At 46.9% G+C, this 975,175-nt stretch overlaps 19 protein-coding genes, 8 long non-coding RNA genes, 2 other non-coding genes and 6 pseudogenes across 171 annotated transcripts, besides 98 other annotated features; 15 read left to right on the top strand and 20 right to left on the bottom strand.

Moving 5' to 3' along the window:
- Positions 12,817-12,896: a silencer, noted in NCBI's record as "silent region_6373". NCBI's record gives its function as "represses an Ori minimal core promoter by ATAC-STARR-seq in GM12878 lymphoblastoid cells {active_cell/tissue: GM12878}" and the evidence as "EXISTENCE:reporter gene assay evidence [ECO:0000049][PMID:35858748]".
- Positions 23,496-23,996: an enhancer, noted in NCBI's record as "H3K4me1 hESC enhancer chr15:42388958-42389458 (GRCh37/hg19 assembly coordinates)". NCBI's record gives its function as "activates a minimal SCP1, AML or CMV promoter by ChIP-STARR-seq in naive H9 embryonic stem cells {active_cell/tissue: H9 hESC(naive)}" and the evidence as "EXISTENCE:reporter gene assay evidence [ECO:0000049][PMID:30033119]".
- PLA2G4D (phospholipase A2 group IVD) lies at positions 26,194-53,747 on the top strand. 2 transcript variants are annotated; one of them, NM_178034.4, is made up of 20 exons: positions 26,194-26,341; positions 33,056-33,128; positions 33,320-33,456; positions 34,412-34,543; positions 35,225-35,265; positions 35,618-35,660; positions 36,977-37,040; positions 37,422-37,558; positions 38,367-38,477; positions 38,922-38,959; positions 39,142-39,277; positions 39,623-39,759; positions 40,997-41,219; positions 48,364-48,481; positions 48,845-48,982; positions 49,205-49,312; positions 49,439-49,633; positions 49,873-50,039; positions 50,661-50,847; positions 51,815-53,747. In NM_178034.4, exons 1-20 carry the CDS (start codon positions 26,297-26,299, stop codon positions 52,039-52,041), a joined length of 2,457 nt encoding a protein of 818 aa, NP_828848.3. In that variant the 5' UTR covers positions 26,194-26,296; the 3' UTR covers positions 52,042-53,747. The 2 variants fall into 2 exon arrangements, with proteins under 2 accessions (NP_828848.3, XP_047288355.1); XM_047432399.1 differs by lacking the exon at positions 51,815-53,747 and adding an exon at positions 51,355-51,450.
- Positions 26,395-27,369: an enhancer, noted in NCBI's record as "H3K27ac-H3K4me1 hESC enhancer chr15:42385585-42386559 (GRCh37/hg19 assembly coordinates)". NCBI's record gives its function as "activates a minimal SCP1, AML or CMV promoter by ChIP-STARR-seq in primed H9 embryonic stem cells {active_cell/tissue: H9 hESC(primed)}" and the evidence as "EXISTENCE:reporter gene assay evidence [ECO:0000049][PMID:30033119]".
- Positions 28,344-29,318: an enhancer, noted in NCBI's record as "H3K27ac-H3K4me1 hESC enhancer chr15:42383636-42384610 (GRCh37/hg19 assembly coordinates)". NCBI's record gives its function as "activates a minimal SCP1, AML or CMV promoter by ChIP-STARR-seq in primed H9 embryonic stem cells {active_cell/tissue: H9 hESC(primed)}" and the evidence as "EXISTENCE:reporter gene assay evidence [ECO:0000049][PMID:30033119]".
- Positions 35,350-36,549: an enhancer, noted in NCBI's record as "CDK7 strongly-dependent group 2 enhancer chr15:42376405-42377604 (GRCh37/hg19 assembly coordinates)". NCBI's record gives its function as "activates an origin of replication core promoter dependent on BRD2, BRD4, P300/CBP, MED14 and CDK7 cofactors, with strong dependence on CDK7, by STARR-seq in HCT116 cells {active_cell/tissue: HCT116}" and the evidence as "EXISTENCE:reporter gene assay evidence [ECO:0000049][PMID:35650434]".
- Positions 35,350-37,109: a biological region, named in NCBI's record as "CDK7 strongly-dependent group 2 enhancer GRCh37_chr15:42376405-42377604".
- Positions 36,031-36,325: a silencer, noted in NCBI's record as "tiled region #5534; HepG2 Repressive DNase unmatched - State 4:PromP". NCBI's record gives its function as "represses a minimal TATA promoter and a strong SV40 promoter by Sharpr-MPRA in HepG2 cells {active_cell/tissue: HepG2}" and the evidence as "EXISTENCE:reporter gene assay evidence [ECO:0000049][PMID:27701403]".
- Positions 36,494-37,109: an enhancer, noted in NCBI's record as "H3K4me1 hESC enhancer chr15:42375845-42376460 (GRCh37/hg19 assembly coordinates)". NCBI's record gives its function as "activates a minimal SCP1, AML or CMV promoter by ChIP-STARR-seq in primed H9 embryonic stem cells {active_cell/tissue: H9 hESC(primed)}" and the evidence as "EXISTENCE:reporter gene assay evidence [ECO:0000049][PMID:30033119]".
- Positions 38,932-39,479: an enhancer, noted in NCBI's record as "H3K4me1 hESC enhancer chr15:42373475-42374022 (GRCh37/hg19 assembly coordinates)". NCBI's record gives its function as "activates a minimal SCP1, AML or CMV promoter by ChIP-STARR-seq in naive H9 embryonic stem cells {active_cell/tissue: H9 hESC(naive)}" and the evidence as "EXISTENCE:reporter gene assay evidence [ECO:0000049][PMID:30033119]".
- Positions 39,480-40,028: an enhancer, noted in NCBI's record as "H3K4me1 hESC enhancer chr15:42372926-42373474 (GRCh37/hg19 assembly coordinates)". NCBI's record gives its function as "activates a minimal SCP1, AML or CMV promoter by ChIP-STARR-seq in naive H9 embryonic stem cells {active_cell/tissue: H9 hESC(naive)}" and the evidence as "EXISTENCE:reporter gene assay evidence [ECO:0000049][PMID:30033119]".
- On the top strand, positions 70,053-139,174 carry PLA2G4E (phospholipase A2 group IVE). 7 transcript variants are annotated; one of them, NM_001206670.1, is made up of 20 exons: positions 70,053-70,235; positions 106,999-107,071; positions 112,891-113,027; positions 114,635-114,766; positions 115,778-115,818; positions 118,060-118,102; positions 119,536-119,599; positions 120,474-120,652; positions 120,756-120,839; positions 121,195-121,232; positions 123,497-123,632; positions 125,260-125,396; positions 127,797-128,019; positions 130,521-130,635; positions 131,204-131,341; positions 132,600-132,707; positions 133,381-133,584; positions 134,751-134,917; positions 136,137-136,320; positions 136,782-139,174. In NM_001206670.1, the coding sequence occupies exons 1-20, from the start codon at positions 70,053-70,055 to the stop codon at positions 137,000-137,002; spliced, it is 2,607 nt and encodes an 868-aa protein (NP_001193599.1). In that variant the 3' UTR covers positions 137,003-139,174. The 7 variants fall into 7 exon arrangements, with proteins under 7 accessions (NP_001193599.1, NP_001382477.1, XP_047288114.1 ...); NM_001395548.1 differs by lacking the exon at positions 70,053-70,235 and adding an exon at positions 99,714-99,821; XM_047432158.1 differs by lacking the exons at positions 70,053-70,235; positions 134,751-134,917; positions 136,137-136,320; positions 136,782-139,174 and adding exons at positions 99,714-99,821; positions 131,609-131,681 and having other exon boundaries at positions 133,381-133,488.
- Positions 75,248-75,408: a silencer, noted in NCBI's record as "fragment chr15:42337546-42337706 (GRCh37/hg19 assembly coordinates)". NCBI's record gives its function as "represses an EF-1alpha promoter that drives an FKBP-Casp9 reporter gene in an ReSE screen in K562 erythroleukemia cells {active_cell/tissue: K562}" and the evidence as "EXISTENCE:reporter gene assay evidence [ECO:0000049][PMID:32094911]".
- LOC105370793 (uncharacterized) lies at positions 76,166-77,929 on the bottom strand. Its single transcript, XR_932177.1, has 3 exons — positions 77,853-77,929; positions 77,481-77,570; positions 76,166-76,809 (listed from the first exon to the last, which is right to left on the bottom strand). It is a non-coding gene; the product is annotated as an uncharacterized LOC105370793 (long non-coding RNA).
- Positions 87,235-87,294: a silencer, noted in NCBI's record as "silent region_6372". NCBI's record gives its function as "represses an Ori minimal core promoter by ATAC-STARR-seq in GM12878 lymphoblastoid cells {active_cell/tissue: GM12878}" and the evidence as "EXISTENCE:reporter gene assay evidence [ECO:0000049][PMID:35858748]".
- Positions 106,959-107,137: a silencer, noted in NCBI's record as "fragment chr15:42305817-42305995 (GRCh37/hg19 assembly coordinates)". NCBI's record gives its function as "represses an EF-1alpha promoter that drives an FKBP-Casp9 reporter gene in an ReSE screen in both phorbol 12-myristate 13-acetate-treated (for megakaryocytic differentiation) and untreated K562 erythroleukemia cells {active_cell/tissue: K562 | K562(+PMA)}" and the evidence as "EXISTENCE:reporter gene assay evidence [ECO:0000049][PMID:32094911]".
- Positions 112,503-112,733: a silencer, noted in NCBI's record as "fragment chr15:42300221-42300451 (GRCh37/hg19 assembly coordinates)". NCBI's record gives its function as "represses an EF-1alpha promoter that drives an FKBP-Casp9 reporter gene in an ReSE screen in phorbol 12-myristate 13-acetate-treated (for megakaryocytic differentiation) K562 erythroleukemia cells {active_cell/tissue: K562(+PMA)}" and the evidence as "EXISTENCE:reporter gene assay evidence [ECO:0000049][PMID:32094911]".
- Positions 121,662-147,993, bottom strand: PLA2G4E-AS1 (PLA2G4E antisense RNA 1). The gene is made up of 4 exons (NR_120334.1): positions 147,758-147,993; positions 146,798-146,952; positions 139,300-139,451; positions 121,662-123,617 (listed from the first exon to the last, which is right to left on the bottom strand). It is a non-coding gene; the product is annotated as a PLA2G4E antisense RNA 1 (long non-coding RNA).
- Positions 148,148-148,277: a silencer, noted in NCBI's record as "silent region_6371". NCBI's record gives its function as "represses an Ori minimal core promoter by ATAC-STARR-seq in GM12878 lymphoblastoid cells {active_cell/tissue: GM12878}" and the evidence as "EXISTENCE:reporter gene assay evidence [ECO:0000049][PMID:35858748]".
- On the top strand, positions 148,199-224,823 carry EHD4 (EH domain containing 4). 2 transcript variants are annotated; one of them, NM_139265.4, is made up of 6 exons: positions 148,199-148,497; positions 166,816-166,992; positions 177,592-177,689; positions 201,134-201,546; positions 210,893-211,057; positions 219,575-224,823. In NM_139265.4, the coding sequence occupies exons 1-6, from the start codon at positions 148,262-148,264 to the stop codon at positions 220,109-220,111; spliced, it is 1,626 nt and encodes a 541-aa protein (NP_644670.1). In that variant the 5' UTR covers positions 148,199-148,261; the 3' UTR covers positions 220,112-224,823. The 2 variants fall into 2 exon arrangements, with proteins under 2 accessions (NP_644670.1, XP_047288364.1); XM_047432408.1 differs by lacking the exon at positions 148,199-148,497 and adding an exon at positions 154,641-154,768.
- Positions 148,318-148,387: a silencer, noted in NCBI's record as "silent region_6370". NCBI's record gives its function as "represses an Ori minimal core promoter by ATAC-STARR-seq in GM12878 lymphoblastoid cells {active_cell/tissue: GM12878}" and the evidence as "EXISTENCE:reporter gene assay evidence [ECO:0000049][PMID:35858748]".
- Positions 148,488-148,757: a silencer, noted in NCBI's record as "silent region_6369". NCBI's record gives its function as "represses an Ori minimal core promoter by ATAC-STARR-seq in GM12878 lymphoblastoid cells {active_cell/tissue: GM12878}" and the evidence as "EXISTENCE:reporter gene assay evidence [ECO:0000049][PMID:35858748]".
- Positions 150,520-150,739: an enhancer, noted in NCBI's record as "active region_9295". NCBI's record gives its function as "activates an Ori minimal core promoter by ATAC-STARR-seq in GM12878 lymphoblastoid cells {active_cell/tissue: GM12878}" and the evidence as "EXISTENCE:reporter gene assay evidence [ECO:0000049][PMID:35858748]".
- Positions 152,511-152,560: an enhancer, noted in NCBI's record as "active region_9294". NCBI's record gives its function as "activates an Ori minimal core promoter by ATAC-STARR-seq in GM12878 lymphoblastoid cells {active_cell/tissue: GM12878}" and the evidence as "EXISTENCE:reporter gene assay evidence [ECO:0000049][PMID:35858748]".
- Positions 163,363-163,482: an enhancer, noted in NCBI's record as "active region_9293". NCBI's record gives its function as "activates an Ori minimal core promoter by ATAC-STARR-seq in GM12878 lymphoblastoid cells {active_cell/tissue: GM12878}" and the evidence as "EXISTENCE:reporter gene assay evidence [ECO:0000049][PMID:35858748]".
- LOC124903477 (uncharacterized) lies at positions 164,091-177,649 on the bottom strand. Its single transcript, XR_007064603.1, has 2 exons — positions 177,364-177,649; positions 164,091-165,502 (listed from the first exon to the last, which is right to left on the bottom strand). It is a non-coding gene; the product is annotated as an uncharacterized LOC124903477 (long non-coding RNA).
- Positions 177,523-178,380: an enhancer, noted in NCBI's record as "H3K27ac-H3K4me1 hESC enhancer chr15:42234574-42235431 (GRCh37/hg19 assembly coordinates)". NCBI's record gives its function as "activates a minimal SCP1, AML or CMV promoter by ChIP-STARR-seq in naive H9 embryonic stem cells {active_cell/tissue: H9 hESC(naive)}" and the evidence as "EXISTENCE:reporter gene assay evidence [ECO:0000049][PMID:30033119]".
- Positions 183,412-183,471: an enhancer, noted in NCBI's record as "active region_9292". NCBI's record gives its function as "activates an Ori minimal core promoter by ATAC-STARR-seq in GM12878 lymphoblastoid cells {active_cell/tissue: GM12878}" and the evidence as "EXISTENCE:reporter gene assay evidence [ECO:0000049][PMID:35858748]".
- Positions 191,147-191,276: an enhancer, noted in NCBI's record as "active region_9291". NCBI's record gives its function as "activates an Ori minimal core promoter by ATAC-STARR-seq in GM12878 lymphoblastoid cells {active_cell/tissue: GM12878}" and the evidence as "EXISTENCE:reporter gene assay evidence [ECO:0000049][PMID:35858748]".
- Positions 191,297-191,376: an enhancer, noted in NCBI's record as "active region_9290". NCBI's record gives its function as "activates an Ori minimal core promoter by ATAC-STARR-seq in GM12878 lymphoblastoid cells {active_cell/tissue: GM12878}" and the evidence as "EXISTENCE:reporter gene assay evidence [ECO:0000049][PMID:35858748]".
- Positions 191,297-191,842: a biological region, named in NCBI's record as "H3K27ac-H3K4me1 hESC enhancer GRCh37_chr15:42221112-42221615".
- Positions 191,339-191,842: an enhancer, noted in NCBI's record as "H3K27ac-H3K4me1 hESC enhancer chr15:42221112-42221615 (GRCh37/hg19 assembly coordinates)". NCBI's record gives its function as "activates a minimal SCP1, AML or CMV promoter by ChIP-STARR-seq in primed H9 embryonic stem cells {active_cell/tissue: H9 hESC(primed)}" and the evidence as "EXISTENCE:reporter gene assay evidence [ECO:0000049][PMID:30033119]".
- EHD4-AS1 (EHD4 antisense RNA 1) lies at positions 191,470-199,339 on the bottom strand. Its single transcript, NR_120332.1, has 4 exons — positions 199,015-199,339; positions 194,589-194,675; positions 192,250-192,406; positions 191,470-192,074 (listed from the first exon to the last, which is right to left on the bottom strand). It is a non-coding gene; the product is annotated as an EHD4 antisense RNA 1 (long non-coding RNA).
- Positions 192,738-192,947: an enhancer, noted in NCBI's record as "active region_9289". NCBI's record gives its function as "activates an Ori minimal core promoter by ATAC-STARR-seq in GM12878 lymphoblastoid cells {active_cell/tissue: GM12878}" and the evidence as "EXISTENCE:reporter gene assay evidence [ECO:0000049][PMID:35858748]".
- Positions 194,348-194,865: an enhancer, noted in NCBI's record as "H3K27ac-H3K4me1 hESC enhancer chr15:42218089-42218606 (GRCh37/hg19 assembly coordinates)". NCBI's record gives its function as "activates a minimal SCP1, AML or CMV promoter by ChIP-STARR-seq in primed H9 embryonic stem cells {active_cell/tissue: H9 hESC(primed)}" and the evidence as "EXISTENCE:reporter gene assay evidence [ECO:0000049][PMID:30033119]".
- Positions 200,848-201,347: an enhancer, noted in NCBI's record as "H3K4me1 hESC enhancer chr15:42211607-42212106 (GRCh37/hg19 assembly coordinates)". NCBI's record gives its function as "activates a minimal SCP1, AML or CMV promoter by ChIP-STARR-seq in primed H9 embryonic stem cells {active_cell/tissue: H9 hESC(primed)}" and the evidence as "EXISTENCE:reporter gene assay evidence [ECO:0000049][PMID:30033119]".
- Positions 202,751-203,045: an enhancer, noted in NCBI's record as "tiled region #4481; K562 Activating DNase matched - State 5:Enh". NCBI's record gives its function as "activates a minimal TATA promoter and a strong SV40 promoter by Sharpr-MPRA in K562 cells {active_cell/tissue: K562}" and the evidence as "EXISTENCE:reporter gene assay evidence [ECO:0000049][PMID:27701403]".
- Positions 215,733-215,802: an enhancer, noted in NCBI's record as "active region_9288". NCBI's record gives its function as "activates an Ori minimal core promoter by ATAC-STARR-seq in GM12878 lymphoblastoid cells {active_cell/tissue: GM12878}" and the evidence as "EXISTENCE:reporter gene assay evidence [ECO:0000049][PMID:35858748]".
- Positions 216,124-216,627: an enhancer, noted in NCBI's record as "H3K27ac-H3K4me1 hESC enhancer chr15:42196327-42196830 (GRCh37/hg19 assembly coordinates)". NCBI's record gives its function as "activates a minimal SCP1, AML or CMV promoter by ChIP-STARR-seq in naive H9 embryonic stem cells {active_cell/tissue: H9 hESC(naive)}" and the evidence as "EXISTENCE:reporter gene assay evidence [ECO:0000049][PMID:30033119]".
- Positions 216,628-217,132: an enhancer, noted in NCBI's record as "H3K27ac-H3K4me1 hESC enhancer chr15:42195822-42196326 (GRCh37/hg19 assembly coordinates)". NCBI's record gives its function as "activates a minimal SCP1, AML or CMV promoter by ChIP-STARR-seq in naive H9 embryonic stem cells {active_cell/tissue: H9 hESC(naive)}" and the evidence as "EXISTENCE:reporter gene assay evidence [ECO:0000049][PMID:30033119]".
- LOC105370792 (uncharacterized) lies at positions 221,941-227,979 on the bottom strand. Its single transcript, NR_135681.1, has 4 exons — positions 227,678-227,979; positions 225,420-225,529; positions 223,235-225,176; positions 221,941-222,589 (listed from the first exon to the last, which is right to left on the bottom strand). It is a non-coding gene; the product is annotated as an uncharacterized LOC105370792 (long non-coding RNA).
- Positions 226,703-272,610, top strand: SPTBN5 (spectrin beta, non-erythrocytic 5). 5 transcript variants are annotated; one of them, NM_016642.4, is made up of 68 exons: positions 226,703-226,857; positions 227,210-227,474; positions 227,695-227,862; positions 230,551-230,667; positions 232,671-232,828; positions 233,315-233,543; positions 234,390-235,021; positions 237,270-237,408; positions 237,528-237,760; positions 238,018-238,171; positions 238,287-238,487; positions 238,611-238,820; positions 239,522-239,722; positions 240,444-240,596; positions 240,892-241,022; positions 241,257-241,496; positions 242,127-242,414; positions 243,400-243,640; positions 243,808-243,947; positions 244,109-244,208; positions 244,472-244,642; positions 245,134-245,298; positions 245,700-245,914; positions 246,278-246,464; positions 246,711-246,911; positions 247,148-247,264; positions 248,297-248,454; positions 248,839-248,974; positions 249,236-249,381; positions 250,196-250,310; positions 250,403-250,513; positions 250,736-250,915; positions 252,155-252,358; positions 252,538-252,687; positions 253,114-253,218; positions 253,630-253,797; positions 254,263-254,412; positions 254,527-254,718; positions 254,853-254,948; positions 256,732-256,847; positions 256,938-257,052; positions 257,853-257,966; positions 258,096-258,217; positions 258,464-258,626; positions 258,833-259,021; positions 259,260-259,337; positions 259,998-260,170; positions 261,776-261,866; positions 262,008-262,154; positions 263,046-263,183; positions 263,262-263,518; positions 263,717-263,903; positions 264,158-264,370; positions 265,011-265,207; positions 265,328-265,532; positions 265,780-265,974; positions 266,551-266,706; positions 266,969-267,174; positions 267,309-267,498; positions 267,756-267,932; positions 268,021-268,122; positions 268,440-268,574; positions 268,906-268,977; positions 269,387-269,473; positions 269,606-269,697; positions 269,817-269,902; positions 270,797-270,887; positions 272,128-272,610. In NM_016642.4, exons 2-68 carry the CDS (start codon positions 227,259-227,261, stop codon positions 272,138-272,140), a joined length of 11,025 nt encoding a protein of 3,674 aa, NP_057726.4. In that variant the 5' UTR covers positions 226,703-226,857; positions 227,210-227,258; the 3' UTR covers positions 272,141-272,610. The 5 variants fall into 5 exon arrangements, 3 of the variants coding, with proteins under 3 accessions (NP_057726.4, XP_016877788.1, XP_016877791.1); XM_017022299.2 differs by lacking the exon at positions 226,703-226,857 and having other exon boundaries at positions 227,199-227,474; positions 265,011-265,532; XM_017022302.2 differs by lacking the exons at positions 226,703-226,857; positions 227,210-227,474; positions 227,695-227,862; ... (8 more) ...; positions 238,611-238,820; positions 240,892-241,022 and having other exon boundaries at positions 239,608-239,722; positions 265,011-265,532.
- Positions 227,859-227,918: an enhancer, noted in NCBI's record as "active region_9287". NCBI's record gives its function as "activates an Ori minimal core promoter by ATAC-STARR-seq in GM12878 lymphoblastoid cells {active_cell/tissue: GM12878}" and the evidence as "EXISTENCE:reporter gene assay evidence [ECO:0000049][PMID:35858748]".
- Positions 229,112-229,987: an enhancer, noted in NCBI's record as "NANOG-H3K27ac-H3K4me1 hESC enhancer chr15:42182967-42183842 (GRCh37/hg19 assembly coordinates)". NCBI's record gives its function as "activates a minimal SCP1, AML or CMV promoter by ChIP-STARR-seq in naive H9 embryonic stem cells {active_cell/tissue: H9 hESC(naive)}" and the evidence as "EXISTENCE:reporter gene assay evidence [ECO:0000049][PMID:30033119]".
- Positions 242,306-242,807: an enhancer, noted in NCBI's record as "H3K4me1 hESC enhancer chr15:42170147-42170648 (GRCh37/hg19 assembly coordinates)". NCBI's record gives its function as "activates a minimal SCP1, AML or CMV promoter by ChIP-STARR-seq in naive H9 embryonic stem cells {active_cell/tissue: H9 hESC(naive)}" and the evidence as "EXISTENCE:reporter gene assay evidence [ECO:0000049][PMID:30033119]".
- Positions 250,742-251,002: a silencer, noted in NCBI's record as "fragment chr15:42161952-42162212 (GRCh37/hg19 assembly coordinates)". NCBI's record gives its function as "represses an EF-1alpha promoter that drives an FKBP-Casp9 reporter gene in an ReSE screen in HepG2 liver carcinoma cells {active_cell/tissue: HepG2}" and the evidence as "EXISTENCE:reporter gene assay evidence [ECO:0000049][PMID:32094911]".
- MIR4310 (microRNA 4310) lies at positions 254,205-254,261 on the top strand. Its single transcript, NR_036195.1, has one exon. It is a non-coding gene; the product is annotated as a microRNA 4310 (primary transcript).
- Positions 263,817-264,331: an enhancer, noted in NCBI's record as "H3K27ac-H3K4me1 hESC enhancer chr15:42148623-42149137 (GRCh37/hg19 assembly coordinates)". NCBI's record gives its function as "activates a minimal SCP1, AML or CMV promoter by ChIP-STARR-seq in primed H9 embryonic stem cells {active_cell/tissue: H9 hESC(primed)}" and the evidence as "EXISTENCE:reporter gene assay evidence [ECO:0000049][PMID:30033119]".
- Positions 264,849-265,364: an enhancer, noted in NCBI's record as "H3K27ac-H3K4me1 hESC enhancer chr15:42147590-42148105 (GRCh37/hg19 assembly coordinates)". NCBI's record gives its function as "activates a minimal SCP1, AML or CMV promoter by ChIP-STARR-seq in naive H9 embryonic stem cells {active_cell/tissue: H9 hESC(naive)}" and the evidence as "EXISTENCE:reporter gene assay evidence [ECO:0000049][PMID:30033119]".
- Positions 265,365-265,881: an enhancer, noted in NCBI's record as "H3K27ac-H3K4me1 hESC enhancer chr15:42147073-42147589 (GRCh37/hg19 assembly coordinates)". NCBI's record gives its function as "activates a minimal SCP1, AML or CMV promoter by ChIP-STARR-seq in naive H9 embryonic stem cells {active_cell/tissue: H9 hESC(naive)}" and the evidence as "EXISTENCE:reporter gene assay evidence [ECO:0000049][PMID:30033119]".
- Positions 266,863-267,473: an enhancer, noted in NCBI's record as "H3K27ac-H3K4me1 hESC enhancer chr15:42145481-42146091 (GRCh37/hg19 assembly coordinates)". NCBI's record gives its function as "activates a minimal SCP1, AML or CMV promoter by ChIP-STARR-seq in naive H9 embryonic stem cells {active_cell/tissue: H9 hESC(naive)}" and the evidence as "EXISTENCE:reporter gene assay evidence [ECO:0000049][PMID:30033119]".
- Positions 267,474-268,083: an enhancer, noted in NCBI's record as "H3K27ac-H3K4me1 hESC enhancer chr15:42144871-42145480 (GRCh37/hg19 assembly coordinates)". NCBI's record gives its function as "activates a minimal SCP1, AML or CMV promoter by ChIP-STARR-seq in naive H9 embryonic stem cells {active_cell/tissue: H9 hESC(naive)}" and the evidence as "EXISTENCE:reporter gene assay evidence [ECO:0000049][PMID:30033119]".
- RNA5SP393 (RNA, 5S ribosomal pseudogene 393) lies at positions 268,727-268,843 on the top strand (annotated as a pseudogene).
- Positions 272,613-281,909, bottom strand: PLA2G4B (phospholipase A2 group IVB). The gene is made up of 20 exons (NM_001114633.2): positions 281,834-281,909; positions 280,526-280,598; positions 280,096-280,232; positions 279,851-279,982; positions 279,661-279,701; positions 279,483-279,525; positions 279,185-279,239; positions 278,807-278,937; positions 278,480-278,563; positions 278,165-278,202; positions 276,945-277,080; positions 276,149-276,285; positions 275,686-275,908; positions 275,436-275,553; positions 274,981-275,118; positions 274,709-274,813; positions 274,374-274,553; positions 273,921-274,087; positions 273,233-273,419; positions 272,613-273,107 (listed from the first exon to the last, which is right to left on the bottom strand). The coding sequence occupies exons 1-20, from the start codon at positions 281,840-281,842 to the stop codon at positions 272,896-272,898; spliced, it is 2,346 nt and encodes a 781-aa protein (NP_001108105.1). The 5' UTR covers positions 281,843-281,909; the 3' UTR covers positions 272,613-272,895.
- JMJD7-PLA2G4B (JMJD7-PLA2G4B readthrough) lies at positions 272,613-292,664 on the bottom strand. Of its 2 annotated transcripts, NM_005090.4 has the most exons (25): positions 292,568-292,664; positions 285,863-286,016; positions 285,533-285,786; positions 285,112-285,168; positions 284,513-284,608; positions 284,205-284,281; positions 280,526-280,598; positions 280,096-280,232; positions 279,851-279,982; positions 279,661-279,701; positions 279,483-279,525; positions 279,185-279,239; positions 278,807-278,937; positions 278,480-278,563; positions 278,165-278,202; positions 276,945-277,080; positions 276,149-276,285; positions 275,686-275,908; positions 275,436-275,553; positions 274,981-275,118; positions 274,709-274,813; positions 274,374-274,553; positions 273,921-274,087; positions 273,233-273,419; positions 272,613-273,107 (listed from the first exon to the last, which is right to left on the bottom strand). In NM_005090.4, exons 1-25 carry the CDS (start codon positions 292,629-292,631, stop codon positions 272,896-272,898), a joined length of 3,039 nt encoding a protein of 1,012 aa, NP_005081.1. In that variant the 5' UTR covers positions 292,632-292,664; the 3' UTR covers positions 272,613-272,895. The 2 variants fall into 2 exon arrangements, with proteins under 2 accessions (NP_005081.1, NP_001185517.1); NM_001198588.2 differs by lacking the exon at positions 273,233-273,419.
- Positions 283,175-292,664, bottom strand: JMJD7 (jumonji domain containing 7). The gene is made up of 8 exons (NM_001114632.2): positions 292,568-292,664; positions 285,863-286,016; positions 285,533-285,786; positions 285,112-285,168; positions 284,513-284,608; positions 284,205-284,281; positions 283,816-283,975; positions 283,175-283,688 (listed from the first exon to the last, which is right to left on the bottom strand). Exons 1-8 carry the CDS (start codon positions 292,629-292,631, stop codon positions 283,600-283,602), a joined length of 951 nt encoding a protein of 316 aa, NP_001108104.1. The 5' UTR covers positions 292,632-292,664; the 3' UTR covers positions 283,175-283,599.
- Positions 292,511-292,805: an enhancer, noted in NCBI's record as "tiled region #5929; HepG2 Activating DNase unmatched - State 1:Tss, and K562 Activating DNase unmatched - State 1:Tss". NCBI's record gives its function as "activates a minimal TATA promoter and a strong SV40 promoter by Sharpr-MPRA in HepG2 and K562 cells {active_cell/tissue: HepG2 | K562}" and the evidence as "EXISTENCE:reporter gene assay evidence [ECO:0000049][PMID:27701403]".
- Positions 292,687-292,776: a silencer, noted in NCBI's record as "silent region_6368". NCBI's record gives its function as "represses an Ori minimal core promoter by ATAC-STARR-seq in GM12878 lymphoblastoid cells {active_cell/tissue: GM12878}" and the evidence as "EXISTENCE:reporter gene assay evidence [ECO:0000049][PMID:35858748]".
- Positions 292,837-293,066: an enhancer, noted in NCBI's record as "active region_9286". NCBI's record gives its function as "activates an Ori minimal core promoter by ATAC-STARR-seq in GM12878 lymphoblastoid cells {active_cell/tissue: GM12878}" and the evidence as "EXISTENCE:reporter gene assay evidence [ECO:0000049][PMID:35858748]".
- On the bottom strand, positions 292,901-346,272 carry MAPKBP1 (mitogen-activated protein kinase binding protein 1). 5 transcript variants are annotated; one of them, NM_001128608.2, is made up of 32 exons: positions 346,146-346,272; positions 345,367-345,589; positions 320,842-320,933; positions 309,811-309,873; positions 309,521-309,578; positions 308,629-308,799; positions 308,103-308,240; positions 307,655-307,837; positions 307,409-307,426; positions 306,975-307,135; positions 306,017-306,206; positions 305,351-305,497; positions 304,957-305,132; positions 304,106-304,197; positions 303,721-303,846; positions 303,298-303,368; positions 303,021-303,142; positions 302,672-302,747; positions 302,451-302,562; positions 302,174-302,237; positions 301,799-301,933; positions 301,377-301,510; positions 301,106-301,161; positions 299,688-299,924; positions 299,006-299,172; positions 298,646-298,791; positions 298,334-298,531; positions 298,079-298,163; positions 297,534-297,817; positions 296,695-297,309; positions 296,187-296,272; positions 292,901-295,547 (listed from the first exon to the last, which is right to left on the bottom strand). In NM_001128608.2, the coding sequence occupies exons 2-32, from the start codon at positions 345,478-345,480 to the stop codon at positions 295,320-295,322; spliced, it is 4,545 nt and encodes a 1,514-aa protein (NP_001122080.1). In that variant the 5' UTR covers positions 345,481-345,589; positions 346,146-346,272; the 3' UTR covers positions 292,901-295,319. The 5 variants fall into 5 exon arrangements, 3 of the variants coding, with proteins under 3 accessions (NP_001122080.1, NP_055809.2, NP_001252540.1); NM_014994.3 differs by lacking the exon at positions 307,409-307,426; NR_049761.2 differs by lacking the exons at positions 306,017-306,206; positions 307,409-307,426.
- Positions 294,112-294,994: an enhancer, noted in NCBI's record as "H3K4me1 hESC enhancer chr15:42117960-42118842 (GRCh37/hg19 assembly coordinates)". NCBI's record gives its function as "activates a minimal SCP1, AML or CMV promoter by ChIP-STARR-seq in naive H9 embryonic stem cells {active_cell/tissue: H9 hESC(naive)}" and the evidence as "EXISTENCE:reporter gene assay evidence [ECO:0000049][PMID:30033119]".
- Positions 346,776-346,825: an enhancer, noted in NCBI's record as "active region_9285". NCBI's record gives its function as "activates an Ori minimal core promoter by ATAC-STARR-seq in GM12878 lymphoblastoid cells {active_cell/tissue: GM12878}" and the evidence as "EXISTENCE:reporter gene assay evidence [ECO:0000049][PMID:35858748]".
- MGA (MAX dimerization protein MGA) lies at positions 350,816-499,532 on the bottom strand. Of its 56 annotated transcripts, none has more exons than XM_005254246.4 (24): positions 499,458-499,532; positions 450,798-451,928; positions 423,733-424,681; positions 421,815-421,893; positions 421,597-421,692; positions 412,897-413,028; positions 412,548-412,652; positions 409,407-410,065; positions 407,260-407,605; positions 393,350-393,576; positions 391,407-391,592; positions 386,162-386,234; positions 384,058-384,575; positions 380,553-380,850; positions 377,584-378,210; positions 371,829-372,119; positions 370,138-371,645; positions 366,189-366,319; positions 362,917-362,968; positions 360,227-360,433; positions 358,906-359,017; positions 358,394-358,627; positions 355,694-355,870; positions 350,816-354,752 (listed from the first exon to the last, which is right to left on the bottom strand). In XM_005254246.4, exons 2-24 carry the CDS (start codon positions 451,859-451,861, stop codon positions 353,476-353,478), a joined length of 9,348 nt encoding a protein of 3,115 aa, XP_005254303.1. In that variant the 5' UTR covers positions 451,862-451,928; positions 499,458-499,532; the 3' UTR covers positions 350,816-353,475. The 56 variants fall into 56 exon arrangements, with proteins under 56 accessions (XP_005254303.1, XP_047288232.1, XP_047288235.1 ...); XM_047432276.1 differs by having other exon boundaries at positions 370,141-371,645; XM_047432279.1 differs by having other exon boundaries at positions 380,553-380,703.
- Positions 429,078-429,171, bottom strand: MIR626 (microRNA 626). Its single transcript, NR_030356.1, has one exon. It is a non-coding gene; the product is annotated as a microRNA 626 (primary transcript).
- Positions 499,261-499,320: a silencer, noted in NCBI's record as "silent region_6367". NCBI's record gives its function as "represses an Ori minimal core promoter by ATAC-STARR-seq in GM12878 lymphoblastoid cells {active_cell/tissue: GM12878}" and the evidence as "EXISTENCE:reporter gene assay evidence [ECO:0000049][PMID:35858748]".
- Positions 499,301-511,279, top strand: LOC105370791 (uncharacterized). 2 transcript variants are annotated; one of them, NR_188232.1, is made up of 4 exons: positions 499,301-499,667; positions 508,022-508,221; positions 510,556-510,612; positions 510,804-511,279. It is a non-coding gene; the product is annotated as an uncharacterized LOC105370791 (long non-coding RNA). The 2 variants fall into 2 exon arrangements; NR_188233.1 differs by having other exon boundaries at positions 499,301-499,689.
- LOC124903614 (uncharacterized) lies at positions 505,448-505,524 on the bottom strand (annotated as a pseudogene).
- Positions 524,292-524,793: an enhancer, noted in NCBI's record as "H3K4me1 hESC enhancer chr15:41888161-41888662 (GRCh37/hg19 assembly coordinates)". NCBI's record gives its function as "activates a minimal SCP1, AML or CMV promoter by ChIP-STARR-seq in primed H9 embryonic stem cells {active_cell/tissue: H9 hESC(primed)}" and the evidence as "EXISTENCE:reporter gene assay evidence [ECO:0000049][PMID:30033119]".
- Positions 535,178-535,287: a silencer, noted in NCBI's record as "silent region_6366". NCBI's record gives its function as "represses an Ori minimal core promoter by ATAC-STARR-seq in GM12878 lymphoblastoid cells {active_cell/tissue: GM12878}" and the evidence as "EXISTENCE:reporter gene assay evidence [ECO:0000049][PMID:35858748]".
- Positions 537,167-561,544, bottom strand: TYRO3 (TYRO3 protein tyrosine kinase). 3 transcript variants are annotated; one of them, NM_006293.4, is made up of 19 exons: positions 561,375-561,544; positions 559,446-559,629; positions 559,117-559,217; positions 558,038-558,208; positions 556,486-556,572; positions 555,615-555,730; positions 553,219-553,396; positions 552,394-552,539; positions 551,734-551,878; positions 550,600-550,729; positions 550,416-550,516; positions 550,057-550,152; positions 549,638-549,718; positions 549,069-549,161; positions 548,192-548,313; positions 547,645-547,754; positions 547,289-547,448; positions 546,941-547,077; positions 537,167-542,870 (listed from the first exon to the last, which is right to left on the bottom strand). In NM_006293.4, exons 1-19 carry the CDS (start codon positions 561,496-561,498, stop codon positions 542,480-542,482), a joined length of 2,673 nt encoding a protein of 890 aa, NP_006284.2. In that variant the 5' UTR covers positions 561,499-561,544; the 3' UTR covers positions 537,167-542,479. The 3 variants fall into 3 exon arrangements, with proteins under 3 accessions (NP_006284.2, NP_001317193.1, XP_016878032.1); NM_001330264.2 differs by lacking the exon at positions 561,375-561,544 and adding an exon at positions 560,460-560,784; XM_017022543.3 differs by lacking the exon at positions 537,167-542,870 and adding an exon at positions 544,491-546,558.
- Positions 550,791-551,297: an enhancer, noted in NCBI's record as "NANOG-H3K27ac-H3K4me1 hESC enhancer chr15:41861657-41862163 (GRCh37/hg19 assembly coordinates)". NCBI's record gives its function as "activates a minimal SCP1, AML or CMV promoter by ChIP-STARR-seq in primed H9 embryonic stem cells {active_cell/tissue: H9 hESC(primed)}" and the evidence as "EXISTENCE:reporter gene assay evidence [ECO:0000049][PMID:30033119]".
- Positions 551,806-552,311: an enhancer, noted in NCBI's record as "NANOG-H3K27ac-H3K4me1 hESC enhancer chr15:41860643-41861148 (GRCh37/hg19 assembly coordinates)". NCBI's record gives its function as "activates a minimal SCP1, AML or CMV promoter by ChIP-STARR-seq in naive H9 embryonic stem cells {active_cell/tissue: H9 hESC(naive)}" and the evidence as "EXISTENCE:reporter gene assay evidence [ECO:0000049][PMID:30033119]".
- Positions 552,312-552,819: an enhancer, noted in NCBI's record as "NANOG-H3K27ac-H3K4me1 hESC enhancer chr15:41860135-41860642 (GRCh37/hg19 assembly coordinates)". NCBI's record gives its function as "activates a minimal SCP1, AML or CMV promoter by ChIP-STARR-seq in primed H9 embryonic stem cells {active_cell/tissue: H9 hESC(primed)}" and the evidence as "EXISTENCE:reporter gene assay evidence [ECO:0000049][PMID:30033119]".
- Positions 555,633-556,319: an enhancer, noted in NCBI's record as "H3K27ac-H3K4me1 hESC enhancer chr15:41856635-41857321 (GRCh37/hg19 assembly coordinates)". NCBI's record gives its function as "activates a minimal SCP1, AML or CMV promoter by ChIP-STARR-seq in naive H9 embryonic stem cells {active_cell/tissue: H9 hESC(naive)}" and the evidence as "EXISTENCE:reporter gene assay evidence [ECO:0000049][PMID:30033119]".
- Positions 557,696-558,383: an enhancer, noted in NCBI's record as "H3K27ac-H3K4me1 hESC enhancer chr15:41854571-41855258 (GRCh37/hg19 assembly coordinates)". NCBI's record gives its function as "activates a minimal SCP1, AML or CMV promoter by ChIP-STARR-seq in naive H9 embryonic stem cells {active_cell/tissue: H9 hESC(naive)}" and the evidence as "EXISTENCE:reporter gene assay evidence [ECO:0000049][PMID:30033119]".
- Positions 560,416-561,057: an enhancer, noted in NCBI's record as "H3K4me1 hESC enhancer chr15:41851897-41852538 (GRCh37/hg19 assembly coordinates)". NCBI's record gives its function as "activates a minimal SCP1, AML or CMV promoter by ChIP-STARR-seq in naive H9 embryonic stem cells {active_cell/tissue: H9 hESC(naive)}" and the evidence as "EXISTENCE:reporter gene assay evidence [ECO:0000049][PMID:30033119]".
- Positions 560,416-561,129: a biological region, named in NCBI's record as "H3K4me1 hESC enhancer GRCh37_chr15:41851897-41852538".
- Positions 560,929-561,129: a silencer, noted in NCBI's record as "fragment chr15:41851825-41852025 (GRCh37/hg19 assembly coordinates)". NCBI's record gives its function as "represses an EF-1alpha promoter that drives an FKBP-Casp9 reporter gene in an ReSE screen in phorbol 12-myristate 13-acetate-treated (for megakaryocytic differentiation) K562 erythroleukemia cells {active_cell/tissue: K562(+PMA)}" and the evidence as "EXISTENCE:reporter gene assay evidence [ECO:0000049][PMID:32094911]".
- Positions 561,436-561,605: a silencer, noted in NCBI's record as "silent region_6365". NCBI's record gives its function as "represses an Ori minimal core promoter by ATAC-STARR-seq in GM12878 lymphoblastoid cells {active_cell/tissue: GM12878}" and the evidence as "EXISTENCE:reporter gene assay evidence [ECO:0000049][PMID:35858748]".
- Positions 561,616-561,755: a silencer, noted in NCBI's record as "silent region_6364". NCBI's record gives its function as "represses an Ori minimal core promoter by ATAC-STARR-seq in GM12878 lymphoblastoid cells {active_cell/tissue: GM12878}" and the evidence as "EXISTENCE:reporter gene assay evidence [ECO:0000049][PMID:35858748]".
- Positions 561,616-562,125: a biological region, named in NCBI's record as "H3K27ac hESC enhancer GRCh37_chr15:41850829-41851330".
- Positions 561,624-562,125: an enhancer, noted in NCBI's record as "H3K27ac hESC enhancer chr15:41850829-41851330 (GRCh37/hg19 assembly coordinates)". NCBI's record gives its function as "activates a minimal SCP1, AML or CMV promoter by ChIP-STARR-seq in primed H9 embryonic stem cells {active_cell/tissue: H9 hESC(primed)}" and the evidence as "EXISTENCE:reporter gene assay evidence [ECO:0000049][PMID:30033119]".
- Positions 561,694-561,860: a silencer, noted in NCBI's record as "fragment chr15:41851094-41851260 (GRCh37/hg19 assembly coordinates)". NCBI's record gives its function as "represses an EF-1alpha promoter that drives an FKBP-Casp9 reporter gene in an ReSE screen in K562 erythroleukemia cells {active_cell/tissue: K562}" and the evidence as "EXISTENCE:reporter gene assay evidence [ECO:0000049][PMID:32094911]".
- Positions 561,806-561,895: a silencer, noted in NCBI's record as "silent region_6363". NCBI's record gives its function as "represses an Ori minimal core promoter by ATAC-STARR-seq in GM12878 lymphoblastoid cells {active_cell/tissue: GM12878}" and the evidence as "EXISTENCE:reporter gene assay evidence [ECO:0000049][PMID:35858748]".
- On the bottom strand, positions 563,093-563,821 carry ELOCP2 (elongin C pseudogene 2; annotated as a pseudogene).
- Positions 568,125-568,226: a silencer, noted in NCBI's record as "fragment chr15:41844728-41844829 (GRCh37/hg19 assembly coordinates)". NCBI's record gives its function as "represses an EF-1alpha promoter that drives an FKBP-Casp9 reporter gene in an ReSE screen in phorbol 12-myristate 13-acetate-treated (for megakaryocytic differentiation) K562 erythroleukemia cells {active_cell/tissue: K562(+PMA)}" and the evidence as "EXISTENCE:reporter gene assay evidence [ECO:0000049][PMID:32094911]".
- Positions 576,355-576,744: an enhancer, noted in NCBI's record as "active region_9284". NCBI's record gives its function as "activates an Ori minimal core promoter by ATAC-STARR-seq in GM12878 lymphoblastoid cells {active_cell/tissue: GM12878}" and the evidence as "EXISTENCE:reporter gene assay evidence [ECO:0000049][PMID:35858748]".
- Positions 576,355-577,259: a biological region, named in NCBI's record as "H3K27ac-H3K4me1 hESC enhancer GRCh37_chr15:41835695-41836276".
- RPAP1 (RNA polymerase II associated protein 1) lies at positions 576,499-603,580 on the top strand. 4 transcript variants are annotated; one of them, NM_015540.4, is made up of 25 exons: positions 576,499-576,537; positions 583,555-583,811; positions 584,107-584,255; positions 584,538-584,627; positions 585,124-585,244; positions 585,821-586,042; positions 589,554-589,733; positions 590,777-590,892; positions 591,188-591,286; positions 592,420-592,521; positions 592,729-592,896; positions 593,151-593,333; positions 593,455-593,589; positions 593,688-593,858; positions 595,608-595,765; positions 596,502-596,660; positions 596,784-596,985; positions 597,402-597,511; positions 597,796-597,991; positions 598,506-598,658; positions 598,876-599,018; positions 599,609-600,365; positions 602,574-602,750; positions 602,899-602,958; positions 603,065-603,580. In NM_015540.4, the coding sequence occupies exons 2-25, from the start codon at positions 583,631-583,633 to the stop codon at positions 603,212-603,214; spliced, it is 4,182 nt and encodes a 1,393-aa protein (NP_056355.2). In that variant the 5' UTR covers positions 576,499-576,537; positions 583,555-583,630; the 3' UTR covers positions 603,215-603,580. The 4 variants fall into 4 exon arrangements, with proteins under 4 accessions (NP_056355.2, XP_005254354.1, XP_047288330.1 ...); XM_005254297.2 differs by having other exon boundaries at positions 576,499-576,843; XM_047432374.1 differs by lacking the exon at positions 589,554-589,733.
- Positions 576,678-577,259: an enhancer, noted in NCBI's record as "H3K27ac-H3K4me1 hESC enhancer chr15:41835695-41836276 (GRCh37/hg19 assembly coordinates)". NCBI's record gives its function as "activates a minimal SCP1, AML or CMV promoter by ChIP-STARR-seq in naive H9 embryonic stem cells {active_cell/tissue: H9 hESC(naive)}" and the evidence as "EXISTENCE:reporter gene assay evidence [ECO:0000049][PMID:30033119]".
- Positions 577,739-577,939: a silencer, noted in NCBI's record as "peak2307 fragment used in MPRA reporter construct". NCBI's record gives its function as "represses an SCP1 promoter by STARR-seq MPRAs in K562 erythroleukemia cells {active_cell/tissue: K562}" and the evidence as "EXISTENCE:reporter gene assay evidence [ECO:0000049][PMID:32103011]".
- A 3,348-nt stretch (positions 603,581-606,928) lies between the features above and the next one.
- On the top strand, positions 606,929-617,119 carry LTK (leukocyte receptor tyrosine kinase). 14 transcript variants are annotated; one of them, NM_002344.6, is made up of 20 exons: positions 606,929-607,089; positions 607,636-607,779; positions 607,878-608,049; positions 608,491-608,641; positions 608,793-608,939; positions 609,178-609,334; positions 609,410-609,592; positions 611,627-611,725; positions 612,535-612,687; positions 613,099-613,194; positions 613,466-613,661; positions 614,751-614,841; positions 614,979-615,043; positions 615,226-615,355; positions 615,451-615,548; positions 615,692-615,784; positions 615,882-615,983; positions 616,116-616,250; positions 616,324-616,414; positions 616,512-617,119. In NM_002344.6, the coding sequence occupies exons 1-20, from the start codon at positions 607,047-607,049 to the stop codon at positions 616,758-616,760; spliced, it is 2,595 nt and encodes an 864-aa protein (NP_002335.2). In that variant the 5' UTR covers positions 606,929-607,046; the 3' UTR covers positions 616,761-617,119. The 14 variants fall into 14 exon arrangements, 12 of the variants coding, with proteins under 12 accessions (NP_002335.2, NP_996844.1, XP_047288455.1 ...); NM_206961.4 differs by lacking the exon at positions 609,410-609,592; XM_047432499.1 differs by lacking the exon at positions 609,410-609,592 and having other exon boundaries at positions 613,099-613,242.
- Positions 607,350-608,097: an enhancer, noted in NCBI's record as "H3K27ac-H3K4me1 hESC enhancer chr15:41804857-41805604 (GRCh37/hg19 assembly coordinates)". NCBI's record gives its function as "activates a minimal SCP1, AML or CMV promoter by ChIP-STARR-seq in naive H9 embryonic stem cells {active_cell/tissue: H9 hESC(naive)}" and the evidence as "EXISTENCE:reporter gene assay evidence [ECO:0000049][PMID:30033119]".
- Positions 607,564-607,643: a silencer, noted in NCBI's record as "silent region_6362". NCBI's record gives its function as "represses an Ori minimal core promoter by ATAC-STARR-seq in GM12878 lymphoblastoid cells {active_cell/tissue: GM12878}" and the evidence as "EXISTENCE:reporter gene assay evidence [ECO:0000049][PMID:35858748]".
- Positions 617,120-617,204: 85 nt separating the features above from the next.
- ITPKA (inositol-trisphosphate 3-kinase A) lies at positions 617,205-626,882 on the bottom strand. Of its 2 annotated transcripts, none has more exons than NM_002220.3 (7): positions 626,340-626,882; positions 619,197-619,293; positions 618,905-619,121; positions 618,555-618,759; positions 618,253-618,354; positions 617,897-617,968; positions 617,205-617,793 (listed from the first exon to the last, which is right to left on the bottom strand). In NM_002220.3, exons 1-7 carry the CDS (start codon positions 626,826-626,828, stop codon positions 617,590-617,592), a joined length of 1,386 nt encoding a protein of 461 aa, NP_002211.1. In that variant the 5' UTR covers positions 626,829-626,882; the 3' UTR covers positions 617,205-617,589. The 2 variants fall into 2 exon arrangements, with proteins under 2 accessions (NP_002211.1, XP_047288415.1); XM_047432459.1 differs by lacking the exon at positions 626,340-626,882 and adding an exon at positions 619,390-622,591.
- Positions 617,768-617,897: a silencer, noted in NCBI's record as "silent region_6361". NCBI's record gives its function as "represses an Ori minimal core promoter by ATAC-STARR-seq in GM12878 lymphoblastoid cells {active_cell/tissue: GM12878}" and the evidence as "EXISTENCE:reporter gene assay evidence [ECO:0000049][PMID:35858748]".
- Positions 626,263-626,312: a silencer, noted in NCBI's record as "silent region_6360". NCBI's record gives its function as "represses an Ori minimal core promoter by ATAC-STARR-seq in GM12878 lymphoblastoid cells {active_cell/tissue: GM12878}" and the evidence as "EXISTENCE:reporter gene assay evidence [ECO:0000049][PMID:35858748]".
- Positions 626,423-626,602: a silencer, noted in NCBI's record as "silent region_6359". NCBI's record gives its function as "represses an Ori minimal core promoter by ATAC-STARR-seq in GM12878 lymphoblastoid cells {active_cell/tissue: GM12878}" and the evidence as "EXISTENCE:reporter gene assay evidence [ECO:0000049][PMID:35858748]".
- Positions 626,623-627,242: a silencer, noted in NCBI's record as "silent region_6358". NCBI's record gives its function as "represses an Ori minimal core promoter by ATAC-STARR-seq in GM12878 lymphoblastoid cells {active_cell/tissue: GM12878}" and the evidence as "EXISTENCE:reporter gene assay evidence [ECO:0000049][PMID:35858748]".
- Positions 626,623-627,479: a biological region, named in NCBI's record as "H3K4me1 hESC enhancer GRCh37_chr15:41785475-41785975".
- Positions 626,979-627,479: an enhancer, noted in NCBI's record as "H3K4me1 hESC enhancer chr15:41785475-41785975 (GRCh37/hg19 assembly coordinates)". NCBI's record gives its function as "activates a minimal SCP1, AML or CMV promoter by ChIP-STARR-seq in primed H9 embryonic stem cells {active_cell/tissue: H9 hESC(primed)}" and the evidence as "EXISTENCE:reporter gene assay evidence [ECO:0000049][PMID:30033119]".
- Positions 627,480-627,980: an enhancer, noted in NCBI's record as "H3K4me1 hESC enhancer chr15:41784974-41785474 (GRCh37/hg19 assembly coordinates)". NCBI's record gives its function as "activates a minimal SCP1, AML or CMV promoter by ChIP-STARR-seq in primed H9 embryonic stem cells {active_cell/tissue: H9 hESC(primed)}" and the evidence as "EXISTENCE:reporter gene assay evidence [ECO:0000049][PMID:30033119]".
- Positions 630,071-630,365: an enhancer, noted in NCBI's record as "tiled region #6351; HepG2 Activating DNase unmatched - State 10:DNaseD, and K562 Activating DNase unmatched - State 9:DNaseU". NCBI's record gives its function as "activates a minimal TATA promoter and a strong SV40 promoter by Sharpr-MPRA in HepG2 and K562 cells {active_cell/tissue: HepG2 | K562}" and the evidence as "EXISTENCE:reporter gene assay evidence [ECO:0000049][PMID:27701403]".
- Positions 630,071-630,453: a biological region, named in NCBI's record as "Sharpr-MPRA regulatory region 6351".
- Positions 630,334-630,453: an enhancer, noted in NCBI's record as "active region_9283". NCBI's record gives its function as "activates an Ori minimal core promoter by ATAC-STARR-seq in GM12878 lymphoblastoid cells {active_cell/tissue: GM12878}" and the evidence as "EXISTENCE:reporter gene assay evidence [ECO:0000049][PMID:35858748]".
- Positions 634,387-641,329, top strand: LOC105370790 (uncharacterized). The gene is made up of 3 exons (XR_932169.3): positions 634,387-634,526; positions 636,077-636,261; positions 641,265-641,329. It is a non-coding gene; the product is annotated as an uncharacterized LOC105370790 (long non-coding RNA).
- Positions 637,033-637,082: an enhancer, noted in NCBI's record as "active region_9282". NCBI's record gives its function as "activates an Ori minimal core promoter by ATAC-STARR-seq in GM12878 lymphoblastoid cells {active_cell/tissue: GM12878}" and the evidence as "EXISTENCE:reporter gene assay evidence [ECO:0000049][PMID:35858748]".
- RTF1 (RTF1 homolog, Paf1/RNA polymerase II complex component) lies at positions 637,193-703,661 on the bottom strand. The gene is made up of 18 exons (NM_015138.5): positions 703,443-703,661; positions 682,325-682,435; positions 667,708-667,855; positions 662,880-663,084; positions 655,871-655,985; positions 654,504-654,615; positions 650,364-650,499; positions 649,407-649,584; positions 646,054-646,136; positions 645,144-645,231; positions 644,937-645,044; positions 644,233-644,310; positions 643,470-643,591; positions 643,241-643,298; positions 642,131-642,208; positions 641,558-641,653; positions 640,431-640,542; positions 637,193-640,175 (listed from the first exon to the last, which is right to left on the bottom strand). The coding sequence occupies exons 1-18, from the start codon at positions 703,638-703,640 to the stop codon at positions 640,069-640,071; spliced, it is 2,133 nt and encodes a 710-aa protein (NP_055953.3). The 5' UTR covers positions 703,641-703,661; the 3' UTR covers positions 637,193-640,068.
- RNU6-1169P (RNA, U6 small nuclear 1169, pseudogene) lies at positions 671,912-672,014 on the top strand (annotated as a pseudogene).
- Positions 688,481-688,981: an enhancer, noted in NCBI's record as "H3K27ac hESC enhancer chr15:41723973-41724473 (GRCh37/hg19 assembly coordinates)". NCBI's record gives its function as "activates a minimal SCP1, AML or CMV promoter by ChIP-STARR-seq in naive H9 embryonic stem cells {active_cell/tissue: H9 hESC(naive)}" and the evidence as "EXISTENCE:reporter gene assay evidence [ECO:0000049][PMID:30033119]".
- Positions 690,963-691,182: an enhancer, noted in NCBI's record as "active region_9281". NCBI's record gives its function as "activates an Ori minimal core promoter by ATAC-STARR-seq in GM12878 lymphoblastoid cells {active_cell/tissue: GM12878}" and the evidence as "EXISTENCE:reporter gene assay evidence [ECO:0000049][PMID:35858748]".
- Positions 703,182-703,771: a silencer, noted in NCBI's record as "silent region_6357". NCBI's record gives its function as "represses an Ori minimal core promoter by ATAC-STARR-seq in GM12878 lymphoblastoid cells {active_cell/tissue: GM12878}" and the evidence as "EXISTENCE:reporter gene assay evidence [ECO:0000049][PMID:35858748]".
- Positions 703,832-703,931: an enhancer, noted in NCBI's record as "active region_9280". NCBI's record gives its function as "activates an Ori minimal core promoter by ATAC-STARR-seq in GM12878 lymphoblastoid cells {active_cell/tissue: GM12878}" and the evidence as "EXISTENCE:reporter gene assay evidence [ECO:0000049][PMID:35858748]".
- NDUFAF1 (NADH:ubiquinone oxidoreductase complex assembly factor 1) lies at positions 717,730-733,403 on the top strand. 11 transcript variants are annotated; one of them, NR_199359.1, is made up of 6 exons: positions 718,260-718,309; positions 723,616-724,269; positions 725,712-725,897; positions 726,398-726,491; positions 732,234-732,308; positions 733,163-733,403. NR_199359.1 is itself a non-coding variant. In XM_047432637.1 (5 exons), exons 2-5 carry the CDS (start codon positions 723,697-723,699, stop codon positions 733,310-733,312), a joined length of 984 nt encoding a protein of 327 aa, XP_047288593.1. In that variant the 5' UTR covers positions 717,730-718,265; positions 723,616-723,696; the 3' UTR covers positions 733,313-733,403. The 11 variants fall into 11 exon arrangements, 7 of the variants coding, with proteins under 7 accessions (XP_047288593.1, NP_001424418.1, NP_001424415.1 ...); NR_199360.1 differs by having other exon boundaries at positions 718,260-718,612; NR_045620.2 differs by having other exon boundaries at positions 718,260-718,612; positions 726,398-726,651.
- Positions 736,659-737,197: an enhancer, noted in NCBI's record as "NANOG-H3K27ac hESC enhancer chr15:41675757-41676295 (GRCh37/hg19 assembly coordinates)". NCBI's record gives its function as "activates a minimal SCP1, AML or CMV promoter by ChIP-STARR-seq in primed H9 embryonic stem cells {active_cell/tissue: H9 hESC(primed)}" and the evidence as "EXISTENCE:reporter gene assay evidence [ECO:0000049][PMID:30033119]".
- On the bottom strand, positions 739,710-787,875 carry NUSAP1 (nucleolar and spindle associated protein 1). 23 transcript variants are annotated; one of them, XM_006720559.4, is made up of 11 exons: positions 787,706-787,875; positions 778,302-778,370; positions 771,515-771,658; positions 769,609-769,768; positions 764,616-764,717; positions 762,498-762,607; positions 755,167-755,354; positions 749,072-749,229; positions 744,928-745,044; positions 743,452-743,560; positions 739,710-740,663 (listed from the first exon to the last, which is right to left on the bottom strand). In XM_006720559.4, exons 1-11 carry the CDS (start codon positions 787,796-787,798, stop codon positions 740,570-740,572), a joined length of 1,344 nt encoding a protein of 447 aa, XP_006720622.1. In that variant the 5' UTR covers positions 787,799-787,875; the 3' UTR covers positions 739,710-740,569. The 23 variants fall into 23 exon arrangements, with proteins under 23 accessions (XP_006720622.1, XP_005254485.1, NP_057443.2 ...); XM_005254428.4 differs by having other exon boundaries at positions 755,167-755,351; NM_016359.5 differs by having other exon boundaries at positions 769,627-769,768.
- Positions 782,774-783,395: an enhancer, noted in NCBI's record as "H3K4me1 hESC enhancer chr15:41629559-41630180 (GRCh37/hg19 assembly coordinates)". NCBI's record gives its function as "activates a minimal SCP1, AML or CMV promoter by ChIP-STARR-seq in naive H9 embryonic stem cells {active_cell/tissue: H9 hESC(naive)}" and the evidence as "EXISTENCE:reporter gene assay evidence [ECO:0000049][PMID:30033119]".
- Positions 783,396-784,017: an enhancer, noted in NCBI's record as "H3K4me1 hESC enhancer chr15:41628937-41629558 (GRCh37/hg19 assembly coordinates)". NCBI's record gives its function as "activates a minimal SCP1, AML or CMV promoter by ChIP-STARR-seq in naive H9 embryonic stem cells {active_cell/tissue: H9 hESC(naive)}" and the evidence as "EXISTENCE:reporter gene assay evidence [ECO:0000049][PMID:30033119]".
- Positions 788,152-788,411: an enhancer, noted in NCBI's record as "active region_9279". NCBI's record gives its function as "activates an Ori minimal core promoter by ATAC-STARR-seq in GM12878 lymphoblastoid cells {active_cell/tissue: GM12878}" and the evidence as "EXISTENCE:reporter gene assay evidence [ECO:0000049][PMID:35858748]".
- OIP5 (Opa interacting protein 5) lies at positions 788,165-811,483 on the top strand. Of its 2 annotated transcripts, NM_007280.2 has the most exons (5): positions 788,165-788,516; positions 788,775-788,841; positions 800,976-801,098; positions 807,402-807,483; positions 810,907-811,483. In NM_007280.2, the coding sequence occupies exons 1-5, from the start codon at positions 788,195-788,197 to the stop codon at positions 811,000-811,002; spliced, it is 690 nt and encodes a 229-aa protein (NP_009211.1). In that variant the 5' UTR covers positions 788,165-788,194; the 3' UTR covers positions 811,003-811,483. The 2 variants fall into 2 exon arrangements, with proteins under 2 accessions (NP_009211.1, NP_001304789.1); NM_001317860.2 differs by lacking the exon at positions 800,976-801,098.
- On the bottom strand, positions 807,418-838,059 carry OIP5-AS1 (OIP5 antisense RNA 1). 4 transcript variants are annotated; one of them, NR_152821.1, is made up of 5 exons: positions 838,038-838,059; positions 834,656-834,745; positions 812,132-812,189; positions 811,915-812,036; positions 807,418-808,858 (listed from the first exon to the last, which is right to left on the bottom strand). It is a non-coding gene; the product is annotated as an OIP5 antisense RNA 1 (long non-coding RNA). The 4 variants fall into 4 exon arrangements; NR_152822.1 differs by lacking the exons at positions 807,418-808,858; positions 811,915-812,036; positions 812,132-812,189; positions 838,038-838,059 and adding exons at positions 814,222-822,715; positions 822,827-823,009; positions 835,393-835,531; positions 836,646-836,766; NR_026757.2 differs by lacking the exons at positions 807,418-808,858; positions 811,915-812,036; positions 812,132-812,189; positions 838,038-838,059 and adding exons at positions 814,222-822,715; positions 835,393-835,531; positions 836,646-836,766.
- Positions 834,906-835,645: an enhancer, noted in NCBI's record as "NANOG-H3K27ac hESC enhancer chr15:41577309-41578048 (GRCh37/hg19 assembly coordinates)". NCBI's record gives its function as "activates a minimal SCP1, AML or CMV promoter by ChIP-STARR-seq in naive and primed H9 embryonic stem cells {active_cell/tissue: H9 hESC(naive and primed)}" and the evidence as "EXISTENCE:reporter gene assay evidence [ECO:0000049][PMID:30033119]".
- Positions 837,130-837,871: an enhancer, noted in NCBI's record as "H3K27ac hESC enhancer chr15:41575083-41575824 (GRCh37/hg19 assembly coordinates)". NCBI's record gives its function as "activates a minimal SCP1, AML or CMV promoter by ChIP-STARR-seq in primed H9 embryonic stem cells {active_cell/tissue: H9 hESC(primed)}" and the evidence as "EXISTENCE:reporter gene assay evidence [ECO:0000049][PMID:30033119]".
- An 809-nt stretch (positions 838,060-838,868) lies between the features above and the next one.
- CHP1 (calcineurin like EF-hand protein 1) lies at positions 838,869-889,488 on the bottom strand. 4 transcript variants are annotated; one of them, NM_007236.5, is made up of 7 exons: positions 889,307-889,488; positions 877,017-877,089; positions 863,766-863,846; positions 857,873-858,000; positions 850,138-850,199; positions 841,867-841,989; positions 838,869-841,420 (listed from the first exon to the last, which is right to left on the bottom strand). In NM_007236.5, the coding sequence occupies exons 1-7, from the start codon at positions 889,371-889,373 to the stop codon at positions 841,367-841,369; spliced, it is 588 nt and encodes a 195-aa protein (NP_009167.1). In that variant the 5' UTR covers positions 889,374-889,488; the 3' UTR covers positions 838,869-841,366. The 4 variants fall into 4 exon arrangements, with proteins under 4 accessions (NP_009167.1, XP_047288081.1, XP_047288080.1 ...); XM_047432125.1 differs by lacking the exon at positions 877,017-877,089; XM_047432124.1 differs by lacking the exons at positions 877,017-877,089; positions 889,307-889,488 and adding an exon at positions 863,946-864,056.
- Positions 871,659-871,859: a silencer, noted in NCBI's record as "peak2306 fragment used in MPRA reporter construct". NCBI's record gives its function as "represses an SCP1 promoter by STARR-seq MPRAs in K562 erythroleukemia cells {active_cell/tissue: K562}" and the evidence as "EXISTENCE:reporter gene assay evidence [ECO:0000049][PMID:32103011]".
- Positions 889,645-889,704: an enhancer, noted in NCBI's record as "active region_9278". NCBI's record gives its function as "activates an Ori minimal core promoter by ATAC-STARR-seq in GM12878 lymphoblastoid cells {active_cell/tissue: GM12878}" and the evidence as "EXISTENCE:reporter gene assay evidence [ECO:0000049][PMID:35858748]".
- Positions 889,725-889,794: an enhancer, noted in NCBI's record as "active region_9277". NCBI's record gives its function as "activates an Ori minimal core promoter by ATAC-STARR-seq in GM12878 lymphoblastoid cells {active_cell/tissue: GM12878}" and the evidence as "EXISTENCE:reporter gene assay evidence [ECO:0000049][PMID:35858748]".
- Positions 889,915-889,974: a silencer, noted in NCBI's record as "silent region_6356". NCBI's record gives its function as "represses an Ori minimal core promoter by ATAC-STARR-seq in GM12878 lymphoblastoid cells {active_cell/tissue: GM12878}" and the evidence as "EXISTENCE:reporter gene assay evidence [ECO:0000049][PMID:35858748]".
- EXD1 (exonuclease 3'-5' domain containing 1) lies at positions 889,999-938,028 on the top strand. 12 transcript variants are annotated; one of them, XM_011521298.3, is made up of 13 exons: positions 889,999-890,074; positions 890,162-890,277; positions 894,128-894,313; positions 900,858-900,926; positions 903,602-903,659; positions 903,961-904,088; positions 904,923-904,981; positions 911,169-911,255; positions 924,719-924,823; positions 924,901-924,981; positions 929,171-929,314; positions 930,628-930,819; positions 936,163-938,028. In XM_011521298.3, the coding sequence occupies exons 3-13, from the start codon at positions 894,181-894,183 to the stop codon at positions 936,823-936,825; spliced, it is 1,719 nt and encodes a 572-aa protein (XP_011519600.1). In that variant the 5' UTR covers positions 889,999-890,074; positions 890,162-890,277; positions 894,128-894,180; the 3' UTR covers positions 936,826-938,028. The 12 variants fall into 12 exon arrangements, with proteins under 12 accessions (XP_011519600.1, XP_011519603.1, NP_001273370.1 ...); XM_011521301.3 differs by lacking the exon at positions 894,128-894,313; NM_001286441.2 differs by having other exon boundaries at positions 889,999-890,277.
- Positions 928,491-928,791, top strand: RN7SL497P (RNA, 7SL, cytoplasmic 497, pseudogene; annotated as a pseudogene).
- Positions 940,050-940,600: an enhancer, noted in NCBI's record as "NANOG hESC enhancer chr15:41472354-41472904 (GRCh37/hg19 assembly coordinates)". NCBI's record gives its function as "activates a minimal SCP1, AML or CMV promoter by ChIP-STARR-seq in primed H9 embryonic stem cells {active_cell/tissue: H9 hESC(primed)}" and the evidence as "EXISTENCE:reporter gene assay evidence [ECO:0000049][PMID:30033119]".
- On the bottom strand, positions 956,059-957,632 carry CIBAR1P1 (CIBAR1 pseudogene 1; annotated as a pseudogene).
- Positions 968,810-969,310: an enhancer, noted in NCBI's record as "H3K27ac hESC enhancer chr15:41443644-41444144 (GRCh37/hg19 assembly coordinates)". NCBI's record gives its function as "activates a minimal SCP1, AML or CMV promoter by ChIP-STARR-seq in naive H9 embryonic stem cells {active_cell/tissue: H9 hESC(naive)}" and the evidence as "EXISTENCE:reporter gene assay evidence [ECO:0000049][PMID:30033119]".

Here is a 975,175-nt window from a genome sequence, read left to right as displayed (position 1 = left end):
TCAGGAAGACACAGAGCTGCTGCTATACAGTGGGATGATGGGGGCAGGGAGGAATATGTTTGGCACTCAGGTGATCCTGGGTTTGCTTTTTTCTATGTGAAATTTTGCATGTAAAAATGGGTAAATATAGCAACCATGGTCTGAGTAAAGCATAACTTGAGCTTCAGACTCCTCTGAGATAAAGGTCTGGAACACCCCTCCTGAGAGCCACAGAGAGCAGCAGGAGTGCTCGCTGAGAGGCAAGAGAACCTAGAGTGGGTGGTGGAGGAGGAAGATGATGAGTATCAGTGACAGATTGAGACAAACTGTGGTGGTGTGGGCTGTAGTTCATTCCACTAACTCTTCTCCTGTAAATGTTCCCACAAATTGTGACCAGCCAGAATCCTGGAAAAGCTGTGCCTAGATTGAATGAAGTTAATATGGGAAGCAATTGGATCTCAGTGGTTTGGGAGGTGGACTGTAGTATATGCTGTTGGTGGCCTGCACAGCTTCCTTTGACCAGCCTGGCTGCTGAGAGGGTTGGTTGCTAATGGCCCTCAGCTAACCCCTTCTCCAAAGATCTGTGCTTGGCTGAATGAGAGTCCCACACCTGCTTTATCACTCAGGGTTCTTCAGAGAGACAATATCAATGAGAGAGGGAGAGAATTGGCTCATGCAACTGTGGGCTCTGACAAGTCTGCAATTTGTAGGGCAGGCTGGCAGGCTGGAAACCCAGGCAAGAGTTGCAGTCTTTAAGGCAGAATTCCTCCTTTTCTGAGAAACCTCAGTTTTTGCTCCTAATGCTTTTCAACTGATTAAACGAGGCCGACCCACATTACTGAGGGTAATGCCCTTTACTTAAAGTCAACTTATTGTAAATTAGTCACATCTACAAAATACCTTCATAGCAATATCTATGCTAGTGTTTGACTGAACTGCTGGGCATCATAGCCTAGCCAAGGAAGCACATGCAATGAACCATCGCACCTGAGAGGTTAAGTTCTCACTCATACCCGTAACCCTGAGGCCGTCAGCAGTCAATCCCCGACAGACAGAGGGGCTCAGAAGGCCAGGCCCCTTGCTCCAAAGTGGGACCACCTCTTGCAATTTGTGCTGCAGAGGTCCCCGTGGGACCAGACTGAAGCGAGGCTGCAGCTGAGACCACGTGTTTGTTTAGCTATTTTTCCTCCCTGCTTCCCTCTCTCCCTGTCTCCTGGGAGTATTCTCCCTGTACAACAAGTGTCCCCAGTCCCTGCCTCAGGCTCTGCTTCTAAGGAACCAGACCTAAGACACTGTAATGGGTAATGTTATGTGTCAATTTGGAGGGTGTTTTGGGATGAGATTAACATTTAAATTGGTGAACTCTGAGTAAAGCAGACTGCTCTGCCTAATGTAGGTGCGCCTCATCCAATCAGTTAAAGGCCTGAACTGAGCAAAAAGACTGACCTCCCCGAGCAAGAGCCCGTTCTGCAGCAGACTCTGCCTTTAGACCTCACCTGCACCATTAGCTCTCCTGCGTCTTCAGCCTGCTGGCCCACGCTGCAGATTCTGGATTTGCCAGCCTCCATAATTGTGAGCTGCTTCCTTATGATAAATCTCTTTCTCTCTATGTACACATCCTATTTGTTTCTGTGAAGAACCCTGCTACAGACACCAGCTATTTCAGAATAAGAGTCTCAGGGAGGGGCATAGGCTGCTTGTGCTGCGGCAGGAACTGTCCTTTCAGGGTGCATGAGTTCCTTTAGCTTTATCGTTGCTCAGCCGAATGAGATAGGCAGCTGTTGGAATACACAGCTTCTCCTTAAAGAGTCTTGCTTCTGGGATTTGTCAGTCAGCCCCGCCCCCAATATTTTCCATAACTAAATCCATTCCAGAGAAGTTCCTGCCACAAGTCCATGCACCCCATCCATTATTTTGGCTTTGCAGTTTAAGGTGTGTTCCTCCCCTTGGCATGGGCACCCTGTAGGTGTCTGTGAGCTCAGAAGTTGTAGGCATTCTTGATCCCTTTCCCTCCACACCCCTGTTTGATCTTCATTGCTTTTAGTAGTCCACATATATTTGTGGATTGGGATTCAAATGTTTTTTTAAATTTCATCAAACGTAGAGTTTGTGTTTCTGTTGTTATTTTCTCCTGTTGCCTTTGAATGACTTAAGAGAAGGGAAAATGCTGAGTTCAGGGAGCTTGTAAGGCTTTTGAGTTTTTGCAAATCTGATGTGTTCGAGATAGTATCCCACTGTGGATTTAATTTGCATTTCCTCATATATTAGTGAGGTGCAGCATATTTTTGGTGTGTTTTTGTCTGTGCTGGTTTGCTCATCTGTGATATGCTGGTTTGTATATTCTGCCCATTTTTCTATTCAGTTCTTTGTCTTTTTCTGATTTGTAAACATATAAATATGTTTTTTTATTCTAATACATTTTTGGTTAAATATATTGCAAATATCTTCCCTCAGTCTGTGAATTATTTTTTCCACACTGGAAGGTGTCTTTTATTTTAAAGTTTTATATTTTAATATAATTGAATAAACAATAGTTATCCTTTGTGATTTATGGGTTTTGTTTCTTTTTTAAAAAATCCTTCCTTATCTTGATGTTCTAAATATCATATATTTTATTCTAAGAGTTTTAATCTTTACTTTTTAAATATAGGGCCTGGCCGGGCACGGTGGCTCACGCCTGCAATCCCAGCACTTTGGGAGACTGAGGCGGGAGGATTGCTTGAGCTCAGGAGTTCAAGCCTAGCCTGGGAAATGTGGCAAAACTTCGTATCTACAAAACATATAAAAATTAGCCAGGTGTGGTGGCTTGCACCTGTAGTCCCAGCTACTCAGGAGGCTGAAGTGGAAGGATCACTTGAGCCTGGGAGGTGGAGGTTGCAGTGAGCTAAGATTGCACCACTGTACTCCAGCCTTATGACAGAGCCAGACCCAGTCTCAAAAAATAAAATATAGGGCCTGAATTGATTTTATGTTTTCCCTAGCACCATTCAATAGCTAGTATGTTTTCTGCCCTGATCGACACTGCCACTTTTATCATATAACAAGTTTCCAGCTGTGTGTAGGTATTGTTTCTGGGCTCTATATTCTGTTATATTTGTGTGTCTGTTCTTGCTCCAAGACTCAGCTGCTGTAATTAATTTACAGTAAGGCAAGCCTCCTTCCTGTTCTTTTAGTATTGTCTTGGCTATTACTATTTTTTTGATCTTCCATATAAATTTTTGATTCAGCTCATCAAGTTTCATGAAAAACCCTTTTGGGATTCTATTTAAAGTTGCATTAAATATAGAGATTGTTTTTGGAGAGAATTGATATCTTTAGATAAAGATTCTATCTAAGGAACATGGCATATTTTTTCCATTTGTTGAGGTCTTGATGTTTTTCAAATGCACATTTAAAATGGTGTCTAGTCTTTACCTGGTAACACTTGCCTATAAAGTAATCTGGGTCTTGAGTTTATTTTTTATTGTTGTTAGATTTTGAATTACTAATTCAGTTTTTCTTTTTTTCTTTTTCTTTTTTTTTTTTTTTGAGATGGAGTCTTGCTCTATCACCCAGGCTGGAGTGCAGTGGCACAATCTCAGCTCACTGCAACCTCCACCTCCTGGGTTCAAGCAATTCTCCTGTCTCAGCCTCCTATGTAGATGGGACTACAAGCGTGTGCCACCATGCGTGGCTGTTTTTTTTGTGTGTGTATTTTTAGTAGATACAGGGTTTCACGATGTTAGTCAGGCTGGTCTCGAACTCCTGACCTCAGGCAATCCACCCACCTCGGCCTCCCAAAGTGCTGGGATTACAGGCATGAGCCATCACACCCAGCCAGTAATTCAGTTTTTCAAAAGGCTTTTGGATTACTAGAATGAACAATGTGGTGCTAGATTAGAGTCAGAGATACCATGTTTAGTTTAGATATTGATGGATAGATATAAAAATAATTATATATATGTGTGTATACACAGATCAGTATATGTCATATACATACATATATATAAACATATATAATATATTAAATATGTGTTACACACACACACACACAATAGCCTAGCTCTGTTTGCTGAGAGAACCTAGAAGTAATGACACCCCAGTAGCAATGAGCACACACAGTGCCCAGATCTTGGCTTCTAATAGCATTCTTCAACAAGAAAGAACCAGGGTTTCTTGGAGAAATGGTTCATTCTAGAGTGGAAACAGTCAGTATACAAGATGATCCTAAAGCATCTTGTAGTGCCAGAAAGTAAGGAAGTGATCAAAAAGCAAGGAGGTGCTCAAAAAGCAAAACAATACATACGTGTCAAAAGAGACACAGGAGGCAACAACAAATTCTCCCCAATGGCCAATGGTGGAACAATTTGAGCAACAAAAGAAAACAAAGTTGACTGGGCACTATGGCTCATGCCTGTAATCCCAGCACTTTGGGAGGTCGAGGCGGGTGGATCACTTGAGGTCAGGAGTTCAAGACCAGCCTGGCCAACATGGTAAAACCCCATCTCTACTAAAAATACAAAAAAAAAATTAGCTGGGTGTGGTGGCACCCACCTGTAATCCCAGCTATTTGGGAGGCTGAGGCGGGAGAATCACTTGAACCTGGGAGGCGGAGGTTGCAGTGAGCCGAGATCATGCCACTGCACTCCAGCCTGGGTGACAGAGCAAGACCCCTGTCTCAAAAAAAAAATTAATAATAGTTTAAAATTTTTTTTAATTAAATAATTAAATAAAATAAAAAATTTTTAAAAATTAAAAGAAATAAAGTAGCATTGGATTACAACCTAAAGCATAAAATATCCATGAGTCCATACTAATATAAATAAACTAATATAAATAAATACTAATAAAATAAATCAATGGGAAAGAAGAGACAAATCTTTCATGCAGAATAATTCCAAATAATTTATGTAGATACTCCTCAATAAAGGAGGTAGAATATGACTCCCCACCCCTTAAGTATGAGCTCCACTTAGTGACTTGCTTCCAAAGAGTACAGAATGGAAAGGAGGAAGTAACTTTACAGTAGAGAAAATTGGCAAATATTACCTCATCCAGATGATCAGGTCAACAGCAACATTGATAAGGCACATTGATAGCATGTACCCTTGATGTGATGTGAGGAAAATGGCCCTTTACCTCTGTGGTCTTCCTCCCTCAAAACCATGATTCTAGTCTAATAATGAGGAAAACATCAGACACATCTCAATCAAAGGACATTTTACAAAATACCTGACCAGTACTTCTCAAGACTGTCAAAGTCATCAAAAACAAGGGAAGTCTGAGAAACCATCACAGCCAAGAGGAGCCTAAGACGTGACTACTAAATGTCATATCCTAGATGGAATCTTGGAAAAGAAAAGGACATTAGGTAAAAACTAAGGAAATCTGAATAAGGGATGGATTTAGTTAATAATAACATATCAATATTGGTTAATTGTAGCAAATATACTCATGTTTGATGTTAATAATAGGAAAACTGGCCACAGGGTCTGTGGGAACACTGTACTATCTTCACAGTTTTTCTGTTCTGAAAAAAAAGGCTAATTTTTTTAAAAAAGTAAGTTTATTCTGTTTCCATTTGGTAATGTGTATCATAATTCTCAAATCATGGATTTTGTAAGGCATATTTTTGTGATTGATTTCTACCTTATTTGCACCTTGGTAAAAGAAATGTTATCTGTATGGTACCTTTTTCAGATTTTTGAGACTTATCATAAAACCCTGTTCATGACCAATGTTTGTAAAAAATGTTCCATTGTGTTTGAGAAGAAGGTGTATTCCCTAAATGTTGTGGCTGTATATGTCCTGTATATGTATTTGTAGGGGTCTGTATATGTCCTGTAGATTAAGCTTGTTCGCTGTGTTGTTCAAATCTTCTATATTCTCAATAATATTTTATATGTTTTATTTATCCATTGATGAGAGAGGTAGAATTGTAGATTTGTCAAGTTTTGCTTAGGACATTTTAATTTTGTCAAGTTTTAATTAGAGCATAGCATTTTAAGGCTATGTTATTTAGATACATGCAAGTAGATAACTGTTATATCTTCCTGGCGAATTATTCCATTGATCTTTACACAGCAATCCTCCTTATTCCTAATGATGTTTACATTAGAGTCTCTTTTATCTATATGTACACCAATTTTCTCATGATCAGTGTTTCCCTGGTGTATCTTTATCAGGCTCTTATTTTCAACTTTTTTGTGTGTTCTTATGTTTTCAGTGTGCTCTTACAAACAGCCACAGGTGGAGTTTAAAAAAAACACTAGATTGACAATCTCTCTTTAAAATTTTTTTTATTAGGAGAAATTCAAGCATACAGAAAATTAAATTTATAGTTTTTAATGGATTAGTTTAGTCCATTAGCATTTATTACGATTATTGATATATTTGGATTTATTACTGTTATCTTTTTTTTTTTTTTTGGAGATGGAGTCTCACTCTGTCACCCAGGCTGGAGTGCAGTGGTGCGATCTCAGCTCACAGCAGCCTCTGCCTCCTGAGTTCAAGCAATTTGCCTGCCTCAGCCTCCTGAATAGCTGGGATTACAGGTGCCTGCCACGATGGCTGGCTAATTTTTGTAGTTTCAGTATAGATGGGGTTTTACCACGTTGGCCAGGCTGGTCTTGAACTACCGACCTCAGGTGATCCGCCTGCCTTGGGCTCCCAAAGTGCTGGGATTACAGGTGTGAGCCACTGCGCCTGGCCTGCTATCTTATTTTGTGCTTTCTATTCACTCTTTTTTTCTGAGGTTTTCTTTTTTTTCCCCCTGAAAACTTTTGGATTCCTTTTCTTTTCCCTCCTTCTTTATTACCTTGGAATTTACATACTCTAATTTTATTCTTTTTGTAAGTACCTCTACATTTTAACCTGTTTATTATCTTGGAATTTACATGTTCTAATTTTATTCTTTTTGTAAGTATCTCTAAATTTTAACCTGTTTACTTGAATTAGCAAAGTTTAAAGTTAACCCACTTCTTTACCCTATTCCAGAACAAGGCCAGGTGCTTTAAAATCTTCGCTCTATCATATCTTCCCATTTCATTTGTCACTGTTTGGTGTTCTACTTCCCTCCTTCATTTTTTATTCCCCATATTAGTCATCATTATGATTATTATCTGTATAGTCAATATTTTGGTTTACCATATGTTTAATAACCTATTCTATTTCCTTCTTCCTGGAGTAAATCTATAGAAGAGCTTGGTGAGGTTTCTTAGTGGTAAACCTTCCATTTTTGTTGATCCAATAAATTATTCATGTAATGCTCATTCTTAAATAATAGCTTGGCTGAGTATAAAATTCTCAGTTGGCAGGTTCTTTTCTCCCAGCATTTTGAAGATATTTTACTTTCTTCTGGCTTTAGTTACTGCTGTTGAGAAGCCTGCTCCAGCCTGTCTATCCTTCATAGGGCAACTTATGTCTTTTTTTCTGAGGACTTTTAGTATTTTTTCTTTATCTTTGGTATTCTGCAGTTACATTACAATGTGTCCAGGATGAACTTTTTAATTTATTCTCCAGATTTGCTGTGATTCCTGAATAGTAGCTTATAATAATAATGTTCTTTTTTTGTTTTGTTTTTTTTGAGATGGAGTCTCGCTCTGACGCCCAGGCTGGAGTGCAGTGACATGATCTCTGCTCACTGCAAGCTCTGCTTCCCGGGTTCATGTCATTCTCCTGCCTCAGCCTCCCAAGTAGCTGGGACCACAGGCGCCTGCCACCACGCCCAGCTGATTTTTTTTGTATTTTTAGTAGAGATGGGGTTTCACCGCGTTAGCCAGGATGGTCTTGATCTCCTGACCTCATGATCCGCCCGCTTCGGCCTCCCAAAGTGCTGGGACTACAGGCATGAGCCACCGCGCCCGGCAATAATAATGTTATAATATGTGTTAAGTGTTAGCTCTGTGATATGGTCTAGATTTGTGTCCTCACTCAAACCTCATGTCCAGTTATAATCCCAGTGTTGGAAGAGGGGCCTTGTGAAAGTTGATTGGATCATGGGGGCAGATTTCCTCCTTGTTGTTCTCATGATAATAAGTGAGTTCTCAGGAGATCTGGCTATTTAAAAATGTGTAGCACGTCTCCCTTCTCTCTCTTCCTCCTGGTCTGGCCATGTGAAGGTGTGCCTGTTTCCTCTTTGCCTTCTGCCATTATTGTAAGTTTCCTGATGCCTTCCCAGCCATGCTTCTTGTACAGTCTGTGGAATCTTGAGCCAATTAAATTTCTTTTCTTTATAAATTACCCAGGCTCGGGTATTTCCTTATAGCAGTGGGAGAACTAATACACTATGCACCAGGCACTAAGTAAATGTTAACTCATTTCATATCCACAATGATACTATTATCGTATTCATTTTATAGGCAATTAAGTCACACAGTGGTAAATACTGAAGGTAGGATTTGAAGGTAGGATTTGAACCTAGGTTTTTCCCAGGGCTTCCCATGGGCTTTATGGGACTCTATGAATTGCTTTTCTGCTTAAGCCATTTCGAATTTGGTTTCTGGTACTTGCAACTGAAAAAATCCTGACTAGTCCATTGGCTAACTGGGTGGATATAGCTGGGAGGGAAAAGTTCTTCTTTTGAAAAAAGTAGATACAGCATGATCTTGTCTCATCTAGAAACCTGATGAATGTCAGGAAGTTTCACAAGCATCTCTTGAACTTGCCGTTGCTGTACTCCACGTGTTTCCTGCCCATATGGCTTCTCCTAGAATTGAGCATCTAAAGGGAATGAACTGCCTCTGAGCTGTGGTTTGCAGGCCCCAAACACTGGGGAGTGGCAACTAGTTGTGATACGTGTTGTAAGTCAGTTTATTATTAATGACAAAACATCCACATTTTCAAATAATTTTCATTTAATTTGAAATGTATATTTTGATCAAGTAATTTTTTTTTTTTAGGCGAAGTTTCATTCTTGTTGCCCAGGCTGGAGTGCAATGGCATGATCTCAGCTCACTGCAACCTCCGCCTCCTGGGTTCAAGTGATTCTCCTGCCTCAACCTCCCAAGTAGCTGGGGTTACAGGCATGTGCCACCACACCTGGCTAATTTTTGTGTTTTTAGTAGAGACGAGGTTTCTCCATGTTGATCAGGCTGGTCTCGAATTCCTGACCTCAGGTGATCCACTCACCTTGGCCTCCCAAAGTGCTGGGATTACAGGCATGAGCCACCATGCCCGGCCCAAGTAATTATTTTTTAGAAAGTCAAACAGCTTTGCAAATCTTATAATGAAGAAACATTAGCTTCCTCCCCCGCTCCTATTCACCCAGCAGCAACTGCTAAGGACTCTTTTAGTTGTGTCTTTCGGTATTTATCTCCAGATTTCTTTTTTTTTTTTTTCTCGCTCTGTCTCCCAGGCTGGAGTGCAGTGACGCAATCTTGGCTCACTGCAAGCTCCGCTTCCTGGGTTCAAGTGATTCTCCTGTCTCAGCCTCCCAAGTAGCTGGAATTACAGGCGTGCACCTCCACGCCCAGCTAATTTTTGTATTTTTAGTAGAGATGGGGTTTTACCTTGTTGGCTAGGCTGGTCTTGAGCTCCTGATCTCAAGATCCACACACCTTAGCCTCCCAAAGTGCTGGGATTACAGTTGTGAGCCACGGTGCCCAGCCCTATCTCCAGATTTCTAAATAACATGCTTATACTATTATTTCTTGATTTTTATTGACTTCCTATTATGGAGGATGAGGGCTCAATTTTTGTTTTTTTTTTTTTTTTTTTTTTTGCTCTATCCTCTCTCAGTGCCTCAATATTGTTATGTTATAATTTTTTGGTCAATATTCATTTTTTACATTGTGATTATGTAGTATGATATGGTTACTGTCATTCTAGTTTTCCTTGGAGTTAATAATTGCCTTACTTCCTGATTAGCTTAGTTTTCTATGTTACTATCAGTAATTTGTCTTTAAACTCTCCACCAGAAGTATAAATCTCCTCTTGATATATCAGGTAATCATCAGTTTCATTATTTTCTCCTCTTCAACTTCCTCCTCCTTTTAATATCTCCTTATATGTCCCAATTTGGACTGCTTTCCCTTTAGGTAATGCCCTGGGAGCTCCCTTCAGCATCATTTTGGATATTAACTTGCTTTTATGTTGGATCCTCAATTTCCTGGTTCCAACTTCTTCCTTTTTGTTGGTTTATTCTTTCATTCTGGTGAGACGTATCCTCTAGTACCTCACTCTCACCGTGTGGTCTACAGATCAGCAGCACTGATGTCACTTGAGAGCTTGTCAGAGTGCTCAGGCCTCACTCTAGACCTGCTGAACCAGAATTTGCATTGTAACAGGTTCCCAGGTGATCCATGGCACTTTAATATCTAGAAAGCACTGTTCTGGTAGCTCATGAGAAAGGCTAAAAAAAATTTGAGTCCTTGCATTTCTGTATATGCCTATACACTACTCTCACTTTTGACTAGCGGATTGATTGGGAAAAAAACTTCTAAGTTGTAAATAATTTTCTGTAAGAAATTTCAAGACATTTTTCCATTGTCTCCTAACTTCCAATGTTGCTGTTAATAAGTTCAATCCCATTATGATTTTTAGTCCTTGGTGTGTGACCTTTTTATTTCCAGATTTCTAAAATTTAATGATAAATATCCTTTGATGAGGGTTTTTTGTTTGTTTGTTTGTTTTACTTGTTTGCTGGGTGTTCTGTGTACTCAGCAACCCCTTTTATCTAGAGAGTCTTCTGGTTCTGCAATCTTTTCTTGCATTATTTCTTTGATAATTTTAATGATTTCTTTGATCCATTCCTGGAACTCCCAAGAAGAAGATATTACTGCACTCCAGCTGAGCAACAAAGTGATACCACATCGCTAAAGAGAAGAAGAAGAAAAAAGGAGGAGGAGGAGGGGGAGGAAGAGAAGAAGGGGGAGGACGAGGAGAAGAGTGGGGAAGAAAGGGGGAGAAGGGAGAGGAGCAGGGAAGAAAGAATAATTTAGGCTTCCTGGCATGCTCTTTTAAATACATAGTCTTATCTCCTATTTTCATTTCTTTTTTTCTTTTTTTTCTTTTTCTTTTTTTTTTTTCTGAGGCAAGGTCTCACTCTGTCACCCAGGCTGAAGTGCAGTGGCACCATCATGGCTCACAGCAACCTCTGCTTCCAGGGCTCAAGCAGTCCACCCACCTCAGCCTTCCAAGTACCTGGGACTACAGGCACATGCCTCCGTGCCCAGCCAATTTTTGTATTTTTTTTGTAGAGATGGGGTTTCACCATGTTGTTCGGGCTGGTCTAGAACTCCTGGGCTCAAGCAATCTGCCTGCCTCAGCCTCCCAAAGAGCTGGGATTATGGATATGAGCCACTGCGCCTGACCCATTTCTTTGAATTTTTGATTTGCTTTTCTAGGGAGATTTTCTCAACTCTATTATCTAATTTTTCCATTAATTTTACTTATTTCTGCCATCATATTTTTAGTGTACGAGGGTTCTTTATACTCTGAACATTCCATTTCATGGCATCCCCACCCTTTTTGTTGCAAAGATCCATCATCTTTTATCTTCATTGTCTTTTTTATGTCTTTTCATGTAAAGACATTGTTGAAGCGAACTAAATATGGCTTGAGAAGGATTCTGTACTTCTATATTTGAGTCCTTGTGGGAGAACTGCAACCTAACTAATAGGTAGACAAGACTGAGAACCTACCTTGGGAGTGTGTGCCTTAACAGTGGCTGGGTCTTGGCCAATCCCAGCAGCCATACCTCAACCACTCACATACTGTCAGGCGTTTAAACTGTGTTCAAATATGGCAAATGCTGAGCTGTAACCAATTCAGCTATTTCTGTACCTCACTTCTGATTTCTGCACATCACTTCCCATTTTTGTCTATAAATCTTCTTCTACCACGTGGTTGCGTTGGACTCTCTCTGAATCTGCTGTGATTCTGAGGGCTGCCCAATTTGCAAATTGTTCATTGCTCAATTAAACTCCTTTACATTTAATTTGGCTGAAGTTTTTATTTTAACAACATTAATTACAGCTTTGTAAAAAGTTTTCTCATACTTCCAGCACTGTCTCTGTTTCTGTGTCTCTTTATTTGGTTTGTAGTTTTAATCATTAATCATGTTAGAGGATTTCTTCAAATGTTTGGTGATCCCAGGTTGTCTGGTCACATTTAAGAGTGAGGCACTAAAGTGATCACTGGAAGCTCTGTGCACATGGTCTGACCTGGCTGAATAGAAACTTCATTGTAGGTTGATTAGGCAGGGATCTGGAACTCTGGAATACAGCAATCACCTATTAGTATTGGTAGTTTTTTGTTTGTTTTTGTTTTTCCTTTTATGTTGGTGTGTTTCCCTGGAAGGGAATCCTCTGTTCTCTTGCCTGATGATACTGGTGGTGGTGGCAGCAGGGGAGGTGTAAGACTGGCTGCCAGCATTCTCAGGGCTGAGTGGGGAAAGAGGTCTGAAGGTGATGACTCCCATTTCAGTATGTGGACTCCCATGTCTTCTGCTTGCTCCTCCCCAGAGAGTAAACCTTTAACCTTCTGCTGAGACTGGACAGGTGATTTGTGGGACTATTACACTTCTGCCAACTTCCAACTAATCCTATTTTCAGGTTAATCTGCACCTTTACCTTTCATGGTAACTGAGCTCTCCTAGAAGTTGAACCATCAATCAGTTTGCTTATAGCTCTTTGCTCCCACCCCCAACAGCAGACTCTTAATGGTTGTTTTTTTTTTTTAAATGTTATTGAGTATAACATAGACAGAAAAGCACAAGACCGTAGGTGTGCAGCTGGATGGATGCTTGCATGTCTCTACCCCTGTAACCACCACCTTGATCAAGATACAGAACATTTTCATCATGTATGAAGATTCCCTTGTGATTCTTACCAGAAAATACCCCTCAACCAAAGGTAACCACAATTTTAAGTTCTGTCACCACTGATTAACTGTGTTCGTTCTAGAGCTTGGCATCCACGGAATCACACAATCACACTCCTCTATGCCTGGCTTCTTTCAGGGTACATTATGTCTGTACAGGCATTTTGTTTTGAGTTGCTAGTCTTGCTTTCTGATTCACCATCCTTTCTTCTCCACCCCTTGACTCTGTGGCCTCCCCTGTCCCTCTTCACAACTCAGCGTCTCCTCTGATCAGCTTCCTGATGGCTGTGAAGGGACGGACCCATCCCGGCATGGCGCCAGCTGGTGGGTGTGCACAGTTTCCGTGATAATTATCCACAGTCAGCTCTTTGAACTTGGGCCAGGTACACAGCTGCCACCCCATGCAAATACATTAAATACGTTCATTGTTCCTGGTAGCTAAACAGTGTCTGTGAGAAAGTGTGTGTGGCGGGGTATGTAAATCTGATCTGAATTCTTGGCTCTTTCACGATGCATCTTTTGATCTGAGCAGGTCTGTTTCTCTGTCCCTCTGATTCTCATTCCTTCAAGCCCCTTGGATCCACCAAATATTGTGAGTTTCTTTAGGGTCAGTAGATTTTAGGCTGTGAAGAGGAGACTCATTCTGACCCAGTGGTCTCCTCCCGACACCCCCCCCCCGCCCACCCGTCGCCTTTAAAAATTTTATTTATTTATTTATTTTTGAGACAGAGTTTCACTCTTATTGCGCAGACTGGAGTGCAATGGCACAATCCTGGCTCACTGCAACCTCCGCCTCCCAGGTTCAAGCAATTCTCGTGCCTCAGTCTCCCAAGTAACTGGATTATAGGTGCCCACCACCACATCCGGTTAATTTTTTGTATTTTTAGTAGAGACAGGGTTTCACCATATTGGCCAGGCTGGTCTCAAACTCCTGACCTCACGTGATCTGCCTGCCTCAGCCTCCCAAAGTGCTGGGATTACAGGCGTGAGCCACCGTGCCCGGACCCAACATCCCTTTTTAAAGACCAGTGGGAACAGCAGCACAAGCCACACAGCAGCCTTACTGCGGGCAGCTCAGCGTGGTCAGGGTGGCAGGCATGACACCGCTGGGTCAGAATGACAGTAATATGTGATATTTTTGAAAAGTATGCTGTTGAAGAAACTGAGTGTGTCAAAGCTGTTATCTTGGAGTTGAGAGCCAATAATTCTACCTGCTAGAAAAGCTCTTCTGAATCCATATGAGCTGTGGGAATGGTAAAGAGCTAACTTGAAACTAACTTCAAACTTTCAAACTTCTAACTTTTCTCTCAGTTCTTCATTTTCAAATAAGGCCACCCCTTATTTGAAAACTGATGGCATCTTCTTAATAAAATTTACTTAATATCTTTTTGTAGAAGTTGTGATTTTTTTTTTTTTCTCACTCTGTCACTCAGGCTAGAGTGCAGTGGTGCAATCACGGCTCACTGTAGACTTGACCTTCTGGGCTCGAGTGATCCTGCCACTTCAGCTTCCTGAGTAGCTGTGACCACAGGCGAGCACTCCCATGCCTGGCTAATTTTTAAAAAATTTTTTGTGGAGACTAGGTCTCCTATGTTGCTCAGGCTGGTCTCAAACTCCTGGGCTCAAGCAATCCTCCCGCCTCAGCCCCCCAAAGTGCTGGGATTACAGTCATGAGCCACCGCATCCAGCCTGCAATCTTTTAAGATCAAAGAAAGCATTGTCTTGGTCTTTGATTTCATTGTATACAGATGGCATGTTCTGTTCAGAATGATCTTTGCTAATTTCAATACTGCCACATTTATGGTCCAGATACTCGCTTTTTTGAGACGGAGTTTCACTCTTGTTGCCCAGGCTGGAGTGCAGTGGGGTGATCTCGGCTCTCTGCAATCTCCGCCTCTTGGGCTCAAGCAATTCTCCTGCCTCAGCCTCCCAAGTATCTGGGATTATAGGCACACACCACCAGGCCAAGGTAATTTTTGTATTTTTAGTAGAGATGGGGTTTAACCATGTTGGCCAGGCTTGTCACCAACTCCTGACCTCAGGTGATCCACCTGCCTTGGCCTCCCAAAGTGCTGGGATTACAGGCGTGAGCCTCTGCGCCCCGCCCAGAAATTCTTTAAAGTATGCATTATTTTTGCAGTAGGAGCTTTGCCTTGTTGATTATAATTTTCTTTCTTTTCTTAAAGCTTAAAGAAGTATAAAGATGAAGGAAAACTTTGAGAGGTTTTAAAAACAAAATGTGCCTTAGTTTGGTTTAACATTTTATTGCAGGCCCTGCTTGCCTGTCTACACAGGGGAGAGTTGTATTCAGTAAGAATTTTCAGCTTACATAGAATTATAGAGTCACTGATACTGGCTTCAAGATGATTCTGATTCCATATTTTAAATGCCAAAAGAAAGGATTCTAGGGCCTTGTCCCTCTGTCCTCCTGGCTCTGACACCTCTGATCTTGGTGCCATCCTCCCTGGGTGTCCTCAGAGGGGCAGCCCTTGATGAAAGGGGCTGATTTCCTTCCTGCTCTTTGAGGCTTCTAGGAATGGAACTCCCAGGACTTCTGCCTCTGGGCTGCTGCTCTGCCCTGGTGAAGGGGCTGTGGTTGGTGCCTAATCCCTCCCATGCCTGGTGGAACATCTGCTTTGGAGACCTCCTCTACTCAGGCTTTTGATTTTGTTTTCGTTTTTGAGACAGAGTCTTGCTCTGTCACCCAGGCTGGAGTGCAGTGGCATGATCTCGGCTCACTGCAAACTCCACCTCCCGGGTTCAAGTGATTCTCCTGCCTCAGCCTCCCAAGCAGCTGGGATTACAGGTGTGCACTACCACGCCCGGCTAATTTTTGTATTTTTAGTAGAGACAGGGTTTCACCATGTTGGCCAAGCTGATCTCGAACTCCTGACCTCAGGTGATCTGCCTGCCTCAGTCTCCCAAAATGCTGGGATTACAGGCGTGAGCCACCGCACCTGACCCAACTCAGGCTTTTTTGAGAAGGGCTGGCAATATGATATGGAGGAGATGGGGGTTTGCAGTAGCTGAGTGAGGAAGAGGGCTTAGGATGGAGTGTGGTGAGAGGCTCTGAGAAGAGGGTAGGCGGGAATATGGGGGGAGGGGGTTTACAGATAGCCAAAAAGGTTGAATGCCGCTGCTGTATGACCTCTGAAGTAACAGCTTATACCTAATAGTGGTACTCCACTTTTAAATAGCACAGAATACTGTAAATTGGTGTTGCAATAATCTGTAAGCACCAACCCATTTTCTAAAGGCTCATCTTAAGAAATGCCTCCTCTGTGAATCTCTTTCCAGATATCCCATTTAGATTCCTTTTCTGCTTCATAACTTGCGACATCTTATTTCCTAGTCCCCAGACCTCTGGACAGTTGTGTAAGGAGGAGGTTACAAATAGGCTGGGAGGAATTACAATTTCCCACTTAACATAAAAAAATTCAGGTTCACTTTTGGATTAAACTCAGCTTCTCTTAGGAAATGCTCATTTTGGAGCTCTCTCTACCCCACCCTTGGAGCCGAGATGGCAGCTAAGCATGCGGGACCCTCAGTGGTCTTGGGAGGGTTGTAGTCCAGGATCTATGTGGGGTGTTCTGACCAGGCCTTTGGACTCCTGCTTGTATGCACAGCCAAAGCCACAGCTGACGGGACCGCTGTTGCGTTCCACGCTGGCCAGGTCGGGGCAGGCCCTGGCTCAAGCTGACCATCCCCAGCTTCTGCCTCACCTCACGCCACCCATGGCAGCTTCAGGCAGGCCTCTTGCTGTCAGCTGAGCTACCTCCACACCCCCAGTGGGAGCTTGGGAACACTTCTGGATCCTTCTGTCACACAAGGGGGCCTAGGAAGATGAGAGGGCACCACCACAGGCCCCCATCCTACCTAGGCCCTTCCCCAATCACTTCCCACACCCACGATGGGCAGGCATTACTATGCGGGACACAGTGCTCCTGTCCAGGGATGTGACTTTTCCCAGGATGTGCCTGTGGAGACAGGGCTAAGCCCACACCTAAGGGATTTCACCCACCTGATTTGTTCGTGCAGAATACCCCCAAGGGCTTGGGCTGGGCTGGGAAGACATGTGAGTCCTTCTCCCTGCTTCCCTCCTGGAAGTACAGGGGCTTTCTCCTTTCATCCTATGCTGGGTGGGCACTTTCTCTAAGACTCTCTCTTCACAGGACCCACATTTCAAAGCTCTGCTTATGGTCTGTGAAAGGAAACTCTGGGAATTTAGAAAAGTCTTCATTTTCCTCACAGTGGTCAGCCTTTAAGCCTTGTTTCTGGAACGTTGGCTCTGAGATTTGAGGCAGAAGGAGGCCCCCTGCTCCCCTTTTTTTTTTTTTTTTTTTTTTTTTGAGACAGAGTCTCACTCGGTTGCCCAGGTTGGAGTGCAATGGCACAATCTTGGCTCACGGCAACCTCCACCTCTATGGCTCAAGCGATTCTCCTGCCTCAGCCTCCCGAGTAGCTGGGATTACAGGTGTGCGCCACCACACCTGGCTAATTTTTTTTGTATTTTTAGTAGAGACGGGGTTTTGCCATGTTGGCCAGGTTGGTCTCAAACTCCTGACCTCAGTTGATCCGCCAGCCTCAGCCTCCCAAAGTGCTGGGATTACAGGTGAGAGCCACTGCACCCGGCCAGGAGGGCCCCTTTCTTTCTCTCATCTCCAGCTTTAACAGTTGGTGCCATTGGCTGAAGACGAGAGAAATGAATAGGAGGAAGGGGCAAAACATTAAAAGCACATTCACATATGCATTTCAAATCCTGTCATGTGAGGGAAGTCATCAACTATAGCTGGTGCTGAGGGAGTGTGATGGGGAGGGCTGGGCTTGGCCCTCAGCTCTGGACTTCACCTCAAATCCCTCTGGGCCACCCCGGGTGGCACACAGAAGGGAAGTCTCCTCCGCACTGGCGGGGCACTCAGGTGCTGCCTCCTCAGGGGCAGGAAGGAGCAGGCTGGCTGGGGCCCTGGGCCTTGCAGGTGGCATAGGTGTACCCCACACCCTCCTGAACCCAGGGCAGGCAGATCATTACCTCACAGTCGCCCCCCTTGGCAGCTGTTGGTGAGTTGGGTGTTTACAGGAAACCTATTGCCTTTCAGATGAGTCAGTGCCATGTGGGAAGAGGAGGGCAAAATTTCATAGAACTCCTGGCAATTGAGCATTAGGATGAAACTCTGAACATACGTCTGGACTGAGGATTCTCTTGCCAAATCTGTGGTCAGCAGGTCACTACTGGAGTTTAGAGAAAGATGTGTCTTCTATTCAGATCAACCAGCCTACAGAAATAATCTTTTAGAGGGCCCTATTCACGCTTAACCCAGTTTTGTTTTGGTTTATGTTTTGAAAATGTATGAAAGTCTCAATTTATTTTTTAAAAAATATTATGAACTAGAATATAAAAGTGACAAATACAGTACATTTAAAACGCACATACTCATTTCCATTGCTTGGAAGCTTTATGAAAACAGAAATCAGAGGATAAGGCCAACAGGGCGGAGTGGGGAGCGGGGAGATCCCCTCAAGACGGAGAAGGCCTGGTGAGGAGAGGCAGAGGGGTTCTGGGAGAGGTCGGAGCAGGTACCTCAGGGGGTCTTAAAACATGGTTCTCCGATAAAACGATAACCTCTTATAGTGTTTATAGAACTCAGAAATGATATTTATTTAACTTTATTATGAGGCAATACATATTTTCCTGTATTTCTAGATATAGTTTGGAAAACTCTCCTTAATAGTCTGTTTTGTATGCCTTGTATTTAAAAGTTTTAGTCATTTTTGAAAGACTATTGCTGCTGCAAATAGTTGTGTGCTTTACATTCTCAGCTTCAGTCAATTTTTTAATGTAAGAGCATCATAATCTAACCCGAGCATCCACTTGGAGAATGTTTTTTTGTGTGTGGTCTAGGGTGACAAAAGACCACAAAAATGTGTGGCCTAGATTTTTCCAACTATGTCATTAACTTCATGATCCAAGACCAGTTATAGGATGAGTCTATATGTGAAAATAAAGTCTGATTTATGGAAGGAATTATTCTAAGGGAAAAACCCAGGGTCAAGCTGTATCTTTTCTGTCCTCTATATTGCATGTCTATTTCTGTTACACAATTTGTAATTTCTTCAAATTTCCTATGGTAGCATGATAAATCATCAAAGAACCTGTTTGGGATATAAAACTTTCATAGAAAATATTTGATGAGTATCTTGATTATAACCTAGAATATGTATACATTAGTAAAATAACCAGATATACTACAGAACTCTCTGGTGGCTCAAACAGGGTGACCTCAATCCAAGTTTACTCTTGATATCACTTTATGGGCTGAAGGAGGAAACTCAAACCTCAGGGTTTGTTTTTCCCCGGACAGACAGTAGTGATAGTGCATTATATTTTAATAAGAAAAACAAACCAGTAAACCTCGAGAAATTTTAAAAAGCATAGTTGAGGCATATTTTTTCATAATATACTTTTCTACTTATTGCCCATGGAAAATATATGTGTGGAAGTAACTCTTCTGTTATTTGCTAATACCTTTTTAATTTGTTCCAAAGATAATACTGCCATACTGCATTCCCTCTGGAAGGAAAGCAAACCAAACCAAACCAAACTCACTCAAAACCACAGTGCTGTTATCGGATAAGTAGATGTCAATGTATACTTACAAGGAAAAACTAAAAAAGGTAATGTGTTAATTCAGCCTTTTTCTATGTAATATTTCCAAGTCAGATTTTCTTACATTCCTGGAATTTAGTTTGATATACCAAGAATAATATGACAAAAATAATGATAAAATGTTTGCTTTGATTACTGTTGGGGGGGAATGAGATGTTCAATTGTATTAAAACAAACAAAAATTTCAGAGAAAAAACAAAACAAAACATGTTTCTATTTCTTATCCCAAAGCTCATGGACCTGCAACGACTGCCTCCAAACTAAGTTAATTAGCTGACTAATATTTGTTTACAGCTCTTCCATGGCTCTTTACCTTGAAATTCCAGAGACTCTGTTCTGCATTGTATATCTGCCCCAGCACTCCAGGGCCTGAAGTGTCATGTCCCAGGTTCTGGAACACTGACTTACCCCGTTGGCTGAGAGACATGGAGTGGAAGGTGGGTTGTACACTGGAGGTGGGGACCAGGCCTGTTTTTACCCTCACAGCTCTCTGTCTGGGACACGGTAGACACTCAATAACAATTTGTGGGATGAATGAATGGCTTGGCTGGGTGGTGCCCTGTCCCTTGCTTACAGCAAGGCTTGTCCTTTCCAGTAGCCCTAGAATGAATGAGGGCAGGGGTGAGGTGTCCCTTTCCTGCTTGGTCCTGAGCACTCCTGGACAGGAAATGGTCCTTTCCCTCATGTCAACAGGGTAAATAACCACTTCCTCATGAGGCAAGAGTACAGGCCCGCTTGTGCCTTCCCATGGTACTCAGCGCGGAACACCGAAGCATGTGTCATGCCTGCCTCATGCTACATATCTTGCTATCTGACCCACAACCTGCTCCAGGGCTTTTGCCTGGAATGGAAACTCAGCAGGTCATCAGCCCTGATACTTCCTACACCCCTGTCAGTCAGCTGCCTCCTCTTCTCTGTGACATTGTCATCGATTGGTGTTCTAAGCAAGGATAAAGGGAAGGGAGTGACCAAACCCTTCTTTCCTGGGGTTAAAGTAGGTGGGGAGGGGCTGAGACCCAAGTGAAAAGCCCAGGACTGGATCTACTCCTTCAGGCAAAGCTCGATCCAAGGGCTCTCTCTGCTCCCTTTTGCCTGCACTTCCTCTGGAAGGAGACTGTACTGTGGCCTCTGGGCTCCACTCCCAGGGTGACCTGGGGGCAGTTCATCAACCAACTCCTGCCTCCGTGTTCTCATTTGTAGAATGAGGATAATAAAAGTTCCTCACCTGACAGGGCTTGGGGGATCTCCTTAGCCAGATCCTAAAAACAGCCATAGCCACACCAATGTCGGCAGACAGGCAGAAACAGGAAGACAGGCAGCTTTGCCAATTGTAGATAAAACAACGGTGTTCTCTATATAAAGTGCTTTGAATAGTGTGACACAAGGGCGTGTATTATGGAGCCTGAAGGTTATACAAGTTGACACAAAGTTAGGTACAAAAGTTAATATTCTTTGTAAATGATAAAAAGAAATCAGGCAAAAATTAAAATTTTAAAAGGTTGATAAATTCCAAAATATTACAAAATTTAAAAAAATACATTGATATGGGCTCAGCACAGTGGCTCACAAATGTAATCCCAACAATTTGGGAGGCTGAGGCGGGTGGATCACTTGAGACCAGGAGTTCTTGACCAGCCTTGCCAACATGGTGAAACACCATCTCTACTAAAAATACAAAAATTAGTCAGGCATGGTGGTGCGCACCTGTAATACTAGCTACTGGGGAGGCTGAGACATGAGAATTGCTCGAACCGAGGAGGTGGAAGTTGCAGTGAGCTGAGACCATGCCATTGCACTCCAGCCTGGACCACAGAGCAAGACTCCATATCAAAAACAAAAAACAAACAAAAAAAACACACCATGATATTTGTGTGAATCAACTGCCAGACACACCTCCATGCTTTTCCCTCCACTGCTTGCCTGAATACACCTTGATTGCCTTTTTGTTCAACACCCATTTTGTGAGTTGTTGTTTTTTTTCATTTCTTCTTTGCTGTATAACAATACCAGTTTTGTAATATCACTTTCTTTGGTGCAAATAGGTAGCAATCTTTCCTCCAGTCTGGTTGATTGGAATTTTTAGAAAATTATTGATAGTTAATAGTAGTTCATTATTGATTGTTTCTTTCAGCTTCATAATTCTTTACTGGTAATGTTACATAAAACTTCAGGATCATTACAAATTTAGGAAAACCTCTGCTTTACTTACTATGGCTATGTAACAAATCACCCAAAATGTAATGGCATAACACAGCAACCACTCTATTAGGCTCACAGATATTTTGTGTGTCAGAAATTCAGAAAGGGCCCTGGCTAGGGATGACCCAACCACTGGGGCTAAAATTATTGGAAGGCTCATTCGTCCGTGGGTCTGGAGCCTGGGCTGGGCCAGTTGGAGATTAGGACTGCTGACTCCAGCACCCACTGGTGGCCTGTCCTTATGGCTGGGCTTCCCCACAGTATGGCCGCCTCAGGGGAGTTGGGTGTTTCGCCTGGCGGCTCAGGGCTCTAAGGGGGAGTGTTCTAGCCATTAAAAAAGAGAGCTGCATCACCTTATGATCTAACCTTGGGAGTCAAGCAGTCATTTTTCTCACATCCTGTAAGTTACCAATCACAAGCCCATCAGATTTAAGAGAAGGGGAGTTGGCCTCTATTTTTTGATGGGGAGTGGCAAGGTGCTGGAAGAGCATGGACAGGAGATATCGGTGCAACCATTATTGGAAAACAGAATCTGCCGCAGCCTCCATCAAGCTTCTTTGGTGTATAAGCTGTTGTAGGTGTTGTGCTAGCTGCTGTAGCACAGGAATCACGATACATATTCTATTAATATTTCTTAAAATTACCCTCAAATAAAGGAAAACATGCAATCAAGACATGATGGGAAACACCCTTTTCAGGAGAGAACTTCTGTTTTGATCAGGTGTCAAGGAAAACCAAGTCTTCCACTTACAATGTTGTGTGTTGGATTAGAGGAATTTTTCAGATTGGTTTCTGGCTCTGGATATTTCAGATCTCATTTCTCTTCCTCTATCCAATTCTTCTGGCACCAAAGGACACACCCACATCACAGTGAACTTCACTATATGTGAAGCTGACTGTACATGAAGCTGACTTCACTATATGTGAAGCTGACTGCAAACCCCATAAATACATCTCACTAAACTGAAATAAAATATATCTCTAACTCAACCTCTCCTTAACCAGATCCTAAAAATATCTATAGCCACACCAATGCTAACAGAGGGGTAGGAATGGGAAGACAGCAGTCTTTACCAATTGTGGATAAAATCGTTTACTACTGTGAATTTTACTAAAATATATGATCACACGAACCTACTGCTAGGGCTCCCCTGGAGCCTTGGAAGGATGTGTGTGTGCAAGGAGAAGACTCAGCTTAAGTATCATTAGCTGCACAATAAACCCGCCTCTGCCTGGCACATAGGAAGTATTAGTTATATAGGTGTTTATTATTACTGGCTCCATTTTCCTGACAAATTTTCCTCTCATGGTGGCAAGATGGATACATTTAGCAGCCCCAGCTTCATATGCTCCCAAGTTCTGCCCAGCAGGAAAGACAAAGTGTCTTTCTTAGAACTTCATGCACCAGCATTTATTGTGATTGCACCAGCCAGAGTCCTGAGTCCAATGAACCAAATGCCTTGGTTAGAAAGCTTCCAGGAACTGACTGGCCAGCTTTGGACCACATGCTGTGTTCTTGCAGCTGGAGGTGGAGTCAACAGCACCCAAACCAAGGGGGAAGAGAGTCGGGGAGGGCTGGTTTCCAGAGAAAATCTGGGGAAATTAAAGGAGCCTTGAGTGCCAAATGAAAAAATAGATGTTCATTTTCTGTGAGTATAGAGTAAACGTTGAGAAGAGACAGTGGTGGCAAGGATGCCCAGCAAGGGAGAGGGATGAGAGAGTGGAAAACATGGCGCCCAAGACTTCCTCCAGCATGGCTGCTTAGGTCAGGTCTGCTCTGATGGGCTCTCTAGGCATGGCCCTCCTTTAAGGACCCTCCACCCGTGGCCTGGGTGAGCAGCATGTGGCCTCAGCCCAGCCCCGCTGTGCCTGCCAGCCCTGTTCCAGGCTGACTGCCTCCAGGTCACCTCTACCTGTCTTCTGTCTTCTTGTCCTGACCTTTGTCTTGGTCTGATCCCTATTCCCAGCTGCCTATTCATAGCCCTTGGAGGGTTGGAGTGGGGAGATCTTTAGGACCTCAGTCCGAGGCCAGCCACTGTGCTTCCCTGCTCCGTGTCCTTCCCCCTTCCCACCTTGGGTCTCCACCATGTGTCAAAACCCTAGGTCTTGGCACATAATTCATGGAAACTGTGATGGGAGCATCCTAAATATTTCCTCTCGTCCATGCAGAACCCTGCGGCTCTCTTCAAGTGGGGGGTATCCACGTGTGACCCATCGAGCAATGGTTTTCCATCTTTTTCAAACTCTTTTTGAGAATCTGATTAAAGCTATAGACCTGAGCTCTCTGGTAAGGTAGGCTCTAGCCACATGCAACTGCTGGACTCTGGAAATGCGGCTGGGCTGAACTAAGATGTGCTGCAAGCATAAAACACACAGTGGATTTTGAAGTCTTAGTATGAAAAAAAGTAAAATATCTCCTTAATAATTTTATATGTTGATTACATGTTGAATTGACAATACCTTAGATTATTGGGCTAAATATATATTAATTTCACCTGTATCATTTTACCTCTTTTTTTGTGGCCACTAGAAAGTTTAATACAACATCTGCAGAGCTCCCAGAACATTCCTACTGGACAGTGCTGTTCTAGACCCCTTCTCTAGAAACATTCACACATGCATACATAGTCACATACTGGACTGTGCTGTTCTAGACCCCTTCTCTGGAAACATTCACACATGCATACATAGTCACCTACTGGACTGTGCTGTTCTAGACCCCTTCTCTGGAAACATTCACACATGCATACATAGTCACATAATTTTGTATACAATTTCAGGGACGGTTAAAAGTATCCTAATTCCCATCCATGGACCCTAGACCCAAATTAAGAATCTCTGAATTAGGAATTTCGTAGTTTTCACCAGGCCCAGCATCTACCACACCATCATTGCACAGGTGGGGAAACTGAGCACCACGTCCTCCTCCAGGCACAGCCAGCTGTCTTCTGGGGGTGAGGGGGTGTCTGGCCCTCCCGTACTGGAGTGGGGCGCTGGGGCTGGGGTCACCTCAAGGAACGTGTTGCTGCGGCTCTGCCTCCCTAGGTTCCCCCAGCGGATCCCGGCGGGCGTATGGGGATGACAGGGGCAGGGAGGTTAATCAGGACTCCTAAGGTCCCAGGATTCCTCTGGAACGGGCCTAAACAATGGAGGCCACCAAGGACCAGGGAAGTTCTGGTGGGTGGGCTTCAGGACAGACAGTACAATCCCAGCCTTTCCAGTCACCAGCTGGGTGATTCTGTATTGCTTTGTCTGTGACCCACTTGAAATGACTTGTTCTTTGTAGTTTTCTACATATTACATTTACTTCTTTCCCCCCCACCCCTTTTTTTAAAGAGACAGTGTATCACTCTGTCACCCAGGCTGAAGTGCAAAGGTGCAATTATAGCTCACTGCAGCCTTGAACTCCTGGGCTCAAACAATTCTCCCACCTCAGCCTCCTGAGTAGCTGGGACCATAGACACGTGCCACCATGCCCCATTAATTTAGAAAATTTTTTTGGTAGAGATGGGGTCTCAACATGTTGCCCAGGCTGGTCTCCATTTCCTGGCCTCAAGCAACTCTCCCTCCTTGACCTCCCAAAGTGCCAGGATTACAGGCGTTAGCTGCCATGCTCAACCACTACATTCATTTTTTTATTAAATTTTATATCATGCAAATGACAGATATTTCCACCCAAATAATGTTTACTTGTTCATAGACCATTAGATTCCTGTTTTGGCCAACTCTGAAATAATACATTTTAGATCCACTTGTAGTATTTTAAGATTAACTCAGTTTCATTTGCTTTGAAAAACAACATCATCGCTGTTCAACTGTTTACAGAATTGATGGTAAAATGACTGAATTCATGTCATTTTAGGAGAGCGTTCAGTGCTAATGTGTACACTGAATGCTTTAAGCGGTGAGGTGGCTTCACAAAGTTTACTTCTACAATTTTCATAACCTAAGAATCTCCTGATTGGTCTCTTTTACTTTTATTACAAAGTCTAATTGAAATCCCCTAAATTCTTAGGGCCCGCCGCATGGAGGTGAGGGGCTTGTGGTGGGGAATGTCCAGACCCCTGTGCTGCTCCCTGGAGCTTGCTCAGGTCAGGTGAGGAGGATACACTAGCCCGGGCCTGTCACCACGACTGCTCTTGTTTTCATCCCCTGAACTCCCTGCTGCACAGAGCTGCCCAGGAGGGCTGGCTCCTTGCCTAGTCTCAGGTGCTCAGCCCTCCTCCTCTAGAGGCTGGCCCTGGCTCCAGTGGAGCTGGGGGTTTCCTCAGCTCTACCCCCACCCCATCCTCTGCCCTCAGCCTCAGGGGAACCAGCTTCCTGCCACCACTCCTGGGACTCGTCTGCCTCCCCCTGGCTGCATCTTCTGTCCTGAAACTCCAGGTCTGGAAGAGGTGCTCCGCCTGCAGGTCCTGGAGCCCTGCCAGAGGTTTCTGGAGATGCTGGTTGACCCAGCCTCTTGGGGAAGAGGGGCAGGTGCAGGGCTGAAGGAGCGACCTGGGGGTGGAGCCCCAACCTGTTTATAGGATCGTGGCTCATTGAAGGCTGGCAGATTCATGCTGGTCCTATCCCACTGGGACCGTCGCTGCCACTCAGCCAGAGAGCCAGCATCTTGGCAAGGGCTGGGCCTGGAGTGAAGCTGGAAGGGCTAGCATGGAGAGCCTGTCACCTGGGGGACCACCTGGCCACCCTTACCAGGTAACAGTGTCTGCAGAGCATGTGGGCACCAGTCAGGGCAGGCCTGGAGCCAGGGTGCATTCTGGGAAGTGTGATAGCTGGAATCAGGGTGATTTCAGACTGGGCCAGAGGGCGAGGGAGTCTGAGATTTGGGATGCAGAGTGGGTGGGGTGGGTGAGCAGCATCCGTAGATGCGGGGGCTGGGAAACGTGAGTCTGGTCAGCAGAGCTTCCTCTCCCCACCACCAGCGACCACAGCAGTGTCCTTAGGGACCTCTCCCCCACCATCATCGGAGAACATAGTGGCTGGGTGTGTCACAAAAGGAGACCCACCAGGCCCACAGCCCCACCACCACAGGCCGGCAGACTTCCCAGAACTGGCTGGAGCCCTGGGATCACCCTGTGTGTCTCCAGAGCTCTGGGGGCCCAAATCCCCATCCACTGCCAAGTATTTAGTAGGCCCAAGAGCTGTGGGGCTGCATCCAGGCCAAGGAGGCCTGCAAACTTCTCGCCACCCCCCCACCCTCTGTCATGTGTTTCTCCAAAGCCCAGAGTTTTCATCCTCTGCCAGGGACCAAGGCCAGCAGAGCTGGCTCCTGAGGTCTCCCCCCGGTGCCCCAGGTGGTGGCCAGGAATGAGGCTAAGTGTGTCAAGGTCACTGTCCTGAGGTCCTTTGCCTCATATGCAGACCTCGCTGGGCTTCTAGAGCTGTGGCCCTGAGACCCAGGCCCAAGCTGGATCCAGACAAGCAGCTCCAGACTGGTGCTCCTGGAAGAGGCTCAGCCTGGGGCAGGGCAGACACTAAGGAGCCCTGGGGGAAGATGAGAGGGACCCCTCAGTGAAGGACCACACTGTTGCCCCAGCCTGAGGTCAGGTGGATCCACCCACGAGTCAGACATCAGCGGACATTTGGATGCGGGGGAGTCCACGGATGCAGGCCAGTGGAGGGGCTGGCGGCCCTGGCTCCACCACCCGTCCCATCAGGAGCCCTGAGCCCAGAACGGCCCATTGTGGAGGCTTCTGGAATATTTCCCCCTTTAAACTCATCTCCCTGGCGAAGGCTGTGCCCCTTTCCCCTTTTCCCTCAGCCTGCTCTAGGTCTAGCTCCTGGGTAAAACAAAAGCCTAAGTGTCAGCAATTTGGGAGCCTCAGTCGGCCCCACACCTGGAAAGCACCTCGCCTCCAGCTGGCATTCACAGGACTGAGTCCCCAGGACCAGGTCCTCAAGCTCCAGCCTTCAAGTCGGTTCCTGTGGTTGGCAAGCTTCAGCAGCGGTTTAGCCTAGCCTCATTTCTGCTGGAACAGGGGCCTGGAACCTGCCCCAGAGCGGGACCTGGGCCAGCAGGCTAGGCTGGCCATCCGGGACCTGTTCTGGAACGTGCCTGCCGTGTGGTCCAGGAGACTCAGCCCAGCCTGAGGGAGGTGCAGGGCCTGGGGCTGTGCCCAGGGGTTCCACTCCTCTTCTCTCTGACCTCCTGCATTGCCCCACCACAGGGCGCCAGTGCCAGCAGACGACAGGGTGGGTCTGCTCATTTCTCTCTTCCTGCCGAACACCCAGGATCACGGGCAAGGATACTCTGGACCCCAGCTGGGGAGACCCAACCCCCTTAAGCTCTCTTGGGCCACATCTCCCAAGATGGGCACGGGGCAGCACAGAGCCTCTCACAAAACTTCCTGGCAAACGTGTGCCCTGGGCCTCTCCACCGGAAGAAGGATGGCCCAGAGCCTCTGGGGTCCCTGCGCAAGGTTCAGAGTGGCTGAGACCCTCAGCAGGGAGGCATTCGGGGGATCCTACAGGTGACTGGGCTGACGAATTTCCTCCAGAAGCCTCCGGGTTAGTCATCAATTAAGGAGGTATTTCAGATGGGAGGAGCTTTCAGAAGGGAATGTGACGCCCCTATGCCCTCAGGGGAAAAGATTCATATCAGTTAAAGTGTCGGTTATCTCAGTAATCATATTAGTCAAATCTGTGACAAATCTATGAATATCTGTTAGTCAAATTAGACAAATCTATGAAAATCTAGTGTCTAGATATCCTAGATATCCGTGGGGCAATGAGGGAAGAGTTGCATGCTTTTCCAAAGAAGCAAAAGTCCTGGGAAGGTAGAATAGACGGGGGTTGTGAGCTCTGGCCTGGAAGTTTGAATTCTAACTCTGTCCCTGCTAACTCTGTGACCTTGGGCAAGTTAGCCTCTCTGAGCCTCAATTCCCTCATGTAGAAAATGGGAGGAAATGGGAGTACTGTCTTTTGAAGCTGTGGGAGGATAAATAAAGTTACAGTAGTGTAGGGACCAGCCCCACAGGGTCGGTGGGTCTCTCCCCGTGTGCGGTGACGAGAGAGTTTAGAAATAAAGACACAAGACAAAGAGATAAAAGAAAAGGCAGCTGGGCCCGGGGGACCACTGCCACCAATGCGCGGAGACCGGTAGTGGCCCTGAATGTCTGGCTGTGCTGTTGTTTATTGGATACAAAGCAAAAGGGGCAGGGTAGAGAGTGTGAGTCATCTTCAATGATAGGTAAGGTCACGTGGGTCACGTGTCCACTGGACAGGGGGCCCTTCCCTGCCTGGTAGCCGAGGCAGAGAGAGAGAGGAGACAAAGAGAAAGACAGCTTACGCCATTATTTCTGCATATCAGAGACTATTAGTACTTTCACTAATTGACTACTGCTATCTAGAAGGCAGAGCCAGGTGTACAGGATGGAACATGAAGGCAGACTAGGAGCGTGACTACTGAAGCACAGCATCACAGGGAGATGGTTAGGCCTCCAGGTAACTGCGGGCGAGCCTAACGTCAGGCCCTCCACGAGAGGTGGAGGAGTAGAGTCTTCTCTAACTCCCCCGGGGAAAGGGAGACTCCCTTTCCCGGTCTGCTAAGTAGCAGATGTTTTTCCTTGACACTTTTCGCTACCGCTAGACCATGGTCCGCCTGGCAACAGGCATCTTCCCAGACGCTGGCGTCACCGCTAGACCAAGGAGCCCTTCTGGTGGCCCTGTCTGGGCATAACAGAAGGCTCGCACTCTTGTCTTCTGGTCACTTCTCACTGTGTCCCCTCAGCTCCTATCTCTGTATGGCCTGGTTTTTCCTAGGTTATGATTATAGAGCGAGGATTATTATAATATTGGACTGAAGAGTAATTGCTACAAACTAATGATTAATGATATTCATATATAATCGTATCTAAGATCTATATCTGGTATAACTATTCTTGTTTTATATTTTATTATACTGGAACAGCTTGTATCCTCGGTCTCTTGCCTCGGCGCCTGGGTGGCTTGCCACCCACACGGTAGGTAATATGGTTAGTACAGTATTGTCACCCTACAGAAAGACACGAGAGAAAATGATCTCTATGTTGTGTTTACTCTGGAATGAGAAATGACTGTGGCTCGGAATGTGTCGAATGACAGGCCGCCAGGGCAATTGTGAGGGAAGGGGAAAGGGAAGCTTTTACTGGAAAAAAGGGGGAGGCTCACAGAAACTGCTTGGAAACAGAGTTCATTGGTTCCAGAGCTCAAAGCCAGAGTTGTCAGTTCATTGGTGGAGATGCTGTTACTGGGCACGTGTTTTCTGAGAGCATCTTATCTGAATTATTGCAGTCCTAATGGATGTCTAGTGATGAACCTTGTCAACTCATCTCCCTGGCGAAGGCTGTACCCCTTCCCCCTTTTCCCTCAGCCTCCTCTAGGTCTAGCTCCCAGGTAAAACAAAAGCCTAAGTGTCAGCGATTTGGGAGCCTGAGTCTGCCCCACAACTGGAAACTGCCTCACCTCCAGCCGGCATTCACAGGACTGAGTCCCCAGGACCAGGGGCTGTGCCCAGGTGTTCCACTCCTCTTCTCTCTGACCTCCTGCATTACCCCACCACAGGGCACCGGTGCTAGCAGGGAACAGGGCGGGTCTGCTCATTTCCCTCTTCCTGTCAAAGAGGGACTTTGGCATGAAGGATGTGAAGCTGTTTTCTGTGGGGTTTGTAGGAAGTCCTTGGAAACAACTCTCATCTCAGACATGTAAATACGAGCTCTGCTCTTTCATGCGTTCCCAGCCCTAATTTGTCGGGGTCTGACAAAAGTGATTTCATCCTGGTATCTGCAACATTCACAGTGCCTGAAAACATGGCAAATACTTAATAAACAGTAGTAGCAATAGCAGTTACCTAAAAACTGCTTACTTTATTCCTAAGCAGTCTGCAGGCATTAACATTTTAAGCCTCAGAATACTATGTGAGGTCAAAACTATTATTTCCACTACACATGAGGAAACAGAGGCACAGAGAAGTTTAGTGACTTGTCCAAGGTCACACAGCAAGTAAGTGGCAGGGCCAGGGTTTAAATCCAGACAACCTGGCTCCAGAGTCTGCCTTTAAGCCCCCGTAAAGACCAGTCATTGTAATCACTGTCCCAATAATACCATGTTCTGGGCACTCCATGTTAGCGATGATCTTAGAGGTGAAGAGAATCGGGATTTTTCTCTAGGGAAAATAACCTGCCGGGGAATGGTGGGCTTTCTGAGGTTGAGAAGCTCTCAGTGATGGGAGGGAGAAATGAACCACAGTGCTTAAACCCGGGATGGTGACTGGCTAGACAGTGAGTAACTGGGGCCACTTCTCAGTAGCCCAAGTGACTTTAGAGCAGCCCACAAGCTGTGGACCTGTGGAGTATCAGCCTGGCCGGGGGAGCAGGGGAGCGAGGCTGGGCTGCCTCTGCCCTTCACCTGTCTTGTCTTGGAGCGGGACATTCAAACTCAATACCCTGCAGGGCCCCAGCATCCCAGCCATCACCTCCCTGTGGCCGGCAGTGGTGGAATCTGAGTGAGGGGAGGAAATGGAGCTAGATGTCCCAAAGTTCATGAAATCTCTGCTGCTGACAACCTCTATAAGGCTTAAGGTTTATAGAGTTGACATGTTGCTGGTGCCACTGGAGTTAATCCCCAAGAAGAGAGAAACAAATCTACCTTGCTCGGGGAGGTCACATGTGCTCTGCTGGGAAGCTGCCTGGAATGATAGGACGTTGGCATGGAACCACAGAGAGGAAAGATGCAGGGGCAGGGCCACCAGGCATATGGCTTTGCTGTGGCCCATGGTCCTTTACAGTTTTTGGTGGGGAGTGGAGATTCAGGTCCCCGTGGGTGCTGAGCCAGCCCCTAGCAAGCAGCATCTGTGCAGAGCGGGTACGAGTCCTTGTGGGCACCGAGAACTTCCAACCACATGCATGGAAGTGGGTCTGGTCACGGGAGAGCGCAAAGCAGGAAACACCTCTGGTTTTATCACAACAGTCTCCCAGCTATGCGATATCAAATGTTCACTGTGCAAACACTGCACTGGCTTTTGGCTCCCTCAGGGTCGGGGAGGAGCGGGTGAAGGGACATAGGGTCTGAGAAGATCGTACTTACTTAATGGGGAGTCTAACCTGGTGGCAGAGCCGCTGAATGGCAGAAGCCCCAGCACGGGTTTTTTTCTGGAATGAAGGTGGTCTCTGGGTTGTTCAGCAGGGCCGCCACACTGCATGGCTCCTGGGGTTAGCATTTCATAGGCCTTCATGTGCTTGGTGCCTCCTGGGGGTCCTGCCATGCTGTGGCCCTGCAGGATCCCCTCCTGGCTGGGGCTCCCACTGCCCCACTCCCCGGCACAGGCAGTGTTCCTTCCTGACAGCCCCTGTTCTAACAGACCCTCTGGACATGGGCTCTTTCTGCTGGGGCCACGTGCCTCATAGGTGGTCCTCCTGGGAAGGCTCCCTTCCAAGAGGATGCAAGGCCAACAGCCTTCCTTGGGGTCAGCCCACAGGAAAAAATGCCATTTGCCCTGCCAAACCGATTTGAGTAACCTCACATCAAAGGGGCTTATAAGAAACCTGTGCCAGATGCCCAGAAAAAGCCGTGCTGCAGGGCTCAGGAAGAACAGAAACTCCAGGGCCCTCCTGATCGTGGCAGTGCCGGGGACCTCAGCAGTAGGGTGTGGGGACACCCCCAGTGCTCTGACCCCAGCAGGCCTCAGCCACGCCCCTCTGGCCATCTGCTTTCCCTCCTGCCACCTACTCTCGGCTCATCTTCTCCTCCAGCTTCTGCCCACTCAGCTGCTTCTCCCTCACACCTGGGCTGTCTGTGGCTGATGTGGCCTCATCAGCATCTTAATACACAGTGGCCTTTCACCCACAGCACCCACTGCTCCCTGTGATGGCTGGATGCTCTTGGAGTTTCCTCATTCATACCCCTTACAGTGCAGATAGCTGAGATCCAGGGTAGCGCCTGTGGACTGGGCTGCTGAGGCTCACCCTCCCTTAAGTCATATGCCTGCTTCCCGTCCGGAAGGGCTGAGGGGTGGGCAGTGCTGGCAGCAGGGTCACCAAAGGTAACCCTTGTTTTGCCAAAGGGCTGCCCTCCCTGGGAGCTCTGGGAATGGCTGACATCTAACTGACCTCTGTGGTTGCCACTCCTTGGCCCTCACTTCCTTGCTCTGTCCACTACCCATGTTGCTCTGTTCCCGAAGGGGAAGGGGTTCCACAAATTCCACATCTGGGTGTGCTGCTATTCCCTGACTGCTGCAGCCCAGAACCATGACCCCCAAAACAGAAGTGGACAAAGGCTCTTTGGTCCCCAGAGGGTGTCCCCGGAACGCCTGGCAGGGGTGTCAGCACCACCAAGTACCAGGAGAGTGGTGAGGGGTGTCGGCAGCCCGGGCTGCAGCTCCAGGCATAAGGGAGGGAATGCAGGAAGGACTCTGGAGTTTGATTTTCTCTTCAGGGGGAGGCCTCTACCTGCTGGCAGCTCACAGTGAGGGTCCTGGAGGCGCGGAACCTGCGCTGGGCTGACCTGTGTGAGTAACCGCCCTGTGCGCTCTGTCGGGAGCAGGGAGGACCAGATCCCATAGGAAGGGCCAAGACGAGTGCCCTGGGGCTGGGCTGGGTCACCTGCGGTGACCGCCAGGGTCTTGGTAGGAAACTGGCATGGCTCATGGAGAGGGGTGTGGGGAGTACTCCCTCACGAAGACTTCCTTAACCTTGGCAGTGAGTGAGGCCGACCCTTACGTGATCCTACAGCTGTCGACCGCACCTGGAATGAAGTTTAAGACCAAGACGCTCACCGACACCAGTCATCCTGTGTGGAATGAGGCCTTCCGTTTCCTTATCCAAAGTCAGGTCAAGGTGAAGGCCCGGGACTCCTGGCCACTCCCTTGTGAACGGGCTGGACCCCCATGCAAGGGTTCCTGGGGTAGAGCATGCTTCCTCTGGGGCTGTCAGAGAAACTCTCAGCAGTAGGGGGTCTCTGTGCCCTGGCCTGTCTGTGCTGTGTGCAAGGGAATGTATGAAAGAATGAACATGGTCCTTTCACCAACTGGCTGTGGGACTGACTCCCACAAGCTGGGTTCCTCTCGAAGCCCAGCTATGAAACAGAGACAGTAAGAGCCCCCTCCTGATCAGGTCACTGTGGGGTGAGATGAGATAATGCGTGGAAGACCGTGAAAGATCACCAGCACATACCTTAGGGTGCACCTCAGGGAGCCAGAAAAGCCAGGGAGAGAGAGACACACAGACAGGGAGAGAGGAAGAGGGAATTATTTGACAGACTTTTATGTGTTTTGTTTTGTTTTTGAGACAGAGTCTTGCTCTTATTGCCCAGGTTGGAGTTGAATGGCGCGAACTGGGCTCACTGCAACCTCCGCCTCCCAGGTTCAAGCGATTCGCCTGCCTCAGCCTCCCGAGTAGCTGGGATTACAGGCACCCACCACCATGTCCAGATAATTTGTTGTATTTTTAGTAGAGATGGGGTTTCACCATGTTGGCCAGGCTGGTCTCGAACTCTCGACATCAGGTGACCCACCCACCTCAGCCTCCCAAAGTGCTGGATAACAGGCATGAGCCACCATGCCCAGCTCAGAATTTTATGTTTGATAAAAACAAAAATTAGAAGGAGGAAATTTGAAATTTAATAAGATTTCCTTATATTTAAGTTTTACAGTTTTTTTTTTTATTTTGAAGCGCAGACGTGTGGTGGCATAATGATCTTCTCTGACTCTAGACATCAAGTAAGGGCTCAACAGAGGTGAGCTACTCTCACTATGAGCAGGTAAAATGCTAAGTCGCTGTTCCTGGTTCCTAGAATGTTCTGGAGCTTAGCATCTATGATGAGGACTCAGTCACGGAGGATGACATCTGCTTCAAGGTTCTCTATGACATCTCAGAAGTCCTCCCTGGCAAGCTGCTCCGGAAAACCTTCTCCCAGAGTCCCCAGGTGGGTGGGTGGGTGGGGAAGTCCCCGTGGGCCCCACTTCTTCCAACTCCAAGCTGAGGAAGTAGCTATTTCTCCCACCTGTTGGGAGGCTGCTGGGGTGAACTCATTCACAGAAAAATCTAAACCCCTTTTTAGATTTGCATTTTAATAAGCAAGGAAAAGGCTTCACTTTACAGTTACAGGCTGAATCACCCAGTGGAGGAATTTTAGCCACCTGTGGCAGGAAGGCCACCCCTCAAAACACAGCTCAGCATCCATCACTCCTGCTGGTGGTGCCAAGGCCTGCTTTGTGAAGGCCTCACGTCCCTTCCTGCTGCAGCCTGGGGGTGGGGACGGCAGAGTTCGGGGGTCTGGGCCCTCCTCAAGAAAAAGATATGGGTCCTGCACATCATGCCTCCTTTGGCTGTGCTCCTTGTCTTCCCCTTCAGTCTTGCCCAGAGTTGTGGGACCTCCAAGGGAGGGAGACCTGTTCTCTGCAGACTTACTAGCTGTGGGCAATGTGGGCAGGTAGCCCATCTGGCCCCATACCTCAGTTTCCTCATCCATAAATTGGAAATAATTGTACTAACGTGCCTCCCTTGGAGACCGCTTGAGAGGATGAGATGACACCTGTAAAAGAACTGTGTCAACTCTGAAGACACAGGTATGTGCTGATGACTTGCTCATGCTCTCTGATTTCAGGGAGAGGAGGAGCTGGATGTGGAGTTCCTGATGGAAGAAACGTGAGTAATGTCACACAGCCCAGGGAGTGTCTCAGGACTCAGGCTCTGAGGAAATGGCCCTGACCCAGATCTCCCTGTGGTCAGTCCAGCCTGACTGTCCCTCATCTCCTACCCCTGCCAGAGAGGTCGGGAGTGGGGCGGGGCTTCTCTTAGGGAAACACAGAGAGGAAGGCCGATGTTTTCTCTCTCTGCTCTCTCCCCTCCCCTCTCCTCCTGCAAAGCATCTCCCCTTGTCCCTGAACCGAATCCAGGACTTACAGAGCCCTCAGCATCACCCAGGGAGACCCCACATGGGCGGGAGCGGGAGGTCAATGCAGGAAGCGTTTGCCTTTGCATGGTTTGATTTTTCCAGGTCAGATCGCCCAGAAAACCTCATCACCAACAAAGTCATTGTGGTAAGCACCTTCCCCAGGCTTAGGGGAGGGGCCCCAGAGCAGACGCTTGGGGAGGGAGGGCAGCTGCCTGGGGTGTGGACCAGCAGGGACAAGGAAGGGGCAGGGCTTCGTGGTAAAACCACCCCTAGCCTTCCAGCCAGGTGGTCACCTGTGGCTGTGGGTCTTGGAGGGGCCTGGAGCTAAGGGGCGCATAGAGAGAGGGGAGGCAGGGCTCTGCTGAGAGGAGGTTCTGGCCCACGGCTGTTCGGGGTGCTTCCGGAAGGTGTTTAGTCACCTGCGGTGAACTCATAGTTCTAGGGATTGACTGAGTGCTTCCCTGGGAAGCGGTGAAGAAATCAGGTAGGCCAGGCCCACCTTCCGGTTGTTCACGTTGAGGTCACCGAGGCTCAGAGGGAGTTCCCAGGGCGGTGTACTGCCAACCTAGGAGGATCAGAGGCTCAGGCAGCTAGCTCCTCCTTGGGACTGGGGAGAGTCCTGGTCAGCGCTCCTGACCACGGGCTCACGAAGCTGCAGTGGACAGAAATGGCCGCAAGGTGGCGAGCGGGCGACGCGCTCGATTATCACAGTGACCCAGACCAGCAGCACAGACCTGGGAGCAGGCGGGTCCAGGGTCACGGGCGAAGGCACCTAGAGCCCAGCATTTAAGCTCCTAGGGGCTGTTTGATGGACGGGTATTACTTTTAAAAATACACATGAAAATAAAGTCAAGCCGATGGCACTGCCTCTTAGGAGGTGATGGAGACACACAGCAGGTGGGCAAATTCAGTGATTGTGTGGAGCGTGGGTGGCGGGCATCTGCTGGTATGCTTCACAGACAGCATGCAGAGGCTCCCTTGGCAAGGCCACGGGGGCCTGGCCTTGTCATTGTCCCCCAGTTAGGCCACAGAGGACAGCCAGGAGACGTTCTGAGGGTTTGTCCGACGCCCCGTCTACCCTCCTATGGATGGGCGGCTTGCTTAGATTATTTGGAGTTGTGGTAGAATACCTCCTCCAGCTCCAAGCCACAGGGAAACAAGAGAAGAAACAGCTGTGTCTGAGGGCTGGGCGCTCTAGGAGGTTTCGGGAGTTTGGCAAAGCCAGGGGAGCTGGAGGGGAGGTGTGGAGCCAGGGCCCTCCTGGCTGCTGCGGAATATCAGGTTCAGCCGCGGCAGAGGATCGGCAATGGGATGAAGGGCCTCTGCAGCCAATCCCATCCTGAGCCCACACAACTCCTTGTGTGTGTGGTGGATTTGGGACAGTGGGTCTCAGAGGGTTGAGGTTAAGGGGACCTCAGCTTACCCTGCAGAGGCCCCTGCCCATGATGTGGTCTTCCCCAGGCCCGAGAGCTGTCATGCCTGGATGTGCATCTGGACAGCACAGGGAGCACCGCTGTGGTTGCAGGTGAGACCAGCTTAGAACCAGGCCTGGACTCTGCCTGGATGTGGGGGTGAGGAGGATTGCTGGGAAGCCTGCGCAGGGCAGGAGGCCAGCAGCAGGGTAGAGCTTGCCTCTCTCTTCTCACCCACATGGCACAGAGGGCCACGCATCTCCGCTGGGCAGGAGGGTCCCCTGACCTGGGGGAGAGCATGTTGCAGAAGGCAGGAGTCCGGGATGGGGGGTTGTGGGGCCCCTTGGGCTGGGAAGGGCCCTTTTCAGAATGCTGTTGACGATGGCCCAGCCTCCCAGGCATCCTCTGAATCCAGGTGGTGGTGCTGCTGTCCCAGGTCCGAGCTGGGGTTCCGGGCTCTTGTTCTCATGCTAACCCGCCTACTCTCTCCCTAGATCAGGACAAGCTGGAGCTGGAGCTGGTGCTGAAGGGGTCCTATGAGGACACACAGACATCCTTCCTGGGCACAGCCTCTGCCTTCCGCTTCCACTACATGGCAGCCCTAGAGACAGAGCTGAGCGGGCGCCTGAGGGTGGGTCTTGGCTCTAGACCTCGTTTGCAATCCTAGGCTTGGGCAGCTCCAGCTGCAGCGGGCCCCTCCCTGCCTTCCCTGCCCACCAGGGCCAAGGCCCCTGTGGCCTTGTCAGCCTCCCCTAGTTAGGCACCTCACTCTTGGCAGACACAGAGGACCACCAGTGGCCAGAGCGGGCATGGGGCTGCTGCACCATATCAGTCTCTGAATCCTCCAGCGGCCCCTCCAGTGATACCCTTAGAATAAGACATGACATCTGTGCCCACATGGCCCTGCACAGCCTGGCACCCGTCCACCTCTGCCGCCTCATTTTGTTCCACACTCCCCCCATGCACGATGCCTCAGCCATCCTTGTCTCCTCTCTCATTTCCAATATGCCAAGTGCTCTCCTGTCCCCAGCTGGCTTCCTCCAAGGCTGCCTCCTCCTCCTCCTCCTCAACATCTTAGCTCAAATGGTGGCTCTTCAGAGGGTCCTCCTTGACCCCCACCTCAAATAAACCCCACGCACTCCACCTTTGGTTGCATTAGAAACTGTCATATCACACCACTTATTTCCTTCACAACACTTACTAACATCAGTTCATTACCCATGTCTTTATAAATTTATACATGCTATTCCGTGAGAACAATGCCTTCGTACTACATAAATATTAGCTCTTATAATTTTATAATTATAATTATGATACTTATCAATATTATAATATTCTGTATTATCAGGGAGAATGTGTCTGTCTGGATTGTAGTCTAGATACTTAGTAGGGATTTGTTGAATGAATGAATGAATGAATGAATGATGCTTTCCCTTCAGAGCTCCAGAAGCAATGGCTGGAATGGGGACAACTCAGCTGGGTACCTCACTGTGCCCCTGAGGCCCTTGACCATTGGGAAGGAGGTGACTATGGATGTTCCTGCTCCAAATGTAAGTGGCCTCAACTGGATGGGAAATGCCAGTAAGAATGAAGATAAGGCTGGGCTCTGTGGCTCAAGCCTGTAATCCCAGCACTTTGGGAGGCCAAGGCAGGCGGATCACCTGAAGTCAGGAGTTTGAGAACAGCCTGGCCAACATGGCAAAACCCCATCTCTACTAAAAATGCAAAAATTAGCCGGGTGTGGTGGCGCACACCTGTAATCCCAGCTACTCAGGAGGCTGAGGCAGGAGAATCACCTGAACCCAGGAGGCGGAGGTTGCATTGAGCCAAGATCGCACCATTGCACTCCAGCCTGAGCAACAAGAGTGAAACTCTGTCTCAAAAAAAAAAAAAAAAAAAAAGAATGAAGATGAAGGGGACCAAGTCCCCAGGGATACCCATGTGCCGCTTAGGGTCTAGGAGGGTCTGAGCAGAGTCTCTGGCTTTGATTTCAGGCCCCAGGAGTGAGGCTGCAGCTCAAGGCAGAGGGCTGGTAAGGGACATTCACATCTGTGGGGACAGTGAGAGGCGGGCATGCAGGAGGGGAGGGCTATGGACAAAGGTGGTCCTTGAGATTGGAGGAGAGGGCTTCTTTGGCAGCTCATTGTGGGCTTGGCCAGCCAGTGGCTGAGCTATGCAGGTGTCCCCTGACCCCTGGATCCTCCATTGCCACAGCCCTGAGGAGCTGGCCGTGCACCTGGGCTTCAATCTCTGTGCAGAGGAGCAGGCCTTCCTGAGCAGGAGGAAGCAGGTGGTGGCCAAGGCCCTGAAGCAGGCCCTGCAGCTGGACAGAGACCTGCAGGAGGATGAGGTCTGGGGGTGCAGAGGGATGTGTGTGCAGATATCCTGGACGGGCCATAAGGGAGTACCTGATTCCTATGCCTCTCCAGAAACTCCAGTCAGTGGAGAGTGGGCATGTGTGTGGAGACATGGGAGCGTGAGTGGGCTTTGTGGTTCTAACTCCCTTGGGAGCTCCATCCTGAGCTGAGAGCCATTGCTTCCAGAGGAGGGCTGGACCCAGCTCTAACCCTGACTCTATCAGGACCCAACTATGCGGTCCCTTCCCTGGAGACAAGGAGCGGGGCAGGGCCCTGGGTGAGACAGGAGGCAGCTGGCCCCTTTCCTTGTTAATCCAGCCTGTCTGTGTGTGGTCCAGGTACCCGTTGTGGGCATCATGGCCACAGGAGGAGGTGCCCGGGCCATGACCTCACTCTACGGCCACCTATTGGCCTTGCAGAAGCTGGGCCTCCTAGACTGTGTGACCTACTTCAGTGGCATCTCTGGCTCTACGTGGTGAGGATCCTGGGGGACTGGGTGGCAGAGACAATCAGGGGCCATAGCGGGGCAGAGTGGGCACCAGAGGGACACTTTGTGTGGGGAGGCCAAGTAGGTGTGATCATTGTGATCTGATGGGCGCCAAGCAGCTTTCCCACAAGGAAGGAAACAGACGTTTACAGAAGCCCTGCCGTGAGCGAGGCGGCGCAGGAGGTGCATTCCAGATGTTACTGAAAGGCTGTGAGGTAGCTGACTCAGATGCAGCTGGATTTGAGTCCTGGCAGCACCACTTACTGGCTGGCTGACACTGAGCAACTTATCTCCTCTGATTCTCAGTTGATGCAGCTCCAAACGGACAATCCTAGCACACACCGCGTGGGACTGGGGTGTGGGGATCACCCAAGTAAAGCACTTAACTTAATGCCCAGCACAGCCAGGAATTCCTAATTGGTAGCTCTTTTTATCTTTCATTGTTATTATTGCATTTAATCTTCACCACACTCGAGGTAGATTCCCTTATTGTCCATTTAAGACTGTGTAGACATTGAGGTCGAGATACTATTTCTACCTAAAGCTAGCATTACCTCCCTACGCCCTCACCCCGCAGCATGACGAGGTGCAGCATCCCGCTGTTAGAGATTCATTCCTTTGAGTCTTATTGAAATGCGACTTTGAGGAGTAAAAGAAGAGGAAACGCCTCAGAGGAGTTTAGGTGACAGCTGTTGACAAGCAGAGTGTGAAAAGGCTTCAGGACAGGACCGTGAAGATGGGAGTGGGGTCCAGAACTGGGCTGTCCAGTACAGTAAGCCACTATGGTAGCCACTAGCCACATTGTTTATTGACCATTTGAAATGCAGCCAGTCCACATTGAGATGTGTTATAAATACACAGTGAATTTGGAAGACTTAGTTTGAAAAAAATAGAAATTACATCAATAACTGTATTTACTACTTGTTGAAATGATATTTTTGAATATAGCGAATTAAATAAAATATTAAAATTAATTTTTACAGGCTTGTATATCTTTTTAATGTGGTTACTAGGAAATTTAAAATTCCGTGTGTGGCTCACATCGTATTAATATTGGACAGCGCTGATCTAGAAGGAGAGAAAGCCCTGAGACCCATTTACCAGATCGGCAGAGCCTTGGTGGCAGGAGCCACGTGTCAGGAGAAGCTGCCGAGTGGGAAGCAGGAGTTGCAGCGCCCCATGCTGGGCCTCGGGCTCCTACTGTTCTGTCCCCTCGTTCTTCCAGGACAATGGCCCACCTGTACGGGGACCCTGAGTGGTCGCAGAGGGACCTGGAGGGACCTATCAGATACGCCCGGGAGCACCTGGCCAAGAGCAAGCTGGAGGTCTTTTCCCCAGAGCGCCTGGCGAGCTACCGCCGGGAGCTGGAGCTGCGGGCTGAGCAGGGCCACCCCACGACCTTTGTGGACCTGTGGGCGCTAGTGCTGGAGTCCATGCTGCACGGCCAGGTAGGGCGCCTGCGCACGTGGGGGAGACGCGTGTGTGCACCGCGGGGGCGAAGGCAGGGCTCCCAAGCGGCTGACATGCGCGTGCGTATTTCTTGCAGCGTGGAAGAGCCAGTGTTTTAGTGTCTGCCTCACTTTGGAATGCTGCCTTTCTGAGTTAGCAGATTCTTTAATTAATTGCTGTAAAACAGAAATTTCTGGATCTCCCAAAAGCTGGGAATGAGTCGATGTCAAAGTCAGTTAAGCAAACAAAGCTTTTGTTTTGAATGGGTAAGATTGCTAGAACCGTTTTTATTTATCCTGCAATATGAAATTTACTGTTCTTCTTCATCTTCAGGGTGCTGTTAAAAGCACAAACTCTGTAACCAGATTGCCTGGGTTCTAACACCAGTACCTCTTACTAGCTGTGTGTCCTTAGGCAAGTTACTTAACCTCTCTGTGTCTCCATTTTCTGATCTGTACAATGGGGATAAGAATAGTTCTTAAGTCATAGAGCTGTTCTGAATACTCAGTGATACCTCACCATAGAATAAGCATTAAATGTCAGCTATTATATTTCTTTAGTATTCTAACAGCATCAAGACAAAACTAAACATACATTTTTTAAAAAAATTACAATGCTGCTTGAGAGAAAGCTTAGTAAGTTAACTGCTGAACTTTACACAGATACAATTATTAAAATCAGCTATTTTTTCACGCTGTTGTTTTACCACACATAACTATCTGAACAAAGCTTCAAAAGCGTTTGAAACAATGAAAAGACAAAGTATGGAATATATTAGTAGCAGAAGGACTCATCTTTATCTTTGGGTCAGGGGTTTAATCAAGTATGATTATCATGGGAGGGGAGGAAGAAAAATTCGTTAATGGGTATAAAAATAAATTTATATAGAAGGAATTTGAAAAGAATGATTATCGTGTAAACTAACCAAAAATGAATTTGCCTTCAACTTTTTTCTTTAAATATTATTCTTACCGGTTAAGTACAACACTGCTTAGAAACTACCATCCTTATTTGTTATTAGCTATACATATTCATTATGCAAATCTCAATCTTTATTATTTATTATGAAAATCTTCACACCTAAGACATTGAATAAAGCATAATGACATAATGAATATGCATGAACTTACCAACCAGCCTATGAAATGAAATGTTACAGATACAGTTAAAGCCCTTTGTATACCCTCCCCAGTCTCATTTCACTCCTGCCCCAGGGGCAAACAACATCCTGAATTTAGGTTTATCATCATGTTGCAGGGCAAGGGAGCCTCAAAACTGGGGTTCCACCCATGGAGATTCTTGGTGTCCCCCAGGAAGAAATTCAAGTGTTAGCTGGTGGTAGAAAAAATAGCTTTATCAAGGGCACAGTGTTACAGCTCTGTGACTGCTCCTGCAGAGCAGGGCCACCCATCAGCAGTGTGTCCAGAGCAGCAGCTCAGGGACAGTTCCACAGTCACATTTATACCCATTTTTAATTACATGCAAATTAAGGAGTAGATTATTCAGAAATTTCTAGAAAAAGGTCGTAACTTCCAGGTTGTTGCCAGGGAATGAGTAAACTGTCATGATACTGGTGAGCATGCCTTACAGAGAGGTGCTTTCAGCCCTTCCCTGTTTCAGCCAGTCTCCAATCTAGTTCGAGTCAAGCCCTGCCTCCTACCTCATTCCTGTCTCAGAGATTAGACACTCCTCCTTAATCTTAACAGGGCTGCAGAAGGGTAGAAATCTGTCTTCTGTAACTGCTTCCTGCTTATGTTATGGGCGTAGGCCCTGGCCAAGCAACAGAGGAGTAAAAATCTCTGGATACCTGATCTAAGGGGCCCATAGGCAGAACATTTTAATTCTCCTGGTCAGTAGGCAGGATGGATTGGAAGCCTTGTGCCAGCATTGTCTTTACCTGGAACTATTGTAATCTAAAAGACACAAACTTTACTAAGAGGTTAATCAAACAAGGGCCAAAGATTAGTAATAACAAAATAGCTAACAAAGGTCCTAGGAGAGGTAAGAATGAGGTGAGACTTGGGAAGGCATTTTTGATTATGTAACCAGGGCACTGATCCCAACTATATCTGTTGATGTGATGTATCACATTTATTGATTTGTGTATGTTGAACCATCCTTGCGTTCCTGGGATGAATTCCACTTGATCAATGGTGAATAATCTTTTTGATGTGTTGCTGAATTTCGTATGATAGTATTTTGTCGAGAACTTTTGCATTTATGTTCATCAGGGATCTTGGCCTGTAGCTTTCTTTTTTTGTTTGTGTCCTTATCTGGCTTTTGTATCAATGTAGTTCTGGCCTTGGATAATGACTTTGGAAGTATTCCCTCCTCTTCAATTTTTTGGAATAGTTTGAGTAGAATTGGTATTAGTTCTTTAAATGTTTGGTGGAATTCAGCAGTGAAGCCATCAGGTCCTTGACTTTTCTTTGATGGGTGATATTTTATTACTGCTTCAATCTCATTGCTTGTTATTGTTCTGTTCAGCTTTTCTGTTTCTTCATGGTTCAATCTTGGTAGGTTGAATGTGTCCAGGAATTTATCTGTTTCTTCTAGGTTTTCCAGTTCACAATATTTTCACATATATATCCTTAAGAAAAATATGATATTATTTGCATGAACAATTTTGTACAAGTCTCCTTGCACACCTGCATTAAAGATTCTCTAAGCCTCCAAGATACATACCCAGTAGTTAAATTGTTGGGCCACTGGGTTTGTGCACCTTCAACTTTCCTAGGTATTGCCAAACCATTCTCCAAAGGAGTTGTGTTAATTCACACTCCCACTACCAGTGTATAATAGTTGCTTTTTTCTCTATATCTTGGGCAGACTTTTAAAGTTTTGTTTAACTATGGGGTGTGAAAGGAACATTTATCATAGTTTTGCATTTCTTTGATTTTTAGTTAGACAGTTGATGTTTTTAAGTATATTTATCATTTGGGCTTCCTCTTCCATGAATTACCTATTCAAACCCCTTTCCATTTTCCTGTTTAATTTGTCTTTTTCATATTGTTTTGTAGGAATTCTTTATGTATTCTCGATGTGAATCCTTACCAGTTCTAATGGTTTTAATGCATAATTTCAATATAATCTAATTTATCATTCTCCTTTATGGTTTGTGTTTTGGGGAGTCTTCCTTTTCACTCCCCCAAAGTTATAAAATATCTTCCTATACATTCTTATAAAATTTTTAAAGATTTATTTCTTACTAATAGGACTTTAATCCACCCAGAATTTATCTCCAGGTATCATGTGGATAGGGATCCAATTTTGTTTTTTCTCACATTAATAACAAATTTTCCCAGTCTCATCTATTGAATTTTTTCTCCACTGATCTGCATTGCTAATTCTGTCATGTATCAGGTTTCATATATTTTTCATGTATTTATATTCCTGTGACTCTTCCTGAGTGCCCTATTCTGTTCCAACAGGACAGATTCTCTATCCCTATGCCAACAGCACACTGACTAAAGTTTTGTGATAAATCTTGGTATCTGATAGGCCAAGTTACCAGTCCACTTGAATTGTTCTTCAGAATTCTCTTGGCTGTACTTGACCCTTTGCTGTTTCCTTCCTTCCTTCCTTCCTTCCTTCTTCCTCTCCCCTCCCCTCCCCTCCCCTCCCCTCTCCCTCCCTCCCTCCCTTCCTTTCCTCAGAGTCTTGCTCTGTCACCCAGGCTGGAGTGCAGTGGCACAATATCGGCTCACTGCAACCTCTGCCTCCTGGGTTCAAGTGATTCTTGTGCCTCAGCCTGCCGCATACCTGCGACTACAGGCATGCACCACCATGCACGGCGAATTTTTGTATTTTTAGTAGAGATGGTGTTTCACTGCTTTGGCCAGGCTTGCCTTGAACTCCTGGCCTTGAGTGATCTGCCTGCCTCAGCCTCCCAAAGTGCTGGGATTACAGGTGTGAGCCACTATGACTGGCCTGCTGTTGTAATTATATGATAGAATCACCTAGTCATGTTTTGCAATAAATGTTGTTGGGATTTTTATTGAAATGGCATTGAATTTATGAAGCCAACTTAATTACTAGAAATATTTTCATTTTATTACTATGTGCTATGTAGTCTTTGGATCTACTGTTTAAGTTCATATTCAGTTTTGATGGTGTTGTGTTTTAATAACTGACTTTCCTGCTGAGTGGCAGCAATTAGTTACTACAGAATGGGAGAAGCTGTTTTAACAGTTCACTTTACAAGGTGCTAGAAAACGCAGTTTGATCCTAGGCTGTAAAGCAGACTTTTATTTAATTACCATTGGATACTCCAGTAATGACTTAATGCACGGTTTTATGTGCAAGCTTTATAGACATTTTTTAGAAGACATTTTTTAATTGTTCACAAAAATAGAAATGCTTGTGGTATTATTAGACACCTATATATTCTTAAAAATGAACCTGGACAACATAGTGAGACCCCATCTCTACAAAAAGTTAAAAAATTAGCTGGGCATGGTGGTGCACACCTGTAGTCCCAGCTACTGAGGAGGCTAATGTGGGAGGATAGCTTGAACATGGGAGGTTGAGGCTGCAGTGAGTTGTAATCACCCCACTGCATTCCAACCTGGGCTTTAGAGTGAGACTCTGTCTCAACAAAAGCACCTATGCTATTTTTAAAATTTTGTCCCAATATGAAAGGTTTTTAATTTATTATTTTTTTCTTCTGATTATCATACCTTACCTCTTAAAGCCAACATTCATTGTAGACTTTACAAAATAATGTTTTCTTCGGGCAATTTTAGTGTCAATTTCTAATTTTTTAAAGACTTTAGATAAAAACAGGTATTTATTACCTCTATAATGTAATAATCTAAAATACCAAAAATCACTTACAATGTCAGAATATATAACTCCATTTATGACCAATCACAATTTCATTAATATTAATAAATATCATACCCTGAAACTTTGCTCAGAATGACTTTATTAGTCTACATACATCTTTAATATTGATTAGGTTTTTATAAAAACCCGCTCGTAAAATACACTAGCTATAATCAGTGCTTCTCAAACTCTCATCTCTTCGAAACTTTTTTCTTCAGTCTTTTGCTGGCAAGTACTGAACTGCTTAGAAGCTGCTTATCATTCCTCAAGGAGAAACTCAGAGTGGTTCTCTTATCCTTTCCTGAGTTAAGAGCTGACACACTTTCCTTCCCTTTAGTCTGCATTGCCGGTACTGCACCAAGCTCCAGTGTTTCCCATGGGACCCTCGAATCATCAGAATGGTGTTCTGCAGGGTTGGGGTTACTTGCTTGGAAACTGGGGGGTTAGAGACTGAGAGTCCTGCCGCAGCTTACTGGTGAGCCATTAGATATACCGGGTGGGTTTCAGTAGATGGAGGGGTGTGCTGACCTTTTTCCAGAACTTTCCCTAGGGCATAAATTGTGCAACTATAGTAAAAGGACACATTTTCCCTAGTCATATGTATCAAAAGAGCAACAGAGTTTCTAAATAAAAAGATTTTGAGAAGGGGTCACGTACACACATTTGTACCTAAGGACTGACTCGTACGTACACCACCACCATCAGTGGCAGGGGATCGAGCCCTATTTAGAGATTTCCTGCAAATTCCCTGTAATTCATACTGGGGACCATTGGAAAATGGGGTGGAAGGATGACTGTGGTTGACACATGAGTGTTCTCGTCAGGGACAGAAGAGCTGCCAGCAAGGAGGACACACACACTGGGTGTGTTGAGTTTCGCCATGGATGTGGGAGAGGGACCCTCCTTGGGTAGGCTGGGTAGGAATCCTCACACCTGGCTGGGCATCAGGATCATCTGAGGGTTTTTAAAAGGCAAACTCCAAAGTGACTTCTGACAGGCTGATTCTCAGGGGAGACCCAGAAGTCCGCATGCTTCACATGCTCTCACGTGTACACATTCACTGAGTCACTCTGATGATAAGGGCTGCTGCGGCAGGTTGGGAGCCTCTAGAACTAGACACTCTTCCATCTTGGAGAGCCCAAAGGAAGGATGACGTATTCATGGTACACATACTGCCCAGTAGAAACAGCCCAGGGCTGACAGCATCAACCTCAGCTCTGGCGGCAGAATCCTTCCCAAGGTGGTGCTCCAGGCAGGCACCACCATTCGCCTTGCTGGTGCTTGGGAAGAGCTCTATTTGCAATTCTAGCTCAGCATAGAATGAGGCCTTTCTGTTCCCTTACAATTCAGGGAGGCTCTGTGGAGGCTCCCCCAAAAGGCAAGCTATAGTCGTTGCCATCAAAGAGCTTGGGCCAGGCATGGTGCCTCACGCCTGTAATCCCAGCACTTTGGGACGCCAAGGCAGGTGGATTGCTTGAGCTCAGGAATTTGAGACCAGCCTGGGCAACATGATGTAACTCCATCTCTACAAAACATGCAAAAATTAGCCAAGTGTAACTTGTAGTCCCAGCTACTCTACTCGGGAGGCTGAGGTGGGAGGATCACTTGGGCCTGGGAGGTGGAGGTTGCAGTGATCCAAGATTGCACCACTGCACTCCAGCCTGGGTGACAGAGTGAGACCCTGTCTCAAAATAAAATAAAACAAAGGCAGAGCTTGGAGCTCTATTGAGGAGGAAATTAAGAACAGAAGGCAAGAATAATCAATGGGGTACAACCTCATGTTATGCAAAGCAAGAAAGAAGAGGGACGATGAGGGGGAGGCAAGGATGTCAGGAAAGCATTCGGGAGGAGCTGAAACTTGAACTGCATTAAGGTGAACCTAGAAGAGGGGGCAGTCCATCCCCTGGCATAGGTTGCAGTATATGCTAAAAGGGCATTGCTGCATCCTTTCTACAAAGCAATACGTGGATGTGTGCATGTGTCCTTGTGTCTGTGTGTCAGTATCCACACCCACTTCACCCTTAAATCCACGAAGATGGGCCTGGAAGCACCGCTGGCATTGTGGTCCCTATGAATGGCCCTCGCTGGAGATTCATAGTACACAGCCTGCATGCCCTGTCCAGCGACCCTGCATCTAGGGCTGTTCAGAACACAGGGGCAGGAGTGGGAACTGACCCACATATGGTCCCCAGACCCCACGGGAGGAGCTGCCTCCTCACCCCCAGCCAGGTCCCCCATCCTGCCCCTGTCCTGGCGGAGCCACTGCCTCCAGGGTACTCCCAGCCTCACTTAGGCCCTGATGCCCTCTGGCCCCAGGTGATGGATCAGAAGCTGTCAGGACAGAGAGCCGCCCTGGAACGGGGTCAGAACCCTCTGCCCCTCTACTTGAGCCTCAATGTCAAAGAGAACAATCTGGAGACACTGGACTTCAAGGGTACAGTTCTACCTACTCCCCTCCCACATACTCCACCCCCCAAACCCTCTGCACCCCGACAGCCCCCAGAGAATTCATGCTGGAAGCTCCGCACAGATTGCCCAATGTTCCGGAAGGGCAGTGGTGCTGAGGGGCTCAGGGCATCTCTCTGTGCTTGAGAGTGGGTAGTGCTTGAGGGTGTGGACCAAGGGCTGGGAGGGGTGTGGTCAGTCCAGGACTGCCCATTCCTCACATCTGCTGCATTGGTGCCAGGCACAGCAGGGCTCAGGCCTGCTGGGGGCAGGGGCAGTGTCTTTCGCCAGAGCTGGGGACTCCCGCAATCCACTCCCCTCACACTCCTGCCTCTCCTTCCCACCCCATTAGAGTGGGTTGAGTTCTCCCCCTATGAGGTCGGTTTCCTGAAGTACGGGGCCTTCGTCCCTCCTGAGCTCTTCGGCTCCGAGTTCTTCATGGGACGGCTGATGAGGAGGATCCCGGAGCCCCGGATCTGCTTTCTGGAAGGTGAGGGTGGTGGCTCTGAAGGCCCTGGGCAGCCCTGGGCCAGGTGTCTGAATGGACATGGGTCCTGTAGCTCAGGTGGGGCAGAACCTCAGGACAAGGGGGAGGGGTGGCGGGGGGGATGCATTGTAGGGGTAGCCCTCGCCCCACTCCCATTTTCCATCAGTACCTGAGGGTGGGGCCGCTGGCTGGGGCCTGAGGCTGATCTCTTTTGGTGTTCCTCAGCCATCTGGAGCAACATTTTCTCCCTGAACCTGCTGGATGCCTGGTATGACCTCACCAGTTCTGGGGAGTCCTGGAAACAGCACATCAAGGACAAGACCAGGAGCTTAGGTGGGAAGGGCAGGGGCACTGAGGGGCCTGGGATGACGCTGTTCCTTTAGAATGCTTGCGGTGTGCGGTGTCTGAGGGGAAGAAGTAAGGGGAAGAAGGGACCAATTTCTGTTTCTCTGGCTTCAGAGAAGGAGCCCCTGACCACCTCGGGGACCTCCTCGCGGCTGGAGGCCTCGTGGCTGCAGCCAGGCACGGCGCTGGCCCAGGCATTTAAAGGCTTCCTGACAGGCAGGCCCCTCCACCAGCGCAGCCCCAACTTCCTCCAGGGCCTCCAGCTGCACCAGGACTACTGTAGCCACAAAGACTTCTCCACCTGGGCAGGTCAGGGCCGTGGCCAGGGGTCCCTAGGTCACAAGGTTGGGCCTCTGGGTGGTGTGGCAGGGACTGGCTGAGGCCTAGGAGGTCAGCATCCACTTCTGGGGTGTGGCCTGGAGACGATCCCCTTGGAAGGTCCTGGGGAAGGGCTGGGTGGCATTTAAGGAGTGACCCAGAGGAGAGAAGGGGACATGGATGACCTGTGGCAGGGTGGTGGCCTCTGACCATCCTGCGATTCCCACCAGACTACCAGCTTGACTCCATGCCCAGCCAGCTGACCCCCAAGGAGCCCCGGCTCTGCCTGGTGGACGCCGCCTACTTCATCAACACCAGCTCTCCCTCCATGTTCCGGCCAGGCCGCAGGCTGGACCTCATCCTCTCCTTCGACTACTCCCTATCTGCGCCCTTCGAGGTACCCTGGTCACCCCAGGGGAACCCCTCTGCCCAGCCAGGCCAAGCTCCAGAGGCGAGCAGCAGGGCCACTGAGCCCCTGCCCCACACCGCCGGGGTCCCGAAGGGAAGGAGAGGTGTCAGGCCTTGATCTGCTGGCTCCTGCCAGGGTCCTTAGGTGGGAAGGCTGGGGTGGTGCAGGGGCCTTGGGCTCCCAGGACAGGTGAACAGGGAGGGACCTCCCCACACCTACTCCAAAGAACAGCTGGACGGAGCTGAGAGGAGACCCTAGCATCTCCATGTCCATCCCCCAGACCTCCCCTGAGACGCTGTGCCAATGTGGGTCTCCTCTCGGCTCTGGGATTTGAACAGTCCAGCAATAGCAATCCAGAATTGGGGTTTTGGGGGGCTGGGGGATGGGTCTGACCCCACCTAGAGCTTTTAACCAAACAACATTGCAGACCACCAGAGTCCTTGGACTCCCCCTGGGTCTCCCTCCGAGTCACTCTGCAGCTTGGCCCGACCACAAACAGGACAGAGCCAGGCTGTTGTCTTGACACTGAAGCAGCTGGTGTGGGCTGGAACTGGCCCAGCATTGACCTGGGCCGGGCTGGTTCTCTCCGGGCCACCTTCTCCCCACCAGGCACTGCAGCAGACGGAGCTGTACTGCCGGGCCCGGGGGCTGCCCTTCCCCCGGGTGGAACCCAGCCCTCAGGACCAGCACCAGCCAAGGGAATGCCACCTCTTCTCAGACCCCGCCTGCCCCGAGGCCCCGATCCTGCTGCACTTCCCGCTGGTCAATGCCTCCTTCAAGGACCACTCAGCCCCCGGTGAGGCAGCCCCTCCCAAGCACCCAGGCTGCCTGGCCCCTCAGAGGCCTGCCCTGGGCCCCCCGGCTGCCCAGCAGAGGGAAGGGAAATGAGTCTGCCAGGAGAAGGCTTCAGGCTAGGCCCATCCAGGCCCACTCAGGCCTTGGAGCCCACCCTGGCCTCCTTGCTGATGCCCACATCCCTGCAGGCCCTCTGTTTGCAGGGTCGCTATGCAGGGGTCCCCTTTGTCATGATGCCGGGCTCCTGCAGCCTTCCACTTGCCCTAGTACCCCCAGCTGCCCAGGGCTCCTCTGCTCTCCTGCTCTGTGGGGGACTCACTTGGCCTCTCCACCATCCTTCCCCAGCCCAGGCTGGGCCCCTTCTCAGGGAGCTGGGCCTCTCCTCAGGGGCTCCCGAAATTTAAACCCCCATCACATTCCTTCCTATCTTCTCTTCTCACCAACTGGTCAGAATTTTATTTCCTTCTGGTGGGAAAAACTCATTGCTGCCTTTGTGCGATATTCCCAGCTTTCCAGTTCCTACCATCATTCTAGATCTCCCAGCTTTCCTCTGAACATGCTCAGCCCACATCTGAGAATTCTAAAGAACCTTCATCTCTCAGCAAGTTCTCGCTGCCCCCTTGCTTCCACCGTGAGTTCTAAGAATCCATTCGCAAACCCAGTTGACTTCCCCCTTCTGGCTGTTTCCACCTTGCCTCGAAGCGATGTAGAGACATGTGGGGCTGCCTGAATAGCCTAAGGGGTGTCACGCCACAAGGCAATGAAATATGAAATTGTATTTTCTACCACCAAATAGTACCCATCCAAAGAGCACCCTGCCACCCACATTTACATTCCTGGGCAAAGGACACAGAGAGCTGGGAGGAAAGCAGGGGCCCCTCCAGCGGGGGCAGCCCTCCCTGTGCGCCGCTGCCAGGCTGTAGAAGCCCCGGCGTCCTGCTCCTGACACCCCTCCTACCCCTGGGCAGGTGTCCAGCGCAGCCCCGCAGAGCTCCAGGGTGGCCAAGTGGATCTCACCGGGGCCACCTGCCCCTACACCCTGTCCAACATGACCTACAAGGAGGAAGACTTCGAGCGCCTGCTGCGGCTCAGTGACTACAACGTGCAGACCAGCCAGGGTGCCATCCTGCAGGCCCTGAGGACCGCGCTGAAGCACCGGACTCTAGAGGCGAGGCCTCCAAGGGCACAGACCTGAGGTTGCTCAGAGGCTGCAGGACCCTCCAGGGCCTGCGGGCATAACCTGATCTGTAGCTGGGCTCAGCCACAGGCCTTCCTGGTTGGAGTTCTGGGCTCTCCCAGGCCTGGGTGGCCTCTGTAGCTGGTCTCACTGCCCAGAGGGAACTGCACACACAGACTTCTCTCTTACGTTCATGGCTGGCTTGAGATGAGTTGAAAATAACTTCGCCAGGCCAGTGTGTAGAACAGCTGGTCCAACCAGACAGACTTTCACACCACAATTACTTCCATGCCTGAGCAGGATAGATTTGAAGTGCAAGCCGGAGGCAGCAGATCAGGAGTAGGGACAGGAAGGACAGGGGATGCCTGACCTGACAGGTGGCTTCAGGCCTCGGGAATCACAAGACATCCTGAACACATTGCCTCCTCATCTTCTTCCTGCTCCTCCACCTCCTCCTCTCCTTGTCCTTCTCCTCTTTGTCCTCCTGCTTTCCGTATCCAAGTCTTGTACTTGTTTAAATTTATTCCTAAATATTTTATTCTTTTTGATAAGTGGAGTTACTTTCTTAATTTCATTTAGATTATTCATTGCTATTTTATAGAAATACAATGGATTTTTAAATGTTGATCTTGTATTCCGCAATCTTGCTGAAGTTGTTTACCGGCTCTAATACTTTTGCGGATTTCTTAGAATTTTCTGTAGACAGATCATGCCATCTCCAAATAGAGATGGTTTTACTTCTTCCTGTCTGATCTGAATGCCTTTTATTTATTTTTCCCAATTGCCCTGAGCAGTACAATGATGAACACACGTTTCAAGAGCAGACATCTTGTCTTGTTCCTGACTCTGACAAGAAAGCATAAGTCTCTCACCATTTAGTGTGATTTTAGCTGTGGGTTTTTCTTGGACATCCTTATCAGGTTGAGAAAGTTCTCTTTTATTTCTAGTTTATTGAGTGTTTTATGATGAAACGGTGTTAGGTTTTGTCAAGTGATTTTTCTGTGTCTATGGGCATGATCATGTGGTTTTGTCGTGTATTTTATTAATGTACTCTATTGCATTAATTGGTTTTTGGATATTAAACCAACTTTGCATTCCTGGGGCAGTTTCCATTTGATTATGGTATATAAACCTTTTTGTTTATTGCTGGCACATTTCTTTTTCTTTTTCTTTCTTTTTTTTTTTTTTTGAGACAGAATCTCATCACACTCTGTCACCCAGGCCAAGTTCAATGGTGCAATCTGGCTCACTGCATCCTCAACTTCCTGGGCTCAAGTGATCCTTCCACTTCAGCCTCCCAAGTAGCTGGGACTACAGGCATGTAACACCATACTTGGCTAAATTAAAAAAATGGTTTTTTGTAGAGATGAGGTCTCACCATGTTGCCCAGGCTGGTCTTGAACTCCTGAACTCAAGCAATCCTCCTGCCTCAGCCTCCCAAAGTGCTGGGATTACTGGTGTGAGCCACCACGGCCAGCTGCTAGCACATTTCTTACCTCCCTCATGCAAGGGTGCGTGTACACATACACACACACACACACCTGGCCCCAGGTGGGGGTTGTAGTGAGAGCTTCGGGACAGACCTTGGCTCAGGGACTGCCCTCATCTGATGTCCTCTCTCAGCTTCCTTCCCTGTGCCTCTTCTGCATTTGGCTTTATTTTGATTCTTCACTTTTTCCCTTTATCATGGACTCTTATTTTTTTAACAGTGATATGGGAATTGACTAGCTGTTGTGTTTTATTTTATGCTGGGCATTTTACATTATTCCCCTTAATTCTCACATTTGCCTAATGTGTTAGGTAGAATTACCGTCTCCTTGTTATCAGTGATGAAACTCAGGGTTGGGAAAGGAACAGAACAAAGCATCCTGTGACTCGTCTGCAGGTCCCTGGTGTCCGCCTGATGCACACAAACTTCACAGAGCACCTGTGTCAGGCAGGGTCACCGCGCCCCCGTGACGCAGCAGGACAGAATCAAGGCCACTCCATAAATATGCCTGAGCATGGACAAAAAATGAGGGCACTGTGAAACCATAAAAATGGCCAAACAGTGCCCTCTCCTGTTTCACGTGAGAGACTGCGGTTTCTCTACCAGGCTTTTCGTCCCTCCCGTTCTTCCACCTCCTGGATAAAAATTGTGAAGATCCTCAATTATAGACTCGCCCCACTCCCTGACAGCACCCAATCCACAGCAACACTTTGCTTCCTTGAACATTTCGTAATGTCACCCTACAAACGCCCAAATCCTTCAATAAGCACCCCCCCACCACACACACACACACACACACACACACACACACTTACTGAGACTGCACTGCCTCCTAGTATACAGTCTTCTTAGTGCAATGGGTACCAGTTAACTCAAATTTGTTTGGCTACTGGGCTGTTCCTGCTGGCCTCTGGCTGGTAGGCGTCCACAGGGATTAAGTAACTTGCTAACCTCAAAGGTGGCAAATCCAGGACTGGAGCTTCTGACAGCCACACCTCTCTGTGTCTTTGGGCACTGACTTTGTAACGTGCCCTATTCGTAGTTTAGAATTAACCTCACCAAAGAGAGGTCCAGTCTCTGCCCGTGGCTAGTGGGAGGTGACCTCTGGGTCCTGGAATGTCCTGTCTGACAGGAGTGTCTTTGTTTGCTGGGGGGCTTTGGAGACTAAAGGTCGGTCACACAGGCAGCATCTGATCAAGCCTCAGTAAAGTCTCTGGGCACCAAAGTCTCAGGTAGACTTTCCTGGTGGACAACACCCTGTGCGTATCCTCACACATTGCGGCCCAGAGGAGGCAATGCTGTCCAGAACCCCAAAGAGAGAGGACACCTCCCTGGAAGCTTGCAACTGGACCCCTCCCAGATTCTGCCCTAAGCCTCTCTTCCTTTGGCTGGTTTTAATTTGTATCTTTTCATGATCATAAAACTGTAATCATAAGGTTAGTGCTTTCCTGAGTTCTGTGAGTCACCCTAGAAAATTACTGAAGCTGAGGGTGGTTGTAAGCACCCCCAAATTTGCAGCCAGCTGGTCTGAAGTGAAGGTGGCCCTGGGGACTCTGAACTTGCGGCTGGTGGCTGAAGTTGGGGCAGTCTTGTGGGGACTGTTCCCTCGGACTGGACAGTTTGGTGACCTCTGCTGCAGAGGTCAGGCGTCCCAGAAGATGTGGTGGTCTGGAGGACTGTGCTCCCAACCTCAGGGTTTGGCCAACTGCCGGCACGGATGCTCTGGAGAGTGAGCCGGCATGGTAGAAAAAAAAAAAGACCCTTTCCATTTGGCGAACTTTCAATAAAGCCAGCCAGACAGCCAAGGAGAGTGGGCTGGGCTGAGGCTCAAAGCCACACCTGGCATGTGAGTGTGGATGTTTATCTGTCTCATATACCCGCCCCCCACTAGCTGCTGTCACCCCAGCCCCTGACTACCCAAACACCCGGAGGCCCTCTCAGCCCCACCCTGACCCGGGTGAGGACCGTGACTCCAGCAGCTGTCAGGCCCCCACACAAAGGCATCTATGTAAATCACACAGTGCTCTTCCTGCAGCCTGTGGGCCCTTCCTGGGGCCAGCTCAGAGACAGGAAGACAGCAGGCTGTCTGTCACCAGTCCCAGGACAAGGCTGGCGCTCTGCCCTCTGCTCACCACAGGCTGTGGCCGGGGGAAAGGCGAGCAAGATGAACTGAGAGATGCTCCCTTTTCCTCATCAAGTTGGATTTATCTCCACTATGCAAGAATGCTTTTATATTAGAAAATTTACAATTTTTAAAAACAATGTATAAACAAATGAGAACAACAATATAAAAGTAATTGCTTGATAAAATTCAACACAAACTCGGAAGTTATGAACAGCTCTTAATAAATTAGGGCATCTGCATAACCTGATGTAGGGTAACTGTACTGGTTCATTTTATGTGTCAAATTGGCTGCGCTACAGTGCCCAGAGATTTGGTTTAAAAGTATTCTAGGTGTTTCTGTGAAGGGAGGTGAGCGTTTAAATTGCTGGATTTGGGGCTGAATGCAGTGGCTCAAACCAGTAATCTCGGCACTTTGGGAGGCTGAGGGGAGAGGATCGCGTGAAGCCAGGAGTTCAAGACCAGAGTAGGCAATAAAGTGAGACCCTGTCTCTATAACAATAATAATAATTATAAATAAATTAGTGGATTTTGAGTAAAGTAGATTATCTTCCACCATGTGGGTTGGCCTCAACCAATCAGTTGAAGACCTTAATAGAACAAAAACGGACCTCCCCGCAGCAAGAAGGAATTCTGTTGGCAGAGTGCCATTGGACCCCAACTACAACTCCTCCCTCAGTCTCCAGCATGTCAACCTGCCCCATCAGACTCTGGACTCACCAAGCCTCCACCACGTTGAGCTAATTCCTTACAATACATGTCTTGGCTGGGTGCAGTGGCTCACGCCTATAATCCCAGTGCTTTGAGAGGCCAAGGTGGGTGGGTCACCTGAGGTCAGGAGTACAAGACCAGCCTGGCCAACATGGTGAAACCCTGTCTTTACTAAAAATACAAAAATTAGCCGGGCATGGTGGTGTGTGCCTGTAATCCCAGCTTGGGAGGCTGAGGCAGAAGAATTGCTTGAACCCGGGAGGTGGAGGTTGCAGTGAGCCGAGATTGCGCCATTGCACTCTAGCCTGGGTGACAACAGCAAAACTCCATTTCAAAAAACAAAAACAAAAACAAAATGTCTCTCTCTCGCTTCACTCACACACACACACACACACACACACACACACACACACTCTCTCTCTCTCTCTCTCTCTCTTTCTCGGTTCTGTTTCTCTGCAGAGCATTGACAAATACAGTATATATTTGATGAAAAAACAAAACCTGTCATCCTGAATAGTGAAGTGAAATCCTAGATTCATTTCCTTACAGCTAAGGAACAAGATCAGGATGCCCACTATCTCTGTTTCTTGACAATGGTTTTCTGGAGCTCAATCAGTTTCTGTGAGTCAGGAATTGAGGCATGACTTAACTGGCCATCTGCAATCAAGGTGTTGGCCAGGACTGACCTCGCCCCGAGGCTCAGCTGCGGAGGCATCTGTCTCCAGGCTCATGCATGTGGCTGCTGGCAGGGGTCAGCTCCTCGTGGGCCATGTGTCCCTAGGCCACCCTCCGTTCCTTGCCACATGGGCCTATCCACGGGGTGGTCACAATATGGCAGCTGGCTTCATTGATGTGAGCAAGCAAGAAGAACTCTGAGAGGAGGAAACAAAGGCCAAAATTCCGTAAGAGAGCAGGTTCAGGGGCTTAAGGAAGATGGAGATCCACAGAAGACTCTGAAGGCTGTGGCCTGAAAGGCCGGTGGTGGCGAGCATGATGAGGCGCTCTGGAGAGGCTCCCAGTATTGGCAGAGGGTGCGGTTTGAGGAGCTGTTGTCCTGTGTGCTACCTCTGAGAAGCCATGTTGTCAGCAAGAGGAATGAGCTCACAGAGGTGATCCCAGAAGTATGCACTCGACATTATAGTGGAAAGATCTGGAGGACTGGACAAGCTATGATGTTAAAGGGCACAGGAGTGGCAAGGAAGAGGGTGACAGGGCAGCCAGAGCCCACACAATCAGAGGTCAAGGTCAGATGGAATCTCAGGGACCTTTAGCTCTGCCATACTCATCAATGATGAAGACTTGGGCATTTGGGATGTGAAGTCTCTTATCCAAGGTCACACAGCAAGCCCAGGGCGCGTTGGACACTCACTTTTTGTTTGTTTTTTGTTAGAGACAGACTCTTACTCTATTGTCCAGGCTGGAGTGCAGTGGCATGATCATAGCTCACTGCAGCCTTGATCTCCTAGGTGCAAGTGATGCTCCTGCCTCAGCCTCCAGAGTACCTGGGACTACAGGTGTGCATTACCCCACCTAGCTAATTTTATTTTTTGTAGAGACAGGATCTCACTATTTTGCTCAGGTTGGTCTCAAATTCCTGGCCTCAAGCAATCTGCTCACCTTGGCTTCCTTGTGCTGGGATTACAGGTGTGAGCCACCACGCCTGTATGACACTTACTGTTTTGGGCCCGCTGTGGTCATTACCCTTCTTTTAGGAACAGTACCCCTATTTCCCTGGGAAGAAATCCCCTTGACTTCACTCTCAGCCCGAAAGCTTAGGGCAGTGGCTGACTGCACCCTAACTCGAGGGATGGACTGCGTTCCTCCGGCCACAGAGATTAGCACAGGGATGAGCAGGTGACCAGTGACACACCAGGAGGCTTTTTAAGGCTGCAGAGATGGATGCTCCCTCCCACTGGACTCAGACCTGGGCACTGCAGGCAGAAGTGACTGCCACTATCTGTTTCCGATGAGGGAAGAGTCTGTCCAAGGATGGAAGGAAAACGGGGGTGGCCAAGCCCTGTGACCGAGAGATCCACAGGGCTGTGTGGACAGTGCTTAGTCTAAGATTCAACCAGTCCCCTCTAAACTGCTCCATCATTCATCCCAATACAGTTCTCTCTACCCCACCTTTTTTTTTTTTTTTTTTTGCCTGATATCACTTGAGTTGAGCTTTTTGTCACTCATAATCCTGAATCCTACTTTAAAATACAGAAAAAGATTTTAATGGAGCAGAGAGTGTTGGGTTCAGAATTCTGGTCACAATGAAAACCAAACCAGAGGGCAGGCCATTGCCACTGAGCCATCAGTGAAGACTTTTCGGGTTAGATGGATACTGTAGAGTAATTTGTGCACACGTGCACCTGGAAACCTATGAAAGTGTTTGTGGTGGCACTGTTTGCATAGGGGAGTAGATCAATGAATGACCACACATTCAAACAGTGGAATGCTGTACAGCAAGGAAAAATAATGAACTACAGCTTCATATATTAACATGGATGAATCTCAAAAACACAATGTTGAGTGAAAAAAGAAAATAAGTATGATTGCATTTGCATCAGGACCCAGATATCTCAAACATAACAATACGTTATCAGCAATACATACGTATGTAGTAAACATATAACAAAAAGTGAAGAAATGATACGTTCAAGTGAGGAAATGGCAAAATTCAGATTCATTATCATTACAGGGAAGGTTATGATTAGAGGGATATACAAAAGCATTGGTAATCTTCTTCTTCTTTTGTTTTTTTTTTTAGACAGGGTCTCACTGTCACCCAGGCTAGAGTGCAGTAACATGATCTCAGCTCACTGAAACCTCTGCCTCCCAGGCTCAAGCGATCCTCCCACCTCAACCTTCCAAGTAGCTGGGATCACAGGTGCACACCACCCCCCACCATCTGCTAATTTTTGTATTTTTTTGTAGAGGTGGGGTGTTGCCATGTTGCCCAGGCCGGTTTCAAACTTTTGGCCTCCAGCGATTCTCCTGCCTTGGCCTCCCAAACCTGCTAGATTACAGGTGTGAACCACTATGACTGGTCAGTAATATTCTATTTTAAGCTGAAGGAGAGGAGGTTTGAGTACATTGGTATATATTTTGTTACTCTTCACATTTTATATATGAATGTGTGATATATATTCCTTTGTATTTATGAAGCATTTCATACTAAAAATAAGTAAGTCTTAGGATCAGAACTTGGGAGGCAGTTTGGCAGCTGAAGAAGCAAAGGGAATGGCAAGGGCTGTCATTTGTGGCGCACGACCTGTGGGCTGAATGCTTCCAAGCATCTGCATTTTCACATTGAATTTTCACAACAGCCACAGTGAGGTATGTGCTGTGCTAAGCGTTGGGTTCTGAGGTCAGGTTGGTGAAATAACCTGCTCAAGGCCACAGAGCCAGCAGGAGGTGGAGCCAGGATCTGAATCCAGGCCACCTGCCTGCAGAAGTCACATGCTGGACTACCCTACATGCTGCCAAGGACTGTTTTCACAGGCAGGACAAGCACCTGTTAATCCTCAATCCCAACGCAGAGCTCTGGTTTGCTGGATTGGCCAGTGCATCATAAGCCAGGAGGCCTAACGAGTTTCTCATCCTCTCACAGGATCTAGGACAGCTGAATCTGTGGTGCAATTTGGGCCTGACTTTCCCAAGATCCAGGGGGAAAGGCAGCTTGTTTGGAGCCAAGGGGGTTCCTGAGATGGGAGATTTTCAGTGCAAAAATGGAGAAGGTCCTGGGCAAAGTGGGGCAAGTTGGTTATTCTACCTGCCACCTGGTCATGAGCAGTCAAGGAGGGGCGGAGGACAGGCCAACCTGACACTGCCTGGGCACAGAAAGATGGGGAAGACACCCACATGAATCCCAGGCGCTAGTACAATGTGCCCCGAACAATGCCTTGGGCTTCTACTAGCAGAAAAACGACTTGTCCACCTGGGCGGTATGGACGAGGGAAGAGGAACTAGAAGTACGTGCCTCCCAGCAGAGAGCCACAGGAGAAAAAGTGAGCTCTTCTCTGACTCCAGCCCTCCTCGGGGTGGGGGCTGGTCTGTGGGAATGAACCTTGAGTGAGCGTGGAACAGCCAGGTGCCTCCAATCGCAGGGGGCAGAGGAGATCATGATTGTGGGAGAAGCCATCCTGGCTCCATTTACCTTGAGATGATTCCTGAACATCTGCAAGCCTCTGCTTCCTTGTCTCTAAAAGGTGACAACAATGGCCACTCCGCAGCACTGCTGGAGGGATGACGCTGAATACTGTATGTGAAGGGTGTGGCACGGTACCAGACACAGGAAGTACTTGATAAATGGTAGTTCTTTAAAAAATTTTTATCATTATTTTAGAGATGGACTTGTATCCTGATTAGATACAATGCCATGGAGATGGAGCACTTTTATTCACATAAATGATTACTGGTCTAAGTATAAATTATGTCCTGGGTTGTGACACTTGCTATAATGCCCGGTTTGAAAAACAGCAATTAACTTTTTCTGAGGTAAGATTGCAGTTCAGGTGGCTGCCACCAGGGGGCTGTGTTGCCAAGTGACGGTGTTGCCAGGACAATTAATTGCCTGGAGTAGTGGTCCCCAAGAGCACAGAGCATACTCGTCACTCCGTAAAACTTTCCACAAAATACGCTCTTATTTATAGAAGTCCTGCTATGTTGCTTAGGCTGGTCTTGAACTCTTGGGCTCAAGCAATTCTTCTGCCTAGCTTCCCAAAGTGATGGGATTACAAGCATGAACCACTGCGCTTGGCTGAAATAATGCTTTTAAACTCATGTGACAACCTTATATATTAATTAGCAGCCAGCATTTACACATATATTCAAAGAAGAACATGATTCAAAGCAAAATTCAAAGACATAAATGCCTAGGTAAAGTCTCTCACAGTACTGTCACAACCCAATGGCACTTGGGACTTTCCTCTTCACGGCCAGGGTGTCTATCAACAGTAAAATGGGCAAATAATGTTTGGAGTATTCATGCAATGGAATATTATGCAGCCGTGAAAACAAACACTCTGTATTACACACAGTATGGATGGGTTTCATAAACATAATGTTGAATGTAAGAAGCAAGGCATGGAAGAATAAAATATTGAACAGTTGCATTGGTATAAAGTGCCAAAACTGATCAAACTAATTACAGTAGCAGAAATCAGGATAGCATTTACCTTTGGAAGACAGGTGTGCCATGATTGGAAGGAAGCCAAGGAAGGTTTCTAGGATGCTGGTGACGTTCTGTTTCTCCATCAGGATGCTTGTTACATGGGTGTATTCAAAAGGGAAACTTAATGAAGCTGCACATTTTTTTTCTTTATGCAGTATACTTTCTATTTTATTTTTTAAAAGTGAGGCTAAAAAATGAGATTCTTGGCCGAGTGTGCTGGCTCATGCCTGTAATTCCAGCGCTGTGGGAGGCCAAAGCAGGTGGATCACTTGAACTGAGGAGTTTGAGGCTGCAGTGAACTATGACTGCATCACTGCACTCCAACCTGGGCAACAGAGTGAGACCTTGTCTCTAAAAAATATATATATATAAATAAATAAATAGAAATGAGATCCTTAAAGAAAATAATAAATGCTGATAACATCATCAGTGTTATCTCTGAAAGGTGAACTTAAAGGTATCTTACATTCTGCTATTTCTATACATATTTATTTTCTTTTTTAAAACAAATTTTAGATTCTGGGGGTACATGTACAGGTTTGGGGTTACATGGGTATATCGCATGGTACTGAGGTTTGGGCCCTACCCAAGTAGCGAACATAGTACCCAATAGGCAGTTTGTCCACCCTTCTCCCACTCTCTCCCTCCCCGCTTTTGGAATTCCCGGTGTTTATTTTTCCCATCTTTGTGTCTGCCACTTACAAGTAAGAACACGTAGTATTTAGTTTTCTGTTTCTGTGTTAATTCAATTAAGGTAACAGCCTCCAGCCTTATCCATGGTACTGCAAAGGACACGATTTTGTTCTTTTTTATGGCTGTGTAGTATTCCATGGTGTATATGCACCACATTTTCTTTAATCTACTTTTGATGGGTGCCTGGGTTGATTCTATGTCCTTGCTCTTGTGAATAAACACTGCACACTCATAATTCATGCAGTTTTCTGTGTATATGTCTAGTTTTAAGAGTTTACTAAAGAGAAAAAATCTGAGGGTGTCATCATCTGCATAGTGGAGCACAGCAACCTGTGATTTGTGCCTGCCAAGTAAGTGTTCCTGTCACTCTTCTCTGTTGACAACTCCTGTCCAGCAGCCCTAGGAGAGAGGGTGTGACCAGGACTGGCCTATCTCAGTGTGTCATCTCCTTGCCACTGGGGATTGCCTCGGGGGGCAGACACCTAACTTGAGCAAGCCCATCTGAGCCCTTCCCTATTAGAAAGATTCCTGTTGAAAAAATTTCTCCCTTGATGTTGGGGTGGCTGAGCCTGGGCTGCCAGGGGCTGTATCCCCACCACTGGAGGAGGGCTGTCTACAGAAAGAGAGAGTGAGGCCAGTGGGTGAAGGGGGACAGAGGAGACAAGGGCAGGACAAACAGCCCTGGCCGCTGCCAATCCCAGGTTCTGTTCTTCTCCAACTTCCCAGAATCTTCCTTGTGTCAAACCTGTGAGTTAGTTCGGCCTCTTGCCCAGCTAGGTGAGGCAGTAAATTGCTTTTTATGCCTCAGCTTGTTCAGTTTGGCTCCTACCTATGACTAAGAGAGTCTTGACTAATCCATTACGCAACTGGGTGGATGGCAGGGCCACTTACTGAAGCAGGTACGGCCAGCGGAGGTGGAGAAAGTGTAAGCTGTGCGAGCCACATCATCCGGGAAGGGGCGGTCGCTCCTCGACGTCAGGAGGATGTCACAACCCTGACGCGGGTGTTTTACATCATCTTTGTCTAGGCTGGGGTGATGACTAGCCCCCAAGGTCACGATACACACTCACTCCCTACTCTGGAGTTCACCTTGAGATTACATTCTTTCTCATTAGTGATCGAATTGACTTCTAAGTCTTGAAGCCTTCAGCCTTTGAGCTCAGACACATTCCTTTCCCTCCTGGACTTCTGCCATCAGCGATAACCAGGAAAGTCCCAGGGATGCTGATTAACATCCCGAGGAAAGGAAATGGGACAACCTCCCGTCTCCAAGACTTTCTGCGGACCCCTCACTGCTTTTTCTCAGGGCCACACGGTGTCAGTGCTGAGACACCGACAAGCCTATGGCGTCGGTGGTGCCCGGCTCCTGTCACGCAGCACTGGTGAGGACACACAGACTCCATGTCGCGCTGGACGATCCGGGTAGCCTGGCCACGCGCCCCCCAGCGTCTGCTGCCTGGCTTGCCCTTTCTCGCCCGGTCTCTGGGAATGAAACCGGGAGGGCTTTGCAGAGCACAACCCGCAGGCTCTGTGCCGGGGCAGGTGGCTTTGCTCACCCACCATCCTCAGGCACATCCCCCAAGGCCGGCCCTGCCAGGGTGGCAGCTCAAAGAGTTTCTGCACCGCATTAGCAGCTGCGCCAGGCCCCCCGCTACTTTTCTCTTCTTTCTGCATTCTGCCCCTGGAGTGGTGGAAATTCTAACTTGGGCCAAGCTCTATCCCCATTTCCGACTCTGTGACGAGGAACTCTTAAGACGGGTAGGGGAGGACAGAAAGGTGCTGAGTCCATCACCCTAATAGCGGATTCTGGAAGGAAAGTTAGGAAAATCCCTCCCCTCACCTTCATGGGATACAAAACAGTCAATATATCTTATTTTTGTAAAAACGATCATTGTTATAACGAGATCATTTTAGACGTTGCGAATATATCTATGATATTCCTATGAATCAGTCCTGGCATTCGCCTAGGTTACTGAAGCAACACTTTCTGTACTGGGCAATTGGGCAGAAAAGACACTAACATTAATTGTGCCCTACTATTTGGCAGGCGTTAGTTCTCGCACTTCTATAAAGTCGGTATCATTATTATCCCTGTTTTACCAAGGAAGAAACTAAGGCTCAGAAAGACTGGATAACTTGCCAATAATACTCTTAAGAGCTGTGGGAGCCCCACCCTCCCACAGCACCCCAGCACCTCCTGGGTGGGTGGGCACCATCCGTTTTTGAATCAGGAACCACTGGAGAGGCACTGAGCCTAGCCTCTCATGTCTTCCTGATGTCACCCAGTATGTCTTCCATGGACCTGGAAGGAGATACACCTGGATCCAGGGCTGAAGGTAATCAGCTCCTTTTGATAAAGCCCCATCTCCCTTTTGTAGAGCAAAATTAAATAGACTTTTGCTCCCTGAAACATAAGTGCAAGTGCCTTGGGCAGATCCTGCTTGTACCTAAGGGTGGTAGCAGCAGCTGCTGTCCCTGGGGTCTTGCCAGGCACGGTCTCTACTCCATGTCCTTTACAACCTGAACCAGTTCATTGAAGAGCCTCAGCTCACTCCGGGGGCAAACATGAAACAATTTTATTTTTTCTACTAACTGTCCCCAGCTATACTCTGTTAAATCCTCCTTTCTTGAATAGAGTCCTCCTAATGATATGAGACCATAACCATTATGATGGTCTCATACATTATCATGTGTAAACAACCTACATTAATTGCTATGTGTATTTTTTTGTATTTGTTAATTTTTTTTTCTTATTCAATTCCTAAAATGGAAGATCTACAGGTGGGTAGAACGCTCACTAAGTAAGTCCTCAGCTTCCAAAACCTAGAGGCACACTATTACCCTACACATTTAGTTAAATGTGCCCAGAGCCAATCTGGACATTTTAATTTAGGCCCCAGTGGGATGGTTCTTCCCATGTGGCTTCAGATCTCTGGTGTGTCCAACAGCCCCTTTCCCTATGTGATCTCCCCACTCTTCTTCCCGTGAAGGGCCTCTCTTATTGGAGAAAATCTTTCCTTATTAAAGATCCTGCCCCTGGAAACTAAGGATGTTTTTTGTTTGTTTTTTTTCTATCTGTAGGCTTTCCCACATTTTAAACAACTATTTTAATGTAACAAAGCTTCCTGACATTTTAACCATACCATGGAAAATGCCTTTTCTTTATGTTTTCTTTTTGCAATAAAAAATAAAAACAAATAATCAGTCCTTTATCCAATGCAATGAACATTACTTTTGTGAATAACCAATGCAAAATGAAACCAACCAAAATTTCACATGATAAACTTTTAGAGAACCACATCTTAAGAATAAAAAAATTGTCCTGGCAAAAATTAGACTTGTAAAGAGATAGCGGCCACAAAGAAAAGGTAAAACCCATCATAAAGGGTATGATTTCATGGTGTGTGGAAAAGACTTGGTCCCAACGAAGATAAGCAGCAAAACTGGAAATTGCTAAGTATTATTCTATTAAAAATAATCAAGAAGATCAAGAAATTAAATTGGCTTAATTGAATTTGCTCCAGAAAATACATTTTTCTCTTTTTCTTTTCTTTAAACTTATGTATACAGCCCACTTTTACCCACCAGATTCTATTCTACTCCCTATTCTACATCTTAGGTATTTTTCATAAAACGTTTTCTAGATAAGACTTTATTAAATTAGGATACTTCTCATAAAAGCATTTAAGCTTAACAGAATGAAGTTAAAATTTCCCCAGGGATGTAAAAAAGGGAGAAGCTCAAACATATACACATCAAAGCCACACATCAGAGCCCAACATTCCAGTCCTCACTGTAGCCTTCTCAGCTTGTTCTGTTTTTCACCATTAAAAGCTGTCGTTACTGGTCAGGTGCGGTGGCTCACGCCTGTGATCCCAACACTTTGGGAGGTGCAGGCAGGCGGATCACTTGAGGTCAGGAGTTCGAGACCAGCTTGGCCAACATGGCAAAACCCCATCTCTACTAAAAATATAAAAATGTGCCTGTAATCCCAGCTACTCGGGATCCTGAGGTAGGAGAATCTCTGGCACCTGGAGGTTGCAGTGAGTTGAGATCATGCCACTGTACTCCAGCCTGGGTGACACAGTGAGACTATGTCTCCAAAAAAAAAAGAAAAAAGCTGTCATTACTTCTGCAAATCTTTCCAGGCCTTGCCTTGCTTTTCTTTCTTTCCTCTGTCTCCTCCTTCCCTCCCTCCTTTTCTCCTTTCCATTTTCCCTTAACTAAATGTGTAGGGTAATAGTGTGCCTCTAGGTTTTGGAAGCTGAGGACTTACTTAGTGAGCGTTCTATCCACCTGTAGATCTTCCATTTTAGGAATTGAATAAGAAAAAAAAACTAACAAATACAAAAAATACACATAGTCCTGTGGAGCCTATTCTAGGAGTGGCCAACTGTGGGGCCACCCAGGGCCTGGCTGGGCAGGGAAGTGGGGAATTTGGCAGGACCAGTGGCCAGGTGCCCTTGAGGGATTCCGGGCACATGGTGCTCAGTGCAAGAATGTTTGTTGGAGCTGTTATTTCAGCTGAGGTTAAAATTCTTTGTTTGGCTTTTATTTTTAATTTGTAGGAGGTGAATTTTACAGGAGACTAAGCTCAACAAGGCCTGGAGACATCCCCTAGAAACATTTTAAAAGGATAAACATTCAGATACTCCCTGACACCAATCTGGAAATGACATGAGGGCTCGTCTCTGCTCCTGCCCCTGTGCCCAAGTCTAATTTTTTTTTTGCCAGATTGCTTTTTTTATCCCCAAGATATGATTCTTTCAAAGTTTACCATGTGAAATGTGAGCTGGTGTTGGTTTTATTTTGCATTGATTATTCACAAAAGTAATTCTCACTGGAAACTGGATAAAGAACTGATAATTTGTGTTTTTTTCAATTGCACAATAAACCATCACCTATCAATATTTAGTCTAATCCAGGTCTCCCTCTCAAATTCTAAAAGTTTACCTCGAATCAGAAGTTATTCTGGGTCTTACACATAACTTTCTCTTTGACTTCAAGGAAGCTTGACTTCAGAGCCCCCTCCCCTGGCACTAAGTTCCTGAGGGTCTGCAGAGAGGGTCCCCTTTCTCACCCTGTCTGCCTGTCTATCTGTCACCATAGTTCCTGGCTTGGAGAAGTCCTGGAGTCAGACCACGGGAGAGAAAAATAACCCAAGCAACAGGAGGGTCTTCAAGGGCAGGAAGAAAGAACAGGAGAGAGGATGTCCCAAGAACAGGGAAAGGAAGCCTGGCTCCTCCCTGCCTGGGCCCCACACACAGTCTACCAGCGAAGCTGCCCTCTCTGCTCACTCTCCAGCGTGCTACCACCTCCACACTCATCCTGGCTCTCAGCCCTGGCCACCACCAGCTGCTCCAGGTCAGATCCCACTGGTCAGCTGCCTCAAAGCAGCGTCCATTCTGGGTCTCACCTGCACAGTGGGGTGGGCAGAGCTATGAGGAAGAGACCTCTTCCAGGTGCCCCCCAGATGCCCCGGACAGGGCAGAGACCTCTGAGTGGCAGTGCCTGGGCATCCTTTCACCTTGACTAAGCACAAAACACATCTACCAAAAGAAATCTTGAACGACCCCATTCTGATCTCTGTATTTATTTTTTAAATTACAATCAAGGTAAGATGTAGAAAAATGAGAATACCGAGGTACACTTGGTTATTCCACTCACTAATCCTCACTAGTTTTCCATTATAGCTTGACCTTCGTATATTTTCTTTTGTGGCTACTATTGCTTAGCAAGTCTAATTTTGTTTTTTTGTTTGTTTGTTTGTTTTTGGGTTTTTTTTTTTTTTTTGCCAGGTTGGTTTTTTATCCCCAAGATACGATTCTTTCAAAGTTTACCACGTGAAATATTAGCTGGTGTTGGTTTTATTTTGCACCGATTATTCACGAACGTAATTCTCACTGGAAACTGGATAAAGAACTGATAATTTGTGTTTTTTTTAATTGCACAATAAACCATCACCTATCAATATTTAGTCTAATCCAGGTCTCCCTCTCACATTCTAAAACTTCACCTTGAATCAGAAATTATTCTGGGTCTTAACACATAACTTTCTCTTTGACTTCAAGGAAGCTTGATTTCAAACACCTTTGTATCTACATATCTCCATCCACATAACTTTTTTTCTTCCAATGTCAAGCTTCCTTTCTCCCTTGTGGCAAAATAAAAAGTAAAATATTATAGCCATGTCTGGCATCTGCACACTCCCTCCATGAAGAGTTGCCTTTTCCCCAGTCACTTGCCGGCACTGGCTTCTAGTAAAGACCTCCAGAACAAGGCCCCTAAGAAATGGAAAACGTAAACCAACAAGCTTTGTAAACTGTGAAATGTGGTGCAGGGAAGAGATCTGGCAACTCTTCAAGTCAATTCCAAACTGATATTTTTACAATGCATTTTCCATTTATTTTATTTCAAAGTTTACTTTTTATTGTTTTATTCCAAACTGCCTTTGCTTTGTAAGGGAACCAAGTGTGTGCTTGACGAATGTCAACTCCTTTTATCCTTATTAGCACTGCCATTCAAGCTATTTTTTCCTATATAGCACAAACGGAAAAATGACACTTTATAACCGTCTCCTACCCAAACACATGACTGGTCAGTCTAAGTGTGGGTCTGGCTGTTGCTTGGTTTATTGATTGATTGAGACAGGGTCTTGTTCTGTAGCCCAGGCTGGAGTGCAGAGGCACAATCTCAGCTCACTGCAACTTCAACCTCTTGGGCTCAAGCGATCCTCTCACCTCAGCCTCCCAAGTAGCTGGGACTACAGGCACGCATCGCCATGCCCAGCTAATTTTTGTGTTTTTAGTAGAGTCAGGATTTCGCTAAGTTGCCCAGACTGGTCTCAAAGTCCTGGGTTCAAGCGATCCACTCGCCGTGGCCTCCCAAAGTGCTGGGATTATAGGCATGAGCCACTGCACCCAGCCTGTTGCTTCATTTCTGATAGGGCTATTTGGGCCAGAGACACCCACTGGAAAACCACAGCCTCAGAAAGAGAGGGGGACAGCGGGATACTCCCAACTAGAGAGGATGCTGGGTGCCTCAGAGCCAGCACACAGAAAGACAGGAAGATGAACATTTCAAATGTATGTTAAAAACAGTTGTAAACAGAACATAAAGAAGCGTTCTTAATTTTTTTTTAATTTTTGTTTTTAACATGGAACTAGGACACATCCCCGTTAAGCTGCCAGATATGGCATCTATTAAACCAAAGAGAGCCAGAGTAAATGATTAAATTCTATTCTGGCCTGTGGCCCCACCATCAGCTCTGAACACAAGGCTAGGTATTTATTTTCAGGGGTTAAAATAGAGATCTGGGGGTGTCAGGCAAGACCCAAATGAGTGGCTTCACCCACCCAGGAAAGTGAGGCTCCTTCAGGGGCCTGGATGGCCTCAGCCATTTCACCCCCAGCCCTCTCTCCCTCCCTCTCCCACTGACATATTGAGTTTCGCACTTTAAAAATAGCTCTGCAGCACTAAGAAGCTTTCTCTGAGCGTGGATCCCAGCCCTGAAACGCAGGCCTCCCTTGACGGAGAACTGTCCTATGTGAGCATAATGCTAGCTCCCTGCTTGTCTTTCAGGCAGCGCAAGAAATTTCTCTCCACAAAATAGGTCCAGATGGTTTGAAATATTCACAGAGATAGACGTGGGGCTCCTTTAGTTAAGCCCTGGCTTCCTTCAGCTCCTTAATAATTCATCCTGGCTTAGCTTCAGGAGGAGTCTGGTGGCACTGCTTCCCTTTCACACAAAACTCCCTTGAAATTACCCCAGGAGGCTCCAACAACACCTTACTTTGAGGACCAGCCTCAGCTCCACACAGCCCGTCCTGAGTCCCAGAGAGGAGGCTGGGATGAGTCTCCAGGCCTCGGAAGGCTGTCCTGGCCTGGGAACTAATGTGTTTGTCCCACAGAGCCCACAAACGGATGAAGAAGGCAGCAGGTCAGGAAGAAGTTTCAGTGAGTTCGAGGATACACAGGACCTGGACACTCCTGGTCTCCCACCTTTCTGTCCTATGGCTCCTTGGGGCTCTGAGGTATGTCTGTGTTCCTGGGAGGGGGGTCTGGTCCCTTAAATTTTAACCTCACTTTCCTGACTCGGAATAAGATCACCTGCATTGCTGCAGAGTTAAGAGGTTGTGGTTTTTGTTCATTTCTTTCTCTCCGGAGGAGTCCCTTTACCCTGCTGCCATCACCTATCTGTCCTTACCTCCCTCTGTGCTCAAAAGAACTGTTAACAACAGTGGTGACCTTTTATCAAGTGCATTCTATGCACTGATATTGCTAGGCAGGAATCAGTATCTGCATTTGATGAAGAAACTGAAGCACAGACAGGTCAAGGAACCTGCCCAAGGCCACATAGCTAGTTTCATGGGCACCTGAGATGGAAGATATTTGTCAACACGATGCTGAGAAGAGTGAACAAGACCATGCATGTGAAGCCCCTGGCAGAGTGCCTGTCACATAGGCTCTCGAACCATGCAGTCTAGCATAGTGGCCTGGCAGGGTCGTAAGTGTAATTCCATGCGAGTCAGAGAGAGTTGGAGGGAACACATAGATCTGGCTTACCTCGCAAACCCCACCTATGAGCAAATACGCAATTCCCATCTGGTAAATTGAGTGGGCTACAGAAATCAAACAGCATCTGAAGGTAATTATCAGGTGATCCAGGTCTGCCTCGTGCAGTTTCTCCTCTGGGCGGGCGTGTGAGCTTCTGGGAGGCTCTCAGTGATTTGGGGAGGTGACAGCATTCCTCTGCCCCTCTGGCTGCTATGGTCTTAGCGGTGGCACCAGACTGAGCTCTGCAGGGAGTGAGCCTCGCTTCCTCCTGCCAGCCGAGGCCTGGCTTACAGGGAGAACTGGCCAAGATCCCCTCACCTCCTATGGACCCCTCTGGTCTCTGCCTCCTTCTATCTGGCCCCTGGCTTGGAGGGTCCATCCTGAGCCCCAACCACGGAGTCACCTTGTCTGGATCCAGAAGGTCCCACTTCATACCTACCACAGCATCCATCACACAGGTAACTGAGGGCTGCTTGGGGATGACCCGGTCCTCCATATTGGGGGACCATCCTCCATACTGGGGGAGTATGTCCCCCAGCATTCATGTGTTGGAAACTTAATCCCCAATGCAACAGTGTTGAGACGTGGGACCCTTAGGAGGGGATTTGGTCATGAGGCCGCTGCCCGCATGGATGAATTCATGTCATGATCATGGGAGTGAGTAACTGAGAGAGTGAGATTGTTATAAAAGTGAGTTCAGCCTCCATCCCTTAACCCAGGTGGACTGGAGGCTCGGGCCTCTGCTGGTGGCACTTCCCAGAGTCACATGTGAAGAGGGGTCAAGAGCCCCGCCCCAGGGTTTCCCTTGATGTCTCTGCCCCACACTATCCCACCATTCCCACAAGAGCTCATCTTCTGCAGTCTCCCTGTCTCCGGTGAGCAGGTGCTTCTCCCCTTCCTCTTCCTGACTCTGCCTCCGTTCTAGAAGTCTCTGTGTCTCATCGGCTAGGCCTGCTGTTGATACGCTGGAGGGGGATGGGAACTGGGGCGAGCTGTCTCCCCTGCTGTCTTGCTAACGAGGTTAATGGCCTGCCCTTGCCTGCCCTGGCATCTTCAGCCTCCTGACTCACACCTAGAAGTGGCAGCTGAAAGGTTTTGGGAGCAACGAAAACATAATGGCTTAATATTTGTGAAATTATTGGCCTCATTCAAGTGGTGAAGAGCACGGGCTCTGGAGTTATACCAGCTTCAATCCCTTGCTCTGTCATTTGCCAGCCCTGTAACCTCAGACAAGCTCCTTAGCCTCTTTGAACTTCAGTTTCTCCCTCTATGGGGAAAATGATGTGCGGAGTAAACAACATGTTTAGCACAGTGCCTGCGGCATATGAAGTTGGAGCAATGCGGCTCGCTGTCATTGTTATCACTATGACTTTACCGTGATTTCTCCCCTCCGCCCCGTCATCCCCATGCCTGTCACAGTGCACATATGAGGCTGTACCCATGGCCCCCTGGTCTTTCTCCAGCTGCTTGAGGGGGAGCAGAAAGGCCCACATGACTGGGACACAGACGACCACAAAAAGACATTGTATTTAATTTTAATATTTTAATTTTGATATGTGTAAAGTAATTTCTAAAAATGTTTGGAAAACATAAAGGGCCAATCCACTATAATCCCATTAACCCAATACGATAACTACAGTCATGTGTTGCTTAACAACAGGGACATGTTCTGAGAAATGCATCATTAGGCAATTTCATCATTTTGCAAACATCACAGAGTGTGTGCACACAAACCTAGGTAGCATAGCTCACTACACACCTAGGTTATATGGTGTAGCCTTTTGCTCCTAGGCTGCAAACCTGTACAGCCTGTTACTGTACTGAACACTGTAGGCAATTGTAACACAGTAAGTATTTGCATACCTAAATGTATCTAAATATAGAGAGGCTACAGTAAAAAAAGTATATTCTGATCTTACAGGACCACCATCATATATGTGGTCCATTGTTAACCAAACCGTCATTATGCAGAGCATAACAATATGGCATAATATTTATACCATATCTATGCCCGGGAGGGGGGTTAGCCTAAAATTATAGTCATTAATATTTTCTATCTTGCTACCTAAACTTCGTATCATTTTAGTGGCTAAATAATATTCTATTGTGCATATGTATGCAACAAAATTTATTAGGATTTTTGTGATGAAATGTCAGTTTTTATAGGTGTTTTATTTTTGCAAATTTCCATGGAATTTCTCAGAGACTGGCCAATTGGTCATTCCCTGAGACCTTTGTGAAATATCTGAACATGATAAAAAGAGTCACCACCAGCTCTGCAAGAGGGTGTGTATATATGTATGAATGGGGGACATGTAGGCTTGGGGAATGTGTGCACACTGGGTAACAGTGGAATCTTCGATTACTTACGTGGCAGATTTGGGGGAACTGCAAGGACCCACCGCTATGGTCTGAATATGCCCCCCAAAGGTCATGTGTTGGAAACTTAATCCCTAACGCAACACTGTTGAGAGGTGGGACATTTGGGAGGGGATTCGGTCATGAGGCTGCTGCCCTCATGGATGAATTCATGTCGTTTTCATGGGAGTCACTGAGAGTGGGATTGTTATAAAAGTGAGTTCTGCACCCTGTTGCTCTCTCTTGTGCTCTCTTGCCCTTCTGCCCTCCACCATGGAATGACACAGCAAGAAGGCCCTTGCCAGATGTGGACCCCTTGACCTTAGACTTCCCAGCCTCTGGAGCTATAAGAAATAATCTCTGTTCTTGGTCAGGTGCTGTGGGTCACACCCATTATCCCAGCATTTTGAGAGGCCAAGACAGGATCATCACTTGAGGTCAGGAGTTCAGCCTGGTCAACATAGTGACACCCCACCTCTACCTGCCAAAAACATATTTTAAAGAAATAGATTTCTGTTCTTTATAAATTACCCAGTCTCAGATATTCTGTTATAGTAGCATAAAATGGACTGAGACACTCACCAGTCTTCAAATAGCTCCTCATCTGCCCTCCATTTTGGTCCTTGAAGGATTCCCTCCAGGACCACCCCTATGGATCAGGCCTTCCTCTTTTCTGGGGCCAGTTGGAGGCTCCCATTACTGAGTAGCATATTGTCATCCAGTAACCCTAAAGCAAATATCAGCTTATCAGATTACCTTTGAATCACCGCATCTCCTGCCCTGTGGAGGAGTTACCATCTCCTGCCCTGTGTTCTTAGATAACTTCTCATGTGGCTTGTCACACTCCCTCAAGAAGACCTGGGACCACATCCAAAGCATTTTTTCATTCATTGAACAAATATTTACTGAGCTCCCACTATGCACCTAGTATTGTTCTAGGAGTGGGAGAGAGAGCACTGAGCAGGTCAGACAAGATCCAGCTCTCACGAAACTTACATTTCAATGTGGGAGACAGTAAATAAATATCTGACTATTTCTGATATTGGTGCTATTAGGACAAAATGTGACAGCGAGTGACAGGCAGCAGGGAGGGGACATCAGAAGAGGGTGACATTTGAACTAAGATCCGAATGATGAGAAGATTGATGGCAAGTATTCCAGAAAGAGCACATTCTAAGTGCAAAGGCCCTGAGGTGGACACAAGGTTGACCTTTTGTAGAAACAGGGAGAAAACCAGGGTGACTGGAGAGCAGAGAGCAGGGAAAGCAAGGAAGAAAGCATTGGGAGGTGAAGTCCGGGCCTTATGGACCGGATGCTGCGGAAAGCAGCTTTGATTTTGTTCCAAAAGACAGGGGGAGCCCATGGAGGGCTTTAACCTGAGGACTGACTTGATCTGTTTTATGTTTTACCTGCATCACTTTGTCTGTTTTGTGGAGCATGGATTTCCTGGGGGCCAGAGGGGAAGTGCGGGCCAAGTGAGAAGGCATTTGCTGTGGTCCAGAGAGAAATGGAGGTGGCTTGGTTAGGGGTGGTAGCATTGGACAGTAGGAGTGGATGGATTCTGGGTTTCCTGGAGGTCGAATTTACAGGACTTGGGACACACTGGATATGGAAGGAGGAATCACAGATGCCTAGTGAGTTTTTGCCTTAGTAACTGAGAGATGCCCCTTACTCAGCTAGGATAGAATTGGTTGGGGTGGAGCGGTCTGGGTGCCTCTGTCTTTGGCATTTTAAACTTGAGATTCACATCTAAGCAGAGATGTCAGGTGGGCCGTTGAAAATACAAGTCTGGAACTCAGGAGACAAGTTGAGGAGGAAATCTGTTTGAAATCATAAAGCAGAATGTAGAAGGTTTTTAAGCCATGGAGCTGGATGACATCTCTAAAGGATAAAGAGACAGAAGCGAAGGGGAAGAAGTCTGTGCTCTCCCGTTTTCCACCTTTCAGATGCCCGGCAAGGATGAAGAGCCATCAGAGTAGATGCAAAGCAGCAGGCAGTGAGGCTGGAAGCAACCCATGAGAAAGTGGTGTCCTGGGAGCCAAGAGACTTTTTCCATAAACATCCCGTTATCTTTCTGAGCACAGAGCAGGTGGTCAGTAAATACTCTCAGAAAGCACAAGCTCTGCAGCTGCTTGTTCATGCCTTTTCATCCCCCGGCACTGCCGTGGAGTGCCGGTGCTGCCTGGGTGGCTGGCTGCTGGCCTGGGAACCTAACAGCTCCCTACTATCTCTTGCATCTCATGAGAGGCAGAGGCCTCCGCCCACTCCAGGGGCCCCACCCCACCCCATCCTCCCGGTTTCACACTCTTGGCCCCCAGCTCATGCCCTTCCCTCTCAGCAGGGCTTGCCCTACTCTGTGCCACCCACGTGGAGTGAGGCAAGCTCATTCCTACTTCTTTCCCCAGTTCTGCTACCTCCCATCGTAGAGGGTCTCCCTTCCCCAGCTGCCACCTTTCCAAACCTTGCCCCTAACTCAAGGCTCAGCCCCCTGAGACTCCCCACCGGCCTCCACGTGGGATCTTGACAGCCTCCCCTTCAAGACCAGCCCTGTGTACCTTCACCTGCTGGGTCACTGGAGCCCACTGGATGCCCTCATATCTAATCTATCCTGCCGGGTCACTGAAGCCCACTGGATGCCCTCATATCTAATCTATCACCATGCCGTGTAGGTTCTGCTCAGAAATACCTCTCGAGTCCACCACTGCTTCCATCTCTGCCCCCTACCCGGGCCCAAGTGACCATTTGCTTCCCATCTGAGCCACTACAACACATCTTCCTGTCCCTGTCCTGCCCAATTCTGTCCCCACCCAGCAGCCAGATGATCTCATTCACATCACTTCCTTTCTTTTTTTTTTATTATACTTTAAGTTTTAGGGTACATGTGCACAACATGCAGGTTTGTTACATATGTATACACGTGCCACGTTGGTGTGCTGCACTCATTAACTCATCATTTAGCATTAGGTATATCTCCTAATGCTATCCCTCCCCCCTCCCCCCATCCCACAACAGGCCCCAGTGTGTGATGTTCCCCACCCTGTGTCCAAGTGTTCTCATTGTTCAGTTCTCACCTGTGAGTGAGAACATGCGGTGTTTGGTTTTTTGTCCTTGCTTAATACCCTTCGGTGGCATCCAGTTTCTTAAGATAAAATCCCAAATCTTGACCATGGCTTCCAAGGCCTCTCTGACCTCATCACTCCTTCCTCACCGTGCCCCAGACACAGGTGCTCAGTTTCTGAACACGCCAGCCTTTTCCACTCCTCAACGCCTTGCACTGCTGTACCTTCAGCCTGGGGGACTCTCCCCACAGCCCGCATGTAGCTAACCCCGATTTTCCTACAGGTTTCAGCTTCAAGGCTGCTTCCTCTGGGAGGTCATCCCTGACGTCTCCCCAAATCAGAATCCGTTCCCGTCTTTCGTAGCACCCTGTTACTTTCCTTCCTGATTCTTATCGCAGTTGATGGTTAGAAATTATTTTCTTTCAAAGCTACTTCACTAGAAGCTTCCCAAGAGCAGGCACCATGTTGATTTTGATACTCGGAACCTGTAGCACAGTGCCTAGCATTTAGGAGGTGCTCAAATGTCTCTGTCATCAGTGAACAAAGCTTTCACTGACTTCTCCAGCCCATGCCAACCTTGAGGTTCTTTGCGGTCCAAGTACACTTACGGTTAGTTCTTTCCAATTTATTTGTCCTGTAGCAAAAAGAATAACAGTAACCATGACAATTTATTAAGGTTTATGACATGCCAGATTCTGTGTGCCAGATGTATATGTACGGTGTTTATGTATATATAATATATAATCTTTACAACAATCCTGTGAAATCAGTACTATTAACTCCATTTTACAGATGAGGAAAGTGAACAGTGAGTTTCAGAGAGATAAAGTAATTGCTGACTGCTGCCCCAGTAAGTGCCAGAGCCAAGATACGCACTCGGGTCTCTCTAACTCTAGATCTCCTGCTCTTTCCTCTACATTTGTCTTATGGGTCTTGCCTGTGAACTTCTGTTGTTGTTGTAAGCTTTTTGTCACTGGCCTCTTTGGTTTGTGGTTGTTTTTTTTTTTTTTTTTTTTGTATCCTCCATCACCATGCTCCCTAAATACCTACCATTTGTGAGGATGTGTCTATTAGCAGGTGAGAGCCACCCAGGACAAGAGACTCCATGTTCGCATCAGACTTGCCCCACGAGATGAGTTTCAGGGCTGGTTCTGAGAAAGGCCGAGTGGATGGCCACCCACAGGTCCTGACCTACGGGTGCCCACAGGCCCACCTTCCTCACATATTTCCCTCACTAGGCCAGGCTGGCCCTTCCCTGTTCCCTCCTCCCTGCCTAGTAAAGTTCCCACCGTCAGAGCCACCTACCTCTTAGGCAACAAAGGTGGGCCTGGCCTCCGGAAGGCCTCTCCCACATGCTTCCAGCAGCTGACAGGGTGAGCAAGCTGTCTTCTGAATCTGGGGCATGGTGGGATGGAGAGTAACAGACTCTCAAAACTGGAACAGATCATTAGGTTTCCAGAGCCACCCCCGCTTGCCCAGTGTAGGAGTCTCCTCTGCACCTTCCAGGCAGGAACCCCTTGCATAATTCTAAGAATGGAAGCTTATTACCTTCCAAGTGACTAAGTTCTTTCTTACACCAAGGTCAAATCTACCCACTCAGAAAGGCCCTATTTCCACCATCAGGTCAGGCACAATATCAGTCTAACCCTTTCTGGTGCTTGACTGCCCTTTTCATACCTGAAGTTGCCTTCCTTGCTCTATAGTTTCAAGCCCCTGCTGGCCTGGGCTCCAGTATCTGCTTCAGTCACATTTTCAGTGAGCCACGGCTCTGCCCCCTTCCTTGCCCAATGAGTGGATGTTTCACCCAAGGCAAAGAGAAGGATCTGGTTGGTGGGCAGATGGCCAGCTGCTTAGTAGAAGGAAGAAAGGGCTTCCCAGCTCTTGAGAAAAAATTCCTTCCCTGGGTGGGTTTGCCTGACCCCACCTCAAGCTACACCTCCTGCTACTCCCAGAGGATGGCCATGGGAGAAGATACTTTTAACAGAGCTGACATATATAAATATCTGGTATGGTGGCCTGGGACATGGTAGGCATGAAATAAATGTTAGCTTTCTTTCCCTGTCTCTAAATGCATTTTTTGCTTTATTTAAAGAGCAACTTTATTTATAATAATGTTCTTTTTACAAAATTGTTCTTCTGATTATAAATAATATATGTATTCAGTATAGACATTACAAAATTTGAAAAATGTAATAGAGAAAATAAACATTGCCAATAACATCATCCAGAAATAACTTCCTGAACCCTTAATATACTTCCTTCCAGTCTTTTTTATAGGCACATATATTTAGAAATAAATTTTCTTTATATATACGTATATTGATATATGTAAAATTAAGCTCGTATTGTAAAACTTGTCATTTCTACATATCAGTGAATAGTGATTAATTTTTCTCTGCTATTAAAAACCAGATTTTTGAAAATGGCTACATAACATAACATCATATCATCTAGGTTGTTTCCAATTTCTGATGCTATGACCATTTGGAGTGTGCTATGAACACCCAAAAGCCTAGAAAATGTCATTGATATGCAAATTACAATGATTCCTCTCCACTCCTTGTCAAGTTGGCAGAGAAGTCAAGATTTCCCTCCAAATAGCCCAGAGAATTCGCATGGCCATTGTCCCCGTCCATGAGACAGACCCCCATCATTTGTCTGCTGACTTGAAACTTTACAAAAGCCTCTCTGCTGATTTGCCCAGGCTAAAGAATGCATCTGCCCTGTCAGGAGCAATGAGGAGGGTCCCTCAGCAAAGGGACCTGGTGACCAAGTGTCTGTTGATAATGATGCAGCTCTGTCCCTCCACACACACACACAGAGCCAGTTCCCCTCAAAGAGACCCACGGTAGCAAAGTGAATAAGCATGAAAGAGTGGTTCTGATAAGGTAAACCCCAATACTCAGTACAGGACACTGGTCTAAACTTCCCTCTTCTTTAGGGCATATTTCCTCTCTGGAACTCCCAGTGTCCTTCCTTGTCATCTGACTTCAATGGGTCTCCTGGGGAGGTCTCTTTAGTTCATCATATACACTGCAATAACTTGAATCCTCAATGAGGAGTCCGAGTCCCAACCTCTTTCCCCAACCCCAGGAGGCTCGTCTGCTCCTATGTAAATTTATGGATGCAACTGGATTCGTAAGGGAGGATGCTGCCCAGCTCCACTCACCAGTATCCAACGCCTAGATGCCATGGATACATCGGTGGGTGCGAGTGGAATGGGGGCACTGCTATTTCCATTCATCAACAACTTTTTTTTTCCTTTTACCCATCAACCACTTCTAAGCCCTATCCCTCATTAAACCAAACAGGCAAATAACAACAACAAAAATTAAAATATTATGGGAATAATACCAAATCAAATATCTTTGAGGATTTGAGCAAGTGTTTGTGTAAAATAAATTCCTAGAAATACAGTTGCTGAGTCAAAGGCAGTGCAAGGTTTGCATATTCATAAGATTACCAAATTGCCCTCCAAAAACTTTGCTCTAATCTACATCCTATCACCAACATTTTACTGACTCTTCCTCACACCCTCACCAACACTACGTCTTATCAATTTTTTATCCTTGCCAATCTGATAAATGAAACGTGGCATCTCTTTTTTGTTTTAATTTACAGTCTTTAAATTATTAGCAATAATCTTTTATATAGACTTATTGCATAGTCCATTGATTCCCAACCTTTCTTGAACTTTAGAATCATCAGAGAAGCTTCTAAAAATTCCAGTGCCCAAGTTATACACCATACCAATTACATCAGAGTATCTGAGAGCCAGGCAACAATACTATTTTTAAAGATCTCCATATGATTCCAATGTTCAGCGAAGTTCTGGAACTGCGGACATACACATTACTACCATTAATTGCCTGTTTATATCTTTTGTCAGTTTTTATGTTGTTTGCATTTCAGTATTTATGTGAAAGAGATTTTAGTTTATTGGGAAAATTAACCCTTCATCATAAGTTTAGTAAACATTTTTACAAATTAGTCTTGTATTATTGTGTACGTGTTTTGACATAGAGAAACCTAATATCTGAAAACTGTACAGTCAGAATTATCCATTCATTTTCCTTTATTGCATCTCAATTTCATATCTTGCTTTCTCACTAATAATGATAAAACAATACCAGTACATCTGGAATTTATTTTAATACAAGGAGATATGGAACCAGCTTATTTTTCCCCAAATGACAAAATGATTATTTTTTTCAGAAAACTTATTTTTTCAACATAATTTATCAAATAACCTGTCCTTCCCCTGTTAATTTGCAATGTTGTCATTTGTACATGTAATTATCCTGTATGCACTTGGATTTGTCTCTGGATGCTCTAGGCCTTAAATACTGTAGTGTGTGTGTAGGTGTGTGTGTGTGCGTGTGTGTGTGTGTTTTAAAGTTTTGTAGAATGATGGAGGGGGTCTCACTATGTTACCCAAACTGGTCTTGAACTCCTGGCCTCAAGCAATCCTCCACCTCGGCCTCCCAAAGTGCTGGGATTACAGACAGAAGCCACCACAACTGGCCAAATACTGTGGCTTTAAAGTACATTTATTGATAGAATTAGTTTTCTCTCCTTAATTTTATCTGTTTTACAAATTCACTGAACATTTTTTCATTTTCATTTTTCTGCATACATTTTACAACTTTTGGTTAAGTTCCCCCAAAACTTCTGGTTGGAAATTTAATTGGTTATTGTACTAAATAAATAGATCAATTTAGGAAGAATTGATCATTTTATTTTCCCATTTAAGAACAAGGTATGTATGTTAATTTTTCAAGCTGTTTTATGTCTCTTAGGAGAGTTTTATAGCTTTCTACATAGTGTCTGTGAATTTCTTATTTATTTCTCCTTAGGTTTATATATTTTATTTTTCATTGCTATTTTGCATGTGATCTTGTTTTCTTCTGTGGCTATGATTTTTATAGAAAAATTAATATTTTTTACTTATTTATCTTTATAATCCAGTCTTCTTATATCCTAAATCCAAGTATATGTGTATATACATACATATGCAAATTCAAGTATTCATATATATATATACGTACACATACATATGTATGTATATATGTATACTTGGTTCTATTTGGAGATATTCATTCTATTCTGTTGATCAGTCTGCTAATCAGTATACCAGTATCACACCATTAACAAAAGTATTTTTCCATATTGGTACATTCTCTCTATAGTTCTCTTTCCAAGACTGCATAGAATTCAGTCATAGAAATATGCAATTATTTACTAATATTTCTACCAATATTGAGCATATTATGTGATTTTCAATTCTTCACCATCAAAAATTTTAAATGAAATTTTTGAGCAGATAGCATTTGTATTCCTCGGTGTGAGTTTCCAAGAGTGTAATTACTTGGGCATAAATAGTCTTGTAGCTTTGGATAACTACTGCTGTATATTCATAAGTGTTGATGGTGCTTAGATTTGACTAGGGTAAGAGGCTTGAAGGCAGTGGGTGGGGGAAGTGGGTGGAGTCAATGAAAAGTCAGTCCCAAGAACATGGATTAGTGAAAGTAAAAGATCTTGAAAAGATGCCCACGATCCCTAATAATAAGGAAAATGCCTATGAAAACCACAATGAGATACCATTTTATATCCACTGGATTAGCAAAACTCAAAAAGTCAGATGATACCCCATCGTATAGCCCAATGGGAATTCTCATACATAGTATTGGAAGTGTGAATCAGTAACAATTACTTTGGAGAACACTTTGGTAATATCTAGTAAAATTGGTGATAATATCCCTCATAACCCAGCAATTTATACTCCTAGGAATATAGACACTAAAGAAACATGACATGTACAAGAAAGTGCACAGTAGCATTGTACTCCCTGCCCGCACACTGCTTTCAAGCCTCTTATTCTCCCTTACCATAGTCAATTCTAAGAAAGCTCACGGTACGTACTGGTCTGTGGCCTGCTAGGAACTGGGCCACACAGCAGGAGGTGAGCAGCAGGCTGGTGAACATTAGCGCCTGAGCTCTGCCTCCTGTCAGATCAGCAATGCCGTTAGATCCTCATAGGAGTGCAAACACTATTCTGAACTGCCTATGCAAGGGATCTAGGTTGCACGCTCCTTGTGAGAATCTAATGCCTGATGATCTGTCACTGTCTCCCATCACCCCCAAATGGGACCATTTAGTTGCAGGAAAACAAGTTCAGGGCTCCCACTGATTCTACATTATGGTGAGTTGTATAATTATTTTATTATATATTACAGTGTAATAATAATAGAAATAAAGTGCACAATAAATGTAAAGCACTTGAATCATCCCTGCCCCCACCATCCATGGAAAAATTGTCTTCTACAAAACCAGTCCCTGGTGCCAAAACGTTGGGGACCACTGATCTAAGATATACCAATACCTTAGATATTACACATCAGAATATTACACATTATAAGTTTTTAAAAAGTATCTCTTATTTCACAGATTTTAAAATGGGAAAAAATGTGTACCTTGGAACTGATGAAATACAGTAACAGCAAAACTTAATGTTATGGGATCTTTGGGGTGTCACTTTTCTGGCCAGAAACCTGTGGCTATTGGCACCTTTGCCCAAGTTTTGCTTGGGTCCGCTGGGTTCGTTCTGCCCACTCAGCCTGGCAGGCTGCACTCAGCTCACACTACCAGCCTGGATCCCTGCCAAGGGAGACTGCATAGAGCAGCAATGGGTGTGTGAGCAAACGTGGGGTCTGGCTACATGCCAGCTGCCGCAGTGAGGTGGGCAGCTCCAGGTGCACCGCAAGCAGCTTCCACAGCTGGCTCCAGGGAATGTGGTGGTGCCCAGAAGCTTGGAGATGCCGGGAACCACAGGGCCCCGAAGAGGGAGTCACAGATGTGGCTCCATGAGCTCCCAGGTTTGGGTTCCCTGAAGGGCCGCAGCTCTTCTCTCCTTCTCTTCACCCACAACGAAGTGAGCAAGGGGCATGTTTCAGCCCTGTTTGTGTTATAGATCTTTTAGACCCGCCATTAGACAGGTACCAAGTTCTTGTCCTGTGACCAGGAAGAACAAGGTACACAGACAAGTGGGAGGTGAGCAAGAAGATGAGGAGATTTATCCAGCAATAGAACAGCTCAGAGGAGACCCGCAGTAGGTAGCTCTTTTCCCAGCCAGGGCGTCCCTACTAGTGTTCAACTCCTAGCAGAGAGGAGGCCCTGGAGTGGGAAGCTCCTCTCAGCAGCTGGTCATCCTGACGACCGCTCTGCTCTGGCTGAGCCCAGGGCTTCGAGGGGAGGAAGTGCGCGCACATTGGTCCGTGGGCAGCCATGGGTGAGCCTGGAAAAGGTACCACAAGTTCCCATTCTGATCTACAGGACTGGCAGCCTGGCCTGAAGGTGGGGCCTCACCAGGGACCCACCCCCTTCTACCCAGGAGCTTGTCTGCCTTCTGCTGCCACCTATGGTGCCCAGGCTGCTGGTGCCAAGGGGCACCTACAGGCCAGCACGGAGCTGCCCTCAGTCCCCCACCTTGGCCTCACCCCCCACCCCATGCTCGTTGGCACCCAAAGTCTGGAGGGGGCTGAAGCGGCAGGGGGCTGGCATACCAGCACTGCCCCAAATATGTGCACCCTCGGCCAGGCTGCAACAGCACCTGGACTCGGCCCCACGGTGCTCTGAGATCGGAGTGGGCGCCGGCAGCGGGGAGAAGCCAGGCAACGGGAGCAGGCACTTCCAAGCCTGCAAGGCCGGGGGGTCGGGGGGACTCCCAGGGCCCCCAAGAGCACACAGAGGCCCAGGCCCACAGCCCCAACCTGGGCTGTTGCCTGCTCCCCGGCTCCCGGCTCCCGCCAGCTCCGCGGAGCATGCAGCTCCATCCGCCCCTCCTTCGCAGCCTGGGGCAGGGGCTCCAGGTCCTGGCTGGGCCCCGGCCAGTGTCCAGGGCAGGGGCGACACGGCTATGAGCTCCCTTCTGTTGCCCTGGCAACCAGGGGCGGTCCAGGGTGGTGTGGATGGCAGGCCCTGGCCCAGCCTTTGGGAGTGTCAGGCTAGGCGGTCACCCAGATGCAGGGTGGACCTGGGGACGCGGCCCTGAGCAGCGCCGAGCAGAGCCTCCACCCGAGGCACAGGAACCCGGCATCCTCGGCGATGGCAGCAATGGCTGCCCCGCTGGCTGGTCCCCAAAGCGGCACCGCTCCCACTTTCAGACCCGGGCCCCAGAAGCGCATCCCCAGTTCCCCCTCCTGGGGCTCCTGCTCCCAGTGCAAGAGCAGCACCGCTCTGGGCCCAGTTCCACTTCAGGGCCCTGCTCTCCCCAGTCGCGCTGCTCCCCAGCTGCGCTGCTCCTCTGCCAGCGGGCGACCTGGCCCAGCCCCATCGCCGCGGCCCCCAGGGCGGTGGGCTGCAGAGGAGGCTGTCGGCCTCCTCCCCGCACCCTCCCTGCTGCGGCCGGTGATGGCAGCGGCCGCTCCAGATGGTCCGCCGCTGCCATCATTAGGAACAGCTTAAATGTCTAACCCACAAAATCATAAGTTGTGGAATAGGTCACAACTGTGAAAATGAATGAACCATATCTATTGTTAACCAATATAGGTGAATCTTACAAGCCTAATGTAAAGTAGAGAAAAAAAACATGTTTATAGCAGAATGGATATTTGTATGTTACCTAGCTTATATAAAGTTTAAAAACGTGAAATAATTCCAAGTATAGCTCAGGAACACACACATAGGTAGAGAAAGAGTAAAGAAATGCCTGGGAGTGATAGACATGAATTCAGGTTGCTTTAAAAAAGTATAAAGCAATATATACGATATACAAAATGTATAGAGAATAATAAAATGGATACCTATGACTCCACTGCCCAGCCTTAAAAAATCACACTGGTGACAGAGTCAAAGGCCCCAGGGTGCTCCTTACCCAATCACTTCCCCTCTCTCTCTTCCTAGGGATAGTGTTTAACCTTTGGTTAAAAAATTAACCTGAAGCCCAAGTGCCGAGCCCATCTGCAAATTCTTATCCTGATTTGCATATGACATGATTTCCATTTCCTGTGGCTGTTTTGCAACATCCCCTGGGCCTGCCCCATCCTGCCTGCCTTTCCCTTCCTTCAACTGAGCCTTACTCGCTGGGAAAGCATGGTTGCCTCTCCCATTCCCAGCAGGAGAACGAGGGTGAGTCCCCACTCTCTAGCCCCTAGGCATGGACAATAACCAACGCTTTTCATCTGTCCCAGTTTACAGGTGTTGAAATGTAATGTTTCAGGTGCTGGTTGCTCCTCCCAGGATGGGGAGAGGCTTTCCCTATGCAGGGGATGTCACCAAGGCAGTAAGGTATGTGAGTGGTGGGTAGACATATGACAGTGTTGACTTCCAGTCAAGGACAAATGAGAGATCAGAGCAAATCCTGGAAATGAGGCGAGAAGAACAGGAAGATGAGAGAAGGAACTTGGAAGATCTCTTCCCCCACGATTCGGAGAAGAGGGCTCCTGAAGGCAAATGTTCAGACATGTGCCTCCCACCGTAGATGTGCCCTGGAGGAGCATATGCCCTAATTTAAAGGCATAAGGGACTCAGTTCAGGGGACAGTGAAAGGCATCACCCCTGTGATCCCCTGCACAGAGCCCAGAGTACAGCCCTCCTGCAGATGTGGCAGCCAGGCACATCAGGAGTCTGTGTGGAGTTCTGTTCAGGCGCAAGTGGCAGAGTAACTAAAGCTGATTTCAAATACGCTTAAGCAAATAAAAAGCCTTTATTGTCTCATGTAACTGGGAAGTCCAAGGGGCATATAGGCTTCAGGCATAGCTGGATCTAGCAGTCCAGATCATGTCCTCAGGATTTTGTCTTTTTTTCTCCTTCTCTCAACTTTTTAAGGCTGAGTCCTTCCACATGGTGACAAAGATGGCCACCAATAACTCAAAGCTGACCTCTTCTTCTCTCTCTTTCTCAATATTCATATAATCCTTAAAAAGAGGACGTAGAAGAGGAGGGGGCAGAGGAGGAGATTTAATTGTTCCTGAACCAATCACTGAGTCTAAGAGGATGAGAATGAGACTGGCCAGACTGGTTGGGGCCCACCTTTGAGAAAGGAGGATGATTCCCTGATGACAGCTCCATAAGATCCTAAAGGAAAACGGTGCTTTCTTATCAGAGGAAGGGGAAAGGGACTCTAGGTTCATGTGTCCACTATACCAGCATCCCACATACAGACACAGTCAACCGTTAACCTCAGGACTGGCTTATGTACTCAGAATCAGCACATACAGATTTTCTTCATATTCTCCAAAATAAAATCAGAAAGTAATCAAATTATTTTGCCTCAAATAATTACAAAGCCTAGGAGTACTCCGGGTCTGGCATACCAGGTATGTCTCTACTTCCAAAAATACTTTCAAGGGAAATTAGAAATAAGTGATCTGATCATCCCAGTTTGCCTGGAACTTTCCAGTTTTAGCACTAAAAGTCTTGAGTCCCAGGAAACCCTTTAGTCTTGGACAAACCAGGATGTTTGGTTACTTTCAAATGAGTCTTTGGTTACTGTTTGCAGCAGACAGTTGCTGAGGGCTACGAGGCAGATACTACAGGGGGTCAGGTCTGTGCTCTTGGAGCCCAGAGTCCTTCCCTCTGAATTTCTACATCACCGGAAAAAGGACTTGAACTCCTCTCTCCCACTCCACCCAATCCCTACACATCCATGTGCACAGAGGGAAATAGCAGTTGAGAGAGGTGAAGTGTCATTTGCACCTTGGCAAGGGGTCTCTGCCATGCTGCCAGCTCCCCTACACAGGACAGGAGGCTTGAGCCCATCCCCACCAGGGCCCACTCCACCCAGGGCCAGGGGCTGCTTTCACAGGCTGCGGGGCGGCAGCAGGGAGAGGGTGCCAGGTGGTGGCTCTTGTCCCTCTCCTGCTCCTCACAGACCAGAGGACCCTCTTCTGCCTTTGGTGCTTGATCATCCATGTGTTCAGCCTCACCCAGGTGCTGCCCAGATGACAGAAACCAGGACTGCAGAGTCACCCCAAAGGACCTGCCCCTCCCACCCCACCCACCCAGGATGTCCTTTGCCCCAATGCCTCCTCCAGGTGCCTGGCATCTCACCATGCTGGCCCTGGAGCCCACTAGTCACCAACCAGACAGAGTGCAGAGGCTGGGCAGGGCCCCTCCCAGAAGCCCTCCCAGTGTCATAAGGGCCAGCTCAGCCACTCCTCTGTTTCCTCAGTGAAAATTCTTTAACTCAAACCTTAAAACCAACAGTGTGGCACTGAAAAAATCCCCAGGGTATTTTGCCTTTACTGGCTACAAGACTTGCATTCATTCTTGTCTGGCAGGGCAAGCAGGGCCAAGGCTCATCGGGACAGCCAGAAACCAGGCTCCAGGACCACAGGCCCAGCACCACAGGGCTGCTGACTTTAATCCATCTCGGTGCAACTGGACTTTATTCTCCAGCAAGAGCTCAGGAGCCTTCTTCCTCCTAAAGGTCAAGGCAAGAACACATAAGCGTCCGCTCCCAAGTACTCTCACACAACACACACACTCACACAATATATTCACACAGCACACTCATACAACACACACTCGCACACTTACACAACATACCACTCATACATGCTCACAGCATACTCACATACATACCTGTTCTCACACTCACACACTTCTCACACACTCACACACACATGCAGTGGGGAGGGGTGGGGGAGTCCCCTGCCCTGGATCCTGCCAAGAACAGGCCACAAATTCTGTTTTCACGTAACCCAAATCTCGGTCCCCTCACTAAATATCAGCCTATTTTTAGTTACTTAAAGCTCTTTCCTGGCTGTGTTCCTCCTTTCTGACATCAAACACAATTTTTAGTCTGTGTCTTACCCCACAAATCTCTCACCTTATTCTCTTCTCTGTGCCCAAGCATGGCATAGCCTCACCAGGCAGCAAGGAACAAGCCAGGCCCCAGAAATCAGCAGTGAGAAAGGCCTCTAAGGCCACTTGGTTGGATGGTCCACACCACGGCTGCCTCTCAGACTCACCTGAGATGGTGAAAATATACAGAAGTCTCCCCACCCGGTGTTCTGTCCACCCCCACACTGCCTTCCTAAATGCAAATGGACATTGACCTAAAGTCAGTAGGGAGCCAAGGCCTTCCTCAGCTGTGCTGTCCTTGTCAAACCCAGGACGTGATCTGAAGGCATCTCCTGCTCATGCCCCTCCCAGGCCTGACACTGCCCCTTCTGCCTCCCCTTCCCTGTGGGGTGGTGGGCAGGGACCCTTGACTCCGGGGTTTGAACTGAATGGTGCCCATGGGGAATTATTTTTCTCTGTTAGAACTTGGCTGGAACTCAATTCAGTCAAAACATAGAGCACCAGTGAATGGAGTAGTATATTAGTCCATTTTGCATTGTATAAAGGAATATCTGAGACTAGGTAATTTACAAAGAAAAGAGGTTCTGCAGGCGATACAAGCATGACACCAGCATCTGCTTGGCTTCTGGTGAGCCCTCAGGAAGCTTTTACTCGTGGCAGAAGGCTGACAGGGAGCAAGCATGTTGGGTGGCAAGAGGGGAAGCAAGGAGGTGTTGGGAGGTCAACTCTTTTTTAACAACTAGATCTTGCATGAACTCAGAGCGAGAACTCACTCATTACCACCAGAAGGACCAAGCCATTCATGAGAAATCCATCCCCATGACCCAAATACTTCCCACTAGGCTCCACTTCCAACATTGGGGATCACATTTCAACATGAGATTTGGAGGAGACAAACATCCAAATGATATCAGGTAGACTAGAACCATCTGACACAGTTCTTAAGACAGTGGAACTAGGAGAAACCCAGCCTTGCTCAATTACTGCAGGGCTGAACTTGCTAGAAGACCTCCCCTTCCCTCTCCCTGTGAAGTCTGGGAGTCTCCGAGAGGTGCCCTGGCTCAGGAGCTGATGTCAAGAAGCTTGGCAGAGTCTAGTTGTGGGTGCTTGGTCAGCTGGCCTTGGACCAAGAAAACGTGAGGGCTGCCTGTTACAATACCCCCTCTGTGGGAGAACCCAGGAGCTTGGCAGGAGAGGACTGTGGGATGGAGGAGGGAAAAGGGAAGCCTATGGGAGAAAGAGGAGGATGAAGGGAGAGGAAGAGAGGAAAATGAGAGGAGGAAAAATGGGAAAGTGCCAAAGAGAGGAGGCTCTGTGCAGGAGGCTGGGATTTTTAGACGAGCCCAGACATGCCATCACTCTGTAAAAACATCAATCAGACCCAGCCATTTCACGTCTGGGGATTTAGCCAAGAGAAATGAAAATGTATATTTATGCAGAAACCTGTGTGCAAATGTTTACAGCAGCTTTATTTATGATTGCTAAGCATGAAGGGAAGGAACTTTGTGACTGTGTGCGGTGGCTCATACCTGTAATCCCAGCACTTTGGGAAGAAGAGGCGGGTGGATTTCTTGAGCCCAGAAGTTCAAGACCAGCGTGGGCAACATAGTGAGACCCCGACTCTACCAAATTTTTTTTTAATTAGCTGGGCATGGTGGCAAATGCCTGTGGTCCCAGCTACTCAGGAGGCTGAAGTGAGAGGATCACTGGAGCCAGGGAGGTCAAGGCTGCAGTGAGCCCTGATTGTGCCACTGTACTCCAGCCTGGGTAACAGAACAACACTCTGTCTCAAAAAGAAGAAAGAAAAGAAAAAATTTTGCCCTTCAACTGATGAATGGATAAACAAATTGTAATAATTTTACAATGGAATGCTACACAGCAATGAAAAAGTAAACTCTTGTTACACACAAAAACCTGGACCAATCTCAAAAGCCTTATGCTAAATGAAAGGGGCCACACACAAAAGAGCAAACACTGCATGATTCCATTTATGTGAAATTCCAGAAAAGACACACCTAGTCTACAGCAACAGGAGGCAAATGAGTGGTTACTTGGGCTGAGGGGGAAGCAGAAGGCTGTGAGACCACCTCAACACAGATGGAGCAGGACTCTGTTCTAGCTTAATGGGGGATGGCCAGAGGCAAAGTGAAGAAATGAATGAAGGCTGCCACCTGGCCTCCCACCATCTCCCTCTCACACAGGCCCTGCTCCAAATTTCTCCTCCTCCTCCACAAACGTGCAGATTTCTCTTTCCTGAGCTCCATCCCCTCGGGGCCCAGAGTGATAGTTGGAGAGCCTGATGCAAAGTGTGCCCTGCTCTGGGAGCCTATCGTGTATTTGGAGAAAACTAAACCTGGTGGCTGTTCCTCGCAGATAAAGAGGGATAGGCATTGATCTGGGGCGTTTTGCAGGCTACCACTTGCTCCAGGAGCCCCATGATGGCTGATGAAGGCCTTCCAGCTCACCCTAACCACACACAGTGCTGAGAGTCACTTGTTCTACTGTAGGAGCAGGGTTTCCTCTCTTTCTTCAACTCTCTCTGCTCAAAAACCTGCCATGAGTTCCACTGCTGACTGAAGAAAGATTGTGATTCTTTCACTCCATATCCATGAACCTCCTTAATTCCCTTCTCCAACCTTCATTCCTTTACTCATGCCACCTCACCTGAGAAAAATGTCCTCTCCCCTCCTCTTCATTTGTCAGGCCCATATCCTTCCTTCTTCAAGGGCAAGTTCAAATTCTTCCTCCTCCAGGCCCTCTTCTGATCTCCCCAGCCCTGAGTGGCCAAGCTCTCTGAGCAGCTTATTTTTACCTCTCTTCTCATATATGACGTGATTGTCCTGAAACTATCTGTGTAACCTTCCTGCCTCATCCAACTTAAATTGGGAGGTCCTTGGGGCAGCGATGATGTCTTTGTATCCCTGATGTTACTGTACTGTGGATCACTTATAGTGAATCAGCCACGTGCCCGTCATGTGCTAAGTCCTTTACCTCATTTATTCTGGACAACCATCCCATGAGGTAGAAACTGTTATGCTTCCCACTTTACAGATGGAGAAGCTCAGGCTTAGAGGGATAAACTTACCCAAGTCCATGTAGTTTATATGTAACAGAATGAAGGTACAAACCCAGGTCTATTAAAGTCTAGACCGCTATACCATACTCAGTCTTGAGACAATGACGATGTCATCCTTACCAAAGTGATGGGTGATAAGGAGTAAACTCAGTGTGCAGAAGGCTTTTGGCACCTCACTGTATGAGCAAGAGAGTACAGAGCAGGGAAATAAAGCCTGGCATCTAGCTGAAACCAGAGGCCACAAGTTTTAATGGCAGGAAGAGAAATATTGAGCTGTGGATACAAGTGCTTTGAGAATGAAAAGGGCCAGGCACAGTAGCTCATGCTTGTAATCCCAGTACTTTGGGACGCTGAGGTGGGCAGATTGCTTGAGCCCAGGTGTTTGAGACTGGCCTGGGCAACATGGCAAAACCCTGTCTCTACAAAAAAAATACAAAAATTAGCTAGGCGTGGTGATGTGTGCCTGTAATCCCAGTTACTCGGGAGGCTAACATGGGAGAATCACGCTTGAGCTTGGGAAGCAGAGGTTGCAATGAGCTGAGATCGCGCCACTGCACTCCAGTCTGGGCAACAGAGCGAGACTGTCTCAAAAAGAAAAGAAAAGAAAAGAAAAGCACTAAGCTGGCCCTTAATATTTTGTAAAGATAAGGCAGGGCAGAAAATATTCATGAGCCAGATACATTGATGACACTAAGAATACAAACATTACCTACATTGGAGTGAAGGTCCTTTCTTGTAATGTTTATACTTTGTTATCTTGTCATCATGAAATAGAGTCACATCTAGTTTGCTGGCCAGAAGTTCTGGGACATCTCAACATATTAACTTCCATGGTTGATTTTTTAATCTCATCTTACCCAGAGAAGCTGTAAGGCTTGTTTTACTTTATGTCATGAAAATTATATTCTTCATTGTACATTTGTTTTAGGAAATTGGATTTTATTTATCAAGAAACATAGGCACATAGAAGAAGCCTTTTAAAAAGAGAGTACAGGCTGGGCACGGTGGCTCATGCCTATAATCCCAGCACTTTGGGAGGCCGAGGTGGGCAGATCACCTGAGGTCAGGAGTTTGACACCAGCCTGGCCCACATGGTGAAACTCCTTCTCTACAAAAAATACAAAAATTAGCCCAGTGTGGTGGCTCACTCCTGTAATCCCAGCTACTCAGAAGGCTGAGGCAGGAAAATTGCTTGAAGCCAGGAGGTGGAGGTTGCAGTGAGCCGAGATTACACCACTGCACTCCAGCCTGGGCAACAGAGTGAGACTCCGTCTCAAAAAATAATAAATAAATAAATAAATAAATAAATAAATAAGTAAATAAATAAATAAAATAAAAACGCAGTACAGAATCTCAGTTTTCCAGGTCAGCAGCTTTCTACCTGGGATCATAGTGGTTAAATCCAAACTAGCTAGTGTCACAGCTCTGTCACTTACCATCGTGACCTTGAGCAAGGTTCTTATCCTCTCTGTGTTTCAATTCTGCTTCTTTAAAATGAGATAATAATAGTATCTGCTTGGCAGGCAATATAAAATACTTAGACCAGTCCCTGCTACTTTGTAAACATTCAATAAATGAGAGCCACTTTGCTCCTGTTGACATCTGTGTAACGTGTGTGAATGTGTCGTAACTAATTTAGCCATTCCTTTACTGATGGGCATTAGGTATTTCCAGCTGATGAACAAGACAGGCAATGTCCATGTCCTGAAAAGGGTTACAGTCTGGTGGAAAAAGGCAAAAAGAATAAGAAAACAAGATTAGTGAGCATATGATGAATTATGTTAATAGAGCAACACAGAAGCAAGTAGGTAGATGAGAGGTGGAGGGTGGCCCAGGAGGGCTGCCACAGAAAATGGCATTTGAGCAGGGCTGTGATGGATGAGATAGAGCAGCTATAAACAGAGTGCGGTCAAGGACTTCAGGCCAAATTCCCAACATGGGAAGGAGCCTGGGCATGAAGGACCAGTGTAGCTGGAGCTTGGGTGTGAAGGGAAAAGTAGGACAAACGTGAGCAGCCCGACCACACAGACCTTCAGAGAAGGTCTGAAGTCAGCCGCCAGAAGTGAGGGGCAGGCTTGAATCCGGCCAGTCACGTAATCTCGCTTATGTTTTCAGGAGATCACTTTTGCTCTTCTGTAGAGAGTGGCTTATAGGAAGGCAAAAGTAGAAGCAGGGAGATCCGTTAGGCAATATAGGAGTTAAGTGGAGATAATGGCTTAGACAAGAGCAGTGGCAGCAACATCTGGGAAAAAGCTGGAGGGAAAAAAATATCTCACCTGAGGTGCAGAGGACTCCAAGACATGGCCCAATATCCTCACTGGTCCCTGGGGGGCCCCTTCCAGCTTTCTTGATTGATTGCTGTTTCCCTATACCCACAAAACTTTCCCCATCCCCTCCCAGCAGAAAGGCAATCATTTTACTGTGTTCAATGCATATTTTATTTGAATATATTCCCTAGCCATATTGAAGTTGTTGTAGATGTCCTTGATAGATTTACCAGTGTTTCCTGCCTCTTCCTGTCAACACTGATTGTCCCAGACCCATCATGTTGTTCTGCGTGCGTCTCGTGTGTTGCTTTGAATGACTGCAGCAGGTTGCACATCCTTCACTCCCCATTCATGCTTCCAGCCATGCTCTCACATGGGCTGGTTCCACATTTCTCATACTGTAAGTGATGTGGAGTGAATGCCCTCATACACATCTTTCTTTCTTTCTTTTTTTTTTTTTGAGATAGAGTCTTGCTCTGTCGCCCAGGTTGGAGGGCAGTGGTGTGATCTCAGCTCACTGCAATCTCTGTCTCCTGGGTTCAAGCGGTTCTTTTACCTCAGCCTCCTGAGTAGCTGGGATTCTAGGCACCCACCACCACGCCCAGCTAATTTTTGTATTTTTAGTAGAGATGGAGTTTCACCATGTTGGCCAGGCTGGTCTCGAACTCCTGACCTCAAATGATCCTCCCACCTCGGCCTCTCACAGTACTGGAATTACAGGCATGAGCTACCACACCCGACCCTCATACATATCTTTCTATATCCAAATCAGAATTGCTGTCTGATATTCTTACTTTGACTAAGTGACGACAGAGTGTCCTCACTGACCTGATAGCCTCCTCTTCCACAGCAGAGCACGATGGTGACTCTATTCCCATATTCCCACCAACACTTGCCATTATCCAACTTTCTCAATTTTTTCCAATTTAGTAGCTGTAGTAAAATCTCATTTTCATTTTTATTTGCATTTCTGATGAATTTGCATTTCCTGGCTTTTCCCTGTGTTAATTTTTTACAGCCTGCCTTTTTATATGGTATGAAATGGGAATGCTGTTTTCTTTTACTCTATATAGTAAGTCACTTTTGCCATGTCACCCATTAAACAGTTTATTCTTTTCCCATTGACTTGTGGTGCCAATTTTATCATATATTAAGTTCCCTTGAAAAGCAGGGGTCTGTCTCTGTTCCCTCCATTTTGTTCCCATAATATACTGTTTGTATTAGTATGGCTTTGTAATTTATCTTAGTACCTGGTAGGGCAAGACTCTCCTCTATATCTTTTTTTTTAAAGTGATTTTGTTATGCATGAATATTTATTAAGAGGGGAAACGTGAGATCTATTGTAGAGGTGGAACTCTGCTTATGGCATCTTTTGCTTTACCGAAGTTTAAAATTTCTGTGTATTCAAAACTGACAATATTTCCCTATTTGCTTCTAGGTTTTATACCTTGTTTAGGAAGATCCTCCTCCACCTAACATTATATAAATGTACTCTCACATTTCATTTTAAATTATATATAGTTTTATTTTAATGGTTAGATATTTAAGCTATCTGGAATTTATTTTGTGAAGTTAATTTCATTTTATTCCAAATGGTAAGCTAGCTTTTCCAATAATGAATGGTCCATCCTTTCTGACAGAGCAGGAGCACCGTCATCTCAGACAAACACCACCACTCTAAGTTCCAGCTCCCTTTCTAGCCTCATGCATTTCAAGGAAATCACTTCTCTTCTAACTACAAGCAGCCAGAAAGAGCAGGCAGTAAAACACAGATAAGATAGCTTGGGTACAGAGGGAGGTAGGGGGAACGTCTCTTGGAACTGCCAAACTTCGCCTGCATACAATGGGTCCCAGTAAAACATTGGGCCTTAATAAGCACATTCCTTTCCCTTCAGGTGCACTAAGATAGGGAAGCTAAAAGCAGACTCCAGTGGGGGGTGGGGGGAGGTATGCCTGCAGCTACAGGAAGATGTATGGGAACAGACACACAACTCTCCCTCCCAGATAAGCACAACAAAGAGACACAGAAGCAGTCCAAGCCTCTGATAAACTCTCCCACTCTGAATCCTTAAAAACTCTTAGTCTGTAAGAGAGTATGCCTCTGACCTAACTTGGCCAGAAGCCCCTCTCAGGTTTGTTTTCCCTTAAGTAAACCTGTCTTACTGGCGAGTCACCTTTCATGTTTCTTTCCTCTTTCTTTCTTTTCTTTTCTTTTCCTTTTTTTTTTTTTCTTTTTTGAGACAGAGTTTCACTCTGTCTCCCAGGCTGGAGTGCAGTGGTGCAATCTTGGCTCACTGCAAGCTCCGCCTCCCGGATTCATGCCATTCTCCTGCCTCAGCCTCCTGAGTAGCTGGGACTACAGGTGCCCGCGACCATGCCCGGCTAATTTTTTGTGTAGTGGAGATGGGGTTTCACTGTGTTAGCCAGGATGGTCTCGATCTCCTGACCTCGTGATCCACCCACCTCAGCCTCCCAAAGTGCTGGGATTACAGGCGTGAGCCACCGCGCCTGGCTCCTCTTTAATTCTTACAGTTTCACGACTGATTTCACATACTTCCTTTATTGTATGCTAAAATTCCGTATATACGTAGAGCTGCTCCTGGGTCCTACCTGGTTTATGGAAGGTATTGGAATCCAGAGTTTGTTGGCAAAGACTGGAAAAGCGTTAGGTGCTTTTCAGCAGAAGAACGAGAGGTTGAAGGGAGTGTTTCTAAAGCTCACAAGCTGTAGGAGGCAGAGAGGAGGCTGGAGACAGGTGCTGCTGGCAGGAGGTGGGAAGGAAGGGACAGGGCCCTGAACCACCTGGAAAGCGGACAGTGAGGAGTCATCCTTGCTGGGCCCACAGGGGAGTGGCATCCACTGGGCTTCTGGGAGGAATGTGCTTTTCAATATTGGGTTACCTGAGGCCAAGAGTCTGCTGGCAGAGGCAGTGCCTGGTCACCCCATCTGAAGTGTCAGGTAACAAGCCTGGCGACAGGCCTGGAGTCGGAGGCCTCAGCGCACACAGCAGCAAGGCTGGGCCCAAGTAGCCCAGGGGATCTGAGGATCCTGGGGCTCCCTGGTCATCAGTGCTGGGTGGAAAGGAACTGTTCCCTCCCCTTGCTGCAGAGACAAGTTCAGAATTTCCACACAGAAGGAACTCTACCAAAAGAGCACTTGACTTGGAGCAGCAGTTGTGTACCAAGATTGCTGCTTTGGCACCCGCACCCTGGCGTGGGGATGTCACTGTTTGCCTGACACTCCTTACTCACTGTCCCAGTCCACTTCCAACTCCCCGAGTCCTCTGCTCTGCTCCCCTCCCATCCCACTTAGAGCCCACACTGGCCAATTTACCATTTAATTTTACCCCCTTTCCTCCCCTTTCTAGATTTTACATTCTTGGTTGTTTTATTCCAGACCCCACCTGAGTGGTCAGCACAGAGATGGGCACCCAGCAGGCAGTCGGTAAATACTTTCCAGTAGATCAGTCCACTTAGTTCAAGGTCACACTGGCTCCCACCTGGGACAGAGGCACCACAGAGGATGTGGGGGAAGAAACTTCCACCAAGCTCCCATCAGCCCCCTATTCAATTTGATTTAATTCAACTAAAATGAGTTGAGACCCTGCTCTGAGGAGTTGATAGACAGTGAGGAAACATACGAGTTGGAGTGGGGGTTTGTGGCTGGGCTTCTTCAGTGAGAAGAGGCCAAATAGGAGGCCTTGAGGAATGCCCTGGTGTTTGGGGCTCAACCTGGCCTATCTGATTGGGAAGGGTGGGGGAGTGGGAGGGATGGGGAGACAGATGGGACCCCATGACTTTCAGGACAGTATAGTGCTGTGGGTTGAGTTGCCACAGAAACTCCTGGACTTAGCTTGTATGGCCTGTTCTGGCCTTATCTCTCCCTTAACTTTCCACCCTACTTCCCCTATCCCAGATGGTTCACATCTCACCTCCTAATTGATCCCTTGTTTCAACATCAATCATCCTTGCCTTCTTAAAGTTCAGCTCTCCTGCTCAAAAACCATCAATAGCCCCCTACTGCTTAGAGACTACGTCCAAATATAAAGTATGGCCTTTTAGGGTCATGATTATTTGGACCCTAATCTAGTATGGAATGAAGGGTGACCTCTGAACACAGGGCAGACTGGGTCCAAATGCAGGGCCAGAACCAAGTTGGTGGTATCTGTGGGACCTCTTCATGTGCCTGGCCCTCCAGAGAGCAGAGGGGCCTTACCTGGGTGTTTTCCAGATTTGTTCTTTCACAAAGCCTCCTTCTTTCTGCCCAATTTCTACCACCCCTGTGTTCCACTCTCTACCCCCAGTATCTCTTCCCACACAACTCACTGCACAGACACCAGACCACCTGCATACATAAGCGTGCCCTGCTTTCTGGCCTCCCTGCCTGTGTTCATGCTGTTTCTTCCTCCTAGGATGCCTCTCTCTTCCTCCTAGTGGTGCCTAGGCTCACTAGCTGTTGAAATCCCATTCCTCGTCTAAAGCCCAATTCAGATGCCACCTCCTCTGTAAGGCCTTTTCAGATCCATTCTTTCCCTCTCCAGCTGGAATCCATTTTCCATCTTCTGTGTTCCCTAGCCAGTTCTTAGTTGTGTGGCAGAGCTCTGTAAACCAGGGGCCCCCAACCCCCTGGCCACAGACCAGTACCAGTCCGTGGCCTGTTTGGAACCAGGCCACACAGCAGGTGGTGAACAGTGGGCGAGTGAGTGAAGCTTCATCTGTATTTAGAGCCACTCCCCATCACTTGTATTACCACCTGAAACCCACCTCCTGTCAGATCAGCAGTGGCATTAGATTCTCATAGGAGCACAAACCCTATTGTTAACTGTATACTCGAGGGATCTAGGTTGCACATTCCTTATGAAAATCTAATGCCTGATGATCTGTCACTCTCTCCCATAACCCCCAGATGGAACCATCTAGTTGCAGGAAAACAAGCTCAGGGTTCCCACTGATTCTACATTATGGTGAATTGTATAATTATTTCATTATATATGACAATATGATAATAATAGAAATAAAGTGCACAATAAATGTAAGGCACTTGTATCATCCCAAAACCATCTCCCGCCCACCCGCGGAAAAATTAACCTCGGTGAAACCAGTCCCTGGCACTAAAAAAGGATGGGGACTACTGCTGTAAACCATGGATCTTCACAAATGTGAAGGAAGGATTGTTATCGATCCTTCTAAGATGCCCCCTCTCACCACAGGGAAACTTGGATCCCTGAGCCTCTGAGGGGTTGGATGCATCTGGCTCTCCAGCCAGACTGTCAGCAACTTCAAGCTTAGGATTTCCTCTCTCAGTAGGATGTATACAGCAGATGCTTACTAGGTACATGAACTAAATTGAATTTGTGGAGTTTACTGAGGGATGTGGTGCTGAGTCCCCATCCTTGGCAGAGGAGGGGAGGGCAGGGCAAGGAAGGAAGCCAGGAGAGCAGCAGGCTAAGGCCCCTCCACTTTCTGGAAGGCCAGGCACGTGAAGAGTTCCCACAGGTACCTCCAACCAGGTTCCATCCCTGCATTCAGGCCCAGTCTGTCCCATGTTCAGATCTCATCCTCAATTTCAAAAAAGCACTTCTATCTATGGTCCAGAAAAGCCGGTTGTGGGGCCCCAGGCAATAGCTCAGGCAGGAAACTCCCAGTGTACAGAGTCAGGCAGCAGAACAGGCAAAGCTGCCCTTGTCAGGCCCCTCAGTGAGCCACCAGGCTAGAGATAGGAATCATCTGGGCGGGGCGGGTGCATCCTCCAAGCTGTCCTGAGACCAGGCAGGGGCTGGACACGCCCTCTCTCCACCTGGCCTCCCAGGAGGGAGGACAGGGGATGGTTGCCCCAGACCCTTTCTCACGAAGTATTGGGCAATTATTTTCTTTCTTCACCCTCTAGCTTTGGGAGCACTGACCCTGGTCTCTTTGGGAGTTGTGGCCAGGGACCCCATGAAGGTCCCTGGCCACAGCTCCTGGGGTACCAAGCCATGAAACTGAAGTGGAGTTGGGAGCGACGGTCGCATCCTCCTAGAGGGGCATCTATGAGCCATGACCTCTATAAGCTGAAGAGATAGAGCTTTCCCAAATTATGGCGGGCTAGTCCTACAGTCATGTGGGTCCAGTGTCCTCTTCTTGCCACCCACTGTGCCCTTGAAGGCCTGGTCATTCTGAGTGGCTGGGGGCTACAGACTGCTGACCCCAAAGACCAGAGCCCTGCGGGTCCCTGTATTTCTATGACCTGAAGACCTGTGATTTCTTTGATATGAAGAGATCTAGGCCCATGCACCCTATCTGTCTACCCACTCAAACCACTCCCAGAGCAATCCCAGCTACTGCCAAGCTGTGGCCAGGAAGGTGGAGCTCTGAGTCAGAGTATAAGTTCCTGATCTTGCCACCCAGCTGGAGAGCTGCCGTGATGCTCCTGAGGCAGATGCACGCCAGGGTCTCCCACTCCCTGCCAGACCCATGCCAAGCAGAAGACAGCAGGCCCTCGGCCACCTGTGCCTTGAAGGTGAGGGAGGGGTGCTCAGTGGCTGGGGCCAGAGGCTGAGGGCCAGGGAGGCATGGCCAGGAAGTGAGGGGCAGGGGCAGGGAGCTGAGAGCAGGAGACGGGCCTCAGGGAGGGCTGGTAGGCATTGGACATCCCAAGGACCTGGGCTCAGGCAGCCTCATCTTAAAACCTGGGGGAGGTGGTTTATCCCAGTTGGGGCCAGGGCTCCTGCTTGGGTGGCCCTGCTGAGAGTACCCTCAAGATTTTCAAGGCATCATGAAGTGGCGTGGGGCCATCCTGGGGCCAGGCTAGCACCCAAGATAGAGAGTATGCCAGGGGGATCCACATTTGGCCTGCCCTAATGGCAAGCAGGATTTAACCCTGCAAACATCCTAAGCTTCTATGCTGTGCAAGAGTATGGTGTAGTGTATGGTGAGAATTGGTGGCATTGTCAATCTGTTGCCATCAGCCACAAAGCTGCCCACCTGGGTTTACAGTCAAGGCTCATGGGTCCATCCAACTCCTCACAGCCTCACAGGGAGACCTCTGGGTTCATGGATCAGGTTGCCAGGGCTCTAGACCAACTCTGCCTCAGTTTCCCCATCTAGGCAATAGGGAGATGACCTCAATGCTTCAATCTGCTGTAGGCTCACCTTGGGAAGAATCATTAGTTGGTTCCTCGAAGGCAGCACTTCTTCCTCATTACCTTTCCCAGGGCCACCTCCCCGGCTCAAGTTAAATCATTGAATGACATGGGTGATGCCCTGAAAGTACTTTGCCCCTTGGTGGGGGAGATGAAGACCCTGTTCAGTCTCCTAGGAGCCCAAGTCAGGGAGCTCCGTGGTGGGTGGTGGCCAATGCCCCTGCTGCCCAGCCAGGTAGACACTGCCTCCTGGGGTGTGCCCTGGTTTCCCCACAGCACTTGGGTGGCTGGAAGGGCGTCTGGCCACCTATTGTTCCTGCCAATCTTTTTGAGCCTCCAAGAGCTTGGGCCAGGAGAGGTCTTCCACAGAGGTGACAGAGTTTACCTCAAAGGGGGCAGTGAAGCAGTTAAGAGCCCGGGACCCCAAATGTGGCTTCAGGAGCCTCTCCATGAGCTGCATCTGCCCCTGTCAGGCCTGGAGGGTCCATGTTGGTGCCGGGATTTCTTGCCCTGACCACTCAACTAGCCTGGTGATAAAAAGGAAAACAGCCATGGTAGCTCCTCCCAGGTGACTCTTAGTCTGGGATGTTGCTCAGAGTGGCTGGGACATGTATTAGGGTCCCATCATGTCCCCTCCCAATGGTCTCCTTAAAGGAGGGCCCACATGTTCTGGAAGACAGCACCTGGCTAGTCCAAGCTCTGACACAGGTGTTGCATGGAACTGAAGGGTACACCCAGCTCTCTAGGGAGGAGGAGGTGGCATCACCTGCCTGGCCTGACCTGAGAAGCCCTGGGGAGGGAGTTCCTGCAGGCTCCCCAGGTGCCATCTTCCCCTCTCTCCAGGCTCCCCAGACTTCATGGGATGGTTTGCTGAGGGTATGTCTGGCCCAGCGATGGGCATCGGATCCACCACCTCTGAAATGTGGTTGTCAGACCCTTCCCCAGACCCCACTCCCACCCAGGAGCCTGACCCTGGGAGCCCTTTGGTAATTAAGTATTCTTTTGACTGATTTGTGGTAACGGCTAGATTCTTGGGGTATAGGGAGAGCTCCAATGAGGAGGCTGAGGCTTTTCCTCCTGTCTCTGCTACTGACTAGTCCAGCACATGGCCTGGAGCAAGCTGCTAGCTGGTGCTGTACATTCATAGTGAGAGCCAGGTGGATGGAGTGCATGCGCCCTGAAGACCTGCACCCAAGTCCTGGCTCTGCCACTCCTGGGCAGTGTAAGCCTGTTTGAGATGTAATCTCTCTAAACGCGGCCTTCCCCTCTGTAAAGCAGGGATAATGATGCCTTCCTTGGCGGTGGTTGGAAGGTTAGATAAGAGCATATGCACAGCAGCTAGAGCACAGCCCAGCTGGGCCTGCCAGAGCAGAGTCATACATTTTGTTCCCCACCCTCACCCCTGCCAAAAGTCATATCTATAAAAGTAGGAGTGGGAAGGGGCAGCATTGGATTGCATCATAGCCAATCCTGAGATTCAAGGGGCTGCCTCTTTTCCACATGAGCTGGCAAGGTCCCCCAGTCCCCAGTAGGTCCCCAGGGGGCAGTGGAGTCCTGCCAAGATCAACCCCAGAATCCAGGCTGGGGAGGGGGCTGGGACGGTGTGTCGGCAGCCTGAGCAGTGGGGCCCTCTCTCTCCCCTGGCTTCCCAGAAAACTGCTGTCCAGCCTGTCCTCCCTGGCCCAGCTGTACTGATTGGCAAAGTGGCTAAATATACCTCTGTACTGTTTGCCAAACAGTTCCTGCCTTGAGCTCCAAGTCTTCAAGTGCTCCCTGGTCCTTACCCCAGGGCCCTCCCAATGCCCTCATGAAGGATGAATGCCTGTCCCTACTCCAGGGCTGCAGCCCAGCTGGCATGGTGCCTGATCATGTCTGTTCTTAAATAGTTTGACTCTTCACCCTGATACCCAATCCCAGCCAGGGCATCCTGTTCTAGGGATGAGCTTATCTGAGTCCTTAAAGCTTTGGCCCTCACCACACCATAAGCAACCCTGTAAACTTGGGTTCCACAGCCTCCCTGGTTTCTGGTTCCCACACGCACATCAGAGACACGGTGCTTTGCTCGATTGCATCTTTCCACTGTAGATTAATTACCTCCAGGCCATGAATTTTTGCTCATCTCTAGCAACACTGATCAAACAGATTATATCAGAAGCAAAATAGGTACATTCATTGCAACCCAAGAAGGCCATTTCTCATAGACCTGGTTCCTGGAATGCATCTGGTCCCCAGAGCTAAGTCCCATATTCCTGCCACCTTCCTCCCAGCATGATCCGGCTGGGATGTCTCTCAAACCCCCTTCCCAGTCCCAATTCTGTGCTGGCAAAATGTGGTTGTCTCCTGAAAACTGGGTCTCTCCTGAAAATTCGAGAGCTGGAGGGTGTGATCTAAGGCTCAAGTGGAGCAATCTGTGGCTACTGGAAAATGGGAACTTCTCCAAAGACCCTTATGGCTCTGATGTGCTCTAGATGTTTAAAAAGAGAGGGATATCCTAGAATGTGTTGGTAGAAACAGCCAGTAAGAGTGCAGGCCATAGAAGAATTGTCAGAGTTTGGTGGTTATTTTTTGGCTTTGGGGGAGCGCTGAGTGAAAAGAAGAATCTGTCAGAAAAACTGTTTTAAAGAGAAGAAAAGCAAGGAAGAGGAGATGAAGGCAAGCAACATTTGTCTTCCTGTTTGCCAAGTAAACTGAGATTCTCAGTGGGAGAAACACAGGCTTGGGAAGTAGCATTGGATGTCTCTGATTCTAGCTGTGAGCCCTGTGTCAAAGGACTTAGCCTCTGACTCTCCATCTATAAAGACGAAGCTAATAATAACTGCTTCGTGGGGCGGTTGTAAGGATTAAGCAAGATAATATACAGAGAACCTGTACATGGCACCTGCGCATGGCTGGCACGCAGCAGATGCTAGCTGTTATTGTTGCTGAGTTAGAGCGGGAAGAAATGGTCACCTGCATTGGAAGGCACTGAGGTTAGATGATGGGAGTGAACTTGTCCTGGAAGGCAGGACACCTGGAGTGAGGTCCCAAGGGAGAGTGTGGCTGCGCCTTCCCTGCCAGAGTAGATATTGAAGGAGGCAGGCTGGGCCACAGGCACCCCCTCCTGGAGGCAGGAGAAGGATTGTGAGGCCGAGAGGACCACCGGACCTGGGTTCAGAGCCCTGAAACACTGTGGAATATCCCTCAGGACGGACTCCTGCCTGGGCTGAAGCCTCCACAGCTTGGACTCTAGTTGCCCTCTGAGAAAGTGGGCCGGTGGGTACAGGTTTTGCCAAAACTGCTTGCCTGGTGAAAGTTGACCCTGCCTCCTCACCAGGCCAGCCCAGGGTGCATGCTGCACTCGGGCAGAGTGAGAAAGGAGGAGTGCACCTTGGAGGTCTGGCCAGAGGCCACAGCTGTGTCTCCAGCATCAGAAGAGAAGCAGTGTGCATGGCTTTTGGCCCAAGTCTCCGGCTCCCAACAGAATGCTGTTAGAGCAAGTTATTGACCATGAGATGTTCAATATTTCAGGGTTGATCTCACAAAATAAATCTCCAGACCTATAATTGGCTGTGAGTTTGACTTTTGTCCTGGTTTTAAGGCAGCTGTTCAGGAGAGGAGAAGAGACCTTAAAAGGGGCTAAATAACGTGACCTTCCCAGAATCAGCATTCTGTTGCTGATCAGAATTAAGCCCCAGGGGCCAGGCACAGTGGCTCAAACCTATAAACCCAGCACTTTGGGAGGCTGAGGTAGGCAGAATCACCTGAGACCAGGAGTTTGAGACCAGCCTGGCCAACACGGTGAAACTGCGTCTCTACTAAAAATACAAAAATTAGCCGGGCGTGGTCGTGAGCACCTGTAGTCCAGCTACTCAGGAGACTGAGGAGGGAGAATTGCTTGAACCTGGGAGGCAGAGGTTGCAGTGAGCCAAGATATCCCGCCACTGCATTCCAGCCTATATGACAGAGTGAGGCTCCGTCTCCAAAGAAAAAAGAATTAAGCCCCAGGAAAGTCTGAAAGGACCAGCATCAAAAGATTCCCTAGCCAAGGCAACAGAGTGAGACCCTGTCTCAAAAAAAAAAAAAAAAAAAAAAGTAAAGATAAAAAGATGGTCTCTGAGTGGTGGGATTATAGAAACTTTTTTTTTCTTCGTATCTTGTTTCTCCTGCCCCCAATCCCAATAGTATTTAAAGAGAGAAGAATTGAATCCTCTTAAAAAGGTATAAAGTGATTCTGGCAACACGGAGTAGAACATTCAGGGTCGCATGTCGAGGGTGCCGGTTCAGACGCTTCTATAAATACAGACATTCGGTTGGTAGGCATTTACCGTGAGCTCAGGCTGGGAATGGACGACAACAAAAACTCTTCTAAGCGTGGGTAAAACTCTCAGCGAAGGGGCTTCAAGTCATGAGTTCCAACAGGAAAGGCATGAACCAAGAACAGAACCAGGACACCTGAAGAGAACCCGTGCGAGGCTGCCCCTTCCCGGGTGTGCCGGCTCAGAGTAGAAACGCGCCTCACCTCTGCAGCCTTGGGCCCCTAGGGACCAGAAGAGGTTTCCAGAGTCCAGGAGCATGACTGATGGCGGGGAAGCTTCTGGAGCCAGCCAGAGGCCCCAAGCCTGGAAAGCAACAGCCTGTAGCCAGCTTGACCTGCTCTCCCCATCAAAGCCACTGGCCGCTGTTGCCTTTAACCTCTGTCTCTGCCTAGTATTCACCCCTGGCCCCCCAGCATCTAGCATAGGGCCTGGCACACAGTAGGTGCTCAAAAATAATACTCTAGAAGATGGTTCATTCATTCAGAGGAACAATCAGAGGGCTGGCACTCTCAGAGCAACAGAGGCAGGGAGCCCTACCAGCGAGCACACAGACCCTGAGCTCTGAAAACAGCCCATGGAAGAGACGCTGGCCAGGAGAGGGGTGAAACGGGAGCGGCTCCCACAGGCTTAACGCCTGGGGCCAAGGGCAACAGGCAGAGGGGCACTGGGAGAGCGCTGCGGTCCCTCGGTAGGCAGGAAGGATGATCCGGCGACACTCTGTTGCTGTAGGGTCCAGAGAAGCTGGTGCGGCTGGAAGAGGGGGTTTCAGGGCCTCTGGGAGGCAGAAAGTAATGAAGTAATGGGTCCAAAAGGGATAAAGTAGAGTAGTGGCTGCTGCGAGACTCAGAGTGCAGGGGCAGCTCGGGAGGGACGTGGGGCCTTAAGGAACCACAGCCACTGCCCCAGACACTGCAGCCCAGGGAGGGCTCTGGGTGTTCCTTGAGGACCTGGGCTTGAGATGATGGCAGAGCCCCCAGGAGGTGATCAGAACTAGAAGAGGGGCAGGACGGAAGGAGGAGCCATCAGCACCGCGTGAGCAGGGCTGGGAGTGTTCCCACACCCCAGTTGTTAGGACAAGGTGCTAGGGAAGGGGGACACCTCAGGGCTCTGGTCCCCTGGGGTTATCATGACCCGCAGAGGCATCTGACAGGAGCCAGTCATCAAACCAAGGACTACTTGAGCTTTTGCCATCAGGAAAGAGAGGTCATCGCAGACCAGCCAAGACTCCACAAGGACCTCTTGCGAGAAACAGTGGAGTGGAGAGAGGCAGACTGTTTCCTGGGAAGGGAAAATAGAGTGACCAGAAGGACCTGGGGGAGATACCCTGGGGAAGAGGCCCAAAGGGCAAGGGAGATGCAAAGGCCTGGGCTGGAGCTAAGTAAGTACCAGTGGGGGTGAGCCCCTGGCACATGGTCTCCCAGTGAGTAGATGTCACCGTGCGTGATCAGTGTCTGTCACCCCCCTTCCCGCAGCCACACTGTGCCTGCCTCCCAAGCAGGCTGCCATCTTGCCTGGGCAAGAGCAAATATCTGCATGTGGGACAGTAGGAGGAGAGTGCCAATAAGCAGCTATTCAGTGAAGAAAGGAGAGGGAGAACACCTCAGGACTCCCTTGCCATGGGCGTTCATTCTGTGCATGGGGCTGGAACATTCATTCACTCACTTAATGAACATGTATTAGCACCTTCTAGATATGAGCATGCTATAGGTACTGGAGGTACAAAGATGAAAAACCAGTCAGGGTCCCAGGCTCTCTGGAGCTTCCAGGACCTTCCAGGCTGAAGAGCAGACAGAAACCCCAGCAAACAATGACAAAACAGCATGGGGAGCCAGGCGTGGTGGCTCATGCCTGTAATCCCAGCACTTTGGGAGGCCGAGGTGGGTGGATCACCTGACATAAGGAGTTCAAGACCAGCCTGGACAACGTGGTGAAACCCTGTCTCAACTAAAACTACAAAAATTTAGCTGGGTATGTGGCAGACACCTGTAACCCCAGCTACATGGGAGGCTGAGGCAGGAGAATCACTAGAACCTGGGAGGCAGAGGTTGCAGTGAGCCGAGATCGCGCCATGGCACTCTAGCCTGGGCAACAAGAGTGAAACTCTGTAAAAAAAAAAAAAAAAAAAAAAAAAAAAACCAGCCTAGGGGTTGTTGTAATGCAACTGGGCCGGCCTGAGGAGGCATAGCGGGAAAGTCTCCCCCGGGGCAATGGCCTTGGAGTAATGCTTGAAGACTGAGTCCTCTGTCCTCTCCTTCCACAGGAGGGGCTGTCTCCATGCCACCTGTTGACAGTGAGGGTCATCCGGATGAAAAATGTCCGGCAGGCTGATATGCGTGAGTATCCACCTCACTTCTCTCCTTCTCTGCTTACCGGATCTGGATGGAAGAGGCCCTGGCTGGAGAAATGGTCAGGTGGATCCGTGTGTGTGTGTGCGCGCGCACGTGTGCACGTGCATGGTGTATACGTGTATGTGTGTGCATGTATGTGCACGAATGTGTGTTCTATACTCAAGTTGTAGTTCAGACTTTGGGGTTTCTGTCACTCTTCCAGGCCCCTTGTTCATGCTGTTCCCTCGGCGCTACCTGCCCCGCAGTCTGTGCCTGCACCCAAGAGCTCTGTTCGCCCTCTGTCTCCTCCCCACTCTCTCTTCCTGGAATCGATTTCCAAGAGCACCCGCTTTGCCCACACGGAGCACTCCTTGCTCCTCCTTTCGGTTAGGGCCTGTTGGGGTGAAGTGGAAGGAGAGGCACTTAGGCATCGTGGAGCCAGCTGCCAGGTGACTCCCAGAGCCCCTTCTCAAGACAAAGATCTGAAACTGGGCTCTGGGGACCATGCCAGAGTCCACAGCACCCAGTTCTACAGTTCAGCCCATGGATGTGGCTTGACTTAGCAGCACTGTTTGTGCAGTGCTGTTTCCTGGCAGCCCTAACCTCCCCCCTCATCCCAGAGCCTGCTGCATTTCCAGGCCACGGGGGCCAATGGAGGCATCTCAGTGGGCAGAATCCTCCCCACCCCTGTCTTTGGGTGGCATTTTAAGAGATCAGGAGAACTGAAAGCCCCTCCCACACTGCCCACCCCTGGCCCCATCCAGAGGGGAAGTTGGCCCCCAAGGGGGAAAAAGCTGTATATCCAGGCCCCACAGGTGGGGAGCATCCCTGCTCACCGGTAACCACACAGGAATGACTCAAGCGCCACAGGGATCCCGAAAGGCTAGGGAGGGCCTGAGAGGGGCAGAGAAGACACAGAGCCCTGAGATTGAGTGTACATTTTAACAAGAGGAGCTATCTATGTCCAAAGCAGTTATAGAATAACAACGTTCCCATCTTGTCACCAGGGAGTTTAGAGGCAGAGGAGAACAATGAGAGCTGGGAGTGGCCAAGAAAGGCTGCACAGAGAGCCTGGGGTCTGAGAGGGGCAGGACCTGAGTATCCAGAGGCCTTGGGAGCCCGATCTTGGGGAGAGGCTGTCCTGAGGGAGGGGAGCCACACCCCCTGAGCACCTGCCTGGCTGACCTGTAGCCAGACATCCACACACTACCCGATGCTCCCAGCAACTTGAGGAGAGGCCCTGGAGGCCCATTTTGCAACAAGAGGTTAATGATTGCCTAAGAGGGAAGTAGGGTCTGGTCCCAGGTGTGGAGAGTGTGGCAAGAGAGGAGACAAGCCAGGTATGGAGAACCAGGAAGTGAGGCAGAGGAGGGATTGGATGCCTTCAAAGTGTTGGGGTACCTGGGGTCTTGAGGAAGAGATTGCATGACTTCCTGAGGCCTTGTATGCAGCTTGTGCTAGAGTGCAGGTGCGGAGAGTCTGGGAACTTGTAGGAAGCTGTCACTCCAATGCAGGGCTGAGTGTGAATGGATAAGTGTGGGAGGGCCCTGAGCCCCAGAGACAGCAAAGGGACCAAGCAGGATTCCAGAGACAGAGCCTCTGGAGGGCAATGTGTCCAGAGCCTGCGCCAGCAGGAGTGGCTCCAGTAGCCTCCAGTTTGGGTCTGTGTCTGCCAAGTGGCCAACCAAAGGGCCAGGGACTTTTCCTCAAGCTTCTTGGGGTCTTTCCCAGCCTATCGGTGAATGATTTGAGGATCCAGGGAGTGTCCTCTGGATCCAGGACGTGGCCACCTCTCTTGCCTTTCTTGTCCATGCCACGGTGGTCACTCAGACACTTTCCCACTCTTGGGCAGAGTTCACCCTCATCCTTGGGACAACCCAGCTCCCACATATCCACAGCAGTGCTTACCTTCCTCCAACCCCTTCTGCTTTTTATTTTTATTTTTATTTTTATTTTATTTTGAGACAGAGTCTCACTCTGTTGCCCAGGCTGGAGTGCAGTGGCTCAATCTCATCTCACTGCAGCCTCGACCTCCTGGGCTCAGGTGATCCTCCCATCTCAGCCTGCCAAGTAGCTGGGACTACAGGCATGGGCCACCACACCTGGCTAACTTTAAAAAAAAAAAATTATTTGTGGAGACAGGGTTTCACCATGTTGCCCAAGCTGGTTTCGAACTTCTGGGCTCAAGTGATCCTCTGTCTCAGTCTCCCAAAATGCTGGGATTACAGGCGTGAACCACTATGCCCAGCCCTCCAACTCCTTTTGAGGTGTGTCTGTCCCAGCCTCTCCAGTCACCTGGCTGCATGCCCCCATGCATGCCTGCACCTGCATGCTCAGACTTCCCACTGTCCAGGGTCCTTTCTTCTGTCTTCTTCCTGCCACACCTGTCACTCAGCAGGTGACGGGGTGTGAGGAAGAGCAGGCAGCTAGAGAAACAGGCTGTAGTCTGGCTCTACAAGCCTCCTCCCTTCCCTACATGCCCCTTGGGCAGACAGGCTGCCTTTGGGCGATACCTGGCCCTCTTTGGAAACCCCCCTGTTGCTTACGTTTTCCTCATTTCCCCGAAGAACAAGGCGGAAGGCACATGTGGCATCTCGGGGTGCCAACCCCAGTCATGTCTGGTCTGGATTCCACAGTTGCTGCAGGCTGGGCTGTGTTGCTACCTTGCCTGGGTTAGATTAAGACTATCCCGATGTCTTTTAGGTCCTGGGTTACCCTTGTCCCAAATTTTTTCCTTCTAGTTTGAATCCAAAATAAACAGCACTTCCATTTAGTCTTGTAACTTGTGCCTGAGTCTCCTAAAGTTTCCAAGAGGCCAAATGGCAGTGAATACTCAAGATTCAGGGCTGACTCCTCGATAACTGAAAGAGCCTTGGGCCAGGACTGAGAGACAATCAGGCCTAGAAACCTCCCAGTTGTCAGGAGTTTTTGTTTCTCTTGAGAAATTAAAACTGAAACCAGCACCCCAAGGGATATCAGACAGGTGTCTCCAGAGGTATTAGAGAGACAAAGTTCTGAACATCTATAGAGATGATTGAGTCATCTCTGCCACCCACATTCCAGGAAAGGAGACATGTCATTCAGATGACCAAGCCCTCTGTCACTCCACTAGGAACAAGGATTAGAACTTATCTGTGCCTAGGAAATCCCCATAGTCCATGAAATTCTCAGAACCAGGTCACCGTTGCCTAACCATTCATTGCTGGGGGTGGACAGGGGAAGCAGCTCTCTGCAAAAGAACTGAAAAACTAATGCTTGGAATGTGGGTGTCTGATCAATCTTGTCTCTGCCAGGAATATTTCTTTATCTTAACTAGACATTTAAGCCTTAGGCCAAAAATACTGAGTTTTTATTTAATGGGCTTTATCGGAGAATTTTAGGCATGGACGAATGACAGGAAAACAATTTTAGAGGGAAGGGGCTCTTACAGGGTCCATCAAATCATGCGCGCCAAGTGCATTACAGAACCAGTAGGTATAGAGCTGGCACCCTGCCTGCAGGCTCCCAGCGTACCGGAGACAGACCTGAAGGGTGTGGTCCAGGCCCGGGGTGGGGGGGCCAGTGTTCTGGAAAAGCCAAGGGAAGGGTTCAAGAGGGCTGAGCAGGTTCCTGGTGAGTCTCCCTATCAGCAGAGCAATGAGACACACTGACCTCTGACCTGTATCTGCAGTGATGTATCTGTACCTGTATCCTGTGGCCACAGTGTGATGGAGACAGATGAGTCCACCTGTTGTTGCAGAGCAGCATAGGGGTGCTCCCCAGGAGAGGAACAGAGGACTCTGGGCTCTGGGGTACCTGGTCCAGACTTGGGTGCTCAGGGAAAGCTTCCAGAGGAGGTTCCTACTGAAGTCCCAAGGGGCTAGCAAGGAGAAGGGTGGGTGAAAGTGGAAGAGTGTTCTGGGCAGAGGGAGCTACATGTGCAAAGGCAGTTTTGAATACAAGTGACTGTGTTTGGCTGGAGTCTAAACGGTGAGTGCGTGTGTGTAAGTTTGAGTGAATGCGTATGTGTGTAAATGTGTGTGAATGTACATGTGTGCACACATACACATGCTCGCACACACAGGGCAGGGGTGGGGTATTAGGGAGGGTGGAGAGATGAGACTGAGGCTGGGGAAGTGAGCAGGGTCAGCCACTTTGAGTGGCTGGGACTCCTTCCTGAGGGCAGAAGGGAGCCCCTGGAGGATCTCGAACTGGGGAATGGCATGGTCATATCTAAAAAGCTCCTTGTGGCTTCTCTTTGGAGAAAAGATTAGAGTGGGGCAAGACAGGAGATGGGAAGCCTATCTGGGAAGTGGCCTCAGAGATTATGGTGGTCTACACCAGGGCAGTGGCAGGGCAGATGAGAAGTTGGGGGTCCTGAGAGAGACAAAGGGTTAAATCAACTGAATGTGAGAGTCAAGGATGACACTGATTTCTGGCCTGGACACCTGAGTGATGATAAGGAAGAGCAGGTTGAGCATAGAAGGGAAGAGTAGGTTGATGAGGTCATCATTTTCTTTTGATTCTGTTGGGTTTCAATCATTCTTTTTGTCTGGATTAAGTGATTATCATGACATCTAAAAGAGAGTGTCATCTCACCTTTCTTCAATAGGAGGAGGGCTGTGAATTCCAATTCACTGGATGATGAGGCCTCAAAGATTAACCAGACTTCAGGGATGAAATCAGAAGCTAGGAACACCTGTGATTTAGATCAGGGCTGTTGATTCTGATAAACCTTTCAGTGTGGTGACAACGCAGGGCGAAGAAAGCCCTGGCTCCACTCTCATCAGTGACTATTAATAATTAAAAACTAGTTTGAATCAGTCCTACCAGTGTAGAACTCCCATCCTCCTGCCAGCTTTACCATCGAGAGGACTCTCTGACACTGGAAACTGCTGGCTTTCACCATTTCCTATGTATCTGGTGTGTACCCTGGGCCTCACCCTCACCAACTGCCAGGAGAGTGACAGGGGCAGTCATGGCCCCTCTGCCTCCCTCCTCCCAGGTAGACTAGAGCAGGGAGCCAGTCTGGGCTACTATTTTCACCCTATCCCTTCTGTTGCTCCAGGTGGAAGACTTAGGAGACCTTCTGTCATTTTGGGAGGGCTTGTTGGGGTCAAAGCCTCTGTCCCTTCTCCAGAGCATATCCAGCAACATCACACTTGGGTTGTTCATTTAGAATGAAAAAGAAGTATGTGGCCACAGAGGGGAGGGTTTCTTGGGCCATAACCTGATGCTGCAGATCAGGATAGGTAAGAAGAGCCTGGCTGGATGCAGTGGAGGCATTAAGCCATATGGAGATGGGGGTTCCTGCTCCTAGATCTTGCTGAATAGCTAGTTTCACTCAAGTCCTTGCCCACTGGGGCCCTTCCTCTTGGCCGACTCACAGCAGAGTGTTCCTTCTCATCCTCACTTCTCCTCAGCCCAGAGGGAGTGCTTGGCCCTACTTTGGTTTTCCTGGTCCCCTGGGCTAAGACAAGAAGTAATCCGGACCCTTGGGGACTGGTCTTCCAGATCTTACCTTGGCAGAGGGAAAACTGTGTGACCATACCTTGTCCCAAACCAGCAGGTGTTTGCTCAGGGACAAGGGTGCTTCTAATAAGAGCCGGAGGCCATCTGTGTCTATGAGAATGGCCAGTGGGATTGGGTCGCCCTCTGCGAGACCCACAGCCTGCAATCTGTGACTTCTTGGGGATCTGAGTCTCTGGAAAGTTAGACCCATGAATGAGGAGAGGAACTGGAGCTGAGATGGGGCCTGGCTCTGGAAGAGGCTTGCCTGAAGTTCCCTTTTGACTCCACATGTTCTCTCTGAACCTGGATTGGTTCCACTTATCTTTCTTGGACAGTGAGCCAGACAGACTGTTTTGTGAGCCTCTGGCTGCCCACCGCCTCTCAGAAGAAGCTGAGGACAAGGACCATCTCCAACTGCCCAAATCCAGAGTGGAATGAAAGCTTCAACTTCCAGATCCAGAGCCGAGTGAAGGTGAGACATGGAGGACTGCACCTGTCTTCCCTGTCTGCATTTTACTCCCCTCTTGCCCACTTGTCCTTCTCTTTGCCTCTGTGTTCTTATGCCTCTTTGTTTTCCTTTCTGCCTACTTCTTGTCCTACAAACCTGTCTTCCCACTCACACCCACTACTTCCTTCTGCCTGTCTCATGTTTGCCCCTCTCTGAGTCTATTTCTCTTTCTAGCTTTTTCTCCTGGTCTCTCTTGTCCTAATTGTTGCTGAAACTAGGTGTCTCTTAATCCAAAACAGATTGTGTTTCCAGAGCCTTCTCCAAGCAGGGGAATACACAGAGTGAAAGAACCATTCTATTCACTAGGTCTGAGGCCAGTCTAATTCCAGCCAGAGGGTTCTCTCCCTCTTAAATTCTTTTCATATTGCTTTATTATTTCCATTTCTTTGGGTGTGTATTTTATTTGTTGAGTTGTTCCATGGGATTGGTCTTCTTCAGATATATGATGACTCTAAGTTGAGTTCACATCTCCCATGGGATAATTATCCTTTGAGCATCCTGAGTTGTGACAGCCTCAGCAGAGATCCCTTACAACAAATTTGGCCTCATCATAGTGGCATCAGCCCCAGTCTGGAGGTGCTTGAGGCTTGACAGCTCCACCTTACTGCCTCCATGTTTTAGGGATACTTATTTATTTTTGTTACGTGACGTATCTTTTCAAGAAGGGCTTTATACTTATTATTTTTAAAATACCTTTTCTATCATACATGTGAGTTTGGTAAGGGAGGAGAATTTTGATGTGGGTTCAGTCTGCCATCTTGAAATCAGAATTTGAGCTTCCTTTGGATTGTGGAGCTGCTGGGTTGGTTCTGGGACATACCTGTGTTTCTAGTAATTACAAGGTCAACAATCACATCCCGTTGGGAACCTCCAGAACCACCTTATGTCCACTAGATGTATTTAAGAGGCAGCCTCAACCCACATCCCCCAGGATCCTTGGAACAAGAGGCCTCAGAGATTAGTCCATGTCACCTGAGAACACTGACCTCAGAGTTCAGCCAGATGACAAGGTAGCTGCTTTGGGACCATCCATGAGAACTTACTAGGGGCTGATGAGTCAAAGGATAGAGTTCATATACCCCACCAATTATCAGAACCCCTACAAGCTTTGCCACATCACTCCCTGGAGTGTTAGATGTTCGATTCCCTAATCTGGATTTTCTAGCACCAAAGGGGCTGTCTTCAGTGCCCAGGGGCCCAGTGCTGACCACATTCTATATCCTGGCAGGGGTCTTGCTTGCTCTTTCCCATCCATCCTTCCCCTCAGGTGAAACTAAATCCTTCCATACTTCACAGGTCTCTACCAAGCTTGTAAAAGAGGCAAAATTCTCTAGCAGGAAAGTGAGAACAGAAGGCCAAGAAGGCTTCAGGGAGTTGGAAAGGAGGGAATAGACACTTGCCTTCCTTAATTCGTTTCCCTACAAATGTCTGTCACATCTGAGCAGGGACTTCTGGGCTGTCTCCCATCCCCCAGACCTACCTCCTTGCTAGGACAGAGGTCAAGCCCCTTGTTCTGGGAAGGGGTCAATGCAACCGTGGTAACCAGACTGGCATCCTTCCTTCTCCCCTAGAACGTGCTAGAGTTGAGTGTCTGTGATGAAGACACAGTGACACCAGATGACCATCTCCTGACAGTTCTCTATGACCTCACCAAGCTCTGTTTCCGAAAGAAAACCCACGTGAAGTTTCCACTCAACCCGCAGGTGGGTGCAGGGTACAGGCCCTCAGACTCCGGCTTCATGATAACCTCATAGCTGTTGCTGATTCCCACAAAGCCATTCCCCAGGGTCTTCTCTGTGTACACAGTCAAGTTGAGAAAAGATGGTGCTGCTGGTTTAAATCCCAGCACTGTCACTCACTATGTGATGTCGTAAAAATAACTCCCTAAGTTTCTGTTTCCTCATCTACAAAATGGTGATCATAATACCTACCACACAAGGTTGTTGTGGGACTTAAATGAGAAACCATAATTCAGGCAACTAGCAGTGTTCACAGAACACAATGGAGAGGTAGTAAGTCTTGGTTCCCTTCCCTCCTTTTCTTCCCTCAGAGTCCCATTGCTGGGATGGCCCCAGGAACAGAGGACAGATGAGGGTAAAGGTGGGCGAATCTGCAGATCAGAGACAGTCAGAGCTGGAGCCCCCAGGATGCTGTCAATTCAATCATTCTGCCAGCATTTGAGTGCCTGTGAGGGGCCGGCACCGTTCTAGGCACTGGGTCCCCTTGGGAACTAGCATCCCTGCCCTCACCTAGCTTACATTCTGGTGGGGAAAGTAAGGCCCAGTGAGGCCCTGGCTTGCCTCCAGTACACAGCAAGAGGTGTGAGGGACTCAGTGAAGGAAGGAATGGGCTTTCTGAAGGCGTATCTCAGCGCTCCCTTGCCACAGGCACTGAGTCCCTTGGGAAGGCAGGAGAGCGGTGGGAAGCCAGGGAAGTGACAGAAAGGAGATGCTCTCGGGCAGAGGAATGTACATGCTGGGGCTGGGGGTCAGCTCCACACCCTGACCTCCCCTGGGCTGTCAGTGATGCTCCTGATGTCAAAGACTTGGGGACAGAGATTGGCAGAGGAGACCACAAGCACACTCCATGGCAGCAGGCAGCTGTGGGGGAAGGACGGAGGCAGGTCCACAGCGGCTCCCAGGGTGGCAAAGGGTTCTGGTCAGCAGAGATGTGCAGACGCCACTCACAGCTGCCTTCCCTCCCTCCCCTACCAGGGCATGGAAGAGCTGGAGGTGGAGTTCCTGCTGGAGGAGAGGTGAGTAGGCCCAGGCCCCGGGGCCCACCAAGGTCCTGGCCATCAAGTAGCTTCTGGGAACGAGCATTTCAGAGGCAGGTCGGCCTTTTTGCTGCCTCACCCTCTTCCAGTCTCACTCCTGGCACTAACCCTGACTCTTCACTGTGCATCAGAATCACCCAGGAGCTTCTCCATAGTGTAGGAGCCTGGGCCCCACTGCACTTACCCAGTTCTCCTGCCCTCAGCATTGCTTTAAAGATCTAGTACTCTGGCCAAATAGCCTGCCTCAGGCCCCCTACATTCCCAAGGGTGGCTTCTGGGAAGAGTTCCTGCCACCATGGCGATGGGGGCCTTGTTGAGGCCCAGCTGAGAAAGAGGTCAGAGCCCAGGGGTCTCTTCCTTGACCAGAACTGTTAGAACAAACACCCCAACCCTGGCCGCAAGCAGCCAACTCTGCAGCCAACTCTGGAACCACGTCAATGGGAGGCTCAGGCCCACCTTGCAGGGTTCTTTCCAATCTTCTTTCTTGCCTGCCTGCCTTCCTTCCTTCTTTCCTCCCTCCCTCCCTCCCTTCCTCCCTTTTTCTCCCTTTCTCCCTCTCTCCCTCTCTCTTTCTTTCCCTTTCTTTCCTTTCTTTCCTTTTCTTTCCTTTCTTTCTTTCTTTCGTCTCACTCTGTCATCCAGGCTAGAGTACAGTGGTGCGATCTCAGCTCACTGCAACCTCCACCTCCTGGATTCAAGCGATTCTCCTCCCTCAGCCTCCCGAGTAACTGTGATTACAGGAACACACCACCATGCTAGGCTAATTCTTGTATTTTTAGTAGAGATGGGGTTTCATCATGTTGGTCTCAAACTCCTGACCTCAGGTGATCCACCTGCCTCGGCCTCCCAAAGTGCTGGGATTACAGGCATGAGCCACCGCGCCCAGCCCAAATCATTTTCAATTAGGAAAACGATCCAGGATCCTGGAGACATGACTGTGCTGAGGACTCAGAGAGCTGGAGGTCTGGAAGGAGGGAACAAAGAGGGAAGGTAGGAAGGAAAGGAAGGAAGGAAAGCAAGGAAAGGAAGGAAAGGAAGAAAGAAAGAAAGAAAGGCAACCCCCGCCTCAGGCCGGGCAGAGTGCCCTGTAACTGGGCAGCTTGTTCCTCACTCCTCCCTCTTCTTCACCTGGCAGGGCTGAGCCCCCTATGCTTGTGATGAGCCCGGGAACAGAAGGAGGATGACAGGTGGGAGACAGGACAAGAGGGCTCGTCAACTGCCACTTGGAGAATCCTCTGCCTAGGGGATCTTCAAACTATGTGAGGGAACTTACTTCCCATCAACAGCTGATTGGCAAATTAAAATCAACGTTATTTACTTAACATTGAAGAAAATCGAAGCTCTCCCCTCCAATTCTTGATTTGACAGAATTTTTAGAGGGCGGGGAAAACTCCTAGGCTGAATTAGAAAGTGGCTTGCAAAATGAAACATGTCATGCTTGGTAATAAGAGTTGATCTGGTGAAACCCCGTCTCTACTAAAATACAAAAAATTAGTTGGGCATGGCAGCATGCACCTGTCATCCCAGCTACTCAGGAGGCTGAGGCAGGAGAATCACTTGAACCCAGGAGGTGGAGGTTGCAGTGAGCCCAGACCGTGCCATTGCACTCCAGCCTGGGCGACAGAGCGAGACTCCTTCTCAACAACAACAATAAAGTTGATCTGGAGACACAGTCACCTTGGGCTTAATTTTGACAAGGGATGCTGTGGACTCTGCCAGGCTAATTGAAACCTTGGAGGCTTATGTTCTCAACTTTATAACACAAGGGCATTTAACATTCACCCTCTCAGCTGGGTCAGACTGTTAAATGCATAAGTTAGATAAAGCACAGAATGGAGAATGGATCATTTTCACTACCAAAACTGTTTATGTCTGCTCTAGCTGGCAGGTTGCAGCCATTTCTTACAACCTATTTATTCTTCTAACCCCATGCATTTGCATCTGGTTAGACATAAAAAACAGTTATCCTTTCAAAAAAATAGAACTCTCCTACTCTTCTAACCTATAAATCTATTTTTTTCCTGGACATTCTGTTTCAAATGTAGGCCAGTTTCCTCCCTGACAACCTATAAGGCTAAGGTTTCCGAAGCTAGTATTTTTTATGAGAACAAAGAAGGCTCTGATATTTTGTTATTGACCCTATTTATTCCCTTTGTCGCCATTAGAAGAAACCAGTCAAGAATGCTAGAATTGACCAGGAGTTCTCCTTTTGTTTTTCAGTCCCTCTCCACCTGAGACCCTCGTCACCAATGGCGTGCTGGTGGTAATTATCTTCCTGGGTTCCTGTAGCTCCAGAGGCCACGGCTGGCTGCTGCTCTCAGGGGAACAGGACCAAGGGAGAAAACAGTGGGCCCAGCTTGGTCTCTGTCCTATCCTGACCTCTGCAGGAGTTAGACTAAACGAGGCCAGCCAAATGGGGCACAGGCAGCACTGGGGCACGAGCTGGGGCTTCTGTACAGAGGGAGGAGGTAGCTGGGACATCACCCTGGCCGAGCACTTCATATCCCAAAAGTGACCCTTCCCCTTAAGAGCCTCCCCAATAAAACAACCCACTAAGTGCAGCCTCCTCTCAGACTCAGTCTTGGTCCTGTACCCCACAACCCCAGTAATTCTACAAGCACAGTTTACCTTTTTTTTTTTTTTTTTTTTTTTGAGACAAGGTCTCACTCTGTCGCCCAGGCTGGAGTGCAGTGCTGCGATCTCGGATCACTGCAACCTCTGCCTCCCGTGCTCAAGCACGCCACCACCCCCAGCTATTATTTTGTATTTTGTAGAGACGGGGTTTCAACATGTTGCCCAGGCTGGTTTCAAACTCCTGAGCTCAAGCGATCTGCCAGCCTCAGCCTCCCAAAGTACTGGGATTACAGGTGTGAGCTACTGTGCCTGGCCTACAAGCACAATTTCTGTATTAAAAATTGTTTCATAGCCAGTCATGGTGGCTCATGCCTATAATCCCAGCACTTTGGGAGGCCAAGGTTGGGGGATCACTTGAGCCCGGGAGTTCAAAACAAGTCTGGGCAACATAGTGAAACTCCATCCCTACAAAAAAATACAAAAATTAGCCAGGCATGGTAGCATGTGTCTGTAGTCCCAGCTACTCAGGAGGCTGAGGTGGGAGGATCGCTTGAGCCCAGGAGGTCAAGGCTGCAGTGAGCTGTGATTATGACACTGCACTCCAGCCTGGGTGACAGAGTGAGACCCTGTGCCAAAAACAAAAATTCATATTTCGGCTGTTGGTACAGCTATTTTAATTAAATGCATCCAGTGCCTCAGGGTTCAAGGAGACCTCTCCCTCAAAAAGAAGAGTCTTTGGGAATGTGTGGCAAAGGAGTATGATCTGCCTCAGCATCTTGACAAGGCTATTTTGTCGGAAGCCCTCACTTTGAAAGCCCAGAGCTGAACATTCCCTCAGGTCAGATTCCCGACCTGCAGCTGAGGACCTGACCCCTAGTAAACTGTGACCGTGGGTCCTAGACCTCCTGGGACAGCTTCGTGGTCAAGTATCCTATCTCTGAGTGAGATGGCATGCCTTGATTGGGTTCAGAAAATGTGGTCAACACATTCTGCATTCCCCAGCATCAGCCCAGTCAGACCAATGCTGAATGTATCCTCTGGTCCCTCATCTCCCTTCAGCCTGGAAGAGCAAGGAGGTGGCTGGTGCTCAGACACTCTGTGACCCTCCTTTGTTTTTTACAGTCTCGACAAGTCTCCTGCCTGGAGGTTCATGCACAATCCAGGAGGCGGAGGAAGAGGGAGAAAAGTGAGCTGTTTTGCCTTTTCTGCCTACTGGGGGACAAGGGGGAGCTGCTTCCAAATCCCATCAGCATCAGACTCCACCTAGTCCAGGGCTTCCCTGGGCTCAGGGGGACCAAAAGCTCGGCTGAAACCCCTCAGAATCATCTCACCCCCAGGGGTCCTGAGCCCCTGGCCTCCCATCCTGCTCTGTAAAGGGCGTGTTCGCCCAAGCACCCACATAACCTTGGAGTATCTCAGGTCTGGGGTCCCAGTGCTGCTCCCTCTATCCACGCTTGTCTGTGCTGTGCCATGCCAGGACCTCAGATTGCCTAGGTCAGTGAGGTGGTCAGCACCCGAAGCCCAGGACCCCTCTAACTATGCCCCTTCCTCTAGGCAGACCACAGCTCACAGAGGGTCCTAGCACTTTATAGCTGGCAGAGACCTAAGAGATCCATGAATACCATACCCCTACCCTACTCCCCACCCCACCCCATGTTGCCCATGCAAGGCTACCAGACATGAGGGAGGGAGGGAGGACAGAAGAGGCGTCTACATCAAAAGCGACAGTGTGCGGAGGGTCTGCCTCCTCTACAGTGGGCAGGTTACTTTGGGGCATCTTCTGGCAAAGCTGAGCCAAGGACTGGTCCTGAGGACCTTCTCAGCATCTCAAAGGGTTTTCTGGGGACTATGTTTGTCTGCATCCTCATAAACCTCATTAAAATGCAGGTTCCTGGGCCCTGCCCTACCCTATAGATTGAGAATCTCTGGGGAATTTGAACTGGTGCCCCAGGTGATTCTAAACTCCTCCTGGATACCTCCAAATAGGTTTTTTGCTGGACCAAGTTGCAGGTGGGTAGTGAGAGGCTCCCAGGGTCTCACCCTCTTGTCCTCTCTCCCAGTGAAGGACCTCCTGGTGATGGTGAACGAATCCTTTGAGAACACCCAGCGTGTCCGGCCCTGCTTGGAACCCTGCTGCCCAACCTCTGCCTGCTTCCAAACCGCTGCCTGCTTCCACTACCCCAAGTACTTCCAGTCCCAGGTGCACGTGGAAGTGCCCAAGAGTCACTGGAGCTGTGGGGTACAAGGCGGCTGACACTGGGGGAGGTGTGGGGGACTGGGACAGGTGGGGGGTGCCAGAGGAGCTCCCCAGCCCCTCTCACAGAACCCACCCATCCCTCCAGCTTTGCTGCCGCTCTCGCAAGAAGGGCCCCATCAGCCAGCCCCTCGACTGCCTTTCCGATGGTCAGGTGATGACCCTGCCTGTGGTGAGTGCCTGAGTCTGGGAAGGGCCCCTGACTTACTTCCCCTGGAGCTCCTGTGGTAGGGAGGTGGGGAGAGCCTGGGGAGGTACAAGAGAGAATGTGACTCGTGAGGGTCTCTCTCAGGCAGGATGGAGGAGTCTTGTGGGGCAGGAGACTGATGAGCTACAGTGTGGTCCAAAGAGTGTATGGAGGCTGAGTTGAAGATGGTGGGGAGATTGTGTCCAGAAGAGAGAGGCAGGGATGGAGCGCCTGTGTGTGCACGTGTGTGCTGAGTGGGGTCTGGGTGGACAGTGTGGATCTGGGATCACTTGGCTCTGAATTGTCACCTCTGACAAGCTTTTCATCTTTCCCTCCCCAGGGTGAGAGTTATGAATTACACATGAAGTCTACACCCTGGTATAGTACCCGCATTCTGTCCGTGCCTCTCACTTATTCATAGCAGTGGGTGTGCAGTGGTATCTCACTGTGGTTTTGATTTGCATTTCCCCTATGGCTAATGATGTTGAACATCTTTCCATGGGCTGGCTGGCATATCATCTTCTTTGGAGACATTTCTATTAGATCCTTTGCCCACTTTTTATGTGGGTTATTTGTGTTTTTTTATTGTTAAGTTGTAAGAGTGCTTTACATATGCCAGATACAAATCCCTTGTCAGATATATGATTTGCAAATATTTCCTCTTATTCTATGGCGTATCTTTTCACATTCTTGTTGGTGTCCTTTGAAGCACAAAGGACTTTACTTTTGAGGAAATTTGTTTTTTTATCTTGTCACTTGTGCTTTTGGTGTCATATCTAAGAAACCAGAAATCATTGCCTAATCCAATGTCCTGAAATTTTTATTTTATTTTATTTTATTTTATTTTATTTTGAAATGGAGTCTCACTGTCGCCCAGGCTGGAGTGCAGTGGTGTGATCTCAGCTCACTGCAACCTCTGTCTCCTGGGTTAAGCGATTCTCCTGCCTCAGCCTCCCCAGTAGCTGGGATTACAGATGCACACCTCTACACCTGGCTAATTTTTGTATTTTCAGTAGAGACGGGGTTTCACCGTATTGGCCAGCTGGTCTCGAACTCCTGACCTCAAGTGATCCACCCTCCTCGGCTTCCCAAAGTGCTGGGATTACAAGCGTGCGCCACCGCGCCCGACCAAAGTCCTGAAAATATATTCCCATGTTTTTTTCTAAGACTTGTTTAGTTTTAGCTCTCACATTTAGGTCTATGATCAATTTTTAGGTAATCAATCTACATGGTGTAAAAGAGGGGCTCAACCTCGTTCTTTGGCATGTGGATATCCAGATGTCTCAGCACCATCTGCTGAAAACAACATCGTTTTCAGAAATCTTGATTGTCAGAAATCAAGTGGCCATGATTTCTATTGACAGTTTGATTAGCTATTTGCCCTTGGAAAAGCTCTTTGCCCTTACTGAGTCTCTGTTTTCCTCATCTGTACATTGGGAGAATAACAAGGATCCTGTGCATCACTGGGTTGCTCTGAGGATCCAGCTAGACAGCACGTGCGAAGTACTCAGTAATCCATCTGGCAAGTGGGATGCTCAGCAAACGTCAGCTAATGTTATTGTTATTATTGTTGTTGTATTATTATTATTCATTCCCTGTTGAGGCCAAAGAAAGAATTATTTTCTAACAGCCATGTCTGCAGCCCTGTGCTGGACAAAGAGGAGACATGATGGAAATCTCCTAGGCCCAGCCTTCAAGGAGATGTGGCTTTGTCAGTGAGCCAAGGCTCAGTTGGAAATGGTCAAGGTACATTCATCTGGAGTCACTGGGGAGCTGGGCCTCAGAGGATGCACAGGCTGGAGGTGGGCAAAGGGAAGACACTTCTGGTGAAGGCAGGGGCCTGTGCCAAGACCCGGAAACAGGACTGCTTCTGGGAGCTCTGGGACCTGACCCAGAAGTTTCGCGGGTAGTTTGAGGTGAGCTTGGAAAGATCAGGCAGGGTCTTGGATGCCAGGCCAGGAGCCTGGACTTGTTTGGGGCAGGGATGTGATTAAAAAAAAAAAAGAGGACAAGCATTGTGCATGTCACAGAGGTGCCTGCCCCACCTGCCTGCAGACTATGAGGTGACACAATGAGATCAGGAATGGGATGGTTTTTGTCAATTGCACACACACACAGAATAATTGTTATTCTAGGAGCAGGAAGAGCTCATTGAAGAACGTGAGCTCCATAGGAACAGGGAGTTTGTTTACCTAGCACAGAAGAGTCCATACCGTGGGGCCTTGTTCAGAGGGATTTGGCAAAATGATCTCAGCGCCTTTTGTCACCCATGCCTGGCCCTGGGCTAGAGAAGCCACCTGGGGGAAGACTTTCTGGACTTTCCAGATCTGGCCGAGGAGACAGAGGACTCAAAGCGTCCCTAACACAGTGCCAACAGTTATCTTTTGTTGAGTACCAGCTCGCATTGTGCCAGCTAAGGCTTTGGGGGCTTTGCATTTGTTATCTCTTTAAGTGCTGAAGACAGTGCTGAGAGTTCAGCACGATTCGCCCCACTTTACAGATGGGAAAGTGGAGACCCAAGGTCACAGAAGTGGTCGCTGGCAGAAGTAGGCTTTGAGCCTAGGTCCAATGGACCCTGAAGCTGTGTCTACTCCAGGGAGGTAGAGGCTGCAGGCCCAATACAGGGTCCTCTCTCCCTCCAGCCCTGAGACACTGGACGTGCGGCTGGGCTTCAGCCTGTGCCCAGCAGAGCTGGAGTTTCTGCAGAAGCGGAAGGTCGTGGTGGCCAAGGCCCTGAAGCAGGTGCTGCAGCTGGAGGAAGACCTGCAGGAGGACGAGGTGGGTAATCAGGGATGTGGCCAGCCTGGGCCCAGCTGGTCCTTCCAGCACCATGCCCTCCCAGCCAACCCAGGCCCTGCCCTACCCCAGGCGCCACCTCCATGGATGCTTTTACTGCTGAGGTACAGGCGCCCTGGTGAGAGCTGTGCTGGAAGTGATTCTGTTTTATATTCACAAGAGAAGGGGAGAGCAAAATGGAGACAGAAAGGACAGAGCCCCAGCGCCTCCTCCCAAGCACTAAGAGTTCCTGCTGTGGCTAAAGGGGCCTTACTCAGGGATAAAATGCCCTCCTCACCCCAGCCAGGAAAACATTTTAAGCTGTACCACCTTCTGCACCCCACACCTCCACCCAAAAGGCCTTAGGTCCTTCTTTCCTCAATTGTCTCTCCTCTCAAATCCGCACAGGTAAACACACTCCCAGAAATAACAGCGCTAGGAAGCTGGAGAGAAGCAACTTGCACTCCTAGGGCCAGACCGCCCCTTCTTCCCACGGGAGCAGACGGTGGGCCTCTGTCACAGCCCTCTGTTGCCTCCCTTGTGTGGACCAAGGCCCACACTCGCCTGGGCAGCAGGCAAGCCCTCCAAGCGCCTGCTTTCTGAGGCTGACCCTAGGTGAGGACAGAGACCTGGCGGGTGCCCGAGGAGGACTTGTAATAGCGCTTTAGCCAATGGAAGGTTCTTACAGCCCCCACTCAAAGGAAAACAGACAGAATGAGTCTTGACAAAGAGCCCCTTCCTCCCTCCTTTTTTTTTTTTTTTTTTTTTTTTTTTTTCTTGAGACAGGGTCTTGCTCTGTCACCCAGGCTGGAGTGCAGTGGCACCATCACAGCTCACTGCAGCCTCCACCTCCCAGGCTCAAGCAATCCTCTTACTTCAGCCTCCCAAGTAGCTGGGACTCCAGGAATGAGCCACAATGCCTGGCTAATTTTTGTATTTTTTTGTAGAGATGGGGTTTCTACATGTTGCCCAGGCTGGTCTTGAACTCCTGGGCTTAAGCAATCTGCCCACCTCGGCCCCCCAAAGTGCTGGGATTACAAGTGTGAGCCATTGTACCTGGCCCTATCTTTAGGGAAACATTCCAGGGGCCTCTTAAACCTCTGCTGACCCAGAGCTGGCAACCCTGCTCCTTCCCACATCACCAGTCCATTGACTCTTGGCCTTGCCAGTACAGTACCTGCTGAGCAGGCACCATGTGCCAGGCCTGGTGCCTTCCCTCAGATCCAGCTACAGAAGATGTTGGTTTGTCCCATTGAGGGATCGCACATTAGTAGGGTTCTTGAACAAGCTGCCCACCACCCTCGGACCCCAGTTTTATCACCTGTTAACCGAGGGCTAGACTAACAGTGCTAAGAACTCTGCTAGCCACAGCTTTCTGTGATTTACCAAGCCTGTGTTAGGCTTCAGAGTCCTTCACTGACACCAACTTCTGGGTGTGGAGCTGAGGTCTATTTCTAGACCCACTGCTCTGTGGAAAGGCAGGTGTCAGGTGGCTCAACGCCGCACTCCCTGCCCTCTGTAGCCAGCTCTGCCTCCTCCATTGTTCTTTCAAAGTTGCCGTCATTCTAAGTCTTCTCCCAAGCTTTGCTTCTGGAGCCTTCCCCAACCGCCTGCCTCTGTGTAACCCCAGGTGCCGCTGATAGCCATCATGGCCACTGGGGGTGGAACAAGATCCATGACCTCCATGTATGGCCACCTGCTGGGGCTGCAGAAGCTGAACCTCCTGGACTGTGCCAGCTACATCACCGGTCTATCAGGGGCCACCTGGTAAGGAGACATGAGCCACTGTCTGTGGAGCCCAGGGCAAGCCACGAACAGGCTGGCCTGGGGTCTCAGGTGAAGCTCCTCCCCGCCACCCAAAGACAAAGTGACTCCTGAAGCCTGGGAAGTGCCCCACATGCAGTGGTGTGGCCTTGGGCATGCAGCTTGACTCCTTGGAGGCTCGGCTTGTGTATCTGCACAGTGCGGATAACAGTAGCTCTGACCTCATGCGGTGGGTGTAAGACGCTCTCCCGCTACTAAGTATGCCAGAGACACTGTATGCCCTGGCCTTTCCTGGTGTTACTGTTTCCCTGGGGCTGTGGTATGGACCCAGGAACATGACCCCATACTGCTGGGGACATGCAACGGGCAGGGCCCTGCAGCTGAGCTCCCTCCTTCTCACCCTCTGCTGGTGAGCAGGGCCAGGGGCTGAGCACTGGGTTCCCCCACAGGGAGGCCAGGGTGAGGTCAGCTTACCCACAGAAGGCACAGTGCCTGCGGCTCACTGTACTTTTAGGGGCCCACAAAAATAGGTTAATTTCTTTTAAAATCAGGATCATTTCATTAACAAACTTATAGGTTGAAGAAAATGTTTTAATAAATAATATGAATACATTTGTCTTTATACAACAGTCATGAAATATAAATTTTAATATTTTTTATGTGGCCAGCATGAAATATAAATTTTAATATTTTTTATGTGGCCAGGTATGGTGGCTCACATCTGTAATCCCAGCACTTTGGGAGGCAGAGGCAGAAGGCTTGCTTGAGGCCAGGAGCTCAAGACCAGGCTGGGCCACATAGGGAGGACTTGTCTTTAAAAAAAACAAAAATAAAAAACATATAAACATTTTTTGTGGGGCCCATCAAAACCCTGCGTGGCCCTGGTTCAGGGTGGCCTATCAAGCAGGGCCGTGTCCTGTCTGTGACTGGTGGGCCTGTGAGCCCTGAGGTCCCTTGCTGTGCCTTGTATACTGGAGGAGCTCTGGGTAGCCCCCGTGTGAGCAAATGGATGTGAATGGGCCTTGGAAAGCCAAGGGCTCCTGTGCCACACACCCCCCCGGGGGGCAGAGGCGCCAGCCCAGGTGAGACAGAAGGAGACATTTGCCTCTTGCTAAGCACTGGAGTCACTGCTTCCTATGGCTCATCTTGTTTCTTCCTCACAAAAAACTATGAGAGAGGCATTGTCATTATTTTTCAGCTGGAGAAACAGAGTAATTTGCCAGGGACACTCAGTTAATGAGCAGTGGAGTAGAATTTGAACCTAGTCCCGGGCCCACATCCTTAACCTCCATGCTAAATGGCTGCCCCCGGTAGTAGGTTAAGAAGGTAACTTGCTTCCAGCAGGTTGAGGGGCACCTGCGTCCTCCCGGACTACTATGCGATAGACAGATAGCAGGAGGAACTCAGGCCCAGCCGGGGTGGGATGGGTGGGGTCCCCTGGCCTGGGGAAAGCACAAGTCGTATTCTTTTAAAAACTCATTTGCAATGGCTTCTGGAAGCTTTTTTAAAGTATAAAATGAATGGGTGAAGCTTATGGAGAGCAGGGTGCTTTTTGTTGAAAAGTCTCCTGACCACCTCCCACCTTCCCAAAAGCAAGTCCTGTGAGGGAGGAGGCCCCTGTTTCCTTAAATGTGCAGCCGCAGACTAGCTGCACTGCCAGGGAGGTCATTCTCAGGCGCAGAATGAAAAGGGCCCTTTCCTGTCCTGACGCAGAAAAGCTGGATCCAGGCCAAGAAGAGGCAGACTGAGGCCAGACCCAGGGCTAGTGGGATCACCTCTTTGTTTTGCTCCCCCCGACAACCAACATGTAAGTTAAGAAGAGAAAGGGAAATAAATCCTCAGTCAACATCAGAATTATAGGAATTAACATGGCAGAGTAGAAACAGCCAGGACCTGTAATCAGTCGAGCCTGGGTTTAAATGTGGGCTCCAGCATTTGTTCTGTGCCATGCACTGTTCTAGCTACCCCACATCACCTTAACTCATGTAATCTTCACCAGAACTCTGTGAAGCAGGTACAATTATTGTAATTCTCCCCATTCCACAGACAGGAAAACTGAAGGGAACGGTGATTAAGTAGCTTGCCCAAGATCACACAGCTAGTGAGCGACAGAGCCTGGCTTGATCCAGAAAGTTCTGGATCCAGAATCTTCATCTTAACCACTGTTATGCCTGGCACACAGTGGGCATTTGAGAACTGGTAGCACTTGTGATTATGAGTAATAATGTTCACCTCCCCTGCTCCTCACTGTCTGCCAGGTCTCTGCCTCACCCCTACTCTCCAGGTTCCCCTCCTGGCAGGTTAGGGTTCTCAATGGCCTGCCCACCTTCCCTCCTGCCCGGGTCCAGGACTCATCAGACAGGGGCCGGGTCAGCCCTATCAGCTGTGCCTGTCTCTTTCCAGGACCATGGCTACCTTGTACCGTGACCCTGACTGGTCCTCCAAAAACTTGGAGCCTGCTATCTTTGAGGCTCGGAGACATGTGGTAAAGGACAAGCTACCCTCCCTGTTCCCAGACCAGCTCCGCAAATTCCAGGAGGAGCTCCGGCAGCGCAGCCAGGAAGGCTACAGGGTCACCTTTACAGACTTCTGGGGCCTGCTGATAGAGACCTGCCTGGGGGACGAGGTAGGTGCTCGGCTTCTCCTGGGCCCCACCCTGCCCTGGCTGATGCCTGGCTCTCTTTCTTCCTCAGGGGAGTCAGGACTTCCATTGCACACAGGGGATTAGGTTAGACCTGCGGGAGTATCCTTGGGCTGGAAGACCGATAAGGTGTCGGACTCTATGACGGAGGAAGGTGGTGGGATTGTCTCCCGTGTACCCTTTAGAGGATGGCTGAGACCCTCGTGTTGGAGGCAAACCTGCCTAGGGCAGCACGTCCTCTGAGAGCCACGCCAAGACACCTGTGAGGGAAAAACGGGGAGGAAGCCGGGGAAGACTGGAGAGCAGTGACGCCATGAAGCGAGTCTGACCCTAGGGGTGGGGAGAGGAAGAAAGGTCAGGCGGCAGCATCCCAGACCACCATGTGGTCTGCAAGGCCCTTGGAGGGTCCTCCAGCCAAAGCTGGCTGTCACAGGAGTCCCGCGTCTCCCAGAACGGGCCAGCCTCAGTATCCCTGCCCCACTCAGTCACAGGAAGTGCAGCCTCAGCACAGACTCAGCTGTGGATTTCAGAGCACAGCAGCTGGGGTCCTCAGTCAATAACACTCTCTACAGTTGGAGGTCTGCAGGGCCCGTTCTCATGGCCACCAGTGGGCCCAATGAGGTTCCTTCCTATTCTGAGATCCAGTGATCTGACTAATACGTGCCCAAGAAGAGGACCAGCCTGTGTTGGGTGGCTGCTGCTGTGAGAGCTGCTACCCAGCACAGGGTGGTCCTTTTCCTGGACACATGGCACAGCACAGGGATCTCCAAGGGGTGTTGCGATCCTGGACATCAGGGTGGGCTCAGCTGACATCTGTGCCCTTTAGGTTGCACAAGCCGAGATTAACAACTTTTGTTGTTGCCTGGCCCCAGAGGAGAGCTTCCCACCTCTGTCCAGGCCCACGGTTCCCTGCTCCACTCCAAAGGTGTCCGGGGAGTTCTGAATTCAAATCAGAACTTGCCAGAAAGTCATTGCAGCAATTATTTTTTATAATAGTAGGTTCCATCTTCCAGAAAGCCAGACAGTTTGAGCACCTGAGAATGACCGGACCCTCATCTTCAATCTTCCCTCATTCCTTCAATTAAATTACTTGAGTACCTCCTGCATGCCAGGAACTGCGCTGGCAAATGGGGATTCAGAAAGGAATGGGACATGGCTTCCAACCCCAGGCCCTCGCCACTTCTGATGGATCCCACCCACCCTGCCCCTGTGATAACCCACCACTTAACCTGTCCTCCCTATGAAGCAGAGCAGGCAGAGGCCAAGGGCATCGGCCTTGGGATTCAGTCAGGATGGGTTTGAAATTCAGGCCCTGCTCTTTACTATTCCTTAAGTGGGAATTACATCAATAAGTGCTAGTTAACATTTTCAACAATATTGTAACAATCATGAGTGCCGCATATGATGAGGAGGAAGCACCGAGTCTTCCGACATCAGGAGTCTCAGCATTCTGGGGGTTTGGTGGGAAGGAGCTGGGTTCCCAGGAAAGCAAGGGCAGGGTTGTTGTTGAGAGGCCTCTGCTCTTGCGCTCTGGCCAGGACAGGAGCCCCTTTCCCTTGGGCCACCTTGACAATGAATGTGGACCGGCTCTTCCCTGAGCCTGCAGCTTTACTTCCAGGACAGTGGGCTCTGTGATGCCCAGATCTCTGGGCCCAGTTATGACCCTGTTTTCTTTCAAAGGAGACCCACATGTCATTGGGCATATACATGTGTTTGCCATTCCACACAGGTTCTGTAGCCTTTGCACACTGGGGTGACCAGGGTTGGTCACCCAGGAGTCAGCTGCTTGGCCTGGGGTCAGAGCCTGGGCCTCTAAGACCTTGATTCTGCCTCGTTTGCAGTGGCTGATTCACTTTGGGAGGTGGACTGTGGCCCGGGCTGATCTGAAAGGCTCCCCACTCTGGGGATTAGAGTGACCTCAGCAACCATCTAGTGTTCAAGTCCTAAGTCTTTTGTTAAAAAAAAAAAAAAAAAAAAGAAGGGAAGAGGAGGGGAGGGAGGGAGGGGAGGGCAGGGGAGCGGAGGAAGGGAAACTTCTTTTCCCCCAACTTTTTACCCCTCAGTTGAGGGAGCTCAACATGCCAAGCTGATTTTTTTTAAAAAATGGAGATGCTAAACATGGAGCTGCTCCAGTTCTAGCAGAGGGAAGACGATGGGGCAGAAGAGGGGCAGTGCTAGCCTCTCCCACCCCTTCCTCTTTATCTGCTGACCCCTAAGACCAAGACCCTGGGACTCTGAGAGACTGTCCTAAACTGCGGATCCAGTCCCGGCCCCTGTCTGGTGGTGGGCAGCCCGAGGGGGTGGTGCCTATGCCATTGGTGCCCTTTCAGAGTGATTTGGCTGGTGTCAGCTGGGGCCGATACAGCAGCCCGGTGAGCTCAGGAGCCAGGAAGTGGCTGCGGGGGTCCAGATTGTCTTCTCATTCTGCACTGCCTCCCTCACCCTCTGGGCTGCTGCTTCTCTTTAACCATTTTGTTTCCCCACAGAGAAATGAATGCAAACTGTCAGATCAGCGTGCTGCTTTGAGCTGCGGCCAGAACCCCCTGCCCATCTACCTCACCATCAATGTCAAGGATGATGTAAGCAACCAGGACTTCAGAGGTAACACCAGTGGCTGGTGATTTACAAGTGGGGTGGAGGGGGGGACTTCTTGGTGGGCAAAAGCACCCAGCACCTCCAGGTCCCCCAATCCCACTCATCTTTGTCAACCTCTACATCCAGACTGTGCACACAGCTGGAGAAATCACCTTTGCTACCCCAATCTGCCCTGCTGCATGGGTGAGGCCGGCAGGCACTGTCTGCAGCTTCCCTGGGCATGTGTTTAATGACACTGGGGAAGACAAAGGTTGTGAAAGGAAGATATTTCTACGCTGCCCAGAGAGAGAGAGACTCGAGAGAGCTGCCCTGCTTCAGGGTCAGTTTTTGTCCCATTCAACAGGCTCTGAGGTGCAAATGAGCCATCCTCCTTGCAAAGCATGGCAAAGCTGACCCTTGCTACACCAGCAGAAGCTGGCCAAGGGTGCCCCCATGTGTCCTTTGGGGGAACTGCGGCCTCCCTGTCCCAGGCTTTCCAAGGCCTGAGCCAGTGGCTGCAGGCAGGAGGGGGGCCCGGCTGTGTGGACGGCTCCCTGGCCTGAGACTGACCCCCGTCCTGCTGCTTCATGTGCAGAGTGGTTCGAGTTCTCCCCCTACGAGGTGGGCCTGCAGAAGTATGGGGCCTTCATCCCCTCCGAGCTCTTCGGCTCCGAGTTCTTCATGGGGCGGCTGGTGAAGAGGATCCCGGAGTCTCGAATCTGCTACATGCTAGGTGACTGCCTTGCAACTGGCGGAATGACAGGGGGCTGCTGCCCAGTGCTGGGCCACCCTGGGTTGGCCCCTGATTATGTGACACTCGGGGCACTTGCCAGCATTGTCTCATCCTAGGAGTGGTCCCAAGTCACTGGGGACCAGAGTTGGTCTGGGGGCTCTCCCAATTTCCTGGTCTCCAGCAGTCTCCCTGCAGCCTGCTCAGCACCACACTGGGAACAGCAGACTCAGACGGAAGCTTCTGTAACTCCCACCCACTCCCGTCTAGCTTCGGCCAGCAGTGTGCCTGCTTCCAGGGGCCAACCCAGACCTGGGACCCGAGGGTCCAGGGAGACCACAGGGTAAGGGGCAGGGTCACCAGAGAAGCCTAGCCCAGCCTCCCACCCTAAGCGCCTCGGTTCTTCATGAGCTGGGCCCACCGAATGCAGGACCCACTCGAGTTCTTCCCTTCAGAGTCTTAGCTGCGCCCGTCAAAGGGCTTCTTCAGAAACAGACCCACATTCACAGCCCCAACACGCCCTTATTTAAATTAGTTGTCTGTGCCTTCCCCTTCTGTCTATCCCAAACCAACCCATCCTGCAAGATCCAACTCAGTCCCATCACTTCTTCCCCCAGAAGCCCCCAGCCCACGGTGGCCTCTCCTTCCCCTGAACACCTATGCTGATGAGCATGTGGTTTAGAAAACTGTGGGCAAAACACGTGGGCTTGAACTCTGAACTCTGGCTTCTCACTCACTAGCTGTGTAAAGTTGGCCAGATTGCCTCACCTGTCGAAGCCTCCATCTTCTCCTTAGTTAATTAGGCTTAAGAGTAAAACCCACCTTATAGAGATTCCAAATGGGTCAATGTCTAATGCCTACATTTAAAAATCATAATAACAAATAGCATTTGCATTTATTGAGTGCTCGCCATGTGCCAGGTGCTGCCCTAAATGCTTTAGATGTATTCACTGACAGCAGCTGGACTTAAACTCAAAGCCTGCACTTGCCAGCATTAAATCCCTGCCGGGGCTGTGCCTTATACACCTTTACGTCTCCCGGCACTGAGGGGAGGGAAGAGAAGAGCTGAGAGCTGAGCCCCTCAGTCACTGTGTTGAGCTGCAGTGGGAAGGGGAGAAGGACATGGAAGTCTGAAGTCTGTCCCGCCTGTGGAGCAGCCTGGCTTGCGTGGGGTGGGGGGGTGGGGGGAGTGGGGAATCAAATGTCAGTGTGGGGCCTGGGGCTGCAGGGTGGAGCTGCTCACGCTGGCCCTGGCTCCCAGGCCTGTGGAGCAGCATCTTCTCCCTGAACCTGCTGGATGCCTGGAACCTGTCACACACCTCGGAGGAGTTTTTCCACAGGTGGACAAGGGAGAAAGTGCAGGACATCGGTGGGTGACCCCGGCTTTCCCTCATGGCTGGGTGATGGGTGACACCGGCTTTCCCTCATGGCTGGGTGATGGGGGGCGGCCCCCGGCTTTCCCTCATGGCTGGGTGATGGGGGGCGGCCCCCGGCTTTCCCTCATGGCTGGGTGATGGGGGGCGGCCCCCGGCTTTCCCTCATGGCTGGGTGATGGGGGGCGGGGTGTGGACCACAAACCGAGGATGAGGCCCCCTGCCACATGTTTCCGCATCGTCACCTATGGCCTAAGACGTGGGAGGGCAGCTGGGGCTACAGTGTCTTCCCTGCCTGGAGGGGAGGGTGACTGTAGGTGAGTGACACCAGCGCCAAGGCCTGGAGGCAAGGCTGCCAGCACCCAGGAGAAGTGAGGAGAGTAGGGTCTATAGCAGTCACAGGTCACTCTTTGAAACTCCCTGTCCTCTCCAGGACGCTTCTTAGCTGTCTCGCTCCCCCTCCCTCTCTACTACCTCTCTGCTTACTCCATGTCTCTCACCTGAATCCTCCTAACCCCAGTGCCAGGACCTTGAGAGCCCAGCAAGGAAGGTATGAGCTGCTTTTACAGTGCTCACCCCTGGGTGCCAGGCAACCATGTGGGGCTTCGCATAGGCAATCTGGGGACTCCACCTCTCATGACCTGCCCTTCATCCCTCCCTCCCCTGCAGAAGACGAGCCGATCCTGCCTGAAATCCCCAAATGTGATGCTAACATCCTGGAGACCACGGTAGTGATCCCAGGGTCATGGCTGTCCAATTCTTTCCGAGAAATCCTTACCCATCGGTCCTTCGTGTCTGAGTTTCACAACTTCCTGTCTGGGCTGCAGCTGCACACCAACTACCTCCAGAATGGCCAGTTCTCTAGGTGGAAAGGTAACCCTACCTGGCTACTCCTTGAGGCCTGCCTCCATATGGAGGAGGAAGATGTGGATGTCAAGGCTGCCATGGATAAAGAATAAGAAAACTTCTCTGGCTATGTTCACTGGGCCAGGCACCTCTCTCCCCATGGTGTTTTCCACATTTGGTGGTGTCGTCTTGAACACTGTATGTGTCTGGCAGCAGGGAGTGGTGTGGGTACTTAACTCACTGCATCTGTACAGTCATTCTATACAGAATCTGTACAACAGTCCTAGCAGGTAGAAGTTGGCCCCATGTTACAGATGGGGAAACAGGGGGTCTTACTTTCTGCAGTTGTGTTCTGGGGATGCCCTTTAATGTGAGTGGTGCCAGGCACAGTGGCTCATACCTGTAACACCAGCACTTTGGGAGGCCGAGGCTGGAGAATCTCTTGAGTCCAGGAGTTTGAGACCAGCCTGGGCAATATGGTGAGACCCCATCTCTTAAAAAAAAATTGTTTTTAATTAGCTGGGCATGGTGATGAGCACCTGTAGTCCCAGCTACTTGGGGGCTGAGATAGAAGGATCATTTGAGCCCAGGAGGTCAAGGCTGCAATGAGCCATGATCACGCCACTGCACTCCAGCCTGGGCAATAGAGCAAGACCCTGTCTCAAAAAAAAAAAAAATGTGAGTGGTGCCCGCTTGGAACTGGGCAGGGATGGCCCAGCTCAGGAACCCCCAAGTGGTAAGCAGCAGAGCCAGGCCTTAAACTGTGGTCCTGCAGCGTCAGCTCAGTGCCGCCTCCTCTGCTGCTGAGGCCCTAAGGCATTGACTTTCGCCTTCTTAATATTTTAATTGGCCGTGGCCTGCAAATGGCTGCTTCAGCCTGGCCTGTTAAGCCTCATCCTCACCATCTGGGGCCAATGGGACAGCTGACTCAGGGCCCAGGGTTTACACTATTTATGGGGTGGTCTTAAGCCCCTTATACCCCACAAGTATCAATATCCCATAAAAGACTAGCTAAAAGCCCAAGATAACGCTGTTCTTCCTCAGCCACCCAGAGGGCACTGGAACTCAGTGGGCGTCCTGGTCAGGCTGAGGCGAAGGATGCTCCAGACAGGGCGCTCCGTCCCCCCAAGTGCCTCTGTCCATTGGCTGTCAGGGCACCAGGTGTGTTGGTAACGGGAAGGCTTGGCTTTCAGACACAGTGCTAGATGGTTTCCCAAACCAGCTGACCGAGTCCGCGAACCACCTGTGCCTGCTGGACACTGCGTTCTTTGTCAACTCCAGCTACCCGCCCCTCCTCAGGCCAGAGCGAAAAGCCGACCTCATCATCCACCTCAACTACTGTGCTGGGTCCCAGACAAAGGCAAGTGCGCAGCCTCCCTCCTGAGCATGGGCTGCAGCCTCTCCTAAGATGGGCCCCGCAGTCAGTGGCCTCACTCGCTGTGAACTGGGAAGAGGCATGCTCTAGACAGCCCCCAGAGAGCATCAGAGGAAGCCAAGCAGCAGTCATGATGGGAAGTCAGACACCCAGAACTCACGGGCAGCCAGCTGGCTCTCACACCATGGTGCCCATGTTGACTTAGCAAATTCGAATTTTACTCTTGCCTTGGAGCATTTGCCATATTGGGCAATTCTTCAGCTACAAAAAATGAGTTTTTAAAAATAACCTTAGTAGAGCCCATTCCATTCAAGAGCTTGTAATATCCTATTTTCAAAATGATCACACTCTCCCTTCCCCCAGGGTATATGACCCTCCATGAATTACACTCAAGTGCTCTCAGGTGGGAGGGAAGCCTGGCGAGAGAGGAGGGCACTTGTCAGAACCAGAAGTTTTTATTTTTTTAATTTACTTTGGAAAGTTCTATGTGTATACAGTTCTACCCTGAAGCCAGGCGAAGTGAAGTGTACACAGACCAACAGGGCAACAATGAAAACAATCTAAGTTTGTAAATGGGTAACAATGCACTTTCCTACGTGTGATCTTGTTTGGCCCTTACACCAGCTCTTGGAGGGAGACGGCACAACTGCTATCATTTCTCATGTTATGGATGAGGAAACCAAGACACAGAGAGACTTGCTTAAGATCACACAGCTAGTGAGCAGAGGAACGAGGGGCAGAACTGAGGGGGTTCTGACACTCTAAGGCAGTGCTCTTCCTGCGACATCATGCTTTTAGAGATGCCCTTGCAGAGTCTTTTCTAGCCCTGTACTACTGTCAGCTCCAAAGCCCATGCACATCCCACAGGGGCCTGGGCAGCTCTGGCTGTGTATAGCCTGGTTCCAGTCGCCCTTCCAGGCTACCCACCACATCCACCCAAGTCTGTGTTTGGATGCGAACACCAACGAAAGGGCTTTTGTCCATTTTACTTGGGGAAGCAGCTTGCAACTGGAGGTGCATCCACCTACTGCCTCGGGCCTTTTGTCCTGACCTGGCTTTAGTCTCAAAATACCATACACTGGCAAAGCAGTTGGGGAGCTGAGTTGTTAGCTGGGGAAATCAGGAAGCTGGGGCTAAGAACTCTGTGCTTCTCCTCCACTCCCACTCCTCCTAATGCTCAAACACGCCCTCTGTGCTGTTCCAGCCCCTGAAACAAACCTGTGAGTACTGCACTGTGCAGAACATCCCCTTCCCCAAATACGAGCTGCCAGATGAGAATGAAAATCTCAAGGAATGCTACCTGATGGAGAACCCCCAGGAACCCGATGCCCCCATCGTGACTTTCTTCCCACTCATCAATGACACTTTCCGAAAATACAAGGCACCAGGTGAGCTGCCTCTGTGCTCAGTTCCCAGCACCTGCTGCCCTTGGCCCGGGAATGCCTTTAGATCTGTAGAGTCTCTAAGGGCACTAACGGGGAAGCCTGGCTCAGCTCCAGCCTGAGCCAACCTTGGCTTCCACAAAGAAGGGCGCCTCCCATTCCCTCACCCCCATGGGCTGGTAGTGTCATCCCCCATTCTTTCAGTCATTCTACATTTTCTGACATTCAGCCATGTGCCCAGTACTGTGCTTGGTGCTAGGGCAATCCTCCAATGGGCAAGCCTGCACCACGCCCTGAGGAGCTTGCAGGTGTGCAGGTGCGTGTGTGAGGGTGTGCGTGTGTACAGGTTTTCATGCAGGTGTGTGTGTCCGTGAGTGCAGGTTGGTGGGCCTTGGGGAGAGATGTGGAAACAAGTCATTCCAACCTAACATGACAGAGTCTATAACAAGTCATCCTGCTGCCCACAGGTGTAGAGCGAAGCCCTGAGGAGCTGGAGCAGGGCCAGGTGGACATTTATGGTCCCAAAACTCCCTATGCCACCAAGGAGCTGACATACACAGAGGCCACCTTTGACAAGCTGGTGAAACTCTCAGAGTATAACATCCTGAATAATAAGGACACTCTCCTCCAGGCTCTGCGGCTCGCAGTGGAGAAGAAGAAGCGCCTGAAGGGCCAGTGTCCCTCCTAGGCCCCAGGGAGCCTCCCCTGTTCTGTGTCAGCTTCTACCATCAGAGGTGCAGGACCCCTCAGGGCTGACCAGGTTACTACGCAGCCAGCTCTGCTCTCCGGCAATGGGTGTGAGCAGGTTGGCCTGGGCTTTCTAACGAAAAGTAAAAAATTTTAAAAAGTTGAGAAAGTCAGAAAGAGAGAGAGAGGAGCTCTGTTGGGGTTTTATACCCACTAGAGTTTCTTCAAGTGCTTCCCTATAGAGAAGGTGGTCTCATAGCCACAGGCTCCCACACATCTGTGGAGAGGAAAAGCCTGGGGAAGAGGCTGGGCCCCCAGAAACCTCGACTCAGAGGCAGAGCCCAGGGCTGGCAGCCCTCCTCTCTCTGTCCTCTACCTCGTGTGGCGGGCCTAGGGAAATGCACAGAAGGACCTGAGAGGCACTCGGCGTTTCACTGGAAAAACACTTCAAAATTTAAGGCAATTCTAGTCTTGTGATTTTTGGGTTTTTTTAGACGGAGTCTCACTCTGTTGCCCAGGCTGGAGTGCAATGGCGCGATCTCGGCTCACTGCAACCTCTGCCTCCCAGGTTCAAGCAATTCTCTTGCCTCAGCCTCCCAAGTGGCCGGGATTAGAGGCACCCGCCACCATGCCCAGCTAATTTTTTGTATTTTTAGTACAGGCTGGTCTGGAACTCCTGACCTCAGGTGATCCACCTGCCTCGGCCTCCCAAAGTGCTGGGATTACAGGCATGAGCCAACGCACCCGGCCCTAGTCTCATTATTTTTATAGGCAATTATATTTCATGATTTTTATTTTTATGAATCGGAGTATTAATAGGAAGCATGAAGCTAGAAGATCTAGATGGAGCCCTAGAAATAAGCCAGTCTCTGCCACAACAAAGCCAAATAGGTGGCCGGTTTCAGTGGCTCTCTCCAGCTACCCAGAGCTCCAGGGCTGGTGATCCATGTCATCATGACCAGACAGCCATGCCCAAGCATCCAGCTCCAAACAAATGCCAGGCAAAGCCTAAGTCTATAGCCCAGGTTCACCAAATGAGGATCTGGGATGGAGTTCAGCAAGGTCAGGCAGGCTGTGGGTAAATGAGGTTGGGGGCCAGGCAGGCGATGCATCCAGCGCTGCCCACTCCAGCTGTCGGTGCTCACTGACGACCCTGCTCCAAGAGCATCTCTCAGCCTCTTACTGCCCATCTCTCTGGCTGCCTCATGGGATTACTTATTTCTAAATGTGATTCCTCTTATCTGTGTTGTCAACACCGTGACCAGTGCATTCCAACTCTTGGAGAGTCACCCACAGAGACTGAAACTGGGAAGAATTAGTGAAAAAGGACTAGGTTAGCCGTCAGAGGAAGAAGCCCGCCCTTTAAGATTGCTTCCTAATGAATCTCTGGGAAAACCCTGGGACACAGAGAAACCCAAAGTCAGCAGGTCTCCCTTCAGGCTGGGAACATAACCAAGGAAATGTATAACCGGAGCCACTGACAGGCCCAGGCTGATAGAAGGTGAAAGCAGAAAGGCAGGAAGACATGAGGTCTGCAGGAAACCCAGCAACCCTGGAAGGCGGAGTCCCCTTTCTGGGCCACCATGCTCCCTAAGCAGTCTTTGGGTTGTGAGGAAACCAGTGGTGACAGGTACCAAAAGTTTAGAAAAATTGGCCTCCGATGTACATCCTTGCTACTCAAAGTGCAGTGGGGAGCTGGTTGGAAATGCGGAATCTCAGGCCTTAGCCCAGCTGTACTAAATTAGAAGCTGCATTTTTCAGGAGATTCCCATCCCCAGGCGCCCCCCGTGATTCCTGTGCATATTGAAGTTTGAGAGGCCTGGATTTACGCCACTCCCTCCCATGAGCTTGGAACGTATGAATCAGTGCTCCCTTGAGCCACTGATAAACTGAGCTCTGGACCTGCAAAACTGGTCCCCATCCAGGTAATGCTAACCTGGGACACCAGCCCTCCCCTCCACCAGAGCAACTGGCTGCCTCCACTTTGACATCTTTTCTTTCTGACTGCAACAGACTCTCCTTCCAGTATCAAAGAGTGAGCCAAGCAACAGACAGGACTTGTTTATCGTAAGGCGAAGGCAGCCATGCCTTGGATTCATCAAAAGTTTGTGAAACGAGGTTTATAAAATCATCATATTATTTGTGCATGGAATAAAATGGCCATGTGGGTGAATGCTGCTGACTCATCTGCTTTCATTATCTGATGCTGCAAAATATGCATAACCCTGCCCTCATCCCTTCAGGCTTCCTCCTCTCCACTCCTGGGGGAGTGAGTAGGCCGTTTCCATCCCATCCCACCTTTTCTCATGCAGCTTTGTTTCCTACTGCAAGGGTCTCTTCTAGTGGTGAGGTGCTCCTCTGTTTTCATGAAGCCATGTCATCAACTAGTGGGGCACCAGCTCGTACAGATCCATGCTGTTCCAAGCTCAGGTATATTTCAGGAAACATTGCTTGAGAGGAAACAGAGGCAGTTAACACCAACGAAACACCTACTTTGTGCACAGCAAGCTGTAAACAGTCTCTGCTTTCCAGGAACTTACATTTTGGTTCGGGAGAAAACCATGAAAAGATTGTTATGCATACATGAGAAGTTAAATGGTGAGTTGGCTAAGGAAATGACAAAAGTGTCATCAACTCTGACAGGGCAAGCACATGGTATCCTGCAGAAGTCAGGGGAGGCTCCCTTCCCAGTTCCCTGCTCTCTGCCTATGATGAAGATGATGAAATTGACAAAATGAATGAAACCCGTCCCTCCTTGTCTCCACCCTTTCTTCCCAAAAGAGCAACCAGCACCCCACCCGCTCCCACACACCAGTTACCCTGTCCCCGCTGCCTCCCCACGAAAACACTTCTCCTCAAGGTCACCAATGGCCTCCTCATTGCCAGATGCACTGAGCCAAACCCACCAGTCTTGTAAAGGCCTTATCTGACTTGATTGTTCTCAGTGTTTGCACCGCAGACCACTCCCTCCTTCTGGAAACCTTCCCTTCCCAGGACTTCCTTGCCAAAAGCAGTTCAATTCAGTTCAGCTTGCAAATAACTACTGCCTGCCCATTACATGCCAGTCACTGTTGTAGGCACTGGGGCCACAAGAAGAATTAACAATTGATTCCAAACTTTAAGGAGGTTCCTTCTGGTCCCATGTGGGAGGCCCTCATGTAAAACAGAGCCCTTGTGATATGAAGAGAAAGCTGCATGTTAGCTGTGTCCAGAAGAGGCATAGGAAGGGCTCCCAACCCAGCCACAGAGGGGAAGAAGTCGTGTTCACTGAACACCTTCTGTCTCGGGTTTCTTCCCCTGGAAAGGTGGGAGCCCCTCCTCTGGCCTCTCTTTTAACTGCTGCCATTCCTCGAGGCTCCTTAGCTCTTTCCTCTTCTCACTCTGTACTCTCCTTAAGCAACCTCATTTATACCCAGGACTTCAACTACTGCTTCTAATTTGAAAATTCTTAACCTTTTAGCTTTAGCCAAGCCAATCTCCTGGTTCTAAACCCATGAATTCCAATTCTGTGCCTATTAGCAATGCTTTTGCCGTATAACCTGAAGATCTAAAATTACAGTGGCTTAAACAAGAGAGAGAGTTATTTCTCTATTATCAGAGACCAAAGCTCCTTTCTGCTCTCTTCTGTCATCCTCAAGATTACCATCTGGTCCAATATTGCTGCTGGAGCCCCACCCATCATGTCCACATTCCAGGCAGCAGGGAAGATAAAGGAATCTGCGTTCTTGCTGACTACAAAGTGACCAAACTTGTCCTGGACTGCCTATGTCTGGACTTCTTCTCTGTGAAAAAGAACTAAACTTTTATCTTAACATAGTAAGAATTACCAGCTGTTCCAGTTATCTACTGCTGAGCATCAAAAGCCCTCAATGTATAATGGCATAAATTAACCACCATTTTATTATGCTCACAGATTCTGTGGGTCAGGAATTTGAAAAGGGCATAACTGCTCCATGTTTGGGGCCACAGGTCAGATGATCTGAACTGCTGGTGAGGACTCCAGTGGTTGGGATCTGGGAACAGCCTGGGCTGAAGGGCCCTCGTCCAACGACTCTTTCACTCCTGTGTCTGGTGCCTGGGCTGGGAAGTCTGTGAAAGATGAAAGGCAATCCCAGCTAGGAGTGTCAATCAGAGCACCTTGGTGACCCCAGCATGATGGACTCAGGATGGTCAGTCTTCTTAAATGGCACTCAGGGTTCCAAGAGTGTCTGTTACAGTGGCAGCAGCATGGCCCATTATGACTTAGCCTCAGAAGTTACGTAGCTCCACTTCCATGGAAATCTATTGGCAGAAGTAGTCACAAGCCAGTCCAGATTCAAGGGGAGGGGACAATGAACCCATCTCTGGATGGAGGGCATGTCAAGAACTGTGCAGCCATATTTTAAATTCCAGCTACAATATTTGAATCCTTAATATTGACCTTCCCCCTTGTCCGCTGAGCACATGTCACATTTTAGGTTCCGTTGTGGCAGACTCCATTTCTGGTAACAAATTGATTATTGGTTAGGAATTGCATGTTTATTTCTGAAAAATGGTGGCTTAAACACACTCATGTAAAAGACATCCACAGGAAGGCAGTTCAAGGCACACCTACGATTCGTCAGGGACCCTGCTTCTTCTGGCTCTTTGCTTTATCCACCCTTATGTGGTCCTTGGCTTCATGGTCCAGGGTAAGCCCTGGAGCTCCAGCTATCACACCCATATTCCAGGCCACCAGAAGGAAGGAGAAAAAAGATTGAACTCCTTCTTAAAGGGACTTCCTGGAAGTCCCACACATCCTGCAGCTAACATATCACCAACCAGAACTTGGTCTCATCATCACACTTAACTGCAGGGAGGCTGGAAGTTTTTGTTTTTTGCATGGGTGGCAATATGCCCACCTAAAAATCAGAGTTCTGCTGCGAAAGAAGGACAATTTATACGCAGCTAGCAGACTTCCTGCAAGTACCTCCTAGCCATCTCCACCTGTGTGTCCTATAAGCCCCTCCTCTGGGTGGTGGCAGTGACTTGGGTGAGTGGCCACAGAGAAAGGCCATCAGCGTGTGAGAGCACCAGGCCACAGCACTGCCTCTGGTCTCAGCACGAGTCTCCCAGGCCTTTAACCACTCTGCAATCCAGTTTTCAGGGTAAAACACTGGACTTGATCACCATTTAAAGCCAACCACTGAACATGGTCTAGAGCAAATCTTCTGACCATTATTACCAGCTTCCTAATTTCAAGCGTGCATTCAATACAATAGATTTCCGAACAACTAGTGGCATTCCCTTGTAGAACTGCCTGTGATAGGATTTGACCTGAAAAACAACTGGATTCAGATGAAAGAGTGACTGCAATTGGGACTGTTTAGTCTGAAGAAAGAAAACCAAAGAGCAGAATGATTTGCAAACAGATGCAACATGACTATGGCGGGGAGGATCTGCCACTGTCTGGCTTCATTGAGGGTAGAGCAAGCACAAGAAAGCTGCCGCTGCCCCATGAATATGCACACCTACTATGTGCCCACAAAAACAATAAAGTAAATAAGAAAGCTGCCGCTGCCCCATGAATATGCACACCTACTATATGCCCACAAAAACAATAAAATAAAGCTGTCACTGCCCCATGAATATGCACACCTACTATGTGCCCACAAAAACAAAATAAATAAGAAAAAAAGCTGTCACTGCCCCATGAATATGCACACCTATTATGTGCCCACAAAAATAAATTAAGCTGCTGCTACCCCATGAATATACACACCTACTATGTGCCTACAAAAATAATAAATAAGAAAGCTGCAACTGCATGAAGGCAAGCAGGGAGCGAAGCAAGATGGGACTGGTGCCTCCTCTGGGCCAGGCGCTTTTAGGACTTTCTCTTCTTTTCTTTTTTTTTTTTAAGATTAAAGACAGTACATTTTTTTCTTCCTGATAATTTTTTCTGCTTTTATAACAGGAACGTGATTACTGTGTAACATTTGAAAAATGCTACAGCTTATAAAGAGGAAACTAAGATCATTTACCAGTCCAAAACTCAGACATCGTTATTATTTGGGGGTTTTTCCTTCCCATCTTTTTCTTAGATACTTTAAACTGTTTAAAACAAAAGTACAAAAATCCTGTACGTCCACTTTAAAAGACGTGTGGTAGAAAACACGCACACCATTTACCGTTTTAATAATTTGAAGTGTAAAGTTCAGCAGTTTCAGGCATATTCACACTGTTGTGCAACAGATCTCCAGAACTCTTTCATTTTGCAAAACTAAAACTCTATACCCATTGAACAACTCCCCATTCCCCTCCCGCCAGCCCCTGATAACCACCATTCTACTTTCTGCTTCTGTGAATTTGACTACTTTAGAAACCTCATATGAGTGGAATCATACAGCATTTGGCTGTTTGTGACTGTCTTATTTCACTCAGCATAATGTCCTCAAGGTTCATCCGTGTTCCAGGGTGTAGCATGTACCAGAATATTCTTCCATTTTAAGGCTGAATAATATTCCTCTGTGTGCGTGTGTGTGTGTGTGTTACATTTCGTTTATCCATTCATCCATCGATGGACACTGGCTTGCTTCCACCTCTTGGCTATTATGAATGATGCTGCTGTGAACATGGGTAGACAAATACCTCTTTGAGAGCTTGCTTTTAATTCTTTTAAATATATACCCAAATTGGGGATTGGTAAATCATATGGTAGTTTTTGTTTTGTTTTGTTTGAGACAGTCTTGCTCTGTCACCCAGGCTGGAGTGCAGTAGCACAATCTCAGCTTACTGCGACCTCTATCTACCTCCCGGGTTGAGGTGATTCTCCTACCTCAGACTCCCGAGTAGCTGGGATTACAGGTGCCCGCCATGATGCCTGGCTAATTTTTGTTATTTTTAGTAGAGATGGGCTTTGCCATGTTGGCCAGGCTGGTCTTGAATTCCTTACTTACCTCAAGGGATCTGCCTGCCTTGGCCTTCCAAAGTGCTGGGATTACAGGCGTGAGCCACTGCACCTGGCCAGTAGTTCTATTTTTAAATTGTTGCAGAACCTCCATATTGTTTTCCCTAGCAGCTGCATGTACATTCACTTTTGTAATCTAGCCTTTTTCCACTTAAAAATATATTCTGAGCATTTTTGCACATCATTAATATTCTTGTCAAATGACATAGTTTTCAGTAACCACATAGGAACCCATAATTTGCTTAACTAATCCTCCATGATGATAGACAGCTCCATGCTGACAACCATCGTCTTAGATAAAAATTTACATTAATCATTTCCTCAGTATAAATACCCTCAGGATAAATTTCCTCAAGATAAAAATTCCTGAGTCAAAAAGTATGACCATATTTAACAACTAATCAAGGTGTAATAAACATATGATCAACTGTGCATATTTAAAGTACATTTATCCGTGAGTCCAGGACCCCTGGGAATACCAAAACCATGGATGCTCAACTCCCTTATATAAAATGGTATTGTAAAAAAAAAAAAAAAAGGTATTGTATTTGCATATAGCCTAAGCACATCCTCCACATACTTTCTTTTAAACTTAAAACGCCATGCATCAGGAACCCATATACTTTAAATCCTACCTAGATTACTTATTATTAATGTAGATGATATGAAAATAGTTGTTATACTGTATTGCTTAGGGAATAATGAAAAGGAAAAAAGGTCTGTATGTGTTCAGTACAGATGCAACCATCCATTTTTTTCCCCAAATATTTTCCATCTGTGGTTGATTGAATCCATGGATACAGAACACAGAGATATGGAGGATCCAACGTACATAATTTCATGAGTTTTTACATATGTATACAATGGTGAAACCATAACCACAATCAAGGTAATGAATAAACCCTTCAGCCCCAAAAGCTTTCCAGTGCCTTTTGCAATCCTTCCCTCTGCTCCTCCCCTGCTGGGTCATGTGGTAAGTGTACGTTCCACTTTTTAAGAAACTGCCACACTGTTTTCCAAAGTGGTTGTGCCATTTTACATTCTGACCAACAATGTGTAAGAGTTCCAGTTGCTCCACATCCTCATCAATGATTGGCATGATCAGTCTTTCCTAATTTTAGACATTCTAATAGGTATGTGGTAGTATCTTGCTGTGGTTTTAATTCGCATTCTCCTAACAAACAACAATGTTGAACATGTCTTCATGTGCTTATTTGCCATCCATACATCTTCTTTTGTAAAATATCTGTTTAGATCTTTTTTCCATTTTTTAAATGGAAATTTTAAAATTGGGGTTTTTACTATTAAGTTTTAAGAAGTTTTTAAATATTCTGGATACAAGTCCTTTATCAGATATGTGATCTGCAAGTATATTCTGTGCCTTGTCTTGTCTTTTCATTCTCTTCACAGTACTTTCAAAGGTCAGAAGTTCTCAAGTTTAATGAAATCCAATTTACCAACTTTTTTTTCCTTTAAGGATTGTGCTTTTGGTGTCACCTAAGAAATCTTTCCCTAACCCAAGTTCACAACAATTTTCTCCCGTGTTTTCTACTAGAAGTTTTATAATCTTAAGTTTTACATTTAGTTCTACATTTATATTAGTTTTATATCTAGTTCCATTTTAAGTTAATTTAGTGATGTATCTATTTAGGTTAGGTTTATTGATTGTAACGAATGTTCCATTGGTTCAGGATGTTGATAGTGGGGGAGGCTGTGTGTCGGGGAGGGTGGGGGTATATGGGAACTCTCGGTACTTTATGCTCCATTTTGCTGTGAACCTAAAACTGATCTGAAATTCACGAGTCATTATCACTTACATTCACTCTTGGTGTTGTACATTCTGTGGGTTTTGACAAATATATAATGACATGTATCCATCATTATAGTACCATAAAAAGTAGAGCCACTGCCATAAAAATCCTCTGTTCTCTGCCTGTTCATTCCTTCCTTCTCCCTAACACCTAGAAACTACTGACCTTTTTACTTCCTCCATAATTTTGCCTTCTCCAGAATGTCATAAAGATGAAATCGTACAGTACATAGCATTTTCGGATTGGCTTCTTTCACTTAGTAATAGGCATTTAAGTTTCCTCTGTGTCTTTTTATGGCTTGATAGCTCATTTCTTTTTAGTGCTGAATAAGATTCCATTGTCTGGATGTACCACAGATTATCCTTTCACTTACTGAAGGACATGTTAGTTGCTTCCAATTTTTGGCACTTATGAATAAAGCCACTATGAACATCCATGTACAGGCTTTTCTGTGGATATAAGTTTTCAATTCATTTGGGTAAATACTAAGGAGCTGATTTCTGCATCATATGGTAAGATTGTATTTATATCCGTTTGTTTTTATGTATTCTAAAAAAATACATCGAAGCTTTTACTTTTGTTGTCAAATATGTCAGCCTTTGCTTTCATAATTTCTGTCCTTAATGTTGGTTAGAAAGGCTTTTCCACCGCCAAATTGTATAAATCTCTTGTACCTTCTTCTAGTAGTGCAGTGGTTTCATTTTCTTTTTACATTTCAATCTTTGTTTTATTTTGACACAAGGCAGATGTCTAACTTTATTTTCCCTTGGCTTTCTTTTCACTTCCCTAGTTACATACAATTCCCTCCAACTATGTGACCCACACAACAACTCCAAAGGAGTTTCCATTTTGCTCTTAAGGAAACTAGGGCAGAGAGGTAACTCATCACATTTAAAATCACACAGCCATTAATTTACATAGTCAAGGTTCAAACCCAGATCTTTTGATGCAAAGTCCTGTTCTCTCATACTCCAAGTATGGTCCAGGGATGGGTAGCATTGGCAATACCCGAGAGCCTGTTAGAAATGTAGAGTCATGGGCCCCATCCCATACCTACCGAATCAGAATCCGCATTTCTGTTAGGTTGGAGAAGTACTGCAGGGTGTACTGTTTCCCCAGACTTAGGCCACATCAGAGTCACCTAGGGCATCTGTTGAGCTCCATCTCTCCTCAATATTTTAACTCAGTAGGTCTGGACTGAAGACCAGGAATCTGCATTTTAACAAGCATCCCAGCTCATAAATGCATATATGCAGGTGGCCCCATGGATCACACTTGAGAAATGCTCTAAAACAACTAAGAAATATTCCTAAGCTACAATCAAGGACACAAAAGGTGATTATTTCCCCCAATCTCAACTTAGATAAGTGAGTATCCTTTTAACCTAGAAAAGAAACAGGCCAGGGGCGGTGGCTCACGCCTATAATCCCAATACTTTGGGAGGCCAAGGCAGGCGGATCATCTGAGGTCAGGAGTTCAAGACCAGCCTTACCAATATGGTGAAACCCCATCTCTACTAAAAATACAAAAATTAGCTGGGCATGGTGGTGAGCGCCTGTAGTCCCAGCTACTCAGGAGGCTGAGACAGGAAAATTGCTTGAACCCGGGAAGCGGAGGTTGCAGTGAGCCGAGATCGTGCCACTGCACTCCAGCCTGGGCGACAGAGCGAGACTCCGTCTCAGAAAACAACAACAACAACAAAAAACAGCTAGGAGGTGACAATGACTCACATGTCAATATGTGGAAATAAAGTTGTAATAATGAGGATAATGTAATAATGAGAGTAATGACTAAATTTTCGGCTTTACAGAAAAACACATAAAGAAAACTAAGGGGAAAAAGCCTTTAGCTGATCCAGAATTTAGTGAGGGCAATGTGGAGAAGTAGGAGAAACGGCTACTCAAATAGATTCCAGTCCACTTCCCCTCAAGATTGTGTCAATTATGCCCGTGAGCCTGGGTCTCTTGGCCTGTAAAACGGAGTCATAACCACCCGCCCCCGGGAAGACAGAACCTGCCTGTCCACTTTCTGAACTTTTCATCCCCAGTATCGACGTCCAGAGGCCTGAATGAGTAAACGTTCCAGGAGATGGAGCAGCCTCCGGAGGCTCGCTTTGGGCAGCTCAGATTTACCCGGAAGCCGATGCCACCTGGCCAGAGGTGAGGCACCGGCAACCAGAAGGGGGCCCTGAGCATGACCGGTCAGTGCCACCCGGCCGGGAAGACACCATCTCCCCGCCCAGTCCTCTAGAATGACTCCGTCATCAATAATTCATTAAGAACCTCCTCTCAATTGGCTGACGCCTTCAGCCCTCTCTGGCAGAGATCCAATCAGGAAGGACCTGAGAGAGCTCGTCTGAATAGTGGGCGAGCGCGCGTGACGTAGCGGCCGAAGACTGGCTGTGGCAGCACAAGGCGGGGCCCTCCTCGGGCGGCGGCCAGCGCGGCCGGGGCGGCTCAGTGCGAGCCGGGGAGAGTCGAACCCGGAGCAGGGTCCCATCCGAGCGTGGACTGGCGGCAGGATGTTCAGCTGGATGGGGCGGCAGGCGGGCGGGCGCGAACGCGCTGGCGGCGCGGACGCGGTGCAGACGGTGACGGGCGGGCTGCGCTCGCTCTACCTGCGCAAGGTGCTGCCGCTGGAGGAGGCGTACCGCTTCCACGAGTTCCACTCGCCTGCGCTGGAGGACGCCGACTTCGAGAACAAGCCCATGATCCTGCTGGTGGGCCAGTACAGCACCGGCAAGACCACCTTCATCAGGTACCGTCACCGCCCCTCGCCCGGCTCCCGCCCCGCTCCGCCCTCCCCACGTGTGCGCCGCAGTCGGCCGCCTCCCGCCGCTGCCCCTCCCGGCCGGCGCGACCTCGGGGACCCCTCCCGGAGCTCGGCGCCCGGTGCCCTCGGCCCCGCCCCGGCTGGCCAGCCCCGCGCGCTGGAGGGTCCCGCGAACCCGCGCCCTGCGCACTCCGAGCCCTCCTTCCTTGCGGTTCGGAAGGCGTTGCTCCCGCTGGCCTCGTCCGGTCGCCCTGGCGGGAGGGTCCAAGGGAGAGAGGGGGCGCGAGCCATAATCAGCATATTCTTGACGAGGGAGTGATGCCTAGGGATGGAAATGGGGGGAGAGGCGTAGGGTATCCGAATGGGACAGAGTCCTAGTTGGAGAGTTTGTTTAACTATTCATTTGTTCAACTATTTCTTGAACAAATGAATGGCAGCAGGAGAGCGTATCGCCCAGGCCCCCTTCCCTTGAGGTCTTTACGTGCCACCCCACAGTGTTGTGGGGAGGGGATAAAGAGGCCGCCTACGTTCAGTTCATGCACCGCCTTTAGCCGCCCGTAGGAAGTGAGCTGCGTGTAGCAGCCGCACCAGCCTGTGGAACTAAGGGGGAGTGTCATATTACTATTTGTTAGTTTCCATTTCTTAGGTGGGTCATTCCCTCCTCGCTTACCCTTGACAACTGAAAATATTTGTCATGCTTACCGTGTTTCTGAAAGCACACAATCACTGTGCATACCCTGTGGTTCAAATCATATAGTTTCAAAAGAAGTGACTTTTGCTGGGAAATTATTTAGACAGAAACAGATTGCTTTGTTGATCACCTGTTTTATTTCTAAAGCAGCCAGCATATTTAGGCTCACTGTTTTTGGTAAGAAGAACTTATTTTTCTGACTTAAGCCGTGTATCAGTTGAAACAAAGTGCTGATCATTTAAGGTTTTGGTCCAGGGTTTTGGAAATTGTAACAATCTCTTCATCATTTGATGTGCAACAGGTGTTGAGAAAACTGCATCTATATTTGGATACATGCCATTTCTGTTAAGTAGCGACCTCTTTTTCTCCACTCCAGTGACCTAAATAGTTCCTACAAATAGAGTAGCTATCACTACAGGAAATATGTTAAATCCAGGCCTCCAGATACACTGCGAATGAATTCCACAAAACAAATATACTGTGTATTGAAATGTCGTTCTAGATAATAAATTGAGTGTGAAGAAAGTAATTTCAAAATTGCTTTATTTGGTGCTTATGGACAAGACAAAAATAGAATTAAATATGTCACCGTCACCCAGACACTCAAAATGAACCATAGCTGTATTACAGTAACTGGCACCTTGAAAGATGACAAATGTCACATTTAAGGTCTCAGTAATACTGTCTAGTTTTTAGGTACTAGGGATAATAAAGTGTTATGGCCAAGTGGTACAAGAGTGGGAAGCGGTACTGTTGAAACATACAAAGAAGAAAGGCATATATTTTTGTAATTTAGTGGTGGCATGTCCCCACACCCTAGGCATTTCCTCCTGTTTGTCTTTGCTGTGAGGTCCTTGTTGTGCCCAGGTGTCATCAGGGAGCCCCTGCTAGATGCTGTGCCAACCTGGAGATAATGCAGCCCTCTCTCTGCTCCCATAGACTGGATAGCTAGCCAGCCTGATTATCAACTCCCAGGAAGATGAATACAACTCACAGGAACATGAATTTATCTTTTGTATTTTTCCAGATTTCTCTCTCATTATATTCTCACTCTTCTCTCTGTTTCATTATTTGGAGAAATTTGTGGAATAGCTAAGCGCAGTTTTATGAAGGGTTCTGAGATTTGATTCCTGGCAGCTACCTCATCCAAATTGGCCACCTCTCAGCAGGTGCTGGAGCTGTGGGCCACCCTAGGGTGAGGGAGGAATCACCTTATTAGGAAGCCATTTGTTCTTGAGGCTTTCCTTGAGCTAAGTGGCTTTGTTGTTAGGTGATGTACACAAGGTAGACCAGTGAGGTTAGAAGAAAATCAGTGTGGGCAGGAAGCTTGGTGAGGCCACAGGAGACCTGAATTGCTTTTCAGATTGGAGCTAGGAGGAAGTGATTTAGCACCCGGGAGGAAATCCCCAAACAAAAGGGCAGCTACCCTGGAGACTTGTGAACTTGGAATTAAATATCACCCCAGACACTGTAAATGAACCATGGATTCATCTTGAGCGGAAGGGTTGGCCCAGGGTGCTGAGCATCCTGGATCCTGCCTTAGTTAGAGCCTGGTTAGTGGTCTGGGTTGTTTGCTTCTAGCGATTGGGCCCTAGAAGCTCATACTTGGCTGTGGGGTGTACCTAATCTACATAGCCATAGATTCTTATCTCCCTGGCTTCCTGCACATTCCAAGAGGTCACTGATGACACAGAACCTGTGCTGACATGGTGGGAATCTTCTCTTATTGCTGTTGGCTCTTCTGCCTTTGACTGGCAATAAAGAATTGGCCAGAGAAGGAGGGGAGATGGGCATGGGGGAAAGTGACCATGTCATCTTAGACTCTGTACTAGCCGAGGAAGGATGGATATGGAGCTCACCCAGGCTTGTGTCCAAAACTTGAGGAAAACAGATTTCAAAGATTCCTCCAGAAAATCCCTGGCCCCAGGTGCTGTGAAGGAAGACATTTCCACTGAAAAAGTATGAAGTCCATTTGAAATGAATGCAAACTACACAATTTTTTTTTTTTGAGACAGTTTCGCTGTTGTTGCCCAGGCTGGAGTGCCATGGCATGATCTCGGCTCACCGCAACCTCCCCCTCCCGGGTTCAAGCAATTCTTCTGTCTCAGCCTCCCGAGTAGCTGGGATTACAGGCATGTGCCACCACGCCTGGCTAATTTTGTATTTTTAGTAGAGATGGGGTTTTTCCATGTTGGTCAGGCTGGTCTCAAACTCCCGACCTCAGGTGATTTGCCCGCCTTGGCCTCCCAAAGTGCTGGGATTACAGGCGTGAGCCACCGCGCCCCATCCCAAACTACACATTTTTAAGAGCTCCACTTTCTCCCTTCATATGCTCTGTTCCCTCTCCCCAGAAAACTTATTCTAATGAGGAAAAAAGAGGGAAGTCACTCAAGAAACTATATAGGCTTTAAAAGGGTAGAGAGCAGGGAAATAAGGCAAGAAAAGAAATAAACTCCCAGACTGGAGAGAAAAAAGTAAAACTCTTTGCAGATGACATGATCTTCTATGTAGAGAATCCTAAGAAACCACTTAAAAACTATTAGAACAATGGGGGAAACTATAGTTCAACAAATGGTGCTAGGACAACTGGATAGCCGCATGCAAACGAAATAGAGAATGACTGTTAGTGGGCGTGGAGTTTCTCTTTGATGTGATGAAAATGTTCTGAAATTGGATAATGATATTGGTTGCACAACTTTGTGAATATACTAAAGGAGTGCACCCTGTAAAAGAATAAATTTTCTGGTATATGAATTATATCTCAATAAAAAACCAAAACAATTCAGTCTTTCAACACTAAGCATCATGTGATTTAATTTTCATGATTCTGCAACTAGCGCCAGCCAAGTAATTTCTGCATCTATGTGTAATAATTTAAAATAGAAATGGATGCCAGAAAGAAAACAAAGTAGAAATAAGCTAGAAGAACCCAAGGGCAAAGGAACTAAAGAGTAAAGATGAGGGGCCAGGTGCAGTGGCTCACACCTGTAATCCTAACACTTTGGGAGACTGAGGTAGGTGGATCGTTTGAGCTCAGGAGTTCAAGACCACCCTGGGCAACATAGTGAGACCCCATCTCTACAAAAAAAAAAAAAAAAAGGAGTAAAGATGAGGGAAAAGGGAGTGAAAGTAGCCATCCCACAATCCCTGTATGAGTATTCTTGTCAATGTATAAACATGTTCATTGTTCATAACACTCAAGTTGGTAAAATCAAAGTATGATAAAAATTTTTAATAAAATGCTTGATACCGTAATTGTGTTTAAAAACTTTAGATATTAACATTTAACTATAGTATTTAATAGGGGAAAAAAGGGGCAGGGGTGCATGTGCAAGGGTGCAGACAAGGTTTATGGGCGGTATGAAGGATCAAGAAGCTGGAGTGGGCTGAGAAGGTAAAAGTGCCTTGGACATTAAAAAAGCCTTTTAAGGTATGATTAGAACAAGAACAAGAATCAGGAAGTGATCGGCCCACTCATGGGCTCTTGCTGCAATATTAACAGAAAGCAGAACTACTCAGCTTCCTCCTTTTCCTCAAAGAAAATGCCCCAGAGATGGCAGAAGGGAGCCCAGCTGTGTTCAAGAGGGGATTAAAACCACAGGCTGAGGAGCTCTCCCAGGGCCTGCCACAGGCGAGGTTCAGGAAATCTCTGGCCGGACACATGGATGAAAGAACTTGCATTTCTGCTCAAAGAACTGTATTTGGTGGCTTTTAAGAAATTGTGAAGAATATGAAAAGTATTGGAACACTGGAAGCAGGCAGATGTTCTCATTTTCAAAAAAGCAGGGAAATGGATTCTGAATAGGAACAAAGGCCTGCTTCATTCCCTTGATAAGTTTCTAGACTCAGTAATTAAGGAAAAGGGAAGTGAAGGCATTCACTAATAGGCAGCCTGGTTCATCTATTTTTAAAAAAATAAAATCTCACACAGAAAAACTATGGGTCCTATTTAGTGGTTCTCACACTCATCCAGATACTGGGGCTCCTGAAAATCAATCTTCTGTTCCAAATATTATACCCTTTACAGATCTCTCTAAAATATTGAGATATTTAATTTTTACAGAAAATTAGACTATATTTTCAATATACAATATAAGATCACACCTACAGATGCTAGTGTTCATTTATTCAAATGATCTTGATTTCAGGGTTGGGGCCAGCCATCACAGAAGAGAGTCAACAGGCCACAGCTCTGAGTGACAAGGGCTGTAACACTAGAAACACAGGGTGGCTGGGGGCATAGGAGGGACCCCCTCATTCAGGCTTGCGGGTTGGAAAAGGCTGCCTCCCTGAGAATGCAGCCTAAAAGCTGAGCCCTGAGGAATGAGCAGAGAATTAGCTGCCCAAAGAGGGCCAGGGAGTGAGGGTGGGGAGGTGTCACCCATGAGGCCTCGGTTTCTGGGGTAACTGGGGAGTACAGCTGTTCACTGAGATGGGGATCCAAGAAGAGGAAGGATGGGGCATAATGATAAGTTTAGATTTAGACCTGTCATGTTTGAGTGGACACCAAGGTGGCGATGTCCATGAGGGGTAAGACATGGGTCTGGAGCTCAGGGAGATATCTGGGCTGGTCTGTTGACTTGGGAGTGTCAGCATTTAGTAGCCAGCATCTGGGAAGTAGAAGTCCTTGCACAGGACTCTTAAGTGAGAGGAAGCAGAGCTTGTGGAGACCCTCCGGGGAAAGTACCAAAGAGGTGGGTAATTGCCTGGGAGGGTAGTGGCTCAGTGCTGTCTCAGATCTCTTTAGGTTGCAAGTGACAGAAATCCAACCAAAGCTAGCTTAGATAAAAAGATAAGAACGTTTTCCTGAAACCCATCAGACCAGGATGTGCAAGCTTCAGGCTTGGCCCAGGACTGCAGGAGACACACCAGGACTCTGTTGGCTCTGTGGCCCTCCTCATGTTGTGTTCCTTCTCAGGGGTGGGCAGGCGGCCACCTCCATTTCCAGCCTCGAATTCTGCTGGCTCAGCAGCCCCAGTAAAAGTCTCAGGCTTGAGTCTCATTGGTTTGACCCTGACCATATGCCCATCCCTGAACCAATCCTTAGGGGCAGGGGCATGAAATGTGGGGAGTGGGGAGGTCAGCCCCACCAACCACGTGGCCTGAGAGCTGGGGAAGGCAGCTCCTGAGGATGCTGCTACCAAGAAAAGGGGATACGAGGCAAGTAAAGCAACGATGACCCCCACAAAAGCCAGGGAGAGAGGTGGTGGTCAGTAGTGTCAGATGCTTCCAGGAAAAGGACTGAAACAGAACCAGTAGATTAGCCTTTGGGAGCCAGGTGACCTTGCCAAGAGGTGTGCCTGTGAGTGGTGGTGAAGGAAGCCAGATGGCGCGGGTTGAGGAATGAGTGGGATGTGAGGCGTCAAATTCTCAGCAGCTAGGCCTGGGGGAAGGAGGCCTGGCCACAAGCATCACAGGGGTTTGGGTAAAGACAAGCACAACCTCAGCAGAATGAAAAGTGGACAGAAGGGAAGCCATGGAGAGGGAGCAGCTGGCATCTCAGAAGACAAAGAGGAGGCAAGACTTGGAGCAAAAGTCCTGAAGAGCAGGGCAAGGAGCTGCAGGGTAGGCGGGGCTGGGTGGGGTGGTGGGGGTAGGCAGGAGGTGAGTAGGTGGGGCGGGGGGTGGGCAGGGGAGCGCTGGCAGCTGCAGTCCGAGCAGGGAAGCGCTGCAGGCCAGCAGCTGGGCCAGTTGTCACATCATCCACCTGACAAGCAGCAACAGAGTATTTGGAGAAATGTAGGAGGGGGAAGGCTTTTTCCATCCTGACATTATCTTCCCTAACTCACATTCAGAAGCTGACTTACAAAAGGTGTTCAATGTCCTTTTCAAAACCTCGAACCAGAAGGCCGTGGTTCCTTCTGCACGTGGCTGTGCATCAGAATCACTTGGAGGCCTTTTGACACGGATTCCAGGGCCCCACCTCAGACCTCCTGAGTCGAAATCTCTGTGGGTCAGGCTCCAAAATCTGTTTTTGTTTTTCTAAACCATCTCTCACAGTAATTCTTATGTGCCCTCCCCTAGGAAACATTTGGGAACCATTGCCAGATGAAGGTTCAGTTAATGGAGGAATGGAAGAGGGCTAGCCTCAACCCAGAAAAGGGAGGCTGACTTTGCTGAACCTTCCATCCGTTCCAAACCCCATCTGTTCACATTTCTCTCAGTGACTTAGATGAAGACATAGAATTCATGCTTACAAAACTGAGGATTGTGTAAATATAATTTAATAAATGGGGTTCTTTTTTGCTTAATATGATACGATGAGCATTTTCTTATGTCATTATATAGTCTTCAAAAATAACTTCAATGACTACATCATAATCTATAGTACAGGTTGGACATTTAGGTTGTTTCTGTTTTTATGCTGTTATACATAATGTTGCAATGAACTGAACATTTTTGGCCATAAATCTTTGTATTTCTAGTTTTTTTCTTAGAATAGCCTAAGCATAAATTAGTGCCTCAAAAAATATAGATAATAGGCTGGGCGCAGCAGCTCACACCTGTAATCCCAGCACTTTGGGAGGCCAAGGTGGACAAATCACTTGACTCCAGGAGTTCAAGATCAGCCTGGGCAACATGGTGAGCCCCATCTCTAAAAAAAAATACAAAAATTAGCCGGACATGGTGGTGCATGCCTGTAGTCCCAGTTACCTGGGAGGCTGAGGTGGGAGGATCACTTGAGCCCAGGTGGTCGAGGCTGCAGTAAGCTGAGATTGCACCACTGAACTCCAGTCTGGGCAACTGAGTGAGGCCTTGTCTCAAAATATATATATATATTTTTTTTTTTTTTCAGGCTTATATATATTCCTAAATCTATGTATCTATCTTTCTTTTTTAGGACAGTTATTCCAAATTAGACTCCCACCAGAAATATGAGGATCAGTAATTCACCAAACTGCCAGTAAAACTAATTAAAATTAATTTGATAGGAAAAAAAAGTGTTTTAGATAGGGTCTTGCTCTGTTGCCCAGGCTGGAGTACAGTGATGCCATCATAGCTCACTGCAGCCTCAAACTCCTGGGCTCAAGCAATCCTCCCACCTCAGCCTCTGGAGTAGCTGGGACTACAGGTACATTGCACCACCACACCCAGCCAATTTATTCATTTTTTGTAGAGTTGGGATCTCGCTGTGCTGTCTAGGCTGGTCTCAAACTCCTGAGCTCAAGCGATCCTCACGCCTTGGCCTCCCAAAGTCCAAAGTGCTGGGATTATAGGCGTGAGCCATGGGGCACTCAGCCAGAACAGACTTATTTTAATTTGTTTATTTCTTACTAGTGACGTTGAACTTATAAAATATAGTTGTCTTCCATATTACTTTGTGAATTGTCTGAATTGTCTGTGAACTTTGTCCAATTTTCATTTGAAGTGTTGGTCTTGTCCTTTTTTTTTTTTTTTTTTTTTTTTTGAGATGGAGTCTCACTCTGTCACCCAGGCTGGAGTGCAGTGGCGCGATCTCAGCTCACTGCAAGCTCTGCCTCCCAGGTTCACGCCATTCTCCTGCCTCAGCCTCTGGAGTAGCTGGGACTACAGGCGCCCACCACCACTCCCGGCTAATTTTTTGCATTTTTAGAAGAGACGGGGTTTCACTGTATTAGCCAGGATGGTCTCGATCTCCTGACTTCATGATCCACCTGCCTCGGCCTCCCAAAATGCTGGGATTATAGGCATGAGCCACCGAGCCTGGCCCTGGTCTTGTTCTTATAAATAAATGTAAATGTTTTTCTCAGTAACAGATATCAATCCTTTGTCACAGTTGTAAAAGTGTTTTTCCAGTTTGAAATTTGCCTTGTAATTTTTGTAATAGTTTTTCCATGCAGATATATTTAATATTTGTGATCAAATCTAACAATTTTTCCTTTTTTATAATATCTTTTATTTTTTGGTTAGAAAATCCTTGTTTATCTTAAGACTCAGGAAATGTTCACTCATATTCTTTTTTTTTTTTTTTTTGAAACAGACTCTCACTCTGTCCACCCACACTGGAGTGCAGTAGCACGTTCTCGGCTCACTGCAACCTCCACCTTCCAGTTCAAGCGGTTCTTGTGCCTCAACCTCCCAAGTAGCTGGGATTACAGGCATGGGCCACCATGCCTGGCTAATTTTTGTATTTTTTAGTAGAGACAAGGTTTTGCCATGTTAACCAGGCTGGTCTCGAACACCTGACCTCAAGTGATCTGCCTGTCTCGGCCTCCCAAAGGGCTGGGATTACAGGCGTGAGCCACCGTGCCCTGCCTCTTTTTTTTTTTTTTTTTTAGTATTTATTGATCATTCTTGGGTGTTTCTCCGAGGGGGGGATTTGGCAGGGTCATAGGACAATAGTGGAGGGAAGGTCAGCAGATAAACATGTGAACAAGGGTCTCTGGTTTTCCTAGGCAGAGGACCCTGCGGCCTTCCGCAGTGTTTGTGTCCCTGGGTACTTGAGATTAGGGAGTGGTGATGACTCTTAAGGAGTATGCTGCCTTCAGGCATCTGTTTAACAAAGCACATCTTGCACTGCCCTTAATCCATTTAACCCTGAGTGGACACAGCACATGTTTCAGAGAGCACGGGGTTGGGGGTAAAGTCATAGATTAACAGCATCCCAAGGCAGAAGAATTTTTCTTAGTACAGAACAAAATGCAGTCTCCTATGTCTACTTCTTTCTACACAGACACAGTAACAATCTGATCTCTCTTTCTTTTCCCCACATTTCCCCCTTTTCTATTCGACAAAACCGCCATCCTCATCATGGCCCGTTCTCAATGAGCTGTTGGGTACACCTCCCAGACAGGGTGGCGGCCGGGCAGAGGGGCTCCTCACTTCCCAGACAGGGTGGCTGGGCAGAGGCGCCCCCCACCTCCCAGACGGGGCGGCGGCCGGGTGGGGGCTGCCCCCCGCCTCCCTCCCGGACGGGGCGGCTGGCCGGGCGCTCTTTTTAAAATAGGATTACTTTTTAAATATTTAACTTTTTAACCCACCTGGAAGTAAAATCTGTCTCAATTATATTGTTGTGGGTTTTTTTTTTTTTGTCTTTTGTCATTTTCTAACACTATTATTAAATCTACCTTTTTCTGCTGTCACATGAGGCTTCCTCATACGCTAAGTTATTAAATACTATATTGAGTCTGTTAGGACCTTTGTCTCGTGTTATTCTGTTTGTAAATTCTTATGCCAACACCATACCATCTTAAATATTGTCACTTTGAAATACTTTTTAATAATTTTAGCTCAAGACTCTTCTGCGTGCATTACTCTTTATTTTTCAAATGCTATCAATTCTCATTTTCTGTCATTCTTTGAGAAGAACTTTCTTAGTTAGGTTCTTCAAAACAAACAAAAAAAAATCCCACTGGGATCCATTTGTCCTGGAACTGCATTCTGTCTCTAAGTTACATTTTTGTATTTGCTCTTCCCAAGCAGCAGCTCACCATTGCTTTAACGCAGACCTTCTTGGAAAAGTGATTGATTTACTCATACAGGTCCTATGGAGCTCTTATTAATGTATTAGGTATTTTATGCCCTGTTGCTCTTATGAATGGGCTTTTTATTTCTCTTATTTTTTTTGGCAGGGTATTGCTGATATGTAAGGAAGCTACTGAGTTGTACATTTTTGTTTTATATCTGGTCATTTGACTCAAGAAGTTATTCTGACAGCTTGTCAGTAGATTCTCTTAGGTTTTCTAGATAGATAACTGTATCAGTTACCTTCATGATTACTTTGTCTCCCCTTCTGTTCCATATTTCATAATACCAGGAAGTAGGCATTCATATCAAGCTTCTAATCTTAATGGTATTGCCTATGTTATTTCACCTTAAGAGATTATGTCAGCTGGTGGCTTCTTATCTATAAATTAATTGCATTAAGAAATTATCTATTACTAGTTTTAAAAGGATTTCATTTAAATGATTCTATTTGGAGAAAAAAACAAAATGGATATGGAGTTTGTTAGATGCCTTTTAGCCTTTTCCTTTAACCTATGTTCTGTGGAATGCAGTTGTGGGAGATCATTCGTAAGTGTTCAAAGAAAATAAAAGGGTTCCATAGTCAAGTAACTTTGGGATATGCTGTGTTCCATAACCTCCTCATGACGATTTACAGTACTCCCAGATCAAAGAGTTTACAACCTAAAGTCTGTTGTCATACTCCTAAATTACAAGTTACAACATCAAAAACACTCAATAAATAGTCATTGCATGACTGAAAGACTGGAAGAACAAATAGAACTGTAAGAAACTGATTTGATTCTAGTGAAATTCCCCTCCCTTTCTTTCACCCTCCTCCCAAAACAGCATGGAAGGTGGAGTGGAGCAACTTACAGGTAATGGCAGTGGGTAGACAGCAGTGTGCTTTCAAGCACATCTCAGCCCTGAGGAGTATAAATCCCATCCATAGCTGGAAAAATAGCCTGAGATACGAAAAGTTTTACCCAGCAAATTCCAGTTTATTGGTTCAATGACCTAATGTCCATTCCCTTAGTAGGCACAGCAGTTTCAAAGGTGACATCATCTGAACAAACAGTCCTGGTGATAACATGTCAATGATTTAACTAAAGGAAAAATGAAAATAAAACTTAGTTTTCACATTTAAAATGTAAGTGAGGCTGGCGCGGTGGCTCACACCTCTAATCCCAGCATTTTGGAAGGCTGAGGCGGGCAGATCACCTGAGGTCAGGAGTTTGAGACCAGCCTGGACAACATGGTAAAACCCCGTCTCTACTAAAAATACAAAAATTAGCCCAGTGTGTGGCGGACGCCTGTAATCCCAGCTACTTGGGAGGCTGAGGCAGGAGAATCACTTGAACCCAGGAGGCAGAGGTTGCAGTGAGCTGAGATCATGCCACTGCACTCCAGCCTGGGTGACAAAGCAAGACTCCATCTCAAAAAAAAAAAAAAAAAAAAATGTAAGTGAAGATCAGCCTAACTTAGTTTTTCAGTAATTCAAAGGAGACTTTTTTAAGTAGATGAGATGTTTGTTCAGGGATGTTTATCTCAGCATTATTTATAACAGCAAAAAATAGAAAGCTATTTAAATGCCTAACAGGAAATGACAAAATAAATTGATACATATTCAACTTAGAATAGTATGCAGCCATTAAAAATCATGTTTTCAAAGAATTTTTAATGGTATGAGGAAAGACTAATGGTGAAAAATCAAGATGCAAAATTGTTTAACTTTTATCTCAATTTTATAAAGGAAAATTACATTTACTGAAAAATGATGGGATGGAAATACATCAAAATGTTAAAAGTAGTCATTACCCAGTATTAATGTGGTCTCCTGTAAGCTATTTAACTTGGCATAAGCAGTTTTCTCCTCTATAAACTAGGAATAAAAATACCTGCTCCCATGGCAGTGAGGATGAAATAAGCTGAATGTGTGAAATGCATTATAAACTGTACAGTACGGCTTCAGAGTAACCTGTCATTTGTTAGTATCTAGAAGCAGTGATAGTGCAGGTCATACTGTTTTGCTAGGAAATATTTATATATCTTGGCCTATCTTGTAAGACTTTGGAAGTAATAAATGCTTGATTCTCCCACTTACTTTTCCTGGTGTGAAACACAAGGATAGATTAAACAATAGAAACTGCTTTTTTTTTTTTTTTTTTGAGGTGGAGTCTCACCCAGTCTGGAATGCAGTGGTGCAATTTTGGCTCACTGCAACCTCCGCCTCCCAGGTTCAAGCAATTCTCCTGCCTCATCCTCCCGAGTAGCTGGGATTACAGGTGCGCACCACCACGCCCGGCTAATTTTTGTGCTTTTAGTAGAGACGGGGTTTCACCGTGTTTGCCACAGGGTGGCCTTGAACTCCTGACCTCACATGATCCATCCACCTCAGCCTCTCAAAGTGCTGGGATTACAGGTGTGAGCCACCGTGCCCGGCCAGAAACTGCTCTTAAAACATCTTTCCAGGCTCAAATCAAATCAGAGTAGAAGTAGTAACTCTTCCTTTTCATCCCTCTCCTAGTGAAATAGTGGATCAAGTAAGTATTCTGAAGAAAAATATATTACATGAAACTTTCCAAAACTTATTTTAAAAATGTTTCAGGCAATAGCAATGAATTGAACCCCCAAACTCCATGCACAGATGCCAAGGTATGCACGAACATATTTTAAGATCTCGTTTATCATCACACAAACCATTTCTTTTTTTTTTTTTTTTTTTTTTTTTTTTGAGACAAAGTCTTGCTCTGTCACCCAGGCTGGAGTGCAGTGGCACGATCTCGGCTCACTGCAAGCTCAGCCTCCCGGGTTCACGCCATTCTCCTGCCTCAGCCTCCCGAGTAGCTGGGACTACAGGCGCCCGCCACCATGCCTGGCTAATTTTATTTTTGTATTTTTAGTAGAGACGGGGTTTCACCGTGTTAGCCAGGATGGTCTCGATCTCCTGACCTCGTGATCCGCCCACCTCGGCCTCCCAAAGTGCTGGGATTACAGGCGTGAGCCACCACGCCCAGCCCACACAAACCATTTCTTTAGATTTGGCTTGATAATTTAAAAATAATGCTCATACAACACTCAAAATATATGTGCCGTATTATTTTTAAAATCTTACATTTGTGTATTTGTTATGATTCACAGGACACGTTCCTGTAAACATTCCCAGTGGAACCCGTCGGCCTCTCAGGCTCTGATTTAGGGTGGGTGGTGTCCTCATAAGACTAGTAAGAAATCCTTCATCTTAATAAACCGCTTAACCCATTTGAGCCTTAGTTTCCTCATCTGTAAAATAGGGATAGAAATAGTACCTGCCCATAAGGTAGTTAGGATGAAATGAGACTATTCATGTAAAGACTTTAGCACATAACGAGTCCTCAAGCGTTAGGTATATTTATTTAAAGTGTAATGCTTTGCCCACTACTCCAGCATTTGTTTGAATAATGTGCCACTTAGATTTGTTTGGTTTTTATTCATTCTTAAGCTCATCGTTGAGAAGATGGTGCTTGGACATATTGAGAGTATCTCTGTTTTCAATATCTTGAGAGTTTTTTTTCTTCCCCTTGTCATAAATGACATTCACTTCTATGAAGTGAAAAAAAAAATTCTAGCCTAAGCAATGAAAAAAAGAAGACACCATCCATATATACTCTTGCATCAAAGTAGCTCTGTGAGCTTGGGCTGAATGCTGGCAACCGGGGTACCCCAGAGCCACTTGGATGAGTCTGAACTGGGGACCTCATCGGACCAGGACAAGGGGATGTCAGGTCTCCCATCCATCCCACCATCCCTTCCGCCCAGCTGCTTGGAATCCAAATGTCCATACCTTTTTATGTGGCTGGCTTGGCTCGAGAACCTTGGAGCAATCATTGCTGGAATTGGCAGGCCTCTCCGAGAACACAGGAAAGGGGGAGCAAAGTGGAGCCAAGGACAAAAATCAAGTCTCCAAAGCACAGGATGCCTGTGGAGGGGCTAATCAGCTCTGAATCACGGTGGTCTTCCTGTGTCCTCTTGTTCCTTTGAATTGTTGTTATTGCAGATAATACTAGAGTCCCTGAAACTCGTAGCTTTGGGAAAGCCTCTGAGGCACTCCCACCGTGAGAAATGTCTAACACAGTTGATCAGGCTGTCTATCCCGTGTGGCTGTGTGATTGACCCATTTATGCACATTGCACCTCAGCATCAGCTCAGACTCTTCCCTTCCAGCTTGCTGTGTGTGGATCCATCACTTCATTCTCCCTTTTTCCATGTCAGATACTTGGTGTCTTGGTTGTTCCGAGTTCCCTCACTGCACTGACATGTACCTGTTTACCCAGCAGTGTAACAGATGAATCTGAGTTTCTGCAGTCCCCCAGTGAAAAATCTTCTTCAGGGCAATCAGCTTAGAGTGTCATATGTAAAGTCAGGGATCTGCCAGGTCCTGCTTAGAGCACCAGGGAGCTGGGGGCAGTGTAGGACCCCAGGGTGATGGTGCTGTGCCTGGTGTAAGAGCAGAAGTCTGGGGCCAGGAGAAAGGGGCTGCAGGTTCTGGATCCTGCATGGCCACCCTGTGAGTTTGACCAGCAACAAGCCATGTTCCTGCACTAACCCTCAGTCTTGTCGCTTGTAAAGATAAGAGGCTGACTCAAATCATTCCTACCAGACTCCAGGTTTCTAAAGTACTGAGTATATAGACCATGCCCTGCAGGAAATGACAGCCCAAGAGAGGAGAGGAAACAGGCCCTCAAATAACACCAGCACGAGCTGTTAGAGGTCAACTCCGCAAAATCCCCATTTGAGTTTATTTTTTCTTTATTTATTTAGAGACAGGGTCTCACTCTGTCACCTAGGCTGGAGTGCAGTGACATGGTCACAGCTCACTGCAGCTTCAACCTCCCTGGGCTCAAGCGACCATCCCACCCCAGCCTCTTAAGTAGCTGGGACTACAGATGCACGCCACCACACCTGGCTAATTTTTGTATGTTTTGTAGAGACGGGGTTTCTCCATGTTGCCCAGGCTAGTCTCGAACTCCTAGGCCAAGCGATCCTCCCACTGCGGCCTCCCAAAATGCTGGAATTACAGGCACGAGCCACCGCTCCCAGCAAGACCCCCATTTTAAAGGCTTCTAACACATGGTGTCAAATTGCTTTTTAGTGAAGTTAGACCAACTTATTCCCCCACCAACATATATAAGGGTGTTTATCTCACAGGACCCTTGCCAGCATTGATGATTCCGAGTTTTCAAAAATTTGTTAATGTGCTCTGTCTTTACTGGTATTTCTTTGATGGTGAAATTGAACACTGAATGTTAACTTTGTATTATCTGTGAAAGTATCACCAAACAAATTGATAATGCAAGCAAGCTTTATAATACAGTAATTCTTCCTAATTCTAGTTCTTCCTCTGTGTCTGAGATCCAGAGATTGATTTACCAAGGTCACAGTCAAAGGGGGACACCTTTGACTTCAAATTATTTCACACTTGAAGCACACTTTAAAAATGATTTATTGTTAAAGGTCTGTCCAGTAGGGTCGCTACTTAGAAAACTCTGGCTTCGATTGCAATATAAACTTGAATGTAGGAAACATCTGCTCTTCTTTAAACAATTTTTTCATTTATATTTTTCCTTGAAACCCCTGTTATTTCAAAAGTAGTGGGATTTGCTGTACTTGTACAGGAATGAAACATCAGAAAGTAATTCAGGCACTCCTCGACAGTGATGTCTGACTTCAACACCTGTGCTGTGTGAGTGATTGTCCAGCTGGGGGACTCACTGCTTAACTACGATATCCGTATGCTCACCTCCCTGGCCCGGAATCTGAAGGGCCTCCTCCTGGCCAGGCTTGGTGAAGGTGCCGAGAAGGGGCCGTGTTGCCGCGAGCCACCCAAGGTGGAGCTCCACACCGAGCTCTTCCCCAAAAAGCACACGCTGCAGTTCTCGTCTGGTTCATCCCTTTAATCAGTGTGTGTGACCTTTTGTAGGCCGTCTTGGCCAGCCCACCGTTGCTATTAGCACTGATTCTGGAGCAAAGTGCCTGTCAAGCTTCAAACCCACTCCCGCACCTCACATTTTCGTGAATTGCGAACTGTGTGTGCTGCGGGGAGCTGGGCGACACTGGCTGCTGTTCTCCCAAGCCCCTCCCTCCCCAGCAGTCTCTCCTCCCTCAGTCATACCAGCCTCCAGACATAGCCCCATCCAGGCCACAGGGCGTAAAAATCAAACTGGACGTGAGTGGAGGCAAGAGTGTGATCTGGCTTTGAATTCCAGCCTCGCTGCTGAATGTCTTCACCCTTGAGATCCCAGAGGGGCTGTAAAACCTAAATTCCACATTCCCATGGGTATATGGAGTCCACACGCTCTGCATCCACTCCATAGAGGCTGGAGTTTCACAGAGTGGGCATCCCTCACAGTAACTTTTACCAGCATTTCTCAGATTTGTGTGGAATGTGTAAGAATTGATCAACACGAACATTTCTAGGCTATTAGGGATACAGAGGTTTTGATGGAGAAACTCTTGAAGATATTTTAAAAATTAAAGCTGAACACATTTTGAAACGGTAGCACCTCCTGAGCCCAGCTTTACTCCAGGGAGAGTAGGGAGAGCTGGCCCTTGTTGTCAGGGTAGCCAGAGGACCGTGCAGGGGGACATTGTGGAGAGCTCTTCCCCTCAGCTGAGAGGAAATGGGGGTCCTCGTCCCTCATGCCAAGTGACACACCCTGGGATGAGGCCCTGAACTTTGCTTTGCTCTTCACCCCTGAGCAAACCACTAACTTGAGGCCATTTCTGAAGACAGTGCAAGTTCTGGAGTCTGAATGCTTGCATTCCATTTCCACTCGAACATCCGCTGTGTGACCTTGGGCAAGCCGCTTGGCCTCTCTGATGCCCCAGTTTTCCCACCTGTAAATAAAACGAGGGTAATGTCATCATCCACCTCAGAGCATGAGGTGAAACAATATAGAAGGCTCAGCGCCATATCAGGAATATAGCAAGCACTCAGTAAATGCCGTGTGCTATTAGCAGATTTTTTTCTCTAAATTTAGAGATAAAAGATATCATCAGATTTACTGTAAATTTAGGAGACATATTTTAATGGTGTATCTATTCTGGGGTGCCACAACTTCACAGAAACGTAGAAACTTTGGATGAAGTGAAAACTAGCAATGACATCAATTAAAGGTTTAGAATATAGCCCGTTAAGGTTGCTAAACAATTTCAGTTTTAGGCCAGTTGCGGTGGCTCATGCCTGTAATCCCAGTACTTTGGGAGGCCAAGGTGAGGGGATAGCTTGAGCCCAGGCATTCAAGACCAGCCTGGGCAACATGGTGAAACCCTGTTTCTACAAAAAATTAGCTAGGCATGGTGGCATGTGTCTGTAGTCCCAGCTACTTGGGAGGCTGAGGCAGGAGGATTGTTGGAGCCCAGGAGGTCGAGGCAGCAGTGAGCCGAGATTGCACCACTGCACTCCAGCCAGCCTGGGCAACAGAGCAAGACCCAGTCTCAAAAAAAAAAATTTTTTTTCAGTTTTATTTACATAGAAAACATAGGTCTAAATGGTGGCTTAATTTCTCATTCTTTTAAAGATGGAAAAATTGTATTTGGCATTTGATAGAATTCAGCACTTTCTCTCTTTCCCTGGAAATAGTCACAGATTGTGGGCTTACATTAGAATCAGTCAAAACTTTTTAGAAACAAAGAAGTAGTTTAGGACCAAATAGATTGTTAGTTGCAGGAATGGGGAGCTGCAGAAGGCTGTGCAGGTTTTTTCCCTTGAGCCCCTTCAAGGCTTATAAGACGAAGATCATCCTCCTGGCATGGTTGGGACATGAGTCTGCCCTCATCAGCTCAGACACCTTGCAGGGCCCATAAACAAGTAATTGTAGTACACATGCTGAGCACCACGCTGGCAGCAGGCACAGGGTGCCCAGGGACCACAAAAGAGGTGTCCCCACATGCAGGTCAGGGAGGCTCCCCTAAGGGAGCTGAGCCTGAGCAGAGCTTCCAGGATGCCCAGGAGCCAGCACGGTACACTTCCCTTGGGGTAGCGTCTGTTGCATCAACAGAAATGCAGAGGAGGATTGCGTGCTTTTCTTGGGGGTTATGTTTCTACGTTTTTAAATGATTATGTAAAAAAATTGGTAATCCCAGGCAGCTTTCTGGCCTCTTACTTTGTGATAAGATGCTAAGCTTTCTCTTCTTCTTCCCTCTCCCAGATACCTACTGGAGCAGGATTTCCCAGGCATGAGGATTGGTCCGGAGCCCACCACAGACTCCTTCATCGCCGTGATGTATGGAGAGACTGAGGGCAGCACCCCAGGGAATGCTTTAGTCGTGGACCCCAAAAAGCCGTTTAGAAAGCTCAGTCGCTTTGGAAACGCTTTCCTGAATCGGTAAGGACCAGCAAGCTGCCATCTTCGGTCAGGCTGTTTAAACCTTTTCTTTGAATTACTGCCAGTTACATATAAAGGTTCAAAAACAGAAGAACAAAGAATCTCTGCTCTAGAAGTCATACAAAATATGTTTATCATATTAAGATATTTGAAAGACTATCATAGGAAATAATCATTTATGCCTATTCTGGGTAACTTGAGAGGGCAGAGCTAAGGCCCAGAACTGGACATTATAAGGCTGCACAGGGCCAGGTGTGTGGCTCGTGCTTGTAATCCAGCACTTTGGGAGGCTGAGGCAAAAGGATTGTTCGAAGCCAGGAGTTTGAGACCAGCTTGGACAACGAAGTAAGACCCTGTCTCTGCAAAAAATTTTAAAAGTTAAAAAATAAAAATGCTTACAGTATAAGGAACAAATTTCTAATAATTTGAGCTGCACAGAAATGGATTAGGCTGCCTCATGAGGCAGTGAGCTCCTCGTCACTGGCAATGTTAAGCACTGGTTAGACAGACACCTCTCAGGCATGGTGCGCTGGGCTTCTGCAGTCAGAGAGCTTAGCCCAGAGGACCCCTAACCTTCACCGGACACTCGGATTTTACCCACTGACTCCAGAACAGGACCCCTCACCTCCCTGGCTGTCCCTTTTGCTTCTCACTCCCAGCTTTGAGCTGTTTCCTTATTCATCAGAGCAGGGCCAGGGAAACAGAGTGAAAAACATGAAAAGCTGATTTTCTTACGTGGTCGTTTTTTTTTTTTTTTTTTTTTTTGCGGGGGGGAAGATAGAGTCTCATTCTGTCTCCCAGGCTGGAGTGCAGTGGCATGATCTCCGCTCACTGCAACCTCCGCCTCCCAGGTTCAAGCAATTCTCCTGCCTCAGCCTCCCAAGTAGCTGGGATTACAGGCACCCACCACCACACCCAGCTAATTTTCGTATTTTTAGTACAGACAGGGTTTCACCATGTTGGCCAAGCTGGTCTCAAACTCCTGACCTCAGGTGATCCACCCGCCTCGCCTTCCCAGAGTGCTGGGATTACAGATGTGAGCCACCACACCCAGCCTACGTGGTCACTATTTTATAGATGTAAAGTTGTGGGGTCACTGAGGTTCTGCCTCACTTGGAGATGTGTTTTATTTGTACTCCTCCCATAACCTTTCATTAGAGTTCCCAGTGGAACTGAGGGCTGCTGGCCTGGGGAAGACAGGCCAGCTGGTACCCCTGGCTACAACTCTGCCCTTTCCCACTGGATCTGCCTTCCTTCCTCCCTCCTGCACCTCCTATTTGCTACCCCTTGCGTTTGTGTAATGCTTTTTTCTTGTTTCCTATCATCCCTCTCCCACCCCTCTATTTCCCTCTTTCCTGGGTCTAGCTTTCGTGTGGCTGATTTGGAGGAGTGGGTTGTAGGAGGCACAGAGCTAGGGAGGGTCATCCGAGCCTCTTTAGGGAGAGGAAGTAGCATTAGAGCTGACAGTCCACATCTCCTTTCTAGAAGTTTTTAAAAATAGGAACGGATCCTCCCAGCCGGCTGCTGTCCTCCCAAAGGCCGAAGCGCCTCATCGCGCAGCTCCAGGGGCACCATTCATGTGGCCTGGGGAATGAATGATGTGCTGGATGCTGTGCACTGGCTCGGCTGAGGGCCACCCAGGCCCCTCCGCAGGTGCCTTCTGTGGAAGATGGAACTCTCCGGGGAGCTGAATTCTCCATTAGGGGCTTTTTGATGATCCTATTGCAAATCAAAGAAAGCAACCAGGGAACTTGGCAGTGGGATGAACAGAAACCTGCAGGTGATGTGGAAGGAGTCCCAGAGGAGTTCCATCTTATTACTGATGGTGATAGGAACACTGTCCAGGTGATTTTTTTCCAACCTGCAGGGCTGACTTTTCTAGGAGGAGTTTACTCTTCAACTCCAGAGCTGACTTGGTTGGCACCAGAGTGTCTCATTGTGGGAGAGGGGGTTAAGCCCTGGGCGGGAGAACCCCAGAGGGTCAACTCTCCAGATCTCTCAGGACAGAGTGGCCCAGGGTGGAGGGGAAGTAGACCAGAACAGGAGGCCCCAGAAAGTTCAAGGCACAGGATCTGTCTCTGTGGAAGGCTTCCCTGGGGTCCTCTGGTTTCATTGCCACTGCCCTTTGTCTGGGGCTCTTTTTGCCCAACAAAGGCTTAACGAAATAAGCTGCCAGTTTTTTCAAATTCCCACTTTGTGAAGTCTGAATTCACAAGGGAGAAACCAGGAAGAGTGGTTATTGGCTTGCTTTATTTTGGCAAATGATTTACTTTCCTAACAAAAAAAAAAAATGTTTTTTTCTTCTCAAATCCCAAGCACATGACAGATGAGTACAGAAAAGAAATTTTTAGGAACGATTTTGAATGGCAAAGCTCTTGTCTCAGAATTTAAAACTTGCTGAAAATAATCCATGCCTTATAATAAAAGCAAGTGTCAGTTGAATTCAGAATAACATATAGAAAAATAATAGCAAATAATTATATGGCATTTATGTGTCAGATTCTGTTCTAGACTTGTGTATTAGCTTTAAATCCTCACAGAACCCCTGTGACATGATGCTACTGTTATCCTCAATGGAGGGGGAGGAATCAAGGCATAAAGAGGTTACTTTAATTTCTGGGGGTCACTCCACCAGTGAGATCAGTGCTGGGACTGGAACCCAGGCCAGCTGACCAATAGTATGATGTTTGGACTGGGAATCACTGCCCAGTGCCCCCTATTTAACTCTTAGGGTTAGGGTTAGGGTTAGGGTTAGGGTTAGTAAGGCTGTTCCTAATGTAGCCCTCCAGTAATGATGATGAAGATGACGGTGATTATGTCCCAAGTCATCACTTACGTAATTTCATGTACATTATTCTTTTGGCGTTGATAACACAGACAATACTGTTGCCAATCTACAAATGAGAAGGCCGAAAGCAAAGACATGACTTGCTCAGGGAGAGGCCATCAGGAAGAGGCAGAGAGGGGATTGGAATCCAGTGTTCCCCTTCTCCCCTGTCCCACACCCTATGCCTCTGCTCAGCATCGGCCAAGAGGAGTTTCTGTCCTTCTAGCCAAGTGTGTGTCAGGCTCACGTGTAAGGGACATGCCTCATGTAAACTCATAGCTACTTAAGAGTAAACAGCCTCATTAAGTAGTATCCACAGGACAGTGCCACTGCATCACACAGCAGTTATTTAAGAAAGAGTCAATTAGTTAGGGCGTTCAAATATGTGTACATAATTATAGCTTCCGTCTGGGAACAGCACAGGGTTAGTACTAGAGGCAAACCTCTTTTCACATAGCATACTTCTCTGGGAACTAGGTCAAAATGTAACACCTAGTAAAGAAAATTGCTTGTTTTCTGCGGAGAACTTTCTCTCCCAAGCAGCCACACCAGAATCTCCCTGTGACAGATCGTTATTACCTGGCCTTCTCCTTAAGGAGTGCTGGCTTGGGCATCTGCCCCCAGGGGCATCTTTAAAAGAGTTAAGTACCAGGTGATACCTGGAGGGGGACAACACCCTCCACCATTAAGCAAACCAGCAAAGCCCGAGTCACAGCCTCCCAGGCTGGCTTCTAAGGAGCGACAAGGGGTCTATGGTGCATTTCTGAGAAATGAAGATAAATTCCTAAAAAGGTTTATATTAGAGAAATTCCATACTTGAACAATAAAAGGAGTTTAGAACACACAGAGGTCTATGGAAATGGCTTTAGTGAGACATTCTGAAACTCTAGCAGACTGCTGTGCTCACGACGAATTCCTCAGTGGCCCATCTGGGAGCAGCTCTGGGGAGGTGCTTGTTGACATTCCAGAGGTTGCTATCAGGAGGCAGTTGCCCCTCACAGAGGAGGAGACAGCCAAGGGCACCCAGAGCATTGGATCCTCTGAGACGCCAGGGAAGTGCCAGGCATTGGGGTCTGACATTTCCCCTTGCAGTCTGCTTTTGAATAAGATGTTATGTTATTCCTCAGTCTCCTTTTCTAAAAAATGGTAATGTGTATATTTTCAAATTCAGATAGCTGTAGACATTTTTTGTCTAGGATCTAGTATTATTTTAAATTGTTATCTTCCACAGAAGAAATTCTTAATCTCATGTACTTCCTCATTGCCTCTGTTTCTTTCTAAAAAATAACTTGAATCACTGGCCCTGGGAATTGAAATTTTGAAACTTCCCTTTGAGCTGAAGGAATGTGAACAGCCCTTCCAGGGCTCAGTCATTTTAGCTGGGCCTGATGATGGTGATGATAAACAACCACTGTGTTATGCTTGAATGGTGATTCCCCCATCATAAAATACGCAGGTGTATTATTGACCTTCTACTCCATTTGTTACTTCTGTATTTGTAATTAAGCGAGGCTTCACTCAGTTTAGCTTTTGAGTTTTGATTTTATTTTATTATTATTATTTTTTTGAGATGGAGTCTTGCTCTGTCACCCAGGCTGGAGTGCAGCTGCGCAATCTCGGCTCACTGCAACCTCTGCCTCCCGGGTTGAAGTGATTCTCCTCTCTCAGCCTCCCGAGTAGCTGGGATTACAGGTGCCCACCTCCATGCCCAGCTACTTTTTGTATTTTTAGTAGAGATGAGGTTTCACCATGTTGGCGAGGCTGGTCTTGAATTCCTGACCTCAGGTGATCCACCTGCCTCGGCCTCCCAAAGTGCTGGGATTACAGGCATGAGCCACCATGCCTGGCCAAATTTATGTATATGTATGTGTGTGTGTATGTGTGTATATATATATATATATATATATATATATATATATAGTCTCACTCTGTTGCCCAGGCTGGAGCGCGGAGGCACGATCACAGCTCACTGCAGCCTCAACTTCTGCTCCAGCAATCCTCCCACCTCAGCTTCCCGATTGCTGGGACGACAGGCGTGTGTCACCATGCCCAGCTAATTTTTGTATTTTTTGTAAAGACAGGGTTTTGCCATATTGGCCAGGCTGGTCTTGAACTCCTGGGCCCAAGCAGTCTACCCGCCTTGGCCTCCCAGAGTGCTGGGATTACAGGCATGAGACACTGTGCCTAGCCAAGTTTTGAATATTTGATAGTCACTGTGTACCACTGGGAATTTTTAAAAACTGACTTACTAAAGTTCACAGCATCAGTCCAAGCACGTGCGGCTTCCCCCAGCCAATTTAGCTGCAGAAATTAAGGAAAACAGGCTTTTGCCAAGAATGACTCTTGATTCACCAGCAAAATAATTTTTTTTTAATCTGAGGGAATAACTGGGTTGTCTTGTGCATGTGTATTGTGGTTCATTTATCTATAATAAACTTGCTGAAGCTTTCCCCATTATTCTTTAACCTCAAGATTTGTTGGCCAGCCACGGTGGCTCACACCTATAATCCCAGCACTTTGGGAGGCCGAGGCAGGCCGATCACTTGAGCTCAGGAGTTTGAGACCAACCTGGGCAACATAGCGAGAGACCTTGTCCCTAAAAAAATAACAATAATAAAAAAGATTTGTGGTGGTTCCCTGGGTGGTAGTTCCCTGGTCACTAAACCATCGTGGTTTTTTTTTTGGAGGCGGAGTCTTGCTCCATCACCTATGCTGGAGTGCAGTGGCGCAATCTTGGCTCACTGCAAACTCTGCCTCCCGGGTTCAAGCAATTCTCTGCCTCAGCCTCCCGAGTAGCTGTGATTACAGGTGCTCACCACCACACCCGGCTAATTTTTGTATTTTTAGTACAGACAGGGTTTCACTGTGTTGGCCAGGCTGATTTGAACTCCTGACCTCGTGATCCACCTGCCTTGGCCTCCCAAAGTGCTGGGATTACAGGCGTGAGCCACCGCGCCTGGCCTAAACCATTGTTCTTGACTAGCAGCTGCCTGTACATTTCTGGTCCTGACATTCCAGAAATGCCTTTCTCCCTGGGGTCAGGCAGACCTTCCTGGCTGGGCCATTGCACTGGGCTTTCCCCTGTGGCAGTCAGGAGGGGATTTATAAAAGTACATATTTAGGTTGAACCATATGAAATTGGCAGTCTTAAATAATCTTTAACCTTTAAAAGTGGTAATTAGTTTCAATCTAATAGGGCAACCAGGGGCTTTGCTGTAATCTGGATGTGAAATTCAGTTCCTAGTTCTTCCTAGGCACTGGAAGATAAGATTAGCCATTTGTGGTAGGACCATATAATAAGAATTATTACAGTTCAGTTGTCAAAGTCTTTTTTGTGGGTTGTGTTCTATTTACTGTGCAAATTTAGGAAGTTGTATTATCTCTCTGGTTTTACCCTCATCAATAAAGTGGGCTGGGGTGAAAAGAAGTACTTTGAAACAATTCTATACTCTCTCCGCTGTAAGCTTAGGTTTATTTGAACCTAATGGCAAACCTGGAAGTCCGCAGGCCTGGTAGAATTGCTCAGAGAGGTTTAGAGACCTGTGCAAGGTCAAGGTCTCAGAATGAGTAAGGGAGACGTCTGGAGCCTAAATCTCCTACCTCCTGTTCCCCACCCTGACAGACACTCCACACCACTAGGTAGAGAGCAAACCACACAAGGAAGCCTCTTAGGGGCAAGTTCCAGGGCTGTGGCACGTCACCCCTTTGTTTTAGGATGTTGCCCTGCACATGATATGCCACACAGCAGTGGTTCCAGTGTGTGCCATGGTGATAGTAGCCCAGGAGTGAAGAACCTGGGCTCTGCAGTCAGCACTGCCAAGTTCATGTCCCAGCTCCATCACTTCTCAGCATGTTATGGCATGTGTCTGCTCTGTGCCCAGTCTCCTCCTCTAAATGCAGAGGCTCACAGCCCTACCTGTAAGGCTGCAGTAAGGCTGGAGTTAATGTGCATGGAAAGTACTTCAAACTGTGCCTGACACCCAGTAAGAGGTGAGGAAATGTTTGTGCTATTTTATTATTATTATAACTGCTACAGATATTACTGTTTTGTTGAGAAATCAAAATCAGTATTAAGGTACTGTCTGGTTCTTCTAAAAGTCTAGTTTTTAAAATGCTGATCATTTAATTGGAATTTTAGTGTTTGGGGGAAATTTTAAGTAATCTCCTTGCCCCCTCCTTCTGTAGATATGTATGTATGTATGTATTTATCTGAGACAGGGTCTCACTCTGTTGCACAGGCTGTAGTGCACTGGCACCATCAAAGCTCACTGCAGCTCCGACCTCCTGGGCTCAAGCCATCCTCCCACCTCAGGCTCCTGAGTAGCTGGGACTACAAGCGCATGCCACCATGCCCGGCTAATTTTATTTTTTGTAGAGACGAAGTCTCATTATGGTGCCCAGGCTGGTCTTGAACTCCTGGGTTCAAGAGATCGTCCCCACTCAGCCTCCAAAGTGCTGGGATTACAGGGAGAGTCATGGTGCCTGGCTTTGCTCTCTCCTTTTACTGTGTGGCAGGACTCCTAGCAGCTTGCCTGAGACCTCATAGCCTGGACCATTACTTTATCCCCCATCTCTGCTACCCCTGGCCCTTCCTTAGACGTGGAGAGGATATGGAGTTGAGGGGGCAGCCTAGGATCTTCAGTTGCTCCGTCTTCTTCTCTTACTTCAGAAGACAACATTTATCAGGTCATCCTCGGGTGAGGGCCATGTGAGGCTCCTGGGTTGAACCAGCATGTGTCTGCATATTTTACGTGAAATGTAGAGGGCAAGGCACAGATCCTCCTTGTGTTAATCTCCCCAGGAAGGAGTAGGAAATCCATCTTGGGACAGCAAATCTGTGCTTGGAAGCATTTCAATAAGCTGGGCCGGCCAGGGCCCCCTTACTGGGTGTCAGGCACCGTTCAAAGCACTTTCCGTGCACATTAACTCCAGGCTCACCACAACCTTACAGGTAGGGCTGTGAACCTCTGCTTATAAAGGAGGAGACTGGGCGCAGAGGAGTCACACGACATACCTTGCCCAGTCCCACGGCTGTGAGTTGATGGGGTCGGGACATGAACTTGGCAGTGCTGACTGCAGAGCCCAGGTTCTTCACTACTGGGCTACGACTACCACTGCACTGCTGTTATACACACAGCAAGTACGTTTGCCGTGCGCCTCCCTTTCTCAGAGAAGAAGCATGAGGCATGATTGCTAGAACACCATTAGGATTTTTTCTGATCCCAGCATAACTTCGTACGAATGCATTCATATGCAGTTGTCACCTCGCAGCATGAGCGTGGCACCACAGGGTCTCAATGCTCCTTTCTGTTCTCTTGCCTGCCCCTCACCCCTGGACACTGTCTTTCAGGGAGCAGAGTCCAGCTGTGCACCCAAAACCCCAGCTGCCCACTCTTGAGGTGCCCCAGCCAAAGCTCTCCCTCCGCCTCCACCTGCTGCTCCTCATCCTCTCTTTTTCAGCCATCCTGGGCTCCTCGCTTTGCCCGCTTGTATGCCATGTGGTGACGTCAGCACATCTCACGGTGGCTTGCTCTGTGGCTCCCGTGCCTGGCCTCTGCTGTCATGTCAGGAGGCCTGGGAGCTGTGGAAAGGCTGTCACTTTATACACAGGGAGTGAACAGTGTGCAAATTTTGAATCCCTCTGTTAGCCTCACCTGAGAATCTAGGGGGTGGCTGTTTTGGAAAAATGGATATTGAGTGTGAGCTTGTGGTTTGGGGAAAAGATCAGCCTGTCCACGGGAATGGTTTGCAGAAAATTGTTTCACGTAGGTGTGATATGTTCAGCTCCGCCAGATGTCTCGGGCCATCTGATGGAAAGAATGGGACGGCACTGAGAGACAATCATTCCTGACAAGAAACGAGGTTCACCACGGATGTGCCCAGAGCCCTGTTCCCACCCCAATTCTAGAGAATTGAATAATGGCATGGTGGGGTTTTTTCTGTGAACTTACAAAGAATGCTTGGTGAGCCTCATGTGCTTTATTCCCACAAACCTCTCCCCGTGTTGGGTAGTAGGGTTTATTTAAAGGTTGGGGTACAGGAGGGGACTGTGCACAAGTGTCTGCAGACAGGTGGAAATTGGGGGCTTCTCTTCCACTAACTTGACCCTTTACTTTTAATGTTATGAGGTTTTTAACTTTGTGGGTTAAATTCCACCCCACTGACATCAGAAACAGTAGGTTGCAGTCTGCAACCAGCCGTGCATTAGCAGCATGGCCTCAGAATGTCATAACTGCTTTGTGCTTCAACTTTTCCACCTGCAAAAGGATCCTAATGTCTTTTTCTATATCTTCCTGGGCCGATTTGAAAATGTAGGAAAGACTGTGTGAAAAATCGTATCCCAAGCCCCTTCAGAGAAAGTGATTTTGAAATGTCAGTAACGGCCGCTCATACCCAGGGCTGTGGTGTCCACATGTGCACTGTGGAGGCTGGCCAGGCCTCCCTGTCCTGCATTCCCAGCATTTTTACTTTGTGAGTAATCCCCACCACTTCCATCGTACGGAAGAATTGAGCTTTTAGCTTTCTGCCCACACAGACACAGATGTCAGCCATCCATAGTAAAGGAAAAGGAGAGGCATTCTACACTTTCTGCCTTAAACATGCACAGTGCCTCACAAAGGTCCATCCCAGACCCTGGTGCCCAGGGTGGAAGTAACAAAGCACTTCCTGCCATCACTTTTGGAGTTACTCAGTCTGAAAGCTAAAAGGACATCGCCAGACCCTGTCGGGAAGCCACCATTTTCATGTGAGGAACCCAAGACCCAGAGCAGGGAGGCCCTTACCCAGAGTCCCATAGCAGATTATCAGGAAACGCTGGGCAGAACTTGAACCCAGGTCTGCTGACCCACAGGCTAGATTTTTCCTCCGCACTCTGCTTCCGTGGAGTGGATACAAGGGCAGTGACTACAGGGAAAGGGACCAGGATCAGGAGGAGGAGATGGTATCAGGCAAATGAGGAACAAGAGGGGCCTAAAGATGCTCAGCCAGGGCCTTCCCCAACCTGGTCCCCTCACCTACTCTCCAGCTCCCCTAGACTCCTAAGCACCTGGAGGATGTTGGGTGTCACAGGTGCCTGCCCCTCCCTGGCCCTAAAGCCATAGGGGACACTGGGCTGGATGCTAAGTTCCTGGGGCATCAGATGGGGAAACAGGCCCCAGTCCCTTCAGCTTTCATGCTAGGAAATAGGCAGGGAGCTTGGGGCTCTCCAGCCCAGTGGGCCAGTGCATCCTGAAGAAGGCATGGGATTCCCAGGGGGAGAGGCCCAGGATGCTTGGGCAGGGGCCAGCATGGAGCCAGGAGAGGTGAGGCCCATGGCTTTGGAGGCAGGCTGACCTTGGTTTAAGGCACCGCTCTGAGTGACCCTGAGCATTACTTAACCTCTCTTATGTTAAGCATAATTCCTTCACCTCATGAGGTCAATATGAGGATCAAATGAGAGGATATTTGTAAGATACCTGCATGTTCAATAAATGTTAGCTAAAATCAAAATGAACAGAAAGGCATCAGGTGGCAGATGGCAGCAGGTGCTTGTGCACCTCTCATACCTGTCCCATGGGCCAGCATCTGTTCTCTGTGGCTGGATGGAGGTGCTATCAATCTCCTCCAAGCTCCTACTTCACAAACAACTTCATTAGGCATCCTCAGTTTCTGTCAGTCTCCTTCAGGCCCCCACTTTACAGATGTCAGTAAGCCCAGAGAGGCCAAGAAGCCCCATGGTTGGAGCACTCTGTGATGCCCAGTTTCTGACCCCTCCTTTGATCCGTCTCTTCCAGATTCATGTGCTCACAGCTCCCCAATCAGGTCCTGAAGAGCATCAGCGTCATCGACAGCCCCGGCATCCTTTCTGGGGAGAAGCAGCGCATCAGCCGAGGTCAGTGCCTGTCCCTGCCCCTCCCCACCAAGTGCTGGCTGAGGCCCTCTCTGCTGTGAGCAGAGGATTTCTGTCCCTATATTATTCTATCCGTCCTCCAGGACAGCTGTTGGGCAGCTGAAGGGGCCCCAAGTGTCAACCAGGAGTTCATAGCATCAAAGACTCTGCCCCCTCCAGAGGCTTATATTCTGTGAGAAAGACATTTGTCAAGTTACACATGAGTAAATGAAGATGAGGAGTGGGGTAAACAATGGGAGGTATCGAGGTGTGAGGGGACCTGGCTTGGCCTCGGGGGTGTTGGGAGAGGCTCCTGGAGGAAGCAGCATTGGAACTAGGATCTGAAGGAGTAGGAATTACCTAAGGGAAGCTGTGGGGTAGGGAGAGATTATGAAGCATTCAGAGGGGATCTGTGAAGGATAGAAAATGCTTGTGCCGAAGCATAAGTTTCTCCAGCCTTCACAAGACAAGGCTGAGGCAATAGCTGCTTCTAGGCCTGTGCTTTGTAGTCAAAACAGATGGGTCTGCTGGGTAGAGTGGCTCACGCCTGTAATCCCAGCACTTTAGGAGGCCGAGGCAGGTGGATCAGCTGAGGTCAGGAGTTCGAGAAGAGCCTGGCCAACATGGTGAAACCCCATCTCTACTAAAAATACAAAAATTAGCTGGGCATGGTGGTGGGCACCTATAGTCCCAGCTACTCGGAAGGCTGAGGCACGAGAGCTGAACCTGGGAGGCGGAGGTTGCGGAGAGCTGAGATCATGCCATGGCACTCTAGCCTGTGGGCAAAAGAGCGAAACTCCGTCTCAAAAAAAAAAAAAAAAACAAAAAACCGGTGGGCCTGCTATCTCCCTCCGTCCTGGAGGAAGGGGGCATCAGGGGCAGACCAGAGGACAGAGTTGACTTACGGAGAGGAAATGCCTGATCGGGAGGGTCAGGATGGGTTCCTGCCATCACAGGTCCAGAGGCAGCTCAAGTCTTTTCCTTGCCCTGGCCCTTGAAACAAAGGCGGGTTGCTGGGAGGGAGGAGATGGAGCAGATGCATCGCTGCCATCACTTCTGGCTGAGAACTCTTCACAACCCCTTGAACAGCAAGTCGGTAGCACCGTGCTGAGAAGTCTGGGCATGCCAGGGTTGAGCAGAAGCCTGTGTGGGGTCACGGTCGCAGGTTATGACAAGGCAGTGAACACCCCACAGCTCACAAAGCAGAAGTGCAGTTACATAGGCCAGTGAGGGTCCCGTGACAGGGGTCAAGAAAGGGATTCCGAGGCCAATAAGCCCTCCTTTCTCTTGGCATTTTGGGAATGCCATCTCTGCTGCTCCGTGGTCCCGCAGAGAGCTCGGGGCTATGCTGAGCCGAGGCCTCCCAGGGTGCCTGCTGTGCCTTCACTGTTTCAGTCAGGGACTTGCCAGCTATGGAATGCCATTAAGGTCACCTTTCCCGGGCCTCCAAGAACCTTGCAATTATGAAAAAAAAACAAAAAAAAAAACACCAAAAAACAGGTTAATGCTATTCATAAATATCTTGTTGGCTTTATTTTCTATTATAAAAGTATAGATGTTTATGGCAAAGGATTCAGTCAATGAATAAGAATTTAAAAAAAACTCACTGTCACATTTAACAATTATTAATGGTTTTCTCTCACTTCTTAGAGACTTTTTCCTGCGCATATGCAAACACATTTCTAATAGAAATGGGATTACCATGCACATTTTCTACACCTTGATTTTTCTTCATAACAGTCTACCTTGGACATCATTCCATGCCAGTATATTCAGATTATTTCATTCCTTTTAATAGCTACTTGGGTTCCATGAAAGTGACATAATATAGTTCATTTTGCTGATTTGTGGACATCATGATGGTTAATCAGTTTTTATGCTTACAAATAGTGCTGTGGATGGTCGTCTTTTTATGTGTGTCTTTACACCTCAGTGCCAATCAATTTTTTTTTTTAAGAGTCAGTTGAGGACCATTAATTTAGCCCCAGAAAGGTTGCTCTGCAGATAGTATGGATAATAAAGCAGGCCCATGTTCCACAGCTATTCTGAGCTGCCCGTGTTTCACTGCTTCTCCATTTCTGACTGAATATGCTGGAGAAATATGTGGTCCTGCTAACTCTTTCTTTTTACCTCTAAATTTTAAGGCCTCCGGATTTTGGCTCCCACCATATGCATTTGTTTTCATTGGTAGGCCTTTAGCCAGTTCTGTTCACCTGAGTCTTGCAGCGTCTCTCCTTTGCTTAGTAATCGTGTCTTTCAAACTGTAGCTCCCTTACAATAGTGTTGACACGTGGATTAATGCTTCCAGAATGCTTTGAAGATCAGTTCTTTGTATCACTTTATAATATGATCTGACTCATATCCTGGTCTGACTTACTATGGCATGTACTTACTCACATCCTATGCACAGAAATAGCATATATGTTCCAGCCAGTCGGCGGTCCCTGCCACACCGACGGACACAGCAACAGGTGGGGAAGGACCCAGAGCCACAAGCGATGACAGCACGACGGGCCACAGCTGTGGTTCCCAAGCCCGGTGCCACACGGTGTTAGGGGCGCAGCTGGTGGTGGAAGTCACTCAGCTGACATTTTCAACACACTAACCCCAAAGAATGCATACTGTTGTAAAGCAGCTTCAGCTCAAACGATTGCAAACAGTGCCACGTTCTCACGTATACTCACACCTACACCCAGCTTCGTAAGACCAGCTTCATAAGACCACAGCCCCACCTTTGCCAAGAATTAATGTCAACATGGGATAATAGACTGGGTACAAACTGTGACCCCACAAGATGTTTAAAGCATCCCCCACTGACTTTATTGGCGGGTCTTTGCCTCCCTTATGGGCATTGTGCCTGGGAAGGAGGAAAGGTGGCCGCTTGTGTACTGCCCTCCACTGCTCCTCCTTTCCCCTTTGTGCGGTTGATGATTAACCCTCAAAAGCTGAGTGGCTGGGCGCGGTGGCTCACGCCTATAATCCCAGCCCTTTGGGAGGCCGAGGCACGAGGATCCCTTGAGTTCAGGAGTTAGAGACCAGCTTGGCCAACATAGTGAGACCTCATCCCTATTTATTTAAAAAAAAAAATACATAGCATTCCAGGGGAGTAAACGTCATCTAAATCTCCTGTTTAGGAGCCGTATAAATGAAACCCATGAGGGCAATTGATTTTGGAGCAATTTTTAGTATACTACTCCGTATGGAAACTCCTTACCCCTCAAGTTTTCCTTAGTTCAATTATGGTTAGCAGAAAATCTTTTTTTTTTTTTTTTTTTTTGAGACGGAGTCTTGCTGTGTCACCAAAGCTGGAGTGCAATGGAGTGCTCACTGCAGCCTCTGCCTCGCAGGATCAAGTGATTCTCCTGCCTCAGCCTCCTGAGTAGCTGGGACTACAGGTGCCTGCCACCATGCCTGGCTAATTTTTGTATTTTTAGAAGTGACGGGGTTTCACCATATTGATTCTTGAGGGCTTTCCTTAACATTTCCTTAACATTGTCTAGGAAGACTTAAAGATGTTTGTATATAAATGTTAAAATGATAATCAGTATGGTAACCATATTGGCCAAACTGGTCTCAAACTCCTGACCTCAGGTGTGATCCACCCGCCTCGGCCTCCCAAAGTGCTGGGATTACAGGTGTGAGCCACCATGCCTGGCCATTGGCAGAAAATCTTTAGGGACAACAGACTAGGTTAGTTTAGTTACTAACCTGTAGCTTTCCTGGCTGACGTGAAGTGTTGAATTCCCATCAAGCAAGGATAAAAGTGTTCTGATATATTTATAATAATAATATTCTGATCAAGTAATAGCTTCCTAAAAGTCCTACAAACTTTTCTTGATTTCTTTTCTTGTATTTTAGTAGCCAATGAAAGAATGTTTGGATTCCTGCGGTTTTCTAAATTGCTTTCTTGAAGTGTGTGGGTAAATCTGAGTTGGTTCACTCTTCAGAACATCCTTTGTCCTTGGTGATAGCAGCCAGGTGTTTGACTCTGCGATGAGAAGAAAGAGCACCTTTATCCACACGCATAGCATTTTCCTTCCCACTCGACCTCTTATCATGCTGGCCGCTGAAATACTGTTTCCTAGAATACTATTGAGTCCATGCTGAACCTAAACATAATCTAGGATATATTTCTAGAGTTAGCATGAACACAAGTGTGTTCCCAGCTACTTAGTACAAACCTCCGGATTCTGACTCCAATCATAACATCCTTTGAAAAATTATAATGTAGCAACTGGTATTCTTATCAATCTATTTAGCATTTGGCATTTTCAAGGTGCTGTTTTAACCACAGATTATTCCTATGGTTTCTTGAGAATATGAGGTTTTGCGTAGCCTTCAATAGACTTGATTTTGGTAATAAAAATAGTACAGCTTCTCCCTTTTAAAAATTTAAATAACTCTAGAAGGAAAAAGCTCTATCTAAATTTTCTAACAGATCGACTTATTCTCTCAGGAACAACAGCTGTCAAATGAAAATTCGAGAGTGTCTTTTCCTGATGTTTAAGCTCTCGCCTCTTAATCCCAGCCTATTCATTATAAACCAATGAATAGAACTGGGAAGACAATGAAAAATAAAAGGACAGAAAATGCCCTGCTGGTAAAAGCAGTGGACAGTAATAGTACATGAAGCCGGGAGGATCTAACTGCACTTCAGGTAACATGACGGGCAATAACAGAAACTTCAGAATCACTGATTACCATTTTAACGTCTATATACAAACATCTTTAAGTCCTCCTAGGCAATGTTAAGGAGATGTTAAGGAAAGCCCTCAAGAATCAAAAAGGCGCCTGGGTAGTGATATAAACAGGAACAGGCTGTTTCAAGGGCCTGCCAACACAGCTAAGGTGCTCAAACACAATACAGGTTGAACATCTTGAAACTGAAAATTCAAAATCCAAAATCCTCCAAAATCCAAAACTTTTTGACGTGATGCCACAAGTGGAAAATTCTACACCTGACCTCATGTGACGGGGCACGATCCAAACTTTGTTTCATGCACAAAATTATTTTAAATGTTCTGTAAAATTACCTTTAGGCCATCTGTGTATGGTGTCTATGAAACATAAATGAATTTAGTGTTTAGGCTTGGGTCCCTTTCCCAAGATCTCTCATTATATATGTATGTGCAGATATTCCCCAATCAGAAAATCTGAAATCCAAAACACTTCCAGTCCCAACCTTTTCGGATAAGGTTTACTCAACCCATATCTCAAAAGAATCGACAGAGCTAGGAAATGGGGCCTGGACATCCAAGCTGTGACTAAGAGGGGTGCAGAAAAAAATGAAAAAGGCACCAGCAGACCACAATCAGGGAAGTACAAATGCATCCACTTTTGAACTTTGAAGACAAAAGACCGGATTTTGAAGCTTGCTCGGGAAAGGAGAGAGAACACTTAGAGATGTCCAGATAAGAATGACTTCCCCTCTCAGGCTTTGGTAACAAGAAGGATTTGAGAGGAAAACACACACATATGCAAAAAAGAAATGAGTCTTTTTTCCTAAAAGACCAAGAACCCTCAGTTCCCTTCCATTGCTCTATGTGTCTATCCTTCTGAAAGGCTGTTGATCAGAGCCTGGCTGGAGAGATGGGTGAGCTCTCTAGCCAGCCAAGGCAGGGCGCTGTAGGCCAGCGTGCAGACAAACTGAGACGAAGACATGACACTCTTACCACAGCCTCTGCCTAGCACCGAGTCGAGGGAGAGAGAACTGTGGCTGCCCTTCCTGTTGATATCTCTTCTAGACAACAGAAAGAGTGTATGAAAGAACAGAGAGAGATATGTGAGCTCAGGGCCCTTGGAGGAACGGAAGCTGTGCATGTGGCTGGAACATGGGTCCATGGCAGGTGGGCGCATGTGGCAGGAGACTCGAATTTGTCCTGAAGGCCACATGGAATACTGAGGGGTAGGAGGTATGGGAGGACGTGGTGGAGAATTCTGTAGAATAGAACATGCAGCCACAGGCGTGGATCATGAAGCCATTTTTTTATTTAGAGTTTGCATTCAGTGACCTGACTCTGAGCTTTGTCTGGATTTGGCAGTGACAGAAAAGTGTCCATCCCTGGAGGCTGGGGCCCAGCCCTGATGATTTGTTGGCAGATCCTGTTTTCCAGCCAGGGCTAAGGCCAGTCTGAGGTTGGGTTGTGAGGTCCTGGACATCACTAGCCACTTGGGCCTCTAGCAGGAAATCCTGATTTCTTTTTGTTTCGGGGAAGTTTTGACAAACGCATCCAGACTCCTTTTCCGCTGGTGCCACGGGAAATTCCACACCACAAGTGTTACTGCTTCCGGCCCTGATGTGAGCATATCGCCACTGTGACTCACAACAGCGTTCGCCAGCCCCGGCAGCTAGTTTGAGTTTTTGTTAATACATCAAATGCATTATTGATTGTGAGAAATGACTGTTTTTATCTAAACTTGAAACCTTGACTTTTAGATGAAAAACAAAAAATTTTATTTGATGGGGAGAAGGACACTTCACTTACTTTGCATATAGAGCATTTCATATTTATGTTTATGATATAAAACATTTCACGGGATATCTCAGACATTGGGATACAGAGATTAATCAGAGAAAAACATTTGCTCCTTACTCTTTTGAGTAATAATAATAATAGCTAATACTCTCATAGTGCATTGTTAAGTGCTTTCCACATATTATTAACTCATTTGCTCCTCACAAAAGCTCTGTGAGGTAGGAGCAATTATCCCATTTTATAGAAGAGAAGACTGAGGCACAGAGAGCTTAAGAAATTTGCTGACAATCATGTAGCAAGTATGGTAGCTTGTCTTCAAAGATACTGCCTCCTCCCACCACCACGCCAAGACCTGTGCCTCCCAGCATTCGTGCCTTGGGAGTCTTCTCTTCATGAGTCTGGATTGACCTTCTGACTCACTTTTGATCAGTAGAATTCTGCAAAAGTGATACTTCATGATTTCCTAAGGCTAGGTCATAAGAAGCCCTGCAGGTTCCACCTAAATCTCTACAAGTGTTCATTCTGTGGAAAGCCGAATGCCATCTAAAAAGTCCAACTACTCTTAGTAGTTGTCATACTGTGACTGAGACGGCCATTCTGTGAGGGAAGCCCAAGCTAGTCACAAGGAGAGGCCAAGAGGCCCAGGCAGCCTCCTTGGCTGGTCCAGCTGAGATGTGAGTAAAGGGGCCATCACAGAACCAGCTCAGTTGAGCTGTCAGGTAACTCCAGCCCCAACCACTGTCTGACTATCACCTTCTGACAGACCCCAAGCGAGAACCCAACTGAGCCCAGTCAACCCACAGAACCTCCAGAGAAAATAGAAGTTATTGTTTAAGCCACTACATTTTAAGGTGGCTGATGACCAAAATAGCCAATAAGTGGTTGAGTGGGATTGAAACCAGGCAGTCTGGTTCCAGAGTGCGTGCTGTTAACCACAAGAGGCGTGGATGCAAACCAGGGCAAAATACAGCTGCCAGTCACACACACGGAGAAGGCAGCAAACCCCATGAGAAAATGTAATTGATGCTTTCCCCCAGCAACATCAAATCTCCTATTTTTTTCCTTTAGCAATTTTTGATGATAATTTTGCTTGGAAAAGAGTACACACTACCCTGCATTCTCACTCCTAGGATAGTGGAAAGGGGAAAGAGGTTTTCTTATGTTGAATGTCTGCTGTGCACCCCACTCTGCTGTGCCCCCTGGTCAATTTCTTAAGCACCTACTATGTGTCAGGTGCCAGGTGCCTTAGGTTTCACAGCAACAGTGAGACCTCATGGCTGCCTTCATGAAGCATATACTAGGGGAGATAGAGGAGCCAAAACACAAAACAAATGCAATTGAAACAAAGACATGTCCCACAGCAAGGGGTGGGCAGTCAGGGAGGGCTCTCTGAGGAGGTGGCATTTAGGCTGGACGTAAAGAATGGAGGGTTTGCCTGGCAGAGAGTTGGGGGAAGAGCTCTTCAGCAGGAGGAGCTGCATTGGCAAAGGCAGAGAGTAGGTGAGACCTGGCAGATTCGGGGAAGGCAGAGGCTAGGGAGCAGCCAGGAAGTGGTGGGTGATGAGATCAGGAGGCCCCCCCGCCACCTGCTGTGAGCTGTAGGCCCTGGGGAAGTGCATAGATTTTTCTCTGAGAGTACCAGGAAGCCACTGAAGGATTGTCTTTTTCAATCTTCTGTTGATTACCTAGAATTATTAGGAATGTCCGGGTCTTCCTGTACTGGGCAAGAACAGCCCTGGGCCTGCCACTCAGTTCTCTGGGCGTGTTTGGTTGCTGGTTTTTCTCTTTCCTTCGGCCGTGCAATTGCTGTCCTTTCCTTCTCTGTCATACATGTGGCATATATGTTCTAGGCCAGCCTTTCCCTGCTGCCCCCTCCTGCTCTGGAGTCCACACGGCTGCAAATGATGCTCGGAAGACTAGCACGGTGAGCCCCAGGGTCCACAGACAGTTATCACCTGGGGAGCTGTTAAAATGCTGCTTCAGCCAGGCAGAGGGGCTCACACTTGTAGTCCTAGAACTTGAGGCTGAGTCGAGAGGATCACTTGAGGGCAGGAGTTCCAGACCAGCCTGGGCAGCATAGAGAGACCCAGTCTCCACAAAAAATAAAATAAATTAGTTGGGTGTGGTGGTGTGTTCTCGTAGTCCTATCTCCTTGGGAGGCCGAGGCAAGAGAACCTTGAGCCCAGTAGTTTGAGGCTGCAGTGAGCTATAATTGTGCCACTGTACTCCAGCCTGGGTAACAGAGCAAAACTCCATTTATTTATTTGAAAAAAAAAAAAAAAAACTTCCTGGCACATGGTTCAGGGGCATCTGGGCAGGGTCCAGAGGGTTCTGATACAGGGGGCCCCATTTTGAGGAATCTGGGTTAGGGCTGAGCCACCACTCCTGAGCCTGAGCCTGTCCCTCCTACATACCCTGCCATCCCCAAAACAAGTGAAAGAAGGGGCTGGCAAACTTGGAGAACCTACCGAAACCAACCTGGGCTTTGTCCTGCATCTCTGTATGCCCGAGGGTGAAGGCTGCCCTCTCAGAGAACGGAGGGGAGAACTTGAGTGAGAGAGACGATGGGGTGGGGCAGGCTCTGTGACTAACCAGCCTCCTTCCAGGGCAGGGCTTTGGAAGGAAGCAGAGGTGACTGTCCCGCAGGAGTCACCAAGTGACCCTGTCGGCCTCATGGGCGTCTGACAGGGAGGGCGTGAGGCCTGATGCTGGGTCCTCTGTCTGTGTCTCACTGCTTGCAGGAGCACCCCCGCCTAGCCTACTTCGGAAGCTAGGATTTTTAGGAACCCCTAATGAAAATAAAGAAGGAATTTTTTTAAGTTTTCAGGTACACTTTGAAACGTTTAATAACCTTCCCTGGTTTTATGGGGACATTCCTGTTACACAGCCTCAATCCCTGTTGCTAGAGGTGGTAAAGCTTCTCTCCCTCCTAATCACTGTGCACCAGTGGGGAACCCCCAGCCTAGAAGGTGGGAGGGAAAGATTATAAATGCAGGATTCTAGGTGGAAGAGAGGCAGTGGCAATCCATGCCGAGAAACACTGGCCGGGCACGTTTCTCCCTGTCCCTGGCTCTTTCCCTTGCCAGCTGGGCAACCTGGGCGAGTTACTTCACCTCTTTGAGCTTCATTTTCCCCTGCTCTAAAACAGGGGAAGGTACTTTCTCTCGTACAGTGGGATCTTACGAGAATCTGAATGATCTGTGTTCATACCTAAGTGCTCCATAGATATCAGCCGTTCCTGTTATCTATGAAGCTCAGAGTGAGAGGGAAACAGCAAAAGGTCCTCCCCAGGATACACGTGTGGCTTGAATTCAGGTTTCATGTACCTGTGCCCGGCAGGCAGGCAGGCATCTCGACCATCCAAACAAGCCTGTGGTTGGGGAAACGCTGAAAATAACAAGGCTTTCAGGGAGCATCTGTATTTTCCTTAGAAAGACAGAGGGAGGTGGGGAGATGCAGGCACACTCCTGTGGGCCCTGGAGGAGGCTGACCTGAGCTTGAATCCCAGCATGGGGCCCTGTGAGCCTCTTTCCGCTTTTATAAAGTGAGGGAATTTTCCTTCCCAGGGTTGTTTTGAAGATAACATGTGTAAACCATTTAACATGGATCATGATTAATAACTGGTGATAGGGGCGGTCATGATTCATTTTATAGAACTGGGGTGGTCCCAGAATAGACGGACCCAGCTCAGAGGGCCCTCTCGGCCAAGCGCTCAGCATTTCCCAGGGGAGGGCAGAGGATGGCCGAGTCCTGGGACTCAGACAAGGGCCTTGCTCTTCCAGAGATCCAAAGCAGGGGCGGTGAGGGTGCGTGAAGTATTTGGGCCTGACCGTAGAGCTATGGAAAGCCACGAGAGTGCAGACAAGGGCTGGAGGTGGGAAACCTGCTGAAGAGAATGACCCGGGAGCAGTGTTCCCGGGTGTGGCTGAGGGGCCCGGCTTCTGGCACTCCTCCAATTCTTTTTGCCATAATCCTCTTTCTTGTATCTAGGGATATTTCTCACACATGCCCTGATGCAGTTTCCTCAAGAAACCTCCATTCACCTGTAATCTTAGTCTCTTTCTCAAAATTGCCTCCTGTTGGAATCCAAATCGAGATGCAAAGCACAAATCAGACCATGTATGCAGCGTTTCACCTTTCTGAAGCACCCTGCGGTGGGTAGGTGTGTATGTGCTTGGGACAAAAGGCTACAAAAAGATAGTGAAGAATGTCTGTACCACCCATATCCCCCAGTTCCTCTCCCAGAGCAGACCCTGCCTGCAGACCCTGGGGCTTCTCCCAGCTCACCCGCCCACTCACGTGGAGCCCTGGCGGGATTCGCTCCACTGCCCTGTGTCTTGATTTTCCCACTTATAGTAAATCTTGGAGCTTGTCCATGTCTGTACTTCGGAGCTGCCTCCCGCAGTCCATCATATAGATAGACCAGAATTAATAGGTGCCATCCTTTTGGTGGGTGACATTCAGGCTGTTCCTAATCTTTTGCCGTTACAAACAGTGCCACAGTGGATTTACACAGTTTAGCATGTACGGTGCAAGTGTATACAGTTGGCACGATAACGTGCAAATATATCTTGAAAATTGCTGAAAAGGGAGGAGCTTAAAAAAAAAAAGAAATTGCTGGCTGGGCGCGGCGGCTCACACCTGTAATCCCAGCACTTTGGGAGGCTGAGGTGGGCGGATCACGAGGTCAGGAGTTGGAGACCAGCCTGACCAACATGGTGAAACCCTGTCTCTACTAAAAATACAAAAATTAGCCAGGCGTGGTGGCGTGCGCCTGTAATCCCAGCTACTCAGGAGGCTGAGGCAGGAGAATCACTTGAACCTGGGAGGTGGAGGTTGCAGTGAGCTGAGATTGCGCCACTGCATTCCAGCCTGGGTGACAGAGCTAGACTCCGTCTCAAAAAAAAAAAAAAGAAATTGCTGAGTAGATTTTAAGTGTTCTTACCACAACAAAACAAGTATGTGAAGTAATGCATATGCTAATTGCACTGTCAATTTAGCCATTTCACATTGAATGCATATTTAATTTTGTTTTATTTTAATTTAATTTTACTTTATTTTATGTTTTATTTTATTTTGAGACAGGATCTCGAAGCTCCGTCACCCAGGCTGAAGTGCAGTGGCACGATCACAGCTCACTGCAGCCTTGACCTCCTGGGTTCAAGTGATCCTGCCACCTCAGCCTCCTGAGTAGCTGGGACTGTAGGCATGCACCACCATGCCCAGCTAATGTTTTGCATTTTTTGTAGAGATGGGGTTTCACCTTGTTGCCCAGGCTGGTCTCAAACTCCTAGGCTCAAGTGATTCACCTGCCTCAGCCTCCCAAAGTGGTGGGATTGCAGGCATGAGCCACTGCACCCAGCCTCAGTGTATACATATTTCAAAACAACATGTTGGACATGATAAATATATACAATTTTTCTTTATCAATGTAAAAAAATAAATGAAATAGAGACTAATCCAAAAAATGTGCAGATGTAACTCTAAGATGCATTCCTAGAGGTGGAATTTTGGAATCAAAAGGAGCGGCGGTCTTTTTATTATGTTAGCTGGTGCCAAAAATGCCACTGTAGAAGGCATGCCTGTTTACATGCCCACCATCTCATTATGATTCTAATTTTCATTCCTCATGGTTAGTGTGGTTGAGCATCTTTTCATGTATACCTTTTTAAAGTATTTCCTTTTCTGGAGGTATTTGACTGTTTTGAAATACTGTTGGTAACTACATGGGCTACTTTTAGCAAAATCAGTGAGTCATTTTTTTATAAGGAGCCCCGTGTGGATTCCCATGGTTCCCACTGACTGGGTCTTTCTTTCCATCTGTGACATAAGCCCAGAAATAACTGTCTCTGAGTAATAGTTTGGCTTGAGGAGCTGGTTAGCTGATAACTTAATTGCTAGAGCTGGTCTGCAGTGCCAGCTGTTGTCCACAGGCATGCAGGACACTTGTGCAATGCCAAGATGTTTGAAAAGAGGAACAGGGCAGGGCGAGGGGTGGGGTCTTCAGGTCAGAAGTTGCTTTCTAGCCCTTTATGACCCCAGTTGTCATCCCGTTGGTTTAACATTTCTCTTTAGAAAACTGTAGCCTGAAGAAACATTACCTTTGCCCTTCTGAACCACAGAATGACAAGATGCATTGTCACGGTCAAAGCCTTGCTTATAAATGTTTGACCTCATCACATTTGGGTGGAGTCTGTTGGCATTTTGCCTCAAGAAAATTCAGTGCAAGTAATGTTTGCCACGCCAACTCCGTCTGATTTATAGACATATTGTATGAGACTTTCTAGCCTGACTTATACACAAAGCCCACTTGAAAAATGAGGAATGGACAATTTCCATGTGCGTGACACGGGATTCCTGGATCTGTTCATCCTAATATATAATAATATCAGAAGGTTAGATGGGGTGACTTCTTAAGCATCCTTGGAAGTCATACATTCCACAACCCTTCCTCAGATAGTTTCTTTCAGTATAGAGTTGTTTGGAATTGGATGACAATAAGTTAAACTTTGGGGCAACTAATTACACCTATAGAAACATTCAAGGACCTTCAAATTGGCCCAAATGCTATATAGCACATGAATCCAGTAGAAGGGATGTAATAAAATGAAACTTACTGTTTGATAATTGTGTCATTTAGAGTTGTTCATTCAGTATTCCTGTAGCCATCTGAAGGGTCTACTGTAGCCATCTGAAGGGTCATCTTAGGCTGGCACTGTAACTAGTTCGTGTCTGTACTATACAGACGCTGAGCTAAATCGATTTTCCTGGGAATCTGGCTTTTTATTTCAAAGAAGCTTACTGTTTGGAACCACCCTATATAGCTAAAATTTAAGATCTAGAAAGAATCCTTTTTGATCATCTGACTCACAGGTATAGAAACTGAGGCCCAGCAGAATGAAATTGTTAAGCCAGGCTCCAGGACTTACAGGATTTTCTTGGTAGGTTTTTTTACCAACTTCCCTCTCCAGCAAAGAGCCTAAAATGACTGATAATACCATGTTGCTGTCTTTCTCCAGGGCTCAGCCTTCTTTAAATGGGCCTGCTTCTTCATCTGGTATTTAATCTGAGATGGAAAGTGAGATGCGAAACCCAATTTTCCCTTTCACTTGGTCACATGCCCAGAAGCAGCAGCGTTCAGTGGGCCGAGTACTGGCGTGGAACCTTCCTCTGTTCCCATGTCTGTGGCGTGGCACGAACCTGTGATGTGGGGCTCTCCCGCCCTTGCCCTGGAGGGGCCTTCAGGGACATGTGGCTCACCCATCTGTTATTGTCACATATCCCCCAGAGGAAGGAGGGACAGGCTGTGAGGTTAGCTTGTTTATTTTATGAGGAAACAGGCACAGAAAAATTAATTTACAGAGTCTTGGACAAAATCCCAAAGGAAGGAGGAGTGGGAAGAGCAGAGAGCGGATAAACAGCACAACGCCATCCCTGGACACGCCTAGTTCTTGCTTTTATTTAAATTTTGGTAGGTTCTGTGGCCACACCCACTTTAGGCTAGGTACTGGGAGACAACCTCTGGGGTTTTCTGGTAACCAGTTACATTCTCCAAGAGGTGGCCATTACCAGCTGAAAGGTTCGAGGTGAACTCACATCCAGCCTCTCCAAAAGGAGCTTGGGAACCTGTGTTCCCTCCGGGCAGTCTCCCAGACCGGGTTTGGTATCAGCCCCTCCCTGCCACTGCCCTGCATCTGGTCAGCTGGGGAAAAGGGGGCAGGGAGGAGAGAAGGCCAGTGGAGCAGAGCCATTCATTCTGTGGCTTATTTTGTCATCAGCAGGTCCCATTGCTCCCGCTGATTGGGGACTGCCTCTTCCTCGGGGGTGTAGTTGCTGAGATACTGCTTCCCCCTCAGGGTGGTGCTCGGCACACCCACCATAGCCTCTGGCAGGGAAATGCTGGAATCCAGACCTTCACCAGAAGCACCATTGTAGAAGAAAAAGAACAACCTCCTCAATAATAATGCAAGTGGGCCAATAATTTTTACAATATGCATATTTGTTTTCTTGATATAAAAATAATATATATTCATTGTAGAACACTTAGGAAACCACAAATCAAAAAGGAGAAAATAAAGTACACTCACCTCTGATTCTACCATCCTGGTACACATATGGTGCAGCGCAGCGGGTGAAAGCACAGGCTCTAGGATCCGAGTCCCTGGGTTTGAATCCGGGCTCCCCTGAGAAACAGCTGTGTGCCTTGGGTCGGATACTTAACCTCTCTGAGTCTTTTTTCCTCCCCTGTAAAATGGGGGTAATAAAAGTACCTACTTCATGGGATTGTTGCAAGGATTACAAGATTGTAGTGATATGGAGCTCACAGGGCAGTGCAGGAATGTAGTAAGAGCTAAGTAAATATTTGCTGCAGTTGTTGATTTATAGCTATCATTTTGCTCTCTGCCACAATGACATTTTCAGAAGACATTTTCAGAAGCAGACTTTTCTAGTTGCGAAGTAAACTCAGCCAGGAAACAATGCAGAGACTCCTTGCCCTGAAGTGGCTGTTATTATTAACTAAAGGGACTCTTTTCGAAGTGTATTTATAATACCTGAGCGATCCCAGATAGTTGATGTTTACTTTGAGATGATTTACACTTCCCCTAGTTAGTAACAACCCTTTTTTAGAAACGCATACCACTATTTAAGCAACTAAACTTGCCAGATTGCTAAAAATCAGTTACATTTCTTGTTCAAGTGAATTCACTTGATTAAACCAATTTTACTGTATTTTACTGTGATAAGAACACTTAACGAAATCTACCCTCTTTACGCATTTTTAAGTATCCATTACAAGCACAATGTGGCTATAGGCACAGTGTGGTTCCGCAAATCTCTAGAACTTATTCATCTTGCCTAACTGAAATTTTATGCTGGTTGATTAGCAAAGCCCCATTTCCTTCTCCCCACAGCCTCTGGCAGTCATGGTTCCCCTCTCTGATTTTGTGTGTTTGACTATTTTACATATCTTATACAAGTAGAATTATGTATGTTTGTCCTTCTGTGATGGGCTTATTTCACTTAGCATGTTTTTTTCCTCAAGGGCCATCCATGTTGTTGCATATTGCAGAATTTTTTTTAAGGCTGAATAGTATTCCATTGGATGTGTACACCACATTTTCTCTATCCGTTCATTCACTGATGGATGCTTTTCTTATTTCTACATCTTGGCTGTTGCCATAAAGCGTCCATCAATGAATGAATGGATAAAGAAATGATGCCAATAATGCTGCAGTGAACATGGGTGTGCAGATATCTCTTCAAAGTCCTGATTTCAGTTCTTTTGGACAAATACCCAAAGTGGGATTGCTGGATGATATGATAGTTCCATTTTTAGTTTTTGGAGGAATAAACCAAATGTATTGAACACCTACTGTGCTCAGTAGTAATTCCTGGGTGTATAGTGGTGAATAGAATAAGGAGTGGAGTCTCTGCCCTCAGAATTTCTGTCTTATAGTCAGCAAATGTATATACCATTTCAGAGTATAAGTGCTATGAAGGAAATTCATTAAAGCTATAAGACTCTATCCCCGGGAACCTGATTTGATAGTGTAAGGCATCTGCAGTGGGCCTTTGGGTTACAGACACAGTGAAGACTTGGCCCTGCTCTCAGGCTGCTACAGACCCCATCAGGAGGAAACAGGAAAGGCGGTTCTGTTCCACTGGGTGGGGGAAGGCCACCTGGAGGAAAGTTCCCCAGAGGGATGAGTGGCTGTAGTTGGAGAAGAGGAAAGGGCATTCCAGACAGAAAGAAAAGCCTGAGCAAGGGTGTGGAGACAGGGAAGTACAGGATGCTGCTGCGGAACAGCAGAGCCCAGTGTGGTTTGTGCAGTGGAGAGGGTGGGGCTTAGTAAGAGACTGAGCAAAGGTTGAGAATTGCAGCAGAGGCTAGTCATGGAGAATTTGTTCTGGAAACATTTATTCTAGACATAATCAGGGACACTCACAGTTTTGGAGATAATCTTTGAGTTCTAAGAAGGGATGGGGATCGTCTGAGGGCTAGATTAGTGAGGTTGGAACCTGGGGACAAGAAGGAACTCTTGGTGCCTGCCTCGTGCTGGATGCTCACTGCACGGGTGCTGGAGGGACACAAAGGTGAACATGCAGCCAGGAGAGCCTGGGGTTGCACAGACAGAGCCACACAGAAAGTGCTGGGGGCAGTGGTAGGAATGCCCACATGGAACTGGAGCTACTAACTATGGGAGGGGCGGGCAGGGCCTCGAAAAGAGGAGAGGTTTGAGCAGTTTTAGGCAGTGTTCCGTCACCACCACGGGCAAGTGGCCCTGCCCACCCCAGGAGTGGGAGGAGGGACATGGCAGGGGGAGCTCGGCTGCATTTCTGCCTGCCTTCCATTGCCTTGCATCCTTTCATTAACACACATCTTTCTTTGTTTTTTTTATTTAAGTAGAGACAGGGCCTCACTCACCCAGGCTGGTCTCAAACTCCTGAGCTCAAGTAATCCTCTTGCCTTGGCCTCCCAAAGTGCTGGGATTACAGGTCTGAGCCACCGCACCTGGCCATAGACACACATCTTGTTTAAAACTCATAATTAGAAACTTGGCTCTGAAAAGAAATGTAAGCATTATTTTTCTCTTGTTCTATTAAAAATAGACTGCCAAATTTGCTTCCTCAGGGACCCCCGTGCTATATTTACCTGAGCCAGGGAGCAACTGTTCTAACCCCTTATGCCATTCCCTGGTGGCTCTTTCTCTGGCCAGGATGGAGGACCACAGTTTCCACAGGGGCTGTGACGGGAAGCCCTTGATTGGGTAGAAGGGGCTCCTTCCTTCCTGCCCCCTCCTTTTGTTCCCAGAACATGGAGCCAGGAATGCCAATCTGGGATCTTCCGCAGGACAAATTCTTTCTCCTAGTTCCCCAAGCTGTGTAGCTTTTGGGTCCTTTGGCAAAGAAAGAAACTATATTTTGAAACAACTGGACTGATTACATCTCTTTTTTGTTCCAGACTAATACAAGTTTCACTGGAAGGTCTTAAAGGATTGAAATTTCTATTAATTGCATGAATAAGTGTTGAAAATATACTGAGCACCGTGGGATGATTCTATGATTATGTTGAGTCCTGCACCCACAACACACACTAGTACATGCAAACACACATAGGTCCAGATCGTTCCATGCCCCAGGCCACGTTGCATTGTGCCTAGCTGAAACCAGTTCTCACAAACTTGGAGCATTCTCACTCCTGTTCTGTCACCATGAGAGGTTTTCATCACCTTGGCCAGAAAGCAGGATGCAGGTTAGCCGCTTCGAGTGGTTCTTAAGGCCGATTTCTTCTAAAGCTTAAGGCTTCTACTATAGCTTCGTTCACCTCCATATACAGCCAGCTTAGGTATGTAGCCCCTTGATGAACAGATTTCAACTTCCTGGTCCATTCAGCAGTTTGTGGAGATGTGTATCTTTAAACAAGTTTAGCAGCCTTGGGATTTTTCTTTCTTTTCTTCCTATTTACTTTTGCTTTTTAAGTCAATTTTGTTGAAGTATAACATATGATTAAATGCACCTTTTTTTTTTTTTTTGAGATACAGTCCCTCGCTGTCACCCAGGCTGGAGTACAGCGGCACAGTCTCGGCTCACTGCAGCCTCCGCCTCTTGGGTTGAAGCGATTCTCCTGCCTCAGCCTCCCAAGTAGCTGGGATTACAGGTATCTGCCAAAAATTAGCCTGGCTAATTTTTGTATTTTTAGTAGAGACAGGGTTTCGCGAAGTTGGCCAGGCTGGTCTCGAACTCCTGACCTCAGGCGATCCACCTGCCTTGACCTCCCAAAATGCTGGGATTACAGGCGTGAAAAATGCATCTATTCTATCTAATTGTACAGTTTGGTGAATTTGACATATTTGCATACTCGTGTGACTATGGCCATCATCAAGATATAGAAACTTTCCATCACCCTGAGACGCTCCCTGTTTGTCTGTTCCACTCACCAGCCGGGCTCCCGTCATAGGCAGCCACTGCCTGCTTTCTGTCACTTCTCCCACAAATATTTCTTGCATCCCCCCTGTATGCCAGGCACTGGATACAAAGATTTTTTAAATAACCAGTAGATAGCATTTTGGACAGCTTTCTAGGTGCCAAGGTGATTCTAAATGCTTCACGTATATTAACTCTGCAGCTCCTGAGGCCTGTGGATACTATTATCAGCCCTAGGGTAGCCCCAAGACACTGTTATTACAGATGAGGAAACGAGGCACAGAGAGGTGAAGTAATTTGCCCAAGGTCGCAGAATTAGTAAGTGATGGAGCCAGGAAGGTCCCAGGCAGTCTGGGTCCAAGGCCCACATTGTCCGCCACTATCTTGTGTGACCATGATGAAGACACAGTTCCTGTGGTTAGAGAATATATAATCTAATGAAAGAGACCAGCCCATCCCTCTGATTTTAATACCCTGTGTGAAGTGGTGCCATAGGCAGCACAGGCAAGGGAACTCAGGATGGGGAGCAGTTGAGGAAACCAGAGTAACCACAGCTCAAATTTGCTGAAAGTTAACAAAGTCTCAATGCCTTATGGATAAAAGCATTTTCTCAGGTAATCACTCAACAACCCGATCTTACAGGTGAAAAAAACTGGAGCTTAACGTTAAGTAATGTCTAACTTAATCAAAGTTGGCCCAGATATTTTGAAGAATGACTAGGGTTTGGGCTGGCTTTCTAGGCTCAGTCTAGACCATAGAGGAAGGGTTCACCAGGGCCATAGCCCAGCATGGGCAAAAGCAGGGAGCTTGGGTGAGTTTTAAAATCTGTCTTCAGATAAGCATGTTTCAGTTCTGTTTCCTCGACCTGTGATGCACCACCTAAACATCTATTGGTAACTTTTTGGAATAAAAGGAACTAATACTACTTTAAATGTGTTTGATTTGCTTTGTTGCTTGCTAACCAACAGGAACATAAACCTATCTGTACAATTTCCCCACCCTGGTATTCAGTCTAGACAGTGATCCTCAAACTGCACCATGCATTGCAATCACCTGGGAAGCTTCCAAGTGCAGATCCCCAGGCTCAGCCCCAGGGATTCTGATTCAGTGGCTCTGGGGAGGGGCCTAGGAGTCTAAACTTTAGCAAGCCCCTTATTTCATTCCAACACAGGAACAGGCTTTGAGGATCAGTGGTCTCTAGGTCCTTCTGAATCACCGTTTTCCTTTAGCAGGCAGACTAAATGACATGTTGGGAGTTAGATCCGCTGGGATTTTTGGGTAGCTAGGTATTTGCCGCCTGAGTCCTTCATGACACAAGAATCAAGCCGACCTATTCAGCCTTAGGAGGAGGGAGAGACTCTGACACATGCTACACCACAGATGGACCTTGAGGACGTTGTGCTGAGTGAAAGAAGCCGGGCACAAAAGGACACTTCTCTGAAGTACCTAGAGTAGTCAAATTCATAGAGACAAAAAGTAGAATGGTGGTCGCCAGGGGCTAGAGAGAGGAGGGGAGAATTAGTGCTTAATGGGTTCAGAGTTTCAGTTGGATGGTGGTGGTGGTTGTACGACAATGTGACTTATTTAATGCCACTGTGCAGTACACTTAAAATGCTTAAAGTAGCAAAATAATCCTAACTTTGTAGGGGGAGGTGGTAAGCAGACCAACCTCTCCCAGCTTTGATCATTCCTTGCTCTCTTTTGGACACGGTGATTTCTACTCCTTTGATTGTGTTGCCTGATGTGTGACAGACCGTCCTCTTACACCTGCTCAGGGACAGAACAAACACAGCTCTGCCTACCTGTACTTCTCGAACTATATTAAGCTCTCATTGTTGCTTTAACACAAGAAAATATGGATATGTACCTGTTCCTCCAGACATGAGTATTGGCGTCACTTATAGTAAACTTAAATCTGGCAGCTCTGTTCCTAATAACTTTTGATTTCACTATAGCATTGAAATGGCATCTTTTTTAAAGATGCTTAAATTAACTGTTAGGAACTCAAATTTAAGTTAAAGTTTAAACACAAGTGTTGCAATCAAAGGTAACCATTCAACCCAGGCGGCCCTGGGAGGAAGAGAGACTGCATCTGCACGGCTGGGTTGGCACAAGCACGGCAGGGTTGGCGCGAGCGCAGCTAGCAGCAGCAGCTGTGTTTCAGTTTGGGTGGCAGGTTTCTTTCGGAACCGACAGTAAGAGGTATTCCGAAATCTTAAATGGGGGTGAGGGGAGGATTGTTTACCAATTGTGGTTTTGTTTGTTTTGTTTTGTTTTGTTTTTGTGACAGGGTCTCACTCTCTCACCCAGGCTGGAGTATAGTGGTGGGTCCATGGCTCACTGCCTCAAACTCCTGGCCTCAAGTGATCTTCCTGCCTCAGCCTCCCAAGTAGCTGAGCCCACATGCATACGCCACCACACCCAGTTAATTTGTTTTTATTTTTTGTAGAGACAGGGTCTCACCATATTGCCAGGTGGTTTCAAACTCCTAGCCTCAAACAATCCTCCCGCCTCTGCCTCCCAGAGTGCTGGAATTACAGGCATTAGCCACCGTGCCCAGCCTTATCATCACTTTCAATAGCAAACCAAAGAAGCTGATTCTAACTAATTTAAGCAGAAAAGAAAATGTTTTGGAGAATTTGTCACAGGATTAATGGGAAAGTTGGAGAACTAGGCTTAGAAAAGAGTTAGGAAGCCGCCACCACCATGAGTAAATTCTTATTTTCACTGTGTCTTCGTGTCATTTCCCCAAGGTTCAGCACTCCTCTCTGGTGGAAGGAAGTGAATGTCTAACTCTAGATCACATGCTTATGCCCCAGCTTGCTAAGGAATGGGGCGAGGGACTCTCTGCCACACCTTCAGCCTCCACAACCCATAAAGGATACCTCCTGACCCAACAGGAAGGGTATTCAGCAAAAGCAACTCACATTCACTCCATGTGCACAGCGTTTTCTTTGATCTGTTTCTGAACCTTCAGATACCCCATCTGATCACTAGGAAGACCACGTGGGAGAGTGGTCAGGTCAGCATGGTGAATCAATCATCTCTCCTGGAAAAGCAAGTCCCCATGCAGGTCCATCTATGGGTGGCTCCAAAGCATCTTCCCGGCACCCAGCAAACAGCCAGTTCATTCATCCGCTGGGGACCTACAATCCTGTGAGCTAGGGCTGTCTGTGCACACGTCTGTCTCAAATGGCAGTAGCACTTAGTGTTACCCTAGGAGGCAGTTTGTTCTGGCCTTTCAGGGACAGAACTCAGAGTGAAACCTTGACTATGTGTGACCCTGTCAGTAGGTCTTTGATATTCCTCTGACCTAAACTGGCTGCTGACAGCAATGAAAATAAACTCTGGCCCACATTCCGAGAACTGCCTTTGTCTTCCTTATCCCCAAGGAGTCAGGGAGTGCCGCAGTGAGACAGAACAGAGAAATGAAAAGCATGAACTGGAAGTATCCACGCGTGTGGCGGCATAAACACCACACTCAGGACAGCGGCCTGCTAGTGGGGGGAAGGGCTCAGGGAGGGGTGCACAGGGGGCTTCAGCGTTACCAACTGTCTTGTTTTCTTTATGAAAAATGGACCTGAATCCAGTTTGCTTGTTCAGCTATTCCTCTAACACCTGTTCTTCAAATGCATGGAAACCTTAGTCCGCAGACCCTCTTTATTTTCACCTAATAGATTATTCACCTCAGATACTTTTTCCTCTGCCTTGGATTCACACCTTCTCCACCCCCACAGCCAACCAGGGTCTCACAATCGATGTTGACATTTTTGTATTTGTGCTATAGTCTGTATCCACAGATGGTTGAGTATTTTGTATTTTAACATTTTACATGAATGTTATCATGCTGTATATGTCCTTTTGAAACTAAGCTTTTACTCTTGTTCTTTTCTGGAGATTTACCTGTGTTGACAAGTGAAGATCTAGTTCCTTCTCACCACCGTATGGTATTTTGTTATCTAAAGAAACGATACTTGGTTTTAAAACATATCTGAAATAGCAAACAAAGCAAAGTGTCAACATTTGTTAAAATTATGTGGTAGGTACATCAGCATTCATTATATGACTTACAGATGTTTATGTATGTTTGAAAGTTTTCAAAATCTAAAAGAAGAGGGGAGACGACCCCTAGCATGGGGGTCAGGCAGGTGACATCTCAGCACTAGCTGGGCTGGATTGAGACTCTGCTTCTGCAACTAGTCAGACTGAGATTAAAAGTCAACTTTGTGGGCTTGGCCTCCTCTTGTTTGCTTTTCGTGGGAATCTGCCTCCCTGGGGAAAGGCCTGAGAGCCTTGACCTTGGGCTGAAGAGTGTTTATGCAGCTGCATGATTTGTGGAGGTGGTCAGAATAGGCTGGACAGAATTTGCTGTGGGCCAGGCCATTTTAAAAAAAGAAATTGGCAAGAGACCATTTTACACAATGGCTGTGATACGTAATGTTAAAAAAATATTCACAATATACCTGAGTTATAAATAGTCCAAAGATAAATATTGATCACAACACTGGCTGGGCCAACCTTTGACCTCCTCAGCACTCTACAAACTTGGGTTAATTGAAGGCGATGCCTCTTCTGTTATGCTTACTGGATACCCCCATGGGATGCCAGGTGGCCTCTGGTTCTCTTTCTTCTGTATTTGGGGCTTTCAGAAAAGTGAGACTTTTCAGAAGTAAGATCTTTTGACCCATGGCCTGTGTTTTTATAAAACCATTGATCAATTCTGCCATCAAGCAAAAGGTCTGTATTAGGTGAAATAAAACACTCATGAGGACTAAATGAAATCGCAGATATGAAAGTCAGCAATTCCCAAAGTGACCATGAGCCCCATTCTCTTTCCTCCCTCCTCCTGTGGAAGGGCTCCCCAGGTCCTTCCCACCCGGATTCATCCAGCCCGTGATTTTCATGTCACCAGGCCTCCACTGCCTCCAGGTTGGAGACAGGGCTCTCTCCCTGGCAGCTGCTGGAGAGCGAGACTGTTCCTGAGCCGCCCATTAAACGTGTCTCCTGCAGCAGTGGCTACACTGACGTGTCCTTCTCTCCACCCAGGCTATGACTTCTGCCAGGTCCTGCAGTGGTTTGCCGAGAGGGTGGACAGGATCATCCTGCTCTTTGACGCTCACAAGCTGGACATCTCAGATGAATTCTCAGAGGCCATCAAGGCCTTCCGGGGCCAGGACGACAAGATCCGTGTCGTGCTGAACAAGGCCGACCAAGTGGACACGCAGCAGCTGATGCGGGTCTACGGGGCCCTCATGTGGTCCCTAGGCAAGGTCATCAACACGCCCGAGGTACTGCGCGTCTACATTGGCTCCTTCTGGGCGCAGCCCCTGCAGAACACGGACAACCGCCGGCTCTTCGAGGCTGAGGCCCAGGACCTCTTTAGAGACATCCAGAGCCTCCCCCAGAAGGCAGCGGTGCGCAAGCTCAACGACCTCATCAAGCGAGCGAGGCTGGCCAAGGTAAGCCAGGAGATGCCTTGCACAGAGGCCAGGGGCTGGGACTCTGCTGTCTCCTCTCCAGAGGCAAGATGGGTGGGAGGAGGCTTCGTTCCAGAAGGCTTAAGGAATGAACATGCGCTAGGTTAAGAATACAGCCTCGAGGTCAGGTGGCCCTGCTGACACCCTAGCTCCTGGCTCTGCACTCCTGGGCAGATGACTAACCCTGTTCTCCAATCTGTACCATGGAGCTAATAAGAGCACTTCACAAGAACTTGGGGTGACAGTTGGTCAGTGTGACAGAGCACTTGGCATAGTGCCTGGTGCACAGGGAGGGGGATCAATCAGTGCACCCACTACATGGTAGCTGTTAGGATGTCAGGACGATAGGAATATAACCAACCAAACCTGAAAGAGGTGGCATTGGTGAGACCAACAGGATGCTGAGAGGCCACTGCTAGTCCCCGTGCACCAAAGGCCAGTGTTACCACCTGGATCCAGGGGAGCCCTGGGAAGAAGTATGGCTCAGTCTTACTCTTGGAGTGTGCTGGTTTTGGGTCACCCCCGCATCCTCATTCTGGGCTGCGGGCTGTTAGCCTGCATGCCTGGGCTCCTGGCTCGCCTGCCTCATAGCTGAGCCTTTCAGCAGCCCCAGGAGTGTGTGCCCAATGGGGCAGTGAGAGGTGACCTGCTGACATCCCTCAAGTGACAGAGTCAATTCATGTCTCCAAAGAGAGAAAAGCATATCCCTCCTCCAAGAGAAAATACAGAGAAAAAAATGGCTCTTTAAAAAATATGTGCATGTTTCATAAAATCATTGTCCTCTAATGCTGGAAGTGCCTTTAGAGTTTTATCTAGTCCTAGTGAAGTTCAAACCTGGCTGATCATCAGAAGCAACATACATTCCCAGGCCCTGCCCCAGAGCCTCGGATATAGGGGTGTGCGTGCACACATGGCCTTGTGTGAATATGCATGTGTGTAAACATGCGCGTGTGTGTGTGTGTGTGTGTGTGTGTAAAGCTCCCTGGGTGATTGGCTATGTGCCAGTCATGGTATGGATGCTGCCATGAGTGCTCTGGGAAGGGTGACTACGTGCCTGGCCAGGAGGCAGGGAGGGCTTCCCTGATGGGGACAGCCAAGGTGGGGACAATTCTTCCTCCTTCTTGCTGCTCATTAGCAGCCTGTCCTCGTGCCAGTGTGCTCACTGGGCAGCCTCTTGCCTGGGTGAAAACAAACACCGTCCTGGCTGCTGCTGCCCCTCACACAGGACCTCGATGTCCTGTGTCCCTCTCTGTCACGTGTGTCCCAGTGCGTGTGCATGCATTCCTCCCATATGGCTCAGCTAACCTGCAGTGGTGTGGTGCTTGTGTGAGTCATCCTTCTTTATCTGTTCTTCCTGGTCCAAGTGGCTTCCTTTCCAGAGCTACAAGCCATTTTTGCTCCAGTTCTGCAAGGCAGATGTGCTAACTAGTTTGTAAATCCACTTACGTGCAGCTCTCCTGAAATGATTTTGCCCTCGCCCTTGTCCTGGGCCTAATGCTTGGTAGCAGGAAGGCTGTTTTTCCACTCGGTGATCCCTTGGTTTGTGGTGTTTCCTTTCTCCAGCAGGTACAACTGAACAACCTTCAAGGTGTGTGACACCCCACATTAGTTTATAACCAAAGTTGGTGACTCATGTCATAGCCTTTGCAGATTTTGAGATTTTTTAAAACTATTTTTAAATGCTCATGGACATTCTTCATTTACCAGTTATTGGTAAATGAAGACCCAGTGACTGGAGATGCTGCTGTATTCAGTCATATAAATAAATAAGGAGGCCGGGCACGGTGGCTTACGCCTGTAATCCCAGCACTTTGGGAGTCGGAGGCGGGTGGATCACAAAGTCAGGAGTTCAAGGCCAGTCTGGCCAACATATTGAAACCCCGTCTCTACTAAAAATACAAAAATTAGCCAGGCATGGTGGCAGGCACCTGTAATCCCAGCTACTCAGGAGGCTGAGGCAGGAGAATCGCTTGAACCCAGGAGGTGGAGGTTGCAGTGAGCCAAGATCGTGCCACTGCACTCCAGCCTAGGCGACAGAGTGAGACTCTGTCTCAAATAAATAAATAAATAAATAAATAAATAAATAAATAAATAAGGAGCAGAAAGCTCGCTGGAAATGCCAAGCGCCTTAACCCGTAGAGCTTCCCTGCCATCCTTGAGCCTCGGGCCCTCTGAACGGGCCAGCGCGGCCTGGGTTTGGAGGCACAGAACGCTGCTCTGTATTCTGACACTGTGAATAATGAAAACCCTTGTGTGGATGCAGGGAGTGGGGGACGGTCAAACTTGCTGAGCTTACTTGCAGGAAAAAGGCTTGTGGTTTTTTTCTTCCTAAGAATAGTATCTGGCTTGTTCCTTTTCACAAAGGAAAATGTTTGAAGTATGGGTATTTGCAGCCGGAGCTTCTCAGTGCCAGTTGCTCGTGGGCAGTGCCATGCTGAGGAACGGGGACAGGAAGCGGGCTCACCCGGAGGAGAAGCCGGACTCAGCACGGCGGCCTTGGCCACTAACTCATGACATTGACCTCACGCCACCTGCAGTTTCATGTTCCACCGCTGAACTTGTTTCTGCTTAAATGGACAGATGCTTACCTGAGTTTTTCTTTTTGGAGTGTTTATATTTTCCAAAAGTGCTTTTATTTTGGTTTATTAACCTTTCTCTTGATCCAGTTTTCCTTTTTCACACCAACTGTTCCAAAGCTCTGTAGTCTGCATTATGTGTGTTTTTTTGTTTGATCCTGTTGACAACTACACAGTTGGGCATTTTTGTCCTCATTTCCCACCTGAGGGAACGGAAGCTCAGAAAGGTGAAGTTATGTCCCCGAGGCTTCACAGCCTGTAAGCTGCAAAGTATACGTTCAAACCTCGGTCAGTGTGACACCTCAGTCCAGAAAGCAGTCACCTGAAATCGGGAGTGAACAGCAGCTACAGTACCTCCTCCCTGTGTCCTTGTTTTCTGCACTGATCTGTTAATCTATTTATTCCATAAAAGTCTCCATCCACAGAAACCCTACAAAGTTTAGGTTTATCAAGCTGACACTTTGAAAACATGCAAAGGGTAAGTTTTCAGATGTCAGCTAAGAGATGTCAAGTCTGAGTTGGGTTGTGGAGTATGTTTATTTATAGAACACCATAATTAACCAGGATTCATGGCCCATCCAGATAAAGCAAGTGCGCCGTTTTAATCAAACTCGAAGTGTCATAAAGGTGACATTTTAATAATATGAAAAGTAGATAGATACTCTTCCCAAAGAGCTCTTGAAGTTTATTTCCCTTCTTTTTCTGTTTGTATATTTTTTTCACATCTCTGTATTTAAGGAACAGGGAAACTTTAGAGTGGGTTTTTGGTTAGCCTCAAAGATCACTTCTTACAATCTCAGTAGACATCCTTCTTGGAAGACGGCTCACACTCTGAGATGCCAATCAGGGTTCATTTCATGATTCTTTAAAGGAAGCTGTTTTGGGAAAGCCCAAAAAAGGGTTTGGAACATGTCATTTACTTTTATTCAGCTATAATTAAAATAGCCAAATTAAAGAAATTAGACTCATACAAATCCCAAACAATGCAAGTTCACTATCAGACCCCACCCTTTAGAAGCGTATTGCCCAAGAATAGGAAAGGCTGTCACCCATTTGGAGATCTTTGCTCAACAAAAATGAGGCAACATTTGAGGAAGAAACAAGTAAAACTGAGAAAGAAGAGGAGAGGTCAGTGATTTTCAAGGTTCACTGTAGTTCTGTGGAATTTAGCTTATTCTTTCAAATGTAGACTCTTCTCAGTCACATGTGATGTGCACAGCCTGGCTTTCTTGTCTATAGGCTGGGCACGGTGGCTCACACCTGTAATCCCAACACTTCAGGAAACCAAGGCGGGCAGATCACTTGAGGTCAGGAGTTCGAGACCAGCCTGGCTAACATGGTGAAACCCCGTCTCTACTAAATGTCATCAAAATGACAAAATGACAGTTTTTCTCTAGGCTAATAACTCAATGAGCAGAAAGGAAAGTCCTCCCTTTTAAATGTATATGAATGTATATGTAGTTCACACTTACACTCTGACACAGATCTCATTGTGTCCAATGATGTGTGTGTGTGTGTGTGTGTGTGTGTCTCCAAGACTGAGACACATGTACTAAAGAGTGATACTGGCCACATCTACTCTGGGCTTGGAGGGTAACTTCAGCAAGTGCTGGATACAAAAATTACAAAAAAAATTACAAAAAAATTACAAAAAATACAAAAATTAGCTGGGCGTGGAGGTGGGCGCCTGTAATCCTGGCTACTCAGGAGGCTGAGGCAGGAGAATCACTTGAACCCAAGAGTTGGAGGTTGCAGTCAACCAGGATCGTGCCACTGCACTCCAGCCTGGGCGACAAAGCAAGACTCCATTTCAAAAAAAAAAAAAAAAAATTCTCCTGTAAAGAAATGAGGCATTTTTTGTGCACCAAATGGATTCAGGCTAAAGCGTGTGAGAATCATGATATAATGGATCATGAAGATCCTGGTATTGCCTAGTCCTCGGCAGGGCTCTAAAAATAACTCAGTCAGCAGCCCTGAGCTACTGTGGATGTGTGTGTGTCAGTGCTTGAGCCCATAAATGGAAGCCTGTCTCTTTGAAGGTTGACCTCAGACAAGTGTGCAGCCCCCTCCGGTCCCCTTTAAGGCTGCACGGAATTACACGTGCCATTGGTGCCAGTTTTGATCTGAGCAGAATAACAAACCCTTGCTCAAGTCAGCTGCCCTTCTCTGCCTCTCACAGTCTCACACTCTTGTTACCCCATGGGTTCATCTTTTGGGTCTCAGGCTTATTAACTGAATTTTTTATATTATCATAAACCCACTTTATAAACGTGCTGATACCCTGGCTTTAAATACTCTATGCAGGTTTCCAGAGCTGGGCTTCCAGCCGCAGGTCTCCAGCAGGTTGCGTTAAGTTTGCAGATGAGCGTGGCACAGTGTGTCACCATGCCTTCCCAGCCCGCCTTCCCCAAACTACTGCCTGATCCTCACATTCCATGAAGCTTTTCATTCCAGCACTGGTCGCTTCCAGCATCCAGCACTCGCTGAAGTTACCCTCCAAGCCCAGAGTAGATGTGGCCAGTATCACTCTTTAGTACATGTGTCTCAGTCTTGGAGGCACACACACACACACACATCATTGGACACAATGAGATCTGTGTCAGAGTGTACGTGTGAACTACATATACATTCATATACATTTAAAAGGAAGGACTTTCCTTTCTGCTCATTGAGTTATTAGCCTAGAGAAAAATTGTCATTTTGTCATTTTGATCCATTTGATTTCCCCCAGTCATCCCCATTAGATGCCTTAGGGCTTCTGCAAGTTTACACAAGGCAAAGGATGACTTGAACAAGATACGAATGTTCAAAAGCCCCCAGGGGTCAATGTAAATTAAACACTTGGAACCCAAATTCATTATATTACTATTTAAATAGAGAGAGTTTATTAATTATTTGGTAAGGAGTAACCAGCCGGGAGCCCTCTCTCTCATTACTGTACCTCCAGCTGTTGGTCTTTGGCCATTAGTTGATAACAAGTTAACATTTGCTCCTCTTTCTAGTGAGCAGAGTGCATTCAAATACATGACCTCTTTTATTCTCATAATAACTCTGTGAGATGAATGTTGTTGTCATTTCTAATTTGTGGATGAGCACGCTGAGGTGGAGATGCCATGCCTGGCCCCAAGTTGCTCAGTGGGTAGGCAGTGGTCACGGGGCCTGAGCCTCATCTTCAAGCTCCAGGTCTAGTCCCCCTCTTCTCTTTCGTACTCCTCCTCTTCCCAATTAGTTTTCTCTCATTATAAAGGTCAGAAGACCCAAGTGTTTCCACCTCCTTCCCCAGGGACAACCACCAGGTCTGGCCCTGGGTCTGGCATGTATTTGGAGACACCTTTGACACATAATTGCAGGAGTGATCTCTGGAGGCTGACTGTGGATTTTAGTCATTCAAGCTGTCCCGTCTGTTTACCAGAAGACTTTAGAAAATGACAGGATGCCATCCTGCCAGCAGCTCGCAGTCTTCACCCGCATTCCCACGTGGTGTCCCGACGTTTGTGTGCCATCATTGTGTCCGTGTTTGATGTGTGGGGAAAGGGAGAATAAAGGACCCTTCCAAAGCCTCTCAGTGAATTAGGCACGAGCAGAAGTCAAACCTCAGATCAAAGTTTTCCAGACTCATTCTATGGGACACAGTTCATTTTGAATTCCAGATTTTGAACAACTTCAGTAAGATTATTAATGCATACCCACAGGGCATACCCACAGGGAGTCATTAGTTCTTTAGGGACAGGAACGAGGCACTTGGATGCTAGTGCCAGCTCTGTATCTACCAACTAGCTGTATGACCTTGAGTGAGTCACATGGATGTCCTGGAACCAGGAATTAAAGTAGATATTGGGGGGTCACTTCCAGATTCAGTATTTCATGATGCTAAGGATTATAATTTACCTTGTGACTTGATGAATTTTTTTTTCTTTTTTTGAGATGGATTCTTGCTGTGTCACCCAGGCTGGAGTGCAGTGGGGCAATCTCAGCTCACTGTGACCTCTGCCTCCCGGGTTCAAGCTATTCTCCTGCTTCAGCCTCCCGAGTAGCTGAGACTATAGGAGCACACCACCACACCCAGCTAATTTTTGTATTTTTAGTAGAGACAGGGTTTCACCACATTGGCCAGGCTAGTCTCAAACTCCTGACCTTAAGTGACCCACCTGCCTCAGCCTCCCAAAGTGCTGGGATTACAGGCATGAGCCATCGTGCCTGGCCAACTTGATGAACTTCTGAAAGCAGGTCTGTGCACAGAAGTTGGCCCTGGGTTATTGTTTAGGGCGCACCAGGAAGGGCAGGACGCGGGTGGACATGCAGAGGCAGCGTAACAGGAGACTTCCACAAACCTCGCTAACAGAACTTCCTAGAAGTGGAGGCTGGGACCGAGAGCAGCTGCAGTGTGAGCAGGTCACCTAAGGGTCATGACTCAGGTGGCACCAAGCTGGCGGAAGGAGGAGGGAGTTGAGACCTGGCACAAGATCAGCCCCAGGTTTATCAGGGCTGTGAAGGCCTAGTGTCGGGGCCACCTCGGTCATCAGCCAGCAAACACCATGAGGCCTGAGACGAGGGATCAGGTGACACTCAGTGGGTGAAGGGTGTGGCAGGTGCACATCAGCTGAGTTCAGTGCAGGTAAAGCAGGCCCTGGGCACCAGGGAGTGTTCAGGAACAGTGTGCCCAACCTCGGGGGGTGGGCGGCAGGGAGTGGGTGAGGAGTCAGCCAGATGAGCGGGAACTAAGCCCTCCCTGAGCTGGGGCCTGGCGGCTCAGAGGTACCTTACTAGTACGTGGTGAGGGCTCTTGGGAAGCCCTACAGAGGCCTAGGCAGCTGCTCCAGGGCTAGGCCCCAGAGCAGGGAAGGGGGTGGTCTCAATAAGAAGCCCTTGTGTTTGGGAGACTGAGCAGCTGTGGGGGCCTCCTGCTTCCCTTGGGGTGGCTCCAGGGTGGGGTGAGCCTGAGCACAGAAGAGAGAGGTATACATAGGTATACATAGAGAACATACTCATAGGCCCAATCCAGAATTTCCAGGAAGGTGGAGGCCAAGGAAATGATGCAAGGACAGCTGGTGAGCAGCTGGTTCTCCCTGATGGAACGTGGCAGCTCCTCCAGTCCAAGGGTGCTCCCTCAGCCCTGGCCCTCCCCAGCCCACCCACACCAAGCCAGGCATTCACTGTCGGAGGCAAAGGAGTTGGTATCTTACCACTTGCTCATCACAGCGGTTAAAGCCCAGGATTCTAAATAACGGATCCCAAACTTCGGGTTTCTCAAGTTATCTCTAAGAATCTTGTAAATCATTTCAATTGTCTTCATTTGAAAAATAAGTACATAAACAAGTTTGCTGGTGACAGAAAGGTTTAGCGTCATCTCTCCAAGACCATCCTCTCAGCGGTAGCCAGGCTGCACAGTGCATGCTTCTGTTAAACGACCCTTGTGCAGATGGGAAGTTGACATTGTCTGACCTCAGCATGTCAGACCTTGCATTAGGTACTTAGGTTAGCATCCAAATCCTCACAAAATGTTTTTGGCTGTGTCCAGCATGTGTCCACACACGGGCCCTCAGCTGAGCTATGGAATGTATCTGCTTACCCCCTTTATTTAATTTCAACTTCTACAAGATTACAGTAGAAGTCTGTTTTCTTTAATAGGATTTTCCGTTGCTACATAGTCATTTTCTTTTTGTAATCACCACTCTGTTTTTCATCCTTTCTTATTTTAGTTACTTACTTGACTTCACAATTACTCTGAAGTTCAAGATATACAAAGTAGCCGGGCATGGTGGTTCATGCCTGTAATCCCAGCACTTTGGGAGGCCAAGGTGGGTGGATCACCTGAGGTCAGGAGTTCGAGACCAGCCTGGCCAACATGGTGAAACCCCGTCTCTACTAAAAATACAAAAATTAGCCAGGCGTGGTGGTGCACACCTGTAATCCCAGCTACTCGGGAGGCTGAAGCAGGAAAATCGCTTGAACCAGGAGGTGGAGGTTGCAGTGAGCCAAGATCACGCTGTTCCACTCCAGCCTGGGCAACAGAGCGAGATTCCATCTCAAAAATATATATATACAAAGAGAACTTTTGTAGTGAACATTTCTTAATATCCTGAAGTTGGAAATCAGTAGAAGAGTGGAAATGTTGAGGCCAGATTCTCGCCCCTCCAATGACAGCCTGCTGGCTACCCCAAGCCCCAGTGATCAAGGTTTCTGGGGCTTCTGGGCTCCTCTCCCAGGGGGATCTTCTGCCATCCAGCCTGATCCCAGGCAGCTGGTCTTGTGCAGAATGACTTTAATTCCACCTGTAGAGATCTCAGAGTCTAAACCTCCCATAACAGGGGGGTTATGGGGATTCTCATCTCATCGTTCACTGGGTACAGATTTCCATGTTGATCAGCCATTGATGCCAGCCTCCAGTTTCATTTCCTGTTGCTCCCAGGCACCAGCCTGGTGAAACTTTCTCCTGGGTATTCTGGTTAATTGCCAGAACTAAGAGCTCTCCCACCCAGGCCCCACCCATACCACTCACTCCCTACAGACACCAGAATTGCCACTCAGAGGCACAACAGAACAGTAGCCGTAGAATTTCCCCAAGTCTGGCCACATTCCGGCCACCCTTGGACAGCTCCACTCCCCCTGGACCCTCCCCTCCTCCTGTCCTTGGGACCTGGTTTGTGTGGGTACCTGTTATGTGTTATGATGGAGTTAAGATGCAATCTTGTTTGTTCCTTCTCTGATGCAATTCTAAATGACACTTCCCTGCCTGATCTATACCCCTCCAGGTGCATGCCTACATCATCAGCTACCTGAAGAAGGAGATGCCAAGTGTATTTGGAAAGGAAAACAAGAAGAGAGAGCTTATCAGCAGGCTACCGGAAATCTACATTCAGCTACAGCGAGAATACCAGATTTCTGCAGGGGACTTCCCTGAGGTCAAGGCTATGCAGGTACTGGGAGCCCACTACAATGTCACGGGCAGAGGGCAGAGGTGCAGTGCCACATTGTCTGGCTGTTTGCTGGAGACAAATGAGAGTCCCATGGTTTAGGATCAAGGACAACGCATCTTCCTAATGGTGATCCATGATAATAGGCTATGAATAAAGCAGAAATTGCCTGTCTTCCAAAATGCGTAAACAAAGGAAACACATGGCCAAAGGTAAATGAAGCTCCCATGAGAAAGTCAGGTGAGCAGCCCTCTTAGACTGTGTCCAAGGAGGCTGGTTGATGTTGCGGTGACATTGGAATCCCAGAACTGTGAGGGAATCACAGCTGGGAGTGGCCTTCAGGGTCACCTTGGGCGGCCTCCTCCAGCCCTGCCCTGACCTGCCTCACGCCGTGGGATTATGTGCTCAGGCAGCCTTGCTGCTGCAGGCTCAAGGGCTCCAGCAGGGGCTGTGGGGCTCTGCGGACGCTGCTGGACTGCGTGGGCACAGGGAGGACTGTGCTTAAAGGCTGGTGCTGGGCAGCCATTGGCCTGCTGTCAAGGCCTCTCTTGAGTTGTGGCTGGGCAGCTCCAGCCAGGCAACAATGGGTGCTGCATTCAGCCGTCCTGCCCTGACCGGCATATCTACCTCTCTGCACTGCTGTTAGACGAGCGTGTCCTCACAAGCGAGGCCACCCATCTGGCTTCTGGGCTGACAGTCCTCACAGAGCCAGGCTGGCCGTCTTCTTATCTGCTGCAAGGACCCCTCTGCCCTGGGGGCCACAGTCCTCTCTGTAAAGCAGGAGCCACAAACTCAGATGCCTGCAGCCACCACCCAGTAACGCAAACAGTGGAGCAGGCCAGGCGAAAGAGAAACTCTGTCACCCTCTCTGGCTGCCTTTGGTTTTCCCACGTTTGATAGAGAAGAAGGTTCCAAGAAACATGTGTCAGCAAGGAAGAAAACCATCCCGAGGTGTGCTAAGAACATGTCAGGGGTCTCATGGCAGGGCAGATTGGACAATGCAGAAGCCCCGTCTAGCCCAGTGGTCACTGCCTTGTGGGACTACAGACCTGGAAGGCTCAAGAGAAGCTGGAAATCTGGATTTGTATGTCAGATCACCTGATTTTCACATTTAGGCTCAAAAAAATACTATGTAGGACAAACAAAGCCCACCTGCATATGGGCTGCACACAGAGACCACCAGTTACCATCTTTTGCCTTGAGCCACAGAGTGACAGCATTGAAGCCAGCATAGATTAAAAACTGCAAGCAGGTACAGCCCGAGGCAGGAGGAGGGAAAGGTGAAAGCAGAGAGGATACAGGGAGAAGGGAAGGTCGGGCAGAAGAGGCAAGGGCCAGCAGGTGATGAGAGGGGAACTTTGATCCTAAGGGGTTTTTTAATGCAAGCTTTATATAAATTATACACTAACTCAGAGGTGGGTTTTTCTTGCTGTTTTGATGACAGCTCTTTACACCTGGATTCAGAGTGAATCAGTCTAATATATTTGATCTGACCCAATATGCTTTAGCTGTATTTATTTTAAAATATATTCAGAGGGCCGGGTGTGATGGCTCATGCCTGTAATCTCAGCACTTTGGGAGGCGGATGCAGGCAGATCACCTGAGGTCAGGAGTTCAAGACCAGCCTGGCCAACATGGTAAAACCCTGTCTCTACTAAAAATACAAAAATTAGCCGGGTGTGGTGGCTATAATCACAGCTACTTTGGAGGCTGAGGCAGGAGAATTTGTTGAACCTGGGAGGCAGAGGTTGCAGTGAACTGAGATCGCACTGCTGTACTCCAGCCTGGGTGACACAGGCAGACCCCATCTCAAAAAATAAATAAATATATACACACACACACACACACACACACACACACACACACACACACACACAGAGCCTGGGCGCAGTGGCTCACACCTGTAATCCCTACACTTTGGGAGGCCAAGGCGGACAGATCACTTGAGCTTAGGAGTCAAGAGACCAGCCTGTGCAACGTAGTGAAACCCCGTCTCTGCAGAAAATCCAAAAAAATTGGCCAGGTGTGGTGGTGCATGTCTGTAGTTCCAGCTACCCGGGAGGCTGAGGTAGGAGGATTACTTGAGCCCTGGAGGTGAAGGTTGCAGTGAGCCAAGATCGCACCACTGCACTCCAGCCAGGACAACAGTGTAAGACCCCGTCTCAAAAAAATATATACACGCACACACAACAGAGAAATGTCTCTTTTCTTCCAGCAGTGAAATGGGTATTCCTGTGCTCACAAGCTGAATTGGGTTTTTCTGGTCACCAGGTGGTATTGGAGGGCTGTTGTGGCCTCCAGGAGCAGTCTCCCTGGGCAACTTCCCCATTCACACCCCTGGTTATGCCCTGTATCCCATGACCAAGGAGTAAGACAGCTGTTTCCTTGTACCCTTCAGATATTTCAGAAGGGAACTTGGTTTCTTGACCTAAATGAAAGTTATAAAGAAATACAGAGCCTGAGCTGTGGCCCAGTTGGGGCCTCTGTGCCTCGCTGGCTTCCTGAAGTTGCTACAGTGCCTTGCCACAGGGAGACGCTGCTCTTGAGCCCTGGGGCTCCACAGAGGCCTCCCTTGCCAGGCCTCTCCTGCTGGTCCCCTGTGAGCCCGATAATGTAGGGAGCAGGCTCTGGGACCAGAGCTACTCATGACAAAGCTAGCCTGGGCTGGCCAGGTCAGAAGACACCCAGGGTCCTCTGAGCTGGGGGAAGGCAACAAGGAAAGCATGATCTCAGGAGCAGCCATGGCCCACTGAGATGGAGGGTACAAGGAGGGCCAAGCCTTTGCTGAGAATCACCTGGACTCAGGTCTATGCCCAGTACCTTAGCACCACGGAAGGTGGGTGAGCAAGCAAGTGCAGGATCCAGCCAGCCACTCCAAGTGCTGACATAGGAGCAGGCTCTGTGCATGGTCTGCAGCCAGACCAGGTGTGTCACCCCAAGGGGAACGTGGCAGTGCCCAGGCAGGGATGCCCGCAACCCCAAAGCCCCAGAGGGGGTGCTACAGTGTGCTAATTAGCTCTTTTAGTTGTGCATCATGTTAGCAGCTCAGTCACCCTCTTGCCCCACTCTGGCCCATGGCTCCGGTCCAGCTCGACCCCACCACTGCTTCTGTTGAGTGGCACGGCTACCCTGCAATGGTGAGGGCAGAGGGCCAGTGTTACAGCCTTTCTGGGTACCTGCGTTTGGTGGGTCCCAAGCTTTTGTCCTGCATCCAAGAAGAATAAGGTCATGCTGACAATTGAAGAGTGATGAGGGTGGAGGATTTTACTGAGCAACAAAACAACTCTCAGTGAAGAGGGGATGGGAAGATTGGGTTGTCTCTCCTGAAGTCAGGTCATCTCCCCAGTGTGGCTGAGTCTGGGGTTTTTATAGGCACAGGATAGAGGAGTGCATGCTGATTGATTTGTGAGTATGCAAAAAAGGTTAAAACAAAGGCACCAGTCAAAGGTGGACATAACAGTGTAAAAACAATTAGGGAAGGGTAGGTATATGTAAAATAGGTGAAGGGTGAGGATCAATCAAAGAAAAGCAGCCAAATGGAAAGACAGGTTCTCAATCCAGTCCATGGATTTGACTTGTAGCTTGGCCTGCAGGCTTTAAACTGCCTTTGGCTTGAAGATAGGGTTTCACTGGAGACCCACCCCTATCTGCCTCAGCATTTTTCTGCCTCCTGCTGCTATCACTGTTCTAGGCCCCTGGAATAAATCAACACAAAAAAATGAACAAATGAGGCTGGACATAGTGGCTTACGCCTGTAATCCCAGCACTTTGGGAGTCTGAAATGGGAGGACTGCTTGAGTCCAGGGGTTGGAGAACAACCTGGGCAACATAGTGGGACCCGATATCCATTAAAATATTTTAAAATTAGCCAGGTGTGGTTGGCTCATGCCTGTGTTCCCAGCCAGTTGAGAGGGTGAGGTGGGAGGATGGCTTAAGCCCGGAGGTCGAGGCTGCTATGAGCCATGATCACGCCACTGCACTCCAGCCTGGGCGACAGAGGAGACCCTGTCAAAAAACAGAAAAAATGAACAAATGGGGGTAAAAATAATTGACAGCAACCCCACTGTAAGGACACATGTTTCTTGTTACAATATGAGCACTGTTGTGCTTCCATGTAATTGAATTATCTGATGTCTGATATTTAGTATCTCTCTCCCACGTAAGTCTGTGGCTCCATGAGGTCAGTGACCCATGCCCTGTTCACTGCCATATCCCCAGCATCTAGGACGTGGTGAGTGCTCAATTCACACAAGCCAAGTGAATTAGTAAGTTAGTGTAAGGCCATATCACAGCAGGCTCTCAGGCCCTGACGCAGCCTCGATTCCCACAGGGCTTATAGACCAGGGGTTCCCCGTGCCAACCCCTAGAAGCTGCAGGAAGAGGCCTCCTTGGGAAGTAGGCTGAGGCCCAGTCACATCACCCCATTCCTTCGGAGAATCCCCAAGGAACAAGGCAGCCTGGAGCCTGTCAGGAATGCTTAGTGTCACCTGATACTGCAAGCTAGCTTGCTGTCACCGGAAGCTTTGAGGGGCGCGTGTGTGGGTTAGGGCCTGTCCCATCCCTGAGGCTGTTAAAGTCTAACATCCTCTGTAACATAGGCCTTGACAGAGGGGGGACATACGCTTAGAAGTGACCACACTGTGATCTTTGCACATATCAGGGTCACGCAGAGAGCTCGCTGATGCCAGCTTTAGGTTGTTATTCTCCCTGTTCTCTCATGGAGCCAGCTGGTCAGAGTGACTCTTAGCTGTAGCAGTGAGAGGAGAGTGTATTCTGAAGGCCCTTCCCTGAGCTGGGACAGGCCCTGCAACCCACCTGTGTGGCTGCCTGTGCGTGCCTGGCACGCTCTGGGGAGGGACCGTGACTGACAGCACAGTGTTAATACTGCAGGACAAGATGAGCACCCGAAGGGCCACCGTTACTGCTGACTCTGCTCCTCTGACTGGAAGGAGAATTTGGACCCCTCAGCTCATGAGTTGGCAGCATTTCAACAGCAGAGGGCAGCAGAGTCAGCCCCATCTGCTCAGACCCTCTGGTGGATTTGAAAACTCTTCTGGTTAATGTTGGCAATTAATGGGCAAGGGACAGCCCCACCAGAGACGGGGCTGGGAACTGACCTTTGCCTCTTGAGAGGGAGCAATTCCAGGGTCCTGGCTTAGTGGATACAACTGTTGATGGGCAAATACCTTTAAGTTCCCCAGTGTGTATTCATCCCAATAAGAACTGTTTTGGACTCACCGTGGCAGAGGGCAGGGATGATGATGGTTTGGTGCTGATGTCAGGAGTGACATGATGATGGTTTAACTGGTGCCCCCGCAGTCCCCGGTCAAGCCTGGGGGGGACCACAGGGATGAGAATGGAGGGTTTATTTCTTGCCTGCCTCCCAGGACAGGAATAACTGCTGCCTCCTGTCCACCCCTGCAAATATGCGGCCACTCCCCCTGCCAGTTTTCCAGAGCTCTGCAGTCGGAATCCACGGCCCCTGCAGGCTGGTGGGAAGTTTGGGCAGGCATCACCCTCCTTTGTCTGCTGGGCCAGACACAGGGGCTCTGTGTGCGCTCTGAGCGCAGGCTCATTCTTAAGGAAATGGGGTAGGTGTTCACGCACCCGGGGAATCCAAACTCGTTGACCCAGCAGCACTGGGATTTTTGTGGGGGACGCCTGCTCCTCCACCTGCTTAGCGTTCTCTTTTCCATCTCCTTGGCCCATTGAGATGTTGGTGGCAGGAGCCCGAAGTGCAGGCCGCATTGTTTGGTGCTGATGTCAGGAGTGACATGCTAGTGACTGCGTTTGAGAGACCCGGCCTGCAGTACCCGCTGCTCTGAGCTGAGCAGGGGCCACACGCTGGGTTTGCATGGTTTGATGGCTGCTGACTTTACTTCCTGAGAATATGTCAGAGTCCCTTCCCTAGAGAAATGTCAGCCCGTTTAGCTGATATTTCTCAGCTCTGTCCCCCCACCAACTACCACCCAGGAATCCCCTTCCAAATGTCAGCCCAGAATTCCTGCCCTGCCACCCTAGAGACCATGATTTTGATTCTCTATTGGAAACAACCTGTGTGTCCAGCTATAGGGGACAGGGTTAATTAAGAATGGCCCAGCTCTACAGTCTAAGTTCAATATTCTGTAACTGTTAAGAGAAAGGTTATGTAAAAATTAATACCACAGAAATATATGACATATTATTTGTTAAGAGTGTGGTATTGTTTCAGTGTGTGTGTGTGTGTGTGTGTGTGTGTGTGTGTGTGTATGTATGTTAATGGCTAGAAATGCATGCCCAGATATGCTAGCAGAGGTTTTTGCCAGATGATGAGATTATAAATTATTTTAAATTTTTAGTTTTGCTTACCAGTTTTTTCTGTTTTTTTTTTTTACAAGAAAGCATGATATTTATGATAACACCAAGTTTTTTTTTTTTTTTCCTAGCAGCCTGTCACATTGCTTCTGTCCAAAACAGCGAGGTCTGACTTTTCCTTGCAAATCTCCCTGCCTCATCTCCAGAAAATTGCACACCTGCATGGCCTCTCTTTGGCCCCCTCTAGAACTGTACATACAGAAATACTTCACATATAAAACCTGCCATACCTGGAACATTTCTGCATTTATTTAATAAAACTACTGTTGAAGACACTTTTCATCAGATCTTTGAAGCCTGTCATGTAAAGCTCTAGGTAACTCTCGCAGTTCAGAGCCACAGAAAGTTTGTCTCTTGCAATAAACAAGTGTTTTCTCTCCTTAGACAGTGAGGGTCCCCAGGGGTCCCCCTGGGCAACTGAGCTCTTCTCCTTATACAGGCGGTAGTTTTCCTTAACCTTAGCCATCTGATGTGATTATTCCCTTCCTCTCCCTAACATATATATATACATATGTATATATATACATACATATATATACACATACATATATATACACATACATATATATACACACATACATATATGTATACACATACATATGTATATATATATATATGGGTCTAATGACCAGGCTGGTCTTGAACTCCTGGGCTCAAGCAGTCTTCCCACCTTGACCTCCCAAAGTGCTGGGATTACAGGTGTGAGCCACTGAGCCTGGCCCCTCTCTCCCTTTTAATGACTTGGCTTTTTTCTTTCTAATGACTTTATAGATTTCATGTTATCCTTTTCACTGTGTTATGTCAAGTCCTTTTTTAAACAATTGGAGTATCCTTCCTCCATTACAACATAAGCTCATTTAAAGCAGGAATTATGGCTTTTCATATTTATTCTGTATCCCCAAGCCCCAGAACAGGGGCTGGTGCAGAGTAAATGACAAATAAAAGTTGGTCGGGTAGGTGGATGGATGGATGAATTGTTGGCTGAATGGATGGATGGAGGGTTGGTTGAATGGATGGATGGTTAGTTGGAGGATTAGTTGGACAGGTGGGTTGTTGGATGGATGGATGGATGGATGGATGGATGGATGGATGGATGGATGGATGGAGTAACCAAGGAGAACCAAGGTAGGAAGGTCAGTTTCTACGGTGCCATCCACAGAGCCTCTGTGGCATCCTGTAGTCTGCCCCAGCCTGGTTGGGCAGTCACAGTGTTTCCCAGGCCCCCTCTAGAGCCTGTGCTTCTGCTGCTCTGTCTGCTGACAGGCTGCCTCACTCAACAGGTAGAGCTAAGATATGTCCTGACCTGGCCAGTGATACTCAGGCTTACCAGCTACGTTTATTCCCTCGTGCTCCCCAGCCCTACTCCCTGCTCTTACAAGTTCCAGCTTTTGCTTATTTGTCCATATTTTAGAAATGACAGTGGATTCATGATGATTATGTTGTATATGCAAGGTCTCCGTGGCCCTGCCTCGATACCTTCCTGGGGTAGCACAGGTGCCCCTGGTCAGGCCGTACTTGGTGGGGCTGGTCCTACGGGGTTCCTGTTGAGTAGCGCCCTCAGCTCATTCATAAGAGGTTAGAGCCACTAAGAAGCTGTCCTACACTACATTTTTTTACGTGTTCCGAAAACAAGGTATTTAATTAGTTGTTTTATGTAAACATAGTCCTTCTGTCACAGCTCTGTGTTCCAGCACAGAGAGCATTAGTCAAGAGCCAGGAGACAGGGGCTCTGCTTTGACTCTGCCAGACAGCCCCTCACAGCTCTCTGTAAAATGTGGTTCTAAATGCCTGCCCCTCCTTCCTCCCAGGATTGCTATGAAGATCGGCTGAAGTGTGTAGTGAAATCCCTTGAGAAATAGAATACTAACTCTAGAGCATTTTTAAAAAGGCAGGTGAAAGAAGGTTTCTCAGAGTCCTCGGAGGTTGCTGTCGCTCATGCGGCCACCAGCAGAGATTGGCTGCCATAGGAAAAACACTTGTTTCTTGTTCCAAAACAACCACTCCTATATGTGGTACATCTGGATGTGGGAAGCTCCCAAAGAGTGCACTCCTGAGTAGTGGGTGGGACGTCTGCCTGGGGCAGAATTAGTCTCCCTCCAGTGGCCCCCAACTGTTTCCCCCTGAAGAGACCACATGTAACCCATCCTGTGGTTTGTCCTTCTGCAGGAACAGCTTGAGAACTATGACTTCACCAAATTCCACTCGCTGAAGCCCAAGCTGATCGAGGCAGTGGACAACATGCTGAGCAACAAGATCTCGCCCCTCATGAACCTCATCAGCCAGGAGGAGACGAGCACGCCCACGCAGCTGGTGCAGGGCGGCGCCTTCGATGGCACCACCGAGGGCCCCTTCAACCAGGGCTACGGGGAGGGTGCCAAGGAGGGCGCCGACGAGGAGGAGTGGGTCGTGGCCAAAGACAAGCCCGTCTACGACGAGCTCTTCTACACTCTGTCGCCCATCAATGGCAAGATATCAGGTGTCAACGCCAAGAAGGAGATGGTGACCTCCAAGCTGCCCAACAGCGTCCTGGGCAAGATCTGGAAGCTGGCCGACTGCGACTGCGACGGCATGCTTGATGAGGAGGAGTTCGCGCTGGCCAAGCACCTCATCAAGATCAAGCTCGACGGCTACGAGCTGCCCAGCAGCCTGCCCCCCCACCTCGTGCCCCCCTCGCACAGGAAGTCCCTGCCCAAGGCCGACTGAGGGGTGGGCTGCAGAACGGGGTGGGAACTGGGGGACCTGGGCCTCAGGCCTGCTCCACCACTGACTCACCGAATGACCTTGGGCAAGGCACTGCCCTCTCTGTGCCTTGGTTTCCCCATCTGTAGAATGGGGAGGGTGGACACTGGAAACTAGATGACTTCTTTCACCTCCAAAATTCCCTTAGTTTCTATGAAAATATTGGGGGTAGGGGGGTGGATTAGGAGATTGAAGGGTTGAGAAGAAAGAGAAATTGTCCAAAGAGTCCTCAGAACCTGCCTGGAGAAATGCGCATGGGGGTGGGCCTGGTAAGTCCCAGGAACCACAGGAAGTGAGCTAAGGCTCACCCAGAGCAGCTGGGTCTCCAGGCTGCCTGGGCTTTTTGTCCTCATGAACAACTCTGGAGCAGCTGTCTGTCCCTCAGAGGGCACCTGGAGGCAGCAAAGATTATCTTATTTATTTTATTTTGTTTTCTGCTATATTTAGAGTGGCAAAAAAATAGAGCAGAGGGTTTCTGCTGTCTCCAGACTGTCTACCAAAGAGAAGGCGACAGATGCCTCCTGGGTTTGGAAGGGGGATGCACTGTGGATCTGCCATCCATTCTGCAGTCTCCAGCAGAGCAGGCAGTCAGGCCCCAGCGTGCCTCCATCCCAGTGCCCCGATGACCATCTGGTCAGCCCTCCCAACCTCCCTTCCAGGGGGCTTACCAGCAAAGCCATATTCGGCTAGGAATTTGGAATTCACAACCTTTATTAACCCCTGGCAAAACTTCCCGTTTGCATGTCAAATCACATTGAAGCCTGAAAATTAGCTTTTCTTACTGGTTTTTCCAATAAGTAATAGCAAAGCCCACTTATCATACTTAAACTACAGTAAAGAAAAGAGGTGGTTCTCTGCAGTGATCGTTTAGTGTGGCCCTCAAACATTAAATATCCCGAGGTCTCCTTGGTGGGTGGCAGGATTTAAATTCAATCAAATCCTGTCCTAGTGTGTGCAGTGTCTTCGGCCCTGTGGACACAGGTGAATGAGGGACCAGCCCTGCCCTGGGCTGTTGAGAAGAGATCAGTCCACCCAGAGTTAGACATTGTTTTTGTAGAAAACAGGCATTTATTATGTCTAGGGTTTTGTGTTTTTTTTTTTTCCTTACAGGATAAAAGCCTTTATACAGAAACAAAATGGAACCTTTCATATAAAACCTTTTCTTTAAAGGCTGTGTGGTTCGTATCATGAATGCCCATCACGAGGCAGGATTCGGGCACATACCTGTACTTCTGCTCCAGAGTGTGCGCTCCCCAAATCCCCTGAGTAAACCTCTCTGGACTGCTGCTCAGACACCTGCGTCAGGTGGAGGTGCCTCCCCCTCTGTGGGCACCAGCTTGGGGAGGTAGGTGACTTTTCCTTGCAAATCTCCCTGCCTCATCTCCAGAAAATTGCATACCTGCATGGCCTCTCTGCATTATTTATGCAGGAAGAGACACGAAACAGCAATGGCCACATGGTATGGGGGCCTGCTGGCACCAGAAGTGAATGAAATCAGAACCGTCCCACTGAGTCTTCCAAAAGGCACATAATTTTTTTTTTCTGTCACCTGCCTTTGGTGACAGGGTCAAAGGCACAGATTGAAGAGAAAATCTTGATTTGGGAGAAGCATTTATATCCAGATGCCTACCCTTACACTCCCTAGCTTACTTTCTACATAATTTAGTTTTAAGAGCAGGAAATGCATAACATGGTTTTTAGTCTTAACAAGCACTTAAATTCATTAGACGCATAGAAAAGAACCATTTATTATTTTATTATTTTTATTTTTATTTTGAGAGGAAGTCTCTGTCACCCAGGCTGGAGTGCAGTGGCGCAATCTCAGTTCACTGCAACCTCCGCCTCCCAGGTTCAAGTGATTCCCCTGCCTCAGCCTCCCAAGTAGCTGGGACTACAGGCACCCGCCACCACGCCCGGCTAATTTTTGTATTTTAGTAGAGATGGGGTTTTACCATGTTGGTCAATATGGTCTCGATCTCCTGACCTCGTGATCTACCCACCTCGGCCTCCCAAAGTGCTGTAACCTAAGCAGACAGTTCTGTGAATGCGTGAGGACCACCTGAAGTCTGCAGCCACGGTGGAGGTCACCAAAGGGTGAACTGAGAGAGAAGAGGGAATTCACTTGCCCAAAGGTTTACAGATGCCCAGGCAAACTGATTTTTCCATCCAGAATTATCTTGTTCTTTAACTCTCCTCAATTGTCATATATAAACATGAATTTATATACATGTGTGTCACATGAGTATGTCGTTTTAAAACAACGTGTACATATGTAAGTTTTGTCTGGATACAGAAAGCTGCTTTAGAGGGCAGCAGGTTGAGGTCTCTGATTTCTCCGTGGAGGAAAACCTCTCAGGCACTGTGATCTCCCTACCTCTGCGCTCTCAGGTGGGAGAGGCGTCAGGCAGCGGAGTCCTTTCCCTGCTGGCACCTGGTAATGTTCTTGGAGAGAAAGGAAAAAAAAAGGAAATCATTTGGCCACTTTTCTTAATATCCTCTTACATGCAGTCATTCATCAAGAAAAGTTGACTGGAAAAGAAAACACTAGAAAATATGAGGGATGGCGACCAAGTGAGGACTTGTATCTTCCCAGGACCAGTACAAAGTTCTGTGAATGTGTCCACACCACCAGCTGTCTCCCTACCCCACACGGCAGGGCGGCAGGGCCGACCCTGGGGCCTGCTCACCATCACCGTTGCCCTTCCTGCACCACCCCAATTTTCAAAGAACCTCTTCCACAGAGTGTTTATGTATAGGAGAGAGGGTGGAAGTACCTAAACTCTAGAACTACAACATCTAAGAAGCTGAGGCCCTGTTTTCTACACAGCATATGGTATCGCATAACACAAACCTTCCGGTCTTGAGTTTAAAGGGAAAATGAAAACTCCAGCCTATTGCTCCCACAGTCTGCTTCCAAGTTGTCAGCCTGCCAGTGAGGGTCTCCTGACCCCGTTTGTAGAGAAACACTGCACTAAGACTTGGGAATCTCCCCAGCTCCCAGGGAGGGGTGGCACACAACAGCCTTCCAACCTGCTTCCGCCTCCTGCTCCAGCCCTGCAGCGTCTGTCAATTCATTTCTCAACTCACCGCACTTGGATGGCCTGGGGGCAGGGTTGCTCTTCTGGGGGAGGGTCATTCATTCAGTTGGCTTTTGGCTTTCCTTTCTCCGGGCTGGGCCTGGTTCTCTTTTGAACACTTGTCGTGCTGCAGCAAGAGCATCTTTGGATTTGGGGCTGTGGAGCTGTGGTTCACCCGCGGGAGTCACAGCCGCGGCCTGGACCTTTCCACCTCGCACCCTCGCTCACCCTCCTTCATGATGCCTGGAGGATGCCTGAGACAATTGCCTTGAAGATGAGGAAAGTGTTTCACTGTTTATTTTCTCCATGGGATGTAGCAGGCAAGCATGCTTAGGACAGAAAACCACTGAGTTTACTCAGGTAAATGCGGGCCTAATACAAGAGTATTGGGTTCCAATGTTGGTTAACCAATGCAGTTAATACGCAATGCTTCTATTTTTTTTCTTTTTGTAATCTTATTTAGAAGTTTCAAACAAAAAGACATAGTCTGCTGATCAATAAACATGGAGCTGCCCTCTCCCACTGGCTCATTTTCCAGTGGCTGCGTGCTGGCCTCTCGGAGCAGAGTGTGGATCCCTGGATCCAGGTTGAACCGGGGGAGAAGAGTTAGGGAGAGGGTGTGCCTGTGAGCCCCAACTCTTCCTGTGGAGAGAAACCCAAAATGCAGCCGCTTCAGAAGGAAAGCGGCCCCATCAGGTGGGGACAGAAGAGGGTAGGCAGCAGAGGCCAGGTCTGTGGACAAAAGCCCCACTTCAGAGTGGTTGGAAGCCAGGACAGGAGGGACTCATGGAGGTGACCGCTTCACAGGAGTCCTTTCTCCAGTCGTGCTAGGGAGGAGCCCCTGCCTGTCCAGCACTGCCCCTGCCTCTTGCTGTACCTTGCCAGTGTGCCCTCCCCCCGCCCACTACCATAGTAGGCATCTGGCTTTTCCCACCAACCCATCTACCTTTTTGGTGGTCCAGACCTACAGTCTCCTTGCAGAGCACTCCTCCTCCCACCCTCACTTCAAGTGAGGTTTGGATGAGATTGACCACATCCCCTTGGTCACAAATATTGGCTCAGGAATGGACATGTGGCCCTGTTCAAGCCTATGAGAGCCAGGACCCCCAGACTTATGTTAGAACTCTTGAGAGAGATACTCTGTCTTCTCTGAACCTTGCAGTATATAGAAATGAGCCTATTGATGCAACAATATAAATGGCACTGAGAGGGGTGTCCAGAGCTGCTGGGGTCAGGGGAGGGAGGTCAGCCTGGCAGAAGCCATCTTGTGGAGCATGAAAATGAAAGAGACCTTGAGAAAGGCCAGAGGAATCCAGGCCTGTGGTGACAACATTTGAGCTGCTGGATCAAACCTCACCTGAAGTCCTTCCTATTCCTACTAGATATTTTTTTCCACTGTGTGGGCCAATGCATTCCCTTTATACTGTGTAAGCCAGGCATGGTGGCTCACACCTATAATCCCAGCAATGCAGGAGGCTGAAGTGGGAAGATCGTTGAGGCCAGGAGTTCAAGACCAGCCTGGGCAACCTAAGAAGACCCTGTCTCTAAAAAAGAATTAAATATAAATAAATAAATAATAAAAATATAATGTTTAAACCAGTTTCACTTGAGATTTTAGTTACTTGCAACATAAATAATCCAAACTTTGTTCCGACCCACAGGGTTCTCATTTCACCAGGGGCTGCAATCAGTCGTGGCCAAACAGGAGCCAGTCCTTGCATTGTATGCAGTGGCTTTAGCTGCCGTTGAGCTAGAAAGGAAGAAAAGCAGTCCACAGCCCCCGCCAACAGCTTCAAAATGCCAATCCCTGTTGAGGTCTATGTGCGAAGCACCACGCAGTTCAGTCTGTCCTCCCCGCTCACAACATCACACAGGACTCCACGGGCCGAGCAGTTCAGTCTGTCCTCCCACGCTCACAACATCACACAGGACTCCATGGGCTGAGGGTCTTACTAGGAGAAGGAACAAGCTCAGTCTCCCTGGGGTAAGCGGGTGGGATGAGGGACTTCCTAGAAGAAACAGGATTTTAACTGGGGCAGGCAGGATAGGTGAATGTGGATGATGGAGAATGGGAAAGGACGTTCAAAGCTGAAAGAGCAGCTGAAGCCCAGCCTTGGGGCAGGAGAGCTCTGGTCCTGCTCAGGAAATGGTGAGTGGCCCATGGAGAGCACCCAGAGTGAGGGGGGCAGACTAGCCTGGTTAGGTAAGCTGGCAGGCTTCCAAGGCCTGGCTGAGGCAAGGTCTGGCAAGTCTGGATTTTCCTTCCCAGGCTGTGGGAGGCTTCACAGGCACGAGCAGAGCTGCACTGTGGAAAGGTGCGGGGTGGTGGTGTCCAGGATGCCGAGTTAGGGGGTCCGTGATGAGGACCCCCAGGGGCAGTGAGGGCAGAAGGGGGGGTGCACGGGAGGACCGCCACAGCAACTGCTGCGAGCAAGGGAGGGACGCAGGGTGTCTGGAAGCCAGCCGCTGCAGAAGGGGCCTGGCAGGGAGAGGACAGCAGGAGAGGAAGCGTCTCTCAGACGCAGGAAGCCGCACCCCACCCGAGACCACGGCACCTCTCAGCGTCACCCCTGACTGCCTGCAGTGGGCCCAGGCGGTTCAAGTGTGACTCATCCCTAGCCCAGCTCTCAAGGGCGCGCTGAGCGGCTGTCCTGCTGTGGGCTGTGGCTGCCAGGAGCGCCTCCCTGAGGAGCGGGCTGTCGCTTCAGAGGCTCCAGGGCCGCTGGAAGACACCCACACACACACACCCCAGCCCACACTGCTACCCTGAGTTTAGCCAGAGGCGGGTGAGACCCCCAGAATTAGAACTCGCCTTCACTCTGGCATGTAGTCCACGGCTGCTCGGGGAGGAAGGGATGGGCGCCCACCAGCTCCCTCTGCACCCCTGCCTCCGAGCCCCGGGCCACGGCCAGCTCTGTGGAGCCCAGAGTTAACACCGTGTCTCTAATTTTGGAGGAGACTCCACAGCCCTCGCAGTTCCAGGTCACCCCTTCCTCCAGGGAGCCTACCCTTCAGCCCCGGGCTAGGCAGGCTGCACTCTGGCAGGGCCTGGAAAGCCAAGCCCAGGGTCTGTGAGGCCCTCAGTCTATGGGCTGTTCCCTGGGGGTGAATGAGAAGACCACGGCCCAGGACGCTCCCTCATCCCCTCGCCCTGGGTGCTCACAGAGAGGCCCCAAGAGGGTACAGAGGGCAGTCTCAGATTGGGAAGTGCGTCCACAGGCTTCCCACAGAGGCTCTGCCCTTTGGTACCTCCTACGCAGACTGCAGCACCCCATGCGGTGGCAGGGCCGCTCCATGGGCCTCTGCGTCCTGGGAGCCAGGACCCCCACCTGGAGTTGGAGAAGTTGCTGGCGGGGAAGGGAGGATGATGAAGGAGGACATCATCTGGCAATGGCCCTGGAGCATTCCTGAACCACCCCCTCCCTGTCTGGGCCACGCCCTGTGGCAGGTGGGAGGACAATGCCGCCTGTGTGCCGTCACCCCAGCACGCTGGCTCAAGGGGAGGGCTGTGGTGCAGCCCTGCTCCAGCCTTGGCCTCTCCTGATGTCCCTCTCCCTCCCTCCACAGCCCCTGCTATCTGCCATCTCCATCCGTCCAGCTGGGCCGCCTCTGTGGAACCCAGGCATCACCAAGGTAAGCAGCCCCTGCTATCTACCATCTCCATCCGTCCAGCAGAGCCGTCTCTGTGGGACCCAGGCATCACCAAGGTAAGCAGTTTCCTGTCTTCCTTCCACCTGTCCCAGTCACTGTGGTGGAGGGACCTGGCAGCAGGGGCTCTGAGAAGAAGAATCTGGAAGGTGGGGTGGGGCAAAGGGGGCCCTGGGCCATTCAAGCACAGGGGACCAGAAGCACTGGCCCTTACCTGGCTGGGCTCCAAGCTGCAACCCCCATGAAATGTGAGGACAGTCTGGCAAGGCGGGACCCCAGGCCCCTGGTAGAGGGGCCATCTCCATTCACATCATCCCCTAATCTGCATGCCCTCCAGGTTTAGGGAGCCATCCAGCAGCTCCTCATCCCCAAAGTCTGCAGGGCTGATGGCTGGTCAGCCCCACAGTCCCCGGGAGCTCCTCGGGGCTGCAGGGCACCGCAGCAGGAGGCCCAGCACAGAACTCCGGGTCCCGCCCAGTCCAAGTCTCACCATGGACTCTCAGTACGAGACGGGCCACATTCGCAAGCTACAGGCCCGGCACATGCAGATGCAGGAGAAGACTTTCACCAAGTGGATCAATAACGTCTTCCAGTGCGGCCAGGTGAGTATAGCCAGCTGTGACCCACAGCCCACCCATACCAGGCCCCCAGCTCTGGCCAGTGGGCCTCCGGGGTGAGCTGTGGGGTCATCTGCCTGAGGCCAAGCTGAGGCCAGAGCTCCTTCTTCCAAAGCAGCTGCTCTGGGTCGTACCTCTCAGGTCCCAGGATGGGAGGACAGGTGAGGCTGGGCTGACCCCATACTTACCCCTGTCCCCTCCCCAGGCGGGCATCAAGATCCGGAACCTGTACACAGAGCTGGCTGACGGCATCCACCTCCTGCGGCTGCTGGAGCTCATCTCAGGGGAGGCCCTGCCACCCCCGAGCCGGGGCCGCCTGCGTGTGCACTTCCTGGAGAACAGCAGCCGAGCTCTGGCCTTCCTCAGGGCCAAGGTGGGCCCCAGGGAAAGGGGTCTGGGATGGTGCTGGGGCAGGCAGCTGGGACAGGCTGAACTACTGGGTCACCTTTCCTGCGCCAGGCCACTGGGCAGAACAGAGGAGCTGGGGCCTGAGTACAGGAGGAGTGGCTGGGACACAGAGGAGCAGAAGCCACGCCCTCCTCGCACAGCACCCCTGACTTGGAGAGCACCCAGCTGGCCATGGCAGTAGCAATCCAGGTCCCTACTGGGGTGGAAAATGTCACTGTCTGTCATAAGAGAGACTCACAGGATTCTAGGCCAAAAGAATCTTAGCGTTCTCTTAGGCTTTTCATTTCACAGATGAGGAAACAGAGGCCCTGAATTATTTACCAGGCAAGATCGATGGTTAACCAGCCAACAGAGCCCAGATGTGGGACTAAGACGGCAGGTGGGGAAGAGGAGCAGGGCCTGTCTTGGAGAAGGAGGGAGGAGGCCTCAGCAAATGGGGGGAGGCAGAGTCACCTGAAAGAAAGGGACAGGCTAAGGAGATGGGCACTAAAAGGAGGCCGGAGCTCCAGGGACAGAGGGACCCTCATGGCCAGGGTGAGGGGCTGGTGCAGGGGTGGGGTGGGGCAAAGGGATCATTGGAAACCGGGAACTGTGAAGGCCAAGGGCTCCTGGAGGTGGCTGTCCCTGGAGGCTGTGAAGTCACTGAGCTGGGCCTGGCTGGATGGAGCCTGACTGTGCGTGCCTATCACTATATCCTGGAGTGGAGCTTACATCCAGCCTCCTGGGGTGTGTTGGAGGAAAGCCAGGGAGGGGAGAAGCCCAAGCAAAGGGAATGGGAGTGACTGCTGTCCTGAGCAGGTGCAAGAGCAGAACGCTGCCAGCTGCAGAATGCTGGGCCCTAGTTGATCCAGGGACAATGACCCTGTGAGCCAGTCATCTCCCCTCCAGGAACTGGGGAAGGGTGTAAGCCCCACAGCCTTTGTCAGAGGTGTTGCAGCTCTCCCCAAGCTTTAATATACAGCATGTCACTGATACCTGTGAGGGTGACATCCTTGTCTCCATACACATAGGAGGCAACTGTGGTCTAGAAAGGATGACGGAGTTGCCGCAAACACACAGGGAATGTGTGGCAGAATGAGGGATGCATTCGCTTATGGAGATGCTCCCATGCCCTGGGCATTCTATGCAGGCGCTGGGCTCCACTAAGCAAAGCCCAGACCCCCACCTCAAGGCACCTGGCTTCAAAGGGAGACAGATTCATTGAACCCAGATCAGCGGTGTGCTGGTAAACGTTTAACAAATGATTCTCTGGGGGAAATAAAAACTCCAGTGTGCTGTATTCGCTGATCCTATGGCGTTAATACCCCCCATCACGGTGAGTTTAAGCCACCAGCGTGACATCGCTCAATAGGAAGTCAGGAGGATAGGCTCTCAGGAGCTGGGAGGAGCAGACAAACACCCCACTCACCAGAGGCTCCAACTCTAAGCCAAGGTGATTGACATGGCAGGTGGAATCCACCCCAGGAGCATGGGTGGGATCCTTTAGAGGCCAGCCAGATATACCAAAGTTTACCTAGGGGGACACCCAGGATTGCAGCTCCTCCCACAGGGCTAGTAGTGGCCGGCTGAAGCCAGTTGCCCTTCAGGTCTTATGGAAAGTCTCACTCCTTTTCTTTCTCCATTCAGTACTTACTGATCGATTGCCTGCTGTGTGCCACTCCCCTAGGATACACCAGAAAACAAAGCCAAGATCCTCACTTGAGCAGGGCAAGGGGATCGAGAGTGTGTATTTGGGTGGGAGAAATAGTCCTTAAGTTTCTGTGTTAAATAAAGTGGTCAGGCTAGGCAACATCTGAGTGAAGAGTTAAAGGCAGGGAGGTGAATAGCCATGCAGATACCTGGGAGAATACTTTCAGACAGCAGGCACGGCCCTGCAAAGGCCTGAAGTCCTGTGCTTAGAATCCCATGGAACTATAAGAATCCCATGGGCCTTGGAGCTATGTGATTCCACAGGGTGGAAGATGGAGCCACAGGGGGCTGGGGGCCAGATCCTGCAGGGCTTCTCCCCTTGACTCACCCATCCTCCCTGTCCAAATGGCAGGATGTAGGGCAGAGGAGTCTCAACTTTGGTGTACCTAAGAGCCACCCAAGGTGTTGTTCAAGTGCAAATTCCCAGGCTCTGGCCCAAGACAGTCTGACTGGGTGGAGCCTGGGAGTCTGGATTTATAGCTGGCCCTGTTGGAGCCGGAACAGAAGAAGAGGGCTGAGATTTGGGTGTGAGCCCAGGGACCCAGCCACCCCCTGAAGATCCCAGGACACCCTGGGAGATGGAGGCAGACAGTTGCTATTGTCTGTTGGGCTCACACATTGACTGTTATGACCCCTCATTTCCAAACCCTGCAGCTGAACCACTGATCTTGGCCCAGGTCTACCTGTAGCCCACACACAGGGAGTCCTCCTGCTCTGAGGGCCCAGCCCAGTTCACCAGGTTGGGGCTTCACCCAGGTGGGCTTGAGGCCATGGCTCCAACCAGGCAGGAAGCCTTTGCTTTCCTGGACTTATCCCCTGCCTGCTTCTCCCTGAGGGAACTCCCAGCTGGGGCAGGATAGATTCCAGGATGCTCCCATCCCGCAGCTGGCCCCCTAAGCTTTTGGTGACTGAGTCCTCTCTGGACATGGGCTTCATGGCTTAGCCCATCCAACTGTGCCCACAGGTGCCAGTACCACTCATCGGGCCAGAGAACATCGTGGACGGAGACCAGACACTCATCCTGGGACTCATCTGGGTCATCATTCTGCGTTTCCAGATCTCCCACATCTCCTTGGACAAGGTATGGCTCAGTCCCCAGTACCCAGCACCTGGTGACCCAGCCCAGCCCTGGCCTCACCTCAGACCCCTGGGGATTCATAAGTTCCACACAACTTTTATGATCCCCATAGGAGATCCTGGAAACTGCAAAGTCCATATTCACTCTCCAACCATGGGTGAAGAACCCAGGATACCAGAGATATTGTAACATTGTAATATGCTAAAGTGAGGGCCAGGGCCATGGGCTTCAAACCAGGTCTGGGCAAGTCATTCACTAGTGGGGGGTTCAGGGTCACTGCCCAGCACCCACTTTCACCCCTGTGTGGTGCTCCCCACTTGGCACTGAGGCTCTGTAACTTCCATTACACCACAATGTACTGTTGGGAAAAATGAAATGTGTGGAGGGAGTCCCAGCTCTGGAGGTTTACAAAGTCCCTGGCACCCTACACACCAAAGATACAGCATTTCTTTCATGGTCCCCAGCTTCCTTCATTCCACCTCTTTCCCCCACACTGGATCAGAAAGACTATAAACTCTTTGTGGCACATGCCTGTAGTCCCAGCTCTCGGGAGGGCTCAGGTGGGAAGCTAACCTGAGCCCAGGATGCTGAGGGTGTGATGAGCCGAGATCACACCACTACACTCCAGCCTGGGTCACAGAGTGAGACCGTGTCTCAAAAAAAAAAGAAAGAGTCCTTATAGTTATACTTTTTCATAGTTTCATGATTTCCAAAATGCCACCTAAAACTCAATTCTAGTAGGTAAGGAAAGCCAACCTGGAGAATGAAACCCTCATGAAAAGAAGCCAGAGATCTGGCAGAAGTCCAGGATGGCCTGGAAACTCAGGGCCTGAGCCCCAGGAGAGCAGGGGTCTTGTGTGTCTGCAGGCTGAGCATCTATTTGAAGGCTGAAGGGACGGATGAATTTCTAACTGACCTCAAGCCCTTTCAGGAAGCCATACTCACCTCCTCAGGCCCCTGGCCAGTTTCAGGTGTCCCCTGCAGCCCAGGCCCTTGGGAGCAGCAGGTGGGCATCCTCCCTGACCAGCACCGTCTCTGTCTGTCTGCAGCCCCCTCCAGCCCTGCTCCCTGCTGACTCAGATATGTTTGGGCTCAGGCTAGCCCCGATCCCTCACAAGCCATCCCAGCATTTTCCTTAGTTCCGTCTGCCAGCCTGGCCCCACCATGCAGGGTACTGGGGCCTGACCTCGCTGGGGCCCAGGGCCTCGAGACTCCACTCCCCCTCATGTGGGCACCATGCACGTCCTTCCTACCCAAGCTCTGGGGCCCAGAGGGCAGGGGAAGTGCAGCCTGCTGAGCCTTGATATTTTGAGTTTATAAACAGGAAGTGAGGCTGGGCATGGTGGCTAACACCTGTAATTCCAGCACTTTGGGAGGCCAAGGCAGGCAGATTATTTAAAGTCAGGAGTTTGAGACCAGCCTAGCCAACATAGTGAAACCCCGTTCCAACTAAAATACAAAAAATTAGCTGGGCATAGTGGTGCCTCCATGTAGTCCCAGTTACTCAGGAGGCTGAGGCAGGAGAATTGCTTGAACCTGGGAGGCAGAGGTTGCAATGAGCCGAGATCGTGCCACTGCACTCCAGCCCATAACACTGGGCCTGGCTCACAGAAAGCCTGCAGTGACGGGACCCAGTTTCATGAAGCCCAGCCACAATCCCATGAGCCTAGGTCAGTTAGCACAGCACCTGGCCCGTCAGAAGGGCTCAAAAAACGGGAGCTGTTGCTGTGTGATCACCTGTGGTGACACAAAGCCAGCGCCTCTGCAGTGACGGCTTTTCCCTTGCTCCACTTCTTTGGAAGGCCAGTCACTCTCACCCCCAATCCTTGCCCACCGTGGATGAAATTGGGCAAAATCAGATACTCTGAAGAGAGGAGAGTCACACTGGCCCCGGGCCAGGGAGGAGCAGGATCCTGCTGTGGCCAGCCTGCCTCTCCCACAGCCTGCAGGCTCTCTGCCTCCCCACCCCATCCCCGCATGGTGACCCTGCTGCCCTGTCCCGCCAGGAGGAGTTTGGGGCCAGCGCAGCCCTGCTGTCCACCAAGGAAGCCCTGCTGGTCTGGTGCCAGCGGAAGACAGCCAGCTACACCAACGTGAACATTACAGATTTCTCCCGAAGCTGGAGCGATGGGCTGGGCTTCAATGCCCTCATCCATGCCCACAGGTGTGACCCCACCCTTGTCAGGAGGCCTCTGCCCACTGAGCCAACAGCTCCTGGGTTTGGGTCCTCAGCCCACCCGTTCTCCCACATCCCTAGGCTTGAAGGAGGGAAAGTGGACACAGATGTAGAAAGGGCTGATGGGTTAGCCCCTTTCCCTTCCCTAGACAATGCCATGAGATTGGCCAAGTTTACCTTTGACCCCAGCCTTCTCCACTTTCTGTGCCCCTCAATTCTATTCATGTTCTACACCCTGCAGCACCTGCCCTTTGGAGATTCCTCCAGCCCCCCAGCCTGGTCCCTGTGCCGAATGAACTCTCCTCTTTCTCTGTCAGAGTCCTCCTCCTTCAACAGGGCCTCAGATAACTGTCGGGAAAACGAATTCACAAGAAGATGTGAATGGCCAATAGGAGCATGAGTGCATTTAAGAATCTACTTAAAGGAAAGCAGTAGGTTCCTGCTGGTGAAGAGCCCTTCTCACTGTCTGTCCAGGCCAGACCTGTTGGACTACGGCTCCCTGCGTCCAGACCGCCCACTGCACAACCTTGCTTTTGCTTTCCTGGTGGCTGAGCAGGAGCTGGGCATTGCTCAGCTGCTGGACCCCGAGGACGTGGCAGCCGCACAGCCAGATGAGCGCTCTATCATGACCTACGTCTCCCTCTACTACCACTACTGCTCCCGCCTGCATCAGGGGCAGACTGTCCAGAGGAGACTCACTAAGGTGGGGGAGAAAGGAGGGGTGGGGTGAGCAAGGGCTCCAGAGGCAGACAGGCCTAAGCGTGAAGCCTGCCCTGCCACGTACTAGCTGTGTGGCCTTGGCCAAGTCACCCAACTTCACTGTGCACCCTCTATCACATGGAGATGATGATGCCTGGATAACAGAAGGCCCTTGTGAGTGTTCCAGGGAGCATGGGTAATGGACCCAGCACGGTGCCTGGTATACAAGGGAAGCCAGGGGAGGAATGGCCCTTCCTGGGCCTCCCCCTTCTTCCCGACTCTCGGGCTATTAAGCTTCTAATGGGATTAAAAGGCTTAGAGAGCCAGGATTCTGCAAGGACAGGCACAGAAAAGGCTCTGCCAGCGGGGGCTACGCAGAATTCATGTTTTTGGGGGGCTTCCTTACTCTCTGGACACGATGGCAGAGGCTAAGGCCTGGAAGTGCTCTTCTCAAGGTGGGTATCTCATTTGGGGTGTGGGTGGGGGTGACACAGGCCAAGGGCTGTGAGCTGCTTTATGGGGTAGGAGGCTCAGGGAAGGGAAAGGCGGCCTAGAAAAAGAACAGCAGCCTGAAGGGCCTCAACCCCACCAGTGAGGCCAAATGGGTAAAACAAGAGGAAGAAGGCAGGATAGCCTCACCCTCAGTCATGGAGAGGGTCCCCAAGCTCCTGGGTCTGAGTGTGCAATCCAAGCAAACCCAGTTCTCTGGGGTGGGGGTACCACCACTTCAAAGCATCTTTGGCTCAGAGAAGTAGCTACAGCCCACCTGGGGAACTCTGGCTGGCACTCAGTGCCCATTCCAGGGCCTGCCCTGAGAAGGACCCTGACCCCTTCCTATGCCCTCCACCAGATCCTGCTTCAGCTCCAGGAGACAGAGCTGCTGCAGACCCAGTACGAGCAGCTGGTGGCTGACCTTCTACGCTGGATTGCAGAGAAGCAGATGCAGCTGGAGGCGCGGGATTTTCCAGACTCGCTGCCCGCCATGCGGCAGCTACTGGCAGCATTCACCATCTTCCGCACCCAGGAGAAGCCACCCCGGCTACAGCAGCGAGGGGCCGCAGAGGCCCTGCTCTTCCGGCTACAGACAGCACTCCAAGCCCAGAACCGCAGGCCCTTCCTGCCTCATGAGGGCCTGGGCCTTGCAGAGCTGTCCCAGTGCTGGGCAGGGCTGGAGTGGGCAGAGGCTGCAAGGAGCCAGGCCCTGCAGCAGAGGCTACTGCAGCTGCAGCGGCTAGAAACCCTGGCCCGGCGCTTCCAGCACAAGGCAGCCCTCCGGGAGAGTTTCCTTAAGGATGCAGAGCAGGTGCTAGACCAGGCCAGAGCCCCGCCAGCCAGCCTGGCCACAGTGGAGGCAGCCGTCCAGAGGCTGGGCATGCTGGAGGCTGGCATCCTGCCCCAGGAGGGGCGCTTCCAGGCCCTGGCTGAGATCGCAGACATCCTCCGGCAGGAGCAGTACCACAGCTGGGCAGATGTGGCCCGCAGGTGAGCCCCAGCACATGAACTCTCCCCACAGCTGGCTGAGGCTGTCCTACCACACCCCCATCCTTCCATGTCATGTGCCCATTCTTTGCCAGAGAGGAGAGGGATGATTTATGGGTTCAGGGATCCCTCTACAAAGATCTATCTCCCAGTGATGCTTGCAAGCCCACTATCAGTAATTCATTCCTATTGGTGAAGCACTTTCACTTTCTAGGTAGCCTCTGATTCATCCACTAAACAAGAATTTTTTGAGTGTCTACTATGTCCCACACACTGTGCTAGGTGCTGGAGATTTAGTAGAGAAGAGAAGAAACAAAAATTCCTTCCCTCATGAACTTACACACTACTAAGGAAAACAGACATATAAGAAAAATTCATAGCATGTGGTAATAAAAATAATAATAATAAAGGAGAGGCCGGGCGCGGTGGCTCATGCCTGTAATCCCAGCACGTTGGGAGGCCGTAGCAGGCGGATGACCTGAGGTCAGGAGCTCAAGACAGCCTAGCCAACATGGCAAAACCCCGTTTCCACTAAAAAATACAAAAATTAGCCAGGCGTGGTGGCGGGCGCCTGTAATCTCAGCTACTCGGGAGGCTGAGGCAGGAGAATCGCTTGAACCCAGGAGGCAGAGGTTGCAGTGAGCAGAGATGGCGCCATTGCACTCCAGCCTGGGAGACAGAGTGAGACTCCATCTCCAAAAATAATAACAATAAAGGAGGATAGGGGAATGAATATGAGGTGCTAAGTTTGAGTGGCTAGAGGGGATTCACTGGGAAGTTGACTTCTAAGTAAAAACCAGAAAGAAGTGACGAGCTGGCCATGCAGACGTGGGAGACAGAGTATTCTAGGCGGAGGAAACGGCAAATGCAGTGTCCTTTTAGGCGAGCACATGCCTGGCAGGTTTGAAAAATAGCCTGGAGGCCAGTGTTGGCCAAAGTGAACAAGTGGCAGGAGCTGAGGTCAGGGGGGCACAGGGGTGACGAGGTAGGGAAGGAGGTCAAGTCGGGCCTTGCAGGGCACAGTAACGATTTGGCTTTTACTCAGAGAGATGATGGGAAATCAGTGGAGGGCTGGAGCAGACGAGTGACACAATCTGACTTTTGTTTTGCGATGCTCACCTGGATGTCATGTTGGGAATAGATCCAAGGGGCAAAGGCAGAAGCAGAGAGACCAGTTACAAAGCTATTGCAGTAATCCAGGACGGAGCAGCAGTGGTGACAAGGGGTGGGGTTCTGGATAGATTTTGCAGGTAGTGCCAAGTAGAATTTGCAGACAGATCAGATGTGGCATGTGAGAAAGTGAGTTATCAAGATGTTAGGCCGGGCCTGGTGGCTCATGCCTGTAATCTCAGCACTTTGGGAGGCCAAGGCGGGTGGATCACCTGAGGTCAGGAGTTCAAGACCATCCTGGCCAACATGGTGAAACCCGTCTCTACTAAAAATACAAAAATTGGCCGGGCGCAGTGGCTCATGCCTGTAATCCCAGCACTTTGGGAGGCTGAGGCGGGCAGATCACGAGGTCAAGAGATCAAGACCATCCTGGCTAACACAGTGAAACCCCGTCTCTACTAAAAATACAAAAAAATTAGCCAGGTGTGGTGGCGGGCACCTGTAGTCCCAGCTACTCGGGATGCTGAGGCAGGAGAATGGCATGAACCTGGGAGGCGGAGCTGGCAGTGAGCCGAGATCGTGCCACCGCAGTCCGGCCTGGGCGAAGGAGTGAGACTCTGTCTCAAAAATAAATAAATAAAAAATAAAAATAAAAATAAAAATACAAAAATTAGCCGGGCATGGTGGCCCATGCCTGTAATCCCAGCTACTCAGGTGGCTGAGGCAGGAAAGTCACTTGAACCCGGGAGGTGGAGGTTGCAGTGAGCCAAGATTGCACCACTGCATTCTAGCCTGGGTGACAGAGCAGATTCTGTCTCAAAAGAAAAAAAAAAAGATTTTAGTCTGGGCGCCTGGAAGGATGGAGTTTTCATCAACTGAAATGGGGACTGCATCCAAGTTAGGGGGCCCCAAAGGCCTGATCCTTCCAGGCCCTCCTTCTGGCTTCTCTGCATGTGTCCAAAGGTAGGACACACTGCCTCTACCACCGCCTGCCAGGATGCTGTCAGAGTCCATAGACCTTGCCCCAGCCATGGAGGTCAGACTCTTCCAGGGCAGCCAAGCCCCACCACAGACCAGGAACCCTGAAGTAGCTTCCCTGCCCCAACCCAGAGGAGATCTCCCTTATTCTCATATCCTCTAGGCAGGAGGAAGTTACCGTGCGCTGGCAGAGGCTCCTTCAGCATCTACAGGGACAGAGGAAGCAGGTGGCAGACATGCAGGCTGTGCTGAGCCTGCTGCAGGAGGTGGAGGCTGCCTCCCACCAGCTGGAGGAGCTGCAGGTGGGCACTGGACCAGCAGGCCCTTGGGAAACACAGCAAGGTGGGGGACTTCCCCAGTGCCAGTGCTCAGAGGGACCCAGCACCTTGGGACCACTGCAATGACCATCATCTCTGGCCAGGAGCCGGCCAGGTCCACCGCCTGTGGGCAGCAGCTGGCAGAAGTGGTGGAGCTGCTGCAGAGGCATGACCTGCTGGAGGCTCAAGTCTCGGCCCACGGAGCCCATGTGAGCCATCTTGCTCAGCAGACAGCAGAGCTGGACTCCTCCCTGGGCACCAGTGTGGAGGTGCTGCAGGCCAAGGCCAGGACACTGGCCCAGCTCCAACAGAGCCTGGTGGCTCTTGTCAGGGCCCGGTAAGAGCCTGCCCCAACTCTTCCACCTTTCCCAGAACTTTTCTGTAACCCAAATTATCTCCTGCCCAGGTTAAAGTACTGTTGGCCTGCCAGTTTTCTCCACACTGACCCTCACTTCCAAAGCCTCCGTCTCACCTGTTGAGTCATCCAGGGAAAAGAAAAATCCTGTCTAAGGGGAGTGTCTAAACCCGGAGGGGAACCCACTGCCCATGCCTCACGACTCCCCATGTCCTTCGGTGGCCCCTATTGTCCCTCAGGCGGGCCCTGCTGGAGCAGACCCTGCAGCGGGCAGAGTTCCTGCGCAACTGTGAGGAGGAGGAAGCCTGGCTGAAGGAGTGCGGACAGCGGGTGGGGAATGCGGCCCTGGGCCGGGATCTCAGCCAGATCGCAGGCGCCCTGCAGAAACACAAGGTGTCAGCTCCCCGAGCGCGCCCGCCGGTCGCCAGCGCCTTGCCCTTCCCTCTCGGGCCCCCGGCCCCCTCCCCTGTTCTGCCTTCACTGAGCCCCCTGCTCTGCCCCCCGCTAGGCCCTGGAAGCTGAGGTCCACCGCCACCAGGCCGTGTGCGTAGATCTCGTGCGGAGGGGACGCGACCTCAGCGCCCGCAGGCCCCCAACGCAGCCGGATCCCGGGGAACGGGCAGAGGCCGTTCAGGGAGGGTGGCAGCTGCTCCAGACCCGGGTGGTGGGGCGGGGCGCACGGCTGCAGACAGCCCTGCTGGTCCTGCAGGTAGTGGGGAGGGGTGGAGGCGGGGTGGGGGCGGGGCCCGGCGAGGCGGGGGTGGGGGTGCCAGCACCTGCCCGCGCTCAGCCGCGCCCCTTCACCCACACCACCCCCGACCCCCTCCCACAGTACTTCGCGGACGCGGCGGAGGCGGCTTCGTGGCTGCGCGAGCGGCGATCCTCGCTGGAGAGAGCGTCCTGCGGTCAGGACCAGGCGGCCGCCGAGACCCTGCTGAGGCGCCACGTGCGGCTGGAGCGCGTCCTGCGCGCCTTCGCGGCCGAGCTGCGGCGGCTGGAGGAGCAGGGGCGGGCGGCCTCGGCCCGGGCGTCGTTATTCACGGTGAGGACGGGGACAGGGAAGGGCGCCTGGTCTCCCTTGCTCCACCGCGGCTGGGCCACACAGAGGACAAAAATGGGAGGGCCTTTGTGGCCTCTGGCCCAGGATTCGTGGCCTTCCCGTGGGTGTAGGTGTCCCTCACCCCAGTCCTCAGTGGCATCTCACTTGTTGACCTAGCCCAGAAGTAGTGGAATCCTGTCTGCCCACGTCAACCGAGGGCATCCAAATACAGCTTGGCCTGGCTCCTGTTGCCGGCAGTTTCAGACCGTTAAGCACTTTCCTCCAGGAAGGTCCCCTCCACTTTCACCCAGGCCAGTAGTGACTGTCTCTCCTGACTTAGCCCGCCTTGTTGGTTTGGGGTGGCCTCATCACTCACCCAGACTGCCTTCTGACACCCCTTGCTCAGTTCATTGAGCCCCCAAAGTTCTTTAAAACACGTATAGCTTGGCTCACAGCCCTCTTTCAAGAAGCTGTGTATGCAGCACACGATGTGGAAATCAAAGCCATCAGATCCTGTGCTCACGTTTGGCCCCTCGACCCTCAGCCCCAAGGAAGCTTCCTGTCCCCCAGACCCATGTCCCACACACCCTTTGAGCTACAGCTCAGCGCCTCCAGGTCTCAGGGCACGGAGGTAGGGGTGGCCTGGCCAAAGCCCCTGCTGCTTGATGGGGTCGCCTGTAGACGCGCTGCCCTTTGTCACACAGGTGAACTCTGCCCTGAGCCCTCCAGGAGAAAGCCTGAGGAACCCAGGGCCCTGGAGTGAGGCTTCCTGCCACCCTGGCCCTGGGGATGCCTGGAAGATGGCCCTCCCAGCTGAGCCTGACCCTGACTTTGATCCCAACACTATACTCCAGACACAGGACCACTTGAGTCAGGACTATGAGAGTCTGCGGGCCCTGGCACAGGTAACACTTCTTTTTCAAGAAATGCTCGAGTCCTTACTCTGTGCCAGCAGCTCCTGTGCAGTGATCCCAGGGGACAAGGCAGTGACTGACATGTTCCCTGTCCTCAAGGAGCTTTTATCATGGCTGAGAAGATGTCAGACAACTCATTAGATGCAGGTGTGATGGGATCACATGAGAAGGTAGCCCAGGTCAGGCTGGAGGTCAGGGAAGGCACCTTGGAGGGAAGGACTTTTAAGCTGAGGCTTGAATGAGAAACAGAAAGCAGGTAAACCCAGGGGTGCTGGCCAGGACCTGTGCAAAGGTAGGAAGGGGGCCCAGCGGAGGAAGCGAAGGCCCAGGTCCCTGCAGCACAGACGCTGGGGAGGCCATGGCCAGAGGAGAGACTAGAGAGGCAGGTGGGGGTGGAGCAGGCAGAGGGAGCGGCGTGGATTTCACCTTAGAGCAGGGCTGGCACTGAGAGGTTTCAGCAGGGCAAGACCAGACAGGAGCACACTGCCAGTGCCCTTTACCCTTCCCTAAGCCCTTGCCATCTCCCTCCAGGTGGTGCCAAGAGGGCTCTGAGAGAGGATGTGGGGCCCAGCAGTGAGGCAGGGACCCCCTCTGGCCCTGACCCTGGGCTCTGCTGGTGGGCTGGGATGGGGAGGAGCACCCCTTTGACCCGCTCTGAGAGCCCTGTCGGGGGCCCTGACCCTCACCCCAGCCTTGGGCCACCTCTCCCCAGCTCCGCAGGGCCCGGTTGGAGGAGGCCATGGCCCTGTTCGGTTTCTGCAGTTCCTGTGGGGAGCTCCAGTTGTGGCTGGAGAAGCAGACAGTGCTGCTCCAAAGGGTGCAGCCCCAGGCTGACACCCTGGAGGTCATGCAGCTCAAATATGAGGTACAGCCCTGGGAGCTTGGCACCTCCTCCTCGCCTTGCCCCTGCCTCCCTGTGGTCTGCTGCTGTGACTCAGTTTTCCAATTTAACTACCGTCCTGCCTGGGGGAGGGGAGCAGAGAGCTGGCCTGAATTTCGAGGGCCTCCTGGCCCTTAAGGACTCGGATGGCTGTCTTTCCAGGGGCAGGCAGCATGAGCATCCCTGTAGCAGAGAGCACCACTCAGGTCCGTCATAGGCTAGAGGGGAGTGTGGAAAGAGAAAAAGTCCCCCAAGAGGGCTGGGTCCTCCTTTTCCCTAGAACTTCCTCACTGCCCTGGCTGTGGGAAAGGGCCTCTGGGCTGAGGTCAGCAGCTCTGCTGAGCAACTGAGGCAGAGATATCCTGGGAACTCCACACAAATCCAACGACAGCAGGAGGAACTGAGCCAGAGGTGAGAATGAGGCAGGAGTGCAGGTGGTGAGGCAGGCAGACACAGTGCCCAGCCTGGGCCTGACTCACCTGCCTCCCGCCATGCCAGATGGAGAGGCTGGACGTGTCCGAGGCACAGGGAAGGGGCAAGGGACAGCCAGTCTGGCAGCTTCTGTCACGTGAGGCTCTGGCCAAGGCTCCCGGATGGATGGGGAGGTGTCCCTGTTGTGGAGACAACCTTGTACCCTCTGCCCAGGTGGGGGCAGCTGGAGGCCCTGAAGAGGGAGAAGGCCGTGCAGCTGGCACACAGTGTGGAAGTGTGCAGTTTTCTGCAGGAGTGTGGACCCACACAGGTCCAGCTGCGAGACGTGCTCCTCCAGCTGGAGGCCCTGCAGCCAGGGAGCTCAGAGGACACCTGCCACGCCCTGCAGCTGGCCCAGAAGAAGACCCTGGTGCTGGAGAGGAGGGTCCACTTCCTCCAAAGTGTGGTCGTAAAGTACGGCCAGCGCAGTGGTGGCATTGGGAGGCAGTGAGGACCATGGGAAGGCGTGGGCAGGGCAGTGGAATGAGGAAGGGACAGAAATTGGGATGGGGAGACAACAGGTAGGAGGGCTGTGGCAAAGATGGGGGGATGATCAGGAGAAAATGGTCCTGGGGACAGGAAGAGCCCTATGTTTTTTTATTTCTTTTTGAGACGGAGTCTTGCTCTGTCGCCCGGGCTGAGTGCAGTGGCGTGATCTCGGCTCACTGGAAGCTCAGCCTCCCGGGTTCACGCCATTCTCCTGCCTCAGCCTCCCAAGTAGCTGGGACTACAGGCGCCCACCACCATGCCTGGCTAATTTTTGTATTTTTAGTAGAGACGGGGTTTCACCGTTTTAGCCGGGATGGTCTCGATCTCCTGACCTCGTGATCTGCCTGCCTCGGCCTCCCAAAGTGCTGGGATTACAGGCTTGAGCCACTGCACCTGGCGAGCCCTATGTTCTTGCTGCCCCCAGGTCAAGGGTGGGGTGGGCATTGAGAGTCAGCACCACTCTCCCTGGGGGATGCAGGTTTGGAGAGAGGACATGTGCCTGGGGCACCAGGCCCAGGACAGGGCACTGACTGTGCAGCGCACCCTGTCTCCCAGGGTCGAGGAGCCAGGCTACGCAGAGAGCCAGCCTCTGCAAGGACAGGTGGAGACACTGCAGGGGCTGCTGAAGCAAGTACAGGAACAAGTGGCCCAACGGGCCCGGCGCCAGGCTGAGACTCAGGCCCGGCAGAGCTTCCTGCAAGAGAGCCAGCAACTGCTACTGTGGGCAGAGAGTGTCCAGGCTCAGCTGCGCAGCAAGGAGGTGTCAGTGGATGTGGCCTCGGCTCAGCGGCTGCTGAGGGAGCACCAAGACCTGCTGGAGGAGATCCACCTGTGGCAGGAGAGGTCAGGACAGGAGGGCAGAAGGGGTGCACTTTGGGCTGGGACCAGGGCTCTGGGCTCTGGGTTCAGGCCCAGAAAGAGCATGCGGGAAGTAGTGTGATTTCCCCAGGGAGGGGCCCAGACTGGTTGGTGTCTGGCATGCTGCTTGAGGCAAGTTTACACAGAGGAGGATATAATCTAGGACTGGGTCAGGCAGCCTGTACACTTCGAGGAGAGACCCAGGACACTGAGCTGCCTGGGAGGCTCTCTGCAGCCCAGGCCCGGCTGGCCCCCTCCAGGTGGGCCCGATGCATTGCTTTCAGTCAGGGCGTCTAGCCCCCCCTGCCGTCCTGGTAACACGGACCCCAGCGGCCCCTAAGTGGAATGGCTCAGGACCCACCCACGGGTCTGAGATCCCCACCTCCTTAGTAAGGTGGCGCCTCTCCTCCTGCAGGGATGACGTTATGGGCTGGCAGGCAGGCAAGGCCACCAGGGACAGTCCACAGGCTGTGCCCCTCCTGAAGGCACTTGACAGGTGGCCAAGTGGGCACTGAAATGCATCTGGCCCTCAGCTTGCCAGACTCCAGTACCTGGTTCTGCAGCGGCTCAGAGGAAGTGGAGCCTTGCTCTAATTCACACAAGGGTGTTACCTGTTCCCAAGCCACCTGCTGAAAGGAGCACCTTTTCTGATTGTTCAAAGCCTCCATGGGGGCTTGCAGTGGCCCTGCGGTCAGGTGCTTTTGTGGCTTGCGTGATTTTTCTCTCTCACACTGTGCTGCCTCCGCATGTCCTCTAGGCCGGGCATCGGCTGTTGGCAGTCCACACTTAAGGACGGCCGGCTGGAGCCGATGGGGGATTGGGAACCCCTGCACCCTAAGCACTCTGCTGGGCCTATCACATTCAGTGTCTCATTCATGATCCAAGATGCGTGAACCCTGGAGGTGAGAGGAGAAGGAGGCTGACGAGGGAGCCTGCTGGGGTTTGACTCTCTGCCTGTCATCCTGGTCAGGCTGCAGCAGCTGGACGCTCAGAGCCAGCCCATGGCAGCCTTGGACTGCCCAGACTCCCAAGAGGTGCCCAACACTCTGAGGGTCCTGGGGCAGCAGGGCCAGGAGCTGAAGGTTTTGTGGGAGCAGAGGCAGCAGTGGCTGCAAGAGGGGCTGGAGCTGCAGAAGTTTGGCCGAGAAGTGGATGGTTTCACTGCCACCTGTGCCAACCACCAGGCCTGGCTGCACCTGGACAACCTTGGGGTATGGAGCAGGAATGTGGAGCTAGGCTGTCACTCCCCATCACTGGAGGGAGCTCATCCCCTTGAGTCCAGAAGCCAGGCTGGGCAGGAGGCCCCTGGGGCAGTGGCGGGTGAGATGGTCCTGACCCCCATTCTCCCAGGCATGACCTCAGGTCTCTGCACTCCCAGGAGGACGTGAGGGAGGCCCTGAGCCTGCTGCAGCAGCACCGGGAGTTTGGGCGGCTCCTGAGCACCCTGGGGCCTCGGGCAGAGGCTCTGCGGGCACACGGCGAGAAGCTGGTTCAGAGCCAGCACCCAGCTGCACACACGTGAGCCTGGCCTCAGTCTGCAGCACCTGCAGATGACCCTTTCTCAGCCTGCACAGACGGCCGCCCTAGGGCTGGGAGAGTAGGGGGTGGGGGAGAGTGCACCTCGTGCTGGGGTGGGAGTCCTCTCCCATGCCCTCCTCCAACCCCCCCCCGCCCTCCAGGGTCAGAGAGCAGCTGCAGAGTATCCAGGCACAGTGGACCAGGCTCCAGGGGAGGAGTGAGCAGAGGAGGAGGCAGTTGCTGGCTTCCCTCCAGCTCCAGGTGAGGGTCTGGGCCCAGGTCGCATGACGCCTCCCTGAAAAGAAAGCCTGAGACCGTACAGAGCTCTGTGCAGCCTACAGAGCACTTTCCTCACGCGCTATGTCATTCATCCTCTCAACACCTTCTGTGAGGCAGGCAACACAGCTCAGGTTTTTCCTGAGGAGGAAAACAGGGGCTGTGGCCACACCACCCTCAGATGCAGGGCTAGGCACCAGCCCCCACCCACCGTGCTCTGAGACCCACTCTCGCCTGGTTCTTGGCAGGAGTGGAAGCAGGATGTGGCAGAGCTGATGCAGTGGATGGAAGAGAAGGGGCTGATGGCTGCGCATGAGCCCTCCGGAGCGCGCAGAAACATCCTGCAGACACTCAAGCGGCACGAAGCAGCTGAGAGCGAGCTACTCGCCACCCGCAGACACGTGGAGGCCCTGCAGCAGGTGGGGGACACGGGACAGAGGGTGCAGAGCCTCCTTGTCTTCAAATTCCCAACCCTACTGCACCACCTGTTTTCATGGAAGAGTCTTTGAAGGAAAAATCAGCCTCAGCGTGAACCTAGAACCTCCCCCTGCAAGCCTCCTTGATGCTGCTGGCATCCCCTTGGCACCCAAACCAGTCCCAAAGCTGCTGCCATCCATCCCTTCCCCTACAACTCTCCGTGGCAAGTCCCAGAGCCGGCCACCTCTACCAGAACACGGCTCTCCCCAGCCACCAACCTAATGCCGGCTCACCCCGCTCTATTTGCAGGGGTCAGAGGAAAGCCCCCCTACCTGCAGTTTTGGGGCCACATGAACTGCTTTCTTCCAGGCAGCCCGTGGAGTGCAGCTGTGGTCACCCCCTCACCTCCACTGCCACCCAGGTCCAGCCTGCTGCGGCCACTGGTGGTACCAGCAGCTCAGCCAAACTCCCTGGGCCTTTATCTCCACTCCAGGTTGGGAGAGAGCTGTTGAGTAGGAGGCCCTGTGGCCAGGAGGACATACAGACCAGGCTTCAAGGCCTGAGAAGCAAGTGGGAAGCTTTGAACCGCAAGATGACTGAGCGTGGGGACGAGCTCCAGCAGGCTGGACAGCAGGAGCAACTCCTGAGGCAGCTGCAGGTCCACTGGGAAGAGGGACAGGGCACAAGAGGGAGACGGAGGCCTGGCTGGGCTGGACAGAACGGGGAGGGAGAAGTCTGGGTGTTCTGCTGACCCTGGCTCTGCAGCCTCTGGAGGCTTCTGGCCTAGGACAAGCTGAGCGTGGCTTTCCGCTCAGTCGGCCAATGCAGGATTCTCTCCTGTGTGCCCAGCGGGTGGTCAGCACCACTTGAGTCCCCCAGGGAAGAAGAAGCGTGAGGGAACAGGGGAAGATTGGGCACTTCTGGCCGAGGGTTGGCAGTGGTGGGGACAGAGCTCCCTGGTGAATCTGGTCCTAAAAGTCCAACAGTCCCAGAGCCCGGGAAGGCCACTTGCTGTGCTGTACACAGAGAACCTAATGCAGCTCCATGCGTCCCTCCCAGGATGCAAAGGAGCAGCTGGAGCAGCTCGAAGGGGCCCTACAGAGCTCGGAAACAGGGCAGGACCTGCGCTCCAGCCAGAGGCTGCAGAAACGGCACCAACAGCTGGAGAGTGAGAGCCGGACCCTGGCTGCCAAGATGGCTGCCCTCGCCTCCATGGCCCATGGCATGGCCGCCTCCCCGGCCATCCTGGAAGAGACCCAGAAGCACCTCCGGAGGTGGGGTCTGTCCTCCCACCCACCTGTGTGTCACTCCTCCATGTGAATTTAAGGTCCCACAAGATGGCACCCACAGGACCGGGGTGTCCAGACCTCCTCCCTTATGAGTAGAGTCATTCTGGGATGGGAGGGTCGGAGACCCCATTATGCTTCCTTAGCAGGACCCCCACAGTGCAGTCACGCGAGTCATCTAGGCCATGAGGTGGGGCCCTGGCGCCCTTCCACTGCCTCCCTTTGTCAGATGAGGCTTTGCTCTATTCCCTGGTCTTGTTCTTCACGGGCCCTGGCTTGGCCAAGGAAAGAACCAGGAGCCTTGTGCTCACTCTGTTCCCAACCTCTCCAATCTCTTCCTCCTCCTCCTAGGCTGGAGCTTCTGCAGGGGCATCTGGCCATCCGGGGCCTGCAGCTGCAGGCCTCAGTGGAGCTGCACCAGTTCTGCCACCTGAGCAACATGGAGCTCTCTTGGGTAGCCGAGCACATGCCCCATGGCAGCCCCACCAGCTATACCGAGTGCTTGAATGGTGCCCAGAGCCTTCACCGCAAGCACAAGGTAATAGCCCTCTTCTTCCTACAGGATTACCGACATCCGCTTCCCAGACCTTAGAAACCCTCTGCCCCTACTCAGGTGTCCTGGCCTCTAAGCCCTCACCCCTGGGTATCCCAATTTCCAAATCTCTGCCCCAGCTATTTTGACCCTGGGGGTCTTGCCATGATTGGGGCCTGGAGCCACATCCATGGCTCTGCTCCGGACGCCCCTGGGTTAAGAGCAGCAGCCTCTCAAGCCACTCTGTGGCAGGAGCTCCAGGTGGAGGTAAAAGCTCACCAGGGGCAGGTGCAACGGGTGCTGAGTTCTGGGCGGAGCCTGGCAGCCTCAGGGCACCCCCAAGCCCAACACATCGTGGAGCAGTGCCAGGAGCTGGAAGGCCACTGGGCAGAGCTGGAGAGGGCATGTGAAGCGCGGGCCCAGTGTCTGCAGCAGGCTGTCACTTTCCAGCAGGTAGGATGCAGAGAGGTGGGGTTGGGGGAAGAGGCAGAAGTCAGGGCTCCTTGAGGGGCCACCTGTGGGACTCTCAGGGAGGCGGATCAGTGGTGGGGGCTCTGGGCTGGGAGCTGATGGGTGCCCCTATGGGCACAGAAGCCCCTTTGATGCTGGAGAGCAGGGGCAGATGTCTCCAGGGCTGACGGAGGGTCCTGTCTGAGATCCTCCAGGTGAGTTGGCCCCACTCTTGGCAGTACTTTCTGGATGTGTCAGAGCTGGAGGGCTGGGTGGAGGAGAAGCGGCCGCTGGTGAGCAGTCGGGACTATGGCAGAGACGAGGCAGCCACCCTCAGGCTCATTAACAAGCACCAGGTACCACGTCCTGAGCCTCCCCTGCAGTGTGGTCTGGGTGATGATGGACCACGGGGAGAGGGCTGTCACCCTCCCTCTCTCAGAGGCACGGAGCCCTGCTCTTGCTTCCTGGAGACACAGACAGCCCCATCCCCACTTCCCACCCAGATCCCACAGTGCCCCTTCTTCCAAGGCAACCTGGGCACTGTGATGTACACGCTTTCTCCCTTCATCTTCTTACGAGTCTTGCCTCTCCCTGTGGCCTTGGGGTTTCTCCGCCTCCTCTTGCTTCCTCTCTACCCCACCCCTGGCACCTTTCTCCTCTGTCAAGGTCACCTGCCCAGCCCGCTCCACATCTCCCACAGGTGTCTTCCTCCCAGGCTTTACCTGTCATCCTTTGAGTTAACCAAATGCCCTTCATGAAGCCGACCTCCTCCCACAAACATCCCCTGGCTGAAGGGAGGGAGGTCTCGAAGTCCCCTTCCTCACTCCTGAATTCGGACTCCCAGAACCACACAAGCTTCAAAGCCTGGAGCCCACGGCAGTCCCGGTTCCTGCTGTCACTGAACTGTCCTCCTGTCTGGGCATGTTTCCTGCACAGCCCCAGTTCCAGTGTGTTCTGCGACAGGACCTTCAGAGAAGGTCTTTCTAAAGGCCTGTAGCCTTGGCCTCACGGAGCACCCATCTCCCGGCTATACTGGACAGCTTGTTTAACTCTGCCTCTCTCTTACACATGGATGTTGGGGTCCAGTCTAATGCCTCCTGTGCCCTCCCTTCCTTGGCCCAGATTAGCCAGCATTCACCTTTCCCTGCTAAATAATGAGCCCTCAGTGGGCACAGACCAGGTGTTCACTTTATGGAACAATAAGTACTTACTCCATCAGTAATGGGTAGATGGATGCTGGGTGGGTGGATGAATGAGTTGAGGTAGATGGATGGGCGTGTGAGTGGTGGGTGAATGGATGAGGATTGGTGACTGGATGGGTGGGGGACGGACAGGTGGGTGGATGAGTCACCCAGGCTGAGCCTGGCATGGGTCCTCATGCATCATAGGCTCTACAGGAGGAACTAGCCATTTACTGGAGCTCCATGGAGGAGCTTGACCAGACGGCCCAAACCCTCACTGGCCCCGAAGTCCCTGAGCAGCAGCGTGTGGTGCAGGAGAGGCTCCGGGAGCAGCTGCGGGCACTGCAGGAGTTGGCGGCCACACGGTGAGGACACCATAACCCCTCTCATCAGTGGGTACAGGAGGCCTAGCCACAGCTGACTGTTCCCATGCCATGGCCCAAAGTCAATCAGAACCCATGACCCCAGGCTGTAGAGATGCATTGGGAAAAGGGTGTGTGTTGCTCACCTCTTTCCATAAATTCTTCAGTGAGGCCCCACAACTCCCTGCAGTCCATCTCCCCACGTCCACACCCTCCTCTGCCCCTACACCTGCACTGCTGTGTCTACTACTCCCTGAATCGTGAGCCGCAGGCTTGGACAGAGACCATGAGTAACCCCAGTTTTCAGATTGGCCCCTCTGGCTGGCCCGACTGGCCCCCAGGGGGGTGGGCAACTCACTTCTGGGGAACCACGGACTGTTACCACAGGGACCGGGAACTGGAGGGGACCCTGAGGCTGCATGAGTTCCTGAGGGAGGCTGAGGACCTGCAGGGCTGGCTGGCAAGCCAGAAGCAGGCAGCCAAAGGAGGGGAGAGCCTGGGAGAGGACCCCGAGCACGCCCTGGTGAGAAGAGGGCCAGGGTCAAGGAGGGTGCCCTGAGGCAGAGCCTATGGGGTGGGGAAGCTGGCTCTGGCGGGGCGGAGGAAGAAGGTGGCAGCAGAGCGGTGAGCCCTGGCTGAGGTGGGGCCTCCTCAGTGGAGCGGGCAGACGCCGTGGCTATCCAAGCCCACATCACCCAGTTGGGCACTGAGGTGCCTCGATTCCCAGGCTGCTTGACGCCTAACCAGCTGGGGGCTACCCTGTCACCCACTCCCCTCTTCTCAGCACCTCTGCACCAAGTTTGCAAAGTTTCAGCACCAAGTGGAGATGGGCAGCCAGCGGGTGGCCGCCTGCCGGCTGCTGGCGGAGAGCCTGCTAGAGCGTGGGCACAGTGCTGGCCCCATGGTCCGTCAGAGGCAGCAGGATCTGCAGTGAGTGCCCAACGGGCCAGGCCAGCATGGGGTTTGGGGGAAGGAGCTGGGCAGGCAGGGCCCAGAGTGGTAAGAGAGGATGGCATGCTGTGAGGGCCACACTGGCCCTGGCTGCCCACGGGGCTCTGCAGGGGGCCTAGCTCCAGAGAAGCTGAGCCCGCCACAGGCTCTGGTCTGTGAAGGAAGGTGAGGCTGGGTGTGCAGGTCAGAGTCCTGCCCCCAGGATTGAGAGCAGGAGCTGTGGGAAGATGGTGGGGCCAGACATCAGGGCCTTCCCCTGAGCTACCCCAGCTCCTGTGCTCACTCGGGACAGCCCATGCCTCGTGTGGTTCCTAGCTGTCCACTTGGCTGATTTGGATCCACTCCCAGCCTGTGAGCTTTGAGGCAAGGTCATGACTTGCTCATAACCCCTAGCCCAGAGCCTGGCCTGGCAGAAGCCTTAGGAGCTCAGCCAGTTGCAGAGTTAGCGAGGAACGGAGAGATGTGGCCTCTGCCCACAAAGCGTCTGTGATCATAACCTGGGTGACGCACTGTGAGTCAAAGCACAGGATGTAAAGAGTATCACAGCACAGATACCATGCAGTGCCGAGCATTACAGCAGCAAAGCACTGAATTCATGGTAAAGCTAGAAGACAGGCTCCCAGGAAGAAGGTGCGTAGGCAGGGCCACAGGCGGGAGAGGTTTTAAGAAGGAGGAGCTTTGGGCAAGTCCCGATACAACTCAGAGAGGAGCGGGCTGACCAGACCTAGCGGGAGGGAGGAATGACACGGCCCGGCAGCTGATCCCCGGCTGGTCTTCCACACGCCGTGGGCAGGACCGCCTGGTCGGAGCTGTGGGAGCTGACCCAGGCCCGAGGCCACGCGCTCCGAGACACCGAGACCACCCTCAGAGTTCACAGAGATCTCTTGGAAGTCCTCACCCAGGTCCAGGTGTGAGCCGGAGGGGTGGCTAGAAGTGGATACACTCCAGGCTCAGTGCCCACGCTCCATCCCTCATCTCCTCGGCATTCTCCCTTCCTCAGGAGAAAGCCACGAGCCTCCCCAACAATGTGGCACGGGACCTGTGTGGGCTGGAGGCGCAGCTGAGAAGCCACCAGGGGCTGGAGCGAGAACTCGTGGGCACCGAGCGGCAGGTGAGCCCAGCTGGCTGCCTCTCCGACCCAGGCCCCTGCAGCCCCCTCAGGCTGGCCTGCCTGTTCCTCTAGATTTTCCACTGTCCCTCAGGGCCTCCCATGGGCCTCCTGTGCATGGCAGGACGTGGCCCAAGGGGGCCAGAGTTCCCAGGCAAGGGATACATCTGTGGGATAATCAGGAGGACATGACCCTTGCCTCCCTATTCCCTGCCCCTCCCGCAGCTGCAGGAACTGCTGGAGACTGCAGGCAGGGTGCAGAAGCTGTGTCCGGGGCCTCAGGCCCATGCGGTGCAGCAGAGGCAGCAAGCTGTGACGCAGGCGTGGGCAGTGCTGCAGCGACGCATGGAGCAGCGCAGGGCCCAGCTGGAGCGGGCACGCCTCCTGGCCCGCTTCCGCACGGCGGTGAGGGCTCCTGCCCTTTGGGTGGTGTGTGTGTGCATGTGTGTGTGCTGCACCATGCATGGGCATGCACGCATGAGGCCCTCCAGCTCCGGAGGGAGAACAAGCATGGACTTGGGTGGGAGAGCACGAGCACACGGGATGTCAGTCTGGCTGGTCAGGGGCTGAGCACATGGGCATAGCAGTGACACCTTAGGGTCTGGGTCAGTGCCAGCAAGGTGAGTGGCAGGGCAGTCATGCAGGGTCCCAGACAGGGCTGGGAGTAAGAACTGCCCAGGAAAGCTCATAACTGGAGACCCAGATGTTAGACAGTGACCTCTGGATCAGTCAGTATCTATTTAATGTCTGTCTTCAGCTCCCTGCTGAAGCCACGGGTGGAGAGAGGAGGGCAATATAGAAGCTATGGAAAGTGGAACTGCTGCCCTCATGGAGCCCTGCTTCCTGGGGAGATGAGCCCGAAACCCAGAGAATCAGACTGGGACAGTAGGTCCTGGCCACGGGGTGTCCCCGGCATCCCACTGTCCTGGGACCTGGCAGACCAGGAGGCCCAAACTGACACTGCAAAAAGGCTTGAGTTTAGGGACCTAACTCTGCTGATTTGCTAGCAGTGTGAGCTTGAGCAAGGCACTTAACCCTGGGTTTGTCATGCACTTAGAGTTTACAAGACTCTTTCTGCCATTTACCCTTCCTTCCTCCATGCAATGAGACATTTGGACAAGGGCCTGAAGTCCCTCCAGCACCAATCTTGTATAGTTGTACACAAATCAGCAGAAGACTGTAAGGGTTAAATTAGTAATTCAGAGAACAAGGAGAGCAGTGCAATGTCAAATACCAGGGAAGGCTTTGCCAGGCAAATGCGGCCAAGGGGCCTTTGAAGAGCAGGTGAACTTTCTTTCCCCATCAAGCAGTCTTGATGGGGCTGATCTTGCTAGCCGCCAGTCCTCTCATGGCCTCATCCAGGTGAGCTCTGTAGAGATGGGAAGGCAGGAGGAACAAAGGGCAGAGATGTGTCGTGGTAAGGGTCTGGCTCATGTAGGGGGTTCGTGGTTCTGGGAGGATCGGGTTGGATGAGAACGGAGAAACCAAGTGACAAAGGGCCACATGTGCCTCACCCGAGGCCCTGACCCAGGTCGGCTCGGGCTGTGTGAGTGGACTCAGGTGGGCTGCAGTTGCCTCAGCACCTGGTTTCCTGCTGCCCAGCCCAGCCCTCACCCGGCTCTCCCTCCGTGTCCCCGGGATCAGGTGCGTGACTATGCCTCCTGGGCAGCCCGCGTGCGCCAGGACCTGCAGGTGGAGGAGAGTTCGCAAGAGCCTAGCAGTGGCCCGCTGAAGCTCAGTGCCCACCAGTGGCTCCGGGCGGAGCTGGAGGCCCGGGAGAAGCTGTGGCAGCAGGCCACCCAGCTGGGGCAGCAGGCACTTCTTGCTGCAGGGACACCCACCAAGGAGGTGGGCCCCCTCCCCTGGTGCCCCCACATACCCTAGCTGACCAAGCCTGTGCCTGGCCACCTGGTGCCCCGTCCTACTGTGCCATGCTGGCCTCTCCTCAGGAGCTTCCCTCAGGATCCAGTCCTCACCTCACCCACACCACCCTCCCCAGCTGAGGCTCCTCATGTGTCCATCCCCAGGTCCAGGAAGAGCTTCGAGCCCTGCAGGACCAGCGGGACCAGGTGTATCAGACCTGGGCACGGAAGCAAGAGAGGCTGCAGGCCGAGCAGCAGGAGCAGCTCTTCCTCAGAGAGTGCGGCCGCCTGGAGGAGATCCTCGCGGCCCAGGAGGCAGGTCCCCTCCCGCCCTCACACTCCGCTCAGCCTCCTGCTCCTCCTTTCTATTCTCCTCTCTGCTCAGTCCCTTTCCTCCTGCCTCTCTGGCTTTTTCTCTAATATGAGGCAGCTGTGCACAAGTCCTTCCAGGTGGCCATGGTGAAGTGCTGAGGCCCCTGAGCGTCCACTGACATCCCCAGCCCCTATCCCAGACTGAGCCCCGAGGAAGTTGGCCAGAGGCTGGTCATGCTCCCCACATGGTGCAGAGGTTGAGGTATCGCAGCCTCCCAACCTGGACTCCCACTCCTCACAGCTCCATGCCAAGCTCAGTGGGCACTCCTAAGGCCCTGCCATACCCAGAGTGCCCATGGGCACAGACTGCAGCTGGAGGGGCTGGCTGGCTGGAAGGCTTGGTGGCCTCTGACTTTTCTGTGGATCCAGGTCTCCCTGAAAACCAGTGCCTTGGGGAGCTCGGTGGAAGAGGTAGAGCAGTTGATTCGCAAGCACGAGGTCTTCCTGAAGGTTCTGACTGCCCAGGACAAGAAGGTAATGGAGTCAGGAGGCCTGGGCGTGGTCAGAGTGTGGTGGTTGGGAGAGAGTCCTGAAGGGGGTCACGGGGCGCTTGGTGTGTTCCTGGAGGCAGTGCTGATGAGCCTGCAAGGCTGGGGTCCTGGTTGGGGTTGACTGAGCAAGTTGTATGTGTGGCTCAAGAAGAGGGCCCAGGGGGAGATGGGCCACACTGCAGAGACCCACACGGGGCATTTGGCTCTGTCCACACCGTGTGGTCCTTGGGGAGCAGACTGGTCTGGCTTGTGGCTGGGAGGATCAGATACCCCTCAGCCATGTGGGGCTGAGGAAAGGGCTCCGGGGCCCTCAAAGAAAGGACTGTGAGCCCTGCAGGCCAGGCCCTGCCCCAGCCCAGGGTGGGAGAGCAGCAGCTGTGCCCCTGCCCCACAGGAGGCAGCCCTGCGTGAGCGGCTGAAGACGCTCCGGCGCCCCCGGGTGCGGGACCGGCTTCCCATCCTGCTGCAGCGCCGGATGAGAGTGAAGGAGCTGGCGGAGAGCCGGGGACACGCCCTGCATGCCTCCCTGCTGATGGCCAGCTTCACCCAGGCCGCAACCCAGGTCAGAGGGCACCCCCAGCCCAGGGCCTTCCACTGGAACCACACTCGACAGTTTTCAGCCGCCTTCACACCGCAACACTGTGAGGCGGAAACAGGTTCGGGGGTGGATGGCTTTCCCAGAGGCTGTGCTGGAGCCCAGAACATGGGATCTAAGCCCCTTTGTGTGGAGACCTCACCAGTGTCCCGAGCTCTAGCAGCGCCAGGGCAAGAGAGGTGGGGAAGGGAGCAGAGCAGCCCAGGGCCCCAGGAGTAGGGGCCACACCTCCAAAACGAGAGCCCACCCAAGGCCCTGCCCGGCTGCCTCCTGCAGCAACCTTCCGGAGCTGGAACCTTCAGGGCTCATTTACCAGGTGCTGCCCGCCCCACCCCTGAGGCCAGCCTCCTGGGAATGGCTGGGGGCTAGGCCTGTGGCGTCTGGGGCCTGAGGCTGCAGAACATTGCAGCATTCATGTCCCACCCCCACCAGGCTGAGGACTGGATCCAGGCGTGGGCCCAGCAGCTGAAGGAGCCGGTCCCTCCTGGGGACCTGAGAGATAAGCTGAAGCCCCTGCTGAAACACCAGGCCTTTGAGGCTGAAGTCCAGGCCCATGAGGAGGTCATGACCTCTGTTGCCAAGGTAACAACCGGGCCCTCAGCCCCATGCCTGCCCCAAAGTGTGGCCCAGGGGCAATGTCAGTCTTAGGAGGAAGTGCAGCAGGCAAGATGTCCTGTGTCCCCTCTCTCCCTCCAGAAGGGAGAGGCTCTCCTGGCACAGAGTCACCCTCGAGCCGGAGAGGTCTCCCAGCGGCTGCAGGGCCTGCGGAAGCACTGGGAGGACCTGAGGCAGGCAATGGCCCTCAGGGGCCAGGAGCTGGAGGACAGGCGGAACTTCCTGGAGTTCCTGCAGAGAGTGGACCTTGCAGAGGCCTGGATCCAGGAGAAGGTGTAGCCCCAGCTGGGTGGGGGCTGAGAGATGGGGGGAGGAGCCCTCCCTTGACAGGAGGGATCCCCAGCAGCAGGTGCCAGGAGCCTGGGCTGGTGCTCACAGCGCTCCCTCCCCACCCTCGGCCTTCACAGGAGGTGAAGATGAATGTTGGTGACCTGGGCCAGGACCTGGAGCACTGCCTGCAGCTCCGACGGCGGCTCCGCGAGTTCCGAGGAAACTCGGCCGGGGTAAGAGGGCCTTGCTGGGTAGAGGTTGGCCATGCATCCCGCACTGAAAATCCAACTGAGAGCAGGGAAAGAGTGTGGGCTGTAGAGCAGGGCGTGGGCGCCATGCCTGCTCCTCCTATGCCCTCGGGCAGGCTCCCTCCTCTCACCCGCCTTCACTCCTTCCTCTTTAGAATGGGGGTAGCACCCACCTCAGAGGTAAGAGAGCACGTGTGTGGTGGCAGGTACGTGAATCTCTAGCTGTGATAAAACTGCATAGACCTATCCCCCACTGCCCCGCACAGATGCATACTTGCAAAAACTAATAAAATCTGAATGAGGTCTGGTCTAGTTGGTAGTATTACACCAACGTCAGCTTTGTGGTTTTAATGTTATCATTATATAGGATGCTGCTGTAAGGGAAGCTGGGGAAGGGCACAGGGACCTCTCTGCAGGACTTTGGCAATTTCCTGGGCATCTATAATTATTTCAAAAAATCTTAAAAAGATAGGACATATGCCTGGATGTGGCAGATAATCAGCGCCCACCTTCAGTGTGACTATTTCAGCGTCTCAGCGTCTTCTCACCCCACACCCGCCCCCTCACACATACACACACCAAACATCTATTTCTCTTATGTGGTATACAGGGGAAAAAAATGGCAAATGTATTGACAATCAGGTGTTAAAGACCAAATGTGCTAACCTTGTCCCCCGGTACATGTATGTATTACTTTTTAAGAGGCGGCAGTGCTTAAACCTAAGACATCCCTTGTTAATGGTGGAATTTCACAGACGCTGTGCCAGATGCTGCAGTAGGAAGAGAGCTAGACTCCAAAGGAGCTGGGCTTGAATCCTGGCTCTGCCGCAAAGGAGCCAGGTTAGCCTCTGAGCTCTGCTCCGGCATCTATAAAAGGAGGGGAATGTCCTTCCCTGCCTACCTTGCAAATGAGGCACTTCATAGGAAAGTGCTTTGGAAATTTAAACAAGCTCTACAGAAGCCAGAGGCAGGAGATCTGCAATCACACCCTGCGGTGGACCCCCTCCCTGCGTACCTTTAAACCCCATCCAGTGTCCAAGCAGCACCAGCCTCAGCTCAGACGAGTCCTGGGGTGGGGACACCCAAACCCCAGGAAGCCAGAGCTCACTGTTCCATTCCACAACCTCCCTTTGCTTCTCTTCAACCAAGAAGCCGAATTTTCATTTTAAAAGTTTCTGTGGCTGGGCACAGTGGCTCACGCTTGTAATCCCAGCAGTTTGGGAGGCCAAGGCGGGCAGATCACTTGAGGTCAGTAGTTTGAGACAAGCCTGGCCAACATGGTGAAACCCCATCTCTACGAAAAATACAAAACTTAGCCAGGCTTGGTGGCAGGCACCTGTAGTGCCAGCTACTCGGGAGGCTGAGGTAGGAGAATCGCTTGAACCAGGGAGGTAGAGGTTGCAGTGAGCTGAGATTGTGCCACTACAACAACAGTGCAACAGAGGGAGACTCCGTCTCAAGAGTCTCTGTTAGTGAGCATGTGCCCACTCTCCCCCTCCTACATGGTACCCAGTGCAGGGATCCCATTTTCTGGCCTTAGAGATGACTCTGGGGCTGCAGGCTCCAAGCTGATCTTGCTCACTTCACCTGGACGGGGTGACCTCAGGGACCTGCCGCAGTAGAGGAGGCAGGAGGCAGTTCTTCCCACTGCCCAAATATGCAGTTCCTCATGCTCCGGGGCCCAGGCATGCTTTCAGTGCCTGCTGAGGTGGGAAGAAGGGGCTCTGCATGGGGGGTGCCAATGCCCTCACCCATACCTCCCCTGCAGGACACAGTGGGTGATGCCTGCATCAGGAGCATCAGTGACTTGTCACTGCAGCTCAAGAACCGGGACCCTGAGGAAGTCAAGATCATCTGCCAGCGGCGAAGCCAGCTCAACAACAGGCCAGTCCCAGGCTGGGGAGAACCAAAGGGCCGGGAAGAGGGGTGGAAGGCCACCTCAGGCTCCACATGACACCACCACCCCTTGGCCAGGTGGGCGAGTTTCCATGGCAACTTGCTCCGGTACCAGCAGCAGCTCGAAGGGGCCTTGGAGATACACGTGTTGTCCCGAGAGCTGGACAATGTCACCAAGAGGATTCAGGAGAAGGTACGTGGTGGAAAGAGGTCCCGGTGGGGGCTGTGAGCAAATGCAGTCAGGGGAGGGGGCACTGCCTAGAGTCTCCCATGCGTCTCCCCCCTCACTGGCCTCTCCTGTTCAGCTGGGTACTTGGAGGTGGGTCCCAGCAGTCTGCACCAGGGACATCTGATGGGCTGGCCCTCAGGATCAACTCAGGACCATAGAAGCATCCATTGCGAGCTCAGTGGGGGATTCCCTGTCTCCTTTCTCCCCCAGATCTGGTCCCCAGATACATGGCAGGTCCAGAGGCCAGAAAACACACTCTCTGTTTCCTCCCATCCCTGAGGAAGCCCAAACCCTCGGGAGGTTTGCCCTGGGACTGTGTACATAACCACAGAGCCCCGGGCTGGAATCTGGCAGAGTTAGAACCCGGTCTAGGAAGCCCTTGTGTGAAACAAGTGCTGCTGCCTGTGCTGGGCATGCCTGGCTGTTTCCTCCGCTGGCTTCTGCCCTCAAATGACGGCACAGGCCTGTCTGTCCATCCTTGCTCTATTTCCTTTCTCGCTCCTCAAGGGATGAGAGTTGAGTGAGACTGTACAGGGAAGCAGCACACACGTGAGGTTCTTCCCTCAGAGGAGACTCCAAATCCAGAGTTGCTCCTCAGAATCGTCCCCCTCACATAAGGAAGAGATCTCTGGCCCTCAAAGTCGGGGCCAGGAAATCACGCTGGGGACTTGCTGTGCACACAGAAGCCACTGGTTGGGCCCTTTGCCAGGAAGGAGGAGCCGAAGCAAAGGCCCAGCAGGTAACTGGCCGTGCCCCTCCTCCAGGAAGCCCTGATCCAGGCCCTGGACTGTGGGAAAGATCTGGAGAGCGTGCAGAGGCTGCTGCGGAAACACGAGGAGCTGGAGCGGGAAGTGCACCCCATCCAGGCCCAGGTGGAGGTGCGTAGCTGGCTGTAGAGCTGGGCCCAGGGCATCTCCTGAGTAGGACCCTGGGCACAAGTGGGGAGGAGGGGCTTGGGTGGCCCAGAGCTCCCCTGCCCCAGCCTCTGACCCCGGCTTCCCCCGCAGTCCCTAGAGCGTGAAGTGGGCCGCCTCTGCCAAAGAAGCCCCGAGGCAGCCCACGGCCTCAGGCACAGGCAGCAGGAGGTGGCTGAGAGCTGGTGGCAGCTCCGGAGCAGGGCCCAGAAGCGGTATGAACCCGCAGGCCTTGCCCTCGCCGACCCATCCTCCAGCATCTCAGTCCCCACACCTCCCCTCAGCCCCTGTGTTCCCCTAGGATTCCTTCTCCACCCTTCAAATAACTGTACTGTCCTCCCAGTAACTCCCAGCCCATGGGCCCTCCTGTGGTTGAGGGGATTAAGGGACAGAAGACACCAGTGGGCATGGGGGAGAGGGGTTTGAAGGCCTGACGACTAGCTGATGAGCGCTGTGGGCAGGAGGGAGGCGCTGGATGCCTTGCACCAAGCTCAGAAACTCCAGGCAATGCTGCAGGAATTGCTGGTCAGCGCCCAGAGGCTGCGGGCTCAGATGGACACGAGCCCCGCTCCTCGCAGCCCTGTGGAAGCCCGGCGTATGTTAGAAGAGCATCAGGAGTGCAAGGTGAATGGGCAGCTGGCCCAAGCCTTTCCCAGGCTCTCAGCTCCGCCCTGCCCTCCCCTTCCTCTCATCTCCTTGCTCTTGGGCCTCCTGAGTGTCCCGCCCTGCCTATCTCCTCCAGCCTCCCGCTCCTCAGCTGCTTCCCCACCTCTCTCCTGCCTGCTGGGCTGCTTCCAGCCCCCAGTGATCTGAGCCCAGTCCTGTTCCAGGCCGAGCTGGACTCCTGGACAGACAGCATCAGCCTGGCCCGAAGCACTGGGCAGCAACTGCTCACAGCGGGGCACCCCTTCAGCTCCGACATTCGCCAGGTGCTGGCTGGCTTAGAACAGGAGCTGAGCAGCCTGGAAGGGGCCTGGCAGGAGCATCAGCTACAGCTGCAGCAGGCCCTGGAGCTACAGGCAGGCACAGTCCCATCCCCAGCCTGCATCTTGCCCCCCCGAACAGGGCCTGCGCTGACCCCACAGCCTCTGGTCAAGGCTAAGACTGGAGGGGCTGCTGTGCCAGGGACTTCCCCACCACTCAGCACTCCTGCCTTCCAGGACCCTGGTTCCCTAACCTGTGCCACTGGAACAGTCACTCCAACTGCAGTGGCTGGACCCTCCACCGACTGTCTCTTGCCTTTTCCTTTGTTCTCAGCTGTTTCTGAGCTCAGTGGAGAAGATGGAACGTTGGCTTTGCAGCAAGGAAGACTCCCTAGCCAGTGAGGGTCTATGGGTAGGTGCCCAGCAGGAATGGGCAGGAGGGGGGAATTACCAGAGCAGCATTAGGGGTCAAACCAGCCAGTGCTGCCTGAGCTCCCTAGGCCAGGGATCCTCCCCTTCGGGGCCATCTCCCCACCCTGGGCCACATCCGTCACTGGGCAGTTACTTACCCGTCATCTAGAGCAGTTCCCATGCAGCTGTGGGCAGGCCCCACCGCGAACACCAAGGAGCTTCTAGAGTGCCTGTGTGGGCCTGACCCATTCTTGCCACCTCACCCCTGCCCTCCTCGCTTCCCAAATGCCTAGAGGTTGGCTTTTCCCGCCACTGCCCCAACCCTGAAGCAGACGAGTGTAACTTATAGGAGACCTCAGAGGATAACTGGGGACTAACATGGTCCTCCAGGGAGTGCAGAGGAGGGAGCTTTCACCTTAAATGAAAAAGCTCTGCTTGCCTCAGAGATTCTGGCTCTTGATCCCTAATCCAAATGCCTCCCCTGGCTGGGAATCACTGTCCTAAAGCTGGAAACAGCCTTGAGGGATGTGAGGGATGTGTTTGGGCGGAGCAGCCGCTCTGTGGATGAGCATTTGGTAGGATGGTTCTAGGTGGGAAGGCAGGTAGCCTGGGATGGGAGGGGGAGGCTCATGGACAGTATTGGGTTCCCCACTCCCACCAGGACCCCTTGGCCCCCATGGAGCCCCTTCTGTGGAAGCACAAGATGCTGGAGTGGGACCTGGAGGTGCAGGCGGGAAAGATCAGTGCTCTGGAGGCCACGGCCCGCGGCCTGCACCAGGGTGGGCACCCCGAGGCCCAGAGTGCCCTGGGCAGGTGCCAGGCCATGCTTCTGAGGTAGTGGTGGCTCTGGGGTGAGGGGTGCTGTGGGCAGGCTGGCACAGGCATCTGGCATCCCGGTTCTTCCCTTCCCACCCTTCCACTACTTGGCCCAGGCTCACCAGCCTTGTCCAAGGACTGAGGTCAGATGCCGGGGGTCCCCACCACCCCTGGCCCTGCAATGTGTCTGCCTGTTATGGACATCAAACACCACGTGGAAAATCCCACTTCCTTCTTCATTCAGTTGAGATCAAAGGGAGTTTAAAGAGAGGCTTATGCTAGGAGACCAAGAGGAAATCATCTCACGAAACGGAAGGTCGCAGGGCACAGAGGTCAAGCATCGGCCTTCCAGGGTCACAGTCCTGAGTCCCTGTGCTGCCCACTAATGGCAGGACTCAGACAAGTTCCTCCTCTCGGCAGCTGAGCCTCACATCCTGGGCTTTAACGGCTGTGATGAGGACGAAAGCACTGTGCTGGCCCCACAGGCAGGCTAGCAGAAGTCTTAGTTCATCTAACTGAAGTTCAGACACAGATGCATGTGACCTGCATGGCCCATGAGACCCCAGCTCTGCAGTTCTTTTTCCCTGTAAAAGCTCATCAGGTTTGGCTGCTTCATGCAGCTCCTCAGACTTTTAGATCAAGGCAGATACGGTCAAAAGCCAGATCCCAGACTGGTGGGGGCTTTTGTCCTTCTCAGAGAGCCGATCAGAGAGCCAACCAGCACCCACAAATGCCATGGCTCCTTGTGCTGGTGTCCTGGCAGTGGTCGCGGCCACCCCCTCTCCATTCTTGCAGGTGGACCACACCTGGGTACCTGTGGAGGTCTTTGAATTAACAGAATGCAAACTTTGCTTTGCTGGTCTTTGTCACCACCCCCTACCCCAGTCACCTTAGGTGGTTCCTGGCAGGCTCAGCTTCCCCCAGCACAGTGCCACCCTGACTTCTAGCCCCTGGCTTCTGCCCTCCTGCAGGAGGCAGATCGTCCCCCTGTGCTTGTGTCTGCCCCAGTTGCCTCCTCTCATAAGGTCACACTGGATTAGGACCCACCCATATGACCTCATTTTCACTTAATTACCTCTTTTAAAGACGCTGTCTCCAAAAACACTTCTGGAGTTAGGCCTTCAACATAAGAACTCAGTGGTACAGGCTGGGTGCAGTAGTTCACGCCTGTAAACCCAGCACTTTGGGAGGCCGAGGTAGGTGGATCATTTGAGGTCAGGAGTTCAAGACCAGTCTGGCCAACATGGGGAAACCCTGCCTCTACTAAAAATACAAAATTTAGCTGGGCCTGGAGGTGTGAGCCTATAGTCCTAGCTACTCGGGAGGCTGAGGCAGAAGAATTGCTTGAACCCGGGAGGTGGAGGTTGCAGTGAGCCGAGATTGTGCCACTGCACTCCAGCCTGGGTGACAGAGTGAGACTCTGTCTCAAAAACAAAAACAAACTTGGGGGTACAAAATCCGGCGCATAACAGACACAAATACAGAGGGGGAGTGCAATGTACCTTTATTCCAAAGGAAACTCCAGACTCAGAGTATATTCATACCCGAGAAAGCCTAGGCTGGACGGGCACCCCACCTGGCCCCGGGGGTGGCTCCAGGCCCATGAGCCTCTCCTCCTGGCAGGAAGGAGGCGCTCTTCAGGCAAGCCGGGACCCGCCGCCATCGCCTGGAGGAGCTCCGGCAGCTGCAGGCCTTCCTGCAGGACTCCCAGGAGGTTCGCCTCGCTTGGAGAGGGAGGCGGTCATGGTGGGGAAGGAGTCGACCCAGGGAAAGGCCACCCTTCCTCTGGGGTATCCCAGAGGTCAGGGGAAGGGGAAAGCCCTGGACAGCAGGCCTGTCCTCCCCATGTGCCCAGGTGGCTGCGTGGCTGAGGGAGAAGAACCTGGTGGCCTTGGAGGAGGGTTTGCTGGACACAGCCATGCTGCCAGCACAGTTACAGAAGCAGCAGAATTTCCAGGCGGAGCTGGACGCGAGCATGCACCAACAGCAGGAGCTGCAGCGGGTGAGGCCCTGCAGGCAGGAGGGTGGTGGGACAGCTCTCCAGGCAGAACACAGGACAGTGCCCCAGAGCTGGTGCTGAACCACAGTAACGGTGGCCAGCGTTATCCAGTACTTTCTGCATGCAGGCACCTGGCTAAGCGGTTGTTTAGGCAGAAGTGTAGTGAGAAGAAGTTGCTTTCCGGCGGGCAGGGGGGGCACCCTCTCCAAAAATGGCAGCTTTTCATTAATTTTAAAGATAACATTTTGATGTGAACAGGACATAGCCACCAGTCCTGTGAGCGAAGGAGTCAAAACATAGCCACTTTGAGACAGGGTCTTGCTCTGTCACCCAGGCTGGAGTGCAGTGGCAAGATCTCAGCTCACTGCAACCTCCGCCTCCCAGGCTCAAGTGATCTTCCCAGCTCAGCCTCCCAAGTAGCTGGGATCACAGGCCCACACCACTACATCCAGCTACTTTTTTGTATTTTTGGTAGAGATGGGGTTTTGCCATGTTGTCCAGGCTGGTGTTAAACTCCTGAGCTCAGGCGATCCACCTGCCTCAGCCTCCCAAAGTGCTGGGATTACAGGAATGAGCCACTGTGCCCAGCATAGCACTTTTTAAAACATTCTCTTTTCCACCTGCAAAGGCAGGTCCTGACCCCAGGCTGGCTCCCTCTGATATAAATCACCCTGCTAAGTATTTTATATGACTTATCTCATTTAAACAAAATAACCATTATTTTCTCTATGATACGGATGAGGAAAATGAGGCTTAGGTAAAGAAAGTTGCTCAAGATCATGCAGCTGGACCGCAGGGACTCTGCAGCTCTAGTGCTGGTGGTCAGAGTCAACACAAGTGCCCTGGTACCAGCAGTCCTGAGTCCACAAGGTGTGTTTCATGTTGTGGCTGCAGGAGGGACAGAGGCTGCTGCAGGGGGGCCACCCAGCCTCGGAGGCCATCCAGGAGCGACTGGAGGAGCTGGGAGCACTCTGGGGTGAGCTGCAAGACAACTCCCAGAAGAAGGTGGCCAAGCTCCAGAAGGCCTGTGAGGTGAGGTTGTGCAGGCCGAGGGGTGGCTGGCCGGGCTCCAGGACACTCCCCTCCTGCCTACCTCACTTTCTACCCTAGGCCCTGCGTCTGCGGCGGAGCATGGAGGAACTGGAGAACTGGCTGGAGCCCATCGAGGTTGAGCTGAGAGCCCCCACTGTGGGCCAGGCCCTGCCTGGGGTGGGCGAGCTCCTGGGCACACAGAGGGAGCTGGAGGCAGCAGTGGACAAGAAGGCCAGGCAGGCTGAGGCACTGCTGGGCCAGGCCCAGGCCTTTGTGAGGGAAGGCCACTGCCTTGCCCAAGATGTGGAAGAGCAGGCCCGGCGGCTGCTTCAGAGGTAGATCCACCCGTGCCCTCAGCTTCTCTTCCCTGCCTTCCTGGAGGGACCCCCACCCCTGCCCTCTTAACTGATGTCTTCTCACTTTCTCCCCTTGCCCATGGTGAGGGCCACAGCTGGGTGATCTGTGTCACCAGGTATCCCTAATACTGACACCCTGGTCCCTGCCTCCCTTGGTCCCACCCTCCACCGCTGCAGGTTCAAGAGCCTGAGGGAGCCCCTGCAGGAGCGCAGGACGGCCCTGGAGGCCCGGAGCCTCCTCTTGAAGTTCTTCAGGGACGCCGACGAGGAAATGGCCTGGGTGCAGGAGAAGCTGCCTCTGGCCGCTGCCCAGGACTATGGCCAGAGCCTGAGTGCGGTGCGGCACCTGCAGGAGCAGCACCAGGTGTGGGCCCACCCGGGGAGGGCTGGCCTCGCACATGAGCAGGGCTTCTCAGCCAAGGAAATGGCACTCTCTGTGGCCCAGCCAGGAACTCTCTGCCTGTGGGGGCTTTTGGGATGCCCTGGATTCTTTGGGAGTCATGGGGACAGGGAACTCCTTGGGGACAAGTTAGTGGGGTCCCGTGAAACTTCAAGCACAACTGTGGGAGTCCCCCAAGGGTCAGCAACATCCGCATCCTCCTGCCTCCTCCCCCGCAGAACCTGGAGAGTGAGATGAGCAGCCACGAGGCTCTGACCCGGGTGGTGCTGGGCACTGGGTACAAGCTGGTGCAGGCTGGGCACTTTGCCGCCCACGAGGTGGCCGCCCGGGTGCAGCAGCTGGAGAAGGCCATGGCCCACCTGCGGGCAGAGGCGGCGCGGAGGCGGCTTCTGCTGCAGCAGGCTCAGGAGGCCCAGCAGTTTCTGACTGAGGTGAGGGGAGTGATGGGCAGGGCACAGCAGGCAAGCCTGGAACACAGGGCGAGTGCGGCTGGGAGGTCACTCCGGGGCTCCTGGCCTGGGCACCTTTCGTCTCCTCCACTCAGTGGTCTCCTGCCCCCAAGGGCTTCCTTCCACATGTTTCCCAGAACACAGCTGCTGGCTGGGTTGGCTTTTGTCTTTTTTCCCTCTAGATCAGTGGGTCTCAACCAGGGCTTTACATGAGAATCACCTGGAACCTTCACTTGAACGATTATACCTCAATTACTTCACAATGGTGAATACAATTGTAAAGGAAGAAAAACTGAAGTAAAAAGGCTAATAAGTGAAAGGGAGAAACACTGCAAGGAATATTTGCTAAAACTTGGTTTTAAGTGACAAAATCTATGCCTATGAACCAAGAATAAAATGTCTATTTTGCATGGAAAAAAACAATCACCTGGACCCTTTACAAAACACTGCCGCTCTGGCTGTGTTCCGGACCAGATGAGGCTGCTTAGGAGTGGGGCCAGGCTGAGGGAGCGTGACAGCTCCCAGGTGATTCCCCTGTGCAGCCAGGCTGAGAATCGTGGCTGTAAATCCTGAGCCCTGGAGGGTGCCCCGGGAAAACGGATCTCCACTCTGTCACCCCCAGCTCCTGGAGGCGGGATCCTGGCTGGCTGAGCGGGGCCATGTCCTGGACAGCGAGGACATGGGCCACAGTGCTGAAGCCACACAGGCCCTTCTGCGGCGGCTGGAGGCCACCAAGAGAGACCTGGAAGCGTTCAGCCCACGCATCGAGCGGCTGCAGCAGACAGCAGCACTCCTGGAGAGCAGGAAGAACCCAGAAAGGTGGGCGGAAGCCACACCATCCGCGAAGGAGCAGAGAGAAGCCCCCTACAGAGATGGCAGGAGACTGCTCCAGCCTGGAAAGGCAGGGCTGCAGTCCAGACTGTCGCTCTCTTCCCACAGCCCCAAGGTGCTAGCCCAGCTGCAGGCAGTTCGGGAGGCCCACGCAGAGCTGCTGCGGAGGGCGGAGGCCAGGGGGCACGGCCTGCAGGAGCAGCTGCAGCTACACCAGCTGGAGCGAGAGACCCTGCTCCTCGACGCCTGGCTGACCACCAAGGCGGCCACCGCCGAGTCCCAGGACTACGGGCAGGACCTGGAGGGTGTCAAGGTGAGTTACTCCTGAGCAAACCTCACGGGGAGTGGGCAGAGGCTGAGGAAGGCCTGCCCTGGGATGAAAGGGTTGCTGGGGAGTCAGCAGAAAGGAGCCTGGAGAGGGTGTCCTAGGGAGGATCCCGATGGTTCCAGAACCTGGGCTGAGGGATTTCAGAGCCATCAGAGTCTGCTGAGCTCTTCATGAGCTTTGAGAGCTCATGATACCATCTCAAGTGACCCTGCTGGGCCTCATACCTTTGCAGGTGCTGGAAGAGAAGTTTGATGCTTTCAGAAAGGAAGTGCAGAGCCTGGGCCAGGCCAAGGTGTATGCCCTGAGGAAGTTGGCAGGCACCCTGGAGCGGGGTGCACCCAGGCGCTATCCCCACATCCAAGCCCAGAGGAGCCGCATTGAGGCTGCTTGGGAGAGGTTGGACCAAGCAATAAAAGCCCGCACAGAGGTAGGTGATCACAGGCCGGGCCAAGCTAAGGGGTGTCAGAGTCTTCAAAAAATCCCTCTAAGCCCTCCTTACCACAGGCTTTGGTTCCAACAAGACACACACCCTGCTGGCCTCAAGTGAATGTGCCTTTTCCCTCACCTGCTCAGCTTTCTTCCAGGAATTGGCTGCAGCCCAGGACATTCCATCTCTGTAGGTCCTGGGCTGGGGCTGCCTCCTGAGCTGACCCGGTCCCCCAGCCCCATGAGAGGCACTGCAGGTGGTACTGCCAGGGTCAGCCAGATCCCCGAGAACCGGCCTGCTCCCTCACGTGGACCCAACACCTCGCGTCTGCCTTTCCCTGAGATGCACGAGGCCCTCTCCTCTCCCCACCCTCCCCACCCCCTGGCCTGCCGCAGACCCATATCATCACGTTCACTGAGGGCTGCAGCATGGAGGATGGTTTCTGTACCTGGGGACACATCAAGCCCCATGATCCTCCTTGTTCAAAAGGAGGTGGCCCAGAAGGCCATGTCTCCAGGGAGAAAGGAATCCTGGGAGCAGAGAACAGCCCTGAGCAGGTCCTTTCTCCTCTCCCAGAACTTGGCTGCAGCCCATGAGGTCCACAGCTTTCAGCAGGCAGCAGCTGAGCTCCAGGGAAGGATGCAGGAGAAGACGGCCCTGATGAAGGGGGAGGACGGAGGCCACAGCCTGTCATCTGTGCGGACCCTGCAGCAACAGCACAGGCGCCTGGAGGTGAGGCCCACGCCCTGCAGCCTGCCTGTCTGAGCCCCTGCCCGAAGGCGGTGGCTGAGGGGACCTATCTCAGCCCTCCCACCCCAGCCTGCTTCAGCCTCTTCTCCAGAAACCCAGATCCTTCCCCGAGGGGCCCTAGGACTTGGCCCAGCTTGTGCAGCAGAGTGGAGGTGGTTCCTCAGAGAGGCCTGGTGCTCCTGAATGCAGAGCACGCATCGGCTCAGTGGGGGGACTGAGGCCTGATCTCATGCTCTGGTTGCAGAGAGAGCTGGAAGCTATGGAGAAGGAGGTGGCACGGCTACAGACGGAGGCCTGCCGACTGGGCCAGCTACATCCTGCAGCTCCGGGGGGCCTGGCCAAGGTGCAGGAGGCCTGGGCCACCCTGCAGGCGAAGGCCCAGGAGCGAGGCCAGTGGCTGGCGCAGGCTGCACAGGGCCATGCCTTCCTCGGGCGCTGCCAGGAACTGCTGTAGGTGTCCTACCTCAGCTGCCGGCTCAGCTCTACCCTGTGGGGTGGGGGTATCCTGGCTCTTGGGGGAGCTGGACCCTCCCTCCCCTGCTCCCCAGCCAGCCCTGACAACAGCTCCCTTCCCTGCCCCACAGAGCATGGGCACAGGAGAGGCAGGAGCTGGCGTCCTCCGAGGAGCTGGCTGAGGACGTGGCGGGGGCTGAGCAGCTCCTTGGGCAGCATGAAGAGCTGGGGCAAGAAATCAGGGAGTGCCGCCTTCAAGCCCAGGACCTGCGGCAGGAAGGACAGCAGCTGGTGGACAACAGCCACTTCATGTCTGCGGAGGTGTGAACTCAGAGGGTGGGCCTGGGGTTGGGCTGGGGATACAGCCTGATTGCCCAGGGCCTCAGGGCCCCTCACAGGCATGGAAACCAGCAGGAAAGGAAGGCTGGGCGCAGGCAGGGAGAGAGGCTGGGAAGGGGCAGGTGCGGGTCTCACAGCCTTCCCTCTGCACTTCCATTAACACTTGGCTCTCCAGCCCTGCCCTGCCCATGGTGGGAGCCCTACCCAAGCTGTCACCCATAGCAGCCCCTCCCCACCAGGTGACAGAGTGCCTGCAGGAGCTGGAAGGGCGGCTGCAGGAGCTGGAGGAGGCTTGGGCCCTGCGCTGGCAACGCTGTGCCGAGAGCTGGGGCCTGCAGAAGCTTCGGCAGAGGCTGGAGCAGGCTGAGGCCTGGCTGGCCTGCTGGGAGGGACTCCTGCTGAAGCCCGACTATGGGGTGAGTGGGGGTCCTGCCCCTTAGCTGGCTACCAGGCTCTGGGCCCCCCCCCCCAAGCTGGGCGTCACCTGAACATGCTTCTCCCCAGCACTCAGTGTCAGATGTGGAGTTGCTGCTGCACAGACACCAGGACTTAGAAAAGCTGCTGGCAGCCCAGGAAGAGAAGTTTGCCCAAATGCAAAAGACAGAGGTGACGACTGCCTCGGCTAGGGGCTGAGGGCTGGTGGGGGAACAGTCCCTCTCAGCCTGCAAGTCAGTGTCTCCCAGGGCACTGAGCCCTCACCCGGCCCTGCCTTACCTGCTCCTTTCCCTGGCCAGCTGCGGTGGTGGGAGAGGCACCATTGTGGACTGGGTGTGAGCCTCCAGAGCCAAAGCTGAAAGAGCTAGTGATGGGGAGGCAGGCCCCCTCTGACCGGGAGGGCTGGGGGAGGGGAGGTAGACGGGAACCTGAGGTGTGGCTGGTCTCCCTGACCTGGCTCACCTTGCCCACCTTGCCCACTCCCCAAGATGGAACAGGAGCTCCTGCTGCAGCCACAGGAGCTGAAGCCCGGGAGAGCTGGCAGCTCGCTGACATCCTTTCAGTGGAGGCCCTCTGGACACCAGGGGCTAGGAGCACAGCTGGCTGAGACGAGGGACCCCCAGGCAGGTGTCCCTATGGGGCTGCAGGCACCCCCGCCGTGGTCTCCCTGAAGCATGCAGTGGGGCTGGGGCTGTGGGGGTGAGGGCCCACACCCTGGAGCCAGTGCTGGGAGCCCGGGCACAGGAGCTGAAGGTCATTAGGAATAAAGATGGCTGTCTACAGCCATACCACCCTGAACATGCCCGATCTCATCTGATCTTAGAAGCTAAGCAGGGTCAGGCCTGGTTAGTACTTGGATGGGAGGAATAAAGAGAGCTGGGGGCAGTGGGTGCCTTGCCCACCTTCCTGAGGGTGCTGGTCCTGACATTTCTGGGCCCCATCTTGCATTTTCAGGATGCAAAGGGTACCCCCACCATGGAGGGGTCTTTGGAGTTCAAGCAGCACCTGCTGCCTGGCGGGAGGCAGGTGAGTGCCTGGAGATTCCTTCTCCAGGCAGCTCCCCACTTGCAGCAGCACTTGAGTGGCTCGAAGAGCCATCTGGGCCTGGCACCCTTGCACTGTGAACTTGGGCAGATGCCACCCCCCACCATGCTGTCCAGGCAGTTTGGCTCCTTGGGACCCTTCCCAGCTCCTGCCACCGCCCCCACCTACCCACCCCCACCAGGAGGTGCTGGGATTCCTCCTCCCCACCTGCTCTTCCCCTTCTGCTTGGTTTCCCGTCAGAGCCCCTCTGTGGCTTCCCTTTCCCCATTGGGACTTTGGTCCAATCCACCGCTTTTCCTGGGAAGCTCCACACACATGGTGAGGCGTGGACAGGCCCTAGCTCTGGCTTCCTGCGTGTGGCTCATGCGACCTTCCCGCCTCCTCTCCACAGCCTAGCTCGAGCTCCTGGGACAGCTGCCGCGGGAACTTGCAGGGCAGCTCTCTGAGCCTGTTCCTGGATGAGAGGATGGCAGCGGAGGTACCAGGCGGGGTAGGGGAGATGCAGACATCAGGGTGCTGGGAAGCAAGGCAGAGGGGCCCCAGGACAGAGGGACCCCACAGGGAAAAGCTGAGATGGCCGCAGTGACCCCTGCCTCTCATCTCTCCTCAGAAAGTAGCTTCCATAGCCCTCCTTGACCTCACGGGAGCCCGGTGTGAGAGGCTGCGGGGCCGCCACGGCAGGAAACACACATTCTCCTTAAGGTGAGCGGAGAGACATGGACTCCGGCATCACCCCCAGCAGCCACCTGGCTCAGCGGGGGCTGGAGGCGTGGGGGTCCCCAAAGGGACAGTGGAGTTTGACCTGTGACTGTGGGTGCCAGGCTGACCAGTGGGGCAGAGATCCTGTTTGCAGCACCGTCCGAAGAGCAGGCTGAGAGCTGGTGGCGAGCCCTGGGCAGCACTGCAGGTGGGCTTCAGGGGAAGGATGCGGGGAGGGCGGCCGACTCCCTGGGCCCCAAGCTCCTGGGCCCCTAGTGTTTTATGCATCCTAGGGAGGTTTCACAGTTAGCATCTCTAACCTCCAAGAAGTGGGACTTACTGTTTTTCCTCAAAGAATTTAGGTCCTGGAGAGGTTACGCAACTTGCCCAAGATCACACAGCTAATTAGCAGAGATGGGGCCAGTTTTGAACCCCCAGCTGTGTCCTGGTCCTGTTCTGCCCCTTTTGGAGTCTGCCACTCAGACTGCCCCAAGCCCTTCCTGCCAGAATCCTCATGGACTGTGTTCCTCCAAGGGCTTTCCAGGCTCTGTTCTGTCTGATCTGGGTGCTTCTCTAACCTTCTAGTCCTCAGACAACTTTGAATGTCACCACCCTTGAGTTGTTTTGCAGACAGTAAGCAAGCCAGGTTCTACTTGGAGGAATATATAGAGACAACCCTTTGGACTTTCTTCCGTGGTCAGCGTGCTCTGCTGAGGCTCCGTGTGGACCGTGTGTTCAGGGAATGTGTCTGGGATCCTAGCTCTGTCGCTGGTTCCCCTGGACTCTCCTCCCAAGAGTCTGTCTTCCCAGGAGCCCAAAGGGATCTTGAGTTGTTCGACATTCCAGAATTTCCCACCTCCTAAGAAAGGCTCAGCCTTTCTTAACTCACCTGTGAGGAGTTTCCTAAGAGGCAGGACGCATGGGGGAAAAACCTGCCCACAAGTGCTCAGCCCGCCCCACACCCCCACGTGGGAAGGGCCTGGCATAGCCAGGCTGCCTAAGGCTGTGCTGAGCCTCCAGAAGCTGGAGGAAGGAGCAGCCAGACCTGGCGCCTGCAGATGGTCTGGGCCGGGCTAACAGTGGTTATTCCCTTGCTCTGCAGCCCAGAGTCTGAGCCCAAAACTCAAAGCCAAACCTGTCAGCTCTCTGAATGAGTGCACGACCAAGGATGCCCGGCCTGGATGTCTACTCAGGTGGGACACCTGGGTGGGGGAAGCAGGGCGGGGAGCCCTGGGCTTCAGTGGCTGGCAGGCGCTGTCCTCTGAAGCCTGAGGTTCTGGGCCTCAGACTTACTCTGTTGGGCTGTAGGGAAATGCTATTGGAACCCTCAGCTGCCCCTGCCCACTCTCAGCTGAGAGGAATCCAGGCCACAAAGCCCAGATTTCCACAGACTCTACAGTGGTCCCCTCCCAGGGCTCACTCCAGGCTCTAGTGTGGGGACCCTGTAGACGAAGCTGCCCAGGCTCCCTGTGCCCTTCCTGCTCGGCTGCTTGTGGGAGGAGCAGCCAGGTTTCCCTCTGCCCAGTGCTGAGAGCCTGCCTGGGTTTGTTTCCCATGCACTCCTCACTTTCCTCCCTCCTCTCCCCTCTCCAAGGCACAGCACATTGGCAGGACGGCCAGACCCTGCCCCACCCTTGTTCCAACCCGTTCTCTACCTGGTCCTCCCCTGCTTTCCCCAATCCCCACTCCATGGCAATGGAGAGGTCCAGCATGTCCCGGCCTGCAGGCCAGGGAGGAGATGCGAAGGTGGATGTGCAGGGGCAGGAGGCTCTTACCTGGCTCCTCAGTCCCTCCTTGTAGATCCCAGCATCATTTCGATGCTCAACCCCCCTCACCCACATCTCCTTCCCTTCCAAACCAGAGGGCTTCAGGCTCTCCAGGGGGAGGGGACACCTGAGGTTAGGTGAAAGTGGAGGAGGGACTGGAGACAGGCAAATCCTCCGTGCATGGGCCCCATGCCAGGATGTGCCTAGATGTGCACACGCATATACAGCCGTGTGCCTGGAGGGCTCATACCATGAGGGGTGGCAGCCACGGCTGTGGTCTCCAGTGTAACCATCTGCTCCCAGTCCTGCAGAGCCCAATATATGATTTAGATGATGTGTTGCTGACGGGACAGGCCTTGTCCTGGACACAGTGGCTCCTGAGGCTACCAGGACAGCCATTTTTTCTGCTGTCTCTAACCCAGGGCTGGGGCTGCTAGGCCAGCTGACAGACGTAGAGTTGGGTTATGAAAGTCGAGGCAACTCCCACCCACTCACGCGTCACTGTGGTCGCTGCTGCAGCGCCTGTCAGTCAGCTCTGGAATCCACTCCCACGCTTATTCTAGGAGGCTGGCTGGTCCAGGGGAGGGCAGGGGCACCAGTGTGTGTTTGTTTGGAGAAGATTCTGGGGTGGCCATACCCTACTAAATTCATTCCGTTTTCCCAACAGGTCTGATCCCTGAGGTGAACCCCAGTGCAACACCAAACTTCAGGGGCACAAGCGAGGACACATCTAAGGGACCAGAATAAGACTCAGCTACAGGCAAAAGGGCTCCTTCCCGTGGCTGCTTCAACCCAGTTCCCCAGGCCCAGCTTCTGGAATAGACAGTTCCTTCTGGTTAGATGGGTCCTACCATGTGGCAGGAAACAGCCATTGCCTGGCCTCCCCCTGCATTCCTGTCTGGGTGAAGAGGAGACGTGTTACGGCAGAGCAGGTGGGCAAGGCCAGGGCTACCCCAGGCCCATGTGGCCTCCTCCTTGCTTGGAAGGGGTGACTCTGAGCACAGGTAGACGCAGACGTGTGCAGAGAATGTGCTCTTCGGAGGAAGAACACTGATGAGCGAGCTCTGTACCAGCCCTTGCCATGTACAGCCAAGAGCCTAGAATGACATGGCCCTTCTCAGCAGTAATAACAGATGGTCTCAGCGCCTCACATTTGTATGAGTCTGTGATGTATCAAGTGCTCCAACTACTCAAGGTAGCGCAGAAGGGAAAACAGGCACAGGCCGGGGGGTTTTGGGTGATTACACAAATGGGCTTGGCCTCCTTACCCCACTGCAAACTGCTGAGGCGCAAGGGAGCTCCCAGCCCTCAGCCTGGACCCTGGGACCGTGCCACCTGAGCCCGAGGCTCTGAAGCACTGCGTGATGACAGTTCCCACCTGCAACTCAGCAGCCAGGGAATGAATGAGAGTTAGGGGTGGCAGGGGCCCCGGCCATCAGTGGGGCCTGCGCTGCCGCCTCCGCTGCACTGCCTGGCGCAGAGCCTCCAGCAGCTGCTCCTGGTTGTTGCAGACATTGTAATGTGTCAGGTGCAGCAGCTTGTCCACGTCCTCCTGGCTGTAGGTCACCTTCGTGTAGTGGTAGGGAGAGTCCGATGAAGACAGGTTCACCTCCCCAGCTGCCGCCTCCTCGGGTGTCCGCCGGACCCCTGTGGAGAGAGTGCAGCCTGGCATGGGGAACACGTTGTGGGGAAGACAGGTTTGGAGAGGCACAGGGGACGGAGGAGGTGTGGGGGACTGGGGCAGCAGGATGGGGAGGTGAACAGCAGCTCACCAGGGGCCGAGTACTCCCGGAAGGAGTCGCTGACCAGAGGAAAGTGCAGCACCGCAGGGGCTCCGGGGCAGGTGGGGTCGGAGAAGGTGTGGCACTCCCGAGGCTGGAGCTGCTCTTCGGGGCTGGGCGAGATGGGTGGGAACGGGATCCCCTGCTCCTGGCAGAACCGGCCCAGGAGCTGCAACTGCTGCAGGGCAGGCAGAAGGGGCTTCAGAGGGACAGGGCCCCTGGCATCCTCAACACTGGGGCTGACGTAAGATGCACAGGACCTGGGGCTCAAATGCCAAAACGGTCTCCAGTGGGGCCTATGAAGCCAGTCGTTGGAAAAAAACTCTCCACACCTGACAGGCCTCGGTGGCAGCTCCTCTGGGGCTAGACGGAGCCGGGTTACTCCCAGCATTCCAGTTCTGACACTGGGAGCCAAAGCAGACTCAGCAGGTGGGCCCAGAGGCCCAGGACCACACCTCGCAGGTCAGTAAAGGGGACCCAGCTACAAGATACCAGGAGAACCTCGCCAGCCTCCCAACTTCCGGAAAAGAATGAGCTCCTCTGGTGGCAAATTAAGATTCCAGTGTCCCAATCACAGCTCCTAAAGGAAGCTGAACCAGACACTGGACTCCAAAGCCCCTCTCTTCAGGGGACAGGGGCCACCCACCGCCTCCCTGGTGGGCTGCCCACCCTTCCCAACCTGGAAGGCTCCGTGGAGGTTGTAGTCCAATGACAGGATGAGGTCCACGTCCCGAGTGGGCTGCAGGAGGGGCAGGCAGCTGGTATTGATGAGGTAGCCAACATCCAGCAGGCACAGGTGGGGCTCCGAGGGTGTCAGCTGGTTGGGGAGCCCATCCAGAGTGGTAGCTGGAAGGTTGGGGAGAGCAGCAATTGTCACAGATACCAAGGGTACCAGATTCCTGCTGGAAGGAGAGACTCTGGCCTCTGGTCCCTGCTCTCCTGCTGAACCAACACCCCCACAGCCCTGCAGGTGGGCCCTGGGTCCCCAAGACAAGGAGAAAAAGACCCCTGTTCCAAGTAGTCCAGGGAATCAAGCTCAAAGCAGGAGAATGGGAGTGGACTGTGAGGGGTATCTGGACTGGGGACTCAAGGCTCAGGTGGCCACAGGAGGACTTTGGAGAGAAGCAGGTACCTTTCCATGTGGAGAAGTGAGGATGCTGAAAGTAGTCTTTGTGGAAATGGAGGCCACGCAGGAAATTATGTGTGGCCTGGGCCAGTGGACGCCACGTCAGAAGATCGGTGAAAAACTCAGCTATCCTGCCGGCTGTTGAGGGTGGTTCTTCTATCTTCAGAAGGGGGACCTGCTCCTTGTCTACACAGGCAAGGTGGGGGAAATGGGGACTCCTGCACCTTTATCCCCACCTTGGTGGTGACCCTGGAGGGGGAAGAGGTGTGAACCCCCCGCCCCCTGGTGCAGCCCCAGCTGGCTGCCCCTTGGCACCCTTATGAAGGGCCCGGAGCACTTACCCAGGTTGGCCTGGTTCCTGACCCAGCGGTCCCAGAACTGGCTGGGCTCTGAGGCCCAGTATAAGCTGTCCTGGAGGTTGGCTGCATACAGGTTGCTCCAGATACCTGAAAGAGCGGCCGTGAGGGAAGAGGGCCCCCGACTCTTGTCCCAATCCTACCCTTCCCCATGGCCAGTCCTGGCCCAGGAAACTCTTCTGACCGAGGCTGCCCTCTCACCCAGGACCCATTTTCCCTGCTCGGCCCAGCTTCCCCAGCCTGCCAGTGCCCCTCACCTTCTAAGAAGCAGATGCGGGACTCAGGAAGCCTCTTCATCAGCTGCCCCATAAAGAACTCGGAGCCAAAGAGCTCAGAGGGGATGAAGGCCCCGTACTTGGGGAAGCCGACCTCGTAGGGAGAGAACTCGCACCACTCTGTGAGGAGTCCACGCCTCAGCCTCATGGTGCAGAGCCCTTAGGCACCCACACCCCCACCCCGACCCAGGGTTTTGCTTTAGGGCAGCTGAGGACCAGGAGGCCCAGGCCTTGTGGCCTGGGCTTCGTGCATAGGACCTAAGGCCCCTGCCTCCTTCCCAAAGGGCTGAGGGACCCTGGTAGGGTGCCGGTCTCCAGAAAGCACGGGACCTGGCTCAGGAGAGGTGGGTGTGACATCTGCAATCTGCACACAGTCCTCGTTCTCCCCTTATTCCACCAACTGCAAGGGCACAGGTCTCAGCTCTTGGGCCACTCACCCCCAAATTCAAAAGTGGTCAGGCTCTGCCCTTTGGTGTTGAGGGCACAGTAGATGGGCAGAGGGTTCTGGCCATGACTCAGGGCCTCCCGTTGATCTGAGAGCTTGTGATCATGGGGCTGGGGAAAGATGCGTAGAACCTAAACCCACAGCGGCCTGGGTGCCCAGGGCCTTTCCCACCCTGCTGTCCAGCACCGAGCCCCAGCTCCAGCCCTTGCCCTGGCTCTGCCCCCAGGCCGCAGCCCCCGCACCTCATCATGCAGCAGCGCCTCGTTGATGAGGGCCCACAGGTTGGTGAAGCAGCTTGGGTAGCCCAAGCGGGCACGCTCGGCCAGCTCCTGCCGGTACCGCTGCAGCTGGCTGGGGGCCAGCACACCCAGCTTGTTCTTGGTCACCTGGGTCTTCAGCAACTCAGTGGGCCCTGCCAGGTCCTTCTGAGACCACTCTGGGTCCTCATAAAGGTTGGCCAAGGCCCTGGGAAAAGCCAAAGCCAAAGCCAGAGGGCTGTCACTGAAGGACCCCGTCTAGACCCCACGTGCCCCGGGCTTTCTAGGACAATGGCCTGGCAGGGACCTTCCCAGGGTCCCCTTGAGCACGTTTCTCCCTGGCACATTCATTCTCCCAGCCCTTCTAGTTTTCTCAGAGGCCTAGGAGAACCCTGGCACCAGCACCCCCTGCCACACAGGGTCCAGCATCAGCCTGCCCCCAGCTCACCAGGTGGAGCCCGAGGCCCCGGTGATGTAGGAGACGCAATCCAAGAGGCCCAGCTCCTTCAGGCCAGCCAGCTGCCCATACAGGGAAGTCATTGCCCGGATCCCACCACCAGTGGCCATAATAGCTACCACTGGGATCTGGAAAAGAAGAGAGCCAGGCCTGTAGAGGCCCTAGGGATGGGGAAGGCCAAGTCACAGGAAGAAGAGGTAGCAGGTCAAGTGGCCACCCAGCCCACAGCTAAGGCCTGATCACAGGTCTTGGGACCAGTTCTCAGTCAGCCCTGGGGGCCAGAAACAGCCTTTTGAGTGCCCAGCTCCTCCAGTCCTAAGGGCTCCAGGAAAAAATGGCCCAGGCAAGTTCTGAGCCTCATCTCCTTGCCCTCAGCCCCCGAGCCTGACGCTCACTTTCTGGAAGCCCCAGGGCCCGCCTCAGAATTTTCCCAAATTGCCATCACTCCCCCAGGAGACGGCCCAGGCTAATATGAACCTCCTGAAGCACCCTGGGCCAACAGGCCTCATACCAGATATCTGTCTCCCTCCTCAGACAGGCTAGGCTGAGAACCAAGAAACAGAGTAGGAAAGCCAGCCCTATGAGGTAGCTCCCATGTGGGCTCCAGGTGCCTCAAGCAACACTCTGCCTGTACCAAGTCCCTGCTAACACCAGGTGAGAGGAAGCAGGGTGGGGACAGGCAGCTACGAGCTCTGGTCTAGATCGGGGACAAGCAGCTCCAGTGTTCAGCACCAGGAGCTAGGCCCAAGCAAGCCCGGGGACACCCCATCCAGCCCAGCCCCCAAACCTCATCCTCCTGCAGGTCTCCGTCCAGCTGCAGGGCCTGCCTCAAGGCCGCGGCCACCACCTGCTTCCTCCTGCTCAGGAAGGCCTGCTCCTCTGCACAGGGCCCGAAGCCCAGTCGCACGGCCAGCTCCCTCAGTCTGGCCGGGGAAGGAAGAGACTGTGAGACAGCTCTCAACCCTCCCCAGAGAATGGAAAGCTGGGTCTGCCTCACCTGTAATACCTACTGCCCTCCCTCTTCTCCCCAACCCTCAATGCCACTCCCGTGTCACAAGACTGAAGTTTGACACCTGGGGAGAGTGTGTCCATGTGGACATGCTTGGGAATGCAGCAAAGCAGACTGGCAGGACCCAGAATGCCGTGGCCGAAAGAGGCTGCTTGGGGTCCCAGGTGCAGACAGGCCCCCAGGCAGGCCCCATACCATAGATCCCCCCCCTCCAAGTCTCGTGTTCTGTCCCTTACCCACGGAGTTCAAAGCACTTTGGGAGGCTGAGGCAGGCATATAACTTGAGGCCAGGACCAGCCTGGCCAATGTGGGGAAACCCCATCTCCACTAAAAATACAAAAATTAGTTGGGTGTGGTGGTGGGCACCTGTAATCCCAGCTACTCGGGAGGCTGAGGCAGGAGAATCGCTTGAACCCCAGAGGCGGAGGTTGCAGTGAGCCAAGATCACGCCATTGCACTCCAGCCTGGGCGACAGAGAGAGACTCCATCTCAAAAAAAAAAAAAAAAAGGGCAGGGGGCGGGGCAGAAAAGGACCAATAATCCTGTGTCTGTGAGGTGAGAAGCCACTCTCTCAAGACAGAGGGCCAGGGTGGGCGACAACTCTACGAAGATCATTTAAGGTCCAGCCATAACAGCTTCCACCCAAAAGGGCGCAATTTCCCCTCTTCTCTCCCTTGGTTTTCCTGCCCTCTCTGCGCCCCAAACCATGTTACCATTTTCCATCCTTGCCTCCCTGCGTTTTCCAGCCAAACATTTATCAAGTGCTCCCCGGGTGCCTGGCACTGGGCCGGTCACTCGCCCCTCTGACCATAGGTGCTAAGACTCCTCCCAGTACTCCTCCCAGTACTTCGTGCCCCCTCGAGCGCAAGCCTGAGCCCCTTCAGAGAGCATGAGGATGAGGGGCGGCTGTTTCTCCCCCTCACTCCTCCAGGCCTCCTCCAGCCCCGCACCCTGGTTGTTTTCCAGGGCCTTGCCCAGTCCCCAGCCAGGCCTCTCACCCTGCTTCTTTTTTCAGCTCCACTCTCATCAGGGGCTCCTGAAAACCGTGAAGGCCCCAGTCACAAAAGGTCGGCCACCTCCACCCAGCTCTGGTCCTCTTACCCTGATCCCCGGCGCACCACCCCCGCCCCGCCACCGTCTCCACAGGCGCCAGGCCTGAAGCAGGGATGCTCAGAGGACACTCCCCAAAGAGCCTGGCCCCAGCACCTGCTCAGGGTGTGACCCACGGAGAAGCGGGAAGCAGGCCCCTCCCTTTGTGGCCTGGGTCCCAGCCCCATCCAGGCGCCTTGCTTCCTTCCCTGGGAGGCCAGTACCTGGGACGTGGGGAAGACAAGCCTCACCACTTGACCAGAGGGCAGGGCACTCAGTGGCGCCTTTAGTTGCTCCTCGGGGGCATCCTGCAGGGGACAAAGAATGCAGACCTAAGAATCTTTACGCTTCCACTCCTAGCAAAGACCTCACCAAACTCCCGCCGGCAGCCATAGAGTTATGGGAGGGACGGGAAGGGGAGGCCAGCATGGGCCCACACATGCTGCCAGGGTGCCCACTCTGCCAGGTGGAGCAGAGGTCAGACTGGGAGGAGGTGCAGAGGGAGGGAGGAAGTTCTGGGGGCCCCACCTCGAGGGAGCGAGGCACACTACCTGCAGGCGAATACTCAGCTCCTGCTCCCAGCAGGCTGGGCAGTGGAAGCGGAAGGTGCCAGTGCCCACAGAGGCCTCCTGCGGACCCTCACAGGACCCAGGAACCACAAGCTGAACTCTGTGCTCTGAGGCTGGAAACAGGAACCAGAGCAGAGAGGCTGGGGACGGTATCTCTGCCCACAGAACCCATCTTGCTGCGTGGCCTGGAGGGCACCTCCCTCTCCCCGCTGAAATGGTCTGGTGGAGATGGATCCCCCACCACAGTCCCCCGAGAAGGCCTAAGGGGAAAGCTCAGGCCCCAAGGAGAATTGTCCAATGCTTAAAGGGGGAAGACAAGAGCTGAGAGCCAGGGGCTGTCCCAGTGGGTTGGGGACTCACACTTCTGGTCTCCTGTCTCCTCCAGTTGAACGTGCAAGCAGGAGAGCTCCCGGGCCTGAGTCATGAAGACAGCCCCTCAGACACTAACCCCACCCCCCATTCAGGGACCCCACCCTCGCAGCACCCTGGCTGCTGCTGGTCTGCACTTCATTACCTGGGCCCTTGAGATTGTATTCCCTTAACAAACTGAAATCCCAGGGTCCCCAGGCTGAGGCAGCGGTGGGCCTGTACCTCAAGTCGCTGGCATGAGGGAGTCCCGGGGACCCCAGACCGCCTCCCAGAGCACTGGCACACTCACCACCAGAACGCCATTGCTGACGAGCCACTCGCCACGGTCAGCCCTGGAAAGAGCCCCCAGAGCCCCCTTAGCAGGAGTCCAGGTTCCCACCCCACAGAGACCTGGGCATCCCCCAGGCACTAGTGCTGTCCTTCCCACAAGGCACTCCCACCCAAACTGCCCCAGGCCCCTGACTCACAGACTCTGCAGGCGAAATTCAACTTCCAGGCGCCCCTCACCCTGGGAAGAGAGCCAGAAGTAAGTTAGAAAGGGTCAGAAGGAGTGCACATATGTCAGTGAGTATGAGAGACATGCGTGTGTGTGCATGTGTGCGCGTGGAGATTTCAACCCAGACACCAGCTAGGGCTGCCGTGGAAACACCGCCTTGCCTGAGGGCTCAGTGAGAAGCTCTCGCGCCGGAACTCCCCAGCCCGCAGAGTCCCCGCATCAAACAGTACTGACAACACAGGGTCATCTCCGGTCACCAGGTCCTGGTCAAAGACTTTCAGTTCCATGACATTCTGGAGGGGAAAAGAGTGACAGGGCTGCAGGAGGGAGGGGACAGAAAGGTGAGCAGGGCAGCGGCAGTGGCTGGCGAGGATGTGGGTAGAGTCAGCGCTGATGCCTGGCCCACCTTGAGCTGCCTGTGGATCCTGAAGTGAAAGCTCTGGTTCCAGACAGGGCTACTGCTGTTCTTGACCGTGCGTGTCTGGAGCCTGTGGCTGCAGGCCGTGGGCAGCCAGAGAGTCACGTAGCAGTCAGAGGGGGTCACTGCGGGAAGGAACAAGTGCCCAGCGGTGGACAAGAGCCCTTCCCAGCCGCCCAGACCCACTTCCTTCCATCACCTAGAGCCCCATGTGGGTTAAGACTGAGGGGGAGGGGAAGTGGGGGCCAGAGGCAGAGCCCCAGCTGCCACCTTCCACCCAGAAGCTCCTCTCAGCTCCCTCCTCTAGGCCCTGCCCACCGGCCCACCCGCCTCCACCAAATCCAGCCACAGCACCCTCCTCCTCAGCACCCTCCTCCTCCCTCAGCCCAGCACAGGGGCCAGGGCGGTGCGCACTCACCTAGGTCCTTAGAGGGTAGGCGATGGGCCTGCAGGACACGAACCGTGAGCAGGCAGGTCCTGGACACCTCTGCCTGCAGAGGTGGGAGAGGGGAGACCTGCTACGGGCCGATGAAGCCAAGGGTGACAGGGGCCACAAAGGAGGCTGGAGCAGTGCCTCAAGGCCTAATCCTGAACCCCAGGCCCATCCTCCATCTCATCAGAATCCTGAATCAACAAGAGGAGACATGATATCTCCATCATGACGCCTGCCAGCACTTACACAATGCTCTGCGCCGGCTCTGGGCCAAGGGCTTTGCATACATTAACTCATTTATCGCACAACCACCTTATGCACAGATACTATTTACGATGGCCCACTCCACAAGGAAACTGAGGCACAGAGAAGCAGTCACTTGCCTGAGGTCCACAATTGGGGTTGGAGCCCGGGCAGGCTGGCTCCAGATTTATGCCTCACACAGACCTGCTTCCACCTTCTCGGGCTAGTATCCTTTAGGCTCTCCACCCCACATCCCCAGCCCACACCCCAGCTAAGCAGCTTTCCGGCTGGTCTTGGGTGGCAGGGGACATAAGCTATCGAGGGAGGGGAAGTAGCACATCAGGGCCTTGGGCCCCAGGCTGAGCTGCTCTCGTACCCTCCCTCCACCCTGGTCAGAAGAGCATCCTGGAAATGGGCTCTCTCCTGGGCAGGGGAGGCGGCTCCTAGCTCAGACCCCTCACAGGCTGTCATGTCCTCCAGGTCCTGCCAGGTCAGGCTGAAGATGGTCCCCCGGTAGCTCCCTCCAAACCCATGCCCCTGGTTCTGGGAATGCAGCCTGGCAGGCGCACCGGGACCAGGGAAGCCTGTGCCAACTGCTTCCTTTCGGCCTTCCACCTGCCTCCACAAGGACCCTAACAGGTCAAGTCCAGGGAGCAACCAGGTCCAGGGCAGTGCTGGAGGGCCTCATCCACCAGGGTCAGCCCAGGGCCCTCACACTCCAGGCAACTGAGTCAGAGGAGCATGGAGGAGCCACTTGCTTCCAGGGCCTCAGGGCGGCAGCTGGGAGCCTCTGAGTCTCCAGGGCCCAAATCTGTGGTGCCAGGGAGCTCTGCCAGGAGCCCGTTCCCAGGACAGAAAACACTCAGGACGGATCCCTCATCCCCAAGCCTCCTCCTCCCCTGGCTTCTGCCCGCTACCCTGGTCTTGTGGTCAATAAACTCCCCTCCCTACCCCTGGAGAAGACCACAGCTCCCATAAGAAACATATTAACTAGGCCCCAGGTAGAGACCAGGGGTCCCAGTAGGGACCCAGGGCCCTGCCAGGCCTTACCACAGCCATGAGACTGAGTCCTCAGGAGCAGGAATGATGGGGCAGTGGCCACAGGATCAAGGACTGTCAGCTTTCTAACCCAGAGCCAGGGATGTGATGTCCCAATTGGTCCCAAGTCCCTCCTACCCGCCGCCTCTGCTCCACCTAAGCTCCACACCCACTCCTGAACCAGCCACCTGTCCAGGAAATGAGGCACCCTAAGCCTATACTAGAGCTCCTGATACCTCTGTGGCACTCGCCAGCCTTTACCAGCTGGGCCTGCCCCACCCAGCCCTGCAATCCCAGCCTGGAGAGCTTGCTGCCAGGGGCTGAGCAGAAGGAAAGCAGGGGTGAGTCCCAGAACAGCAGCCAAGGGAAGAGTGGAGTTCCCTGTCACAGGCCTTTCGCAACTCTGGCACCTGTTGGACAGGAATGCCCAGTCTTGATGGCAGGGATCCATCAATCTGAGATGAACACCCGGGCCCCCTCACGACAGGCAGGGGAGTGGCTGTCACATAAAACAGCCCTTCAAAGCTAGGTGCTGAGTGGCCAGGGATGAGGCCTGTGGGTTGGCACTCAGGGGCAGGGGGTTCTTCTGCCTCCAGGGCATGGTTTGTGGGGGGGTCAGCGTGTGGAGACCAACTCTTTCCTCAGAGGGACAGCCCCAGGAGAGGCGGGGGCTTCCGTCCCTTCCTGCCTGTGCCTGTTATGGGAGAAACAGGGGTTATCCCCAGGGCACCAGGTCCCACCTGCTGCCCCTGAACTGGGGGAGGACAGTAACCATAGGAGAGCTAGGAATAGCTCTCAAGGTCCTGGGCAAAGAGGTCCGGACCAGAGAGCTACAAGACTCAGGTCTGCTTGCTTGTCCCAGGGAGGGGCTGCGGTGACTCTCATGGACAGCGGGACTTGGGCAGCTGACGGCTCTTTGGGCCCAGGCTGGGATCCAGCCCTCACCCCCAGTGAAGGTCACCCTGAAGTTTTTACCTGAACCTTCAGGCCCTCCTTAGACCACAGAAGGCAACTTCAAGAGGGAGGATCAGAACATACGACTCATAAGCCAGGCGCAGCAGCTCACACCTGTAATCCCAGCACTTTTGGGAGGCCGAGGCAGGTGGATCACGAGGTCAGGAGATCAAGACCATACTGGCTAACACGGTGAAACCCCGTCTCTACTAAAAATACAAAAAAATTAGCCGGGCATGGTGGCACGCACCTGTAGTCCCAGCTACTTGGGAGGCTGAGGCAGAATAGTGTGAACCTGGGAGGCGGAGCTTGCAGTGAGCTGACATCACACCACTGCACTCCAGCCTGGGTGACAGAGCGAGACCCCATCTTAAAAAAAAAAAAAAAAGGACATACGACTCACAGCTACCTTTTATTCAACATGTCCTGTGTGCCAGCTCCATGCTGGTCCTCATAGACATCATCTCCAAGCCCACAACAGCCCCGCGAGGTACAGCCATTATTATCTCTTTACTGACAGGACACCAATGCCCGAGACGCAGTGACTCGCCCAACATCACAGCGCTGGGGAGAGGTGCCGCTGCACCTGATCCCCACTCTGCTCACCTGTGTGGCAACTTCCTGAGAACCCTCACCCAGACCTGCCTGGCACCTTGAGTCCTTATGACCACATTCCAAGATCCTCCAAAGCTGATCTCAAGCCATGCTGGACCCGGGGCCAGCAGCCAGCATGCACACTCCAGGCTCTCTCGAGAATTGACCTGGCCAGGGAGGGGCTGGCTCCGTCCCCCGAGGCGTGCTTGGTGGTGTTCACCAGTGCTCCATCAGTCAAGGCCTGAAGCCTTGGTGAGGGAGTCGAGCAGCTGGAAGTAACTATACTTGAGGTCGTATTCCATGTCATACCAGAAATTCACTGTGGGAAGAACGGGGATCTGAGCATGAAGATCCCTCTTCTGACCTAGAGCCTCCCAAGCCTCCCCCCAGAGGCCCTGCTGGACCTTGACAGGGCCTCTCCCCAGGCGGCCTGGGCAACTCTTCACCTGCGATGCAGCCCTGGGACTGCTGGACGTGGTGGAACCACAGAGCCGGCAGATAGAGCATCTCACCGGCCCGCACCGTGCAGCGAAGGGCCTGGGCCTGACTGTAACTAGGGTACCGTGCTAGGTCTGGCGCCAAGGGGTCCAGTGGGATCCAGGGCACCTGGGAACACATCAGATGCCAGGGAGCAGCCCCCCAGACCCCCCAGGACTTCAGGCTCTGTCCCTTCCAAAGGTCAACACCACAGGCCCTGCTTGGCTCAGCAGTGAAAGGCCTCAGACTTAGAGACTTTTCAGAGCAAGGTGCCACCTCCCCAGATCTTTTGTGCCTGTTCTTCAGAGCCAGGCTTCTGCCCTTCTCCCTCCCTAGAGCCCAAGAACAGGACAGACACCTTCTCCATGGCCTCTTCATCCACCACCTTAAAGGTGCCCTCTTCAGTTAGCTGGTAGGTTGCCGGCGTGTACAGCTCTGGAGCCCAAGGGAGAAGGGTGTGGGGGAATTGCAAACAGCCTGGAACTTGCCAGACCCTCCTCCACCCCAGCCAGCCCTGGGCAGGGGCAAGGGGATCAGGGGCCCTGGTGCACTGGGGATGCCACAGCCACACCTCAGGCCTGGGAACTGGCCTCCCAGGCTCTTGCTGCCTCCCTCCCCCTTGGGCCAGCTGTTCCCCAGCCCCTCCCTGCAGGCCACATCCCCTACCATAGGGGATGAAGGGCCGGTCGCTGGGCGGATGGAACAGGAAATGCTTCTCTCCTGAGACCACGCAGTAGAGGTTCTCATAGTGGTCCTTGTGCACTGCCAACAGAAAGAAGGCCCGGGGGCAGGGTATGGAGGGCAGGGGCACGGGAGGAGGCAAACCATCATGCTGAGAGCCCTGCACCCCAAGACGTCCTATGACAAAAGAGAAGCACGCACAGAGCCAGTGGGCTGGAGATGCCAGGGGCTCTGATGGGCATTCTGGAACTCTGCCTACCAGGGACCTGATGCTCACCAGGCCCTGGACTCCTCTTCAACAAGAGGGGAAGTTCTCCTACACTTACCCCCTGGCCCAGCGGGCCTTCAGGGAGGTTTCTTTGGGTCTAGAAGAAACAATGCACCCGCCCCCAATGCCATGGGTCCATTCCCCGACCTCAGCTGTCAGGGGAAACCCTCTGTGGTGCCCGAGTCCTAGAAGCCAAAAGAAATCTTAGAGAACAGCCCAACCTCCACCCAGGGCCATCCCTCCACTCCTGGCCTCGTCTTCCCTCCCTCTGCCCCAACCTGCTCCTTCCCCACCTTTGTATTCCCCTTACACCTACAAGAAGTCACTGCAGCCGCCTCCCCCAGCCAGAAGTTCACAGCATCGGGCATCTTTCCTGCAGGGCAGAAGGCAGAGAGCAAGTTAGGAAGGCCAGGCTGGGGAAAGCTGCCATCCAGTGATGCCAGAGCCAAAACCTGGGTGAGCACAGAAGAATCCCAAGAAAGGGGTCAGGGAGAAGAGGCAGAGGTTGGGAAATCTTGGGGAAGGGGTCCTCCCTCCCTGGGGCAGAAGGAAGGACAACAATCTTTGGCAATTCATCTATGATTAAGTCAAGGCCTGGGAATGTATTTAGTGAGCTGCACCAGATGCTGACAGGACCAAGCCCATAGGCCAGGTCATCACCTAAGGGCAAACAGGCTGACCCCCCTCCTTCCCATATCTTCCCTGTCCAGGGCCACGACCACCCCACCTCCACTCACCCAGGGCTTCGGAGGCCCAGGGCACATGGGATTCCAGATCAGGCAGCAGCTGGGGCAGCTCGCTGGGCAGGTTGGAGCACTGCTTCTGCACATAGAGGACTCCAGGGTGCTGGGCCCGGCCCTCCAGCACATCCAGCACGAAGCTCAGGGGCAGGCGGCGCTCAGCTGGCATCATGAAGCGATCCCCTCTCACGGCATCCGCGTAACCATCTGGGGTCACGGCCACACTCACCTCTGTGGAGCCCACTGTGGCTCTAGAGGAATGGACACTCAGCCCATGCCCAGATGCCAGTAATCACTGCTCACACCTGACCCCAGGGCAGCTCCCACCTGAAATAGGGGAGGGACCACTTCTGGAGGGCCGGCCAGTGCTGCAGAGCGTTGCGGATAATGCACGGCCTGTTGGGGCAGACCCAGTCCCGGTAGAAGTGGAGCGGAGTTGGGGGTTTGTCCAGGTAGGGCACAGCAAGAGGCACGCAGAGCTCTGAGAGAAAGAAGAAGACAGGGGATGGAAGGGCTGATGTCTGCAGCACCCAGTCCCTGCCCAAGAGATGCCCTCCCTGGAAAGGCCGCGCTGTGTCACTGGGAAATGCTCGTTGGTGACCAAAGGACCCTGGACAACCAGTAATAGAAAGATGAGGACGGAAAAATGAAAGCAGAAAGCATCACGCACACACACCAGCATGGGCCCTGACCGTCCACAGGGCCAGAGGCTGCTACCCAGCCCATAAGCCAAATCCCCTGTGGGGCTGTGTCTGCACAGTGGACCCTATGCCTTCCCACCCTGGAGAGGCCAGCCTCCTAGCATCTACCAGGAAAGGCCACCATGGAAGTGGCATTGGGAGCTCCAGAATGAGTAAGGCTGAGGCCCCATGGCCACGGGCTATTCTGGGTGTTGTGTGGCTCTGGGAAGCCCCCTTTAACAGTGACATTTACTGAGCACCAGGAATGTGCTCAGCACTTGGCTTGGCTAATCTGGGGCTATCAGGGATGACACAATCATCATCTTAAGAAATTTACAACCTTCTTACCCGGGAAGACAAACTACCAGATGACACCAATGGAGGAAAAGGAAGGGCTCGGCTATGGTTTGGGTCCTGCTGAACAGCATCACCATCTCCAGACACCCAGGGCCACCACGTACACTTCGGCAGGCTGCGTGGTGTGCCGCCTGCGCAGGGGTCTACAGTGGCCCTGTGTCACCTCTAATCAAAATCTTTTTGACTCAGCTTTCTCCTTCACTCCCGTCATCCTACTGATTGGCTCTGAGTCCTGTTGATTCTGTCTCCTATGTCTCTCAAACCCACCGTCTCCTCTCCTCCACTGGCATCCACATTCCAGCTACCTCCTTTGGGTCCTCACTCAAATATCACATTGATAAGACTTCCTTCTCTGACTATACTTTCTAAATTTATAATCTGTCCCCCTGCTGCAAATCTTTATATCCCTTTCCGTATTTTTTCTCGTTAGCATTCATCACCATCTGACATGCTATATATTTTAGGGCTAGACGTGGTGGCTCATGTCTGTAATCCCAGCACTTTGGGAGGCAGAGGCAGGAGGATTGCTGAGGCCGGGAGGTCAAGACCAGCCTTGGCAACGTAGGGAGACCCCATCTCTACAAAAAAATTAAAAATTAACTGGACATGGTGGCATGCACCTATACTCCTAGCTACGCTAGAGGCTGAAGCCAGAGGATCACTTGAGTCCAAGAGGTAGAGGCTGCAATGAGCTATCATCGTGCCACTGCACTCCAGCCTGGGTGACAGAGCAAGACTTTATCTCAAAAAAAAAAAAAAAAAAAAAAAATATATATATATATATATATATGTATTTCACCTACATAAACTGTTTATCATTCTTTCACCCTTGCTAGAATGTGAACTCCACAAGGGCAGAGACAGTTGTCTGTTCACTGATGCACCCCTGGGACCTAGAACAGTACCTAGCACATAGCATGTGCTCAGCAAGTATTTGCCTAATGTTGAATAAAAGTCTCCAGTATCCTGGCTGGATGGTTGCAGTAGTGAACTAGCTGGTTTCTCTGGCTTAATTCCACTCCCACCCAAAGCATTCATCATCATAGCCCCAGTCATCTTCTGAAAATACAATCTCATATTGTCACACCCCTAGTAACAAATGCCTTGATGGCTTACCACTGCTCCTTAGAGAATGCTGCCTGCCTTGGCACGCATGACCAGGCCCAACCTACTCTTCCAGTCTGATTTCCTGTCTCGTGCCTGCCCTTGCCACACACCCTCTATTCAGGTGGTACCTTTGTTCCAGCTGCTCACTCAGACTGGAGTGTCTTTCTACTGGTTTTTATAAAGTGTACAGGGCTTCGCTTTGCTACATTCATGCTCTAGGTCGAGCCAGAAGGCCGTGGTTCCCATTTGGTGGTTACCACATGCTGCTCCAAATGGTCCCAGCACTGATGTTCACCTCTGAGGTTACGCTGCACCTCTCACAGCAACACCATGCCAGTCACCTTTACTTTCTGATCAGTTGGAAAGTGAATGTTCTTAGATCAAATATTGTAACTGAGTGAGAAGACCCCACTGGGCCCAGGAATACTGGAAAGGAAAGAGTTGGTGTGCCTGCTTGCTTCCCTGGCTAGAGGCAAGATGGCACCCATCCAGTAGATATGGAATCCAGGAGACAGCAAAGTGGCAAAGGCCTTCCCAGTCACGCCAGCCCATCCAAGCAGTCACCTTGAGAGATGGGGTGGTCTGGGGCTCAGTACATCTTCCTGTTGTACTCGCTGAGATTAAGAGACAGAGTCTTGCTCTGTTGCCCAGGCTGAAGTGCAGTGACGCAATAATAGCTCACCGCAGCCATAAACTGTCACGGGATCTTTGGGGTGTTGCTTTACCAGCTGGAAACCTCTGTGGCCAGTGATGCCTTTGCCTGTTTTGCTCGGGCCCATTGGGCCCACTCGGCCCTGCAGGCTGTGCTCAGCTCATGCTACCGGCCTGGATCCCACACCTGCCAAGGGCGAGTGGGGCAGCGAGGGGTGTGTGAGCGAATGAGTGTGGGGTTTGGCCACTGCGCACAGCTAGGCATGTGGGCTGCGGTGGGGCAGGCAGCTTCAGGTGCCAACACAGGTGCTGGTTTCCTGCAAGGCTGCAGCTAGACCAGGTGTACCATAAGCAGCTTCCACAGCTGACACTGGGAAGCATGGTGGTGCCTGGAAGCTTGCAGATACCAGGAACCGCAGAGCCCTAAAGAGGGTGTCAGAACCCCAGCTTGGGAAGCTCCTGGGTCTGGACTCCCCAAAGGGCCGCAGTTCTTCTTTCCTTCTGGACACCCACAATGTGGCGAGCAAGACGCATGGTTCAGTCCTCTTCATGTTACAGCTCTTTTAGCCCCGCCACTCAGCAGGTCCCAATTCTTGTCCTGCATCCAGGAAGAATGAGGTACACACAGACAAGCAGAGGGTAAACAAGACAAAGAGGAGCTTTACTGAGCCATAGGATAGCTCAGAGGAGACCCACAGTGGGCAGCTCCTCTCCGCAGCCAGGGTGTCCCAACGAGTGTTCAGCTCTCAGCAAAGAGGATAGCTCCTCTCTCTGCAGGCAGGTAGTCCTGTTGAGTGTTCAGCTCAGCAGAGCTTTGTTCCAGCTGCTCACTCAGACTGGAGTGTCTTTCTGCTGGTTTTTATAAAGTGTACAGGGCTTCGCTTTGCTACATTCATGCTCTAGGTCGAGCCAAAAGGCCGTGGTTTCCATTTGGTGGTTACCACATCCTGCTCCAAATGGTCCCGGCACTGATGTTCACCTCTGAGGTCACACTGCATCTCTCACAGCCACACCATGCCAGTCACCTTTACTTTCTGATCAGTTGGAAAGTGAATGTTCTTAGATCAAATATTGTAACTGAGTGAGAAGACCCCACTGGGCCCAGGAATACTGGAAAAGAAAGAGCTGGCATGCCTGCTTGCTTCCCTGGCTAGAGTAGCTCCTCTCTGTGGGCAGGTTGTCCTGTCATCTCTCCAGCTCTCAGCAGAGAGGGTAGCTCCTCCCCGCAGCTGGTCGTCCCATCGTCTCTTCTGGTCTGGCTGAGTCAGGGGCTTTTTATGGGTCTCACAGGGGAGGAGGTACATGCCTATTGGTCCATGGGCAGCCATGGGTGGGCCGGAAAAAGCACCAAAAGTTCCCATTCCGGTCCATGGAACCGGCAGCCCAGCCCCCAGGCTTCAGGCCTTCCCTGGCTTGAAGGTCGGGCTTCACCGGGACCCGCCACCTTCCACCCAGGAACCTGTCTGCCTCTTGCCACCATTCACGGCACCCAAGCTGTTTGTGCCAAGGGGGTGCCTGCAGGCCAGCACTGAGCTGCCCTCAGCCCCTCTTGGCCTCCCTCCCATGCTCGTTGGCACCCAAAGGCCAGAGGGGGCCAAGGAGGCAGGGGGCTGGTGTGTCAGCACTGCAATAGCACCCAGGCTCGGCCTCAACTTTGCTCCATGATCTGATCAGGTGCTGACAGTGGGGAGAAGCCAGACAGCAGGATCAGGCACTTCCAAGCCTGCGGCAGCAGGAAGGGGCCTTCCTGGGTCCCCAAAAGTGCAGACATGCCTGGGTCCACAGCTGCAGCTTGGGAGGCTGCAGCTGCATCTAGGAGGGTGGGGCTCCTGCCTGCTCCTAGCTCCCAAGAGCACAGGGGTGCCTGAGTTGCAGTCCTGGCTTGGGTGGCTGTAATTGCGCCTAGGGAGCTCCCACTCCACCAACTTGGAAGGGGTGGGGCTCCCACTTGTCCCCAGTTCCCGCCAGCTCTGTGGAACATGTGGCCCCAGCTGCCTCTCCTCTTCACGTTTTCCCCACAGCGGCGGCGGGCAAGGTGCATATGGCATGGCAGCTCTGACCACCCCAAACAAATGAGCCTAGTAGTCCTGTGTTCCGGAAACAGTGAAGAAGCCAGTTTGCAGGAGCAGGGTCTTTGTGCACATGTGTGAGTATTTTTGTACTCACAAGTGCAAGTCCCTACAAGTCCCAGTTGCACCTTTGGCAGGGTGCTCGCAGGCTTCTGGGATGTGGCAGGGAGCGAGGTTCAGGCTGCAGCAGAGGGTCTGGGCTGAGGAGCAGGTCCTGCCCAGCCATGTGAGGGTGGGGGTGGTGCAGTCGGCTGCCTCGGGGATGCAGGGAACAGGGGACTCACTACCACCACTGCTGCTCCCAGAGCCACTTCTGCTGCCCGACTTGTGCCTCCCCACTGCAGCCAGCATGATGACAGCATCTGCTTCCAACTGCCCGCCACTGTCATCAAAACTGCTGGACTCAAACAATCCTCTTGCCTCAGGAGGTGGGACTACAGGCACATGCCACCACACGATGGTGTCTCACTATGTTGCCCACGCTGGTCTTGAACTCCTGGCCTCAAGAGATGCCTCCCACCTTGGTCTCCTGAAGTGCTAGGATTACAGGCGTGAGTACTGCACACAGCCTGGGATTCTGAAAATACATGGAAACTGCCATTTTTTCACCCTTTGGACTTCTGCAATTAGGGATTTGTTTTACTTGCTCACCATTTCCTTTAGAGAATGGCTGCTTTCCTCTCCTGGGGCTTCCAAGTGAGAAAATTTCAAAAGGGATCCAAACAATTGCTTTGACCCCATAACTCTGCTAAGAATTTAACAAGGCCGGGAGCAGTGGCTTATGTGTTCCATGGCGTTCCAAAACTTTGGAATGCTGAGGTGGAAGGATTGTTTGAGGAATCTGAGACCAGCCTTGTCTCTACTAAAATTCAAAAAAATTAGCCAGGCGTGGTGGCGCATGCCTGTAGTCTCAGCTACTCCCAGGTGCTGAAGCAGGAGGATCTCTTGAACCTGGGAGGTCGAGGTGCAGCGAGCTATGATCGTGCCACTGCACTCCAGCCTGTGTGACAGAGTAAGACCCTGTCTCAAAAAATATAAAGTATTTAACCAACAAACATACTCACACATGCGCAGAAGACGCTGCTCCTGCAGACTGGCTTCTTCACTGTTTCCTAAACACATCAGGCATACTCCCAAAGAGGGCTTTGCCTGCACTTACCTTCTAACCTACTTCTTCTACTCTACAATGTACTCATTCAGTACACCTGTGGTTGATTGTCCACGTTCTCACTTAGAATGTAACAGGACATAGACTGTAAAAGACAGATTTGTTTTGTTCAGTGATGTATCTCAAACACACTGAACAGAGCCTGGCACACAGAGATGCTGAATAAGTATTTGTTAAATCAATCCTCAAAGTATTCGTTGCAGCATTATTGAAAACAACGGATTGGACATGACCTAAATGACTAAGTGAATACAGCACTAGCACACAGACGTGAAAAAGACTGAGGTAGAGGAATGTGAAATGATCTCCAAGATACACGGTGCAGAAGAGTGTGTTTAGCAGGCTACTATTTGTACAAAAAAAGGGTAAAAAGTCGTGTGTGCACGGATATAAACAATCTTTCTGTAAGAATGCAAACTGGGGCTGGGAGGAAACCTTGCTTCATTTACATTGCGTACCACTGTATATTACATACCCATCACATACACATGAGCCTGTGTTGCTGTTCAGTGGTAAGAAATCATTTAAAAATAGAAAAAAGAAGGAAGGAGGGAAGAGAGAAAGAAAGAAAAGGAATAAAAACCAAGCAGGGGAAGAGCCAGGGACCATTTGGTCAGCCTGCAATCCTCCCAAAGTGCGACAAGGGAGTTGAGGTCGGAGGTGGGGCGCGTGGGGGAGGAATCCGACCACCAGCTGTGTGCCTTCGATGAGCTTTCAACAAGGGTAACAGCAAGCTGCTCAAGACTGTAGGAAACACAGGGCTTCGCCGCGACCACGGTCAAGACGGCACCGGGCCTTGGGAACAACGTGAACAGAATCACCCAGGAAGCCGCGGGAGCGCGCGAACACGGGAGAAGGGAAGCAGGTTGCCACAGAAGAGCAACCCGAGCGGGGCCTCAGGGCAGTCGCACACACGAGGTTCCGAGCCCCCGGTGTCAGCGGCATCCCAGGGCCCCTCCCGTGTTCGGAAATCGCCGCAGCCTGTGGGAGAGCCACTCACCCCTTGCAGCGGCCGGGAATTCTCGTAACTCGCTCCGCACGGCTTCCAAAGCCGCCTCCGCCATGGCTGCGTCAGCGCCGGCCGAGACCCCGCCTTTCCCCGACGCCCCGCCGCAGGCCACACCCCAAGCACTCGCCCCGCCCTCCCCAGAGTCCCCGCCGCAGGCCACACCCCCAGACCCTCGCCCCGCCCTTCCAGAGGCACCCGCCGCAGGCCACACCCCCAGCACCCCGCCCCGTCCTGCCCCTGGACACACACCGGGTTCTGCCACCGAAGCGGTGGAGCGACTGGCAGCGCCCGCTTCGGCCTGCCCCACTGGCCGGCATCCCAGGGTTAACAAACAATTGTGTTTATTGACAAGTTCATACATCAGTACAAACGGGCACGTTAAAAACAGCGCCCCCGCCCCATGCAGCCGAGGATGAGGCAGGAAGCGCCGCGACCTGCACAAAGTATAAAAGTTATAAATAAGGGGCTTTCAAAACAAGGCGGGGGCAAATCTGGAGTGGGGCGGCGGTTGCCGGTGGCCTCAGACATGCAGAAGGGGACGGGGCGCCGGCCGGGCCACGAGGCCCCCCACCCACATGGGGCAGAGGGCAGGAAAAGGGCGGCCACATTCTCACAAACTTCTGGCGAAGGGTAGCTCCCTCCTCGTGAAGGACCTGGCCCAGAGGGCGAACCTGAGTCCCACCTGCGGTGGGCGCGGCTGGTGTGGGAAGTCGGGGCACAGCAGGCACGGGCCCGCCCCCGCCGCCGCGGGAGTTCCAGGGCCATGCGGGTGGCGATGCTAGAGGAGTGGGGAAGGGCCAGGTTTGGAGCAGCTCAAGCGCACTCAGGCTGATGCCCCGGAGCTGGGAACCTTTTGTAACCCTTTTTCTTTTTTTTTTTTGAGATGGCGTGTAGCTTTGTCACCTAGGTTGGAGTGCAATGGCGCGATCTCGGCTCACTGCAACCTCCACCTCCACCTCCAGGGTTCAAGCGATTCTCCTGCCTAAACCTCCCGAGTAGCTGGGATTACAGGCGCCCACCACCACGCCCAGCTAATTTTTTTATTTTTAGTAGACAGGGTTTCACCATGTTGGCCAGGCTGATCTCGAACTCCTAACCTCAGGTGATCCACCCGCCTCGGCCTCCCAAAGTGCTGGGATTACAGGCTTGAGCCACCACACCTGGCCCAGAACCCATTTCTTTATAAGCCTCTGCCTATGGCGCAGCAGGGCGGGTGAAGGGGCTCTCGTGGCCTGAAGCTGTGGTAAAGCTGCTCTGACTTACCTGCAGCAGAGGGGAGCAGTAGGGCCCAGAAAAACCTTTCCTCAACTCTTCAACTGCCTCACGACATGGTCCCACTCTACCTCCTAGGGTCCCCTATCTCCTTTCCCTCACCCCTAATTACTGCCCTTTTACATTCTAACTTATCCCCTCACCTCTGCCACTTACCTGTCCCATCTACCACTTTTCTAGTGTCTCCTTTGGCCCCAGCACCTCCCTCCTCTCAAACTCCAGTATCCAGCACACCCGTGGGTGCCCAGCACTGCCTTTGAGGAGGCTCCTTCTACCTAAACCAGGTGTCCTATGGGCTATCTCGTATCAGCTAGGCTGTGGACACCAAGAATCCAGAATCTGGGTTCACTTAGTGTACTGCACCCCTTTTCTGCTCCCTGATAGGTGTTCCACATAAGCCAGGGTGGTGAAGCTGAGGCAGGATGTGAGGAAACCAGGCACACAGCAGCCAGCCAGATACTCTAGCAACCAACACTCAACAGCGTGCTGTGCAGGTAGGTGTGTGTGTGTACATGTGTGCACGTGCATGCGTGTGATCTCATCTGTGGCTGAGGTCCTCAGGAGGTAGGCCAGCGCCCCGTAAACGAGGGATGTTCCAACACAGGCTTCTGACTAAGCATCATTCAGGATGCAGGGAGAAGGTGGCCTCTGGGCTCCAGCAGCCGGCTGGGGTCCAGGGTGGAGGACAGGGAAGAACAAGGGGCTGAGGAAAGGAGGCCAGAGCTTCATGTTTGCCCAGGTGAGGGCTTACTGTCCTGCAGCAACATCCCACAGCTGGCTCAAGTTCTGGCCAGGAGAGTAAGGGGTCACAGGGAAATACAATGCTGGGCCCCTCTTGGAGGGAGAATGGGAGTGGAATGTGCGGGCTCAGGTCCAAATACCAACTCAAGTCTCCTGATGGCTGGGGACACCCTGGAGGGCCAGATGGCTCTGCCTTTCTGAGCTCCAGGTATTGGGGAAAACCACCCTGCTCTGGCAGCCACGGGAGTGCAGCTGGTGTGAGAGGGGAAGTGCAGGTAGAGGTGAAGGCCCACAGTTGGCTGACGGGCACTGAATACCACATCACCTCTCACCTCGACCCCAGAGTACCCTGTGTATGCTCCACCACAGGGAGCTAATCCCTGCAGTAATTTCAAATGGCTTCTAAGAGAGGGCCAGCCCTTCCCAGATTCCTAGATGGGGCAGGCTGCCCTCCTACCTCTCACAGCACCAAGATGACAAAGACCCAAGACCTGTCCCTGCCACTGGAGGGGCTGTGGAGGCAGGAGTTCCAAGGAAGTGAGGCAACAGTCAGGGAAATAAATTAATAAATACAGGCCCCCCACGAGGAGCGGCTGGGAAGGCTGCTTTGCCTCTGAACACTGCTCCCTGCTTTCCACTCCAAGCAGCCCCGCAGGTTTTGGTGAGGGGCAGAGGGGCTGCAGTTTGGAATCGCTGGAGCATTCATTCACTTGGGACAGGCTTCCAGAACTCAGAGTTTGCGTTCCATACGCCGTTCCACGGCTCGAAGCAACAGTTCTGAGTATTGCTCCAGCAGGGCCTGTGTCTGCTCGGCTCCCACAGCCCCAGGGCTGCTGCCTGGGCTGGACAGCACTGCCCCAGCCACAGCTTCCAGCTCCTGTCGCACTGAAGAGAAGGTGTCTCTGAGGAGCTGGGCAATCCGACTTTGCTCTGCTGAGGGCATCTTGCAGCCAGCCACCTGAAATAGCACCCCCAGAAGTGAGGTGGAGGAGCCTGTCAACAGACATATAAAAGGGAGGGGCCCCACCTGGGTCCAGCCTGCCTCAGAAGGGACTAGCTGGGAACTCTACCCGCCAAGATCAGCATGTATGGCCAGGGAACATGGGATGCAGGCAGACTCTGGGGGTGACGCCCAAGGAGGAACCCATTGGATTGCAGAACCGTCTACATCTTATAAGCAACTCCTTATGACAACTCCGGCAGAATCTGCTTTCTCTTTCAAAGTTTGGGCCTTCTTGGACTGTCCCCTATGTCTAAGGGGGCCAAATAATTCATGGATATGAAAAAGGATGCCATTAATAATTACACTGGGACAACGACATAAACTGGGATTGTCCTGAGCCAACTAGGAGGTGTGGTCTCTTCAGGCCTCACCTCCTGAGGGAAGTCTCCAGCTCTTAACCAGAAATGACCGCAGGTGCCCGGTACAAGAGGCTAGCCTGGCCTCTAACCCCCTCACCTATGCTGCCCAAGATGTTCTTGAGTGTGCCATCCTGTCAGCACAAGAGGCTTAGCATACTGTTCTGGACATGGTTATCCGAAACACCCAGCACTACTGACGTGCCCGCCTTCCTGCCGGGGGGCACCTAACACCCACCGAGTGGTAGAGCCGCACTGCCTGGCGCACGCTGCCGCGGAGCTCTGCCACCAGCTGCTCACACTGCTCCAGGCTCACCGCTGGCTCTGAAAGAGACGGATACAGCTCAGTGAGGCCCAGCATGTAGCCCTTTCAGGCCTCCGCACCCAAGACACTCAGAACAGGAGAGACCTAGCCCTCAGCATTGCACCCCCCACTTGCCCTCAGTCCCTTCCTCTTGGCTTCTCTTCCAACGGCCTCCCCAACACCACACAAACAAGGTCCAGAGGAGACGGCCAGCCCCAAGTTCAGAAGCCACTGAATGGGCAAGTGAGTCACAAGGAAATCATGAAGGTTAGCAGGAGGGTCTCACCATCAGGGGTGTGACTTACGGACCTGCGACAGGAGCAGACAGGACAAGAAACACCAGAAGCTGTACCCACAGAAATGGGATGGAGCCAGACAGCGGCCAACAGAGAGGGGAGAGTAAGGATGGGGCAGGAGATGAGAGCTGGGGAGCTGTGCACACCTGAGTCCTGGCTCAGGGCTGCCCCTGGCTTGGTGCATTCCATGGGGTTGGGAGTCTTCTCAGGGGGTGGGGGCTGCAAGTTTTCAGGGCCTTGGAAGAGGCTGCTGACTGGCAGTTGCTGGGCACAGGGGCTGCTGGGCCCAGGATGAGCCTGGCACTCTGTCCTAGGCTTGGGAGTGGTGCCCTCCCCCAAACAGGCCCATCTCTCAGTTGTACTGTGAGCTTTTCCTAGGCCCACCGGGAAGCCAGGCTTTTCTGCCTCGCCAGGGGCCCGGCCTTTGGTGACAGGAGAGAATGCAGCCAGGGTAGGACGGTCAGGCAGTGGTTTGGGGATGTCCAGGACCAGGTGAGCCCGGCTGGGCAGGGCCAGCTTGCTGAGTGGTGAGACTCGGATGGGGGCATGAGCTTGAGGTTCAGCCACCAGGCCCAGGTTCTCCCCAACAGAGATACTGCGGGATATCTTGGCCATGGAACTGGTGGTGGGGTTCTGATAGGAGTGAGGCCGAGACGGACGGCCATCAGCTGGGGGCAGGGAGCCCAGACCATCCTGAGCTTCGATCTCCCGAGACAGCAGTGCGCCTGGTGAAGGGGCCTGCAGACTGGCCTCATGTCTTTCTGCAAAGGAGACAGAGGTATACACAGGTCAGGTGTTGAGGAAGGCATCCCAGGTGCCAACACCCAATCCCGAAGAGCTGCTGTTCCCCTCCACATGCCCATTAAGGGACACCTAGTGGCCAGCACAGTGGCACATCAGGGCCACACCAGGCCCTCCCTCCTCCAGCATGTACATGTGTTCCATACACCCTGCACCCTGGCACTGAACCCATCAGGCTTCTCACCCTGTGGCACCAGACTGTGCACAGACTGGGCCTTCTGGAGTCCAGAAAAGGGGCTGGCTGTGGCCACTCTCTTGGGAGCCCAGCTGCTGTCAGGGTTGAGACGGCATCGTGGCAACAGCACAGAGGCTGCCTGCTGGGGGCTGGGGTTGCCAGAGGACGGTTCCACCTCCGGGGGTGCTCCAGGGGGATTGGCACCATTGCCTCTCGGCTGCTCACCAGATGCCTGTGGCACCTGGGCTGGTCTCGACATCAGTGCCAGGCTTGAGGAGGATGGGGATGGTTCCCTACAGGGAGAACATGTGGGAGAAGGCCCAGAGAAGGCTCAATGCTCCTCCCTGCCAAAATGGCGAGAAACTCATAGCACCAGGGCACTAGGAGAGAACAAGCACAAAGCCAGATAGGGCTGGGGAAAGGCCAGTTAGCCCAAAACTGGGAGTGCAAAACACCCCGCGCATGGAGAGACAGAACACTGGAGAGGAGAGGGCAGCAGCCCTGGGAGGCGAGGAGAGCCAGAGCTGCTGCTGGGGGGTAGGGGGCCTCTGTACCTGAGTGGGCGGGTCTGTACTTGCAACAGGAATCGTGAAGAGATACTCCGAGACTCTGACCTCTCTGGGACCTGCACTGGGGCCCCTACCAAGGTCAGAGAAATCATGAATTGGGGCAAAAACCAAGCCCTTGCCCCAGATTTTGCCTCCTTGAGACCCCCAGCCACAGCCTATACCCTGGGACCCTCCTCTCAGGTAGGCAAGGAGGGGAGAAGGGCAAATTGCAGGCACTAAATGCTGGCCCTCTGACCACACCTGGAGCAGCTCCACTGGCCAGAGTCTCAAAGTGCTGTTTTAGAAACTGCTCCTGGTCTGGAGTCTGGGGGCTGCCCTCCTGTAGCCCATAGGGGCCCATGCCTCCCTCCTCTTCTTCCTCTTCTTCATCACCCTCAGCTGGCTCTTCAAGGTCTGAGGAGATGCCATCCACACTGAGGGGCTCCGTGCTCTCAGAGTCTGGGTGTGGGGAGGGGAGAGAGGCATCGCACTGCACCCATCTGTTGCCAGAGCCTCCCCACCCACCTCCAGGCCCCACCCCCCATGGCCCCTCCCTCCAGGCTACAGCCTCACCTTCAGTGGGGTGCTCCGGGCTGGAAAGGCAGCTGCTGCTGTAATCCACAGAGCAGGCACTGTCAGGGCTGTGCTTTTCTGAGCTCCTGCTGCCTGGGTACACTCTTCCCAGAGTTCCCCGGGCTGGAGCCTGCACTTGGAACTCACTGTCAGGATTCCAGCAGGGAGAAGAAAAGGCAGTGAGCAGGGGTAGGCAGCAGCCCCGCTGGACTCCTGCCTGTGATCAGGGTGAGGGATGAGGCAGTGGTGAGCTGGAAGGAAAGCCCTGAGTATCCTGGGGGCCAACCCTCCCTCGACTAAAGAACACTCATAGGGAGGGGAAGACGGGGGCACGGGGTCTGGCTAGGGCAGGATCCTTGCCTGGTATCCATGGTGGGGTTGTCACTCGGCTCCGGGTAGACAATACCATCTTCAATGGGTGCAGGTTCCAGATCTTGGGCAAAGACCCCTTCCTCTTGTGACAATAATCGGATAATATGGGGATAGGAACAAGGTTGGGAAGCCTGAGGCCGAGGGGGCTTTTCATTCTGGGAACACACAAAGGGATGTTAACAGAGCAGAGGTGACAGATGAGGCAGTGGTAGCTGGGGGGTAAGCCCTGAGTATCCTGGGGGCCAACCCTCCCCTTGGAGAAGAGGTGGAGGTGAGTAAGGATGCGGTGTGCACTCATTCAAGGGGAAGCTGAAGGACAGACATCGAGAAGCCAGGCTGGGCTCCAGTTGCTGATGTGAGCTTCTGGATGAACTATATTAGCACTCTGGGCTGCCAACCTCCAGCTACCACTTAATACCAAGAGTCCTCCAAGAAACCCAGCCCAGGGCAAAGGCCACTTTTGCCTCTCTACCCCAACCCCTCCCCTGCCTATCCTGATGACCAAACCATACAGCCCAGCCACCCCCATCCTGGCTTTGCAGTTCAGGTTACCCATGTGCCACAGGGGCAGAGCAAGCATAGCTGGACCAGTGCTCAGGTCCCAGCTGGTGGCAAAGGCTGCCTAAGGCCCCTTGGAACTCTCTAGAGAGCTGGGAGAAAGCAGGCTCACCTGGCTAGTGAGTGAAGTCTCAAGGGCCTCCTGCCCATGCTTCCTGGGACCAGATGGGATGATGGCCAGCGAGTCCTGGCTAGGGTCCTGCAGGCTTGGGGCCAGTGTTTCCAGCTGCCGCAGATCCAGCATGGATCTAACGCTCAGTTCCACACCTGGCTGAACCCAGCGCCCTCTTCTTCTGGGTCCTGGGTTGGCTGCAGGAGCTGGGTCCAGGAACCCCACGGACTCCTGTGCCTGGTGGGAGGTAGGGGGTGGGGGAGGAGTAACAACAACCACACAGTAAGATCAACAAATATCCACATATCCCTTACTATGTGCCTGGCACACTACACATACTAGCTTACTTCATCCTCACAGCAACCTTTTGAAATGGGCACTAGTATAATCCTTGTTTTACAGATGAGGAGACTGAAGCACAGGGGGCTTAAGTGAGCAGTCTGCGTCCCACAGACAGTAAGTGGCCTGCAGATTAGTCTGGCTCCAGAGTTCATGCTCTTAGCTGCATTCCGCATCCTCTGGCACAGGAACCCCTAGTCTCAGCCTTCACCTGGTATCATGGATGCCTCAGAGCTGGGGGTCTCTAAAAGTCTCCTACTCTGAGGACAGCCCCAGCAGCAACCACTTACTACCAAGAGTCCCCCAAGAAATCCAGCCCAGGGCAAAGGCCACTTCTGCCTGTCTACCCCAACCACTCCTTTTGCCTCTCTACCCCAATCACTCCAATAGCTGGGGGCCCCAAAGTCCCCTCACAGCACCAAGGACAAACCTATAGCCCAGGCCTGAGACCCCTGGCCCGGTCAGGGTGCTCCAGAGACACCACAGCATCATCACTCTGTGAAACTGTTGCTGACAACGGAAGGTACTGGTGCTTGGGAACTTGCTCTGAACACCTTGATCCCCCTTTGGCCACCCCAGGGCAGTCGCTGAGTTATGGGTCCCCTCATGGCCTTTTCCCTCTAACTATTCTGGAAGTTCTCCGCTTACCTCCTAACCGGGATCTTTAGAACTGTTTCTCCAGATCTCCGCTCTTTGGATCCTTGATTTCCTGCATTTTAGTTCTAACTATCTGGCTTAGGGGTCCTTTGTCCTCTCCACCTTGAGCTCTTCTCTGATGATATTTACTTCCAGGCACCAGGCAGCTGAACAAGTGCCCCACCTCCCCAGTGCTGACTAACCCTGTGCTCCATCCACCCCAACTGGTCCACAGGAAGGAAATACCTGGGCTTTCTTCACCCCCGCACCCAGGACCAGCCCAGCTGCTTCAACTTCCCCGACAAGGCCTTCCTTGGACACACGAGTGCAGCATGTGGGCAGACCCCATGCCCCAGTACCCTACCAGGCCCAGAGAGCCCTGTTCTCACAGCTCCCTTTGCCTCCTCTAACCTTGGAAGAACATTTTAACAATGGCGACTCACCCGACTCATCTCCCAGTGGGACAGGCTTCGGGGCAAAGCTGGGCTGGGGACCGAGGCTAGACAGAAACAGGCAGTCAGAGGAAGTGTCTCCTGCCCCCCCCCCGCCACCCAACCCTGGAGCCCTGGCCCCATCAGCCCATACCCTGTGTGGCCACAGTGATGCCTCAGTTTCCTCAGCTCACACTGCTCTCACCCCACAGTCTCAGAAAAACCATATCTAGCCATTATACCAACTAGGGCCTGTCTGCCCCCACACCCAACTGCCACAGACCCAGTGCCTTCTTGGTACTCTTGGCAAGGACGGGCAGTGCTGGAAGTTCTTCTTCAGTCCCCTCATCTTCTCCCTCCTTGTCACTGTCTGATGAGAGAGCCGGTCCAGGAGACAGCATTGATGGGGCCTGGTGCCTGAGTCCGAGACAAGGAAGGGCATGGGGAGAGGAGACTCAATAGGGGGAGAGGAGGCTCAGTGGGGGAAGAAGGAAGAGGAGACTCAATGAGGGGAAGATGAGACTCAATAGGGGGAGAGGAGACTCAACAGGGGGAAGAGGCTGACATCATGGATCCTTGTGTGAGAGGTAAGGTCTTGGGAGACAGAGTTGCTGAATGGCAGGCCCAAAGCATGGAGGAAGTGCAGTGAGGTCCCAGCAAGCCATCTGCACACCCACCCATCACTTGCCCACATTCTGTTCTCACCGGTTGGGTCCAGAAGCCCTTTGGGGAGAGGATGGTCCTTGCTGCTTGCCGCCCCGCTGACGCTGGCGCAACTCGGCCAGACGCTGCCTCATGCTGATGGTCATCTCAGAGCTCAGGCGCCACACAAATATGCAGCTGGGGTAAAGCCACACAGTTGGCTGAAGGAGGGGCAGGTAGAATGGCTAGCGCCATTCGTTCCCCTTATCCATGGATGGCAAGGAGACCAGAGCCACCCTCCACTTCAGGTCAAGCACAGCCAAAAGCTATCCCTGTTAACCCCACTTCCCAGAGACATCACTGAAATGGAGAGAGGGGAGGGCAGGGTGCTGTGGCAGAGTAAGAATCTGCCTCTCAGGGAAGCTGGCTTCTGCTCACCTGTCCCCAGACACAGAGATGAGATGTTTACAATCATTACTAAATTTCATGCCAGTGACAATCTCTGTGAAGAACAAAGAATACGGTCTATAAGCCACCTTAAATTCCCAACCAAGTCCTCTCCATCCCAACAGTGGACACGGGGGTTGGCTGCAGGGTAGGGATAGGTAGCTCTGCGGGTCCCAAGAAACTAATAGAAGAGTGAAGTTCCAGGGGTGGAACTCACTCAGGTTTACGCAGGTATCAGCTTCTACTCGGGGATTCAGGCTACACTCACCTGAGTGGCCAAACATGGTGGCCACGCACTCGCCTGAGGAGAAGTCAAAAATGGAGAGATTCTTGTCAGAACAGCTGGTGGCAATGTAGATCCCTGAGGGGTCTGTCTGCACCTGAGGAGTAGCAGGGTGTGCAGCTGGAGGACATGGGAAGTACCAGTCCCTCCCACCCAGCACCACTCTGTCCCCGAGCCCCTGTCCAGTACCCCCTCTGGGTCCTTACCTTAATGAGTGTGCCGTCCTCACCCTGTGACCCTTTAAACAGCTTCTTCTGCTTTCCACTGCTGATGTTAAATATCCTGTAAGAAACATAGTCTCTTTCTCATGAGGAGGCGGTGAAGGTGGAACACGCCTGGGGGATGGAAATGCCAGCTTTCACTCCCAGTCTACACTCTCTGGGAGCTACCCCCAGCAGCAAACAGGCTACCACCTCTTGGGTGAAGCAAAGTACTGTAGGCTCAAGGGGGTACAAAGTCCTGTACAGAACGACAGATGTGGGAACTTAGCTGCACAGAGCTGACCCCGTAGGGAGATGAAGGAATGTGGGCAGAGTCTGAGGAGGGGACGCCCACCGAATATTTCGGTCCTGGCAGCCGATAGCCGTGTACTTCCAGCTGGGCTCCACATCCATGTCATAGAGGGTCGTCTTCCGCACCACGTGGTGTGTCCGTGTGAACTGCACTCCATCTCCAGACTGCAGGGGTGGAGCATGTGGGCAGGCCCACACCCAAATGCCTCACCAGGCCCCAAGAGCCCTACTTGCGCCTCCCTTCACCTCTTGTAACCTTAGGCAGGGAATGGCAGACCCCGCCCTGTCCCGCCCCTCTCAGGAAAGCCCAGCGCCCTCACCTTCTGCGCAGTGCGGAAGTAGATGCTCTTGTCTGCTCCACAGCTGATCATGCGGACTTGCCCATCACTGGCTATGAAGGAGGGAAGCCCAGCTGTTCCCACTGTTCTCACCACATGGGAGCAGCCTGCCTCCCACCTTCCCTCCATGAGATCCCCCATCAAGCTACTCTACATGCCAGGGAAAACCAACTAAATTAAACCTGGAAACCCAGGTTTTCCTGTCTCCTTATCCTCAGTCCAACCTGGTTGGCTCAAGTCCCAGCACTGAGAGTCTCTGTTCCACCTATCTTCCCAACCAGCTCCAGGCCTCCCAGCTGCTGTCCAACACTCCCCCACAATGGGCAGACCCTTCTCATGGAGGTGGGAGGCAGATGGCAGCAGGGGTGAGAGTGGCAGGATGTGTCTCATTCACCCTGCCCGCACCTGCAAACTTAACAGCAGTGATGGAGGATGAGTGTTCGTCCAGCGTCTGCTGTAGGCTGTACTCCCGCCCGGCATCCAGCACATGGATCAGCCGGTCCCGGCTCGCCGATGCTAGCAGTTTCAGACCTGGGGATGAAAGAACTCCATCAGCCCATGAGTGCCCTGAACAGCCCTTATCTGGGCCTGGCAAAGAGCCCCAAGGGAACTGAGCCCCATATCCCCAAGCCATGTGAACCATGGAGCAAGGACAGAGCTGTCTTCCTCTAAACCAGCAAAGACACCAATGATCCAAAGATTACCGACCCCACGTCCAAGAGCCGGGACAGATATAAGTGGCACCGGCAGGACTGGAGGAGCCCTGTGCCATTCCGGGCATTCTCCTAACCTGTGTCTGGCTTAGAATACTCCAGGCACAGAATCTCAGAGTCATGGGCCTCCACCTTCAGCATCTCACTCAGGGACTGAAGTTCGTGCACCCTGCAAAGATGAGGAGAGGTGGGAAGAGGCCATGGCCAGGCCGCAGGAAGGACTCACGCCCCCTCCTCTGCTACATTTTCTCCTCCTTTTTCCTTTTTTTGAACTTTTAGGCTTAGAGAAAAGTTGCTGAAAGAACAGAGAGCGTCTATATTTCCCTTACCCAGCTTTCCCTAATGTGAACATCTTACATAACGATAGTGCAATTATCAAAACTAGGAAATTTATGTTGGTATAATACTATTAATTAGAGACCTTATTCAAATTTCACCAGTTTTCCTACTATGTCCTTTTTCTTGACTCTAGATCCTATCCAGAATCCAAATTGCATTTAGTTACTTCTCCTTAGACTTCTGTGGTCTGTAACAGTTCTCTGGTCTTTCCTTACTTTTCATGATCTTGACGTTTTTGAAGAGTATTGATCAGTTACTCTGTGGTATGTACCTCAATGTGAGTTTGTCGGATGTTTTCTCACGCCTATATTGAGTTTATGCATTTTTGGTAAGAATACCACAGAAACATTGTCACATCCTTCTTAGTACATCCTATCATGGGCTTAATGATGTTGATATGAGGATGTTAACCTTGATCACTTGGTGAAGATGATTTCTGCTAGGTTTACTCATTGTGAAGTTATTATCTTTGCCTTGTAAATAAGTATCTTGTTGCCCAATCTTTTTGAGCCAAACCCTCCCTAAAGTTCTAAATACCCAACTCTGCACCATGAGAGGCAGTCAGTACCCACCCAGGGCCTGGCATTACCTAAGTGTGCCCATACGGTCCCCTGATGCTAGATGCTGTCCATTGGGGCTGACACACACCGAGCGGATGCCCACGCGGGGATCCAACAGGGATGCATCAGCTTTGTCTCCTCCAGGCAGCTCTGTGTCCAGCAGGGCCTGGGTGTTCCCATCCACATAGATGATTTTAATGAGGTCCTAGTGGAACAGGTTAGAAAAGGTGGATGAGGCAGGCCTGACCAGTACAGCTGCAAGGGGCAAGAAAGCTGAGCAAAACAAACCCTTGGACCACAGAGCACAGCCAAATGAAGGCTGGAAGGCCAAGGCCTAGGGACCAGTTCCCAGTAACAAGGTGCAATAGCTGTGGGGATGGGGGCACTGAGGGTGAAGCGGGGCCCCACAGCCTCAGGGCTCACACTGCTGAGGATGTTTCGGTGGAGGGTGGAGCCATGCACCCCGGAGCTCTCTGTGTTCCACAGGCGGATGGTGTTGTCTGAGGAGCAGGTAATAAAGGAACTGGGGGGCAGGCAGGCCTGGTTACTATCCTTCACCTCGGGGTAGACCTGAAGAGGCCGAGGGAACACAATCAGACCTCCATTCGGGAGCAGTCCTCTGCCTACCCAAGGAGATGGAAGGGAATGGGACGAAAAAGGGAATGGTGGCCAGGACTTAGCCCAGTGCCTGTCACAGGCCATACATAACTGGTATATACCCTTCAACATGACCAAGGGGAAGCACCCACTATATATCAGGCACTCTTCTATGTCTCCCACTTACATTATTTCATTTTATTCTTAGAACAATTAGGTGAATCAAGTACACCATTTTACAGGTGAGGAAACTGAGGCTTGGTCAAATTCAATAACTTGTCCAAGATGACCGAGGCAAAACTAAGGATGGGGCACACTGGGGAAGCCTGTAACATTCAAACTCAGTCCCCAGGATCTATCCCAGGGAAGTCACTGGAGAAACAGGGAGGCAGCAGGAATCTAAGATTATACTTGGGGATCCCTATTTTCTGTCCTCAAAATGGTATCCCAGCCAACCTGGCCAGTCTCCAGCCAGCCAGCCAGCCCACATACCTCCACACTCCAGACGCAGGAAGAATGATACAGAGCCGAGTACACCTTGCCCACTTTCTTGGGGTCCCTCACATCCCAAACATAAATGCTATGATCGTTGTACACACAAGACAGCCACTGATTAGTAGGATCAAAGGTCAAGGCAATGGTGTCTGGATACCTGGCATTCGCCACTCCAGAGAAGAGGCGACTGTAGGGAGAGGACAGGGCACACTGGTCAGACTGAAGGGAATGAAAAGAGAAGCCAATCCACAATGGAAGGAGCAGTGTGTGAGGAGCCCTCCCTGGACCTGCAGGTTTGGAAGTAGTTGCTTGAGAGAAGAAAGGAGCCCCTACTAGCCATCAGCAGGAACCTGACCCAGCACTAGCTGCTGGGCCATGGTGTTCGGATGAACACAGCTTCACAGAACACCAACGTTAGACAAGGTACTTCTATGGCTGTGATGGGGCAAAACAAAAACAAGACTACTCTGTGCACAGATAAAAACAAGATCACCATACAAACCACAACGAACCATGACAATGACCAAACACCGCCTTTCCCATCTACATGACTGCTGGCGGCTTCTTGACCAAATACAGCTTTAGCCCCATACCTTTCCTTCACCTCTTAGATAAATTAACAAGATGTTCCACTGTAGAATTGCCCCTAGTTCCGGACAGCATCCAACCAGAATACTTCAATCCCTTGAACGATTCCTAAAATCACCCAACGCAAACCCAAATCCCATATGTCCCTCCTAACACCCACTTACTGAGACTCTCCACAGTTCTCCATGGGGTGGGGTCTCCTTGGTTGCAACAAGTACCAATAAACCCAAATTCTTCTGTCTAAAGAGGTGTTCCCAATAATCTTTGGGGCATCAATACACTCTTCACCTGCTCCCTGAGGCACTGACAAGAAAGACTGGGCAGGGGTAAGGCTACAAATGGAGGAAGGGGGGCCCACATAGCTCACCTGGCCTCGGTGACGCTAGCAATGTCTGTCCCCAGAGCATGGGGTCGGGGCAAGGTGCTAAGGAAGTGCAGGTTAGAGGGGTTGAAAAGGCGCACGGTGCCATCAGCACAGCCACAGAAGATGTAGTCTTGGCTCACAGAGATGCAGTGGGCCACTGTGGTCTGTGGGCAGAGTGGCTCAGCTCAGCAAGGCCACCTGCCCACTCAGTCTTCTCTCCTCCCCACCCATCAACAGCCACCTGCCAAGAGGAGGGACCGGCCAAGGCAGGGGCAAGGGAAAAGCCGCCCAGCTGCCCTGTTCTGAGCCCCTCAGCCCTGTCCAGCCAGGGATTAGGAACCGAGGATTCTTCTAGGCACCAGAGGATCCAGTAGGAAAAGCCCAGTGAAGAGAAAGAAATAGCATGAGAAAGAGAGGAAGGTGCAGGCACCACTTACTGTGAAGCTGTCTATGTTCTGAGCGGAAGAGGAAAGCAGGGGAAAGAGACAGAAAGAGCAGAGAGGAGGCAGTTATACAGATCACCAAGGGCTGGAAATGGGCCAAGCTCTAGCTCCCCCAAGCTTCGTTCTCCTGGGATCTCCCGTATGCACAAGGGACCAGCCCCTAGTCTGAAGCCCTGGGCACTAGTTCTCCCCTGAGCTGAGACATGAGCAGACCCTACCCCTGGGGACGGAGGTACTTACCCTCAGCTCCACCCACTTGTCCAAAAGCCTTCGATCACTGAACTCGCACAGCAGCCCTGAGGACGTGATGCAGAAGGTACTGTCCGCCTTTTTTCCTCTGCCACAGGCCACATCAGTGAATAGGTTGTTCCGTAGCTCTCCCAGCAGCCCTGAGCGGCCCAGCAAGGGCACAGTGGCATTCACCTGTGGAGGCACACCACTGTTACACCCCCATCCACCCCAGAGCCTGCCCCTGGAAACTGGGCCCTAGGAGAGTACAGGGGACGCCTCCAGCACCTCCTTGCTCTTTGGGCCTACTCCTCAGCCCAGACAGCATCTGGCTCATCCAAAACTTCTGCATGACTGCTGGGAATGCAGAGAGAGGCCCAAGTGGGGCAGAGTCTCCTGGGTTGGGCTGGGCAGGCCCTGCCAGGGGCCTTGGTGGCTACTCCCAGCTTCAGCACCTCACCTTTGAGGTCTTGCTGTCATCGAGATACCAGAATTTGATGTGTCGGTTGCCTGCAGTGACAAAGTAGCTGCAATCCTCAGAGAAGGACACTGCTGTCACCCGACTGGACACCTTGTTGGAGGCCACCACAATGTTTTTCTGGAGGGGATGCCAAAGGAAGAATCAAGGCTCTGTCTCTTGGAGCTAAGAAGACAGTGACTCAGAGAATGGAGGAGAATTAGAATTTGTACTTGACAAAGTGTTTCTTTCCAGAATTTACTGGCCAGAAAAAGAGGGGTAGGGAAATAATCCCTTTCTAGAGGAGCTGAAAAGATTCGTTTCCTGCAGAAGTCTTTGAAGGCATAAAGCTAGCCCCTTCAACCAACATGCTTGGCCACACAGTTGCTCTTTTCTGCTTCAAATAACTTTCTAGAATGAGAATGGTTCAGTGGGGTGGAATGGAGCAGTGCAGGTCAGCAGTCTCTTGCCTCCCCAGCTGACACTTGACCCCTGTGAGGCTGCCAGGCCACCCCACCCAGCCACTCACCTTCCAGGCCCACACGTTGACGATCATGTCATGCTGGTAGCCCACAGAGACAATGTACTTGGCGCTAGGAGAGAAGGCCACACAAGCCACACCATACTTGTGCTCCTGCAGCTCGGCCACCTGGCTGTGCTCTGCCACGTCCCAAACCCGCACGGCAGGCATGTGCCCACTCTGCAGGGAGGCAAGAACTGGAAGTGAGTTCTTGACTTCTCCACAGGCATACAGCCCCACTTCGTCTTCCAGAGCGGGGCCCTCGCCTCCTCAGCTACTAGATACCATCACTTCCCCAGCCAAAAGTCAGGGCAGGGTATAGAGGAAATATGATAAAGATCTGAGGGCAACAGTGATTACCAGGAAGAAAGTGGCCCCGGATTTTAGTCAGCATCTCTGGGTGGCCGTCTGTACTTCAGGTTGTTCAAAGCTCCCTGAATGGTTCTGATGGGCAGCCGGCATTGAGAGCCACTACCACTCAGGTCTATTTCTGCCCCTAGTAAGACTACGCCGCCAGGACAGAAGCGTTCCTCCTGAGCCCAGCAGGGGGCCCCCGGGGGTAAGGAATAGTTAAGGCAGTGGTTTCCAAAGCACGCTTCCTTCACCAGCAGGATCAGCACTCTCTGGGAACTTGTTACAAATGCACATTTCAGACTCCCATCCCAGACCTACAGAATCAGAAACTCTGAGGACCAGGCTAGTGATGTGTGCTTTCACAAGCCCTCCAAGTGATTCTGATGTACACTAAAGCTTGAGAACCACTATTTTAAGGTATAGCGAAAACCAGGATTTGGTGTCTGTTTCAGAAGCCAAAGTGACAGCAGGCCTAGGACCGCAGCTCTCTGCGGAGGCCAGGACACCTGCCCTCTTTACAGTACTGCCAGCCCTCTTCCTCACTCACCTCTCCAGTGACCAAGTACTTGCCATCAGGGGAGAAGGCAAGGGCAGTGATGGTTTTCCTGCAAGAGATGGGGCAGGCTCAGAGGGGCACTGGCAGCCTGGCCTAAGCCTAGCCCCCTCCCAGCCTCTCAAAAGGTGAGACCAGCAGACACCAATGGCACATGTGGCACTTCCCCATCTGGCTTTAGGACCCAACCAGGTCCCAGCCCCCAGAGCCATAGAGACTCTAGACAGTGCCCTTCTCATAGCTCCCAGAAGGAAGAGGTATCCTGAGGACCCCAGCCCATTTACCTGGAACTGTTGAGGATGTGGTGCTGTTTGTGTTTCCGGGGATTGAACAACACAACCACACACCTGAGGAGATGAGCAGACAACAGGCTCAGCAGCAAACCACAGCTCCCCCAGGAGCCCTCCAGGCCACCCAGGACTTCCAGTCACCCGGCAGAGGGAGCTGGGTAGAAAGAGCTCAGAAGGGCTCCACTGTTTTTTTCCTTTTCTTTTTTTTTTTTTTTTTTTTTTGAGACAGGATCTTACTCTGTCATCCCAGCCAGAGTGCAGTGGTGCAAACATGGCTCAGTGCAGCCTCAACTTGCAGGTTCAAGCAATCCTCCCACCTTAGCCTCCCTAGTAGCTGGAACCACAGGCATGTGCCACCATGCAAGCTAATCTTTGTATTTTTTTTTTTTTTTTTTTGTAGACACGGGATCTTGCCACGTTGCCCAGGCTGGTCCCAAACTCTTGAACTCAAGTGATCTGCCTCCCAAAGTGCTGGGATTACAGGCATAAGCCACCGTGCCCAGCCTCCACTGCTTTCTCCTGGCAACCTGTTCTTGCTCCTTTTCCCCACCCAAGAGGAACTATCTCTGTAGCCCCATGAGGGTGAAAGGGTTCCCTGGAAGCCTGTCCCCCCAGCCAGGCCCCTAAATACCAGCTCTATCTCTGGCCATACCCACAAAGGGCAGCAGGGACACAGGCCATCCCGCAGCCCTTGTGCATACCCCAGGAAGGGGTGTAGGAGGGAAGAAGAAATGTGATTTGGGCAAAGCAGGCCTCGGGTGCACAGCCCGTTCACAGGCTTGGGGCCACACGTGTATCAAGCATGTGTGCCTTAAGATGTAAGGCCTCTCACGTGTGCACCCACGTGTGTACCTGGCAAGAGCTGGCCCCCCACACCATGTGTTGAATAAGGAAGGAAGTGGGAGGCGAGGCAGGGGCCACACAGCAGAGAGGCTCAGTAAGATGGGGTGGGGGATAGAGATAGCCTGAGAAGGCCTGGGAAAGCCTTACAGTGCCACAGAGGTCCCAAGCCCCACCCTGAGAATCTCTGGCCCCAAGAAACCTGAGAAGAACCCCCCGACTGCCAGAAGCAGAATCAGGGACTCTGCCTGCCTCACAGAGAAGGTGGGGGCAACCTCTCCCGTCAGGCAGCAAGGCTGCTGGATGGAATCAGGTCCTGCCTTTCCAGAGGCAGCTCCGGAGATGGAAGCTGGGTAGTAGGAATCGGGGGCAAGAAGCCAAAGGCCAATAGCCAGGCAGCTTCTCTTTAGGCTTCCTGGCTGTCAGCAGGCCCTGGCCCGTTGCCCCTTCTGCCTCAACTCTTCATTAGCACTGGAAATAGCAGACAAGAGCAAGCCTGGAGACTGCGAATAGGAAAGGCAGGGAGGAGAGAAAGAGGAGACAGCTACTTCCCCCAGACCTAATTTTCCCTAGTGGGACCCCACTGCAGCCCCCATATCTGAACGCCACTACTGGCTGGAAACTTGAAGGGAGGTAGGTGCAAGTTGCTAGTGAGGGCTAAGCATCTTGGGCTCAATAAACCACTTTGATATGCAAATTTGGGGACACTGGGACCTCCGATGTGACTAGATATGCCCAGAACTGCCAGGCTGACCAACAGCTGTGGAATTCCTGAGTCACATCATTTTCTCCTCTAACCCCTCAACTCTTCCTGTTTTTTTTTCCTCCTTCTTTCTCCATTTCCTACTCTTTCCTTGTTCCTGTTTCCTTTCTCTGTTTTTTTGAGACAAGGTCTCACTATGTTGCCCAAGCTGGTCTTGAACTCCTGGGCTCAAGTAATCCTCCTGCCTCATCCTCCCAAGTAGCTGGGATTACAGGCTCATGCCACCCTGGCTCAGCCCTTCCTTCATTTTTTTTTTTTTTTTTGAGGCAGGGTCTCGCTCTGTCACCCAGGCTGGACTGCAGTGGCACCATGGCACCATCACAGCTCCCTGCAGCCTCGACCTCCTGGGCTCAAGCAATCCTCCCACCTCAGCCTCCCAAGTAGCTGGGATTACAGGCACATGCCACCATACCCAGTTAATTTTTGTATTTTTTGTAGAGATGGGGTTTTGCCATGTTGCCCAGGCTGGTCTTGAACTCCTTTCTCTTTTTATACCACTTTCTAGTCTCCTGCTTCCCCTTCTAGAATGTCACAGTCAGGAGGGTTTTAAAAAGTATGACAGGCCGGGCACAGTGGCTTATGCCTATAATCCCAGCACTTCGGGAGGCTGAGACAGGCAGATCACCTGAGGTCAGGAGTTCGAGATCAGGCTGGCCAACATGGTAAAACCCCATCTCTACTAAAAATACAAAAATAAGCCAGGTGTGGTGGTGGGTACCTGTAATCCCAGCTACTTGGGAGGCTGAGGCAGGAGAATTGCTTGAACCCAGGAGGTGAAGGTTGCAATGAGTTGAGATCATGCCATTGCAGTCCAGCCTGGGCGACAAGAACTAGACTCTGTCTCAAAAAAAAAAAAAGTACGACAAAAGCAAGATGGCTCTGGAAACTCTGCACCCCATCGCTCTTGAGCAGGCAAACGAAAATTATAACAGAGCCGGGAGTGGTGGCTCACGCCTGTAATCCCAGCACTTTGGGAGGCTGAGGCTGGCAGATCACGAGGTCAGGAGATCGAGACCATCCTGGCCAACATGGTGAAACCCCATCTCTACTAAAAATACAAAAATTAGCCAGGCGTGGTGGCGGGCACCTGTAGTCCCAGCTACTGGGGAGGCTGAGGCAGGAGAATGGCGTGAACCCAGGAGGCGGAGCTTGCAGCAAGCCAAAATCACGCCATGGCACTCCAGCCTGGGTGACAGAGCGAGACTAGGTCTACAAAAAAAAAAAAAAAAAAGAAAGAAAGAAAGAAAATTATAAGAGTTCAAAGTGCACAGATTTAGATTTTTTTTTCTTTTTTTTTTGAGATGGAGTCTCACTCTATCACCCAGGCTGGAGTGCAGTGGCGTGATCTCGGCTCACTGCAACCTCCACCTCCCGCGTTCAAGCAATTCTTCTGTCTCAGCCTCCCCAGTAGCTGGGATTACAGGCACCCATCACCAAGCCTGGCTAATTTTTTTATATTTTTAGTAGAGATGTGATTTCACTATATTGGTCGGCTGGTCTCAAACTCCTGACCTCAGGTGATCCACCCACCTTGGCCTCCCAAAGTGTTGGGATTACAGGCGTGAGCCACTGTGCCCAGCCAAATTTAGATATTTAGGTTTTAATACTTTATGCAGTATATGAAAAGTAATAGCCCCAGGCCTGCCACTATCATGAATTCAGAGCCCAGAAAGTTCTCAGTGGTTAAACAACGTTTTCTGAACCTTCCTGCAATCTGTGCTGACCTGAGGCCCTCTACAGACTCCTCTCTCCAGCAAAGGCTCTAGTCTGAATGGGGACAGGTTCCCTAGCCTTCTGATTAGTTACACAGGAACCACAGTAAAGGGCTTCAGCTGAGAGTTGATCTAATTGAATTGACTCGATGCATAATCCAGCCAACCATATTCCAAATCCAGAAAAACTGGGATCTATTTGCAAGTTTATGAGTTTTCCCTTAATTCTCATCCCAAAGCAGCATTTCAGCCTTTAAAGGGTAGTGCATCAGACTGCTTAAAACACTTTCCAAGTCACTGCATACAAACTCAGTCTTCCTGGGACACAATATCCTCTGTTTCCTCCTTCTCCTATGTTCAGCTCCATGGTGGAAGAAGGGTGAATGATGCATGTGTGTGTGTGTAGGAACACTACGTAGATAGAAGGATGACTGGCTAGAGGCAATGAGGCAATTTCTCCCTCCTCTAACATCCCCTTGCCCCCAGTATAGCCTAAGAAATTCTCAGGTGTGCCATGGAAGAGCTAAGCAAGAAAAGGAAACACACAGAGGTCATCCCTTAAGCAACTATTTTTATTTCTAATTATTGATATTTGGAAGCCATCCAACAAGAGAAAGACAGCATGCAACCACGGTCGCAGCTACACATGCAGGGACGATAACGCAGATGCTGAAGTGAGAGCAGCATAGCCAGGGCTCCTTGTGTGCTTGACTTGAGGCCCTCCTGACCTGTTCTCAAAAGCACCAAGGAGCCCTCTCAGCCTTCTTGGTGAACTCTGAGCAAGCTCCTAGGTCAGCTGGGGAGAGGAGTGCGGGGCACAGTTTGTATCAATCTTTCTCTCCACATCCCCTGACCCTGCCCAGCAGGGTGAGCCCTTGCTCAGTGCTGGCTGGGATCCACCACATGCCAAGGGCTGGGTTGGACCAATCAGCTGAGTCCTGCAACTCAGCACCTGAGGGTGCAGGGCGGCTGCTCACTCTCACAGAAGGACGTAAGGCCTCAGCCTGGGGGAGTCACGCTGTGGAGTACCAGTGCCAGGTGCTGGGCCCACTGCCCAGGAAGGGCCAAGCCTTCAACATCCCCCTTCCCTACACAGGTCCAGGCCTGCTGCTACCACAAAGAGCCCAGGATTCCCATAGGATCCACCTCCTACCACTCTCCATCCCCCAGATGGGATGAGCTATGCATGGGGCAGCACAGACACAGGGAGCAGGACACACAAGGTCAACCAGGGACCCTGGGCCTTTGAATTGTTTTCTTTCAGACCAGGTAAAATCTGAGAATGACTCACAGAAGCATGCCAAAGGGGCTTCTGGCCTCGCTCAAATGTCGCCCTCCAGCCCTATTTATCATTACAACCCTACCTCCGTCACTGCTACCGCTTCTACTGTTTCCAAAGCACACATCAATTTGTAATCACGCTTATAACTTACACTGGGGGTGGGGATCCATCTTCACACACCAGACTGCCAGTTCTGTGAGGATGGTATTTTTGGTCTGTTTTACTTACTGTTAATTTCCCAGGGCCTAGACGATAGGCCCTCAGTAATTATTTGTAAACAAGTGAATATGTCTTCAAGTCACTAGGGGCAAGATCTCAAAGCCCTGGCTGCCAAGGAACCTCCTGGGTAGCAGAGTGTGAATGAGGGCCCTGGGGAGAGGTCCATGGTTCTCCTGTACCTCAGGCATTTAGGACTCCTTGATGCTCAAGGGCAGTGTAGAGGTGGAAAGAGCAGAACACTGAGGTCACAGGCCTGTCTGCTAACACACTGCATGATCCTGGGCACCAAGTCCCAACCTTTTCTTCTCTCAGGCCCACCTGGTCTCTCTACTGTCCCTGGCGAATACCCTACAGCAAGTAAGAAGGTAGCTCTGTGTTCCTTCAGCTCAGGTGTCACGAGAACACAGTTCAGGAGGAGAATTCTGTCACACCCAGTGCAATGCTTCAAAGCTGAGGATCTCAGAATCAATTTTAACATGGGCTGAGGAAATGGAGGGCCTCCTCAGGAGAGCAGGGGTTCCCTCTTCTCCTCCCCACTTAAATCAACCAAGAGGTCTCTTCTTAGCTGCCAGATACACCCCGTCACCTTGCTGGGACACTTCCCATCCCAGCGGGAGAGGAGCAGCTGTGCGCAGGGCACTCACCCAGGCCATTCTGGCATAGGAGCCAGGAGAAACCCATTCTCAGGACTGGGCACAGGGGCACAGGGGCACAGGGGCTGTGCTGGGCTTGAAGGCCCATCAACCTTCCACCAGCTGGCTGAGGAAAAGGCCCAACTCAATTAAGGGTGTTCAACTCAATTAAGTCTCTCAAAGGGGCTGTCTGGCATCCTCTAGTAGGGGGGCTTCCCGTGGGGAAACAACGGCCAAGGGATGTAGGAGCCACTAGGACAGGCTCCATGCTCAGCCTGGAGCTCCTACCCACCTCTGCCTGACACACTGCCCACCCTCCTTTCCTGTGCTGTTCCATTTCCTTTCAGAAAACTTTGTTTTGGTTTGATATTCGCCTCCGGGCCTCAGAGAATTTTCTGAGTTTTGTTTCTCTCCTTGTTTCTAGGATACCTGAGCTGGCTCCCAAAGCAACAGGCACAGGAGGAACAAGAGCGTGGGGGCTGGGGGCAGTGTAAGGATGATCAGATAAGAAAAGCAGGGAGACAAGGAGGGAGGTGAAGAACCTGCTTGTGCTCACACAGAATCTGGTGGCCCCCAACATCACAGCAGCACATCAGGGAGTTCTAGAACACAGCAAAACTCAAACACCCAGAAAAGAAGCCATTTGCACAGACAACTTCAAGTTCTAAGAAATCAAAAGGTCAGGGAACAGATTAGGGGCACTGCCCAGGGATGGCCTAAGCCAAGCATACACGCTTAGGAAACCTACTAGAGGTTCCATCAGGAAAGCCTGTACACCATCTGGAAGGATCATGACTCCCAGGCACATGCACTGGGCTGAGACCTGCTCATAAACATGCATAAGCACATGCCCTTAAAGGCCAGGCCTGGAGTCCAGGGGTGTGTGAGGAAGAAAGCGGGCAGGACTCCACACTCTCCAGGGCAGGGACACAGGTCTCAGCATGCACCAAGCAGCACCCCAAGGCCTTTTTTGCCTGTGCTACATCCAGCCCCAGCCCCACCTCCAACAAGAGGGAACCTGGCTTTCCCAGGCAGAGGCAAGAACAAGTGGAATTCCCCTGAGGCAGGCTGCACAAACTTATCCAGTAGAGAGGTCTTTCCATCAGCTTGCTTCTCTAGGGGAAAATGGAGCCTAGCCCAGCCTTTGCCAGGCAGAGCCCGTGTGGCTCCCACAGCACCCTTACTGCAGCCATTAAACACCAGAGGACCACTTGGGAGAGACACTGACCCCAAACCCAGGGGCAGAAGTCTCCCTTGCACAGACTGAGCTGCCCATAAATGGGGCTCTTCTCATTCAAAGGGCAGGTAGGCAGCTTAGAGGAAAAGCAATTTGTTAAAAATAAGCAGAAAGTGGCCGGGCACAGTGGCTCACACCTGTAATCCCAGCACTTTGGGAGGCCAATGTGGGCAGATCACCTAAGGTCGGGAGTTTGAGACCAGCCTGACCAACATGGAGAAACCCCATCTCTACTAAAAATACAAAATTAGCTGGGCATGATGGCGCATGCCTGTAATCCCAGCTACTCTGGAGGCTGAGGCAGGAGAATTGCTTGAACCCAGGAGGCGGAGGTTGCGGTGAGCTGAGATCGTGCCATTGCACTCCAGCCTGGGCAAGAAGAATGAAACTCTGTCTCAAAAAAAAACAGTGTGGTCTCCCCCTACTCTGTGCCATTTTAACAATCAGAGCTCTACAGTCATACTACTTGGGTTAGAACCCCATTACACACACTAGCTATGTTACCTCAAGCAAACTCCTTAACCCTTTTGGTTTTTTTAAGAGGCAGGGTTTCACTGTGTCACCCAAGCTGGAGTGCAATGGCACGATCATAGTTCACTGCAGCCTTCACCTCCTGGGCTCAAGCAATCCTCCTGCCTCAGCCTCCCCAGTTGCTAGGACTACAGGCACATGCCACCATACCCAGCTAATTTTTTTTATTTTTACTTTTTGGTAGAGACAGGGTTCTCACTATGTTGCCCAGGCTGGTTTCAAATTCTTGGTCTCAAGCAATCCTCCCACCTTGGCTTCCCAAAGCCACTGCACCCTGCCTGCTTAACCTTTTTTTTTTTTTTTTTTTTTTGAGATGGAGTCTTGCTCAGCCGCTCAGGCTGGAGTGCAGTGGCACGATCTCGGCTCACTGCAACCACCGTCTCCCAGGTTCAAGCGATTCTCCCAGCTCAGCCTCCCGAGTAACTGGGACTACCAGCACCCGCCATCACGCCAGGCTAATTTTTGTATTTTGCTAGAGACAAGATTTCACCATGTTGGCCAGGCTGGTCTTGAACTCCTGACCTCAGGTGATCCGCCCACCTTGCCCTCCCAAAGTGCTAGGATTATAGGCGTGAGCCACTGCACTTGGCCTGCTTGACCTCTTTGGATCTCAATTTCCTCCTCTAAAATATGAGGGTGATAATAGTTGCTCAGAGTATTAAATAATTCATATAAAGTGCTTAAAAAGTACCTGGCATAGAATAAGTACAGTCATACGTCACATAATAACATTTTGGTCAACAGCGAAGGGCATGTATGACAGTAGTCCCGTAAGATTATAATGGAGCTAAAATATTCCTGTCACTTAGTGACATCTTGATGATCCTGACCCTATGTAGTTCTATGCGCTAGGCTAATGTGTGTGTTTGTGTCTTTGTTTTTAACAAAAAAGTTTAAAAAGTTAAAAACAACATTTAAAGCTTATAGAAGATAAAAAGAAAATACTTTTGGGTCAGGCACAGTAGCTCATGCCTGTAATGCCAGCACTTTGGGAGGCCAAGGAGGGCTGATCACTTGAGGTCATTAGTTCAAGACCAGCCTGGCCAACATGGCGAAACCCCATCTCTACTAAAAATACAAAAATTAGCCAGGCGTGGTGGCAGGAGCCTGTAATCCCAACTACTCAGGAGGCTGAGGCAGGAGAATCACTTGAACCCAGGAGGCAGAGGTTGCAGTGAGCTAAGATCGTGCCACTGCATTCCAGCCTGGGTGACAGAGGGAGACTCCATCTCGGAAAAAAGATAAAAGAAAGATATTTTTGTATAGCTGTACTGTGTTTGTGTTTTAAGCTAAGTGTTACTACAAGAGTCAAGAAGTTAAAAAAAAAAGTTTATAAAATGTAAGAAAGTTACAGTAAGTTAGGTTAATCTATTATTGAATGTATGTTTTTAAAATAAATTTAGTATGGCCAAGTGTACAGTGTTTGTAAAGTGTACAGTAATGTTTCTGGCACTCACACTCACTCACCACTCACTCACTGACTCACCCAGAACAACTTCCAGTCCTGGAAACTCCATTCATGGTAAGTGCCTTATACAGGTGTGCCTTTTTAAAATATATTTTATATGATATTTTAACCATACTTTTTCTATGTTTAAATATACAAATACCATTGTCTTAGGATTATGTACAGTATTCAGTACAGTAACCTGCTGTGCAGGTTTGTAGCCCAGGCGCAACCGGCTACACCATGTAGCCTAGGTATGTAGTAGGCTATACCATCTAGGGTTTGTGTAAGTATACTCTGTAATGTTCACTCAACAACGAAACTGCCAAATGACACATTTCTCAGAACATATCCCCATCATTAAGTGACACATGACTGTACTTGATTGATAAAGGTAGCTTTTTTTGGTGGTGGCTTGTTTTTTTTTAAGACAGAGTCTCTCTTTGTCGCCCAGGCTGGAGTGCAGTGGCGAAATCTGCACTCACTGCAACCTCCACCTCCTGGGTTCAAGTGATTCTCATGCTTCAGCCTCCCAAGCAGCTGGGACTACCAGCACCCGCCATCACACCCAGCAAATTTTTTTATGTTTTTAGTAGAGACAGGGTTTCAACATGTTGGCCAGGCTGGTCTCCAACTCCTGACCTCAAGTGATCCGCCCACCTTGGCCTCCCAAGGTACTGGGATTATAGGCGTGAGCCACCGGGCCCAGCCTGATAAAGGAAGCTTTTTTGATGAGGTGATAAAACTAAGCAAATCATGTATCTAGTATAAAAACTATAAAAGTTGCTATGAAAATTACATTGGGGAATGAACTAGGCATTAACAAGTTAATGGTAGAGTAAGAAAGGTACAGCAGTAGCGCTACTCATTTTCACATTCCTGTGCCTATCAGCATGGAACAGAGTGAGCCAGAAGCAGGAGGGGTTCCAAGCTTTCTCCAGAAGCCTGAAGAAACTATGGTTGGAGGTTTCCCACTTGTAGGAGCAGAGGAGTGAAAAGGCAGCAAGAGAAAGAATAGTAGCCCCACTCCCCTACTTCTCTTCTATGGCACTGATCTCTCTCAAAGTGACTAGAACAGGCGAATATTCATAATAGCTAAGAAGTAGAAACAACCCAAATGTCCATCAACTGAAGAATAGATAAAATGTGCTACATCCATCCAGTGGAATATTATTCAGCCACAAAAAGGAATAAGGTAGCGATACATGCTGTGACATAGATTAACCCTGAAAACATTATGCTGGCCAGGCGTGGTGGCTCACGCCTGTAATCCCAGCACTTTGGGAAGCTGAAGCGGGAGGACTGCTTGAGCCCAGGAGTTCGAAACTAGCCTAGGCAATAGAGTTAGACCCTGTCTCTACAAAAAAATGGAAAAATTAGCTGGGCATGGTGGCACACACCCATAGCTCCAGCTATTCAGGAGGCTAAGGCAGGAGGCTGAGGCTGCAGTCAGCCATGATCATACCACTGCACTCCAGGCTGGGCAACAAAAAGAAGCCAGTTACAAAAGGCCAAATACAGTGTTACCTGATTCCGTTTATATGAAATATCCAGAATAGGCAAATTAATGGAGACAGTGGTTGCCTAGGGATGAAGGTCTGGTAAGGTGGGGGTGGGAATGAAAAGTGACTGATAGGAATGGGGCCAGGCACAGTGGCTCACGCCTGTAATCCCAGCACTTTGGGTGGCTGAGGCAGGTGGATGGCTTGAGCTCAGGAGTTCAACACCAGCCTGGGCAATGTGGTGAAACCCCATCTCTACAAAAAATTAGCCAGGCATGGGGCAGTGCGCCTGTAGTCCCAGCTACTCGGGAGACTGAGGTGGGAGGATTGCTTGAGTGTCGGAGGCGGAGGTGCAGTGAGCCAACATCGAGCCACTGCACTCCAGCCTAGGCAACAGAGCCAGAACCTGTCTCAAAAAAAAAAGGGAACAAGGTCATGAAAATGTCCTAAATTTGATTGTGGTGATGGGTGCACAACTCTGTGAATATACTAAAAAACTACTGAATTGGGTATTTTAAATAGTGAGTTATATGGTATGTGAATTACATCTCAATAAAGCTGTTTTTTAAATGACTGGAAGGTAGTTACTGAAGATGGTGCTGGGAACTGTGTGTAACATAAAGTGTAAATCTGTGTGTGGGAGGTGGGGTAGATAACTGAAAAGCAGCACAGGATGGCAACAATGACAGCACCCGACAAAGAACCTTTACCTGGTCCTGCGTCTCTTTACAAAAATGACAACAAAACATTAACCTGTATCTATCTTCCAGAAGATACCAGAAAATCCCTGCCCATCCCAACTGCTCTAGCGTGGCTATAAATTCCCATGCATCAAGATCTCTTCCAAGGCGCTTACTTACCCTGCTGGGTAAGCAACTAAACCTGATCGGGGGTCACAGGCAAGTCCTCTGCCTCCAGACACTGTAATTCCCAGCACCTTCTCCAAGGTCACCTGTTAGAGGAAGAGAGAAGTGACATGTTACAGACAGAGTGTGTTTGGGAAGAAGGTGCTGAAGGTACTTGGGACCATCCTGAGGCACTGGCTACTTTCCAGACACCCATGTTTTCAGGAGAATGGAGCTATGACTTCTGCAGCTTCTTCTGTTCTGCCCACCGGGCTTCTTGATCACACGGGAAAAACCCAGCGTGCATCACCTATTTTCGGCAGGGCTCAGTCTGCTGGTACCACAGGAAAGAACACCAACTCGTTAAAGCATAACTCATGGCCACAGAGGAACAAGCATTCCCCAAAACCAGGAAGGTACCATGTATAAGCTAGAGCCTGGGATCCCCAGACTAGACTCTTGGGTCTGTGAGACTTGGGTGAGGCCACTGATCTTTGTGCTTTGGCAGGCATGAAGGAAAGGCCACTCTGACCTACCAAGAGCCAAAAGAATGTTAGGTATCAATTAGGTGACTCAGAATATCCCTGACCTTTGCATTCTATCATGTTCTTCCCCTCTGTCAGAGGGCTCCACCTCCCAAATGTCTGCCAGTTCATACAGACTACACTCCAAGGAGGCAGAAACAGGGCTTAATGCTGTGTTCTACAAAGCACCGATGCTCAGGGTACTCTAATTATTATTACTAAGCCGCAACTCCCACAGAGATGAAAGATAAAATGCTCAGAGATTCAGAGAGGACACGGCCACGGGAGACACTCATCACTCTCATCATTAGTATTGTTACCCCACACTGTCTGCAGGCCTCAGGACCCACACGAACTAACCTCAAATTAATTCATTGGTCTTTCTGCTAGATGATGCCAAGTGAGATTGAGACTTCCCTCTAACCTCTTGCTGTCACTCCATGTCATCCTCTGCTCTGGGTCTTTCACTTGCTGCTCCAGGTCTTTACCTGCTCCAGGACTGTGCACTCCCTGCACTGGCTCTGCTCAAGAATGTCCCTGATCTCCCCTGGCTCAGAGAGTGGGGCTTCAGAATGCAGGACGGACATGTGAACAGGCTAGACAGCACTCTGCTATGAAAACACCGAACCTGAGGAGAGTCTCAGAGGCCCTAAGAGGGCAATGTAAACCAGAAACACTTAGGGTGGATGCTTGTGGCAGGGCGGTCTATTCTTAGTCCAGGCCAGTTTCTAGAGAGGGGAGGCTCAGAATCAATTAGGACAGTTTTGGAGTTTCTCCTTCTCTCTTATTGCTCCAACCGCAGAATTAAAAGTACTCCTAGAGGGGCCAGGTACAATTGCTCACGCCTGTAATCCCAGCACTTTGGGAGGCCAAGGTGGGCAGATCACTTGAGGTCAGAAGTTTGAGACCAGCCTGGCCAACATAGTGAAACCTCATCTCTACTAAAAATACAAAAATTAGCCAGGCATGGTGGTTGGTGCCTGTAATCCCAGCTAATCAGGAGGCTGAGGCATGAGATTCATTTGAACCTGGGAGGTGGAGGTTGCAGTGAGCCGAGATCACGCCATTGCACTCCAGCCTGGGTGACACAGCGAGACGCCATCTCAAAAAGTACTCCTAGAGAACCTGTTTAGATTTTTTTTTTTTTTTTTTTTTTGAGACAGAGTCTCACTCTGTCACCCAGGCTGGAGTGCAGTGGCACCATCTCGGCTCACTGCAAGCTCCACCTCCCGGGTTCACGCCATTCTCCTGCCTCAGCCTCCTGAGTAGCTGGGACTACAGGCACCCGCCACCACACCCTGCTAGTTTTTTGTATTTTCAGTAGAGACAGGGTTTCACCATGTTAGCCAGGATGGTCTCGATCTCCTGACCTCGTGATCCGCCCGCCTCGGCCTCCCAAAGTACTGGGATTACAGGCATGAGCCACCGCACCCGGCTGAACCTGTTTAAATTCTTATCTCTGAAGATCGTTTTAGCTTGAATTAGGTTGGAAGGAAATGCCCTGTGGTGGCCGAAGACCAAAATAAGTCTCCTGAGATGTTACATTTAATACCTATTCCCCAGAAAGGTCCCCAAGGTTATCTGTGTATCTTGGGGATGCAGATGAGGAATTCTAACATGTGTCTGCTCACTGGTAGATGTGGTTTCAATACAGAGCAGCAACCCACAGCCACCTGGCAAGCACCAAACTTGCCAATTACCCTTGCGCCGATCTGAGGCACTAAACCTAGTGTGGAACAAAGTAACTTTGGCCTTCTCTATACATTCTTGATAGGTTCCCCTAACTTATGCCTCCTCTACTTTTTCTCAGCTTAATGAACCACTGGGATCTAGTCACCTATTACTGACTGGAGAGCAACAAAATCATCCTGGGGAAGTCTGGGGGATACTCAGTTTAAGTCACCAGTCATCCTGGCACTGAACCTTCAACTCTCCCAGAGGAGGGGATATTTAGGGACATTCCTGCCACACCCACCGCCTTCTGCAGACAGGAAAGAGAACGGCCCCAGGCTGGCATTACCCACACAGCTGGGAGAGGCCACAAAATCAAGTGTAGTAAGCTAAAGGGCTGCTCAACTCTTATTTTCTCCTGGTAATCTGATTAAAGGTAAATCCTTTGGATTTAAATTTGCATTGATCCCTTCCGTCCCTCATGCTTCAGTGTTGGTGCCGAAGAATTACACCAAGTCAGTTGGTTCTCAGCTGATCTTCTTTCTAACAGGAATTTGGGTAGGTGTTTTGTGGGTAGATGATCCAATTCCAAAGAGAATTAATTCTCTAAAGCAAGAAGGAGACGTGGGCTACTAACACTCTAAAGACCAGTGTTTATCAAAGTTTTTTGGCCATGACCCACAGTAAGAAACACATTTTATATCATGAGCCAGTATATAGAGACGTGTGTGCATATGCATAAAACTGAAAGTTTCACAAAACAATATACTATTGTTAATCCTAGAGTACAATATACTCTATTTTCTATTATATTCCATTTCATTAAAAAGAATTCTGGTCATGGCCCACTTTACTGATTTCATGACCTACAAATGGGCTGGAAGCTCTAGTTTGGGAAACCCTGCTACGGACCATCTCTTTCTGCCAGGCCTGGGAGACAGGCTCTGATCACCGGCACCTTTGTGTTCCTTAGTCATTTTCCTCCTAGGACTCTCAGCAGTGGAACATACTTCCGCACTAGGAAAACCCCACAGGCAGGAGTTTGCCTGGGCTCAAAACTTGGCTTATTTTCAAAGGATTTATGTTTTTGGCTTTTTCTGGCTTTCTAAGCAGCTATCCAAGGGGGGGGAAAAGCAGTTTCCTTTGGCTCTGTGGAAGGGGAGGAGCAGGGGAAAACATTCAGGGGCATCAGCTGGTTTTTATTTTATGTTCTTAACTCAAACCAGCTTCCTGTTTGCAGGGAGGTTTTGCGTTGAGCTCCACTTTCAAAGGATCTAAGAGTCCAGAGTTCCTGCAAGGCCTCCAACATCTATGCTTATTTTGCAAGGCTTCAACATGATGGACTTCATAAACTGACTCTCCCTCTGATAACCTTCTTCCTCGCCTCCTTTCCAAGAAGGTGGTAGAGCTTCCACCTGCCCTAGAAGATGGAGACAAATTTGAACATCCCCTGCAAACACACCCCAGGTTCAATGCATTCAAGTTCAATCGGTGGTGTGCTGGAGCTGGCTTGCACCAACTCAAGAATGCTGACTGGGCACAACTTTTCCCACATTCGGTGCTAGCAAACGAGTGGCCCTGAAATCACCACCGCAGGACGACTTACACCATGGAAATCAGCAAAGGCTCACAAATCTTCCAAATCACAGTTTGTTCCCCTCTCAGAGAGCCTGTAACTATTTACCACCATGCCACTTAGTTTCAAGTCACTATTATCTCTCACTTGGACTGTAACACCCACATGCTCTCCCTGCTTCAGGCCTTACCCCCTATAGTCTTTTCTCCACATGGTAGGTCACAGGGATTCTTTTAAAATATAAATGAGAGGCCGGGTGTGGTGGCTCACGCCTGTAATCCCAGCACTTTGGGAGGCCGAGACGGGCGGATCACGAGGTCAGGAGATCGAGACCATGCTGGCTAACAGGGTGAAACCCCGTCTCTAATAAAAATACAAAAAAAAATTAGCCGGGCGTGACGCCGTGCACCTGTAGTCCCAGCTGCTGGGGAGGCTGAGGCAGGACAATGGTGTGAACCCGGGAGGCAGAGCTTACAGTGAACCGAGATTGCACCACTGCACTCCAGCCTGGGCGACAGAGCGAGACTCTGTCTCAAAAATAAATAAATAAGTAAATAAATAAAAATAAAATATAATATAAATGAAATCATGTCATCATTTTGCCCAAAACCCTCCAAATGGCTTCCCATCTCCCTCAAGTTCAAATCCAAATACTCTACCCCGGCTTACAAGGCCCCAAATCATCAGGCCTCTGGCTACCTACCTCTCTGACCTCATTTCCTACACCCTCCCCTTCACTCACTCACTCCACCCCAGCCACCTTACCAACTTTAAGCACCTTAAGCCAATTGTAGCCTCAGGTCCTTTACATATGCCATTCCTTGGACTAAAAAGTTCTTCTCTCAGCTATGCACAAAGCTAATTTCCTGAAGTCTTTGCTCAAAGGTCTCTTCCTCAGAGAGGGCCTTCCAGACTAGCTTTACTGCCATAATCTTATACCCAATTTACCCAGCCTTAGTTTTTCTTTTTTCTTTTTCTTTTTTTTTTTTTTTTTTGAGACAGGGTTTCACTTGTCACCCAGGCTGGAGTGCAGTGGTATGATCTCGGCTCACTGCAACCTCTGCCTCCCAGGTTAAAGCAATTATCCTGCCTCAGCCTCCCAGGCAGCTGAGATTACAGGTGCCCACCATCATGCCCGGCTAATTTTTGTATTTTTGGTAGAGACAGGGTTTCACCATATTGACCAGGCTGGTCTTGAACCCCTGACCTCAAGTGATCTGCCCGCCTCGGCCTCCCAAAGTGCTGGGATCACAGGCATGAGCCATCACGCCCGGCCACCCAGCCTTACTTTTCTTCATAGCTCAGAGGCAGGTAACAACCCAACATTGATTACATCTCTGTCCATGTACTTACTACTGCCTGTCTGTCCCATCAGAATGTGAGCTCTTTGAGGACAGGACCTAGGTTGCTGTCCCCCATGGATGTATTCCCAGCACTTTAAACAGTCTCTGGCATACAATGGGCACTTGATACATATTTAAGGAATAAATGAATGCCTTACAGAGGCTTCAGAAACAGTGAAAGCCCAGGAAAACTGGGGTATTTCAGACCAATAAAGTTGTTCTCCACAAAGTATCTAAAACTGGTTGTGACAGAAAGGCTATGACCGACCGAGGACAAGCAGAAAGGGCACTTAATGGTACAGGTAACATTTTGTTTCTTAAGCTGATGGTAGGCACACATTGCCTATTATTCCACGTCTTTATTGTATGTCTTAAATATTGCATAGCAAATATTAAAAAGAGAGAAAAAATATAGTGGAAGATGTGGTGTGGGGCTCAGGACCTTATGAGCAACATCCTTCTATAACTCACATCCCCACTTCTCTCTCTAGCCTCAAGGCATTTGGTTGACACTCACTGATCTGGCAATGTGGAGGGAAAGAGTATGAAGAACTCAAACATCTGGTTTGTTGTTGTTGCTGTTTTGAGACAAGTCTTGCTCTGTCACCCAGGCTGGAGTGCAGTGGGGTGATCTCAGCTCACTGCAATCTCTGCCTCCAGGGTTCAAGCGATTCTGCTGCCTCAGCCTCCCGAGTAGCTAGGATTACAGGCACCCACCATCGTGTCTGGCTAATTTTTGTATTTTTAGTGGGGAGATGAGGTTTCACCATGTTGCCCAGGCTGGTCTTAAACTCCTGACCTCAAGCAATCCACCCACCTTGGCCTCCCAAAGTGCTGATTACAGGAGTGAGCCACCGCGCCCGGCCAAATATCTGTGTTTGTATTTAAGTTTCTCATGTCTGTCCTTATGCAGCTACATATTTGTATAATTCTTTGACATGTCACAGAACCACCATCGTGAGTACCCCTCTTTCTGACTGCTAAGCACGGCAGCAGGCGATGAGATGGGCCCCTTGACCTGGGTCCCCATGCTGACCTTCACTGAATATGTAGCATGAGCAAGAAATAAACTGTTGCTTAAGCCAGGGGGATTTTTGAGGTGGTTTGTTATCAAGCAGGACCTAGCCCAGAGATTCTCAGACCTTTTGGTCTTGGGAACTCTTCACAGTCTTAGAGCTTATCAAGGACAACAGAGAGCTTCTGTTTATGCGGGTTATGTCTATCAATATTTACTATATTTGAAATCACAATCTGAAACATTAAAAATATTTACTAAATCATTTAGAAATAACAATAAACCCATTACATATTAACATTCTTTTTTTATTTTTATTTATTTTTTTGAGACGGAGTCTCACTGTGTTACCCAGACTGGAGTGCAGTGGCACAATCTTGCCTCACTGCAAGCTCACACTATTCTCCTGCCTCAGCCTCCCGAGTAGCTGGTACTACAGGCACATGCCACCACGTCCGGCTAATTTTTTGTATTTTTAGTAGAGACGGGGTTTCACCGTGTTAGCCAGTATGGTCTCGATCTCCTGACCTCATGATCCACCCATCTCGGCCTCCCAAAGTGCTGGGATTACAGGCGTGAGCGACTGCACCCAGCCCACATATTAGCGTTCTTATTAAATATAACTTTATTTTCCAAAACAAAAATAATTAGTGAGAAGAATGGCACTGTTTTACATTTTTGCAAACCTTTTTCATATCTGGCTTAACAGAAGGGAGCTGGGTTCTCATATCTGCATCTGCATTCAATCTGTCCTGACATTATCTAGTGGAAGTATGCGAAGAAAACCTAGCCTCATTTGGATATGTAGTTGGAAACAGGACATCATGGACCCCCTAAAGGGGTTTTGGGGACTCCAGGCTTCTCAGACCACACTCTGAGAACCAATGACCCACCCCTCTAAATACTACAGCATCTTTCCACATGAGGAAGCAAGCCCACAAGTGAGAGTTCTGGCCTCAAGGATCGCTTGAAGAAAGTGAGTTAGGAAAGAGGCCCTGCGAGAAAATTACTGTCCATAAAGTCTGGGATTCAGCCCAAAGTTCTGACAGGAACTTCAGCTCCAAACCTTCAAGGCCCAAATGCCGATGAAATACAGCCCAGGAGACACACCAGTCCAGGCAACTGTGTCTGGGCAGTGACTTGGGACACAACTGCTGCAGGCAGCTGGCACCCTGACCCATCCATCTACAGCTCTAGGAACACTGCTTCATGCACAAGTGGAAACTCAGAAGGAAGAAGAGAGGACCCACTTGGTTCTCTACAGTGAGCTCCTCCACACCCAGAATGCAGCCTTGAAGCATGGAGAATACCCAAACTGTGACCCAGCTTTTGCTTTGGCAGGTGGACAGTGTTGAGATGGAAGAAAGCGTATACCAACCTGACAGAGGTGTCATCTTTCCCCTGAAGCAAGGCTACTGGAGGCAGAATTACTACAAGTATAATGTGAGGGAGGGCTTGAATACCCACCACTCCCAGTAGGAACTAGGCAGAGCACTATCATATCCTCCAGAGAGAAAGAGGGCCAGCAAAATCATCTCTCACTTTAATAAGATAAAGGGGTAACTTCATACTAGCCTATTCCCAGGAGAGAAAGAAAGAATAAAGCCACGTGTTTAAGTGCTCTTCTGGCTCTCATTAAAGTAGATGGAAAAAACAGGTGGCGTAGAGGCAAGAGACAGGACTGCTCATTCATACTAGATAGAACAGTAGTTTCCAGCCTGCAGATTGCAGTCTTTTTTTTTTTTGAGATGGAGTTTTACTCTTGTTACCCAGGCTAGACTGCAATGGCACGATCTCGGCTGACAGCAACCTCCACCTCCCGGGTTCAAGTGATTCTACTGCCTCAGCCTCCCAAGTAGCTGGGATTACAGGCATGCGCCACCACACCTGGCTAATTTTATATTTTTAGTAGAGACGGGGTTTCTCCATGTTGGTCAGGCTGGTCTCAAACTCCCAACCTCAGACAACACCTATTTTTAGAGCATGGAGAAGATGAGGTACAGGCAGTGAGAAAGAGAGGAGGAGAACCAGGAAGCCAGTGAAGTGGAGAGCTCCCAGAAGGGAGGGGTGATTAATAGTGAGTGCTGAAAGAAATGAAGGAGGCAAGGACAGAACTCTCCAGAGTCCAGAGCCATCCTCAACAGAGGTGGCACAGCATAAGATCCCAAGCGGTCCCAGAGCCCTAAACATACAATCCTAGACACTGGGCAGGGCCTTCGAAGCTTTTCTGCTCTCTCAAGTCCCTGGATCTGATCAGTTCACGAGCTAGAGGACAGGCACTAGCCAATGGAAGCGAGTCCAGGTGGAGCCAAGACAGTGGCACTGTTAGGAAGGGCTTCCTGCTTGGACCCACAACAGAAGTTGGCAGGAAATGCTTTCCCTTTTAGTGTGAGGGACCACTACAGGAAGTCTGCAATGGCACGGGAGTGGCTGCTCCCTTGAGATAGAGAACTAAGAGGCCAGAGTCACAAAAGGCCAGGGTCCCCTAGGATTTGGCTGACCTCATACTGGTAAAGAAACCCCAGCAACTGTGAGGAAAAAGATCTGTTTTTGTTGCTATGTTTTGTTGCCACCAGCTACTTTCTTCCCCCTTTTCCCTTCCCCCACTTCTCAATCCCACTCAATTCAAGTTATAAATACCTGAGTTGTAAGTCATTCCAGCCAAACCATGGACTTGCTGTTTCTATAAACAAGCATGTCAGAGACCTGTCCAAGGCAGAGCACTCTTCGCCTTCCCCTCCCTTCCTGCAGGTTAAGAACTATATTTGTCTCTTGCCCACACACTACACTCTAATCTCACAAAGCAGATTCTCTACCAGATTCTGAGAACTGCCACTTAACGCAAAAGCCACAGAAGAAGCCAAGGCCAGGAGGCTTTGTGCAGAGACTTAGACAGTAGGGCAGGGACCCAGTGACCAGACCTGGGAATGGGGAGGAAGGGCAGGTATCATGCCCAGGCTAACTCATTCCTGTTGCTTCAAAGTTCAAAGTGCCATCTGGTCAGAGGTAGGCAGGGGCACAATGGCCAGCTGAAGAAGAGAGCAGACCTTGGGTCTAGTCTCTGCTCCTGGTCTCTACCCAGTTTGGCTGATGTAGAGTTCCATCTATACCACAAAGACTCCCAGAAACAAATAACTTCCAATGTGACAAACAAACAAAAAAAGGGTATCCTGCTTAACGGTTTAGAATTAGTTGGAGCTGAGTCAATTCTCCAGACTAAGATTAAAACAGCCTTAGTTTCTAAGGAAGGTGCATTTGCCACTGCTTGGAAAGGGTAACCTGACAAAGCCGCTAGCCACAGCCCCTGGGGACAAGAAGACTGGAACAAAAGTTCCCAAACCTGGCCAGTCAACAAAGTACCCAAAGAACTTAAGGTTTTTTTCATGTAACAACAGTCCCTACTCTATCCCCACCCTATCCACTTCCCCTGACTGCAAGATTCTGAATGAAAAGATAAGGAGTAGGGTTTGAGAATCTGCATATTAAAGCTCTCCAGGTGGTTCTAATGATTACCAGATTGGGAACTACTAAACTAAGGCATTTGCCCTTCTATTTCCCAATTTTAGCCTCTCTTGGGTTAGTCCCAGTGTTCCAAGTATTTTACAAGAACGCACCGGGGGTACAAAAGGTCTGGGGCAGAGAGAGGATCTACAGCTGCCATTTACTGAATGTATACTTTGTAGCAATAACTGTTCTAACCACTTCACACAGATCATCTCATTTAATACTCTTGACAACTTCATGAAGGACTAGTATTATCTCCATTTTACACATGAAAGAGTAAGTAGTGAGTGGAAGAACCAGGATTTAGACCTGGGGCTGTCTGGTTCCAGAAACCATGGTGCTTTGAGGAGAGAGTTCAAATTCTCTAGCACCAACAGAATGCTACAGTTTCTGAAACAGCACACAGGGAAGTCACTATGCCTTTGTGCAGGCATCAGGGACAGGTCTGAGAGCCAAGATAGAAGGCAGAGGGCCACAAGTCAGACAATAGAGACCTTTCATGCTATATTTAACATTAACAAAAAAATTTAGCAGAACTTATCAGTAGCTAAAGTGGGTCTAAAAAATGGGTTCTGACCTCTCCTCACTGAGATGGTTCCAAGAAAGAGGGAGGGTCTTCCTAATGCCAGAGTATCCCATGTGGTCAGAGCTTGCCCATGTCCAGCCTATGCTATAGCCAAATATAGACAGCAGACACCCATTTCCAAGCCAACTGGCACTGCAGGGTCAGAAGCAGGAGAAGCTGATTTCGTATGCAGATGGAGGAAGAGGTAAGGAAGGCGTCAGACTAGAGGGAGAGGGAATGAAGGACCCAGTTATATTAATAGTACAGTCATCAGCACGTGCCCAAGTCCAGAGAGCAGATTTAACAGCTTTTACAGTGCCTGGTACAGCCCTTCTGCCCTCTCTTTCTCTTCCACAGTTATCAGAAAGGCAAGAAAAGGAGTTATCTCAATGTAAGCATGCAGAATTCGGGTGGGGGTGGAGTTGTAGTTTTTTTTTTTCCTCTAAAGTCAGTCCTCTCTACAGTACTACAGCAAAACCAGAACCACAAACAAAGCTTTATGAGCTAAAAATCTGGTCATCAAAAGGATCTAATTCCTCTACACACCTGATTTTCTTAAACTCTTGCTTTTCTATTTTGTAACCAGTGAGAATATTAACTGTTCCTTATCTGGACTAAGTGTGCAAAGTGAATGTGTCTCCTGGAACAAAAAGGGGAGTGTGGAGGGCTCTCAGTGCCCCTACAATCACACAACTTATGCCATGAAACTCTCCAGGGAAGAAGGAAGGTTTCCTCAACCTATTCTCTACAAAATGCTCACTTCATGCCAACACCCCAGTTTAGGCCTTCAACACATTCCTGGATATAGCAATGGATTTCTAATCAATTTCCTTACTATAGACTCTTTCCTCCCCTCCTCCAACCCATCAGCGTGTAATTTTTCCACAGCATAGCTTTGATCCATGTTTCTCCCCTGCCCAAAAACTTTTTCAGTCACTCCTTCCTGTCAACTAAATAAAATATAAATGTTTTAGCCTAGCATTAATGAACTCTGCCCTTCTCATAATTCTATTTCCTACTACTCACCTATTTGAATCATGTGCATCTGTCAATCTGGACTATTCATTTTTCTGGAAAGAAGCCTTGGGGCTTTATAGCTCATATGCTTCTTCTAACCTTCCCTTCCACTACCCTATACTGAAATCCTACCTTTCCTTCGAGGACCAGCTCAAATGTCACATCCCCTCTGATTCTTTCTGTGATCGCCTGGCCAGAAATGATTCCTTCCTCCTCCGTACTCTTACAGCAGCACCTAATTTGCATCATTCACATGGCATGCACTGCTTAGAACCTTGTAAAGAACTTCTATTCTTTATGGATTTGTCTTATCTCTCCTACCAGTCTACACACTCCTGGAGGGCAGAAGTTGTATCTCATATAACTGTATGCTTATAGCACAGGGCACAGTGTTTAATATATATTTGTTGAATCAATTTTTTAAATACTCAAAAACATTTTTAAAAAACTTAAAATCATGGCCGGGTGCGGTGGCTGACCCCTGTAATCCCAGCACTCTGGGAGGCCGAGGCGGGTGCATCACGAGGTCAAAAGTTCAAGACAAGCCTGGCCAACATGGTGAAACCCCATCTCTAATAAGAATACAAAAATTAGCCGGGCATGGTGGTACGTGCCTGTAATCGCAGCTACTTGGGAGGCTGAGGCAAAAGAATTGCTTGAACCTGGGAGGCGGAGGTTGCAGTGAGCTGAGATAGTGCCACTGCACTCCAGCCTGGGCAACAGAGCAAGACTCTGTCTTGGGAAATAATTAATTAATTAATTAAAATAAAAAACTTAAAATTTTTATGAATACTCTTTGGTTAATCTTATTAAGTTTTTTTTACCTCCTAGGGAATTCTTCAACTATTTATCAATGCCACCCCTAGAAGTTGTGGCAGGAAGTAAGATTCTGATGCCTTTCCAGAAAGACAGAGGAAGGCCTGAATAACATAATCCATGTGCCATACATGATTACAAACAGAACACTCTTATCCCTGACTTTAGTAAAGACATGCATGGCATGGCTCTTCACAAATCTGACCTAAGTTATAATTAAAGAATGTGTTCGCGGCCGGGCGTGGTGGTTCATGCCTGTAATCCCAGCACTTTGGGAGGCTGAGGTGGGTGGATCACAAGGTCAGGAGTTCAAGACCATTCTGGCCAACATGGTGAAACCCCATCTCTACTAAAAATACAAAAATTAGCTGGGCATGGTGGCGGGTGCCTGTAGTCCCAGTTACTCGGGAGGCGGAGGCAGGAGAATTGCTTGAACTTGGGAGGCAGAGGCTGCAATGAGCCGCGATCACACCACTGCACTCTAGCCTGGGCGACAGAGCGAGACTCTGTCCCTGCCCCCCACCCAAAAATAAATAAAATAAAATAAAAGCGACTATGTTGATCAAAAAGAGCTTTAAATGCCCTTGATAATCAGAACAGTGTTATCTCTAGGTGCTGGAATTATGGATAATTTTTCTTCTTCTTTATGCTTTTCTGTATTAGTTGTAACAAATCTTTTCAGAAAGCACATGTACTTCAAAAAGTATCAAAAAATATTTATCAAAGCTAACCAAGGAGATATTTTTGAAGATATTAGAAACTGGCCAGGCACAGTGGCTCACACCTGTAATCCCAACAGGAAAAAAATCTACTTTGAGAGGCCTAGGCAGATGGATCACCTGAGGTCAGGATTACGCCTGTAATCCCAGCTACTCGGGAGGCTGAGGCAGGATAATCGCTTGAACCTGGGAGGCAGAGGTTGTACTGAGCGGAGATACTGCCACTGCACTCCAGCCTGGGCGACAGAGCAAGACTCAATGTCAAAGAAAAAAGGAAATGAATTGTCTCAAATTCAACAAGCTAATCATTAATCTTCAAGAAAATATTTTTATGTCCTATTACTTCTTTAAAAAACAAAAAAAGCTTATTATACCTATATATATATATATATATATATATATTTTTTTTTTTTTTTAGACGGAGTCTGGCTCTGTCGCCCATGCTGGAGTGCAGTGGCGCAATCTTGGCTCACTGCAAGCTCTGCCTTCCGGGTTCATGTCATTCTCTTGCCTCAGCCTCCTGAGTAGCTGGGACTACGGGCACCCGCCACCACGCCCAGCTAATTTTTTTGTATTTTTAGTAGAGACGGGGTTTCACCGTGTTAGCCACAATGGTCTCTATCTCCTGACCTTGTGATCCGCCCGCCTTGGCCTCCCAAAGTGCTGGGATTACAGGTGTGAGCCACCACGCCCGGCTATACCAGATATATTTTTCAATAGCATTTGTGCATAACTGCTTTAATAAAATGAGCATACGGATTTTAAATTTTAAACATCTTAGATTTACATATGAAATACACATGTTTAAATTGGAGAGACTTCCATCTTTATTTTTTTTCTACTTACAAAAATAATGCAGGCTCTTTGTGAAAAATTTAAACATTACAGAAATATATAATGGAGACAGTGAAAGTCCATCATAATCTACTATCCCTCCCTGAGATAACCAATATTAACAAGTTTGGTATTTATAGCCTCATTTTTTAGTATGCATATACTAACATATATATATGTTTTAACAAAAATATAAATAATCATTAACATAAAAAAGTATTATACAATTTGCTTTTTTCCCCCATTCAAGATATCTTGTATACTCTTCCACATCAGTACATATAGATTAACCTCATTCTTTCTGGCAGGTACAAGGAATTTCATCTTATTGATGTACACCAATCCCCTACTCATAGGTACCTGGATAACTTCAAAATTTCACTCTTATGAATAACACCAAAAAATTCAATTAGATACACCTTCGTGCAGTATGAGTGTCTGCACAGAATAAGATGCCAGAATTATAACTGCTGAATCAAAAGGTATGAATATGCAAAATTTTCTAATAGATATTACCAAATTGTCCTCTAAGAAAGTTGGATTAATGTATGTTTTCACCAGTAGTGTAAGGGTATGATTGCACCTATATCTTCACATCTTCATGTATCTTTATTTTTTTAAGCAAAAAAAAATTTTTTAATAGATTATTTTACTCTGGTCACAACATTAGAAACTTAAATAACGGGTTATTTAATTAACACACGTCACATTTTCACTTGGCCTGTAAATTCTTAGACAAAAGGCTAATTCATTTCTCAAATTATTTGTCAATATAAATTAGACCCAAAAGAAAAAAAATTATTTCTACATCTAGAGAAGCTTTTGCTGTTAAAAAGCATGCTCATCACCCCGGTGGTTTCTAAACAGATAAAGAAAAAATTAGGACTCCCCTCTACTCCTGGAGTTCACTGGTTTGACATTTTAAAAAAATTCCCCCCAAAATCATAGTCATAGTCCTGAAATACATTACACACAAGTTAGTATCAAAAAGAATTTCTGCTAAGCCTTCCTTTTGGTCAGTATTATCGATACAAGTTAGAATATTGGCAAGAAAAAGGTACTGAAGATAGTTCACAATAAAAAGCCATGCAGAAAGGCTGATTAAAAATGTTGGAACAGAAGAGGCGAGCCTACAAAAAAGGACCTCTCACAAATGGAAACTTGAAGGAATAAAATCTTGCTAACAAATTAGAAGAAAATTCCTTGGTATTCTAGATATCTCAGACACTGATAGTATTAGCAACCCCTTATAGCTGTGAAGTTATTTAAAACTTACAATGTGTTTTCAAATTCATTAAATCTCATTTAAATCTCACAATGGCCCTGGGAGGGAGTCTAGACCTAGAACTCCTAGCCTCAAGCAATTCTCCCACGTCATGCCTCCTAAGTAGCTGGGACTACAGACATGCACAACCATGCCCAACTAATTTTTTTTTTTTTTTTTTTTTTTTTACAGATAGGGTTTCGCCATGTTGCCCAGGCTGGTCTTGAACTCTGGGACTCAAACGATCTGCTCGCCTTGGTCTCCCAAAGTCCCAGCTAATTTTTTTTTTTTTTTTTTTTTTGAGACGGAGTCTCGCTCTATTGCCAGGCTGGAGTGTAGTGGCGCCATCTCGGCTCACTGCAACCTCTGCCTTGTGGATTCAAGCAATTCTCCTCCCTCAGCCTCCCGAGTAGCTGGGACTACAGGTGTGCGCCACCACGCCCAGCTAATTTTTGTACTTTTAGTAGAGACGGGGTTTCAGCATGTTGGCCAGGATGGTCTAGATCTCTTGACCTTGTGATCCACCCGCCTCGGCCTCCCAAAGTGCTGGGATTACAGGTGTGAGCCACCACGCCCGGCCCAGCTAATTTTTTTAAAAAAGCTTTTAGAGATGGGATCTTGCTATGTTGCCCAGGCCAGTCTTGAACTCCTGGCCTCAAGTGATCCTCCCGCCTCAGCCTCCAGAGTAGCTGGGGTTACAGGCCCAAGCCACTGTGTCCAGCTCATATTAACTCTTGAGAAGCTCTTTTCACTAGCCAGTTCTAGGTTTGTCATGAGGCAGTATCTCAGTGACAGCTGCTGTACGGGCCTTACAAGAGAACCCAAAGCAGCCTGGAGAAAGAACATCATAAGCAGAAAGGACATGTTGAGAAAAGTCAGCAGCAGGTTATTATGTTATATGAAAACAATCATGGCATACAAAGATACTGTGCCCTCTCAAACAGAAGCCAACCAATGAATGTCAGGGTAATGGAGGTAGGCCTGCATGTTACAAGTTTAGTCCTGACAAGCAGCTGCTTGCTTTTCTCCAAAGCAGTAGCGTAGAGGTGCAAGAATCAGAGTTTCTTTTTTTTGAGACGGAGTTTTGCTCTGTCACCCAGGCTGGAGTGCAGTGGCGCGATCTCGGCTCACTGTAAGCTCTGCCTCCCGGGTTCACGCCATTCTCCTGCCTCAGCCTCCTGAGTAGCTGGGGCTACAGGCACCCGCGACCACGCCCAGCTGATTTTTTGTGTTTTTAGTAGAGACGGGGTTTCACCATGTTAGCCAGGATGGTCTTGATCTCCTGATCTCGTGATCCACCCGCCTCGGCCTCCCAAAGTGCTGGGATTATAGGCGTGAGGCCAAGAATCAGTTTCTGAGCATGCTCCCAGCTACGCGCCCACAACTGCAAACTGCCTATGGGCTGTTCTCCATCCAATCCATCTGGCTTGGGGCTCCCTCTGCTCAGGACAAACTGAGGGAGTACAGGGAAGCAGAGGCCTTTAGACCTCATACTTTTGCACCTATAATGTTATCACAATGCCTATTTGAGATAAGAAATAAAAAGAACAGACATTCGAGATTAGGCAAGACAAGGTACTTGCTCAAAGAACTTTGCAACCTGGAGCCAGCATGGCCACATGGAGTCAGGCAGGCAAGTGACCTCATTTCTGCTCATGTTCAAATTAACTCATCAACCAACTGTCATCATCCAGGTCAGCCTGGACATGGGACATTTTAAGTCCATTTTTTCCCAACTGGAAGAGGTATTTCCACCAGCTACTCTCCACAGCTTCAAAAACAAGGTCAGTTGTATGCTAACAAGAGATAACAAAACAGTGGAATTCAGAGGAAAACAGGGAGAGACCTGAAAGAGCACCTCAAGAGCATGAGCTACAAAATCAACCAGCCAACAAAGAGCACAACAGTTTGAAGCCCCATGATACCCACACACAAAAACAACCAAGGCATCCGTCGGTCTGCCCTTCACTCCCCAACCAATCCCAAGAGAGAAGCAGCAACCGCTTGTGGCTTCTGGTCATCTGGAACCACACAGCTGCACCCTGCCAACCTGACATTCACATACCCACAGAACCAAGGTTGCACAGTTTCTGACAAGAACAGGCAGCAGAAACAAAAGTTCAGGAAATCTGGAGCTGGAGGTGGGAAGAGGAGTAAGGATATAGATGGACAAGGGTTACTGAGTGATGGATCTAAAATAATAGTCTGAGAAATTCATTAAATTGACTTTTATAAGGAATGTTGGGGACAAAGTATTTTTTTTTTAAGGAACTGTCCCTTTTTTTTCCCCCTCTTTGGGAACTGTCCCTTTTTCTAAGCTGAGTGCATGATGTGCCCTTTGACTATGGCAATACTAGGCACACTTCTGCAGTCAGTGCCATGCTGTGCACATGAAGGCTCCCTGGGAGGAATGCAGAATAAAGATTAAGTGTGGGCCCTGGAGTTCAGAAAGCCTCTATTTGAATTCTTGCTTAGCCACTCACTGGCTATGTAACTACCAGCTACTCACCTGACCTCTCTTATCATTAGTTTTCTTAACTACAAAATGGGGTGGTAATAGTATTTATGGTAGACTTCTGTAAAACTTGAATAAGATAGTATATGTAAAATGCTTAGCACAGTGCCTAGTACATCCTCACCCACCCTGATGACAACATTCGCATCACGTCCCTCAGAAACTGCCAATACCTTACCATTGTTCTATTTTTTCACTTGGGCAGTGGTTACACGGGGAAATCATTTATCATTATTTATAATACAATATTATATTTGTACACTCTCTTAATGTCTGTTGTATTTCATAATTTTTTTTTTTTTTTTTTGAGACAGAGCCTCGCTATCTCCCAGGCTGGAGGGCAGTGGCGCGATCTCAGCTCACTGCAAGCTCCGCATCCCGAGTTCACACCATTCTCCTGCCTCAGCCTCGCGAGTAGCTGGGCCTACAGGCGCCCGCCACCACGCCCAGCTAATTTTTTTTTTTTTTTTTTTTGTATTTTTAGTAGAGACAGGGTTTCACCGTGTTAGCCAGGATGGTCTCGATCTCCTGACCTCATGATCCGCCCGCCTCGGCCTCCCAAAATGCTAGGATTACAGGCATGAGCCACTGCGCCCGGCCTGTATTTCATAATTTTTTAAAGTCTTGTTTTCTTAAGTGCTAGCATCTGTAACAGCATCAGCCAAACTTATGAAGAAAAGACCAGAAGAGCCACTAAAGGAAGATGGGTCTCAAAGGCTGATGAGAACTGTGATAAATAAGGAGCAACACTCAAATCCTGAACCACCAAATAAACTTTCTTCTCAGGATTTCTCCAAAAGAACATTTGACAAAGTGGAAAAAAAAAAATCAGCCATATGGTTTCACAAAGGGTTGTTCTAAGATCTTCAAGTAAATTAAAATCTCAATTATAAACAGAGGGGCAGACAGTTTTTGTTTGTTTTTAAGATGGGGTCTCACTCTGTTGCCCAGGCTGGAATACAGTGGTGCCATCATAGCTCACTGCAGCCTCAAACTCCTGGGCTCGAGCAATCATCCCGCCTCAGCCTCCTAAGATGCTGGGGCTATAGGTGTGCACCACCATGCCCGGCATAGCAGGGAAAGGAAAATATCTTTAGCTTCATTACAGTTTTAGGAGGAGAGATAAGGCATATAAACTTTAAAATCCCAGCAAGAAAAAAAAAAAAACAAAAAAACCCACAGCATTGTTTTACCAAATAGGGAAGCAACCAAAAAAAGCATTGCACACTTTTGGAGGCCGAGGCAGGCAGATCACTTGAGGTCAGGAGTTCGAGACCAGCCTGGCCAACATGTTGAAATCCTGTCTCTACTGAAAAAACAAAAAGTAGCCAGGCATGGTGGCACATGCCTGTAATCCCAGCTACTCGGGAGGCTGAGGCAAGAGAATCACTTGAACCCGGGAGGTGGAGGTTGCAGTGAGCTGAGATCACGCCACTGCACTTCAGCCTAGGTGACAGAGTGAGACTCTGTCTCAAAAAAGAAAAAAGGAAAAAAAAAAAAGCAAAAAAAAAGCATTGCAAACATTGTGACAAAATGAGAGGGGGGAATTTACTCCCTTGAAATCTAGGAGGAGCTATCCATACTGTAAACTCATTCTTCTGTTAAGTGTCCTTCAAAACCAGAGGAAAATAATGTGACCAATGAAGAAGCACTGGACCTGTTGCTATAACTGTTGAAAGGAAGGAAGGAAGGATTTGGAAAATCTGGACATTCAAAAATACCAACGCTAAAAATCCACACTACCCAGTCTGGCTGTCATACTCACTTTTATTTCTTGCCTTCCTCACCAACTTTTTTTTTTTTTTTTAAGGTAACAGAAGTTAAAGTAAAATCCACAAATGGGGTAATAAACACCCAAGAAGGTAGGCAGGTCTCATTCTATACCTCTACTGAGAATTGCTATGAAAAGGAAGCTGCCAGAAAACCTGGCTTTGTCCTGCATTAAACAATGGAGCCCAGAGGAGACGCTTAGCCTGGAGCAGTGGGAACATGAAGTATAATATAACAAATCCTTCTGAAAACACTGTAGCTTTATTTCTTTAACAACACTGCAGTCTGAACATGAAGTAAAACCAACGGATACTCTGAGGATGAGTGGGACAGACCATGTGCTCAGAGAAGCTTAGTTTGAATAAACATAGCCCCAATTTCAAACCTTGGACTGTTTTCTCCAAACAAAGGGTCAGTGATAACAGCATCAAGCCCAACTTCAGACTCAGAGGGTTGGTGGGGAGGTTACAGATGTCAGGCTGAAGCCTCATTTCTACCTGTTTTTTCATCAGTCAAGAAATGAAAATACACAGGTGACAAATGAAAGACATTCAAAATACCAGCAGGAAATAAGACATTGACTCAAATCCAAGAAGGGAACCTGCCCTAAATTGCAAACTGAAAGAGAGAAAAACTTGGAAAGCAGTAGTGCTCTTCCACTTTGAAATGAGTGAGGCCAAGTAGGTGAGAGGAGGTTTCGAAAGACAACTCCCAGCCTGAAGAGGCTGGGCTATTTTTAGACAGTAAATGAAGAGGTGTTGGGTCCAGGGAGAGAAGCATCCTCTCTCTCCAGTGAGAATCACTTTGAAGGCTGAGGGCAGCTGCAGGCACCGGAAGGAGGGATGAAATGGTGATCAAAGAAACAAAACTAGGAGAACATTGACATTTTTCATTGTATACCACCTGTTGTGAGGATCTCAAGACACTTCACAAGCCTTATTTCAAGAGACCTCAGAGACAGAAAATTCAACAAGAGCTTTGAAGGTCATTCACAAAGGCTGGTGAGGGGCATAGCTGCTGGCCACAGGGACATCCACTCTTAGTCATCTATTCTATGTGGAGAACTCAGAGCGTGTGTATTGAACACTAAGAAATGACTGGAGCCTGGCGCAGAGGCAAGCACCACTAGTCCCAGCTACTCAGAAAGGCAGGGGCTGGGCATGGTGGCTCATGCCTGTAATCCCAGCACTTTGGGAGGCTGTGGCAGGAGGAGCCCTTGAGGCCAGAAGTTTGAGACCAGCCTGAGCAACATCGTAAGACTCTGTCTCTACAAAAAACAAAAATAACTGGCCGGGCGTGGTGGCTCATACCTGTAATCCCAGCACTTTGGGAGGCTGAGGCAGGCAGATCACGAGGTCAGGAGTTTGAGACCAGCCTGACCAACATGGTGAAACACCGTTTCTACTAAAAATAAAAAAATTAGCCCGGCGTGGTGGCACGCGCCTGTAATCCCAGCTACTCAGGAGGCTGAGGCAGGAGAATCGCTTGAACCCGGGAGGCAGAGTTTGCAGTGAGCCGAGATCACGCCACTGTACTCCAGCCTGGGCAACAGAGCAAGACTCCGTCTCGAAAAAAATGAGTATGTTTCCCCAATACCAAATCATATATGCGTTCAAACACTGAGCAAAAGCTGAAATTAGAGTATTGCCACTTTTTCTCCTTCATGAAACCCACCCAACCAAACTCTTCTTAGAGTCACTTCTCAAAAGGCTCGAAGTACCACCACACAACTATACAGGAAAAAAACTTGGGGAAACAAATAGAGAAAGAAGAATTAGATTTACAATTAAAAAAACACAACTAGAAGAAAGTCATCTTACCCATTGTTTCCAGAAGGAATAATATAACCTAGATCAGATTAATGGCTCTTAAGGAGGAGGACGATCTCAATACCTCCTTCAGTTACTTTTTAAAAATCTAGCAACCCTCCAGCACAGACAATCCTTTTGTAACCCTAACTTAAATCTTGCCTGCTGGGCTTTGGTCCATTTCTATCCTTTGTCCTTGAAAACAAGCCCAGCTCCCTCCACATAAAAATCTTTCAGAAACTTTCAGAGGAGGAGGGTTAGCTATCAAGAACACATACATTTGCTTCTTAAGGAAAACACAGCCCAACTTAGAGATGAGAGGCAGGAAATGACAAGTCTACAGGATTTGAACTTGGGTATTTACTGATAACTTCAAGTCACACTTCACCAAGACTAAGCTGATTTAGCATAAAACTTTAAATCAGTCTTTTCCAATGTACTCCACTGAAGAGACTCCCCTCCCTCTGAAAAAGCTTAATAAAAATCTCAGCACTCATCTACTCTTTGATGTAACTTAAATCTCCACCTCCACTGGCTCTCTCACACCAGCTTTTAGCCATATTTTTAACTAGGTCTCCCCTGAATTAAGAACCCTTTACTGAGCACTGCTTTCTGCATACGTGGACTTCTTCTCTCTTATGTTCTTCACACCTAATTAGGCTGCATCTCTACTTCTTTGTCACCATTTTATTAATCGTAGTTTTGATCTCTCTTCTAAAGAGGTCATAAATTCCTCCTGATTATTTTATTCACCTGGATGTCCAAGTTTATCCCGCACTATATTTGACATCTTTAAATTAGTCTCATTTATTTTTTTTAGTACTTACTGCCTATCTTACACTGTCCTAAACGGTGTGATGTAAAGGAAATAAAGAGCATGACCCCGATCCTTAGGAAATGAAGACATACATAAAATAACAATAAGATATTGGTTTCAAGGTGGGGGACTAGTCACAGAAAGCCCTGTGGCTCTGATAAATACAGAATTGGACCTAAAAATAAGTGTACAATTTGGTGTAAAGGAGAAGGCTACTTTAGATAGAAAGAACAGTATAATTCAAAGCAGGAGGCCATCTGAAGTAAGAGCTGCATAAAAGCTTTCTGACATTTCCTTCTTTGCCCCCCAAAAGGGGCATGTACCTTTTTGTCTTCAAATTTTATTTGAGAATTAGCTATCCATGAATCACAAATTTCCTGTTATCATGATTACTCACAGCCACCACATGTTAGAGCAACTCACAGAGCTTAATACACTAGAGTAATCACAAGGCAGGCTTTTAGAATAATCTCAGGTAGAGACCTTTTACTAAGGAGTGTGGGGAGTCTGGCATCTCTAGGGTCCTGGGCGCACAAAGACAGCTACTCCTCTTGGGTGCTAAAGATATGCACCAGTCATTTTGCTGCCAGACCATTCAAGGGTCATTCAACTTCAGCTAAGTATTTCTTTCATACACAGCTTCAGGACAGACAAAGCCATCTAAAGCAGTCTGAAGCACTGAATTCCTATTTTAAACAGGGAATGGTAAATGGTCTTGCCAGGGATGCCCCTTTTCCACTGTTTTCCTGGAGAGCTCTTCTCCACCTGCCTTAGGACTCACAGTTCAAGCATCCCTTCCTCTGTGAAGCCTTTCCTTTTTTTTTTTTTTTTGAGACGGAGTCTTGCTCTGTTACCCAGGCTAGAGTGCACTGGCAGGATCTGAGCTCACTGCAACCTCAGCCTCCCGGGTTCAGGCGAGTCTCCTGCCTCAGCCTCCCGAGTAGCTGGGATTACAGACATGCACCACCACGCCCGGCTAATTTTTGTATTTTTAGTAGAGATGAGGTTTCACCATCTTGACCAGGCTGGTTTCGAACTCCTGACCTAGTGATCCATCCGCCTTGGCCTCCCAAAGTGCTGGGATTACAGGGGTGAGCCACCATGCCTGGCCTGTGAAGCCTTTCCTAATTCCTCTGAACTGACTTAGGTCGCCTCCCCTGTGCTTCCATTAACAACGTACACATACTTCTACAGCAGCACTTACCACACCGTGTTTTAATTGTTTACATGTCTGACTAGCCATAAGCTCTTTGATGGCAAGGGTAATGTTTTACCCATCACTGATTGCACACTTCATAGGCACTCAATAAACACTTGTTAAATGCATTAATAATGGATGATATTGGAAGTCTTAAAGAATGGCAACTATACTTTCTGGATTCCAGACCAAAATTACAGTAAGAATTAACAATGAAGGCTAAACTCTCATTATATGTTTCTACTACATATATCATTCCTGGCCAGAAAAAGAGGCCAAAGATTGGAGAAGATTGCTCTAACAGTGCTGGTCACTGCCAAGCTACCAGCCAAGAATAAGAGCACTTGCAGTATTAAGAATGAACAGAGTCATATCTAAGGCAATTTCTACATTTCAGGCTTCTTTGCCTGCCTCAGGAGAATAGAAACAATGATGAATAAGAGACCTTGGAAGGGTCACAATGTCCACCATCACAAAACCTTGTAGCAAACTGTGATTCAACACAACTTCTGCTGAAATATACAGGAAAGCTCTTCACCTTCTTACCAAATCTACTCAAAGTTCTGCTAAGGAACACAGGGCTGAACTAAGTCCTCCCAGAACCCTGCCATTTGTACAGTGGCATTCTAAATCATTCCTCATGGGATTTACTCATCACTGAAGAGATACAGGCAAAGCAATACAATGCTGTGGTCTCAAATGCCTCTCCCTGTAACAACCTTGTACCTCACAACCCTATTGGGTTTACAGGCTACTAATAAGACACAAAATCTGATCTGATCCTGTGGGAGTAAAGCCCTGGATTCCCTCAAGGGATTAAATAAATGTCGACTACTTCTGGATTCCCAAAGTTGTGGGGTTTATTTAGTTGAAAAAGCATAAGGACCAAAACACAGACAAGTGAAGCGATGGAAAGGAACTTTGCCTCTGAGGATCATCTGCAGCTGAGTGGGATGTGGCTCTTGGCATATAGTGAATGAGATAAGCAATGCTCAAGGGCCATCCAGAACTGTTTTGCTGACAGATATCTGGCTTCTTGCATGTTATTCCTAAGAAGCCAAAAGGCTCCAGTTAGCCTCTTGAAGAGACAAAAAAAATTTGTTTTCACCGTAGGCAAGAGCAATTACCAAGCCAGTAACTCTGACTAGGTGTTTTAGCATATTTCTTTCTGCCACTACAGTCTTACATAACCCCAGCTGTTACGTTAACACCTGCAGCTACATTAGTCACAGCTTAGCCCTTCACAAGGTATGTGTTCCTACTGTCCTCTCCCAAGAAGGGAAACTGAGTCATAGCATATCAACTGGCTTCCCAAGCACATGCTTAGTGTATAGTGAGGCCACAATTGAACCCAGGTGGTCTTCCTACTATTCACCTTTTCTCATGGATGAATCTCAGCATGCCCACCCCTGCTGCTCTTTTTCCTTCAACCTAAAACCAAATCATTGCCTGCAGAGATCATATGTGATCCTTTAGAGTCAACAAGGGCTTCTAGTTATCTTTCCCAAGAAACAGGAAGGTTAACGAGGAACATGGAGCAGGAGAGGGTGGGTTTGGAAAGAGGTGGATCCCAACAGGACTCACCTTGGAGCTGAGGTCCTCTCGTCGGTTTCCTGCCTTACTCCTGCGCAGTTTGATGGATGGAGATCTCAACAGATTCTTGATCCGGCTGGTAATGGTTGACCCTTCCACAGCCATTATGACGAGAAACCCTTTGGGACAGTCCCCGGCCCAGTCCTGGGTCTTGTCTCAACAGCGGCACTGTCTTCCCACTCCAGAGGGCTTCCCAGTATGCCCTCTCACTGACCTGAGATGGCAGAAGCCACCTTAGTATCACAGTGTCTTACCTTCTGCCTAGCGAAGTCTGCAGCTTTTACCTCTGGGTATTGCTCTCACCATTTCCCTCATCCCCACCTTCTAGCCCTGCACAGTTTCTTACAACGTCGGAAGGAAAGGCTCACGAAAAAGGGGGGGAAAATCCTAAGCCACGAAGAAATGCCAGGCCCACGCCCGCCAGAGGCGTTTAACTGGCGAGATGGATGGGATGGGCCCCAGTTGGTCTCGTGGACGATCTGGTTCCCGTTAATGCCCAACTGTTCCCATGGCAACTGTAGTGTCCAAGGGAGGAGGCCGCCGAGACCACCAGGGATTTCCGCAGGCCTGGACACCTGCGCTAGCGCCGGCGGGGACGCGGCGGGGCTCGCCGTAGCCCACAACTCGTTCTGCCACGGGAGCCTCCCTCCCCCACTCCCTATCCTCCAGAGCTCGCTCTCCGCCCTCCACAGCGGCTCTGGACCTTTATCTTTCACCCGCCTCTGAGGCCCCTGCTACTCGTCAGCGCCCCCGTTCGGGCCCAGCCTCACCAGCCTCGGCGAGCTAAGGCCACCCCGCTCACAGCGCCCTCGGGCATCGCGTTCGGCAATTTCAGCTCCGCCGCGGTAGCCGCAGCGGTAGAGGCAGCAGCAGGAGCTATGGTGGCACGATCGGCTCAAAACGCGAACTACCGCCTGGGCCAAGCCGCGGGCTGGGTGGGCGGAGCCGACGCGAGGGGCGCGGCCTGTAGTCAGGAGAGCGCTTCCAGAGTGGACGAGCAAGGTTTACGGGGGCGGAGCCAATGAAAGGGCCCAGGAAGCAGACGGCTTGGGACTAGGGAACCACGGAATCCGCACAATTGCGGGTACCGCTTTTAGAGGAAGGTCAACAGAACATGGCTTCAGAATTGAGAGAACCAAGCCTTTTATGGTATTATCAGGCCTGGTCCCCCATGGAACTGCACTTCCCAGAGCCCCAAGACGATAACCACGCCTCCAGGGTGTTAAGGTTGTCATCTGATAGGCCCGAGGGACCGTAGCTGAAACTCCTAGCTCAGAATTACAAGACTGAGCTACAGCCTAAAAGCTCTGCTCCCAGCGACCACAAGTGTTGAGATTTAAAGCGACTGAAGTAGTTTCTGCTCGCAGCCAGTCCGGCACGTAGACTCAACGTGGAAAGGATTATTCTGAGTAATGCAATTTAATAGCTAAGAACAGTATTTTTGCACTGGGCAACCTGGTCATCATGAAAGGGGAAAGGGTGGCCTTGAACAGAGCTTTGGGCGTGCGGGGGAAAGAGAAGTGAATATGCTATGTTATAATACTTTAGGTTTCATGGCTTCTTTAGCCTCCAACATCCCATTGTGCTTCCTCACCTAAAGCTGACCAGGACTTTGTTGCTCCAGATCTTTTCCTCATTCCATTTACTTATGAATCCTTTTATCTAGGGCTGTTCCTTGCTGAGGTCACTGTCGAGCTTGCTGATACTAGATCGAGGGGTAGTTTTCTAACTCATGTCGGGGGAGGCAGAGGGAATACACGGAAATGTTACATGAAATAGTATTTCCTGAGTATTCTCCACTTGACTACTACCACAAGAAATCACCTTATGAAAAAGCCTAAGCCAGAGACTTGGGTCCCAAGGGAATAGTACACTGGTGTGTCCGTCTCACCCTATCCAGATCTTTTGAATCCCTGTGGAGATGACATGTGTCTGCAAGAGGGAAGAACCTCTAACAAATTATTATACCTTATGAAAAAGCCTAAGCCAAAGACAAGGGACCCAAGGGAGTACTACACTGGTGTGTCTGTCTCACCCTATCCAGATCTTTTGAAACCCTGTGGAGATGACATGTGATAACAAGAGGGAAGAACCCCTAAACTCATTGCTTGTGTACAACGGTGAGCCTTTAGAGCCAAGTGGCAAAGCACATATTTTCTTGTGTATACTGTAGCCACGTACTGAAAATTAGATTTGTAAAGCTCACAAGTTGACATGGAGATGATGGATGTCACCTCCTGGAGACCAACTGGCAATAGCACGTGGCCTTCTTCCCTTCAACCATGCACTGCAAATATTATGAAACAGAAAATACGATTTTCAAATTTATTTCCCAAGTCTGGAAGAAGAAGGCAAGAACCATTAGCTACAATATGCAAGAGGTAGTTGGTTCCTTCAACCTCTTGGTAGTTACATGATGGGACCTCTCCATGGGATTGAAAGCTAATAAATGGTGCCACCTGGTGTCTTTACTTGCATGCTGCAGACCACGGCAGATGCCATCTCCACCCATGAAACTAGAGTAAAAATGTGCCCACAAGAGCCGTCCCTAATCCTCTCCAGATCATTCTGGTGTCCGCTAACGGTTTTCTCACCTGATCACTCATGGCCAGATAAATGGTTTACAAAGTATCACTGGTCATTTCTTTCATGAAAAACAACTGAAAGCATTTTAATGAGGATTTCTTAAGTCTGGAATCTGGGTACTTCCAGTCTTAGGCCAAAGCCACGCTTTTTTTTTTTTTTTTTTTTTTTTTTTAAACAGAGTCTTGCTCTGTCCCCAGACTGGACTGCAGTGGCGATCTCAGCTCACTGCAACCTCCGACTCCTGGTTTCAAGCCATTCTCTTGCCTCAGCCTCCCGAGTAGCTGGGATTACAGGCACGCGCCACCACACCCAGTTAATTTTTGTATTTTTAGTAAAGATGGGGTTTCACCATGTTGGCCAGGAGGTCTCGATCTCCTGACCTCGTGATCCGCCTGCCTTGGCCTCCCAAAGTGCCAGGATTACAGGCGTGAGCCACCATGCCCGGCCCACACATTTTTAATTCTTCACAATTCAGTCCAACTTTTATTGTCTAGGTACTACACTGCCTTTGAGATACCAATATAGGAATAAGCTATATAGGCTATTCCCATTCTTCATTAATTCCTCAGAAAATAACAGTCCCAGGTCTAATGTGAACAGAAGCATTATTCACTTTTCTCCACTCAGATTTACAGTCATGCACTGTATACATTTCAATGACCACATGATCCCATTAAATTATAATATCATATTTTTACCATACCTTTCCTATGTGTAGACACACAAACACCACGTGTTACAACTGCCTATGATATTCAGTGCAGTTAACATGCTGTACAGAGTTGTAGCCTAGGAGCAACACAGCCTAGGTGTGTGGTTAAGCAACACCATCTAGGTTTGTTTAAGTACAGTACACTCTATGATGTTTGCAGAACAAAACCACCCAAGGTGCATTTCTCAGAACGTATCCCCATCATTAAGTGACGCATGACTCTACTTGCCATCCCAATCCTCCAAAATGCAGTTAACTCTTCATAAGTATTTCATCATCCATACACTATTTAACACTTTATTCTACTTTTATATGTCCTAAACATCTATACATAGTGTTTGCCAGCTTCTGAAATTCTAGATGTCTGGGGAATAGACGTTATATAGTTGTCTGTTTAGCACTATACTCATTAGATCAAATTTTAAAATTCACCCTAGGCATAACATGCAAATAAGGTATAAGTTCCTGGGAAACAGTCTAAACATTTGCTCATCAATTCAAATATTTATTGAGCACCTTTACATGCAAAGGCACTGTGCAACAGCTGAGATCAATGATTGCAGTTGGAAACACAATGGATCTCAAAACCATGCTTCCAAGACTGCTTTCCTACTTAATATCTTTTCTACCAGCAGAGTTTACAACAATAGAAATTAGTAGAGTTTAGATTTGTCTCAAAATTTCCAACTCATCCCATAGTCTTCCCATCCTCTTAATGCACCACCATCACTATTCAACACTTATGTGTAGAACAGCTCAGTCATGTCTAACATTAGCTACACCTCAAACAAAAAGTTGTACTTATCAAATTATTTCCCTCTATTCCAAAAAATGCGTTATAACTGATTTTTTTCCTCCAACTGGCAGTGAGTCTGAATATCTCAGCTTTAATTTTCCCTGCACCTAGATATTTGTGTCCATGTAAAATTTCATTAGTAGGCCGGGCGCAGTGGCTCACGCCTGTAATCCCAGCACTTTGGGAGGCCGAGGCGGGCGGATCACAAGGTCAGGAGATTGAGACCATCCTGGCTAACATGGTGAAACCCTGTCTCTACAAAAAAATACAAAAAAATTAGCCGGGCACAGTGTCGGGCGCCTGTAGTCCCAGCTACTCCGGAGGCTGAGGCAGGACAATGGCGTAAACCCGGGAGGCAGAGCTTGCAGTGAGCCAAGACGGCACCACTGCACTCCAGCCTGGGCGACAGAGTGAGACTCTGCCTCAAAAAAAATAAAAATAAAAATTTCATTAGTGATAATACAGTGACATGAAGTACTGATGCCTTTACAGCACCTTCTTCAAAACCAACAGTTTTGTGCAAGAAATGTATTCTGATTCTTGGTTATCAGTCATTCTCTATAAAAGTACCTGGAAAATGTGCTGTGTATGGTTTGTTGTTGTTTAATTCTGGAGTGAGGGACAAGGGCTGTCACTATTTTCTAGACCCGTTTTTAAAGTGCATCACCCTATTTGATTTCAAATATCTCAACCAGTATAGTTAGAAAAAAAATTATCTAAACCACTAAACCAAAAATAACATATGGATTGTCTGCCTTTCTTGTGTGTTCAAAACATTTTCAAACTTGTTATAGAAGAGCCTAGCATCAGGTATTTCATCTGTAATTCCACGAAAAAACTATTGTATGTACTATAAAATCACACAAAGTGAACAATTTGTATGAAGCTTATATAACTGGACTTGATCTGTTAGTGACCTTAATAGATAGGAGTAGTTGGATGTCTAAAGGATTCCTTTAAACGTTTTTGTTAACTGTCAAACTCTTTAACATATCTTCCCTTAAGAACACCTACTGTCCTTTACCACTAAAAGACTGTGTTTGTGTACCTTTACTCCCCAAGGTTAACAGGTGAACTGCCTTGCTCATACTGACACCAGAATGATTTTAGAATGACTTCTAAAACAAATACTTGCCATCAGGTTGCACACAATTTTGAAGCCTCCATGTAAAACATGCTACAAGGATTAGAACATCGAAAACCTCCCCCAAATGGCATATCAGAAACTTAGAGAAAAGGAAAGGATTCCTATGATAAAACCACTTCAGTGGCACCTCTCTCAAATATGTCTTAGGGAATTAGAATTCTCCACTCCAAGTTGGCACAAACCTCCCAACACCAAGTTCTGCTTTAATTGTTTTAACTGCTTTATTTCAGGTTTATATATTCTACCTTTCAATCACCAAACTTCTGTTCTTAGATTTCTAAAAAAATAGTCACTTTTCGAAAGCAGAAAAGGAAAGATATATATATTTAATATATAAAAGAAAATGCTAAATCTGACATAATTATATTCTTAAAAACATTCCATTTATTTACAGATGTATAAAAAGGTGAATTATTGGTCTATTGAGATCATGCTTCTTATAGTGTTAGGGTGAGAGCTCACTGTCTTCCACGTTCCTCAACTCCTCTCACTCAACTTCACCTTTCATAATCACACATGTAATATTCATAGATCAGTTCCCCCTAGGGTAAGGTTAAAGGGTAGGAGTTTTTGGAGATTTTAGATTTCTGTCAAGACTGCAGGATTGTTCTGAAGACTAAGCCCTCCTCAAATTATCCCTGACAACACCTAGTTCTAAGAGGTCTTGAGAACACAGTATCTTGGGGGTTAGAATGGTATCTGCAGCCTTCCCCCTAAAACGCCTGGAATCATCCCTCATTTCCATCTTCGTACAACTCTCATCAAGAGTCAAATGGTATCTCCAATCAAGAATCATTACCTGTTTACCTATATTCTTCTTAAAAAAAAAAAAAAAAAAAAGGAAGTGTTAAGCTAAAATGGTCCTTCTTTTCCTGAGGATTGTTCACTCACTTGCCTGCTCCTTGGCTGACCCTCAAAAGCCACAAAGAGAGTCTTGGGAAATCAGGAGGAAATGTAGGGGAACGACAAGCAAGAAAATAACGGGAAACTGCTATACCTGGATTAAAGTACTAGCATCTCTAAGGACAATTATTAGCAGGGGAGACAGGTGCTGGACTCCTTGGCTAAGGCATTGAATGAAATCTGCTGGGTAAAGAGTGGAAGGATAAGAAGCTGAGGAGCACTCTTTACCTACTTCAGGCTTCTTTAGTAACCTTTAGAGGAGGGAAGGTTAAGTGCTGATGAGCAGATCTAGAAAGGCAAGCAGCACAAAACCAACAAGAATTTGCTCCCACTGCAATTTTCAGAAGTTCTTCCACCGTTTTCAATCTGTTGATTACCAGAGTTAACAGAAAGGGAACCAACCATGGAAATAATAATTCACTGGCTAGATCCAATCCAAAGTTGGTCTTACAACCTAGGTCTGAAGATATGCTGAGTGGGATTTGGGATAAAGAAGACAGGAGATATAGAAGAAATAGCATCACCTAGGCACGGCCCAGGCACTGGAAGCTCTTGTGTTAGTGTTTTAACAACACAAGCAAATCCTGTCAATGAAGACAGAACAGGGGTTACATTCCAAAATATAATTATTTAAGAAAGGCAAAATGCAGCAGCTAAATCCCAGTCTATACAGTTTCAGAATAGTGATTCTTGACCCCCTAGGAGTTTCCAAGAGACCCCTCAAGTGCACCATGATTATTTACAAACTAGATAGGAAACATCATTTCTATACTCAATACAAATCTCATCTTCTAGGTTGAAAACTTCAGCCTTTGAGAAATCTATGAAAACAACTATACAAAAATATAAATATCTTTACAGACTGTCAGTCCTTCATATCCTGACAGTTAATGAGTGAAAAAGCTCTACAGATCATTGGATCCATGGTTGCAGATAAAAAATATATCTTGTGATTCAAATACTGCCTTATTTCCCTGGTAAAGAGTGCCTACTGTGACTTTTCTTTACATCCTGTGCAGGTAATAGTGAATGAAACCTTCAAGCACCAGGAGGCTGGTTTGATTTGGGAAATTTCCAGCCCCATGATTTTTTATTTTGGCCACTGTCTCTGGTCTGGGGAGATAATGCATTTTATTTTAGCTGTCTCTTGAGTAACGTAATTTGTGGAAGGGGTAGGGCTCCCTCTATGCCTACCTCCAAAATATATACTCCCAGTAAAAATCTCTGGTACTGTGAAATGAGCTTTTCAATGCCCACAAAAATAATAAGGGAGAACTACTATTTTTTTAAGATCTCAAAATAATTAATAATAAAAGTTAAAAGCATCCCTACTTTACTGAAGGCTTGAATTTGTTAATTCTGATTGAAAAGGTGAGGGAATGGGAGCTACTTAGGATATGAAAAAAGAAAATTTTACTGAATGACACAAAGTCCTTCACTTTGGTATTCCATGGTACCCATCCTCTCTCTCCCTATTCTTGAAACATCAACTAAAAAGTGTCTCTTCTGGATCCCTTTGCACAAGTCCATCGCATTCCTTAGATTTTGGACTTAATTCAACAGCTACAAGCTACAGTTCAGTCTACAGCAACTCCAAAGTTGCAAACAGCTCTTTCGCTTGTGGGGGAAGAACTAGAAACCACTGTGGAGCCAGAGTCATGTTATAAATTCCTTGGGTAAGAGGGGCACCTCATGTTCAGTAATGGATCACATCTTCTTAGAGAGGATGAGGGGACCCAGCACCACAAGTGAGGTAACACATTTTAACATGATCAGAATTTCAGAGTACTTCTTATACCAGGGTCAGCACCCTACCCCCTTTCTCCCATCATTATCCACTGCATCATTGAAGTCAAGGATCCAAGTTCTAAGACACAAACAAACAGATGCCTGCAGAGAAAGGAGGTGAGATCTATTTCCCCTCACAGCCTGGCTTCTGCTTAAGGACAAGTAAGTTCATTTCCCTGCAGAACTTGGTGAGGCCCCCGAGTTGCCCAATTTAGCCACAACAGGTGCCAATGTAGGCATCACCTTGCTTTCCCGGCCTTCCTGGTCATTCCCTGTTAAGTTCATTTTGTGTCCAACTGACCCAACTTTGGCAGCTATAGGTGCCAAACAAGGCATCACCTTGAGACTCTGACCATCTGCATCACTGGAAGGATTAGCTACTTTTAAACCTAGAGGGGCCAACTTTGGCATAGGCCTCCACAAAGTGTCTGTGCTGTTGCTGTTCTCCAAGCCAGTCTTCATGTGTAGGGTGGGGGGTGAGGACACACTTTCGGGCTCTGCAGGGAGGCCAGAAGTATTCTTCCCTCCATCAATAGCTTTCTTGTTGGAAAGGAGGGAATCCTTTATTTCAGAGTCAATAACAATCTTAAGGACATCTGGCTCAGAGGCTGGTTCTGCAAGTTGTTTTTCATTCTCAGAAAAGTCATCGTCTTCCAAGTGCAAGAGGAGGGGACTGATAGAGTCACTCTCCCCTTGAACATCAGGCAACTCTTTCAAACCAGTTCCCAAGTGCTCAACCTGGAAAGTTGCTCTGCTTCCAGGAGGAACCTTACTAATAAAAGCCCGCCGAGCATCCCCTGGGAACTCTGTATCCATAGAGCTGGGTAGTTCAGCCAGGCCAACAGAGTCATCATTTAGTTGTTGATTAAGAAAGGCAATTTCATTGAGCAGTGAAGTCAGTGTCTCATCAGTATCATCCTCATCTTCCATGTTAGTCAGCAGTTCACTGGAATCAAGAGCTGCTTCCTCTATAGCTGATGTTACTTTCCTCAGTTCCATCTCTATGCTTGAGTCCTTGAGATCTTTCATCTTTAATTTATGAAATGAAGAATCCTTTGACTTCACTCTCTCCCCTCTTGATTCACTCTCTTTCCATTTATACTGAATCCCTCTCATATCACCAGAAATCTTTTTAGGTAAGAACTCTTGTGCTTTCTGCATATTGGAAACGTCAACTATTTGTGGATAACCAGAATCTTTGTTTGCCAGAAAAACCTGCGTTGGACCCAACGTCACTCTGCCATCTCTGTTTCCTCTGGAAGAGATTCTACCCTTATCCTCTAAGGAATTATCTTCATTCCTGACGGTGTCTTTCAGATGGTCAGATGGCTTGCTATCAGGAACTTCATGAGGATATTTGCTGCCACCCATATCTACCAAACCTCCCTCTGTGGCCAATGATGTCACATTAACAATTCGTGGCATCATAAATAAGTCGTCATTTTCTGAAAAACAAAAATTAAAAAAAGAAAAATTCATTTAGATCTAGTGTTAACACCTCTCTTTCTCTCTGTCATATCATATAACCATCTTAGGGATTTGTAGTCTAAATTCAGCACTCTACTTTTATCAAAAAGATGAAAGAAATATCAGTTCTTCAAATTATTGACCTAACCCAACAAGAAAAATCTCAACTAAAATCCAACCAAAAGGCTCTTTCCACCATTTTTTAAAGTTCCATTTAATTATTTTATAGAAATGCTCCCCAAGTTAATTCTTCTCCTAAGGCAGAAATGCATCTTGATTCTGTTCACCTAATTAACTGCTACTTAGCGCAGAAAATGAAGCCCTAAAGGCAGCATGGGAACCAGGAAAGATGAGTCCTCCAGAGTGAGTTTGGCAACAGGTAGAGACAAGGAATTTTGGCTGGCAATGGCAATAAAGTAACCAGGATCCTAATATTACTAAAGAGACCCTTTCATCTTAATAGAAATTTAGTTGCCTGGAACCTAATCACCCAAGTGAGGCTTCTCTTTCAACTTTACCCTTTGCCCCAAAACAGAGTAGTGCTCAAAGTGAATGGGGCTAATAATGCAGGACTGTTATCATCTCTGAGTACCACAAAAAGTGACAAATATTTATCAACACCAAGACCTAAGACCATGATCATTTAACATCTTCCTTTCCCTCTGATATCTTTTTTATTCTTCCTCTTAGAAATTACTAGTGTTCACAAAATGGTTCCCAATACCAGGTGTAAAACACACCAAACAGTACCACAGCTCAAGCCAAATGTGTTCTAAAAATAGGGCCACCTCTTACCAAGGCAAATGCCAACAGAATAGCTCTTTATCATTACAGAACACATCCAAAGCCTTCCTTGGTCACCGTGAGATGTTAGGGATAACTTTATCACTTCCCATAGAGGACAACACTTACAACATACCTGGTAGAGCCACAGCACTACCGGCAACTTGAGGCTTAAGATCAGATTCTAAGAGATCAGGAGAAACAGCTACCACTGGTCCTGAGAATAGGGGACCTTTTAGGGTGAGCAATTGCCCTTGCGGAGTCATCACAAGGTTGGCAGAGGTGTGTGGAGTGTTCAAGGGTGAGGTATTTTCTGTAAGAAAGATCAGAAATTAGTTATAGATAAAAGGCATTCAGCTGGGTGTGGTGGCTCATGCCTGTAATCCCAGCACTTTGGGAGGCTGAGGCAGGCAGATCACTTGAGCCCAGGAGTTCAAGACCAGCCTGGGAAACATGGTGAGACCCCATCTCCATCTCTACAAGAAAAATTTTTTTAAATTAGGCGGGTGTGGTGGTGTGCACCTGTGGTCCCAGCTACTAGGAAGGCTGAGGTGGGAGAATTGCTTAAGCCCAGGAGGTCAAGGCTGCAAGCGAGACACTGCACTCCAGCCTGAGCTACAGAGTGAGGCCCTTCTCAAAACAAAACAGCCAAGTGCGGTGGCTGACGCCTGTAATCCCAGCACTTTGGGAAGCCGAGGCAGGTGGATCACGAGGTCAGGAGATCAAGACCATCCTGGCTAACACGGTGAAACCCCATCTCTACTAAAAATACAAAAAATTAGCCAGGCGTGGTGGCGGGCGCCTGTAGTCCCAGCTACACGGCAGGCTGAGGCAGAAGAATGGCGTGAACCTGGGAGGCGGAGCTGGCAGTGAGCCTAGATTGCGCCACCGCACTCTACCCTGGGCAACAGAGCGAGACTCCGTCTCAAAAAAAAAAAAAAAAAAATACCCACACCAGATTTTTTTTGGCTCATACACTGGGCTATCCAAACATTTAAAGAGTAAAAAAGAATATACCATTTTTTTTTTTAATTTTTTTTGAGATGGAGTCTCACTCTGTCACACAGGCTAGAGCACAGTGGTGTGATTTCAGCTCACTGCAGCCTCCGCCACCCGGGTTCAAGTGATTCTCCTGCCTCAGCCTCCCAAGTAGCTGGGACTACAGGTGTGCACCACCACATCCGGCTAATTTTGGTATTTTTAGTAGAGACAGGGTTTCACCATGTTGCCCAAGGCTGGTCTCAAATTCCTGAGTGCAAGCAATCCTCCTGCCTCTGCCTCCCTAAGGGGTGGGATTACAGGCATGAGCCACTGCGCCCAGCCAGATATACCATTCTCTAAGAATATAAGTAACACATAAAATCAATATAACTTTACTTCCAAAATCAAGATGGTAATAAGAAGTTAAGACTAATTTACTTTGGGGTTTTTGTTTTGTTTTGTTTTGTTTTGTTTCAGACAGAGTTTCGTGCTTGTTGCCCAGGCTGGAATGCAATGGTGTGATCTCAGCTCACCACAACTTCCACCTTCCGGGTTAAAGTGATTCTCCTGCCTCAGCCTCCTAAATAGCTGAGATTACAGGCATGAGCCACCACACCTGGCTAATTTTGTATTTTTAGTAGAGACAGGGTTTCTCCATGTTAGTCAGGCTAGTCTCAAACTCCCAACCTCAGGTGATCTGCCCGCCTCAGCCTCCCAAAGTTCTGGGATTACAGGCGTGAGCCACCGCATCCGGCCTACTGTTTCTTAATAGTAATGTATTAATAAGTAAGTGATCTGATGAAAAATAGAGCCTGATGGCCAGGCGCAGTGGCTCACGCCTGTAATCCCAGCACTTTGGGAGGCCGAGGTGGGCGGATCACGAGGTCAGGAGATCGAGACCATCCTGGCTAACACGGTGAAACCCCGTCTCTACTAAAAATACAAAAAAAATTAGCCGGGTGTAGTGGCAGGCGCCTATAGTCCTAGCTACTGGGGAGGCTGAGGCAGGAGAATGGCATGAACCCAGGAGGTGGAGCTTGCAGTGAGCCAAGATCGCGCCACTGCACTCCAGCCCGGGCAACAGAGCAAGACTCTGTCTCAAAAAAAAAAAAAAAAAAAAAAAAAGGAAGAAAGAAAAATAGAGCCTGATTTGACAAAATTAAATTTTACAAAAAATTTCCCATTTATTGGTCTCAGCTAGACCCAACTTCTTAAACCCATCAGTAGAACTGCAGGGAAATCACGAAGTCAAGTATAAGTCTGAAAAGATAAGTTTAAAAAACTACTCATTAAAAATACATGACTATAGACTAATATGCTACCAGGACTGGTAACTTCTCAGGATTTGCATGAGTGTGTATTACAACCAGAAACCAAAATCGAATGTAGTTAATATTCTACTTTTTATACAACCCATCTTTAATTCATTTAATTAAAACTAAAACTGTGGGCTGGGTGTGGTTGCTCACACCTGTAATCCCAGCACTTTGGGAGGCCAAGGCGGGTGGATCACTTGAGGTCAAGAGTTTGAGACTAGCCTGGCCAACAGGGCAAAATCCCATCTCTACTAAAAAATTAAAAAAACAAATTGGGCATGGTGGTGCTCGCTGTAGTCCCAGCTACTCAGGAGGCTGAAGCAGATAATCGCTTGAACCTGGGAGGTGGAGGTTGCAATGAGCTGAGATCACATCACTGCAACTGCAGCCTGGGCGACAGAGCTGTCTCCAAAAAAAAAAAAAAAAAAAAAAAAAAAAAACCACACAAAACTAAAAATGTGGACAAGAGAAGGTGGTCAGTCCACTAAAGTCAACTGATGTATATCTACATTAAGGAAAGCGAAGAATGTCCCTCCTACCTGTGGCCTGGTCTTTTTTTCTGGAAAGAATCAAAGGTTTCCCCCTCCTGTTATTTATAAACATCTGTCCAAGATCTACAGATGATGCAGAAGATCCTTCCTGCTGTTTGCTAATTCTGGGAGATATGTCAAACTCATCTGATCCCATCTTCTTTTTTCTTTTTTGTGCCTCTAGTGCTTGCTGTTTTGCATAAATATACTCTAGCTTCTTCAGGACCACTTCTTCTGTCTTACCTGTAAGTTAACAGAATACATTAGCACTTTCAGCATTACGCCACATAATGAGAAACAGAGTCAACAGAAATCTAGTTGCTTTAACTATATTCCCAAAAACTATGGAAAGTAAGGTGATTACAATTCACAAGAAACAACCCACCACCCAGTCAAAGGATAACTGTGCTGTAAACTGTGGGAGCCAAGCTTTCAATTAAGTATCTGAAAGATCTACTGAGGATTTCTTCTTGATAAAGCTATAATTATGCTCTTTACCAGAGATTATTTACTTATCTCACCTGAAAGAGACGATACTTTCCGTATCAGAATATTCCGTTTTCGAGTCAGGAGATTTTTCTGTCCTATCAATTTGTCTGCCTGATCTGTTAGTCCCTGAATTTCACTGAAGGCCTAGAATACAAATAGTGGTATTATTGAAAATTGATCCACTCTTTCTTTAAACACAGCTAAGGCCTATACAATTTCTCTAATGAAAAAAAACTTAATCTGACATCTTAAGAGAATTTTTAAATTCCATTAACAATTGTTGATGTTTCAGAAATTATTTTTTGTTAAACTGTAAGAGGATTTCTGGCTTACACTTTTAAGGAATGTGACCATGATTATTTCCAAAGAGCATCACTGAATGGTAGTAGGTATTCCACCACTGCGAGGAGATACAAAACACCTGTGCTCTGCTTAGATTTTAATAATCAACTTTAAGATCAACTCCTAGTCTAACCAAAATCTGGTTGAAATAACTGCTCTAGAGGGATATGAATGCTTATCCTGTACTCCTCCACCTTCTACTTAAAAACTGTTTAAACGAAATTACTTTAGATATTCTACATGCAAAATTAAAACTTCTGCTCCCTTGAATATTTCAGGTTTTCTTTTAAAATGACTGTCAACTGTTAAGCATATTAAAATATCACTTATGCTGTGCTTTATGCTGTGATAACCTGTACTAAGTGCTATCAAGAACACCAATGTAACGAGAATGTGGTCAACATGGCTAACCAGAGTTTCTGACTCTATCTGAAGAAAGGATAGCTGTGCCAATAAAGAACCTGACTTTTGCCCGGGTGCAGTGGCTCATGCCAGTAATCCCAGCACTTTGGGAGGCTGAGGTGGGCGGATCACTGGAGGTCGGGAGTTCAAGACTAGCCTGACCAACATAGAGAAACCCCGTCTCTACTAAAAATACAAAATACAAAATTACTACTAATCTACTAAAAATACAAAATTAGCCAGGTGTGGTGGCGCAAGCCTGAAATCCCAACTACTCAGGAGGCTGAGGCAAGAGAATCGCTTGAACCCATGAGGCAAAGGTTGCGGTGAGCCAAGATCGTGCCATTGTACTCCAGCCTGGGCAACAAGAGCAAAACTCCGTCTCAAAAGAAAAAAAAAAAAATCTGACTTTCAATGAAAACCTACTGTGACTTAGCATAATGATTTTCCCCCTAAGGGATTTACTGGGCATTCACTAGTCCATATTCATCTGTTACATTTAAGCAGCTCTATTTCAATCTCCCTTATATGTCAGTGGATTATCTTTCTCATATCATCGGTAAGAATCTCTTAGTCAAGCTCTTACTGTCATTTACACAGAACACTTACTCGAGTAAGAATGAGACTTTTGGAAACCTTGGAAGAATGAAGTAATCCCAATGTGATCTTTAATTTCTCAAAGAGATCCCTCATTTCACCACGCCGCCGCCGCTCATTGGCAGTGTGTGTCCGGCGATAATAAGCAAACGCTTCTGCTTCTTTCTGTAGTTTGTCACTCCAGTAATCAGGCTTCAGTTTTAGAGGAATTGGTGGAGCCTGTCCAAACAAGATTGCCTCCTAAACATCTTGAACATGTAGTTGGCCCTCTTACTCTGTTTCAAATGACACTGCCCTATTTCAGGCACTCATTACCTTTTGTCTGGACTGTTGTAACAGCCTCTCAATTGGTCATCTTACTACCAGTCTATCCTTCCTTCAAATCTAACTCTTACAATGCCAACAGTGTAATTTCTAATACATGCTAAAGTGATCTTACCAGCTCTCAGTTCAAATTTCAGTGATTTTCAAATGAGGAAGAAATTGTATATGTTACAGGCGTACGAGATCTGAAAGAGCTTAAGTAATTTATTGTATTACTAAAACTTGTTTTCATGATACAAATTACATTAAATGTTTTTCAAAAAATACTGTAAGATCCTCCTCAATCTGGTAAAAAATCAACTGCCACTCTTCTAAATCACCTTTCTCTCCAACCATTCCTATCTGCTAGAAATTCCCAAAATATACTACACAATCCCACACCTCCCTGACATTACACAGGCTTTTTACCTGTACCTAGATTACTTATCCCACCTCTTACCTAAACCCCCATAACATTTAAAACTTAACATTTAAAACTTAACACTTAAAACTCAAACTCTGCACTTTTTCAGGAAAGTCCTTCTTGATCCCCAGAAAGGCTTAAAGCCTCCTTTCTCTATCTTATTTATTCTATTACAATCTTTGCATATAGGACTTAAAATATATGAAAAGGCTGGCCAGGCACAGTGGCTCACACCTGTAATTTCCAGCACTTTTGGACGCCAAGGTAGGGGATCACTTGAAGCCAGGAGTTTGAGACTAACACAGGCAACACAGTAAGACTTCATCTTTACAAAAAAAAAAAAAAAAAAATACACACACACACACACACACACACATATTAAGAAGCTTATAATGAAAAGCAACTGTGCCCTGAACTTGTACCTGGATCCTCAGAAACAATCACTTTTTAATTCTTTTAGCAGCTTCTTCTAGTTCTTAAATCTATATCCTAAACCAAAAATAGTAACATAAGCTTATTTTTTTCCATTTTCAATGCTATCTATTGACTTCTTGCTATGCAGAAGAGGATTTAGCTCACATCACTCTTATGTCTTACCATCTTATCATCCCAATATAGTTACATCACTACTTTTAGCTGTTCTACTGATCCCTTAGCAACTTGAATTCTACCTTAATTTCTTATTTCATCAACAATAAACAATCTATCTTGCCTTTCTACTTTGTAAAATGAGGGTATCAGCACCTGTATCCTTCCCTTTATTTCTTCTTCCCTCTCTCACCTCCCAATTTGTCATTTGTATTCTCACATTTTCAAGACTGAAATTAAGTCTTCTATATTTTAATCACAGGTTATAAACGTTAAAAAAGCATCAACATTAACTATTATGACATTATAAACACTACTCATACAAAGTGAATAATATTTCCTGTCCTGTGCAGTTTCTTGGTTTTGTGATTTTTCCCTCTGATGTTTCTAATTGTCTCTTTTTCTGACACTGTTTGCTTAATCGTAACTCTGACCGTAACCAAAAACTCTAATGTAAAAGCCACTGCCTTTCTAAAGTTAAACCCATTATGCATTAACATAGAATGGGAGAATAAAACAGCCAAGAAGACAGAAAGAAAAGCAATATAAACATTAAATATAGCAAAGTGCAGCAAGAATTTGCATGTAATTATTTGGGTACAAAACAATGAATTATGTAAATAAGCTATTATGAAAATTCTTGTTATATCTGAAAAATGCTTCAGAATAAATTTTTAAAAGCCAAATATAATGATATATGCAAATAATTACAACCATGCAAATACGCTGTATCATATAAGTCCCAAATCAGATCAAAACCAAACAAACTGCACTATGATTTTTTAAAGGAACCAAATGCCACCCTCTACTTCAACCCAACCCCCATCATTGTCTTTTTTTAATCTTTTAAATTAAGATAGAAAAACAAGTGGAAAACAATTTAAACAAACCAAACTCTCCTCCATGCCTACTGTTGGTTAGGATAAACAAAAAACCCTGCTTAATTATGTTACTATGATATAAACCAAAAAGATTAAGAAAATTAAAGGTTTATTTTTTCATGGATCCCTAACTGCTAGCCATTTTGCAGAGCATAGTTTTTTAAATCACTTAAAATCATGAGCCCAAGCAAGAAAGAATGGCACCTTGTTTTACATCAGACCATTACAAGAACAGTTTTCAAATAACCACATATATTCTCATAAATTTCATATCCATTTTTAACTCCTCTACATTAGTCTATCCTCTGAGGAGAAGAATTAAAAGGGAAAAAAAGGACATTAGCAGTATAATTTGATTAAGGAGAAAAAACTGATTATATTAACTCACTGGCAAAAATAGCCCTGAGAAAAAATCGTGGCTAATATAGCTAATGTTGTTTCAACCCTAAGATAAATGTTAACAATTTTATTCAATGAGTAATTATCACTAAATATATCCTAAATACCTTTCGACTCCTTTCAGCTGCTTTTTCATCTGCAGAGATGTGAGTACAGGACCTGGATAAAGACAGGATTTTTCAGTGTCTTACTGAAATTTAATAATCTAAGACCTATTTCACAGCTACAACCAAACCATTCCAAATTACAACCAGTTTCTTTTTCCCAAGGTGTGATATATGGCCACATTATTTACTTGACATTATATATTTTCTCTAAAAGTGTACAAATAGTCACTAAAACTTCAAATTACTTTGTACAATCATGAAATATTTAATATACAAAACCATATAAACAAATTTAAAGTTGTCCTTCAGTATCCAGGGAAGACTCGTTCCAAAACTTCCAGCAGTATCTTTGAATACTCAAGTCCCTGATATAAAATGGCATAGTATTTGCATATAACATAGGCACCTCCTCCTGTATACTATAAATCATCCCTACATTACTTATAACACCTAGTACAATGTAAAAACTAAGTAAACAGTTGTTATACTGTATTGTTTAGGGAATAATGACATGAAAATAAAGTCTATACATGTTCAATACAGATGCAATTTTTCTTCTTCCAAGTATTTCCAATCCACAGTTGGGTGAATCCACAAATACATGCTTTCTATATTTGTGGATACATGCTTTTCCATTATAAACTTGGTCTTCCCATCCGTGAAGGAGGACCAAGCGTATAATGAACACCCACATATGAACCATCTAGCTTGAGAAATAATACATCTCAAAAATACAGAAGGTTCTATGTGCAGTCTACTCAATCACATTCCCTTCCTTCCTTCTCAAAAGTAACCATTCTAAGACAGAGTTTACCATGCACACTTTTGTAAGTCTTACTAGAAATATATATATATATATCTAAACAAAAAAAGTACCACTTTAAATATTATATACTATACTATATCTTTCTGCAACTCATTTGTTTCATTCAATATTCCACCTGAAGGCCAGGCACAGTAGCTAATGCCTGTAATCCCAGAACTTTAGGAGGCCAAGGCACGAGGACTGGTTGAGGCCAGGAGTTCAAAATTAGCCTGGCCAACATAGCAAGACTCCGTCTCTACAAAAAATATCGAAAATAAAAGTACAAATAAATTACACCTGAGATATGTTGATACGCAGAGTTCCAATTCCAATTGTTTTAATTGTTATATAGTTATATAGTATTCCACAATGTGAATTTCCCCGAATTTTTTTTTCAGAATGTTAGTAGTTATTTAGGTTGTTTCTAAATCTTCATAATAGCAAACAATGCTGCAATGGACAGTCCCATACACGACCCCTTGTGAAAATTTTTCTGGGGCATAGGAGCAGAGGAAAGATATGCACACCTTCAACTTCAGTAACTGTTAAACTGGTAATAACAATGTACACTCCCACTTGCAGTATGCGAGTTCCCATTGCTCCACACCTAGATAACTGTACCACCAGAAATCTCCACTTTTGAAGTCTTATGGGTGTGAATTGGTAAAGTCACTGTGGTTTTATCTGTATTTCCTTAATTACTTGTGAGGCTGAACAAATGTACATGTGTTTGCTGGGCTTTTAGGTTTCTTCTTCTTCTGTCAACTGTCTCTAATATCCATTACTTTTCTACTGGGTCATCTTTTTCTTACTGACTTGTAACAATTTTTTTATACCCTTGACACTAATCCTTTGTTAGTTAATACGTATGGCAAACACTTTCTTCATATCTGAGTTTGGCTTTTCACTGTTTTCACGGTGTTCTGACAGAATTTTTCAATTCTTTTAACTTGTATTTTTAATTAAATTTAAACAATTAATTTAAACAAATCTAATTAAATCTTTAATTTTTTTTTTTGAGATGGAGTCTCACTGTGTCTCAGGCTGGAGTACAGTGGCACAGTCTCAGCTCACTGCAACCTCCACCTCCCAGGTTCAAGCAATCCTCCTGCCTTAGCCTCCCGAGTAGCTGGGACTACAGGCGTGTGCCAACAAGCCCGGCTAATTTGCATATTTTTAGTAGAGACAGGGTTTCGCCATGTTGGCCCGCCTGGTCTTGAACTCCTGAATTCAGGTGATCCACCCACCTCGGCCTCCCAAAGTGCTGGAATTACAGGCGTGAGCCACCACGCCCAGCCTAAATCTTTAATTTTTTATTTTAATCTGTTCCCTTACAGTGTTTGTGCTGTGTGTTGGTTATTCTTGGCCCTTTACTATTGCAATCCATTAACATGTTATCTCTCTCCATTTGTTGAATTCCTCTTCGTCTTTCAATACAATTTTGTAAGAAAAGTCTTACACAGCTTGTCAGAGAATGTTCTCACACGGCATTTTTCCTGTTACTATTGCAAATATTTTTTAGAGTTTTTGTTTGTTGCCATTGTTTACAAACTCAGTTTTAGTATACAGAACTCATTATCCCAGACTAAACTCATTAAGTCTAATTAAGTTTTTAAGGGATTTAAATTCTTTCAAGTTTAGCCAGTAGGTAACTGAAGTAGCCTGCAAACAGCTCCGGACTGAAGAAAACTATTAGTCCTACTTTCTACTCCTTCAACTTTCTCAGCATCAGTAGGAACGAAGAATTATTCTTTCTCAACTCATAGCTACTTTCATATCATCGTAGTTAATGAGATGACAGGAAAAGTACAATGTCTGGCACAAAATATCTTCCTTCTCTACTCTTTCTCACAGCCCAATCCATAATCAATATAAGGCTTACTAAAACAGAAAATGAAATAAATTTTCCTGAGCAAGTCATCATTCCTTTCATATTTTCATCTCACCAGTGAAACAGGAAGAAAAATTTTCCTACCTGTATCTCACCTGTTCAACTAGTAAAGTAACCAAATTTAGAATGTAATGCCTATTCTTAAATGATAAAAGAAACTAACCTTTGTTGAGTAGTCCACTTATATCAGTTATTATGCTAGTTGCACATACTACCTCATTTAACACTTCAAATGGGGGCATTTTCCTCATTTCATAGGTAAAGAATCTGAGGTTCAGAGAGATTAAAGATTTGCCCAAGGTTAAATACCTACAAACTAGCAAAACTAATATTTTATAATACCAGTCTATCGGGCTCCAAAAGCATGTTATTCACATTTACACACTGCCTCCTACCAACGACCAAAGAAAATTAATTACCCAAATTCTAGTTCCTCTCCTCATCTATACTAATCAGAAAAAAAGCTAGAGGAAGAAGGAACCAGATGAGTTACCCAGAGCTCCTGAACAGAACATCTCATTTTGTTTCTGGTTACAAAACTACAAAAACAACAATCCAAAGAGAAATAAGACTTACGGCTGTTTGAATGACTGTGTGTGGGCCGCTGTGGTCTTCAGGTGAGCAACATTAATTTCCTCTGAGAGCTCTTCTACAGTCTCAATGTCCACGTGCTCCTCATCATCCTCAATGTATTCTACACAGTTATTCTGAAATACATCATTATAAAAGTAAATAATGTATTGAGTGGCAAGCACACCTAAACTTTTCAAATGTTTGTTCCCCTTATAAAACCAACTAATGCCAGACATTCATGTTATATCATGAGTACTGATAATCCTAAGATTGTTAGTCATAATAAGGAATTAAGACAGAAAGATAACATATCATTAGAATTAACAATCAAGAACTATAAGTCATATATATATGTGAGCCGTGGTGGCTCACACCTATAATCCAGCACTTTGGGAGGCCCAGGCAGGTGGATCGTTTTGAGCTCAGGAGTGCAAAACCAGCCTGGGCAACATGGCAAAACCCTGTCTCTACAAAAAATACAAAAATTAGCCAGACATGGTGGTGCTCGCCTATAATTACAGCTACTCGGAAACCTGAGGTGGGAGGATTGCTTGAGGCCAGGAGTTCGAGGCTGCAGTGACCCAAGACTGCACCACTGCACACCAGCCTGGGAGACAAGAGTAAGACTGTCTCAAAACAAATTAAATAAAAAATAAATAAACAGACATAATTAAACTTAACAGCATCCTCAAAGGACTGCACTGATGCTTCAGTGTTATTTCTAGTGGACAAAATTCAGGCACAGATATATTAAGGTTTCATAAATCTTAAGATTAAATAACAGTAAAATAAAATTTGGTGAAAGAAATATAGAAAGGAGAAAAATTCAAGTGCCACTTTAAGGGGGCTTCATGACCAACATCCTATCAGATGCCCACAAATCAACACACATTAGCATACACAGGCAGGTATAGAAATAGGATACAGCCTAGTCCTGCAACTCTCTCAAAACCACAAAATGAGAGCTTGTAAGGAATTTCAGGTTTCAAAAAAGCCCACGATTGCTGTATTTCCTTATTATACCAAAAAAGGAGTCAAAGTGTTTACTGAGCACCTGTCACAGAAACTTGCTAAATATTTTATGTAACACTAGAGTTATGTGGATATATAGGATAAGCAGATCTTTTTAAGTCCACCTTTACAAATAGTATTTGCTTGCAACATTTCTGTGCCCCCTCAAAAAAAAAAAAAAAGTGTTTACTATGCCAGAAACATAGTAAATGAGCCCACCTCCCGGGATTCAAACGATTCTCCTGCTTCAGCCTCCCGAGTAGTTGGGACTCTAGGACTGTGCCACCACACCTGGCTAATTTGTGTATTGTTAGTAGAGATGGGGTTTCACCATGTTGGCCAGGCTGGTCTCAAACTCCTGACCTCAGGTGATCCGCCTGCCTCAGCCTCCCAAAGTGTTGGAATTACAGGCGAGAGCTACAGCGCCTGGCATAACTGCAGTATTTCTAAATAATATTCCAATAACTTCCACAAGGAAGATTTAAATTAAAGAAGCTATTTACAACTTCCCTCACAGTATTCCAATGCTAATCATAAAGGTAACGTAGGTGTGAGATGTGCAAATAAAAACAGTGTAGACTTTAGATTTTAGAGATCACTTAATATGACCTTTAAAAAAAAAGTCAGTATAACTTGTTTGCTTGTCAAATTCCCTATTAGTACATTCAAGCAATGCCTCCTTGTATGATTAAGATACTTCAGGCCGGAGGCAGTTGCTCATGCCTGTAATCCCAGCACTTTTGGGAGGCCAACGTGGGTGGATCACCTGAGGTCAGGAGTTCAAGACCAGCCTGGCCAATATGGTGAAACCCTGTCTTTACTAAAAAAATACAAAAATTAGCTGGGCATGGTGGTGCCCACCTGTAATCCCAAGCTACTCGGGAGGCTGAGGCAGAAGAATCGCTTGAACCGAGAAGGCAGAGGATGCAGTGAGCCGAGATGGCACCACTGCACTCCAGCCTGGGCGACAAAGCGAGACTCTGTTAAAAAAAAAAAAAAAAAAAAAAAAACTTTAAAGGTTCTATTATGTAAGTTCCACTAATAGTAATAGTTTTCACTGGTTTTAAAGTTGAACTGTTTTTTGGTCTCATGTTAACTTGGGCTGACTTACAGTGTGAGACTGCAAAAAACACAAAAAAATCAGCAATATAACTCCTAAAGTCAATGAATTTACATCCATTCTTGAAAAAGATTAGGCTATGGAGAGAAGGTATAAGTCAAATGAATACAGAATCATCCAATTTTAGAGCAAGATCCTCCTTTATAAATGAGACAATGGAGGTACTCAAATAACCAATATAAGAACATTAAGACCAGCCTGGCCAAGATGGTGAAACCCCATCTCTACGTAAATACAAAAATTAGCTGGGGCGGTGGCAGGCTCCTGTAATCTCAGCTACTCAGGAGGCTGAAGCAGGAGAATTGCTTGAGCCCCAGAGGTGGAGGTTGCAGTGAGCTGAGTTCGCACCACTGCACTCCAGCCTGGGCGACAGAGTAAGACTCCATCGCTAAAATAAAATATTTCAACATTTTAGATTTTTAAAACAGTAATCTTTTTGTCTTATTTTATGTGCATAAAGCAGTTAAGCAATAACAGAAAAGGACCAGATAACACAGAGGCAGAATGAATCTCAAGGAAGTGAGATTGTAAAACAAGCAGTTGTATGACAATCAGTGCAGACGGCTGTCATCTGCTCCTGAAAAGAAGGACACAGTTTAGATTTTAGGGCACTCCACAGGCAGCTGGTTATGATCTCCCCATGTTTTACATCAGACCTTATGTCAGGGGTCAGCAAACCACAGCCCACTAACAACTTCTTTTTTTTTTTTAACCCGAGACAGAGTTTTGTTCTTGTCGCCCAGGCTGGAGTGCAATGGCGCGATCTGGGCTCACTGCAACCTCAGCCTCCCGGGTTCAAGCGATTCTCCTGCCTCAGCGTTCTGAGTACTGGGATTACAGGCACCCATCACCACACCTGGCTAATTTTTTGTATTTTTAGTAGACACGGGGTTTTGTCATGTTGGCCAGACTAGTCTCAAACTCCTGACGTCAGGTGATCCACCCACCTCGGCCTCCCAAAGTGCTGGGATTATGGGTGTGAGCCACCGCACCTGGACTTTTTTACTAAAGTTTTAATGGAATACAGCTGCTTTTATACTACAACAGCAGTCAATTAGTCGCAACAGAGAGCCATCTAGCTCTCTGCAAAGTCTAAAACTATTTACTATCTGGCCTTTTACAGAAAACGTTTGTACAACTCCTGCACTGTATCAATACCTGACAGTTACTTATTTAAGTAAATACAACAACCCTAAATAGGAATCCTATAAAAAAAACTTCAGGAAAATAATAAAAATAGGCCATAAAGGTCATATTACAAAGGACGAAGACCAAAGTCTAGAATATAAATTCCAGAGACTAAATATTTAATTTTTGGATATAAAAGCAACTCAAGGCAAAATGGTACTAGAATATGATGGTATTTTCCAGTTTTTCTCCAAAAACAAAAACATCTCTCTATATGCAAGTGAATAAGTTCTCCTCTAGTTCTAAGGTCACCCATTCCCAGTTTCTGATTAACATCTACCAGAGAAGCTACAACCACCTCACATAGAAAACGTCATAGAAATTGACTGAGGTCAAATGGGAGTAGTGGTTTCGGGATTTTAAAAATCTAACTCGGTAGGGACTCTCAAGCACCTATCCCCCAAATATTTAAGCCAGCCTTCCCATAAAACCAGACAAGTCTCAAAGAATAAAAGCTCAATAAATGATGCTTGATTGACACAGCCTAAAGAACTACTAAGCCATTTAAGTCATAATCTTAAACCTAGGCATCCAATTAAATGTATTATGCCTTAGTGCTCTTCTGAAAAAGCTTCTGTCTTTAATAAATCATTTAAATCCTTTAGGTTTCAGTCACAACAAAAATGGGCTCACCACCTTTTCTACATCATCAACCTCCTCACTCTGGTAGTCAGAAACAACATCCACAATTTCATCAATAGAATCATCAGTTTTCTCATTATCATCTTCATCATCTTCTTCCAAATCCAAAACAGTGAAGTCAGCACTGCTTCTCCCACCCTTCTTCTCTTGCTTTGGTTGTATCTGTTCTCCAGGTAGCAGTAAGTGACCCTGAAAATGTCCATTCCCTCTGCTGCTTTTTGCAGCTCTCCTAGGAACAATGGAGAAGGCTGAAGGATTAGAAATCCTACTCCAAGAATCACATTCAGTTTTCAAAACTCTGGCATCTTCAGTAATTCCACTTTTTCCAAGTAAGTCAGAGATGCCTTGTTCTTGCTGAAACACATCTGAATTTTCCTGACATGTCTTTGTTTCTTTAATTAACTGCTCGTCTGCCTCTTTCTTACATTCCTGTGAAGCTCCAACACATTTCCTGGTTAAGGGGCCCTTCAGATGTTTTCTCCATCTTTCCCTGTCTTTCTCCAGAGAGTCTCCACATTCCTTCTCTTTGGCCTCTGGCTGTAGATTAGATTGCTGCTCCATAACTTTGCTTCCTGACAATTCAAATTTACTTTCTTCCTTAAAGGTGACTGGAAATTCACTTGAGTTTTCTTCTGGATTGTCAAATCCTTTCTGCTGTTCCACCTTCACATCACCAAGTTTTTGATGCTGTACTTTACTTAAATTTTGGACTGTCTTATTACTGGCTTTTTCAGAAATGGTCCTAACTTCCAGAACAGCCACTTTTTCTTTGGAACTCTTACGATTCCTAGCCCCATATTCTTCATTAACATCTTTATAATCTTGATCTGTATGTGACCCAGTGATACAGGAATGCTCAGATGGTTTGACAGTTGCACAACCTTCTTCTGGAAGGCATTCTTCATCCAAATGATCACCCCTATCTTCCAAGGAATCATTCAGAGTTTCTTCTGAGGTAGCAGCTCCTGAGTTTTGTTTTATTACATTAGCCTCAGGGTCTACAGCCTCTCCTTCTGACTGTAGAACCTTCTTCGTTTCTTGCTCTCTTTTTATTGAGTTTGTTTCATCTTTCTGGTCTGGATTCTGAGATTCTCTCTTCATCTGAAGGGAAGCAACATGCTGAAGAATGGAGCTAGGAACAGGCTTTTGTCCTGGGAGCTGTAACAAGGCAAAACTACCAGACTGGAGAGGAATAAGACTGGCTGTACCAACAGGCTGTCCTCCTGAGCTATAAGTTATTTTGGTTTCAGAGCCTGTTTTACTTGCAAAGCTTTGTGGTTCAGGAGGAGAAATCCTCAGGGTCAATGTACCAGCCTGAGACACAAAACTAGCTCCAGAGGAAAGCAATGATGGTGCCTGAGTGATAACATTCACTGCTGAAGAAGACCCAACAGCTTGAATTACAGGATTCATGACAGAGAAAGCAGAGGACGAAGTGGAAGATGGCGGAGTCTCAGAGGGTTTGGAAGGAGCAGGTAACCGGATTCCCATCACAGACCCTGGTTTAAAAAATAAGAGAGAAATTTTTAAATCATGACTGCCCATATCAAGACTTCCAATGTTTGCTTTTCTTTTTGGAAAAGTAACTCTTAAGAGATGAAGAAAAACAATCTTGGTGTATTAACATACCATATGGCCAAGTGATTCAACAAAAGAAAAGTTCATAAAAAAGAACTTTATACCTGGGTTCCGAAACATGACAGGCTGTAAGTTGGGCTGGGTATTAGAGCCTCGAAGCTGATGCAAAGGTAGAAGCTGGACAATCTGCCCATTAGGGTGCCTGAATAAGTTCATTCCACTTGGACTCCTAACAGGCTGCAAGACCATCCGATGTCCCTGAAGTTGTGTGTTTGAGACAGGTCTAAGAGTAGGAGAACCCTGCTGCACTGGAATCAACAACAATCGAGGTCCAGCACGTTTCACTGTGTTAGGAGAGACCTGTGGAGTAGCCACTGGAATTTGAGCAGCATTTTCTGAAAAACAGGAAATGGAAACATGGTACCCAAATTCCCCTTTAACACACGTAGGAAAAAAAAGTATTCATAATATTTTTTAAGACACAGTCTTGCTTTGTTGCTCAGGCTGGAGTGCAATGACACAACCTCGACTGACTACAACCTCCGCACCTCCCTAGTTCAAGTGATTCTTCCACTTCAGCATACCGAGTAGCTGCGACTACAGGTGTGCACCAGCACACCTGGCTTATTTCTGTATTTTTGGGTAGAGACAGGGTTTCACCATGTTGGTGAGGCTGGTCTCAAACCCCTGACCTCAAGTGATCTGCCGTTCTCGGCCTCCCAAAGTGCTGAGATTACAGGCGTGAGCCACCGCGCCCAGTCTATATTTTTTTTTTTTTAAAGAGGCAGGGTTGCACTTGTCACCTTCAGTGCAGTAGCTCAATCATAGCTCACTGCAGTCTCAAACTCCTTGGTTCAAGAGATCCTCCTGCCTCAGCCTTCCAAGTAACTGGGACTACAGGGATGTGTCACTACACCTGGCTAATTATGTTATTCTTTGCAGAGACAGGGTCTTGCTTTGTTGCTCAAGCTAGTCTCAAACTCCTGGCCTCAAGTGATCCTGCCATCTCGGCCTTCCAAAGTGCTGGGACTGCAGCCATGAGCCACCATGCCCAGTCATTAAGGCACAGAATCTGACCTTGCTTCAAATAACGTCTAATTTGGATTATAAAGTTGCTGAAATTCTGTAGTTTCATAATACACTATTTATGGCTGAGAACAGCCAGACATTATGGAGCTTTACATTTAGAATGGTAAAAAATAGAGTATCAACTGTCAAGAGGCACATTTAAAGAGATAATACTTTTGCCTAAAGAAAAACATGGTTATCTCTCTAAATCTGGATTCCTGTTAAAGGGATCATTCATGATAAAATTATGCTTCAACTTCATTCTTTTGAGACAGCATCGCACTCTGTCACCCAGGCTAGAGTGCAGTGGTGGGATCACAGCTCACTGCCACCTCGAACTCCCAGGCTCAGCCTCCCAAGTAGCTGGGACCACAGGTGCACGCTTTTTTTTTTTTTTGTGGAGATGGAGTTTGCTATGTTGCCCAGGCTGGTCTGGAACCCCTGGGGCTCAAGCAATCCTCCTGCCTTGGCCTCCTAAAATGTTGGGATTATAGGTATGAGCCAATGTGCCTGGCCTCTTATGTTTTTAAATAAAATCCAGATTCTGCACAATTTAACTTTAAAATTAAAGCTCATAACACTTACTAGAGTTATGGGTCAATTTCTAAGCTTATACCACCTGAGGAAGATAAAGAACTAAAAATCCTTGGTTTATAAAGGGCTTTTGGTTTTTAAAATTCACTAACAAATATGCAAAGCTTAAAGGTTTGTGGGAATTATTTTTCAGAAGGAAAAAATTACTTAAGCCCCCCAAAATGGAATGAAATTAAGAGACATCAAAGAAGCAGGGAAATAAACCTGGCTTAGAAGAGGCAAAAGATGTTTTTAAAACAAAAAGAAAAAGCAGAAATTTAATGCAGAAGATGTGAATTAATAGAGATTTCAAACCATTAATAGTACTTTAAAGATGCCCTTTCCTGATTGGAAGACATATTTCGAAATACTAAAGACATAGGAAAAAACAGTATGAGTAATCTAGATTTTTTTTTTTAGATCAAAGAGATAAAGAGGTAGGAATCATGGTAATAGTAAGCATAAATGAAACTGGTCTAACATTACTATTCAAATTGGTGAGCTTATTTAACATTAATAAATAAAAATTGGTAGGCTTATTTAACATTAATAAATAAAACTTAAAAAGTCTGCTACTGAAGAGAAAAAAAAATCAAACAAATGAAACAAAACAAAGACTTTAGCTTAACGTGATTCTCTATCAAACAGGCACTCTGCCCACACAAAAAAATATCAAATTTCAAAAAGAAAGTCATGGTCATAACATTTAGATGAAAAATTATATAGAAAATCCAAGACTACTCTTAAAAATTAAATAAAACACAAAACCAAACTGTTCATGAAAATAATCATGTGCAATTTAAACAAAAAATATTCATCTACCTTTTTTTTTTTTTTTTTTTTTTTGAGACGAAGTCTCGCTCTGTTGCCCAGGCTGGAGTGCAATGGCAAGATCTCGGCTCACTGAAACCTCCGCCTCCCGGGTTCAAGCGATTCTCCTGCCTCAGCCTCCAGAGTACCTAGGATTACAGGCATGCAACCACCACATCCGGCTAATTTTTTTTGTATTTTTAGTAGAGACAGGGTTTCACCATGTTGGCCAGGCTGGTCTTAAACTCCTGACCTCAGGTGATCCATCCTCCTCAGCCTCCCAAAGTGCTGGGATTACAGGCGTCAGCCACTGTGCCCAGCCATATTAATCTTACGTGAATTAAGAAACAAATATGTTAATGCATTCTTAATTTTTCAACTTTTTTCTTCAAATTAACTTTTAGAGAGTGATTCAAAAACATTCAGAGAATGAAAGCAATCTTTAATATACACATTAAATATGTGATGGTTTACTTAACTGTGTGCAAGGAAAAGGAAGGTAAAGAGGAAAAGGAGAAAAATCAAATTTTAAAAGCACAGATATCAAAGTGCCAACAGGGGATCCTCTTTATAAATAGAGAAAAAAATTACACACACTTCCTTAAGTAGCAGTTACCTGAGTCAGGTCTATTTATTTTAAAAGATTAGAAAACTTGTTAAATGTTAGTGTTTCCTGGCAGGATGCAGTGGCTCATGCCTGTAATCCCAGCACTTTGTGGGGCCAAGATGCAAGGACTGCTTGAGCCCAGGAGTTCAAGACCAGCCTGGACAACACAGCGAGACCTCGCCTCTACTGAAAATCAAAAAAATTAACCAGGTGTGGTGGCACAAGCCTATGATCCCAGCTACTCGGGAGACTGAAATGGGAGGATCACTTGAGCCTGAGATGTAGAGGCTGCAGGGAGCCATGATCATGCCACTACACTCCAACCAGGATGACAGGGCAAGACCCTGTCTGTCTCTCTCTATATATAGATATATATTTTTTTTAAATAAAAATACATTTTTATTAAAAATATATCTACATGTTTTTCCTCAAATGGTACTATAGAAGATATTTTATGTACAGTCTTTGATGATATATCTTTAATGTTACTCTAGTATTTTCTAGCTTTCTTCTTTAAAAAAAAAGACAGCAAAGCCATGTGCTCAGAATATATAGTAGCTAACAGGAATTTAATGATTTTTTAATTATTATAGTTTCCAGTGTATTTCTTTATAGGGTTAACCTCTATTATGCCGAGTAATGCTGGTTTCCAATTAATGCTGTCTCTTTTTTTTTTTTTTTTTTTTTTTTTTATTGATCATTCTTGGGTGTTTCTCGCATAGGGGGATTTGGCAGGGTCATAGGACAATAGTGGAGGGAAGGTCAATGCTGTCTCTTTTAAAAACACATTTACAGCCAGGCGCTGTGGCTCACGCCTGTAATAATCCTAAGCACTTTGGGAGGCCAAGGCAGGCCGATCATGAGGTCAAGAGTTTAACACAAGCCTGGTCAACATGATGAAACCCCGTCTCTACTAAAAATATAATATACACCACTGCGTGGTGGCGGGCACCTGCAATCCCAGCTACTCGGGAGGCTGAGGCAGGAGAACCACTTGAACCTGGGAGGCGGAGGTTGCAGTGAGCTGAGATGGTGCCACTGCACTCCAGCCTGGGCAACAGAGCGAGACTCCGTCTCAATAAATAAATAAATAAACAAACACACACACATTTACATATAAAAAAGCAGTTGATTAAAATAAAAATATTAGGTAGGTGACAGTACAGATGGGACTCAGCAAAATATGTGAATGCATATCCTGAATAACTGAAGTCTGAGAAACAACAGAACTACAGAAGAATAAACTACTATATTGTTTCATGAAAGAATTAAGAGTACAGAAACAGGCTGGAATCCATATGGTTTAGAAGACATGATCTGTTAAAATATAACAGATATGCACCTTGAGATTCAATAGGAAATAAAAGTAGCTTCACTAATGACTTCACTCCCAAAAGTATGTATCAGATTAATCATGATTTATGGGCTTATTTGTGGGAAGAAGCACAAGACAGACACATTTAATATTGTGATTCACAAGCCGGACGTGGTGGCTCACGCCTGTAATCCCAGCACTTTGGGAGGCCAAGGTGGGAAGATCACGGAGACTGAGATCAGCCTGACCAAAATGGAGAAACCTCGTCTCTACTGAAAATACAAAAAATTAGCTGGACGTGGTGGCATAAACCTGTAGTCCCAGCTACTCGGGAGGCTGAGGCAGGAGAATCATGTGAACCCAGGAGGCAGAGGTTGCAGTGAGCTGAGATTCTGCCATTGTACTCCAGCCTGGGCAACAGAGCAAGACTCCATCTCAAAAAAATATATATATATATACACACACACACATATATATATATAGATTCACTTTTCCCTTCAACAGAACTTTAACTTACAAACTAACTCCCAATCTGTTCTTCCATAAAAGACAGAGAGGAATTTGGACCACATCACTAAATGCAAAAATATTTAAGAGAAAACATCAATAACCAAGACAGAATTGCTATTAGTTAATTATTTCCCCTCAAATCCTGCAAAGTCTCTTGCTCTTTTCCATATTAGTTCCTCTATGAGTAGATTAAAAGAACCACTTACTTTAGCTAGTTGCATCTGGATATAAAAACTACACAAAGTGTAGGATATTCCTATTTCAAATTCACTCAACCTAAGCCAATAAAAGAAATATTTTAACTAAAAAGTTTATAAAAATATTAGAGCCCTAAACAAATATGCCTCCTTGTTTCTATTTCAATCAGTTCATGTCCAGCAATTAAATAGGTGCTGATTCATTAGTGGTTTTTACTACACAAAAGGAGATGAAGTCTGCTCATCTGTCTCTAATTAAAAAGCAGCACCCCCCACACCCCACAAAAGGAACATCTGCATTTGAGGCTCCCTCCTCAAAGATGTGCACCCCTAGCTCTCAGCACACAGGTCATGTTTCCTCCCATGCCCATGTTAGTGGCTCAGAGCTCCAGTCTTACCTGCATTACTTCAGTATCCTTCAGCCACCACTTCCATTGTAATGTTTTTTAGTATTTTGAGTCGCAATCTCCAGCTCCACTAAACTATCAGTCAAGATTGTTCAAGTTATCTCTCAAGGTTATCAGTTATTGTTATTAATGTTCTGCTTATAAAACTGCATATATTTTCAGTGATTTATCGCAATCCCGTATTAACCATGAGCTCTATTAATTTTAGTGTTCAGTTTTGCAGCATGCAGAGGTTTTCAGGAATACATGTATCATGTTACAACAGAAATACCTATACTGTTATCCTGATATATCTATAATCCTAACACAACCACAAAGTTATATAAATAGGTGTACAGTAAAATAAAGCAGCTAGTAACATCTAGGCCTTACCTGGTCTCTGGCTCACTGGTGGACTCCCATTAATTCCTGAGAGTATAATAGGAACAGAGCCCAGAGATGAAGTTGGTGTGGTCACCATGGAGGAAGATGCAGCTGCAGTCACCACGACTAAGGAGGTGGAAGCAGTGGAAGCAACAGGAAGAGTTATGGTTGAAGGAGATGCTACCAAAGACTTAGGAAAAGCAACTGAAGCCACAGGGGTAGTTATCCCAGTGGTTTTGGTAAGGTTCACAGTGGCTGTAGACTGGGTAGATGTTACAGAGGTGCTGGTATTAGTTTCAGAGACCTCAACAACCCCTGTAGTGGTGGCACCAGAAGAATAAGTAGTTTCTTTAGTTTCCACGTCAGAAATAGCAGTCATAGGTGTCACAGCAGTAGTATTTTCTAAAAACACTTGAGGGGTGGTAGTAGTGACAGCAGCAGTCACAGGGCTGCACACCTGAACTGGCTCAGAAGAAACCACAGGTGTGACGACCATTACTGGAGAAGGTCTGATACTGAACTTCTGTGTCCCTGCCAGGGTTTGGGGTGTGCTAACTCCAGGTATCTTCTGCTGCAAGGCTCCAACTTTACTCATCACAAACTGTGTGAACACACCACCAGGAGAGGGTCGAGCCGCTGCAAACAGAAATTTGCAGGTCAAAAATCTTCAGTTCTCATATTTTATCCTCTTAGTGACTGTGCTTACCGACATTTACTGTGCACTACTGGGTCAATTTCTTACAGGTACTACCTACCTGTATTATTTGTGCCAATTTCTTTTTTTTCTTTTTTAAGATGGAGTTTCTTTCTTGTTGCCCAGGCTAGAGTGCAATGGCGCGATCTCGGCTCACTGCAACCTCTGTCTCCCAGGTTCAAGCAATTCTCCTGCCTCAGCCTTCCCGAGTAGCTGGGATTACAGGCACATACCACCAAACCCAGCTAATTTTTGTATTTTTAGTAGAGACAAGGTTTCTCCATGTTGGTCAGGCTGGTCTTGAACTCCCGACATCAGGTGATCTGCCTGCCTCGGGCCTCCCAAAGTGCTAGGATTACAGGTGTGAGCCACCACACCCAGCATCTGAGCTTATTTCTACTCTCAGAAATCAAACGCTTGCCTTGACCAAAAACAAACCTCAGTTCTAACAAGAAAGGGATTAAAATTGAGTGTTCCAGGCCAGACACAGTGACTCACACCTGTAATCCCAGCACTTTGGGAGGCCGAGGTGGGCAGATCACGAGGTCAGGAGTTCAAGACCAGCCTGGCCAACACGGTGAAACCCCGTCTCTACTAAAAATACAAAAATTACCAGGGCATGGTGGCACGTGCCTGTAATCCCAGCTACTCAGGAGGCTGAGGCAGGAGAATGGTTTGAACCCAGGAGGTGGATGCTGCAGTGAAATGAGATAGTGCCACTGCACTCCAGCCTGGGAGACAGAGCAAGACTCTGTCTTGAAAGAAAAATTAAAAAATTAAATAGAGTGTTCCTACTAAAATTCTTTTGACTGTGCAATATATTCAAACTGTCAGGATACTAAAAAGACAATACAGTAGCAAAAACTTCATCACCTAATACAGATAAAAGAAAATGAGAGGGTTTGTTTCCCCCAATTTCTAATGTAAAAACTTGTTTCTACCATTTCCTCCTGTCTGAGCACTCTCACCTCTTTACAGCTGTGCTATTATGAGATGCTTACGTATTACATATTCCTAAAATATATAAAGACATTTCTCCAAACAGATCAGGATAGGATTGCTTTTTTTACTCCCCTTAATCACAACTGAAGCTGCCTTAATAAAAGGTAAAATAGATTCTTTTTTTTTTTTTTTTTTTTTTGGAGATGGAGTCTCACTCTGTCACCAGGCTGGAGTGCAGTGGCACGATTTCGGATTACTGCAACCTCTGCCTCCCGGGTTCAAGTGATTCTCCTGCCTCAGCCTCCCCAGTAGCTGGGACTACAGGCGCATGCCACCACTCCCGGCTAATTTTTGTATTTTTAGTAGAGATGGGGTTTCACCATGTTGGCCAGGATGGTCTCTATCTCTTGACCTCGTGATCCACCCGCCTCGGCCTCCCAAAGTGCTGGAATTACAGGAGTGAGCCACCGCGCCCGGCCAAAATAGGTTTTAAGGCAAACAATAAATATCTTCTATCTTCACACAACTCTAACCATTCAGCCAGAGATTTCAACTGACACTCTTACCTAACATTCCTAACAGATTTGAAACAACAAAAAGAGGAATTCAATAAACCAACTATAGATACTCTCAATGCTAAAACACAAATGTTTCAAGAAGGTAATTTATTACAGACTTCAGCATTTAAATGTTAAGGAAAAGAGAGATTTTCATTCATAGAACAGAGATGAATGGAATAAATCAACACTTTCAAAATTGTATTTATAGGAGCTTTCCACTTTAAGCCTATACTACTTACACCACTAGCTTTTGCTAGCTCCTTGGTTTCATAAGTTTAAGAAGTATCAACAGAAGCATTTACATAGCACCAGCAAGAGTTCAACAAGAGGCCAGAAACACCAGTCCTCACAGGAAAATAGTAAACTATTTTTAATTTAGTAAAATATTTTAGTAAATAATTTAGTATAATAGTAAACTATTTTTAAATGTCTTCCCTTTTTAGAAACAAAATTAAAATCCTTAAGTCTTTTCTACATTAATAACAACCAGTCTGAAAACCTTAAAAATAACTATAAAACTTGCCTTCAAGTCAGTGTTATTAAAAAATAAAAAATATATATAAAACCAAGAAATTAACTATAAAACAACTCAATTCATCTAATATTGCAGGTTATCAGACGTTAACCCCAAACAATCAAAAAAGTCCAGGCAAGACAGACAACAAGAATAAGAATAATGCCAAAGTACATATTTCTCTAATTTTTACAACCTCCATACCTGTACCCACTGTCCCACCACCAAGTCATAGGCCTTTCCAAACCATACATACACCCCAACTTACCAATTGGCCGTTTTGCTGGGACAAACGCCTTCAGATTCTTCCCAGGGCGATTTGTTGCAGTGCCAGAGGAGGATGCCATTTTGGAATTGGATGTTGAAGGCAACAGGGTACGTGGTTTCCTGGATGCAGCCACCTTGGCATTGGATGCTACCTTGGAGATGACAGTACTGAGGGTTGAGAGGTCCAGGACTGAGGGTCGCAACCTGCCTGTGATATAAGCAGCTAGCCTATTGGCTGGATGCAATGCCCCCATCTGTCCCAATAGCAACTTAGCCTGCGGGTAACTCTTACCATTAACCTGAAACAAGTGGCAAAGAGAAATTCTGTAAAGATAAAATTCTCTTGCTAACTCCTCTCCCTTGACAGGGGCTTCATTTTTACAAGTTTTCATAAGTCTATTTTTCAGATTTAAAAGGGAAAAAGAAGTAGACTTTTTCCATTTAGAATAATCTGAGTAATCAGAAGGTAGAAAAATGCTGTCAACTGATATTCTGAACTAATCTCATCTCCTTCATATTGTAGTTTGAAAATAGAGAATCGGAAACTCATCATTTCTGCATCCTAGTTATGTGAAAGTTATCATCAAATCTAAACAACTAGAATTATCCAATTGTTTTCCTTGTAAATAAGGCATTCTGGTTAAGCTATTAACCTCATCAGCAAAAATGAGTGTCCCACAGAATCTCTCTGATAAGACCAGAGAGACATAATGAAGCTCTCACACAAGGGTCCTTTCAAGCATCCTTCATATTTGAAAAATATAAGTGAAATCTACTTTAAGTTATAAGACAATCATTGTTGCAATAACCTAAGCCACAATTACCTCACAGTTTTTCATTTTCAAAAAGCTTAGCTTTGAAAATACTATTTTCATCTCTTGGATAAAACATGGGTTCAAACTGAATGTTGGTACGAACTCATTCTTATTCTAGACATAATTAACTAAATAGTCAGAAGAAAGTGAACCAACAAATGAAGTAAAGATCCCCTCTGCTGCCTGAGTTTATCAGACTGCCCATCATGGGTACCAGCACAGTTGTTTTTTGTGGGGGTTGATTTCTTTTCTTTTTTTTTTAAAGAAAGAAAACAAAAACTTCCCAAGTCTCTACCCATGTTCTCTAGGTCATATTGCCAGGCAACTCTAGAGAAGATAACCTTTTCTATATTTCCTTTTCACCATTTCAAAATCGGGGGTTGGGGGAGATGGAGTGAGGTAGAATCTACTCTCTAACAGGGAACTGGTGAGGAGACCAGCTACAGCAAGCAACTCCATCTTCAGAGACACAAAACAAAATTACTCTTTGCTACTTTGGTTAAATTGTGATTATTCCCACAGAGATCAAGAATATCTCTGCCTTGAGTTTGGTACAAAGAATGTGATCATTCCCCCTGAAAGTAGACTTTACTGTAACTTTTCAGGCTATACAGAAATAGGTCAGATACCCCCTCCCGGATCCCTTGGGACTGCGCTGAAGCCTACTCTGCAGCTTCCCCAAAGTTTACAAAGTTTACAGTTGCCTGACTGCTTATGCAGACACATTCTATGGTGGCTTTGTGAGTCCTGGGCAGAAGACAACAAAAAATTTCCATGCTTGTATTTTAGGGAGTCTAGTCTCACTAGAAATTGTATCAGGCAAACCTCTGTTTTCAAAGTGTCAATCAATATATAAGGTAGAGAAAATACTGTTCTCCTCATCAAGAGTATAAGAAATATCAACAGAAGCATTTACATAGCATGCACAACAGTAAACTGCAATAATAAGTTTTTTAATTAAGTAGATCAATCATATTAATATTATTTTCTCTTTTGAGATGGAGTCTCACTCTGTCGCCCAGGCTGGAATGCAGTGGCGTGATCTCGGCTCACTGCAACCTCTGCCTCCCAGGTTCAGGCGATTCTCCTGCCTCAGCCTCCTAGCTGGGATTACAGGCACACGCCACCATGCCCGGCTAATTTTTGTATTTTTAGTAGAGATGGGGTTTCACCATGTTGGTCAGGCTGGTCTTGAACTCCTGACCTCATGATCTACCCGCCTTCACCTCCCAAAGTGCTGGTATTACAGGTGTGAGCCACCATGCCCAGCCTATATCAATCATATTATTAATGGAGAAGTCCTTAGTGACTTAGAAGCAGCCAATCTAATGAAAGTCAAGCTAACTTTGCAATAATATCAGACACTTCCACACATTTGCTACTCTAATATAAAAGTGCACTTTTTTTTTTTTGAGACAATCTCCCTCTGTTGCCCAAGCTGGAATACAGTGGCACAATCTCAGCTCACTGCAACCTCCACCTCCCAGGTTCAAATGATTCTCCTGCCTCAGCCTCTCAAGAAGCTGGGATTACAGGCGCGCGCCACCACGCCGGGCTAACTTTTTTATTTTTAGTAGAAATGGGGTTTTGCCATGTCGGCCAGGCTAGTCTCAAACTCCTTGCCTTAGGTGATCCACCACCTCGGCCTCCCAAAGTGCTGGGATTACAGGCGTAAGCCACTGCGCTCAGCTAGAAAAACCTTTTCTGACTATGACATTAATTCAGAACGTCTCTTTTCAAATTTTCTATATGCCAGTATAATTTTACTAATACAACCTGCGTGAATTACTAAGTATCAAGGATAAAGGTATTTGTCCTACAACAGTTACACTAACAAAACCCCTACGAATCAAATAAAGAAAAAATATAATTAAGTAAATATGGCTGAATTTTTACTCTTGTATTTAAATAACACCTTACTAAATTAAAATTTTCAGCCATGCATGGTGGCTCACCCCTGTAATCCTAGCACTTTGGGAGGCCAAGGTGGGTGGATCACCTGAGCTCAGAAGTTCGAGACCAGCCTGGACAACATGGCGAAACCCCGTCTCTACTAAAAAAAAAACAAAAACAAAAAAAAACACACACAAACACAAAATTAGCCAGGTGTGGTGTCACATGCCTGTAATCCCAGCTACTTGGGAGGCTGAGGCACAAAGAATTGCTTGAACCCAGGAGGCAGAGGTTGCTGTGAGCCAAGATTGCAATAAATAAATAATAAATAAAAATTTTTAAAATTTTCCCCAAGTTTCTAAACATATATTGCCTATCTTTAAGTCAATTTCATCTTCCCCTTACACCTACCGTTCTAACCATGGTTTTGTTTTGAAACCTATCTGCTAATAATAAATTCCAAGAGCTAGACTGAATCCCTGATTACCCTTGCTTTATTGTCAAAGTATCACTAGAGCCTGCAGGCAATAAAGTTTATGAAGAGCAACTTTCTGGGAAGATTAGAAAGAAAATTAAAACTAATACAAGGCTCTACGTTTCTGTTCATAAATGTGACAAAAATTCACTCTAGGTATGCATCTAAACTAGGCCTATTACAAAAAGAGATAATAATTTTGTCACCCAGTTCCCAGGAAATGTCAAGATAAAGGATATCAGGACCATAAAGGGCTCTGAAAAATCATGATACTACCTAGGTGTATACAAAGGTGCTATACCCAGATTAAAGATAATTCTCACCTGGATAAGCCCAGATGTACTTGAACTGGGTTTACGTTTATAGGCCACAAGCTTCCCTGCAGGAGAAAGCCCTGCATAAAAAGGCAGACCTTTGCCTCCATGTAATCTCTCCCTCACTGAATCCAGGGCATCTGTCTGCACAGGAGAGATATCCTCCATTTTCCCAGGGGACAATGGACCATCAGGAGTCTCTGATCCAGATTTCTCAGCCATATCATCTTGGTCTTGACATGATGGCATAGAGATTTTCACACGAGAAGAATAAACAGGAGGGTTCTTCTCACCCCGGCTCTTTCGCTGAGAAGCCAACTCAATGATGAAGCTGCCCACCTTAAGTGATTGTGGCATGTTGCTATTGATGTGCTGGGATAAGATGCTCAAAATCTTGTTCCGATCTTCCTCCCAGTTGCAGTCTGAGATGATCTCAATCAGTTTGGTGGGACCACCAGGTGACCTCTGATGCATATAAGAAGTAGAAGAGGATTCTCCTTCATTGCAGGAAGACTTCCAGCTCTTTTCTGATGTAAAATAATAATAAAAAAGAAAAAGTTGAAAGATTATTTCTGCATCACAGCATTTTGTATGAAACTCTGAAAAAAAACTGTCACATTCTCACGTTCTTTCACAGTAGTAACTTAAAATGTATCAACTTTCACAATTTGGGAGTTTTCCAGGAAGAAAAAGTTCCAGAGAATAAGACTACAATAGTCCTCATTATCCTGCTGACTGGGCTCTAACAGGTAGTTCCCTTAACACTACTCTAAATGCCACAATTATTACATTAGAGTTAGCTTGCAAACAAACCATGACCTACAACCAAGGTTAAGCTTCACTGGTATAGGTTACTATTTTGCTATACATACAGGCAAAGTGAAACTACTTGCTAGATGCTTTGAAACATGTACAGATTAGAGTCAATCCAAAAGAACAGCAAGAAAAATAGTATTCTGATTTTTTTTTTTTTTTGAGACGGAGTCTAGCTCTGTCGCCAGGCTGGAGTGCAGAGGCGTGATAGCTCACTGCAACCTCTGCCTCCCAGGTTCAAGTGGTTCTCCTGCCTCAGCCTCCCGAGTAGCTGAGATTATGGACGCGTGCCACCACGCCCAGTTAATTTTTGTATTTTTACTAGAGACGGGGTTTCACCATGTTGGCCAGGATGGTCTTGGATCTCTTGACCTCATGATCCACCCGCCTCGGCCTCCCAAAGTGCTGGGATTACAGGCGTGAGCCACTGCGCCCAGCTGTAGTATTCTGATTTTAAGTGCACTCTAACTCTAATTTCTACTGCAAATACCTCTGAATTACTTCTGTGCTTCTAGATATGATTGCTCCATTTCTACACTGTTTGCAGATCACTCAACTACCCAAAGTATTCTTTCCATGGCAACATGTTGACTAGACATGTATTTCACTAGACTCCTGGATTTCTTTAGCACAGCTTCCCAATGAGTGTACTGGTATGTCAAGGGCCCCCATAATCCTCAGGGTGCTCACGCTCTCAGGCAGGTTCCCTCCACCCTAGTAGCCTCCTCCACTTACCGCAATGTGCTATAGAAACATTGTTAATTATTTGTATGTACCATGACGTTTTTTAAGAAGTTAGGAAGCCCTGCTGCTTAAGTGTCAGAAGTCTCGGGAAGCATAACCAAAAACAAATTGGTAACCACCTGACCACTACCTGTCATCAAAGTAATTCTGACAGTAGCCTCTGCCAGCTAAATCACAGTAATATTCCTTCCTTTCTCCTTCTAGATTTCCCCAGAGGTGGCAGTGATGGAGGACCAAAGGCTAATGATGCCAATATTACTGGGGTTTGGAAAGAGGTTAAAAAAAAAAAAACTCACTGACCTCAACCTAAATGTCTCTTGCAACAACATGCTTTATCAACATGAATGAATTTTCTTTTATTTTTGAGAGCAGGAGTGTTAACAGACCAAATAATGGGGAAAAAAAACTTTTACTTATTGTCCCTGTTTTTGGCATAAGTTTGAAACAGGGTAGGCAGACATATTCTGAATTGATGGTTTGGGTTTTCTCCCATTATTACTATAATCTAGACCTAAATAATTTTTATCAAATGTTAAGATCTAGTTTTCATTCTGACCTTGTAATTTATCAGAATCATCCTCCAAGTCACAGGTGAGTTGTTTTAAGGGCTGCTGTTCAGAATCAGGTTCCTGAAGGAGACAGTAACACAGAAATACTTTAACTTAACATATATTCAATACCCACAGAAACTTGGACACAAGCATTAAATCTCTCACAGAAGTTTAAATCATTAGAATGACTGAAATGTCAACAGCTTCAATCCACATGCACATCTACGTTACTATCATATAAAACCCTGGGTAAAAACACATAGTTTTGCTACCTAATGTCCTTGATAGTGACTGAGTCATCAAGAAAAAAATTCACATTGTACTTTAAAGAGGGAAACATATTTACTGTTAAATGAAACAAACTACAGTTATTCAGAAAATTCACCAGTTGAGGCCAGTCTCGGTGGCTCATGCCTGCAATCCCAGCATTCCGAGAGGCCGAGGTGGGAAGATCACTTGAGCCCAGGAGTTCAAACCAGCCTGGCCAACAAGGCAAAACCCCATCTATACCAAAAATACAAAAGCTTAGCCACAAATGGTGGCACACACCTATAGTCCCAGTTGGTTGGGAGGCTGAGACAGAAGGATCGCTTGAGCTGAAGGTTGCAGTGAGCCGAGACCATGCCACTGCACTTCAGCCTGGGTGACAGAGTGAGGCCCTATCTCGAAAAAAAAAAGAAAGAAACAAAATTTGCCAATGTGGAAAGATGCACACCCTAATAATTACAGACAAATTAATAAAACTAGAATTTTTAAAATTACTCCAGGATCAGAAAGAATAATACTTTTTAATTTATCAAATCCTCTATTAACAGGCATTCTGCCTCCAATTTCTCATTAGTAAGGGCAATAGTGCACTGAACAGCTATATATATGCGTATGTTTGAGTAAACATACATACATGCACATATCTTTGTGCCCTCATGCTATGTACACTTACAATTTAGGGTCAAAAAGATATGCACATTTAAATTTTTTTGTTTTTGTCATTAACAAATTGCTGTTTAAAAGAAAACTGCTGATTTATACCTTTAGTGGTTTTCCGGGGAGTCACCACTGATGTTGAGGTGGCAGTACAAGCGAAGGTGGAGCCCCCAGCCATCAGCTGAACCATGGAAAGGGAAGAGGTGTAGCCTAACTACAAGGGTAACTGGAATCAGAACTTATTATTTAAATTATCTGTGAATGTGTGCCTCAGTTTCTCATATAATCCTCCATGGGTTGGACAGACTGCCACCTAGACTCTTTTATCATTCCACTTTCACTAATCAGGAGAGACTGCCCTCTTTCCTTAGTTCCAATTTTTTTTTTAAGTGAAAGCAAGTTAAGAAAGTAGAGGAACAGGCTGGATGTTGTGGCTCACGCCTGTAATCCAGCACTTTGGGAGGCCGAGGTGGGTGGATCACCTGAGGTCAGAAGTTCAAGATCAGCCTGGCCAACATGGTAAAACCCCGTCTCAACTAAAGCATAGAAATTAGCCGGGCATGGTGGCACCCGCCCGTAATGCCAGCTACTCGGGAGACTGAGATGGGAGAATCACTTGAACCCCAGAGACGGTGGTTGCAGTGAACCAAGACAGCGCCACTGCACTCCAGCCTGGGTGGCTGAGCGAGACTCCGTCTTTAAAAAAAGAAAAAAGAAAAGTAGAGGAATAAAAAAATGGCTACTCCATAGACAGAGCAGCCCTTGGTTCCAATTTTTAAAATCCTAGGAAAGGAGTCTGAATGGTTCATCTTGGATCAGACACCAGCCTTTGACCCAGAACACTGTTGCCAAGGAGGCAAGAGCTGTAGGATAATGGCAGTTTCCATTTAATCTACGTAGTTAATGTATTAATAGCAGATTTTGTTCTGAGCAGATAATAATGAAAGCTAGTGTTTACAGGGTACTTATAATGTACCAGGCACATGCTGACCTAAGCATTTTACATATATGTAGAATGTCTCCCTAGACAGGCCACAGAGGATAAACAGCACATTTAAATGGACTAAAATACCTCCCACCTCACAATAAGTAAGTGTTCACTTGGTTATCTAAAAATTTATCAGTTCTTGCATTAGCAGAGGATATAACCATCTAGATAGCATTATAGTGGCTCAAGTAAATGACAGATTGAGTGTTTCAGGTGTCACAAGATATAATAAGGATAACAGGCCGGGCACGGTGGCTCACGTGGGTAATCCCAGCACTTTGGGAGGCTGAGGTGCGCGGATCACGACGTCAGGAGACTGAGACCACCCTGGCTAACATGGTGAAACCCCGTGTCTACTAAAAAATACAAAAAATTAGCCGGGCGTGGTGGCGGGTGCCTGTAGTCCCAGCTACTCGGGAGGCTAAGGCAGGAGAATGGCGTGAACTGGAAAGCGAAGCTTGCAGTGAGCTGAGGTTGCGCCACTGCACTCCAGCCTGGGGGACAGAGCGAGAATTCGTCTCCAAAAAAAAAAAAAAAGGATAACAAAATGGATTTTAGGGGCTTTTTCTTTAAAATAAATAAATAAAGACACCTTTGGGGTCAAGTATACTTAGTCTTAAATCCTGGCTTCACTGCTTGCTAGCAATATAGCTTAGGACTTATTGCCTCATGTGTGCAATGGGGATAATACCACCAACCTCATATGGTTAAATAAGGTAGTACATGTAATTGCACAGCACACTGGCACACTACCTGACACATGGTAAACAGTAGCAGGATCAAATGGGAGAATGTATAATTGCCCAGTGGCAGTAAGACAAGAAACCCTTATTCGTGTTTTTACTTCTCAAATATCCTGCTTCCCCACATGTTTAAGAGATGCCTAATCCCATTTCTTAAAATTGAGAAAATGATCTTATTAACCAAGTTTCAGTAAGTACTGGAATCAAATGGCATAGTGTATAATTAGGATTATATGCTATGAATAACTTTACTTTGAAAAACTAATTTCTTGTGTCTTTATTCATAAAAGTTTGTCCTTCTTAAAAATTCATTCATGGGTATTTTAAACAAACTGAAGACTAGGGAGTCCCTAAAAGTCCCTAAAAGCCAGACCTACCTCCTGAAAGCTGGGAAAACAGAAGTTTTTTTTATCCAAAATGATGTAACAAAGTAAAAGTAGTATATTAACTACTTTAAAAACTTGATGCTTTTTCTGTCTTTCCTTCTACCTCACTGAGTTTATTTTAAAGAGTTTTTATGAAAATGTTTAAAATAATTATGAGAGAAATTATTTTAAAATATACTAAAAAGGCAATTAAAATTTTCTCTGCATAGATACATAGATAAATGCATAGATACATGCATAAATGCTACTAGCTTAACTATATAATTTTTTAATATAGGTAACAAAGTTTTTATTTATCATGAGATCTGAAATTACAACTTATAATTAAAGTGGTCATTAATAATGCTAATGTTAATGATTTTAAATACTGTTTATAGGTTCTAAATGATATATAATTTACATTTTTAAATTACTGTCATCCTTATTCTGTTTTAAAATACAGGAGCTTTTAAGAAGAATTGGCATTAATGCTGCCCTTAAGAATGTTTTTCATCCTTAATTTTCCAAGGAATGAAAAATGCAGGATAGAAAATTGGTTGGATGTCCTTTGTTTTTTGCTCTTCACTTAAAGATAACATCATTCTCTTTATCTCTGCAAAATAATCACAAATACATGACTTATAACATAGTTTCTTCTTTTCACAGCCTCAGCGTTTACTTGCCTGGTAACAGCATTGGAATATTACAGATTCTGGAAGTACACTTAATGCTCGAATTGCTGCAACTATTGGCTTCTTAGAACACTAAACCAGGAGGGATTTACTTTGAATATTATCAGTTGCAGCAAAGACTTACCACACAAGATTATGCAAAGCATATAACGGACTAAAAGAGGAAGTGTTTTAGAATGGGAAGACATATTTTGTCTTTATTGTGTGCACATATGTCTTTATTATACTGAAAAAAGCTGTCATTCAAACCTGATTTGAGATAGAAGGGCATTTTTCCTTTCCTCTTGATAATTCATAGAAATTGAACCAGTTTTCTTGTGTTTGCTTGAACGACTGTGTAAATTATACAGGATTTTGTTGGTACAGGGTGCATATTTGAAAACTATTCCCTATTATTGAGTTAACTTTCTTGATAACCACTGCTTAATTACATTTTTTTTTTTCTTTTGAGACAAAGTTTTGCTCTTGTTGCCCAGGCTGGAGTGCAATGGTGTGGTCTCAGCTCAGTGCAACCTTGGCCTCCTGGGTTCAAGGGATTCTCCTGCCTCAGCCTCCCGAATAGCTGGGATTACAGGGGCCCACCACCACACCCGGCTAATTTTTTGTGTTTTTACTATGGATGGGGTTTCACCTTGTTGGCCAGGCTAGTCTCGATCAGCCCACCTCGGCCTCCCAAAGTGCTGGATGCAAATGTGGCTGGGTGCAGTGGCTCACGCCTGTAATCCCAGCACTTTGGGAGGCCAAGGTGGGTGGATCATCAGAGGTCAGGAGTTCGAGACCAGCCTGGACAACATAGTGGAACCCCATCTCTGCTAAAAATACAAAAAATTAGCCAGACGTGGTGGCAGGCACCTGTAATCTCAGTTACCCAGGAGGCTGAGGCAGGAGAATTGCTTGTACCCAAGAGGCAGAGGTTGCACTGAGCCGAGACCACACCATTGCACTCCAGCCTGGGCAACAAGAGCAAAACTCTATCTCAAAATAAATAAATAAATAAAAGATTATTATAACAAAAAAGAAAAGAAAAAGAAAGAATAATATACATATTTTTTTGAAACAGAGTCTCACTCTGTCACCCAGGCTGGAGTAAAGTGGCATGATAGCAGCTCACTGCAACCTCCAACCTCCACCTCCCAAGTTCAAGTAATTCTCGTTCCTCAGCACCCCAGGTAGTTGGGATTACAGGCATGCGGCACCAGGCCCAGCTAATTTTTTTTTTTGTATTTTTAGTAAAGATAGGGTTTCACCATGTTGGCCAGGCTAGCCTCAAACTCCTGGGCTCAACTGATCCGCCTGCCTCAGCGTCCCAAAGTGCTGGGATTAGAGACATGAGCCACAGCACCCAACCAAGAAAGAATACTTGTAATAACCATAAGGGACGTATCATACAATAGGTACACAGAGAAATAAACTGTTATACATGTCATGTATGACTTCTCTGCCCTGTAGGATAATTATTATTCTGATAGTAATACAAATCTTAATACCAAAAACAGGTAATCAGAAGTTAAAAAGAACTTATGCAACAAGAAACTCACCTTTGCATTATTATGGTTCTCAGGGCTAGAATGACATGAAGTTTGCTGCTGAAATGATGGAGATGGGGAGGAGGAGGAAGATGGTTGTCTCTGGTCCTCTTTTTTTCGCTCATATACTCGAACTCGAGCACAAGTCATCATACTTTCAAAGTACAAGTAGACTGGATCTTTGTCCTCTTCCCGAATCTGTAAATTTCATACAACAAAATATTCCATACAGTGGGAAAAACTCCGCTAGACTCCAAAACAAAACGAATGTTTAATCTTTTTTTGTATTACAACAGTCGAAATTTTTTAATGCAAACTTTCAAATCAAACAGCACAAGTACAGTTCATATGTGCCGAACCTTAGGGCAGTCAGAAAGGATCCAGTTCTCTATCAGGAAATTTCAGATCATACCAGAGCAGTGCATTTCAAATTATCTATGGTGAAGGATACATTGTTAATTACCAGTCCATCATAGACTGATACTTTAGTAAATACAATAAATTACTAGAAAAACTAAAAACATATAAAATGCAAGGTTTTTAAATATTAGATTCAGCTAATCAACTTGCTGTAGAAATTTCTAAATATTTACTCTTATTTTCTATCCAGCTGACCCCTGAATAACACAGGTTTGAACTGTGTGGGTCCACTCACATATGGATTTTCTTCCACCTCTGTCACCAAGACAGTAAAATCAACTCTTCCTGTTCCTCCTCAGACTACTCCATGTGAAGATAGTATGAAGACCTTTATGATGATCCACTAATGAATAGTAACAACATTTTCTTTCCCTTATTATTTTCTTAGTAACATTTTCTTTTCTATAGCTCATTTTATTGTAAGAATACAGTATATACTACATATAACAAAAATGTGTTGACTGTTTATGTTATTGGTAAGGCTTCTAGTCAACAGTACACTATTAAGAGTTCAGTTTTGGGGGAGTTGAAAATTATATGCAGAATTTGGACTGCGTGGAGATCAGCGGCCCTAACCCTTGCCTTTTTCAGGTTTTGTTGTTGTTGTTTTTGAGATGGAGTCTTGCTCTGTCATCCAGGCTGGAATGCAGTGGAGCAATCTCGGCTCACCACAACCTCCGCCTCCCAGGTTCAAGTGATTCTCCTGCCTCAGCCTACCGAGTAGCTGGGATTATAGGCATGAGCCACCACGCCCGGCTAATTTTTCTTATTTTTAGTAGAGGCGGGGTTTCACCATGTTGGCCAGGCTGGTGTCGAACTCCTGACCTCAGATCATCCACCCGCCTCAGCCTCCCAAAGTGCTGGGATTACAAGCGTGAGCCACCGCGCCCGGCCCACCCTTGCTTATTTCATCACAGACCAGAAACAGTTTTATACTATAATAGCTCTGCTACAAAGAACATATTCAGTAGCATCGTAGTATAGGATTTTTCTTCAATCTAATGGACTAGGAGGACACATGGATTTGATAATAAGACTTGCTTAAGCCATTAACACAATGAATAACTTCCTACTTTTACCTACCAGTCTTCAGTCATATTATATCAACTGTTACTTTAAATCTTAAACTTTACTGATATTATTATGCATTTTTAAATTTGCTTTTAAAAGCTTTTAAAAGCTTTTTCCTAATGTTTTTCTACTAATAATATATACTGCTTATATTGATTACTAATATTCTACAATACAGGAGTAGTATCTTTAAAAAACTTTTTCCAAGCCATGTAAAAAAGCCTATGTTTCTATGATCTTCTTGAAGATGGTTATTTTTTAAAATTACTACTACTCATTTCTACTTTTAAGACATTTTTAAAGTGCCAGCACTAAACTGATTAAACCAGAAAGGAAGATATCTTATAAACATATTACTGAAAGCAAAATGATTCACAAAATATCAACCAAAAATCTGCTTGAAACACACCATCTTTACACATGACTTTGGTAACTTGTAATAAAAGATTAAATTCCAGACTTACCACAGGATTGGGTTTGGGAGTATATGACCGTGGAGATTTAATTCCAGTGAGCAGTTTGCCCTTCACAGTAGGAGATAAAACTTCTGGCTGAGGCAATAACAATGGTTTCATAGGCTCAATGACAGAAGGCGTGGGGATATAAACTGGTTCTGGATCTACTTCACCTTCTACTTTTACCCATAATGGGTAATGTCGAACAGGCTGTTCAGGCTCTGTCTCACATATAGCTTAACAAAAAAGAAGGGTAAGGTTTTAGGTACTTTTGGCAACAAAAGATCAATACTGAGGCACTGCCAAAACAAAATACGCTCCCTCACAAAAGGCAGTAACTCGTTAAAATAATCAAATAGACGACCCCCTCCCCAAACAAAGGGCATTTAGTGGTATTTATATACTTTCATTTATTCATCTTTAAATATTTATTGAACACCAGCTATCAACCAGATACTGTTTTAGGCATTAGAATGAACACAGCTATGAATAAAACAAAGTTCTTGCCCTCAGAGTTTAAAATCCAGTAGGGGAAGACAAACCCATAAATATATAATATCAAGTAATGGTAAGCCATGTAGAAAAACACAGCAAGGTAATTAAGGAATGAAGAATTAAAACAAGAGTTGCCATTATATTTAGGGTCAGAGAAGACCTTACTGAAAAAAAATTTTTTTTTTTTTTTTTGAGACAGAGTCTTGTTCTGTCACCTAGGGTGGAGTGCAATGGCGCAATCTTGGCTCATGGCAACCTCTGCCTCCCATGTTCAGGAGATTCTCATGCCTCAGCCACCTGAGTAGCTGGGATTACAGGTATATGCCACCACACCTGGCTAATTTTTATATTTTTGGTAGAGATGGGGTTTTGTCATGTTGGCCAGGCTGGTCTCGAACTCCTGGCCTCAAGTGATCCACCCAACCTTGGCCTCCCACAGTGCCAGATTACAGTTGTGAGCCACCATGCCTAGTCAAAAAGATAACTTTTAACCACACTTTATTTCCTAAATAATAACAACAAACATTTACTGAACCTTATTATTCAATAGTTCTAAGCATTGTTCTAAGCACCTGTGCTAAGCACTTCATGTGTTTTAACTCCAACAACTCCTGAGGTAGGTATCATTCCCATGGTACAGAAGCTGAGGTGCAGGGATGTCCAACCAGTGAGAGGCAGGGATGTCCAACCAGTAAGAGGCAGAACCAGAATCAAACCCTGTCTATCTGGCTCCAGAGACCAAGCTGTCACTACTGCATTCTAATAACAAATTGTAATCAAAAGACAGCCTGAACTCAGTACAGGAGTAAAAACACTTATATCAATATAGACGCAATGAAACCCAACTGAGGTAAAATCATACTATCAAGAAGTTCTGTATGCCATTCTACAATTTACATCAAAATGTCATGTTATAGACCAATATATGCATTTTTACTTGTTAATAAATAATCCCCCAAAAAATGTGCACAAAGGAAAATATGCATTGATTACTTAACTAAATTAAAAAGAAGATCTAGGTTAAGAGGCTCCTGGGTTTACTTATTTATTTATTTATTTATTTATTTTTTTTTTTTTTTTTTTTTTGAGACGGAGTCTCGCTCTGTCGCCCAGGCTGGAGTGCAGTGGCGGGATCTCGGCTCACTGCAAGCTCCGCCTCCCGGGTTCACGCCATTCTCCTGCCTCAGCCTCCCAAGTAGCTGGGACTACAGGCGCCCGCCACTACGCCCGGCTAATTTTTTGTATTTTTAGTAGAGACGGGGTTTCACCGTTTTTTAGCCGGGATGGTCTCGATCTCCTGACCTCGTGATCCGCCCGCCTCGGCCTCCCAAAGTGCTGGGATTACAGGCGTGAGCCACCGCGCCCGGCCCTACTTATTTATTTTTTTAAGAGTACAAGTCTCACTCTGTTGCCCAAGTAGTGGCACAATCATGGCTCACTGTAGCCTCCTGGCTAAAGTGATCTTCCTGCCTCAGGCTCCCAAGTAGCTAGGTCTACAGGTACATGCCACCATGCCTGCATAGGTCTTTAAAAATAAATTTTAGGTCTTTAAAAAAAGGTTTAGTTGTTAAGAGTTAATTAAAGGTAATATAAAGAAAAAAAATTTTCTTTTTAGAGACCAGGTCTCACTATGTTACCCAGGCCTGTTTTGAACTCCTGGCCTCATGCAATCCTGCGGCCTCAGCCTCCTGAGTCACTGGGATTACAGGCATGAGCTACTACGCCCAGCACTACTGGTTTTATTCTTTAAGTAAACTGCCCATTCCCATAAAGCAGCCGTAGTGAAGTAAATGTATTTCTGCATTTTAATGGTTAGTCCTCACAGAGGACATGTAGCTGGTTCAAAGCCAAAGACCCAAAAACTTTCACCTAGAGTCACATAAAATATGACTGAGTGGCATTCATACTTAATTCAAATACTTACTTCAATTAATCTTTCATGACAAAGCAGAATCTAAGCTGCTACCTGATTTTCGTAAGTAGTATATTTGCTCTGAACATTAATAACAACTGGTAAAGAACAACTTTGTCTAAGGGGCTCCTGAGGTAAACATACGGGCACAATCACAAAATTTGAATAAAGGTTTAAAAATTAAAAAGGGGGTGGGAGGTGGGGACAACAAAGCTAGAAAGTGATTGAGTCAATTAGCCAGCTGCAGTCTCTGTCAACTACCTTTTAAAATTTAGCTCCTTTATAACATAATTCACCAATGTTTCTGGTTGTTTTTTATTTTGAGACAGAATTTGAGACTCTGTCACCCAGGCTGGAGTGTACTGGCACCACCATGGCTCTCCATAGCCCTGGCCTCCCTGACTCAAGAGATCATCTCACTGCCTCATCTTATAGCTGAGACTACAAGCACACACCACTTGGCTAATTTTTTAATTTTAACTTTTTTATAGAGATGGCACAAAGGTTTCTAGACACCAATATTCATTTATGCATTCAAATATTTGAATTTCTACTACGTATCAGACTTTGCAGATACAACAATGAATAAAACTGACAAAAATCCTTGCTTTCAGGTAGCTTTTGGGGGGAAGTAAGATGAGACAGGCAATATGATGAATACGGAAAATGTGTTGGAATATGGTTAGGTACTTAAGAGAAAAAACAGGAAAGGAAATAGGTAGCATGTGTAGTAAGTATGTACAAGTATGTCTTTTGAGGCTTGCCCTCCCAGTGAAGGTGGTATTAAGAGGTTCTACCACACATTTAATAAAAACTTTCTTGTTCAGTGTAGCTAATTATTTTGTACACGCATTAATTATAAGACAAAAACAAAAGCACCTTTAGGGCAAGCAAGACATCTTGGACTTCTATCAATAATCTTTTAAGGATTTTCTAAGCCTCCATAAACTAAGCATTATACTAAGCAAAGGTCCCTTTTCATCTTTTCCTTTTGAAATAATAGCTACAAAATACACAGTACAGTACTTCAAAAAAAAAAAAAACTCTTAAGATACCAAGAATGATTATTCATATTTCTCTTAATATCTCACAGGCAATCAAAGACAATTTTAAAATTTCAACTGTGAATAAGTAGGAAATGGTTAATCTGTCACCAGAATGGGAAAAAATGAGAAATGGAGCTTCCAATAAATAGGGGAGTTCATAAAAGGATTTGACTGAGAGGGGTAGAGTTCAGTTCTGTTTATGACATGTTTTAAATTGGAAGGACAACAACATACTAAAAATGGGGTAGGGAGCCAGATGCAGTAGCTCACACCTATAATCCCAATACAGATGCCAAGGTGGGAGGATCTCTTGAGGCCAGGAGCCCAAAACCAGCCTGGGCAACATAGCAAGACCCTGTCTCTACAGAATATAAAAAGCTTTAGCTGGGCATGGTGGCATGTACCTGTAGTCCTAGCTACTCCAGAGGCTAAGACGGAAGGACCGCTTGAGCCAGGGAGATCAAGGATATAGTTAGCTATGATCAAGACACAGCACTCCAGCCTGGGTGACAGAGCAAGACCCTCTCTCTCAAAAATATATGTAAATAAATAAAATAGCATGGGAATTAAAAACCAGGACCATCATTGGCAGAGACTAGTAGAATTGAAGCCATGAAAACAGGCTCCCTACAAAGGCAAGAACAAAATACTGATCCCTCACACTCACTGGCCCACTGTTCACTTGATTCCTTTATACAGCCTGGGATCCAAGATACAGCACCTCTTTATTTCCCCTTATAATGACACTAGAGATTCTCCTACTCTTTCCCTGAAACTCAGGAAAAAAAAAGAACAACACTCAGCAGGAAAAGGTGGAATTAAGGGGAGAAGCTGAGTAGCACATATTCATTGACAGGAGCCAAGAATAGAAATCAGTTTTAACAAAGAAATGGTCTCCTCATTTCTACTGAAATGCCTCCTAATATATATTACCCAAGTCCCCTAGCTTTATCACTCTGTCTTCTGGCTTCTCAGTAAGCCTTTTGTTCATGACACTTAAAACATTACAGGAATTCAGTTACTCGTGGGACTTAAAATTACAATAAATATGTATCTTTTCACCACATACCTGTTTTATCAAATTGACAGTAACCTCTTAGAGCGATGGACTTGTTTTAATTGCCTATATTCTACCTCCTCACTCCTAGCAGTGTCCATAGTAGTTGCACCATAAATGAAAAGCATTACACTTAGAAGACCTACAAGAACTGCCATGCTAATACAGCACACTAACACACCATGCTCCTCTTCCTCTGATTTTTGTAGGCATTTTGGATCTCTTTATAATGAAATATAGCATTTATAAAGAAATGTACATAAACAGTATACAGCTCAATACATATTAAGAACTATACATCCATGTAAACACCATACAAGAAATAGAACAGTGCTATCAATTCCAGAACCCTTTCTCAATCACAATCCCTCCCCTTCCTATAAAAAAGGCACTTAAATGATAGCTACCTCTTTGCTTTCCTTTTTTGAATGTCAAAGTATAACACCTAAATATCATACCTTAATTTTGCCTACTTTAGACCGGGCACACTGGCTCACACCTGCAATCCCAGCACTTTGGGAGGCCGAGGCAGGCGGATCACGAGGTCAGCAGATTGAGACCATCTTGGCTAACATGGTGAAACCCCGTTTCTACTAAAAATACAAAAAATTAGCCGGGTGTGGTGGCGGGCGCCTGTAGTCCCAGCTACTCGGGAGGCTGAGGCAGGAGAATGGTGTGAACCCGGGAGGCGGAGTTTGCAGTGAGCCGAGGTCGCACCACTGCACTCCAGCCTGGGCGAGAGAGCAAGACTCCGTCTCAAAAAAAAAAAAAAAAAAAAAAAAATTGGCCTACTTTAAAAGTTTATATTAATGGAATCAAAGATACATTCTTTTACCTGGCGTTTTTCCCCTTCAACATTATATTTGTAAAATTCATCTATGCTGAAACACACAGTTGTAATTCATTTATTTTCACTGTGGTATGTTATTTCACTGAATATTCATACTACTGTTTATTCTTCTATTGTTATTAGACATTTGGGGTTGTTTTCAGGTTTTAAATACTGTGAGAATCATGTAAATATTCTTATATAATACAGTTCTGCTTGTTACTCTGGAGTCAAACTGCTAGATCAAGGGCTATGAATCTTCAACTTCAGTAGATACTGCCCAACTATTTTCCAAAGCGGTTACACCTATTTATTTCCCCATCAGCAGTGTAGGAGATTTCCCATTGTTCATTGTCTTTATCAATAGTTGGTATTAGTAGAGGCTTGTAATGATAACCATTCTGGCAGGTGTCTAGTAGAATCTCATCATGGATTTAATTTGGATTTCCCCAACTACAAATGAGCCATTCAACATTCCACTTTATGAAATGCTTCTAAAACTCTTGCTCATTTTTTCTACAGGAGTGTTTATTATTAATTTGTAGACACCTTTATATATTTTGGATATAGGTCCTTAGATATTACAAATATCTGCTTTTATTTATTTTTGAGACAGAGTCTCGTTCTATCTCCCAGGCTGGAGTGCAGTGGCACAATCTCGGCTCACTGCAACCTCCATCTCCCAGGTTCAAGCGATTTTTGTGCCTCAGCCTCCTGAGTAGCTGGGATTAGAGGCACACCCTATCACACCTGGCTAATTTTTGTATTTTTGGTAGAGATGGGGTTTCACCATGTTGGCCAGGCTGGTCTCGAATTCCTGACCACAAGTAATCCACCCACCTCAGCCTCCCAAAGTGCTGGAATCACAGGCGTGAGACACCGTGCCCAGCCTCTGAATTTCTTATTTTAAAGTTGTCAAATGGCTTGATCTTTTCCCTAAGAATTGGTTTTCTTCTGTCATGTTTAAGAAATTTTTTCCTAATATGAGATCCTGTATACATTTGCCTGTATCTTCTAAATGCTGTATTGTTTAGTCATTGAAAATTAGGTGTATAACGTACCTACAAATTATTTCCATATATGGTGTGAGAAACGAATAAAGTTTCTATTTTTCCCATACGGATGTACAATAATCCTATCACCATTTGGTGAAAAGATCATTCTTTCTTTATTTCTTCGCCACTTCTGTCAAATCAAGAGTCCATTTATGTTTGAATCTGTTTACAGTATTATTTTATTTTATTTTATTTTGAGACAGAGTCTCACTTTGTCGTCCAGTGCAACAGTGCAATCTCGGCTCACTGCAACCTCAGCTTCCCGGGTTCAAGAGATTCTCGTGGCTCAGCCTCCAGAGTAGCTGGGATTACAGGCGCACACCACCATGCCCGGCTAATTTTTTGTATTTTTAGTAGAGACGGGGTTTCGCCATGTTGCACAGGCTGGTTTCGAACTCCTGAGCTCAGGCAATCTGCCCACCTCGGCCTCTCAAAGTGCTAGGATTACAGGTGTAAGCCATCGCGTCTGGCCTTAGTTTTTATTTTTGAGACAACATCTCACTCTGTCACCCAGGCTGGAGTGCAGTGGCACTATCACGGCTCACTGCAGGCTCAACCTCCTGGCCATACTTTTGCCTCAGCCTACTGCACAGCTGGGACAACAGGCCTGAGCCACCATGCCATCAGCCAAAATTTTTTTTATTTTTAGTAGAGATGGAAGTATTGCTATGTTGCTCAGGCAGGTCTCGAACTCCTGGGCTCAAGCGATCCTCCTGCCTTGGCCCCACAAAGTGCTGGGATGACAAGGCATGAGCCACAGCACCCAGCCTGTAGCCTCTCTATTCTGTTCTACTTGTCTATTCATTTTATGACAAGCCAATATCACCCATATCACGTGGTAATTTTGTAACTCTTGACATACAATAAAATCCTTCCATTCTGCCACTGTTCTTCAAGATTGACCTGGTTATTTCTAGATTCTTCGCATTTCCATATAAATTATAAGTTCTGCTTTTCATGTTTCACATAAAAAGCTATCAGAGTTTTGATTAGGACTGAAATAAGATTACAGATGAAAGTGAGAAGCAGCATTTTTCCGAGGTTCACTTGCTAAGTTATTTTTTAAATAAAAAATGTTGAATTTTTATCAATTTAACCATATTCATTAATTCATTAATATCATAATCTCATTTAATCCGTTATACAGCAAATTACATAAATATTCATATCTAAATCAAATTTCTACCCCTAATCACTAATATGTATTTTATACATATGGACATATTTACTAATTACAACATATGATGTCACCATAATATAGAACATTAATTTTTTTTTTGAGACAGGGTCTCACTCTGTCACCCAGACTGGAGATGCAGTGGCATAATTTCAGTTCACTGCAACCTCTGCCTCCCAGGCTCAAGTGATCCTCCCACCTCAGCCCCCCAAGTAGCTCGGACTACAGGTGCATACCACCACACCAGGCTAATTTTTTGTATTTTTGGTAGAGACAGGGTTTCGCCATGTTGCCCAGGCTGGTCATGAACTCCTGAGCTCAGATGATTCACTAGTCTCGGCCTCCTGAAGTGCTGGGATTACAGGCATGAGCCACCACGTGTGGCCAGGTACATTCTTTATCAAAGTTGTTTGGACTATTCTAAGTCCTCTGTTTTTCATAAAAATTTTAGAAACTTGCCAATTTCTATCCCCCAGAAGCCTGTTAGGATTTTGATTGGAATAGCATCAGCAGATCTATAGGCCAATTTGTGAAAAGTATCTTACCAAGAGTGTCTTCTGATAAATGAAAACAATATATTTTTCCATTTATTTAGGCCTCTTAAAATCACTCTCAGCAATATCTTATAGTTTTTAGTATATAGGTTTTAGGCATCTTTTATCAAAGTTATCCTTAAGTGTCTCTTCTCGTTGGATGCTATTTTAAATGGTATTTTTTTAATCTCAACTTATCTCAATTTCCAATTGTTCATTGCTTATATGTACAAACATGTTGCATACTGATAATGTATGCTGCAACCTCATTAAACTGACTTACAGTTCTAGTAGCTTATTTTGTAGATTCCCTAGGATTTTCCTATCCATGAATAAAGCCAATTTTTACTTCTTCCTTTCCAATCTGGATACCTCTCTCTTTATCATGCCCTTACTGCACTGGCTAGGACCTCCTGTACATAACGTTAAACAGAAGTGGTAAAAATGGGCATTCTTCCTCATTCCCAGTCTTTGGGAGAGAACAATAAGTCTTTTATCATTAATATGTCAATTGTAATATTTTTCAAAGATTATTTTATCCAGTTGAGAAAATTCCTTGCTATTCCTAGTGTGCTGAGAATTTTTACCAGAAATGAATTTTGTCAATCTTTCAAAAATATCTCTTAATCAGGTGGAGCTTGAACACACCAGAAATTTGTCATTGCCATCTCAACCAAAACTGGCATTAGCAATGTAAAAATCCCAAAACATCTTATTGATGCTCACTTCGAGAAGCAGTTGCAGAAGCCCAGACACCAGGAAGGTGAGATCTCTGACACAGAAAAAGAGAACTACAAGACTACAGAGCAGTGCAAGATTGATCAGAAAGCTGTGGACTCACAAATTGTACGAAAAATCAAAGCTATTCCTCAGCTCCAGGGCTACCTGCGATCTGTGTTTGCCCTGACGAATGGAATTTATCCTCACAAATTGGTGTTTTAAACTTCTTAAGAACCTAACTAAATAATACTATACATGTATATATATATGTATATATATATATATATATACACACACACACACACTACATATACACTACATATATCAAGATATCTATCTATATATAGTGAGATAGATATATATCTTGAGATGATAAATGTTGAATTTTTATCAATTTAACCACATTCACTAATATCATAAATGATCTCATTTAATCTGTTATATGGCAAATTACATAAATATTCATATCTAAATCAAATTTCTATCCTTAATATGTATTTTATACATATGGACATATTTACTAATTACAACATATGATGTCACCATAATTTAGAACATTAATTTTTTTTTTTTTTTTGAGACAGGGTCTCACTCTGTCACCCAGACTGGTCTTTTTTTAAGTCCACTGTAATGGCAAAGTATACTGATTGATTTTTCAAATGTTAAACAAATCCCACACTTCTAGGATACACCCCACTTAGTCATGATGCAGTATTCTTTAAATATACTGTTGGATTTGAGTTGCTAAACTTTTATTTAGAAATTTTACATCTATGTTCATAAGGGTTATCAGTCTACAGTTTTCTTGTAAAGTCTTCTTATGGATTGAATATCAGGGTAATGCTGGTTTCATAAGATGACACCATTTTATGGAAGACTGTATCAAATGGGATTTAGTCTTTAATGTTTTATAGAATTCAACAGTGAAGCAACTCAGACCAGAATTATTATTGCAGGGTTTTCCACTACAAGTTCAATTCTCTAATAAGTATAAGGCAAGCAGTCACCTATTTCTTCTTGAGTGAGTTTTGTAGCTTGTGTCTTTTAAAGAGTTTTTCCATTTCATCTGAGTTCTCCATTTACTGACATAAAGTTGTTCATAATATTGCCATATCATCCTTTCAATGTCTGTACTGAAGTCACCTTTCATTCCTAATAATGGTAATTAGTATGTTCTCTTTATTCCTCAGTCTGGCTACAAGTATCAATTTTATTGATTTTTTTTCTTTATATTGTTAATTTATAGGTATATTAAGTGGGCTAAGAAAACAGAAATGACAAGTTTTATTCTTTCCCTTGGTACTACCCACAACAGCTAGGCACAGTACCTCTGCACAGCCAGCAGTATTTTTTGACAAACCAAAGGATAAGCAGGTGATAAAAGTAAAGGCCACTGGGGTCTACAACAAGGAGGCAGAATTAAAATTTCAGAAATTGTACAAGGCAGAAAAAGCATGAGGACTTGGCAGTCCCCTACAACTCACTTAGTATCTTTATGACCTTGGAGAACAAGTCACTAAGCACTCAATTAGCTCATTTCTAAAATGGAGAATGAAGCCTCCTTATCATATAAGGTTGAAGGTTTAAATGATAGAACCTTCATAGAGAGCTATGCATAACAGTGTCCAATAATGTTACCCATCTTTTTTTCAGCAATGGATTGAACCATTACAAAAAAATTTTTAAGTCTGTTACAATGACAAAAAAAAAGTATTAAATGCTGAGATTTTATGCATTGAGAAGACTAATTTTTTATATATTAACTATATAATAAAAACACACAAAAAACTGTGCTAAAGAATATAAAAAGAAACAAGTCTTCCATCATACCCAGTGTTGCAGTGACAAGTGACTACTTTTAAACATTTATGTTTATTTTTAGTGGTTACACTCAATCATTCTAAATAAAATGCTTATACCTCAATTTCATAACTTACTTTTTTTTACCCTCAGTTTCCACCTATCTTTTTGCAAAACATACTAAAGGATTTCAACTTTTCCAGTTTTTATATTTTTTCTTTGTCCATTTTTGGTATCGGCAACATGTTTACCTCTAAGAACTCTTTCCTGTTTCTACTCCTTTTACATATCAGTTGTTAACAAAAATATCACCCCTCCTTTTTCTTTTTCTTTTTTTTGATACGGAGTCTCGCTTTGTCGCCCAGGCTGGAGTGCAGTGGCACAATCTCGGCTCACTGCAAGCTCTGCCTCCCGGGTTCACACCATTCTCCTGCCTCAGCCTCCGGAGTAGCTGGGACTACAGGTGCCCGCCACCACGCCTGGCTAATTTTTTTTTTTTTGTATTTTTAGTAGAGACGGGGTTTCACCGTGTTAGCCAGGACAGTCTCGATCTCCTGACCTCGTGATCTGCCCGCCTCAGCCGTCCAAAGTGCTGGGATTACAGGCCTGCGCCACCGTGCCCAGCCATCCCTCCTTTTTCATCCTTCCCTAACAGCACAAGAAAACTGATGGCTCCTAGATAGGGAATAGCAAGCTTTGCTTTTTATAATGAACTGTACCAGTAAGAAAACAAAAAAATACTTTAATAATTGGCTATCGGAGTTTAATTATAGTCAAGGATAGGGCACAGGATGAAGACAATAATCAAAAAGCAGTAAAGCCTAAGAGGTAAGCACTATTCCTGCTTATGTGGGCTTCCGTATTTTATTTTTGTTGCTTTGAAATGGAAATGCTTGTCTTAAGCATAAGAAGGGAGTAAACTCAGTAAGGAGATATGGGTAGAACTAAACTAATAAATCTACACTATGCTTCATTTTAAACCTTTAAAATCTTATTTACACAAAGATCATTTAGGTATTTAAATACACTATATCTCACTTAAATGCTAAAATAGAAATAAGAATACCCTGGCACTGGTCACAAAACAGGAGAGGCCAGAAAGAGATCCAGTCATTAATATATTTTAATTTATTATATTACAGGTGACATTTTAATTCAGTAGGAAAAGTATATTTCTCAATAAGTGATAGTACAACGGCTAGGCATTTGGGGGAAATATGATTCCCTACTACAAATCCCACATCAAATAAATTCAGCTATATTAACAACTTATTTTTTTTAAGTCCAAAAAAGTACTAGAAGAAATATAATTAAATATTTTTATAATCTCAAGGTAGAGAAAGACTTTCTAAACAAGACTTTAAAGACAGAAACCAAGCCCTTTGGGAGGCCGAGGTGGGCCGATCATAAAGTCAGGTGTTCGAGACCAGCCTGGCCAATATGGTGAAACCCCGTCTCTACTAAAAATAGAAAAATTAGCCAGGTGTGGTGGTGCATGCCTGTAGTCCCAGCTACTTGGGAGGCTGAGGCAGAAGAATTGCTTGAACCCAAGAGGTGGAGGTTGCAGTGAGCCGAGATCGTGCCACTGCACTCCAGCCTGGGCAACAGAGTGAGACTCTGTCTCAAAAAAAGAAAAAAGAAAAAAAAAAAAAAAGACAGAAACCATAAAAAGAAAAGACTGCCAAGTTTAACTATCACTGCTTTTTCACTGGGGGCGGGTGGGCAGTGGGGGAGGGAACCTTGAACAAAACGAAAATGTAAATTACAAAATTATAACCTAGAAAATATAAAGCTTCTGCAAACTAAAGGAAAAAAACACACTCCAATAAAAGTTAGCAAAGAATTCAAAAAGGCAATTTACAGAAAAAAAGTTTATGATAAATGGTCAATAAATCTATCATAGAAGAAATACAAATCTAAAACAAAATATCAATTTCTGCCTATCCATATGACAGTTTTAAAAGTTGTAAAATATTCAGTGTTAGAACAGAAAACTAATTGGGTACAGTGGCTCATGCCTATTATAATCCTAGCACTTTGGGAGGCTAAGGCAGGAAGATTGCCTGAGCTCAGGAGTTCAAGACCAGCCTACGCAACATGGTGAAACCCCGTCTCTACTAAAATATAAAAAAATTAGCTGGACACCTATAATCCCAGCTACTCAGGAGGCTGGGGCAGGAAAATCATTTGAACCCAGGAGGTGGAGGTTGCAGTGAGCTGAGACCATGCCACTGCACTCCAGCCTGGGCAACAGAGCAAGAGAACAGAAAACTGGCACCATCCAGTATCTGACTACTGGCATACGTCTGAAGTTGGCACAAGTCTAGTGACATCTACAAATGTTTAACATGTACACACTGTCACAGCAATTCCACTTTTAATAGCCTGTCTTGAACATGGATGTTCATCACCGTACAGCTTATAATAAAGAAAACCCAAAAAGGCTAACTATCCAACCAAAGGGATTATAACAACATGAAGCCATTAAAACTAACATTATAAAATTAGATCTACAATTGTTGATGTGGAAAGCAGAACATGACGTTATGATGGAACATACACTGAAATATTAATCATCATCTCTGATTGAAATGAACACAGAGCAACAGGAAGTGTAAACATAAATTGCCAAGAAAAGGAGTATTAATCCCCTGATAAACTAAGAAACCTGTTTCAATTATACGGTAAAATCATTTCAATACATTTGAACAAAATACAAAGATATAACAGAAACGAAAAAATCAATAATGAAATAATATGTAACTTGGGTCTACATCTACATCATATTTTATCCTCTCCCACCAAAAAAAAACCCAATTTTCAACACAGTACATGATGTTCAGCTTTACCACAATCCTACTTTGTCCCCAAATCTCCAACCATGAGCAGAGGGTCTTTTTGCAAACTTCTCCTTTTAGAAAACATGATGCATTATATGGATCATCTATAGTCTTTCCAAGGAACGTACGTGTGTCTACCTGTGTGTGTGTGCACATGCGCACAATCCAGAAAATGGAAGAAACTCAAAGATCAAGGGCATTCTAGAAAACCAAGTAACAGTATGATTTAAATTTAGCACAAAAAAGCAATTCTCAGAGAACAATTCAACTTAAAAAAGGTGTGTGTTTGTGTGCATCTCAGATAGCCAGTCAGAAAGAGCATGTAAGGATAATAAGAAGTCTCAAAGCTCTTATTGGATAATTGATCGGGATTAAGGTAGGTTGTATTATTCTAAAATAACCATACTTTTCCAAAAACTGATATGGCACAGTTTTAACTCTCAATTAATACTCACTGTATTCTAGCTTCTTTCTCTTCTTTTTCTCTTTCAATTGTTCCTCCTCCTCCCTGATTCCTTCTTCCTCCTCCCTTGCCTCCTCTCCCAGAGTATCATAAAATACTGGATCTCGATGAGCAGCCTTCCTCTGAAAATGCTTAGTTTTGGATCCTCCTTTAACAAGTACAACTTTTCTTTTCAAACAAGTACAACCAAACATGCAGTCTGGTCGGCGGCAGTGAGCAGGTTGGCGCTTCTCCAAAGCTAGACTGGAACATACACAACCCAGTCGACAGAAGTCATTGTTGCAGGGAGGGGCTCGTTTCCTTATGATTGTGTGGATAGGTTTAGTTTTGAGGGATGCCTAAAGTCAAAGGAGAAAATTGTAATTCCACTAAACCATCCCCCTACACCACCACCAACTTATGGTCATATACTGGACTGCATTACTCTCTGATTTTAAGTACTAACAGCACAGGACTAATGCAGATTCAAAGGACAGAACATGAATCTAACCAGGGCTCTAAACAATCTGCCATTCTAATGCTTAGTACAGACAATTATGGGCAAAACTATCAAGGATGGATTTATTTTCAATATAAATTATACATAATGTTCTAACGCAAAGATTAACAAAGGTTGAGACCCATGGGCCAAATCCAGCCTGTGTCATAAAGTTTCACTGGAACGCAACCAGGCTAATTCATACACATACCGTCTGAAGAACTACAACAGCAGAGTTCAGTAACTCCTATAGAGAGTGTATGGTCTGCAAAGCCTTAAATATTTACTATTTGGCCCTTTACAGAAAAAGTTTGCTGGTCCCTATTGTAGGGTAATTAATAAAAAAAGAATAGGACAATACATAAATAAAAGTCTTTATGAAGGATTAATAACGAATAAAATAATCTGCATTTAGTTCCAACATCTGATGATCTTCAGTTCCAGAATTCAGTCATAGAATTACAAAATGGAAAGTAAAAAAAGTAATGATGAAGGCCAGGCGCAGTGGCTCATGCTTGTAATCCTAGCACTTTGGGAGGCCGAGGCAGGCAGATAGCTTGAGCCCAGGAGTTTGAGACCAGCCTGGATAACATGGCAAAACCCCATTTGTATTTTTAATATAATACAAAAAATTAGCCAGGCGTGGTAGTGCACACCTACAGGCCCCAGCTACTCAGGAGGCTAAGGTGGGAGGACCACAGTGAGCTGTGATCACGCCACTAAACTCCAGCCTGGGCAACAAGAGTGAGACATTGTCTCAAAAACAAATAAATAAATAAATAAATGTGCTGTGGCATCATTTCACATGCACCAGAGGCTGCTAAGATAGGTACATCATCAATAGATCAAAAATTCCTTCCTGCAACCCTTGCCATAAAACTTCTAAAATATAAAAATAAAAATAAATAAGTGAAAAATTATTAATACAAAATTTCACAAAAGATAAAGGTTTCTCTCCAGAGGTTTTTAATTTTCAATTTCCTGGGATTTAGTATCTTTTAAAAGCATAATTTTCAGGCCGGGCGTGGTGACTCATGCCTGTAATCCCAGCATTTTGTGAGGTGAGACAGGTGGATCACCTAAGGTCAGGAGCTCGAGACCAGTCTAACTAACATGGCGAAAACGTGTCTCTACTAAAAATACAAAAATTAGCCAGGTGCAGTGGTATGTGCCTATAGTCCCAGCTACTCGAAAGGCTGAGGCAGGAGAATAGCTTGAACCCAGGAGGCGGAGGTTGCAGTGAGCTGAGATCCTGCCACTGCACTCCAGCCTGGGCAACAGAGCGAGACTCCATCTCAAAAAATAAAAAATAAAAGCACAATTTTCAAAGTTGTTTTAACAAGATCAGCCAATGTACTTGCCCATATGTTGGAAAATGAAATCAGAGATTTTCAGAATGGTCAGTTGCCTTTATACAGGAGAGAGAGGTTATTCAAAAGTGCAATTGTACTCTCTCTCTCTGATGGCAGGAGAAATCTACACCTGAGTATCTAGTTGGTAAAGAACAAATGGGGAAGACATAGCCTTAGTTCCCATGAAGGTTCTAAATGCTAAAAACTAGCTGATCACCCTGCCAAAAAGTACCATTCCCATTTCCCCTCACTAACCTCGCTCTTTCTAGCCAAGCACTAATATACCTCCAGAAAACAGCAGCTACTTACTTGAGCTGTAAGTAGAGTTGTTAAGGATACATCTGCTCGCTCTTCTGTGATGTATGTCCTTGGTTTTCCTTCCCAAAGTGCACAGTCTTCCAGGTCCATTAGCTTCACCTGAGATTTAGACAAGCCTGGAGGGCGACTTCCCTGTTGCTGTTGCTGCTGCTGCTGTGCCTGCCGCAAACTAATCTGCTTTGGAAATATATTTTCATCCAAAGTTGGCACAACAAAGTTATTCGCCTGATTTTCTGAGATGATGCCTGAAGAATTCTTGGTAACCTTATCTCCTAGAATCACATGAGAGTATTTCTGCTTTGGTGAAACAGGGTATGGTAAAATGGATTTATAAGATGATTTAGTTCGGCCACTGAAAGTTGCCTGTCTGTTTTGAGACTTTGCCTTTCGAGAGACAGGGGGTACAGAATGAGGTTTCAAAGAATAAGAGGTAGAAGGGGAAATAGTAGATTGCTTCTTTAGTACACTATCAAGTGTTCGTACATAACTGGTACTCTTAGTGGGAAGCTGGTACACCACAGGAGATGTGGGAGCATTAGAAGAAAAACCCATGCTTGTTTCCATCAGCTTGCCTTCATTTTCCAAGTATTCATCTAGCTTATCACTACAGAAAGCAGAACGATTTTTCAGTGAACTTTCTGAATTTCCACCTAGAAATAAGAAAACATAAAATGCTTAAAGAAATCTAGGACAGATTTATGAATCTCCATAAAAACACTAAAAATGGCCAAGAATATTGAGCTACAAGATAGTGAATCTTCTAAACTATCCCTTAGCTGGGCACAGTGACTCCCACCTGTAATCCCAGTACTTTGACAGGAAGAAGCAAAACGATCGCTACAGGCTAGGAGTTCAAGACCAGCCTAAGTAACGTAACAAGGACCCTGTCCCTAAAAACATAAATAAATTTTTTAAAATAAATACTTAATAAACAAACTATCCCTCCTCAGAAAGAAAAAATAAATAAAACCAAGTGAAGAGAATGAGTCTCAGATATTAATGACATTAAAATCCATTCTCTAGTCTTGGGCACTAAAAACATTAAAATCCATTCTCTAAAATTATGTCTTACTCTAAAACTATCACATTATATTATTTATTGAGGCACTAATTCTTACAAAGTGCTAACAATGTATTTAACCTAAGAATCTTCAATCTTTGACAATCTTTGACCTGATTAAAGAGACCAAAGATAAGTAAAAACGTAACAGGGAGCCTGTGCACAGTGGCTCACTCCTGCAATCCCAGCGCTTTGGGAGGCTGAGGCAGGCAGATCACCTGAGGTCGGGAGTTCGAGACCAGCCTGACCAACATGGAGAAAACCCGTCTCTACTAAAAATACAAAATTAGCTGAGCATGGTGGCACATGCCTGCAATGCAATCCCCAGATACTCAGGAGGCTGAAGCAGGAGAATTGCTTGAACCCGAGACGGGGAGGTTGCGGTGAGCCGAGATCACGCCACTGCACTCCAGCTGGGCAACAAGACCAAAACTCCATCTCAAAAAAAAAGAAAAGAAAAGAAAAACACATAACAGGGGAAAAAAAAAAAAAAAGAAATTAAAGCAGGCCTCAACAGAATGCCAAAAGATTATTTATGAGAGTGAGACTGAGCACGGGGGTTCATGCCTGTAATCCCGGCACTTAGTGAGGCCAAGGCAGGTGGATTTCTTGAGCTCAGGAGTTCAAGACCAGGCTGGGCAACATCACAAACCCCAGCTCTACAAAAACTTAGCCAGGCATGGTGGCGCACACCTGTGGTCACAGCTATTCTGGAGGCTGAGCAGGGAGAATCACTTGAGCCCAGGAGGTCAAGGCTGCAGTGAGCTGAGATTGGACCACTGCACTCCAACCTGGGCAATGGAGCAAGACCCCGTCTTTAAAAAGCGAGGGAGAAAGACTGGAATGCCTGGAGTGTGATACAAAACATTAGAGAAAAAGGAAGACCACAAGAAGAGGCGTGTAAAATTTACTTGGGTTTTTGTTTGTTTGTTTGAGACAGGGTCTCGCTCTGTCACTCCGGCTGGAGTGCAGTGGTGTGATCTTGGCTCACTGCAGCCTCAACCTCCCTGGGCTCAAGTGATCCTCCCACCTCAGCCCCGCAAGTAGCTCGGACTACAGGAATGCGCCACCACATCTGGCTGTTTTTGCATTTTTTTGTAGAGAGGGGTTTTCACCATGTTGCCCAGGCTGGTCTCGAATTCCTGAGCTCAGGCAATCCGCTTGCTTCGGCCTCCCAAAGTGCTGGTAGATTACAGGCATGAGCCACCATGCCCAACCACAAAATTTAGTTTTTAAGAAACAAAAAAATTAAGTACAGAGACATGAATTACATTGTTATAAATACTGTGAAAAGATCAAAAGGTGAGAAAAGTATTTTGGAAAACTGGCATATTTATCTGGTTAAATTGCAAACGAATGCAGTGAACAAGGAAAAGCACTAAGAACGGAGACCAAGAGGGATACAGTCAAAATGCTTGGATTAGTTTAGTTTGAAGTATAAGACTATAGGAAATCACTATAAAACTCTGAAGTATACAGTTCTAAACTAATGCTTGAGAATGTTTTTTGTAACTGCAGAAACAGAAATAACAGAAATGCTGTTAAAAAGGCTGCAGCAATTATTTAAGCCTGACTGAACCTCAGGGTTGTGACTACAGGAAAATGGGTAGCAGACAGAAAACAGCAAGACAAGTATTTTCAGTTCATTTTAAACCATGGAAGGCTTGGGCGCGGCAGCTCACGCCTGTAATCCCAGCACTTTGGGAGGCCGAGGCGGACGGATCACCTGAGGTCAGGAGTTCCAGACCAGCCTGGCCAACATGGTGAAGCCCTGTATCTACTAAAAATACAAAAAATTAGCCAGCCGTGGTGGCACATGCCTATAGTCCCAGCTGTTTGGGAGGCTGAGGCAGAAGAATCTCTTGAACCTGGGAGGTGGAGGTTGCAGTGAGTCAAGATCACACCATCGCACTCCAGCCTGGGCAACAAGAGCAAAACTCAGTCTCAACAACAACAACAACAAAAAACCCATGGCGAGAAGGAATGAAGAAAAACAACCAAGACTTACTTTTAACAAAAGGTTTCTGGCTACATGTTTCAGAACATTTAAAAAATTTTAAAAAACTAATTACCTTCATTCCTAGATGCAGAAGCACTATGAAATTTTCCCCTCCATCCCTTGATCTTAGTGAAATCATTGGTTTTCCCTGTCCTAGAAACAAAGGGAAATCCCGCATCTATAAAAGAAAAAGTCAAACAGATGACCAAAATTCTAGCAGGCCAATATTATGGACCTAGTTAATTAATAAAACTTTAATTTGGTAAGTGTATAAATCACTTATCAAAACTATAACAACAGACAAAAGATCTATCTTAGACTAATGTTAAATGTCACCAATAAAGGTAGCTTTTTACTTACGTTACAAATAACGTAAACTTCAAGAAAAATAGTGTTTGACTTTACAAATGTTACATACTCACCAGGAGAGGCAGGGTTGGTTCCTGTAAGGTTCCAAAAAGGAAAGCTAGTAGCTGGAGCCAAAGGTAACTGTACTCCCAAGTATTTAAGATCAATGCTCATTGTTGGATCCACTGAATTCAATTTTAAGCCCACTAAAAGAAAAAAGGAAATCATATTTCCATAGATTAATCAGAAATCATATTATCTCCCTTCTTTGTTTTTAACTTGTGCCTGGGAGATGGCGGGGGGGTAAGGTCGAGAGAGAAAGGAGATAGTGAAGAGCAAAAACAATGAAAAAAACAAACTGTAGCAGATTCAATTTAAGGTGGCCCCATGATCCATGACATCTGGTATTACACATTTGTATAACTCCCCTCACCCCGACTATGGTAGGCAGGGCCTGTAATTTGTTTCTTATCAATAAAATGTGGTAAGGGAGATGGGACGTGCATGATAATGTGCATGTGATAACACAAGTTATCCATCTTGCTGGAGCTGCAATGAAATAAATTTTGCCAATGAGCTGAGGGAAACTGGAAGCAGATCCCTCTCCAACCAAGTCTCTGAGAAACCAGGCCTGGCCAATATTTTGACTGTAGCCTTGTGAGACCCTAAGCAGAGGACCCAACTAAGCTATGCCCAGACTGCTGACACATAGAAACTGTGATACAGTAAATATATCGTTTTAAGTTGCTAAGTTTGTGATAATTTATTAAGCAAGGTAACTAATTAAAAAAGAGCAAAATTCAGATCTCTTGTGCTTTAACTCTTTGTGGTCCAGAGACTGTCTAAGGCCTCTATTACAAACTCACCATAGACTAAGCTGCTGGCCTGATTATGGCTACTGGTTCTCTAGTCCTTATTAATGACATTTATGGTTAATCAAGCCTAAAAATATTATGACTTCCTTATTTATAGGTTAAGAGGCAATATTTTGGGAAGGTATTTAACTTAAATTTTAATAAAACTGAAGCCAAAAGAAGTTCAAAGTGAAGCGTTAATTATTGGCCGGAGCTGGTGGCTCACACTTGCAATCCCAGCACTTTGAGAGGCCAAGGCAGACAGATCACTTGAGGTCAGGAGTTCGAGACCAGCCTGGCCAACATGGTGAAACCTCATCTCTACTACAAGTACAAAATTAGCCAGGTGTGGTGGCATGTGCCTGTAGCTACTCAGGAGGCTGAGGCAGGAGAATCACTTGAACCTGGGAGACAGAGATTGCAAGGAGCCGAGATGATGCCACTGCGCTCCAGCCTGGGAGACAGAGTAAGACTCTATCTCAAAAAAAAAAAAAGGGAAAAAAAAAAAGCTAAGTGTTAAGTATCATAGTAAAGCCATTAAAAGTCACAGGCGTAAGTTTCCAGTAAAAAGCTCACGTAGTGCTGGTTCTCTAACAGGTAAAGACATTAGGTAGGTTATGAACCCCATGTATCCTATACATAAAATCTATCTGAACAAAAGATGGCAAGCCAGGCACTGTGGCGTGCACCTGTAGGCCCAACTACTTGGAAAGCTGAGGTGGGAAGACCACATCTCTTAAAAAAAAAAAAAAAGACAGCTATTTTGTTTTAGTTTGCAATTCCAGTTCTTTAACATATCTTTATTGTATTACATATTTATTTATTCATTTTTTTTTTTTTTTTGAGATGGAGTCTCACTCTGTTGCCCAGACTAGAGTGCAATGGTGTAATCTCGGCTCACTGCAACCTCCGCCTTCCTGGTTCAAACGATTCTCCTGCCTCAGCCTCCCAAGTAGCTGGGATTACAGGCGTGTGCCACCAGGCCCGGCTAATTTTTGTATTTTTAGTAGAGACGGGGTTTCACCATATTGGTCAGGCTGCTCTCGAAATCCTGACCTCGTAATCCGCCCGCCTCGGCCTCCCAAAGTGCTGGGATTACAGGCCTGAGCCACCGCACCTGGCCTGTATTACATATTTATTGTATTTAATCACACAGTATGATTAAAACATCAATCAAATAAAACAGCCTTTCCTCATGTTCCCAATCAACTACGGGAAATATAGGATAATGAGTCAAAACAATGATTTCTAATCTTGCCTTTACTACTTTTTAATTGTATGACTTGGGCTAAACTTCTCTTTAGTTTTCTCAACAGTAAAATGAACACCAATCCACCACATTCAGTTGTATGCTTTGAGAATCTACTGCACTTTCTCTGTAAAGCAGGTGATCTCAGAGAGATAAAAGACATTTTGCAGGCCTGGCATTTCAGCTCACACCTGTAATCCCTGCACTTTGGGAGGCCAAAGAGGAAGGACTGGTTGAGCCCGAAAGTTCAAGATGAGTCTGGGCAACAGGTTAAGACCCCATTTCTACAAAAAATTTAAAAATTAGCTGGGTGTAATGGCACGTGCCTGTGATCCCAGCTACTCAGAAGACTGAGGTGGGAGGACTGCTTGAGCCCAGGAGGTTGAGGGTACTGCAAGCCATGATCGTGCCACTGCATTCCATCCAGCCTAGGCAAAAAAGCAAAATCCTGTCTTGAAAAAAAAAAAGACCTCAAGAAGCTTTAGTGTTATGTTTTCCCAACTGACTTTCAGTAGGTAGCATAGGGTAAATAAGTCCCTACGAGAGGTAAACAAAAAGAAATCTGAGGCCGGACATGGTGGCTCACAGCTGTAATCCCAGCACTTTGGGAGGTTGAGGTGGGCAGATCACCTGAGGTCATGCAAGAAAATCCTTCCCCAAGTAACAGACAACTGAGACCTAGACTCAGCTGATTTCATATGAAATGGGCATAAAAACTTTAGCTTGCAGAAAATAATTTGGCTGAATAATTCATAGAAAGCATATTGTGAAAAACCTATTATCTTTTTATATTTTTATTCAACCAGAGCCTACTTAGAACCTAAAATCTTGTCTACATGTCAGTTTAAACTATATTTCTAAATCGTTTTGCTTCATTTCACCATATTAGAAGCTACTTCTTAAAAATGTGTTATAATGTCATTACAAAAAAAGACTCATAAAGATAAAGCTGAAAAGAGATAACCTTTAGATTCAAGCAAAGACAGATTCACCTACAATAAGATATAGCCAAAAATGCCAACTGCTAGCTAAAACCACTGAAATACAAAAGTACACTCAAGATGTTTATAGTTCTATAAACACCTATATAAGTAGTAAACACAGAATAGAAAAGCACATATTATAAGGAAAACTCCAGCTAATCACCAATTTTTTTTGTTTTGTTTTGTTTTTGAGACGGAGTCTTGCTCTGTCACCCAGGCTGGAGTGCAGTGGCACGATCTCCACTCACTGCAAGCTCCGCCTCCCAGGTTCAAGCCATTCTCCTGCTTCAGCCTCCCCAGCAGCTGGGACTACAGGTGCCCACCACCACTCTTGGCTAATTTTTTGTATTTTTAGTAGAGACAGGGTTTCACCGTGTTACCAGGATGGTCTCGATCTCCTGACCTTGTGATCCACCCGCCTTGGCCTCCCAAAGTGCTGGGATTACAGGCGTGAGCCACCGCGCCTGGCCGCTAATCACTAATTTAATGTAACATTCAGAATTTTTTTTTTTTTACTGCAGGGCACCATGGCTCACACTTGTAATTCCAGCTACTTGGGAGGATGGGCTGAAGCCAGGAGTTTGAGACAAGCCTAGGCAAAACTGGGAGACCCCATCTCTAAAAAAAAATATTTTAAGGAAAAATAAAGCATTTTTATTAAATTACTAAAAAAGGAAGAGGAAGACAGTTCTTGAAATATTGTCATTACTCATAAAGGAAATTAACATTAAAACCGGCCAGACATAATGGCTCATGCCTATAATCCCACCACTTCAGGAGGCCAAGGCGGGCAGACCTCTTGAGCTGAAGAGTTCGAGACCAGGCTGGGCAACATGGCAAAACCCCATCTCTACAAAAAAATACCAAAAAAAATTAGCCAGGTGTGGTGGCATGTGCTTGTAGTCCCAGCTACTTGGGGGGCTGACATGTGATCACTGGGGCTCAGGAGGTCGAGACTGCAGTGAGCCATGTTCACATCACTGCACTATAGCCTAGGCTGGGTGACAAAGCGAGACCCTGTCTCAAAAACAACAACCAAAAACCAAAACAAAACATTAAAACTGACAAGAGTCCACACTGATAAGTGAATTTTTTATTTTTATTTTTTGAGACAGTCTCGCTCTGTTGCCCAGGCTGGAGTGCAGTGGCAGGATCTCCACTCACTGCAACCTCCATCTCCCAGTTTCAAGCAATTCTCCTGCCTCAGCCTCCAGAGTAACTGGGATTACAGGCACGCACCACCACACCCAGTAAATTTTGTATTTTTAGTAGAGATGGAGTTTCATCTAAGTGAATTTTTTAAAAAGAAGAATAGATAAATCTCTGGTGCAAAATAACTACAAATAACTTATATAGATAGGCTACACTCAAGGAGGTACAATATAACTTCTTGCACATTAAGTGTGAGCTAAGCATAATGACTTCCTTCCAAAGAGTACAATATGGAGAGAAAGGGAGGGTGGGGAGTGGGGGGGGGGGTAACTTCACAATGAATAAACTGACAATATCTTAGCCAGGTGATCAAGGTCAACATCAATAGTGATAAATCATGTTAATGTATGTACTCTTGATATGATGAGATGATAAGTCTCAACTGAGGGACATCTATAAAAATACCTGACTCTTCAAAACTGTCAAGGTCATTAAACACAAAATCTGAGAAACTGTCACAACCAGGAAGATCCTAAGGAGACATCACTACTAAAAGTCTTGTGGTATCCTGAATGGGATCCTAGATGCAAAAAAAAGGACATTGGGTAAAAACTAAGGAAATCTGAATAAAGTATGAACTTTAAATAGTAATATATCAGTACTGGTTCACTAACTGTAACAAATGTACCAATCTTATGTTAGATATTAATAGGAGAAATTCTGGATACTGAGAGAATTAGGAATGGGGGGAAAAAAAATAGGTATTCTCTGCACTGTGTTCTTAATTTTTCTATAAATCTAAAACTCTTCCAAAACATAAAGCTTTAATAAAAAACTGACAATAATTGACTTGGTAGCAATGAAGGAGAAATGCTTTAAACACACTTTTAAAATGCAAAGACAGACGATAATTTCAGATAAGCTAACAGACTTAAAAAGCAGACCAATGTAGATACAGTAAATATAGCAAACAAAAATATAGTACCACGGAAAGAAAAATTAAGAATCTTATTTTATTTTTAAGTAAAACTACCAACAACAATATAACATTTTCCCAGGCTTAATCAACACTGCTTTCCCAATTTTAAAGCAAATTCAAAAAGCTTTTCTAGTTTTTCAAGGGTTTTCAGCTCAGAAGAAGTTTAACTGCTATTTTCTAATTAATGAAATTATAGTTAATAGCAGGACAAGGAAATATGACATTAAGTTGAAATTCAACAAATTATTTCAAGAATCAAATTTTAGAGATGAACCTGGAATACTTTCATTCTCTTCAGAGCCCTGGGATTGGCATCACCCAGTTAATACAAATATTTAGCCAAATTAACTTACTCTTCAGAAACTGTTTAAGTCCAGCTTTTTTTTTTTTTTTTGAGACAATGTCTCACTGTGTCGCCCAGGCTGGAGTGTGGTGGCGCGATCTCGGCTCACTGCAAGCTCCGCCTCCCGGGTTTTCAAGCAATTCTCCTGCCTCAGCCTCCCAAGTAGCTGGGATTGCAGGTGCTCACCACCACACCTGGCTAATTTTTTGTATTTTTAGTAGAGACGGAGTTTCGCCACGTTGGCCAGGCTAGTCTCGAACTCCCAACCTCAAGTGATCCACCCGCCTTGGCCTCTCAAAGTGCTGGGATTACAGACTTGAGCCACCGAGCCTGGCCCAAGTATGGCTTTTTAAAGGAAGCCAAGGTTGGGGAGAAAAATATGCTAAAATAAAATAGAGGAAAAAAAACCCAAAACAGGACTCCACTTCACACATTGAAAAGTAAGTACCAGACAGATTACAGATTTAATTGTTTTTCAAAAAAACAAAACTGTGTCAGCATGTAGTTGAATAAATTTTAAAAACCTTAGGATTAAATACAAACTTGCACCAAATGTAGAATCTATAAAGAAGGTGAAAAGTAATAGCTCAGACACCTTTTGTTTGGCTGTGTTTTTAAAGCTTTGAGTTAGGTGCCCAAAAAACTATTAGCTGCCACCACTTCAGAGACATCACATAGCCACTCCAGCTTCTACTGAACTATGAGCAGACCTGAGAATTTTGGGCCCATTTTTCCATATGACAACAATCCACTGATGCAGCTGTCCCTTTAGAAGAAGTGCCTGTACTCTACCCGACCAGAGTCCAACTCTACCCCCCAAATTCAGGCTAATTTCACTATATATGTTACCTAGTCAGTTTCCATAAACACTGGCCTTTGAACACCCCATTCCATTAAGGAAACGATTACAAATTTGACTAAGATGTCTATAAAAGAAAGAAAAACAGTCAAAGCTTAGCCAACCAGCAAATACTAGGCAAATAAACCAGAGCAAAAGGACCAGCTGCAAGCACTGAATATATTTAACTCTAGAACTAAGATTTTTAAAATGTGGGAGATTAAGTTAAAAGAACACAATATAAATGTCATAATATTTCTACATTATCAAGAAAATAACAAAAAAAATGGAAGTGGAAAAGGGAGAAGACAGGTTAAGTTAAAGATAGGGAGAAATGAAGAAAGGAAAAGGGGAGAAAAAAAGATAGGGAGAAATAAGATAATATTATTTAAATAAAATAGCAGAAGCTAAAGCTGACAATAAACAGCAGCAAACGTTATCTGCAAGATTGCTATGATGTGACTGTCTATTACAATCCACAGCAATCAGCCCACATTGATTGACTGAGACTGGGATCTGCACACTTTTAAGATCGCACTGTCACACAAGCTGCCTTCCATTAAAGCAAAAATTCTTCAAGTATTACCATTTGATTTAGAAACGGAATGACCAGCATATAAATCTTTTGTTTGATAACTTATAATGTTTAGACTCTCAGGTAAATGAACTACTTATAGTGTAAATAGTCTAGACACCCTTCTGAAAATTAATGAGTCAAAAATTCAAAAAACTACTCCAAGATGCCTATCTAAAATCAAAGATAGTCGTAAGAAACTAAAAATTGGGGCACAGCCTAAAATTTTTCATTACACCCCAAAACAGGAAAATTGGTAGTGATCATGATGTTAATAACCATAGTAGATATGTTTTTTTAAAGATTAAGCAACATAATCAAGGTCAAGATAATGCATTACAATAAAATAAAGATAAAAATGAAAACTGCAGCCATAAAAAAGAATGAGTTCATGCCCTTTGCAGGGACATGGATGAAGCTGGAAGCCATTATTCTAAGCAAACTAACATAGGAACAGAAAACCAAACACTGCATGTTTTCACTCGTAAGTGGGAGATGAACAATGAGAACACATGGATGCAAGGAGGGGAACATCACACACCAGAGCCTGTTGGTGGGGAGGGAGAGCATTAGGACAAACACCTAATGCATGCAGGGCTTAAAACCTAGATGACAGGGCCGGGCGCGGTGGCTCACGCCTGTAATCTCAGCACTTTGGGAGGCCGAGGCGGGCAGATCATGAGGTCAGGAGATCGAGACCATCCTGGTTAACACAGTGAAACCCCGTCTCTACTAAAAATACAAAAAAAATTAGCCGGGCATGGTAGCAGGCGCCTGTAGTCCCAGCTACTTGGGAGGCTGAGGCAGGAGAGTGGTGTGAACCCAGGAGGCAGAGCTTGCAGTGAGCTGAGATCGTGCCACTGCACTCCAGCCTGGGCGAGAGCGAGACTGCGCATCAAAAAAAAAAAAAAAAAAAAAAACCTCGATGACAGGTTGATAGGTACAGGAAACCACCATAGCACATGTATAACTATGTAACCTGCACATTCTGTACACGTATCCCAGAACTCAAAGTAAAATTTTAAAAAAAAAAGATAATGAAAATTTTAAATTAACTTCCCAGTGGTACATCAAATATATAAAATAGATGTTTGCAGCCAAAACATGAGACAGAAAAGTATTCTACTGTTTACACACCTAAATATACTACTAAAGGACAAGGAAGACCCTTCCTCCAAAATTATAAAAACAAACACATAATTGGGAGGCCGAGGCGGGCGGATCACAAGGTCAGGAGATCAAGACCATCCTGGCTAACACGGTGAAACCGTCTCTACTAAAAATACAAAAAAATTAGCCAGGCGCGGTGGCAGGCGCCTGTGGTCCCAGCTACTTGGGAGGCTGAGGCAGGAGAATGGCATGAACCCAGGAGGCGGAGCTTGCAGTGAGCAGAGATTGCACCACTGCACTCCAGCCGCCTGGGCGACAGAGCGAAACTCCGTCTCAAACAAACACACACACACACACATAAACAAAAGCAACCAAATTAAGATGAGAAACGGGAAGGGGAGAATACCAGGTTATAAGAATGAACAAAGAAAATATCACTTGCTTTACCATGATACATTTTTTTCTTACATAAGATATTAGACATGGTTTTTAAACTAAAGGGAAGAATTATGGAGACAGAGAAGAGAAAAATATGCAAACTGAAAGACGTGCTGAAAGAAATGAAATCAAGGCTAGAAAGAAAGAGGAAAAAACAGAAAAAAAGAGATGAGAAAGAGAGAGGAAAAAGAGGAGAAACAGTAGGGAAGAAAGAAAAAAAGAAAACAAAAAAAAAGAAGTCGCTAGTCTATTACCTTCTTGAAGACCAGGATGTATCACCTGCTTGTGCCGCAAAGTCTTCAAATCTTCTATCAATTCCTTTTCCAACTGGGAAATTCTTGCTCTGTAACCTACACCCAAAATAAATAGTAATAAAATAAGCTACTGTACACTACAGACAAATGAATGTTGCATGTTTCATTGCTGGAGCCCAAACCACAAATACAACTCTTTTTATACTATTTTATAATACCTGAGTCATTTGTGGTTGATGCCTGGAGACTAGAAGATTCTTCTGTTGTCCCATCAACTGCATGAATGTCTAGAGCTTCCTATACATCAAAAAAAAAAAAAAATAGTAGTTCATATTGCTTCTGAAAACTTAAATGTAAAACAGGATTAAAAAAAACTTAAAGACCAGAAGGAAAATATCTCCATGCCTACAGTTACGCTAACATTGGCAGAACAGGAGCAATTTTTTCATACTTTTTGATATTTTCTAAGTGTTCTACATTAATATTACTTTAATAATCAGAAGGGGAAAAGGGGGAAGTAAAAAAATGTGAATACGATGTCATACTGAGCTAACTGACCTCAAAGTATACGCCAATTTGCATGTTCACTTCTCAGAGCCTATATTCAGATAGCTTACTCAGCTAACAAGAAGGGAGGAAAAGAACAGGTAGAAGGGATTAAATATCCAACATCTGTGTAGTCAATTAAGAAAGACAGCCTGGCACAGTGGCTCACGCCTATAATCCCAGCACTTTGGGAGGCCGAGGCAGGTGGATCACAAGGTCAGGAGATTGAGACCATCCTGGCCACATGGTGAAACCCTGTCTCTACTAAAATAAAAAAAATAGCTGGGCATGGTGATGCACACCTGTAGTCCCAGCTACTCGGGAGGCTGAGGCAGGGGAACTGCTTGAACCCGGGAAACAGAGGTTGCAGTGAGCCAAGATTGTGCCACTGCACTCCAGCTGGTGACAGAGCAAGATTCCGTCTCAAAAAAAAAAAAAAAAAGAGGCCAGGGGCAGTGGCTCACGCTTGTAATTCCAGCACTTTGGGAGGCTGAGGCAGGAGGATCACGAGGCCAGGAGATCGAGACCATCCTGGCTAATATGGTGAAACCCCGTCTCTACTAAAAATACAAAAAAAATTAGCCGGGCATGGTGGCGAGCACCTGTAGTCCCAGCTACTCGGGAGTCTGAGGCAGGGGAATGGCAAGAACACAGGAGGCGGAGTTTGCAGTGAGCCAAGATTGCGCTACTGCACTCCAGCATGAGCCACAGACCGAGACTCCATCTCAAAAAATAAATAAAAAAAGACTGGGCTTCTATAAAAATTTCCAAGAAAAATAATCTGGTTGAAGAGTCAGAGTGGAATAAACAGAGACTTCAATGTGTAAGACAGGAGAGTTAAGATGACTGTTAATATTTGGTTCTCCAATGGTACTCTACTACTACTACTGAAAACCAGGGCCAGGAGCGGTGGCTCATGCATGTAATCCCAGCACTTTGGGAGGCTGAAGCAGGCAGACTGCTGGAGGCCAGAAGTTAGAAATTAGCTGGCCAACATTGCAAAACCCCGTCTCTACCAAAATTACAAAAATTAGCTGGGTGTGGTGGCACACGCCTGTAATCCCAGCTACTCGTGAGGCTGGGGCACGAGAATGGCTTGAACTCGGGAGACGGAGATTGCAGTGAGCTGAGATCGTGCCACTGAACTCCAGCCTGGGCAACAGAGCAAGACTCTGTCTCAAAAAAAAAAAAAAAAGAAAAGAAAAATAAAAGAAAACCAGGAGGTAAAAGAAATGGAGCGTCACCAAAGAGTTAGTAAATATTTCATGTATTTTTAGTCCTTTCCAAAATCCATAATGATGAAAATTCCAGTAAGACCCGAAGACTTTTTTTAAACACAGCTATGCAAAAATCGTAAACTGAAATCTAAGCAAGACATACTTTTTTAAGTCTATTCAAATGAAGTATCTTAAGTTATTCCTATTAACTAAACCAAACATTTTGGAGACACTTCCCTCCCAACTCCACCCCCCATACACCCTCACAAATAGATATCACAAAACTAGATTGTAAATCGAGTTACTTACAAGCCAGTATACAATTCAAGTATGACTAATTAGCCTTAAAGAATCCTGAAAATTACAATCTTACCTTTGATTCAAAGGAAACAAAGAGAACACCATCCACATCTTCCAGATCAGGCTTCACATCTGGAAAGGTACTCCCAGGGCTTACAGGTGTATTCTTTGTAGAAATTAAAGACTTTCCTGTGTTCTTAGGTGGTCGTCCTGCCTTACAGAGTTTCAATTTTCGTGGCCTTCCTCTTTTTCCAGGGACATTTGGAGAGGCATTCTGATTAGCATTCACTACCTTTGCGGCTGTTGCAATCTTAAGCATAGTTGTTCTCTTTCTGCCCAAGTCCTCTTTTCCTGAAAGTGAGTCTCCAACTGAATCCTTTGAATCGTCGAGTATTCTTTCTGTGCTAATGCTGTCAGATATATCAGGATATTTCCACTGAGGCTCTTTCAGTAAGGGATATTTTTGTACCACTCTGAGATCTGGTGAATGTTTTCTAAGACCATTTTCTGATTCCTTGCCTAAGCAGAAGGCAGTCTCATTGGAATTTTCAATGTATGTAGGCAAATATTCCAATTCTGCCAACATAGAAGATTTATCCTTTCGAGATGTGGAAAGCATGTTATCGGGGAGTTCAGAAATCTTAACTGTGCTTCTGGTGACAGCACAGGGCTCCAGATAGACTACTGGCATCTTTCCAGTGTCTAATTTGAACATTTTAGCTTTAGCAACACCTGATGGGCTGCTTGGAAGCCATTTAGAAGATAGATGGTCAGCTTCTGGGTTGTCAACTTTATTGTGCCTCTTTAGCTGTTTCTCTAGTATAGGATCATCATCACTGTTTGAGTATACATCCGTCTCTTCATCTGTCTCTTCCTGTTTCACAGTGACCCCTTCTGGGCACTCACCAAGTTCGTAGTCATAATCATCTAGAGGTTCCTCTTTAATAACAACATTGAAGCTTCCGTTCTGGTCTAACGGTGAGGCTACACGGGAGTCATCTTCAAAACTGCTGGCAATAAGACTGGAGAGAGAGAGGAGAAAGGGATTTTAAAAGTACAAAATGATCCATTAACAAGACTTGAAGAGAAAAAAAAAAAAAGATGTTAGGAATCCAAGTAACACATCAGATTTCCTGAGCCATTCCTCAAAAACACTCAAAAACTCTAAAAATCCACACGGTGATTAACAACCCTGTAAAGCGAACACACATCCATCACAACTAAGAATTGCAACACAAACCGGAAAGGGCCATTAAACTGCCAGCTGATATTTTCCTGTATGTTTTGAGATTAAATTCACATAACATAAAACATAATATTGCAGCAATTTTAGAGTATACAATTCATTGGTTTTTAGTATAGTCATGATGTTGCCAGATGATTTTCCAACTTTAAAATTGAAAAACTCACTTTCAATATAAAGAATTCACCACTAATTCTTCCAAAATAAAAGATAGGGAGTTAAAGGCAAATACGTATGACCCAGATATATTGTGTATAATTCATCCAAAAACAACATAAACATCTAGTTTCCCCCTCCTCCCAATCATCCATTGAAAGCCTAAGAACTGTACCAATGTATCTTGAGAATATGGTAGAAATAAAAAATTGGGCAGGAGCGATGGCTCACGCCTGTAATCCCACTACTTTGGGAGGCTGAGGCAGGCGGATCACAAGGTCAAGAGATTGAGACCATTCTGGCCAACATGGTGAAACCCCATCTCTACTAAAAATACAAAAATTAGCTCAGCGTGGTAGCACATGCCAGTAGTCCCAGCTACTCAAGAGGCTGAGGCAGAATAATCGCTTGAACCCGGGAGGCGGAGGTTGCAGAGAGCCGAGATTGTGCCACTGCCTCCAGCCTGGCGACAGAGCAAGACCCTGTGTCAAAAAAGAAAAAAAAAAAAAAGATTCCACATAAAGTAATGACGAATTAAAATTCTCAGACTCAGAAATTCTAAAACTGCACCTCTCATTTCCCCCCACCTCAAAATATCCATACAAGTCAACACGTTAGCAGCACAGGAAAGCAGGATGAAAACTGCTTTGAGAAAAACTATACACACCACTATATATATTCACTAACAAATAACATGTAACAAAGGATTGTGGGCATTTTTTTTTAAATAGTTCAAAGCCTATGACTGAAAACAGCATTTATAGCCAGGCATGGTGGCACACGCCTGTAGTACCAGCTATTCAGAAGACTGAGGTGCCAGGACTGCTTGTGCCCAGGAGTTCGAGGCTGCAGTGAGCTACAATTGCACCACTGAATTAAACCCTGGAGCCGGGCGCAGTGGCTCACGCCTGTAATCCCAGTGCTTTGGGAGGCCGAGGCAGGTGGATCACGAGGTCAGGAGATCAAGACCATCCTGGCTAACACGGTGCTAAAAATACAAAAAATCAGCTGGGCGTGGTGGCGGGCGCCTGTAGTCCCAGCTACTCGGGAGGCTGAGGCAGGAGAATGGTGTGAACCTGGGAGGCGGAGCTTGCAGTGAGCCGAGATCGTGCCACTGCACTCCAGCCTGGGCAACTGAGCAAGACTCCGTCTCAAAAAAAAAAAAGAAAAAAAGCCTGGGCAACAGAGCAGGATGCCTCCTCTAAAATAAATAAACAAAAAATTTAAAATTTCAAAAATAAGAAAACAGCATTTACACAACTAAAATATTTTCTTCTGATCAGTCACTTTTTTTTTCCCTGAGATGGGGTCTTGCTCTGTCACCCAGGCTGGAGTACAGTGGCAACCTCCACCTCCAAGGTTCAAACAATTCTCCTGCCTTGGCCTCCCGAACAGCTGTGATTATAGGCATGCACCAACACGCCCGGCTAATTTTTGTATTTTTAGTAGAGATAGGGTTTTACCATGTTGGCCAGGCTGGTCTCGAACTCCTAACCTCGTGATCCGCCCACCTCAGCCTCCCAAAGTGTTGGGATTACAGGTGTGAGCCACCACGCCCGGCCCAGTCACTTTTTAAAAAGTTAGGTAGGTAGGTTTCCATTAATAGTGTGAAATAGCTCAGAGCAGACTGACCCTCCTCCACTTAGAACTAGAAAAGTTACACTAAACAGTTTTTTCCCCCCAGAATATTTCTTAAAATCTAAGAAATATTTTCTTAGATTTCTTGCAGAAATCACTGCAAGGCAGTGATTTGAGGGGCAAAATCACAAGAAAAGGCAATAAAATTAAATATCCCCAATAATCGAGACACTTTCACATCCATTACTTTTATTACTGAATTTATCTTCCTAAAATATTGAACTATATTGACGTTACTTGCCTGTCCAAAAGCATTTCAAAGGCTTCTGAAACTAAAGAAAAAAGTATAAATATCTGGGATGCTTTTCTAAGCCCAATATAATTTATCCTCAGCCATTTCAGCCTCATCTTAAACAATAACCTGCAGTATACTCCATAGGATCCAATCACACAGAAAATATTACATTAGTGTCTCAGTCCAATAAAATACATTTTCAACACCAAGCCATCATTAATGAAGTACTATTTTTTTCACTACTTGCTAACCCAGTGTCTTCATAAAACTTTATAAAACTTAAAATAGGCACAAGCAACCATTACATGAATGTGTAGTTACTTGTTCCTTGCACAATTTCTACTTAAGATTTTAACCTTACTTGAAAATCCTCCATCATCATTCTCAGTAAACTATCACAAGAACGAAAAACCAAACACCGCATATTCTCACTCATAGGTGGGAATTGAACAATGAGAACGCATGGACACAGAAAGGGGAACATCACACTTTGGGGACTGTTGTGGGGTGGGGGGAGGGGGGAGGGATAGCATTGGGAGATATACCTAATGCTAGATGACGAGTTAGTGGGTGCAGTGCACCAGCATGGCACATGTATACATATGTAACTAACCTGCACATTGTGCACATGTACCCTAAAACTTCAAGTATAATAATAATAAAAAAAAGAAAATCCTCCAATAGAAGCCGGGTGTGGTGGCTCGTGCCTGTAATCCTAACACTTTGGGAGGCCGAGGCAGGCAGACTGCCTGAGCTCAGGAGTTTGAGACCACTCTGGGGGCAACATGGTGAAACCTCATCTGTACTAAAATATTTTTTAAAAAATTGGCTGGGCGCAGTGGCTCACGCCTATAATCCTAGCACTTTGGGAGGCTGATGCAGGTGGACTACCTGAGGTCAGGAGTTCAACATGGTAAAACCCCGTCTCTACTAAAAATACAAAACATTAGCTGGATGCAGTGGCACACACCTGTAATCCCAGCTACTCGGGAGGCTGAGGCTGGAAAATCGCTTGAAACCAGGAGGCAGAGGTTGCAGTGAGCCAAGATCGCACCACTGCACTCCAGCCTGGGTGACAGAGTGAGACTCCGTCTCAAAAAAAGAAAAAGGAAATCCTCCAATGGAAGATTTCCACCTCCAGTTAGAATGTGGAAGATCACAAAATATCATCACTTTTGCCATAACCATGAGAAAACACTAAATTATTTTTCTTACAAGATACTGAAGACCTCTAGACATAAATAAGCCTAAATGAAGTGAATTACAGAAGAAGATCAGCCTTCTCTAGGTGACCGGAGATAGCTACTGCTTTCAACCCTAAGCAGCATTTGCACTGTGTGAAGATACAGTAAGGAGAGAAAAAAGCAACTATAGGCAAAGGATCTTTGCAAAAACACAGAGAAACCAACTTTTAATGCCCGAGCATGGGCAGAATCTCGAGGACCCCAAATAGGAAACTAGTCCTCACTGCTGTCCAATTACCACCCCCTCCAGAGGACTTCTGCAGAACAAACAGCAGTGCCGCAGAAAGGCTGGCCTGGAAATAAGAGAACATGTAGTCTACCAATGCTTAGGTCCTAAGGTCCTGCCAGGGATAGGAGACCAACCACTCCTCCCTTGACACAGCTGAAACGAGAGGTGAGCTGAAATTTACTAAAATAGGAAGCCACTTGAAATCACCTAGACTGAAGGACAGAGAAACAAACAAAACAAAACAAAACAAAAAAGTGTCAGAGATCTCTGGGACAACATAAAATGATCTAACATACTAGTAACTGCCCTGCCAAAAAGACAAGAGAAACAAAGTGAAGAAATACTTGAAGAGAAAATGAACAAAAATCTTCCAAAAGCAAAAGATTTTAACCCACAGATCCAAGAAGCTCAGTAAGCAACAATGGGGACGAATAGAAGGAAAAAAAAAAAGTCATATCTAGGCACATCAAGGTCAGGCTGCTGAAAATGAAAGATGAAGAGAAAAATACTGAAAGCAGCAGAGGGAAAAACAGACATTACACTGGAGGAACAACAAAGAGAACAACAGACTGACTAGTGACTCAATGGAAACTATGTAAGTCAGAAGACAATATACTTTACCGCCAATCATGAAGTGTTGAAAGAAAAACTAATGTTCTATACCTACCAAAAGAAGCCTTTAAAATTGAAGACATTTTCAGACAGCTGAGATCATTCAGATTGCATAAAAATACTCCTCAGCTCTCAAATAAGACAAATATATCAGTTCTTGCCACGTCTACTTACTTGTACTAGAGATTCTATCAGGATGATTAGGCAAGAAAAAGAAATAAAAGGCATCCAGATTGTAGAGGAAAAAGCAAAACTATCTCTATTCACAGGTAAATGATCTTGTATATGGAAAATACTAAAGAATCCACTAAAAAACTATTAGAACTAATAAATCAGTTTAGCAAGATTCCAGGATCCAAGACACACACACACACAAATTGTTTTTCTACAAACTAGCAATGAATGTCAAAAGTGAAATGAGGAAGTAATTCCATTTTACAATAGCATCAACAAGAATAAAATATTTAGGAATAAATTTAACAAAAGAAGTTTAAGACTTATACATGGAAAACTATAAAACACTGTTGAAACAAATTAAAGACCAAAATAAATAGAAAAATATCCCACGTTTATGGACAAAAAATATTTCATATTGGTAAAACAGCAATAATCCCTAAAGTGATCTACAAATTCAATGCAGTATCTACCAAAACTCCATCTGTGATTTTTTTTTTCAGAAAGGGACAAACTGACCCTAAAATTCACAAGAAAATGCAAGGGAGCCACCAAAAAAAAAAAAAAAAAACAAAGCAATCTTGAAAATTAGAAACAAAGTTCTCAGAGGACTCACACTTCCAGGTTTCAGCTTAGTACAAAGCTACAGTAATTAAGACAGTGTGTCTATTAGTTTGGTTTGGTTTTGAGACAAGGTCCCACTGTGTCACCTAGGCTAGAGTGCAATGGTGCAATCATACCTCACTGCAACCTCAAATTCCTGGAAACAAGTGATCCTCCCACTTTAGCCTCTCGAGTAGCTGGGACTACAGACACATACCACCACACCACTCAGCTATTATTTTTATTTTTTTGTAGAGACAGGTTCTCTTTAGTAGAGACAGGGTTTCACCATGTTGACCAGGCTGGTCTCAAACTCCTGGGCTCAAGCTATCCTACTGCCTTGGCCTCCCAAAGTGCTGAGATTTTAAGCATGATCCACCGTGCCCAGTCAACAGTGTGATATTGACATTAAGACTAGATATACAGATCAACTAACAGAATTGAGAGTCCAGAAATAAATGCCCACATTTATGTCAACTGATTCAATTGCCAAGGTGCCAAGACAATTCAAGAGAGGAAAGAATGGTCTTTTCAACACCAAAAAACTGTGTTCACGCAAAGACTTGTATACAAATGTTCACAGCAACATTATTCGTAACAGCCAAAAACTAAAAACCTTACTGTCCAACTGATGAATAAAAAAAATGTGGTAATGTCCACACAATATTATTTGACAATAAAAAGAAACGAAGTACAGATACATGCTACACATGGATGAACCTTAAAAACATCAAGCTAAGTAAAACAAGCCAGGCACAAAAGACCACATATTAAATGATTCCATTTATATAAAATATCCAAAATAGGCAAATCTACAGAGACAGAGACAGGTGGTTGTGTTGGATTGGGTGGAGCTGGGGAGTGGTTGAGGGAAAATGGGAAGTTACTTTTAATGGGTTTTCTTTCTGGGGTGCTGGTAATGTCCTAAAACTGACTGCAGCACTGAAGTAACGGTTGTGCAATCCTGTGAATATATTAAAAACCATTGAACTCTACACTTTCAGTTGGTAGGTGAATTTTATGTAGATTTTATTGTATGTGAATTATATCTCAATTTTTAAAGTTTTTAAAAAATAACTATTAAAGGAAGTTCTTCAGACTGTTAGAAAATGAAACAATATGGGCCAGGTGTGGTGGCTGAGGCTGAGGTGGACAGATCACTTGAGGCCAGGAGTTCAAGACCAGCCTGGCCTACATGGCAAAACCCTGTCTCTACTAAAAATACAAAAATTAGTCGGGTGTGGTGGTGCATACCTGTAGTCCCAGCTACTCAGGAGGCTAAAGCAGGAAAATCACCTGAACCTGGTAGGCAGAGGTTGCAGTGAGCTGAGATCACATCACTGCACTCCAGCCTGGGTGACAGAGTGAGACTCTATCTCAAAAAAAAGAAAAAAAAAAAAGAAAAAGAAAATGAACCAAAATAAACACAGATCCAGAAACAGATGAAAACAAATAAATAAATACGTAAATATAAAAGACTTTTCTTATATTATTTAAATGACTACTGACTTTTTTTATTTTTAAGGAGAGAAGGAGAGAGGGAAAGAGGAGAAAGAGAGGGAGAGAGAAAGAAAAGGAGAGAAGGAGAAAGGGAGAAAGGAAGGGAGGAAGGAGGAGGGAGAAGAGAGGGAGAGAGGTAGGGAGAGAAAGGAAGAGGGAGAGAGGGTAAGGGAAGGCAAGAGAGGATGAGAGCGAGCCACAGAGAGAGGGAGAGGGTACACACCAACTACTGACTGTTTAAAGCAAATAAAGTAACAAGGTTTAGAGGCTTATATCACATAGAAGGACATCAAATATAAGTGCATTAGCAGTTCATTATTCAAATTATATTCAATAAATTAAGGATGCACATTGTAATCCATATAACACTGCTATATACTGAATTGTGTCCCCCACCAAATTTGTATGTGGAAGCCCAAACAGGGCTTTAGGAGAAAATTAGGGTTAAAAGAGGTTTTAAGGGTAGGACTCTAATCCAACAGGATGGTGGGCTTATAAGAAGAGGAAGAGAGACATCCCCCGCTCCCCCCATGTGTGGACATAATAAGAAAGCAGCTATATATGTATACAAGCCAAGATGAGACATGAGAAACCAAACCCTGCCAGAACTTTGATCTTGGACTTTCTAGCCTCCAGAACTGTGAAAAAAATAAAACTTCTGTTGCTTAAGCCAGCCAATCTACGATATTTTGTTATGGCAGCCTGAGTAGACAAATGCAACCACTAAAAAAATTACAAAGAGGTAATTTTTATATAAATGGAATTTGAAAAGCTCAATCCACACAAAAACAGGGAAAGATAAACAGATAAGAGAAGCAGGAAATAGCAAGATGACATGGTTAAAACTCAGCTACATAAGTAATGGCATTAAATGTAAATGAACAAAACAGTCCAATTAAAAGCCAAAGGTTAAAACAGTGGATAAAGAAACAAGTCCAACTATCAGCTATTTAAAAGAGTCGCAATGTAAATTCAAGGAAGAAGAATTAAAGTACAAGGAGGGAAAAAGATAAACCATGCAAAAACTTATTAGAAGGAAACCAATATGGCTCAATAACATCAAACAAAGTAGACTTTAAAATAAGGAGTTTTAGGCTGGGCACGGTGGCTCATGTCTATAATCTCAGCACTCTGGTAGGCAGGTGGATCACCTGAGCTCAGGAGTTCAAGACCAGCCTGGGCAACACAGTGAAACCCCATCTCTACTAAAATACAAAAAATTAGGTTGGCATGGCAGTGTGTGCCAGTAATCACAGCTACTTGGGAAGCTGAGGCAGGAGAATCGCTTGAACCCGGGAGGCAGATGTTGCAGTGAGCCAACATCGCACCACTGCACTCCAGCCTCAGTGACAGAGCGAGGTTCCATCTCAAAATAAAATAGTTTTATCAGAGATAAAGAGGCACATAATTAAAATTTTGAGTTCAATTAACCAAGAAAACATAAACAACCCTAGAAGTATATGTACCTAATCATATATTAGCTTCAAAGTATTTGAAGCAAAAATCTATAGTACCAAAAAGAGAAACAGACAAATCCACAAATACGGTGGGAGATTTTAACCCATCTTTCTCAGTAACTGACATTAAAAAAATCAGGACAGAAGAACTGAATAACACTATCAATCAAACTTACTTGATAAGCCTTTATAGAATATTATATCCAACAACTGTACAATACACACATCCTTTTCAAGTATACATGAAGTATCAATCAGAAACAGATGACACCCTAGACAATAAAGCAAACCCTTGATAATTTCCAAAGGTTTTAAGCCATATGTTCTTTGACAACAACGGAATCAAACTACAAATCAGTAACAAACTTATCAACATACCAAATGTGTAGAATGTACCTAAAGTAGTGCTCAAGAGTCAAACGAATAGTTTAAAATACATACAAATGAAAAAGTCTAAAATCAATTATCTAAGACAGGAGTTGATCATTTTTTTCTGTAAAGGGCTAAACAGTAAAAATTTTAGGCTTTGCATTCCATACAGTCTCTACTGCAACTACTCAAGCTACAGACAATACATAAACAAAATAAAATAAATACAAATACAAAATACAAATACAAAAGACAAGCATGACTGTCTTCCAAAAAACAGGACACTGAAATTTGAACTTTAATTTTCACATCACAAATAACTATTTTTTTTCCCCAATCACTGAAAACTGTTAAAAATCATTCTTAGCTTACAAGCCAAGTAAAAACCAACGGTAGGCACATATGATCCATGGGTCTTAGTCCACCAAACCCTAATCTAAGGCAAATTAAACCAAAAACAAGTAGAACAAAGGAGTTAATGATGAGAGAAAAATCAATGAAATAGAAAAAAACAAAGAACTTGAAGTCATGATTTGAATTCTGCCAACAAGAAAACTCTGTGGCTTCACTGATAAATTCTATCAAATACATAATGAAAAAAAAAACAGCAATCTTGCACAAACTCAGCACATACAGAAAACAGAACACTTTGCAACGTGTTTTATGAGGTAACCATAACCCTACTGCTAACACATCAGAAATAAAACTATAAACAAATATCCCACATGAATTTGGTGCAAAAATCCTCAATAAAATATTAGCAAATTGAAACCAGTAATATTAAAAAGGATGATATCATCATGGCCAGGTAATGTTTAGCCCAAGAATGTAAGATCACCCCTCCCCTCTAAATCAATGTTAATTCACCATATTAACAAAATAAAGGAGAAAAAACATATGGTATTTCAATGGATTTAGAAAAATCATTTGATGAAATTCAACACTCATTCTTAACAATATTCAGGAAAATGGGTAACAGTAGGAAAGTATTTCAACATGATAAAGAGCACTACACAAAAACTACACCCAACATGCTATAAAAAATACAGAATGAGTTTCTCTAAGATCAGGAGACATGAATGACCACTCAAAAAAAAAATTTTTTTTTTAAGACAGCATCTCACTCTGTTGCCCATGCAGTGGTACAACCATGGCTCACTGCAACCTCAACCTCCCAGGCTCAACTCAAGCAATCCTCCCACCTCAGCCTCTCAAGTAGCTGGGCCTACAGGTGTGTGCCACCATGCCCAGCTAATTATTTTTTTAAGTTTTTATAGAGATGGGGGTGAGCTGGGTGGGTGTCACTATGTTTCCAGGGCTGCTTTCAAGCTCCTGGGCTCAAGTGATCCTCCTACCTCGGCCTCCCAAAGTGCTGGAATTAAAGGCGTGAGCCACCACACCCTGCCTCAAAATTTATTTTCAACACAGTACTGGGAGTCCAAGCAATGCAATAAAGCAAGAGAGAGAACAGGCATAAAGATTGGAAAGAAGATGTAAAACTAAATTTGTTCACAGGTAACACTGTACATGTAGAAAATTTCTAAAGGACTCTATAAATTAGTAAAACTCAGCTGGATTTCTATATACTATCAAAAAATTGGGAAATTATTATTATTATTTTTTTTTTTTTTTGAGACAGAGTCTCACTCTGTCACCCAGGCTGGAGTGCAGTGGCACGATCTCGGCTCCCTGCAAGCTCCGCCTCCCGGGTACACGCCATTCTCCTGCCTCAGCCTCCTGAGTAGCTGGGACTACAGGTGCCCGCAACCACACCCAGCTAATTTCTTTTTGTATTTTTAGTAGAGACGGGGTTTCACCGTGTTAGCCAGGATGGTCTCCATCTCCTGACCTCATGATCCTCCTGATCCTCCCGCCTCGGCCTCCCAAAGTGCTGGAATTACAAGCATGAGCCACCACGTCCAGCCAAAACTGGAAAATTATTTTAAATGCCAATTACAAGGATCATTTTTTAAAGCACCTAGGAATAAGTTTAATTAAAGACTGAAAAGAATGAATTATGGTTGAGATAAACTAAACAAGATCTAAATAAACAGAGATATATACCTTGTTTAACAGAATATTCAATGATGTCAAGATATCAAGTCTTTTCAACTGGATCTATTATTCAAGGCAATTCCAGCGGGTTTTTTCACAGAAACTGAAAAGCTGACTCAAAATTTATGTGGAAATACAAAGAACCCAGGACAACCAAAATAATGGGGGGTTCAAAGGCTTACCTTACCAGATTCTAAGACTTATTATAAATCTACTACCATTAAGACAGCACGGTATTGCCCAAAATAATAGAAAACATAGACAAATAAATCAATGAAACAGAATTTAGTATAAAATAAACCTACCTGTGCGCATATAGTCAGCTGATTTTCCTAAGCAACAATGCAACTTAATGGAGAAAATTATTTTCAATAAGTGATGCTAGAGCACCTAGCCATCTGCATGGAAAAATACGAACCCTGACCCTTCACAGCATGTACAAAAATTATTAATAATTCAAGACAGATCACAGAATTAAATGTGAAAACCAAAACAACTTCCCCCTTTCAAACATTTCACTTAACTGGTGAAAACAGCTCTCTCTTTATCAATTTTTTTAAAACTTTACTGTATAAGTTACATAATATAAAAGCCACCCACATTTTAAGTGTTAACTCAATAATTTTTAATAAATGTATAGTTATTAGCCATTACCAAAATCCAGTTTCCCTTTATCTGTTTTTAAAGATTAAGCAAGCAAAAACTACAGAAAAGCCACAAGCCAATCAATTTCCATAATCAAGCCCACTCTTTTCCCTTTCCCAGTTATCTCAGTTCTTATGTATATCACATATAAATGACATTCTATATCAAGTAATTTAAGATTAATGCTTAAATAACTTGCTATTTTTCTCTCGATATCTTCACATTTCAAGACATAACTCTCATAATGTAGAAAAAAATTTTTTATCTTCTTTTCATTTAGCACACAACATGCATTTGTTCGCAGTAGCTGGGAAACCTCTGAGGCTAGATCTGGGCTGCTACTGCAATAACTGCTTTCACATCTTCCTGAGAAATTGAACTTGGTAAGTTATAAACACTCTCAGAAAGGATTTCTTCTATTTTCCAACAAAAACTTTATACATGATGAATGAAATCTTGCCTTGGGGAAAAAATTTCACAAACAGTTAAGTTTCATTCTTCTGAGAAGTCTCTTCTATCCAAATAAATTAGGCAAAAGAATACCTAGGCAAAATCAATGAATTACAAACAACAGTTAATTAAAAGGATTTTTTTTGTTGGCATTATGTAATCAATGCAACAAATAACACTACATATTAATGTGTGACGAACACCAGCCACTCTAAGACACATTAAGAAAGTTTTAAATACTCATGATAAAACTCATTCACTTAACATTTGCTGAGTGCCCAGTAATGCCAGACATTTTGTTAGGCACAGAGATTAACAAAGTAAATAAAGCACTGTCTCTACATTCAAGGAATTTACAGGCCAGTGCAGGAGACAGACAAGTAGACAATATGATGCAATTTAACAGATGCTATAATAAACATACATATAGGCAATAAGGGTGCACACAGGAAGAACCCATATTATAACGCCTTCCGTAAAACTGGTGCTTAGCATGCCGTATGTAACTAACCTGCACATCCTGCACATGTATCCAGGAACTTAAAATAAAATAAAAATAATTTTTTTTAAAAAAAGGAAAGGGAAAAAAAACAAAACTGGTGCTTAGGCCATGCACGGTGGGTCACGCCTGTAATCCCAGCAGTTTGTGAGGTCAAGACGGGCAGATTGCTTGAGCTCAGGAGTTCAAGACCAGCCTGGGCAACATGGCGAAACCCCATCTCTACAAAAATTACAAAAAATAATTAGCCAAGTGTTCATGCCTGTAGTCCCAACTACCTACCTATGGGGCTGATGTGGGATGATCACTTGACCCCAGGAGGTCAAGGCTGCAGTGAGCCAAGATCGCGCCACTGCACTCCAGCCTGGGTGACAAAGTGAGACCCTATCTCCAAAAAAAAAAAAAAAAAAATTGGGGATTCATTAATAGAACAAAGAACTAAGAAATCCACTGGAAAAGAGAAATGTAGAGTACAGAAGAAAATAAAAGAGCTCTTGGCAGGCTGAGGCACGAGGACTACTTGAGCCCAGGAGGCAGGGACCAACCTGGGAAACACAGTGAGACCTTGTATCTACAAAAAATAAAAATAAAAAATTAGCCAGGTGTGGTGGTGCACACCTGTAGTCAGTCCCAACTACTCAGGAGGCTGAGGTGAGAGGATCACTTGAGGAGACCAAGAGACCAAGCTTGCAGTGAGCCATGGATTGTGTCCCAGCACTCCAGCCTGGGTAACAAAGCAAAACCCTGTCTCAATTTAAAAAAATAAAGCACAGTACAAAGATGAGAACCACCACACCAAGGTTTATAACTGAAATTTCATAATATGAGGGATCAATAAAAGGTTCTGAAAGCAGAAGGGGGCAAGGTTACATTCAAATCACCAGAGCAAAACATGCCATCAAACTTCTCAACAGGAAACCGGGAGGCAACAACACATTTTCAAAGAACTCGTTACAGAAACAATTTTATAAAGTTTGAGAAGCAGAATAAAGCCAATTCCCAACACGTAAGAAGAAATTGAGGGGTGAAGAGAGATGAGGCTGGGAACTCTTTTCATCGTAAGTAATTTTACTTAAACATCTTAAAATTCTATGTTCTACAGATACTTTCTAAAGAAACTACTGAAAAATGAACTTCACAAAACAACAAAAACAACACAAACCAGTAAAGACAGCTTAAGATACAGGACACAAAAGAACGTACATGAGGCCGGGTGCAGTGGCTCACACTTGTAATCCCAGCACTTTGGGAGGCTGAGGCAGGAGGATCACTTGAGGTCAGGAGCTCAAGACCAGCCTGGCCAAAATGGTGAAACCCCATCTCTACCAAAACCACAAAAATTAGCCGGGCGTGGAAGCATGAGCCTGTAGTCCCAGCTACTTGGGAGGCTGAGGCAGGAGAATCCCTTGAACCCAGGTGGCAGAGGTTGCAGTGAGCCAAGATCACACCACTGCACTCCAGCCTGGGTGACAGAGCGAGATTCCATCTCAAAAAAATAAATAAATAAATAAAAAGAACCTATATGAAAATAGCAAATGTAAAGTTAGCAGGATGATAGCAAAGGAAAATCCCAAGATGGCAGCTTGGTAGGGGCCTAGAGTACAACCAGATCAGATTGGCAAAGGAGAATAAAGAGCTCCCGAAGAAGTATGCAGAGGAGGTACACACAAAAATTTACTTTCAATAGATGAATATGTGTATGCACATATATGTACGTGTGTGTGTATGTGTATGAATGAACCAAAAGATTTTATTAAATAATGTAGGTAGAAGGGGGGTGCAGTGGCTCACACCTATAATCCCAACACTTTGGGTGGCTGAGGCAGGCAGATCACCTGAGGTCAGGAGTTCGAGACCAGCCTAACCAACATGGAGAAACCTCATCTCTACTAAAAATACAAAATTAGCCGGGCATGGTGGCACATGCCTGTAATCCCAGCTACTCCGGAGGCTGAGGCAAGAGAATCGCTTGAACCTGGGAGGCAGCGGTTGCAGTAAGCCGAGATCGCACCATTGCACTCCAGCCTGGGCAATAAGAGCAAAACTCCATCTCGGAAAAACAAAAAAACAAATGTGGGTAGAATAAGCACCAGTACATATAAACTACAAATATATTTTTTAAAAAAGCAATAATTAACTACTACAAAACAAAGTTATAAAAGAAAATTAACTCATAGCATGACATTTGGCTCAGCAGTATAGAATATTTATCTCATAACATAAAAAAATGGATTATTTGGCCAAGCATGGTGCCTCACACCTGTAATCCCAGCACTTTGGGAGGCCAAGGCAGGAAGATCACTTCAGCACAGGAGTTCAAGACCAGCCTGGGAAACATGGTGAAATCCTATCTCTACAAAAATAAAAAAATTAACCAAGCGAGGAGGCACACACTTATAGTCTCAGCTACTCGGGAGGCTGAGGTGGGAGGATCACTTGAGCCTGGAAGGTTGAGGCTGCAGTGAACTGTGATCACCCACTACACTCCAGCCTGGGCAACCAAGTGAGACTCCGTCTCAAAAAGAAAGAAAAATTAGTTGACCAAAAATTATGATAATGACACTAACAGAATTAAAAAAAAAAAAAAACAGAGTATACTACAAGGATTTAAAAACAGTAACAACTAAACGGCCCATATATTGTACTAGAAAATAATTTTAAATGGATTACATGTAAAATTGATAATTATTTGGCATTATGCATATGACCTAGACAGAGGCAAATACCACAAGAAATAGCTAAAATGGAAAAACTAATTTCCTCTATAAAGAAAACTAGGGGGTGAAAAATGGTAAAGCCAAGTCACTACTATTTTTCATCATAAGTGGTTTTATTTAATCTTTTTACATTATGTATTATGTATTTGCTGTATAATGAGCTTGTCTGGTCTTTGTCCAGGGTTCCTGGTACAAAGCTTCTAAAATCTTTGGTATTTCCAGAGTGACAGAAGGGACTGTCATTCATGAACCCACTGGCTCACACCTGAGTTTAAGCTAATGACATGACCTGTAGTAGACCCCCTAAATAGATCCAGGATGGCACTGGTCTCCAAAAACAACAACACTGTGATTAAAGAACTGGGACTCTGAGCCAGCTCAACCTCTAGGGTGGGGAAAAGAACTGAAGATTAAGTTCAATCACAGATTTTGTCAATTACCCCTATGTAATGAACCCCCAAAATTTTGAATACCAAAGCTTAATAAAGCTTCCTGGCTGGTGAACACACTGATGTCCCAGAAGGGTGATGTACCCTATATGTTTCCATGGGGAGAGGGCATGGAAGCTCTGCATGTGAGACCCTCCCAGACCTTGTTCTTTACGTCTCATTAGGCTGGTCCTAACTTGTATTCTTTACAGCAAAATTCTAATTCTAAATACAGTGTTTTCCTGAGTTCTATGAGTCTAGTGAATTAGTGAACCTGAGAGAGATTGTGAGAATCTCAGGATTTGTAGCCAACTGGTGAAAAGTACAGGTGGCCTAGGATCTCCAGTTGTGGTTAATGTCTCAACTAGGTGCAGTCTTGTTGGGGACCATGCATTTCAACCTATGGAGACCAACTATGGGTTCTTATTCAATGCATCAGGGGGGGTTAAAACAGAATAGTACTATTTTTACTTAATTTTTTAAATTGTAAGGCAACTGTGTACCTCTGAAAAGTTAAGTAGATTAGTAACATTATTGAATTTCCTTTTAAAAATTATAATTCTGACAAGGGCAAAACTAGAAGAAAGAATGCTGCAACAACCTGAGCAATATACTCAAGAGACAGAGTAAGAAATGCATCAAAGTAAAGAACCAACAATGACTAGTTAGAAAAACGCCTTACCACAGAGGTGGAATACAGTAGGACCATGGTCAGGCAGTTACCATCATAAAGCTATACCAATTAAAACAATGTGATTTGGGCCTTACGTGTAGACAAACTGATCAAGGGAAGAAAACAGTGTCCAAGAATATACACACACGTACACAATCATCTGAGTAACCCCAACGGTCAATAAATAATACAAAAAGGTGTTCAACTTTGCTAATCACTAGAAAAAGACAAACTACAACCATAATGCTCCCACTTTTGCCACTATTTGCCACCTACTACTGAAAGTCCTATTTAGAGCAATTAGACAAGAAAAAGAAAAAAAAACATATTCAAATTGTCAAGGAGTTTGTAAAGATATCTCTTTTAATAGATGGTGCAATCTTATATAGAGAAACTTTCAAAAACCCACATATACACACAAAAAAAACGCACTCAGTCCCCCCCACAACACAACACACACACACAAGCCACTCACTTAATAAACAATTCAGCAAAGTTGAAGGATACAAACTCAACACACAAAAATCAATTGTATTTCTACACAATGAACAATATGCAATACAAAACAGCAATGGGCAATATAAAAAGAAAAGGAAATCACTCAATATATAATAGCATCAAAAAGAATAAAATACTTAGGAATAGATTTAACTAAGAAAGCAAAACACTTTTACATTGAAAACCATAAAAGCATTATTGAAAAAAATTAAAATGGAAAGATATCCCATGTTCATGAATAGGAAGACAACCCAAAGTGTTGAACGAATTCAACAAAATCCTTATCAAAATCCCAACGGGATTTTTCAGAAGTAGAAAATGAAACCTCGGCCCAGCGCGGTGGCTCATGCCTATAATCCCTGTAATCCCAGCACTTTGGGAGGCCAAGGCGGGCGGATCACAAGGTCAGGGGTTTAAGACCAGCCTGGCCAATATGGTGAAACCCCATCTCCACTAAAAATACAAAAAATTAGCCGGGCACAGTGGTGCGCACCTGTAGTCCCAGCTACTCAGGAGGCTGACACAGGAGAATTGCTTAAACACAGGAGGCGGAGGTTGCAGCGAGCCGAGATCACACCACTGCATTCCAGCCTGGGAAACAGAGCAAGACTCAGTCTCAAAAAAGAAAAAGAAAAGAAAATGGAATCTCAAGGGGCTTTAAATAGCAAAAACAATTTTGAAAAATAAGAACAAAGTTGGTGGTCTCACACTGCCCAATTTGAAAATGTCTAGTAATCAAAATAATGTGACACTGGCATAAAGATAAACATAAACATATAGGCGAACAGAATACAGAGAGCTGAGAAATCAATCTGCACATATGTGGGCAATTGATTTTCAACAGGTGCAAAGACCATTCAATGGGAAAAGGACAGTCTTTTCATTTTGTGGTTTTTTTTTTTTTTGAGATGGAGTCTTGCTCTGCTGCCCAGGCTGGAGGACAGTGGTGCAATCTCAGCTCACTGCAACCTCCGCCTCCCGGGTTCAAGCGATTCTCCTGCCTCAGCCTCCTGAGTAGCTGGGACTACAGGTGTGCGCCACCATGCCCGGATAATTTTTTTTGTATTTTTAGTAGAGACAGGGTTTCACTATGTTGGCCACACTGGTCCCCAACTTCTGACCTCGTGATCCGCCCGCCTCAGCCTCCCAAAGTGCTGGGATTACAGGCATGAGCCACAGCACCCGGCCAGGACAGTCTTTTCAATGAATGGTGACGGGAAACTGGATACACACATGCAAAAGAATGAAGCTGAAGCCTTACCTTACACCACTAATAAAAACACTCCGGCGTGGTGGCTCATGCCTGTAATCCCAACACTTTGGGAGGCTGAGGCGGGCAGATCACTTGAGGTCAGGAGTTCGACACCAGCCTAGCCAACACAGCCAAACCTCATCTCTACTAAAAATACAAAAATTAGCTGGGCATGGTGGCCAGCGCCTGTAATCCCAGCTACTCAGGAGGCTGAGGCAGGAGAATCGCTTGAACCTGGGAGGCACAGGTTGCAGTGAGTCGAGATCACACCACTGCACTCCAGCCTGGGTGACAGAGCAAGACTCTGTCTCAAAAAAAAAAAAAAAAAATTCAAAATTGATTGCAGACCTAAACTTAAGAGGTAAAACTATAAAACTCTTAGTAAGAAACATAAGGGAAACTCTTTCTAATGTTAGATTTGGCAATGGTTTCTTAAGCATAACATCAAAAGCACAGGTAAGAGAATAAAGAATAGGAAAATTGTACTTCATTAAAATTAAAAACTTGTGCATCAAAACACACTATATAAGAATGAAAAGACAACCCACAGAATGAGAGAAAAGATTTGCAAATCATTTATCTAATGGATTAATATCCAAAATATATAAAGAACTCCTGCATCTCAATAACAAAATAACGACTCAATTTTTAAATGGGCAAAGCACTTGAATAAACATTTCTCCTTATACAAATGGTAAATAAATGTGAAAAAATGCCTATCATAACATGTTAATCATTAGGGAAATGCAAATTAAAAACAACGAGCTATCCCTTCATACCCATTAAGATGGCTATTATTAAAAACAGTTAAGTGCTGGCCAGGATAAGCAGAAATTAGAACACTTGTGCACTGTTGATGGGAATATAGAGTGGTTCAGTCACTTTGGAAAACAGTATTGCGGTTCCTCAAAAAATTAAAAATAGAATTACCATATGATCCAGCAATTCTACTTCTAGGTATATACCCGAAAGAATTCATTGGCCAGGTGCAGTGGCTCACTCCTGTAATCCAGCACTTGAGAGGCTGAGGTGGCTGGATCACCTGAGGTCAGGAGTTCGAAACCAGCCTGGCCAACATGGCGAAACCCCACCTCTAATAAAAATACAAAAATTAGCTGGGTGCGGTGGCACGTGCCTGTAATCGCAGCTACTCTGGAGGCTAGGGTGGGAGGATCGCTTGGACACAGGAGGCAGAGGTTGCTGTGAGCCAAGATCACACCTCTGCAATCCTGCCTGGGGGCGACAGAGCGAGACTCAATCTCCAAAAAAAAAGAATTCGTAACTCCATTATTCACAATAGAAAAAAGGTAGAAGCTATCCAAGTGTCCACCAACAGATAAATGAGATAAGGCCAAAGAGATCAGGCAAGTGGCCTTTAAGTGCAATGGAAAGCCACTGAAGAATTTTAAGAGGGAACATAATCCCCGTAAGTCATATTTTTCAAAGATCCTTCTGTCTACCAAATAGAGCATGGGATTTTGGGGGGGAAAGCAGCTGGGAAACCAGGTAGATGTTATGCAGTGGGGATGGTATTTTGGACAATAAAGATGATACAAAAATCAGCAGGCTCATGTACTATGGGTAGGGATATAAATGGTTATAACCTTTTAGAATATAATTTAGCAATTAATTAAAATTTAAAATCTTGATCTAGGCAATTCCATTCCTAAGAATTAATCACTGTATTTGCAAAAGTATATAAAAAATGTGTGTAAGAAATTTTACTGAAGCATTATTTGTAGTGGCTAAAAAAACTAAAACAATTTCAAGGTCCATCAACACAGAACTGATTAAATACATCTTATAGATACTAATACACCCCTTAAAAATGCCTGCCATAGAATGTACAATGTTGAGAAAAAAAACCAGGATTCTAGATTGTGGGAACAGTATTTTTGTAAAACTGTTCATATTTGTCTAATATTGACATTTGTGAATTAATTCTTGTTTTAAATATATCAAACCAGGCCAGGCACGGTGGCTCACGCCTGTAATCCCGGCACTTGGGGAGGCCAAGGCGGGCAGATCATGAGACCGGCCTGGCCAACGTAGTGAAATCTCTACATAAAATTAGCCAGGTTTGGTGGCGGGTGCCTGAAATCCCAGCTACTCGGGAGGCTGAGGCAGGAGAATCACTTGAACCCAGGACATGGAGGTTGCAGTGAGCCAAGATTGCACCACTGGACTCCAGCTGGCACAACAGTGCGAGACTTCGTCTCAAAAAAAAAAAAATCAAACCAGAGTGACTCTCTCTATAATAATGTCATTCTCACTCACTTGCATTCTGATGAGCTTTCTTGTGAGAAAAATATATGTGCCAGAAACTCCAGGTGCACCCATGGTAGTGTGCAATCAACTAACCAAACAGAAAAACATCTGAAAACTATGTCACACATGGAAAAGCTGAATGATCTGTGCTTAGGTTGGAATTATGTAAAACCTAAGATCCATAATGCAGGAATTTGTTTTATTTGGTACTTAGAAAAGTACCTGAAACTAAAAGGTATTCTGTTACACTTAGTGAATGACTGAATAAAAGATAACAGAAATCATAAAGGAGTATAATTTTTTCCCAAATGTTTGAAGGTCACGTAAAAGAGGGTATGAATTGATTTTGCCCTCTACAGCTATAATTTTTTTAAAAAGAAGAAATAGGTAAACATACAAAAGGGGATGGCAAAGATGAATTTCTACTTACAGGAAATAAGCAGTCATCCATTAATGGAATTAGAAGCCTCTAAAGAGCCGGGCACAGTGGCTCACTCCCGTAATCCCAACAATTTCAGAGGCTGAGGTAGGAGGATCCTTGTAGCCAGGAGTTTGAGACGAGCCTGGCCAACATAGCAAGATCCCATTTCTACATAAATCTTTTTTAAAAATTAACTGGGCGTGGTGGTGCATGCCTGTAGTCCCAGCTACTAGGGAGGCTGAGACAGCAGGATCAGTAAAGCCCAAGAGGTCAAGGCTACATCAAGCCATGAACCTGCCACTGCACTCCAGCCTGGGAAACAAACAGCAAGATCCTGACTCAAAAAAAAAGAAAGGGGAAAAAAAAAAGCAGCAATAGCCTCTAAAGATAGTGAAACCAGAATAGCTAAAAACAAAAAAGACAATACCACATGTGCTAACAAAGATGTAGAAGTAACAGGAAGTCTCATCATACATTTTTGGTGGAAGTATAAGCTGGTATGATCCTTTTGGAAAATTCTGGCAGTGTCTACTAAAAGTATGCCTACTGTATGACCCAGCAATTCTCCTCCTAGACATGTAACAAAAAGAAACTAGTGCGTATGTCCACCAAAGACACGTGTAAGAAAGTTCGTACTAGTTTTATTCATAACAGTCAAAAACTAGAAACAATCCAAATATACATCAATAGGAGAATAACTTAACAGATTTATGTAAGGAGGCAAAAACAATGCAGAGGTTTCCGATTTGAATGACTATCATAGCTAATGCAAAAAAAAGGGGAGGATTTAAAGTAAAAAGAAAAATTCAGCTGGAATTCTCTATAATAATGAACATTTTGATCTAGAGGTCTGGAACTAAGAAGAGAGACAAATAAGCTAGAAACATCAGTGGCTTTAAAAATATTCACTATTGGCCGGGCGCCGTGGCTCACGCCTGTAATCCCAACACTTTGGGAGGCCAAGGCGGGCGGATCAAGAGGTCAAGAGATCGAGACCATCCTGACCAACATGGTGAAACCCCGTCTCTACTAAAAATACAAAAAATAGTTGGCTGTGGTGGCATGCGTCTATAGTCCCAACTACTCAGGAGGCTGAGGCAGGAGAATCACTTGAACCCAGGAGGCGGAGGTTGCAGTGAGCCCAGATCACGCCACTACGTTTCAGCCTGGGTGACACAGCAAGACTCTGTCTAAAAAAAAAAATAAAAATAAAAATAAGAATAATCACTATTAAGCTGGGCATAGTGGCTCATGCCTATAATCCTAACACTTTGGGAGGCTGAGGTGAGCAGGCCACTTGAGGTCAGGAGTTCAAGACCAGCCTGGCCAACATGCTGAAACCCCACCTCTACTGAAAATACAAAAAAATTAGTCGGGCATGGTGGTAGGCACCTGTAATCCCAGCTACCCCAGAGGCTGAGGCAGGAAAATTGCTTGAACCTGGGAGGCAGAAGTGCAGTGAGCCAAGATCGCGCCACTATATTCCAGCTGAGGCAATAGAGCCAGACTCTGTCTAAAAATAAAAATAAAAAATAATAATTGGTCAGATGTAGTGGCTCACCCCTGTAATCCAGCACTTGGGAAGCTGAGGTAGGTGGGTCACCTGAGGTCAAGAGTTCAAAACCAGCCTGGCCAACATGGCAAAAGCCCACCTCTACTAAAACTACAAAAATTAGCCGGGTGTGGTAGCATGTGCCTGTAATCCCAGCTACTCGGGAGGCTGAGGCAGGAGAATTGCTTGAACCCAAGAGGCGGAGGTTTCCGTGAGTCGAGATCGCGCCACTGCGCTTCAGCCTGGGTGACAGAGCAAGACTCCGTCTCAAAACATAACAATAATCAGTATTAGATGGGAGAAGAGGTCAAAGTCATAGATAAGACTACAAGATGGCCAGGGATGGGGTAGCTCACGCCTGTAATTCCAGCACTTTGGGAGGTTGAGGCAGGTGGATCACCTGAGGTCATGAGTTCGAGACCAGTCTGACCAACATGGTGAAACCCCGTCTCTACTAAAAATACAAAACTTAGCCAGGCATGGTGGCACATGCCTGTAATCCCAGCTACTCCAGAGGCTGAGGCAGGAGAATCACTTGAACCCAGGAAGCAGAGGTTGCATTGAACCGAGATCGTACCACTGCACTCCAGCCTGGAAAACAAGAGCAAAACTCCATCTCAAAAAAAAAAAAAAAAAAAGAAAGAAAGAAAAAGACTACAACAGCTGGGCATGGTAGCTCACGCCTGTAATCCTACCACTTTGGGAAGCTGAGGCAGGAGGATCACTTGAGGCCAGGAGTTCAAGACCAGCCTGGCCAACATGGTGAAACGCCATCTCTACTAAAAATACAAAAATTAGCCAGGCATGGTGGCATGCACCTGTAATTCCAGCTAATCCAGAGGCTGAGGCACAAGAATCGCTTGAACCCAGGAGGCAGAGGTTGCAGCAAGCCAAGATCACACCACTGCACTTCAGCCTGGGCAACAGGGCAAGACTCTGTCTCAAAAAAGAAAAAAAAAGAAAGAAAGAAAAACTAAGGACTACGAGAGCATAATACTAGGAAATAACCTTCATGTAATAAATATCTGAATATATTATAATATAAGGAGTCAGTAAGAATAACTGAAAGAAGGGAAAAAATCAAGAGTTAGGAGAACCACGTGAATGGTATGGTAAAAGCCAAGGAAGCAAAAATAAGAGTTTAAAGTAGGAGAAAAATGGTCAAGCAACCGCAAATGTAGCAAATAAAGCCTGAATAAAGATCAGTGTGTTTACCAATAACATTAGCTAAAACAAAGAATGACAGAGCAATCATATATCAGTAACTGAATAGAAAATGGGAAAATAGTGTGTGTGTGTGTGTGTGTGTGTGCACACGCATGTGTATATAATTTTTTAAACCCTTAAATCAGAGGTTGGCAAATTTTTCCTGTAAAGGAACAGATAGTAAATATTTTACGCTTTACAAGCATCTATGGTCTCTGTCACATATTCTTGTATACATACTAAAATAGGCTATAGGCCAGATTTGTCCAACTCCTGCCTAAAAATAATTTCTGCTCCCGTATCAAGCATTTAGAAAAAAAGTTTACATATAGCTAAATACCATTTTCACACACAAAGATAATGCTATTTCTTGGAGCATGATTCAAGTTGCTTTTCTCCCTTTAGTGACAGAGATACTATACGTTAATAAATCTGAACCACTCTCTTGATCCATTAAAATCAAAGGCTTAACCATATGTAATCCCAACAGCTGCTTTCTATAACAAAAAAATAAGCCTGGCTGGGTGTGGCAGCTCATGCCTGTAATCCCAGAACTGTGAAAGGCCAAGGCTGACAGATCGCTTCAGCTCATGAGTTTGAGACCAGCCTGGGCAACATGGCAAAACCTCTTCTCTACTAAAAATACAAAAAATTAGCCAGGGATGGTGGTGCATGCCTGTAGTCCCAGCTATTCAGGAGGCTGAGGTAGGAGAATCACCCAAGTCCAGGAAGTCAGGGCTGCAGTGAGCCGTGAATGCACTACTGCACCCATTCTAAGTGACAGAGCCATACACTATCTCGAAAAACAAACAAACATACGTCTGACCCTTTCACCTAACAAACTCCTTCAGGCCCTATCCTCCAAAGGAATTTCAATAAATTCTGCATCATCCAACGGTACAATAAACTGTTTCTGGATAACAAGGGTAAAAATATAATTTGTGGTCAACTGTTTAAATCTTATTTTAATTATGTTAGATAATCAAGATGATTAAGCTGTGGCTGAAGAATCAAGTTTAAAGATGGCATCCACCAGCTGCAATTACAAACAATACCACAGCAAAAAGTATAACCTGAAAGAACCTTTCCCCTTTGACAAAAAAACTATGCATTGCTTGAGCAGCACTTCCTCCTGCTGCAACAATCCTTAGAAAAAGCAAAGCAATAACCAGCTCATAGACAAGACAAGGGGAACTCATGAGCACGGAGATTCCAAATTCAAAAAATAGTAGCTGTTAGTGGCCTACAATTTTAGCAAGAAAAGGAAAGTAAAGGAAATTTGTGTGCAGGGATTTCTTTACTTTTGCTGAACTTGGGTTTAAAACTCAAAATAAGGCAAGTTCAGGCCGGGCGCGGTGGCTCACATCTGTAATTCCAACACTTTGGGAGGCGGAGGCGGGTGGATCACCTGAGGTCAGGAGTTTGAGACCAGCCTGGCCAACATGGTGAAACCCCATCTCTACTAAAAAATATATAAAAAATTTAGCCGGGCATGGTGGCACACACCTGCAATCCCAGCTACTTGGGAGGCTGAGGCAGGAGAATCGCTTGAACCTGGGAGCCAGAGGTTGCAGTGAGCCGAGATGACACCACTGCACTCCAGCCCGGGCGACAGGGTGAGACTTCGTCTCAAAAAAAATAAACAAACAAAAATAAGGCAAGTTCAAACAAAAAGAAAAAACAGCATCATTCACAATAGTCAAATTCAAGTTTTGCTTTTTGGAACTTTGTGAAATCCTCCCCCCCATCTCATCCCAAATATTTTGGATTTGTGGTTAGTTGAATACACAGCTGCAGCCTCCACGGAATACTGATTGTATAGACAACTCATGATTACAGGCAACTTTCTGTATCTGAGGAGGACTGGTGCCAGGACCCTCCCCAGATACCAAAATCTGAGGATACTCAAGTCCCTTAGTTGGCCAGCTATAACTGTGGATGCAGAACCAGTAGATGTGGTGGGCCTACTATAATTGAAGAAGGGAAGAAAAATAACGCCAAATCATAATGGAAACAAAACTTATCTATATAAGGCACAAAATGGATTCAGAGTCGTTATTTGTATCTAATATTTGTGAATTTACTGCCTGAGGGATATCCTAATCCATAAATTGCCCAACCAAAGAAGAAGCTTAAAATTATTACTTGTTAAAACAGTATTGCTTACGGCCGGGCACGGTGGCTCACGCCTGTAATCCCAGCACCTTGGGAGGCCGAGGCGGGCAGATCATGAGGTCAGGAGATCGAGACCATCCTGGCTAACACAGTGAAACCCTGTCTCTACCAAAAATATAGAAAAATTAGCCGGGCGTGGTGACGGGCGCCTGTAGTCCCAGCTACTTGGGAGGCTGAGGCAGGAGAATGGCGTGAACCCAGGAGGCGGAGCTTGCAGTGAGCGGAGATCATGCCACTGCACTCCAGCCTGGGCGACAGAGCGAGACTCCATCTCAAAAAAAATAGTATGCTTACTCTTTCTTTAAAATTTACCTGGCATAACTGAAGCTTTGTACCCTTTGACCAACATCTTTCAGTCTCTCTCTACCCCCTGGCATCCACCATTCTACTTTCTACTTTTATGAATATTTTGCAGTATTTGTCTTTTTTTGTTTTGCCTATTTCACTTAGCATAGTATTCTCTAGGCTCATCTATGTTGTCATAATTGGTATGATTTTCTTTTTTTTATTGAGATGGAGTCTCAAATGTAGTCAGGTGTTGGTATTCTTGGGTGGTCCTGGAACCAATCCCCCAAGGATATCAAGGAACATTCTAAATACATATGAATAATTCTGATAAGTTATCCAATTTGCCTACAATTCTAGATCCTGAACCCAACTGATTCTCATTACAGAAAAATGATGTCACTTCACAGAATGTAAAAGCAGTTGTAGTATATTTTATAGTGGCTTACATTTATCAACATCTGTAGCATTCCACAGAACCAAGATGTTAAATCCAACACCTGGCCCATCTCAATCTTCCTTTTATTTCTAAGAACAGAAAAACTACTACTTACCATTCAGAAATCTCTTGCTTCAATTGAGGAACTTCACTAAGTGCTGAATCAGTATCCATGAAACCAAGAAAGTCTCGTTTTATATTAAGGGAAGTCTTCTCCAAACCCTTGCCTGATGTTTCATGACCCCTTGACAAAGGATCCAAATCACCTGGTTGTATCTCTGACCCCTGACCTTCTGTAAGACGGACCCGATGACCAGAAGAACTGGAAATATTATTCCCTTCTTGGTCAGAGCTGTTCTTTTGTTTTCCATCTCTCTGGGGCTTATTATTCAGCCCATCATCCCGAAAGCCTTTGGCAAATGGATTGTAATCTATTTTCAGCTGAGTAATCTGAATGTTCTGATAAGCTGTTACTGCAAAGAATTCAGTCTGTGGGAAGGTAAAAGTGTGGACACCAGGGCCATTTAATTGTATCACCTCCACAGCCTTTTCTGCAGGCACCAAATGAAGCCTCGGCAGGTAACGATGCATAGAGTGCAAGATGATATGCCCTTCTTGGTCCAGTGTATTGTTGGTAAGTTTGAGTTTATAGAAAGATACTGGTTGATGCATCCAATAATGACCTGTGGAAGGAGATTCTGGATGAATGAAAACCCTCCCCAAAACATGAGGTTCAGCCTTCCCACTAGGTTCCCACCAACGACCATTCCACTTATAACGATGGTTATCCACAGGAGATATATCCATGACAAGAATATACTTCAAATTTGAATCTAAACCTGTTATCCAATAACGACAGTAAGGAAACATGCGTCTTCCTTGCTTGGTCAGAATCATCTCTGTGCTTCGATGATAGAACTCATTCCACATACTATTGTTATCGAGGGTAACAGTGATTCCACCCACAGTACAATCAGCTGGAAGGCAAATCTTCCCTTTAGATTTTACTGGTGATGACACACTACTAGCCAAAGCACAGGCATCCTGATTAGTAACCAAAATTCCTTGATCAGTTTTGCCATTTCCTGGCTGCTTTAAGATGACAAAGAAGGTAGGTGCTGCTCCTGCCACTGTTCCACCATCTTGATTAGCCAATATAATCTGCTGTTTCTCCTCCATGATTTCAGTAGGAAACTCAGTAGTAAGACAACTGTAATCACCACATAGTCACAATGGCCTTCCCATCCTAAGAAACAAGCAAAAAAAAACCAAAAACAAAAAACACCCTTTAATCAAGTGAGTATTTATTTCTTGAACAAAAATACAAGAACGATTATGTTATCCCCAAAATATTCCTAAATTCTTCTAAGACTTTGCTTCTAAGCTTTTCTTTCAATCACAGTAAGAATATTTACTCTGGAATATCTAATCATTTTTTAAAGTTCATTTTAATCTAATTAGTTAAGGTGCTTATATCCTAATCCTCTAACAATTCACTATAAATACTATAATCTCACACAAAGAAACAAAAGAGTATATTCATTATTAAAAAAGTATACAAAATTAAAAAGTTAAATTTGAAGGTTATGCATTTTTAAAGCATCCTAACACTTTATGAATTTACCAGAAGATTCCTTTATATAGCAAGTTCCCCAGTGATGAGTAAATTAAATAAGTAAAGTTCCATTTTCATCCCAAAGAGCTAATTGTACAGAATTAGTTCTTCATATGGTTCAGAAGACATGGTTCCATAAATAAGTAAAAAGCTATCTAACTTCTTAGTACACACGTTTAAAGAAGCCATGACAAATCACTGGAACTCAATGGACCTTACACTGAAATAAATTCCAGATGACTCTAATATTTAATTTTTTTATTCCTAAATCCTGAGAAAAGTTTTTTGATAAGACACAAAATCTAAAACCAGTAAGGCCAAAAAAAAAAAAAGTGATAAATTTAATACTATATGATGCCAGGTGTGGTGGCTCACACCTGCAATCCCAGCACTTTGAGAGGCTGAGGCCAGTGGATCATTTAAAGCCAGGAATTCGAGACTAGCCTGGCCAACATGGCGAAACCCCATCTCTATTAAAAATTAAAAAATTAGCCTGGTGTGGTGGTGCACGCCTGTAGTCCCAGCTACTCAGGAGGCTGAGGCATGAGAATCACTTGATCCTAGGAGGCAGAAGGTGCACTGAGCCAAGATCACGCCACTGCACTCCAGCCTGGGTGACAGGGAAAGACTCCGTCTCAAAGAAATAAAAATAAAATAAAATTTAATATTCTGTAAATTTTTTAATCTGGCAAAATCATTTAAGCAAAATCAAAAAGCAAACTAACCAGGAAAAGGTATTTGCAACTTATAAAGAACTCCTTTCCCTAATATAAAAAGGGGGCTGGACATGGTGACTCACACCTATAATCCCAGCACTTTGGGAGGCCAAGGCAGGAGGATTGCTTGAAGTCAGGAGTCCCAGACCAGCCTGTCCAACGTAGTGAAAGTCCGTCTCTATTAAAAAATAATAGCGGCGGGGGAGCAGTGGCTCACGCCTGTAATCCAAGCACTCTGGGAGGCCAAGGAGGTCAGATCACTTGAGGTCAGGAGCTCAAGACCAGCCTGGCCAACATGGTGAAACCCTGTCTCTACTAAAAATAAAAAAATTAGCTAGGCATGGTGGTGTGCGCCCATAATCCCAGGTACTCGGGAGGCTAAGACAAGAGAATTGCTTGAACCCAGGAGGTGGAGTTGCAGCGAGCCAAGATGGCACCACTGCACTTCAGCCTGGGTGACAGAGCGAGACTCTGACTCAAAAAAAAAAATAAAAATACATTAACAGTAATAATAATTTTTAAAGGCTTCCTACAAATCAACAAGACCAAATACCTAACAGAAAAATGAGTAAAGGATAATAAACGCAAATGGCTATGAATATGTACATAGTTAAGAGGAAAGCAAATTAAAGTCATCTTGAGATACTGTTTTTTTACTTATCAGACTGGCAAAAATCAAAGCCTGGTAGTGCTGGAAAGGGTTAGGTCAACCAGCATTCTCCCCTAAGCAGTTACTGGGAGTATAAAATAATAGAATCTCTAAGAGAGGGCAACTTGAAAATATCAAAAGTACAAATCCATATATCATCCTATGACAAAGAATTGTTCCCAGGACTTTAAGTTTTCTTAATTCACTGTTAAAACCCACTATAGGACTTTATTTTAAATACACACACCTGTGATAAATGATATCTATACAAGATTATCCCCTGCATTCCCACTTATAACAGCAAAAGACTAGACAGGAAGAGAGAAGTCCTTAAAATGGTAAAACAAATGATGACACATCCATAGAGTGGAATGTTAACAGTCACAAAAGAGAATGTATAAGCTTAATGAATGCATGCAAAAAGTATCTACAAGATATATTAAGCGTAAAATGTTCAGAAGAGTTGTAAATTATGCCACACATCTTTTAAAAGTTTTTTATTGTACCTCTTAAACTTCAGACAGGGAGAACACGTGCAGGTTTGTTTACATGAGTCTACTGCATAATATAAGGTTTGGGCTTCTAATGATCCCATCATCCAAGCAGTGAACATAGTACCTGATAGGTAGTTTTTCAACCCTTGTAAAAGATTTTTCCTTTTTAAAATCAAAGAAATAGACAGTATTTCGGTCTTTAAAATAAATAAAAAGCCAAAGAATGAAAAAGAACATGTACATATTTGCTTTACACAGACTATCTCTGGAAAGACAGAAAAGAAAACAGTAGTATTGGTCATATCCAAGGAAAACTTGATGACTTGGAAAAGATACCCTTTTACACTTTGTAAATTTTGTGTCTTGTGAACACACAACCTTTAAAAACTAAAACACAGGCCAGGTGGGCAGGTGCAGTGGCTCACACCGGTAATTCCATCACTTTAGGAGGCCCATGTGGGAGTAACGTTTGAGGTCAAGAGTTCAAGACCAGCCTGGTCAAAATAGCCAGTCAGTCTCTACCAAAAAAAAAAAAAAAATAGCAGGTATGGTGGCCAGGAGGCTGAGGCAGGAGGACACCTTCAGCAGCCCTGGAAGTTCAGGTTGCAGTGAGCCATAACCATATCACTGCACTCCAGCCTAGGAGACAGAGTGAGACCCCGTCTCTTTAAAAAAATAAAAAATAAAGTTAAAATTAGTTAATTATTAAAGGTTATAAAGAAAAAGGTCACATATATTGTATGATTCCATTTATATGAGATGTCCAACACAGGCAAATCTAGAGAAACAAAGTAGATTAGTGGTTTCAGGGGAAGGGGTAACTGGGACTAACTGCTAATGGGTGTGGGATTTCTTTTTGGTGTATACTTTAAAATGATGAATTATATGTTATGTGAATTATATCTCAATAAAAAGTTATAATAAAGAAATGAGGCCGGCCATGGTGGCTCATGCCTATAATGCCAGCACGTTGGGAGGCTGAGGCAGGAGGATCGCTTAAGCCCAGGAGTTTGAGACCAACCTGGAAAACACAGTGAGACTCCATCTCTACAATGGTGTGTAGCTGTAGTCCCAGCTACTTGAGTGGCTGAGGTGAGAGGATCCCTCGAGCCTGGGGGTGGGGAGGCCAAGGCTGCAGTGAGCTGTGATGGTGCCACTGCACTCCAGTCTAGATGACAGAGTGAGACCCTGTCTCAAAAAAAAAAAACCAAAACGAAATCTGATTGCTAAAATCAACCGAACTCATATGCCAAATTAAAGCTACAGCTTCCAGTTTTTATACAAAAAGGAAGATGCTACATCACCACCACTCCTGTGTAAGTGGGTCAGTAATCTTAATCAAATTCAGCCACTTATTAGTCTTCTTCATTATAATTAAAAAGTATTTTACCTTTCATCAGAGCTAATGATGAGCAGCAAAAGCACCTAATCTGAATTTTACCTCTTCTTACAAGATTGGTCATACAGCTCCAAAGCTTAAAATATCTGTTAGTCTACAGATAATAGATATTTTTAAAATCACGACTTCAAAAGGTTTACTATTGTTTCCTATTATGACTAGAGATAAAAATAGAAATTCACTTCCCAACACTAAAGCACTAATATCAGGAAAGGTCAGGAACAACAACAACAAAAAATCTCTCCTCTGATGTGAAGTTTATTTTTAAAAGAGATAAAATGTACAGTGATTCTTTTCAAAAGCTGCCTCAAGCTTTTACCTATGAAGTTGATTGGTTTTCTAAAACTAACACACTTAGGCGATACCTATCAGAGACTGACAAAACAAAACTAAACGGAAGTCACAAATAAGGTAAAATATTAAAGCTTAAAGAACTGGCAAAAAAAAAATACCTCTACAATGATGTATAATTCAAACAATGCAAACTCCTAGCTTGTACTTATTAATTCATAAACTTCAAGGTTTTATTACAAATCACCAACTATTTTTGTGAATAAGTATGCAAAACATCCTTTGTGTGTATGTGTTCCACGTGAGCACAACATCCTTAGGTGCATTTCATATGACTAAGGCAGCAAAGAAGTATATGAAAAAAAATCTAGTTATCCCAAACCTATAAATTACATGAAAAGGTGCCGAATTTATTAAACATCTTTCTATAAACTAAAATTTTGGTTTTCAGATCATTACCAGTAAAACCAAGACAGAGAAGTTTTAACCAATTCTTTAAAAATTACTGTCTTTTAAAGATTAATCTATGAAATGTCAAAGATGCAGTTGACAAAAACCCAGTTTGGTGAAAATCAGACTGCACTTGAAGTAAATTTTACACTAACTTTATATACACACACTGAGTTTTTCTTTCTGCCGAAGCAAAATATTAGTGCAGAGAAGTCATATCAACCTATTTCAACTTTGTGCACAGGCATATAATAAAAAAATGTAAAAATGTGCCTGAAGACAGGAAAATAAACTTCTGACTTATGATTTGTATAAGGCCGGTTTTTTAACTCCACTAATCAAATTAATCCATTAGTTGATGAAAATGCATTGAATTAAAGACTTAATTTATGACTAAAACCATCTCTATCTTGAGCCATAACAGCTACTGGTTTAAGAACATGGAATGAAATTCTTATTCTACATCAATCTAGGCACAGATTCCACTTCGCTATAAGCATATGCCTAGGTTTGGAGCTACCATATGAATTTTCTTTTTTTTCTAAGATAAATATTGTAAAACATTTGAATTTTCTAATCAAAGGGCAGTCAATTAAGGATATTCAGCTGTTTCAGACACACCAAGACCACTCTAAAGTCTACTTAAGCCAACCGCAAAACTCAAATGTACTTTAGAAAGGGGTAGGCTAGGCCGGGAGCGGTGGCTCGCGCTTGTAATCCCAGCACTTTGAGGGGCTGAGGCGGGCGAATCACCTGATGTCAGGAGTTCAAGATCAGCCTGGCCAACATGACAAAACCCTCTCTCTACAAAAAATACAAAAAATTAGCCGGGCGTCGTGTTGCGCACCTGTAGTCCCAGCTACTCGGGAGGATGAGGCAGGAGGTTGCAATGAGCCGAGATAGCACCACTGCATTCTAGCCTTGGAGATAGTGTGAGACTCGGTCTCAAAATAATAACAACAACAACAACAACAATAATAATAATAAAGAAAAGAAAAGGGTAGGCTACTCATGAAGAAATAAATCTTCTAGCAACATCCTAAAAATACTCTGGGAAACTAAAAGCTTTAATGAAAACCACAATTTTGGTATATATATACCTTAACATTCAAAAACTTTCAATTCGGCTTTTCAACATCAAATTTTTTTTTTATCTAGATAAAATAGCTACAATAAAAAGCCAACAAAATAAGTTGTGGAGGGGAAAATTCAGTAACACTCTGAAATGTCACACCAGAAGACATATACACACACAAAAGCTATCATAGAAAACATTTTTTAGGTAAGTAATCTAACAAGTTCCATAAATTGTTACAATTTCAGACTCCCTATTTTAATGTCTTTTCACCAGTGACCTCTTTGGGAAATGTTTATCTACTAAAGCAATGATCCTCATACAACTCACAAAATACACTAGTTTTACTAGATAGTTTCCTAATTCAATGATTAATGTACTGTGCTCAACCCCAAAAATTAGTTACACAAAATCAAAATTCCAAGTCAATACCATTATTTAAAAACACAAATATTCAAATGCTAAGCAACACATTCTGAACGTTTTCCAAATTGCTACAAACTTCTACAACCTTTCATACAATAAATACAGTAGTATGGCAGGCACCAAGATGTTAGTATATTCCTTAATATGATCCTTCACTATAAGAATATGGTTAAATTACATTTGTGAAACTCAAATTTCAAGAGAACAGGTTCACTCAGATTTCAGTATTTAGCCAATAAACACTGGGTCAAGAAATTTTAAGTTTCTTAAAAACAGAATGTGGATATAAATATAATAAAATGAAAGCAAATGGTGGCAAAGACAGTAAAATAGCCAACTATTAATACTTTCTTAATCGCTCTTAACCATCATTTGCTTATTTTTACTAATTTAATAAATGGTACTTGCCATTTATTAAGAACTACTCACTTCGGAACAGACAATATCCTGGGCATTTTATCGTCACAACCTTATAGGGCAAATGTCAAAATATTATCTGAAACACTTTTAGGTTTTAAGGCACAGAATTGCACCTGCGTAAGAGAGTACTGCCTCCTTCTCTTCCCAGATATCATTTGTTACTGCTAGCCGCAGGAGTATTTTTTATTCCTAAGAATGGACCCTAACTACAACTCAGGGCCAGAAAGCTGACAGGTCTCTAGCAGTTGGGTAAGCAGAATTTGAAGAACTTTTAAGGCAGAAACTGGCAGTAGTCAAACTTGAAGTAAGTATGCCAAGGTACCCAGGGCACTGAATTTCCTCAAGTCTTTAGCCTGTGTTTTCTGTAAAGTGGACCCAACCCACTTAACCCACACAAACGCTAGAAACAACCGTTGGCGGCAAGAAACACTAGCGCTGTTCCGATACGCAGGAAAGTAAAAGGCTCGGTCTCACTGCCTTCCCCGAGAGGAGCAGACGCCGTCGACTATTAATGACCCACAAACCGCCGCTTTTCAACTGCAAAGGACAGCTGGCCAAGAACCACGTGAAAAAATGCCGCAAGGAAAGCTCTTCCGGGGAAGAGTCCCGACAGATCACGTGCCGCCGGCCGGAACCCGATGATCGCTCTGCGGGACCCAGCCGCGTTCTGTTACCTTGGAGACTACAGAACCAGCCACCAGACCCTCCCCTGCCAACCCCCTTCCCAGCAGCCGTCACGCCGCCCCCAGGCACTTTCCCTGCAGCCTAGCCGCGGCATCGTGCCCAAAAAGAACGAACAGAGCAAGCAGTTGTTAACCAGGGACTCAGCCGCATAAGCCTGGCAAGCTCTACAACAACACGCGCGGGTGGGCTCGAGACTTCTCATGATCCACGTGTTTGCTCCGGCGAGGCGAACCTTGGGAAAGTTATCTTCCCAATAAAAGAGTGCACTTTGGTTTCTCGTGTTGGTCTGCCATCAGTAACCCCTCCTTTCAGACCTCATTTACCCGTTCCTGCTTCCACCCCGGCCAGAGAAAGAAGGCATTCCCAGGGTTCGAAAGGCAAGGCAAAAATCTGTACAGCAAGACACTACCACTTTTGCACTCCCGACCCAGTCTGAAACGATCCCTAGTTTCCCCATATTCTTCTGACACATAGATCCCTCAACTTTGGCTACTGGAGCTTTGGGGGGGCGGTGGGGGGGTGATGTTAATGTCCCAGATACCTTGCACTGAGGGCAGAGACCTACTTGACCATTTAACAGAAACGGGAAACCCCATAAACAGAACTAGGTAAAAGGCTGCCCCACAGAGGAATAAAGAAAATAACACCTGCTCTTCCCACCTGTTTTCCCCTCCCTCATTTCTGCACTTACACACCACCGGTCCTTTGTTTACCAAGTCCCCACTCCTACAGCTCACTTCCTCGCCCTCCTTTATTAAACTTGACGTCCTGCCTCAAACAATTTGGCCGGAAATTACTTGTTAGAAAAGACGTTTGCACAGGTGTCAAAACGCTGCGCCAAGTTCTCAGAAAAGCGACGCCGACACCGTTTCCCTTGGAGTTCTAGAACCACGAGACCTAGGCTCTAAACTGAAAAGCGCGTAAGCGTGGCTCTCGACCTAGAGCCCGGCGCCGGGCGAGAAGTCGTCACGCGGACCGTACCACGCGGAGCGGCACCCCACACACGCGAGGGCAGGGCCGAGCCATGGGCGCTTCTCACCCCTCCCGCCTCGTGGCCGCTCTCTCTGGCGTCGATGTTCCCAGTTAGGTAGCTGAGCGACGCGGAAGTGAGGCCGGGGACGCGCGCGAGGTGACATGCGCAGCCTCGCTCAGGGACCACAGGGGCGCGCCAAAGGCGGCCCTGCGCAAGGCCCGGCCTGGCGAGGGCGTGCGAAGCTCTCTCAGCGGAACGTTTCTCACGCCGTTCAAATACACAAGAGCTTCAAACTCTCGAAAAACTCCAATCGGGCCAGTACTAAGCGATGCCCTCCACCCAGGCCCGAGAGTTACCGTGCGGGGCGTGGCCGGCCTCACCCGGAGTCCTTCACATCCCGCTGGGGGCGGGTTATTCTGTTCGGTTCGCACACCGTGTGTCCGCTCCAGCTGAAGAGCCTGCGCGCGCGCACCGGACGTCCACGTCACCGCGCACGCGCTCCTACCCGCTCGGAGCCCGCCGCGCAGGCGCAAAAGGAGACGCGAGCAGCACCTCCCTGACCCCTCCCCCAACACCAGGAGTCCAAACGGCCCCAGAGCAGCAGCAAGACCCTTGGGACCCGCCCCCCGAGTGGAAGCCGCTGCTTTTCCGGGTCCCTGCAACCCAGAAAAGCCTACTGAAGGTTCTAGAACCAAGAAAGGCGAGGCAGGAGGGAGGCACCTAAACTCCTCAGGCTTGCACACGAAGCCTTCGTGGAAACTGTGAAACCAATGCCCGGCGGGCCTTTCTCAACTGTGCCTTTCACCCTTTCCCTAGGGCTCCTCGCCGGCTCCGCCCCGGCCGCGCCCAGCCCCACCCACACGGGGCTCCGCAGACCCCCAACCTCCACAAGCCCGTCAAATGAATCTGAGGTCTTCCACCCCGGAGTACCGGGGCTTGGACAGCTCCAGAGCATTGGGAAACCTTGAAGCCAAAGACCTTGAGAGACGGATGGTCGAGTTTACAACATCCACAACCGAAGACGACTAGGAAAATGGGGAGGAGACCGAAAGACTCAGTGCGCAGTTGGAAAGCGAAGAGTTGCCACTAAATTGCCGGATATAAAGATGAAAGATATCTTGATAAAACAGGGAAACGATGCAGGAGTGTGTTATCTAAGCTTTAGTGCCTTGATCCTGTGCATTCAATTTTTGTTTCTTCAAGACATTTAAGCTATGAGGTGCAAAGAAAGTATTAGTGAATATCTATTATGTGTCAGGCAGTTGCTGAAGTAAATCAATGGACAGTATTTCTCCTAACCTTCAAAAAGTAGTTTTCTTTCTCCTTCTCTACTCCTTACCAGCTGTTCTTTCTTCTGTGCTCCTGACACCAGTAAAAAGGAAGCGTAGTTTCTTAAAAGGCAAAAAAGAAGTAGGGAGTAGGAGAGCAGATTTTGTGGTCAATGATCCAAAACTGCCTTCTTTGATAAGAATTAGCAAGCACTGAGAACCTACTACGTGACATGCTATGTGACAATACAAAACACTATGAAGGAGAATGAGAAGACTAAGGAAGGAGTCAACAGAAGGAGGCTTATCCAACACTACTGATCTGACCTACTTTTTACTTAGGAAGGTCATATTTCTCTACACTTTGCTCTTCCTGAGGAGATATACAACAACATTGACAGAAACTGCTGGAATAGTCTGAACTAGAAAACGTGTAGGCTACTTTAGAGACTTCTGAAGGCATTCTGAAACCCCAAGTCAGGCACGGTCAGCAAGAGCATTCAAGATCCTAGGCAAAATTGAAAAGTAACAGTTTAACACCTTCCTCCTCTTCCCTGAACCCAAGAACTTCTTTCCTACAAGCTGCCCTGTCAGAATCTCCCACCTTACCAAGAATGCCTTCCTCTCAAGGATCTGAGGTTTCCTCATAAAAATTTTCCATTTTCTGGGGAAGAAGTAAATTTATGTTGATTTAGCATTAAAATATATGATCATAAGGTGTGAATGACTGGTTAACAACCATGCATCCCCAAAGAGACAAGTTAACCCAAATGATCTCTCTAACTGGGGGATCTGTGAGGACAACTTGGGAAGAAGGGGAATGGAGATTCTCTTTTGGTACTCCTTCCCTACACCAGGCAAACATATAACTAAATACTAGATACTTTAAAAAAACAAAACAAAAAAAAAACGCTGAACTTTGAAGATTCAGTACTACAGATCTCGGTGGGAGAGGAAAACTATCCATAGTTTTTCAAAGTGGAGTCCGCCTAACCTAGAGAGGTCGGGAGATGTCAAGAATCTGAGGGTCCTATGAGAACTTTTAAGTGTTTTTAGATGATATTCTAAAAATAATCATACCACCACACACATTTCAGGGATCCAGTTTGGATTTACCATCATGCAGGTACCAAGTAACCGCTTGTTTTTCTTTTTTATTTTTTGTTTGCTTTGAGTAACCACTTAAATGGTTACATTCAACTTTTAATGCAGCATTCTCATACTAAAGTTCTTGGTTGTATACTTTGGATAATGTAAGAAATTTCCTCCTTTAAAAGGCATCCATATATAACCGAAGGTTTAAGAATGCCAAGCTAACTGCTAAAGTGATGCTCCTAAGTTCCACCTTTTTCAGTTATCATAGCTCAACTTATTGGTCCAGCCTAACACAAAAGTCTTTGCCTTGATTTTCCTAGACTGCACGTTCAAGTAGATTTTTCTGAATATTAAGGGGAAACAAACAAAAAACTAGAGAGAATGCATGCAATTAAACAGTCTGGCCTAGAATGTACACAGTTTTGATCCTAGATTGTTCTATAAACACATAGGCACTATCTCATTTACATGCACACTTTTCCTATTCAGCAAATATCTGAGTGCCTACTATATGCTGAGGATAGGGGAAAGGCTGGCACCCCATGCACTTTTCAGATGTCTACAGCAGAACCCCAAAGATTGGCACAACTTAAGTAACAGAATCCACCAAGACAAACTTCCTCATCCAATCTATTCAGATCCAATCCTTTCGGTTCTGATTTCTAAAACATCCTCTGTCAACTGACAAAAAGACCTCACTCTTCAGATGAAACCACTACCATGAACAAACTCCTGGACTATGGCCTTGTTTAAAATATCAATATAATAAAGAACATTCATAAAATAAGGGCTACATACAGACTGAGTTGCAAAAGATGCTTGTTTTTTTTTTTGTTTTGTTTTGTTTTTACAAAAAGTCCTTCGGCCAGGTGCGGTGGCTCAGTCCTGTAATCCTAGCACTTTGGGAGTCCGAGGCAGGCAGATTGCCTAAGGTCAGGGGTTCAAGACCAGTCTGGCCAACATGGTGAAACCCCGTCTCTACTAAAAATATAAAAAAATTAGCCGGGCATGGTGGCGTGCGCCCATAATCCCAGCCACACGGGAGGCTAAGGCAAGGGAATTGCTTGAACAAGGGAGGTGGAGGTTGCAGTGAGCCGAGATCGCGCCACCGCACTCCAGCCTGAACGACAGAGCAAGACTCCATCTCAAAAAAAAAAAAAAAAAAAAAAAAAAAAAAAAGGGCCTTCACTAGCCAACCTGAAAATTCAGGTCCTAGGCAGAGGGTAAAAAGAGAATCATAGACAACTCCATCCTTGCCCACCATTTAGTACTACAACTGAAATCAAGTCATGCTGGGGGGCAAAGTATGATTGCCACCAATATCTGTAATGAAGGAATTAAGGAATTAAAAATTAACGATTTAAGGAATTAAAAATGGCAAGATATCTGCCTTCAAGGAGCTAATAATGTACCCAAAGAGGAACTTTTAAGACTTTCTGGGCTGGGCGCAGTGGTTCACGCCTGTAATCCCAGCACTTTGGGAGGCAGAGGCAGAAGGCAGGTGGATCGCATGAACCCAGGAGTTCAAAACCAGCCTGGACAACATAGTGAGAACCCATCTCTGCAAAATATTAAAAAATTAGCCAAGTGTGGTGGTGCCTGCAGTCCCAGCTACTCAGGAGGCTGAAGTGAGAGAAATGCTTGACCACAGGAGGTCGAGGCTACAGTGAGCTGTGATTGTGCCACTGCACTCCAGTCTGGGCAACAGTGAGACCTACCCCCCAACCCTGTCTCTTAAAGAAAGAAAAGAGTTTCTTAATCAGCATAGTAATATTAAAAGCATGTTTTAGAAAATGTTAAGAGAAGGGAGGATGAAAAGAAGGACAGAAATGTTACGGAATATAATCAACATTCATTAAGAAACACCCACTGGCTCATGCCTGTAATCCCAGAACTTTGGGAGGCTGAGGTGGGACGGACTGTTTGAGCTCAGGAGTTTGAGAGCAGCCTGGGCAACATGGCAAGACCCTGTCTCTACCAAAAATAAAATAAAAATAAAAATAAAAATAAATAGCTGGGCCTGGTGGTGTGCATCTGCGGTCCCAGCCACTCAGGAGGGTGAGGTGGGAGGACTGTTTAAGCCCAGGGGGCAGAGGTTGCAGTGAGTCAAGATCATGCCACTGCACTCCAGCCTGGGTGTGAGAGAGAGAGAGAGAGAGAGAGAGAGAGAGAGAAGAGAGGAGAGGGAGAGAGAGAAAGAAACACCATTCCTCCTTGCTGCCCCACATCTCAAGCCCACATAACCACGTTCCTCACCCTTGCCTAAGAAGATTGCCCCAGATGCCTCCAGCCTAACTCTATTCACCCTTCATACTTAAGTTTAAATGTATTTTCTTTAAGACGCTTGCCCTAACCCTCATGATCAGGTAAGGTCTTCCAGTTATATGCTCTCATAGTACCCTGTATTTCTTTATGGCATTTACCACAACTGTGTTAATTATTTTTAAAACCACGTATTAATATGTCTTCCGCATTAGACCATTAGCTCCACTCTATTCCAGTGCTGATCACAATGCCTGGGATAGGGTGGACACATATTTGTTGAATAAATAAATAGAAGACCACAGATCCTCATTTTTTAGGCAAGTCTCAATATCAAATACTGATTCAGTGTCCAACAATGTGAGGTTTGGAAAACAGGGTCGTAATACATACTGAAGTTATATTACGTAGTTATATCCCTGGCTTTGGCAAACATTTCCCAAAGGGGTAGAGTTGTGATTTTAAAAAACTAGCACCCAGTGACTCTTATCCCAAATTATTTATCTTTAGGGGAATAGATAAATGTTGACAGGGCAGACACTTGAGGAGATACAAATATTTTTCTAGGAAAGTCTTATTGACTGCCCATTGACTGGATACAGTCTGCCCTCTGTATCTGTGGGTTCCACATCCACAGATTAAACCAATCATGGATCAAAAATATGTGGAAAAAATAAAACAAATAAATGACAATACAACAAAATAAAAAAAAGTATAACTATTTACAAAGCATTTAAATTATACTAGGTATTATAAGTAAAGATGATTTAAAGTATACGGGAAAAGCCAGACACGGTGGCTCACGCCTGTAATCTCAACACTTTGGGAGGCCAAGGTGGACGGATCACTTGAGGTCAGGAGTTCGAGATCAGCCTTGCCAACACAGCAAGGCTCCACTAAAAATACAAAAATTAGCCAGGCATGGTGGCACATGCCTGTAATCCCAGCTACTTGGGAGGCTGAGGCACAAGAATTGCTTGAACTCAGGAGGCGGAGGTTGCAGTTAGCTGACATCCTGCCACTGCACTCCAGCCTGGGTGAAAGAGCAAGACTCTGTCTCAAAAAAAAAAAAAAAAAAGTAAATTAAAAAAATAAAGTATATGGGAGGATGTACATGGGTTACATGCAAATACCATGCCATTTTATAGAAGAGACTTGAGCATCTGAGGATTTGGGTATCCTGCAGGGGACAGTATCTTGGAACCAATCCCCCACAGATACTGAGGGACAAATGTATTACCTAGAAAATCAACAAAAACAAACAGATCCTTAGAATAAATTGGAAAAAATGTTATGACACCATCTGGCAATAGAAGCAACAAGCTGTAATGGAGACTACCATCTGTTATATATTCATCTACAAGAAAAAATAGCAAATATATTAAAGAAAGGACACTTTAGTAACAGTGAATTTGTTTTACTAAATTCTAAAGGGAAAATGTCAGTCAGGCACAGTGGCTCGGGCCTGTAATCCCAGTACTTTGGGAGGAGGAGGTGGAAGGAATGCTTGAGCCCAAGAGTTTGAGACCAGCCTGGATAACATAGTGAGACTCCATCTTTATTTAAAAGATGGCACAGTGGCTCATGCCTGTAATCTCAGCACTTTGGAATTAGGCAAAAATCAAGAAGAAGCCTATGAGAGAAAAATATACTGGAAAATTGTTTACAAATGCATATGAAAGAAGCCATCCTTCCTTTACATGAAGGGCAATACTGCCTCAGGGAAAAGAGCTATGGTGATCAACGCAGGAATTCCCCAACTATTGGACATCACAGACCAGCAAGATATCCCAAAAAAGTATTTAGAGGACCATCATAAGGTGAACAAAATTTACCTTACAAAACATCCATCATCTATTATTACTATGATTTTTTTTAAAAAAAGATCATTTTCAGATTAAAAACCACTAGAAAGAACATCTCATTATAATAGTCTTTTTAATACACTTAGATAGATGAAAAATTCACTACATTGTCCTTATTCTGTGATATACCACTGAAAACAACTTTGCAGACAGGTATTTAGAAATAACTGATCAGCCGTACAGCAGCCTCCCTAGATAGCTAAGATTTGATGTTCACAGAAAAAAATACACACAACAGGACTGTGATGGAGTATAAGTCACTTTGCCAAGAAGTCAAGAGTCAGCTTCTCCTCATCAGTAACAATACAGAAGAGGATATTAGCCAAGAGACATCTCAGTTGAGACCGAAGGACAGCCACAAGATTAAGAAGCTACTTTGGGAATCAGGGTGGGGGAGACACTGAAAACAGGAAATCCTTTACGGTGGGGCAAGATCCTGGAACTTTGGTAACGGTACAGAACAGTGTAGTGAAACCAAGGTCAGACAGACCCACCCAATCACCACATAACTAGGAAAAACTGTGGAACACATGGTGGCAAAGGAAGAGGCAGGTTAAGTTACACTTAGTTTAAACTAAGCTCCAGGCATATCACATATATGAGGAAAAAAGGTGGGGGAAACTTGTTTTATTTGAAAAGTAAACCAAAAGGGTTTTTTTTTTCTTTTTTTTTTTTTTTAAGAGATGGGGTCTCACTCTGTCTCCCAGGCTGGATGGAGTGCAGTGGTATGATCACGGCTCACTGCAGCTTCAACCTCCTGGGCTCAAGTGATGCTCCTTCCTCAGCCTCCTGAGTAGCTGGGATTATAGGCCACGCCACCACAACTGGCTAATATATATATTTTTTAACGTAGAGATGGGGTCTTGCTAGGTTGGATTTTAAATATTACTTCAAAATATTTTATAATCTTGACCTTTACTAAAATTGTTAGCTGTGATCTAACCACTGGAAGGCAGGGAACACCTATTTTTTGTGTGGGTTTTTTTGTTTGTTTGTTTGTTGTTTTTTGTTGTTTTTTTTTCTGAGATGGAGTCTCGGTCTGTCACCCAGGCTGGAGTGCAATGGCATGATCTTGGCTCACTGCAACCTTGGCCTCCCGGGTTCAAGCAATTCTCCTGCCTCAGCCTCTCCAGTAGCTGAGATTACAGGCGCCCACCACCACACCCTGCTAATTTTTTTGTATATTTAGTAGAGATGGGGTTTAGCCATCTTGGCCAGGCTGGTCTCGAACTCCTGACCTCAGGTGATCCACCTGCCTCGGCCTCCCAAAGTGCTGGGATTACAGGCGTGAGCTACCACGCCCAGCTACACCTGTTTTAAAAAGAGGTAAAAGCTGTATGGAAATAGAGAACATAAAGATTATTCAAAGCAACTTGAATGCGGTGCAAATTATATGTATATAGATTATAAATTGTAGCGATTATACAGAGGCAGTATTTTTCATCTCATGACTAGTTCCACTCTACATTCTTGAGGTTCTCTATCCTTATTAGCATAAGTAAATAAGGCTACAATGAGTTAAACGAATATTTATTAAGCATCAACTATGTGCTAAGCCCTAAAACTGGGGAAAATGAATAAATAAAAACAAGTCCCCTGGGGAAAATGAATAAATAAAAACAAATCCCCTCAAAAAGCTCAAGCTCTGATTGAAAAGACAGAATAATCATATTGAAAAACTGTAGTTGGTAGTGTAGAAAAACCTCTGGAACACTATAGAAACATACAAAACCTACAAAGGGTATAAGTCCCAGCACTTTGGTAGGCCAAGACAGGAGGATCACTTGAGGCCAGAAGCTAGAGACCAGCCTGGCAACACAGTGAGACCCCGTCTCTCAAAAAAAAAAAAAAAAAATTTAATTAGCTGAGTGTGGTGGTGCATGCCTATAGTCCTAGCTACTCAGAGGCTGAGGTGGGAGGATCATTTGAGCCCAGAAGTTTGACGCTTCAGTGAACTATGACTGCACCACTACACTCTAGCCTAGGCATCAGAGTGAAAGGCGGGGAAAGGAGAGGGGAGAGGGGAGAAGGGAGAGGGAAGAGGAGAGAAGGGAGAGGTGAAAGAAGAGAGGGGAGGGGAGGGCAGAGGGGAGGGGAGGAAATAAGAGGGGAAAGAGGAGGCCAGGCACGGTGGCTCACGCCTGTAATCCCAGCACTTTCGGAGGCTGAGGCGGGTGGATCACGAGCTCAGGAGATTGAGACCATCCTGGCTAACACATGAAACCCCATCTCTACTAAAAATACAATAAAAAAAAAAAATTAGCCGGGCGAGGTGGCAGGCGCCTGTAGTCCCAGCTACTCAGGAGGCTGAGGCAGGAGAATGGCGTGAACCCAAGAGGAGGAGCTTGCAGTGAGCCAACATCGCACACTGCACTCCAGTCTGGGTGACAGAGCAAGAGACTCCGTCTCAAAAAAAAAAAAAAAAAAAAAAAGGTGGGGGGAAGAGGAGAGACGGGGGGAGGGAGAGGAAGGAGTGGAGAAGGGAAAGGGAGGGGAGAGGGAGACAGGAGCGGAGAGAAGAGGGGAGAGAAGAGGGGAAAAGAGGGGAGAGGAGAGGGGGAGGGGAGAGGAGAAGGGAAAGGAAGAGGGGGGGGAGAGGAGAGAAGAGGGGAAAGGAGAGGGGGAGGGGAGAGGAGGAGGGGAAGGAAGAGGGGAAGGGGAGAAGAGAAGGGGAAGGGGTAAGAGAGGGGAAGGGGTAAGAGAGGGGAAAGGGGGAATGGGGAGGAGAAGGGGGAAGGGAGAGGAGAGGGGAGAGGAGAGAAGAGGAGAGAGGAGAGGGGAAAAGGGAAAGGAAGGAGGAAAGGAGAAGAGAAGGAGAGGGAAGGGGAAGGAAGGGGAAGATGTACAGGGAAGGAAGGGGAAAGGGAAGAAAAAAAAGAAAGGGGACTTTTCTTTACGAAGAAGAGGAGACTTTTCAGCTGACTCTTGAAGGAGAAATAAAATTAGAAAGTGGAGGAAGACATTGCAATCAGTGGCTATGTAGTCAATGAACTACAATAAATTATCCAGAATTTGGAGATAGGGCTGCCTTTATAAGAGTAAAACACTGAAGATCAAAACAAGAGACAAAATTAAAACGAAGTAAGATCAGTAAACTTATCTCATAAGTACTATGGTCTGAATCTGTCCCCAGAAAGTTCCTGCATTGGAAACTTAATTTCTAACACAACAGTTGGGAGGTGGGGCCTTAGTAAGGAGTGACTGGGTCATGAGGTCAGGGCCCTCATGAATGGATTAATGTTGCTATCACAGGAGTGGGTTAGTTATCTCAAGAGTGGGTTGTTATAAAGTCAGTCCTGCCCCGGTGTCCCCCTCTATCTCACATGCTCCCTTCTGCCTTCCACCATATGATGACCCTCATCAGATCCCAGTGCCATACTCTTGGACTTCCCAGCCTCCAGAACTGTGAGCCAAATAAACCTCTATTGTTTATAAACTACCCACTCTGTGGTATCCTGTTATAGCAGAACAAAATGGACTAAGACCAGATGAAAATAACCTAGGTTACTTGGAAATGGGCTTCTATATTTGGAAAATATTTATCCAATCTACAAGTCCATGATGTTCATGATACATATTCACTCTTTTGAACATTTAGATCCCTACTCTGCACTATCAAATATTTATAAGAGGTATACAAAAGAAAAACTATAGGGCCAGGTACAGTGTCTCACGCCTGTAATCTCAGCACTTTTGGAGGCTAAGAGAAGCAGATCACTTGAGGTCAGGAGTTTGAGACCAGCCTGGCCAACATGGTGAAACCCTATCTCTACTAAAAATACAAAAGTTGGCCAGGCATGGTGGTGCACGCCTGTAATTCCATTTACTCGGGAGGCTGAGACAGATGAATTGCTTGAACCAGGGAGGTGGAGGTTACAGTGAGCCAAGATCACACCACTGCACTCCAGCCTGGGTGATGGAATGAGACTGTCTCAAAAAAAAATTAAAATTAAGAAAAACTATAGAAGCATAGTGGTAGGAGGAACTGACACTGAGGTATCAAGTAAGGCTTAGTGTTAAAGAATGTCTAGAAGTTGACAAAGCACACAAGGGAAGGAAGGGCATTCTAAGGAGAAGGAACAGCTTATGCAAAGGCACATGACAAAAAAGAACAGAGTATTCATTAATTCCTCAAGTCAAACATTTATTGAGCACTTACCATGTACATATCCTGGAACGCAAAGACATGATTCCTACCCTCAAAAGCTTACCATCAATTATCAGACAACTATTATCAGATAACCAATACTCAATGATGACAACAAAGAATAAAGAAAGCTACTGGCTCTCTGCCTGGGGTGTAATGGAAGTATAAACAAAAAGCAACTAAATTATACTGAGGGATCATAGAATAATTCTCATAGGAAGTAAAGAATTACTTTGGTTACTGGTTAACCAAAGTGGTGTGGAAGGCTGGGCGCGGTGGCTCACGCCTGTAATCCCAGCACTTTGGGAGACCAAGACAGGCAGATCACCTGAGGTCAGGAGTTCGACACCAGCCTGGCCAACATGGCGAAACCCCGTCTCTACTAAAAATAAAAAAAATTAGCCAGGTGTGGTGGCGGGTGCTTGTAATTCCAGCTACTCAGGAGGCTGAGGCAGGAGAATCACTTGAACCTGGGAGGCGGAGGTTGCAGTGAGCTGAAATTGCACCACTGAGCTCCAGCCTGGGTGACAGAGAGAGACTCCAGCTCAATAAACAAACAAACAAACAAACAAACAAGATGGTGTGGAAGATGACAATAAGACTAGAACCCAGTAAGACTTTTCTCCATATCCAACTACATATCCTCCTCTCCCTTCCTTCTACATCAAGTCAATCATCAAATCTTCCTGTTGATTCTACATCACTGACCTTCCTGACCATGATACGCTGTCAAAAACACCATGTATCTGTTCTTCCTAGAACTTACACAGGTCTATTTTTTATATTTATTTGTATAATTGTCTTCTCTCTCCTGTTCATCCCATCCCTACAAATTATAGACTATATGTCCTTTTTTTTTTTTTTTGAGACAGTCTCACTCTGTTGTCCAGGCTGGAGTGCAGTGGCATGATCTCAGCTCACTTGCAACCTCTGCCACCCAGGTTCAAGCGATTCTCTGCCTCAGCCTCCCGAATAGCTGGGATTACAGGTTCCTGCCACCATGACCAGCTAATTTTTGTATTTTCAGTAGAGACGAAGTTTCACCATCTTGGCCAGGCTGGTCTTGAACTCCTGACCTCATGATCCACCCGCCTCAGCCTCCCAAAGTGCTAGGATTACAGGTGTGAGCCACTATGCCCAGCCTGTATGTCCTTTTTAACCTCTACATTGTACCCTAAGATTCTATCAACAGTACCTTGCACATAGAAGCACTCAATTTAAAACATTTTGCACCCACACACTTCATTCCACCTTCATGCATCACCCTAGTCCAAACCACCAGCAGCTCTTACTCAGACTACTGCAACAGACTTTTCTTTTTTCTCTCTCTCCAGGCACTCATTCTGGCTCTCTCCTGTAATCCATTCTCCACACAGTATCAAGGGACCCTTTCTAAACATAAATCAGTTCATGCCATTTCTGCCATTTTTAACCTTCCATTAGCTTCCCATTTCATTTAGAATAAATCTAACATCCTTAGTATGGCCTACAGATCTCCGCGTTCACATCATTCTCCCCATAACACATCATACTCCAGGCACAATGACCTTCTATTTCTCAAATGCTCCAAACATTTTCTCAGAGAAGGGCTCTTACACTGCTTTTTCTATTTGCCTGAAACGCTTTGCTTCCAGTCCCCACAAACCTTCACCTGGGTAACACCTATACATCCTACCAGTTTGTCTAAATATCACTTCCTTAGCAATGCTATCCCTACTCCCTAATTTAAATTCTCTCTCAAAGTACCCTGTTCTATTCCCTCATAGTACTTACCAAAATGTATATTTACTTATGATTATTCAATGTCTCCTCCATGAATAACAGCTAACATATACACAGCATTTGCCATATATTAACTCATTTAATCCTAATAACCAGTGAAGCAGGCTGATGATGAAACTAAAAGGTTAAGTTAAAGATTAAACAGAGAGGTTAAGTAATTTGTTCAAGGTCACAAAGCAGTAAGGAGTCAAAACTTGAACCCAGACACTCTGGCTCCAAAGTTCACACTTTTAATGACTATGCTATAGAGTAAGCTTTGAGAGAACTAAATAACCATGTCTATTTTGTGCATCACTGCATATTCAGGTCAGGTGCCAGATACGAAGTAAGCATTCACATATTTGCAGAATGAATTTGTTAGTAAATAATTAAGAGGCAAATAATTATATTTAGAAGCATTAGGGAGAGGAATAAGAATAAAATGGGTTAGAGGCAATGATGATAGTGTCGATTCTGGACAAACTGAATTAAAGGCAGCTCAGGAACATCTTAATATCTGCTTAATTAGAATACCACAGGGAATCCATGGAGGGGCTGAAAGAGGTCCAGGAACAACCTAGAACAGTATGCAAAATTTAGTATGCGATGTACTTTTCTGGGGAGAAAGATATACCTTAATCAGATTATTAGGGGAGTATGTAATCCCCCAAAATATTTAGGAACCATTGATCTAAGTGGAAATGTCCAGTAGACACTGGAGATAAAAAAGGTGAACCTTAGCTAAATACAAAGATTTGGGAAGTAACTAAAGCCAGGGGTTTGAAAAAGCCCAAAAATGTAGAGTAAAATATTTCAGAGGGTTATGGTCAGAACAGACATTTAGATGACAGGTGGTGAAAAAAGAATCTAGGAAAAAGGAAGAGAAGAGTAGTCACAGAAATAAGAGAAAAATAGATGAGAGTAGAATTACAGAAGCTAAGGAGGGAGAATGTCTTAAAGAACAAGGAAGTGGCAGAGCCTCATAACCAAGGAGTCAAGGATTTAACAACAGAAAAATGTATTCCAGGAACTACACAGTTTCATAAGTGGAGTAGTACAACAGAATATTCACATATGCAAGGAGAGGAAGTAAATGAATATCAGGGTCTAGTGCTCAGGACAGAGAATCATACTGAAGAAATAGATTGGAAAATCAATGTATTTCAAACTATAAATGTAAGTGCAATTATTCAGGTAGCACATAGAGAAGTGGGGCTCTGATCTAGAATCTACGAATGAGCTTGCAGGCAGATGTCCTGTGAAACTCCTAAAATTGTAAGCACAAGTTTGTGTAAGGTACATACAAGCAATTTTTGACAAAGGGTCCATAAATTTTATCAATTTTCCGAGGGGTGTATGACCCAACAAAAGATAAAGAACCATAGAAGCTGAATGAGAAAAGAGAGCCAAGCTAGAAAATAGCCCTGGAGAACATCAACATATAAAAGAAACCTGAAGCTTATCCAATGGAAATAACAAATCTGAAGAAGTAAGTTGTACATGGAAGACAGGCAGTCTTCATGGATTTCAGACATTTTTTACTTGACATCATATATGCTCTATAAATATTTCTCTAACTTTTCTGACTGTGACTCAGTAAAAACTACATTGCTAACCAGTGTACACATACAGGTTACAGAAATAATTTTCCAGTAACCTGGAATGACACCAATACAGGTCCCCATAAACTTACAGTGGGGTGATATCTCAATTAACCCATCACAATTGAAAATATCATTAAGTCAAAAAACGCATTTTTTCCAGGGGGCGGGGGGTGACAGAGTCTCGTTCTGTTGCCCAGGCTGGAGTACAGCGGCATGATCTTGGCTCACTGCAACCTCCACCTCCCAGGTTCAAGCAATTCTCCCTCCAGTGGCTCACACCTGTAATCCCAGAACTTTGGGAGGCCAAGGTGGGTGGATCACTTGAGGCCAGGAGTTCGAGACCAACCTGGCCAACATGGCAGAACTTCCCCCTCCAACTAAAAATACACGCCTGTTACCCCAGCTACTGGGGAGGCTGAGGCATGAGAATCACTTGAACTCGGGAGGCAGAGATTGCAGTGAGCCGAGATCATGCCATTGCACTCCAGCCTGGGCAACAGAGCAAGACTCCATCTCCAAAAAAAGAAAAATAGAAAAAAATTAATAAATATTAATAAAATAAAATGGAATATCTCCTCACAGCTAAATTTCTTCACAAAAATAAAAACTACAAATGAGGATGCAACGAAAGTAAGCTTCTGAATATCACCTCTATTAGCCAAGCAAGGAAAGTCACTTAGCAATAGTTAGTTAACTAAATCACATCTGACTATAGCTGCCAAAGAATTGTATATCCAGAGAAAATAAACTTTTTCAGTTTATTTTCTGAAGCAGTGATTGAGCTTAGCAGAGGGAAATTTTTACTGCAATTTTTAAAATTCAGGGTGAGCTGAAATTTTTCTGAATGAGACCACCCACACCCACTATTTAATTGAACACTGAATGGCTCTGGAAATTAGCTTTTCTGACAGACTTCACCATGTGTCTCAATGAATTCAACCTAGTCAAATAGCAAAACAGTGATTATATGCAGAACTTATGCTGCCACAAAGTCATTTCAATAAAAATTAATATTGTTTGAACCACAAGTATTGTCAAAGTACATACACTTCCTGTGTTGTCCAGAATTAAAACAGTATGAGAGATGTCCATTCCCATACAAAGTTGTAGTGAATATATCTTCCAAGTTCAGCATTTTATACTTGCACCAGAACTTGGTGCAAGTGAAAAGGGAATTTCTCCATTTCAAAATCTATCTACTTGTGCAATTGGGGAGGTTCCATCTAGCCTTAAATTTAAAGTGATTAATCTTCAACTAATGTTTTAAAAATCAAAGAATCCAACAATTTTTTTTTTCAGACAGAGTCTCACTCTGTAGCCCAGGCTGGAGTGCAGTGGCACAATCTCAGCTCACTGCAACCTCCACCTCCCAGGTTCAAGAGATTCTCCTTCCTCAGTCTCCCGAGTAACTGGGATTACAGGCACATGCCACGCCCAGCTAATTTTTGTATTTTTAGTAGAGACAGGGTTTCACCACATGGGCCAGGCTGGTCTGGAGCTCCGCCCAAGTGATCTGCCGGTCTCAGCCTCCCAAAGTGCTGGGATTACAGGCGTGAGCCACCGCACTCGGCCCTAACAGAATTCTTAAAATGCCTTCCAAGAGACTAACAGGCTCAATTAGAAACACATGCTTGTGAATTGATATGAGTAATTGGCAGGACCTGTCTGTGAAAAATGACATTTTCTAAGATTAAATACATAAAACCTCATACAGATAAATAATAACAGATGAACATTTGCAACTGATTTTAAGGCTAAGGAACATTTACTTTGAACTTCAATTAAACAAATTGTTATCCTCCCCAAAAAAAGAATTCCATTCTTCTCATCTGTAGACATGTATTACCAAAATGAAAAAGTACTAAACAATTACATTTTTTATTTTCATCAATACAAAATTTGTGGAAATTTGTTTTTTCTTTTAATATATGTACCTACATAATACCCTATTTTGCCTCTTGGCCCACAGTGCCTAAAATACTTACTATGTGGCCCTCTACAGAAAAAGTTTGCAAACACCTGGGTTAACGTATTATCTCCAACTGATTAGCTATACAACACTGGACATCAGTTAACTTTTCTAGGTCTTTCTTTCCACATTTATAAAATAAGGAGGACTGAAGACAACCTCTATGGTATATACTCCAACTTTAGTATTCCACAATTAATAATACACATTTCATATTCACTTTGAATGGTAATATTTTTTCTTTTCCTCTTTTTTTTGAGACAGAGTCCACCCAGGCTGGCTGGAGGGCAGTGGTACAGTCTCGGCTCACTGCAACCTCCTCCTCCCGGGTTTCAAGTGATTCTCATGTCTCAGCATTCCAAGTAGCTGGGATTACAGGTGCGTGATCACCATGCCTGGCTAATTTTTAGTATTTTTAGTAGAGACAGGGTTTCACCATGTTGACCAAGCTGGTCTCAAACTCCTGGACTCAAGTGATCCTCCAACCTCGGCCTCCCTAAGTGCTGGGATTACAGATGTGAGCCACCACACCCGGCCTTCTTTTTTTTTTTTTTTTTTTTTTTTGGTACAGATGGAGTCTTGCTACGTTGCCCAGGCTGGTCTCAAACTACTGACCTCAAGCAATCCTCCCACCTCAGCCTCCCAAAGTTCTGGGATTACATGTATGATCCATCCACTCACTGTACCTGGCCTGTATAGTAATATTTTGAATGAAATGTTAGGCCAGTTTTATATAAAGTATGAAGAAATGTCTTATTATGTAAAATATGAAGATGTACTTTATTAAATTCACAGAGGATGAAAAAATGGTACTGGGACAACTGGATACACATACAAAAGAATTATGTTGGTTCAGCAGAACATTGACTCAAAAAAATAAAAGAATTATGTTGAACCATTTACCTCACACCACATGCAAAAATGAACACAAACCAGATCAAAGATCTAAAAGTAAGTGCTGAAACTATAAAACTTTTATGGAAAAAAAATGAGAAAGAGTCACAACCTTGGATTTAGCAATGATTTCTTAAGTATGGCAAAAAGGCTGGGCATGATGGCTCATGCCTGTAATCCCAACACTTTGGGAGGCTGAGGCGGGCGGAGGCGACTTAGTGAGACTTCATCTCAGGGAAAAAAAAAAAAAAAAGTATGACACAAAAAGCACAGGTAATACACGATAAAAAAAGATCCTGGACTTCATCAAATTAAAACCTTTTGTATATTATTCACTATTAAGACAGTGAAAAGGCAATGTACAGAAAAGGAAAAAATATTTGCAAACCATATATCTGATAATGGACTAATATTTAGAATATAAAAAGAACTCCTACAACTCAACAACAAAAAAATCACTTTAAAAATGGGAGCCAGGGCCAGGCGCAGTGGCTCACCCCTGTAATCCCAGCACTTTGGGAGGTCGAGGCAGGCAGATCACAAGGTCAGGAAATCGAGACCATCCTGGCTAACACAGTGAAACCCCATCTCTACTAAAAATACAAAAAATTAGCCAGGCATGGTGGCACGTGCCTATAGTCCCAGCTACTCAGGAGGCTGAGACAGGAGAATCACATGAACCCGGGAGGCGGAGGTTGCAGTGAGCCAAGGTCACGCCACTGCACTACAGCCTGGGCCACAGCGTGAGACTCCGTCTCAAAAAATAAAAATAAAAAATAAAATAAAATAAAATAAATTAAAAAAAAAAAAAAGAGCCAGGCACCATGGCTCACACCTGTAATCCCAGCACTTTGAGAGGCCAAGGCAGGAAGATGGCTTGAGCTCAATTCAAGACCAACCCCAGCAACACAGCAAGACCCTGTTTCTAAAAAAAAAATAAAAAATAATTAGCTAAGTGTGGTGACACATGCCTATAATTGGAAGGCTGAGGTAAGAGATCACTTGAGCCTGGGAGGATGAGGCTACAGTGAGCCCTGACCATGCCACTGCACTGCAGCCTGGGCAACAGAGCAAAGACCCAGTCTCAAAAGAAAAAAAAAAAAAAAAGGCCAGGCATGGTGGCTCACGCCTGTAATCCCAGCACTTTGGGAGGCTGAGGCAAGCAGATCACCTGAGGTTAGAAGTTCGAGACCAGCCTGGCCAACACGGTGAAACCCCATCTCTACTAAAAATACAAAAAAATGGCCGGGTACAGTGGCTCATGCCTGTAATCCCAGCACTTTGGGAGGCTAAGGCAGGGGGAATCACAAGGTCAAGAGATCAAGACCATCCTGGTAAAACCCCGTCAATACTAAAAATACAAAAATTAGCTGGGTGAGGTGGCATGCGCCTGTAGCCCCAGCTACTTGGGAGGCTGAGACAGGAGAATCGCTTGAACCTGGGAGGCGGAGGTTGCAGTGAGCTGAGATCGCACCACTGCACTCCATCCTGGCAACAGAGGAAGACTCTGTCTAAAATAATAATAATAATAATAATAAAATTAGCTGGGAGTAGTGGCGGGCACCTGTAATCCCAGCTACTTGGGGGGCTGAGGCAGGAGAAAAGCTTGAACCCGGGAGGTGGAAGTTGCAGTGAGCCGAGATCACGCCATTGCACTCCAGCCTGGGCAACAAGAGCGAAACTTCGTTTCAAAAAAAAAAAAAAACACCACAAATTAAATTCAATTAAAATTAAAAATGGGCTAGGGACTTGAACAGACATTTCTCCATTGAAGATATACAAATGACTAATAAAAGCACATGAAATGATGCTCAATGTCATTAGTCATTAGGGAAATGCAAATCAAAACCAAATGAGATGCCATTTCACATCCACTAAGATGGCTATAATCAAAAAGACAATTAAGTGTTGGCTAGGCCCTGGCGCAGTGGCTCAAACCTGTAATCCCAGCACTTTCAGAGGTCAAGGCAGGAGGACTGCTTGAGCCCAGGAATTCAGCGGGAGACCAGTCTGGGCAACAAAGTGGGACTCTGTCTCTACAAAAAGCACAAAAATTAGCTAGGTGTGGTGGCGTGCACCTGTAGTCCCAGCTACTTGGGAGGCTGAGTCAGGAGGATTGCTTGAGCCCCAGAGGTCAAGACTACAGTAAGTTGTGACTGCACCACTGCACACCAGCCTGGGCAACAGAGTGAGACCAGTCTCAAAACAAAATAGAACAAAAAAAGTGTAGGCCGGACACGGTGGCTCATGCCTGTAATCCCAACACTTTGGGAGGCCAAAGCAGGCAGATCACGAGGTCAAGAGATCGAGACCATCCTGGCCAATATGGTGAAACCACGTCACTACTAAAAATACAAAAATTAGCTGGGCGTGGTGGCGCGCACCTATAGTCCCAGCTACTCGGGAGGCTGAGGCAGGAGAATTGCTTGAACCCAGGAAGCAGAGGTTGCAGTGAGCTAAGATTACGCCACTGCACTCCAGCCTGGCAACAGAGCAAGACTCCTTCTCAAAAAAAAAAAAAAAAAAAAAGTGTTAGGATGTAGAAAAATTGGAACTCTCATTTTCTGTTGGTGAAAATATAAAATAGTATAGGTACTCTGGAGAACACTGGCAGTTTCTCGAGAAGTTAAGCATGGAGATACCATATGACCCAATCATTCCACTATTACGTACATACCCAAGAAAAATAAAAACATAAGTTTATACAAAAAAAGTCCATTAATGGTCACAAAAGCATTATTCATAGTAGCCAAAAAATGAAAATAACCCAAATGTTCATCAACTGAAGAATGGATAAACAAAATGTGCTGTATCAACACAATGAAATATTATTCAGCCATAAAAATGAATTAAGTATGGATACATGCTACAACATGGATGAACTTTGAAAACATGCTAAAGAGTCTGATCACAAAGGACCTCATTTTGTATGATTCCATTTATATGAAATGTTCCAAAACAGATCAATCCATAGAGATAGAAAGTAGACTGATAGTCACCTAGGCCTGGGAAGACTGGGGGAGAAATAGGGAATGACTGCTAATGAGTATAGTGTTGCTTTCTGGGATGCTGAAATGTTCTAAAATTGTGGTGATGGATGCATTACTATGAATACACTAAAAACCACTGAATTATACACTTTAAATGGGTAAATTTTATAGTACATTAATTTTATCTCAAAACTTTAAAAACTAAGAGGAGGGCAGGCGCAGTGGCTCACGCCTATAATCCCAGCACTTTGGGAGGCCGAGGTGGGCAGATCGTGAGGTCAGGAGTTTGAGACCAGCCTAACTTACATGGCAAAACCCCGTCTCTACTAAAAATACAAAAATTAGCTGGATGTGGTGGCGTATGCCTGTAATCCCAGCTACTTGGGAGGCTGAGGCAGGAGAATCGCTTGAACCGGGAGGCAGACATTGCAGAGAGCCGAGATCGCACCATTGTATTCCAGCCTGGGCGACAGAGCGAGATTCCATCTCAAAAAAAAAAACTAAGAGGAAATACCTACAAATAAATGTTAGACGCTAATGTCACAAAACTAAGGTTCAAATGATGTACAATCTTACATCAACGATAAGAAACTGTATCGCTTCTCTAGGCTCAACAACTCCTTTGTAAATTCTCAGTAACTTTAAGGTTAGTGAGAACTCTAAGACAAACAATGAGCACCAAGTTGCACCTCAACTCCTTAGCTTAGCATATAAGGGCCTCAATACTCTGGACCCAGCTTTCCTTCTTCCTGCTGCTGTATACTCAACTACTCCTTATTTCCTAAATATGCTCCCCGGGTTTTTTTATCTGAACCTTTGCATTTATAATTACGCTGCTTTAGCATCTTCTCTCTGCCTTCGTAGTCCATAAATTCACCAGCATCATTCTCCCTAATCTCCTCCTATTGAAATCATCCTCATTCTTAAAGTCGAGTATTTTCATGAAGCCTGCCTTGATGCCCTTGCTGTGTAAACACTGGCCTTCCTCTAAACCACCAAAGGATACTGTCATTCTCCTTTGGTGCACAGTAATCTAGCTCTCATCATCCTTGACAGATTGGTCAGCACACTCAGAGTCATCTCTCAAGGCAAAAGCTCTACCAACAATGCCTTGCAGATTAAGGAACCTCTTATTTCACCTTCAACTCCTAACTCCACATAAAAACCACATGCTCCTGGGGCCAGGCACGGTGGCTCACGCCTGTAATCCCAGCACTTTGGGAGGCCAAGGCAGGCAGATCACGAGGTCAGGAGATCGAGACCATCCTGGCTAACACGGTGAAACCCCGTCTCTACTAACAATACAAAAAAAAAATTAGCTGGGCGTGGTGGCAGGTGCCTGTAGTCCCAGCTACTCTAGTGGCTGAGGCAGGGGAATGGTGTGAACCTAGGAGACGGTGCTTGCAGTGAGCCGAGATTGCGCCACTGCACTCCAGCCTGGACGACAGAGCGAGACTCCATCTAAAAAAATAAAAATAATAAAAATAAATTAATTAATTTAAAAAAAAAAAACTACATGCTCCTGACTCCTGTGCCGAGCTAATTAGATAGGGGGATCCAACAGACCTAAAGGTTCTATGAATTAACCATCAGCTTGTGAGGAAAGAGTGCTATGAGAGTTTAGTTAAATAGGAATGACAAACATTCTCTGACTTAAATGTAAAAATGTACTCTCTTATTCCCTCTCAACTGAATGGAAAGTGGGAGGAAAAGACTCACGGAGCTGGAATCAAGAATAGAAACTAAAACATTGCCAGAGAAGGGGCCATAAAATAGTAGAGCCACACAAGAGAAGAAACCATAAGACAAGGAAAAACACACAAAAGAAAAGGGTGAAGTCAGAAGTGGGATGGGACAAGAATAGTATAACAAGAGGGGAAAAAAAGAAGACATTATGATCCCCAACCAGGAAGAGAAGGACAAATTCTCATGCTGAAAGGGCTGAGATGTGAGATCACTTGAGACCTGGAGTTCAAGTCCAGCCTGGGCAACACAGTGAGACCCCCATCAAAAAAAGGTCAGGTGTGGTGGCTCACACCTGTAATCCTAGCACTTTGGGAGGCCAAGACAGGTGGATCACTTGATCCCAAGAGTGCAAGACCAGCCTGGGCAATAAGGCAAAACCCCATCTCTACCAAAAATACAACAACAAAAAATTAGCAGGCATGGTGGCGCAGGCATGGTGGCACGCGCCTGTAGTCTCAGCTAATAGGGAGGCTGAGGTAGGAGAATCACTCAAACTCAGGAGGCAGAGGTTGCAGTGAGCCAAGATCACACCACTGCACTCCAGCTTGGGCAAGAGAGAAAGACCCTGTCTCAAAAAAAAAAAAAAAAAAAAGAAAAAGAAAAGAAAGGCCAGGTAAAATAGCTCACACCTGTTATCCCAACACTTTGAGAGGCCAAGGTTGGAGGATAACTTAAGCCCAGGAGTTCAAGACAAGCAAGACCCCTGGGAAACATAGGAAGACCCCGTCTACAAAAAAAACTTTAAAAATTAACTGAGTGTGGTGGTACATGCCTGTGGTCCCAGCTACTCAGAAGGCTAAGGCAGGAGGATCTCCTGAGCCCAGGAGTTAGAGGCTGCAGTGAGATATGATCATGACACTGCACTCCAGCCTGGGTGACAGAGCAAGATTGTCTCAAAAAAAAAAAAATTCTAGCATATTTTAAAATTAAAAATTAACCCATATCTGGCCAGGCACATGCCCATAATCCCAGCACTTTGGGAGGCCGAGACAGGCGGATCACCTGAAGTCAGGAGTTCGAGACCAGCCTGACCAACATGACGAAACCCCGTCTCTACTGAAAATACAAAAATTAGCCGGGCATGGCAGCGCACACCTATAGTTCCAGCTATTCAGGAGACTGAGGCAAGAGAATTGCTTGAACCCAGGAGGCGGAGGTTGCAATGAGCCGAGATCTCACCACTGCACTCCAGCCTGGGCGACAGAGCAAGACTGTGTCCCAAAAAAAAAAAAAAAAAAAAAAAAAAAAGCTGGGCACAGTAGTGGCTCACGTCTGTAATCCCAGTACTTTGGGAGGCCGAGGCGGTGGACCACCTGAGTTCGAGACCAGCCTGGCCAACGAAACCCCGTCTCTACTAAAAATACAAAAATTAGCCAGATGGGGTGGCAGGCACCTGTAATCCCAGCTACTCAGAAGGCTGAGGCAGGAGAATCTCTTGAAGCCGGGAGGCGGAGGTCGCAGTGAGCAGAGATCACGCCATTGCACTCCAGCCTGAGCAACAGAACAAGACTCTGCCTCAAAAAAAAAAAAATTGTAACCCATATCCCAGTATCCTAACAGATATTCATTTCTGGTTCCTTCTAGCATATATCCACAAGCCATTCAATTTTAAACTGATAATCACTCTATTCTAAAATGAACCCTGTCACCACATTCCCCTCAACCTGGGGGAACTTTATAGCCCCTCTATAAGCATCACAGGAGTCGTTGGACACAATCGGCTTTTCACCACATTCCTTCTGGGAGCCTTTACCTAACAAGTGATTTCAACTCTGCTTATTCAACCCCTCACCCAGAATACAGTCTTTGTTGCCTTTGACGCTAACTTTATAAAAAGGATTTACCACCTCTATGAGATCAAGTAATATACTATTTGAATCTTTAAACCAGTTTCAGTACCAAAACAACTTGCAAAGTCCAGACAATTAAGTCAATCAATAACTTCCAACATTCCCTCTGATCTCTATAATCCCAGGTCACCAAAGACAAAGGCAATATGATACGAACCATGACCTATCTTCCTAATCTGTAGGTCCTCAACCCTGGTTCTTTCCACACTGTCACTGCCCAAATCTTTCCACTATGCCCAAAACAATACTCACTCTTATCATACCAAATCTCAGGCTTCCTCAATCTTTCTGAACAATGGTCCTTCCACTTATTTACCTTGACTTAACCCTGGCTGTCCTCCTTCAAGTATTTTCTCACATTTCTCTCTTTACTACGACCTTTACCACCCCCGCCCCCAGAGCAAGATATGATTGTCATTCTCTTGCCTTTCTATCAAAGTTTCCAGATCATGATCATCTCCCTTTACGGTGTCACCTTTGAGATACACAGTTGTCTCATTATTTATGGGGACTGGTTCCAGGACACCCTTGCAGATACCAAAATCCATGGATGCTCAAATCCCTGATATAAAACACCACAGGCCAGGTGTGGTGGCTCACGCTTGTAATCCCGGCACTTTGGGAGGCTGAGGTAGGTGGATTTCCTGAGGTCAGGAGTTTGACACCAGCCTGGCCAAAATGGTGAAACCCCATCTCTACTAAAAATACAAAAATTAGGCTGGGTATGGTGGCTCAGGCCTGTAATCCCAGCACTTTGGGAGGTTGAGGAGGACAGGTCACTTGAGGTCGGGAGTTCAAGACCACTGTGGCTAACACGGTGAAACCCTGTCTCTACTAAAAACACACACAAAAAATAAGCCAGAAATCACTTCAACCCAGGAGGTGGAGGTTGCAGTGAGCCGAGATCCCGCCACTGTACTCCAGCCTGGGCAACAGAGCAAGGCTCCATCTCAAAAAAAAAAAAAAAAAAATTAGCCAAGCATGGTGGCAGGCACCTGTAATCCCAGCTACTGGGGAGGCTGAGGCAGAAGAAACGCTTGAACCTGGGGGGCGGGGGTTGCAGTGAGTCGAGACTGTGCCACTGCACTCCAGCCTGGGCAACAGAGCGAGACTCCATCTCAAAAAAAATAAAATAAAATAAAATAAAAAATTTAGTCTGGCATGGTCAAGAGGTTGAGATGGGAGAATTGCTTGGGCCCAGGAGTTGGAGGCTACAGTGAGCTTCAATCACCCCACTGCACTCCAGCCTGGGTGACAGAGTGAAACCCTGTCTATAAAAAAAAATTAAACTCAAGTAGTAGATGAGGTATTTGCAGGAAAATAAAATAATAAAGTATAGTATAGTAAATGCATACTCCAGTAACACAGCTTATTATGAACTATGTAATATATGTATATCCACTATATATTATGTACTGTATGTTATTGCAGTATCATCTAGTACTGAATTTTATAAAGTTTTAATTATTATATACTATATGTAATTGTACCTGCTATATTTTTATACAACTGGCAGCACAGGTTTGTTTACACCAGTATCACTATAAACAAGAGTAAATGCATTGTGCCACAACGTTAAAACAGCTACCCTATCACTATGCAACAGAAATTTTTCAGCTCCATTAACCTTATGGGACCACCACAGTATATGCAGTCCATCATTGACCAAAATATCATTATGTGGCACATGAATGTATTTGTAGCTGGGATTTAGTCTTAATGTAGTCCTTCTTTTTTCTGAGACACCCACTCTGTTACCCAGGCTGGAGTGCAGTGACAGGATCATGGCTCCCTGCAGCCTTGACCTTCCAGGCTCAGGCAATCCACTCACCTCAGCCTCCCACGTACCTGGGCCCACAGGCACATGCCATCGTACTCAGCTAATTTTTTAAAATTTTTTATAGGAGGGGGGGGGTCTCACTATGTTGCCTGGGCTGGTCTCAAACTCCCACCTTGGCCTCCCAAAGTGCTGGGATTACTGGCGTGAGCCACCGCGCCCAGCCTTATTTTGTGTGTGTGTGTGTTTGTGTTTGGTGTTTGTCTAGTGTCTCATCTCCGCACTTTAATTTCAACTCTTATTTACTTATTTATTTATTTGAGACAGAGTCTTTCTCTGTTGCCCAGGCTGGAGTGCAGTGGTAGGACCTCGACTCACTGTGACCTCCACCTCCTGGGTTCAGGCAATTCTCGTGCCTCAGCCTCCTGAATACCTGGGACTACAGGTGCACGCCACCACACCCGGCCAATTTTTGTATTTTTAGTAGAGATGGGGTTTTGCCATGTTGGCCAGGATGGTCTCGAACTCCTGACCTTAAGTGATCCAACTGCCTCAGCCTCCCTAGGTGCTGGGATTACACACGTGAGCCACCACACCCAGCCAATTTCCACTCTTAATTATAAACTTCAGCCCTGATTACCTCACCTCTGAACTATGTCATCCTAATAATCTCCTAAGTGTTCTTACTTCAAACTATTCTCATCACCACTGCAAAATCAAATATTTTTCCAAGTACTATTTTTTCATTAACACTCTCCTGCTCAAAAACCTTCAAGGGACAAGATAAAAATACCTGCTCCTTAGCCTGAAGCTCGAGGTCTCAATGGTGGGACCATAACCCTCCCTCCCTCTCTTTAACTTCATGGTCTATCATACTCAAACAAAACCTCATTCTAACCAAACGCTCCCTGAACATACATTATATGCATTTACCATCATTTGGCCTTAGCTCACAATACTCATCCCTCTATCTCACCAAACAATCTTCATACCCAGCAACTCCTCTAAATCACCATTTCTCCTGCAAATAAAGTTCTACCTCAGTAAGGGGAAGGAAAGGGGAAGGATGTCTCCTGAGGAAACAACATGAGCAAAGGCACAGAAGATAAAACATGTATATGATATTCAAACATACATACACACACACATACATAAACATACACAAATATTTAGTGTCCCATGACTGAGCACAGAGGCATAATGAGATGACAGGAGATAAAGCCATTCAGCAGGAAGATTAAGAGTCATGTGACCCTATGCAAATCATTTAACCTCTCTGGGCTTTAGTTTCCTCATTTGCAAAATGAAATAACAGTGTCCATGGCATAGGGTTGTGGCAGTTTATTCATTCACTCAGCAAACATTATTAAGCACTTACTTTGTGCTTGCTAGGTACTACAAAAACAGCAGCAAACAGGACAAAAATCCCTGTCCTCATGGTACTCGAATTTTAGTAGGGGAAACATCAAACAAGGAAAATAAATAAATACATGATGTAATATGGTGTGTTATATACTGTGATGCTACAGAAAAAAATAAAGCAGGGAAGAGAGATGGGGAAGAAATCAAAATAGGAACCAAGGCATTCAAATCAAAATCTGAATTGAGGGAACAAGCTATGCAGTATTCCAGACAGAGGAAACCAGAAATGAAAGGGTATATGCCCAGCATGAACAAGGAAAAGCAAGGAGATGAAGAAGCTGGAGCAGAGATTAAGGAAGGGAGTGTTAAGAGATAAGGTCAGAGAAGTAAGAGGGGAGCAGCTCACATACAACCTTAAAGGCCGTTGTAAGGATTTTAGCTTTTATTTTGCCAGAAATAGGAAGTCACTGTAAGGTTTTGAGCAGAGGAACGATATGACTGGACTTTAACAGCATCAGCATCTCCAATCTGACAGCTTCTCTCTGCTGCCATATTAAGAATATATCACAGGCCGGGCACAGTGGCTCACACCTGTAATCCCAGCACTTTGGGAAGCCAAGGTGGGTGGATCACTTGATTTCAGGAGTTCCAGACCAGCCTGGGCAACATGGCAAAAACCCGTCTCTACTAAAAATACAGAAATTAGCCAAGTATTGTGGCTCAATCTCAATTCAGATTTTGATTTCTTCCCCATCTCTCTTCCCTGCTTTATTTTTTTCTGTAACATCACAGTTACATTGGTCCCAGCTACTAGGGAGGCAGAGGTGGGAGGATCACTTGAGCCCAGGAGGCAGAGGTTGCAGTGAACCAAGACTGCACCACTGCACTCCAGCCTGGGCAACAGAGCAAGACTCTGTCTCAAAAAAAAAAAAAAAAATACCATAGGAGGGCAATGTCAGGAAGAGACTACTTAGGCGATTAAATAATGATCCTTAACACAATGCCTGGCATATAGTAATCTTCCCTTAACAGGTGGCTACCAGGCTGGGCGTGGTGGCTCACACCTGTAATCCTAGCACTTTGGGAGGCCAAGGCAGGGGGGATCACAAGGTCAGGAGATCAAGACCATCCTGGCTAACGCAGTGAAACCCCGTCTCTACTAAAAATACAAAATTAGCCAGGCGTGGTGGCACGCGCCTGTAGTCTCAGCTACTCGGGAGGCTGAGGCAGAAGAATCGCTTGAACCCGGGAGGCAGAGGTTGCAGTGAGCTGAGATCATGTCATTGCACTCCAGCCTGGGCGACAGAGCGAGACTCCGTCTCAAAAAAAAAAAAAAAATTACATGAAATTCAAATTTCAGTGTCTATATATAAAGTTTCCTGAAACACAGCCATTTCATTTGTTTGTGTATTATTGTCTGTGGCTGCTTTTGTGCTGTTATCTAGCAAATGGGCTCTCTGCCCATTATGCATTGAAGCCAATACTATGGCACCAGCTTTTTTTTTTTTCCCTATCTCCTACAGGAAGGAGACCTCCTACAGGTAGGAGGCACCAGCTTTTGAGAAAAGAAACGCTTTATTGCAAGGCAGACTAGTGAGGAAACAGGAGGCCCAGCTCAAATCTATCTCCCTGATTTGGAGTCTGGGACAAGTTTTAAGAGGTTGGAGGGCAAGGGAAAAGACCTGGAAATGTTGGCTTGCCAAGGTCTGATTGGAGGGCTTCAAACTTAACCATTTCGGTAAGGTATGCTGAGGCAAATTTTAGCCCTGGATCTTTACGGCCAATGGACCCGCTGCTTCTGAAAAGGTTCCAGCATTCAAGTTCTGGTCATGTCCCAGACTTCTTGGTTCTGCTGGGGGAGGAGAGGAGGGATGTTGGTTCTGGGTGCTGTTAAAGATCAAAGCTTTTTCTATTGTGCATGCCCAGGCTACATGACTTGCAATCTTGGCTCTTTTATATCTACAAAGTAACCTGACATTCTGTTATCAACAGAGTAGACACTCTCTGGGCTGGTCCTGCAGTTTACTACCACAACAGAATTGAGTAGTACTTAAAAGAAACGCTAAGGTCCATACATTAAAATATTTACTATCTAGTCCTCTACAGAAAACATTTGCCAACCCCTCATCTAGAGGCCTGAAAGTAGTACACACATGTATCATGGATAAAACAAGTTGCGTATGAGGGAGACATATGACGTGAGATAAACTATGAGGTAGTGAGCTTTATGTGTCAAGCTAAGTAAGGAGTCTGAACTTGTCTCAACTTGATTCCATTTACTATGCAAAGCCACTAAAGAATTTTATTGAGAGTAATATGATCAGATAAACCTATGTAAAGACAATTATCTTTTTTCTAAATGTATCTGAGCTAAAAAAACAACACTTGCCATTTAAAAAAAAAGAAACATAGAAGCATATCAACACGCTAACAGTGATAGCTGGCATATTAGAAATTATTATTTGTGCTTATGTATTTATCTTCTCAAAAAAAAGCCACTTTTATAATTCAAATATGAAAATACATACTTTTTTTTCTGTTCAGTTGGTTGCCTTTAATGAAAATACATACTTTTAAATTCAGATTCATATACACACACAAAATTTGTTCTCCAGGTTCTCTTTCTCCCCCTCCACCCCTTTAAGTGGAAAGACAAAGTATGCGGAGGAGGAACCTACACATAGCAAAAAAAAGAAAGTGTGCCTCTGTCACACTTGTAAAGGATAAATGACATTCTACCATTTCAAATTATGTATTTTATTTTTTATTTTTCATTTCTATGTTTTCATAGAGACAGGGTCTCGCTATGTTGCCCAGGTTGGTCTCGAACTCCTAGCCTCAAGCAATCCTCCTTCCTTGGCTTCCCAAAGTGCTGGGATTACAGGTGTGGGCCTATGTACTTTCTTTATAGACATGAAATGAAAAAATGCTTGGATGCAACATTGTGACAGAGAACTCTTCTTATATATGGCTTTTATCATATCAAACAAAGAGCTAAATCAATATCTTATTGAAACTAGAAACGTTAAAGGATAAGAGAAAATGCAGAACTTCAAGTCAAATTAAAATGTTGAAAACTGATATAAGACTGCATATAACCCTGAGAATATAATTATGGGCTTAAGAAATGCAGTCCCTGATTTATACTACAGTACTTTGCACTTACGGATATATTGCTTGTTAAGATTAAATTCCTTCCTATGTTTCAGTTCCTCAATTAAATTGTCAAGGCCTCATGTGCAAAGAATGCCTTTTATTTCTTTTGTGTGTCCCCCACACTGTACCTCATACAATACCCATATATGGCAAGTACTCAATACATGCTTATGATTGAATGACAAAATAATCAACCCTACTTTGGACTCACAGGCTGAAAAATCTTCACACCTACAATTCACACCAGTAAGCCTCCTTCTATCCAACAATTTAAAGGACATTCCTGGGGTGAGTACTGCTGATTCTACTGGATTTATTACATTAGGTTCCATCTCCAGCAAAGAGCTCAAAGTACACGTGTACTGTTAAAATAGAATTCCCGACTACTGAGAAGCTGGGTGGAAAAGTGGGCAAGTGAAGGAAAAATCTATTATAATAGCCTGCCTCCAAAGAATAAGCATTATTCAGCCCTAGAGAATAAAACATTCCTAATATGTCTCTGAACTAAGACTTCTAACTGACATTTCACTAAACTTTGTACTGGCTAAATTATGCCACAATGAATATCACTAAAACCAACAACTTGACATAATAAAAAGATCCTAAAAATCTCAGCTAATGATCCATATGATCGTGTATTGTAAGATTTAGTTTTTAATTACTTACTCTTTGGCCAAAGCAAAACTTTTAAACTTTTTCAATGCATTATGATTAAGCATCTACCACATGCCAAGCACTGGGAAAACAAATGAATTTTTTTAAAAGCCAAAATGCCAACTGATTTTGTATTTTGCTATAAATTGAAGTATAAGCAACAGCACTGAGGAAGTACCATGCAGTGAAGGGGTCAATTTTATCCGTCGAAATTGGGGAAAATTACATAGCAAATTTAAGGTGGATATTGAAGACTGAGTAGGAGTTTGAGGCAGGGCAGCAGGAGGAGAAAGAGTATTCCAGGCCAAAAGGGGGTTATAAAAGAGCCAAGCACATTGGGCACGGTAGGTGTGATAAAGAGGAGAAAAGATAAAAAGGAGCGAGATGATGTAGAGTACTCAGACAATGAAGGCTCTGGTATGCTAAGCGAAGAAGTCTGGGGGTTTATGTCCTCAAACAATGGAGAGAAAGTAGAAATCTTCAGGCAGGAAAGTGACAAAAACATGAGGATTCAAGTAACAGGAAGAGCCTAGTAACATTATAATCATCTCAAAGGCATTATTCAGTGTTATACTATTTACATGTTGCTCAGTCAATTTGGTCCTGATACCAATACAAAAGAAATTTAAGTATATATTACAATCTATTCCACTCTATGATATCAGTAGTCTCAGGGCTCAGTCATTAGCCCTCTTCTTTACTCCCTAGCTGACCTAACCAGTTACATGTTTTTGTTTTCAGTTTTGTTTTTTTGAGACAGGATCTCCATTTGTCGCGCAGGCTGGAGTGCAGTGGCATGATCATGGCTCATTGTAGCTTCAACCACCCAGGCTGAAGTAATCCTCCCACATCAGCTTCCCAAGTAGCTGGGGCCACAGGCACACCACCACACCCAGCTAATTTTTTTTTTTTCTTTATAGAGACAAGGTCTCACTATGTTGCAGAGGCTGGCAGTTCTATATGTTTAAACACCATCAATGTATCGATGACATCCCAAAGGTATATTCGCAACCCTGATCTTGACCCTAGGCTCTAGAATTTAATAGTCAGCTGCCTACTCAATGGCTATTCCTGGATATCTAGCAGGCATCTCAAGCTCCAAACATCTAAACACTTCATCCAAACTAGCTCCTTCCTGTTTCCCATCTCTGTAAATGGCACCACTGGCTCCAGCTAAAAGCCTTGTAATCATCTTTGATTACTCTCTTTCACTCACCTCCCACAGCTAATCTATCAGCAAATCCTGTTGGTTCTACCTTGAAAACATGCCCTGAATTCAATGACTTCTCACTGCATCTATCTTTATCTACCTCACTAGTCCAAGCTACTGTACCTCACAACACTCCAATGGCTTCTTTTTTTTTTTTTTTTTTTTTGAGACGAAGTCTTGCTCAGTCGCCCAGGCTGGAGTGCAGTGGCACTTTTTCAATGCATTATGATTAAGCATAAGTAGCTGCGACTACAGGCGCCCGCCACCATGGCCAGCTAATTTTTTTTGTATTTTTTAGTAGAGACAGGGTTTCACCATGTTAGCCAGGATGGTCTCGATCTCCTGACCTCATGATCCACCTGCCTCGGCCACCCAAAGTGCTGGAATTACAGGCATGAGCCACCGTGCCCGGCCTCCAACGGCTTAATTGCCTCTGCAGCAAAGCGATGTTTTGAAAACATAAATTAGGTATCATTTTTCTGCACAAAACTGTCCAATGAATACCATCAGTTAGAATAAAATCCAAAAACCTCATGGCCTGCAAGGCTCTACACAATCTGAGCCCCGCCAATTCTCAATCTCATTTCCTACTAGCATGCACCACCACCACCACCACTTCATACCCCAGCACTCTCCCAACTCTGGCACACTAGCCTTCTTGTAATTCCTTGAAAATCCCCAAACTGATTTTTGACACAAAGTCTTTGCATTACTATTCCCACCACTTCCAATTCTCCACGTTTGGGTGTGTCTTACTCTTTATCATTCAGGTCGTGTTATGTTCAAATGTTACTTCAGAGAAGCCTTGCCTGGCAACCCACCTAAAAGAACCACCAAACCCACCACCACCACTCTCTATCTCTTGTATTGTTTTCTTCATAGCTTTTTTTTTTTTTTTTTTTTTGGATACAGAGTCTTGCTCTGTCACCCAGGCTGGAGAGCAGTGGCACGATCTCAGCTCACCGCAACCTCCCGGGTTCAAGATATTCTCATGCCTCAGGCTCCCGAACAGCTAGGACTACAGGCGTGCACCACCACACCCAGCTAATTTTTTGTATTTTTTAGTAGAGACAGGGTTTCACCATGTTGGCCAAGCTGGTCTCAAACTCCTGACCTCAGGTGATCCACCTGCCTCGGCCTCCCAAAGTGCTGGGATTACAGGCATGAGCCACCATGCCTGGCCCTGAAATCATCTTTATTAGCTCATTGTCTACCAAAATATAATTTCCATGAGGGCATGGACTTTGTCCTGTTCAATGCTCAATCCTTAGCACCTGGCACGCAGTAGGGCTCATTAATTATTTGTTGTTGAATTGTAAGATATTACCTAATTGATCTCAACTATCCGATTTGTATTTTCATCCTACTATGAATAATTGAATAATTCCTTTCCTACCTTTGAATTTAGATCCAATTCTTGATTACCAGAATGTTCTTCTTAAAACAGAGTCCTAAAACAGCTTAAAGACTGTTAAAATAAGCTATATGGTACTAACGCCTTTAATTCCTTTCTACAATTAGCCCTTCAGGCAACTTCGTCATTATTTTTCCTTGATTATAATATCCACTATCCTTTTTCTGTATTATTAGGCTTGTCAATGTATTACTTATTATAAATGCTACTGGTAGACATGTGTAGAATATCAACAGATATTTACTTTTATATTGCAAGTAACAAATTTTATTAATATTAGCTATAGAAAAGCAAACATTTAAAAACAAAACTGACAGCCAAGTGATCAAGGTCACATCAATAGTGACAATCATGTTGATACTAAGTACTCTAACCCCAGTCTAATGATGAAAAAAGCATCAAATCCCAATTGAGTAACATGCTACAGAAAACCTGACTGGTATTCCTCAAAAGTGTCAAGGTCATCAAAAATAAGGAAAGTGTGAGAAACTATCATAGCCAAGAGGATCCTAAGGAGACATGACTACAAAAAGTACTGTGTTATCTTGGATGGAATAGTGAAACAAGAAAGTGACATTAGATAAAAAGGAAATCTGAATAAACTATGGACTTTCGTTAATAATAATGTATCATTATTGGTTCCTTAATTATAATAGGCTGGGTGTGGTGGCTCACACCTGTAATCCCAACAGTTTGGGAGGCCAAGGAGAGCAGATCACTTGAGCTCAGGAGACCAACCTGGGAAACATGATGAAACTCCATCTCTACCAAAAATACAAAAAAATTAGCTGGATGTGGTGGTGCACGCCTGTAATCCCAGCTACTTGGGTGGCTGAGACACGAGAATCACCTGTTATTCCAGCTACTCAGGAGGCTGAAGTGGGAGGATCACTTGAACCCAGGAGGCAGAGGCTGCAGTAAGCAGAGATAGTGCCATTTGCGCTCCAGCCTGGGTGACAGAGAGAGACTCCATCTCAAAAACTAAAATAAATTATTTTAATTATAGTAAATATACTATACTAACATAAGATTTTAATAATGGGAAAAGCTGGAAGGGAAGCTAGGTATATGAAAACTCTCTTTGTAGTCTGCAATTTTTCTATAAATCTAAAACTTTTAAAAAATAGTTTTTTTAGGCCGGGCACAGTGGCTCACGCCTGTAATCCCAGCACTTTGGGAAGCCAAGGCGGGTGGATCTCCTGAGGTCGGGAGTTCAAGACCAGCCTGACCAATGTGGAGAAAGTCCGTTTCTACTAAAAATACAAAAATTAGCCGGGCGTGATGGCGCATGCCTGTAATCCTAGCTACTCAGGAGGCTGAGGCAGGAGAATCACTTGAACCCGGGAGGCAGAGATTGCAGTGAGGTGAGATAGCACCATTGCACTCTAGCCTGGGCAACAAGAGTAAAACTCCGTCTAAAAAAATTTTAAAAAAAAAAGTTTTTTTAGAGTCAAGTGTGCAGCTGCAGTCACAGCTACTTGGGAGGCTAAGACAAGAAGATCCCTTGAGCCCAGTAGTTTGAGACCAGCCTGTGCAACATGGAAAGACCACTTGTCAAAAAAAAAAAAAAAAGAGGAAAATAGTTTTTTCTAATCCAATTCATCCAAAATCCTACTGCTTAAAAATGTCACCATTAGCTTACGTTTGATATTTATCTTTTTAGACTTCTATATACAGTAATTCTCCTCTTATCCCCACAGGATACATTCCAAGATCCCCCAGTGTATGTCTAAAACCTAGGAAAGTATTGAACCCTATACACAGTGTTTTTTCCTATACTTACATACTTACCTATAATAAAGTTTAATTTATAAATTAGGCACAGTGAGAGATTAAAAACTAATAAAATATTACAATATACTATAATAAAAGTTATGTAAATGTGATCTCTCAAAATATTTTCAGACCACAGTTGACAGCAGATAACTGAAACTGAAACCATGGATAAGGGAGAAGTACTATAAAGGGATATATACAGGTATATTTCTACAAAAATGTGATCACATAATTTTGTAATCTGCTTTGTTCACTTATCACATGCTTTCCAAGTCATTAATAGAGATCTATATCATGTTTACCAGGTACAAAGTACCCCCCTCTATAAAGGCACCGTATTTATTTATTTTTATTTTTATTTATTTATTTTTTGGGACACACACTCTGTCGCCCAGGCTGGAGTGCAGTGGCACAATCATGGCTCACTGTAGCCTTGACCTTCTGGGTTCAAGTGATTCTCCTGCCTCAGCCTCCTGAGTAGCTAGGACTATAGGCATGTGCCACCACACCAAGCTGATTTTTGTATTTCTCGTAGAGACAAGGTTTTGCTGTGTTGACCAGGCTGGTCTCAAACACTCTCCAAGGAGCAAGCGTTTAGTGTGTGCCTGCTGAGTGACTTTGTAAAGATTCAAAAAAAAAAAAAACTCCCGGCCTCAAGGAATCCTCCTGTATCAGCCTTGTTCAATTTTTTTTTTCTCACAATTTGCCAGGCTTTGCTGATTACTGGATCTCCTAAACTTAAAAAAATTGGCTGGCACATAGTAAACACTCAATAAATACAAATGAATACTAAATAAATAAATTTGTCTTTTAACTTTATCATGTTTCTGCCAACTAGACAGATGTTTTTTGTAATAACTGTATCAATCTTTGTCATCTTTGTCTTTATGGATTTGCCTCGACAGTCATGCTTAGTAGAACAGCTCCTTTCTCTTTTGTTGAGCCTGGGTCTCACTCTGTTGGCCAATCTGGAGTGCAGTGACACGTCACAGCTCATTGCAGCCTCGAACTCCTGAGGTCAAGTGATCTTCCCATCTCAGCCTCCTGAGTAGCTGTGACAACAGGGATGTGCCACCACACCAAGCTAATTCTGAAATTTTTTTGTACAGATGGGGTCTCACTCTGTTACCCAGGCTGGTCTTGAATTCCTGGGTTTGAGCAATCCTCCCACCTGGGCCTCCCAAAGTGCTGGGATTATAGACATGAGCCACGTGCCTGGCCTCATTCTATTTCAAGACTGGAAAACTGTTTTCCCAGTTTTTTAAAGTAGTAATTTTCTGATTTCACGTTTTATATTTTAATATTTAATTTGGGCCAGGAGCAGTGGCTCACTCCTGTAATCCCAGCACTTTAGGAGGCCGAGATGGGAAGAAAACCTGAAGTGAGGAGTTCCAGACCAGCCTGGCCAACATGGTGAAACCCCGTCTCTACTAAAAATACAAAAATTATCAGCCAGGTGCGGTGGCTCACGCCACCCACCGAGCACTTTGGGAGGCCAAGGCGGGCAGATCATGAGGTCAGCAGCTCGAGACCAGCCTGGCCAATATAGTGAAACCCCGTCTCTACTAAAAATACAAAAATTAGCTAGGTGTGGTGGCAGGCATACTCTGCCTGTAGTCCCAGCTACCTGGACCCTATCTCTACTAAAAATACAAAAATTAGCTAGGCGTGGTGGCGGCGGCATAGTCTGCCTGTAGTCCCAGCTACTTGAGAGGCTGAGGCAGAAGAATCACTTGAAACTGGGATGCGGAAGTTGCAGTGAGCTGAGATCGCACCACTGTACTCCAGCCTGGGCGACAGAGCAGGACTCCATCTCAAAAAATAAAATTAAAAAAAAAAAAATACAAAAATTACCTGGGTGTGGTGGCCTGCACCTATAATCCCAGCTACTTGGGAGGCTGAGGCAGGAGAACTGCTTGAATCCAAGAAGCAGAGGTTGCAGTAAGCCGAGATCATGCCACTGCACTCCAGCCTGGGCCACAGAGTGAGACCCTCAAAAAAAAAAAAAATTTAATTTGCTGGGCTCGGTGGCTCACGCCTATAATCCTAGCACTTCAGAAGGCCAAGGCTGGAGGATCACCTGAGGTCAGGAATTCCAGACCAGCATGGCCAACACGGTGAAACCCCGCCTCAACTAAAATTACAAAAATTAGCCAGGTGTAGTGGGAGACACCTGTAATCCCAGCTACTCGGGAGTCTGAGGCAGGAGAATTGCTTGAACCCAGAAGGCAGAGGTTGTGGTGAGCACCACTGCACTCCAGCCTGGGGGACAAGCCCGAAACTCCCTCTCAAAAAAAAAAAAAAAATATATATATATATATAAATAATTCACCTAGATTCTTTTTTTTTTTTTGGAGACGGAGTTTCGCTCTTGTTGCCCAGGCTGGAGTGCAATGGCGCGATCTCCACTCACCGCAACCTCCGCCTCCCCGGTTCAAGCATCCCAAGTGGCTATGATTACAGGCATGCATCGCCACACCCGGCTAATTTTGTATTTTTAGTCGAGACGGGGTTTTTCCATGTTGGTCAGGCTAGTCTCGAACTCCCGACCTCAGGTGATCCACCCGCCTCCGCCTCCCAAAGTGCTGGGATTACAGGCGTGAGCCACCACACCCGGCAATTTTATTTAAATTTTAAGGTAGAAATCCCATTTTTTCTCCAAACAGTTGATTGTTCCAATATAATTTTGGAACACCTTCCCTACTCATATAAAATACCATCTTTATAACACTAACCTTATATATTTCTAGATTATTCTGTTTCACTACTCTTGTGTTCCAGGGTTGCTACTTATATTTTGATTATCATAGCTTTATTTGTATATTCTCTAGTACAAGTCCTTTCCTCATTCTTCTCTTCCAAGAAGTTTCTTAATTTCTAGGTTTACTTTTTCAAATGAATTTTAAAACCATTTGGCAAATTTTCAAAAGGAAATCTGGTTGGAATCATGTAAAACTGCCAGCCATATCTCTCTGTTGCTATTTTCCTCAGTGGTAAAACGGAGATAACAGTACTTACCTCGTAGGTTTGTTATGAGAACTAAATGAATTAAATACAGTAGAAAGTATTTAGAACACCAAGCCAGAAAGATAACTATTATAATTACTCAAAAGTGACAGCTATTATGATTGCTCAATAAATGTTTTCCAGATGTGTTCGCACAAAATTCGAAGACTCTTTTTAAGATAAATCAAAAGGTATAATAAAACATAAGCAGTGGTATGGAAAACATACAATTTATACTTTTCTTCACCAATGGCTTGACCCTTCTTTGGTGAAATGACGAGCTAGAACTGGGAGGAGAGACCAAGAAAAATACCAAAGGCTGGTGGGTACCAGGTCTCTAAAATTTTACAAAGATAGCCCACCAAGTGGAAACGAAGACTTCTAGGCCCTTCTAGGCAGCGTTATGGGGGATCAGCATTTCCCTTTTAAATACTATTTCCCCATCTCCGCAGTTATGACAATAGTAGTTACCTTTTGATTTCCTCCCAGAAAATACATAGGGATTAGATGTCTAAAAGACAATATTTTTCGAATGAGGTCGTGGGCCCCTATAAAGTATAAATGGGAATGATAAAGATAGACAGACATGCCCAGAATATTATAACAAATTACCTCCACCAGGTTTCCCACATCATTGTAATGATTGAGAGGGGAGTGGCTGTGGGGTTTTTTTTGGCGGGGTGGCGGTTGTCTCATTATAATTTTTAAGAATTTGTTAAATTATTTTATCTGCATGAAATTGAGGTGAGGAAGTCAGAGGCCGTATGAGGGACCTTAAAAGGTGATCTCCTCTACCGAGCTGAATGAGAAATGGAAGCCGAGGGTGGCAAGATGAAACTAGCCAAAGGCCTGGACCCCAGGCCTCCGAATTCCCAGATCTCGGCTCATCCCAGTACACCACACAGCTTCTCACCGACGCTTGCCACGCTTCGATGTGGGAGGAGTAAAAACAGGCAATCCGACCGCAGCAAAGACGCTGGAAAACCACAGGCCGGCGCAGTCGAAGGCACGTGACCCGCCACGCCCCCCACCCTCCCCCTACCCCGCGCCAGCAGCACGCGCTGCCAACCTCGTCATGTGACCTTCACGCGGCCCCAGCACTCCCCCTGCTTGGCGACTCTTTCCAGCAGCCATTTTGCTGAGAACTTGTCGTCTGTGCTCACCGCGGAGCAGGACGCCACGAAAAGCCGCGGCCAGAATTTACAGGCCGCACACGCGCTTCGAAAGACCGCTCAGGCCGTCAGGGCCCGGTCGAACCTCAGTGAACACGTCGCACCCCGGGGCGCCGGGGAAAGCTGTGGGTGCGCCTCGGCCTGAGATTGGCTGTGGCGTCCACGTGACGCCTCAGCGCCCCCCCGCCCCCGCCACCCTCTCCTTCCCCCCAACGCACAAAAACACCCAGACTCTTAACACTTCGCGCCAAGAACACGCCACCAGGCGCGTGGGGACGGGCGTAGCGCGTGGCAAGCAAGGCGCCTGCGCATACCTGCCGGGGCCGACCGCAACCGACCCACGCGCCGCTCCGCTCGCGGGTCCCGGAATCCTCGCGCTGCTGGACCACCCGGCTAGTCATTGGCTGCCAGTTCGGGTCACGTGCTGGTCGCAAGCCCGCCCCTACCCGCTAATCACCTGGCACCGAGCTCGAAGCGGCGCCGAGTCGTTCGCACGCGGAGAGGGAGGGTAGTTAGAGGGCCATCCTTTTCTGCCGTTATGGATTTAAACCCATAAAGAGGAAACGAGAAACCAGAGGCTCAAAGCTAAGGAAGCTCGCACCTACCGGCTTAACTTCGCACGCCTCTCCAGGAGCCGGGAACCATCGCCCTTGGGCGCTCCCCGATGCACGCCGGGATACGCCTGGCGCCCCTCGGTGTGCTGCAGAGCATGCCGGGAAAGGCACCTCTCCCGATCTCCTGGCGCTCACCTCCCGGGCGTTCCTTTCGTGTCCCCTTGAAAGCCCGGTCCTTGGGCTTGGAATGAGACGGTTTGGGTAATTATGGGAGTGTGGCGAGGTATACCAGGCACTTTCAGCCCCTCCTCTCCCACTTGTTTGATCTGTGTGGTCTTGGGGAAACCGTTTAACCTTTCTCCACGGAGCAAGCGTTTAGTGTGTGCCTGCTGAGTGACTTTGTAAAGATTCAGGAAAAAAAAAAAAAACAGCAAGGGTATTTGCCTGCAAATGAACTGCAGCCCTTTCCTGGCCAGTGAAAAAGAATGCTAATTTAAATGCAACTTACCAGGAGCCCCACTTGAGGGTGGAAATGGCACTTAGAATTTCCCTTGGGATAGAAGATGAGACCTTTCTTGCTAAACTTATTGCTACTGTTGGGGAAAGTAGGGGTGGTAAGAGCAAGAGGCGTTTTAAAGGAGGCGGGGACATGTCTATCACAGTTGCTGGTTCCACCTCGTACGAAATATGGTATATTGGAAACGAGAAAAAAAAAAAAACACCGTCTCCTAACTCAGAAAAAGTGGTCATGCATCAGAACCAATTAACTTTGTAACATATTCACAAACTGCCCTTCAGGCCAAAACCTAATGAAATCCCCACTTAAAACAATTCACACCTTTTCTGCTTTGAACTCCATTCTTCAGCTTTGCCGGATTTTAGAACGATTTCATCAATTCTTAAAGAGATGATTAAGCTTGAAGAACTTGACTAGCGATGGTCAAGCTCAAGAGCTCTTATTTATAGATTAAAAATTAAATGTATTCATTTATAATGTGGTTATCAAGCCAAAATATAGTTTGGGGCACCCTTTTCTAATTTCAAGGTACTCCATAAGCCTAATTATCAGAAAATTATTCCCTGACTAGAAAACCAAAAGAAAGGGTATTAGATGATCATACGTAATAAAAAGCATTAAATTGTAAGCATATGATGTTACACTTGAAGTTTATAAAACATTCCAATATTCTTCATTATATATAATCCTTACAACAACTCAGAGAAAAGTGCTATACTAGTAGTATCATTTTCTGAGTCAGTCTTGAGTGGGAATCTGGAAAAATATATCTTAACACGTTCTTCAGGTAATTGTTATGCACAACTGGGTTTGGGACCTATTGGCTATAGTGGAAAGAACCCAAGGTTTGAAGTCAGACAGATCCATGTCAACTTGCAGCTCTTTTTCTTCCTGCACTCTGATTGTGGTGAACAGGTTTTTGAACTTTTTTTTTTTTTTTTTTTTTTTGAGACCGAGTCTCTGTTGCCCAGGCTAGATTACAAAGGCGTGATCTCAGCTCACTGCAACCTCCATCTCCCGGGTTCAGGCGATTCTGGTGTCTCATCCTCCTGAGTAGCTGGGATTATAGGCGCCTGCTACCATGCCTGGCAATTTTTGTATTTTTAGTAGAGATGGGGTTTCATTCACCATATTGGCCAGGATGGTCTCGAACTTCCGACCTCAGGTGATCTGCCTGCCTAGGCTTCCCAAAATGCTGGGATTACTGGCGTGAGCCACCACGCCTGCCCGTTTTTGAACTTTTTGATTTTCAGTTCCTTTGACTGCAAATTGAGGCCAGTTTGGATTGTCTTTGTTTTTTTGTTTTTTTGTTTTTTTGTTTGTTTGTTTGCTTTTTAGACAGAGTCTCACTCTCTTGCCCAGGCTGGAGTGCAATGGTGCAATCTCGTCTCACTGCAACCTCCGCCTCCTGGGTTCAAACAATTCTCCTGCCTCAGCCTCCAGAGTAGCTGGGATTACAGGCGCACACCACGTCGCCTGGCTAATTTTTATTTTTAGTAGAGACAGGGTTTCACCATGTTGGCCAGGCTGGTCTCGAACTCCTGACCTCATGATCCGCCCGCCTCGGCCTCCCAAAGTGCTGGGATTACAAGCGTGAGCCACTGTACCTGGCTTGTGTGTGTGTGTGTGTGTGTGTGTGTGTGTGTGTGTGTGTTTTGAGATGGAGTTTCACTCTGGTTGCCCAGGCTGGAGTGCAATGGCGCAGTCACAGCTCACTGCAACCTCCGACTCCCGGGTTCAAGGGATTCTCCTTTGTCAGCTTCCCAAGTAGTTGGGATTACAGGCATGAGCTACCACGCCCGGCCTGGATTGTCTTTGGATTGTCATAATGATTCTCAGATCAAAATATTTAGAACACCTGTCATAATCCCTGATAAATATGATGAACTCTATGAATGTGAGTGCTCGTTAGTGGTAAGGTTGCATTCAAACTAGCACCCTGTACTCTGTGCAATACAGCACATTGTTGAATCTTTTTTCTCCACTATTCTGTTTCTCCCCTAGACAGTGCTAGAGGAACACTAACAGATTCGTGTACCACAGATCTTTTTTGGAATCCTTGGTGACTACTGCCCATCTGTTGGTATATATATTTACATTGTCTCCCACCTTCATTTCATTTTTTTTCTTAACATGTTAAAATGCTGAGCTGTAGACATTATTGCAGTAAAATAATGCTGATAGACGATTAGAGAGGGCACCTGTGCCTGAACTTCAAGGAGACTAAAAATTTTTATATGAATATCTCAAAGTAAAGACACCTCAAAACTCGCTCTTCACTTATATAACAATATTTCGGATGCTGTCTTCCTGGCCTCCTTCCAGTGGTTCCATAGAACCTCTACTAGCTTCATCATTTACCCTTAAAAAAGGGAGGGATTCGCTTAGGCAGAACTTCCCATAGACATCTGAAACTCAGCATTTCCAAAGCCAAGCTAATTATCCGTCCCTTCACCACTACACACAAGTACTACAGCATTCCTCTACATGGGTAGTATCACCACCATTCCAGTAACTTTGCCAGGCTACAAAACCTGTGTGAACCCGGGAGGCGGACCTTGCAGTGAGCTGAGATGGTGCCACTGCACTCCAGCCTGGGCGACAGAGCGAGACTCCATCTCAAAATAAATAAATAAATAAATAAATAAATAAATAAATAAATAAATAAAATAAATAAAAATTAAAAAATCTGTGTATGGTGTGAGGTAGGGGTTGAGATTCATTTATTTCATAATGATGTCAAGTTGATCCAACACTGTTTGTTGAACATTATTTTCCCTCTTTGAAGTACCTTGACATCTGTATTAGTTGTCTGTTACTGTATAACAAATTACCTCTAAAATTTAGCAGCTTAAAACAACAAATACTTATTACCTCATTGTTTTTGTGGTTAAGGAATCTGGGCACAGCATACCAGGTTGCCAGTGGCTCAGAGTGTCTCAAGAGGTTCCAGTCAAGCTGTTGGCCAGGGTTGTAGTCTCAACTGAAGGCTTGACTCAACGTGAGGGGAGTCTGCTTCCAAGCTCCTTTGTGCTTCTTGGCAGGCCTTGGTTCCCTGCCCCATAGGCCTCTCCACAGGCCTACCTTACAACATGGCAGCTAGCTTTACTGATAGTAAACAATCCAAGAGAGATACAGTTACCCCAAAATGTAAGCCATAGTCTCTTTTAAACCTAACTCTAGTAGTGACATCCTCTGACACCTATCAGCCCACACTCAAGAGAGATTACATATGGATGTGAATACCTGGAGGTAGGAATCATGATATTCAATGCCACGTAATCTCTATTGAGTGTGACCTGATAGATTAGGGTCCATCATTAGAGGCTGGTCCATCATAACACCTTTGTCAAAAATCAATTGTCTATATATGTTTGGGTCTATTTCTAGGTTGTATTCTGTTCAACTGACCTAATTTGTCCATTTACTACTGCTATGCTGCCTTAATTTCTGTAACTATAATATGTCTTGAGGTCGGTAGTATAGGTCCTTCAACTTATCTTTTTCAAAACTGTTTTGGCTATTCCAGGCTGCAATGCAGTGGCATGAACATGGCTCACTGCAGCCTGGACCTTGCAGGCTGAAGGAATCCTTCCACCTCAGCCTCCCAAGTAGCTAGGGTTATGCACCACCACACCTGGCTAATTTTTGAAGTTTTTTTATGGAGACAGGAGTCTCACCATGTTGCCCAGGCTAGTCTCAAACTCCTAGGCTCAAGCAATCCTCCTGCCTTGACCTTCTAAATTGCTGAGATTACAGGCGTGAGCCACTGCACTTGGCCCTTGCATTTTCATGTAAATTTTAGAATTGGCTCATCAACTTCTATGAAAATTAGGATTTTTAGTGGAATGGCATTGGATCTATAGATCAATTCATGAATAATTAATATTTTAATATTGAGACTTCTGAGTCATTAACATGTAGTCACAATACATATATCTAACAAAGGACAAAAATCCACAATATATTAAGAACCCTGTAATAGGCCAGGTGCGGTGGCTCACACCTGTAATCCCAGCAATTTGGGAGGCCGAGGCAGGTGGTCACCTGAGGTCAGGAGTTCGAGACCAGCCTGGCCAACATGGTGAAATCCCCTCTCTACTAAAAATACAGGAAAATGGCCAGGTGCAGTGGCTCACGCCTATAATCCCAGCACTTTGGGAGGCCGAGGCAGGTGGATCTCCTGAGGTCAGGAGTTCAAGACCAGTCTGGCCAACCTGGTGAAACCCGGTCTCTACTAAAAATACAAAAATTAGCTGGGCATGTTGGCAAGCACCTGTAATCCCAGCTACTCTGGAGGCTGAGGCAGGAGAATCTCTTGAACCCGGGAGGCGGAGGTTGCAGTGAGCCAAGATTGCGCCATTGCACTCCAGCCTGGGGGACAAGAGTGAGACTTCCTCTAAAACAAAAAAAAAAAACAACAACAACAACAAGAAAAACTAGCCGGGCGTGGTGGCAGGAGCCTATAATCCCAGTTACAAGAGAGGCTGAGCAGGAGAATCACTCAAACCTGGGAGGCAGAGGTTGCAATGATCTGAGATCGTGCCACTGCACTCCAGCCTGGGCGACAGTGAGACTCTGTCTTAAAAAAAATAAATAAATAAAAAACCCTGTAATAATAATAAAACAAAAATCCAATTTTTTTTTTTTTTTTGGAGACAGGGTTTCACTCTGTCACCCAGGCTGGAGGGCAGTTGCAAGATCACAGCTGCTTAGCTCACTGCAGCCTCAACCTCCTGGGCTCAAGTAATCCTCCCACCTCAGCCTCCCACTTACTAGGGAGTAAGTGGGACTACAGGCATGCAGCACCACCCCGGCTAATTTTTTGTATTTTTTGTAGAGATAGGGTTTGGCCATGTTGCCCAGGCTGACCAATATATTTTTCTCATTTTTTTTTCTTTTTTTCAGACAGATTCTTGCTCTGTCACCCAGGCTGGAGTGCAGTGGCACAATCTCGGCTTACTGCAACCTCTGCTTCCCAGATTCAAGCGATTCTCCTGCCTCAGCCTCCCTAGTAGCTGGGATTACAGGCTCCTGCTACCACGCCTGGCTAATTTTTGTATTTTTAGTAGAGACAGGGGTTTCACCTTGTTGGTCAGGCTGGTCTCGAACTCCTGCCTTCAGGTTGATCCACCTGTCTCTGCCTCCCAAAGTTCTGAGATTATAGGCATGAGCCACCACACCCAGCCCACAGGCCTTTTTTTCTTTTTCTTTTTCTTTTTTTTTTTCAGATGGAGTCTCGCTCTGTCACCCATGCTGGAGTGCAGTGGTGCGATCTCAGCTCACTGCAACCTCTGCCTCCTGGGTTCAAGAGATTCTCCTGCCTCAGCCTCCTGAGTAGCTGGGACTACAGGCGTGTGCCACTCCACCTGGCTAATTTTTTGTATTTTTAGTAGAGACAGGGTTTCACCATGTTAGCCAGGATGGTTTTGATCTCCTGACCTGATGATCCACCTGCCTCGGCCTCCCAAAGTTCTGGGATTACAGGCATGAGTCACTGCGCCTGGCCCCCTTTTTGTCTTATTATATATTTTGCTCTACGTATTCAGAGAAACTTCTCTAGTAACAAACTATAGAAATGATTCCTGAAAGTGTAGTCTTGGCCAATATATATATTTTTTTAAAGAATTCAATTGGCTTTATTGCAGTTTTGTTTTTTGAGTTTTTTGGTTTTGTTTTTTTTTTTTTTGAGAGACGGAATTTCGTTCTTGTTGCCCAGGCTGGAGTGCAATGGCACGATCTCAGCTCACCGCAATCTCCACTTCCGAGGTTCAAGCGATTCTCCTGCTTCAGCCTCCCTAGTAGCTGGGATTACAGGCATGTGCCACCACGCCAGGCTAATTTTATATTTTTAGTAGAGACAGGGTTTCTCCATGTTGGTCAGGCTGGTCTCGAACTCCTGATCTCAGGTGATCCGCCCGCTTCGGCCTCCCAAAGTGCTGGGATTACAGGCATGAGCCACCATGCCCAGCCTGTTGCAGTTCTAGAATCAGGAAATAATTCATTCCATAAAACAGAAAGTGTTCAATGGCCAATATTTTTTAAATGAGTAAACGAACTGACATTTTACCAAAGAAAATCTACAAGTGGTCAATAAACATATGAAACATGCATAACACCACCAGTTATTAGGGAAATACAAATTAAAACCACAAAGAGATACCAGTTCACATCCTCTACAATGTCTAAAATTAACAAGACTGACAAGGTCAGACGTGGTGGCTCATGCCTATAATTCCAGCACTTTGGGAGGCCAATGCGGACAAATCACCTGAGGTCAGGAGGTCGAGACCAACCTGGCCAACATGGTAAAACCCCGTCTCTACTAAAAATACAAAAGTTAGCCAGGTGTGGTGGTGGGCACCTATAATCCCAGCTACAGAGGCTGAGGCAGGAGAATCACTTGAACCCAGGAGGCGGAGGTTGCAGTGAGCCAAGATTACACCATTGCACTCCAGCCTGGGCAACAAGAGCAAGACTCCATCTCAAAAATAAATAAATAAATAATAAAAAGACTGACAATAACAAGTGTTGGCTAGGATTTGTAGCAACTAAAACTCTCATACATTGCTGCTGGGAGTATAAACTGCTACAATTCGGCCTAGGCAACATAGTGAGACCCCATCTCTACAAAAAAATTTAAAAATTAGCCAGGAGTGGTGGTGTGCACCTGTGATCCCAGCTACTTGGGAGGCTGAAGTCGAAGGATCTCTTGAGCCTAGGAGATTCAGGCTGCAGTGAGGTAGGATTGCACTGCTTTACTTCATCCTAGACAACAGAGTGAAAGCCCATCTCTATTAAAAAATCGTACAATTGGTCAGACGCAGTGACTCACACCTGTAATCCCAGCACTTTGGGAGGGTGAGGCGGGTGGATCACCAGAGGTCAGGAGTTCGAGACCAGCCTGGTCAACATGGCAAAACCTTGTCTCTACTAAAAAATACAAAAATTAGCCAGGCGTGATGGCAGGCGCCTATAATCCCAGCTACTCAGGAGGCTGAGGCAGGAGAATCACTTGCACCCGGGGGAAAGAGTTTGCAGTGAGCCAAGATCACGCCACTTTATTCCAGCCTGGATGAAAAGCAAAACTCCATCAAAAAAAAAAAAAAAGAAAAGGGTACAACCCTTTGGATAACAGCTTGACAATTGTTTATAAATTTAACATATACTTACTCTATCACCTAGCAATTTAACTCCTAGGTATTTACTCAAGAGAAATGAAAACATATATCCACAAAAAACTTTGTATCTTTCTTTGAGACAGAGTCTCACTCTGTTGCCCAGGCTGGAATGCGGTAGCGTGATCACAGCTCATTGCACTCTCAACCTCCAGGATCAAGCAATCCTCCAGCCTCAGCCTCCCAAGTAGCTGTGACTACAGGTGTGCGCCACCACATCCAGCTAAAATTTCTTTTATTTTTAGTAGAGACAAGGTATTGCTATGTTGCTCAGACTGGTCTGGAACTCCTGAGCTCAAACAATACACCCACCTCGGCCTCCCAAAATGCTAGGATTACAGGCCTGGGCCACTGTGCCCAGCACACAAAAAACTATTGTATTAAAAATTTTATAACAGCTTTATTCATAATAACCAAAAACTAGAAACAACTCAAATGTCCATCAACAGATAAATAAGTAAACAAATTGATTATCAATGGACTATATTCAGCAATAAAAAAAAGAATGGAGTTCTGGAGTTTGTCAATAAAAAGGAATGAACTGCTGATATATCAACAATATAGTTGAATGGCTGGGTGCAGTGGCTCAGGCCTGTAATCCCAACACTTTGGGAGGCTGAGGTGGAAGTATCACTTGAGCCCAGGAGTTCAAGACCAACCTGGGCAACATAGTGAAACCCCCCAGCCATCTCTATTTAAAAAAAAAAAAAAGGAAAAAACAATATAGATGAATCTCAAAACACATAATAAGCAAAAAAAGCCAGACATATATTAAAACACAGTGTATGATTCCATTCTGTAGGACATTCTAGAACAGACAAAATTAATCTATGATGTGGTGGAATAAAGATGGCCCATCTTTGTCACTCTCCCCACTGAAAAGTGGAATTTATTTTTCCATCCCCTTGAATTTCTTCTAGGCTCATGCCTGCTTTGGTCAGTAGAATACAGCTGAAGTGATGTTGTACCAGTTTTGCGTCTGGTCTTTACAAGCACTGGTAGCTTCAACTTTCTCCTTCTTGGTACTCACCCACCATGTTGTAAGGAAACCCAAACAGCCACGTGGAAGACAGTTCTAGTTGAGCTCCCAGCCCAGAGCCTATCCCAACTCTCCAGCCATGTAAGTGAAGTGAATTCTCCAGCCCCAGTCAAGCTACCCCAGGTGACCCACAAAGCAGACAAATTGATTCCACTAAACCATGACCAAATTGCAAAATCATGAGCAAATAAATGATTTTTATTCTTTTTTTTTTTTTTTTTTTTTTGAGACAGAGTCTCGCGCCGCCCAGGCTAGAGTGCAATGGCGCGATCTCAGCTCACTGCAACCTCCACCTCTTGGGTTCAAACGATTGTCCTCCCTCAGCCTCCCGAGTAGCTGGGATTACAGGCGCCTGCCACCACGCCCAGCTAATTTTTGTATTTTTAATAGAGACAGGGTTTCGCCACGTTGGCCAGGCTGGTCTTGAAGTCCTGACCTCGTGTTCCACCCACCTCGGCCTCCCAAAGTGCTGGGATCATAGGCATGAGCTACCGCGCCCAGCCAATGATTTTTATTCTTTTAAGCCACTGGGTTTTGGGGTGACAAAACGATCTACAGATACAACAATCTATAACCAAAACATACGGGAGTAGAAATCACAACAATATTACCTGTGGGAAGAGGCAGAATCAACGACAAAGGGGCACAAGAGGACTTAGAGGTGACAGAAATGTTCTGTATCAGCTAGGCACAGTGGCTCACACCTGTAATCCCAGCATTTTGGGAGGCTGAGGCTGGAGGATCACATAAGCCCAGGGGTCTGAGACCAGACTGGATGACATAGTGAGACCTCATCTCTGCAAAAAATAAAATTAGCTGGGTGTGGTGGCACACACCTGTAGTCCCAGCTACTGGGGAGGCTAAGGTGGGAGGATAACTTGAATCCAGGAGGTTGAGGCTACAGTGAGCTGAGATCATACCACTGCACCCCAGCCTGGGCAACACAGTTAGACCCTGTCTCAAAAAAAAAAAAGGTTATCTATCTTGATTAGGGTAATGGTTATACAAATGTATGCATTTATCAAAACTCTGAACTGTATACTTAAAATCTATATATTATATTGTATGTAAATTATGCCTTAATGAAGTTGATTTTTTAAAAAAGGCCAGGCGTGCGCGGTTGCTCTCACCTGTAATCCCAGCACTTTGGGAGGCGAGGCGGTTGGATCATGAGGTCAGGAGATTGAGACCATCTGGCTAACACGGTGAAACCCCGTGTCTACTAAAAATACAAAAAAATTAGCCGGGCATGGTGGCGGGCGCCTGTAGTCCCAGCTACTCGGAGGCTAAGGCAGGAGAATGGTGTGAACCCGGGAGGCGGAGCTGGCAGTGAGCCGAGATCGCGCCACTGCACTCCAGCCTGGAGGACAGAGCGAGACTCCGTCTCAAAAAAAAAAAAGGCCAGGCGCGGTGGCTCACGCCTGTAATCCCAACACTTTGGGAGGCCGAGGCGAGCGGATCACGAGGTCAGGAATTCAAGACACATCTGGTCAACATAGTGAAACCCCGTCTCTACTAAAAATACAAAAAATTAGCCGGGTGTGGTGGTGTGCGCCTGTAATCTCAGCTACTCGGGAGCCTGAGTCAGGAGAATCGTGTGAACCGGGAAGGCGGAGGTCGCAGTGAGCCGAGATCGCGCCTTTGCACTCCAGCCCGGGGCGACAGTGCGAGACTCTGTCTCAAAAAAACAAATCAACCAACCAACCTTTGGTGACTCTCCATTAGCTAGAGAATATAAAGTAACCTCCATAGCTTCTTAGGAGACTCTTCACAAACACAAAGTCACCCCAGCCTGAATTCCCAAGATATTTCCTTTTTTTTTTTTTTTTTTTTTTTTTTTTGAGACAGAGTCTCGCTTCGTCTCCCAGGCTGGAGTACAGTGGCGCGAACTCGGCTCACTGCAAACTCTGCCTCCCAGGTTCAAGCAATTCTCTGCCTCAGCCTCCCGAGTGGCTGGGAGTACAGGTGCCCGCCACCACGCCCAGCTAATTTTGGTATTTTTAGTAGAGACAGGATTTCACCATCTTGGTCAGGCTGGTTTTGAACTCCTTACCTCGTGATCCACCCACCTGGGCCTCCCAAAGTGCTGGGATTACAGGCGTGAGCCACCGCGCCCAGCCAATATTCCCTTCTTTACACTAAAACTAAACAAAATGATTTGAAGTTCCACATGGGCCCCGGCTTCTTGAGGTTGTTCTGTCTTCTTGGAATGTCACTCCTTGCAATCTCAGGCTGCTAAAAAGTCCTAGGCATCCTGTGACACCCACCTCTACCCACCCCTGTCCTGAGAGAATCTTAGTCACCACCTCCTCTGGCTTGCAGAACACTGTGTGAATACTTTTATTATAATACTTACCAAGCATTGTATTGTATTGTATTGTAAGTTTTTGTTTACATGCTTCTCTCTTTCACTAGACCCTGACTTCCTTCAGCAAAGAGACAGCTTCTGATTCATGTTCGTCTCACCATAATGTAAGTACCTGGCAAGTAACAGATGCTCGGTAAATGGTGAATGGATTACAGCACATTAGTCAGGGTCTCCTTTTGCTTCTCTCGTTACTTTACTGCTAAGTATTCTCCAGCCCTCTGTTGTATGGCTGTGTCCTAGGTCGCCATCCTCTGCCATTTCCTTTTTTTTTTCTGTTTCTCTTTCACTCCTGTAGCAGTCCTTGAAGGCTCACCTATCCTCGTGGCTGCAGCCATTTCCCTCTCTGCAGATACTTCCAAAAGTTACACTAGATGTTAACTGAGCACTAAGGACACTACGTGAAAGACTGGAGTACAAACATCCAAAGGACTGAAGAATTTGAAGAGCACTGAATGTGGGAGATAGGACAGAGGAAAGGAGTCAAATGTCTCCAAGAAACGAAGCCTGTGTGCCCTGGAGAATGAAGAAGCATCATCAAATCGGGGAGACTGAAGGAGGAATCGGTTTTCAGAGAAAAACAATTTATATTGTCTTAGCTGTGTTAGGTGGCATACTATTACATTCAAGTGAAGCTGTGTAATAGACAGAGATGACAAATTTTATTCATTTATGAATGCCCCCCAAAATATATATATAGTTTTTGCCCTCATGTCTCTTATTGGGATGACAGACATAAATCAAAGAATTCCATAAATAAATATTAAAATACAATTTGTGATAAATGCTACAAAGTGGTACATATTCATATGGAAGCATAAAGAGAACTGACCCGCTTGAGGAAGCTGGCAGTGAGAGCTGAAGGTAAGAGCAAGAGTTGACTAGGAGACAAGATGGGGAAAGTTCTAGGCAGAAGGAACAGCATGTTCCAAAGCCAACAGCATAGAGACAGAAAGTAGATTAGTGAGTGCCAGGGGGTGGTGGGGAGCAGAGAAGAAGAAGGGGTGTCTGCTCTTGGGTATGGAGTTTCTCTTTGAGGCAATGAAAATGCTCTGGAATGAGATAGTGGTAACAGTTGCACAACTTTGTGAACATACTAAAATCCACTGAATTGCATACTTTAAAGGGGTAAATTGTGTGGTAAGCGAATTATATTTCAATTTTTAGAGATAAAGATAAATGCAAGTTAACAATAACCAGGAAAAAAAAAAAAACATGCCACAGCACCTTCAGTAAACTAAAAGAAGGCCAGTGTGGGCCAGGTGTGGTGGCTCACACCTGTAATCCCAACACTTTGGGAGGCCAAGGTAGGTGGATCACTTGAGGTAAGAAGTTTGAGACCAGCCTGGCCAACATGGCAAAACCCCATCTCTACTAAAAGTACAAAAATTAGCCGGTGTGGTGGCAGGCACCTGTAATCCCAGCTACTCAGCAAGCTGAGGCAGGATAATTACTTGAACCCAGGAGGCAGAGATTGCAGTGAGCCAAGATCGCACCACTGCCCACCAGCCTGGGCGACAAAAGCGAGACTCTGTCTCAAAAAAAAAAAAAAAAAAAAGAAAAGAAAAGAAAACAAACAAAAAAAAAGGCTAGTGTGGCCAAAACAAGTGGGAGCAAGCATGATGTATGATGAAGCTGAGGAAGTGAGAACAAAGAATGATGAAGGACAAGGCCAGGCACGGTGGCTCACGCCTATAATCCTAGCAATTTGAGAGGCCAAGGCAGGCAGATCACCTAAAGTCAGGAGTTCAAGACCAGCCTGGCCAACATGGGGAAACCCTGGCTCTACTAAAAATACAAAAACTAGCTGGACGCAGTGGTGCATGCCTGTAGTCCCAGGTACTTGGGAGGCTGAGGCAAGAGAATCTCTTGAGCCCAGGAGGCAGAGGTTGTGGTGAGCTGAGTTCACGCCACTGCACTCCAGCCTGGGCAACAAAGCAAGACTCTTATCTCAAAAAAAAAAAAAAATTAGACGAGGTGGTGGCAGGTGCCTGTAATCCCAGCTACTTGGGAGGCTGAGGCAGGAGACACTTGAACTCAGGAGGCGGAGGTTGCAGTGAGCTGAGATCACACCACTGCACTCCAGGCTGGGCAACAGAGCGACTCTGTCTTAAAAGAAAAAAAAAGAAAGATGAAGGATGAGTGTTCAGGAGACATTTAGAGATATAATAAGGCGTGAGAAAAAGATCAAAGAGTATGAGTATAGAAATAAATCAGGGCCAGGAGTGGTGGCTCATGCCTGTAATCCCAGCACTTTGGGAGGCCAAGGCGGGCGGATCATGAGGTCAAGAGTCCGAGACCAGCCTGGCCAACATGGTGAAACCTCATCTCTACTAAGAATACAAAAATTAGCTGGACATGGTGGTGTGTGCCTGTAACCCCAGCTGCTCAGGAGGCTGAGACAGGTGAATTGCTTGAACCCAGGAGGTGGAGGTTGCAGTGAGCCAAGATCATGCCACTGCACTCCAGCCTGGGCAACACAGCAAGACTCCATCTCAAAAAAAGAAAGAAAGAAATCAAAAGGTTGGCCATCAAACCTGTCTCCATTCCCACAGCTGAGGAGTGGAAAGAAAGAAATGGAGCCTCTAGAGGCATTAGACAAAGAGGCCACAGGAGAGGAGAAGCAGCAGCACAGCAGACTTGCATACAGGCCAAGAGAGGAGAGGATTTCTCATAGCAGATGATGGTCAGCAATATTGATCACAGCAAAGAGGCTAAGGAGAACAGAAATCAAGAAAAGTCCTTTGGAGCCATGTGCAGTGATGTGCATCTATAGTCCCAGCTACTGGGGAGACTGAGGCAGGAGGATTGCTTGAGCCCAGGAGTTGGAGGCTGCAGTGAGCTGTAATTGTGGCTGTCAATAGCCACTGTACTCCAGCCTGGGCAATAAAGCAAGACCACATCTCTTAAACATTTTTTTAAGTTCTTTGAATTTAGAGCTGGATGACCATAGGCACAGCTATGTGAGAGTGGGGTGTTGCAGGAAAGAGCCAGATGGCAGAGGAATAATGAGAGAATGAGTCATGAAGACATGGAGGCACACAGTATTTGGCAGTAAAAGGAGGAGGAAAAAATGGGACAGTAGCTTAAAGAGAGTGAGGTCATATAGAGGCCTTTTCCAAATGGGAGAGACCTGAATGCGTGTGAGATGAAAACAAGGAGACAGGACAAAGGAACCAATTTAAAATGTGAAGGAGAAAATAAATCATGCAATAAGTTCCCTTAAGGAGACAGGAGAAGATAGAATCAAGACACAGGTGGAAAGCGCCAATTTAGGAAATGACAGTTGGCTGGGCTCAGTGGCTCATGCCTATAATCCTAGCACTTTGGGAGGCCGAGGCGGGTGGATCACCTGAGGTCAGGGGTTCGAGACCAGCCTGGCCAACATGGCAAAATCCTGTCTCTACTAAAAATACAAAAGTTAGCCAGGCGTTGTGGTGGGCGCCTATAGTCCCAGCTACTTGGGAGGCTGAGGCAGAAGAATCACTTGAACCCAGGGAGGCGGAGGTTGCAGTGAGCCAAGATCGCACCACTGCACTCCAGCCTGGCTGACAGAGTGAGACTCCTTCTCAAAAAAAAAAAAGAAAGAAAAAAGAAAATAAGACAGTCATTTGCTCTGAAGTAGAAAGAGAAGAAGTGGTGGGTAATGATACAGGTATTTTTTAGGTGGAGAGGAATTTGTATAATGGAGTTCATGTCATTGATTTCTGTCTTCTCAGTAATAATCATAAGCCCTAGCATTTACTAGCCTAAATAATTTGTAATGTATTAACTCACTTAATCCTTACAACCTCCTAAAGTATATACTATTGTTATCCCCATTTTACAGTTATGGAAACAGAGTCACCAAGAAGTGAGGTGACTTTAACAAGGTCAAACAGCTAATAAATGGTAGTACTCAGCCAGGCATGGTGACTCACACCTGTAATCCCAGCACTTTGGAAGGCCAAGGTGGGAGGATCAGTTGAGCCTAGGAGTTAGAGACCAGACTGGGCAACATGGTGAGACCTCATATCTACAAAAAAAATAATGATAATAATTAGCCGGGCATAGTGATGTGTGCCTGTAGTCCCAGCTACTCAGAAGGCTGAGATGGGAGGATCGATTGAGACTGGGAGGTGGAGGCTGCAGTGAGCCGTGATTGTACCACTGCACTCCAGACTGGGTTAATAGAGTGAGACCCTGTCTCAAAAAGAAAAAAAAAAGGTAGTGCTCATATTTCTACCCACGAGATAGAAAGGAGATAAGGCGATTTGCCAAGAGTAAAAGAGTAACCGATGGAAAAGGAAGAGCGGAAATTGGGAACCTGAGTGAATATAAAAGTTTAGAATAGCCAGAGTGAAAAGTATGCCTCTGAGGGTGCAAATAGAGTGAGCCCTCTTCCAGACCATCAGTCTCCTATTTTCTTCTGCTAATAGAACCTCTCCCCTTGAAGATTCCACAAACCAGATGTGTGGAATTCCTCAGTCCTTTCGGGCTGTTTGAGGTGATTCTGCCCTTCCTTTCACATTCCTGGACTCTGGGTCTGCCCTTTGGACAGGATTCTCCTAATAAAGCTGAAGGTGGCAGAGAATTATTCTAGGCTGTCTTCTGACAGGGCTGTACACCAGCCGCACACCTGGGCAGACTTACTGAAACTTTTAAAAGTGCATGTTTAAAATGGCATTAGATTTGGGGTCTCAGTAGCCCCTATGTTTCAGGAGAGATTTTCTTTTTCTTATCTTTCTTTTTCTTTTTTTTTTTTTTTTGAGACAGAGTTTTGTTTTTGTTGCCCAGGCTGGAGTGCAATGGTGAAATCTTGGCTCACTGCAACCTCTGCCTCTCAGGTTCAAGCGATTCTCCTGCCTCAGCCTCCTGAGTAGCTGGAATTACAGGCACCTGCCACCATGCCCAGCTAATTTTTTGTATTTTTAGTAGAGACAGGGTTTCACCATGTTGGCCAGGCTGGTATCGAACTCCTGATTTCAGGTGATCTGCCAGCCTTGGCCTCCCAAAGTGTTGGGATTACAGACGTGAGCCACTGCGCCTGGCTAGATTTTCTAATTTAAAAACAGTTAAAGAGGAACACGGCTGGGCGCGGTGGCTCACGCCTGTAATCTCAGCACTATAGGAAGCCGAGGCGGGCAGATCACTTGAGGTCAGGAGTTCCAGACCAGCTTGGCCAACATGGTGAAACCCTGACTCTACTAAAAATTTAAAAATAATAATAGTAAAAAGAGTTAAGGAGGAACAGACAGTTTCTAGCTCTCTGAGATTGTTCCTCTAGACTTTACCACAGGTAACAAAACCTGTTTTTTTCAAACCAAAATTTGAATTTGCTAAAAACTTTTTATATATTACATAATTATTTACATCACCAAGGAAACAGAGGAATTTACAAGTAAGAAACCAAACTGTCTCTATTCTCTTCCTCAAATGTCAGTGGTATTTTGGCAAAGATTCTTAGAGGAGTGAGAACAGAAAAGCAGCAACACTAAAAAGCCAAAAACCTCCTCATGTAGAGACATCAATCAAAAAATGCCGCAACCAAAATTTCATTTTCCAGGAAGGACAGCTGGGTTCAGAATAGTTTCCAGGCAAATTTGCATCATTGGTATTACTTCCTCCAGCAATATGCATTTGTATTTTTTCACATCGAGACATCGTGAAGAACTTCCAACTTCTTAGTAACTCTCCAGGCATTCCAGGTCATGTGCAGATGCAGAGAGCTGGGTTGATGGGGTTTCATGACTCAAAAGGCTAAGTACTGGCACAAATTCATTACAAGCGGGGCAGCCGGGATATTCAGCTAGACAATCCATTCAGAATCAAACTTAGATACAAAGATGTAGAGATACATTGTTCCTGAGATGTGAGCAAGGAGCAAACGCAACACAGAATGGAATTGGGTTTAAGAATGTGTCATGTGAATCCGCCTACAGACAACGCTGGGAACTGTTCCTGAAATGGGAGGAGGCTGTCATCACCTCTCCCTCAGTAGCACCATGTGCCACAGAAATCATTTTTTCTTCTTTTTTGTCTTCATTTTCATTTTGGAAGTGCATTTTGATATGCTGTCTCCCTTCCCCCATTTCCCTCCTCCCCACTCAGGGAGACAAGGCTGATGCTCACTAACCTCTGCTATTTGCTGCCAGGAAAAGGAAGGGAGGTTGAGGGGGTGCTTACAAACCCCTGTGAAGCGCGCCGGTCCTGGCATCACCCAAACGGGCATGCCCTCTACCTCCTCCTGGTGGATGCGAAGGGAAGACTAATTCCTCATAGTGATGAGGACACAGAGCTAAACTGTGGCCAACTGAGAGACCTCCAGAGGAGGTCAGTTCAGGACCGATGGGTAAGCTCTGACATGCTTCTTCACTCTTAGTGGATAGACTTAAGAAGAGTGATGAGTGGCAATATCTAGTCCTTTACTGAGAAGAGAAGCCTACAGTTTTTCCTACTGTACTGCGTGAAAGCTCGGGAAAGATCAGGAGTGTCTGACACCAAAGCAGACATGAGTTGAAGCTGTCAAAGCCACTACATCAACAGCTTCCCACTGTCATCCAGCTGAAGTCCTGGGTGCTCCTCACATAGGAACAGGCACTCTTCTAAGAGACGAAAGCCGCCTTCTAATTGCTGTTTCCAGTCAGAGGTAGATGTCACACACCCACACGTGCAAGTTAATGACAGATTGAAGACTTGTGGTCATGCTGTCTGTCCTTAAGCTATCTGTATGTGTTTCAAGAAGGTTCCATATAGTCCTAAACACCCCACTGTCCCCCACCAACTCTGTCTTTTCTAGCAGAACAAGAAGAAATCTACAGATTGTAGAAGTCTGTTTTATTCTCCTATTACTTTTGCCCTTGGGCTAAGCTAAAACCAGGACGCCTCTTCTTCAGGTTTTATATCATGTCTCATTCCCTCTTAGCCGCTGCTTAGCTACATAGGTTTTGCTCCCTAAGTTTCTATCAGAAATTAGCTTTTCTCTTAGTCACCTTTCCTATTCCCGTCTCCTATTAATTTAGAATTATTTTACTGTAATCAGACAGAACGTCCTCCTTGCTACTCCATTATTTATTTCCATAGCATTTTCAAGTTCATCCTCCCTACACAGACACACACACACACCACACACACACTCAGTATTTACATGGGCTCCAAATGTTCCGGACCCAAGTAGACTGATTCTAGATGGGAATCCAGAACCTGAATTCATAACCTTTGGGAAGTTTGGCCTGAGACTACCTGCCTACCTGAATGAAAGGAAGAGCAAGACTGTGAATTGTGAATACATGAGGTGGATCACTGTTCACAGGGCAGAAGATAAGACCCACTGAGGGAACAGACGTTATGTCAACCCCAGACATGCAGCAGTTGTTTTCCAAGTTCTCACTAATGTTTCTGGCTGGCCTAGGAGATAAAGAAGTTCTGAAAACAGGCTGGGCGCAGTGGCTCACACCTGTAATTCCAGCACTTTAGGAGGGTGAGGTGGTTGGATCGCCTGAGGTCAGGAGTTTGAGACCACCCTGGCCAACATGGTGAAACCCCATCTCTACTAAAAATACAAAAATTAGCCAGGCATGGTGGGGCACGCCTGTAATCCCAGCTACTCTGGAGGCTGAGACAGGAGAATCACTTGAACCCGGCAAGCGGAGGTTGCAGTGGGCTGAGATCACTCCACTGCACTCCAGCATGGAGCGAAACTCTGTCTCAAAAAAAAGGAATTTCTGAAAACATACTAATAGCATCCTCTCTGACTATCATACTGAGGAATGGAAAGTTTTTGTGTTAGGGAATGCAATTTAATCCTAGATTATGGCCATCACAAATGATACTTATAATTTGCATTATACAAAGCTCTCTTATCAATGAAAGCTGATTTAATCTTTGTTGTATTCTAGTGAAAAGGCCAGAGAAGGGTCTTAACCCTATTTAACAAATACAGAAGAAGATTCAGAAAATATCTATGATATATCCAGAGTCAACCAGGCCAGGAAAGGATAAAAAGCAGAATGAAAGGAGTGAAACCCCAAGAAAGAAAGCAATGAAGTGAACTCTGCCCTCAGAGAAGCTGTGAGCATCTTAACAGCTATGATGTATGGGACCCTTTGCCAGGATTAAGGGAAAAAAGTGGAGCAAAGCCACTCAGTTCTACTCACCTCCCCAACTCTTAACCCCTCGACCAGGTTGCAGAGGCAAAAGAAACCTGGGAAGGTAGCCCACAGGTCTTCCCAGGGATGGGGACCATGGAAACACCAGCCTTTATTATTAATCAAAACTGCAAGCTTCCTTCCTTCCTTTTTTTTTTTTTTCTTTTTTTTTTTTTTGAGATGGAGTCTCACTCTGTCCCCCAGGCTCACTGCAACCTCCGCCTCCTGGGTTCAAGCGATTATCCTCCCTCAGCCTCCGAGCATCTGGGATTACAGGCTCCCCCAACCACACCCAGCTAATTTTTGTATTTTTAGTAGAGACAGGGTTTCACCATGTTGGCCAGGATGGGCTCGATCTCTTGACTTCATGATCCGCCTGCCTCAGCCTCCCAAAGTGCTGGGATTACAGGCATGAGCCACCATGCCCAGGCTTCCTTACTTTTTTATGCATATTTGATGGGTCACTATAAAATGTTAACCAGGAACTCAGGCTAATACCATCACATAGGCTGGATTTCCAGTTCAGGTCATGGGCAGGCCATGCTCCTTGCACCATGGTCCTTACCAGTCTTGCTGGAGGTCAAGCTGCCCCAAGGAATGAAGATGCTGAAAAAGGTCTGTCTCCCTTCTTTTTTTTTTTTTTTTTTTTTTTGAGATGGAACCTCGCTTTGTTGCCCAGGCTGGAGTGCAGTGGTGCGATATCCGCTCAATGCAACCTCCACCTCCCAGGTTCAAGCAATTCTCCTGCCTCAGCCTCCTGAGTAGCTGGGACTATAGGCACCCGCCATCACGCCTGGCTAATTTTTGTATTTTTAGTAGAGACGAGGTTTCACCATGTTGGTCAGGCTGGTCTCGAACTGCTGACCTCGTGATCTGCCTGCCTCGGCCTCCCAAAGTGCTGGGATTACAGGCATGAGCCACCGCACCAGGCCCTGTCTCCCCTCTTGGACCCTGGCATGCAGTAGGTTGCTCCTGTGTTGTAAAGGAAAGATGATTCTTGGATGAGGCTTACCTCTGCTAAGTAAGCCCTGAAGAGTGCAGAAGAACACCACCACTGCAACATCCTTGGACTGTGGTGGCAGGAGACACTATGTGTGATGGGAGGCAGTGTGACAGTGTGGCTAGCATTCAGTCCTGTCTAGGAAAGGAAAGAGAAATAAAAAGCTTGAACACAAAACAAGTACCTCAAGTGCAGGCTGTGGGAGAGAAGGATATCTGGGATCTGGTGCCAGTGAGGGGGCCAACTGGCTGGCACTGAGCCTGCTTAAAGGTGTCTCAGACATTTGGCCAGTGTGTTTCTCAGAGCTGTGGTCACAAAAGATGGACTCTTCCCACCCAGAGGATGCAAGGACAGCACACTGTGTCTTTCTGGCCATTGGATCCTCTCCCTTTCCCCAGGCAGCTTGCCTGGCCTCATCCTCTGAGTGATGAGTGAGAACCCCCACTGCCCTCAAGGACAACACAAGGTCTTACCCAGAGCCCAAGAGGGGAGGGTGCCAGCAGGTGCCCAGGAGTGGGGCCCTAGCCCAAGTGGAGCTTTCCTGAAGGTGCATTCCTGAAGGCCACATGGTAGGCAGTCAGCCAGAGCAACTCTGTCCCCTCCCCTCTTCCCATCTTATATGTATTCAAACCAGGAAAAATGTGACAGCACATGGGCAGCCTAGGCAGTGAATAAATGCCTCAGGCATCCTCTTGCAGCAAGTGTCTCTATATGTTATGGCTGTTTCCATCTTACATTTCCTTGAATGTTTATATTTCTTTCTGTCTCTCTCTTTTTTTTTTTTTTTTTTTTTGGTTTTGTATTTGTTTGTTTGAGATAGGGTCTCACTCTGTTGCCCAGGCTGGAATGCAGTAACGTGGTCTCAGCTCACTGCAATTTCCACCTCCCAGGCTCAAGCCATACTCCCACCTCAGCCTCCAAGGAGCTGGGACTATAGGAACACACCACCACACCCAGCTAATTTTTTGTACATTTTTAGTAGAGACAGGGTTTCGCCATGTTGCCCAGGCTGGTCTCAAACTCCTGGGCTCAAGCGATCCACCCACCTTGGCCTCCCAAAGTGCTGGGATTACAGATGCAAGCCACTGAGCCTGGCCAAATGTTCATATTTCAATAAACCTCTACCTCTTCTCTCTCTCTCTCTCTCACACACACACACACACACACACAGAGAGAGAGAGAGAGAGAGAGAGAGAGAGAGAGAGAGAGAGAGAGAGAGAGAGAGAGAGAGAGAGAGAAGGCTGGGCATGGTGGCTCATGCCTGTAATCCCAGCACTTTGGGAGGCTGAGATGAAAGCATCACTTGAGGTCAGGAGTTCGAGACCAGCCTGGGCAACATAACAAGACCTCATCTCTACAAAAAATTTTAAAAATTAGCCGGATCTAATGGCACACACCTGTAGTCCTAGCTACTTGGGAGGCTGAGAAGGGAGGATTGCTTCAGCCCAGGAGGTCACGGTTGCAGTGAGCCATGATCATGCCATTGCCCTCCAGCTTGGGTGACATAGCGAGACCCTATCTCAAAAATAATAGTACATTATCAAGAGTAGAACTCTGTATTTCTGCCTTTCCCTCCCACCCTCACTCTCCTTCTGCTGCTGCTGTTGCCATTTGCTTTTTTCTCTTCCCTCAGCATCACTCACTTCCTCTCCCTTTTTCGCATGAGTCTTTTTCTCCCCACTCCTCCTCCTCACTGTTTTCTTCCTGTGCTCCTAGAAGAACCAAACAGTTCCATTTTAGGGACTCTGAACCCCAGTGGAACAGGATTTGGTTGGCTGACCTGGGGAGTGGAAGACATCATAGAAAACCACATTGATATGTTGGGGCCGGTTAACCTGGACTGGTCTGGACTTTCCCTGCTGTCCTATTGGCAGCAACTCAGAGAGTCCAGATGGCCCTAGAAAAATCTGTGGTCCAAGGATACAAAAACAGAATTGCTTTTAAGCCCCTAGAAATGCTGAATTGCTGTTTATGGACTCTGGAATAGAGCTGAAGCTGGGACCCTCTAATAGCTGAAATGTGACCTAAACTTACAGGGGTACAGTGTGGCCTCACCCAAGGATCACTGGGCATAGTCAGGAGCTCCTTGAGATAATGCTGATGGGAGGAATATCCATACTGGGAATGAAGACTCGGAGAGACATAGACCACCTCTTGGCTGGAGGCAGGAAGAGGACAACCCGCCCAAAAGGAGAAATATGGTTCAGGGAAAGCTCCTATATTCCCCAGCAAACGGGACAGTTCTGGGCTGAGTACGTCACACATTTGTACTCTTGCACAGTGCCAAAATGCTGTCCTAAGTCCAGTGCAATGGAGGTAAGCACATGCACACATCTTCTTATGGAGAAAGATGCCCCTTCTGACCTTGGGAGCTGATTACATTCTGGTTTAACATTTGCTTTAAAGCACTGTAAAAGGTAACAGTGTGTGGCCAGGCGCGGTGGCTCACGCCTGTAATCCCAGCACTTGGGGAGGCCGAGGCAGGTGGATCACGAGGTCGGGAGATCGAGACCATCCTGGCTAACACGGTGAAACCCTGTCTCTACTAAAAATACAAAAAATTTGCCGGGCGCGGTGTTGGGCGCCTGTAGTCCCAGCTACTCAGGAGGCTGAGGCAGGAGAATGGCATGAACCTGGGAGGTGGACTTTGCAGTGAGCCGAGATCACGCCACTGCACTCCAGCCTGGGCAATAGAGCGAGACTCCATCTCAAAAAAAAAAAAAAAAAAACACAGTGTGGCCAGGTGTGGTGGCTCATGCTTGTAATCCCAGCACTTTGGGAGGCCGAGGCGGGTGGATCACCTGAGGTCAGGAGTTTGAGACCAACCTGGCAAACATGGAGAAACCCTGTCTCTACTAAAAATACAAAATTAGTTGGGTGTGGTGGTGCATGCCTGTAATCCTAGCTACTCGGGGGGCTGAGGCAGGAGAATCGCTTGAACCCGGGGGCGGAGGTTGCAGTGAGCCAAGATCGTGCCATTGCACTCCAGCCTGGGCAACAAGAGTGAAACTCCATCTCAAAAAAAAAAAAAGATAACAGTGTGACCATGTGGAGTCTGTTTTCCCCTTGCCCAGTCCATAATGAGTAGATATTTGTGGCTAAGAAAAGGGATTACGGCAGTGAATGGCCATGAGCCAGACAGGAGCCATGTTAGTTGCCAGTCTTGGGATTAGAGCAGAGGAATTGCCAGAGCAGCTAAGGGGAAGATTATCTAAAATACCAAGAGGGAGAATAGTTTTCTTACCCAACTTACAATGAGAGTATAAGCATCTGGGCTCCCTAAAGACAAGCCACATGGTCAGGGCACGGACAAAACAGTGACCAGCCTGACAGCAGGACCCTCTAGAGAAGATAAGATAGATGTTAAGTTAGGCCAGGCCCGATGGCTCACACCTGTAATCCCAGCACTTTGAGAGGCCAAGGCCACCCTGGCCAACATGGCAAAACCACATCTGTACAAAAAATAGAAAAATTAACCAGGCCTAGTGGTGCTTACCTGTAGTCCCAGCTACTCAGGAGGCTGAAGCAGGAGAATTGCTTGAACCTGGGAGGTAGAGGTTGCAGTGAGCCAAGACTGCACCACTGCACTCCAGCCTGGGTGACAGAGTGAGACTCCATCTCAAAAAAAAAAAAAAAAAAAAAAGATAGATGCTAGGTTAGAATAATTCAGTAGGGAAATCTGACTTCGTTAAAAAACTTACTCTAAGAAGAATTTGACAGGAGACATGATAGAGGCAGAACAATCCTAGAAGCACAGAGTTAAGAAGGAACCTAAAGAACATTTAGAGTCTTAAAAAAAAAACACAAACAGGACTAGGATCCACTGGATGGAGTGGCTACAGGCAGGGTGAATCAAGCCGAAAAGATAACAGATAGGGACCAGTAAAGGAACTCCTCTTCTGGCAACCACAGCAAAGAGCAAAGGAGGTGGCTAGCTTCTGTAGGATCAGAAGCCCGAAGCCAAGGAAACCCACTTATGGGAGATTCAGATAAGACCTAGCATAACACAGTCTCTAACTCTGGGACACAGAACCCAGCTCAACGTATAATGGGAAGGACTTGGGTCCCAAGCATGACAGAGGAGTTCTTGAGCATCCAGGAAGAAAAGTAGCTAATGGAGCCTGGTCTTCCCAGAACGGAAGGTGACACAGAAAGGATGAGAAGAGAAGAAACTCACAGTTGGTGTCAGTCTTCCTGAGGCTTTTGTGTGATCTGGGAAAGCGTTGTCCATAAATCAATGCCAACAAGCCAAGTTTGTTTTAACTCTTATCCTATGGCTATGTCCAAACCTGACCCCTCATCTTTATTAAAAAAAAAAAAAACACTTTAGCACCACCCCAGGAATTCCATGTTATTTAAAATATGAGTGCCACTGGTCCCAGCACTTTGGGAGGCTGAGGAGGGTGGATCACAAGGTCAAGAGTTTGAGACCAGCCTGGCCAACATGATGAAACCCTGTCTCTACTAATACAAAACTTAGCCAGGCATGGTGGCACATGCTTGTAGTCCTAGCTACTCGGGAGGCTGAGGAAGGAGGATCACTTGAACCTGGGAGGTAGAGATTGTAGTGAGCCGAGATCATGCCACTGCACTCCAGCCTGGGTGATAGCTTGAGACTCCGTCTCAAAAAAACAAGCAAACAAACAAAAAAAAACGCCGGTCGAGGTGGCGTGGCTCACGGCTGTAATCCCAGCACCTTGGGAGGCTGAGGCAAGCAGATACCTCAGGTCAGGAGTTCGAGATCAGCCTGGCCAACATGGTGAAAACCCCATCACTATTAAAAATACAAAATTAGCCGAGTGTGGTGGTGCATACCTGTAATCCCAGCTACTCAGGAGGCTGAGGCAGGAGAATCGCTTGAACCTGGGAGGCGGAGGTTGCAGTGAGCTGAGATTACGCCATTGCACTCCATCTCAATAAATAACTAAATAATCTTCTCTCCAAACTGTCAGAGGCATTGCAACCAGGCTGGCTCCATCTTGAATAGGTACTGGGTAAAATGAGGCTGGGACCTACTAGACTGCATCCCCAGGAGCTTAGGAATTGTTAGTCATAGGTTGAGATAGGAGGCCAGCACAAGATACAGGTCACAAAGACCTTGCTGATAATAGCCAGGTGCGGTGGTTCACGCATGTAATCCCAGCACTTTGGGAGGCCGAGGCGGGCGGATCACAAGGTCAGGAGATCAAGACCATCCTGGACAACACGGTGAAACCCTGTGTCTAGTAAAATACAAAAAATTATCTGGGCGTGGTGGTACATACCTGTAGTCCCAGCTACTAGGGAAGTTGAGGCAGGGGAATTGCTTAAACCCAGGAGGCGGAGGTTGCAGTGAGCCGAGATCATGCCACTGCACTCCAGCCTGGCAACAGAGCAAGACTCCTTCTCAAAACAAAACAAAAAAAAAAAAAACAGCATGCAATAAAGAAGCCGGCCAAAAACCAACAAAACCATGATGGCAACGAAAGTGACCTCTGGTTGTCCTTACTGCTCATTATATGCTAATTGCAACATATTAGCATGCTAAAAGACACTCCCACCAGCACCATGCAAATGCCATAGCAATGCCCAGAGATTACCCTACACAGTCTAAAAGGGTCTAAACTCTCAATTCTGGGAACTCCCATCCCTTTCCCACAAAACTCCTGAATAATCCACCCCTTGTTCAGCATATAATCAAATAACCATAAGTCAGCCCATGCTGCTGATCTGTCTATGCAGTAGCCGTTCTCTTATTCCCTTTCTTTTTTTTTTTTTTTTTTTTTTTGAGACACAGTCTCACTCTGTCACCCAGGCTAGAGTGCAGTGGTGTGATCTCAGCTCACTGCAACCTCCTCCTCCCAGGTTCAAGAGATTCTCGTGCCTCAGCCACCCAAAGAGCTGAGATTACAGGTATGCGCCACCAACCCCAGCTAATTTTTGTATTTTTAGTAGAGTCAGAGTTTCGCTATGTTGACCAGGCTGGTCTCAAATGCCTGACCTCAAGTGATACGCTCACCTCGGCCTCCTAAAGTTCTGGGATTACAGGCATGAGCCACCTCACCAGGCCTATTCCTTTACTTTCTTAATAAACTTGCTTTCACTTTACTAAGGACTCACCCTGAATTCTTTCCTGGGCAAGCTCCAAGAACCCTCTCTTGGGGTCTAGATTTGGACTCCTTTCTGGTAACAAAGCCATTGTTATGAGGATTACATACGTTAATATTTAGAAAGCAATCAGAAAAACAAAATAGGCTGGGCATGGAGGATCACACCTGTAATCCCAGCACTTTGGGAGGCCGGGGCTGGTGGATGGCCTGAGACCAGGAGTTCAAGACCAGCCTGGGCAACGTGGCAAAACCCTGCCTCTACAAAAAATACAAAAACTTAGCTGGACATGGTGGCACATGCCTGTGGTCCCAGCTACTTGGGAAGCTGAGGTGGGAGGATCGCTTGAGCCCGGAGGCAGAGGTTGCAGTGAGATGTGATCATCCCACTACACTCCAACCTGGGTGACAGAATGAGACCCCATCTCAAACAAACAAACAAAAAAAGATGAGTATGTTTATTAAATAAGTTAAACAAAACATATAGCTTCGGGATTAAAAATAATAAAATGGGCTGGGCACGGTGGCTTACACCTGTAATCCCAGCTCTTTGGGAGACTGAGGTGGGCAGATCACAAGGTCAAGTGATCAAGACCATCCTGGCCAACATGGAGAAACCCCGTCTCTATTAAAAATACAAAAAATTAGCTGGGCGTGGTGGCGCGTGCCTATAGTCCCAACTACTCAGGAGGCTGAGGCAGGAGGATCGCTTGAACCCGGTAGGCGGAGGTTTCAGTGAGCCAAGATCGCGCCACTGCACTCCAGCCTGGCAACAGAGCTAGACTCCATCTCAATAATAATAATAATAAAATGTTCAAAGGTATAAGGAAAGCATCTGGTATGTTGTATATGCTTGAACAGAGTCTTAGGAACAATTATGTTACTGAAACCACCTTTGCAAAATTATGACTGAGACAGTGAAAGAGATCTAACTTAACTGACTTCATTTTGCTTTTAACCTCCAAGCTGTCCTTGTCCATTCCTGGGCATAGGCTGAACTAACTTTGGGAGAAGTTTAGTTTGTAGTTTATGGTTTAAACAAAGACGGTAACAGCCCTTTCCCAAAGCAGACCTCCTTCTTGCCTGGGGACTAGACTGCCTTTGTAGGACTAACATTAGTCACAAGATTAGAAATTATGGTTTAGGAGTCATGCAGCTGGAGGCTACAGGATTCTGACCCTCCCTAAACTGCTCCTAAGGTCACTGCTTGAGATATTTTGCAGACCCTGCACTTCATGGATCAGCTGGTCCCACTCAGATCAAAAACTGGCTCATCTGATCTTGTGGCCCCCACCCAGGAACTGACTGAGCTCAAGAAGACAGATCCAATTCCATATCATTTCACCTCTGACCAATCAGCACTCCTGGATCACTGGCTTCCCCCCACCGACCAAGTTATCCTTAAAAACTCTGCTCCCCCAATGCTGGGGAGACTGATTTGAGTAATAATAAAACTCCGGTCTCCCTCACAGCCAGCTCTGCGTGAATTACTCCTTATCCATTGCAATTCCTCTGTGTTGTAGCACTCGAATATAAAATTTTCTGTTTTTTAATTCTCAGCAAGGCAAGGTACTTCTATAGAAGGGTGCGCTCTCACCGATGGAGCAATGGTGGGCGCACATTTGGACAAGGGAGAAGAAGGGGTTCTTTTTTTTTTTTTTTTTTTTTTTTTTTTGAGACAGAGTTTCTGTCTGTCGCCCAGGCTGCTGGAGTGCAATGGCCAATCTGGGCTCACTGCTGCAAGCTCCGCCTCCCGGGTTCACGCCATTCTCCTGCCTCAGCCTCCCGAGTAGCTGGGACTACAGGCGCCCACCACCATGCCCGGCTAATTTTTTGTATTTTTAATAGAGACAGGGTTTCACCATGTTAGCCAGAATAGTCTCAATCTCCTGACCTCCTGATCCGCCTGCCTCTGCCTCCCAAAGCGCTGGGATTACACGCACATGGCCCCTGCTGCTGGGTCATTCCCCTATTGGCTAGTGTTAGACCGCACAGGCTAAACTAATTCCGATTGGCTAATTTAAAGAGAATGATGGGGTGAGCGCTTTGTAGCAGGTAACCGGAATGAGTTAGGGTGGAGCAGGTGATCAGAATGATTCAGGGTGGAGGTGATCAGAATGAGTTAGAGTGGAGTAGGTGATCAGAATGAGTCAGGGTGGAGTAGGTAATCGGGATGAGTCAGGGTAGAGTAGGTAATCACAAAAGGTTGCTTTACGAGGAAGTTAAGTTTAAAAGTAGAAGGCAAAGAATTGAACATACTGACATATTAATTCTTTGAAGAGAAATTTAGAATTCATATTCAACAACTTCCTCCTCTTGCAATTTTTTATGGCTTTCTCTTCAAACTTATTTAACATGTCTTGACTTAGTTGTTCTGCTTGATTTTCCAAAAGAAGCAGCTTCTCTGGATAAGGTGGAGGATAGTTAAGGGAGGTTTTAGTAAGTGCCATTTCTATGAGCCCCTGCACCAACCCAGGATGCATGGTATAACACAGCACCCGACAAGAATAAGTACACCTATTACAGCTACGAGGGAGGAAAGAATTGAGGCTATTATTCCTTTCCATTTACCAAACCACTTCTCTAGCCATCCCGTAAAGGGGTCATTTGCCCCTGAGTTGCTGGCTAACTCATTGGATAGAGCAGTCAGACCTTGCAATGCCTTTGTTATACTTCCATCAGGGGCGGTGTTGTTTGGGATGAAGGTGCAACATCGAGTTTTAATCATGACGCAAACTCCTCCTCTTTTTGCTAATATCATGTCTAAGGCTATCCTATTTTCCTAAGCCATCTGGCTAGTAGCCCCTAATTGCTCAGCTATTCCTTTAACAGCATCTCTAGTGTAGTTAATAAATCCCTGTTGGTTGTAATAGACGTAGTTTATCCAATCTACATTTTTGTTAACTGTCACTCACCAAAATATTGACTCAAATCCTGCAGCTATTTGATTTTGGGCCTTAAATTGATCTGGTATTCCCCATGGGACTCCAACTGTGTCTAAATAGATGTGAGAGTCGAAAGCATAAGGGGCTTCTCTCACTTTACAATGTCTTATTTTTTCTTCCTCTTATTGATGAAATGCCAGGGTAAAAGGGATAGCCAATTGGACTAAAGCACAAGTGCCACTCTAGTTATTCAGTAGAGTGTCCAGTAAAGGTCCACCACAATACCACCACACATCCACTCGGGGATGAACAAGGGCTGACTGATTGGTAAGCTCTTGAAAGTTCTTAAGCTCACTGCATCCCTTCAGGTCTCCAAGGAACGCTAAGTTTCCTCCCTGTCGTGAGAGACACGAAGTGAACTTAGTGTTGGGAGACCGAAGCTGGATGGCCCTCAGGGGCTGACCCACAGGGTGTGGAACTTCAGGATACAGCAGAGAGAGAGCTTGGCATGACTTGTTACCCCAGGCTGTAAAATCCTGGAAAAGAGCTACCATGCAGCCCATGCCCAGTCTGCTGGAGTACCACCCTAGTGGAAAGGGGACAATCTGCACCTCTGGCCTGCCACACGCACAAGCATAACAATTGCTTTTGTTTAACGTGCAGATGGAATATTTGATCCATTCCAACCAGGCATTTACATCTTGGTATCCTGTCTCGATTGCTAAAGTTTGTTTTAAGTCTTTAACTTCTACCATCGCTATCTTGGCCTTGTCGTTAGATGGAGGAGGAACAATGGTTCCATTGTAAGAGGTTTTAGAAAAAGCTTTAGAAGCAGGTTCAGGTGGTGGGGGATCAAAGAAACACATTTCAAAGAATCCAATAGGTCTGTCCCTGAAACCTCAGCTCCCATACCATAAAACCGGCTGAAAGAAGGGAACTGGCTTAGAAAAAGGGGAGAACTTTGGGGGCTCAAAATAATAACCTGTATAGGGTTGCACTGGTTTAGCTGACAGTTAGGGGGGGCTGTCCCTTTAGTAAAATGAATGTATGGTTTTAGGAAATTATAAAAACTGGTTGGGGCACTCCATCCTTGCTCTTTGGTGGTTCACAGAACATCGGACCAACTACGGCATAAAAGCTCTACATCAGTGGGGCAAGACTCCTGGTTGCCACTGGGGTCTTTATTGAAATCTCCCCGGATTAAATGGTCCCAATTCACTAATGCCCAGTCTGAGGAGAGCCAGGAGGGACAGAGGTACTTTTCTGAAGTAGAGAGCTGTCTTTGACTTAGCAAATCCCTACAGAGTATAACACGGCAAGCATCAAATGCAATAGTTTGAGGTGAACTTGACTTGGTTACGTTAATAACTAGATGGTCAGCAATAGAGCGAGGAAAGAAGAAAAAGTAATAGAATAGATGAAAGAGAGTTAAATTCTTCTTAGCTTTAGTTTGGTAGGGTTTTCCCCTAGGACTATGGCCCATGACTCTGGAGTCCATCCTCTCTCTGCGGTGTGGACTGCGGTTTCAGTCGCGAGGAGCACTAAGTAAGGACCTTCCCAGGCTGGCTCAAGTTTTTCCTCTTTCCAGCTCTTAATGAGGACATGATCCCCAGGCTGATGTTGATGCACCGGGAACTCCAAGGGTGGCGCCTGTGCTAAAAAACCTTTAGTTTTAAGAGAAGAGAAAGTAGAAGATACATCAAGTATATAATTTGTAAGGAATTGATTGGGTCTTTTGTTTCAAAGGTAGGAATATCAGTAGTGGAGTGCAAATAAGGTAATCCATAGAGCATCTCATAAGGAGAAAGACCAATGTCTTTCCGTGGTGCAGTTCGAATTCTCAGCAGGGTATAGGAAGACACTTGGTCCACGGCAACCAAGTCTCTAAGACTGATTTGGTTAGGTGGTTCTTTTGCATCTGATTCATTCTTTCTACTCTCCCTGATGAGGGTGGGTGCCAGGGAATATTGTGTTCCCATCTAATGTCTAATGTTTGGGATAGCTTTTTAATAATGTGTGCGGTGAAATGAGTTCCATTGTCTGAGTCAATATTTTCTATTAGTCCAAACCTAGGTACTATATTTTCAATTAGGGCCTTAACTACATTATTGGCTGTCGCATTTGAAAAGGGATAGCTTCAACCCAGTGAGTGAGGTGGTCTACTACTACTAGTAAATATTTCAGACGACCTATTGGAGGCATTTCTGTGTAATCAACTTGGATACTTTGGAATGGCCTTAAGCCCGGATTCCTTCTCTTGAGAGGTAATCTTTTTATAGTATGTCTATTAGTTTTCTTACATACTAAGCAACTATCTGTAACCTGTTTGGCCAGGGTATAAATTCCTATACAACCATAAACCCTGAGAACTGCATCACACATGGCCTGAGGCCCCCAATGGGTCCCTTGATGTAGTTGGGATAAGACTTCCCTTATAAGGGGTTTAGACAACATTTCTCTCTGGTCTGGCAGTATCCACTTTCCTTCTGAATTCTCTTTAGCACCTATTTTTATTAGTTTCTCTCTTTCAGTGGAAGAAAAAATGGGGATTACAGTAGGAGGAGGCAGGTAGGGAGTTAAGTGAAAAATATGCATTTCAGAAGACACAGCAGCCTGCTTGGCTACCTGATCTGCTAGGTTATTTCCTCAACTTTCAAAAGAAAGGTTTTTCTGGTGTCCGGGAACACGGACAATAGCTATTTCTTCTGGCAACTGAAGATTATTCAATACTTGGGTGATCAGCTCCTTGTGAACAAGGTCTTGACCTTTACTACTAATGAGACCTCTTTCAGTCCAAATTTTCCCAAACATATGGGCCACTACACAGGCATACTTGGAATCTGTATAGATGGTTCCTTCCTGGTTCTGTAAGTACTTTAAGGCTTGGCTGAGTGCAAATAGCTCACATGTTTGAGCAGACCAATTGTTGGCAATTTTCCAGATTCTATTTCTATGAGAATTTCTCCATCAATCACTGAATACCCATTGTGTCTTTTTCCCTCAATCACCCCGGAGGAACTGTCTATGAATAAGTGCCGTCCAGTCCGGAAGGGGGTTTCTCCTAGGTCTGGTCGAACCTTTGTATGGTAATCAATTAAATCTAAACATGTGTGTTCCCTCCATAGATTTGGATTCCCTGTTAGGAAACCTGCTGGGTTGAGTGAATTATCAGAGGTCAATGTTAAATCATCCTTTTCTAACAGAACGGCCTCATACTTCAAGATTCTCGAGTCGGTAAGCCATCTCCCTGCTCTCTGGTTTAAGATAGTTCTAACTTGGTGAGGCGTGCTTACCGTCAATTTTCCTCCAAAGGTTAACTTCCTGCTTTCCTCGACCAGTATTGCCGCAGCCCCGATGGACTGGATGCATTGAGGCCATCCACAAGTGACTGGGTCCAACACCTTTGATAGGAAGGCTACGGGCTGCCGGCGGCCTCTGTGTTCTTGAGTCAGCACTCCTAAAACTACCGCACTGTCCACATTAACAAAAAGGTGGAATGGCTTTTCTAGGGAGGGTAAGGCAGTTATGAGCCTTTCCTTCAGCTTCTAGACTTGATCAGCTTCCTCAGAAGTCCACAGGAGATGGTTCGGCTTCTCCTGGGCAAGTTTTTAATATAACAGTTTACTGTGCAGTGCATGAGTCAATCCATAAGCGGCAGTATCTGACTAACCCTAAAAATTTCCTGAGTTCTTATTTAGTTTGAGGCAAGGGTAGGGACACCATTCCCTCGATTCATTCAGGCCCTATTCTTCGCTTGTCTGCACTTATTAAGTGGCCTAAATATTTAACTTCGGGCTCTACATACTGAAGCTTTCTTTTTGAGACTCATAGCCCCTCAAACTGCAGATAGCTAAGAATATGTGTAGAGAAGTCAGTTACCTTCTCTATATCTTCACCAGATATAAGAATGTCGTCTACGTACTGAAGAAGGCATATTTGTTCTAGTATGACAACTTTTTCTAGTACCTGTTCTAAAATTTGGCCAAAAAGATTAGGAGAGTCTATGAACCGTCGGAGCAAGACCGTCCATCTCGATATTGCTGTTTCCGCCCTGAGTGGCGATCCTCCCATTCAAAAGCAAATATATTTCGGCTATCTTCAGCCAGGGGACATGCCCAAAAAGCATCCTTCAAATCTATTATGGTAAACCATTGATGATTACATGGAATTTTGCTAAGAACCGTGTAAGCATTGGGGACAATGGGGTTGGTAGTCTGGACTATTTGGTTGATAGCTCTAAGGTCCTGTAGTAGCTGGTATGACCCATCTGATTTCTTGACTGGCAGTATTGGGGTGTTATAAGGGGACATACAGGGCTCGAGAAGCCCATCCTTAATAAGGTCTTTGATTATAGGTTTCAACCCTATCCTACCTTCTAGGGGAATAGGGATTGCTTCCTTCTTACTACTTCTCCTGGGGTTTTTAGCTTGATGTGGATCGGAGGGACTTGGAATTTCCCTCGGTTTCCTTTTTTGGACCAGACATTAGGATTAATATATTTTTCATCGGCAGTGGTGAGTAGATTTAATGAGGTGAGGAATCCTCTTGGGCTGACTTGTAGACCTATGCCCAACTTTAACATTAAATCCCTCCCCAGTAAATTAGTTCCTGCTTAGGGGATTAACAAGAACTGAATATAAGCTGAGCGATCAAAATTTATCAATTTATCAAAAAGGTTGTGATAAGTTGGTTCTGTCTAGGCAGGAGGCAAGGTGAACACCTTGGGCGGTTACATTACTGGAAAGGAGTCCCAGTCCAGATCCCAAGAGAGGGTTCCTGGATCTTGCAAAAGAGAATTCAGAGCGAGATCATAAAGTGAAAACAAGTTTATAAGGAAAGTAAAGGAATAAAAGAATGGCTACTCCATAGACAAAACAGCCCCAAGGGCTTCTGGTTGCCCATTTTTATGGTTAGTTCTTGATGATATGCTAAACACGGGGTGGATTATTCATGCCTCTCCTTTTTAGACCATATAGGGTAACTTCTGATGTTGCCATAGCATTTGTAAGCTGTCATGGTGCTGGTGGGAGTGTAGCAGTGAGGACGACCAGAGGTCACTCTCATCGCCATCTTGGTTTTGGTGGGTTTTAGCCGGTTTTTTTACTGCAACTTGTTTTATCAACAAGGTCTGGCCGGCGCAGTGGCTCATGCCTATAATCCCAGCACTTTGGGAGGCTGAGGCCGGAGGATCACCTGACGTCAGGGGTTCAAGACCAGCCTGGCCAACATGGTAAAACCCTGCCTCTACAAAAATACAAAAATTAGCCGGGCCTGATGGTGGATGCCTGTAATCCCAGCTACTCGGGAAGCTGAGGCGGGAGAATCTCTTGAACCCAGGAAGCAGAGGTTGCAGTGAGCCGAGATTGCGCCACTGCACTCCAGTCTGGGCAACTGAGTGACAGAGTGAGACTCCATCTCAAAAACAAACAAACAAAAAACAAGGTATTTATGACCTGTATCTCGTGCTGACCTCCTATCTCATCCTGTGATTAAGAATGCCTTAACTTACTGGGAATGCAGCCCAGCAGGTCTTACCTTTTTTTTTTTTTTTTTTTTTTTTTTTTAAGACAGAGTCTCCCTCTGTCACCCAGGCTGGAGTTCAGTGGCATGATTTCAGCTCACTACAACCTCCACCTTCCAGGTTCAAGAGATTCTCCTGCCTCAGCTTCCCGACTAGCTGGGACTACAGGCGTTCACCACCATGCCTGGCTAATTTTTGTATTTTTAGTAGAGACGGGGTTTCACCATATTGGCCAGGCTGGTCTTGAACTCTTGACCTCAGGTGATCCGCCCGCCTCGGCCTCCCAAAGTGCTGGGAGACCGAGACACAAGAATCGCTTGAACCAGGGAGGTGGAGGTTGCAGTGAGCCGACAGCCACTGCACTCTAGCCTGGGCGACAGAGCGAGACTCTGTCTCAAAAAAAAAGAAAAGAAAAGAAAAGAAATTTTAAATAGTTTAAGGATCACATGTATTGTTTTCATCCACGTTATATGTTGTTATATACATTTCATTTTAATAAAGGGTTATTTCTGTCAACCTTAAAAAATATATTGAGGGAAAGTTTGTTTGTTGAATGGTAATGATTACCAAACATTCTGTGGTTTTTGGCTTTAGGGATTCCCTCGGACTCTTCATCTTCGTTTTGCCCCGTAGGCATTTGCTGACTTTGTTGGCATGTGGCATCCCACAGCTCCCAGCCCCACCACTAGGGCCTTTTCCACTTCGGCCACGTGGCCCCACCCACCTAGCTCTCATCTCCCTTCCAGGGCGCTTACTGTCTGTAGAGCGTCTTAGCTTTCTTCTCTGTTTTTCCTTAGTTTTCTTGACAAACAGGCAACGCTTTCGTCGTTTCCAAGAGCGTGAGCCCCTAGGGCGTAAAAACGGGAGGCTCACGGTTCTTTGCTATTACTCTGGGCCAAGTCAATACTTGTGGAATTAACTTTTACCACCAGAGGAGGCAAACTCAAAGACAGCTTTAACGAAAGAAGCGCGGGCATTCCGCGACGATGGAGTGTTCTCGGGCACCCTTGGGAGGATGGATCCCGTAGACCCGGAGCTGCCGGGCTCCCGCTCCGTGCGCGTCTGTCCCCGTCCCTGCAGGGGCCCCGCGCCCACGGGCCGCCACCGCCTGCGCCCGCCGCGCTCCTCCCCGCGGCCTGCAGGGCGCCGGCTCTGTCCGCAGCTGGGGCCCTTCTGCGCCGCGGACAAAGGCGCTGGTGTCCCGCCGGCCAGGCCAAGCCTTTCCCTGCCCGCCGCCGAGCGGCCTCGGCCAAGCCCCGGCGGGGCAAACCGGCTCGTGACCGCGCGTGTGACGCCCGCGTGTGGCCCCGCTCTCGAGTGGGCCGCAGAGGTGAGGATTCGTCCCGCGGGCCCAGCCCGCCTAGCGCGAGCCTCTCTGGCCGGAGCCCGTGGGTAGAAATGCCTGGGGCACAGCTGCGTATCCCACCAGGTGCTTCTGGGCTCGCTCGAGCTAAGTCCAGGCACAGCCTTCTGATTTGGGGCTTGTGGGGTTTTAGAGGACCAAATGTAAAATTATTTTCTGCCTTTTAATGATCCAGAGGCTTCCCCAACCTGTCTGTGGCTTAGGGAGGGCCCAAAAGGCTTCTCTCCTTTGCTCTTGCTCTACCCTGGGGAAAAACTGAGGAATTTGGAGAAAAGGGGAGGAGTGTTCTCTAAGATTTACTGAACTTTGGCCAATTGTCAGGAACTCTTCTAGGCCCTTAGATACTTTTAGTTAATTCTAAAAAGGTCTCGTGAAGTAAATATTACCAGTGTTTTCCCCTGTGCGCCCTAGGCACGCACTCAATACTCTCACCAACCACCAAATCGCCAGTTATAAATTTTACTAGACCCCTCCTTTCCCTTACCCCCACACCCAATTAATGAATATTCATTGAGTGCCTACGAAGTGCGAAAGCGCTGAGGATACCATAATAAAAAAGACAGGTCCCTGTGTGCACACAACTTATATGGAGAGGAAAGGGAAGGGGGAGAGATAATTTTTTTTTCTTTTTTTTTTTATGGAGTCTCGCTCTGCAGGCCAGGCTGGAGTGCAGCGGCTCAGTCTCAGCTCACCGCAAGCTTCCCCTCCCGGGTTCACGCAATTCTCCTGTCTCAGCCTCCCCAGTAGCTGGGATTACAGGCGCCTGCCACCACGCCCGGCTAATTTTTTGTATTTTTAGTAGAGACGGGGTTTCACTGTGTTAGCCGGGATGGTCTCAATCTCCTGACCTCGTGATCCGCCCGCCTCGGCCTCCCAAAGTGCTGGGATTACAGGCGTGAGCCACCGCGCCAGGCCTTTTTTTTTTTTTTTTTTTTGTGAGACAGAGTCTTGCTCTGTCACCCAGGCTGGAGTGCAGTGGCACAATCTCAGCTCCCTGCAACCTCCGCCTCCCAGGTTCAAGCGATTCTCCTGTCTCAGCCTCCAGAGTAGCTGGGATTACAGGCGCATGACACCATGTCCGACTAATTTTGTATTTTTAGTTGAGATGGGGTTTCACCATGTTGGTCAGGCTGGTTTTGAACTCCTGACCTCAAGTGATCCACCCACCTCGGCCTCTCGAGATAATTATAATTACAAAACAGGAAGGAGAACCCTGAAGACAAATTCCACAGGTGTTGGGGGCAGCGGCTTCATAACCAAAGGAGTGCTGACCTGGTCTTCGTCAGGAAGGTTTGCACAGCTGTTGCAATACTCTGGGTGAGAGAGGAGGCCTCAGGATGCTGATAGCTGGGGAGGGACCCATGCAAAAGCAATAGGAGAGTGGAGTTAACAGGACTTAGAGACAGAAAAGTCTATCCAGACTACTCCCCGCTATCCTCTGGTCCTCAAAACCTCTCAGCTACCCCTACCTTCCCACTCTGGGGCAGTGGAAAGATGGAGGAATTACGTAGATCCCTGGGTTTTCATCCCAATTGTGCCCCTCACCCCTTGCTTTGTGACACCATGAACAAATCATTCTTCTCTAAAGCCTTGGGAGACCTGTATTCCTTTCATGCCATGCCTTGACATAGTGTTCCTCAGACCTTGGGAGAACGTTGCAAAAAAAATGTACCACGAACATATAGGAAAACATTATACATTTATAGTAATTCAATTAGTGTAGCAGTGACACTGGCACATGTAATTGGGATGAACAGTCTAGCAACCAAAATAGATATGGGAGTTTAGATAGATCAATGAGGCTATATAGAGAAATGGAGACAGATTATTCAAGAAATTCTGGCTGGGTGTGGTGGCTCACACCTGTAATCTCCGCACTTTGAGAGGCCAAGGTGGGCAGATCGCTTCAGCCCAGAGTTCAAGACCAGCCTGGGCAACAAAGCAAGACTCCATCTCTACAACACTTAAAAACTGGGCCGGGCGCGGTGGCTGAAGCCTGTAATCCCAGCACTTTGGGAGGCTGAGGCGGGCAGATCACGAGGTCAGGAGATCGAGACCATCCTGGCTAACATGGTGAAACCCTGTCTCTACTAAAAATACAAAAAATTAGCATGTTGTGGTGGCACGTGCCTGTAGTCCCAGCTAATTGGGAGTGTGAGGCAGGAGGAGACTCGCTTGAACTGAGAGGCGGAGGTTGCAGTGAGCCGAGATCACACCACTGCACTCCAGCCTGGGCGACAGAGCAAGGCTCTGTATTAAAAAAAAAAAAAAACACTTAAAAATTTGCCAGGTGCAGTGGCGTGTGCCTGTGGTCCCAGCTATTCAGGACGCTGAGGTGGGAGAATCAGTTTACTATCACTTTACTCCAGCCCAGGCAGAAACAGAGCAAGACCCTGTATCAAAAAAAAGAAAAAAAAAAGAAATGTGCATAAAATATAGATTGTTCAATAAATGGTGGTATTGGGACAATAAAAAGTATCTGGGAAAAATAACTTTGAATCTCTGTATCACTTCTTATTCAACAATAAATTTGAGATAAATCAACATGAAATACTGAAAAATAAACTATATTATTATTATTTTCTTTTTTGAGATGGAGTCTCACTCTTGTCCAGGCTGGAGTGCCATGGCACAATCTCGTCTCACAGCAACTTCCACCTCCCAGGTTCAAGCAATTCTCCTACCTCAGCCTCCCAAGTAGCTGGGATTACAGGCACCCACCAGCACGCCCAGCTAATTTTTTTTTTTTCCGAGATGGAGTCTCACTCTCTCACCCAAGCTGGAATGTAGTGGCTCACTGCAACCTCCCCCTCCCAGGTTCAAGTGATTCTCCTGCCTCAGCCTCCCGAGTAGCTAGGATTACACGTGCCTGCCACCATACCTGGCTAATTTTGTGTATTTTTAGTAAAGACAGGGTTTAGTAAAGACAGGGTTTCACCCTGTTAGCCAGGCTGGTCTCAAACTCCTGACCTTGTGATCCGCCCGCCTCGGCCTCCCAAAGCGCTGGGATTACGGGTGTGAGCCACCATGCCCGGCCATTCTTGCCTCTTTGAGACTCACTTTTCAAAACTGCTGTTGTTAGATGATCCTTATAAACATGTTGCTGAGGGAAAGAAGCCAAACGCAAAGTAATCAAATCTACATGACTCCATTTATATACTTTTAAAAGGAGCTTCACTGATCCATGGTGTTAAGAGGTCAGGATAGAGGTTACCTATGGGGAGTAGGGAGGAGGCAGAGATTGAGGCAGGTCCCAAGGGTTGCTTCTGGGTTGCTGTTAATGCTGTTTCTTAATCTGGATGCTGGTTCTTTGGATCTGTTTGTGAAAATCCTTTTTGATCCAGAGTCTCTCTCTTTTTTTTTTTGAGACAGAAAATCCCAAAGCGCTGGGATTATAGGCGTGAGCCACCATGCCTGGCCTCTTTTTTTTTTTTTTTTTTTTGAGATGGAGTCTCGCTCTGTCACCCAGGCTGGAGTGCACTGGTGCCATCTCAGTTCACTGCAACCTCCGCCTCCAGGGTTCAAGTGATTCTCCTGCCTTAGCCTCCCAAGTAGCTGGGATTACAGGTGCCTGCCACCACTCCTGGCTAGTTTTTGTATTTTTTAGTAGAGATGGGGTTTCACCATGTTGGCCAGGCTGGTCTTGAACCCCTGACCTCAGGTGATCCACCCGCCTCAGCCTCACAAAGTGCTGGGATTACAGGCATCAGCCACCGCCCCCAACCGATAGTGAAGGTCTTTTCAATCAATAATTCCCAGATGTTATCTCACAGGTAATCACTACCTGCAGTGAAAGCTAATCACAGCAGGAAAGATTCTGAAAGCTACTTGCCTGGAAGTTTTTCAGGTTTCATGATCTACATGGGAACCAGAATTTGGAGTACCAGCAACAGGTTTTTCAGGATATTTGCTTTCAGAAGCAGCCACCCTATTCCCCTGCCCTCAGCCAGAAGCAGCACAATACCTGTGGGCCCTCCCAGTCTCCCCACACTCCTCACTAGCACATGTGTGGTTCCTGCGCCTCCTGCTGCATCTCCCATGAACTTGCTCTAAAAGCTTTTTTGTTGTTTTGTTTTGTTTCTGAGACAGTCTTAATCTGTCACCCAGGCCGAAGTTTAGTGGCAAGATCTCAGCTTACTGCAACCTCCTCCTCCCAGGTTTAAGTGATTCTCATGCCTCAGTCACCCAGTAGCTGAGATGACAAACCTGCGCCACCAAGCCTGGCTAAACTTTTTTGAATTTTTAGTTGAGATGGGGTTTCATGTTGCCCAGGCTGGTCTCGAACTCCCGGCCTGAAGTGATCCACCCGCCTCAGCCTCCCAAAGTGCTGGGATTACAAGCTGGGTATGGTGTCTCACCCCTGTTATCACAGCACTTTGGGAGGCTAAGGCAGGCAGATCACTTGAAATCAGGAGTTCGAGACCAGCCTGGCCAACATGGCGAAACCCTGTCTCTACAAAAAAATACAAAAAATAGCCGGACACAGTGGCTCGTGCCTGTAGTCCCAACTACTCGGGAAGCCAAGACAAGAGACTTGATTAAACCTGGGAGACAGAGGTTACAGTGAGCCGAGATCACACCACTGCACTCTAGCCTGGGCGACAGAGAGAGACTCGAGACTCCGTCTCAAAAAAAAAAAAAAATACACGCCACTGTGCCCAGCTGAATATTTGCATTTTCAAAAGATCAATGGTGATTATCTCTAGGTGGTGGGAGTATAGGTAACTGGCACCTTTTATTATTTTTTGCATTTTTATTTTTATTTTATTTTTGAGATGGAGTCTCGCCTGTCACCTAGGCTGCCGGGATCTCGACTCACTGCAACCTCCGCCTCCTGAGTTCAAGCAATTCTCCTGCCTCAGTGTCCTGAGTAGCTGGGATTACAGACACGCGCCACCATGCCCAGCTAATTTTTGTATTTTTAGTAAAGACGGGGTGTCACCATGTTGGTCAGACTAGTCTTGAACTTCTGACCTCGTGATCCACACACCCAGGTCTCCCAAAGTGCTGGGATTACAGGCGTGAGCCACTGCGCCCAGCCGATTTTTTGCATTTTTCTAACTGCCCACGGTGACTCTGTATTATCTTCAGTATAATAAGATTCATTGGGATCCTGTATCTAATTACAAAAGCATTTTGTGCTCAATGCAGAAAACTTGGAAAGCACAAAGAAGAACGTCCCCTTAACCCCATCATTTAAAGGTAACAGCTGTTGCCAGGTGCGGTGGCTCACGCCTGTAATCCCAACACTTTGGGAGGCTGAGGCAGGCGGATCACGAGGTCAGGAGATTGAGATCATCCTGGCTAATACGGTGAAACCCTATCTCTACTAAAAATACAAAAAATTAGCCGGGCGTGGTGGCAGGCACCTGTAGTCCCAGCTACTCGGGAGGCTGAGGCAGGAGAATGGCGTGAACCTGGGAGGCAGAGCTTGCAGTGAGCTCAGATCGCGCAATTGCACTCCAGCCTGGGCGACAGAGTGAGACTCGGTCTCAAAAAAAAAAAAAAAAAGATAACAGCTGTTAACATTTTGGCATATGTCTTTCCAGACTTTTCTCTCTATAAAAATCTTTCATCTTTGTGATCTCAAAAAAAGTAAACATTTAAGAGACAAAGCTGGGGCCAGGTGTGGTGGCTCAGGACTGTAATCCCAGCACTTTGGGAGGCCAAGGCAGGCAGATCACTTGAGGTCATGAGTTCAAGACCACCCTGGCCAACATGGCGAAACCACATCTCTACTAAAAATACAAAAATTACCTGGGCATGGTAGTGAGCCCCTGTAATCCCAGCTACTCTGGTGACTGAGGCACAAGAATCGCTTGAACCCAGGAGGCAGAGGTTGCAGTGAACCAAGATCACACCATGCACTCCAGCCTGGGCAACACAGTGAGACTGTCTCAAAAAAAAAGAAAAAAAAAAAGAGACAAAACCTTAGGTCTTTAGTCTTCAATTTTATTTCTATTTTAAACAGCAACTAACAGCTTGGAAATGTCCCTAACAGCTAGGACCCGCCCCATGCATTCCAGAGGCTCCCCCACCAAGGCTGGGGTCCAGGTTCCAGGAATTCCCCCTCATCAGGCCTGATTTCTCTCTGGAGACTTGGGACAGAAGAGGCTGTCCAGTTAGAGGGGAAGTTGGCACTAAAGGTCACCGTTTAGAAGGGTTGGGCTCAGACACAGCTGCCTTTGTTAGTCTTAGGATATTTTGAGATTTGGTAGCGTGCTCAGATTGTGGGTATGGAGAAGGGTTCCTGAACTCCTCTCCGGCCTCACTTGCTCCTGGGCAAGCCTCACAGCACCCCTTCCTCTTGCTGGCTCGGCACGCTGCCTTTGGAAGAGGGGCACCTGATAGGCTGGGTACTCCAGCATGCCTTTGTGTGACCCGGTCAGCTGCAGGGAAGCATGCTCCCCTCAACTTCTCCTGGCGTAGGCAGGGTGCGGAATCAGAAAGATGGTGAAGATTCAGACCTGAGATACCAACCCCTTACCAACCCTCACCTAAAAGGGAATATTACAAGGACATCTCTTTGTGACTTGGAGGGGCACACCTGGATATTTAAACCCCAAGTGTGGTAATAGCTGGGCCACCAGGCTGGAGGCAGCTCAATGCATGCACTTAAGCAGCAGGGGCAGCTCAGCAGGAGGGTAGGGCCCACAGAGCTGGACCTGCCCTCCCCACACTGCCATCCACACCCATGGTAACCATGGAAACATAACCACCCCACTCCTGCCAGCTGCCTGGGTTCAGACAACCAGGACTGGCCCACTTCCATCAAGCCAAGGCCTAAACTGATGCCAGGCTGGCCACAGAGTGGTTGCAGGAAGAACTGGGATTGGGTGATTTGGTCAGTCCGGGCTTCCCAGCACAGCTTGGGAGGACTACCACAGGAGCCTCCACACCTTGCTGTCTGGGCTGGGGTCAGACGGGGCTTAGTCAGCCAGCTCAGTGGCCACCAGAGCCGGCCAAATGGCCCCGATGCCCTCTGCCTGTGGGCTAACAGCTACTGTGTGGCAGTAGCCCTTGCTGCAGCAGCAAAAGCCTCTGTGTCTCATTGAGGGGACTCTCTGGCTGGTGCTCTGCCTGCCCTGGCTGCTCAGCCAGCCCTCCGGGGGTGAGTATGTACCGACAGTCACTGGGAGTGCCACCCACTGCCCCCATGCCACTGCCATCCCCAGCCCCACTGTAGGGCTGATCCCTGCCAGGTAGCTCCAGGCTGCCTCCCGCAGTGGGCTCCTCAGCTCTCTCGATGTTGATGTATAAGGGGTCCTGGCTGGCAGATAGCACAGACAGCTGGCCCAAGATGTTCTCCAGTTCCATTCGCAGACAAGTAAAGCTCGGGCGCTGCTTGGGGTCAGCACTCCAGCACTGGTACATGAGATCATACCTGGGGTGGAGAGAAGCGTGAGAAAAGGCAGGAGCCCTTCCCTCAAAAGCAGGGGCCCCTTCATCATATGGCACTAGGGTTTTAAAAAATTTTATTCCCTGGTGGGGCACAGCGGCTCGCATCTGTAATCTCAACACTTTGGGAGGCCGAAGGGGGGTATTATTTGAGCCCAGGAGTTCGAGACCAGCCTGGGCAATATGGCAAAACCCTGTCTCTATAATAATACAAAAATTAGCCAGGCTTGGTAGACACGCCTGTAGTCCCAGCTACTCGGAAGGCTGAGGTGGGATCACCTTGGGAGGCCAAGGCAGGCAGATCACCTGAGGTCAGGAGTTCGAGACCAGCCTGACCAACATGGAGAAACCCCATCTCTACTAAAAATACAAAAAAAAATTAGCCCAGCATGGTGGCACATTCCTGTAATCCCAGCTACTTGGGAGGCTGAGGCAGGAGAATCGCTTGAACCCAGGAGGTGGAGGTTGCGGTGAGCCGAGATTGCACAATTGAACTCCAGCCTGGGCAACAAGAGTGAAATTCCATCTCAAAATAAATAAACAAACAAATAAATTAATTAAATTAAATAAATAAAAAATATATTTGTAGAGACAGGGTCTTGCTATGTTGCTCAGGCTGGTCTCAAACTCCTGGCCTCTAGTGATCCTCCCACCACAGCTTCCTGAGTAGCTGGGATTACAGGCACATCCTAGCTTATTATTTCTCACAACAACCCTATGAAAGCAATGATCAAATAGAAATCATTTCCACATTTACAAATGTGGAAACATGCACAAAGAGGTTAAGAACCGTGACTAAAGTCACACACGTGGAAAGTGACAGAGCTGTGATTTGAAGCGAGGGGGTTGACTCCGAAGTCCCTCCTGTGCTGAGTGGGCAGTACCTACTCAGTAATTCCTCACCGTGCAGCCGGACACAGTGGTATGCACCTGTAGTCCCAGCTACTCAGGAGGCTGAGGCTAAAAGATCCTTTGACCCCAGGAGTTCGAGACTAGTCTGGACAACATAGCGAGACCATGTCTCTATTAAAAAAAAAAATTAATAAGCAAGGTATGGTGGTAAGTACCTGTAATCCCAGCTACTAGGGAGGCTGGGCAGAAGATCTCTTGAACCCAGGGGTTTGATGCTACAGTGAGCTGTGATTGCATTACTGCACTCCAGCCTGGCTGTCAGAGCGAGGCCCTTTCTCTTTTTTTTTTTTAAAAAAAAAAAAAAAAAAAAAAAAGGAAACCTACTGAATCAGGCCAGGTGCAGTAGCTCATGCCTGTAATCCCAGCACTTTGGGAGGCCGAAGCAGGTGGATCACTTGAGGTCAGGAGTTCGAGTCCAGCCTGGCCAACATGATGAAACCCCGTGTCTACTAAAAAATACAAAAATTGGTTGGGCAAGGTGGCACACACCTGTCATCCCAGCCCTTTGGGAGGCCAAGGTGGGCAGATCACCTGAGGTCGGGAGTTTGAGACCAGCCTGATCAACATGGAGAAACCCCGTCTCTACTAAAAATACAAAATTAGCTGGGCAGGGTGGTGCATGCCTGTAATCCCAGCTACTCAGGAGACTGAGGCACGAGAATCGCTTGAATCCAGGAGGTGGAAGTTGTGGTGAGCCAAGATTGTGCCATTGCACTCCAGCCTGGGCGACAAGAGCAAAACTCCATTTCAAAAAAAAGAAAAAGTCCTCACTATTCATATATAACTTTTGAGTATCTGGAAAAAGCTTCCAGCTCTCCTGCCAACAGGAATTAATTTTTTTTTTTTTTTTTTTTTGAGATGGAGTTTTGCTCTTGTTGCCCAGGCTGGAGTGCAATGGTGTGATCTCGGGTCACCAGAACCTCTGCCTCCCGGGTTCAAGTGATTCTCCTGCCTCAGCTTCCCAAGTAGCTGGCATTACAGGCATGCGCCACCACGCCCAGCTAATTTTGTATTTTTAATAGAGGCGGGGTTTCTCTATGTTGGTCAGGCTGGTCTGGAACTCCCGACCTCAGGAGATCCGCCTCCCAAAGCGCTGGGATTACGGGCGTGAGCCACCGTCCCCTGCCAGGAATGCTTTTTTACATACAATTTCAGGAACCTTATAAATTCCCTGAAGCCTATCACTCAGGATGCCCAAGGAATGCCTCAGGCTCAGGTGGAAAAATAACAAACCAAAAACCTAATGGAAAGACGCTGAGACCAAGTCCAATGAATGCAAATGCCTGACTCTCTTGCCTATGCCCATGACAAGAGCCCCAAGCACTGCCTCACACACCAGCACACCCCCAGCAGGGGCCACCAGTAATGGCAGTAATCATGCCAGACACTGAACAGGTCGTGGGAATGGGAATGGTCTGGGGCCGTGGGTACATGGCCAGACTGGGACACGTCCTCAAGGCTGTGCTAGGAGCCAACTGGCGCCTGTCCACCAGGCTGCCTGGGTGAGGCCAGTGCCTGCCCACTCTCCATTGACAGCACCAGCTCCAGCTGGGGAGGAGGCTGCGCTGGGGTCTGGTCCCCACTGCCCTTCAGAGCTTCTACAGCGCCAGATTAGAACTGAAGCAGGCTGCAGCCACAGGGAGATGTGAGCTTCCTGCCCCTTGCCATGCCCTGAGCTCTGCTGAATGAACAGGAGGGCCAGGGCCTGGCTTGTCTACTCAAGATTTCCCTCTCAGGTGTAGGTGAGTTACCCACAGCCCAGGCTCAGGGCACTTCAAACCCACTGTCCAAGGGAAGGACCCCACCATCAGGCTGAGCCTTCCTGTGCCTGTCCATGACCTCGGCCCTCTGGAAGTCCAATCCCAGAGCAAGAAATGGAGCAGATTCTTTCTCTGGTCACAGTGGCTCCCACTCCCCCTGGGGCTCATGAAAGGTCCTCTGGGCTGGGCGTGGTGGCTCACACCTGTAATCCCAGCATTTTGGGAGGCCAAGGCAGATGGATCCCTTGAGCCCAGGAGCGCAAGACCAGCTTGACAAATATGGCGGAGCCCTGTCTCTACAAAAATACAAAAATTAGCCGAGTGTGGTGGCACGTGCCTGTAGTCCCAGCTACTTGGAAGGCTGGGGAGGGAGGATCACTTGAGCCCAGGAGGTTGAGGCTGCAGTAAGCAGAGATCACGCCACTGCACTCCAGCCTGGGTGACAAAGCGAGACCCTGTCTCAAAAAACAAAACAAAAAATACTCACAAAAGGTTGTCTGAAGGCCTAGGGAGCCCTTGGCTTGGATGGAGTGGGAGTGTAAGACTAGAACAGACAAATCACAGTTGTTGTCATAAAGAGTTAAGAGTATATATTCTAAAACTACAGGGATCTAGGTTCAAATTCCAACTTATTCACTTACTAGCTCTGTGACGTTGGCCATGTTACTTAATCTCTCTAATCCTATTTTCTCATCTACAAAGTGGGGATAAATAATAGTCTTTTCCTCATAAGGTCAGAGGAAGATTACCTGAAAGAATGCCTAAATGCCCAGCTAATGTCAGTGACACTTCCCATTATCTTGTCACAGGGTCTGTTATCACTGTAGCAAAGTGGGTGGTATCATTGCCTGCCCAGTCCCGAGGGCTTTGGGCTTGCAGAAAGAAGAGGAGGCAGTTCCCTTCTTCCCAGGATCTCAGTTCTTTATCTTAGATTCCCAAGAGAGCTCAGCCTAGGAAGTTTTCTTAGACTAGCTGGGGTCTCCAGGACAAAGGTTGTATTCACTAGGGTAGAACAAATAAAATAAAATAAATACAAATTAAAAAAAGAAAAGGAATGACGGGTGGGAAGATGGCAGGGAAACCTCCCACACTGTTACTCAGCACTGTGCCTTCTGCTCTTGGGGTTCCTGGTTCTCCTTACAAACTGGAGAAAAGAGACTGATAGACAAAGGCTAAAGCAAGAAATCTGGGATGGGAAAGGGGGAAAGAAAGAAAACAGGGAGGTGGTAGATGAACAGTGAGTATGAGGTGGAGTGCAGCCTTCCAACTACAAGGATGTTTCTATCAAAAAACAAAGGTCCAGTTGAGGCAACTGTGGTGGCAGCCATCAGCCAAAACTCCAGATTCCCCTTTCCTTCCAGAGCCCCCTTCCCAGGATACTCACACGTCCTCCATACACTCCGGAGGCTGTTTCAGGCGGTTCCCGCCAATGAGGTAGTTGTAAATCTCAGCGTTTTCGATGCCAGCATATGGCGTCTGCCCACGTGTCATGATCTCCCACATGGTCACCCCGAACGCCCACTGGGACAGAATCGAGGTTGGGGGAGAAGCTGTCACTAGGTGTCCTGAGCCAGGCAGAGAGCCATGGCTCTGAGACAAGCACAACCTGGGGCTCAGGGCCTCATCAGGGGGCAACCAAACCCCAGAGAGCAGACTTGGCTAGGCCCTTAAGGATCCTAAAGGTCTGCTCTCACACTCGTCCCCACCAAGCTTCACGGGCCACCCTGCTCACCACGTCACTCTGCACAGTATACAGGTTGTCGGCCAGGCTCTCCAGGGCCAGCCACTTGACAGGCAGTTTGGAGGCACAGCCTTGACGATAGTAGTCCCCACTGTAGATCTTCCGGGAGAGTCCGAAGTCAGCCACACACACTGTCATGTCCTCTGCCAGCCTACAAGGGGCATTGAGGGAGAGAGTCAGCCTTCTGCCATGCTCACAGGCCCACAAGAGCCAGGACATCTTTGCATCTTTGCTCCCAAGCTACCCCCATGCATAGCAGATACTGTCCCAGGCAGGAGCCGACCATCAGCTAGCTCCTCTTGGCACCTGCTGCTGTCTCCCACCCTCGAGTCCTCCAGAATTCGTACATGCAATTCCGAGCAGCCAGGTCTCGGTGGATGAAGTTCCGAGAGCTCAGGTACTCCATGCCGCAGGCAATGTCCACCATGAACCGGATCAGGGTCTGGAGGGGTAGGTTCTAGTGGACAGACAGGCCAAGCTCAGGCTTAACCTGCCCACCCAGCTGGGGCAGGATGGATGGGGGTCCCTGGCCAGAAAGCCTGAAGGCTGTCCCCAGAATCACTGGAAGGAAGGAAGGGGATGGAGGGCCTTCCCAAGGCAAGGAAGCTTCGGCTAGCCTAAGAGGGAGCCTGGAAGACGAGACTCCCCCACCCTGGGGCTCCACAAGTCCCTCCCTCTAGAAAGGGCCCTTGCCCAGCCTATATTTCTCAGCAGGGTTTTGTGAGAGAAAAGAAAGCCTGCTAGATTAAAAGGATTCAAACTCAGACCCCTCCTACTCCCACCCAGCTCCATCAGCCCTACCCAGCAAGCCCCTCTCTGCCAGGGTCTCTATGCCTTTCCAGGCCCTGTGTTCCCACCCGTTTCCTCCTGGCCACCCCCACACCAGGTACTCACAAAGGGGTTCTCCCCAATCCGGGAGGCGAGCAGGAAGGCATGCAGGTCCCCATGCTTCATGAAGGGCAAGATGACCATGGGGATGGGGAGACGGCCTTTAGCCCTGCTCCGGAGGCTTACCCCTGGGACAAGGGAGAGTCAGGAGCTGAGCATAGAAGGGTCAAGGGGCAGTTCAGGTGTCTGCATAAGTCCCCACCTGCTGGGTCCCATCTCTAGCTCTGGCTCTGCTATTTATTTTTTATTTTTTCACAGGCTCCACACTGGTCTGGGGACTACCCAGGAGGGACTCTGGCTGCTCCCATATCCCTGGAGCATCTTCTGTCCCCTTCCTTTCCTTCTCTGTCCACACAAGCAGTCTTTGTTTTTTCTGAAACAGTATCTTGCTCTGTCATCTAGGCTGGAGTGCAGTGGCGCAATCACAGCTCACTGCAGCCTCAATGTTCTGGGCTCAAATGATCCTCCCACCTCAGCCTCCCGGGTAGCTGGACAAAGGTGCACACCACCACACCTAGCTAATTTTTGTATACGTGTGTGTGTGTGTATGTTTTTTGTTTTGTTTTTTTTTTTTAAATAGAGGTGGGCTGTTGCTATACTGCCCAGGCTAGTCTCAAACCCCTGGCCTCAAGCAATTCTCCCACCTCAGCCTCCCAAAGTGCTGAGGTTATAGGCATGAGCCACCACATCCAGCCACACAGTCTTCATGTGCAGACCTTTGGCACTCCTCACCTCAGATTTCTGCCAGGACCCTCCTTGCTATTTTGCCATCTATTTATTTACCAGATGAGTCCAAAAGTCTCTCCTATAGGCTGCCATCTCATATTGGTAGAGCATATTTTTAGCCCTATTCTCTATCTGCCTCCCCCAAAAATGGGCTCACCAACAAGTTTGGCCACGTGTGGATGGTCAAACTCCTTCATGCAAGCTGCTTCCCTGAGGAACTCTTCAATGTCGCTTGAGGCAATGATGTCAGCTAGGAGAAGGGGATGGGGAAGGAGGAAATAAAACAAGATGTGCCCCTAGTTTTGACCCAGGCCTCCTAGGTCTTGTCCTTCAGATGTCCTAGGCTTCCCAGGGAGCCCAGGAAACAGCCCAGCCATGAGCAGGAGAAACCCCCAAGGAGTGGTGATACTTAGCAACTTCTCCACTTGCTAATGCCTTCCCTTCCCTTTGGTTTGGGCAGCCCAGCAGGTCAACCAACCACAGCTGTAATCACCCAAGAGGGGACTCAGAGGACAGTCACTGCCGATGGCAGAGAGCAATGGCTGGGCATGAATATGTATGTTTGGGTTTATGCTTGTGAATTATTCGTGTGGTAAAGAGCATCCCAGTTAGTGCTGCCCAGCTCTTCTTGGAAAATCTAGGGGCAAAGCAGAGCCTGCTTCAGGGTCAGTCGCCCCTCTTACCCTTCCAAGTGATGCCCTCAGGCTACAGCTATCCCCCACTCACCTTTCAGCATCTTCACAGCCACTTTCACAAAGGAGCCATCCTCTTGCTTCAGCTGGGCCTCCCGCACTGAACCAAACTCTCCTAGGAACCAATCCAAGTAAGGGAGAGTCTCCTTGGCTCTCTGCTCCCTGCCAACCTTCCTCCCAAGTGACCCTCCATGGGAACACAGTCAGCAGACTCTGGGGCCAGTGGAGAAGGCACCCTTGCCAGTAGCCAAAGCAAGAGCATGCTGGGAGCAGCTCCTCAGCCCTCCCTGTCTCCAGCCACCATTCCCCACAAACATCCCACACTCAGGAGTCTACAAGCATATCTTGTTTACGGCAACCGACCCAAACCCACAGCCTCAAAGTGACAGGGGCAACCAAACACTTCCAGCTACAGCAAACCAGCCATGCCCATCCCCACACAGCCTCACATACCTTTGCCCAACATCCGGCCCAGGGTGAACTGCTGCTCTGGGATGAGCACATCCTCCAGTTTTTCCTTTAGTTCATCGCTGATGCCCAAGCTGTCCACTGTGGGGAAAGGGTTTGTGGGAAAGAGGGATCTCTGATTCCTGAGCCAAAACCCAGCCTCTTATACCCCAGACTCTGCCCTCAGAGCATAGAGATGAGCTTAGGTCTCCCACGGCTGGGGTGGTGAACTCCACACAGGCAGATTTGTGTGCCTGGGGCTCACTGATGTTCAGACATATCAGTCAAATTAATAATTTGGTAAAAGAATGCAGATGGGGCACAAGACAGCCCATTTGTCCTTCCCACGATCACCCACCACTCACATGTGGCCTCGATGCGCTCGGGCCTTTCTCGATTGAAGGACCGGGCTGCCCGGAAGTGAACGGCTGGCTCTCCCCGGGCCATGACACTGTCAAAGGCTTGCCTAAAGGAAAACCCAGGATTTGGGGTCAGCTCCAAGGTCTTTCATCATTACCTGCCTCTCCCTCCACATCCCCATCCCCTTACCCAAACCGCGTCTCTTTCCGTCTCTTTCGAAGCAGGATGAGGGCCAGGGCAGCAGCCGTCACCAGGGCCGTTAGCACACCAAGGACCACAGGTACCCAGGATGTGCGGCTGTGAGGAGGGCCCTGCTGGCCTGTGGGAGGGAGGTGCAGTGGCATGAGCTAGGATGACACCATGAGGTCCCTTCAGAACTTTCCCAGGATGGCCATCCAGCTGGTTCAAGGGGCTCCTCTAGGTCAATAAGGGTCCTGAGGGAAAGGGGCTCCAGAGGAATGCCTAAGAGTCCTTCCTACCTGGTCAGAGACAGGCCCTGGCTGTTGTGACCTAGAGGGTGACCATGGATTTCTATGCCAGTTCTGGGGCAGAGAGAGGAGAATGAGATATAGTTTGTTTGAGACACAGTCTTGTTCTGTTGCCCAGGCCAGAGTGCAGGGGCACAGTTGCAGCTCACTGCAGCCTCAACCTCCTGGGCTCAAGCAATCCTTCCACTTCAGCCTCCCAAGTAGCTGGGACTACAGGTGTGCAACATCACACCTGACTAATTTTTAAATTTTTTTGGTAAAGTCTCACTTTGCTGCCCAAGGTGGTCTCAAACTCCTAGACTCAAGCAATCCTTCCACCTCAGCCTCCCAAAGTTGTGGGATTATAGGTGTGAACCACCACTCCTGGCCTTATTTGTTTGTTTCTTTAGAGACAACAGACTCACTCTGTTGCCCAGGCTGGAGTGCAGTGGTGCAATCATAGCTCACTGCAGCCTCAAACACCTGGGCTCAAGCAATCCTCCTGCCTCAGCCTCTGGAGCAGCTGGGCTTAACAGGCATATGTCACTACACCAGGCTAATTGTTTTTTTTTTTTTTTTTTAATTTTTTTGTAGAGACAGAGTCTTGCTATGTTGCCAGAGCTGGTCTCAAACTGCCGGCCTCAAGCGATCCCTCAACCTCCCAAAATGTTGGGATTACAGGCATGAGCCACCATGCCCAGCCAAGATAGTTTAAACAGCCCTGGCCTCAACTTCTTCACTCTGTCTGTGGGTCTACTAGGAGGGGAGATGCTACTAGGCTCCTCCCATCAGTCTAGGTTGCCCTTGAAAACCTTGATCCCCTGAGCCTCTGCCCCTCTCCACCTACAAGCCTCACCTGCACGGTCATGAGAAGAGACCACCAGTGGCTGACTCCAGGGTCCACAGCCAACTGCATTGGAGACGCACACACGTACGATCAGGTCCTTTTGGGGATCCCAGCCTGTCAAATTGGCCCTGGTCCCCTCCACTGTCAGCTCATCCTGCAGCCAGGAAAAGCCCCCACCCCATAGTGAGCCTGGGGAGAAGGCCTCCAGCTGGGGCCTGAGGACAGAAAAAGGTCCAGCTGGGAACATGGGAGTATAGGGGCACTGTGGGTTCAGGGGCTGCAGGAACACAACCTTCTGGGAGTAATCACATTCCTGTTCCCGGCTGCAGGGGCCTCTCCAGAACACAAACAAGGCTCAGTCCCGGAATGCACAGGTGGGGGATGGGAGCGAACTGAGCTGGGGACAAAGCCTTATCTGTGCCCTCCCCCAGCTCAAGCAGGAATGTGCTTCCTGCTTTATTTACAAAGTGCACACAGGATGCAACCCTAACAGGAGACATAATCCTTTGAGAAGTGGAGCTTGCAGAGGAGGGTGAGGAGGAAAGGATTCCCTGGGGCTGCGGGAGACCCAGGCCCACCAAAGACAATCATTTTGAAATTCTTAAAGGCCTTAGAACCCTGAAGGCTTATACTCCAGGAGAGTGGAGAGAGGGGAGGGTTCTGTCTTACCTGGGTTCCATTGTCTTGAACCCAGGACAGTTTGTAGGGTCCCAGGGGGCCTTCCAAAGGGGCCTCGGGGATCACTTCTTCCCACTCCAAGATGAGGCCTGAATCTGTGCGGATGGCATGGAGGTTTTGGGGAGCGCTGGCTGGGGCTGCAGCCAAAGAGAGAAGATTGCTAAGACCCCTGCCCTTCCCACCATCATAATTCCATGCAGACCTTTGGAATCAACTCCCAAGAACTAAACAGCTCTGAGAGGCACAAACTGGGGAAGGGTTCACCTCCCAGCTCTGACTGCTCTCACCCACTGTGCTGGGGGAGGGGTAAGCAATGGGCAGGACAGGCAGCACCCCAGCTCGGCAGTGTTGCTCTTCATCACCATGGTTACTGCCTTTCTGCCTCACCCCTTACCACTCCCCTCTCACAGCTATGCCAGCCTCTTTGCAATTGCCAAGCAAGTTCCTGTCATAGGGTCTTTGCACTTGCTGTGCCTTCTTCCGGCAGTGATTTTCCCCCAGATATTTACATGGCTTCTTCTTTATCGTTCAGATCCCAGATCCTTCAGATCTTTATCCTTCAGACCTTTTTAGGGGGGGTTTCCTTAACCACCTGGGGACACTCTTTATCAACCACATTATCTGATCTTTTCCAGTTTGCTTATCTGTTCCACCTACAAGAACTACTTACAAGGTGGTATGTAGTTATATGCAGTAAATGTTTGCCGAATGATGCCTGAACCTCCATCTCTACCAGCACCATTCAGAACTCCAGCCAACACGGCCCCCTTCCCGGCTCCAGCCCTGCCCACCCGCTCTGCTCTATGCATCCCTTACCTAGACCCTTGGTCTGAAAGGGCACCCAGTCAGCATAGGGAGAGGGCCCCAAGGCATTGGCACAGCGCACCCTGAGGCTGTAGTTGGTGGCAGGCACCAGGTCCCGGAGCAGGCAGGTAAAGGGGGGCACAGGGACCACAACAGCCAGGACTTCCCAGCCTCCTGGGGCCTGTGTCACCTACAGAAAAGCAGAAAACTAATGATGTAGGGGAGAGCCTGTGAGAGATGGAAGATGGGATGGGTATAGTTATGGGTGCTTGAATGAATGCTTCCTCTATCAGCAAACACTTGCAACCCACGCCCTCCCATCTGCCCCCACCCCAATAATACACAGGGTTCCACATCTTCATACCTTTGCAAATGCTGTTCCTTTCACTTGGAATGACCTGCTCTTCCTAGCAAAGGCCTACTCATCCTTTAAGACTCAGTGCAAATATCACTTTCTTGGTGAAAGCCTTTCTCAACCACTCCAGAAAACTCTTGTCCTTTTGTACTTGGTACGAAACTCTTAGGGTATACTTACCACTTACTGTGCCTGTTTACATGCCACTCCAAAGTTCTAGAGCTTCTGAAGCTCAGAGAAAACTGGGAGCCTAGGGCACTATGAACCAGCCCTTCATCTTACATTTTGGGGGCCCAGGGCAAGAGTACAAAGAGATCCACGTACTATATGTCTAAATATTTAAACATTATAAATCAGCTAACAAACTATTAAATAGTTTCTCTCTTAATATTTTGACCAATAAACCTTCAAAACAACCTGGGAGATCAGGTTTGCATTTGTAACTCTCCAAATCCCTGGAGTCCCGAGTCAGAATGAGGAGGCACTGGAAGAGCTGGCCTGAAGCCAAGGTCTGCACCATGAGGGGCCTCATGTGCACAGGCGTGGACAATGCTGACTGCATATCCAAGCTCCATTCCCATCCCCCTCACGAATGGCTGCCCCTTGGGCTTAGAGGTGGTCATATCACACTGCGGTCCATCCTTGGGAAGATGGAACAGGGAAAAGGCCCACACAGACCCCAGAAGCAGACTCAGAACCATTAGGGCAAGAGATCCTGAATAGCTATAGTATAGTGTGGCAGTGAGGGGGTCCTTGCCATCTGGATGGGCATATCCTCTTGGCCCTGTAGGCTCTTTGCCCCGGGGAAAGGGGTGTGGCCAAAGGAGGGCCAGAGTAGGATCCTCTTTTTTTTTTTTTTTTTTTTTTTTTTTTTAATAGAGACAGGATCTTGCCCTGTCACTCACTCAGGCTGGAGTGCAGTGGCATGATCTCGGCTCACCGCAGGCTTGACTTCTCAGGCTCAAGTCATCCTCCCACTCTAGCCTCCTGAATAGTTAGAAGTACAGGCGCATGCCACTGTGCCTGGATAATTTTTGTATTTTTTGTAGAGAAAGGGTTTTGCCATGTTGCCCAGGCTGGTCTTGAACCCCCAGGCTCAAGCAATCCTCCCGTCTCCACCTCCCAAAGTGCTGGGATTACAGGCATAAGCCACTGTGCCCAACCTCAGTAGGGTTCTCTAAATGGTGGAGCCCAGAGCAGGGGCCCCTCCTGCCCAGGGGAACTGCCCAGAACAGTTTTGAAAGGTACTCATTAAATGGCCTTTGAGTAAACGGATGAAAATGAGCAAGCCTGCATTGCCTCTTGTTTTTAGTATCACCTTACACAGTTTTTCCACTCTCCAAGGCTTAGGGCCCCTTCTGGTCATCTTGTTCTCTTTGGCTTGAGTGGGGGTTGGGGGGTAAGGTGGAGCATGATAGGGTGAGTATCAGCAAAGGTTTGAGCTTTCACCTAAGTAAGAAAAACTCGTCTGGGTGTGCTGGTTCATGCCTGTAATACCAGCACTTTGGGAGGCTGAGGCAGGTAGATCACTTGAAGTCAGGAGTTTGAGATCAGGCTGGCTAATATGGTGAACTACTAGTCTCTACTAAAAATACAAAAAAAAAAAAAAAAAGTTAGCTGGGCGTGGTGGTGCATGACTGTAATCCTAATCCTAGCTGCTGGGGAGGCTGAGGCAGGAGAATCACTTGAACCCAGGAGGTGGAGGTTGCAGTGAGCCGAGATGGCACCACTGCACTCCAGCCTGGCCAACAGTGAGACCCTGTCTCAAAAAAAAAAAGAAAGAAAGAAAAACCTTCCAGGTACCCCAAATCTGTTCTAGTGATCTGCTTTCCAACCTTATGAATGCATGAGTTTGAGCCAATCTGCAAAGTCACTTAGTTGCCAGAGCACCCCATGATAAGAGACAGTGGCCTGTGTTCTTCCTGCTAAGGAGCAGAGCCTGAAAAGAGCTGCAGACCAAGCCCCCAGGAGCTGGCTAGTGAGTGTGATATCCCTGTCAACAAAGTGCTGGCCATGCAGCCAGAACGAGCATGGCCCGGCCCGGAGAGCCTACCTGAACTGTACAGGACTGTAGCAGAGCTCGGCCATCAGCACCTGGCATCCAGGCCACACTAGCGTTGCTGCTGGAAAGCTTTGTCACGGTGATGTTGAAGGGGGCTGCAGGCAGTGCTGTGGACGGGGACTCAGAATCAGTGCCCAGTAGGGATATGAGCAGAGGCAGCAGGAGGCATGGGAGTCAAGCCTTGAGTCTCTCTGAGGGTCCAGGGCATCCCCAACCTAAAGACGGCTACTCAGCACTCCCAGGATCACAGTAGTACACAAATAAGCAACCAGTAGGGCACAGCTGCTCACACCTGGGAGAGTGCCTGGGCTGTGGAGAGAGGTTGCCTCTCCCTGCCACGAAGGCCCTGTGTAACTGAGGAATAAGATGAGAGGGTATGTGGGGGCAGCACCTCAGGCTTGGGAGATACAAGGGAGAGACAGGCAGCTGCCCCTGCAGCCACAGCCTGGCTCCTGCAGACACCCTCTCCCTCCCCCTCTCTCTGTACACCAGCCCTCTGGTCTCCTCCATCCGGTACTAGGCTGTTTTCCCCACCCCCATCCCCTCAAAGGGAGGGGCAGAAACAAGGCTGGGCATGGGCCTTGACCATCTCCTGCTGCCTCCCTCCCTCCTTCCCTCCCTCCCAAGGACTCTGCTTCGTGATGGGAAATCTGCTGTGACGTCAGGATTCTATTCTCATCTCAGCCACGCAGGGTCTCAGGTGCTCCCACTAGGAATGGGAGCTATGCCAATTAACCCCTTGCTCCCTAGATCCCAGCAGGACCACAAGGGGAGCTGGAACACAGAATGATTCTAACTGCTGGACAGCTCGCTGGGAATGCCCCTGGCCTCATCCACCCTTCCTCCCTGCCAGCCCTCCTACCTTGAAGGTGAACAGTGGCTGTGCGAGAAGAGGCCAGGCCTTTTAGGTTGTGAGCTTCACAGGAAAACATGGTGCTCTGGGTCACCCCTGGGGCCAGAAAACCTCAGTCAGCTCCCCAAGCAGCAACCCCACTCAGTGCGGGACTGGGAAAGGGGAATACTCAGGCTCTGGTCTGAACATCCTTAAATCCCTCCTGCCAAAGGAAGGGGCTGGGCAGTGAGGTACGGTGAAATGAACAGGGACACTAGAGTCTGGTGAGCCTGGAGAGGGCTCTGTTTTCTCATCTCTCAAATGGGAGAATTGTGAGAATCAGGTAATGTGTGTCAAGTGCACGGCATGCTAAATAAGCCCTTGAGAAACGTTATACCACCCTCCCACCTCCATCCCATCTCCCACACACAGCACAAATTGCCCCCCTTTTCTGGTCACTCTTTTATTGCGCATACCAGAGTGAGCCCTTCTGTTTGCTCTGTGCCCCCTTGGGGTTGTTATTTGCAGACTCTCTGCCTTGCAGTAGTTCTCAGCTCTTTATGCACATGTCTTGTCTCCCCAGTTATACTCAGTTCTTTAGCTTCTATTTCCTTTGTATTCCCTCTGTCCCCTGTGGTGCCTAGCACAGTGTGGTGTGGAGTAGGAGTTCAGTGAGTGCTTATTATCAGGCTGCCTGCCTGAGGGTCCCAACCACGCACACCTGGAAGGAAGTGAACCCAACCTCCTCTCTAATCTGCTCCAACTCAGCGCCTCCTGAACAGGACCTGCACTTGCTTCCAAGAGGTCTCATAGTCCACCTCTTGTCAAGATTCAAATTGCTGGAGAACCTAGCTCAGCGCCCATTTCCCTGGCACCTTCCAGCACATGAGACCAAGCTCAGACTCCCATCTTTTTTGCCCAATTCAAGCCTCAACCAGAAACAAATAAGCAAGCCTTTGTTTCACAAATAAGCAAGCCTTACAAGCATGTGAGGGTATGTGCCCAAGAAACTTGGGGCCCAGGTGGGTGTGCAGGTGTGACTGTGCAGAGGTATGGACAGACACAGTTGTTTGAGAAAACGTGTGGAGGTTTCCCGGAAAGCGCCATTAGGGGAGGAGGCCCTGTATCTTTGTGCTAACCTCCCCCTACCCCTTCTCTCTCCCTCCTCTCCCCTCTCTGCAGCCTGAGAGTCTTGTCTTCTCAGTGTCTGCCAGATACTCCTCCCTAGTTCTGCGTGGGCTGGTTTCTGGCTCCTTTCCTTGGGAGGGGTGGGGGATGGGTGCCCCTGGTCTCATACAATTCATCTCTGAGGGCCAGCTGTGCATGGCCTGGACTGCTGTGAACCAAAGGTGGCCCCACACCCTCCTTAAGCACACACAGCAGGATCACCACTAATCAGCCCACCCAGCCAGCCTAGCACACCTGACTAATGAGCTTAGTAATGGTGCAGCTCACGTCCCCAGACACTGGGGCTTGCTCTGGACGCTCACAACCGCAAGCTCAGTGGCTGAAACTGCCAGCTTCAGTGCCCTCCAGGACCCAGCTCCTTCTCCACTCCCAGCCCCCTTCTGAGGCTGCTCACCTGTTACATTTAAAACAGATGGAGAGGGAGCGGGTCCCCCGATCTTCGTAGTTCCTCTCCACCAGACAATGGTAACAGGTTCAGGGGGACCCACAGCCTCACAAGACAGTTGGAAAGGGGCATTGGGTGGCACTGCCAGATCTTTTGGCTCCACTGTGAAAAATGGCACACCTAGGAGAGAAGGGGAGTGAGGAGTGAGCCCTGCCACCTCTTGGCTTCCTACTGTACAAATCACAAGTCTGTTTACATCTGAAGTCCTCCACGCAGAAGGTTCCCACAGGCCCCTTATGATTAGGTCAACAGCAGAACAGGCATCTAGCTTGAGAGGTAGGCGGTGCTTCTCTTTTTCAGGCTCCTTAGGAATTTTTTTTTTTTTTTTTTTTTTTTGAGATTGGTCGCGGGGAGGTCTCTCTATGTTGCCCAGGCTGGCCTGGAACTCCTGGGGGCTCAAGTGATCCTCTGGCCTTAGCCTCCGGAGTAGCTGGGACTACAGGCACACGCCACCATGCCTGGCACCTTAGACACATCTTCCATGCTGCCCCCTTAGGCATGGCAGATTTGGACAGCTCTTCTTGCAGTAAGAGAGGAGACTGGGGGTGGAGAGCTGGGAGAGGGGCATAAAACTCAGGGGAGTGGGTGAGAGCTTTAGCAGAGTTCTGCTGCCAGGCCCCAGCTCCCATTCAGGGCCCTTTGTTACTTTCTTAGTCACTTTGTTTTCCTGGGCTGAACAGCTCTGAGCTCCCGCAGCTGCAGAGCCTTCCTCCCCTCCCCCTGCTGGCCAGGCCACTTGGCAGAACAGGGTCCAGTCCCAGATGGATGCTTGAAGCTTGTTGCTCAAGCAACGGAAACAGACTGCACCCCACAGGTTGTGGATCCCAGTTGGTCCCTTGGTTCTCAGATACCCAACTCCAACTGGTAGGGTCTTCCGACATCTGGAGTGGGCCTACAGCCTGGACAACCAGGCCCCACAGAGCAGTGGGGCAGCCCAGCTTCTACTGAGTTCTCCGCTGCAGAGGTATAGTCACCAGCAGACAGCACGTGCTCCAGGCCAACACGCCCATATGGCTCTGCCTCCTCACCTTCTACCGTGAGCCACACTGGCTGGGAGATCTCGGTTTCACCCCCATCCTCCACCTGGCACCAGTACCGGCCGGCGTCAGAGCGCTCCACTGACTTCAGGCTGTGGAAACAGGATACGAGGCTTGCTTCCGAGGGCAAGGGCGGCAGCTCTGCTGGGCAAACTTGATGAGTTCAGCCTGCCCCCACTTCTGGAAGGTCCCACAGGTAGCCAAATAAAAAAACCACAGACCTCTGGGCATCAGGAGAGGGCCCCAGCTCCCAATCCCCAAGGAAAGAGCATAGCCTGCCCCCTGGCTGGCAGCCCACACCTTCCCCCACAGGCCTGCACCTGAGGAAGCCGATCCAGTGCTGCTCGCTGACTGGGATGTACAACTGGTCCAAGTTCTGGACCACAGCCCCATCCTTCACCCACTGGATGTCAGGCTCCTCCATCCCCTCCACACTGCAGTTGAGCTTCACCGGCTGCCCCTGAGACACTGTCAGCTTCACCGGGGCTCCCATGAGCTTCAGACCTGAGGGGTGGGAAGGAACATGTGTCAGCCTTGAGAGGGACTCTGTCTCTGTAAACAGTTCCCATTCTCTTCTAGAAGGTAGCTTCTGTGTCAGACAGAGGGCTCTTTCTCAGCCAAAGTCAAGGAAGCAGAGGTAGGACAGTGTGGAAGGGAAGGTCGCTGGACCTGGGCGAAGGGAAGGGGCATGGCAAGCTCTCCAAGTTCCCTCCGGCTCTAAGGACCTCTTCCCCATGTCCTCCTTCTGAGCCCAGACAGCAAAAGGAAGGCAGGCTGGGCTGAAACGATGGGAGTTACCCTACTGGGGCAGGCACTGCTCTAGGAATGACTGCTGCACCCAACTAGTGCAACAGGCTGCCAGCTCTCCACCCAAGGTGTCAGCCCAGACCCTGAATTGCTGCCAGCACCCTCTGCACCCAACCTTACCAAATGGAGCAGGGCTGAAGAAGGAAAGGAGGGGGTGCTCCCCTGAAGTGGAGAACATATGGCTGCAAAACCACGTCAGATCAAACACATGGCAGCCTTCCTGGCAGCCATCCACTCTATTAATACCTGAATGTGGGCAGGGGCGAGTGCTAGGAAGGTGGGAGGCAGAAGGGAGGGCTGGGGCCCTGAGCAGGGAGCCTAAGACCCCTGAGCCACTGCCACATTAACAGGGGCCACTCTTTGGAACTTGCGTGCGAGCGCGCGCGCGCGCGCGCACACACACACACACACACACACACACACACACACATACACGCACCTCTCCTGGCCTCCTGGCATGTTTTTAAGCAGAGAGAGGGGCAGGTCAAGTATCCACATAACTGAAATCCAGCCCTGCTTCTTCTCACCCTTTGCTGTGTGACTCTAGGCAAAGTCGTGGGCTCCCTGAGCATCAGGTCCGCACCTTTCGGCTTGTAAATACTCGTCACCCCGTTTCCCTTCCCTTCCCTGAGAGGCTGATATGGCAAGGAATGCTGTCTCAAGAGAAGATGCCAGCGGGTGGCCGCTGTCCTGGCCTGTGGCTCTTCCCTGCTCCCTTCACCCTCTCAGGACCAGTCACAGGATGGGGGCCAGCCTCCCGCTCCCTATATGCCCATCAGTCCCCGAGGTGCGGGGTGGGAACTTGGAGAGCACCGTGCTGCATGGAACGCTCTTGTCACCAGCAAATGCCTCAGTGGCTATGTGGGAACACAAGACTAACCCCTCCCAAAGACCAGCAACCTGGCACCAGCCCATCCTCTCCAAGGTTCTGCTTTCAGGAAGCTCTGAGGGCACAGGAACTCGAGTGTGCCCATTTGTTTTTTGTGACTGGGCACCCTCACAGCCCCTGTGTACCTAAATGGTATCAGGGTGGCCTTTGGGTGCCCAGCCCCGGCCCGTGTGGTTTCCGAGGCGGACCTTCGCGTGCGGGGCAGGCAGAATGGGGTCCCCAGTACTGGGAAGGAGGGAGCTAACAGCTGGGAACATCGAGGCGGGAAAATGCAGTCCCAAACACTCCCCGCTGACCACACAGCCCACACCCCGCTCCCTTCTCTTCCACCCCGCCAGAAGAGCCCCGAGCGCCAGAAAGTTGGGGGTGGGGGCCCGGCCGGAGATCTGGCGGCGAGCACTCCGCAGCGTGCCCTGTCCCGGCTCCGAGCCTCGGCCTTCGGCTCCGGACCCCCACCCCGACTCCAGCCCGCCAGGCCCGCCCCGGGCTCCGACCCCCGGCCGCGCCCCTCCGCAGCCCCCCGCTTCCCGCCGCCTCCCGTGCCAGCCCCTACCTGCGGCGGCGGACTCCGGGAGCAGCAGAGAAGCCAGAGCCGCCAGCAGCAGCCCGAGCCGCGGTGGCGGCGGCAGCGGCAGCGGCGGGAGCCCCGGCCGCCCCATGCTCCGCCTCAGCGCCATCGGCGGCGACGCCGCACCATGCCGGGCCCGGCCCGCGAGCGAGGAGGGAGGAGGGCGGGGAGGAGGCGGCGGGAAGGGAGCGGGAGGGAGGAGGGCTGCGGGAGGGGCTGGGGCCGCCCGTGGGGCGGTGCTGAGGCGACCGCCTCCGAGACCCGCGCCCGCCTCCGGCCGCGGTCGCCGCCGTCAGCAGCGCGGGGTCCCCGGGGCCGCTCCCGCGCCACCGCGCTCCTTCCACTGCCGTCGCCGCCGTCGCCGCCGCTGATTCATGTTCTTCTCGGAGCCGCCGCCTCCTCCCGGCCCGCCCGCAGCCCGAGCTCGCACCGCCCCCCCGCGGAGCCCCGGCGACTGGCTCGGAGCGCGAATCCCAGCCAGCGCCGCAAACCCCCGCGGCCCCGCCGGCGCCCCGCCGGCACGCCGGCCCCAGCCGCCCCCTGGCCAAACCTGAGGATCCGGCTTGGCCTCCAGGATGGGCTCCCCGGCCACGCCCCTCCTTTCCCTAAACCCGCTCCGGCATCTTTTCTAACCCAGCCCTCCAGAGCCTTCCCTCAAAACCCCGCTGTCAGCCCCCACCACACCCCAACTCTTGTTCGGACTCTGATCCCAGAATCCAGCATCCCCCTCTCAGGACTTAGAGCACCTCAACCCCTAGACACTCCCATCCATCTGGCTCCCCGAAACTGCCGTGACCCGGGGCTCCCCCAACAGGATCGGCTAGCATCCCTTCGTGCCTCCCTTTCATTGAGCCATTCACCCAAAATCCCCATATTCATGTCCTATTGCCATGCCTTTATCTCCAAGTCCCTCCCACCTGAAAAATGCCCATTTTCTCCAGCCCCAATTGCCGTATGTTTTCCAACTTGGGTCCTGAGTTTCCCAAGATCTTGGTAATCCCCAGGTTTTACCTAATATATATCCCCACCACTACACTACACAGGCCAAAGCCTAATTGCCCGTATCTTTTTGGGCTGTCATTTTTCCTGGTTGCTTCCCCTGCTTCTACCCCTTTTCCCAGGACCTGGTGTGAAAGTTGGCTGTGTCGTCACACTGTCCAGTCAAACATTAGCTATTATTAGTAGACCACCTTGCACACAGTAGGCTTTCCATAAATAAATAGGCAGATGCCTGTTAAATGAATGAATAATTGCTTCAGAGCCTGCCCCACAACCAGTAATCACGAGGGTGGCCTTGCCCACAGACATCCTGTTAGGCACATGCAGAGCTGGTTCCAAACCAAGCCTACCAAGTGTGCTCCTCCCCTTGCCCTTCCCTCCAGGGGGAAGCCCACCCCACACCCCTTCCAGAGGTCCTGGGTAGAGAGGAGGGACCAGCCACTCAGCTCCGGTTGCCGCAGGCTCACTGGATCTTTTCAGGGATTCTCCTGAGCAGCAGGGGCCTGCCTCTTCTTCCACTTGGCCCCAGCAGTGCTTGTTTATTAATTACCCTAATGATAACAACAGCAGTGCTGGCAGCAGCCTGAGACCCAGCTGGGGGCGCCCCCAGGCGGCAGCAGGAGGAGAGACTCATGAGGCACTGTCAAGACATGGATGGCAGGGGCCAGATATCTCTGTCTCTGTTTCTTTCTTTTTTTTTTTTTAATTGGCATATTTGTTTATTTCTCAGTTTGTGAAAATGTTCTTAATTTGTTGATGTAGCAAACAAATTTCAACTTTGATTGCTATGAAAAAAACAAGATAATCTGCTTTGCAATGAACTTTATATAGTTAAACTGCATACAGGCAACATGCTATATATGAAAAAGTTACTAACTGATCTACAGGTATTACATACTGAAAAGAGTTAACAGTTTATTATAATTTATTTTATTTAACAATCTAGGAAGTTCGCAGCCATCAGCAGTTCTAGTACAATTTCAGGTGCAATTGGGAATTCAGGAATCTCGATGGAGCTGTTAGTGTAGCGAACCTTGTAGGTAAAATACATGCATACTTTCGATAGCACATGTGAAGGTATCTCTCTAAAATTGACCTCATTGGTTTCGTTCTCAGCAAACTGACCTCACAGCATAAACAAAAATTAACTTAAGACCAAAGACCTAAATTTAAAAGCCAAACCCATAAAACGCCTGGGCCACTCAACATGGCTTTTATCGTGCCTGATGTTAATGCATGTTCTCTTTTTACAATAAATTCATGGCCATCAGATGATATCAATTTGACATACGTGGCATCAGGGCCTTCACAGCCACCATAGGTTTTCTCCTCTCCATCCATTTTGTTCTTATGAAATTCTACTTTGCTTCCCCAGGAACTTTAGTAGTTTCCTGGTGAGGCGAGGACACAGAGTGTGTGGCTCACTTCCGTCTCCTCTGTCTCTGTTTCACTGAGCTCTCTGGCAATTATGTTCTTCTTCCTTCTTCCTTCTTCTTCCTTCTTTCTTCTTCTTCTTCCTCTCCCTCTCTTCCCCTTCCCCTTCCACTTCCCCTTCCCCTCCTCCTCCTCCTATTCTTCTCTGCTTCTTCCTCTTCCTCTCTTTCTTCTTCTTCTTCTTCTTTTTTTTTTTTAGATGAAGTTTCACGCTTGTCGTCCAGGCTGGAGTGCAATGGTGCGATCTTGGCTGACTGCAACCTCCACCTCATGGGTTCAAGCGATTCTCCTGCCACAGCCTCATGAGTAGCTGGGATTACAGGTGCCCACCACCACGTTCGGCTCATTTTTGTATTATTAGTACAGACAGGGTTTCACCATGTTGGCCAGGCTGGTCTCAAACTCCTGACCTTAGGTAATCCGCCCACCTCGGCATCCCAAAATACTGGGATTACAGGTGTGAGCCACTGTGCCTGGCCTCTCTGCCAATTTTCTTGAGCACTGTGGGTCAGCTTCAGGACCCTTTCCCAAAGGAAAAGTCTCGTTACTTTCCAGAATCCACAGTTTCTGAGTTTGGGCTGAGTCAGGGCAGGCAGACAATAGTCTGGGGCCGAAGGCAGAATTGCCTGGGCTGCTCTTGGGCACTTGTCACTTTTCCAAGCCCTCTCTCCCGCCTTTTCTCTGAGGGGGACTTCAAGTTTCCAGTGAAGGGGAGCCTCCTCCTCTTGATTCCAGCTGACATTAGTAAGATTCATTCTAGAGGATGTTGGACCCAGAGCCCAACCCAGCCTTTTACTTCCTTATCTCTCTTCATTCCCTCCGCACCATTTCCTGAGCTGATAGGGAATCCCACCCTAAAGGCCATCCTTTTCTACTGGTCAAAATGGGCTTCTCGGACATGTGATGGATGCCACTTACAGCCTTGACAAACTTCCCACCTCAGCCACCAGCCTGAGATACATCACTGTCACAGAGGCAGCACACTTTCTGTGTGGGACAGGGGGCCCTGAGTTCCTGCTTCCCCTACCCCTAATTCTAAATCTCTCTCAATTCATAGTATTTCTTTTTTTTTTTTTTTTTTTGAGACGGAGTCCCGCTTTGTCACCCAGGCTGGAGTGCAATGGCGTGATCTCGGCTCACTGCAACCTTCGCCTCCCAAAGTGCTGGGATTACAGGCATGAGCCACCTTGCCCAGCCGTAGTATTTCTACTTACAGGGGCAGAGAGGAGGCCGGGAGCAGTGACTCACACCTGTAATCCCAGCACTTTGGGAGGCCTAGGCAGGCGGATCATGAGGTCAGGAGTTCGATACCAGCCTGGCCAACATGGTGAAACCTCATCTCTACTAAAAATACAAAAATTAGCTGGATGTGGTGGCGGCTGCCTGTAATCCCAGCTACTTACTGAGGAGGCTGAGGCAGGAGAACCACTTGAACCTGGGAGACGGAGGTTGCAGTGAGCCGAGATTGCGCCATTGCACTCCAGCCTGGGCGACAGAGCATGACTCCATCTCAAAAAAAAAAGAAAGAAAGAAAAAAAAAGGGCAGAGAGGAGTGGGGGGTCCTGGTCTTCTGACTTTTCAGCTCCTACAGAGGTTTGACCTCCTGAGCCCTTCTAACCCATTCTCCTTGCTTATCTCCCCCACCTTTCTCTCTCTGGGCACAGTACAGGAATGTGCTTCTAAGGGTATGTGAGCAGGTGTGATTTTGTGGAAGAGACATGTAGGTGGATGAGAGGGTGTGCATTGTGATGTATGAGGGAGGGTGTGCATTTGTGCAAATTCTAAATGTGACTGATGCTTTGTGGGCGGATGGGAAGAAAGTGTGTGCGTGTGGGTGTGGAGGTGTGTGTGTGTCTGTGTGTGACTGGAGGAGGTTGGCTGCCTGTGCAAATGCATGCCTGCAAAAGCTCTTCTTCTTCCATAAATGCATTGTTTGGAAGGAAACTAATAAAATCAACAGGAAATGTTTTTGACCTAATGCGGGAGTGGCTGTCCCAGGAGTTCCTGTCCTTAGAACAGAACCAGAAGCAGCTATACTCTATTCCAGAGGAGTAAGAAGGGGCCGCAAGGGTGGAGGAAGACTGAGTGAGAGGAAGGGCCAGCGGCAGCCCCTGATTATGGATGGGACTAGGTTGGGCACAGCATCTCACTAATCTAGTAAAATAACTCTCTGCCCACTCTCAGCCTTTTATGACCCAGAACTGTTCAAGGAGGCCAAGGATCCAGAGAAGATGAAGACAAACCTGGAGATAAAAACCATTGTCCACAGAAGCAGGGCACTCTGCTACCAACTTCCGGCACTCTGAAGAAGCAGCTGTTTCAGCTTTTTCAGAGTTAAGGCCTTCTGCCCCACCCCTAGAGTGGGGGAAACAAGAGGAAACCATGGTGAGCTGCAGGATCATGACAGTCTCACTGGTCATATAACCAAAGACCTGTTCTTTCCCAACTACTGTCTCAAGAGATAAGAGTTGCCCAGGCGTGATGGCTCCCACCTATAATCACAGCACTTTGGGAGGCTGAGGCGGGAAGATCACCTGAGGTCAGGAGTTCAAGACCGGCCTGGCCAACACGGTGAAACCCTGTCTCTACCAAAAATACAAAAATTAGCCAGATGTGGTGGCGCATGCCTGTAGTCCCAGCTACTTGGGACACTGAAGTGGGAGGATCACTTGAGCCCGGGAGGTGGAGGCTGCAGTGAGCTGAGATGGTGCCACTGCACTCCAGCCTGGGTTACAGAGCGAGATCTTGTCTCAAAAAAAAAAAAAAAAAAAAAAAAAAAAAAGAGGTGAGAGTGGGCAAGTTCCACTCAAGGGATGGGGGGATGGGGCAGGCCACAGACTATGTTCCTCACCTTAGAGAAACCTCTGGGACTGGTAGAAACATTACCTATATGTGTAATTCCACATGTGCTGGGGACTGTTGCTGTCCCTGTCAAACACCCACTGCCTGAAATTCCTAAGCCAGAAACAATGCAACTTCTTGCCCCATCAAAGATGACACAGAAATGTAAATTCCTAAGAAGACCACACTTTGACTTTCAGTCACAGGAAATATTTCAAATGATCAGATTTCCCTCCAAAAGCAGATTTAGGAAGCAGTAGAGCAATAAGGTTGCGGTTTCTGAAAGGGCAGATGGGTCCAAACATGGAAGAAAAACTTTCATCTTCAAAATTTCACCTAAAGATGGCTGTGGAAGAGTTTTGTGTGTGTATGGACACGTGTGTATGTGTGTGTGTATGTGTGTGTGCCTGTGTGTATGCGTGTGTGCGTCTGTATGTATATGTGTGTGTATGCATGTGCGTGTATGTATGTATGCTTGTGTGTGTGCCTGTATGTGCATGTGTGTTAATGCCTTGTATCTGGCTGGCTGTCTTTCTCTATTTGACCCTCTTTAACTGCAGCCTGGTCAGTGAGGGTTTTCTGGCTCTATTTTCTTATTTTATATGTGTATGTATGTATGTACATATTTATTTATTGAGACAGAGTCTCGCTCTGTTGTCCAGGCTGGAGTGCAGTGGCACGATCTCAGCTCACTGCAACCTCTGCCTCCCAGGCTCAAGCGATTCTCCTGACTCAGCCTCCTGAGTAGCTAGGATTACAGGCTCATGCCACCATGCCCAGCTAATTTTTGTATTTTTAGCAGAGACAGGGTTTCATCACGTTGGCCAGGCTGGTCTCGAACTCCTGACCTTGTGATCTGCCCACCTCGGCCTCCCAAAGTGTTGGGATTACAGGCATGAGCCACTGCACCCAGTCATATTATTTTGTATTATGGAATATTTCTTTTTCTTTTTTTTTTTTTTTTTTTAAGACTGAGTCTTGCTCTGTCACCCAGGCTGGAGTGCAGTGGTGCTATCTCAGCTCATTGCAACCTCGGCCTCCCGGTTCAAGCGATTCTTCTGCCTCAGCCTCCCGAGTAGCTGGGACTACAGGCACATGCCACCATGCCCAGCTAATTTTTGTATTTTTAGTAAAGATGGGGTTTCACCATATTGGCCAGGCTGGTCTTGAGCTCCTGACTTGTGATCCACTTGCCTCGGCCTCCCAAAGTACTGGGATTAGAGTCGTGAGTCACTGTGCCCAGCGGAATATTTCAAACATACATGCAAGTAGAGAGAACAGTATAATGAGTGAATCCCCAGTGTACCTGGCATCCTGCTTCAATGACTATCTTAGTCAATTGTATTTCATTGTCCTAGTTTGTTGTTTTGCTGGGTTTTTTTTTTCTTCAACTTTTATTCCTAACCGCTAGACAACCAGAGATTGCTAAAGTTTGTTTTTTTTTTGTTTGTTTTTTTTTTTTTTGAGACAGAGTCTTGCTTTGTCACCCAGGCTGGAGTGCAGTGGCGCTATCTCGGCTCACTGCAAGCTCCACCTCCTGGGTTCACACCATTCTCCTGCCTCAGCCTCCTGAGTAGCTGGGACTACAGGTGCCCGCCACCACGCCCGTCTAATTTTTTATATTTTTAGTAGAGACGGGGTTTCACCGTGTTAGCGAGGATGGTCTCGATCTCCTGACCTCGTGATCTGCCTGCCTCAGCCTCCCAAAGTGCTGGGATTACAGGCATGAGCCACCACTCCCAGCCGGATTGCTGAAGTTTCTAAAAGCAAATCTTAGCCATATAATTTCAGCTGTAAATATTATAATATATATCTGTAACAGGTAGACTTAAAAAAAAAAAAACTGACCTGGCCTGGCGCGGTGGCTCACACCTGTAATCCCAGCACTTTTGGAGGCTGAGGCAGGTGGATCACGAGGTCAGGAGATCGAGATCGTCCTGGCTAACACGGTGAAACCCCGTCTCTACTAAAAACACAAAAAATTAGCCGGGCGTGGTGGTGGGCACCTGTAGTCCCAGCTACTTGGGAGGCTGAGGCAGGAGAATGGCGTGAACCCGGGAGGCGGAGCTGGCACTGAGCCGAGATTGCACCACTGCACTCCAGCCTGGGCAACAGAGCGAGACCCCATCTCAAAAAAAAAAAAAACTGACCCATATATACAGATGATTACATAGAGAAAGTTATAAATATGTGTGTATACTGTAGTATATACATATATTCACTTACTCTGACAGTTGAGAAGGTCCAAAAAGCAAGACACCCCAGTAGCAATGAGCATACTTACCACGCAGATCTTAGTTTAATATTATTATTATTATTATTATTATTATTATTATTAGAGATGAGGGTCTCCCTTTGTTGACCAAGCTGATCTCAAACTCCTGGCCTCTGGCTGTCCTCCCATCTAGGCCTCCCAAAGTGTTGGGATTGCAAGTGTGAGCCACTGTGCCTGGCCCAGATCTCGGTTTCTAATACCATTCTCCAATAACAGTTATTCTCTAATAACTTCTTCAAGAGTCCTTGAAGAAATGACTGATTCTAGGATTGGGGCAGGAAATATACAAGAGGAGCTATTTCCTTACTTTCTTGTAATGCCAGAACGTAAGGAAATGCACACACGCACCCCGACAGGGTATAGTAAAAGGTCATTGGAGAGGTGAAAAAATTTGAGCAACAAAATAAAATAGTATTGGCTGGGTGTGGTGGCTCACACCTGTAATCCTAGCACTTTGGGAGGTTGAGGTGGGTGGATCACTTGAGGTCAGGAGTTCGAGGTCAGCCTGGCTAATATGGAGAAACCAAACCACATCTCTACTAAAAATACAAAATTAGCTGAGTGCAGTGGCACATGCCTGTAATCCCAGCTACTTGGGAGGCTGAGGCAGGAGAATTGCCTGAACCCAGGGGCTGGAGATTGCAGTGAGCTGAGATTGCGCCACTTCACTCCAGCCTGGGCAAAAGAGCGATACTCTGTCTCAAAAAGTAAATAAATAAAATGAAATAGTATTAAATCACAAACCAATATATAAAAGCCTGTATCTATATTAATAAATAAATCAATGGGGGCCGGGTGCGGTGGCTCACGCCTGTAATCCTAGCACTTTGGGAGGCTGACACAGGTGGATCCCTTGAGGTCAGGAGTTTGAGACCAGCCTGGCCATCATGGTGAAACCCCGTCTCTACTAAAAATACAAAAAATTAGCCGGGTGTGTTGGTGTGTGCCTGTAATCCCAGCTACTTGGGAGGCTGAGGCAGGATAATTGCCATAAAAGAGAGGCAGAGGTTTCAGTGAGCCGAGATCGCGCCATTGCACCCCAGCCTGGGTAACAGAGCCAGACTCTGTCTCAAAATAATAATAATCAATCAATCAATCAATGGGGAACACAGACCTCTTCCATGCAGAAGAATTCCAAATAATGTATGTAGGCGCTCCACCCACATGGAGGCGGAGCACGACTGCCCACTCATTGTGATCTGCACATAGTGACATACTACGTGATCTGCACATAGTATGAAAAGCAGGGGTGAAAGAGTAACTTTACAGTGGAGAAACTTGACAAACATTACCTCAGCCGGTGATTAAGGTTAATACCACTAGTGATAAGACATGTTGATAGTACGTACCCTTAACAGGATGTAATAAAATTGGCAGGGTAACCTGTGGTCTTCCTCTCAAAAACCTATAACCCCAGTCTAATCATGAGAGAAACATTAGACAAATTCTAATTGAGAGGCATTCCTTTTTTTTTTTTTTTTTTTTTTTTTTTGAGACAGAATCTCACTCTGTTGCTCAGGCTGGAGTGCAATGACGCAATCTCAGCAACCTCCACCTCCCAGATTCAAGGGATCCTCCTGCCTCGGCCTTCCAAGTAGCTGGGTTACAGACACGTGCCACCACTGGCTAATTTTTTTGTGTTTTTAGTGGAGACAAGGTTTCAGCATGTTGGCCAGGCTGATCTCAAATTCCTGACCTCAGGTGATCCACCAGTCTTGGCCTCCCAAAGTGTTGGGATTACACACATGAGCCACCATGCCAGGCCTCCAACTGAGGGGCATTCTACAAAACACCCTACCAGTATTACTCCAAGCTGTAAAAGTCATCAAAAATATAAAAAGTCTATGAAATTGTTATAGCCAAGAGGCGCCTAAGGGGACTTGACAACTAAATGTAATGTAGGTCTGGCACAGTGGCTCACACCAGTAATCCCAACAGTTTGGTAGGCCGAGATGGGAGGATCCCTTGAGGCTGGGAGTTCAAGACCAGCCTGGGCAAGATGGCAGGACTCTGTCTCTACGAAAATAAAAATAAAAAATTAGCCAAGCCTGATGGCACACACCTGTGGTTCCAGCTACTTGGGTGGCTAAGGTAGGAGGATAGCTTGAGCCCAGGAGGTTGAAGCTGTGGTAAACTGTGATTGTGCCACTGCACTCCAGCCTGGGCAACAGAGGAGACCCTGTCTCAAAAATAAATAAAGGCCCAGCATGATGGCTCATGCCTGCAATCCTAGCACTTTGGGAGCCCAAGGCTGGCAGATCACTTGAGGTCAGGAGTTCGAAACCAGCCTGGCCAACATGGTGAAACGCTGTCTCTACAAAAAATACAAAAATTAACAGGACATGGTGATGGGTGCCTGTAATCTCAGCTACACAGGAGACTGAGGCACGAGAATCTCTTGAACCTGGAAGGTGGAGGTTGCAGTGAGCTGAGATTGCGCCACTCCATTCCAGCCTAGGCGACAGAGCGAGACTCTGTCTCAAAAAATACATACATACATAAATACATACATAAAAATAAATGTAATGTGGTATCTTTGATGTGATCCTAGAAAAGAAACAATGGCCGGGCGCAGTGGCTCACGCCTGTAATCCCAGCACTTTGGGAGGCCGAGGCGGGTGGATCACGAGGTCAGGAGATTGAGACCATCTGGCTAACACGGTGAAACCCCGTCTCTACTAAAAATACAAAAAAATTAGCTGGACATGGTGGCGGGCGCCTGTAGTCCCAGCTACTCGGAGGCTGAGGCAGGAGAATGGCGTGAACCCGGGAGGCGGAGCTTGCAGTGAGCCGAGATCACGCCACTGCACTCCAGACTGGGCGACAAAGTGAAAAAAAAAATTATTCTTTTGCCAGGTGCAGTGGCTCACTCCTGTGATCCCAGCACTTTGGGAGGCTGAGGCAGGCGGATCACCTGAGGTCAGGAGTTTGAGACCATCCTGGACAACATGGCGAAACCCCGTGTCTACTAAAAGTACAAAAATTAGCTAGGCGTGGTGGTGGGCACCTGTAATCCCTGCTACTTAGGAAGCTAAGGCAGGCGAATAGCTTGAACCCGGGAGGTGGAGGTTGCAGTGAGCTGAGATTGCACCATTGCACTCCAGCCTGGGCGACATGAGCGAGACTCCGTCTCAAAAAAAAAAAAATTCTTTTTAGCGACAAAGTCTCATTCTGTCACTGAGGCTGGGGTGCAGTTGTGCAAACAGCTTGCTGCAGCCTCACATTCCTGGGATCAAGCTATTCCCCCGCCGCTGCATCGCTAGGACTATAGGTGCCACCACACCCAGCTAATTAAAAAAAATTTTTTTTATAGAACAGGGTCTTCCTACGTTGCCCGGGCTGGTCTTGAATTCCTGGCCACAAGCAATACTCCTGCCTCAGCCTACCAAAGTGCTGAGATTATAAGCATGAGCCACCACACCCAGTCTTTGAAACAAAAAAACATAGTCTTACCCAATAAAAATTTCATAAATCCTCGCTGGGTGTGGTGGCATGCACCTGTGGTCCCAGCTACTTGGGAGGCTGAGGTGGGAGGATCACTTGAGCCTAGGAGGTCGAGGCTGCAGTGAGTCATGACAGCACCACTGCACTCCAGCCTCGGTGACAAAGCAAGACCCTATCTCAAAAAAAAAAAAAAGTAAATCCTTAATATCATACAAAATCTAGTTTATATTTAGTATTCCCTAACAGTCTCAAAAAAACAGTTTCAAAAATGAAGATATAAACAAAGACCGCATTTCATATGTTATAGTCTCTGCCCAGTGCAGTGGCTTACACTTGTAATCCCAGCATTTTGGGAGGCTGAGGTGGGCAAATCACCTGAGGTCAGGAGTTTGAGACCAGCCTGACCAACATGGTGAAACCCTGTCTCTACTAAAAATACAAAAATTGGCTGGACGCAGTGGCTCACGCCTGTAATCCCAGCACTTTGGGAGGCCGAGGTGGGTAGAACACCTGAAGTCAGGAGTATGAGACCAGCCTGGTCAACATGGTGAATTGAAACCTTGTCTCTACTCAAAATACAAAAATTAGCCGGGCATGGTGGCATGTGCCTGTAACCCCAGCTACCTGGGAGGCTGAGGCAAGATAATCACTTGAACCCAGGAGGCAGAGTTTGCAGTGAGCCGAGATCACACCATTGCCCTGCAGCTTGGCAACAAGAGCGAAACTCCGTCTCAAAAAAAAAAGAAAAAAGTTAGCCAGGTATGGTGGCACACGCCTGTAATCACAGCTACTTAGGAGGCTGAGGCAGGAGAACCACTTGAACCCAGGAGGCGGAGGCTGCAGTGAGCCGAGATCATGCCACTGCACTCCAGCCTGGGCAACAGAGCAAGACTCCATCTCAACAACATAAAATAAAATAAATAATAAATAAATAGTCTCGGCTGGTGCAGTGACTCATGCCTGTAATTCCAGCATTTTGGGAGGCTGCGGCGGGTGAGTCACTAGAGCCCAGGAGTTTGACACCAGACTAGGTGACATGGCAAAACCCTGTCACTACAAAAAATAAAAGAATTAGCCACGTTTGGTTCAGGCCTGTGATCCCAGCTATTCAGGAGGTTGAGGCAGGAGAATCGCTTGAGCTCAGCAAGCAGAGGGAAGCAGAGGTTGCAGTGAGCTGAGGTTGCACCACTGCACTCCAGCCTGGGCAACAGAGCAAGACCCTATCTCAAAACAGTAGAAAAGATTCATCAGTAAGTTCATATAATGGCAACCTGATCCATCCATATAAAGTCTGCATCAACCTTTCACCTAGTTGTTAAACAATGACTGTTAAAACTATTAGGTCAAAGGTTGATGAAGACTTTATATGAGGCTGGGTGTGTTTTCCAACCTTAGCAGGCACCAAAATTAAGTGGAAGGCTTGTTAAAACAGAATGCTGGAGCTGGGGATGGTGGCTTATGCCTATAGTCCCAGCATTTGGGAGGCCAGATCACCTGAGGTCAGGAGTTCGTGACCAACCTGGCCAACATGGTCCAACCGTGTCCCTACTAAAAATACAAAACTTAGCTGGGCGTGGTGGCACCATTGCCAGGAGCCATTATCTCGTTATTTCATTGCGAACAATTATTTTCTACTATCATTCATTCTGCATATTTGGCTCCAGTTCCTCTCCCTCATCCCGCTGCCTCCATAACTTCTGACCAGGTCTAGTACTATTTTGGACCTCAAGATGACTAAATCCTAGTAGCCGAAATTTACATCTGTAGTTGAAGCCAAGAGGATTATAGATCTGCTATAGTGCGGGACCAGCAGCATCACCTAGAAACTTGGTAGAAATACAAATTTTGGGGCTCTATTAGAAACCTACTGAATCGGCTGGGCACGGTGGCTCACGCCTGTAATCCCAGCACTTTGGGAGGCCAAGGCGGGCAGATCACGAGGTCAGGAGATGGAGACCATCCTGGCTAACACGGTGAAACCCTGTCTCTACTAAAAATACAAAAAAGTAGCCCGGCATGGTGACAGGTGCCTGTAGTCCCAGCTACTCAGGAGGCTGAGGCAGGAGAATGGTGTGAACCCGGGAGGTGCAGGTTGCAGTGAGCTGAGACTGCGCCAGTGCACTCCAGCCTGGGCGACAGAGCGAGACTCTGTCACAAAAAAAAAGGAAACCTACTGAAACAGGCCAGGTGCAGTAGCTCATGCCTGTAATCCCAGCACTTTAGGAAGCTGACGTAGGTGGATCACCTGAGGTCAGGAGCTCGAGACCAGCCTGGCCAACATGGTGAAACCCCGTCTCTACTAAAAATACAAAAATTAGCTGGGCATGGTGGCGGGCGCCTGTAATCCCAGCTACTCGGGAGGCTGAGGCAGGAGAATCACTTGAACCCAGGAGGAGGTTGCAGTGTGCCGAGATCATGCTATTGCACTCCAGCCTGGGCGACAAGAGCAAGACTCCGTCTTAAAAAAAAAAAAAGAAAGAAAAAGAAAAACCTACTGAATCAGAAACTCAGAGGTTGAGGCCCAGCAATCTGTTTCGTTTTGTTTGAAACAGAGTCTGGCTCTGTGGCCCAATCTGGAGTGCAGTGGTTCCATCTTGGCTCACTGCAACCTCCGCTTCCCAGGTTCAAGTGATTCTCCTGGCTCAGCCTCTTGAGTAGCTGGGACTACAGATGGACACCACCATGCCCTGCTAATTTTTATATTTTTAGTAGAGATGGGGTTTCACCATGTTGGTCAGGCTGGTCTCGAACTCCTGACCTTAGGTGATCTGCCAGCTTCAGCCTCCCAAAGTACTGGGATTATAGGCATGTGCCACTGTGCCTGGCCCCAGCAATCTGGTTTAACAAGACTTCCAGTTGATTCTGGTGCCTGTTAAAGTTGGAAAGCCACTGGACTAACATTGGCTGCCCCATGATGTCCTTTGGTCTAGAAATGATTTACTTAAGGTCCTACTATGTGCATGGCAACACGTTGGGTGCTCAGTATTTAGATGCAAAGTACAAGGTCTGGTGCCCACAAGGAACTGACAGTCTATTCAAGGGAACAGGACATAAGCCTGTGAAAAGGTAACCGGTGACAGTTGGTAGTTGGCAGTGTGTTCTTAGCATACCACACAACTGGTGCAGGCGGTGAGATTCCAGGTGAATCCAAGGAAAGTTTGGTGAGTAGGCGTGGCTGGCAGAGGTTTTAGAGTTGACGCCAGCTAGGCCTTAAAGAGTTATCCTTTGGAGACAGGGGTGGCAGGGAAAAGAGGGAGGATTTCCAAGAAGGGAGAGTGGGATGAACAAAGGCAAGATTCTGGAGAAGATGATAACCTTGCTAGCAAGGAAGCTTTATTCCCTCTCTTCTCACCACCACTATTTCTGCAGTGCACACTGGCAGTGTTCTTTCCTTGGGCCTTTTTCATGGTTACCTTCTAGCTCTTCCATAAACACATTCGTCACGTTGGGGTGTGTGTGTGTGTCCACGTTTCTGTGTGCTGCCGTGGGCGTGGGTGCTGGGATGTGGGATGTGGTAACACTGGCTGGTGAGTGCAGAGGGACGTCTGAGGAACGCTGTGTCCCTGCCAGGGGTGTCGTAAGTGCAGAAGGGGCTGTGCCTGCTGTACATCAGAAGCATGTGTGGGCCAGGCGCGGTGGCACATCCTGTAATCACAGCACTTTGGGGGGCCGAGGCGGGCGGATTACCTAAGGTCGGGAGTTCGAGACCAGCTTGGCCAACATGGTGAAACCCCGTCTCTACTAAAAATACAAAAATTAGCCAGACGTGGTGGCGGGCACCTGTAATCCCAGCTACTCGGGAGGCTGAGGCACAAGAATCGCTTGAGCCCGGGAGGCGGAGGTTGCAGTGAGCCGAGATTGCGCCACAGCACTCCAGCCTGTGCGACAGAGCAAGACTCTGTCTCAAAAAAAAAAAAAAAAAAAAAGGATGTGTGTTCTGGGTGATGGTATAGAGCTTACGTGGGGGTAATAAACCGCCAGCCGCGCAGCACCGCGCTCACCAGTCCGCTGCACTGAACAAGCAAAGCCCAGAATGCTCCGAGATAAGACCGGGAGAGGCGGGGCTGGGCTGCGGGGCGGAAGCTGGAATCTGGCGGCGGCGGAAACGCGATCTCTGCGGGGCAAGATGGCGGCGCCCAGACAGGCCTGGAGCACGTAGGTGGCGGGGCTGGAGGGACGGATTTCAGGTGATCTGGGAGGAGGACCCAGGGTAGCGTGTCCAGTTTCTTTGCTGGAACCTGCCTGCGGGCCTTTGGTCTGTAAGGGAGCAACTGTGGCCTCCTCTGTGCATAGATCTCGGGCACGGCCCTTCAACGGGCGGCGAAAGCTGCGACTCGATGATTCCTCATTGTAGAGTTGGGTGGTCCAGGAGGCTTAACTGGAGCCCTTGACCTGAGCGGTAAGGGCAGTCACGCGTCCCGACTCGGGATTGGATCCTGGCTCTGGAGGATAGGCTGCAATGTAAGAGCCCCAGAGACTCCTCAGAGGCCAACATAAACCCAGAGGTCCATTGTTAGGACTACTTTTTTTTACGAGTTACTCTTTAGGCATTACTCTTTAGGATTACAGGCGTGAGCCACCGCGCCCGGCCAACCCATTCTTATTCTATTAATAACTGAAAATGTTATCACTTCTAGCACTGATTGGTTCTGGACAAATCTGCGCTGGATTTGTGGGGAAACACACTGGTGGCTTTACTTAGGACTAAAATAATTGTTACTGAGGTTTATTTATATAAGTAACAGGCACTGGGCTAGGCGTTTTGCGTGTATAGTCATTTAAATCCTCACACATTTCCTATTATATAGGACCTGTTACTCACATTTTACAGTTGTGGAAATGGGACTTAAGACAGCATAGAGGCCGCGCACGGTGGCTCACGCCTGTAATCCCAGCACTTTGGGAGGCCGAGGCGGGCGGGTCACCTGAGATCAGGAGTTCGAGACCAGTCTGGCCAACATGGTGAAACCCCGTCTGTACTAAAAAAATACAAAAAATTAGCCGGGCGTGGTGGCAGGCGCCTGTAATCCCAGCTACTCGGGAGCCTGAGGCAGGAGAATCACTTGAACCCAGGAGGCGGAGGTTGCAGTGTGCCGAGATCGTGCTATTGCACTCCAGCCTGGGCAACAAGAGGGAGAATCTGTCTCAAAAAAAAAAAAAAAAAAAAAAAAAGGACAGCATTGATAATTTGCCTAATTTCGCACATTTAGTGCATTTAGTAAGTAGCGGAACTGGTATTTGACTTCTGGCCTATTGATTCCAAAACTGGTGCCCATAACCCCCTGGCTCTCTTTGTGATGTAGGTATGGCGCACCCTATGAAGTGAGCTGGACTTTGCTTTTGGATCACATGAATCCATGGATAAGTAGGAATTGTTTCTGCTTATGTAGACTCTTATAGGAGTGAATTGTTACCATACTATGGATTCTCAGTTCATCTAGTTCAGCCTTCCTTAGGGCCTTTGGGTAGGCATTGGGGTAGGAGACTTTTTCCTTGTTTGTTGGTCAGACTGCCCAACAATTAGATATGGTTATCTGCCCTTTGGCTATATAAATAATAAGAATCATAACTGGCGTTTGTGTCCTTTCATGTATGAGACTCTGTTCTAATCTTCTTACATATATATAATTAATTCAGGAGGTAGGTACAGTTATCTTCATGTTACAGATGAGGAAACAAGCACAGTAACTTCAGTAAAATACCTTGCTTAAGCTTACACAGTTAGTAAATGGCAGAGCCTGGATTTGAACACAGGCAGTCCATTTTCATACTGTTTACCTCCCATCCAGGAAAAGGCACATCTGTATACTTCGCTGTTGTCATGCTACAAATAGTAATTAATACAAGTTCTATGCCAAATTTAAGATGAAATTTTGTAGACAGGTCTTTGCTCACTTCATCCACTTCCTTCAGTTCTCTACTTATCTAAGTTTTCTCTTTCAATATTGACCTCTATTTTTAACCTTTAGGGATTTTTCCCACCTCTGAAATCGTGTAGCACTGATCTTCTATGCAATTAATTTCATCACTGGGATGTACTGCCTTGTAAATTTATATGTGTGTTTACCATATTCTCTCACCCCAACTTTGGGTACATCATTGACCAAAGGAAGACCTTTACAATCTTGGAGACATCATTTAAACTGTAAACCTTTGGAATTTCTAGACTTGTGTGGGCAAAGAGAGATAATGAAGTGGGAAATTATTAAAAGACCCAGCATTTCGGCATGGTCTCTGTCTCCCCAGTAAGCCCCTTGAACCCAGGGACTGGATTTTACTCCCATTTCTTTATATTTACAGCCCCTTGTACACCGCTCAGCCCAGAGTAAACTCTCAAAAAATTTTTTGATAATGTTCTTAAGGTCACACCGTCATGTGATTGTTTCACCATTTCTACCCCTTTAGCCTGCCCCCAACCCCTGTGTTGGGAGGTGTTTCCAAGGCTGGCTTAGTTATTAGATCTGATCCTGCTTAGAAGTAGATGAAGAAAAAGTAAGGAAATGTGTCATTCAGCACTTTTTTTTTGAGACAGAGTCTCATGCTCTGTCCCCCAGGCTGGAGTGCAGTGGCACGATCTTGGCTCATTGCAACCTCCACTTCCCGGGTTCACGCCATTCTCCTGCCTCAGCCTCCCCAGTAGCTGGGACTACAGGCGCGTGCTACCACACCCAGCTAATTTTTTGTATTTTTAGTAGAGACGGCATTTCACCGTGTTAGCCAGGATGGTCTCGATCTTCTGACCTCGTGATCTGCCTGCCTTGGCCTCCCAAAGTGCTGGGATTACAGGCGTGAGCCAGCACACCCGGCCTTCATTCAGCACTATTGTTAGTTCCAGCTATCTAGCTTGTCTACCTCTCCATCTCATCCTCCTTCAACTTTTAGGAGGTGGTCAACTTCATCATGTTCTCCCATGTACCATATTTATTCCCTGCTTTTTTTTTTTTTTTTTTCAAGATGGAGTCTAGCTCTGTCACCCAAGCTGGAGGGCAGTGGTGTAATCTTGGCTCACTGCAACCTCCACCTCCTGGGTTCAAACCGTTCTCCTGCCTCAGCCTCCCAAGTAGCTGGGAGTACAGGCACATGCCACCACGCCTGCCTAATTTTTTTGTATTTTTAGTAGAGATGGGGTTTCACCATGTTGGCCAAGCTGGTCTTGAACTCCTGACCTCAGATGATCCACCCACCTCAGCCTCAAAGTGCTGGGATTACAGGTGTGAGCCACTGCGCCCGGCCCTATTCCCTGCTTCTATACCTTTGCCCAGCTCTCCCTTCTGGCTGGAGGCCTATCTTATCCTTCAAGGTCTGGTTCAGTGGTTTTCAACTGGGGGTGATTTTTTTCTGAGGTGACATTTGGCAATGTCTGCAGACATTTTTACTTGTCACAACTAGGGGAGGAGGTTTGATGATGACGTCTAGTGGGTAAAAGCCAGGAATGCCGCTAAACATCCTACAGTGCGCAGGACAGCTTCCCACAGCAAAGAATTACCCAGCTATAAAGATCAATAGTCCCTATTGAGAAACCTTAGTGTAGTTGCAGCCTTTGCTCTTCAGGAGATTCTTTATAGTTCTTCCCCATCTGCCTCACTATTCCAGACTTCCAGGACACCCAGGCACCACACAGCAGTAGGCAGTAGAACATAGTGGGTAAGAGCATGGACTGACTGGGATTGAATCCTAATCCTAGCACACACTTACACTGAGACCTTGAGCAAATACTTAACTTCTCAGCACTATTCTTTTCTCAGCTGTAAAATTTGAATAATAGTAGTAACTGGCCCGTTGCAGTGGCTCACGCCTGTAATCCCAGCACTTTGGGAGGCAGAGGCGGGCAGATCACCTGAGGTCGGGAGTTCGAGACCAGCCTGACCAACATGGAGAAACCCAGTCTCTACTAAAAATACAAAATTAGCTGGGCGTGGTGGCACATGCCTATAATCCCAGCTACTAGGGAGACTGAGGCAGGAGAATCGCTTGAACCTGGGAGGCGGAGGTTGCAGTGAGCCGAGATCGTGCCATTGCACTCCAGCCTGGGCAACAAGAGTGAAACTCCATCTCAAAAAAAAAAAAAATAGTAGTAACCTACCTCCTAGGCTGTTATGAGGATTAAATGAATGAATATGGAAAAAGTGCTTAGAGAACAGTATGTGGTGCATACTAAGTGCTCAATAAGTGTTAGATATAACAATATTTTTATTATTATCAGCATCTAGCTCAGGGGTTCCAAAACTAGCCAGCCAGCTTGCAGATATCTTTGGCCAGCCCAGCGTTTTTTGTTTTATAATTGATTTATAGTTTATATACCACAGAAGTCATCATTTTATTTTATTATTATTATTTTTTTGAGACGGAGTCTCACTCTGTCGCCCAGGCTGGAGTGCAGTGGTACGATCTTGGCTCACTGCAGCCTCCGCCTCCCAGGTTCAAGTGATTCTTCTGCCTCAGCCTCCTGAGTAGCTAGGATTACAGGCACCTGCCACCACACCCGGCTAATTTTTTTTGTATTTTTAGTAGAGACTTCACCATGTTGGTCAGGCTGGTTTGAACTCCTGACCTCGTGAGCCACCTGTCTCAGCCTCCCAAAGTGCTGGGATTACTGATGTGAGCCACCGAGCCTGGCCAGAATTCATCATTTTAAAAGTTTACAGGCCAGGTGCAGTAGCTCAGGCCTGTAATCCCAGTACTTTGGGAGCCCAAGGTGGGCAGATTTCTTGAGCCCAGGAGATCGAGACCAGCCTGTACAACATGGTGAAATCCTGTCTCTGTAAAAAACACAAAAATTGTGGGGCACGGTGGCTCACGCCTGTAATCCCAGCACTTTGGGAGGCCAAGGCAGGTGGATCATGAGGTCAGGAGTTCGAGATCAGCCTGACCAACATGGTGAAACCCTGTCTCTACTGAAAAACTACAAAAAATTAGCCAGGCATGGTGGTGGGCGCCTGTAATCCCAGCTACTCAGGAGGCTGAGGCAGGAGAATCACTTGAACCTAGGAGTCAGAGGTTGCAGTGAGCCGAGATCGCGCCATTGCACGCCAGCCTGGGCAACAAGAGCAAAACTCCGTCTCAAAAAACAAAAAACAAAAAACAAAAAAAAAAACAAAAATTAGCTGAGTGTGGTGGTGCATCTGTAGTCCTAGCTTTTTGGGAGACTGAGGTGGGAGGACGGCTTAAGCCCAGGAGGTAGAGGTTGCAGTGAGCCAAGATCACGCTACTGCACTCCAGCCTGGGTGACAGAGCCAGACTCTGTCACAATAAATTAATAAAGTTTACAATTCATGGCTTTTAGTATATTCACAAGGTTGAACATTTTCATTACTCCAAAAAGACGCTCCATACCCATTAGCTGTCAATTCCCATTTCCCTCCAGCTCTCCTAGCCCCTGGCAACTACTAATCTACTTTCTGTCTCTATGGATTTGCCTATTTTGGACATTCCATATGAACAGAATCATACAATATGAGGTCCTTTTTGGCTAGCTTCTTTCTTTCTTTTCACTAAATAAAATGTTTCTGAGTCATATAGCTTCTTTCACTTAGTATAATGTTTTCAATGTTTGTGCATTGGAACTTCATTCCTTTTTGTTGACAAATAAATGTAAGGTCTCTATGTTAATTTCTTTTTTGCCTTTGTGCCATGGTTACGTAAAGTCTTAACCTTTGGAGAAACTGGGTGAAGACTACATATGGAAACTGTTCATACTATCTATATAAATCTGTAAATCTAACATTATAACAAATCACAAGTTTAAAAAGTACATAAATTTACAGTATATAGAGAAAAATAGAAATATGCATATTTTATCATGATACAAAACATTTGATTGCTGACCTGTTTGTTGATTTTTTTTGTTTTTTCTTTCCTTTTTTATCCTCTAAGCCTCTGATCACTTATCATTGTCAAGGTTGAGCAGACAGAGAAGTGCATACATTCTGCAGCTTGAGTGCCTAACTTGAGATTCTGTTTCTGACATTTACTGTGGATTTGGGGCAATTAAATTAACTTTCTGTGTCAAGTGGGAGGATCACCCAAGCCCAGGAGTTTGAGGCTGTAGTAAGCTATGATAGCAGACTGCACTCCAACCTAGGTGACAGAGTGAGATCCTGTCTGTTTTTTGTTTTGTTTTGTTTTGTTTTTTTGACAGAGTCTCACTCTGTCGCCCAAGCTGGAGTGCAGTGGCTCCATCTCAGATCACTGCAAGCTCCGCCTCCCGGGTTCACGCCATTCTCCTGCCTCAGCCTCCCGAGTAGCTGGGAATACAGGTGCCCGCCACCACGCCCGGCTAGTTTTTTATATTTTTAGTAGAGACGGGGTTTCACCGTGTTAACCAGGATGGTCTTGATCTCCTGACCTCATAATCCACACGCCTTGGCCTCCCAAAGTGCTGGGATTACAGGCGTGAGCCACCGCATCCGGCCAATGCAATTGTTTTCTTAATTCCATTTTCTGCATGTTCTTTGCTAGTGCATAGACATACAATTTTTTTTTTTTTTTTTGAGACGGAGTTTTACTCTTGTTGCCCAGGCTGGAGTGCAATGGTGCAATCTCGGCTCACAGCAACCTCCATCTCCCAGGTTCAAGCGATTCTCCTGTCTCAGCCTCCCAGGTAGCTGGGATTACAGGCGCCCACCACAATGCCCAGCTAATTTTTTGTATTTTTAGTAGAGATGGGGTTTCACCATGTTGGCCAGGCTGGTCTTGAACTCCTGGCCTCAGGTGACCCACCCTCCTCGGCCTTACAAAATGCTGGGATTACGGGCGTGAGCCACTGCGCCTGGCCACAAATGTTTTTTATATTGATATTTTACAGCCCAAGGTTTTTAATAATTTACATACCTTTAGGCCAAGCATGTTCTCTCCAGTTTGATACAGAATCATCACCCCCCCATTATGACAACATTTATCTGCTCGGCCCCTGATGACATTTTCCTCAGGTCTCCTGCTGGTTGTTCCTGAGAGTTTTATCACCTATAGATTGTAAACAACCTAAGTTGGCTATAAATATTGTTGCTAGGCTGATGACATCAGGGAGGGCTGAAGACAGAGGGAATGGCAGTAAGGTATGAATGAGGAGGAATGAGTTCATGTTAACCCAAGGATAAAGAAGATCTTCGCTGTTGCCCAATAAAGAGAATCAGGGTTCAGTTGCAGAGGGCCCATATTCTTTCTTGCTCTTAGGGATGAATAAGAGGGAACCCCCACACGGAGACACTGCTGGAGAGAGTCGTACTGGGGAGGCAGCTGGAGCAGCAAGATGCTGTCGAGACCGAAGCCAGGGGAGTCCGAGGTGGACCTGCTGCACTTCCAGAGTCAGTTTCTCGCAGCTGGTGCAGCCCCAGCAGTGCAGTTGGTGAAGAAAGGAAATAGGGGCGGTGGTGATGCCAACTCAGACCGGCCTCCGCTCCAGGACCATCGGGATGTGGTGATGTTGGACAGTGAGTTCCCATGGATGTGAGGCTGAGAAGTAGAGAGGGTACAGCCTCGGGCCCCTCCCTCTTCCTGTTGTGGTTGGATTCAGACACATCATTATTATTTCAGACACTGCATAGCCTGTGTTTCTGCAGCCCCATTTTACAGAGGAAGAAAATGAGGCTCAAAGAGGTTAAATATCTTACCCAAGATGACACAGCTTGAGCCAGGGCCCCATGGCAGCTGTCTTTCTTCCCTAGCCTGCAGTGTCTTCCTAGGAAGGTGTGCATATACTCACGTTTGGGATCTTTTCTTTCTCAGATCTCCCAGATTTGCCCCCAGCTTTGGTCCCTTCTCCTCCAAAGAGAGCCAGGCCCAGCCCTGGCCACTGCCTGCCTGAGGATGAGGACCCAGAAGAGAGGCTGAGGAGGCATGATCAGCACATCACTGCTGTCTTGACTAAGATTATTGTGCGTCTCACTCTGGCTGAGTAGGATAAGATGTTCTAGGGCAACAGGGATATTGGATGCTCGGGGTGGGTGAGGCTTATCAGTGGAGGGTGCTTCAGAAAGGTAGACTTTTACCCCTGAGGTCAGGTTGGGGGCTGGGTTAGAATCACTGCCCTGAAGGGAGGAGGGTCCGTAACCCCCCAGAGTGAGGTTCTCATCGTTCAGAACTGGGCTAATAGGATCGGGTCCAGCCTGGGGAAGTTTCTCCATTGTGCTTCACAACTTTGTGCTTTGTTGCTACAGGAACGAGATACAAGTTCAGTGGCCGTGAATCTGCCTGTGCCCAGTGGTGTTGCTTTCCCTGCTGTGTTCCTTCGCTCGCGGGACACACAGGTAGGCAAGGGTAAGCTTAGGTGGTGCTCAGGAGACAGACAGGTGAGTCTCATAGTGCATCTTCTCCAGGCAGGTAGTTTTAATGATGATAAGCAATTTAATTTACAAAGCAGGATCATACTAAGCACTTCATACCCATTACTTCTTTTAATCTTCATAACAAACATATAAGGCAGGTATCATGATGATACCTTGGGGATGAGGAGTCCTTATTCCCATTTTTCATATGAGGAAACTGAGACCCCAAAGAGATAAATAACTTGTCCAACACCACACATCTAATAGGTAGAAGAGCCAGAACTTCAACCCAAGTCTGTCAGAGTCTAAGACCTTTACTCTTATAGACCTCTCCTTTTTCTGAGAACTAGGGTTGTGATCCCTGGAAATTGAGCAAATCCCCTTTTATCTCTTTGTTCCAGAGGCCTTGATATAAAGAGGTTGAGAGGAAAGTGGGATGATGAGCATCAGTAACCTGGGTTTTCTTTTTGCCCCACAGGGGAAATCAGCAACATCTGGTAAGAGAAGCATCTTTGCCCAGGAAATTGCGGCAAGGAGGATAGCTGAAGCCAAGGGCCCATCAGTTGGGGAAGTTGTGCCCAACGTGGGCCCACCAGAGGGTGAGCCGGGGTTGAAGAGGATTGGGCTTGGCCTTTTTAAAAGACACAATCATAGGGTCATTTTTGAAGATATGTCTTCCTGCCTCAAATGAGAGGTGCATTTGAGCCATCTCAAGTAGTCTGAGAATACTAGGTATGGGAGGCTTGGGTCCATATCTGGGTCTCAGGTGCTGGGAGTGGGGCAGGCCATTATGCAGTCCTAAGAGAAAGGGAATAGGGCAGAAGTGTCTGGCAGAGACTGTAAAATAAATGTGTTGGCCAAGATCCCTTTAATGATGCAAATTATTAGCTTAACAGCTGGGAGCAGGCCCCTGGCTATAGATGCCTGCCTAGATATCTAAGAGGAGTCAGAAATTAGGATGTTTCTGAGGAAAACCTTTTCATATAAGTACTAGGGAAGCAGTGAGTGGAGAAGCCACCTGGAGTCCCTGTGCCAGACCCAGTGGGGTCTCCACTCTGAGGAAAGTTTGGGTCTATACCTGTCTCCAGGGCTAATAGCCTTATAGAAGAAGGCCAAAAAGCCCAGTTAGAGCCCTGGAGGACAGAGCAATGAATGTGATCATACCTTTCTTCCAGGTGCCGTGACCTGTGAGACACCCACTCCTAGGAACCAGGGCTGCCAGCTTCCTGGGAGCAGCCACAGCTTTCAGGGACCCAATCTGGTCACAGGGAAGGGGCTCAGGGATCAAGAAGCTGAGCAGGAAGCCCAGACTATCCATGAAGAGAACATAGCAAGACTGCAGGCCATGGCTCCTGAGGAGATCCTGCAGGAACAGCAGCGGTTGCTGGCCCAGCTTGGTATGGGTGCCTGGCTTTCCTGCTGAGACCAGGCTAGGAGAGGAATACCACTTATTGAGCTAGGCTTACTGTGAGTTCCGGGCACTGTGCTGAGTACTTTAATGCTTTTTTTTTTTTTTTTTTTTTTTTTGAGATGGTCTTGCTCTGTCACCCAGGCTGGAATGCAGTGGCACGATCTCGGCTCACTGCAACCTCCACCTTCACGGCTCAAGCAATCCTCCCACTTCAGCCTCCTGTGTAGCTGGGATTATAGGCACACACCACCACACTCAGCTAATTTTTTTTTTTTTTTGGGGGGACAGAGTTTCACTCTTGTTGCCTAGGCTGGAATGCAATAGCACAATCTCGGCTCACCACAACCTCCGCCTCCCGGGTTCAAGAGATTCTCCTACCTCAGTCTCTCGAGTAGCTGGAATTACACGCATCTGCCACCACGCCCAGCTAATTTTTTTATTTTTAGTAGAGGTAGGGTTTCTCCATGTTGGTCAGGCTGGTCTCGAACTCCCAACCTCAGGTGATCTGCCCTCCTCGGCCTCCCAAAGTGCTAGGATTACAAGCATGAGCCACCATGCCCGGCCTTTTTTTTTTTTTGAGATGGAGTTTCGGTCTTGTTGCCCAGGTTAGAGTGCAATGGCGCGACGTAGGCTCACTGCAACCTCCGCCTCCTGGGTTCAAATGATTCTCCTGCCTCAGCCTCCTGAGTATCTGGGATTACAGGTGCCCACCACCATACCCAACTAATTTTTGTATTTTTAGTAGAGACGGAGTTTCACCATGTTGGCCAGGCTGGTGTCGAACTCCTGACCTCAGGTGATCCACTGGCCTTGGCCTCCCAAAGTGCTGGAGCCACTGCGCCTAGGTTTTTTTTTTTTTTTAAGACGGATTTTTCCTCTTGTTGCCCAGGCTGGAGTGCAATGGCGCAATCTCTGCTCACTGCAACCTCTGCCTCCCAGGTTCAAGCAATTCTCCTGTCTCAGCCTCCAAAGTAGCTGGGATTACAGGCGCCTGCCACCATGCCTGGCTAATTTTTTTATTTTTTGTATTTTTAGTAGAGACGGGGTTTCCCTGTATTGGCCAGGCTGGTTTCGAACTCTTGACCTCAGGTGGATCAAAGTGCCTCCCAAAGTGCTGGGATTACAGGTGTGAGCCACCGTGCCTGGCCCCCAGCGAATTTCTTTTAAGGTTTTTGTAGAGATGAGGTCTCACTATATTGCACAGGTTGGTTTTTGTTTTTTGTTTTTTGTTTTCAGAGTCTCCCTCTGTCACCCAGGCTGGAGTGGAATGGCACGATCTCGGCTCACTGCAACCTCTGCCTCCCAGGTTCAAGTGATTCTTGTGCCTCAGCCTTTTCAGCAGCTGGAATTAGAGGTGTGTACCACCATGCTTGGCTAATTTTTTTTATTTTCAGTAGAGATGGGGTCTCACCATGTTGGCCAGGCTAGTTTCGAACTCCTGGCATCAAGTGATCCACCGACCTCAGCCTCCCAAAGTGCTGGGATTACAGGCATGAGCCACCGTGCCTGACCTTTAATGCATTATTCAGTTCTGTCCTTAAACTTGTCCTGTGAGGTAGGTGGTATTAACCCTATTTTACTTATGAAAGAAACTGAGGCCTAAAATTTAAAAGAAATTCTACCCAGGTCACACACCTTATAAGAAGCACAGGACACAGGATTTAAACCCAGATCTACCTGGTCTCATATGCCCTGCTTTTTTTTTTTTTTTTTTTTTTTTTGAGACGGAGTCTCGCTCTGTTGTCCTGGGTGGAGTACAGTGACACGATCTCAGCTCACTGCAACCTGTACCTCCCTAGTTCAAGCGATTTTCCTGCCTCAGCCTCCTGAGTAGCTGGGATTACAGATGTGCACCACCACACCCAGCTAATTTTTTTGTATTTTTAGTAGAGATGGGTTTCACCATGTTGGCCAGGCTGGTCTTGAACTCCTGACCTCCAGCGACCCATCTGCCTCGGCCTGCTGAAGTGCTGCGATTTTTTTTTTGAGATGGTCACCGTGCCCAGCCGAGGCCCTACTTTTTAACCACTGTGCTATGTATAACTGTACTACCCTGGTATAGTATACACTATGCTTTATTATAGCTATACTCTAGTATATGTATAGTCTCTTCTACTCTGTGATACTGTTCTATGCTATGCCTCACCCCTAGTGTCTGTTCACCAAAATGCCAGGCACTCAGTCAATCTTGTTACCCACTGTATACTAGCACCTCTATAGAGTATAATACGTGTTAGGGCTCAGTATGGTGCCTTGCCCTGTAATTCCAGCACTTTGGGAGGTTGAGGTGAGAGGATTGCTTGAGGCCAAGAGTTTACGACCAGCTTGAGGAACATCATGAGACCCCATCTCTACAAAAAATAAAGATATAAAAAATTACAGCCAGGTGTGGAGGCTCACGCCTGTAATCCCAGCACTTTGGGAGGCTGAGGTGGGCGGATCACAAGATCAAGACATTGAGACCATCCTGGCCAACACGGTGAAACCCTGTCTCTACTAAAAATACAAAAATTAGCTGGGCGTGGTGGCACACGCCTGTAGTCCCAGCTACTCGGGAGGCTGAGGCAAGAAAATCACTTGAACCCGGGAGGCGGACCTTGCAGTGAGCCGAGATCGTGCCATGGCACTCCAGCCTGGGCGACAGAGTGAGACTCTGTCTCAAAAAAAAAAAAAAAAATTAGCCAGATATGGTGGTGCATGCCGGTAGTCCCAGTTACTTGGGAGGCTGAGGCGGGAGGATTGCTTGAGCCCAGGAGTTTGAGGCTGTGGTGAGCTACGATTGTGCCACTGCACTCCAGCATGGGTAACAGAGCAAGACCCTATCTCTTTAAAAATATATATTTACAGCCTGAGCAACATGGTAAAACCCCGTCTCTAGTAAAAATACAAAAATTAGCCAGGCGTGGTGGCAGGCACTTTTAATCCCAGCTACTCAGGAGGCTGAGGCAGGAGAATCCCTTGAACCTGGGAGATGGAGGTTGCAGTAAGTTGAGATTGCACCACTGCACTCCAGCCCGGGCGACACAGCGAGATTCCGTCTCAAAAAAAAAAAAAAAAAAAAAAAAAAAAAAATATATATATATATATATATATATATATGTGTGTGTGCATAAATAAATTAGCTAAGAGAAGGAAATTCTTTCTGTAAATGCCTTCTTTTTGGCCCTAGTCAACATTAACTTATTCATTCTACAGCCACTTACATTGGAACTGTGACCTGAAACCAAAGGGATAGGCATAGGAACCTGGGCCAGTGGACTGTGAGGGATAGAGGGAAAGGTGGGCAGGTGGGCAGGTGGGCCTAGTGACCCCACAGGTGTGAGAAGGCTGGGTCATTGATGGGCCACAGGAGCACCCAGAAGGCTCAGGCCCAGGCTCGGAAGCAGCTTGTCCTGTCCTTGGCACCCACAGACAGGCGATATTCAGCGGGTTCCAGGTCTGTAGGAGGCCAGGGAGGATCTACCCTCACTCACTCTCCCCTCTACCTTCGCCTCTAGACCCCAGCTTGGTTGCTTTCTTGAGATCTCACAGCCACACGCAAGAGCAAACAGGAGAGACAGCCTCTGAGGAGCAGAGGCCAGGAGGACCCTCTGCTAATGTCACCAAGGAGGAACCCCTCATGTCAGCTTTTGCCAGTGAGCCCAGGAAGAGAGACAAGCTGGAGCCAGAAGCCCCAGGTTTGCAGGAGGCGGGGGTCATATTTTGGTGGATAAAAGTAGGGGAAATTGTCCCTTTTCCTAGGCCTGGCAAATGAGAGAAGAGAGAAGCTTCTGTGCTTTTGGACATCTAACATTAATCCTCATTATTGGCTTCAAGTCAGTCTTCATTGCTGATGCATGTCTTCTTCCTGCACATGCTTCCTGTTTTCTTGTCCTGTTACTGCCCCTTCTCCGCCTTCCCTTTTAAGAGGCAGCAATGCGTGATGGCTGAATCCCACTCCACCCGCTCCCGGCAGACTATCTTCCTGTCCTTGCTGTAGCTGCCCCAGCTCTGGCTCTGTCCATCCCACTGTTCTTTCTCTCTCTGCTCACAGTGCTGGGGGAAAGATGGCAGGGCCAGAGTAATAAGAGAGGCAGAATCTGACAAAGATCTTATGAACATGCCAGACCAGAAGCAGAGAGGCCAGTGGAAGCACTCATTTCCCAGAAACTAGATTATTTCATTAGTGATTAACAAAATAAGAAATTGAATTATGAGAGCCAGGAACCTCATGCCCCCGGAGGAGCTCCAGGCCAGCTGAGCAGGTTGGGTGGGGGTAGGCGTGAAGGAGGAAAATGCTGTGGGATTTGTTTCTGTATCCTGCCCCCCAGGAGCAGTATAGTTGCCTCCTCCTCATTGTCCCCACTCTCCTACTCCTTTAAGGGCTGGTACTGGAAAGTGGAGATGGTGCCTTCCTGACATATGTGGTCCTCCTTCTTCATCTTTTTCTCCTTTCTTTCTCTTTCTTCCTTCTCCTTCTCCTCCTCTCTCCCCTCCCAACAAATCCTTGGGGTCAGCAAGGGGCTGGAGCCCAGGATGGAGTGTGTCTGTCATATTTGAGACTTTCACCCCAGCCCCAGGAGTTCCAGTCCCTGGGCCATGCCATTTAGCCATAACCGAGGGTAGAAGCTGGCAGATCCTGGAACAGAAGTGGATGTGGCAGCTGCTGGGTGATGGTGGGGACCCCTGTGGATAGTGAGCTGAGCCGTTTGGGTAATACTATCATGCTTTGTCTCCCCAGCTCTGGCATTGCCCGTGACCCCTCAGAAAGAATGGCTGCACATGGACACTGTCGAGCTGGAGAAGCTCCACTGGACCCAGGACTTGCCCCCTGTCCGGCGGCAGCAGACACAGGAGGTGAGGAGGGCCACCTGGCCTACAAGGGGTGGGTGAGATAGGGCAGGAGAGGAGCTGCTGCTCTTGCCCTCAGAACTCAGGCCTTTCTATTGCCCAGAGCCTGAGAAGCATCTCTCCTTTGCTCTCACCCACCTTTACCATCACTCTGCCTGGCCCCCAAGGCCAGATAAGCCCCATTTCTGGTAGAAGTAGAGTCAGTACCTAAGTCCTGAAAGGCCTGGGATTAAAGGTGGGGAGTGGGTGTGGGAAGGTTGCTGGAGCCCCCAGACCACAGTCCTCTTTCTCTTCCCATTAGAGGATGCAGGCTCGATTCAGTCTTCAGGGAGAACTACTGGCCCCTGACGTGGACCTGCCCACCCACCTGGGTCTGCACCACCATGGAGAGGAGGCAGAGGTGAGGCATGGGACTGGAGAGGATGGGGCAGCTCTTTTAACAACCCCATGGAAAAGGATCTCTGGTCAACTGCCTTTGACCTTCTGTGTGCCCTGTTCTAGTTCATGCCTTTGCTGTGCATTCAGTTTCTTTTTTTGGAGACAGAATCTCGCTCTGGCCCAGGCTGGAGTGCAGTGGTATGATCTTGGCTCACTGCAGCCTCCACCTCCTGGGTTCAAGCCATTCTCCTGCCTCAGCCTCCTGACTAGCTGGGATTACAGGCGCATGCCACCACGTCCAGCTAATTTTTGTATTTTTAGTAGAGACGGGGTTTCACCATGTTAGCCAGGATGGTCTTGATCTCCTGAGCTTGTGATCCGCCTGCCTCGGCCTCCCAAAGTGCTGGGATTACAGGCGTGGCATTCAGTTTCTTAGGCTCAAAATCTTGATCCTCTCTCCGTATTCTGGTCAGTTGCTAGAATTTGCCGATCTTCTGTCACCTCCTCATGATGCCTCCTGCACTGTGGCCTTGCTTCCTTGGTCTGCTCACTCTCCATGCCCTCCATTCTCCGCCCCCCTGCCATTCCATGTCTCTCGGGGCTGCTGTGCTGATTTCTTCTGGCCCAGCTCAGGCCATGCCTTGCCTCCAGAAGTTTCCCAGCTTCCCTCTGCTCACAAAATAAGGTTCTGGTCTCAGCTGGGCAAGATATTCCTTCTACCTTTTGTCCCTGCTGACCCTGCTGCTCTGCCTCCTTCACTTCCTGCTACACCACTCTGCTGGCTTCTCCCCACATACCTCCTGTGCTCAGGGCCCTCCAGGACTCCACTCGCTCCAGGAAATGCCTTTGCCTTTTGCTCCATGTCAGGCCATCAAAGCTCTACCCATCCACTGAGACCAATTTAATTTTCCAGGTTCCCTTCTCTCTCTCTCCTGTCCGCCGGTCGCAAATTAAACATCAGTTATCACGTTCCTCTGCATCTGCCTCATGGCATGGTTACTTGTATGCAAGTCTTATCTTTACCGGCTTGAGGCTCCATGGAAAGCAGGGCAGATTTCACTTATTTATCTTTGTCTTTCCTGTGATACCTTGCTTGGTGTTTTGGGGGCACTGTGCTGTATCCTGGCTGCTTCTGACTTCTTGTCCCTGCCCCAGAGAGCGGGGTATTCCCTACAGGAGCTGTTCCACCTGACCCGCAGCCAGGTTTCCCAGCAGAGAGCACTGGCACTGCATGTGTTAGCCCAGGTCATCAGCAGGGTGAGTGGATTGCCAGCCTGGTCCTGCCCACCCTTCCCTTCACCCCACAGCCTCAGACTTCCCCATCTCCTGCCCTTTTCACTCTGGCTCACTAGCCAGCTATGTGCTTTTAACAACCTAGGATCATAGGGGGGCAAACGAAGGATTAGGGCAAAGCCTCTAGATAACTTCAGCATCTTCAGCAAGGTTTTACCCTCCTGCCCTCAGGCCCAGGCTGGTGAGTTTGGGGACCGGCTAGCAGGCAGTGTCTTAAGCCTCCTTTTGGATGCTGGTTTCCTCTTCCTACTGCGCTTCTCCTTGGATGACAGAGTGGATGGGGTCATTGCAACCGCCATCCGTGCTCTTCGGGCTCTGCTGGTGGCTCCTGGAGATGAGGTACCACAGGGATAGGAATGGGGCTTGGGCTGGGAGGTGCCAGGGTCCATATTCCTGTTCCTGGGCATGGCCCCATTGCTAAGGCTTTGCGGGCAAGATGTAGAATGGGATGGCAGGCGTCTCCCTCATCTCCTAAAGTCCCTAAAGCCCAGGAGGCTTGCCTTTATGGTTTTTATTGGGGAGCATCCTCTCTACTCCTGGATCCATTTCCTGGCCCCTTCAGCATTGCCCCCCAACTCCCGTTCCTCTGGCAGGAGCTCCTCGACAGCACCTTCTCTTGGTACCATGGAGCTTTGACGTTCCCTCTGATGCCCAGCCAGGAGGACAAGGAGGATGAGGACGAGGATGAAGAATGCCCAGCAGGAAAAGCAAAAAGGAAAAGCCCTGAAGAAGAAAGCCGGCCTCCACCTGACCTGGCCCGACATGATGTCATCAAGGTAAAGGGACAGCTTCTTTCCCATCCCATGGCCCAGGGGACAAGCACATGCTGGAAAGAGGGGCCATCAATGCCCAGGGTCCAGCTGCATTTGTCAGTGGGTTTCTCTCTCCAACTCCCAGGGGCTCCTGGCTACCAGCCTGCTGCCTCGGCTGCGCTACGTGCTGGAGGTGACATACCCAGGACCTGCGGTGGTCCTTGACATCCTGGCTGTGCTCATCCGCCTGGCCCGGCATTCCCTGGAATCAGCCACAAGGGTGAGAAAAAAGGGAGCAGGGAATGGGCAAAAAGCCTAGCTGGGCCTTGTCTTGACCCACAGCCTCCCTTCCTCCCTTTTACCTCCTGTCTCCCATAGGTCCTGGAGTGCCCTCGGCTGATAGAGACTATAGTTCGAGAGTTCTTGCCCACCAGTTGGTCTCCTGTGGGGGCAGGGCCTACCCCTAGTCTATACAAAGTACCCTGTGCTACTGCCATGAAACTACTTCGTGTCCTGGCCTCAGCTGGGAGGAATATTGCTGCCCGGCTGGTGAGCAGGACACAGGGCAAGGGATGGGGGAATGCATGGGACAGGGTTGGGTTGGGAGCTAAACATGGCTCCTGAACTCTGGGTGGCCAGCTCTTGCCATCTTCTTCCTCTCTGATCCAGTTGCTTAGAAATGCAACAGAAATCACCAGGCATGAACCTGTTTACTGGAGCCTGTTTACTGGAGCCTGGTGCATCATATAGGTATACTGTGGTCTCATGATGTAATAGGAGGTCTCCCTGTTCCCTAGACCCAGATCAGAAGGGCTTCATGCACATAGGCATTCATCATCTATAGCCAAGTAGCCCTAGAGAAGGTGCCCAGCAAGCCTTGCTATAAAGAGGGAGGGCTGGGTGTAGTGGCTCAGGCCTGTAATCCCAGCACTTTGGGAGGCCAAGGCAGGAGGATCACTTGGGGCCAAGAGTTCAGGGGCCAGCCTGGACAACATAGCAAGACTCTGTCTCTACAAAAAACAAAAACAAAAAATTAGCTAGATGTGGTAGCACATGACTGTAGTCTCAGCTACTCGGTAGGCTGAGGTAGAAGGATCACTTGAGCTGGGAGGTGGAGGCTGCAGTGGGCTGGTTGCACCAATCACTGCACTACAGCCTAGGCAACAGGGCGAGACCCCGTCTCAAAAATACTACTACTGGCCAGGTGCAGTGGCTCACGCCTGTAATCACAACACTTTGGGAGACCGAGGTGGTGGATCACTTGAGGTCAGGAGTTCGAGACCAGCCTGGCCAATATGGCAAAACCCCACCTCTACTAAAACTACAAAAATTAGCCAGGTATAATAGTGTGCGCCTGTAGTCCCAGCTACTTGGGAGGCTGAGGCAGGAGAATTGCTTGAACCCGGGAGATGGAGGGTGGAGTGAGCCAAGATCACACCACTGCATTCCAGCCTGGGTGGCAGAGCAAGATTCCATCTAAAAACAAATAATAGGGCCGGGCGCGGTGGCTCACACCTGTAATCCCAGCACTTTGGGAGGCCAAGGCAGGTGGATCATGAGGTCAGGAGTTCAAGACCAGCCTGACCAAGATGGTGAAACCCTGTCTCTACTAAAAATACAAAAAATTAGCCAGGCGTGGTGGCATGCGCCTGTAATCCCGGCTACTCCAGAGGCTGAGGCAGAGAATTGCTTAAACCTGGAGGGGCAGAGATTGCAGTGAGCCGAGATTGCGCCACTGCACTCCAGCCTGGGCGACAGAGCGAGACTCCATCTAAAAAAATAATAATAATAAAAATAAAAAAATAATAGGGGCTGGGTGCGGTGGCTCACACCTGTAATCCCAACGTTTTGGAAGGCCGAGGTGGGTGAATCACGAGGTCAGCAGTTCGACACCAGCCTGGCCAACATAATGAAACCCCGTCTCTACTAAAAATACAAAAATTAGTCGGGCATGGTGGCGCATGCCTGTAGTCCCAGCTACTTGGGAGGCTGAGGCAGGAGAGTCTCTTGAACCTGGGAGACAGAAGTTGTGGTGAGCCAAGATCACTCCACTGCACTCCAGCCAGGGCAACAGAGCAAGACTCCATCTCAAAATAATAATAAATAATAAAAAGTAAAATAATAAAATTGAAATTTTAAATAAATAATAAGAAGGAAGGGCAGGGTGGATGAGGTATGACTTTGTGGCACCAGAGGGGCCTGGGTCAGGGTTGAGTTAAGCCACTCTCTGTCCAGCTGAGAGTAGCTGGACTTGAGACTCACAGCTGACCCTGATCCTCAGACTGTGCCCATTTCCAGTTGAGCAGCTTTGATCTCCGGAGCCGCCTGTGCCGCATCATAGCTGAGGCTCCCCAAGAACTGGCCTTGCCCCCAGAGGAAGCTGAGATGCTGAGCACCGAGGCCCTCCGTCTGTGGGCTGTGGCTGCCTCCTATGGCCAGGGCGGTTACCTTTACAGGTGAGGAGAGGCAGGGGGTAGGCTCCCCCTAGACACCTTCAGTTCTGCTCTTCTGGCCAAATCAAACACCTCAGCCTTGCTCAAGGTCCCAAGCTTGGAGGAAGGATAAGAATGAGTGGGAGGGCTTCTGCCAGATGTGAAAAGGCTTAGGAGTCAGGCCCAGCCAGGGAAGAGGGGGATAAACCTGGCTTAACCGTATTCTATGCTCAAAATCATTAGCCGGGCACTGTGGCTCATGCCTGTAATCCCAGCACTTTGGGATGCCAAGGTAGGCGTATCACGAAGTCAGGAGTTCGAGACCATCCTGGCCAATATGGTGAAACCCCGTCTCTATTAAAAATACAAAAATTAGCCAGGCGTGGTGGCACACACCTGTAATCCCAACTACTCGGCAGGCTGAGGCAGGAGAACCGGTTTAACCTGGGAGGCAGAGGTTGCAGTGAGCCGAGATCACTCCATCACTCCACTGCACTCCAGCCTGGGCAACAGAGAATGTCTCAAAAAAAAAAAAAAAAAAGCATTGGTATCTGTGAAATCACATTTAAATTCCCTGTTGGGGGCAGCCTTGAAGGACAACATCCTTTCCATTCTTTAGGGCTGAGCCTTCCAAGAGTGCCCCACTCTTCCTCCTCATCCTCCTTTATCAAACTGCAGATCCCTGGGTCAGGGCCATGACCTGTGTCTCATGTCTCCACTTGCTTTCATACAGTGAAAATCAGTCCCTGTTCTTCCCTAGGGAGCTCTACCCAGTGCTGATGCGGGCCTTGCAGGTGGTGCCGCGGGAGCTCAGCACCCACCCACCTCAACCCCTGTCCATGCAGCGGATAGCCTCACTGCTCACTCTCCTCACCCAGCTAACCCTGGCAGCCGGCAGTACCCCTGCTGAAACCATCAGGTAGTTTATAGCCAGGACCCACAGGACAGGTGGAGGGCTCCTCCACAGGGCTGGGGTGGCTGGAGTGTAAAGGGGCGTGAGGCAGCCAGATCCTCACTGTGGCACCCTTTGGCACTTTTGTAGTGATTCTGCTGAGGCCAGCCTCTCGGCCACCCCTTCCTTAGTCACTTGGACACAGGTGTCTGGGCTCCAGCCTCTTGTTGAGCCGTGTCTAAGGCAGACCTTGAAGTTGCTGTCCAGACCTGAGATGTGGAGAGCCGTGGGCCCAGTGCCCGTTGCCTGCCTGTTGTTCCTGGGAGCCTACTACCAGGCCTGGAGCCAGCAAGTGAGTGCCTCCTGCCGGCTGTCCACCAGGCCCCCGCACCCTGCCTTCAGCTACATTCCACCCGTTGCTCCCTCTCTGTGTCCATCTCTCCACTCCTACTTCCCCATTTACTATCTTCCCTTTTAATTCCTACCCTTCCTCCTCTTTCTACCTCCATATCCCCGTGGAGCTTCCCAGGAGCCATGTTGGTGGGGACCAGAGAGCCCACGCAGCAGCTCAGCCTTCCTGTAGCCTGTGTGCTCCCTCTTTATGCCCCCTACACATCGGGGCCTTCTCTCCCTTCAGAAGGCTCAGCCTGCAGAAGCCTCCAAATGTGCTCTTTTGGGCTGTTGGGATGGTGGCATTGGCCTGGGTACACAGGGTCTAGGAGAATGAATGGCTGGGCCATCAGCTCAGTGAATTCCTTGGTCCACCAGCCAAGCTCATGCCCGGAGGATTGGCTCCAGGACATGCAGCGCCTGTCAGAGGAGCTGCTGCTGCCACTGCTGAGTCAGCCCACACTGGGCAGCCTGTGGGATTCCCTTAGGTATGTACTGTGTTTGGTAGCTGGGGGAAGCAGGGGAGGAGGCAATTTCTTTCCTTGTGGGATTCCTGGGTCCAGCTCCCAGGTCCATCCCAGGGTGCAGGCCCTCGGCCCGAGGGAAACCCGAGTCCCTAGCAGGCAGCAGTGGGGTGGGCTCTGAGGAGTGTGAGCAGCACTGACCTCCACAGCCAGGCCCCCCGTTAGTCTTAGGTACAGACCCAGAAGCTCTTTCCAGCTTGGCACACGCCAGGCCAGAGTCCCCCTCAGACTCTCCACTTCACCTACAGGCACTGCTCCCTTCTCTGCAACCCGCTGTCCTGTGTGCCAGCCCTTGAAGCTCCCCCCAGCCTCGTGTCACTGGGCTGCTCGGGAGGCTGCCCCCGTCTCAGTCTGGCTGGCTCAGCCTCACCCTTCCCATTCCTCACTGCCCTCCTCTCTCTTCTTAATACCCTGGCCCAGATCCACAAGGGGCTGTGTGGCCAGGTAAGTGTGGGGTGCCTGATTAGGGGCCAGGCAAGGGGCCAAGATGGCAGGAATCAGAAAGAAAGTGGGAGGGTGGGATGGGCGCGGTGGCTCACGCCTGTAATCCCAGCAGTTTGGGAGGCCGAGGTGGGCAGATCACCTGAGGTCGGGAGTTCGAGACCAGCCTGGCCAACATGGAGAAACCCCATCTCTACTAAAAATACAAAATTAGCCAGGCATGATGGCACATGCCTGTAATCCCAGCTACTCGGGAGGCTGAGGCAGGAGAATCACTTGAACCCGGGAGGCGGAGGCTGCGGTGAGCTGAGATCACACCATTGCACTGCAGCCTGGGCAACAAGAGCGAAACTCCATCTCAAAAAAAACCAAAAAGAAAGTGGGAGGGTGTCCCATGGGGAAGGGAGGCCTTCTGCTGGCACTCATTTCCCTGAGTCTGGAGAGGGGCAGCCACCTGGGGAGCCCTAGAAGGCATGAGAGTCAATTTCTAGATCTGAACAAAATTGCTTTTCCTCAGCTGGCTGCCATATTGGCTGCCCCGGGACTCCAGAATTACTTCCTCCAGTGTGTGGCTCCTGGGGCTGCCCCACACCTCACACCTTTCTCTGCATGGGCCCTGCGCCATGAGTACCACCTGCAGTACCTGGCACTCGCTCTGGCCCAGAAAGCGGTAGGTCCCCCTGTCTGACAGGTTCTCCTGTCATCCCATTATCTCCTTCCTGTTTCTGTGGAACCCAGCCTGCTTCTGCCAGGCCATGCAGCTCCCACTTTCCTCCAGACATGCCCTGGACCTCTGCCCTTCAGCCTCACTTTTATCCTCTTCCTCACTTCTCTCTGCCACGTCCCCTTCTCCTGTACTAGGTAGTTCCCTGCTTTTCTGTCTGCAGGCAGCGCTGCAGCCACTGCCAGCCACCCATGCTGCCCTCTATCATGGTATGGCCTTGGCCCTGCTGAGCCGGCTGCTGCCCGGAAGTGAGTACCTCACCCATGAGCTGCTGCTGAGCTGTGTATTCCGGCTGGAGTTCCTCCCGTAAGTGCTTGGTTGGTGGCATCAACTCAGCCCTTTTGGACGCTGCTGCAGTTGTTAACAGAGCAGCCCTGAATTTGGAGCCAGGAGACCTAAATTCTCTTTCTTCCACCGACGACACTTAACTCTTCCGAGCTTCCATTACCTCATTAGTGAAGTGAGGATCAGGCTAACCACACCCAAGAATGATTGTGAGACTTCAGTGTGACTGCATGGCTAAAAAAATGGTATCTAAATCAGTTACACACATGTAATAGCCATCCGCTACTGAGTGTTTACTCTGTGTTTGATACTCCCTTATGTATTTATCTACATTTTAAGTATTTTACTTGGACCATGAGATAGATACTATTATTATCCTTATTTTACTCTGAGGAAACTGAGGCCCAGAGAAGTTATGTAAACTCATGCCTAGGCAGCTGGCTGTAGTGTGCATCCTCTTAACTGCTACACAGCACTGCGCGGGAAGTAGTTAAGGGAGCAGAGAGGCACAGGTCTGGACCTAGGAGCCTCCAGGAAGTTCCAAAGAGCTGGCACAGCCTCCAAGTGCTGTGGTTCCAGCCCTCATTTTTGGCTTTTGGGTCCCATTACAGGGAAAGAACATCAGGGGGTCCAGAGGCAGCCGACTTCTCTGACCAGCTGTCGTTAGGAAGCAGCAGGGTCCCTCGGTGTGGGCAAGGGACTCTGCTGGCTCAGGCCTGCCAGGACCTCCCCAGCATCCGCAACTGCTACCTGACTCATTGCTCGCCAGCCCGAGCCAGTCTGCTGGCCTCCCAGGCTCTGCACCGAGGGGAGCTACAGCGAGTCCCAACCCTGCTACTGCCCATGCCTACGGAGCCGCTGCTGCCCACCGACTGGCCCTTCCTGCCACTGATTCGCCTCTACCACCGGGCTTCAGACACCCCCTCGGGACTCTCTCCCACAGACACCATGGGCACAGCCATGCGGGTCCTGCAGTGGGTGCTAGTTTTGGAGAGCTGGCGCCCCCAGGCTCTCTGGGCTGTGCCCCCTGCTGCCCGCCTGGCACGGCTCATGTGTGTGTTCCTGGTGGACAGTGAGCTGTTCCGGGAGTCCCCAGTACAGCATCTGGTGGCAGCCCTCCTCGCCCAGCTCTGTCAGCCTCAAGTCTTGCCAAACCTCAACCTGGACTGCCGACTCCCTGGCCTGACGTCTTTCCCTGACCTCTATGCCAACTTCCTGGATCATTTTGAGGCTGTCTCTTTTGGGGACCACCTCTTTGGGGCCCTGGTCCTCCTGCCCCTGCAGCGTCGGTTCAGTGTCACCTTGCGCCTTGCCCTCTTTGGGGAACACGTGGGAGCCTTGCGAGCTCTGAGCCTGCCTCTGACCCAGGTACTTTCTCAGCCCAGCAGGACCTGCAAGGGTACCCTGCACTGGGCCTCGGGGGCAGTCCTGAGCCTTGAGGAGCTTTGGAAGACCTCAGCTTCCTCATCTTACCTCTTGGGGGCTTTGAGGGGATTAAGAGAATCAATGAAAAGGGCTTAACATGGGCTGGGTGTGGTGGCTCACGCCTGTAATTCCATCACTCTGGGAAGCTGAGGTGGGTGGATCACTTAAGGTCAGGAGTTTGAGACCAGCCTGGGCAACATAGTGAAACCCCATTTCTACTAAAAATACAAAACTTAGCTGGGCGTGGTTGCGGGTGCCTGTAGTCCCAGCTACTCAGGAGGCTGAGGCAGGAGAATCGCTTGAACCCGGGAAGCGGAGGCTACAGTGAGCCGAGATCGCGCCACTGCACCCCAGCCCAGTGACAGAGCAAGACCCTGTCTCAAAAAAGAAAAAAGGAAAGGGTTTAACCTGGTGTCTGGCATATAGTGGGTATTCATTACTATTAATAAGGCATAGCTCCTTGCTTATCAGTGCTACAATCTAGATAAGAAGAGATTTACTGAAAACCTACATAGTTGTGAATTATTCAGATGCTAGGTGGTATCAGGATTCAGAGAAGGGAAAGATCAAATTGGGCTTTGTGGAAGAAGTGGGGATTGACCCAGGCACTGTAGGTTGGGTAGAATTTGAATTGGTGAGGAGGTAGAAAGGCAGGAGATTCCTAACAGAATAACATAAGCAAAAGGAGCATGACAAAGGGCAGAAGGAGGGAGGAGAGATTTCTGTTGGGAACTTAAGGCTAAAAATAAGAAGTGAAGTCTGAGAGGGCCTCAAATATTAGGCTAAGGACTTAAATTTATAAGCTGTAAAGAGTTACTATGTTTGCCAGGTGCGGTGGCTCATGCCTGTAATCCCAGCACTTTGGGAGGCCGAGGTGGGCGGATCATTTGAGGTCAAGAGTTTGAGACCAGCCTGGCCAACATGGTGAAACCGTCTCTACTAAAAAAAAATACAAAAAATTAGCCGGGTGTCGTGGTGCATGCCTGTAATCCCAGCTACTCCGGAGGCTGAGGCAGGAGAATCGCTTGAACCCAGGAGGCAGAGGTTGCCATGAGCCGAGATCATACCACTGCACTCCAGCCTGGGCAACAAGAGTGAAACTCCATCTCAAAAAAGAAAAATAAAAAAGAGTTACTGTGTTATGGCTGCGTGAGGTGGCTCATGCCTGTAATCCAACATTTTGGGAGGCCAAGGTGGGAGGATTGCTTGAGGCCAAGAGTTTCTGACCAGCTTGGGCAAGAAAGCTAGACACCATCTCTACAAAAAATTATTGGAAAATTAGCCAGACCTGGTGATTTGCCCGTAGACCCAGTTACTCAGGAGCCTGAGGCAGGAGGATCACTTGAGCTCAGGAGGTTGAGGCTGCCAGTGAGCTATGATCACACCACTGCATTCCAGACTTGGAAATAGAACGAGACTCTATTAAAAAAAGAAGTTATTGTATTTTGTTTTTTGTTTTTAAGATTTTGGGTTTTTGTTTTTGTTTTTGAGACAGAGTCTCGCTCTGTTGCTCAGGCTAGAGTGCAGTGGCCTGATGATCTTGGTTCACTGCAACCTCTAGCTCCCAGGTTCAAGCGATTCTCCTGCCTCAACCTCCTGAGTAGCTGGGATTACAGGCACACAGCACCATGCCTGGCTAATTTTTTTTTTTTTTTGAGACGGAGTCTTGCTCTGTTGCCCAGGCTGGAGTGCAGTGGCGCGCTCGGCTCACTGCAACCTCCGCCCCTGGGTTCAAGCGACTCCCCTGCTTCAGCCTCCCAAGTAGCTGGGACTACAAGCACCCACCACCATGTCCAGCTAATTTTTGTATTTTCGGTAGAGATGGGGTTTCACCATGTTGGCCAGGCTGGTCTTGAATTCCTAATTTCGTGTGATCCGCCTGCCTCAGCCTCCCAAGTGCTGAGATTACAGGCGTGGCCCACTACACATGGCCAATTTCATGCTTTTTAATGGCTGCTTCTCAGTTCCCAGTTTTCCCCAACATCTGCTCTGTAGTCTTTAACCCTGATCCTTGTGCTAGAAGGACAGATGTTTGTCTAGGACCTGATCTCTGCCCTCATGATTTGGTTTCATGTGATCGTTATCCACACACCTTATGTATGTATATACATTCCTACCCTCCCCCTCAGCACGTCATTTCCCCTGTCACAGTTGCCTGTGTCCCTGGAGTGTTACACAGTGCCTCCTGAAGACAACCTGGCCCTCCTTCAGCTCTACTTCCGGACCCTGGTTACTGGTGCGCTCCGCCCACGTTGGTGCCCCGTGCTCTATGCTGTGGCTGTGGCTCATGTCAATAGCTTCATCTTCTCTCAGGACCCACAGAGCTCAGTAAGTTACATCTCCATCTTCAGAGGAAGGAAGGGAGCTAGCAATTGAGCTGCCTCTGGGCCAGCTGGGGAAGAGGTAAGTGTCAAGCAAGGCCAGTGGTGGGTACCAGCCCTCGGCTCAGTGCCACCTCTCCCTGTTCTGCTTCTAGGATGAGGTCAAAGCTGCCCGCAGGAGTATGCTGCAGAAAACATGGCTGCTGGCAGATGAGGTAGGGTCAGGGCCATTAGGAGGGTGGGATATTAGAGGATCTTGGGGGACAGAGACCACAACAGGATCTCATTACCCACTTCATAAGTTTTCTTTCCTTTCTGCAGGGTCTCCGGCAGCACCTCCTGCACTATAAGCTTCCCAATTCCACGCTCCCAGAGGGCTTTGAGCTCTATTCTCAGTTGCCCCCTCTGCGTCAGCACTACCTCCAGAGACTGACTTCAACAGTGCTCCAAAATGGGGTATCAGAGACCTAGGATAGTTGATATAGATGGAAAGATGGGTACGTTGTCCTGTATCCAGCCTTTCAACAGATGTCTGGCCAGACGAAGAACATTGTGTCCTAATGGTAGGCAGGAGACCAAGGAGCAGAAGGCTTGCCTTCCTGGGAGCAGGTTGTTTGAGCTGTTTTAGAGCAGTGAGCCCTACCATTACATCCTGATATCTGGGGCTTCTGAAGGTCTGTACTGGGAGTGAAGAGTGGCTTAGCTATTTACCCGCTCTTTGGGGACAGGGCAAACTAAATGCATCCCTTCTTACCTAACTCCCAACCCCTGCCCTGGGCTGAGGCATATGAATGCTATAGTTGTGCATTAAAATAAATGTTTTTTATCTCCTGGAAATTTGATCTGGACTGATTTCAGCCATGTTAGTTCAGGGTTAGTATCTGGGGGTGGGTTATCCCAGGTGAGGAGCAGGACTGCTGTGAGAGAGATGGGGAAGAATCATAAGTGGGAGGTAAAAACTTTGTCCACATCTGGAGACAACAAGAATGTGGGGCCTGCCAGGCACAGTGGTACACACCTGTAGTCCCAACTACTTGGGAGGCTGAGGCAGGATGATCACTTGATTCCAGGAATTCAATTCCAGCCTAGCCAACATAGTGAGACCCCATGTCTGTCTGTCTGTCGGTCGGTCGGTCTGTCTATCTATCTATCTATCTATCTATCTATCTATCTATCTATCTATTTCTGAGACAGGGTCTTGCTCTGTTGCCCAGGCTGGAGTGCAGTGGCGTGATCATAGCTCACTGCAGCCTCGACCTCCTGGGCTCAAGCCATTCTCCCACCTCAGCCTCCTGAGTGGCTGGGACCACAGGCAAGTGCCACCACGCCTGGCTAATTTTTTGTATTTGTAGAGACGGAGTTTCACCATGTTGCCCAGGTTGGTCTTGAATTCCTGAGCTCAAGCAATCCACCCACCTCAGACTCCCAAAGTGCTAAGATTACAGGCATGAGCCGCTACACTTGGCCTATTTTGGTAGTTTCTACATTGTTCTTTGGTCTGAATTCTAAACTTTAGGCTTTCTTAGACTGTCTTTTGCTGTGTGGATTACTTATTGTGTTTGCAAGTAACCAGAGTCAGAGCAGTGTGCCAAGGCCTAGCCCTGTCAGTAGGTAGAGAGAACCCAGTCTTCATAAATGGAGCTGCTGAACACAGAATTATCCAATAGGTTTTTTTGGGTTTTTTTTTTTTTTTTTTTGACACGAAGTCTTGCTCTGTTGCCCAGGCTGGAGTGCAGTGGGGCAATCTCAGCTCACCACAACCTCCCCCTCCCTAGTTCAAGCCATTCTCCTGCCTCAGCCTCCCAAGTAGCTGGGATTACAGGCGCGTGCCACCACGCCTGGCTAATTTTTGTATTTTTAGTAGAGATGGGGTTTTGCCATGTTGGCCAGGCTGGTCTTGAACTCGAACTCCTGACCTCATGATCCGCCCGCCTCAGCCTTCAAAAGTGCTGGTATTACAGGCATGAGCCACTGGGCCCAGCCTTTTTTTCTTTTTTTTTTTTGAGACAGAGTCTTACTCTGTAGCCCAAGCCAGAGTGTAGTGGCATGATCTTGGCTCACTGCAACCTCCGTTTCTGAGGCTCAAGTGATTCTCATGCCTCAGCCTCCCGAGTAGCAGGGGCTACAGGCATGCACCACCACACCGGGCTAGTTTTTTGTATTTTTATTAGAAGCGGTGTTTTGCCATGTTGCCCAGGGTGGTCTCAGACTCCTAAGCTCAGGCAATCCGCCCACCTCAGCCTCCTAAAGTGCTGGGATTATAAGTGTGAGCCACAGCATGTGGCCCCAATAGGTTTTATTAAGCAACTACTGTATCAGCAAATACCAATGATTCTCAAACTTTGTGACAAAAATCATCTGGAGGATATTTTAAAACAGATCACTGGGTCCTACCACCAGAAGCTGCTGATTCAGTACATCTGGGGTGAAACCCAAGAATCTGCATTTCTAACAAGTTCCCAGGTAATACTGATGCTGATGTTCAGAACAAACCACACAACCACAATTTGAAGAGCAGTGGCTTAAAGAGACTTTGCAAGGTAAATTCTGTGATCTCATAGTGTGATATCTAGTGTTAAGTAGGGCATAGAGACCAGGGTTTTTTTGTTTTTTGTTTTTTTTGAGATGGAGTCTCACTCTGTCACCCAGGCTGGAGTGTAGTGGTGCAATCTCGGCTCACTGCAACCTCTGCCTTCCAGGTTCAAGCAATTCTCTGCCTCAGCCTCCCAAGTAGCTGGGATTACAGGCACCTGCCACCACGCACGGCTAATTTTTGTATTTTTAGTAGAGACGGGGTTTCACCATCTTAGCCAGGCTGGTCTTGAACTCCTGACCTTGTGATCCACCCCACCCCCACCGTCCCCTTGGCCTCCCAAAGTGCTGGGATTACAGGTGTAAGCCACCACGCCTGGCTGAGACCAGACTTTTTACAAAATCACTGTTCTGTTTACACCTTGAATTATACTCAGACTTTACCAAGTAGCTAACTACTATAACTTCTCTTTTGAAGTATTTTGTATTAAACATAGGTCTCAGACTTTCAAGTTAGGATTTTTTTTTTTTTTTTTTTTTTGAGATGGGGCTTTGCTCTTGTTGCCCAGGCTGGAGTGCAATGGTGCGATCTCGTCTCTGCAACCTCTGCCTCCCAGGTTCAAGCCATTCTCCTGCCTCAGCCTCCAGAGTAGCTGGGATTACAGGCGTGCGCTACCACGTGTGTCTGATTTTGTATTTTTAGTAGAGACGGGATTTTGCCATGATGGTCTAGCTAGTCTCGAACTCCTGACCTCAGGTGATCTGCCCGCCTCAGCCTCCCAAAGTGCTAGGATTACAGGCATGAACCACCGCACCCGGCAAATGATCATTTAAGCAAATGATCGAAGACTCAAGACACAAAACTACCTGAAGGGAGTGGCTCCCACATTTGTAGGGTACCTTACAGAGCAATTTCCCTTCATATGATTTTGCAGGTGGTGGGGAAACTCTCAGGGCAGTTGTGGCCTGTGCTACATCACCCATTGACCAGAGGTGCCAGTACTAGTGCTCAAGATCAATCGATCGATCGGTCTACCTACCTATCATCTATTGACCTTCAGTGCTACTAAAAACACTCGGATCTTCTAACGTCTGGTCCAGTCTTTCACCCCATCACAGTGAGAGGCTGTGCACAGGGGTAACACAGGCAACGGAATTATATGAGGCAAACACAGAGATCCAGGTTTCTGGGAGTAGCAATGAGGTTCAGCCTTGCAGTCACAAAGGCACCACTAAAAGGCACAAGTAATGGCAGGTAATGAGGCCTTACTTGGAGCAGTTTAGAGTACTTCCCACGTGTGGTGACGCATGCCACACACTCACCACCACCACCACTGCCACAAATGAAGTGCACACTCCACTGCTCCTGTCCTCAGGAACCTGGAAGCCCCCACCTGGTGTCCGAGGTGTGGCTCCCACTTTAAGCGTGGGGCACCTCCTCTCCGGCCTCAAACCTACCGGAGCTCCCAGCAGGCTGCGGCACATCTGACGGCTGGAAACTAGAACCCCTGGGTGGGGACTCCTTAAGGCTCCTCCCGGAAGCGTAGGGACCTCGCTGCCCACACGCCCCTCCCTTTCCTCCTCTGGCGTCCTGGGGTCTGAGGTGGGCGTGGCCAGACCAGCTTTAGGTCCGGGGAGTGTCTCGCCAGCGGCAGCACACCCCTGTAAGTGGTGGCCAGGGCTGCCGTGGCAAAATGAGCTGTCAACTTTAGGTTGACAGGGGTGTGGCCGCGACCGCAAGGGCTTTTGTTGCCGGGTGGACCCAACAGGGATGGGCTGCTGGGGACAGCTGCTGGTGTGGTTCGGAGCCGCGGGTAAGTGCTATCTGGCGGTCAGGGGACCGTCCAGCCTGAGGCACTTTCCTAGGCTTGGGGGTGGCCGGTCAACAGGCCAGGTGTCAGTGGTTCCTCCAGAGGCCTCGAACTCTCACAGCCAAATTTCTCCGGTCCGTGCTTCTGGAGTGCGGGCCGAGAAGCGCCAAGTGCGTGCGAATCCCAGAGTCTGGATCACGCAGCTTGGGAAGGAGGAACATTCTTTGGGGTCTCAGCACCGCCTTGGGGCGGGGCCACCAATCTAAGTTGAGGAAAGCATTGGGGAGGCTGCAGGACCAAATTCATTGCGGCCCCTAAGTTATTCACTGGGAAAGGCGCTCGAGGAGAGAAACTGGCAGACCTATCAGCGCGCACCCGCGGGGCTTCTGCGACCGGAGTCGGGTAGTGGCTTCCAGGCTGAGAGCGCGGCTGGGCCGGGTGACGGGTGTGGCCGCGACCGCAAGGGCAGCTGTTGCGGGGTTCTCTCTTTCTTTCATATCCTATTTCCACCCGCCTTAACGTCCTGCGCCTTCTCCCAACACCTTTCAGGCGCCATTCTCTGCTCTAGCCCGGGGTCCCAGGAGACTTTTCTGCGGTCCTCGCCCCTGCCGCTGGCAAGTCCCAGCCCCCGGGACCCGAAAGTCAGCGCCCCGCCTAGTATCTTGGAGCCAGCCTCCCCGCTGAATTCTCCGGGTGAGCTTTAGACGCCTCCTTCCTCTTTCGCTCACCATACCAGACCCCTCTGGCCCAGCCAGGGGCTCGACGACCCTTGCCTCGCTCCTTGCTCTCAGGCACCGAGGGGTCTTGGCTGTTTTCTACCTGCGGGGCCAGCGGCCGGCATGGGCCCACACAGACACAATGTGACGGGGCGTACGCGGGGACCAGCGTGGTGGTGACCGTGGGGGCCGCCGGGCAGCTGAGAGGCGTGCAGCTGTGGCGCGTGCCGGGCCCTGGCCAGTATCTGTAAGTGCACGGCGGAGGTAGGGTGGACAGTGACCTGCTAGTTGGAGGTTTCACCCTCAGGGTAACGAAGTCCACGTGCGCACCGACTTGCGTCTTGGACTATTCCGCGGGGAGGTCCACCTTGAGTGCCCTTCAAGGTGGCAGTAGTCGCCACCGAGTTAGCCCTTACCCGGAACCTCTTACACCGAGCGGAAGGCCCCCAACCAGGGCGGCGCCAAGGGGTGCTTGAGCCTCCCCACATTTCCACGAACCCTCCTGAAATAAGTGTAATATCTGATTTTTCGGTGTGCAAACCTACCCTTCCCATCCCGTCAGAGTCGATTGCAGCCTCCAAGTCCCTCAGATAAAAAATAATTCTGGAGCCTCCTCTGTCGCCAACTTCTGCCCGGAGCGGCCGGCCTGAGCACCGAAGGCCGGGGACTCACCGTCCGTTCCCCGCAGGATCTCAGCCTACGGAGCCGCGGGCGGCAAAGGCGCCAAGAACCACCTGTCGCGGGCGCATGGCGTCTTCGTCTCAGCAATCTTCTCCCTCGGTCTCGGGGAGTCGCTGTACATCCTGGTGGGGCAGCAGGGAGAGGACGCCTGTCCCGGAGTGAGCGCAGCCAGTGGGGATGGGGCGGCGCCGGCGCCGGGGGCGAGGGCTGCCTGGGGGCCGGGGGAGCGTGCTTTCCTCGGTGCCGGGTCACCAGCACAGCGAGGGGAGGCTCCCGGGCCCCGCCGATTCCCTCCCCCGCTGCCCGCAGGGTAGCCCGGAGAGCCAGCTCGTCTGCCTCGGGGAGTCTCGAGCCGTTGAAGAGCACGCGGCGATGGATGGGAGCGAAGGGGTCCCGGGGTCGCGGCGCTGGGCGGGAGGTGGCGGGGGTGGCGGGGGCGCCACCTACGTTTTCCGGGTACGTGCTCCCTTCGGCGCTCAGCGTTGGGGTCCCAATCCTCTCCCCAGGGGCGCTCACGCACCGGCTCTCCGTCCGTCCCTTGGGGTCCCCCTATCCCTGCGCTGGGCTGGGCTGGCCTGGGCTGGGCTGGGGGCCCCTGCCCTTATCCAGGCCCCCTGGGCGGGAGCCCTCTCCCAGTGGCAGTGCCCCTGGACAGCTGGAGGGCGCTTCCTGGAACACGCCGCTGGCCCCACAGGTGCGCGCTGGCGAGCTGGAACCGTTGCTGGTGGCGGCCGGAGGCGGCGGTCGGGCCTACCTGAGGCCGCGGGACCGAGGCCGGACTCAGGCCTCCCCCGAGAAACTGGAGAACCGCTCGGAGGCGCCCGGGAGCGGCGGGAGAGGCGGGGCGGCAGGTGAGGGCGCGGGCCGCGGGGAGAGGCGGGCGTGCTCCCCGTGTGGCTGCCAACCTTCCTGCTGTCGCTCTGCAGGTGGTGGGGGCGGCTGGACGTCGCGGGCTCCCTCTCCGCAGGCCGGCCGCTCACTGCAGGAGGGGGCGGAGGGCGGCCAGGGCTGCTCCGAGGCTTGGGCGACCCTTGGCTGGGCCGCGGCCGGCGGCTTCGGGGGCGGCGGCGGGGCCTGCACTGCGGGCGGAGGCGGCGGCGGCTACAGGGGTAGGTGCACCGTTGGAGAGGGCAGCTGAGCAGGCCCGAGGGTGAGGTGATGTTAGAACCTAAGTACAGGCCGGAGCCCTCGGGAGGATAGGTGTGGGAGAGGCATTAAGCCCTGCTCAGCAGCTCCAAACAAAAAGCAGGAGCTCTTAGAAAAGGAGGTCAAATACACTGCAAATCAGCATGCAGACAGGACTCCCTAGATTTCCGTTTAATCCAGGATCTTTCCCATCACAGCAGGTCCCTGCCTTGTTCTGCAGCAGTCTTCAGAACTTAGAGCTGGCCGAGTGAGCAAGCTGAGCAAAGGGGCAGAAAGGCAGGATTGGGTTAAGTCAGTGGTTCTCAAAGTGTGGTCCAGGAACAGGTAATATCCCCACAACCTAAGTTGTTCGAAATGCACATTATCAGCTGGGCCTGGTGGCTCACGCCTGTAATTCTAGCACTCTGGGAGGCCAAGGCAGGTGGATCACCTGAGGTCACCAGTTCGAGACCAGTCTGGCCAACCTGTGAAACCCTGTCTGTACTAAAAATACAAAAATTAGCCGGGCGTGGTGGCGGGAGCCTGTAATCCCAGCTACTCTGGAGGCTGAGGCAGGAGAATTGCTTGAACCTGGGAGGCGGAGGTTGCAGTGAGCCGAGATCACTCCATTGCACTTCAGCCTGGGCGACAAGAGGGAAATTCTGTCTCAAAGATTAAAAAAAAAACAATGGAAATTATCCTGGGAGTTGGGGGAAGGTTGGGGAGATGCTGGTCAAAACAATGCAAAATGGCAGTTAAATAGGAGGAATACCTTCCAGAATCTACTGTACTACATGGTGACTGTAGTTAATGACGATGTATTCTTGAAAATCGCTAAGAGAGGCGGGGCGCGGTGGCTCACGCCTGTAATCTCAACACTTTGGGCGGCGGAGGCGGGTGGATCTTGAGGTCAGGAGTTTGAGGCCAGCCTGGCCAATATGGTGAAACCCCCATCTGTACTAAAAATACAAAAATTAGCCGGGCGTGGTGGCATATGCCTGTAGTCCCAGCTACTCGGGAAGCTGAGACAGGAAAATCGCTTGAACCCGGGAGGCGGAGGTTGCAGTGAGCCAAGATCGTGCCACTGCACTCCAGCCTGGGTGACAGAGCAAGACTCTGTCTCAAAAAAAAAGAAAAGAAAATTGGTAAGAGCGTAGATTATAGGTGTTCTTACCACAGAAAATAAGCATGTGAGGTGGTGTATATATTGGTTTGCATTAGCCATTGCACAGTGTGTACATATTTCAAAACATCATGCTGTATACAATAAATATATGAATTTTTTTTTTAGATGGAGTCTGGCTCTGTTGCCCAGGCTGGAGTGCAGTAGTACAAATCTCAGCTCACTGCAACCTCCGCCTCCCGGGTTCAAGCAATTCTCCTGCCTCAGCCTCCTGAGTAGCTGGGATTATAGGCATGCGCCACCATGCCCGGCTAATTTTTGTATTTTTAGTAGAGATGGGGTTTCACCATGTTGGTCAGGCTAGTCTCGGACTCCTGACCTCGTAATCCGCCCATGTCGGCCTCCCAAAGTGCTGGGATTACAGGCGTGAGCCACCACACCTGGCCCTGAATTTTTATTTTTAATTAAAAATTAATTTTTAAAAAGAAATGCGAATTCTCAGCCCTTCTCTAACATACTGAATCAGAAACTGTAAGGGAGAGTCCCAGTCATCTGTGTTTTGATCAAATAACTAGTGTAAATGCCTTTGTGCCTGTCTGGGCTGTACTGCTCATACATACACACATGATCTACATTCTCACAGAAAGGGACTGTGAGGACATGGGACAGGAGGGGCTCAGGCAGGCAGGAGGCATCCCAGCCAGCCTCAGCGAGGCCTTCAGGCTCCAGCTGATTACCCCCTCCTCACCTCCTTCACTCCCACTTGTGAACAGACAGCATTTGCATCATGATGCTGGAGAAGAGAGGGCCACACTGGGATTTCCACCGGGAGATTCCAGCTTCTCCCCCATCCCCCATTTTTGTAGTCAAACTCTCCATCACTCTCCACTTCCAGGGGGCGACGCTTCAGAGACTGACAACCTCTGGGCTGATGGGGAAGATGGAGTATCCTTCATACACCCCAGCAGCGAGCTCTTCCTGCAGCCTCTGGCAGGTATTGGCCCCAACCCCACCTCTGAGCCTGGCCTGGACTTCTTCCGCAGTCCCTGAGCCCACTCCTGCACTGCACTGAAGAGCCACCTGCACTGTGAATAACCTTGCATAGCACAGGATTCTTGCATAGCATAGGGTCATTTGAAAAGTGGGCTGTCATCATGCCATTGCACTCCAGCCTGGGCGACAAGAGCAAAACTCTGTCTTAAAAAAAAGGAAAGTGGGCTGCCAGTCGTGCTGGATGGCAATGCAGGGCATGCTGCGTGCTTTTCAAGTACCCCCTTGCTATGAATTCGCTTCAAATACCTGGGAGTGTGCAGGCTTGACAGAAGTCCCCCAGCTTCTCTCACCACCCTTGTAAGCTTGGTGCTGCTCTTTGCTCTAAAGTCCTGGGCTAGAATTAACCATGTGGCTGGAAAAGGCATGTATTTATTTATTTATTTATTTATTTATTTATTTATTTATTTTTATTTTTGAGACAGAGTCTCGCTCTGTCACCCAGGCTGGAGTGCAGTGGTGCGATCTTGGGTCACTGCAACCTCCGCCTCCCGGGTTCAAGTGATTCTGCAGCCTCAGTGCTGGAGTAGCTGGGATTGCAGGCGTGCGCCACCACACCCGGCTAATTTTGTATTTTTAGTAGAGGCGGGGTTGGCCAGGCTGGTCTTGAACTTCTGACCTCCGGTGATCCGCTCACCACGGCCTCCCAAAGTGCAATGATTATAGGCGTGTGCCACTGTACCCAGCCAAAGGCATGTATTTACTATATCCCAGCCCTACCACACCATATCATATCAGTTCTTTTACTCACAGTCACCGAGAACCACGGAGAGGTAGAGATCCGAAGGCACCTCAACTGCAGTCACTGCCCTTTGAGAGACTGCCAATGGCAGGCAGAGCTCCAGCTGGCTGAATGCCTGTGCCCAGAAGGCATGGAGCTAGCTGTGGATAACGTCACCTGCATGGGTATGTCCTACCTTTGCCCAAGGTCTGGACTCCTGGGGTCACAGACTGGGAGGAGCAGTAGGCCACTGGGAAAGATGGTATAGAGATTTGCTGTGTGCCAGGCCCTGTGGTGGGTGCTGGGCAGGGGATTGGAGATTCATCGGTGCACAGTGCCTTTCAGAGGCCTGTCGTCCAGTGTGGGAGGATGTTTAGATATAGCTATGTAAATGTATATCTCAAGTGACGATTGTTGTGGGAGGTATAAAGTGCTTTAGGGGTGTTCAAGAGGGAGAGGTTGCTTTTGCCCAGGATAATGGGGGAAGGCATCATGGAAAAATTAACACTTGAGCTGAGTCTTGAAGCGTGGGTAAAACTTGAGGGTAAAGGAACAGAGAAGACCTTCCCACTGGAGGTGTCTCTCTTTCTCCCTAGACCTGCACAAGCCCCCAGGCCCTCTGGTTCTGATGGTGGCTGTGGTGGCAACCTCAACACTGAGCCTCCTTATGGTGTGTGGGGTCCTGATTCTGGGTACGAAGCGTCTAGCAGGCACAGTTGATTCAAGGCTGCTCCTCTCCAGTGAGCTGGGATGGGTTTCTGCGGGGTCCCGGGGCTGACTTCAAGACCACTCACCGCAGCAGAGCCGTGGTAGACTCCTCTGGGATTCTAAGATAGGAAGGAGCTGGGGAGGCCTGGGGAAAACGTTTACCTTAATGAGCATCTGGAGGGGTGTCCTGGGCAGGTGGGGGAGGGAGAGTTGATGGGCAGGTGGAGGGTGTGCCGTTATTCTTCCCACCCCCAGTGAAGCAGAAGAAGTGGCAGGGCCTGCAGGAGATGAGGCTGCCGAGCCCTGAGCTTGAGCTGAGCAAGCTTCGAACCTCTGCCATCAGGACAGCCCCCAATCCCTATTATTGCCAGGTGGGGCTTGGCCCGGCCCAGTCCTGGCCTCTGCCACCAGGTGTCACCGAGGTTTCCCCAGCCAATGTTACTCTGCTCAGGTAAGTCTTCTGCCTCCTTCTGAGAACCTATGCACTCTGAATCCCCACCTCTGATTCTCTCCCTGCTGTAGTGAATTATAAGTCCCAGAAAAAATCTGGCCCACATCCCTTGTGTAAGGGAGAGGGAGGCCCTGAGAAGCTCCAGAAGGGGAAGTAACTTGCTCAATGTCACCTCTCCGTCCCAGTTCTTAGAATATGATCTCTCAGCTGGGCGTGGTGGCTCACACCTGTAATCCCAGAACTTTGGGAGGTCGAGGCAGGCAGGTCACCTGAGGTCGGGAGTTCGAGACCAGCCTGACCAACATGGAGAAACCCCATCTCTACTAAAAATACAAAATTAGCTGGGCATGGTGGCGCATGCCTGTAATCCCAGCTACGTGGGAGGCTGAGGCAGAAGAATCACTTGAACCTGGGAGGCGGAGGTTGTGGTGAGCCGAGATTGCGCCATTGCACTCCAGCCAGGGCGACAGAGTGAGACTCTGTCTCAATAAAAAAAAAATATGATCTGGCGCCTGTAATCTCAGCACTTTGGGAGGCCAAGGCAGGTGGATCACCTGAGGTCAGGGGTTCGAGACCAGCCTGGCCAACATGGTGAAACCCTGTGTCTACTAAAAACACAAAAAATAGCTGGGCGTTGTGGCGCTTGCCTGTAGTCCCAGCTACTCGGGAGACTGAGGCAGGAGAATCACTTGAACCCGAGAGGCAGAGGTTGCAGTGAGCCGAGATCGCGCTATTGCACTCCAGCCTGCATGACAGAGTGAGACTTCGTTTAAAAAAGAAAAAAAATCATGACTCTTGGAGCCCAGGGATTGCCTCCCGCCCAGGGCGTCTGCAGGGACCAGGGAAGTCCTCATCATGCACTCCCACCTTGACTCTGGCCCGCATCTGCCCTCTTTTTTGCCCTGGCTCTATGCCAGTGAGCACCACCCTTGCAGGGCTTCTACCTGGGGACATGCCATGGTATGGAGAGAGTCTATATAGGGTCAGCTGGGCATATGGCAGGGGCAGGGGAGGTAAAGGGGGTACTAGACTCTCTAGGACTCTTCTCCAGGCCGCCTGCCCACTCCCTTCCAACGTGTCTTCCTGCAGAGCCCTGGGCCATGGTGCCTTTGGGGAGGTGTATGAGGGACTGGTAATTGGCCTTCCTGGGGACTCCAGTCCCCTGCAGGTAGCTATCAAGGTGAGAGGAGTGGGACTTCTGGCTGGGGGTAGGAGAGCGGAACACCCTGAAGGGAAGGACAATGACTAGAGCTAGGGTTAACCCCCTCTCCTGAAGCGTGCAGGGCAGCTCAGAAACTGTGCCCTTTTCCTCCCCAGACCCTGCCAGAACTCTGCTCGCCTCAGGATGAGCTGGATTTCCTCATGGAGGCCCTCATCATCAGGTGCACCTGGGACCAGGGGCAGGGCTGGAAGGCGGGAGGGGAATGCCCGGGAACAGTTTCTCTTCACCCTGAGGCTGAGGTAGCAAGTCAGGGGACACAGAGGGCCTCTCCAGCTTTGTGGAGCCTAAAACATGGTTTCCGTCTCCCTCCTGGTAACGGGATATGTCCCCCACCCCACTCAGCAAGTTTCGCCATCAGAACATTGTGCGGTGTGTGGGGCTCAGCCTCAGGGCCACCCCTCGCCTCATTCTGCTGGAACTGATGTCTGGAGGGGACATGAAGAGTTTCCTGAGGCACAGTCGGCCACACCTGGTGAGACCCTTGTCTTAGCCCCCCCAGGCCCCTCTAAAGACCCTGTCCATGTGTCTGAGACCTACATGGACTGATGCCCCCTCTGCCTGACCCAGGGCCAGCCATCACCTCTGGTCATGCGGGACCTGCTGCAACTGGCCCAGGACATAGCCCAGGGCTGCCACTACCTGGAGGAAAATCACTTCATCCACAGGTTAGGAGCAGTCCTGGCTCAGGGGACCCCCATCCCAACTCCCTCCCCAAGGAACAGCCCTTCCACACAGCTTTTAAGGAAATAGATCAGGAAGAGCAAGAACTTCTAGATTCTGGCAGTGATTTTTTTTGCCTACTCTGTAGGGATATTGCCGCCCGGAACTGCCTGCTGAGCTGCGCTGGACCCAGCCGAGTGGCCAAGATTGGGGACTTTGGGATGGCACGAGATATCTACCGGTGCGGGACTTGGGAGGTGGGAAGGCTCTTGCTCCAAGGGGGTTTTCCCCGCACCTTGGTGGTGAACAACTCATCATTCACCTCCTCCCTCCTGTAGGGCCAGTTATTACCGCAGGGGGGACCGGGCCTTGCTCCCAGTCAAGTGGATGCCCCCAGAGGCCTTCCTGGAGGGCATCTTCACATCCAAGACAGATTCCTGGTGATAACACCCTTCCCCTCCCCTTCCCCACTGTTCCCCTCCCCTGAGGCTAATCCTGTCCTTTCCAGCCACCTCATGTGAGGGGAGGCTACACCTGACGGGCCTCACTTGGTTCCCCCACTTGTGATGCAGGTCTTTTGGGGTGCTGCTCTGGGAGATCTTCTCACTGGGCTACATGCCCTATCCTGGGCGCACCAACCAGGAGGTGCTGGACTTCGTCGTTGGAGGAGGCCGGATGGACCCTCCTAGGGGCTGCCCAGGGCCTGTGTGAGTTGAGTGCTGCCCGGGAAGGGAGGTCCTTCACAACCATGGGTGGGCATGAACTCCTGCCTCTCCCCAGGTACCGCATCATGACCCAGTGTTGGCAGCACGAGCCTGAGCTCCGCCCTAGCTTTGCCAGCATCTTGGAGCGTCTGCAGTACTGCACTCAGGTGTGCCCCCGACCTAATCTAACATCCTGGTCTTGTGGGTCAGGAGGGAGGGCCAGAAAACTCTATGCCCCCCTGCTCCCTGACTCTTCCATTACAGGACCCGGATGTGCTGAATTCACTCCTGCCAATGGAGCTGGGGCCCACCCCAGAGGAGGAAGGGACTTCTGGGCTGGGGAACAGATCTTTGGAGTGCCTAAGACCCCCACAGCCCCAGGAACTGAGTCCAGAGAAGTTGAAAAGCTGGGGAGGTAGCCCTCTTGGCCCCTGGCTGTCCTCTGGCCTCAAGCCCCTCAAATCCAGGGGCCTCCAACCTCAGAACCTTTGGAATCCCACTTATCGCTCCTGAGCCCCAAGGGGCCCTGAGGGTAAGGACTGAGGCACTGAGGGTCCCTCCCTATACTCCTCAGGCTCCTGGGTGGCCTGTTATGCCAGCGGCCTCTGTTCCCTGCAGTCTGTGCTGTGTGTCTGGGCCTGTCTCGGGGCTGGCCTGGCAGCGCTGCACTTGCCATGCTGGAAACCAGCCCAGGCCTCCCAGGGAAGGGCCCAGCCACTTCCAGCTTTTGATCTTGGGGCCAGAGGCCGCCTTACACACACCCCAGGTGTCCATGGGGAGCACTGGATTGCTCTCCCATTATGAGCATCCTTCATCTGGGCAGACCCCCCACCCTGCAGATGCTTCTAATAAAAAGCTCTTCTCATCCTCCAGCGATCTGTGGATGCCAGGGACCGGAACTGAGGAAGAGGGGGCCGGAGGAGGGAGGGGCTGAGGCCTGAGGCACAGGAAGCTGCATCTTGTCTTTGAGTTTTATTAGGAAGGGGAGTCCGTCGTGGTGTGAGACGTTAGACCGGAAGGTCTGGGCTTGCTAAATAAAATCCGCGGTCTGGCACCTCTGGAGAGGGCAGAGCCTCCTCAGAAGAGCTGGCCTGAGGAAGAAGCCCTTTGCCCCCTCCCCTTCTATAAGTTAGTGTCATTTGGCTCTGGGAACGCTGGGGCCCGGGTGGGCAAAACCCCTGGCATCGGCGGTGCCCCCCCTTAGTGGCTGGCACCTGGTCCTGCAGGACCCGGTGAACTGCCCTGCACCGCGGGGCTCCAGTCTCAAGCCGGCATGCACAGTGGGGACAAAGCTGCAGGTCCACATGTCAGGTGAGCGGCCCGCGGGGACAGGAGTCCAGCCTCATCTCTCAGCCAGGCTGGCCAGGATGCCAATGAGATTGTCCAGCCCCAGCAAATAGCCGTCCTCGCGGTTGCCCTCCTCCCAGGGCCGCCGGTGGTCCAGGATCTGGCCATCGGGGAGGGGCGTGGTCTTGCCGAAGTCGATGAGCCACACGCCGGCGCGATGGCAGTGATCGTGCACAAAGAGGAGCGAGCTGCCGATCACCTGCGAGCCCCGCACCGTCAGGCCGCGGCCCTGCCCAGAGACGCCCTTGCCGGGTTCCCGCCCTAGCCCTCGCGGCCCGGGCACCCGGGCAGCCGCCGCTTACCTCGTGCCTCCTGAAGAACTCGGATACCTCCAGGGTGTCCCGGATCTGCTGCAGGCGGTTCAGATACCGCCTCTGCAGAGGGTGGGGTGGGAGAGGAGGGCAAATTAACTAAACGCCAAATGAGCCCCTGCTAACGATGAGGAGCCGGGACCCACGCTGTGCTTGGCAAATGCCGCCAGGAGGAGGACCCAGGGCCCCGCCCAGCGTGGCCCAGAAGGGAAGGAGCGTAGAGCAGTTGCGAGCCAGCGCGGTGAGGGCCATGGTGGGGACACAGCCGAGGGCACTGGGCCAGATGACAGGGGCAGTCCTCGGCTTCAGGCTCCCCAACACCTCAGGGTTTGGGATCCCGCTCTCACCAGCACTTCCTCATCTCCTTGCACAAACTCTTCAAAGACGCGAAGCACCTGCTCTCGGCTTCGCGTAGTCTTGAAGTCGGTGCTGCAGGAGCCGTCCGCTTTCTGGATGTGGGACAGGAGTGTCAGGGGCCCCGGGCCCGCCAGTGGGGAAGAGGACAGCGTAGAGCAGCGGTACCTCCCAGTTGCAGGGGACGGCGAGGCGGTGGGAGAGGGCGGAGGGGCAGGCGGGGCGGGAGCGGGGGATCGGGAAAGACAGCGCGCAGTGGGGCTGCGGCGGTGCCAGCGAAGCGCGCCTGCCTCACCTTGATGCCCTCGATGCGGAAGCCGAGGGTGGTGCTGGAGCTGATGCCTTCCCGCCACTGCATGTAGCGCGGCTTGGTGACGGCGCGCTGCGCGTGCTCCTCCTCCGTGGGAGCTTCAGGATCCACCGCCAGCATTTTCTTGTACATGTCCTTCCGCAGCTTGGGCCGCTCACGGGCCTTGGTCAGCTCCTCCTCTAGGTAAGTCCTGTGGGGGCGCAGGCAGCGGCCAGGGCATGAGGGGGCGCACACGGAGACCCCTTCGAGCACTCGCCCCGGGTCCCCCTCAAGCAGCTGTCCCGGCCCCGGACCCCTACTTGATCCCCCCAACCGACCTGGCAGGGCACGCATACCTGACGCCCATTTTGCAGTCGAGCACACAAGGTCCGTCGAAGCCATCGAGCAGGTCCTGCAGCTGCAGGTAGCTTTCGCCGTCGCGCTCCACCACGCCGTGGAAGGCAGGCACGCAGCCGCGCAGCGCGTCAGCCATCAGCCGCGCCAGGCAGTAGCGCTCCGGCTCCGAGCAGCGCTTCAGGATCAGCCCGCTGGTGCCCGCCGCCTTAAAACTCCCTGAGGACCGGCATCCGTCAGCGCCGCCCAGCCCCTTCCCGTCGCGGGCACCCGCCCACCCGCCCCACTGCTCACCAGTGTGCCCTGCCAGCTGCACCCAGGCGTAGCGCTTCTTGAAAGGGCTTATGACCGGCAGATTGACCATGGTCCGGATCTTCTGCCAGTGGTTTTTCTGAAAGCGACAGGGTCAAGGTCTGATAATCGGCGTCTCGGCAATGCATAAGCCCTCCCTCCACTGAAACAGGGTCTCGCCACGCCCCCGACCCACCGGAAGCAGCTGGGGCTGGATGAGTCATTAATTCATTCATTCACTCTGGGAAGGTTTATTTGTGCGCCTGTGTGGCGGGTGCTGATACAGGCGCAGTGAAGGTGATTCCAGCGTCTCCAGTGAGCTGTCAAGAGCCTGGACTTAGCATCTGAAGCCCCCGGTTTGCGCTCCAGCTCTGCCACTGAAGAACGCGTGGGCAGGTTACGAAAATGCTCTGTCGAGGTTTTTGAACTGTTGTGAACATCGGAATTACCTGATGGTCACCCTTGTTAAAAATTGCAGATTATCAGGCCTACCGCAGGGATGTTCTAAGTTGGTCTAGAGTAGGGCCATTTTTTTTTTTTTTTTTTTTTTTTTTCAGATGGAGTCTTGCTCTGTCACCCAGGCTGGAGTGCAGTGGCGCGATCTGGCCTCACTGCAACCTCTACCTCCCGGGTTCAGGCGGTTCTCTTGTTTCAGCCTCCCGAGTAGCTGAGACTACAGGTGCACACCACTATGCCCGGCTAATTTTTTGTATTTTTAGTAGAGACAGGGTTTCACCATATTGGTCAGGCTGGTCTCCAACTCCTGATCTCAGGTGTTCCACCCACCTCAGCCTCCCAAACTGCTGGGATTACAGGTGTGAGCCACCAGGCCCGGCCCCCCAAATTTTTATTACTACCAATGCCTCAAAAGATTCCAGGGCCCAAGAAACAAGCCTCTGTGCATCTGTAAGAAAAAGATCTATAAAATGAGGAAATAACTATCCTTACTGGGTTGCTGTGAGTAGTACATAAGGCTTAAGCATGATAGGCGCCCAGCTCCCCCATCCCATTCCATGGTATGAGGCAGAAGCTGAACAAATCTCAATCACTGATTCCTTCACTCAGGACCTTGGTTCCTCTCATTTAGGGAGACAGACATACACAGAAACAAACCTGTACACAGGCCCAGGGCAGGAAGGCCAGCCTGGCAGGGCCTGGAGAAAGAACAGGGCTGGAGAAAGAAAAGGCTCTCCAAGCCTCTCTTGCTATCCCTGGATTCTATGCACTCATTAGCTGGCAAGGCCCAGGGCACCCTTGGTTTTTATCTGGACCTAGAAATCTTAAGCCATGAAAATAAGATGCCGGGCTGGGCGAGGTGGCTCATGCCTGTAATCCCAGCACTTTGGGAGACTGAGGTGGGCGGATCACAAGGTCAAGAGATCAAGACCATCCTAGCCAACATGGTGAAACCCCGTCTCTACTAAAAATACAAAAATTAGCCGGACATGGTGGCATGCGCCTGTGGTCCCAGCTACTTGGGAGGCTGAGGCAGGAGAATCGCTTGAATCTGGGAGGTGGAGGTTGCAGTGAGCTGTGATCGAGCCACTGCACTCTAGCCTGGCAGCAGAGTGAGACTCCGTCTCAAAAAAAAGAAAAAGAAAGAAAATAAGGTGCAAACCTGAGGGCCTGTCAACTTAGACAAACCTGGGAAGGAGACGAGGGTTGTTTTTTGTTTTTTGTTTTTTGTTTTTGTTTTTTTGGTGTGCCCCTTATCTCTTCTAGCCTCCAGCTAATCTTGAGAGCATCCCATCCTCTGGACCTCTCCTCTTACCACCCGCAACTCGGCAGCCCTGTGTCCTCTCTGAAGTACACAGGTTGGCTCATGTCAACTGTGTCTGCCGCCTCCCCACAGAGGCACTTGCCTTTTAGCACAGTTACACATGTTGTACCCCCAGAGGAATACACCTCCCTGACAAGAGGGAGTTCTAAGAGGGAGAGAGAGAACTGAGGAGGTGGCCTAAGTAGAAGAGGGCTGCTGACCATAAAGCCCTTTCCCATGGGGAGGAGATGGAAGTTATGGTAGAGCACTGGGTGGGAAGTCAGTAGTTGGTTCCAGTCATGGCTGTGTCACCTTCCAGCTGAGTGAACCCAACCAAGTACTGCCATCTGTGTGGGCCTGTTTCCCCTGGGAGGACATAGCTGCTGCCGTAACACGAACCATCAAATGCTACCTGCCTATTGCATGTCAGGCACTTTCTCATCTTCCATCAGGCAGCATTGCTCCCACTTTCCTACTGAAGCCCTTACATGGCACACTAGGGTGTGATCACGTGCCCAATCCCCAGGGATCTGGGGGTGTAGCCAGAAGCAGCCCACTAGAAGCATGACATCACTTTCAAAACTCCTTTTAAAATCTTTAAATACACACCAGGTTTGCATTCTGCTGCATAATAAATCCAAGTTTTATTATAAAACTCACCACCTCCAAACCCTCAAGTAAAATTCCAGGAAGATGATGTATGTGCCATGTATATTCAGCAGCACCATCCTGTACCCCCTTCTCCCACACTCAGTTTGAGAGCCATAATGAATGCACATGCATAGCAAGTGCGTGAAGTGGTATCATTCCCATTTTACAGAAGGAAATCAAGGGGAGTTACATCCCCTCATGCCCTGCCTCCAGCCTCCCAATCTCTGGCTGAAGCTATCAGCCCATCCTCCCTCCCCAAGTTCCAACTGCCCCAGCAGGTTCCAAAGTATCCCCAGCAGGATGCTACCATCCTGCCTCCCTTTGGGGGTTAAATGGGATGTGGCCTGAGAAAGTGCTTTGTGCGTGGTGAAGTGATGTGCAGCAATAAGGCAGTCTGAGTTTTGACTTCTGGGGAACACTGAGACCTGCCTGGGGGCCCTTCTCTACTGGATGGCCACCTTTGCCTTTATCCAAAAGAATGAGTTTAATGGCTGTAGGGACCTGCTAGAAGAATTTAGGGGATAGTGGGACCAGAATGGACTTAGTGAAGAGGAAACTTGCCTTGGGTTAGGCAGGGTGAGGGAACTGAACCATCCTTTTAGAACTGTGCAGAAACAGTGAGGAGGGCTGGCAGGTGGGCCTGGCAGAAGAGGATTTGATGTGTGTCTAAAAACCTGGGCTACTACCATTTGATTGATGGACCTGCTCCCAAGCAGGGGTAAAATGGTGTCATCACCTACTCTCTTGACCTTGGTTTTCTGCATCTCATAAGAATCAAGAGCAGCAGCAACTAAGGCCAGTCCTAGCTAGCAGGTTACAAAATACTTTTTTTTTTTTTTTTTTTTTGAGACAAGGTCTCACTCCCATTGTCCAGGCTGGAGTCCAGTGGTGCGATCACAGCTAACTGCATCCTGGACTTCCAGGGTTCAGGTGATCCTCCCACCTCAGCCTCCAGAGTAGCTGGGACTACAGATGTGAGTCACCATGCCTGGTTGATTTTTTGTATTTTTGTATGTATGTATGTACATATTTATTTGAGTGGTGCGATCTCGGCTCACTGCTACCTCTGTCTTCCAGGTTTGAGCGATTCTCCTGCCTCAGTCTCCTGAGTAGCTGGGATTATAGGCGTGCACCACCAACGCCTGGCTAATTTTTATATTTTTAGTAGAGACGGGGTTTCATCATGTTGGCCAGGCTGGTCTCAAACTCCTGGCCTCAAGTGATCTACCTGCCATGGCCTCCTAAAGTGCTGGGATTGCAAGTGTGAGCCACCGTGACATTTTTTTTGTATTTTTAGTAGAGACAGGATTTTGCTATGTTGCCCAGGCTGGCCTCGAACTCCGGGGTTCAAGTGATCCTCCCGCCTTGGACTCCCAAAGTGCTGGGATTACAAGTGTGAGCCACTGCTCCCAGCCTACAAAAGATTTTCATACCTATTATCTCATCTGAGTCCTCCGTCCTACCACCTGAGGTTGCTATGACAGGATTTAGCCCCCCTGCCAGTAATGGGTATGGCCAAGCATGGCAGGAGTTGTGCAAGTGTCATGGAACTCAAATCACTGCCACCTTCCACCTTAGGGAGATACCTCCCCCAGAGAACATCACGCTTTTAAAAATGAATGTAAGCCCAGGCGCGGTGGCTGACACCTGTAATCTCAGCACTTTGGGAGGCCAAGGCAGATGCATCACTTGAGGTCAGGAGTTCGAGAGCAGCCTGGCCAACATGGTGAAACCCCATCTCTATTAAAAATACAAAACTTAGCCGGTGTGGTGGTAGGTGCCTGTAATCCCAGCTACTCGGGAGGCTGAGGCAGGAGAATCGCTTGAACCCGGGAGAAGCTTGAACATCCTCTGGCTCGGGCCTCCCTCCATGAAGGTGCCCTCTCTGGGAGACTAACACACAGCCAGAGGCTACCTGGGTATCTTGAGGCAAAGGCTAGGATTGCTGACTGTGTGAGAGACTTTAATGAAGTCACAGGAGGGCCCTCTGATAATTCCTCACTCCTAGGGCTGAACAGGGAGTACCTCTCTCTGGGCAGGGCTTGGCTGGATACTAGCCTCAGACCCTCCTTTGTCTAAGCTCCATTCGGAAGCCTTGAAGACACCTGCTCATGCCAGATACACAGTGTATCTTCTGCTGGAGCAGACCAGCAGGTGGGTGAGTGCTCTGTCTTTGGCACTCACCCTTGCTCCCTGCCTCCAGTCATCCAGGCTCTGGTTGAAGCTCTCTACCAGCCCAATACCCTCCCCATGTTCCAATTGCCCTATCAAACTAGCACTCCCTGTGGTCGTGGTGGTGGGAAGAGCAATCAGTTTAAATTTATAAAACGATTTGCACTAAGGTATAAGTGACCCACGACTTCACCTTCCCATGGGCATTAGCTGTTTAAAAAGGAAGTCTGTTAACCTAAATTCTGCTCTATAATTAGTGGAAAGCGATGTGTGGGAATTCTGAGTCCAGGAGGGGATGGCATCCAGGTCTCCTTACCTATCCTGGAGCACAGAAAGAAGAAAACCAGATGAACAGGAGCCAAACACCCTCTCTTTTCCTCCAGCAATACCCCACAATTGTTTGAGGAGGCAGGCAAGGCCATAGAGTCATGCAGCTGACCTTGCGGGTGGGCCTCCAACTTCTCCCCTGGCTGGTTAGGAAAAGCCTGCCTGTGACTTTTTCCTCTGCCGGAGTGAGGCTGCCCAGTTTCAATTTCCCTGCTCTGGGCAGGCTGGAGAGGGCTCCTAGGAGGTGAAGGGGACTACGTATGCCCCAGGCAGAGAGGTAGGCAGGCAGGCAGGCAGAAACTTCCTGGGCTCCGGCCTGCCTGGGCCGCGCGTAAGGGGCTGGTAAGCCGGGAGTCCTAGAGTCCGGCCCACGTGCATCCTTCACGGTCAGCCGGACCAGCCTTGCTTCCTGCCTGGGGAAGCCCTAAATTGGCCTGGGCCGGCGCGCTGTGCGGCTCTGGGACCTGCGGCGAGGCAAAGTCCGCCCTGGGCCCTTCCACACGGACTCAGGCAGCCTCTGTCAACAGCCCCTGGCTTATCTGCCGCCGCTGTGGCTGTTTGACTTCGGGGAGGCCCCGGCGGGCCTGGGGGTGGGGAAGGCCTGGAAGCCGCAGCCTTGGAGCTGGAAGGGCCCTCAGCGGCGATTTGCACCGGCTCCCGACGGCTCGGAGGGCGGCGGGGTCGCCCAGGTCCCCGAGGCTTGACCTTAGCCGGGGCGGTCTCTACACCCAGGCTTGGGCCGCAGGACCTCCTCCTAGCGCACTCCCTCTCCCAGGCACTTCGCCGAGTCCCTGCGGGCGGAAGAGGGAAGCGGGACGCGCCCGCGCTTCGCGCCCTTTCGCCTGCACCGGCTCTCAGGTGTCAGAGCTTCCGCGCCCCGGGAGCTGCTGCTCAGGCTTTTCCGAAGAGGCGGGGCGGGGGGCCTCTCACTGCCCCACACTCCACATCCTGGGAAGCCCCGGCATCCGCCCCCCGACCTAGGCAAGGGTTACCCCAGAAACGATCCTGGGTCCGGGGCTGCTCTGACCACCGGGGAAGAAGGGGAAGCGGCAGGCTAGTGACCGAGCCGGCGCACCCAGCACCTGGCGGCGGGGGGTGTTCCTGCTCTGTGAGGCTTTTCCCCTCTGGTGTCACTGACAAACCCCATCGGCCTCCGGGCTTGTGAACCCCTGCAGGTCGCCACAGCTTCCCTGCCTTGTCCCAGCCGATTGTGCGGCGGAGCAGGCGCGCGGCCACAGCTCTCCCCGCCCCGCCGCGCCGACCCGGACTTATGGGCAGGCCCCAGACGCCCGAGGCCGGGGGCGCCCCTCGCCTCTTCCTCGGCCTCAGGGACACTTGCGAAACGTGGATCTAAAGAAAGTCCTTCGCGCTGACCACGGACAGTTATTCAAGGTATTTGGCCTTGGTTAAAACGAGGGGAACAAGGAGGGTGTCCCGGGAGCCGCACATCCCTAAGTGGCGGGCGTCAGGAATGACTTAACAGTGCCCAGGGCTGTGTTTTCCGAGGGTCAGACCTGGTCCCAGAACACCCAGGCTATCAGAGGCAGAGACTAGCAGAGTGATCCTGCCCCCTTGCAGCCTCAGTTTACCGCCCCTCTCTGCCGCGCTCAGGAGCGGCGAGCCGGGAAGATGGGAGGCAGGGCGCGCACTGGGTGGGCTGCGTTCCGCTCCCAGCCAGAGCTCCCAGGCCCACGCCCCTCCCTCCCCTGCGTCCACGCCTCGTGCGGGCGCTGGGAGCAGACGGCAGCGGCTCCCGAGCAGAGCCTGGAGCGCCGCTCCACTCCCACTCAGGAGAGGGAAACCGTGGCAACGGCGGGGGTGCGGCCGCGGCACCGGAGAGGGGGCGGGGGGTAAGGGAAACTCTCCTTCGCCTCTCTCCTTCCGAGGGTTCACCCGGCAAGGCTCAGCCCCTCCGATCCCTCCTGTCCTAACCCACAGCCAACAAGGTCCGCTACCCCCGCTTCGCCCAGTCCCCGCGGCGGGTCGCCTGCTCCTCGCCCCGCTTCTTAGACGCCCCAGGGCCAGCGCCACGACCCGCCGGCGGAGCCGAGGTGAAAGTTGCCCAGGCGAGAGGTCGGCCAGGCGCCTCCCTCTGACCCCCAGATTCCTCCTAAACCGCGAGAACAGGACCTTCCGCTGGAGGGAGCATGGACAGGAGCGGGTCCTCCGGGAGCACCCAGCCAGGTCCCCCGTGCAGCCCCCGCGCCCGGCGCTGGCCCCGCCCCCGCGGCCCGTACCTGACCCACGTCCTCGCCCGCTTCCAGCTGCACGTTGCCGCGGCTCCGGCTCTCACTGTCGCTCAGCAGGTCGTCCTCCGAGTCCTCGAGCAGCGACGAGGAGCCAGTGGAGGAGACCGACGAGGTGGAAAGGCGGCGCGGCTGCTGCAGGTGCGAAGAGCCCGCTGCCGGGAGGCAGTCCCTCTCCCGCTCCGGCGGCCCAGGGCTGGTCGGGGGCACGTCGGGCTCCTCGGCTGTCACGGTCAGCTGAGGGATCACCGGGGCCGGGGGAGCCCGCGGAAGCCCGTTGGGGACCTGTCCCCCACGCCGCTTGGCCCCGCGGGCCCGGGGCTCCCCCGCGGCGGCGGCCGCAGCGACCGCCGCACAGCGCGCCTCGAAGAGCAGGCGCAGCTCCCCGACACTCCGGCGCGGGGCCCGCTCCAGCCCCGGGCTGCAGGGCCTCGCGCCCCCCGGCCGCGCCATGCCCGTTGGGCCCCCGGGCAGGGTCATTTCCCAGTGCCGGCGCCGCCGCTGAGCCCACCAGCCCGCGGCGCGCCGGGGACTGGAGCGGCTCGGCGCCCCCGGCTGGAGACGGCCCCGGGGCGGAGCCTGCGCCGCTGCACGCCCGCGCCCCGCCTCGGCCGCGCCCCCCGCCCACTCCTTCCACTTTCAGAGAAAGCGCGGGCCTCCCAGGGCCCCTGCGAGGGAGAGAAGGCTCTCGGTGACTCCTCGGGGTGGCGGGGAAGTCCAGCCTCCGTAGGCACAAAACCTGGGCCCGGGCCCCGAGGCTTCGCTCCGCCTGCCCTCGGGGAGGTGGGAGGGGCCGCTCCGCGCTGGGGCCTCGCAGCCTTCCCGGGCTTCGCGGCTGGGAGAGATTCCTCCAGGCCGCTCCACAGGCCCTGTCCCCGCGCAGGAGAAGCTGGTCCTACTCTTGGTCCCCTACCCCGTTCCTCGGGTTCCTTTGCGTGTTCATCCCTCCCGGGCAAGGGCTTCAAGTCTCGGGGCCTTTCTCCGGCCCGAGCTCCTGAGCAGAGTTGAAGGCCCCCGGCTTCCCGAAGAAGCCCCACCCCAGGGCGTGCACCCAAGTGGAGACTCTGCCCCAGGGACTAGCTGAGGCTGCTCCCCGCAAGTTCCCCACTTCCCGGCGGGCAGAGAACAAGGTCAGGGGGCGGGGCCTGGATCTGTCCCCATGGCCCAGCCTAGTCCCGGGCTGCATCTCCCCCGCTGCTGGGTGGCAGGAGCTGAGCCCGCCTTCCTCCTCCTCTGTTATAGGAGCTCGGGGCTTGGAGTCCGCCGTGTGGCGTTCAGCAAGTCATTTCACCTCCCTCGACTGCGGATTCTCCCGTTGCTGCGAGAATAAAATAAAAGACTTGAAATCAGGTACACCACACTCTAGATGTGATTTGTAGGCAGTCCCTTTACTCCCTCCGTATATTTCTGCATTTGTACATTTAGAAAAACCTCATCCAACCCACAGAGTTGTGTCTGTAAAACTAGGAAGACAGCACTGATGTTTAAGAGTTTCAGACACTGCAAAGTGCTTATCAGTGTCATTCCATGTGGATCTTCGGCCACTTCCCATGTTGGTAGTCAGCTGACCGACCGGCGAGGCTGCTTTGAGGAGAAGCCACTGTTTCCTATCTTACCATAGTGCCACAGGAGTGAGGGTCCCCCCTCAGGCACTCAGTGTCTGGGGATGGCTGGGGCCCTGGAGACAGAGCAGCCCCAGAAGGATTGCCTTGGATGCTGAGATGGCCGCAGGAGGGGCTTTCCTTCCCTTCTCTCCCCTCAGCCAGGGCTCAGGAATGGCCCAGGAGAAGGAAAGAAGAAGGTTCAGTGGGAAGACGGGAATCTTCGGCAAAGCATAGTGGCTCAGGCTTGTAACCCCAGCACTTTGGGAGGGCAAGGCGGGCAGATTGCTTGATCCCAGGAGTTCGAGACCAGCCTGGGCAACATGGCAAAACCCTGTCTCTACTAAAAATACAGAATATTAGGCAGGTGTGGTGGTGTGCACTTGTAGTCTCAGCTACTCGGGGAGAGGCTGAAGTGGAAGGATCACTTGAGCCTGGGAGGTCGAGGCTGCAGTGAGCTGAGATCACCACCACACTCCACCACCACACTCCACACTCTAGCCTGGGCAACAGAGTGATAACTTGTCTCAAAAAAAAAAAAAAAAAAAAAAAAAAAAGCTGAGTGTGGTGGCATGCACCTGTGGTCCCAGCTACTTAGGAGGCTGAGGTGAGAGGATTATTTGAGCCCAGGAGGTCGAGGCTGCAGAGAGCCATGACATTCCACTGCACTGCAGTCTGGGTGACAAGTCATACGCTATCTCAAAATAAACAAATAGGTGAAGATCCTGGAGAACTGAGGAAGGAAGCAAAATAATGTAAGAAAGAATGGCAATGAGAGAGGCAGGAGAAATAGAGGGAATGAAGGGGTAAGAGGAAGAAGGGCATAGAGGAGTTTGAATACTTGACTACTTCACGGAGAACCTGGGAAATCACATCGCCACCTTCTCTAGGACAACCATCTGGAGGAATCTTGAGTATGTGTGTGAGGGATGTACTCTGCAGCTTGAAGGACCTGGATCACTCGTGTCTCAGACACTCACTCCTCTGCCTCCTTCACAGCTACACTGACCTGCGTCAGGATGTGGGAAGGTGCTGCCCTCAGAGACGGGGCTGGGAGGAAACCCAAGGTGGGGAGAGCCTGCAAGGAACTGCCAGAACTGGAAAGGTAGGGAGGGCAATGAGGGGCGAGAACTTGTCCTGCACTCCTGTCTGTCAGGCGATGGATGGGCAGGGTTGGAGGTATAAGCAGGTTGGGCACTGGGTCTCTGTCCTGGCTGCCAAGAAAAAGGGGCAATTCCTTTTCTTCTTGTATCAGGCACTTGCTCAAGCCTTAGGTCTACTATACCAGCAGCCAGAGAATTGCTCTTTGCTCTACCTGCCCAGGTGTCTCTCATTGGAAAGATGAGCGCAAACCTGGAAATGGATGCTGAACTGAAATCCAATCCCATAGATTCTTAGAGCAGTAAGGGGCCTTATATCCATCTATCCTCCTCATTCACATTACGGAAGTACCAAAGAGGTTAAGTGGCTCCACCAGGGAGGTTAAGGACACACAGCCAGTTGATGGAAAAGGCAGTGTATCCTGGCTAGGTCCCCTGACTTCCTGCGTGCTTGTCGCCCAGGCTCGAGTGCAATGGCGTGATCTCGGCTCACTGCAACCTCTGCTTCCTGGCTTCAAGAGCCTCAGCCTGCTTCTCTAGCCTCAGCCTCCTGAGTAGCTGAGATTACAGGTGCTCGCCACCAGGCCTGGCTAGTTTTTGTATTTTTAGTAGAGACGGGGTTTCACCATGTTGGCCAGGCTGGTCTCAAACTCCTGACCTCAGGTGATCCGCCCACCCAGGCCTCCCAAAGCGCTGGGATTATGGCCATGAGCCACCTCGCTCATGTTCTCAAATTCTTTCATTAACATCTTGTATTTCCTGGCCGGGTGCAATGGCTCACACCTGTAATCCCAGCACTTTGGGAGGCTGAGGTGGGTGGATCACCTGAGGACAGGAGTTCGAGACCAGCCTGGCCAACGTGGTGAAATCCCGTCTCTACTAAAATACAAAGATTAGCTGGGCATGGTGGAGGGCACCTGTAATGCCAGATACTTGGGTAGCCGAGGCAGGAGAATCACTTGAACCCAGGAGGCAGAGGTTGCAGTGAGCCTAGGCGACAGTGCCAGACTCCATCTCAAAACAAAGAAACATCTTGTAGTTCCTTCTGAAGGTAGAGTCTGCCCCCACCTACTACAGTCAGAAAACATAAGGGTACGTCTTGGGGCAAGGCCTGGGAGTCCCTGTATAGCTGTAGGATGAGGTCAGCAGGCTCTTCCGTCCTCTTAGTCATGCCAGGAATAAACGTTGAAACCCTAGAACATCTGTTCTTTTATGACTCATTTTTCTCAGTCTTTGATGCTTGAGTAGAAGGGATGTGGAAAAAATCAGACTGACTAGTATGGAGGTGGAAGGGATGGCCTCTTGAGTGCCACAAAAAAAAAAAATGGTGGGGATGTTCAAACACTTAAGCATTAAGCAGGCCAGATAAAATTTTTTTTTTTTTTTTTGAGAGTCTTGCTCTGTCACCCAGGATGAAGTGCAGTGGCACCACCTCAGCTCACTGCAACCTCCACCTGCTGGCACAAGCGATTTTCCTGCCTCAGCCTCCCATGTAGCTGGGATTACAGGTGTGTGCCACCACGCCTGGCTAATTTTTTGTATTTTTAGTAGAGACAGGGCTTCACTACATTAATGGGCCAGGCTGGTCTCGAACTCCTGACCTCAGGTGATCTGCCTGCCTCAGCCTCCCAAGGTGCTCGGATTACAGGTGTGAGCCACTGCGCCTGACCGCCAGAGACAGTTTTTAAAAAATTAAACAACAGAAAAGGGGGACACTGGGGTGTAGAGGAATGTGTCAAGGTTGTTTTTTGTTTGTTTTTGGGTTTTTTTTTTTTTTTTTAGACAAAGTCTCACTCACTCTGTCACCCAGGCTAGAGTGTGCCATCATGGCTCACTGCAGCCTCCACCTCCTGGGCTCAAGGGATCCTCCTGCCCCAGCCTCCTGAGTAGGTGGGACCACAGGCACACACTACCATGCTCAACTAATTTTAAAAACTTTTTGTAGAGATGGAGTCTCCCTATGTTGGCCAAGTCTTGAACTCTAGCCTCAAACAGTCTTCTTCCTTCAGCTTCCCAAAATGCTGGGATTACAGGCATGAGCCATTGCACCCCGCCAGTGTGTCAAGGTTTTGATGGTCATTAGGTGGCTGTTCTGAGATAGGCCATGAGAGTCTCTCTGCCTTGGCCACAAGGCCAGCTTACATGTCTGAGCAGATAACCTTTTTTCTTTTCCTTTATTTATTTATTTATTTTTGAGACAGGGTCTCACTCGGTCACCCAGGCTGGAGTGCAGAGTCACAATCACAGCTCACTTCGGTCTCAACTTCCTGGGCCTAAGTGATCCTCCTGCCTTAGCCTCTCGAGTAGCCGGGACCACAGGCAGAGGCATGTGTCACCATGCCCAGCCAATTTTTAAATTTTTTGTAGAGACAGGGATCTCACTCTGTTGTCCCGGCTGGTCTTGAATTCCTGGGCTCAAGCAATCCTCCTGCTTTGGCCTACCAAAGTGCTAGAATTATAGGTGTGAGCCACTGTGCCCAGCCAGAACCTATCTTCTTGTGGTATCTCAGTTGGTTGATCCTCCTGTTCCCTACAGGTCTGCTTTTTTTTTTTTGAGGCAGAGTCTCGCTCTGTTGCCAAGGCTGTAGTGCATTGGTGTGATCTCAGCTCACTGCAACCTCTGCTTCCTGGGTTCAGGAAATTTCCTGTGTCAGCTTTTGAGTAGCTGGGATTACAGGCACCTGCCACCATGCCCAGCTGATTTTTATATTTTTAATAGAGATGAGATTTCTCCATGTTGTCCAGGCTGGTCTTGAACTCCTGACCTCAGGTGATCTGCCCACCTTGGCCTCCCTAAATGCTGGGATTATAGGCATGAGCCACTGCGCCTGGCCTGAGGTCTGCTTCTTGAAGTGCCTGAGTCTTCACCCCCATCAAAGACCTTCAGGGGTGGGCCCAGTGACTGGTACCTGTAATCCTAGCACTTTGGGTGGCCCAGGCAAGAGGATCACTTGAACCTAGGAATTTGAGGCCAGCCTGAGCAACATGCTGAAAACCCATCTCTACAAAAAATAAGAAAATTAGCCAAGCATGGTGACACATGCCTGTGGTCCAAGGTATTCAGGAGGAAGAGGTGGGAGGATCACCTGAGCCCAGGGAGGTTGAGGCTGCAGTCAGCCGTGATGAAGCCATTGCCCTCCAGCCTGGGCAACAGATTGAGAGACCCCGTCTCAAAAAAAAAAAAAAAAAAAAAAAATTTCAGGATTTATCATGACTGAGGGCTGCATCTCTTCTAGAGAAACATCACCCTCAGGTACAAAACTAGGGAAGAAAAAAGGGCCTGGAAAATGGGATGTGTGATGTGAGGGGTTTCTGGGGTCCTCACCCCAGCCTGCCTCATAGCTGTGCCCACCTCTACCCCATCCCCAGGGCAGCACCAGTGGCAGGAGCAAAATCACCACTCATCACCCTCTGCCAGGCACAGTGCTGGTTTCTGCTTCCTAAGATGACAAGCAGGGCCTTTCACCTTGGGGAGAGAAGGGAAGGCACAGCCTTTGACCTGTGCTCCTGAATGGAGCATCTGTTCCTTTGAGGAGACTTCAAGTCTTCTCCAGCAGGAGCAGAGCCTCTCTAGTGTGTGTGTGGTATGTGTCATTGTGGCATGTGTGGTGTGTGTGGGGGGTTATGTTTGTGGTGTATATGGCATGTATGTGTGGCGCACGTGTGGTATGTGTGTGTTGTGTGTTGCATGTGGTGTGTGTGTGGTGTGTGGTATGTGGTGTGGGTGTGGTGTGAGTGTGGCATGTGTGGTGGGTGTGGTGTGTGGTAGGTGTGGGTGTGAGTGTGGTGTGTGTGGTGTGTGAGTGTGTGTAGTGTGTGTGTGGTGGGTGTGGTGTGTGAGTGTGGTGTGTGTAGTGTGTGTGGGGTGTGTGTGTGTGGTAGGAGTGGGGAGGTGAGAGGGGGTTGGGCTGTCATGTTCCACTGGACCCGGTGGTGCAAGGTCTTATTCTAGTAACAACTCCCAGACATGCACTGTGGGACTTGGTGCCCTTCCAAGGGACTTTATGACCCTAAGACCCCACTATTCTGTGACAATACCTGTGATTCACTCATGCATTCACAGAGCAGACACACTTCCATGGAGCAGCTGCTATTGTGCTAGGTGCAAAGGACACAGGAATGCGTGGATCCTGTGATGCCCCCGCCCGTTTCCGGGAGTGATAGTGTATCATTTTCATTGTCTTACCGAGGAAGGAAACCAGAAAGGGCCCAAGAAGAAAACAGGCCCTGGGACGCTCAGTGGCTGCCTTCCCTCCCTTTCCAAGAGGTTGTCAATGTGCGCGCTGGGAATTTTGGTTTCTCAGCTGCTTCCTGCATCCAAAACATTCCTCACCTCTGGTGGGTTCGATGTCCTTCTCCGTCAGGGCCTACCAGAGAGGGTGCTGGAGGGCTGGCCAGAGCCCAGTGGACACGTGAGAATGGGAGAGAGGTGAGGGTCTCCTTTCTCTTGGAAAGAGGCGTGAATGGGTCTTCACCTGACAGGCGAGCCCTCAGCTCCCAGCCCCAGCCTCTTTTCCTGGCCTCTAGGTTTCCCTTCCTTCCCGGCAATCTCTGACCTCATAAATGGATTGACTAGACGTTGTGGGAATATCCAGGGATGGGTGCAAGGTTACCTCAGCAGGGCTCAGGATCTAGCAGTGTTCATTGACCCTCCACAGTCTGAGTCACTCTTGTCTAAAACGAACAAAATGTGTCACCACACCTGTGTGTGCGCAGTAAGAACATATTCTCTCCTTACACTTCAGAAACAAGGTTTCCGATCCCACTCAGGAGCCTGTGTTCCTGTGATCCTCCTTCTTCTCCAGAACTCAGAACCCTCAGAACCTCACCCAGTGCGAGGGGAGGTGAAGGGGACAGGAAGGGTCTGAGGTCAGGGACTCAGCTTGTGGAGGCGACCACTGTAGGAATGCCTGGGACGTCGTCGGGGGTCCCTGCATCGTGTAGTCATGGTGGCGTGTGATGGGGGGAGGCGGGGGTTAGGAGGCGCCTCCTAATTCCATCTGTGAGCTCTGCGCCTGCAGGCGTGACCTCCACACCTCGGGTGTGCCTGGGGACCGAGTCCACAGAGCATGCAGTGGCCCGGGGTCTGGGACCGTAGTGCCCATGCGTCTCCGCGTGGGCCGCGTGCGAGCCGGGGTCCAGCTCAACTCCCAAGGCGCGCGCCCCGGGGGATCCACGGCTGGAGACGCATGCAGGCCCCGGGCCACTGGGACCCTGGCTCTGAGGCTGCGGGCCCGGAGTGGGGAACGAGGGCAGAGCGCCCTGGAACGCAGCGGCCGCGCGCCTCCTCCCTTGCTGCGTGGACTGGGCGCTAACGGCGCAGGAGGCGCACGGGGCCAGGGATGCGGGGACCGTTGGCGCGGACAAGGGTGGCGCCCAGGCCGGTGCGGGGGGTGGTGGAGACACCAAGCGGGGAGCGCCGAAGGGCTCTCCCGGCAAAACTGATGGAGTCAACCTGAGGCTTCCGGGCTTGCCAGGTGAAGGGCTGTGCTGCATCGCACGCGCTTAGCGAAGCAGGGCTATCCATGGCTAAAAGAGAAAAAGAAATCAAAAGTATTCGATTAAAAAAAAAAATAGAGGCCGGGCGTGGTGGCTCACGCCTGTAATCCCAGCACTTTGGGAGGCCGAGGCGGGAGGATCACAAGGTCAGGAGTTCAAGACCAGCCTGGCCAACATGGTAAAACCTCACCTCTACTAAAAATACGAAAATTGGCCAGGAATGGTGGCACATGCCTGTAATCCCAGGTACTTGGGAAGCTGAGGCAGTAGAATTGCATGGACTTGAGAGGTGGAAGTTGCAGTGAGCCGAGATTGCGCCACTGCACTCCAGCCTGGGCAACAGAGCGAGGCTCCACCTCAAAAAAAAAAAAAAAGAAAGAAAGAAAAAGAAAAAAAGAAATGGAGTCTCGCTATGTTGACCAGGTTGGTCTCGAACTCCTGGCCCCAAGCGATCCTCCCTCCTCGGCCTTTTAAAGTGCTGGGATTACAGGCAGGAGCCATGGTGCAGGGCCCAAAAGTATCTATCTTTTGAAGAAGTATCAAGGTAATCATCATGGGAAGGGTCAGAGCTTTGTTGTGCTTCTTTTACACTTACCTTCTGGTTTGGTACTATTGGTGCTATTTTGAGTATTCACTACTCTTGGGGGTTGTGGGTAGGTCGGGCCTCAGTTGGGGCCAGCTGGAGGGTGGTAAGGTGGCAAGCCTTCAACGCCTTCAGAAGCCTGGTCAGTAAAGGTGGTGTGCGTTGGCCTGTGGGGAATGACAGCAACGAGGGCCTGGCCCAGAGGCAGCACACTTTCTCTGGACGCATCCCTAGGCCAGCCCAGGGTCTCCCAGTGGGAGCCTCCATCTGGAGTCAGGGTTTCTTCCCCCCCTCCCAACCCCAGCCCAAGTGGAGTTTCTGGTCCTGCCCACTGCCCAGTGCTTCCGCCCTCCATCAGCCCACTCCAAGGGCCGTTCCTCTCCTCCAGGGTCCAGCGGCTTCACTCTCATTAACAACAGCATTTATTGGACCCCTACTGGGGACAGGTTGTTTTTTGAAAGGTGGAAAACTTGTGGCTCAAAGGTGTTAAGTAGCTCAGCCCTAGGTAATAGCAAGTGGCAGAGCGGGGATCTGAACCCTTTCCCGAGCCTGGGTGCCTTTTGGCTCTTGGCCCTCCCTTGTATCCTGAGCATGGTCTGGAAGCCCTAGACATGCCTATCTATGCTCCAGTGCCTAAAAGCCGTATCTCCATGTTCCCTGGGGCTGGCCTGTGGAACCTTAGAGAAGGCATGCCTTTTGGCCCTGTCTTAGCACTGCCATTCCCTTCAGCTCCTTAACACCCTCCTTGCCAAGGGAGCTCAGCAGTCTCCGCTTAAGTCAGGGAAATCGTGAAAAAAATTTGAGCTGGGAGTTGATGGCTTCCTAAGGCTGCTGGATCACAGCCACATTATAGTTACTGAAGGAAGATCTCCCTTCTGGAAAAACGTGGCCAGGGAGATGAAGTTGACCAACCCAGCACCCTTCTTCTCTCCACTTGCACCCCAGGTGTTCTTTCTGGATTCTCAGAGATAGGTAGCAAGTGGCTGCCCCACAGCACCCAAATCCTGGAAGATAAGCAAGCTATGTTGTCATCTGCCCAGAACCCCTGCTCTCTAGGTCCCACTGCTCCCACCAGTTAGGTAGTGGGAGTGCTGGGGAGTTGGAGAAAACCTCATTGGACGCACTTGCAGGTAAGCAACCTCTCCACCACCAGAAGCGGTCTTGGACGTGGCTCTTATCACTGTGATTGCCATCCCTTGCCTTCTTAAAGGGTGTGGAAGATCCAGGATCTTCTTGCTTCCTAGCTAAAATGTGTTCAGAAAGGTTGGAGACACAGCCTCAGGCACTGGGGATGGGGAGGCCTATAGACCTCCCCAGCATGAGGGGTGCGTGGATGAAGGAAGATCAGTGTTTCCTCCATAGCCACACTCATGGCCCTTGGGCACCCCCTTCAAACTCATGATAGCCAGAAAAAAGAAGAGCAAAGAAACTGTGCCTAGGCCAATTTAAAGTTGAAAGGAGCTGAGCACAGTGGCTCATGCCTGCAATCCCAGCATTTTGGGAGGCTGAGGCGGGAGGATCACTCGAGGCCAGGAGTTCAAGACCAGCCTGGGCAACATAGCAATATTCCGTCTCAACAGAAAATTTAAAAATTAGCTGGGTGTGATGGTGCATGACTGTAGTCCCAGCTACTTGGAATGGTGAGGTGGGAGGATCACTTGAGCCCGGGAGGTTGAGGCTGCAGTGAGCTGTGATTACACCACCGCACTCCAGCCTAGACAGCAGAGACCCCAGCTAAAAAAAAAAAGGTTGAAAGGCCCAGATTCTCACTAGGGTTAGGCAGTACATCAGGGGTCTACTTAGCTCTGTTAAAACTTATTGGTCTCTTACCAAGACAGGAAGTAAACCAGGACAACTGGAGGTTTCCTTGGGTCTAGGCAACTACCCTACCAGAGAGGCTTCCGGGGAACCAGGCTGCTAAAGAGTTGACGATGGCCACTTTCACTTTTGTGGGCACAGGGCTAAGAGAAGAAGGAAAAGGAGCAAGAGAGGTTCTCTTGGACTTTCAAAACATGGCTTTAGGAGTTGCCACTCAGGATGCAATCCTTAGACTCAATCTGATCCCTTTGTTAAAATGGCATAACATTTATTTACAATATTGGTACAGTTTGAGTGGCAAGTCAGGACTTCACAAAAGCAAAAACATTCTTTTTGAAGGGAGTGGCAGGCAGTAGACTTTCCCTACACCTGCCAGAAGCAAGACAGACAAACAGACCTATAAACATTATGAACTAGGCAGATGGACACTGGCCTTTTTGCTTCTTGGAAGGAACTGAAAAAATGCATAAAAACAACCTTGGGTGCTGCACCCTTCAACACTGAAACCACACTGTGGAGGGAGGAGGGGCCCAATGAGGGAATTCCCCAGCACAAGAAATAGTGTGAACCACCAAGAAATCCTAGTTGGTAGGACAAAGCCAGTGTCTTAATGCCTGACCAAGATCTTGGTTCAGAGGCACTGCCTCAGCTGAGATTGGAGACAAGTCCTTAGTCTTGGTCCCAATCACTACAGAGGCTACTCGGGTGGAAAGATACCCTTCGGTCTTCTTTGGTTGGCTTTTCTCCCTGCTGTGTGCATTGGCATCTCGTGGGGGTTTCAGCGGCTACATGTGGGGAGGTGGTGGCAAAGTGGCTACAGTGTGATGCAGTTTTAATAAAAATTTTATTACACAGCCATAATGTAATCAACACTTCTCCAAATCCAAATGATACTAAATACAGATCTACATGGTGGATCAGAATGACTCCAGCGAATTATCTGGATTCTATAATTTTATGTTTTTTAAAACCAGAAATCAAAAAAAAAAGTCCAAGTTCATCATGATAGGAGAGGTCCCAGCAGCTCCAGGACTCTGCTGAAGTCCAGGCAATGTTAACAGTCTGTGATTCCACATTTACACAATAGTCTATAAAGAGTTTCGGTCAATGGACTATTCAAGTATATATGATTTTAACGAGTCCATCACCACTCCTTTGCCCAAGTGAACTGTGTCACAGCTACCACAAAGCTGTGTTACAGTCATATTTAGCAATTTTACAATCATAATACTCCTTTAAAACCATCCATTGCTGCTTTAAAAATAAAAAAAAAGTAAACTAAGTTAAAGCGACACTGAGGCTCTACTAAACCCAGAAGTTACCAAGTTCATTTTTATGTTTAAATACAACTTACAAGTCCATGATTTCCCATCGTCCCCCTTCCTTGTACGAAAGCAGGGTGAGGAAGTACAAAGCAGAGCTTTTAGATTAGTCTCTCGTGGAGATCGGAGCTCTCAGCTGTTCCTTTAGCTTAGCTCTTGGTATATATAGTCAGCTGTACTTTGTTCTGAAAGATTTGTTAAATGCCACTTTTATTTACACTTGGAGCTTTACACCTGAGAGTGATTATCAAGCAGTCAGTTTATCTCTTTTCAAACATTTCATAAAGACATACACACACCTCTGCTGGCTTCGCCCTAGCTGCACAATATATATGCTGACCATATATATGTATACACACACACAAAACTGCACATGCTTGAAACATTTGCAACCTAAATCTTTTTGAGGCGGAGTCTCACTCTGTCACCCAGACTGGAGTGCAGTGGCACGATCTTGGCTCACCACAACCTCCGCCTCCCAGGTTCAAGGGATTCTCCTGTCTCAGCCCCCCGAGTAGCTGGGATTACAGGCACGCACCACCATGCCCGGCTAAGTTTTGTAGTTTTAGTAGAGATGGGGTTTCACCGTGTTAGTCAGATTGGTCTTGAACTCCTGACCTCAGGTGATCCACCCGCCTAGGCCTCCCAAAGTGCTGGGATTACAGGCGTGAGCTACTGCACCCGGCGTAACCTAAATCTTTTTGTGTTTGCTCTCCACATTCATATTCAGAAATTTCTCTTAAAAACAAAATGTAGTTCTTGCCAAAGCAGCAAAACAGAATCACCAGGAAGAGGCTGGTATACTGGGTGAGAAAAAGAAGTTCTACGTTCAGCCAAGAAGCTGTGGGCTGTACCCATGGGAAGAGCAAGACATTCACTGCCCTCCCTGGTACCTGGCCATGGGCTTCCCTCCCACACCTGCCAGGACACAGCCTGCAGGTCAGGGGGCTAAACTGGGGAGTTTTCTCCAAAGTTGGGAAAGGATGGGAAGAGTAGGTGGGAATGGGGAAGTTACACAGCTACAGCAGTCAGGCCTGTTTAGTAAGAAGAATCACATTTAATGAGTTTCTTTCTTGCAGTTTCAGATGCTCAAGTACAGCTGAAAAAAATCTGAAACAGCTATAGACCCATGACAGACTGATACAAAGAGTACTGCATTTTAAAAAAATGATAAAAAAATCCACACACTTACACACACACACATACACACTCTCGCTCTCAAATTAGACCCCCCCCCCCCACAAATGTACACTTTTTGGAAACTAAACTGGTTTTGAAACCCCTTCTTCCAAAAAGAAGGGCAGAAGAGAAAGATGAAGAGAGGAAAGAGGATCGCAGGTGCCCAATCCCCGCTCCCCCCACAAGGTCACGTGCCGAATGTTCAATGGGTGGGCCAAGGCAGTCTGTAGAGGAGACCGCCTGGTGCTGCTGCTATTGCCCCAGGGGCTCCAGCAAGATTCCCAGCTCCATGGTAATACTGAATGCGTGCAGAGTGGCCAATGAACTGCGCGGTTAAAAAAACAAAAGGCAAACACAAATCTAAAGACATGGATAAAGCCCAAGAGAGCCCAGGCCCACACTGGGTGGGGCCCTGGGGGAGGGGAGGCTGGTGGGAGATGGTGTGCAGACAAAGGAGGTCTATACAGCAAATGGTTTATATTACAGATGACTGGCAGTTTAGAGTCTCTTCCCAGTTCAACAGCTGCTCCAGCCCAAAGAGGCTAAATCAAAGGAAAGGAGGAAAGGTGGGACGCTGCGATGGGGCATGCAGGGTCAGAAGCAGCAGGCTGGGTGTGCTCAAATAAGCCCTCGTCGTTTTTTGTAGTCTTCCAAGTTCAGAGATCTCCTTGGAGCCCCATCCTTGGCTGGCGGAGCCTTGGAGGTGATGGCTAAAGCCTTTGACTCTGTGGGAAAGAAGAGCAAGTTGGCAGCTGAGGTCCCACAAAGTCCTCTTAGTCCTGTGCTACACTCCTGCAGGCAGCCTCCTGACTGTGGCCCTGTTCCCTCTCACCATACCCACAGCCTGTCTTGGCCTGGCCTGTGGATGCTGATGAGCCAGCATTCCCCTTTCTTCCCTAAAAGTGGGCTTCCTTGTTGCCCCAGAAAACCATGGATCCATCTGGTTCTCAGCCCTCACCACCCGCCCCACCCTCACATACCTGAGCTGGGAACTTGTAAGTCAATCTTCACATCAAAATCGTGTACTTTGAACAGATCTTCTGAGAGGTCACTGGCTGACTTAGAATTCAAATCTTTATCTTTGCCTTGACCCTGGAATGTGAAGAGGAAAGCTAATGGTAAGAGCATAAATGCAAGTGGATTTCAAGCAGCAGCAGCCACTAACGGTACGAAGCTCTTATTTGAGTTCATTAGATTTTCCTACTAAGGCCCCTTTCTGATTCCTTCTCTCAGAGGGAGGCCACAGACAAAGAGCTTTCTCTCCTGAAGGCTACAAGCACAGAGAAGAGGGCAGGCTTGTGTCTGTGGTATGAGTGTAGAAAGGGTGGGCTTAAGCAACGGGTCACTTCCTGACCTAAGATTTCAGAAATCCTGAGACCAGTTAGACTACAACAGGAAAAGACTTAACTTGGACAGAAAACTGCTTTTTTTTTTTTTTTTTGAGGTGGGAGTCTCACTCTTGTCACCTAGGCTGGAGTACAACGGTGCAATCTTGGCTCACTGCAACCTCCCCCTCCCAGGTTCACGCGATTTTCCTGCCTCAGCCTCCTCAGTAGCTGGAGTTATCGGAACCCGCCACCATGCCCAGCTATTTTTTTTCTATTTTTAGTAGAGACGGGGTTCTACCATGTTGGCCAGGCTGGTCTCGAACTCCTGACCTCAGGTGATCCGCCCACCTCCGCCTCCCAAAGTGCTGGGATTACAGGCATGAGCCACTGCGCCCAGCAAGAAAACTGCTTTTAAATGTGCCATTTTCAACAAGCTTTCACTTTTACAATGTCTGATCTTTGTATGTTATCTCTCCTCCTGTGAAGCTGGCAGGGTATACAGTAGTACCCTCATTTTACACAGCAGAAAAGGGGATGCTGAGGGCTGGAAGCCAGCTGCTGAAGGACATAGTCAAGGCCCTAGGCAAGTAGTGGTGTCAGGTTTGGAATTAAGGTTGTCTGTTGATTATATCTGTAAATAACTGGGATGGAGAAGGGACTCCAAGAGGGACTCCCTGTTCCTCAAGGTGGAAAAATCAAGCCCAAACTAGACAAGGTACTTGTTCGGTATCTCAGCCAGCAGCCTCACTCAGCAGGCAACAGGGTGGTACCACACTTGCCTTGCTCATTTCCTTTGGAGCATCTGGTAACACTCCAGAACCGTATTTTGCATTCAGCTGGGCCAAGATGGCAGCTTGAACAGCTGGGTCTCTGGACTGAGAGAGAAAATAAGTTGTTTTAGAGATTGCTTGACACTCACAGAGTCCTACTGCCAGATTCTTTCCCACCTACCAAACTAACATCACAAGCACCACAGCCGACCCATCAGCAGCTAGTGGGGTTTTCCTCAAAGCAGCAAAAAAAAAAAAAAAAAAGGCAATTACAAGCTTGAAAGCCAAGCCCAGCCCAGCCAGGCCCTAGCTAAGGGACACATTACTAATGTCTGCTGCACTGTAAACCCACCCTGATACAGGAGGATCAGTCACTAGGTTTTTATAAATCCATGCCACGTTTTCACTACCGATATGTCCTATAGCAAGATAAAAAAGGAAGTATCCAGACCCAAGAGCTTCAGACAAGCAAATCCCAGCTAAGAAAACATTATTTTTAACTTCATTATTAATTTCCTAATGGAATTCATTTTGTGTCCTAGAATCTAGGTCCTGACTAAAATGTCCTCTTTCAGCACTCACATTAGAAACGATGGTAGGCTTGCACTGCCGCCGAGTAAAGGGATCCATCTGTTGGTTTTTCATGTTGTGACTTTCAGCCTGAAACAGAAAGCATGCACCACAGAACTGCACCTCCAGCCCCTCCTCTCATTCACCATAAGCTCACAGGCAAATAAGTCTTTGCACGGGACTGAAAAAAAAAAAAGCTATTATCCTTTTCCTTTTTTTTTTTTTTTAATTTTTTTTGAGATGGAGTCTCGCCCTGTCGCCTAGGCTGAAGTGCAGTGACGCAATCTCAGCTCATTGCATCTGCTGCCTCTCAGGTTCAAGTGATTCTCCTGCCTCAGCCTCTCCAGCAGCTGGGACTATAGGTGCAAGCCACCAAACCCAGCTAATTTTTGTATTTTTAGTAGAGACAGGGTTTCGCCATGTTGGCCAGGCTGCTCTCAAACTCCTGACCTCAGGTGATCCACCCACCTCAGCCTCCCAAAGTGCTGGGATTACAGGCGTGAGCCACCATGCCCGGCTAATTTTTTTTATTTTTTAAATGGATTCTCGCTCTCTTGCCCAGGCTAAAGTGCAGTGGCACGACAGCTCACTGCAATCTCCACATCCCAGGTTCAAGTGATTCTCGTGCCTCAGCCTCCCAAGTAGCTGGGATTACAGGCGTGCACCACCATGTCCGGCTCATTTTTGTATTTTTAGGAGAGACAGGGTTTTGTCATGCTGGCCAGGCTGGTTTCAAACTCCTGACCCCAGGTGATCCACCCGCCTCGGCCTCCCAAAGTGCTGGGATTACAGGCGTGAGACACCGCGCCCGGCATATTATCCTTTTCCCTTCAAGAATACCAGAGTAGATATGGGGGAAACAACCAAGAAACAGAAATTGAGAAAAAACAAATACCTGTGGAGTAGAATCTAAGGGTGGGAAGAGGTAGGACAGGGCAGAAGACTGCTGCTTTTCATTATGAATAAATTATATCGATGTACGTGGACATACAGAGAGAGTGTGTATACGTTAAGTGCCTACGTTATTTCAATAATTAAAAAATAAACTTAGGCAAGATGTAGAAAAGATGTCATGGTTTATTAATTAACTTTGTTTTAGTGATTCAGATAAAGTTTTCTTACCACAAGGGCCTTCTCAGACTCTACAATGTTCCACTCCCGGTTCCGCTGGTTGATGTAACTGTGGGGTAAGAGGGATGAGTCAGTGGCTGTGAAACAAGGGAGGGAGGGAACCACTGAGCCCTGAACTCAGATATCTATGGGGTCAGTGCAGCACAGAGTGTACAGGCCACAGGCTTGCCTGATAATTTTGGCCAAGGTCTGCGGGCCAAAAATAGGCTCCATAACACACCTGATAGCGGATATGTTCTTGGTCCGCTGGCGGTCCAGGGCCTCTGCCCGTTCCTCCAGCTCATTCAGTTGATCTTGGATTTGTTTGGCCTTGTCCTGATCCCCCAGGTCCTCAGCCATGGCCTACACATAGAGAGATGTGTGAGTTCGTTCTTGGCTACATACAACTGACTCCATATCAAGTATCCCCTTACTTCCAGCACAGGCAAAGATATCTCATGTGGTGAGCAAAGGACAGGAGATGTGGAAGAATACTGTAGAAGTACTTTACAAATACAAGATATAATTTATATTATAGTAGTGCACAGTACAGTGGGGAACACCTTCCCATACAGCTACCTGGCTGTGGGTCCCTGGTGGCAGTAGAACCCCAGGCCTCACAGGGTGGCTAAACCACCATAACAAGGCCCACCCCAACCCAGTGTGAAGAATGGAAAATCACCAGCCACAGGTGGCCTTGACAGTGTCATCTGTCTGTTCAGACTCAGTGTTAAATACCACCCCAGGGTCTATTTTATTACAAAGGAAACTGAAGTGACTAGAAAGTAAGAAGACTGGCACACACGCAGAAGATGAGTTTGAATTTAGGGAATGGAAAATGGCCAAGGAACGTTGCCCAGGTGCCAAGAACACACTGTGTTGCTTATAATCGAGCCCAGAATTTTCTCCCAATCCTACCACCACTAACTTGGCAGAGGATGAACAAGTTTGATTTCCACATCTCCTTACAGGATGAGGAAAGAGGCTCGAGTACAACTCCTTACCTTTTCCTTCAGTAGCTGAGTCTTCTTCATAGCGTAGTTGGGTGGAGCTTTTCTGAACCTTTCTTTCTCTTTTACAATCTGTACCAGAGAGGAGATACCAGCAGTGAGGTATTCCTAAGCTATTTTTGTAGACAGGCTAAGTGAGCCCATTTTGGATGCAAACAGCTAGTTACAAAGGGGCTGCTCTTCCTACAGCAGTGTCATGCCCCAGAGAGAGAGAGAGCGGGTTCATTCCAAGGGATACTATGCTGCTTCCTGGGTCACGGAGATTCTTCTGGGACAGGCTGAAGGAACATGCACCAAGAAACAGCAGCCCAAGGGCCTGGTAGTGTAAGGCTAGCCACTGTCCAAGAGAACAGAGATCAAATAATTTTACCAAGATGTTTTAGAAAAGGAAAACTCTTGAAGGATCAAGCCTAGCAGAATACAGACCCCTGAACCCTAAATACACTTTAGTGTATGTAGCCTCATTTGTTGTCTCATCTGAACTCTGAATACACTTCAGTCTATGTTAGCCTCATCCGGACATGAGAATGTATAGAAAAAAGCTTGATGAACTATAAATAATCAGGTAGTAATATTAGTATTCCCTCATTTTCATGCATAGCTAAAAATGTCAAGATATAGGGAAATAAAAGAGAATCATGTTCTCTCAACACTGGTTCTTGATGAACCTCCGGGTTCTGGGGCACCAGTTTTCTTACCTCTTCAATGTCCTGATCATTGAATTTATAATTAAGAGCTTCTTTAATAGATAATTCCTTTTTATTGATTTCATCTAGAGTGGGCAACTGCATGCCAGCAGAGAACATCTGGATCAAAAACACGATACGAGATTATTAGTAAGGGATTTTGGAAAGATATTTTCTCAACGTGCACGAACAACTGCTAGGTAATCTCTAGCCACGTACCGCTTCTTTCCACTTCATAAACTCACTTTCGGTGAATTCTTGGTTTGAGACAAACTCTAAACGGAACACGCGTTGGTCATTGCCATGCCTACATAAAAGAGAGACAGCATCTCCAAGAAATGTGCATGTTGACTGTAGTACAAGCAAAGCAACCTTACCAGACTATGTACCACCTATATATACCTATTGCAGTGGTTCTCAATCCTAGCTACCCTATAAAATCATCCCAGGCTGTTTTAATGAGCTGCCAAGATTGAGATCCCAAAGCTAGCACTGGAAACCAAATGGGCTTGGTCAGTGCTTCAAAAGTCAATTTACAATAAAATCCATTACAGTCAACATCAACAATATGCAACAGAGCCTGGGACAGGGTTACATGCCTGTGGTCACAGCTCCTCAGGAGACTGAGGTGGGAGGATCACCTGAGCCCAGGAGTTCCAAGCTGCAGTGCACTATGATGGCACCTAGAGCAGTGCCTGGCACACTGTACATTCGGTAAATATTTGCTGAGTGAATGACACTTTCATTTTACTGAAGAGGAAATGAAGTCCATAAAAATGATCTTTCTTGTCACAGATGAGGTTATGACATAGAGCCAGAACCAGAAGCAAGCCTCTTGGACATGCTTGCCAAGGAAATGCCAGCGAGGCTCTGGGAGGGTCTCTCATAACCACACATTTCCTTTCTCTGTGTCCTACCCCTTCATATATTTGGTTCCCTCTAGAGGAGAGAATATCCTACCTTCCCTATAGACAAAGATGGAATACAAGTCTCCCTCCAAGTGTACCTTGTGGGGATTGCATACATAGCGTTCATGGTAACAAGGAACATCACACAGAGAGAACAGCAGCCCCCAAAGCCAGTGCCTGTTTGAAGTGGAAGCAGAAGCTACCCCAGAAGTGCCTCCTACCGTAGTTGCAGCCCTTTGTTTGTTCTGGTGCCACCTAGTTGGTAAACTTTGGCAGTTTCCACAACACCCGTAATCTCAGCGACCTAAGTGAGAGGACAGAGACGCCAGTCAAAACCAGACTCTTCCGGAGCTTTCCACAACACTCTTCCTTTGCGTCTCTCTACCTGAACGCAGACAACTGATAGAGTGCTGAGTAGAGTCCACAGCTGCCAGGGGTTCTGAGAAAGGTTTCTCAGGTTTAGAATCCAGATGGCCAAGCACAGGGAGCCTTGTGCCCAGGAGGAGAAAGTGCCAGCAGAAGAGGAGCCCGATGGGGCCCACTGGAAGCTTTTCCTCCAACTAATTCTAACTTACAAGGGATGTATTTGGGATTTCACCAGTTGATTTTTATCAACCAAATGTGAAGACCATGTAGGTCAGTTTCTGTTGCCAAGCATTTCAGGATATGGCATGGCTGCAGGTCCTCATACAAGGGGATAACACACATAAAAACCAGACAAGAATAAAACAAAACAAAAACAATCCAGGCTGGGCGCCGAGGTTCAGGCCTGTAATTCCAGCACTTTGGGAGGCTGAGGTAGGAGGATTACTTGAAGCCAGGAATTTGAGACCAACCTCAGCAACACAGAGAGACCCAGTCTCTCTTTTTTTTTGTTTTTTGTTTTTGAGACAAAGTCTTGCTCTGTCGCCCAGGCTGGAGTGCAATGGCATGATTTTGGCTCACTGCAACCTCTGCCTCCCTGGTTCAAGTGATTCTCCTGCCTCAGCCGCCCAAGTAGCCGGGACTACAGGCACATGCCACCACGCCAAGCTAATTTTTTGTATTTTTAGTAGAGAGGGGTTTCACCATGTTAGCCAGGATGGTCTCGATCTCCTGACCTCGTGATCCACCTGCCTCCCAAAGTACTGGGATTACAGGCGTGAGCCACTGCGCCCAGCCGAGACCCAGTCTCTACAAAAAAGAAAAAAAAAATTAGTTGGGCATAGTGGTGTGCACCTACAGTCCTAGCTACTCAAGAGGCTGTTGTAGGAGGATCGTTTGAGTCCAGGAGTTCAAGGTTGCAATGAGCTCTGATCACACCGCTGCATGCTAGCCTGGGCAACAGGGCGAGATCCTATCTCAAACAGGCTGGGCACAGTGTCTCATACCTGCAAACCTAGCACTTTCGAAAACCGAGGCAGGAAGATGGCTTGAGTCCAGGAGTTCCGGATTAGCCTGGGCAACATGGTTAAGACACTGTCTCAAAAAAAAAAAAAAAACCCAACACCTGGGCCGGGCGTGGTGGCTCACACCTGTAATCCCAGCATTTTGGGAGGCCAAGGAAGGCAGATCACGAAGTCAGGAGATCGAGACCATCCTGGCTAACAAGGTGAAACCCCGTCTCTACTAAAAATACAAAAAATTAGCTGGCATGGTGGTGGGCGCCTGTAGTCCCAGCTACTCGGGAGGCTGAGGCAGGAGAATGGCGTGAACCCAGGAGTGGGAGCTTGCAGTAAGCCAAGATCGCGCCACTGCACTCCAGCCTGGATGACAGGGCGAGACTCCGTCTCAAAAAAACAAAACAAAACAAAACAAAAAACCAACACCAAGCACTTTAGGAGGCTGAGGCCAGAACATCACTTGAGGCCCGGAGTTTGAGACCAGCATAAGAAACAGAGAGAGGCTGTTGCTACAAAAATTTTTTTTTAAATCCCAAAGTGAGGCCGGGTGCGGTGGCTCACGCCTGTAATCCCAGCACTTTGGGAGGCCGAGGCGGGCGGATCACGAGGTTAGGAGATCAAGACCATCCTGGCTAACACGGTGAAACCCCATCTCCACTAAAAATACAAAAAATTAACCAGGCGTGGTTGCGGGCGCCTGTAGTCCCAGCTACTGGGGAGGCTGAGACAGGAGAATGGCGTGAACCTGGGAGCCAGAGTTTGCAGTGAGCCGAGATCGTGCCACTGAACTCCAGCCTGGGCCACATAGCGAGACTCCGTCTAAAAAAAAAAAAAAAGAGACTCAGTCTAAAAAAAAATCAGCCAGGCGTGGTGGCGCATGCCTGTAGTCCCAGCTACTTGGAGGCTGAGGCATGAGAATCGCTTGAACCCAGGAGGCAGAGGCTGCAGTGAGCCAAGAGCGTGCCACTGCACTCCAGCCTGGGCAACGGGGTAAGACTCTGTCTCCAAAAATAAAAAACAAAAAATTAAAAATAAGGCCGGGCTCAGTGGCTCATGTCAATAATCCCAGCACTTTGGGAGGCCGAGACAGGTGGATCACCTGAGGTCAGGAGTTCAAGACCAGCCTGGCCAACATGGTGAAACCCCATCTCTACTAAAAATACAAACAGTAGCCAGGCACGGTGGCGGGTGCCTGTAACACTAGCTACTCGGGAGGCTGAGGCAGGGGAATTACTTGAACCCAGGAGGCGGAGGTTGCAGTGAGCCAAGATCGTGCCATTGCACTCCAGCCTGGGCGACAAAAGCGAAACTCTGTCTGAAAAAAAAAAACAACAAATAAATAAAAATAAAAATAGGCCAGGTGCGGTGGCTCACGCCAGCACTTTGGGAGGCTGAGGCAGGTGGATCACAAGGTCAAGAGTTCAAGACCAGCCTCGCCAACATGGTGAAACCCCGTCTCTACTAAAAATACAAAAATTAGCCAGGTGTGGTGGCATGCGCCTGTAGTCCCAGCTACTTGGGAGGCTGAGGCGGGAGAATCACTTGAACCCGGGAGGCGGAGGTTGCAGTGAGCCAAGACCACGCCATTGCACTCCAGCCTGGGTGACAGAATGAGACTCCGTCTCAAAAAATAAAAATAAAAAAATAATAATAATGGTAAAATAAAATATAAATAAATAAATAAATAAATCCCAAAGTGTTGGGATTACAGGAGTAAGCCACTGTGCCCAGTCCACCTAGACCACAGAAGCAGTGCTGGAACCTACATAATAACCTGTATTAGTCTGGAGGGTTTTTTTTAACCTCAATACAATTCCCTGGTGTAGAAGTCACTTGGTATGCAACATGAAACTTTTCATTCATTGGTTTTTCAAATGAACAAATCTTTTAGATTATGTAACTCCCAATGAACACTTCATAGATGCCTCCCTTCTCCCTTTTATACTGAAGGGAGAATAGAGAAAATTATTCTACATCCAAATCTTCCAGGCCCTTGGGCTCCAAGTCCTCCTCTTGGCAACAAGTCATGAAGGATTCCTGGGCACCTCACTGCTCTATGGGGATCCCACTTGGAGTCTACTTTCCATCAAATGCTGAGAGAAGAGTGATCGATTTTTTCAGTAGCTCCTGCCCTCAGTTGAGACTAATTATACTGAAAGCATGGACAATTGTCCAAGGGAAGAAATACCAACCCGGTAAACTGGTTTGCTGTTGTGGTTTCCGATGCCAATCCGCACAAAACATCCTGTGACAGTTTTAGCAAAGAAGGGCATGTGACACCAGCGTTCTAGCTTATGCCGTGATAATCGAACCCGATTCAATTCTTCAGGTAAGGAAACTGGTTGGGATTTGGGAGGGATCTCTTCTTTCCTAAGAGGAACAAAGGGGCACTGGAAAAAATGTTCATCATAAAAACAGAACAAGACAGAAAAATAATATCAACTCCTCAAAACTTAACCAAAGTACATGTGACTGGCCTAGGAGGAGAAGTAAATGAAGCACCAGCAAAGACTTGTAATAGGATCCTGTTCCTGACCAGTAGTATGAGCTGTTTCAAATGAGGCTGCCATCTTAGATAACCCATCAGAGTAAGAAAATGAATGAGCCTGTAATCCCAGCACTTTGGGAGGCCGAGGCGGGCGGATCACGAGGTCAGGAGATCGAGACCATCCCGGCTAAAACAGTGAAACCCTGTCTCTATTAAAAATACAAAAAATTAGCCGGGCGTAGTGGCGGGCGCCTATAGTCCCAGCTACTTGGGAGGCTGAGGCAAGAGAATGGCGTGAACCCGGGAGGCGGAGCTTGCAGTGAGCCGAGATCCTGCCACTGCACTCCAGCCTGGGCGACAGAGCGAGACTCCGTCTCAAAAAAAAAAAAAAAAAAAAAAAAAAGAAAATGAATGAAAGCTCCAGGCCAATCTGAGAATGACACGAAGTCAGTTCCTACCTTCCAGGCCCAGGTGAAATGTCTAAGCGTACAGGCTAGCAGCCAAATGAATGGGCTGACGTGCTGGGGAACTCAGTTCAGCAAACCAAAGGTAACCATGTCAGAGTTAGTGGCCCAACCAGGGAGATTTTGGAAACGATACCAAGCTCTTCCTCAAAAACCCACCTATCCTGCCTACTAGACCAAAATGTACAAGAGCTTACTCCTCTTCTTCATCAGACGATGATGTTCGTGATGAGCGGTCTGACTTTTCACTGGATTTGTCATCCTCTTCCTCCTCTTCATCATCAGAGTAGACCTCACTGGTTTTTAATGGCTGTTTTTTGGCAAGGAGCTCAGCTAGAAAGAAAGAAGAGATGTTTACCTAGGTTTTCTCAACAAGAAAATGAATTCATCCTTGAAAAAGAACTGGAAATGGAAGAGGACTCAAATACACAGCTCCGTCCTCTCTAGACTGGATTGTGCTAACTTGGGGTATATACAGAAATGAGTTAAAACACAGAGTTAAAATTATTCAGGTGCCAAATGTCAGGCCCCAGCAGATGAAAAAAGGGCTGGAAGATTGATACTAGGTGGGCAGAAAGGGTCACCAACACTACTGACAGTTCTCTTTTATGGCACTCAAGACACTTGACTATGGGGAGGAAAGAGGGGGAAAGACTCATGATGACTTCAGAAGCTTCTGAGGAAAATTTAAAATAGGAGAGTGGCTAAATCACCACTGGTACATCTACCAATGAACTACTATGCAGCTATAAAAAAGGAACGTGGGGACGGGTGCGGTGGCTTACGCCTGTAATCTCAGCACTTTGGGAGGCAGAGGCAGGTGGATCACTTGAGGTCAGGAGTTCGAGACCAGCTTGGTCAACATGGTGAAACTCTGTCTCTACTAAAATACAAAAATTAGCCAGGCATTGTGGCCGGCACCTGTTATCCCAGCTACTTGGGAGGCTGAGGCAGGAGAATCGCTTGAACCCGGGAGGCGGAGGTTGCAGTGAGCCAAGACTGTATACCACTGCACTCCAGCCTGGGCAACAGAGCGAGACTCCATCTCAAAAAAAAAAAAAGGAACGTGGCCAGGCATGGTGACTCATGCCTGTAATCCCAGCACTTTGGGAGGTCGAGGTGGGTAGATCACTTGAGCTCAGGGGTTTGGGACCAGCCTGGGCAACATGGTGAATCTGCATCTCTACCAAAAATACAAAAAACAAACCAGGAGTGGTGGCTAAAAAAAAAAGAGAGAGAAAACTGTGTATAATATGCTACCATTAATCTAAGATGGCAGGTTAATCTGTGTACTTACGATTTAAAAAGAAAAAAGAATAATATAAAAAAATTTTAGGCTGGGAGTGTTGGCTCATGCACTTTGGGAGGCCAAGGCAAGGCGGATCACTTAAGGTCAGGAGTTCAAGACCACCCTGGCCAACATGGCTAAACCCCATCTCTACTAAAAATACAAAACAAAATTAGGTGGTGGTGCACGCATGTAGTCTCAGCTACTCAAGAGGCTGAGGTGGGAGAATCGCTTGAACCCGGGAGGTGAAGGTTGCAATGAGCCGAGATCGCGCCACTGCACTCCAGACTGAGTAACAGAGAGAGATCCTGTCTCAAAAAAGAGAGAGAGAAAAAGATGGATGGAAGGAAGGAAAAATAACTGCAATGGATTAAAACACATAAAGCACGTTAAAAATGATGAGTTCACAAGGATATTCAAAATAAATAAAACCCATCAGTCATCTTTGGAAGTTGCTAAAAACTATCTCTCTCTCTCTCTTTAAAATATTGCAGAAACAGGGTCTCACTATGTTGCCCAGGCTGGTCTTGAATTACACATGTGAGCCACTGTACCTTGCCAGGAACTATCTCATTCTTTCAAAAACTGGTAAACGAAAGGAAAATTAATCAAGCATTTATCTTGCCTTTCCTGTTCAAAATGTGCCTGGGGGGTAACTAAATAGCTGATTAGAAGTTTCTCTTTAGGCCGGGTGCGGTGGCTCACACCTGTAATCCCAGCACTTTGGGAGGCCGAGGCGGGCGGATCACAAGGTCAGGAGATCAAGACCATCCTGGCTAACATGGTGAAACCCCTTCTCTACTAAAAATACAAAAAATTAGCTGGGCGTGGTGGCAGGTGCCTGTAGTCCCAGCTACTCAGGAGGCTGAGGCAGGAGAATGGTGTGAACCCAGGAGGCGGAGCTTGCAGTGAGCCGAGATCGCGCCACTGCACTCCAACCTGGGCGACAGAGCGAGACTCCGTCTCAAAAAAAAAAGGTTTCTCTTTATAGAAGCAGGCTAGATAATGAATGAGGAAAGAATGACAGATTCGAAATATCACCATTTTGCAACTCCTAATGAATTAAATTATCTAGGTAATGACCATCAGTGGCTACTAGGACAGAACACGTTATTATTTCTTTTTCTTTTTTTTTGAGACAGAGTCTCACTCTTGTTGCCCAGGCTGGAGTGCAATGGTAGGATCTTGGCTCACTGCAACCTCCACCTCCCGGGTTCAAGTGATTTTCAGTGCCTCAGCCCCACAAGTAGCTGGGATTACAGGCATGTGCTACCACGCCTGACTAATTTTTGTACTTTTAGTAGAGACGGGATTTCACTCTGTTGGCCAGGCTGGTCTCCAACTCCAGACCTCACGTGATCTGCCTGCTCTGACCTCACAAAGTGCTGGGATTACAGGTGTGAGCCACCGTGCCTGGCCTGGCTAATTTTATTATTTTTAGTAGAGATGGGCTTGCACCATGTTGGCCAGGCCGGTCTTGAACTCCTGGCCTCAAGCAATCCTCCAGCCTCAGCCTCCCGAAGTGCTGGGATTACAAGCGTGAGCCACTACACTCAGCCCCACATTATCTTTTGTTGTTTTTTTTTTAAGATTGAGTCTCACTCTGTTGTCCAGGCTGGAGCGCAGTGGCGGAATCTCAGCTCACTGCAACCTCCGTCTCCCGGGTTCAAGGGATTCTCCTGCCTCAGCCTCCTGAGGAGCTGGGATTACAGGCATGCACAACCATGGCCAGCTAATTTTTGTATTTTTTGTAGAGATGGGGTTTCACCATGTTTGCCAGGCTGGTCTCAAGCTCCTGACCTCAGGTGATCCGCCCACCTTGGCCTCCCAAAGTGCTAGGATTACAATTGTGAGGCACCACGACCGGCCCCCACAGTATCCTTTCTAATTCTTCACCCATCTCTATACCCATGTCCTTTGCTATATGCCTTAGTCATTCTTCCCGGCCCCATAGTGACACTATGCCAATTCCAAGTCTAGGCCCTAAGAGGCATGTGTGTCTTTGCTTGCCCCTTTTATACTTCTGTCATCACCATATAAAAGTGCTCGGGGTTTACTGGCCCAGGGAGGAAGAGAGAGGTAGAACAGACCTGGCTACCACCTATAGCTTGGAGATAATTCCAGCTGAACTCATGCCATCAGGAGGGTGAATTGCAGTTGAACTTCAGATGCATGAGCAGAACAGGGGTTAGTTTGTTACTTCACATTATTGTGGTAAGAGCTAACTGACAGGATTGTTAACATCACAAACTGAGAGACAGTCAGATATCATGTGTCTCCTGATGGAAATACATACCACTACCTAAAAATCAGCCTTCCCCAAGAACAAGCAACAATGACAACAACAGAACAAACCCAAATCTGACCAATTCTGTAGCTCTAACTAACCATTTACAGGAAACCCAAGGGACCAGAAACACATTCAACAACAAAAACGAGATGTAGTCAGCAATGTGAGAAACCAGAAGACAAATGACCCAGTTCCTTCAGCAAATAACGCTGCAAGGCAGGGCAAAGAGATGGGGAAGAAAACATACAGATTAAATGCCTTAAGGGACGTATTAACAGATCACAATGTATGGACTTTAAGATCCTGATTCAAGTGGTCTTGTTTTTTAAATTACAAAACAAATAGAAATGTTTTTAAAATCTTGTTTTTTAAATTACAAAACAAATAGAAAAATTTGAACACTGACTAGATATTTGACAAAGAGTTCATTGTTATTTCTAGGTGTAATAATGGTATTATAGTTAGGTTTAAAACAAAAGTACTTATCTTTTAGAGGAACATACTGAAATATTTATGGTTAAAATATAATAATGCTGGTATTTGCTTTAAAATAATCTGATGAAAGGATTATAGATTTAACAAGACTGGCCAAGAGCTGACTGCTGTGGCTGGATGATGGGTTTGTGGATGTTTATACTATTCTGGGTATGTGCTGGAATTTTATATGAGAAAGATATAACAAGAGGGCAAAATGAAAATGGACACCAGGAAGTCAAATCATATAAAGACACAAGTAGCCATTATATTTCCCTCGCTTACCTGTTCTGTTCTTTCGTTTTTCTCGCTCTGCTTTTAGCTCCTCCATGGCTTGAGATTTCTTGTCTAGTTTCTCATCCCGCTTGGAACGCCGTTCCTTGTTGTGGGATGTTACCTAGGAAGGGAAGGATATATAGAATGGCCCTTTTTACCAACAGCTGATAAGATTCTCTAAACCTACTTAATGCATTTAGTCCTCCAACATCAATCTATATGGGCTGCAAAAACTTAGAGCTTTTATGTAAGGGGAGAGAGCATCCTCTTGTGGACAAAGAGGATAGCGCAGTAAAGTAAGCCCTGTCTAAAATGCCTATTCCAAGTTCAAGAATTATCCGAATAAACTCTTTCTGGAAGAACACACTACAACACAGCTAATGTTGGGATTACAGGCATAAGCCACTACACTCAGCCCCACATTATCTTTTTTTGTTGTTTTTCTGAGATGGAGTCTCATTTATGATAAATACAGAGATTATTTTCCCAGCTATATTTATACCAAGTAAAGGATGATATACATCTAAGTAAACATCATAAGCATCTGGCTACCTAGGACAGGTTGTTTACCAACTTTTCCTTAAGGGATGGTCACTCACTAGTGGGCTGCTTTTTTTTTTTAAAACAGAGCCTCGCTCTTCTGCCCAGGCTGGAGGGCCATGGCATGATCTCAGCTCACTGCAACCTCCGCTTCTGAGGTTCAAGCAATTCTTGTGCCTCAGCCCCCCGAGTAGCTGGGATTAAAGGCATAAGCCACCACGCCAGGCTAATTTTTGTATTTTTAGTAGAGACAGGATTTCGCCACGTTGGCCAGGCTGGTCTCAAACTCCTGGCCTTGAGTGATCTGTCTGCCTCGGCCTCTCAAAGTGCTGGGATTACACATGTGAGTCACTGCAGTTGAGGGCTGCTTTTTAAATGCAGACTTCAGTGAAAGCCGGGCACGGTAGCATATGCCTGTAGTCTCAGCAACTCAGGAGGACTGCTTGAGACTAGGAGTTTGAGGCTTCAGTGTGTTATGACTGTGCCAGTGAATAGCCACTGTATTCTAGCCCGGGCAACATAATGAGACCAGGGAAAGGGAAGAGGAAGGGAAGGAGGAAGGGAAGGGGGAAGGAGGAAGGGAGGGGAAGAAAAGGGAAAAAGAAAGAAGAAAGAAAAAAGAAAAGGAAAAAGGAAAGCAAAGGAAAAAGTGCTAAGGATTTAACAGCACAGCTAATGGTGATATGTCCAGAGATTAATGAAACCATGTCACAAGTCTTATAAACTTAGGCTGATTAATATAAATCCACCTTTTACACACACACACACACACACACACACACACACACTCAAAACAGGTTTATTCTTTGGACAATGAGGAACACTGAATCTCCTACCTGAGATTCTTGAATCTGTGTCAGTTTTTTCTTTTCTTGCTCCTCTTCTTGCTTTTTCTTCTTTTCTTTCTTTTCTTTCTTTTTGGCTGTTTTTAGTTTTTTCTTGATTTCAAATCTGGTTAAAAGATATTTGGTTTTTAAGTAGCAATGAAATGTATATAAAAACTGATTTCTATTAGATAGGAGAAAGGAACTAAGGGAAAGGAGCTAATAGATATTTTGGCTTTCCTGCAAGAAACTCTGGTGTACCTTTTAAGTACATTAAAAATATTTAATATGTTAATTACAACAAAATATAAAATATTTGATAGCATTAAGTTGGAATATGTTTAAAATGAGAGACTACGGGCCAGGCACAGGGGCTCACACCTGTAATCCCAGCATTTTGGGAGGCCGAGGCGGGGGGATCAAGAGATCGAGACCATCCTGGCCAACATGGTGAAACCCCGTCTCTACTAAAAATACAAAAATTAGCTGGGCATGGTGGCGCACACTTGTAGTCCCAGCTACTTGGGAGGCTGAGGCAGGAGAATCGCTTTAATCCGGGAGGGAGGTTGCAATGAGCCAAGATCGCGCCACTGCACTCCAGCCTAGCGACAGAGCAAGAATCCGTTTCAAAAAAAAAAAAAGAGAGAGAAAGAGAACATATATAGGGTATTGCTGTACTCATCTGCGCCACTCTAGCCTGGGCGACAGAGTGAGATTCCATCTCAAAAAATAAACAAACAAACAAACAGGCCCGGTGCAGTGGCTCACACCTGTAATCCCAGCACTTTGGGAAACCAAGGTGGACGGATCACGAGGTCAGGAGATTGAGACCATCCTGGCCAAAATGGTGAAACCCCATCTCCACTAAAAATACAAAAATTAGCTGGGCATGGTGGCATGTGCCTGTAATCCCAGCTACTCGGGAGGCTGAGGCAGAAGAATTGCTTGAACCCAGGAGTCGGAGGTTGCAGTGAGCCAAGATCACGCCACTGCACTCCAGCCTGGCGACAGAGTGAGACTCCGTCTTGAAAACAAACAACAAACAAACAACAACAAAAAACACACAATGAAAGACCATTTCACACCCACCAGGATAGCTATTATCACAAAAAGGGAGGCCAGGCACGGTGGCTCACACCTGTAATTCCAGTACTTTGGGAGGCCAAGGCAGGAGGATCACTTGAGTCCAGGAGTTGGAGACTAGCCTGGACAACATGGTGAGACCCTGTCTCTACAAAAATTTTAAAAATTGGCTGGACATGGTGGTACATGCTTGTAGTCCCAGCTACTTGGCAGGCTGAGGTGGGAGAACTGCTTGAGCCCAGGAGATTGAGGCTGCAGCCAGCCATGATCATACCACTGAACTCTAGCTAGCCTGGGCGACAGAGTGAGACCCTGTCTCAACAACAACAAAAAAAGGAAAAGACAAGTGTTAAAGTGTTAGTGAAGAGGTGGAGAAACTAGTACACTTATTGCCGATGGGAAATCTAAAATGATGCAGCTGCAGTTTCTCAAAAAGTTAGAAAGAGTTACCGTACCAGCCAGCAATTCTACTTTCCAGTATACACTCAAAAGAACTGAAAATAGGTACTCAAATTGTTGTATATAAACGTTCACAGCAGCACCAGTCACAATAGCAAAAAGGAGGAAACACCACAAATATAAATCAACAGATGGACAGATAAACAAAATGTGGTATATACATAAAATGGAATATTACTCAGACATAAAAAGGAGTGAAGTACTAATACATGCTAAATGGATAAACCTCAAAAACATACTAAGTGAAAGAAGTCAGTCACAAAAGACTACATATTATGATTTCATTTATATAAAATATCCAGGTCGGCCATGGTGGCTAATGCCTGTAATCTAAACACTTTGGGAGGCCAAGGCAGGAGGACTGCTTGAGGCTAGGAGTTCAAGAATAGCCTGGACAACATAGCGAGACCTCTTCTTTAATAAAAGTTTAAAAAATTGGCCAGGTGGTGGCACACGCCTATAGTCCCAGCTACTTGGGAGGCTGAGGTGGGAGGATTGCTTGAACACAGGAGGTCGAGGCTTCAATGAGCTATAATCATGCCACAGCACTCCAGCCTGGGTGACAGAACGAGACCCTGTCTTGATAACAACAACAATAATAATAAACATATCCAGAATAGGCAAATCTAGAGAGACAGAAAGGAGATTAGTGGTTGCCTAGGGCTGGGAGGCTTATGGGGAAATACAGGAGTGACAAAATGCTCTAGAATTAATTGTGGTGATGATTGCACAACTCTGTGGACATATAAAAACCAATGAATTATACACTTTAAGTGGGTTATTTTAAACAAAGTTATTTTTTAGAGTTAGTGATAGTTTACATTTACATAATGTTCTTATGTATATAATCTCTCTTGAGGTTTACAACAACCCCCAGGAGGAAGCTGAGGCAGGAAGAGAAAGTGATTTAACTCCGATCACCCCTCCAGCGAGTCTGACTTGACCCCTAGACCTTCTAACTGCAATGTCAGTGCCCTTTCTACAACCAGGCTACCTTTTATGCTTCCTGCCCCCATGAATAATCTAACAACTGAAAATGACATCTCACTACTGGTGCTGCTGGCTAGAGAACAGGATGCTAATGGTGCTTACATAAAAAAGACTACAAAGATTAAATGCAATCCATATAAAGAGCTTTTAAAGTAAAAAAGATTCAGGAAATTCCAGAGTTTCCATATTGCACTGCCCTGAAGCTAAACAAACGAACTACTAAAATATCAATTTTCTATGATGGCTCTGAACCTCTGTCTTAATAATCAGCACACTAAACCATTCTTATAGTCACTAAAAAAAGTCACTGAAGCTGGGGGTGGTGGTTCACACCTGTAACCCCAGCATTTTGGGAAGCCGAGGTGGACGAATTGCTTGAGGCCAGGAGTTCAAGACCAGCCTGGGCAACATGGCAAACCCCCCCTCTCTAAAAAAAAAAAAAAAAGAAAAAAAAATTACAGGGCCAGGAGAGGTGGCTCACGCCTGTAATCCCAGCACTTTGGAAAGCCGAGGTGGGTGGATCACCTGAGGTCAGGAACTCCAGACCAGCCTGGCCAATATGAAAAATTAGCCAGGCCGGCGGGCACGGTGGCTCACACCTGTAATCCCAGCACTTTGGGAGGCCAAGGCAGGCAGAACACGAGGTCAAGAGATCAAGACCGTCCTGGCTAACACGGTGAAACCCCATCTCTACTAAAAATACAAAAAATTGGCTGGGTGTGGTGGCGGGCGCCTGTAAACCCAGCTACTTGGGAGGCTGAGGCAGAATAGCATGAACCCGGGAAGCGGAGCTTGCAGTCAGCCGAGGTTGCGCCACTGCACTCCAGCCTGGGGGACAGAGCGAGACTCAGTCTCAAAAAAAAAAAAAGAAAGAAAAATTAGCCAGGCCGGTGTGGTGGCTCACGCCTGTGATCCCAGCACTTTGGGAGGCCAAGGCAGGAGGATCATTTAAGGTCAGGACTTGGAAACCAGCCTGGCCAACATAGTGAAACCCTGTCTCTACTTAAAATACAAAAATTGGCCAGGCACAGTGGCTTACGCCTGTAATCCCAGCACTTTGGGAGGCAGAGGCGGGTGGATCATCTCAGGTCAGGAGGTGGATGGAGACCAGCCTGGCCAACATGGTGAAACCCCGTCCCTGCTAAAAATACAAAAATTAGCTGGGCGTGGTGGTGGGCGCCTGTAATCCCAGCTACAGGGGAGGCTGAGGCAGGAGAATTGCTTGAACCCGGGAGGCAGAGGTTGCAGTGAGCCGAGATTGTGCCATTGCACTCCAGCCTGGGCAACAAGAGCAAAACTCCATCTCAAAAAAAAAAAAAAAAATTAGCTTGACATAGTGGCGCATGCCTGTAATCCCAGCTACACAGGAGGCTGAGGCAGGAGAATCACTGAACCTGGTAGGCGGAGGTTGCAGTGAGCCAAGATCGTGTCACTGCATTCCACCCTGGGCAACAGAGTGAGACTCCATCTCAAAAAAAAAAAAAAAGAAAAAAAAGAAAAAATATTAGCCAGGCATGGTAGCCTACAGCCTGTAGTCCCAGCTACTTGGGAGGCTGAGGTGGGAGGCTGGCTTGAATCCAGGAGGTGGCAATTGTAGTGAGCCGAGTTCACACCACTGCACTCCTGCCTGGACAACAAAGCCAGACTCTGTCTAAAAAAAAAAAAAATTTTTTTTTAAGAAGTCACTGAATCAGTCAACTGTCTCATTCACGTAAGGTGAAAAACATAAAAACTAAGTTTGAGACAAGCCACCTATTACCCTTGAGCTACTTTGTGATTTTGTCATAGGACTTATTGGCCTTACACGACAACATCTTACTATGCTTTCCACAGTTCAGATATACAAATTTTAAACCATCTGGTAACTCCAGCACAGTTTATTAAGTCCTATTTGTTCCAATATAGGTAAACTTGGAAGGATTCACACTCAAAACAAATGTTGAAGCCGAGCGCGGTGGCTCACACCTGTAATTCCAGCACTTTGGGAGGCTGAGGCAGGTGGATCACTTGAGGTCAGGAGTTTGAGACCAGCCTGGCCAACATGGTGAAACCCTGTCTCTACTAAAAATACAAAAATTAGCCGGGCGTTGTGGCGGGCGTCTGTAATCCCAGCTGCTTGGGAGGCTGAGGCAGGAGAATCACTTGAACCCAGGAAGTGGAGGTTGCAGTGAGCCGAGATCGTGCCATTGCACTCCAGCCTGGGCAACAAGAATGAAAGTCTGTCTCAAAAAAAAAAAAAAAAAACAAAAACAAAAACAAAAATCAAATGTCTATTGCTTGCTGCTGACTGAAAGCCAAACATTCTTCTCTAGGATAACTCAGCATACTTAATATGGTCTCCAGAAGGGACAAACAAAACTCCCAGATGAAAAGGAACTAAGTGCTGCCAAAGAAAATGCTTCTATTCTCCTTTCATAAGATTAAATAGGTAGGATCCTTGTTCTGAGGGCTATTTTATTTCCAAGACAAAAGCCAAGTTTATTTTTACCTTGAAATTCTGTTAGGAGATAAGGAAGAACTACTGCCATATTTAAAACTTTTCCATTTAAAATATGGCAAAAGTTCAAAACATTGAAGCAGCTTCTAAATATCAAAAAGTAATTTAACACTTGACTTTTTAAAAAAATACAAAAACCATGCTAGAGGATAGTCAGATACCTAACTTGTACATAATGAGGAGAAATTCCAAGTCTTGAATCCTGTGAAGACAGGGCTCCAAATATGAATTTTGGAAAATTATTTCAACCTAGGAGCGTGAACAATTTGAAGCCAATTTGTAAAATATAAAGCTTTAAAACACCATTTGTTCATTTAATTTTTACATATCATTTGATGTGTTCCCATATTACTCTCAATCATTACTGTATTCATGTTCTAAAACCAACGCAATCTTATGATTACTTCAATACTTTTTGCTCAGTAGAAATCAAATCACGTACTGATCTTTATCAAGACAAAAACAATCTCTATAATTCCCCTCCCTTTTTTTTGACACAGGGTCTCACTCTGTCACCCAGGCTGGAGTGCAGTGGTGCAATCTCAGCTCATTGCAAACTCTACATTCCGGGCTCAAATGATACTCCTGCTGACTCAGCCTCCCAAGTACCTGGGACTACAGGCATGGGCCACCATGCCTGACTATTTTTTGTAGGAGAGAGCGTTTTGCCATGTTGCCATGACTGGTCTTGAATTCCTGGAATCAACTGATCCACCCACCTCAGCCTCCCAAAGTGCTGGGATTACAGGTGTGAGCCGCCGCGCCAGGCCTGTAATTCCCTTTATTTTTTATTTTTTGAGACGGAATCTCCCTCTGTCGCCCAGGCTGGAGTCCAGTGGCATAATCTTGGCTCACTGCAACCTCCGCCTCCTGGGTTCCAGCCATTCTCCTGCCTCAGGATCCCGAATAGCTGGGATTACAGATGCGTACGACCATGCTTGGCTAATTTTTTGTATTTTTAGTAGAGATGGGTTTCACCATGTTGGCCAGGCAGGTCTCGAACTCCTGACCTCAAGTGATCCGCCCGCCTTGGCCTCCCAAAGTGCAGGGATTACCAGTGTGAGCCACCACACTTGGCCTGTAATTCCTTTTATTTATTTATTTTTATTTTTATTTTTTATTGAGACAGAGTCTCGCTCTCACCAAGGCTAGAGTGCAGTGGCGCCATCTCAGCTCACTGCAACCTCCATCTCCTGGGTTGAAGCAATTCTCCTGCCTCGGCCTCCTGAGTAGCTGGGACTACGGGTGCACAACACCACACCAGGCTAATTTTTTTGTATTTTTAGTAGAGATGGGTTTTCACCATGTTGGCCAGGCTGGTCTAGAACTCCTGATCTCTGGTGATCCGTCCACCTCGGCCTCCCAAAGTATGTAATTCCCTTTAGAATGCTGCCTGTAGTGCGGTGTTACAGAATAGGTAAAATGACAGGAAATGTGACGCAGGAGAGGATATGGCCACAGCGTGTTTTATGGTGTCAGATGGTCCCAGGTTTGAAATCCAGTTCTACCACTTACCAGCTAAATCACCTTGGGCAAGTTTCTTCATTCATTCACTCAACTAGTATTTAGTGCATATCTCTGTGCCAGGTACTGTTCTAGGCACTAAGAATAGAGTGGCGAAAAGGACAAAGTCTCTCCCTTCATGCAGCTTACTCTTTAGTTACCTAATGTCTCTAAGCCTAAGCGTCTACCTCTGTAATATGGTATAACCAACTTCACAGAGCAGTTGTGAAGATTAAATAGTGCACATAAATAATGTCTTATGAATAAAACCTTCTGAATAACGTACATTAGTAAACAAAGCCAGTGGCACTGAGTAAATAATGAATGTGATTGAAATTTAATACATCACTTGCGTCTCATCATGTTAACAGTCAATTCCAAATGCCAGTCTCCATGTGTAGGTCAGGTGTGAAGGACAGGGAAGTATGAGAAAAGAGATGAACAGAAAAGGTGGGGGCGGGGGGGGGACAACGACGAGGACAACCTTACCTTCTTTTCAACACCTCCCTCTTCTCTATGCGATTGAACAGTTCTTGCTCTCTCTCTTTCTCTGTCATCTGTTCCAGACGGGCCCTGTCTTCCTCATCTCCCATGAGGTCTTCTCCATAGCCATCATGGAACTCTTCATCTTCTGAGGAAGAGTCTGAATCTGAACTGGAAGAGGAGCTGTTGCTGTCAGAGTCTGACACTTCACCTGCAACAAAGGCCCAAACACAAGATTACACTATGCTACAGAAGACAGGCCACAAGCGGCTCCACAATGTTGACAACATCACCCTTCTTTCAGCTACAGTAAGAAACCAGTTTGTTATTTTACTTATTTGTTTTTACTTTTTTTTTGAGATGGAGTTTTGCTCTTATTGCCTAGGCTGGAGTGCAGTGGCACAATCTCAGCTCCTCCACCTCCCGGGTTCAAGCGATTCTCCTGCCTCAGCCTCCCAAGTAGCAGGGATTACAGATGTGTGCCACCACACCCAGCTAATTTTGTATTTTTATTGGAGACGGGGTTTCACCATATTGTTCAGGCTGGTCTCGAACTCCTGACCTCAGGTGATCTGCCCACCTCGGCCTCCCAGTGCTGGGATTACAGGCGTGAGCCACTGCGCCTATTTATTTTTACTTTTTAAATAGAATTGGGGTCTCGCTTTGTTGCCAAGGCTGGTCTCGAACTCTTGGGCTCAAGCAATCCTCCTGACTTGGCCTCCCAAAGTGCTGGGATTACAGGCTTACGCCTGTGTAAGCCACCACACCTGGCCCCATCTTATTTATTATTATTATTATTGAGACGGAGTCTCACTCTGCCCCAGGCTGGAGTGCAGTGGTGTGATCTCAGCTCATTGCAACTTCCACCTCCCTGGTTCACAAGCGATTCTCCTGCCTCAGCCTCCTGCGTAGCTGGGACTACAGGTGCACGCCACCACGTCCAGCTGATTTTTGTATTTTTAGTAGAGATGGGGTTTCACCGTGTTGGCCAGGATGGTCTCGATCTCTCAACCTCGTGATCCGCCCACCTTGGCCTCTCAAAGTGCTGGGATTACAGGTGTGAGCCACCATGCTCGGCCTATTTATTTTGTTTGAGATGGAGTTTTTGCTTGTCACCCAGGCTGGAGTGCAGCAGCGCGATCTCGGCTCACTGCCATCTCCACCTCCCCGGTTCAAACAGTTCTCCTGCCTCAGACTCCCGAGTAGCTCAGGCGCTCACCACTACACTCAGCTAATTTTTATATTTTCAGCAGAGATGGGGTTTCACCATGTTGGCCAGGTTGGTCTTGAACTCCTGACCTCAAGTGATCCGCTCGCCTTGGCCTCCCAAAGTGCTGGAATTACAGGCGTGAGCCACTGCGCCTGGCCCCCAGCAGTTCTTTTTTTTTTTTTTTGAGACAGAGTCTCTCTCTGTCGCCCAGGCTGGAGTGCAGTGGCACGATCTCGACTCAGCGCAAGCTCCGCCTCTCGGGTTCATGCCATTCTCCTGCCTCAGCCTCCTGAGTAGCTGGGATTATAGATGCCCACCACCACGCCTGGCTAATTTTTTTGTATTTTTTTAATAGAGATGGGGTTTCACCATGTTAGCCAGGATGGTCTCAATCTCCTGACCTCATGATCCGCCGACCTCAGCCTCCCAAAGTGCTGGGATTACTGGCATGAGCCACTGCGCCCAGCCTTTTTTTTTTTTTTGAGATGGAGTTTCACTTTTGTTGCCTAGGCTGATCTCAGTTACTGCAACCTCTACCTCTCGGGTTCAAGCAATTCTCCTGCCTCAGCCTCCCAAGTAACAGGGACTACAGGCACATGCCACCACGCCCGGCTAATTTTTCTATTTTTAGTAAAGATGAAAATATGTTGGTCCAGCTGGTCTCGAACTCCTGACCTCAGGTGATCCCCGTCTTGGCCTCCCAAAGTGCTGGGATTACAGGTGTGAGCCGCCGCACCTGGCCTGATTACATGGATAAGTTCTTTAGTGGTGATTTCTGAGATTTTGGTGTATCTATCACCCAAGCAGTGTACACTGTACCCAATATGTACTCTTTTAACCCTCACTCCCTCCCCAAGTCCCCAATGTCCATTATATCATTCTTTTTTTTTTTTTTGGAGACAGAGTCTCACTCTATTGCCTGATCTCGGCTCACTGCAACCTCCTCTTTAAGCGATTCTTGGGGCTCAGCCTCCTGAGTAGCTGGGACCACAGGAGCGCACCACCATGCTTGGCTAATTTTTGTATTTTTAGCAGAGACAGGGTCTCACTGTGTTGGCCAGGCTGGTCTCAAACTCCTGACCTCAAGTGATCCACCTGCCTTGGCCTCCCACAGTGCTGGGACTACAGGCGTGAGCCACTACACCTGGCCCCATTATATCATTCTATGCCTTTGCATCCTGATGGCTTAAACACCACTTATACATGAGAACATACTATATTTGGTTTTCCGTTCCTTAGTTACTTCACTTAGAAAAATGGCCTCCAGCTCCACTGAAGTTGCTGCAAAGGCCATTATTTCATTCCGTTTTGTGGCTAATATCCCATGGCATACATACACATTTTCTTTTTTTTTTTTTTGGAGACAGAGTCTCACTCTGTCACCAGGCTGGAGTACAGTGGGGTGATCTCGGCTCACTGCAACCTCCAACTCCCTGGTTCAAGCGATTCTCCTGCCTCAGCCTCCAGAGTATTAGGGATTACAGGTAGGCACCACCATGCTGAGCTAATTTTTGTATTTTTAGTAGAGACGGGGTTTCACCATGTTGGCCAGGATGGTCTCAAACTCCTGACCTTGTGATCCGCCTGCCTTGGCCTCCCAAAGTGCTGGGATTACAGGTGTGAGCCACCATGCCCGGCTGGCATACATACACATTTTCTTTATCCACTTGTTGGTGCACTGAATTTTTGAAGAGTATAAGCCCCAAAAAATTGTCTAGTAGAATTCTGTGAGGTGGTGATGAAAATTTTGTCTATCTGAACAGCAGCCACCACATATGGGTATTCACAAACTCAAATGTGGCTAGTGCAACTGAAAAACTAAATTTTAAACATGACTTTTTAGTTAATTTAAGTTGAAATAGCAACAGTTATCAAATGTCCACTTCATTTGGTTTGGTTGATTTGTTAAGAAACAATTCAGGTTATGAATTTTTGGCAAGAATACTCCATAAGTGATTGTGTCCTTTTCAATGTATCACATCAGGAAGCCCTAACATCTGTTTGTCCCATTATTTTAATTTGGATTACTTGGTAAAGGTGGTGTCTCCCAGATTTTCCCTTTGTAAAGGCACCTTTTCCTCTTTGTGTAATAGTATGTATAGGCAGAAGGTTTAAGACTATATAATTTTGTTTTCCAACAAACTCTCACCCAGTGGTTTTAACAATCATTGAGGATTCTTGAGTAAATCAACTTTATCACTATGATTGAAAAGTGGTGATTCTTCTAACCCTATAATTTCTTTTTTATTTATTAGCTGGCATTAAAAAAAAAATTTTTTTATGGCCGGGTGTGGCGGCTCACACCTGTAATCCCAGCACTCTGGGAGGACAAGGCAGGTGGATCACCTGAGGTCAGGAGTTCAAGACCAGCCTGGCCAACATGGTGAAACCCCATCTCTACTAAAAATATAAAAAATTAGCTAAGTGTGCTGGTGAGCATCTGTAATCCCAGCTGCTTGAGGCAGAATAATCTCTTGAACCCCGGGACACAGAGGTTGCAGTGAGCCAAGAACGCGCCATTGCACTCCAGCCTGGGCAACAAGAGCGAAACTCTGTCTCGATAATAAATTAAAAAAATAAAAAATAAAAAAACACATTTTAATGAACAATTAAAAATTGATTAGTGAATTTATCATAATAGTAGATCTTAACAGGACAAATGTTGGCATGGAAAAAGTATGTGAGTACAATGAGTATTGAACTAAGTCAGCAATTTAACAGGAACTGCCCTTGACTCAATTTGAGCTAACATTCATAGGCATGTGCTCAAAACCGGGTTAGGCCAATTTTATAAAGTCAGCTTTTATGTAAACATTATTTTTAAAAATGTTTTTAAAATTTTTATAATTTACAGGTTATCATTCTAGTCCTGGAACAAGTTCACTTCTATTTTCTCTTCCAGTGTCCCTGCATTTTTCTTTTTTTTTTTTCCTACTTTTTTTTGTTGTTGTTGAGAAAGGGTCTTGCTCTGTCACTGGAGTGCAGTGGTGTGATCATAGCTCACAGTAACCTCGAAGTCCTGGGCTCAAGCAAGCCTCTCGCCTCAGCCTCCTAAGTAGTTGGGACCTCAGGTGCATACCATAACACCCAGCTAATTTTTAAATTTTTTTGTAGAGATGGGATCTCACTATGTTACCCAGGCTAGTCCTGAACTCCTGGGCTCAAGCGATCCTCCCACCTTGGCCTCCCAAAGTGTTGAGATTACAAATATGAGCCATTGCACCTGGCCCAAGTTCACTTTTCAAACTAGTGTTGAAAAATTCTGGAATTGGCTTCCAGAAAAGGAACATTTTCTACTGAGATTCCCTCCTCAGTCAGACTATGCATAAGCAAGAAAAAAAGGGGAGGGAAAGGCACTCAGGGTATTCAAGACTAATGCAGGAATCCTCGTGGGTTCCAGGGATAGGTTTCAGGGGTCTCACCAACCTTTGGAATTGCATGCATTTTTCTTGCTTCATTCAGATTCTCAAAGCATCCATGACCATGGAAAAAGTTAAGAACCACTGCTCTAAAGAAGAGGTCATGCTGAATGCAAGTACCCCCCTTCCTCCCCACTTCTGCCTTTGCACCTTCAAGCTGACAAGAGTGGGAGTTGACCTTCCAGGTCTAGGCTGCTCAGCTCACCTTCCTCAGGGGCTGAGCTCTCAGCTGAACTGTCTTTGTCTGAACTGCCTGAGGAGGCAGTTTTGTTGGCCTGTTTCTTCATGGTTCCTTTCTTCTCTATTTTTCTGGCTTTTCCTTTCTTCTTATTTTTATTGCTCCCAAATGTCCACTATAAGGAGAAAAGAAAAAGGAAGACTGAAATAGGAATAGGGACTTTATTGGGAAAAGCTGGAAGACTCAAGAGTTAAGAGTCTCTGGCATTCATCTTTGAATCCAAAACAAATACACTTCATATGAAAAAAAATACAGATTTTTGAAAAAAAAAATTTTTTTTTTGAAACAGGGTCTCATTCTATTGTCCAGGCTGGAGTGCAGTGGCACAGTCTTGGTTCACTGCAACCTCTGATTCCCAGGCTCAAGCCATCCTCCCACTTTAGCCTCTGGAGTAGTTGGGACTACAGGTGTGCCCCACCACGCCCAGCTAATTTTTGTATTTTTTGTAGAGACGGGGTTTCACTATGTTGCCCAGGCTGGTCTTGAACTCCTGAGCTCAGACAATCCTCCTGTATCGGCCTCCCAAAGTGCTGGGATTACAGACATGAGCCACTGCACCTGGCATAGATTTTTGTTTTTGAGACAAGGTCTCGCTCTGTCACCCAGGCTAGAGTGCAGTGGTGCGATCTCGGGCTCTTAGCAGCCTTGACCTCCCAGGATCAACTTATCCTCCTGCCTCAGCCTCCCAAGTAGTTGGGACCATAGGCGTGTACCACCACACCCGGCTAAGCTGTGTATTTTTTGTAGAGACAGGGTTTCACCACGTTTCCCAGGCTGGTCTTAAACTCCTGAGCTCAAGCAATTTGCCTGCCTTGGCGTCCCAAAATGCTGGGATTACAGGTGTGAGCCACTGTGCCTGGCCCCAGCCTAGATTTTTGAAAACTTGCTTAAAACTTTAGAACTTCTGGTCTGGAATCTCTTAGAAACAAGAGAAAAGTTGCATAATAAACATATAATTTAATTATTATTTTTTCTTTTTTTTTTCAGACAGGTTCTTGCTATGTTGCCTAGGCTGGCCTTGAACTCCTGGGCTCAAGTGATCCTCTCACCTGAGCCTCCTAAGTAGCTGGAACTACAGGTGCGCAACACAGCACCCAGCTCATGTATGTTTTATTGCCAATAGAAAACAGAAAAGATATCAACTTTATGGCAAGTCAAAAAACACTTCTGATGTTTTATGTGGCAGAGATGGCAGTAATTGTTAATGGCTGATATGTCTGGGTTTCAGTACAGAGAATGGTTTAGTTCTGGGGTGGGTCTCAGGAAGGCAGTGAATGTAGCTTGTGCCCAGGAGAAAACTGCAGAAAGCACAGTGAGAAAGGATGAAGGCCATTCTTTGGCATGAATGGCAGCACTGGCACTAACTCCAAAGAGGCAGAAAGTAAAGTACATCATTAAATATATGTGCATATACTTTTTAAAACATTGGCATATATTACACAATAACATGACACTTAAACTGGATCAGAAACAGGAAATCCCAGAAATCAAGACATAAGGAACCTGTAATTTGCACTGTCAAACAGGCAGGCAATACAGTTAACTACCCCAAGGCCAAAAAACCATCTTCATCAAGCACTTTAATTATAAGTTGAAAGGCCATACAACCACTTTACAAATTTGCAGACTATTTAGTTACATTAAACCATATCTCCTTCGATATTTTAACTTGCCAACTTAAAATGATTTTAGGTGAAAAATACTTTACTCAGAAACTTTATTCTAATTACCATAAAGAATAATCATCTTTTGATTATCACAGACTGAATATTAAGTCTGGTATTAACGTAATATTTCTACATCTAATATCCAACAAAGGCACAAAGTCTTTGTTCCTTCTATAATAGGATGAGAAATTAACCTCCTATTTCACAATAGGTAATAGAAGAAGTAAATTCTTTTGATCTTTTTTTGAGGGGGTGGGGTTGGGTAGAGGTGTAGTTCTGAAGATGTTTCCAACTTAGAAATTTTCCATATGAGCTATTCTTAAGAACAACAGTCAGCTAGTTTACCTTCACAAAACATTGTAAAAGGGTGCTATTTTTAATCTTTTTTTTTGTTTTTGAGCCAGGGTCTCGTTTGTCACCCAGGCTGGAGTGCAGGGCAGCAGGATGATAGCTCACTGCAGCCTTGACCTCCCAGGTTCAAGTGATCCTCCTACCTCAGCCTCCTGAGTAGCTGGGACTACAGGTGTGCACCATCATGCCCAGCTAATTTTTAAATTTTTTTGTAGAGACAGGGTCTTGCTATGTCACTAAGGCTGGTCTCAGACTCCTAGACTCATACAATCCTCCAGCCTTGGCCTCCCAAAGTGCTGGGATTACAGGCACAAGCCACCTTGCACAGCCCTAATGCTTCCCTTTTAAGTCTGAGTTTTCAACCATTTCACATTTTAATCATTTCAAGGAAGATAATTTTTTTTTTTTTTTTTGAGACGGAGTCTCACTCTGTCGTCCAGGCTGGAGTGCAGTGGTGCAATCTTGGCTCACTGCAAGCTCCGCCTCCCCGGTTCACGCCATTGTCCTGCCTCAGCCTCCCGAGTAGCTGGGATTACAGGCATATGCCACCACGCCCGGCTAATTTTGTATTTTTAGCAGAGACGGGGTTTCTCCATGTTGGTCAGGCTGGTCTCGAACTCCCAACCTCAGGCTGGACCTTGGACTCCCGATCTGCCTGCCCTGGCCTCCCAAAGTGCTGGGATTACAGGCATGAGCCACCGCACCTGGCCTAAAACTTCTTATATCTTACAGTACTGAGAAGTTGGAGTGCCGCTACTTGTATATTTACTTTGTGTTTTATTTCATTTTATTTTTTATTTTTGAGACTGGGTCTTGCTCTGTTGACCAGGCTGGAATGCAGTGGCATGATCATAGCTCACTGCAGCCTTGAATTACTGGGCTCAAGAGATTCTCTCATCTCAGCCTCCTGAGCAGCTGAGATTACAGGTGCATGCCACTATACCTGGCTAATTTGTTAACTTTTTGTAGAGAGGAGGTCTCACTATGTTACCAAGGCTAGTCTCAAACTCCTAAGTTCAAGCAATTCTCCTGCCTCAGTCTCCCAAATTCTGGGATTACAAGCATGAACCACTGCGCCCAGCCTGTATTTTATTTTTAATAAAACTTTAAAATATAATTTTAATAATAATAAATGTTCATTATATTAGGCCTTAAAAATATAGAAAAGTTGTTTGCTTTTTGTTTTCTTTTCGTTTTTATGATGAGGTCTCACTATGTTGCCCAGGCTGTACTCAAACTCCTGGGCTCAAGTGATATTCCCGCCTCAACCTCCTGAGTAGCTATTACTAGAGAAACACACCACAGTGCACAACCAGAAAAGTATTTGTAAAGTTGGGGAAAAAAAAAAATCACCAGGCCAAGTGTGGTGGCTCACACCTATAATCCCAGCACTTTGGGAGGCCATAGTGGGAGGATCACTTGAACACAGGAGTTGGAGACCACCCTGTGAAACATAGCAAGACCCCACCTCTATTTAAGGAAATATATTTTTTAATTTAAAAAATCACCTGCTGCCGGCTGGGCAGATCACGAGGTCAGGAGATCGACACCATCCTGGCTAACACGGTGAAACCCCGTCTCTACTAAAAATGCAAAAAAATTAGCCGGGCATGGTGGCGGGCGCCTGTAGTCCCAGCTACTTGGGAGGCTGAGGCAGGACAGTGGTGTGAACCCGGGAGGCGGAGCTTGCAGTGAGCCGAGTTCGTACCACTGCACTCCAGCCTGGGCAACAGAGCGAGACTCTGTCTCAAAAAAAAAAAAAAAAAAAAATTCACCTGCCTCCACAACAGGGACAAAAAAAATAAAATAAAATAGGCTGGGCGCAGTGGCTCACGCCTGAAATCCTAGCACTTTGGGAGGCCGAGGCAGGCTGATTGCTTGAGCTCAGGGTTCAAGACTAGCCTGGGCAACATGGTGAAACCTAGTCTTTACAAAAAATACAAAAATTAGCTGGGCGTGATGGCGAACGCTTATAGTCCCAGCTATTCAGGAGGCTAAGGTAGGAGAATGGCTTGAGCCCACGAGGTCCAGGGTGCAGTGAGCCAAGATCACGACACTGAACTCCAGCCTGGGTGACAGAGTGAGAGCTGATCTCAAATAAATAAATTAATTAATTTAATTTAATATAAAAATTAATTTTAAAAAAATAATCTCTGCTCGCTTCAGCAGCACATATCTAAAATTAGAATACAGAAAAGATTAGCATGGCCCCTGTGCAAAGATGACATGCAAATTCGTGAAATATTCCCTATTTTTTGTTTTGTTTTGTTTTGTTTTTCAAGATGGAGTCTCGCTCTGTCACCCAAGCTGGAGTGCAGTGGCGTGATCTAGGCTCACTGCAACCTCCGCCTCCTGGGTTCAAGGGATTCTCCTGCCTCAGCCTCCCGAGTAGCTGGGAACGTAGTCACCTGCCCCCACACCCAGCTAATTTTTGTATTTTTAGTAGAGACAGGGTTAGTAGAGCCACTATACCCGGGCGAAAATGAGAATTGCTGTGAGTCTGTTCTCTCACCATATTGTTCAGGCTGGTCTCAAACTCCTGACCTCAGGGGGTCTGCCTGCCTCGGCCTCCCAAAATGCTGAGATTACAGGCGTTAATCACCGTTCCCGGCCAACATTTCCCATTTTTTTAAATTTTATTTTTTTAATCACCTGTATAGCCACCACTCAATGATAAATGATCACTTAAAAAATCTGGAAGCCAGTCTCAGTATTATTCTTATTTAATTCAGGGAAAGAGACACAAATAGGTCCCAATAATCTCCCAAAGATTTTTTTTCTCAAGAATAGATCATTTACTCCCATAAACGAGAGATTCCTGAATGCTTTTTTGTCTAAGCACACACTTAAAATATTTGCTCTGTACCTCTTCTCCCAAGAACAGAGTCTAAGCAGAATTGATATGGAAATATCTTAATCCAGCTATTAGTCCAGAGATGGCTCACCCATCCCTGCAAAAATCTTATTCACCTGATTCTGAGACAGAGGGAAAATGAATGATTTCACCAGGATGTAGTAGTAAATGGGATCTAAAGAATAAAGGAAAGAATTAAAGGGATGCTCTTATACTTTCCCCATCCAGAAGGAAGTAGAGAAAATGACCTTGCACTTCTTAATCTGTTTTGAGAAGTATGGTTCTACTGAAAGGTAAGCTCTGTTATAACCTTCAAACTGCCCTCAAATGCACCAAACATAAGCCAAGAATGAGAAAATGAGCACCCACCGGTGTGCATCTGAACCAAGTACAGAGGCCAGAGGATCTCCCAATGACCACTGCTCAAAAACCATCTGGGTAAAGGAAAGGATCCATTGTCAGGACTCTTGTACACACTGACATCCTGCTTTCCTAGGTGTACATGTATGCAACCCCACAGAACACCAGAAAAGTATTTTGTAAATATGCAATGAAGAAAACTTAAAAAGAGACTGGATGGAATATGTTTTCTTCCTAATAACAGAGATCAGCAGTTTGACTCTCACTGATGTAACAGGTATTTTAATGGGCAACAATTACCTAGTGAAACAAGGAAGGTGAGTACTATATTCCCCCATGTCACGCTGAGTGTGTATAGAATGTTATAAGCAGGTCCCCATTCTGTGAAGCAGCTATCCTTCTGGGCACGCAACTGAAAGATGGGAAGAAACACAAGGCGGGGACTGGTTGCTCTGGAATAGGGTGGCATTGAGATGCTGAGTATTTTGAGCATGATGAAGGCAGGAAAGTAAAGAAACTTCAAGATTTCAGAGAGCAAATTATCTCTAATGAGCAAGGAATACCCATATTCCTAGGTCTCAGGACCCAGCATAGAAACCATTCCAACCCAGTGACTCTGAACTGAATTTACAAGTGAAATAAAATACCTTTCAGTAAGTAAGGTTCAAGAATAACAGCTGGGGCTGGGCGTGGTGGCTCATGCCTGTAATCCCAACATTCTGTGAGACTGAGGCAGGTGGATCACTTGAGGTCAGGAGTTCAAGACCAGCCTGGCCAACATGGTGAAACCCTGACTCTACTAAAAATACAAAAATTAGCCAGGCCTGGTGGTGGGCGCCTATAATCCCAGTTACTCAGGAGGCCAAGGGAGGAGAATTGCTTGAACCTGGGAGGTGGAGGTTGCAGTAAGCCAAGATCGTGCCATTGCACCCCAGCCTGGGTGACAGAGGGAGACTCCGTCTCAAAAAAAAAAAAAAAAATAACAGCTGGGCTAGTGACAAACTACACTGGGATTAGGGTCTAAAGAAATGGGATAGAGCCCAAGCCTCTAACCAGAGAGTATCTCCTTATCTGTAAAGTAGGAATAATAACACTGCCTTGACCACCTACCAGGGTAGTGTGAGACTAAAAGGAGAGAGAATAAGACAAGTTTTAGCGCACACTAGAAACCAGGAAGTTCTACATACATGTGAGGTACTATTTTATGAAAATAATTTTTTTTTTTTGAGACGGAGTCTTGCTCTGTTGCCCAGGCAGTGGCACAATCTCGGCTCACTGCAACCTCCACCTCCTGGGTTCAAGCGATTCTCCTGCCTCAGCCTCCTGAGTAGCTGGGACTACAGGCGTGCGCCACCACGCCTGGCTAATTTTTTGTATTTTTAGTAGAAAAGGGGTTTCACTGGGTTAGGATGGTCTCGATCTCCTGACCTCGTGATCCGCCCGCCTCAACCTCCCAAAGTGTTGGGATTACAGGCCTAAGACACCGCACCTGGCCAAAAATGAGAATTTCTGTGAGTCTGTTCTCTCATCTGTGGGGGAAAAAAAGTTCAGATGATCTCTAAGACCCTGTAACATTGTAGGTTTCCATATGAACTGAATGTTATTCTGAGTCAAACTAATCATAAGAAAAGTTCTATAGTCATTATTCTAGATACTGACAATGGCCACAAAAAAGATGTGTTTGAGAGGGCACGGTTCCTGATTTAGGTGTTTTTTTCTGAAAATAAAAAAAGAGTCAGAGGAAGCTGGGTGTGGTGGCTCACACCTGTGCTGGGATCAGCACTCTGGGAGGCCGAGGCAGACAGATCACTTGAGGCCAGGAGTTCGAGACCAGCCTGGCCAACATAGTGAAACCCCGTCTCTACTAAAAATACAAAAAAATTAGCTGGGCGTGGTAGCATGCGCCTGTAATCCCAGCTACTTGGAAGACTGAAGTACAAGAATTGCCTGAACCCAGGAGGCAGAGGTTACAGTGAGCAGAGATTGAGCCACCACACTCCAGCCCTCTTGATAGAGCAAGACTCTGTTTCCAAAAAAAAAAAAAAAAAATGGGGTCAGGAGTTGAAGAGTAAATGCAATTTTTTTTAATCCCAACTGACAGGAGGCAGTAAATGCAATTTAATGTCAGCCTGAAGACATGAAGAATAGCTTAGCTTTCTTAGCTTTCTTTTCCTTTCTACTGTGTAATCAGATAAAGTACAAAAGACACTATTGTATTTCATCATCAAGCAATCACATACATTTAACTGGAAAGCATAGAGAATCCTTGCACTCAATCACAAAAACTTGCAGTCTAGTTATGAAGACAAAAGCACAAACAAAACAGAAGTGATACCAAAAAATGAACAATATAATTAATACTACATTACACTGTTAGGTTGGGAGTGTCGGAATTTCTTGAAAATACATTTGAGCAATTAACTAGTCCATGAAAATCACCTTATTCCTAATTCTTGCAACGAGATCTTAATGGTGTCTAGAAAGATAAGGTGTTACTGTCTATTTGTCTACACAGTTAAGAGCCAATATGTAAAACATAAAGCTCATGAGGCCGGGCGCAGTGGCTCACGCCTGTAATCCCAGCACTTTGGGAGGCTGAGGCGGGTGGATCACGAGGTCAGGAGATCAAGACCATCCTGGCTAACACAGAGAAACCCCGTCTCTACTAAAAATACAAAAAAAAATTAGCTGGGCATTGGTGGTGGGCGCCTGTAGTCCCAGCTACTAGGGAGGCTGAGGCAGGAGAACGGCGTGAATCCGGGAGGTGGAGCTTGGAGTGAGCCAAGATCGTGCCACTGCACTCCAGCCTGGGCGACAGACCGAGACTCCGTCTCAAAAAAATAAATAAATAAATAAAATAAAATAAAAATAAAGCTCATGAGCAATCTAAACAGCTGTCACTAAGTTCAAGTACTAAAGCGCAGTATTCCAGCCTAAACTCTATGGCATTCCCTGGCTTCCTGACCCCACGACAGAAAATATGCAGTAAGTTGGAAGTGTTATAGAAGACATTACCAAGAAAAGAGCACAATGGTCACTTCTTACCAATATAACAGAGGAAAAAGGAAGCTGTATAAAGCAGTACCACACAGCTGGATATTTTGGAAGACATTTTTTCACAGTACAAGAACTGTTATTCGTAATCATGGCTTTAAATCAACAGAAAAACTACTACATATAATATCTAACGGGCCGGCCGCGATGGTCACGCCTGTAATCCTAGCACTTTGGGAGCCCGAGGCAGGCGGATCACCTGAGCTCAGGAGTTCAACACCAGCCTGGGTAACACGGTGAAACCCCATCTCTATTAAAAGTACAAAAAGTTAGCCGGGCGTGGTGGCAGGCGCCTGTAATCCCAGCTACTCGAGAGGCTGAGGCAGGAGAATCTCTTGAGCCCAGGAGGCGGAGGTTGCAGTGAGCTGAGATTGCACCACTGCACTCCAGCCTGGATGACAGAGCAAGACTCTGGCTCAAAAAAAAAAAAATCTAGCAAGTATTTTTCTTTTTTCCTTTGAGACAGAGTCTCAATCTGTTGCCCAGGTTGGAGTGCAGTGGCATGATTACAGCTCACTGCACCCTTGACCTCCTGAGGTTAGGTGATCCTCCCACCTCAGCCTCCTGAGTAGCTGGGGTAACAGATGCACACCACCACACCTGACTAATTTTTGTATTAAAAAAAATTTTTTTTTAATTTTTCTTTTTCTTTGTTTTTTTTTGAGATGGAGTCTCGCTCTGTCGCCCAGGCTGGAGTGCAGTGGTGCAATCTCGGCTCACTGCAAGCTCTGCCCCCCGGGTTCACGCCATTCTCCTGCCTCAGCCTCCAGAGTAGCTGGGACTACAGGCGCCCGCCACCACGCCCGGCTAATTTTTTTGTATTTTTAGTAGAGACAGGGTTTCACCATGTTAGCCAGGATGGTCTCGAGCTCCAGACCTTGTAATCTGCCTGTCTCGGCCTCCCAAAGTGCTGAGATTACAGGCGTGAGCCACTGCACCCGGCCCAATTTTTCTATTATTGCACCTCTAGCTACAATAATTTTTGTATTTTTAGTAGAGATGGGGTTTTGCCATATTGCCCAGGCTGGTCCCGAACTTCCCAGCTTAAGCAATCCTCCCACCTTGGCCTCCCAAATTGCTGGACTATAGGTGTGAGCCACCACACCCTGCTGGCCGTTTTTTTTTTTAACCCCAACTCATGATTGAATGGCTGCTAGCTCCCCTCCTTTTCACCTTGTTATCTTCCCTTCCAATCACTCTTGTTTGAACCTTTGATGATGCTTCTCTGATCAAATGCTTTCAAGGAGAGGAAGTGACAGCATCAAAGTGCCACACCACAGCATTCTGACCTTGACCTTGGCCAATGTAAATCTTACAAACAGCCTTGCTTCTTAGTTTTACATGTGCCTCCAGATATCGAGAATAATTCAATCACTAAAAATAATAGGACAAGTATATACTCTGTCATTAAATGTTGGTGTTTCCCCCCACCAAGCTACATTATATGTGAAACATCTACTTATTTCCTCACTAATATGACATTATACTGAATGTCCAGTGTACCCATTTTTTTCAGGATAGAAAACTTTCAGAGCTTCTCTCCATTTCCCTCTCCCTCATCAATTAGCTAAATATCTTTTTGCTCTAAAATCAGTGCATGTCTCTGATTTTATAAACAAATTACCGATTAACTTTTTAGCTCAGTTGTTCTTGACCAATTTTCTGTCCTAGCAAATCTGAGGGGACAAACGTATTTCTTTCTACCTATATTAATGGCTCACTAATGAAAAGAAACGGTATGAGAGACATATATAAGTTTGAAAAAACTGCAGGGCAGCTTCTGGTACAAGGAGGGCTTCCTCTGATGGAAAATTGCCACTTTATTTAATTTATTTATTTTTATTGAGATGCAGTCTCACTCTGGGGCCCAGCCTGGAATATAGTGGAGCGTTCTCGGCCCACTGCAACCTCTGCCTTCTGGGCTCAAGCGATTTTCATACCTTAGCCTCCCGAGTAGCTAGGACTACAGGTGCCCACTACTACGCCTGGCTAATTTTTGCATTTTTAGTAGAGACAGGGTTTCGCCATTTTGGCCAGTCTGGTCTCGAACTCCTGACCTCAAGTGATCTACCTGCCTTGGCCTCCCAAAGTGCTGGGATTACAGGTGTGAGCCACCATGCCTGGCCCGAGAATTGCCACTTTAACAACCAAATTTCTAAAAGGTTAATCTGCAGGCGTTAAAGACACAAAAGTTGAAGAAACGAGAAGACATAGCAAACTACTTCAGTATGTGTTTTTTCACCCACGAAAGACGTATTAATAATCATTATGATGGTGGCTCACACCTGTGATCCCAGCACTTTGGGAGGATGAGGCCGGCGGATCATGAGGTCAGGATATCAAGATCATCCTGGCTAGCACTGTAAAACCCCGTCTCTATTAAAAATACAAAAAATTAGCCAGGCGTGGTGGTGAGCGCCTGTAGTCCCAGCTGCTCGGGAGGCTGAGGCAGAAGAATGGCGTGAACCCGGGAGGCAGAGCTTACAGCGAGCCAAGATCACGCCACTGCACTCCAGCCTGGGCAACAGAGAGAGACTCCATCTCAAAAAAAAAAAAAAATCATTATGAAAGGGGAAAAAAAGAGCCACTGTCTCAAACTTTATAACCTAAGAATCTCTCAGAAGTCCCCTACCCAATCTAAAATGTCCACAGCAGCAATAAGTTTGAGCTCACAGTAATAACATTGAGTTACACAGTGGCTGGAAGAATTTTTTAATAAAGATTTTAATAGTTATTTTCTGAACTGTCCAAAATAATGAACTATTTGCTCTAACTCAGAGGTGCTCGTGCTAAGCTAGTATCTTGGGCCAAAGAGACATGATGGAAACAGAAAAACAGGCATCTTTCAGAATGACCATGATACAGACGCTGCTGCTCTCGTGAGAGAGGGACTGGAGTAGAGTTACAATAAGCCTGAGGGCCTGGAGTACTAGAATCTGAAGGCAGCAGCAGGAGCTAAGAATCCTGTAGGGGAAAAGTCACTCAAACGCTCATTTCTTGCTGGGCAGGGTGGAGCTTGCTGTCAGCTTTTTCTCCAATACGTGCACAAATCATTGGGTAGTGTTCTAAGATGAGCAGTTTTTTACTTCATTAAGCAGCTGCAAGTAACAAAGGGAACCCTAAACCATGAAGAATTTTATGGATGTGGATCTCCTCTAACACAAGTTGTGGGCTCCTCTAATGCTTTGGCTAAAAAAGGAGGAAGGGAATCTCAGTACTAACTGCAAAAGTTAGGACTCTGACCTAACTTTTAACAACAGACATATGGAGAATGAATGTGTTCCAAGCAGACTTACTGCTTGTATCTTAAGGAATACCAGAGACCACAAACACATTACAGGGTATTCCAGGCATAACACATATTCAAACTTAATACAATACTGAGTGGCAAGGGTGGACCACAGCAGCTGACTTCTGAAACATGAAAAATAAAAGTAGCTATAAGAATAGTGGGAGAGAGGCCAGACATGGTGGCTCACGCCTGTAATCCCAGCACTTTGGGAGGCCGAGGCGGGCGGATCACAAGGTCAGGAGATAGAGACCATCCTGGCTAACATGGTGAAACCCCGTCTCTACTAAAAATACAAAAAATTAGCCAGGAGTGGTGGCAGGCGCCTGTAGTCCCAGCTATTTGGGAGGTTGAGGCAGAAGAATGGAGTGAGCCCAGGAGGCGGAGCTTGCAGTAAGCCGAGATCACGCCACTGCACTCCAGCCTGGGTGACAGAGTGAGACTCCGTCTCAAAAAAAAAAAAAAAAAAAAAGAGGGGACTAGTGGGAGAGAAAATTATTTCAAGGTTTTTCTGTATTGTCTAGGCATTTAAAGAAAGAAAACAGAAAACAAAATGAAAAAGCAAATTATTTCATAGACCCCCCACTGATTTTTTGTTAATTTGAGAGAAATTATAGTTTATCCATTAAAAATAAACAAAAGAATAAACTTTTGGCCAGGCACAGGGCTCACGCCTCTAATCCCAGCACTTTGGGAAGCCGAGGCGGGCAGATCACGAGGTCAGGAGAATGAGACCATCTTGGCTAACGTGGTGAAACCCCGACTCTACCAAAAATACAAAAAATTAGCTGGGTGTGGTGACATGCGCCTGCAGTCCCAGCTACTTGGGAGGTTGAGACAGGAAAATTGCTTGAACCCAGGAGGCAGAGGTTGCAGTGAGCTGAGATCGCACCACTGCACTCCAGCCTGGCAACAGAGCGAGACTCTGTCTCAAAAAAAAAAAAAAAAAAGAGGCCAGGCGCGGTGGCTCACGCCTATAATCCCAGCACTTTGGGAGGCCAAGGGGGCGGGTCACCTGAGGTTAGGAGTTTGAGACCAGCCTGGCCAACATGGTGAAACCCCATCTCTACTAAAAATAAAAAATTAGCCAGGTGTGGTGGCACGCACCTGTAGTCCCAGCTACTCAGGAGGCTGAGGCAGGAGAATCTCTTAAACCCGGAAGGCAGAGGTTGCAGTGAGCCGAGATTGCGCCGCTGCACTGTAGCCTGGGTGACAGAGTGAGACGCAGTCTCAAGAAAAAAAAAAAAAAAAAGAAAGAAATTATCACTACAGTTGATCAGAAGGCAATCACTCCAATATGCACATGCAGGGCACCGGTAAATACTATTCAGCTGCTAATTAAATTTCATTATATTAAATAAACATTTTTTACTTTACTGTTAACAAATATTTTCCTAGGCTGTAGGGTAAGAAATTACACTGAAAGGTGATATCCGGCTTCTCTGCAAGTAATTACTAAGGGGAAGAAAATACTTTAAATCAAATGAAAGGCTGGGTGCAATGGCTCATGCCTGTAATCTCAGCAGTTTGGGAGGCCAAGGCAGGTGGATCATCTGAGGTCGGAAGTTTGAGACCAGCCTGGCGAACGTGGCAAAACCCTGTCTCCACTAAAAATACAAAAATCAGCCGGGCACTGTGGTGCGTGCTTGTAGTTCCAGCTACTTGGGAGGCTGAGGCAGGAGAATCGCTTGAACCCGAGAGGCAGAGGTTGCAGTGAGCCGAGATCGTGCCGTTGCACTCTGGCCTGGGCGATAAGAGTGAGACTCCATCTCAAAAAAATAAAATAAAATAAATAAATCAAATGAGAAACATGTAGAAGTGTTTCAAATATCTTTCCCCTCATCCCTGTCTTCCATTAAGGTTTTGGATCTTTTAGGGCCTGCCATTGTTGGTAGGTAATTTGGGAAAGTGACCTTGGTCTAGACAATGAACAGTTGGATTTTCCTCCTTTGAAGTTAACACCATCACTCGGAGGGATGTTGAATCAATCTTCCCAAAGTTTCTTTTCTCACTAAAGTATTTCCCATTAAACTACAGCATCCTTGATAGAATTTATTTTCTAACTTGAAAGTGAGATTAAAAAGATGACTCAAAAAGAAAAAAGAGAGTCCGGGCGCAGTGGCTCACACCTGTAATCCCAGCACTTTGGGAGGCCAAGGTGGGTGGATCACGAGGTCAGGAGATTGAGACCACCCTGGCTAACACAGTGAAACCCCGTCTCTACTAAAAATAAAAAAAAAAATTAGCCAGGCCTGGTGGCGGGTGCCTGTAGTCCCAGCTAGTCAGTAGGCTGAGGCAGGAGAATGGCGTGAACCTGGAAGGCGGAAGTTGCAGTGAGCCAAGATCACACCACTGCACTCCAGCCTGGTGACAGAGTGAGACTCTGTCTTGAAAAAAAAAAAAAGAAAATAAAAGAAAAAATAGGATTACTGACTGTACCACTTCTGCAATAAGGCTGAAAAAAAAAAAAAAAGCTACAGAATGACTACGCATGTCCTGCAGAGGGACCCACTAGGTAACTAGCAGTACAATGAACATGACATTCAATAGCTTTCATTACACCATTTTCTTTTTTTTTTTGAGACAGAGTCTTGCTTTGTCACCCAGGCTGCAGTGCAGTGGGGCGATCCCGGCTCACTGCAACCTCTGCCTCCTGAGTTCAAGCAATTCTCCTGCCTCAGCCTCCTTAGTAGCTGGGATTACAGGCGTGCACCACCACGCCTGGCTAATTTTTGTATTTTTAGTAGAGACAGGGTTTCACCATGTTGGCCAGGCTGGTCTCGAACTCCTGACCTCAGGTGATCCACCCACCTCAGCCTCCCAAAGTGCTGGGATTACAGGAGAGAGCCACAGCGCCCGGCCTTCCTTACACCATTTTCTTTCCCCAATAAATTCTTGTAGATCTTAGGCTGTAAGTCTCCATTTAAGGAAATGAGGCCAACAGGAGCCACCAAAGCGAGGAGCCTCAACTATCTAATGGTCCCAGAAGCCGAGGCCCTCCACACCCACCTCATCGTCACTGTCAGACGTCTCCGAGTCTGACGAGGCTGCAGGCTGACTCACAGGCGGCTCCTTCTCCTCAGAGTCACTGCGCTTTCGCTTTGCCAGGGACAAGAGCTCCTAATGGGACAAAAATAGGCACATCAGTTTTGTTCAACAGAGAAAGAATATCCAAGAATAATAAAATGCCCACCCTCTCTAGATCTTTTTTATATTTTTGTGTTTTCAACTAAAGGACATTGTCACAGGGACTTCTATCAGCATGAACAGACTGACTGCTAGGATTCCAAGATGCTGAAGAAATGTTTAGAAAATCTGCCCCACCTTTTCAATGGATAATATATGTCTGAAGTTGGACAGGAAATGGAACCAAACTGGAGGCTATCCCCAAACTGTTCCTGATTCTACCCTAAACAACAGAAGCACTGATTCTCTGGGACTGGTAAGAAACATGTTTACAAAGGTAACCTAGTCACTGTTTTATCCGGTTTAGTATTTTAATGGTAAAATTGGCATTTGTGGGGCAGTTTTGAATAAGCTTACAAACTGTAATTTCTGAGGTCATTTTATATTTTGAATACTTAAACCAGAAAAAAAGTGTCCAGTGTTTAATCCAGTCTGTGACAACAAGCAGTAAGTGTGCTGGCCACTACACCAGAATCCTAATTTCACAAGCCCTATTCTCCCAATTCACCACCTCTGCCTTGTCCTGGTCATTTAAGCGAAATGACAGTAAGAAGGAAGTACCAGTAAGTAAGCCATGACTACAACCAAGATTTGCTCTGTCACATGGTTCCCTTCTCACTTGAAGTCTCCTCAACTCAGTCCAGTCACTCAAAAACGCAACAAAAGGTTACTTGCTCTGCTTTCTGCTAATACCAATACCAGTCCACAATTATACTGTACTCACTAGATGCCAGATACTTTTCTTTTTTCTTTTTTTTTGAGACAGAGTCTCGCTGTGTCACCCAGGCTGGAGTACAGTGGTGCGACCTCGGCTTACTACAAGCTCTGCCTCCCGGGTTCACACCATTCTCCTGCCTCAGCCTCCCGAGTAGCTGTCAGGCGCCCACCACCACGCCCGGCTAATTTTTTTTTTTTGTATTTTTAGTAGAGAGGGGGTTTGACCACATTAGCCAGGATGCTCTCGATCTCCTGACCTCGTGATCCGCCCGCCTTGGCATCCCAAAGTGCTGGGATTACAGATGTGAGCCCCCACACCCGGCCCAATGCAAGGTACTTTTCTAAACATCTGATATTTAATCTTCACAACAACTGATATCATTACCATTTAAAGATAATGAAAGAAAAGAGATTTTTTTGTTGTTCTTGGTTTTTATTGTTTGTTTGTTTCAAGATGGAGTCTTGCTCTGTCGCCCAGGCTGGAGTGCAGTGGCGAGATCTCGGCTTACTGCAACCTCCGCCTCCCGGGTTCAAGCGATTCTCCTGAGTCAACCTCCCGAGTAGCTGGGACTACAGGGGTGTGCCACCACACCTGGGTAATTTTTTGTATTTTAGTAGAGACGGGGTTTCACCAAGTTGGCCAGGATGGTCTCGATCTCCTGACCTTGTAATCCGCCCAACTCGACCTCCCAAAGTGCTGGGATTACAGGCGTGAGCCACCATGCCTGGTCTCTTATTGTTTTTGAGACAGAGACTCACTCTGTTGCCCAGTCTAGAGTGCAGTGGCACGATCTCGGCTGACTGCAACCTCCACCTCCCAGATTCAAGCAATGGCCGTGCCTCAGCCTCCCAAGTAGATGGGACTACAGGAGAATGCCACCATGCCTGGCTAATTTTTTTTTTTTTTTTTTTTTGAGACAGAGTCTTGCTCTGTCGCCCAGGCTGGAGTGCAGTGGTGTGATCTCGGCTTACTGCAAGCTCCGCCTCCCGGGTTCATACCATTCTACTGCCTCAACCTCCCAAGTGGCTGGGACTACAGGCACCCACCACCACGCCTGGCAATTTTTTTTTTTTTTTTTTTGAGACGGAGTCTCGCTCTGTCACCCAGGCTAGAGTGCAGTGGCACAATCTTGGCTCACTGCAAGATCGGCCTCCCGGGTTCACACCATTCTCCTGCCTCAGCCTCCTGAGTAGCTGGGACTACCGGTGCCAGCCAAGCCCAGCTAATTTTTTTTTTTTTTTTTTTTTTTAGTAGAGACGGGATTTCACTGTGTTAGCCAGGATGGTCTCAATCTCCTGACCTCGTGATCCGCCTGCTTTGGCCTCCCAGAGTGCTAGGATTACAGGCGTGAGCCACTGCACCCAGCCATGCCTGGCTAATTTTTGTACTTTTAGTAGAAATGGGGTTTTGTCATGCTGCCCAGGCTGGTCTTGAACTACTGACCTCAGGTGATTCACTCGCCTTGGCCTCCCAAAGTGCTGGGATTACAGGTGTGAACCACCACACCAGGCCAAGAAACTAAGGAGTTTAAGTAACTTACCCAAGCTGTGTAACTTACCTAGTAACACAGCTGGTACATGATAGAGCCAGGATTCAAACCTCGGCAGACAGAATCCTGGCTCCTAACTGAGTCATGGCTTACTAGTCTGAAACATTTTTCCCTTCTGCCAAAAGAGAGAAGATACAGCTAATAAACACTAGTAGTAATATTCCTTAACGATGATGGTGCTATACAATTATGGATCAAGTGCCAAGACAGACTGTAAAATAATAGACTGCTACAAAGTATCTGTTTTATTCTTCCAGTCTCTATTTTAGGAGTATATCCTCCCTCCTTGGCTAAAATGAGAAATGACCTTCTCAGATTAAACAACTGACTCTCTTGTTGATAAACACTCATAAAATGTTAACTCTTGTCATTTCACTAGACAGAGTTAACATACCAACTTCCTGAAAGACTGAAATCATACTCTGCTTTTTCATACCAAAATGTTAACTCTATGGACCAAATGCAAATTATATCAACACTTGTGTGTTTACAGTCGTTTTAAAACCTGAGGTAAACTGGGCACGGTGGTCTACACCTGTAATCCCAACACTTTGGGAGGCCAAGGTAGGAGGCTTGCTTGTAGAGACCCAGTCTCTATAAAAAAAAAAACAAAACAAAAAACCCAAACTTGAGGTATAATTTATATATATTTTATCCTTTCTAATATACTTTTCTAATATACTAACACATATAGTTCTATGAGTTTGACAAATACTTTAAACCACGACCACAGTCAAGATCTTTATCTTCTCTGATACAGAGAAGATCTAATCTCATCTCTGACTCCTTCAGGTTCACAAATACACTAGTACTCCTGTTTTGATACCAATTGATTATAACAAAGATTTGGATTTGCTATTAATCAAAACACAGCAGACATCTGCTAAAAGTTACTGTAGGCAGGAGGCTACAGGCAGGAGAATCGCTTGAACCCAGGAGGCAGAGGTTGCAGTGAGCTGAGATCACGCCACTGCACTCCAGCATGGGCGACAGAGCGAGACTCCATCTCAAAAAAAAAAAAAAAAGAGTTACTGTAACTAAAGTAAGACATTAGTACTGCTGGCCAGGCGCGGTGGCTCACGCCTGTAATCCCAGAACTTTGGGAGGCCAAGGCGGGCAGATCACGAGGTCAGGAGTTCGAGACCATCCTGGCCAACATAGTGAAACTCCGTCTCTACTAAAAATACAAAAAATTAGCCGGGCATGGTGATGTGCGCCTGTAATCCCAGCTACTCGGGAGGCTGAGGCAGGAGAACTGCTTCAACCTGGCAGGCAGAGGTTGCAGTGAGCAGAGATCGCATCACTGCACTCCAGCCCGGGTGACAGTGCAAGACTCCATCTCAAAAAGAAAAAAAAAAAAAAAGACATTAGTACTGCCTTCCTGCTAAGGAGGTTCCACTCCATATCCCATCATCTACACTCTACAGTTCCATCATCCCTCAATTCTCTCATCTTTATACATCCCTTCTCCCATTCCCTGGCAACCAGAGACCTGTTTTCTGTCCCTATAGAACATCATATAGATGGAATCATATAGTATCTTAGCCTTTTGAGTTTGGCTTCTTTCATTCAGCACAGTGCATTTGAGATTCATTCACATTACAGCATGTATCATTACTATAGTTTGTCTCTATTTTTGCTAAGTAGTATTCCACTGTATGAATGTATCAGTTTGTTGAACCATTTACCAGCTGAAAAACATTTGTGCTAGGTGCAGTGGTTCACGCCTATAATCCCAGCACTTTGGGAAGCCAAGGTGGGAGGACCGCTTGAGCCCAAAAGTTTGAGACCAGCTTGGCAACATAGCATGACCTCATCTTTACTTAAAAAAAAAAAAAAAAAAGGCCAGGCGTGGTGGCTCACGCCTGTAATTCCAGCACTTTGGGGAGGCCAAGGTGGCGGATCACCTGAGGTTGGGAGTTCGAGACCAGCCTGACCAACATGGAGAAACCGCATCTCTACTAAAAATAAAAAATTAGCTGTGCGTGGTGGTGCATGCCTGTAATCCTAGCTACTCGGGAGGCTGAGGCAGAAGAATTGCTTGAACCTGGGAGGCAGAGGTTGCAGTGAACTGAAATAGCACCATTGCACTCCAGCCTGGGCAAAAAGAGCAAAACTCCATCAAAAAAAAAAAAAAAAAAAAAGTGTGGTAGCAAACAACAACAATAAAACATCTGAGTTGTTACCATTTGGGGGTAATTGTATGTTCATGTATAGTCTTCTATGTAAACATTAGTTTTTACTTCACTTTGAGTAAATACCTAGGACTGGGATTGCTGGGTTATATAGTAATACGTTTATGGTCTTTACCATTACCTTTTTTCCCATATTACTTTAATGTAAATTTATAAGCTTTAAAGACTTCTGGGCTGGGTGCAGTGGCTCACGTTTGTAATACCACTACTTTGGGAGGCTGAGGCAGGTATATCACTTGAGGTGTGCCTGGCCAACATGGTGAAACCTGATCTTTGCTAAAAATACAAAAATCAGCTGGGCATGGTGGCGCACGCCTGTAGTCCTAGCTGCTCAGGAGGCTGAGGTGGGAGAATCACTTGAGTCTGGGAGGTGGGGGTTGCGGTGAGCAAAGATCATGCCAGTGCACTCCAGCCTGGGCAACAGAGTGAGACTCTGTCTCAAAAAGGCAAAAAAGACTTCTGGTAAGTAATCTCTTCTCTGACCCCTTCAGTTTCACAAATGCATTATTATGCCAGTTTTATATTTTTATTTATTTATTTTTTTTGAGATGGACTCTCACTATGTCTCCCAGGCTGGAGTATAGTGGAGTGATCTCGGCTCACAGCAACCTCCGCCTCCCTGGTTCAAGTGATTCTCCTGCCTCAGCCTCCCAAGTAGCTGGGACTATAGGTGCACGCCACCACACCCAGCTAATAGTTTTGTATTTTTAGTAGAGACAGGTTTTCACCATGTTGGCCAGGATGGTCTCGAACTCCTGATGATCTGCCCACCTCAGCCTCCCAAAGTGTTGGGATTACAGGTGTGAGCCACCGCAGCCGACCTCAGTATGCCTGTTTGTTTTTCTTTTTTTTGTGAGACGGAGTTTCACTCTTGTTGCCCAAGCTGGAGTGCAATGGTGCGATCCCGGCTCACTACAACCTCGGCCTCCTGGTTCAAGCAATTCTCCTGCCTCAGCCTCCCAAGTAGCTGGGATTACAGGTGTGCACCACAACACCTGGCTAATTTTTTGTATTTTTAGTAGAAGTAGGGTTTCACCACATTAGCCAGGCTGGTCTTGAACTCCTGATCTCAGGTGAGCCGCCGCCTTGGCCTCCCAAAGTGCTGGGATTACAGGTGTGAGCCACCATGCCCAGCCTAGTATGCCTGTTTTAATACCAATTCGTTATAAGAGAAATTTGGATTTGCTATCAATCAAACCATAGTAGACATCTGTTAAAAGTTACTGTAACTGAAGTGTTAAGACATTAGTACTGCCTTCCTGTTAAGGAGGTTCCGCTCTACATACTGAAAACCTAGGCCGGGCGCAGTGGCTCACGCCTGTAATCCCAGCACTTTGGGAGGCTGAGGTGGGTGGATCACGAGGTCAGGAGATCAAGACCAACCTGGCTAACACAGTGAAACCCTGTCTCTACTAAAAATACAAAAAATTAGCCAGGCGTGGTGGCGAGCGCCTGTAGTCCCAGGTACTCCGGAGGCTGAGGTGGGAGAATGGCGTGAACCCGGGAGGCGGAACTTGCAGTGGGCCGAGATTGTGCCACTGCACTCCATCCAGACTGAGTGACAGAGCAAGACTCCATCTCAAAAAAAAAAAAAAAGAAAACCTAACAAACAGCTCTCCTTCATCAACAAACAACTGCATCTGATAAGTACAATCCCTCTTCTACTACATTAAATACCATATTAACAATAGTATGGCCAGGCACAGTGGCTCATGCCTGTAATCCCAGCATTTTGGAAGGCCGAGGTGGGCGGATCACAAGGTCAGGAGTTCAACACCATCCTGGCCAGCATGGTGAAACCACGTCTCTACTAAAAATACAAAAAATTAGCCAGGCATGGGGGCGTGCACCTGTAGTCTAGCTACTCGGGAGGCTGAGGCAGGAGAATCACTTCAACCTGGCAGGTGAAGGTTGCAGTGGGCCAAGATCGTGCCACTGCACTCTGGCCTGAGCAACAGAGGGAGACTGCGTCTCAAAAAAAAAAAAAAAGTATGAGCCAGGGACACTGGCTCACAACTGTAGTCCTAGCACTTTGGGAAGCCGACGAGGGCTGATCGTTTGAGCCCAGGAATTCGAGACCAGTCTGGGCAATGTGGTGAAACCCCGTCTGTACAAAAAATCCAAAAACTCAGCCAGGTGTGGTGGCACATGCCTATAGTCTCAGCTACTCAAGAGGCTGAGGCAGAATTGTTTTGAGTCTGGGTGGTTGAGAGTGCAGTGAACCACTTCACTCCAGCCTGGGAAATAGAGCAAGACACTGCCTTAAAAAGAAAAACCCAGTCGGGCGCGGTGGTTCACGCCTGTAATCCCAGCACTTTGGGAGGCCGAGGCAGGTGGATCACGAGGTCAGCAGTTCGAGACCAGTCTGACCAACATGGTGAAACCCTGTCTCCACTAAAAATACAAAAAAAGTAGCTGGGCGTGGTGGCAGGCGCCTGTAATCCCAGCTACTTGGGAGGCTGAGGCAGAAGAATTGCTTGAAACCAGAAGGCAGAGGTTGCAGTGAGCCGAGATTGCACCACTGCACTCTAGCCTGGGCAACAAGAGCAAAACTCCTTCTCAAAAAAAAAAAAAGAAAAAAGAAAAACCCGCTGGACGCAGTGGCTCACGACTGTAATCCCAGCACTTTGGGAGGCCAAGGTGGGCAGATCACGAGGTCAGGAGTTCAAGACCAGCCTGGCCAACATGATGAAACCCCGTCTCTACTAAAAATACAAAAAAATTAGCTGGGCATGGTGGCAGGCGCCTGTAATCCCAGCTACTTGGGAGTCTGAGGCAAGGAGAATCGCTTGAACCTAGGAGGTGGAGGTTGCAGTGAGCCGAGATCACACCACTGCACTCCAGCCCGGGCGACAGTGCAAGACTCTGTCTCAATACAAAAAAAAGAAAAGAAAACCCACAATAGTATGGAGACAGCAAAGACTCTCTTAACAGTGTGAAAGATACAAGATGCACTTCCCACAACTTGAGGATTGTATAGGAAGTTACTGGGAAAACTCACAGCAAGATTACTTTTTAGCTCAGTCCTTTATATTCTTTTTGTTTGTTTTTGGAGATGAAATCTTGGTCTGTCGCCTAGACAAGAGTGCAGTGGTATGATCTTGGCTCACTGCAGCCTTTGCCTCCCAGGTTCAAGCGATTCTCCCACCTCAGCCTTCCAAGTAGCTGGGACTACAGGCATGCACCACCACGCCCAGCTAATATTTTGTATTATTAGTAGAGACAGGGTTTCATCATGTTGCCCAGGCTGGTCTTGAACCTCTGAGCTCAGGCAATCTACCTGCCTCACCCTCCCAAAGTGCTAGGATTACAGGTGTGAGCCACGATGCCCAGCCAGTCCTTTACATTCTTATTGAGGGCTCATAATAGCTGAATAGACCAATATGCAACAAAAAAGTCTTCCCACCCTGTCTCTACTAAAAATACAAAAGATTAGTTGGGTGTGGTGCCACGCGCCTGTAGTCCCAGCTATTTGGGAGGCTGAGGCTGGAGAATCGCTTGAACCCGGGAGGTGGAGGTTGTAGTGAACCAGAGGTTGCAGTGAGCCGAGATCGCGCCACTGCACTCCAGCCTAGGGGGCAGCGAGACTCTGTCTCAAAAAAAAAAAAAAAAAAAAAATTAGCCAGACATGGTGGCATGCACCTGTAATCCCAGCTACTCACGAAGCTGAGGCAGGAGAACTGCGTGAACCCAGGAGGTAGGGATGGCAGTGAGCTGATATCGTGCCACTGCATTCCAGCCTGGGCAATAGAGCAAGACTCTGTCTCAAAAAAAAAAAAAAGAAAAGAAAAAATAAAATAAATTAAATTAAATTAAAAACAAAGAAAAAATAAGGAAAAGATACATGGTCCTTGACCTCATGGAATTTAAAATCAAGTATGGGAGACAAACAATGAACAAGTAAAGAAACAATGAATTCCATCTAATGGTAAGTGTTAAGAAGGAAGTGAATCAAATGAGTGCAGGGGCTATCTGCAGTAGGGTGGTTAGAGAGGCTTCTCTGAGGCACTGAGGCTGAGACTAGAAACTTCACGAGAGGAAAAGATGGTACAGTTTTCTGGACAGAGGCCTTCAGATGGAACAGCTAAGGCCCTGAAGCTGATAACAGCTTGGCTTAGTCAAAGAACTGAAAGAGAAACTGTGACTAAAGTTTAGCAGGCAAGCAGGAGAATTGAATGCGGTGGGTTAGTGGTAAGAAGAAAACATATCTTTCTGAGCTTTATAAAACAGGGTGAGGAGCATGGAAGTTAGGCAGTGGGAAGCCATCAAATGGTTTGAAGCAGGGGAGTAACCCAATCCAGCAAGGGTTTTAAAAGAGCACTCCTGGAAAGAGAGAGAGAGAGAAAAAAAAAAAAAGAGCACTACAACTGGTAGATGAACAGACTAGAGGGGCCAGGGTGGAAGTACAGAGAGGACTCAGAAGGAACCCACAGCAGTCGCATTAAACAAGTAGCCACAGGGACAGAGAGAAGTGGAAGGATCTACGAGATGACGAGGAAAAAAGAGTAATTCGCAGAGCTTTAAATCCGAGAAGTTACTTCCTAGTGTCCCTTTCATAGCAAAACTGTTGGTTGATTTAAACAGTGAATATTGGCTGGGCGTGGTGGCTCACAGGTGGCTTACAGGTGGCCTGTAATCCCAGTACTTTGGGAGGCCAAGGTAGGAGGAAGGATCCCTTGAGCCCAGGAATTTGAGACCAGCATGGGCAACACAGGGAGACCCTGTCTCTACAAAAAATTAAAAATCAATTCGCTGTGGCCAGGAGTGGTGGCTCACGCCTGTAATCCCAGCACTTTGGGAGGCCAAGATGGGCAGATTACTTGAGGTCAGGAGTTTGAGACCAGCCTGGCCAACATGACGAAACCCCGTCTCTACTAAAAATACAAAAAGTAGGCAGATGTGGTGGCATATGCTTGTAATCCCAGCTACACAGGAGGCTGTGGGAGAACTGGTTGGGCCCAGGAGGCAGAGAGGTTGCAGTGAGCTGAGATCACACCACTGCACTCCAGCCTGGGCAACAGAGCAAGACTCTGTCTCAAAATAAATAAATAAATTAGCTGGGCATGGTGGCACACACCTGTGATCCCAGCTACTCCAGAGGCAGAGGAGGGAGGATCACTTGAAGCCAGGAGGTCAAAGCTAGAGTGATCCATGACCACGTCACTGCACTTCAGCTTGGGTAACAGAGTGAGACCCTGTCTTCAAAAAAAAAAAAAGGAGTAGGGGGCCGGACACGGTAGCTCACACTTGTAATCCCAGCACTTTGGGAGGCTGAGGTGGGCGGATCACAAGGTCAGGAGATCGAGACCATCCTGGCTAACACAGTGAAACCCCGTCTCTACTAAAAATACAAAAAAATTAGCCGGGTGTAGTGGCGGGCACCTGTAGTCCCAGCTACTCGGGAGGCTGAGGCGGGAGAATGGTGTGAACCCAGGAGGCAGAGCTTGCAGTGAGCTGAGATCACGTCATTGCACTCCAGCCTGGGCAACAAAGCGAGACTCCATCTCAAAAAAAAAAAAAAAAAAAAAAAAAAAAGGGATATCAGTATTGCAGTAGAGGGGTTGGAACAAGAACCCCCAAAGTGACAGTGTCCTTTATCTCTTCAAGTAATCTCAATGTAACCAAGTTAGAAAATGTCCCACCATGTAGCTTGGGTGACACAGTGAGACCCCAGCTCTAAAAATAAAATTAAAAAAAAAAGAAGGCGGCCAGGCATGGTGGCTCATGCCTGTAATCCCAGCACTTTGGGAGGCCAAGCCAGGCAGATCACCTGAGGTCAGGAGATCAAGACCAGCCTAGCCAGCATGGTGAAACCCCGTCTCTACTAAAAATACAAAAATTAGCCAGGTGTGGTGGCGGACACTTGTAATCCCAGCTACTTGGGAAGCTAAGACAGGAGAATCACTTGAACCCGGGAGGCGGAGGTTGCAGTGAGCTGAGATTGCCCCACTGCACTCCAGCCTGGGCAACAAAGAGCAAAACTCCATTTCAAAAAAAAATAAAACTTGACACCATAGGTATGCCAAGTAGCATCTGCTTATTCAACAAAAATTTATTAAGTGCCTACTCTGTCAGGCGAGCATCGGCATAATTATTATTACTGTTATTATTATTTGAGTCAGGGTCTCACTGTCACCCAGGCTGGAGTGCAGTTGTGTGATCATGGCTCTCTGCAGCCTCAACCTCCTAAGCTCAGGTGATCCTCCTATCTCAGCCTCCTGGGTAGCTGGGACTACAGGCACACACCACTACACCCAGCTTATGTAGCTTTTATTTTGAATGAATAGCTGGGACCACAGGCGCATGCCACCACACTCAGCTAATTTTTTAAAAATTTTGTAGGGCCGGGCGCAGTGGCTCACGCCTGTAATCCCAGCACTTTGGGAGGCCAGGGTGGGTGGATCACGAGGTCAGGAGATCCAGACCATCCTGGCTAACACGGTGAAACCCCGTCTCTACTAAAAATACAAAAAATTAGCCGGGCATGGTGGCGGGTGCCTGTAGTCCCAGCTACTCAGGAGGCTGAGGCAGGAGAATGGCGTGAACCCGGGAGGCGGAGCTTGCAGTGAGCCGAGATCGCACCACTGCACTCCGGCCTGGGCAACAGAGCAAGACTCTGTCTCAAAAAAAAAAAAAAAAAAAAAAAATTTGTAGACCAGGCATGGTGGCTCATGCCTGTAGTCCCAGCACTTTGGGAGGCCAAGGTGGGTGGATCACGAGGTCAGGAGTTCAAGACCAGCCTGGCCAACATGGTGAAACCCTATCTCTACTAAAAATACAAAAATTAGCTGGGCGTGGTGGTGGGCCCCTGTAATCCCAGCTGCTTGGCAGGCTGAGGCAGGAGAATTGCTTGAACCTGGGAGGTGGAGGTTGCAGTGAGCCGAGATCACACCATTGCGCTCCAGCCTGGGCAACAGAGTGAGACTCTGCCTAAAAAACAAACAAACAAACAAACAAACAAAAATTACACACACACACACACACACACACACACACACACACACACACACATATATATGTAGCGGCTGGGCACAGTAGACTCACGCCTGTAATCCCAACACTTCAGGAGGCCGGCGGGGGGGGGGGGCGGGGGGGGGGGGGGGCGGGGTGGATCACCTGAGGTCAGGAGTTCGAGACCAGCCTGGCCAACATGGAAAAACCCCATCTCTACTAAAAATACAAAAAAATGGCCAGGCACAGTGGCTCACGCTTGTAATCCTAGCAGTTCGGGAAGCCGAGGTGGGCAGATCATGACGTCTGGAGTTCGAGATCAGCCTGGCCAATATGGTGAAACCCTGTCTCTACTAAAAATACAAAAAATTAGTCAGGCATGGTGGCGCACGCCTGTAGTCCCAGCTACTCGGGAGGCTGAGGCAGAAGAATCGCTTGAATCCAGGAGGGGGAGGTTGCAGTGAGCAGAGATCGTGCCACTGCACTCCACCCTGGGCGACAGAGCGAGACTCTATCCCAAAAAAAAAAATAAAAACAAACAATCAAAAAAATTAGCTGGGCATGGTGGCATGTGCCTGTAATCCCAGCTACTCAGGAGGCTGAGGCACGAGAATCGCTTGAACCCAGGGCGGAGGTTGCAGTGAGCCAAGATGGTGTCACTGCACTCCAGCCTAGGCAACAGAGCGAGACTCCACCTCCAAAAAAAATTTTTTTTTTTTGTAGAGATCAGGTTTCATCATCATGTTGCCTAGGCTGATCTCAAACTCCTGAGCTCAAGCAATCCTCCCACCTCAGCCTCCCAAAGTGCTGGGATTACAGGCATGAGCCATTGTGCCTGGCCCTCAAGTGTTATTTTCAACTACCTACTTGATGTCTCCACTTAGACATCTCATAGTCACTTCGAACTCCACATATCCCAGACTGAATGCAGGATCTTCACCTCTAAACCTGCTCCTCCAGCACTCCCCATCTCATGCCAGTGCCTGGCATCAATCCTAAATACTCCTCTTCTCATCCTAACATCTAATCAGTCCTCAGTCTTCAAGGCCTTTTAGTTCTACATACTGAACATCATGTCCAACCAATTCCACTATCTGTCATCTCTATAACAACCATATCAATCCAAGTCAGTCCTTCATTTAATAAATACTGACTGGGTGCCAACTGCATATAGGCACTGCTCTAGATGCCAGGGACAGCATAGTGAACACATACGGTTACCCTCCTGGCGCTTCCATTCTAATGGAACTTATGTTCTCCATCATCTCTCATCTGGACTCCTCTCTCTGCCACTTCATTAGTGTCCCCCTCCATATTACTCTCCACAATAGTCTGGGTAAGGCAAATCTGAAAATCTTCTCCAACTTAAAATCCTTCAATGGCTTCCTATTACTCTCAGAATAAACTCCAAAGTCTCTACTAAAAATACAAAAATTGGCCAGGCGCGGTGGCTCACACCTGTAATCCCAGCACACTTTGGGAGGCCGAGGCGGGCAGATCATGAGGTCAGGAGATCAAGACCATCCTGGCTAACATGGTGAAACCCGTGCCTACTAAAAATACAAAAAAAAAATTAGCCGGACACAGTGGCAGGCGCCTATAGTCCCAGCTACTCGGGAGGCTGAGGCAGGAGAATGGTATGAACCCGGGAGGCGAAGCTTGCAGTGGCAGAGACAGCGCCACTGCAGTCCGGCCTGGGCAAAAGAGCGAGACTCCGTCTCAAAAATAAAAAACAAAAATTAGCCAAGTGTGGTGGCACACACTTGCAGTCCCAGCCACCGGGGAGGCTGACGCCCTCCAGTGGCTTTAAATTTTTTTCTTTTTTTCTTTTGTTTTTTTTAGACGGAGTCTCTCTGTCACCCAGGCTAATACAGTGGTGATCTCGGCTCACTGCAACCTCCGCCTCCTAGGTTCAAGGGATTCTCATGCCTCAGCCTCACCAGTGGCTGGGACTACAGGTGTGTGCCACCGCACTTGGCTAATTTTTGTATTTTTACTAGAGATGGGGTTTCGCCATGTTGGCCCGCCTGGTCGAACTCCTGGCCTCATATGATCCACCCACCTCGGCCTCCCAAAGTGCTGGGATTAAAGGCGTGAGCCACTGCGCCTGGCCAAAAAACTTTTCTCTTTTTAACGCAGCCCACAGGAAGATAAATTATACCTCACAACCCAGTATACATCTACATGTACATATGAGACACACAAATTTCATCACTTATATTTACTATGTATGACACATTTGATGTTTTCTATCAATTCAATTTTATTTTTACTGCTGAGTGTAGTCCGTAAACTGACTTCTCCATCCTCAAAGGGTCAAAACAGAATCTACCTCTACAGTTTCATTTGTACTATTCTCTCTCCAACTATGCAACTAGTTTATGTTACTCACTCTGTGCTTCTTTCAGTTTCATAAGGGTTCGAGGTCCTTCCTGTCTCATTTCTTTTATATATGCTGGTGCCTCAACCATGAACATTCAACACTCTTCCCTTTACTCTTCAGTCTTCTAATCTGCTTCTCCTTAACACATATTCCAGGTCTGTTTCAATGTCACTCTCATCAGGCTAGAATAGGGTCCCTGGTTAATATTTCCACAGTATTCTTGTCCTTGCTTCATGGCCTGTAGTGCAATTGTAAGGAAATTACTCTCTCTGAGCAATCTCCCCACCTCATCTCTCTCTCATTCCACTTTACACTCCTTGAAGGTGGAAACTGCTTCCATTTTGTTCACCCAATAGCTCTAGTGTCTAACGCTGTCTAATACATCTGTTGAACGATGAACAATCAGGCCGGATGCGGTGGCTCATGCCTGAAATCCCAGCACCCTGGGGAAGCCAAGGAGGGCGGATCACTTGAGGTCAGGAGTTTGAGACCAGCCTGGCCAACATGGTGAAACCCCATCTCTACTAAAAATACAAAAATTAGTCGGGCATGGTGGTGCATACCTGTAATCCCAGCTACTTGGGAGGCTGAGGCAGGATAATTGCTTGAACCCGGGAAGCGGAGGTGGCAGTGAGCTGAGATCGTCCCACTGCACTCCAGCCTGGGCAACAAAGTGAGACTCCATCTCAAAATAAATAAATAAATAAATAAAAATAAATACACCAATATGACCTGTGTCTGAAGATCAGTTTTGTATTTTTCCTAAAAGCCTCACTGTTAAAGCTCCCAGGGCTGGGCGTGGTGGCTCACCCCTGTAATCCCAGCACTTTGGGAGGCCGAGGTGGGTGGATCATCTGAGGTCGGGAGTTTGAGACCAGACTGACCAACATGGAGAAACCCCATCTCTAATAAAAATGTAAAATTAGCCGGGAGTGGTGGCGCGTGCCTGTCATCCCAGCTACTCGGGAGGCTAAGGCAGGAGAATCACTTGAACCTAGAGGCGGAGGCTACAGTGAGCCCAGCGTGCCATTGCTCTCCAGCCTGGGTGACAGAGCAAGACTCCATCTTGGGTGGGGGCTGGGTGGGGAGGGAGCTCCCATGGGACTCACTCTTTGAAAAGAGTGAAATTAACAAGCGAATTACATCAAGCTAGATGCAACATGACACAAATTAAAGTTTTCACAAATTAACACTGACACTTCTCACAAACTCTTCCTACACTTCAAAATTTGCCTCTGATTAATGCGGAAAACACTACATTAACAAGAAGCACAACTTTTAAATTTCTCAAGATTTATGGGGAAGGTTTATAGAAGTATACTTTATAATAATAATATTCTTTACATGTAGTATCTAAAAACAGCTCCTAGAAAATACTTACAGGGCTGGCCGGGCACGGTGGTTCACGCCTGTAATCCCAACACTTTGGGAGGCCGAGGAGGGTGGATCACGAGGTCAGGAGTTCAAGACCAGCCTGGCCAAGATGGTGAAACCCCGTCTCTACTAAAAATACAAAAATTAGCTGGACGTGGTGGCGTGCGCCTGTAATCCAAGCTACTCGGAAGGCTGAGGCAGAGAATTGTTTGAACCCGGGAGGCGGAGGCTGCAGGAGCCAAGATCGCGCCACTGCACTCCAGCCTGGGTGACAGAGCGAGACTCCGTCTCAAAAAAAAGAAAAAAGAAAATACTTAGGGGGGCCTATTCTCTCAAAGACAAATTTAATTATTGCTACTTCAAGTTAGATAAACAGAGAAAAACAGGACATGACAATATAATCTCCATTTTAAATAAGAAACCTATAAAATAAAGCATCCCAGTGTGCACATAGCTCAATTTTTAGTTTTTTAGAAAGGTAGAGTAAAATTTTTATAAATACGGAGTTGTACTGATTTGAATTGAGAACTCTGGTTCCTTTATTATCTTGAATGCTTTTCATTTTATAGGACTTACTGCATAAATATTATTCCATAAAGGGAGATGACATAGAGCCCAGAGGTTTGCCTCAAATTATTATTTCCCAATAGGCACCAACAGCAAGTATCTTGAAATTTAAAAATGTTGAAGAAAGGGTGTGGTCAAAATAAGGACAGAGTCACTATCAGGTCAAATGCTAAAAGAAAAGCTTTCAAACTCTCAAACTAGGTCTTAGTTTTAAAAACTTTCAAAGGTTAAAATAAGGCCAGGTGCTGGATCACCTGAGGCCAGGAGTTAGAGACCAGTCTGGCCAACATAGCGTCTCTACTGAAAATACAAAAAATTAGCCAGGTGTGGTGGCAGGCGCCTGTAATCTCAGCTACCCAGGAGGCTGAGGCAGGAGAATTGCTTGAACCCAGGAGGTGGAAGGTGCAGTGAGTCGAGATCGTGCTATTGTACTCCAGTCTGGGCGATAGAGTGAGACTCCATCTCAAAAATAAATAAATAAACAAACAAACAAATAAATAAATAAGGCCTGGTGTGGCAGCTCACACCTGTAATTCCAGCACTTTGGGAGGCCAAAGCCTGAGAATCACCCAAGCCCAGGAGTTTCAGACTAGCCTAGGCAATGTAGTGGGACCCCCATCTCTACAAATGATTTTAAAAATTAGCTGGGTGTGGTGGTGCACACCTGTAGTCCCAGCTACTTGAGAGGCTGAGGGGGAAGGATCACTGAGCTAGGGAGGTCAACGCTACAGCCGTGAGCTGTAATTGTGCCACTGCACTCCAGCCTGGGTGACAGGAGTGAAACCCTGCCTAAAAAAAAAAAAAAAAAGAACCAGTAGTTTTGCCATCTTAAAACCTCCCTGTCAAGTTCTTTTAGTTATACAAGTGCCTTTTTTTTTTTTTTCTTTGGGACAGGGTCTCACTCTGTTACCTGGGCTGAAGAGAAACGGTGGGACCACAAGTAACTGCAACTTCAACCTCCCAGGCTCAAGCAATCCTCCCACCCCAGACTCCCAAGTAGCTGAGACTAGAGGCACGCCACCATGCCCAGCTAATTTTTAAATTCTTTTTTTTTTTTTTTTAATACAGAGTTTCACTCTTGTTTCCCAGGCTGGAGTGCAATGGCACGATCTCGGCTCACCACAGCCTCCACCTCCTGGGTTCAAGTGATTCTCCTGCCTCAGCCTTCTGAGTAACTGGGATTACAGGCAAGCACCACCATGCCTGGCTAATTTTGTATTTTTAGTAGAGACGAGGTTTCTCCATGTTGGTCAGGCTGGTCTCAAACTCCCAACCTCAGGTGATCCGCCCACCTCGGCCTCCCAAAGTGCTGGGATTACAGGTATGAGCCACTGCACCTGGCCAATTTTTAAAGTCTTTGTACAGATGAGGTCTCACTTTGTTGCCTACGCTGATCTCAAACACCTGGGCTCAAGTGTTCCTCCCACTTTGGCCTCCCAAAGTGCTGAGATTACAGGGCATGAGCCACCATGCCCAGCCTATACATGTACGCTTAATTTGGAAGTACTATGGCAGACACAGGAAGCTATTTCTCTTCTAAATACTTATAGTGTGTTACTAAAAAGATTAACCTGCATATAGGCAGTGATCTTAATCACTAACATAAATCATAATTACTTGAGCTATACCTGTTACAAATGCAGAGTCCAGACCTCTATCCCCTGAGAGTCTGATTCAGTAGGTCTAGGATGGGAACTGCTGCACCCTCTAAGTCCCAACCTACATTTTAAATAAGCAACCCAGGTGGCTTCTGACACAGAGGTCTGCCCCTACCACCAGGAAAAACCAGCCTAGAAGGCCCATATATCTCACCTTCAGTAAGGAATAAATTGGAGGTAAAATTTTTGACATAATGGCTCAGATTCCCATCTGAAAAACCCAGGGACAAAAGGCCTCCTTACGAACTGCATTCCAATCCACACTAGATACTCAGTGATCTGTCATGGTTTGTTCCTTCCACAAGTACCATACGCTAGACAGCAAGTCTAATGTTATACCCCCAGTGAAGACTCAGAACCAGATGGAGCAGCACAAGGTATTTGGGGCAGGAAAGATCCAGAATGCATTAGGATTCCTAAAGACCCCCAAGCAGCACTGACAGTGAACTTGTGCTAAAGGTCTTTCGTGAAAATGTCTAGAGGGCAGAGATCTTCCTCTTTGATTATTCTGAGAGTCTGGCATAGTGCTGAACAGACAAACTGAAGGCATCAATACCCCTGTTAGGATGTGCAGGGAAAGGGAATTTTGATCTAGTTCCCATCTGATAACAAGAATGCAAATAAGAAGCTGAAGGGGAGGAAGTTAAATTTGTTGTTAAAATGTATTAGGTATTACACATTTTATGTTAATTTCCTTTTACAAATAGATATTTAGAATTGGATTTAAAATTGCAATTCCGGCCAAGCACGGTGGCTCATGCCTGTAATCCCAGCACTTTGGGAGGCCGAGGTGGGCATATCACTTGAGGTCAGGAGTTCGAAACCAGCCTGGCCAACATGGAGAAACCCTGTCTCCACTAAAAATACAAAAAATTAGCCAGGTGTGGTGACAGGCACCTGTAGTCCCAGCTACACGGGAGGCTGAAGCAGGAGAATCGCTTGAACCCAGTGGGCGGAGGTTGCAGTGAGTTGAGATTGTGCCACTGAACTCCAGCCCAGGCAACAGAACAAGACTCCGTCTCAAAAATAAATAAATAAATAAAGTGGCAATTCTCTGCAGTTCCCACTTTGAAAAAGCTTTTTGTGGATCAGGTGAAATATCTCTACCACGAAAAGAAGCACTCAACTTATTTTATTCATCAGAATTCTGTGGGAAACTACTAAGGACAATAATTTGCAGTTCAGTTCATTCATCACTTGAACAGATGTCTTGAGAGTGCTTTACCAAGAAATCCCCCCAAATAATCCTTTTAATGTATGTACCAATTTCCTCTAAACTATCCAGTGTACTTTATAAACACGAACTCTAGCACCATGAAAAATGACTGTGAAACATTATCATTTTGCAGTATGAAAAAAATTTAAAACTAACAGATTGAGTTGGTATAGTGGAAACAGTATAGGCTTTGTACTCATGCAGATCTGGGTTCAAATCCCAATGCTACCACTTACTAGTTGTGAGTTATTTAACTTTTTCAACCTCCATTTTCTTTATGTAAAGTAGAGGAAATAATTCCAAATTTACCATAATGTGAAAACTTGAAAATCTAAACAAAACAATTAAAGTGCCTACTCTAGGCACTATATAAATGGTAGCCAATGTTGTTATTGTCTGAAACATTCACATTTGTAGATGAAAAGACAGAAAAAAATAGATTCTACTCCTTCTAATTGCCAGTCTAAAATTATCTACCAATCAAACTTTTACAGTCGAAATTATACTTTTGATATTTTTGTAAACTTCAGGAGCCTTTCAATGAGAACATTTTCAATTCCTACCCCAAAACAAAGTTTCTATTCCTTAGATAGTCTTACACAGGCCCCATTACTTCTCCATCTCCCTACCACCATTTTCAAAGCAGTCTTCTTTCTACAGCACCTCCTCAATCCTTTTCTTCTTAAAAGTCCTCCCCTTGGCGGAGCTTGCAGTGAAGCCAAGATCGCACCACTGCACTCCAGCCTGGGCGACAGTGCGAGACTCCGTCTCAAAAAAAAATAAATAAATAAATAAAAAGTCCTCCCCTTTTATGCCTTAATACTTTCTTTTTCTTTCTTTTCTTTTTTTTTTTTTTTTTGTGATGGAGTTTCGCTCTTGTTGCCCAGGCTCACTGCAACCTCCGCCTCCCGGGTTCAAGAATTCTCCTGCCTCAGCCTCCCGAGTAGCTGGGATTACAGGCATGTGCCACCACGCCCCGCTAATTTTGTATTTTTAGTAGAGATGGGGTTTCTCCATGTTGGTCAGGCTGGTCTCGAACTCCCGACCTCAGATGAGCCTTGGCCTCCCAAAGTGCTGGGACTACAGGCGTGAGCCACCGCGCCCAGCCCCTAATACTTTCAAACTGAGACCTCTGGCTTCATATAAAAGACCCCCAAGAAGCCATTCATAGAAAAACTTTACAATTAGCAAATGCTTGCACTGCCATCAATTTTTACAAACACTTGATCTTTACAATAAACCAATTAGATACACAAGGCTGATGTTACATTTTCATTTTACATTTAAGACCAAAGATATATAGCTAGAAAATAGCATAAGCCCAGCCTAGAATTCAAATTTTCAGACTCCAAGTTCAATACTCTTTCTACTCAAAAGCTACTATCTCTTGCATATTCTTTCTTTACATCATTTGCTCATTAAACAGAAAGGAGACCATCTTTGTATCGCCTGGTATCACTAGAGCACTGCTACAAAGAGCAGATTCCTCCCTACAATGTTTTCTAGAGTATATAAACAGTTCAACCCCAAGACACTGAGGCCAAAAGTTACTTTCAGTGCTTCCTGCAGTCTTCAAGTAAGAAAGAATTCTGGGATGCTGCGTGAAAGGGCCAAGAGGAGGCCTGGGCTATGCACAGTCCCTCCATGTCGCCCTACATAGTTCTCTATTTCTTCCAGTATCTGCCCTCTTTCCTCCACCCAAGAGTGTTTTTTTGGGTCTGACACCTCAACAAGGGCCCTTCTCAAACACAAACGACCCTAGTCGCCAAATAAACTCGTGCCCACAGCTAAGTCATCCTTGGCAAGCATGGCAGAGGCTCCTAGGAACATTTACGAGTGTCCTTCCTCTGTCCACATCCCTTGTCCGAAAAACTTCCATCTTCCAGAGTCCGGATCTTCTTGGCCCTCGCCCCCAACTGCTCGACGCGCACCCTTGCACCTCCTCCAAAACCTCCCAGCCTCCCAGGTTGGCGGGCGATACTTCCTATCTCTCCCAGCCCGGATCTCCTGGACTACAGCCCGCCGCCCCGATCTGGCCCCGGAAGATCGCGGCCCCTTTCGCTACCCCCGAGCCCGAGGCCCAACGGCCCGGTCCCTGCCCCGCCTCCCCGCCCAAGGCGCCAAGTCCTCGGGGCTCCGTCTCCAGGCCCGGGCCGGTCTCCAAGGCCCCGCACACTCCAGGAAGACGGGAAAGGGGCTGTAGTGGTGCCCAGGGCACGGGGCGAGCTGGGCGCTCTGGTAGGAAGGCTCCAGGCCCGGCCGTCTCCGGCTCCCGCGGCCCCGACAGCCCTCTGGCTCCGCCGGCCCGCGCCTCCGCGGCCTGCCCTCACCTGATCCAGGTTCTCGTCGCTGCCGCTGTCCTCTGTGTCCGAGTCGATCACGACGCGGCCTTTCCGCTTCTTTACCATGGTGGTCCCCCGGCTCCCACGCCGGCCGCCGCCCGGACTCCCCTCTTGCCCGCCTGCCAGTGGGACCGCCACTGCCGCCGCCGCCGCCGCTGCTCGACCCACACAAAGGCGACCGCGCATGCGCGCTCCGCTCCGCCCCCCTGGCCCCGCCCCCTGCTCGCCGCACGCCGTTCGCAGGTCGCCGGGTGCCCCGCCCTGCCCCGCCCCCGACGCAGCGTGAGAGGCGGGGCCTTCCCCCGTCGCTGGTTCCCGGCAGAGAGTGGTGGTGGCTTTACCCGCGACTGCCCTGGAGTCCTTGGCTGTATCTCTGCTGCGGAGCCGAAGTTTGGTGGGCTCTCTTCCTATCGGGGGCTGGAGCCGCAAGGATCCAGGTTCTCTCTGAGGGGGCTCACGTGTCTACCTACTTTCAAGCTGTCCAACACTGATGGCGTGTACTTAAGGGGCCGACGGCCTGGAAGACATAAGTCGCCTGGACCACGCGGTGGACACCGGTTGGGGGCTGGAGACTGCCGACCCGGGCTGTGCGAATGACAGCTGAGCTGGGACCTGGAGAATGCATCTGAATTACCCAAAAGGAGAGTAGAGTGTTGCATGCAGAGAACAGCGTAGGCAAAATGGCCCGGCGATAATAAAGTTAGGTTCGGAGAACTGAAGTTAGTTATGGCCAGAGCAGAGATTGTGGGTGGGGATAGGCGACAGACCAGGCTGGAGAAGGACACGGCGACTGCCTCACTCAGATCCTAATAAGTAAGCTGAATTAGGGAGTTTGAACTTGAGTATTGAAAGATTTTAAACTGAAGAACCACATGATTTGATTTGTGTGTGGTTTTGTGTTTTAGTAGAGACGGGGCCTCCCTATATTGCCCAGGCTGGTCTCGAACCCCTGGGCCCAAGGGATCCTCCTGCCTTGGCCTCCCAAAGTGCTGGGATTACAGGCGTGAGCTACCGTGCCCAGCCTGATTTGTGGTGGTGTTTTTTTGTTTGTTTGTTTGTTTGTTCGTTTGTTTTGGAGACGGAGTCGCTCTTGTTGCCCGGCCTGGAGTGCAGTGGCAGCTCACTGCAACTCCGCTTCCCAGGTTCAAGCGATTCTCCTGCCTCAGCCTCCTGAGTAGCTGGGATTACAGGCTCCTGCCACCACGCCCGGCTAATTTTTTTTTTTTTTTTTTTTTTGAGACGGAGTTTCGTTCTTGTCGCCCAGGCTGGAGTGCAATGGCGCGATCTTGGCTCACTGCAACTTCTGCCGCCTGGGTTCAAGCGATTCTCCAGCCTCAACCTCCGGAATAGATGGCATTACAGACGCCCTTCACCACGCCCTGCTAATTTTTGTATTTTCAGTAGAGATGGGGTTTCAGCATGTTGGCCAGGCTGGTCTCAAACTCCTGGCCTCCGGTGATCCGCCCGCCTCAGCCTCCCAAAGTGCTGGGATTATAGGCATGAGCCACTGCACCCAGGCCTGATTTGTGTTTTTCAAAGATTACTCTGACCGCAGTATGGCGAATGGACTAAGGGCAGGGAGATCGCTTGGATTGTTGTTGTCTTCTTGGCAAGAGATGATGGTGTCCTGACCTAAGGACGAAGCTGTGGGAATGGAAAGAAGTGGATGGACTCTGGATAATTTGGAACGTAGAATCCCCAGGATTTGGGATAGGGGTAAGGGAAGGAGTGCTCCCAGATACCTATTGATGTTCAGATTCTAGCTTAGGAAGCTAGTGGCAGGTGAGCCCTTCATCAAAAAAATGAAATACAAGAGGAGAGAAGAAGGTTTTGGGAACTGGTGTGTATAGGAAATAAGTTTTTATACTTAAGTTTGAGGTCAGCTGATAAAAAGGTCAGCTCCAGAAGTTATTTCCTTTAGTGATTAGGAATATAAAGTAGGGGCCGGGCGTGGTGGCTCACACATGTAATCCCAGCACTTTGGGAAGCTGAAGAGGGCCGATCACCTGAGGGCAGGAGTTCAAGACCTGCCTGGCCAACATGGCAAAACCCCATCTCTACTAAAAATACAAAAATTAGGCCGGGCACAGTGGCTCACGCCTGTAATCCCAACTTTGGGAGGCTGAGGCAGGGGGATCACAAGGTCAGGAAATCGAGACCAGCCTGACCAACATGGTAAAACCCTGTCTCTACTAAAAATACAAAAATTAGCCGGGCATAGTGGCGTGTTCCTGTAATCCCAGCTACTTGGGAGGCTGAGGCAGGAGAATCACTTGAACCTGAAGGCGGAGGCTGCAGTGAGACGAAATCGTACCACTGCACTCCAGCCTGGCAACAGACGTGACTCTTTCTCAAAAATAATAATAATAATAATAATAATAATCTGGACCGGGTGCAGTGGCTCTTTCCTGTAACCCCAGCACTTTGGGAGGCTGAGGCAGGTGGATCACGAGGTCAGGAGCTCAAGACCAACTTGGCCAAGACAGTGAAACCCCGTTTCTACTAAAAATACAAAAATTAGTCAGACGTGGTGGTGGGCGCATGTATTCCCAGCTACTTGGGAGGCTGAGGCAGAGAATTGCTTGAACCTGGGAGGTGGAGGTTGCAGTGAGCTGAGATCGCGCCACTGCACTCCAGCCTGGGCAACAATAGCGAGCCTGTTCTCAAAAAAAAAAAAAGGAAAAAAGAAAATAATCGCACCACTGCACTTCAGCCTGGGTGACAAAGTGAGACCCTGTCTCAAAAAAATAAATAAATAAAACAACCTAAATAAAGTCCAACTACCTCTTTACCCTAGAAGAGTTTTCCTAAGATACAGCTCATAGACTTTTCTCCCCCGACATATCCTTGGAACCATGGCCAAGGTGACCCCGAATCACCAGCCCAGCTTCCGTATGTCTAGCCACCCTGAAGCCTGTGGTGCCCTTCTGGAGGACCCTCTTTAAATGTGTTAATACACAGTACTGCTAAAAAGGAAGCCATGACATGGTCAGTGGCCCTTGACTGGAATTAATAAAAGTATGTTCTTTGAGTGAAATCTGTAGATTTTGATCTTTCTGCAAGGGGTCTTCTAATGATTCACGTACTGAAGTTAGTCCGTATTGAGTCTAATCAATGTCTAAATTTAGTGAATAAACGTTGCTTTAAACTCCCTCTTGAGTCAGCTTCCCAGAGAACCCAACCAGTCAAAGTTTCCAATTAGTAAAATGAGGATAATGATAGTGTCTGTCTCTTTGGGTTCTTATAAGGTTTAAGTTTACAAAGCAGGCATGGAGGCACAGGTCTATGGTCCCAGTTACTTGGGAGGCTAAGGTAGGAGGATCGGTTGAGCCCAGGAGGTGGAATCCATCCTTGGCAACTTAGAGAAACCACGTCTCAAAAAAAATAGTAAGTTAGGCCAAGCCGAGTGTGGTGGCTCACGCCTGTAATCCCAGCACTTTGGGAGGCCGAGGCAGGCGGATTACCTGAGGTCAGGAGTTCAAGACCAGCCTGGCCGACATGGTGAAATCCCATCTCTACTAAAAATACAAAAAAAAAAAAATTAGCTGTGCATTGTGGCAGGCGCATGTAATCCCAGCTACCTGGGAGGCTGAGGCAGGAGAATCACTTGAACCCAGGAGGCGGAGTTGGAGTGAGCTGAGATCGCGCCATTGCACTCCAGCCTGGGCAACAAGAGTGAAATTCCATCTCAAAATTTAAAAAAATAATGATAATAATAAGTTAGGCCAGGCGGGGTGGCTCATGCCTGTAATCCTAGCACTTTGGGAGACCAAGGAGGGTGGATCACTTGAGGTCAGGAGTTCGAGACCAGCCTGGCTGATATGGTGAAACCCCGTCTCTACTAAAAATACAAAAATTCGCTGGGCGTGGTGGCACCCACCTGTAGTCCCAGCTACTCGGGAGGCTGAGGCAGGAGAATTGCTTGCACCTGGAAGGCGGAGGTTGCAGTGAGCTGAGATCACATCACTGCACTCCAGCCTGGGCAACAGAGCGAGACCTCATCTCAAAAAAAAAAAAAAAAAAATACTGTCCATTATCTAATCTTGGAATTTTTTTTTTTTTTTTGAAACAGAGTCTTGCACTGTCACCCAGGCTGGAGTGCAGTGGTATGATCATGGCTCACTGCAGCCTTAGACTCCTGGGCTCAAGCAATCCTCCCACCTCAGCCTGCCAAGTAGCTGGGACTAGAGGCATGTGCCAACACACCCTGCTAATTTTTTTATTTTTATTTTTTGTAGGGACAAGATCTCACTATGTTGCCCAAGCTGGTCTCCAATTCCTATCCTCAAGTGATCCTCCTGCCTCAGTTTCTTAAAAGTGTTGAGATTATAGCATGAGCCACCATATCCGGCCCAATCTTACAACTTGGTCCTCTTGATCAGGCACCCTCAGAATCCAGTCGTTTGCTACTCTCCCAGCTCCTGCCACCACCTGCTTGGCTAGTTCTTGCAGCTCTTTTGGCGTATAGTCCTTTTCCTCCTTTATTAGGCCCAATATGTCCCCCACTGGGTTATGTGGTGACTTAACCCTATATAAGTCTAGTGGCCAGGAGAGGGGTAAGAGCAGATTCTGAGGGGAAGGAGAAATCCTTCAGTCCTGCCAGGGACAAGCCTCTGCAGTGTCTAAAAGGAGGAGAGGAGGCTGGATGGAAGATCATTTCTGCAGGTTCAGAGGGTTCGGGAGTACCTGGGATTTCAAATTCTTTAGGGGTATTAACCAGATATCCCCATCCCATTTGTCATGGTCCCATTATTTCTCAACTAGGGCCTGGCCTTTGGCTTAGGCACACTGCCTTGCTTGGGAGTTTAAGCTTATTGGAGCTCCGGCTACTCTGATGATTATCCTCAGGCTCAGCTTTCCTTGACCTCTTACTGTAGGTATTGAAAGTCTCTTTATTTATTGTATTTATTTTTATTTATTTATTTATTTTTTATTTTTTATTTTTTGAGGCAGTTTTGCTCTTGTTGCCCAGGCTGGAGTGCAATGGCACGATCTCGGCTCACCACAACCTCTGCCTCCCAGGTTCAAGAAATTCTCCTGCCTCGGCCTCCCGAGTAGCTGGGATGACAGGCATGTGCCACTACACCCCGCTAATTTTGTATTTTTAGTAGAGATGGGATTTCTCCATGTTGGTCAGGCTGGTCTTAAACTCCTGACCTCAGGTGATCCACCCGCCTCAGCCTCCCAAAGTGCTGGGATTACAGGCGTGAGCCACCATGCCTGGCCAATTGTATTTATTTTTATTTTTTAAAGACAGGGTCTTGCTCTGTCCCCCAGACTGGAGTACAATGGCACCGTCATGGCTCACTGCAGCCTCAACCTCCTAGGCTCAAGCAGTCCTCCCACCTCAGCCTCCCGAGTAGCTGAGACTACAGCGCACCACCACACTCAGCTAATTTTTGTATTTTTTTTGCAGAGACAGGGTCTCCCTGTGTTGCCCAGGCTGGTCTCGAACTCGTGGCTCAAGCAGTCCTCCCACCTCAACATCCCAAAGTGTTTGGATTACAGACGTGAGCCCCTGTGCCTGGATTTAAATAATGTACTTTTTTTTTTTTTTAAATAATGTACTATTATGGTTTTTGTTTTGTTTTGTTTGAAACAGAGTCTTGTTCCATTGCCCGGGCTGGAATACAGTGACAGGATCATGGCTCACAGAGCAGCTGGGACAACAGGCACTCCACCATGCCCGGCTAATTTTTAAATATTTCTGTAGAGACAAGGTCTCACCATGGTGCCTACATTGGTCTTGAGCTCCTGGGCTTAAGTGATCCTCTTGCCTTGGAATTCCAAAGTGCTGGGATTAAAGACATGAGCCAACATGCCCAGCCAAATTTATTTTTTAGAATACAAAATAAGAAATCCAAATCCAGAAGTATATAAAATAAAAAGGAGGTCCTCACCCTCATCCCTCTTCTCTCCCAATCTCATTCTCCAGGAAAAACTCCTATGACTAGTTTAGTATGTATTGTTCCAGACCTCTTAGGGAATACATGTAAACACACCCCAAAACAGGATCATGCAACATGTGTTATCCTATAATGTGGTTTCTCCCTGCAGCGTTAGACTGGTTTGAGTGCCACGCCAAGGTGGCACCAGGGAGTGTCAGAAAATGCTTTGTATATCCATGAGGTAATGTCTACCACCAGAGGCCTGAGTTCCATGACTAAAATACACATGGTGAGTATATATTAAATGGGAATCCTTGGCTTCTTTGTATTTAATTGTTTCCTCCTGGTAAGTGAGAACTAATTTTTTTTTCCTATGCAAGTGTCCATCATCTCAAAGTTTTGTTTTGTTTTGAGACTGAGTCTCACTCTGTCACTCAGGCTGCAATGCAGTGGCACAATCACAGCTCACTGCAGCCTCAACCTCCCAGGCCCCAGCGATCTCCCAACTCAGCCTCCCAAGTAGCTGGGACCAGAGAAATGCACCACCACACCTGGCTAATTTTTCTTTATTTTTGTAGAGATGAGGTCTCCATATGTTGCCCAGGCTGATCCCAAACTCCTGAGCTTAAGTGATCCTCCCACCTTGGCCTCCCAAAGTGTTGGGCAGGCATGAACCACTGTGCTGAGCTGGGAACTAATTTTAAGATGCTGTAAGGTCAGCCCTCTCTCTGGCCTCTCTCAGGATAGCTCTGTAGTTCATAACCTTTTGTTCCTACCTCAGCACATGTAACAGAGGCTGTCTTTTATTGGATATACACATATCCTGAAGTGTACACTGTACTCAAAAACAGCTTTCAGAAAAGCATATCACAATACCAAGGAGTGAAAGGGATGTTACCATAGGAACAATCTTATATCTTTAAAGTTATTTGTATTTTTGTGTTAATTAATTTGTATTATTATTATATTTTTAGAAATGGGGTTCTGCTCTGTCACCCAGGCTAGATTTGAACTCCTGGGCTCAAGCTATCCTCCTACCTCAGCTAAAATTATTATTATTATTATTTATTTATTTATTTTTGAGAAGGAGTCTTGCTCTGTCGCCCAGGCTGGAATGCAGTGGCGCAATCTCCGCTCACTGCAAGCTCTGCCCCGCTGGGTTCACGCCACTCTCCTGCCTCAGCCTCCCGAGTAGCTGGGACTACAGGCACCCACCACCATGCCCGGCTAATTTTTTTGTATTTTTAGTAGAGACAGGGTTTCACCGTGTTGGCCAGGATGGTCTCAATCTCTTGACCTCGTGAACCACCTGCCTTGGTCTCCCAAAGTGCTGGGATTACAGGGGTGAGCCACCGCGCCCGGCCAGAATCTGCATTTTTAACAGATGCCTAGAGTGATTTCCTTGTAAGTTATGAGAGGGACTCATTTTGAAAAACACTGGACACAGAGAGAGAAGCCTAAAAATCATGTAAAGAGTTCAGGATCAGAGATTCTTTTCTGTCTCTACATTTCCTGAAAAAGTCTGCATGCATGTGATAACAAGGTATTTCAAAAGCCTAAGCTAGGGTGACCTCAGAGAATGACTTGGCAAGATGCAAAATGCAGAAGAAAGTAGCCTTCTATAAATCAGTGATAAATTCCTCTATCAATATAGAGGAGTTTTCAGAAGGTCCCAAATCATTGATCTACTCAATTTACAAATATTTATTAAGCGCCTACTTTGTTGCAGGCATGGATGAGCATTCCCTTCTGTCTAAAGCTCCTTCTATGTCCTATGTTTTGTTACTTCTGTTTCTCAGAAGCATCACTCTATTGATTATTGTTATTGCTCTTATTTTCTGTGCCTTCAGTCTCTCTCAGCTGGCTCCTTTTTTTTTTTTTTTTTTTTTTTTTGAGACAGAGTCTCACTCTGTTGCCCAGGCTGGAGTGCAGTGGCAGGATCCCAGCTCACTGCAACCTTCGCCTCCCAGGTTCAAGCGATTCTCCTGCCTCAGCCTCCTGAGTAGCTGGGATTACAGGTGCCCTGGCTCCTTTTTAACATATCTCTTTCATATAAAAAGAAAAAATGTGGGCCGGGCAAGGTGGTTTATGCCTGTAATCCCAGCACTTTGGGAGGCCAAGGCAGGCGGATCACCTGAGGTCGGGAGTTCGAGACCAGCCTGACCAACATGGAGAAACCCCGTCTCTAATAAAAATACAAAATTAACCGGGCGTGGTGGTGCATGCCTGTAATCCCAGCTACTCAGAGGCTGAGGCAGGAGAATCGTTTGAACCCGGGAGGCAGAGGTTGCGGTGAGCTGAGATTGTGCCATTGCACTCCAGCCTGGGCGACAAAAGCGAAACTCCATCTCAAAAAAAAATAAAATAAAATAAAAATAAAAAAAAGTAAAAATGTCAGTCGGGCGCGGTGGCTCACACCTGTAATCCCAGCACTTTGGGAGACCGGGCGGGTGGATCACAAGGTCAAGAGATCGAGACCATCCTGACCAACATGGTGCAACCCCGTCTCTACTAAAACTACAAAAATTAGCCAGGCATGGTGGCACGTGCCTGTAATCCCAGCTGCTCAAGAGGCTGAGGCAGGAGAATCACTTGAACCTGGGAGGCGGCGGTTGCAGTGAGCGGAAATCACACCACTGCACTCCAGCCTGGGTGACAGCGAGACTCCGTCTCAAGAAAAATAAAATATATATTTAAAAAAAAATAAGCCTCTTGCATGCTGACTTCATGTTCTGTTTTCTTCCTCCACAGCCGTATCAGTTAGGATGCCTTTGGCTACAAGTAACAGAAAACTCAACACAAGCTAGTTTAAACAACATAATCTTGGCTCACGTGACTGAAAAGTCCAGAAGCAGGTCTGGCCTCAGGGAATGCCTGATTCAGCAGCACAGATGGTGTCAGAAGTCTGGCTTCTTTCTGTTCTTGGCTCTGCCTTAATCCTTGGTGTCCCAACTCACCCACAGGCAGGCAGCTCTAGGTTCTGTCCACATGGTTACAAAATAGCTCTCACTACATTACCCAGAGGAAGACAGAGGTCTCTTCCAGTAGCCTCCAAGGAAGAAGGAAGAAGCTGCTTGTTCCCAGAGGTCACTGGCCCTCCCTGGCACTACCTGAGTTAATTGTCAACTTCTGAGCCAATCCCTGGGGCCGGAGAGGTGAGATATGCTGATTGGATAAAACCAGTTAGTACAACCCTTAAGGATGGATTTAGAGTCAATCCCACCCAAATCAAGCGATTCTCCTGCCTCAGCCTCCCAAGTAGCTGGGATTACACACATGCGCCCCCATGCCCGGCTAATTTTTGTATTAGTAGAAATGGGGTTTCTCCATGTTGGTCAGGCTGGTGTCGGACTCCTGACCTCCGGTGATTCATCTGCCTTGGCCTCCCAAAGTGCTGGGATTACAGGCATGATCCACTGCGTCAGGCCCATGGTAAGTCTTAAGAGACATGGTATGGTAAGTGCATGGCCCTGGGCTTGACTCTATGTTGCTTTTAGACAGTAGAAATCGGGCTGGGTGCAATGGCTCATGCCTGTAATCCCAGCATTTTGGGAGGCCGAGGTGGGCGGATCATGAGGTCAAGAGATGGAGACCATCCTGGCCGACATGGTGAAACCCCGTCTCTACTAAAAATACAAAAATTAGCTGGGCGTGGTGGCATGCCCCTGTACTCCCAGTTAATCGGGAGGCAGGAGAATCACTTGAACCCGGGAGGCAGAGGTTGCAGTGAGCTGAGATTGCACCACTGCACTCCAGCCTGGCAACAAAGTGAGACTCTGTCTGGAAAAAAAAAAAAAAAGACAGTAGAAATCATCACTATTCTGACAAGCGGAAGTCTTCCATTTCTGTGGGCACATGGTCTGTTTCATAACTCCCTGCCTTTGCATATACATGTTCCCTCACCTGGAGTGCCCGTCTCCCTCTCATCTGTCTGTTAAATGCCTTATCCTTCAATGCTCAGTTCATGTTCTTCCTCTAGGAACTACTCCCTAACTTGGATGAGCAGACATGATACAATGTAGTGAATAATGAGCATGTATCCTGGATTTAGCAGACAGACGTGGTTTGAATCCCAGCTCTGCTACTTCAACAGCTGTGATAAGCATGTGACTAGCATGTTACTTAACATCTGTTTTCTTACCTGGGAAATAGGTGTAATATGAGTACCTACTTCACAGAATTGTTCTGACAATGAAAAGAGAAAATGCCTGAGAAGTGTTAAACTCAATGTCTAGCCTAGAAGCACTCATTACACCCTTCTTTGGGCCAGTCTTGTACCTAATACCTCCCTCTGCTATAGTTTCTAACTGTGCTGCAGTTATTTGTTTGATGACATGCCCTCTATTGGACTGTGTACCTGTTGAACACTGTCCTATAGTTCAGCAATAATAGCTAGCTTTTTTGTACATTTACCAAATAATTCCAATAATTATGCAAATATTTTACATATATTATTTGATTTAATACTGATTGGAAATGACATTAGGATCCTGCTTAACACAAACTCAGCAGCTTAAAAAAAAATTAAAGAAAAAGCTCTCCTGGCTGGGCACGGTGGCTCACGCCTGTAATCCCAGCACTTTGGGAGGCCGGGGCGGGTGGATCACGAGGACAGGAGATCGAGACCATCCTGGCTAACATGGTGAAACCCTGTCTCTACCAAAAAAAAAAAATCAGCTGGGTGTGGTGGCATGCACCTGTAGTCTCAGCTACTTAGGAGGGCAAGACAGGAGAATCGCTTGAACCCGGGAGGTGGAGGTTGCAGTGAGCTGAGATCACGCCACTGCACTCCAGCTTGGGCATCAGAGTGAGATTCGGTCTCAAACAAACAAACAAAAAAATACCCTCCTGGCCAGGCGCAGTGACTCATGCCTGTAATACCAGCACTTTGGGAGGCCAAGGTGGGTGGATCACTTGAAGTCAGGTGTTGGAGACCAGCCTGGCCAACATGGCGAAACCCTGTCTCTACTAAAACAACAAAACTTAGCTGGGCGTGGTGGCGCACCCCTGTAGTCCCAGCTACTCAGGAGGCTGAGGCAGGAGAATCGCTTGAACCTGGGAGGCAGAGGTTGCAGTGAGCCAAGATTGGGCTGCTGCACCTTGGCCTGGGTGACAGAGCAAGACTCCGTCTCCAAACAACAAAAACAGGCCGGGCGCGGTGGCTCACGCTTGTGATCCCAGCACTTTGGGAGGCTGAGGCGGGTGGATCACCTGAGGTCAGGAGTTGCAGACTAGCCTGACCAATATTATGAAACCTCGTCTCTACTAAAAATACAAAAATTAGGCAGGCATGGTGGCATGCACCTATAATCCCAGCTACTCGGGAGGCTCAGACAGGAGATTCGCTTGAACCCGAGAGGTGGAGGTTGCAGTGAACTGAGATTGCGCCATTGCACTCCAGCCTAGACAACACGAGGAAAACTCCATCTCAAAACAAGCAAACACACAAACAAAAAATGATCCTGCTACCTTCTAAGGTTGGCCAGGGCTGAACAACACTTCTGCCTCTTTTGTCACTGCCTGCAATATAGGGGACTACAGGGCTTCACCCATTCATATTCGGATTCAGAACAGCTTCAATGTCCTCTGGTCCCAGGCTTCTGAATGATGCTCTTACTGTTCATTTCCTTTTAGGCAGGGGCTTCTCTTTGTAGTTGCCTGCTCTTAGTTTCCCTCACTTTGTTCCCTTTGTCATATTATCATTTATGGCATTTGTCAGCCTTATGTCCACAAATAGATAGATGGTCCCCTGTTGTCTCCATGTCTAATTTGGATGGGTTTCAGTTGTTGTTGTTGTTGTTGTTTTCTTTTTTGAGGCAGAGTTTCACTCTTGTCGCCCAGGCTGGAGTGCAATGGCAAGATCTCAGCTTACTGCAACCTCTGCCTCCCAGGTTCAAGCCATTCTCCTGCCTCAGCCTCCCGAGTAGCTGGGATTACGGGTGCTCGCCACCACCCCTGGCTAATTTTTGTATTTTTAGTAGAGACAGGGTTTTACCATGTTGGCCAGGCTGGTCTCGAACTCCTGATCTCAGGTGATTCACCCGACTAGGCCTCCCAAAGTGCTGGCATTACAGGTGTGAGCTACCCTGCCTGGCTGGGTTTCAGTTTTGTTGTGAACAAAGGTATAGTTAAGATTTGGTGGAGCCCACTACCACTGTCTGGGAGGCCAAGGAAGAAGGTGCTACAGACATGGTTGGGTTAACCTACATAATCATTTCCCCTCAGCTCTTTGCCTTTATTTCCTTCCTTTATTTCCTATATTTCCTTCCCCTAGTGACTCTACCTTTTCTTCTGCCTGGCATTGTCATGTCCTTCCTTTCTATTTGAATATTTTTTTCTTTCTTCCAGCCTTCCTTTCTCCACTGGTAATAAATACATATGGGGCTTCCTATACTTAAGCAAACAGCCTGGCACAGTGGCTCACGCCTGTAATCCCAGCACCTTGGATGGCCGAGGTGGGTGGATCAACTGAGGTCAGGAGTTGGAGACCAGCCTGGCCAACATGACGAAACCCTGACTCTGCTAAAAATACAATAATCAGCTGGGTGTGGTGGCATGCACCTCTAATCCCAGCTACTCAGGAGGCTGAGGCAGGAGAATCACTTGAACCCGGGAGGCGGGGGTTGCAGTGAGCCGAGATCACGCCACTGCACTCCAGCCTGGGTGAGGAAGACTGTGGTTCAAAAAAAAAAAAGCAGCAAACAACTAATGATTAGAGACATGCAAATCAAAACCAAAATGAGATACCACTTCACACTCATTAGGATGGCTACTATATTTTAAAAACCAAAAAAACAAGAAACGTGTCAGTGGGCTTGGAAAGAAGGTGTGAAAAGATCAAAGATCAAAAACAGCAAGAGAATGCAACAGGATTTAAAATCAGTAAGAGAAGATTTTAAGGAGAGGAGCCAAGGACAGTCAAGCATTTCCATCCTAGAAGGATGTGGCCATTTACAGAAATAGGGAGACAGGAGGAATTAGTAGGAGGAAAAATGACACATTTAGTTTTAGACATTTAGTTTTCTTTATTGCTCAAGGATATTTCCTAAAAAACAACAACAAAAAGACATTTCGATTTTTTCTTTTTCTGAGACGGAGTCTGGCTCTGTGGCCCAGGCTGGAGTGCAGTGGTGCGATCTCGGCTCACTGCAAGCTCCGTCTCCCGGGTTCACGCCATTCTCCTGCCTCAGTCTCCTGAGTAGCTGGGACTACAGGCGCCCGCCAGCACGCCCGGCCAATTTTTTTGTATTTTTAGTAGAGACGGGGTTTCACCGTGTTAGCCAGGATGGTCTCGATCTCCTGACCTTGTGATCCGCCCGCCTCGGCCTCCCAAAGTGCTGGGATTACAGGCGTGAACCACCGCGCCCGGCCGATAACTTATATTTGAAACTAGAAAAGAGGTAGAGGCAGGATGGGCCATGGAGAGACAGCCCGCATTAAAGGTTGTGGGAAGAGAATAGAAGAGTCAGTGATGGGGGCAGAAAGGTAAGGTTTGAGGGGGCAAGTGTAGAGTCTAGAGAAGCCAAGCCGAATTTGAGGAAGAGGAGGCGGCGCGGAAACTAGTGAAGGAGAAAACATGGAAAGGGCTAGTGTATTTAGTGAGCTCCTTCGGAACCTTAGAGAACAAAGGTGTTACGGAACTATATGCTCTCAAATTCACACTAAGCACTAAATTCCCGCCGCTATGGTACATTCTGGGGAAAGGAAAAACAGCGCAGTCTGGACCCAAGAAAGCTCACAGCGTGGCAAAGGAAGTGAGAAGTGAGTGAAAGATACAATGTTGATTCTGTCTTCCCTGGCAGTAAGAAAAAAAAACAAAAACAAACAATGTTTAAGTGCTTTGGCCGGGCATGGTGGCTCACGCCTGTAATACCAGCACTTTGGGAGGCCGAGGTGGGTGGATCATGAGGTCAGGATTTCGAGACCAGCCTGGCCAACATGGCGAAACCCCATCTCTACTAAAAATACAAAAATTATCCGGGTGTGGTGGCACACACCTGTAATCCCAGCTACTTGGGAGGCTGAGGCAGGAGAATTGCTCCAACCCAGGAGTCGGAGGTTGCAGATCGCGCCACTGCACTACAGCCTGGGCAACAGAGTGAGACTCCGTCTCAAAAAAAAAAAGTGCTTTAAGAGAGGTGTGCACAAGGTACAAACAGATGCCCTGAGCAACTGGCGACCGTGTGGGGCGAGACTCGGGAAGGGCTGGTAGGAGGGGCTGCTGTCCAGGTGCGTGGTGGTCCTCAAGAATTCATGGGGGCAATTCCAGCAGAATCGGCCTTTTGAGGCCTCAGGCAGTTCTTGTGGGGACCGAGGCGACAGATAAGGAAGGAAGGGATACAGGCGCGTTAGCAATAACTGGGTTCTATTTGAAAGACGCAGGGGGCCGGGCTTGGTGGCTCGCGCCTGTAATCTCAGCACTTTGGGAGGCCGAGGCGGGTGGATCACGAGGTCAGGAGATCGAGATCATCCCGGCTAACATGGTGAAACCCCGTCTCTACTAAAAATACAAAAATTAGTCGGGCATGATGGCGCGCACCTGTAATCCCAGCTACTCGGGAGGCTGAGGCAGGAGAATCGCTTGAATCTGGGAGGCAGAGGTTGTAGTGAGCCGAGATCGCGCCACTGCACTCCAGCCTGGGCGACAGAGCGAGAATCCGTCTCAAAAAAAAAAAAAAAAAAAAAGACGCAGGGATGGAGTTTGCCGCCTGAAAGGATACAGGAAGGAGAGGCGAAAAACTTATCTGAATTCTCACTGCTTCCTTACAACTGGCGACCAAGTGGACCAAAAACCTCCAAAAACCTCAGTTGGCTGGGCTACGGGGTCCTTGCTGTCCTTCCTGGGCTTCTGTACTCGGCCGGAACTTTGGTGTTCTGACGCCTTGTTTGGCATCGGAAGGGAAAAGCAGATGGACCTATACGGGTAAAGTGGCTTCTGGGCGGAAGGTACACTATAGGCTCGGGGAGGTAAGCGGCGGCAGGCCGGCGGTTGGTGTGTCCCGGGTGTGGGGAGGCGACAGAGCCCTGGCACTTGAGGGTTGAGGGGGCCTCCCCAGCGCGGCGAACCGTCTAGCCTCCGGAGGCCAGGCCGTGAGTGCGGGAGGTATACGCCAAGGCGGAAGAATTTTGCCACTCACTACCTGTGTGACCTCGGGTAAATTAGCCTTGGAACGTCAGTTTCTTCGTCTCTATAATTGAAATAATAATAGTACCTCTCTCAGGATTGTTGTGAGCCGTCAGTGAAACACTTAGAGCAGTTTCTGGCACATGGTAAGGCATGGATAGCTTTACTAATTCTACTCACTTCTAGCTGCGTGGATTGTGTTGTCAAAACCCACCGTCAACCTCAGGGCGGTATTGTCCAGTTAATAGTTTAGATTTTCTGTTTACTGGTAGAAAAAAAAAAATGAAACAAAGCATTTATAATTAAAGTTATATTATTAGAGAAGTAACACTACGGAGGGTTTGGAAAACATTTTATGAGCTATCATTTGTTTCTCAAATTTCGGTATGTGTAGAGGTAAAATCATTTAAGTGCAACCGGCGCGGGGGAATTTAAATATTATCCATAATTCCGGGACCTCAGATCAACTGTTAATTTTTCCTGGTTCCCTTAACGTTTATAATACATGTGAAAACATACTGTTTACATGGTTTTGATTTATCAACAAACCTTATTGATAATGTCGGCTGGGCGCGGTGGCTCACGCCTGTAATCCCAGCACTTTGGGAGGCCGAGGCGGGCGGATCACTTGAGGTCAGGAGTTCGAGACCAGCCTGGCCAACATGGTGAAACCCTGTCTCTACTAAAAATACAAAAATTAGCTGGGCGTGGTGGCGCACGCCTGTAATCCCAGTGACTGAGGCAAGAGAATTGCTTGAAACCAGGAGGTGGAGGTTACAATGAGCCGAGATCGCACAACTGCACTCCAACTTGGGGGACAGAGCTGGACTCTGTCTTAAAAAAAAAAAAAAAAAAGTTGGGCATGGTGGCGGGCACCTGTAATTTCAGCCACTCGGGAGGCAGAGGCAGGAGAAGCACTTGAACCCGGGAGGCGGAGGTTGCAGTGAGCCAGGGTCGTGCCATTGCACTCCAGCCTGGGTGACAGAGCGAGACTCCATCTCAAAAAAAAAAAAAAAAAAAAAGGTTGGGCGCCGTGGCTGACGCCTGTAATCCCAGTACTTTAGGAGGCCCATGTAGGCGGATCACCTGAGGTCAGGAGTTCGAGACCACTCTGGCCAACATAGTGGAACCTCATCTCTACTGAAAAAACAAAAACAAAAACAAAAATTAGCCGGGCATGGTGGCGCCCGCCTGTAATCCCAGCTATTCAGGAGGCTGAGACAAGAGAATCGCTTGAACCCAGGAGGCGGAGATTGCAGTGAGCGGAGATCTCTAGCCTGGTGACAGAGCAAGACTCCGTCTCAAAAAAAAAAAAAAGTATTGATAATGTCATTTTACCTATTGGTGTCTGTATCCTACAGAAAGGAAATACGTATCTGACTTGTTTCATAGGATTTGTGTGTGGATGGCATGAGATAATATATATCAGGGTGATATGAAAGTGTTAGGAGTAGGCTGGGCATGGTGGCTCACACCTGTAATCACAGTACTTTGGGAGAACAAGGCAGGTGGATCACGTGGTCAGGAGATCGAGACCATCCTGGCTAACACGGTGAAACCCTGTCTCTATTAAAAATCCAAAAAAAAAAAAAAAAAAAAAATAGCTGGGCATGGTGGCGGGCGCCTGTAGTCCCAGCTACTCGCGAGGCTGAGGCAGGAGAATGGCGTGAACCCGGGAGGCGGAGCTTGCAGTGAGCCGAGATCGTGCCACTGCACTCCAGCCTGGGTGACAGAGTGAGACTCTGTCTCAAAAAAGAAAAAAAAAAGTATTAGGAGTGGTATTCATCAGGTGCAGTGGCTCACGCCTGTAATCCCAGGTACTCCAGAGGCTGAGGCAGGAGGATCACTTGAACCCAGGAGTTAGAGACTCGTCTGAGCAACATAACAAGACCTCATCTCTATTTTTTTTTTTTTTTTTTTGAGATGGAATTTTGCTCTTGTTGCCCAGGCTGGAGTGCAATGGCGTGATCTTGGCTCACCACAACCTCCACCTCCTGTTCAAGCTATTCTCCTGCCTTAGCCTCCCAAGTAGCTGGGACTACAGTTGTGCGCCACCACACCGGGCTAATTTTGTATTTTTAGTAGAGATGGGGTTTCTTCATGTTGGTCAGGCTGGCCTCAAACTCCTGACCTTGTCATCCACCCACCTTGGCCTCCCAAAGTGCTGGGATTACAGGCGTGAGCCACTGCGCCTGGCCTTACAATTTTTTATTTTTATTTATTTATTTTTTAGACAGAGTCCTGCTCTGTTGCCCAAGCTGGAGTGCAGTGGCTTGATCTTGGCTCACTGCAGCGTCCCACTCCTGGGTTCAAGCGATTTTCCTGCTTCAGCCTCCCGAGTAGCTGGGATTATAGGTGCTTGCCACCACCCTATAGGTGCCCGTCACCACACCCAGCTAATTTTTGTATTTTTTTTTTTTTTTTTTTTTTTTTTGAGAAGGAGTCTCGCTCTGTCGCCCAGGCTGGAGTGCAGTGGCGGGATCTCGGCTCACTGCAAGCTCCGCCTCCCGGGTTCACGCCATTCTCCTGCCTCAGCCTCCCGAGTAGCTGGGACTACAGGCGCCCGCCACTACGCCCGGCTAATTTTTTGTATTTTTTTAGTAGAGACGGGGTTTCACCGTTTTAGCCGGGATGGTCTCGATCTCCTGACCTCGTGATCCGCCCGCCTCCGCCTCCCAAAGTGCTGGGATTACAGGCGTGAGCCACCGCGCCCGGCCTGTATTTTTTTTTTTGAGACAGAGTTTCACTTTTGTTGCCCAGGCTGGAGTGCGATGGTGCAGTCTTGGCTCATTGCAGCCTCTGCCTCCCAGGTTCAAGCGATTCTCCTGCCTCAGCCTCCCGAGTAGCTGGGATTACAGGTGCCCACCACCATGCCCAGCTAATTTTTTTTTTTTTTTAGTTGGAGTCACTCTGTCGCCCAGGCTGGAGTGCAATGGCACGATCTCGGCTCACTGCAACGTCTGCCTCCTGGGTTCAAGCGATTCTTATGCCTAGGCCTCCCAAGTAGCTGGGATTACAGGCATGGGCCACCACACCTGGCTAATTGTTTGTATTTTCTGTAGGGGTTTCACCATGTTGGTTAGGCTGGTCTTGAACTCCTGTCCTAGGTGATCCGCCTGCCCTGGCCTCCCGAAGTGTTGGGATTACAGGCATGAGCCACCGTGCCAGGCCAATTTTTGTATTTTTAATGGAGACGGGGTTTTACCATGTTGGGCAGGCTGGTCTCCAACTCCTGACGACAAGTCATTTGCCTGCCTAAGACTCCCAGAGTGCTGGGATTACAGGTGTGAGCCACTGTGGCGGGCTACAATTTTTGGTTTTTTTATTTTTTTTGAGATGGAATTTCACTTTTGTCACCCAGGCTGGAGTGCAGTGGTGCAATCTCGGCTCACTTGCAACCTCCGCCTCCTGGGTTCAAGTGATTCTCCTGCCTCAGCCTCCCCAGTAGCTGGGATTACAGGCGCTCTCCAACATGACCAACTAATTTCTGTATTTTTAGTAGAGATGGGGTTTTACCATTTTGGCCAGGCTGGTCTTGAACTCCTGACCTCAAGTGATCCGTCCACCTTGGACTCCCAAAGTGCTGGGATTACAGGTGTGATGCACGGCACCCGGCCAACATTTTTTAAAAAAATTAGCTGGGCATGGTGGTGTGCACCTGTAGTCTCAGCTACCTTGGAGGCTGAGGTGGGAGAATCATTTCAGTCCAGGGCCCAGGAGTTCAAGGCTACAATGAGTTATCGATCTTGCCACGGCGCTGCAGCCTGGGTGACAGAGCAAGAGACCCTGTCTCTTTTTTTTTTTTTTTCACATGGAATTTTGCTCTTGTCCAGGCTGGAGTGCAGTGGCGTGATCTCGGCTCACTGCAATCCCTGCCTCCTGGGTTCAAGTGATTCTCCTGCTTAAGGCTCCCTAGTAGCTGGGATTACAGGCGTCTGCCACCACGCCTGGATTATTTTTAGTAGAGATGGGGTTTCACCATGTTGTCAAGGCTGGTCTCGAACTCCTTACCTCAGGTGATCCATCCGCCTCGGCCTCCCAAAGTGTTGAGATTACAGGCGTGAGCTACCACACCTGGCCTGACCCAGTCTCTTATAAAAAGAAAAGAAAAAAAAAAGGCCGGGGACAGTGCATCATTCCTACAGCCCAGCACTTTGGGAAGCCGAGGGGAGAATCACTGGATCCTAGGAGTTCAAAACCATCATGGGCAACACAGGGAGATCTATTTCTTTTTCTTTCTTTCTGTTTTTTTTTTTTTTTTTTTTTGAGACAGAGTCTCGCTCTGTTGCCAGGCTGGAGTGCAGTGGCACGATCTTGGCTCACTGCAGCCTCCTCCTCCCAGGTTCAAGGAATTCTTTTGCCTCAGCCTCCTTAGTAGCTGGGACCACAAGTGCGCACCACCACACCCAGCTAAGTTTTGTATTTTTAGTAGAGACGGGGTTTCACCATGTTGGCCAGGATGGTCTCAATTTTTTTTTTTTTTTTTTTCCCGAGACAGAGTCTCGCTCTGTCGCCCAGGCTGGAGTGTAGTGGCGGGATCTCCGCTCACTGCAAGCTCTGCCTCCTGGGTTGACGCTATTCTCCTGCTTCAGCCTCCCCAGTAGCTGGGACTACAGGCGCCCGCCACCACACCCGGCTAATTTTTTGTATTTTTAGTAGAGACGGGGTTTCACCGTGTTAGCCAGGATGGTCTCGATTTCCTGACCTCGTGATCCACCCGCCTCGGCCTCCCCAAGTGCTGGGATTACAGGCGTCAGCCACCGCGCCCGGCCCAGTCTCTATCTCTTGACCTCGTGATCCACCCACCTCAGCCTCCCAAAGTGCTGGGACCGTGCCTGGCCAGGGAGATCCATTTCTACAAAAAATTTAAAAATTAGCTGGGCATGGTGGTGTGTGCTTGTAATCCCAGCTACTTGGGTGGCTGAGATGGGAGGATCATTTGAGCCCAGAAAGTAGAGGCTACAGTGAGCTGTGATTGTGCCACTGTACCCAGCCTGGGCCACAGAGCAAGACCTTGTCTCAAATAATAATAATAATAATAGTAAACAAATAAGTTAACAAACTTCAAAATACCTGATTTCTGTTGAATTTGAAATTGTGATGCATTCATTGCTATGCTGATAATTCTTCAATGTCTCTTCTGTTATAGGTAGAATTGGGCTATTTGCTGAAGCTTCTTGGTGGCCCTTGCTAGCCCAGGAAGAAACTTACATTTTGATTTTTTTGTACCATGGCTTTGGTTCACAAATTGCTGCGTGGTACTTATTTTCTCAGAAAATTCTCTAAGCCAACTTCTGCCTTGTATCCATTTTTGGGTATTCGCTTTGCAGAGTATTCCAGTAGTCTTCAGAAACCAGTGGCTTCTCCTGGCAAAGCCTCCTCACAGAGGAAGACTGAAGGGGATTTGCAAGGAGATCACCAGAAAGAAGTTGCTTTGGATATAACTTCTTCTGAGGAGAAGCCTGATGTTAGTTTCGATAAAGCAATTAGAGATGAAGCAATATACCATTTTAGGCTTTTGAAGGATGAAATTGTGGATCATTGGAGAGGACCGGAAGGCCACCCTCTGCATGAGGTCTTGCTGGAACAAGCCAAGGTTGTCTGGCAATTCCGGGGGAAAGAAGATTTGGATAAGTGGACAGTGACTTCTGATAAGACGATTGGAGGCAGAAGTGAAGTGTTTTTGAAAATGGGCAAGAATAACCAAAGTGCACTGCTATATGGAACTCTGAGCTCTGAGGCGCCTCAGGACGGGGAGTCTACCCGAAGTGGGTACTGTGCAATGATATCCAGGATTCCAAGGGTAGGTGAGGCCCAGGAGCCATCGTTTTCTAGTAAACAGGGGTGAACTTCATTGTAGCATAAACTATAGAAGATAGCTTTTGTTTCTGTAAATGAAAACACCTGGCATGTTATATTTGGCACCTCACCTGTGTCTGGGGATAAGTAACTATTGGCACAAGTGTGAAGTGGAAGCACAAGGGGGAAGTGGTTTCTGAGGAGGAGGAGTTAACTTGTTTCTGCGCATTGCTTTGGGCCAGGAACGAGCATTGTTATGTTTCAGGAATCCTGAGAGGTTAGACATTTGAAAGATTTTTGGAGAGATTTTCATCTCCTCTAAAAAAGACCACAACCTCTGTAATGACCAGGGGTTTTGTAGAGTGGATGTAGGGTTAGCCTGTGGCTTTCTTTTTTTTTTTTTGAAACGGAGTCTTGCTCTGTCGCCCAGGCTAGAGTGCAGTGGCGTGATCTCGGCTCACTGCAACTTCCGCCCTCCAGGTTCAAGCGATTCTCCTGCCTCAGCCTCCTGAGTAGCTGGGACTACTGGTGCACACCACCACGCCCAGCTAATTTTTGTATTTTTAGTAGAGACAGGGTTTCACCATGTTGGCCAGGCTGGTCTTGAACTCCTGACCTCAGGTGATCCACCCCACCCTTGGCCTCCCAGAGTGCTGGACATGGTGGTGCATGCCTGTAATTCCAGGTACTTGGGAGGCTGAGGCAGGAGAATTGCTTGAACTCTGGAGGCAGAGGTTGCAGTGAGCTGAGATCGTGCCATTGCACTCCAGTCTGGGCAACAAGAGCGAAACTTTGTCTCAAAAAAAAAAAAAAAAAAAAAAGGCCGGGCGCAGTGGCTCATGCCTGTAATCCCCACACTTTGGGTGGCCAAGGTGGGCGGATCACCAGGTCAGGAGATCGAGACCATCCTGGCTAACACGGTGAAACCCCGTCTCTACTAAAAATACAAAAAAATTAGCCGGGTGTGGTTTTGGGCGCCTATAGTACCAGCTATTCGGGAGGCTGAGGCAGGAGAATGGTGTGAACCCAGGAGGCAGAGCTTGCAGTGAGCTGAGATTGCACCACTGCACTCCAGCCTGGGTGACAGAGCAAGACTCCGTCTCAAAAAAAAAAAAAGAAAAGAAAAGAAAAGAAAAGAAAAAGTCATTGCTCCATACGACCAGGTAAAGGAAATACATTCATTTCCATTCATTGAACACAGGTGAGTGCCTACCCCATGTAAACACTGTCCTGGGCCAGTTGTGTGTTGAACATTACCTTAGAAACATATAACTATGTCAGTATTTTGTGCTAAAATAATAATCACTGGGTTTATGTGCCTTCTTATGGGGCAGAAAGTCAGAAAAATGGTTAGTGCATCCTGTTGATGATGCTGACTTGGTGATGACTCACATTTTGCTAATAATGGAGAATGAGGTACAATGAACTTTACTTTCAATATCTTAGGGTGCTTTTGAGAGGAAGATGTCTTACGATTGGTCCCAGTTCAATACTCTGTATCTCCGTGTACGTGGGGATGGTCGGCCTTGGATGGTGAATATCAAGGAGGACACAGATTTCTTCCAGAGGACGAATCAGATGTATAGTTACTTCATGTTCACCCGCGGGGGACCCTACTGGCAGGAGGTCAAGGTAACAGCATAAATCTTCATTGTTTATAAAAATGAGGTCTTGGCTGGGTGAGGTGGCTCACGCCTATAATCCCAGCAATTTGGGAGGCCGAGGTGGGTGGATCACCTGAGGTCAGGAGTTCGAGACCAGGTTGGCCAACATGGTGAAACCTAGTCTCTGATCGTGCCATTGTACTCCAGCCTGGGCAACAGAGTGAGATGAGACTCTGTCTCAAAAAAAAAAAAAAAAAAAAAAAAAAGTCTTGGAGATGATTGTTACATTGTAGTTTCTTTTTTGTTACTAATCTTTCTTGGAAGGTGGGGGTGGGTGGGTAGAAGAAAGGTTAAGAGACATAAATGAATTTTGTTTCATTAATATAAATGTTAACATACTAACTAGTGAATATTTTTGATATGGATGTGGCCAGGTCCATGCTAAGTCACAGGCACATCTCTGCTCTGTGTCCAAATAGATGGGGTTTGTTTGTTTTTTAGAAGTTTCTGCCATTTCATGTCTTCCAGGCAACTCTGCTAAAGTTGGTGTCCTAGGCCTGCGTGGTGGCTCACACCTGTAATCCCAGCACTTTGGGAGGCCAAGGCGGACGGATCACTTGAGGTTGGGAGTTCGACACCAGCCTGACCAACATGGAGAAACCCTGTTGTCTCTACTAAAAAAAATACAAAATTAGCTGGGCGTGGTGGCGCATGCCTGTAATCCCAGCTACTCGGGAGGCTAAGGCAGGATAATTGCTTGAACCCAGGAGGCGGAGGTTTCGGTGAGCCGAGATCGTGTCATTGCACTCCAGCCTGGGCAACAAGAGCCAAACTTTGTCTCAAAAAAAAAAAAAAAAAAAAAAAAAAGTAGTGTCCTAGGCCAGGCGTGGTGGCTCATGTCTGTAATCCCAGCACTTTGGGAGGCCAAGGTGGGTAAATCACCTGAGATCAGGAGTTTGAGACCAGCCTGGCTAACATGGCAAAACCCCATCTCTACTAAAAATACAAGAATTAGAGGCCAGGCGCGGTGGCTCATGCCTGTAATCCCAGCACTTTGGGAGGCCGAGGTGGGCAGATCACGAGGTCAAGAGATCGAGACCATCCTGGCCAACATGGTGAAACTCTGTCTCTACTAAAAATAAAAAAATTAGTTGGGTGTGGTGGCGTCGTCCCAGCTACTCAGAAGGCTGAGGCAGGAGAATCGCTTGAACCTGGGAGGCAGAGGTGGCAGTGAGCCGAGATGGGCCACTGCTCTCCAGCCTGGCGACAGAGTGAGACTCCATCTCAAAAAAAAAAAGGCCGGCCGCGGTGGCTTACGCCTGTAATCCCAGCACTTTGGGAGGCTGAGGCGGGTGGATCACGAGGTCAGGAGATGATGGAGACCATTCTGGCTAACACAGTGAAACCCCGTCTCTACTAAAAAAATACAAAAAAAATTAGCCGGGCTTGGTGGCAGGTGCCTGTAGTCCCAGCTACTCAGGAGGCTGAGGCAGGAGAATGGCGTGAACCCGGGAGGCAGAGCTTGCAGATCGTGCCACTGCACTCCAGGCTGGGCGGGAGACTTCGTCTCAAAAAAAAAAAAAAAAAAAAAAAAATTAGCCGGGCATGGTGGTGTGTGCCTGTAATCCCAGCTACTAGGGGGGCTGAGGCAGGAGGATTGCTTGAACTTGGGAGGTGGAGGTTGCAGTAAGCTGAGACCGTGCCACTGCACTCCAGCCTGGGCAACAGAGCAAGACTCCGTCTCAAAAAAAAAAAAAAAAAAAAACTCAACAAGAAAGTCCCCATTTTGCTCATGTCATATACTTGAGGGTCATCCTGAATTCTTCTCCTTTGCCCCACATCCAGTCTATTAGCGAGTCCTGTCACCTCTGCTTCCAAAATACACTCAGCAGCTGACCATTTCTAGCCATCTCTTCTACTCCCACCCTGGTCCAGGTGTTTGGATTATTGCAGCAGCTTCATTATTGATTTCCCTGTTTGTCTTCTTGCCCCACTAAAATCCTGGCTCCACAGCAGCCAGAGTTATCTTTCTGAAGCATAGTTCAGATGACATCATTTACATGCTTGTAAGCATGTAAATGTACCTCCTAAGCATGTAAGCTGTATTAGTCTGTTCTCGTGCTGCTGCTATGAAGAAATACCTGAGACTAGGTAATTAATAAAGGAAAGAGGTTTAATTGACTCACAGTTCTGCAGGGCTGGGGAGGCCTTAGGTAACTTATAAAATCATGGCAGAAGGGGAAGTAAACACATCCTCCTTCACATGGTGGCAGGAAAGAGAATGAGAGCCGAATGAAGGGGTAATCTCCTTATAAAACCATCAGATCTTGTGAGAACTCACTGTCACTAGAACAGTATGGGGGAAACCACACCCATGGTTCAGTTAACTTCACCTGGTCCCTCCCTTGACACATGGGGATTACTACAATTCAAGATGAGATTTTGGGTGGGGAGACAGCCAAACCATATCAGGACCCTTCAGTGGTTTCCCATTACAATTCGAATAAAGTCCAGGCTGGGCTAGGTGGCTCATGCTTTTAATCCCAGCACTTTGGGAGGCTGAGATGGGCAGATCACTTGAGGTCAGGAGTTTGAGACCAGCCTGGTCTACATGGTGAAATCTTGTGTCTACTAAAAATACAAAAAATTAGCAGCAGGTGGTGGCACACGCCTGTAGTCCCAGCTCCTCAGGAGGCTGAGGCAGGAGAATCGCTTGAACCTGAGAAGTGGAAGTTGCAGTGAGCCAAGATCGCGCCACTGTACTCCACCCTGGGTGACAGAGTAAGACTCCATCTCAAGAAAAAAAAAAAAAAAAAAAAAGAATAAAGTCCAAACTCCTGCACATGGCCTATGGGCCTACAATATCGGACCCCTGTCTTCATCTTCCATCTCTCCTCCTGTCTTCATCTTCCATCTCTCCTCCTACCTCCTTCCTCCACACCAGCCCCTTTTCTGTCAGATTTAACAACCTCATTTCCATCTCAGAGCTTTGCACTTAGTGTTGCTCTGCTGTAATGCTCTGCCCCCATGTCTTCACCTGCTTTCTCTTTCCTGTCATTCACCTCTCGGCTCAAAAGTTGCCTCAGAGAGGCCTTTCCTGATTCCTGTAACTAAAGTTGGACCCTCTAATCCAGTTATTTCAACACCACCATCCTATAACTTTCTTCATAGAACTTATCACTAACTAAAATTACTTTGTTCATTCATTCATCTGTTTATTGTCACTCTACTGCCTTCCCTGGAACATAAATTATATAAATTCTTTTTTTTTTTTTTTTTAAGATGGAGTCTCACTCTTACTGCCCAGGCTGGAGTGCAGTGGTGTGATTCCAGCTTACGGCAACCTTTGCCTTCCAGGTTCAAGAGATCCTCCTGCTGGGACTACAGGCGTGTACCACAACGCCCGGCTAATTTTTGTATTTTTAGGAGAGATGGGGTTTCATTCACCAAGTTGGCCAGGCTGGTTTCGAACTCCTGACATCAAGTGATCCACCCGACTCGCCTCCCAAGGTATTGGGATTATAGGCGTTTGAGCCACCACACCTGGCCCTAAATTCTGTAAATTCTGTGAGAGCAGAGATCTTGCTTATATTGTTCCTACCAGTTTCCCCTGTACCTAGAATTTTGTCCTAGTGCCTAGCACAAAATAAGCACTCAATACATACATATATATGTAGTAATACAGATATATAACACAAATTATATATACTTGTATTTAAGTAATATATATATAATGAATTATTATACAAAATAACTACTTCATTATAAAAACAATTTGGGAAGTACAGAAAAAAATCTTGTACTACCACTATCCAGTGATAAAATACTATTTTTATTTTATTTTATTTTTATTTTTGTAAGACAGAGTCTCGCACTGTCGCCCAGGCTGGACTGCAGTGGCGGGATCTCGGCTCACTGCAAGCTCTGCCTTCCAGGTTCACACCATTCTGCCTCAGCCTCCCGAGTAGCTGGGACTGCAGGTGCCCACCACCACGCCCAGCTAATTTTTTGTATTTTTAGTAGAGACAGGGTTTCACCGTGTTAGCCAGGATGGTCTTGAACTCCTGGCCTCATGATCCGCCCACCTCGGCCTCCCAAAGTGCTGGGATTACAGGCATGAGCCACCATACCCAGCAGATAAAATACTATTTTTTTTTTTTTTGAGACAGAGTCTGGCTCTGTTGCCCATGCTGGAGTGCAGTGGCACGATCTCTGCTCACTGCAAGCTCCGCCTCCCGGGTTCACGCCATTCTCCTGCCTCAGCCTCCTGAGTAGCTGGGACTACAGGCACCTGCCACTACACCTGGCTAATTTTTTGTATTTTTAGTAGAGACGGGGTTTCGCCGTGTTAGCCAGAATGGTCTTGATCTCCTGACCTCGTGATCCGCCTGCCTTGGCCTCCCAAAGTGCTGGGATTACAGGCGTGAGCCACCGCGCCTGGCACAAAAATACTATTTTTAATATGTATCTTCTACACTTTTCTAGTCACACTTTTCCCTTCCAGTGGTGTTTTATAACATATATACAGTATTTTCACTGAACTATTGTTTACAACTTTCTCTTCAAATATATTTCTACATCATTTTTAATGTCTGCATGATATTATATAAGTAGACAACAATTTTGGCTGGGTCCAGTGGCTCACATCTGTAATCCTAGCACTTTGGGAGGCTAAGGCAGTGAATCATTTGAAGCTAGGAGTCTAAGACAAGCCTGAGCAACATGGCAAAACCCTGTCTCTACAAAAATACAAAAATTAGCCCAGTGTGGTGGCATGTGCCTTTAGTCCCACCTACTCAGGAGGCTGAGGTGGGAGGATTGCTTGAGCCTGGGAGGTCAAGGCTGCAGTGAGCTGAGATCACCCTACTGCATGCACTTCAGCCTGGGTGACAGAGTAAGACCCTGTCTCAAAAAAAAAAATTTTTTTTTCTTAACTTGTTCTTCATTATGTACATGTAGATTTAGATTGTTTTCAGAGTTTTCTACTGTCGGAACAAACTCTGAGGTAAACATCCTTAACTATTTTCATAGGCTATATTCCTAGAGATAAAATTACTGGAATAACTATTAATATGTATAATTCATTTTTATTTATGTTCATTAAAATTTATTTACTTATTTGAGACAGGGTCTCTCTTCTGTTGTCCATGCTGGAGTGCAGCATGGGCTCGCTGTAGCCCCAACCTCCCAGCCTCAGGTGATCCTCCCACCTTAGCCTCCTGAATAGCCAGGACTACAAGGATGCACCACCATGGCTGGATAAGTTTTTTGTTTTTTTACTAGAGTCTTGGTTTCACCGTGTTTCCCAGGCTGGTCTTGAACTCCTGGGCTCAGTTGATCCTATTGTGTTGGCCTCCCAAAGTGCTGGGATTACAGGCATGCACAACCAGGCCCAGCCATTTTCTTCCTTTGTTAAACTCAAAATATAAATAAAATTAGCATACTCTGTACCTGTTTTTTGTGTTTTTAAAATTTAGGAATATATCCTGGAGAGCTTCTGTATAATTATTTAGGCAGGGTGTGGTGGTTCATACCTGTAGGCCAAGGTTGGCAGATTACTTGAGCTCAGGAGTTTAAGACCAGCCTGGCTAACATGGTGAAACACCGTCTCTACCAAAAAAAAAAAAAAAAAAAAAATTAGCCGGGTGTGGTGGTGTGCGCCTATAGTCCCAGCTACTCAGGAAGCTGAGGTGGGAGAATCGCTTGAACCTGGGAGGTGGAAGTTGCAGTGAGCCAAGATGGCACCACTGCACTCCAGCCTGGGTAACAGAGTGAGACCCTATCTCAAAACAAAACACAAACAATTAAAGCCAGATATAGTTTTAAAAGATCGTGCTTAATAATAAGTAAATTACATAGAGAAGAAATATGAAAATAAAGTTGATGAATAAAAAGGCACACTTGAAAGTTCAAGAGTAGAAGGAATAGGACATTTCTTTTAGTTCAGTTTCTAATGTAGGAAGGAAGGGAAACGTTAAAATTCTTTTTTCTTTTTTTTCTGAGATAGAATCTAGCTCTATCGCCCAGGCTGAAGTGCAGTGGTGTGATCTTGGCTTACTGCAACCTCTACCTCCCGGGTTCAGGCAACAAAGTGAGACCCCATTCTCCACAGAAAGAAAAAAAAAAAAAAGCTGTGTTTAGGATACTAGTCTTTTTTCCATAAATGTTACAAATATTTTTTTCATAGTTAACCCTTTATCGTTTGGCCTGAGTTATATCTTTGATCCAAATGGCTAGCCATTTGTCATAATACATATATGACATAATTTTAGAATAAATGTAAACTCATTTTATCGTTACAATTACATGCAGATGCCTCAATTGCTTACATTTCAGTTATGAAGTAAATGGTTTCTTCTTTCAGATTCCTTTTTCCAAATTTTTCTTCTCTAATCGAGGAAGAATCCGGGATGTTCAGCATGAGCTTCCGCTTGATAAGGTAACATATTCCTGTATTTTTCACTCAGAACTGTATCATTTTTAATGAATCGGAACTCTGGGGAGACTGAGTTCATTTGAGAAGGCTGGCAGATGAATATTTCTTCTCAGGGCCACTGCTCTTATACCCAGCCAGAGGCTGACTTAGACCTCTCCTATGAACCATACCCCCATCCTGAAGGAATTTTAGAAGGATCATTTTTTAGCATGCCTACATTTTACTTTAGCTATTTTCCCCCCTCCCTTCTCTCCTAATTTAGCTTTAAAATAAGAGTTTATGAACGCTTCAAGGAACTCCATTAGGCATTCATGTCGTCCTTACTAGTCTTTTTGTTTTTTGACATGGAGTCTTGCTTTGTCACTCAGGCTGGAGTGCAGTGGCATGATCTCGGCTCACTGCAACCTCTACCTCCCGGGTTCAAGCATTTCTCCTGCCTCAGTCTCCTGAGTAGCTGGAATTACAGGTGCCTGCCACCACACTTGGCTAATCTTTGTATTCTTAGTAGAGACGAGGTTTTACCATATTGGGCAGGCTGGTTTTTAACTGGACCTTGTGATCTGCCCACCTTGGCCTCCCAGTGTTGGGATTACAGGCCTGAGCCACGACGCCCGGCCGTCCTTCCTAGTCTTAAGTGGCACTACCTAATGAGGAGAGGGGAGGAAGTTGAATGAGGAAAGAAAAGCAGTCTTGTATTTCCTCTTACAGTATGCTATGGGAGAATTAGTAGTATTTGCTAAGGGCTGATAGCATTAAAACCCAGTTATAATCATCACCTGATGGGATTTTAAACTCCTGGAATAATCTCAGTACGTCACTGTATGAGATTTTAATCAATTTCTGTATTTTAAATTTAGATCTCTTCTATAGGATTCACCTTGGCTGATAAAGTGGATGGTCCATTCTTCCTGGAGATAGATTTTATTGGCGTGTTTACTGATCCAGCTCATACAGAAGAATTTGCCTATGAAAATTCTCCAGAGCTTAACCCAAGGCTTTTTAAATAAAGATCATATGGTAGTTTTGTTTTACTAATCTAAGGGTACTAGCATCTACAATGATATAGACAAAATAAAATATTTCTTTAATGGCATCCAACCAATGGCTAGTATGTATTCTCTCTCTTTTTTTTTTTTTTTTTTGAGATGGAGTTCTGCTCTGTCGCCCAGGCTGGCATGCTGGCGTGCAGTAGCGTGATCTCGGCTCACCGTAACCTTCGCCTTCTGGGTTCAAGCTATTCTCCTGCCTCAGCTTCCCGAGTAGCTGGGATTATAGGCATGCACCATCATGCCCAGCTAATTTTGTATTTTTAGTAGAGACAGGGTTTCTCCATGTTGGTCAGGCTGGTCTCGAACTCCTGACCTCAGGTGATCCGCCCGCCTTGGCCTCCCAAAGTGCTGGGATTACAGATGTGAGCCACCGCGCCTGGCTGGCTAGTATGTATTCTCTAAGACAAGTTATAATGCTGTTGCTGGCCAGGCACTGTGGCTCACGCCTGTAATCCCAGCACTTTGGGAGGCTGAGACGGGCGGATCACTTAAGGTCTGGAGTTCGAGACCAGCCTGACCAGCATGGTGAAACCTCGTCTCTACTAAAAATACCAAAGTTAGCCAGGTGTGGTGGCACATGCCTATAATCCCAGCTATTTGGGAGACTGAGGCAGGAGAATTGCTTGAACTCGGAGGCAGAGGTTGCAGTGAGTTGAGATCACGCCACTACACTCCAGCTTGGGCCACAGAGCGAGACTCTGTCTCAAAAAAAAAAAAAAAACCCACAAAGAAAGGCTATTGCTAAGAGGGACTGGATAAGGGGAACACAGCATGAAACCAGGTTCTCTGGTGTACTTTATCTCATAGAATGCAAGTACTGATGTAAATGTACTATGTAAATAACTTAGTGTTTTTGCTCAGAACAGTTGCTGTTAGGAACATTTCCTATATGAGTAGTTTCTAAGGCAGGAGTCTCTGAGATGACTGTTAATGGCCTTCTACCACTCTGTTGCATTTAGATTTCTTCTAATTTCATTTTGTTTTGCTTTTTTGAGATGAAATTCCCTCTGTTGTCCAGGCTGGAGTGCAGTGGTGCGATCTCGGCTCACTGCAACCTCCGCCTCCCAGGTTCAAGCGATTCTCTTGCCTCAGCCTCCCCAGTAGCTGGTATTACAGGCCCACACCACCATGTCTGGCTACTTTTTTTGTGTTTTTAGTAAAAACAGGGTTTCACCATGTTGGCCAGGCTGGTCCTGAACCCCTGACCTCAGGTGATCCGCCCAAGGCAATAACTCAGTAAATCACAGAGACTTACTCCTATGGTTTCTTCTAAGGCTTTTGTAATTTTAGTTCTAACACTTAGGTCTATGCTTTTTTTGAGATGGAGTCTTGCTGTGTGGCCCAAACTGGAGTGCAGTGGCGTGATCTCAGCTCACTGCAACCTCTGCCTCCCGGTTCAAGCAATTCTCCTGCCTCAGCCTCCTGAGTAGCTGGGATTACAGTCATGCGCCACCATACCCGGCTAATTTTTGTGTGTGTGTGACGGAGTCTTGCTCTGTCACCAGGCTGGAGTGTAGTGGCACAATCTCGGCTCACTGCAACCTCCCTGCCTCCCAGGTTCAAGTGATTCTCTGCCTTAGCCTCCTGAGTAGCTGGGATTACAGGTGCCCACCACCACGCCTGGCTAATTTTTGTATTTTTAGTAGATACAGGGTTTCACCATTTTGGCCAGGCTAGTCTTGAACTCATGACGTCATGATCCACCCACCTCGGCCTCCCAAAGTGCTGGGATTACAGGTGTGCCACCGCACCCGGTCCCTCTTTCATCACTTTTTTTTTTGAGACTGAGTCTCACTCTGTCGCCCTGGCTGGAGTGCAATGGCACAATCTCGGCTCACTGCAAGCTCTGCCTCCTGGGTTCATGCCATTCTGCCTCAGCCTCCAGAGTAGCTGGGACTACAGGCGCCTGCCACCATGCCCGGCTAATTTTTTTGTATTTTTAGTCGAGACGGGGTTTCACAGTGTAAGCCAGGATGGTCTCGATCTCCTGACCTCGTGATCTGCCCATCGGCCTCCCAAAGTGCTGGGATTACAGGCGTGAGCCACCGCGCCCGGACTTTTTTTTTTTTTTTTTTTTAGACAGAGTCTCGCTTTATCACCCAGGCTTGAGTGCAGTGGCACGATCTCGGCTCACTGCAAGCTCCACCTCCTGGGTTCACACCATTCTCCTACCTCAGCCTACCGAGTAGCTGGGACTACAGGTGCCCACCACCACACCCAGCTAATTTTGTTTTTGCATTTTTAGTAGAGATGGGGTTTCACCGTGTTAGCCAGGATGGTCTCCATCTCCTGACCTCATGATCCACCTGCCTTGGCCTCCCAAAGTGCTGGGATTACAGGCGTGAGCCACCGTGCCCACTCTTTTTTTTTTTTTTTTTTTAAGAAATAGGATCTTGCTCTGTTGCTCAGGTTGAAGTACAGGGGCTATTCACAGGAGTGCTTATAATGCACCACAGCCTTTGATCTCCTGGGCTAAAGTGATCGTCTGACTTCAGCCTCTCAAGTATCTGAGACTACGGTAGTATATGCTACTGTGCTCAGCCCTATGACCAATTTTAAGTTAACTTTTGTGTATGGTATAAAGGTCCAAATTCATTTTTTGCATCTGAGTATCCAGTTGTCTCTTTTTTTTATTAGTCATTGCTAGTATATGGAAATATGGGGGCCAGGCTCAGTGGTTCACACTTATAATCCCAGCACTTTGGGAGGCTGAGGTAGGAGGATCCCTTGCCCAGGAGTTTGAGACCAGCCTGGGCAACATAGTGAGACCCTGTCTCTAAAACTAAAATAAAATAAATTAGCCAGGTGTGGTAGCACACACCTGTAGACTTAGCTACTTGGGAGGCTGAGATGGGAGGATCCCTTGCCCAGGAGTCTGAGACCAGCCTGGGCAACATAGTGAGACCCTGTCTCTAAAACTAAAATAAAATAAATTAGCCAGGTGTGGTAGCACACACCTGTAGACTTAGCTACTTGGGAGGCTGCAGTAGGAGGATCCCTTGAGCCCATGAGGTCAAGGTTATAGTGAGCTATAATCTTACCACTGCACACCAGCCTGGGTGACAGACCAACACCGTGTCTCTCTAAAAAAAAACACAATAATTAGGCCACGGGCGGTGGCTCACCGCTGTGATCCCCAGCACTTTGGGAGGCTGAGGCTGGCGCATCACGAGGTCAAGAGATAGAGAGTATCGCTTGAACTCGAGGAGAGGTGGAGGTTGCAGTGAGCCAAGATCGCACCACTGTACTCCAGCCTGGGTGACAGAGACAGACTCTGCCTCAAAAAAAAAAAAAAAAAAAAAAAAAAAGCCAAAAATATAATTGTTGGGTCTTGATCTTTTTTTTTTTTTTTTTTTTAATTTATTTTTTTATTGATAATTCTTGGGTGTTTCTCACAGAGGGGGATTTGGCAGGGTCATGGGACAATAGTGGAGGGAAGGTCAGCAGATAAACAAGTGAACAAAGGTCTCTGGTTTTCCTAGGCAGAGGACCCTGCGGCCTTCCGCAGTGTTTGTGTCCCTGATTACTTGAGATTAGGGAGTGGTGATGACTCTTAACGAGCATGCTGCCTTCAAGCATCTGTTTAACAAAGCACATCTTGCACCGCCCTTAATCCATTTAACCCTGAGTGGACACAGCACATGTTTCAGAGAGCACAGGGTTGGGGGTAAGGTCACAGATCAACAGGATCCCAAGGCAGAGGAATTTTTCTTAGTGCAGAACAAAATGAAAAGTCTCCCATGTCTACTTCTTTCTACACAGACACGGCAACCATCCGATTTCTCAATCTTTTCCCCACCTTTCCCGCCTTTCTATTCCACAAAGCCGCCATTGTCATCCTGGCCCGTTCTCAATGAGCTGTTGGGCACACCTCCCAGACGGGGTGGTGGCCGGGCAGAGGGGCTCCTCACTTCCCAGTAGGCGCGGCCGGGCAGAGGCGCCCCTCACCTCCCGGACGGGGCGGCTGGCCGGGCAGGGGGGCTGACCCCCCCCACCTCCCTCCCGGACGGGGCGGCTGGCCGGGCGGGGGGCTGACACCCCCACCTCCCTCCCGGACGGGGCGGCTGGCCGGGCAGAGGGGCTCCTCACTTCCCAGTAGGGGCAGCCGGGCAGAGGCGCCCCTCACCTCCCGGACGGGGCGGCTGGCCGGGCAGGGGGGCCGACCCCCCCACCTCCCTCCCGGACGGGGCGGCTGGCCGGGCGGGGGGCCGACCCCCCCACCTCCCTCCCGGACGGGGCGGCTGGCCGGGCGGGGGGCCGACCCCCCCACCTCCCTCCCGGACGGGGCGGCTGGCCGGGCAGAGGGGCTCCTCACTTCCCAGTAGGGGCGGCCGGGCAGAGGCGCCCCTCACCTCCCAGACGGGGCGGCTGGCTGGGCGGAGGGCTGACCCCCCCACCTCCCTCCCGGACGGGGCGGCTGGCCGGGCAGAGGGGCTCCTCACTTCCCAGTAGGGGCGGCTGGGCAGAGGCGCCCCTCACCTCCCAGACGGGGCGGCTGGCCGGGCAGAGGGCTGACCCCCCCACCTCCCTCCCGGACGGGGCGGCTGGCCAGGCGGGGGGCTGACCCCCCTACCTCCCTCCCGGACGGGGCGGCTGGCCGGGTGGGGGGGCTGACCCCCCCATCTCCCTCCCCGACGGGGTGGCTGGCCGGGCTGAGGGGCTCCTCACTTCCCAGTAGGGGCGGCCGGGCAGAGGCGCCCCTCACCTCCCGGACGGGGCGGCTGGCCGGGCGGGGGGCTGACCCCCCCACCTCCCTCCCGGACGGCACGGCTGGCCAGGCGGGGGGCTGACCCCCCCACCTCCCTCCCGGATGGCACGGCTGGCCGGGCGGGGGGGCTGACCCCCCACCTCCCTCCCGGATGGGGCGGCTGGCCGGGCGGGGGGCTGACCCCCCCCACCTCCCTCCCGGACGGGGTGGCTGCCGGGCGGAGACGCTCCTCACTTCCCAGATGGGGTGGCTGCCGGGCGGAGAGGCTCCTCACTTCTCAGACGGGGCAGCTGCCGGGCGGAGGGGCTCCTCACTTCTCAGACGGGGTGGTTGCCAGGCAGAGGGTCTCCTCACTTCTCAGACGGGGCGGCCGGGCAGAGACGCTCCTCACCTCCCAGACGGGGTCTCGGCCGGGCAGAGGCGCTCCTCACATCCCAGATGGGGCGGCGGGGCAGAGGCGCTCCCCACATCTCAGACGATGGGCGGCCGGGCAGAGACGCTCCCCACTCCTAGATGTGATGGCGGCTGGGAAGAGGCGCTCCTCACTTCCTAGATGGGATGGCGGCCGGGCGGAGACGCTCCTCACTTTCCAGACTGGGCAGCCAGGCAGAGGGGCTCCTCACATCCCAGACGATGGGCGGCCAGGCAGAGACACTCCTCACTTCCCAGACGGGGTGGCAGCCGGGCAGAGGCTGCAATCTCGGCACTTTGGGAGGCCAAGGCAGGCGGCTGCTCCTTGCCCTCGGGCCCCGCGGGGCCCGTCCGCTCCTCCAGCCGCTGCCTCCCGGGCGGCGCTCGCCGGCGCGGCGGCCTTGATCTTTTTTTTTTTCCAAGACGGAGTCTCACTCTGTTGCCCTGGCTGGAGTGCAGTGGCATGATCTTGGCTCATTGCAACCTCCGCCTCCCGGGTTGAAGTGATTCTCCTGCCTCAGCCTCCTGAGTAGCTGGGATTACAGGCGCCCGCCTCCATGCCTGGCTAATTTTTGTATTTTTAGTAGAGATGTGGTTTTACCACGTTGGCCAGGCTGGTCTCCAACTCCTGACTTCAAGTGATCTGCCTGCCTTGGCCTCCCAAAGTGCTGGGATTACAGGTGTGAGCCACTGTGTCTGGCCATAATTGTTGGGTATTGATCTTGTACGTTGCAACCTTACTGAATTTATTAGTTCTAGGAGCTTTTTAGTGAAATCCTTAGGATTTTCTCTATGTAAGATCCTGGTGGTTTTTTCTTTTTTCAGATAGGGTCTCACTACCTAATGGCATGGCTAGATTACACGGTAGACATACTGTTAACTTTTCAAAGAAACTAGCAAACTGTTTTCCAAAGTGGTTGTGACATTTTACATTTCCATCAGATGTGTATTTGACCCTGAATTTTTAAAATTGATCTGATCTCTTCCCCTTGATAGGAAAATCTGAATGTTTCCAGTACCCGGAAGTGTGCCATGTCCTAAAGCCTCGTATATACAAAACAGCATTTAATAAAACCTGAGAGGTACTCTGGGAATATAAAGGAAGCATACTGCCGTTTCTTTTTTGAATGGAAGCAGTGGTCAGGAAAGGGCATACCAAGGGTATGTATAAACTCTTGTTAAGCCTAGCTGCTCACCTAAATCTTGGAAGACTTATGTTTACAAAGAATGAATCTATGACAATGAGAAAAAATTTTATTTATGACGATCTTGAGCAGTATAAAACTCAGAAGCTCCACTGAGGTGAAGGAAACATGGACATGATACTAAGCAAAGCCTAGTCTTTTCCATAAAATGAATAAGAAGTACATTTGGTGGAGTTTGAGACCAGCCTGGGCAACACAGTGAGACCCTGTCTCTAAAAGCATTAAAGCATTAATCCTCGCATTTCGATAGGGCTATGTAGCTTTTAAGTAAGCAATGTTAGAATGAGTTGTAGAGTTTTATTTTTGTGAATATAGTGAGTGACAGATGGCAATTACATGAGGATATTTGAACGAAGGTACATAAGCCTAAACAATTTCACCTAGGTAAAATATTGATGTCATAACCAAACTATATGGCCCCGTTTCATAAAGGTTACTATATTCTATAGAGAGTGAAGAGGTGGCCTTTCTATCCCAGCTTACCCTATTCTTGTTATTGTTCAAATTCTCCTGAAGCTTGCATAACTAGCTGCCATCAGGTAAATGCTATTGGCTAGCAGAAGACTGCAGTTCTGTTAATATTAGAACCAGCAGGGGGAACTTGGGAACTTGACATTAAAAATCTAGAAACAGAATTTTAGGATGGGTCTCGTTAGAAACCTGAATTGTTAATGGACTTAAGTAAAAACCATCCCAAAGAATTTGAGCTTTAAGGTGATAACGTCTTTTCAGAGATCATAGCACATGAAGAACCCATGGACACTACACAGACTATGAACAGTTAGCAGAAAAAGATCTCGTGACTAAAGTGGGGATGACAGCAAAAAAAAAAAATTTACAAAAGGAAAAAAGTTGAGAATACAGGAATATTTACAAGATGTTAAAAAATTATTAATCTTCAGCCAAAATGAGGCCCCTTCGCATTCCCAAAACCTTTGCTTTCTTCTCCTTTCGTTCTTGCTCGCGTTTCTTCCGTTGCTCTTCCCTGAGAGGGATAGGTCACACATTAAGCTCTAGGGAGGCTCCAAAACAGATACTTTAAAGCAACTATTGTTGGACTAACACCCAAACTTCCAAGCAATGACATCCAGCATACTTGTGTAAAACAGACTCTTAGAGGGCACTGTGCTCTGCCTAGTGTTTCTAACACCTGTTCGTCATTGTTGTGTTAAAGGGTTAGAAACTGGTATTTTCCTTTTGTTAACTCAGCACTCTAAAATCATGCATGGAGGCCGGGGCGCGATGGCTCATGCCTGAAATCCCAGCACGTTAGGAGGCCAAGGCAGGCAGATCACTTGAGGTCAGGAGTTCGAGACCAGCCTGGCCAAAATGGTGAAACCCCGTCTCTACTAAAAATACAAAAAAGGTAGCCAGGTGTGGTGGTGCATGCCTATAATCACAGCTACTGGGGAGGCTGAGGCAGGAGAATCCCTTGAACCCGGGAGGCGGAGGTTGCAGTGAGCCGAGATCACGCCACTGCACTCCAGACTGGGCGACAGAATGAGACTGTCTCAAAACAAACAAACAAAAATAAATAATAAAATCATGCATGGAATTGGAGTCAGGAGACACCTTGCTGATTGAATCCAACTCTTGTTATTTTACAGTTTGCTTTAGGCCAGATGCAGTGGCTCACACCTATAATCCCAGCATTTTGGGAGGCCAAGGTGGGAGGATCCCTTGTGCCCAGGAGTTCAAGGCCAAAGTAAGCTATGATCATGCCATTGTACTCCAGTCTGGGTGACAAAAAGTAAGACCCTGTCTCTAAGAAAAAAAAAAAAATTTGTTTTAAATGAGAAATGTCTACACCTAGAAATCAAAGTTGACCAGGTGTGGTAGCTCACGCCTGTAATCCCAGCACTTTGGGAGGCCAAGGTGGGTGGATCACCTGAGATCAGCAGTTTGAGACCAGCTTGGCCAAGATGGTAAAACCCCGTCTCTACTAAAAATACAAAAATTAGCTGCACGCGGGGGCGGGAACCTGTAATCCCAGCTACTCGGGAGGCTGAGGCAGCAGTATCACTTGAACCTGGGAGGCAGAGGTTGCAGTGAGCCAAGATCGCACCACCACACTCTAGCCTGGGCATCAGAGCGAGACTCCATCTCAAAAAAAAAAAAAAAAAAAAAAAAAAACCAAGATAAGTTAATATAATCTTGGGCTTTTTCTTTTTTTTTTTTGGTTTGTCTAATCCTCTGAAAGTAGAGCATAATGGCTAACTCAGTAGATCCTGGTTCTAGTTCTATTCCTTTCACTAAACTATGTGATTTTGAGCTTGACCTTTGACTTTGATTTCTTTTTTCTTTTTTGAGACGGAGTTTTGCTCTTGTTGCCCAGGCTGTAGTGCAATGGTGCAATTTCAGCTCGCCACAACCTCCGCCTCCCGGGTTCAAGTGATTCTGCTGCCTCAGCCTCCCGAGTAGCTGGGATTACAGGTATGTGCCACCACGCCCGGCTAATTTTGTATTTTTAGTAGAGATGGGGTTTCTCCATGTCTTCAACTCCTGACATCGTGATCCACCCGCCTTGGCCTCCCAGAGTACTGGGATTACAGGCGTGAGCCACCTTGCCTGGCCAACTTAATAACGGTGAGCAAAGGCCCTGGTGGCAGTCGTGTATAGCCATGAGTCAACTGACAGGTAACCCTGTGTCACGAGGGTCCAAGCAGGGAATCTGGGCCCAACCATGACTTGCTGCAACCCAGGATGAGCTCTGGCTTTAACTTGGTTTTCATGCTGAAGGAAGCCTCTAAGGACCGTCCTGGGTTTTTCCTCTTTATAGGGCCTTGACGCCTTGTAAGCCTGGTTTTCTTAGGAGTGAGGAATTTATGTCTATCTGGATATGTAGGTGCCCTGGGCTGCTGGGCATTGGTATCTGGAGAGATACCCACATGCCCTGTGTTTAGGCAGATGAGTCATGCAAGAGCAGTGCTCTGAATCTGGGTCTTCTTCTGAATCACCTGCAGAGCCTTGGAAACAATGCAGGTGCTTGGGCCTCACCCCAAATCTGCTGATTTGGAGTCCATTACACTGGAACCTAGGCAGATGTACTCAGAAAGTTATATACACGATACCACTTTTTTTTTTTTTTGAGACGGAGTCTCACTCTGTCGCCCAGGCTGGAGTGCAGTGGCGTGATCTCGGCTCACTGTAAGCTCTGCCTCCCAGGTTCCTGCCTCAGTCTCCCGAGTAGCTGGGACTACAGGCGCCCGCCACCACGCCCGGCTAATTTTTTGTATTTTTAGTAGAGATGGGGTTTCAATGCGTTAGCCAGGATGGTCTCGATCTGACCTCGTGATCTGCCCCCCTCGGCCTCCCAAAGTGCTGGGATTACAGGCGTGAGCCACCGTGCCTGGCCCATGATACCACTTTTTTTTTTTTTGAGACGGCGCCTGGCTCTGTCACGCAGGCTAGAGTGCAGTGGCGCGATCTCGGCTCACTGCAAGCTCTGCCTCCTGGGTTCACGCCATTCTCCTGCCTCAGCCTCCCGAGTAGCTGGAACTACAGGCGCCCGCCACCATGCCCAGCTAATTTTTTGTATTTTTAGTAGAGACGGGGTTTCACCGTGTTAGCCAGGATGGTTTCGATCTCCTGACCTCGTGTTCCGCCCACCTCGGCCTCCCAAAGTGCTGGGATTACAGGCGTGAGCCACCGCACACGGCCATAATACCACTTCTAACCTCCTCTTAAAACACCACTATTACTGAGCCCCTATCCCTCAGAGGTGCTGCTTTTGAAATTAAAATAATTATAAAGCTGGATAATTATGTACTTACTTTGTCTGGAGATGGGGTTGTTTGTAAGTTTTCTTGTAGAAGTTAATTCTGTTGACATGTTGATTTAGATAATTATTTTCTTTAGATTGCCCCCATGGTTTTAGCTTTCCTAGTTTAGGACAGAGACAAAGAATTTTAAAAAGATTGTTTGATTTATATTCCCAACTTCATTCTCTTCATCTGTGGGGTTACCTGCTATCAACATTTATACTTTTTTTTTCTTTGAGACAGAATCTCACTCTGTCGCTCAGTTTGGAGTGCAGTGGTGTGATCTGATCTCAGCTCACAGCAACCTCCGCCTCCTGGGCTCAAGTGATCCTCCCAATTTAGACTCATGAGTAGCTGGGACTACATGCACATGCCACCATGCCCGGGTAATTTTTGTATTTTTTAGTAGAGACGGGGTTTCATCATGTTGCCCATGCTGGTCTTGAGCTCCTGTTCTCAAGCAATCTGCCTGCCTTGGCCTCCCAAAGTGCTGGGATTACAGGCATGAGCCACTGTGTCCAACCAATTTGCAATTTTACAAAAAGAACTGGGACCAAATTTCTTGAAGTTTATGTGTTGCTTTTTTTTTTAATTTAAATTTAATTATTATTATTTTTTAAATTTTTTAGACAGAGTCTCGTTCTGTCGCCCAGGCTGGAGTGCAGTGGTGTGGTCTCGGCTCACTGCAAGCTTCACCTCCTGGGTTCACACCATTCTCCCACCTCAGCCTCCCGAGTAGTTGAGACTACAGGCGCCCGCCACCATGCCCAGCTAATTTTGTTTTTGTATTTTTGGTAGAGACGGGGTTTCAATGTGTTAGCCAGGATGGTCTCGATCTCCTGAACTCATGATCCGCCTGCCTTGGCCTCCCAAAGTGCTGGGATTACAGGCGTGAGCCACCGCGCCCAGCCTGTTTTTGAGGCGTGGTCTCACTATGTCACCCAGGCTGGAGTGTAGTGGTGCAATCTCGGCTCACTGCAACCTCTGCCTCCTAGGTTCAAGCGATTGTCCTGCCTCAGCCTCCCAAGTAGCTGGGATTACAGGCGCCGCCACCACGCCAGGCTAATTTTCTTATTTTTTTTCAGAAGAGACGGGGTTTCACCATGTTGGCCAGGCTGATCTCGAACTCCTGACCTCAAGTGATCTGCCCACCTCAGCCTCCCAAAAGTGCTGGGATTACAGGCCAGAGCCACTGCGCCCGGCCGCAGAATTTGTTTATTCTTAAGTTTTTATTTTTTATTTTTATTTTTTAGATGGAGTTTCACTCTTGTTGCCCAGGCTGGAGTGCAGTGGCACGGTCTCGGCTCACTGCAACCTCCACCTAACAGGTTCAAGTGATTCTCCTGTCTCAGCATCCTAAGTATCTGGGATTACAGGTGCCTGCCACCACGCCTGGCTAATTTTTGTATGTTTAGTAGGTGTGAGCCACTGCGTCCCACCAATCTTAAGTATTTTACAGGCCCTGTAGCTCAAAACACTCCCACATACCTTTGTGTGGTTCATAGTTGAGGGGACGAGACAAACTTGCTTTAAGATCAAACACTGGTTTCTTATTGGAGACTGGAGTCTGCGTTGCCTCAGTTGTCAACTTGAATGGGGTAATAACTAAAAACACACCGAAAAAACCCAAGAGCTTAATTAGAAACAAAGACCTGGTAAAGTGTTTATCAAAGTGTTACTTCTCAATCTTAAAAATACACGTTATAGGCTGGGCATGGTGGCCCACACCTGTAATCCCAGCACTTTGGGAGGCCGAGGTGGGCGGATCACGAGGTCAGGAGATCAAGACCATCCTGACCAACATGGTGAAACCCTGTCTCCACAAAAATACAAAAAATTATCTAGAGGTGTGGTGGCTCACACCTGTAATCTCAGCACTTTGAGAGGCCGAGTCGGGTGGATCACCTGAGGTCAGGAGTTCAAGACCAGCCTGACCAACACGGAGAAACCCCATCTCTACTAAAAATACAAAATTAGCCAGGGTGGTGGCACATGCCTGTAATCCCAGCTACTCGGGAGGCTGAGGCAGGAGAATTGCTTGAACCCGGAAGGCGGAGGTTGTGGTGAGCTGAGATTGCGCCATTGCACTCCAGCTTGGGCAACAAGAGCGAAACTTGGTTTAAAAAAAAAAAAAAAAAAAAATTAGCTGGGCGTGGTGGTGCATGCCTGTAGTCCCATGCCGAGTAGGCTGAGGCAGGGGAATTGCTTAAATCCGGGAAGCAGAGGTTGCAGTGAGCCAACATCGTGCCACTGCACTCCAGCCTGGTGACAGAGCAAGACTCCATCTCAGAGAGGGAAAAAAAAAAAATTAGCTAGGTGTGGTGGCACGTGCCTGTAATCCCAGCTACTCGGGAGGCTGAGGTAGGAGAATCACTTGAACCCGGGAGGTGGAGCTTGCAGTGAGCCAAGATTGCGCCATTGCACTCCAGCCTGGGCAACAGGGTGGGACTCCATCTCAAAAAAACAAAAGAAACAAACAAAGAAAAAAAAGAAGCTGGGTGCAGTGGCTCACGACTGTAATCCCAGCACTTTGGGAGGCCGAGGCAGGTGGATCATGAGGTCAAGAGAGCGAGACCATCCTGGCCAACATAGTGAAACTCCGTGTCTACTAAAATACAAAAATTAGCTAGGCGTGGCAGCGTGTGCCCAAAATCCCAGCTACTCAGGAAGCTGAGGCAGGAGAATCCCTTGAACCAGGGAGTCGGAGGTTGCAGCGAGCCGAGATTGCACCACAGCACTCCAGCCTGGCGACAGTGAGACTGTGTCTCAAAAAAAGAAAAAAGTTATAGCTTGAATGTTTGTATCTCCTGCGATCCCAAATTCATATTGAAATCCTAACTGTCAATATGACTGGTGTAAGGAAGTAGGGCCTTTGGGAGGTAAATAGGTCATGAATGGGATTCAGGGCCTTATATAGGGACCCCATAGAATTTTCTCTAGCTCTCTTTCTGCCACATGAGCATACAACAAGAAGTTGGTAGTCTGCTACCTGGAAAACAGCCCTCACCAGAATCATGCTAGTGCCCTGATCTGCCCTCATCCAGCCTCCAGAACTATGAGAAAGAAATTACCGCTGTTTATAAGATACAGTCTTTGGTGCTTTGTTATATAATAGCAGCCGCAAAGGACTAAGACAATCTACATGAATAGTCTGAAATAGATGAAAGTCTGAAATAAGGGTTAAAATGGAGAAAAGGGGAAAACAATAATTGAGGAAAGCTAACCATTGAGATTAATTTCCTTTGCTAAGCAGCTTTGTAAATGTTCTGAATATTTTGTTTTTGTATTTTTAGTAGAGACGGGGTTTCAGTGTGTTAGCCAGGATGGTCTCAATCTCCTGAACTCATGATCCACCTGCCTTGGCCTCCCAAAGTGCTGGGATCCTAGGATCAGCTGGGAGTTTAGAATTCTGTTGAAGGAAATGACGGTAACTTTTCAGCTTATTTCCCTGATAACAGATATGGCTCACACCTGTAATCTCAGCACTTTGGGAGGCTGAGGCAGGAGGATTGTTTAAAGTCAGGAATATTATTAATAAGGGCTCTTATCACTTCAGAATATTAATTTTTGGCTGGGCGCGGTGGCTCATGCCTGTAATCCCAGCACTTTGGCAGGCCGAGGTGAGCGGATCACGAGGTCAGGAGTTCAAGACCAACCTGGCCAATACGGTGACACCCTGTCTCTACCAAAAATACAAAAATTAGCCGGGCGTGGTGGCGGGCACTTGTAGTCCCAGCTACTCGGGAGGCTGAGGCAGGAGAATGGCGTGAACCCAGGAGGCGGAGGTTGCAGTGAGCCAAGATGGTGCCACTGCACTCCAGCCTGGGTGATAGAGTGAGACTCCGTCTCAAAAAAAAAAAAAAAAAAAGAATATGAATTTTTGCACCACGAAGTTAAAAATATCCAGGATGGTGTAGTTTTTTTTAATTTTTTTGAGACGGAGTCTTGCTCTGTCTCCCAGGCTGGAGTACAGTGATGTGATCTCAGCTCAGTGCAACCTCTGCCTCCTGGGTTCAAGTGATTCTCAAGTGAGTAGCTGGGATTACAGGCGCGTGCCACCACGCCCGGCTAATTTTCGTATTTTTAGTAGAGACGAGGTTTTGCCATGTTGGCCAGGTTGGTCTCCATGCCACCATGCCCAGCCTAAGGATGGTGTAGTTTAGTTAGCCTTTTTGCTACAGTTGGCCATCAGTTAATCCTTTCTCTCCCAATCTCTTTTTTTTTTTGAGACAGGGTTTCACTGTGTTGCCCAGGCTGGCTGGAGTGCAGTGGCACAATCTCGGCTCACTGCAACCTCTGCTTCCTGGTTCAAGCGATTCTCCTACCTCAGCCTCTTGAGTAGTTGGGATGATAGGTGCATGCCACCATGCCCGGCTAATTTTTGTATTTTTAGTAGAGTTGGGGTTTCACCATGTTGGCCAGGCTGGTCTTGAAATTCTGACCTCAAGTGATCCACCCACCTCGGCCTCCCTAAGTGCTGGGATTACAGGCAAGAGCCACTGCGTCCGGCCAATCCTTTCTTTTCATAGGGGGAAGCCACAGGTCATTGCCAAATGTGAACCCTTGCCTACATCTGTGAAACAGCAATCAGGATCTAAGACCACTTAGTTAAAAAAAAGCACAAAACCCTGTGTTCAAGCTATCCCACTGTATCAGTATCAAATGCTGACAGGGAGTAGAACAAGGGACTGCCATACACTGCCACTGGAAGCACAGATTGGTACAATTCATTCAGGACAGTAAATGTCTGCATATTTTCCAATCCAGCTGTCCTGCTCCTAGGTCTAGGGAAACTCTTGCACATGTACAGGAGACATGTTTAAGAGTATTCATAGCAACATCATATATAATAATGGAAGCTGGAACCACCCACATGTTCGTGAATAGTAAAATAGATAAACTGACATATACCCACACCACTGAAAAATACTGTGAAAACGAGTCAACATGGTTGAATCTTGAAACATGAAGTCTGTGGTCTGGGATCCTGTTAGTGTCAGAGTCCTCCAGGACCTTTCCGAGGCTGCAACGAATACTGTGCTCATCCTCCGAATCCCTGAGTCCCACAAGGGGCACAGTGCCCTTCCTGGAGGGTCACCATTTTAGGATTAGATGGAGCTCTCAGGCAGATATCTGGTTTTTGCTTATGTCTCTGGCATTTCCCCCACTAGTACACAATTAAAAATACACTATGGTAAAATTTTTGCTTTTGATTATAGAAATGGAAAGGGTTTAAGGAAACAGATACAGGCCGGGCGCAGTGGCTCACGCTTGTAATCCCAGCACTTTGGTAGGCCGAGGCGGGCGGATCACCTGAGGTCAGGAGTTTGAGACCAGCCTGACCAACATGGTGAAACTGTCTCTATTAAAAATACAAAATTAGCCGGGCATGGTGGCATGTGTCTGTAGTCCCAGCTACTCAGGAGGCTGAGGCAGGAGAATTGCTTGAACCTGGGAGGCAGAGGTTGCAGTGAGCCGAGATCCCGCCATTACACTCTAGCCTGGGTGACAAAAGCGAAACTCCATCTCAGAAAAAAACAAACAAACAAAAAAAACAGATATACCTAATCATTTTGGGAAGTTACATGGCTTAAAAATGAAACAGATTTCTTTTGTTTTTTTTTTTTTTTACCAGCAGCAGAATTCCCCGTGATGGTCTTTAATTTGTGTGTCCCAAGCACAGCCTCGCCTTTTGGGGTGCCCCCAGACACGGTCACATGTGCAGACTTTCTGGCTGGAGTCTTGGTCAGTGAACGCTTATGCTCATTATCTTTAGTAGCAGCTGAAAACCTAAATAGGACAGCAGAGTACAAGACATGAGTACTGTGGCAAGAGTAACTTGTGTCTAGCTTATAAATAAAACCACTTGACTATTAGCAAGCAGTGAAAAGGGCCTCAATTAATAATTGTCATAGGAACGAACCTCTTTTGCAGAAGAGACATATTCCTAAAAGGCTAATGCTAAATTAAATCACATATCAACTAACATTATTTGTAAAATATGTTCTTGTCTTTTCTGCTCTCCCTGCCTTGGACAATGATGGTGATGGAGGAATAGGTGTGGAGGCCTCATTATAGTCCAAGAGGCAAGCCAAAAGCTCCCCTTCCTCCTCCTCCTCCTCCTCCTCCAGGTTAGGGGAAGTCACAGGTAGCAGAAGACTGCTATGCTAGGTGAGTGGTGAGAACAGGTCTTGTATGTTCCTAAAAGAATGTCATTCATTTGTGTGGTAGAGAAATAAGCCCATTCTTTACCATTCTTTACATATGGCAAATTGCCACAAATGTATTTGATTGATTGACTGATAGTATTTTTTCTACATTTTAACATCTCTGAAATTGGGATGTGTTTTTACAATTCATAAGATGTCAATAGTTAATTGGTAGTGTTTTTTCTTGAGACAGGTTCTGGCTCTATTACCCAGGCTGGCATGCAGTGGTATGATCTCAGCTTGCTATAACCTCTGCCTCCTAGGCTCAAGCCATCCTCCTGCCTCAGCCTCCCGAGTGGCTGGGACTATGGGTATGTGCCACTGCGCCTGGCTAATTTTTTTTTTTTTTTTTTTTTTTGAGATGGAGTTTTGCTCGGTCGCCCAGGCTGGAGTGCAATGGTGCGATGTTGGGTCACTGCAACCTCTGCCTCCCAGGTTCAAGCGATTCTACTGCCTCAGCCTCCCCAGTAGCTATGATTACAGGCATGCGCCACCATGCCCGGCTAATTTTGTATTTTTAGTAGAGATGGGGTTTCACCATGTTGGTCAGGCTGGTCTCAAACTCCTGATCTCAGGTGATCCGCCTGCCTCAGTCTCTCAAAGTGCTGGGATTACAAGCATGAGCCACCGCGCCCAGCTAATTTTTATATTTTTAGTAGAGATGGGGTTTTGCCATGTTGGCCAGGCTGCTCTCAAACTCCTGGGCTTCAACCATTCACCCATTTGGAGACGGAGTCTCGCTATGTCGCCCAGGCTGGAGGGCAGTGGTGCGATCTCAGCTAACTGCAAGCTCCGCCTCCTGGGTTAACACCATTCTCCTGCCTCAGCCTCCCAAGTAGCTGGGACTATAGGCGCCCGCCACTACGCCCGGCTATTTTTTTTGTATTTTTAGTAGAGACGGGGTTTCACTGTGTTAGCCAGGATGGTCTCGATCTCCTGACCTCATGATCCGCCCGTCTCGGCCTCCCAAAGTGCTGGGATTACAGGCGTGAGCCACCGCGCCTGGCTGATTTGTCTTTCTTTCTTTCTTCTTTTTTTGGAGATGGAGTCTCGCACTGTTACCCAGGCTGCAGTGCAGTGGCGTGATCTCGGCTCACTGCAACCTCTGGCTCCCAGGTTCAAGCAATTCTTCTTGCCTCAGCCTCCCAAGTAGCTGGAATTACAGGCGACTGCCACCATGCCTGGCTAATTGTTTTGTATTTTTAGCAGAGACGGGGTTTCACTATGTTGGCCAGGCTGGTCTTGAACTCCTGACCTCGTGATCTGCCCGCCTCGGCCTCCCAAAGTGCTAGGATTACAGGTGTGAGCCACCATGCCTGGTCTAATTTGTCTTAATGGTTCATAAAATAACAATGAGCCTTCATTCAATTAATGGTATCTTATGGTGTGAAGTCCAGACCCACCTGTACATTTCAGTGAAGCAAGGGCCAAACCTCTGACCATGGTGTTCTTTTTTTTTTAGACAATGTTTCGCTCTTGTTGCCCAGGCTGGAGTGCAATGGTATGATCTTGGCTCACTGAAACCTCCACCTCCTGGGTTCACGCGATTCTCTTGCCTCAGCCTCCCAAGTAGCTGGGATTACAGGTGCACACCACCATGCCCAGATAATTTTGTATTTTTAGTACAGACGAGGTTTCACCATGTTGGTCATGGCTGGTCTTGAACTCCTGACCTCAGGTGATCCACCCAACTCGGGCTCCCAAGGTGCTGGGATTACAGGTGTGAGCCACCGCACCTGGACCATGGTGTTCTTAAATGAAATCAGAACCACCAATTACAGGTACTTCATATTCCAAGCTAATTCAATAAATAGAATTCTAAACTTAAAGCCATTTTTAAGTTTGAAAAACTACATTGGAGGAACAGGAAAAAAAAAATCTGATTAAAACATGGGCAGGCTGGGTGAGATGGTTCACACCTATAATCCCAGTACTTTGGGAGGCCAAGGCAGGAAGATCGCTTCATCCTGGGAAGTCAAGGCTGCAGTGAGCCATTACTGTGTCACTGAATTCTAGCCTGGGTGACAGAGCAAGATCCTGTCTCAAAAATAGAATAGGCCAGGTGTGGTGGTTCACACCTGTAATCCCAGCACTTTGGGAGGGCAAGGCAGGTGGATCACTTGAGGCCAGGATTTCTAGACCAGCCTGGTCAGCATGGTGAAACACTACCTCTACTAAAAATACAAAACAAACAAACAAAAAAAAGAATTAACTGAATGTAGTGGCACACACCTGTAGTCCCAGCTACTCAGGAGGCTGAGGCATGAGAATTGCTTGAACCCAGGAGATGGAGGTCGTAGTGAGCCGAGATTGCGCCACCACACTCCAGCCTGGGTGACAGAGCAATACTGTCTCAAAAAAAAAAAAAAAAAAAAAAAAGAATAAAATAAAAAATACAATTATGTTAGATAATTGCACATGTTGGAGAAGGGCTGTCATGCACCAGTTCTATTAGATACTGCAAATGTCTTTAAAAAAGTAGAAAATAAAGTTTTGATATTAGAAGTAATCTGAAGACTTTGATCTATGGGGAAAGTCCCACTGAAGGTGACTTTGATGTCAGAAAAGTTACAAGTAAACAAAAACAGGGATCAATGGGGCATGAGATAGTGATGATACTGTAGTTCCCACTAGGTTACGATATTGGTATTTGAGGAAGAGTTAATTTTTCAGTTCACTGTAATGAGATACTTTCTGTAAGCATTTAGCTTCACTTCTATATTTAAGTCAATGGAAAAGTTTCTCCTTAGGCATCTTGGCAGTCATATATTAATAAAATGAAGAATATCTGACTGGGCATGGTGGTTTATGCCTGTATTCTTAGTACTTTGGGAGGCTGAGGCAGGAGGATCGCTTGAGGCCAGGAGTTCAAGACCATCTTGGGCAACATAGCAAGACCTCATCTCTACAAAACAGAAACAAAAGCAAAAGAACACATATTTCAGAGTGCTGTCAGCAAGATGGCTGACTAGAGATGCCTGGCATTCATCCCCCCACAAGAAAGGACAAAGGCAACAAATAAACAGCTAAGATTTTTAGAATTTTATTTTTGGAGACAGCTTTCACTATGTTGCCCAGGCTGGCCTCAAACTTCTGGACTCAAATGATCCTCCTGCCTCAGCCTCCTGAGTAGCTGGGATTACAGGTGGGAGCCACCACAGAAAAAAGCTAAGATTTGACTGGAGTGTCAATGGGAAAGCACTGGAGTGCATCAGGGGAGTGGAGATGCACCTGTGGTGAATGGAAGCCCAGGAGGGCCTCCAGAGGCATCTAGCCTCTGCAGCCCTGTCTCCTCTACCAGAATCAGATCTGCCCGCAGTCAGGAGGGGATTCCTGTTGTGAAGAAACACTAAACTGAAGATCCCCACCAGCCCCCATTGCTACTGCAAGCACCTACAGTCCTTACTACGGGAGAATACCCAAGTCTAATAATACCCAAGTCTAATAATACCCAAGTCTCCCAGTTTGGAGAGTTGCCAGGAATTCCTGCAGCTACACTGCCCTGGATTAGGAGCACAAGGTGTGCATTATCTACCCGCCACTAGCTTCTGCAGCACAGAACCATCTTCAGACCAGAGCCACTTCTGGAGTGCACTGTGCTCTGCTGGGGGCCAGTGGCCACTGCATGTATCCATTACTAGGGCTCAATATTCATTCTACCAAGCCCACAGGGGCTTGGTAGGGGTGGCTGCAACACCATGACCCCAGTTGCTTGGAGCCTAGGCAGATGTGCTCAAGGCGAACCTGCCCTTGAGCTGGCCAAACTGCCACATGCCCTCCCTGGAACGGGAGAGACTCTCAAGCAGCTGACATACTCTGATGCTGGCTGAGTGGCTATGTGCCTGTGGCTAGGGCCTGAGAAACAGCCATGAGATGCCTCACCCCTGCAGAGAAGCCCCTGACCTGCTCAACGCCCCTGTACTCCTAGTAAGGGCCTGAGAGGCAGCGTTGTAAGCAGCCTCTGGTAGACATGCCCGAAGGCCAGCCAAGCAGCCATGCAACTGCATACCAGGGCTGAGAAACAGCCCCACGGTCCCAAACCTGGCAAAGCCACCATCACCACCAACTCTCTTAGCCTAGGCTACTGAGAGACTTACAAATGCCACTAAAATGCATTACAGCTGAAGAAACTACACAGAGACTATATTCCTGTACCCACTTAGAACCAAGGCCAACACACCCCACTTAAATGACACGCTAAGACCTATTCATATGAGTATGTTCTTCCCTATGAAACCTCCTCTATAAAATTGGAAGAGGTGACTTTCCTAACAGATGTGTAGAAATCAATGCAAGGACACATAAACCATGAAAATGTAGGGAAACAAGTCACCTTCAAAGAAAAATGGTAATTCTCCAGTAACCCTATTCATAGGGAAATATATGAAATACCAGAAAAAGAATTCAAAATAATAATCTTAAGGGAACTCAGTGAGATACACAAGAGAATACAGACAAGTCAATGAAATCAGGAAAACAATTCATGATTTGAATGAGAAATTTAAGAGGTACATATACCTGGGTGCGGCCAGGCGCGGTGGCTCATGCCTGTAATCCCAGCACTTTGGGAGGCCAAGGCAGGTAGATCACCTGAGGTCAGGAGTTCAAGACCAGCCTGGCCAACATGGTGAAACCCCGTCTCTACTAAAATAAAAACTTAGCCGGGTGTGGTGGTACGTGCCTGTAGTCCCAGCCACTCGGGAGGCTGAGAATCGCTTGAACCTGGGAGGCAGAGGTTGCAGTGAGTCAAGATCTCGTCACTGCACTCCAGCCTGGGCAATGGAGTGAGACTCTGAATGAAGAAAAAAAAAAAAAAGAAAAAAGAAAAAAAAAGAAAGGTTGGGTGCAATGGCACGTTTGTAATCCCAGCACTTTGGTTGGCCAAGGTGGGATGATCACTTGAGCCCAAGAGTTCAAAACCAGACTGGACAACGTAGTGAGACCTTGTGAAATTAGCTGCGCATGGTGGTTTCAAACAGCTAGAAGGAGGATACTAAATATAAAGCAATGATAACTATTTGAGATGATGGATATGCTAATTACCCTGATCTGACTACAATACAATATATGTATTGAAACATCACTATGGGCCGGGCGTGGTGGCTCACGCCTGTAATCCCAGCACTTTGGGAGGCTGAGGTGGGCAGATCATGAAGCCAGGAGATCGAAACCATCCTGGCTAACATGATGAAAGCCCGTCTCTACTAAAAATACAAAAAATTAGCCGGGCATGGTGGCACGTACCTGTAGTCCCAGCTACTCGGGAGGCTGAGGCAGAAGAATCACTTGAACCTGGGAGGCGGAGGTTGCAGGGAGCTGAGATTGCGCCACTGCACTCCAGCCTGGGCGACAGAGCGAGACCTCATCTCAAAAAAAAAAAAAAGAAAAAGAAAAGAAAAGAAACATCACTATGTACCCTATGAGTATGTACGAATATTATTTGCCAATTAAAAATTTTTTTTTTATATAGTCCATGTGAAATCTTGTTCATGATTACATTTTGGAGTGATTTCTTTACCTGACACCCGTTTTAGCTGCAGAGATAGCAGAGCGCTTGAGTGACCCCTTCAGACCCAAGGTACTCTGACTTGCAGGGCCACAAGACCGGCCTTGCGAGCGTCGTTGGCTGATGGGAGTAGAAGCCACAGAGAGTCTTCCTCTTGGAGGTACTGGAGTCCTGACCCCTCCCTTATTGATGGGCTGCTGCTGAAGAGAAAATGCATCATTTTAAAAGCTTGGCCTCTCCAACATGGTGAAACCCCATCTCTACTAAAAATACAAAAATTAGCCGGGCGTTGTGGCATGTGCCTATAGTCCCAGCTACTCAGGAGGCTGAGGCGGGAGAATCACTTGAACCCAGGAGGCGGAGGTTGCAGTGAGCCGAGATCACACCAGCCTGGCAACAGAGCGAGACTACATCTCAAAAAACAAAAACAAAAAACAAACAAAAAGACTTGGCCTCTGATACAGTATTGTCTCCTAGGCAAAGTTCAGAAGAGCGTTTCCATTTATCCCTGTTTCATTCCTCATTTGTAACTCCATTTGGAATCTTTTCTTTCCTCACTACCTCACCTCATCCTATTCTACCTGTCTGGCTGGCTCCACAGTTACCTGCCATTTATTGCTATGGGGATTCTGTTATAAAGAGCAATTTCCAGTTGAGGCTGAGTAAGGAGTTACAAGAAAGCCTTTCCCGGCTGCTATGGACCCAGGCATTTTCTTTCTTTTTTTTTTTTATTTGAGACAGAGTCTGGCTCTGTTGCCCAGGCTGAAGTGCAGTGGCACAATATGGGCTCACTGCAATCTTCACCTTCCAGGTTCAAGCGATCCTCCCACCTTAGCCTTCTGAGTAGCTGGGATTATAGGCACCTGCCACCATGCCCAGCTAATTTTTGTATTTTTAGTAGAGACAGGATGTTGCCATGTTGGCCAGGCTGGTCTCAAATGCCTGACCTCAAGTGATCTGCCTGCCTTGGTGTCCCAAAGTGTTTGGATTACAGGCGTGAGCCACTGTGCCCAGCTATCTGGGCATTATCTTTTCTTTCTTTCTTTTTTTTTAAATGAGACGGGGTCTCTTTCTTTCACCTGGGCTGGAGTGCAATGGCATGGTCTCAGCTCACTGCAACTTCTGCCTCCCAGGTTCAAGCGATTCTCCTGCCTTAGCCTCCCAAATAGCTGGGACTACAGGCACCCACCACCACACTCGACTAATTTTTGTATTTTTAGTAGAGACGGGGTTTCACTGTGTTGGCCAGGCTGGTCTTGAACTGCTGACCTTGTGATCTGCCTGCCTCAGCCTCCCAAACTGCTGGGATTACAGGTGTGAGCCACCACGCCCAGCCTAGCCAGACATTTTCTAACTAGAGACATAATGTAGAAAAACAGTCCCTTGTAGCCACAAAGGAAGAAAAAAAGATTATTTTGGAAATACGGAAGCTTTGAGACGTTATATACAGTTTATTAAATATAAACTTAGGCCAGGTGTAGTGGCTCACAACCTGCAATCTCAGCACTTTGGGAGGCTGAGGCAGGAGGATCGCTTAAGCCCAGGAGTTCATGACCAGCCTGGGCAACATTAGGAGATCTTGTCTCTACAAAAACAAACCTAAAGAACCTATTATATATTTAACATGTGGAATCTACAAATAATTCTATCCTCTCCCTCTATCCCCAAACAATAGCTTTTTGAAGTCCTTTAAAACAAAAAACAAAAAGAGGGAAGGAAATAAATGCTTGAAGGGTTTCACTTAGGGTATCTGTCTTAGATATTGTCAAGGCACAAAGAGTAATTGAATATCTTATTATCATTAGTCTAACATCTGTTGCAAGCAGAAAAAATTAACTTTATTGCCTGTCAACTGAGATATGACAATTGAAATTAATATTTAGAAAAATAAAAATGTAGGTTAAGAATTAAATACAGGGACTAGAAATAAACATAATCTGGTGGCCCATGCCTATAATCTCAGTACTTTGGGAGGCAGAAGAGGGGGGACCGCTTGAGCCTAGGAGTTTGAGACCAGCCTGGACAACATAGGGAGGCCTGTCTCTACAAAAAACTGAAAAATAGCTGGGTGTAGTAGTGCATGACTATTGTCCCAGCTACTAAGGAGGCTGAGGTGTGAGGATCACCTGAGCCCAGGAGGTTGAGGCTACAGTGAACCATCACTGCACCATTGAATTACCACCTGGGTGACAGGGTGAGACTCTGTCTAAAAAAATATATATATATGTATATAATTTTATATAAAAATTGTATATATATATAGAGAGAGAGAGAGACACACACACAGACAGGCAAGATCTTTTTTTTTTTTTTTTTTAGATGGAGACTTGCTCTGTCGCCCAGTCTGGAGTGCAATGGCGTGATATTGGCTCACTGCAATCTCCGCCTCCTGAGTTCAAGCAATTCTCCTGGTCAGCACCCAGAGCAGCTGGGATTACAGGCATCTGCCACCACGTCTGGCTAATTTTTGTATTTTTAGTACAGACGGGGTTTCGCCATGTTGGGCAGGCTGGTCTTGAACTCCTGACCTCAGGTGATCCACCCACCTCAGCCTCCCAAAGTGCTGGGATTACAGGCGTGAGCCACTGTGCCCAGCCATATATATAAGTATATATGTCTATACATTTTTTTGAGACAGGGTCTCACTGTCACTGAGCCTGGAGGACAGTGGCCCGATCTCAGCTCACAGCAATCTCCGCCTACGGGCTTCAAGCATTTTTCCTGCCTCAGCCTCCTGAGTAGCTGAAGTCAAGACCTTTCTAAGCATGACAAAAAAGTAAGCCTTAAAAGGAAGAGTTGGATAAATATAACTACAATTAAAAATCTTCCACAAGGCAAGATACTATTAATCTAGTTAAAAGGTAAACAATGGGGCCAGGCACGGTGGCTCACGCCTGTAATCCCAGCATTTTGGGAGGCCGAGGCAGGCAGATCACGAGGTCAGGAGATTCAGACCATCCTGGCTAACTCAGTGAAACCCCATCTCTACTAAAAATACAAAAAAAAAAAATTAGCCGGGTGTGGTGGCGGGCGCCCGTAGTCCCAGCTACTCAGGAGGCTGAGACAGGAGAGTGGCATGAACCTGGGAAGAGGAGCTTGCAGTGAGCTGAGATTGCAGATCATGCCACTGCACTCCAGCCTGGGTGACAGAGCGAGACTCCGTATCAAAAAAAAAAAAAAAAGATAAACAATAGAAAAGTACTTAAAACAGATAATATATACCATTAATATAGATAAATAAGAATAATAATTGAGAAAAAGCAAATCTGCATAAAAATAGCCAATTATAAAATATAGAGATTTATAACTATATAAGGTACCTTGGAATACAAGTTTTCCAATCTTTTTATTATAAATAAATAGATAAATTAATTAAAATAAATTAATTAAATGTAGGTATATATGTATTTGTTTATTTGAGATGGGGTTGTTCTATGTTGCCCAGCCTGGTCTTTGACTCCTGGGCTCAAGCAACCCTCCCACCTCAGCCTCCCAAGTAGGTGGGATAATAGGCATGAGCCACCACACCCAGATAGTTTTCTGATCTTTTTAGAGGGCCATTTGACAACTAGATCAAACAAGTCTGTCTTTTGTTATCATAAAAGTCAAAGAGAGGCTGTCATGGCCAGAATGATCTCTTTAGGATATCTGCTTATTACTGTCCATCACCATCTAAATGACCAAGCCCCAAATGTGCCAGGAGCAACTTCATCTCAGGTATGGTGAAGTTATTGTAATTTTTTTTTTTAATTCTCTAGTCTCCAAAGAGATCATACCAAGTTATATATCTGATAGGCCAGTTCCTTAAACATTCAGGGTGAACAGTGTTATTTTAGAACTAAACTCATTCAGATGGGTCTACCAGGCTGGAGTTATACTAAAAAGTAAGATAAACTATTCGTTTATTCAACACATTTTCTAGAGCAATACTCAACGTTTATGGTTGAGACAGTCGTTCTTGCTCTGTCCTTAACTTTTACTTAGAAAATTATGTCATCCATATTACAAAATATAGAAAGCAGCAGCTTGACTCTTTTTTTTTCTTTAGAGATGGAGTCTCACTGTATTGCCCAGGTTGGTCTTCAACACTGGGGCTCAAGTGATCCTTCGGCCTAACCCTCCCAAAGTTGTGGATTGACAGGTGTGAGCCACTGTGTCTGGCTGAAACATTTTTTTAAATTAACTTAAATTATTATTATTTTTTTTTTGAGATGGAGTTTCACTCTTGTTGCCCAGGCTGGAGTGCAATGGCATGGTCTCGGCTCACCGCAACCTCTGCCTCCCGGGTTCAAGCAATTCTCCTGCCTCAGCCTCCCGAGTAGCTGGGATTACAGACATGCGCCACCATGCCAAGATAATTTTGTATTTTTAGTAAAGATGGGGTTTCTCCATGTTGGTCAGGCTGGTCTCAAACCCCTGACCTCAGGTGATCCGCCTGCCTCAGCTTCCCAAAGTACTGGGATTACAGGTGTGAGCCACCACGCCCTGGCCTATTTTTTTTGTTTTTTGAGATGGAGTCTTGGTCTGTTGCCCAGGCTGGAGTGCAGTGGTGTGACCTCCATGCACTGCAACCTCCACCTCCTGGGTTCAAGCGATTCTCCTGTCTCAGCTTCCTGAGTAGCTGGGAGTACAGGCACCCACCACCATGGCCAGGTAATTTTTGTATTTTTAGTAGAGACAGGGTTTTGCCATGCTGGCAAGATCTGTCGAACCCGGGAGGTGCAGGTTGCAGTGAGCCAAGATCGCACCACTGCACTCCAGCCTGAGTGACACAGTGAGACTCATCGCAAAAAAAAAAAAAAAAAAAAGATGGATAAACAGTGCCTTCAAATGTGGTAACAGTGAGGACAGGAGTGGTGGCTCACGCCTGTAATCCCAGCACTTTGGGAGGCTGAGGTGGGTGGATCACCTGAAGTCAGGAGATCGAGACCAGCCTGGCCAACATGGTGAAACCCCATCTTTACTGAAAATATAAAAATTAGCAGGGGCTGGGCGCCGTGGCTTATGCCTGTGATCCCAGCACTTTGGGAGGCTGAGGCAGGTGGATCACAAGGTCAGGAGTTCAAGACTAGCCTGGCCAACATAGTGAAACCCCGTCTCTACTAAAAATACAAAAAATTAGCCAGGCGTGGTGGCAGGCACCTATAATCCCAGCTACTCAGGAGGCTGAGGCAGGAGAATTGCTTGAACCTGGGAGGTGGAAGTTGTGGTGAGCCAAGATCACGCCATTGCACTCCAGTCTGGGCAAGAAGAGTGAAACTGTGTCAAAACAAACAAACAAACAAACAAACAAAAATTAGCCGGGTGTGGTGGTGGTTGCCTGTAATCCCAGGTACTTGGGAGGCTGAGGTGGGAGAATCACTTGAATCCAGGAGGTGGAGGTTGCAATGAGCCAATATTGTGTCACTGCACTCCAGCCTGGGCAACACAATGTGACTCCATCTAAAAAAAATAAATAAAATTACAAATACAAATATTAGCTGGGTGTGGTGGTGGGCACCTGTAATCCCAACTACTTGGGAGGCTGAGGCAAAATAATCTGCTGCATCCGGGAAGCAGAGGTTCCAGTGAGGCAAGATCGCACCATTGCACTCCAGCCTGGGTGACAGAGTGAGACTGAGTCTCAAAAAAAAAAAAAGTTTGACAAACAGTGCCTTCAAATGTGGTAACAGTGAGGATGGGAGCAATGGCTCATGCATGTAATACCAGCACTTTGGGAGGTGGGTTGATCACCTGAGGTCAGGAGTTCAAGACCAGCCTGGCCAACATGGTGAAAACCCGTCTCTACTAAAAATAAAAAAATTAGCTGGGTGTGGTGGTGGGCGCCTGTAATCTCAGCTACTGGGGAGGCTAAAGGCAGGAAAATCACTTGAATCAGGGAGGCAGAGGTTGCAGTGAGCTGAGACTGTACCATTGCCCTCCAGTCTGGGCAACAAGAGCGAAACTCTGTCTCAAAAAAAAAAAAGAAAAGAAAAGAAAAAAAATGGTTGTAACAGTGGTTTTACATCGTTAAAATGAATGTTTATTATTTCAATTAAGCTTCTCACCAAGAAGCTTAAGTACTTAAATTATTTACAATTTATCACCCAGTGAGTTTTCCTCTTGGCCCTAGCTGCCAGAAAACTTAAACTCAGCTGAGTGACTGATGGTAGTAAATACTGTACCTACTAACAGTGCTAATTTTCTGCCGCTTTTAAATTGACTATACTATTTTATATTTAATACCATAAACTTACATTATTTTGAGAATAGGCCTTAAATTCTTTTTGAGAAATAGGGAAGTTATGTAAAATAAACATGGGGTTAAGAATTAAATACAGCGAATAGAAATAAATATAATCTGGTGGCTCACACCTGTAATCCCAGCACTTTGGGAGGCTGAGGTGGGAGGATCACTTGAGCCTAGGCGTTCAAGGAGAGCCTGGGAATCATAGGGAGACCCTGTCTTTATGAGAAAAATACATAAATCCATAAATATTTAAAAATGTGTTTCCTGCCCTCCATTCGGCACTGCCTTAACACCAGATACCAATAACATCAACTTGCTAGAATGTTACTCACTACTTTGCTAACTCAGCCTCAGAGTTGACTTTATCACCTTCTCTTACTTGAGGAGGCTTTGAGTCCTGTGGAACCTGGACTGAAAGCCCTCGAGGGAGCTGTTACCACAGGAACCCTTCAGGTTTGCCACTATTAATCACCCATTTTCCTTTACATAAGGGACGAGGGAAAGAAGATGGCTTCAGCCATAAGTTGGTTCATCATCAATGAAAGTAATAGGCAAAACATCTGAATATGGAAAGTAGAATGACATTGCCATTTTGGAAATAGTTTCTCATAGTCAGGATTCACTGTTTTCTTTTTTTTTGAGACGGAGTCTCACTCTGTCACCCAGGCTGGAGTGCAGTGGCGCGATCTCAGCTCACTGCAATGTTGGCCTCCTGGTTCAAGTGATTCTCCTGCCTCAGCCTCCTGAGTAGATGGGATTACAGCCATGTGCCACCCCCTACTAATTTTCTGTATTTTTTGTAGAGACAGGGTTTCACCATGTTGCCCAGGCTGGCCTTGAACTCCTGACCTGAGGTAATCCACTTGCCTTGGCCTCCCAAAGTGCGGGGATTACAGGCATGAGCCACTGCGCTTGGCCATGGATTCACTGTTTTATCTAGAGGACTTTGAAAATTCTCAGGGTAGGGGAAAGCAAGTTTTAGATAAAGATATATTAAATTCAAACAAATCTACTGGTAGAGTGACAGCCAGTTGTTGTAACCACGGTGTTATATAGTTTCAAAATTATAATCAAACAGTTTAGTTCCATTAAGAACATAATTTTATCTACATACCTTCAGTTCATTCATGGAATTGTGTTCTTCAAAATGTTTCTTTTTTCTCTCAATATATTGATCAATGGACTCCATTTCCTTAAAATGAGCTTCATGAAGCTTCTTAAAGTCTAGAATGTTCCAATATAAAAATTAATAACAAAACAAAATCCATTTATTTATCTTCTCTGTGTTTTTCTGTTAACACTTATTCTCTTCTTTGCATCCCTGACATTCAACTTCAATATAATTTTTGCTAAAACATTAATTTCAAAATACTTAGTTTTTGGAAACTCAGGGGCAAAGCACATTCATCTTATAAACTATCAAACATTCACCATCTCCCCACTGACAAATTTCACTAAATTGACATCTTGGTTTAATCCAGAGGATTAGAGTAGAAGATTTATCTTCTCCCCTACCAATTAGTCACAAGTGGTCTTTATTTAATAATGAATTTGATATTTTATAATGCTGTATGTCAAGGACTGACAAATTTATTCTATAAAGGGCTAGATAAAAGTATTTAAGACTTGGCTGGTCATGGTGGCTCAACACCTGTAATCTCAGCACTTTGGGAAGCCAAAGCGGTCAGATCACCTGAGGTCAGGAGTTCGAGACCAGCCTGACCAACATGGAGAAACCCCATCTCTACTAAAAATACAAAAATTAGCCAGGTGTGGTGGCGCACGCCTGTAATCCCAGCTACTCGGGACACTGAGGCAGGAGAATCGCTTGAACCCGGGAGGTGGAGGTTGCAGTGAGCCTAGATTGCGCCATTGCACTCCAGCCTGGGCAACAAGAGCAAAACTTCGTCTCAAAAAAAAAAAGTATTTTAGGCTTTATGGCCACATATGGTATGGTCTCTGTCTCATATTCTTCTTGTTTTTATGTTATTTATTTATTTATTTTGAGACGGAGTCTTGCTCTATTGCCCAGGCTACAGTGCAATGGCATGATCTTGGCTCACTGCAACCTCTGCCTCACAGGTTCAAGCGATTTTCCTGCCTCAGCTTCCCAAGTAGCTGGGGTTAAAGGCACCTGCCGCCACACCTGGCTAATGTTTGTATTTTCAGTAGAGATGGGGTTTCACCATGCTGGCCAGGCTGTTCTCAAACTCCCAACTTCAGGTGATCCAGCCCCCTGGGCCTCCCAAAGTGCTGGGATTACAGGTGTGAGAACCGCACCCGGCCATTCTTCTTGTTTTTAAATTCTTTAAAAAATGTAAAAACCACTCTTAGCTCAAAGGATATAAGACAGGCCAAGGCAGGCAACAGTTTGCTGACCCCAACTGTATCCTATTCTGATTAAGTATATGAACATTTATTGAATTTTGAATATACGATAAGCAGCATTGCAACTACTATAAATATAATAATCAACATTCTATGTGCCAAGCAATGTTCCAACAATATAAGATAGAGAAGACTTACATGCCCAAAAACGGAATCATTTAGACTTATGAAAAACTCATTAGAAGGTGGATATTGTACCAAGTAGTTCATACATTGATTCATCAGTTGTTTATTGAATCCTTGCTGCATGCTATTTGCCGTGATAGGGAAGCAGTAGTGGAAAAAGTATTCTCAATTTATGTATCTATCAACCTGATGAAATAGGTACTATAGGCCAGGCAGAGTGGCTGACGCCTGGAATCCCAGCACTTTGGGAGGCCGAGGCAGGCGGATCATGAGGTCAAGAAGTTGAGACCATGCTGGCCAACATGGTGAAACCCCATCTGTTCTGAAAATACAAAAATCAGCTGGGCGTGGTGGAGCACACCTGTAGTCCCAGCTACTAGGGAGGCTGAGTCAGGAGAATCACTTGAACCTGGGAAGTGGAGGTAGCAGTGAGCCAAGCTCACGCTACTGCACTCTAGCCTGGGTGACAGAGCAAGACTCTGTCTCAAAAAAAAAAAAAAAAAAGAAAGAAATAGGCACTATAGTATAACTATTTCCACTTTGCACTGAGGAAGTGAGTTTATTGAGGATGAGTAAGTTCCCCAAGATATCAAACCTAAAAGACGAGAGAACTAGAATGTAAACTGGTTCCAGCCTCTATGCTTTCAGCTGTTACAGTCCAACATCATTCCGAAGTGGGGCAACCATTACTTATTATGGCTTTGTCTACAAAACTTACTTGGAGTAGTGATTGCAGTTCTTTTATTTTTTCCAGGTTTGGATGACTCATCTGTGTAGAGAGATTTCTTTCCTTCTGAAGGTACCTTTGAATCTCTGTTACCTAAATCCAAAGACACAGAAATAATGAAGGATTTCAAAAAAGTTCTCATTAAGAAATATGTGGCCGGGCACGGTAGCTCACGCCTGTAATCCCAGCACTTTGGGAGGCCGAGGCGGGTGGATCACGAGGTCAGAAGATCAAGACCATCCTGGCTTATAAACTATCAAACCCCATCTCTACTAAAAATACAAAAAGTCAGCCGGGCGTGGTGGTGGGCGCCTGTAGTCCCAGCTACTCGGGAGGTTGAGGCAGGAGAATGGTGTGAACCCGGGAGGCGGAACTTGCAGTGAGCCGAGATCGCGCAACTGCACTCCAGCCTGGGCAACAGAGTGAGACTCCACCTCTAAAAAAACAAAAACAAAAACAAAAACAAAAAAAAAAACGTGTGTAAGTTAACAGAGTATTTTCACATGGTAGGCTCTGTCAAGATGGTGGTAGAAACAGCACATAGGGAGCACAAAAAATTAGTTACAGCATTCCTACGATTACAGGTCATATGCTTCAAGTAGGCATTCAGAAATTTTCTGACACCTGTGGAGAAGTTATATAAACATATTAGAAAGTTGGTCAGGCGCCGCGGTGGCTCCCACCTGTAATCCCAGCACTTTGGGAGGCCGAGGCGGGTGGATCATGAGTTCAAGAGATGGAGACCATCCTGGCCAACATGGTGAAACCCTGTCCCTACTAAAAATACAAAAATGAGCTGGGCGTGGTGGGGCGTGCCTGTAATCCCAGCTACTCAGGAGGCTGAGGCAGGAGAATCGCTTGAACCCAGGAGGTGGAGGTTGCAGTGAGCTGAGATCACGCCACTCTACTCCAGCCTGGCAACAAAGCGAGACTCTGTCTCAAAAAAAATAAATAAATACATAAAATAAAAATACAGAAAGTTGGCCAGGTGCAGTGGCTCATGCCTGTAATCCCAGCACTTTGGGAGGCTGAGGTGGGTGGATGGCTTGAGTCCAGGAGTTTGAGACGAGCCTGGGCAACACAGCAAGACTCTGTCTCTATTTTTTTTTTTTGAGATGGAGTCTCGCTCTTTCGCCCAGGCTGGAGTGCAGTGGCGTGATCTCGGCTCACTGCAAGCTCCACCTCCCGGGTTAAAGCCATTCTCCTGCCTCAGCCTCCCGAGTAGCTGGGACTATAGGCGCCCGCCCCCACACCCGGCTAATTTTTTTTGTATTTTTAGTAGAGACAGGGTTTCACCGTGTTAGCCAGGATGGTTTCCATTTCCTGACCTTGTGATCTGCCTGCCTCAACCTCCCAAAGTGCTGGGATTACAGGAGTGAGCCACCGCGCCCTGCCCTGACCCCGTCTCTATTACTAAAAAATTATTTAATATAAATTAAACATATATATATATATATATATCGGTTAAAACAAACTTTTTCAGTTTTTATTATGAACATAATATTGTTACAACTAGTGATAAAAGTCACGTAATCCAATCAGCCAAAGAAAACACCATTAACGTCTGGCATATTTCCTCTGGTCCTCTGCTTCCTATACTTATTTTGGTTGTTGTCATTTGTTTGTTTTGAGACGGACTCACACTGTCGCCCAGGATGGAGTGCAGTGGCGCGATCTTGGCTCACTGCAACCTCTGCCTCCAGGGTTCAAGAGATTCTCCTGTCTCAGCCTCCTAAGTAGCTGGGATTACAAGTGTGAGCTACCACACCCGGCTAATTTTTGTATTTTTAGTAGAGACAGGGTTTTGTCATGTTACCCAGGCTGGTCTCGATCCTGACCTCAGGTGATCCATCCACCTTGGCCTCCCAAAGTGTTAGGATTACAAGCGTAAGCCACTGCGCCTGGCCTGTTTGCTTCTGTGAAGAGACAAGGTCTCACTACGTTGCCCAGCTGGCCTCAAAATCCTGGGCACAAGTGATACTTCTGCTTCAGCCTCCTGAGTAACTGGGACTACAGGCATGTGCCACTGTAGCCAGCTTATTATTATTATTTTTTAACTTCAGTTGAAATTATGGTATATATTAGGTTAGGTATTTTTTCCCACTTACCATAATCATTTTCCAAATTCTGTCGTTTCTTTATTTTTTTGACCTTAATGGAATTTATTAGGCAAGGATGGAAAAGAACCATTCCAGGCAGAGGGAACAATAGTGATATATAAAGCTGTAGTACAGTGGAAATAATGACATTCAGAGAAACTGAGGTAGGCTGAAATTGCTGAAGTGTAGGGTGCATAAGAGGGAGTGGAGGACGTTGAGAATAGGACAGGTAGCGGGTTAAACCATAAAGGGCCCCGTATAATATGCTATAGAGCTATGAGTCTAATCTTACAAATATAAGAAAGCCTCAATCTTACATCTTTTTCAACTTCAGGCAATCTATTTTAAAAATATGCAATGAGCTTTCATCTCTTTTTAATTATTTTTTTCTTTTCTTTCAACCACTGATTTACAAGCAAGTGGGTTTCCAAGAAATACCATTTCTAAAGTTCTCATCCTTAAGTTTCCCCAATGTATCCGTAAAACAAGGCAGAGGAATGTTCTGTCAGTGTTGGAATGGTCGCAGGGGCTTCTGCTTAGACTTTGGCTATAAAACCAGAAGGTGAAAGTTTCATGAGAAACAGGATATTTGGCAGGGTTTGGTGGCTCACGCCTGTAATCCTGGCACTTTGGGAGGCCGAAGTGGGCCGATCACCTGAGATTAGGAGTTCGAGACCAGTCTGGCCAACATGGTGAAACCCTGTCTCTACTGAAAAAACAAAAACATGGTGGTGCACACATGTAATCCCAGCTACTTGGGAGGTTGAGGCAGTGGAATTGCTTGAGACTGGGAGGCAAAGGTTGCAATGAGCCGAGATCCTGTCACTGTACTCCCGCCTGGGCAACAGAGAGAGACTCTGTCTCAAAACAAAACAAAACAAAGAAAGGATATTTATGTAGAGTAACTCTCCACAGGATACTTACTAATTCCAAGTGGTAAAAGAGTAACTTCACAAAGAAACAACCTAGCAGACACCACCATAACTAACTGATGGAAGTTAACGTGACTAGCCATAGGAAAAACCAGCACTTGTGCCTCCTAGGGTGCTTACTGAGGAAGCAACAGCATTGCTCTTTGGGATTCCTGCCAACAGCCCATAGTCTGATTCTAAGCATGAGGACATATTAGACAAACCAACTCAGAGGACAAAAAACTGGCCTGTATTAAAAAATGCTGGCTGGGCATGGTGACTCACACCTGTAATCCCAGCACTTTAGGAGGCTGAAGTGGGCAGATTACTTGAGCTCAGCAGTTTGAGACCAGCCTGGGCAACATGGTGAAACCCTGTCTCTACTAAAAATACAAAAATTAGCCGGGCGTGGTGGTGCATGCCTATAGTCCCAGGTACTCAGGAGGCTGAGGCTGCAGTGAGCTGAGATCGTGCCACTGTGCTCTAGCCTGGGCAACAGAGCAAGACCCTGTCTCAAAAATAAATAAATAAATAAATAAATAAAAATTAAAAATTACCTGGGAGACTTGTTAAAAACTGAAGATTCCCAAGCCCATCTCAGACCCAAGGAATCCTGTAATTTTCTAGATTCAGTATGACACTCAAAGTTTTAGGGAAAATGAGAAGGCTCAGGATTAGAAATTCCAGATTTAACTGCTTGGTGGATACTGGAATGAATTATCCTCTCTCAGTCTCTCTAACTCCTCCTCTGGCAAGGCTCAGGGCCCTAGCAGATTTGCCCAGGTGAAACTAATACTGAGATATTTTATTTTCATTTATTTATTATTATTTTTTATTTTTTAAGAGCAGAGGTTTAGTAGGCAAAAGAAAGCGAAAGGAAGGCCGGGTGCGGTGGCTCACGCCTGTAATCTCAGCACTTTGGGAGGCTGAGGTGGGTGGATCACGAGGTCAGGAGTTCGAGACAAGCCTGGCCAACATGGTGAAACCCCGTCTCTATTAAAAATACAAAAATTAGCTGGGCCTGGTGGCACGAGCCTGTAATCCCAGCTACTTGGGAGGCTGAGGCTGGAGAATCGCTTGAACCCAGGAGGTGGAGGTTGTAGTGAGCCAAGATCGTACCATTGCAACTCCAGCCTGGGCAACACAGCAAGACTCTGTCTAAAAAAAAAAAAAAGAAATTCTATAACATGGTGCTATGGGTTGAATTGTGGCCCCCTAAAAGATATGTTGAAGTCCTAACCACTGGTACCTGTCATATGACCTTATTTAGATATGGGAATTTTTTTTCAGATGTATTAAGGTTAAAATGACATCATTTGGATGTTCTTTTAATTTTTTGAGATAGGGTCTCACTCTGTCCATGCTGGGGTGAAGTGGTATGAAGATGGCCCACTGCAGCCTTAACCTCCTGGGTTCAAGCAACCCTTTCACCTCAGCCTCCTGAGTAGCTGGGACCACAGGTGTGCACCATCATGGCTGGCTGATTCTTTTGACTTTTTGTAGAGACAGGGTCTCACCATGTTGCCCAGGCTGGTCCTGAACTCCTAGGCTCAAGCAATCCTCCTGACTTGGCTTCCCAAAGTAATGGGATTATAGGCACCAGCCACTATGCTTGGCCTATTTGGGTGGATCCTAATCCAATATGACTGCTGTCCTATTAAGAAGACATAGAGAGAGAATGTCATGCGCTGTCAGAGCCAGAGACTGGTAATGATGCAGCTGCAAGCCAAGGAACACCAAGCGTCGACAGCCATCGCAAAGTAGTCAGAGGCAAGGAAGGAGTCCACCCAGAGTCTCAGAGAAGCATGGTCCTGCTGACACATTGATTTTGGACTTCCAGCCTCTAGAACTATGAAAGAGTAAATTTCTGTTGTTCTAAGCTGCCCAGTTGTGGTGCTTTGTCACAACAGTCCTAGGAAATTAATGTACCTGGCTACTTCTAGCAATTTTGGTTTTTAAAGTTACTTGACATACCATTTATTCCACGTTTACCTGAGGAAACAGCATTCTCAGCTTCTTGGTGCTCGTCTGGTGGAGAAGGAACTTTTGCAGTAGCTCTGAGATCCTGGCTTTCCTGCTTTTCATGATTCTGGAATTCAGTGGGATTACTTATTTTTATCTCTGAATGATTCTGCTACAAATTTAAAAAGGAAATAAAAGATTTCGATGATAAATAAGAATTGCTGCCTTCCAAAGATAAGTACCAAAGTGAGGGGGAAAAGGGGTTAAAGGAAGAAAAGTAGGAGAATGAGATTTTTGGTGGCAGATTTGGTTCTCTGCCTTATCAACTGTCACGAGAATGTAAATTTGAGAACAGGAGATACTAGGGCACATTAAGAGGAAAATAGAAATGGCAAGATTAGCTCTGTTAGCAAGGACAAATGAAGAAACCTAGACAGTCTACTGAGCAAGTGACTACATTGAGGCAGAAATTTAAATAATAATAAGTACTGCATTTATTCACTCCAAGAAAAGTAAAAACTAAGGCCCAGAATGTGGCAAGGCAAGAGTTAAAAAGAAAAGAACAAGTTTTCCTCTGCCTAGTAGCTCACTTTGAAGACAGTTAGAAGATAACGCTGTCCAAATAGCCAAGGCCAAAGGAATAAGCTCCAGACACCACCCTCCCCCCGACCCCTGGTTCCAGAGCAAGGTTGAAAGAAAAAAAAAAGAGAAATACAAGTTCTTTTAATGTTACTCTTTTCCCGGGCTTCTTAAGCATGATTAGCATGATTATGTTTTACAAATGTCTGTATTTAGCCAGTTCTTGTTTTTCTTTTAATGCAGCTACAAGGCCACTGGCTAAGTCACAAGTTATGTTACGCTATAGATTATGTAACCTGTTACTGTATGATTAATTGCTTTTATTTTGCTTCTGTAAAGCCACTTATAAAAACCCGCTCAGTCTTTGTTCAAGGCTCAGCTTTTAGATGTGAATCCTCCGAGCCGGTGCGTGCCTAAAATAAACAAATCCTCCTGTACTCCGTATTAGTCTCTCCGTTCCTCAGTTTACTGCAACAATATGAACATAGAAAAGAAAATTAAGACTGTGTTTCAGGGCTGGGCATGGTGGCTCACACCTGTAATCCTAGCACTTTGGGAGGCCGAGGTGGGTAGAGCACCAGAGGTCAGGAGTTCAAGATTAGCCCAGCCAACATGGTGAAATCTCGTCTCTACTAAAAATACAAAAATTAGTTGGGCGTGGTGGTGGCCACCTGTAATCTCAGCTACTCAGGAGGCAGAGGCAGGAGAATTGCTTGAACCTGAGAGGTGGAGGTTGCAGTAAGCTGAGATGGTGCCATCACACTCCATACTGGGCAACAAGAGTGAAACTCTGTCTCAAAAAAAAAAAAAAAAAGAAAAGAAAAAAGAAAAAAAAGACTGTGCTTTGTAAAAATTACATTTGAATAAAAGGATAAGATAAAAGAATAAAACCAGAGTCTACGGAAAGCAAGCGAGGGAAGCCCCTTGCTAATCATGTGATCACACTGCTGAAAGACTAAGTACAGGGTGATCACCAGGCCAGGGACAAGGTAGGAAGGAGAATTTAAACAAACGAAAAAACAACAAAAAACACATTTAATGCTTGTTTCTCTTTCCTTCCTACCTACTACACCTCACTTAAGTGAACACTCAATGAATGTTCATATTTATACAACAAATATTTAATGTGAGCTTAATACTTAAAAAGTGCTTCCTGAGGCCCAAGCCCTGGGATGCAGTGATGAGCAGCTGGACTTGGGTCTGGGCTTTCATGGAGCTTACAGCACACAGTAACCTTACAAACACATGACATCACATGGGAATTTAAAAAGAAATCTCCATAAAAGTATGCCAATTTTGGCATAGGTGGTTTATTTTCAGTTTGTATATTTCCATTCACCTGTGAGTCAGGGTCCACACGGACAGTCTTGCACCTTCTCCTTGTTTTGGTGACATGGCCAAGTGGCTGTCTCTCAGCTTCTTCCTGGTTGCTGATCTGTATCTCAGTCTCATCACAAGAGGATGCAGAAGTTTGACTTTCATCCTGAAAAGAGAGGTATTAATCTGCTATGTGCTATGTCTACAGTTATAATGCTCAGGAAGAATCAGAATTGAGACAGAATAAAAAACATATTACATATGCAAAAGAAAAAATTTAAAACTCTCTAGCGGTAAATTGTAGGCAAAGACAAGAATTATAGAGTATTTAGGCCAGGCACAGTGGCTCACGCCTGTAATCCCAGCACTTTGGGAGACCGAGGCGAGTGGATCACCTGAGGTTAGCGAGACCAGCCTGGTTGACATAGTGAAACTCCATCTCTACTAAAAATAGAAAATTACCCGGGCATGGTGGTGCATGCCTGTAATCCCAGCTACTTGGAAGGCTGAGGCAGGATAATCACTTGACCCGGCAAGGGGAGGTTGCAGTGAGCCAAGATGGCGCCATTGCACTCCAGCCTGGGCAACAAGAACGAAACTCCGTCTCAAAAACAAACAAGCAAACAAACAAACAAACCCTTATAGATTATTTAAAAAGAAATAATCACACTTAGCAACCCAAATTAATAAATTAGGGTAGTAAAGTATTCAAAGTTATTTTAGTGTGAATAAATACAGAAATTGGGCCAGGTGCAGTGGTTCACACCTGTAATCCCAGCACTTTGGGAAGCTGAGGCAGGTGGATCACTCGAGCCCAGGACTTTGAGACCAGCCTGGGCAACATGGCAAAACCCCATCTCTACTTAAAATTATTAAAAATGTATTAAGCCGGGCCAGTGGCTCACACCTGTAACCCCAGCATTTTGGGAGGCCAAGGCTGGTGGATCACCTGAGGTCAGGATTTCGAGACCAGCCTGGCCAACACAGTGAAACCCTGTCTCTACTAAAAATACAAAAATTAGCCAGGCGTGGTGGCAAGTGCCTGTAATCCCAGTTACTCAGGAGGCTAAGCCAGGAGTTATATTTTGTATTATCTTCATTTCCTTTAGGGTCATCTTTTTCTTTCTTTCTTTCTTTTTTAGAGACAAGGTCTTGCTCTGTTGCCTAGGCTAGATTACAGTGGCTTGATCTAAGTTCACTGCGGCCTCAATTTCTGGAGCTCAACTGACCCTCCCACCTCAGCCTCCCAATCAGCTGGGTCCACAGGTATGTGTTACCACACGTAAGCTAATTGTTTTAATTTTGTAGAAATGGGGTCTCACTATGTTGCCCAGGCTGGTTGTGAACTCCTAGGCTGAAGTCATCCTCCTGCCTTGGCCTCGCAAAATGTTGGGATTACACACGTGAGCCTCTATGCCCAGTCCGTTTTCTTTCTTTTTTTTTTTTTTTTGAGACGGAGTCTCACTCTGTTGCCCAGGCTGGAGTGCAGTGGCATGATCTTGGCTCACTGCAAGCTCCACCTCCTGGGTTCATGCCATTCTCCTGCCTCAGCCTCTTGAGTAGTTGGGACTACAGGCGCCCGCCACCACGCCTGGCTAATCTTTTGTGTTGTTAGTAGAGACGGGGTTTCGCCTGTTAGCCAGGATGGTCTCGATCTGTTGACCTTGTGATCCGCCCACCTCAGCCTCCCAAAGTGCTGGGATTACAGGAGTGAGCCACCGCACCCGGCCATGTCTATTCATATTTCATAGCAAATCAGGAAAAACCTCATTAGGAGCTTGAGTGTGCAGGAAATGTGTGTTATTTGGCAGGATTCCTTGGTTAGGGAGGAGGCCATTATGCTGGTGGTTCCTTGAATGCCCAAAGGCAGGAGCCTTTGTCTGATAACTATTTAATTTCCTTAATGAGAAATCTTCCAATATTTTAGAGGGTAGGAGACATCTGGTAGACTGATTACAGGCAGTCTACCAGATGTCTATTTCACTATTAGTAGTCAGTCAATTTCACTATTATGGCCACAGGCCATCCCTTGATAGTCTATTTATTTGGCTTGAGGTTTAGTGAGGCCTATCATCAGTATTTTTTTTGTTTTGAGACAGAGTCTAGTTCTGTTGCCCAGGCTGGAGTGCAGTGCTATAATCTCGGCTCACTGCAATCTCCGCCTCCCAGGCTCAAGCAATTCTCCTGCCTCAGCCTTATGACTAGCTGGGATTACAGGTACATGCCACCATGCCCAGCTAATTTTTGTATTTTAGTAGAGACGGGATTTCACCATTTTGGCCAGGCTGGTCTCGAACTCCTGACCTCAGCTGATCCACCCACCTTGACCTCCCAAAGTGGTGGGATTACAGGCGTGAGCCACTGTGCCTGGCCATACATCAGTATTTATTTATTTATTTATTTATTTATTTATTTATTTATTTATTTATTTATTTTTGAGACGGGGTCTGGCTCTGTTGCCCAGGATGGAGTGCAATAGCACAATCTTGGCTCATTGCAACTTCTGGCTCCTGAGTTCAAGCGATTCTCCTGCCTCAGCCTCCCGAGTAGCTGGGACTACAGGTGCGTGCCACCACACCCGGCTAATTTTTGTATTTTTAGTAAAGATGGGGTTTCACCATTTTGGCCAGGATGGTTTTGATCTCTTGACCTCGTGATCCACCCACCTCGGCCTCCCAAAGTGCTGGGATTACAGGCCTGAGCCACCGCACCCAGCCATCCGTATTTTTAAAAAGTTCCCCAGCCTAGGCAACATAATGAGACCCCAGTCTCTACAAAAAAAATTTCTTAAAAAGTAACAAGGTGTAGTGAGTGTGCCTGCAGTTCCAGCTACTTATGAGGCTGAAGTGGGAGGACTGCTTGAGGTCAAGCCAAAAGCAAGCCATGATTATGCCACTGCACTCCAGCCTGGGTGATAGAGTGAGACCCCATCTCAAAAATAAATAATTAAGAAAAAATATATAAAAAAATATAAAATATATCTGTTGGGAATGAAAGAATAAAGCTTAAAGAATAGAAGGACTGGCTGGGTGTGGTGGCTCACGCCTATAATCCCAGGACTTTGGGAGGCCAAGGTGGGCACATCACTTGAGGTCAGGAGTTCAAGACCAGTCTGGCCAACATGGTAAAACCTCCACTCTACTAAAAACACAAAAATTAGCTGGGCATGGTGGTGTGCATCTGTAATCCCAGTTACTCAGGGCAAGACTCCATCTCAAAAAAAAAAAGAATAAAAGGCCTTAACCAGAGGTAAAATATTACAGAAGTGGAATAGTTCCAAGTGTTGTAAGGTCTAGGATATGCCCAGAGAAGTAGACGGTTGATAAAGAGCAAAAACAAAGATCACTAGCATTAAGGGACAAGGAGGCCACAGTAGTAAGAAGAGACATCCAGATGGACCTTTGAACTTGTCCAAAATAAGATGAAGACATGAGGAAATGATGACAATGAGACAGAGAACACTAGAGAGTAACTAGGAGCTCAGCAGATGGGAGATTAAAATAGGTAAGCATATGCGGTGGCTCACCCCTGGAATCCCAGCACTTTGGGAGGCCGAGGTGGGAGGATCACCTGAGGTTGGGAGTTTGAGACCAGCCTGACAAACATGTGAAACCCCGTCTCTACTAAAAATACACAATTATCCGGGTGTGGTGGCGCATGCCTGTAATCCCAGCTACTCAGGAGGCTGAGGCAGGAGAATCGCTTTAACTCAGGAGGTGGAGGTTGCGGTGAGCCGAGATCGTGTCATTGCACTCCAGCCTGGGCAGCAAGAGTGAAACTCAGAAAAAAAAAAAAGAAAGAAAAAAATAGGTGATCATAAATTTCAAAGGAGAAGAGATTTTTTTTCCCTTTATCTTTGGCCTTTTCAAGATGAGCTAAAAAAGGAGCAGGGGTTTTTACATGAGAATAGAAAAATGTGGATCCCACTTTCCAACTCCCTGATAGTCACGGAGAAGAAAGTAAAAGAGGAGAAACTGGCAGAGCGTCTGTAATCCCAGCACTTTGGGAGGCAGAGGTAGGCAAACTACTTGAGCCCAGGAGTTTGAGACCAGCCCGGGCAATATTGTGAAACCCCGTCTCTACTAAAAATACAAAAAATAGCCAGGAATGGTGATACAAGGCTGTAGTCCCAGCTACTCAGGGGAGTGAGGCAAGAGGATCACTTGAGCCTGGGGGGTCCAGGCTGCAGTGAGCCCTGATTGTACCACTGCACTCCAGCCTGGGTTAGAGTGAGACCCTGTCTCAAAAAAAAGTAAGAGAAATTGTTTCCATGTATTAGGTTGGTGCAAAAATAAGTGCGGTGGTTTTTTTTTCTTTTTTTCGGAGACGGAGTCTCATTCTGTTGCCTAGGCTGGAATGCAGCGGCGTAATCTTGGCTCACTGCGACATCTGAATCCCAGGTTCAAATAATTCTCCTGCCTCATCCTCTTGAGTAGCTGGGAGTACAGCTGTGTGCATCCATGCTCGGCTAATTTTTGTATTTTTAGTAGAGACGGTGTTTTGCCATGTTAGCCAGGCTGGTCTTGAACTCCTGACCTCAGGTGATCCACCCGCCTTGGCCTTCCGAAGTGCTGGTATTACAGACGTGAGCCACTGTGCCCAGCCTGGTTTTTGTCATTTTTTTTTGAGACGGAGTCTCGCTTTGTCGCCCAGGCTGGAGTGCAGTGGCATGATCTCGGCTCACTGCAAGCTCCGCCTCCTGGGTTCACTCCATTCTCCTGCCTCAGCTTCCCTAGTAGCTGGGACAACAGGCGCCCACCACCACGCCTGGTTAGTTTTTTGTATTTTTAGTAGAGACAGGGTTTCACCGTGTTAGCCAGGATGGTCTTGATCTCTTGACCTCATAATCCACCCGCCTCAGCCTCCCAAAGTGCTGGGATTACAGGTGTGAGCCACCGCGCCTGGCCTGGTTTTTGTCATTTTTTAAAGTAATGGCAAAAACCACAATTACATTTGCACCAACCTAGAAGCAGTACCTTTGAGTTACACATGTTGCTGGAATATAAAGAGACAATTTTTAGTTGTTGTTTCTTTTTTTTTTTTTTTTTTTGAGATGGAGTCTCATTCTGTCTCCCAGGGTGGAGTGCAATGGTTTGATCTCTGCTCACTACATCTGCCTCACGGATTCAAGTGATTCTCCTGCCTCAGCCTCCTGAGTAACTGGGACTGCAGGTGTACACCACCATGCCCAGCTAATTTTTGTATTTTAGTAGAGATGGGGTTTCACCATGTTGGCCAGGCTGGTCTCAAACTCCTGACCTCAAGTGATCCACCCACCTCGGCTTACCAAAGTGCTGGGATTACAGGTGTGAGCCACTGCGCCTGGCCTATAATTTTAATTTCAAATGGCACTACAATCATGTACCCTTAACCATAAAAAAGAAATTGATATAGAAACTTTTAAAGCTAGAATTCAAAAATAGTTCTTGTCTATTTTCAGTTAATTAAAGCCTGGAATCAAAAATAAATTTGACGCCAGGTGCGGTGGCTCACACCTGTAATCCCAGCACTTTGGGAGGCTGAGGCAGGTAGATCAACTGAGGTCAGGAGTTTGAGACCAGCCTGGCCAACATGGTGAAACCCCATCTCTACTAAAAATACAAGAAAATGGGCCGGGCATGGTGGCTCACCCCTGTAATCCCAGCACTTTGGGAGGCCGAGGTGGTGGGATCACCCGAGGTCGGGAGTTTGAGACCAGCCTGACCAACATGGAGAAACCCTGTGTCTACTAAAAATACAAAATTAGCTGGGTGTGGTGGTGCATGCCTGTAATCCCAGCTACTCAGGAGGCTGAGGCAGGAGAATTGCTTGACCCCAGGAGATGGAGGTTGCAGTGAGCTGAGAACACACCACTGCACTCCAGCCTGGATGACAGCAAGATTCTGTCTCAACAACTACAACAACAAAAAGAATAAAAGAATCTTGGCTCTAATGGGGCACTCATTCATCCGTTTAGGAGTCATGCCTTATCAAAAATCTTTGCTGTGGGTCTGAAGCGGCCATGACAACTCCCATCAGCCATCAGCAGTGTTTTATAGCTTACAAGTCACTTTCACAATCCCTACTTCATGTGATGCTCACAACACTCAGTTCAGCAGAACAGATATTATTTCCATTTTAAAGAAGAGGAGTTTGAGTTTTCTAATGTTGCAGAGAAATAAATGAGAGCTGGTACTTGACCAAGGTGTTTCTGATTTCAAATCCAGTTCCCTCTCTACTTAAATCATGCCATCTCTCGTAGTACTTGGCAACTAGTACTCAGCCTTTGTATCTGTGTAAAAACATGTTATTCAACAGATTACTTGGCGCAAAACAGTTTCACCATTCACAACAGCAGATAGTTAATCTGAAAGGATTCAGTCCTTGGCACTATTACCAATAATGATCTCTTTTTTAATAAACAGCATATCTTTTTTTTTGTTTTTTGAACGGAGTCTTGCTCTGTCACCCAGGCTGGAGTACAGTGGCGCGATCCTGGCTCACTGCAACCTCCACCTCCCGGGTTCAAGCAATTCTCCCTGTCTCAGCCTCCTGAGTAGCTGGGATTACAGGCTCCCGCCACCACATCTGGCTAATTTTTGTATTTTTAGTAGAGACGGGGTTTCACCATGTTGGCCAGGCTGGTCTCGAACTCCTGGACTCAAGTGATCCGCCTGCCACTGCCTACCAAAGTGCTAGGAGTATAGGCGTGAGCCACAACACCTGGCCAACAGCATGTCTTAAATCATCACTAGTTGTGTGTTAATTGCCCATTAACCAAATATGATTATTTTGCTAGCTAACAGGTAAACATGAAAAACATTACTCACCTGATTCTCATTTCCTTTTCTTGCCTCATGTTTAATGTAGCCTTTCAAGGCTTTTAACAACTTGGTTGCCTGCAAGAGAGACCTTATTATTAGAGCCAAAAGTCAAATAAACAAGGAAGATACGTTGAATATTTTTTGCTGTTCTTGTATTCATTAAATGTACTCTGGTCAGACCATAGGACTAGAACCATTACTTAGAAAGAATGGGTCTCTGCTCTAAGGAATTTCACATCTGAGTGGGAAAGTTAGACAAGGAAAGAGGCAATTGCAATACAGTGGGGTAAATGCCCACGCTAGGAGGCTCAGGCTGTCATGAGAACATAGGTAGGCATGGCCATCAAAGTTGGGACTGCTAGGTTAGACTTCAGCAAGTATCTGCACAGGGCAGTTCTCAGATAAAGATGTGATGTCTCTAATTGCTGAGATCTGAAGGATGAAGAGAAGGTAGAGAAAGAGGTAGAGGAATGGCACAGCAAGGCAACAATGAGGGTGGAGTTTGAAGAACTTAAGTTCAGTGTGGCTGGAACATGGACCTGTTTGTAGGAGATAGTAAGAGACAATGTTGGGAAAGTGAGCAGGGCCGTGATGTTACCAGGCCTTGTAAGCCTTTAAAGAGTATGAACTTTACTCTCAGAGAAAAGGGCAGTCTCTGAAGAGTTTGCAGCAAGGCAGTGGGTGACCAATTTTGCATTACTCAGAATGAGTAGTCTACCTGCACAATGTGCAAGATGCATTTGATGGGGATGAGCCAGAAATGCTGTGGCCTGAACTGGAGCGGGGCTAAGGCAGTATGGATGAAGTCAAAACCTTCTTAGGAAGTGAAATCAGTGTGAACATGAGAGTTGAGGAAGAGGGAAACTTTGTTATGCCAACGTTTCTGGCTTGGACAGCTGGTGAAGTGTGGTACGGTCCCTAAGATGAGGAATGCAAAAGGTGACGGGGTCTTAGGGGGATGGTTGTAGGTCTCTGCCGGGGGAAGGGAACACTGAGCTTCTCTTCCCAGCCTAGGAAAACCTCCCTTCTTGTTCTTTCCTGAAAGAACAATGTTAATTTGATTGGTTACATTTTCCTGTGCTTTAAAAGTCAAGTTTGGTTGAGCGGGGTGGCTCATGCCTGTAATTCCAGCACTTTGGGAGGCCGAGGCAGGTGGATCACGAGGTCAGGGGTTTTAGACCAGCCTGGCCAACATGGTGAAACCCCGTCTCTAATAAAAAAACAAAAATTAGCCGGGCATGGTGGTGTGTGCCTGTAGTCCCAGCTACTTGGGAGGCTGAGGCAGAAGAATTGCTTGAACCCAGGAGGCGAAGGTTGCAGTGAGCCGAGGAGATGATGCCACTGCACTCTAGTCTGGGCGATAGAGCAAGACTCCGTTTAAAAAACAAAAGTCAAGTTTTTTGGTTGGGTTCTTTTTTTCTTCCTCTTCCACCCAGCCATGCAGTTGAGGGCCACAGCCATCCTTCTCAAGGTGGGCCCAGCCACCAGGCTTGGCTCTATTCTTCTCATGCCTTTTATCATGGGCCATGTGTCCAGTAGAGAATAGCAGAGATCCTGAAATTTGGTTTGTGCTCAAGCTTTTGCTTGTGGTGCAAGCCTAAGCCACAGTCTCCAATCCACTTTACCAGAATGCTCTGCATCAAGATATCAGGCACTATTTCAGCTAGTAATAAAGTGGTACCTTATTTTCTACTTGTTCCTTGAACCACCCTTGAGGTTTTCTCTGGGAAGGGGATGATTGGCAGGGCAGAATTCAGGCATTCTTGATTTTTCTAATACTCTCTTAATATACCTTCAAAATCTCACCAAACATACAAAAATGCATGAAGTGAGGCACCTGTGGCAGAACCCAGTGAGGAGGTTGAATGATATGAGGTGGTGTTCAAGAGTTGTGCTGAAGGTGCAGATGTTAGTTATCAGCATATATTCATGCATTCCTTCAACAAGCATTTATTGTGCTGGGCACTGTTCCAGACACTAGAGAGTGATTAATTAAACAGACAAGGTGATTGCCCTCCAGGATCTTCTAGCAGAGGTGAAACAGTTACCCAAGAAAGCTAGAAATGAATGATATGACGTCAGGTATTATGATGCAAAAATAAAACTGGGCAACTGGGGTGGGGTGGGGATGCTACCTGAATTAGGATGGCTGGGAAAGGCCTCCCGAGATGTGAATGAGGAAAGAGGCAGCAGGTGAAGAGCACTCCGAGCAGAGCGAGCGCCAAGAACAGGAGCCCTGAGGTGGACTCATGAGTTGAAAGACAGAAACTGCCCTTATGGTAGAAGTATGGTGAACACTGAGGTATATGGAGGGCAGGGAGATCAGAGATGTGACCAGAGGCTGGGTCAAGTAGAGAGGTAAAGGCCACAGCAAAAATTATGAATTTCAGCCAGGTACAGTGACTAATGCCTGTAATCCTAGCACTTTGGGAGGCCGAGGCAGGAAGATCACCCAAAGTTAGGAGTTCAAGACCAGCCTGGCCAACAGGGTGAAACCCCATGTCTGCAAAAAATAGCTGGGCGTGGTGGTGGGCACCTGTAGTCTGAGCTACTCAGGAGGCTGAGGCGGGAGAATCACTTGAACCTGGGAGGTGGAGGTTGCAGTGAGCCGGAATCGCACCACTGCACTCCAGCCTGGGTGACAAGAGCGAAAGTCTGTCTCAAAAAAAATAAAAAAATAGAAAAAAAATTAATTTCTTCCCCTAAATTGTTATTAGAAAAAAAGTCAGGCCTATAGAAAAGTCAAAGTAGGCTGGGTGTGGTGGCTCACGCCTGTAATCCCAGCACTTTGGGAGGCCTGAGGCAGTCAGATCACCTGAGTTCAGGAGTTCCAGACCAGCCTGAACAATATGGAGAAACCCTGTCTCTACTAAAAATACAAAATTAGCTGGGCATGGTGGCACATGCCTGTAATCCCAGCTACTTGGGAGGCTGAGGCAAGAGAATTGCTTGAATCCAGGAGGTGGAGGTTGCAGTGAGCTGAGATCATGCCGTTGCATTCTAGCCTGGGCAACAACAGCGAAACTCCGTCTCAAAAAAAAAAAAAAAAGAAAAGTCGAAGTAATGTAATAAACACTCATATTTCCCACCAAGATTCAATAGTCATTTGCATTGTCTCATATTTGGTTTCTCTATATTAATATATAATTCTTGTGAAAGAATTTGAAAATAAGTTCCAGACATCATGATTCTTTACCACTAAATATATCAGCCACATCTCCTAAAAATAAGAGATTTCCCCACATGATCCTCTAATGCATTAGTGTACTCAGGAAAAGCAATAATTTCCTAATATCACCTAATATGTGGCCCATAATGAAATTTCCTTCTCTCCAATTTTAGCTATTTTCTTTTTAAAAAAATTTCCCTCCAAATCAGGGTCAAACTAAGTTTCTCTCATTACACTGGAAAGAGTTTAGATTTTATTTTAGATGTGAGGGAAGTCATTGGAGGGCACTGAGCAGAAAGACACGTTCTAAGTTTATTTTTTTTTTTGGAGACAGAGTCTCGCTCTGTCGCCCAGGGTGGAGTGCAGTGCCGTGATCTTGGCTCACTGCAGCCTCCACCTCTCAGGTTGAAGGGATTTTCGTGCCTCATCCTCCCGAGTAGTTGGGATTATAGGCACATGCCACCACGCCTGGCTAATTTTTGTATTTTTTTTTTTTTTAGTAGAGACGGGGTTTTGCCATGCTGGCCAGGCCGGCCTTGAACTCCTGGCCTCAAGTGATCCACCCACCACGGCCTCTCAAAGTGCTGGGATTACAGGTATGAGCCACTGCGCCTGGCGCCTGGTCTCTCTCTCTTTTTTTTCTTTTCCCTAAGTTTCAAATATCACTCCAACTACCAAGAGAACACTATTGTGAGGTAAGAGTTGAGGCAGGAAGCCCAATAGGGAGACTGAGGCAGTGGTCAGGAGATGAGAGTGCTGTGGCACAGGTTTGCAGCGCTGGAGATGGTGCCCAGAGGTCAGATTTCAGGTCTATTTAGGAGGAGGTGCTGACAAGAATGGATGGCTGTGGGTGAAGAAGAGAGGAATCCAGGGTGATCCAAACTGGGCCTGAACAATGTACTGAGATGGGGAAGAGACTGTCAATGCTTGGACCTGACCGTGTTGTTGAAAATGCACTTAAATACACGAGTCAGCATCCCAGGGGAGAGAGAGGTCCTACTGGAGATGTGGGTTTGGGAGGCATTAGCTTTTGGGTAAATTTTAACTTATGGGAATGGGCCGGACGCAGTGGCTCATGCCTGTAAACCCAGCACTTTGGGACGCCAAGGCAGGTGGATCACTTGAGGTCAGGAGTTTGAAACCAGCCAGGCCAACATGGTGAAGTCCTGTCTCTACTAAAAATACAAAAAAATTAGCTGGGCATGGTGGCAGGCACCTATAATCCCAGGAACTCGGGTGGCTGAGGCAGGAGAATCGCTTGAACCTGGGAAGTGGAGGTTGCAGTGAGCCGAGATTGCGCCACTGCACTCTAGCCTGGGTGACAGAGCAAGACTGTGACTCAAAAAAAAAAAAAAAAAAAGAAAAAAGAAAAGAAAAAAAAATGGGGTGGATAAGATCACCGAGGGATAGAGCATAGTTAGAGAAAAGACAACCAGGAAGAGAGCCCTGGGGGCACTCCACATTTAGAGATCTGGCAGATGAAGAACCAACCAAGGAGACTAGAAAGAAGTGCTAGTAAGGCAGGACAGCGTGAAATATCAAAGCCTAGAACAGAAAGTGCCTGGAGCAGAGGGGAATGTTCAATCATGCCAAATGCTACTGATAGGCACAGGTGAGGGGAGAGAGGGAACACAAGCTTTGTAAGATGGCGACCTTAATAAAGCAATTTCAGTAGAAAAGAACAGAGAAATAGGGCAGTAGATGGAATGAGGACATGGGATCAGGAGAGGATTTTGGCTTTTTTATTTTTTTAAAAGATGGGTGATAGTAAAACATGATTGCATGCCTTATGGCAAATAAGCTAGCAGAGTGGAGAAATTAATGAGGAGAGAGGCTCTAATTGTAGGAATGTAGTCCTAGGGGAAGCAAGAGGGCCCAGGATCTTCAGCATAAATGGAAAGGTTGCCCTTAGACAGGCAAAGAAGCAGAGTATGTGGATGTAGATGCAGGGTGGCTAAAAGGTTTGGTGGTGGGGCCAAGCCTAGGGTCTCACGCCTGTAATCCCAGCACTTTGGGAGGCCAAGGCGCGAGGATCGCTGAATCTCAGGAGTTGGAGACCAGACAGGGCAACATAGTCAGACCTCATCTCTACTAAAATTCAAAAAAACACTGGCCAGGCAGGGTGGTCATGCCTGTAGTCCTAGCTACTCAGGGGGCTGCGGTGGGAGGATTGCTTGAGCCCGGGAGGTTGAGGCTGCAGTGAGTCCTGATTGTGCCACTGCACTCCAGAGAACTCCAGGCTGGCTGACAGAGCAAGACCCTGTCTCAAAAAAAAAAAAAAAAAAAAAAAAAGAAAAGGAAAGGAAAAAAAGGGGGGGATTTGGTGGTTGAACGATAAGGCAGTTTTCTGTTGATTGCATCTATTTTCCCATGACCTATGAGGTAAAGTCATCAAGGGAGGGAAGGGAACCAAGTTGAGTCAAGATGATAAAAAGTAATTATCCTCAAAAGTAGGAAAGTTCATGACTAAGAAGAAAATGGGCCAGGTGTGGTGGCACGTGCCTGTAATCCCAGCTACTTAGGAGGCTGAGGTGGGAGGATGTCTTGAACCTGAGAGGTTGAGGCTGCAGTGAGGCCTGATTGTGCCACTGCAGCCTAGGCAACAGAGCGAGACCTTATCTCAAAAAAAAAAAAAAAAAAAAACCAAAAGGAGGAGGATCAAATGCCCATATTAAGGTTTAGCGTTGCATATTTAAAATAAGTTCGCTCAACAAAGTTAGGTGTTTTCTCCAACTAGAGTTAGCTGCAGAGGTATAGGCAAAGATTAAGCACATAGCTGGGTTTAATCAGGCTTGGGTTTTGCCAGGTGAGTATAGGGAGGTGCAAGGAAGTGGAAATAGTGCCAGTGTTTGTAATTTAAGCTCGCAAGAAAGGAAGTGAGGGCATGAGTGACAACAGGACCAGTCGCCCCACTAACATTAATAACTGGCTCCTTCAAATTGCTATACCATTAAGAGAAGTCTCTCAAAAGAGGGAATATTATCTCCTATATATTTATTATTATTATTATTATTATTATTATTTTTAGACGGAGTTTCGCTCTTGTTGCCCAGGCTGGAGTGCAATGGTGTGATCTTGGCTCACTGCAGCGTCTGCCTCCCTGGGTTCAAGCAATTCTCCTCTCCTGCCTCAGCCTCCCGAGTAGCTGGGATTACAGGTGCCCCCTGCCACGCCTGGCTAAATTTTGTATTTTTAGTATAGATGGGGTTTTGCCATGCTGGCCAGTCTGGTCTCAAACTCCTGACCTCAGGTGAGACACCTGCCTTGGCCTCCCAAATGCTGGGATTACAGGTGCAAGCCACCATGCCCGGCCATAAATTTATTTTTAATAATATCATACTAGTAAAATTATCAAGATTTGATTAAAATAAAACATTACAATTTAAATAAATTTTACTAGTACAAATATACTAGTATACATAAAAATATAGTATATTTAGTATATTTATATTTATACTGGTATAATATAGTATATTTAGTATATTTATACCAGTATAATATAGTATATTAGTATATTTATACCGGTATAAATATAGCATATTTAGTATATTATACCGGTATAAATATAGTATATTTAGTATATTTATACTAAACATACATACTATATTTAGTATATTTATATTTAGTATATTTATATATTTAATATATTTATATATAGTATATTTAGTATATAGTATATTAAGTATAGTATTTATATTTATTTATAGTATAATATATTTAGTATATTAAATATATTTAGTATACATATTAGTATATATAGTATATTTAGTATATAGTATATCTATACTAAATATATATACTAATACACACTAAATACTAAATATGTAAATTTAGTATATTTATATAGTATATTTATAGTATATTTATCTAGTACATATAGTATATTAATATAGTATATTTAGTATATATAGTATATTTATATATTTAGTTTATTTTAGTGTATTTAGTATATTTAGTATCCTAGTATATTTATATATACTAGTATATATATTATATATTTATACTAGTAATAATATATATAGTATATACTAGTATAAATTATAAATTTTATTAGCATAATTATACTAGTATATTTATGCTAGTAAAATTTATTTAAATTGTAGTGTTTCATTTTAATCAAATCTTGATAATTTCTCAGAGCAATTTATTAATTTTTTTGCTATGTACTAAAATTTCAAAAGGCAATTGACTTAATGAGCTCTTAGGTTGTACCAAGTTAATAATTTAAAACATCTTATTATGGAAAATTTCAAACCTAAAAAAGTAGAGAGAATAGTGCAATCCCCCCATGTACCTATCTCCAGTTTCAGTAATTATTAACATTCTTCTGTTCTTACTTCATCTAGTTTCCCTCTCTTTTTCCTTGAGTATTTTACAGCAAATTTTACAGGTATCATAACATTTCACCTATAAATACTTGATTCACATATAAATACTTGATATGGGCCAGGCGTGGTGGGTCACGCCTGTAATCCCAGGACTTCGGGAGGCCGTGGCGGGAGGATCGCTTGAGCCCAGGAGTTCAAGACCAGCCTGGGCAAGATGGTGAAACCCTATCTCTACTAAAAATACACACACACACACACAGCCAGGCAGATAAAGGAGAAAGAAGGTGATCTGAGGCTAGAGGGTCAAAATGAGCAATGGGACAAAGATAGATAAAAGTGCCAAGTGTTCAGGGATGCAGCCTTGGATAAAAGATTCTAGCTAGGCAGCAAAAAAGCCTAAGGAATTTAGGCTGAGATATTAAGGCTTTGTTTACGAAGTATAGAGGAGCCACTAACCACTACAGCCCAGAAATATCCCCAAGGAAAACCCTTTGGTCATTCAGCCCCAACAGGCACTTAGGCCCTGATTATTTTGTTTAAACAATTTAGGTCGGGTGGGGTGGCTCACGCCTGTAATCCCAGTACTTTGGGGGCTGAGGCGGGCGGATCAGGAAGTCAGGAGTTCGAGACCAGCCTGACCAACATGGTGAAACCCCATCTCTACTAAAAATACAAAAATTAGCCAGGCGTGGTGACACGCGCCTGTAATCCCAGCTACTCAGGAGGCTGAGGCAGGAGAATCGCTTGAACCCAGGAGGCGGAGGTTGCGGTGAGCCGAGATGGCGCCACTGCACTCCAGCCTGGGCGACAGAGCAAGACTCCGTCTCAAAGAAAAAACAAACAAACAAACAAATAAAAAAAAAATTGTGACGATTGATTTAAGCATTTACTCACTGTCAGTATCACAGCCTGCAGGAGAAACCTCCAGAGTATATAGCAGTATTATGTGGGAAGTCTCAACTATTAACAAAATATATAAAACCGCTATCCTACATTAAATCCCCAAATCTTCTTCTAACATCTTGGGTTTTTTGTTTGTTTTTGTTTTGTTTGAGACTGAGTCTCTCTCTGTCACCGAAGTTGGAGTGCAGTGGTGCGATCTTGGCTCACTGCCACCTCGGCTTCCCAGGTTCAAGCGATTCTTCTGCCTCAGCCTCCCAAGTAGCTGGGATCACAGGCAAAAAGCTTGGATCACAGGCGTGTGCCACCACGCCCGGCTAATTTTTTAAGGGCCAGGCTGGTCTCGAACTCCTGACCTCAGGTGATCCGCCTGCCTCGACCTCCCAAAGTGCTGGGATTACAGGCGTGAGCCACAGCGCCGGGCCAACTCTCCAAACATCTTGTAGCCTCGGAGTCAAAGACCTTACTGGTTTTGATAGAGACCATCAACCCAACAGTCATCAATAAAAATTTACCCAAGGAGGTGCTCCCCTAAAAGTCGATTTTTTTTTTCTGACAGGTCCATCAATAAAGTATCAAGAGATTATCGGCAATATTACAAATCACTGGAGTCTGTTTGGGGTTTTCCAGAAGCTGAGCCAATTATTTACTTAATTGTCTAACGATTAACGACACCCCTTGTGCTTTCTGGGCCTGAGTTTCGTAATCGACGCCCTGAGAGGTATACAGTAATTTCAAAACAAAACAAAACAAAAAACAATAAACCATCCCTCGGAATAGAGCTTATCATGTGAGCACCCAGACAAGCCAGCTTCAAAATGAGGTGAAAACTACAGTTCCTCTTCCGTTTATCAGAGTTCTAACTGGGACTACCGTGAACCACATCTACTGCCCGAGGGGCAGGGAGAGCTGCCTCAGTCCCGGGCTTCCCTCTCGGTCCCTTCGCACCGCATCTCCCCGAGGCCGCTATTCCCGCCGCGCCCGCCCAGGGACCCGCACCGCCAGCGCCGTACCCTCAGGTTGGCCCGGAGACCCAGACTCTTGGCTAAGTTCTGCAGGTCACTGTACTTGAGGGAGTCCAGCTCCTCTAGAGAGGGGATGATCATCGCGATTCGAAATCCCGGCGATACTCGGAAGATGGATCACCAAACTTCGTCAGCGCGGTTCAAATCCCTGGCGCCACTCTTAACTTTGACTAGGCAGAAATTTATAGACAGTTTAAATGAAGAATGCCGCGCTTCCATTGGTTGAAAATGCCTCAAAGGCGGGGTTTCTAACCCTGACCAATAGAAAGGCTGATTTCCCGTCCCAACAGAGGCGCGCTTTTTTCACACTTCACGAATACGCAGGCGCCAAAGGGCCTGTAACGCCTGTTCAGGTAACGAGTGCGCGGACTCGGACTCCAGTGCTTGGATTGCCCATGATGTCCAATGAGGACGCAGGAGCTGTGCTTGGGGCGGGGCCTGGCGTGTATTCGAAAGGAAGGCGCCGGCTGCGGGAAGATGGCGGCTCAGCCGCTGCGGCATCGCTCACGTTGTGCAACGCCGCCCCGGGGGGACTTTTGTGGTGGCACTGAGAGGGCGATTGACCAAGCTTCTTTTACGACCTCCATGGAGTGGGATACGCAGGTGGTGAAGGGGTCCTCGCCGCTCGGCCCCGCAGGGCTGGGGGCTGAGGAGCCAGCCGCCGGCCCGCAGCTGCCGTCTTGGCTGCAGCCTGAGAGGTGCGCTGTGTTCCAGTGCGCACAGTGTCACGCAGTGCTCGCCGACTCGGTGCACCTCGCCTGGGACCTGTCGCGGTCCCTCGGGGCCGTGGTCTTCTCCAGTGAGTGCAGTGAAGCGTTCGGGAAAGGCAGAGGCTAGCCCGAGAGGGTGTTCCCGCTTTCTCCACCGGGTGGCGGAGAACCACCTGGGGAAGAAAACGGGATGAAAAGTTGGAAGCAAATAACTCCTTGGCCTGGGGATGGGGCAGGGAATCGGGGAGTCTCCTGATATTTACGGCCAGGATGAGTCTGTCTAGAGGAGAGATTTTCCATTTCAAGGCCCGCAGAGTATGGGTTCTGACCCGTGTTTGTCTTCCTAGGAGTTACAAATAACGTCGTTTTGGAAGCGCCCTTCCTAGTTGGCATTGAAGGTTCACTCAAAGGCAGGTACGTATTGATAATTACATTGGTCTCTAGTCCCTGACTTTATGAGACTGAGGATCGTGGAACTGACATGTACGAGGAGAAAACAGTTTGGGATGCTGCTTTTACCTGTTTGACTCTTATATGAACTTGATGTATTAATGAAATGAAAAAGTTGTATTTGTGTATTGGTTTTAGGATCTTCCTGAGGGCCACTTCTCCCAGGTGGCTTGTACAAGTGAAGTGAGGCTAAGAAAGATGTATCTAGTAGTGGACAAAAGAAAAAAATAACCTTTTGGTTTACAGTGAGAATAACATACTATAAACTACAATCCTTTTAGATATTAGAACTTTTTGATACAGGGTCTTGCTCTCGCCCAGGCTGGAGTGCACTGGTGCGCTCATAGCTCACTACAGCCCCTACCTTCCTGGCTCAAGCTATCCTCCCAACCTCACCCTCCGGAGTAGCTGGGACTACAGGCACACAGCACCACTCCCGGCTAATTTTTAAATTTTTTGTAGAGGCCTTAGTATGTTGCCCACGCTTGATATTAGAACTTTTAAGTTTGCGATTATGGTTAGTTTGTAATAAGCTATGCCAGGGCTAATTCTTCAGTAACCCCAGAAACTGGAGAAAAACACAACTAGAATGTTATGTACTTGAATACTGCCTGGTAAACTTTGCGACCTGCCTGTACTATGATTTACAAGTGACAATAAAGTAGTCAGTGAATTTGGTATTGCAAGGCTCCTCAATTTTGAGTTTTGGCTTTAACATTGAGACAATTCATTTCATTCTGACCAGTTTGATTCAACGTTACGGTTAAAATATAGGAATTCTTAGTTGCTTTGTCCAGTAACCAGGAAGATTTCTGCAGCTTGGACAAACTTCAAAAACGGAGTTAGACCCACAGCTCCCTTTCTTTTTCCTGAATAAAAGACACTCCCTATCGCTATAGGAGTCCCCTTCCCACCCAAAGGGGACAAAGCAAGAAGGAGCAATTGCCTGCTTGGAATTGGGTGTATTCTGGGGCCAGAGGCAGAAGGTTCCTGAATGTGCTCTTGGAGAGGAGGCTAATGAATCTAGACCCGTGCTGTCCTATACTGTAATCACTAGTCATATGTAGCTATTATATATTATTAAATCTGCATTGAGATATGCTGTGAACACAGAATACACACTGGATTTCAAAGACTTAGTACAGAAAAATTAATCATTTACAAATACTGATTACGGGCCGGGCGTGGTGGCTCACACCTGTAATCACAGCACTTTGGGAGGCCGAGGCGGGCGGATCACAAGGTCAGGAAATCGAGACCATCCTGACTAACACGGTGAAACCGTGTCTCTACTAAAAATACAAAAAATTAGCCAGGCATAGTGGCGGGCGCCTGTAGTCCCAGCTACTCAGGAGACTGAGGCAGGAGAATGGCGTGAACCCGGGAGGCGGAGCTTGCAGTGACCGAGATTGCGCCACTGCATTCCAGCCTGGGCGACAGACTCCGTATCAAAAAAAAAAAAAAAAAAATACTGATTACGGCTGGGAGCGGTGGCTTACGCCTATAATCCCAGCACTTTTGGGAGGCCATGACAGGCAGATCACCAGAGGTCGGGAGTTCGAGACCAGCCTGACCAAAATGGAGAAACCCTGTCTCTACTAAAAATACAAAATTAGCCGGGCATGGTGGCACATGCCTGTAATCCCAGCTAGGCTGTAATCCCAGGAGGCTGAGGAGGGAGAATCGCTTGAACCCGGGAGGTGGAGGTTGTGGTGAGCCGAGTTCACGCCATTGCACTCCAGCCTGGGCAACGAGAGCGAAACTCTGTCTTAAAAAAAAAAATTGATTACATGGTGAAATGACATTTTTGATATATTGGGTTAAATAAAATATTTAAAAACTAATTTCACCTGTTTTTATTTTATTTTTTAAAGCAAAATTAGGCCAGGCGCCGTGGCTGATGCATGTAATCCCAGCACTTTGGGAGGCCAAGGCGGATGGATCACGAGGTCAGGAGTTCAAGACCAGCCTAGCCAAGATAGTGAAACTGTTTCTACTAGAAATACAAAAATTAGCTGGGCGTGGTGGCGGGCGCCTGTAATCCCAGCTACTTGGGAGACTGAGGCAGAGAATTGCTTGAATCTGGTAGGCGGGGGTTGCAGTGAGCCAAGATCATCCCACTGTACTCCAGCCTGGGCAACAGAGCGAGACTCTTCCTCAAAAAAAAAAGCAAAATGAATAGAAAATTTAAAATTACATATGTGACTCACATTATATTCCTATTAGACAATGCTTGTTTAGATGCTTTGTAAAAAACTGGAGGAAGGCCAGGTGCAGTGGCTTACACCTATAATCCCAGCACTTTGGGAGGCCAAGGCAGGCAGATCACAAGGTCGGGAGTTCGGGACCAGCCTGGCCAGTATGGTGAAACCACGTCTCTACTAAAAGTACAAAAATTAGGGGGGCGAGGTGGCAAGCGCCTATAGTCCCAGCTACTTGGGAGGCTGAGGCAGGAGAATGGCTTGAACCTGGGAAGCAGAGGTTGCAGTGAGCCAAGATCGCACCACTACACTCCAGCCTGGACGACAGATCGAGACTCCGTCTGAAAAAAAAAAAAAAAAAAAACTAGAGGGAAAGCCCCATGTGTTTCTGTATTTGTGGAGTAAGATGAGCTATATGGGACTTACGAAGAGGGTTATGAAATGGCACAGCTCAAGACAACTTGATTTTTTTCTAAGTGTAGGTTCATTACCTAGATGGGGTCAGAGAATGAATTAAGAGGATGATTAATGATGCAGCTAAAAGAGCATAAATTTTAGAGACAGCAGACTCGGGTTCTTTTTATTCTTTTTTTTTTTTTTTTTTTTTTTTTTTTGAGATGGAGTCTTGCTCTGACCCAGGCTGGAGCACAGTGGCGGGATCTTGGCTCGCTGCAACCTCCGCCTCCCGGGTTCAAGCTATTCTCCTACCTCAGCCTCCCGAGTAGCTGGGATTCCAGGCGCACGCCACTATGCCTGGCTAATTTTTGTATTTTTATATTTTTAGTAGAGACGGGGTTTCACCATGTTGGCCATGCTGGTCTCGAACTTCTGACCTTGTGATCCACCTGCCTCAGCCTCCCAAAGTGCTGGGATTACAGGTGTGAGCCACCGCACCAGGCCTTAACTTTACTCTTAATGAGGCATGTGAAATAAATTGATCCCTCTCAATCTGTCATATTTGAATACTCCTAAAATATACTCCCTCCGACATTTATTTAAACATTCTACAATTGGCATGAACCTCTTAGATTCAAAGTCATAAAGTAGACAGATACAAGGTTACTTCCGTCTACATTTTATTGTTCTCTTACTGGTAGAGGATTTATTGTAACTAATTTTAAAAAGGATTATTATAGTATGTTGACACTTAGAAATAGCTTTTTTACCCTGAGCTTTTGTTGTGCTCAACAGCATATTTAAATGGAATTTTGTTTGTATTATAAGTGAAGTACATTTTTTTCTAATTGTTATGGCAAATTCAAACCCGAGAGAAGAATATAATGAACCTCTGTCTACCTGTCACTAAACTAGAGCACTTATCAACTCTTGGCCAATCTTGTTTCATCTAAAATCATAGTTGGCTTATCATGCTGGCTCACGCCTGTAATCCCAACACTTTTGGAGGCCAAGGTGGGAGGATCACTTGAACCCAGGAGTTCAAGACCATCATGAGCAACATAGCGAGACTTCATCTCTAAAACAAAACAAAATATCTATCCTCCACAATGTTTTGAAGCAGATACCTGAAATTACATCATTCCATCCATAAATATTTTGGTAAGGATCTTTATAAGAAACTTTTTTCTATTTATTTATTTTTTGAGATGGAGTCTGGCTCTTTTACCCAGGATGGAGAACAACCTCCGCCTCCCAGGCTCAAGCCATCCTTTCACCTCAGCCTCCCAAGTAGCTAGGACTATAAGGCATGCACCACCATGCCCAGCTAATTTGTTGTAGAGATAGGGTTTCAACATGTTGCCCAGGCTGGTTTTGAACTCCTGAACTCAAGTGATCTGCCCACCTTTGCTTCCCAAAGTGCTGGCATTACAAGCATGAGCCACTGCACTCAGCCTTTCTTTTCAATTATTTTATTTTATTTTTTATTTTTTTGAGATGGAGTCTTGCTCTGTAGCCCAGGCTGAAGTGCAGTGGCAGGATCTTGGCTCACTGCAAACTCCGCCTCCCGGGTTCAAGTGATTCCCCTGCCTCAGCCTCCCGAGTAACTGGGACTACAGGTGCATGCCACCACATCTGGCTAATTTTATGTATTTTAGTAGAGACGGGGTTTCACCATGTTGGCCAGGATGGTCTTAATCTCCTGACTTCGTGATCCTCCCACCTCAGCCTCCCAAAGTGTTGGGATTACAGGCGTGAGCCACTGCGCCCAGCCTCTTTTCTTTTTAAAGATATATCCCAATTCTGGCTGGGTACAGTGACTCACGCCTGTAATCCCAGCACTTTGGGAGGCCGAGGCGGGAGGATCACGAGGTCAGGAGTTCAACACCAGCCTGGATGACATAGCGAAACCCCATCTCTACTAATACAAAAATTTGCTGGGCGTGGTGGTGGGCGCCTGTAATCCCTGCTACTGGGGAGGCTGAGGCAGGAGAATCGCTTGAACCCAGGAGGCGGAGGTTGCAGTGAGCCGAGATCACACCATTGCACTCCAACCTGGGTGACAAGAGGAAGACTCCATCTCAGAAAAAAAAAAAATTTAAACATACCACAAACACTATAATAAGCCCCAGGTACCCAGTTTCAACAGTTATTAATATTTTGACAATTATTTTCCTCTATACTCTTCACTTTTTTTTTTTTTTAATTCCTGGAGTATTTTGAAACAAATCACATACAGTAAATCAACTCTTCATCACTTTGGTATTACTTCCTGTTGTCTTGTAGATTCACAGACTGTTATAACCAAAAAAATAACATAATCTAGTTGACCTCATTCTACTGATAAGGATATGGAGAAACAGTTGTATTTGGTAGTGTATTGGAAGTATTTTCCTCCTATAATATTCTCCAGTGCCCATGATCCAATGTAATGATGGAAGGCCCAGCAAGCTAGGTGATGCTAACCCTTAGTGGCAGAGCAAGGCAACCCAAAGCAGCTCAGCACGGATGGTTAGAGACGTAGTACCTACTGTGGTAAGATTGTTAAAAACATGGGGCCGGGCACGGTGGCTCACACCTGTAATGCCGGCACTTTGGAAGGCCTAGGTGTGCAGATCACCTGAGGTCAGGAGTTCGAGACCAGCCTGGCCAACACGGGGAAACCCCGTGTCTAGTAAAAGACAAAATTAGCCAAGCGTGGTGGTGCACGCCTGTAATCCCAGCTACTCACTTGGGAGGCCGAGTCAGGAGAATCACTTGAACCTAGGAGACGGAGGTTGTGGTAAGCCAAGATCACGCCATTGCACTCCAGCCTGGGGAATGAGCGAAACTCCATCTCAAAAAATCACAAACAAAAAACAATAAGGAGCCACAGACTATACACATGATCAGAGGCAAAGTGTGGGAATGAAGTTCTTTTTTTCTTCTACAGTGGTCAACTTAGGATAAATTTTTTTAAATCATAAACCATGGTTTAGCCACTGAGGCACCGCTATATCATTAATCTCACTATCTGAACTTATTGCAATTTTCTTTTCCTTGTTTTATAGTAATATTCAATAAAATATACTGTGTTTTACTGCACTTGCAGATACTGCTTTTTTGTTTGTTTGTTTTTTTGAGATGGAGTCACACTCTGTCACCTAGGCTAGAGTCCAGTGGCATTATCTCGGCTCACTGAAACCTCTGCCCCCTGGCTTCAAGCAATTCTTCTGCCTTAGCCTCCCTAGTAGCTGGGATGACAGGTGTGCCCTACCACACCCAGCTAACTTTTGTATTTTCAGTAGAGACAGGGTTTTGCCATGTTGGCCATGCTGGTCCTGAACTCCTGACCTCAAGTGATCTGCCCACCTTGGCCTTCCAGAGTGCTGGGATTACAGGTGTGAGCCACTATGCCCAGCCCAGGTAATGCAATTTTTTTTTTTTTTTTTTGAGACGGAGTCTTGCTCTGTTGCCCAGACAGAAGTGCAGTGGCATGATCTTGGCTCACTGCAACCTCCACATCCCGGGTTCAAGCAACTCTCCTGCCTCAGCCTCCCTAGTAGCTGGGATTACAGGTGCGTGCCACCACGCCCAGCTAATTTTTGTATTTTTATTAGAGATGGGTTTCGCCGTGTTTGCCAGGCTGGTCCTGAACTCCTGACCTCAAATGATCCACCTGCCTTGGCTTCCCATAGTGCTGGGATTACGGGTGTGAGCCACTGCGCCCAGCCCAGGGACTGCATTTTTTTTTTTTTTTAACAAATTGAAGGTTTGTGACAAGCTTTTGTTGAGCAAGTCTGTTGACACCATTTCTAACAGCATGTGCTCACTTTGTGTCTCTGTGTCACATGTTGGTAATTCTGGCAGTTTTTATTTTTATTATTTATTTATTTTGAGACGGAGGCTCGCTCTGTCACCCAGGCTGGAGTGCAGTGGCGTGATCTAGGCTCACTGCAAGCTCAGCCTCCTGGGTTCACACCATTCTCCTGCCTCAGCCTCCCGAGTAGCTGGGACTTACAGGGGCCCGCCACCACACCCGGCTAATTTTTTTGTAGTTTTAGTAGAGATGGGGTTTTACCATGTTAGCCAGGATGGTCTTGATCTCCTGACCTCATGACCTGCCTCCCTCGGCCTCCCAGAGTGCTGGGATTACAGCCACTGCGCCCGGCCAATTCTGGCAGTTTTTAAAACCTTTTCATCATTATGTCTGTTAACACTGATCTGTGATCAGTGATCTTTGCTGTTACTATTGTAATTGTGGGATGCCACAAACCGCACCCATTGAAGATAGCAAACTTAATCAATACATGCCTGTGTTTTGACTTCCACCAACTAGCCATTCAGTCTTGCCTTCTCAGGCCAATTAATAACCCAACAATGGCCTTTAAGTGTTCAAGTGAAAGAAAAAGTTGCAAGTCTCTCATTTTAAATCAAAAGCTAGAAATGATTAAGCTTAGTGAGGAAGGCATGTGAAGTCATGCCAAATTGTGAATATGAAGAAAAAAAATGGGGTTAGGCGCGGTGGCTCACGCTTGTAATCCCAGCACTTTTGGGAGACTGAGGCGGGTGGATCACATGAGGTCAGGAATTCAAGACCAGCCTGACCAACATGGTGAAACCCCATCTCTACTAAAAATACAAAATTAGCCGGGCATGGTGGCGCACACCTGTAATTCCAGCTCTTTGGGAGGCTGAGGCAGGAGAATTGCTTGAACCCGGGAGGCGGAGGTTGCAGTGCACCAAGAACACACCATTGCACTCCACCTTGGGCAACAAGAGCGAAACTCCATCAAACAAACAAACAAATAAATAAATGGAAATTAAAAGTGCTATTCCAGTGATAAGCTGATATGGAGAAAGTTTGAGTGGTATGAGTAGAAGATCAAATCAGCCACAACATTCCTTTAAACTAAAGCCTAATCCAGAACAAGGCCCTAACTCTGTTCAATTCTGTGAAGGCTGAGAGGTGAGGAAGCTGCAGAAGAAGTTTAGAGTATCAAATGTTGGCTCGGTGCAATGGCTCACGCCTGTAATCCCAGCACTTTGGGAGGCCGAGGTGGGTGGACTGGTTGAACCCAGGAGTTTGAGACCAACCTGGGCAACATGGTGAAATGCTGTCTCTACAAAATACAAAAAAATTTAGCCGGATGTGGTGGCGCACACCTATAGTCCCAGCTGCTTGGGAGGCTGAGAAGGAAGGCTGGCTTGAGCCCAGAGAGGTCGAGGCTGCAATGGAGCTGTGATTGTGCCACCACACTCCAGCCTGGGTGGGTGACAGAGCAAGACCATCTTAAAAAAAAAAAAAAAAAAAAAAGCAGAGGTTGGTTCATGAGATTTAAGGAAAGAAACCTTCTCCATAACAAAAGTCCAAAGTGAAACAGCAAGTACTGATGCAGAAGCTACAGAAAATGAAAGTGGGTACACTAAAGAACATATTTTCAGTGCAGATGAAACAGCCTTCTGTTGGAAGAAGATACCATCTCAGACTTTCATAGGTAGAAAGGAGAAGTCATTACCTGGCTTCAAAGGAGCTGGTCACAGTGACTCACATGTGTAATCCCAGCACTTTGGGAGACCAAAGTGGGAGGATTGCTTGAGCACAGGAGTTCAAGACCAGCCTGGGCAACATAGCAAGAACCTGTCTCTACGAAAAATTTAAAAATTAGATGGGCATTTTAGTGTGTACCTGTGGTCCCAGCTACTTGGAAGGCTGAGGTGGGAGGATCACTTGAGTCTGGGATGTCAAGGCTGTAGTGAGCTGTGATTGTACCACTGCACTCCATCCAAAAGAAAAAGAAAAAAAAGCTTCAAAGGACAGGCTTTCTTGTTAGGGGCTATTGCAGCTGGTGACTTTAAGTTGAAGTCAATGCTCATTTACTATTACTATCTATAGCTACTATAGATAGTTATTCCTCTGATGGATCTGGGCAAAGTAAATCAAAAACCTTCTGGAAACCCAGCTAAATTTTGTATTTTTAGTAGAGACGGAGTTTCACCATGTTGACCAGGCTGTTCTCAAACTCCTGATCTCAAGTGATCTGCCTGCCTCCCAAAATGCTGGGATTACAAGCGTGAGCCATTGCGCCCGAATGGAAATTAAATTAATTTCCACTGAGACATTTGTTTATAAGTACTGTGCTTTGTCTGAATTAATTAATTCCTACGTGGAATTTCAAATTAATGACACTTTATTTCATATTTTGCTTTTTGGTTAACTATATTCACAAGATTACATTACTATATGTGTGGTGTGGGTGTGGGACTTCATTTACCAATAAACTCAATATATTGTTATTTGTTCTTTTTTAGTATCCACTGACATGAATATTTCTTTTTAGCTATGTGATTTTTTTTTTTCTTTTTTAAGATGGAGTTTCGCTCTTGTTGCCCAGGCTGGAGTGCAGTGGCACAATCTCCGCTCACTGCAACCTCCGCCTCCCAGGTTCAAGCGATTCTCCTGCCTCACCCTCCTAAGTAGCTGGGATTACAGGCACCCGCCACCAGGCCTGGCTAATTTTTTTATTTTTAGTAGAGACAGGGTTTCGCCACGTTGGCCAGGCTGGTCTCGAACTCCTGACCTCAGGTGATCCACCCGCCTTGGCCTCCCAAAGTGCTGGGATTACAGGCGTGAGCCATCATGCCCGGGCTAGCTATGTGATTTTTATGTTGTATTTTGTTAATAGAATTCTCCTAGCCTGGGAAACAAAGTAAGACCCCATTTCTGCCAAAAAAAAAATTAGTAGGGCATGGTAGCATGCACCTGTAGTCCCAGCTTTGGGAAGCTGAGGCAGGTAGATCAGTTGAGCCCAGGAATTCAAGGCTGCAGTGAGCTATGATTGTATCACTACGTTCTAACCTGGGCGACAGAGCAAGAACTTGTCTCAAAAAAAAACCAAAAAAAACTTCATACTATATATTAATACAATTTATTTTTCCTTTACCAAACCACTTTAAAATTGCTTTTAGCACATGCATGATGAAATATTTTCTTAAAGTGCTTTTCTTGTAAAACATTTATTTATTTTTTAAGACGGGGTATTACCATGTTGCCTAGGCTGCTCTCGAATTCCTGGGCTCAAGCTATCTGCCCACTTTGGCCTCTCATAGTGCTGGGATTACAGTAGGTGTGAACCACTGTGCCTGACCAAAATGTTTCTTTCTAATATTTAAATATGTCTTATATACCAGCAAATATGATGACTTGCTCAAGAATTGTAATGAGAGCTAAAATCAACATCTGACTCTTCATCAGTAATCTTTTCAGAGGATAAGGAAAACAAAATAGATGGCTTGCTAGGGTAATAGGATTCCCTTTTCTTTCTCTTTTAGTCTGCGCATTTTTTTCTTTTTTATTTATTTATTTATTTATTTATTTTTTTATTGATCATTCTTGGGTGTTTCTCGCAGAGGGGGATTTGGCAGGGTCATAGGACAATAGTGGAGGGAAGGTCAGCAGATAAACAAGTGAACAAAGGTCTCTGGTTTTCCTAGGCAGAGGACCCTGCGGCCTTCCGCAGTGTTTGTGTCCCTGGGTACTTGAGATTAGGGAGTGGTGATGACTCTTAAGGAGCATGCTGCCTTCAAGCATCTGTTTAACAAAGCACATCTTGCACCGCCCTTAATCCATTTAACCCTGAGTGGACACAGCACATGTTTCAGAGAGCACAGGATTGGGGGTAAGGTCATAGATCAACAGGATCCCAAGGCAGAAGAATTTTTCTTAGTACAGAACAAAATGAAAAGTCTCCCATGTCTACTTCTTTCTACACAGACACAGCAGCCATCCGATTTCTCAATCTTTTCCCCACCTTTCCCCCTTTTCTATTCCACAAAACTGCCATTGTCATCATGGCCCATTCTCAATGAGCTGTTGGGTACACCTCCCAGACAGGGTGGTGGCCGGGCAGAGGGGCTCCTCACTTCCCAGTAGGGGCGGCCGGGCAGAGGCGCCCATCACCTCGCGGACGGGGCGGCTGGCCGGGCGGGGGGCTGACCCCCCCACCTCCCTCCAGGACGGGACGGCTGGCCGGGCGGGGGGCTGGACCACCCCACCTCCCTCCCGGACGGGGCGGCTGGCCGGGCGGGGGGCTGACCCCCCCACCTCCCTCCTGGACGGGGCGGCTGGCTGGGCGGGGGGCTGACCCCCCACCTCCCTCCCCGACAGGGTGGCTGCCGGGCGGAGACGCTCCTCACTTCCCAGATGGGGTGGCTGCCGGGCGGAGGGGCTCCTCACTTCTCAGACAGGGAGGCTGCCGGGCGGAGGGTCTCCTCACTTCTCAAGATGGGGCAGCCGGGCAGAGACGCTCCTCACCTCCCAGGCAGGGTCGCGGCCGGGCAGAGGCGCTCCTCACATCCCAGACGGGGCGGCAGGGCAGAGGCGTTCCCCACATCTCAGACCATGGGAGGCCGGGCAGAGACGCTCCTCACTTCCTAGATGGGATGGCGGCCGGGAAGAGGCGCTCCTCACTTCCTAGATGGGATGGCGGGCGGGCAGAGACGCTCCTCACTTTCCAGACTGGGCAGCCAGGCAGAGGGGCTCCTCACATCCCAGACGATGGGTGGCCAGGCAGAGACGCTCCTCACTTCCCAGACGGGGTGGCGGCTGGGCAGAGGCTGTAATCTCGGCACTTTGGGAGGCCAAGGCAGGCGGCTGGGAGGTGGAGGTTGTAGCGAGCCAAGATCATGCCACTGCACTCCAGCCTGGGCACCATTGAGCACTGAGTGAACGAGACGAGACTCCGTCTGCAATCCCGGCACCCTGGGAGGCCGAGGCTGGTGGATCACTCGCGGTTAGGAGCTGGAGACCAGCCCAGCCAACACAGCGAAACCCCGTCTCCACCAAAAAAATATGAAAACCTGTCAAGTGTGGCGGCGCGTGCCTGCAATCGCAGGCACTCGGCAGGCTGAGGCAGGAGAATCAGGCAGGGAGGTTGCAGTGAGCCGAGATGGCAGCAGTACAGTCCAGCTTTGGCTTGGCATCAGAGGGAGACCGTGGAAAGAGAGGGAGAGGGAGACCGTGGGGAGAGGAGGGAGAGGGAGAGGGCGCATTTTTTTCATTAACTTTCTTTTTTAATATAAGCAAAAGACAAACCTTGATTTTAGTTCTATGAACAATTTGTTTAGTAAGGCCCCAGTCAACTTGATTATTTTTCAACAACTGTGAATTTATATAATGATAGCCATTTTACATGATTTGTAGTTTTAAATGTTTAAATGTTAATCAGATTAGTTAGCTCTTTTTGTGTTTATTAGGGGTAAATTACCTTTCTCTTCTGAAGCGACAATTATACATCCATGATTGCTTTGACCAGAATATACGAGGGTATCCGCAATCCAGCATGTAATTAAATTACAATCTGAGTTACCCTTTCTTGAATGTGACATTCTTTCCGTCTCATTCCTATTACAATGTAATTTTCACCCTGACTTAGGTGTTAGGAATGCTTCAGAGACTAGTTATTTTTTATTTCTTATATGATTTTTTATTCTTACCCATATTGTGTTTTTCCCCACCCCTAGTACTTACAACCTTTTATTCTGTGGTTCTTGTGGGATTCCCGTTGGTTTCCATCTGTATTCTACCCATGCTGCCCTGGCTGCCTTGAGAGGTCACTTCTGCCTTTCCAGTGACAAAATGGTGTGGTGAGTAGACTTAGATATTGATCATCAAATACATTTTATTTTATTTATTTTGAGACAAAGTCCATCAAATAAATTTTAAAAGGTTTTTCAGGAAAGACAAAGTAGGCTGAGCACAGTGGCTTATGCCTGTAATCCCAGCACTTTAGGAGGCTGAGGCGGTGGATCACTCGAGGTCAGGAGTTTGAGACCAGCCTGGCTAACATGGTGAAACCCATCTCTACGAAAAATACAAAAATTAGCCAGGTGTAGTGGTAGACGCCTGTAATCCCAGCTACTCAGGAGGCTGAGGCACGAGAATTGTTGGAACCTGGGAGGCAGAGGCTGCAGTGAGCTGAGATCACGCCACTGTGAGATCACGCCACTGCACTCCAGCCTGGGAGACATAGTGAGATTCTGTCCAAAGGAAAAAAAAAAAAAAGTAGCTGGGCATGCTAGTGCACACCTGTAATCCCAGCTACTTGGGAGGCTGCGGCAAGAGAATTGCTTCAACCTGAGAGGTGGAGGTTGCACAGTGAGCTGAGATTGCACCACTACACTCCAGCCTGGGTGACAGAACAAGACTCTGTCTCAAAAAAAAAAAAAAGAAAAAAGACAAAGTGTTTGTACCAAAAAGATGCTAAAGTCAGGCACTGTCTTTGACAAAAAGATAGCAGTGGGCCAGGTGTGATGGCTCGCGCCTGTAATGCCAATGCTTTGTGAGGCCAAGGTGGGAGGACTGCTTGAGGGCAGGAGTTCAAGACCTCCATGGGCAATATAGTGAGACTCCTGTTTTTTTTTTATACAAAATTTTAAAAAATTAGCTGGATGTGGCGGCGTGCCCCTATAGTCCCAGTTACTTGGGAGGCTGAGGTGGGAGGATCACCTGAGCCCAGGAGTTCAAGGTTACATTTTGCTGTGATCATACCACTGCATTCCACTTTGGGTGACAAAAAAAAAAAAAAGCAGTGGGACCAAAATATAATCTTATAACATTATGATTATCTTCCATGTCTTATCATACCATATCTTAAAAGTCATACCATGGGAAAATTCAGAGGGTATTCTTTCATTAAAGAAACTTGTTGCCAGATGTGGTGGTGTGTGCCTGTAATTCTAGCTACCCAGGAGGCTGAGGCAGGAGGATCACTTGAATCTTGGTGTTTGAGACCAGCCTAGGCAACATGGTGAAGCCTCCCATCTCAAACTGCTCCCTTATGGGCCGGGTGCAGTGGCTCACGCCTGTAATCCCAGCACTTTGGGAGGCTGAGGTCGGGGGTTCACCTGAGGTCAGGAGTTCGAGACCAGCTTGGCCAACATGGTGGAACCCCATCTCCATTTAAAATACGAAAATAAGCCAAGTGTGGTGGCACACGCCTGTGGTCGCAGCTACTCGGGAGGTGAGGCAGAAGAATTGCTTGAACCCAGGAGGCGGAGGTTGCAGTGAGCCAAGATCAAGCCACTGCACTTCAGCCTGGGTGACAGAGCTAGACTCTGTCTCAGAAAAAATAAAAATAAATAAAAGATAAAAAGAACATTCTAGAAGGCAAGCTTTTGCAAAATAATGTTGCAGTAGATACCTTTTGGGTTTGTGCCCAGCCTCTCTCTCCCTCTAATAGGTGGGGCCTTGTATATTTGTATCATGTGTGATTTGTATCATGTGTGATTCCCACTCCCAGGTACTGGATCAAGAATGAATACCTGGCCAGGCATGGTGGGTCATGCCTGTAATCTCAGCACTTTGGAAGGCTGAGTTGGAGGATTGTTTGAGCTTAGGAGTTTGAGACCAGCCTAGGCAACATAGCAAGACTCTGTCTCTACAAAAAATTTAAAATATTAACTGTGTATGGTGGTGTATGCCTGTAGTCCTAGCTACTCTGGAGGCTAAGGTGGGAGGATAGCTACAGCCCAGGAGTTCAAGGTTACAGTGAGCTATGATTGTGTCACTGTATTCTAGCATGGGGAGCAGAGCAAGACCCTGTCTCTTAAAAACCAAAAACGGTGCTGGGCGTGGTAGCTCACGCCTGTAACCCCAGTACTTTGGGAGGCCGAGGTGGGCAGATCATGAGGTCAGGAGATCGAGATCATCCTGGCCAACATGGGAAACCCCGTCTCTACTAAAAATACAAAAAAAATTAGCTGGGCATGGTGGCGCATGCCTGTAATCCTAGCTACTTGGGAGGCTGAGGCAGGAGAATCACTTGAACCGGGGAGTCAGAGGTTGCAGTGAACCAAGATCGCGCCACTGCACTCCAGCCTGGCAACAGAGCGAGACTCTGTCTCAAAAAAAAAAAAAAAAAGAAAAATGGATACCTGACCCAAACTAAGCCAACCAGTTTTCTACCTTAGGAATTTGAAACAAGGGCCCAGAAATACCAGTTACGTGTAGATAGTACTAGTGTTGAAGTTTGGAAGTGAAAGCTCTATGTATGGGATAGCTATTTCCCATGTGATGCATGTAGCTGCAGGGAAGTCTTCTCTGCAGTAAAACATGAAGCAGACACAGAGAAAAGTAAAAATAATGATCATGTAGCCTCATAGTGTCAGAAAAACTACCCTACTGGTTATCCTTTCTCATGAATTACATTGGCTATTTCATTATTTTCCTAATAAATTGCACTTTTAACTTAAGCTTTTTTACTTATTACAAGAAACTGAAACATCCTTAGAAGTCTTTCCTTGACCATTAAAAAACAAAAACAAGCATTGACAACCTAGTTTATGTAGGCATTATGCTTATATCACTGAGTTCTTAATATAGTTTAAGAAAACTAGGGCTCAAAGAGGTGGAAGAGCTGAGATTTGAGCATGTCTTAACTCAAAAGCTTATTTTCCTTTCATAAAACTAAAAGGTTTCCTTTTTCTCATGTCTTTTTTTTTTTTTTTTTTTTTGAGATGGAGTCTTGCTGTGGCGCCCAGGCTGGAGTGCAGTGACGTGATCTTGGTTCACTGTAAGCTTCACCCCCTGGGTTCACACCATTCTCCTGCCTCAGCCTCCCAAGTAGCTGGAACTACAGGCGCCCACCACCACGCTTGGCTAATTTTTTGTATTTTTAGTAGAGACGGGGTTTCACTGTGTTAGCCAGGATGGTCTCGATCTCCTTGACCTCGTGATCCGCCCGCCTTGGCCTCCTAAGGTGCTGGGATTACAGGCATGAGCCACCGCGCCCGGCCGCTTTTTCTCATTTCTTATGCTTAGATAGATGTTTTTAGCTGAGTTATGGTTGACTAAACAATAAAACTTATCAGCCAGTCCTTTACCATGGGTTGCTCACTGTGCATTAGGTATACCATTTGTTCTTCATTGCAAATTTCCAACACAAAATATATACCTGAGATCCTGAGATGGATTGATCATTCTCTTTTTTTAAAGACGGAGTCTCACTCTGTCACCCAGGCTGGAAGTGCAATGGCATGATCTCAGCTCACTGCAACCTGCACCTCCTGGGTTCAAGTGATTCTCCTGCCTGGGCTTCCCAAAATGTTAAGATTACAGGCATTAATCACCATGCCCAGCCTCAATTTTTAGATTCTTTTTTTTTTTCTTTGAGACGGAGTCTTGCTCTTTCGCCCAGGCTGGAGCTGGAGTGCAGTGGCACCATCTCGGCTCACTGCAAGCTCCGCCTCCCAGGTTCACGCCATTGTCCTGCCTCAGCCTCCCGAGTAGCTGGGACTACAGGCGCCCGCCACCATGTCTGGCTAATTTTTTTGTATTTTTAGTAGAGACGGGGTTTTACCGTGTTAGCCAGCATGGTCTTGATCTCCTGCCTTGGCCACCTAAAGTGCTGGGATTACAGGTGTGAGCCACTGCGCCACCAATTTCTAGATTCTTAAGCAATTTCTATTTAGAATTAACTTTAAAGTGGGAAAAAAAACTGTAAATGTGTGCTGTTAGTAATCCCACATCTTTTTTAGAAATCAGTACAAAAGTAAATGTTCTAGAGAAGCAATAATTGCATTTTTGTTAGGGCAGTAAGCTTTTAGTAACATATTTTTAACATAAATTTGAAAAGCATTATGGGATTTTGGTTAATTTCTTAATCTTTAAAATGAGTTGGATAAAAGGTCAGGACATTCTTTTTGATTAAGTAGAAACTTTGGCCTTTTCCTCTTGGATTCGGGATGGCTGCTGCAATTACAGTCATTACATCTATTGATGATAGCATCCTAAACATGAAGGAAAAGGATATGGAGAGTATGGGAACACAAGAAAATTCCCCCTTTTCATCAGCATAAATTTTTTTTTTTTTTTTGAGACAGAGTCTTGCTCTGTCACCCAAGTTGGAACACAGTGGTGTGATCTCAGCTCATTGCAACCTCCGCCTCCCAGGTTCAAGTGATTCTCCTGCCTTGCCTCCCAAGCAGATGGGACCACAGGTGCGCTCCACCACAGCCTGCTAATTTTTGTATTTTTATTAGAAATGGGGTTTTACCATGTTTGCCAGGCTGGTCTCAAACTCCTGACCTCAGGTGATCCCCCCGCCTCGGCCTCCCAAAGTGCTGGGATTACACGCATAAGCCACTGCGCCCCGCCAGCATAAATTTTCTTAATCTTTTTTTTATTCTTTTTTTTTTTTTTTTTGAGACAGGGTCTCACTGTCACACAGGCTGGAGCGATCATGGTTCACTGCAGCCTCAACCTTTTGGGTTCAGGTGATCCTCCCAACTCAGCCTCCCAAGTAGCTGGGACTACAGGCATGCCACCACATCTGGCTAATTTTTGTATTTTTTGTAGAGATGGGGTTTCGCTGGCCAGGCATGTTGGCTCACAGCTGTAATCCCAGCACTTTGGGAGGCTGAGGCAGGCGGATCACTTGAGGTCAGGAATTCAAGACCAGCCTGTCCAATATGGTGAAACCCTGTCTCTGCTAAAAATACAAAAATTAGCTGGGCATGATGGTGGGCACCTGTAATCCCAACTGCTTGGGAGGCTGAGGCAGAAGAATTGCTTGAACCTGGAAGGCGGAGGTTGCAGTGAGCCGAGATCTCGCCATTGCACTTCAGCCTGGGTGACAGAGTAAGACTCTGTCTCAAAAAAAAAAAAAAGAGATGGAGTTTCGCTATGTTGCCCAGGCTGGTCTCAAATTTCTGATGTCAAGCCATCTGCCTGCCTCAGCCTCCCAAAGTGCTGGGATTATAGGTGTGAGCCAGCACACCCATCCCATTTTCTTACCCTTGTTGGCCAGAACTATGTCACATGATCACCTCATCTGAGAAAGCAAATATGTAACAGTAGGCTCATGGCAAAAATCTGGATTCTGTTGGCAATAAAGAAGTGAGGAAGGCTGGGCTCGGCTCACGCCTATAATCCCAGCACTTTGGGAGGCCCAGGCAGGGGGATCACCTGAGGTCAGGAGTTCGAGACCAGCCTCGCCAACATGGTGAAACCCCATCTCTACTAAAAATACAAAAATTAGCTGGGCGTGGTGGCGCAAGCCTGTAATCCCAGCTACTCGGGAGGCTGCGGCAGGAGAATCGCTTGAACCCAGGAGGCAGAGGTTGCAGTGAGCTGAGATTGTACCACTGCACTCTAGTCTGGGCAACAGAGCGAGACTCCATCTCAAAAAAAAAAAGTGAGGAACAGCTACTGGGAATAGGTGACCAACACTATGTCTCATACTGGGATTACTTTCTTTCAAACTGTGCTACAGGATCCTACTGATGAAGTGTAAAGCTTATAATCATCGTAATTATTCATATGAGCCTGGTTTTTGTCTTTAATTTACCCTGAGATAATTTTGTCTCTGGTGGGATGCGGCAGAGATCCTCTCCAATTTGTTTATTTTTGAATTTGTTTTTCCAAGAAAATGCAGTCATCCTTCAGTATCTGTGGTTCCAGGACCTCACCAGATACCAAAATCCATGGACACTCAAGTTTCTGATATTAAGTGGTGTAATATTTGCATATTACTTTTGGATATCCTCCTTTTTAAAGTATAAAAGTATATATTTTATACTTTAAAATAATCTCCAGATTACTTATGACAGCTAACGTAATGTAAATGCTATGTACATTACAAATTTACATAGGAAATTTACAAAGTTGTTGTAATGTTAAGGGAATGATGACAAGAAAAAGAGTGTACCTGTTCAGTACAGACACAATCCAGTTTTTTTTTCCTGAATATTTTTAGTCTGTGGTTGTTTGAATCCATGGATGCTATACCCATGGATATGGTGGGCCAACTGTAACATCATGAGTCTTGAAATGAAAATCATTAAGAAGCCAGGCTTTTTTTGACACATACTTTCTTTAGAAGGTAAGTTTGGTTCTTTTATAATCTTAACCATGGTATGACACTAATATTTTTCTTTTTTCCTATCTAGCTATCTCTTAAAAACAAAAGCCATAGTAAATGCATCAGAGATGGATATTCAAAATGTTCCTCTATCAGAAAAGATTGCAGAGGTAAAATTTCATGATGGTTGTATGCTTTTTTAAAATACAGACAACTCTTGATAACTTCTACCAATGAACTTGGGGATGATGAAATGGCATGATGCTCAATAATCCTTTTTACTTGATTTGACCTTCCCTATTGAATTTGTAATGAAAAACAAAATACTAAAACCACACTGTAAGGTATAGTTCAGGAAGAAAGGAAAAGCTGCTCAACTGCTGCACTCCTGCATTCTCCTTTGTGCTGGGAATGGATATCATCATCTTGCCATAGAGGTGTCTTCTTTGCAAATACCTTGTAATTGCTCAACTGTCTCAGACATAAGAGTGATGAAACAGTTATTAAGAATTCCTGGCCGGGCGTGGTGGCTCACGCCTGTAATCCCAGCACTTTGGTAGGCCAAGGCGAGCAGAACATGAGGTCAGGAGATGGAGACCATCCTGGCTAACACAGTGAAACCCCATCTCTATTACAAATACAAAAAATTAGCCGGGCGTGGTGGCACGTGCCTGTAGTCCCAGCTACTCGGGAGGCAGAGGCAGGAGAATTGCTTGAACTGGGAGGTGGAGGTTGCAGTGAGCTGAGATTGCGCCACTGCATTCCAGCCTGGGCAACAGAGCAAGACTCTGTCTCAAAAAAAAAAAAAAAAAAAATTTAGCCGGTCATGGTGGTGGGCGCCTGTAATCCCAGCTACTTAGGAGACTGAGGCAGGAGAATCGCTTGAACCCAGGTGGTGGAGGTTGCAGTGAGCCGAGACTGCGCCACTGCACTCCAGCCTGGGCAACAGAGCGAGACTGCGTCTCAAAAAAAAATAATTCTTGCCTGGGCGTGGTGGCTCACGCCTGTAATCCCAGCACTTTGGGAGGCTGAGGCGGATGGATAACCCGAGATCAGTAGTTCGAGACCAGCCTGACCAACATGGAGAAACCCTGTCTCTACTAAAAATACAAAATTAGCCGGGCGTGGTGGCACATGCCTGTAATCCCAGCTACTTGGGAGGTTGAGACAGGAGAAGCACTTGAACCTGCGAGATAGAGGTTGTTGTGAGGCAAGATCATGCCATTGCACTCTAGCCTGAGCAACAAGAGTGAAAATCTGTCTCAAAAAAAAAAAAAAGAAAAAAAGAAGGCTGGGCATGGTGGCTTATGCCTGTAATCCCAGCACTTTGGGAGGCTGAGGCAGGCAGATCACCTCAGGTCGGGAGTTTGAGACCAGCCTGACCAACATGGAGAAATCCCATCTCTACTAAAAATACAAAATTAGCCGGGCGTGTTGGCGCATGCCTATAATCCCAGCTTTTCGGGAGGCTGAGGCAGGAGAATCGCTTGAACCTGGGAGGCAGAGGTTGCAGTGAGCCGAGAGCTTGCCATTGAGAGCGAAACTCTGTGTGGAAAAAAAAAAAAAGAATTCTTATTGGCTGGGTGCGGTGGCTCACACCTGTAATCCCAGCACTTTGAGAAGCCGAGGTGGGTGGATCATGAGGTCAGGAGTTCAGCCTGGCCAAGATGGTGAAACCCCGTCTCTACTAAAACTAGAAAAATTAGCCAGGCGCAGTGGCAGGCGCCTATAATCCCAGCCCCAGCTACTCAGGAGGCTGAAGCAGGAGAATCGCTTGGACCTGGATGGCAGAGGTTGCAGTGAGCCAAGATCACGCCATTGCATTCTAGCCTGGGTGACAGTGAGAATCTATTTCAAAAATAATAATAATAATAATTGGTATGGGAAATGACTTTGGAATGGCAGTATGAGGAGTTCCATGGATAGGATCCAGGAAGAATATTATAAAGGAAACAACCATCTTAAGTCTGTGGAAATTTTCTTCAAGGTATATGGCAAATACAGAAACATTTATTTGTTTATTTATTTTTGAGACAAAGTCTCACTCTGCCTCCCAGGCTGGAATGCAGTGGCACAGTCTTGGGTCACTGCAACCCCCTCCTCCCGGGTTCAAGCGATTCTCCCACATGGAGAATCCTTGTCTCTACTAAAAATACTAAAAAGCCTCCTGAGTACCTGGGACTACAGGCGCGCACTACCGTGCCCAGATAATTTTTGTATTTTTAGTAGAGACGGGGTTTTACCATCTCTGCTAAAAATGATGGCCAGGCTGTTCTCGAACTTCCGAGCTCAGGTGACCCACCCGCCTCGGCCTACCAAACTGCTGGGATTACAGGTGTGAGTGCCAGGTTCAAGTGCTTCTGCTTCAGCCTCCCCAGTAGCTGGGAACCCAGTTGCCCTTGCCCCCAGCTTGCTTGTAGGGTGGAAATCCTATGCTGGGAGGGGCGAATGGAGATTATCAGAAGCCACTGCTCTTGCCCTGCTGAGTAACAACACTAAATTTCATGCTAAATATAGCTGTAAGAACTCTTAAAAATTACCTAATTGCAACAGTTATCTGTTCTAAACCTAATAACCAGAGTTAACTTTGCAGACCATTAGTAGAATGTTAAAGTCAGAGAGGCATTTGTTACTGTTAACAAAGTGTTAAAAGAAAAGCTAAATTCTTGCCACTGGAAAAGGAGGAGAAGCCTGTCTCCACAAAGCACTGTGACCAGACTTTATTCATCTTCACAGTAGCAGTGCTGCTCAGCAATGTTTTGTCTTTTTTCACACGAAACTTTACATCTGAGGATCTTTTTTTTTTTTTTTTTTGAGACGGAGTCTCGCTCTGTCACCCAGGCTGGAATGCAGTGGCACGATCTTGGCTCACTGCAAGCTCTGCCTCCTGGGTTCACTCATTCTCTTGCCTCAGCCTCCTGAGTAGCTGGGACTACAGGCGCCCGCCACCGTGCCCAGCTAATTTTGTTTTTGTATTTTTAGTAGAGATGGGGTTTCACCGTGTTAGCCAGGATGGTCTTGATCTCCTGACCTCGTGATCTGCCCAACTTAGCCTCCCAAAGTGCTGGGGTTAGAGGCGTGAGCCACTGCGCCTGGCCACATCTGAAGATCTTACTGTGCGCTACGTTGTTGTATAAAGTTCTTCCAGAATTAGAAGAAATTTATTCCTCAAATGCATTTAGACATTGCCAGCTCCCAATTACTAGATATAAACTAGCTTAAATTTGAAATGGTGTTTGTGACCAGCAAATTGACAGTTAAGCTTAAAATGCCCAGATATCCATCTTGGTGTGGTGGCTCATGTCTGTAATTCCAGCACTTTGGGAGGATCACTGACTGCCAGGAGTTCAACACCAGCCTGGGCAACAAAGCAAGACCCCCATCTCTACAAAGAAAATTTAAAACACATGACTGTAGTCCTAGCTAATCAGGAGGCTGAAGTGGGAGGATCACTTGAGAGCAGGAGCTTGAGGCTGCAGTGAACTATGAATGTGCCACTGTACTCCAGCTCAGGCAACAGAGTGAGACCCTGTCTCTTAAAATAAGTAAAAATAAAAAAAGATGCCCTGATATCTATATATTTCTCTTCCTAGCTGAAAGAGAAGATAGTGCTAACGCACAATCGCTTAAAATCACTAATGAAGATTCTGAGTGAAGTGACTCCTGACCAGTCCAAGCCAGAAAACTGATCCTGTACCAAAGCTTGAGTGTCAGGTTCAGGCTTTATTGCTGTCTTCAACAACAGGTGCTGCTTAGTCATTTCTTGAAAAAGATTGGCTTCAAGAATGGAGGGGAAATGCAGTTTCTATTTACCTTTAGGCTGATTTTCCAAATTATTTGTGAAGCTGTTTTTAGAAGATGAGAGACTAAGGATTCTTCTCTTTTATAGCTATTTGCCTTAAGAACTTACTTTAGATTCTTATTGAATTCATAATACTTATCTCTGAAAATGTCTTTGACTGTAAATTTAGGAATTAAGATGCAGAGTCCCATGTGTCCTCTGATCTAAAGTTGCATGGTTGGTCTGAAAATAGAGTTGGGCTTAATGTTGACTTCTATTACTCCTGCATGGAGCAGTTGTTATGAATACTAATACATCACTTTTTAACTTCTGTAAAATACAGATCATAATATTCTATAGGTAATGTTTAATAAATTGCCTGAATAATATACAATTTGTCTTTTTCAGTTGTAAACTGAGGTTAACAGAGAAATAATGAAAGCAATGATAAAACGAAACAGTTACCAAAGTACTATTTTCTATAATTTTGTTTTATGTAGCACTTTGAGTAACTTATCAAAATATTAATTTAATATATATTTGTAAAGTGTTAGACTAGGTGCTGGGGATAAAAGGTAAGCAAAAATAGACACACTATCCTTAGAATTTATAATCTAGTCAGAGAGGGACATTCAAATAATCACATAAAGATACATAAAATTACAGGCCTGGCGCAGTGGCTCACATCTATAATTCCAGATTTTCGGAGGCCGAGGCAGTGGATCACTTGAGGTCAGGAGTTCAAGACCAGCCTCGCCAACGTGGTGAAACCTCGTCTCTACTAAAAATACAAAAATTAGCCAGGCATGGTGGTGCGCACCTGTAATCCCAGCTACTCAGGAACCTGAGGCAGAAGAATTGCTTGAACCCAGCAGGTAGAGGCTGCAGTCAGCCGAGATCGTGCCACTGCACTCCAGCCTGGGCGACAGAGTGAAACTCCATCTAAAAAAAAAAAAAGATATGTAAAATTATGACGCTAGTAAGGGTTTTGAAGTAAAGGAACATAGGGATACACGCACATAAAGCAGGTAACTGACCTGGTCTGGGTTTCTGGGAAAGAAAGCCTCTGTGTAGAAGTGAAGTTTCAGCGGTGGTCTGAAAGACGAATAGGAATTAATAAGGTGATGGAGGGATGACCTTTATGAGGTCCTTAAAAGAAGGCCTGCCTAATCAAATTTACTTTTTCAGAATGTCACTGTGGTTGTCCTGTGGAAAACAGGTGGGAAGGACAGCAAGCAGACCACTAAGGAGAGCCTTTGGCACTAGCACAATCAAGAAATTACATATCCAAGTGGTGGAGGATAGAAAAGCTAACTTGGCTGGGATGTAGCTAGCAGAATATATATATATAAATTTTTTTTTTTTCTTCCCGAGATGGAGTCTTGCTCTGTCGCCCAGGCTGGCGTGCAGTGGCCTGATCTCTGCAACTGCCATCTCCCGAGTGTTGAAGCGATTCTCCTGTCTCAGCCTCCTGAGTAGCTGGGATTACAGGTGCATGCCGCCACGCCCGGCTAATTTTTTGTATTTTAGTAGAGACGGGGTTTCACCGTGTTGCCCAGGGTGGTCTCGAACTCCTGAGCTCAGGCAAATCCACCCACCTTGGCCTCCCAAACTGCTAGGATAACAGGCGTGAGCCACTGCGACTGGCCTGCTTATGCTTTTTTTGAGGGGAGGGTGGTGAGACAGGGTCTCACTCTGTCACCCAGGCCTGAGTGCAGAGGTGTGAACATGGCCCACTGCAGCCTTGACTTCCTGGTCTCAAGTGATCCTCCCAACTGTATCCTGAATAGCTGGCACCACAGGTTTGTGTCACCACGCCTGGCTAATTAAAAAAAAAAAAAAAATTGTAGAGACAAGGCCTCACTGTGGGCTCAAACTGGGCTCAAGGGATCCTCACTTCAGCCTTCTGAAGTGTTGGAATTACAGCGGTGAGCCATTGTGCCAGGTCTGATTATGCGTAGAGTTGCAAAAATTTGGTCCTATAAGCAAGGTTGATGCTTTCTGGCAAAAACCAGCCCAATAAAAGCTTTTACTTTTTAAAGAATAAGACCTAATATAGGCCAGGTGCAGTGGCTCACGCCTGTAATCCCAGCACTTTGGGAGGCCAAGGCGGTCAGATCACGAGGTCAGGAGTTCCAGACCAGCCTGCCCAACATAGTGAAACCCTGTCTCTACTAAAAATACAAAAATTAGCTGAGCATGTGGCGTGTGTCTGTAGTCCCACTACTCGGGAGGCTGAGGCAGGAGAATCGCTTGAACCTGGGAGGCAGAGGTTGTGGGGAGCCAAGATCATGCCACTGCATGCCAGCCTGGGTGACAGAGTGAGACGCCGTCTCAAAAAAAAAAAAAAAAGACCTAATAAGTACCACATTGAGTCACCCCTGGTTGCTCTGGGCGACAGAGCAAGACTCCGTCTCTAAATAAATAAATAAATAAAATTAAATGCTTGACCTTTACGTCAAATTAAACTGGCTAGCTTTAAATAGATTTTTTTCAGATTACATGCTCACTCTAGAAAAAAGAGATGTGTGACAAAATACAGAGTGAAAGTATACTTCTTCCCTTTCTATTTTTTGAGAAGCACAATATAGCATCCTGGTAAGTGAGCAGGCTCTGGAACCAAACTGGATTGAAACTGTGGCTTGGGTACTTACTAGCCATGAACTGGAACAATTTATCTGTTTTAATTTCCTTCTATGTAAAATAGGGATAAAAACTATAGTAATTAGAGCTGTAGTGAGCATTAAATGAGTTAATTAATGCATCTAATGTAATTAGAGCAGTGCTTATCACATAGTTGGTGCTCAATGAATACTATTATTAAACTCCATGTATGTGGATACACAGAGACACAAAATAAAGGCAATTACAAATATGTTAGAAAAAGTATTCCAAAACTCCTTATGGCTGTAAAAGCAGCATTACATATTGAGGTTTGAATGGCTGCCTGTTCCATTGTACAACACACTGGAAACTGCTACAGCTAGGTCTCAAGTAACCTGGTCCTTTGTTCTTTAACATCTGAAGAGTACTTTGGCACAGGTCTTTGGAAAGGCTCCTTCTCCCATCATCAGTATGTACTGCATTATTTAAAATTACCCATTTCAAGTAACGACACACAATGAGATTTCAGTGCATTCTCAGCCCATGCTGCTTTATTGCTAAAATATATATATACACAGGTGCAGAGCTTCCAACTTTTTTAACAGTTCCTTTTTACATCAAAGAATTAAATTTCTTCAAAAACCCCAAAGATGCATAGATTAAGAAGCAAGCTGCCTTTTGTAATACTTAAAATAATATTCAATGAAACTCTTAACGTTATACACCAATGGTGCAATGGAGAATATGGAGGACAGCAAGTAAACACAGTGAGCAACTCTTATTCTTACAAGGCAGTAGGTAAAGTATAATGTGAAGGACAGTCTAAGATAATCTTTCTGGTTATAAGAAATGGGTCGGTTTTGTGATAAGTGCCAAGACTGTTACTGTTTAAGGATTGATGATAATGTATTACCAGAATACCTTTCTTATCCCTGGGAGAAAATATTTTTTCACTGATGGAATGACATATCACCAAGGGAGAAAAAAACCTGAATACTGTCAGTAACTAAGATACCTATTCTGACTTTAAAGAAGATTTAGGACTTCATGGAGAAATCTGTGATGTCTGGTTTCCCAAAATTAAGTATTTTAATGTGCCTTAGTGGAATAATCGGAGGAATTTAGAGAAACTCTGTTCTTAATCTTTACTGGCTGACAGACATGCTATCAAGTAATTGGGGAAGACAAACTATATTCAGGATATGACATCTCACTTCATATATTTCAATGGAAACCAAACATCACAGTCACAAGAAGTCTAATTCAATTCTGAACCACTGGAAAGTTACCATTCCACTTTATTCATTCCCAAAGTTATTTGTAGCAAAATCCTACAGGAAAGAATGAAATAAAAAGTTTTCAAAAAATTTTTTTCAATCATAGAATGTAAAACCTTGAATGTGCTTTGTGAAAATCATTTAGTCTAATCTTGAATTCTATTTAGGCTTGTTTCAGACATCATGAATGCCATTTTTACGTCATTTGTCACAATCACTTGTACTTATATAAGGGTTATTTTTAAAGTCAGGAATTTTCTCAAGGAAAATTTTAAGCTACTACAGGCCAGGTGCAGTGGCTCACACCTGTAATCCCAGCACTTTGGAAGGCTAAGGGGGGGCGGATCACGTAAGGCCAGGAGTTAAAGACCAGCCTGGCCAACATGGCGAAACCCCGTCTCTACTAAAAATACAAAAATTAGCTGAGGGTGGTGGTGCATGTCTGTAATCCCAGCTACTCGGGAGGTGGAGGTTGCAGTGAGCTGAGATCACATTGCTTCACTCCAGCCTGGGCGACAGAGTGAGACTGTTTAAAAAAAAAATTTTTTTAAGCTACTGCAATAAATTTGTTTATTCATCAAATAAAATAAATAGCAAGGATTTTCTTCTATTGGAAAAAATAGATAGCAAGGATTTTCTTCTAGTGGAAAAAGTTTCTCCTGTTTAACCTGGCATTAAAAGCTTTAGTCAAGAAATTGCAGTCTGGCCAAACCCATCAAGGATAAAACTTTGGCTATAAAATTTGTTTAAACTGTTTTTTATGCAATAAAATAACAAACTAACCACAGATCTGTCAGTATTTTCAGGACTATTCTACAAAAAGGAAGTCTCCCTTATTGCAGGGGTACTTTATAGTTGGTCATTGGTAGTTGGTACCAGTATCATCCACAACATGTGCCTAGTCATCTGAAAATCCTGAAATAGTGGAAATATGTGCATCCTGACTCTTTTCAACTCAAATCCCAGTTTTAAAAGACCTCAAACTTTGTCTACATAAAGCATATCATAAACAAACCCCATATCCATATCTAGTTATTTTACATACTCCATACTGGCATTCCCTACTTTCCTACTCTTTCTGAAACTCTGCACCTTTCTGATTATTACAGCCATAGCAGCTAGTTTTATTCAGCATGCTTAGTTTGTGTCTTTTGTTTTCAAACATGCTTGGGGACTAATGGAACCAGGCAAGTGGTTAGAGGGTGGGCACTGCTACGCCCTAGTCCTGACAGTTTGAATGTCTTGTGGTTGCCCCTGTTTATCTTCTACTTCCCATTTTCAATGGAAGTAAGAAAAATCCTTTATTAAAACATGAAAATAATCTGAATATATTCAAGCTATTGGTCTTAGTCTCTATTGCTTCATTATTAACAAATGCATATATAAAATAACTAGTAACCACAACACTGGACATTTTGAGTCATGCATTAGAATGTTCGTACTCTAAAACCAGAGTTAAGGTCCTGTCACTATTGCTTGCACTTTCAATCAGACCCAGTTTGAGTTTAATAAGCATGCAAAATAAATTCCTTGATTCAGAGGAATTACGGGACATAACAAGGATCCATGCAAGTTTCAACTCAAAAGTTGGGTTAATAATTGCTTAGAAATGCAGGTAGAAGCTCCACATCTATCACAATGCTGCTTCAGAAAAGGGATAGGAGTCATACACAAAAATGTTAAAATTAGGACCACTAGTCAGTTTTAAAAGGCTTATATGCAAATCCTGGTCCATCTGAGTAGAGAATGATGTACAAACTCTGGGAAAAGAAAGAGAATTGAGGGATGTAGAGTCTTAAGGAGCTGTTAATTTTCTTCGTGATTTACTGACAACTATAACAGGAGAGCATAGGTGGTTTAGGGGGATGGTTAAGATGCTCTTAGGCAGAATGGTTTCTTTTCTGATTCATGCTAATGAGCATTACCTGCATAGCTCCCTGGGGAAAAAAATGATAACGAGCAGGGCTAATACAATGTAAACTCAAGCTATCAATACCCTGAAATTTAGCACAGCCCTCTGCTTTTTAAAACTGTTCACCAAGGGATCCTTCCAAATAGGATATAATTAATAGCCAAGCAATGTTCATTAATAAACTAAAGCAATCTGCTTGAACCAACAGCACCATGAGAATGTAAACTCCTGGAGGCCAAGAGTCTTCATCTTTTTGCATATCACAGATACAAGAAGAGTAAACATGAGACCACAGTAACTTTGAAAAGTAATTAACTGTATACTTTCAAGACTATGAAAAACTCGTAGTATATTTTAGCATTTAGATGTATTAACATGGCTGTTAAGGGTAATCTTTAATTGTTCCAAGTAACTGAACTGCTGACATCATTGTACTATGTAGCGCTGTCCCCAGATAGTGCAGATGTCTGAATATTGCTTGGTTATTCCCATGTCTCTAAGACCAACTGACAGCATAGGACATTTTAAGAGGAGCTATAATCAACTTAACATAGCCTTTTCCCTGTGTGTTAGTTGTCATGTAAGAATTAAATATTAAAGAGGCACTATTTCTTAGATCTACATCACTTCGTTTTTTCCCTGGGAAAACAAAGACCCAGTCTTTTCAGGGATAGTCAAGGTGCTAAAAGGCCAAGATAGACATCAGGTGAAAGGGAGTGAAGTCACCCTAGTTCCACTATTATATTCTGATGTGAGCTGTGTGGTTCCTCAGATCAAGAAAGAAACTAGTTTGCTGAGTTCTCATTGATAAAGAATAAGCAGTCACAGGCCATAGGACACATCTATATTAGACAAGGTTTCACACCTCACCCACTGAAACATATTCACTGGCTATTCCTTTCAGTCCTTCTGCTTTGCATCTTTAAATCCTAACTCCCTAATCATAAGCATGAGAGAAATCCGGCTTATCCATGTTCTTGGGAGTTTTTTTAAAACATTAAACTCACAAACTTCTCTCCCTTTAAAAAAAATGTACCCAGGAAACCAGTGGAGAAAGATGAGGAGACAAAGCAGAAAGTATACCATTCTACAAAATAAATGCCTGTTGCTAAAACATCGTAAGCAAAAAACCCATAGAGCGGCTTCAGTGGGGCTGTAGTACATTTGTTTCCAGGTTAAGCACTATAAAGGTTTAATTTCAACAGCTCTAACCCTCTGATTTAGGAAACAAGCAGGGTCTTTAACCTTTAACTTACAAAAAAGATTATTTCTCACATAAAGATAAATTCATATACATTCATACTGTTCTAAAAGAAAGTACCTTTCATATGCTCTTTATCCAGAACATTTTTTCCTTTTGTGCATTTTTTGTTTGTTTGAGGTGGAGTCTTACTGTCACCAGGCTGGAGTACAGTGGTGTGATCTCAGCTCACTGCAACCTCCGCCTCTCAGGTTTAAGTGATTCTACTGCCTCAGCCTCCTGAGTAGCTGGGATTACAGGCATGTGCCACCATGCCCAGCTAAGTTTTGTATTTTTAGTAGAGATGGCATTTCACCATGTTGGCCAGGATGGTCCTGATCTCTTGACCTTGTGATCCGCCCACCTTGGCCTCCCAAAGTGCTGGGATTATAGGTGTAAGCCACCGCACCTGGCCCTTGTGCAACTCTTGGTTGCAGAGCCCCACAAACTCCAGTAGTATCACTTATTCTATTGTACAACCTTGCTAATGCAAATTACTATACATGCACAAACTTATTGCTACTAAAATTCTACCTCTTGAAAATTACTATTAATTTTATGGCTTTTTTTTTCAACAGGAAATATCCTTTCCTATATATTGTGCTATTCTGTATTCACTACCTTTTCAGTTTTTTTTTTTTTTTTTTTTTTTTTTTTTAAGTTAAATGCTTTTCAGTAATGGATTCTCCCAGGCACTAAACTACTTAAGCCAGGAGTATAACTACTTCAAATACACTATGAGAACCTAAACTTGGGTCTCTGGAGATCTGCTGCCAGAGTCTACTTGTTCTAACCTGTGTATGCGCAAGATACACCACATTATAATAGTTTTGCATTTGCTATCATACATTAGTTATGTAGAATCTGTGTCAGCAAATGCTGGACTCTCCCTAATACTGAAATTTAAAAATCACCTCAGAAAACTGCCAGTTCTGAGTTCTCAAGGCAGCTTTTAGAGGTAGGAATTCCTTCTCTACAGAAAGCTATCTTATTCTTTCAGAACAAAATGACTGTTTTATTTCCACAAGTAAAGTAGATAAAAGTGAAAGCTGTCTGAGGCTTACTATACCCAAGAGAAAGTCTACTCACTACGTAGCAACCTAGGTAGGTGCCACCCAGCTACATTTCCAGTTCTCATGAAAAGATCTGAAAATCCCATCAATAGACAATTCAGCACATTTGGAAATAGGAAGAGCCCTAACAAATAATTGAATACTCCAAATTACTGAGTGTTTGCACACAGCATGCTGCAAACAGGAAATGTAAATGGTCTGCAGATTAGAAAAGCACTCACTGAAGCAATTAACAGCATCTCCATAAGACATGCAAAATGTAATTTCTTGACATACAAGGAGTAGGAAAATAATGAAACTAAAAGACATGCCATGTTAAGACATGAAAAGAGCAGGCCAGGTGGATTACTTGAGGTCAGGAGTTTGAGACCAGCCTGGCCAACACAGCAAAACCCCGTCTCTACTAAAAATATAAAAATTAGCTGGGCGTGGTGGCACGTGCCTGTAGTCCCAGCTACTCGGGAGGCTGGGGCACGAGAATCACTTGAACCCAAGAGGCAGAGGTTACAGTGAGCAAAGATTGTGCCACTGCACTCCAGCCTGGGTGACAGAGTGAAACTCTATCTCCCCCCCACCCCAAAAAAAGAGCAAAGCAGAATAATTAAATGCGGTCTCATTTTGACTTGAGGTTTCATAAGACACAAAGACAGCTGGTTTCCAGATACCTTATGGAAAGCTGAAATGTCCTCAAATATAGTATCTCAGATTTTGACCCCACATTTCTATTCATAAATGAGTCTTTTGGGCCTTAATCTCTTTTCCCCAGGAAGAATATAACAGATTTAGACATTATGGAAAAAGAAAAGGTTTAGATTTTCCACTCTTTTTACACTATTTGTTATTATCAATAATTCATCCTGAAGTTTAAAATCACTAGACTCATGCACTAACCCCTAACATGGCACTACAATATGCTACCAAGCACTAATGCTTACAAAACTATACACATCTCAAAATGGAAGACATTGGTGATTTTGTTGTTCTTAAACAACTTGTAACATTTGTCCACAAGTATTAAAATATACATATATATATATATATTTCTATTGCACATATCCCGGTTTTAACTTTTCAAAAGAAAAACTGCCAGCTAACATGGATGAGCAAGGGAAAGGAAGGAAGCATGGCTACAAATCGACGTATAGTCCTGCCTAAAATTATAGCTTTTCCTATCAAGGGGACCAAAATAGACAAGAAAAAAATGTAGATGTGTTAAGTAAACACTGGGCAACTACAGCTGGAATATATCCATTTTGTTAAATGCATCTGGTCTGAAGCATGGAAGATACAATTTCAAGAGCATTAAACACTGGTTCTCTCAACTGTATATAAAGCATATAGAGACGCTGAGTCTGATAGCTATTCAAACAAGTGGGCCAGAGCTGGTTTCAATGGTGCCAAAAGTACAGGTACTCTACCCCCTGCCAAATGATCCTACCAAAAAAGATGCCAGAAGTACACAGAGAAGATGGGTTTAACAGACACCTGGAAGGTGTCTCCATTCTCCATGATATGACATTTTCAACATACTAGTGGAACACCATATATGTAGGCTCCATTCTGTCTTGAACAGTTCCAAAATATTAAAGAAAAACATCAGGAAGTTGGTAGATTACTTAAGAGAAAAATTTGAGTTACTTTTAACCAAAGTGATTTCTACTATGCTTTTATCACTCAGTAGCTGCCCTCAAAAAAAGAAATATTTTATATATAATATGTAATTATTTTACTGAAAGTATTTTTTACCCATTTCAAATGGGCTGATTGACCAATCTCACTAATAATAAGAGTGCTCACCATTTCCCATTTTAGGCCATTTTTATCACTCTCAAATTTTGGTGAATCTTCCCTAAGTTCCCAGCATCACAGCATTCATGGACCTGAGTAAACATTCCGGAAAACACAGAGATGTTCCAATACTCTGTTCTTAATTTCATCTAATTAGTTTTAAAATTTATTCTCTACTCACAAGAAGCATAAATAAAGGTTTCACTCTTATATAAAGACCTGACAATACATACAATGGTCCTCTGCTGATTTGGAAGCAAAGACAGTTTTCTACGACAGTCTGTTCTTTATAATGTATAACTGTTGTGGGAAAAAAGAAAATCCATTTCTTATTGTAATTATTTTTCTTATTTGAGGTTTCTTTTCCACGATGACCCAACCACAAGTTTGGGAACATTGCTTCTGAGGCCCATTCTCTGATGAGAAAGTTCAGTCCCAACTGGGGAAAGTACCTGAGTCCCAGCCTTTTCAGCCTAGAAATCAGGCTGAGCGTGGTGGTGCGCGCCTGTAATCCTAGCTACTTGGGAGGCTGAGGCAGGAGAATCGCTTGAACCCGGGTGGGAGAGACTGCAGTGAGCAGAAATCACGCATCACTCCAGCCTGGGCAACAGAGAGAGACTGCCTCAAAAAATAAATAAATAAATAAATAAAAATCAAACATCCAAGTATCCACCTTGGGTTGCAGGAAGAGTTAATCTTATGCGTTTATTAAAAAAAGTAACTATATAATGTGAAACACCATAAAGTCAGATGGCACTGCATGAGGGATTTTTGCTTCTTTTTCTTAAGGAAAAGGAGTTACATGGAAAATTCTCTCATCCTCCCCCCTCTGCCCCCAACTCCTCTATGTCCAAAGTTGTTTTTTATTTTTCTGAGACGGAGTCTCACTCTGTCGCCCAGGCTGGAGTGCAGTGGTGCAATCTCAGTTCACTGCAACCTCCGCCTCCCGGATTCAAGCAATTCTCCTGCCTCAGCCTCACGAGTAGCTGGGATTACACGTATCTACCACCACACCTGGCTAATTTTCTATTTTTAGTAGAGATGGGGTTTCTCCATGTTGGTCAGGCTGGTCTCAAACTCCCAACCTCAGGTGATTTGCCTGCCTTGGCCTCCCAAAGTGTTGGGATTACAGGTGTGAGCCACCACACCCGGCCTAGGTTTTTGTTTAAAATTGGGCCTTTGTTCCTATTCAGTAAATCTATGTCACAGGATGAGCCAGGATTTAAATATACAAATATAAATTTTTAGTATCTTTCACGTCAAATTAGAAACACATATTTGGAATTTACTGCTGCAGTCTCAACTGTGCTTATCATGGTAGTGGCTGAAACTGGAAGACATTTTTTTTAAACCCTGAAGTCATTCATACTTGCTACTTCTTTAGTCTTCTTGCTTGGAATGAAAAGTATTCACAAATACCACCACCTAAGCACCTGTTTCAAATGAAACTCAGCCTTCTGCTTGCAAAATGATGTCTTTATAATTAAGCAAACAGCAAAAGACCCATGTGAGTTGCTTCTTTCTTCCTGGAGATGTTAGCAGGATAACTGGAATCCTAGGAGCTCCTCTGTGTTGAATTTGAGAGGCAGAACAAAAAGAAAAGTGGCCTTTTCCATTCCAAATCATGGAGGTAATGTGTAGAGAAGTGATAGCCACATTTCAAAAACGGGAAAGTAACTGGGTAAAAGAAGCAGGACTACCCACTCTAGGAGACAACATAGAGACACCTAGAAATACAAAATAAAAACAGAAAGATTAGGACAGGTACTTTTGCATAAGCTGACTCAAAACAATATCTAAAATGTAAAGAAAAGAATAGGCCGGGTGCAGTGGCTTACATCTGTAAACCCAGCACTTCGGGAAGCCGAAGTGGGTGGATCACCAGGTCCGGAGTTCAAGACCAGCCTGGCCAACATGGTGAAACCCCGTCTCTACTAAAGATACAAAAATTAGCTGGGCGTGGTAACGGGTGCCTGTAGTCCCAGCTACTCAGGAAGCCGAGGCAGGAGAATCGCTTGAACCTGGGAGGCAGAGATTTCAGTGAGCCAAGATTGCATCAGTGCACTCCAGCCCAGGCAACAGAACGTGACTCCGTCTCAAACAAACAAACAAACAAACAAAAAAAAGAATATTTTGGATTACATATTATCTAGAAGAAAATGACCAACCATAACACCAAATTCAGTACTATTATCAGAAAAGCAATAACAGCTAGAAAAAAAAAATACAAGCATGATACAAAAAAAGCTGGATTTATACAAGCATGATACAAAAAACTTTTGCATATAAAACATTTTTTTTTGTTTGTTTTTGTTCTTTCTTTGAGACAAAGTCTTACTCTGCTGCCCAGGCTGGAGTGCAGTGCTGTGATCTCAGCTCATTGCAACCTCTGCCCCCTGGGTTCAAGTGATTCTCCTGCCTTAGCCTCCCAAGTAGCTGGCATTACAGGCATGTACCACCACACCCGGCTAATTTTTGTATTTTTAGTAGAAACGGGGTTTCACCATGTTGGCCAGGCTGGGTTCAAACTCCTCACCTCAAGTGATCCACTCGCCTCAGCCTCCCAAAGTATTGGGATTACAGGCGTGAGCCACTGGGCCCGGCCACATTTGTGTTTTAAAGTAGCACTGAGCCAGGTGCAGCAGCTCACACCTGTAATCCCAGCACTTTGGGGAGGCTGAGGCAGGGGGATCCCTTGAGCCCAGGAATTGGAGACCAGCCTGGGCAACATATCAAGACCCCACTCTACAAAAAATAAAAAATTAGCAGGGCGTGGTGGTGCCCTCTTGTGGTCCCAGCTACTTTGGAGGAGGCTGAAGCAGGAGGATCGCTTGAGCCCTGGAGGTTGAGGTTGCAGTGAGCCATGATTGCACCACTGCACTCAGCTTGGGCAACAGAGTGAGACTCTGTCTCCAAAAAATAAAAATGAAAAATAAGGTAGCACTGCATCTTCGCTTGCACCTCCTATCAAAAGAAAAAAGAAACAAAAATAAACACAAGTAGCACTGTACTCCAAATTTGATATCTAAATATATAATACTCAAAACCATATATATCTTACTCTGAATCACCTTCAACTACCAGCAATAAACGGTATTTTATAAAATATAACTGTAAGTAAAATATATACTGTTCCATTATCACCAAATGTAAACATGTAAATACTAAATCAAGGCCAGGCACAGTGGCTCACGCCTGTAATCTCAGCAGTTTGGGAGGCCTAGGCGGGTGGATCACCTGAGGTCAGGAGTTCAAGACCAACATGGCCAACATGTTAAAAATACAAAATCTCTATTAAAAATACAAAAAAATTAGCTGGGCATGGTGGCGGGTGCCTGTAATCCCAGCTATTCAGGAGGCTGAGGCAGGAGAATCACTTGAACCTGGAGGCGGAGGTTGCAGTGAGCCAAGATTGTGCCACTGCTCACCAGCCTGGGTAACAAGAGTGAGACTGTCTGAAAATTTTTTTTAAAAAGTACATCAAGTTCATTGCTGCTAAATCTAAAAACTGTTAAATTTGCAAAAAGAAGTTAGACACAAAAGGGCAAATATTGTATAATTCCACTTACATCAGATACAACAGTCAAATTCATAGAGATTTAGAGTAGAGAGGTTACTAGGGCTGTGGGAGCGGAGATGGGGAGATTAATGAGTACTGAGTTTGTTTGAAATGATGAAAAAATTCTAGAGATAATGGTAATGCGTATACAACAATGTGGAATATACTTAATGCCAATAAACTGTACACTGTAAAATATTTAAGAGTTTTGTTATGTATGCTCTACAATAATAAATACATCACAGATGCCCGTCAAAGGCTTAAATAATTTTAGTTTACAAAAATGGCCAATAGCGATTCGCTAACTAGTCTTTCTAGCCCACTATTTTCAGTCTGTCATATACATTAAAAAATACCTCAACTGTAAATTGAACCTAAATAACCTCTTCTGGTTGAAGATAGGGTTCTTATTCAAAGCCTAGGAAAGCCAAACGTATATTAATCCAGAATCAAATCAGGAGGAAAAATAGTGCAGAATTTGCACTTGTTGCAAAAGCAGCATGGAAGAAGAAAAAGTAAAGATCCACAGGTACACCTTTAGAACCCTATGAGCAGCAGGGCTGCTTCATTACAGAGGCTGACTTGAAACCCAGGAGGTGGAGGTTGCAGTAAGCTAAGATAGCGCCATTGCCCTCCAGACCAGCAACAGAGCAAGACTCTGTCTCAAAAAAAAAAAAAAAAAAAAGTGTATGTAAAAAAAAATGCACACCTTGGCCGGGTGCGGTGGCTCACATCTGTAATCCCAGCACTTTGGGCGGCCAAGCTGGGAGGATCACGAGGTCAGGAGTTCGAGACCAACCTGGCCAACATGGTGAAACCCCTGTCTCTACTAAAAATACAAAAATTAGCCAGGTGAGGTGACGGGCGCCTGTAATCCCAGCTACTTGGGAGGCTGAGGCATGAGAATTGCTTGAAACTGGGAGCTGGAGGTTGCAGTGAGCCGAGATCAGGCCACCTGCACTCCACCTTGGGTGACAGAGCAAGACGCCGTCTGGATGGGGGAGGAAGCACACCTTGAACATATATAAACTTTGTCCCCCAATCTATATCTTAATATTAGGCAATAACACTAGCAAATCATAAGCTTATATTCTCTTCAGAATGCCCAATTTCATATCTCAGACATGACTATTCAATTTATACACTCTTACACACAGGTATATATGTGTATGTATCATTAACGGCAGGATGTAACTAACCCATTTGAGGATGGCTGTCTGGGCACAGTGGCTCACACCTATGATCCCAGCACTTTGGGAGGCTGAGGCGGGGAAAGACTGCTTGAGCTCACGAGTTCGAGACTAGCCTGGCAATATACTGACATTCTGTCTCTACAAAAACTGAAAAAATTAGCAAGTGCGGTGGCATGTGCCTGTAGTCCCGACTACCCAGGAGGCTGAAGTGGGAGAATCGCTTGAGCCCAGGAGGTGAAGTTGTAGTGAGCTGAAACTGTGCCACTACACTCCAGCCTGGGCGACAGTGAGACCCTGTCTCAAACAACAACAAAACTCAGAATGGCTGAATAAATAGCAGCTTAGTGTAAAAGCCAAAATTTATGACCTTCAGTTCCTCCTAAGATCTGCACCCTGATCTCTTCTGACCATAGCTTGATCATGGGCTCTAACCACAATGGACTCTGCTCTTTCTGAAACGTTAGGCATGCTCCTTACAGCCTTTGTAGTGGCTGTTCCCACACTGGGAAGACTCTTCCCCCAGGTATCTGCGTAACTAGTCCCCTTGCAGGTCTCTAAATATCATTTCTTCAATGAGGCCTACCTTGGGCCCCTATATAAACCTGTATCTTCCCCTCATCCTACACACAGATACTCTCCCAACACTGCCCTTTATCCTGCTCTACTTTTCCCTTTATCCACAGCACGTGACACTATCTAGGAATTTACAAGAGGTACTTATTTCATTTCTCACTTACTGTTTTGTCTAAAATGTAAGATCCACTGGAAGGATCCTGTTTTGTTCACTGATGAATTACAAGCACCCAGAATAGCATGTGACCCATGGTAAGCACTTGATGAAAATTTGTTGAATAGTTTGGGTGCCGTGGCTCACCCCTGTAATCCTAGCACTTTGGGAGGCCAAGGTGGGTGGATCACCCAAGGTCAGGAGTTCGAGACCAGTCTGGCCAACATGGCAAAACCCCATCTCTACTAAAAATACAAAAATTAGCCAGGCATGGTGGCATACGCCTGTAGTCCCAGTTATTTGGGAGGCTAAGGCAGGAGGACAACTTGAGTCCGAGGGGCAGACGTTGCAGTGAGACGAGATCGCACCACTGCATTCCAACCTGCGTGACAGAGCGAGACTTTATCTTAAAAAAAAAAATTAAAAATAAAAAAAATCTGTTGAATACATGAATAGTAGGGCTCTTAAATGCTTAGCCAACATGAACTAAAAATATAATTAGACACAATCTAGAAAACCTAGTTTTCTTTGAGATGGAGTCTCACTCTATCGCCTGGGCTAGAGTACAATGGCACAATCTCGACTCACTGCAACCTCTGCCTCCCAGGTTCAAGCGATTCTCCTGCCTCAGCCTCCCGAGTAGCTGGGATTACAGGTGCCTGCCACTATGCTAATTTTTTTTATTTTTAATTTTTTTTGTATTTTTAGTAGAGATAGGGTTTCAGGATGTTGACCAGGCTGGTCTCAAACTCCTGACCTTTTTTTTGTATTTTTAGTAGCGATAGGGTTTCACCATGTTGACCAGGCTGGTCTCGAACTCCTGACCTCGTGATTCACCCACCTCGGCCTCCCAAAGTGGTGGGGTTACAGGCGTGAGCTACCACAACCAGCTGCTGAAAATCTAGTTTTCTGGATTTATCAACTGCAACTATACAACGGATACACAAAACTTACAAATAAATTTCCCCTAAAGTTGGCCTCACATTAGGTACTTTCAAGTGGCTGAAGTTACTTACTTGCTTACTGGTGCTGATTATACAAAGTAACTTTCTACTAAAAAACCTGACTTATTGGGAGGATCGAAAAGGAGAACAGGCCGGGCACGGTGGCTCACGCCTGTAATCCCAGCACTTTAGGAGGCCAAGGCGGGTGGATCACCTGAGGTCAGGAGTTCGAGACCAGCCTGACCAACATGGAGAAACCCCCATCTCTACTAAAAATACAAAATTAGCCGGGCGTGGTGGTGCATGCCTGCAATCCCAGCTACTCGGGAGGCTGAAGCAGGAGAATCGCTTGAACCCGGGAGGCGGAGGTTGCAGTGAGCCAAGATTGTGCCATTGCACTCCAGCCTGGGCAACAAGAGCGAAACTCTGTCTCAAAAAAAGAAGAAAAAAAAAAAAATTTATGTGGACACCTTAGGTAAGCTAGCTTGTGAGCCAATGATTTTCTGTGCTATCCAGCCTCCAAAATAGCCACCAGTGATTGCTGCCTCCTGGTATTCAGGCCTTTTTACAGTCTCCTCCAACAATGAATCAGGGTTAATCTATGTGACTGTTGTATAATAAAGACTTTGACTGCCCTTTGTTCCTGGAAAGGATACTCTAAATCCTTAGAATTTGGAGTAAATAAGCCAGTGGAAATTAAATAATACACTCCTAAACGAGTCAAAAAATAAATCAAAAAGGAAATTACAAAGTACCTTGAGACAAATGAAAACTTAACAAAAACTTATGGGATGTGGTGAAAGCAATGCTAAGAGGGAAATTTATAGCTGTAAATGCTCACATCAAAATAGACCTCAGCCAGCAGTGGTGGCACATGCCTGTAGTCCCAGCTGCTCAGGAGGCTAAGGTGGGAGAATCACTTGAGGCCAGGAGTGCGAGGCTGCAGTGTGCCATGATCACACCTGAGAAAAGCCACTGAACTCCAGCCTGGGTAACAGAGCAAGACCTTGTTTCTAAAAAGTTGGCCAGGCACAGTGTCTCACACCTGTAATCCCAGCACTTTGGGAGGCCAAGGCAATTGGATCACTTGAAGTCAGGAGTTTGAGACCAACCTGATCAACATGGGGAAAACCCACCTCTACTAAAAATACAAAAATTATCTGGGCATGGTGGCGCATACCTGTAATTCCAGCTACTCGGGAGGCTGAGGCAGGAGAATTGCTTGAACCCGGGAGGCAGAGGTTGCAGTGATCTGAGATTGTGCCACTGCACTCTGGCCTGAGCAACAGAGTGAAACTCCGTCTCAAAAAAAAAGTAAAAAGACCTCAAATCAACCAACCTAACTTTAAAGGAACTAAAAACAATAAGAAAACCAACGAAATCAAAAGCTGGTTCTAAGAGGGTCATGGGACTCTCCAAATCTGTAGCCACTTGGTCGAAAATGCAGGTGGCTGGGGGTACCTCCGAAGTACAGCTGGCATCTGAAGTGAGGACAGTCTTGTTGAGGACCATGCCCTTTGACCTGTGAGGTCTATGCTAATTCTTGGGTGGTGTCAGAAATGTATTGCCATGGCCAGGCTCAGTGGCTCATGCCTGTAATCCCAGCACTTTGGGAGGCCAAGACGGGCAGATCACGAGGTCAGGAGGTCGAGACCATCCCAGCTAACACCGTGAAACCCTGTCTCTACTAAAAATACAAAAAATTAGCTGGGCGTGGTGGCAGACGCCTGTAGTCCCAGCTACCTGGGAGGGTGAGGCAGGAGAATGATGTGAACCCAGGAGGCAGAGCTTGCAAGTGAGATTGCGCCACTGCACTCCAGCCTGGGGAACAAAGCGAGACTACGTGTCAAAAAAAAAAAAAAAAGAAATGTATTGCCATGTACCACTTGATGTCAGAATACTGACCAACAGAACAAGGAGGAAGTGACAGTGAGTGACTTCTGCGGCAAAGTCATAGAGTAGACTATGGCTTTTGCCTTATTCTCTTAGATTGCTTGTTTAGGGAGAAGCCAGCCACCGTATAAGAGTACTCAGACAGCCCTGAAAGAGGCCTACATTGGGAGGAAATGAAACTTCCCCCTAAACAGCATGAATGTGCCAGCCATGTAAATGTGTCACCACAGAACTCCATCAGACTTCAAGCTTTTTTTTTTTTGAGACGGAGTCTTGCTCTGTTGCCCAGGCTGGAGTACAGTAGCGTGCCATCTCTGCTCACTGCAAGCTCCGCCTCCCAGGTTCATGCCATTCTCCTGCCTCAGCCTCCCCAGTAGCTGGGATTACAGGTGCCCAACACCACACCCGACTAATTTGTGTGTGTTTTTAGTAGAGACAGGGTTTCACCGTGTTAGCCAGGATGGTCTCGATCTCCTGACCTCGTGATCCGACTGCCTTGGCCTCCCAAAGTGCTGGGATTACAGGCATGAGCCACCGTGCCTAGCCAGATTTCAAGCTTTTAAGAGACCCTAAGCCAGAACCTCCCCAGAGCTAAGCTATTACCAAATTCTTGAGAGACGTAATACATATTTGTTGTTGTTTTAATCTACTGAGTTTTGGGTTATTTGTTATACAGCAATAACTAATATACTTTGCTTCCTCTAAGGACAGAGAGAATGATGTATCCCGGGAGTTAGTGCACCTTTTTTACTTCACTATGTAAATAGGGAATTTAGAATATATTTCACAAAACACAATGAATACTATTATCACTATCAATCAAATTAAGTTTATAAGTGTCATATTAAAAAAAAAACCTTCCTAGCTGGGCGTGGTGGCAGGCCTGTAATCCTAACTACTCAGGAGGATGAAGCAGGAGAATCACTTGAACCCCGGAGGCGGAGGTTGCAGCAAGCACCAATGTACTCTAGCCTGGGCAACAGAGTGAGACTCTGTCTCAAAAAAATAAATAATTAAAAAAAAAAAAAAACTTACCAGGCGCGGTGGCCCAAGCCTGTAATCCTAGCACTTTGGGAGGCTGAGGGGGGTGGATCACCTGAGGTCAGGAGTTGGAGACCAGCCTGGCCAACATGGCAAAACTCCATCTCTAATAAAAATACAAAAATTAGCTGGGTGTGGTGGCAGACACCTATAATCCCAGGTACAAGAGAGGCTGAGGCAGGAGAATAGCTTGAACCTGGGGGGTGGAAGTTGCAGCAAGCTGAGATTGTGCCACTTCACTCCAGCCAGGGCAAAAAACCAAAACAAACAAACAACAACAAAAAAACTTGCTGGGCTAGGTGCTCAATTTCTGCCCCCTAGATAGGGATATACTATATCGATGTAAAACTGTTGCTTGAGCAAAAATTTAAGTTGTCATTTATCAAATATTTATTCAGTGCTTCCTTTCTTTGAAAATTCTAAATTATTTATTTGAATAAATATATGCACGAGATAAGGTAAAATAGGGTAAACAGTGTTTCTTGCATATCCTTTTAGGAATATTCTATGGCTACAAAACATCTCTAGAGACATTTCCCACAAATGAAAGCACACTATATATTGTTCTGTACCTTGCTTTTTCTGTTAATGTATCTTAGAGATCATTCCATATCAGGACAAAGTACCAGTCTGTAAGTAAAGTACTACCTTTGATGTACTTTATTTACATCAGTTCTCTACACCATATATATATATATATATATATATATATATATATATATATATATATATATATATTTTTTTTTTTTTTCCCCCTGAGACAGTGTTGCTTTGTTGCCCAGGCAGTGGTGCAATCTCAGCTCACTGCAACCTCTATCTCCCAGGTTCAAGCAATTCTCCTGCCTCAGCCTCCAGAGTAGCTGAGACTACAGGCACTTACCACTATGCCCGACTAATTTTTGTATTTTTAGTAAAGACACAGTTTCACCATGTTGGCCAGGCTCATCTCTAACTCCTGACCTCAAAGAACCCACCCGCCTTGGCTTCCCAAAGTGCTGGGATTACAGGTGTGAGCTAACACACCCAGCCTACAGATGGATATTTAGATTACTATAAATATTGTGCTATACCAATGTCAAGTTTCTATTATTGTCTACTTGGACTTAAAGTTGTAAATCCAAGTGGTAAGGCCTTCTTCACTCTAAAGGGCATTTTGCCTCATCAGTTTTTATTCCCTTTCTTACTACTGATATATATATATCAATCATATATATCATATATACACACACATATATACATATACATACAAAGATTGTTTTATTTTTCAATGTTTTTATTGTGATAAAATACACATAAAATTCACCATATTAACCCTTTCGAGTATACAATTCAGTAGTATTAAGTACATTCATACTGCTGTGCAACCATCACCGTAATCCATCTCCAGGACTCATTTCTTCTTCCCAAACTGAAACCTTGTACACATTACACAGTAATTCCCTCTCGCTGCCCTTCCTGCAACCCCTGGCAACCATCATTCTACTTTCTGTCTCTATAATTCTGATGCTGCCCAAGCTGGGGTGCAGTGGCTATTCACAGGCACAATCAGCATACTGCAGCCTTGAACTTCAGGCCTCAAGCAATCCTACTACCTCAGTTTCCAGAGTAGCTGGGACTACATACAAGGTTTCAATCCTTGAAGCAGTTGTACACTGAATGGTTTTCATATAATTAATCAAGGTATAAGTAGGTGTTAATGGGTTGAACTGTGTCCTCCCAATATTCGTATGTTAAAAGTCCTAGCCCCTACTACCTCATACTGTGACCTTATTTGGTAATAGAGTCATTACAGATGTCAGCAGCTAAGATGAGGTCATTAACAGAGCAGGATGGACCCCAATCCAATATGACTAGTCTCCTTATATTAGGACTCAGATACACACACAGGAAGAACTTCATGTGAAGACTGGAGTTATGCTGCCACAAGTTAAGGAACCACAAGAAATTAGAAGGACTGGAAATTTTTTTTTCAGTGCCTTCAGAGGGACGGCCCTGCCAACACTTTGGTTTTAGACATCTGACCTTTATTTATAACTATCAAACAATTTCTGTTATTCTAAGCTACCCAATTTGTGGTGCTTTGTTACAGCAGGCCTAGGAAACTAAAACTAACACAGTAGGTATGAAGCCTATTTTGCAGATATAATGTCACTGTCAATTAAGAAAGGACACACTGGCCAGGCGCGGTGGCTCACACCTCCAATCTCAGCATTTTGGGAGGCTAAGGTGGGCGGATCACGAGGTCAGGAGTTCAAGACGAGCCTGCCCAATATGGTGAAACCCCATCTCTACTAAAAATACAAAAATTAGCTGGGCGTGGTGGCAGGTGCCTATAATGTCAGCTACTCAGGAGGCTGAGGCAGGAGAATCGCTTGAACCCGGGAGGCGGAGGTTGCAGTGAGCTGAGATTGCGCCATTGCACTTCAGCCTGGGCGACAAGAGCAAAACTCTGTCTCAAAAAAAAAATTAAATAAATATATTCCAAAATTTGCCTCGTTTAAGAGAAGAATGAATTATTATTAACTGTTCGCGGGAGTGTAGATCAGAACAGCCACTATGGAAAAACAGTATGGAAATTTTTTTTTGAGACGGAATCTCACTCTGTAGCCCAGGCTGGAGTGCAGTGGCGCGATCTTGGCTCATGGCAACCTCCGCCTCCCAGGTTCAAGCGATACTCCTGCCACAGCCTCCTGAGTAGCCAGGATTACAGGCATGAGCCACCGCGCCCAGCTGGGAGGTTTCTAAAGAAATTAAAAATGGAACCACCACATAACCCAGCACTCCCTCTTCTGGGCATATAACCAAAAAACATGAAATCACTTCATAAAGATGTCTGCACTCCTATGTTCAGTGGAACATTATTCACAATAGCCAAGATACAGAAAAAACCTAACTGTCCATCATCAATGGATGAATGGATAAACTGTAGAAACTACAGTGCATATATATGATGGCATATGTTACTCAGCCCTAAAAAAGAATGAGATCTTGGCCAGGCGCAGTGGCATATGCCTGTAATCCCAGCACTTTGGGATTAAGTCAAGAGTTTGAGACCAGCCTGGCCAAAATGGTGAAATCCTGTCTCTACTAAAAAAATATAAAAATTAACCAGGCGTGGTGGCGCACACCTGTAATCCTGGCTACTTGGGAGGCAGAGGCAAAAGAATCGCTTGAATTAGGGAGGCAGAGGTTGCAGTGAGCTGAGATAGCACCACTGCACTCCAGCCTGAGTGCAGTGACAGAGCAAGTGCTAAGACAGCAAGACTGTCTCAAAAAAAAAAAAAAACAAAATATTTTGCCATTTGTCACAGCATAGATGAGTCAGGAGGACTGAAAGAAAAACATTGCACAATCTCATTTACATGTGAAATTTTTTTAAAAAATCAAATATACAGAGTTAGAGAACAAAACAGTGATGTGGGAGTTAGTAAAGGAAGAGATATAGGTCAGAGAATATAAAGGAACAGGTACGTAGGCTGAACAAGTCTAACGATCTAATGTACAACATGACAACTATAGGTAATAAAATTATACTGTAAACAGGATCCATGCTAAATGAGATTTTAGCTGTTGCCACAAAAACAAAATAGCTATGTGAGACAATGGATGTTAATTTACTTCACTGTAGAAACCTTTTTACTATCTATATGCATCCCAAAACATCATGTTGTATACCTGAAATATACACAAAATTTATTTAAATAAAACCACCCAGTAACATTTTTTTTTAATCGTTATTTTTGGGTGAGATGGAGTCTGTCTCTGTGGCCCAGGATGGAGCGCAGTGGCGCAATCTCGGCTCGCTGCAGCCTCCGCCTCCCAAGTTCAAGCAATTCTCCTGCCTCAGTCTCCCAAGTAGCTGGGATTACAGGCGCGTGCCACCACACCTGCTTAATTTTTGTATTTTTTGTAGAGATAGGGTTCCCCCATGTTGCCCAGGCTGGTCTCAAACTCCTGACCTCAAGTATCTGCCCACCTCGGCCTCCCAAACTGCTGGGATTACAGGCGTGAGCCACCGGGCCAGGCCTATTTTTTAATCATTTGATTTCCTTCAATCTAATTAAATATGTGTCTGTTTTCTTTAGACAGTGAAAATTATTGGTAGTTTGAGCAAATGATCAAGATTACTCCTTTTTATTTAATACATTTCTTTTGTTGAAAAATAAAAGATTTAACTTAAATTTCAATAGCTTACAGTCATTTTTCATGTTCGTCTTCTGCTGAAGCTAACGGCTTATTGTTCCACTTCTATGTACCTGTTTTCAAGCTACTTAAACAGTATTTGGAACGATTAGCCCACAATTACTTACTTGCCAAGTCCTGAGTTCAGAATTTTGTTTTTGAGATGAATATAAAAGCACCTAAAGGTCAAGGAAAATTTTCTTCCTGTGATAAGGAACCTAAAAAGAAAAAGAACATTAAGGATATGGCCCTCACTGGTGCTAGTAATTTTAGTATACAATATTACTCAAACAGACAAGCTATTGTTAAAAAAAAATCAATATCATAAACTATTCAAAAGGAACAGTAAGAAAGCAGTTACTCTCTACCTGCACTGGCATTAATTTTAAAAAGATGTCAAGTCTTGGAGCAGTGGTTCTCAAGCTTTTATGAAACAGTGTCCTCTTTGAGAATCTGATACTATGGACCTTCTTCTTCCCACAAAAATGTATAATTGTGCATAAAATTTCCAGTAGTTTATGGACCCCTACTTAAGACCTTTGTGTCAGGCCTCTGAGCCCAAGCCTGCACGTATATATCCAGATGGTCTGAAGCAACAGAAGAATCACAAAAGAAGTGAAAATGGCCAGTTCCTGCCTTGACTGATGACATTACCTTGTGAAATTCCATCTCCTGGCTCAGAAGCACCCCCACTGAGCACCTTGTGACCCCCACCCCTGCCCGCAAGAACACAACCCCCTTTGACTGTAATTTTCCACTACCTACCCAAATCCTATAAAACTGCCCACCCCTAACTCCCTTTGCTGACTCCTTTTTGGACTCAGCCCGCCTGCACCCAGGTGAAATAAATAGCTTTATTACTCACACAAAGCCTGTTTGGTGGTCTCTTCGCACGGACGCGCCTAACACTTTGCTTTAGTGTAGATGACCACTCCCCTCTATAAGGTAGGGAGGAAGAATGTTCGGTTAGTTCCTCTCCTCTGGCCGATATTTTTTTTCTTCTCCTGGATGAGACAAAGACAAAAAAACAAAAAATAAACTGACAGAGCGACAAAAAAGGTCTCATATAAAAGTCCTTCTGTATTATTTTTCAGCTCTAGCAAATCCAGGGCCAACAAAGAGCATACCCAAAAACATTCATTTGTCTAATGGTGTGTCCGTTGGAACTTAACTAATGTGCCAGTTTTAAACAGGCCACACCAATTCAGAAACCTAGTAACAGGAACTTTCCTAGAATCTTACCTGAGAGACCGGATGAGGGTAAGGTTACAACAATCCAAATTACCAAAAGAGACAACCCGTTCGGTTAAAGGAGAACAGAATACCAAATGCCTCAGTGTTGACACTGTGCAACCCCACCACTTTACACAAACTACGTTCTAATAACATTTCCCTATCATTCTGTCTCTATAAAAACAATATTGTACACTGAACTCCTGTACTTCTGGGTCGGAAACCAAAAACGGTGAATTCTATCAAGACCCTGGCATCAGCCAAAATTAATGCGCCATTAGAACGTTATCAGGACATCAGTGCCAGAACCGCTTACTCAGATCATAAAAGTTTGGGAGGTGGGAGTGGGAGCGGACGGCTTTAGTAAAAGTTGCACCAGGGTGTCCGCGATAAACACACCCGAATGCAATTCCCAAGGGAAACCTGTTACAAGTCTCAAGGTCAACGGGCTGGGGACACAAAATACTCAGAGCCACAACAGGCCTCAACTGATACCGCTGACGGGCAAAGAGGGGGAACGAAGTCCTAAGGCGAGGGGTATAAGTAAATCAATAAAACAAAGATATTCTTCGAAAAATAAATCGATGGCAGAAGCAGCGGCTGCCAGATACAGCCCCGTGTGGGTGCAAGCAGAAAGCACAAAGGTGGCTAAAGGCACGGCACTGGGAAGGACCGAGACGGGCTGAGGGGTGGGCCGTGCAACACACCCAGAAGGCGGGTGACGGCTGCCCTGGAGCCGCCGAGGTTGGAACCCCCGCCCAGCCGAGGCCGAGGCCGGCTGCCCGCAACTCGCAGGTTCCTGCGCGCTTCCGTACCCGGCCCGTCTGGGCCACGCCACCTCCTCGGCGCCTGCTCGTCCCACCGTCACTGGCCTTCTCGGCTCACCTCGCACGGTCCAACAGATGCACTCGGCCTCCCGGGGGCTGCTCGCCCCCGGCCCAGAGGCCAGTTTGCAGCGGCACGCCTTACTCCGCCATCTTCGCAGCTTCTCAAGGTGGCCAACCCTGCGGTGGGCCGTTCCCACAAGCCCCGCCCCCGCCGCTGGGGCTGAGTGTTTATTGGGCATCGTCTTGCTCGCGCGCGCTCTCCTTGCGTCGTAGGTTGGTTGGAATGCACGTCAATCAATAGCACTCGCCCCACTCTTTCGATCCGGATTGGGTCCCAGAATTGAGGTAACAGGGAGAAATGCTTTTGTAATTCAATTATTAAGAATGTAAAATTTCCGCCGTAGAAGCTGTACCACGTGGTAAGATAGTGTGGCTAGGCCGCGTGACTATTTTAAGCCACTGTTAGGTTAAACTGTAGTACTAATAATTTCATTCTCAGGCCCGAGGGTTTTTGTTTTGTTTTGTTTTTTGAGACAGAGTCTCTCACTGTCGCCCAAGCTGGAGTGCAGTGGCGCGATCTTGACTCACTGCAACCTCCGCCTCCCGGGTTTAAACGATTCTCCTGCCTCAGCCCCTCAAGTAGCTGGGACTACAGGCGCATGCCACCACACCCAGCTAATTTTTGTATTTTTAGTAGAGACGAGATTTCACTACGTTGGCCAGACTGGTGTCGAACTCCTGACCTCAGGTGATCCACCCGCCTCGGTCTCCCGAAGTGCTGGGATTACAGGCATGAGCCACCGCGCCCAGGCTTTTAATCCAGGGGTAGCACAACACCTAGGGAAAAAATTTAATGCTTCCAGTTTGTCTCTGTCTTTGACTCTTAAAGGGCCCAAACGTTGTCCGGCTGTTTACAGCTTTGGTCAATACAGGAGAGAAGGATTCGTCACTTTTCTGAAGGCCCTCCTGCATAGAGGAAACCTGCTGTAACTGGCAGTTTTGTTGTTTGCTACACCCAACTGTAGGGCATCCTTTCTTCTGCATCATTTCCCAGAGGGGCAGGTGTCAGGCCTCTGAGCCCAAGCTAAGCCATCATATCCCCTGTGACCTGCACGTATACATCCAGATGGCCTGAAGCAACTGAAGATCCACAAAGAAGTGAAAATAGCCTTAACTGATGACATTCACCATTGTGATTTGTTTCTGCCCCACCCTAACTGATCAATGTACTTTGTAATCTCCCCACCCTTAAGAAGGTTCTTTGTAATTCTCCCCACCCTTGAGAATGTACTTTGTGAGATCCACCCCCTGCCCACAAAACATTGCTCCTAACTCCACCGCCTATCCCAAAACCTGTAAGAACTAATGATAATCCACCACCCTTTGCTGAACTCTCTTTTCCGACTCATCCCACCTGCACCCAGGTGAAATAAACAGGCTTGTTGTTCACACAAAGCCTGTTTGGTGGTCTCTTCACACGGACACGTGACAGCAGGGAGGGTATACGTGGGGTGGCTCCTCTTCGGGGTTATGACAAGCGAGGCCCAGCGTAGGCAGTGTAGGTCCACTGTGCTTGCCAAACACCAAGAGGGCTGTCATCTGGGTGGATTCTTAGAAATGCAGATTCCTGGCCTGGCACGGTGGCTGTAATCCCAGCACTTTGGGAGGCTGAGGCGGGTGGATCAGCTGAGGTCAGGAGTTCAAGACCAGCCTGGCCAACATGGTGAAACCCCAATCTCTACCAAAAATACAAAAATTAGCCAGGTGTGGTGGCACGTGCCTGTAATCCCAGCTACTCAGGAGGCTGAGGCAGGAGAATTGCTTGAACCTGGGAGGCGGAGGTTGCAGTGAGCCAAGACTGTGCCATTACACTCCAGCCTGGGCAAGAGTGAGACTCCATCTCAAAAAAGAAATGCAAAGAAAAAGCCATGTAAAACCAGAGTATGTCACCGCTGAGGCTGCACATGAATGAGGAGGTGGGCAATTTAAGGAATGGACATATACTGGATTTTTAGGCTTTTTCTACATTTAAGGAGTCAGGGAGTCAAGAATAGAAATTGCGTCTTAGCTGGAATGAATGGGAAGTGGCCACGGCTGACAAAACCATGTCGAAGCCAAAAGTGCTGGCCCCTCGATGAATGTTTCCACTTCATATATCCAGGCAGCAGCAGAGTAGACTGCAGCTGACCGTACAGACATAAACTTGAGTAAGGGAGACACTGTGATTTCAAACTTGAAGGGACTAAGTTACATAAAATTCTTGTAAAATGGACAAAAGTTATTTTGTTTCAACCACAAGTATTTATTGATGGATCGAAGATACAATTTTAATGGAACAATAAGGCACAACCGTGGATTAAAACACTTTGCTATACAGCCAAAAGGGGGGAAAATCTATAACCTTAGGAACTTTATGCCAATCAAGAAGCCTCTAAAGTACCTCTCTAATAGATCAGTATCAGACATTCTTCCCTTTTACATAATTCCTATATTACATCACTTAATCATAAAATCTGACTGATACTTCATAAAGAATTCCTCATTCATTTATATTTGAGCCATCCAGCCTGGCTACTCCCCTGTTCTCCACCCTTTTCCATCACTTTGCAGTGGTATTTTTTAGCAATCTTCAATAGTTTTCCAAAGCAAGGAAACAAGCAAGCAAGCAATGAGTCAGAAAGTCAACCAAGGGCAGATGTGTGGCTAAATACACTCATAGAGACATACATTAGGATAGCAATAGCCTGATTCACTGAAGTCTAAACTAAGCTGACTTGGCAGAAAAGTTGCTGTGGCTCGCTCAAAGATCTGTAATGCCACCTTAGGTTGTGCTACTAGTGCCAGACCTCTTGTTTTTAAGGGATTAGCAGTGGTCTAAACAAGAAGCCAGGGAGCTAATGTAACCAGGCAGCTAATGACACAACAGTCAATGCTTTGGACATGTATTAGGAGCAGACTATGGCTTCCGTCATTAACATTTGCCAAGTGTAAAATTCATAAAGAATTTTGCGGCTGAGCACGGTGGCTCATGCCTGTAATCCCAGCACTTTGGGAGGCCGAGGCAGGAGGATCACCTGAGGTCAGGAGTTCAAGACCAACCTGGCCAACATGGTGAAACTCCCTCTCCACTAAAAATGCAAAAATTACCCAGGTATGGTGGCACACGTCTGTAATCCCAGCTACTTGGGAGGCTGAGGTGGGAGAATTGCTTGAACCCAGGAGGCAGAGGTTGCAGTGAGCCAAGATCACGCCACTGCACTCCAGCCTGGGTGACAGAGTGAGACTCCATCTCAAAAAAAAGAATTTTGTGCAAAACTTCAAGACACTAAGGAAACAATCTTTAAATATTTTGGACTGGGGCCAGGCGTGGTGGCTCACACCTGTAATCCCAGCACTTTGGGAGGCTGAGGCAGGCGGATCACGAGGTCAGGAGTTCGAGACCAGCCTGGCCAACATGGTGAAACCCTGTCTCCACTAAAAATACAAAAAATTAGCCGGGCATGGTGGTGCACACCTGTAATCCCAGCTACTTGGGAGGCTGAGGCAGGAGAATCACTTAAATCCAGGAGGCTGAGGTTGCAGTGAGCGATCGCACCACTGCACTCCAGCCTGGGTGACAGAGCAAGACTCTGTCTCAAAAAAAAAAAAAAAAAAAAAAAAAAATTTGGACTGGGATATTAGGCACTTCCGTAACACTAATATTTCTACTTGGAAATGTGAAGTGGAAAACATTCCAGTGCACATAACACTGAGGCATAAACCATGCTGCAAAGGTGTGAATGCATGAGGCTTTATAGGGTGCCCAGCCTCCTTATTAAATAAAAGCCATGAGAAAGTCCCTAGGCATATTGTCAGAGCAGCCATTCTGGTGGTAACGGTGTCCCCAAACTAAGCAAACCTGTAAGCATACTGCTGCTTTTTCAACAGTCAACATTGCACTAACAAGAGGAGCCACACAGGTACAAAGTTGAGAATCAGAGGCCAGAGATAGAGTGATGTGGGCAAGCAACCTAGAAGACTTGGCTCCATACCTCTCACCAAGGCCACCTTTCAAAAAGGGTATCTCCACCCAGCAGCCTTTGATGACAGAGCAGAGTGCAGAGGATGGTCTCATACTTCTGAGAGAAGTATTGATTACCAAAAAGCTCCTGAAGAGGCAACATCCCAGAGGCCCATTTAATAATGAAGGTAAATAAAAACTGCCAGACCCCTGAACTATCCTGCCAAGTCAGAAATACATATATAGGACATAGCTTGTGGTGCCAAGTAGAACAGAGGAGATTTTGAGGCTTAATGAAAAGCAGAAAGACTGCCAGAGTAAGTGAACAGTATGTTGGAAGACAGGGAAGTAGGAAGCAAAGAACATATAAAAAGGATGAAGAAGCATGCTGGCAGACTCGCTGGAGGGAAGGCAGCAGGGCTACAGTCTACATCTGGTGAAAGAGCTTTGCTGGCTTGTTCTTGGCATGATTGCCTCTCTCACTTTCTCAGACTGGATGGATGTGTGGCATTCAGCAGCAGAATGGGGAAGATGATATTTATAAATGAAGAACTAGTGAATGGATACTGAACAGAAATATATAGGGTGTACCATTCTGTAATGCCCTGTTTATACACCAAAGGCAGGTTTGTGTTGACAGAACATATTTGGGGTTGTCATGCAACAGCAGTAGTACTTTGGGAGAAGGGGAATGAGGGGGTGGAGGTGGAGTTGGTAGAAGGAGGACTTTCAAGTTCCAGTTCTTAAATACTAGACCGCAAGGAACAGTTTGGTCTCCTTTAGTGAAGAAATCGGATGCTCATTTTCTGTTCTACATCCACCTTCTCCAAAACCTGGGGGAGAAAACCAGTAACAGTTACAAAGGTTATGAAGATTACAACACTCCCAAGCTCTTATCTGAGTAATGTTTTCCCCCCTTCCTCCTGTGCAGTAAAACGTAACTTTTTTTTTTTTTTTTGGAGGCAGAGTCTCACTCTGTTGCCAGGCTGGAGTGCAGTGGTGTGGTCTCGGCTCACTGCAACCTTGGCCTCCTGGGTTCAAGCGATTCTCCTGCCTCAGCCTCCCAAGTAGCTGGGATTACAGGCACGCGCCACCACGCCTGGCTAATTTTTGTATTTTTAGTACAGATGAGGTTTCACCATGTTAGCCAGGCTGGTCTTGAACTCCTGACCTCGTGATCCGCCCACCTTGGCCTCCTAAAGTGCTGGGATTACAGGCGTAAGCCACCGCGCCCAGCCACTAAAACGTAACTTTTTCAAACAAGAAGTAAGTGACCAACCTTAACAAATTCTGTGAAAGATATGGCACTGTCCCCATCCTGATCAGCCTCCTGAATGGTCCTGTCTGCGATGCTGCCCAGCTGCTCATCTGAGATATTTACTCCGACCATCATGCGTAGCACCTGGAAGACCAAGAGCCAGGAATTACAAGGGCCTTGGGAATCAGAGGGACTCTTTACTAAGATTAAAAATAAAGCTATCACCATCCTCCTTTTCCTTTGATGCCCTCAAATACAGTCATGCACTGCATAATAATGTTTTGGTTAATGACCGACTGCATATATAATGGTGGTGCTATAAGATTATAATACTGTATTTTGATGAGAACACATAGACACAAAAAGGGGAACCACAGACACTGGGGCCTACCAGAGGGTGGAGTAGGAGGTGAGAGAGAAACAGAAAAAATAACTACTGGGTACTAGGCTTAGTACATGGGTGGCGAAATAATCTGTACATCAAACCCCCATGACAAGAGTTTACCTACATAACTAACCTGCATATGTAGCCCTGAACCTAAAAGTTAAATTTTTTTTCCTTTTTTTTTTTTTTTTTTGAGACGGAGTCTCACTCTGTTGCCCAGGCTGGAGGGCAGTGGCACGATCTCAGCTCACTGCAAGCTCTGCCTCCCGGGTTCACGCCGTTCTCCTGCCTCAGCCTCCTGCGTAGCTAGGATTACAGGCGCCTGCCACCGTGCCCGGCTAGGCTAATTTTTTGTATTTTTAGTAGAGATGGGGTTTCAGCATGTTAGACAGGATGGTCTCGATCTCCTGACCTCGTGATCCGCTCACCTCGGCCTCCCAAAGTGCTGGGATTACAGGCATGAGCCACTGCGCCCGGCCAAAAAATTTGTTAAAAAAGATTACAATACCATATTTTTACTGTACCTTTTCCATGTTTAGATGTAAGTATTTGTTTTTGGGTTTTTTTTTTGAGACAGGGTCTCGCTCTGTTGCCCAAGCTGGAGTGCTGGGTTGCGAATGTGGCTCACTGCAGCCTCACCTCCGAAGCTCAAGTGATCCTCTCACCTCAGCCTCCCCCAAGGAACTGGTACTACACTACAGGTGTGTGCAACCATGCCTTTTTTTTTTTTTTTTCCTGAGGCGGAGTTTCACTCTTGTTGCCCAGGCTGGAGTGCAATGGCACGATCTCGGCTCACTGCAACCTCTGCCTCCCCAGTTCAAGCGATTCCCCTGCCTCGGCCTCCCGAGTAGCTGGGATTACAGGGATGTGACACCACACCCAGCTAATTTTTGTATTTTTAGTAGAGATGGGGTTTCGCCATGTTGGCCAGGCTGGTCTCGAACTCCTGACCTCATGATCTGCCCGCCTCCGCCTCCCAAAGTGCTGAGATTACAAGTGTGAGCCACTGCGCCCAGCCACTTGGCTAATTTTTCAAAATTTTTTTGTAGGAATGAGGTCTCACTGTGTTGCCCAGGCAGGCCTTCAACTCCTGGGCTCAAGCAATTCTCCCTCTGCCACCTCCCAAAGTGCCGAGATTATAGGCGTGAGCCACCATGCCCAGCCACAGATATGTTTAGATACACAAATACTTACCATTATGTTACAACTGCATATAGTAGTCAGAACAGTAACTTGCTGCACGGGTTTGTAGTCTAGGAACAATAGGCCACACCACATAGCCTAGGTGTGTAGTAGGCTATACCATCTAGGTTCATGTAGGTACATTCTATGATGTTCCTACAACTACAAAATTGCCTAACATTGCATATCTCAGAATGTATCCCCATCTTTACCATCATGTGACTAAGTAACAGCTAAAAGGCTGAAACCTTTATCTTCTCATCTAGGCAATGATGTAAGCAGAACTTATCTAGGTGACTGGATAAGAAGACAAAGACTAAGGGAGAGTCCTTTGCATTTTGCCCTTCCTCATTCTTCTTACCTCATTCTGTCTGGTGGCACTGCAGCCACCCTGGAGCCATGAGGTGAGTAATATGAGCTATGGATGCCAGGGCAGGAACACAGAATAAGCCTGGTTCCTGGACATCAGTTAGGTACTGTACCAGCCTGGACAATCTATGCCAAACATTCTTGTTGCGTGAGCCTAACTAGTTCCTTATTGATTTAAATCAGTTTGGTGGGGCTTTCTGAAATCCCACCCAAAATGTCGTCCTCTTCGAAGTGCTGCATTAAGCCAACTATTCCTAAAGTATGGCCCAAGAAAACATAAAAATCCTTGAAGAGTTAAATGCTAAATCCCCTTCTGAGAAAAATAACAAGCACAATTAAAAGGCTGCGAGAATTGAGTAAGAGAATTTAACACTGTTTCACCAAATCTGTCTTAAACTTAACCAATCCTTGGGCCCCTGGGAATTCTATTAACACCTTTAGGGTGTGAACATACTTTGAAAATTGCTTCCTTAAACAAAATAAGCAACTTTAACAATTTGACTGTCAGGCAATATGGAAAGGCTGGTTCTTAGGCAATATGAAATGGGAGACAGGGTACCTTTCTGACTCCTTATATTATTATTGCAGTCAGCCACCTCTGTCTTCAGATGGCAAGAACTGAGCTTTTCCACAGAAAGGAAAGGGCCTCTAGCCCAGTGGCTCATAGACTTCCTTTCCTCCACTCCTTTACTCCCTTCTACAATCTCATGAAATAGATTCTTTTTTTTTTTTTTGAGATGGAGTCTCACTCTGTTGCCCAGGCTGGAATGCAATGGCACGATCTTGGCTTACTGCAACCTCTACCTCCCAGGTTCAGGCGATTCTCCTGCCTCAGCCTCTCGAGTAGCTGGGATTACAGGTGCCCAACAGCATGCCTGGCTAATTTTTGTATTTTTAGTAGAGACGGGATTTTGCCATGTTGGTCAGGCTGGTCTCGAACTCCCGACCTCAGGTGATCCGCCTGCCTCGGCCTCCCAAAGTGCTGGGATTACAGGCGTGAGCCACTGCGCCCGGCCTGTAATTTACTTTTTAAAAATCGATTTCATGGGCCGGGCATGGTGGAGAAACCCCATCTCTACTAAAAATACAAAATTAGCTGGGCGTGGTGGTGCATACCTGTAATCCCAGCTACTCGGGAGGCTGAGGCATGAGAATCGCTTCAACCCGGGAGGCAGAGGTTGTGGTGAGCCAAAATTGCACCATTGCACTCCAGGCTGGGCAACAAGAGCGAAATTACAAGCCAGGTGTGGTAGTGCATGCCTATAGTACCAGCTACTCAGGCGGCTGAGGCAGGAGGATGGTCTGAGCCCAGGAGTTCAAGGCTGCAGTGTGCTATGATCATGCCTGTGAATAGTTGCTGCACTCCAGAGTAGGCAGCAGAGGGAGACCCTATCAGTCAATCAACCAATCCATCAATAGTAAATTACATGATTTTCTAAAAAGAAAAAAAGCTGAAATACTGATTTGTATCCAAACTGATTATTTTTTAAATAAACCAATTCTTGAAAATCAGAAGTTTTGGCCGGGGGTGGTGGCTCACACCTGTAATCCCAAAGCTTTGGGAGGCCGAGGTAGGCAGATCATCTGAGATCAGGAGTTTGACACCAGCCTAGCCAACATGGTGAAACCCCATCTCTACTACAAATACAAAAATTAGCTAGGCATGGTGGCGGGCACCTGTAATCCCAGCTACTTGGGAGGCTGAGGCAGAATCGCTTGAACCCAGAAGGTGGAGGTTGCAGTGAGCCGAGATTACTCCATTGCATTCCAGCCTGGGCGACAAGAAAGACACTCCCTCTCAAACGAAAAAAAAGAAAAGAAAATTGGAAGTTGTACATTTTAGGTACAAATGTACCCCAATAGAAGAATTAATAAAAAGAGACAATGCACCGGATGTGGTGGCTCACGCCTGTAATCCCAGGACTTTGGGAGGCTGAGGCAGGTGGATGACGAGGTCAGGAGTTGGAGACCAGCCTGACCAACATGGTGAAACCCGTCTCGACTAAGAATACAAAAATTAGCCGGGCATGGTAGTGCGCGCCTATAATCCCAGCTACTCAGGAGGCTATGGGAGGACAGTCACTTGAACCCGGGAGGTGGAGGTCGCAGTGAGCTGAGATCATGCCACTGCACTCTAGCCTGGGCAACAGAGCGAGACTCCATCTCAAAAAAAAAAAAAAAAAACAAAGACAATGCTAGCAAAGATAATCAATAGACAACCCATTTGCCACATTCCCTGTGTGTTGCCAAGCAGATGAATCCAACCTCAGACAGCAGCTTCTTCAGATCCCAGACCAAATTTTTCTGAGGTGTTTTATTTGTAGAATTAGAAAACTGGATTATGTATGGGTATCTATAGTGTGAGTCGGAGGGTCGGGATAAAAGTAGTGGTGTCTTTAACATCATTTCACCAGGTGCAGTGACACATGCATGTAGTCCCAGCTACTGGACCCACCTACTTGGAAGGCTAAGGCCAGAGGATCACTTGAGCCTAAGCATTCAAGCCAGCCTGGGAAATGTAGTGAGACTGTCTCAAAAAAGAAAAAAAAGGTTATCTCATCCGATCTGTTAATAAGGACATGAAACAGCCCAGAGGTGGCTTGACTCAGGTCCCAGGAACCAGTGGCATGAGCTATCTGCCCAGGCCTCCATTCCCAGCTCAGTGCTCCCTCTACCTGTCCATGTTGCCACTTATTGTTCCAGTCAAAAGTTATTAGGCCAGGTGCGGTGGCTCATGCCTGTAATCCCAGCACTTTGGGAGGCCAAGGTGGGCTGATCACAAGGTCAGGAGTTCAAGACCAGCCTGGCCAATACGGTGAAACCCCGTCTCTACTAAAAATACAAAAATTAGCCAGGCGTGGTGGCAGGTGCCTATAGTCCCAGCTACTCAGGAGGCTGAGGCGGGAGAATCACTTGAACCCGGGAGGCGGAGGTTGCAGTGAGTTGAGATCGCGCCATTGCACTCCAGCCCGAGCGACAGAGCGAGACTCCGTCTCAAAAAAATAAAAAAAAAGAAGTTTATTAGTGAATTATTAAGACAGAGTTTTGCTCTGTCGCCCAGGCTGGAGAGCAGTGGCATGATCTCAGCTCACTGCAACCTCCTCCTCCTGGTTTCAAGCGATTCTCCTACTTCAGCCTCCCGAGTAGCTGGAATTACAGGAGTGAAACACCACACCCAGCCTACTATTATTTTTAATGTTTGGTGAGGGTTTATATATATATTCTTTATCGATTTAAGAAAGGTTCCCTCTACTTCTGATTTTCTAAGACTTCTTTTTTTTTTTTTTAAATCATGAATGGATGGTGAGGCCAGGCAAGCTGGCTCACACACTTTGGGAGGCCGAGGCAGGTGGATCACCTGAAGTCAGGAGATCGACACCACCCTGACCAACATGGTGAAACCCCGTCTCTACTAAAAATACAAAATTAGCTGTGTGTGGTGGCGCATGCCTATAATCCCAGCTACACTGGAGGCTGAGTCAGGAGAATCGCTTGAACTTGGGAGGCGGATGTTACAGTGAGCTGAGATCACGCCACTGCTCTCCAGCCTGGGCGACAGAGTGAAACACCGTCTCCAGAAAAAAAGATAAATAAGTAAATAAAATAAAATGAATGGATGGTGAATTTTATCAATTACATTTTTCTATGGAAAAGACCACTCAGTTTTTCTTCTTTAAAGTGTTGGTGTGGGTGAAATATATTGGTTGATTTTCTAATGTTAAACCAACTTTGAATTTCTAGTATAATTGCACCTTGGCTATAATACATCCTTGGCTTTAATACATCTTTGGCTTTAAATATATATATATTATATTTTATATTGCTGGATTCAGTGTGTTAATATTTTGTTTAGGATTTTTACAACTATGTGAGTAAAAGAGATTGGGCTATAATTTTCTTTTCTTTTCTTTTTTTTTTGAGACGGAGTCTCGCCCTGTTGCCCAGGCTGGAGTGCAGTAGCGTGATCTCGGCTCACTGCAAGCTCCGCCTCCTAGGTTCACACCATTCTCCTGCCTCAGCCTCCCGAGTAACTGGGACTACAGGTGTCCACCACCATGCCCGGCTAATTTTTTGTATTTTTAGTAGAGACAGGGGAGACGGGGTTTCACCATGTTAGCCAGGATGGTCTCGATCTCCTGACCTCGGGATCCACCTGCCTCGGCCTCCAAAAGTGCTGGGATTACAGGCATGAGCCACTGCGCCTGGCCCCTAATTTTCTTTTCTTACGCTGTCTTCTATAAGATTGACAGGTGTGGCTGGGTACGGTGGCTCACGCCTGTAATCCCAGCACTTTGGGAGGCTGAAGTGGGCGAACTGCTTGAGCCCAAGAGTTCGAGACCAGCCTGGTCAACATGGCGAAACCCCATCTCTACTAAAAACACAAAAATTAGCTGGGTATGGTGGTGCATGTCTGCAATCCCAGTTACTCAGGAGGCTGAGGCACGAGAATCGCTTGAACCTGGGTGGCGGAGGGTGCAGTGAGCTGAGATGGTGATATTCACTCCAGCCCAGGCGACAAAGTGAGACTCTCTCAAAAAACAAAACAAAACAAAACAAAAAAATTCTCAGGCAAAAGTTACGCTAGCCTCATAAAATGAGTTGGGGAGAAGAGTAACTATCTTTATTGAAGTATAAATAATATACAATAAGCTGTACATATTTAAAATGGACAGTTGGGGCCAGGCATGATGGCTCGTGCTTGTACTCCCAGCACTTTGGGAGGCCGAGGTGGGTGGATCACTTGAGGTTAGGAGTTCGAGACCAGCCTGGCCAATATGCTGAAACCCCGTCTCTACTAAAAATACAAAATAAATAAATAAATAAATAAAATGTACAATTGGATAAGGTTTAACATATGTACCCACCCATGGCACCATCCTCACAATCAAGATAATGACCTCCAAAAGTTCAACCAGGACTTTCACAAGAATCATATTAAGAAAACATGGGCCGGGCGTGGTGGCTCACGCCTGTAATCCCAACACTTTGAGAGGCCGAGGCGGGTGGATAACCTGAGGTCAGATCTGGGCCAGAGCATAAACACATGCAACTATAGAGTGACTGCTACTGTCTTTTTTTCTTCAGAACACAGAAGCCCATATGTGGCAACTTTCAAGAAAATAAACGCTTCTCGCTGAAGAAATTCCCAACTCAAAAGCAAGGGACGCTAACACTGACCTGAAGACTGTTTTGGTTTTTGCTGATAGAAATGTAAGAATACGTTGGGTTGCTCCTGAATCTGCCCTGAGTAATTTCATCCTAGGATGAAATGCCAGTCACTGCTAGTAGGAAAACAGGGAATTATCCCTAGGAGCAACAAAGAACAGTGGCAGTTAGCTCAGGGTACACCAGCACAGCAGCAGCTCCTTGACTCTTAGTCAACCCTAAGGACAGACTAAATAACAGCATTTAACTAAGTGTCATCAGAATTACCTGGCTGCCAATAATCTGATTTGGCAATAACTGAATTATCTGATGTAAATCTCAGACAGTACCTAAAAGCCATTTAGTTAGCTTTTATTTATTTACTTATTTTTTTCTTTTTTGGGATGGAGTTTCACTCTTGTCGCTCAGGCTGGAGTGCAGTGGCACGATCTTGGCTCACTGCAACCTCCACCTCCTGGGTTCAAGCGATTCTACTGCTTCAGCCTCCCGAGCAGCTGGGATTACAGGCACCCACCACCACAGACGGCTAATTTTTTTTTTTTTTTTTTTTTTTTGAGACGGAATCTTGCTCTGTCGCCCAGGCTGGAGTGCAGTGGAGTGAGCTCTGCTCACTGCAAGCTCCGCCTCCCAGGTTCATGCCATTCTCCTGCCTCAGTCTCCGGAGTAGCTGGGACTACAGGTGCCCGCCACCACACCCGGCTAATTTTTTGTATTTTTAGTAGAGACAGGGTTTCACCATGTTAGCCAGGATGGTCTCGATCTCCTGACCTCGTGATCCACCTGCCTCGGCCTTCCAAAGTGCTGGGATTACAGGTGTGAGCCAAAGCGCCCGGCCGATGGCTAATTTTTGTATTTTTACTAGAAATGGGTTTTTACCATGTTGGCCAGGCTGCCCTTGAACTCCTGACCTCAGGTGATCTGCCTGCCTTGGCATCCCAAAATGCTGGGATTACAGGCGTGAGCCACCATGCCCAGCCTAGTTAGCTTTTAAATAGTGGAGACATCTGTCTATGAAAACACAATGAGCCATTTCAAGTTTTCCCAGGTCATCTCCTTTGTCTTATAACCAGGACAGGACTCTGCACATAGCAGGTATTAAATAAATGCTTACTAAAGGAAAGAATAGTTCCTGCCCACACTAATAAGCAGGCAGAGTCCAAGCACAAGTTCTCGAGGAGCTCTCCACATACCTGTAACAGCTCATCACGGGAGATCTTTTCATCTTTATCCAAATCATATAGTCGAAAAGCAACTGTAAGGGAAAAACACAAAGTTAGTCAAAATTCTGTAGTGTGTTGCCCCTTCTCAAGGAACTAAATATATAAGACACTAGACAGAAAACTGACAGCCAATTAATCGATTTTCCAAGAACAATTGCCATTACTTGTAGGGCTTTTAAAAAGTTGTAACACTGAAGAATTGAGAATTGATGAGTTCTTAGATTAGATGAAGTATGGTCCCTCTTCCAACAAATCAGAAAACTTCATACAAAGAAAGCCAAATGTCCTTTTTCTTAACCTAGAATGTTAAACGCCCCCCCCCAAAACACTCCTTACGTGGTTCTGTAAATTAGGTCACCTCACACAAACATCAAATCTACCAGGTACCACTCAGGGAAAACCAACAATAGGCACCACACAGGCACCATGAGAGCTGACCACAGCTTTGGGAATAGAGCCTCCTGGGCAAAATTGTCTCAAATTTCAAGTAATTCTCTACCACTTGGGAGTCCTGGAGGTAAAGAAATTGAGTTTCAAATAAATATGATGGCTCAGATGGTCTCCTGGCTTTATCATGTTTCTTTCTCTTTAAGCCTTCTAGAAACTAGGAGATAGGAGAACTTTGCTTGGGTCCATGAGATAGGAATCAGAAAGCAAAATCATTAGATTTCTGCCATGTTGCTGAAGGGCTACCAAGAGAATAGGGTGATAACACTGGGTGATTTTATAGGTGCCGTGACAAATCGCCAGCCTGAGGATGTGAATGTCTTGTCCCACAACTGAATTTAGCTTGGTTTTTAGGTTTTGAATCACTTCAAGAATGCCACTAAGATTAAGGGTCTTAAATAGAGTGCTGCAAATACTAAAAGGCCCGAATCCACTGCTCTAGAGCTATTAAGATCCATGGATTTAGACTCTGTCCTTAGGAACTCACTATCTAGTAGAGGAGGGCAAGACACACGACTCTCGAGTACATCCTAAGCACTACAACATATCCAAAATGCTGGGGGAACAAAGTGTATGGCAGACGTGGCTTTCTGGTGCAGCTGGGGAAATATCAAGGAGAGGTAACATTTGAACAAGGCCTTGAAAGACAAACAGAAATGAGACAAGGGGTGGTCATTCCAGGCAGAGCGATTATTAGGCACAAAGGCATAAGAACATGGATTAATATCTACAGGTTTAAATATCACTCCCCTCCAAAATAAAATGGTGAGTCCACTAAGATGACATAAAAGTAATTTTAAAATCTAATTTACTCCTTGTAAGGTATATATCAGAATTCCAGAGAAAGGAAGTAGCTAGGAGAGACTTCATATATATGTATTTTTTTTTCTGCTCTGTTTAATTTGGTTGGTTTATTTTATTTTATTTATTTATTTTTTTCAGACAGGGTCCTGCTCTGTCTCCCAGGCTGGAGTGCAGTAGCACAATCATGACTCACTACAGCCTCAACCTCCCAGGCTCAAAGGATCCTCTCACCTCAGCCTCCAGAGTAGTTGGGACCACAGACACCACACCTGGCTAATTTTTAAAAATTTTTGTAGAGCTAGGGTCTCACTGTGTTGCCCAGGCTGGTGAAAGGTGCAAGGTCTTTGTCTAGATAAATTGTTTTTTGTTGTTGTTGTTGAGACAGAGTCTTGCTCTGTTGCCCAGGCTGGAGTGCAGTGGTGGGATCTCAGCTCACGGCAAGCTCCGCCTCCTGGGTTCACGCCATTCTCCTGCCTCAGCCTCCCGAGTAGCTGGGACTACAGGCGCCCACCACCACGCCTGGCTAATTTTTTGTGTGTGTGTTTTTAGTACAGACAGGGTTTCACCGTGTTAGCCAGGATGGTCTCGATCTCCTAACCTCATGATCTAACCGCATGATCTAACCACCTCGGCCTCCCAAAGTGCTGGGATTACAGGCGTGAGCCATCGCGCCTGGCCTGAATTTTTTTTTTTTTTGAGATGGAGTCTTGCTCTGTCGCCCAGGCTGGAGTGCAGTGGCATGATCTCGGTTCACTGTAACCTCCGCCTCCCGGGTTCAAGCAATTCTGCCTCAGACTCCCGAGTAGCTGGGATTATAGGCATGTGCCACCACGCCCAGCTAATTTTTGTATTTTTAGTAGAGATGGGGTTTCACCATGTTGGCCAGGATGGTCTCGATCTCTTGACCTTGTGATCTACCTGCCTCAGCCTGCCAAAGCCCTGGGATTACAGGCATGAGCCACTGCGCCCAGACAGCTGGTCTTGAACACCTGGGCTCAAGCAATCCTCCTGCCTCAGCCTCCCAAAGTGCTGGGATTATAGGTGTAAGCCACTGTGCCTGGGCCTTCAGCTCAAATTTCAACTCCTCAGAGAGGTTTTCACTGACCACTCTTTCTATAGTGACATCTCCCTATGCCTTTCTCATCTCATGTATTCACTTCCTTCACAGACCTTGTCACCACAATAAATCTTGTTTATTCACCCGTCTTCTCTATAGTCTGTCTCTCTTATTAGATCATAAGTTCTAAGAAAGCAAGGGCCTTACCTGATTTATTCATCACTGTATCCTGGGCCTAAAATAGTACCTGGCATGTAGTAGGTGCTCAAACATTTGTTTAATGAAAAACCAAAGGAATGATCTCAGTCAAACCTTTACCTTCCTTTTTTATGCTTTTTTTTTTTTTTTTTTAAGAGATAGGGCCTCACTCTGTCACTGGAGTGCAGTGGTGCAATCATGGCTCACTGCAGACCCAAACTTCTGGGCTCAAGTGATCCTCCTGCCTCAGCCTCCTGAGCAGCTAGGAATACAGGCATGTGCCACCATGCCCAGCTCAATTTTTTTTTTTTTTGTAGATACTGTTGCCCAGGTTCTGTTGCCCAGGCTCTGTTGCCCAGGCTACAAACCTTTACCTTTACTTCAATCAATGCTATTGCTTCTTTTTTTTTTTTCTTTTTGGGAGACGGAGTCTTGCTCTGTCACCCAGGCTGGAGTGCAGTGGCGCGATCTCAGGTCACTGAAACCTCTGCCTCCCGGGTTCAAGCAATTTTCCTGTCTCAGCCTCCTGAGTAGCTGGGACTACAGGTATGTGCCACCACACCCAGCTAATTTTTGTATTTTTAGTAGAGACAGGGTTTCACCATGTTAGCCAAGCTGGTCTCAAACTCCTGACCTCAAGCAATCTGCCTACTTTGGCCTCCCAAAGTGTTGGGATTACAGGAATAAGCCACCATGCCCGGCTGCTTCTTTTTTTTTTATTGTGGTAAAATATACATAAAATGTATCATTTAAACCTTTTCTACAGGTACAGTTCCGTGGCATTAAGTACTTTCACACTGTTGTGCAAGCATCACCACCATCCATCTCCCCATAACTTCTGCATCTTCACTAGCGGAAAATGTACCCTTTTAACAATAACTCCATTACCATCACCACCACCATCCCCCAGCCCTGGGCAACCACCGTTCTACTTTCTGTCTCTACAAATTTGACCACTCTGGAAACCTCACATAAGAGGAATCATACAATATTTGTCCTTTATATCCACTTTATTTCACTCAGCATAATGTCTTCAAGATTCATCCATGTTGTACCATTTGCCAGAATTTCCTTTTTTTTTTCGAGATGGAGTCTTGCTCTGTCGCCCAAGCTAGAGTGCAGTGGCGCAATCTCAGCTCACTGCAACCTCCGCCTCCTGGGTTCAAGCAATTCTCCTGCCTCAGCCTCCCGACTAGCTGGGATTACAGGTATCCACCACCATGCCAGGCTAATTTTTGTATTTTTAGTAGAGATGGGATTTCACCACATTGGCCAGGCTGGTCTCGAACTTCTGATCTCATGATTCACCCACCTTGGCCTCCCAAAATGCTGGGATTACAGGTGTGAGCCACCGCTCCCGGCCTCAGAATTTTCTTTTTTAATACAGACTAATATTTCATTGTATGTGTACACAACATTTTATTTATCCATTCATCTGTCGATGGACACTAGGATTGCTTCTACCTTTTGGATTCTTTGAATAATGCTGCTATTTCTTCCTGGCTACTCTCCCAAGCTCTACTCCGCCTATACTCCTCAACACCCAAGAAAAATATTCTAATGTAGACTCTTTACTTTCCACATCATTATGTGTTATAAAAACTTAAACCATTTAAGAAGACAATTAGAATGTGGGAAGGAAAACCTGTAGACCTCTAGACTTCTCTCTTACTTACCATGCCCTGGGCCTAAGATGAATTATACCTTTCACTTTTTTTTTTTTAAACACTATCCACCTGTAGATAGGGTTGTACCTTTTACACAAAGCACTATTATTACTATTATTATTATTATTCTTTGAGATGGAGTTTCACTCTTATTGCCCAGTCTGGAGTGCAATAGCGTGATCTCGGCTCACTGTAATATCAGCCTCCCAGGTTCAAGCAATTCTCCTGCCTCAGTCTCCTGAGTAGCTGGAATTACAGGCATGCACCACCATGCCTGGCTAATTTTGTATTTTTAGAAGAGACATGGTTTCACCATGTTGGTCAGGCTGGTCTCGAACTCCTGACCTCAGGTGATCCACCCACCTCGGCCTCCCAAAGTGCTGGGATTACAGGCATGAGCCACCGCGCCTGGCCTACAGAAAGCATTATTATAACCTCACCAATCCAAAGAGGAAAGCAATAAGGTACCACTTCCAGGAGACAAACAGAAGAGCAGAGTGGCACTATGTGTGCTTGGGCCTGTGCCTACATGGGCATAGTTCAGCCTTGCTGATCGTGATTAAAATTCTCTCACCGTGGCTTAGAAAAGAAATAGAACAAAGTGTGTTCTCAGAGTTCCTGAAGACAGTATTCTATGCAAAGTATAACCCATAATAAAATTTGGTTCCACTCCTCTGTAAACCCACATTTCTTTTTTTTTTTTTTGAGATGGAGTTTTGCTCTGTTGCCCAGGCTGGAGAGTAATGGTGCAATCTCGGCTAACTGCAACCTCTGCCCCCCAGGTTCAAAGTATTCTCCTGTCTCAGCCTCCCGAGTACCTGAGATTACAGGCGCCCGCCACCACGCCCAGCTAATTTTTTGTATTTTTAGTACAGACAGGGTTTCACCATGTTGGCCAGGCTGGTCTTGAACCCCTGATCTCAAGTGATCCACCCGCCTTGGCCTCCCAAAGTGCTGGGATTACAGGCGTGAGCCATCATGCCTGGCCTGTAAACCCAGATTTCTAAGTAACACATCTCCTTTTTTTTTTTTTTTTTTTTTTTTTTTTTTTTGAGACAGAGTCTCGCTCTATCACCCAGGCTGGAGTGCAATGGCATGATCTCGGCTCACTGTAGCCTCCACCTCCCAGGTTCAAGCAATTCTCCCGCCTCAGCCTCCTGAGTAGCTGGGATTACAGGCATCCACCATTATGCCTGGCTAATTTTTTTTGTATTTTTGTAGAAATGGGGTTTCACTATGTTGGCCAGACTTGTCTCGAACTCCTGACCTCAGGTGATCCGCCTGCCTCAGCCTCCCAAAGTGCTGGGATTACAGGCGTGAGCCACCGCACCTGGCCCACATCCCCTTTCTCTAAGGTAAATGTGTCTCAGTGGCAAATGTATTGCTAGGTATATGACATTCAATTGCTCTCAGTCTACAGTAAGAGGCACCATGCTACAGCTTATACAGCCCTGTGGGAACTTCAAAGAGAAGCAACACATTTAGACAGAAATTGAGGACTTCTCGGACTCTTCTAGTCTTTTCTTTGGCATTAGAATAGCTTCGGTTTTACTGGTCTAATTACATGAATGTGATCCCTATACATAGACTGCAACAGAATTCTAATTAATTTTTAGCTTCCTATAAAAGTTAATCCAACAGCCAAGACTAAAGTATGTAATGAAAAAAACAGGCTGGGTATGGAGGCTCATGCCTGTAATCCCAGCACTTTGGGAGGCCAAGGTGGGATGACTGCTTGCGTCCAAGATTTCGAGACCAGTCTGGGCAACATAGTGAGACCCTGTCCCTACAAAAAATTAGAAAATAAAAAATTAGCTGGGTGTAGTGCACACGCCTGTGGTCCCAGCAACTTGAGAGGCTGAGGCAAAAAGATCACTTGAGCCAGGAAAGTCAAGGCCATAGTGAGCTGTGATCACGCCACTGCACTCAGCCTGGGTGACAGAGTGAGACCCTATCTCAAAAAATTAAGCAAAAACAAAATAAAACCAAGCATAACCTGCATAGCACTTTGTTATTATTCTATCTCATCCTGAAGTCTGCCATTTCTGTGGCATTCCAACCTTTTTCCTTAGCAGAACCCCAATCACAGCATCAGGAGGGGAATCTCATTAGCCTAATCTCCTCGGCACTCGCACTCTCCTGACCTGAACTGACTTATCAAAGTGAGGGGAAGGACTTACATTCCATGCTTGGGAGGAGTGTTGCTCAATTTCAGTCTCGATCTCTCTCTATATATATCTCTCTTCCTCTACTGCCAGATGTGAACAAGAAAAAAAAAAGCCCTGTTAACAACTGAGAGCTGCCATGTGACCATAATACTTTAGGATAAAACAGACTATGAGGATGGCAGAGTAAAGAGAAAAATCCCTAGTTCTTGAAACAGAATCAACCCTCCTGCCGGCCTAATCTGACTTGTAAAGTGAGCTAATATAGTTCCCTATTGTTTAAGCCAGCTGAGTCAGCTAAAGGTATCCTAAGACACCATGTAACGCCCAAATCCACTAGTGCTATTTCGAAGATTTTGTTTTGTTTTCTTTTCTTTGTTGAGACAGAGTTTCTGTCACCTGGGCTGAAGTGCAGTGGTGCCATCAAGGTTCATTGCAGCCTCAACCTCTCAGGCTCAAGCAATTCTCCCACCTCAGCCTCCCAAGTACCTGGGAGCACAGGTGCCTGCCACCACACCTGGCTAATTTTTGTATTTTTATTAGAGACAATGTTTCACCATGTTGCCCAGGCTGGTCTCAAACTCCTGGGCTCAAGTGATCTACCTACCTTGGCCTCCCAAAGTGCTGGGATTACAGGCATGAGCCACTGCGCCCAGCCTTCAGTCAGTTTTAATACAACTGTAATTTCAACTTGTACTGAATAAAAAGATAAATTTAATTTCAATTTCCTGGAGAAGTGTTGTAAGGGATTGGGCAATATTGTACATGAACCAATAAGGGCAGAAGGGAAGGCAAACAAGTATTAAAGGAAAAGAGGCATGAGACACGGGTATAAAAATTAAATCTTGCACTGTATCCAGCTGTCCCCCATTACTTAAGTCACATCCAGTGTCTATCAAATTCTAAGATGAGCTGAGGATTGCCATTATTCCTTAAAGGTGGGGCCTGGGTCTTGTTCACTATTGCCATGCTAGCACTTAACACAGTGCCTGGCACACGGTAGGTGCTCAATGAATTATAATGATACTAGGTAACACTTATTAAGTACCTAGTATATGCCAGGCACTATGTGAAGCACTTGACATTTATTAACTCATTTAATCCTCACAACAATCCAATGTGGAACCCCTTAGTATCCTATTTTACAGAAGAGAAAACTGAAGCCCAAAGAGGTTAAGTACCTTGCCCAAAGTCACACGACCAAAAAAGGGTAGACTAGTATTTAATCTTGGCCAGTTTAGCTCCAGAGTCTGAGGTCTTAACCAGTATGCTCTTGTAGATGCTTGTTCAAATAATGAGTGAGTAAATACATGACTTTTAAGAAATGAAAAGCAAGTATTTTAAGCCAGAAGACTTTAGCTCCTTACAGTGCAGTTTGTTGCTTCGGCTGTTGAGTGGTTCGGGTCCATTCACATCTTTGCTCTTTTCATTATCCTCAATGGGGCGGAAATGAGCCAAAGTTCGCATGAATCCACGGAAGTTTACCTGGTCCTCTCTGATTGTGAAATATAACAAACACAACACCATGTCAATCACGGTGATTATTTCTTATGAATTAAATATACTGGCAACAGCTTTAGCTACGGTAGCCTGAAAGGTCATTTAATGAGGTTTCTTTCCATACGCATGGTACTTTGGGACTCACAGTACCATATCATTTAAGCCTCACCCCAACCTTGTAAGGCAGGTGCTATTACTCCCACTTTATAAATGATTTAACCAGATTTAGGTAACAGGACTTACCAGGGATAAAGTTATCTATTGAATTTACTTGCATCTGTTTTCCAAAAAATGAATGTAGAGTAGTGCCAGCACTATACAAGACAGCCAGAACTTGAACTCATTGCTTTGAACTCTGCAGCGAGCCACAGGCAGCCCAATGACTCCTCAGCCACCTCCCACATCTCCCCCATCTCCCCTGCAGTAATGTATACCAAGGGATATTTTAAAATTAAGGCACATTATGGAAAGGCCGCTTTTAAAATAAAGTTTATTTAATTTTTAATTTTTCTTATTTATTTATTTATTTTGAGACAGAGTCTTGCTCTGCTTATAAATAAATAAAGTCTTGCTTTATTTATTTATTTTGAGACAGAGTCTTGCATCCAGGCTGGAATGCAGTGGCACTACCTCGGCTCACTGCAACCTCCGCCTCCCGGGTTCAAGCAATTCTCCTGCCTTAGCCTCCTGACTAGCTGGAACTACAGACGCCCGCCACCATGCCCGGCTAATTTTTTGTATTTTTTTTTTTTTTTTTTGAGATGGAGTTTTGCTCTTGTTGCCCAGGCTGGAATGCAATGGCGCGATCTCAGCTCACTGCAACCTCCGCCTCCCTGGTTCAAGCGATTCTCCTGCCCCAGCCTCTGGAGTAGCTGGGATTACAGGCATGCGCCACCACGCTCAGCTAATTTTATATTTTTAGTAGAGACGGGGTTTCTCCATGTTGGTCAGGCTAGTCTCGAACTCCCGACCTCAGGTGATCTGCCCGCCTCAGCCTCCCAAGTGGTGGGATTACAGGTGTGAGCTGCTGCACCCAGCCTAATTTTTTGTATTTTTAGTACAGACAGGGTTTCACCGTGTTAGCTAGGATCGTCTCAATCTCCTGACCTCATGATCTGCCCACCTCGGCCTCCCAAAGTGCTGGGATTACAGGCATGAGCCACCATGCCCAGCCAAGTTTATTTAATTATAAAAGCAAACATAAATTTGAAAATGTGGAAAAAAGAAAAGTAGATAGAAAAATACTGATCCGAGTTCTACCAATTACAACCACAGTTAATATAAATATATTTTCTGGCTGGGCACGGTGGTCCATGCCCATCATCCTAATACTTTGGGAGGCTGAGGCAGGCAGATCACTTGAGGCCAGGAGTTGAGACCAGCCTGACCAACATGGTAAAACCCTGTCTCTACTAAAAATACAAAAAAATTAGCTGGACGTGGTAGTGGGCACCTGTAATCCCAGCTACTCGGGAGGGTGAGGCAGGAGAATCGCTTGAAACTGGGAGGCAGAGGCTGCAGTGAGCCTAGATTGCACCACTGCACTCCAGCCTGGGTGACACAGCAAGACTATGTCAAAAAAAAAGAAAAGGAAAGGAAAGGGAAAGGAAAGGAAAAGGAAGGAAAAGGAAAGGAAAAGGAAGGAAGGGAGGGAGGAAAGGAAGGAAGGAAGGAATCAATCAATTAATCAATCAATCAATCAGCCAGGCATGGTGGCTCACGCTTATACTGCCAGTTATTTGGGAGGCTGAGGTGGGAGAATCACTTGAACACACAGGAGGCAGAAGTTGCGTGAGCCGAGACTGCGCCACTGCACTCCAGCCCAGGTGACGGTGCAAGACTCCCTCATATATATATGAATGCATTTTCTTCTAGTAACTTTTCTATGCTTTTCAGATAACTGTATTAGTATCCTGCCTTTTTTTTTAACTTTTAAGCATTTCTCCAATCAATATAAATACTTTGAAACATTTAAAACATATGCATAATTCTGTGGACACATCATGATTTTATTATTCCCTCATAATTGGATAATTTTTCTCTAAATAATCTTTTAGGCCAGGCACAGTGGCTCACGTCTATAATCCCAGCACTTCAAGAGGCCAAGGTGGGTGGATCACCTGAGGTCAGGAGTTCAAGACCAGCCTGGCCAACATGGTGAAACCCCGTCTCTACTAAAAATACAAAAATTAGCTGGGCCTGGTGGTGCATGCCTGTAATCCCAGCTACTTGAGAGCCTGAGGCAGGAGAATCACTTGAACCCCAAAGATGGAGGGTGCAATGAGTCGAGACTGCACCACTGCACTCCAGCCTGGGTGACAGAGGGAGACTCCATCTCAAAAAAAAAAAAAAAAAAGTTTTGAAAGACCTCTTGTGTATAAAGCCTTTTTGGTACTTAAGCTTGGAGAAAATCTTTTCATTGTGCCACAGGCTAATCAATAACCCTGTAAGAAATAATTCTCAAAACTTGAATGAAGAATGTTCTTTAATATTAAAAAAGAATGCCCCATGTAACATAATATAATTTATTTATCTAAGGCAGATGGCCTGGTTCCTGTGGTTACCTAAAAAAAAAAAAAACCCCAGCCTTTCTGTGCCCCACCGAATAGCTGAGGTATGTAGGTTCTCTTCTGTGCTCTATAGACATGCAGTTCATAGCCCTTCTAAAGGCAGAGTTCAAAGGCTAGCCTGTGAGCCATCTGTACTCAAAAGAATGACCTTGGCTGGGTGCAGTGGCTCACGCCCATAATCCCAGCACTCTGGGAGGCCGGGGCGGGCGGATCACCTGAGGTCAAGAGTTCAAAACCAGCCTGGCCAACGTGGTGAAACCTTAGCCAGGCGTGGTGGCGTGAGCCTGTAGTCCCAGCTACTTGGGGAGGCTGAGGCAGGAGAATCACTCGAACCCAGGAGGCAGAGGTTGCGGTGAGCCAAGATCACACCACTGCATGCCAGCCTGGGAGACAGAGGGAGACTCCGTCTCAAAAAAACAAAAAACAAAACAAAAGAATGACCTTTTAGTTCTTCGATGTATCTATACTGCTAATGGACCAGTATCTGGTCAAAAATGTCAGATCTGAGGAATCAAGTAATGTGGAGTAAAGTTTAAAACATATGCTAGAAAAAACACATTAATGATTATTGCTAGCATAAAGTTTCTGGGTAAAAGGGAATTGAATAACCATGGTCCACTTTCAAATCTCATTCTTTAAAAAAAAAAAAAAAAAAGCCCCAATGTGCATATGCCTAGGGAAGAAAGAAAAACCCAGAAGCCAAATATATCTATCTGATTAGAGCAAGAAGCAGAGTCGCAGCTTGCTAAGAGCTAAGCAGTGCAGCCCAGTAGAGCCCTCCACTTCCTCATATGCACTCTGTCCCATTTCCTTAGCAGTAGATTGGTGGACAGAATGACAGGTGATATTGTAGTCACAGCAAATGTAGTTTAGTCTTACAAAACAGCTTCCCACAAGCTGCTTCTTCAAGTAATCAATGGTGACTAAGGAATTCTGAAAAAAAGTTGGCAAAGTGACTCTCCTGGGTTTACTTTTCATTGCAAAAGGTTTGGATACAAAGCATAGCTGTGAAAGTTATCTCTGGATAGGGTTCAATGCTTTGCAGGGGTAAAAGAGGAATTAGAAAAAAGGAAGAATTCAGCATAAAAACCACACCTGAAACAAACAGGGCAGTTCAAGGAGAGAGAAAGGAAAAAATGAAAGAGGGCATAAGATTCCTCATAGTCAACGTGATTTGATTCCCATCTTTACATGAACTAACTGCCCGACCTAATTCCCCTTCTGACTTTCACTCACATTTCCTGAATGCCCAACCCTCTCAACTAGCAAATTCCTTTGCTCTCAATTTAGAGTTCTAAAATTTCCTCTCCAGGCATTTTATCTGACAGTGTCCTCATTGACAGTCTCATTATTAAAAACTGGCACCCATATAATATTTTGAAGTCCTGTGGGTCATAGACTATCCATATAAACCAGGAATAGATTGTTTAGGAAATTACTTAAAACAAGCTTATATGTAAGTTTTATTGTTGAAAAGGTACCTAATCAAATCAGTAAATATTTACTCACTACTGTGAAGGCAGTGTATTAGGTAGTAAAGCATATCAAAAGACTAGTTTCATGTTAGAAAAACCCACATTAAGAACAATCTACTTGACAAAGCATATGTGGTGAGAACTATGTTTATTCAATATCACGAAAGTAAAATAAAGGCTGGGGAAATGTTCCAGATTAAAGGAGGCTAAAGAGACATGACAACTGACCCAGACTAGATCCTGTACTGGAGGCGGGGAAGTGCTATAAAACAGATTATTGGATGACAAAATTGGAATATGAATATAAATTAGAATAAACTGGATAATATGTTAATAAAACAGAGTAATAGATTAGATAAGAGGATTGTATCAATGTTAAGTTTACTGAAGTAGATAACTATACTATGGATATGTAAAAGAATGTCCCTATTCTTAGCAAACACACACTGGTGCATTCAGAGGTAAAGGGTCATTACTATGCAACTTACCCTGAAATAGTTCAGAAATACAATTATGTGAACACACATACACAAAAAAATTACATAAGTATGTGTATATACATACATGTATGTATGTGTATGTATGTACGTACATGTAGGCATGTATGTATGTATATACACACACACGTAGAGTATGTGTAGGTAGAGAGAGGGGAAAGAGAGAGGGAAAAAGTGTCTGCAAGAGAGGGTATGTAGAGTAAGCACGGGTGTACAAGCTGCGCTGTTCAATACTGCAGTCACTTGTCACATCTGGTTATGTGCACTGAAAACATGGTCAGTCTGACTTGATATGTGTTTAAGTGTAAATTACACACTGGATTTCAAGGACTTATTATGAAAAAATGTAGGCTGGGCATGGTGGCTCACGCCAGTAATCCCAGTACTTTGGGAGGCTGAGGCAGGCGGATCACCTGAGGTCAGGAGCTCAAGACCAGCCTGGCCAACATGGTGAAACCCTGTCTCTACTAAAAATACAAAAATTAGCCAGGTATGGTGGCATGTGGCTGTAATCCCAACTATCTCGGAGGCTGAGGCAGGAGAATCGCTTGAACCCGGGAGGCAGAGGTTGCAGTGAGCCGAGATGGCACCACTGTACTCCAGCCTGAGCGACCGAGCAAGACTCTGTCTTAAAACAAACAAACAAACGAAAAAAGGATCTCAGTTATTTTTAATATTGATTATATATGGAAATAATATTTTAAATATATTAAATAAAATATATATTACCAAAGTTAACTTATTTTTACTTTTTAAATGTGGTTACTAGAAAATGTAAAATTACGTATGTGGCTTGCATTATATTTTTATTGGCTACTACTAAGAAGAGAGCACACAAATGAGGCAAAATGTTAACAATATAACAGTAGATGCATCAGGGCAATAAATATACAAGTATTCTCCGAATTACTTTTAACTTTTGCAACTTTTTTGTAAATTTGAAATTATTTCCAAATAAACATTTTTTAAAAGTCTAGTTTTACATCAATGATAAACATAAGAATTTTGAAGATAGGCTCATATATCTATTTGAAGTTTAAAACACACAGGAGGGTAGAACAGAAGAGATATTCTAGAAATGACAAAATTAGAATTGCTCAATATAATCAGGGGGTATCACAGTCTGAGATGGCACAACCAATATCATTATTCCAGATTAGCAAATAATTTAGGTTGTGATAGCCTCAGGAAGGAAGTCCAACAACTGTACTGACTCACCCCTCTGGAAAGAAGGCATTGATGATCCGGTCCCCCAGTGGGTTGATGGCAAGTTCTGGAATCCTCTGGAAATCTTCCCGGCTGCCAAGAGAATCACCTTGAGTTAGATAGAGATCATTGCCCTTAGCATGAACTCCTTAAGTCAGGAGGTAACAGGGTGTAACCTAGCAAGAATATTACCTCCTGGAATTTACTTCTGTGGCAAATTATACCAAATAACTGCAAAGAATAGCACTTTAATAGCTGCCAAGTGTTTCTTGCACCAACTCAGAAGTGGAAGGAGCCAGATTTGATTACGCCACATTCCAGTGAATTTAGCACACAGGTTACGTCAATAAGCCAACTGATGGACAAATACTAAGCTGTCCCTTAGTAAATGATTTCTTGAACATTAGCATTGCGTACCTAGTTATTAAGTTTGGAAAGTGAACAGCAAATGGAAAGTATCAAATACTGCAGAACTTGAATATGGGGACAAACACTTAGAGGGGTCTCCATATCCTTGTTAAGATTTTTAGGCACTTACAAAATGCAAGGAATTCTTAGGTGCTATTTACATGCAAGGAAATAATGTGACAACCAATTGATTTCCTTGTTCTGACTCTGGCTTTTTCTCCATTTCCATGTTCTGTGGACTAGGGCTACAGAAGTATTTAACCCTCAAACATGACAAGAGCAGTCATCCTCACATGACTTAGGCGAGGTTATACCAAAGCGAATATTGTCAGTTACCATTCATCACATATATATCATGTGCTGCTCTGTTTACATACATTATTCTCATTTCTTCACGCCAATGTTTTATGTATACCCTTTTAGAGCTGAGGAAATTGAGAGTCAGGAAGATAAAGTAACTTGCCCAAAGCCACACTACTCCTAAGTAGCAGAACTGTGATTTAAATCTAAGTCTGTAAGTCAAAGTATGTGTTCTTTTTCTAAAAACCATATTTCTTTCCTATATTGAACTTTTTTTTGAGACAGAGTCTTGCTCAGTCACCCAGGCTGGAATGCAATGGCATGGTCTTGGCTCACTGCCACCTCCACTTCCCAGGTTCAAGCGATTCTCCTGCCTCAGCCTCCCAAGTAGCTGGGATTACAGGCACTCTCCACCACGCCTGGCTAGTTTTTTGTACATTTAGTAGAGACGGAGTTTCACCATGTTGGCCAGGCTGGTCTTGAACTCCTGACCTCAGGTGATCTGCCGGCCTCGGCCTCCCAAAGTGCTGGGTGGGATTACAGGAGTGAGCCACGGTGCCCAGCCCTAATATTGAACCTTTTGAATGAAAGTTACTCTCCCCCAAATTCTTTATTTTTATTTTTTTGAGATGGAGTTTCGCTCCCAGGCTGGAGTGTAGTGGCTTGATCTCTGGGTTCACTGCAACCTCCTCCTCCCGGGTTCAAGCGATTCTACTGCTTCAGTCTCCCAAGTAGCTAGCATTACAAGCGGGTGCTACCATGCCCGGCCAATTTTTGTATTTTTAGTAGAGGTGGGGTTTTACCACATTGGCCAGGCTGGTCTTGAACTCCTGACCTCAGGTGATCCACCCACCTCAGCCTCCCAAAGTCCTGGGATTACAGGCGTGAGCCACCGCACCCAGTCCCCCAATTTTTCAATAAGTATTTTTTAAAAACTTTCTTTTGTTGGTTCCTGGGCCAAGAATACAAAGCTGTCTACAACTTATCTGTGCTGCAGTCTTCAAAAATATCAATGTCATGGAGGACAAAGAAAAGCAGAGGATTGTTCCAGATCAAGGGGGGGCTAAAGAGACACACAACAAAACCCAACACATGATCCCGGACTAGGAAAAAAACTGCTATAAGGACATTATTGGATAATATGTGAAAATGAAGCATGGACCATATAAAATATGGAATATTACATAATGGTACTGTTTCAAAATGCAACTTTCTTGATTTTGATCTGAGAATGTCCTTTCTATAGGAAATAAACAGTGAAGTATGTGACAAAATGTTAACAATTGGTGAATCTGGGTATCAGAATAAAAGTTATCTTGTATTGTTCTTGTAACTTCAAGTTTAAAATTATTTCCAGATAAAAAGTTAAAAAAAAGATTATAAACTAGATTTTACTCCTGCCTTCAAGAAGTTTACTTACAGACAGATAAAATGTATACCTCCACCCTCTTTGTAATATATGCTAGCAAAGACGGAAGATAATAAAATACTCCTACTGTACCCAGGAGACTTCACGCTCTTTTCCTCTTGTGGTTTAACGTTTACGTGGTGCTTAATTAACTCAGCAAGCTCTTCTCCACCACATTTGGTGACACAGGTAGAAACTGACCTAGTGGACTGAACACAAAGCTCTGGAACAATCATCCTGGATTCTAGTCCTTCTTGACCATTTAGTGTAATAATTTTATATCAATGCATGAACCAGAAGAAGTCATTCATAAGATAACTGGATTGCTTAAGATGATGAAAGAGAAAATTACCGAGGTCCTGATTATTTAATTCAACAAACATGTACTAAGCTTTTATTACATAATTTGTTCTGTAATACAAAGTCTACACTATCATCAAAATGTAGCTCCTCCTGTCTGACAGAGGTCAAGAAACAATAACTACTCACTTTTAAATTAAGACTAAGGCTGATTTGAATTGCATGGCTACATACTTCAGTTTAATGTCTAACAAGCTTAAGAAACTTTAGCTGAGAAAAGGCAGTTTAAATACCAAGTCTAGTATCAAGTGGTGATGCACAACCTAGCCTGAACTTCAGTCTCAATAAGGAGGTGTACACTTGGCCTTCCGATGGACCTGTCCTTTGATACTTTCTAACTCTACTCTTAGAATTTAGATTGTATATATAATGTAGTTCCAGTCACCCAGATCAAGGACAGTATTGCTAAAAGTATTAAAGTTAAAAAGAAAGAGGGCTGGGTATGGCAGCTCAGCCTATAATCCCAGCACTTTTGGAGGCCAAGGTGGAAGAACTGCTTCAGGCTAGGAGTTCGAGACCAGCCTGGGCAACAGAGCAAGACCACATCTCTAAAAAGTTTAAAAAAAAAAAAAAAATTAGCCAGGCATGGTGGCACGTGCCTGTAGTCCCAGCTACTTGGGAAGCTGAAGCGGGAGGATTGTTTGAGCCTAGAAGGTCAAGGCTGCAAGGAGCCATGGTAACATCACTGCCCTCGAGCCTGGGTGACAGAGTGAGACCCTGTTTCAAAACAGAAAAAACAAAACAAACAGAAAGAGTATAAAAAATAATTTGTCAGCCGGGCGCAGTGGCTCACACCTGTAATCCCAGCACTTTGGGAGGCCGAGGCGGGAGGATCATGAGGTCAAGAGATGAAGACCAACCTGGCTAACACGGTGAAACCCCGTCTCTACTAAAAAAACAAAAAATTAGCTAGGCGTGGTGACGGGCACCTGTAGTCCCAGCTACTCGGGAGACTGAGGCAGGAGAATGGCATGAACCTGGGAGGTGGAGGTTGCAGTGAGCCAAGATTGCGCCACTGCACTCCAGCCTGGTGACAGAGCAAGACTCCGTCTCAAAATAAATAAATAAATAAATAAATAAATAAATAAATAAATAAATAAATACTTTGTCAACTGTTAAATAAATAATATACGAACAAGTTATTATTACTGGTTGCTTTATAGTAGAATGTAGATCTGGGCAGTTTCTCTAAAACTTAGATTCTCAAATTTACCCATCAACATAAACCTAATAGAAAAAAATAAATACTCCAAAGTGGCCTAAACACCACAAGCATAAGATCCATCCGAAGGCCGGGCACAGTGGCTCACGCCTGTAATCCCAGCACTTTGGGAGGCTGAGGCAGGTGGATCACGAGGTCAAGAGATCAAGACCATCCTGGCCAACATGGTGAAACCCCGTCTCTACTAAAAACACAAAAATTAGCTGGGCATGGTGGCGCGAGCCTGTAGTCCCAGCTACTCTGGAGGCTGAGAAAGGAGAATCACTTGAACCTGGGAGGTGGAGGTTGCAGTGAGCCAAGATTGCGCCACTGCACTCCAGCCTGGTGACAGAGTGAGACTCCATCTCAAAAAAAAAAAAAAAAAAAAAAAAAAAAAACCATGTGAAATACAGATTTGTGTGGATTCACTGAAAAGCATACCAACATTATGTTCTGCCTCATGGTATACCTAGGAAAACCTTCCTTGAAGATTTTTTTAGAAAAAGACAGTATCACTGGTAGTAGTCAATTCTGAGAACAGAGCCATGTACGATGGCATTCTTTGTGGCCAAGAAATTTCCAATGGGGAGTGGTTTTCCAAACATTCAAGGGCACAGGGATGCTTAGAAAAACCAGGGTTTTTAGACTGTTAGTAACCAGACATGCCATCCCTCTATACTGCTCACCTTCACTGTGCAAGTCCCTTCTCTTACAGAGAGATTCAGCCTCACAGGTAACTTCTATCTCAAGCACCCACAGGTTGTTGCTTTAGTTGACTTGTACATAATGAGGAGATTAAAATCTGTTAATAGGACATACCCACTGGAACACACATTCAATTAGAAAACACAGCTTTCCAGGCCGGGCGTGGTGGCTCACTCCTGTAATTCCAGCACTTTGGGAGGCCGAGGTGGGTGGATCATGAGGTCAGGAGTTAGACACGAGCCTGGCCAAGATGGTAAAACCCCGTCTCTACTAAAAATACAAAAATCAGACGGGCGTGGTGGCGGGTGCCTGTAATCCCAGCTACTTGGGAGGCTGAGGCAGAGAACTGCTTGAACCCGGGAGGCGGAGGTTGCAGTCAGCCAAGATTGTACCACTCCAGCCTGGGCAACAGAGCGAGACTCTGTCTCAAAAAAAAAAAAGAAAAGAAAATACAGCTTTCCATTTTAAGTAGTATGAGAGGTTAAGCATATGGTACAACATATTTATTAACACTGAAATGACAAAAATTTCCATTAGCTAAAGCACTTAATCAGTATTTTTAAATTAAATGGATAAGATGGCCAGGCGTGGTGGTTGACGCCTATAATCCCAGCACTTTGGGAGGCCAAGGTGGGCAGATCGCCTGAGGTCAGGAGTTTGAGACCAGCCTGACCAATATGGAGAAACCCTGTCTCTATTAAAAATACAAAATAAGCCAGGCATAGTGGCATGTGCCTGTAATCCCAACCCAGGAGTCCGAGACCAGCCTGGGCAACATAGGGAAACCCTGTCTCTAATTAAAAAAAAAAAAAAAAAGGCAGCTGGCAGCGATCCCCAGCCTTTTTGGGACCAGGGACCAGTTTTATGGAAAATAATTTTTCTCCTGGGGGTAGACAGGATAGTTTCAGGATGACACTGTTCAACCTCAGATCAGCAGGCATTAGATTCTCATAAGGAGCACTCAGTCTAGATCCCTCACATGGGCAGTTCACAATAGGGTTTCTGTTCCTATGAGAATCTAGTGCCGCCACTGATCTGACCGGAGGCGGTGCTCAGGTGATAATGCTCACTTGCATTCTGTTCACCTCCTGCTGTGTAGCCCGGTTCCTAACTGGCCACAGACTGGTACTGGTCTGCAACCCAGAGGTTGGGGACCCCAGGGGTCCTAAAGTGGTCTTTTGCAGGTCAGGTTAAGGTAAGAGCCTGGTCAGTATCTGAACACAAAGATGGTTTCTCTTCTTTAAATATTCTTTGTTCTGATGTAATCTATGGAGTTACAAGGCAGGATAATGATTACCCTTTGGGGAGGGGAGCAGGTAAAGACAAAAGGAGCATAAGGGAAGCTTCTGGGTATTGGTAATAATCAGTTTCTTCATCTGGAGGCTGGATAGTCTTCCCTTGGTGAAAATTTATCATGTCCAATGCTTTTGATTTGTGCACTTTTCTGTATGTTATACTTCAATAAAGTTTGCTTTAAAAACATCCTCTGGGCCAGGCACAGTGGCTCACACCTGTAATCCTAGCACTTTGGGAGGCTGAGGTGGGTGGGTCACAAGGTCAAGAGATCGAGACCATCCTGGCCAACATGGTGAAACCCGTCTCTACTAAAAATAAAAAAATTCACTGGGCGTGGTAGTGCACGCCTATAATTGCAGCTACTCTGGAGGCTGAGGCAGGAGAATCACTTGAACCCGGAAGCGGTGAACTTGGCTGCAGTGAGCCGAGATTGTGCCTCTGCACTCCAGCCTGGTGACAGAGCGAGACTCTGTCTCAAAAAAAAAAAAAGAAAGAAAGAAAGAAAGTCTTAAATATCTCCTCTTGATATTCTGAAATTTCATCTATATATATCTTATTGTGAAGTATTCTTTATTATTCATTGTTCAGCATTAGGTGAACCTTCTTAGACTAAAAATGGGCCCTTTAGCTGGGAAGTTTGCTTCTGTTCCTTTTTTTTTTTTTTGGTAAGAAACCTCACCTGGATTTTGTTCCTATTTTAAAAATTATTTCTTCTCCTCCTCTTTATTATTTATTTATTTATTATTTATTTATTTTTGAGATGGAATTTCACTCTTACTGCCCAGGCTGGAGTGCAATGGCATGATCTTGGCTCACTGCAACCTCCGCCTCCCGGGTTCAAGCGATTCCCCTGCCTCGGCCTCCCAAAGTGCTGGGATTACAGGCATGAGCCACTGCGCCTGGCCTAAGCTGCCTTTTTAGAAAAAACAATCTCTATGGCAATGGTAGAAATATCTTACCCAAAATAATGGCATCTGAAGAAAGTAAGGTTTATAAGGTTACAGTGTATATTTATATTCCGTGAAATATCAATCTGAAGAGATGGTCCATGTAAAAAGGCAGACAGGGAAATTGCAAATCAATTTGGCAAACACTTCTCCCTTGAATGTTCCCAATTCACCCAGGTAAATTAAAGATGTGGTGAAATCTAGTAATTAGGTAGCCTATTTAACCTTGTTGACCAAGGTTTTCACAAATTTTAGTCAATAACTTTTTGCTTTTTTTTTTTTTTTTTAACATAACACCTATTGATAGACCAAGGAATGACTGTTCTATAAAGCATGCTTCGGAGTGAGTCTCTGAAAGCACTCTGAAGAAGCTCCATTCTAACCAAAGCCTTCCACAGTTCTGCCTTATGTTCCACTGGAGCTGATCACTACAAAGGAATGCAGAATGCCCCAGACTGTACACTGTAGCCTCTCACTCTGCAGAATTTGGCTTCAGGCCCAGACATGGAGCACCTTGAAAGAGGAAAGTAAAAAAAAAAAAAAAAAATTGTTGAAGTGAAAATCTTTCTCCTAATAACTACAACTGCCTTCTTAAGGTGAAGGCGAGGCCGGGCGCAGTGGCTTACGCCTGTAATCTTAGCACTTTGGGAGGCCAAGGCAGGTGGATCACAAGGTCAGGAGATCAAAACCATCCTGGCTAACACAGTGAAACCCCGTCTCTACTAAAAATACAAAAAATTAGCTGGGTGTGGTGGCGGGCACCTGTAGTCCCAGCTACTCGGTTGGCTGAGGCATGAGAATGGCATGAACCCGGGAGGCGGAGGTTGCAGTGAGCCGAGATCGTGCCACTGCACTCCAGCCTGGACGACAGAGCGAGACTCCATCTCAAAAAAAAAAAAAAAAAAAAAAAAAAAAGAAGGTGAAGGCCAGGCATGGTGGCACACATCTGTAGTCCCAGCACTTTGGGAGACTGAGGCAGGCAGATGGTTTGAGTTCAGGAGTTCGAGACCAGTCATGGGGAACATGGCGAGACCTCCTCTCTACAAAAAATACAAAAGTTAGCCAGGCAGTGACACGTGCCTGTAGTCCCAGCTACTCAGGAGGCTGAGGTGGGAGGCTACAGTGAGCCGTGATGGTGCCACTGCAATCAAGCCTGGGCAATAGAGTCAGACCCTGTCTCAAAAACAAAAACCAAAAAAAGAAGGTGGAAGCTGTTCCAGGTAACAAAAGATTGGAAGCCACTTGTATTCGGATGAGCACTCTGATGGGTCCTGGAAACATCAAGACAGGCCTTAAGCTGAGTTTGGCAACAAAGGCTGGAGAGAACTGGATCATTCTACTAGAGAAGAGTTCCCAGTTAGGCCAACTCATTTCTAAGGCTAGAGGGGGTAGAAGAGGAGAGGGCTGAGAGAAGGGGAAGACAATTTAATCGGATGGCCACAGGCTAAGAAGATAATTGTCAGGAGGCACAGCCAGAGTGAAATCCCAGTAGTGGGTGGGTCTGACAAAACGATTTACATAAAATATATTACTCGTTTACTATGTGGCACATTATGTGGTACAATTGGCTAATTTCTTCTAGGTATTCAAGGTAGCTTGGTGCTTCTCTCATTTATTTTTATTTTTTGTAGAGACGGGGTTTCACTATGTTGCTCAGGCTGGTCTTGAGACTCCGGGCCTCAAGGAATCCTCTCACCTCAGCCTCCCAAAGTGCTGGGATTACAGGCATGAGTCTCCTCGCCCAACCTTTCTTATATTTCAATCCACACCATGATAGAGATCAAAGAACAGGTTTAAGACCTAGAGCTTTCAGGCCAGGTACAGTGGCTTATGCCTATAATCCCAGTACTTTGGGAGGCCATGGCGGGAGGACTGATGGAGCCCAGGAGTTTGAGACCAGCATGGGCAACAAGGTGAGACTGTGTCTCCACAAAAAATGAAAATAAAATAAAAATAACAGGAGAAGCACCAAGCTACCTTGAATACCTAGAAGAAACTATTCCATTGTACCACATAATGTGCGCTTTTTTGCTTTTTTGCTAAAAGTAAAAAGAAAAAAAAATTAGCCAGGCATAGTGATGCATGCCTGTAGTCCTAGCTACTTGGGCAGCTGAGGTGGGAGAACTGTCTGAGCCCAGGAGGTTGAGGTTGCAGTGAGCTGTGATGGTGCCATTACACTCCAGCCTAGGAGACAGAGTGCGACCCTGTCTCTTACAAAAAAAAAAAAAATATTGCCAGCATGGAGAACAGTGTCTGGCACATCATAGATAGTCAGTAAATACCTACCAAATGAGTGAGCTAGTCTGCTGGTTTTCCACAGGCTGTGAAATGGTAACTTACAGATTGAGCAAATCTTACTTAGATACTTATTTATTTATTTATTTATTTTATTTATTTATTTTTTTATTTGAGACGGAGTCTTGCTCTGTCGCCCAGGCTGGAGTATGGTGGTGTGATCTCGGCTCACTGAAAGCTCCGCCTCCCGGGTTCACACCATTCTCCTGCCTCAGCCTCCCGAGTAGCTGGGACTACAGGTACCCACCACCACTCCCAGCTAATTTTTTGTATTTTTAGTAGAGACGGGGTTTCACTGTGTTAGCCAGGTTGGTCTTCTCTTGACCCCATGATCTGCCTGCCTCGGCCTCCCAAAGTGCTGGGATTACAGGCGTGAACCACCGCGCCCGGCCCTATTTATTTATTTATTTTAAGATGGAGTCTTGCTCTGCTGCCCAGGCTGGAGTGCAGTGGCACGATCTCGGCTCACTGCAACCTCCACCTCCCGGGTTCAAGTGATTCTCCTGCCTCAGCCTCCCAAGTAGCTGGGATTACAGGCGTGCGCCACCACACCTGGTTAATTTTTTTGTATTTTTAGTAGAGACGGGGTTTTACCATGTTGGCCAGCCTGGTCTCGAACTCCTGACCTCAGCTGATCCACCCATCTCGGCCTCCCAAAGTGCTGGGATTACAAGAGTGAGCCACCACAACCGGCCAGAATTTTTTTTTTTTTTAAAGGCAGGATCTCACTGTGTTGCCCAGGGTGCAGGGCAGTGCTGCAATCTTGGTTCACTACAACCTCCGCCTCCCGGGTTCAAGCAATTTTCCTGCCTCAACCTCCCAAGTACCTGGAATTCCAGGCATGCGCCACCACACCCAGCTAATTTTTGTATTTTTCGTAAAGATGGTGTTTCACCATGTCGGCCAGGCCGATCTCAAACTCCTGGCCTCAAGTGATCCACCTGCCTTGGCCTCCCAAAGTGCTGGATTACAGCCAGGTGTAAGCCACTGCGCTTGGCCCTTACTTAGATTTTAAGGAGCAGGCTACACTGACGCCTGGAAAGTTTTCAACATTTTTTTTTTTTTTTTGAGACAGAGTCTCGCTCTGTAGCCCATGGTCTCGACCTCCTGACCTTGTGATCCGCCCGTCTCAGCCTCCCAAAGTGCTGGGATTACAGGTGTGAGCCACCACACCCGGGCTTTTTTTTAATTTTTTGAGATGGAGTCTAGCTGTGTCTCCCAGGCTGGAGTGCAGTAGCGTGATCTCGCCTCCCAGGTTCAAGTGATTCTCCTACCTCAGCCTCTCGAGTAGCTGGGACTACAGGCGCCTGCCACCACGCCCAGCTAATTTTTTGTATTTTTAATAGAGACGGGGTTTCACTGCGTTAGCCAGGCAGGTGCATCACGAGGTCAGGATATCGAGACCATGGGCTACAGAGCGAGACTCTCTCTCAAAAAAAAAAAAAAAAAAAAAAAAAAGCTTTTTGGCCAGGCACGGTGGCTCGCACCTTTAATCCCAGCACTTTGGGAGGCCAAGGCGGGTGGATCACGAGGTCAGGAGTTTGAGACCAGCCTGGCCAAGATGGTGAAACCCCGTTTCTACTAAAAATACAGAAATTAGCAGGGCGTGGTGTCATGCGCCTGTAATCCTAGCTACTCAGGAAGCTGAGGCAGGAGAATCACTTGAACCCGGGAGGCAGAGGTTGCAGTGAGCCGAGATCACACCATTGCACTCCAGCCTGGCCAACAAGAGTGAAACTCCATCTTAAAAAAAAAAGAAACAGCTCATTAAAAAAAAAACTTTTCGATTATTTTCCAGCACACAGCAAACATGATAAAAACACACACATTTAGAAACCACCCACTTTCTACAAAGAAGAAAAGAACTCAGAATATAAATTTTAAGTCTTTACTGGGTGGTTAAGTCTGAATTTATGAGGCAAGTATAAACTCAAAGGAATTTTTAAGTATTGGAGCTAAAATTACAAATAGGGATTTCTAGTCTAGTTATTTTTCAAGTGTAAATTCACATAGTTTTAATAGCGTCTTCAACGAATGGTGCTGGTACAACTGGATATCCACATGCAAAAAAAAATGATGTTGGACTCTTCTCTGACACCATATACAAAACCAACTCAAAATAAATCAAAAGACCTTAATATAAGAACTAAAACCATAAAGCCCTTACAAGAAGATATAGGATAAGCCTTTGGGACACTGGATTTGGCAATGGTTTCTTATATATGATACCAAAAGCACAAGCACTGAAAGAAATATTAAAGAAACTGGACTTCATCAAAATTAAAAACTTTTGTGCTTTAAAGAACACTACAAAGAGAGTGAAAAGACAACTCATATGACCCACCATTCCACTCCTAGGTATACGTCCAAGAGAAATTAAAACATATGTGCACCCAAAAATGTTTAAAGCAACACTATTTGCAATACTCAAAAGGTGTAAACTCAAATGTTTACTAACTGCTGAATGGATACACAAATGTGGCATATCCATATGACAGACTATTTATTCAGCCATAAAAAGGAATGAAGTACTGGTATATGCTACATCATGGATGAACCTTAAAAACATCATGTTAAGTAGAAGAAGTCAGTTTGTTTGTTTGAGACAAAGTCTCTCTCTGTCGCCCAGGCTGGAATACAGCAGCACAATCTGGGCTCACTGCAACCTCCACCTCCCAAGTTCAAGCAATTCTCCTGCCTCAGCCTCCTGAGTAGCTTGGATTACAGGCGCCCACCACCACGCACAGGCGCCCACCACCACGCCACGCTAATTTTTGTATTTTTAATAGAGACGGGGTTTCCCCATGTTGGCCAGCCTGGTCTCGAACTCCTGATCTCAGGTGATCCGCCCGCCTTGGCCTCCCAAAGTGCTAGAATTACAGGCATGAGCCACCGTGTCCAGCCAGAAGAAGTCAGTTATGAGAGGGCCATATAATTCCATTTATATGAATTGTCCAGAGAGAAAAAGAAGGTAGATTTATGGTTGCCAGGGGATGAGAGAAGGGGGAAATACGTATGCTTAATAGGTATGCTTAACCCCATGCTTAATGAGTATGGGGTTTCCATTTGGGGTGATGATTACGTCCAAAGGCTTAGCAACTGTATTCCTTCCCCCTTTATGCTACATCCAACACCTGTGCTAGAAACTTTCTAAAGAAGTCCTAAGCTGCTTCATGCCAGCCAAAAGGAAGGGCAACAGCTTCATTACATGCCAATCAAAGATGAAGAACCACAGCATAAGAAAGGTTGCTACTGAGAGTTAGTGTGGGAGATAATGGTAAAGAATATTTCATTTGATTATGGTAAGACAATTACAAACATAAAACAATATAGCATTACATCACTCTGATATCATATACTTACCTAGACCAGAGTTTCTCAATTTTGGCACTACCGACATCTAGACCAGAATAATTATTTGTCATGGGGGCTGTCCTGTGCACTGTAGGATGTTTAGCAGCATCTCTGGCCACAACCCACTAGGCACTAGTAGCATTCTCCAGTCATGGCAATTAAAAATGTTTCCAGACATTTTGCCCCAGGTGGCAAAATGGCCCTCAGATGAGAACCACTGCTCTAGACTAACATACTGAACATTTTGTCCAACATTAATATACATAAAGTGATGTACCTCAGGGTTATGGGTTGGTAAATAAAAGAAGACAAAACAACCTAGACCACCTGGGATCGCTATGGGTCAACTTCCTAAAAGCCAATGTTTGGGAAAGGATTATGGGAAAATGTAAGCAGAGAGAGCTGAAATCTTAAAAATACATTCCTAGAATCAGAACAATGGCCACCTAAATTAAGGGGAGTTGGAATAAAGCAACACACATCTGTTAATGCATTTAATTGTCATAGTTCCGCTGTTTTTTTTTTTTTTTTTAGATGGAGTCTTGCTCTGTTGCCGAGGCTGGAGTGCAGTGGCGTGATCTTTGCTCACTGCGACCTCTGCCTCCCGGGTTCAAGCAATTCTCCTACCTCAGCCTCCTGAGTAGCTGGGATTACAGGCGCCTACCACCACACTGAGCTAATTTTTGTATTTTTAGTAGAGACGGGGTTTCACCATGTTGGTCAGGCTGGTCTGGACCTCCTGGCCTCATGATCCGCCCGCCTTGACCTCCCAAAGTGCTGGGATTAAGGCGTGAGCCACCGCGCCCAGCCTGTTCTGCTGATTTAATTCTCTTGTGGATCAATGATGCTCAAAGACCAGTAGAGAAATGGTCCTTGCTATCTGCATGCTGGATGTCTATCATGTCTACCCTAGGGATAAAGGCAGCTATTCAGACACTGCCAGAGGGTTTCTGGTTTCTGTGAGGAAAATAAAGAAAAACACTGCCTACCTGAGAGTCCCATTCTCTCCTTTGTCCAGGCTGGTGAACCGGCTGTAGAGGCGAGTGATTTGACTGTGGGAAACTAAAGAGCACAAAATTAGTCCCAGCTCGGGGGAAGTAGCCCTCATTCACACTGAACCCACCCCTCGCTGTCAAATGCTTCAAAATTCAGTAGGACTGGGATGTCGAAACTCTTATCTCTAGAATGTTAAAGCAGAAAGTTTAAAAGCTAAAGAATGAAAGGAGTTAGAGAATAAACTAAATCAAGGGCAATCAAAATTCAATCCCAGGAATGAAGTCTAGGCTTAATTAAGACTGTGATGAATATTAGATGGTTAAGATTTAACAAAACAAAGGCAAATTTTGTCCTGTCCTGTCCTGTCCTATCCTATCCCATCCTATTTTACTGAGACAAAGTTTTGCTCTTGTCACCCAGGCTGGAGTGCAGTGGCACGATCTCACTCACTGCCACCTCTGCCTCCCGGGTTCAAGCAACTCTCCTGCCTCAGCCTCCCGAGTAGCTGGGATTACAGGCTTCCGCCACCACACCCAGCTAATTTTTTGTATTTTTAGTAGAGACGGGGTTTCGCCATGTTGGCTAGGCTGGTCTTGAACTCCTGACCTCAGGTGATCCACTCGCCTCAGCCTCCCAAACTGCTGGGATTATAGGTGTGAGCCACCATGCCCAGCCCAAATTTAGTTTAAAAGGAAGCTGTGAAACTTTGAAGTTTCAATGCCCTGACTTAGAGGCTAAGAAAATGTATGTTTTTACTGTATTTATTTTTTTACTTTTTTCTTTTTTTCTGAGATGGGGTTTCACTCTCGTTGCCCAGGCTGGAGTGCAATGGCACAATCTTGGCTCACTGCAACCTCTGCCTCTCGTGTTCAAGCGATTCTCCTGCCTCAGCCTCCCAAGTAGCTGGGATTACAGGCGCCCACCACCATGCCCAGCTAATTTTGTATTTTTAGTAGAGACAGGGTTTTGCCATGTTGACCAGGATGGTCTTGAACTCCTGACCTCAGGTGATCCACCTGCCTCAGCCTCCCAAAGTGCTGGGATTACAGGCATGAGCCACCATGCCCGGCCTATTTTGCTTATTTTTTAAATTTTATTTTATTTTATTTTTGGGGGACAGAGCCTCAACTTTGTCGCCCAGGCTGGAGTGCAGTGGTACAATCTCAGCTCACTGTAACCTCCACCTCCTGGGTTCAAGCGATTCTCGTGCCTCAGTCTCCCAAGTAGCTGGGATTACAGGCATGAGCCACAGTTCCAGCTAAAAAATGCATGTTTTGATTGAAAAAATATCCATGATCAGTTTGCTGTTTCAGGCTGTACTGCTAGGTAGGTGTACGGCTAGGTAGGTGATGTGTACGGCTAGGTAGGTGTTGGGTGTACAATATTTGATTGGGGTACATCAAACAGATTCTATTTTAAAACTCTGGTTTACTCCTACACCAAGCATTAAAGGCTTTATCTTTTCCCTTGGAAAACATAAAGATCAACCTCTTTTCTGTGATGGCATGAGCTTCACTGAGTTCCCAGGAAGGGAACTGGCTCCAAGGAAGCAAATTAGGCAAATTCGTAAAATGGTCATGCTATCATCAGATGACATCTACCAGAAAGCTATTTTGCTCCTCATTTTGGATTTAGTCCATAAACTCAAGATACAAGTTGACAATTAAAATGAGGCAATAATGGCAGGTACATAATAATACTAAAAACTCAAAAAGGCCTTTCTGGGAAATAGTTTAGTCTCCTGATAGATTGGAAGTAAGAGAGGGGAAACAAACAGAGGAGAAAAGACAACAGCCAAAAAGGGTGTGACAAGTGTGGACTTTGTCCGAGGCTGTACCTTCAGAGGTTTAAAGGGGTGGCCAAAGTCATTCAGATAAGGTGTCCTCCTCCCTCAGCTCATGAAACAAAAATGTACTTGTAGTGTTGGGAACAATGGGACAAAGTGAACAGGGACAAGCAGGTAGTGAGTGGCCCAGAGCTGGGATAAGAGGACACACTATGTGTGGCTGTGAATTCTTCAGCATCAGGTTTCACCCTCGAAGCTGGGCTCTGTTCTGTCCTAGTGCTCTAAAGTGATCACTGAGCAGAGAAGGCAAAAGCATTTCCATCGGGGCAGAGCCAGCAGGGATCCAGCCACTAAGGAGACAGTTGTGGACTGTTTTGCCAGCCGGACAGGTATAAATGGCTCACTGTAAAGTGTACACACTTGTGAGGGTTAGGCAGACAGATTCTGATTCCATTGCTAGCACCATGGCTTACCAGAGAGAGGTAAGTGAATGGGATTGTAGAGCGAACTCACCAGTCAATGAAAGGAAAATGCTTGGCAAAGTGCCAGGCACATGGCAAGCACTCCAGATTAGCTATTATCAGCATCATGCTTACATCCTGAGCCTGAAGGCACAAGTATTACTGCTGCACTAATTACTCTCCATTTCCCTCCTGACTTTGCCAGTTACAACCGTTTTCTTTAAGAACTTGACCAGTCTATCCCAGTTCTGGCCTCAGGCCTCAAAGGCTATTCTTGTACTAAAGTTCCCTTTAGTTTAACAAAAATAAGTCAGTTAAAGAATTACTAAATTTCAGGCTGGGCGCAGTGGCTCACGCCTGTAATCTCAGCACTTTGGGAGGCCAAGGCGGGCGGATGCTGAGGAAAAGAGATCGAGACCATCCTGGCCAACATGGCGAAACCTCGTCTCTACTAAAAATACAAAAATCTGCTGGGTGTGGTGGCGTCTGCCTCTAGTCCCAGCTACTTGGGAAGCTGAGGCAGGAGAATCACTTGAACCAGGGAGGCGAAGGTTGCAGTGAGCGGAGATCACGTCACTGCACTCCAGACTGGTGACAGAACAAGACTCTGTTTCAAAAAAAAAAAGAATTACTAAGTTTCCCAAAAGATTTTTTGAAAAAAACAAAATTTGTTCACAATCCCAACACTGCCATTTTCATTTCTTCATAGATCTTTTTTTTTTTTTTTTTTTTGAGATAGAGTTTCGCTCTTCTTGCCCAGGCTGGAGCGCAATGGCACAATCTTGGCTCACCACAACCTCCGCCTTCTGGGTTCCCGTGATTCTCCAGCCTCAGCCTCCCAAGTAGCTGGAATTATAGGCATGCGCCACCACACCCAGCTAATTTTGTATTTTTAGTAGAGACAGGGTTTCTCCATGTTGGTCAGGCTGGTCTTAAACTCCCAACCTCGGGTGATCCACTCACCTCGGCCTCCCAAAGTGCTGGGATTACAGGCATGAGCCACCGCGCCCAGCTCTTCATATATCATCTAATATCAGTTACTCGTGTACTTTACAAAGTTGTAATAGCTTGCTTTTCATTTAGTAATTCATACTTTTTCTATATTGCTTTGGAGTCCTTCTTTATCCAATTTATATAATTTTAAAATTGGTAGAAATGTTATCTAATCCGACCCCTTCAATGAACAAATGAGAGCCAGGCATGATGGCTGGCGCCTATAATCCCAGCACTTCCAGAGGCAGAAGCAGGACAATGATTTGAGGCCAGGAGTTCAAGACCAGGCTGGGGAACAAAATAAAAATAAAAATAAAAAATAAAATTATTTTAAACCAAAAAAATCCACAAATGAGCCATTAAACATCTTTCTAATCTATATCATCTAAAATAACTGGGCACTGAGGCTGGGCGTGGTGGCTCACACCTGTAATCCCAGCTGTAATCCCAGCACTTTGGGAGGCCGAGGCGGGCGGATCACGAGGTCAGGAGATTGAGACCATCCTGGCTAACACGGTGAAACCCTGTCTCTACTACAAATACAAAAAATTAGACGGGCGTGGTGGCAGGCACCTGTAGTCCCAGCTACTCGGGAGGCTGAGGCAGGAGAATGGTTTGAACCTGGGAGGCGGAGCTTGCAGTGAGCTGAGATTGCGCCACTGCACTCCAGCCTGGGTGACAGAGAGGAGACTCTGTCTCGAAAAAATAAATAAATAAAAAAGAAATAAAATAACTGGGCACTGAAACCTCCTATAGTATGTTAAGACCAGTTTATGGCTGCTTAAATTCAAAATGTGGCAAGGCCTGGTGGCTCAAGCCTGCAATACCAGCACTTTGGGGGGCTGAGGGCGGGCAGATCACCTGTGGCCAAGAGTTCAAGACCAGCCTGGCCAACATGGTAAAACCCTGTCTCTACTAAAAATACAAAAATTAGCCAGGTGTGGTGGTATAATCCCAGCTACTTGGGAGGCTGAGGCAGGAGAATCGCTTGATCCTGGGAGATGGAGGTTGCAGTGAGCTGAAATCTCACCACTGCACTCCAGCCTGGGCGACAGAGTGAGACTCCGCCTCAAAACAAAACAAAACAAAACAAACGATAACAAAAAATAATGTACTAATATGTTAAAAATAAATAATGTAAATAAGTAGCCAAAACATTAAAAAAAAAAAAACTATCTTCCAGGACGAACTGGGTTATATGGGAGTCAGTGGAGAAACATACAACCAAATGTCAACTTTTAATACTAATCAATATGGTCATATCTAAACTTATCTCCAAAATTTTAGAACAAATTTTAGAACCATAACGATATGGTTACAAGTAATTTTGTTAACAAAAAGAAGGAGAGAAGGCTTTAATTTAGGTACTAAATTCACTGTGACAAAGAATATAAAGCAATCTCAGAACAATCCCAATCTACCTATAAAGGAGCTACACCATCCATGTGTAGAAAGGTACTGGAACTGGTGTGAATGAAGGCAGATCATGTTTCCAGTGAAGTATTTTCCCCAGAAGGCTCTAAGCTAGTCAGATAGGTGCCCAAAACCTGCACAATTCTTGGTAACCCAAAGGAAATAACAGGAGTTGACAGTTACTCTCAGAGAAGGCCGTGCATATAAACGTGTCTTTTTTCTTTTTTTGAGATGGAGGCTTGCTTTGTCACCCAGGATGGAGTGCAGTGGCGCGATCTTGGCTCACTGCAAACTCTGCCTCCCAGGTTCAGGCCATTCTCCTGCCTCAGCCTCCTGAGTAGCTGCGACTACAGGTACCTGCCACCACCATGCCTGGCTAATTTTTTTTTTTTTTTGTATTTTTAGTAGAGACCAGGTTTCACCGTGTTAGCCAGGATGATCTCGATCTCCCGACCTCGTGATCCACCCGCCTCAGCCGCCCTAAAGTGCTGGGATTACAGGCATGAGCCACCGTGCCCTGCTATAAACATGTCTTGAATGAAGCTGTATTTTTTCTCCACTGGTATGGGTATATAATCATTTTAAATTGTTAAAAGATTATTTAAAAGACCCTGTTTGGCTGAGGGCAGTGGCTCATGCCTGTAATCCTAGCACTTTGGGAGGCTAAAGTGGGAGGATCCCTTGACGAAAGGCCAGTTCAAAACTAGCCTGGGCAACAAAGCAAGACTTCATCTCTATAATCAATCAATCAATCATTAGCTGGGCATCGTGGTGCATTCCTGTACGCTGAGCTATTTAGGAGGCAGAGGCAGAAGGACTGTTTCAGCCCAGGAGTTCAAGGTTGTAGTGAGCTATGATCACACCCCTCCACTCCAACCTGGGTGACAGAGTGAGACCCTGTCTCAAAAAAAAAACACACGCCAAAAAAACAAAAAAAGACCCTGTTAACGTTGCTGAAATCTTTCTATCATCACTGCATTGTGCAAAGAGGAGGAAGGCATTTCACAGAAGTGCGAAGCAGAAGTGGCAGAGGAAAGAATAAAAACAAAAAGGGAGTAAGAAAAAGTTATTTTGGAGGGCCAGGCATGGTGGCTCATGCCTGTAATCCTAGCACTTTTGGGAGGTGGGTGGATTACGAGGTCAAGAGATCAAGATCATCCTGGCCAACATGGGGAAACCCCATCTCTACTAAAAATACAAAAATTAGCCGGGCATGGTGGCACGTGCCTATAGTCCCAGCTACTCAGGAGGCTGAGGCGGGAGAATCCCTTGAACCCGGGAGGCGGGATTGCACCACTGCACTCCAGCCTGGTGACAGAACGAGACTCCATCTCAAAAAAAAAGAAAAGAAAAAGTTATTTTGTCCTTGCCTTTATTCCAAATCTTAATGCAGAAGAACAGACTGATAACCTATGTAAAGATTACAAGTACAGCTAAAGGTAGCTCTAGATAAAGGAAAGTTGAAGCCTGCGCTTCCCGGAATAGACTACACCTTAACATTCCCCCTGACATGAAGACTTCAAGCCCTGGACTAGTCTCTTAGGGATTAAGAGAGATTTTAAAACATTATATAAAACAAACAAAATCTATCTTCTTATAATTGGAGAAATTTGAATAGGAAGTGAATGATAGATAATATTAAGGTGGCTCACGTCTATAATCCTAGCCCTTTGGGAGGCTGAGGCAGGCAGATCATCTGAGGTTAGGAGTTCGAGACCAGCCTGGCCAACATGGTAAAACCTCGTATCTACTAAAAATAAAAACAATTAGCCAGGCGTGGTGGCACATGCCTGTAATCCCAGCTACTTGGGAGGCTGAGGCAGGAGAATCATTTGAAGCCAGGAGGCGGAGGTTGCAGTGAGCTGAGATCGCGCCACTGCACTCCAGCCTGGGCGACAAAAGTGAAACTCCATCTCAATTAAAAAAAAAAAAAGAAAAAGAAAAAAAGGGGCCAGGTGCGGTGGCTCACGCCTGTAATCCCAGCACTTTGGGAGGCTGAAGTGGGTGGATCACCTGAGGTCAGGAGTTCGAGACCAGCCTGGCCAACGTGGCGAAACCCCATCTCTACTAAAAATACAAAAAATTAGCCAGGCCTGGTGGCAGGCACCTGTAATCCCAGCTACTTGGGAAGCTGAGGCAAGAGAATGGCTTGAACCCAGGAGGCAGAGGTTGCAGTGAGCTGAGATCGAGTCACTGCACTCCAGCCTGGGCAACAAGAGCAAGACTCTGTCTCAAAAAAAAAAAAAAGATAGTATTAAGAAGTATTATCAACTTTCTTAGGTGTGATAATAGTATTGTTGTTACGTAAAAACCATCCCAATACTTAAGGGATACATGCAGAAGTATGAAGGGGTAAAGAGTTCCAATACCTGCAACTTTCAAATGGTTTATCCAGAAATTTACAAAAATAAAGCTTATATCTTCGCAGCTGCTGCTGGGGTCAATTATCTTCTGAATGAATAAACCTCCAACTACTCTCTGGTCTGGACCACCATCCCCTCCTTGCCCCCGCAAAAAAGTTCCTGGCCAGTGGCTCACCTCTGTAATCGCAGCACTTTGGGGGACTGGGATGAGCGGACCACCTGAACTCAGGAGTTCAAGACCAGCCTGGGCAACATGGTGAAACCCTATCTCTACAAAAAATTAAAAAATTAGCCAGGCGTGGTGGCATGTGCCTGTAGTCCCAGCTACTCAGGAGGCTGAGCTGGGAGGATTGCTTGAGCCCAGAAGCTTGAGGCTGCAGTGAGCCGTGATCATGCCATTGCACTCCAGCCTGGATGACAGAGCAAGACCCTGTCTGAAAAAATAAATAAATAAAAATTAAAAATCAGGTAGTTGCCAGGCACAGTGGCTCACATCTATAATCCCAGTACTTTGAAAGTCTGGGGTGGAAGGATCATTTGAGGCCAGGAGTTTGAGGCTGCAATGAGCTATGATTGCACCACTGCACTCCAGCCTGGGCAACAGAGTGAGACCCTGTCTCAAAAAAAAAAAAAAAAAGTTCTTAGGGTCTCTTTCCCACAATGCCCTCTCTAATTGACAAATAGTTGCTTCTTACTCCTTTATGGCAACAAATGAGAATAAAACTTTGCACTAGAACTCAAAAAGTACAGAGCTTTACAAATCACTTAACCCAAAACCAGTTAAAGGTGTTAGTTATCCATGCATTTCCATTTCAATAGGAGGCAGAAGACAGCCTGGTTTTCTGAAGTGACAGAACCTTCAGGCTGGTGAGGGCTGTGAAGGGTCCTACATTTGGAGGCACGAGAAACCTGAAGTTGAATTTCTACTTACATTCTAGCCATGATATTGTTCTCAAGCAATTGCCTTTGCCAGGCTTGTACTCTGTTAGAACTCTATCATTACTACACTCTTTCAAACAAACAAAACCTTACCAACCTGTGCAACTTACTTCCTAAACCTGTTCAACACCCTTCCCGTACCACATGACATATACCAAAAGGTAGAGACTAAAAATAATCTGCATTCATTACTACTTGAATGGCATGAATTGTTTATCAAGGTGTTTTTGTGGTTGTTGTTTGTTTTTGTTTTTTTTTGAGACAGGGTCTGTTTCTCCCAGGCCAGAGTGCAGTGGCACGAACATGGCTCACTGCAGCCTTGACCTCCCGCCTAAGCAATCCTCCCACCTCAGCCTCCTGAGTAGCTGGGACTGCAGGCACGCTTCACCATGTCCAGCTAATTTTTTTTAAATTTATTTTTTTGTAGAGATGGGGTTTCCCTATGTTGCCCAGGCTGGTCTTGAACTCCTGGGCTCAAGCGATCTGCCACCTTGGCCTCCCAAAGTGCTGGAACTACAGGTGTGAGCCACTGCGCCTGGCCTCATAAAGTTTTAAGTAATTCACAGCCAGCTTATTGCTACAATTAAGTGAATTAAGGGTGATGATTACAGAAACTCCTAAGACATTTGTGGCTTTATCCCCGATTACACCTTTTTTTCAAATAAGCTTTATGAAAATGCAGAAGTCTGAAAGAAGGTAGTAGAACAAAGATAATTTAGCAAATATGCCAATAGAAAGCATTTCTTAGACAATTCCTGTTAAAACATCATAACAGTTTCATAAACTGTTAAAAACTCCTTTAAAAATTTTATTTCCTTATAATTGGCAAAACATCTGTACTTAATTCCTAATCAACTGTCCACTACAAAAAGAAGTATAAAATGCTGTCACCTCCCCAATGATATAGCCCTACACATAGTTTTTATAACTAGTACATGCAAATGGTATTTTCCCAATAAGACGATTGTTAACTATGGTTCAAAATAATAACACTCACATGAAGTTTATTATACCAGACACTATTCTAAGTAGTTTGCATAATTCATCTCATGTAATTGTCGTAAGAATCCTATAAAGTAGGCACTATTATTATTCTAATTTTACAGATGATGAAACTGAGGATCACAGGTAATTCTTATCCAGAATTACTTTTCCAAACACTTACTGTTATTCATTAAATATCAAATACCAGCTAATCTAGTCATGTAGAAATTCTAATCTTTTTAAATTTGCAAAAAATATGGTTAAATATAATCATCAAATTCCAATGCACAGCTTTTGCACTGAATATAAATTTAGTATTCCTCAATTATGTTACATTTTGTACTGGCAAAGGAAGTAGTAAAATGTCTTATAATTGTTCTTAAAGTGCTTCTGATAGATAGTTTTCCAAATTCTTCATAGAAGAAAAGGCAGATGAAAATGGGACAAATTCCACCTCTCTACCCACTCCAGATATCCGTTTTTATTCTTCAAAATCTTTTGCATCATACCAAATTACTCCTTGAAAAAACAACTCTGGGCTTGGCGCAGTGGCTCACACCTGTAATCCCCGTGCTTTGGGAGGTTGAAGTGGCCTAAGAATCACTTGAGGCCAGGAGTTTATGACCAGCCTCGACAAAATAACAAGACTCCATCTCTACAAAAGATAAAAATAAAAATCAGGTAAGCATGGTGGTATGCGCCTGTAGTCCTAGCTACTTGGGACGCTGAAGCGGGAGGATGGCTTAAGCCCAGGAGTTTAAGGCTTGCAGTGAGCTATGCTCAAGCCACTGCAGTCCGGCCTGGGAGACAGAGCAAAGACCCTGTCTCTAAAATAAAGAAAAAGAAAAAGAAAAAACAACTCTGATGATGGACACTATTTGGATAAACTGATGGTTCCCAGGGCAAAGGAATGACTTTGTAGCAGGCTTAGGGGGAGATCTCTCCTGGAAGTCACCCAAAATGCCCTAGGTTAATCTATCCAAATCTACTCCACCCATGTATCAAGGCCCAATTCCTGTCCTCCATGAGGACAGCCCACAAGGACTCTCTCTCTTGCCTGATTTCTGAAGGTGGATGACACACAATTCTCAGCTTTCTTATGTCATGATGCTAATCATAACTCTCTTGGGCTTATCTCCCCAACCAGGTTGGGGGCGTTTTTTGTCACCATCTGCTCTGAGTACCTAGCACAGTACTGAACAGACACTGTAAAAATTCAGTAAGCACTTGTTTCACTAAGCATTCTGGCTCAATACATACATTTGCACTGGTTGTGGAGAGAATCTCCCTCACAAGTGACTCACTCTTTGGCAATGGGGAAAACAGCTTTTCCATGAGCACTTAGTTGTTTGTCCACAAGCCACATGGTAAAAATATCCCATCCAGGTCATTTCCATTTGGTCAAATGTATATAAACCAGAATGGGATTACTGCTCCCTTCATTCTGAAGCAAAAATGGCTTTTTGCATCTTCACTATGGTTTACACTTTCTCATTATGTGACTCTATATTTATTTCTCTTTGATTCTGCTTATTTCTCCATGTGACTCTTTAACACAAATACTTTAATTCGGTGTCACCCTAGACCTAAAGTAGTACTAATTACAAATGTGGCCAGAAGTTATGGCCACAAAACGTAATAAAATGCTTGTTGAATCCAAACTGCTTGCGTCTCCACTCCGAGGGTCAGAGTAAGTCAGTGGCCAAACAAGTACTGCAAATTATAAAGAGCTAACTACTTTGGGTCATTCAAATCGTGAAAAGGACTGCCTTGGTAGGTGGAGAGGTTACCATCATTAAATGTCTTTACAGAGAGGCTTAAGGGCCATATTTTAGGGGAGGCTGAAAGAAGCAAACCAGTCCAGAAAGGGGTGGGGCTAGAAAACATCCCTTCCAACTTGAAAACTCCAGAAAGTTGAACTTGTCACAAAGCAGAGAACAGCACTTAAACAGGCCTGAAAAATTCTGTAGTTCCCCATAGCACTCCTCAGTACTATCTGCATATGGGCCGGAGTGAGTTACTGGTCATGTCATTATCAAAGACAAGTATGATGAAGAGACAGAGCTCAGGTGCTACATCCTTCATTAACTCAATAAGAATCATAAAGGTTTACTGAAAAGATAAAATATTGTATGCATCAATACAATTGTATCATACATTGCATTATCAAGGACTATTCAAAGTTATGATGGTATTTTACAGCGCTTCAGAATCCCGAGTCCTTTTGCTCCTTTGTTCAGACTAATGAGGAAGAGACTGGACTATAAAAAAAAAAATCAGTTCTGCAGGGCACGGTGGCTCACACCTGTAATCCCAGCACTTTGGGAGGCCGAGGTGGGTGGATCACTTGAGGTCAGGAGTTCGAGGCCAGCCGGGCCAACATAGTGAAACCCCATCTCTACCAAAAATACAAAAATTAGCCAAGCGTGGTGGCAGGCACCTGTACTCCCAGCTACCTGGGAGGCTGAGGCAGGAGAACTGCTTGAACCTGGGAGGCGGAAGTTGCAGTGTGCCGAGATCACGCCACTGCACTCCAGCCTGGTTGACAGAGGGAGACTCCGTTTCAAAAAAAAAAAAAAAAAAAATCAGTTCCTAGTACAAATTCACACGGAGATTTTTGGAGCACATCCAATTTCAATAGCGAATAAAAAAGTACACCAGCATAGTAGAAATCAATACATATATGAGATTAGGACAGCAAGTATCGTCGTGTAAGTAAAAAACTGGTGGTCACAGTATCCGTGTTTTTTCTCTAGAAGTTCAGATTGAAAGAAGTCTCACAATCCCAGACCCCTGATTGTTTAAAGGTCTCCAGGCATCGGGTCATGTCTCCCAAAGCCTTACTACACGGTCTTGCTTTCTGGGTGGTTTTCCCAATTTGTGACAAGAACTTGTTTGTAATTTCCCATAGTTGTCAGAGGTTTTAGGTCCTTACCCAGAAACGGATTTTCTACAGAATCCATCTCGAGTTCCTGAATTTGCTTCTCGGGCTTTACCTACTGTTCAGGATGCCTCTTCATAGGGAAGGGTGGTGCGAGGCAACAGAAAGGAAAGGAGTTCGGGGACTTTGATGGGCAGGGTGCAGAAAAGGGGGGCGTCGACGCTCTACGAGTGATCAAGAGTCCCGATTTTGAAGGGAAGGACAGCCCCACAGTAGCTAGAGCCCCGCTCCAGGAAGCTGCAGCTGGAAGAACAGGTCTTCCAGCTCTCGGTCCCCAAACCTGGAGGCTGCCCAGGACCCCCCAACCTCACAGGCACCCGAGCTCCAGACCTTAGCGACAGCCGCCCTTGGTTGTGAGGCCAGCCTGAGGCGCCCGGCGTTCCCACCCCCAACCCGAACTCACAGCCGGTCTCCTTCTTGATCTCCTCGAGCTCTTCGTCCCGCAGTAACGTGGAGGCCCGAGAACCCATCGCCGTGCCGGGAGCTCCTCCGGGAGCAGCGGCGCCAGAAGAGACGGCGACAGGAGGGAAGGAGGGAGGGAAGGAAGGGCTAGGGGTCAAGAAGGGAGAGGGCAGTGTTTCCACTGCGGACCCGGGAGGGAACCCAGGGGTGGTGCGCTGGGGAGGGCGGCCCCGAGGACCCGCCAATCAGGCGCGAGGCAGCGCCCGGCTCAGGAGCCAACGTCAGCGTTCGAGTTCCAGCCCCGAATGAATCAGCCCAGCTCCAGCCCAAGTCCTGCTGAAGACGGACCCCGCCCCCGGAACCGCAGCTGCCACCGGCCTTAAAGGGGCGATGCCACTCGGTCGCTAACGACGCAATTAAAAGGGCAACGTCATTGACCAACAGTTTTACAACAAACTAACCTGCGACAGGCAGCGTAGTCTACCTTTTCTCACAGGAATCGAACACTAGGAATCCTACTCGATAGGTGGCACGGATTGCGGAGAGAAACTTCGCGTGGGGGGGAACCCTAGGGTGTACCCTTCGGGGACTGCACGCGCTCTTCATCTTTCCTGGCTGCCGTCCTCCTCCCGGCCGCAGGGGGCGCTGGGGAGCCGGCCTCGGGGCCGCGTGCTGATTGGCTCCTCGGGAAACAGACGAGACTGGACGTTGGGCCGGGCGGGCGTCGCCTCTGCGGCGTGTGTCCCCGGCGTCGCGGACCTTTCTCCAGGTTTTCAGCCTGTGATTTGATAACCGCCGCCGGGTGGCGTGGAGCGTCCCGAGACTTCTTCCTTCATTGCAGCCCCTCTTCTTTTAGTTCTAGACTGAAGTTCGAGGAACGCACCACTTGGCTGAAATTAGGATCCAGATTTCCCAAACTTCCTTCGGAGGAAAAAGCCCTAACGATGGAGGACAGTGAATTCCTAGCTTATGGTCCGCCATTTATTTGAAGTTCCTTATTTTGTCTTAAAAATGAGAAATTTTGCATTTTATTCTCATGGTGTATTGTTTGTTTTGATTAAAAAGGTAGGCCTGGCACGGTGGCTCACGCCTGTAATCCCAGCACTTTGGGAGGCCGAGGTGGGCAGAACACCTGAGGTCGTGAGTTCGAGACCAGCCTGACCAATATGGAGAAACCCCATCTCTAATAAAAATACAAAATTATCCGGGTGTGGTGCCGCGTGCCTGTAATCCCAGCTACTCGGGAGGCTGAGGCAGGAGAATCGCTTGAACCCGGGAGGCGGAGGTTGCAGTGAGCCGAGATCGCGGCATTGCTCTCCAGCCTGGGTGACAGAGCAAGACTCCGTCTCAAAAAAAAAAAAAAAAAAAGGTAAAAGCCACCCGTTAAATTAGTGCCTACTCTCAGGTGAACCAGTTCTTACTGCTTCACCTGCCTTACCCCTTCACACCTGTTTGGTTAGAACACGTATAAGATAAGGAAGAACCGAATTCTGACTGCTGTTAGTACCCAAGTACCAGGATATTTTTGTCGTAGCAGGCTTTCCCAGGTCAACTTAAGTTACTAGTTTTAAGTGTTACCTAAGGCTTTACAGCTTAGCCTGAGGCCCCACACGTTCCCTGCAAGCTGAGGTTCTAGTTTGAAGAACTAGAGTTTTGTTTGTTTGTTGTTGTTGTTGTTGTTTGAGACGGAGTTTTTGCTCTTCTGCCCAGGCTGAAGTGCAAAGGCGCCATCTCAGCTCACCGAAACTTCCGCCTCCCGGGTTCAAGCGATTCTCCTGCCTCAGACTCCCTAGTAGCTGGGGTTACAGGCATGCGCCACCGTGTCCAGCTAATTTTGTATTTTTAGTAGAGACAGGGCTTCTCCATGTTGGTCAGGCTGGTCTCGAACTCCGTATCTCAGGTGATCTGCCCGCTTCAGCCTCCCAAAGTGCTGTGATTACAGGCGTGAGCCACCGCACCTGGCTTGTTTTGTTTTTTTGCGACAGAGTCCGGGCTGGAGTGCAATGGCCTGATCACTGTGCATTTTCGGCTCACTGCAACCTCCAGGCGGGTTCAAGGGATTATCATGCCTCAGCCTCCTGAGTAGCTGGGATTACAGGCGCGTGCCACCACGCCCAGCTAATTTTTGTATTTTTAGTAGAGACAGGGTTTCACCATATTGTCTAGGCGGGTCTCAAACTCCAGAACTCAGGTGATCCACCCGCCTCGGCCTCCCAAAGTGTTGGGATTACAGGCGTGAGTCCCCGTGCCCGGCCTTAGAGTTATTTTTATGATTGTCGTGCACTTGTCTAACCTAGTGATGTTGTCCTTTGTACTCAGTAACATTTTGGATATGCCCGTCTAAGAGCTAAATCACTGGAGCTGCTTTGTATGTTGGAATATGGCTGTGATAGGAAAATTTTGTCAGCCCCATGAATGTCCCTTTTCTCAGTCAGCCTTGAAGCCCATCTCTTGATGCTGACCTTACTTTTTTCCTTCCTAATCTTGAATCTTAGTGTTTGCAGCTGTCTCCAGTCAAAGCTTTCTTTGCTTCATGTTAGTATTTTTTTCTGACTTTAATTTTTTTTTCTTTAATGTTTCTCTAATTCTCTTATTTTCCAGGTGTTTCACAAACTTTCCTTTCTTGGGTACCTTTTAAAAGTATAAATTGCTTGAACCCGGGAGGCAGAGGTTGCAGTGAGCCAAGATAGCGGTACTGCACTCCAGCCTGGCGACAGAGTGAGACTCCATCTCAAAAATAAAATAAAAATAATGTTTGCCTCTATTAAGGGCTGTTTTCTTTTTCCAGTTTTATGTATTTTTCTTTAAAAATTCTCCTTTTGCCTGTTGGATTAACTTAAAGAATGGTTTTTCTTAGACTCTCTGATGACTTGTTTTATGTTCTGTTTGGATGCATAAGACTTGGTCTTGCACTAAACTACAAACATCCTACCCTAGAGGCCTGGTCTTAGTTCAGATTGCATTACCTTCTAGCTGTGTGACTTTGGGCAGGTGTCTTAACCTTCTAAACTTCAGTTTCTTCATTTGTAAATTAGGTTATGGTTGTTATATCAAGTAATATTTGTATAAGCACTTGATAGACCTTAAAATGTAAAAATATAGGTTATTTATTTGACCGAAAATTGTATGTAACATCTCACCTTCTTCCTAGTTGACTTAGGCTCTAGTTATTTCATCAATGTTTTTATGGTTAAATTGCAAAATTCACTGGTTGAATTTTCCTAGTGTGGCAAAAGTATACAGCTTTTAAATTTAAAAAACTATAGAAGAATACTTATCTAAGTTTCTAAATACAAGGACATCTAAATAACAGAATAGTTCTAAATTAACTTTTAAAAAATTACTGTATTATGGTAAAGAATGTAAGAGTACCGCCTTCTTTTGTTTTGTTTTGTTTTTTGAGACAGAGTTTCACTCTTGTCTCCCAGGCTGGAGTGCAATGGCGCGATCTTGGCTCACTGCAACCTCCACCTCCTGGGTTCAAGTGATTCTCCTGCCTCAGCCTCCTGAGTAGCTAGGATTACAGGTGTGCGTCACTACAGCTGGCTAATTTTTGTGTTTTTAGTAGAGACGGGGTTTCACCATGTTGGTCAGGCTGGTCTCGAACTCCTGACCTCAGGTGATCTGCCTGTCTTGGCCTCCTAAAGTGCTAGGATTACTGGCATAAGCCACTGCACCCAGTGGTGAGTACCCACTATGAATAATATTTCTTAGTACATTTTTTCTTTACTTTGTACATTTCTATATGGTTGTAATTCTTTTTTTTTTTTTTTTTGAGACAGTGTTGCTCTGTCGCACAGGCTGGAGTACAGTGGCGCGATCTCTAAATCTCGGCTCACTGCAACCTCTGCCTCCCGGGTTCAAGTGATTCTCCTGCCTCAGCCTTCCTGAATAGCTGGGATTACAGGCATACGCCACCACACCCGGCTAATTTTGTATTTTTAGTAAAGACAGGGTTTCTCCATGTTGGTCAGGCTGGTCTGGAACTCCCGACCTCAGATTATCTGCCCACCTCGGCCTCCCAAAGTGGTGGGATTACAGGCATGAGCCACTGCGCCCGGCCAATTTGGCTTTTATTTTAAAATACCTTTAGCGTAGAACTGTCATAGGACAGAAAATAAAAAAATACACAGAAATGGAACATTTCAAGTACCTAGACATAAAAATTAATAGGATAGCATAGACCCAAGTTATGGGAAACTGTCTCTAAAATTCAATTCATTAAACACAAGTTGAAAGAAAAGTTCTTTTCCCAATGTACCACTATTGTCCTACTTGCCTTGATTTCCTTTAATTCCTAAGTAAAGGGTAAATTTAGTTGCTTTACTTAAAATTATCAGCTTCAGTTTTAGCAAAAATTACCATGCCCTTAAATTCTCAACCAGAGTTATAAAAAATAGCAGCTCAGGTAGTTATGCTGCCCTAAACAATTTATTGCAACATGTATTGGCAAATATTTCTATGTATGTCAATTTTTTTCATTTGCTCTTTTCATTTTTTTGTTATAATGATGTATAAATGTGCCATTAAAAAGCCTCTAAATGTTCTGCTTCTTCCATTTAGCTAAGGAAGGAAAGATGATATCATGCCCATTTTATAAACAAAGAAGCCAAGCCTAACTTGCCCAATTTCTTATAGTTTTCAGTTTCCTATGTATGAGAGTTGGTGCTTGCAATGATCCTTTTCTCATCATTCCAAAAAGATGAACAAAACTGAATTATTCAGATTTTATTCTTGTCCATTACAGATATGGGGAAAGGGAAAATAACTTTACTCCCAAAAAATCTTTTAAAATTCATAGATCTCTTTATTAATTTTCAAGTGTTTGGATGCTTAAAGAAGATTATTTGAAGACGGCTTTTGGAATCAATTAGCATGGACCCCAGCAGTGACTACCATTTCCTCAGCCAGATTTTGTGGAAGAGGGTGAAACTCACATTGGTCTGTGGTGTCTTCGAGGGTGTGCTTCAGCATGTTGACCCTAATAAGATTGTTGTCCTGAAGAAAGGTCTTGTTCTATTTCTTATAATGTTCTGCCTTTTAAGAGATTAGTGATTGACTTTCAGTGGGCTCCATTAGTGATTGGGAGGGTGGCATTATTCCTATTTTAGGTAAAGTGTGGGAGGAAGGTTAGAATATTGTTTTCCCAAACAGAACAATGTGACTGAATATGCTGGTTTGTCCCTACTTTTTTTTTTTGAGATGGAGTCTCGCTCTGTTGCCCAGGCTGGAGTGCAGTGGCGTGATCATGGCTCACTGCAAGCTCTGCCTCCCGGGTTCACACCATTCTCCTGCCTCAGCCTCCCGAGTAGCTGGGACTACAGACACCCGCCACCACTCCCAGCAAATTTTTTGTATTTTTAGTAGAGACAGGGTTTCACCGTGTTAGCCAGGATGGTCTCGATCTCCTGACCTCGTGATCCGCCTGCCTTGGCCTCCCAAAGTTCTGCGATTACAGGTGTGAGCCACCATGCCGAGCCTGGTGTGTCCCTGCTTTTGATATGATAGCAGGAATTTTCAATATAAAAAGGTTTTTTTTGTTTTGTTTTGTTTTGTTTTGTTTTTTGAGATGTTGTCTTGCTCCATCCCCCAGGCTGGAGTGCAGTGGCGTGATAGCTCACCGCAACCTCCGCCTCCCAAGTTCAAGTGATTCTCCTGCCTCAGCCTCCCGAGTGGCTGGAATTACGGGCACACACCACCATGCCTATCTAATTTTTGTATTTTTAGTACAAAAAATACAAAAACACAGCCTGTTGGCCAGGCTGGTCTCAAACTCCGGACCTCAGGTGATCCACCCACCTCGGTCCCCCAAAGTGCTGGGATTATAGGCATGAGCCACCGCTCCCGGCCTTTTTTTTTTTTTCTGAGAATGAGTCTCGTTCTTGTTGCCCAGGCTAGAGTGCAGTGGCGCGATCTTGGCTCACTGCAACCTCTGCCTCCCAGGTTCAAGCAAGTCTCCTGCCTCAGCCTCCCAAGTAGCTGGGGTTACAGGCACCCATCACCAAGTCTGGCTAATTTTTGTATTTTTAGTAGTGGCAGAGTTTCACTGTGTTGGCCAGGCCGGTCTCAAAGTCCTGACTTCAGTTGATCCGCCCACCTTGGCCTCCCAAAGTGCTGGGATTACAGGCTTGAGCCACTATGCTGGCCCTTTAATTTCTTTCCATATGCATTTGAAATTAAAAATAACCACCACATTAGTTAGAATTGTTTTTGACTTCAGCAGTTGAGTTCATACAGTAAGGGGTTAAATTTTTTCTTACAAAAAGTAAAGAGGTAGGCAGCTGAAGAACAGTGCAATGGCTGAAAGACACCAGCAGGAACCAGGTGCCTTTTGCCCCTGCTCTGCCATGTCAGTGATCATCTGTTATCCTCATGGTCACCAGGTAGCCTCTACAACTCTCAGCTTCAATTCCAGTTATCATAAAGGATAAAGCTCAAGAACAGGCAAATGCAAAAGAAACATAGGGCTATCCTTTTTTTTTTAAGACAAAGTCATGCTCTGTTATCCAGGCTGGATTGCAATGGTATGGTGTGATCACGGCTCGCTGCAGCCTTAACTTCCCAGGGTCAAGTGATCCTCCCACCTCAGCCTCCTGAGTAGCTGGGACTACACTTATGTAACACCTCACCTGGCTAGTTTTTTTAATCTTTATTTTTTTGTAGAAATGGGGTCTCCCTGTGTTGCCCAGGCTGGTCTTAAATTCCAGGGCTTAAGTGATCCTACTTGGCCTCCCAAAATGCTAGGTTTATAGGTGTGAGCCACCATGCCCAGCCAGGACAACCTTAAATCTTACAACTTGCAGCTGCATCCAATGAAATAGCTTCGTGTTAATATTTTTTTTCTGATTTAATGTTTCTTTTTTTTATGGGGGAAGGGAAACAGAATTTCCATGTCATCTTTGGTTGTGCTACCCTGCCAGTACCTCCATATCTGCCAATCTGGAAGCTTCAATATATAGAGTTTCCTGGCATGATAAGTTTCAAGTTCATCATTGAAACATGTATAAATGGCATTTGAGAGATTAATGTTATGAAACCAAATTTTGAGTTAAAACAGACTTTTATGGGCTAGGATGGGATTGTAACAGGTTTCTGCAACATTAATTCATTTAGTAATCATGTATTGATTGTTTTATATCTCAGGAACTACGCTTGGTACCACGGACACATACAGAAATAAGGTGGTTCCTGTTCTCAAAAAACTTAGTCTAGGGGCTGGGCGCAGTGGCTCACGCCTGTAATCCCAGCACTTTAGGAGGCTGAGGCTGGTGGATCACCTGAGGTCAGGAGTTTGAAACCAGCCTGGGCAACATGGTAAACCCTGTCTCTACTAAAAATACAAAATTAGCCGGGCATGGTGGCGGGCACCTGTAATCCCAGCTACTTGGGAGACTGAGGCAGGAGAATGGCTTGAACCTGGGAGGCGGAGGTTGCAGTGAGAACTTAGTCTAACCTATAGTCCCAGCTACCTGGGAGGGTAAGGCAGTATTGCTTGAGGCCAGGAGTTTAAGGCCAGCCGAGGCAGCATAGCAAAACCACATCTGTAGAAAAATTATTTTTAATTAATTAATTTTTTCTTTTTTTTTGAAACAGAGTCTCGCTGTGTCACCCAGGCTGGAGTGCAGTGGTGCAATCTTGGCTCACTGGAACCTTTGCCTCCCGGGTTCAAGCCATTCTCCTGCCTCAGACTCCCAAGTAGCTGGGACTACAGGCGCCCGCCACCACGCCCGGCTGATTTTTCTTTTGTATTTTTAGTAGAGACGTGGTTTCACTATGTTGGCCAGGGTGGTCTTGAACTCCTGACCTCGTGATCCTCCTGCCTCGGCCTCCCAAAGTGCTGGGATTACAGACATGAGCCAATGTGCCAGGCCTATTTTTTCTTATTTTTTTAAAATTGAGATGGGGTCTCACTATGTTGCCTGGGCTTGTCTCCAGCTTCTGGGCTCAAGTGATCCTCCCACCTCAGCCTCCCAAAGTGCTGGGATTATAGGCATGAGCCACCACACCCAGCCCCGAAAAAAAATTTTTTTTGACACAGAGTCTTGCTCTGTCATTCAGCCTGGAGTGCAGTGGGACTATCATGGCTCATTGCAACCTTGACCTCCTGGGCACAAGTGATTTTCCTGCTTCAGCCTCCCAAATAGCTGGGACTACAGGCATGTGCCACCAAGACCAGCTAATTTTTTAAATATTTTGTAGAGATGGGGTCTCCCTGTGTTGCTCAGGCTGGTCTTGAACTCCTGGGCTCAAGCAGTTCTCCCACTCAGCCTCCAAAGTGCTGGAATTAGAAGTGTGAGCCACCACATCCAGCCTAAAAAACAATTTTATTTTTAATTAGCCAGTCGTGGTGGCTCACACCTGTAGTCTCAGCTATTCGGAGGCTGTAGTGGGTGGATCACTTAAGCCCAGGAGTTCGAGGCTGCAGTGAGCTATGATTGTGCTCCTGCACTCCAGCCTGGGCAACAGCACAAGACCCCACCTCTAAAAAAAATTTTTTTTTTTTTTTTTTTTTTTTTGAGACAGAGTCTCAGTCTGTCCTCACGCTGGAGTGCAGTGGCTCAATCTTGATTCACTGGAACCTCTGCCTCCCGAGTTCAAGCAATTCTCCTGCCTCAGCCTCCCGAGTAGCTGGGACTACAGGCGTGTGCCACCACACCCAGCTAATTTTTGTATTTTATTAGAGACAGGGTTTCACCATGTTGGCCAGGATGGTCTCAATCTCTTGACCTTGTGATCCTTCCGCCTCAGCCTCCCAAAGTGCTGAGATTATAGCCGTGAGTCACCGCGTCCAGCAAAAAAAAAAAAAAAAAAATTTAAATAAAAACTTACTATAATAAATAGACAAATAGGTAGACAGGTATAATGGAGTGTGAGATCCTCTCTGATAGAAAGATGCAAAGGATGCTATAAAAACATAAAAGATTCAACTAATTCGTACCTAGAAGTGCTTGAATTAGGAAAGTGGAGTGATCTCCTAAAGGAGGAATTGGTGATGGAACTCCATCTGGTTGAGTAGGAGTTAACAATGGGAAAGCGGCTGGGCGCTGTGGCTCATGCCTATAATCTCAGCACTTTGGGAGGGATCTCGACTCACTGCAACCTCCGCCTCCCAGGTTGAAGTGATTCTCCGGCCTTGGCCTCTGAACAGCTGGGATTACAGGTGCATGCCACCGCACCCAGCTAATTTTTGTATTTTTTAGTAGAGATGGGGTTTCACCATGTTGACCAGGCTGGTCTTGAACTCCTGACCTCAGGTGATCTGCCTGCCTCGGCCTCCCAAAATGCTGGGATTACAGGCATGAGCCACCGTGCCTGGCCCCGTTTGAAAATTCTTTTTTTGTTTTTTTTTCCGAGACGGAGTCTCACTCTGTCGCCCAGTCTGGAGTGTAGTGGCGTGATCTTGGCTCACTGGAACCTCTGACGCCTGGGTTCAAGCAATTCTTCTACCTCAGCCTCCCACGTAGTTGGGATTACAGGCACCTGCCACCGCGCCTGGCTAATTTTTGATGTTTTAGTAGAGACAGGGTTTCATGCTCTTGGCCAGGCTGGTCTTGAACTCCTGACCTCATGATCCACCCGCCTCAGCCTCTCAAGTGCTGGAATTACAGGCGTGAACCACCGCGCTTGGCCTTAGTAAGTCTGTTCTTAGTTGAAAATATGAGGGGAGCTGAGAAGAATAGTCCATGCTGGAGAAAAAATGAATGTCAGGACAACTAAGAAGTGGGTATGATCATTCAAAGAGAAGGAAAAAGGATGAGGGACAAAACTCTGGGGACCATCAATGTATGAGGGGCAAGCAGAAGTGTAGAGACAGCTAGGGAGACTGGAAGGAGCAAATCAGGGAGCCACTGTAACAGCAGTTATAAGAAAATGTATTGCCAGGCAGGGTGGCTCACACCTGTAATCCCACGACTTTTGGGAGGCTGAGGTGGAAGGATGGCTTGAGCCCAGGAGTTCGAGACCAGCCTGGGCAACATAGTGAGACCCAGTCTCTACCAAAAAAAAAAGAAAAATAGCCAGGCATGCTGGCACAAGCCTGCAGTCCCAACCACTTGGAAGGCTAAGGCAGGAGGATTGCTTAAACCCAGGTGTTCAAGGCTGCAGTGAGCTAGGATTGTGCCACTGCACTCTAGCCTGTGCAACAGAGTAAGACCCTATCTCAATTAAAAAAATAAAAAAGCATATTAAAATCACTGAGGCCTGAATTTAAATCCTGACTGTTTTTTGCTGGCAGTGGAAACTTGATCTAGTTATTCAAACTTTCTGAGCCTCAGAGTCCTCCATAATTGAGATAATAAAATACTTATTATGTTACTGGAAATTTGAGTATAGGGAAATAGCATGATGCCTGGCTCAGAGTGGGTACTCAATATGGTAGCTCTAGGTAGTTAATAGGAAAAGAACTAAACATGATGTCCTGTAACTAAAGAAGAAAGAAGAGGAGGCTGGGCACGGTGGCTTACACCTGTAATCCCAGTACTTTGGGAGGCTGAGGTGGGAGGATCACTTGAGGCCAGGAGTTAAAAAGAAATGAGAGAACAGTATTGTCGAAGGTTGCAGGAAAGTCAAGGAAGATAAGGTTGCAAAACATTTTTTTGGATGTGACAAATAAGTTGTTGGTGATCTTTGATCCTAGTAGGAATATATTCAGTGGAATAGTGAGGGTGGAACTCAATTATTTGGACTGCTGAGAGGTGTGGAAAAAGACAGCTGCTATGAACACTTCCATCTAGGAAAATGACAGCACATTGTGGACATGGCATCTAACCTTCTCCTAACTTCCTTATCTCCTCATAGGAGAGCCAGGATTTGGATCGTTGTCCTTGATAGTACTTTTGAGTGTGTAGCATAACATGAAGCAGGGTGTGGACACTAGAAGTTGTGGGCTGCCTTGGCCGGGTGCGGTGGCTCACACCTGTAATCCCAGCACTTTGGGAGGCTGAGGCAAGCGGATCACAAGGTCAGGAGATCGAGCCAATCCTGGCTAACACGGTGAAACCCCGTCTCTACTAAAATATAAAACGTGGTGGCTCGTGCCTGTAGTCCGAGCTACTCGGGAGGCTGAGGCAGGAGAATTGCTTGAACCTGGGAAGCGGAAGTTGCAGTGAGCCGAGATTGCGCTACTGCACTGCAGCCTACGTGACAGAACGAGACTCCATCTCAAAAAAAAAAAAAAGTTGCAGGCTGCCCTTAAATTTTTTTTCTGGAGTTAAGTGGAGTAAAAATAAATAGAAATATAATTAATAGATAGTTCTTAACCCCAAAGGCCTTAGAATATTCTCAGGAGAATTTTAAATTCAGTGTACTATCCTTTTTAGTTTCTCCTGGACCTTAATGGGGTTTCCCTTGTTTTTTTATACTACTTGTTTAAAGGTCGTAGCTTTGTCATTTATTATTGACTCTTCATTCCTTGGGGGAAGATTTGGATATTTTTTTGGAGTTTTTTTTTTTTTAAATACAACTCAGACTTGGGAAATTTTGAGAGGCATCATATTTTCTTAGAGTTTTAGGAAAATATTTTAATTAACTGAATGAATTGTTTTCTGTAACAGTGAAGAATGTGGAGACAGGTCGAAGTGTCCCAGGAGTGAAGTTGTTTTTTGGGCATGAGATTGTGAATGGTGAGACCCCCATGTTCCTTGAAAATGCTAGTACTGAGATTTCATTCCAATATTTGAAATTGTCTTGTCTTAATGTTGTGCTTATGGATTCTTAAAGTTGGTATTTGAGAATTGATCCTTCTTACTGCTTCTGTGGGTACTCTATGAGTAAAATAGTCTTATAGAATTATAATCATTTTGGTTTTATAATGTCAGGTGTGCTGGTGCTTATCACTACGGACTCGGACCAGCAGGCAGTTAGGAATGTGAACAGGAAGGGATTGTCTTGCTAAGCAAGCTACTTAAAATTCACAGTCCATTCACAATTCCTCATCCAAAACCTTGGGGCCAAATGTCTCAGAATCAAGAATTTTTCTGGAATTTTGGAAAAGGTAACGGAGTATATAGTGTTCATATTACATAACACCTCCAGAAAGTCTGGGCAGTCCTCTATATAATACAACACATTTCTCCAGAGAAATGGGTGGACAGTCATACTAAGTGGAATAAAATCGGACTATAAATAGCATATCTGGTCAAGTTTTGCCACCAAGAGTTACAACAAAATTTTGGTTTTCAGAGATTTTCGGATTTTGGAATGGCAGGAAGCAGCCTTATTCTTTATTTTTGCTAGCACAAACCATTTAGCAAGAGTAAGTACAATTGTTTGCCTGAAAGAGTAGCTGTAGAAGCTCATCAGTGTGCTTCATACATGTCAAGTAGGATAAGAGAAAGCAAGAAATGTTCTTGCTTTCAAGGACTCAGGAGGTTTCTGCTTCTGCCCTTTAAGGAGGAGTACAGATCAGGAGCTGGATAGAAGGGGTGGAGGAATGAGAGCTCTGGGACCTCTTAGGACTGTGCATCTCTCACTCTGGGGCAGATCTGAAGAAAGGAAAGGACTCCTGTAAATGAGAGTTTACTACTGCTTGAAAGATTGCTTTGGTTTGTGAGAAAACAAGCGTTTAGGAGGAAATGAAAATCTTACCAAATTAATGACTGCCAATCCAGAGCCACTTCAGGGAATACAAGTCTGGACAGCTACATATTTCTTTCTCATTGAGTATGCTGTCATGAACACTCTGTCCCTTGAATATTCTTTTATAATGGCAGGGATAGTAGTGGTAGTTGGAGTTCTTAATTGTGTTTTCACTATCAGCCTTTGAAGTGAAACAGAGCTCTGGATTGGAGAAAGCTAGGCTGTGAATGGGTTTGTAGAGAGAAGTGAAGGAATCACTGCTATCACCTCCCCAACTCAGGAGGCTGATGGCTGACCGGCTTTGTGATCTGTATGCACGGAATTCATTGCCTCCTAAATTCTTCTCCAGGGTTTGGCCTTCGTTCATACTTTTTTTTTTTTTTTTTTTGAGACGGATTCTTACTTTGTCGCTAAGGCTGGAGTGCAGTGGTATGATCTTGTCTCACTGCAACCTTTGCCTCTGGGTTTCAAGCAATTCTCCTGCATCATCCTCCCCAGGAGCTGGGATTACAGGTGTGTGCCACCACACCCAGCTAATTTTTTTGTATTTTTAGTAGAAACGGGGTTTCACCATGTTGTCTAGGTTGGTCTCAAACTCCTGACCTCAAATGATTCACCCCCCTCACCCTCCCAAAGTGCTGGGATTACAGGCGTGAGCCACTGCACCCAGCCCAATTGTTGTATTTTTTTAGTAGAGACACAGGGTTTCGCCATGTTGGCCAGGCTGGTCTCGAACTCCTGACCTCAGGTGATCTGCCTGCCTCAGCTTCCCAGAGTGCTGGGATTATAGGCTTTGCTCATAATTTTTAAGCTCAAAGGATAGTCATTTCTGTCTTTGTCCTGTGGCCCAATCAACCATGGAGGAGTTGTCCCCAAAAGTACCTTGGATAAGAATTGTCAAGATGAAGGATAATAATGGCTAATCAGCATTTTTCAGTCAATTTTACCTTTTCTCTGCTCCAGATTCAATACTTCTAGATAGTACAGAGAAAAGAGACTTTTGAAACATAGAGGCTTTTTGCTTGAAAAGTACCTAAACGAGGCCAGATGTGGTGGCTCACGCCTGTAATCCCAGCACTTAGGGAGGCTGAGGCGAGCGGATCAAGAGGTCAAGAGATTGAGACCAGCCTGGCCACAATGGTGAAACCCCGTCTCTACTAAAAATACAAAAGTTAGCTGTGTGTGGTGGCGCATGCCTGTAGTCCCAGGCATGGGACTTGGGAGGCTGAGGCAGGAGTATCACCTGAACCTGGGAGGCGGAGGTTACAGTGAGCTGAGGTCGCACCTCTGCACTCCAGCCTAGGCAACAGTGCGAGACTTCATCTCAAAAAAAAAAAAAAAAAAAGGAAAACCCTCAAACAGCACCCATGTGAAGGAAGGTGCATTAGGATTGGGATGGTGGGAAAGAAATCTCTAGAACTAACTTGAATGACCACAAAGGTACCCTAGAACAAAAAGGGTGAAGGGGATGTATAGAAATGTTCCTAATCCTTCTAAATAACCAAGAAGCTTTGTAGGGATAGAATACTGAGAGTCTTTGGTACTTTAGATGGTCTCTTCTGTTGTATTTATTGCTGGCCAGTAAAAGCCTCCGTGGACTAACATGTCATTTCCAATTATTGTTTGCAGTACATGGTTAAACTAGGGGTGTGTGGGTAGTGGAGTAGTTAATTGATTTCTGATTGGAAACTCTGTTGGAAGCCATTTGGTTATTTTACAGTGGAACTACTAGATGAAGTGGAACAAGGCTCAGTGAGAGCAAAAGCATCTTCTGTTAGGTAAGAAGGAATAATTTTCTTAATTATGATATTTTCCAAATGTGCACATTAGGGTAGAAAGCCTTAACTCTAATTCACCAGCTGCTTAATTCCTTGGCATAAGGAAATAGAAATGAGAAGAAATATATAGGTGTTTTCTTCCATTGTTAGATAGCGCCCTCAAGTCAATGTAAGCAGTGGATGAATGGGTCCTCTAGTTAATGAAGGACCACTGTCCTTAACGTTAATGTGTGGCAAAATCTGTTTTTGGTGTCAACAACAAAGAACAAGTTCACCCAAATATTGTTTCTTGTAAGGATAGTCTACATGCAGAAAGAACCTGGATGGAGAAAATGAAAGTTGAAGACCTAAATGTATGTGAGCCTGCTTCTCCTGCCCCTGAAGCACCAGCTACCTCTCTGCTGAATGACCTCAAGTACAGCCCATCAGGTGAATATAGGGGCTCTGAATTTTCTTTTTTTTTTTGAGATGGAGTTTCGCTCTTGTTGCCCAGGCTGCAGTGCAATGGCGTGATCTCGGCTCACTGCAACCTCCACCTCCTGGATTCAAGCAATTATCCTGCCTCTGCCTCCATAGTAGCTGTGATTACAGGCATGTGCCACCACGCCCAGCTAATTTTGTATTTTTAGTAGAGACGGGGTTTCTCCATGTTGATCAGGCTAGTCTCGAACTCCCGACCTCAGGTGATCCGCCCGCCTTGGCCTCCTAAAGTGTTGTGATTAAAGGCATGAGCCACTGTGCCCAGCCGAGGCTCTGAATTTTCTAGGCTCTCTCTCTCTTTTTTTTTTTTTTAACCAGGTCAGTCAAATTCAACTAGGCTCTCTTTACTGTTTAGAGTTGATGTAACCCTGAATCAAGATTCTCTATGGAATCCTAAGCTGAGCCATTGCTTCTGGGTTCTGAATTAAGATAAAATATTGTGATTCATTTGTTTATTTAATAACTGAGTACATACTGTGTGTGTACTCATAATTATTGGGGTACACTTATTCATTGGGGATTCTGAAATATGGTATCCCTCCCCTTACTGAGCAGCAAACAGATGCTAAATTAGATAAATAAGTAAAATATATACTGTAATAGTGCCAAATGCTAAGGAGGAAAAAAAAGGAAGAGAAGTAGTACGTAGGGAGGGTGGTTTTGCAATTTTAGGGTATTTGAGTTGCAATACAGTAGGAATATATGAGTGTGGCCAAAATTATTGAGAAAGCTATTCTGTTGCTGAGGAAGAGAAATATATCTAATGCAATCCTTGTCTTGTAGAGGAAGAGGAGGTGACATACACAGTCATTAATCAATTCCAGCAGAAGTTTGGTGCTGCGGTAAGTATTGTCCTCAATCATTACTAGTATTGCCTGTATGTAGGTATCATGTCTGTGTGTCATAAATTTCTTTCTTTCTTTTTTTTTTTGAGACGGAGTCTTGCTCTATCGCCCAGGTTGGAGTGCAGTGGACCAATCTTGGCTCACTGCAAGCTCCGCCTCCCAGGTTCACACCCTTCTCCTGCCTCAGCCTCCCGTGTAGCTGGGACTACAGGTGCCCGCCACCACGCCTGGCTAATTTTTTGTATTTTTAGTAAAGACAGTGTTTCACCGTGTTAGCCAGGATGGTCTCGATCTCCTGACCTCGTGATCCACCCGCCTCGGCCTCCCAAAGTGCTGGGATTACAGGCATGAGCCACCACGCTCGGCTGTAAATTTCTTTATTATAAGATTTTTGATTTTTTTTCCTATTAATTCAACAACATATTTGGTGGCTGCTATATGCCTATATGCCAGGCACTGTTCTGAGCTCTTGGGTAAAACCATAATCAAGACAAAGTTCCCGCCCTCAAGGAGCTTATATTCTAATGCAAGACAATAAACAAGTGCTTTTATTTTAGATGGCAGTAAGTGCTGGGAATAAAAATAAAGCATGGTATGGGGACTAGAGTGACAAGGAGGTCCTATTTTATGTGGGATAGACAGAGAAAACATCTCTAGGGAGGTGACATTAGAACAAAGACCTGAGTAAGTAAGGGAGCCATGTAGATATCAAAGTGGAGAACTTAAAGGCTGGGTGCAGTGGCTCACGCCTGTAATCCCAGCACTTTGGGAGGCTGAGGCGGGTGGATCACGAGGTCAGGAGATTGAGACCATCCTGGCTAACACGGTGAAAACCCGTCTCTACTAAAAATACAAAAAAATAGCCGGGCATGCTGGCAGGCGCCTGTAGTCCCAGCTACTCACCAGGCTGGGTCAGGAGAATGGTGTGAACTCGGGAGGCGGAGCTTGCAGTGAGCCGAGATCGTGCCACTGCACTCCAGCCTGGGTGACAGAGCGAGACTCCATCTCAAAAAAAAAAAAGTGAAGAACTTAAAAGTGGAATTAGCAAGTGCAAAGGCCCTGAGGCTGAAATATTCCTGGCTTGTGTGGAGGAACAGCAGGGAGGTCAGTGTGACAGGACCACAGTGAAGAAGAATGGTAGGAGATGGAAGGGGGCAGGAGGCAGTTCACTTAGGGCTTTCTAGACATTGTAAAGATTTTGAGTTTGACTTAAAGCCATTGGCAGTTTCAGAGAAGAGTCAGAATTTTTTTTTTTTTTTGAGATGGAGTCTCGCCTTGTGGCCCAGGCTGGAGTTCGGTGGGGTGATCTTGGCTCACCTCAACCTCCGCCTCCTGGGTTCAAGCGATTCTCCTGGCTCAGCCTCCTGAGTAGCTGGTATTACAGGCATGCACCACCACGCCAGCTAATTTTTGTATTTTTAGTAGTAGAGATGGGGTTTTGCCATGTTGGCCAGGCTGGTCTCAAACTCCTGACCTCAGGTGATCTGCCTATCTCCGCCTCCCAAAGTGCTGGGATTACAGGTGTAAGCCACTGTCCCTGGCCCATGGATGCATTTTTAAAAGGACAGTTAGCTATCAAAAGGTTTTTGTTTTGTTTTGTTTTGTTTTTGAGATGGAGTCTCTTTCGCCCAGGCTGGAGTGCAGTGGCACTATCTCGGCTCACTGCAAGCTCCACCTCCCGGGTTCACGCCATTCTCCTGCCTCAGCCTCCCGAGTAGCTGGGACTACAGGCGCCTGCCACTGCACCCGGCTAATTTTTTGTATTTTTAGTAGAGACGGGGTTTCACCGTGTTAGCCAGGATGGTCAACAACAGGTTGTTTTTTAAGTCTGAACTGAACAGAAGATTTTTATTAAAAAATAGCATTATTGAGATATAATCCACATGCCATACAATTTATTTAGTTAAAATGTACAGCTCATTTTCTTTTAGTGTAGTCACAGAGTTGTAAGTAAAGCAACATAATAAATTTTAGAATATTTTCAGTATACCAGAAAGAAACCCCACACCCCTTATCCATCACTCCTAATCACTCCTCAGCCCTTGGCAACCACTAAAACAGCCTGACCAACATGGCAAAACCCCATCTCTACTAAAAATACAAAAATTAGCCAGGTGTGGTGGTGGGCACTTGTAATCCCAGTTACTGGGGAGGCTGAGTGGGAGGAGGTGGAGGGTACAGTGAGCCGAGATCATGCCACTATACTCCAGCCTGGGAAAGAGTGAGACTCTGTCTCAAAAAACAACAAAACAAAACAAAACAAAACAAAAACTGGCTGGACACGGTGGCTCATGCCTGTAATCCCAGCACTTTGCGAGGCCGAGATGGGTGAATCACAAGGTCAGGAGTTTGAGACCAGCCCGACCAACATGGTGAACACCGTCTCTACTAAAAATACAAAAATTAGCTGGGTGTGGTGGTGCGTGTCTGTAATCCCAGCTACTCAGGAGGCTGAGGCAGGAGAATTGCTTGAACCCAGGAGGCAGAGGTTGCAGTGAGCCAAGATCGTGCCACTGCACTCCAGCCTGGGTGACAGAGTGAGACTCTATCTCAAAAAAAATAAAAATAAAAACAAGTAAATAAATAAAATAATAAAATATGTAGTTTTTTTGACAGGCTTTGTTTACTTAGCATAATGTTTTCAAGGTTCATCCACATTACAGCTTATATCAGTATTTCACTTATTTTTATTGCCAAATAATATTCCTTATAAATTAAAAAAAATTTTTTTGAGACGGGGTCTTGCTCTGTCACCCAGGTTGGAGTGCAGTGGCACAATCAGAGTTCACTGCAGCCTGGACCTCCTGGGCTCAAGCAATCCTCCCACCTTAGCCTCCCAAGTAGGTGGGACTACAGGCATGTGCCACAACACCTAGCTAATTCTTTTATATTTTTTGTAGAGACAACGTCTCGTTATGTTGCCTAAGCTGGTCTCAAACTACTGGGCTCAAGCAATCCACCTGCCTCGGCTTCCCAAAGTGCTGGGATTAGAGGTGTAAGCCACCACAGTCAGCCACCAAATCATATTCTATTGTATGGATATACTACATTTTATTTATCCATTCACCATTTGATGGACATTTGGGTTGTTTCTTCTTTGTGGTTATTGTGAATAATGCTACTATGAACATTCATGGACAAGTTTTTGTGTGGATGATTTTATTTCTCTTAGATAGTTACCTAGGAGTGAAATTGCTAGATCATATGGTAACTCTGTGTTTAACTTTTTTGAGGAACGGCCAGACTTTTTTCCAAAGCTGTTGCACTATTTTACATTTCTACCAGCAGTCTGTGAGGGTTCCAATTTCTTTTTTTTTGAGACGGAGTCTTGCTCTGTCGCCCAGGCTGGAGTGCAGTGGCACCATCTCGGCTCACTGCAAGCTCTGCCTCCCGGGTTCACACCATTCTCCTGCCTCAGCCTCCTGAGTAGCTGGGACTACAGGTGCCCGCCACCACGCCCGGCTTATTTTTTTTTTTTACATTTTTAGTAGAGACGGGGTTTCACCGTGTTAGCCAGGGTGTTCTCGATCTCCTTACCTCGTGATCTGCCCGCCTCAGCCTCCCAAAGTGCTGGGACTACAGGCGTGAGCCACTGTGCCCAGCCGTTCCAATTTCTTTAAATCCTTGCCAACACTTATCTGTAATTTTGAGTATAGCCATCCTAGTGGGTATGAAGTGGTATCTTATTGTGGTTTTGATTTGCATTTCTGTGATGGCTAATGATGTTGAATGTTTCCATGAGCTTACTAGCCGTTTGTATAACTTCTTTGGAGAAATGTCTATTTAGATCCTTTGCCTTTTATTTTTTGAGACAGAGTCTCGCTTAGTAGCCCAGGCTGGAGTGCAGTGGCATGATCTTGGCTCACTGCAACCTCCACCTCCTAGGATCTCTAGCAATCCTCCCACCTCAGCCTCCTGAGTAACTTGGACTATAGGTGTGTACCACCATGCCCAGCTCTTTTTTTTTTTTTTTTTTAAGAAATGAGGTCTTGTTGTGTTCCCCAAGCTGGTCTTGAACTCCTGGACTCAAGCAGTCTGTCTTCCTCGGCCTCCCAAAGTACTGGGATTACAGGCGTGAGCCACTGCGCCCAGCCTTAATTTTTGTATTTTGTGTAGAGACAATTTCTCACTATGTTGCCCTGGCTGGTCTCGAACTCCTGGGCTCAAGCAATCTGTCCTCCTCAGCCTCCTTCACTGCTAGGAATACAGGCATGAGCCACCCTGCCCAAACCTTTTGCTGTTTTTTAATTGAGTTGAAATAATTATTTTTATCATTGAGTTGTAAGTATTATTTATGTATCAACAGATTCTTTAAAGTGTCCGTGACAACAATAAAAAAAAAAATGAGGGTAAGAACTTGTGGCCAGGCGTGGTGGCTCAGTCTTGTAATACCAGCACTTTTGGAGGCCAAGGCAGGCAGATCACTTGAGCCCAGGAGTTACAGACCAGCCTGGGCAACAAGGCAAACCCACCCCTACAAAAAATACAAAAAATTAGCTGGGCATGGTGGCACAGGTCTGTAGTTTCAGCTACCCGGGAGGCTGAGATGAGAGGATCAGCTAAGCCCCGGAGGTCGAAGCTGCAGGAAGCTAAAGTAGGAGGATAGCTTGAGCCCAGGAGTTCATGCCACAGTGAGCTATGATCTGCACTCCAGCCTGGAGGACAGCATGAGACTGTCTCAAAAACAAAACAAAACAAAACAAAAAACAAAAAAAGAAGCTTTTGCTCTGGAAGTTTGAAGAGGTAATTAGGAATTCTCATCAGTAGAGAATGCAGCTTTTGTTGCCGGTTCTGCAGCCATCTGATTGGGAATGAAGCTGAAATTCAGTGCCATTTTCTCATCATTGATGAGAGATACTCAGAATTGAGAACACTTTATGCTCTCTAAAGGGAGATATGTTGCTAGTGTAAATTACTATGCCTTTCTGTTATTGAATAATTGAACTACCTATAAAATGGGGAGAATCTTTTATCATGCAAATATTTTTATGAATTATGGATTAAGGATTATAGAATTGTATAATGAAATAGGGTAAGATTATAGATAATCAAAGGACAAGAGTGTGTACCTGGGGTACCACTATTTCAGTGTTTTGTGTTTTTTTTTTTACACAGGCTGAAGTGCATCATCATGGCTCACTGCAGCCTCAGCCTCCCAGGCTCAAGTGATCCTCCCACTTTAGCCTCCTGAGTAGCTGGGGCTACACTGCAGGTGTGCACCACCATGCCTGGATAATTTTTTGTATTTTTTGTACAGACACTGTTTTGCCCAGTCTGGTCTGAAACCCTTGGGCTCAAACGATCCTCCTTCCTCAGCCTCCCAAAGTGCTGGGATTATAGGCATGAGCCACTGCGCCCAGCCACTATTTCAGTTTTGAGTAATTCAGTGAATCCGAGGCTTTAAGGGACCTGAAGAGTCCTTGTTTCTGTCTTTCTGAGCAGTGGATACTCTGAGACTTAGCCACCACCTATATTCCTTTCAGTTGTGGTAAATTGCCCTGTGTTAGGGCATGCCATAGTTTGCATGAGGAATCTTGTCTTAAAGATTATAATTCAGGGCCAGGCTTGGTAGCTCACACCTGTAATCCCAGCACTTTGGGAGGCCGAGGCAGGTAGATCACTTGAGGTCAGGAGTTTGAGACCAGCCTGACCAACATAGTGACACCCTGTCATTACTAAAAATACAAAATTAGCTGGGCGTGGTGGTGCATGCCTGTAATCCCAGCTACTTGGGAGGTTGAGGGAAGAGAATCACTTGATTCTCTTGATCCACTGAGAGGTGGAGGTTGCAAGTCAAGATCGTGCCATTGCACTCCAGCCTAGCAACAAGAGTGAAACTCTGTCTCAATTTAAAATATAAAAACAGATTATGATTCTTTCTCTGTAGCATCAGTGGTAACAAAAGGTGTCTGAGTTCTCAACTCTTATTGTCATTTGGGGTCTGAGTGATTTATTTTCCAGCTGTGGAACACTTTTGCTAAAACAAAAAAAAAGAATCAGAAGTATTCAGTGCTGATTTATTTGCATGTGTAAAACAGACTGTTTTGGATTAATCAAATTTTGTAAGTTTAACAAAGATGATGCACTTTGTTTACTGCTGACCATTGTATTTGTGCCAATCATGATGTTATCATGCCAACATTTATTCCCTGAAAGTTTTTCCTTTCCTTCTTTTTCTTACCAGATACTCCATATCAAGAAGCAGAATGTCCTGAGTGTGGCAGCAGAAGGAGCGAATGTATGTCGCCATGGCAAACTGTGCTGGCTGCAGGTGAAAGATTTTTGAAAACTTTTTATTTTGAAGTAATTATAGAGCCACTGGTAGATTTTTTTCTTTCCTTCTTTTTGAAAACTGTATTTTAGAGATGGGATCTCACTCTGTCACTGAGGCCACAGTGCAGATCATAGATCACTGCAGCATTGAACTCCTGGGCTCATGCTGTCTATCCTCACTTTAGCCTCCTGAGTAGCTGGGACTACAGATGCATGTCACCACACCCAGCTTTGTTTTTTTGAGATGGGGTCTTGCTGTGTTGCCCAGGCTGATCTCAAACTCCTGGCCTCATGTAATCCTCTTGCTTTAGCCCCCCTAGTCACTGGGATTACAGGGATAGGCCACTGCACCTGGCTCACTGGTAGATTTATTAATTGTCTTCTTTCTGTCACCCTAGTGTCATTGTTGCATAACTTGTTGGAATGTTCTTCCTTCTCCTGGTACTCACTTTATTCTTTTCAAAAGGAGAGAGCTTCTGTCTCCTTATAGATTCACTTTGTTTTTTTTTTTAAGCTCAGTAGCAAGAATAGGTTCGCTGTTAAAGCCATTAGTGCTGTCTCTCGGGCTCTGCTGGAGGTCTTTCCCAGTTCTGTTCTATCACCTTAGTTCTATGAAGAGTGTCGTCTCTTTTCATTCTGGGGTGGTAGCTTTCCACAGCAGGTTTCTCACCACATCATTTTAGTTTCCCTGGACCTGGGAGATATTAAATGAGAGTCTCTATTATTATTACTATTATTATTATTATTTTGAGACAAAGTCTTGCTCTGTCACCAGGCTGGGGTGCAGTGGTGCATCTCGGCTCGCTGCAACCTCCGCCTCCTGGGTTCAAGCGGTTCTCCTGCCTCAGCCTCCTGGGTAGCTGGGACTATAGGCATGCGCCACCACACCTGGCTAATTTTGTGTTTTTAGTAGAGACGGGGTTTCACCATGTTGGCCAGGCTGGTCACAAACTCCTGATCTCAAGTGATCCACCCACCTCGGCCTCCCAAAGTACTAGGATTACAGACGTGAGCCACCACCCCTGGCCAATATTTTTTAAAAGTTTGTAGTTAGCCTTGAAGAATAGCTAGAGGATGGATAGCTTTTGGGTCCCTCTTCCTTTACTTTTTTTTTTTTTTTTTTTTTTTTCAGAGATGAGTTCTCCCTATATTGTCCAGGCTGGTCTCAAACTCCTGGTCTCAAGCAATCCTTCTGAGTCAGCCTAACCGCAAAGTGCTGGGGTTACAGGCATGAGCCACTGCAGCTAGCCAAGCTTAGCTTTTAGATGACTAGGTTTGAATTAGCAGCACAAATACAAATTACTTAAAACAACCCTAAACTTCCATCTACCAAAACAAAAGAGAGTAGACTTCCTGGTAACACAGGTCTGGGCAGTTCTAGGTTATTTCCTAAATTGTCCCCTTTGGTTTTCTGGGTATCAGAGGAACATGCAGTTGTCTACAGCTGTCCTTTCTTTTTGTTTTCTCTCTTTCTTTTTTTTTTTTTTTGAGGCAGGGTCTCGCTCTGTTGCATGGGCTGGAGTGCAGTGACACAATCTTGGCTCACTACAACCGCCGCCTCCCAGGTTCAAGCAATTCTTATGCCTCAGCCTCCTGAGTAGCTGGGATTACAGGCATGAGCCAACATGCCTGGCTAATTTTTGTCTTTTTAGTAGAGATGGGGTTTCACCATGTTGGCCAGGCTTGTCTCGAATTCCTGGCCTCAGGTGATCTGCCCACCTCAACCTCCCAAAGTGCTGGGATCTGGACTACAGCTGTCCTTTCTGCAACTGGAAGCAAATTAATGGACAGGTTTTCCCCAGCCAGATCCTTGGGCTTGTGTGTTTAATTTTTTAACTAAAAGCATCACGTGCACTTGTATTAAAAGCAAAAGAAAAAAATCAAATTTAAGAGAAAAAAAAACCCTCCACTCCACTTCAGAGGCACTACGTTTATTTTTTTTATTATTTTTTTTTTGAGATGAAATTTTGCTCTTGTCGCCTGGAGGCTGGAGTGTAGTGTCACGATCTCGGCTCACCACAACCTCCACCTCCCGGGTTCAAGAAATTCTCCTGCCTCAGCCTCTCCCGAGTAGCCGAGATTACAGGCATGTGCCACCACTCCCAGCTAATGTATTTTTAGTAGAGACAGGGTTTCTCCATTTTGGTCAGGCTGGTCTCGAACTCCCGACCTCAGGTGATCCACCCGCCTTGGCCTCCCATAGTGCTGGGATTACAGGCATGAGCCACCACACCCTGCCAGAGGCACTACTTTTTTTTGAGACGGAGTTTCACTCTGTCGCCCAGGCTAGAGTGCAATGGCACAATCTCAGCTCACTGCAACCTCTGCCTCCTAGGTTCAAGCGATTCTCCTGCCTCAGCCTCCCGAGTAGCTGGGACTACAGGCTCCCGCCACCACGCTCGGGTAATTTTTGTATTTTTAGTAGAGACGGGGTTTCACCACGTTGGCCAGGCTGGTCTCGAACTCCTTACCTCGTGATCTGCCCGCCTCGGCCTCCCAAAGTGCTGGGTGTGAGCCACCACACCTGGCGCAGAGGCACTACTTAAAAAAAAAAAAAAAAAAAAAAAAAGAGTTGAATAGGGCAGGCACAGTGGCTCATGCCTGTAATCCCAGCACTTTGGGAGGCTACGGTGGGCAGATCACAAGGTCAGGGGTTTGAGACTAGCCTGGCCAACGTGGTGAAACCCCGCCTCTACTAAAAATACAAAAATTAGCCAGGCGTGGTGGCGCATGCCTATAATCCTAGCTACTAATGGTGCTGAGGCAGGCGGATCACTTGGACCTGGGAGGAGGAGGTTTCAGTGAGCCGAGATTGTGCCACTGCACTCCAACCTGGGCAACAAAGCGAGACTCCTTCTCAAAAAAAAAAAAAAAAAAAAAGAATTGAATAACAGGATTGTTATATTTGTGCAGTACTTTACAGTTTACAAAATACTTTGACAAACATTAGGGGAGTCAACTACTTTTAACACATTGAAATGTAGTTTCTGCTATTTTCCTGTTTCTTTTTTTTTTTTTTTTTTTCGAGACAGGGTCTCTCTGTTGCCCAGGCTGGAGTGCAGTGGTGCAATCTCTTGGCTCACTGTACTGCATCTCTGCCTCTCAGGTTCAAGGTATTCTCCTGCCTCAGCCTCCCAAGTAGCTGGAATTACAGGCACTCACCTCTACGCCTGGCTAATTATTGTATTTTTAGTAGAGACAGGATTTTACCATGTTGGCCAGGCTGGTCTTGAACTTCTAACCTCAAGTGATCTGCCTGCCTTGGCTTCCCAAAGTGCTGGGATTACAGGCGTGAGCCACCACCCCTGGCCCGGATTTTCCTGTTTCTAATAACATGCTTATTGCTTTCTCTTGATTTATCAGTTTTACACATAATCTATTCAATTTTATTGTGATAAATAAAGATTTTGCTCCTTTATTGCACCCACTCTTCCCTAGGTCTTTCCAACTTAGTTATGTCACAATTTTTTACTAAGACAGAATTCAGAATTTATGGGAGGCTGAGGCAGGAGAATTGCTTGAACTTGAGAAGTGGAGGTTGCAGTGAGCCAAGATCATGCCCCTGCACTCCAGCTTGGGCCACAAATGAGACTCCATCTCAAAAAAAAAAAAAAAAAAAGACCAAATTTAGTCTATATGTTATTACGACTGTAATGATAACTCTCTGCTGAGTCAAGGAGAATCGTTTCTCTTCTTGAACAACTTTTTGTTTTACATAGAGTTAGTAATTGCCTCATTTTATTCCTCCCTCCCTCCCTCCCTTCCTCTCTTCCCTCCTTCTCTCCTTCCCTCCTTCCTTACTTTTTTGAGACGGGGTCTCACTCTGTTGCCCAAATGGGACTACAGGCACATCCCACCGTGATAGCTAACTTTTTGTATTTTTTGTGGAGACAGGGTTTCACCATGTTGCCCAGGCTGGTCTCAAACTCCCAGACTCAAGCAATCTACCCAGCTCAGCCTTCCAAATTGCTGGGATTACAGGCATGAGCCACTGCACCCAACCAACTTTGTTTTCTTTATACCTATGACTAAGCTGTTCCATATCTTTAAGGATGCCATACAGTTTTTTCACATGCTTAAATTTAGTGGGCTAGGGCCAAGCATGGTTTCTCATGCATGTGAGAGTGAGACCCTGTCTCAAAAAACAAACAAACAAACAAAAACACGATTCTGCCAACCTATGCTGCATTTTTGTCTTGAAGTCATCTCTCCTGGAGCCCTCTACCCTCCTGTTCCAATGCAGGCTGTTTTCTCAAGCCTGGAAGCTGCAAGATGCAGGGGCCAAGGGAAAATTTTCCCTTTGCCTTCTGTAGGTTTGCTGAAAACTTAACTCACAAAAAGGCAGATTAAGAGGAGAAAAGACACAACAAATTTAACGCGTACATGAGAACCTTCAGAACGAAGACTCAAAGATACACGGGTAATTGTCCATTTTTATGTTTAGGTTCAACAAAGTATGGACAGCTATGGAGAAATATGATTGAACAAAAAGATATGATCTAATGTTAATAGACTGACTGGGAAACCCAGCAAGGCCTGTCTGTCTAGATTCGTCTTGGCTCTCATAGCATGTATTTCTTCTTTCCTGGTATGTAGCGGGACCCTCTATAGAATGGGGATCTATGACCTACTGTCAAATAAGGTGGGTCAGATCATTTTTATGGCCCTTTTTTACATACAGAGGCAGAGGGAAAGTTTTATCTATATGTGTGTGTATGTGTATATGTGTATATATATATGTGTATGTATATATACAAGTACATACATTTTTTGAGATGGAGTCTCTGTTGCCCAGGCTGGAGTATAGTGGCTCCATCATGGCTCACTTCAGCCTTGAACTCCCGGGCTCAAGAGATCCTCCTGCCCCAGCCTCCCAAGTAGCTGGACTACTTGGGACTATAGGTGCATACTACCACACCTGGCTAATTTTTGTTTGTTTTTTGTTTTTGAGATGGAATCTTGCTCTGTTGCCAAGGCTGGAGTGCAGTGGCACCATCTTGGCTCACTGCAGCCTCCATCTCCTGGGTTCCAGCGATTCTCCTGCCTCAGCCTCCCCAGTAGCTGGGATTATAGGTGCCCACCACCATGCCCGGCTAATTTTTGCATTTTTAGTAGAGACAGGGTTTCACCATGTTGGCCAGGCTGGTCTTGAACTCCCAACCTCAGGTGATCCAACTGCCCTGACCTCCCAAAGTGCTGGGATTACAGGCGTGGGCCACCGTGCCTGGCTGATTTTTTTTTTTTTTTTTTTGAGACAGAGTCTTGCTGTGTCGCCCAGGCTGGGGTGCAGTGGCATGATCTCGGCTCACTGCAACCTCCGCCTCCCAGGTTCAAGCAATTCTCCTGCCTCAGCCTCCCGAGTAGCTGGGACTACAAGTGCATGCCACCATGCCTGGCTAATTTTTTTTGTATTTTAGTAGAGATGGGGTTGCACTGTGTTGCCCAGGCTGGTCTCAAACTCCTGAGCTCAAGTGATCCTCCTTCCTTGGCCTCCCAAAGTGCTGGGATTACAGGTGTGAGCCACCGCACCTGGCCTAGAGTAATATTTTTAGGGTTTTTTTTTTTTTTTTTTTTTTTTTTTTGAGGAGAAGTCTTGCTCTTTTGCCCAGGCTGGAGTGCAATGGCACGATCTTGGCTCACTGCAGCCTCCACCTCCTGGTTTCAAGCGATTCTCCTGTCTCAGGCTCCCAAGTACCTTGGATTACAGGAGTGTGCCACCACGCCCGGCTAATGTTTATATTTTTGGTAGAGACGGAGTTTCACCATGTTGGGCAGGCTGGTGTCGAACTCCTGAACTCAAGTGATCCACCCACCTCGGTCTCTCAAAGTGCTAGGATTACAGGTGTGAGCCACCACACCTGGCCTATTTTTAGGTTTTATGGCTGGCTTTGGGGAAACTGGGTTCTGGTTTCCGTGATCGCCTTCAGGGAGAATGATTCTAGTTTCTATGGCTAGCTTCAGGAAATAATGGGACCAAGAGACAGCAGGGCTGAAGGTCAGAGAAAAACTTTTACTTCTGAGGCTATTTCAGAGGCCTTTCTTTGCTTTGGGGTATTATTTTCTGAGTCTCAACAAAGGGAAGAGGGCTAGAAGCCCACAATTCAGTGTGCAGATTTTCATTTTTCAGGCCACTACTGAACTTCCACCCTCTTCTGTCTAAACATTGTCAACCCCAGAGCCTCTCTGGTTAGATTTATCCAGAGAATACATGATCTGTCCTCAGTGGGAGAGGAATGGGGGAGGATTACTTGGGGGGTTACGTCTCCTCATATAAACCTTCAGCCCATTCCCCTGTTTCCAGCTCCTCACTTTTCTTAGTATCTGGCACCTTTAATTCTTAAACCTTTATTTTTATTGTTTTGTTTTGCCTAATCTGCTTTCTTTCTGTCAGTATTTCCCACAGCATGTCTTAACTTTAAATTATTTAAATATTTAATCTTTATCTCTGGTCAGGTATCTTCACCATAGTTTATAGTACAGCAGATAATTATTTTCCAAACTTTTATACTGCATCTACTCAATTTTTATAATTAAAGTAGCAGGGGAAAACATCAGGGGTTCGCTTTTTTTTTTTTTTTTTTGAGACAGAGTCTTGCTCTGTCACCTAGGCTGGAGTGCAGTGGCACAATCTCAGCTAACTGCAAACTCTGCCTCCTGAGTTCCAGCGATTCTCGCGCCTCAGCCTCCTCAGTAGCTGGGGCTACAGGCACACACCACTGGGCCTGGCTAATTTTTGTGGTGTGGTGGCTAATGTCTGTAATTCCAATACTTTGGGAGGCTGAAGTGGGAGGATTGCTTGAAGCCAGGAGTTGGAGACCAGCCTGAGCAACTTAGTGAAACCCCGTCTCTACAAAAAACAAAAACATTAGCTGAGCATATAATATAATCCCAGGTACTCAGGAGGCTGAGGAGGGAGGATCTCTTGAGCCCCCAGGAGTTAGTTTTAGCCTGCAATAAGCTATGGCTGCGCCACTGCATTTCAGCCTGTGTGACAGAGCAAGACCATCTCAAATATATATATATGCTGGGTGCGGTGGCTCACACCTGTAATCCTAGCACTTTGGGAGGCTGAGGCGGGTAGATCACCTGAGCTCAAGAGTTCAAGGCCAGCCTGGGCAACATGGCAAAACCCTGTTTCTACTAAAAATACAAAAAATTAGCTGGACCTGGTGGCAAGTGCCTATTAATCCCAGCTACTCAGGAGGCTGAGGCACGAGAATTACTTGAACCCGGGAGGCAGAGGCTGCAGTGAGCCGAGATCACGCCACTGCAATCCAGCCTGGGCGACAGAGTGAGACTCTGTCTCAAAAAATAAAATTAAATTAAAAAAAATATATATATATATATATAATGAAAGTTCTGAGAATGGGTGCTAGGTAGGTCTGGCAATTGTAGCTATAACATAGTTCAGCTCCTGAAATGACAGAAGTGGCATCACACTGTCATATGCCTAGCTTTCTAGACCCATTTGGATGTTTTGTTTTAAATTTAAAATTCTTTTGTTTTTTGTACAGACAGGGGTCTTGCTTTGTTGCCCCAGCTAGTCTTGAACTCCTGGCCTTAAGCGATCCTCCCACCTCAGCCTCCCAATATGCTGAGATATAGACATGAGCCACACCACGCCTGGCGTTTGGATGTTTTTTGTCTTTACTCTCTTAGTAGATCATCCAGCTATGCTGCTTTTGTGATTTTTGTGATTAGAAGCAATCTTAGCTGGGCACGGTGACTCAGGCCTCTAATCCAAGCACTTTGGAAGGCCGAGGCAGGCGGATCACGAGGTCAGGGATTTGAGACCAGCCTGGCCAATATGGTGAAACCCTGTCTCTACTAAAAATATGAAAAATAACCAGGCATGGTGGTGGGCACCTGTAGTCCCAGCTACTCGGGAGGCTGAGACAGGAGAATTGCTTGAACCTAGGAGATGGAGGTTGCAGTGAGCCGAGATCGCACCACTGCACTCCAGCCTGGGTGACACAGCGAGACTCTGTCTCAAAAAAAAAAAAAAAAAAAAAATCTAGAATTCTTAAATTATATAAAATTGATCTGTAAGCAGCATTGAATATTTGACATCTTACCATTTGTGCCAGTGTATTTGTTGCCTGTTTTAAATTGCTAGAGGGTAGGGATCTTCTCTTATGAATAATTTTGTGTAACACCTAACAATCATGCATATTAAGGAACTCAGAGAAATAGCATTTCCAGTTGTTAATAATGAGATACTGTTCATTCACCTTAAAATGGTGTTCCCTGGAGTATTAGACTTATAGGGAAAAAAACTAAAAGTGCTCTTTTTTCCTATACTTTCTACTCAACACAGAACATTCTGGCCAGGCACAGTGGCTCATGCCTGTAATCCCAGCCCTTTGGGAGTCTGAGGCAGGCAGATCACCTGAGGTTAGGAGCTTGAGACCAGCCTGGCCAACATGGTGAAACCCTGTCTCTACTAAAAATACAAAAATTAGCCGGGTGTGGTGGCACGTACCTGTAACCCCAACTACTTGGGAGGCTAAGGCAGGAGAATTGCTGGAACCTGGGAGGTGGAGGTTGCAGTGAGCCGAGATCACACCACTGCACTTCAGCCTGGCGACAGAGCAAGACTCCATCTCAAAAAAAAAAAAATAGAACATTCTGTCACCCCAGATGTGTGGGGGTTGTTTCCTCACACATGAAGCAAAACAATTCTACTGCTACTCTCCAGTATACACCAGCTTAGTGTCCTCCAATTCAATTCTGAGACTGTTTACCTGGAAATAGTGTCAGACCCCACAGATTGAGGGCTCAGTCCCACAAGACTGCCCTCAACTTCAGGTGCCATTCACAAGCACAGCTTGTGACCTGTGCTTCTGACCAACCAACTATAAGTTGGAGTCCCCATGACCTCCCTTTTCTGGTTCAGTTAATTTGCTAGAGCAGCTCACAGAACTCAGAGAAACATTTTACTTACATTTACTCATTTATTATTATCATTATTTTGAGACAGAGTCTTGCTCTTTCTTGCTCAGGCTGGAGTGCAGTGGCGAGTATCTCAGCTCACTGCAACCTCTGCCTTCCAGGCTCAAGCAGTTCTCCTGTCTCAGCCTCCCGACTAGCTGGGACTACAGGTGCACACCACCACGCCCAACTAATTTTTGTATTTTTAGTAGAGATAGGATTTTGTCATATTGGTCAGGCTGGTCTCGAACAGCTGACCTCAGGTGATCCACCCACCTCAGCCTCCCAAGGTGCTAAGATTACAGGCATGAGCCACTGCACTCGGCCTACTCATTTATTATTTTAAAGAATATTACAAGTCCAGGTGTGGTGGCTCACACATGTACTTCTAGCGCTTAGGGAGGCCGAGGCAGGCGGATCACTTGAGCTCCGGAGTTGGAGACTAACCTGGGCAACATGGTGAAACAAACCCTATCTCTAAACAAAATACAAAAAAATTAGCCAAGTGTAGTGTTGCACGCCTGTAGTCCCAGCTACTTGGGAGGCTGAGGCAGGAGAATCACTTGAAGCCAGAAGGCAGAGGTTGCAGTGAGCTGATATGGTGCCACTGTACTCCAGCCTGGGTGACAGAGCCAGACTCTGTCTCAAAAAAATATATCTGTATATATATTATATATATCATATATATATGATATATATACAGATCATATATATGACATATTATATATATCATATATTGACATATATCTATATATGACATATATAATATATATGACATTATATAATATATGACATATATATCATATATGTATCATATATAATATATGACATATATATCATATATAATATATCATATATATGATATATGTAATATATCTCATATATATGATATATATAATGTGTATATCATATATATGATATATATTTTATATATGTAACACCTAACACAATATATATAATATATAATATATATAAAACAAATTATATGTATATGTATATGAAACAAAGGATACAGATAAACTCTTAGATGGAAGAGATATATAGGGCAAGGTATGGGGGAAGGGGTGCACCACCCACCCCCTCCAGGAACCTGCTCAGCTATCCAGAGGTGCTGTGAATTTAGGCCTTTTGTGTTTTTTTTTTTGAAAGACTCTTAAAAATTAATACAAGAAAAAAAAGGGGCCCAACATGGTGGTGCATGCCTGTAATCCCAGCACTTTGAGAGGCTGAGACGGGTGGATCACTTGTGTTGAAGAATTCAAGATCAGCCTTGGCAACATAGGGAGACCCCATCTCCATATTAAAAAAAAATTTTTGGCCAGGTGTGGTAGCTCATGCCTGTAATCCCAAGGAGGCCAAGGCAGGCGGATCACCTGAGGTCAGGAGTTCACGACCAGCCTGGTCAACATGGTAAAATCCCGTCTCTACTAAAAATACAAAATTAGCTGGGTGTGTTGGCGTGCACCTGTAATCCCAGCTACTTGGGAGGCTGAGGCAGGAGAATTGCTCCCAGGAGGCAGAGGTTGCAGTGAGCCGAGATCATGCCATTGCACTCCAGCCTGGGCAACAGATTAAGACTCAATCTCCAAAAAAGAAAAAAGGCCATGTGTGGTGGCTCACGCCTGTAATCCCAGTACTTTGGGAGGCCTAGGTGAGTGGATCACCAAACCTAGTCCCTACTAAAAATGCAACAAATTACCCGGGCGTGGTGGCAGGCACCTGTAATCCCAGCTACTTGAGAGGCTGAGGCAGGAGAATCACTTGAACCCGGGAGGCAGAGGTTTCAGTGAGCCGAGATTGTACCATTGCACTGCAGCCTGGGCAACAAGAACGAAACTCTGTCTTAAAAAAAAAAAAAATTTTTTTTAATTAAAAAATAAAAAGAGAGTCTATTTCTGTCACCTAGGCTAGAGTGCAGTGGTGCAAACACGGCTCACTGCAACCTGGAGCTCCTAGGCTCAAGTGATCCTCCCACCTCAGCCTCCCGAGTAGCTGGGACCACAGGTGCACCACCATGCTCAGCTGATTTTTAAATTTTTTGTACAGATGGGGTGTCCATAAGTTTTCCAGGTGGTCTTGAACTCCTGGGTTCAAGAGATCCTCCTACCTTGGCCTCCCAAAGTGCTTACGATTACAGGTGTGAGCCACCTTGCCCAGCCTCCCTTTGGGGTTTTTAATGGAGGCTTCATTATGTAGGCATAAATGATTAAGTCATTGGCCATTCGTGATCAACTTACCCTTCAGCCCCTTTCTCCTCCCTGGAGGTTGGATAGTGGGGATGAAAGTCCCAGCCCTCTAATCATGGGTTTGTCTTTCCTGTGACTAGTGCCTGTCCTGAAACTCTGGGAGCATCTAGGAGCCCCCAGGCACCAGTCATCCCATTAATACACAAAAAACACTCTTATCACTCACTTTCAAGATTCCAAGGGTTTTAGGAGCTATATTTCAGGAAATCAGAAGGAAGACCAAATATTTAGTTCACAATTAGAATGCCATAGATGAGACTGGTAAAATTTCTTTATTTCTTTATTTTTATTTTTTTTGAGACAAAGTCTCACTCTTGTCCTCCAGGCTGGAGTGCGATGGCGCAATCTTGGTTCATTGCAACCTCTGCCTCCAGGGTTCAAGCGATTCTCCTGCCTCGGCCCCCCAAGTAGCTGGGATTACAGGCTCCAGCACTTTGGGAGGCCAACGTGGGTGGATCACCTGAGGTCAGGAGTTCGAGACCAGCCTGGCCAACATAGTGAAACCCCATCTCTATTAAAATATACAAAAAATTAGCCAGGTGTGGTGGCGGGTCCCTGTAATCCCAGCTACTCAGGAGGCAGGAGAATCACTTGAACCTGGGAGGCAGAGGTTGTAGTGAGCCAAGATCCAGCCTGGGCAACAGGAGTGAAACTGTCTCAAAAAAAAAAGGGAAAGTCTCTTTCACCAGCTTGTCCTTTTCTTTGCTTTTGAAAATCACAATGATTGTGTCTTACTTTTTTTACTTAAGAACAAATTTTACCTGTTTTCTCCAAGAATCAAGTACCTATCATTGGCCGGGCGTGGTGGCTCATGCCTGTAATCCCAGCGCTTTGGGAGGCCGAGATGGGTGGAGGTCAGGAGATCGAGACCATCCTGGCTAACATAGTGAAACCTCATGTCTACTAAAAATACAAAAAGAAAAACAATTAGCAGGGCATGGTGGCAGGTGCCTTTAGTCCCAGCTACTCAGGAGGCTGAGGCAGGAGAATGGCGAGAACCCGGACAGCAGAGGTTGCAGTGAGTCGAGATCGTGCCACTGCCCTCCAGCCTGGGCGACAGAGCAAGACTCCGTCTCAAAAAAAAAAAAAAAAGAAAAAAGAAAATCACAGTGATTGTGTCTTACTTTTTTTACTTAAGAACAAATTATACCTGTTTTCTCTAAGAATCAAGTACCTATCATTTAAAAGTGAAGATGTGGTGGGGCCTGGTGGCTCACGCCTGTAATCCCAGCATTTTGGAAGGCCAAGGCAGGCAGATTGCTTTAGCCTAGGAGTTTGAAACCAGCCTGGGCAACATGGCAAAGCCCAGTCTCTACAAAAAATACAAAAATTAGCTGGGCGTGGTGGTGGGTGCCTGTAATCCAGGTACTTGGGAGGCTGAGGTGGGAGAATCACAAGAGCCTGGGTGGTTGAATTTGCAGTGAGCCAAGATAAAGCCACTGTTGTCCAGCCCGGGTGACAGAGCAAGGCCCTGTCTCAAAAAAAATAAAGTTTTGGGAGGCTGATACGGGTGGATCATTTGAGGTCAGGAGTTTGAGACCAGCCTGGCCAACATGGTGAAACCCCATGTCTACAAAAAATAAAAAAAATTGGCCAGGTGCAGTGGCTCATGCCTGTAATCCCAGCACTTTGGGAGGCCGAGGTGTGTAGATCACCTGAGGTCAGGAGTTCGAGACCAGCCTGGCCAATATGGTGAAACCCTTTCTCACTGGACATGGACGCTCACACATGTAATCCCAGCACTTTGGGAGGCCAAGGCGGGTGGATCATGAGGTCAAGAGATTGAGACCATCCTGGCCAACATGGTGAAACCCCTTCTCTACTAAAAATAACAAAACTTAGCTGGGCATGGTGGCGTGCACCTGTAATCCCAGCTACTTGGGAGGCTGAGACAGGAGAATTGCTTGAACCCAGGAGGCAGAGGCTGCAGTGAGCCAAGATCGCGCCACTGCACTCCAGCCCAGGTGACAGAGCAAGACTCTGTCTCAAAAAAAAAAAAAAAAAAAAAATTAGCTGGGCGTGGTGCCGCATGCCTGTAATCACAGCTATCAGGAGGCCGAGGCAGGAGAATTGCTTGAACTCAGGAGGCAGAGGTTGCAGTGAGCCGTGATTGTGCCACTGCACTCCAGCCTGGGCAACAGAGTGAAACTTTGTCTCTAAATAAATAAATAAATAAAGTGAAGATGTTAGATATTTTATCACGTCTTTTACTCTTCATCCTCAAATTTCCCTTCCTCAGTTCTTTCTTATCCTATGGTATGTGTGTCTGGATGGTCTATTGTAGGTGGCCACAAATTGCCGAGTTTACTTATTTGACATTTTCCTTCTGGGAAGTCGAGCTTTCCACAATGGACTTCAGATGATACTAGAAGACAAGAGAATTTTGAAGGTAAGTATATAAACTGATTCCTGTGCTATTAAGATTAGCAGCCAGGTTCTAATGACTGTTTCCTTCTGATTCCTTAGGTTATCCATGATTGTCGTTGGCTTTCTGATTGCCTCTCTCATCAGTATGGAATTTTGCTGAATAATGTCTTTGACACACAGGTACATGAAGGGAAGCACTGGATTCAAACCAGTATATACAGCTCCTGTAGATAAAAGGGCTCATCTGGTCATCTGATGAGTGAAAGTCTTTTTAATTTTTTTTTTTTTTTTGGTGCTCCATTTCTGCTCACTTTTCATGTAAAATGTTTGTACAATATGTGAGAACATTTGGTGTTCTATAAAAGCACTGCAGTAAAGTTGCTTAAAATTATTTATAAAGATGTTTTCCTCATTTTGCTCCAGAATTTGTCAAAGAAGCAAGATTCAGACTCCATAGCATTCAGAAACTTGAGCAATTTAGGGATCATTCAGAAGCCTGACATGGGAGACATAGCATGAGATGAACAATCACATATCTGCCTCTACCACATATGTGACAATTAAGGCAAGCTGACATCTAGTTTAGGGGTACAGGTCGTCCTGCATATGCCCCCCAAATCTATGTGGGCCCAAACAGCCTGAAGTGATATAATTTGTCTGTCCTCTAGGGGACCTTAGATAAATGAGAAAGCCCTAGATTCTACCAGCATTATTGTTGTTGTTATTATTATTTAGAAGTGGAGTCTTACTGTGTTGCCCAGGCTAGTCTCAAGCCCTTACTCTCAAGCCATCCTCCTGCCTCAGCCACCCAAGTAAAGGCATGAACCTCTACTAGCTCTTAGAGCTGATCTGGGTTTCTGGTTTGGCTGTGAGAGCAGTAAAACCACTAGTTTCATTATGTTTTCTTCAGGTTCTTCTAGTCTTTTAGGTTTATGATAGTAAAAGGGAAATCTTGATTACACAAGCTTAGAGCCTTTGGAGAGAAACTGAACTAATAAGTTGGCCAATTATTTTTGAGCAGCAATCTCTAAAAGTTCAATTTTATGTTACTATATTTGGTTCACTTTTTCTGTTTATGTATCTACTTATAATGTATTTGCTGCCATTTGTAGAGATTGCTTTTATGCTTACTCCAAAATCTAACATAATTGCTGTTTGTTTCCTTGAGGCCATTAGGCTTCTTGATTAGATCTTATACGTATTGTCTAATGAAGACCTTGGCATATCTGTTCATGTTTTTCTTTTTAGAGTTACATAGTCCAAGAAGCAGAATTTTCACCAATTTCTTTTTCTATAACAGTGTATTAGTTTCTTATTGCTGCTGTAACAAATCACCACAAATTTAGTGGCCTAAAACAATGCAAATTTATTATTTTATTGTTTTAGGGTCAGAAGTCTTGAATCATTTTCACTAGGCTAAAGTCAAGGTGTCTTGCAGGGCTGATTTCTTCTAGAGGCTCTTCTGAAGAGAGAGTTTCCTTGCCTTTTTCAGCTTCTAGTGGCCACTTGTATTCCTTGGCTTGTAGCCCCTTCCTCCATTTTCAAAGTGCATCACTGTAATCCCTGCTTCCATCATCACATCACCTTCTCCTCTGACTGTAGTAAAATCTCCGTCTGCCTTGCTGTTAAAAAAATCACTTTTCAGGCCCGGCACGGTGGCTCACACCTGTAATCCCAACACTTTGGGAGGCCAAGGTGGGCAGATCACGAGTTCAGGAGATTGAGACCATCCTGGCTAACATGGTGAAACCCTGTCTCTACTAAAAATACAAAAAATTAGCCGGGCATGGTGGCAGGCGCCTGTAGTCCCAGCTACTCGGGAGGCTGAGGCAGGAGAATGGTGTGAACCTGGGAGTCAGAGCTTGCAGTAAGCTAAGATTGCACCACTGCACTCCAGCCTGGGAGAGAGAGCAAGACTCCGTCTCACCAAAAAAAAAAAAAAAAAAAAAAAAAAATCACTTGTCATTCCATTTAGGGCCTACCTGGGTAATTCAGGATAATCTCATCTCAAAATCCTTAACTTAATCACAGCTGCAAAGTCCCTTTTGCATGTAAGATACAGGTTCCTGTGGTTATGAAGAAGTTATCTTTGGGGGCCATTGGCCAGCCTACCACATATAGATAAATAATTATAATTATTTATTTTATTAGCTTTTCTTACAAAATTTTCTTGGTTACCAGTAGATAATAAAAGTAATTTTTTTTTTTTGAGACAAGGTCTGGCTCTGTTGCCCAGGCTGGAGTGAAGTGGCATGATCATAGCTCTCTGCTAATGTGGCCTCGAAGTCCTGGGCTCAAGCCATCCTTCCACTTCAGCCTCCCAAGTAGCTGGGACTACAGGTACACACCACCATGCCTGGCTGATTTTTAAAATTTTTTTAAGATATGGGGTCTCTCTATATTGTCCAGGCTGGTCTTGAACTCCCGACCTCAAACAGTCTTCTAGCCTTGGCTTCCAAAGTGCTGGGATTACAGGTGTGAGCCAACATGCCAGGCCCATTTTTTTCCCCCCCAGAAACGGAGTCTCACTATGTTGCCCATGCTGGCATCGAACTCCTGAGCTCAGGAGATCCTGCTGGTTCAGCTCCCGACTAGCTGGCACTATAGGAATGCATTCTCAGCCCACTAAAAATAATTCTTGAATTTTATCTTCCTTTCTTGATTCCCTAAAGGGTAACAAAGACTAATAAATAACCATAAGGCAGGTAGGTATTATAACACAAGGAGAAAATAAAAACATTAGGTGCAGTGGCTCACGCCTGTAATCCCAACACTTTGGGAGGCCGAGACAGGAGGATTGCTTGAGCCCAGGAATTCGAGATCAGCCCGAACAACGTAGTGAGACACTGTCTCTACAAAAAAATTTTAAGAGGCCGGGCGCGGTGGCTCACACTTGTAATCCCAGCACTTTGGGAGGGCGAGGCGGACGGATCACAAGGTCAGGAGATCGAGAGCACGGTGAAACCCTGTCTGTACTAAAAATACAAAAAATTAGCTGGGCGTGGTGGCGGGCGCCTGTAGTCCCAGCTACTTGGAGAGGCTGAGGCAGGAGAATGGCGTGAACCCGGGAGGCGGAGCTTGCAGTGAGCCGAGATCGCGCCACAGCACTCCCGCCTGGGCGACAGAACGAGACTCCGTCTCAAAAAAAAAAAAAAAAAAAAAAATCTTAAGAATACTAGCCAGGCATAGTGGGATGTGCCTGTAGTCCTAGCTACTCGAGGCTGAGGTGGGAAGATCCCTTGAACTTGGAAGATTGAGGCTGCAGTAAGCCATGATTGTGGCGTTGTACTCCATCCTGGGAGATAGAGCAAGACCCTATCTCAAAAAAAAAAAAAAAAAAAAAAAAAAAAAAAAAAAAAATGCCTGGCGCAGTGGTTCACGCCTGTAATCCCAACACTTCGGGAGCCCAAGGCGGGCGGATCACGAGGTCAAGAGATCGAGACTATCCTGGCCAACATGGTGAAACCCTGTCTGCACTAACAATATGAAAATTAGCCAGGCATGGTGGCACACACCTGTAATCACAGCTACTCGGGAGGCTGAGGCAGGATAATTGCTTGAATCCGGGAGGTGGAGGTTGCAATGAGCCAAGATCACACCATTGCACTCCAGCTCTGGGCGACAGAGGAAGACTGCCTCAGGAAAAGAAAAGAAAAAAGAAAGTAGTTAAGGAAACGCAAAGTTGGGTTGCTGGGTGTGATGGGTTGTGTCTGTAGTCATGGTTACTATGGAGGCTGTAGTGGGAGGATTGCTTGAGCTAAGGAGTTTTGGACTGTAGGGCGCTGTGCTGATTGGGTGCCTGTACTGAGATTGGCATCAATGTGGTGGCCTCCCAGGAGCGGGGAGAACCACCAGGTTGCCTAAGGGAGGGTGAACGAGTCCAGATCAGACATGGAACAGGTCAGAACCTCCGTGCTCATCAGTAGTGGAATCCTGCCTGTGAATAGCCACTGCACTCCAGCCTGGACGACATAGTAAGACCCTGTCTCTTAAAAAAAAAAAAGTTGAAAATTAGCCAGGCGTGGTAGCCTGCACCTGTAGTCCCAGCTACTCGGGTGGCTGAGGCAGGAGAATTACTTGAACCTGGGAAGTGGAGGTTGCAGTGAGCTGAGATCATGCCACTGCACTCCAGCCTGAGCGACAGAGCGAGACTCCACCTCAAAAAAAAAAATTGAGCTTTTATTCCGTTTTTTTTTTCTCATTTTTCAGAATAAGTTGGCTGAACAACTTTAAATTTTCCGATGACATGGTCTATCGTGTGGGTCCTTGGGGAAAATGTTATTTAGACATTTCTCTAAATATATTTCTGGCATGAGATAGCTCTCTGTATATATTCAACTGGTCTGTTTGTCTTTTTAAAATACCACAGGTAGCAGATGTACTTCAGTTTTCCATGGAAACGGGTGGCTATCTTCCAAACTGCATCACTACTTTGCAGGAGAGTTTAATCAAACACCTTCAAGTAGCCCCTAAATATCTCTCCTTTCTAGAAAAGAGACAAAAACTAATTCAGGTGGGTGTAAAGGATGTCCTGTATGACATTATTTTTTTTCAAGTGTTTTCTGAGCAGTATTATCAGCCTGTTATGTAGAAAAATGACAGCTGCCATGTTATCATATGAACATTGCCAAAATCTTAACTGTACCAAATGGGAATGGTTTATATCTGGTCTCAAGTGGATAAAAGCCAGGATCCAGATTTGTTAGCTATTAATTAAAAAGCAGTCTTAGGCCGGGCTCGGTGGCTCACGCCTATAATCCCAACACTTTGGGAGGCTGAGGCGGGCGGATCACCTGAGGTCAGGAGTTCAAGACCAGCCTGACTAACATGGTGAAATCTCCTCTACTAAAAATACAAAAATTAACTGGGCATGGTGGCAGGTGTCTGTAGTCTCAGCTACTCGGGAGGCTGAGGCAGGAGAATCGCTTGAACTTGGAGTTGGGGGCAGGGGCGGTGGACATTGCGGTGAGCTGAGATCGTGCCACTGCACTCCAGCCTGGGCAACAGAGTGAGACTCTGTCTCAAAAAATAATAAATAAATAAATAAATAAATAAACAAATAAGCACTCTTAAATAAATTTTCTAGCTGGGACAAGGGGGAAATTTTTGTGAGAATTTTGATCAAGGCAATGGAACCAAAATCACCCTAGTTATTTCTCCCAAAGTAAAGTAAATTTTCTTTACCTTCTGACATCCTTGCATGCAAACTTAGGTCATAATTGTATTGGCTGCAATTCTGTTCACATAATCAAGTTTGCTGCCTCTAGCTTTGAGAAGTCTTGATTGACCAACCTCTACCCCTCTCTTTCTCTGTTACACACACACTGTTAATGTAGGAGTATGTGTGCAAGCATGTGTATGCTCAAAGGCTATCAATAGTGTGAAAATAGAAGGTAATAATAGAAGAAAATGATAGTGTCTTAAATTAAGCAATACTTTAAACAGTTCTTTTCTTTTCTTTTTTTTTCTTTTTTTGAGACGGAGTCTCGCTCTGTCACCAGGCTGGAGTGCAGTGGCGCAATCTCAGCTTACTGCAACCCTGCAAGCTCCGCCTCCCAGGTTTAAGCGATTCTCCTGCCTCAGCTTCTTGAGTAGCTGGGACTACAGGCGCGTGCCACCATGCCCAGCTAATTTTTGTATTTTTAGTAGAGATGGGGTTTCACCTTGTTGGCCAGGATGGTCTTGATGTCTTGACCTTGTGATCCGCCTGCCTCAGCCTCCCAGAGTGCTGGGATTACAGGCATGAGCCACTGTGCCCAGCCTAAAACAGTTATTTTCTTTAAAGTCTTGCTTACTGTTCAGAGGAAATTGTTTTATTGTCTCCAGGAAAATCCAGAAGTATGGTTCATCCGACCTGTTTCACCCTCTTTACTGAAAATTTTGGCCCTGGAAGCTACCTACCTGTTACCCCTTCGCTTGGCACTCCTAGATGAGATGATGTCTGACCTAACCACCCTGGTGGATGGTTACCTAAACACGTATCGCGAAGGGTCTGCAGACCGGCTTGGAGGCACTGAGGTAGGTGCAGCTCTCTGTCTTCAGGACCTCCTTTCTGCCTTCTCAAGGAAGGCAGACACAGTGATACCCTTTCTTCATAGCTGCGATAGTTTTCATGGGGTCAACTTGGGGATAAATACTCTTGAAGGGGCAACAGCTTGGGCATGATCCATCCCCTCACTTTTTCATAATGTTAAGTTAGGTATCCAAGAAATACTTCTGTCTAAGAATGGGTAAGTTTAATATTTCCATATTTTTATTTTATTTTATTTTATTTTATTTATTTATTTTTTTTGAGACAGAGTCTCACTCTGTCGCCCAGGCTGGAGTGCAATGACATGATCTCAGCTCACTGAAAACTCCGCCTCCTGGGTTCCAGCAATTCTCCTGCCTCAGCCTCCTGAGTAACTGGGATTACAGGCATGTGCCACCACGCCTGGCTAATTTTTTGTATTTTTAGTAGAAATGGGGTTTCACCATGTTGGCCAGGCTGGTCTCAAACTCCTGACCTTGTGATCCGCCCACCTTGGCCTCCCAAAGTGCTGGGATTACAGGCATGAACCACCACGCCCAGCCTATTTTTATTTTTTGAGATGGAGTCTCGCTCTGTCACTCAGGCTGGAGTGCAGTGGTATGATCTCAGCTCACTGTAGCCTCCGCCTCCTGGGTTCAAGGAATTCTCCTGCCTCAGCCTCCTGAGTAGCTGGGATTACAGGCACCTGCCACCATGCCCTGTTAATTTTTGTATTTTTGGTAGACATGGGGTTTTACCATGTTGGCCAGGCTGGTCTTGAATTCCTGACCTTAGGTGATGAGCCTGCCTTGGCCTCTCAAAGTGCTGGGATTATAGGCATAAGCCACCGTGCTTGGCCTCCATATTTATTCTTATGCAGCAGAGAGATATAAAAAACTATAGGCCTGAGGTCAGGAGTTTGAGACCAGCCTGGCCAACATGATGAAACCCCATCTCTACTAAAAATACAAAAAATGAGCCAGGCGTGGTGGCACATGCCTGTAATCCCATCTACTCAGGATGCTGAGGCAGGAGAACAGCTTGAACCCGGGAGGTGGAGGTTGCAGTGAGCTGTGATGACACCACTGTACTCCAGCCTGGGTGACAGAGCAAGACTCTGTCTCAAAAAAAAAAAAAAAAAGAAGAAAGAAAAGAAAAAAAAGGAAAAGCTTAAACTATTAAACTGAGAATTTCAATCATTTTTCAAGCATACTATGAATATTAACAATGACTGTCTCAAAAAAAAGGGCCAGGGCCAGGTACGGTGGCTCATACCTGTAATCCCAGTACTTTGGGAGGCCGAGGCTGGTGATCACCTGAGGTCAAGAGTTTGAGATCAGCCTGGCAAACATGGTGAAACCCCGTCTCTACAAAAAATACAGAAATTAGCTGGGCATGGTGGCGGGCACCTGTAGTCCCAGCTACTTGGGAGCCTGAGGCAGGAGAATCGTTTGAACCCAGGAGGTAGGGGTTGCAGTGAGCCGAGATTCTGCCACTGCACTCCAGCCTGGGTGACCAGCAGAAACTCTGTCTGAAAAAGAAAAGAAAAGACAAGAAATGAGAGGGAAGGGGAGGGGAAGGGAGGAGAGTGGAGGGGACAAGGGGAGGGGGAAGAGGAGGGAGAGGGAGGAAAAAGAGGGGAGGGAGACTATAGATCAGGATTTGGCAAACTATAGCCCGCTGGCCAAATCTGGCCTGCAGACTGTTTTCTCCAGCTCATGAGCTAAGAACAATTTTTACATTTTTAAAGTATTGTTAAAAAAAAAAGTAGTAGAAGTAGTATATGAGACTATGGCTCACAAAGCCTAAAATATTTGCTGTTTTGTTCTTTACAGGAAAAGTTTGCCAGTTGCTGTTATAAACCACTTTTACTTATGAATATTGATGTAAAATCTTAAAATACTAGCTTTTTTTTTTTTTTTTTTTTTTGAGACGGGGTTTCGCTCTTGTTGCCCAGGCTGGAGTGAAGTGGTGTGATACCGGCTCACTACAAACTCCACCTCCTGGGTTCAGGCGATTCTCCTGCCTCAGCCTCCTGATTAGCTGGGATTACAGGCATGCACCACCCCGCCTGGCTAATTTTGTATTTTTAGTAGAGACGGGGTTACTCCATGTTGGTCAGACTGGTCTCGAACTCCTGACCTCAGGTGATCCACCCGCCTCGGCCTCCCAGAGTGCTAGATTTACAAGGCGTGAGCCACTGCACCCGGCCTAATACTAGCATTTTTTATATGAACCCTATATATGTTATTATTTTTAATGTGTCATTGGATTCTAGTTGCAAGCATGGTTCAGTGTGACAAAATCATACATTTCAGTAGAGCCAAGAAAGTGTTATGATTATCTTATAAATGCTGAATAAATTATAATACTCTACATGCATTATTGGTCAAAGTTGGAATAGATGGTAACTTTTCTAACATAATAAAACATATACAGTCATCTCTCAGCATCTGTGGGGGATTGGTTCCAACATCCCCCCATGGATACCAAAACCCATAATGCTCAAGTCCCTTATGTGAAATGTATGGATGATTATATGAAACGTATGGATGAGCCGGGTGTAGTGGCTCATGCCTGTAATCCCAGCACTTTGGGAGGCCAAGGTGGGTGGTTCACCTGAGGTCAGGAGTTCAAGACCAGCCTGGCCAACATGGTGAAACCCTGTCTCTACTAATAATACAAAAATTAGCTGGGCATGGTGGTGCATGCCTGTAATCCCAGCTACTTGGGAGGCTGAGGCAGGAGAATTGCTTGGACAGACCGGGTGTGGTGGCTCACACCTGTAATCCCAGCACTTTGGGAGGCCCAGGCGAGCGGATAACCTGAGGTCAGGAGTTTGATACCAGCCTGACCAACATAGAGAAACCATATCTCTACTAAAAATACAAAATTAGCCGGGCATGGTGGCGCATGCCTGTAATGCCAGCTACTCGGGAGGCTGAGGCAGGAGAATCGCTTGAACCTGGGAGGCGGAGGTTGCGGTGAGCTGAGATCACGCCATTGCACTCCAGCCTGGGCTCGAAACTCCATCTCAAAAAAAAAAAAAAGAAAAAAAAAAAGAATCGCTTGAACCCAGGAGGTGGAGGTTGCAGTGAGCCGAGAGTGCACCATTGTACTCCAGCCTGGGCAACAAGAGCAAAACTCCATCTCCTAAAAGAAAAAAAAAAGAAATATATGGATGAAATGTATGTCCCTTATATGAAATGTAAGGATGATTTAAAGTATAGGGGAGGATATGTATAGGTTATACGGAAATGTGCAGCAGCATTTTTTCATTTTTCACTATCATATCCTCTCCTATACTTCAAATCATTCTTAGATTACTTATAATAGCTAATACAACGTAAATGCTATGTAAATAGTTGTTATATTGCATTGTTTAGGGAATAATGACATGGAAAAAAAAGTTTGTGCATCATCATTTCAAATGCAACCATTCTTTTTTTTTCTGATTTTTTTTTTTTTTTTTTTGAGACAGAGTCTTGCTCATCACCCAGGCTGGAGTGCAGTGGTGCAATCTTGGCTCATTGCAACCTCCACCTCCTGAGTTCAAGTGATTCTCCTCCCTCAGCCTCCTGAGTAGCTGGGATTAAAAGCATGTGCTACCGTGCTCAGCTAATTTTTATATTTTTAGTAGAGATGGGGTTTGGCCATGTTGGTCAGACTGGTCTGGAAATCCTGACCTCAAGTGATCCACCCACCTCAGCCTCCCAAAGTGCTGGGATTACAGGCGTGAGCCACTTTTTCCTGACTATTGCAATCTACAGTTGGTTGAATCCATGGATGCAGAACCCATGGATATGGAAAGTATCTCAAGAGAGAAGACTGCATATTTGTTTGAGAACACTAATATCAGGAACAGTACAAAAATTGTGACTATCACCACTATTTTAGTATTTTTGAAGCTATTAGCCAGTGAAATTAGAAAATAAAATATGAGCTATGGAAATTGAAAAAAGGAATCAGAATTATGACTTGCCAGCTATACAACTAAAAACTGAAGAGAAACAACTGAAAAAGACTACCACAAACAAAAAGACAATTTATAAAGTGCCTGGGTACAAATGTAAAAATTACTAGATTTTTGATATCCATACAAGCAGCTAAAAAATATAATCGGATGCCGGGTGTGGTGGCTCATGCTTATAATCCCAGCACTTTGGGAGGCTGAGGTGGGAGGATCACTTGAGCCCAGGGATTCAAGACCAGCCTGGCCAGCATAGTGAAACCCTGTCTCTACAAAAAAATTAAATATTAGCCAGGCGTGGTGGCACACACCTGAAGTTGCAGCTCCTCTGAGTGGGGGAGGCTGACGTGGGAGGATTGCTTGAGCCCAGGAGGTGGAGATTGCAGTAAGCCATGATCACACCACTGTACTTCAGCCTGGGTGACAGAGCAAGGCCCTGTCTCAAAAAAAACCCCACAAAAATTAGCAAGGCATGGTGGCATGCACCTGTGCTTCCAGCTACCCAGGAGGCTGAGGCAGGAGGATCACTAAAGGCCAGGTGTTATAGGTTACAGTGAGCCATGATCACACCATTGCACTCCAGCCAAGGCAACAGAGCAAGACCCTGTCTAAAAAAATCAAAACAAAACAAAACAAAAAACTTCCCAAAACCTGAAAGAGATAACAAAATAAAAATTTGGAGGAAAATAAAAATGTAATCCAATGAAAAAATATGTATATGATCATACATGAGTAGACTATCTTTGGGAGATAACACAAGAAACTGCTCTAAGAAGATGTACCTGCTAACGCAGCTGAGGCCAGGCTGGAAGGGAGACTAACTTTTCCTGTATAGTCTTTATACATACGTGCATACACACAGAGACACACAGCCCTATGGATTCACTGCCTTTTCAAAATATTGAAATTACTAGAAAAATGATACTACTATAATTGAAGACACCAGAGGGTGCTATATGAACACATTTGAATAGACTCTCATTTACCAATTACCATTTGGTACAACAGAAGTGATTTCAGGCCGGGCACTATGGCTCACGACTGTAATCCCAGCACTTTGGGAGGCCGAGGCAGGTGGATCACGAGGTCAGGAGATCGAGACCATCTTGGCTAACGCAGTGAAACTCTGTCTCTACTAACAATAGAAAAAAAATTAGCTGGGCGTGGTGGCAGGCGCCTGTAGTCCCAGCTACTTGGGAGGCTGAGGCAGGAGAATGGCCTGAACCCAGGAGGCAGAGCTTGCAGTGAGCCGAGATCGTGCCACTGCACTTCAGCCTGGGCGACAGAGCGAGACTCCATCTCAAAAAAAAAAAAAAGTGATTTTAAGTACCATATTCAGAAGTTTAGTTATAATAAACTTGTGTTCGCTTTCTCTTCTTAGCCTACATGTATGGAGCTGCCAGAGGAACTGCTTCAACTCAAGGACTTCCAGAAGCAGCGCAGGGAGAAAGCTGCAAGAGAATATAGGGTGAATGCACAGGGACTCCTGATAAGGACAGTGCTACAGCCAAAGAAATTAGTGACAGAGACAGCAGGGAAAGAGGAGAAAGTCAAAGGCTTCTTATTTGGTAAAAATTTTAGGATAGATAAAGCTCCAAGTTTTACATCTCAAGACTTTCACGGGGATGTGAATTTACTGAAAGAAGAATCTTTGAATAAACAAGCTACAAATCCTCAACATCTACCTCCCACAGAGGAAGGGGAAACCAGTGAGGATTCCAGTAACAAACTCATTTGCACAAAGTCAAAGGGGTCAGAGGACCAGAGAATAACTCAGAAAGAACACTTTATGACACCCAAACATGAGTTTCAGGCAAGTTTATCTTTGAAAGAGGAGACAGAACAGTTATTGATGGTGGAAAACAAGGAAGATTTAAAATGCACAAAACAGGCTGTTTCAATGTCTTCCTTTCCTCAGGAAACCAGAGTGTCTCCAAGTGACACTTTTTATCCTATCAGAAAGACTGTGGTTTCCACACTCCCTCCCTGTCCAGCCTTGGAGAAGATCGATTCCTGGATAAGTCCTTTTCTAAATCTGCCCTAGAGATGGGCAGTTTGTTCTTAAGGCCATACAGATGGCTTATTTCCTTTGCCATCAGGGCTTTCCACAGTGCCCAGGTTTCTCATGTTGTAAATGTAGTAATGCTTCAGTCACAGGGGAAAATTATATCCTCTTGCTTACTCCTGTGTTCCTGGTATGCGGAGAATGAGAATGAATAAGTTAAATAATGGAAGAAGTATAATTTCTGATTATGTCACTGTGTAGAAATGTTCTCAGTGACCAGAGTGCATTATTTTTCATAATTTGGGTTTAGAGGATTTGAAGAAAGGAAGAATCTTGGGCTTAGTATCAGGAAGACTCCATCATTTTCAAATTTTGTTTTGCTTCTTGACTTTTGGATTCCTTTGAAGAGACCTGGTAAAACTATTAACAATTCATTTAAAAAATTGGTACCTGATAACTTTACCAGTACTTTTTTCCTTTTTATTTATTTGTTTTATTTATTTTTTTTTACCGCTCCTTGTGGAGCAGGGCTACACCATAGGCAGTGTGCCCAGAGTAACCACTTTTTTCCTTTTTAAAATATAATATTAACTTTATGTTTGAATGTTGAATGTTTTGTCTGTCTCTTAGGCAAATAATGTTATAGGAATCAATAATTTAATTTTTGTTTTATTTGTTTTTTGATGGAGTCTCACTCTGTCACCCAGGCTGGAGTGTAGTGGTGTAATCTCTGCTCACTGCAACCTCCGCCTCCCGGGTTCAAGCAATTCTCCTGCCTCAGCCTCCTGAGTAGCTGGGATTACAGGTGCGTGCCACCACGCCCGGCTAATTTTTGTATTTTTAGTAGAGATGGGGTTTCACCATGTTGGCCAGGCTGGTCTCGAACTCCTGACTGACCTTGTGGTCCACCTGCCTTTGGCTTCCAAAGTGCTGGGATTACAGGTGTGAGGCACGGTGCCCAGCCAATATCTTTATTTTAATTTGTTTTTATTTCCTTTATTTTTAGCTGGTTTTGTCCATTTTCCTAACAAAGCAGGGACCCTGGGTTTCTTTTTAGTCTGTCTGTTATATAAACTTGAAGCCTGACTCCATTCTATTTGCCTGGAGTTAGTATACTTTCTTAGGGTGAAAGGAAGGCAGCTTGTATTGAGCCTTTTAAAGTATTGAATGCTTGCAAATTGCTAACATTCTTTTGTGTAAAATAACCAATAAACCTGTTTTGTCATACTCTACTTAAAAAAACAATCTCTCACTTTTCTTAATTGGGTCAGGGTGGAAAGAAATGTCTGGATTTCTAGGTCCAGAGTCCAGTTTATAAATCTGTGATTCGACTCTGTTATTCTTTTTGCTCTTAGGAACAATCTAAGATCAGGAGCATCCTTGTCTGCACTAGTTGATTCTGACTGCCACTGAAAGAATTTTTTTGCCTTTCCGAACTCCAGAGCCCAGATCTAGTCTGAGGTTAAGATTAAGGCAGGCCTGAGGGCAGTTGGCTCAGCCCTGCAGTTGCGTTGTCTCACCTTATACTTAGATTAGAAAGTCACTTGGGGCCAAAGTAGTTACTGGTTCATCTTTGGTGAATGCATCTTCAGATTGAGCCCGGTATGTGGTCAGTCTAGGTTTACTCTGCAAAAGGCATGGATTCCTGTAAAATTCTTGAACTTCATTTAGCTTCTTATAGAACCATTCAGTTGCTGGTCTTGAACTCCTGACCTCAGGTGATCTGCAAGACCATTCAGTTACTACTCATAACATATTTACATACATGGTATAAAGTACAATTTGAAAAAAAAAAAAAAAGAAAAAAGTACAAGGTATTACCCCTCAGGCTGGGCGCAGTGGCTCACGCGTGTAATCCCAGCACTTTGGGAGGCCGAGGCAGGTGGATCACAAGGTCAGGAGTTTGAGAACAGCCTGGCCAAGACAGTGAAACCCTGTCTCTACTAAAAATACAAAAATTAGCTGGGCGTGGTGGCACTTGCCTGTAATTCCAGCTACTTGGGAGGCTAAGGCAGGAGAATCGCTTGAACCTGGGAGGCAGAGGTTGCAGTGAGCCGAGATCACACCACTGCACTCCAGCCTGGGTGACAGAGCGAGACTCCGTCTCAAAAAAAAAAAAGGATTTTTCTGCCGGGTAAGGTGGCTAATGCCTGTAATCCCAGCACTTTGGGAGGCTGAGGCAGGCGAATCACCTGAAGTCAGGAGTTGGAGACCAGCCTGGCCAACATGGTGAAACTCTGTCTCTACAAAAAATACAAAAATTAGTCAGGCGTGATAGCGCACAAGTAATCCCAGTTACTTGGGAGGCTGAGGCAGGAGAAACACTTGAACTTGAGAGGTGGAGGTTGCAATGAGCTGACATCGCACCACTGCACTCCAGCCCGGGCAACAGACTGAGACTCTGTAGCAAAAAAAAAAAAAGCCAGGCACAGTGGCTCACGTCTGTAATCCCAGCACTTTGGGAGGCTGAGGCAGGTGGATCAATTGAGGTCAGGACTTTGAGACCAGCCTGGCCAACATGGTGAAACCCTCTGTCTACTAAAAATACAAAAATTAGCCAGGTATGCTGGCAGGTGCCTGTAATCCCAACTACTCGGGAAACTGAGGTGAGAGAATCATTTGAACCAGGGAGGCGGAGGTTGCAGTGAGCCAAGATCATGCTACTGCACTCCAGTCTGGGTGACAAGAGCGAAACTCCATCTAAAAAAAAAAAAAATTAGCCCGGCGTGGTGGCGCGCACCTGTAGTCCCAGCTATTCAGGAGGCGGAGGCGGGAGAATCGCTTGAACCCGGGAGGCGGAGGTTGCAGTGAGCCAAGATTGCACCACTGGACTCCAGCCTGGGCGACAGAGCGAGATAATGTCTCAGAAAAAAAAAAGAGAAAAAAAAAGTTCTACTGGACAGTGTGTTTGATAACTACTAGACTCCCCAAACTAAATGAGCCTTTGGGCTTCATTACAGTATTCTCTCAAGTGAAACACTCATCTATACCTGAAACAGCACTTTTCTCTACATCTTAATTCTAGCCTGGAGTGCCTACCTAAATTCTGTGTGTGCGGTTACACCTTAGGATGAATTTCTGTTCTTTGCTAGATAAAGTCCAAAAAAATTCCTGTTAACGCAAGACCTGTTGCTAGTGCTGTGCGCCATTGCCCAGATTTCTTGTCTACATTTTGGGAAATCCTGCATTTTTGTCTCGAACCACTGTTGAGTTCTTTACTTACTCTGTATTTTCCTAGTCTGAGAAGTCATAAACCATGCTTCCCAAACTCTTGGAGTCTTGCTCTAGTCTACCACTAATTTTCTGTATCTCCTCTACTCGGCTGACTTTTCTGTACATAACCTATAATTAGCGACTCACAAGTAATCTGACCCTTTTAGTATTGGAATAAGGAAAGGAGGTTAAATGACCACCCTGGACAAAAATGCAGCACTGAAAACAGAACCAGTGTTTCTTGGCTTCTTGTCCCATTCAGCGTTCTTTCAGCTATAGTACGAAAAGTCACTGCAGCGGCTTTGCCCCTATCTGTCTAAGAGCTTGATAAATTATGGCACAATAGAACTTTAATTCCCTATAAGCATCTTATTGTTTTGAGACAATGCATGTCCCAGCAGCAAGCTGAGATGAGGCCTGGGGTAAACTAGGGTGCCTGGGTGCAATTGACTCCCTATGAGTCAGCCAGGTAATTTGTCAAAAGGGTATTTATTTTAAAAGTAACACAAATAACTTACAGAAAATTTAGAAAATAAGAGAAAAAATAACTACAACCCTACTTTATACAATCCTTCCTGGCATTTTGATATTTTTCTTTCTATTTTCTCTCTCTCTCACCATACACACACACACACTTGAAACACAGTTACAATTATACTGTAAATACAATCATTGTGCTTTTGAGATGTATTTTCCTGTTTTGATGTTTCATCATTTCATATTATGTATTTTTCTATTGTGCTTTTTATATTATGTATTTTTTTATTTTAAATCCTAACAGCCAACATTTCACTAGATATTTTATTTTTTATTCATTTTATTTGTATTTTTTTTGAGACAGGGTCTCACTCTGACACCCAGGCTGGAGTGCAGTGGCACAATCTCGGTTTGCTGCAACCTCTGCCTCCCAGCCTCAAGTGATCCTCCCACCTCTGCCTTCTGAGTAGCTGGGACTACAGATGTGCACCACCAGACCTGATTAATTTTTGTATTTTTAGTAGAAATGGGGTTTCACCATGTTGGCCAGGCTGGTCTTGAACTCTTGACCTCAGGAGAGCCACCAGCCTTGGCTTCGGCCTTCCAAAGTGCTGGGATTACAGGCGTGAGCCACTGCACCTGGCCAGATATATTAGATCTTTCTTCCTTTCTTTCCTTTCTTTCCTTTCCTTTCTTTCCTTTCTTTCCTGTCTTTCCTGTCTTTCTTTCTTCCTTCCTTCCTTTCTTCCTTTCTTCCTTTCTTTCTTTTGACAGAATCTTGCTCTGTCCCCTGGGCCGGAGTGCAGTAGGGTGATCTCGGCTCACTGCAACCTCTGCCTCCCAGGTTCAAGCGATTTTTCTGCCACAGTCTCCTGAGTAGCTGGGATTACAGGTGTGCACCAACGCACATGGCTAATTTTTGTATTTTTAGCAGAGACAGGGTTTTACCATGTTGGCCAGGCTGGTCTCAAACTCCTTACCTCATGTGATCTGCCTGCCTCTGTCTCCCAAAGTGCTAGGATTACAGGCGTGAGCTGCAGCACCTGGCCTAGATATTTTATTTTAAAATTAACATGCTATTAAATAGAATTTGGAAAATGGCTGGGCATGGTGGCTCACACTTATAATCCTAGCTCTTTGGGAGGCCAAGGTGGGAAGATTGCTTGAGGCTGGTGTGCTAGGATCACAACACTGCACTCTGACCTGGGCAACAGAGCAAGATCCTGTCTCTACAAAACGAATAAAATAAAATAGAATTTGAAAAATACAGAAAAACAGAGAAAAATGTACTTATTTTTCTAACCCAATGGAAAAAGCAGCTGACATTTTTGTTAATTCCAGCCTCTACGGATAGGACTTTTTTCCCACTACATAGTTGTAACCATACATGTGTATTTTTCCTGCCTCATGCATGCTTTCCTGTGCTGCTACACAAACTGAAGATTTTTAATGACTGCATAATAGTCCTAAGAAGATATAGTATGGCTTATTTAACTATTTGGGTATGTTCAGGTTGTTTCCAATGATTTCATGCATAAAGCTTTTTCCGTATCTTGGATCACTTTGTTAGAATGAAAATCCAATATTAGAACTTGCAAATCAAAGTTTGTTTTTAACAATTGTTTTTTACAGCTCTTGCTAAGTCGCTTTCTAAAAGTATTAACCAATTATATTGCCACCTCTAATTTTTGTAGTAATCACCATTGAGAGCGTGAGATTTTTTTCTTTTCTTTTTTTTTTTTTTTTGTGGCAGGGCCTCACTCTGTCACCCAGGCTGGAGTGCAGTGACCCGATCTTGGCTCATTGCAACCTCCACCTCCCGGGTTGAAGCAATTCTCCCTCCTCAGCCTCCTGAGTAGCTGGGATTACAAGCATGCACCACCATGCCCAGATAGTTTTTGTATTTTTGGTAGAGATAGGGTTTCACCATGTTGGCCAGTCTGGTCTCAAACTCCTGACCTCAAGCAATCTACTTGCCTCAGCCTCCCAAAGTGCTGGGATTACAGGTGTGAGCCACAACACCCAGTCAAGAGCATGAGATTTTTTTCTTGAGAGGCATGGCATACTTTTAACTTTAAAAGTTCAAACTTCTTGGCTGGTGCAGTGGCTCAGGCCTGTAATCCCAGTACTTTGGGAGGCTGAGGAGGGTGGATCACAAGGTCAGGAGACTGAGACCAGTCTGGCCAACATGGTGAAACCCCATCTCTACTAAAAATACAAAAATTCGCTGGGCATGGTGGCGCATAGCTGTAATCCCAACTACTTGGGAGGCTGAGGCAGGAGAATCGCTTGAACCAGGGAGTCGGAGGTTGCAGTGAGCAGAGATCGCGCCACTGTAATACAGCCTGGCGACAGAGCAAGACTCTGTCTTAAAAAAAAAATTCAAACTTCTTTATCCAGAAACCTTAAAAGTTTCTTGTCATTTTTTGGGTAAATTACCTGAATTGGATGCAGTGAAAATTAATGAGAACATAAGTATTAGGAACATGTGAATTCTGATAAATGTTCCTCATCTCTAAGGATAATATTATGTACATCTTTATTTTATTTTATTTTATTTTTGAGATGGAGTTTTGCTTTTGTTGCCCAGGCTGGAGTGCAATGATGCGATCTCAGCTTACCACAACCTCCGCCTCCTGGGTTCAAGTGATTCTCCTGCCTCAGCCTCCTGAGTAGCTGGGATTACAGGCAAGCACCACCCCACCTGACTAATTTTGTATTTTTAGTAGAGACAGGGTTTCTCATGTTGGTCAGGCGGGTCTCGAACTCCAGACCTCGGGTGATTCACCCGCCTCAGCCTCCCAAAGTGCTGGGATTATAGGCATGAGCCACTGCGCCCGGCCGTCTAATATATCTTAATCATAGAAACTCTAAAAAAGTTAACATACTCATTATAAAAGGTTACTTTGAAATGTCTTCAGAGCTGGGCAGGGTGAGGTGGGTCACGCCTGTAATCCCAACACTTTGGGAGGCCAAGGCGGGTGGATCGCTTGAGGTCAGGAGTTCGAGACGAGCCTGGCCAACATGGTGAAACCCTGTTTCTACTGAAAATACAAAAATTAACCAGGCATGGTGGCCCACACCTGTAATCCCAGCTACTCACGAGGCTAAAGCAGGAGAATTGCTTAAACCGGGGAGGCAGTGGATGCAATGTAAGCTGAGATCGTGCCACTGCACTCCAGCTCTGGGCGACAGAGCAAGACTATGTCTCAAAAAAAAAAAAAGAAGAATGAAAGAGCAACAACAACAAAGAATGAAAGAGGGGCTATCATTTTAGACTCTACATACATTTAAAGGATAAAGGAATACTACAGACAATGCTATGCCCACAAGTTGATCAACTTAGTTTTATGGACAAATTCACTGAAAATCACAAATTACTAAAACTGATTCAAGAAGAAAGGGTAGGGGGCCAGGCGTGGTGGCTCACACCTGTAAATCCTAGCACTTTGGGACACCAAGGTGGGTGGATCACTTGAGGTTAGGAGTTCGAGACCAGCCTGGCCAATATGGTGAAACCCCATCTCTACTAAAAATACAAAAATTAGCCAGGCGTGGTGGCACATGCCTGTAATCCCAGCTACTTGGGAGGCTGAGGCAGGAGAATCACTTGAACCCAGGAAGCAGAGGCTGCAGTGAGCCAAGATCTCACCACTGCACTTTAGCCTGGCTGACAGAGGGAGACTCTGTCTTGGAAAAAAAAAAAAAAAAAGGGAAAGGGTAGGATAAAGGGACGTCGATTAATGGGTACAAATGGCTGGGCGTGGTGGCTGTAATCCCAGCACTTTGGGAGGCCAAGGTGGGTGGATTGCTTGAGGTCAGGAGTTTGAGACCAGCCTGGCCAACATGGTGAAACCCTGCCTCTACTAAAAATACAAAAATTAGCTGGGCGTGGTGGTGCATGCCTGTAATACCAGCCACTCGGGAGGCTGAGGCAGGAGAATCGCTTGAACCCAGGAGGTGGAGGTTGCAGTGAGCTGATATCGCGCCACTGCACTCCAGCCTGGGTGGCAGAGCGAGACTCCATCTCGGAAAAAGAAAAAAAAGAATACAGGCTGGGCAGGAGATTGAAACCATCCTGGCCAACATGGTGAAACCTCGTCTCTACTAAAAATCGAAAAATTAGCTGGACCTGGTGGTGTGTGCCTGTAATCCCTGCTACTCGGAAGACTGAGGCAGGAAAATTGCTTCAACCCAGGAGGAGGAAGTTGCAGTGAGCTGAGATTGCGCCACTGCACTGCAGCCTGGGCGACAGAGCGAGACTCCGTCTTGAAAAAAAAAAATAAAAAAATAAAAATAAATAAAAATACAAAAATTAGCTGGGTGTGGTGGCAGGTGCCTGTAATCCCAGCTTCTCAGGAAGTTGAGGGAGGATAATTGCTCGAACCCAGAGGCGGCGGTCACAGTGAGCGGAGATCATGCCATTGCACTCCAGCCTGGATGACAAGAGTGAAACTCCATCTCAAAATATAAGTAAAATAAAATAAAATAAATGGGTATAAATATACGATTGATAGGAGAAATAAGACGGTGTTAGATCAGTAGTGTGACTATAGTTTGCAATACTCTATTGTACCTTTCAAAATAGCTGGAAGACAGTAATTCAAATGGTTCTAGCATAAAGAAAATAAACATATTTAAAGTGATGGATATCTAGCTACACCGACTTGATCTTTACAAATTATATGAATATATTAAATTATCACATGTTCTCCAAAATTATATGCATGTATTATGCATCAATAAAAATTAATGAAGAAATAGAAAACCTGAATGGTCCTAAATCAATTAAAGAAATTGAATTCATCATGTAAGACCTTCCCAAAAAGAAAACTTTGTACCCAAATAGTTTCACCAGTGAATTTCTATCACACATTTAAGACAAATAATACCAATCCTGGCCGGGCGTGGTGCCTCATGCCTATAATCCCAGCATTTTCGGAGGCCAAGTCGGGCAGATTGCTTGAGCTCAGCAGTTCAACACCACTTGGGCAACAGGCAAAACCCCACCTCCACCAAAAATATAAAAAAATTAGCTGGGTGTGGTGGCACGCGCCTATGGTCCCAGCTACTCCAGAGGCTGAGGCAGGAGGATCACTTGAGCCCAGGAAGTGGAGATTGCTGTGAGCCGAGATGGTGCCACTGCACTCCAGCCTAGGAGACAGAGCGAGACCCCGTTTCAAAAAGAAAATTTTTTTTTTTTTACAAAAAATTACCAAAAAATACCAATCCTTCCAGGAAATAAACAAAGGGGATGCATTTCCTGACTCAGTTTATGATGCCAGCATTACCCAGATATCAAAACCAGGCAACCACGTTGCAAGATAACTATAGACCAATATTCCTCATTAACATAGATGCAATTTTTTTTTCTTTTGAGATAGGGTCTCATTTTGTCGCGATGGAGTGCAGTGGTGTGATCACAGCTTACTACAGTCTCGACTTCCCTGTGCTCAGGTGATCCTCCCACATCATCCTCCTGAGTAGGTGGGACTACAGGTGCACGCCACCATGCCCAGCTAATTTTTCTATTTTTTTTGTAGAGACACGGTTTCGCCATGTTGCCCAGGGTGGTCTCAAACTCCTGGGCTCAAGTAATCCAACTGCCTCAGCCTCCCAAAGTGCTGGGATTACAGGCATGAACCACTGCACCCGGCTCCAAATTCATCAACAAAATATTTTAAAATAACATCTTGAAATATATAAAAAGGATAATACATATAATTAAGAAATAACTATAAAAGTAGCTGGCAGCCCTCGGGGCTGCTCTGCCTATGGAGTAGCCATTCTTTTATTCCTTTACTTTCTTTTTTTTTTGTTTTTTTGAGACAGAGCCTCGCTCTCTTGCCCAGGCTGCAGTGTAGTGGTGCGATCTCGGCTCACTGCAAGCTCTGCCTCCCGGGTTCACGCCATTCTCCTGCCTCAGCCTCCCAAGTAGCTGGGACTACAGGCGCCCGCCACCACACCCGGCTAACTTTTTGTATTTTTAGTAGAGACGGGGTTTCACCGTGTTAGCCAGGATGGTCTCGATCTCCTGACCTCGTGATCTGCCCGCCTCGGCCTCCCATAGTGCTGGGATTACAGGCGTGAGCCACCGCGCCCAGCCTTCCTTTACTTTTTTAATAAACTTGCTTTCACTTTACTGTATGGAGTCGCCCCAAATTCTTTTTTGCACGAAGTCCAAGAACCCTTTCTTGGTGTCTGTATTGGGACCCCCCCTTTCCGGTAACAAGGGGACATGGGAACCTTCTCAGGTGATATGAATGTTCTATATCTTGATTATGCTGGTAGTTACACTGATGTATACATTTGTTGAAACTCATTGAACAATATACTTTAATTGGTGCTTTTTATTGTATGTAAATTATGCCTCAGAAAATTAATTTTAAAACATTTGGAAGCTGCTGGTCTAGTGGGTGTCAGGAAAATAATCATTAGGGCTACAATATTTTCGTTAAATGATGTCAATGAACAGAAGGAGCAAATATGTGTTGCTCTTATAGTTGGATAAAATTCAAACATAATTTTAAAGGAGGCAGTAATACATTCACATGATTATAAAAGAAACAGAGGCTGAGTGCGGTGGCTCATGCCTGTAATCCCAGCACTTTGGGAAGCCGAGGCGGACGGATCACCTGAGGTCAGGAGATCAAGACCAGCCTGACCGACATGGTGAAACCCCATCTCTACTAAAAATACAAAAAATTAGCCGGGCGTGGTGGCGGGCGCCTGTAGTCCCAGCTAATCAGGAGGCTGAGGCAGGACAATCGCTTGAACCCGGGAGGCGGAGCTTGCAGTGAGCCGAGATCGTGCCACTGCACTCCAGCCTGGGCGACAGAGCGAGACTCCGTCTCAAAAAAAAAAAAAAAAAAAAAAGAAAGAAAGAAAGAAAAAGAAACGATACAGAAGGGCTTATTAATGAAAGTAGATGTTCCCTTGGCTCCTCCTTTCCTAACCACAGTCCTGTTCCCTAGAACCATCCGCTTTTAATACATACAATTTTGTTTTGCTCTTTTTCTGAATGAAATAATGTCCTTTGGAGCAACATGCATGGAGCTGGAGGCCATTGTCTGAAGTGAAATAACTCAGATACAGAAAATCAAATACCGTATGTTCTCACTCAAAATAGGAGCTAAACAGCAGGTACACATGGACATAAGGATGGAAATAATAGACATTGAGACCTCCAAAAGGGGAAAGTGGGGGAAGAAGGGTTAAAAAAATTACCTGTTGGGTACAATAGAAGCCCAAACCTCACCATTATGTAATATAACAGGTAACAAACCTATACATGTACCCCCCTGAATCCAAAATTTAAAAATTAAAAAATTGGCTGGGTGCAGTGGCTCACGCCTGTAATCCTAGCACTTTGGGAGGCCGAGGCGGGCAGATTACGAGGTCAGGAGATCGAGACCATCCTGGCTAACACGGTGAAACCCCATCTCTACTAAAAATACAAAAAATTATCCAGGCATGGTGGCGGGCGCCTGTAGTCCCAGCTACTCAGGAGGCTGAGACAGAAGAATGGCGTGAACCCGGGAGGTGGAGCTTGCAGTGGGCCGAGATCGCGCCACTGTACTCCAGCCTGGGCGACAGAGCGAGACTCCGTCTCAAAAATAAATAAATAAATTAATTAATTAAATTAAAAAATAAAAATTAAAAAATTAATTTTTTTTTCTTTCGCCCAGGCCGGAGTGCAGTGGCCCAATCTGGTCTTACTACAACCTCTGCCTCCCAGGTTCAAGCGATTCTCCTGCCTCAATCTCCCAAGTAACTGGGATTACAGGCATCCACCACCACGCCTGGCTAATTTTTGTATTTTTATTAAGAGACGGTGTTTCACTGTGTTGGCCAGGCTTGAACTTCTGACCTCAGGTGATCTGCCCGCCTTGACCTCCCATAGTGCTGGGATTACAGGCGTGAGACACTGCACCTGGACAAAAAAGAAATTTTTGTTCCTCTTTTTCCCAAATGAACCAGAGTGTAAACTAGTAGATTTGGAAGAGTTGATCGAAGGCATTTAATTGCAATGCAAGCCAGAGAAACCAGAGGGCCAGTAACTTCAGCCTCTTGCTGTTGATCTCTCCATATTGCAATAGTAGCCTGTCTAATTAGGATGAGACACTTCCACATTCTGGAATTCTCCAATTCCCCAAGTACATTATTGTTTATAACTTGAAAGGCACCTGATGGCTAAACCCTGAGTATTTTAAATAAGAACTTTGTAATGGAAACAAATTCTAATGAAAACATTCCTTAGGAAGAGCCAAAATGGCAAGTTCCAGGAATGAGGGAATTAAGGGAAAGAAATTTTTTATTGTGTAACTTGTTGGGATGCCATTGAAATAGCAAAATCTTTATGTGGAGAAAAGGAAATTCCTCCTCAGCACTTCCTTCTGAGAAGGCCCACTTAAATGAAAAAATATATAAATGAAAATATTACATGTACGTCTAGTAGGTGTTCATACTTGCCTTTAAAATAGAGAACACTGGGCCGGGCACGGTGGCTCACGCCTATAATCTCAGCACTTTGGGAGGCTGAGGCGGGCGGATCACGAGGTCAGGAGATTGAGACCATCCTGGCTAACATGGTGAAACCCCGTCTCTACTAAAAATACAAAAAATTAGCCAGGCGTGGTGGCGGGCGCCTGTGGTCCCAGCTAATCGGGAGGCTGAGGCGGGAGAATGGCGTGAACCCGGGAGGCGGAGCTTGCAGTGAGCCGAGATCGCGCCACTGCACTCCAGCCTGGGCGACTGAGCAAGACTCCGTCTCAAAAACAACAACAAAAATAGAGAACACTGAGCCGTGGCCGTAAAGCTGCCTTATACAGTGTCCCACATGGTAAGCTTCATTTGTTTTTTTGTTTGTGTGTTTGTTTGTTTTTTGAGATGGAGTCTTGCTCTGTCACCCACGCTGGAGTGCAGTGGTGCGATCTGGGCTCTCTGCAACCTCTGCCTCCCAGGTTCAGGTGATTCTCCTGCCTCAGCCTCCTGAGTAGCTGGGATTACAGGCGCTCACCACCATGCCCAGCTAATTTTTATATTTTTAGTAGAGACGGGGTTTCACCATATTGGCCAGACTGGTCTCAAACTCCTGACCTCAAATGATCCACCCACCTTACCTTCCCAAAGTGCCGGGATTACAGGTGTGAGCTACCGCACCCGCAGGCTTCATTTGTTTTGTGCATTCGTTAGCAAACATTTTGGAGGGCCGTTTTGAAGCCAGGCACTGGACTAGATTGGGGAATCAGAGAAAAAAACACACAATCCCTACTCTCAAAGGACTTCGAGTCTAGTGGGCGATATGTACACAAAATTATAACCGAAATAATAGTTATGTTCAAGGTGTACTGGTGCATTGTACGCATGTTGGGAAAGGCAGAGTAGCCCTGGAAAGGAGATAGCACTTGTCCTGGAACTGAGATCCGTGTCAAAAGCTTTCTTCAGAGGAAAGGGTGCACTTTGAGTAAGAGAACTATGAGGATTTCACCATTGAAAGAGGGGAAAAAATACGGTATGATAGTGAGAGATAAGGCTAGGAAATAGACAAGGTCCATGTATCTGTTACAGTTTTTTGGTCATAAGCAAAACAACTGACTCGGTGTGTTAGTCCCTTCTCACACTGTTCTCACACTGCTATAAAGACATACCTGGGCTGGGTGCGGTGGATCACGCCTGTAATCTCAACACTTTGGGAGGGCAAGGTGGGCGGATCACCTGAGGTAAGGAGTTTGAGACCAGCCTGGCCAACATGGTGAAACCCTGTCTTTACTAAAAATACAAAAATTAGCCAGGCATGGTGGCACGCACCTGTAGTCACAGTTACTCAGGAGGCTGAGGCAGAAGAACTGCTTGAATCCAGGAGGCGGAGGTCGCAGTGAACTGAGATCACACCATGGCACTCCAGCCTGGGTGAAGGAGCAAGACTCCATCTCCAAAAAAAAAAAAAAAAAAAGATATACCTGAGACTAAGTAATTGGTTGCCTGAAGCCAATTAAATCTCTTTTCTCTATAAGTTATCATTATCAAATCATAATGCTTCAAACTAAATGTATTCTCTCTGTAAATGGCACCAACTTCCAAACAGATGCCCAAGTCAGAAACCCAGGAGCCAGCTAAGACTGTACGGGATTGTACAGGCTGTATAGACGTCTGTATCTTGGGAGGCCTCAGGAAACTTACAATCCTGGTGGAAAGCAAAGGGGACGCAAGCATGTCTTACATTGCTGGAGCAGGAGGAAGAGAGCAAAAGGGGAAGTGCTACACACTTTCAAAAAAACAGATCTTGGGAGAACTCTATCACAAGACAGCACTAGGCGGATGGTGCTAAACCATTAGAAACCACCCCATGATCCAGTCACCTCCCACCAGGCCCCACCTCCAACCCCTGAGTGGGGACACAGGGCCAAACTATATCACTTGGGTAATATAAACAAGAAGGGAATTTACTGGAAAGATGAGTGGCTCACAGAACTGACTAGAAGGCTAAAAAACTAAGCTTGGAAATAGGATAGAGGGCTATGGCAGAACTCTAGTTAGCAGGAACAACTCAACTGGCAGAGTGAGTGCCAGTTATGAACAAGGAAGTGAGATGATCGGAAATGTAGATTATATATATATATATATATAATTATTATTTTTTCTGAAACAGACTTTCGCTATTTTCGCCCAGACTGGAGTGCAGTGATGTGATCTCAGCTCACTGCAACCAGAAATGTAGATGATAGATCGTCCTGGTTTAAGCTGTAGGATGGATTGAAAAGGAGCAAGAATAATATGAGGAAGACTTGTATGAAAACTCTTGCATTGATTAAGGTGGAAGATGTGAATGCTTGAATTTGGGAGGGATACAGTGGGATACAGTTGGTAGGATGGAGAGGAATACACAAATACAGGATTTTAGGAAGCATAATGAACCAAATGACCAATTGAATATGGATGGTAAAGTGTGGAAAGGAGTCTTGGCTGGCTCCCAGGTTTCTGACTTGGGCATCTGTTTGGAAGTTGGTGCCATTTACAGAGAGAATATATTGAGAGGATAGTTTGCAGAACTGTGATTTGATAGTTGAATTTTACATGTTTCTCATTTAGAATACATTTGGAATTCCTACATGGATGTGTCTACTAGACAGTCAGATATATGTGAATATAGAGAAGGAGAAAGATCTGAGCTAGAGAGATTGGGAGATGTAAATGGCCCTTGAAGTGATGAGCATATACAGTATTTTCCAGGTTTGAGTATAGAGAGTAAGAGAAAAGGAATGAGAAAGATCACACTCCTAAAATAGGGCAAGGCTGGGCGCTGTGGCTGATGCCTGTAATCCCAGCACTTTGGGAGGCTGAGGTGGGTGGATCACCTGACGTCTGGAGTTTGAGACCAGCCTGACCAACACTAAGAAACCCTGTCTTTATACTAAAAATACAAAATTAGCTGGGTGTGGTGGTGCATGCCTGTAATCCCAGCTACTCAGGAGGCTGAGGCAGGAGAATCACTTGAACCCGGGAGGCGGAGGTTGTGGTGAGCTGAGATCTCGCCATTGCACTCCAGCCTGGGCAACAAGAGTAAAACTCCTTTTCAAAAAAAAAAAAAAAAGGTAAAAGCCCGGGTGTAGTGGCTCACGCCTGTAATCTCAGCACTTTGGGAGGCTGAGGTGGGCGGATTACGAGATCAGGAGATCAAGACCATCCTGGCGAACACAGTGAAACCCCATCTCTACTAAAAATACAAAAAGTTAGCCGGGTGTGGTGGGCACCTGTAGTCCCAGTTACTCGGGAGGCTGAGGCAGGAGAATGGCGTGAACCCAGGTGGCGGAGCTTGCAGTGAGCCGAGATTGCGCCACTGCACACTCCAGCCTGGGCGACGAGCGAGACTCCCTCTCAAAAAAAAAAAAAAGTAAACAGGAAGAGATACACACAGAGACCAAGAAGGAGAAGACAAATAGGAAGAAAATCAGAATAGTATTATGTAAACCAGAAACCTCATTTGTAGTTTGATGAACTCTCATTGTAAGTTATATCAACCACAAATTATTTTTAACGGTTTTACTAAGATATAATTTTTTTTTTTTTTGAGACAGAGTTTCACTCTTGTTGCCTAGCCTGGAGTGCAATGGCTTGATCTCAGATCACTACAACCTCCGCCTTCTGGGTTCAAGCGATTCTCCTGCCTCCTCCCAAGTAGCTGGGATTACAGGCATGCACCACCCCGCCTGGCTAATTTTGTATTTTTAGTAGAGCCAGGGTTTCACCATCTTGGTCAGGTTGGTCTTGAACTCCCGACCTCAGGTGATCCACCTGCCTTGGCCTCCCGAAGTGCTGGGATTACAGGCGTGAGCCACCGCGCCCGACTGATATAATTTTTTTTTTTTTGAGACAGTGTTTCACTCTATCACCCAGGATAGAGTGCAGTGGCGAAATCTTAGCTCACTGCAACCTCCACCCTCTGGGGTTAAGTGATCCTCCCACTTCAGTAGCTGGGACCACAGGCGTGCACCACCATACCCAGCTATTTTTTTGTATTTTTAGTAGAGACAGAGTCTCGCCATGTTGCCCAGGCTGGTCTCGAACTCTTGGACCCAAGCGAACTGCCCACCTTGGCCTCTTTTTCTTTCAAGTCAAATGATTTTGTTAGACTATGTTTTGGTGTTGGTCATTCTGGATCACCATTTTCAGATACAGTGTGATTTTTAAAATATGCTGTATAGTTTTTTGTTTGTTTTTTAGAGATGGGGTTCTTATTATACTGCCAAGGCTAGACTCCAACTCCTGGCCTCAAGTGATCCTCCCAAAGTGCTGGGATTACAGGCATGAGACGCCCTGCCCGGCCATCTTACATAATATTCTTAATGCATTTTAGCTTTTTATGCACCAATATATTAGAGTGTTCATCTATTTATTTTTTATTTTTTTTATTTTGAGACACTCTCACTCTGTCACCCAGGCTGGAGTGCAGTGACATAATCACTGCTCACTGCAGTCTTGACTTCCTGGGCTCAAGCAATCTTCCCACCTGAGCCTCCCAAGTAGCTAGGACTAGAGGCATGTGCCACCATGCCCAGCTAGTTTTCAAAAAAAAATTTGGGGCTGGGCGCAGTGTCTCACACCTGTAATCCCAGCACTTTGGGAGGCCGAGGCAGGCGGATCACAAGGTCAGGAGTTCGAGACCAGCCTGGCCAGTATGGTGAAACTTCATCTCTACTAAAAATACAAAAATTAGCCAGGCACTGTAGCATGCGCCTGTAGTCCCAGCTACTCAGGAGGCTGAGGCAGAAGAATCGCTTGAACTCGGGAGGCGGAGGTTGCAGTGAGCCGAGATCACGCCATTCCATTGCAGCCTGGGTGATAGAGCAAGACTCCATCTCAAAAAAAAAAAAAAAAGGGGTTTCTTTGGGCCAGGCATGGTGACACATGCCTGTAATCCCAGCTACTGGGGAGGTGAGGCAGGAGAATCACTTGAACCCAGAGGTGGAGGTTGCAGTGAGCTGAGATCACGCCACTGCACTCCAGCCTGGGTGAAAGAATTAGACTTCGTCTCAAAAAAAAATTTTTTTGGCGGGGGCAGACAGGTTCCCACTATGTTGTCCAGGCGGTCTAGAACTCCTGGCTTCAATCAGTTTTCCTGCCTTGGCTCCCCAAAGTGCTGGCATTACAGGTGTGAGCCACCACATCAGGCTAGGCTCAATTAATTTTTTAACTTCACAGAGCTTCCTATTTTGTTGTTTTTGTGTAGTGTTAAAATCACAGTTATTTGCTTTCTGAGATTTCTTGGCTTTGTCTTCTTCCCTAGTACTTTTATCTCTCTTTCCTTTCTGTTTTCCCTACCCTGCTCAGTTTTTGTTCCATTTCTAGAAGTTTCTCCCCAGTGTGTGAACTTGTCCTGGAAGGGATCCATGGTTGGTTATTATACAGAGCTTATAGGGTCTAGACTGTTCAAGCCTGGGTATACCTTCAGACTGTGGGATCCTTTCATGCAATTGCTATTGGAGTGAAAAAACCCCTTTTGGTTTCAGCTGTTGTTCTCAAATTGGCGCTTAACACTCTCTAGTGAATACCAATTTTCTTCTTAGGTCTGTCAGATACCCCATTGCTTCCCTCTACTGTTTTTCCCACATGGTTGTCAGTATCTCTTGGGTTGTCCCCACCTCTTTGCAATTTCAGGTTTATGAGTTACTTCATCACCCAGTATGTTGTAAATATTGTTCATGGGTTTGGAGTTTTGTCCTCTAATTATTCTGTTTTTACATGGGGATTTGAGAAGATCTAGAAAGTATGCCACCGTTACCACCCTGCCATCTTCCCAGAATCTTGGTATATACTTTCCTTGCTTCTAAAAGGCCTAATACTATGGCTTCCATCTTGGGTGCACTCTTTCTGTCAGATCACTTGTTCTGGTTGCCATGTTGGGAGAATACTTTTGGGAGGATTCGGCCCGACAGAGAACCAAGGACTCCAGCCGACAGTCTGTGAGGGACTATGTCTTCATCTCCCACAACCAAACAGTGGTCATTCCTCTCCAGTAGATCCTCCCCAGTCAAGCCTTCAGGTGACTACAGTCCAGCCTATAGCTTGACCACAAACTTATAAGAGAACGTGAACCAGAATCATCCAGCTCAGCTGATCCTGGATTCCTGACCCCCCAGAAACTGGGAGATAATAAGTATTTGCTGCTTTTTTTTTTTTTTTTTTGCTTTTGAGAAAGTCTTTATTTTTCTGTTATGAATAATTGAATTTTCTAATTATCCCAAATGATTTTATAAATTCCATAACTTTGATATGCCTGCCTGGGATCCATGAAATAAAAGTATAATTCCTTACCAAAAGAGAAGCATCATATACACTGAAAGTCTCCATGTTTCATATTTTCAAAAATAAAAGTGACTGTATACCCTTTTATTAACTATATGGTAGCTTGGTAAAATTTTTATATAATTTTTAATGATCTGTGGTGTTCTATGATGAGGCAACATTCCACCAAATTAGCCTTCCAAAAGTTGCAGTATCATCTATAATTATGACAGAAGTTTTGTTTTAAAACCAGAGTCAGACTGAATGTGGCTTTTTTACAGCTGAAATTTATGCCTTATGTGTATTCATAAAACACTGATATCTTAGTGTCACATTATCTTTACTCTTTGATTATACCCTTCTTGAAAAGTAAATTTACTTATCAAATGATAAAGTTTTAGGGAAAGTTATAAAAAATTTTTTTTCTTAAGGCTTCATGGAAGGCCGGGCACGGCGGCTCACACCTGTAATCCCAGCACTTTGGGCGGCAGAGGCGGGCGGATCACGAGGTCAGGAGATCGAGACCACGGTGAAACCCCGTCTCTACTAAAAATACAAAAAATTAGCTGGGCACAGTGGCGGGCGCCTGTAGTCCCAGCTACTCGGGAGGCTGAGGCAGGAGAATGACGTGAACCCGGAAGGCGGAGCTTGCAGTGAGCCAAGATCCCGCCACTGCACTCCAGCCTGGGCGACAGAGCGAGACTCCGTCAAAAAAAAAAAAATACTTCATGGAATAGAATTACATGTAATCAGAATGACTACATAAGACCCTTTTCTGGTAATGAAAGCATGGAGTCTTAACCAAAAAGCTAAGCAGAATTGTTAGATCTTTTGGTTTCTGTCATAATGCACTATTGGAACTTCAAGTAGATATAGTACATTAATATGAAATACTTTGAAATACACCATCTTCTAAAAAAAGGCACTTACACAAAAATCATGTAACACTAGGTAGGATGTTGAAATGACTGGTATGCAATATTTTTTTAAAGACTTCATTTTTGGTCAGCATAAGTTTTCTTTAAATATTTTTCTGTTTCCAGTTGGACTTCACTTTGAGGCTTAACATATCAAAGTGAGTATAAAGTTCTACAATTTAGTCATTGTGGATTTTATGTCATTTATGATGAAAATGGAAATGTGTAGTTAAGAAAATTTTCTTCTTCTGTAACATCTAACTCTTCATCCTCATCATCTTCTGCTTGTTGATCCTTTCTTAGTCGACAAGTGGATACCTGTCTTGTTCCAGATACACACTTAGCTGACAGTGATCTCTGAAGAGGTGACTTTGAATTCGCTCTTACAGTATCTAAACAAGATGAATAATCTGGTGCATACAGAGAATTTCGGAAAACCTCTAAATCTTCATCTTCATCAATGTTTTGTATATTCCGGTAGGCAGCAGTGTAGACCTCTAAAGCTTTGCCGTGAAATAACATTTCGATTGTGATAAATTCAGAAAATATAGTCTTTATATCCTTCATTTTCTGCCTTTCAAAGTTGTTAATAGTTTCCTCCAGATGACGACTTGTTCGGCTAGCATCCATTGCAGTTCTCTGTAATTCCGTTTCTGCCTGTGAAATAACATGTCGATCAGATGGGTTTCGCTGACGTGTTCTTTCTAACTGAGTTAATTGCTTAGCTTCTCGATTCCTTGCTGTGAATGTTGCTTTGAGGTCATCCCGTTTCATTTTCACAATGGTCCCATAAGCTTTCAAGGGTTCAACTACTTTGTTTTGTTTTGTTTTTTTGAGACGGAGTCTCGCTCTGTCACCCAGGCTGGAGTGCAGTGGCGCGATCTCGGCTCACTGCAAGCTCCGCTCCCCAGGGTTCACGCCATTCTCCTGTCTCAGCCTCCCGCGTAGCTGGGACTACAGGCGTCTGCCACCTCGCCCGGCTGATTTTTTGTATTTTTAGTAGAGACGGGGTTTCACCGTGTTAGCCAGGATGGTCTCGATCTCCTGACCTCGTGATCCGCCCGCCTTGGCCTCCTAAAGTGCTGGGATTACAGGCGTGAGCCACCCACCGCGCCCGGCCCAGGGGTTCAACTACTTTGGCTTCAAGTCTTTCAACCTCTGCTTGTCGATAATCCTGAAGTTTGGCAAACTCATCATCAAAGTTCATCAGGCCCAGCTTTAAATGTGGGGTCTCTGTAGCAGCATACGCATTGATTTCATTCACCAGGTGGTCTGCTTTGTCTCTCAGCCTGGCAGTTTTCCGCACATAGGCAGCGAAGATTTGGCACAGTTCTCCAAAATGCTTCTCCACATTTGAGACAGCTGTTTGCAGTTGTTTCGTTTGAGCGTTCCGATTTTCCAGGGTGCACCTCATCATGCTGCCTCGCGCACGGCAGGGGACCTTGCGGGGGCCCAGTATTTGCTGCTTTAAGCTGCTAAATTTGGGGTAATTTGTTACCCAGTGATAGATAACGAATGCACCTGTGAACAGATGATCCCACCTTGTGGTCCTAGATGTCTTGCTGCCTTTGATGGTGTTTTTCTAACTTTTTTTTTTTTTGGACATTTAAAATATACAGTAAAGTCAAAAGATTACACAGTGAGCACCCACATACCCACTACCTAGATTCTACCACTCACATCTTTCTGTGGCTTTTTTTTTTTTTTTTTTTTTTATTGAGATGGAGTCTCGCTCTGTCTCCCAGGCTGGAATGCAATGGCATGGTGTCGGCTCACTGCAACCTCCACCTCCTGGGTTCAAGTGATTCTCCTGCTTAGCCTCCCGAGTAGCTGGGATTACAGGCACCCACCACCACACCTGGCTAATTTTTGTATTTTTAATAAAGACGGGGTTTTACCATGTTGGCCAAGCTGGTCTCGAACTCCTGACCTCGTGATCCGCCTGCGTCGGCCTCCCAAAGTGCTGGGATTACAAGCATGAGTCACCATGCCCAGCTGGCTTTTCCATCTCTTGATGTGCCATGGAGAATAAATCCATTCCCTCTCCCAAGTGATAGTCCTTTGACTGCTTGGAGATGAGTGTCACGACTTCTCCAAACCTCCTTTTTTTCCCAAACCCTTCATTTCTTGCCCTTGCCCTGTACTCCTGCTGCTGTTGGTTTTTAGCTGGATTTGGCTAAAGGAAAGCACTGGTGGAATCTAGGAGGGAAGCGGGAGGACACCAGGATATTGTACCTGCCTCATTCTGCCCTGGGTAGTATTTCCAGCATTGGCTACATCTCCTCTATGGCAGCATTACCAGCCTGACAGGCCTGCCATGGTTTCAGCTTCTACAAGGTCATTCTGGCTCCTAGGCCCTAGTAATACCACTTCTTTGCTTTGTTCCTTCAGCTAAGGTATAGTAGTGTCTTCCCACTGTTGATAATCTCTAGACTGCCTCACCTTCTCATCTCCTCCATCAGCCATGCAATTTATTTCCTGTACTAAATTTCCTGTTTCCAATACTTAGAATGCTTCCTGTTTTCCTGGTTAGAGTCTGACAAATACAGGGGTATACCACATAATTTTTGAGGAAGATATATGTCATAAGAGGACACCTGTAGTGCTTACCACAATCATCTATGATTTCTCCCAGAGACAGGAAATCATGTTGCATGAATTTATGTTGTCTTATCTGTGCCCCGCTGTCCACATAATGCCTGGAGGAATGAGAAAAGCCCTCTTTTCAGAGGTGCATTGTAATTAGAAGTAAAAAACTTACAATAATATTTTGGAACATGGTATAGTAGTGAGTTATAAGTGTAGGAAAGGAAGTGGTGTTTGGAGTGATATCCTATAAATGAGATTAGAAGAAACTTGACAACCAAGAAAGATTTAGATGTCAGAGGATTAGATTTTGGTCAGGCAGATGAATGAAAAGCTAACTGTATGTTGAAAATCTCCCTTCGGTTAGAAAAAATTAGGCCTAGTGATGATGAAATGCAAATACCAGTAATATTGTATGACTCGTTGCTAATGTTTAAAAACAACAGGGAAATCAAAGTATCATCCATCAGTTGTGTTTCTCATTGTATGACATAGATTAAATCTTTCATTTGCTGTTATTTTTGTAAATATCAACGATGTGTCATTGTGATATTCCTACGTCCCCCGCCCCCCTGATTTTGTTGTAGGTGCTGAACAAATAATAGGAATTCAGGAAGAATGAGGAAAGAATACATGAATTTCGGAAAATGTTTCTGGAAATCACCACAGTGCGATTCTAATCTCAAAATTAAATCAAATAAAGAAATAAATATTTAAAAAGAAAAAATGTGTACGCCTCTAAAGGATGAAGGAATTCTGACTAATCAACAGCAGTGATGAATTTAAATAGTTGACCTTGTCAGATTGGTATGAGTGGTTTTCTGGGGGATTTTTGGATTAAGAATTCCAGGAATGAGAGAAGAAGAGAAGTGTTAGATATTCAAAATTGGGCTATCGGTAAAGCATTTTGATCTAGCATCTTGTGAAATCTCAATTACGAAACTAATTTGTAGTGATTTCCAGGTGAGAGTGGTAACTGGAAACTTTCAAGGAAGCCTTAGAGGAACAAGAGAGGAATGCCAGGAAATTTTAAAAACTTTTTTATTGTGAAATATACTTAGAAGTTAACTAAATGAAAATGTACTGTTTACGGAAAAATCCAAAGTGAACATCCAGTTCAAGAAATAAAACATTACGCGGCCAGGCAGGGTGGCTCACGCTTGAATCCCAGCACTTTGGGAGGCTGAGATGGGTGGATCCCGAGGTCAGGAGTTCGAGACCAGCCTGGCGAACATGGGGAAACCCGTCTCCACTAAAAATACAAAAATTAGCCAGCCGTGGTGGCACATGCCTGTAATCCCACGTACTCGGGGGGCTGAGGCAGGAGAATCACTAGAACCGTGGAGGCAGAGGTTGCAGTGAGCTGATTTCGCACCACTGCACTCCAGTCTGAGTGACACAGTGAGACTCCATCTCAAAGAAAAAAAAAAGGAAAGGGGGTGCATTTTACCACCACTTACCACCACTATTGATGTTCCCTTTGTTTAGTTATTGCAAACAGTGTTGCTACGAGGTTTCTTATATATGTATCCTGGTGTAAACATGCATGAATTTCTCCAGGAGTGGATTTGTTACATATGTATATATTTAACTTTGCTGCCTTCTGCCAAACTGTTTACTGATTTACATACCCAACAGCAGTGTATGAGAGTTCCTAATATGCCACATTCTCACTAACATTAGGCGTACTGTTTTTTATTTTATTTTATTTTATCTTATTTTTTGAGATGGAGTCTTGCTCTGTTGCCCAGGCTGGAGTGCAGTGGTGCAATCTCGGCTCACTGCAACCTCCGCCTCCCAGGTTCAAGCGATTCTTCTGCCTCAGCCTCCTGAGTAGCTGGGATTACAGGCATGCGCTACCACGCCCAGCTAATTTTTGTATTTTTAGTAGAGACAGGGTTTCACCATATTGGCCAGGCTAGTCTTGAACTCCTGACCTCAGGTGATCCACCCATCTTGGCCTCTGAAAGTACTATGATTACAGGCGCGAGGCAACACACCCAGCCAGAAGAGAGAAATAACTTAATTTGTATGGGTCAAAATCATTTTTGAGGATACAGTCTAAGTAGAAATAAATTAATAATAAGGAAAATAAACAGAATAGCAAATACAATTACTTTGTAAACAAAATTAAATATTATAAAATAATTTTTTTTTGAGATGGAGCCTCAGCCTTTCAAAGTGCTGAGATTACAGGCGTGAGCCACTGCGCCCAGCCTAAAATTAAAATTTTAAATTTTAATAAAAAAAATTAGCCTGATGTGGTGGCATCCACCTGAAGTCCCACCTCCTAGGGAGGCTAAGGTGGGAGGACTGCTTGAGCTGGGGGGATGGAGGCTGCAATGAGCTATAATTGCACCACTGCACTCCAGCTTGGGCAACAGGGCAAGACTCGGTCTCAAAAAAAAAACAAAAATTATTTTCTGGCCTGACACAATGGCTCATGCCTGTAATCCTAGCACTTTGGGAGACTGAGGTGAGAGGATCGCTTGACCCCAGGAATTTGAGACTGCTGTGAGCCATGATTGTGCCACTGCCCTCCAGCCTGGGCAACAGACCAAGATCTTGTCTCAGAAAGAAAAATTATTTTATTTTTCTTTTCTTTTCTTTTTTTTTTTTTTTGAGACAGAGTGTCACTCTGTTGCACAGGCTAGAGTGCAGTGGCGCGATCTCAGCTCACTGTAACCTCCACCTCCAGGGTTCAAACAATTCTCCTGCCTCAGCCTCCCGAGTAGCTGGGACTACAGGTGCATACCACCACGCCTGGCTAATTTTTGTATTTTTAGTAGAGACGGGGTTTCACCATATTGGTCAGGCTGGCCTTGAACGCCTGACCTCACGCGATCCACCCGCCTCAGCCTCCCAAAGTTCTGGGATTACAGGCGGGAGCCACCACACTCGGCCAGAAAAATTATTGTCTTACTCCACCATTCTAAGGATATTTCCTTTGTTATGTTTTTTGGTTTTGCCATTTATGTTTAAATCTCTAATTTACCTGGGATTGATTTTTTAATAAACTGTGAGGTAGGGATAAATTTAACATATTTCTGTATATGGACACCTAATTGTGTGGCATCATTTATTGAAAAACTGCAGTGCTCCCACCATAAATTATCCAGTGTCAATGCATGATGGGTCTTTGCTGGGTTCTCTGCTCTGTACTATTGGTTATTTATTTATTTTATGCTGATAACACACTGTCTTAATTATTATAGCTATTTTATTTTATTTTTATTTATTTATTTATTTTTGAGACAGAGTCTCACCCTGTCACCCAGGCTGGAGGGCAGTTGTGCGATCTCGGCTCATTGCAACCTCTGCCTCTCAGGTTCAAGCAATTCTCCTGCCTCAGCCTCCTGAATGGCTGGGATTACAGGCCTTGTGCCACCATGCCTGGCTAATTTGTATATTTTTAGTAAAGATAGGGTTTCACCATGTTGGCCAGGCTAGTCTCAAACTCCTGACCTCAGGTAATCTGCTGACCTTGGCCTCCCACAGTGCTGAGATTACAGGCATGAGCCACCGCGCCCGGCCTACTGTAGCTTTATTTTATTTTATTTTTTATTTTTTGAGATGGAGTCACATTCTGTCGCCCAGGCTGGAGTACAGTGGCACAATCTCTGCTCACCACAACCTCCGCCTTCCGGGTTCAAGCAATTCTCCTGCCTCAGCCTCCCGAGTAGCTGGGATTACAGGCACATGCCATTATGCCCAGCTAATTTTTGTATTTTTAGGAGAGATGCCGTTCAACCATGTTAGTCAGGCTGGTCTTGAACTCCTGACATCAAGTGATCCGTCTGCCTCAGCCTCCCAAAGTGCTGGGATTACAAGCGTGAGCCACTGCTCCTGGCTTTTTTTTTTTTTTTTTTTGTCTTTTTAGAGATGGAGTTTTAGCCTGGGGTTGCCCAGGCTGGTCTTGAACTCCTCAGCTCAAGAACCCACCTTGGCTTCCCAAAGTGCTAGGATAACAGGCGTGAGCCACTACACCTGGCCAGTAATTTTTTATTTTGAAATAATTTTAGATTTACAGAAGAGCTGCAAAGACAGCACAAGAAATTCCCACATGCTCTTCAACCAGGTTCTTTTTTGTTTTGCTTTGTTCTTATTTTTATTTTTTCTTTTCTTTTTTTTTTTTGAGATGGAGTCTCACTCTGTCACCCAGGCTGGAGTGCAATGGCGCGATCTCCGCTCACTGCAAGCTCCGCCTCCCGGGTTCAAGCGATTCTCCTGCCCCAGCCTCCTGAGTAGCTGGGACTACAGGTGTGCGCCATCATGCCCAGCTAATTTTTTTATTTTTAGTAGAAATGGGGTTTCACCATGTTGGTCAGGCTGGTTTCGAACTCCTGACATTGTGGTCCGCCTGCCTCGGCTTTCCAAAGTGCTGGAATTATAGGCGTGAGCCACCGCGCCTGGTCTTTCTTTCCTTTTTTGAGACAGAGTCTTGCCCTTTCGCCCAGGCTGGAGTGCGGTGGTGCGATCTCAGCTCACTGCAACCTCCACCTCCTGGGTTCAAGTGATTCTCATGCCTCAGCCTCCCACATAGCTGGGATTACAGGCACATACCACCTTGCCCATCTAATTTTTGTTTTTTTTTAGTAGAGATGGGGTTTCACCATGTTGGCCAGGCTTTTCTTGAACCTCTGCTACTATAGTCATTCCTCTGTAAGCCATATGGCACTTTTTATTGTGCCTATCCTCATTCAAATCCCCTGAAGTTTTACTGGTGCAATTATCCTCATAATTGCCCATGGACTTACTTTGTCCTTACTATTCTGCCTAGCAAATTCAAACTATGAGCGAATCCACAACCGAATCATATCGAACTTGGCCTCAAGTAATCTGCCCTCCTTGGCCTCCCAAAGTGCTGGGATTACATGTGTGTGCCACCGTGCCTGGCCTATTTTCTATATTTTTAATTGATAAATAATAATTGTTCATATTCATGGGTTACATAATGACGTTCCACACATAGAGTGTATGAGGTCATCACCTAGATTGTTCTAATGTTAATATCTTTTTTTTTTCTTTGAGATGGAGTCTTGATCTGTCGTCCAGGCTGCAGTGCAGTGACGCGATCTCGGCTCACTGCAATCTCTGCCTACCGGGTTCAAGCGATTCTCCTGCCTCAGCCTCCCAAGTAGCTAGGACTACAGGTGTGTACCACCATGCCCAGCTAATTTTTGTATTTTTAGTAGAGACGGGGTTTCACCATCTTCCTCTATTTTTAGTAGAGAAGGGGTTTCACCATGTTGGTCAGGCTGGTCTCGAACTCCTGACCTTGGGTGATCCACCTCCCTCGGCCTCCCAAATTGCTGAAATTACAGGCATGAGCCACTATGCCCATCCGCTAATGTTACTATATTAGAAACCATGATACATCTGTAAAAACTAAGACATAGACATTGGTAAAATAAGATTAAATTACTGGCTATATTTGGATTCTACAATTTTTCCACTAACCACCTTTTTCTGCTCCAATATCAAGTCCAAGATAATACATTGTTAGCTACTCTTAATAGCGTATTTTATAAAACTTCATTTTTGGCTGGGCATGGTGGCTCACGCCTGTAATCCCAGCACTTTGGGAGGCCATGGCAGGTAGATCACCTGAGGTCAGGAGTTTGAGTCCAGCCTGGCCAATATGGTGTAACCCTGTCTCTACTAAAAATATAAAAAATTACCTGGGCATGGTGGCACGTGCCTGTAATCCCAGCTACTCAGGAGACTGAGGCAGGAGAATTGCTTGAACCCGGGAGGCGGAGGTTGCAGTGAGCCAAGATTGCACCACTGCCCTCCAGCCTGGGTGACAGAAAGAGACTCCATCTCAAAAAACAAAAACAAAAACAAAACAAAAGAAAACGAAAAAAACCCCACAGAACTTTCTAGTAATTCTAATTACTCTGTAGATTCATTAGTATTTTCTACATATACAATAATATTGGCTGAGGATGGTAGTTCCCGCCTGTAATCCCAGTAATGTCGGAGGCCAAGACAGGAGGATCACTTGAGCCCGGGAGTTTGAGACCAGCCTGGGCAACATAGCTAGACTCCACATCTAAAAATACATAAAAAATTAGCCGGTCATGGTAGCACACCCCTGTAGTCCCAGCTACTCAGGGGGCTAAGGTGGGAGGATCATTTGAGCCCAGGAAGTTGAGGTGGCAGTGAGCTGTGATCGTGCCAGTGCACTCAGCCCAGGATACAGAATGAGACCCTCTCTCACAAAAATATTTTTTTCCTCGGGAGGCTGAGGCAGGAGAATTGCTTGAATCCAGGATATGGAGATTGCAGTGAGCCAAGATCATGCCACTGCACTCCAGCCTGGGTGACAGAGTGAGACTCCATCTCAAAATATATATCTATATATTTTTTTTCAATTTTTTAAAATTAAATTTTAAAAGATTATGAGGCTAGGATTAGGAATATTCTTTTACAATATATAATAATCTGGTAAAAATGAATATACTGTGTAAAAGACATATCAGATTTATCATGCTGGGAGCCACTGCAGGTAACTCTCACTGTATCTGAAATTAACCAGTACTCAGAGTCTGTCTTCTTTGTACATATTCTCTGCTCCTAGTTTTTATCAGTTCTTTCTCATAAATTATTTCTCTTTTCCAAAGTACTTTTTTCTTGTCTTAGTTCAAGCATTTATCTCCTTATTTTTGTTTATTGGTTGGTTGGTTTGTCACTCAGTCTGGAGTACAGTGGCACAATCTTGGGTGAGCCACCACGCCCAGCCAATTAGACAGTTTTTATATTTAAGGCCTTATAATCTGAAAAACAAGATATGTAAAAATAAGTATTTTAATGGAATAGCTCTTGGATTCACATGCCGGGAGCTCCTAGTAAGGACCTTAGAATGGGGGAGACAGGTGGGGCGTGGTGGCTTATGCCTGTAACCCCAGCACTTTGAGAGACCGAGGCAGGTGGAACACGAGGCCAAGAGATGGAGATCATCCTGGCCAACATGGTGAAACACCGTATCTACTAAAAATACATAAATTAGCTGGGCGTGGTGGCGCGTGCCTGTAGTCCCAGCTACTCGGGAGGCTGAGGCAGGAGAATCACTTGAACCGGGGAAGCGGAGGTTGCAGTGAGCTGGGATTGCACCACTGCACTCCAGCCTGGCGACAGAGCAAGACTGTCAAAAAAAAAAAAAAGAATGTGGAAGTCTAGGATAAATCAGGGGATCTGGGAGGAAGCCCCATAATGGGGTCCTAAGAACATAATTTTGGGGTCAGTCTTTGAGGGCCCCAAAGAGAGGGGTCAGGATATGGGTGCAGGATTTGTCATCAGCAAAGATGCTGGCCACAAAGTAGAACAAGAAGGGTCATGTGAGTCAGTGTAAAGGATACTGCAGAAAGAGTCGGTTAGAAACTGTGTAAGGGGTCAGAGCTTCCGCTGAAAAGGCTCCAGGGCCAGGCTGCTGCCCTGAAAGGAAACTGGAATGACAGCCAGGGACCCAAGCTGGAAGTCTGTTGTTCAGACTGACTGTGTTTATTGCATAGGCAAACAGGAAGACTCAATTCAGTGTTTTTTTGTTTTGTTTGTTTTTTGTTTTTGAGATGGAGTTTCGCTCTTGTTCCCCAGGCTGGAGTGCAGTGGCACGATCTCAGCTCACTGCAACCTCCGCCTCCTGCGTTCAAGCGATTCTCCTGCCTCAGCCTCCCGAGTTGCTGGGATTACAGGCGCCCGCCACCACGCCCAGCTAATTTTTTGTATTTTTAATAGAGACGGGGTTTCACCATGTTGTTCAGGCTGGTCTTGAACTCCTGACCTCAGGTGATCTGCCCGCCTCGGCCTCCCAAAGTGCTGGGATTACTGGCGTGAGCCACCGTGCCTGGCCCTCAATTCAGTGTTTCTTCAGACATCCAACACTGTATACTCCAGGCCAAGGCAGCTGACTACATCCTCACTAAAGGGAAAAGAAAATAACTTACGCCAGGCAGCCAGGCATGGTGCCTAACGCCTGTAATCCCAGTACTTTGGGAGGCTGACGTGGGCAGACCACTTGAGTCCAGGAGTTTGAGACCAACCTGGGCAAAATGGAGAGACCCCATCTCTACAAAAATTAGCAGGGTGTGGTGGTGTACACCTGTGGTTACAGCTACTTGGGAGGCTGAGGTAGGAGGATCGCTTGAGCCCCAGGAAGTCCAGACTGCACTCCAGCCTGGGCAACAGAGTGAGACCCTGTCTCCGAGAGAGAGAGAGAAATGGTAGAAATTGTGGCAGGCAAGGTCCTCATTGCTTTGGTGCTAGTGGGGCCGACCTCTGTAGGTAGCAAACCGTCAGTGCTCAGAAATGTGGGTCCATGGAATATGCAGGAATCAGTTCACATCAGAATGTGATTTTTAGCCTAGACAACATAGTGAGACCCTGCCTCAACAACAACAAAAATTATTCAGGCGTGGTGGCACGTGCCTATAGTCCCTACTATTGGAGGAGGGCAGGGGTGCTAGGGCAGGAGAATTGCTTGAGCCCAGGAGTTGGAGGATGCAGTAAGCTATAATCTTGTCAGTGCATTTCAGCCTGATGGACGAGACAGCAAGACCCTGCCTTAACAAAGAGAAAGAAGGAATGTGATTTTTGCAAAAGAAAGGTACGTCTGGTTTGACAGAGGTTTAGCAAGAGAGAAACGGAATCAGGGAATGTTTCATGAAGGAGTAAGAATTTGAAAGGGCTTGAGATTAGTGGCATGCGCCTGTAATCCCAGCTACTTGGGAGGCTAAGACAGGAGAATCACTTTAACCCGGGAGGCGGAAGTTGCAGTGAGCCAAGATCGTGCTACTGCACTCCAGCCTGGGCGACAGAGTGAAACTCTGTCTCAAATATAAATAAGTTAATTAATTAAGGAATATTTTTAATGTATAAACATCCATATCTAATAGTTCAGGATTTCTTTTTAGGGTTTCACTAAAGTTTTTGGTTTCTAGATATCACGTAATTCTGTATACAAAATGTGCCAGAAAGGGTTATATTATTAGTAAAAAAAGATTAATAATTCTTTTAAACTTGATAATTAATTAGAAACATTTGGGTAATTTTTTCATAGTTAAAGCTCTTCGTCTTGATTAAAATAGGAAGTATTGTAAAAATGCATCAGCAGTTTGGCAATTCTTTTTTACATAGTTAAGTGTAGTGGTGCATCCGGAATTGGTGGGTTCTTGGTCTCACTGACTTCAAGAATGAAGCTGCGGACCCTCACAGTGAGTGTTATAGCTGTTAAAGCCCGCATGGCCAGAGTTTGTTCCTTCTGATGTTTGGATGTGTTCCGAGTTTCTTCCTTCTCGCGGGTTCGTAGTCTCGCTGGCTCAGAAGTGAAGCTGCAAACTTTCCTGGTGAGTGTTACAGCTCTTAAGGCGGCACGTCTGGAGTTGTTTATTCCTCCTGGGGGGGTTCGTGGTCTCGCTAGCTTCAGGAGCAAAGCTGCACACCTTCACAGTGAGTATTACAGCTCATAAGATCAGCGTGGACCCAAAGACTGAGAGTGAGCAACAGCAAGACATATCGCAAAGAACAAACCTCACACTACATGTAACGTGATCCGAGCGGGTTGCCATTACCGGCTCAGTCAGCCTGCTTTTATTCTCTTATCTGGCCCCACCCACATCCTGCTGATTGGTCCATTTTACAGAGAGCCGATTGGTCCATTTTGACAGGGTGCTGATTGGTGCATTTACAATCCCTGAGCTAGACACAAAAGTTCTCCACATCCCCACTAGATTAGCTAGATACAGTGTAGATTGTTGCATTCACAAACCCTGAGCTAGACACACGGTGCTGATTGGTGTGTTTACAAACCTTGAACTAGATACAGAGTGCCGATTGGTGTATTTACAATCCGTTAGCTAGACATAAAGGTTCTCCAAGTCCCCAACAGACTCAGGAGCCCAGCTGGCTTCACTCAGTGGATCCCCCACCGGGGCGCAGGTGGAGCTGCCTGCCAGTCCCGCGCCGTTCGCCCCCCACTCCTCAGGCCTTGGGTGGTTGATGGGACTGGGCGCCGTGGAGCAGGGGGCGGCGCTCCTCCGGGAGGCTCCCGCGGCACAGGAGCCCACGGAGTGGCAGGGAGGCTCAGGCGTGGCAGGCTGCAGGTCCCAAACCCTGCCCCGCGGGGAGGCAGCTAAGGCCTGGTGAGAAATTGAGCACAGCAGCTGCTGGCCCAGATGCTAAGCACCTCACTGCCCGAGGCGGCGGGGCCGGCTGGCCGCTCCGAGTGCGGGCTGGCGAGCCCATGCCCACCCAGAATTCAGGCTGGCCTGGAAGCACCGCGCACAGCCCCGGTTCCGGTTCCCGTAGGCGCCTCTCCCTCTACACCTCCGGGCAAGCTGAGGGAGCCGGCTTCGGCCTTGGCCAGCCCAGAAAGGGGCTCCCACAGTGCAGCGGGAGGCTGAAGGGCTCCTCAAGCGCGGCCAGAGTGGGCGCCAAGGCGGAGGAGGCGCAGAGAGCGAGCAAGGGCTGTGAGGGCTGCCAGCACGATGTCACCTTTCAATGGCTCAAGGGATTCACCTTGCCCAATGCCTAGAAAGACCCGATTCATCAAGACGGGAATTGCAATAGAGAAACAGTAATCACGCAGAGCTCGCTGTGTGGAAGACCAGAGTTTTTTTGTTTCTTTTTTTTTGAGAAGGAGTCTTGCTCTGTCACCCAGGCTGGAGTGCAGTGGAGCGATCTCTGCTCACTGCAACCTCTGCCTCCAGGTTCAAGCGATTCTCCTGCCTCAGCCTCACAAGCCGCTGGGACTACAGGCGCACACCACCACACCTGGTTAATTTTTGTATTTTTAGTAGAGACGGGGTTTCACCATGTTGGCTAGGCTGGTCTTAAACTCCTGACCTCGTGATCCACCCGCCTTGGCCTCCCAAAGTGCTGGGATTACAAGGCGTGAGCCACGGCATCCCACCCGAGTTGTATTATTACTTAAATTACTCTTTCCAAGCATTTGGGGAGCAGAGTTTCTAAGGATAACTTGGTGGGTGGAGGGAAGTCAGTGAGCCAGGAGTGCTGATTGGTCAGAGATAAAATCATAGAGCGTCTGAGCTGTCTTCTTCTTCTGTTCTGAGTCAGTTCCTGGATGGAGGCCACAAGATCAGATGAGCCAGTGTATTGATCTGGGTGGTGCCAGCTGATCCAGCAAGTGCAGGATCTGCAAAATGTCTAAAGCACTGATCTAAGGAGCAGTTTAGGCAGGGTCAGAATCTTGTAGCCTCCAGCTGCAGGACTCCTAAACCATAATTTCTAATCTTGTGGCTAAATTAGTCCTACTAAGGCAGTCTAGTCCCCAGGCAAGAAGGAGGACTGCTTTAAGAAAGGGCCTTTACCATCTTTGTTTAAACTATAAACGACAAACTAAGTTTCTTCCAAAGTTAGTTCAGTCTACGCCCAGGAATGAACTAGGACAGCTTGGGGGTTAGAAGCAAGATGGAGCCAGTTAAGTTAGATCTCTTTCACTGTCTCGGTCATAATTCTGCAAAGGCACTTTCACAAGCATGAACCTGGATTTAGCGTAAAGTTGCCTGCATTGCTTCACACTATGTTTACTGTTTTGCCTGGATAGTGCTAGATTACTTATTGGTTGTGTGCCTAAAGTGGATTTCTTGATTGCACAGAATGTATAATGATATTGGTGAACTTAAGGATATTGAATTGTGTATCAGGAATAAAATATTCATTATATGGGTTTTTTGGGGCCCTGGGTAACACTGTGGCCTCCAGAGTAAATTGAGCAGGAAAATTTATGGTTGGTTTCCTGTTTGTTTTTGCTTCTGGTTTTCATTTGTTTGCTGTTTATTCTCCTCTGGCTTTACTTGTGTATGCATATATATAAAACCATGGTTTTTTTTTAGTTCCTAGTGGAAGGCTTTTATTTAGTTCTGTGTTTCTATGCATTTCTAGCAAGTCATCATACATTCCATATATCTGGAATTCCTGAGCTACCTTTGTCAGGCCTGCAGGAATTAATGGAGCATGCCAACTTTTTATCCTTAAAATAACTTTTTGGATTTTGGGCTTCCTGATACTTTAAGCATATTGAGTATACTCTCACAAATAGAATTTGAGTCATATTTCTCTCTCTGCCTAGATTCTCCAAAATTTGTAAACAATTTGTGAATATTCTTAATTCATGGCAATATGTTTGTCTGCATACAGTCAAGCATGGGTCGCCAGGGCCGCTCAGGGAGAGAGAACCCAGAAAGCTGGCATGTCGGCAAAAGGGTAATAATTTCGTACCACTCAGTCTCTGACTTCTTTCTGTCTGTGCAAAGTGATTAATCTCCTCTGTAAAGTTTTAAATTAATTGGTTTAATAATAATAAGAGCTTAAATCAAACATTTTGCCAGAAAAGTAGAACGTGTAATGCCCTTTAGTTCATGTGACTTTAGCAATCTTCGGGAAATAAAGACAGTTTTAAAGATTATTGGTCAAATACAATTGTCTTCTAAATGTAAACGTGGTCTAAATTATGTTCAAATATTAGGTTTGCTAAATGCTTTAAGGTCACAGACTGCTTCTTTGGCTTTTGAAAACTGTTTAACTTGCCTGCTTTCCAGCTAGGTAAGGCCTGAGGACATGTGGAGTTGGCCACGCCCCTAGCTGTGCTGGAAATAGTCAAACCTTATCAGAAAATAACTTATTAGGTTTTACATTAAAATTCACCATTATAATATGCAATTAAGACTACTAGAGGCGGCCAGGCTTGGTGGCTCATGCCTGTAATCCCAGCACTTTGGGAGGCCAAGGAGGGCAGATCACCTGAGGTCAGGAGTTTGAGAGACCAGCCTGGCCAACATGGAGAAACCCCATTTTATTAAAAATACAAAATTAGCCAGGCGTGGTGGCGCATGCCTGTAATCCCAGCTATTCCAGAGGCTGAGGCAAGAGAATCACTTGAACCTGGGAGGCGGAGGTGGTGGTGAGTGGTGCGCCGAGATCATGCCATTGCAGTCTAGCCTGGGCAACAAGAGTGAAACTGTCTCAAAAAAAAAAAAAAAAAAAAAAAAAAGACTACTAGAGGCCGGCGCGGTGGCTCGTGCCTATAATCCCAGCACTTTAGGAGGCCAAGGCGGGCAGATCACCTGAGGTCAGGAGTTTGAAACCAGACTGGTCAACATGGTGAAACCCCATCTCTACTAAAAATACAAAAAATAGCCAGGCATGGTGGTGCATGCCTGTAATCCTAGCCACTCAGGAGGCCGAGGCAGGAGACTCGCTTGAGCCCAGGAGGCAGAGGTTGCAGTGAGCCAAGATCATGCCATTGCACTCCAGCCTGGGCAACAAGAGCAAAACTCCGTCTCAAAAACAAACAAATACAACTAGACTCCAGGAGTGGTGGCTTATGCCTGAAATCCCATCACTTTAGGAGGCTAAGGTGAGTGGATTACCTGAGGTCAGGAGTTCGATACCAGCCTGGCCAACATGGTGAAAACCTATCTGTACTGAAAATACAAAAATTGGTTGGGCACAGTAGTGTGCACGTGTAGTCCCAGCTACTCAGGAGGCTGAGGAGGGAGAATCACTTGAACCTGGGAGGCGGAGGTTGCAGTGAGCCCAGGTGGTACCACTGCACTCCAGTCTGGGCAACAGAGCAAGACTCTGTCTCAAAAAAAAAGAAAAAAAGACTACTAGAAATGGTTGTTCATGCAAGGTGTGTAAAAACAATAGAATACAATGTATTTTGTTTTGTTGTTAAAGGTTATAAAAGGCTTTTGCTTCTTTAAAATTTCTGAGTCATCACTTTGGCAAAATAAATAATTTATGGTAATCTGGAATTCCAAAATCAAACTTCCGTTTCAAAATTATCTTTCCTAATGCTTGGCTTTCTGGATGGATCAGAGGGCCCCTGAAAACATCCAGAAAAGAGGTAAACAGGATTATTTGACCTGTTTAGGTACATGGAATTGCCAAAATGATGTTCAATCTTCTTTAGGTTGTATTTGTGTGAATAATACTAATATATATCCCAAAATTTTATGGGATTTCTAAAATTCTAATGTCTAAGTATATGGTACCAATCACAATTATAGTTATTATGTTAAGTTATTGTAAACTACAGAAATAACCAAATTTCCTTGTATGAAGCTACTAACCCAAGTAGAACAACAACAACAAAAAATTAAATATCAAGAAAATACTTTCATGTTCAGCTAACACTGAAATTGTTTTTGTTTGTTTGTTTTGAGACAGAGTCTTGCTCTGTCACCCAGGCTGGAGTGCAGGGGTGCGATCTCAGATCACTGCAAACTCCACCTCCCGGGTTCAAGTGATACTCCGCCTCCCGGGTTCAAGTGATTCTTCTGCCTCAGCCTCTGGAATAGCTGGGATTACAGGCACCCACCACAATGCCTGGCTAATTTTTGTATATTTAGTAGAGACAGGGTTTCACCATGTTGGCCAGGCTGGGCCCGAACTCCTGACCTCAAGTGATCCACCCGCCTCGGCCTCCCAAACTGTTAGGATTAAAGGGGTGAGCCTTCGCGCCCAGCTGATTTTTATTTTCAATGTATGTTTTCTTCTTGTATGAAAGCTTTCTCATGCAAGAGGGCTGATGTTATAACAGTAGATTATTACGGTACAGTGTATTTTCACCAGGTAAAGAAAGTTTTTTATAGTTTGAATCTTCTGGAAACATCAGAGAATAACTGTCCTTTCCACACTACAAGAAAACTTCGGGACCTTGAATGGGTTCATAATCTCACAGCTGAGAAGGGTCCTCCGTGCTCTTAGAGCTGTGCACCCACTGGATCCCTTAAGGTAAAACTAACCAGGGAAAATTCTCCCAAGAAGAGGATGTCATCCTTGATGTGAACAGCTTTTCCCAAGTTCACAGGTGAAGACTTCTACTATCATGACGTTTTATCTTTGAATATTTTTTTTCTTGCTTATGCCTCTATAAACAATAGAAGTGAAAAAGGGGTCTGTTATGGGCACTAATGGGGTATACTTTTATTTGTAAAGGAGTTTGCAGCCAGCCTTATACGTGGATAACCTTATACATTAATAGATTAAAAAATGAAGGCCCTTGGGAGGCCGAGGTGGGCGGATCATGAGGTCAGGAGTTCGAGACCAGCCTGACCAACATGGAGAAACCCCGTCTCTACTAAAAATACAAAAATTAGCCAGGCATGGTGGCCCACGCCTGTAATCCCAGCTACTCAGGAGGCTGAGGCAGGAGAATCACTTGAACCCGGGAGGCGGAGGTTGCAGTACGCCAAGATCGCACCACTGCACTCCAGCCTGGGCAACAGAGTGAGACTCTATCTCAAAAAAAAAAAAAAAAAAAAAAAAAAAGAAGGCCCAATGTGGATAAGAAACTTTAATGGTACATACGTTCATACGTTGCCTCATAATAAGTCAAAAACAAAACATTGGTTCACTCCTCTTTTTTTTTTTGAGACAGAGTTTTGCTCTTATAGCCCAGGCTGAAGTGCAACGGCACCATCTCGGCTCATTGCAACCTCTGCCTCCAGAGTTCAAGCGACTCTCCTGACTCAGTTTCTGAGTAGCTGGGGTTACAGGGATGCGCCACCACACCCTGCTAAATTGTTTTGTATTTTTAGTAGAGAGGGGGGTTTCTCCATGTTGGTCAGGCTGGTCTCGAACTCCTGACCTCAGGTGATCCACCCGCCTCAGCCTCCCAAAGTGCTGGGATTACAGGCTGTGAGCCACCATGCCCAGCCAGAGTTTCCCTCTTCTCACCCAGGCTGGAGTGCAATGGCACAATCTCGGCTCACCGTAACCTCTGCCTCCTGGGTTCAAGCCTCCCAAGTACCTGGGGTTACAGGCGCCCGCCACCAAGCCTGGCTAGTATTTATTCATTTATTTATTTTTGAGACAGAGCCTCACTCTGTCACCCAGGCTGGAGTGCAGTGGCACTATCTCAGCTCACTGCAAGCTCCGCCTCCCAGGTTCAAGCCATTCTCCTGCCTCAGCCTCCCGAGTAGCTGGGACTACAGGCGCCCGCTACCACGCCCGGCTTATTTGTGTGTGTGTGTGTGTGTGTGTGTGTGTGTGTGTGTGTGTGCGCGCGCGCGCGCGCGCATGTGTGTGTGTGTGTATTTTTAGTAGAGACGGGATTTCACCATGTTAGCCAGGGTGGTCTCGATCTCCTGACCTCGTGATCCGCCTGCCTCGGCCTCCCAAAGTGCTGGGATGACAGTCGTGAGCCACCATGCCTGGCCGAGCCTGGCTAGTTTTTAATTTTTAGTAGAGACAGGGTTTCTCCATGTTGGTCAGGCTGGTCTCATAAACTCCTGACCTCAGGTGATCTGCTCTCATTGGCCTCCCAAAGTGCTGGTATTACAGGTATGAGCCACCGCACCCAGCCCTCGTTCACTCCTCTTAACCCACATCATGGGTTAAAGAGAACATTGCCAGGAGTCCTTCACTCTTCTAAAAGAAAGGGCATC

The sequence above is a fragment of the Homo sapiens genome, chromosome 15 (assembly GCF_000001405.40).
Source record: "Homo sapiens chromosome 15, GRCh38.p14 Primary Assembly".
Classification (NCBI taxonomy): Eukaryota; Metazoa; Chordata; class Mammalia; order Primates; family Hominidae; genus Homo; species Homo sapiens.
Note: the sequence above shows the minus strand (reverse complement) of the source record. Positions and strands in the feature narration are given on the sequence as shown.

What these genes read in the sequence shown, in the direction of transcription:
- EHD4 (NM_139265.4), top strand. Translation starts at nt 148,262, where the DNA reads ATGTTCAGCTGGATGGGGCGGCAGGCGGGCGGGCGCGAACGCGCTGGC. An exon ending in GAAGCAGCGCATCAGCCGAG is followed by an intron (nt 177,690 to 201,133) that starts GTCAGTGCCTGT and finishes CTCTCCACCCAG; the next exon opens with GCTATGACTTCTGCCAGGTC. An exon ending in AGCGAGCGAGGCTGGCCAAG is followed by an intron (nt 201,547 to 210,892) that starts GTAAGCCAGGAG and finishes ATACCCCTCCAG; the next exon opens with GTGCATGCCTACATCATCAG.
- OIP5 (NM_007280.2), top strand. Translation starts at nt 788,195, where the DNA reads ATGGCGGCTCAGCCGCTGCGGCATCGCTCACGTTGTGCAACGCCGCCC. An exon ending in GAAGGTTCACTCAAAGGCAG is followed by an intron (nt 788,842 to 800,975) that starts GTACGTATTGAT and finishes CCCCACCCCTAG; the next exon opens with TACTTACAACCTTTTATTCT. An exon ending in TCCAGTGACAAAATGGTGTG is followed by an intron (nt 801,099 to 807,401) that starts GTGAGTAGACTT and finishes TTTCCTATCTAG; the next exon opens with CTATCTCTTAAAAACAAAAG.
- NDUFAF1 (XM_047432637.1), top strand. Translation starts at nt 723,697, where the DNA reads ATGGCTTTGGTTCACAAATTGCTGCGTGGTACTTATTTTCTCAGAAAA. An exon ending in TGATATCCAGGATTCCAAGG is followed by an intron (nt 724,270 to 725,711) that starts GTAGGTGAGGCC and finishes TCAATATCTTAG; the next exon opens with GGTGCTTTTGAGAGGAAGAT. An exon ending in ATGAGCTTCCGCTTGATAAG is followed by an intron (nt 732,309 to 733,162) that starts GTAACATATTCC and finishes TTTTAAATTTAG; the next exon opens with ATCTCTTCTATAGGATTCAC.
- MAPKBP1 (NM_001128608.2), bottom strand. Translation starts at nt 345,480, where the DNA reads ATGGCTGTGGAAGGGTCAACCATTACCAGCCGGATCAAGAATCTGTTG. An exon ending in GACCGTATGGGCACACTTAG is followed by an intron (nt 304,198 to 304,956) that starts GTAATGCCAGGC and finishes TCATCTTTGCAG; the next exon opens with GGTGCACGAACTTCAGTCCC. An exon ending in ACTTCCGCACTGCGCAGAAG is followed by an intron (nt 303,143 to 303,297) that starts GTGAGGGCGCTG and finishes CCACCCCTGCAG; the next exon opens with TCTGGAGATGGAGTGCAGTT.
- SPTBN5 (XM_017022299.2), top strand. Translation starts at nt 227,199, where the DNA reads ATGCCCTCCAGGTTTAGGGAGCCATCCAGCAGCTCCTCATCCCCAAAG. An exon ending in CCCGGGCGTCGTTATTCACG is followed by an intron (nt 238,821 to 239,521) that starts GTGAGGACGGGG and finishes TTTGTCACACAG; the next exon opens with GTGAACTCTGCCCTGAGCCC. An exon ending in AGATCCTCGCGGCCCAGGAG is followed by an intron (nt 252,688 to 253,113) that starts GCAGGTCCCCTC and finishes CTGTGGATCCAG; the next exon opens with GTCTCCCTGAAAACCAGTGC.
- NUSAP1 (XM_006720559.4), bottom strand. Translation starts at nt 787,798, where the DNA reads ATGATCATCCCCTCTCTAGAGGAGCTGGACTCCCTCAAGTACAGTGAC. An exon ending in GTCTCCGGGCCAACCTGAGG is followed by an intron (nt 778,371 to 787,705) that starts GTACGGCGCTGG and finishes TCTCTCTTGCAG; the next exon opens with GCAACCAAGTTGTTAAAAGC. An exon ending in GAAAAGGAAATGAGAATCAG is followed by an intron (nt 771,659 to 778,301) that starts GTGAGTAATGTT and finishes CTCTCTTTTCAG; the next exon opens with GATGAAAGTCAAACTTCTGC.
- LTK (NM_002344.6), top strand. Translation starts at nt 607,047, where the DNA reads ATGGGCTGCTGGGGACAGCTGCTGGTGTGGTTCGGAGCCGCGG. An exon ending in GAGAGGACGCCTGTCCCGGA is followed by an intron (nt 608,642 to 608,792) that starts GTGAGCGCAGCC and finishes CGCTGCCCGCAG; the next exon opens with GGTAGCCCGGAGAGCCAGCT. An exon ending in GTCTGCAGTACTGCACTCAG is followed by an intron (nt 616,415 to 616,511) that starts GTGTGCCCCCGA and finishes CTTCCATTACAG; the next exon opens with GACCCGGATGTGCTGAATTC.
- PLA2G4D (NM_178034.4), top strand. Translation starts at nt 26,297, where the DNA reads ATGGAGAGCCTGTCACCTGGGGGACCACCTGGCCACCCTTACCAG. An exon ending in CACCTGGCCACCCTTACCAG is followed by an intron (nt 26,342 to 33,055) that starts GTAACAGTGTCT and finishes TTTTCTCTTCAG; the next exon opens with GGGGAGGCCTCTACCTGCTG. An exon ending in CCTTCTCCCAGAGTCCCCAG is followed by an intron (nt 34,544 to 35,224) that starts GTGGGTGGGTGG and finishes CTCTGATTTCAG; the next exon opens with GGAGAGGAGGAGCTGGATGT.
- CHP1 (NM_007236.5), bottom strand. Translation starts at nt 889,373, where the DNA reads ATGGGTTCTCGGGCCTCCACGTTACTGCGGGACGAAGAGCTCGAGGAG. An exon ending in GGAGAGAATGGGACTCTCAG is followed by an intron (nt 863,847 to 877,016) that starts GTAGGCAGTGTT and finishes TTCTCTTGGCAG; the next exon opens with CCGGGAAGATTTCCAGAGGA. An exon ending in CCGAAGCAACAAACTGCACT is followed by an intron (nt 850,200 to 857,872) that starts GTAAGGAGCTAA and finishes TTTCCCTTACAG; the next exon opens with TTGCTTTTCGACTATATGAT.
- RTF1 (NM_015138.5), bottom strand. Translation starts at nt 703,640, where the DNA reads ATGCGCGGTCGCCTTTGTGTGGGTCGAGCAGCGGCGGCGGCGGCGGCA. An exon ending in CACAGATTCAAGAATCTCAG is followed by an intron (nt 654,616 to 655,870) that starts GTAGGAGATTCA and finishes TTCCCTTCCTAG; the next exon opens with GTAACATCCCACAACAAGGA. An exon ending in CTCAGCTACTGAAGGAAAAG is followed by an intron (nt 643,592 to 644,232) that starts GTAAGGAGTTGT and finishes CTCTATGTGTAG; the next exon opens with GCCATGGCTGAGGACCTGGG.
- PLA2G4B (NM_001114633.2), bottom strand. An exon ending in AGCTGAGTATTCGCCTGCAG is followed by an intron (nt 278,564 to 278,806) that starts GTAGTGTGCCTC and finishes TGTCCCCTGCAG; the next exon opens with GATGCCCCCGAGGAGCAACT. An exon ending in TCACTTCTCCACATGGAAAG is followed by an intron (nt 274,088 to 274,373) that starts GTACCTGCTTCT and finishes CCAACCTTCCAG; the next exon opens with CTACCACTCTGGATGGGCTC.
- ITPKA (NM_002220.3), bottom strand. Translation starts at nt 626,828, where the DNA reads ATGACCCTGCCCGGGGGCCCAACGGGCATGGCGCGGCCGGGGGGCGCG. An exon ending in CGGGCGAGGACGTGGGTCAG is followed by an intron (nt 619,294 to 626,339) that starts GTACGGGCCGCG and finishes TGTCGCTTTCAG; the next exon opens with AAAAACCACTGGCAGAAGAT. An exon ending in TCCGCATCGAGGGCATCAAG is followed by an intron (nt 618,355 to 618,554) that starts GTGAGGCAGGCG and finishes TCCCACATCCAG; the next exon opens with AAAGCGGACGGCTCCTGCAG.
- TYRO3 (NM_006293.4), bottom strand. Translation starts at nt 561,498, where the DNA reads ATGGCGCTGAGGCGGAGCATGGGGCGGCCGGGGCTCCCGCCGCTGCCG. An exon ending in CCCGGAGTCCGCCGCCGCAG is followed by an intron (nt 559,630 to 561,374) that starts GTAGGGGCTGGC and finishes CCCACCCCTCAG; the next exon opens with GTCTGAAGCTCATGGGAGCC. An exon ending in AGTGTGGCTCACGGTAGAAG is followed by an intron (nt 558,209 to 559,116) that starts GTGAGGAGGCAG and finishes CTTCTCTCCTAG; the next exon opens with GTGTGCCATTTTTCACAGTG.
- RPAP1 (NM_015540.4), top strand. Translation starts at nt 583,631, where the DNA reads ATGCTGTCGAGACCGAAGCCAGGGGAGTCCGAGGTGGACCTGCTGCAC. An exon ending in ACCCCTGCTGAAACCATCAG is followed by an intron (nt 596,661 to 596,783) that starts GTAGTTTATAGC and finishes GCACTTTTGTAG; the next exon opens with TGATTCTGCTGAGGCCAGCC. An exon ending in CATGGCTGCTGGCAGATGAG is followed by an intron (nt 602,959 to 603,064) that starts GTAGGGTCAGGG and finishes TCCTTTCTGCAG; the next exon opens with GGTCTCCGGCAGCACCTCCT.
- JMJD7-PLA2G4B (NM_005090.4), bottom strand. Translation starts at nt 292,631, where the DNA reads ATGGCGGAGGCGGCTTTGGAAGCCGTGCGGAGCGAGTTACGAGAATTC. An exon ending in AGCTGAGTATTCGCCTGCAG is followed by an intron (nt 278,564 to 278,806) that starts GTAGTGTGCCTC and finishes TGTCCCCTGCAG; the next exon opens with GATGCCCCCGAGGAGCAACT. An exon ending in CCGCATCTGCTTCTTAGAAG is followed by an intron (nt 274,814 to 274,980) that starts GTGAGGGGCACT and finishes CCGCTCTTTCAG; the next exon opens with GTATCTGGAGCAACCTGTAT.
- MGA (XM_005254246.4), bottom strand. Translation starts at nt 451,861, where the DNA reads ATGGAGGAGAAACAGCAGATTATATTGGCTAATCAAGATGGTGGAACA. An exon ending in AAGCAAGAGATTTCTGAATG is followed by an intron (nt 424,682 to 450,797) that starts GTAAGTAGTAGT and finishes CTCTCTCTCCAG; the next exon opens with TCTTATTGCCAGCAGTTTTG. An exon ending in CTCCCAAACCCAATCCTGTG is followed by an intron (nt 391,593 to 393,349) that starts GTAAGTCTGGAA and finishes TGAAATTTACAG; the next exon opens with ATTCGGGAAGAGGACAAAGA.
- EXD1 (XM_011521298.3), top strand. Translation starts at nt 894,181, where the DNA reads ATGGACCCCAGCAGTGACTACCATTTCCTCAGCCAGATTTTGTGGAAG. An exon ending in GCAAACTGTGCTGGCTGCAG is followed by an intron (nt 911,256 to 924,718) that starts GTGAAAGATTTT and finishes GGTCTATTGTAG; the next exon opens with GTGGCCACAAATTGCCGAGT. An exon ending in AGAGACAAAAACTAATTCAG is followed by an intron (nt 929,315 to 930,627) that starts GTGGGTGTAAAG and finishes TATTGTCTCCAG; the next exon opens with GAAAATCCAGAAGTATGGTT.
- JMJD7 (NM_001114632.2), bottom strand. Translation starts at nt 292,631, where the DNA reads ATGGCGGAGGCGGCTTTGGAAGCCGTGCGGAGCGAGTTACGAGAATTC. An exon ending in TGGTCCCTCCCCTATTTCAG is followed by an intron (nt 285,787 to 285,862) that starts GTGGGAGCTGCC and finishes CCATTCCTCTAG; the next exon opens with AGCCACAGTGGGCTCCACAG. An exon ending in ATGAAGAGGCCATGGAGAAG is followed by an intron (nt 283,976 to 284,204) that starts GTGTCTGTCCTG and finishes ATGTGTTCCCAG; the next exon opens with GTGCCCTGGATCCCACTGGA.
- PLA2G4E (NM_001206670.1), top strand. Translation starts at nt 70,053, where the DNA reads ATGAGTCTCCAGGCCTCGGAAGGCTGTCCTGGCCTGGGAACTAATGTG. An exon ending in CCAGTTCTCTAGGTGGAAAG is followed by an intron (nt 133,585 to 134,750) that starts GTAACCCTACCT and finishes CTTGGCTTTCAG; the next exon opens with ACACAGTGCTAGATGGTTTC. An exon ending in GTGCTGGGTCCCAGACAAAG is followed by an intron (nt 134,918 to 136,136) that starts GCAAGTGCGCAG and finishes GTGCTGTTCCAG; the next exon opens with CCCCTGAAACAAACCTGTGA.